General features: G+C 43.7%; 11 protein-coding genes, 2 long non-coding RNA genes and 1 pseudogene across 28 annotated transcripts; 5 read left to right on the top strand and 9 right to left on the bottom strand.

Moving 5' to 3' along the window:
- Window positions 1-3,820: 3,820 nt before the first annotated feature.
- LOC109869838 (serine/threonine-protein kinase 35) lies at window positions 3,821-24,410 on the bottom strand. Its single transcript, XM_020460109.2, has 3 exons — window positions 23,676-24,410; window positions 16,890-17,662; window positions 3,821-5,078 (listed from the first exon to the last, which is right to left on the bottom strand). Exons 1-2 carry the CDS (start codon window positions 24,223-24,225, stop codon window positions 16,947-16,949), a joined length of 1,266 nt encoding a protein of 421 aa, XP_020315698.1. The 5' UTR covers window positions 24,226-24,410; the 3' UTR covers window positions 3,821-5,078; window positions 16,890-16,946.
- Window positions 24,411-47,956: 23,546 nt separating this feature from the next.
- Window positions 47,957-48,504, top strand: LOC109869657 (proenkephalin-B-like; annotated as a pseudogene).
- Window positions 48,505-52,861: 4,357 nt separating this feature from the next.
- Window positions 52,862-73,767, bottom strand: LOC109869311 (glucocorticoid modulatory element-binding protein 2). Of its 5 annotated transcripts, none has more exons than XM_031803977.1 (11): window positions 73,590-73,765; window positions 71,373-71,488; window positions 70,722-70,795; window positions 70,335-70,518; window positions 65,488-65,612; window positions 65,135-65,238; window positions 64,541-64,698; window positions 64,385-64,459; window positions 63,620-63,757; window positions 55,831-55,953; window positions 52,862-55,648 (listed from the first exon to the last, which is right to left on the bottom strand). In XM_031803977.1, coding segments are annotated over exons 4-11 (1,350 nt in total). In that variant the 5' UTR covers window positions 70,336-70,518; window positions 70,722-70,795; window positions 71,373-71,488; window positions 73,590-73,765; the 3' UTR covers window positions 52,862-55,022. The 5 variants fall into 5 exon arrangements, with proteins under 5 accessions (XP_031659837.1, XP_031659838.1, XP_031659839.1 ...); XM_031803978.1 differs by having other exon boundaries at window positions 71,373-71,470; XM_031803979.1 differs by having other exon boundaries at window positions 71,373-71,467.
- Window positions 73,768-102,886: 29,119 nt separating this feature from the next.
- On the bottom strand, window positions 102,887-116,129 carry zgpat (zinc finger, CCCH-type with G patch domain). The gene is made up of 7 exons (XM_020459408.2): window positions 115,969-116,129; window positions 114,788-115,437; window positions 113,345-113,478; window positions 109,339-109,503; window positions 105,197-105,319; window positions 104,179-104,620; window positions 102,887-103,795 (listed from the first exon to the last, which is right to left on the bottom strand). Exons 2-7 carry the CDS (start codon window positions 115,384-115,386, stop codon window positions 103,657-103,659), a joined length of 1,602 nt encoding a protein of 533 aa, XP_020314997.1. The 5' UTR covers window positions 115,387-115,437; window positions 115,969-116,129; the 3' UTR covers window positions 102,887-103,656.
- A 14,929-nt stretch (window positions 116,130-131,058) lies between these two features.
- LOC109869344 (tumor necrosis factor receptor superfamily member 6B) lies at window positions 131,059-132,962 on the bottom strand. The gene is made up of 4 exons (XM_020459425.2): window positions 132,831-132,962; window positions 132,218-132,623; window positions 131,888-132,070; window positions 131,059-131,578 (listed from the first exon to the last, which is right to left on the bottom strand). The coding sequence occupies exons 1-4, from the start codon at window positions 132,837-132,839 to the stop codon at window positions 131,307-131,309; spliced, it is 870 nt and encodes a 289-aa protein (XP_020315014.1). The 5' UTR covers window positions 132,840-132,962; the 3' UTR covers window positions 131,059-131,306.
- Window positions 132,963-179,715: 46,753 nt separating this feature from the next.
- On the bottom strand, window positions 179,716-311,794 carry LOC109869313 (phosphatidylinositol 3,4,5-trisphosphate-dependent Rac exchanger 1 protein). Of its 3 annotated transcripts, XM_031803471.1 has the most exons (41): window positions 311,192-311,794; window positions 304,655-305,031; window positions 287,050-287,115; window positions 286,679-286,801; window positions 279,728-279,832; window positions 277,829-277,930; window positions 260,267-260,428; window positions 254,373-254,506; window positions 253,945-254,060; window positions 252,418-252,567; window positions 249,378-249,525; window positions 244,809-244,909; window positions 230,526-230,629; window positions 229,991-230,040; window positions 228,070-228,145; window positions 227,891-227,963; window positions 224,958-225,103; window positions 212,065-212,157; window positions 210,706-210,854; window positions 208,607-208,692; window positions 207,297-207,436; window positions 205,080-205,194; window positions 204,733-204,917; window positions 204,207-204,368; window positions 203,773-203,983; window positions 198,289-198,568; window positions 195,792-195,998; window positions 193,193-193,281; window positions 192,976-193,058; window positions 192,609-192,699; window positions 192,311-192,436; window positions 192,114-192,155; window positions 191,440-191,657; window positions 187,631-187,733; window positions 186,564-186,707; window positions 182,745-182,859; window positions 182,004-182,070; window positions 181,688-181,863; window positions 181,352-181,454; window positions 180,750-180,817; window positions 179,716-179,891 (listed from the first exon to the last, which is right to left on the bottom strand). In XM_031803471.1, exons 5-41 carry the CDS (start codon window positions 279,767-279,769, stop codon window positions 179,849-179,851), a joined length of 4,500 nt encoding a protein of 1,499 aa, XP_031659331.1. In that variant the 5' UTR covers window positions 279,770-279,832; window positions 286,679-286,801; window positions 287,050-287,115; window positions 304,655-305,031; window positions 311,192-311,794; the 3' UTR covers window positions 179,716-179,848. The 3 variants fall into 3 exon arrangements, 2 of the variants coding, with proteins under 2 accessions (XP_031659331.1, XP_020314971.1); XR_004205139.1 differs by lacking the exon at window positions 304,655-305,031 and having other exon boundaries at window positions 187,635-187,733; window positions 311,192-311,792; XM_020459382.2 differs by lacking the exon at window positions 304,655-305,031.
- Window positions 311,795-355,217: 43,423 nt separating this feature from the next.
- On the top strand, window positions 355,218-364,798 carry LOC109869660 (RING finger protein 223-like). Its single transcript, XM_031803603.1, has 2 exons — window positions 355,218-355,590; window positions 362,907-364,798. The coding sequence occupies exon 2, from the start codon at window positions 363,006-363,008 to the stop codon at window positions 363,723-363,725; it is 720 nt and encodes a 239-aa protein (XP_031659463.1). The 5' UTR covers window positions 355,218-355,590; window positions 362,907-363,005; the 3' UTR covers window positions 363,726-364,798.
- Window positions 364,799-365,326: 528 nt separating this feature from the next.
- Window positions 365,327-480,937, bottom strand: LOC109869218 (tyrosine-protein phosphatase non-receptor type 11). Of its 6 annotated transcripts, none has more exons than XM_020459196.2 (16): window positions 480,628-480,937; window positions 431,995-432,117; window positions 416,128-416,322; window positions 415,393-415,585; window positions 413,995-414,111; window positions 413,661-413,774; window positions 411,875-411,971; window positions 411,690-411,784; window positions 406,751-406,906; window positions 405,590-405,721; window positions 396,311-396,465; window positions 395,827-395,894; window positions 395,381-395,532; window positions 394,872-394,975; window positions 394,571-394,698; window positions 365,327-369,428 (listed from the first exon to the last, which is right to left on the bottom strand). In XM_020459196.2, exons 1-15 carry the CDS (start codon window positions 480,639-480,641, stop codon window positions 394,608-394,610), a joined length of 1,806 nt encoding a protein of 601 aa, XP_020314785.1. In that variant the 5' UTR covers window positions 480,642-480,937; the 3' UTR covers window positions 365,327-369,428; window positions 394,571-394,607. The 6 variants fall into 6 exon arrangements, with proteins under 6 accessions (XP_020314785.1, XP_020314787.1, XP_020314783.1 ...); XM_020459198.2 differs by having other exon boundaries at window positions 411,705-411,784; XM_020459194.2 differs by having other exon boundaries at window positions 413,995-414,114; window positions 480,628-480,936.
- A 25,272-nt stretch (window positions 480,938-506,209) lies between these two features.
- On the bottom strand, window positions 506,210-1,043,685 carry LOC109869661 (agrin). 5 transcript variants are annotated; one of them, XM_031803590.1, is made up of 37 exons: window positions 1,042,874-1,043,685; window positions 1,040,890-1,041,151; window positions 809,155-809,193; window positions 731,610-731,825; window positions 698,197-698,421; window positions 696,522-696,746; window positions 692,233-692,439; window positions 674,796-675,017; window positions 660,896-661,093; window positions 659,360-659,560; window positions 632,864-633,006; window positions 632,458-632,563; window positions 630,211-630,330; window positions 629,483-629,647; window positions 623,057-623,200; window positions 610,852-610,976; window positions 610,576-610,681; window positions 603,262-603,663; window positions 585,966-586,091; window positions 582,958-583,085; window positions 581,463-581,577; window positions 575,291-575,410; window positions 574,726-575,088; window positions 571,115-571,307; window positions 568,145-568,360; window positions 564,268-564,497; window positions 550,470-550,604; window positions 545,514-545,604; window positions 543,530-543,694; window positions 542,880-542,991; window positions 539,862-539,873; window positions 536,372-536,488; window positions 532,689-532,872; window positions 532,286-532,373; window positions 512,368-512,592; window positions 511,543-511,646; window positions 506,210-508,443 (listed from the first exon to the last, which is right to left on the bottom strand). In XM_031803590.1, the coding sequence occupies exons 1-37, from the start codon at window positions 1,043,060-1,043,062 to the stop codon at window positions 508,274-508,276; spliced, it is 6,189 nt and encodes a 2,062-aa protein (XP_031659450.1). In that variant the 5' UTR covers window positions 1,043,063-1,043,685; the 3' UTR covers window positions 506,210-508,273. The 5 variants fall into 5 exon arrangements, with proteins under 5 accessions (XP_031659450.1, XP_031659451.1, XP_031659453.1 ...); XM_031803591.1 differs by lacking the exon at window positions 539,862-539,873 and having other exon boundaries at window positions 1,042,874-1,043,684; XM_031803593.1 differs by lacking the exons at window positions 1,040,890-1,041,151; window positions 1,042,874-1,043,685 and adding an exon at window positions 881,108-881,121.
- Window positions 1,030,939-1,035,509, bottom strand: LOC116356880 (uncharacterized). Its single transcript, XR_004205177.1, has 3 exons — window positions 1,035,190-1,035,509; window positions 1,033,782-1,034,591; window positions 1,030,939-1,031,686 (listed from the first exon to the last, which is right to left on the bottom strand). It is a non-coding gene; the product is annotated as an uncharacterized LOC116356880 (long non-coding RNA).
- An 11,042-nt stretch (window positions 1,043,686-1,054,727) lies between the features above and the next one.
- Window positions 1,054,728-1,064,839, top strand: LOC109876087 (uncharacterized). The gene is made up of 4 exons (XR_004205325.1): window positions 1,054,728-1,056,529; window positions 1,057,362-1,057,496; window positions 1,057,801-1,057,920; window positions 1,064,677-1,064,839. It is a non-coding gene; the product is annotated as an uncharacterized LOC109876087 (long non-coding RNA).
- Window positions 1,064,840-1,072,251: 7,412 nt separating this feature from the next.
- LOC109876086 (intelectin-like) lies at window positions 1,072,252-1,074,271 on the top strand. The gene has a single exon (XM_020468555.2). The coding sequence runs from the start codon at window positions 1,072,705-1,072,707 to the stop codon at window positions 1,073,509-1,073,511; it is 807 nt and encodes a 268-aa protein (XP_020324144.1). The 5' UTR covers window positions 1,072,252-1,072,704; the 3' UTR covers window positions 1,073,512-1,074,271.
- Window positions 1,074,272-1,075,839: 1,568 nt separating this feature from the next.
- On the top strand, window positions 1,075,840-1,152,764 carry LOC109876084 (serine/threonine-protein kinase mTOR-like). The gene is made up of 9 exons (XM_031804332.1): window positions 1,075,840-1,076,452; window positions 1,076,724-1,077,276; window positions 1,078,121-1,078,260; window positions 1,078,552-1,078,686; window positions 1,122,434-1,122,509; window positions 1,137,938-1,138,064; window positions 1,141,972-1,142,097; window positions 1,144,175-1,144,294; window positions 1,152,654-1,152,764. The coding sequence occupies exons 6-9, from the start codon at window positions 1,138,032-1,138,034 to the stop codon at window positions 1,152,762-1,152,764; spliced, it is 390 nt and encodes a 129-aa protein (XP_031660192.1). The 5' UTR covers window positions 1,075,840-1,076,452; window positions 1,076,724-1,077,276; window positions 1,078,121-1,078,260; window positions 1,078,552-1,078,686; window positions 1,122,434-1,122,509; window positions 1,137,938-1,138,031.
- On the bottom strand, window positions 1,091,405-1,096,457 carry LOC109876082 (angiopoietin-related protein 7-like). The gene is made up of 5 exons (XM_020468552.2): window positions 1,095,892-1,096,457; window positions 1,092,993-1,093,093; window positions 1,092,718-1,092,912; window positions 1,092,228-1,092,423; window positions 1,091,405-1,092,128 (listed from the first exon to the last, which is right to left on the bottom strand). The coding sequence occupies exons 1-5, from the start codon at window positions 1,096,247-1,096,249 to the stop codon at window positions 1,091,959-1,091,961; spliced, it is 1,020 nt and encodes a 339-aa protein (XP_020324141.1). The 5' UTR covers window positions 1,096,250-1,096,457; the 3' UTR covers window positions 1,091,405-1,091,958.
- Window positions 1,152,765-1,153,433: the final 669 nt, after the last annotated feature.

Here is a 1,153,433-nt window from a genome sequence, read left to right as displayed (position 1 = left end):
AATGTACCCCCTCTTGCCCCGCAATTGTTATTTACTGCTGCTCCTAAATTGTTATTCTTCCTTTTTTTTTAAGGTATGGTCTTAAAACTGCATTGTTGGTTAAGGGCTTGTAAGTGAGCATTTCACTGTAAAGTGTATTACACCCGTTGTATTCAGCGCATGTGACAAATACAATTTGATTTAAAGACTGCTATCAGAGGTTGGTTTGAGCCCACTGTACAAGAACAGAAGTATTTGTTGGAGTAGATGACAAAATGCTACTTTTATCATGTCTAATTAATGAATTGGGTTGACGATATTAAAACAAAACAAAGACTTGTATTTTGGATCATTTATTTCAAGAAAAATAGAAGTTGTCAAACATTTCCAGCAAAAACACAATGCTTTGCTAAAACACCTAATGGCTCCAGTCAGCTTTTTGAACAGAAATTTCATATTTTACATGACATTGTAAAGACACGTAATGTATGAACACTGACATGTGATGAAAGTAGTAGTTCAGGAGAACAAAGCAGAACAGAAATGCTGTGGTTCCTTACACAATGTGTAGTGAGAGAACGTTGCATAGAGGAGTGTAAGATTTTAAGAGGAATGAAGATGGTAATTTAACCTACACGCTAACATCTTCACTACTCCAACAAGATATGATGTCATGAATGAACAAGTAGGTGGCAGAAATAGTTTCGTTGTGGCGGTGCCTCGACATTAAAGTAGGGTAGTCATGTGACAGTTGATGTTGCTATGACGTTTAATGGAGCGCTCACATAATTGATTACACTGAAAGAGGTCAGAGGTTACAAGAGGTTTTCCAGGTAACAAACTGGTCCCATCGGTGAAGCTGAGTATGAGGAATCCCGGCTAATGTACAGGTTGTAACATTAAAACAGAGGTATCAAAGAGAGAGAGGTGTGGGTTACTCAAAAACATTTCTAAAAAAGGCAAATATTTTCTGCAGCTAAGCTTTAAAAAAGGTAAAGTATTCAAAATGTCAAACGGCAATAAAAGTAGCTAAACGAAAAACCACATCGAGAAGCCTTTGAGGAGTTTGACCTGAGGTTGGTTGATGTTAAAGAGAAACAAACAGTCCCAGGTTTAAAGCTATCACACTTAAAGAAATTGCCCGTCAAAAACGCAAATGCAACACAGGTCTGGACTGATATCAGTTTTGAATTAATCTACTGAAACGATCTAGTGAAAGAACTGTCAGAGAAGTAGAAGACATGTAGGACCGGACTAGCAAATACAGATAGTTTGTCAATAGCTGTAAACTAAAAAAGGTCAAATGTGAAAACAGGATGCTACACTGGGCTAACAAATCTGGAGGATGGATTGCCTCGACCGTGATGGGGCAGCACAAGCTGCTGTCTCAACTGAATCCTGGAAGCACGTTTACGAGTCAACCATCAACTACCGTGCTCACTTCAAACAAAACAAAAGCTAGTTAAGACAGTGGACAATATGCCCAATATACTTGTCGTTAAATAGTCCACACTCTGCAATCAAGAATGAGCTTTTGTAATGATCCAGCCCTTGTTTTAGACAGTCAACCATTACCTGAGCGTGACAAATTCTCATGAGCCAAAGTACTACAATATAAAGTCATTAAAACATTTATTTTTTTAAAGACTACATAATCCAGAAGGTAGCCTCTTCAAAGTGGTAGTGTTTGAAAGACGTTGACAACAACTATCTGGGGGGGTTGTCTACGTCTGGGGTGTATAATACCTGTTCATTCAACTGCGATTTCCACACACACTCACCACTCGTTTACCGTGTGAAGTGAAACGACTAAAACGGGCTCAAAGGTTAGCAAGGAACATGGCACCATGCAGTATTCACTAAAGTTACAGAACACAGACGGGAAACTAACTGATGGCTCAACATGTTATACAAAGCTTTACTGTGTACTGAACATGACGTTCTGCCAGTTTGGAAACGCTTTCATGAAGAGAAGAGGCTTCAGCTAGGCAGTTGTTGTGGACTAAAGTGGACCCATTTTGGAAAGGTGTTTCTAACCTCGTCTTGGTGTTACTTGGGGAACTATTCCCAATCAGACTTCCTAAACGGAAGTACCTCCACAACAGATATTCAAGAACTACTCAAAGATCAGATGATATTGATTCAAACTGTCCTTTCGATCCCATAGCATTATTTACACAATGTTAACAGCAAATTTTATTGTAACACTATCCAAAGTCAAATAAGTAAATGAGTCAAAAATATATATATATATTTTTTGAAGCACTCAAAAGGTTCCCACTTTTCCCTTACATGGCATTAGACTGCAAAGTGAGTGAGTAGCTAGAATACAATTCACTTGGTTAGGGTCCTGAATCTTCATGACCATATCACATTGAAACCATAAAATGGTCAGTTTTTTAATAAATTCCTGTAGAAAATATGACCGTCAAGTTCATAAACATAATGGTAAGTGACATACAATACACACGTCTAAGACTTTTCATAGTAATTACTACCTACTCAGTCAAAAGTTGAGTTAATATCATTTTTTGGTCTTAAATTAACATCATTCCATATTATGCCTCCTTTTTTGGAGACATGATATAATAATTTTAGATTTAACCCAATATTACATTGACACACCAGTGTCCAAAACTCTTGGGACAATTTGGTTAAAGCAATGCCCCTAAAACCATTTTATAATCTCATATACAGACAAACAGTTGTCTTCAAATGCACAACATATTATCAACTGATATAGTCTGCTACCAGGGACAAATTATATACTGCATCAAAACATTTAAATAAAAATATATATTTTTGTGAATCAAATGAGTTAGCCCTCCATTTGATGAAGGTAAAATAAGGCACAAGGGTGTAGAGGGAGGAAAACAGGGGGTGTTGATGCAGCTTGGTTGATTCTAGGTCCGTGAGTCCACATTGAGGACGGGGAACTGCTTACTCAACTACCCAACAAAAAGGGCCTAACCCACTGTTCTTAATTGCCTGTATAAAGTTGTATTGCATTTCATTCCCATTCACAGTATACAAGTCATAGAGATGCTGTTAAATTACTCGAGGGGCTACGTCAGTGTCCCTCAAAGTTCCAGAATGGGGTGAAAATAGCAACCATATTGGCCAAACCAGTCTAATTGGAATGAATGGCAGTAGAGGAATAATCCTGATTTTACTTAAATGCCTTTGATCTTTTTGCATATCAGAAATGGTGTAATAGACTTGTCAATGTAAAATAGTCAGAATTATAAATGCATTTATGTATTTTTAATAGCAATTTTCTGTATAAATAGCCTTTTAAAAAAAACAGACCATACCAGTTTTCTTGGAGAGCTGGGAGTGCCATTATATGATACGATATCAGTCAATACCTGTTGCATTTACAACTTGTCTGAGTCCTATCATCAATTTCAGCCAGTGTATGGCTGTGGATTGACTGCATTGTATGAATGGAATGTTGGCATTTATAAACTGGGTAGTTCGAGCCCTGAATGCTGATTGGCTGACAGCCGTGGTATATCATACCGTAAACCACAGGCACAACAAAACTTATTTCTACTGCTTTAATTACATTGATAAACAGTTTATAATAGCAAACCCTCAGGGGTTTGTGGTATATGGCCAGTATACCACGGCTAAGGGCTGTGTTCAGGCACTCCACGTTACGACTAAGAGCAGCCCTTAGCCGTGGTATATTGGCCATATACCACAAACCCCTGAGGTGCCTTATTGCTTAAATAGATCCGTTTGTTATTAGAATAGAACATCACAACCCAGCTCGCCTGAGGGGAAAACAACCTGTGGTTACCTAGGTTAACCCATTGGCTCACAGCAAATACTTAGGCCTTTTTCAAACAATTTTATTTTTGTCTGCTTGTTTTCGTCAATTACAACATTAAATTTATGCAAAGTACACGTCTAAAGATGACTTTTCAACATTGCCTGATCCAGAGTGTTCTCACTAACAACACAAACAAAGGGACTATACAGCTACAAGTAGTGAGTGGTGTTACAAACAACCTACACTGAACAAGTTACATGTCTTACCTGTGATGAAATGTTTTCCACACACAGATACGTGTAGCCTACCTGGACACTGGGTCCCCACATTTCCCACGCCGAATAGCCTGAAGCCTCAGGGCTCTATTTCCCTACGTGGGAGCATTACCAACCGTAGGTCGGGATTTCAGATCTGGTTACATGTACATTGAACAACACAGCAGCTTTTCGGGGGGGGGAGGTTGGAGAAGAATGTTTGTTGTTTGTGGGGCGTGGGCAAGGGTAATTATTGGCAGTTAAATTATTCCATAAATGCTTAAAAAGTGGTCTAAATCTGGCTGGCTAGCTAATAAACAGACACAGTGCAGATACGTTATTGTATCTGCACTGTGTTTGTCAGCAGTGCAGTTAAGATATTATGAAAATATAATTTATCATAGTACTGTCAAACCATGGTTGACCAACTCCCTGACCAAAATGTCTGACATTTATCCCATCATAAGAACGTTCATGTCCATCCTAGAACAAATTCTATGATACAAATTGAGTCCCTTCTACATCATTATCATCGGTCATTTTAGGAATACTTTTTAAACCTCTGGCATAGAGGGTCCACAGTGCAACATGTTAGCCTCTCAGTCCATACATGACAGATTATCCATTCATACTAGCCTGTGGCCCCATCCAACAACACATGTCAACATTGGAGGAGAAGGAAGAACCAGTCCATAACTGGACCAAAGAAAAAACATTGAGAAAAATGTATTTTGAAGACCAGCACATGAAATATAAACATAACATAATCATGATTACTCCTTCAGGCCTTTCAAACCAGGTGTGCAAGGTGTGTTCTGGCATAGCTGACCATCACACATTGGTGATTGTCGTTCGGCTTTTGGTGACAACGTTCCAAATTTAAAATAGAAGATGCGGGGATAGAACCTGACTTTCCATACGATTTGATTGCATAGATTTTCCTAAGATGGTGTCCTGATTTTTTAAGTGCTGACCTCAATCACAGAGGTTTTAAAGTTCAGAGATGATCAGAGTCCCTTTTTCCACCTCTGTACAGACTTGGGATCCCACATTGAGTTAGTAAACATCTGGAGAGAGGGGAGAAAATAAGATGGGTGAATGTCAGCCAATATGAAACAGAGGCTTACAGGTTATGAGTATCATTTTTCTTTAGGCAGTGCTATTAGTGTACTGTGGAACTCCAGTGCATTTTACTGAACCAGCAAACAATATCTGTGCATACAAAATGAAGCTAATATAATTGTGCCAATTTGCAAGACCATTCAGCTGTGCATGATTGGTGGGATTCATTTTCCGACCCCGATGGGCACGTCTGAGGTCACGGATTGTTTCATGGTATAAATACCCTCAGGTTAACTACAACAAATTCTTTACGGTGGTCTCCACTGGGGCAGTCGACACAACCCCATTAAATCACCCCTCTTATGCAGCAACCACTGCAGCACCTGAGGTTCCTCAAGCAAAAGGGCCCCTTCGTTAACCCTGCTCTCAGCAGCTGACAAGGACAGGCTAAATGCCAGCCATTATTGATTGCTCTTAAGCTCGGCGGTGGTGGCCGACTTCACCTCCCATTCTAAGTCATGTGCAGGCTTGTTGAGGAGGATGCACGCTGCCATGAACCAGGGTCACGGTCCTTGGGGCAAGCAACAGAAAATGCTTTCAAATGTTTTTCAACAAAAAACAGATGTTTCTCATTGAACAAGTTCAACCAGTTCCAGTGGGTCTTCTTCCGTTTAGTGCCTAATGAACATTAGCCAGCTAAAAGATCCTGTCCAGACTCTGGGTGGGAGACACCTACTCTGAGCACAGGGCCATTTAAAGACTGCTGAAACAACCTCCCCCATGCCACTAGCATGCTTCCCATACCGCGACTCAAACATGCAAGATTGCATAACTACAAAGACTCTTGCAACCTTTTGCCATTTTAGGCAGCCAATTGAACCACCCCCCCTTTTTTTTTTACAACTAAGTGTCAAATTGAATCAAACAAATCCAAAGTCTAATGTTTTAAATTAGCTAACCTATTGTTGGTCTGGAAAAAGGGGTGCACAGTTTGCTAGTGCCCGTGCCTGCAGCAGGAAGCAAGGCAAACATCACATGAACTAGAGGTGCTGCAGGGTGAAACTGAGCCACATTGTAATTCTTCAACCATCCCACTACGTGTTGCGTAACATGCTCCCCAAAAGGGCTACCTTGTTAAAACCAGTAGAGACTGGTATCTGCAGTGGAGACGTGGGGGAGGAGGGCTTCCTCTAAGTCCGGGATACATGCAACTCTTTACCATTCGAGGTTAGGAAAATAACATTCATATTTTTACAAGTGGTTGTGTTAACCAAACCACTGCATGACCCTCGCTGGCTGGGTGTCAATAGAGTTGATAAACGGTGGTAAATTTGGTTTGGTAGCACTGAACAATGTGTAGCTTTTACACAGAAAGCACTTCACTTGTACTCTATTAAAGATTAATATGATGATTTATGCAAGTAGGCCTAAGAATGCAGATGCCAACGTGGGTTTGTGGATATTGATGCCTCGATTACACTGCTGAATAACGGGGCTGCAAGCAACAGGTCGACTGCTAGATTTTACACCATAGAATTACATGGGAATTCAAAGGAGTCACTTTCTAATAAACCAGTAAGTTCCCGTCTCATTTAAGCTTCTCTTTAGATACTCAACTAACTGGAATTATTCATGCTCCTGCATTTGAAAAGGCTGAAAAGCCTCAGTCCACCCACCACTGCCAGACAAGTTCAGTAATTATATGACAAGGAGTGACAGAGAACATTTCACCCTTATGGTGTCAGTATGCTTCAGTTCAGCTGGCGGCTACCCGAATGAGTATGGTCGCACACTCACTTAAAAGGACATTCTCGTTTTTCAAGAGAAGCAGAAATAGTACTGTCCGTCCATTCTGAGATGCCGCAGCAAGTTTACACTTTCTTAAAGAAATAATTCAAGAAATCTGTCATTAATTTTGATGTTTTTGCCAAGGAGATCTTAGTTGGATGTAAAATTACGCAACTAAGATGTTAGGTGCTATATTTCTAAATGAAGAAATGTGCATGAAAACGAGTTGTCTCCCGTTGAATGACCAAGACTTTACAGAAGAATCCCTACTGTTGACCAACCACTGACGAAGGGGCGTAGACTTCAGTTAGCATCAAGAAAAAAATGTGCCCCAAACAACCGAAAAAACCCTTACTGAAGTCTAAAACAAACAATTGTCACAAAATGTCAATATATGCACAAACTCTTTCGAACCGTTTCGGCTGGGAAGCATGCAGATGCCTTTACCCTCTCCAGAGAAAGGGAGAGGGGGATGGAGAGAGAAAGGCAGGCAGGCCTCGTTCAGCATAGCAATTAAAACCAGCAGAGGAGTCTGGTCCTCACCAAAACCGGTTATAACTAGATCTGTACAAACCACAACCGCACCATAGAAAAGCATTAAATAGAGCTTAAGGAACAGAAAGCACAGAGAAACTGACAAACTTCTGCAATGCCCAAACTGACACTGAGGTTAGCTGTGCCTGTGTGTTTGATTTCACCTCAAATAATTCACCCATCTTAAGTGATTAAATATTAATGTGAGTTGAGGATTTGTGGGAAAGTGGTGGTGGTTTATGGCTTTGGTTGGGGTTGGCAAAGTGTGTGGATCTTTGAGACTCTCAGTGAAGCTACCGCAGTGACTAATCTAAAACGTTCAAACGTTATCTAAAATGTTCATAGTGGAAAACATCCTTGAGAGCAAGCTCAACTGCTTTGTGCGACAACTGATCATGCAGCTCTCATCCATCAATTAGAGTTTAAAAGGCTCCAACCACAATCAGAAGAACAATGCTGAAAGACAGAGCATCAGAAATAAGTGTTTGACAAAATAAAGTGATTTAAACCAAACATGGCACCAAAGAGCACTGACACGGTTGAGACTCACTACTCTATGCCTACGCAGAACCCTAGCACTGCCATAGCACTGGCGACCAGACAGAACCCTAGCACTGCCATAGCACTGGCGACCAGACAGAACCCTAGCACTGCCATAGCACTGGCGACCAGACAGAACCCTAGCACTGGCGACCAGACAGTGATATAGACAGTGTCTAAGGCAGGGTGAGACGAGACCCTGAGGGGTGCGTACAAAAGCAGATCCATTAGATTCAATTACATCACCAGGCAACCGTGCTGTTTGACTGGGGGCAGAGGAGCAGAAAGGCGAAGGCCCTCCAGTTATGACAGTGACCCAGCAGAAGGGGTGGGGGGTGGGGGTGTATAGCCAAAGAACAATGCCGAGGTGTGGATGTGCACAAAAATATATATATAAAAATTTTTTAAAAAAAAAACATACTTCCTAGTATTACTTGCACAACCAGGTATTACGACTATCAGCTTTCATGGAAACCTGACTTTCCATACGACTTGTGAAGCTCACAACAAATGTATATTTGGGTTGTTAACCCAAGTTTCAGACAGGCTTCATTGAAAGCCCTTTCATTACAAGGGTCTTATATAATTTTTTACAACCCCCATTACTCAGTTAAACACACCCAGTTACATAAGTAATCCAAAATGCTCTCCTTCAACACCCTTTTCTCCCCAAATATCCAATAAAAAGAAAAAGTGCCCTCCTGCTGGCATTTCTCAGTCAACTCTAATATTGTGTTTAGCTTTTGCTGACTTGTCGGGGAGTGGGAGGGTGGGGATGACAAGTTCCCCTGATAACAAGCCTCTATACATACAGTAAGACACGCCCACAGAACACATATAGTACATACTGTACCATATTGCCAAACCACTGCGTAAACACCATTTCCATAGAGACCATAGTAAAGAGCGTGTGAGTGAGTTTCAACACGTTCTTCTGCTCGTGTGCCCTGGGCCAGTTTTGAACTAGACTCTGTATGGGACCCATACACCGTACATAAAAAGACTTATGTAAAGCACTAGTGAGTGCTCCTTGTTGATGTCACAGACTTAGTTAAACACATTCATTAGACAAGCCTTTTACGTGACATGTTACTTTGCACCATGTGCAGTGCACTCTAAATCCCCCAGTTCATACAAAATCCTACTACAGTATTTACATCGTCAAAACATTATTTCAAAAGCTAATGCACATTGGTCTGGTTTATCTGGGTACGGAGGCAGACACACAGGCTGGCAGAGACACAGAGGACAAAATGTTCCAAAAGTGAGCCTCAGTAAGCCCTCACCGAGAAGGAGCAGCGGCCTCATTGTCTACCAGTGGGAAAGGGGTGGGAGAATGGAAAAGTGGAGGGCTCCTGAAACCTGCATCAGACTGGCAGCTGAAGTCTGTGCTGCTATCCAGAGGTGGGAGGCGCTAACACTAACCATGGACCATAGGCCATCACTAACCATGGGCCATCACTAACCATGGGCCATCACTAACCATGGGCCATCACTAACCATGGGCCATGGACCAACACTAACCATGGGCCATGGACCAACACTAACCATGGGCCATGGACCAACACTAACCATGGGCCATGGACCAACACTAACCATGGGCCATGGACCAACACTAACCATGGGCCATGGACCAACACTAACCATGGACCAACACTAACCATGGGCCATGGACCAACACTAACCATGGACCATGGACCAACACTAACCATGGACCAACACTAACCATGGACCAACACTAACCATGGACCATAGGCTAACACTAACCATGGACCATAGGCTAACACTAACCATGGACCATAGGCTAACACTAACCATGGACCATAGGCTAACACTAACCATGGACCATAGGCTAACACTAACCATGGACCATAGGCTAACACTAACCATGGACCATAGGCTAACACTAACCATGGACCATAGGCTAACACTAACCATGGACCATAGGCTAACACTAACCATGGACCATAGGCTAACACTAACCATGGACCATAGGCTAACACTAACCATGGACCATAGGCTAACACTAACCATGGACCATAGGCTAACACTAACCATGGACCATAGGCTAACACTAACCATGGACCATAGGCTAACACTAACCATGGACCATAGGCTAACACTAACCATGGACCATAGGCTAACACTAACCATGGACCATAGGCTAACACTAACCATGGACCATAGGCTAACACTAACCATGGACCATAGGCTAACACTAACCATGGACCATAGGCTAACACTAACCATGGACCATAGGCTAACACTAACCATGGACCATAGGCTAACACTAACCATGGACCATAGGCTAACACTAACCATGGACCATAGGCTAACACTAACCATGGACCATAGGCTAACACTAACCATGGACCATAGGCTAACACTAACCATGGACCATAGGCTAACACTAACCATGGACCATAGGCTAACACTAACCATGGACCATAGGCTAACACTAACCATGGACCATAGGCTAACACTAACCATGGACCATAGGCTAACACTAACCATGGACCATAGGCTAACACTAACCATGGACCATAGGCTAACACTAACCATGGACCATAGGCTAACACTAACCATGGACCATAGGCTAACACTAACCATGGACCATAGGCTAACACTAACCATGGACCATAGGCTAACACTAACCATGGACCATAGGCTAACACTAACCATGGACCATAGCCTATGGTCCATGGTTAGTGTTAGCCTATGGTCCATGGTTAGTGTTAGCCTAACACTAACCATGGACTGCTCTCAGAGTGTGCAAGTGTGGTGTGTGTGCACAACAACAGCGATTCAGGATGCCCACAGCAGTGGTTGGTGGAGTTAGTACTGGACTGAGATGATGATCTCACCTTAAGTTCTGCATAATCCTCTTGCACTAACTTGAGCAGTGAAAGGATTAGTATTTAACACAGGATTAAACCCCCCCCCCCCCCCTCTGGTTCAGAGCGACAGATTGCAGGTGTAAAAGCACGGTGGCTAGGAAAAACTCTTTACGAAAAGGCAGGAACCTAGGAAGAAATCTAGTGAAGAACGAGGCTCTGGCTGTGCCTGATGGAGATAAGAGTACATAGATCATAGATGACCAGCAGGGTCAAATAATAAGCAGTGGTTATAGAGGGTGCAACAGGTGGTTACAGAGGTTGCAACAAGTGGTTATAGAGGGTGCAACAAGTGGTTATAGAAGGTGCATCAGCACATCAGGAGTATAAGTCAGTTTGAGTGGGCGCAGATCAAGTATTTTAAAGAAAACAAAAAGGCTACTATTTGAACACTAGTGCCTTACGCCCAACCAAAGGCACTGGTAGTCATCCACTGAGAGATAACAAGTCTTAATAGTCTCTTAGAAAAACAAGGTGAGGACAATCCCGGCCCAAAGACTGACATGGCACAATGCCCTACAAGGAATTAATCAGCCTACCAGGGAATTCCTATATGTCATGATTCAAAAAACAGGATTAAGGAAGGAACAAGGTATAGTCTGCAGGGAAATGAGTTCAGGCCAACCCGTGGTGTTGAAAAAGTGAATATGGTTGGGGTGTGATGTGAGTGTACCTGACAGGTAAGGCAAAGGGAGTCTGTCACTCAACTTAGCCCAGGAATAAATAGGGCTTGTTTACAGATAACTGATACCATCTCTCACACAGAGGAGGAGGAAGGGTTTGGCTGGGCTGGGTTTGCCTTGGGAAAGGTGACGAGCCCAGCTGATCTGCTCATCTACAGGCATACAAAGTGCTAAACGAAAAGGTCCCTGAGGCAATGATCTGTCAGAGTAGGACAGTGTTATGAAAGAATGAAAACTGGGCCAGAGAGAGAAGGGGGAGGGGTGGAGTTTGGACTCATACTGGCAACTATACAGGGTACATGTTGGCCCCTGGGCAAGTAGCATGGTTTTGATTAAAGCCAGAGAGCAAAAGAGAGAAAGAGGGTGAGGGATTGGCTGAATAAGCAGACAAACAACAAGTGGTAAGAGACTGAGCTAGGGGCCTCCAGCATGCAGAGTTCCCTCTCTGGACTTGAAAACGGCAGACAGAGCGTCAAGGCATTACCAGCCTAGTTGTCCCTCTACTACTGTTGATCGGCTGGCTGAACAGAAGGGAGGCCAAAGCCTCTACGGAGTCAAAAACAGTACCTCAGAAGTTCTCAGAAAGTGACTTTTTAGACTTGAACGCCAAAACATTCAGGAGATTGAGGTTCTCAAACGTAACCCATTTTGAATACCCTACCATGAAACATCCATGTCTCCATCACTGTAATAGATAAACGGTTGAGTTTGATATAAATTTGAAAGCTTACAAGGTTGTCAAACTGTTTAATTGAAGAACAATAATCTGATGCGTATCTGAAGGGATAGGTCCATCCTATAAATTCCATTTCTATGATCAGAATGACACCGACCCTGAATTCAAGAGTATAGTGTGTCTCAACCGATGACGGCCACAACAAACACTTCAGATTATGTAAAATAAGGTCTAAACTACAACATTTGTGAAAAGGAGACAAATATGACTTTACTCGTTTTTTAAGATCAATGACGTTAAACTTAATTTATTTCAAGAAATCATAGAATAGTTTGACAACCCTGTTTGTAAGCTTTCAAAGTATATAAAATTCTACGTTTATCCATTTCAGTGATGAAGACATGGATGTGTCATGGTAGCGTGTGGTATGGAAAATGGGTCAACTTCGAGCACCTCTATGTTTTGGCATTCAGGTACAAAAAGTTACTTGGGCAAACATTAGGACCATTAGGACCAGGATGAGACCAGTATTGCAATACTCGTTAGTATCATGGCAAGGAAACAAAACACAGAGTGAATTTAACTTCTTCAGGAAAACAGCCCTAATGTTGTAAATAAACATCAGTATGTTGTCATCCAGAGTCACCTTTAATCGGGAGTATGCTTCATGATTAATGACTCATGGTGTAACCATAACATACAGGCTCTCAAGTCCTTCTGTTCACCTGACCTAGAATTACTTAATCAAATACGGACCATATTATCTCCCAAGAATTATCTTCAGTTATCGTCGCTGTGTATATACCTCTTCAAGCAGATACCACGACGGCCCTCAAGGAACTTCGCTGGACTCTTTGTAAACTGGAAACCATATATCCTGAGGCAGCATTTATTGTAGCTGGAGATTTTAACAAAGCAAATTTGAGAACAAGGCTACCTAAATACTATCAGCATATTGATTGCAGCACGGGGAATACACTGGACCAATGCTACTCTAACTTCCGTGAGGGGTACACAGCCTTACCTCGCCCTCCCATCGGCAAATCCGACCACTACTCCATCTTGCTCCTACCGTCCTATAGGCAGAACTCAAACAGGATGTACCCATGACTATAACCAGTCAACGCTGGTCTGACCAATCTGAATTTTTTGGATCACACGGACTGGGAAATGTTCCAGGCAGCTTCAGAGAATTGATGTATGCTGACTCAATGAGTGAGTTTATAAGGAAGTGCATTGGAGATGTTGTACCCACTGTGACTAATAAAACCTACCCAGACCAAAAACCACAGATGACGGCATTTGCACAAAAATGAAAGTGCGAACCACCGCATTTAACCACGGAAAGAGGATTGGGAATATGGCCGAATATAAACAGTGTAGTTATTCCCTCCGCAAGGTAATCAAGCGAAATGTTGGTATAGGGACAAAGTGGAGTTGCAATTCAACAGCTCAGACAAGAAACATAGGTGGCAGGGTCTACAGGAAATCACAGATTACAAAAAGAAAACCAGCCATGTCACAGACACTGACGTATTGCTTCCAGACAAATTAAACACATTTGCCCACTTTGAGGATAACACAGTGCAACGGACACGGCCCGCTAACAAGGAGAGGGGGGTCCCCGTGGTCCTTCTCCGTGGCCGACGTATGCATGACAGTTAAACGAGCTAACCCTCGCAAGGCTGCCGTCCAAAACGGCATCCCTAGCCACGTCCTCAGAGTACGCGCAGACCAGCTGACTGCTGTGTTTCCAGACATATTCAAATCGCTCCCTATCCCAGTCTGCTGTCCCCACATGCTTCACAAGATGGCCACTATTGTTCCTGTACCCAAGAAGACAAAGGTAACTGAACTAAATAACTAATGCCCCATAGCACTCACTTCTGTCATCATAAAGTGCTTTGAGAGACTAGTCAAGGATCATATCACCTCCACCTTATCTGCCACCCTAGACCCACTTCAATTTGCATACCACCCCAACAGGTCCACAGACGATGCAATCGCCTTCACACTGCACCCTGCCCTGTCCCATCTGGACAAGAGGAATACCTAATGTAAGAATGCTGTTCATTGACTACAGCTCAGAATTTAACACCATAGTACCCTCCAAGCTCATCATTAAAAGCTTGAGGCTCTGGGTCTCAAACCCACCCTGTGCAATTGAGTCCTGAACTTTCTGAAATGCCGACCCCAGGTGGTGAATTTAGGAAACAATACCTCAAAACTGGGGCCCCACATGGGTGAGTGCTCAGCCCCCTCTTGTACTCCCTGTTCACCCATGACTGTGTGGCCAAGCACGCCTCCAACTCAATAATCTAGTAGGGTGGTGCGGTCTGCACAACGCATCACCAGGGACTAACTACCTTCCCTCCAGGACACCTACACCACCTGATGTCACAGGAAGGCCAAAAAGATCAAGGATAACAACCACCCGAGCCACTGCCTGTTCACCCCGCTATCATCCAGAAGGCAAGGTCAGTACATGTGCATCAAAGCAGGGACTGAGAGACTGGAAAACAGCTTCTATCTCAAGGACATCAGACTGCTAAACAGCCATCACTAACTCAGACAAGCTGCTGCCTACATAGACTCACTCGTCACTTTGAACTAACCACTTTAATAATCTTCACATATCTTACATTACTCATCTCATAAGTACAGGGATTGGAGTCATTAAAACTTGTTTTACAACCACTTCACAAATGTCTTGTTAACAAACTATAGTTTCAGCAAGTCGGTTAGGACATCTACTTTGTGCATGAAAAGTGATTTTTCCAACAATTGTTTACAGACAGATTATTTCACTGTATCACAATTCCAGTGGGTCAGAAGTTCACATACACTAAGTTGATTGTGCCTTTAAACAGCGTGGGAAATGATGTCATGGCTTTTGAAGATTCTGATTCACTCAAATTATGTAAATTAGCCTATTGGAGGTGTACCTGTGGATGTATTTCAAGGCCTACCTTCAAACTTAGTGCCGCTTTACTTGACATCATGGGAAAATCAAAATCAGCCAAGTCCTCAGAAAATAAATTGTAGACCTCCACAAGTCTGGTTCATCCTTGGGAGAAATGTCCAAACGCCTGAAGGTACCACGTTCATCTGTACAAACAGTATGCAGGTATAAACACAGCCATCATACCGCTCAGGACGGAGATGCGTTCTGTCTCCTAGAGATGAACGTACTTTGGTGCGAAAGGTGAAAATCAATCCCAGAACAACAGCAAAGGACCTTGTGTAGATGCTGGAGGAAACAGGTACAAAAGTATCTATATCCACAGTAAAACGAGTCCGATATCAACATAACCTGAAAGGCAGCTCAGCAAGGAAGAAGGCACTGCTCCAAATCCGGCATAAAAAAAAGCCAGACTACGGTTCGCAACTGCACATGCAGACAAAGAACGTACTTTTTGGAGAAATGTCCTCTGGTCTGATGAAACAAATATAGAACTGTTTGGCCATAATGACCATTGTTATGTTTGGAGTAAAAAGTGGGAGGCTTGCAAGCCGAGGAACACCGTCCCAACCGCGAAGCACGGGGGTGGCAGCATCATGTTGTGGGGGTGCTTTGCTGCAGGAGGGACTGGTGCACTTCACAAAATAGATGGCATCATGTGGACAGAAAATTAGGTGGATATATTGAAGCAACATCTCAAGACATCCATCCGGAAGTTAAATCTTGGTCGCAAATGGGTCTTCCAAATGAACAATGACCCCAAGAATACTTCCAAAGTTGTGGCAAAATGGCTTAAGGACAACAAAGTCAAGATATTGGAGTGGCCATCACAAACCCCTGACCTCAAATCCATAGAAAATTTCTGGGCAGAAGTGAAAGTGTGTGCGAGCAAGGAGGCCTACAAACCTGACTCAGTTGCACCAGGCCTGTCCGGAGGAATTGGCCAAAATTCAGCCAACTTACTGTGGAAAGCTTGTGGAAGGCTACCCAAAATGTTTGACCCAAGTTAAACAATTTAGAAGGCAATGCTACCAAATACTAATTGAGTGTATGTGAACTTCCGACCCACTGGGAATGTGATGAAAGAAATAAAAGCTGAAATCATTCTCTATTATTCTAACATTTCACATTCTTAAAATAAAGTGGTAATCCTAACTGAACTAAGAGAGGGAATTTGTACTAGGATTAAATGTCAGGAATTGTGAAAAATGGAGTTTAAATGTATTTGGCTAAGGTGTATGTAAACTTCCGACTTCAACTGTATATACTGTACCTTATTCCATCTATTGCACCTTGCCTATGCCGCTCGGCCATCGCTCATCCATATATTTATATGTACATATTCTTATTACATCCCTTTAGATTTTTGTGGATTAGGTAGTTGTTTGGGGAATTAGATTACTTGTTAAGATATTTCTGCACTGTCGGAACTAGAAGCACAAGCATTTCGCCGCACTCGCATTAACATCTGCATGTGACCAATACAATTTGATTCGATTTAGGCATTCATTTTCCAGGCTATAGCACACGTTTTACATACAGCAGTTTTTAAAAGGTCCAAAGACTTGGGTCTCCGTCGTGGTTTCATATTTGCCATGGGAAAAAATAGTGATCGTCACAGCCCTAGCAAACATGTATGAAAGGTCTTGTTCAAATCAAAAGGGGTCCAGTCAGAAAGTGATTGAAATCTTATGGGAACAACCCACATGTGGTGTCCTCACCATGTGAGGAAAACCTACCTGGTAAAAAAAGCAGACTGGCCATGGTTTGGAAAGGGGAATGGGAGGGGAGCGGTGTCACGCAGCACACGTGACTAGGTTCACCAGCACCTCCAGTTGGAAGGCGTCGGGCCGGTCCAGGGGGTTGACCGCAAGCATGTCCTGCAGAAGCTTCTTCACCCCCTCAGACATGGTGCTGCGTGTCTTCTGCGGGATGTGGAGCACCATCTTGGGGTTCCCCAGGAGCGCCTCACCCACTGGCACAATCTCAGTGCCCCGACGCACGTAGGTGCCCAACAGCTCGCGCTTGGACTCGGCGTCGATGAAGGTGATCCGCTCCAGCATGGCCCAGATGATGATTCCCAGGGCAAAGATGTCAGCCTTGGCCGTGTAGTGGCCCTCCCACACCTCGGGCGCCATGAAAAAGTCTGAGCCACATGTTGACGACAACCAGAACTTGTTCACGTTGTTTCTGTCGCCTCCAGCTTTGGGGTGCTCATTGCCATCTTTGCCCAAGCCTGCGCAGACCTTGCTGAGGCCGAAGTCAGCCACTTTGAGGACCGGCAACCCTGACTTCTGGGAGATGAGGATGTTGTCGGGCTTGAGATCGCGGTGCACAATGTTGTTCTGGTGCAGGAAAGCCACGGCACTGGTCAGCTGGCGCATGAAGCTCTTGTTGGTGCGCGGATCGGGCCGTCGCGAAAGGATGTACTGGTTCAGGTCCCCGCCTTCGCAGAACTCCATGATGAACCATAGGTAGCACGGCTCCTCCGGGTAGCCCAGAATTCGCTCACCTAGGGAAAGAGACAGACAAAACAACATTTAAGAGTGGCAAAACCAATGGAACCTCGCCAATCTTAAAGGCTGTCATCTTGGCCGCAGACTAAATCTGGATGTTTTAAAGACAATTTCCTGCAATTCTACGCATTTTGCCATGACTTGTCATCCGAGTGCCTCAAACATTATAAAATCAATGGAGGCTCCATGCCATGTTTTGAATTTTAGATTCTGTCTTTATCTTTTCTACATACTTTATATGTTTTAGTCATTTAAGGTTGCACTGAAAACATTTTAAGATCCCAATGATATATTTGTTAAAATTTAAGTACATATTTTGGACAGTCGGCAATGACTTAGCACCGGCGGCCTGCCGCTGCTAAAAGAATATGGGAAACACTGCCCCCCTTTCCACATGTGCAGTAATGGCTATGAAAACAAACGGGACTTGTTTCTCAAATAAACTGTGGCAAGCTATCTACACACATTAACATAGGCTGGGCTGTGTGCAACAGCGCAATCATCAACGCACAGATATTGGCTAGGGTCTCTGGGACTGTGTCCAAAGAGCACAGCTAATCTGTCTGTGCCCCACAATGTTCCCAGAATTTCTCATCTACAATGTTTGTTTGGTTAGGGTCATTTCTGTTAATAAAAATATTGAAAACATTATTATTATTATTATTATTATTATTATTATTATTATTACTACTACCACCACGACGGTCTTACCGTTGGACACGTTTGCAGAGCACACAACCTAGGCTACACTTGTGAGAAAAAACTAGTTGGGTATATTTCATTCCATTTACTAGTTGTCAATTATTTAATTGTCTTTTGTTTGGAGCGCTCCTGTCAATCTTGAGGAAGAACACACCTGGTTACGCATGTAGAAGTAGGCCTAGTCTACCAGGCCTTCGGGCAAATGTAGGTCTATAAGTGTGCCCATTTGGGGATCTGATAAGACAATCAGAAATTGCAGGGGAAACTAGCGCCACAGAATATTTTATACAAACTTGTAAGTTTGCTAGCACGAGCTTCGGGTCAGACCAAGTTAATGCAATAGTTGATACAATGTTTCAAGTTCCTTGCAGACAGGCCATGCATAGCCAATGTGATTTATAGGATATTTATTTTCCTCTGGATATTTTCTACCTGCAGGCTGCAATGTTTGTTGGCTTTATGTAGGCTATTTTTACATATTAGCAATAGAAGTAACTTCTAGATTTGTATCATTTTTATTTCAAATGTTGATTAACCACATGACATTGATTTTGAGATATGAAGACTATTGTAAGTGAAATTAAACTGTTCCACAAAAATGTGCATATGAAAATTATAACTGGCACGCAGATCAGTAGAAATGGTAGGATAACTTGGCACTCTAAATTAAAGTTGCCGACCGCTGGTGTAGCCTATTACCTGCAACTTCAGGAGCGTACTGCCAGCTGCAGAGAGCAACCGAAACAGGAGGGTCGGGAACAGGTTCTCTTCCTCTGGATAGGCTATATTGATCTCTCGGCTCCTTTAGTAATTTGTGTGTCTTCATTTGTATTGGCAGGTCTTAATGCAGAAGACAAGTTCAGTAGTATTCCCTTTCTGCTACATTTTAGAATAAGGCCGTAATGTATAAAAAAAAAATTCTTCCAGTGGTGGAAAAATGACTCAATTGTCATACTTCAGAAAAAGTAAATATACCTTAATAGAGAATGACTCAATTGTCATACTTCAGAAAAAGTAAATATACCTTAGAGAATGACTCAATTGTCATACTTCAGAAAAAGTAAATATACCTTAATAGAGAATGACTCAATTGTCATACTTCAGAAAAAGTAAATATACCTTAGAGAATGACTCAATTGTCATACTTCAGAAAAAGTAAATATACCTTAATAGAGAATGACTCAATTGTCATACTTCAGAAAAAGTAAATATACCTTAATAGAGAATGACTCAATTGTCATACTTCAGAAAAAGTAAATATACCTTAATAGAGAATGACTCAATTGTCATACTTCAGAAAAAGTAAATATACCTTAATAGAGAATGACTCAATTGTCATACTTCAGAAAAAGTAAATATACCTTAATAGAGAATGACTCAATTGTCATACTTCAGAAAAAGTAAATATACCTTAATAGAGAATGACTCAAGTAAAAGCCATCCAGTAAAATACTACTTGAGTAAAAGTCTAAAAGCATTTCATTTAAAAATATACTTAAGTGTCAAAAGTAAATGGAATTTCTAAAATGTACTTAAGTATTAAAAGGTAAAAGTGCAAATCATTTCAACTTCCTTATTAAGCAAACCAGACAGCACATTATTTTTATTTTTTTGACAGATAGCCAGGGGCACAGTAACACTCAGACATAACTTACGAACTAAGAATGTGTGTTTAGTGAGTCTGCCCGATCAGAGGCAGTAGGGATGACCTCTTGATAAGTGTGTGAATTGGACCATTTTCCAGTCAAAATGCAACGATTACTTTTGGGTATCAGGGAAAAAGTATGGAGTAAAAAGTACATTCTTTTCTTTAGGACTATTGTGATGTAAAAGTTGCCAAAAATACAAATAACCTGACCATATAAAGATCAAATGTAAGGGATTCATTTGATCTCTATTTCTGAGTTTTGTAACGCTTCTGCTTGGCTGGTTACTGTTTGTAATAATTTGTCAACTGGCTATGTTCTGGGCTAGGTATGCTTTTGCCGAAAAGCATTTTAGAAATCTGACACCGTGGTTGGATTAACAAGAAGTTAATCTTTAAACCTATGTAAAATATGTTTTGTTTTCTGAATTTTTATAAATGAGCATTTCTGTATTTGAATTTGGCGCTCTGCAATCTCACTGAAAGTTGGCCAGATGGGATGCTAGCGTCCCACATACCCTAGAGGGGTTAACTTGTCTAGGCAAGTGGTTCCCAAATTAGGTGTCGGCAGGGGGTCGTGCCCACCTAGTATTTTTTTTTAATTACTCTTGAAAGTTGTAATAGTAGAATGCACAAGAGGAATCAGTTCCTCTTGTCATGTTAGTCATTACATACCTTAGAGCTATTCATAACTAGATGTAATTTTTTCTCACTGAAATATCACATGAATACATATTAGAGACATTGCAAAATGTATAGAATTGCAATAAAATGTGCATTTAAAAAAAAGCTAAATATTATTTGCACCCCATGACAAAATGTGTAGAATTGCAGGAAATAAGCTTTAAGACAGTGCTGAAGTGTTAGCTGAGCATTATTGTCCAACAAACTTTCAGATAAAAAGAAACATCCCTTTTTCAGGACCCTGTCTTTCAAAGATATTTGGATTTTTACAGATTAACTTCAGATCTTCATTGTAAAGGGTTTAAACACTGTTTCCCATGCTTGTTCAATGAACCATAAAAAATAATGAACATGGACCTGTTGAACGGCCATTAAGACACTAACTGCTTACAGACGGTAGGCAATTAAGGTCACAGTTTTGAAAACTGAAGAGGCCTTTTTCTACTGACTCTAAAAACACCAAAATAAATATACCCGGGGTCACTGCTCATCTGCGTGAACGTGCCTTAGGCATGCTGCACGGAGGCATGAGGACTGCAGATGTGGCCAGAGCAATAAATTGCAAAGTCCGTACTGTGAGACGCCTAAGACAGAGCTACAGGGACACAGGACAGAGAGCTGATCGTCCTTGCAGTGGCCGACCACATGTAACAACACCTGCACAGGATCGGTACATCCTAACATCACACCTGTGGGACAGGTACAGGACGGCAACAACATCTGCCCGAGTTACACCAGGAACGCACAATCCCTCCATCAGTGCTCAGACTGTCCGCAATAGGCTGAGAGAGGCTGGACTGAGGGCTTGTAGGCCTGTTGTAAGGCAGGTCCTCACCAGACTTCACCGCCAACAACGTCACCTACAGGCATAAACCCACTGTCGCTGGACCAGACAGGACTGGCAAAAAAGTGATCTTCATTGAAGAGTCGTGGTTTTGTCTCATCAGGGGAGATGGTCGGATTCACGTTTATTGTCGAAGGAATGAGCGTTACGCCGAGGCCTGATTTGGAGGTGGAAGGTCCGTCATGGTCTGGGGTGGTGTGTCACAGCATCATCGGACTGAGCTTGTTGTCATTGCAGGCAATCTCAACGCTGTGCATTACAGGGAAGACATCCTCCTCCCCCATGTGGTACCCTTCCTGCAGGCTCATCCTGACATGACCCTCCAGAATGACAATGCCACCAGCCATACTGCTCGCTCTGTGCGTGATTTCCTGCAAGACAGGAAAGTCAGTGTTCTGCCATGGCCAGCGAAAAGCCCAGATCTCAATCCCATTGAGCACGTCTCAGATCTGTTGGATTGGAGGGTGAGGGCTAGGGCCATTCCCCCCAGAAATGTCAGGGAACTCGCAGGTGCCTTGGTGGAAGAGTGGGATAATATCTCACAGCAAGAACTGGCAAATCTGGTGCAGCCCATGAGGAGGACATGCACTACAGTATGTAATGCAGCTGGTGGCCACACCAGATACTGACTGTTACTTTTGATTTTGACCCTCCATTTGTTCAGGGACACATTATTCCATTTCTTGTTCAGTTTATGACTCAGTTGTTGAATCTTATTATGTTCATACTAATATTTACACATGTTAAGTTTGCTGAAAATAAACGCTGTTGACAGTGAGAGGACGTTTCTTTTTTGCTGAGTTTAGGATGATCACCATACAGTATATTCATTCTAGGCTTCAAAACACCATGCTTTCAAAGCTGTGCAGAAAGTGACAAATATTGATGATTAAATGTTAATCAAAATGTTGACTACCTAGACTAGAGAAGATCCTTTTTTTTTTTTTTTTTAAATGATGCATATTGGCTAAAATGATGTTAAGTCAAGATTAATATTGAATTTGTTGACAAAAGAAATGGCCTGAAATGACACTTACATAACTTACTATAAAAAGAAGATGGCCAGCAAAAGGCAGTACTGAGGCTAGGCTCTGAACAGTGAACCTAGAGATTAAAAGCAAGATTCAGCCGTATCTGTGGGTCTCAAAACAAAACAATCTAATCCTAATTAATATTGGCATATTTCACACTTAGCTCAAATAAGCTTGACAAGGGAAAAAAGGTCAAGTGACGTACATTTCATACTAATAGAAATATAATAAATAAGAGGCAATAGCTTGGGTTAATACCATCAATTGCAAAAAAATATTGATTGCTTGATTCAGTCATGTTTGCAAATTTGCAGCCAACCAGGAAAGGGTTTACTGATGGTCAACTAGAACACTGTTCTCAAATCCCAGTAGGGCTGTTCCCTCAAGCTGGGAATAGCACACTGTGCCTATAGCGCATTATGGCAGTTAACCTATAAGTGGCACATGAGCATTTCGAAATCTTGTTCCTAAAAACAAATGTATGAGACTGAGCAACCTGAAAAATAAAGCATTATGACTGTACATTGTTCCTCCCCCCCCAGACATTTACCCTGCCCCCACCCCCAATTGCCATTTATCATTGCCACAGCTGTTCATGTGTATATATTATTGCCATTGTTATTGTTTTTTCACTTTGCCCTGCATGGCCAGAGCTCAGAGTGCAATAATTTCACTGTCATTACGTCTACAACCCTGTACACGTGACTATTAAAACTATTCGAATAACTGCCCATATATTATGTTTGCCATTCACAGTTCCCAAATAGAAACAATAGGTAACATAACATGTTACACAATGCTACATTCTGTTAAAAAAAAAGTGTAGGTTTATTTCGCGTATCTACCTCGTTTGTATGTGCTGATCAGCAACTTGGAAAAATGTGCCTCCTTTTTGCAAACAATGGGTCAAACACTGAGTTAGTAGCAAAGTTAATAAGGAAAAATGTTGTTTTGATTGGTCGGCTCTGTACAGATCACAGCGAGCTAATTTAGCAAGCCATTTTACCGTTTCAATCTAGGTAGTTATAGTAGCTACTAAAGAGTGACAACAAGAACCAATCAGGCAGTGGATTTCATCGAGGTAAAAATGAGCTAAAAGGTACCTTTTAGTGAAGTCTCCACCAACCGCAGGTATTGTTTTGACCTTTTATTTCCATGACTCATTTTCTGGGCCATTCCATTCCTTTGTAGCACACATTCCTCGAGCTGCACCACATTATCGTGCTTCTTCTCCAGGCTTGCCAAAGCCCAGAATTCTGACAGAGCGAGTTCCACATTTTCAGGAGCGTTACACTGGAGTTTTTTAACTGCTACCCTTGCCCCTGTCCTCCGTGCAATTGCCTCGAACACTACCCCATAGCTGCCCCTTCCGACCTCTCGCAACAGACTGTAACGTGGTGCCATAATCATGGCATGCTCCTCGAGGTTCTCGTTCTTACTAAAGTTCATAGAGAAACAGTGCTCCTCCATGGGGACATCGATGTCCACGTTGTTGTTCTCTACCGCTAGCGACCTCAGGACTTTGCACACCTCTCGTTTCACCTCCCGCTTCGTCATGCTGGCGGTAGCGTTCTGTGCTTCAACCAGCCTTTTGTAAGCCCTCAGACTTCTTGGGGTTCTTATTTTTCGCCTTCTCCCGTTGCATATATCCATAACTTATTTTTTGTCGAAAATATGTGTATTTTTCATTACTTGAGTTAAAATAATGACAATCAAACTTATGACGCTTAATTGTTATAGATGAACCGTCAGATAACCCTGCCTTTCTTCAAATACTGTAAATCTGTTTAGCTGGCTAATGACGCCATGATGCCGCTCTAAAAGAAATGTGGTTAATTAACACCTGTCTGTATAGCCTCCAATGTATAAAAGGAGATGGGAGGGAGTGGCTTGCTCCGATTGGTCCATCTGACAGATTAAGCAGGTAAAATGACCCCGACTAAATTACAATTCTCCGCTGTTACTCAACATTTAACGTAAACAATGATCATTTCGCCATTATATCACACTTTATGAATACCTTTTTAAGTCAAATGTGTCATGTAATAATAACATACATATACAATAACATTAGTAATACACATTGAAGTTTGCGCGGTCCCATTGATATGCAAATGAGGGAGAGATAACTATGGTCGTAGGTGGAACTTTAGAGGACGTCAGTATATTCCGACAATAAAACTGATTTTATATTCAAATTGGAAGTTTAAAAATACGTTCTCATAAAATCATAGTGCTAATTGCATTTATCTGGTGTATTTTCCATATTTCTTTCTTTCTCGCCATCCCATTGCCTTGCTATGTTGTTGTCTTAGGTCTCTCTTGTCGTGATGTGTGCCCAGCCCCCCTCCCCGCAGGAGGTCTTTTGCCTTTTGGTAGGCGTCATTGTAAATGAGAATTTGTTCTTAACTGACTTGCCTAGTTAAATAAAGGTTAAGTAAATAAATACAAATTGTGCTCATTGTAAACATGGTTTATCCAGTACAGCATGTACTTTCAAGTGTGCTCAAGCCTGGTACTGAGTGCACCTGTACAAAGCATGGATTGGACTGGGAGGGGCGTGGCACCTAATCAATAATGAAACAATAAAAACAAGTTCATTATTAATCCATTTCAGAGTTAAACCATTGAATAAACATCTTAATATATGCCTAATATATTATAACACTTATAACACATTTATAGGCTGTTATTTAAACATGTGGATCATGTTTCATGTCAGATTGCGTTACTCCTCCGGGACTCTTCTCCCTCAACAGATCTGTCTGTTTTGAGCATCCTCAATAAAAAAAAAAAACCATAATTCCTCATTTGTTATCACTGCGCTCTCGTTTTATTTTTCTTGAAAGAGACAGAATAACTAGAAGGCTAAATTATTACAAATGTTGTGACAATTATATAATAGTTTGCAATTGTGTGAAAATAAACACAAACCGGTGGCTATCTCCTGCACAAACGATGTGCAAGGACGTTGGTTGACTGTGCAGTGATTTGGTCAACTGTGTAGCTAACTAGTTTACTGACATAGCCAGATGGCTATAGATCTTCTTTCACTGACATAAAAATATAGCTTATTCTGTTTAAATTAACCTGAAGTTGTAGACATGCAGCCCCACAATTAAGAGGAACTGATTTATCTTAAATCAATCCGTAGATCAGATTGTTTCTCTGCAACCGTATCATTGGGTCAGCTGTGCACAGCAGCTGACTCGGGAGGCTACCACAGAACAGCTGCTTCATGAAAACGCATAATAATGTAAAGATTAGCACTATTAGCTACTGTAGCTTGCTTCTGTTGGGAGATTCAACATTGTGTGTGCAGCACTAAGTAGCTAGCTTGTTGGTTAGCAGCATCGTTGAAAGGGAAAATCTACCCAAAACCACTCATTCCGGTAATTTACAGTGTTAAATAGTAATTACTAATATGTGAGAACAATGTTTTTTGTGAACAAATTTTTATTTTTGGCATTATAATAAGGTTGGAAGCAACATGGAAAATCGTTCTGGAAATGTTGCAGCTCAAGTAGACTACAAAATCCACAATACCATGCCCTCTCTATGGGCTGGCTGGCTAGGTAGCTAGCTAGCAAACGTAGCTACACACAGTAATACCAAAGACAATATCAGCCTGTAACATAGCTAGTTAGCTGTAAAATCACCTAAACAAACTGCACTATCAATTTAGGAGTTTACAATCTCACCATGTTCAACCTGCAAAATAATAATCTACATTCGTTATGGTAGATATACTTTTGAGGAGATGGGAAACGTTGTCCATGCAATGGACTGGGCCGCGCGGTGTATTCTGGGCTATTCGGGACAAGGAGCGCTCTCCTTCAAGGAGGGAATGATACTCTATTGGGTGCCTGCTCAAAAAACCCAACATGAGCACGAATTTCGTCAACAAGATGTACAACAATACAAATCATTTCTGAGATGTGAGATAATTAACTTGCTCTCTGTAGTATCGTGTATATATATATGTATTTATTTAAAAAAAAAATAGGTTTGGAATCGTGACATTACACACTTTCGATGAAAATAGGTTGCTGGATCTGATCGGATCCCTGAGCTGACAAGGTAAAAATCTGTCATTCTGCCCTTCAACAAGGCAGTTTACCCAGTTTTCCTAGGCCATCATTGTAAATACGAATTTGTTCTTATTAACTGACTTGCCTAGTTAAAGGTTAAATTAAAATAAAATAAAAAAGTTTGCTGGGTGGAGCGTTATAAATTCCATTCATCATTGGATTCCTATCTCCTTTCTATAATATCTCTGGCAACGGCACAATGCAATGCACCCTGGACTAAAGAGTTAGACAAATAGGAAAAATGTGTTAGACCCTCTGTTAAATTATAATTTTCTCGAGGTAGAAATATATATATTTTTTAAATATGCTCATTCAAGAGAAGACATTATCCCGAGTTATGACATCGTCCAGTAGTGAAATCTGACATGTATGAAATACGTTTTCTGGATCTAAATGTTGTATTCCTATTAATTTCCAGAGAGTGACTTTATCACGGTACTAAGTCAACCCGACCGGATTTCTGCCTGCTTGAACGCCAATAACTCAGCTACACATGAAAACATTGAATTACCCAGGGAATCAATAGAACATCACTCAAAGATGCACAAAAACAATATAACATTCAAAATGTGTGAACCTTTCCTTTAATTCAAAGATGATTTCAGTGACAGGCTCAGCTTGGACAAATGTATGTTAGCTTTTGTGCCCAAAATCAATCTACAGAAAGACTGCTCATTGAAGCACAATAATCCTTTGCTAGGTGTATATAAAATGGGGCGACTAAGGTTCCTCACCAACAAAACAAAAAAACATTATTGACATATTTATTGTTTTAGTTTTGAGGAAGAAATGGGGTTCAGCAGACAATGTCACCTCCGTAACATGTTTGAATGTTAGACAGCAAATTGTAGCCAAACTACTTTCGAGTTATCCCATTACCCTTTGCGAGATACGAGACCGATCAGTACAGGTGGAATCAACGCGTTATCTGACGTAATACAATGCATGTGGATAGATTAATTTACTTATTGTTATTGTGGGGCTTGTGAGGCAAGAGGCCCCATCTATTCTTCCAAGTACTTATTATTATTATTATTATTATTTAGCACTCAACTCCTATTACAACGTTTAAGGTAAAAATGCCATTCAAATTTAAAACGTGTCCAGACTGGTCTGGATTGAGTTGCTTGTATTCAACGTTTATATATATTTTATACTTCTTAAACTATTCAACTTTTTGGGCTTCTTTTTGTCCATGTTCATTCACTTTCACGACATTTCCTCAAGATTCTTAAAGGCCCCATCATCATTGTAAACGCAACAATTATACTTTTGACACAAATCAGATACTTTGACCACATTGTTAACAACTTAGACAATGTTAGAGCGTATGAAATCTTCCTCTACTTCTCTGCTTTTCAAATTTGACTGCTGAACAAAAATATAGTACAGTGCATTCAGAAAGTATTCAGACCCCTTGACTTTTTCCACATTTTGTTACGTCCCAGCCCGCTTCGCCTTATTATAAAATTAATTAAATAAAACATTTTCCTCATCAATCTACACACAATACCCCATAATGACAAAACAAAAACAGTTTTGTTTTTTAGAAATGTTAGCAAATGTATTAAAAATAAAAAACAGAAATATCTTATTTACAAGTATTCAGACCCTTTGATATGAGACTCAACATTGAGCTCAGGTGCATCCTGTTTCCATTGATCATCCTTGAGATGTTTCTACGACTTGATTGGAGTCCACCTGTGGTAAATTCAATTGATTAGACATGATTTGGAAAGGCACACACCTGTTTATATAAGGTCCCACAGTTGACAGTGTATATATAAAAAAACTAAATAACAAGCCATGAGGTCGAATGAATTGTCCGTAGATGTCAGAGACAGGATTGTGTCGAGGCTCTGATCTGGGGAATGTCTGCAGCATTGAAGGTCCCCAAGAACACAGTGGCCTCCATCATTCTTAAATGGAAGAAGTTTGGAACCACCAAGACTCTTCCTAGAGCTGGCCACTCGGCCAAACTGAGCAATTGGGGGAGAAGGGCCTTGGTCAGGGAGGAGACCAAGAACCCAATGGTCACCATGACAGAGCCCCAGAGTTCCTCTTTGGAGATGGGAGAACCTACCAGAAGGACAACCATCTCTGCAGCACTCCATCAATCAGGCCTTTATGGTAGAGTGACCAGACAAAAGCCACTACTCAGCAAAAGGCACATGACAGCCCGCTTCGAGTTTGCCAAAAGGCACCTAAAGAACTCTGACCATGAGAAACAAGATTCATTGGTCTGATGAAACCAAGATTGAACATTTTGGCCTGAATGCCAAGCGTCACGTCTGGAGGAAACCTGGCACCATCCCTACCTACGGTGATGCATGGTGGTGGCAGCATCATGCTGGGGGGATGTTTTTCAGCGACAGGGACTGGGAGACAAGTCAGGTATGAGGGAAAGATGAACAGCGCAAAGTACAGAGAACCTTGATTTTAAAAAACCTGCTCCAGAGCGCTCAGGACCTCAGACTGGGGCGAAGGTTCACCTTCCAAAAGGACAATGACCCTGAGCACACAGCCAAGACAACACAGGAGTGGCTTCGGGACAAGTATCTGAATGTTCTTGAGTGGCCCAGTCAGAGCCCGAACTTGAACCCGATCGAACATCTCTGGAAAGACCTGAAAATAGCTGTGCAGTGACTCTCCCCATCCAACCTGACAGAACTTCAGAGGATATGCAGAGAAGTATGAGATAAACTCCCCAAAACCTATTTTTAATACATTTGTAAACATTTCTAAAAACCTGTTTTTGCAATGTGATATTGTGTGTAGATTGATGAGGGAAAAAATGATTTAATCCATTTTAGAATTAGGCCGTAACCTAACAAAATTTGGAAATAGTCAAGGGGTCTGAATACTTTCCGAAGGCACTGTTCTGCTAAAAAGTTACAGCTGTTTTAGTAACTGCATCAACAACATTTTCTGTAACTTTTTATAAACTACTGACTGTTTACCCGAAACAAGTTAGAGGGTATCAAGATCTTCATCTACATCTTTGGTATTCCAATCTGTTTCACGGAACAACAATATCCTCTACTGATCTAACGATACAGCTGTTTTAGTATATGCATTAACACATTTTCCCCAAACTTTTCCCATACAACTGCCGTTTTTAACACTCCCCGAACAAGTCAGACAAAAACTTACAGCATATAAAATCTTCATCTACTTCTTTGCTTTTCAAATGTAGGAATAGCTTCTACCAATCCATAGATAGAGCTATTTTAGTAGCCATCAACTTTTGTCTTTATAGTAGCCTGGACACATGACATTTTTAAAATAGCTTTTTCTGATAAAAACTAGTTCATTGCATCTGCCGTGGAGCCCAGTTTCATAATATTACCATATGTCCCAGCTGCTTGCAATAGTTTTGAAGTAATCAAGAAAAAACAGGCCTTATTTTAGGGCATTTTTCACCCTGCCAGCTCCTATTAGTTCTATTGAGCACCGTGGCACCAACTTCCTTACTTCCTCATCATGCAGACCTAAGCACACTTGGCACAAACGAGGTGCGGATGTTTCGGCCTAAGAACAGTTTATAGTGGTAAAATAAAAAGGGATCAATTTTTGGTGCCATTTAGACAAAATTGAATTTTAAGCATCACTCCAGTCAAAACAGGCTCTGCGAATGTTAGATTCCATTCATTTGCAATGGGCTCACGCTAGAGTTCCAGCTTAGCCTACATTCTTTTGCCATTTTTCAGCCTTGGGTGAATTTTGACTTGTTCTATTGTCCAGCCTATTTATAGATGCACTAAGTCTTGTCAAAAGTTGGCAGATTCATTACTTAACAACAACAGCTGCAAATTCCAATAAAACTACATCACGTTTTGAAGTTCACTTTCCTTTCTTTGTCTAACAACACCATCATGAATCTTGCAAATAAGTTTTGTGGGTTATTGTGCAGTATTTATTTAGTTTCAAAGCACAACCGTTTGTTAGCATGTTTCTCACATTGGCTTTAGCCATGGAGGGAGCAGGGTTACCAAAGCAACTGTTGCCTAGCAACACGTGCTTCGGAGGAAGACAACATCTTTATAGCTCGACTAATTCCAATGATTTGTGAATCTGTTTCGAACCGAACAGATAGCGCTAAGATTTTGAATGTTTCCCCTGTCTAGATGACCTGGAATGATACAGAGACGATTATTTAACTCAATTGCTTAGTTTGACTGTCTGTAAAGAGAAGGGCAGGCTGTTCGTGATACTTCTGCCCTGATTGGATAGAGCGAAGTTGACGTTCTCCATCCATTCACTTCATATTTCACCTGATAACTTCTCATCAAACTTCGTTCAGTTTTCACACACAACAACTGTAGTTTAGACTCTGACCACAACCACAAATCTGGATAGAACCAAAAAGGGTTATATTTCTTGCTTCATATACGGCACCCCTAAAGGTTCTATATAGAACCATTTTGTATGGTTCTTTGATCAGAACCTCAAGTTCTACGTGGAACCAATTTCACCTTAAGGGGTGCCATATATGAAGCAAGCATATAACCCTTTTTGGTTATTTTCAGAACTTTTTTTTCTAAGTGTGCACACAACTACTGACCACAACAACACAACTATTTACAACACAACTACTGAACCAAAACAACACAACTACTGAACCAAACAACTACTGACCACAACCACACAACTACTGACCCCATATCTACTGACCACAACTGAACACAACTACTGAACACAACTCCTGACTACAACCACACAACTACTGACCAAAAAAACGACTGAACACAACTACTGACCACAAAACTTCTGACAACTACTGACCACAACCACACAACTACTGACCACAACTACTGACCACACAACTACTGACCACAACTACAGACTAGGGATGGGCATTTTAAATGATTTAACTATTCAAATAATATAATTAAAGCCAAACTTTTTCCACTACCACAAAAATGATTTTAAAGAGCTTTAGCAAGACCCACAACGTTACTTTGTAAAATGACCATCTAGTTGGTAATAATTAACAATAATAATAATTAAATTCAGCTATCCTCATATAATGATTACTATTGCTATTATTGTTAACATATCATAGTCATGTTTTGTTGATGTTGTTATTGGAGTATAAACTGTAACCAAGTAATAGCTTCAAAACTTTTAACAGCATTAAAATGGACATTGAAAGTGTGACTTAACCACATTCTAGACACTTTTTTATCAGGTTTGCCAATCAACAAACTGATGGATCTGGCAGGAGAATGTGTTCAGTCTGTGTCGTTGTACCCTCCTGGCATGCCATAGAATGCATACCAAGCACATAAACAAAGAGCTTACTGGGCATGTTGTCTGGCAGCTGGGCCATTGTCATCGCCTATTGGTCAGTGCAGGGTTTTCTGCAACTGCAATCAAAAGGGGTATTCAGTGGGGCTTAGGAGAGGCCACTGTGGTCAGCAGGAATATAATTGGACAACCAATTATGTCTCATTGAAGATCTAAATAACTTTTCTGGTCTCTCTGGACTAAAACCCAATTAGTGTACAATATTACGCATTGGATCTTTAAAAGACAGAACTTGTACATTATCCTGCAGTTTACCTATACAATGGGCTGATGGTGAAGTAGACATACATTCATATGGTATTGGTATTCATATCACAAAATATATAAACTCCAAAATGACTTTCTATAAAACATTTAAAAAAGACCAGATCCTGCAATCATGGAGAGGTAAATACCTGTCTATTCATGGGAAAAAATTACACTGATAACTAATAGTAATATCTGAGTTTACTCACTTTACTTATGGCGCTGCCTACCCCTGATGACTAGTTTTTCAAATCATATGAGCAAAAAATATTTCACTTTATTTGGGACACTAAGCCAGACCAGAAAAAGCGTGCCTATCTATATAATGAATATGAACTGGGTGGGCTGAGATTACTAAATATTAAAGCACCTAAGCCTCTCACGAAAAGCTTCACTTATGCGAAAGTTTTAATTAAACGGAAAATGGTTCTCAAGGAGATTACTAAGAAAAGCCCATCTGTTGTTGCCTTTATGCAGATTGCCACTTCTCATTTTTAGTTAATTGAAAATTAAACCTTGTTCAAAGTATCTCTCTTTCTCAAACAGGCAATACAGAGCTGGTTACAATTTAAATGTCATCCCCCAGAAAAGACAGAACAAATATTTCAATATTCTGGTTGAATTCGAATGTAGTGGTTGATAAAATACCTGTTTTTATGGGAAATATGTTTGAGAAGGATATTACAAAAAAATTATATTGTAAATTTGAATGGAGTTATGTCTTACATGGAGCTATCGGAAATGTATGAGGTCTGCTCAATCTAAGATTACAACCAATTGATTATAGCACTGCCCCGAAAATGGAGGAGGCAAGTGGCAGTGGGAGGAGGCAGGGAACTGGTCTGTCTGCCCAATATAAAGGATCAAATCAGTCGGAGGAATGAAAGTTGCATAAATAGGAAAGTATACCAGTTTCATTTTAGGACCAGGATGTTGACAGCTGTGCCATACAGATTGCAAACTAGCTGGAAGAGATTTTTGATGTACCGATTCCATGGCATAGGGTGAGCTGATATATCAAATTATGCAAGATTCAACACTTCGTGCTTTTCAGCTCAAATTATTGGACAGAATTATTGCCACCAAGAGAATATTGAATAGTTGGGGCATACAGCCATCGCAGCTCTGCAGATTTTGTTGTGAGGATACAGAATCAATAGACCATTTTGTTTTGGTATTGCCCTCAGGTAGGCTGCTTCTGGTCTTCAGGAATGGCTGAAAGAAGCATAACATTAATTTAAAATGAACCCATAAAATAGCATTGTTGGGAGATTTCGAGAGACCTTGTCAGTCAATCTATAATATACTAATACTCTTAGAAAAACTATTTTTCTACAACTCACAATCAGTAAATTCGATTAGATAGAATTTAAATCTATGTTAAACATCACAGCATAGTTGAAAGAGATATGGTGTGTAGAAATCTGAAGAGGGTGACCAGCAGAGAGGGGTAAATTAAGGTAAAATATAAACTAAATACTAAAAATGTAAGAAAAAAACAGATAATATATATTTTTTTCATTGATATTTACATGTGTTCCCAATTACCATGGCCTTTAAATGGAGAAAATAGTTTAAAAAGGCATTACCGTGATTAGCTCTCAATAGAGACAGCCAATGGCTAGAATATGACTGAAGTCAACTTGGCACACCTGACACACAAGATGCCTAAAAGTTTCAAATGTATTTTTAGCTTTGGGCAATATTGGAATATATCATTGCTCTCTCCTTTCAATATTCATTGTCATTCAAGTTCCCAGACAGCAGTTATAGGTGGCAGTAAAGGTCTACATTACATCTGATGACCCCTATAGCTCAATGGATGAACCATCACCGTAAATGATTGAGATGAGATGATATTGGCTCAGTCAATTGAAGGAAAAAGGCCTTTACCTATATTATGTTATGTTTAGTTATGTCCCTTTGAGGAATGTACAGTTGAAGTCGGAAGTTTACATACACTTATGTTGAATTCATTAAAACTCGTTTTTCAACCACTCCACAAATTTCTTGTTGACAAACAATAGTTTTAGCAAGTCGGTTAGGATATCTACTTTGTGCATGACACAAGTCATTTTTCAAACAATTGTTTACAGACAGATTATTTCACTTAAAATTCACGGTATCACTATTCCAATGGGTCAGAAGTTTACATACACTAAGTTGCCTGTGCCTTTAAACAGCTTGGAAAATTCCAGAAAATGATGTCATGGCTCTGATAGGCTAATTGACATCCTTTGAGTCAATTGGAGGTGTACCTGTGGATGTATTCCAAGGCCTACCTTCAAACTCAGTGCCTCTTTGCTTGACATCATGGGAAAATCTAAATAAATCAGCCAAGACCTCAGAGAAAAATTTGTAGACCTCCACAAGTCTGGTTCATCCTTGGGAGCAATTTCCAGACGCCTGAAGGTACCCCATTCATCTGTATAAACAATAGTACGCAAGTATAAACACCATGGGACCATGCAGCCATCATACCGCTCAGGAAGGAGACGCGTTCTGTATCCTAGAGATGACGTACTTTGGTGCGAAGAGTGCAACTCAATCCCAGAACAACAGCAAAATACATTGTGAAGATGCTGGAGGAAACAGGTACAAAATTATCTATATCCACAGTAAAACGAGTCCTATATCGACATCACCTGAAAGGCCGCTCAGCAAGGAAGGAGCCACTGCTCCAAAACGCCATGAAAAAGCCAGACTACGGTTTGCAACTGCACATGGGGACAAAGATGGTAACTTTTGGAGAAATGTCCTCTGGTCTGATGAAACAAAAATAGAACTGTTTGGATATAATGACCATTGTCATGTTTGGAGGAAAAAGAGGGAGGCTTGCAAGCCGAAGAACACCATCCCAACCGTGAAGCACTGGGGTGGCAGCATCATGTTGTGGGGGTGCTTTACTGCAGGAGGGACTGGTGCGCGTCACAAAATAGATGCCATCATGAGGGAGGAAAGTTATGTGGATACAGTGCCTTGCGAAAGTATTCGGCCCCCTTGAACTTTGCGACCTTTTGCCACATTTCAGGCTTCAAACATAAATATATAAAACTGTATTTTTTTGTGAAGAATCAACAACAAGTGGGTCACAATCATGAAGTGGAACGATATTTATTGGATATTTCAAACTTTTTTAACAAATCAAAAACTGAAAAATTGGGCGTGCAAAATTATTCAGGCCCTTTACTTTCAGTGCAGCAAACTCTCTCCAGAAGTTCAGTGAGGATCTCTGAATAATCCAATGTTGACCTAAATGACTAATGATGATAAATACAATCCACCTGTGTGTAATCAAGTCTCCGTATAAATGCACCTGCACTGTGATAGTCTCAGAGGTCCGTTAAAAGCGCAGAGAGCATCATGAAGAACAAGGAACACACCAGGCAGGTCCGAGATACTGTTGTGAAGAAGTTTAAAGCCGGATTTGGATACAAAAAGATTTCCCAAGCTTTAAACATCCCAAGGAGCACTGTGCAAGCGATAATATTGAAATGGAAGGAGTATCAGACCACTGCAAATCTACCAAGACCTGGCCGTCCCTCTAAACTTCCAGCTCATACAAGGAGAAGACTGATCAGAGATGCAGCCAAGAGGCCCATGATCACTCTGGATGAACTGCAGAGATCTACAGCTGAGGTGGGAGATTCTGTCCATAGGACAACAATCAGTCGTATATTGCACAAATCTGGCCTTTATGGAAGAGTGGCAAGAAGAAAGCCATTTCTTAAAGATATCCATAAAAAGTGTTGTTTAAAGTTTGCCACAAGCCACCTGGGAGACACACCAAACATGTGGAAGAAGGTGCTCTGGTCAGATGAAACCAAAATTGAACTTTTTGGCAACAATGCAAAACATTATGTTTGGCGTAAAAGCAACACAGCTCATCACCCTGACCACACCATCCCCACTGTCAAACATGGTGGTGGCAGCATCATGGTTTGGGCCTGCTTTTCTTCAGCAGGGACAGGGAAGATGGTTAAAATTGATGGGAAGATGGATGGAGCCAAATACAGGACCATTCTGGAAGAAAACCTGATGGAGTCTGCAAAAGACCTGAGACTGGGACGGAGATTTGTCTTCCAACAAGACAATGATCCAAAACATAAAGCAAAATCCACAATGGAATGGTTCAAAAATAAAGAATGAATGGCCAAGTCAAAGTCCAGACCTGAATCCAATCGAGAATCTTTGGAAAGAACTGAAAACTGCTGTTCACAAATGCTCTCCATCCAACCTCACTGAGCTCGAGCTGTTTTGCAAGGAGGAATGGGAAATAATTTCAGTCTCTCGATGTGCAAAACTGATAGAGACATACCCCAAGCGACTTACAGCTGTAATCGCAGCAAAAGGTGGCGCTACAAAGTATTAACTTAAGGGGTCTGAATAATTTTGCACGCCCAATTTTTCAGTTTTTGATTTGTTAAAAAAGTTTGAAATATCCAATAAATGTCGTTCCACTTCATGATTGTGTCCCACTTGTTGTTGATTCTTTACAAAAAAATACAGTTTTATATCTTTATGTTTGAAGCCTGAAATGTGGCAAAAGGTCGCAAAGTTCAAGGGGGCCGAATACTTTCGCAAGGCACTGTATATTGATGCAACATCTCAAGACATCAGTCAGGAAGTTAAATCTTGGTTGTAAATGGGTGTTCCAAATGGACAACGACCCCAAGCATACTTCCAAAGTTGCGGCAAAATGGCTTAACTTCTTCGGGACTGGGGGGGCAGTATTGATTAGCTTGGATAAAAAGGTGCCCAGAGTAAACTGCCTGCTACTTAGCCATAAGAGCTATAATATGCATATAATTGGTAGATTTGGATGGAAAACACTCTGAAGTTTCTAGAACTGTTTGAATGATGTTTGTGAGTATAACAGAACTCATATGGCAGGCTAAAACCGGAGAAAAAAATCCAACCAGGAAGCGGGAAATCTGATGTTTGTAGTTTCATTTAAGTGATTGCCTATCCAATATGCTGTGTCTATGACTTCCCAAGGCTTCCAGCAGATGTCAACAGAAAGTTGTTTGAGGCTTCTATTGTGGAGGTGTTTCAAATAAGAACTGTTTCAACAAGTGGACTAGGCTGAGGCCAATCAGTTGTTTACTGTGCGGTCACGCGGGCGCGCCGTTCCTACTTTTTCCTCTGTAATGAATACGCTATTGTCCGGTTGGAATATTATTAAAGATTTATTATAAAAACACCCTAAGGATTGATTGTAAACATCGTTTGACAAGTTTCTACAAACTGTAATGGAACTCTTTTGACTTTTCGTCTGGATTTTGCACTAGCGCATTGTGCCTTTGGAATAGTGAACTAAACTCGCGAACAAAACGGAGGTATTTGGACATAAATATGGACTAAATCGAACAAAACTAAAATTTATTGTGGGAGTCCTGGGAGTGCATTCCGCCGAAGATCAGCAAAGGTAAGAGAAGATTTATAATGCTATTTATGACTTTTGTTGACTCCACAATTTGATGGGTAACTGTATGGCTTGCTTTTGTGGCTGAACCTGTTCTCAGATTATTGAATATTGTGCTTTTGCCATAAAGCAATTTTTTTTTTTTTTTTTTTATCTGACACAGCAGTTGCATTAAGAACAAGTTTATCTTTAATTCTATGTAAAACATGTATCTTTCATCAAAGTTTATGATGAGTATTTCTGTTATTTGATGTGGCTCTGGATGTTTTGGAGGCATTTCTGAACATGGCGCCAATGTAAACTGAGGTTTTTGGATATAAATATGAACTTGATCGAACAAAACATACATGTATTGTGTAACAATGAGTCCTGGGAGTGTCATCTGATGAAGATCGTCAAAGGTTAGTGATTCATTTGATCTATATTTCTGCTTTTTGTGACCTCTTTGGTTGGAAAATGGCTGAATGCTTTCTGTGACTAGTTGCTGACCTAACATAATGATATGTTCTGCTTTCCCCGAAAAGCCTTTTTGAAATCGGACACTGTGGTTGGATTAACGAGAAGTGTATCTTTAAAATGGTGTAAAATACTTGTATGGTTGAGGAATTTTAATTATGAGATTTCTGTTGTTTTGAATTTGGCGCCCTGCAATTTCACTGGCTGTTGACGAGGCGTCCCGAACGATCCCAGAGAGGTTAACATCATGATTCACATATTATAGCTTATGGCTCTTTCATTATGCTTGTGTGATGACATTGATTACTATAGTTCACTTCCTGTAAAATATATAGGCCTACATGGACATGAATTGTGGCTTTGACTTGCAAACATTTTAAGTGCAAATCTCTCTTTACCCACCATCAACACCAACATCTCTACAATTCTCCTCCATGCCACTTTCCTTTTAGATTTTTTCTCTTTATTCTAAAATCATTCTCAGCAAATAAACAGGGTCGTGATGTTATTTTCCCTTTCTGACATTTTTAATTAGCCTACAAATTGCCAGCTCCTTATTTTCATGTACACTACTGTACCTTGAATGCAAGGGTTGGATTTGCCCTAAACAATTTAATGTCAGAAAGGTAATGTCGAAAATGTTACTTATGCTCAGCCTCATATACATTATCTACTGGTATCATTTTAAATTGAGAACGTATAGCTAGCTCATCAATATGCAAATGATGTGTGAGTTTAGCTATTCTCTGCTTCAGATGTACAATGACAAGGGACACATTGATTGCACATGCCCATTAGGCCAGTAATGCCATCATACTGTAGGCCTATGGCAGCCAAATGGGTTCAAATGGCTGATATCCTGAGACAGAGTGACAATCAAATAAAACCTATTGGAGTGCTGACAACTGGACAATAAGGTAATGCTTATTTGAGAAAGGAAACATAGAAACAGACAAATTAGAGACAGATACCCTTCACACCTTTTTACTGCAGAAATGTGATCTGTGATGATAGAACATTGACTCTACAGTAGTTCATCTTGAATAATGTTTTTAAGTTAACTGAAATAAGTTTAAACACCTCAATGAATCAACATTGAATTAATCAAAATATAATTTCAAAATGTTCAAATATTCTAACCTGTTTGTAAATGTTAGACATCTTAGTAAGTAGGCTGAATTAAAAAGTCCAAAGTCCATACCATAGGTCACCAACCTTGCTCCACTCCCTGATCTACTGGGTGAGCAGACTTCTATTCCAGACAAGCAATAATACACATTATTATCAACTCATTAGGTTTGATAAGTTGAATCAGGTGTGTTAGTGCTGGGCTGGAACAGAAGCCTGCACACACTGCATATCTCCAGCACACCTCCAGCACACCGAAGGCTCATAATAATAGCTGGAATGGAGCACATGGAATGGCTTTGAACACCTGGAAACCATGTGATTGATGAATTTGATTACATTCCACCAATCCTGCTCCAGTCATTACCATGAACCCATTCTACCCAATTAAGGTGCCACCAACCTCATGTGCTCCAGCAGAAGGATTGGCTTGTTACAGTTGTAATAAGTTTGTAGCCTAAATTGTGTGTGACTTTTAACTGTATTTTTGTATACAACATTTGCTAACATAAGCACACATACAACCCATGGCATATAAGGATGTGCCAGACGTCTCTTGGGACATTCACTGGGACCTCTTCATCTGCAGACAGGCTTTCGCAGCTCTCCATATCTGATAACAGACATCACAAGGAACAGGCTTCATTTCTTAATAATTAGACAACCCTGACCATAATCTCTCTGTCTTCATAGTTTTCCTCTCTAGGGTCTCAAACTGGAGAACATTTTCATAATGTCATCCCACAACCCTATCTAGCTAGTACACCTAGTCCCTTTTCTGACAGCTGGAGCAAAACATCCTTTCAACCTTTTACAATGCTGTTATATACAAATACATTTGGAGCATGCGTTTTTAATTTACAATGATAAATAGGCCTACATCAAGATAACAAGCTGCTTTGAAGTAGCTGATGATATTTCACTTATCTATAGTATGTAAAGTTGGCTAGCTAGCTAGCTAACAAGCAGCTCATTAGCCTACACACAGTGACCTGCTGTAGCTAGCTAGCTAATAACAGTTTTTTTTTTTTTTTACATTTTCCAAATCTATTTACTTACTTGAATAGGTTCACGCCTATGCCCACAAAGCGGCCAATCTTTTGAAGCGAAGTGTTGTCAAGCATAGGCCCTGCTTCAGTTTGAAATGTACCATTTGAGTCCAGTGAGTGCACATCGAACCTGTGCAAGAGAGTCAGTGCAAAAGATAATATCAAATAAGAATAAAATAAGGGGGTCAATGCAAATAGTCTGGGTATCCATTTGATTAACTGTTCAGATGTCTTATGGTTTGGGGGTATCAAACAGTTATGGAGCCTTTTGATCCCAGAATTGGCGCTCCGGTACTGCATGCCGTGCAGTAGCAGAGAGAACGGTGTATAACTTGGGTGGCTGGAGTCTTTTACAATTTTAGGGCCTTCCTCTGACACCACCTCGTATAGAGTTACTGGATGGCAGGAAGCTCTGCCCCAGGGATACACTGGGCTGTCTGCACTACCCTTTGTAGTCGGACAAAGCAGTGATGCAACCAGTTAGGATGCTCTCGATTGTGCAGCTGAATAACTTTTTGAGGATCTGAGGTCCCATATTTTCAGCCTCCTAAGGGGGAATAGGTGTTGTTGTGCCCTTTTCACGATTCTGTTGGTGTGTTTGGACCATGGTAGGTCCATAGTTATCATGACACCAAGGAACTTAAAGCCCTCAACCCGCTCCACTACAGCCCGTTGATGTAAATGAGGGCTTGCTCAGGCCTCCTTTTCCTGTAGTCCACGATCAGCTCCTTTGTCTTGCTCACATTGAGGGAGAGGTTGTTGTCCTGGCACCACACTTCCAGGTCTCTGACCTCCCTATAGGCAGTCTCATCGTCATCAGTGATCAGGCCTACCACCATTGGATCGTCTGCAAACTTGGTGTTGTTGTCGTGCATGGCGATGCAGTCGTGTGTGTGTGTGTGAATAGGGAGTACAGGAGGGGACTAAGCATGCACCCCTGATGGGCCCCCGTGTTAAGGGTAAGTGTGGCGGATGTGTTGTTGCCTACCCTTACCACCTGGAGGTGGCCCATCAGGAAGTCTAGGATCCAGTTTCAGAGAAAGGTGTCCAGTCCCATGGTCCTTAGCTTAGTGATGAGCTTGGAGGGCACTATGGTGTTGAACACTGAGAAATAGTCAATGAACAGCATTCTCACGTACATAGGTGTTCCATTTGTCTAAGTGGGAAAGGGCAGAGTGGAGTGCAATAGAGATTGCGTCATCTCTGGATTTGTTGGGGCGGTATGCAAATTGGAGTGGGTCCAGGGTTTCTTGGATGAGGGTGTTGTGAGCCATGACCAGCCTTTCAAAGCATTTCATGGCTACAGATGTGAGAGCTACAGGGCGGTAGTCATTTATGCAGGTTACCTTGGTGTTCTTGGGCACCAGGACTATGGTGGTCTGCTTGAAACAGGTAGGTATTACAGACTGGGTCAGGGAGAGGTTGAAAATGTCAGTGAATACACTTGAAAGTTGGTCAGCGCATGCGCTGTGACCTTGTGAATGTTAACCTGTTTAAAGGTCTTATTCACATCGGCTATAGAAAGCATGATCACACACACTTGTTCGGAACAGCTGATGCTCTTATGCATGGTTCAGTGTTGTGATGGGGGTCACCTTGGGGTCATGATAGGGGCTGCACCAAAGGATTGATGTATTTTAATAATTGATTATGCTTATGTTGTATTAATAGAAGGGGAAGGGCTAAAAGACCCCCCCCCCCCACACACTACATTTATAGGGTCCTGAACCACAGATGAGCAATATATGCATTATAAGGTTTAATACTGTTCCACAGTTCTTTTCTAGTCTCTGCCTCTTATAAGAAACAGTCTGAGAGATGTGTGAGCTATTGCAGTCAAAACAGGGTGTCTGTGAGAAAGCTCCTCAATGCTAAAAGAGTTACATGGACACAGACCCCTGCAGGGGAGTAAAATAGATAAGGGACAAGTCAGACACACGGAAATGTAAAATTACTGCTGAGCCCTTAGAAAACACTGGACTATTGTTTTCACATTGAAGTTTGTATAACTGTATATGCATGGGCTTGGTCTCATGAGTAGAAGGAGTTGAGGTAGGCAGTTACATCACTAGGCCGCTCGACACTTATTTTTCCTCCAAACATAACAATGGTCATCCAAACAGTTATATTTTTGTTTCATGAGACCAGAGGACATTTCTCCAAAAAGTACCATCTTTGTCCCCATTTGCAGTTGAAAACCGTAGTCTGGCTTTTTATGGCGGTTTTGGAGCAGTGGCTTCTTCCTTGCTGAGCGGCCTTTCAGGTTATGTTCATATAGGACTCGTTTTACTGTGGATATAGATACTTTTGTACCTGTTTCCGCCAGCATCTTAACAAGGTCCTTTGCTGTTGTTCTGGGATTGATTTGCACTTTTCGCACCAAAGTACGTTCATCTCTAGGAGACAGAACGTGTCTCCTTCCTGAGTGGTATAATGCTGCGTGGTCCCATGGTGTTTGCACTTGCGTACTATTGATTGTACAGATTAACGTGGTCATTTGTAAATTGCTCCCAAAGATGAACCAGACCTGTGGAGGTCTACAATTTTTTCCTGAGGTTTCGGCTGATTTCGTTACATTTTCCCATGATGTCAAGCAAAGAGGCACTGAGTGTGAAGGTAGGCCTTGAAATACAGCCACAGGTAAAACCTCCAATTGACTCAAATGATGTCAATTAGCCTGTCAGAAGCTTCTAAAGCCATTCCATCATTTTCTGGAATTTTTCAAGCTGTTTAAAGGCACAGTCAACTTAGTGTATGTAAACTTCTGACCCACTGGAATTGGGATACATTGAATTATAAGTGAAATAATCTGTCTGTAAACAATTATTGTAAAAATGATTTTATATTTTGTCAACAAGAAATTTGTGGAGTGGTTGAAAACGAGTTTTAATGACTCCAACCTAAGTGTATGTAAACTTCCGACTTCAACTGTAGCTAAAATGGGGAAAAGTATGTCTATAATAAAGCGATGCTCAGTCTTCTTAACAACACTATGAACAAGGCAGGTCCTACAGGCCCTAGTTTTGTCGCACCTTGACTACTGTTCAGTCGTGTGGTCAGGTGCCACAAAAAAGGACTCAAGAAAATTGCAATTGGCTCAGAACTGGGCAGCTCGGCTGGCCCTTGGATGTACATGAGAGCTAATATTAATAATATGCATGTCAATCTCTCCTGGCTGAAAGTGGAGGAGAGATTGACTTCACCACTACTTTTATTTATGAGAGGTTTTGACATGTTGAATGCACCGAGCTGTACATCTAAACTACTGGCACACAGCTCCAACACCCATGCATACTCCACAAGACATGCCACAAGATGTCTCTTCACAGTCCCCAAGTTTAGAACAGACTATGGGAGGCACACAGTACTACATAGAGCCATGACTACATGGAACTCTATTCCACATCAAGTAACTGATGCAAGCAGTAAAATTAGATTTAAAAAAACACCTTATGGAACAGCGGGGACTGTGAAGCAACACAAACATTGGCACAGACACATGCATTCACAAACACGCACACACACTATACTAACACATGGATTTAGTACTGTAGATATGTGGTGGAGTACGGGACTGAGGGCACACAGTGGGTTATGAAATCTGTGAAAGTATCGTTATGTTTTAAAAATGGTATAAACTGCCTTAACTTTGCTGGGCCCCAGGAAGAGATTTCAGGAAGAGATTTGCCAAAGCAGCAGCTAATGGGGATCCATAATAAATACAAATGAGCTCAAGTGTCCAGGATTTAACCTTGAAGTGATTTCTCCATATTCTCCATATTGAATACGTTACAGTACTACTTGACACAAAGACAACATCTGCTGTTAGGACAATTCAAGAAGCCCATTGAAATTGTAATTCCTGGCATACATATTGTAACCCAATGCCCTATGAATAGCCTACATCATATGCTCTCCTGTTCCACCTGCACCTCTCCAAGCCTGGGTTGAATCAATTCTCCAAGGTTAATGAGTTATTTCTATTATATTTATTATTATAGTATATAGTCTGGTTATTACCATGTTGTATTGGTGTTATAATATTTCCAAATAACTAATTTCTTAGTCGTTGCAGCTTTTGCTGTCTTGCACTGTTACTCGCATTTATTGTGTATTATAATCAGTAATGGACTTGTAAATGTATTGTTTATTAATCAAAAGGTTTATACTAGCCTATTACAACATTGGCAAAGTGTTGGCAGTTAACAGTGTAGGCTTGAATGGCGTCGCACAGTCGATAAAAAGAGAGAAGTTGCACCACTAAATTGTATTGAAACAAAGCCTAATCAAAGTTAAAACAAATAAATGTTAATTGTCCAGGGATATAAAAAAAAATCAGAAGTAAATTGTAAACCTCATACCCAAGTGTCAACATTGTCCCTTGGGTCTAGGGGTAATCCCTTATAATTACTTTGGCCATCTAAAGATAATTTCCTGCATTTCTAAACAATCTAATATGACTCTTTTGGGTGTCACTTTTATTGTCAATAAGAATAGAATCTGTTTCTAAACACTTCTACATGAACATGGATGCTACCATGATTATGGATAATCCTGATTGAATCATGATGCGTGAGAAAGTTAGACACACAAATATCATACCCCCAAACAATGCTATCCTCCCCTGTTATTGTCATGTTGAGAGGTTAGTATGTCTTGGGGGTATCATATTTGTGCGTCTAACTTTTTCACTCATCATTATTCACAATTCATTCAGGATTATCCGTAATCATGGTAGAATCCACGTTAACGTGGAAGTGTTTAGAAACATATTCCATTCTTATTTACAATAAAAGTGACTCCAAAATGACACAATACATTATTTACCATTCATTTCTATTAGGCACTAAATAATCTGGAGAAAAAGAAAAACAAATAGCAAATGCATCCAACAAATGTGTAGAGTCACACACTTAACGTAGTCATTGTGTTCTATGAATGTGGGACCAAATACTTAACTTTGTACTACTTTAATACACATACAAGTGAATGTGTCCCAATGCTTTTGCTCCCTTAAAAGGGAGGGACAAAAAGTGCTGTAATTTCTAAACTTCACAGCCGACATGGATGAAAATACCCTCAAATTAAAGTTGAGAGTCTGCACTTGAAATTCATAGTCATTGTTTGATTTCAAACCCAAACTGTTGGAGTATAGAGACAAAATAATACTGTCCCAATAATTACGGAGGGCACTGTAATTCATATCATAGGCCTAATAGTACTGTAGAGCTCTTTTACTTGCACACAATATAGCTGGATCGTCCCATCCTGCCCCTAGGGGTCCACTCAACACACTTCACTCAGCTTTAGGATCTTAGTGAAACATTCATTATTGGTTTCAGGTGTGTTAGGCCAAGACCGGAGTGACAACCAACAGTACGGCAGATCCCCAGAGCCAGTACTGAACAGCCCAGCAGCTGGAGATTGCCTAAATATGTATCTCTCCTGACGTGGGAATTTTTTCAATACAGACTCCTTTTGTCGTACTGTATTCTATATAAGGCATCCAGACCTTATGAAAGTTGCACAGTTGATCTTAATCTTGTAATAAATCAAATCTAGTGATGCATAACGTGACATTTCTGCCATCCAATGTGACATTGTGGGAGGATAACCAACCTTCCAACTAATTGCAATGCATTTATTAGCCACTATAAATTCTAGGTTACACAGTTTCTTCTGATAAGTCTCCAGTATCAACATTTCCAAGCAAACCAAAACAGGGAGAAGGGAGAATCTGTAGACACGCTGAGATAAAAGAACATACTCCTTGCCAGAATTCAGCCGGCCTTCACAAGACCACAACATATGCAAATATGGACCCTCTTGTGTTTTACACCTCCAGCAGAATAATAGAATTTCTGAGTGCATGATATTCAGTTTCACTGGCATATAGTACATTCTATGGATGGTCCCAAACTGCAGTAATTTATGTCTGAGATTATATGAACATGACTAGGCATTCAAACATACAGTGGGGCAAAAAGTATTTAGTCAGCCACCAATTGTGCAAGTTCTCCCACTTAAAAATATGAGAGAGGCCTGTAATTTTCATCATAGGTACACTTCAACTATGACAGACAAAATGAGAAAAAAAATCCAGAAAAACACATTGTAGGATTTTTTTATGAATTTATTTGCAGATTATGGTGGAAAATAAGTATTACAGGCCTCTCTCATCTTTTTAAGTAGGAGAACTTGCACAATTAAGGTTGAGGTTAAGTCAATGTATTTATTTATTTTTATTCCACCTTTGTCACGAGTCCGACCGAGGGTGGCTTCCCTTCCCGGTCGGGTGGCGCTCGGCGGTCGTCAACACCGGCCTATTAGCTGCCACTGATTGTCTTTCCTCCCCCTCCTTGTATGTTTATTGGTAGCACCTGTTTGTGATGATTAGTTGGGCTTCTTTAGACAGCCGGCCCGCCTGTTTGTTGTGCGGGATTAATTATTGTAACCTTCGGCACTGTAGTAGAGGAACGTGTTTGTTCCTGGTCGTGAATTTTCAGTTGTACATTTTTCATTTCCCTTGTTTGGGGCCGCTATTATTGTGAGCACCCTGTGGTGCGTTGGTGCAATTAAAGAGCACAGCATTGCACTCTGTCTCCTGCGTTTGACTCCACACCCACGACACCCGGAGCATTACAACCTTTATTTAACAAGGTAGGCCAGTTGAGAACAAGTTCTCATTTACAACTGTGACCTGGCCAAGATAAAGCAAAGCAGTGCGACAGAAACAACACATAAACAAACGTACAAAAATCTATGTACAGTATGTACTTCCCTACTCATAGAAGAGTAGGGAAGTAGGCAATAAATAGGCCATAGAAGCAAAATAATTACAATTTAGCATTAACACTGGAGTGATAAATGTGCCAATGATGATGTGCAAGTAGAGATACTGGGGTGAAAAAGAGCAAGAGGGTAAGTAATAATATGGGGATGAGGTGGGCTATTTACAGATTGGCGGTATACAGGTACAGTGATCAGTAAGCTGCTCTGACAGCTGATGCTTAACGTTAGAGAGGGAGATATAAGACTCCAGCTTCAGTGATTTTTGCAATTCGTTCCAGTCATTGGCAGCAGAGAACTGGAAGGAAAGGCGGCCAAAGTAAGTGTTGGCTTTGGGGATGACCAGTGAAATATACCCGCTGGAGCGCGTGCAACGGGTGGGTGTTGCTATGGTGACTAGTGAGCTGAGATAAGACGGGGCTTTACCTAGCAAAGACTTATAGATGACCTGGAGCCAGTGGGTTTGGCGACGATTATGTAGTGAGGGCCAACCAATGAGAGCATACAGGTCGCAGTGGTGGGTAGTATATGGGGCTTTGGTGAGAAAAATGTAAGTTTTTACACTAATTTCAATGTTTTCAATGCTGGTGGAAATTCGATGAATTACATTCTGGTTGACTACATTTTTCATATCCATATCCAGTATTTTCCAAGTTCATTCCACATCACAATGCATTGACACATTACGTTCAAACAACATTAATTCAACCAGTGTGTGCCCAGTGGGAATAGTCTAAAGACAAACTTGGCAATTTCCCTATAAGCTCGACAGAAGCCTGGGAAACAAATTAATATGATTTAAACTGAAATTAAATATGTTCTGTAATAAACAAAGTGTGTGTGAATATATGCAACTTTTTTTCTCCCTTCTCTTTTCTTGGCTTCTCATAATGTGGTTAGTTAACTGGCAGATTTTTGCTCACTCATCTTTGCATCTCCTTGGAACTCTACTGACCACCGCTGAGTTAGATAAATGCGGAAAGACTCTACAGTCGCGTGCAGTGAATGTAGTCAAGCGTTACAGTGGATTCATTGAAAACAAATTGACAAAAACAAATGGTTAACCTCCCCATGGCTCGAAAATTGTGTTTATAAAGGAGCGTAGGCATTCCCTAAGAAATACGAGGATATGGAGAAAGACCTCTGGGTTTTTGAAGGAAGATGAGCGCGGAGATGTTGATTCTGAAAACGAGTTGGGGGTGTACAATGATGACTCAGCAATAAACAAGGTCAAACAGTACAGAGGGTTTTTATGCACATTTGGTCCAAAGACGATGAGACGTGAGCAAGGTAGTCGAGAGGAGCTACAAAAGCGATATGGAGGTTTCATATCGGCCGAAGTTGAAGAACTTGAAGTGGGACAATCAGAGAGAGGGTGGCTTTTTACGTCGTTCGTTCAGATGAGGAGCCTAGTTCATATGACGACTTTGGTCTATAGAAAAAACAAACTTCCGCAGATTCACTTGAATTCTCACCATCATCCATATGTGTGCTGCCTAATAGCCTACTGCTTACCTGGTAGCACATTGTTGCGGCAGGTTCTAGATCTGTAAAGGCCCATTCCTGCTTGTGTCAGTCATGTTGAAATGCATTCTGTGTGAAGGACTGGCCTGTGACAAACCAATTATTTTGTGTGTCATTAAAATATGATTTATTACAATATGCTTGTTTGACAATAAACATTAATTCATTATTTTATTAAAGTCGTAAGTTAAACATTTGTGTCACTTGCATGAAAACATGTCTAGGTGAATTGATTATCAAACTCTAAATTGAGTCATTGAGCCCCAGCACACATTAATCCAGTCAATCACCCACACACACACTGATTTATGTAAATTGGCTACCATCAGTGGCTATTTCAGCATGTAAATCTTGGTGGGGGAAACTCAACAATTTTATTTTTGTCACGACTTCCACCGAAGGTGGCTCCTCTCCCTGTTCGGGCGGTGCTCGGTCTACTAGCTGCCACCGATCCTTTTTTCTTTTCATTTGGTTATGTCTGTCTTATGTGTCACTTGTGTTCTATTTGAGTAATTAGGGGGGGGGGAGTATTTAAATCTCGCCATTTCGTCTGGGTTTTGTGCGGGACTGTTTGGTTTGCTGTCGTTCAGTTCTGGGTTGCGTTTTTAGGTTCTGTTGTACAGGTGGTTTGAGGCTACTGTGTTAGTCCTGTATTTCCTGTTCTTTGGACCTTGTTTATTAAACGCCCTTTTCGGAAACTTGCTTTCTCCTGCGCCTGACTCCACACCCACGTCTCCTTTTGGACAATTTTATGCACTATAACATTGACAAACTGTGCACACAAACTGTTAGGGCCTACATAAAGCTGTCCCAACAGCAGAGCTTTCTTTACAGTACCATGGAATTAATCCTTACCACTGCTACACCTGGCTATCAGCGTAGTCTTGTCTGGCAGCGAAACAGTTCACTCAGCCTTATTTACTACCTTTAAAAAAACATAGCTGATATGGCTGACTTGCTTGAACAAATGTGGTTTCTACTGACAATTGAGATGTACAAATTATGGCATAAGGGAATGATGAGCGCATAAGAGGCAATCCGTAATTTAACATTTTGACTTAGCTCACTTATTGTCTTTAATTAGTGAGTTAAGACGGACGTAGTCAATATAACTATTTGTTCAGAACTTTTGAGGTAAAGAATTCAGAACATGGGCCGTTCTTACAGTATTCTCCCTGTACACCAAATCAGAAACGTAGGATAAATAAAGTGGGCAAATAAGCAGACAATGAAAGCTCTTACAATATTCAATGATGACATTTCTTTAAAACAGGCTATAGGCTACATGTGCACCACCAAGTCAGAACAGTAGGCTAAGTTATGAGGGGGAAAGGGACCAAATTATTAGGGTGAGGCACATAGGCTACTAACAGCTTACTACACAACATACACTTAGCATTACTTTCTTAGCTACAGTATACATACAGTGCATTCGGAAAGTGTTCAGACCCCTTGACTTTTTCCACATTTTGTTAGACTAATTCTAAAATTTGAAAAAATATATTTTTTACTGAAATACCTTACATAAGTATTCAGAGCCTATGCTTTGCAAATCGAAATTGAGCTCAGGTGCATCCCGTTTTCATTGATCATCCTTGAGATGTTTCCACAACTTGATTGGAGTCCACCTGTGGTAAATTCAATTGATTGGATATGATTTGGAAAGGCACACACCTGTCTATATAAGGTCTCACAGTTGACATTGCACGTCAGAGCAAAAACCAAGCCATGAGGTCGATGGAATTGTCCTCAGAGCTCTGAGACAGGATTGTGTCGAGGTTCCAAAACATTTCTGCAGCATTGAAGGTCCCCCAAAACACTGTGGCCTCCATCATTCTTAAACAGAAGAATTTTGGAACCTCCAAGAATCTTCCTAGAGCTGGCCGCCCGGACAAATTGAGAAATCGGGGGAGAAGGGCCTTGGTCAGGGAGGTGACCAAGAACCCGATGGTCACTCTGATATCGCTCCAGAGTTCCTCTGTGGAGATGGGTGAACCTTCCAGAAGGAAAACCATCTCTGCAGCACGTTATTACATTTGCAAAAATTTCTACAACCCTTTTTTCACTTTGTTATTATGGGGTGTTGTGTGTAGCATGGAGAGGGAAAAAAAACAAATGTAATCAATTTTAGAATAACATGCTGACCAGACCAGACACGTCGAGTGCGTAAACGTTGCAAAATAAATGTACACATACATGTTATTCAATCATTGCGCTCACGAGCGTCTGCGTGGCCAGACGCTAAAATAGAACTTAGTTCTATTTGTGACGCTCAACGCGCTGAATGTCCTGCCTTTCAAATCTGCTCATTGGTTTTTAGGAGCATATACACGTGCCATATCCTCATTGTTTTTTTTAAGCATATACCCACATGGGTGATTGAAAGATGAACTGACGTCCACACTCCAGTTGGTTGTAGTAATGCACCGTAAAGTTGGTTGCCAACCGTCATATAAAGTCCAAAGAAGAAAAATAAGCCTGAAGGGAGGAGAGATGACAAGAAACTAATTTGGTTTACCGTTTTATATGTGGATTAATTGTCAGTGTAGAAATAAGCTAGCAACAGAAAGCTAGCTAGCTAAATTGCTATAAATGTTTAATGCTTTTCGACCTGTCCCCAAATTAATATAATTGGTTCAGAGTTTGTTTTGATATTTCAACCTGTGATCAGTGTATGGTTTGGGGGTACAAAATCAACATGCGCAAGAGCGGTTTGGTCAGCATGTAAGGCTGTAACATAACAAAATGTGAAAAAAAGTCAAGGTGTCTGTATACTTTAGTTTATACAAGACATTTTTGGACTCACTGCTGTGCTGTGCTCACTTGAACAGGAAGGTGGCCCGGCAGTCCTTCTTGAGGGCAAATTTTGTCATGAAACTTTGTCATCAAAGTCTGTCATTCTCTGGATTTATGGTGCTTTCAAGATAACTGGGAACTGGAAAAAAAACAAGGTCAAATCATGATATCAGTGATCTTTGGGTCGGAGCTCTAGAAAGAGGCCCGAGTTCCCGACTTGGAATTTTGAGTTGGATGACCCTAGTTCCCCCCCCCCCCCCCAGTTGTCTTCAACTCACTGAAGTCTGATATCACTCAGTTCCGAGTTTGTAGTTGTTTTGAACACGGCGGGAGTCATGTTGGACTAACAGCATGGCCAATGTATTCAACCTTTTCTGGCCTATGGTGTTGAGTGTGAAGGTTTATCCTATTAAGCTTGGAAAAAAGACACTTAAACCCGGACTTGGACCACACACCCTCTCCACCGAATAGCAGGCAGGGGAGGCAAAAGTGATTTATTTGCTAGTTACTCACGGATTCCTTCCAAACCACTCATTGTTGAATTTGAGATTTCCAACTTGTGTAATGTTTATGTCCACTGGCCAATGAGCACTGATACATTGTCTATAATTTTCTCTTCATATGACAAGGAGTGCAAAGGATTTTCCAGTCGACATGATGATGATACCATAGACTTACATTAGAAGTGCCCATCCAAGAAGGCTCAAGGTCATTGGCCACAGATACAGTTACAAAATCACGTTGTATCTACCATAGCTTTGATTTGACTTACCATGTCAACATCATACACGCGTGTCTAGCTTGCTAAGATTTTGAAAGTATGATGTCGACATGGTCAGTCCTTAAAGCTATGGTAGATATAACATGATTTTATGTAACTTTATCTGTGGCTAATGGCCTTGAGCCTTCTTGGATGGGCACTTCTAATGTAAATCTATGGCAGAACCCAAGGGGGCTTGAACTTTCTAGCTCTCCCTGTAGATTTTGCAGTGATGTGTTCTCATTGGTGACAGAACACTGAGCCGATCAAGGCACAACTAGAGAACATTACCAACCCCTACCCCTATTTTCTGCTGTCTGATCCTCCACCACAGACAGCATGGAGCTAAGTTGAAACACCTGTATTTTGGAGATGCCTTACTCAAGAAAGCAAAAAGAGACCATGTTTGTATTCAGCTTTATTAACAGTTTATTTTTTTTACATTGTTTGCAAACTGATGTGTGACAAGTATTAATGCCAAAATAACATGCAAAAACAGGCAACACATTTTTTTTGTTGCTAAGCCCTGAATGACGGGTCACCACTGGCTACCATAGAAAAAATCCCCCCAAAATGTAATCCAATGGACATCTTGCCATTCACCTTGTAGTGTCAAAGGTGACCAAACACGTAAATACACACATCTTTGGGCACCGCCAACAACCTGTGACCCTAAACGTCTTTAGGTGTCAAAGTTGATCATCTCATTTGATCATTTTTTTTTTTTTTTTGACTTGTGGTTCTGAGACAACTGCTATATTTCAACAAACGAGAAGAACAGGCTTACAGGCCTGCAGCATAGCGAACAGAGGATGATGGTTTCATTTATAATCGATGTTCAACAATATGATTTTAAGAAACGATCACCCAACTAAATGGAATGCTGATGAGTGAAATTGGACTAGCACCATCTTGTGGACGAGTAGCCCTACATTGCAAAGAGGACAGCGTGGAGCATTAGGCATTGTGGAGTACCAATGCAAATAGGCTCGTGGTGCATTTCAGCATCATGGAGAGCGCCTTTCATTGCATTCACAATCATGAGTCAGCTGGAATGATTCACATTGAATAAACTGTTGTAGTCTTTGAAGTTCACCGATTGATTCTTGAAATTGGCATTACAATCAAAATGTTTTGAACTTTGAACATAAAGTTCCCATCACGAAAGGGAAAATCAAACTCAACATTGAACGGTTATTCACGGTTGATGCCATCTGATTTCATTTGCTCTAATGCACCCAAAACCAAGTGCACCTGTCAGCAGAAAACAACAAATGTAAAATATACTGTATCCGTAAAATTCATGTAGGTTCAGAACTTTTGTGACACAGCAAAGTTGAAAAATATGGCAAGTAGAAATCACAACTGGATTGGTCTTCAGAGATAGATGGGAGGGGTTGAGGGGAGCTGAAGGATGGGACTAAGAATAAACAAAAGATAACTATTGTAAATCCTAAACTGGTGGTTCGAGCACTGAATGCTGATTGGTTGACAGCCGTGGTATATCAGACCGTATACCACGGGTATGACAAAACATTTAATTTTACGGCTCAAATTACATGAAGGTACCTCGGGGGTTTGTGATATGGCCAGTATACGGCCTGTATCCAGGCACTCCGTGTTTTGTTGTGCATAAGAACAGCCCTTAGACATGGTATATTGGCCATATACCACTCCTCCTCCTCGGGCCTTATTGCTTAAATATACTGCGTCCGTAAAATGTATATAGTATGTCAGCTGGACATGTATAAGCTGGAAGTTGAAGCCTAGGTGTTGTCCATTAGTTTACTCCAATTAGTGGAGGTAGGGTTAGGGGAAAATAAAAGGAATATCTGGAGAAGCAAAATAAACCCTTCAGCACTCCCTACCGGCATGTTCTGATATCAAGGTGTGGGGCTAGTAGCATATTAGAGACAGAGCGTGTAACGAGCATGAGTAAGTTTAAATAGAAAAACACTGTGTAAAAAACAGGGCCATATATCAACATACAAACTTAAGCTTACCTACAGTATTTCATTGCAGCGCGACCAGACGGAGAGTTTAACAGTCATGTAGCCTAGCTTGTATGCTTGCCCATCAAGCGAGGGTCATGATCATGTGGACTCACTGTTCAAGGTTGCGTTTGATTTGCCCTTTCATGATCCATGTCATTTAAGTTAATGAGAAGACTGAGTTGTGAATTTCACCAACGCCTTTTCTGGTCAGAAGAAATGTTACACAAAGCTATTAAAAGTTGATTTCATGGTGAATTGAACAACTGGTTTAGAAATAAAAACAAATGCCAAATACTTCAAGTTTTCCAGTAATGGCTAGATTTAAGAATTTATACAATTAATTTACAGAGTACACTGACAAGTTCAACAAAACCACCAGTTTGTTCACTTTCCGTTTGTTCAAAAATATTAACTATATAATAAAATGCATTGTAATATTGAACAAGTTATATACAGTTATTAAATGTTGAAATGGAAAAACATTCTGATGTTGAAAGATGAGCATTGTAGAATTTACATTTTTAGCACAATGTAAAGAGAATGTGAACATGGCACCTACACCCCAGTGAAAATGGACACCTGAGAATATAACTAAGATCATGGCTTTTGAGCAGAGTCGGCATCTACTTGCATGGTTATAAAAATATACACTTATGAATTCCAAACTCAATTCTGCACAGACATTTTCACCTCTACACACACACACTGGTGCTTTGAGTAAAATGAGCAGTGCATGTAGTTATACATTTTAAGTCATCTTTACTGATATGGGTCCTTCATAGTTCAACACCACTAGACCTAGGCACTGGTTCCAGTACTTGCACTCCAAACCAGTGAGGAGTCCCCAACGTGTTTTTAACACTATAGGAGGAGTACATCTCTCTAACTCTCCACCGTCTCCTTCACCTCCTGCTCCTCAGTCTCTGGTGCTACACCCTCCTGCACATGATCTTCTACCCGTCTCCCCAACGCTGGGACCACTGCCGCCGTGCTCTGCAGTGCGTTGTTACCCATAGGTACTGCCATCATGGTAGTGGTGCCCTGGGCTGTGCCCCCAGCCAGGCCCTGTAGCTGGGTGCTCAACGCGGCAGGCAGCGTGATCAGCTGATAGCCTGAGCTGACCATCTTGACGAAGGCTGATGTGGCGGGTGCACCCTCCTGAACGGCGGCGGCCGTGGAGAGTACAGTCAGATTGGAGGCATCTGGCCCCAGCTCGCCGTTGGGGGAGGTCAGCACCATGTAGGTCTGCTTGCCGGCACCGGCTCCCCCCACCGAGAGCACTTTGCACCCAGCAGGCAGGCCTGCCAGCTGGGTGAGGGGCAGGGTGATCTGGGTGGGGGCACTGGACATAACGGCAGGGCCTGAGACAGCGCGGGTGAGGCGTGGGCGTTTGGGCGTGGACGGCACGGCCACGGGAGTTAGGGTCATGAGGACGTTGTTGAGGTGTTGGGATTTGCTCTTTAACTCCTTGGCACGTTTCCTGTGCTCGTCACACTGCTGCTCCAGAGCTACGGAAAAAGACGGGCCAAACTTAATACACAACGCAAAACAGTAACATTTCACATTATTTACAAAAGGAGCTGCTTCTAAGCCAGCTGCAACGAAAATAGTGACATCTAGGAAATCCTCATAACACAAAAGGGCTCAAAGGCAAAATAATGAAGAATGTTATTGTGAGAATTTAACTTACCGACAAGACTGCGTGAATACTGCTCCCTATGTCGGTCCATCTGGCTCTTGTGACTGGCTAGCACCTTCTTAACCAAGTCGAGCATGCCGAAGTGCTGCACTATATTGTTCAGCAGCACAGCATCTGAGAAGACATAGTCCAACAGAGAGAGTAGGAGCATGAAAAGTCAGGATTGAAGTGAGAATGGCATTAGGACAGCAGAAAAACAGATCCCACATGACTATATTCAACGAATGGGGGAAACATTTCTGAACAAAGTCCTTGTTTAAGTTTAAATGTTGTTTTAGCACATAACATACAAGCAGAACCATCTTTGTTTATTTTGTCTTATTATAAAGACCCTCCCAGAGGTAAAAAAAATCCCATGACTGAAACTTAAGGTCAATTGCAGATCAATTATCTGTGGGACCAAGTTAACCCATCCTTTCATGTAAAAAAAAAGAAAAGGTAATGACCATCAAATCATGCTTTAAGTGACTTGTTAGGGCTTGGGTCCTTTTTTCAGAATTTCCACCTGACTGAAGTGCCCAAAGTAAATTGCCTGTTACTCATTGTCGTTGGCGGTGCCCAAAGATGTGCGGCTGGCTTCCGGGTTAAGTGAGCACTGTGTCAAGAAGCAGTACGGCTTGACAGGGCCGTACTGCTTCTTGAGGGGTAAAAGGGGTAAAAGTAACAAAAACTAAAAAGAAAAATACACATACAGTGGGGCACCAATTGTGCAAGTTCTCCCACTTATAAAGATGAGAGGCCTGTAATTTATCATAGGTACACTTCAACTATGACAGACAAAATGAGAAAAAGAAAAAAATCCAGAAAATCACATTGTAGGATTTTTTATGAATTTATTTGCAGATGGGGGAAAATAAGTATTTGGTCACCTACAAACAAGCCATATTTCTGGCTCTCACAGACCTGTAACTTATTCCCCTGTCCTCCACTCGTTACCTGTATTAAATGGCACCTGTTTGAACTTGTTATCGGTATAAAAAGACACCTGTCCACAACCTCAAACAGTAACACTCCAAACTCCACTATGGCCAAGACCAAAGAGCTGTCAAAGGACACCAGAAACAAAATTGTAGACCTGCACCAGGCTGGGAAGACTGAATCTGCAATAGGTAAGTAGCTTGGTTTGAAGAAATCAACTGTGGGAGAAATTATTAGGAAATGGAAGACATACAAGACCACTGATAATCTCCCTCGATCTGGGGCTGCTGCACGCAAGATCTCACCCTGTGGGGTCAAAATGATCACAAGAACGGTGAGCAACAATCCCAGAACCACACGGGGGGACCTAGTGAATGACCTGCAGAGAGCTGGGACCAAAGTAACAAAGCCTACCATCAGTAACACACTACGCCGCCAGGGACTCAAATCCTGCAGTGCCAGACGTGTCCCCCTGCTTAAGCCAGTACATGTCCAGGCCCGTCTGAAGTTTGCTAGAGAGCATTTGGATGATCCAGAAGAAGATTGGGAGAATGTCATATGGTCAGATCAAACCAAAATATAACTTTTTGGTAAAAACTCAACTCGTCGTGTTTGGAGAACAAAGAATGCTGAGTTGCATTCAAAGAACACCATACTTACTGTGAAGCATGGGGGTGGAAACATCATGCTTTGGGGCTGTTTTTCTGCAAAGGGACCAGGACGACTGATCCGTGTAAAGGAAAGAATGAATGGGGCCATGTATCGTGAGATTTTGAGTGAAAACCTCCTTCCATCAGCAAGGGCATTGAAGATGAAACGTGGCTGGGTCTTTCAGCATGACAATGATCCCAAACACACCGCCCGGGCAACGAAGGAGTAGCTTCGTAAGAAGCATTTCAAGGTCCTGGAGTGGCCTAGCCAGTCTCCAGATCTCAACCCCATAGGAAATCTTTGGAGGGAGTTGAAAGTCCATGTTGCCCAGCAACAGCCCCAAAACATCACTGCTCTAGAGGAGATCTGCATGGAGGAATGGGCCAAAATACCAGCAACAGTGTGTGGAAACCTTGTGAAGACTTACAGAAAACGTTTGACCTCTGTCATTGCCAACAAAGGGTATATAACGAAGTATTGAGCTAAAAAAAAAAAAAAAAAAAGGGTAGCCTAGTGGTTAGAGCGTTGGACTAGTAACCGGAAGGTTGCAAGTTCAAACCCCCGAGCTGAAAAAGGTACAAATCTGTCGTTCTGCCCCTGAACAGGCAGTTAACCCATTGTTCCTAGGCCGTCATTGAAAATAAGAATTTGTTCTTAATTGACTTGCCAAGTTAAATAAAATGTCAAATAAAATTGACCAAATACTTATTTTCCACCATCATTTGCAAATAAATAAATTAAAAATCCAACAATGTGATTTTCTGGATTTTTTTTTCTCATTTTGTCTGTCATAGTTGAAGTGTACCTATGATGAAAATTACAGGCCTCTCTCATCTTTTTAAGTGGGAGAACTTGCACAATTGGTGGCTGAGTAAATACTTTTTTGCCCCACTGTATGTAGAAACAAGGATGATAAATGGAAACAGGATGCACCTGAGCTCAATTTCAAGTCTCATAGCAAAGGGTCTGAATACTTATGTAAATGAAGTAAATGTTTACAATTTTTATACATTTACAAACATTAAAAAAAAGGTTTTCATATTATTATTATTATTATTATTGAGGTATTATATAGAAAAATCATCCATTTTAGAATAAGGCTGTAGTTTAAAATGTGGAAAAAGTAAAAGGGGTCTGAATACTTTCCGAATGCACTGTATACACAAAAGTATGTGGACACCCCTTCAAATGTGGCCAGTGGAATGTTGTCCCATTCCTCTTCAAAATGGCTGTGCGAAGTTGCTGGATATTGGCGGGAACTGGAACACGCTGTCGTACATGTCGATGCAGAGCATCCCAAACATACTCAATGAGTGACATGTCTGGTGAGTATGCAGGTCATGGAACAACGGACATTTTCTGCTTCCCGGAATTGTGTACGGATCCTTGCGACATGTGGCCATGCATTATCATGCTGAAACATGAGGTGATGGCGGTGGATGAATGGCATGACAATGAGCCTCAGGATCTCGTCACGTTATCAGAAAACGTCTCGCCCACACGACACCATCGACACTGTCTGCCATCTGCCTGCTACAGTTGAGACCAGGATTCATCTGGCGTGCCAGTGGCCATAGAAGGTGAGCATTTGCCTATTGAAGTCAGTTACGACACCAAACTGCAGTCAGTTCAAGACCCTGACAGTTTGTGCAGAAATTCTTTGGTTATGCAAACCCGTGTTCTGCGGTTTTGAGGCTGGTTGGACTTACTGCTAAAGTCTCTAAAACAATGTTGGAGGTTTGTTATGGTTGAGAAATTAACATTCCATTATCTGGCAACATCTCTGGTGAACATTCCTGTAGTCAGCGTTCAATTGGCATACTCCCTCAACTTGAGACATCTGACATTGTGTTGACAAAACTTCACATTTGAGAGTGGCTTTTTTGGGTGTCTCTAGCACAAGGTGCACCTGTGTAATGGTCATGCTGTTTAACCTTTCTGGGAAGGGAGTTCCGCTAGCGGAACACCTGGCCTACAGATAGTGAAATTGCAGGGCGACAAATTCAAACAGAAATGTCATAATTAAAGTTCCTCAAACATACAAGTATTATACACCATTTTAAAGATAAACTTCTTGTTAATCCAATCACAGTGTCCGATATCAAAAAGGCTTTACGGCGAAAGCACACCATGTGATTATGTTAGGACAGCGCCTAGCCACAAAAACCAGCCACACAAAAGTCAGAAATAGCGTTAAAATGAATCACTTACCTTTGATCTTCATCTGGTGGCACACACAGGACTCGATGTTACACAATAAATGTTTGTTTTGTTCAATAAAGTTAATCTTTATGTCCAAAAACCTCATTTTTGTTTGCGCATTTAGTTCAGTAATCCATATGCAAAGCGCGGGCACAACATCCAGACAAAAAGTCAAAAAAGTTCCATTAAAGTTAGTAGAAACATGTCAAACGATGTCTGTAATCAAGCCTTAGGATCTTTTTTATCCTAAATATTCAATATTATTTCAACCGGACAACAGCGTTGACAATAGAAAAGAAGGAACCAACAACGCGCGACAAACAACTCATGGCCTTCAGCTGAGCCACTTACGCTGAGTGGTCTTATTCTCTCCCCTTTCACAATAGAAGCCTGAAACAACTTCTAAAGACTGTTGACATCTACTGGAAGCCTTAGGAAGTGCAATCTGACCCCACAGACACTGGATATTGGATAGGCATTCACTTAAACTACAAACCTCAGAATTCCCACTTCCTGGTTGGATATTTCTCAGGTTTTCACCTGCCATATGAGTTCTTATACTCAGACATTATTTTAACAGTTTTAGAAATGTTTAGTGTTTTTTTTTATCTACTAATCTACTAATTATATGCATATCCTAGCTTCTGGGCCTGAGTAACAGCCAGTTTACTCTGGGCACGCTTTTCATCCAAACTTCCCAATGCTGCCCCTTATCCCAAACAGGTTTTAAACAGCTTCTTGATATGCCACACCTGTCAGGTGGATCAATTATCTAACAAAGGAGAAATGCTCACTAACAGGTTGTTTCCAAGATGGCGTAGCAGTCGGATGTGTGTTTTTGTCTTGTCCCGTCCTGCACATATCATTTTCTTCGTATATATATATATATATATATTAATCTCACTTTCCATCTACGGACTGAATATACTCTCCTGCAACCCGCCTCACCCAATGTGGTACGGCTCTACTATTTTTATACTTTAGAACCGGAACCCCCTTCAGAAGCTAGCCAGCTAAAGAGCTAGTAGTCATTTTGCCACTGCTAGCGGTCCTCACCATTAACTCGGACATCAGCCAGCCTCAACCCGGTCAATTCCTGCCAGTCTGCACAGCGCGATATCAGCCCAGAGCATATCGGACTGCTTTTTCTCTACAACATCTCCGGATTCCTACCGCAAGCTCTGAACCTTTACACCGGATCATCACAGCTAGCTAGCTGCTATCCGAGTGGCTACTCCTGGCTAACGTCTCTGTCCCGAAGCAAGTACCAGTTAGCCTGGAGCTAGCCTGAAGCTAGGCCCATCTCCCGGCTAACCAAAGAGGTCCACCAGCCAATTCTTGGGCTACAATTCTTATTTTGCCAATTGGCCTGGACCCTGGATCACGACTGGTCTGCCGACGTAACCATCCGAGGTGGTCTCAACAGGCTCTTCCATTGCGATGTCGCCGGATGCCCATCTGCTAGCCCCGGCCCGCTAGCTGTCTGAATCGCCATGTCTCCAGCTCTCCTAGCGTAGCAGTGACTACGGAATTGGCTCCCTGAATCATCTAGTACTACTCATTGGACCCTATGTTCACTCGGCTACACATGCCTCTCCCTAATATCAATATGCCTTGTCTATTGCTGTTTTGGTAAGAGATTTCACTGTAGAGCCCCAAACCCTGTCAAATATGCCTTCGATGTGCCTTTTGTTCCACCCCCCACACATGCGGTGACCTCACCTGGCTTAACTGGTGCCTCCAGAGATGCAATCTCTCTCGTCACTCAATGCCTAGGTTTACCTCCACTGTACTCGCATCCTACCATACCCGTGTCTGTACATTACACCTTGAATCTATTCTACCGTGCCCAGAAATCTGCTGCTTTTACTCTCTGTTCCGAACGCACTAGACGACCAATTCTTCTAGCCTTTAGCCGTACCCTTATCCTACTCTTCCTCTGGTGATGTAGAGGTCACCCCAGGTCTTGCAGCCCCGCACCACTCCCATTCCCCAGGCGCTCTCATTGGTTAACATGCATGAAACCGGTTACGGTTACAGAAGTCAACATTAGAAGCCTCCTCCCGAAGTTTGTTTTATTCACTACTTTAGCACACTCTGTCAACCCTGATATCCTAGCCGTGCATGAATCGTGGCTTAGGAAGGCCACCAAAAATCCTGACATTTCCACCCCTAACTATAACATCTTCCGACAAGACAGAACTGCCAAAGGGGGCAGAGTTGCAATCTACTGCAGAAATAGCTTGCAGAGTTCTGTCACACTATCCAGGTCTGCGCACCCCCCTAAAAATCCACCTTTCCAGAAACAAGTCTCTCACAGTTGCCGCTTCTTATAGACCCCCTTCAGCTCCCAGCTGTGCCCTGGACACAATTATGTGAATTGATTGAAGATAGATGGGGGGCAGAGTTCGTGCCGTTAGGTGACCTAAACTGGGATATGCTTAACACCCCGGTCATCCTACAATCTAAGTTAGATGCCCTCAATCTCACACAAATTATTAAGGAACCGGCCAGGTACAACCCTAAATCCGTAACCTTGACCAAATCTTGACCAACTTGCCATCTAATACACCTCTGCTGTCTTCAACCAGGATCTCAGTGATCACTGGCTCATGGGTGATGGGTCTGTGGTCAATTGACCACCCCTCATCACTGTCAAACGCTCCCTAAAACACTTCAGCGAGCAGGCCTTTCTAATCTACCTGGCCCGGGTATCCTGGAAGGATATTGACCTCATCCCGTCAGTAGAGGGTGCCTGGCTATTCTTTAAAAGTGCTTTCCTCGCCATCTAAATAAGCATGCCCCTTCCAAAAAAAATGTAGAACTAAGAACAGATACAGCCCTTGGTTCACCCAAGACTTGACTGCCCTTGACCAGCACAAAAACATCCTGCGGCGTTCTGCATTAGCGTCGAATAGCCCCCGCGGTATGCAACGTATCAGGGAAGTCAGGAACTACTATACTCAAGTCAGTTAGGAAAGCTAAGGCTAGCTTTTTCAAACAGAAATTTGTGTTCTGTAGCACTAATTCCAAACCGTTTTGGGACACTAAAGTTAATGGAGAATAAGCACCTCCTCCCAGCTGTCCACTGCACTGAGGCTAGGAAACACTGTCACCACCACTCCTTGAAAGCGGCAGCCCTAGCCTTTAGCTCGATGCGGCTGTTGCCTGTAATCCATGACTTCTGGTTGGGATATGTGCGTACAGTCATTGTGGGGACGACGTCATCGATGCACTTATTGATGAAGCCAATGACTGAGGTGGTGTATTCCTCAATGCCTTTTCTTCTTTGCTCATGGCCTTATAAGAGTTGGTAGAGAGCGGTCTTAGTGCCAGCTTCGCTTTGTGGTGGTAAATAGACGGCTACAAATAATACAGATGAGTACTCTTGGTAGATAGTGTGGTCTACAGCTTATCATAAGGTACTATACCTCAGGTGAGCAATACCACAAGATTTCTTTAATATTAGACATTGCGCACCAGCTGTTTTTGACAAAACGACACATACCCCAACCCCTCGTCTTACCAGAGGTAGCGTCTCTGTTCTGCCGGTGCATGGAAAATCCCGCTAGCTCCACATTGTCTGTATCTTCGTTCAGCCACGTCTCGGTGAAACATAAGATGTTACAGTTTTTAATGTCCCGTTGGTAGGATAATCTTAAATCGTAGGTCATCAATTTTATTTTCCAATGATTGCACGATAGTCTTTTCTTCATGTAAAAGGCATGGATCTGGGCCTATTCCAGTGAAAGCAGGATGTCGGACTCGATAAAGGAAAAAGTTTCTTCCAGTCCGCAGTGAGTAATCGCTTTTCTGATGTCCAGAAATTATTTTAGGTCATAAGAGACAGTAGCAGCAACATTATGTCCACAATAAGTAAAAAAATAAGTTATACAAAACGCAAAAAAACAACAACAAAATAGCACAATTGGTTGGGAGAATGTAAAACGTCATCTTATATTATACATACACACACACAGATAATTTAATTGAGAGAAGCTCCACTGACCATTGACCTGCAGGGGAGGCTCGGTGATGCGCTCCTGCATTCCCTTTAGCACCTCCTGAATCTCCTTCTGGAAGTCCTCCACCACTTCCTCCAGCAACCCAGCCTCCTTCAGACCCCTCCAGAAGGTCACAGAATCCTCTGAAACAAAGCAAGGGCAGGAATTTGACGAACTGACTTGTTGGAAAGGTGGCATCCTATGACGGTGCCACGTTGAATGTCACTGAGCTCTTCAGTTAGGCCATTCTACTGCCAATGTTTGTCTATGGAGATTGCATGGCGGTGTGCTCAATTTTATACACCTGTCAGCAACAACTGTAGCTGAACTAGCCAAATCCACTAATCCGAAGGGGTATCCACATACTTCTGTGTATGTATGTATGTATGTATGTATGTATGTATGTATGTATGTATGTATGTATGTATGTATGTATGTATGTATGTATGTATGTATGTATGCATGCATGTATGTGTGTATGCATGACCCATATATAGGTTGACAAGTTGAATTAGGTGGGCTAGCTGTGGAATAGTTCAAATACATGGAACATCTGCAGGTGCCCAAAGAGATTTGAAAACCTCTACAGTAAAAAGTGATTAAGAGAATAAGTGTACATCATGATCACAATTATAACTGTCAACAGATCTAAGTACACTGTCATGTGATTGGAAAAGCAGTGGGGCCATTACGAGTGTCTGATTATTGAACGTTGAACATCTAAAGTAATCTAGCCTAATTTCTAAGCAAAGTGGTCAGTTAAAACTCACCTCCTATGGCTGTGACCCATTCCGTGGTGTCGTCTGATGATACCTCTGTTGGAAACATGGCCGGTGATCCGTTCACTAGAATGACATCATGGTAAGCTTTGAACACCTCAAATGTTACACAATCCTTTCCAAAGACTAGGATGTGAGAGTGTTTACCGTCAGATAAGGAAGGAGTGACAGGAACATAGTCGGTGGCCTGCTGGCTGCTGAGTGACACTCTGGTCCCCACCAGGTCAATCTTAGTACTGCGGCAGGTGTTGGAGCACACCTTGGAGTGCTGGTAGAAATCCAACTCGCCTGAGTCCATGATTTTCCTATGGGGAATTATATCATACACCATTAATCAGCTGCCAGACAGCATCAGAGAAAGTCTTATCTCCCGACAAAGTGCAGTTCATTAGGGCATGCAATAGAAAACTATTTAAAACATTTTGCAACTGAAAGCAAAAATAAGCATTTCTTATTCAGTCCAGATAGACCCTTCCCTATTTCAGCCCATTTGAAACATGACCCAGGCCATGACCCAAACTTGTGCCATGGAAGCACCCTTCATTTATTTTATGTTAGTGCCATCGTGTGGCACATTTCAGAACTGCAAAATGATTGACAATCCATTTTGCAGACTGACAGTGTGAACTTAGTGTGAACTTAGAGAACTCTACTCAATCAATTCTTGCATGGAGAACCATACGGTTCACATTGTAAATTCTTTGTGAAAATCCAAGTTTGCATCCCTTCGAAGCCACTGACCTGATCATAGTGCCGTTCACGCGAATGGCTCTCTTCCAGTCCTTCAATGTAGATTTCCCAGCCAGATAGACAAATTCCTTGGGACTGATGAGATGCTCATTGAACTGGAACAGAGATTGACCCCGATGATGTCGGTCTTATTCATGAGTGCACATCGCTTCTTATTGGACAAGTTCAGCCTGTTTTTTTTCTTTGTTTAGGGCCAAATGAACATGACCTGGTACCTCTATGGTTCCTCTCTTTGTGCGCATATCATGGTGATAATAAACCTCAAAATGATGATTCGATAGGACTGTGAAAGACTGAGTTGAACTTGGCTAAAATGGCTAAAAAGTGGGTTAAAGCAGACATACTTGGACACATTTGATGTTGATGCCAGGGCAAACAAACTTCTTCCAGACCAGGGTGCCCTTCACATCCCCACAAGTGATTGGGTAGACCAAATCAGCTTCCACATCCATCTCCTCTGACAGCTTCACTGCTCAGACAGAGAGGCAGATTTACAAACCAGCATTTAATTAATTTGATCATTTAAGACATGCACACAGCCACTTTACAAAAACAAAGTGACGGTTTAGGGAAGTAGAATGGCGCCGAAGGGGATGGCTGACGTTTTACAACTGTGCTATTTTGTTAGTTTTTTTGCAACTTATTTTGTACATAATGTTGCTGCTACCATCTCTTATGACCGAAAATAACTTCTGAATATCAGAACAGGGATTACTCCCCTCGAACTGGAAGAAACCTTTTCCATTAACGAGTCTGACATGAAGGATATACTGCTTTCTCGGGAACAGGCCCAAATCCACATAATTTGCATGAAGAAAAAAAAAGACGGGAGAAAAAGAGGGCGGAGGTCAGGCTGCCTTCTGAGAAATTGTAGGCGAGCGAGTAAACCCTCACTGCCTTCCGTTCTATTGGCCAACATGCAATCATTGGAAAATAAAATCAATGACCTAAAATCAAGATTATCCTAAAAAACGGTACATAATATCTTGTTTTTCACATTGTCATGGCTGAACGACAACAGATAATATAGAGCTGGCAGAATTTTCCATGCACCAGCCAGCAAGACAGAGAAGCTACGTTTGGTAAGACGAGGGGTGGGGGTGTGTGTCTTTTTGTCAATCACAGCTGGTGTGCGATGTCTAATATTAATGAAGTCTCTAGGTATTGCTCAGCTGAGGTAGAGTAACTTATGATAGGCTGTAGACCACACTATCTACATTATTCGTGACTGTCTATTTACCACAGAAAAAGACTATGCTGGCACTAAGACAGCACTCAACCAACTGTATAAGGCTATAAGCAAACAAGAAAATGCACATCCAGAAACAGCGTTCCTAGTGGCCGGGGAGTTTAATGCAGGCAAACAAATCAATTTTACCTACATTTCTACCAGCATGTCACATTTCTAACCAGAGGATCACCTTTACTCCACACACAGAGATGCATACAAAGCTCTCCCCTGCCCTCAATTGGGCAAATCTGACCATAATTCTATCCTCCTGATTCTTGCCTACAAGCAAAAACTAAAACAGGAAGTACCAGTGACTCGCTCAATACGGAAGTGGTCAGATGACATGGGTGCTTCGCTACAAGACTGTTTTGCTAGCACAGCCTGGAATATGTTCCGGGATTCATCTAATGGCATTGAGGATTATACCACCTCAGTCACCGGCTTCATCAATAGGTGCATCAACGACTTCCTCCCCACAGTGACCGTACGTACATATCCCAACCAGAAGCAGTGGATTACAGGCAACATCCGCATCGAGGTAAAGGCTAGAGCTGCCGCTTTCAAGGAGTGGGAGACTAATCCGGACGCTAATAAGAAATCCTGCTATGCACTCAGATGAACCATCAAACAAGCAAAGTGGCAATACAGTATTAAGATTGAAACCTACTACAGCAGCTCTGACGCTCGTCGGATGCGGCATGGCTTGAAAACTGTTACGGACTACAAAGGGAAACCCAGACGCCTACATGTTTCAAGGAGACCACCATAGTTCCTTTGCCCAAGAAAGCAAAAGCAACCTGCCTAAATGTTTACCGCCCCGTAGCACTCACGGTAGCCATGAAGTGCTTTGAAAGGCTGGTCATGCCTCACATCAACAGCATCCTCCCGGACACCCTAGACCCACTCCAATTCGCATACCGCCCCAACAGATGTCACAATCTCAATCACACTCCACACTGCCCTTTCTCACCTGGAGAAAAGGAACACCTATGTGAGAATGCTGGGGCGGCAGGTAGCCTAGTGGTTAGAGCGTTGGACTAGTAACCGAAAGGTTGCAAAATCTATTCCCCGAGCTGACAAGGTAAAAATCTTTCATTGAGACAGCCTATAGGGAGGAGGTCAGAGACCTGGCAGTGTAGTGCCAGGACAACAACCTCTCCCTTAATGTGAGCAAGACAAAGGAGGTTATCGTGGACAACAGGAAAAGGTGGGCCAAACAGGCCCCCATTAACATCGACGGGTCTGTAGTGGAGCGGGTCGAGTGTCTCAAGTAGAGGTCGACCGATGGCATGGCTGATTAATTAGGGCCGATTTCAAGTTTTCAGAACAATCGGTAAATCAGCATTTTTGGACGCCAATTACATTGCATTCCATGAGGAACCTACGTGGCAGGCTGACCACCTGTTACGCAAGTGTAGCAAGGAGCCAAGGTAAACTTATAAAAAACAATCAATCTTCACATAATCACTAGTTAACTACACATAGTTGATGATATTACTAGGTTAACTAGCTTGTCATGCATTGCATATAATCAATGCGGTGCCTGTTAATTTATCGAATCACAGCCTACTTCGTCAAACGTGCTTTTTTCTTGAATGCGCCTTTGTTAAATCACCCAATCGTTGCACGAATATACCTAACCATAAACATCAATGCCTTTCTTAAAATCAATACACAGAACTATATATTTTTTGAAACCTTCATAATTAGTTAAAAGAAATTAATGTTAGCAGGCAATATTAATTAGGGAAATTGTGTCACTTCTCTTGCGTTTATTGCACGCATAGTCAGGGTATATGCAACAGTTTGGGCAGCCTGGCTCATTGTGAACTAATTTGCCAGAATTTTATATAATTATGACAAAACATTGAAGGTTGTGCAATGTAACAGCAATATTTAGACTTAGGGTTACCACCCGTTCGATAAAATAAGGAACGGTTCCATATGTCACCAAGAATAAATGTTTTGTTTTCAATATGATAGTTTCCAGATTTGATCATATTAATGACCAAAGACTCGTATTTCTGTGTTTATTATATTCTAATTAAGTCTATGATTTGATATAGCAGTCTGACTGAGCAGCTCGTAAGCATTTATTCAAACTTTACTGCGTTTGCCAGCAGCTCTTAGCCATGCTTGATCACAGTGCTGTTTATGACTTCAAGCCTATCAACGCCTGAGATTAGGCTGGCAATACTAAAGTGCCTATTAGAACATCCAATAGTCAAAAGGTATATAAAATACAAAATGGTATAGAGAGAAATAGTTGACACATCATAATTCCTATAATAACTGCAACCTAATATTTCTTAACTGTGAATATTGAACCACCAGCTTTCATATGTTCTGAACAAGGAACTTAAACATTAGCTTTATCACATGGCACATATTGCACTTTTACTTTCCTCTCCAACACTGTTTTTGAATTATTTCAACCAAATTGAACACCTTTCATTATTTATTTGAGACTAAATATATTTTATTTATGTATTATATTAAGTTAAAAGAAGTGTTCATTGTTCATTCAGTATTGTTGTAATATATATATATATATATATATATATATATAAAAATCTGCTGATTAAAACTGTTTTTTTGGGGGGTCCTCCAATAATCGGCGTTGAAAAATGATAAAATCGTTCGATCTCTAGATTCAAGTTCCTTGGTGTCCACATCACCAACAAACTAACATGGTCCAAACACACCAAGACAGTCGTGAAGAGGGCACGACAACACCTTTTCCCCCTTGGGAGACTGAAAAGATTTGCCATGGGTCCCCAGATCGTCAAAAAGTTCTACAGCTGCACCATCGAGAGCATCCTGACCGGTTGCATCACCGCCTGGTATTAGCAACTGCTCAGCATCTGACCATAAGGTGCTACAGAGGGTAGTGCATATGGCCCAGTACATCACTGGGGCCAAGCTTCCTGTCATCCAGGACCTATATACTAGGCAGTGTCAGAGGAAAGCCCCCCCAAAATTGTCATTGACTCCAGTCACCCAAGTCAGACTGTTTTCTCTGCTACTGCATGGCAGGTGGTACTGGAGCACCAAGTCTAGGACCAAAAGGCTCCCTAACAGCACAGCAAGTGGTACTGGAGCACAAAGTCTAGGACCAAAAGGCTCCCTAACAGCTTCTACCCCCAAGCCAAAAGACTGCTGATCAATTAAATCAAATGGCAACCGAACTATTTACATTGATCACCCCCCCCATTTGTTTTTACACCGCTGCTACTCGCTGTTTATTATCTATGCATAGTCACTTCACCCCTATCTACATATTACCTTGACTAAGCTGTACCCCTGCACATTTACTCAGTACCAGTACCCCCTGTATATAGCCTTGTTGTTATTTTATTTCTTTACTTTTATTCCTTTACTTTTTTTTACTGGTAAATATTTTCTTAACTCTTTCTTGAACTGCACTGTTGGTTAAGGGCTTGTAAGTAAGCATTTCACGGTAAGGTCGACACGTTGTATTCGGCGCATGTGACAAATAAAGTTTGATTTGAATTTGATTGTTAGTTTGATAGGCCAGCCTCGAGGGACAATGAATAAGTTAGAGAAATTTGTACAGCAGAACTAGCTGTGCCCTTTGGTACAGGGGATATTATTTATTATAAATGCAATATGAATACCGCTAGAGAAGTTTCCAAACAGTCGATCACAAACATCAGAGTTATGTTTAGATTCATCATCAAGCTCATGGCAGTGACAATGTCCTGATCAGCATATAACTTCACACTTTTACCTTAGGCTCCATCAGTCCATTATTAGGCAAACATTATTCCTTATAGTCCAAGGACCTTACATGTTCTGTTTAGAAACGAATTGTCTCTGGCAGCCAAAAACTCCATCTAAACATGAATTGATTCTCATATTGTGGTACGGTTCTAGAACAAAGCCACATATGCTTTCATATCACATCAAAATGATTTAAAATGTTAAATACACACTTACTGTACACTGTTTTAACACAGTTGCAGCCGAGTGGTTGAGTGACAACACATTTGTGGTGTCAGTCTTCGGTTTACACACAGGTGTTTGGAGACACCGATAGCTAATTAGCACAGGTAGTCGACTGTCTTTCATTTGTTTTCCGTAAACAAGCGCTGCAACATGGAACTATGGCAGTGTGGGAACCCTATAAAAAAGGTGTAGTAATAAAACCATTTATTGATTGTTGCTGATATGGAGGATATGTTCCTTCGGTTTCCAAAACCGTACCGCAAGTGATGAGTGTTAATGTTTAGAGCAAGTGTCGGGGATCTAAACAAACCTCCCCGGCCAGAAGATACTATCGTCAATAGGTGCTAAAGGTAGTTTGCGTGAATGGGTTAACTTTACCTAGGACTGCCTCCTTTGTCACAGTGATGGTGGTGTCGGTTTCTGACTCCACGCTTCCATCTGTAAGTTCCTCCCTGAATAGATAAAGAAACTCCAATAAGTCCAATAAGCCATAGACAAAGCTCAGTGAGTGTTAAATCAAAGACAATATGCAGCACCCCAGATGAGAGGGGACAGATACTATCAAGCTTACCACTACCAAAGACTAGACTATGTCCATCTTTGGTTGTGGTACGCTTGATTACAAACCTACTATCACCACTAGGGTTGACCTTTTGAATATATGGAACCTGATGAGGAACAACTCATCAAATAGTCTTATGTAACATAAGGCCAGTGGCGGCTGCTAAGAGGACGGCTCATAACGGCTGGAACAGAGCGAACGGAGTATCAAACACATGAAAAAAAAATGTATTTGATACAATTCCACTTATTCCGTTCCAGACATTACCATGAGCCCGTCCTCCCCAATTAAGGTGCCACCAACATCCTGTGGCATAGGGCTAAGGGGTATCACTGACTCAAAGTGACTGAGGTTTGTGTGTATGGTAAACACACGTAACTCACCGTTTTAGGCTTTAATACTTCCCTGATTGGTCTGGAGAAGCTGTCATGCGACTTTCATCTCAATGTGTGTGTACCACCACTCACCCTGCCTGGGTCAGCTCTGTAGCCACCAGCACAGTCTTCACCACCTCTGCAGCCGAGCCCTCCCCTGCTCCATCCGGCGTTGTCACGACCACCACCTCCTCCACATTAACATTGACCTCAGATGATGCCATGGGGAAGGGGGGGGGGGGGGGGGTCAGGTCTCACTGAGCGAAACAGACACAGTTCTGTGCTAATGATGAAATTTGACATTCCAGAGGACATCTCCCATCAATGTATTTTAGGCTGGTTTAGCTTGCATGATATGGGGTGGGCTATTATTAGTAATTGAAAGAAGTGTACTAGGTCTCTTCACTATGGCTACCACCAACTGGCCTTTCAGGGGTGATTGATCATACTTCTGCCTAGGCCGCCATTTGGCAATGTAAGCTAGTTAGTAGGGACGTAACGATTCACCAATACACGTCGGTCCCTGGTTCACATGTTTAAGATATGAGTGCATCAGTCTGCAGTCCCAGAACAGATCTAAAATGTAGCATGCGTCGGTCAGAAAAATCACCAGTTCACAAAATAATTCTCATATTAGGCTCTTTTAACCATCTAAAAATACCTAGTCTTTTGTGACAACTGATGCATTCTCTCCTTCAGCGTCGAACTGAGCATGTAACTGTGCTGACAGTCATTGATCAATAAGTCATTTTGCATTCCAAACAATCCCAAGCAATATCAGTTGCCTAGTTAAACTGTGTACGCTCCGCTGAGCGTCCCCTTGACCATTCAAAATGTTTGTAAAATGGCTTGCGCAATATTAGGCTTTATTAGTTGAGTGACAACCAATGCAATTTGTTAGGCTATTATCAAATGCACTGTTAGTGTTTTAGCAGAATAAAGTATCCTAAGAAACCTTCTGATTGGCGCTTAGTTTAGTTCTGCTTTAAACCATAAAGATGGGCAACTTTGATGGGGGTGGGGGCACCAAAAAATCTGAACTCAATATGAGGGGCTGCAGTTGCTCACAAGTCTGATATCTGAGTGAGACCGACTAACAAAAATGGTGGCCCCCCGGCCTGTATTCGGCCATGATAACAAGCTTATATAGCTGGCCACTAAACTAACTTAGCAATAAATAATCAAATGTTGCTGACATGGGCTAATTGAGAGAAAGGGAGAAACTGCTAATGCACAATGTCATGACGTTGGCCTGGGGGTAGGTTTATGACAGTCATAAATATCTCTCCCCCTTTTTCCTCTCTCTACCCTACTGATGTGACATTTGAAAATCCCTTGGTTAACATAGAGATTCTGGGAACATCAGAAGGTGGGGAAATGAACCATATTTTGGTAATCCGACCAGTTGAACATATGAGTTGGTACTTAAGGCCATCAGACTGCTAAACAGCAATCACCAACTCAGAGGCTGCTGCCTACATTGAGGCCCAATCATTGGCCACTTTAATAAACGGGTCACTAGTCACTTGAAACAATGACACTTTAAATAATGTTTACATATCTTACATTACTCATATGTATATACTGTATTTTATACGGCCATCGCTCATCCATATGTGTACATATTCTCATTCACCCCTTTATTAGGTAGTTGTTGGATTACTTGTTAGATATTACTGCACCGTCGTAACTAGAAGCACAAGCATTTCGCTACACTCGCATTACCATCTGCTAACAATGTGTATGTGACAAATAACATTTGATGAAACATCTTTGGGATGAATTGGCTGAGCCAGAATCGTCTTGAAAGGGAAATATGCACATGCCTACTAAGTAGTTAGTTTGTTGGTCATAATATTCATCCCTAAGACATTTGGAATCAACGCTATTGAACTAACTAGATGTTACATATAACGTTAGTTCTTCTCATTGCAGTTTTTGTGCTGTAGCTACAACATTATTCATGGTATAAGAAGCTAGTTGGGTGGCTAAGTTTAGCATGTCAAGCCAGGCCCAAACAAGGCATACTGATACTTGTTGTACTATGGCTATGGCGCACTAGCTGGACAGTTCACTAAATTAGCGGATCCATACACTGACATTTCATTTTAAACTGAGCTTCACAGTTAACGCACAGCGAGCCAAAGCCAGCGATCTACGCCATGGGGATGAAATAACGTAGCACGTTACGACGGCCCGACCGAAGCGTCCAGTGTTTACGTTCTGCTGCGTCGTGAGGAGCAGTTGCTTGCTAACAACAGAGGCACACATATGCCTGTTTTATAGTACTGTAAAACTTGCTTGTCTTACCTTTTTCGGAAATGGCTGCCGTTGTAGTGGTCAAGAATAACGCTAACGTTGCTCAAAGTTCACGAGCGTAGGTTATGCGCAGTGGATGGTTACGTGAGCCAGATGTTTCACCGAATGTATAAAGCTGAAGCATCCCGTTAACGGTTCCACTCACCACCAAATATGGTAAGGAGAGGAAGCCCAGTGTCCGGCAGTTGGAGAAGATGGCGCGAGATTGAACTGGGCTGACGAACGTTCTGCTGATTTTCTTATCGAAGAAAAGTCCGATCTGAATAAATGTTTTTGTTCCCAAATCTAAAATATGTTACGAACAGAGTGCATTATGTTCTGTATATGTGACCCTTTGCCAAAGAAAAAAAAATGGCGTTGTTTACAAGAAGTGGACCAGCGAATTGAGTTATTATTATTTTATTTTATTTATTTTATTAATATCAAATCAATACATAAAGCACATGAGGGAACACAAGCATACATAGATTACAAACAATAGACAATCGAGCTAGGGGGCACAATTACACAAGGTACTTAAGGGACATGCATATACTTACAATTCTAACAGCTTTTTTGTTAGTAGAGCATTTAACCGTCTTAAAATACAGTTCAATATATTTTTGTAGAGTACGAAAATGTGGTTTTCTGTTTGTAAATTTACATTTGTGTATATGAAATTTGGCCAAAAGAATAATGAAATTAATTACATAAAAATGAGAGCGAATTGAGTTATTGCACACGTGCACTTCACCGTAGTGATGGGCATTCCGGATTTTTTCAGTGAGCAGGCTCATTTGGCTCAGCTCTCCAAAAACAGCCTGCTCTTTTGGCTCCCAAACGGCTCTTTAAAAAAAATATGTTTAGTATTTTTTCAAATCAAACAGTTTGCGATAGTTTGACTATGATTGGTGTTAAAACAATTATAATTAAATTATTCAGTGAAATCATACTCTACTTAACCACAATGTATTTAAAAATGCATTTGTTTGTTATGAAAAAGAATGCTATTAAACATTTGCATTTAAAGTATAACTTTTTAATGTATATAAACAAAGTGCATATAAATCTAGCGATTCAAAATGAATACAATCTGAACAACATAATAGATTATTGCACCATATCAAAGAAAAATAAATAACAATTTGCAAAACTGCAGCTTCCCACAAATTGAAATAAATGTAAAAAAGAAGGATGCTATTACACTTTTTTATTTTTGTTATTTCACCTTTATTTAACCAGGTAGGCCAGTTCTCATTTACAACTGAGATCTGGCCAAGATAGAGCAAAGCAGTGCGACACAAACAACAACACAGAGTTACACACGGAATAAACAAACGTACAGTCAATAACACAATAGAAAAAAACATCTATATACAGTGTGTGCAAATGTTGTAGCCTCACCCCCTCTAACTGGTTGAAATAATGGCGACAATGGCGTTCACTATGGCCCTGTCCTTCCGGAGTCTGAGCCGGCAACCTGTGCACAGCATCCAGTCAAAGCTATCAACTGCCTTTTCTCTCAGGAGTGTGACATGAGTCCACGTGGAGTGAGCATAGAGAGAGATCCTGTACAAACTTCTCTCATGCTGCTGGTGTACTGGTAGGAAATTGGACAAGACATAATAGACCGTTAAGCACGCACGCGCTCCAGCAGGTGTATCTCACTGATCATCCCTAAAGCCAACACCTCATTTGGCCGCCTTTCGTTCCAGTACTCTGCTGCCTGTGACTGGAACGAATTGCAAAAATCGCTGAAGTTGGAGACTTTTATCTCCCTCACCAACTTCAAACATCAGCTATCTGAGCAGCTAACCGATCGCTGCAGCTGTACATAGTCTATTGGTAAATAGCCCACCCTTTTCACCTACCTCATCCCCATACTGTTTTTATTTATTTACTTTTCTGCTCTTTTGCACACCAATATCTCTACCTGTACATGACCATCTGATCATTCATCACTCCAGTGTTAATCTGCAAAATTGTAATTATTTGCCTACCTCCTCATGCCTTTTGCACACATTGTATATAGACTCCCCCTTTGGTTTCTACTGTGTTATTGACTTGTTAATTGTTTACTCCATGTGTAACTCTTTGTTGTCTGCTCACACTGCTATGCTTTATCTTGGCCAGGTCGCAGTTGCAAATGAGAACTTGTTCTCAACTAGCCTACCTGGTTAAATAAAGGTGAAATAAAATAAAAATAAAAAAGGACAGTGGCAGCTCAGGTGAAAGATTTTTCTGCTTGGGAAAATCAGATAATGTCCCGATTTCTAAATCTGGGGGATAATCAATGGTCATCCACTTTGAACATGTGCCATTGGGAGGATGAACTGAAACATTATCTGAAGAAGAAAATGAAGAGATGCCAGAAGAATGAGTGCCGGGAGGGTCAATCGTGCCCGTAATTGATTCAGGCTTGTCCAAAATAGTTTATTTGCAGTATCAGGTTGATTGTGGCAGTCTGCACACCACGGAATCTATAATAGTTTCAATAAAACATCCATTGTGTAGAGTGTGTCTGCTAGCACTGGTGTGCGAGTGTCTTTCCCTGTGTGTGTGTCTCTTCACATTACCTGCTGGTCCATAAGTAGAATTTCTACGTGTTTTAAAAAATCTGATTTTACTGCTTGCGTCAGTTACCTGATATGGAATACAGTTCCATGTAGTCGTGGCTCTATGTAGTACTGTGTGCCTCCCATAGTCTGTTCTGGACTTGGGGACTGTGAGGAGACCTCTGGTGGCATGTCTTGTGGGGTATGCATGGGTGTCTGAGCTGTGTGCTAGTAGTATAAACAAACAGCTCAGTACATTCAGCTTGTCAACACTTCTTACAAAAAAGTAGTGATGAAGTCAATCTCTCCTCCACTTTGAGCCTTGAGAGATTGACCTGCATATCATTCATGTTTGCTCTCTGTGTACTTTTAAGGGCCAGCCGTGCTGCCCTGTTCTGAGCCAGTTGTAATTGTCCCTCTTTGTGGCACCTGACCACACTACAGTAGTCCAGGTGTGACAAACCTAGGGCCTGTAGGATCTGCCTTGTTGATGGTGTTGTTAAGAAGGAATAGCAGCGCTTTATTATGGACAGACTTAGCTACTGTTGTATCAATATGTTTTGACCATGAAAGTTTACAATCCAGGGTTACTCCAAGCAGTTTACTCACCTCAACTTGCTGAATTTCCACATTATTCATTACAATATTTAGTTGAGGTTTAGTGAATGATTTGTCTGAAATACAATGCTTTTAGTTTTTTTAATATTTAGGACTGACTTATTCCTTGCCACCCATTCTGAAACTAACTGAAACTCTTTAAGTGTTGCAGTCATTTCAGTCGCTGTAGTAGCTGACGTGTATAGTGTTGAGTCATCCACATACATAGACACACTGGCATGTCATTAGTGAAAATTTAAAAAAGTAAGGGGCCTAAACAGCTGCCCTGGGATATTCCTGATTCTCCCTGGATTGTGTTGGAGAGGCTTCAATTAAAGAACACCGTCTGTATTCTGTTAGACAGGTAACTCTTTGTTCACAAAAGCGCAGGGGGTGTAAAGCCACAACACATACATATTTCCAGCTACAGACTATGATTGATAATATCAAAAGCCCCCACTGAAGTCTAACAAAACAGCCCCCACAATATTTTTATCATTCATGTCTCTCAGCCATTCAGTCATTTGTGTAAGTGTTGTGCTTGTTGAATGTCCTTCTGTTAAGGGAATGTTTTATGTATAATGACTAATTATGTATACATTTCAATCAGGATGTACTAATCAGAATACTATTATGTTACTGTATATGTACTAATCAGAATACTATTATGTTACTGTATATGTACTAATCAGAATACTATTATGTTACTGTATATGTACTAATCAGAATACTATTATGTTACTGTATATGTACTAATCAGAATACTATTATGTTACTGTATATGTACTAATCAGAATACTATTATGTTACTGTATATGTACTAATCAGAATACTATTATGTTACTGTATATGTACTAATCAGAATACTATTATGTTACTGTATATGTACTAATCAGAATACTATTATGTTACTGTATATGTACTAATCAGAATACTATTATGTTACTGTATATGTACTAATCAGAATACTATTATGTTACTGTATATGTACTAATCAGAATACTATTATGTTACTGTATATGTATGAATTTTCTTTCTTGATCCCAGTACTGAATATAATGTGTGTGAATGTGGTCAAGAGTTAGAAACAATGACTGTCTGTTCCTTGGTACAAATGAATCAGACTGGCTAGAATGCTTATCTACACAAGAAGACCTTGACTCGTAAATTATATTAAATTGGTAGGGAGACGGATGTGGGAAGACTTGAGATACAGCCTTTGTACTGGAAACGGAGATGGCACGGGTTGGTGTTGGAACTAATGAAGTCATTTTCCGTTTATAACCTGTGGTAAACTGTATCGTAAGGAGTACTCTCGTGAATAAACTCTGCTGTTTGACTTAAGACTGGGCTCTGTCTATCACTATAAAATAAGGGAATTACAAATCCTTATGAATTGACAGAGTGTTTAATTTTAATTGGGTATTAAAACATAGAGCAATTTAATTCCTTTAACACCTTCCCTGTAAGTGTGCTGAAAGTCTGTTGTCAATTTGTTTACTGTAAAATAGCATTGGATCTGGTGAAACACAATTTTTACAAAAGGTTTACAAAGGGTAGGTAACAGGCTGATTTGTTGTCTATTTGAGCCAATAAAGGGGGGCTTTACTGTTCTTCAGTAGCGGAATAACTTTTGCTTCCCTCCAGGCCTGAGGGCACACACTATCTAGTAGGCTTAAAATGAAGATGTGGCAATATCGTCTGCTATTATCCTCAGTAATTTTCCATCTAGATTGTCAGACCCCGTTGGCTTGTGTAGTGGAAATTTCAGGACTGAGAGAGTCTTGGACAATTTTTCAAACAATCATCTTTATTTAACATCGATTAATTATTGTAATAGTGAAACTTAACAGATCTTATATAGGCCCTAAATGCTCAGTAAGTAATTTCTACCGTTCCCATATGCCACCTTGGTCCATTTCCTGGTTATCTGCACGGGATGTTGTTTCCGGCTTAGTTTCCCAGATTCCAGGAAGATGACACAATGAGACATTGTTCTAAACTCTTCCAGGCTCTCGCTATCTTGGGTCACACACACCACATCTTGTCTATAAAATGCCAGCTTTTAGATTTTTAGCACCAAGTCATTGTCAGCTCAAGCTATTCTTAGCAAAACCCATTTCCTTAACCAGTCGCCCAGACTAACTGCAGGAAGCTAGAGTGGACACTATAAAAACTCAGCATGAGCAGGCCAGCCTTACTCTTAGTTAAATATTTAACCGTTTACTATTAATATCAAACCAATCAGGTAAGTATGTCATTTTTCTCTGACATTTCCCTCTCAAGAAGCTAATCTTCTTCCACAAAAATGTAAGTGTACAAGCATTACATGATTATTGGTAAACATACATTTAAACAAACAAAGTTTGTGCCTGATATTTCATCCATTATTAACAACTTTTGGGGGGTTTCTGAGTTTTCGACCTTTCTTATCCAAACACAGTCAATCTGGAACAGAAAATGAAACAAAAAATAAAATCACACACAAGCTTCCTTACAGCAAATAGGACAGTCAACATGCAGGCACCATGCACAAGGGTAGGGGTCAGAATGGTTAAAAATGTCCATCCTTACCATTCATTGATTTCTAACACCAAGAACATCTACCTTTGTTGGGACATTTCTTACAATTTGAGTGGACCATTAGTTCAATACCCTTAGCCCTAAGATCAGGGAGGATGGGGTGCCCGTCATCAGATATAGATCCAAACTGCTACAGACCTATATCTATCCTACCACGCCTTTCTAAGGTCTTTGAAAGCCAAGTTAACAAACAGATCATCGACCATTTCGAATCCCACCGTACCTTCTCCGCTATGCAATCTGGTTTCCGAGCTGGTCATGGGTGCACCTCAGCCACGCTAAACGATATAATAACCGCCTTCGACAAGCGACAATACTGTGCAGCTGTATTCATCAACCTGACCAAGGATTTTGACTTTGTCAATCACCACATTCTTATCGGCAGACTCAACAGCCTTGGTTTCTCAAATGGCTGCCTCGCCTGGTTCACCAACTACCAAATACTTATTTTCCACCATAATTTGCAAATAAATTCATAACAAATCCTACAATGTGATTTTCTGGATTTTTTCCCCTCATTTTGTCTGTCATAGTTGAAGTGTACCTATGATGAAAATTACAGGCCTCTCTCATCTTTTTAAGTGGGAGAACTTGCACAATTGGTGGCTGACTAAATACTTTTTTGCCCCACTCTATGAGATGAGTAATGTAGGGTATGTAAACATTAAATCAAATCAAATCAAATTTTATTTGTCACATAAACATGGTTAGCAGATGTTAATGCGAGTGTAGCGAAATGCTTGTGCTTCTAGTTCCGACAATGCAGTAATAACGAACAAGTAATCTAACTAACAATTCCAAAAAAACTACTGTCTTATACACAGTGTAAGGGGATAAAGAATATGTACATAAGGATATATGAATGAGTGATGGTACAGAGCAGCATAGGCAAGATACAGTAGATGATATCGAGTACAGTATATACATATGAGATGAGTATGTAAACCAAGTGGCGTAGTTAAAGTGGCTAGTGATACATGTATTACATAAGGATGCAGTCGATGATATAGAGTACAGTATCTACGTACGCATATGAGATGAATAATGTAGGGTAAGTAACATTATATAAGGTAGCATTGTTTAAAGTGGCTAGTGATATATTTACATCATTTCCCATCAATTCCCATGATTAAAGTGGCTGGAGTAGAGTCAGTGTCATTGACAGTGTGTTGGCAGTAGCCACTCAATGTTAGTGAAGGCTGTTTAACAGTCTGATGGCCTTGAGATAGAAGCTGTTTTTCAGTCTCTCGGTCCCAGCTTTGATGCACCTGTACTGACCTCGCCTTCTGGATGACAGTGGCTCGGGTGGTTGATGTCCTTGATGATCTTTATGGCCTTCCTGTAGCATCGGGTGGTGTAGGTGTCCTGGAGGGCAGGTAGTTTGCCCCCGGTGATGCGTTGTGCAGACCTCACTACCCTCTGGAGAGCCTTACGGTTGTGGGCGGAGCAGTTGCCGTACCAGGCGGTGATACAGCCCGACAGGATGCTCTCGATTGTGCATCTGTAAAAGTCCTGACACCACACTCCGAGGGACCTCACCTCCTTCCTGTAGGCCGTCTCGTCGTTGTTGGCAATCAAGCCTACCACTGTAGTGTCATCTGCAAACTTGATGATTGGGTTGGAGGCGTGCATGGCCACGCAGTCATGGGTGAACAGGGAGTACAGGAGAGGGCTGAGAACGCACCCTCGTGGGGCCCTAGTTTTGAGGATCAGCGGGGTGGAGATGTTGTTACCTACCCTCACCACCTGGGGGCGGCCCGTCAGGAAGTCCAGGACCCAGTTGCACAGGGCGGGGTCGAGACCCAGGGTCTCGAGCTTGATGACGAGTTTGGAGGGTACAATGGTGTTAAATGCTGAGCTGTAGTCGATGCAACTTGGCTAGCTAGCGAGCTAGTTCCAGTTAGTTTTCTCATCATGAATGTAATCAGATTTTAATTGTTACATACTTCATAAACAGCAGATGGGGACCAAACAGTGAAATGCTTACTTATGGGCCCTTCCCAATAATGCAGAAAGATCCTACAGATCCTCTCAAACTCTATCAGGTTGGATGGGAGCTTTGCTGCACAGCTATTTTTAGATCTCTCCAAAGAAGTTTGGGCTCTGGCTGGGACACTCTAGGACATTCAGAGACTTGTCCCAAAGCCACTCCTGTGTTGTCTTGGCTGTGTACTTAGGGTTGTTGTCTGGTTGGAATTTGAACCTTCAAACCCAGTCTGAGGTCCTGAGTGCTCTGGAGCAGGTTTTCATCAAGGATCTCTCTGTTGCCGTGGAAAATTACATAATTAGTCATGCTATCCATGTTTTACTGCTTAACGAATAGTCTCTTATATGCTAGTGTCTTTTCTAACCTGATACAAACTCGTATTTGTGTGACATAGTCATAAGACTGGGCGTATAGCTAAGATCCGTTTAGGTGTGATCGCAGCATGTGAGACATTACTATCTGCAGGAAGTCAGCTGTGTGGAACCTTGCTGGAAGCAGCACATTATAGTGTGAACTGTGACAAAACACAGCTATATGGTTGAGCCCTCGTGCTATCAACCTCGGGCTATCTGCACAGACAAACCAATCACCTTTTACACTATGTTCCGCCCCTGTTTCCACACATCAGCTAAACTGCCACGTAAACTAAATACGTTGTACTTTTTCTATAAAAGCAGAGACCCAGAGTTTGTCAACTCTTGGTGATGGTTCATGGCTTTATTTTTGCAAATCTTATAAAAATGTTGTTTGAAAGAATCTGCAGTCTCTCTTCCTATAGATTTTCTCTGACAATTTGGCGACAAGGTTGGGATGCTACCTCCGCTTGCTGATTGCTCCCAGGGAGACTGAGGTTAACTGTGTGCAGGCTGCTGTGTTAAACGTGGCAGGGAGCCCCACACTCCGACTAACTGGAGCAGAAAAGGGACCCACCTTGGACCAGTGAGTGGATATGTCATTCTGAACAGACACAATAAATTAAGAGTGAGACTGATTCTTTTAAACGTCATAGAAAATACTATTCTAGAAACAGGTTGTGCACATTAGGTATTTTGTTGGAGCAGAAGACACCCCTAGTTAGAAACTTTGTTGAAGCAGAGTAATTTCTGATTAGGGGCAGTCCTAGAATCTTTCATTAGGAAATCTTATAAAACAGACATCTTTAATTAAATAAATAATTATAGGGTGACAGTTTAGGAGCAGGGACATCTCCAATTGGGATCTTTTTGTTGAAATAGAAGTATCCTGGTTAGAGCAGAGGTTGTGTTTCTCTGTTGAAGCGGAAAAGCAGCCATGGGATGATATGACATGGTTATGAGTTATGTGATCCCTGGGCACAATCCTGAGCTATTCCTGATTAGAGTCTCTGATATTTATTAAAATACAAGGGGCAGGCAATAGGCAGGTTGAGGACAGGCAGAAGTTTGTTAACCAGGTCAGTGTCTGATAGGGGGGCAGCCAGGCTCGAAGTCAGGGTAGGCAGAACCGGTCGGAAACCGGGTGGGCTAGAAAATAGAGCATAGGAAAAACAGGAACGCAAAAAACCATGCTGGTGGGCTTGACAAGACATGACCACCTGGCAACAGACAGTAGGTGCATACCTGGTTGACCGGGGGGGGCCGGCAGTGGAACTCGTCGATGAGGGCCAGGTCCAGAATGTCCTTAGCGGGGATCCAGCAGCTTGGGCCATATGCCTCCCAGCCAACCAGGTACTGGAAACCCCTGCCCGAGACGATAGAGGGGAGCCTGAGTCCGATGGTCCTCTTGTCGACGATACCTGGAGGCGGACGAACATCTGGGCCAAGGGTATGTTGACCTCTTCTTCTTGCTCTAGGAAGAGCGGGCTGATAACCCATGGAGCACTCAAAAGGCGAGAGCCCAGACGCCGAGCAGGGAAGAGTGTTCTGGGCGTACTCCACCCATACAAGTTGCTTGCTCTAGGTGGCAGGGTTGGTCAAGACGAGGCACCTAAACGCAGTCTCCAGGTCTTGATTGGCACGCTCCAACTGGCCGTTGGACTGGGGATGAAACCCAGAGGACAGGCTGGCAGGCGACCCAATGAGGATGCAGAGCGCCTTCCAGAATCGGGACAAGAATTGAGGATCACGATCAGAGACAATGTCGACAGGGAGTCCATGGATTCGGAAGACATGCTGGGCCATCTCCTTGGCTGAAGGTAACTTGGGGAGAGGGATGAAATGGGCGGCTTTAGAGAACCTATCCACTACTGTTAGGATAGTGGTGTTGCCATCAGACGAAGGAAGCCAAGTGACAAAATCCAGGGATATATGTGACCAGGGACGATGAGGAACAGGCAGTGGCTGAAGGAGGCCAGCCGGAGCTTGCTGCGGAGTCTTATTCTGAGCACACACCGTGCATGCGGTGAAGAATCCTGAGATGTCAGGAACCATACTGGGCCACCAGAACTGTTGTCGGAGGAATGCCAGGGTTCGACAGGAGCCGGGATGGCAGGTGAGCTTGATGGAATGAGACCATTCCAGGACCTGAGATTGGGCCCGAATCAGGGACAAACATTCGGTTTGACAGGAAGGGACAGGAAGGCACAAGGATGCAGCTTTTGGTCCTGGGCAGACAGCTGGGACAGGACGGCCCCCACTCAAACGTTAGAAGCATCGATCTCAACCACGAACTGATGGGACAGATCCGGATGGGGGCTGTAGTAAACTGACGCTTGAAGTCCAAAAACGCCCTGTCAGCAGCTGGAGACCATGTGAACGGCACCTTGGGAGAAGTGAGTGCTGAGAGGGGAGCCGCCAGGGTGCTGTAGTCCCGAATGAAGAGACGGTAGAAATGAGCAAATCCCAGGAAATATTGCAGCTGCACTCTGGATGTGGATTGGGGCCAATCCCCCACCGCCCTCACCTTTTCAGGATCTATCTGAACACTCCCTTCAGCGATGACGTATCCCAGAAAGGAGATAGTGGAGCGGTGGAATTCACACTTCTCAGCTTTCACAAACAACTGGTTCTCTAAGAGGTGCTGAAGGATTTGTCGCACATAGAGGACGTGTTCTTGAGCAGAACTGGAGAAAACAAGGATGTCGTTGAGAACACAAATCTATTCAACATGTCACGGAGCACATCGTTGACCAGGGCCTGGAACATTGCGGAAGCGTTGGTGAGTCCAAACGGCATGACCAGGTACTCATAATGTTCACTAGCTGTGTTGAAGGCCGTCTTCCACTCGTCTTCTTCGCATTTGGTAGATATTCCGAAGGTTCAACTTGGAAGAGATGGTTTCCCCCTGGATAGGTTCAAAAGCCGAGGAGAGGAGTGGTAGAGGGTAGCGATTCTTCACCATGATGCCATTGAGGCCTCGGTAGTCGATACATGGACGCAGGGTCTTGTCCTTTCTTTCCACAAAGAAGAACCCTGCGCAGGCAGGGGACACAGAAGGACGACTGTGCCGAGCAGCCAGAGAGTCCTCAATGTACTCCTCCATGGCCTTGGTCTCAGGGCCAGACAGGGAACATAGCCACCCACGAGGCGGTGTTGTGCCCATGAGGAGATCAGTAGCGCAATCGTAGGGACGATGCAGAGGGAGGTGGCGCGAGCCTTGCTGAACATGCTCTAGTAATGTCTTGAAACCATGGTCAGGGCATCTCGACAGTGTATGGAGACATTCCATTAGGCTCTGAAGTGGCTACTCATGGAGACAGCATTGCGGAACCGGTCTGAGTCTGCTGGGCCAGTCATGGCCAGTTTGTACTATAACGAAACAGGGCGAGACCCAGATACAGACACAGGTGGCAGATGGTTCGAGTGTCTAATATTTATTAAAATACAAAGGGGCAGGCAATAGGCAGGTCGAGGACAGGCAGAAGTTCATTAACCATGTCAGAGTCCGAAATGTACAATGGGGCAGGCAGGCTCAAGGTCAGGGCACGCTGAATGGTCAGGCAGGCTCAGTGTCAGGGCAGGCAGAACAGGTCAGGAACCGGCTGGGCTAGAAAACAGAGCCTAGGAAAAGATCATGGTGGAGGGGAGACAAGCACAAAGACAGCTGAAACAAATCAGGGTGTGACACCTGCAGTAAAAGATAATAATAATAATAATAAACATCGTAAAAGAAAATGAATTAGTCAGGGCACTGATAAAATAGTTGGTTATTTTTGGGAAACCAGCTATAAATTTAAACTCTACACGGAAATGTACATAGGAACTACCATGTGGGTACAATATTTTAAATTACATAGAATAAATAAATAAAATGTTGATGGAGACGAAATTACTAATTTTAAATTACAAGAAAGGAAGATGCTCCTAACCAAATAACTGTTTGTTTGGTGTGTTTGTTTTTGTTTCCTGAGTGTGTGTATTGATGAGAGATTTACATTTTGGACAAACGATTGACCATATTTTGCTAATGTGTGTTGTCAACACATGATAGTGGTATAAGACATTAGGTCTCCCATATTCTCCAGTAGTACATTGGCAGAGCTTCAGTATCGGTTCTAATACAAGGTATCAGGTGTCATGACCAATTAAAAGGCACAAATACCATACCCACTTCCTTGGAGAGTAGTTATCGCTACCTTTGATTTTTTTTTCTCAATTGGCACATATTAAAACCGTGAGAGAGGAAATCTAAACTGGACATTGTTGAGAAAGGAGCAGAAATAACCATCATACAAGAGGAAAACATTTAGCAAAGCCATAGAGGCACTAAAAGAGCATTCTACCAATTCGGCTTGAATGTGATTTACATACATTTCTTCAAGGCCAAATTGGTTGTTGATCATTGCTAGACAAACATTTTCAAATCGGGCCATATATTTTCAAACGTATTTAAGTCAAAACTGTAACTAGGTCACTCAGGAACATTCAATGTTGTGTTGGTAAGCAACTCCAGTGTATAGTTTGTCTTTTAGGTTTTAAGTTATTGTCCTGCTGAAAGGTGAATTTGTCTCCCAGTATCTGTTGGGAAGCAGACTGAACCAGGTTTTCCTCTAGAATGTTGCCTGTGCTTAGCTCTATTCCTGTTTATTTTCTATCCACAAAAACTCCCTCAGCTTTGCCGATGACAAGCATACCCATAACATGATGCAACCAGCACCATGCTTGAAAATATGAAGAGTGCTACTCAGTGATGTGTTGTGTTGGATTTTCCCCAAGTATAATGCTTTCTATTAAGGACATAAAGTTAATTTCTTAGCCAACATTTTAGCAATTTTACTTTAGTGTTTTTATTCTGTACAGGCTTTCTTCTTTTCACTCTGTCAATTAGGTTAGTTTTGTGGAGTAACTACAATGTTGTTGATCCACCCTCAGTTTTCTCCTATCACAGCCAGTAAAATCTGTACCTGTTTTAATAATCCTTAAGAGTATATTGACACAATTTAATTAACACGCAAAAAAAATCTGTGTTAAGAAGTTGGCGGCCAGGCGGGTCATGTTTTGGAGGACGCATGTCTTGACCTTCGCCTCTCCCGAGCCCATTAAGGATTTGCAGCAATGATACAAGGTCATAACAAGCAATGGGAGAAAATGGGGTAAATCATATTGGATTACGCTACACCACTAGATGGCCCCATATCACACCATATCACTGAAATTTGGTATTTAAATGTCCTTAGCAGCTGTAAGTATCCTGTGCTCCGCAATCTGTGTTCAATGGTGTGTATTCTGCAGCGTATGTCTTATTTTATGTTTGGTAGGGTGTGTGAGTAATGGGGTGCGTTCACCAGCACCTGACTCAAAGTATTTGTATTTATTATGGATCCCTCTGCTCTTCCTGGGGTCCAATTTTTGCAATTTTCCTAAGTCCTTTTTTGTGGCACCTGACCACATGACTGAACAGTAGTCCAGGTGCGACAAAACTAGGGCCTGTAGGACCTGCCTTGTTGATAGTGTTGTTAAGAAGGCTATACTATAGACAGACTTCTACCAATCTCAGCTAATACTGCATCAATATGTTTTGACCATGACAGTTTACAATCTAGTGTTACTCCAAGCAATTTAGTCATCTCAACTTGCTCAATTTCCACATGATTTATTACAAGATTTATTTGAGGTTTAGGGTTTAGTGAGTGTTTTGTTCCAAATACAATATTTAGAAATATTTAGGGATAACTTATTCCTTGCCACCCACTCTGAAACGAACTGCAGCTCTTTGATAAGTGTTGCAGTCATTTCAGTTGCTGTAGTAGCTGATGTGTATTGTGTTGAGTCATCAGCATGCATAGAAATTCTGGCTTTACTCAAAGTCAGTGGAATGTCGTTAGTAAAAACTTCAAGGGGTCTAAACAGCTACATGGGGGAATTCCTGATTCTAACTGGATTATATTTGATAGGCTTCCATTAAATAACACCCTCAATCATTTTATCTTACATTTCTCTCAGCCAATCATCAGTCATTTGTGTAAGTGCTGTGCTTGTTGAGTGTCCTTCCCTATAAACGTGCTGAAAGTCTGTTGTCAATTTGTTTACTGTAAAATAGCATTGTATCTGGTCAAACCCTATTTTTTCCAGAAGTTTTCTAAGGGTTGGTAACAGGCTGATTGGTGCTTTACAATTCTTGGGTAGCGGAATGACTTTAGCTTCCAAAATAGGAGTGGCAATATCATCCGTATATTACCCTCAGTAATTTTCCACCCAGATTGTCAGACCCCGGTGGCTTGTCATTGTTGATAGACAACAATAATTTTTTCACCTCTTCCACACTGACTTTACAGATTTCAAAAGTACAATTCTTGTTATTCATAATTTAGTCAGATATACTTGGATGTGTAGTGTCAGTGTTTGTCATCCCTAAATTTGCTTATCTTGCCAATGAAGAAGTCATTAAAGTAGTTTGCAATATCAGTGGGCTTTGTGATGAATGAGCCCTCTGATTCAATGAATGAAGGCTTTTTCCCCCAAAATGTAATTTAAGTTGCCCCAAAGCTTTTTACTATCATTCTTTACATAATTTATCTTAGTTTCATAGTGTAGTTTCTTTTTCTTTTTCTTTAGTTTAGTCACATGATTTCTTAATTTGCGGTACGTTTGCTAATCGGTTGTGCTGCCAGACTTAATTGCCATACCTTTTGCCTCATCCCTCTCAACCATACAATTTTTCAATTCCTCATCAATCCAAGGGGATGTAACCGTTTTTACAGTCATTTTCTTAATGAGTGCGTGCTTATTAGTAACTGGAAAATGTAGTTTCATAAATGCGTCAAGTGCAGCGTCTGGTTGCTCCTCATTGCACACCACAGACCAGCAAATATTGTTCACATCATCAACACATGAAGTGCTGCTCAGTTGTGTTTTAAGAAACTTATGCCAGCCTACACATTGTAAATGAAAGACATCCTATGCTATAGTATTTTACAGCAGTAGTTCTCAACCCTGGGGGTCCGTGTGTGAAAGTGGTAATGTCAGCATTTCTTGAAGGAGTCATCCAAGCACTTGTGTTGAAAAACCTTGTCAATGGGATTTGAGGATGCCTCTCTGCAGTCACAGGTTCCGTTACAGAATACTAACAAGCCAATCCAACACATTCCATGATTACGTCCCAATAATCTCCCCATCCTCCTGAAGTGTGCACTTGTTCACCACAATTCCACACATTTAAAAGCATTGGATTAGTGTTGACGTGGGATAGAAGAAGTTTCCATATACTAGTCATTTCCTTTCAAATCCATGATTTGTACACACTCTAGGAGAAAGAGAAGATAATTCGGACGCACCTGCAGGAGCCTGAGCATGTCTAGATGATTAGCCCCCGGAAATAATACTTCCTCTTAAATCAATACCTTTTAAGGTAGGTTGCTGCTGCTGAATAGATAAGCAGGCTGTGGCCCTCATTCTGGGAGGTGCCCTAACTCTTATGGGTAAATGAGGAAAGTGGGCACAGCTCGCACTCTGGAGTTTAAAAACATGTCCTTTATCAAGAACAATTGTTAAAAGTAGTGTTAACATTTTGGCCACGTTGGCCTTCATTAGAACGCACACGTGTTTCTCTGACATTATCAGATCGTTAAGTCATATCCATGGGGTTCACGCAATGTTAGACACTACTTCATAATTTGCAGAGATCTGCTACAGATTTGATTTGTCTCAGATCTCTTCTAATTACAATTGTGTGTGTTTGGTTTGAGTCAGGTGTAAGCATGGAAAAGATAATATGTTTAGTTGGACACTGCTACAGTGCTGAAATACCTTTGGCAGCTATTTCAGCTGGGAGTCTTTCTGGGTAAGTATCTAAGAGCTTTCCACACATGGATTGTGCAACATTTGCCCATTGTTCTTTTCAAAATTCTTCAAGCTCTGTCAAATTGGTTGTTGATCATTGCTAGACAACCATTTTCAGGTCTTTCCATAGATTTCAAGCAGATTTAAGTTAAAACTGTAACTCGGTCACTCAGGAACATTCACTGTCTTCTTGGTAAGCAACTCCAGTGTCTTTTTTTATCCTTAACTCCCCATTCCTTTATGATTACAAGCATACCCATAACATGATGCAGCCACCCATATTCTTGAAAATATGGAGAGTGGTTCTCAGTAATGTGTTGTATTGGATTTGCCCCAAACATAACACTTTGTATTCAGGACAAAAAGTTAATTGCTTTGCCACATTTTTTGCAGTATTACTTTAATGCCTTGTTGCAAACAGGAAGCATGTTTTGGAATGTTTGTATGTTCTACAGGATTCCTTCTTTTCACTCTGTCAATTAGGTTAGTATTGTGGAGTAACTACAACCATTAAACTATGTAACAGTTTTAAAGTCACCATTGGCCTCATGGTGAAATCCTTGAGCGGTTTCCTTCCTCTCCAGCAACTGAGTTAGGAATGGACGCCTGTATCTTTGTAGTGACTGGGTATATTGATACACCATCTAAGTGTAATTAATAACTTTACCATGCTTGAGTGGATATTTTATTTTTGCCCAGCTACCAATAGATGCCCTTTTTTGCAAGGCATTGGAAAACCTCGCCGGTCTTTAAAGTTGAATCTGTGTTTGAAATTCACTGCTCGACTGAGGGACCTTATAGATACTTGTATGTGTGGGGTACAGAGATGAGGTAGTCATTAAAAAATAATGTTAAACACTATTATTGCCCACAGAGTGAGTACAGGCACCTTATTCTGTGACTTGTTAATTAAGAAAATATGTAGGCTTGTCACAACAAAGGGGCTGAATAGTCATTGACTCAAGACATTTCAGCTTGTCATTTTTAATTATTTTTTAAATTTTTAATTGAGAAACATAATTCCACTTTGACATTATGTTTTTGGTCCAGTAAACCCCCCCCCCCCCCCCAAAAATCACTATTTAATTTTAAATTCAGGCTGTAACGCAACCAAATGTTGAAAAAGTCAAGGGGTACAAATACTTTCTGAAGGCACTGTATCTCAATCAAATTCTAACAAATTTATTTATAAAGCCCTTTGTACATCAGTAGATGTCATAAAGTGCTATACAGAATCCCAGCCTAAAACCACAAACAGCAAGCAATGCAGATTTAGAAGCACTGTGGCTAGGGAAAACTCGCTAGAAAGGCAGGAACCTAGGAGGAAACCTAGGCTCTGAGGGGTGGCCAGTCCTCTTCTTGCTGTGCCGGGTGGAGATTATAAGAGTACATGGCCATTAATTAAGAGCAGATTTTTCTTCAAGATGTTCAAACGTTCATAGATGACCAGCAGGGTCAAATAATAATCACAGTGGTTGTAGAGGGTGCAACAGATCAGTACCTCAGGAGTAAATATCAGTTAGCTTTTCAAAGTAGAGCATTCAGAAGTCAAGACTGCAGGTGCAGTAGAGAGAGCGAGAAAGAGAGAGAATCGAAAACAGCAGGTCTGGGACAAGGTAGCATGTTCGGTGAACCGGTCAGATTTCCATAGCTGCAGGCAGAACAGTTAAAACTGGAGCAGAAGCATGGTCAGGTCGACTGGGGACAACCAGGAGTCATCAGGCCAGGTAGTCCTGAGGCATAGTCCTAGGGCTTAGGTCCTCTGGGAGGGGAGGAAGAGAGAGAGAATTAGAGGGAGCCTACTTAAATTCACACAGGACACCAGATAAGACAGAAAAATTACACCAGATATAACAGACTGACCCTAGCCCCCCGGCACATAGACTATTGCAGCATAGATACTGGAAGCTGAAACAGGGGTGGTTGGGGGGCACTGTGGCCCCGTCCGACGATACCCCCGGACAGGGCCAACCAGGCAGGATATAACCACACCCATTTTGCCAAAGCACAGCCCCCACACCGCTAGATGTATCAACAGACCACCAACTTACTACCCTGAGACAAGGCTGAGTACAGCCCACAAAGATCTCCTCCACTGCATGATCCCGAAGGGGCACAAAAACGTACAGGAAGATCACGTACAGTGGCTTGCGAAAGTATTCACCCCCCTTGGCATTTTTCCTATTTTGTTGCCTTAAAATTGATTACATTTGATTTACACAACATGCCTACCACTTTGAAGATTAAAAATATTTTTTATTGTGAAACAAAGAAGAAATATGACCCCCCAAAAAACAGAAAACTTGAGCATATTTAACTATTCACCCCTCCAAAGTTAATACTTTGTAGAGCCACCTTTTGCAGTAATTACAGCTGCAAGTCTCTTGGGGTATGTCTCTATAAGCTTGGCACATCTAGCCACTGGGATTTTTGCCCATTTTTCATGGCAAAACTGCTCCAGCTCCTGCAAGTTGGATGGGTTCCTCTAGTGTACAGCAATCTTTAAGTCATACAGCAGATTCTCAATTAGATTGAGGTCTGGGCTTTGACTAGGCCATTCCAAGACATGTAAATGTTTCCCCTTAAACCACTCGAGTGTTGCCTTAGCAGTATGCTTAGGGCCACTGTCCTGCTGGAAGGTGAACGTCCGTCCCAGTCTCAAATCTCTGGAAGTATGAAACAGGTTTCCCTCAAGAATTTCCCTGTATTTAGCGCCATCCATCATTTCTTCAATTCTGACCAGTTTCCCAGTCCTTGCAGATGAAAAACATCCCCACAGCATGATGCTGCCACCACCATGCTTGGTAGTCTCGGAGTGATGAGAGGTGTTGGGTATATGCGCCAGACATAGCGTTTTCCTTGATGGCCAGAGTACCGTCTTCCATATGTTTGGGGAGTCTCCCACATGCCTTTTGGCGAACACCACTTGTGTTTGATTTTTTTCTGGTCACTCCTCCATAATGCCCAGCTCTGTGGAGTGTACGGCTTAAAGTGGTCCTATGGACAGATACACCAATCTCCACTGTGGAGCTTTGCAGCTCCTTCGGGGTTATCTTTGGTCTTTGGTGCGTGGGTGACCCTCTCTTGGCAGGTTTGTTGTGGTGCCATATTCTTTCCATTTTTTAATAATGGATTTAATGGTGCTCCGTGGGGTGTTCAAAGTTTCGGATATTTTTTTAGAACCCAATCCTGATCTGTACTTCTCTACAACTTTGTCCCTGACCTGTTTGGAGAGCTCATTGGTCTTCATGGTGCCACTTGCTTTGTGGTGCCCCTTGCTTAGTGGTGTTGCAGACTTTGGGGCCTTTCAGAACAGGTGTAAGTTTACTGAGATCATGTAACGGATCATGTGACACTTAGATTGCACACAGGTGGACTTTATTTAACTAATTATGTAACTTCTGAAGGCAATTGGTTGCACCAGATCTTATTTAGAGGCTTCATAGCAAAGGGGGTGAATTCATATGCACGCACCACTTTTCCATTTAGTAATTTTTTTCATTTCACTTCACCAATTTGGACAATTTTGTGTACATCCATTACATGAAAATCCATTTAAATTACAGGTTGTAATGCAACAAAATAGGAAAAAATGCCAAGGGGGATGAATACTTTGCAAGGCACTGTATGTAACTCAACCCACTCAAGTGAGAGATGGCATGGAGATGGCATGGAGATGGCATGGAGGAGCACTAGTAAGACAGTGTGTCAGCCCCATAATAGGGTCAGAGGCATAGAATCCCAGTGGAGAGAGGGGAGCCGGCCAGGCAGAGACAGCAAGGGCGGTTCATCGCTCCAGTGCCTTGCCGTTTACCTTCGCACCCCTGGGCCAGACTACACTCAATCATAGGACCTAATGAAGAGATGAGCCTTCAATAAAGACTTAAAGGTCGAGACCGAGTCTGTGTCTCTCACATGGATAGGCAGATGATTCTGTAAATATGTAACTCTATAGGAGAAAGCCCTGCCTCCAGCTGTTTGCTTAGAAATTCTAGTGACAATAAAGAGGCCTGCGTCTTAAAACTGACCCAAGACCAATGTCTAGGGGAAACTTCATCCTACTCCTTATACAACACTGGAGCTGAGCTGCTTTTTAAATCGTGCCGGGAAACAGCAGAGGATTGTGGGTGCAGCTATGCATACACCTCTCAGATGCTCTCTTAAAGAGAAGGCACATTCCCGACCATGAGGCTGGGCAAAACCAGCAACTGGAGTAATCTCAGTTTTGCCCGGTCATGTGCTGAATGTTTAAGGTGTGCTGTCAACTTCTACACTCCTCTTCCTCCATCCATTTGCATGTGTGTGGACACCGCACAGACACACAAAGTTAAACTACACTTACAGGTAGCCTAGTGGGGCGGCAGGTGGTTAGAGCGTTGGGCCAGTAACCGAAAGGTTGCTAGATTGAATCCCTGAGCTGACAAGGTAAAAATCGGTCGTTCTTAACCGACTTGCCTAGTTAAAATAAAAATATATATACACACCTTTAACACATACAGTATGCTCACACCAGAGTTTGGCTCAATTTGATTTGAAGGCAGTCAATTCAGGAAGTAAACAAAAATTACAATTTGATACTGGAAAAAAATTGCATTTATTTCAATGACTTCTCAATAAAACATTTCGGAAATCACTTCCTGAATTGACCGCCTTCAATTCGAATTGTGTTTGTTGTCAGGTACTATTTAATGAAGCCACCACAGGAGTGATGGTTGCTGATAATGGGCCTCTGTGAGCCTATGTAGGTAGATATTCCATTCAAAATCTGCCGTTTCCAGCTACAGTCATCATTTACAACATCAATAATGTCTACACTGTATTTCGGATCAATTTGATGTTATTTGAATGGACAAAAAATGTGCTTTTCTTTAAAAAACACTGACATTTCTAAGTGACAGCAAACTTTTGAACGGTAGTGTATGTCCCAGAGACATCCAACTGTCCCAAATATCTGGTTTTAATGCTCATTCTAGAATGCCCTTCTAGCCAATTAGAAAGAGTATTCAACAATGCTGTGGTATAAATCCATCATGTAATGCTGCTATATACCAAGGTGCGGATTATGTCTACGGTGTATGATGCTGTCTACGGTGCTGAATCTGTATGATGGAGACCTACAATAATTTTTACAAATTCAGGGCATGACAAAAGTCAGGACATTCTGTTGACTTGTACACGCACGCACGCACGCACACACACACACACAACAAATCAAGTCTATGATCCAATGCAACCCCTATAAACGATTGGCTTCACTGTTAGCTAAGAGGAGAACTGTGGCACAGTTTCAGGAAAAGGAAAAACAATGACTGTAATCCTATCTATTTTACTGTATCCCCCATCCCCATAAATGTGCAAAAAGCCCCCCTACTACAGTAATGCAATATTATCTCCTCCAATAGGAAATTACAGTAGGTTGAGGCCCTCCATATTTCATGTTAATGCTTCCAGATTAAATCGTAATATGATTTATCCTTTGGCTCACCAGCAGCCCCCCTCTCACCCCTCTATCTCCCTCCCTCAAGCTGTTATTATCAAATCAAATCAAATTGTATTGGTCACATACACATGGTTAGCAGATGTTAATGCGAGTGTAGCGAAATGCTTGTGCTTCTAGTTCCAACCGTGCAGTCATATCAAAAAGTAATAGAACAATTTCACAACAACTACCTTATACACACAAGTGTAAAGGAATGAATAAGAATATGTACATATAAATATAAACATTATGTAAACATTATATAAAGTGGCATTGTTTAAAGTGACTAGTGATACATTTATTACATCCAATTTTCAATTATTAAAGTGGCGAGATAGTTGAGTCAGTATGTTGGCAGCAGCCACTCAATGTTAGTGGTGGCTGTTTAACAGTCTGATGGCCTTGAGATAGAAGCTGTTTTTCAGTCTCCCAGTCCCAGCTTTGATGCACCTGTACTGACTTCGCCTTCTGGATGGTAGCGGTGTGAACAGACAGTGGCTAGGGTGGTTGTTGTCCTTGATTATCTTTTTGGCCTTCCTGTGACATCGGGTGCTGTAGGTGTCCTGGAGGGCAGGTAGTTTGCCCCCGGTGATGCGTTGTGCAGACCTCACTACCCTCAGGAGAGCCTTACGGTTGTGGGCAGAGCAGTTGCTGTACCAGGTGGTGATACAGCCTAACAGGATGCTCTCGATTGTGCATCTGTAAAGGTTTGTGAGGGTTTTTGGTGACAAGCCAAATTTCTTCATTCTCCTGAGGTTCAACACGCTGTCTGTGTGGGTGGACCATTTCAGTTTGTCCGTGATGTGTACGCCGAGGAACTTAAAACTTTCCACCTTCTCCACTACTGTCCCTTCGATGTGGATAGGGGGGTGCTCCCTCTGCTATTTCCTGAAGTCCACAATCATCTCCTTTGTTTTGTTGACGTTGAGTGTGAGGTTATTTTCCTGACACCACACTCCGAGGGCCCTCACCTCCTCCCTGTAGGCCGTCTCGTCATTGTTGGTAATCAAGCCTACCACTGTACTGTTGTCTGAAAACTTGATGATTGAGTTGGAGGCGTGCATGGCCATGCTTTCATGGGTAAACAGGGAGTACAGGAGGGGGCTGAGAACGCACCCTTGTGGGGCCCCAGTGTTGAGGATAAGCGGGGTGGAGATGTTGTTTCCTACCCTCCCCATCTGGGGGCGGCCCTTCAGAAAGTCCATTGTCTCGAGCTTAATGACCAGTTTGGAGGGTACTATGGTGTTAAATGCTGAGCTGTAATCGATGAACAGCATCCTTACATAGGTTTTCCTCTTGTCCGGATGGGTTAGGGTAGTGTGCAGTGTGATTGCGTCGTCTGTGGACCTATTGGGGCGGTAAGAAAATTTGAGTGGGTCTAGGGTGTCAGGTAGGGTGGAGGTGATATTATCCTTGACTAGTCTCTCAAAGCACTTCATGATGTTGGAAGTGAGTGCTATGGGGCGATAGTCGTTTAGCTCAGTTACCTTAGCTTTCTTGGGAACAGGAACAATGGTGGCCTTCTTGAAGCATGTTGGAACAGCAGTCTGGGATAGGGATGGATTGAATATGTCCGTAAACACACCAGCCAGCTGGTCTGCGCATGCTCTGAGGGCGTGGCTAGGGGTGCAGTCTGGGCCGGCAGCCTTGCGAGGGTTGCGAAGGAGAGCCCAGGTTTTGGTAGCGGGCCGTGTCAGTGGCACTGTATCGTCCTCAAAGTGAGCGAAGAAGTTGTTTAGCTTGTCTGGGAGCAAGACGTTGGTGTCCGCGACAGGGCTGGTTTTCTTTTTGTAATCCGTGATTGACTGTAGACCCTGCCACATACGTCTCGTGTCTGAGCCGTTGAAATGCGACTCTACTTTGTCTCTATTCTGACGCTTCGCTCGTTTAATTGCCTTGCGGAGGGAATAGCTACACTTTTTGTATTCGGTCATGTTTCCAGTCGCCTTGCCATGATTAAAAGCAGTGGTTCGCGCTTTCAATTTTGCGCGAATGCTGCCATCAATCCACGCTTTCTGGTTGGGGAAGGTTTTAATAGTCACCGTGGGTACAACATCTCCGATGCACTTGCTAATAAACTCACTCACCGAATCAGCGTATTCATCAATATTGTTGTTCGACGCTGTGCGGAACATATCCCAGTCCACGTGATCGAAGCAATCTTTGGGAAACCGGGCCCAGGTCTTCACCTGCATATAATGAATGGATGGGCTTGACATGCACATATGCACACACACTCAGAGTGAACATTGAAGGAGTTATTAGCTTGAAATGTTGAATATAGGTTCCTGAATTGGGTAGGTTAATAATAATAGAACAATGGAACCGTATGCAGCTCTGTCACCTACTACCCTAACAAAACATGTCAAAACCCATGTACCAAAAATTACTTTTGGTCATCTTAGTACAGCAACTCTTCATATCCAAAGAAAATCCTCCTATAAGAACAGAAAGGGATGTGTCAGGATAACGTAGAAAACCTGGATCTTTGCTAGGGGAGTGTTCAGTTTCAATATCAATGTAGGGAAATGTCAGAAAACAGCCATTTGTGGTTCATCATGAAAAATCACATCCTTAAGACCTGATCATTATATTGATGTTTGTCCATCTGAAATGTTATTTGGCCTGATGACATATGCTCACAATCCTGAACAATTATCATGATCAGCAATAGGCATTCAAAGATAATTATGAAGTTCACAAATATATTTTACAACCTGATGAATCACCACGAAATCTTGATTTCTGGTTACCAGTGTTTGGGTGATGAGTGAAATGGATTCTCAATTACATTTCAGGGGCAGGATTTTAATGACCTCTATTTAAAGTCTCAGCTGTTAGATATATGATATATGATGATGGAACAAAAGTAATTTATCAATGAAAAGAGAACTTTGTTATATCAAAGTCTCTTTTTTATTAACAGAAAATAAAACATGGACAAGAGTTTTACAATTAAACTCTTGGACGGGCCTCCCGAGTGGCGCAGCGGTCTAAGGCACTGCATTGCAGTACTTGAGGCGTCACTACAGACCTGGGGTCGATCCCAGGCTGTGTCGCAGCCGGCCGTGACCGGAAGACCATTGAGGCGTCGCACAATTGGCCCAGCATTGTCCGGGTTAGGAGAGTTTGGCCGGCCGGGATATCCTTGTCCCATCGCGCTCTAGCGACTCCTTGTGGTGGGCCGGGCGCATACATGCTGACTTCGGTCGCCTGTTGTACGGTGTTTCCTCCGACACATTAGTGCAGCTGGCTTCCAGGATAAGCGAGCAGTGAGTCAAGAAGCAGTGTGGCTTGGCAGGATCATGTTTCGGAGGACGTATGGTTCTTGACCTCTCCCAAGGCCGTAGGTGAGTTGCAGTGATGTGACAAAACTGTAACTACCAATTGAATATCACAAAAAAGGGGTACAAAAGAAATAAACAGTTCAGAAGATCTGTAATTGTAACACTGCTATTCAAATGGGAATCTATTTTATAAATTCTGCAAACTTTATAGTTGTTAAAATTGGATTTGAAACCACTGTGAATTTGATGAACACATTACGGGTTACCAGTAGCCTTATCAAAGCCTGTATGTCCATAGTACTCTGTCATACAAAAAACAACAGTGATAGAAGTACCAACGTAGTGCTAGAAGTACCACTGGTGTTGAAACGCACAAGCCATCTGTTCATGTAATACTGTACTGTGAACTGTATGGAGTTCATCGTGCTGCTCAAATGTTCATCCACAAAACAACAATGCAAAACTCTGGAGTGGATTTAGATTTTTATTCAACTGTATGCTTGTGTGATGTTTTCATTGATAGCTGATATGTCACATTACTTTGAGACTTGTGTTATCATTACAGAAATTTGTTATATTCAAATTCTAACATTGGATTTATTAGACTTATATTTAAAGAAAAAAATAGTTAATAGATAAATAGTTTAAGTTCCCCATTTGTTTATTTCAGTCTAAACAGTCCATGTACATCAATTAAACACAAGAAACACATATTTGATACCTTTAGATTCGTGACTTTTGAATAAACAACTCTTCCATACCAAACTGCAGACAGAATGAATAAGTTAGATTTATTTATTCAAAGCCCCCTGCTGTTGGACATCAATGATAGTATCTAATGTTACACCTGAAGGCCTGGACAGATGACCTCAAACCTGACCAATGTACAACGACTGCATTTCCACTGCCTCAGCACAGGAACTAGCATTGATCTTTGTATAGAAAAACAGACAGAAAAAAATAGCCATTAAGCAAGATATGGAAACACACATGGTCTTTCAGGGAAATAATAAAATCATTATTTATTTTTTGCTGTTGATAAACAATATAGGGTAGAATGTGATTTCTTGATGGAATAATGATGGTCTCGTGAAAGCAAAATGTTAATTTCCATTACCAGAGAAGACACATATAGCATTTGAGTAAGACTATGGTCTGCATAATTGAAATACACTGCTCAAAAAAAATAAAGGGAACACATAAACAACACAATGTAACTCCAAGTCAATCACACTTCTGTGAAATCAAACTGTCCACTTAGGAAGCAACACTGATTGACAATAAATGTCACATGCTGTTGTGCAAATGGAACAGACAACAGGTGGAAATTATTGGCATTTAGCAAGACACCCCCAATAAAGGAGTGGTTCTGCAGGTGGGGACCACAGACCACTTCTCAGTTCCTATGCTTCCTGGCTGATGTTTTGGTCACTTTTGAATGCTGGCGGTGCTTTCACTCTAGTGGTAGCACGAGACGGAGTCTACAAACCACACAAGTTGCTCTTGTAGTGCAGCTCATCCAGGATGGCACATCAATGTGAGATGTGGCAAGAAGGTTTGCTGTGTCTGTCAGCATAGTGTCCAGAGCATGGAGGCGCTACCAGGAGACATGCCAGTACATCAGGAGACGTAGAGGAGGCCGTAGGAGGGCAACAACCCAGCAGCAAGACAGCTACCTCCGCCTTTGTGCAAGGAGGAGCACTGCCAGAGCCCTGCAAAATGACCTCTAGCAGGCCACAAAGGTGCATGTGTCTGCTCAAACGGTCAGAAACAGACTCCATGAGGGTGGTAATGAGGGTCCGACGTCCACAGGTGGGGGTTGTGCTTACAGCCCAACACCGTGCAGGATGTTTGGCATTTGCCAGAGAACACCAAGATTGGCAAATTTGCCACTGGCGCCCTGTGGTCTTCACAGATGAAAGCAGGTTCACACCGAGCACATGTGACAGACGTGACAGTCTGGAGACGCCATGGAGAACGTTCTGCTGACTGCAACATCCTCCAGCATGACCGGTTTGCCGGTGGGTCAGTCATGGTGTGGGGTGGCATTTCTTTGGGGGGCCGCACAGGCCTCCATGTGCTCGCCAGAGGTAGCCTGACTGCCATTAGGTACCGAGATGAGATCCTCAGACCCCTTGTGAGACCATATGCTGGTGCGGTTGGCCCTGGGTTCCTCCTACTGCAAAACAATGCTAGACCTCATGTGGCTGGAGTGTGTCAGCAGTTCCTGCAAGAGGAAGGCATTGATGCTATGGACTGGCCCGCCCGTTCCCCAGACCTGAATCCAATTGAGCACATCTGGGACATCATGTCTCGCTCCATCCACCAACGTCACGTTGCACCACAGACTGTCCAGGAGTTGGCGGATGCTTTAGTCCAGGTCTGGGAGGAGATCCCTCAGGAGACCATCCGCCACCTCATCGGGAGCATGCCCAGGTGTTGTAGGGAGGTCATACAGGCACGTGGAGGCCACACACACTACTGAGACTAATTTTGACTTGTTTTAAGGACATTACATCAAAGTTGGATCAGCCTGTAGTGTGGTTTTCCACTTTAATTTTGAGTGTGACTCCAAAACCAGACCTCCATGGGTTGATAAATTTGATTTCCATTGATAATTTTTGTGTGATTTTGTTGTCAGCACATTCAAGTATGTAAAGAAAAAAGTATTTAATAAGAATATTTCATTCATTCAGATCTAGGATGTGTTATTTTAGTGTTCCCTTTATTTTTTTGAGTAGTGTAGTAAATGCTCATGTTATCTTAAATTATCAATGTCTTTTTAAAAGTTTGCTATTATCAATCTTCTCTTCGTTGGTTTGCACTATGTGATTTTTTTTATTTAACTAGGCAAGTCAGTTAAGAACAACTTCTTATTTTCAATGACGGCCTAGGAACAGCGGGTTAACTGCCTGCTCAGGGGCAGAACGACCTTGTCAGCTCCGGGATTTGAACTTGCAACCTTCCTGTTACTAGTCCAACGCCCTGCCGCCCCGATATTTAAATTGGTGGAAACACAAAAAGCAATAAGACTAAATAACTTAATTACCACTAAATGTCAGGTTATTTAATTAATCTTTGAGGAAAGAACAGACCTTTACTGTTAATAAATGTTGCGATTTTTCTTCCATCTTCCAAACACTTTGATAAGTGATTAAGAATATCAGTTAAATGTGTCTGACGTTATTGAGTTGAATCTGATTAGGCTAATAGATACTGGGTACAAGAGTATATCTGTGAAACCAGCGCAATGTTCTAACTCAAAACACCTGAACAAATGCAGTGAGCTTCGTTGCAGTCAATTATCTACTTACAGCCCAGTTCCCATTCATCACCTTCAAGCAATTAAATCCAGTCAAATCAGTTGTCACCAGAACGACGGTGCTTTCAGAAAGAATTCAGACCCCTGGACTTTTCCCACAATTTGGTAGGTTACAGCCTTATTCTAAAATGGATTCAATCGTTTCTTTTCACCATCAATCTACACACAATACTCCACAATGACAAAGCAAAAAGAAGAATTTTGACATTTTTGCTCATTTATATATATATTTTTAAACAGATATCACATTCACATTTACATAAGTAGACAAGCTTGGCACACCTGTATTCGGGGAGTTTCTCCCATTCTTCTCTGCAAATCCTCTCAATCTCTGTCAGGTTGGATGGGGAGCGTTGCTACACAGCTATTTTCAGGTCTCTCCAAAGATGTTCGATTGGGTTCAAGTCTGGGCTCTGGCTTGGCCACTCAAGGACATTCAGAGACTTGTCTCGAAGCCACTCCTGCGTTGTCCTGTTGGAAGGTGAACCTTTGCCCCAGTCTGAGGTCCTGAGAGCTCTGGAGCAGGTTTTCAACAAGGATCTCTCTGTACTTTGCTCTGTTAATCTTTCCCTCGATCCTGACTAGTCTCCCAGTCCCTGCCCGCTGAAAAACACCCCCACAGCATGCTGCCACCACCATGATTTATCATGGGGATGGTGCCAGGTTTCCTCCAGAAGTGACACATGGCATTCAGGACAAAGTGTTCAATCTTGATTTCAGACCTGAGAATCTTGTTTCTCATGGTCTGAGTCTTTAGGTGCCTTTTGGCAACTCCAAGCGGGCTGTCATGTGACTTTTACTGAGGATTGGCATCCGTCTGGCCACTTTACCGTAAAGGCCTGATTGGTGAAGTGTTGCAGAGATGGTTGTCCTTCTGGAAGGTTCTCCCATCTCCACAGAAGAACTCTAAAGCTCTGTCAGAGTGACCATGGAGTTCCTGGTCACCTCCCTGACCAAGGCCCATCTCGATTGCTCAGTTTGGCCAGGCGGCCAGCTCTAAGAAGAGCTTTTCCATTTAAGAATGATGGAGGCTACTGTGTTCTTGGACCTTCAATGCGTCAAATGTTTTGGTACCCTTCCCCAGATTTGAGCCTCGACACAATCCTGTTTCAGAGCTGTCATTATGGGGTATGGTATGCAGATTGCTGAGGATTTTAACAAGGTTTCAATCCCCAAGTCAGTCAAAAATCTGAGGTGGGCGAGAGAACAATGCTGGCACCGGCATCTGTTCAAAAATAATTCAAATTTTTTCTGACAAAACCTGTCAAAGGTGCCATAAGAATAACAATATGAACACACAAGCATTTCTTGGGATACATTTTTTTTTTTATATCACGCTTAGGTTATGCATGAGGTTTATATTTACAAAGAATGGAAAATGTACAGTGAGTTCTGAAAACATTGGCAAAATAATAAAAACATTTATTTAAAGAAAGCTGTCCACTCCAAACTATATAAACATAAGAAAATGGTTAGTTACATTGGTGGGACTTTATTTTATTTAACTCGTCAAGTCAGTTAAGAACAAATTCTTATTTACAATGACTGCCTAGGAACAGTGGGTTAACTGTTTTGTTCAGAGGCAGAACGACAGATGTTTACCTTGTCAGCTCGGGGATTCAACCTAGCAACCTTTCGGTTACTGGCCCAACACTCTAACCACTAGGCTACCAGCCGCCCCAACTTGAAAAACAACATAAGAGAATTATGGACCTGAAACCAAAATCTGTCATATCCACTTATATGTAGCCGTCTCATCCATGATAAACAGTTTATCCAAGTGTGTCATGGCTCATCCTTTAACAACAAGAGGGTCATCAGCAACTGACCAACACTTAAAATCTCCACCACTGCAAACCATGTCGACATTTCATAAACAGAAAAGGACCAATATTAACAGAAATAACTCATGCATGGAGCCAGTTGACGACTTCAAAAAAGGCAAAAGTCCAACAACCAGAGGCCTTAAGACAATCCAAAGTCTTGAGTCAAATGGATGAAATAAGCTTAAGGAGGCACCTCTCTCAGTTGACAAAAATTGTTTGTGGGTTCTAATCACTGGAGGACCGTGTGGTCAAAACTCTGTCATTTTCTTGTGAGTGTCAGCCTTCCTGTTCTCCCTCTGGGCTGAGAGCTCCTGGGCCTTCTGCTGGACCAGCAGGCTGCGGGCTGCAGACAGCTTCTCTTCCAGGTGAGTCACCATGGAAGAATCCCTGTGGGGACACAGAGGGAACAGTGGTTTAATAAGATCTACATAGACATGGGGGGAGAGTTGCTTTACAGACTTACACTGTAGAAGTTCATCTACAGAAGCAAAGTTGCTACAGAGGAAGAAAACTAAAGAGATCTAAGAGAGGGAGAGGCTGATTTGGGAGAATAGGGACCACCTATATGTGTTTTGCGGCAAATCCTAAACCCATCTCTAGTCAGCAAAGATCAAACTATCATTGACATGAGTTTAGACAACATTGTTTAACAACTAGGGTACACTGCCATTCACATCTGATGGCCGGTGAAGTGCTCCTGTATGGCTGTTGGGCATCCATCTTATGACATGAGAGGCGAGGTGAGTTCCCAGGGTCCCTCCTTTCCTTACCTCCCAGTCCGTCGGCTCAGGGACTCTGTGAGTCTCTGGATCTCCCTCTCCGTCTGGGTCACTCTCTCTGCCGCCTGGAACAGCTTCACGTTCAGGTTTCTCTTGGTGCTCTTCCCCCCCTTGTAAGCCTCCACTCCGGCCCCTTGAGACGATGGAGTATGTGAGGGAGGGGGGCCACAAGTGCCTCCTGCCTCAGGGTTGGCGTCCCCGTTGCCCAGCTTGCGGTTCAGGAAGTCAAAGACGTTGTGGCACCCACCAGTGTTATGTGCACGAGCCTTTCTCGTTCTCTTATTGCGGCTCACCTTCTGCCCATCTTTGCCTTTGGCCACTTTGCTCTGTGTCTTCCTCGCAGTGAGCTCAGCACACTGGTCCAGAGATTTACCTTTGGGCAGGACCACCGCCAGCACTGGCTCCACCCGACCCTCTGACGTTTTACCCAGACCTGTTGGGCACAGACGCATCTACTATGGGCTTGCTGGGAGCGGCAAATTGTGGCTTGTATCTCGAAAAGCAATTAAACTGAAAGCCTAAAACAATAGCCATTTGTGTGATGCTTTAAAGTGGATTTTAGGGTGTCAACTTGAAATGACCACAGTAAAATTGCTTTAAACTTAGAGTACGAGTTGTATGGGACATTGCTTTTACTAATCCACACATTTCACAAATCTAGGGGGAGACGTAAGAGGGAGAGGCCCAAAACAACATTCCAGAGAACAATCAAGACTGAGCTCCATCAACACCAGCAGAGCTGGGGCATGGTGAAGAAGATGACCCGAGACTGACTGACAGAAGTGGAGACTGTTGCTGCACCTATGTGCCAGAGTGTTTCACTTATCCTTGATTGTGAACTAACCTTTTAAATTGACAATATCATTCACCAGAAAATGTGCCACAAGGCAATATGAATTTGATTTGAGTAGCCCAACATTTTATTACATTGTGTTTTACAGTATTACTGTTAAGTATTACTTATCTGCATTGTCTCCATGTTTGTTGACTGATAATCACTTGTGTTTACCTTTCCCATATTCGTATCCCATTTTGAGCATGAGCTTGGAGCCTATGCCTCTTGTGTGTGCCTCCCAGCCACCAAAGGCAGAAGAACTTCCCGACGGCGCCCAATCCTCCTCTTGGGTTAAAACTGATGGGTCAATGAGAAGACAAACTCAATACTTTAGCTACATGCAGGGCATCTGTACAAAGAAACATTCAGCCAAGTTACTGTGTAAGTAGGTGTCATGTTATCCACAAATTTTTGTGGTTAGAGCGAAAGGAAAAACAGATTCAAATGGGAAGCAAATTACAAATCAATAACATCCTCTATTTCTACATTAGGGTCGATTCCATGCCAGCATGCCCCAAAATATTTTTGTCATCTCAGATTGTTTATCAAAACGTCATTGGGGTGAAGGATATTTAACATGCTTTTGACATTTGTACCAAACAATTTCTTGGGAAAATCATGATGAACGTGGCTATTTTAGGCCATTTCTTTGATCCGTGAACCATACATGATACAAACACCACCTTGGAGTACAATGAGGGGGGCATGTATAGCTCTCAAAAGGGCCTAACATTGACACTTTCATCATGCCCGCCCCCCCAAAAATAATTATTTGACACAAATGTAAAAATCATTTTAACCCTCCAACAAAGTTATTTTGTGAGATTTGTCAAAACAATCTGTTATAACCAAAATAATTTCTGGCCATGCTGGGGTAGAGTCATCCATAACAATGTATTTAAGGTAGCTGCATACCATTACATGGAAATCCTCAAGACAAAGCTGGGTCTACACCATAGAAACAGAATCCGGAGTCTATTCATAGTGAACATACAGATGAAGTCAGAAGTTTTACATACACCTTTGCCAAATACATTTAAACTCAGTTTTTCACAATTCCTGACTTTTAATCCTAGTAAAAATTCTTAGGTATGCGAGCAAGGAGGCCTACAAACCTGACTCCGTTACACCAGCTCTGGCAGGAGAAAATGGGCCAAAATTCACCCAACTTATTGTGGGAAGCTTGTAGAAGGCTACCCGGAACGTTTGACCCAAGTTAAACAATTTAAAGGCAATGCTACCAAATACTAATTGAGTGTATGTAAACTTCTGACCCACTGGGAATGTGATGAAATAAATAAATAAATAAATAAATCTACTATTCTGACATTTCACATTCTTAAAATAAAGTGGTGATCCTAACTGACATAAGACAGGGAATTTTTACTAGGATTAAATGTCAGGAATTGTGAAACAATTTGTTTACATGTATTTGGCTAAGGTGTATGTAAACTTCCGACTTCAACTGTACGTACGGTCACCGCACTTATTGATGAAACAGGTGACTGATGTGGTATACTCCTCAATGCCATTGGATGAATTCTGGAACATATTCCAGTCTGTGCTAGCAAACCAGTACTATAACTGAGCATCAGACCACTCGCATTGAGCGAGTCACTGGTACTTCCTGCTGTAGTTTTTGCTTTTAAGCAGGAGGATAGAATTTGCCAAATGGGGGGGGGGGAAGCTTTGTACGCATCTCTGTGAGTGGAGTAAAGGGGGTATAGTTTATTTTTATAACCCCCGTGTTTGCAAGTGACATGCTGGAAGAAATTAGGTAAAACGGATGAAGTTTCCAGGCATTAAAGTCCCCGGCCACTAGGAGCGCCGCTTCTGGGTGAGCATTCTCGTTTGCTTATGGCCTTATAGGGCTCATTGAGTGAGGTCTTAGTGCCTGCATGAGTTTGTGGTGGCAAATAGACATACAAAACCCAGCCAACTGTATATTATCCATTTCCTCGTTCAGCCACGAGTCGTTGAAACATAAGAGATTTGTTTAATGTTCCGTCAGTAGGACAGTTTCAAATGGAGCTCATCCAGTTTACGGCAGCCACACCCTCCGGCTCCATTTGTAACGACAGCAGACCTCCACATCCGGCTTCTTCACCCGAGGGATCATCTGAAACCATTCACCCGGACAGCTGATGAAACTGTGGGCACAGACTGCCAGAAACCTTCTCAGGGAAGCTCAACTGAGTGCTCGTCGTCCTCACCAGGGTCTTGACTTGACTGCATTTCACCGTTGTAACCGACTTCAGTGGACAAAATGCTCACCTTTGATGGCCATTGGTACGCTGGAGAAGTGTGTTCTTCACGGATGAATCCCATTTTCAACTGTACCAAGATGCAACTGCAAGATGGCAGACTGCATGTATGGCATCGTGTGGGGGAGCGGTTTGCTGATGTCAATGTTGTGAACAGAGTGCCCCATGGTGGCGGTTGGGTTATGGTATGGGCAGACATAAGCTACAGACAATGAACGAAATTGCATTTTATCGATAGCAATTTGAATGCTCAAAGATACCTTGACGAGATCCTGAGGCCCATTGTCGTGCCATTCATCCGCCACCATCACCTCATGTTTCAGAATAATGCGTGACCCGAGGTCGCAAATCTGTACACAATTCCTGGAGGCTGAAAATGTCCCAGTTCATTCATGGCCTTCATAATCACCAGACATATCACCCATTGAGCATGTTTGGGATGCTCTGGATTGACGTGTATGACAGTGCGTTCCAGTTCCATATCCAGCAACTTCACAAAGACATTGAAGAGGAGTGGGACAACATTCCACAATCAACAGCCTGATCAACTCTATGTGAAGGAGATGTGTCACGCTACATGGAGGCAGGGCTTTCTCCTATAGAGCTCCATTTTTATGGAACGGTCTGCCTACCCATGTCAGAGACGCAAACTCGGTCTCAACCTTTAAGTCTTTACTGAAGACTCATCTCTTCAGTGGGTCATATGATTGAGTGTAGTCTGGCCCAGGGGTGGGAAGGTGAACGGAAAGGCTCTGGAGCAACGAACCGCCCTTGCTGTCTCTGCCTGGCCGGTTCCCCTCTTTCCACTGGGATTCTCTGCCTCTAACCCTATTACAGGGGCTGAGTCACTGGCTTGCTGGGGCTCTCTCATGCCGTCCCTGGAGGGGGTGCGTCACCTGAGTGGGTTGATTCACTGTTGTGGTCATCCTGTCTGGGTTGGCGCCCCCCCCCCCTTGGGTTGTGCTGTGGCGGAGATCTTTGTGGGCTATACTCAGCCTTGTCTCAGGATGGTAAGTTGGTGGTTGAAGATATCCCTCTAGTGGTGTGGGGGCTGTGCTTTGGCAAAGTGGGTGGGGTTATATCCTTCCTGTTTGGCCCTGTCCGGGGGTGTCCTCGGATGGGGCCACAGTGTCTCCTGACCCCTCCTGTCTCAGCCTCCAGTATTTATGCTGCAGTAGTTTATGTGTCGGGGGGCTGGGGTCAGTTTGTTATATCTGGAGTACTTCTCCTGTCCTATTCGGTGTCCTGTGTGAATCTAAGTGTGCGTTCTCTAATTCTCTCCTTTCTTTCTCTCTCTCGGAGGACCTGAGCCCTAGGACCATGCCCCAGGACTACCTGACATGATGACTCCTTGCTGTCCCCAGTCCACCTGGCCATGCTGCTGTTCCAGTTTCAACTGACCTGAGCCCTAGGACCATGCCCCAGGACTACCTGACATGATGACTCCTTGCTGTCCCCAGTCTACCTGGCCATGCTGCTGCTCCAGTTTCAACTGTTCTGCCTTATTATTATTCGACCATGCTGGTCATTTATGAACATTGAACATCTTGACCATGTTCTGTTATAATCTCCACCCGGCACAGCCAGAAGAGGACTGGCCACCCCACATAGCCTGGTTCCTCTCTAGGTTTCTTCCTAGGTATTGGCCTTTCTAGGGAGTTTTTCCTAGCCACCGTGCTTCTCCACCTGCATTGCTTGCTGTTTGGGGTTTTAGGCTGGGTTTCTGTACAGCACTTTGAGATATCAGCTGATGTACGAAGGGCTATATAAATAAATTTGATTTGATTTGATTTGGAGGCAAAATGGTGGTAACACCAGATACTGACTGGTTTGCTGATCCACTCCCCTACATTTCTTTAAAGGCATCTGTGACCAACAAATGCATATCTGTATTCCCAGTCATGTGAAATCCATAGATTAGGGCCTAATTAATGTATTTAAACTGACCGATTTCCTTGAACTTTTACTCAGTAAAAACTGACATTTTTGGAAGTTGCGTTTATATTTTTGTTCAGTGTATATGGTCTACACATTGTTGAAAGAGGTACCTACCTATGGGGAACGCTGCTTCGCCCTCTCCGTTGTCATCATCCTCCGAGTCAGAGCAGGAGGGCATGTCATCTTCTCTCAACGGTGGGATGACCCCATCAGCCTCCACCATGACGTTCTTCAGCAAGGCAGAGTCGAACTTCACCGTGTAGAAATCATTGTCGATGTCTACTCAGACAGACAAGAGCATTTCAATCACCTTGGTTAGTGGAACACAGTAATCTGAGCTGATCAGATGTTAATCTTGTCTACTACAAAACATTGACATGACACCCAACATGATGTAACTAATTTGGGACTCAATAGGCTACATCTCTAGTAGTGGGTAAATTGGGTGAAATTGAATGGGTTTGAGAAAGGCAATGCTTGTTATGCTGTATGTCAGCCATACTCAACAGGCGGGCCACAGTCCGGATCTGGACCCAGAACAGGGTCAATATAGATCGCTGGGCATGACTTACAAAATAAGAAACAGTGCATTCAGAAAGTACTCATACTGCTTGACTTATTCCAAGTTGTTGTATTACAACCTGAATCAAAAAGGATCACCCATCTACACACACACAAAATGACAGTGTTTTTTTGTGTTAGAAAATGAATTCAAAATGAAATAATTTACACAAGTATTCACACCCGAGTCAACTTTTTAGAAGCACCTTTGTCTGCCATTACAGCTTTTGGCTTGTCAGTATCAGCTTTGCACAACTGGATTTGGGGATTTCCCATTCTGCTTTGCATATGTTCTTAAGCTCTTAAATTGGATGGGGAGCGGAGGTGAACAGCATTCAAGTCTTTCCACACATTTTCAATGGGATTCTTGCTTGGTTTTCTCCAGACGTAGTGCTTTGCATTCAGGCCAAAGAATTACATTTTTGTTTAATCTATCCACAGAAACTTTTGCCTTGTACTCGGTCTTTCACGTGCCTTTTGGCAAACTCCAGTTATGCGTATTTTTCTCAGGACTTGCTTCCGTATGGCCACTTATCAAATCAAATGTATTTAGAAAGCCCTTATCACCTCATCAGGTCTCAAAGTGCTGTACAGAACCCAGCCTAAAACCCAAAAGAGCAAGCAACACAGCTGTAGAAGCACAGTGGCTAGGAAAAAGCCAAGAAAAGGCCGGAACCTAGGAAGAAACCAGGCTCCGAGGGGTGGCCAGTCCTCTTTTGGCTGTGCAGGGGGAACATAAGAGTACAGGACATTAAGGCCAGATTGTTCTTCAAGATGTTCAAACGTTTTATTTTGACCCTGCTTGTCATTTATAATCAGAGGTTGCAACAGAGGTCAGCACCTCAGGAGTAAATGTCAGTTAGCTTTTCATAGCCGAGCATTCAGAGGTCGAGACAGCAGGTGAGAGCATGGGATGAAAACAGCACTCTTCCATAAAGCCCAGATTGGTGAAATGCTGTAGAGACTATTGTTCTTTAGGCAGGTTCTCTCATCTCAGCTAAGGAACTCTGTAGTTCTGTCAGAGTGGTCATTGGGTTCATGGTCACCTCCATGACCAAGGTCCTTCTTGCCCGGTTGTTCAGTTTGGCCAGTTCCATAATTTTTTTTCACATTTCCTAATGACGGAGACAAGTGTGCTCTTGGACATTTTCATTACTCTAGAAATTGTTTTATACCCTCCCCAGATATGTCTCAACACAATTTTATCTCAGAGATCTACAAACAGTTCCTTGTAGTTTCTGCTCTGACATGCACTGTCAGCTGTGGGACCTTATACAGACAGGTATGTTTCTTTCAAAATCATGTCCAAACAATTTAATTGGCCACAGGTGGTCTCCAATCAAGTTGCAGCAACACATCAAGGATGATCAAAGGAAATTGGATGCACCTGAGCTCAATTTGGAGAGCTGTGAGTAACTGTAAATTACATCTGCATTTTATTTTCAATACATTTGGAGGGAAAAAAAATACAAAAACATGTTCACTTTGTCATTATGTGGTATTGTGTGAGGTAAATATATATTTAATCCATATTGAATTCAGGCTGTAACAACAAAATGTGGAACAAGTCAAGGGGTATGAATACTTTCTGAAGGCACTGAACAAAAACAATAAACTCAACATGTTAGAGCTGAAATAAAAAGACACCAGAAATGTACCATACGCACAATTTTTTTATTTCTCTCGAATTGTGCCGAAATTTGTTTACGTCCCTGTTAGTGAGCATTTCTCCTTTGCTAACATAATCCATTTACCTGACAAGTGTGGCATTTCAATACGCTAATTAAACAGCATGATCCTTACACAGGTGCACCTTGTGCTGGGGACAATAAAAAGGTCACAAAAATGTGCAGTTGTCACACAACACAATGCCACAAATGTATCAAGTTGAGGGAGCGTGCAATTGGCATGCTGACTGCATGAATGTCCACCAGAGCCGTTGCCTGAGAATTTCTCTACCAACATAATTATAGAGAACTTGGCAGTATGTCCAACTGGCCTCACAAGCGCAGACCACGTGTAACTACGCCAGCCCAGGACCTCCACACCAGACCTCTTCACATGCAGGATCGTCTGAGACCAGCCACCCGGATAGCTGATGAAACTGGGTTTGCACAACCAAAGAATTTCTATACAATCTCAGAAGCTTGTCGTATTCACCAGGGTCTTGACCTGACTGCAGTTCAACGTCATAACAAACTTCAGTGGACAAATGCTCACCTTCGATGGCCACTGGCACATTGGAAAAGTGTGCTCTTCATGGATGAATCCCGGTTTCAACTGTACCGGGCAGATGACAGACAGCGTGTATGGCTTCGTGTGGGCGAGTGGTTTGCTGATGTCAACGTTGGGAACAGAGTGCCCCATGGTGTCGGTGGGGTTATGATATGGGCAGGCATAAGATACAGACAATGAACCTAATTGCATTTTATCAATAGCAATTTCAATGCACAGAGATATAGTGATGAGATCCTGAGGCCTGCCCATTGTTGTGCCATTCATCCACCACCATCACCATTATCATGATCATGCATGGCCCCAGGTAGGTCGTAAGGATCTGTACACAATTCCTGAAAGATGAAAATGTCCCAGTTCTTCCATGGTCACCTATTGAGCATGTTTGGGATGCTCTAGATCGCCGTGTCTGTCAGTGAGTTCCAGTTCCCGCAACTTCGTACAGCCATGGAAGAGGAGTGGGACAACATTCCAGAAGCCACAATCAACAGCCTGATCAACTCTATGACAAGGAGATGTGTCACGCTGCACGAGTCAAATGGTGGTCACACTGTTTTCTGATCCCCGCCCCTACTTTTTTTAAGGTATCTTTGACCAACAGATGCATATCTGTATTCCCAGTCATGTGAAATCCATAGATTAGGGCCTAATTAATTAATTTAAATTGACTGATTTCCTTGTATGAACTAACGCAGTAAAATCGCTGAAATTGTTGCATATTGCGGTTCAATTTTTTTTGTTCAGTGTAAATGTTGCAGTTATCATGGCCAGGAGCCCTGACCCCCATTGATTTTGTTTAGTCATTCCGGTATCACACCTTGTCGTGCTGCTGCTCCAGTTTCTGCTGTTCTGCCTGCGGCTATGGAACCCTGACCTGTTCATGAAATGCTACCTTGTCCCAGACCTGTGGTTGTCCACTCCCCCTCTCTCTCTGCTATGAGACGTTTTTCCTAGCCATCGTCTGCATTGCTTGCTCTTTGGGGTTTTAGGCTGGGTTCTGTATAAGGTACTTTGTGACAACTGTGGATGTAAAAAGGGCTTTAAAATATATTTGATTGATTGATTGATATGAACACACATAAGACATGGCAAAATGTGTAGAATTGCGGGAAATTATCTTTAAAAAATTGCAACACTCTCTCTCGGCCAACAAGAGGGGTGCAAACAGTTTGGGGTTGCATAGGTTGCAAGGTGGGTGTTTGTTCCTACGCTGATAAATGACAATATCCATCCAGACATTTGTCACATAGAAAGCGTGTGACCGGACCTCCTCAAATAGTAGTTGAGTACCCCTGCTGTAGGTGATGGACAGTCAGTGACACACCTGTTATTTTGCCCGAGTACCAGATGCCGTCGTCTTGCCTGGCCAAGCAGGAGGAGCCCTCTTGAAGGTTAGTGAGGTTCGACTCCAGGAACTCTCTGAGCTCTGACACATACACCACCTCGCCATGGGAGAACCTACAGCACCAGAACAGGGGTCAGACGAGGGTCCTTACTGAGACGGCGTATCATAGCCAGGCAAAATAACATTGGGGAGAGTAGTCGAAAAGGGTTTCAATTGAACTGAAAAAATTTACAAAAGACTGCATGAAAGCTCAACACTTCAAACATTTTATGGCAATTAAAATTAAGTGTAAAACCACGTGGGGGTTGAGGAAAAATAAGGGTGTAACGTTATAATTTGAATGACAAAATAATGTTATTACTTCATCAGTTACAAAGGAAATGTGTGTTCTGCTTTCCTTCCAACCCTGTAAAAAGATATCCATGTGATCATAGATAGGTTTTCCGTTAAAACGATAAGAAAAATGTATACAATTTGATGTGAATTAACAATGCAGCTGCGCTGAGCCAGCAACAGTTTAGGTCTCACGGTGCCTCCCTTTCAGATGGTTAAGCATTGCACCTGTATTGCCGTACCTCAATTCTACCTCTCAAAGTTAGCATTTCCTTCTCATTTAACTTCTTAAAGTATTGCCATTCAGGACTTCGCTGCTGTCGCTTGCCTTTCTGCCATTTTTCCAATTGTTAATGATGACAACATAGTGGTGGAGAGTGGACTCCAAAATCATTTCTGAGTGTCAAGATTCCTTAGATTGAGTATTTTTGGAAGGGAGGAAACTGATTAGTTGCTGTACTTCCAAGAACATTCATATCTTTCATAGCGAGGGACAGTAAGAGGGGGGGGGGGGGGCACAGTGTAGGCAGATCGGCTACCAGAACAGTGCACTATGCCCATCCATCTCAATTTCTGGGCTTGCAATCTCTTGCAACATCAGTAAAACAGGGACTACCATCAGTGAATAGGGTAGGATATTCTACACGCAATAGAGCAAAAACTGAACACTCTCACGTCAGTGAAAAGAAAGAGCAGGGGGGTAATCATTAGTCCAAACAGTTGCAAAACGTAACGTTCTGGTTTGCAACTAAAACTAGAGTTTTAAGAAACATTTTGAAAAATAATTGGCAAACAAGGCCCAGGCGAGCCAGCGCAAAGGAAAGAGAGGAGGGGCAGGCTGAAAAAAATGTGATGCACATGTCTTGCACATCTCGCAAATTCACCGAAGTAGCCTAAAGTTTGCCTGTCCCCTCCGGTTTTATTTCAATTACATAACATTTCCCAGGCCTATCATCTAGTTCGGCTATCACATGGAAAATAACATGTTTTGTGATAACTGCAATGCGATTTGAATTTGGTTCCTGATTTTTCTTAACGTTAAGGATCACAATTTCATTTAAATGTTCACCCCTTAATAAAACCCTATACCTGCAGTTGTCTGCGAAGCGACACTTGTCCTCCAGGAAGAATGGGCAGGGCTTCATGGACTTCTGTGTGGGATGGACATACAGCACCCTCACCTGGGCCTCATTCCTGTCACAACTCTCTGTCCCCACGATCATTGCATTGTGGTACTCCAAAGTCCCCCAAGAGGTGCGGTAGGGTGCTCGCACTTTGGTGCCACTTAGCGCATCTACCTCTCCCTCCACCTCGTCATCATCCTCCACCTCGCCATCATCCTCATCCTCTCTCTCATCTTCCCTCTCTCTCATGTCTGAGCTACTTCCGGAAACCTCCCCCACTTCCGAGTAGAAGGCAGCAAACTCATTGTCCAAGCCACCGTTAGCTGGTGTGCCTGTGGCTAGCGACTGGAGCCCGTCGTCCTCTTCGAGAGTGGCTAGGAGCCGACTCTTCTTGACCGACACTAGGCTAGCTTCTGTGAGTTCTATCAGCTGAGAGAGGTCTTCTTTCAGTTTTAGCAGGTCAGCCTGCTGTGATGGGTCCAGGCCGGCCAACAGGGCACTTTCCACCTGCTGCAGCTGGGCGCTGTAGGCCGTGATGGCTGTCTCCAGGGTTCCTTCGTCCATACTGGCCTGGGTGGGCAGCAACCACTGGTCAACATCTAGTTATTAAGGAGACTGTGGCACAAGAAAAGCTCATGAATAGATGTGTGTCTGTGTCATGTGTCCATCATTAACATGTTGCATAACTAGGTCTGGATGTGCATCCATCAGCTAACTTACTTGCTAGGCTATGGCTAGAATAGTTAGCTATCATGCTTAGCTATAAAAACACCATGACATGAGCTCATCGGTGATACTGACAACAACGACTACCTGAAGAATACTGAACTCCGTTCTCTTATATCGAAAGCAGATATAGCTAGGAGAAGAGTTGAGCGTTCCTCAGTTAGCGAATATGTCTACCTAGCTAACTAAATGAGCTAGTTAGCTAAATGAATCATGGGGGATAGCTAGCTAAGGTTACCTAACCATATAACATTCAAAGTAAATGGCAAATCGTAAATTAGGAAGCCATCACAAATAATGCTGCTAGTTAGCAACACAATTAGCTAATGCAATGATAATCTAGCTAACAATGTATGCTATCTAGATGTTAAGTACCAGTAGCCAGCAGGCTAGCACTTCAATTAGAAACGTTATACTTACTTCGTGACATTCAACCCCTTTTCTACAAAAATGCCTATTGGGGGGAGAACTTTAAAGTCATGTTGCAAGAGAACACATAACAACAATAGGGGAAATTACAAGCAGGCCGCCGAAGATGTCCGTGCGAATGAAACGTAACCCGGAAGTAATTCATTTCCCACTGCGTCTTCACGAAATACAAGTATTTTGAAAGTATTATTATAGAATCATTAAACAGTGAAGAATTGGCAGAAAATATCTATTTATATAGGTTGACAATACGTTTTCTTCCATTTAGCAGATTTTATTTCAAGATACATATATTAAACAATCTTGACCGTTTCAAAAAGTGCTTCAACATAATGGATAAGTGTAACCATCGTCTGTGTGATCAATCATGAGGACCCTATTTCCTGTAGCGCAATAAATCAATAAATGGACAAAAGAAAGTAGTGTATCTCAGACTGTGTGATACTTTGGGTGCATTAGTAAATTCACTACTTTCCCCAATGCTACACATTCCTTTGTCTCATGCCTTTCTGCACACTTCTCACACCTAGGAACCTCCTTCCTACACACTGCTGCTACATGCCCATAAGCTTGACACCTGTAACAACGTAATGTATTCGGCACAAAAGCTCGTCAAGGATAACTTAAAAATCCTAACATCACTTCAAAAGTCAAAAGAACAGATAATAACTCTTCTATTTCACCACTCATGCCACCCTGTCTGCGTCGCATCAAACGACGAGAATCACAAACACCGTGAATCTTTTTCTTATGTTGGAGCACCTTCTCCCTCTGACCAGCAGAAACATAAACAATTATCACAAGACCACTTCTGGTTACCCTCACTGATTCCACAGCACCCACAGCATCATTCCTCCTCCTTATTCCAATGATGTATCTCCTTATGCTAATACTGCACTTCTCCTGACATATTCCCTTCTCAAGGGATGCCTTTTAACTGGCTGTCACAATCTCAGTAGAATCAAATCAAATCAAATTGTATTTGTCACATGCGCCGAATACAAAATACCTTAGAGTGAAATGCTTACTTACAAGCCCTTAACCAACAATGCAGTTTTAAGAAAAGTAAGTGTTAAGTAAAAAATAGATAAGTACAAAATAAAACATTTAAAATTAAAGTAACAAATACTTAAAGAGCAGCAATAAAATATCAATAGCGAGGATGAATACAGAGGATGTATACAGGGGTACAGGTACAGAGTCAATGTGCGGGGGCACCGGACAGTTGAGGTAATTGAGGTAATATGTACATGTAGAGTTTTTTTCCCACCTTTATTTAACCAGGTAAGCTAGTTGAGAACAAGTTCTCATTTGCAACTGCGACCTGGCCAAGATAAAGCATATCAGTTCGACACATACAACAACACAGAGTTACACATGGAATGAACAAAACATACAGTCAATAATACAGTAGAAAAAAGAAAACAAAGTCTATATACAGTGAGTGCAAATTAGGTCAAATAAGGGAGTTGAGGCAATAAATAGGCCATGGTGGCGAAGTAATTACAATATGGCAAATAAACACTGGAATGGCAGATGTGCAAAAGATGGATGTGCAAGTAGAGATACTGTGGTGCAAAAGGAGCAAAATAAATAAATACAGTATGGGGATGAGGTAGATAGATGGGCTGTATACAGATGGGCTATGAACAGGTGCAGTGATCTGTGAGCTGCTCTGACAGATGGTTCATAAAGCTAGTGAGGGAGATGGGAATCTCCAGCTTCAGTGATTTTTGCAGTTCGTTCCAGGCAGTGGCTGCAGAGAACTGGAAGGAAAGGCGACCAGGAAGGAATTGGCTTTGGGGTTGACCAGTGAGATATACCTGATGGAGCGCGTGCTACGAGTGGGTGCTGCTATGGTGACCAGCGAGCTGAGATAGGGCAGGGCTTTACCTAGCAGAGACTTGCAGATAACCTGTAGCCAGTGGGTTTGGCGACGAGTATGAAGCGAGGGCCAGCCAACGAGAGCATATTGGTCGCAGTGGTGAGTAGTGTATGGGGCTTTGGTGGCAAAACGGATGGCACTGTGATAGACTACATCCAGTTTGCTGAGTAGAGTGTTGGAGGCTATTTTATAGATGACATCGCCGAAGTCAAGGAGCCGTAAGATGGTCAGTTTTACAAGGGTTTGTTTGGCAGCATGAGTGAAGGAAGCATTGTTGCGAAATAGGAAGCCGACTCTAGATGTAATTTTTGATTGGAGATGCTTAATGTGACTCTGGAAGGAGAGTTTACAGTCTAGCCAGACACCTAGGTATTTGTAGTTATCCACGTAATCTAAGTCAGAGCTGTCCAGAATAGTGATGCTGGATGGGCGGGCAGGTGCGGGCAATGATCGGTTGAATAGAATGTATTTAGTTTTATTTGCGTTTAAGAGAAGTTGGAGGCCACGGACGGAGAGTTGTATGGCATTGAAGCTCGTCTGGAGGTTAGTTAACACAGTGTCCAAAGAAGGGCCAGAAGTATACAGAATCGTGTCGTCTGCGTAGAGGTGGATCAGAGAATCACCAGCAGCAAGAGCAAGCAAGACATCATTGATGTATACAGAGAAGAGAGTTGGCCCGACAATTGAACCCTGTGGTACCCCCATAGAGACTGCCAGAGGTCCGGACAACAGGCCCTCCGATTTGACACACTGAGCTCTATCAGAGAAGTAGTTGGTGAACCAGGTGAGGCAATCATTTGAGAAGCCAAGGCTGTTGAGTCTGCCAATAAGAATGTTGTGATTGACAGAGTCGAAAGCCTTGGCCAGTTCGATGAATACAGCTGCACAGTAATGTCTCTTATCGATGGCGGTTATAATATCGTTAAGGACCTTGAGCGTGGCTGAGGTGCACCCATGACCAGCTTGGAAACCAGATTGCATAGCGGAGAAGGTACAATGTGATTCAAAATGGTCAGTAATCTGTTTGTTAACTTGGCTTTCGAAGACCTTAGAGATGCAGGGTAGGATAGATATAGGTCTGTAGCAGTTTGGGTCTAGAGTGTCTCCCCATTTGAAGAGGGGGATGACCGCGGCAGCTTTCCAATCTTTGGGAATCTCAGACGATACGAAAGAGAGGTTGAACAGGCTAGTAATAGGGGTTGCAACAATTTCGGCAGATCATTTTAGAAAGAGAGGGTCCAGATTGTCTAGCCCGGCTGATTTGTAGGGTCCAGATTTTGCAGCTCTTTCAGAACATCAGCTATCTGGATATGGGTGAAGGAGAAATGGTGGGGGCATGGGCGGGTTGCTGTGGAGGGTGCCGGGCAGTTGACCGGGGTAGGGGTAGCCAGGTGGAAAGCATGGCCAGCCGTAGAGAAATGCTTATTGAAATTCTCAATTATAGTGGATTTGTCGGTTGTAACAGTGTTCCCTAGCCTCAGGGCAGTGTGCAGCTGGGAGGAGGTGCTCTTATTCTCCATGGACTTTACAGTGTCTCAGAACTTTTTTTGAGTTTGTACTGCAGGATGCAAATTTCTGTTTAAAAAAGCTAGCCTTAGCTTTCCTAACTGCCTGTATATATTGGTTCCTAACTTCCCTGAAAAGTTGCATATCACGGGGCTATTCGGTGCTAATGCAGAACGCCACAGGGTGTTTTTGTGCTGGTCAAGGGCAGGCAGGTCTGGAATGAACCAAGGGCTATACAGTGCCTTGCGAAAGTATTCGGCCCCCTTGAACTTTGCGACCTTTTGCCACATTTCAGGCTTCAAACATAAAGATATAAAACTGTATTTTTTTGTGAAGAATCAACAAGTGGGACACAATCATGAAGTGGAACGACATTTATTGGATATTTAAAACTTTTTTAACAAATCAAAAACAGAAAAATTGGGCGTGCAAAATTATTCAGCCCCCTTAAGTTAATACTTTGTAGCGCCACCTTTTGCTGCGATTACAGCTGTAAGTCGCTTGGGGTATGTCTCTATCAGTTTTGCACATCGAGAGACTGAAATGTTTTCCCATTCCTCCTTGCAAAAACAGCTTGAGCTCAGTGAGGTTGGATGGAGAGCATTTGTGAACAGCAGTTTTCAGTTCTTTCCACAGATTCTCGATTGGATTCAGGTCTGGACTTTGACTTGGCCATTCTAACACCTGGATATGTTTATTTTTGAACCATTCCATTGTAGATTTTGCTTTATGTTTTGGATCATTGTCTTGTTGGAAGACAAATCTCCGTCCCAGTCTCAGGTCTTTTGCAGACTCCATCAGGTTTTCTTCCAGAATGGTCCTGTATTTGGCTCCATCCATCTTCCCATCAATTTTAACCATCTTCCCTGTCACTGCTGAAGAAAAGCAGGCCCAAACCATGATGCTGCCACCACCATGTTTGACAGTGGGGATGGTGTGGTCAGGGTGATGAGCTGTGTTGCTTTTACGCCAAACATAACGTTTTGCATTGTTGCCAAAAAGTTCAATTTTGGTTTTATCTGACCAGAGCACCTTCTTCCACATGTTTGGTGTGTCTCCCAGGTGGCTTGTGGCAAACTTTAAACAACACTTTTTATGGATATCTTTGAGAAATGGCTTTCTTCTTGCCACTCTTCCATAAAGGCCAGATTTGTGCAATATACGAGTGATTGTTGTCCTATGGACAGAGTCTCCCACCTCAGCTGTAGATCTCTGCAGTTCATCCAGAGTGATCATGGGCCTCTTGGCTGCATCTCTGATCAGTCTTCTCCTTGTATGAGCTGAAAGTTTAGAGGGACGGCCAGGTCTTGGTAGATTTGCAGTGGTCTGATACTCCTTCCATTTCAATATTATCGCTTGCACAATGCTCCTTGGGATGTTTAAAGCTTGGGAAATCTTTTTGTATCCAAATCCGGCTTTAAACTTCTTCACAACAGTATCTCGGACCTGCCTGGTGTGTTCCTTGTTCTTCATGATGCTCTCTGCGCTTTTAACGGACCTCTGAGACTATCACAGTGCAGGTGCATTTATACGGAGACTTGATTACACACAGGTGCATTGTATTTATCATCATTAGTCATTTAGGTCAACATTGGATCATTCAGAGATCCTCACTGAACTTCTGGAGAGAGTTTGCTGCACTGAAAGTAAAGGGGCTGAGTGATTTAGCACGCCCAATTTTTCAGTTTTTGATTTGTTAAAAAAGTTTGAAATATCCAATAAATGTCGTTCCACTTCATGATTGTGTCCCACTTGTTGTTGATTCTTCACAAAAAAATACAGTTTTATATCTTTATGTTTGAAGCCTGAAATGTGGCAAAAGGTCGCAAAGTTCAAGGGGGCCGAATACTTTCGCAAGGCACTGTATCTATTCCTGGTTCTACATTTTTTTTACGGGGCATGCCTATTTAAGATGGTGAGGAAGGCACTTTTAAAGAATAACCAGGCATCCTCTACTGTCGGGATGAGGTCAATGTCATTCCAGGATACCCCGGCCAGGTCAATTAGAAAGGCCTGCTCACAGAAGTGCTTTAGGGAGCGTTGGACAGTGATGAGGGGTGGTCGTTTGCTCGCAGACCCATTACGGATGCAGGCAATGAGGCAGTGATCGCTGAGATCTTGGTTGAAAACAGCAGAGGTGTATTTGGAGGGTGAGTTAGTTAGGATGATATCTATGAGGGTGCCCGTGTTTACGGATTTGGGGTTATATCTGGTAGGTTCATTGATAAGTTGTGTGAGATTGAGGGCATCAAGCTTAGATTGTAGGATGGCCGGGGTGTTAAGCATGTCCCAGTTTAGGTCACCTAGCAGCACGAGCTCAGAAGATAGATGGGGGGCAATCAAATCACATATGGTGTCGAGGGCACAGCTGGGGGCAGAGGGTGGTCTATAGCAAGCGGCAACGGCGAGAGACTTTTTTCTGGAAAGGTTCATTTTTAGAAGTAGAAGCTCAAATTGTTTGGGTACAGACCTGGATAGTAAGACAGAACTCTGCAGGTTATCTTTGCAGTAAATTCCAACACCGCCTTTGGCAGTTCTATCTTGTCGGAAAATGTTATAGTTAGGAATGGAAATTTCAAGGTTTTTGGTGGTCTTCCTAAGCCAGGATTCAGACACGGCTAGGAAATCCGGATTGGTGGAGTGTGCTAAAGCAGTGAATAAAACAAACAACAACAAATATTCGATTTTACAATAATTGATTGTTGGTTATTGACAAGTATGTATATTGTTATTTACATGACCTTCAGTGAGTGGGTGAATCACTCTTGCATGTCTAGAAACCCTCGAGAGAAAATTTTGCATATCAAGAGATTGTACATGTCGTGAGGACTCTCAGGTTTAATTGAATAAAATCTGTGCTTCTGAAATAGTCCATTGAAAGAGGGTAGCTGTTTGTGTCACTGTGTGGGTTAAGACTTTTGTGTATTGTGAGGATAATGTGCGCTATCAAGATTATCTTGTTTAAGGATAGGCCCACCTGGTTTCATAACCACACATGCGTGCAAAGATTAAAAGGCAGCAGTGGCTGCTGTCAGTGACTTAACAAAGTAAGTAAGTGAATAGGTTTTGTGTGGGCAGACAAAGCATGGAGCCCGGTGATGTGTATGTAATTTGCAGGGGTGACTACTAGTGATCCAAATTCCATTTAGTCCCAACCCCGATCCTATCAATCCAACCCTGAATTAACTTTCAGTATCACTTTCAAAACAACTTGTATTACATTCCAGTTTCTCCATAAACATTTTCTCCATTCCATTTTCATCCAAGCCCTAACCACAGTATTAAACCTATCAATCCAACCCTGACTTAACTTTCAGTATCACTTTCAAAATAACTGTCATTACCTTCCAGTTTCTCCAAAACATAATAAACTAGAAAGTGAAAAATAACACATAATAATATGCCAAGAAACATGCTGGATGTCTGGGAAAGAATACACACCATTAACCAGAATAGCAAGAATCTGCAACATCCTAGAGTAACACTTTCCATAATAAACCACTTATAAGGTATTTCTAAACCGTTTGCTCACCATTTATTAATCACTACTCCCACATTTGTAAGCTAGTTATTCACACATGTATATATATTTCCTTGAACATACTGTGTTCTGTGCTTATTCTTTTGCCAGGTACAGCAGGAATGTCTACCAATGGCATGCTCATCTTTATTTTTTTAGAAATTACACTGGTCACTCAAAACCTTCATCAAGTATTCATAAAGTATGAATAGCACTGACTTTAGATTAGGGACTGCAAAAAGACTGGTTTACTCATGTGCTGAACACACAATGTATAAATGCCTTAGGAATGGTTTATGACGGACGTTTAAATGTTTTACTTCCTAGATGTGAATGAATAAAAACATTATTAGACAAAGAAGAAAATCACTGAGTAAATGCCTTAGATGAGCATTGGCTAACAATAATACCTTATAGCCTAACTACATATTTCGAATTAGTTCATTTCAACTGTTCCCCCCTACACACTTTAGATAAGAGTGTAAATATTAGGCTACATGTAATTCAATTGAAGAAAACAGAGAGAAAAGGAGAGAGAGAGACTGCCAGTTCATTCATATTTTGGCTGTAGCCAATGGATACATTAAGGAATTGGTGGTCTCTCTCATCCTCTCTCTCTGTTTTCTTCTACTGAACTCAATATACAACATTCTGTGTTTGTCAAATAACAATGCTGAGACTATTTTATGTGGATATGGGTAGATTTCCAGTGCTGTGCTCCGCTTGACAGTGTTGTGTATGCGTATATTTCTGCCAATAGGTGACGCACCTTTCAGTGAATGAAAAATGCAGGAGATGGTGGGATTTTCCACTGGCTATTGGCTATATGTAATGTAATCTGACAATAGAAGCGAATTAACATTGATAAAACAATGAAAATGCACAGACAGTCCCCTAATTCACATTTATTGTTATACTTAAAGACTTAATAAAATAATTGTATAAATGTCAAGTAGATGGATATTGCCTAACCTATGTAAGCCAATCTAACAACTTGATAGGCTATATTACAAGTATCCTCGTGTCTAAATATTCCTCCGAATCCCCCTTCCCTAATAGCATACTATAGTAGGGATAGGTGCTGTGTTTGTGAGAAATTACAGATCATCTGCTGTGGTGCAGTCGAGGTAGGAAGAAAACAGAGAACGACTCTGGCATGGATCATATACTACTGACAGTTATTTTGTCTGTATATTGTATAAGTCGGTACATTTAGCAGCATCGGCCTCAAGAGGCCTTTTTTGTTCTTTAACTTTTTCGACACCACCCTTCTGCTTTTCTGTTTTGACTGAGTGACTGACAGATTCAGAGCAGGTCTCATTCTCTTTTGTGATGCGCGTTTGACTTTAAATGTGAATTTGTGGCACAGCTCAGCCAATCAAAAAACCGGGCCCACTGGTCAACCTATAAATAATTCATATTATTATTATTTTGTCAGTTTCGACCAGCTCACCCTAATAAAAGATAGTCCGGCCGTTCTGGCATTTGCCAAAATTGCTAGACGGCCAATCTGTAAAGTATGCGTACTGGTGGCAGGGAAGTCAGGCGCACTTTTTCAAATTTTTTTTAGGTTACAGCCCTATTCTGAAATTGATTACATAGTTTTTTCCCTCGTCAATCTACACACAAAACCCCGTAATAACAAAGATTTTTTAAATTTTTAATGTTTGCTAATTTATTTAAAGTTTAAAAAACAAAATATTGCATTTACATACAGTTGAAATCAGAAGTTTACATACACCATAGCCAAATACATTTAAACTCAGTTTTTCACAATTCCTGACATTAAATCCTAGTAAAGAATTCCCTGTCTCAGGTCAGTTAGGATCACCACTTTATTTTCAGAATGTGAAATGTCAGAATAATAGTAGAGAGAATTATTTATTTCAGCATTTATTTCCTTCATCATATTCCCAGTGGGTCAGAGGTTTACATACACTCAATTAGTATTTGGTAGGATTGCTTTTAATTGTTGAACTTCGATCAAATGTTTTGGTTAGCCTTCATCAAGCTTCCCACAATAGGTTGGGTGAATTTTGGCCCATTCATCCTGACAGAGGTGATATAACTGAGTCAGTTTCATCTGTCACTTCCTGATCAATGTCTTGAGATGTTGCTTCAATATGTCCACATAATTTTGTTCCTCATGATGTCATCTATTGTGTGACGTGCACCAGTCCCTCCTGCAGCAAAGCACCCACACAACATGATGCTGCCACCCACGTGCTTCAAGGTTGGGATGTAGTTTGTTGAAGCACCTTTGGCAGCGATTACAACCTCAAGTCTTCTTGGATATGACGCTATATGTTTGGCCCACCTGTATTTGGGGAGTTTCTACCGTTCTTCTCTGCATTTCCCCTCAAGCTCTGTCAGGATGGATGGGGAGCGTTGCTGCACAGCTATTTTCAGGTCTGTCCAGAGATGTTAGATCGGGTTCAAGTCCAGGCTCTGGCTGGGACACTCAAGGACATTGAGAGACTTGTCCCAAAGCCACTCCTGCATTGGCTTGGCTGTGTGCTTAGGGTGTTTGTCCTGTTGGAAAGTGAACCTTCCCCCCAATCTGAGGTCCTGAGCATTCTGGAGCAGGTTTTCATCAAGGATCTCTCTGTACATTGCTCTGTTCATCTTTCCCTCGATCCTGACTAGGCTCCCAGTCCCTGTCCCTGAAAAACATCCCCACAGCATCCCCACAACATGATGCTGCCACCACCATGCTTCACCGTAAGGCCATCCCTGATAGGTTTCTTCCAGACGTGATGCTTGACATTTAGGCCAAGGAGGTGAATATTGATTTCATCAGACATGAGAATCTTGTTTCTCATGGTCTGAGAGTCTTTAGGTGCCTTTTGGCGAACTCCACGCGGGCTGTCATGTACCTTTTATTGAGGAGTGGCTTCTGTCTTGGCCACTCTACCATAAAGGCCTGATTGGTGGAGTGCTGCAGAGATGGTTGTCATTCTGGAAGTTTCTCCCATCTCCAGAGAGGGACTATAGAGCTCTGTCAAAGTGACCATCGGGTTCTTGGTCACCTCCCTGACCAAGGCCCTTCTCACCCAGTGGTTCCAAACTTTATAAACATAAGAATGATGCAGGCCACTGTGTTCTTGGGCACCTTCAATGCTGCAGAAATGTTTTGGAACCCTTCCCCAGAACTGTGCCTTGACACAATTCTGTCTCAGTGTCACGTTCTGACCTTAGTTCCTTTGTTATGTCTTTGTTTTAGTTTGGTCAGGGCGTGAGTTGGGGTGGGTAGTCTATGTTATTTTTTCTATGTTGTGGTTTTGTGTTTGGCCTGGTATGGTTCTCAATCAGAGGCAGGTGTCGTTCGTTGTCTCTGATTGAGAATCATACTTAGGTAGCCTTTTTCCACCTGTGTTTTGTGAGGGATTGTTTTCTGTTTTGTGTGTTCACTAGACAGGACTGTTTCGTTGTTGTTTCGTTCTTTCACTTTGTTGTTTTGTTATTCAGTGTTCAGTTGATTTATTTTATATTAACATGGACACATACCACGCAAAGCATTGGTCTGATCCTTCCTACTCCTTATCGTCAGAGGAGGATGAATTACGTTACAGAATCACCCACTAACCAAGGACCAAGCATTGTGATATCGGGCAGCAGCGATCTCCGGACTCCTGGACATGGGAGGAGATTTTGGACGGAAAGGACCCTGGGCACAGGCTGGGGAATATCGCCGCCCCAAGGCAGAGCTGGAGGCAGCGAAAGCTGAGCGGCGGTGATATGAGGAGGTAGCATGGCAGCGCGACAGGCACGAGAGGCAGCCCCAAATTTTTTTGGGGGGGGAAACACGGGGAGTGTGGCAGAGTCAGGTTGGAGACCTGAGCCCACTCCTCGTGCTTAACGGAAGAAGTGCAGTACTGGTCAGGCACCGTGTTATGTGGTCAAGTGCACAGTTTCGCCAGTACGTGCTCATAGCCCGGTGGGCTTAGACCAGCCTCCCGCAAATGCCATGCGAGAGTAGGCATCCAGCCAGGGCGTGTCGTGCCAGCCCAGTGTGTTTGGTCTCCAGTACGCCGTTTCGGCCCAGGGTATCCTGTGCCGGCGCTGCGTGCTGTGTCTCCGGGGCGCTGGGAGGGTGCAGTGCGTCCTATGTCTGCTTTCCGAACATGCCGGGCGAATGTGGGTATGGAGCCGAAGGGAGAGGTGCGAGTGGTATGCACCAGATCTCCAGTGCTCACCCACAGCCCGGTTCAACCTGTGCCTGCACTCTGGATGGTCCGGGCTAAAATGGTGATCCAGCCGGGAGGAGTGGTGCCAAGGCTACGCACCAGGGCTCCAGTGCTCCCCCACAGCCCAGTCCATCCGGTGCCTCCTCCAAGCACCAGGCCTCCTGTAGGTCTCCCCGCACCAGGCTGCCAGAGCCGCCCGTCTGTCCTGAGCTGCCAGAGCCACCCGTCTGTCCTGAGCTGCCAGAGCCGCCCATCTGTCCTGAGCTGCCAGAGCCGCCCGTCTGTCAGGAGCTGCCAGAGCTGCCCGTCTGTCAGGAGCTGCCAGAGCCACCCGTTAGTCAGGAGCAGCCCTTCACTCCAGTGCTGCCGGAATCGCCCTTCACTCCGGAGCTGCCGGAATCGCCCTTCACTCTGGAGCTGCCAGAATCGCCCTTCACTCCGGCGCCGCTGGAGTCTCCCGCCTGTCTGGTGCTGCCGGAATCTCCCGTCCATTTGGGAACCGCGGCAAGGGCCCTCAGTCCAAGGTCAGCGGCGAGGGTCGCCACTCCCAAGGCGGGTCGAGACTATGGTGGAGTGGGGTCTACGTCCCCCGCCAGAGCCGCCACCGCGGACAGACGCCCACCCAGACCCTCCCCTATAGGTTCAGGTTTTGCGGCCGGAGTCCTCACATTTGGGGGGGGGTACTGTCATGTTCTGACCTCAGTTCCTTTGTTATGTCTTTGTTTTAGTTTGGTCAGGGCGTGAGTTGGGGTGGGTAGTCTGTTCTTTTTTCTATGTTGTGGTTTTGTATTTGGCCTGGTATGGTTCTCAATCAGAGGCAGGTGTCGTTCGTTGTCTCTGAATGAGAATCATACTTAGGAGCTCTATGGACACTCAGAGCTCTATGGACAATTACTTCGACCTTGTGGCTCGGTTTTTGCTCTGACATGCACTGTCAACTCTGGGACCTTATATAGACATTTGTGTGACTTTGTCCAATCATTTGAATGTACCACAGGTGGACTCCAATCAAGTTGCAGAAACATCTCAAGCATGATCAATGGAAACAGGATGCACCTGAGATTAATTTCAATTCTCAGCAAAGGGTTTGAATATTTATGTAAATAAGGTATCAGTTTTTTATTCGTAATAATATTTGCAAAAATGTCAAAAAAGCTATTTTCACATGTGTAAGGGCTTTTTGACCAAGAAGGAGAGTGCTGCATCAGATAACTTGGCCTCCACAATCACCCGACCTTAACTCAATTGAGATGGTTTGGGATGAGTTGGACCGCAGAGTGAAGGAAAAGCAGCCAACAAGTGCTCAGCATATGCGGGAACACCTTCAAGACTGTTGGAAAAGCATTCCAGGTTTTGGTTACTACATGATTCCACATGTGTTATTTCATCGTTTTGAGGTCTTCACTATTATTCAACAATGTAGAAAACAGTAAAAAAAGAAGAAGAAAAACCCTTGAATGAGTAGGTGTGTCCAAACATTTGACTGGTACTGTACGTGTTCGTGAGAGTCGCTGCTTTCGATGGTGGGATCATATCCGTTTGGACACTAGAGACATTTTTGTGAGAAGCTCGGGTGTCACTAGTTAACACAGCCACAAAGTCTTAGTTATGGCTAAACCCTGCCCATTTCTACAATTTATTTTGTTATTATAAACCTAACCCTAACATTAACCCCAACCACACTGCTAACCTTATGCCTTACCCTAACCTTAAATTAAGATCCAAAAGTTAAATGTTTTTGCCAATTTTGTCTTTGTGGCTGTGTTATCAAATGTAAACAGACATATTGTGATGGGGATGTATTTATCATGCTACTTAAATATATAGACTCTGTGGGTTAAAATACCATACTTGCTTTTGACCTATTACTTATAGGCTAGTGTTGATTTTATTTTTTTATTTTTTTTATTTCACCTTTATTTAACCAGGTAGGCTAGTTGAGAACACCTTTATTTAACCAGGTAGGCTAGTTGAGAACAAGTTCTCATTTGCAACTGCGACCTGGCCAAGATAAAGCATAGCAGTGTGAGCAGACAACAAAGAGTTACACATGGAGTAAACAATTAACAAGTCAATAACACAGTAGAAACCAAAGGGGGAGTCTATATACAATGTGTGCAAAAGGCATGAGGAGGTAGGCAAATAATTACAATTTTGCAGATTAACACTGGAGTGATGAATGATCAGATGGTCATGTACAGGTAGAGATATTGGTGTGCAAAAGAGCAGAAAAGTAAATAAATAAAAACAGTATGGGGATGAGGTAGGTGAGAAAGGGTGGGCTATTTACCAATAGACTATGTACAGCTGCAGCGATCGGTTAGCCGCTCAGATAGCTGATGTTTGAAGTTGGTGAGGGAGATAAAAGTCTCCAACTTCAGCGATTTTTGCAATTCGTTCCAGTCACAGGCAGCAGAGTACTGGAACGAAAGGCGGCCAAATGAGGTGTTGGCTTTAGGGATGATCAGTGAGATACACCTGCTGGAGCGCGTGCTACGGATGGGTGTTGCCATCGTGACCAGTGAGCTGAGATAAGGCGGAGCTTTACCTAGCATGGACTTGTAGATGACCTGGAGCCAGTGGGTCTGGCGACGAATATGTAGCGAGGGCCAGCCGACTAGAGCATACAAGTCGCAGTGGTGGGTGGTATAAGGTGCTTTAGTGACGAAACGGATGGCACTGTGATAGACTGCATCCAGTTTGCTGAGTAGAGTGTTGGAAGCCATTTTGTAGATGACATCGCCGAAGTCGAGGATCGGTAGGATAGTCAGTTTTACTAGGGTAAGCTTGGCGGCGTGAGTGAAGGAGGCTTTGTTGCGGAATAGAAAGCCGACTCTTGATTTGATTTTCGATTGGAGATGTTTGATATGAGTCTGGAAGGAGAGTTTGCAGTCTAGCCAGACACCTAGGTACTTATAGACGTCCACATATTCTAGGTCGGAACCATCCAGGGTGGTGATGCTAGTCGGGCATGCGGGTGCAGGCAGCGACCGGTTGAAAAGCATGCATTTGGTTTTACTAGCGTTTAAGAGCAGTTGGAGGCCACGGAAGGAGTGTTGTATGGCATTGAAGCTTGTTTGGAGGTTAGATAGCACAGTGTCCAAAGACGGGCCGAAGGTATATAGAATGGTGTCGTCTGCGTAGAGGTGGATCAGGGAATCGCCCGCAGCAAGAGCAACATCATTGATATACACAGAGAAAAGAGTCGGCCCGAGAATTTAACCCTGTGGCACCCCCATAGAGTCTGCCAGAGGACCAGACAGCATGCCCTCCGATTTGACGCACTGAACTCTGTCTGCAAAGTAATTGGTGAACCAGGCAAGGCAGTCATCCGAAAAACCGAGGCTCCTGAGTCTGCAGATAAGAATATGGTGATTGACAGAGTCGAAAGCCTTGGCAAGGTCGATGAAGACGGCTGCACAGTACTGTCTTTTATCGATGGCGGTTATGATATCGTTGAGTACCTTGAGTGTGGCTGAGGTGCACCCATGACCGGCTCGGAAACCAGATTGCACAGCGGAGAAGGTGCGGTGGGATTCGAGATGGTCAGTGACCTGTTTGTTGACTTGGCTTTCGAAGACCTTAGATAGGCAGGGCAGGATGGATATAGGTCTGTAACAGTTTGGGTCCAGGGTGTCTCCCCCTTTGAAGAGGGGGATGACTGCGGCAGCTTTCCAATCCTTGGGGATCTCAGACGATATGAAAGAGAGGTTGAACAGGCTGGTAATAGGGGTTTTATCAGGTTTTATCAGGTGATGATGGGTCTTCGTCAGAGTAGGTAGTTTAGGACTGGAGGATTATGCAGTGACATGCATTGCCATTTGAAGTGCAGCATGACCTTTGATGGAACATCAATACCTACACCTACAGAGTTCACCAACACCTACAGAGTTCACCAACACCTACAGAGTTCACCTACACCTACTGAGTTCACCAACACCTACAGAGTTCACCTACAGAGCTCAATGCACTTGACACACATGTATGATGTTATGAGTGTTTATTTGTTTTAAAGGACAGGTTCACAATATTATGGACAGTTTCACAATAGGTTGTTTTTAATCTTTGACATATTTCTGAAAAAGACAGACCTCACATCAGCAGGAACTGAAAAAATATACCTGTAATATATAGATATATATATACACACACATATATATATATATAAATACAATATATACACACACACATATAGGCTTAAATAAAAAATACATTTTACAATATATTAGTCCTATAAAGTCATATGAGGAAACCATTTGTTGACTTTACGTCTTAAATGGAGCAGCCCGTCTGTGTCCAGGATATCATGCATTCGATTCGCAAAAGGTTTGTTGTTGCTAGGTTTGTTCTTAATAGTTGTGAGAAGGTCTAGGACAGTTGACTTTTCTGTGAAGTTTTTCCCTGCACTCCTCCTGAGCACAGTCATCAGTCTTTTGTGCTTTCTTGATGTGAGGATCTGCAGTCCCAGGAATTCCATCAACTCTCCATCACAGATAGCTTCATCTGAGTGATTGAGAGAGAGTGATAGAGAGAGTGTGAGTGAAGGAGTGAGAGAGAGAAAAGAGAGCAACCAAGACCATATTAATTGACTGTATTCCAATAAATGACACCACCATTTGTGATAAACAAAAAGGCTTTTCAGTCAGTTTTTGTAGGTAAGAAGGTGACAACAACATACAATTATTAAACTAGTCATTCAATACATGTTTTTTTAATGTGTATCCAAAAGACTAAACAACTGCATGGACAGAATCTTCAAACGTTCAACATTTATTGTGGATTATACTGTTCAAATTAACATCAATCTCTCACCTTCCTGTGTCATCGAACCACTCTTACAGGCTGAGCAGTAAACATCATGCCTGTCGTCGCCAGGTATAGTGGTGCGATCTGGAGTACACACAGTGAACTTCTGACATGATTTCCTGCTGGAGGAATCTGCAGAGAAGAAGCCCCCTCGGCAAGGTTCACATGTCACATCAGTGTATGCTGTTCCTGGAAAATAAGAATGTTGATTGTATAGCCTATTTCACCCACAAACCATAATAAAGGAAAACCACGGTGGTGTGCAGAGCCAACTGGAAACATAGGGGTGGAAAATGAATCTTTATTATGAAAGCCTAACATTATATTATCACTTACCATTAGAGAGCACCCCTTCGCCGGGCAGACACCTGCTGTGCCTTGAACATGATCCATGTCTCATGTAAAACCCGTCCTTGCACTCGCACTTTCGGTTGTGAAATTGGGTGCACTGCACGCTGACAAACTGATCATCCGTGCAAAAAATATTGCAGTATTGACACCGCTCGATGTAGTTCCAGATTTCTGTGTAGTGGGACTTTGGGCAAGGTTCGCATTCTGTCTTGCTGTCCTTCGTGCAACGCATCCGTAAGTATGTTCCGGGAGGACATTTGTCGCATGTAAAGGAAACTCCTGTCACGTCATCTCTCCAGATGTAGGTCGGTGTAAGTGCGCCTGGCTCTGGCTCTGTCTCGTTGCCGCCACAGAGCGTGAATACCAGGAGTGGCAGAAAAAAATCGATAAGCTATTGGAAGAAAGAGCAGTGTTATAATTTAGAATCAATCATAACTTTTATGTAGGCTAGGTTACGTCTCATAGTATGGCTGTCCAATGCCATCAAATTACTATTTCATATGAGGCTATTCAGCTTCAAGAGTTATTGGCTACGGTATAATATACATTCCTACAGGCACTGAAGAGTCCGGTATATTTGAGTAGAGAAATAACTCACCAGATACATTTCCCTCTCTAGTCAGCTAGCAACTGGTTTGTTCACCGTCTTTCGAGTGGATAAATAGGGATGATGACTCATTTCTCATGCTCAGTTCTCAAAAACATCCTGCCTTTTCGATAGTCTGGAACATATCACATGGTGTTGTCATTGCTTGCAATGAAATCATGTGGGTTGATTCAACTCAAGAGAGCCACATAGGTCATGTTTGCGTACAAACAATTGTCATCTTTCTTCCTAATCCACATGCACCCTATTCTCCAGTAGGGCCTGTTGTCATTCACTTTGAACTGGACTGTGTGTTTACAGGCAGCAGTGCCTGTCGTCATTCACTTTGAACTGGACTGTGTGTTTACAGGCAGTAGGGCCTACAGTCATTCACTTTGAACTGGACTGTGTTTACAGGCAGTAGGGTCTGTCGTCATTCACTTTGAACTGGACTGTGCGTTTACAGGCAGTAGGGCCTGCAGTCATTCACTTTGAACTGGACTGTGTGTTTACAGGCAGTAGGGCCTGCCGTCATTCACTTTGAACTGGACTGTGTTTTTACAGGCAGTAGGGCCTGTTGTCATTCACTTTGAACTGGACTGTGTGTTTACAGGCAATTGAGGGTGTTCAAATGGTGACAACCTCTTCCTGTGGAATCCCTGAACTACACTCACACTCCAGAACTCCAGGGTCTTGTCCATCACAAGGTAAAAGAGGAAGAACACCGGCAAACCATGAGGGACCACACAGCCCTGATGCACAGCAGAAAGAAAAGGTAAAGAATAAGAATTAGGGTCATTTAGAAGAATATGTTGTGTAGTCCATATTGAAATGAAACAGACTGGCCGATCTGAGGAGCATCAGAGCCATTCAGTCTCTTGAATTCCAGCCAGAGAATTCAGGAGCTAGTACATGGGTTGTTTTGAAATGCGGTGGCATTTGGGCATGGCATTTTGGATGAAAAAAAAAACATTTTTGAAAAAATGATTCTACGCTTTTTTGGGTACATCCCTTCATTGAGTAACAACAATGACACATTGAATTTAAACACACCAAATTATCAATAGAATCCTCAAATTTATGACATACTAAAAGGGTGGGATTAGCTAATAATTGTCTTTAATTTAGACCCCTACCCCGATAACAATTTGACACTGGAAGGAATGCTCGAGGTCCTTGTATACTGTATCTGTGCAATGACTGATTTTCAAGGTGTTAACACCAATGACATAAAACATGACCTCCGCCGAAGTCGGGTCCCTCTCCTTGTCCGGGCGGCGTTCGCCATCACCGGTCTTCTAGCCATCACCGATCCACCATTAATTTTCCATTTGTTTTGTCTTGTCTTCCCACACACCTGGTTTCAATTCCATAATTCCATAATTGAAACGCGTTTATTTAACCCTCTGTTTCCCCCATGTCCGTGTCCGAAATGGTTGATTGTAAGTTCTTGTGCACGTTATGTCTGGTGTGCTACGGGGTTTTGTCCCATTGTATATATTGTTTTTGTTCATGGAGATATTATTTTTAAACTGCGTCGTTGTAACAGTCTTTGCTCTCCTGCGCCTGACTTCTCTGCCGCCAGTACGCACTCATTACAACAAGTTCTCATTTGCAACTGCGACCTGGCCAAGACAAAGCAAAGCAGTTCGACACATAAAGCAACACAGAGTTACACATGGAATAAACAAACATATAATCAATAATACAGTAGGAAAAGTCTATATACAGCATGTACAAATGAGGTAGGATAAGGGAGGTAAAGGCAATAAATAGGCCACGGTGGCGATGTAATTACAGTACACACAGTGAGTGAAGATGAAATGTCAATCAAAGAGTTGAACGCTGATGAACTGTTTATTGATTCAGTGACACAGAAAAGTCAAATATCAGAGACAGAGCAAGCCTTTGTTGACATTGAGATAGGAACACAAGGCACAAAGCTAAAGTTCAAACTAGTGGTGCACAAGTAAACATTATTCCTCTGAATAAATACCGCAGCTTGTAGTACTGCATTTTATTATTTTGTACAAAGTGTGCAAAACAAGACAATTGGCAGCAGAGAACTGGAAGGAGAGGCGGCCAAAGGAAGAATTGGCTTTGGGGGTGACCAGTGAGATATACCTGCTGGAGCGCATGCTACAGGTGGGTGTTGCTATGGTGACCAGTGAGCTGAGATAAGGGGGGCTTTACCTAGCAGAGACTTGTAGATGACCTGGAGCCAGTGGGTTTGGCGACGAGTATGAAGCAAGGGCCAGCCAACAAGAGCGTACAGGTCGCAGTGGTGGGTAGTATATGGGGCTTTGGTGACAAAACGGATGACACTGTGATAGACTGTATCCAATTTGTTGAGTAGAGTGTTGGAGGCTATTTTGTAAATGACATCGCTGAAGTTGAGGATTGGTAGGATGGTCAGTTTTACGAGGGTATGTTGGCAGCATGAGTGAAGGATGCTTTGTTGCAAAATAGGAAGCCAATTCTAGATTTAATTTTGGATTGGAGATGTTTAATGTGAGTCTGGAAGGAGAGTTTCAGTCTAACCAGACACCTAGAATATGTGGACAACTACAAATACCTAAGTCAGAACCGTCCAGAGTAGTGATGCTGGACGGGCGGGCGGGTGCGGGCAGCGATCAGTTGAAGAGCATGCATTTAGTTTTACTTGCATTTAAGAGCAGTTGGAGGCCATGAAAGGAGAGTTGTATGGCATTGAAGCTCGTCTGGAGGTTAGTTAACACAGTGTCCAAAGCAGGGCCAGAGCGACATCATTGATGTACACAGAGAAGAGAGTCGGCCCGGGATTTGAACCCTGTGGCACCCCCATAGAGACTTCCAGAGGTCCGGACAACAATCCCTCCGATTTGACACACTGAACTCTATCAGAGAAGTAGTTGGTGAACCAAGCGAGGCAGTCATTTGAGAAACCAAGGCTGTTGACTCTGCCAATAAGAATGTGGTGATTGACAGAGTCGAAAGCCTTGGCCAGGTCGATGAATACAGCTGCACAGTAATGTCTCTTGTCGATGGCGGTTCTGATATGGTTTAGGACCTTGAGCGTGGCTGAGGTGCACCCATGACCAGCTCTGAAACCAGATTGCATTGCAGAGAAGGTATGGTGGGATTCGAAATGGTCGGTAATCTGTTTGTTAACTTGGCGTTCGAAAACCTTAGAAAGGCAGGGTAGGATAGCTATAGGTCTGTAGCAGTTTGGGTCTCGAGTGTCTCCCCCTTTGAAGAGGGGGATGACCGCGGCAGCTTTCCAATCTATGGGAATCAAATCAAATCAAATGTATTTATATAGCCCTTCGTAAATCAGCTGATATCTCAAAGTGCTGTACAGAAACCCAGCGTAAAACCCCAAACAGCAAGCAATGCAGGTGTTGAAGCGCGTTGGCTAGGAAAAACTCCCTAGAAAGGCCAAAACCTAGGAAGAAACCTAGAGAGGAACCAGGCTATGAGGGGTGGCCAGTCCTCTTCTGGCTGTGCCGGGTGGAGATTATAACAGAACATGGCCAAGATGTTCTAATGTTCATAAATGACCAGCATGGTCAAATAATAGATCTGGGACAGGTAGCACGTCCGGTGAACAGGTCATGATTTCATAGCCGCAGGCAGAACAGTTGAAACTGGAGCAGCAGCACGGCCAGGTGGACTGGGGACAGCAAGGAGTCATCATGCCAGGTAGTCCTGAGGCATGGTCCAAGGGCTCAGGTCCTCAGAGAGGGAGAAAGAAAGAGAGAGAGAATTAGAGAGAGCATGCTTAAATTCACACAGGACACCGGATAAGACAGGAGAAGTACTCCAGATCTAACAAACTGACCCTAGCCCCCCGACACAAACTACTGCAGCATAAATACTGGAGGTTGAGACAGGAGGGGTCAGGAGACACTGTGGCCCCATCCGATGATACAGGGCCAAACAGGAAGGATATAACCCCACCCACTTTGCCAAAGCACAGCCCCCACACCACTAGAGGGATATCTTCAACCACCAACTTACCATCCTGAGACAAAGCCGAGTATAGCCCACAAAGATCTTGGCCACGGCACAACCCAAGGGGGTTGTGAGGCAATACGAATGAGAGTTTGAACAGGCTAGTAATAGGGGTTGCAACAATTTTGGCAGATACTTTTAGAAAGAGAGGGTCCAGCTTGTCTAGCCCAGCTGATTTGTAGGGGACCAGATTTTGCAGGTCTTTCAGAACATCAGCTATCTGGATTTGGGTGAAGTAGAAATGGGGGAGGCTTCGGTGAGTTGCTGTGGGGAGTGGAGGGCTGTTTACCGGGGTAGAAGTAGCCAGGTGGAAAGCATGGCCAGCCGTAGAAAAATGCTTCTTTGAAATTCTCAAATATAGTGGATTTATCGGTGGTGACAGTGTTTCCTAGCCTCAGCGCAGTGGGCAGCTGGGAGGAGGTGCTCTTATTCTCCATGGACTTTACAGTGTCCCAGAACGTTTTTGCTTGAAAAAGCTAGCCTTAGTTTTTCCTAACTGCCTGTATATATTTGTTCGTAACTTCCCTGAAAAGTTGCATATCACGGGGGCTGTTCGATGCTAATGCAGAACGCCACAGGATGTTTTTATTGATATATACAATATATATAATATATAATAATATAATAATATAATATATATAATATTAAACACTTTTGTTCACTTTTGAGCATTCAAAATAATATATAGATACCTCTAAATCCCCAAAACATGTCACCACAACTCTACAAATCGCTACTGGGACAATTCAATTTGCTTACCCTAAGTACTTTAAAACAATGCATAAAGATTAGTGATGCACCGATATGACATTTTTGGCCCATACCGGTATCCAATCATTTCCTTGGCAAAAAAAACCCGATACTGATACCCAATATACATTTTTTTTGTGGCCATTTAAGCATTCTAGTATAGTTAAATAGTTAACACACACACGGACGCAGCGGTCTAAGACACTGCATCTCAGTGCAAGAAGCGTCACTACAGTCCCTGGTTCGAATCCAGGCTGTATCACATACGGCCGTGATTGCGAGTTCCATAGGGCGGGTAGGCCGTCATTGTAAAGTCATCATAAGAATTTGTTCTTAACTGACTTGCCTAGTTAAATAAAGGTTACACACATACCATAACAGTTATTTGTTGGCATTTACGTATGTCCCCATTACCAGTAAAACATCAAAACCTATTTCTTTCACTTACTTGCTGTGCTGTTTCATTGTTCATTTGTTCAGTCGTTTCATTCTCAACCAGGATTTCATCATACATGTCAAGCAGTGAAGTTTCAGCTGTCTGTCTGTCCGTGGCCGCTCTTCCTCTGTGCGCACGGTCACTGTGTCCGTTTCCATCTTGTCCAGCGGTGTCTAACATTTCATGTAAACCCTGTTTCTTGTCTGCATCGAAGTAGCGGTCCTTGTACCTAGCATCGAGCATGGTGGCGACACAGTAAAGAGAGAATGCCACCGAATCGCTTGTTCACAGCCTTGTTCACAGGCAGTTTTGTTGAGCAGGCGTTTCAATGCCGTGACAGAGGGTATCACGTCTGCTTTATTTCTCCAGTCAGTTGTTCGAATGGCGCTAGCTAGTGTGTTCATGTTTCCAAGTTTCAAACGTGTTCTCACATGCCATTGAAATGGCAGCAGCGGAATGACAACCAGCACAATCATGAGCATGACATACAGCTTTCCTCAGTACGAAATCCTCGACGACCCACTGTGCGGTCAGACACAGCATGCACATGGGGCTGATATCACTGGTCCAAATGTCAGCCGTGAAGCTAATAGCAGTGACGCTATTACTGTGTAACTTCAGTAGGGCAACATCTGAAAAATAGTGCACTTGGTAGTGTGTACTGGTGCTCGACCAGTTGGCAAAAACCAACATCACCCACGGCAGAGAATGGTTGATTGCAAAGGGCAATGAATTCATTTATCTTATTTGAGTTGTCTCGCTGAAATTTTCTTACTCTTTCAAATGACTGCTTGACTCGTTGACTGCTCGTTGTGGGCTAGGTTAGGAATGCTGTGTTGCACGTGGACGCAAAATTTTACGTGGCGTCATTATGTCATGTACCTACATTATATAGGTATGCACATCAGCTTTGACATCGGTTTTTCACATTGGCGTTAAACTAGACATTGGGCCGATGTCGATGTTGGCATTTTTAGCAAATATCGTCCGATTCCGATATCTTCACCGATATACAGTGGGGCAAAAAAGTATTTAGTCAGCCACCAATTGTGCAAGTTCTCCCACTTAAAAAGATGAGGCCTGTAATTTTCATCATAGGTACACTTCAACTATGACAGACAAAATGAGAGAAAAACATCCAGAAAATCACATTGTAGGATTTTTTATGAATTTATTTGCAAATTATGGTGGAAAATAAGTATTTGGTCACCTACAAACAAGCAAGATTTCTGGCTCTCACAGACCTGTAACTTCTTCTTTAAGAAGCTCCTCTGTCCTCCACTCGTTACCTGTATTAATGGCACCTGTTTGAACTTGTTATCAGTATAAAAAGACACATGTCCACAACCTCAAACAGTCACACTCCAAACTCCACTATGGCCAAGACCAAAGAGCTGTCAAAGGACACCAGAAACAAAATTGTAGACCTGCACCAGGCTGGGAAGACTGAATCTGCAATAGGGAAGCAGCTTGGTTTGAAGAAATCAACTGTGGGAGCAATTATTAGGAAATGGAAGACATACAAGACCACTGATAATCTCCCTCGATCTGGGGCTCCACGCAAGATCTCACCCCGTGGGGTCAAAATGATCAGAAGAATGGTGAGCAAAAATCCCAGAACCACATGGGGGGACCTAGTGAATGACCTGCAGAGAGCTGGGACCAAAATAACAAAGCCTACCATCAGTAACACACTACGCCGCCAGAGACTCAAATCCTGCAGTGCCAGACTTGTCCCACTGCTTAAGCCAGTACATGTCCAAGCCCGTCTGAAGTTTGCTAGAGAGCATTTGGATGATCCAGAAGAAGATTGGGAGAATGTCATATGGTCAGATGAAAGCAAAATATAACTTTTTGGTAAAAACTCAACTCGTCGTGTTTGGAGGACAAAGAATGCTGAGTTGCATCCAAAAAACACAATACCTACTGTGAAGCATGGGGGTGGAAACATCATGCTTTGGGGCTGTTTTTCTGCAAAGGGACCAGGACGACTGATCCGTGTAAAGGAAAGAGATTTTGAGTGAAAACCTCCTTCCATCAGCAAGGGCATTGAAGATGAAATGTGGCTGGGTCTTTCAGCATGACAATGATCCCAAACACACCGCCCGGGCAACGAAGGAGTAGCTTCGTAAGAAGCATTTCAAGGTCCTGGAGTGGCCTAGCCAGTCTCCAGATCTCAACCCCATAGAAAATCTTTGGAGGGAGTTGAAAGTCCGTGTTGCCCAGCAACAGCCCCAAAACATCACTGCTCTAGAGGAGATCTGCATGGAGTAATGTGCCAAAATACCAGCAACAGTGTGTGAAAACCTTGTGAAGACTTACAGAAAACGTTTGGCCTCTGTCATTGCCAACAAAGGGTATATAACAAAGTATTGAGATAAACTTTTGTTATTGACCAAATACTTATTTTCCACCATAATTTGCAAATAAATTTATTAAAAATCCTACAATGTGATTTTCTGGATCAGCATTCAGGGTATTTTGAGCCCTGAATGCTGCTTGGCTGAAAGCCGTGGTATATCAGACGGGTATGACAAAACATTTCTTGTCACTGCTCTAATTACTTTGGTAAACCAGTTTATAATAGCATTAAGGCACCTTGGGGGTTTGTGATATATGGCCAGTATACCACGGCTAAGGGCTGTATCCAGGCACTCCGCTTTGTGTCGTGATAAGAACAGCCCTTAGCCGTGGTATATTGGCCATATACCACACCTCATCATGATTTATTGCTTAAATATAAGTCAAACAGGACAGGACGTGCAGTATAAAGGACTTGCATTGCTTTATTATTGTTAAACTAACCATGTAATTTGAAAGTATTGTTTCATGGTTGCAAAGGCAAGGGACTCAAATAGGGAATTTAATCTACAATTATATCATTATAACATCAGATTGTCATTAGTCATAGAACCACAGTCAAGACAAAAGTCTGAGGCTACTATTTCTGTTCGACAGCAAGACCCAGCCACTTGTCTATCTATTTGAGAGGAATAATGGGCTAGGTTTTTGTGAGTGCAAAATTGATTGTGTTAAATCAAACGATGTACTGTGTCTAACTGTGATTGTGAGAATGCTACCACAGGGAATGCTACCAAAGGCATTATGAAGCAAAGCTAAATATGTTAACACAACCATCCAACATTTTGGTTTCCCAATATAGTCGTAATGTTTTCTTTGACCTGATGAAGACCCGAGTGGTCAAAAGAAATGTTAAATAAATAAATGACATGGGAGTGTACAATGCAGTGAGAGCAGTGTGTTGTACAGTACTACTACGGCAGGTTTTGACCTGTTAGTGTGTATCATAAACAAATAGCTAGGCACCCACTACTCCATAGTCTTTGTTTTGCAATCTATTCAAATCGGACCCATTGACACATAGTTTCCCCACACCCACTTCAAAACAAGCCTGGGCCCATACTCAAAGACTTTCAGTGTGACAGAGAGGTAGAGTGGTGGAGGTGCCCACCTGCAGTAGAACGCTGAGCGGCGTTGCATGTTGTCTGGACCCCGGTCGATGATGCTGACAAAGATCTAATCATGCTGAATCACATAGGGATTCTCCAGTCACACTTGAAATGGACTATGGGGGTAAGAGTTCAGGAGAAGAAGCGAACCCCCCCAAAAAGGAAACCACGGTCAGTGGAAAACACCAAAAAGAGAACTAAGTCACTCTGTATATATTTTTTTTTTTTATTTTACCTTTATTTAACCAGGCAAGTCAGTTAAGAACACATTCTTATTTTCAATGACGGCCTGGGAACAGTGGGTTAACTGCCTGTTCAGGGGCAGAACGACAGATTTGTACCTTGTCAGCTCGGGGGTTTGAACTCGCAACCTTCCGGTTACTAGTCCAATGCTCTAACCACTAGGCTACGCTGCCGCCCCATGACCAACATGCAAATGTCAAGACAAGTACGACTGAAAAATGACCTAAACAATATAACTGCAATGTTCTTATGTAGCTCTGTCCCCAAAGAAATAGAGGGAAAATATTATAAAAAAATATTACCCCAGCACCTCAGGTGATAAACAAAGATGACGGTTTATTTCACGTTGTAGTCAATTTGGCACCTTAATAAAAAAGAACAAGACCCACACAGGCGTGTGTTTTTTAGACAGACAGACATTAGACAGACATTTGCATTTTGGAGGTGAAGGGGGACAGGGGGAGAGGTTCCAGCTGGTGAGGATAATGCTGCACACACCCTGCCTCACCAGCTCCTGCATGCTGAATCCAGGTGAGAAGCACCAGTAACTCTGAACACTTCCTGGAATACACCACACAACCAATGGTTACCCAAAATCATGAAACCACCATGATCTTTCATTCAACTGGGGAATGAGAAGATATAAACAAAACACAGCATGACTCTACATTGTGATTATTATTATCTTGAGATCTAACGAAGATGCACCACTAACTCAGAACAATTCCTGGGGGAAACCATCACAAGAAAACACCACACACAATGGTTACCAGAACGACCGTAACAAAACGAGAATTTTCATTCAACCCATTCATTTCATTCAGCATGTATTATTTTAACCTTCCTGCACACTACGGGTCCTAACATGAGCGCATACGTGCATAATACACTCGGTCTAGCTCAGTTGCCTGCACACAACATAATATTTTGGTTGTAGTATGGCAGGTTGATTCAGGTTGACTTCTGTAAGAAGCTCTACCTCCGTGCTTAAAGCTACATAATGTAATCCTGGGCCCATATCCACAAAGCATCTCAGAAAAGAAGTGCTGATCTAGGATCAGGTCCCCCGTGTCCATACAATGTTATTATGATATTAAATACTAAACTGATCCTAGCCCTGCTAATCTGACACGCTTTGTGAATACAGGCGCTTGTCTTGCAAGTTGAAATTGTGGTGTACAGCATGCAGTACACACATGAAACATAACGTTTCCATGAAATATTATATTACATTACAGACATCATGACTGGATTATAAAATACAATGGAGTCCTCAAGAGAGTATTTTACATGGATGTAGCTCTAGTTCAGAGCTGTTTAGTGCTATATAATGTAGTCCTGGGGAGTATTAACCCATTTGTCTTTTTTTACAGTGTCCTCAAGAGGAAAACTGACTCTGACTGTTACCTTCTCTTTTGGAGGTGTTTTGTTGTTTCTTATTATTTCTGGTGTCTTTATGGGACCTATGAGAAAGAATATATGTGCCAACCGTATTAAAAACATGCTTCAAATATACAATTTCTCCAGATATGTAGTAGTGACTGCCGTGCCTACTGCACACCTTATATTGAGTGGTGCTGGATTACATGTTAGGCTGCATATTTGCACCTTTGCCGCCCTCTTGTGGATTAAGCATGAACACCAGCTAGTGAGAGAAAAGATTAAAACGAGATAAATAAGAAAATACATGACATATTATTGCATGCATTGCAGATTGGACATTTTTTATTTTTTTAAAGACATTTTTCCTGATATAATGCTGAGCATTTTACTTTACTTCAATAATGTCTCCCTTCTCTTATCCTTCTCTTTCACCCTCTTCTTTGTTTCTTAACCTGATCTGACTACTCTTTTTTATTTGCAAAATATTTTTTACAAATAATTGTTTTAGGATGAAAAAAAAGGCTTTAAAAGTGCACAAACCTGAATTATGTCCGCAATTTCTGTAATCCAGTTGTGTTCATGAATATGCCTGGCAGTATTATCACCATCATTAACTATGTTCAGAGGCTCACAGTCAGCAGTCAAATTGACAATGTAAGGTACTAGAAAAGGCAGACATTTAAAAAAAATGGGAGGCGTAACTTGACTCTTAAGATCGCAATGAATCAGAACTTGAAACAAGTGGGCGTAACTCAATAATTTTTCAGAATTAGTCATCCTCTTCATTCAACAAAATGTAATTAGAGAATATCACATCAGATGGCCTAAAAAAGGGAGAGCCATACGAACAGGTGGCAGAGAGACTCACTTCCAACCAGGTATCCAGTGATCTGCTCCAGGGCTTCAAAGATGGCGGTCTTGGTGTCGAACACCTCTGCAAAACCAGTGATGTATGAAGAGTTTAAGAGTTGTGCAGTTCAATCTCAGAGATTACACAGTGAAACCATTGGTCACATTCATTGGTGAAATATCATGCTTCTTATGCTAGTGTGTGAGGGTTACATGACAAATATATTAAAAAATATATAAAAAAAAAACATATGTTTTAACCTGGAATGAAAATATACAATACACTTTCAAATATAGAAAAAACGGTTTCAATTTGAACAATGTAGTCTGTTTCTTCATAACAAAACCAATCATAGGCCTTCCCAACAAATTTGCAAATACATTCATAAAGAATCCTACAATGTGATTTTCTAGATTTTTTTTTCTAATTTTGTCTGTCATAGTTAAAATTACAGGCCTCTCTCATCTTTTTAAGTGGGAGAACTTGCACAATTGGTGGCTGACTAAATACTTTTTTGCCCCACTGTAAATCAACAAGGCTGGCCAGGTTTTGTCTCAGACCTCAGACATGGATTGAAGCTGGGGCTTGGAGGACTATCAAACCTTGTGTTGGTGGGCGGGGGTGGCAGTGTAGACACGTAATGAATGCGTATGCAGATCTCAATCATTTGGCTTAGTCATGCTCGTGCTTCGCTGACATTTGTGAAGATTAGGAGTTTCTGTTTGTGTGACAATAATTTAAATGGTTGCTATTTAGTGTCACAAATCAGACGACTACTGTCCCTGATTCCTTAATACAAGAGCCTGAAATGAATAGCTCACTCTCTCCTCTATCCACAGTCATAAACAATAGTCGTAAAGGAAAGCCAACCGTGTGAAGAGGGCCTCACTGCAATCCCCTGAGGGAAACAACTGTTGTCTAATAATAATGATAGTACATTTGTAATACATATTCAAATAAGTGCTTTGGAGAAGCCAATTAAGGTCACTTTTTGTAAGCAAACATAGTGGATAAAAATATACTATAGAAAAATATGCCTCTCTTACATGTAGAATAAGGAATCACGTCAGCTCTACTCATGACATTTCTAATCGGCAACCTTCCACAGCGTTGATAGAGCTGCATGACATTTGTTCTTGGTATTGCGGTTTTGGGGTCACAGTTCGGTTTTGGTACAGCGGAAAAATAGAATTCCAACACTTACTGTAATTATTTTTTGTTAATTTGGCAAAATACGCAAAAATGAAAAAGCACCCTATTTGTGGTCCAAGTCCAGTTTCTGTGCCATCATTAATTGTCCGTTGTGACAGGGACTGTTATGTTGGGCCTTAGGTAGAGGTCTAAAAGGTTGGACCAGTTCCGAAATGGACTTGGGGCTTTCCCACCCAGACAAATATGAGAAAGCAACCAATTGAACAGTCAGAAGAAGAGTTTGAAATCGAGCAGTTAAGATTATAATTGTTATTACAACAGGCTGTAGTTGTTTTAACTGAATAGCCTACAATGTTTTTTCAGATCAGATTTACTCACAAGGCAATGTCATTGACTATAGGCAAAGTATTTTTACATTTCTTTAAATATATATATTTTTATGTATTCATTCAGCTTCACAGTGCGGACCGAAACGGGGTCCCCGTACTGAATTGTGTAATGCCCTAAAAAAAGAAATATTTCATTTTTCTTAACCGTTTCTTTCCATAGTCCTTCGACTGCGGCCTGACCACTGACATACTACTTCCTTCCTTTTCCCTGACTCCCCCTATTATGTAAAAAAGGGCAGGGTTACACCTGTGTTCTGATAGCTAAGTTAGGTTGCCACGCACTGGTACTCTTTAGGGTTCTATAATGAACAACTGTAGGGTGTGGTTCTACAAGGAATAGAAAATAAACATATTATAGGACACAATAATATGTGATTATTAATATAAGATGCATACAATATTAAGGCTTAATCAGATGAGCTTACTACAGTATGCAATGTAAACTTAATGAAATAGGACTTCACAAATGTGAATACAATAGTGACTTAAAATGATATGCTCTATGTAATAGAGATAATGTAATTAGAAATAGAGATAATAAAACAATGATAAAAGATAATGCCGTTTAGGAGAACAGACAGTTAGTGATTATACACAGAAGTATTTGTGCGTGCATCTAAAAATAAGTAAGAATATGTCATGGTTATTATACTGTATGGATGCTCTAGGAGGATAAAAGTAATTACATAAAGTTGCAATTTGTCATTGTTTATGCATCGTCATTGTTAGCAACTACGTTCGCTACTTGCTTGAGATATAAGAAGATTTAGGTCGATTAATTATTTTGGTCATTCTATGCAGATTTGTTTGCATTGCTGGTAACTGCAGCAGCTTATTAGCGATAGCAGGTTTAAGTTTGTTTAAAGGCTGCAGCTGTATTCTGCTGTGGTAATTCATGTTCTGTCTCAACTGAAATGGCTGGAGGCGGGACTTACAACGAGGAGGCTAAAGATAATGTCTCTGATTGGATAGAAAGTTAGGGGTGATTGACTAATGAGCTGTCGGACATTCTAACCAAAGGGACAAACTAGTTGCTGCAAAGGGAAATACTAAATCTCACGGTCTGGCCTTTTCTACAATTACATTACATTGTAAGACGTTCATTCACATTCATCAAACCAAAATACAGATTGGGTCTATTAAATAAGCAAATCAAATCTAATTTTATTGGTCACATACACGTGGTTAGCACATGTAAATGTAGCGAAATGCTTGTGCTTCAAGTTACTACAGTGCAGTAATATCTAACAAGTAATCTAACAATTCAGCAACAACTACCTAATACACACAATTCTAAAGGGGTGAATGAGAATGTACATATAAGTATATGGATGAGCAATGGCCGAGCGGCAAGGTGCAATAGATGGTATAAAATACAGTATATACATGTGATATGAGTAATGTAAGATATGCAAACATTATTTAAGTGGCATTATATAAAGTGTCATTGTTTCAAGTGACTAATGTTCCATTTATTAAAGTGGCCAGTGATTGAGTCTCAATGTAAGCAGCAGCCTCACTGAGTTAGTGATTGCTGTTTAGCAGTCTGATGGCCTTGAGATAGAAGCTGTTTTTCAGTCTCTCGGTCCCAGCTTTGATGCACCTGTACTGACCTCACCTTCTGGATGGTAGCGGTGTGAACAGGCAGTGGCTCAGGTGGTTGTTGTCCTTGATGATCTTTTTGGCCTTCCTGTGACATCGGGTGCTGTAGGTGTCCTGGAGGGCAGGTAGTTTGCCCACGGTGATGCATTGTGCAGACCGCACCACCCTCTGGAGAGCCTTGCGGTTGAGGGTGGTGCAGTTGCTGTACCAGGCTGTGATACAGCCTGACAGGATGCCCTCGATTGTGAATCTGTAACCTCCAGCTTGATGATGAGCTTGGAGGGTAGTATGGTGTTGAATGCTGAGCTGTAGTCAATGAACAGCATTCTTACATAGGTATTCCTTTTGTCATCTCCCATCTTCAACTATGACAGACAAAATGAGAAGAAAAAAAGTAATAATTTGCAAATAAATTCATAAAAAATCTTACAATGTGATTTTCTGGATTTCTCTTTCTCATTCTGTCTGTCATAGTTGAAGTGTACGTATGATGAAAATTACAGGCCTCTCTCATCTTTTTAAGTGGGAGAACATGCACAATTGGTGGCTGACTAAATACTTTTTTGCCCCACTGTATGTTTCCAGTTTACATAGAGTCCAGTGAGGTTCCTTGAGGGCTGTCTTGGTGTCTGCTTGAGGGGGAATGTACCACGGTGTGACTATAACTGACGAGAATTCTCTTGGTAGGAAAAATGGCCGGCATTTGATTGTAAGGAATTCTAGGTCGGGTGAGCAGAAGGACTTGAGTTCCTGTATGTTGTTATGATTACAGCATGAGTTGATAATCATGAAGCATACAGATTTAGATTTAGCTAGGTGAAGTCAGGTTTCCAGCGGGCAAAATGGGTTTGGGTCCTGCTACAGCTATCCGGGTCACGGCCACATGAATTGTAGTGGAAAAAAATCACTAAGAAGGCTGTCCGATCTCAACATACAAAAGCTTTATTTGAACATGCATGGGAAAACCACAGACTCGCTCTTTGCTCTCACAGACATTTATACAGACCCAGGATGGGTGGGGTGTTACACATGCTCTTCGAATGAGTCCGGTTCTTCTGCTTAGCAATAGATAACAGGCACAAGAGAAAGACATATCATACCAAGGACATGTCTACTCCCCCTGGGATATCAGGAACCATGAAAGATTGTTTCAGAGAAAGTTAGAAAAAAAGGGCAGTTTAGAAACAGTATATTACAAAAGGGTAACTTGAAACAGTGTGATTGAGCATATCAGGGAACACACCTGCAGGGAATACACTGACTGCAGTGCAGTGCGCGCGAGAGAGACTGATCAGGCAGTGGCCAGATTGCCTAACACCTAGAGGAGAGCAGATTGATCTCAGGTCTTCTCACAAAATCATCTATAGGATCTGAATGGTTTGGCCTAATAATGAACACATTGGTGTTCTCTGTTTTGTGTGTATATATATATATATATATATATACATACACAGTACCAGTCAAAAGTTTGGACACCTACTCATTCAAGGGTTTTTCTTTACTTTTACTATTTTCTACATTGTAGAATAATAGTGAAGAAATCAACACTATGAAATAACACATCTGGAATCATGTAGTAACCAAAAAAGGGTTAACCTCTACAGGATCGGTGTCCTGAAACCGGGACAGTTGTTGCTCAATACGCCATAATGTGACTGCAATGATGTGGTAATTAACAGCCAATTCGGGGACATAGACAAGTCTTATATGTGCAGAAACCTTAAATTCTTGTTAATCTAACTACGCTGTCCAATTTACAGTAGCAATTAGAGCAAAAAGGTAAAAAAGTTCCTCTGAAGGTAAATCTAGCTCTGATTTGTCATCCTGAGAGTCCCAGAGATAAAATGTAGCATAGATTATTTTTTTTAAATCCATTTTTATTTTCAAATGTAGGGACTGGGTTCTACAGTTTGACCCAACTGCTGCCTCTGGCTACACCCCCCAGCCATCTAGATGTGTGAAGGTTAGTGTATTTTCTGTAGGGAAGCTAATGATCCATCATGCTTGACGTTCCTGGGAGTGTGTAAATTTACATTTTTTATTACCATAGCATTTTCGTATGTTCTCTATAGTTATGAACTTGAAAATGTAGAAATTGACCCATTCGGCACATTTGGACAAACTCCTGGCAGACTTGATACAAAATAATGTGCAGTTAAGTAATTCTTCACTGATTCAGCCTGAAACTTTTCACACATACACTGCTGCCATCTTGTGGTCAACTTCTAAATTACATATAGAATCCAATGTATTGCCTTTTACTTGCATTTCAAAGATGATAAAAAAAAATAGAAAATGCATTGTTTTTTTGTTAGTATTATCTTTTACCAGATCTAATGTGTTATATTCTCCTACATTCATTTCACATTTCCACAAACTTCAAAGTGTTTTCTTTCAAATGGTACCATGAATATGCATATCATTGCTTCAGGTATAGAGCAGATGTTAGATGTGGGATTTTAGGCGGAAATGGGAAAAAAGGGTCCGATCCTTATTTAAATTCTATGTTGAATCTCCAGTATGCATAATATATAAAAGTGTTCATCAAGCATTAGAATTGCCGCTTAAAATTCTACCTGGCTCTGATAGCAAAACTGCACATCCCTCCTATGGGAAATATGAGAGCACCTCTGCAATTTAGAGAAGACATTTCAATATTTCAAATGACCGGAAGCACCATTTCCCAAAACCAGTTACAATCCAAAATAGTTGAATGCAATTAGGGAATATTTACATATTTGTATTTATTTATGAACTGTATGGGTTATGCAACTGGGTATGTGGAGAGAGAAAGATAGATTTTAGGAGTGTGAACGCAGAGACAATTAAATGTGACAGGAGTATTGGTTATAGATTTCAAAGCAGTTGCATACAACTTTCCATTTGAATACATGCGAATAGGCTATAAATAGGCTTGGCTCAGTCCATGGTGCTGAAGGGTGTGTCCTTCAACCACACCTACCCCCATGCCTCACAAGGTGCCACAAGGCTCCTTTCTCATAGACAACAAGGGAACAATTAGTGACAACTCAAACATGTTGTGTGTATTAATGGGTATTTTTTCCCTCACTGTATGTAATGGGATGATCTTATAGGTCCTTATGGAAAACGTGTTCTTAAAACAGGACAGGATATTATTTTTGGAATTACAGTTTAGTACTTTAGTGCCCCCCGTCGGCCAATCAGTGTAATTTTGTGTCTATCCTTGCATCCACATATCCTGTGTGCATGATATGTCTTCAGATCACTAACGCCTCCACCTCCCATCACCCCTCCTCTTGACAGACCACAGCCAGCCCGTTAGATCTGACGGAGACTGCATCACATCTGACTGAGTGCATCGTTCACTGTTTGATAACAAGGCAGCGGTCAGCTTGCTCCCAGACAAGTATACACAACCATATCGTCTCCTGTCAGTTACCATGGCGAGCACAATATGAGGTAGGAGGCGTAGAAAGGCTCTATTATTTCAAGGATAGTCGCGTGCCTTATTGTAGATGGGGTGTAGGCTCGTGTTGATGCACTGTATGTTATAGACAAAGTTACCATAGTCACCTATCCTACCTATTGGCTAAACGTTAGGCTATTGAGAAAACGCTAAATATTCAATCAAACGGGTAAACATTTGATGGAATTTTTTAAACGTTGTAAAAACGATCTTCATTGTGAAATTAATAGGCTACTGGTCCAGATGCTCATGAGACCACTCATTTTGTCCCAATGTCACTTATTGTGAGTTACATTTTACAGTACAACTTGCATCACATCGAATAATGTTAGATCCTCAATATGACATAGGCTAAGCAATATCTGAATAACATTGAGGCATTGAGTTAAATGTGGAAGACACATTTTGGTTGAATGCATTCAGTTGTGCAACTGACTAGGTATTCCATTTTCCCTTTTCCTTTCCATTTGAAATGAATACACTCTAAAAAGAAAAGGTTCCTGGAGTATCCTTGAGCAGTTCTTCAAATTGAAACTGTGGGGGAACCCCTATAAATTCTTCAAAAGAAACCTTTAAAAGGGTTCCTCAATTAACAAATTTTTATGTATCCTCGCATAACCCCTTGAATATCTTTTTGGGGTTCATTTTTGAACTACCCCCCTCTCCAATTATTATTATTAATAATACGCACAGCAATAACAACAATATTTTAGTTGTCAGTGTTTATTATGATTTTAGTGGCAAAGCAGAATAAAAAAATCTAAATATGAGGAAAACTCCCAGCAGAGCACCAAGTCGAATGGGTATATCCTCTGGGCTGTTGATGTTAATGTGTTGATGTTCTCCGTATAAATAGCCAGAATGATTTTGCAGTGCATGGTGATGGAACAGGTTTCCTGTTATAAGTGCGGGCTCCTGCTGTCCTTTCAAATTCAAATCCTAACGTTTCAGTTGGGCAGTCCTACAAGAACCCCCACCAATTAAGGAGGTTCCTCGATGAACCCCGCCTCCTATGGGGTTCTTGGAAGAACCTTTTCGGGGCCATTTTCAGTGCCAAGAACCCAAAGTTCTCCTAAGAACTTTGAGACTCTTAGAAGAACCCTTGTTGAACCCCTAATTACTAGAGTTTAGGCGTTGATGGATGCATCTTATGTGCACGAGTTAAATCTCAAAACTGAAATGCTTATCCAGCAAAAATAAGCAAAGGGTCAGTGGAGACAAACAGTTGAAGTCAGAAGTTTACATACACTTAGGTTGGAGTCATTAAAACTTGTTTTTCAACCACTCTGCAAATTTCTTGTTAACAAACTAACCAAGTTGGTTAGGACATCTACTTTGTGCATGACATAAGTCATTTTTCCAACAATTGTTTACAGACAGATTATTTCACTTATAATTCACTGTATCACAATTCCAGTGGGTTAGAAGTTTACATACGCTAAGTTGACTGTGCCTTTAAACAGCTTGGACAATTCCAGAAAATGATGTCATGGTTTTAGAAGCTTCTGATAGGCTAATTGACATCATTTGAGTCAATTGGAGGTGTACCTGTGGATGTATTTCAAGACCTACCTTCAAACTCAGTGCCTCTTTGCTTGACATCATGGGAAAATCAAAACAAATCAGCCAATCAGCCAAAAAATTGTAAACCTCCACAAGTCTGGTTCATCCTTGGGAGCAATTTCCAAATGCCTGAAGGTACTACGTTCATCTGTACAAACAATAGTACGTAAGAATAAACACCATGGGACCACACAGCCATCATACCGCTCAGGAAGGAGACACGTCCGGTCTCCTAGAGATGAACATACTTTGGTGCGAAAAGTGCAAATCAATCCCAGAACAGCAAAGGACCTTATGAAGATGCTGGAGGAAACGGGTACAAAAGTATCTATATCCACAGTAAAACGAGTCCTATATCGACATAACGTGAAAGGCCGCTCAGCAAGGAAGAAGCCACTGCTTCAAAACCGCCATAAAAAAAGACTGTCCACGGTTTGCAACTGCACATGGGGACAAAGATGGTACTTTTTGGAAAAATGTCCCCTGGTCTGATGAAACAAAAATATAACTGTTTGGCCATAATGATCATTGTTATGTTTGGAGGGAAATGGGGGAGGCTTGCAAGCCGAAGAACATCACCTCAAACATGAAGCACGGGGGTGGCAGCATCATGTTGTGGGGGTGCTTTGCTGCAGGAGGGACTGGTGCACTTCACAAAATAGATGGCATGATGAGGATGGAAAAGTATGTAGATATATTGAAGCAACATCTCAAGACATCAGTCAGGAAGTTAAAGCTTGGTCGTAAATGGGTCTTCCAAATGCACAATGACCCCAAGTATACTTCAAGTTGTGGCAAAATGGCTTAAGGACAACAAAGTCAAGGTATTGGAGTGGCCATCACAAAGACCTGACCTCAATCCTATAGAAGATTTGTGGGCAGAACTGAAAAAGCGTGTGCAAGCAAGGAGGCCTACAAACCTGATTTAATTTACACCAGCTCTGCGAGGAGGTATGGGCCAAAATTCACCCAATTTATTATGGGAAGCTTGTGGAAGGCTACCCGACTCATTTGACCCAAGTTAAACAATTTAAAGGCAATGCTACCAAATACTAATTGAGTGTACATACACTTCTGACCCACTGGGAATGTGATGAAAGAAATAAAAGCTGAAATAAATTATTCTCTTTACTCTTATTTTGCACTGGAGCTCTAACTCCCCTACATTGAAACTGAGTGGAAAATCATCATAACCAGGTGCTTTCATCTAAATATAGAGCTCTAATAGAGGTAGAAATGGAAAGGTCACTCATATGAAACATTGAGTATGAACTGTACACCCCTCCCCCCACCAAAAGCATATATCTTTGAAGTAGTTTCTCTCAAGCAGACAGCCATTGTAAAAACGTATCTTTGCATTTGGATAGGAGGTGTAATCTTTAAGAGTGTGACCTCTGCTGAGCTTTAGCATATGGGAACATAACACAGGATCAGATCGAGAAAGAGAGGGATACAAAAGAGGATGAAAAAGAGGAAGGAAAAGCTGTACAATCAAACGAGAAGCCTCTCATCCCTCTCTTGCTCTCTCTCTCTTATCTCCCATTCGGCTCAGATGAGTGAACTCAATAACAATTCCTCCTTTTAAAAATGGTCTCATTTAGCAGGGAGGATGACCTAATGATGTCTGACAACAATTAGGAGGGGAGCAAGAGCAAAGCCTGGGTGATGTTTAAGCCCAGTCTTTTATTTATTCCTTCTTTCTCTTGCCCTGACATTTCATGTGTATTGAGTCCTGTACATACCCTGCCCTTTATGATTTTAAACAGGCTTCAGCAAAGATACCTAAGTATGAACATTAAGACTGGTGAGTCGGTGACGCATTGTAGCTCAGCATGCTGGCCTTACACTCTGGTCCTCGTCTCCACCCAATCCACCTTACACTCTGGTCCTCGTCTCCACCCAATCCACCCAATATTATTTTTTTAAAGGCTCAGGATCAATAACGTATTACATGGATACTTATTTTCTCTTCTTTAGTTTACACCTGGATTTCTTTGACATGACTTGATGTCCAGATACCGGACAACCTTAAGACGCTTCAGATTTGTCACGCCCTGATCTGTTTCACCTGTCCTCGTGATAGTCTCCACCCCCTCCAGGTGTCGCTTGTTTTCCCCAGTGTGTTTATCCCTGTGTTTCCTGTCTCTCTTTGCCAGTTCATCTTGTATGTTCCAAGTCAACCAGCGGTTTTCCCGTACTCCTGCCTTTGTTATTCTCTTTTTTCTAGTCCTCCTGGTTTTGACTCTTGCCTGTTCTGGACTCTGTACCCGCCTGCCTGACCATTCTGCCTGCCTTGACCACAAGCCTTTCTGCTACTCTGTACCTTTGGCCTGTCCACAACTGTTCTCTTGCCTACTCCTTTTGCATTATTAAACATTGTAAGACTCCAACCATCTGCCTCCTGTGTCTGCATCTGGGTCCCGCCTTGGTAAAGGGTCTTGTGCCTGCCTCCTGTCCGGAGCTGCCAGAGTCTCCCGCCTGTCCGGAGCTCTCTACGAGGGCCTTCAGTCCGTGGTCGGCGGTGAGGGTCCCCGCTCTAGAGGCGTTACCTAAGTGGGCCGAGCCAGAGGTGGAGCGGGGTCCACGTCCCTCACCAGAGCCGCCACCGCGGAGTAATGCCCACACAGACCCTCCCCGATAGGTTCAGGTTTTGCGGCCGGAGTCCGTACCTTTGGGGGGCCCTGACCGTAGAGGCTTTTATTCTCTATTTTGGTTAGATTTTGGTTAGACTAGGGTGGGCATGCTATGTTTTGTATTTCTTTGTTGTTTGGCTGGGTATGGTTCTCAGTCACAGGCAGCTTGTCTATCGTTGTCTCTGATTGAGAACCATACTTAGGTAGCTTTTTCCCACATGAGTTTTGTGGGTAGTTAATTTCTGTTTAATGTTTCTTCACCTTTCGGGAGTGTTTCGTTTATTCCCTTTGTTATGTTTGTATTTAGTGTTCAGTGTCAATAAACAACACGTACAACGCTGCCCCTTGGTCCTCACCTTCTTCCACCAACGCCGTTACACCTTGGGTGATGAGTTCATGCGGATGAGTTCACGCCAACAAACGGTCAAAATAGGACCCGACTTACTATGATACAGAATTCCCAGCATGCCCCTGGGACAGGAGGAGTGAAGGAAAACATCAAATGAGCCACTTTTAAGCCCATTCAATTGAAAGACCAAAAGAAATGGCAATACCAGTGATGCCTTTCTCATGCGCTAGCATAAACTTTGCTCTAAATTGGATGTTGGGATTTAAGATACACCACCACCATGACAAAAGAGTGTGAAAGTTATCTCCTGCTAGATGTTGCCACAGATAGGTTCAGATTACCCTTTTGATGGCAAGAGCTCAAATGAGAGAGACAGAGAGGTTTATGGTTGTGAGGTCTGGAGTCCGCTCACCAACCAAGAATTCACAAAATGAGAAACACCAAATTGAGATTCTGCAAAAATATCCTCTGTGTACAACATAGAACACAAAATAATGCATGGAGAGCAGAATTAGACCGATACCCGCTAATTATTAAAATCCAGAAAAGAGACGTTAAATTCTACAACCACCTAAAAGGAAGCAATTCACAACCCTTCCATAACAAAGCCATCACCTACAGAGATGAACCTGGAGAAGAGTCCCATAAGCAAGCTGGTCCTGGGGCTCTGTTCACAAACACACCCCACAGAGCCCCTGAACAGCAACACAATTAGACCCAACCAAATCACAAGAAAAAGATAATTACTTGACACATTGGAAAGAATTAACAAAAAAAACAGAGTAAACTAGAATGCTATTTGGCCCTAAACAGAGAGTACACAGTGGCAGAATACCTGACCACTGTGACTCACCCAAACTTAAGGAAAGCTTTGACTATGTACAGACTCAGTGAGCGAGCATAGCCTTGCTATTGAGAAAGGCCGCTGTACGCAGACATGGCTCTCAAGAGAAGACAGGCTATGTGCACACTGCCCACAAAATGAGGTGGAAACTGAGCTGCACTTCTTAACCTCCTGCCCAATGTATGACCGTATTAGACACATATTTCCCTCAATTACACAGATCAACAAAGAATTCGAAAAACAAACTCAATTTTGCTAAACTCCCATATGTACTGGGTGAAATACCACAGTGTGCCATCACCACAGCAAGATTTGTGACCTGTTGCCACAAGAAAAAGTCAACCAGTGAAGAACAAACACCATTGTCAATACAACCCATATTTATGCTTATTTATTTTCCCTTTTGTAATTTAACCATTTGTACATCGTTACAACACTGTATATATACATAATGACATTTGTAATGTCTATTCTTTTGAAACTTCTGTATTTGTAATGTTTACTGTTCATTTTTGGTTATTTCAATTTTGTATATTATCTACCTCACTTGCTTTGGCAATGTTAACATATGTTTCCCATGCCAATAAAGCCCCTTGAATTGAAATTGAGAGGTGAGAGAGAGGGACACAGAGAAGATAGTTCCGGTTGAAATCCCAGGGCCGACAGGGGAAATCTGGCGGGAGAAGCTGGGTTGTTGGCATCAATATCTCATATGCCACATAGTGCCATTGTGCCCTTGAGAAAGGCACTTTCTGCTAAAATAAGAACACTAAAAACAGAAAATCCTCAGAGCTCAGACTGTCTTGCGTCTAACATAGATAATTCCAAGTAAAGTAGTGGTACCAAGACAAGGAGAATATTGTTGCCATGGGAGACACTTTTTTTCCAGCTCTGAGCTTATTGTTGCAATGGATGACCACAATAATAGAGGTGCTTTCCATTGCTCACTTCCTTAGCTACAATGACTGTAGCTCCATTACCCACGGTCAGCATTGCTATGGGAAATGCTAAACAGTGAAATTTGAATACTTCAAATTTGGAGTGGATTTCTTAGTTTATTAATGGGGTTTAGTTGTCAACATAAAAAATATAAAACAGGCAGTACATGGAAATAATATACCGAGGAGAGTACAACAAAGAAATGACTAAGATTCTGTCAAGATTTAAGATGGAAAAATAGTTGCTCGTTATATGGTCACTGACCAGAAAAATCACACCTCTTGAATTATTTTTTCCAGAATTCTCTCTGAGCAGAGGTTAAAGCTGCGGTCCATAATTCAAACAGCAACAAAACAGCCGCCTGCCACTTTTCTAGTAGTCAGCTGATATGGGGCTTGAGAAATATAACCACTCTCAAATTCATAGACCGAGATATGGATCAAAATGTAGGACTATACTTTGAACTATGTTTCGAAGCTATACAGTATTTGTTTACAATTACTTTGTTAATGGATTAAAACAAGTTTGTGTTTTGGGTACTATATGTTGGGTATAGTGTAACTCAAATAATGAGCAATGACTGTATATATGAATGGACAAAGCCATCAATCATGATAATTTATTCCTATGTGAAGACTCAATAGTGCATTTGAAGCCAAGGAAGTCAGTTAAGATGGCATCTCATGTGGGAGATTTATGTAGACATAACACTTCAGGAAGTAACGTGGCAGGCTAGCTCAATGCTGCTCTCAAGTTCAAAGCCGACCAGGATACTGTAGGCTGCCATTAACTACTAAATGATCCTTAACTTATTCTGTGTGTGATTTAAAAATAATCGGTTCAAGGTCATACAGTACATCTGGTGCAATAGAATAAATTATTGGTACCATACTTGTCTTTGAATTTCTATTTTATTTACACAAAGATTGCCATGTTCCCATTCACTATAATTTGGGGATCCTGTTTTCTGCTAACAATGCCTGGAGTACTGTCGTCGGCCTTGAACTTTGGTTGATAAAAAAATACTCTGATCTTTAATATTATTTAGGGTTAGGAAAACATTTATAAAAAAATTGCTGAATAAAAAAAGTGGTTTGAGTCATGCTGAAAGTTGCCATATTAAATTATTCAATCCATAATCTATTGGAAGGAGAGAAGTGTACAATAGGGGTTGAACAGTAGTCTATAAATGTACCCTAATAATCATAGAACTATGACAACGGTCCAGAAGCCGTGAACTGTGCCACAGGTCTGCATGCCATAATGATTCAAAATAGGCTACACGTCCCAAATGATTGCACAACTTGTAATAAGTTAGCCTAGTATGATCCACTGTTGTTAGCAATACTCTGGAACAAGCACACGAACATGACAGGAAAGAAAGGCAAACTAATGATGTAATGGAATGATGCAAAATTTAAGAAAACTGTCACTGACTTTAGTGTTAGTTATACCCACATACATTTACAACTAACGGTGTGCACTGATAGTGGCTAATATTTGCCACGATTACAAATGGAAAAAAATTGTACAGTGAAACATCTGGGCATATAATGAAAACATTCTGTAAGTTATAAATCAACTCCGTATAGGGTTAAACCTAGTCATTTGCATATGGCTACAGAAGCCTATAGCTTGGGTCTCCAAATTTCATTCAAAGTTTTAAGGCCAGCATTTCATTAACTTCACTGTGGAAAATAGGTTTTTGTTGATATACTTCAGTTAGCTGCCATATGATTGATTTCAAATTTGTCTCCAGCAATCATATGGTAAAATAGATCTAAAACAATTGTCATTTATATTTACAATCTCCTTATCCAAATGACTTAGTCATTTACCTAACTCTTATCAAAAGCTGCAATCAATTTTTAAATAACAGTGCATGGAGAATGGTGCTATTTCTAGCTGAAAAAATGAAGTAGATGTTTCACTTGGAACCAACAGGTTTCTCGACCTAATTCATTGTGCGTAAAGGTGGTGGAATTATCAGGGAATTAAGTCAAGGTCAGAATACAGGGTATCTGTATAGACACCTCCGCCACAAGGTCAGAATACGTGTTGAGAGAAAAGTCATAAAAAGGGATTTACATTCAATTTACGCAGGTTTAACCTGTGTCGGAATTCATGAGCCTAACATTGCTTCCTTCAGGCCAATGATGATGAGTGTGTACTTGCATCAGGTGGTGCTCTTACCTGGGTTTGAAGCCACTTTCTGGTACCGGGGAAAATGGATGCTTCCAGAGCCACAAATACTACACAGGCAAAGGAAAGAAATCCCAACCCACTGGGCACACACTGGCTGAAACAACGTTGTTTCCAAGTCAAACCAGTGTGGAATAGATGTTGAATTAACATCTATTACCAGTTGGGCTAGGCGTGCCTCAAGCGACCCATCTCGACAACATCCGGTGAAATTGCAGAGCGCTAATATTTAAATTATTCCCTTACCTTTGATGATCTTCATATGGTGGCACTCAGAATACATTAATCTACTCAATAAATGTTCCTTTTGTTCGATAAAGTCTCTTCATATCCAAAAACCTAAGTTTTGTTTGCGCGTTTTCTTCAGTAATCCACACGCTCAAACGCTGTCAAAACAGGCAGACAAAAAAAAATCCAAATTGTACCTGTAAAGTTAATAGAAACTTGTCAAACAAAGCTTATATTCAATGCTCAGGTTGTTTTTAGCCTAAATGATCTATTGAACCGGACAATAACGTTGTCAATATAAAAGGTAAACAAGAAATGCGCTCTCTCGGGATTGCGCATGAAAAAGCTCTGTAACACATCAGGGTCCACTCATTCAGACTGGTCTTACTCCCTCATTTATAAGAATACAAGCCTGAAACAATTTCTAAAGACTGTTGACATCTAGTGGAAGGCATAGGAACTGCAAATTGAGTCCTAAGTCAATGGATACTGTAATGGCATTGAGTAGAAAACTACAAAACCCACACAAAAAAACTTCCTGAATGGATTTTTCTCAGGTTTTCGCCTGACAAATCAGTTCTGTTATACACAGACTATTTTAACAGTTTTGGAAACTTTAGAGTGTTTTCTATCCAAATCTACCAGTTACATGCATATCATATATTTTGGGCCCGAGTAGCAGGCTGTTTAATTTGGGCATGCTTTTCATCCAAAATTTCAAATGCTGCCCCCTAACCTAGAGAAGTTAAGAGCCTTTGGTTGTGCATAGTGTAGTCTATGGTGTTGCCAGGGAACTGCACCCTCTTCGAAGAAGTAGGAGGTGAAGATCTCCTGCACACGGACTGCCTCTCTTGCTGCGTTGTTGGACCCCATCCTTGAAACATTGCTGCTCTGCAGGGACTCCTCCTCTGGCACATGGCGGCGAGTTTCAGATCGAGTCCATCCCCAAGAAGTTATGCAGGACACAGGTAGCCTTCACACACCTGAATTCCTCCAGGAGGCAGTCCCAGATGGCCCTGGTCACCCAACCTTGCAGTGCCCTACACGTTAACCGTAGGCAATCGTTTTGAAAGAATCTCCAGTAACAAGGCATCTGTAGGAATATGGAAGACAATGTAATTAGACTTTTACATCACCAGGTCATTGTGAATCTGACAATTAATCTTAATGGTTGTACAGTCGTCTCAAATAAAACTGACCTGACTCTGGACCCTGATCCCTCTTTTGAAGAACATATCAAGACCATTTCAAGGACAGCTTTTTTCCATCTACGTAACATTGCAAAATCAAAACTTTTTGTCCAAATATGATGCAGAAAAATGTATCCATGCTTTTTGTTACTTCTAGGTTAGACTACTGCAATGCTCTACTTTCCGGCTACCCGGATAAAGCACTAAATAAACTTCAGTTAGTGCTAAATACGGCTGCTAGAATCCTGACTAGAACCAAAAATTGTGATCATTACTCCAGTGCTAGCCTCCCTACACTGGCTTCCTGTCAAAGCAAGGGCTGATTTCAAGGTTTTACAGCTAACCTACAATGCATTACATGGGCTTGCTCCTACCCATCTCTCGGATTTGGTCCTGCCGTACATACCTACACGTACGCTACGGTCACAAGACACAGGCCTCCTAATTGTCCCTAGAATTTCTAAGCAAACAGCTGGAGGCAGGGCTTTCTCCTATAGAGCTCAATTTTTATGGAACGGTCTGCCTACCCATGTCAGAGACGCAAACTCAGTCTCAACCTTTAAGTCTTGACTGCAGACTCATCTCTTCAGTGGGTCATATGATTGAGTGCAGTCTGGCCCAGGAGTGAGAAGGTGAACGGAAAGGCTCTGGAGCAACGAACCGCCCCTGCGGTCTCTGCCTGGGCCGTTTCCCCTCTTTCCATTGGGATTCTCTGCCTCTAACCGTATTACAGGGGCTGAGTCACTGGCTTACTGGGGCTCTTTCATACCGTCCCTGGGAGGGGTGTGTCACCTGAGTGGGTTGAGTCACTGATGTGATCTTCCTGTCTGGGTTGGCGCCCCCCCCTTGGGTTGTGCCGTGGTGGAGATCTTTGTGGGCTATACTCAGCCTTGTCTCAGGATGGTAAGTTGGTGGTTGAAGTTATCCCTCTAGTGGTGTGGGGGCTGTGCTTTGGCAAAGTGGGTGGGGTTATATCCTTCCTGTTTGGCCCTGTCCGGGGGTGTCCTCGGAAGGGGCCACAGTGTCTCCTGACCCCTCCTGTCTCAGCCTCCAGTATTTATGCTGCAGTAGTTCATGTGTCGGGGGGCTAGGGTCAGTTTGTTATATCTGGAGTACTCCTCTCCTGTCCTATTCGGTGTCCTGTGTGAATTTAAGTATGCTCTCTCTCAGAGGACCTGAGCCCTTGGACCATGCCTCAGGACTACCTGACATGACTCCTTGCTGTCCCCAGTCCACCTGGCCGTGCTGCTGCTCCAGTTTCAACTGTTCTGCCTTATTATTATTATTATTAGACCATGCTGGTCATTTATGAACATTTGAACATCTTGGCCATGTTCTGTTATAATCTCCACCCGGCACAGCCAGAAGAGGACTGGCCACCCCACATAGCCTGGTTCCTCTCTAGGTTTCTTCCTAGGTGTTGGCCTTTCTAGGGAGTTTTTCCTAGCCACCGTGCTTCTACACCTGCATTGCTTGCTGTTTGGGGTTTTAGGCTGGGTTTCTGTACAGCACTTTGAGATATCAGCTGATGTACGAAGGGCTATATAAATACATTTGATTAAATTTGATTACTGAAGTATAATGTCCCTGATAACAAATCATGATAACATTGGATTGATAGATGCATGGGCACACATATGTGCATGTATGTGACAATAACAGGATCATAAAGGACAGCATCACAAATGAATACATAAATACCATTTGATGCTTGATGACGAGTTGATCATTTGAATCAGCTGTGCAGTGCTAAGGCAAAAACAAAAAAGTGCACCTCTGAGTCCTGAGAACCACTGCTCTTCATTGGGAACTCTTCATATGTCGACAGGCTTTCACAGCTCTCTTTATCGGAGGCCAGAAAACCTAACATGAAACAGACTTCATTATAGTCAAATTACACCGTATTGAATATTATGTTACTATCATCTCCATCCTCACTTCAGGGGACAGGAACTACATAAAAATACCTGCCCTATCCAGTCCGAGAAAACACAGAGAGAAAGAACAACTTGTCAGATGGTGCATTGGAGACTGACGTGTTCCTGTCTTTTCACAATACTATTGCAGATCAACATAAAAGCCAAAAAGACAGCCGTGGTGTCGCTCTTCATTTCTTGGTTCTCCTGTGGTACATAAGAAACTCGCTACAGATTGTAGTCATTTACCTAACTGTAGTAGTTAAAATGGTTATTCCATCATATTTCAAATTATTAGAATAGTACACAACGCAGAACAGAGCAACCAGGTTGAGGGTCAGTGGCCAAAGCCAGCGAACAGGAATATTCCAAGTTCAGACAGAAGGGGGGAGTCAGATCGCTATGATCGCCAGGAACTTTATACTTTTGGTGTCTATTTTTAATTGTTGCGCTACTGGTGCTGCCTTTTGATGTTAGGTAGGCAGCTACAGTAGCTGAATGATGTTAACATCTTCGGGTTTTGTTTCATTAAATATATTTGATTTCATCTGGGTGCTTGCGTCACCTACTAACACCCTGGTACTACACGTAGCTCCCGTTCTCCTCAGTCGGAGAAAACACAGAGAGAAAGGTATGTGTTGCAGATTACTCCTTTGTAGAAGTCCATAACGTGAAATAAATTAAACATCCCAAGGTTAATGCTGTAGATATTGTTATAAGGGAGTGTGAGACTATTGAAACATGTAACTTTCAAAGTTTTATTTTTGTTATTAATATAGTTTACAGAGTGCTAAAAGTGCTGCTCTTGCTAGCTAGCATGCCTTTCTGTGATGTAGACGGTTAGTTGAGCTGCCGACCGGTGCTGGCGTTGCATTATGGGAGATGTAGTTTGGTCCTCTACGGTCTGAATGGAATAGAGGCGATTTCATGTTGTAACTTGTTTATGGTGCAATGTTTTTGTACGAGTTGTTGTATTTTAATATTGTCAACACTGAAAGCACCTAGCAATGTATTGGGAGATGTAAAACACATATCCTGTCTCACCTTTCTTCATGCTCCTGTGTAGAACAACTGGTCAGATGGTGCATTGGAGACTGATGTGTTCCTGTCCTGTCTTTTCACAATACTATTGCAGGTATGGTTCTATTGTCTAAGAATTAAGATGATACATTCTTTGTATTAAAGACTGGTTATTATTTTATAGTATACATTATGGCTTTATGTATGAGTGTGATTTGTGTGAGTCTGAGAAAACACAGAGAGAAAGAACCAGATGGTGCATTGGAGACTGATGTGTTCCTGTCCTATCTTTTCACAATACTATTGCAGATCAACATAAAAGCCTAAAAGACAGCAGTGGTGTCGCTGTTCATTTCTTGGTTCTCCTGTGGTACATAAGAAACTCGCTACAGATTGGTGCCGTGACCCGGATCAACAGATCAGCTGCAGCAGATCGCCGGGGGACCCCTACACAGAACTGGATCGACATCACACGTTTAGAACATTCTCCTGTGGTACATAAGAAACTCGCTACAGATTGGTGCCGTGACCCGGATCAACAGATCAGCTGCAGCAGATCGCCGGGGGACCCCTACACAGAACTGGATCGACATCACACGTTTAGAACATTCTCCTGTGGTACATAAGAAACTCGCTACAGATTGGTGCCGTGACCCGGATCAACAGATCAGCTGCAGCAGATCGCCGGGGGACCCCTACACAGAACTGGATCGACATCACACGTTTAGAACATTTGAGGGCAAGGTGAACTTTGGACAATATGTTGCGTGCACCTCAGTTGTGTGAGATTACAGAACAGGAGTGAGAAGACATATCAGGTGTTTGTGATAACAATGTACATGTCACTCCGGTTGGCGTTACTGTGAGAGGTCCACAAGGTATTGCCACTGGGGTGGGGCGGGGGGCTCAGTTGGCCAGTATGGTGGAACATAGCGCTAGAGCCAGTCCTCTTAGATACCCAGCAGCCGATACTAGAGTGCCTAATGTTAGCAGTAGCCAACCAGGCAACGATAACAGTGAAGAGTCCCAGAAAGCCATAGGGGGTGAAAATGAAAACCGAACCCAATTGCAAGCCCTAGCAGAGTTAGTCAAACAACTGGGCAGGGAAGTAGGAAATCAAGTAGCCGCTAGTCTAGCAGGGGCTGGTGCAAGCACTTCCCCTCCCCAACCAATATTAGAAATACCTGATTGGTCAAAGGTCAACCTAATTCTGAAGTCAGACGTCAGAGAACCACCCCACTTCCGGGGTGATAGCACAGACCAGTGCAGTGACTGAATGGCAAGAACTTGAAAAAGAAGGGATGCAGTATATCAGAACAGGATAGACTGATGGGGGGGGCTAAAGACATAGTCAGAATTGGGCTCCGTGGAAACCCTCTTGTTAACATAAGCAGAGACCCTGAAGCCATATACAGCACTTTGGAGAAGCAATCTCATCTACAATTCCATTGGGATATGAAACCTTACCAAGACAGTCAGAGAGCTGCTGGGATTATTGGGTTAGACTGAACAAAGCAATTGACCTTGCCAATGAGTGCTTGCAAAGACAGGGAAAAAGAGTGGATGATCAAGGTCATGAGGTGACCATGATGTTTGTTAAGCACTGCCCTGATCTAGCACTATATGCCGCTCTTAGGTGCAGGCCTATTGAAAATTGGACCGTTGGAGATTTGCAGGCAATGATTGACAGCCATCACAGAGACAAACAGTCAGCCAGACACAGGGCACAAAGTACTGCCATGGTAGAAGTTGTCATGACACCAGACGCTTGGTGTATGACTCAACAACAAGCAGTCGCTCATGATAATTCAGCCACACCCACTAACAGTGATCAGGCTCCATTGCACAAAGTAACTTCTCTCCTGGAAAAGCTTGTGTCAACCCAGGAACAGAATCAAAGGAGAACTTCGGCCAGAATTCCACAAACTAATACAGCTGCTGGTCCCTGTAGAATTTGTAAGGCCTCAGACCATTCAACTCAGTCACACTGCTTTAATCTTGAAACTAGCAATCCCGGATCCGGGATCGTAATCATAGCCTCAAATGAATTAGCATAAAGCAGCGGACATCAATACCCCTAGAAACTTTTCCTATTCATGAAAATCGCAAATGAAATGAATGAAATATATTCAAACACAAGCTTAGCCTTTTGTTAACACTGTCATCTCAGATTTTCAAAATATGCTTTACAGCCAACGCTAGACAAGCATTTGTGTAAGTTTATCGTGGCATAATGCTATGCTAGGCTCTGCTGGCAGCAGGCAACATTTTCACAAAAATTAAATCATTTACCCTTGAAGAACTTCAGATGCTTTCACTCAGGAGACTCCCAGTTAAGATAGCAAATGTTCCTTTTTTCCAAAAATATTATTTTTGTAGGCGAAATAGCTCCCGTTTGTTCATCATGCTTGGCTGAGAAATCAACCGGAAAATGCTACCACTACAACGCCGAACACGGCAAACGTTGTTTAGGATCCATCCTCAAGGTGTTTTTAACATATATATTCAATAATATTATCCGTCGAGGCAATTAGTTTCTCATAAGAAGCGATTGAAAAAATGGCTACCTCAGTATTTTACGCAAGATTTTCTGCGGGAGACACCATATGACCACTTGCTATATATGGTCCCTTACGGCTATTCTTCAATGGAAATGCGTAAAAAGACGTCACAATGCTGTAGACACCTTGGGGAAAACGTGGAAAACGTAAGCTCATTCGTAGCTCATTCACAGCCATATAAGGAATCATTGGCATGAGGCGGTTTAAAAAAATGCGGCACTTCCTGGTTGGATTTTTATCTAGGTTTCGCCTGTAACATCAGTTCTGTTGCACTCACAGACAATATCTTTGCAGTTTTGGAAACGTCAGTGTTTTCTATCCAAAGCTGTCAATTATATGCATAGTCGAGCATCTTTTCGCGACAAAATATCTTGTTTAAAACAGGAACGTTTTTCATCCCAACATTTTAATAGCGCCCCCTAACTGGGTATGGAGGGCTTATGCTTCAAGTGTCACAGGGCAGGCCAGAGAGGCTTTGAATATCCAGCAAGAAAACAAGTTGGAGAGGCAACTGACGAGGCCCCCCCCTGGGCCCGCTTTAAACTAACATGCTCACGCCAAGAGGGGGGCAGTGGGGGCAAACATGTTACACCCCCACAGAACACCACGGATATAAGGACTGGAAACACAATGAAAACCGAGGCGATTTGTCCGAAAATAGAGATTATTGACAGTCTTTTCTATGATCCAGTAATGGTGCAAGAAATTGTAGAACTTCAAGCTCTGATAGATAGTGGGTCTATAACCTGCACGTTACGTGAGTCAGCTGAAGACACACTTCTGAGATGTAATGTGATAAAACCAGAGTCTAGAAAGCCAACTCAAGTAGTTCTTGTAGGCTGTGGGGGCAACCAGGCACAGCCTAAGTATGAATATGACTGGAACATTGATCTTTTAGATTGCAAGATGGCAGTGTCTGTTTTAGTTGTACCTGGACAGACAGACGATATGATAGTTGGATCGAACGCCATAAAACACATAATGCAACAGGTTAAGAAAACAAAGTGGTATTGGGACAGCCTCTCCAAACCTGCCAAAGGAGATTCACATGAACTTTTACTCAGCATGCCAGCCAACGTGAACCGCTGGCACGGTGACAAAATACCAGACAAAGTGGGAACTGTAATGCTCAAGCAGAGTGTGACTCTCATGCCTCAACATGAACATTTGGTCTGGGGAAAACTGAAAGAAAAGGTGCCGCTATCAGTTGGTAGTACTGTAGTCATAGAGGCCACTACAGAACAATCTGCACCAAGAAATGTTCTAGTAGGACGCACTCTGTCCTTTGAGGGGTGACAAGTGGGTCCCCATGAAAGTGATCAACATGTTGGAACACCCTATTGTTCTCTGCCATAACACCAAGTTGGCTGATGTTCACCCATGCCTAGCCCTAGAAGACCTAGAGCTCTATTCCAGCCATGCTGAGAACCCCGGTAAGGTCCAGTCTGCTCTTCAGAATGTCACCCAACCTGGGGAAGAATGTTCAGTTAGTGGAAAAGGGACAAAGGAGTATGTACAAAAGTTGGAAGAGTTGGGCTTAACAGAAGTTGACATAGAGTCCTGTGAAGTGTCTGATATGTGGAAAGGAAAACTAGTGGGCCTTATTGCTCAGTATGAAGGCATCTTCTCCACTTGACTGTGGAGAAGCGAAGAATGTCATCCACCGTATCCGACTCAAAGATTAAAAGCATTTCTGGCTGCCGTACAGGAGGGTCTCTCCATCCGACTACCAGAAACTGAGGCAGACGTTGGAGGAAATGGAGGAGCGGGGGCATCATCCGAAAGTCCAGTAGTGAGTGGGCCTCCCCCTTGTCCTGGTTTGGAAGCCGTCAGGAGAGTTGAGAATTTGCACTGATTTCAGATGGGTGAACCAGAGGACAGAGAAAGATGCATACCCATCAATCTGATGCTCTAGCTGCTTTGGGAGGGAACTGCTTCTTCAGTACTATGGATGTGACTTTGGGATTCTACAACATCCCGATACATGAAGATGACCCCAAGTACACAGCGTGCACAACACCCACAGGTTTGTTTGAGTACAACAGAATGGCTCAGGGGATATGTAACAGCCCAGCAACATTCGCCAGAATGATGACCTCGATCTTCGGCGACCAGAACTACTTGTCCCTCCTGTGCTACTTGGATGATCTCCTGGTTTTCGGGAAGAGTGAGCAGGGAGCCCTGGACCGCCTTGAAATGGTGTTCTCCTGCCTTAAGGAACACAACCTGAAGCTAGCTCCAAAAAAATGTTTTTAGGCCATATCGTCACGGCAGAGGGCATTACAACCGACCCAGGAAAAGTGTCTGCAATCAACGACATCACAGTAGCTGATCTGATGGAAAATGATGGGAAAACACCTTCACCCACCAAGGTCAGATCATTTCTTGGTATGGCAAACTATTATTCCCACTTCATTGTGAGTTCCTCAGGTTTAGCCAAACCACTGTTTCGTCTGATTGCAGGACAGAAAAGTAAGCGGAAAGGAGAAAAAGGAAAACCTCATGGCGGGGCCCTAAAACATCTGAAACCTGAAGACTGGACAACTGAATGTGAGGAGGCGCTGGAGAAGCTAAAGGTTGCAGTCTCCCAGACAGCTGTGCTGGCTCACCCAGGCTTTAGCAGACCGTTTCTCCTATCAACAGACGCATCAATGGATGGCTTAGGTGCAGTACTTAGCCAGATATTTGAGGGTGAGAGTAGGCCCAGACAAGTAGCCTTTGCAAGCAAGACTATGTCAAGGTCCCAGTCCCGTTACCCAGCACACAGATTAGAGTTTTTCGCTCTTAAGTGGGCTGTGTGTGATAAGTTCACGCATTGGCTGAAGGGGAATAGATTCACAGTCCTAACAGATAACAACCCCCTGACATATATAATGACAAAACCAAAGCTAGACGCCTGTGAGCAACGGTGGGTCTCTAAACTGGCCCCCTTTGACTTTGACTTGAAGTACTTCCCCGGGCCCCAGAATGTCCCAGCAGAATAGCCTACTCACTTTGACAGTTGGGGCTGCTATCCTTTCACCCTCCACCATGGCTGTTAGCTAGCTACCTACAAATGAATTTGGAGTTTGTTTTTTTACAGCGATAAATACATCAAGATAGCTAACTTCATATTAGCTAGCTAAGTGAATGAAATATCACCGTCAACCTACCTATACAGTATGTGAAGTTGGCTAGATAGCTAACGTTAGCTAGCTAGCTCACGTGGGTTAGCCTGCACTGTAGCTAGTTAGCTAATACATTGTTTATTTAACATTTTCAAAATGTATTTACTTACTTGATTAGGTTCTCCCAGCCATGTGGACAATTGGAAACAGGGCAGCAAAGTTTGTTTGTCACCAGAGCGTTTTAGAGGATATTACTAGTGAACTATGTACACATTTAATAACCAGACCTTCATACAAACTTGCTATGCTGAAATCTTAACGCACAATCGAACTTGCTGCAAGCACGCCCACAACGAGTTACAACGGGTGGCCTAAACTGCACGCAGCTACTTCCCAAGTGCAGTGGACCTCCGCGTGGTTCTTTCTGAGCGTGTTATCAGTTGCACCCCATCCCTGCTTGATTCGTGAGCCCCGGGGCCCAATCCTACCAAAGCTGACTTCGTGTTTCTTCTCTCCGGCTTGAGTTGGGTAAAGCACATCGCTGACATTTTTCGGCAATCTTCTAAGGACAAGGCAACGCAAACTGGGAGTTTTTAATCTCGTTGCTGCGGGAGGCATCACAGGTGAGGTGTGTATGTGCTCGTAAAGGCAGTTGGTGTCCGCCTGGAACAGCTGTTGCATTGTTTATGCGATTGCGAATCGGCAATGAGTATAGGCTACTGTATAGGCTTTTCTCTTCCGGTCATCTGACAAGCCCGGGTAGGGGGCAATGAGCTTTACACATTTTAGAATCTATAGGAAAACGTAAGCAAAATGTTACAAATAGAATGGTGATGAAGTAGGCTAGGAAGCTAAACGTGTAGTAATACCAATACCTTAATGGTTTATGATCATTAGAATGATGGCACATGGATTGTTTAGGATGATCTTAGATTTTAATTAACAAGTTGTACATTGTAGACCAGATTTATGTATGCAAGTGCACAGCCCCCAATGAATTGCTGTTTGAAAAATCTTAATCTTCGCCATCCAAGAATCATTCCAATATCCTTATTTGCTATCACTCAAGTCTTGTTCCTCATTCCCCTCACACTATGATGAGGGAGAGCATATCCTAAGGCTTTTATTATATTTTGCACAGTAATACAATATGCATAACACCAGTCCAGTTTTCCTTAATCAAGACAATGGACACTTAAACCTAATCACCTGTGTGTTTCTCCCCTATAATGGTCTCGATTGGGATTGAGAGTAAGGTACATGTTACAGCAATAACACTCCCTCAATCATTTACTAAGTTAAGGCTTGGAGGGCCCCTATATGGAAGGCCTCTAGAGATGGGACAGCAGCACTTACTAGACCTGTAAAATCAATGTACAAAGCTACCCAACACAGCAGCAGTATTTCCAAGAGATAGACGGCTGGGTATTTACCCGGTATCAAGAAAATGTGTGGGGACTTCATACTTACGCCTTAGAAAACAATGTTTTGTGAAGAGCATTTTATTGTACTAGCTTGTTAAAGTTCAATTTACAATACTACTTAAAAAAAATAATAAAGTATGTACAATGATGAGAAATTAGAACAAGTAAATGTTACATATTGACATATTTTTCCCTCTACACCGACATACAGTACAGGATTCATTAGCTAATGACTGACATTGGAGCAACGCAAGTTAGACACACTTATTACATGAATTTGACCAAGAGGCAGGATAGCTGTATACATTTCTATCAAGGGGTGAACTGGTAAGAGTGCAACATTTGATCAATTGATCACTTAGGGATGTCTTCTAACTTCTGAAGATGCAATTTAATATTTCCTGTTAAATTACAGCTATGCCAACATCAGAGGCTGTAAAGAGAATTTAAATCTGGGGTTTGTCTTTTGCAACAAACTGAAGTAAGCATTTCCTAATTGGACACGTTCAGGTAGCCCCTTCATGTTTCACGATATTCTGTTCCATTTGCTGCCTTATGAACACGACCCTGCAGAACTGGGACCTGACAAGAGCTTCTAAATAATGTCAATAACAACAACGTCAGTGTGGATATGCATGAACCAAAAATCTGTCCATTATTTAAAAAAATACAATATGAATACAATTGTTTTTTTTAAGATTATATATATATATATATATATATTTTTTTTATTTTTACATGTAACCTTTATTTAACTAGGCAAGTCAGTTAAAGAACAAATTCTTATTTACAATGATGGCCCAGGAACAGTGAGTTAACTGCCTTGTTCAGGGGCAGAACGACAGATTTTTACCATGTCAGCTCCGGGGATTTAATCTAGCAACCTTTTGGTTACTGGTCCAACGTGTTAACCACTAGGCTACCTGCCGCCCCAGGTAGCCTATAAAAATATTATAATTAAGCAATAAGGCCCACGGAGTTGTGGTATATGGCCAACATACCACTGCTAAGGGCTTTTCTTATCACGACGCAATACGGAGTGCCTGGACACAGCCCTTAGCCGTGGTATATAGGCCATATACCATAAACCCCTGAGGTGCCTTATTGCTATTATAAACTGGTTACCAGTTTAGAGCAGTAAAAATAAATATGTTTTATCACACCTGTGGTTTACAGTCTGATATACCACGGTTGTCAGCATTCAGGGCTCAAACCACCCAGTTTATAATTTAAATTATAGCATTAACTCTGCTGCCACAGGCATAGACCATATCCTATTGTCTCTGACAGACATTGGTTCCAGTAAGTATGTAAAAGAAAAATAACACAACATTTTAATGAAAATAATGCTAATATGTTCATGTCAATGATCCCTTTGTTGTCCTCATCCTCGGGCGGTTTACTGTACGTTGTGCTGACACTGCAGAGTGATTGGATGAATCCTTATGCCATTTAAATATTGAAACATTCTACATTAAATCCAAATTTGCAACAAGGTCTCCGCAAAACATTGGTTTGGTGAGTTGGCTGTCTCAACAGGAGGCAGTCTCCCACTATTAACAATTATAAATTAATACTTTAAAAGGCTTCAAATATTCCAAACTTTTGACCAGGCGTGCGGATTGGCACACACAAACAGCTCTGAGATTAGACATGGTTACCTTGTTTCCCAGACTCGGATTAAAAGTTGTCTCCCTCCAGAGGAAATGACAAAGACAAAATCAAAACATGAAAAAAATAGAATGATGCTGCATGTAACGCTTATCAAGCCAATACTCTAATACAATCTTTCAAGTTGAATAATAATAATGTTAGTTTCAATCTCTAAATATTCTGACCCATTCATAAAATTGACACATAGAAACTGAGTTTTACATGTTTTATTTACCTTGCTTCAAGTGGATGCTACTATCACAGTGCGAATGTAAAGACACTGCTCATCCAAAGTGGTAAATTAATGGGGTCCTTTGGAGAAAAATGTCTCTCACACACACACAAGCAGACGTTTGGCGGCATGCATGTATAACAGGCGTCACTGTGCACACTAGTGTTGCGCCGTAATTGCTAATGTCCCATCCGCAACCACCAGACAATATTTTATAAAGTGAAAATCTGAGGCCTGCACCTGACCCGCTAATATAGAAAATGCGCTAAATTGACTGTATTTTGCCATTTATAAATGTGTTATTCAATGCATTTGATAAAATAATATTTTGGGGGGATACCTAAAGGGGTCCTACAATTCTAAATCAAATAGCTAGATACCTAAAGGGGTCCTAAAATTCTAAATCAAATAGCTAAATGATCCATGATATCACCAACTTAAAACAATTCCATATGTTAGCGTAGTACCCCCTCCCACCAATGGCTTAGACTTTGAGGTTAATGACATTACCCATGATGCTATACTAACAGTATTTCCCCCTTATCCTTCTAATGAGGCAAATTACTTTGGGATCCTGGAGACCAGGGGCTATGAGTGTGTATGTTTCCCATGTCGAGCTGCCCTCCAAATTCGCTTCAACACCGCTATTTTGCAGCCCATTATAAACACAGACTAAACCTATAGCGGCTCACTAGACTGAGTACCCATAACCTGTAGGCTAACAGTAGGTTACAGTGGGCAAGTGAAAGTAAATTAGACTATAGTATAACGGAATTATAGGCCTAAACAATGGCTGCAGGATTTTACGCAAACGTCTCTGGGAGGAGAGGCAACTCAAGGACCACATATAGGCGCCGTTTGAATATATCCATGGATGGATTCTCCCTTTTAAAAAAATAAATAAATCATTGGATTAATGAGGATAGGCTGCAGAAATAATTACTGATCTGACATGACTTGGTTGGTAGCCGAGAGTAAAATCTCCTTTCACACATCTATCGATGTTGTCTTCAAGGATGGGAGGATATTGAGTGCAAGTTCACGTTAGAAAAGTGTCACAACTGTGGTCAAATGGGGCACATAAAGAGGGCCTGCAGAATTACAGTCGCAGACTAAATGATCACGCAGGCTCCTAAAACAACTCAAGGGGGGAGAGAGAGAGAGACATTCGAAAAGGGCAAATTTCATACAGGAAGAGGAAGAGTGTAGTGCGGATGTGTTTACTATACACAATATGGACACTACCTTTATTTAAGGTACCTCCGCTTAGACAGTATTTAACTGTACATGGATGTAAAGTGAAGTATGAGATGTGGCTGTAATGTAACGTCACAGTCAGAGTAATGCTAGGCTAGGGAAGAAAGCAAAGGTTCCAGAGATCGGTACATGTTTTATCAGTCTGAAAACATATACAGGACAGAAACGTGGACATTGTAGGATCAACTAAGGTGAAAGTTGAATACAAAGGAATAGTCAAAGAGCTACCAGTTGTAGTTGTAGCTGGGTCAATTCTTGAATAACTGATATTATTGAGGAATACAAATGCTCCTTCCCAATACGATAAATAACTAATGCCTTCATATTGCAGTAATAGCACCTTTTTTTCTTTTAAGTGAAATGCCATGGCGGCTGACTCATCCTCAATCTGTCAATCTCAAAAGGGGAGCTTCCATGTCAATGGAAAATGGCTTATATACCACCAATCTACAAGTCAGGGGATAAATCGGATGTGGCCAACTACCATCCAGTGTCAATTCTATGCGCTATCTCCAAAGTGTTGGAAAGGCTGGTGCACACACAGGTTGCTAACTATTTCTCACTCAACAGCCTATTTAGAGCCTATCAAAGATGTTTTAGGAAGATACACAGCACATCTGCAGCAGCGCAAAGGGTTGTGGAGGACATGACATTGGCTTATAACAGCCAGGCAGTCATTGTAGCAATTTTCTTTTGACACTGGCCACCAACACAAGTTCCTGAGGAAGCTTGAGAAACTAGGCTATGACAGTACTGCAATCAAGTGGTTTACATCATACTTACAGGGGAGAAGTCAGTACAGCAAACTGCAAGCCACGCAATCAGCCCAGGTACTTGTGGTGAATGGAGTACCACAAGGGAGTGAGCTTGGACCCCTGCTGTTCTGCATTTACATAAATTACCCCCCCCCCCCCATCAGTGCTGGAGAATTGCCATATACATATACAGTGCATTCGGAAAGTATTCAGACCCCTTGACTTTTTTCCACATTTTGTTACATTACAGCCTTATTCTACAATGGATTAAATAGTTTTTCCCCATCGTCAATCTACACACAATACCCCATAATGACAAAGCAAAACAGGTTTTTAGGAATTTTTGCAAATGTATTAAACAAACTTCAGACCCTTTACCCAGTTTATTGTCCTGAGTCTTCTTGGGTATGACACTACAAGCTTGGCACACCTATATTTGGGGAGTTACTCCCATTCTTCCATGCAGATCCTCTCAAGCTCTGTCAGGTTGGATGGGCAATGTTGCAGCACAGCTATTTCCAGGTCTCTACAGAGATGTTTGATTCAGACTCTGGCTGGGCCACTCAAGGACATTCAAGGACATTCTGAAGCCACTCGTGTCTTGTATTGGCTGTGTGCTTAGTGTCGTTGTCCTGTTGGAAGGTGAAACTTCGACCCAGTCCGATGTCCTGAGCACTCTGGAGCAGGTTTTCATCAAGGATCTCTCTGTACTTTGCTCTTTCATCTTTCACTCGATCCTGACCAGTCTCTGCCTCTGAAGAACATCCCCACAGCATGATGCTGCCACCACCATGCTTCACTGTAGGGAGAGTGCCAGGTTTCCTCCAGACGTAAAGCTTGGCATTAAGGACAAAGAGTTCGGCGAGTCCTTCAGGTGCCTTTTGGCAATCTCCAAGCAGGCTGTTATATGCCTTGTACTGAGGAGTGGCTTCCGGTTGGCCACCCTGCCATAAAGGCCTGATTGGTGGAGTCCTGCAGAGATGGTTGTCCTACTGGAATGTTCTCCCATCTCCATAGAGGAACTCTGGAGCTCTGTCAGAGAGATACTTGGTCACCTTCCTGACCAAGGCCCTTCTCCCCCTTTTGCTCAGTTTGGCTGGGGGCGGCCAGCTCTAGGAAGAGTCATGGTGGTTCCAACTTTTTCCTTTTAAGAATGATGGAGGCAACTGTGTTCTTGGGGAACTTAACTGCTGCAGACAATTTTTATTACCCTTCCCAAATAAATCTAATTGGTCACACACATCTTTAGCAGATAATTTGAGTGTAGCGAAATGCTTGTGCTTCTAGTCTGACAGTGCAGTAATATCTAACAAATTCACAATGACTACCTTATATACACAATGTAAGGGGATGGAATATGTACATATAAATATATAGATGCGGCATAGGCTAAATGCAATAGAAGGTATAAAATACAGTATATACATATGAGATGAGTAACATAGGATATGTAAACATTATTAAAGTGCCATTATTTAAAGTGACTAGTGATACCATTATTAAATCAATTTGTTAAAGTGGCCAGTGATTTGAGTCTGTATGTTGGCAGCAGCCTCTCTATGTTAGTGATGGCTGTTTAACAGTCTGATGGCCTTGAGATAGAAACTGTTTTTCAATCTCTCGGTCCCAGCTTTGATGCACCTGTACTGACCTCGCCTTCTGGATGATAGCGGGATGAACAGGCAGTGGCTTGGGTGGTTGTTGTCCTTGAGGATCTTTTTGGCCTTCCTGTGAGATTCGGTGCTATAGGTGTCCTGGAGAGCAGGTAGTTTGCCCCCAACTCTGAAGAGCCTTGCGGTTGAGGGAGGTGCCGTTGCTGTACCAGGCTGTGATACAGCCCAACAAGATGCTCTCGATTGTGAATCTGAAGAAGTTTGTGAGGGTTTTAGGTGACAAGCCACATTTCTTCAGCCTCCTGAGGTTGAAGAGGTGCTGTTGCACCTTTTTCACCACACTGTCTGTGTGGGTGGATCATTTCAGGTTTGTCCATGATGTGTATGCCGAGGAACTTAAAAAAAAAAATTCTACCTTCTCCACTACTGTCCCGTCGATGCGGATAGGTGGATGTTCCCTCTGCTGTTTCCTGAAGTCAATGATCATCTCCTTTTGTTGACGTTGAGTGAGGTTATTTTCCTGACACCACACTCAGAGGGCCCTCACCTTCTCCCTGTAGGCTGTCTCATCATTGATGACACTGTAGTGTCGTCTGTAAACTTGATGATTGAGTTGAAGGCGTGCATGGCCACGCAGTCATGGGTAAACAGGGAGTACAGGAGAGGGCTGAGAACACCCTTGTGGGACCCCAGTGTTGAGGATCAGCGGGGTGGAGATGTTGTTTCCTACCTTCACTACCAGGGGGCGGCCCGTCAGAAAGTCCAGGACCCAGTCGCAAAGGGCGGGGTCGAGACCCAGGGTCTCAAACTTAACTTAATGATACGTTTGGAGGGTACTATGGTGTTGAATGCTGAGCTGGTGTTGAATGCTGAGCTGCAGTCATTGAACAGCATTCTTACATAGATATTCCTCTTGTCCAGATGGGATAGGGCCGTGTGCAGTGTGATGGCGATTGCATCGTCTGTGGACCTATTGGGGCAGTAAGCAAATTGGAGTGGGTCTAGGGTATCATGTAGGGTGGAGGTGTTATGATCCTTGACTAGTCTCAAAGCACTTTGTGATGACAGAAGTGAGTGCTATGGGGCGATTAGTAATTTAGTTCAGTTACCTTAGCTTTCTTGGGAACAGGAACAATGGTGGCCATCTTGAAGCATGTGGGGGCAGCAGACTGGGATAGGGATTGATTGAATATGTTCATAAACACACCAGCCAGCTGGTCTGCGCATTCTCTGAGGACGTGGCTAGGGATGCCGTCTGGGCTGGCAGCCTTGCCGAGGGAATAACTACACTGTTTATATTCAGCCATATTCCCAGGCCTCTTTTCATGGTTAAATGTGGTGGTTTGCGCTTTCAGTTTTGTGCGAATGCCGCCATCCATCCACAGTTTCTGGTTAGGGTAGGTTTTAAGTCACAGTGGGTACAACACCTCCAATGCACTTCTTTATAAACTCACTCACCGAGTCAGCCTATACGTTGATGTTATTGTCTGAGGCTACCCGGAATATATCCCATTCCACGTGATCAAAGCAATCTTGAAGCATGGAATCTGATTGGTCAGACCAGCGTTGGATAGACAGACCTAAGCACGGACGTGACCTGCTTTAGTTTCTGCCAATAAGAGGGGAGCAACAAGATGGAGTCATGGTCAGATTTGCCGAAGGGAGGGCGGGTAGGGCCTTGTACGCATCGCGGAAGTTAGAGTAGCAGTGGTCCAATGTTTTGCTCGAGGAGCTGCAACAATCAATGTTCTGGTAGAATTTCGGTAACCTTCTGAAATTAGCTTTGTTAAAATTACCAGCTACAATAAATGCAGCCATAGTATATATGGTTTCCAGTTTACATAGAGTCCAATGAAGTTCTTTCAGGGCTGTCGAGGTATCTGCTTGGGGGGAGACTATAATCAAAGACTATAATCAAAGAGAATTCTCTTGGAAGATAATGGGGTCGGCTTTTCATTGTAAGGAATTCTAGGTCAGAGTAATACGCTCGGAAACGGTGGATGGTGTGCTCACCTTTTAAGTCTGACCAGGAACCCGCTCTGTCTGCCTCTCCTGTGGCGATGACGTTGTTTTGGGTTGGCCTCTGTGATTAGAACCAATGTCCAGGGTGGAGGTCCAAACAAAGGATCTACTTCGGGAAAGTCGTATTCCTGGTCGTAATGTTGGCAAGTTGATGTCGCTCTTATATCCAATAGTTCTTCCCAGCTGTATGTAATAACACTTAAGATTTTCTGGGCTAACAATGTAAGAAATAATACATAAACAAATTACTCCATAGTTTCCTAAGGACAAAGGAGGGGACCATCTGTCGGCACCATCTTGCTCTTTTCTCAGATCTGTGCCGACCCAACCCTGTCTCGGAGATCTATGGACAATTCCTTCGACCTCATGGCTTGGTTTTTGCTCTGACATGCACTGTCAACTGTGCAACCTTCTTATAGGCAGGTGTGTGGCTTTCCAAATCATGTCCAATTAATTGAACTTACCACAGGTGGACTCCAATCAAGTTATAGAAAACATCTCAAGGATGGTCAATGGAAACAGGATGCACCTGAGCTCAATTTTGAGTCTCATAGCAAAGGGTCTGAATACTTATGTCAATAAGGTATGTTTTAATTTTTTTTTATACATTTTCAAACATGTCTAAAAAAATATTTGCTTTTTCACTATGGGGTATGTAGATTGATGAGGCAAAAAATATTTAATCCATTTTAGAATAAGGTCAAGGGGTCTGAATACTTTCAGAATGTACTGTATATGCAGATTACACAGTCCTTTACTACTCAGCAAATACCACAAGGGAGAGTGAGGAGTCAGTGTCAAGCGACATCAAGAGGGCAGCAGCTTGGTTTGCTGACAACAAGCTCTCCCTACACCCTCAGAAAACCAAGGCAATGCTGTTTGTCAACCCACAAAAGCTGAGATACACAGGCAAAAGTACCACAATAACAGATGTACAAAACACTTATGAACTTGTAAACTCCATAAAGTACCTGGGGATGAAGTTGGACCGACACCTACACTGGACTGAACACACCAGCCTGGTCACAGGGAAACTACTGTCTGGGCTAAAAAGAGCAAGGGACTTTGTTTCCAAGGACATCATTCTGATAATTTACCACACCATAACAACTCACCTGGACTACTGTGCCACAGTATCGCTTCCCACCCTACATCAGGACAATAAGACAGGTCTTAACCGGCTACAGCGTATCATCAACAGGGCTGCTGGTATCATGACCGGGCATTCACAGAGGGAACACGTAAAAACAGAGTTTCTTCTGTAAAAAGCTGCAATCGAACCACTGACAGTCATGATCCATTGACTGTTTTCAACGACACACAGCACAGACTGCCTGAATACATGTCAGATCTGTTCAGGTGGGAGTCTCCACCCATCCTCCGGGGGCACACCAGAGCAGCAGTCAAAGCCTCTGACCAATGGGACCCACATCTACTGGCACAACCATTAGCGAAGAATATGGCCTTTCAAGGCAGTCTGCCGTTCTTTGGACCATTGCTCTGGAACAAGCTTGACTGATCCACACGACAGCTAGCTAGCATGTCCGCCTTCAAAAGAGCAGTACACATAGCTGTAATGTGAGCATTGTTTTGCATGTATGCTACCGCGTATGATGTGTGTGCTTCTGTGCATGCTGTGATTTTTGATGTGCTTTTGTATGTATGCCAATGGGTATGCTGTACATGTTTTTATTGATTCTATGGAACCCAGGACTCCCTGGAAAACACTGACAATTGTTACTGAGTGGACCATCTTGGCTAAATAAATGAGCAGAGCGGAATAAAAACACAGCGATGCTTAGTCTCTTATAGATCTCCGTCTTCGGGTGGCAGACACAACTTGAAGAGCCTGTGGGAAGTAAAAATGGTTGAACATTATTTGAAGATCTGATATTTGTGTAGCCTGGTTCCAGATGTGTTTGTGCCATCTTGCAGAATCCCACAGCATGAAAGGATTTGAACCCAGGCTAGTACTGTGTAACTAAAGCCTTGTTCACACTGCAGGCCTTAATGCTCAAATCAATTTTGTTTTTCAAATCCGTTTTGGAATACTGACTGTCCAAACAGCAAGTTACAAGTGACCAGCAGTCCTGACATGGCTACGCTAGTTGTCATAGTAATGACAAGTGTGTGTGTGTAATGGTGTAGGTTGATTGGTGCTCGTGCTTGCTATCACTCAGAAGTTATGTAGTAGGCGAAGGTGACAACAATGCCTGCCATGGACATTTCCCAGTTACTTTCAATGTTCAAAATCATAGTGGAAGAATACCTTTAAAGCCACAAAGGACAAGATGATCCAACTTTCAAAACAAGTCATTTTTGCCTATTAACAGCAGTTACTTCGCTAGCTAGGTAACTGTTTAGCTTTCTAAAATGTTCACTCATTTGTTTGTGAACAATTAACAAACTGGTTAGCTACCATATGTACTTGTCAAACTGTCAACAGAGTAGCAAGCAAGCTAAGATATGCAAAATAACAGTCTAAAAACCACTTGAGGGCAAACAAATCAGATTTGACCATTCACACCACCTACTACGGTGGTTTGAAATGTGGCTTGAAATATCCGATTCCATGTGCTTTTTGACTGTTCAGACTACAGAAAAATGAACAGATTCGAATCAGACATGCAAAGAAATTGGATTCGAGTCACTTCAACCTGGCAATGTGAACAAGGCTTGAGATTGAACTCATTCCTATTGTCTATACCTTGGGGCTGCGGGCGGCATCTGGTCCATCACTTTGAGGTTTTTAGCCGAGATCTCTACCCTGGTGCCCTATCAGAGAGAAGAGAGGGTTACACAATGTTTACATATTTAGACTGACAAGTGCACACAGGGTTGCAGCTACGGTACCCAAATTTGCTGCTCAGAAAGTGTACTCAAAGTTATATTTCTACCTAATGTCTGTAGGTTGAGAGCGACCCACACCTATCGGGGAAAGACTACATTCACCCATCCCACTGCATCGTTGTCCTGATGGTACTGTACAGTATGCAGTATGTACAGTATGCAGTGAATGTCTTAGAATTCAGCTCAAAGCCCACGTTCAAAGTACAGTAGATTATTGTTTGTCAGTAATGTGCTTTTTTAGTAATGCTATGTTATACAGTAGGTGGAAGTTGCTTCCTTTCATATTCCGTTTCCATTTTTGAGCCACTGGTCTTTAAAGATTAGCAAGGGGATAGAGAGAGATGTGGGCTGTATTCATTAGGCACCTTCGCTAAATGTTTTGCTACGGTGTACCCTAATGAATATGACCCAGAACTTAAATCTGTTGCTAGGCATGTAAAAAGGGTGTAGTTAGGGCACCTGTTTGCGCATGATGTCCATGGTCTGCATGATGCAGCGGGGCATGAGGCCGTGGTTCCGCGCCAGGATCATAGCCTGATCAAGGGTCACGCTCAGGGTGCACCTGCTCAACACAAAGGTCACAATTCAGCAGGTCAAAAGTGTTTTGACTGTGTTATGATTACCTAATGGCAAGGAGTTGAAAATACACTGTTTTAAAGGGGTAAGGCATACTGTACGTAGTGAATGTCTAAGTACTACCCCTGACATAGCAACACATAGATGTGCATGAGTGTTTGCTCCAGCTGACGCTAACTGGCAGTACTATCACATCACTTTCAAGGTCATACGACGGACCTTTGCATGCCAGTAGCACACATGGTGATATGGCAGGCGCCCAGGCGGTTGCACAGCTCGGAGGACACACACAGGACGCTGACGCCAGAGGGGTGGCCTGCGGCATTGGGATGCACGTTGACATATGACTGCATCAGACGACACAGGTCGTCCAGAGTGTTGAGGGGTCTGAGGAGCTGGGTAGGAGGGGGGGACAGAAGACAGGGGATTTAGGGGTAAAGACGATTAAAATAAAGTACTCCAACTTTCCTTTCCGGTCAAACGTACTGCCCCTGAGCTTGTTTGTAAACAAAGAGTAGTTTTGATTTCTGTTTACCTGGTCTATCTTCTTAGCTGTGGTGTTGGAGTCGGTGGGAAGATTTGACTTCTCCAGGTAAAAAGCCCTGTAAGAACACAGTAAAGGGTTATAATAATTAATAATAATAACAGTTGTCGTTATTATATTTGCCCTATTTCACACATGTACAAGTGTTTGTTAATACACATGTATGAATTAGAAATGTGTGTTTTGCATATCTCACTCTCCCTGAGAAACTCTCGGAGAGTGTGGTCACGGCCAGGTTCTACCATTTTCGATGGGGACCCAGGAGCAATTAGGGTTAAGAGCTTTGCTCAAGTCATCATTCAATATGACTGCTATTGAACAATTAATGAATCCATTGATATTCTCAATTTTCTCTATTTCCCGTAAAAACTTCACATCAACAAACGTCATCCACCTTCTAAAGCTAATACAGTAGTCAAACTAATCAGCAAAATAATACCCCTTTATGCATGTGGGAAGTACAACACAGTGGGAACTACAACACAGTGGGTAGTACAACAACACAGTGGGTAGTACAACAACACAGTGGGTAGTACAACACAGTGGGTACTACAACACAGTGGGTAGTACAACACAGTGGGTAGTACAACACAGTGGTTAGTACAACACAGTGGGTAATACAACACAGTGGGTAATACAACACAGTGGTTAGTACAACACAGTGGGTAGTACAACACAGTGGGTAGTACAACACATACTGTATAACACAATAGAAAGTGCGTGGGTTGCTACCTGAGTTTTCGGTAGTAGGCTTTGACCCTTTCCAGTGCGACGGCGTTGGTGCGTTGCTGGAACTCTTCTATGGACACGTAGGCCTGCTCGGACACTCCCTCTGGCCTCTCCAGGGCTGACCCAGGAACAGATATAACACAGTAAAAATGCAGTACATGCAGGCAAGCACATTGTCTTTCAGGCAGGCAAACACAGATACATACACAGAAAAGCACACACACGATAGGAAGACACATAAATATACAGTACATACATGCACCTAGACAGACAGACACATTGCTAATATTATTTTATAATGGATAAAATGTACAAGTTTATACTCTGACAGCTGAATAAGACCACTGAACACAAAACTGTAATCAACTGTAATCAGCATAATTCCAGCCATTTATATGGACTCAACAAAGGTCGAAAGGACACTGCAGTGAAATAATAGCGAAGAGGAAGTAGATAAGTAGGCACAGAATACATTTCCTGGTTTTACGTCATAGTATGTTATTCAAATGGTAGTTATGACACCGTAAATGGCAATTACATAAGAAATACCCCAACATTAGTATTTTGTTTGTGACTATAGGAACTTTCACGCTTGCATTGTAACTAGAACATTACATGTAGGCATCTAACCCGCGACCTGCAACACACACGATGCAGCGTTGTCGTTCAGGCAACAGATGATCTGCTGTCAGCCACCGACTTGTCATTTCCACTCACCGCTGTCATCAAATGGACTCATGCTACCCACAAGTTCTGACTGAGCTCAATTGTCATATATAGCGATGAGTTTCTCTCTCTTAAATACAAACTAATAATGAGGAGCGCCCACAATGGGGTTTTGTGTGTGGAAGTGCTTAGTAATGAGACTCGCATAAAGAAGAAATTTATAAAACGACAGGTCCTGACCAAACATCCACAGCATGATGGTAAACCCAGGGAGGTCTTTCAGAACAGGGCAGCATGCTTCAGGAAACAGTGCTTCAACAGTGGAAAAGTAAGTCAGCTAGCAAGGCACTGTTGTCATTTTATAACAGGTGATGATCAGCAGTAATAAGGGAGTACGAACTGACTAACTCTCATAGTGGTAGATGTGCATTTCTCTTTCAAACAACAGATAATAGCTAACATTTGCCAAAGCAAGCTAGCTACTGATGGTGCAACCCTAAGTAATAGTACATCTTACTGTAGAAATGACCAGGCCTACTGTACATCTTACTGTAGAAATGACCAGGCCTACTGTACATCTTACTGTAGAAATGACCAGGCCTACTGTACATCTTACTGTAGAAATGACCAGGCCTACTGTACATCTTACTGTAGAAATGACCAGGCCTACTGTACATCTTACTGTAGAAATGATCAGGCCTACTGTACATCTTACTGTAGAAATGATCAGGCCTACTGTACATCTTACTGTAGAAATGACCAGGCCTACTGTACATCTTACTGTAGAAATGACCAGGCCTACTGTACATCTTACTGTAGAAATGACCAGGCCTATTGTACATCTTACTGTATAAATGATCAGGCCTACTGTACATCTTACTGTAGAAATGATCAGGCCTACTGTACATCTTACTGTATAAATTATTGTTGAAAACTAGGTTGGAACTGCTTCTGTTAAAATACAATAATAATTGTTATTCTGAACTGGAATAAAACTGATTGAAGCAAGATGCTTTTTGAGGTAAACCCACTCACAGGTCTAGGTTGTTCATCTACAGCAGGAAGCGGTCTCCTGCCTGACTGAGAAAGCAGTAGATGTTCTGGTCCAGTTTGGCACCACATACCTATGTGAGTCAGGGTTCTCAACTCTGACATACTTAAAAAACAAGTACAGCAACAGTTTCAAGGCTGAGCATGACCTCAGTGTTGTTAAAAGCAGAGCCCAGAATAGACCTGCTCTCATTAGGACTGTGTGTGTTTTCTGGTCTACATCTGTGTGATGTAATCAATATGTGTATTCCAGTTCAGAATTACAATTATTTATTGGCCCATTTATTGGCCCATTCCTCCTGACAGAGCTGGTGTAACTAAATCAGGTTTGTAGGCCTCCTTGCTTGCACACACCTTTTCAGTTCTGCCCACAAATGTTCTATAGGATTGAGGTCAGGTCTTTGTGATGGCCACTCCAATACCTTGACTTTGTTGTCCTTAAGCCATTTAGCACAACTTGAAGTATGCTTGGGGTCATTGTGCATTTGGAAGACCCATTTGCGACCAAGCATTAACTTCCTGACTGATGTCTTGAGATGTTCTATTTTGTGAAGTGCACCAGTCCCTCCTGCAGCAAAGCACCCCCACAACATGATGCTGCCACCCCTGTGCTTCACATTTGGGATGGTGTTCTTCGGCTTGCAAGCGTCCCCCTTTTTCCTCCAAACATAACAATGGTCATTATGGCCAAACAGTTCTATACTTGTTTCATCAGACCAGAGTACATTTCTCCAAAAAGTACGATCTTTGTACCCATGTGCAGTTGCAAACCGTAGTCTGGCTTTTTATGGCCGTTTTAGCCTATCAGAAGCTTCTAAAGAATTTTCCAAGCTGTTTAAAGGCACAGTCAACTTAGTGTATGTAAACTTCTGACCCACTGGAATTGTAATAGATTATTTAACTTATAAATCACTGTGTCTGTAAACAATTGTTGGAAAAATGACTTGTGTCATGCACAAAGTAGAGGTCCTAACCGACTTGGCAAAACTATAGTTTGTTAACAAGAAATTTGTGGAGTGATTGTAAATAATGTTTTAATGACTACATACACTTTTGTTGGAAACTTCCGACTTCAACTGTAGATATGGATATTTAATTTCATTGTTATTTGTTTTTGTCTATATTGCATTTGTTTTAGGCATAAGGGCAATGAAATGTAGCGATATTTATGTATAGTTGCATGTTTTCCTAAGCTTGGGTCCCAGGAAAAACATAACTTCTCATTTGGGTCCCAGGCTGAAAAAGTTTAAGGAGAAAGGGATTTAGAGATACTGAGTAAAAGACCTCTGTTGAACTTGATTATTATAGACACGTGGCCTGCATCCCAAATGGCACCCTACTCCCTAAATAATACATTCCTTTTGGCCACTAAATAGGGAGCCATTTGGGTCCCACACATGGTCAGTGTAGACAACCTATTCCCTATATAGTACATTCTTATTTAGTATGTATTATAGTATTAGGGAATATTAGGGAATAGGGTGCCTGGCATGACTTATCCAGGCTAAACTTATCCAGGCTAAACTGTGTGGTTTGAGCCCTGAATGCTGATTGGCTGAGAGCTGATTATCAGACCGCATACCACGGGTATGACAAAACATGTATTTTTACTCTTCTAATTACATTGCTAACCAGTTTATAATAGCAATAAGGCCCCTTGGGGGGTTGTGGTATATGGCCAATATACCACGGCTAAGGGCTGTATCCAAGCACTCCGCTTTGCGTCGTGCGTAAGAACAGCCCTTAGCCCTGTTATATTGGCCATATACCACACCCCCTCGGGCCTCATTGCTTAATTATACTTCTGCATTGTGAAAGTCTGTATCTATGGACCTGCAACATATTTCCTGAAGGTGCCTCTAGTGCATTTCATAAAATTCAATCCAATGCCATTTGACCCGACTCCAATTCAATTCATTAAACTGTGATTCAATGAGGTTTTGATGACCACCTCCTGGACTCTAATTCAGCCAACTTTGTTTTGATGATAATTCTAATCAACTCAATTGAATTCAGCTAACTTTGATTTGATGATAATTCAAATTGACTCGACTCAACGGAGTTCAGCAAAATTTTAGACTAGCGGGCTGTTCTCTTCCTACTCACCGCTGGTGAAGAGTACAGTGTGCAGTTTGAGGCTGCCCCCATTCTGCAGGCGCATGGGGAGCTCACTGAAGTGGCAGCTGTCCAGGTACATGGTGACCCTCAGGGCCTGCCGGGTGCCCTCCACGTGGTAACACACCGGCGTGTCTGGGGGAAAAAACCCACACGCTTCACAGAAATCCGCTGAGCTTTCACATTTGACCCCAAGGGGAGGTTAGTTATGAGGCTTTATCCCTTCAATTACCCATTGGCTTACTGATTGTCCTTATTGGCCTTACATTTACATTGGAGTCATTTAGCAGACACTCCTACATAGAGCAACTTACAGTTAGAGTAGCCATCTTAAGCTAGGTGAGACAACCACATCACAGTCATAGTAAGTACATTTTCCTCAAATACAGCACTATTGGTTTCTTTGTGTAAACTTGTTCATAGCTATTACTATGTTGCATATGACAATATCGGTATTCAGTATAGTAAACTCTGCAACAGATAAATATATTACTTAATCATCCCTAGGAACAACACAACTCCTGTGAGGTTAGCAGACCTTCTGAAGACCATCCACCTGTAATCCTTTGGGATTGGGTTTTAGACTTTCATGGAATCCTCCACCTTCATAATGTTTACAAATGGCTCTACTAAACCGAGAGTTCAGGGGGGTTACTGAACAGGCTTTTATCAAATCATTACTGTCAGATGAGCTTATCGCCTCCACAAACTGTCTGCCTAAGCAACGGCCGCTACGATGTGCTGGTGCTAGTTAGCTAGACCGCGCCATACTGCTAAACTGGGCCCATTTTCCAAAGAGGTATTATGTGTGTGTGTTATGCTTACTGTTGAGCAGTAACCTAGAATAGTACCTCCCCATTTTATCCGTGGCTTTCTCCCCGTAAATGGGAAATGCATCTGATGTGCTTAACACAGCAATCTCGGCTAACCATATTACAGTCAGTGAAAAGGGACATGTTGGGGATGCACAGGTCGTGTGTGTCTTCCTCCACCATGCGTAAACACAAGTCACAACTCTTTAAACTGGCCACGATTGCTATGGGAAAGGGTCTACTTACTTACAACCAGGCATTCATCTTCCAGCTGGCGGAAGAACACAGTGACTTTGTCCAGGTCCAACAGGGCTGCCTGGGTATCCTCCAGCATTGTCCTCTCCTCCTTCTACACAGCAGAGAGAAGACAAAGCTCAGCTAACAGGCCAGGGACCATATTCAGAAAGCGTCTCAGAGTAGGAGTGCGGAGCTTGAATCAGTTTAGCCTCTTAGATCAAAATGAATAAGATTATATGGACAGAAGGGACCTGATCCTAGATTAGCACTCATATTCCGAGGCTAATACTGAATATGTGACTCGTTTCAGGAAACTAGGCATATGTCACACGTCACTACTTCACAGTAGAGACATTTGAACATAAACATATATTTGACAGAAATGCCTTCTGGAACATGTGAATGTTCATGTGCGTTAATAACAAACTTCTATGCCATCTATAAATCAAATTGTTAAATTACGAGCCTAGTTGGTTTAGCTACAGAAATAGGCAGGGCCTTCCTGCAAGCCATGATTGGCTGAGATAATGGATGGGATGGACATGCTGAGATATGAGTTCGGATTGGTAGCATGCATGAGCAGCTGTCAATAACATGAGCTGCTCAGTATGTGTAGGTAATCCTTTCAAACACTGCTTAAAAAAATTATCAATCACAAAGTACTGAAAAAGTGTTGCTAATGCTCTCCACTTTCTGGAGGACGATCATGCCATGCTGACTCTGAAAATAAATCAGACAATGAGAAAATTCCTGATTTAGGTAAAAAAACATTTTCATTGATCCCAGACAATGAAAACAGCGATCAACAGTGTTCTTGTCACGGAAGAAGTTGATGGAGTTTTGAAATCTGTGGAATGCTCTGTGGAAGCAGAGTATGATATCTAAGGAGATGGAGAAAAATCTGGCGTTTGTTTGCAAATATGTGGAGAAAATCAAAAAGGGAACACATAGAAGGTTGTTGTATAAAACTCCTGTCTCCGGATTACATCTTCAAACTAAGGGCAACCATGGCATCCGTGACAGAAAGGGAGAAGTGTTCATCCATGTACATGGGTAAGATAGTCTAGCTTGCTTCATTTTCAGATATTATACATTTTAAATTTTGTCAGAAAGTTGTTTTCATTGCAAGTTAAAGCCTACTGTTAGCTAGCTAGCTAATGTTAGCTGGCTGGCTCGCCAGCTAACAATACGTGTATGACCTGTATAGTAATATTATTAGTATCTCAGAAATCCATTTGCATTGCTAGTGATAGCTAGCTAGCTAACTTTAGGATAACATTGAACCTAGTTGGTTAGCTTTAGCTACCTGCAGATTCATGCATGGTAGTAACGTTATGAGTTGGATTATGGTTCAATGTTTAGCTAGCTAGCTACATGTCTAAACAAAATACTTACTGGTCAAACTAAATCAAGCTCAAGTTAAGTTTTGCTGCCTTCGCGGAGCCCCACCGGGCCTTCACAACTGGACTGCCGACGTTATCTACCCGAAGGAGTTATTCGGCTGGCTCCTCCGTCGCGACGTTACCTGAACGCCCATCTGCGGCCTGCTAACCGTTAGCTGTCTTACCGGCTGCTATCTGAATAGACAATCGGACAATTTTTTTATTTTTTATTTTATTTTATTTTTTATTATTTTTTATTATTATTATTATGTTTTCTTCTTGGGCCTCTATAACTATATCTATTGTTTTTATTTTTGTTGTTGTTGTGTGATTTGGATTGATCCCCTCTACCACACGGAACCCCACTAATCTACTGACGGAGCGCAGGAGGTGGCTAACAACAGACCTCCATCCTATGCTAGCTTGCTACCGATGCCCTGGCTAGCTGTCTAAATCACCAACCAACCTCTCCACTCACCGGACCCTTTTGATCACTCGACTAAGCATGCCTCTCCTTAATGTCAATATGTCTTGTCCATTTCTGTTCTGGTTAGTGTTTATTGGCTTATTTCACTGTAGAGCCTCTAGTCCTGCTCACTATACCTTATCCAACCTATTAGTTCCACCACCCACACATGCAATGACATCTCCTGGTTTCAACGATGTTTCTAGAGACAATATCTCTCTCTTCATCACTCAATACCTAGGTTTACCTCCACTGTATTCACATCCTACCATACATTTGTCTGTACATTATACCTTGATGCTATTTTATCGCCCCCAGAAACCTCCTTTTACTCTATGTTCCAGACGTTCTAGACGACCAATTCTCATAGCTTTTAGCCGTACCCTTATTCTACTCCTCCTATGTTCCTCTGGCGATGTAGAGGTGAATCCAGGCCCTGCAGTGCCTAGCTCCACTCCTATTCCCCAGGCGCTCTCTTTTGACGACTTCTGTAACCGTAATAGCCTTGGTTTCATGCATATTAACATTAGAAGCCTCCTCCCTAAGTTTGTTCTATTCACTGCTTTAGCACACTCTGCCAACCCGGATGTTCTAGCTGTGTCTGAATCCTGGCTTAGGAAGACCACCAAAAACTCAGACATTTTAATTCCAAACTACAACATTTTCAGACAAGATAGAACTGCCAAAGGGGGCGGTGTTGCAATCTACTGCAAAGATAGCCTGCAGAGTTCTGTCCTACTATCCAGGTCTGTACCCAAACAATTTGAACTTCTACTTTTAAAAATCCACCTCTCTAAAAACAAGTCTCTCACCGTTGCCGCCTGCTATAGACCACCCTCTGCCCCCAGCTGTGCTCTGGACACCATATGTGAACTGATTGCCCCCCATCTATCTTCAGAGTTCGTGCTGCTAGGCGACCTAAACTGGAACATGCTTAACACCCCAGCCATCCTACAATCTAAACTTGATGCCCTCAATCTCACACAAATAATCAATGAACCTACCAGGTACCTCCCCAAAACCTTAAACACGGGCACCCTCATAGATATCATCCTAACCAACTTCCCCTCTAAATACACCTCTGCTGTCTTCAACCAAGATCTCAGCGATCACTGCCTCATTGCCTGCATCCGTAATGGGTCAGCGGTCAAACGACCTCCACTCATCACTGTAAAACGCTCCCTGAAACACTTCTGCGAGCAGGCCTTTCTAATCGACCTGGCCGGGGTATCCTGGAAGGATATTGATCTCATCCCGTCAGTAGAGGATGCCTGGATATTTTTTTTAAATGCCTTCCTAACCATCTTAAATAAACATGCCCCATTTAAGAAATTTAGAACCAGGAACAGATATAGCCCTTGGTTCTCCCCAGACCTGACTGCCCTTAACCAACACAAAAACATCCTATGGCGTTCTGCATTAGCATCGAACAGCCCCCGTGATATGCAGCTGTTCAGGGAAGCTAGAAATCATTATACACAGGCAGTTAGAAAAGCCAAGGCTAGCTTTTTCAAGCAGAAATTTGCTTCCTGCAACACTAACTCAAAAAAGTTCTGGGACACTGTAAAGTCCATGGAGAATAAGAACACCTCCTCCCAGCTGCCCACTGCACTGAAGATAGGAAACACTGTCACCACTGATAAATCCACCATAATTGAGAATTTCAATAAGCATTTTTCTATGGCTGGCCATGCTTTCCACCTGGCTCGCAATTGTAAATGAGAACTTGTTCTCAACTTGCCTACCTGGTTAAATAAAGGTAAAATAAATAAATTAAAAAGTATTTGACTCCGGTCTGCTGAGTCGAAAGGGAAATAAATCATACAGCATTAATGTTTAACGTGTTCTCTTAATAATCAGAGCCTATTCATTCTGATGCGTGTTCTTTTACAGTATTTGGTTATTCTGAACAGTATTTGGCTGTTCTTCAAAGTATCCAGATATTCTTCCACCACAGTACCGGCTCTTACCACGTGGGGCGCCAGCGTTGCCTGGAAGTTGAGCAGCACGCCGATGGCGGCCGCCTGCTCCAGCCACTTACGGCTCGTGTCCTTGCAGTCTTCCTCGTACTCGCCAGCGTTGTTGAAGTGCGCCCGCAGCGCCGCCAGGAGCTGCTCGGCCAGTGTGCACACAGCGCTCACCGCACTCTGGCAGAAGATCATGTCCCGCTGCAGCTGCAGAGCCGTATCTGGGGCCGAGAGGAGTGGAAGAAAGGGGTAAATAATTGTCTGTTAATTGTCGGTTTTCACATATACACTCTTCACAGGACATTTCAAAAACAGCAACAGACAAACCATATGGAAGGCAGGGGACTATGCAAGTCATTAGACAGGCGGAGGGGTGGGTTTGAGAGAGGAATATAATGGAAAGAGGTGGGAGATAGGTTGGAGAAAGAGAGGTAAGGGAGGGGTAATTGCAAAAGAAAGAGGATATGACAGTGACAGACAATGAAAGAGAGAGGAGGGAAGGGTGAAAGAGAGAGGAGGGAAGGGTAAAAGAGAGTGAAAGAGGGTATATGAGACGGACGGTTGACAGGATTTTGACAACCATTATTACTCTCAACCCAAAACACTGACATAATTACTGCCTCTGTCTGGTCCCTCAGAGAAGTAAGACAATCATCTTAATATGACACAAGGCTTACCTGTACATTTGAGCAGAGCCAGAAGCACCTGGTTCTTCCCATCTACAGAACAAGGTGGATTTTATTACCGGAGTGATCCACATGTGTTTCTGCAGTGTCTATGTGTGTGTGTGTCTGTGTTTGTTTGCGTGATGGGTGTGTTACACGTGGGTTTCTGCGGTGTGTGCATTTGTTACACGTGTGTGTGTTTTACTGACCATCCACAAATCGTTGCAGGCTCTCCACCAGTGTCTTAATTGAGCTGGGCAGGTTCCAAGGGTCCTCCTGGATGTTCTTGTGGATGATGTGACAGTGCACCATCCAGTCTTCAGTGTGACGGAACTCTGCTCCGGAAACAGGGGGTTTCAATGATTTGGTTAATTACCAATATAAATGCTATGAGAATTCTTTAGTATAACACATCTACACACACACACATTCTCAGTGAACCCTGACACTCTAAACAAACATATACTCAGACATGTCTTACACACACACACAAAACGTAGCTGCTACCTGGCTTAGTGTGGTCAGGGTGAAAGTGCTTGGTCTCCTCGCAGGCCTTGGTCATGACGGGCCCTTTGAGCAGGCTGTTGATGGAGTCCACCTGCATATGATAGTCACAACCAGTCAGACCTCAACACATAGAGACTGGCCATAGTCTCTCAGCAACAGGAAACTAGGGCCCAGGAAATCGACGGGAGCCAAAATGGTGGTGTCCCTCGGGGAGTATGGGAGAGGTCAAAGGGCATGTGATATCGGTAAGAGTAGATGCAAGGAGGAACACACGAAGATTGAGAACAGCATTGCTACTGACTGATTACAGAGGTAATGGTAAAAGTAGTATTGTGGTAAAGATAGTGTTGTGGTAAAGATGGAGCACCTGGTTGAAAAGGTGCTCCAGACAGCCGTGCAGCTTGTCCTGCTTGTCAGAGGGAATGCTCATGTCACAGGGCAGCTCATCACCTGAGAGAGAGAGAGAGAGAGAGATGGAAGGCACATTGTGTACATTTTTCCACATAAGGCAAACCAACGTGATATTTTTTTATCCTACAGGGGTACATCTTTGTCTAGTCGTTAATTTATTAGCTGTTTCTTACCTGAACCCATCTCGTCACTCCCCAGGTAAGAGCTGTTGCTACGTACACTTGTGTATGACAAGACGGAATCCCTGTTACTGTTACATTCACTGAAAACACAGAGAGCGAGAGAGATAGTCAGAAACAGTTGAAAAACAAACCCAGAGTACATTCATTCCCTACAGGAAAAAAACACAAGGTCAAATGTGGATGACTAAAATGCATTCCACTATAATGTCGTAAGGTGTGGCTACACCAATGTCCCAAAGAAGATTGTTAAAATAATACATACCAGAAAAGTTGAAGTCAAATGATACTCAAACATGAAAGAAAATCACATGCCTCCACAACACCAAAGTGTTTGCCTTAAAGCGACAGTTCAGAAAAAAATGACATTTAGAAATGTTTCCATTTGGCAGTGGCTAGTTTAATAAAACCAAAGTTTGGTTTGCTGTCACTCCTTGTCCATAGACTGCTTTTAAGGTAAGGAAACAAACACGTAAATTTGCTGAACCATCCCTTTAACCTTTCTAGGGCAGGCGTTCCGCTAACGAAAAGATACAACTGTTATTCACAGAATTAAAGATAGACTTCTCCTTAATGCAACCACTGTGCCAGATTTCAAAAAAACTTTACGGAAAAAGCATAATCCGAGAACGGCGCCCATTTCAGGCATTGAAATATCCGCCATGTTGGAGTCGACAGAAGCTAGAAATAACACCATAAATATTCACTTACCTTTGATGATCTTCATCAGAAGGCACTCCCAGGAATCTCAGTTCGACAATAAATGACTGATTTGTTCCATAAAGTTCCATAAAGTCCATCATTTAGCCACTTGTTGTTAACGTGTTCAGCCCAGTAATCCATCTTCAGGAGGCGCAGGCACTTCGTCCAGACAAAAACTCAAAAAGTTCCATTACAGTCCTTTAGAAACATGTCAAACGATGTATGGAATCAATCTTTAGGATGTTTTTAACATAAAACATCAATGATGATCCAACCGGAGAATTCCTTTGTCTGAAGAAAAGCACTGGAACGAGAGGTAACTCTGTCGGGAGCGCGAGTCATGAGACCAAGGCACTATGCCAAACCACTGACTCAAACAGGTCTCATGAGCCCCTTCTTTTTAGTAGAATCCTCATTCAAGTTTCTAAAGACGGTTGACATCTAGTGGAAGCCGTAAGAAGTACGACTTGACTCCATATAGACACTGTATTCGGTGGGCCAAGCTTTGAAAAACTACAAACCTCAGATGTCCCCACTTCCTGGTTGGATTTTTCTCAGGTTTCACCTGCCATATGAGTTCTGTTATACTCACAGACACCATTCAAACAGTTTTAGAAATTCAGAGTGTTTTCTATCCAATACTACTAATAATATGCATATATTAGCATCTGGGACAGAGTAGGAGGCAGTTCACTCTGGGCACGCTATTGATCCAAAAGTGAAAATGCTGCCCCCTATCCAAAAGAGTTAATGCTCGATAGTTATTCTCTAATTATCCCTGCATTTTCAATGCATTTTAATAGGCAGCCCTACTGTTGTGAACATTTCTGTGTGCGTTGAGGATTAAGGAGCCAGAAGTAGCATTGTCATCATGCATCGCACTTAATCACTTTTGTTTTACTATAATCATCCAGTTTGGCTCAGCAACTAATTGGCCCACACTGTGAACTGGAAACCACAGGAAGACACTAAGCTTAGTGAGTTTTTTGTGAGTCGGGGTGTTGTCTCTATTATTGCCTGCCCTATAAACTGTGTGCATCTTAATGGGTCTGCCAATGGGATGCTGGATTCCCGTCGAGCTTGGACTGAAGTGCCAACCCTTACGTAAAACACACGTGAGTTTGGCCTTGATTATCTCCTCCGCATACACAGGCACTCTTGCGCACACACACATGCTCTCTGGGAGAGGGTTCCAAATTTTGTCGCACCTCATGGTAGGTTTGGAGCAGCCTACCCTCTCCAGATGTGACGAGACTGACTGTCTGAGAGACAAACTAGACTGATGGCTCTGAGATACAAATAATATTACGACAAAGATTATACACGTAACGTTAGGTAGCAAGCCAGCCAGCTAACGTTAGCTAGCTAGCTAATAGTACACTTTAACTTGAAATGAAAACAACTTTCTGACAAAATTAGAAACATGTAATATCTGAAAAATGTAGCTAGCTAATCTTACCCGTATACATGGATGGACGCTTCTCCCTCTCTGTCACGGATGCCATAGTTGGCCTTATTTTAAAGATGTAATCCGGAGACAGGCGTTTTGTCCATCTCCTTAGCTATCATACTGATTTCAAAACTCGATCTCTCGGCATGTCAAACCCACTCATTATCTCAGCCAATCATGGCTAGCGGGAGGGTTGCTGACTTTTTCTGTGGCTAAACCAACTAGGCTCGTAATGTAACAATGTTATTCCTATTTACAGACAGCATACGGCACATGAATGTTCACATGTTCCAGAAGGGATTTCTGCCAAAAAACACATTTTGATTTTAAAAAAAAGTTTACATTCAAATGGCTCTACTGTGAATTAGTGACACACAACATTCACCTAGTTTCCTGAAACGAGTCACCATTATATCTTGTCTTAAGTCTTTCTTATCTTACCTGTAGGAGTCCCTGTAGCTCATGGTGTCTTGGCCCGAGTCCCCTTGGTCCTCTTCCGTCACCATGAAGCAGACCCTCTTGATGCCCCCGTGCTCCGCCTTTTCCTGGTCCCCCTCTTCGGGGGTCATGGAAGGGGGCTGAATGGCCTCGTAGGCTGGGGACTCGCTGCCCTGCGGCTGGGTGGGCTCCGTGATGGACAAAAGGAGGCTGTGATTCCCACCGCCACATTGGAGGAATCACATGAAAAATAAGAGAAAGGGAACTATATAAGAAATATTCTCATAATGTGTGTCTTTTATGCACACACACTTTGCTTTTGTAAGCGCACACTTAGTTTACACACACAGTTAAGAAGGTTTTCCCTCTCAATGGGGTTGTGGTTTCACAGTCTATTCCTGCTTGCCCAGTCCATTAACAGTTTTGGACTGAAGAATTCCCCCATTTATGAGAGAGAGAGAGCGAGATAGAGAATGTGTATCAGAGCTAATCAAATCAAACTTTGTAACATAACAATAACGAGGCTATATACAGGGGGTACCGATACCGAGTCAGTGTGTGGGAGTACAGGTTAGTTGAGGTAATTTGTACATGTAGGTTGGGGTAAAGTGACTATACATAAATAATAAACAGCGAGTAGCAGCAGTGTACAAAACAGATGGAGGGAGGGTGTCAATGTAAATAGTCTTTGAAGCTGTTAAGGAACCTTTTGGTCCTAGACCTGGAGCTCCGGTACCGCTTGCCGTGCGCTAGCAGAGCAAAGTCTATGACTTGGGTGACTGGAGTCCGACAATTTTATGGACTTTCCTCTGACACAGCCTATTACAGTGGGGCAAAGAAGTATTTAGTCAGCCACCAATTGTGCAAGTTCTACCACTTAAAAAGATGAGAGAGGCCTGTAATTTTCATCATAGGTACACTTCAACTATGACAGACAAAATGAGAAAAAAAATCAAGAAAATCCCATTGTAGGATTTTTAATGAATTTATTTGCAAATTATGGTGGAAAATAAGTATTTGGTCACCTACAAACAAGCAAGATTTCTGGCTCTCACAGACCTGTAACTTCTTCTTTAAGAGGCTCCTCTGTCCTCCACTCGTTACCTGTATTAATGGCACCTGTTTGAACATGTTAACAGTATAAAAGACACCTGTCACATAGGTGTTCCTTTTGTCCAGGTGGGAAAAGGCAGTGTGGAGTGCGATTGAGATTGCGTCATCTGTGGATCTGTTGGGGCAGTATGCGAATTGGAGTGGGTCTAGGGTATCCGGGAGGATGCTGTTGATGTGAACCATGACCAGACTTTTTTTTTCTCCTCTGGTTGCACATGTGACATGCTGGTAAAAATTTGGTATAACTGATTTAAGTTTGCCTGCCTTAAAGTCCCCGGCCACTAGGAGCGCCGCTTCTGGCTGAGCATTTTCTTGTTTGCTTATGGCCTTATAGAGTTGGTTGAGTGTGGTCTTAGTGCCAGCATCGGTCTGTGGTGATACGAATAAATGACTACGAGTAATACAGATGAGAGCTCTCTTGGTAGATAGTGTTGTCTACAGCTTATCATAAGGCACTCTACCTCCGCATAGCAATAATATTAAACATCGTGCACCAGCTGTTATTGACAAAAAGACACACACCCCCACTCCTCGTCTTACCAGACGTAGCTTATTCTCTGTTCTGCCAGTGCATGGAAAATCCCGGCAGCTCTATATTATCCGTGTCGTCATTCAACCACGACTCGGTGAAACATAAGATATGACAGTTTTTAATGTCCCATTGGTAGGAAAATCGTAGGTCATCAATTTTATTTTCCAATAATTGCATGTTAGCGAGTAGAACGGATGGCAGTGGGAGTTTACTCGATCGCCTATGGATTCTCAGAAGGCCTCTTTTCATTTCTCTTCATATGATGCAAAACCCCCCACACCAGCTGTATTTCTGTCTGCTTGAACGGTGAATAGCTCATATACAGCTGAAAACATAAAATGACCCCAGGAATAAAGAGAACATCTCTCAGACCTGCACAAATACAATATAGCATGCAAAATGGGTGACTCCTTCTTTTAAACAAGAAAAACAGAAAGCCGGACAAACAGGGCCAGGCCTCAGAAGACTGCCTGGGGACAACAGTTCCATAATATCTTGGCCTTTCATTTTCATGCAGAATAATAACACCCTTGATAAATACTGAGCTAAATTATATTGTATGCTAAAAAAAGAAAATAAAAATTATATAGACAATAACCCCAAGCACACATCAAAATCCACAAAGAATTGATTAATTGGGCAAAAAAATCTACATTTTGCAATGGCCATCTCAGTCTCAGGACTTGAATCACATTGGCAACCTCTTTATCAAGTGTGTAAACATTTTTGGAACCCCACTGTATATTTGGCCACATTAAATGAGCTCGCGGAACGTGTCTGGCTCGAGGGCCACCGGATTGAGATCCCTGACGTACAGTAGGTACTTGGCAAGGATTTTCATATATGTGTACTTACACGTCTATCTGGGTGACGTACTGCCTCATCTCTTGCACGGCGATGTTCAGGCGGTTGTAGAGGCAGATGTAGGCTTCCTGGATCTCCATGTCCTCCTGTTTGAGCAGGAAGCTGAGGCCATTCCCCCTGTTGGCTTGCTGCATCCTGTCTGGGATGCCCTCTCCAGAGCCCTCGATGTCCTCCTCACCATCCCCCTCCTCCCCGAGATCGCTGCAGCTGTAAGACGGGGCACCCATGCTAGTCACACAGTGTTGGGTGTGAGACATGCGAGACAGGTTAGCTGTGGGGAGAGAGAAAATAAATAGATGAATAAATAGGAGGTAAAGAAAAGTAAAAGAAGTGAAAGAGTATTAAAATAAATGTCTACGTCTTTCAAATTTTTTATCAGAAAGCTGCACGTCACATCGTGATGTCAGAAAAGGAGAGGTAAAAATAGTTCTATGTACATTCTACTGCCTTGAGAGTCATGAAAAAATGCCTAGAACATGATAAAAATTGAGGAAAATAAGAACAATCCGAAATTCCTTTTTAATACTGTCGCAAAGCTAACTAAAAAGCAGCATTCCCCAAGAGAGGATGACTTTCACTTTAGCAGTGATAAATTCATGAACTTCTTTGAGGAAAAGATTATGATTATTAGAAAGCAAATTACGGACTCCTCTTTAAACCTGCGTATTCCTCCAAACCTCAGTTGTCCTGAGTCTGCACAACTCTGCCAGGACCTAGGATCAAGAGAGACGCTCAAGTGTTTTAGTACTATATCTCTTGACACAATGATGAAAATAATCATGGCCTCTAAACCTTCAAGCTGCATACTGGACCCTATTCCAACTAAACTACTGAAAGAGCTGCTTCCTGTGCTTGGCCCTCCTATGTTGAACATAATAAATGGCTCTCTATCCACTGGATGTGTACCAAACTCACTAAAAGTGGCAGTAATAAAGCCTCTCTTGAAAAAGCCAAACCTTGACCCAGAAAATATAAAAAACTATCGGCCTATATCGAATCTTCCATTCCTCTCAAAAATTTTAGAGAAGGCTGTTGCGCAGCAACTCACTGCCTTCCTGAAGACAAACAATGTATACGAAATGCTTCAGTCTGGTTTTAGACCCCATCATAGCACTGAGACGGCACTTGTGAAGGTGGTAAATGACATTTTAATGGCATCGGACCGAGGCTCTGCATCTGTCCTCGTGCTCCTAGACCTTAGTGCTGCTTTTGATACCATCGATCACCACATTCTTTTGGAGAGATTGGAAACCCAAATTGGTCTACACGGACATGTTCTGGCCTGGTTTAGATCTTATCTGTCGGAAAGATATCAGTTTGTCTCTGTGAATGGTTTGTCCTCTGACAAATCAACTGTAAATTTCGGTGTTCCTCAAGGTTCCGTTTTAGGACCACTATTGTTTTCACTATATATTTTACCTCTTGGGGATGTTATTCGAAAACATAATGTAAACTTTCACTGCTATGCGGATGACACACAGCTGTACATTTCAATGAAACATGGTGAAGCCCCAAAATTGCCCTCGCTAGAAGCATGTGTTTCAGACATAAGGAAGTGGATGGCTGCAAACTTTCTACTATTAAACTCGGACAAAACAGAGATGCTTGTTCTAGGTCCCAAGAAACAAAGAGATCTTCTGTTGAATCTGACAATTAATCTTAATGGTTGTACAGTCGTCTCAAATAAAACTGTGAAGGACCTCGGCGTTACTCTGGACCCTGATCTCTCTTTTGAAGAACATATCAAGACCATTTCGAGGACAGCTTTTTTCCATCTACGTAACATTGCAAAAATCAGAAACTTTCTGTCCAAAAATGATGCAGAAAAATTAATCCATGCTTTTGTCACTTCTAGGTTAGACTACTGCAATGCTCTATTTTCCGGCTACCCGGATAAAGCACTAAATAAACTTCAGTTAGTGCTAAATACGGCTGCTAGAATCCTGACTAGAACCCCCAAAAAATTTGATCATATTACTCCAGTGCTAGCCTCTCTACACTGGCTTCCTGTCAAAGCAAGGGCTGATTTCAAGGTTTTACTGCTAACCTACAAAGCATTACATGGGCTTGCTCCTACCTATCTCTCTGATTTGGTCCTGCCGTACATACCTATACGTACGCTACGGTCACAAGACGCAGGCCTCCTAATTGTCCCTAGAATTTCTAAGCAAACAGCTGGAGGCAGGGCTTTCTCCTATAGAGCTCCATTTTTATGGAACGGTCTGCCTACCCATGTCAGAGACGCAAACTCGGTCTCAACCTTTAAGTCTTTACTGAAGACTCATCTCTTCAGTGGGTCATATGATTGAGTGTAGTCTGGCCCAGGAGTGGGAAGGTGAACGGAAAGGCTCTGGAGCAACGAACCGCCCTTGCTGTCTCTGCCTGGCCGGTTCCCCTCTTTCCACTGGGATTCTCTGCCTCTAACCCTATTACAGGGGCTGAGTCACTGGCTTGCTGGGGCTCTCTCATGCCGTCCCTGGAGGGGGTGCGTCACCTGAGTGGGTTGATTCACTGTTGTGGTCATCCTGTCTGGGTTGGCGCCCCCCCCCCTTGGGTTGTGCCGTGGCGGAGATCTTTGTGGGCTATACTCAGCCTTGTCTCAGGATGGTAGGTTGGTGGTTGAAGATATCCCTCTAGTGGTGTGGGGGCTGTGCTTTGGCAAAGTGGGTGGGGTTATATCCTTCCTGTTTGGCCCTGTCCGGGGGTGTCCTCGGATGGGGCCACAGTGTCTCCTGACCCCTCCTGTCTCAGCCTCCAGTATTTATGCTGCAGTAGTTTATGTGTCGGGGGGCTGGGGTCAGTTTGTTATATCTGGAGTACTTCTCCTGTCCTATTCGGTGTCCTGTGTGAATCTAAGTGTGCGTTCTCTAATTCTCTCCTTCTCTCTTTCTTTCTCTCTCTCGGAGGACCTGAGCCCTAGGACCATGCCCCAGGACTACCTGACATGATGACTCCTTGCTGTCCCCAGTCCACCTGGCCATGCTGCTGTTCCAGTTTCAACTGACCTGAGCCCTAGGACCATGCCCCAGGACTACCTGACATGATGACTCCTTGCTGTCCCCAGTCTACCTGGCCATGCTGCTGCTCCAGTTTCAACTTCCACCTGACTGTGCTGCTGCTCTAGTTTCAACTGTTCTGCCTTATTATTATTCGACCATGCTGGTCATTTATGAACATTGAACATCTTGACCATGTTCTGTTATAATCTCCACCCGGCACAGCCAGAAGAGGACTGGCCACCCCACATAGCCTGGTTCCTCTCTAGGTTTCTTCCTAGGTATTGGCCTTTCTAGGGAGTTTTTCCTAGCCACCGTGCTTCTACACCTGCATTGCTTGCTGTTTGGGGTTTTAGGCTGGGTTTCTGTACAGCACTTTGAGATATCAGCTGATGTACGAAGGGCTATATAAATAAATTTGATTTGATTTGATTTGATAAAAACACAGTGAATTCACAATTCTACTTCCTGATCTAGAAGCCTATGGGTGTAATGTTAGTTCATAATAGCACAGGCTATGATTAAGTCGAGGAACTGAGGAGAGAGAAAGGTTGAAGCAATACTAACAATGCTAATCTTCCAGTCAGACATCTGGCTGTCTGTCTGTTGCAGCTTCCTCTGTCTCTTCCCGTCTTGGTGTTTCTCTGAGCCGTGTCAGAGCGGCCCGTATGACGGGCCGAAAGGCAGGCTACCAAAACCGCAGAGACCGACAACACAGACAGGACAAGATGGGCCCATAGAGATACATAATGTTCCATTTCATTCTGAGGATGAGCCCAAGGACTACACCTGTTTCTCTCCCTCTTCTCTGTCCTTCCCTCTCTCTTTCCCTGTCCATCTAAACCGTAAAGTAATCCAATGATCACCTTCTCTCCCCTCACTTTCTGAAGAATATTCCACCCCTGGTGTCTTAGAGGGACCGCTTTGATGACATTCACCAACACCCACATAGAGGATGGATAAACATTTCAGAGTGGGGGTCGCCTGAGGCTAATGGTTGTTTAATGGGAAACCAATGGAGACGAGTGGTGGGATTACAACTACTTTACCGCAAATGTACTGTGGGAGTTGTCACTATATGCGGCTAAAGGCTAATTAACTCAGTTTGTTTCATCACAAGAGCTTATAAAGTCATTTGTACTGTGGGATTTAATTGATCAAAGATGGTATTTAGTTGAAATTATCTCTTTGTTTTAAGCTTTAAAGTGGATTATAGGCTAGCTCTGCACAATGTTGTAAAGGGGATCTTGGCTATTGGCAAAACTCAACTGGGACTAGAATTCCACAAAATAACAGAACTGAGGCATTGACACAACTCTACAGAGTTGGTATAGAGCTGTGTAGTATGTGTGCTGCTGTACTGTTGTTCTATTTGTAATCTAAAGGTATGTGTGCGTATGAGTGTGTACTATATGTGTGTGGATGTACAGTACAGTGGCAGTCGGTGCTGTTTAAGATGAGGGAGGGCAAATCTTTTTTATGAGCATGGCCTTATTTCTGTTACAGCATATTGGAAGACTGTCGTATTCCATTCATCCAGCTTAATGTAACACTGATAGGTTTAGGCTACTACATGATTGGGTATCATGTTCCCTATATCCATCATGCGGTTGGCTACAACCTAGCCTATGAATTAAAGTTTTCAACGTATGTGCCCAGGTCGAGAGAAATTTGAGTCATCAAGGTGACAGACATTGACACATTCAATACCGCCATGCACAATCTTACCTGCATCTAGCTGATCTAGGGTGTAATCATTGGTCCAACCGTTGCAAACAAGATTTTCTATTGGACAGTTACACCAGCGGGCCCCAGTGGCAATAAATGAATACAACCAAAAGCTTTCCTAGGAAGAGTTCCAGCGTTGGATAGCCATAGCCAGCTAGCTAACATAGCATTCGTCTCTGTTTGAGGAGGCTGGACTATCAAGCTGAGTACGTGTAAAAACATTCTCTCACTCTTACTATGCTTGACAATATGGAGAGTGGTACTCAGTAATGTGTTGGATTGGCCCACAAACATAACACTTTGTATTCAGGACAACAAATGAATTGCTTTGCCTTGTTGCAAACAGGATGCATGTTTTGTAATATTCTCCAATCACAGCCATTACACTCTGTACCTGTTCAATTGTTCTTCCTCTCTGGCAACTGCATCTTTGTAGTGACTGGGTTTATTGACACACCATCCAAAGTGTAATTAATAACTTCACCATTCTTAAAGGGATATTCAATGTCTTCTTTCTACCGATAGTGCCCTTCCTTGCAAGGCATTGGAACACCTCCCTGGTCTTTGTGGTCAATGAGGCAAAATTTCAAAAATCCATGCAACTTATTATGTGACTTTTACTCCTGAACTTATTTAGGCTTGCCTTAACCAAGGGGTTGAATAGTTATTGACTCAAGACATTTCAGCTTTTAATTTGTAATTAATTAGCACGCACACACACACACACGTCTGCATTGTCTTCTCACCCCACCTTGGTTGGGGTCCAGGCCGTAGAAGGAGTTCTTGCGTCCGAAGCGGAAGCTGAAGGCCCTGCCGGACACCATGGTGGTCTTGGGGTGGGACACCTGCATCAGGTTGACGTGGCAGTTGGTGGGCACAAAGTCCATGCAGCCCAGTGGGTGGGTCAGTACGCCTGCCTGCTTGAATGTGGGGCACGCCTTTCTCCTCAGCTCCTGGGCAAACTGAAAACCACAGCTAATGAAAAACTGTATATTTACCGCTATCACATAATGATGGATCAATAGTCGCTGCTGATCTGAGTGTCTGTGTGTGTGGCGGGGGAGGGGGAGAGAGAAGGAGAGAAAGAAGAGGGAGAAAGAGAGAGAGAGAGTGAACTTGAAGACATTTGTAGCTGCTCTTGCACTACAAAAGGGGCTATGATGAGGGATCCTGTAGATCCTGTACCTGCTGGTATCTGCTGATTCGCCGGCGGATGCTCTCCAGCTTGGTATCACAGATGTTCCTGAACTCAAATTGGGGCATGGACATCACACGGTCACTCTGCGAGATCAGCTGGCTGCAGTTACGCACAAAATGACTGTCGTCTCTTGCAAAGGCCTCCAGGATCTGACAGGGCAGAGTGTATGTTTTAAATCCCTTTGGGTTCACGTCTTCAAGTTCAAGTTATTTGAAATGATTTTTGCATGGAGAGAAGAGCATGAAGCAACCTGGGAACCATTCACTCCTATTGTTCTCATCATAAATGCTAAATGGTAGAAATCATGGCTGTGGTTATGCAATAAAGATAAAACCATTATGCTAATGCTAGTGGAATACAACAACGGACATTTCCTGTTCCTTGACAGCCAAAGAAGCCTTCAGGCTACAGTGACTATCTGCATTGACCAGTCCATCTTATTTATTTATTTATAGCATGATAAGCGTAGTGTTGGCATGCTAATACTACAAAAACAGTGGACATGTGCTGTACCTTCGCAGTAAGGCTGAAGCAGCCCTTGGGCTCCACCATCTTCTCCAGGACGTGGCACTTGATGCCAGCTGTACTGACATACTCGTACACCACACCGTGCTCCAGGTGCACGTTGTCCACCGTCATGCTCACCAGGGGCACCGTGTCATCAGACAGAGACAGCTGGCTCAGGCCCCCCCTGTAGTCTGGATCGGACAAAGAGACGCGTTTGAGTACCTACTTTCATGTACACAGCTGTTAGCAGACAGACACAAACATACACAATCTCACCATAGAAGTGTAAGGTACCTGATCCGTTCCCAATCTTTCTCTCTCTCTCACACACACGGTGAGGTGGTGTACAGTACCTGTTCCGTTCCTGCCGTGCTCCTCATCTATGTCTGAGCATTTCTCTTCTGTGCAGGCCTTGAACGAGCCCCTCTCCTCCTCCACGTCCTCAAACGCACGGTACACCCACTGACACTGACAGGACACATGGAGGACACACCAGGGTCAAACGCTGGTGTGTTTGTGTCTCTAGGTGTATAATATGCGTGCATACATTCAAGTGTGTGTCTAGGTTTCTGTGCAAGAGTGTGCTTGGAATCACATGTGCTTCTCTGGCAGTTAAAGAAGTTGTGTGTGAATGAAGTAAAAGAGACATTAGGATGTGCTCCAAACAGAGTTAAGCCAGGTTAAACATCAACAAAGCAGGGGATTGGACAGGAGGAGCCAGGTTAAACATCAACAAAGCAGGGGATTGGACAGGAGGAGCCAGGTTAAACATCAACAAAGCAGGGGATTGGACAGGAGAAGCCAGGTTAAACATCAATAAAGCAGGGGTTGGACAGGAGGAGCCAGGTTAAACATCAACAAAGCAGGGGATTGGACAGGAGGAGCCAGGTTAAACATCAACAAAGCAGGGGATTGGACAGGAGGAGCCAGGTTAAACATCAACAAAGCAGGGGATTGGACAGGAGAAGCCAGGTTAAACATCAATAAAGCAGGGGTTGGACAGGAGGAGCCAGGGTAAACATCAACAAAGCAGGGGATTGAACAGGAGGAGCCAGGGTAAACATCAACAAAGCAGGGGATTGGACAAGAGGAGAGGAGCCAGAGTAAACATCAACAAAGGAGCTTCTAATAAAAGCACTCCATAGCAGAGGTGTGTACGAGTCAGGCTCGAGTCACAAATATGATGACTTGCAACTCGACTTTCACCAATGACTCGTGACTTAACTTGGACATGAGCCTTTTGACTTGACCTGACTTGATACCCTCCCAGAGCCCAAATATATAAAAATATGCTTTAAAAAAAAAAGTGTGCAGCGCATCAACTCTTCATTTATCGGACAGCAGCCAATCAAATTGTGCCAGCGGAGAAAAAGTTGTGCGTGGCAGTGCAGAGGAACGTCTGCGGGGGAATTCAGATGGAGCCCTTGGAAAGATGATACCCAAAATGATTATTTTCGGATATAAAGATGACGCTGTATCAACAAAAAACGGATGGCAAAACAATCAGGAAGAAAATTAGACGGCGACGCAACAATTTCCAACTTTGTTCGGCATTTGAAGCTGCACAAAGAATGGGAAGGCGTGGCGAATATAGCCGACAGCTATATATTTTATTACTTTGCTAGTGTCATGTAGGCTAGCGTAACGTTAAATCAATGAGCCTCCACACAATCAGTGCGGGAACGTGATCATTGCACCCAAGATTGAGCTACGACTGGCTAGGCAGTTGGTAGCCTAAATCCTGCCTGATGTTCCTAAATCAAGGTTGGGCGATTGAGGTTATACGATTGTGTACAAGCATACATCATAGTCGATCACAATTGGGGGGGGGGTCTTTCTCATGGCTACCCATGTATTTCCATAGAAATATAACATTTATTTGTTATACTCGAAACTCAAAGTTTAGGACTTGAGACTTGACACTTATCGGTCTTGACTTGGGACTTGCCTGTCTTGACTTGGGACTGGATTTGGGACATGAGTGCTAAGACTTGAGACTTACTTGTGACTTGTAAAACAATGACTCGGTCTCACCTCTGCTCCATAGTATACCCTGCACTGTTCCAAGCCGATAAAGCCAAAATATTTGTCACAGTAGGAAAATATAAACAAGGGGAAAAGTAGGTATATTGGCAGTTCACTGTAAACAATAGAAGAGTGAAATTGAGGATGAAGAAGAACCCTGGTTGTGATGCATTAAACCAGTCAAACCCTTGCATGTGACACTGTAGAAGGGAACACACTACAGTAGTTTGATTGAAACACGTCTTGACACTGGTAGAAAAGTCACAATGCTACATTAGGCTAATGCCATCATGGTTGAATCTCTGATCATGTATGTTTCCCTAATATTGTGCGTAAAGTACTAAAACAATGTTTGTCGTCAAATGTCTCTTTCTTAAAAAAAGAGACTCTCCCTATGTATTTGAATGCTTTGTTGACAGACAGTAAGAATCAGAGGGGGATGAGACAGGGATTGAACCCTGTTTTCCCAGTAGGGAGTCCCATGTATGTGTGGATCCGGTAGTGTTACCACTGGACCACAGCTCTGCATGCAAAATATGTCTCACCATGTCGGGATGATCCTGCTGGTCGTGGTGGGAGGTGAAGTGCTCCAGGACCTCCTGGTAGTCGCTATGGTTCATGTTGTTGCCATTCACCTTCAGGATGCACTGACCTGGCTGGAGGCCTGCCACCGCCGCCTCCGACCCTATAATCACGCAGGGGTCAAAGTGGGCAGGGACACAGTTCTTATGTGTAATCCTGTAACCACCGATGTCACAGAATGTATGCATGTTGAATGAGTGTTTTTTCTATAATAACAGTATATGTACAATGTATCCTTATCTGGTCCATTCTGTACATATTTAGCTAATTCTATTTTATTTGGAGATCCAATCTGTTTTTATCATCATCAGAGAATAAGGCATGTCCAAGACCATCTGCTCATCTCAGAAATAGATAGGTGTGTGGCTTAGGTGGTAAAGCATGGCATTAGCAATACCAGGGTTTCGGGTTCAATTCCCGGGACCACTGATACATAAAATGTAAACACACATGACTGTATGTCGCTTGGGATAAAAGCATCTGCTACATGGCATATATTATTATAAAACTATGTGTTTAATAATAATTAAAGTTCCTATATTGTTTTGGTCCTCAAATAAGTTGTCTGGTAACACTTTAGCTTTGCCCTTAAAATAAGAACAGATCTCCTGTCCCGTTTAAAAAAAAACAGGCATAGCATAATTTCCCCAGTGATCCACCTCACACTAAGCACACGACTCCATAACTTCAGTTAAGCAGCCAACCAAATCCCAGCCGTCAACCAGGATCCTGATTTAGGAGAAGAGAGAGGGAGCTGGGGAGTATGATATCATTCAGAAACTCCTATGGGGCCAGTAGCTGAAAGGAGCCTGCGTGTGTCTGTTCAGATCAGAGTGTATGAGCTCCCTCTGACATAATAAAAGAGAAGCAAGACCCCGGGTCGTGACTCCTTCTCCCTCAATGCAGCAGAAAATAGGCGGTCATGTTTCCTCCTTCCTTATCCAAATGTTTTACACATTTGGACCGATCCCTTGCTCGTGACTCAGTTGTAAATCTGTGTTTTTTCTTTCCTTTTTAAACGTACTTTGACCATAGCCTGGCCAACATGTGGTCTTAAAGAGCAGAGCCTCAAGAAACTGGAACTGAAGTTAACAGGTGCATGGCTGGCAGGTAACGCCTCATCCTATAATTTAATGATGATTAAGGAAGCCCCCCGTACCTTTCCCAATCAGAAGAGTTGGGTTAAATGCGGAAGACACATTTCAGTTCAATGCATTCAGTTGTACAACTGACTAGGTATCCCCTTTTCCCAATCAGAGAGGTTGTTACTCACCTTTCCTTACTGCGTGTACATGAGGTGGGGCAGAGCCACTGAGTTTGAAGGACAGGGCATAGGGAGTGTCTGGAATCTTCACAATCCTATACCAACGAGAGTGTGTGTGTGTAGGTCAGTAGAGGATCCTCAGAGGAGGAAGGGGAGGACCAGCGCCAGTGAATTTAAAACAATAGTGAAACATTCAAAACGTTTTTTTTTTTTTTACTTTTTAGATAAAACTATACTTAATATATTCACATCACCAAATATTTGATTAAAACACACTGTTCTGCAATGAAGGTCTACAGTAGCCTCAACAGCATTTTATAAGATAGCATCATGTTGTAGCCGGAGGACAGCTAGTTTCCATCCTCCTCTGCGTACATTGACTTCAATACAAAACCTAGGAGGCTCGCCTTTCTCACCCCCCCTTTTCCATAGACTTCCACAGTAATTATGACATCAAAGCTCTTGCAGCATGAACCGACATGTTGTCCATCCAATCAAAGGATCAGAAAATGTATCTAGTCCTGAAAGCATAAGCTACAGCTAACTAGCACTGCAGTGCATAAAATGTGGTTAGTAATTGACTCAAAGAGAGAGAAAGTGGGCAGAACTGAAAAAGCGTGTGCGAGCAAGGAGGCATACAAACCTGACTCAGTTACACCATCTCTGTCAGAAGGAAATGGGCCAAAATTCACCCAACTTATTGTGGGAAGCTTGTGGAAGGCTTCCTGAAACTTTTGACCCAAGTTAAACAATTTAAAGGCAATGCTACCAAATACTAATTGAGTGTATGTAAACTTCTGACCCACTGGGAATGTGATGAAAGAAATAAAAGCTGAAATAAATCACTCTACTATTTTTCTGACATTTCACATTCTTAAAATAAAGTGGTGATCCTAACTGACCTAAAACAGGGAATTTTTACTAGGATTAAATGTCAGGAATTGTGAAAAACTGAGTTTAAATGTATTTGGCTAAGGTGTATGTAAACTTCCAACTTCAACTGTATTTCGTACCATTGCACATCGACTCGATACTGGTACCCCGTGTGTATATATATATATATGCAAGTTGTGCGCTCCCTCATCTACAGAAATAGTACTACAGCACTGCAAGTAAGATCTGTGGTAGGTCTGTAGCCGGTGGTGTGTGTGCTGCATGTGTTCCTCCCTCGCTTCAGCCATCTGAGCAGAAGCCAAAATGCAACCTTCCTGTGCGAACAGGGTAAATAAAGGATATTGAATGACAGCACCATGAACACCTCCGTTCACCCAGAGACTTGGTGCTGCCATTTTGATCTGCAGCTGACCACGTTTTAGCCTTCTCCATTTACATTGTGTCATAGTTTACACACGGATTAGCCTACACTGGAATTCATTCAAATCCATGCACCATTTATGCAATAAACAGACTTATATTTAGGCGCTTTATTTTTGGGGGCGCAATTCAGAAGGCTATATGGGTCTGCTAATGGAGAACTAGTAAAGGCCCAGTGCACTGCTTTTGTAAAGTATTATTTTTCCCGATACTAATCTGTAATCTGATCCAGAAAATTGCCCATATGCGTTACGGTACTCGTTTTCTCTGATTACTCGACACACCCTTGCATGTGATCAGGTGTGTATTCATTCCGCCGATTCTGTTGAAAAACGTTTCTTAAACAGAAGCAAACAGAACAAAAACAGGGATAAACATACCTGTTCAATAGAAACTCGTTTGCAACTGGTGGACTAATGACTACACACTAGATCAGCTAGATGCAGGTAAGATTGTGCAAGGCGGTATTGAATGTGTCAATGTCTGTCACCTTGACTCAAATTTCTCTCTACCTGTTCACCTACATTGTAAACTTTAATTCATAAGCTATTTTGCAGCCAACCGCATGATGGATATAGGAACATGATACCCAATCATGTAGTAGCCTAAACCTATCAGTGTTACATTAAGCTGGATGAATGGAATACGACAGTCTTCCAATATGCTGTAATAGAAATAAGGCCATGCTCATAAAAAAATTATAGTCCTCCCTCATCTTAAACAGCACCGACTGCCACTAGTGTAGGTGTGTGGAGGATACTTGTCTGTGTGTATACACATGCCTGTGTACTCACTCCTTGGCCTTGGTGTTGACCAGCAGGCGTAAGGAGCGGCGGATGCAGAAGGCCTGGCTGATCATGGTCTCCACCTCCTGGAAGGGCCTGAGAAACACCAGGTCCTCGTTGATGGTGAAGATCTTCCTGCCCTCCTGCAGCCCCGCCATCTGGAGGGGAGGATGGAGAGAGAGACAACAACGGCAGAACATCAGGGTAGGTTGTCTCTTCATTTATGGTATGTCAGTGTCCATTTTGTGAACAATTTTCTACCAGATTTCACTTATAAAACCTAGATAAGTGATGGAAATAGCATAAAAATAACATCTAAATGATCAAAAACACAGCTCTTCCAACGGCAGCCTTTATATCCTCTCTGGCTAGCCCAGGACACAGGGACCAGATCCACCAGTATGACACTTGGCTTTGGTTGTCTGGGGGGGCTGGCTCTGGAGGACAGCCCAGAACAGGAAGGCACAGTGGCCCACTGAGTGAGTGTGCCTGCGTGCGTTTTCACATTTGTGTGTTCGGTATTCTCCCCGCAACACTCCCGGAGTCCCTGACTCTCCCAGGTCCCCCCCCCCCCCCCACTGGGCCCTGGGAATCAGCTGAGCCTCATTCACAACGCACACACAGACGGACTCATTGTTTGGGCAGTCTCGGATACACACGCTCTGTGTCAGCCAGGGCCCAACTACACTGGCACTGTCTGAAGCAGAGGAGGGGAGGAATAGAAGGGGGATGAGGAGGAGTGAGATGGAGTGGAAACGAGAGGGAGGAAAAATAGTGTAGGGGACACAGAGGGAGTGTGAGAGGTTCATTTTAGGAACTAAGGATGATGGTACAACTGTAGGCCTTAGGGCGGGAGGAGTGAGTTGGAGTGGGCAGGCAGCGAGGGAGGGGAGTAAGATATTAAGGAACACTGAGAGACAGTTAGGGAAGGAGTGCTGTAAGACTGTGTTTACCAATCCCTTCCTCAGGGATCCCCAGTCGTTGCACATATGCTCTGATCCAACTAGTCAACAAGACCTTGAGGAGTTGATTCAGAAAGAGAGTAGATATAAGGATGTCCTCCAGCTTCAGACAGAAACACGTATGCACAGAACAACCCCCCCCCCCCCCCCACACACACACACACACACCACACACACAGCTGAGATGGCAGTGGGGAGAATGTGAGCAGGCATGTCTAATAGCTCTGATCCTCACACTGAGAATAAAGTCCCCATGAGGAGAGAGACAGCACCACCACTGTCTCACACACTGGGACTAACGGGCTCTGTCAGTAAGGAGGAGGAAGCATAGGTGGGGTGTGTGTGTCGTCATCTATGTGTGTGTGTCTTTTACGTGTCTATGTGTGTGTGTTTATAGACTCCTCACCTCAGCGTGAGAGCCCCTGGTGACAGACCTCACCACGATGGCCTTGTTCTTCTCCTCAATCTCAAAGCCGTAGTCTTCCTCCTCCGGGTGGATCTATGGGGAGACAAAAAAACATCAACAAAGGAGCTTAGAAGGCATTGACCGACATTGATTCATTCATTCATGCATCAGAACAACAAACCAACAAAATCAGGACATTTTATCTGGCACTCTCTGTGCAGTCAATAACAAACGAATGACAATGCAATGACAGACCTGCGTAAAATACGTACATCACATTTGGGTTTATTTGGGACTATTCCATTACAGAGCAATAACAGGAGAGACGCCAATTGCAAGGTGGGGGTTATTTCCCTTCTGCATAGTTGTGATAAGATGGCTATCGCTAACGCCGTCTGAGGAGACTGGTAACAGGAGAACGGCTAAAACAATGGTCTCTGCAGCGTCAAAGAGCTGTGTGTGTGTGTGTGTGTGTGTGTGTGTGTGTGTGTGTGTGTGTGTGTGTGTGTGTTGGGGTCCATCACTTCAATCATGGCTGGAAGGACTAGGAAGGATTAGCATTTGAGCTAATCATTGGGGATGGGGCATCATGTCTACTTCCTACTTTGTTCTTCTGAAGAAACACTAGGGAAAGCTAATGCGTTAATGTTAGCCAAGGGTCACTTGAAGTGTACTGTTAGATAGAGGTGCGTGACCAGAAAGCATGCTACAGTTTGTTTGACTCCTGTATTGAACACAGATCATCCCATCTTCAATTTGATCAATTATTTACATTACAAAATACCGAAAGTTGTATTACAAAAGTGGTTTGAAATGTTTTGGCAAAGTTTACAGGTAACTTTTGAAATATTTTGTAGTCACGTTGAGCAAGTTTGAACCAGTGTTTTTCTGGATGAAACGCGCCAAATAAATGGACATTTTGGATATATATATATATATATATATAGACGGAATTAATCGAACAAAAGGACCATTTGTGATGTTTATGGGACATATTGGAGTGCCAACAAAAGAAGCTCGTCAAAGCTAAGGCATGAATCATATTTTTATTTCTGCGTTTTGCGTCGCGCCTGCAGGGTTGAAATATGCTTTCTCTTTGTTTACGGAGGTGCTATCCTCAGATAATAGCATCGTTTGCTTTCGCTGAAAAGCCTTTTTGAAATATGACATGTTGGCTGGATTCACAACAGGCGTAGCTTTAATTTGCTATCTTGCATGTGTGATTTAATGAAAGTTAGATTTTTATAGTAATTTATTTCATTTGGTGCTCTGCATTTTCACTGGCTTTTGGCCAGGTGGGACGCTAGCGTACCACATATCCCAGAGAGGTTACGCAATATATCTTTCATAGCTGTCTATTTACCACGACACTAACCGATTCTGGCACTAAGACCGCACTCAACAAGCTGTATAGGCAAACAAGAAAATACATATCTTATGGCCAGTCATTTTAATGCAGGGAAACTGAAATCATTTTGACCTCATATTTACCAGGTCACCTGTGCAACAAGAGGCTTTAAAACTCTAGACTACCTTTACTCCACATACAGAAACACATAGAAGGCTTGCCCTCCATTTGGCAAATCTGACCATTATGCTATATTTTGATTAATGCATACAAGCAAAAACTCAAAACAGGAAGCACCAGTGATGCTCAATATGGAAATGGTCAGATAAAGCAGATGCTAATCTACAGGACAGCTTCACTAGCACAGACTGGAATATGTTCCAGGATTCATCGGCTAACATTCACCACATCAGTCCCGGCTTCATTAACTTCACTCGGGTAGGGGGCAGCATTCGGAAGATTGGATGAAAAGCATGCCCAAAATAAACTGCCTGCTCCTCAGGCCCAGATGCTAGGATATGCATATAATTAGAAGATTTGGATAGAAAACACTCTAAAGTTTCCAAAACTGTTCAAATAATGTCTGAGTATAACAGAACTGATATGGCAGGTGAAAACCTGAGGAAAATCCATCCAGGAAGTACTATTATTTTGAAAGGCTGTTTTTCCATTGAAAGCCTATCCACCATACAAAGACTTAGGACGCAGTTCACAATCTCTATGGCTTCCTCTACATGTGGCCAGTCTTTAGGCATTGTTTCAGGCTTTTACTCTGAAAAATTAGGGAGATACAGCACTTTCAATGAGTGGGCAGTGGAAATTTCCAGACATGAGCCAAGCGCGTGATCGGGAGCACGCATTTCATGTTTACCTTTTCTATTGATGAAGCTTTTGTCCGGTTGAAATATTATTGTCTGGATGTTGAGGGCGCATTGTGCCTTTGGATTACTGAACTAAAACGCACCAACAAAACGGAGGTTTTTGGTCATAAAGTTGAACTTTATCGAACAAAACACACATTTATTGTGTAACATGAAGTCCTGTGAGTGCCATCTGATGAAGATCAAAGGTTAGTGATGAATTTAAATCGCTATTTCTGACTTTTGTGAGCCCTCTCCTTGGCTGGAAAATGTCTATGGTTTTCTGTGACTAGGTGCTGACCTAACATAATCGCCGTGTGCTTTCACCGTAAAGCCTTTTTGAAATCGGACACTGTGGTTGGATTTAGAAGAAGTGTATCTTTAAAATGGTGTATAATACTTGTATGTTTGAGGAATTTTAATTATGGGATTTCTGTTTTGAATTTGGCACCCTGCAATTTCACTTGCTGTTGTCGAGGTGGGACGCTACCGTCCCACTGGTGCCAGACAGGTTAATAAGTCCATTAATGATCTTATCCCCACAATGACCGTACGTACATATCTCAACCAGAAGACATGAATTAGAGGCAACATCCGCTATGAGCTAAAGGCTAGAGCTGCAGCTTTCAAGGAGCAGGACACCAATCCGGAAGCTTATAAGAAATCCACTATGACCTCCGACGAGCCATCAAACAGGCTAAGCATCAAAATAGGACTAAGATCCTTGCAAACCATCACAGATTACAATGGGAAACCCAACCACCCAGTGATGTGACCCTATCAGATGAGCTAAATGCCTTTTATGCTCACTTCGAGGCAAGCAACACTGAACCATGCATAAGAGTACCAGCTGTTCCGGATGATTGTGTGATCTCGCTCTGTAGCCAATGTGATTAAGACTTTTAAACAGGTTAACATTCACAAGGCCTCGGGGACTGACGGATTACCAGGACGCGTACTTGGAGCATGTGCTGACCAGCTGGCAAGTGTCTTTACTGACATTTTCAACCTCTCCCTGACCCAGTCTGTAATACCTATATGTTTCAAGCACACCACCATAGTCCCTTGTGCACAAGAATGCCAAGTGGACCTTTCAAAATTACTATAGTCCTGTAGTACTCAAATTGGTAGCCATGAAATGTTTTGAAACGCTGGTCATGGCTTACATCAACACCATCATCCCAGACACAGACCAATTCGCATACCACCCCATCAAAACAAATCCAATTTTATTGGTCATATACACATATTTAGCAGATGTTATTGCAGGTGTAGCGCAATGCTTGTTTTTGCTACACCTGTAATGCAACAGATCTACAGATGACGCAATCTCGATTGCCCTTTTCCACCTGGACAAGAGGAACACCTATGTGAGAATGCTGTTCATTGTCTACAGCTCAACATTGAACACCATAGTGCCCTTAAAGCTCACCACTAAGCTCAGGACCCTGCAACTGAACACCTCTATCTGCAACTGGATCCTGGAATTCCTGAATGGCCGCCCCCAGGTGGTGAGGTTAGGGAACACATCCGCCACGCTGACCCTCAACACGGGCACCCCTCAGGTATGCATGTTCAGTCCCCTCCTGTAATACCTGTTCACCCATGACTGCGTGGCCGCGCACGACTCCAACACCATCAATAAGTTTGCTGACAACCCGACGGTGGTAGGCCTGATCACAGATGATGATAAGACAGACTATATTGAGGAGGTCAGTGACAACAACCTCTCCCTCAACATAACCTAGACAAAGGAGCTGATAGTGGACTACGGGAAACGCAGGGCTGAGCATGCCCCCATCCAAATCGACAGGGCTTTAGTGGAGCAGGTCGAGAGCTTTAAGTTCCTCAGTATCCACATCACTAAGGAATTAGCATGGTCCACACACACCAACACAGTTGTGAAGAGGGCACAACAATGCCTCTTCCCCCTCAGGAGGATGAAAAGATTTGGAATGGGCCCTCAGATCCTCAAAATGTTCTACAGCTGCACCATTGAGAGCTTCTTGACTGGCTGCATCACCGCTTGGTATGACAACTGCTCGGCATCCAACCGCAAGGTGCTACAGAGGGTAGTGTGTGCAGCCCATTACATCACTGGGGCTGAGCTTCCTGCCATCCAGGACCTCTATACAAGGTAGTGTCAGAAGAGTCACTATAAATTGTAAAATACTCGAGCTCAGGCTCTGTCGCAGCCGGCCGCAACCGGGAGGTCATTGGGGCGACTCACAATTGGCCTAGCATCGTCTGGGTTAGGGAGGGCTTGGCCGGCAGGAATATTCTTGACTTCTGTGGCGGGCCGGGCAAAGTGCACGCTGACCAGGTCGCTAGGTGTACAGTGTTTCCTCCGACACATTGGTGCGGCTGGCTTCCGGGTTGGATGAACTCTGTGTTAAGAAGCAATGCGGCTTGGTTGGGTTGTGTTTTGGAGGACGCATGGCTCTCGACCTTTGCCTCTCCCGAGTCCGTAAAAGGGTTGTAGCGATGAGACGACAGTAACTACTAACAATTGGATACCATGAAATTGGGGAGAAAAAAAGGGAGAAAAATAATTTAATAATTGTCAAATACTCCAGCCACCCAAGTCATAGACTGTTCTCTCTGCTACCACGCGGCAAGTCTAGAACGAACAGGACCCTGAACGGCTTTGTACCCGTCTCTGTGTGTGGAGTAAAGGTGGTCTAAGATTTTTTCCCCCTCTGGTTGTACATTTAACATCCTGGAAGAAATTAGGTAAACCGGATTTAAGTTTCCCTGCATTAAAGTCCCCGGCCAGTAGGAGCGCCGCCTCCGGATGAGCATTTTCCTGTTTGCTTATGGCCCTATACAGCTCATTGAGTGCGGTGTTAGTGCCAGGATCAGTTCGTTGTGGTAAATAGACAGCTATGAAGAATATAGATGAAAAATCTCTTGGTAAATAGTGTGGTCTACAGCTTATCATGAGATGCTCTAACTCAGGCGGGCAAAACCTCAAGACTTCCTTGCTATTAGATTTCATGCACCAGCTGTTGTTTACTAATATACACAGAACCCTTGTCTTACCAGAGGCTGCTGTTCTATCTTGCCGATACAGTGTAAAGCCCGCCAGATGCATGTTATTCATGTCGTCATTCAGCCACAACTCAGTGAAACATAAGATATTACAGTTTTAATGTCCCATTGGTAGAAAATAAAGGTGATCGTAGGTCGACCATTTTATTATCCAATGATTGTACGTTGGCTAATACGACCGATGGTAAAGGCAGATTACCCACTCTCTGTCGGATCCTTACAAGGCACCCAGACCTAAGTCCCCGATATCTCCGCCTCTTTTTGCACAAACTCTTTTGACTCATCATATATGCTGCTGCTACTGTTTATTATCTATTCTGTTGCCTAGTCAGTTTATTCCTAGTTATATGTGCATATATACACCTCTCCACACATTTCTTGTTAACAAACTATAGTTTTGGCAAGTCGGTTAGGACACCTACTTTGTGTATGACAACAATTGTTTACAGACAGATTATTTCAATTAAAATGCAATGTATCACAATTCCAGTGGGTCAGAGTTGACTGTGCCTTTAACCAGCTTGGAAAATTCCAGAAAATTATGTCATGGCTTCTGATAGGCTAATTGACATCATTTGAGACAATTGGAGGTGTACCTGTGGATGTATTTCAAGGCCTACCTTCAAACTCAGCTTGACATCATGGGAAAATCAAAAGAAATCAGCCAAGACCTTGTAGAAATTGTAGACCTCACAAGTCTGGTTCATTATTGGGAGCTATTTCCAAATGCCTGAAGGTACCACGTTCATCTGTACAAACAATAGTATGCAAGTATAAACACCATGGGACCACGTAGCCATCATACTGCTCAGGAAGGAAATGCATTCTGTCTCCTAAAGATTAATGTATTTTGGGGTGAAAAGTGCAAATCAATTCCAGAACAGCAGTTCAGGACCTTGTGAAGATGCTGGAGGAAACAGGTACAAAAGTATCTATATCCACAATAAAACGAGTCCTATATCGACATAACCTGAAAGGCCGCTCAGCAAGGAAGAAGCCACTGCTCAAAAACCGCCATAAAAAAGCCAGACTATGGTTTGCAACTGCACATTGTGACAAAGATCGTACTTTTTGGGGAAATGTCCTCTGGTCGGATGAAACAAAAATAGAACTGTTTGGCCATAATGACCATTGTTATGTTTGGAGGAAAAAGGGGGAGGCTTGCAAGCTGAAGACCACCATCCTAACCGTGAAGCACGTGGGTGGCAGCATCATGTTGTGGGGGTGCTTTTCTGCAGGAGGGACTGGTGCATTTCACAAAATAGAAAGCATCATGAGGATGTACAATTATGTGGATCTATTGAAGCAGCATCTCAAGACATCAGTCAAGAAGTTAAATCTTGGTCGCAAATGGGTCTTCAAAATGGACAATGACACCAAGCATACTTCCAAAGTTGTGGCAAAATAGCTTAAGGACAACAAAGTCAAGATATTGGAGTGGCCATCAAAGCCCTGACCTCAATCCTATAGAAAATTTGTCGGCAGAACTGAAAAAGTGTGTGCGAGCAAGGAGGCCTACAAACCTGACTCAGTTACACCAGCTCTGTCAGGAGGAATGGGCCAAAATTCACCCAATTTATTGTAGGAAGCTTGTGGAAGGCTACCCAAAACATTTGACCCAAGTTAAACAATTTAAAGGCAATGCTACCAAATGCTAATTGAGTGTATGTAAACTTCTGACCCACTGGGAATATGATGAAAGAAATAAAAGCTGAAATAAATCACTACTATTATTCTGACATTTCACATTCTTAAAATAAAGTGGTGATCCTAACTGACCTAAGTCAGGGAATTCTTACAAGGATTAAATGTCAGGAATTGTGAAAAACTGAGTTTAAATGTATTTGGCTAAGGTGTGTGTAAACTTCCGACTTCAACTGTACTTCGTACCCCTGCACATTGACTCGATACTGGTATCCCGTATATATATAGGTAAGTTGTCATTACTCATTGTGTATTCATTATTCTTTTTAATTTTCTCTGCATTTGTTGGGAAGGCCCCATTAGTAAGCATTTCACTGTTAGTGACAAAATTTTATTTGAATCAGATTTGATTGGATAGGAGAGCCATTCGTAATTACCATCTTCACACACAGTTGGGGGGGTTAATTCAATTCTAAGTGCGGCTCACGCATGGAAACACGTAACCTTACGGCTCCTCTCTTGGAACATCTTTCTGAAATTACCCCTGTGGAGAAAATAATTATATTAATTTCAACTGAACTCATGACCGTTTGTGGGTGTTGATATTTGATTTTCCTTATATATATTGTAGAATATATTTATATCTTATCCGTTTTATCGAACTAATGTTGTCAAATGTTCGGTTTGAATATGAGCAAACTGTCAAGTGTATGTCTCCTCAAAAGCGACTGAACTCATTAGTTTGAATTGTTCTTCCTGATGCTCGCATCCTATGAGACTTCCTTACACACACCGAAACACACACTGCTGATTTCCCAAAGACATCTGCCATTAATGGATCAGTTGGACTTCAAAGCCCTGTCTCATCTTCAAAGGAGATGTTTTGAGCTGCATCAGACACTGAGGGGATGAGATGTCTCCAAGTGCTCTCTGATACCCACAGCCAGATGTGATCACACAAACATACGCACGCACACACACACTTGGGTCTTGCAGAGTGAAGGACATGGCTGTTTCTGATCATGCCCAGACTTCTGGGGAAGTCAAAAACCTGCTCCACTAAATACCACTGTGTGACAGCTTATTGTTACAGCAGCGGACAAACCATTCAATGAATTACTGACTGGTAACAATGTACAGTGCTGTTACGTTCACACAAGTGTATGTGCTCATTTATGTGTGTGTACATTTGTGTGTGTGTGTGTGTGCGTTCATGTGTGTGTGTTTGTACATTCATGTGTGTGTTCATGTGTGTACGTTCAAGTGTGTGTGTGTGTGTGTGTGTGTGTGTACGTTCAAGTGTGTGTGTGTGTGTACGTTCAAGTGTGTGTGTGTGCGTGCGTTCATGTGTGTGTGTGTGCGTTCATGTGTGTGTGTGCGTTCATGTGTGTGCGTGTGTGCGCGCGTTCGTGTGTGTGTGTGCGTTCATGTGTGTGTGCGTTCATGTGTGTGTGCGTTCATGTGTGTGTGCATTCATGTGTGTGTGCGTTCATGTGTGTGTGCGTTCATGTGTGTGTGCGTTCATGTGTGTGTGCGTTCATGTGTGTGTGTGTACGTTCAAGTGTGTGTGTGTGTACGTTCAAGTGTGTGTGTGTGTGCGTTCAAGTGTGTGTGTGCGTTCATGTATGTGTGTGCGTTCATGTGTGTGTGTGTGTGCGTTCATGTGTGTGTGTACGTTCGTGTGTGCATTCTTGTGTGTTTGTGTGAGTGTGTGTGTACATTCATGTGTGTGTGTGTACGTTCATGTGTACGTGTGTGTGTACGTTCATGTGCTTGCGCGTGTGTGTACGTTCATGCGTGTGTGTGTGTGTGTGTGTACATTCATGCGTGTGTGTACATTCATGTGTGTGTGTGTGTGTGTGTGTGTGTACATTCATGTATGTGTGTGTGTGTGCGTTCATGTGTGTGTACGTTCGTGTGCTTGCATGTGTGTGCGTTCGTGAGTGTGTGCGTTCATGTGTGTGTGTGTACGTTCATGTGTGTGTACGTTCATGTGCTTGCGTGTGAGTGCATTCATGCGTGTGTGTTCGTGTATGTGTACGTGTGCGTGCGTTCATGCGTGTAAGTGTGCGTGTAAGTGTGCGTGTAAGTGTGCGTGCGTTCATGTGTGTGCGTGCGTTCATGTGTGTGCGTGTGCGTTCATCTTTGTGCGTGTGCGTTCATCTTTGTGCGTGTGCGTTCATCTTTGTGCGTGTGCGTTCATGTGTGTGCGTGTGCGTTCATCTGTGTGTGCGTGTGCGTTCATCTGTGTGTGTGTGCGTTCATGTGTGTGCGTGTGCGTTCATGTGTGTGCGTGTGCGTTCATGTGTGTGCGTGTGCATGCGTTCATGTGTGTGTACATGTGTGTGTACGTTCATGTGTGTGTGTGTGTACATTCACGTGTACGTGTGTGTGTACATTCACGTGTGTGTGTGTGTGTGTGTGTACATTCATGTGTGTGTACGTTCATGTGTGTACGTTCATGTGTGTACGTTCATGTGTGTGCGTGTACATGTGTGTGTACGTGTGCGTGCGTTCATGTGTGTCTGTGCGTGTACGTGTGCGTGCGTTCATGTGTGTGCGTGTGCGTTCATGTGTGTGCGTGTGCGTTCATGTGTGTGCGTGTGCGTTCATGTGTGTGCGTGTGCGTTCATGTGTGTGCGTGTGCGTTCATGTGTGTGCGTGTGCGTTCATGTGTGTGCGTGTGCGTTCATGTGTGTGCGTGTGCGTTCATGTGTGTGCGTTCATGTGTGTGCATGTGCGTTCATGTGTGTGCGTGTGCATTCATGTGTGTGCGTGTGCATTCATGTGTGTGCGTGTGCATTCATGTGTGTGCGTGTGCATTCATGTGTGTGCGTGTGCATTCATGTGTGTGCGTGTGCATTCATGTGTGTGCGTGTGCATTCATGTGTGTGCATTCATGTGTGTACGTTCATGTGTGTGTGTGTGTGTGTGTACATTCATGTGTACGTGTGTGTGTACATTCATGTGTGTGTGTGTGTGTGTGTGTGTACATTCATGTGTGTGTACGTTCATGTGTGTACGTTCATGTGTGTACGTTCATGTGTGTGCGTGTAAATGTGTGTGTACGTGTGCGTGCGTTCATGTGTGTCTGTGCGTGTACGTGTGCGTGCGTTCATGTGTGTGCGTGTGCGTTCATGTGTGTGCGTGTGCGTTCATGTGTGTGCGTTCATGTGTGTGCGTGTGCGTTCATGTGTGTGCGTGTGCGTTCATGTGTGTGCGTTCATGTGTGTGCGTGTGCGTTCATGTGTGTGCGTGTGCGTTCATGTGTGTGCGTGTGCATTCATGTGTGTGCGTGTGCATTCATGTGTGTGCGTGTGCATTCATGTGTGTGCGTGTGCATTCATGTGTGTGCGTGTGCATTCATGTGTGTGCATTCATGTGTGTACGTTCATGTGTGTGTGTGTGTGTGTGTGTACATTCATGTGTACGTGTGTGTGTACATTCATGCGTGTGTGTGTATGTGTGTACATTCATGTGTGTGTACGTTCATGTGCGTACGTTCATGTGCGTGCGTTCATGTGTGTCTTTGTGCGTGTAAGTGTGTGTGCGTTCATGTGTGTCTTTGTGCGTGTAAGTGTGCGTGCGTTCATGTGTGTCTGTGTGCGTGTGCGTGTACGTGTGCGTGTGCGTTCATGTGTGTGCGTGTGCGTTCATGTGTGTGTGTGCGTTCATGTGTGTGTGTGTGTGTGCGCGCGTTCATGTGTGCGTGTACGTGTGCTCATGTGTGTGTGTGTGTGCATTCATGTGTGTGGGGATACATTCTTGTATGTGTATTCGTGTACATTCTTGTGTGTGTAGAGTGGTTCCTCCTTTAAAAGTTGTGTCATACTGCAGCAGCAGCATTCAATAGCACATTATTTAATTGTCAGACATTTTAACGTTAATGCAAGTTAGTGCTAGTATGACCACCAGAGGGCAACTTTGAGAAGCATTTGAAATTCTTCAATATTGGCTGTACTAGAGAATTTAAAACCTTTTTTGGAATAACGGTGTACATGGGACTGACTAAGAAATGTGGCTTAATTAATTGAATTTATATTATGGTGCTATTCCGAGAAAAATGAAACCCTCCGTGTTGGAATGGAAAATATTGCACTGTACAACGTGACGGTCGGGAGTGGGCTACAGCATAAGAGGATTGGAGGATTCTAAATTAATATCTAAGGGGCATAACATTTCCACACCCTAATTGTAGTGTAACCAATACTCATTTTGTCTATGGTAGGCCTACAGTATGTCTAAAAATATATTTTTTCAATGACATAACTCTCCACCAATAATTACATTTAGAGGATTGGAGGATTCTAAATGAATCTCTAATGGCCATTTTCCGTTAGATATTCTCACAGATCCTAAGGCGCTTTAATATAATTCTAAAATAATTAATAATAATAAAAAAAATTGCTTTGTTAAAAAAGTTACGATATTTGAGATAATTTAGTTGTTTTTTTAAACGACAGTGAGCGATTGTAATCTGAAAAAAGGCCCAAATATAGCCCTGCTAATAGCCATAATGATGCTGTACGTGACCATGTGTGTTTGAAAGAGTATTTGAGTAACCAGCAATTTGTTTGCCTTCATTAGAAAACTTTGTTCCAATAATTCTGTAAATCAGTGATATCTATTCCCATAGTAATTCATTATGATCCATAACTAAAATCATAACTAACATCTGCATTTTGAAAGAGTATTTTTAATCATTATTTTATTAACGAAAGCATAAAGATGCTGATGAAGAAATACAGTACAGTATATGCTTTTACATTTGGAGAATAAAGCAATAAAGAAGATAAGCCACCTGCATTTGTTTATTAGGTTACTGTGCAGTGTGACATGTAAACATAGCCTACAATACATACTATAGTAAACATGGAAATGCAGGCACGCAGGACACCAGGGTTCAATTCCCCAACGTGGAGGAAGGGGTAGGCTGTCCTTGTTAAAAATAATTTGTTCTTAACAGATTCCATGTGTTATTTCATAGTTGTGACGTCTTCACTATTATTCTACAATGTAGAAAAGAGTAAAGATAAAGACAAATCCTGGAATGAGTAGGTGTGTTCAAACTTGACACTGGTTCTTGCTTATTTAATTTGATTAATATAATGGTTTCTCTATTCCAAGAAAAAAACTAAAAACCCTCTGGGTTTCCATTAGGATGGAATGGAAAATATGGCGCTGCACAACGTGACAGTCGGCAGTACAGTACTGGGATATTTAGCTTAGGAATCCTGATATCATGCGGGCAAGGCACGTGGAAGACCGGGCTTCAATTCCCCGACTGGGAATGGATCCATAACTAAATAAACATTGGCATTTTGAAAGAGTATTTTTATCATTCTTTTATTAATGAAAGCATAAAGACGGTATTAGTTACATTGTTTTAGTTTGAACGTGCAGACTGATACTAAGAACAGAACAGCGGGAACATTTCCCTAGTCAGCGCCATTATTAGCACAATGCCCCTTAAATATTTTGAAGAGGATTTTGTTTTCAAATAATGTAAAATGAGCGAGAAAAAGGCCATTCTTGAACATGGGGTGAGCCATTGTTACTAATGTGTAAATTAAGCCAGTTTGTTATTCTGAATGATTTATTTCAGATTTTAGGGGGAGAAAAAAAAAGAAAAAAAAAACTACAGTCATCTCATGGGTCTCCCAGTCAAGGCCAGCACAGGTATTGAACCAGCATCCGTAGCAACACAGCTTGCACTGCTATGCTGTCTTTTAGCCCATTGCGCCACTCAGGCGCTGTACAACGAGTGGGCTACAGTAATACAGTAAGAGAAAAATAATCCTAACATAAAATAAAATAATAAAAACCTTAGTGCAAAAGCATAATCAGTACTCTAACTCCCCCTTGTGGTGGTCTGGAGCAATGAAGTGGCAGGATACCATACTAAACCACAAGTTACCTCTAAATCCCGCAGCGTAAGCTCGCAACTTTTAAAGGAGGAACCACTGTAATTACACTGTAATTACACTCACCACTAGGGACTTGACCAGGATGTTCTCGATGAGCTTAAAGTCGTTGCGTTGCAGCTGCTTGCTCTTGGAGTTGGTACCCTCCATCTCCTCGTCGGCGTAGAAACGAAAGAACTGCGACTCGTCTTTGAACTCGGTCTTCTCCAGAACTGTGACAAAAGAGTTGAACTGAAGATAAATGTGGTTCACTTGAATACATCTTTAACCGGAGTCTGCGTCTGAAAAGGAACGTCACCCTGTTCCCTAGGTTGTATTTGTATTTATTATGGATCCCCAAGGCAGCAGCTACTCTTCCTGGGGTCCGGCAAAATTAAGGTAGTTATACAATTTAGAAAACATTCCAATACATTCAGGTATGTGCCCTCAGGCTCATACTCCACTACCACATATCGACAACACAAAATGCATGTGCACGTGTGTGTATAGTGCGCATGTTATAATGTATGTGTATGCATGCGTCTGTGCCTATGCTTGTGTTGCTTCACTGTTCATTTTTTATTTATTCTACTGCTTGCATCAGTTACCTGATGTGGAATAGCGTTCCATGTAGTCATGGCTACATGTAGTACTGTGCACCTCCCATAGTCTGTTCTGGACTTGGGGACTGTGAAGAGACCTCTGGTGGCGTGTCTTGTGGGGTATGCATGGGTGTCTGAATGGGTGTCTGAGCTGACAGACATTTAAGATATATTTAGGATATGGCAAATATGAGTGGCAATATTTTCCGCCATTGTCCTCAGTAATTTTCCATCCAAGTTGTCAGACCCTGGTGGCTTGTCATTGTTGATAGACAACAAATTCAAAATGACATGTCTTGTCTTTCATAATTTGGTCAGATATACTTGGATGTGTAGTGTAAGCGTTTGTTGCTGGCATGTCAAGCCTAAATTTGCTAATCTTGCCAATGAAAAAATTATTTAAGTTGTAGCTGCCATCAGTCTGTCCACACGCCCCCGTCCGTCCGTTTGCCCGTCCAACAGCTCGCACGCCTCCATCCGTCCGCCAGCCAGCTCGCACGCCTCCGTCCGTCCGCCAGCCAGCACGCACGCCTCCGTACGCCAGCCAGCCAGCACGCACGCCTCCGTCCGCCAGCCAGCTCGCACACCACCGTCCGTCCGCCAGCCAGCTCGCACGCCTCTGTCCGTCCGTCCGCCAGCCAGCTCGCACGCCTCCGTCCGCCAGCCAGCTCGCACGCCTCCGTCCGCCAGCCAGCTCGCACGCCTCCGTCCGCCAGCCAGCTCGCACGCCTCCGTCCGCCAGCCAGCCAGCTCGCACGCCTCCGTCCGCCAGCCAGCCAGCTCGCACGCCTCCGTCCGCCAGCCAGCCAGCTCGCACGCCTCCGTCCGCCAGCCAGCCAGCTCGCACGCCTCCGTCCGCCAGCCAGCTCGCACGCCTCCGTCCGCCAGCCAGCTCGCACGCCTCCGTCCGCCAGCCAGCTCGCACGCCTCCGTCCGTCCGCCAGCTCGCACGCCTCCGTCCGTCCGCCAGCTAGCTCGCACGCCTCCGTCCGTCCGCCAGCTAGCTCGCACGCCTCCGTCCGTCCGCCAGCCAGCTCGCACGTCTCCGTCCGCCAGCCAGCCAGCACGCACGCCTCCGTCCGCCAGCCAGCACGCACGCCTCCGTCCGCCAGCCAGCCAGCCAGCACGCACGCCTCCGTCCGCCAGCCAGCACGCACGCACGCACGCCTCCGTCCGCCAGCCAGCCAGCACGCACGCACGCCTCCGTCCGCCAGCCAGCCAGCACGCACGCACGCCTCCGTCCGTCCGCCAGCCAGCCAGCACGCACGCCTCCGTCCGCCAGCCAGCCAGCACGCACGCCTCCGTCCGCCAGCCAGCCAGCCAGCACGCACGCCTCCGTCCGCCAGCCAGCCAGCACGCACGCCTCCGTCCGCCAGCCAGCCAGCACGCACGCCTCCGTCCGCCAGCCAGCCAGCCAGCACGCACGCCTCCGTCCACCAGCCAGCCAGCCAGCACGCACGCCTCCGTCTGCCAGCCAGCCTGCACGCACGCCTCCGTCCGCCCGCCAGCCAGCACGCACACCTCCGTCCGCCAGCCAGCACGCACGCCTCCATACGTCACGGGACATGTAGTATATTATGCTGGTTTGAGTGTGTTCGATGTTCCCGAGGAAATAGCTACCAAGAACAGGAATGTCTAGCCTAGTTAAATCAGACCAGGCTATGGGATATGTTTGGGCTCTGGGAAGACCTTTAAAAGACGCTCAATGTATGTCTGACTGTGGTCTATGGTCGTCTGACTTGACTCAAATATATGGATGTGGGACGACCTTCTACATTTACTGACTGTCATAAATGGGGCAAATACCGAATTTGCACTTAACTCCAATTTACGTGGAAGTCTCCCATTGACATCCAAGCATGATTAAATGAAAATTTGCCTAAAGTGGAAGTATGGATTCGTTCCAATGTGAATAGGAAACCTTTCTAGTGCCAGTTACAGTATGAAACAGAAATATGACAATGCAATACCAGGTGTTAATTGTTTATAAGAAAACAACCGAACGTGTATGACAACTGACACCTATGAGGAAGAAATTGTGAATGTCAAACGTTATGTTTTGATTATACCATCATTGATAACCAAATCGTATAACAAGAGGTATATTATGTTCTCTGGAAAAATATCCTGCGCAGAGAAACACTTGATCCCAAGCAGTAGAATCTTCCTACAAAAGTGGTTTTGCAGACCCAACATGCCCTTATTATGGTAGTAAATGCATTGTAGCATGGTGTGTACAGTATATTCCCCAGTGAAGTGCAACGCGTGTTGTCATAAATTAATTATATGAAATTATGTTATGGCCCTCTGACTATCTGCTCAGGGGAACATGAGCCTGATGAAAAATGTACTGCAATATCCCTGGTGTATATCCTCCAGTCAGTTATAACACATGACGTTGGTGTGTGTTGTACTGACCATGGTGCATGAAGCCATTGTTGCACAGTCCGACTCCCATTGTCACCGCTTCCTCACGTGTGGAACAATCACCCTTGGAAACAAAATGAAGCAGTCACAATTAAGAGTGTCACCTGTTTACTTGTGTTTTCACCTCGTTGACACAGTGGGGAGTGTGTGAGTGTGTGTGTGCACTGTACCTGTGACAAGAGCCAGTCCACAAGTTTGCTGGCAGGCAACACAGACTTGAAGGTTTTTAAATGATAGTCTCTATCCCTGTAAGTGAAAAGGAGATGGGTGAGTAAGGATATGGTTTCATAAAACACACATTCAAGCAAATCAGGTGCACACAAATAATTACACTTCCAAGATAGGGCTCTAGGATTTTTTTTATAAGGGAAGGCCAAGGGGGGACAACCAGCAAATTGTATCACAAATAGCATTGGCTTAAATACGATGCATTGTACTGAATAACGGTTTGAACTGTTTGTATATGCCCGGTAATCTATTAAAATACAGTTTAAGTCAGAAGTTTACATAAACTAGTTTTATTGACTCCAACCTAAGTGTATCAACCACTCCACAAATCTCGTGTTCTTCTTTGGGATAGGGGGCAGTATGTTCACGTCCAGATGAAAAGCATGTCCAAAGTAAACTGCCTGCTACTCAGGCGCAGAAGCTAAGATATGTATATTATTAGTAGATTTGGATAGAAAACACTGTTTGAATGATGTCTGCAAGTATAACAGAACTTATTTGGCAGGCGAAACCCCAAGGACAAACCATTCAGAAGTTTTTTTGGGGGGGGTCTGTGTGTGTATATATATATGCATGGATATTATTTTACTGCTCTAGGGTTGTAGTTATTGTTTGGATAACCTTATTTACTAGTGGTGCAGGGGTCTAAGGCACTGTCTCTCAATGCTAGAGGTGTCACTACAGACACCCTGGTTTGAATCCAGGCTGTATCACAACCGGCCGTGATTGAGCGGCGCACAAATTGGCCCAGAGTCGTCCGGGTTTGGCCGGTGTAGGCTGACATTGTAAATAAGAATTTGTTCTGAACTCACTTGCCTAGTTAAATAAAGGTTAAATAAATGTAAAAAAATATATATATATATATTTTTTTTTTACTCTTTATGCGATGCGCAATGCAGAGAAAGCCGGAAGATGAATGATTATTTAATTACCAAAGTGAATTATAATGTCTGTTTATGTGTCAATGAATCCCCAAAGGGATGGGTTGCCAATTGCCGATTTGACACAAAAATAAAATGTCTGTCATTCATTCATTGCAAATAGCACTTTTCGGTAGTGCTCAAAGCATGCCATTCAATGAGAGAAGCATTTATTTTTCAACTCGAAGGCCGGTTTTGGTATTTAGGGGCAAGTCCTACCATCTAAACTAGGCCATTATTGTAAGAAATAATGAAATAAGCGATTCAGGAAGCACTGAAAGGATGTGGTTGGTTGGTTGTCACGTGACGGGCGGAAAACGTCGACAGTGTGTTTGCTCATAAATCTCACTGTGGTGACTAAGTACAGGGTGTTTCTGCAAGGGACTACTATGTGAATGATGACAAATTGACCCAAATGTAATGTTAAACGACAGTGTAGCACCCTCTATACGACCATACAACCTCGGGGTTGTGGTCAGTCGTCACACCAAACCTTTTAGAAAACCAAAATCTGTGTTCTTAAAACCTTGTACCTTGGCCGTCAACGGTTGGCATTCTGAACTGGCAGATTAGTTTTCACTAAACTGCATTGTAAATACCAAATGGGTCCAACATTGTTACATAATGACAGGGTGACCAACATATTTCTATCAGTGTGATATTTTCCCAAACCCATTCTGTTAAGTATGAGACAGACACCCTGGCAACACCAATCAATGCCCCAGAGCAAGAGGGAGAGGCGGCGGTATGACCGAAGCAGTGTGTGTGTGTGTGCACGTGTGTGGAAGAAGGAACAGGGACAAGATGGACAGGGGGAAGAAGAGAGATGAGGAGAAGGAAGAAACAGAGAGTAGGCAGAGAAAGGTGTAGGGGGAGGCGGAGGTGGAAAGGGGAGGAGAAAGAAATGGGGGAAGAGTAGGAGGGGAGGAGGAGGGATACCTACTTGGCGACAGGGGTATACAGGCTGTGCAGACGACAGTAAAGCCTCACGCCCTACAAGAAGTAGAGAGAAAACAAGTTTTGAGTCACTGTATCCTCAACAGGCAACCCTCAAAATCAGGGGCAAATTCTAACTTCAACTTAAGTCAAATTTGACCTGGTCTCCTATTGACATTACTGCATGACTTAGTGAACATTTGACTTAAGAAGAAGTCAGGATTCCCCTTGCGAGTTCAAAAGCAGAAGCAGTGCTGTAGGATGTTGGCTAAAGACACCTGGTGGAAGTGATCGTTTGCGCAACAAAACATGAGTCAGTCAGATGTGTTCAGACATCACTTAAAGCGCTGATCTCGTAACAGCTCTTGCCCTCCCCAAGTCCAACATCCCACAACTACTTTTCAGATGCCTGTTTATTTATGGCTTTGGTGCAAAACAAGAACTCTTGCTGTTTTTCATCTTGATATATTAACAGGGTTGGGGTCAATTCCATTTAAATTCAGACAATTCAATTTGACTGAAAAACCAACACAGATAGATACCTTTGACATGATGTCCTCCATCTCGCTCCTGGCCTTGTAGGTGCCGTCATCGTAGCGGAAACGGTAAAACACCGGCTCGTTCTTGAACTGGTGCTTGTCTGACACTTAAATGTCAAGAGAGAGAAAGAGACATGCTTAACATGAGCTCCTGATATATTTCCTATTTTTTGGTTTTTAGAATGAGATACTATAATCAAGAAAGAATTCCACACCAGAAGTGATGAACAACAACTCTATTCAATCAGAATAGGAAAAAAATAACTTTGCTCCTCAAGGTAAGAAGTTTTGACTCTAGCTAGCTAGCTAGCTAGCTGTCTACACAACAAAGACCTAGCCAGCAGACTAACAAGCTAGCCAGAATAAACGAGCAGGAACAAACCTAGGGGAGTTAATACAACTACATCAACGACAAAACTGAGTGAGTAAACCAGAAAGGAGCACGGACTAACTTTAAACATATGTTTTTTTATGTGTGAGGATTAGTCACTCTGTGTTTTTTGAGCTAAATTAGCGCTAGCTAGCAACAGCAGCAGACAGACAAACTGGTTGCTATGGCAACGGGGCAGCAGGACAGAGCAGCAGCAGCAGAGCCCACAGGCACCATGTGCCCACTCGCCCTCAGCGCTGAATCCATTCTCTACCCTAAAGAGGCCAAAAATGACACATCGAGGAAAGCTTTTAAACAGAAACTACTAAAGGGGAAGAAACCAGAAACCCTTTTCGCAGACCTCTACAAAAACGGTGATATGAGTAATCTCATCTTCCTCCCTGACCAGCCAAATGCATGGAGCTCAGCAGTCTGCTCTCACTACCCATTCATAAAGAAAGAGGGAATCTGTAATGGGTGGAAGCTGAAAATCAAAGAGACAGACGACCCTGACAGCACCATGATAACAATCAACCTCTACAAGACTGGGACTGTCATGGTGCAAGGTAACATTAGGCTGTTTTAAACAGACTTTCAGACCATTAAGGAGAGAGCAGAGAGAGAGAAGGACACCACCAGTGACATGCCCTCCCACAAGACAAACTCCACCAGCACCACCCTCACCCCTACTCTCCCCACCCAAAAAGGCACATCCAGCACCTCTCTTCCCACCATAGTGGAGGACACGCCCCAGGAGAGCGACCCCCTCAGCACAGAGCAGGCTCAGGCCCTCCTCACCACCATGGCTGCCATGAGGGATGAGTTCACCAGACTGGAGGGGGAGGTGGTCCTCCTCAACACCATGGCTGCCATGGGGGATGAGTTTACCAGACTGGAGGGGGAGGTGGTCCTCCTCACCACCATGACTGCCATGAGGGATGAGTTCACCAAACTGTAGGGAGAGGTGGTCCTCCTCACCACCATGACTGCCATGAGGGATGAGTTCACCAAACTGGAGGGGGAGGTGGTCCTCCTCACCACCATGGCTGCCATGAGGGATGAGTTCACCAGACTGGAGGGGGAGGTGGTCCTCCTCAACACCATGGCTGCCATGAGTTCACCAGACTGGAGGGGGAGGTGGTCGTGCTCAGGGAGAGCGTGAGCAAACAGCAACCAGACAACCACACCTTAGAGGAGCTCCTAACCAAGGTGCGGACAGAGCAGGACAGCAGACTTGCAACACAGCTGAAAGAGGTTCAGCAAGAGAGAGACAGACTCAAGAGAGAGCTGGCTGATCTAACAAAGGAGGTGAGAGAGCTCCAAAAAGACAGGCAGAGCAGTAATAATAATCTGACCACAATAAGAGAGGAGCTGCAGGAGAGCAAGAACAGAATGACAGGCTTCAGGAGCAGCTAGACAGCTCTATGACCTGCCCTCACACAGCAGAGGAGCCCAGCTCAACCAGCCAGGCTTCCTCAGACCTGCCTGCTGCACCCCTCCTCCCCAACCCACAGAACAGCCTCCCACTGACAGTGGCACCGGCACAGACCAGCCACACCCCAGCTCCAACACCCACCAGCCCCCCCTCTGCCCCCTCCAGTCCTGAATAAATATTTGCTGACATCATCATGTTGATGGACTCAAATGGGAAGTTAGTTCAGGAGAAGAAACTTTTCCCTAAACACAAAACGAGAAAGGTGTTGTGTCCAACAATGCAGAGTGCCATGGAGCTGCTTGATAAGGCCCATCTCGGGTCGCCAAGCCACATAACCATACACACCGGAAGCAACGACCTGCATGCTCAGCAGATGAGGGTGGCGACTTCACTACGGGGAGTGATCAAGAAGGCCTCCGCAATCTTTCCCAACTCAAGAATCGCGCTGTCAACCCTTCTACAGAGCAAGGACTTCCACCCTGCCACAATCCAAAGAATAAACGCCAGCCTCTCCCGGGACTGTGCCCTGCGACCCAATGTACACCTGGCCCACCATCCCAACCTCGATCTGGACTGTCTCTATGACCATGTTCACCTGTACAGGGAGACAGTCCCCATCCTTTCCAAGACTCAAGGACGTCGCTTTAAACCGCAGCTCGACCTCGCCACCCAGGAACAGAGGAGCAATCTCCACCCCGCTGAGATCTCAGAGACAAAACCCGGACCAGCACCCTGGACCCCCCAGCCACGACCACAGCACCACCAACCTCAATGCCCACCACAGCCAGTACAGCACAGACCACCCCAGCCCAGCTTCAGAGCCACCCAGGCGAGGCCTCCCACCCCCCTGCCCCCCACCGCAGACCCACACTTGGAGGAGCCCCAGCCCAGCAGGCAGAGCTACACACAGGCTGTGAGAGGAGCAACTGGCCCAGCCCCCACCAACCAAATGAGTGACATTAAACAAATGCGGAGTCTACTATGTTCACATGTTATAGGCCGAGGGTCATGGTAAGATGAGCACAAGAACTCCACCATCCTCACACTCCATCCACCCAAGTGCATGACACAAATACTATCTTAACTGATAAACAAATCATAAGAGTTTAGGAAACCCAGACTTCCTGAAAGAAATTGATGTTGATATTGTAGTACTATAGGAAACATGGTGCAGAGGTGATGTTTCCACTGGCTGTCCACTAGGTTATAGGGAGATCATCATACCATCCACTAAATTAAAATGAATCAGACAGGGCAGAGACTCAGGACAGGGCAGAGACTCAGGGGGAAGGCTAATATTGTATAAATCTGAACTAATTAAATCAATAGAATTGATCAAAACAGGAGAATTCTTCATCTGGTTAAAAATCAACAAGGAGGCTATCTTGACAGATAGAAACCGTCTTCCGCTGTGCCACATACATTCACCCCTCAGAGTCACCCTACTTCAATGAAGAGAGTTTCTCCATTCTAGAGGGGGAAATTAGTCACTTTCAGGCGCAAGGCAACATACTGGTCTGTGGAGACCTGAATGCTAGAACAGCAGAAGAACAAGACACTATTATCAGTCATGGAGATAAACACCTACCAGGAAGCAACAACCTTTCTCTCCCCAAATACTCCCACAGAAACAACTATGACAAAGTGAAAAACAAAAATGGAGTGAAGCTCTGTCGAACACTGGGTCTGTACATAGTCAAATGGTAGGCTGAGAGGGGACTCTTTTGGTAGGTACACAGCAGCACTGTAGACTACTTCCTCACTGACCTAAACCCAGAGTCTCTCAGAGCCTTCACAGTCAGCCCACTAACACCTCTCTCAGACCACAGTGAAATCACAGTCTATCTGAGAAGAGCGGAACCCAACCATGAAGCATCACAGCCCAATAAATGACATGGTACTAAACAGGCCTATAGATGGAGTGCAAACAGTACAGACATCTACCAAAAAGCAATTAGTAGCCAAAAAATACAACTTTTTAGCCTTAACATCCTTCTACAGCAACGAAGGTGTAAATTTGGCCGTTTGGAATATAAACTTTATGGCTAATCTGAAGAAGCACAAGAGCAAACCAGAAATAACAGATCATGAAAAATGGTTTGATAATGATTGCAAAAATCTAAGTAATTGAGAAATATATCTATTCAGAAACACAGAGAACCAGACAACAAAAATATAGGCCTTCAATATAGGGAAACACTGAAGCAATACAAACACACCCTAAGAACCAAAAAGAACAGCACATTAGAAATCAGCTGGATGGAATTGAGGAATCCATATAATCAAACCACTTCTGGGAGAATTGGAATAAATTAAACAAACTTCATCAGGAGGAATTGACAATCCAAAATGGGGATATGTGGAGAAATCACTTTGCAAACCTCTACAGCAATATAGGAAAGAGCCCAGAACAAAAAAATATATTCAAGAAAAATGCTTGAATCAGTAGTCAAAGACTATCAGAATCGTGTGGATACCCCAATAACAGAAGATGAATTATTGGAAAAACAATGCACTCTCAAACCCAAAAAGGCCTGTGGTGCTGATGGTATTTTAAATTCAAATTGGCTATACACAAACTCTTCAACATTACCCTCACTGCAGGTATTTTCCCCGATATTTGGAGATTGATCACACCAATCTATAAAAATGGAGACAAATTTGACCCAAATAATTAGAGGAATTTGTGTTAACAGCAACTAGGGGAAAATTCTCTGCTGTGTTATAAATAGCAGACTACATCATTTCCTTGATGAACACAACGTTCTGAGCAGAAGCCAGATTGGATTTCTAAAAAATGATCGTACAACAGACCACATTTACACCCTCCACACTAATTGACAAACAAGTAAACCAAAACAAAGGCAAAATCTACTCATGTTTTCTAGATATCAAAAAAGCATTTGGTTCAATTTGGCACGAAGGTCTTTTTTATAAACGAATAGAAAGTGGTATTGGAGGGAAAACGTATGTTATTAAGTCAATGTACACTAAAAACAAATGTGTGGTTAAAATTGGCAAACATAATTCTTCTCTCAGGGACAGGGTGTGAAACAGGGTCCAATAAGTCCAACACTATTTAACATCTACATTAATGAATTGGCAAAAACATTAGAAGAATCGGAAGCACCTGGTATCACCCTACACAACATTGAAATCAAGTGTCTGCTGTACGCAGATGACCTGGTGCTGCGGTCTCCCACTAAAGAGGGGTTACAGCAGCACCTAGATCGTCTTCACAGGTTCTGTCAGACCTGGGCTTTGACCTTTAACCTAAAAACCCCCAAATATAATGATATTCCAAAAAAGGTCTGGAAATCAGGCTGATAAATATAAATTCTATTTGGACACAGTTCTATTAGAACACACCATATCTAGGATTAAATATCAGCAACTCAGGTAGCTTTCACATGGCTGTGAATGAGCTGAGAGACAAAGCAAGAAGAGCATTCTATGCCATTAAAAGGAACATTAAAATCCAAATTCCAATTAGAATCTGGCTCAACATTTTTCACTCAGTTATAGAACCAATTGCTCTATATGGCAGTGAAGTATGGGGTCTAATAATGAATTTACCAAATGGGACAAACATCTAATTGAAATACTGCATGCAGATTTTTGCAAGACTGTATTGCAAGTGCAAAGAAAAACTCAAAATAAGGCATGTAGAGCATAATTGGGCCAATACCCCCTCCTCATTCGAAAAGAAAAAAGAACCATCAAATTTTAAAACCATCTAAAAACAAGCGACCAAAACATTTCATCACACAGCTCTACAATGTCAAGAGATGAAACAAGAGAAGAGTCCCCTCAGCCAGCTGGTTCTGAGGCTCAGTTCACCAAGCCAAACCAACCCCATAGAGCCTCAGGACAGCACTCAGCCAGCTGGTTCTGAGGCTCAGTTCACCAACCCAAACCAACCCCATAGAGCCTCAGGACAGCACTCAGAAAATCTGGCCCAACCAATTCATCACAAAACAAAAATAAAAAATATATCACCTATTGGAAAGACACCACAGAAAAAACAAAGTAAACTTCAATGCTATTTGTCTCTAAACAGACAGTAGTTGGTGGCAGACTATCTGACCACTGTGACTGATAGAAAACTGAGGAAAACATTGACTAGGTACAGACTCAGTGAGCACAGTCTGGCTACAGAGACCGGTCATCACAGACAAACCTGGCTGTCCAGAGAGGACAGGCGGTGCTCACTCTGCTCCAGGGGAGAGGTAGAGACAGAGCTGCATTTCCTATTACACTGTGACAAATATTCAGACCTAAGAGAATATTTATTTCAAAAAATTATAATTCAATACAAAGAATATGAAACTATAAAAACTACAAAATGTGCAGTTTTGGCAGCCAAATATGTATCCTCCTGCCACAACCTGAGGGACAGCCAGTGAAAAGTGCAATGTAATGGCAATATTATTTCCCATTTTGTTTTGTCTTTCATACCATGTGTCTTCTCAGTCATGTTGACACCGGTCTACTACCATTGCTTTAATGCATTGTTGTTCTGATTAATATTGTTAGTGTAGTTGTTGTTAATGGTAATCCCATGTCCACTACTACTTATTATTGCCGTTGGTCCATTTATTTATATACAGTGGGGCAAAAAAGTATTTAGTCAGCCACCAATTGCGCAAGTTCCGAGACGAGAGTAGAGAGAGCGCAAGAGGGGGGGAGCGAGAGAGCGCACAAGAGGGGGGAGGGAGGGGGAGCGAGAGAGTGCACAAGAGGGGGGTGGGGGGGGAGCGAGAGAGTGTGAGATGAAAAGAGCGTGAGATGAAAAGAGCGCGAGACGGAAAGAGAGCGAGACGGAAAGAGAGCGAGACGGAAAGAGCAAGAAGAGAGATCGGAAGAGAGTGATAGAGATGGGGAAGAGAGAGGGAGAGCGAGATGGAGAGAGAAAGGGGGAGCGAGAGAAAGGGGGAGCGAGAGAAAGGGTTCAACAACTGATTGGTTCATTAGTTAAACATTCATCACTAATCATTGAACCAGTAGGGTTGCTGCTGTGTATAGACTAACGCTTTCAGAACATCCATTGAGCCAGTGCAAAGGGAGACCCATTGAGAGCTCTCAAATCATAAATGAAAAGTCCAAAGGGGAAAACACAGGGAAATTGGTTTTGAGATGCTGATGACTCGACACACACAAATTGAGCTCCCCATAACAAAATAGCTCTCTCTCCCCTGCCTTCTTTCCCTGCTGTCACCCTGAATCTCATTCTCCGTCACCTGTGCTCCCCTTGAGATCAGTGCCTAATGAGTGGCAGCCCTATACCCCAGAGGCAAAGCCATCACTGTCCCCATGTCCTATCCCACAACACCCCCCCAATCCAGTCAGTGTTGTCTTTGAGCCTACTGGGCCACTGTAGTGTCAAGAAATATGCAGGTTTCTCTCTGTTTTGGCGTGAGACGGCTCTCATAGCTTAGGTCTGTTATTGCGTTAGATGCAGGCAGGCCCCAAGTGATTCACTGTCAGCGCCAAATACATTGTGTGTGTGTGTGTGTGTGTGTTCTGTTATCAATGCATCATTTCTATCGGTAAACCTGTAACTAAGCTACTAAGTCTGCTGGTATAAACCTGGGGAAATGGTTTTGTAACTATTTATGAAAAATATTTCTTATTTCTTTCTTTTTCCTACCATCCCACTTTGGATAGACACTGGAACCTCCATCAGAAGTTAGCCAGCTAACTAGCTACTAGCTAGTATTCATTGTTAGCCACTGCTTGCGGTCTTGACCTTGAGCTCGGACACCATCCAGCTTTAGCTAGATCAATACCTGCCAGTCTGCAAAGCGCTATATAAACCCAGCGCATATCGGACTGCTTTTCTCTACCACATCACCGGATTCCTGCTGCAAGCTCTGGACCATTACACCGGATCATCGCAGCTAGCTAGCTGCAACCGAGTGGCTATTGTTGGCTGACACCTCTGTCCTGAAGCAAGCACCAGTTAGCCTTGAGCTAGCCTCCAGCTAGGCCCATCTCCCGGCTAGCCGACGAAGTATACCAGCTAACACTTGGCTACAATACAATAGTTGTGACTACCGAACGGCTCCCTGACTCACCTATTGCTGCTCATTGGACCCTGTGATCACTCGGCTACACAGCGGATGCCTTCTGGACTATTCACTAACATGGTACACAAATGTGTTTATCTGTCAGCCGCAGCCTTGAACTCAGGTCCTGTGTGTACCGGACTGACCCTCTCTGCCCATCCATCGCATTTACCCGTTATTGTCTTAGCTCTCCCGATCAACACCTGTGACTGCTTTGTGACCCTCTCTAATGTGAATATGCCTTGTCTACTACCGTTTCGGAAAGTTCTTATTGTTTTACTTCACTGTAGAACCCACAGTCCTGCTCAACATGCCTTTTGTCCCACACCCCACTCAAGCAAAGACCTCACCTGGCTTAACTGGTGCCTCCAGAGATGCAACCTCTCTCATCGTCACTCAATGCCTAGGTTTAAATCCACTGTACTCACATCCTACCATACCCTTGTCTGTACATTATGCCCTGAATCTATTCTACCACGCCCAGAAATCTGCTCTTTTTATTCTCTGTTCCCAATGCACTAGACAACCAGTTCTCATAGCCTTTGCCGTACCCTTCCTACTCCTCCTCTGTTCCTCTGGTGATGTTAACACAGGCCCTGTAGCCCCCAGTACTACACCTATTCCCCAGGCGCTATCATTTATTGACTTCTGTAACCGTAAAAGACTTGATTTCATGCATGTTACCATCAGAAGCCTCCTCCCTAAGTTTGTTTTATTCACTGCTTTAGCATACTCCGCCAACCCTGATGTCCTAGCCGTGTCTGAATCATGGCTTAGGAAGGCCACCAAAAATTCAGAAATGTTCATCCCCAACTACAACATTTTCCGTTAAGATAGAACTGCCAAAGGGGGAGGAGTTGCAATCTACAGCAGAGAGAGCCTGCAGAGTCCCGTCTTACTATCCAGGTCTGTGCCCAAACAGTTCGAGCTTCTACTTTAAAAAATCCAATAAGTCTCTCACTGTTGCCGCTTGTTATAGACCCCCCTCAGCCCTGGACACCATATGTGAATTGATTGCCCCCCCATCTATCTTCAGAGTTCGTACTGTTAGGTGACCTAAACTGGGACATGTTAAGTACCCCGGCAGTCCTACAATCTAAGCTAGATGTCCTCAATCTCACACAAATTATCAAGGAACCTACCAGGTACAACCCTAAATCCGTAAACATGGGCACCCTCATAGATATCATCCTGACCAACTTTCCCTCTAAATACACCTCTGCTGTCTTCAACCAGGATCTCAGCAATCACTGCCTCATTGCCTGCATCCGTAATGGGTCTGCGGTCAAACGACCAGCCCTCATTACTGTCAAATGCTGCCTAAAACACTTCAGCGAGCAGGCCTTTCTAATCGACCTGGCCTGGGTATGCTGGAAGGATATTGACCTCATCCCATCAGTCGAGGATGCCTGGTCGTTCTTTAAAAGTCATTTCCTCACCATCTTAAATAAGCATACCCCTTTCAAAAAATGTAGAACTAAGAACAGATATTGCCCTTGGTTCCCTCCAGACCTGACTGCCCTTGACCAGCACAAAAACATCCTGTGGCGTTCTGCATTAGCATCAAATAGCCCCAGCGATATGAAACTTTTCAGGGAAGTCAGGAACCAATACACACAGTCAGTTAGCCTTTGCTTTCCTAGCTTTTTCAAACAGAAATTTGCATCCTGTAGCACTAATTCCAAAAAGTTTCAGTCCATGGAGAATAAGAGCACCTCCTCCCAGCAGCCCACTACACTGAGGCTAGGAAACACTGTCAGCACCGATAAATCTATGATAATTGAGAAATTCAATAATAATTTTTCTACAGCTGGCTACCACTACCCCAGCCAACAGCTCTGCACCTCCAGCAGCAACTTGACATTGACCCGACAAAGGCTTTCGACTCTGTCAAGCACTGCATTCTTATCGGCAGACTCAATAGTCTTGGTTTCTCAAATGACTGCCTCGATGGTTCATCAACTACTTCTCCAACAGAATTCAGTGTGTCAAATCAGAGGGCCTGTTGTCCGGACCTCTGGCAGGTTATAATCACAGCCGTATATATCCCCCCCCAAGCAGACACATCGATGGCTCTGAACGAAATTTATTTAACTCTCTGCAAACTGGAAACAATTTATCCGGAGGCTGCATTCATTGTAGCTGGGGATTTTAACAAGGCTAATCTGAAAACAAGACTCCCTAAATTTTATCAGCATATCGATTGCACAACCAGGGGTGGAAAGACCTTGGATCATTGTTACTCTAACTTCCGCGACGCATATAAGGCCCTGCCCCGCCCCCCTTTCGGAAAAGCTGACCACGACTCCATTTTGTTGATCCCTGCCTACAGACAGAAACTAAAACAAGAGGCTCCCACGCTGAGGTCTGTCCAACGCTGGTCCGACCAAGCTGACTCCACACTCCAAGACTGCTTCCATCACATGGACTGGGAGATGTTTCGTATTGCGTCAGATAACAACATTGACGAATACGCTGATTCGGTGTGCGAGTTCATTAGAACGTGCGTTGAAGATGTCGTTCCCATAGCAACGATTAAAACATTCCCTAACCAGAAACCGTGGATTGATGGCAGCATTCGTGTGAAACTGAAAGCGCGAACCACTGCTTTTAATCAGGGCAAGGTGTCTGGTAACATGACCGAATACAAACAGTGCAGCTATTCCCTCCGCAAGGCTATCAAACAAGCTAAGCGCCAGTACAGAGACAAAGTAGAATCTCAATTCAACGGCTCAGACACAAGAGGCATGTGGCAGGGTCTACAGTCAATCACGGACTACAGGAAGAAATCCAGCCCAGTCACGGACCAGGATGTCTTGCTCCCAGGCAAACTAAATAACTTTTTTGCCCGCTTTGAGGACAATACTGTGCCACTGACACGGCCTGCAACGAAAACATGCGGTCTCTCCTTCACTGCAGCCGAGGTGAGTAAGACATTTAAACGTGTTAACCCTCGCAAGGCTGCAGGCCCAGACGGCATCCCCAGCCGCGCCCTCAGAGCATGCGCAGACCAGCTGGCCGGTGTGTTTACGGACATATTCAATCAATCCCTATACCAGTCTGCTGTTCCCACATGCTTCAAGAGGGCCACCATTGTTCCTGTTCCCAAGAAAGCTAAGGTAACTGAGCTAAACGACTACCGCCCCGTAGCACTCACTTCCGTCATCATGAAGTGCTTTGAGAGACTAGTCAAGGACCATATCACCTCCACCCTACCTGACACCCTAGACCCACTCCAATTTGCTTACCGCCCAAATAGGTCCACAGACGATGCAATCTCAACCACACTGCACACTGCCCTAACCCATCTGGACAAGAGGAATACCTATGTGAGAATGCTGTTCATCGACTACAGCTCGGCATTCAACACCATAGTACCCTCCAAGCTCGTCATCAAGCTCGAGACCCTGGGTCTCGACCCCGCCCTGTGCAACTGGGTACTGGACTTCCTGACGGGCCGCCCCCAGGTGGTGAGGGTAGGCAACAACATCTCCACCCCTCTAATCCTCAACACTGGGGCCCCACAAGGGTGCGTTCTGAGCCCTCTCCTGTACTCCCTGTTTACCCACGACTGCGTGGCCACGCACGCCTCCAACTCAATCATCAAGTTTGCGGACGACACAACAGTGGTAGGCTTGATTACCAACAACGACGAGACGGCCTACAGGGAGGAGGTGAGGGCCCTCGGAGTGTGGTGTCAGGAAAATAACCTCACACTCAACGTCAACAAAACTAAGGAGATGATTGTGGACTTCAGGAAACAGCAGAGGGAACACCCCCCTATCCACATCGATGGAACAGTAGTGGAGAGGGTAGCAAGTTTTAAGTTCCTTGGCATACACATCACAGACAAACTGAATTGGTCCACTCACACAGACAGCATCGTGAAGAAGGCGCAGCAGCGCCTCTTCAACCTCAGGAGGCTGAAGAAATTCGGCTTGTCACCAAAAGCACTCACAAACTTCTACAGATGCACAATCGAGAGCATCCTGGCGGGGTGTATCACCGCCTGGTATGGCAACTGCACCGCCCTCAACCGTAAGGCTATCCAGAGGGTAGTGAGGTCTGCACAACGCATCACCGGGGGCAAACTACCTGCCCTCCAGGACACCTACACCACCCGATGCTACAGGAAGGCCATAAAGATCATCAAGGACATCAACCACCCGAGCCACTGCCTGTTCACCCCGCTGTCATCCAGAAGGCGAGGTCAGTACAGGTGCATCAAAGCTGGGACCGAGAGACTGAAAAACAGCTTCTATCTCAAGGCCATCAGACTGTTAAACAGCCACCACTAACATTGAGTGGCTGCTGCCAACACACTGTCAATGACACTGACTCAACTCTAGCCACTTTAATAATGGGAATTGATGGGAAATTATGTAAATATATCACTAGCCACTTTAAACAATGCTACCTTATATAATGTTACTTACCCTACATTATTCATCTCATATGCATATGTATATACTGTACTCTATATCATCGACTGCATCCTTATGTAATACATGTATCACTAGCCACTTTAACTATGCCACTTTGTTTACATACTCATCTCATATGTTATACTGTACTCGATATCATCTACTGTATCTTGCCTATGCTGCTTTGTACCATAACTCATTCATATATCCTTATGTACATATTCCTTATCCCCTTACACTGTGTATAAGACAGTAGTTTTTTGGAATTGTTAGTTAGATTACTTGTTCGTTATTACTGCATTGTTGGAACTAGAAGCACAAGCATTTCGCTACACTCGCATTAACATCTGCTAACCATGTGTATGTGACAAATAAAATTTGATTTGATTTGATTTGAGTCTCTATGGGGGTGCCACAGGGTTCAATTCTCAGGCCGACTCTTTTCTCTGTATATATCAATGATGTTGCTCTTGCTGCTGGTGATTCTCTGATCCACCTCTACGCAGACGACACCCTTCAGTATACATCTGGCCCTTCTTTGGACACTTAACTAACCTCCAGACGAGCGTCAATGCCATACAACACTCCTTCCGTCACCTCCAACTGCTCTTAAATGAAAGTAAAACTAAATGCATGCTCTTCAAACGATTGCTACCTACACCTGCCCGTCTGACTAGCATCACTACTCTGGACGGTTCTGACTTAGAATATGTGGACAACTACAAATAACTAAGTGTCTTGTTAGACTGTAACCTCTCCTTTCAGACTCACATTAAGCATCTCCAATCCAAAATTAAATCTAGAATCGGCTTCCTATTTTGCAACAAAACATCCTTCACTCATGCTGCTAAACATACCCTCGTAAAACTGACTATCCTATCGATCCTTGACTTCAGAGAAGTCATTTACAAAATAGCCTCAAACACTACTCAGACTGCATCCAATTTGCTATCACAGTGCCATCTGTCTTGTCACCAAAGCCCCATATACTACCCACCACTGCGACCTGTATGCTCTCCTTGGCTGGACTCACTTAATACTCGTCGCCAAACCCACTGGCTCCAGGTCATCTATAAGCCTAGGTAAAGCTCTGCCTTATCTCAGCTCACTGGTCACCATAGCAGCACCCACCTGTAGCAGGCGCTCCAGCAGGTATATCTCACTGATCATCCCCAAAAAACCAATTCCTCTTTCGGCAACATCTCCTTCCAGTTCTCTGCTGCCAATGACTGGAATGAACTGCAAAAATCACTGAAGCTGGAGACTTATATCTCCCTCACTAACTTTAAACATCAGCTGTCAGAGCAGCTTACAGATCACTGCACCTATACACAGCCCATCTGTAAACTACCTCATCCCCATGTTATTTTTTTTTGTTGCTCTTTTGCACCCCAGTATCTCTACTTGCACATCATCATCTGCACATTAACACACCAGTGTTAGTGGCAAAATAATTACAATTTAGCATTATGGCCTATTTATTGCCTTACCTCCCTAATCTTACTACATCTGCACACACTGTACATAGATTTTTCTATTGTGTTATTGACCGTACGTTTGTTTATGTGTAACTCTGTGTTGTTGTATATGTCGCACTGCCTTGCGTTATCTTGGCCAGGTCACAGTTGTAAATGAGAACTGGTCTCAACTGGCCTACCTGGTTCAATAAACATAAATGAAATATGGAGACAACAAGAAAGGAGGGGAGTAAATAATAAATTCATAATATCAAATGAGACTGACAGAAGTGTGAGACTGAAAATATAATACAAACAAATACACCCATGAAGTGCAAATAATGAGGCATATGGAAAGAGAGAAGAGAATAAAAGAGAGTGGGAGGATTAGAGAGAAACATATATAGAACGAGACAGAGAGAGACAGAGAGAGAACGAGGAAGACAAAGAGAACCAGAGAGAAAAAGTGAGAGGGGGGGTTAAGCCAGAAAGAATGACAGAATGGTATGAAGGACAGAGTCTGTCCTCTCACCATGGTGGATGATTCCGTTCTCCAGCAGAGCTTGACCCAAGTTGACCCCCTCGTCTGGCGTGCTGATCTCTCCACTCTCCATCAGCCACGACACAAACTCACTGTGGTTACAAGGACACAACACTTTAGTATAATAAGGTGTAACATAAATAAACATGGTGTTAAGAGTTTAAAAAGACAGACCAAATGCCATTTAGAAGATGCTTTCATCCAAAGTGAGTGCATACATTTTCTGTATAATGTGGCCCCAGCAGGAATCGAACCCTGAGCCACACAGATCCAATAGCATGGGATACAGTCAGACTGGACCCCAGGAAGACTAGGAAGACCAGCAGTCATCATGGCATCAGCAAATGGGGAACCCAATAATGAAATTAATGAATTATTCATTATTGAGATCCCCATTTCCTGATGCCATGATGACTGCTGGTCTTCCTGGGGTCCAGCCTGACTTGTTTTTTCTCTGCCCGGACTACCCCTTAAGTACCTTCTCATGTGCATTTCAGTCTTTTCAAGTACCCCTAGGGGTCCTAGTACTCCTTGTTGGGAACCAATGGTATAGAATACAGATATAGCTTTAGGCAAGGATAGTTCAAAATGAGAAGGGCCACTGCAGTTCTGGGAGAGGCAAAGGTTGTGCAGGCTTTTTGTTTCAGCCTGGCATTGACACTACTGATTCTGGAAATTAGTGCTATTCACCTTAGACCGTATGCAGTCACCTGAATTATATAATGGCACACACACACACACACACACACACCTTTTAAAAACCCATTGTAACAGATAAGTGCTCCCAGAAGGTACGGAGGTGCCTTCTCTCTTCCCTTTCATTCATCTCTCCCGCTTCCCTTCTTTATCCCCTATTCCACATCTCCTAAACCTTTCTATCCCTCTGCCCCTTCTCCCTTGCTCCCAGTGTCCTCCCTCCCACCAGCCTTAAACACCCTCTTTCTCGCTCTCACTCCCTCCAAAATGTGCCAATTTGTATTCATGGCTTTTGTAGCACCATTCATATACAAGCCTCCTCATATTTAAATATAGCATTTTCTCTCCTCAGACTGTATTGTCCCTCTTGAGACACTGAGCAAACCAGATGTTTGGAGCAGATAAAATAACATTTCCCTCTGCTCAATGTTCCACGCCACTGAGCAAACTCAATATCCCATTGAACGACGAACAGTGAATGTGAGCGACTGTCTGAATGTGTATGTGTGAGTGAGCATTGCTGAGAACGCAGGCTAAATGTGTGATTCCTGTGTGTGTGTTCATGCAAAATGTGAGAGAGTGCTTGTGTACCCTGCTGCGAAAGTAGGGTAAATGTATGATTCCTCTGCATGCATGTTCATGCCAAATGTGTATGTATGTATGAACGAACGGTCATGAGTAGTCCTGCCAAAGCAGGCTAAATGTGTAATATGTGTGTGTGTGTGGGGGGGGGGGGGGGGGTGTACAATAAAGTTAAGGGATTATCTCAGTGTGTGTGTGTACTGTATGTGTGCGTGCATGCATATGAACACGTGTCTGTATCGGACATTCTGCACAGCATGCTACAATGTCATCTAAGTTAGCTATTGGATATACTACATCAGAGTCAACATGAGGCTTGCTTCATCTTGAACAAGGAACTTGATATTGCAAATGTTGTTTCTAGTGTGCAAGATACTAATCTGTCAAATGAATTAATCTTGTGAAAACCACATCAGTTTGCACATCCAGCATACACAAGATCTGGGTCGTATTCATTACTGCACAACATAGCAAAACATATAAAAATGTTTTGTAACATAAAACTAAAACAAGTGTTTCTTATAGGACAATAAGATAAGAATTAAGGTAACCCTTTCATGTTTGGGCCTGTTTTCTTCCATTTCGTGCCAATGAATACTGTCCTGGTGCATTGCCAAACACAAGATGCAATACAGGCACCAATGTGAGCAAAGAAACCTGCATTAGGAAATTGGCTGAGAAAGAGGAAGGCTAAAAGAAGAATACGACCAACTGCCTAAATACGACGTTGAAAAATTGTGAAATTAGGGAGATACGAAGATAAATGGCACCGAGAAATTGGCCTTCTGTACCGGATTCATTTAATCCAATAAGACTTAGTGACATCTCCTGAAGTGAGCTATGTTCATTTATAATAACATCAGTAACACAGAGAGGATGCATTCAATAAAAACAGGAAGGTAAGGATGCAGGGAGGGAGGGCTGACAGGAGGGAAGAATGCTGCCCCTCGTGTTTATATGGATGTCATACAAGGAAAACTACCAGAGGGGATGGACGGCTTGAGGTACGGAGGGGGGAAGCATTGAGCTTGTTTGGGTACGGGACAGTCAGGACAGTGTGAAATGTTATTGTTTTTGGCATTATGAGTTCTCTTATCAGTAGTACTTGGGAGGGCACTGATATGCATTGTAGGATTCTGTATCAAATTCATTTGGGGTTCAAATTCAACCTTATAAGACAATGACAACTGCCCCACACATAACGCCCATGGAATCGTACCTCCCTGACATGACATTTTACAGTTCTAAAGAAACTCATTAAATCCTTGTTAGGATGCTGACTGACTCCATAATGAATGCCTGGTGATCAACATCGTTTTCCTCCCTTTTTTCCCCCCCTTCCCCTGAAAGGAATCTCACAAACACTTTGTTATGGAGCTGTGAGGCATGATGAAAAAAAGCATTACTTGCAGGCAAATCAGCCCTCATTGTTAATTCATGGCATTCAAAAGACTGATGGGAAAGAAAAAAGGAGAGCGCAGCGCAGTCCAGTGGCTCGCTGTGTGCATGTGAGCATTGCTGAGAAAGCAGGCTACATGTGTGATTCCTGTGTGTGTGTGTGTGTGTTCATGCAAAACGAGTGTGTGTTCATGAGCATTGCTGAGAAAGCAGGCTACATGTGTGATTCCTGTGTGTGTGTGTTCATGCAAAACTAGTGTGTGTTCATGAGCATTGCTGAGAAAGCAGGCTAAATGGGTCATTTCTGTGTGTGTTAATATCCAAATACAATGGCAAGAAGAAAGTATGTGAATAAATTGGTCATCAAATTTGATCTGATCTTCCTCGAAGTCACAACAATACTCAAACAAAGTGTGCTTAAACTAATAACACACACATTATTGTATTTTTCTTGTCTATATTGAATACATCATTTAAAACATTCACAGTGCAGAATGCTCAATGAGGTTAAGAAGAATCCTAGAGTGTCAGCTAAAGACTTACAGAAATCTCTGGAACATGGAAACATCTCTGTTGATGAGTCTACGATTCGTGAAACACTAAACCAGAATGGTGTTCATGGGAGGACACCACAGAAGAAGCCAATGCTGTCCAAAAAAACATTGCTGTACGTCTGAATTTCGCAAAAGAGCACCTGGATGTTCCATAGTTCAACTGGCAAAATATTATGTGGACAGATGAAATTAAAGTAGAGTTGTTTGGAAGGAACACACAACACTATGTGTGGAGCAAAACAGGCACAGCACACCACCATCAAAACCTCATCCCAACTGTAAAGTATGGTGGAGGGAGCATCATGGTTTGGGGCTGCTTTGCTGCCTCATGGCCTGGACAGCTTGTGATCATCAATGGAAAAATGAATTCCCAAGTTAATCAAGACATTTTGCAGGAGAATGTAAGGCTACCTGTCCGCCAATTGAAGCTCAACAGAAGTTGGGTGATGCAACAGGACAACGACCCAAAACACAGAAGTAAATCAACAACAGAATGGCTTCAACAGAAGAAAATACGCCTTCTGGAGTGGCCCAGTCAGAGTCCTGACCTCAAACCAATTTAAAATGCTGTGGCATGACCTTGAGAGCAGTTCACACCAGACATCCCAAGAATATTGCTGAACTGAAACAGTTTTGTAAAAGAGGAATGGACCAAAATTCCTCCTGACCATTGTACAGGTCTGATCCACAACTACAGAACATGTTTGGTTGAGGTTATTGCTGCCAAAGGAGGGTCAACCAGTTATTAAATCCAAGGGTTCACATACTTTTGCACCCTGCACTGTGAATGTTTACACGGTGTGTTCAATAAAGACATGAAAACATATTATTGTTTGTGTGGTTTTAGTTTAAGCAGACTGTGTTTGTCTATTGTTGTGACTTAGATGGAAACCATATCAAATTTGATGACCAATTGATGCAGAAATCCAGGTAATTCCAGAGGGTTCACATACTTTTTCTTGCCACTGTATGTGTGTTCATGCAATGTTTGCGTGTTCCCTGCTGTGGAAGCAGACTAAGTGTGATCCCCACATGTGTGTTCATGCCAAAGTGTGTGTGTGGGTTTGTGCGTATAACTGTGAAAGCAGGGTAAATGTATGATTCCTGTAGCATGTGTGTTCATGCTAATTCACAGACACACCTTGAGGAGAGGGTGTTCCAAATTATGCTCTGGCAGTTAAAGGGAAGGTCACTTCTCTACTGAAGCTCTTTCTGTTTTCGTTGGGAACCGTCTCCTCCAATGACAAAGTGCTTGGCTCCCAACACAGGGAGGAAAACAATTCCCAGACACCTCCCTCATCAGTTAATTATTCCGTGGGAAAGAACTCACTTTCCCATGAAGCACTTGGGCACGGTAGTCAGCTTTCGGCGCCGGTCCTTGATCAGGTGGCGGCTCTTGGTCATCATCATATGGTAGAGCTTCTCGCCTTTCTTGGCGATCATAACGTAGGCATCCCGCTCCATCCCAAGCTTCAGACCTGTTACCAACAGAGAAAAACTCAAGGGGTCAGACACCAAAGCATTTTGCATATGAAGTTCATGAGCCTGGTTATTATCGAAAGCCTAAGGTGTTAGAAACTGCAATCAATATTTGTCTAACCCAACTGTGGTTGGTTTTCAGACGCAGGAAAGAAAGGGGAGAAAATATAGGGGTAAAGATTAAATCCCTGTGTGGTGAGAGAGTGAACGAGAGAAAGACTGCATCCCTCCTCTCACTGCATAACAAGCCATGCTGATTCCCATGACTTGCACAGGGGGGCTGCAGCAGTCACAGCAACCAAAAACACAAGGCCCAACACCTAACCCTGAGGGACACCACCATTTCCTCCAGTCAGCCCTCTGACGTCTACGCGTTTCAGCCCCGAAGGGGGAGAGGCTGTCACGGGGCTGTCAGAAGACGCAATGCCCCTGCCTGCAGGGCCTCGTTGGGGAGTCTGGCACGGTACAGGGGCGTATGCCACCTCCTTCGGATGGAAATCCAGATGTTAATCTGTCTAGGTCTCGAACAATGTACAGTATCGACACTCGCCTGCCAATGTACAGTATCGACACTCGCCTGCCAATGTACAGTATCGACACTCGCCTGCCAATGTACAGTATCGACACTCGCCTGCCAATGTACAGTATCGACACTCGCCTGCCAATGTACTGTATCGACACTCGCCTGCCAATGTACAGTATCGACACTCGCCTGCCAATGTACAGTATCGACACTCGCCTGCCACTGTACAGTATCGACACTCGCCTGCCACTGTACATTATCGACACTCGCCTGCCACTGTACAGTATCGACACTCGCCTGCCACTGTACAGTATCGACACTCGCCTGCCAATGTACAGTATCGACACTCGCCTGCCAATGTACAGTATCGACACTCGCCTGCCAATGTACAGTATCGACACTCGCCTGCCAATGTACTGTATCGACACTCGCCTGCCAATGTACTGTATCGACACTCGCCTGCCAATGTACTGTATCGACACTCGCCTGCTAATGTACTGTGGCATCACTGAGCGTTTATATCTTTGGTGTAGAGCAGCAGTTATGCTTACCAAGCTGCAACACAACTGAGATGAGTAATAATGTTAAATTATGAAAAACATGTAGAGGCAATTCAAAACAAGAGTTGATGTTGAGCCGTTGAAGGTCGACCATGTTCACAGAGCTACCAAACCATATACTGTAGGTAAAACTAGCTCTGTACTAAACTCTACCGTGGGGCTCTCTGAGCTGCTAAACTACACGGTTGGGCTCTCTGAACCTTGGAGCTCCATCATCAGGCTCTCTGATTGGCTAAATTCCACTGTCCTGCTAAACCATGGGACTCTGACAATTGCAACTCAATTTGCGGGTGTGCCAGAGCTGGGTGCCGCTGATGGAGGTGAGGTTGGATTACACTTGACAGGAGCTGGAGTAGACTCAAACAAAGAGTGCCATTGGACAGACTGGGGTCTGGTCCTGGTGCAGGGGGCCCCAACCCCGGGCTGCTACCCCAGCTGTCAGTGCCTGACGAGAGACCCCCTCTTCCCACTCTCACAGGCACAGACTAACCGGCTTACATGCTAGCCCACTCATTTTCCCTCAATCGCCACAAAATCTTTGATAAGACGATCTCAGACCCATCCAGCTGCCAGGGCCAAAACAAATGGATCTGTCTTGGGAGTATTTAAAGGGGCCACAACCAAAACCTCCAACTGAAGTCAGTGCCCTTTTAAAGAGGTGTGCTGCGGGAACTGGAATCCAACAATGGGTCAGGTATCAATAGTAAAACAGGGATGAAAGAGATGTGCCGTGGATCTAATGGCCATGGTCAAACCTTCCAGATGTGGGCTAGGCCGGGGGTTCAGGGAGGGGGGTTGGGATCGGCTGCACTGTGACTGATCTGGTATCTATTAGACTCAGGTCAACTTCCGCCTAGCATAACCGGATACCTAGAATGTCCCTTGGTACTCTGGAAAGCTCCACTTCTCGACTGTAGCCACAGGATCAGGTACTGATACCATGACTTCTGCTGTGACCGCTCACTCAAGGCCATGCGTTAGTCTCATTCGCTACATTTCAAATATTCAATATTGTTGTACACAGCTAGAACCAGGTGTGGTTATTTGTTCAAAACCCTTGGGCTGTTTAAGTTGAGTCATTGCCATTTGCATGCAGTTTGGGGAAAGCTGTTGTGATTTCTGCCTCCAATGCTATCAGGTATCACCAGGCATGCCCTACAGCCACAGAATCCTGCAAAAGCCTTTCAAGCTTTATTGGCACGCTTGGTGCGTTACGGTTTCTGGCAAAGCTGCTGCTACTGCTCTTTTTCGGGCTCTGGCGAATAGTCTTTTTTTGCACATCTCGAATTTGTTTGTGAATGAACTGCTCCAGAAAGTGCTCTCAATCGGGGGTGTTGATTAGAAAACATGGTCTCGTACTGGCTCTTTTCTTTGAATGTTAAACTCCAGGCTCTCACCTGCATACATTTGGCAACGCAGGTCTAGGTCATCACGTCATGATCTTAAAGACTTTATTTATGAAACAAATGCTAGCTAGCTAGAGAGACTCTGGGTAGTAAGACATACTGCATCATAATCCACATACCATAAGCATACCACAACAGTCCTAGTGATGCACCAATTAATTTGCATGCGACAATTGGAGCTCTCACAACAGCCTGGAGGAATTATTTTGTTCCCTCTTGCAACGCTAACCATTTGTTTATCTGAAGCATTATTGTGTTAGCAACACGTAGCGTTGCTGAGATACTGCTTCAGTCGAGGAGGTCAGCCAGCACAACCAGAAAACATGAGAGCATTCTTTCACACACTCCATGGAGGTGGGAGAGAAGGAGTGTGAGTGACATCCCCCTTGTCATTCTACTCACTCTCTCTCTGCTCTCGTTCCCTCAAGATAGCGTCGAGCCACTTCTGCTTGTCCTCTGCGTTCTTGGCCATGCAGACGAACCACTTGTTCTTGGCCGTGTTGTGGAGCTTCCAGCCGTTGGTCACTGTGTAGTTGTTGCTGTGGTAGTCAGCTAAGAAAAGAGGTACATAACAAGTAAGGGACCATGGTACAGTACACACCCCATGACTCCTCTTCTTGAAAACTTGGAAGGTAATACAGCCTGCCTAGCCACACCACTCTCAAGCATCACCTATCTTTGAAACACCATGGAGTTGAAATATCCATAATTCTGTAAGTACTGCTAAGAAAAAAATAGCAGAGTGTCTCTCTCTCTCTCTCTCAATGGGTTGGGGTAATGGAGTTGGATTAGTGCAATGTGAAACCGGATGGAGGCATAGGGAGAAATAATCATGTTTGGGTGTGCATGGGGAATGGTATCAAACAATAGTAGATGTAAGAGGATGATGCTACTGCATTCATCCAATGAAAGCAGTGTGACTGTATATACACACACTCACCCTAAAAAGGTCTCCTTACGAACAAGGAACTGGCCTTCGCTTTGTTGTTTGTTTACATGTTGTCTAGCTGCAGTTGTCAGTGCATGTCAATGTTGTAATATTTAGTTGAATACAAAAAATAGCCACTAGGTCTTGTCCTTATTACTGTAAAACTAATCAATGGAATGGTGTAAAAGTGCAGTTGTCAACCTTAGACAAGCTAAGCTGGCAGTGTAAAGAGGACACATGACCTTGGTCCCACTATCAGGTTATACGGTCTCTCTGACAAACATGCAGAGCGAGAACATGTTTTCCTTTGTGATTTCCTCTGAAAGTACGAAGCGACAGGCAGCAAATAACCCGTGGGGCACAGAGAAGAGGCATGTGAACCCAAGAAGACGTGCATTCATACCTCTAAGGCCTACAACTATAAACCCACTCACAGAAAACAACCAGACCTGGGTTCAAAGAGTACTTGAAATCTTTCAGATGCTTTGAACATTTCCTTGAGCCGGTCTAGAGTGCAAGAACGGAGGGATTAGCATTTTAGGGGCTACTTCATTGGTTATATTGCCCCAGGCTAGCTCGATTAAGCACAACTCAATTATTTGAACAATTTTAACTACTATTTGAACACAAGACATGAAAAAACAGGCTGGTGTGCAATAAACCACATGAGCAAAACAGTGTTGTAAATTGGTAAGTGCCAGTTCTTGCAACAGCATGCATCCCAGTAGTTCAAAGGTGTGAAATGCAGGTCGGTGCATCCGCTCTGAACCAATATGCAGACAGCAGATTCATATAGTCACCTGACCGTTTGTAAGCAGTTCAAACAAGAAAAAACTACGCAAGATTTTATTGCCACACCCAAATTGTCAACACTCATTAGCTTTGTATAATCTACTCGACCAGCTAATCTAGAAAGAAAGAAAATGACTGAATGGATGAATGAAAAGAGGGATGGATGGATGCTCCTATATGAACTGATGACTGGTGGGGCTGGCACGAACCTGTTCCATCCTCAACGTTTTCCACTTCCATCACCTCTGTGTTGATTCTTCCTCTGAACACGTACAGGGGGCCATTGATGGACTTGGTCCTCTTTGTGGATTTCTTCCCAGTTACCCTACGAAATTTAACATAAAATTGTGAAAATGTGTTACTCCTGCTCAGAAAAAAATGTGTTGGCAACAATTATACAGTGCTCAAGCACACACAGGCGCAAGTATGCACACACACACACACACGTTTGACTTGTTTTGTTTGCATATAAAATGAGCTTGGTACACACTACACAAACAAGATTTGGCGATTTACTCCGTTTTTCCACGTCTGGCTTCTTTCTATGGTGACTTCTCGTCAATGAATGAAAACACATTCCTGCCACTTTCCTGAGGTGCATGACTCCATCACTCCTTCCCTTCCTACCCAATCTCACCTGGACTTCCTCTTGCAGTAGACCAGGAGGTTGTCAAACAGGAAGAAGACTCTCTCTTGGATGTTGCCGGCGGAGATCTTGAGCAGGTTGCCGTGGAGCAGCAGCTCGGTGCAGATGTCAGTCAGATTGGTGCCCTGACAGTCAAGAGAGGGTGGCAATTAGATCACTGGTGCCCGTCAATCTCTCAAATCAAATCGTATTTGTCACATGTTTCGTAAACAACAGGTGTAGACTAGAAGTGAAATGCTTACTTATGGGCCCTTCCCAACAATGCAGAGGAACATTTAAAAATAATAAACACAAGGGATAAATACAATGTTAGTAACGTTAACTTGGGTTAGAGTTAGTGCAAAAAATGGTCAATACAAATAGGCTAGCTATTTAGTTAACTATTTAGCAGTCTTATGGCTTGGGTGTGGAAGCTGTTCAGGGTCCTGTCGGTTCCAGATTTGGTGCATCAAAACCTCTAGATGGAACAGTCGGACTTGGGTGACTGGAGTTTTGGAACATCGTCTGACACCGCCTGGTATAGAGGTCCTGGATGGCAGGGAACTCGGCCCAAGTGATGTACTGGGCCTTGTGGTAAGATGCCAAGCGGTTGCCATCCCAAACGGTGATGCAGCCAGTCAAAATGCTCTCAACGATGCAGCCACAGGAGTCACTAGTGCACAATGGGACAAGAACATCCCTTCCGGCCAAATGCTCCCCTAACCCGGACGGCACAATTGTGCGCCTTCCCATGGGTCTCCCGGTCGCGGCCGGCTGCGACAGAGCCTGGTAGAACTCTGATAGTTTCTTCAAGTGCAGTCTCTCAAACTATCAGAGTTCTTGATTGACTGACCCTCATGTCTTAAAGTAATGATGGATTGTCATTTCTCTTTGGTTATTTGAGCTGTTCTTGCCATAAAATGGACATGGTCTTTTACCAAATAGGGCTATCTTCTGAATACCACCCCTACCATGTCACAACACAACTGATTGGCTAATTCAACAAATTAACTTAACAAGGCACACCTGTTAATTGAAATGCATTCCAGGTGCTGACATCAAGGCAACATTGAATGTAATTTCATAGTTTTGATGTAGAAAACAGTCAAAACCCTGGAATGAGTAGGTGTCAATCTTTTGACTTGTACTGTATGTATGTATGTATGTATGTATGTATGTATGTATGTATGTATGTATGTATGTATGTATGTATATATATATATATATATAGTCGGAAGTTTACAAACACTGTTTTTCAACCACTCCACAAATGTCTTGTTAACAAACTATAGTTTTGGCAAGTCTGTTAGGACATCTACTTTGTGTATAACAAGTAATTTCTTCAACAATTGTTTACAGACAGATTATTCCACTTAAAATTCACTAGCATAATTCCAGTAGATCAGAAGTTTACACACTAAGTTTACTGTGCCTTTAAAAAGCCTGGGGAAAAAATGACTTCATGGCTTTTTGAAGCTTCCGATAGGCTAATTGACATAATTTGAGTCAATTTTAGGTGTACCTGTGGATGTATTTCAAGGCCTACCTTCAAACTCGGTGCATCTTTCCATGACATCATGTGAAAATCTAACGAAATCAGCCAAGACCTCAGAATGTTTTTTGTAGACCTCCACAAGTCTGGTTCATCCTTGGGAACAATTTCCAAACGCCTGAAGGTACCACGTTCATCTGTACAAGAATAGTACGCAAGTATAAACTCCATGGGACCACGCAGCTGTCATACCGCTAAGGAAGGAGACACGTTCTGTCTCCTAGAGATGAACATACTTTGGTACAAAAAGTGCAAATCAATCCCAGAACAACAGTAAAGGACCTTGTGAAGATGCTGGAGGACACAGGTACAAGAGTGTCTATATCCAGTAAAATGAGTCCTATATCGACATAACCTGAAAGGCCGCTCAGCAAGGAAGAAGCCACTGCTCCAAAACCGCCATACAAAAAGCCAGACTACGGTTTGCAACTGAACATTGGGACAAAAATTTTACTTTTTGGAGAAATGTCCTCTGGTCTGATAAAACAAAAATAGAACTGTTTGGCCATAATGACCATCGTTATGGTAGGAGGAAAAAGGGGGAAGCTTGCAAGCTGAAGAACACCATCCCAACCGTGAAGCACGGGGGTGGCAGCACCATGTTGTGGGGGTGCTTTGCTGCAGGAGGGACTGGGTGCACTTCACAAAATAGATGGCTTCATGAGGATGGACAATTATGTGGATATATTGAAGCAACATCTCAAGACATCAGTCAGGAAGTTAATGCTTGGTTGCAAATGGGTCTTCCAAATGGTCAATGACCCCAGGCATACTTCCAAAGTTGTGGCAAAATGGCTTAAGGACAACAAAGTCAAGGTATTCGAGTGGCCATCACAAAGCCCTGACCTCAAGCCTATAGAAAATTTGTTGGCAGAACTGAAAAAGCATGTGCGAGCAAGGAGGCCTACAAACCTGACTCAGTTACACCAGCTCTGTCAAGAGGATTGGGCCAAAATTCACCCAACTTGTTGTGGGAAGCTTGTGGAAGGCTACCCGAAACATTTGACCCAGGTTATACAATTTAAAGGCAATGCTACCAAATACTAAGTACCAAATATTGAGTGTATGTAAAATTCTGACCCACTGGGAATGTGATGAAAGAAATAAAAGCTGATAGAAATCACTCTACTAGTATTCTGATATTTCACATTCTTAAAATAAAGTGGTGATCCTAACTGACCTAAATCTGGGGAATTGTTACTAGGATTAAATGTCAGGAATTGTGAAAAACTGAGTTTAAATGTACTTGGCTAAGGTGTATCTAAACCACTGACTTCAACTGAATGTATTCATGCATGTGGCATAATGTATTTACAGTTTTATTCATGTTTTCAAGTACTGCTGACAAATAATGCCTTCTGATTCTTGTATAGACTGTATTGGATTCCTATGGTGTGTGTAAAATACTTATCTGAAAGTTGTACTGATTATAATGAGCTAATGCTAAGCTATTTGCCAGCTATGTGTGGCGCCATGTTTGTTGACATTATATAATGCCTTCTGGGTATCACCTAAACGTCTGTTTGACCAAAGACGTTATAATGGAGCTGAAGGAATGGTTCACTCATCTTTCGTGTAAACTTCCGGAAGTGAATGAAGGGAAGGTAGCTGACACACCTCCTTCAACATGTAAACAGACCAAACTCATCTGGTCTCCTCTAATTATCTTTGGTTGACACAAAAAACAAACAGAGGCGCACACAAACTACCCCATCGTCGGATTACTTTTGTTTTCTAGAAAGTTTTTTACTTGATTATTTCGATCAATGGTGAGCTCACCCATAATGTGACGAATTATAAATAGTAATTGCTATTAGCTAATTCACATGGTAGTTTCTGTCAGCTGAGAGTTATACAAAACTAGCTAACTATGACCACTTGTGTTACGTCAATCTTTCCTCAGTTAACACTAGGACTTATGTAGCCTACATTTTCCGGTTCTGACGATTGTGCTATGCTGTCGCTACTTCTGTGAATGTCTGAACATTGCATCCAAAGATAAACTGGTCACATTCAGAACATAACTTTGTAAAGACTGTGCTTGTACAAAAGGTTTCTGTGAAAAAACAGTGTGGCTAGCTCACATGCTGACTGTTGGGTCAATCAAAACTGGACATTCTAAATAAGCATTCTAATCATACCGGTTTGAGCGTATGCTGCAGGGACCACTGTAGAATGATCACACCTGTTTGTTGGTATGTGTGAAAAGGTTAAGTGCGAAGAACACTTCTGTTTGTGTTGCTTCTTATGGAAAACAAACCAGTCTCACAGTTTCACAGGAAATAAAACCTTGGTAGCCTTTCAATGTCAAAGTTGAATGGCCGAAAATGGACCAACAAGGAGTCTTGTCAAACTAAATGGGAAAAACTGTTAGCATGTCTCTCAAACCGCATTTCAGGCACGTCTGAATACCTGGCTATTTCACTTGTCCTTCTTTAAGCCACCCACACGTTTTCAATTGAGAGATTCAACTTGTTTCATAACTCATTATCATTCAGGCTACATATTAAAGTCTCTCTGATTAGCTTTGTAGCTTTAGAAGCTGGATAACATCATCCAGTATGTGCTAAAGGCTCTAATATGACTCGGTATGTGGCCAATTAACCTTTTTGACAACGTGGTTGAACTTTAGGTCCATTCATCACAATTTAGTCATTAGATGTGACATTTGTAAGTCAGTATTTTTAGGGTTATACACTATCACAAAATGTAAACAAGAAAGCTAAAGGGATTTTCAAAGGTTGACCAATGGGATTTCAGCTGTGACGTTAATCACGTATGGGCGTGGAACTGCAGGAAATGAGCTTAAGAAAAGGAAAAACAATCTCTTCCCAAAGCAAAACATGGGAAATTAGCTTTGTACATTTTTTATGTTCTCTCCACCAACAAGAGGTGTGTGAACAGTTTCGGGTCGAGTGGGTTGCGCGGTGGGGGTTTGTTACTACGATGATAAATTACATTATCCATCCGGACCTTTGACACCTAGGAAATGTGTGCGACAGGACCTTCTCAAATAGTACTTGGGTACCCCTTGATATAGGGAATAGTGCACAAAAATAGGTGCCATTTCAGGTCAGATGGATTCCAACCAGCCTAGCAGACATAAGGTTTCCCCCGATCAATCCAATTCCATGTTTAACTGGGCAGAAAGCCAGGTGGTTGATGGAGGGATAGTGGGGGCTGTCTGTCTATTAGGACAACGGTAATGCGGCTGGGCCTTGATTCCGCACTACTACATTCCCATTATGAGTGGAGAGGTAATTCAACTGGAACGTGGGGGAGTGGAGAAAGTAGAACTAATGGGCTAAAGATGGAGTGCTTACAGGGAGCAAGGAAGGGCAGTGCCTTTCATGAGACTGTGATACGCAAGAGTGTAGACGGCAACTCTATGTCCCATTACTCGTTCATCCTAATACTGCTAGGGGTCAATGCAAAGTGATATGAGAGAACCAATCTCAAACGCAGATGTCCAACTGCCCCCATGTCAGTAGGTAGAATTGAATTAGAGACATTGGAGAGAAAAAACGACAATCACATTCCTATATCAACACAACACATTGACCTGTGGAAGGGACCGCAATGACATCGTGACATTGGGCAGGGTGCCTGATGACCTTCCCTTGGCTCTTGAGCGAGTGGATTGTCCTCTCGGGGGCCAAGGGGAGTCAGGAGACATGGGCTCTGTTGTGGAGGGTGAGGGATGTGTGAAAAAAAGCACTGGGCACCCCACTCCACTCCACTCCCAAGTCCTATCCATGCACTGTGCACGCTGGTGATTTGGGAGGCTGGAGGAGCGTTTTACCTTCACAGAAAATGAAATGGTGCTCAGTGGACTCTCGAAAACTGGCCCAAAGCTTTATAGCAACAGCCGTGACAGAGTGGGGATGGGGTCAATGAGGTGGACAGTGTGTGCGTGTGTGTTTGTGTGTACAGTATACGTGTGTGAGAGATCGAGCTAGAAAGAGAGTGGGGAAAATCCAATGACAAAACTCCAAACTCAGAGCTTCCCTTTTCCATCCCTTTCAGGTCACATGTCCCATTTCTATATAAAAGGAGAACCTTGCCCTTTTCTCTCTCCCCATCTGACTCTCATCCATCTTTATCTCAGACCTCTCAATGTCTCCTCACCTCCCACCCCTCTCATCCTTCTCATTTTTATATTACACCTCCTTTCACCTTCCATGTCCCTCTCACCCTTCTATCACCCCTCATCCTTATGGAACACTTCTCTCCCCCCTTTTCTCACCTTCGAGCACTGTTCTCTGCCCTCACTCCCATCCGCTCTACCTCCATCAATGGTGATCTTTAGGGTGCATCCTAGCGCCATGGCCTAAAATAGGATAGGATCCCTCACCTCCCAGCCCTCGATGTGCGACTGTAGCTGCTCCAGGGCCTCCAGTTTCTCCATCTGCCTCTTGGTCTCGTTGATGTTGGAGCACACTGCCTTCATGGCCTGCAGGGCCTCCTCCACCGCAGGGTAGTCCGAGTGCTTCTTGGGTGTCCGCTTCAGCAGCTCCTAGTGGGGGGAGAGAGAGTAGGGAATAAAGACCATAAGGGAATAAAGGCAAAGAGTCAAAATGTCTTCAGTAGTACTACAGTACATAAACAGTATTTGTTTCGCACCAGGGCTGTTAAGCACCATGCTCATTACGTGGAAGTTGAATGTAGAAGTTGGAAAAGAGAGAAGTTGGAGGTGGGGTGGAAAATGGCGATCATAAATAGTCCTCAACTGGCAGCTTCATGAAATCGTACTGGCAAAACACCAGTCTCAACGTCAACAGAGAAGAGGCGACTCCGGGATGCTGGCCTTCTAGACAGAGATCATCTGTCCGGTGTCTTTTACCCACCTTAATCTTTTCTTTTTATTGGCCAGTCTGAGATATGGCTTTTTCTTTGCAACTCTGCCTAGAAGGCCAGAATCCCGGAGTCGCCTTTTCACTGTTGACGTTGAGACTGGTGTTTTGTGGGTACTATTTAATGGGGTGGCAGGTAGCCTAGTGATTAGAGTGTTGGGCCAGTGACTGAAAGGTCGCAAGATCGAATGCCGGATCTGACAAGCTAAAAAATCTGTTCAGGAGCAGAACTGTTCTTAGGCTGTCATTGTAAATAAGAATTTGTTCTTAACTGACTTGCCTAGTTAAATAAAGGTTCAATATAAAATTAAATTAAATAAATAAAAATTAAGCTGCCAGTTGAGGACTTGTGAGGCGTTTCTCAAACTACACACTAATGTACTTGTCCTGTTGCTCAGTTGTGCACCAGGGCCTCCCACGTCTCTTTCTATTCTGGTTAGAACCAGTTTGTGCTGTTCTGTGAAGGGAGTAGTACAGATTGTATGAGATCTTCAGTTTCTTGGCAATTTCTCTCACGGAATAGCCTTCATTTCTCAGAACAAGAATAGACTGACGAGATACAGAAGAAAGGTCTTTGTTTCTGGCTATTTTGAGCCTATAATCAAACCCACAAATGCTGATGCTCCAGATACTCAACTAGTCTACAGAAGGCAAGATTGATTGTTTCTTTAATCATAACAGTTTTCAGCTGTACTAACAACATTGCAAAAAGGTTTTCTAATGATCAATTAGCCTTTTAAAATGATAAACTTGGATTAGCTAACACAATGTGCCATTGGAACACAGGAGTGATGGTTGCTGATAATGGGCCTTTTTTTTAAAAACAATATTCCGTTTCCAGCTACAATAGTCATTTACAACGTCAACACTGTATTTCTGATCAATTTAATGTTATTTTAATGGACAGAAAAAAAGAAAAAAAAGATAAGCACATTTTTAGACATTTATAAAAGCGACCCCAAACTTTTGAACGGTAGTGTATATATAAATGGAGGCAGGCAAATACCTTTTACTGAGCTGTGTAAATACAGATTGACAGGGGTGAGACAATTAATTGTACTTTATCTCAATGTTATTTTGTTGTTTACAGGTTACTATCCTTCTGACCCTATGTAGCCAGGTCCCATCTACTATACTTCTGACCCTATGTAGCCAGGTCCCATCTACTATCCTTCTGACCCAGGTCCATCTACTATCCTTCTGACCATATGCAGCCAGGTCCCATCTACTATCCTTCTGACCCAGGTCCATCTACTATCATTCTGACCCTATGTAGCCAGGTCCCATCTACTATCCTTCTGACCCTATGCAGCCAGGTCCCATCTACTTTCCTCCTGACACTATGCAGCCAGGTCCCAACTACTATCCTTCTGACCCCATGTAGCCAAGTCCCATCTACTATCCTCGTGACCCTATGCGGCCAGGTCCCATCTACTATCCTCGTGACCCTATGCAGCCAGGTCCAACTACTATCCATCTGACCCTATGCAGCCAGGTCCCATCTACTATCCTCCTGACCCTATGTAGCCAGGTCCCATCTACTATCCTCCTGACCCTATGCAGCCAGGTCCCATCTACTATCCTCGTGACCCTATGCGGCCAGGTCCATCTACTATCCATCTGACCCTATGTATCCAGGTCCCATCTACTATCCTTCTGACCCTATGTAAACAGGTCCCATCTACTGTCCTTCTGACCCTATGTATCCAGGTCCCATCTACTATCCTTCTGACCCTATGTAAACAGGTCCCATCTACTGTCCTTCTGACCCTATGCAGCCAGGTCCCATCTACTATCCTCCTGACCCTATGTAGCCAGGTCCCATCTACTATCCTTCTGACCCTTTGCACCCAGGTCCCGTCTACTATCCTTCTGACCCTATGCAGCCAGGTCCCATCTACTATCCTTCTGACCCTATGTAGCCAGGTCCCATCTACTATCCTTCTGACCCAGGTCCATCTACTATCCTTCTGACCCCATGTAGCCAGGTCCCATCTACTATCCTCGTGACCCTATGCAGCCAGGTCCATCTACTATCCATCTGACCCTATGCAGCAAGGTCCATCTACTATCATTCTGACCCTATGTAGCCAGGTCCATCTACTATCCTTCTGACCCTATGTAGCCAGGTCCCATCTACGGTCCTTCTGACCCTATGCATGACCCTATGCAGCCAGGTCCCATCTACTATCCTTCTGACCCTATGTAGCCAGGTCCCATCTACTATCCTTCTGACCCAGGTCCCGTCTACTATCCTTCTGACCCTATGCAGCCAGGTCCCATCTACTATCCTCGTGACCCTATGCAGCCAGGTCCATCTACTATCCATCTGACCCTATGCAGCCAGGTCCCGTCTACTATTCTTCTGACCCTATGCAGCCAGGTCCCATCTACTATCCTTCTGACCCTATGCAGCCAGGTCCCATCTACTATCCTCCTGACCCTATGCAGCCAGGTCCATCTACTATCCTTATGACCCTATGCAGCCAGGTCCCATCTACTATCCTTCTGACCCAGGTCCCATCTACTATCCTTCTGACCCTATGTAGCCAGGTCCCATCTACTATCCTTCTGAACATATGTAGCCAGGTCCATCTACTATCCTTCTGACCCAGGTCCCATCTACTATCCTTCTGACCCTATGTAGCCAGGTCCCATCTACTATCCTTCTGACCCAGGTCCCATCTACTATCCTTCTGACCCTATGCAGCCAGGTCCCATCTACTATCCTCCTGACCCTATACAGCCAGGTCAATCTACTATCCTTCTGACCCTATGCAGCCAGGTCCCATCTACTATCATTCTGACCCAGGTCCCATCTACTATCCTTCGGACCCTATGTAGCCAGGTCCCATCTACTATCCTTCTGACCCAGGTCCCATCTACTATCCTTCTGACCCAATGTAGCCAGGTCCATCTACTATCCTTCTGACCCTATGTAGCCAGGTTCCATCTGCTATCCTTCTGATCCTATGTAACCAGGTCCCATCTGTTATCCTTCTGACCCTATGCAGCCAGGTCCCGTCTACTATCCTTCTGACCCTATGTAGCCAGGTCCATCTACTATCCTTCTGACCCTATGCAGCCAGGTCCCATCTACTATCCTTCTGACCCTATGTAGCCAGGTCCCATCTACTATCCTTCTGACCCTATGTAGCCAGGTCCCATCTACTATCCTTCTGACCCAGGTCCATCTACTATCCTTCTGACCCTATGTAGCCAGGTCCCATCTACTATCCTCTTGACCCTATGTAGCCAGGTCCCATCTACTATCCTCCTGACCCTATGCAGCCAGGTCCCATCTACTATCCTCGTGACCCTATGCAGCCAGGTCCATCTACTATCGATCTGACCCTATGCAGCCAGGTCCATCTACTATCATTCTGACCCTATGTAGCCAGGTCCATCTACTATCCTTCTGACCCTATGTAGCCAGGTCCCATCTACTGTCCTTCTGACCCTATGCAGCCAGGTCCCATCTACTATCCTTCTGACCCTATGTAGCCAGGTCCCATCAACTATCCTTCTGACCCAGGTCCATCTACTATCCTTCTGACCCTATGCAGCCAGGTCCCATCTACTATCTTTCTGACCCTATGCAGCCAGGTCCCATCTACTATCCTTCTGACCCTATGTAGCCAGGTCCCATCAACTATCCTTCTGACCCAGGTCCATCTACTATCCTTCTGACCCTATGTAGCCAGGTCCCATCTACTATACTTCTGACCCTATGTAGCCAGGTCCCATCTACTATCCTTCTGACCCAGGTCCATCTACTATCCTTCTGACCATATGCAGCCAGGTCCCATCTACTATCCTTCTGACCCAGGTCCATCTACTATCATTCTGACCCTATGTAGCCAGGTCCCATCTACTATCCTTCTGACCCTATGCAGCCAGGTCCCATCTACTTTCCTCCTGACACTATGCAGCCAGGTCCCAACTACTATCCTTCTGACCCCATGTAGCCAAGTCCCATCTACTATCCTCGTGACCCTATGCGGCCAGGTCCCATCTACTATCCTCGTGACCCTATGCAGCCAGGTCCAACTACTATCCATCTGACCCTATGCAGCCAGGTCCCATCTACTATCCTCCTGACCCTATGTAGCCAGGTCCCATCTACTATCCTCCTGACCCTATGCAGCCAGGTCCCATCTACTATCCTCGTGACCCTATGCGGCCAGGTCCATCTACTATCCATCTGACCCTATGTATCCAGGTCCCATCTACTATCCTTCTGACCCTATGTAAACAGGTCCCATCTACTGTCCTTCTGACCCTATGTATCCAGGTCCCATCTACTATCCTTCTGACCCTATGTAAACAGGTCCCATCTACTGTCCTTCTGACCCTATGCAGCCAGGTCCCATCTACTATCCTCCTGACCCTATGTAGCCAGGTCCCATCTACTATCCTTCTGACCCTTTGCACCCAGGTCCCGTCTACTATCCTTCTGACCCTATGCAGCCAGGTCCCATCTACTATCCTTCTGACCCTATGTAGCCAGGTCCCATCTACTATCCTTCTGACCCAGGTCCATCTACTATCCTTCTGACCCCATGTAGCCAGGTCCCATCTACTATCCTCGTGACCCTATGCAGCCAGGTCCATCTACTATCCATCTGACCCTATGCAGCAAGGTCCATCTACTATCATTCTGACCCTATGTAGCCAGGTCCATCTACTATCCTTCTGACCCTATGTAGCCAGGTCCCATCTACGGTCCTTCTGACCCTATGCATGACCCTATGCAGCCAGGTCCCATCTACTATCCTTCTGACCCTATGTAGCCAGGTCCCATCTACTATCCTTCTGACCCAGGTCCCGTCTACTATCCTTCTGACCCTATGCAGCCAGGTCCCATCTACTATCCTCGTGACCCTATGCAGCCAGGTCCATCTACTATTCTTCTGACCCTATGCAGCCAGGTCCCATCTACTATCCTTCTGACCCTATGCAGCCAGGTCCCATCTACTATCCTCCTGACCCTATGCAGCCAGGTCCATCTACTATCCTTATGACCCTATGCAGCCAGGTCCCATCTACTATCCTTCTGACCCAGGTCCCATCTACTATCCTTCTGACCCTATGTAGCCAGGTCCCATCTACTATCCTTCTGAACATATGTAGCCAGGTCCATCTACTATCCTTCTGACCCAGGTCCCATCTACTATCCTTCTGACCCTATGTAGCCAGGTCCCATCTACTATCCTTCTGACCCAGGTCCCATCTACTATCCTTCTGACCCTATGCAGCCAGGTCCCATCTACTATCCTCCTGACCCTATACAGCCAGGTCCATCTACTATCCTTCTGACCCTATGCAGCCAGGTCCCATCTACTATCCTTCTGACCCAGGTCCCATCTACTATCCTTCGGACCCTATGTAGCCAGGTCCCATCTACTATCCTTCTGACCCAGGTCCCATCTACTATCCTTCTGACCCAATGTAGCCAGGTCCATCTACTATCCTTCTGACCCTATGTAGCCAGGTTCCATCTGCTATCCTTCTGATCCTATGTAACCAGGTCCCATCTGCTATCCTTCTGACCCTATGCAGCCAGGTCCCGTCTACTATCCTTCTGACCCTATGTAGCCAGGTCCATCTACTATCCTTCTGACCCTATGCAGCCAGGTCCCATCTACTATCCTTCTGACCCTATGTAGCCAGGTCCCATCTACTATCCTTCTGACCCTATGTAGCCAGGTCCCATCTACTATCCTTCTGACCCAGGTCCATCTACTATCCTTCTGACCCTATGTAGCCAGGTCCCATCTACTATCCTCTTGACCCTATGTAGCCAGGTCCCATCTACTATCCTCCTGACCCTATGCAGCCAGGTCCCATCTACTATCCTCGTGACCCTATGCAGCCAGGTCCATCTACTATCCATCTGACCCTATGCAGCCAGGTCCATCTACTATCATTCTGACCCTATGTAGCCAGGTCCATCTACTATCCTTCTGACCCTATGTAGCCAGGTCCCATCTACTGTCCTTCTGACCCTATGCAGCCAGGTCCCATCTACTATCCTTCTGACCCTATGTAGCCAGGTCCCATCAACTATCCTTCTGACCCAGGTCCATCTACTATCCTTCTGACCCTATGCAGCCAGGTCCCATCTACTATCCTTCTGACCCTATGCAGCCAGGTCCCATCTACTATCCTTCTGACCCTATGTAGCCAGGTCCCATCAACTATCCTTCTGACCCAGGTCCATCTACTATCCTTCTGACCCTATGCAGCCAGGTCCCATCTACTATCCTTCTGACCCTATGCAGCCAGGTCCCATCTACTATCCTTCTGACCCAGGTCCCATCTACTATCCTTCTGACCCTATGTAGCCAGGTCCCATCTACTATCCTTCTGACCCTATGTAGCCAGGTCCCATCTACTATCCTTCTGACCCTATGTAGCCAGGTCCCATCTACTATCCTTCTGACCCTATGTAGCCAGGTCCCATCTACTATCCTTCTGACCCTATGTAGCCAGGTCCCATCTACTATCCTTCTGTCCCAGGTCCCATGTACTATCCTTCTGTCCCAGGTCCCATCTACTATCCTTCTGACCCTATGTAGCCAGGTCCCAGCTAATATCCTTCTGACCCTATGTAGCCAGTTCCCATCTACTATCCTTCTGACCCTATGTAGCCAGGTCCCATCTACTATCCTTCTGACCCAGGTCCCATCTACTATCCTTCTGACCATATGTAGCCAGGTCCATCTACTATCCTTCTGACCCAGGTCCCATCTACTATCCTTCGGACCCTATGTAGCCAGGTCCCATCTACTATCCTTCTGACCCAGGTCCCATCTACTATCCTTCTGACCCAATGTAGCCAGGTCCATCTACTATCCTTCTGACCCTATGCAGCCAGGTCCCATCAACTATCCTTCTGACCCTATGCAGCCAGGTCCATCTACTATCCTTCTGACCCTATGTAGCCAGGTCCCATCTACTATCCATCTGACCATATGCAGCCAGGTCCATCTACTATCCTTCTGACCCTATGTAGCCAGGTCCCATCTACTATCCTTCTGACCCTATGTAGCCAGGTCCCATCTACTATCCTTCTGACCCTATGTAGCCAGGTCCCATCTACTATCCTTCTGACCCTATGTAGCCAGGTCCCATCTACTATCCTTCTGACCCTATGTAGCCAGGTCCCATCTACTATCCTTCTGACCCTATGTAGCCAGGTCCCATCTACTATCCTTCTGACCCTATGTAGCCAGGTCCCATCTACTATCCTTCTGACCTTATGTAGCCAGGTCCCATCTACTATCCTTCTGACCCTATGTAGCCAGGTCCCATCTACTATCCTTCTGTCCCAGGTCCCATCTACTATCCTTCTGACCCTATTCAGCCAGGTCCCATCTACTATCCTTCTGACCCTATGTAGCCAGGTCCCATCTACTATCCTTCTGACCCAATGCAGCCAGGTCCCATCTACTATCCTTCTGACCCTATGCAGCCAGGTCCATCTACTATCCTTCTGACCCTATGTAGCCAGGTCCCATCTACTATCCTTCTGACCCAGGTCCATCTACTATCCTTCTGACCATATGCAGCCAGGTCCCATCTACTATCCTTCTGACCCTATGTAGCCAGGTCCCATCTACTGTCCTTCTGACCCTATGCGGCCAGGTCCATCTACTATCATTCTGACCCTATGTAGCCAGGTCCCATCTACTATCCTTCTGACCCTATGTAGCCAGGTCCCATCTACTGTCCTTCTGACCCTATGTAGCCAGGTCCCATCTACTATCCTTCTGACCCTATGTAGCCAGGTCCCATCTACTATCCTTCTGACCCAGGTCCATCTACTATCCTTCTGACCCTATGTAGCCAGGTCCCATCTACTATCCTTCTGACCATATGCAGCCAGGTCCCATCTACTATCCTTCTGACCCTATGTAGCCAGGTCCCATCTACTGTCCTTCTGACCCTATGTAGCCAGGTCCCATCTACTATCCTTCTGACCCTATGTAGCCAGGTCCCATCTACTATCCTTCTGACCCAGGTCCATCTACTATCCTTCTGACCCTATGTAGCCAGGTCCCATCTACTATCCTTCTGACCCAGGTCCATCTACTATCCTTCTGACCCTATGTAGCCAGGTCCCATCTACTATCCTTCTGACCATATGCAGCCAGGTCCCATCTACTATCCTTCTGACCCTATGTAGCCAGGTCCCATCTACTGTCCTTCTGACCCTATGTAGCCAGGTCCCATCTACTATCCTTCTGACCCTATGTAGCCAGGTCCCATCTACTATCCTTCTGACCCAGGTCCATCTACTATCCTTCTGACCATATGCAGCCAGGTTCCATCTACTATCCTCGTGACCCTATGTAGCCAGGTCCATCTACTATCCTTCTGACCCAGGTCCATCTACTATCCTTCTGACCCTATGCAGCCAGGTCCATCTACTATCCTTCTGACCCTATGCAGCCAGGTCCATCTACTATCCTTCTGACCCTATGCAGCCAGGTCCCATCTACTATCCTTCTGACCCTATGTAGCCAGGTCCCATCTACTATCCTTCTGACCCTATGTAGCCAGGTCCATCTACTATCCTTCTGACCCTATGTAGCCAGGTCCCATCTACTATCCTTCTGACCCTTATGTAGCCAGGTCCCATCTACTGTCCTTCTGACCCTATGTAGCCAGGTCCCATCTACTATCCTTCTGACCCTATGTATCCAGGTCCCATCTACTATCCTTCTGACCCTATGTAGCCAGGTCCATCTACTATCCTTCTGACCCAATGCAGCCAGGTCCCATCTACTATCCTTCTGACCCTATGCAGCCAGGTCCCATCTACTATCCTTCTGACCCTATGTAGCCAGGTCCATCTACTATCCTTCTGACCCTATGTAGCCAGGTCCATCTACTATCCTTCTGACCATATGCAGCCAGGTCCATCTACTATCCTTCTGACCCTATGTAGCCAGGTCCATCTACTATCCTTCGGACCCAGGTCCATCTACTATCCTTCTGACCATATGCAGCCAGGTTCCATCTACTATCCATCTACTATCCTTCTGACCCTATGTATCCAGGTCCCATCTACTATCCTTCTGACCCTATGTAGCCAGATCCATCTACTATCCTTCTGACCATATGCAGCCAGGTCCATCTACTATCCTTCTGACCCTATGTAGCCAGGTCCCATCTACTATCCTTCTGACCATATGCAGCCAGGTCCATCTACTATCCTTCTGACCCTATGTAGCCAGGTCCCATCTACTGTCCTTCTGACCCTATGTAGCCAGGTCCATCTACTATCCTTCTGACCCAGGTCCATCTACTATCCATCTGACCATATGCAGCCAGGTCCATCTACTATCCTTCTGACCCTTATGTAGCCAGGTCCCATCTACTGTCCTTCTGACCCTATGTAGCCAGGTCCCATCTACTGTCCTTCTGACCCTATGTAGCCAGGTCCATCTACTATCCTTCTGACCCTATGTAGCCAGGTCCCATCTACTACCCTTCTGACCCTATGCAGCCAGGTCCCATCTACTATCATTCTGACCCTATGTAGCCAGGTCCCATCTACTGTCCTTCTGACCCTATGTAGCCAGGTCCATCTACTATCCTTCTGACCCTATGTAGCCAGGTCCCATCTACTACCCTTCTGACCCTATGCAGCCAGGTCCCATCTACTATCATTCTGACCCTATGTAGCCAGGTCCCATCTACTGTCCTTCTGACCCTATGTAGCCAGGTCCATCTACTATCCTTCTGACCCTATGTAGCCAGGTCCCATCTACTACCCTTCTGACCCTATGCAGCCAGGTCCCATCTACTATCATTCTGACCCTATGTAGCCAGGTCCCATCTACTACCCTTCTGACCCTATGCAGCCAGGTCCCATCTACTATCATTCTGACCCTATGTAGCCAGGTCCATCTACTATCCTTCTGACCCTATGTAGCCAGGTCCCATCTACTACCCTTCTGACCCTATGCAGCCAGGTCCCATCTACTACCCTTCTGACCCTATGCAGCCAGGTCCCATCTACTATCATTCTGACCCTATGCAGCCAGGTCCCATCTACTACCCTTCTGACCCTATGCAGCCAGGTCCCATCTACTATCATTCTGACCCTATGTAGCCAGGTCCCATCTACTATCATTCTGACCCTATGTAGCCAGGTCCCATCTACTATCATTCTGACCCTATGTAGCCAGGTCCCATCTACTTTTTAACTCCTCGCAAGTGTGGCTTGTTTGGTGTCTGCTGTGAAGGAATACCACAACAAATCAACTACTTGATTGATGAAGGCACGTCATCAAGCAAAGGCAGCAGTGCAGTTATCAACTACATGCACCATTTCTTCACCAACTAGGGAGTTGGGGAAACACGTGTGGACCCGAATTGTGACCAAAACAAGAACGAGTTTGCACAAAGCTGACATCCTTCCTCCCAAAGATGGTGTGCCTGTACAAGCACCACCTGGACTGGACACAGCTAGACAAACGTACCTTTTTGAGAAGATCAGGGAGTTTTGTAACAAAGAGGCTACAGACGTCACATGCCCTGCACCAAAGTCAAAGGCAGGACAGAAACAGGATCTCCACATATAGATTCCCCTGTTCATGTGTGGTTCGGACGATCCAGTCATCAGCACTATCTACAGTGCCTCTATTCAAATGACTCTCCTAACACACATGCATACCTTGCTGCTACAATTTTTATACTACTGCTCAGCCACTTTACCTCTGATTGTATGCATATAACTACCTTGTCTATCACTGATATCGTTATTGATATTGTTCATGTACATACTGCATATTATTTTTTTTATATTGACACTTTCTGATATTGCTACTCTGCAAGTAACAATTTGGCTGGTTACGGTTTATGTACTGTACATGTGCACCTCACTCAGGTTTCAACTCCGGTTTCATGAACTTATGTATGGACTACTATGTGATAAATGCGTGTGTAACAGTATATAGAGTAAGCTAATGTACTGCTGTGAAGGCATTTGGGCAATGGTGTAAAGTACTACAGTAAAAATACTTAAAAGTACTACTTACGTATTTGTTGGGGTGTATCTGTACATTACTTTACTATTTATATACTTTTGGCAACTTTACTTCACTACATTTTGAAAGAAAATAATGTCCTTTTCACTCATTTTCCCTGACACCCAAAAGTACTTGTTACAAAAATTGTCCAATTCAAACACTTATCAAGAGAACATCCCTGGTCATCCCTACTGCATCTGATCTGGAAGACTCATTAAACACAAATGCCCAAATGCCCCTGGCTATCCGTAAATAAAAAATAAAAAAAATTAGCCGCCTGGTTTAATAAGGAATTTGAGATAATTTATACTTTTTCTTTTTATACTTTTTCTTTTGATACTTAAGTATCTAAAGTAATTGTACTTAAGTATATTTAAAACAAAATACTTTTAGACTTTTACTCTAGTAGTATTTTACTGGGTGACTTTTACTTCAGTCATTTTCTATTAAGGTATCTTTACATTTACTTAACCTCTGCGCACCGAAACCGTTAGCGGGATGAAATTCGACAACATACGGTGATCGCTACATAAATAGTCATATTAAACATTCATGAAAATACAAGTGTCTCACAAGTTTCGAAAGCCTAGAATCTTGCTAATCCAACTGCGTTGTCAGATTTAAGAAAGGATTTACTGCTAAAGAGTACGATGCGATTATCTGAGGATAGGGCCCTATAAAAAAACTGCGTAACAAAATGACAAACTGCAATAAAAGAAATGATTTACCTTTGACGATCTTCCTCTTTTTACAATCCCAATGATCATTGTTACACAATGAAAGGTCTTTTGTTTGATAAAATCCATTTTTATAGCCTAACACGAAACATTTTGTGAACCGCTTGTGTCGTGAATTCCGTCTCATTCCATTTTCGACTACACATTTGATGTAAATACACACACTAAACGTGACTTTTCCTGTCATGTTTGGTTTCATTGCAATCAACTGGTTTGTTTGTAACACAACCAAACGTGATGGGTAATTTCGTGGGACATATTGACTGAAAGAAAAGGATTTGAAGACAACAACTAATGACATCATTGTGCACCAATGATGTGACCGCTGTTTCGTTGATTGACTGTATTTCAACCCAATGACCACGGATAGTCTTGAAATCTAGCTGGGTAGATAGCCAATGAGCTGAGGAATATGGCAATATATAATGTTTATGTGTTGGAAGACCAACCCATGTAGTAAACTCCGGCGTAAAGAGGGTCATTCGCCATTGAAGTTTCATACCGGAAGGAGCAACGCATGTTACGCACAGCGTTGTTTTGGTAAAGCGCATGTTCAGCTGTTTATATATCAATCAGTATGGCAACTAAGTCAGGGAAAGCTAAATCTAAGTCTAGATATACAGATTGATCGGGAAAGTGAGACAGAGATTGTTGGAGGCCGATTCATTTAGCGATTCCCAAATGGATTCATATTTTTTGAACGGAGAGGACATCATTTTGGACTGGTAAGTTCTTCATGCTAATGCCGTTGTTTGAAATTAATAATATAAAATATTATTTGTGATTTGTAAAAATTTGAGTAGCAATATATAAAAATGTAATGTAATGAAATGTGAGATGCGTGTGTCTGCCGCCCCAACCTACCCCCACATGAAATAGCCTATTTGAGGCTGTTGAGGGGAGGACAGGACCACAACAATGGCCAAAGTGAAATGGAGACAGTAGATGCAGCTGGTCTGTTGTAATATAATAAAGACAGTGGATCCATCTGAAATGTCATAATATAAAATAAACAGTAAATCTAGCAGGTCTATAATAATATATTCAACCTTATGTTCCCTGTACTATATATGTTTATTATACCTGTTGATACAGGGCTCATATGTGAAAATATTCTAACTGAACATTTTCACAGTGACACTGACTCCAAATGGGAGCCCCCAGTGCCAAGGTGTCCATCCCCCACTGAAGCTGGTTCATTCAGCTCCTGCCACAAGTGGGGTTCATCTGCCCAAATTTATTTCTGCAGGCATGGATGTGCCTCAGGGCCAAAAGGGCACAGCATGGAGGCGTCGCTGTGTTCTTTGCAAAATGAAGTCCCCCATCACCTGCATCACATGCTTGGTGACCCTCTGCTTTACAGCAGAAAGAGACTGCTATGGCACCTGGCATCAGCAGCACAATATTGTGTAGAGGACTGAGGGTCTTCCAAATATTAAAAGTGTTATTTTGTAAATGTATATAAAAAAATGTCTCCATTCTTTGGGGGGGGGGGGGGGGGTGTTAGAGTACCATTTTGGTATTTCGTATATAGTTATTTCATTCAAAACTTCACCAATTTGGCCACTTGGGTACATTTGGGCTACTTGTGTGGGACACCTGGGTGACTTCATGATAAATGTCATGTAGCACACTCATTTTGGAAGTTATCATTCTGAAACTTTGCACAAGTACTGTTGCCCTCTTATGTTTTTCACTTAAATTGTCCCCATCTGAATGTTTGTTCTGTCTTGTTCATTTTAAAGATACAACAATATAAAAAAAATGTTTTTTTTCATTGAATTATCTAAACCAGATCTATTGTGTTATATTCTCCTACATTCAATTCACATTTACACAAACTTCAGTGTTTTCTTTCGAATGAAATCAAGAATATGCATATCCTTGGTTCTGAGCCTGAGCTACAGGCAGTTAGATTTGGGTATGTCTTGAGGCAGAAATTGAAAAAAGTTGGGGGGAAGCTGTAAGAGGTTAATGTATTTCTGTGATTATTTAGTTAGTTAGTAAATAAATGATTTGTGTATGGATGATTCATGGTTATCTGCATGAACCCAGCCTAAACTAACGATTTACGATGTTTGGAATGAGACTGACGTGAGGTAAAGAATAATTAATTAATAGAAGACTAATTAATCAGATATTAAATATCTGAAGAGTTCTATTCGGAAAATTCGAACTTTGTAATCTGAAGATTTTCCGTGGTGCCCCGACTTCCTAGTTAATTATATTTACATGATTAGTTTTATCACGTAATAATAATTACAGAGAACTGATTTGATAAAATAAGTCTTCACCTTTAATGATGCCAAAGACACGACAGCATCATCTAATATTTAGAATATATTTTTTTTTTTATCTGGACACTGTTTACCTAGATTTTTTCCTTATTGTAGGCTACTTCCACTTTTAGTCTTAATCTTTACTACACTACTCACTGTTTAGCACTAGACCTCACATGTGAATCCTTAAAGAGATGGGTGTGGCTACAGCTTAAGAGGGTGAACAATGCTGAATGGGTGTAGACAAAGGAAAGCTCTCCAGTAGGTACCATAACATTCAAAGGTCCTTTTCTCAAAAGTGAGTTTACAAGTTTAACCAACATTCAAAGCAGAATTACTTTCCCATTGTTCCTCAAAAATGCAGTGTATAATATACCATTTTGTAGCTCTGATTCACTACTTTTTACTAATGTAAAAAAAAAAACATTTCCAATTTTGCTACATAAGACCGAATCCAGGTGGTGAGTCACATATACTAGACATGTGTAAACTTTGTTTTGATTTAGAATGGACCAATATCATGCACAAGTCTCAAAACAGAATAGCAGTATTTATTTTATACTCTTGTTGTAAAGAGAAGCAATGTGCTTAATATTAGGAAAGTTGAGAAATAAATATAGTATGCCTAGCCTATAGAAAGCTGATTCGACCCTCGTCTCTTTAATAGAGGCCATCACTCTGTTTTCTTACAATTGCATAGCCTATAGAAATGTTGTGCAACATGAGTTCATGGGCTCTCATGAAGTGTTTGATTAGATTTTAGAATACATTTGCATTGATTTCAGAGTGATTAGAGGGACAATAGAGTGCTGAGTACCAGGCAGTTAACAAGTTTGGCAGGCTACTAATGACCAGCAGCATCATCAGAGCTTGGAGAAACCTAATTATTGTGCTGAAAATGGTCATATGAAATTTGACTGTCTTCATGACCACCAGTGTGGCGGTATATTACAGTCACCGCAACAGCCCTAGTAATGCTTCCATAGGCCTATTGACAACTGTTCACTTGAGGCTGGACTCTGATTTAGAGGGGGGGGGGGGGGGGGGATATGTTCAGATGTTCACATTATTCCATTTGGGGGGGGGGGGGGGGGGGGCAGTCCAGTTCCCTGGTGCTGAAATCGAGAAAACTCCCAGCTGAGTAAAAGCACTCAGCACAAAGTTGCCGCGGGTTAGTTGGCTGATTGAGAGGGACACAAGTTAGAGCAGTCTGAGTATCTCCTCTACTTTATTGCCCTATCATTGTGAGTCTGAAACAGGCTCAGGTTGTTTTATATACACCAACGCAGCCGTCGGTTATGTTGGAGAGCAACAATCTTCTGAATAGCAGCCACATGCTTTTTAGTTGTTCTGCTGATGTCTGACAATGGCTTGGCGTTTATAGTGTTCCAGGTGTTTCCAATTTGTACCAGATAAGATTCAGCTTGGGATAAACCGAATCTTGACAAAATGTTACAAATACATACAGTACCAGTCAAAAGTTTAGACACACATACTAAAAACGACAGTCCATCATTACCTTAAGACATGAAGGTTAGTCAATCTGGAAAAAGTCAAGAACTTTGAAAGTTTCTTCAAGTGCAGTCGCAAAAACTGGACACCAATAAGAAGGACACCAATAAGAAGAAGATACTTTCCTTGGGCCAAGAAACATGAGCAATGGACGGGGCATTAGACCGGTGGAAATCTGTCCTTTGGTCTGATGAGTCCAAATTTGAGATTTTTATTTTCAACCGCTGTGTCTTTGTGAGACGCAGAGTAGGTGAAGATGATCTCTGCATGCTGCATGTGTGGTTCCCACCGTGAAGCATGGAGGAGGTGGTGTGATGGTGCTTTGCTGGTGACACTGTCAGTGATTTATTTAGAATTCAAGGCATATTTAACCAGCATGGATACCACAGCATTCTGCAGCGATACATCAACCAATCTGGTTTGCGCTTAATGGACTATCATTTGTTTTTCCAACAGCACAATGGCCCAACACACCTCCAGGCTGTGTAAGGGCTTTTTGACCAATAAAGAGTGATGGGTGCTGCATAAGATGACCTGGCCACCACAATCACTCGACCTCAACCCAATTGAGATGGTGTGGGATGATTTGAACTGCAGAGTGAAGGAAAAGCAGCCAACAAGTGCTCAGGATATGTGGGAACTCCAGCTGGAAAAACATTCCAGGTGAAGCTGGTGGAGAGAATACCAAGAGTGGGCAAAACTGTCAATCAAGGCAAAGGGTGGCTACTTTGAAATATAAAATATATTTGTTTAACACTTTCGGTTACTAGATGATTCCATATGTGTTATTTCATAGTTTTGTTGTCTTCACTATTATTCTACAATGTAGAAATGTATAAACCCTTGAATGAGTAGGTGTCCAAACTTTTGACTGGTACTGTATTTCAAATATTACATCAGATCCTATACATTACCCAAATTAAACATTTATCATCATATGATCATGTCCGTTCACACAAAACTCAATATATCATTCTTAAACAATTTATTAGTGTGGTAAGGCAAAATACGCCTAACAGTGCACTTTGGCTGCTTTATGAGTGGTCTGGATCACTAACAATGATTTTAACGCTATACGAAGGCTTTGGGAAATGAGGCACAGGGCCAAGCTTGCCAAAAGCATCTTAAGGCGAAGTTCAGCACGATGAACCAAGATGATTTTAGGAAACCAGGCTCTGGTCTTTACGCACGGTTGCGCATCAGAGTTTCAAAAGGATGTGTCATATGCTATAGGTCCGTGGACAGAGCTCTTTTTTTTATATAATACCTTATTATTGATGTAGCTTATAGACTTCCTCACAAATGACCAGATCCTGACATAGACAAAACTAAAAACTGTTCTCTATTGGTCATGACCACTGTATAGATCATTGGTAATGATGTGCAAATTTACCAGGACAAATGTAAAAACTGCAGTGGAACTGGCTTTCTTGTAATTTAATATTTACAAGAAAGCCATTACATTCTCCTTGGGGTCAGCAGGACCTTACCTTCAGTAAGAGGGGGTACTTGCAGATTCTCTGAATGGGTGATAGCAGGTGCCCCTCCAGGGGAATGTCTGTGCTCTTCTTCCCTCCCAACAGCATACAGTGCTGGAACACAGAAAGATTTGAACAAAAACACATTTATTAATGTGGGACATCTATCGGTCCTGTAAAATTACACATTTCCTTTTTGTGATTCTTTACTATTCTTCTCAAACGAACTTGGTTACTCCACTAAAATGATTATGTAAAATGGTTAATGGCAAGAAGCAAAATCCAAAACACCATAGAAAGTCTCAGCCACATTAATGACCTCTATGGGGGTCGGGTGGCATACTGGAACTAAAGTCATGCTTCAAAGATTAACCCGAGAAATCAGTTTGGTGGTGAAACCCTTCTGAGGAGAATTATTCAGATGCGTGAGAGAGAGAAACAAGGAGATAAAGCTGGTGGGTTTACTCTTCTCTGTGCTCTAAGTCCCCAAGGGTAAGCAAGAGCAGCGTTCACCAGACCAAAGTAGATACACCAGAATACTACAGTGGAGAAAACAGAAAGCACATCATTGGTCGGTATAGGGCACACATTTCCTTTTCATTACAATCCACTGCATCCGCCTATGTCGCACTTTCACATCTGCGGTGATCTATGACAGAGCTACAGCGGTGTTTGTCAGACCATGAGACATCTCGGTCTTCTCACAAAATCATCTGTAGCATCCGAACAGTTTGGCCTACAAATGACTATTATGACCCATCTATGAGACTCTCACAAACGCGATGGTGTTGTCCATGTTGCTCAACGACCTCCACAAGTGTCAGGAGATTCGTCTGAGGTCGGTATAGCCGATCTGCCAACTTCTGTCTGGGATACACAGTAATATGACCCATCTGTGCAAAGGTGGGTCTCTAGGATGTCAACAGGCCTCACAAGACACATCTGAAGAAACCCCGGTACCAGTTGAAAAAAGGAATGGGTCGTGACCCGATTCAGGAAACTAGGCGTATGTCTCAAGTCACGACTTCACAGGAGAGCCGTTTGAATGTTTAAAAAAAATAGTTATATCAAAATGCGTTTTTTGGTGGAAATGCCTTCTTGAACATGTGAACTTTAATGTGCCTTAATATCAAACTTGTATGCCATCTGTAAATACAAATACAATTGTTAACCTTCCCACTAGCCATGATTGGCTGAGATAATGAGTGGGCTGGACATACCGAGAGATGAGTTTGGATTGGTCTGCCATATAGAAGGCTTTGGTCTATTTGAGCTCGTCAGTCTGTTTTGGTAACGCTGTCGAACGCGGCTTTTTAAAATATGTATTGTGTCGTGGAGCTGCATAAGTGTTGCTCTCCACTTTCTGAAGGATCAAGTTTTGAAATCAATGGAATTAGAGTATGAGAGTTAAAGAGATGGAGAAAACACCTGTCTCCAGATGACATCTTCAAACTAAGGGCAACCGTGGTATGGCATTCCTGACAGGGAGACGCGTCCATCATGCATGATGATGTATACAGGTAAGATAGTCTAGCGTTCGCTAGCTAACATTAGCTAGTCAGACAAAAATGTGACTTGAGTAGAAGTACCCCATGTAATTTTACACTAGCAGCCTGGGAGAAAATGTACAGAACACAACTAGATCAAGTTCAGGTCAGTCAATAACCAGGCGGAGGAAGCACATCGGGGTCAACAAGGCTCAGATCTTCCATCCAGCTGTGCCAATGCACTGCAGCTGGCACCGAGCATGACATCACCATTGGAAGCACAGTCAAAGGAAGTTCCTGTGTTCATTGTTCATAAGCGGAAGAAGAGTTGACATGATGAGAGAAATAGTGATAATAGACAGAGAAAGAGACAAAAGGAGATGCGTGAAAAGGAGACAAATTGCGTGAGCGGTGGGATCCTCACCAGGAGGAAGGTCCTGATTTCGGGGATCTTGTTGAGCTCCATCAGCAGCCGCAGGGCCTTCTCGTTGTTACTGCAGTACTCCCCATACACAGAGAACCGCCCCTTCTGAAAGTTGGAGGAAGAAACAACAAGTCATTCAGTGCCCGATCTGATCTAGCTAGTGGATATACTGTACGGTCAAATACTAAAAACTGAAGGCTTTCCTCGTGAACACTTAGTAATATGATAGCTGTGATAAACATAGATGCATTATTCATCTACCATTAGAAACAATGTATAGGCTTAGGCAATCACTCCCTCAGCATTCAATTTAGGCTACAGCCCCAAACTCCAGATAGACCCCTGTGTTGTACCCTAGCATTTAGGAAGTGAAACCAGATTCAGTGCTGGGCCACTGCACTCTACGGTTGGTTCCCGAAATGCTGCTGCTGTCACCCGAAACAGAGCAGCAAATTAAATCCTAGCCCGAGTGTGCAAGGTTAGCATAACTTCACAACCAACAAAAATTACACTCACTCTCTCAAAAGCCGGGATGTGTGCTTTTAAAAAGATTTGTTTTCGTTCGCCATTAGAATATTGAGCATGAGGTAAGAATGCTGCACATCAGGCATCCAATGTTAAAATGATGTAATTGTGAAAATTCTAATGCGACAAAGTATTGTAAAAGATAACCATCTTGACAAGGTGCTCCATTGGTCTCAGTATCTCCCTCTGTTTCCCTGTCGCTCTCTCTCTCACCCCCGCTCTCTTTTCTAAATTCCAACTCTCACAGCTTTTTGGATACATTGACTTGATATACTAACTCAAGAAGCTAGGCTGCTATAGTCTAATCTAGCCTTCCATCCTCCAAATCTCATGACTGTGTCAGGTCCCACGGCAATGCAGCGGGGGGAATTTTTTGGGGACCAGGGCTCTGCTGCCCAACACACACACACACACACACACACACACACACACACACACACACACACACACACACACACACACGGCAAGGTGACTGGAAACATGACCGAATACAAACAGTGTAGTTATTCCCTCCACAAGGCAATCAAACAAGCTAAGTGTCAATATAGAGACAAAGTAGAGTCACAATTCAAAGGCTCAGACATGAAAGGTATGTGGCAGGGTCTAAATTCAATCACGGACTACAAAATGAAAACCAGCCCCGTCGCGGACCACGATGTCTTGCTCCCAGACAAATTAAACAACTTCTTTGCTCGCTTTGAGGACAATACAGTGCCACTAACACAGCCCTCTACCAAAACCTGTGGGCTCTCCTTCACTGCAGCCAACGTGAGTAAAACACAAACGTGTTATCCCTCTCAAGATTGACAGCCCAGACGCCATCCCCAGCCGCGTCCTCAGTGGATGCGCAGACCACCTGGCTGGTGTGTTTACGGACATATTCAATCAATCCTTATCCCGGTCTGCTGTTCCCACCTGCTTCAAGAGGACCACCATTGTTACTGTTCCCAAGAAAGCGAAGGTAACTGAGCTAAATGACTATTGCCCCGTAGCACTCACTCTCATCACCATGAAGTGCTTTGTGAGACTTGTCAAGGACCATATCACCTCCAACCTACCTGACACCCTAGACCCACTCCAATTTGCTAACCGCCCTAATAGGTCCACAGACGACGCTATCACACTGCCCTAACCCATCTGGACAAGAGGAACACCGTTGTAAGAATGCTGTTCATCGACTACAGCTCAGCATTTAACACCGTTGTCCCCTCCAACGTCGTCATTAAGCTCCAGACCCTGGGTCTCGACCCCGCACTGTGCAACTGGGTCCTGGACTTCCTGACGGGCCGCCCCCAGGAGGTGAGGGAAGGAAACAACATTTCCACCCAGCTGATCCTCAACGCTGGGGCCCCACAAGGGTGCGTTCTCAGCCCTCTCCTGTACTCCCTGTTCACCCATGACTGCGTGGCCATGCACGCCTCCAACTCAATCATCAAGTTTGCAGACGACACTAGATTGGTAGGCTTGATTACCAACAACAACGAGACGGCCTACAGGGAGTGGGTGAGGGCCCTCGGAGTGTGGTGTCAGGAAATAATCTCAAACGTCAACAAAACAAAAAGGACATAATCGTGGACTTCAAGAAACAACAGAGGGAGCACCCACCTATCCACATCGACGGGACAGTAGTGGAGAAGGTGGAAAGTTTTACACATCAATGAAATGGTCCACCTACACAGACAGCGTGGTGACGAAGGCGGCAACAGCGCCTCTTCAACCTCAGGAGGCTGTAGAAATTCGACTTCTCACCAAAAACACACAAACTTCTACAGATGCACAATCGAGAACATCCTGTCGGGCTGTATCACCGCCTGGTACGACAACTGCTCCGCCCACAACCGTAAGGCTCTCCAGAGGGTAGTGAGGTCTGCACAACGTATCACCGGGGGCAAACTACCTGCCCTCCAGGACCCCTCCAGGACCCCTACACCCCATGATGTCACAGGAAGGCCAAAATTATCATCAGGACAAGAATCCCCCGAGCCACTGCCTGTTCACCCCACTATCATCCAGAAGGAGAGGTCAGTACAGATGCATCAAAGCAGGGGCCGAGAGACTGAAAATCAGCTTCTATCTCAAGGCCATCAGACTGTTAAACAGCCATAACTAAACATTGAGTGGCTGCTGTCAACATACTGACTCATTTCTAGCCACTTTAATGATAAAATTTTTTATGTAATAAACGTATCACTAGCCACTTTAAACAATGCCACTTTATATAATGTTTACATACCCTACATTACTCATCTCATATGTATATACAGAACTCTATACCATCTACTGCATCTTGCCTATGCCGTTCGGCCATCGCTCATTCATATATTTTTATGTACATATTCTTATTGATTCCTTTACACTTGTGTGTATAAGGTAGTTGTGAAATTGTTAGGTTAGATGACTTGTTAGATATTACTGCATGGTCGGAACAAGCACAAGCATTTTGCTATACTCGCATTAACATCTGCTAACCATGTGTATGTAAAAAATACATTTTTATTTTAATAGGTAATTTTCCAAACAATTGTTTACAGACAGATTATTTCAATTCTAATTCACTGTATCACAATTCCAGTGGGTCAGAAGTTTACATACACTAAGTTGACTGTGCCTTTAAACAGCTTGGAAAATTCCAGAAAATGATGTCATGACTTTAGAAGCTTCTGATGGGCTAATTGACAACATTTGAGTCAATTGGAGGTATACCTGTGGATATATTTCAAGGCCTACCTTCAAACTCAGTGCCTCTTTGCTTATTTTTTTCTCTCCATATCCCCAGATTCCTATCGCAAGCTCTGAATCTTCTCACCTTCCGAACTTCGCAGCTAACGTCCCCTGAATGCTAGCTGTCTAGAGCACAACGGACTGTTGGCTTACGAGGCCCATCGAATACATTCCGAAGCCACTAGCTAGCAGTCAGCTATCCTTTGCTAGCGGTCATCAGCTACCTTTATTCCGGACAACTCTCGCCAGTCTGTACAGCGCGACTCAAACCAGAGCTAGTCGGACTTATTCTTCTCGATATCGCCAGATTCCTACCGCAAGCTCTGAATCTATATATTTTTTATTACATTTTTATTATGATATTTTAAAAAAATTCCACCTGGAATTATAGTAGCTAACAACCCCTGAACGCACAGCCGCTAATCTGCGGCCTGCTAGCTATCTAAAGCACATTGGACTGCTGGCTTAAGAGGCCCTTCGGACATATTTCTTCGGACACTATACATATCTTGCCAATTGGCCTGGTTTACCACACGGAGCCCTGCTGATCCGTCCGCTCATGTAACTGCACGAGGGGGCCACAACAGACTTGCCTCCGTTGCGTCATCCCTCTAAGGCCTTTCTGTTAGCCTGCTAGCCCCATGCCGCTAGCTGCCTGAAGCCACGCACTGGACTTGTATGATCACCCGGCTACGCATGCCTTTCCCTAACGTCACCATGCCGTGTCAATTTCTGTTCTCGTTTGTAACTATTGTTTTATTTCACTGTAGAGCCTCTAGCACTGCTCAATACGCCTCGGCTAACAATTTAGTTCCACCCCCCACACACGCAGTGACATCACCTGGTTTAAATGCTATTTCTAGAGACAATATCTCTTTCATTATCACTATATGCACTATATGCTACTATACCTTTGTCTGTACATTATGCCTTGAATATATTCTACCGTGCCCAGAAATCTGCTCCTTTTACTCTCTGTTCTGAACGTACTAGAAGTCCAGTTCTGTTAGCCTTTAGCCGTACCCTTATCCTACTCCTCCTCTGTTCCTCTGGTGATGTAGAGGTTAATCCAGGCCCTGCAGTGTCTACCTCCACTCCCATCCCCCAGGCTCTCTCATTTGTTGACTTCTGCAACCGTAAAAGCCTTGGTTTCGTGCATGTTAACATTAGAAGCCTCCTCCCTAAGTTTGTTTTTTTCACTGCCCTAGCACACTCCACCAATCTGGATGTCCTAGCCGTGTCTGAATCCTGGCTTAGGAAGACCACCAAAAACCTTGACATTTCCATTCCTAACTATAACATTTTCCGACAAGATAGAACTGCCAAAGGGGGCGGTGTTGCAATTTACTGCAAAGATAGAACTCTGCAGGTTGTCTTAATATCCAGGTCTATACCCAAACAATTTGAGCTTCTACTTCTAAAAATTTACCTTTCCAGAAACAAGTCTCTCACCGTTGCCGCTTGCTATAGACCACCCTCTGCCCCCAGCTTTGCCCTCGACACCATATGTGATTTGATTGCCCCCCATCTATCTTCTGAGCTCGTGCTGCTAGGTGACCTAAACTGGGACATGCTTAACACCCCGGCCATCCTACAATCTAGGCTTGATGCCCTCAATCTCACACAACTTATCAATGAACATGCTACCTATATCTATCCTACATCTCTAAGGTCTTCGAAAGCCAAGTTAACAAACAGATTACTGACCATGTTCAATCACATCGTACCTTCTCCGCTATGCAATCTGGTTTCCGAGCTGGTCACGGGTGCACCTCAGCCACGCACAAGGTCCTTAACGATATCATAACCGCCATCGATAAGAGACATTACTGTGCAGCTGTACTCATCGACCTGGCCAAGGCTTTCGACTCTGTCAATCACCACATTCTTATTGGCAGACTCAACAGCCTTGGTTTCTCAAATGATTGCCTCGCCTGGTTCACCAACTACTTCTCTGATAGAGCTCAGTGTGTCAAATCGGAGGGCCTGTTGTCCGGACCTCTGGCAGTCTATGGGGGTGCCACAGGGTTCAATTGTCAGGCCAACTCTTCTCTGTATACATCAATGATGTCGCTGCTGGGGATTCTCTAATGCACCTCTACGCAGACGACACCATTCTTTATACTTCTGGCCCTTCTTTGGACACTGTGTTAACTAACCTCCAGACGAGCTTCAATGCCAAACAACTCTCCTTCCGTGGCCTCCAACTGCTCTTAAACTCAAATAAAACTAAATGCATGCTATTCACCCGATCATTGCCTGCACCTGCCCGCCCATCCAGCATCACTACTCTGGACGGCTCTGACTTAGAATACATGCGTGGATAACTACAAATACCTAGGTGTCTGGCTAGACTGTAAACTCTCCTTCCAGACTCACATTAAGCATCTCCAATCAAAAATTAAATCTAGAATCGGCTTCCTACTTCGCAACAAAGCATCCTTCGCTCATGCTGCTAAACATACCCTCGTAAAACTGACCATCCTACCGATCCTTGATTTCGGTGATGTCATCTATAAAATAGCCTCCAACACTCTACTCAGCAAACTGGATGTAGTCTATCACAGTGCCATCCGTTTTGTAAACCAAAGCCCCATATGTGGAATACTTGGGATGCCTCTCACTTTCTCAGGTACTACTACACAGCCCAATTTACTATAACTTATTGAAAAACCTTATTATAGAATATTTTAGTTGGGTAAAAAAAATGACAGGTGAGTCTCTCAATCATTGAAATTCTGAAGTTGAAAGATGTTAATTGAGAAGTTTAAGGCATTTCGAAATCCGTTCAATTGATACAACAAATAATGATAATACTGACCGATTTCTGTTTTGACTACAGGAGCTTTCCCTTTGAACAAACACCATTTACAGCATACTTTCCGTCAACTGAATGAATGTTCAATTCAATGTCTCTTATTCTACAAAGTCCCCTCAGTGTGTGCGTGTCCGTGACTTGTCCCATTGATGACTGACACTCTCTCTTCCCCCAACAAAGGCACTTACTGGTTGTCCCCAAGGGCCAACTTAGTTCAAAAAGGGTGGGATAAGGAGGAGGGAGGAAGAGAAGGCGGGAGGAGGAAATCAATCTGCTGAAGGGGATGTAAGTAAGCATCTCACCGTAAGGTTGTATTCACCTGTTCGGCGCATGTGACAAATACATTTTGATTTGATGCCAGTGACAGGGGCCTTGCATAGGGCTGGCAGGCAACAGATATTGTATCTGATTTAATTAGGCAAGTCAGATAAGAACAAATTCTTATTTTCAATGGTGGATTAACTACCTTGTTCAAGGGCAGAACGACAGATTTTTACCTTGTCAGCTCAGGGATTCGATCTTGCAACCTTTCAGTTACTAGTCCAACGATCTAACCACTAGGCTACCTGCCACCCCAGATAGAGGGGTCTTTCTGGTTAACAGGATACAGGCTTTTTGAGGGGCTGGGGGGAGTGAAATGGGAGGGGGGGCAAATTTGGGAGGGGGGGCAAATTTGGGAGGGGGGAGAAGGGGGGTGGATTGTTTATATTATGTGAAAGAGAGAGTTGTGGAGGGCTTTTACATTCTCAGCCATCTTGAAGGTTAATCCTCAACAAGTAGAGCTGACTGTGTGTGTGTGTGTGTGTGTGAGAGACTGTGTTTATGATCATGCCGGTATCTGTGTGTGTATACACGTGTGTGTGTGAATGGAAGTGTGTGTCACTCACAAACTGGAGGAAGACATGTCCAAGGCCGTGCCCAGGCTGCGGCTCCGGCTGCAGGCTGGCCTCCACTGCAGACAGAACCTCTTTGTGAACGTCCAGGATGGACTCGATGTTGGAAAACAGGGTCTGTGGTAGCAGACACATACACTCCCAGTACTTCAGTCATTTCAACGCTTCACTTTGTATTCACAATTGTGACACACATACTCACCCAAGGTCAGTATCTTATAAAGCATGTCAATGTTTACTATTATCAAAGCGTTACAGTGCCACAATACACTTTTCTCTGTGCAGAAGAGATTACAAGGCGATTATGGCCCAAACATCTACAGGATAATCCTAACGGTTAAAAAAAAGGCAAAGGTCATATTTACCTTGACATGCTCAGGTGACAGACACTGTTGCTCCTCTGCAGTTTGTCGGATTCTGTGCAGAAAGGCCTGCATGGGTAGTAGAGGAAATACAAAGATGCTGGTTCAAGTCCGGTCTTACTGTCATCGGTTTGTTTACAGCAATAGGCTGTAAGTTTACTTTAGTTTTAAGGTTAAGGGTGAATATCCTGGTCTCACGCAGACGCACACAGTGCAAGAATGAAGACCCAAATGTGCTACACCCTTGTTTACCGTTGCCTCAGTACCTTACAGGTATCTGGGAATCTGTATGAATGTAACTACTGTATAGTGTAGGTCTTTGCTACAGAAGCCATTCAAACCAACGTATGTGGGAAACCGTCTCCCTGGAGAAATGTTGACTCAAATCACTCAAATCCTGACAAGAGAAAAGAAAAAGAGATGTGGGAAAGCGTGCCTCCTCAGTCTCTCTTTCCCTGTCCCGTCTCCTCTCGGTTTGTCTGACTCGAAACTTCTACTCATAGCTTGACAACGTAGGAGCGGTGTCTGGATATTATTTTTTTAGCAGCACTTGAACTGAGATTGTTAATGACAACTAATGAAACCTAAAGAGAAAGTCTGAAGATGGGGAAATAACACCAACGTGGAAACAGATTTCTCAACTGCCTTTTGCAATGTTGACCCAAACTTATTTTACACCTTCCTATTCCTAGCCACAGTGACAGAGCAGGGTCGTTCCACCTCAAACTGAACAAGAAAAAGGATTGACACCCACCAGTAAAGCTTTTTCTAAAATCGTTTGTTGTTAGAAACAGTTATTAGCATTCCTGACAATGAGTATTTAGTATCAGTTGTCAGGGTCTGACAAGTAGTATGGAGCTGTGGCTCGGCGTATTGCTTCTTCATCCTACGTCACCTATTCCCAGTGAACGTTTTTTTCCCCCTGTTCAGAGGAATTTGTCATTGAAGTTCATGTTCATGTTCTATCCTATATCCTGATATTACCAGATTCTGACCACTAGATGGTGCCGTTTTTGCTATTAGGTGATTACATTTTTTTAAAGATACCCCACCAGCTCAATGTTAAAAGGGAGTGTTCACCCAAATAACAAAATTACATATTAGTTTCCTTACCCTGTAAGCAGGCTATTGACTAGGTTCGACAGCAGTCACTGTTTCAAATGCTAACTTTAACATTTGTGGCACAAATCCAATGCAAGTTAATGGTACCTATATTAGCATTTTCACACTTAATTTAAAAATCATCCTAAAATATTTAAACATGTATTATGTAACTCAATGGTGTTACTTATAGAAAATCTGGCTACGAAGCGTGAAAAGGCTTCAAGCATTGAGCTGTTTATGACTTCAAGCCTATCAACTCCCGAGATTAGGCTGGTGTAACCGATGTGAAATGGCTAGCTAGTTAGCAGGGTGCGCACTAATAGCGTTTCAAACGTCACTCGCTCAGACTTGGAGTAGTTGTTCCCCTTGCTCTGAAAGTGACGCGGCTGTTGTGGAGCGATGGGAAACACTGCTTCGAGGGTGGCTTTTGTCGATCTGTTCCTGGTTCGGAAGCTATACTGTTACACTGGCAACACTAAAGTGCCTAAAAGAACATCCAATAGTCAAAGATATATGAAATACACATCGTAGAGAGAGAAATAGTGCTATAATTCCTATAATAACTACAACCTAAAACTTCTTACCTGGGAATATTGAAGACTCAACGTTAAAAGGAACCACCAGCTTTCATATGTTCTCATGTTCTGAGCAAGGAACTTAAACGTTAGCTTTCTTACATGGCACATATTCCACTTTCTTCTCCAAATCAGTGACTTTCAACGTGGCACTGTCACAGGATGCCACTTTTCCAACAAGTCAGTTCATCAAGTTTCTGTCCTGCTGGAGCTGCCCCGGTCAACTGTAAGTGCTGTTACTGTGAAGTGGAAATATCTAGGAGCAGCAATGGCTCAGCTGCGAAGTGGTAGGCCACACAAGCTCACAGAACAACAGAGTACTGAAGCACGTAAAAATGGTAAGTCCTCGGTTGCCACACTCACTACCGAGTTCCGAACTGCCTCTGGAAACAACATCTGCACAAGAACTGTTCGCAGGGAGCTTCATGAAATGGATTTACAACAGCCGCACACAAGCCTAAGATCACTACGCGCAACGAGTTCTCTGGAGTGATGAATCACACTTCACCATCTGGCAGTCCGATGGACAAATCTGTGTTTGGTGGATGCCAGGAGAACGCTACCTGCCCCAATGCACAGTGCAACTGTAAAGTTTGGTGGAGGAGGAATAATGGTCTGGGGCAGTTTTTTTTTAATGGTTCGGACTAGGCCCCTTAGTTCCAGTGAAGGGAAATCGTAACGCTACAGCATACAATTAAGGTTAAGATGGCGCCAATGTTTTACGTGCCCCCAACCAATTGTGTTATTTTGTTTGTTTATAACTTATTTTTTTACTCATTTTGTAAATAATGTTTTGCTGCTGTTGTCTCTTATGACCGAAAATAACTTCTAGACATCAGGACTGCGACCAGCAGAATCCTTTTTCTTCCTTCACGACTCTGACAAGCACGAGGCGGAGGATATACAGCTCCCTCGGGAACAGGCCCCGACCCCCGTGATCTGTGTGAAGAGGAGGCGGAGAAAAAGGCTGGAGAGCGGGCTGCCTTCTGAGAATTCGAAGGCGATCAAATAAACCCCCACCTCCCTCAATTCTGCTAGCAAACATGGAATCTTTGGACAATAAAATCGATGAGTTACGGGGAAGATTAAACAACGGGACAATAAAAACTAACATCTTATGCTTCACAGAGTCGTGGCTAAATGACGACAATATCAACATACACCTGGCTGGATAAACAATGTACCGGCAGAATAGAACAGCGGCGTCTGGTAAGACAAGGAGCGGGGGGATTATGTATGTTTGTAAATAACAATTGGTGCACGATATCTAAGGAAGTCTCGAGCCATTGCTCGCCTGAGGTAGAGTATATCATAAGCTGTAGACCACACTACCTACCGAGAGAGTTCTCATCAGTATTCTTCATAGCTGTTTACGCTACCACCTCAGGTCAGGAGGTTGGCACTAAGATCGCATTGAATGAGCTGTATCCACCATAAGCAAACAAGAAAACGCTCAACCAGAGGGGACGCTCTTAGTTGCTGGGGACTTTAATGTAGGGAAACTTAAATCCGTTTTACCACATTTTTATCAGCATGTTAAATGTGCAACCAGAGGGAAAATAACTCTGGACAGCCTATACTCCACACACAGAGATGCATACAAACCTCTCCCTCACACTCCATTTTGCAAATCTGACCATACTTCAATCCTCCTGATTCTAGCTTACAAGCTAAAATTAAAGCAGGACGCACCCGTGACTAGATCAATAAAAAATGTGGTCAGATGAAGCAGATGCTAAGCTACAGGACTGTTTTGCTAGCACAGACTGCAATATGTTCCGGGATTCCTCCAATGGCATTGAGGAGTACACCACATCTGTCATTGGCTTCATCAATAAGTGCTTTGATGACGTCATCCCCACAGTGATCATATGTACATACCCCAACCAGAAGCCATGGAAAGCTGCCGCTTTCAAGGAGCGGGACTCTAACCCGGAAGCTTATAAGAAATCCCGCTATGCCCTTCGACAAACTATCAAACAGGCAAAGCCTCGATACAGGACGAAGATCGAGTCGTACTACACCGGCTCTGATGTCAGATGTGGCAAGGCTTGCAAACCATTACAGACTACAAAGGGAAGCACAGCCGAGAGCTGCCCAGTGACTCGAGCCTACCAGACGAACTAGACTACTTTATGCACGCTTCGAGGCAAATAACACTGACACATACATGAGACCACCAGCTGTACCAGAAGACTGTGCGATCACGCTCTCCGCAGCTAACATGAGTAAGACCTTTAAACAAATCAACATTCTCAAGGCCGCAGGGCCAGACGGATTACCAGGACGTGTACTGTGAGCATGCGTTGAACAACTGGCAAGTGTCTTCACTGACATTTTCAACATCTCCCTGTCCGAGTCTGTAATCTCTACATGTTTCAAGCAGACCACCAGAGTCCCTGTGCCCAAGAATACTAAGGTAACCTGCCTAAATGACTACCGACCCAAAGCACTCGTCTGTAGCCATGAATTGCTTTGAAAGGCTGGTCACGGTTCAGATCAACACCATCATCCCAGAAACCCTAGACCCACTGCAATTTGCATACCGCCCAAACAGATCCACAGATGATGCAATCTCTATTGCACTCCACACTGCCCTTTCCCACCTGGACAAAAGGAACACCTATGTGAGAATGCTATTCATTGACTACAGCTCAGCGTTCAACACCATAGCGCCCTCAAAGTTCATCAATAAGCTAAAGATCCTGGGACTAAACACCTCCCTCTGCAACTGGATCCTGGACTTCCTAATGGGCCGCATCCCAGGTGGTCAGGGTAGGTAACAACACACCCGCTATTTATTTTATTTTATTTTTTTTATTTCACCTTTATTTAACCAGGTAGGCTAGTTGAGAACAAGTTCTCATTTGCAACTGCGACCTGGCCAAGATAAAGCATAGCAGTGTGAGCATACAACAAAGAGTTACACATGGAGTAAACAATTAACAAGTCAATAACACAGTAGAAAACGAAGGGGGGGTCTATATACAATGTGTGCAAAAGGCATGAGGAGGTAGGCAAATAATTACAATTTTGCAGATTAACACTGGAGTGATAAAAGATCAGATGGTCATGTACAGGTAGAGATATTGGTGTGCAGAAGAGCAGAAAAGTAAATAAATAAAAACAGTACGGGGATGAGGTAGGTGAAAAGGGTGGGCTATTTACCAATAGACTATGTACAGCTGCAGCGATCGGTTAGCTGCTCAGATAGCTGATGTTTGAAGTTGGTGAGGGAGATGAAAGTCTCCAACTTCAGCGATTTTTGCAATTCGTTCCAGTCACAGGCAGCAGAGTACTGGAACGAAAGGCGGCCAAATGAGGTGTTGGCTTTAGGGATGATCAGTGAGATACACCTGCTGGAGCGCGTGCTACGGATGGGTGTTGCCATCGTGACCAGTGAGCTGAGATAAGGCGGAGCTTTACCTAGCATAGACTTGTAGATGACCTGGAGCCAGTGGGTCTGGCGACGAATATGTAGCGAGGGCCAGCCGACTAGAGCATACAAGTCGCAGTGGTGGGTAGTATAAGGTGCTTTAGTGACAAAACGGATGGCACTGTGATAGACTGCATCCAGTTTGCTGAGTAGAGTGTTGGAAGCCATTTTGTAGATGACATCGCCGAAGTCGAGGATCGGTAGGATAGTCAGTTTTACTAGGGTAAGCTTGGCGGCTTGAGTGAAGGAGGCTTTGTTGCGGAATAGAAAGCCGACTCTTGATTTGATTTTCGATTGGAGATGTTTGATATGAGTCTGGAAGGAGAGTTTGCAGTCTAGCCAGACACCTAGGTACTTATAGACGTCCACATATTCTAGGTCGGAACCATCCAGGGTGGTGATGCTAGTCGGGCATGCAGGTGCAGGCAGCGACCGGTTGAAAAGCATGCATTTGGTTTTACTAGCGTTTAAGAGCAGTTGGAGGCCACGGAAGGAGTGTTGTATGGCATTGAAGCTTGTTTGGAGGTCAGATAGCATGCTGATCCTGCTATCCTGCTATGCTGATCCTCAACACAGGGGCCTCAGGGGTGCGTGCTTAGTCCCCTCCTGTACTCCCTGTTCACTCATGATTGCACGGCCAGGCATGACTCCAACACCATCATTAAGTTTGCCGATGACATAACAGTGGTAGGCCTGATCACCGACAATGACGAAACAGCCTATAGGGAGGAGGTCAGAGACATGGCTGTGTGGTGCCAGGACAACATCCTCTCCCTCAATTTGATCAAGACAAAGGAGATGACACCAAGACAGTCGTGAAGAGGGCACGACAAAACCTATTACCCCTCAGGAGATTGAAAAGACTTGGCATGGGTCCTCAATCCTCAAAATGTTCCACAGCTGGTTGCACCACTGGTTGCATCACTGCCTGGTATGGCAACAGCTCGGCCTCCGACCGCAAGGCACTACTACATAGGGTAATGCGAACGGCCCAGTACATCACTGGGGCCAAGCTCCCTGACATCCAGGACCTCTATACCAGGTGTCAAAGGAAGGCCCTAAAAATTGTTAAAAACTCCAGCCACCCTAGTCATAGACTGTTCTCTCTGCTACCGCACGGCAAGCGGTACCGGAGCGCCAAGTCTAGGTCCAAGAGACTTCTAAACAGCTTCTACCCCTAAGCCATAAGAATCCTGAACATCTAGTTAAATGACTACCCACATTGCCCCCCTCTCCACACCGCTGCCACTCTGTGTTGTCATCCATGCATAGTCACTTTAATAACTCTACCTACATGTACATATTACCTAAACTAACCAGTGCCACCGCACACTGACTCTGTACCGGCACCCCCCTGTATTTATTGTTATTTTTTACTGCTGCTCTTTAATTACTTATTAATCTCTTATTCTTATCCATATTTTGGGGGGGAAACTGCACTGTTGGTTAGGGGCTCATAAGTAAGTATTTCATTGTAAGGTTGTTACCTGTTGAATACCTGTTGTATTCGGCGCATGTGACTAATATAATTTGATTTGACTATGACATTCTGTGCTTCAACTTCGTGGCAACAGTTTGGGGAAGGCCCTTTCCTGTTTCAGCATGACAATGCCTCCTTGCTCAAAGCGAGGTCTATACATAAATTATTTGTCTAGATCTGTGTGGAAGAACTTGGCCTGCACAGAGCCCTGACCTCAACTCCATTGAACATGTTTGGGATGAATTGGAATGCCGACTGCAAGCCAGGCCTAATCACCCAACATCAGTGCCCGACTTCGCTAATGCTCGTGGCTGAATGGAAGCAAGTCCCCAGGGCAATGTTCCAACATCTAGTGGAAAGCCTTGCCAGGAGAGTGGAGGCTGTTATAGCAGCAAAGGGGGACCAACTCTATATTAATGTCCATGATTTTGGAATGAGATGTTTGATGAGGTGTCCACATACTTTTGGGCACAGTGTATATTTACTGATTATTATATGAACCCTATAATTTAAAATGAGCCAATTTGGGTGCAATCAATTAGCTTAATTTCTCAGAAGTCAAATTATATATTTTAACAAATCATTTTGCAGGAATGCTAACTTCTGTTTCTAACTACAGAAACAATTTCAGAACAAATCGGAGATGACAGGGCTGAAATGACATGGAACGACGCACACAAACACATCCTTTAATGAATGACCGACACTCCTTATCACACATCAGCATTATGATTCTTTTTTAAATACAATGGAATGGGAGAGCAGGGCAGGTGAAAGCATGAGTGTCTTTGGTAACACCTTATTTGTGTTCTTCATAGTTCGTACAACTGCACTGTGGATGGTCTCGCTCCTAAACTTCTAAATGTGCCACACAGATGTGGAAGAAAGAGGGAGGTGGTACAAATGTGCGACGCCACAAGCAACAAAGGGGTCCTTTCAGTGTCTGCATTATGCCCCATCACCCGGGCTGTATTGGCTATCGGCAGTGTTGCGTTACTAAACGACTAGACTTTTTTTATTGGAAGAGAAGAGGAGAAGTTTGTCAATCGCCAAGCGCTGCCACCAGCATCACTGAGCAGGGGTGATAAAGGGCAGATCAGATAACACACTGGCTGGTCAGAATGAAAAGAAAACAATCTGTGGGGGGCAAATGGGACAGTAGCACACAGAGATGTGAGGAGAGTCAGTGTCCCACTGAAAAAAAGCAGACAAAGCAATGTGGATAGAGTAGGCAGCCCAGATTCACGCTGACAGAAATGTTCCAGTGAACACATTTCTTGAAAGTTACAAATAGTAAACAGGGTTGGTGTCAAATACATTTCCCCCCTCAGTCAACTGAATTGAACTGACCCCAACCATGATCGCAAGAGACCCGCCCCTGTATACAGTACGTCATCCACTGTGCGATTATAGATGGCTCAAAATAGCATGCAGACTCAATTTAGTTGGGTCGTCAATACATCATGTGCTAATAACAGCACGTCAAATAGTACTCTGACAGGGCCACAAAGGAGATCCTCATTCAGGTGATTAATGGTCTGCTGCTGTACAGTGGAAGAGCAGTTGAATGGAGCAGAGCAGCAATATTGCACACCAGGGTCTGTAGCCAGAAGGACTATTTTTATTTATTTATTTTTTATTTCACCTTTATTTAACCAGGTAGGCAAGTTGAGAACAAGTTCTCATTTACAATTGCGACCTGGCCAAGATAAAGCATAACAGTTCGACAAACAACGACACAGTTACACATGGAGTAAAACAAACATACAGTCAATAATACTGTAGAAACAAGTCTATATACGATGTGAGCAAATGAGCTGAGATAAGGGAGGTAAAGGCAAAAAAAAGGCCATGGTGGCAAAGTAAATACAAAATAGCAAGTAAAACATTGGAATGGTAGATTTGCAGTGGAAGAATGTGCAAAGTAGAAATAAAAATACTATGGGGTTGTAAGGTTGAATTTGCTCATATGGAATTCCCAAAGGAGATCTGCTCCAACCTGCTTGTTCTCTAGCCTCGCTCGCCAGACAAATGAACACCAAACATTCAAGTACTAATGTACAAACTTGGTGTCAGTAAGAGAAATACTATGAATCATAGCTACAACACTGAATGCCTGATAGGACATTTGATCAGAGGTTGATCTTATCTTGGTCATTGTCATGAAACCATTAAAATACCATGGCAGTAATGATTTGAAATATAAAACATGTAGTAAAATAACTAAATATCATAATAAAAGATAGTGTTCTCTACCTTGCTCAAAGAGTCATTTCAAATCAAATCTAAGTTTATTTGTCACGTGTTCCGAATACAACAGGTGCAGACCTTGCTATTGTTAGCAAAACATCTTAAGTTTCCTCATCCTTCGCAACACCATTCTCACTTACAGTCTCACTTACCGCTGCAATTTAAGGCCAGTTGCGGTAGAGAGAACTTCTGTTTCGGTAATGAGAATTTAATCATACAGACTATATTTTTTTTAATATAATGAACTATTAAAGTTAAATATTATTTACTAACTGTTGATATTTTGCTTTATGTCTTTCAGTTTAATTGCAGACAGTCAGCTAGTGATAAAAAGGAAGCTTTAGCGAAGGCTGACAATTCAGAGAAAAGGTTTACACCAACCCAGAACTGCTGGAAGAGTCCAGAAGGAAGGACAGAGAGAGGTCACATAGTGTCTATAGGAAGTCATTACCCTACAGTGTTATGAAGTCTACACATGCACGCTAACACATCCACCACACACACACACATAGTAAGCCATTTAGTTTATCCTATAGGATGTCCACACACAGTGTAAGCCATTCAGTCTCTACTATAGGATACACACACACGGTCAGTAAGCTCTACAGAGCTCTACATCTCTAGACACCAGGACCAATGAATACATCTACCCTAAAGGAATCACCCAAGAAGAGGAACAGAAGAAAGAAAAAAGAAAACTATCACAATTGAGGTCAAAGTTGCGCGACACGGAAGAGAAGCTGCTGGAGACCAAAGAGATAGTCAATCTAAAAAGAGGTGTTGAGATGATGGCCAAGAGGAAGCAGGTAATTGTCAACATGAAAGGCAGAGGTCCAATAGAAAACGACAAAGAGGTCACCAGAGAACATTACCCAATAACAGCCAGAGAAGACTAATGTGCAACTTAGCCGCTTCCTTCATCAAGATGAAGTCTCCACTGTAATAACTGGGAAATCTGGAGAAATTCAGAGAAAGGACCAGATATTCCTTAAAATGGACACTATGGCAAATCTTCATAGAACATTTATGTCTGAGAATCCAAGGCACAACCTTTCCAAGGCTCAATTCTTTACATTTAAGCCATTTTGGATTGGCCAGCGAAGAGTCACAGGAGAAAACTGGCTTGAAGAGAAAGAAGCTGCACCAGCTTGGGGTCATAGAAACATCATCCCCAAGGGACACTGTACAGTCCAGTGTTTGTAGTGACGATGACATGTGCTGTTCTAATGTGTTTGTATGTGTTGTTTATATGTGTTCCCTGTTTTTAGCCTGTGTTATTTACTTTTGAAGCACTGCAAAATTAAATTGATTGAACTTGAATCCATGATTGTGCCAAGTCTAATTTATTTTCTACATTAAATGTTAAAAACATGTCTTAGTATACCTATTATCATTATCGAAATCAACCTCATTTCCCGAAACCTATGTATCATTATGGCACCAGTGGTTCATTTTATGTTAATTTAATGAAAGGAAAAATAGTAGTTCTTTTAAATGCAGGCTTGCCACATATTTTTCTAAATTATGTCAGGTTTCAATATAATATAAAAACATATTAGTTTGTAGATTGCGGAAGGTAATAAGAATGTCAAAATCAAATTCATTTTAAAAATGTAAAAACATTATTTTAGAGTTTCAAGTAACTGTGCATGACTGTTAATAATCACACACACAAAAAAATGAAAATGTATTAACTTTCCTAATGGTCTTGATCTTTTCAGATCATTGGGGTAATGTTTTGGAAAATATGTTTAAAAAAAAGGTTAGAATTTTCAGTAAATGTTTTTACATTAATGCTCAAACACTTCAGACCTAGTTATTAATGCTTAAAAATGATATTTGTTGATGCAAGTCTTTTTAAAGATTTCATGTTTGAAATCTTTGAAACCAAAATTTCATAAGAATCACCCATCTGCTAGCAACATGTTATACAGTACGGAGGAGTATCACTTGTGGTAATTGAGTCTTCAACCATGTGTGCATTGCCTCGAGTGGAGCTTGGTTTCCAGTGTGCGTTCTGGACAAGGACAATACTTGATTGATTGTTTGAGAGCCAAAGAGACTTGCACTCTCTGTCACTGTTGAGTCAATAACACACTCAGCACGCAACCACCCCTTCCCACCTGAGTAATTGTATTTTTTTGCAGAGTAGCTTGTACAAGCCCAGTTGCAAAGGATTTACTGCGGTTTGTCTTTTCTTAGTTGGTGCTTCTGTGATGCTCAAAAAGGAAGTGAAAACAGAGCAGTCAGATTTTACAAAAAGCCACAGATATTTCTGTATAAGTCTGAAAAAAAGTTGATTATTTCAAGTTAGATACGCAGTGACGGGCTTGCAACACAAAAGTAGCAAGGAGGATGTCCCGTGACAGGAAGTGAAGCTTTGTGAAGAGGAAGTGTGCGTGTCCAATCATGCCATACATGAACAGAATGTGGTTTTGCACAAAGTCACTGCAAGGAGCCAAGATAGAGCTTCAGAGTGTACAGTATTGTGCTGTAGTAAAAATGTATAGAGTTCTTATACCACAGCATTGTTGAATACTTGTTTCTGAGTGACTAGAAGGGCATTCTAGAATAGACATTAAAACCAGATAACCGGACAGTTGGAAAATATATATTTATTTTAAATCAGGACAACTTGCAATCATGACGCAAAAACCACGTACGGTCTGCATGTGTAGTTGCGACAAAGTTACAGAAGGATAAACCATCAACCACACAAACTGAAATTGTATACATTGTAAATGCAGGTCCAATGAGGGAAAAAACCTAGCTAGCTAGCATTGATTGGATTTTGCAGGTATCTTTTGGGAGCATCTGATGACTTAACGTGGTGAGTGATGAACATGAATTTCTCCTGTCCAGTGAGTGCAAATAAGGTCAAATAAGGGAGTTATAGGACAATAAATAGGCCATGGTGGCGAAGTAATTACAATATGGCAATTAAACACTGGAATGGTAGATGTGCAAAAGATGGATGTGCATGGTAGAGATACTGTGGTGCAAAAGGAGCAAAATAAATAAATACAGTATGGGAATGAGGTAGATAGATGGGCTGTATAAAGATGGGCTATGAACAGGTTCAGTGATCTGTGAGAATCTCCAGAATGACTGGGTCGCAACTCTAGCAACCAAAAGATAGGAGAATTAGCTTATAAATATATCAATGAGAAAAAGGTTTTTTTTACCAGTAAATGTGTGCTTTCATATGGTTCTTTGCAACTGTGGTATAGTGGGATAAACGCCTGTGTTCTGTACATTACCTTGGAAAATTGCACTCCTCAAAAGGGACCTGGCGGCGGTGTCGTCCAAGGTTATGTACAGAATGGTACCGTTTATCCCTTACATGTTGGAGACTTGAAAGATGGGAAATGATCATAGCATTAGGACAATAGAATTGCAGTATTGTGACATTTACACATATTCCCAAAAGTCGTAGGCCAACAGATCAGATGAATTCAACACAGGCCAAAATACAACTCTTGATTGGTTAGGGAGTGCAACAAATCCTCAGATGCAACCATAAGAGCCATAAGGCTTATGACTGTGCCCTTATTTCCACTTCCCCATGCTGTCATGTCATAGATAAAGATGGAGACCATTGGCAGCTAGTAGCACCACAAACTAGCCAACTCCCAACCATCACCACAGCTGGAGAGATAGCATTTCTCTGCCACAAACTGCTGGTGGTGCTCTCAGTCAAACCCAGGGAGGGCATGGTCCAGTCTCATATGACTTGCAGCCAAAAGGGTCATGTGAGTTGGTCCCCGAGTTTGCCATTTGCTGTGACTTAGCAAATTCGAGGAAGGGCCAGACATACGGGTGTCCACGAGCAGACGCACATATGCTGGCATCGGATTCCGCGTTCACTCATCTGGAGAGTGACAAGAGGGTGAAAAGGCCTGCTGCCTCCAACGTCTGCCCTGGGTCAGGTTCACTGGCCTGGACTGGGTTCATTTTGAAAACGGAGCAATGAAAAATGACATTTCTTATTGGAAATCTAGGTAGTAGGCTACCTGTTCGGTTTCAAAACGTTCTTTACGGTTTTGTTCCTACTGAACACACCCCTGGTCCTAAAGACACATCCCGGTGCCCAAAGCGAGAAGCCAGTCTGACTACAAGTGATCCCTCTTGAGCTGTGATGGTAGACCCTCGGGAAATTAACAATACCTGCATCAGGGTATCCTCCTGAAACTGATACCCAGTCTAGCTTTTTAGATATATTGGGAAACTCCAATCTTTCAGATGAATCTAAGGATATTCTTAATGCTGAGCTGACTGTGGAGGAAATGTCCAATGCAATTGATAGTATGAGGGCATCTGGCCCAGATGGGCTGCCCATTGACATCTACAAGAGATTTAAGAACAAACTGTGCACTCCTTTCCAGGAGATGTTTTTGGAATCTTACGAAAATGGTCTCCTGCCCCCTTCTTTGACAGCTCTGATCACTCCGCTCCTACAACCTGAAAAGCTGCATACCAAACGTGATCCCTATCATGCTATTTCACTTTTGAATTCTGACACTAAGGTTCTTTGGAAAGCATTTGTGAGGAGGTTGGAGGATTTTCATCCGGATGTGGTGGGTTGAGACCAAAATGGCTTTATTCAAGGTCGTCAAGGAATTCATAATGTTAGGAGAATGCTAAATGTTCTGCTTCCAGCCTAAATTGGGTCGTCAGACACTGCGATCCTGTCGTTGGACACAGAGAAGGCCTTCGACAGGGTTGAGTAGCCCTAACTCTTTGAAGTGTTAACCCGTTTTGGTTGTGGTGAGAGCTTTTGTAAATGGATAATGACACTAAATACAAATCACAATGCAGAGATCCTTACTACTAATACGGTATATAAACCTTTCGACATCTGCAGGGGTTCTAGGAAGGGCTGCCCTCTTTCTCCTCTCCTGTTTATCCTAGCCATTTTGCCTCTAGCCATAGATGTTAGGTCCCACCCCAATATTTCAGGTATCAAAATAGATCAGATGGAACATTGAATTGCCCTCTATGCAGACGATGTAATTTAGTTTCTTACAGACTTGTGCAATTCCATACCCGCACTTTGGACCTTATCAAAGAGTTTGGGGTGTTCTCGGGATACAAAATAAATAATGCAAAATCTTCAATTATGATGTTAAAGGAGGAGGAGAGACACCGCTGACTCATTTTGTTTTAATACTACGGAATGCTTTACATATCTCGGAATTCGTAATGTGCCAGAGATTGACTGCATAGTCTCAACTAACTATGCACCTGTCGTAGATTCAATAACTCAATCGGATTGGCCGGATTAACATTGTGAAAATGAATGTCCTCCCAAAACTGTTGTATTTATTTCAGGACGTTCTCTTGCCACCGCCACCATCCCCTCTTTACAAGGTTTAAAAAGACATTCACTATATTTATCTGAAGTAACAGACATCTCAGAGTTCACTTGTCCTTATTGTACCTACCGTATGACAGAGGGGGGCTCCATTTGCCTAATATCCAGTGGTACTACTGGGCAGCTCAGCTTCGCACTGCTATGTACTATTTTACCTCAGAGTCTCTCCCTACGTGGATGGAGATTGAAATGTCTTCAGTTGTACCCAAATTACCCCTTAACATCTACATTTACTCAGCTGATATCAAGACACGAAAAAATACGATCAACGTTTGGTATGAGGTGCGGAAGTTCTTTGGTGAAATGCATTCTTTGTCATGTTTTAGTCCTATCTGGGGAAACCACAGTTTCACTCCTGGGTGAACTGTTCCGGGTTGGGCCAGCAAGGGTTTAAGGAAAGTTCAAGACCTGTATAAAGAAGGTATTTTTATGTCATTTAAAGAAATATGACGTTCCTAGAAAACATTTGTTTTATATTTATAGCTAAGGAGCTTCCTCACGGCTGCCCATAACCAAAACCTAACAGAACCCCTTCTGTCCACATTAGAAAATACGATCTCAACCCATTGTAAGGGTAGAATCTCAGCTCTATACAATATGCTAGAGTCTGGCTCAAACGAATCCTCTGCCAACAAACTGAACTCTTGAAAGGAAGTTATTCGGGAGGACATAGTACATATACTACTCCACACTCCAAGACTAAGGCTCAGAATGTGAATACTCTGCAAAACTATTGGTTTATGCAAACACATGTAACCCCTGCTAAGTTAAATATGCATTTAATAGTACAATTCCAGATACAAGCACAATCATTCTAAAGGGGACTCTGTTTCATTGTCTGTGGGACTGTGTGAAAATTCAAGATTTTTGGAAGGAGGTATTATCACATATTAGATCACAAATAGTATCAGTAAAATTGCCTCTCTATCCCAAAGTGTTCATCCTGGGGTTGTACCCAATCAATCCTCATCTAAAGAACCAAGTGCAAACACTTATAGATATGGGGTGGCAGGTAGCCTAGTGGTTAGAGCGTTGGACTAGTAACCAAAAGGTTGCAAGATTGAATCCTCAAGCTGACAAGGTAAAAATCAGTCGTTCTGCCCCTGAACAAGGCAGTTAACTCACTGTTCCCGGGCCATCATTGAAAATAAAAATTTGTTCTTAACGGACTTGCCTAGTTAAATAAAAAGGTTTAAAAAATTGCTGGTTGTAGGCAAAACGCTTGATAGCTCGCCTGTGACAGTGTGAACACTTCTAGTATTGCCCAATGGCTTAGGGAAATGTCATCTTGCCTGTGAAAGTGTGAACACTTCTAGTATTACCCAATGGCTTAGGGAAATGTCATCTGGCCTGTGAAAGTGTGAACACTTCTAGTATTGCCCAATGGCTTAGGGAAATGTAATCTGGCCTGTGAAAGTGTGAACACTTCTAGTATTGCCCAATGGCTTAGGGAAATGTCATCTTGCCTGTGAAAGTGTGAACACTTCTAGTATTGCCCAATGGCTTAGGGAAATGTCATCTCGCATAACTATGGAAAATATAACATATACGGTTAAGGGTAAAACAAAACACTTTTGAGAAGGTTTGGGGGCCATTTTTGGATTTTGTTGAGCAGAGTGATGTGGGTGAAATATTGGCTAATGAAGGGAAATCTGGGTAGTGTACTATGCTTTGTGTGCATGTGGGGCGGTTGTGAAAGATATCCAATTGGCTTGTGGCACTGTGTTTCATCTGAAATATATCCCAAATATGTTCTATCCTATTGGATCAGACCACTGTAAAATGTTATTTTGGTGGTTTTATGCTTCTGTAACACTTGTCTTAGGATGTTTCTCCATTTATTTATTTTTAGTTGCTGTGAAATTTGTGGGTTTTGCAGTTGTTTGTTTCATGTAATATTTCTGCTTATATATATATATATATATATACACACATACATACATACCTCGTAAAAAAATAATCATCAATAAACATTGTTTTTTTAAAGAAGAGGAAGGGGATCCATTTAATGGGATTGTACATTGTTGACACTATGAAAATGTTAACCTGATTCAGTTAAAGATGCACTATGTAGAAATTGCTGCGCCATTTCCTGGTTGCTAAAATTCTAATTGTTTGCCTAAGGTCAGTGTGACAAAACAAGCAACTATAGTGTAGAGAATCTTTGTACCATCTAAACCACTGAAATATATTTTTAGCGGTTTGAAGCAGTGTACAAAAACAAAAGTAAGATGCAAAAACAATCTTAAGAATGGCGCACATAGAACCAATCTACTGCAGATCTATAACTAACATTTCTATGTGAATTTTGCCAGCTTGCCCAGAGATGTAGATATTGCAGCTTTAACAGGATTAATCAGGGCATTCATGGGATAATGAGGGTTGGTGATCATTCTAGAGTAGTTTTATCCCAGCACCTTGACCTGGAGCCCTCTACTTCACCACCTTATGATTGAAACAGGGGAAGGTTTGAAGAGTGGCACTTCTTGGCTGATTTGTCTCAAAAGGATGTTCTATTTCGGTTCTATTCTGGCGTTGGACTCAACTGAACATGACCCCTTTGTCCGTGTATCGACATTTCTTGCAAAACTCGAGAGCTGCACACAGTCACATTGACACAGTGAACCTCTCCAAAGATCAACAGTGAAACATCACGGAGTCTGACTGGATTTGTCAAAAGCTCTACCCAGGACGTCTACCCACGTCCTCTCTCCACTGCACAAGCAGTGATGCTTGCATTTACACAAGGAGACCAAAAAAGGGAAAGCCTTTTTCAGTCCTTTACTCAGAACAGTAGCAGGGATATGCAGAAAAAATTTGGTGAAGCTAAAAGGAGAACTGGGGTAATAAAAAAAGAACAAAAGGAAATATTTGGATATTTCTATATGATCAAGTGATAAATAATATAGACCTACATGCAACAGTAGGTATTGGTTGCACTTTTTTATTTATTTTTATCTTGGAAGTGTCAGATTGCCAAGAACCTTGCCCTCATCCAGGCCAAGGGGGTGAGACATGGTAGTGATGACACCATAGGCTTTGTTGATCTCTACACTAGACAGGATGCTCTTGCCAGCAGACTTGGGGTCCAACATGTATGCTGTGGTGTGTATGGGCATATCTTAGCAGCCAACTGGTGTCACATGTCTAAATACTTAGAACCAATAGACTAATAAATAACCACATTTATATTTAGAATATTTCACTAACATGCATTATTTCAAGTTATTCCCTTGGAGCGCAATATTACACGGTTAAAAATAAAAGCCTAATTTGGGCACACCTATAAAATTGGGCAATTGATAGCATCTATGGACTGTGTGTTCATTGACTAATGACCTTTAAAATATTTTATGCAACATTAAAATCGGCAATGACTCGATACCTACTGAAGGGGAAAAGCCGAAGTCACAAAAGGGGCCGCTCAGCCGTTGTGGATACGGGCCCAGGCCTGAAGGGGAAAAGCAGAAGTCACAGAAGGGGCCGCTGAGCCATTGTGGATACGGGCCCAGGCCTGAAGGGGAAAAGCAGAAGTCACAGAAGGGGCCGCTCAGCCGTTGTGGATACGGGCCCAGGCCTGAAGGGGAAAAGCAGAAGTCACAAAAGGGGCCGCTCAGCCGTTGTGGATACGAGCCCAGGCCTGAAGGGGTAAAGCAGAAGTCACAGAAGGGGCCGCTCAGCCATTGTGGATACGGGCCCAGGCCTGAAGGGGAAAAGCAGAAGTCACAGAAGGGGCCGCTCAGCCATTGTGGATACGGGCCCAGGCCTGAAGGGGTAAAGCAGAAGTCACAAAAGGGGCCGCTCAGCCATTGTGGAGGGTAATTTTTTTTATAAAATACATTTTTTTTTTATTAAAAAGAGCCTAACAGCGCAAAAGAGGGCAGGGGAAAAGGGTGGCAGGTACTTTTGCAGTGAATTGTATCAACACTGAAGTGCTCCATGGTCTCGCTCATTCCTCCACTATTAAGAGGAATAGTAAGGAAATTGCAGTCCTTTTGTGACTGTAGTAGAAGTGCACCAGTGCTTATGTTAGTGCTATGATGAAAAAGCAAATCGACCATTGGTTTCCTGGCATTACATCTGGGTATGAATTACGAACATGGGCAATCATCATATGGTTCTCTTCGCTATGAGTGAAAGAGTGTGTGGGTTCACATCAAACTGCTCTGCACGTTCTCAACTACACCCCAATCAGAACAGTAAATAGGGTGCAACAAGCACCAGCTCAAGAGGTACAAGGTCAGTCAGTTGTGCAACTTAGACCCCTATTTCACCCTCTGGTAGGTTCATTGTAAGCTAGTATGGCAGAAGAGAGCAAGTGAGTAATTTGAATCTACAAGAACATTGAGATACTGTAGACCGCCATATGGGACTCCCAATCACAGCCGGATGTGAGTCAGCCTGGATTCGAACCAGGGACTGTAGTGACACCTCTTGCACTGAGATGCAGTGCCTTAGGAGCGCCACTTGGGAGCATGAAAGCCTGGTCTGAAGTTGAGGGCAACAGGACACTCCAACATGCTCTTTGTTTATCGAGATGAGAGGCAGGACTGTTTGCTACATCTGCTCATTCGTGTTAATAATCCATTTGTGGATTGAAAGGGAATCATAGAGGCTGTGACATTGAGAGTTCCAGACGGAGCACATCCTTCCTTTATGTCGGACAAAAGAATGACTGTGGGTGTGAAATGCATGGGAAACATATGGAAGGAAACCACAATTGGCTACATTGCCTCTTTCAAAATATAAGCCTTGCACTTCTTATAGTTGAATTAGGGGCCCAACATCACGTCGGGCAACAGGATTGGAAGTATCTACTGGGCAAGAGAAAGGAATATACAGTATCTCATAAGAAACCTGTATTGCTCATATTTCTAAATACATGCTACCAAACCCATCCCATCGGGAGAGGGCCATGATTCGTAATGGGGTAAAAGTCTCCCACAGTAGTGTAGCAGGTCTTACATAACCAAGCACAGGGGTGGAGGTCAAGGGGGAAGAGACTAGTACAAAAATGTTGTGTTTTCCTGTTTGCGCACCAGCAATAGCTGCATCAGCACTCAGAAGCTATAGCCTACGACGATCACCAGGCCAGCTCAGTCACAAGAGACCCTGGTTAGGGTTGCAAAGGGTTGGAAACTTTACGGTAAATTTCCAGATTTTTTTTTTAAGTTAAGCTCTGGAATTAAAAAAGGTTAGCTTATAACAGTGATCCTTTTTTGTGGGATACACAAGGCAATTCTAGGTCTTGTGGCATATTTTGGTTAAACTATCCACAATTCAATGGAATTGCAACCCTCTGCATACACAGTGCAGTCCACTCTTCCATCGCATGTACAGCTGATTCTTAAGATCTTGCACACTAATGACATGCAATTGAGCCCACACTACTACACTGTGTGAGCCAAGGACTCTGATAGGTTTTGATTACAAACCTGGGTGGGGGAATATATTTTATATGACGTACATGATTTTGGGGATGAGGTAGGTATGGGATGAGGTAGGTAGATTGGGTGGACTATTTACAGATGGACTATGTACAGCTGCAGCGATCGGTTAGCTGATGTTTAAAGTTAGTGAGGGAAATGTAAGTCTCCAGCTTCAGCGATTTTTGCAATTCGTTCCAGTCACTGGCAGCAGAGAACTGGAATGAAAGGCAGCCAAAGGAGGTGTTGGCTTTGGGGATGACCAGTGAGATGTATCTTACAAAAGAGTTGTTTAATATAACTGCTTAACTAAATCTGTACCTGGAATTGTATTTGTTTTATTTTTATACATTTTTGTCTTGTCTTTACAGGAAAGTGCCACTATCTGATGTGTGGAGACATTTCACTGTAGCTAATGTAGAAGGAAAAGCTGTGTACATTTGCAAATAATGTGCCTAATCATGTGAAGAATGCAACAAAAGATGCAGAATCATCTGGCCAAGTGCATAAAGTTCCGTCAGCGCTCACAACAAGAAACCTCTGACAAAAGTCCCTCTACTTCTATTCGAGGTGAAAATGATGAATCAGACAGCTCATGGTTCTCCTGGAATCAGTAGTTGTTTTGACTCAAATGGAGGAAAGTAGTCAGAGAAATGCTGATGAATGTCTTACTCGAGCTGTGTATGCAACTGGTTCACCTCTGATGCTCACAGGAAATGTGTATTGGAAGAGATTACTAAATGTTCTTCATCCAGCATACACCCATCCAACCAGACATGCTTTATCTACTCATTTGCTGGATGCAGTGTTCAGAGGTGAAGTGAAGGTCAAGCAAATCAGAGAAACCAGACTATTGCAATCATCTGATGGGGGGGGGGGGGGGGTTGAATGGTCGTGGGCAAGGAAAACTTAACTACATCATCTCCACCCCTAAACCAGTATTTTAAAAAGAGCACAGACACACCAGTCTCTACATTGCAGTTGAGCTGAAGGCAGTCATCAATGACCTTGGGCCACAAAAGGTATTTGCACTGGTGACAGACAATGCTGCGAACAGAGCTTGGTCAAAAGTGGAGGAGTCCTACCCTCACGTCACACCCATTGGCTGTGCTGCTCATGCTTTGAATCTCCTCCTCAAGAACATCATGGCACTGAAAACAATGGATACACTCTACAAAAGAGCCAAGGAAATGGTTAGGTATGTGAAGGGTAATCAAGTCATAGCAGCAACCTACCTCACCAAGCAAAGTGAGAAGAATAAGAGCACCACATTGAAGCTGCCCAGCAACACCCATTGGGGTGGTGTTGTCATCATGTTTGACAGTCTCATGGAGGGGAAGGAGTCTCTCAAAGAAATGGCCATTTGACAGTCTGGTGATATGGACAGCCCCATCAAGAGGATCCCCCTGGATGATGTATTTTGGGAGAGAGTGGTAAGCAGCCTGAAACCTATAGCAGTAGCCATTGCACGGATGAAGGAGACAATGCCATCCTGTCTGATGATCAGACTCTGCTTGCAGATGTAAGAGAAGAAATCTGTACTGCCCTACCTACTTCGCTGTTGTCCTAAGCAGAGGACACTGCAGTTCTGAAACACATCAAAAAGCGTGAAGACTTCTGCCTGACGCCCATACACACCACAGCATACATGTTGGACCCCAAGTATGCTGGCAAGAGCATCCTGTCTAGTGTAGAGATCAACAAAGCCTATGGTGTCATCACTACTGTGTCTCACCCCCTTGGCCTGGATGAGGGCAAGGTTCTTGGCAATCTGACAAAGTACACTTCCAAGCAAGGGCTTTGGGATGGAGATGCAATATGGCAGTCGTGCCAACATATCTTAGCAGCCACCTGGTGGAAGGGACTTTGTGGATCTGAGGCTCAAATTAAACTCAATGATTGGCTATGAAAAGCCAACTGACATTTAATCCTGAGGTGCTGACTTGTTGCACCCTCGACAACTACTGTGATTATTATTATTTGACCATGCTGGTCATCTATGAATATTTGAACATCTTGGCCATGTTCTGTTATAATCTCCACCCGTAACAGCCAGAAGAGGACTGGCCACCCCTCATAGCCTGGTTCCTCTCTAGGTTTCTTCCTAGGTTCTGGATTTTCCTAGCCACCGTGCTTCTACAACTGCATTGCTTGCTGTTTGGGGTTTTAGGCTGGGTTTCTGTACAGCACTTTGATATATCAGCTGATGTAAGAAGGGCTATATAAATAAATTTGATTTAAAATTGAATAAATAAATTAAGAAATCCCCTTTTTGTAGCCTGCCCACAGCGGGGGGGTAAAATTATCCTCATAATCTTACCCTCTCCCCCACAACCCTCCTCTCTCGGCCGTGCACATCGCCAACAGTCATATTTTGGTCTCGTGCCTTTCTCTCGCTCACTTCTGCTTTAAGGACTGTAAAATTCACAGCTCATTGAGAGGCTCACGGCGGAAGCTGTCTCGCTACGGGGAGGCTAGTCGGTCTCTCCTCAGCTCCGTCAAAAAGGTGCCACAGACAGGAAGACTGGATGAGAGACTTCCTCTCAAAGACAAGAGAGACCAGACACTCTGTTGTCTTGTCTGTAGGTCTGACGAGCTTGGTTCCATTTAAAACTACTGACAGTAGTCTCTGCATACATGACACTTTGTCTTGGGGTTGTTGGAAATCTTGTACGATGCTGTGCTTTCTAACATTATTGAAAAACCAAAATGAAAATATTACTCAATGGGTTCTACAACAATGCCAAGGTAAAACATTTTACTAATTGCAGCCATGCTGATTGGACCACTAATTTATCAAGATTCGGTAAAAAACAGAGGGTTCCATCATGACAGGCTATAGTGTCCAATGCATCCCATATTGCTACTAGTCTGTGAGTATGTGAGAACCCTGAACATTCAACTAGCTCTGGGTTAGTTTAATGTACAGCTTTTTTAGTACAGCTTGTCCTCTGAATCAGGACCTTTTAATTGGCCCAGTAGTAAAGAAGCATGTCCAATTGGAGGAGAGGATCTATGTAATCATCTAAATTTGGGTGTTCCCGACTTAGGTCGCTGAACGCTATTGAAATCAATTATAAATATCCTTTTGAGCACTTAGCTCTTTCAAGTCAGTTTGTTGTTGCTGCAACAATTATGTTCACCCCCACTCTTTAATGTGTGTTTGCATGAGTGGGGGTTTTGAGTGTAGCTTTTCTGAAGTGGATATGGGACGCGGTGGTTGGTATCATGTTGAGAGGTGACGTGACGCGGTGGAGATGACAGATTGTAGAGGCCATCTGGAAGTCTCGATGTGTGTCCACTGTGACAGATCAGTTGGACAGGGAAGAGATAGCTGTAAGATCCGGAATGTTCCAATATGATACGGGCCTCAGATCTGCCGGTGATGTAAGACATCGGGTAACTTGTACATCTCCACTCCATACTACAGCTCCTTTTATAGCTGTTCACTAGATACGATTACATGCTAACATTTAGATTTATGTAGAGCAATCAGAAGTTATCTACACAGTATAGCTTCAGAATATAGTGTATAATGGCTAAAAGGTACAAACACTGTGTGCGTGCGTGCGCGCGAAGTTACTCAGGCCGACATAAGCCATTAGCAGCGTCACTGAGACCTGCTATGAAGATGGCTTGTGGGAAGTGAATTAGCGACCTGGCATGTTATCATGGTCAGAATAGGATCAAAGCAGACACCCACCCACTGGTTCTGAATCAGACAAGAGGGACCAATCAGAGACAGTACCGTAGCCAATAAACAGACCATAATCAGCTGAACAACGTCTCTAAATTGATGGGATACAATTACGCATCTTCTGATCAGATGGTATCTTGTAGGGCTGAGTGATTAACCAAAAGTTGGTTATTTTTCCACACAAAGCTCAATGCACGCTGCAGTTTCTCTTGAAATAAAATCCTATCATGCATGAACTGTGCGATGCAGAAGGGAGTTGTTTCCAACTGGCAAATGTTCTACATAGTTCAACGCAGAAAAGGTGATACCCGACTATAATGAGCATAATCACGGCTACTTGTCCAGTCTGTGTTACTTTTATGGTTGCTATGTAAAATGCAGAAAAATGCGCGATCAAGAGGATACAGAGACCAGTTGCTTGGCGAGGTATTGATATTCACTAGAACAGTGATTTTGTCAGACAGCATAGGCAGCAGGTCTATGGAGATGAGGTGAAGTGACCGTTCCCCCAAACGAAAACCTCATTAAATGCAGAAAAGCGCCGCTCTAAACAGAAGGGTGAAGCTACAAGTTTAAAACCAGACAGGATGTTGGATTGTGTTTTCGTTGCAACAAATAAACTAGTGATCCATGCTAGGGCATTCAGCAGCTGTAGAAAGCCAGCCTTGCCTTCACTTTCTCGTAAAGGTGTTTGTTGCCATCAGTTTGTGACATGATCCAACAGCTGAACAATGCAAATACCATGTTTGGCAAGCAGACTAACACAAACTCAGTTAATGCCAAAAGCGTGAACAGAAACTTACCGACTGAAGGAAAAGCAATACCCGAACGTAATCCCTCTCGGTGTTCAAGATTTCATGTAAAACACAGAGCCTCAAGCGTTGCTCGCGGTCCGACTCTTTGGTGCTGTGGAGGACGCGGTTCTGTTGCCCCTCTTCCATGATTGATCTTTATCCAAAAAAGTACGGGAAAACAAGTCTTTCAGTTATTCTTTATACTTGGGTCACTGCAAAAGTATCCCGAGTTAGTTGCAGTTTAAGTCCATTTTGCAACACCGTATTTTCAAACCCCAAACACGGATGCGCAATATGCTTTACATGAACTTAACCAAAAGTATTAAAACAAAAGCACACGTCTTGATGAACTTTTTTGTTGTTTCTTGAAAAGACTGAAGCCACAATAAATGACGAACGACTCCAGATCGATTTGATTGATCCGATTCCCGGACAAGAAAAGACAACTTCAGATAACAATCGTACAGCTCATGAACTATCAGAGGAGAGCTAAAACACAAGCTCTCAGGTTGGTTAGTTGAGGAGACAACACACGATGTAATCAGTACTAGTTCCGCAGAAGGCAGTCTGAAAAGTGCCTGTTGTCCTCTTCTCAGCTTCTGTTGGGACTAAGCGCAGTGCCAACGCTGGTGCAAGTGGTAGCTTTCAGAAGTGCCGCAGTGTAGGGACCGACCACCTGTAGGTGAAATTAGCATAACGAATGCATGTTCAATATCAAATAATTAATTCTGCACCTACAACATATGCTATACCCAATTCTTCTTTCAATAAGGCAGCCTAATTAATAATTGACTTTACGCATAAAGTGCCATGGTTTGTCCAGGCCTATTAAACAATTGAACAAGTCGAGGCTGCAAATGAAGTCGACAGTTTTAGGAATACAATGTAATATTATAGATGATTGTTGTTATTTAATTTATGAAGAGGTTCTGAGAGAACCAACGGTACCACCAACTGGTGTTAAAACGCTGCATGGTCAATCCAAGGTCTCCATTGGCCGTGCAGCGTTTAGGGAGATACGGCCTCAGGCATTCATACGTCTTGCTCTTCGTGGAGCAGCACAGAGCGGTTGAACAGAGCTGTTGTGAGCACAGAGCGGTTGAACAGAGCTGTTGTCAGCACGGAGCGGTTGAACAGAGCTGTTGTCAGCACGGAGCGGTTGACAGAGCTGTTGTCAGCACGGAGCGGTTGAACAGAGCTGTTGTCAGCACGGAGCGGTTGAACAGAGCTCTTGTCAGCACGGAGCGGTTGAACAGAGCTGTTGTCAGCACGGAGCGGTTGAACAGAGCTGTTGTCAGCACGGAGCGGTTGAACAGAGCTCTTGTCAGCACGGAGCGGTTGAACAGAGCTCTTGTCAGCACGGAGCAGTTGAACAGAGCTCTTGTCAGCACGGAGCAGTTGAACAGAGCTGTTGTCAGCAGGGAGCAGTTGAACAGAGCTGTTGTCAGCGTGGAGCAGTTGAACAGAGCTGTTGTCAGCAGGGAGCAGTTGAACAGAGCTGTTGTCAGAACGTAGCAGTTGAACAGAGCTGTTGTCAGCGGGGAGCAGTTGAACAGAGCTGTTGTCAGCACAGAGCGGTTGAACAGAGCTGTTGTCAGCACAGAGCGGTTGAACAGAGCTGTTGTCAGCACAAAGCGGTTGAACAGAGCTGTTGTCAGCGGGGAGCAGTTGAACAGAGCTGTTGTCAGCGGGGAGCAGTTGAACAGAGCTGTTGTCAGCGGGGAGCAGTTGAACAGAGCTGTTGTCAGCGGGGAGCGGTTGAACAGAGCTGTTGTCAGCGGGGAGCAGTTGAACAGAGCTGTTGTCAGCAGGGAGCAGTTGAACAGAGCTGTTGTCAGCAGGGAGCAGTTGAACAGAGCTGTTGTCAGCACGGAGCGGTTGAACAGAGCTGTTGTCAGCACAGAGCAGTTGAACAGAGCTGTTTTCAGCACGGAGTAGTTGAACAGAGCTGTTGTCAGCGGGGAGCAGTTGAACAGAGCTGTTGTCAGCAGGGAGCGGTTGAACAGAGCTGTTGTCAGCACGGAGCGGTTGAACAGAGCTGTTGTCAACACAGAGCGGTTGAACAGAGCTGTTGTCAGCACAGAGCGGTTGAACAGAGCTGTTGTCAGCAGGGAGCGGTTGAACAGAGCTGTTGTCAAGGAAACGAGTTTGTGTTTATACAGGACATCCCGCCCCCACCTACAGTCAACCAATCATGTCAATGCGGTGCGATACTGAGCCCTCCACTGTTACAACATTTTGGAGTCGCATGGAGATGCCAGGCAGAGTTGAATTTGGCCTCTGTGTGCACCCTGAGGCTCCGCGATTGCATCACACGGAGCCTCCGACCACATTTCCGGATGAAAAATACGTTGGTTTTTAGTTGAGCACAAAGCAGGAGCCGTGTTGAATTTAAAAATATGAGAGTGGACTCATTCATAGCACAGCAGCAAACTCTTACTACTTTGGGTCAAATTAAAGTGTCAAACGAGTAAAATTCCAATGATTGAGAGAACGTTAAGTGTGTTTTTACTATATTCCTCAAATGTTGGTTAAACATTTAAGAAATGAAAATATAATGAATGCAGGTTACATTATTATCCACTGTGATTCTAGTTGCATACAATTTTTTTAGCCTTTTCAAATGAGGAAAGCAACAGACAACTGATATGCCTCACTTTATATTTACAGTGGGGCAAAAGTATTTAGTCAGCCACCAATTGTGCAAGTTCTCCCACTTAAAAAGATGAGAGAGGCCTGTCATTTTCATCATAGGTACACTTCAACTATGACAGACAAAATGAGAAAAGAAAATCCAGAAAATCACATTGTAGGATTTTTTATGAATTTATTTGCAAATTATGGTGGAAAATAAGTATTTGGTCAATAACAAAAGTTTCTCAATACTTTGTTATATACCCTTTATTGGCAATGACAGAGGTCAAACATTTTCTGTAAGTCTTCACAAGGTGTTCACACACTGTTGCTGGTATTTTGGCCCATTCCTCCATGCAGATCTCCTCTAGAGCAGTGATGTTTTGGGGCTGTTGCTGGGCAACATGGACTTTCAACTCCCTCCAAAGATTTCCTATGGGGTTGAGATTTGGAGACTGGCTTGGCCACTCCGGACCTTGAAATGCTTCTTACGAAGCCACTCCTTTGTTGCCCGAGCTGAAAGACCTAGCCACGTTTCATCTTCAATGCCCTTGCTGATGGAAGGAGGTTTTCACTCAAAATCTCACGATACATGGCCCCATTCATTCTTTCCTTTACACAGATCAGTCGTCCTGGTCCCTTTGCAGAAAAACAGCCCCAAAGCATGATGTTTCCACCCCCATGCTTCACAGTAAGTATGGTGTTCTTTGAATGCAACTCAGCATTCTTTGTCCTCCAAACACGGCGAGTTGAGTTTTTACCAAAAAGGTATATTTTGGTTTGATCTGACCATATGACATTCTCCCAATCTTCTTCTGGATCATCCAAATGCTCTCTAGCAAACTTCAGACGGGCCTGGACATGTACTGGCTTAAGCAGGGGGACACATCTGGCACTGCAGGATTTGAGTCCCTGGCGGCGTAGTGTGTTACTGATGGTAGGCTTTGTTACTTTGGTCCCAGCTCTCTGCAGGTCATTCACTAGGTCCCCCCATGTGGTTCTGGGATTTTTGCTCACCGTTCTTGTGATCATTTTGACCCCACGGGGTGAGATCTTGCGTGGAGCCCCAGATGGAGGGAGATTATCAGTGGTCTTGTATGTCTTCCATTTCCTAATAATTGCTCCCACAGTTGATTTCTTCAAACCAAGCTGCTTACCTATTGCAGATTCAGTCTTCCCAGCCTGGTGCAGGTCTACAATTTTGTTTCTGGTGTCCTTTGACAGCTCTTTGGTCTTGGCCATAGTGGAGTTTGGAGTGTGACTGTTTGAGGTTGTGGACAGGTGTCTTTTATACTGATAACAAGTTCAAACAGGTGCCATTAATACAGGTAACAAGTGGAGGACAGAGGAGCCCCTTAAAGAAGAAGTTACAGGTCTGTGAGAGCCAGACATCTTGCTTGTTTGTAGGTGACCAAATACTTATTTTCCACCATAATTTGCAAATAAATTCATAAAAAATCCTACAATGTGATTTTCTGGATTTTTTTCTCTCATTTTGTCTGTCATAGTTGAAGTCTACCTATGATGAAAATTACAGGCCTCTCTCATCTTTTTAAGTGGGAGAACTTGCACAATTGGTGGCTGACTAAATACTTTTTTGCCCCACTCAACCAAACATTTTCTGTAGTCGTAGATCAGACCTGTACAATGGTCAGGAGGAATGTTGGTCCATTCCTCTTTACAAAACTGTTTCAGTTCAGCAATATTCTTGAGATGTCTGGTGTGAACTGCTCTCAAGGTCATGCCACAGCATTTTAAATTGGTTTAAGGTCAGGACTCTGACTGGGCCACTCCAAAAGGCTTATTTTCTTCTGTTGAAGCCATTCTGTTTACTTCTGTGTTTTGGGTCGTTGTCCTGTTGCATCACCTAACTTCTGTTGAGCTTCAATTGGCGGACAGATAGCCTTACATTCTCCTGCAAATTGTCTTGATAAACTTGGGAAATCATTTTTCAGTCGATGGAAGCAAGCTGTCAAGGCAGGCCCTGAGGCAACAAAGCAGCCCCAAATCATCATGCTCCCTCCACCATACTTTACAGTTGGGATGAGGTTTTGATGGTGGTGTGATGTGATATTTTTTCTACACACATAGTGTTGTGTGTTCCTTCCAAACAACTTTAATTTGTCCACAGAATATTTTGCCAGTAGCTTCATGGAACATCCAGGTGCTCTTTTATGAACTTCAGATGTGCAGCAGTGTTTTTTTGGACAGCAGTGGCTTCTTCCATGGTGTCCTCCCATGAAAACCATTCTTGTTTAGTGTTTTACGAATCGTAGACCCGCCAGAGATGTTAGCATCTTCCAGAGATTTCTGTATGTCTTTAGCTGAAACACTAGGATTCTTCTTAACCTCATTGAGCATTCTGCGCTGTGCTCTTGCAGTCGTCTTTGCAGGACGGCCACTCCAAGAGAGAGTAGCAACAAAGCTGAACTTTCTCCATTTATATACGATTTGTCTTACCGTGTACTGATGAACATCAAGCTTTATGCAAGTCAACAATTCTTAGATCTTCTGATCTCTTTTGTTCAAGGCATGGTTCACATCAGGCAATACTTCATGTGAATAGCAAACTCACGTTTTGTGAGTGTTTTTCATATTGCAGGGCAGCTCTAACCAACGTCTCCAATCTCGTCTCATTGATTGGACGCCAGGTTAGCTCACTCCTGACTCCAATTAGCTTTTGGAGAAGTCATTAGCCTAGGGGTTAACATACTTGTTCCAACCTACACTGAATGTTTAAATATTCAATATAGACAAGAAAAATACAATCATTTGTGTGTTATTAGTTTAAGCACACTATTTTTGTCTATTGTTGTGACTTAGAGGAAGGTCAGATACATTTCTTTTTTTAACCAATTTATGTGGAAATCCAGGTAATTCCATAGGGTTCATATACTTTTTGTAATTGTTTTAAACTGACAAATTCCCAATATTGCTGCTTTGTTCAATTCCATTTTCTCAATGACAGGGAAGACTTTGTACAGATACATATGAGGATGTAAAAACCTTCTTTTAAACCAGTTATTATATCAGATGTAAACACTTTCAAAGTAATATATGGACCCATAGTGTAAAATGTATGAAATCCAACTGCAGTCCACTAGATTAAGGATTTATTTCTCCACTATATCTGCATGATTCTTTCCTTCTACGTCCTCTCCCTAGATGTGTTGATATGATACACGTCAAATTATCAAGAAGTTACCCTATATTTTGAGTCTGGTCCATCTACATAAAAACTGACTCTCTAAAATTGAGGATTTGAAGGCCAATAACGTTGCTCACTCTTCATTACAATGTAAAATAAAAAAAATAGCCAACGAGTAGACTATTCTATTGCAATTATAGAGCATCAGAAACGGATACCACGAAGCATAGACTGATAATGATGTGTAGCAACTCTTCAATGCCAAGAGCCCAGAACTGGAGTTTATTGGCCACCAAAAGACAGGCTCAGATGTGTGCGTACGACAAATCTACTGCTTGCACAAGGTACCTATTTTTTTATATATTTATATATATATATTTTATATAAATAATAAAATGTAACCTTATAAATATAGAGAATCTAGGGCTGTGTATGTGTGTGTACACGTGGCTGGTTGTCCGTTACTGTGTGCATGTGTTTTTCTCTGTGTTAGTGTTTTTCAAGGAGGGGGGGTCAAAGGTGAATAGGCCTCCACTCCCCCACCTCCTGGAAGAGTGAGGTGTAAGAACTCCGGGTCCAGCAGCTTGTTGCAGTAGCGGTGCACATGCGGCGGGCTGTACGTCTCACTCTCAAGCCACTTCCACTGGCACACGTTGATCACAGTCTGCCGCACCAGGAACCCTGGGAAAAAACTGAGAAGAAAGTAACACCATGAGCCAAATAACTAAGTGAAATGCGACTAGACTTTAGATGACAAAACCGTTAACTGCCGACACCTATCAGCATTCAGTTGACTTCAGTTTATTTAGTAAATAAACACTTTGATAAAAAAATATGGAAATCTGATTACCGCAACAGAGGAGACATTAAGGGCAAATGGGTTGAATGCAGCTTAATATAAATGACAATAAGACCGTAGCATTTAATCTAGAGACAAGGGTAGAGAGAGAGTGGTCACCTAGTGGTCTGTCGCTGACCACTATGCCGTCCACGAGGGGAATGACCATGCTGAACTTGCCCATGGCCCTGTGGAGCCTGACCCGGAACAAACCCATCCTTAGGAGGTGGATGACAATCAGTGGCATGTTCTTGTCCAGGAGCCCCGACCTGGGGAGGTAGGGGGGAAGAGAAAATTGACGTTCTATTCAAAAGCACATTTGTGTTGCAGGGGATTTTAGGGCGTCATAACTGAAAATGTCCACAGTGGTAACCTACTGAAATTGTCATTCTACTTGACATGAATAAAAAATATTCCTTACTGCTGAAATGATCATATCTATACCGATGAACTATTATAGGTGCTACATAGAAATAACTAAGAAGGATATAACTGTCAAGAGGAAGGCATTCCATTTAAATATTTGCTTGTACATCTGGCTCTTCAGTACATTACTCCTTTCACTATAACGGACAGCCATGTTTGGTATGTTAGCCTGGCTATGAGCCTGAGGGTTACTGTTTGGTTGGGCGTGGGCCTCAGGACCTGCAGGAAGTGCTGTTGTTACGGTTCACCTCCAAACCTGTGCTGGTTTCCACCAAGAGATTAGACAGAGGGATGTTCTCTAGAGAAAAACAAGGGGAAACACCTTCAACAGTGTCTCACTTTGGTTTCTCACTTTGGTTAGGCAGGTACTGCTAACGGAACAGTAAAAACAAATCATGGGTGGTCTTATGCAAAATCATATGAGGACAGAAACACAGACGCAGGTCAGAGGGTGAACGTGTTATAAAGTGGTGCTCCACCCAGACCACAAGCACCTTGGTCTCAGGCCCCAGGGGAGGAGCAGTCTTTCCTGTAGATGATCTCTTGGTCTTCAACATATGACTCTGCTAGAGGAGAGAAGAGATCAGAGAGAGAGATGTCAATAGACCAGGCATAGAAGTGTCCAGAGATACCCTGAGATTTAATATTTTCCTCAAACAAATTCTTGAAGTTAAGTTTGAAATTCTTTGAACATTTTATATATTCAAACTCAAGTAACGTTAAAGGTGCAATCTGGGATTCAAACAACAACAAACCCAAACAGCTGAGTAATGGCGTTGGAGAAATGTAACCAAAAGGGCCTTCGTTAGGGAGGTGCCCAAAAACCTGATGGTCACTCTGGCAGAGCTCCAGAGTTCCTCTGTGGAGATGGGAGAACCTTACAGAAGGACCACCATTTCTGCAGCACTCCACCAATCAGGCCTTTATGCCAGAGTGGCCAGACGGAAGCCACTCATCAGTAAAAGGCACATGACAGCCCGCTTGGAGTTTGTAAAAAGCACCTAATGGACTCCGACCATGAGAAACAATATTCTCTGGACTGATGAAAATAAGATTGAACTCTTTGGCCTGAATGCCAAGCGTCACGTCTGGAGGAAACCAGACACAGCTCATCACCTGGCCAATAACATCCCTATGGTGGTGGCTGCATCATGCTGTGGGATGTTATTCAGCGGCAGGGACTGGGAGACTAGTCAGGATCGAGGGAAAGATGAACGAAGCAAAATACAGATAGTTCCTTGATGAAAACCTGCTCCAGAGCACTCAGGACCTCAGACTGGGTTGAAGGTTCACCTTCCAACAGGACAGTAACTCTAAGAACACAGCCAAGACAATGCAGGAGTGGCTTTGGAACAAGTCTGTGAATGACTTGAACCCTATCTAACATCTCTGGAGAGACCTGAAAATAGCTGTGCAGTGACACTTCCCATCCAACCTGACAGAGCTTGAGAGGATCTGTAGAGAAGAATAGGAGAAACTCCCCAAATACAGGTGTGCCAAGCTTGTAGCGTCATACCCAAGAACACTCGAGGCTGTAATCGCTGCCAAAGGTGCTTCAACAAAGTAGAGATTAATTTTATTTTTAGTACATTTGCAACAATAAAAAAAAAACAGTTTTTGCTTTGTCAATATGGGTTATTTTGTGTATATTGATTAGGGGGGAGACACAATTTAAGCCAGTTTAGAATAAGGTTGTAACATAACTGTAACGGTTTTCCTCCTCTTCTGAGAAGGAGTAGGAAAGATCGGACCAATGCGCAGCGTGGTAAGTGTCCATATTTTAATGAAATGTAACCGACCACAAAAGAACAAGAGAAATAAATGAAAACCGAAACAGTTCTGTATGGTAAAACACAGACACAGAAAACAACTACCCACAACCCATAGTGGGAAAACAGGCTGCCTAAGTATGGTTCTCAATCAGAGACAACGATTGCCAGCTGCCTCTGATTGGGAACTATACCAGGCCAAACACATAGAAATAGAAAACATAGAACACAAAACATAGAATGCCCACCCCAACTCACACCCTGACCAAACTAAAATAGAGACATAAAAAGGAACTAAAGTCAGGACGTGACAGTATTCCCCCCCCCCCCAAAGGTGAGGACTGCAAAACTTAAACCCTTAGGGGAGGGTCTGGGTGGGCATCTGTCCGCGGTGGTGGCCATGGCGCGGGACGTGGACCCCACTCCACCATAGTCTTGGCCCACTTAAGTGGCGCCTTTGGAGCGGCGACCCCTGCTCCCGACCTCGGACTGGGGACCCTTACAGCTGGCCCCGAATAGATGGGAGACTCCGGCAGCGCCGGACAGGCGGCAGACCCCCGGCAGCGCCAGAGTGAAGGGTGACTCCGGCAGCTCCTGACTGACGGGCGGCTGCTGACTGATGGGCAGCTCTGGCAGCTCCGGACAGGAGGGCGGCTCTGGCAGCTCCAGACAGGAGGGCGGCTCTTGCAGCTCCGGACAGGAGGGAGACTCTTGCAGCTCCGGACAGGAGGGAGACTCTGGAAGCGCCGGACAGGAGGGAGACTCTGGAAGCGCCGGACAGGTGGGAGAACCTGGTGGGAGGAGATGGAGAGACTGCCTGGTCCATGGGGCTAGCACCGGAGTCCTACAGGAGTCCTACAGGAAGCCTGGTGCGTGGAGGAGGCACCGGATGGACCAGGTTGTGGGGGAGCACTGGAGCTCTGGTGCGCAGCCTTGGCACCACTCCTCGAGGCTGGATGACCACTTTAGCCCGGACCCTCCAGTGTGCAGGCACAGGTTGAACTGGGCTGTGGGTGAGCACTGGGGATCTGGTGCATACCACTCGCACCTCTCCCTTAGGCTCAATGCCCACATTCGCCCGGCACGGGCGGAGCGCAGGCATAGGGCACACTGCACCCTCCCAGCGCCCCGGAGACACAGCACGCAGCGCCGGCGCAGGATACCCTGGGCCGAAACGGCGTACCGGAGACCAAACACGCTGAGCCGGCACAATACGCCCTGACTGGATGCCTACTCACGCTTGGCACTTGCGGGGGGCTGGCCTATAGCGCACCGGGCTATGAGCACGTACTGGCAACACCGTGCGCTTAACAGCATAACACGGTGCCTGACCAGTACTGCGCTTCTTCCGGTAAGCACGGGGAGTTGGCTCAGGTCTATCGCCTGACTCCGCCAATCTCCTCGTGTCTGTTGCGCTGCCTTGTTTGTGTCACCAACTCTCCGGTATCCCTCCTCGCACTGTTCTAGAGAATCCCAGGCGGGCCCCGGCACTCTTCCTGGGTCGACCGACCACCTCTCTATCTCCTCCCAGGTTGTCTCATACTCCAGATAGCGCTGCTGACCTGTCCAGGAGTCCCTTTCACCACGCTGCTTGGTCCTTTGGTGGTGGGTAGTTCTGTAACGGTTTTCCTCCTCTTCTGAGGAGTAGTAGGAAAGTTTCCATATTTTAATGAAATGTAACCGAACACTGAATACAAAAGAACAAGAGAAATAAATGAAAACCCGAAAAAGTTCTGTATGGTAAAACACAGACACAGAAAACAACTACCCACAACCCATAGTGGGAAAACAGGCTGCCTAAGTATGGTTCGCAATCAGAGACAACGATTGCCAGCTGCCTCTGATTGGGAACCTTACCAGGCCAAACACATAGAACACAAAACATAGAATGCCACCCCAACTCACACCCTGACCAAACTAAAATAGAGACATAAAAAAAGGAAAAGGTCAGGATGTGACAATAACAAAATGTGGAAAAAGTTAAGAAGTCTGAATATTTTCTGAATGCAATGTATATTTAGACTTCAATTTCAGCATATTGATACGGACTAACTGGTAAAACTGCAATGTTTTCATTTGTAAAGTTCAAATAGAGTATAGTCTTGCATATCACAATATTCGATTTAATTATATATTGGCCCAGCCCTAAACTTAGCAAGAGTAATTCAATGTTGACCCTGTTGTTGTGACAGTTTTATCTTGAAATGTTTTAATTTTCCTGTTGTCGCGAATACCACCGAAGGTGGCTACCCTTCCTGTTCGGGTGGCAGTCGGTGGTCGTCGTCGCCGGTCTACTAGCTGCCACCGATCCCAATTAAATATTTGTTTGTTTTTGTCTAATTGTTTTCACCTGTTCCTTGTTGGGGTTTTGGGTTGGATGTTATTTAAGTTTGTTTCGCCCGCTGGTGTTTGTGCGGGCTTGTGGTTATTTTACGTGAGTGGTGTTTGTGTACTTTTGGGTTTTCGCTGTCCGGTATTTTGGTAACAGTGGGTTTGGGTTTTCGCTGTCCTGTATTTTGGTAACAGTGGGTTTGGGTTTTCGCTGTCCGGTATTTTGGTAACAGTGGGTTTGGGTTTTCGCTGTCTGGTATCTTGGTAACAGTGGGTTTGGGTTTTCGCTGTCCGGTATCTTGGTAACAGTGGGTTTGGGTTTTCACTGTCTGGTATCTTGGTAACAGTGGGTTTGGGTTTTCGCTGTCCGGTATCTTGGTAACAGTGGGTTTGGGTTTTCGCTGTCTGGTATCTTGGTAACAGTGGGTTTGGGTTTTCGCTGTCTGGTATCTTGGTAACAGTGGGTTTGGGTTTTCACTGTCCGGTATCTTGGTAACAGTGAGTTTGGGTTTTCGCTGTCTGGTATCTTGGTAACAGTGGGTTTGTGTTTTCGCTGTCTGGTATCTTGGTAACAGTGGGTTTGGGTTTTCCCTGTCCGGTATCTTGGTAACAGTGGGTTTGGGTTTTCGCTGTCCGGTATCTTGGTAACAGTGGGTTTGGGTTTTGTTGCGCCTGTGTTTGGGGCTTCACCCATGTTTGTCCCTGTTACTATGATTGAGGACATTAAAGTTTTTTCCCTGTCTACCTTCTGCTCTCTGCGTCTGACTCCACACCCATCACTATCCCAACGTTACACCTGTTATGGAGAATAAAAAGTTGGCTAGAGTAAAACTCCAAACTTTGTCAGATATGTGCTGGTTAGCCAGCTAAAACGCTAGCAACAGACTAAAACATTGTCTAGAAAGTTGTTTTTAGTTGCCTGTCTTGTGAGATTGACATATCCTAAATGCATTTGTAAGCAGATGGGTTTTTTGATGCAAAAAAAAAGAGAAATAGAGAGCAGGTAAAGTTGCTATTTGGACCAGACTGCTGAGATTTAATGCAGACTGACATTTGTTTGTTAATAGTTTTTCATGAGGAAAAGGACAAGTTTAATGTCGGACAACAACAATAGAATGTTCATGATTTAATGCATGCCGAAGACGGTAAGATGAGAGGCGATGTTTATACTGAGGGGTTGGGAGGACTTTTAAACATTACCGCATTTATGCCTAGGTCAGTTGGCAGAAATAGAAGTAGTGGCTTTTTTGACGGCAATACCTTTCAGATATAAAGCTTGGGTTGGTGGTTTTTTGTATAAAAAAAATAAATAACTACTATACATTGGCCATAAACTACATTTTCCTACCTTTACTGTCTCCAAAGACAGGAAGCCGAAGTGAGAGAGGAAGATGAGTGCCGCCTGAAACTCCTGGGCAGGCAGAGGGGGCTGTAGTCGGTCAGTGGGTCCGGGAAGGACTTAGAACTCCAGATGTCCTTGCTGTGATGCTCCAGGGAACACTCATACTCCATCTGCTGGCTCATAATGCTTCGCAGCCTAACATGCTGCATCTCCAGCTGAGAGGATGGAAAAGGTAAAGTACAGTGCCTTGCGAAAGTATTCGACCCCCACATCCTGTCTTGGGGAATGCTGCCTTTTTAACAACTAACAGAAAGACAAGACACAGTATAAGGAAATAAAAACTATAAAATGAACAAAGACAAAGCTGCAATAAAAAGTTAAAAACAAAAGAGACATGGAGGTGCCAGATCTGGTTGACCTTTGAGGATGGGACAACTCCCGCGTGGGTGATTATATTTCAGTATGCATGGCACACACACTTCATCCTGCCAGTTCATAGACGACACTTGATTCCACATCAATAAGAATGTACCATAGTAGCTGGTCTGTCTCCATAAGCGTGGGTAACATTATCATTTTACTCTCTTTATTCTCCACATCTAGGGTTTTGTCCAAAAGTCATTCACTTTAGAATAAGTTTACATTCACTTTGGACAGTGATAAGAGCTGCGTTCCAATATGCTAAACTACTTTGACCCTCCTGTCCCTGCATTCTTTCCTTTATGATCATGGATAGTAGAAAAAACTGGATAGGTGAGAGAAATAAGATGAAAATGTTATCAAGGTACTTTCATATCATTGGTCATGTAAGAGAGGATATGAGAAGACTAGGATAATCAAGAGTCTATTGGGGTCCATTGTCGCTCACACCTCCTTGTGGACTATGTCGTCCAGGTCTGGAATGCAGACGTCAGCTTTGACCAGGGGGATCTTGTCCACCTCCTCTGGGAAGGGCCTCTGCTTGACGTTGTAGCGGATCCCCACGTCATCCTTGGACACTGGGTTGCCCTCTGGGACAAACACCTGCTGTAGGAGAGGAGAGGATGTTCAATTAGTATTTATTATTATTATTATTATTATTATTATATAATACTGGGTATAACAGTTGTGTATTACTATAAGAGTAGAGTATGGAATCAGCAGAGATTTGAGAAATACTAGTTGGTGTAAACAGCTACCACAAAATAAAGCCTCAAACATTTGAAGATGCAATTAATCGCTTGATATTGTAGTTTGCTAGCCTTTTCATTTCTAACATTTTCTTATTGGTAATAGTGAAAGCACCCCTTTACACTAATCATTTTGTATGGAAGCAAAGCTCTCATACCCTTTCCACACTACTGAGCTGAGCTAAGCAAAGCCACGCTAAATTGTACTATGACAATATCAGAGCCAGAACAGTAAGGTTTGGGTTATTAATAAGGTAGTGTGAAAGGTTATACTCTGTGTGCCTCACAGACAGACTAAGGTGGACCAGTGGGCCAACTAACTGGTCTCCACCTCTGGTTGGCCCATGCTCCTCTGGGCTGGCGGAAGAGCTGCATGGTCCAGGTGTGTCGGCCGGTCACGCCCCGGATCAGGAAAGCCACTGACGGGCCGGGGTCTGTAGAGAGCGGAGAAGCAGTTACACCAGGGTTCCCAGTGCTTGAGGCAAAATGGGTGCCTGACTAGCCATCTGCCATTGAGATTGCCTACTCACTTTCATAAGCCACTGTCCTATTTGCATTTATGTATTTGACTTATTTTGCTGTTCATTGTACCAGGTGAGTGTCATGATTGAGAAACTTAGCAAAACAAGCTTGATTTTGAGTAAAAAAAGCAACACAAGCATCAACCAACAGACACGACAATACGACAAAAACAACAGCAACATGCAACTACTTATACAACTGTCAATAGTTAATAAACCTGGTTGTTACATGTCAAAATCAATGCAGTGCACTATGCTTGTAGTGAATGTGGTTATAGTAGGTGGTTATAGTGCTTATAGTGAATAAATTGTCCTGCACAGATGTGATCGCTATAAGAGGAATGTACATTAGCTGCAGTCTATCCAAATAAAGTGAGTTTATCCAAATAAAGTGAAAGCCCAGCTCTTTTTAAAAAGGGAGGTCTGGTTTTGTCAGTTCTGCTCAGTCCCACTCACTCTGCTCATTGCCCAACGGCTGCTCCAGCATGGCCAGGATGACTGAGTTGTACAGGACAAAGTAGCAGAGGTTTCTGGGTCCCGTGGCTTTGGGGCGGGCGTAGCGTATCGGAGTATCCTCGTTCAGCAGGCTGCAGGTGGAGGCTGGGCCACTGGGGGAGGGGAAGGCCCCCAGGACCTGGATGATACTGGACAACAACAACAAAACCAACGAGAGCGAGAGGAGGTTGGTTACAAAGTGGCTCCCCAGACAGGAGCAATTAACAGTATTCATTTAGTTATTATTGGACATGTGCAATTTTGGGCAAAAATGGGTCATGTTCATCAAGGTACACCGTAGCAAAGTGTTTTGACACAGAAAACCAAAATATATTTGTTAATGGACAAGTCTGGGCAGATACACCCTGTAGCAACCATTTTCCTTCATTTTTATGCCTAATGAACACAACCCAGGTGTTTGGTGCACTGTGCTGGTTTTAGAATCTCACCAGGAGAGGGTGGCCTCGGCTGCATCCCCACCCTAATGGAGGCCGGAATGTGCTCCTTCCCTCTCTTGTGCCTCACCTCCTGCTCTTGTTTAGACTTGCTGCCTGAGATACCCATCTCTACGATCTACAACACCTCCACCTGCCAGAGAGAGAGACACAGGTCAAATACAGGCAAAACTCCACACATGGTCAATACCTCAGACATGGTCCTACAACAAACATATTGGTCATACATAGTTAATAAACAAATAGGCAAATATAGTGAGGTCCAAAGGTATTTGGACAGTGACATGTTTTGTTGTTTTGGCTCTGTATTCCAGTACTTTGTGATTTCATCCAAATCGGGTGAACCGTTGAAAAAATTGCTGTTGGATGCTTTTGCAGTTTGTTTTGGTTGTGTTTTTAAGATTACTTTGCCCAATAGAAATGTAAATAATGTAGTGTGTTATTTTGAAGTCATGTTTATCGTAATTAGAATGTGTTTCTAAACACTGCTTCATTAACGTGGATTCAACCATATTTATGGATAATCATGAATTAATTAATCATGAAGAGTGTGAAAGAGAAATGCTAACCTCCCCTGCTATTGGTAAGAGGAGAGGTTAGCATGTCTTGGGAGTATGATTTAAAATGCTAACCTCCACTGTTATTGTAATAGTGAGAGGTTAGCATGTCGTGGGGGTATGATATAAAATGCTAACCTCCCCTGTTATTGTAATGGTGAGAGGTTAGCATGTCTTGGGGGTATGGTATAAAATGCTAACCTCCCCTGTTATTGTAATGGTGAGAGGTTAGCATGTCTTGGGGGTATGATATAAACTGCTAACCTCCCCTGTTATTGTAATGGTGAGAGGTTAGCATGTCTTGGGGGTATGATATAAAATTCTAACCTCCCCTGTTATTGGTAGGTTCCTGAGAAACAGCCACAAACTGTCATGTTTCACTGCCCATCAGTGGCGATTTTAGCATGTAAATCATGTGGGGAGTTTTTTTTTTGATACATGCCAGCAAGCCATTACACAACACAACACTAAACAATACATTAATCGCACTATAAATCACTGGAGACTGAGACAGGAGGGGTCGGGAGACACTGTGGCCCCGTCTGACGATATCCACGGAAAGGGCCAACCAGGCAGTATATAACCCCACCCACTTTGCCAAAGCACAGCCCTCACACCACTAGAGGGATATCTTCAACCACCAATGTACCATCCTGAGGCAAGGCCGAGTAAAGCCCGCAAAGATCTCAGCCACAGCACAACCCAAGAGGGGTGCCAACCCAGACAGGAAGATCATGTCAGTGACTCAACCCACTCAAGTGACGCACCCCTTCTAGTGACGGCATGGAAGAGCACCAGTAAGCCAGTGACTCAGCCCCTGTAATAGGGTTAGAGGCAGAGAATCCCAGTGGAGAGAGGGGAACTGGCCCGGCAGAGACAGCAAGGGCGGTTCGTTGCTCCAGTGCCTTTCCGTTCACCTTCACACTCCTGGGCCAGACTACACTCAATCATATGACCTACTGAAGAGATGACTCTTCAATAAAGACTTAAAGGTTGAGACCAAGTCTGCATCTCTCACATGGGTAGGCAGACCATTCCATAAAAATGGAGCTCTATAGGAGAAAGCCCTGCTTCCAGCTGTTTGCTTAGAAATTCTTGGGACAGTTAGGAGGCCTGCGTCTCGTGACCGTAGCATACGTGTAGGTATGTACGGCAGGACCACATCGGAAAGATGGGTAGGAGCAAGCCCATGTAATGCTTTGTAGGCGATGGCAACCTTGGGGCTTCACCATGTTTCATAGAAATGTACAGATTTGTGTCTTCCGCATTGCATTGAAAGTTTACATTATGTTTCCGAATGACATCAATGAGGTGTGAAAACAATTGTGGTAACTAAAACGGAACCTTGAGGAACACCGAAATGTCCAGTTGATTTGTCAGAGGACAAACCATCCACAGAGATAAACTGATATCTTTCCGAGAGATAAGATCTAAACCAGGCCAGAACTTGTCCGTGTAGACCAATTTGGGTTTCCAGTGTCCAAAAGAATGTGGTGATCGATGGTATCAAAAGCGGCACTAAGGTCTAGGAGCACGATGACGGATGCACAGCCTCAGTCTGACACCATTTAAAGGCCAAGCACAGGAAGCAGCTCTTTCAGTAGTTTAGTTGGAATAGGGTCCAGTATGCAGCTTGAAGGTTTAGAGGCCATGATTATTTTCATCATTGTGTCAAGAGATATAGTACTAAAACACTTGAGTGTCTCTCTTGATCCTAGGTCCTGGCAGAGCTGTGCAGACTCAGGAGAACTGAGCTTTGGAGGAATACGCATAATTAAAGAGGAGTCTGTCATTTGCTTTCTAATGATCATGATCTTTTCCTCAAAGAAGTTCATGAATTTATCACTGCTGAAGTTAAAGACATCCTGTCTTGGGGAATGCTGCTTTTTTAGTTAGCTTTGCGACAGTCTCTTTGATACTACACGATACTGTCTTTCCAAGCTAGTCGGAAGACTTCCAGTTTGGTGTGCCGCCATTTCTGTTCCAATTTTCTGGAAGCTTGCTTCAGAGCTCGGATATTTTCTGTATACCAGGGAGCTAGTTTCTTATGACAAATGTTTTTTGTTTTTAGGAGTGCGACTCCATCTAGGGTATTGCGCAAGGTTACATTTAGTTCCTCAGTTAGGTTGTTAAATTCTTTTTGTACTCTGACTTCCTTGGGTAGGCGGCTGGAGTCTGGAACGGCATCTAGGAATCTTTGGGTTGTCCGAGAATTTATAGCACGATGATCCTTGGTTGGGGTCTGAGCAGATTATTTGTTGCGATTGCAAACAAAATAAAATGGTGGTCCGATAGTCCAGGATTATGAGGGAAAAACATTCAGATCCACAACATTTATTCCACTGGACAAAACTAGGTCCAGAGTATGACTGGCAGAGTAAGTCCGGAGACATGTTGAACAAAACCCACTGAGTCAATCGCTCTGAAAGTCTTTTGGAGTGGGTCTGTGGCCTTTTCCATGTCAGTATTAAAGTCACAAAAAATTTGAATATTATCTGCCATGACTATAAGGTCCGATAGGAATTCGGGGAACTCAGTGAGGAACGCTGTATATGGCACAGGAGGCCTGTAAACAGTAGCTCAAAAAGTGATTGAGTAGGCTGCATAGATTTCCTGACTAGAAGCTCAAAAGATGAAAACATTTTTTTTTTGTAAATTGAAATTTGCTATCATAAATGTTAGCAGCACCTCCGTCTTCGCGGGATGCGCAGGAAGAAATGGCAGCAATTTTACGGGCACCAAATCAATTGTTTTTTTTTCGCATTATTTGTAACTTATTAAGTACATAATGTTTCTGCAACCGTATCTTACGATCCCTCACCTCACAAGATTTTTTCTTCAACAAACAAGACGCAGGCCTCCCGGCGTAGTGGCGCAGTGGTTAAGGGCGCTGTACTGCAGCGCCAGCTGTGCCATCTGAGACTCTGGGTTCATCCCCAGGCTCTGTCATAACCGGCCGCGACCGGGAGGTCCATGGGGCGATGCACAATTGGCCTAGCGTCGTCCGGGTTAGGGAGGGCTTGGTCGGTAGCGATGAGACAAGATAGTAGCTACTACAACAGTTGGACACCACAAAATTGGGGAGAAAGGTGTTAAAAAAAACAACAAAAAACAAACAAACAAGACGCAAAAGACATTCTCCAAACACCCGGCAGGGCCGACATCCCTGTTATTTGCAAGAGGAAGCGACGCAAGTAAAGAGGACACATAGCCATGGTCAGGACCCGGTAAAGGCGAGTGGGAAAGCTGCCATTACCGTCAATACTACTCGCCAACGTGTAATCATTGGACAATAAACTAGACGAGGTACGATCACGAATATCCTACCAACGGGACATCAAAAACTGTAATATCCTATGTTTCACAGAATCGTGGCTGAATGACGACATGGATATTCAGCTAGCGGGATACACGCTGCACCGGCAGGATAGAACAGCACACTCCGGTAAGACGATAGCACACTCCGGTAAGACGAAGGTACTCCATTTTATTTATTTATTTTTATTTTACCTTTATTTAACCAGGCAAGTCAGTTAAGAACAAATTCTTATTTTCAATGACGGCCTGGGAACAGTGGGTTAACTGCCTGTTCAGGGGCAGAACGACAGATTTGTACCTTGTCAGCTCGGGGGTTTGAACTCACAACCTTCCGGTTACTAGTCCAACGCTCTAACCACTAGGCTACCCTGCCGCCCCGGCACAACAGTGGTAGCACTGATCACCGACAACGACGAGACAGCCTATAGGGAGGAAGTCAGAGACCTGGCCGGGTGGTGCCAGAATAACAACCTATCTCTCAACGTAACCAAGACTAAGGAGATTATTGTGAACTACAGTAAAAGGAGGACCGGGCACGCCCCCATTCTCATCCTCAAAAGGTTCTACAGCTGCAACATCGAGAGCATCCTGACTGGTTGCGTCACTGCCTGGTACAGCAATTGCTCAGCCTCTGACCGGAAGGCACTACAGAGCGCAGTGCCTGCGGCCCAGTACATCACTAGGGCTAAGCTGCCTGCCATCCAGGACCTCTACACCAGGCGGTGTCAGAGGAAGGCCCTATGAATTGTCAAAGACCCCGGCCACCCCAGTCATAGATTGTTCTCTATGCTACCGCAGTGTAAGGGGTACCGGAGTGCCAAGTCTAGGACAAAAAGGCTTCTCAACAGTTTTTACCCCCAAGCCATAAGACTCCTGAACAGGTTCTCAAATGTCTACCTGGACTATTTGCATTGTGTGCCCCCCAACCCCTCTTTTTACACTGCTGCTACTCTGTTTATCATATATGCATAGTCACTTTAACTATACATTCATGTACATACTACCTCAACTACCTCATGTACATACTACCTCAATTGGGCCAACCAACAAGTGCTCCCGCACATTGGCTAACTGGGCTATCTGCATTGTGCCCACCCACCACCCACCAACCCCTATTTTACTCTACTGTTACTCTCTGTTCATCATATATGCATAGTCACTTTAACCATATCTACATGTACATACTACCTCAATCAGCCTGACTAACCGTTGTCTGTATTTAGCCTCGCTACTTTTATAGCCTCTCTACTGTCTATAACCTGTCTTTTTACTGTTGTTTCATTTCTTTACCTACCTATTGTTTACTTAATACCTTTTTTGCACAATTGGTTAGAGCCTGTAAGGACACATTTCACAGGTCTAAACCTGTTGTATTCAGCGCACATGATTTGATTTGGTTACTAGTTTAACCAGGAGGTGAGGCCTCATTTAACACAGTAAATTCATCAGGCTTAAGCCATGTTTCAGTCAGGCCAATCACATCAAGATTATGATCAGTGAATAGTTCATTGTCTATAACTGCCTTGGAAGATTCCTCTCATAGCTTGATTTCCGACCCTACAGGGATCAATGACACCTTCAAATCTTTCTATTCCTTCCTGTATATGTCTGAATTTCCATCCGATACTGCCAATATGACCACATTTTTGGGTGAACTGGAGACTCCCACAGTTAAGGCTAAAACTGCAGATGACCTTGATTCCCCTCTCAGCCTTAAAGTTATTCAGTCTATCAAGTCAGTGCAGAGCAGCAAGGCTCCAGGGTCTGATGGGTTTCCAACTGAGTTCTTTAAGAAATTCTATACCAATTTAGATAAAAGTAAAGGGGCTATGTATAATGACTCACTTGAACGTGGCTCGTTGCCACCTACCCTAACACAGGCTTCAATAGTGCTTCTTAAGAAGGGAAAAGACCCCACTTCCTGTTCTTCATTTAGCCCCCTAAGTCTCCTTAATGTGGATGTAAAGGCAAAGGTGATAGCGAGGCGTCTGGAAGTCGTCTTACCAGGACTCATATCACAGGAACAAACCGGCTTTATAAAGGACAGATAATCCTTTTTTTAACATTCAGACGCTGTTTAACATGATTTATTCTAAACAATCCTCCAACTCCCCGAGGTGGTAATCTCCCTAGACGCAGAGAAGGCCTTCAACAGAATTGAGTGGGAGTACCTATTTGCTATTCTTAAAGTGTGGATTTGGATAGAAATTTAGCTCATGGATCAAGCTCTTGTATACATCTCCCCAGCCAGTGTCTGTACCAATGACACCTGTTCGGATTATTTTGCCCTGGAACGTGAGACACGCCAAGGCTGCCCACTGTCCCCTTTATTATTTCTCGTTATGATAATCTATGTAAATAACCCGGTAACTTGTTTACTTTCGATCCTTTCTACTCTGGAGATCTTTGGCTCCTTCTCCGGTTACAAGCTGAATCTCCAGAAAAGTCCGTGCTTCCCAGTCAATCCAGCAGTGCTACAGCTCCAACAGACAGACTTGTCCTTTCAGCCGCTCTGGTTTCAAATACCTTGGAGTGAAGGTAACTCGTTCATTACATGCTCTTTTTTCGCTCCCCTTCGTTCGCAAATTAAAACTGATTTTCCAATAGGAAGGATTAATGCTGTAAAAAGGATCAATCCTCTAGTGCTTTCCACACTTAAGATTTGGTACCAGTTTTGACAAAATTTTTAAATTCTCAGTTGCATCTACTATGGGTCCTATTGATAAAATACACAGATAGATCTGAGAAATTACTGCTTTCTGTCGAAGTAATAGAGTCAATATGCCATTCCAGGCTTGGCAAAGGGGTGGGGCAGGGAAGCCAGAAAATTGGGAGGAGACACAATGCCTAATTTGAAGGTAACGGAAAAAGTGAGATGGAGGCAAAGAGTATTTAAAGGCCAAGTTGGGAAAACTAGAAAAAAGTATATTTACACAAGTCTTGGAAGGACTTAATGCTTTCTCTTACTGGACAAGGAAATGTACAGAAAGCAGTCATTTCTCAGATCTATCTGTGTATTTTGTCATTGAAGAAACACTCCACTAACAATTAAATCCGCTTGGGAACAGGAAATGGGTGTTGAATTTACACATGAGTAGTGGGATGAGGCGATTGATAAAGTACGCTCCACTACATCTTGTGCTCGTCTTGGTCTCGTACAATTTAAGGTTTTACTGAGGGTGCATTTTTCCAAATCCAGATTGGCTGGCTGTCACGACTTCTGCCGAAGTCGTCGCCTCTCCTTGTTCAGGTGGTGCTCGGCGGTCGACGTCACCAGTCTTCTAGCCATCATTGATCCATTTTTCATTTTCCATTGGTTTTGTCTTGTCTTCCCACACACCTGGTTTCAATCCCATTCATTACCTGTTGTGTATTTAACCCTCTGTTTCCCCTCATGTCTTTGTCAGAGATTGTTTTATGTCAGTGTTGTTTTATGGTTGTAAAGGTGCGCGACGGGTCCTCGTACCCATGATTATTTATGAATGTACATATTAGTGTTTGGAGCATGTTAAGTGGGCATTTATTAAAAGACTCCATTTACACTCCATTTGACTCTCCTGCTCCTGAGTTCCCTGCCACCTATACACACGACTCTGACACTGGCATATAAACAAATGTAAATTATGAGTGTGATAGATGTGACTAAGGTCACATGGTGAAACATGACATGTTCATTCAATGCTCTAAACTACAAAATTACTGGGATTCTATTTTTTAACTCTATCTGAGGTGCTTGAAATGAACCTGCAGCCTTGTCCCTTGATAGCTGTTTTTGGTATTCCAGAAGACTTGTTCTCCTTGGACCCCAAACATGCCGATATTGTTGCTTTTACATCCTTATTAGCTCAACGTAGAATTAATCTCCAGTGGAAGTCTGCACAGCCCCCCTCTACTTCTCAAAGGCTCAACGATGTAATGTTCTTCCTAAAGCTGGAGAAAAGTAAGTATTCTCATAGAGGTTCCAATGATACATTTGTTAGAAAATGGCAACAATTATATCATACTTTAATGGCTTGCAGAGGTTCCGCTCTGATAAGATGCTTTAAGATTTCCCAGTCGGTATTACCAGTAGTCATTACATAATTAGGTACAGTCATCAATATAATGCTATCAAGTTCAAGCAAGTTTATCTTAGGTTTACTGATCATTTATTTATGTTTTTATATTTTGAATCTGTATTGCTGTTTGTACCCCCCCATATTTTTGTTTATTTGTCGTGAATTTTCTAGGACTGAATTGAGGGAGGGTGTGGGAATCGAGGTGGGTGGACTGAGGTAGGGAAGGGACTAGGTGGGTTGGGTGGATGTGTTGTATGGAGGGAGGGTGGTTGGGATATGGTACAATCTTTGTACTTAGATTGATGAAAACTTTAATAAAAAAATATTTTTTAAAAGACAACAAAAAGGGTTTCTTAAATAATCCCACAGCACCCCCTCCCGTCTGCACCATCCACTCACTTACAGATCAGTGATTATGTCAAGGAATTGAATGCATCACACCACCAGGGGGTGGACTTCTACCTTGTTACATCCATACGGTAGATATCATATGATAACGTGTATGTGACTTAAACATGTTCGGAATGTGTTATGTTCTCTCATCTCTGAATGCAACCATTCTCATTGCTCTCTTTGTATTGCTCTCTTATTGCTCTCATGTAACATTATTCATGGTCCAAAGTCTTCATCATTCTAAATGATTTGTAAAGGGGCTCATATAATATCAGGGGTTTCCAGTATGTTCCTTTACATTGTATTCTCTCCAAAGCATAGCACATAATTACTTGCATTTCTCGCCTTCATCATTCTTTGCCCTTCTTATTACCAAGTTTGAGGATATCAAATCAAATGCATTTATATAGCCCTTCGTACATCAGCTGATATCTCAAAGTGCTGTACAGAAACCCAGCCTAAAACCCCAAACAGCAAGCAATGCAGGTGTAGAAGCACGGTGGCTAGGAAAAACTCCCTAGAAAGGCCAAAACCTTGGAAGAAACCTAGAGAGGAACCAGGCTATGTGGGGTGGCCAGTCCTCTTCTGGCTGTGCCGGGTGGAGATTATAACAGAACATGGCCAAGATGTTCAAATGTTCATAAATGACCAGCATGGTCGTATAATAATAAGGCAGAACAGTTGAAACTGGAGCAGCAGCACGGTCAGGTGGACTGGGGACAGCAAGGAGTCATCATGTCAGGTAGTCCTGGGGCATGGTCCTAGGGCTCAGGTCCTCCGAGAGAGAGAAAGAGAGAATTAGAGAACGCACACTTAGATTCACACAGGACACCGAATAGGACAGGAGAGGTACTCCAGATATAACAAACTGACCCTAGCCCCCCGACACATAAACTACTGCAGCATAAATACTGGAGGCTGAGACAGGAGGGGTCAGGAGACACTGTGGCCCCATCCGAGGACACCCCCGGACAGGGCCAAAACAGGAAGGATATAACCCCACCCACTCTGCCAAAGCACAGCCCCCACACCACTAGAGGGATATCTTCATCCACCAACTTACCATCCTGAGACAAGGCCGAGTATAGCCCACAAAGATCTCCGCCATGGCACAACCCAAGGGGGGGCGCCAACCCAGACAGGATGACCACAACAGTGAATCAACCCACTCAGGTGACGCACCCTTCCAGGGACGGCATGAGAGAGCCCCAGTAAGCCAGTGACTCAGCCCCTGTATTAGGGTTAGAGGCATGGTCATGGTAGCTTTGACTGTACCCTTTCCCTGTTTAAAATTGCTGTAATATTCTCTCCAATGACAGATGCCTTACGACTATTTTGAACTCAGCAACAAAGTTATTTTATCTATCTGTCACTCAGATAGGACACTCAAATTCAAAGGATATTACAAAAAATTGAAATCTTTCCAGAAATGTGGTGTTTGAGGAAATTAGTTTTGTTTGAACACAGCAAGAACAAGACCGAAAGGATATACAGTATACCTGAGAGTGTACTAGATGAAAATACTGGTGTTTGTTGCTCTTTTAATAACATTGAAGGTGTCCTTGATGATCCAATATTATGTATTTGAAATATATTTCATACAAAATGGATGCAAGATAAATTTGTCAAATGAGTGTTCATGCTCTTCTTCTTGAGCAAGGCTTCAAGATTGGTTGACATATTAAACCTTTTACCCATACTTAAAATAATAATTTTACAGTGTTGCTCGTCGAGGGCCGGCAAACCGTGCCAACATATCCTCCGAACCACTGCTTCGAGGGCATTGTCACTTTAATTCAACAGTTACCAGCATATTCCAAAAAATGATTGACATTTTCATTAACTTTATTTTGATTAATTTATTCATACTATTTCATCCTTCCACAAGGCTATAGTCTTGGGGTTGCTACCCAGGCCGGATGGTCATTTGTTCAATTGGAATGTTTTGCCAGTCAAGGTTCACAAGTCGCTCATCGGATTGACAGGTTGCTATGGCAAACAAAAATGGTTGCTATGGAGGCTCTTCCCCTTTCCTGCTAGAAAACCACCCACTGGGTACACACATTTTAAGAAAGTGAAATGTCTGAATAATAGTAGAGCGAATTATTTATTTCAACTTTTATTTCTTTCATCACTTTTCCAGTGGGTCAGAAGTTTGCATAAACTCAATTCGTATTTGGTATCATTGCCTTTAAACTGTTTAACTTGGGTCAAATGTTTCAGGTAGCCATCCACAAGCTTCCCACAATAAGTTGGGTGAATTTTGTCCCTGAGCTATCCCTGAGCTGGTGTAACTGAGTCAGCTTTATAGGCCTCCTTGTTCGCAAATGCTTTTTCAGTTCTGCCCACAAATGTTCTATAGGATTGAGGTCAAGGCTTTGTGATGGCCACTCCAATACCTTGATTTTGTCCTTAAGCTATTGTGCCACAACTTTGGAAGTATGCTTGGGGGTCATTGTCCATTTGGGAGACCAGTTTGCGACCAAGCTTTAACTTCCTGACTGCTGTCTTGATGTTGCTTCAATATATCCACATAATTTTCCCTCCTCATGAAGCCATCTATTTTGTGAAGTGCACTAGTCCCTCCTGCAGCAATGCACCCCCGCAACATGATGCTGCCACCCCCGTGCTTCACGGTTGGGATGGTGGCTTGCAAGACTCCCCCTTTTTCCTCCAAACAGTTCCATTTTTGTTTCAACAGATTAGAGGACATTTCTCCAAAAAGTACGATCCTTGACCCCATGTGCAGTTGCAAAAAAAAAATCTGAAAATGTAGCTAGCTAACGCTAGACTATCTTACCTGTATACATCATCATGAATGATGGACACGTCTCCCTGTCAGGAATGCCCTACCACGGTTGCCCTTAGCTTGAAGATATAATCCAGAGACAGGTGCCTGGTCAGCTAGCATACACCACAGTGCCATAGCACAGGGCAATGGCATACACCACAGTACCATCTGCATACAGGTAAAACTTTTTAGTGTTTATATTTTTAGATAAAGCAATATTGTTAATTTACATAAAGCAATATTGTTAATCAAAAAAAAATGTTTTACCTGTATGCAGCACTGTGGTGTATGATATTGACACCACAGCTGACCAGGCTCTGTAAGAGCTTTATTGCCCCGCAGAAAGTCTTTGTTGAACTGAAATTGATAGTTCATGGAGTTAGAACCTAGTATATATTATTTTCCAAATCATGTAAAAATGTATCTGATGATTTATACGTACTTTAGATGCCCTCATTGATCGTGTCCCCGCTTATAAACATCTGGGCATCTGGATTGACGAAAAGCTTTCAAAAAGCATGTTGATGAATTAGTTAATAAATTAAGAAATAAAAAAAGTCTTCTTCGATAGGAACAGGTTCTGTCTTTGGTTAAATAACAGAAAACAAATAATTCAGTAAACATTCATTCCGGTTAATGACTATGGCGTTACTTTCTACATAATCTAACATAGCAGGCGCAAAATTAAAACGCCTGAGCGGAGTTCCCACATTCGTATTTCAGTCGAAAAGGAAGCTAGTTTGAATTAGCTGTATCCCTGAAAACCCGGATACATCCGGCTGTTTGCAACTCCGCTGAGGGTGTCGTCTCTATGAATGCAGCTGCCACTGTATTGAAGCCGCTGGACACAGTTTACCATAGCACATTGCTCGTTATTACGGGTAATAGTTTCAGTACACATCATTACATTTTGTATCAGAGTAGGCTTTCCCTCATTGAAGTCTCAAAGATTGACGCATTGCTCTCTTTTTGTTTATAAATCCCTCTTACATAAACTTACGCCATATCTTAACTCATTGTTAACCTTCAGACGTATAAGTTACCAGACCCGGATTCAGTGATGGCTAACCCTGGAGATCCCTTCAACCTCTACAGTTAGGTAAATCTGCATTTCGTTTTCTTGCAGCCCTCATATGGAATGATCTCCATAAGTCCTTAAAGTTGGTCGATTTGGTCCCTCTAGGGCAATTCCGACACAATTTAGTAATGATTGTGTCATTGCTTTAATGTTTTTGTGTTAGCTTTTTATGTATTTTGTAATTGATGTACAGTGCATTCGGAAAGTATTAAGACCCCTTGACTTTTTTCACATTTTGTTTCAGCCTTATTCTAAAATTGATTAAATTCTATTTTTCCTCATCAATCTACACACAATACAGCATAATTATGAAGCAAAAACTGGTTTTTAGAAATGTATAATTATTTTTTTAAATGTGAGATTTACATAAGTATTCAGACCCTTTACTTTGAAGAAGCGATTACAGCCTCGAGTCTTCTTGGGTATGACACTACAAACTTGGCACACCTGTATTTGGGGAGTTTCTCATTCTTCTCTGCAGATTCTCTCAAGCTCTGTCAGGTTGGATGGGGAGTGTCGCTGCACAGCTATTTTCAGGTCTCTCCAGAGATGTTTGATCAGGTTCAAGTCCGGGCTCTGGATGGGCCACTCAGGGACATTCAGAGATTTGTCCCGAAGCTACTCCTGCGTTGTCTTGGCTGTGTGCTTAAGGTCATTGTCATTGTCCTGTTGGATGGTGAACCTTCTTGATCCCGAGTGCTCTGGAGCAGGGTTTCATCAAGGATCTCTGTACTTTGCACCGTTCATCTTTCCCTTGATCCTTACTAGTCTCCCAGTCCCTGCCGCTGAATAACATCCCCACAGCATGATGCTGTCACCACCATGCTTCACTATAGGGATGGTGACAGGTTTCCTCCAGACAGAACGCTTGGCATTCAGGCCAAAGAGTTCAAGCTTGGTTTCATTTTGTTCCATTCTGCTAGCAGAAGTGAATAACAATGTTATTCTTTGGAGAATAACATTGATGACCTACGCACCAGATTAACTACCATTCAAAACTGTAATATCTTATGCTTCACGACGACACTATCAACATACAGCTGGCTGGTTATACGCTGTACCGCAGGATAGAACAGCGGCGTCTGGTAAGACAAGGGGTGGTGGACAATGTATTTTTGTTAATAACAGCTGGTGCATGATATCTAAGGAAGTCTCAAGCTATTGATCGCCTGAGTTATAGTATCTCATGATAAGCTGTAGACCACACTATCTACTGAGAGAGTTTATCTATATTTTTCAAAGCTGTTTACATACCACCACGTTCAGAGTCTGGCACTAAGACAGCACTCAATGAGCTGTATTCTGCCACAAGCAAACAAGAAAACGCTCACCCAGAGGCGGTGCTCCTAGTAGCCGGGGACTTTAATGCAGGGAAACTTAAATCCATTTGACCAAATTTCTATCAGCATGTTAAATATGCTGGAAAAAAAACTCTGGACCACCTTTACTCAACACACGCATACAAAGAGAGACGCATACAAAGATCTCCCTCGCCCTCCATTTGGCAAATCTGACCATAATTCTATCCTCCTGATTCCTGCTTACAAGCAAAAATTAAAGCAGGAAGCACCAGTGTCTAGATCAATACAAAAGTGGTCAGATGAAGCAGATGCTAAGCTACAGGACTGTTTTGCTAGCACAGACTGGAATATGTTCCGGGATTCCTCCGATGGCATTGAGGAGTACACCACATCAGTCATTGGCTTCATCAATAAGTGCATCAATGACATACGTACATACCAGAAGCCATGGATTACAGGCAACATCCACACTGAGCTAAAGGCTAGAGCTTCTGCTTTCAAGGAGCGTTGTTCTGACACGGAAGCTTATAAAAAATCCCGCTATGCCCTCCGACGAACCATCAAATAGGCAAAGTGTCAATATAGGACTAAGATTGAATCGTACTACACCGGCTCTGATGCTCGTTGGATGTGGCAGGGCTTGCAAACCATTACAGACTACAAAGGGAAGCTCAGCCGAGAGCTGCCAGTGACACGAGCCAACCAGACGAGCTCAACTACTTCTATGCTCGCTTTGAGGCAAATAACACTGAAACATGCTTGAGAGCACCAGCTGTTCCGGAAGACTATGATCACGCTCTCCGCAGCCGATGTGAGTAAGACCTTTATACAGGTCAACATTCACAAGGCCACAGGGCCAGACAGATTACCAGGACGTGTACTGCGAGCATGTGCTGACCAACTGGCATGTGTCTTCACTGACATTTTTAACCTCTCCCTGTCTGAGTCTGTAATACCAACATGTTTTAAGCAGACCACCATAGTGCCTGTGCCCAAGAATACTAAGGTAACCAGCCTAAATGACTACCGTCCCATAGCCCTCATGTCTGTAGCCGTGAAGTGATTTGAAAGTCTGATCATGGCTCACATCAACACCATTATCCCAGAAACCCTAGACCCACTTCAATTTGTATACTACCCCAAACAGATCCACAGATGATGCAATCTCTATTGCACTCCACACTGCCCTTTCCCACCTGGACAAAAGGAACACCTATGTGAGAATGCTATTCATTGACTACAGCTCAGCGTTCAACACCATAGCGCCCTCAAAGCTCATCAATAAGCTAAAGATCCTGGGACTAAACACCTCCCTCTGCAACTGGATCCTGGACTTCCTAATGGGCCACATCCCAGGTGGTCAGGGTAGGTAACAACACACCCGCTATGCTGATCCTCAACACAGGGGCCTCAGGGGTGCGTGCTTAGTCCCCTCCTGTACTCCCTGTTCACTCATGATTGCACGGCCAGGCATGACTCCAACACCATCATTAAGTTTGCCGATGACATAACAGTGGTAGGCCTGATCACCGACAATGACGAAACAGCCTATAGGGAGGAGGTCAGAGACATGGCTGTGTGGTGCCAGGACAACATCCTCTCCCTCAATTTGATCAAGACAAAGGAGATGACACCAAGACAGTCGTGAAGAGGGCACGACAAAACCTATTACCCCTCAGGAGACTGAAAAGACTTGGCATGGGTCCTCAGATCCTCAAAATGTTCCACAGCTGCATCACTGCCTGGTATGGCAACAGCTCGGCCTCCGACCGCAAGGCACTACTACATAGGGTAGTGCGAACGGCCCAGTACATCACTGGGGCCAAGCTCCCTGACATCCAGGACCTCTATACCAGGCGGTGTCAGAGGAAGGCCCTATAAATTGTCAAATACTCCAGCCACCCTAGTCATAGACTGTTCTCTCTGCTACCGCATGGCAAGCGGTATCGGAGTGCCAAGCCATAAGACTCCTGAACACCCAGACTATTTGCACCCCCCCCCCTGTTTGACCCTCTTACACCACTGCTACTCTAAGAGCTTTGCACACCTAGATAGTACAATATTTGTACATTACAATATGTATTGTTCTTCAGGCTCTGCCTTGTCAGTTGTTGTTCATTGCTAGACAACCATTTATGTAGTTTTTTTTGATTGATGTCAAAACAAGGCCACTCAGGAACATTCTCTGTCATCTTGGTAATCAACTCCAGTGTGTATTTGGCCTTGTGTTTTAGGTTATTATCCTGCTGAAAGGTACATTTGTCTCCTAGTATCTGTCGGGAAAGCAGACTGAACCAGGTTTTCCTCTAGGATTTTACCTGTGCTTGGCTCTTCCGTTTCTTTTTATACCCCCCCAAAAAACCTTCCTTGCCGATGTCAAATAATACCCATAACATGATGTTGCCACCACCATGCTTGAAATATAAAGAGTGGTACACAGTGATGTGTTGTGTTGGATTTGCCCAAAACATTACACTTTGTATTCAGGACATAAACTGAATTTCTATGCATTTTTTTGTTGCAATTTTACTTTAGTTCCTTATTGCAAACAGGATGATTACAATGTTGCTGATCCATCCTCACTTTTCTTCTATCACAGCCAATAAATTATATTTTAAAGTCTCCACTGGCCTCATGGTGAAACCCCTGAGCAGTTTCCTTCCTCTTCAGCAACTGAGTTAGGAAGGACACCTGTATCTTTGTATTGACTGGGTGTATTGATACCATCCAAAGTGTAATTAATAACTTCCCCATGCTCAAAGGGATATTCAATGTATTTTTTCATGCAGAAAAAAGCATAACAAATGTGTGTTGCATTCTGAAAATGCAGGTGTACAGACCATTACTTTCAATTTCAAGTTCCAAATGTTTATATTTAAACGGATTCGCTGTGATTATCCAAAAACGTTAAAACTGTTCAAACCACAAGCTTTCTCTCTGCGGCAGTGCTCGGAGGGTGAGTGTGGCAGGAGTAGCTGTCAGTGGCATTTTCATTGCTAGGTTACATTTAAACCGGGGGAATATTTTAAGAAAAAAGCTTGACTGAATGGAATGGCTAGCCAACATAAACAATGACGAGCCAATTAACACAAAGAACACTACTAGGGTTCTTTAACCCTTCTGCAAATCGAAATGAAAGTGAGACAGAGACTGCGAGAGACACTGTGACAGAGAATGTGACAGACAGAGAAAATGACAGACTGCAGCTACAGAGATGGCCAGGAAAGAGGAGACTGCAGCTAATACTAATGGCACACAGAAACAGATTAAATTGAAGGAAGATGTTATGTTTTGCTCTTATGTTTTGCTCTTTGTGAGAAATGTGTGGAAAATGTATCCTTCACCATCTGTGCAACATATCCAAAAGTGCATTAAAACTTCATGCAGAGCAGTGACCACCGGGAAGCAGTATTGCTTCAGCCCTTACACATTTTTAGGGGGAGTAGCCTAACATTGGAAGAGGCAGAAAAGCAAACAAAGGACTTCAAAATGGTACAACTGCTGGCTGTATGGCAAAAGAGGACATACAGCAAGTTTCCAATGTAGATAGTGCTGCAAAAAGAAAACAGATGCCCTGCCCTTCAGTCGGGTACCACCTACACCAGGGTTCCCCAACTGGCCGAATTTGGCCAACGGATGGTTTTCTCCAAGGGATTGTAATGTAAGAAATCTGTTCCAAAGTATTCCCACGCATAATAGAGAGACACATTATCATATACAAATGTAAGCATGATTTGAAATGATTATATTTTAGCCAAACAACGTTCTAGCAACATTCGTATCAAAGGGTTTTGATTTGAAGAAGGTTGGACTGGGCAGCAATGGTGCAAGTGTCATGACTGAAATGCAGGGGGTGGGTCAGAGATTGTAGGAGAGAAACTGTGGTGCACATTGTGCTGCGCTTGTGGCCTCAGATGCATCAAAAGGAACAGAGAAAATTGCCCGATACAAAGCAACCCAGTGCTGTGAGGTGGCTGTCCCTATCCAGAACAGTCGAGGGAATTCACTCCAATTGGCCTGTACTGGTGATGGAGATGGAAGAGGGCGCAGCAACAAAGAGAAATCTAATCGCCGAGGTCCTGCTGAAACGAATCAAGACCGAGAGCTTCGTAGCAATAACTCAATTCTTGCTAGATCAGCAGAATGAATACACCCCTTATCACATACAAACACAGTTCACTTTCATAGCAACCACATACAAACAGCATGATCACACCATGGTGAGGCTGGAAGACAGCTAGTTTCAAATCAAATCAAATCAAATTTTATTTGTCACATACACATGGTTAGCAGATGTTAATGCGAGTGTAGCGAAATGCTTCCGTCCTCCTCTAGGTACATTGACTTCAATACAAAACCTAAGAGGCTCATTGTCCTCACCGCCTTCCATAGACTTACACAGTAATTATGACAACGTTTGGACGACGTCCTCCAACTATCAGAACTCTTGCAGCATGAACTGACATGTTGTCCACCCAATCAAAGGATCAGAGAATGAATCGAGTATTAAAAGCATAAGCTACAGCTAGCTAGCTAGCTAGTGGTGAGTAGTTGACTCAAAGCGAGAGAAAGACAATAGTTTAACAGTTTTGAACAAATTAATTTCTTTAATAATGAAAGAGAAGGTAGAGAGAGCTAGCTATATTAATTTTCACTTTCACTTTCGTAGCTAGCGAATGCAAACATCCAGCTCAAACGTAGAGGGATGCTATGTTAGCTAGCTGGCTATGGGTATCCAAAACTGGAACTCTTCCAAGTTAAGCTAAGCTTTTGTTTTTATTAATCTATTGCCGTCAGGGCCCACCGGTGTAACTGCTAAACTGCTTGCTGATGGTGCACTGTGCTGCATTATTGTGATGGGTTTACTAACACGCTAGTTATAGTAGCAATGTTGACTATGACATTAGCTAATATAGTGACAATGATTTATATGTGTAGTGGTGAGCGGTTATGATATTAAGGTTTGGCTTGGGAAAGGTTTTTTCGTCTGGTCACAGACAGTTGATGAGTTGTCCACTGTCCACAAGCAAAGGGAAAAGGTGAGAGGAGGAGAGCGAGTAGATGTGATAAGGAATTATACAACGAGCAAAGTGATCATGCTGTTTGTATGTGGCTGCTATGAAAGTGAACTGTGTTTGCGTGTGATCAGGGGTGTCTTCATTCCACCGATGGGGGCACTGGAGGCCCCAAATTTTATTTTGGTAGGTCACAAGCCATTTTTGACCAGGGTGCTAAAATGAGTAAATATATACTGAACAAAAATATGAACACAACATGCAACACTTTCCATGATTTTACTGAGTTACAGTTCATATAAGGAAATCAGTCAATTGAAATGCATTAATTAGGCCCAAATCTATGGATTTCACATGACTGGGCAGAGGCCGTGGAGTGCATAGGCCCATCCACTTAGGAGCCAGGCCCACCTACTGGGGAGCCAGGCCCAGCCAATCAGAATGATTTTTTTCTCCATAAAAGGGCTTTATTACAGACAGAAATACTTATAGGTTTCATCAACTGTCCTGGTGGCTGGTCTCATGATCCCGCGGGTGTGGAGGTCCTGGGCTGGTGTGGTTACATGTGGTCTGAGGTTGTGAGGTCGGTTGGACTTACTACCAAATTTTCTAAAACAACGTTGGAGGTGGCTTATGGTAAAGAAATGAATATTACATTTTCTGGCAACAATTCTTTGCCAATTGCATGCTCCCTCAAAACTTAAGACATCTGTGGCATTGTGTTGTGTGACAAACCTGCACATTTTTAGAGTGGCCTTTTATTGTCCCCAGCACAAGGTGCACCTGTATAACAATTATGCTGTTTAATCAGCTTCTTGATATGCCACACCTTTCAGGTGGATGTATTTTTTTGGCAGAGGAGAAATTCTCAGTAAGAGGGATATAACACATTTGTGCACAGCTGACTAGTTCATTTGCTAAAGTTCAAACCAGAGTTTGATTATTTGTTACATTGTGGTTACAATGCAGAATGTAAAATAATTAAATTAAATGAATCCTATTCCTAATTAATTAATCAGATGTGTGTTACGTGCTTGTCATTTTTACAATGTACCTATAGCGTTCTTATTTCATCAACACTAACGACTACAAGAATATTGAGGCTAAAATATCGCTCAGATTATGTGATGTGATTGTATGTGATTAGAATGTTTTCACATAGCACCCTCTTGAACTGACCCATATTGTCCTGCTTTCTAGAACACTGAGTATGTATTTATCGTCCTTTTGTTTAATTAGAATGCAGGTGAACTCTATTAAAGTGCAGATTTTGTTGGGGGTCTGTATTTTGAAAATGCAGGCTTTTGAAAGCTAACTTGAGTCCATGCAATATATTATATGACTTGTTCAGCAAATGTTTACTCCTGAACTTATTTAGGCTTGCCATAACAAAGGGGTTAAATACTTATTGACTGAAGACATTTCAGCTTTTCATTTTTTAGTAATTACTAAACATTTCTAAAAACATAATTCCACTTTGACATTATGGGATATTGTTTGTAGGACCGTGACAAAACATCTCACTTAAATCCATTTTAAGTTGAGGCTGTGACACAACAGAATGTGGAAAAAGTCAAGGGGTGTGAATACTTTCTGAAGGCACTCTACCATAACGGCGCAGGGTCGTTCTTTGTGGGGAAGAAGAACAAAACCCTGCATCGTGTACTGACTAACGGGGCCTGAATGACATCACGGTTAAAAAACGTTACCCGCTTCCACTCATCGCCTCAGCTTTCGAGCCCCTCCAGGGGGCTACCATCTTCTCTAAGTTGGACTTCCGAAACACCTACCATCTAGTACAGATATGGCAAGGGGATGAGTGGAAGACAGCCTTTAACATGGCTAGCGGACACTACAAATACCTGGTGATGCCGTTCGGACTGACCAACTCTCCTGCTGTGTTCCAGGCCCTGGTAAACAACTTTCTCCAGGACATGTTGAACTGGTTCGTCTACCTTGATGACATCCTCGTGTTTTCCCACTCGGCTCGAGAACATGTCATCCATGTCAGACAAGTCCTCCAGCTTCTTCTCGAGAACCAGCTGTTCGTCGAAGCGGAAAAATGCAAATTCCATCGCTCCACCATCTCCTTCCTTGGGTACATCATAGCTACAGGCAACATAAAGATGGATTCTGAAAAGGTGAGAGCGGGGTGGATTGGCCGCAACCCACCTCCAGAGTGCAGCTGCAACGCTTCCTGGGGTTCACCAATTTCTACCGCCGGTTCATCCGGGGCTACAGCACCGGGCTTCCCCCCATGTCAGCTCTCACCTCTCCCAAGGTCCCATTTACATGGTCTCCAGCTGCAGACAAGGCGTTCTTGGACCTAAAGCACCAATTCACTACCACCCCCATTCTAATCGATCCAGTTTGTGTTGGAGGGTTGATGCCTGGTATGTCGGAGTGGGGGCTGTCCTGTCCCAGCGTTTGGCCCAAGAAGAAAACCTGCATCCCTATGCTTTCCTCTCCCATTGTCTTAACCCCATAGAAAGGAATTATGATGTGGGTAACCGGGAACTACTGGTGATGAAGATGGCAATGGAGGAGTGGAGGCACTGGTTAGAGGGGGCAGACCATCCATTCATAGTATGGACAGATCACAAGAACCTGGATTATCTCAACATTGCCAAGCACCTCAACTCCAGGCAAGCTTGATGGGTCCTGCTGTTCACCCGATTCAACATCTACTACCGCCCGGGGTCCAAGAACAGCCTTGTTTCTGGAATTGGCTCATTCCTCTTGACTGGCCTGCCATCCTGGTTCCCGTCAGGCCCTGGCCTTTGAACGACAATGTTTTTGGTGGCCCACCTTGGTTCCTGACATCTCCACGTTCATCGCTGCCTGCACCGTATGTGCCCAGAATAAGACTCCTTGGCAAGCTCCAGCTGGCCTCCTTCAACCACTTCACGTCCCTCACCATCCCTGGTCACATATATCCCAGGACTTCAACACTGGTCTTCCCCCATCTGATTGCAACATGGATATCCTTACCGTGGTGGACCAGTTTTCCAAAGCCACCCATTTCATTCCTCTCCCCAAGCTACCCTCAGCCAAGGAGATGGCCCAGCTCATGGTGCAGCAAGTCTTCTGGCTCCATGGACTTCCGGTGGACATGGTCTCCAACCGGGTTCCTCAGTTCTTGTCCCAGTTCTGGAAGGAATTCTGGGCGCTCTTTGGGTCATCGGCAAGCCTGTCTTCCGGGTTCCACCCCTAGTCTAACGGCCAGTCGGAGCGAGCCAATCAGGACCTGGAGATGACTCTTCGCTGCCTGGTCTCAACCAATCCCACAATCCCACCACCTGGAGCCAGCAGCTTGTGTGGGTAAAGTACGCCTGCAACAACCTCTCTGGCTCAGCCACTGGTCTCTCACATTTTGAGTGCTACCTGGGATATCAGCCCCCGCTCTTCCCAGAGCACGAGGGAGAGGTCAGCTTACCCTCGGCCCAGATGTTCGTTCGCCGCTGTCGCCATACCTGGAAGAGAGCCCGGTCGGCTCTTCTCAAGACCACCTCCAGGTATCGACTACAGGCAGACCGCCACCAGACCCCAGCTCCCAGTTATCGTCTCGGACAGAGGGTATGGCTGTCCACTTGGGATCTGCCCCTCCAGGTAGAGTACTGCAAACTGTCCCCCCGTTTTACCGGCCCTTTCTCCATCTCCAAGATTCTTAGCCCCTCTGCTGTTCGTCTTCTGTTGCCCCGTACCCTTTGTATACATCCCACTTTTCATGTGTCTAGGATTAAACCTATGTCTCACAGCCCTTTGTCCCCTGCCGTCCTGTACCTGCCTGACTCTGACCTTTTCACAAATCTCTGCCTGTCCTCTACCTGCCCTTTGCCTGCCCTGTCTGCATCTGAGTCATATCCTGAGTCGTGATAACAGATGATGACTATGTTGAAATAGTCATCAACAACCTTTTAGCCAGGTTAAGTCAGTTAAGTGTTACTATAATGTCATTGTTTACAATGCTGGTTGAAATAAGATGAAAACAGTACTTGGTTGATTGTTTTTTTCAAATACAATATATTTTCCACATTGGTTCCACATCACAATACATTGACAAATTGCATTGAAACAACATTGATTCAACCAGTGTGTGCCCCCGGTGGGTTGCTGCATTTAGTTTTGTTTTACTCTTTTTTTCTATTTACATTTCTTTGTATATATCCATAAAAATGATGCTGATTCATGATTTCGGCTGGCTGAGATAAGCTGTATGTTTCATCCTGACATGTTATGGGAGTGCAATTCAAAATTGAAACAAGGGAAAAGAAAACATGTCATCCACCACCAATTATGTATCGGCCCCCTTAGGCCAATCAGTGTAATTTTGTTAATGACGGATCTCTACTGCAAGACGCATCATTCACCCAAGTTTCGTCCAAATTGGGCCAGCGGTGTCAGATATTGTATGTGACTAATGTACTTATAGTTGATTACCTTAGCGCCTCCTTTATGACAATTTGTGTCATTTTGTAAATGCCGGATTTCTATGGCAAGATTCATTCATTCACCAAAAAGTTTAATCAAAATCGGGCTGTTATATCGTGTGTGACTAACATAAGAAGGTACTAACGTACCACGGACAGAGACAGATCCAGTACCAACGGCTGGAGACAAATGTACAGTCGCCTCCCTGATTTTAATGTGTAGGACAGCAATGTTACAAACTTAAACCTTGTTGTCTGAGAGACAGACAACAAGGTTTATACAAATCTCTACTGATGCAAACCAAATGCTAGCAAAAAACAAGGTGAGATGTCTACAGTAGGTGCTTTTTTACAGTGGAGATTTATAAATTGCATGGCTGGGGAGATGAGACAGTGAATTGAGAAGTGAGATGGAAACTTAATAGGCATTTCAATGTCATAGCCTTAGCCAGTGGTAAGTCTAGTCGTGAAATAGACACGGATTGGTTTTAACCAATCAGCATCCAGGATTAGACCCACCTGTTGTATACATATCCATATTTCAACTTCCTCTTTGCATGTTATTGCTGTGTCCCCTTCACATTAAGGCAAATGACCTATTATTTAGCTTTTATACTTTTTACAGTGAATATGCCAAACAAAATCCATATTTGGTTTATACAGAGTTCAATATGTATGTTTTTTTTAATGTATACTCTGACAAGCAATTAATTAAATGATTAATGTTGGATTGTGTTCAATATAACGTTTTTGCAGTTTTCCCCACCAGCCAAAATGGGTAATAGAAAAAAAGTAATCCAAAAATATTATATTTGTAGAATATTTGTAGCTGCTTGAGGTTATGCCGATTTTACGTGCTAGATGGTCCTGGGTTTCCTACTTGGGAAGTATCAGAATCAACCAATAGCAAGTCCTATGCAAATAACTTACATTCATTTTAACTCGGAGGTTCTGAGTTTTCAATAGTACGTGAATGCAGCATTAAACCACATATGCAGAGGATTAAAGTGTTAAAGTTGGAACTGAGGTTAAATTAAGTATTGTTGAACTGATGTTCAGCTCCAATACTCATGCAGTGAATCTCTCTCCTCAGAACTAGGTCCTGTTCTTATAGATTTATAGAGATCACAATGTTGTATATGTGCCATTATGGCATCTGTGACAAAGTTACCTCCACTTTAAAATAATACATTTTCTTCTTCTGTTGATGTTAGAGAAAGAATTCTGCTATTACTAGTGATTTAGCACCATGTCAACTGCTGGAGACTTGAACCAAATCTTGTTTGTCATTATTTTATTGTGGCCACTAGATGGCGCTGATATAGTTTAAAGCCATTTACAAACTAGGCAAACACATTTGAAGAAGAAGACAATCAACGCTCTGATCATTGGCTGATCACTCCCAACCCATAGGGATCCCCACCCTGTTGACAACTTTGAAATAATGGAAGCCCTCAATGGCAATGTCGCTGCAAAAACAGGTTATTTCTAAGTAGGAATCTTCATACATCTCTATGGTCCTGTTGTAGAATGGATGATCACGGGTTTTCTTTTACCACTGACGTGCAAAAATATAGGAGTATGTGACAAAACGATAAATATTTCCAATAATAGTTCATTAGTATGTTTCAGATGCTATTCAATAAGGGGTAAATCCTAAATTCCCATTGACATCAATGCATGACTTAGGGGAAATGCAACATAAGCAAGTAATTCAACTAATCTGAAAGATCATATCTAGCCAAGAAGCCAATAGACGGTCACGCTATCCTACTGAAGAGTGACTCGTTCGCTGCATCAGAGATACATACTTTCCTATTGCAGAACCTATTATGCAAGATCCAGAAGGTCTTCGGAGACTCTCATACGTTGCGCTAGCCTTCACTGTACCAAAATCATCTGTTAGCTCCGTTCACAGGCCCAGGCATCGAGGTCACTGAGCTGATAAGCGGCTTAAAAATAAACAGCATCTTTGAAATGACATACATTGTATCCATGCTTGCCCTAGTTAGGGGGATACAGTATAATTCAAGTGTGAGGGTTTTATAGTTTAGTTGTTACTGGAAAGGATTCATCTCTTCATGGTGTATGCTAAACTGTGGAGCTCAGGTGAGTGTGGGCTGGCTGCTGGTAAATGGAGGGTGGAGAAAGAATGGCCTTAAGGTATATGATTTCTTCTCCAGCTCCGACCTGTTGAACTCTATCGATTCAGAGAAATGCTGTTCGGCATAAAAAGGTTACAGAAGTTACATAATACATTGATCATCAAATGTAATCACACACTGCATATGAACTGAATTATAATGATCCATGCATTTCTGGTTAAACACTAACATACTCAGAAATATGAATGACTGATTAACTAACCCTGATATGACTTGTATTTGTAGCAAGGCATATTTCATATTTGAAATATACTTGCAAAATCACACCAATTATGAAGCACTCAAAAACAACAGTGTATACCACCAAAGTTGGCTTTAAAACACACATAACACCTTACAATATAGGTTTTCAAGACACTTATGTGACTTACAATCGAAGCCCATGATGAACTTATGTTAAATGGAAACAAATCGCCTTTTCCCTACTCTGGGCCCCAACAGGCCCAGAGTAAAATGTAGATAGTAAACCTAGTATTATTTATTTCCCCTTTCCTCAAGGGCAGCGCAGCAACCATTACTGCCCGCATCATCAAGCTTCATCTGAAGCATCAAGCTTCAGCAACTAGTAGAATCAAACCGTCTTGTCATAGTCGCTGTGTGCTCCGTTGCTTCTCTTCAGGACAGTCACTCGTTTTAAAGGCTGGCAACATATTTACAGGCATGCACACAAATTCCAGGTATTAGGGAAGTTTATTATTTAACTAGGCAAGTCAATTAAGAACAAATTCTTATTTACAATGACAGCCTACCCCGGTGCTGGGCCAATTGTGCGCCGCCCAATGGGACTCCCAATCACAGGCGGTTGTGACACAGCCTGGAATCGAACCAGGGTCTGTAGTGACACCTCTAGCACTGAGATGCAGTGCCTTAGACAATTGTGCCACTTGGGAGACCTTAAATATTCCTCTGTTACACCCTCTCCCTTCCCCCTAAGGCACATGCAAGCCCCCACACCTCAGCAACCAATAAATGGCTTGGGTGATATGAAACAGCCGTAACTGTTAGCACGAGGCCAAAGTTAATGGCCGAGACCCATGTCACCCTGAACTGCCATGTGTTATTAAAACATGTACGTTTCCACTGAAGCAAGCGGATATGTGATGCACTGTTTTCAATGTCCCACCTTGTGATACAACCACTCTTTCAGGATGGATGTCTTGATTATAATAGCAGAAAGGTTAAATAATGAGTATTTTGGATTATGTTGTGTTGAATAGAAATTAATGGTAAATAATGAATAGTGTCCTTTTGAAGTCACTTTTATTGTGAATAAGAATAGTGTCAGGGGTGTGCGTACTGGTAGCGAAGTCAGGTGCAGGAGAGCAGAGAGTTGTGAACAAGCGCACTCTTTAGTTAGGCAGGAGAAACCAACAGACGGACGCAACTGCGTCTAAACCTCCAGCCAATTGGCAAAAGTGCCAAAAACACGCAAACAGTCACAATAATTATGTACAAATAAATAAACATACCTCGTGACAAAACACGGAATAATACGAACACCAGTCTGGTGCGTCAAAATGACACTTAACACAAATAATATCACACAAAGACATGAGGGGGAACAGAGGAATATATACATGCAGTATGATTGGGGAATGCAAACCAGGTGTGCAAAACAAGACAAAACAAATGGATCAATGAAAAATGGAGCGGCGATGGCTAGAAAGCCGGTGACGTCGACTGCCGAACGCCACCCGAACAAGGAGAGGAGCCGACTTCGGTGGAAGTCGCGACAAATAGAACATGTTTCTGAATACTTCTATATTAATGTGGATGCTACCATCATTATGGGTAATCATGAATGAATCGTGAATAATAATCAGTAAGAAGGTTACAGAGGCATACATATAATACCACCACAAAAATCGACCTCCTTTGTTATTGGTAATGGTGAGAGGTTAGTATGTTTTAGGGGTAGGAACTTTGTTCCTCTGTAACTTTCTCACTCATCATTATTCACTGTGTGCAAGGAAGATGGGACCAAATACTAATACTTTAATCCACAATCATTGAATTTGTCCAAATATTTATGACACCTTCAAATGGGGTGACTCGATAGATAAAGTGCTTTCATTTCTAAATGATAAAAATATATTCATGAAACTACCCTCAAATAAAAGCTGACATTCTGTACTGTCGCCTCATATAACACATTTGATCTCAAATTCTAAATGCTGGAGTATAGAGCCAAATTAAACATTTTCGTTTCGCTGTCTAAATAGTGTATTATCCAGTGTTTTGTGTGACTGTTCTTAATGGGAGGCTGTTAATAGTAGGGCGCCTAGGATTGCAACATTCAAGTAACATTTAAAAAATGCAGAGGTTTTACAGAAATACTGGTTGGAGGGTTATGGATTTCCTGCTTATTCCCTCCAGTTTCCAGAAATACTGGTTGGAGGGTTATGGATTTCCTGCTTATTCCCTCCAGTTTCCAGAAATACTGGTTGGAGGGTTATGGATTTCCTGCTTATTCCCTCCAGTGTCCAGAAATACTGGTTGGAGGGTTATGGAGTTCCTGCTTATTCCCTCCAGTTTCCAGAAATACTGGTTGGAGGGTTATGGAGTTCCTGCGTATTCCCTCCAGTTTCCAGAAATACTGGTTGGAGGGTTATGGAGTTCCTGCTTATTCCCTCCAGTTTCCAGAAATACTGGTTGGAGGGTTATGGAGTTCCTGCTTATTCCCTCCAGTTTCCAGAAATACTGGTTGGAGGGTTATGGATTTCCTGCTTATTCCCTCCAGTTTCCAGAAATACTGGTTGGAGGGTTATGGAGTTCCTGCTTATTCCCTCCAGTTTCCAGAAATACTGGTTGGAGGGTTATGGATTTCCTGCTTATTCCCTCCAGTTTCCAGAAATACTGGTTGGAGGGTTATGGAGTTCCTGCTTATTCCCTCCAGTTTCCAGAAATACTGGTTGGAGGGTTATGGATTTCCTGCTTATTCCCTCCAGTTTCCAGAAATACTGGTTGGAGGGTTATGGAGTTCCTGCTTATTCCCTCCAGTTTCCAGAAATACTGGTTGGAGGGTTATGGATTTCCTGCTTATTCCCTCCAGTTTCCAGAAATACTGGTTGGAGGGTTATGGATTTCCTGCTTATTCCCTCCAGTGTCCAGAAATACTGGTTGGAAGGTTATGGATTTCCTGCTTATTCCCTCCAGTTTCCAGAAATACTGGTTGGAGGGTTATGGAGTTCCTTCTTATTCCCTCCAGTTTCCAGGAATCTTCCAACAGGGATTTCTTCAAAACCTGGGAATTTTTGGAAAGTTACCGGAATTTTGCAATCCTAAAGTGACCCAGGTAAACTTTCACGTGTAACCACAAATTAGTGTCCAAAGCAGAAGGGACTGCAATGAGCTTGTCAATTTATTGTCAATGAGAAACGCAGTCTCTGAGAGATGTGTTATGACAGTACAAACCCATTCATATGGTCTGATGCGCGGAGAATCGTATACTATTTTATAAGTGCGATCACACACAGTAGATGGGAAGGCCCTGAGAACAGTTTGATAGGCTGGGTGGTATCTGAACACTCCCAACCTTACCTTTCATAGGGTAAGAGCAGTGACAACATTTGATTTGATTATCTCAGTGTGTTTTTGCATGAGTGTGTCGGTGGGATGTAAGAGAGACAGAAAGAGCAGGAGAGAGAAAGAGAGGAGAGAGAAGGAAGGAGATGGGGAGTAAGGAAAGGGAGTGTAAGGTAGAGAGGAAACAATGTGTTGAATTCTCCTTAGCCTATCCCTCTCCCCTCCCCCTCTCCCCCTTGTCCTACCCCTTCAGACGCTCCCTCAAGGCCACCTTTTTGTTCCCCTGCCTGCAGTGTCATTGACATAGAGAGCTGAAAAGGGAGTCGGCAGAGTAGAGCAGGTGAGAGACGACCAACGGACAGAGATAGAAGGACCCCTGGGCTAATGCAAACACCTCATGCTACTGTGAAGGTTTGTCGGAGCATACCTGCAGCTTGCTTGACTTCCATTCGTTATCGCTTCCAATGACCAGGGAATACTGTAGCTGCAGAGTGATCCCCACAATTCACACCTCCTCCGTGGGACCCCCCCCAGTCGTCCAACTTGGTGTTTTTGTGTTTTTGTCTACAGAAGAAAGAATCGATCAGGAAATACCTGTAATACACCAGTAAGAGAAAGAGGGTCATCTGACAATATTTTCACTATACAGGTAAGAGGAAACCTCAGCAGGAACTTTTCAACTTTTGTTGACCTTAGGTTATATGTATACAGTGCAAACATATGAGATTGTCCCAACTGGTACAGGATAAAACATTTTTTGTTTTAGATGATGTTTTAACGTGTGGATCAATTAACTTCATACCAGAGCAAGTTTTTTGAGCAGAACTGTATGCTGTTGCACACCTCACGTTTCTGAGGATCAAGTTACGTGTACTTTAGAATTGGAGAACAGGTAGAGCAGCAATGGAAAAGAGAAAGGCAGTTCAACTGTCTATGCACCAGCTGACCTCAAAATACACACAGCTGAAGAACACAAAGGTCATGCTCCGGGGTGGACAAGTCATCTGGCATCTGGCATATGGGCTGGTCAATTTTTAGCCGAAGTGGGCATGTCAACAAAAAAAATTTGCTAAATGATTATTATCTGGCTAATAATGGAGGTCTCAAGGCATAAAATGGGCTGGTGTGGGGGCCTCAAGGGAAAACAGTTGGCTGTTGCGGGGGCCACTAAGAAAAATGGTCTGTTGTGAGAGAAATTCCAGAGACGATTTCTGGTCCCAGTCCGCCTCTGGCTAGTCAGTTGAAAACAACAGCTGCTGCCCGAAAAAGTCAACACATAACTCTACCTGCTTTGCTTCGAAGAATCGTAGGCACTGTAGCCTACTGTACTTAGCTTAGCTTACCATTTAAAAAGGATGACTTGGTAACACTTTAAAATAGCTTTAATGAATAAGCATTGATCAACTATTTATAAACTGTTAATAAATACGTATTTAATTAATTGTAAACATTGATACACAATGTATAAAGATTTATTCATGAAAGACATCAAATGTTACCAATGACTTTAAACAAGCTAAGATTCCACTCTGAGAATCTGAAAAACACAACACTTAACAACACAAAATATCTCAGCTCAGGCAGCATGAATAGATTTGGAGGGCAGTCACAAAACCGCGTTACTCAGCTAAAATGGCGATAGGGTGAAAACGTGCCGCTGATATCCAAAGCGGTTCGTATAGATAGAGACAGGGCAGGCAGGGAGGGAGGGTTCAAACTTCAGGGAGCACCAGTCTGCAAAACAAAGGCTCTCCTTCCTCATGTTCCTGTGGTTTACCTAAAAAAGATTATATTAATGACTAACTGTCAGTGGTCCCACACAATAAAAGGTGCCCATAAGCACTGATATGTGGTTGGTGTTATGGTTTGTTGACTGTTAAATAAACCTGATTGTTCCAGCTAGGAGTTAGGGAGGGTAAGCTGATCTTAGATCTGTGCTTTGGGGGTAACTTCTACCTGAAGTGCAAATAGTGGATTGGGATCGTGGGAGGTTAACAGTGGTATAACAAGTTTAACAAAGGTTGGAATTAAACCCATAGGCCACAGATAAGCTGCAGATATTCTCTTGGTCTACTTAGTTGATTATTTTACATTGTTCCCAACATCAGAGCAGTTGCTACATTGTAGTTTGCGTAGGAAGCTAGGGGATCCATCAATACTTCTTTTGGGGGCCTCCAATTGTTTCTGTGTCTGAAATGGTGGTGTGTGTGTGTGTGAGTGAGAGAGAGAGAGCGAGAGAGAGAGACAGAGAGAGAGAGAGAGAGAGACAGACAGAGAGAGAGAGAGAGAGAGATACTGTAGATAGAGAGAGAGACAGGAGGCCTGGGCAAAGGCTGGCACTGCAGGAATGCCAACAGGTAGATGGAGCAATGAAAGGACAGGAAGAACAAGCAGACACATTGTACCAGCCGGCTGGCAGAGCTGGGCCCAGACAGAGAGGGGTAGGGCTGCTGTGTGTCGAGGGGGAACACATGCAACTCAACCCCCCCCCCCCCCCTCCCACCGAAACCTCCCCATCACAGCTACTGTATCACCTGTCCTGTACCTACTAGCTACCTACCTATCCTTCATTAGCGGAACACAGGTGTCAATCACACCCAAACCAATACCAGTAAGTTTGTCATCTGTCAGGAAGTGGCATATGTAGTTACAGTGCCTTCAGAGAGTATTCACACCCCTTGACTTTTTCCACATTTTGTGGTGTTACAGCCATGATTAAAAATGTATTATATTGAGATATTTTGTCACACACATTATCCCATAATGTCAAAGTGGAAATATGTTTTTAGAAATCTTTACAAAGTAATAAAAAATGAAAAGGGGAAATGTCTTGAGTCAATAAGTATTCAACCCCTTTGTTATGGCAAGATGAAATAAGTTGAATATCCCTTTCAGCAAGGGGGAGTTATTAATTATAATTTGGATGGTGTATCAATACACCCACAAAGATACAGGTGTCTTTCTTAACTCAGTCGCAGAGGAGGAAGAAAACCGCTCAGGGATTTCACAATGAGGCCGATGGTGACTTTAAAACAGTTTAATGGCTGTGATGGGAGAAAACTGAGGATGGATCAACAACATTGTAGTTACTCCACAATACTAACCTTGTACAGAATAAAAATTGTACAGAATAAAAATATTCCAAAACATGCATCCTGTTTGCAACAAGGCACTAAAGTAATACTGTAAAAAAATGTGGCAAAGTTATTCCCATTTTGTCCTGAATAAAAAGTGTTATGTTTGGGGCAAATCCAATACAACACATTACTGAGTACCACTCTCCATATTTTCAAGCATAGTGGTGGCTGCATCATGTTATGGGTTTGCTTGTCATTGGCAAGGACTGGGCAGTTTAGGATTAAAAAATACATGGAATGGAGCTAAGCACAGGCAAAATGCTACTAGAAAACCTGGTTCAGTTAGCTTTCTACCAGACACTGGGAGATTAATTTACCTTTCAGCAGGACAATAACATAAAGGCCAAATATACACCAGAGTTGCTTACCAAGGAGACAGTGAATGTTCCTGAGTGGCCGAGTTACAGTTTTCATTTAAATCTGCTTGAAAATCTTTGGAAAGACTTGAAAATGGTTTTCTAGCAGTAAATCAACAACCAATTTGACAGAGCTTGAAGAATTCTTTAAAGAATAAGGGGCAAATGTTGCACAATCCAGGTGTGGAAAGCTCTTAGAGACTTACCCAAAAAGATGTATTGACTCATGGTATACAATACTGGATGGCTAATGGCTAATGGCTAATGGTTGTGGTACAATAGTGGTGGTGCTATTAACACTATCTGGCTGTTCATCAGACTGATGGTTGGCTGGGTGACTTTGAGGCTCTGGCCAGAGGGAGGTCCCTGTGGAGGGTGCCCATCCTGACATCTGCGAAAACTGGGAATAACAAAGAGCTCTGTGTCCATCCCTAGTACTGCCTGATGAGAGTCCCACATAACTGTTCCCCACTCACTAGAAAGATGCTTTCAACAGCTGGGCCTCATTCAGCCGGTGCACAGCGTTTGTGAAATGCTCAGATATAGATCATGTCGGTTTCCTGATCGCCCTCGTAAAAGAGGTTTCTTTAACTCAACGGTCTTTCCTGGTTAAATAAAAGTGAAATAAATGATATATTTGATGTAGAACAAAAAAGCCTCTGACAGGAAGAATGAACAATCGTGTCAGCTCTATTCATAACATTTCTATCTACAACGTTTCCCTGATGAACATTGCCCGGGGGATGCAAGAGGTTGCCTAATGACTTTACAGTGGGTTTAGTTGGTAGTAAGCAATGACGTACAGTACCAGTCAAAAGTCTGGACACACCGACTCATTCAAGGGTTTTTCTTTATTTTTTACTATTTTCTAAATATAGATTAAAAAATATATTTTTTTGTTATGTTTAGCTCAAATAATATAAGTTAAAAGTATGCATTAAAGTGTCTATAGTAGAATACATGTATCAATGTAAAGGTCTCCAAAGCCTGATGGCTGCACGGTGGCTTCAATACAGCGCCCCAATATGAAAGAGCTGAAATGTGAGTGGTTCTGAACACCTCCTGAGTCCGTGTTTCAGCTACAGACTTTTTGTTGCCCTGGATACGCCCATAGCAGCCACACGCCTCTGTAGTAGAAGGGAGCTGTGCTAAAGCACAGTTTGTGAGACAACATGCCGAAATAGGTTGTTCTCACGGAAACATCTCCAAAGTCCAAACGGTTTGAGCTACAGACAATGACCCCTTCATGGAAAGCTTAGACACTCACAAACACGCTCGAGTTGTCTATTTACCTCGATGGTCACATCCGCACAGGACTCATTAGAATGGAAGGTGTTTTCTCCATAGAAGATCTTAAAGAAGTATTTCATTGTGATTAGCAAAGCTGAGCAAAGCTGGTGAAACCCTATTGTACATGTTCCAGTTCATTATTATTATGTTCCTGTTTTGGTGAAAAAAATGCTTGTGAGATGAAAAGGCCCAGGACTGTGCAATTTAGCAAAAAAAAAAAAAAGTAATTCTCATTTTGTCTGTCATAGTTGAAGTGTACCTATGATGAAAATTACAGGCCTCTCTCATCTTTTTAAGTGGGAGAACTTGCACAATTGTTGGCTGACTAAATACTTTTTTGCCCCACTGTAGTTGCTGTCACAAACTCCAAATTGAACACAGTTGTCACATACTATTTGAATATTCATATCCCACAGAGCAAATATTTTCTGTATTTACATAATTCTTATAAATGCTGTTTTTAAGATCAGGTTTTTGTTTGGTTGACCTCATTTTTGTTGTCACAGTATTCAATTAAACTGATGAATGTACATTTTGATGTCAAAATGCATTTGATAGGATGATTTGGATTTGGACCGAAATACAGTTGAAGTCGGAAGATTACATACACTTAGGTTGGAGTCATTAAAACTAGTTTTTCAAACACTCCACAAATTTATTTTTTGAACTAACTATAGTTTTGGCAAGTCGGTTAGGACACCTACTTTGTGCATGACACAAGTAATTTTTCCAACAATTGTTTACAGAAATAAATTGTAGACCTCCACAAGTCTGGTTCATCCTTGGAAGCAATTTCCAAACGCCTGAAGGTACCACGTTCATCTGTACAAACAATAATATCAAATCAAATCAAATCAAATTTATTTATATAGCCCTTCATACATCAGCTGATATCTCAAAGTGCTGTACAGAAACCCAGCCTGAAACCCCAAACAGCAAGCAATGCAGGTGTAGAAGCACGGTGGCTAGGAAAAACTCCCTAGAAAGGCCAAAACCTAGGAAGAAACCTAGAGAGAAACCAGGCTATGTGGGGTGGCCAGTCCTCTTCTGGCTGTGCCGGGTGGAGATTATAACAGAACATGGCCAAGATGTTCAAATGTTCATAAATGACCAGCATGGTCGTATAATAATAAGGCAGAACAGTTGAAACTGGAGCAGCAGCACGGTCAGATGGACTGGGGACAGCAAGGAGTCATCATGTCAGGTAGTCCTGGGGCATGGTCCTAGGGCTCAGGTCCTCCGAGAGAGAGAAAAAAAGAGAGAATTAGAGAGAGCATATGTGGGGTGGCCAGTCCTCTTCTGGCTGTGCCGGGTGGAGATTATAACAGAACATGGCCAAGATGTTCAAATGTTCATCAATGATCAGCATGTTCGAATAATAAGAAGGCAGAACAGTTGAAACTGGAGCAGCAGCACGGCCAGGTGGACTGGGGACAGCAAGGAGTCATCATGTCAGGTAATCCTGGGGCATGGTCCTAGGGCTCAGGTCCTCCGAGAGAGAGAAGGAGAGAATTAGAGAACGCACACTTAGATTCACACAGGACACCGAATAGGACAGGAGAAGTACTCCAGATATAACAAACTGACCCCAGCCCCCCGACACATAAACTACTGCAGCATAAATACTGGAGGCAGGAGGGGTCAGGAGACACTGTGGACCCATTCGAGGACACCCCCGGACAGGGCCAAACAGGAAGGATATATGCAAGTATAAACTCCATGGGACCACGCAGCCGTCATACCTCTCAGGAAGGAGACGCATTCTGTCTCCTGGAGATGAACGTACTTTGGTGCGAAAAGTGCAAATCAATCCCAGAACAACAGCAAAGGACCTTGTGAAGATGCTGGAGGAAACAGGTACAAAAGTGTCTATATCCATAGTAAAACGAGTCCTATATTGACATAACCTGAAAGGCCGCTCAGCAAGGAAGAAGCCGCTGCTCCAAAACCGCCATAAAAAAGCCAGACTACGTTTTGCAACTGCACATGGGGACAAAGATCATACTTTTTGGAGAAATGTCCTCTGGTCTGATGAAACAAAAATAGAACTGTTTGGCCATTTTGACCATTGATATGTTTGGAGGAAAAAGGGTGAGGCTTGCAAACGCAAGAACACCATCCCAACTGTGAAGCACGGGGGTGGCAGTATCATGTTATGGGGGTGCTTTGCTGCAGGAGGGACTGGTGCACTTCACAAAATAGATGGCATCATGAGGATGGACAATTATGTGGATATATTGAAGCAACATCTCAAGACATCAGTCAGGAAGTTAAAGTTTGGTCAAAAATGGATCTTCCAAATGGACAATGACCCCAAGCATACTTCCAAAGTTGTGGCAAAATGGCTGAAGGACAACAAAGTCAAGGTATTGGAGTGGCCATCACAAAGCCTTGAGGGCAGAACTGAAAAAGGCCTACAAACCTGACTCCAACCTGACTCCAGTTACACCAGCTCTGTCAGGAGGAATGGGCCGGAATTCACCCAACTTATTGTGGGAAGCTTGTGGAAGGCTACCCGAAACATTTGACCCAAGTTAAACAATATAAAGGCAATGCTACCAAATACTAATTGAGTGTATGCATAAAACGTCTAAACCACTGGGAATGTGATGAAAGAAATGAAAGCTGAAATAAATAATTCTCTCTACTATTATTCTGACATTTCACATTCTTAAAATAAAGTGGTGATCCTAACTGACCTAAAACAGGGAATTTCTTACTTGGATTAAATGTCAGGAATTGTGAAAAACTGAGTTTCAATGTATTTGGCTAAGGTGTATGTAGACTTCCGACTTCAAATGTATGTAAATATGTAAAAATACATTACATTTATACACCTTACTTTATGATGAAATTCCACCAAATGCTGAATTATTTGGGACTACCGTGAGTGTAATCTCCTTAAATTAGGTAATCATATTGGGACTACCGTGAGTGTAATCTCCTTAAATGAGGTAATCATATTCTGAAGGGAATAACATAATGGAACTCCGCCTGCAAGAGGACGTAGACCTTTATGACCTACTGTATAATATGCTCTTGAATGAAATCCTGTTAACCATTTGGGATTATGTACACACTGCTTGATGCTAAAAATACATTTTACATGGTGTCTGGCCCGTTATTTTTACTAGACACTATCTGAACACTAAAATATAAATAATCATTTCATTCATTCTCAGATAATCCACACCAAAAACAAAGAAGAGAAAGGGGGAAAAAGAGGGAGTGCCAATCAAGACCAAAGAAAGGGAGAAAAGGATACAGAACACCCCTTCAAGATGGCGCAGATCCCTCAGATGTGGCACACCAAGGTGATGCCCCAGGAAGTGAATGTGGACCTGGACAAAATGGTTGCTTTTGGTAGCCAACCCGAGTGCTCCATCTGCTACAACACCTACGACAATGTCTTCAAGACGCCCAAGCTGCTGGAGTGCACCCACACATTCTGCCTGGAGTGCCTGTCGCGCCTCATGGCCATTTCGCTAGGAGAGCAGGAAGGAGGTAGCAGCAAGATCCCTTGTCCATTCTGCCGCCACCCTACCCTCCTAACCGAGGAGGGTCCACCTGCCCTGGCCACCAGCCAAGAGGTACTGTGTAAACTGCCCAGCCACCAGCAGCACGAGGAACCTGTGTGGCTTGATGGGGAGAAGCTGTGCTACAAGCGGCCACTGGAGGCCAACCCCGGAACACCCAGCTCCACCTCAGCCTTCTGCATCTCCATCGACATCGGGGCCAGCAAGGCAGGTGAGGTCCTTGCTCAGACATGGCCCCAGCACATAGGCTTCCTGGAGCGTCTGAATGGCTGGAAGCGGCTGCTGCTCTTCATCGTGTTGATGGTGCTGCTGGTGGTCATCGTGCTGTGGCCCCTGCAGTGCATTGTCACCACAGGCAATATGCGCTGCATGCCGCGCACTGTGGGCTCAGGACACGGCTTCACCGCCACCACCGCTACCACATTCACCAGGATACACAGTCTCACAAAGGGAGCCTTTAATTAAAATACATGATATGTAGTAGGCCAGATACCTGGTTCACAAGTCCACAGATCGCCAGAGTGCTTATTGAAAAGTACATGGCCATGTGGTTAAGGCCCACGGCCGTCAGTTAGGGGCTCGTAAGGAAGCATTTCACGGTAAGGTCTACACCAAATTTGATTTGATTTGAATCAAAGAAGACTGAATATAGAACTCAACGGTTTGAGACTGCACACTCCATACATGAACTCCAATCCTTGCACCTTGATTTAACTGATATTGTTTTGAGATTTTCCTTTTATAAAATTGTTATTTTGCATGAAAGAATTTAAAATATGTTGTAATATTCAGACACAATCTGGGTGAAATCTATTCATATCTACAGTATCAGATTTGTTGGCCACAGTACAACAGTATAGGTAATTTTTTTCAAAACAAATCCGTCCGACATTACTTTCACAACACACTGAAAGCATTATTGTTGTGTATCCAAGTCAGAGCAGACACTGAAACTCAATGCCTTAGAAATCTCCACTCAAAATGTTCAGTTAAAGAACAAAGTTCAGCTGTCTTATCTGATTTGAAAATAATTGTATGCCAAACCACAATGCTGAAATTGTAAGTGTATATACATGTATAGTTCATTGTACTTTTCTGATATATATTTAGTTTACAATACTACAATAAATGAAAAACAACACAGGCATGGTCTAGGTTTAGGAAAATATTGCATAGCTTTGTACAGCACTTACCTAATCAGGATTGACCAGAATGACATAGACATGAATGGTTGGTCTTGGTAGGAACTAATGATTCATGGTGTTTCCCACTTCCTGTTACAATCTGTTTATTCCATTTGTATTAAATATATTGTTTCTTATTTTTTTACATTCCAAAAACAAACATATACATACTAACAACTTACACAAACAATGACTACATCTCCTCCATCGCCCAGACCTGCATGCTCACACCCCCATCTCTAGTGCCTGCATTATTGTTTGCCACTTGGCCTTAAATTGTACCAATTTGTTTTTCCTCTGTCACCCATGCCATTTCAACATTTCAAAAATAAATCATTTGTTTTTCCCATTGTGTCAATGATGGCGGATTGTTTGTCTTCCAAGTTTCTTTGTATGTTTTTTTTTCAAGAAGTGTGATTCCTGTAAGTATCTTATCTGGGCACACACCATTTGACCAGTCATGATTTTCCTAACAAACAACCATTATTACTGTAAACTGCTTCAAAGGAAAAGTGAACCCTTCCTGCTACAGTAAGGAGTGGCCTTTCCAGTTAGGGGTTCTCTTTTTACAGTAGTGAGTGGTCTTTACAGTAGTGAGTGGTCTTTACAGTAGTGAGTGGTCTTTACAGTAGGGAGTGGTCTTTACAGTAGTGAGTGGTCTTTACAGTAGGGAGTGGTCTTTACAGTAGTGAGTGGTCTTTACAGTAGTGAGTGGTCTTTACAGTAGTGAGTGGTCTTTACAGTAGTGAGTGGTCTTTACAGTAGTGAGTGGTCTTTACAGTAGTGAGTGTTGATATGAGGCTGATAAACAGCTACTTTAGAATGCAATAAAAAAGATATAGAGAGACTTTTATTACCCTGTTAGACAGATATGCAAAGTTATAAGATATAAGTGCTTTAGTTTATTTCCTCCTAAAATAATGCATTTCTTCCTCCTGAAAGGAAAATATATGGTTTTATGAAAGGCATGGACATTGATTTGCAAGTCACATTACAGCACACAAGAACATAACAACAAAAGAGGAGTATAACTGAGTACAGCTAACTAAATATGACATAAGACAATAGTTGCATTATTTGGTCTTTAGCTTTTACCTAAGAAATAACACATGCAGAAGAAAATCACTTCACATTTCCCTGCTTATAAAGTCAATCGTGTGCTAACTGTCCAAGGACATCAGCAAATCACATTACTACAGCACTCAAGAAGGCACTAAACTATCATTACATAGAGACAGGAATGAGCGGAGATCATATTTCCTTCATACATTTTTATTAAACTATTAAATATTTAATGATGTTGTTATTTCTGACCATCTCATTGCATCAGCGCTATATGCCTGGACAGAAGGCGTTTGTGTCAGTGCAACTGGGGGGGAACAGTCTTCATCCAAACACAGGAACAGTCAGTATACCACTACTCAAATCAGGCATATTGCAACCAACAAAGGAACAAGTATTTCTTTTTTTTACTATGTCGACATCATATTCAAGTAAATTTAAAGAGCAGATATAAAATAACTGATATAATTACTGTATCCTTCCAAGAACACCGGTTTATCTTATAATTCATAATCATGATGTTATTATCAATGGTGTAATAACACCAAATAGACACACAAATAATAATAATGATCTTATAGAAAACAAATTGCTTCAAAAGAAAATAGGAAATGAAAAGAAAACTCACAACACTGACGGCGTATACGTCGAGCAGACTATCAATCATACTGTACTCTTTAAACAGCCAATGGCCATCCTGACAGTCACAGATCACACACCCTCAGCTAAAGGACTCAGAAGCCTCAAACAGAATTTCAAGTATTGTGTTAGGGGCTAATTTCCACCTAAGTAAAGTTTTCACTCAGTGAACATTTCTCATGAGTAGAAGTTAGGATTCGCCCCTCAATTTCTCACCACATAACAAAAAGTTTGGACCCATAGAGGCAAAGTGAAATACAATACAAAATCATCAACATCATCATCATCATGATCATCAGTGCAACATAATTAAGAAAACAGAATGTAAAAAATTCACTTTTCATTCATTGGGCAAGATTAGGAGTTAGGCAGGCAGCTGAACGACGGAGAGAGATAATTGCACAAAATGTTCAGTGATCACTTCAGAATAGCATACAACTTAATTTCAAAATAGCTACAGCTACCAGTGATTTCAGAATATACAGTGAGCTGGGACAGTGACACATTTGTTGTTGTTTGGGCTCTGCACTCCAGCACATCACATCTGAAATTATATGTGAGGTTAATGTGCAGACTTCATCCATACCAGGTGAACCATTTAGAAATTACACCACTTTTTACACCACTTTTTGTTCCCCCATTTTAGGGGACCAAAAGTATTGGGCCAAATTCCCTTATATGTGTATTAAAATTGTCAAAAGTGTATTATTTGGTCCCATATAGCATGCAATGATTACATCAAGCTTGTGACTCTACAAACTTGTTAGATGCATTTGCTGTTTGTTTTGGTTGTGTTTCAGATTATTTTGTGCCCAATAGAAATGAATGGTAAATAATGTATTCTTTCATTTCGGAGTCACTTTTATTGTAAATAAGAATACAATGTTTCTAAAAAAACTGCTACATGAATGTGGATGCTACCATGATTATGGTAGTCCTGAATGAATTGTGAATAATGATGAGTCAGTAAGTTAGACGCACAAACATGCTAAGCTCTCACCATGACAATAACAAGGGAGGTTAGCATTCTGGGGGATTATGATATTTGTGTGTCTAACTTTCTCACTTATCATTATTTACGATTCATTCAGGACTATCCGTAATCATGGTAAAAAGTGCTGGTGTAGAGAGCCAAAACAACAAATAGTGTGACACTGTGCCAATAGTTTTGGAGCTCAATGTAGCATGAAAACAATATTGAGAATGACATATCATACTAGGACTGATTTAGCTTTCTGAAATACAGACATTTCGGCTAAAAGGGAAATACTGAAAATCCATACTTTCAGTATTACTGAAAATTACTGCATTGGTGTTAGGATGAGCAAGAGACGATGTAGCAAATGCGGCCCTCAGATGTGCTGCCAAGCCTTAGTTAAAAAGGCCTGAACCATGTACAAGTACAGCCCGACTCACACAGCAGGTAACACAACCTCTATGCAGCCAAACAACCGGCTTGTTCAAAAGGATGACATCATTGTGCCGCTGGCTAAATCCATTTTTATGCAAAATGCTAAGAATAGTTAGCATGGCGTCTGTCAGAAAGAAGCCACTGCCCATGATGTACATGTATATGTAAAAATATATTACAGAAGGCTCTTTGCTGTGCGGCGCCTCCCTCCTTATGACATCAGTAACGTGGGTTTTTACTCCCACCATCGTCAAGCCTGGATTATAGCCATCTTGTAGATTGCTTTTTGGAGATAAATCTGTTCTTTATTCTTGGGCTGTAGGCCATCTGGCCCAGTAATGATTGGCTAAAGACTTCAGCGATAGCAGCCCACGTCAGTGAGCCAGGCTAGCATCCTGACTCATCTCCTGTCCTCTCCCATCTTCTCCTATCTCTCACTTGGCAGATGTTTAACACGGTTTGTTATGCCATTCGATTAGGATGAAAACCTTTGCAGACTTTCTCTGAGGCCAACGTTGACCTCAAACTATGTTAATTTCCCGCATATAAACCAGGATCTGCCGAGCAAGTGCAGGGCAGAAAATTGTGCTTTTTTTGTCAATTCATAACAATGGAATTGGATCTTTCTTCCTTTGGAGGCAATAGCGCACCGCTTTTTCATTTTCCCCAATAAACAAAAACGTAAAAAAACATCCTGTGCATTACAAAATCACACCAATAATAACAATAAAATAAACAAGAATCCATTGAAAGGACACAGATTCAAACTAAATAAATAGAAACATTTCATGAGTGAGTCTGGAGAGGAGCTTGTTAATATTGACTGAATAGGCGCTCAGCAACTGTAATGGTGGAATCCCTAAAGTAGATGAGCATGCACGTCTTCTATTGGCACAAGAGACCATCGGTGGGACAGATGGGACAAACAAGTACATCTCAAACTATATTGAAGAAATACTTCCCTGTACAGAAATGGGAAATATCTTTGTGGCAAATGAAAAAAATGGAAAATCCCTTTGTCAGTGAGTTTCTTTTTTTACCCCAACTCACTGACAAAGGGCCATTGCGAATACCCTGACTTTCCTCGACTTTCAAAATTAAGGTATGAGAGAGGGTTGAGTAAGCTTGTCTGCGCCAGTGCCTCACGTGGTAAAATCGCTCAACACTGCAGTAATGACTGCTGCTAGCAAGAATAGAACATTGCTGAAGTCTTTGATTCAAGTAGATGAGAGCCAGCAGAGAGAGAGAGGGAGAGAGAGAGAGAGAGAGATAGAGGAGCAAATTCTGAGAGCGAGAAGAGAAATATTCTCGAAATCTTTCTTGTCCCATCCACCTCACGATGGAACACGACAGAGAAAAGCATCACTTAAACATTGATATCACACAAGAGTACACAATGGTTTGTTTCTTTTCTCGATTTAGTTTGAGTCAACAGAAATAAGTAAGCAAAGGACATTTGTTGGGCTGGTGGGATGGTTGATAGATAGGGGGTTTGGGTGGTGAGATGGAACAACTGTGGGAGGAGGAAGGGGGTTACAGACACGTCTGTAGACAAGGCACTGTCAGTAAACGGTAGAGCCTGTAGAAGAGACATGTAGTCATGTGGAGGTCATAGAGAGAGAGAGAGAGAGAGAGAAAGAGAGAGAGGGGATGGGGGATGATGATAGAAGGACAAGAGCCCTGCGCTACACCCCTCTCTCCGTGGAGGGGGGATGCTCCAGACAGCCAGCAGGGCAGCAGAAGGGGAGAGACTAGGAGGGGTCAGGACCTCCACCTTCACCCCAGGTAGGGTCCACCGCCAGGGGGTCCGGGACCAGAGCTCCACAGGCCCCCCATGAATCAGGCGCTGGCGAAGAGGCACCTCTGTTGAAACTGAAGCACACACAATGGCACACCGTGTTACACAGAACCACTTCTAATAGAAATGCACACAATAAAACACAACTAATGAATCCTATAATCACTACTCCTTCAGAGTAATGGCGTCGGAGGGGATGGCTTCCGTTTTACAGGCTCCTAACCAAATTGTGCTATTGTGTTTATTTGCATTGTTTGTAACTTATTTTGAACATAATGTTGCTGCTACCGTATCTTAAGACCAAAAAGAGCTTCAAGATATCAGAACAGCGACTAATCACCTCGAACTGGAAGAACATTTTTGAAGCTGACATGAAGGATACACTGTTGCTCTTGGACCAGGCCCAAATCCCCTTCATTCGCATTAAGAAATGAGAGAGATACAAGGGGACAGATCCGGGTGCCTTGTGAGAATTCGTCAGCAAGTGGGTAACTCGCCTCTACCATCCGTTCGATTGGCCAACGTTCAATTACTAGAGAATAAACTGGATGAGCTCCGTTCGAGAATATCCTACCAATGGGATATTAAAACCTGTAATATCTTATGTTTCACGGAGTCGTGGGTAAACGACGACACAGATAATATACAGTTGGCTGGGTTTTTAGTGCATCGGCAGGACAGAACAGCAATGTTTGGTAGGACGAGGGGTGGTAGTGTGTGTCTATTTGTCAATAACAGCTGGTGTGCGATGTCTAATATTAAGGAAGTCTCTAAGTATTGCTCGCCTGAGATAGAGTACCTCATGATAAGCTGAACACCACACTATCTATATTTTCCGTAGCCATCTATATACCACCACAAACCAATTCTGGCACTAAAACCGCACTCAGCGAGCTGTATAAGGCCATAAGCAAACAAGAAAATGCTCATCCAGAAGCAGCACTCCTAATGGACGGGGACTTTAATGCAGACAAACATAAATCCGTTTTCACTTCATTTCTACTATCGTGTGCAACCAGAGGAAAAACAACTATAGACCACCTTTACTCCACACACAGAGACATGTACAAAGCTTTCCCTCGCCCTCCATTTGGCAAAACTGACCATAATTCTATCCTCCTGATTCCTGCTTACAAGCAAAAACTAAAGCAGGAAGTACCAGTACTCAATACGGAAGTGGACAGATGATGCGGATGCTAAGCTACAGGACTGTTTTGCTAGCACAGACTCAAATATGTTCCGCGATTCATCCAGTGGCATTGAGGAGTATACCACCTCAGTCACTGGCTTCATAAATAAGTGCATCGACGACATTGTCCCCACAGTGACCTTACGTACATATCCCAACCAGAAGCCATGGATTACAGGCAACATCCGCACAGAGCTAAAAGAAAAGGGGGAATGCATTCAATTGAAATGTGTCTTCCACATTTAACCCCCTTCTGAATCAGAGAGGTGTGGAGGGCTGCCTTAATCGACATCCACGTCTTCGGCGCCCAGGGTACAGTGGATTAACTTCCTTGCTCAGGAGCAGAACGAAAGATTTTTACCTTGTCAGGTCGGGCTAAAGGCTAGAGCTGCTGCATTCAAGGAGCGGGACACTAATCCGGACATTTATAAGAAATCCCACTATGCAAAGTGTCAATACAGGACTAAGCTTGAATCCTACTACACCAGCTCTGACGCTTGTCGGATGTGGCAGGGCTTGAAAACTATTACGGACTACAAAGGGAAACCCAGCCGCAAGCTGTCCAGTGTAGCGAGACTACCAGACGGTCTAAATGCTTTTTGTGCTCACTTCGAGGCAATCAACACTGAACCATGCATGACAGGAACAGCTGTTCTGGACGACAGTGTGATCACGCTCTCCGTAGTCGATGTGAGCAAGACTTTTAAATAGGTCAATGTTCACAAGGCCGCAGGCCAGATGGATTACCAGGGCGTGTACTCCGAGCATGCGAGGACCAACTGTCAAGTGTTTTCACAGACATTTTCAACCTCTCCCTGACCGAGTCTGTAATACCTACATGTTTCAAGCATACCACCACAGTCCCTGTGCCCAAGGAAGTGAAGGTAACCTGCCTAAATGACTACCGCCCTGTAGCACTCACGTCAGTAGCCATGAAGTGCTTTGAAAGGCTTGTCATGGCTCACATCAACAGCATCCTCCGGGAAACCCTAGACCCACTCCAATTTGCATACGCCCCAGATCCACAGATGATGCAATCTCAATTGCACTCCACACCGCCCTTTCACACCTGGACAAAAGGAACACCTATGTGAGAATACTGTTCATTGACTACAGCTCAGCGTTCAACACCATAGTGCCCAGAAAGCTCATCACTAAGCTAAGGACCCTGGGACTAAACACTACCGCTGCAACTGGATCCTGGACTTCCTGTCGGGCCGCCCCCAGGTGGTAAGGGTAGGCAACAACACATCTGACGCACAGCTAATCAACACAGGGCCCCTCAGGAGTGCTTGCTTAGCCCCCTCCTGTACTCTCTGTTCCCCAACAACTGTGTGGCCAAACACGACCTGATCACCGACAACAATAAGACTATAGGGAGGATGTCAGAGACCTGGCTACGTGGTGCCAGGACAACAACCTCTCCCTCAATGTCAGCAAGACAAAGGAGCTGATCGTGGACTACAGCAAAAGGAGGGCCAAATTCACAACGGGGCTCTAGTGGAGCAGGTTGGGAGCTTCAAGTTCCTTGATGTCCACATCACCAACAAACTATTATGGTCCAAACACACCAAGACAGTCGTGAAGAGGGCACGACAATGCCTTTCCCTCAGGAGACTGAAAATATTTGGCATGGGTCTCCAGATCCTCAAAAAGTTTTACAGCTGCACCATCGAAAGCATCCTGACAGGTAGCATCACTGCCTGGTATGGCAACAGCTTGGTATCCCGGCCGTAAAGCACTAAAGAGGGTAGTGTGTACGGCCCAGGACATTACTGGGGCCAAGCTTCCTGCCATCCAGGACCTATATACTAGACGGTGTGAAGGAAAGCCCAAAAAATTGTAAAAGACTCCAGTCACCCAAGTCATAGACTGTTCTCTCTACTACCGCGCGGCAAGCTGTACCGGAACGCCAAGTCCAGGTCCAAAAGGCTCCTTAACAGCTTCTACCCCTAAGCCATAAAACAGATGAACAATTTATCAAAATGGCCACCTGTACTATTTGCATTGACCCCACCCCCCTTTTTTTTACACTGCTGCTACTATGCTTAGTCACTTTACCCCTACCTACATGTACATATTACCTTGACTAACCTAACTCCAATTTCTTAAAACTGCATTGTTGGTTAAGGGCTTGTAAATAAGCATTTCATGGTACCTGTTGTATTCGGCGCATGTGACAAATACAATTTGATTTGATTTACTGATTTGCAAAGTGTTTTTGTGATCTCTTTCCTCATCTGGAATATTTGTGGAACCCATTGACAGAGATTATATGTCCATTTCAACTGTCTTGTATCTTATCAGACAACCAAACAGACATTGCTATGATCTGAAAACTGAGAAATGGAGTTAAATTGGAAAACACTGAACTTTCCGTCTTGTGCTGGAAGAACAAGCATGGACAGCTGCTTGTCTGTAGACACAGAGTTCTTTAAATTTCTAGAAAAGCAAAAGTTTAATCTGGGCTGAGGCTTGAACTCTGTTGAGATTTGATACTTAATTTTTTAAGCGTACCCGAGGAGCCCGTATATGCCACAATGACACAGTTTAACCTGCCTAGGTGTTTCTTGTTGCATCACCAGTTAAAGCGAGTAGGTTATTTTGAAGCTCTTGAAAGGAACATGACAGTATGCAGAAGTGCATCTTGGTTATGATGGTTTATTAACACTTGACAGATGAGAAGACATAACTGCTTACCTAACATCTCTCCATCTGCGCCCGCTCACAGGGTAGCAGAGGATATATCCCAGGCCCACAACCAATGAGGACCTATCAATTAAGACAGTTATAACCAATAACACTCATGCCTTATTTGATCATGCACTGAACAAATGCATGCACATTTAACCAATGCACCACGAGCATAATAACACTGTTGTATAAATCAAAGCCAGTACAGAAGGGAAACCTAAGTGTGGTGACAACAGCTGATCACCTCTCTAGGTTCTTCCTATGTTTTGGCCTTTCTAGGGAGTTTTTCCTAGCCACCATGCTTCTACACCTGCATTGCTTGCTGTTTGGGGTTTTAGGCTGGGTTTCTGTACAGCACTTTGAGATATCAGCTGATGTACGAAGGGCTATATAAATACATTTAATTTGATCACAACAGTAGATATTGCACCAATTTGATTCACACCACTTACATGACAGAAATGCCTATAGGGTGTTGCTGTATACAGTTGAAGTCGGAAGTTTACATACACCTTAGCCAAATACATTTAAACTCAGTTTTTCACAATTCCTGACATTTAATCCTAGTAAAAATTCCCTGTCTTTGGTCAGTTAGAATCACCACTTTATTTTAAGAATGTGAAATTTCAGAATAATAGTAGAGAGAATGATTTATTTCAGCTTTTATTTATTTATTCACATTCCCAAATGGGTCTGAAGTTTACATACACTCAATTAGTATTTGGTAGCATTGCCTTTAAATTGTTTATCTTGGGCCAAACATTTCAGGTAGCCTTCCACAAGCTTCCCACAATAGGCTGGGTGAATTTTGTCCCATTCCTCCTGACAGAGCTGGTGTAACTGAGTCAGGTTTGTAGGCCTCCATGCTCGCACACGCTTTTTCAATTCTGCCCACAAATTTTCTATAGGATTGAGGTCGGGGCTTTGTGATGGCCACTCCAATACCTTAACTTTGTTGTTCTTAAGCCATTTTGCCACAACTATGGAAGTATGCTTGGGGTCATTGTCCATTTGGAAGACCTATTTGCGACCAAACTTTAACTTCCTTACTGATGTCTTGAGATGTTGCTTTAATAGATCTACATAAATGTCCTACCTCATGATGCCATCTATTTTGTGAAGTGCTGTCACGACTTCCACCCGAAGTCGGTACCTCTCCTTGTTCGGGCGGCGTTCGGCGGTCGGCGTCACCGGTCTTCTAGCCATCGTCGATCCACTTTTTATTTTCTATTTGTTTTGTCTTGTTTTCCTACACACCTGGTTTTCATTTCCCCTCATTAATTGTTGTGTATTTAACCCTCTGTTCCCCCCATGTCTTTGTGTGGAAATGTTTGTTGTAAGTGCTTGTGCACATGTTGACTGGTATGTGTCGGGTTTTGTACCCATGTTGGTTATTTCTTTATGTCATTGGTTTTGCTATGAAACTGCTCCGGCTATTACCTAGTTCTGCTCTCCTGCTGCTGACTTCCCTGCCACCAGTTACGCACCCCTTACAAGTGCACCACTCCCTCCTGCAGCAAAGCACCCCCACAACATGATGCTGCCACCCCCGCGCTTCACGGTTGGGATGGTGTTCTTCGGCTTGCAAGCCTCCCACTTTTTACTCCAAACATAACGATGGTCATTATGGCCAAACAGTTCTATTTTTGTTTCATCAGACCAGAGGACATTTCTCCAAAAAGTACGATCTTTGTCACAATGTGCAGTTGCAGACCGTAGTCTGGCTTTTTAATGGCGGTTTTTGAGCAGTGGCTTCTTCCTTGCTGAGCGGCCTTTCAGGTTATGCCGATATAGGACTCATTTTACTGTGGATATAGATACATTTGTACCTGTTTCCTCCAGCATCTTCACAAGGTCCTTTGCTGTTGTTCTGGGATTGATTTGCACTTTTCGCACCTTGCATACTATTATTTGTACAGATGAACGTGATATCTTCAGGCGTTTGGAAATTTCTCCCAAGGATGAAGCAGACTTGTGGAGGTCTACAATTTCTTTCTGAGGTCTTGGCTGATTTATTTTGATTTTACAATGATGTCAAGCAAAGAGGCACGGAGTTTGAAGGTAGGCCATGAAATACATCCACAGGTACACCACCAATTGACTCAAATGATGTCAATTAGCCTATCAGAAGCTTCTATAGCCATGACATAATTTTCTGGAATTTTCCAAGCTACTGTATTTAAAGGCACAGTCAACTTAGTGTATGTAAACTTCTGACCCACTGGAATTGTGATACAGTGAATTATAAGTGAAATAATCTGTCTGTAAACAACTGCTGGAAAAATTACTTGTGTCATGCACAAAGTAACCGACTTGCCAAAAGTTTGTTAACAAGACATTTGTGGAGTGGTTGAAAAACAAGTTTTAATAAATCCAACCTAAGTGTATGTAAACTTCAACTGTATATTCAGAGCAACATCCCTGTAATGCTTAGAGAAGATCTCATGTTAAGTGTTATTGAAGCATTGTGGACGTCCCGTGTGCTCCCTCTCCGGCCTCTAGAAGACCAGGCTGCTAGTTATGGCGTACACCTGTCACCATCGTTACGCGCACCTGCACGTCATCAGACTCACCTGGACTCCCATCACTTCCCTGATAACCTTCCCTATGTATGTCACTCCCTTTGGTTCCTTCCCCAGGCGTCATTGTTTCTGTTTCCTGTCTGTGTGCTGTTAGTGTTTCTTGTTTTGTATTATGTTACCTTTATTTTATTAAAAACACTCACTCCCTGAACTTGCTTCCCGACTCTCAGCGCACATTGTTACAGTGGAAGTAGGTACACCTACCTCATCTAAAGCCCACTCTTTGAGGGTGTAGCTACAGGCCACCAAGTGCTAATAGTCAGTATGTAGATAATGTATGAAATGCTTGATAGTGTATGTGATGTAAACAGGTCTACTTTCTTGGGGACCTGAATATTGACCATTTTTCCATTAAGGTGTCCACTCGAGAAGAAACTTCTCACTAACTAGTGCCTATAATCTGGTTCAGATTATTAATCAACCTATAATGGTATTTATAAACACTACAGGAACTATATCATCCACAAGTATTGATCACATTTTTACTAAGACTGTAGAACTTTGTTCTAAAGCTGTATCCATTGGATGCAGTGCTCACATATAGTGGTTATATCCAGAAAAGCCAAGGTTCCAAAAACTGGGCCTAAAATAGTATATAAGAGATCATACAAAATATTAAGTTGTGATTTATGTGGACGATGTTAAAAATATTTGTTGGTGTGATGTGATTAATAAGGAGCATGCACACGTGGCAATTGATGGATTCATGAAATTGTTCTAAAAATTACTGATAAACATGCAGCTGTTAAGAAACTGACTGTTAGAACTACAGTATTAAGGCTCCAGGGATTGATGAGTAATTGAACAAGTCTGCGGTTGAAAGAGATGGGGCAAAAGGAGTGGCAAATAAGTCTGTCTGCACATCTGAATGGCCAACTTTAATTGACTGAAATACAGCACCAGTCAAATGTTTGGACACACCTACTCATTCAAGGGTTTTTCTTTATTTGTACTATTTTCTACATTGTAGAATATTAGTGAAGACATCACAACTATGAAATAACACATATGGAATCATGTAGTAACCAAAAAAAGTGTTAAATAAACCAAAATATACTTTATATTTCAGATTCTTCAAAGTAGCCACCTTTTGCCTTGATTACAGCTTTGCACACTCTTGAGCAGTATCAGCAGGACATTAGGCTATTTTGACCCTACAGGTGGTTATGTTATATATTGCCCCTTTGGGCTCCCGAGTGGCTCAGCGGTCTAAGACACTGCATCCCAGTGCAAGAGGTGTGACTGCAGTACCTGGTTTGAATCCAGGCTGCATCGAATCCGGACGTGATTGGGAGTCCCATTGGGCGGCGCACAATTGGCCCAGCGTCGTCCGGGGTAGGCCGTCATTGTAAATAAGAATTTGTTCTTAACTGACTTGCCTGGTTAAATAAAACATTTTGGATAACATTTATTTGTGTTTATTACAATACTCTATGTTGTGTGATGGTATATCATGGCTGAGTTGTGCCTCTCTGCAGCATTCTACTGTCTAATACCTATGAAAGAATGCTGTTAAATCAACTACAGCTCAGCCTTCAACACCATAGTGCCCTCCAAGCTAATCACTATTTTCAGGGCATGGGTCTGAACCCCTCCCTGTGCAACCTGGTCCTGGAATCCCTTACAGGCCGACCCCAGGTGGTGAAGGTAGGCAACAACACCGCTGCCACGCTGATCCTTAACACGGGGGCCCAAACAGGGCTGTGTGTTCAGACCTATCCTGTATTCCCTGTTCACCCATAACTGTGGCCACACACCTCTCCAACTCAATCATCAAGTTTGATGAGATGCCTTGGCAGACTGCTGGCAGGAAAATAACCTCTCCCTCAATGTCAACAAAATGAAGGAGCTGGTCATGGACAGCAGTGCAGAGGGTGAAAAGCTTCACATTTCTTGGCCTGCACATCACTGAGGACCTGAAATGGTCCACACGGACGGTGTGGAGAAGAAGGCGCAACAGCGCCTCTTCAACCTCAGGAGGCTGAAGAAATGTGGCTCCTGACCCTCACAAACTTCTACAGATGCACCATTGAGAGCATCCTGTCGGTCTGTATGACTGCCTGGTATGGCAATTGCACAAACCGCAACCGCAGGGCTCTCCAGAGCGTGGTGCGGTCATCCCAATGCACCATCGAGGGCACACTGCCTGCCCTCCAGGACATCTACCCACTACCGTGCCCAGTACCCTACTCTGCCCCTCGGGCGCTAGCCAGCTATTCTCAGGTACTCTACACGCTGGTAGCTATTTATATGTCTGCTGTACTAGAGTTTTTATAATTTGTTATTATTCTGTGCTTGTTGACATTTACTGCATTGATTGATAGGAACTAGGAACATTAGCATTTTGCTGCACCTTCCATAACATCTGCTAAACTGTGTATGCGACCAATCAAATTTGATTTGCTTTTCTCTCTGTAATGTTTTGTGTTTATACAACCATGTATGCCTTTTCTATTCCAAATTTCAGTCAGGCAAACGCAGCTTTTCTTATTGTCTGATAGCAGGGATTCAGTTCATATTGGGTGTCAGGACCATTCGGTGTGAGTTCTGCTCAGGAATGCATCTGTCCACCTACTCTTAATAACTCTGAGTATCTCTCCTCTCGCAGTAGCACAAGTTTGGGTCAACAGTGTTGGGTTTACATTACGCTTTTCCAGAGGTGGTCTGTGTGATGGCTTTTACGGGTTCTTCGGTCTGAAATACACTAAATTCCACTCCTTTAATATTGCAGGATCTCTCAGGTTCTGAATAAATGATGGACCTTCACATGTTAAGTTAATCGTATTCTCATACACACCGAGAATGAAAGAACTAGCAAATCAACACCAGTCATCATCACTAGAACTGACACTGCTTTGTCCTCTCTTCCATGTTACGCTATCTGCATGCTGAGCAGAGGCGGTACCTGGCTAATCTCTGATCAACATTGATGCTGGCAACCAATGACAAGATACTGTAACTCATCACTGCTCTGGCTCCTTCATCAGTGCTGCGGGCTAGCTCTGAGCTATGGGCCGCCCACTCCTGCATCAACGCTGCGGGCTAGCTCTGAGCTATGGGCCGCCCACTCCTGCATCAGGGCTGCGGGCTAGCTCTGAGCTATGGGCCGCCCACTCCTGCATCAGTACTGCGGGCTAGCTCTGAGCTATGGGCTGCCGACTCCTGCATCAACGCTGCGGGCTAGCTCTGAGCTATGGGCTGCCCAATCCTGCATCAGTGCTGCGGGCTAGATTGTGGAGCCTACAAGAGTTCCTGCAGTAATTGCCAATACGGTCCAGTAGATATGCTGGTTATCCGTACTGCATCGCAATTTGACATATAAAGCTGTTACATAGCTGCATGTGATTTAGAATATCCTCATGTACCAAGAAGATCGCTCATCCTGCCTCAGCGAGGCCACCTGATGGTGCATCTATATTTCAGGTGGTTGGCTGTGTTCATACATAGAATATCCTCATGTACCAAGAAGATCGCTCATCCTGCCTCAGCGAGGCCACCTGATGGTGCATCTATATTTCAGGTGGTTGGCTGTGTTCATACATAGAATATCCTCATGTACCAAGAAGATCGCTCATCCTGCCTCAGCGAGGCCACCTGATGGTGCATCTATATTTCAGGTGGTTGGCTGTGTTCATACATAGAATATCCTCATGTACCAAGAAGATCGCTCATCCTGCCTCAGCGAGGCCACCTGATGGTGCATCTATATTTCAGGTGGTTGGCTATGTTCATAGGTAGAATATCCTCATGTACCAAGAAGATCGCTCATCCTGCCTCAGCGAGGCCACCTGATGGTGCATCTATATTTCAGGTGGTTGGCTGTGTTCATACATAGAATATCCTCATGTACCAAGAAGATCGCTCATCCTGCCTCAGCGAGGCCACCTGATGGTGCATCTATATTTCAGGTGGTTGGCTATGTTCATAGGTAGAATATCCTCATGTACCAAGAAGATCGCTCATCCTGCCTCAGCGAGGCCACCTGATGGTGCATCTATATTTCAGGTGGTTGGCTATGTTCATAGGTAGAATATCCTCATGTACCAAGAAGATCGCTCATCCTGCCTCAGCGAGGCCACCTGATGGTGCATCTATATTTCAGGTGGTTGGCTGTGTTCATACATAGAATATCCTCATGTACCAAGAAGATCGCTCATCCTGCCTCAGCGAGGCCACCTGATGGTGCATATATATTTCAGGTGGTTGGCTGTGTTCATACATAGAATATCCTCATGTACCAAGAAGATCGCTCATCCTGCCTCAGCGAGGCCACCTGATGATGCATCTATATTTCAGGTGGTTGGCTATGTTCATAGGTAGAATATCCTCATGTACCAAGAAGATCGCTCATCCTGCCTCAGCGAGGCCACCTGATGGTGCATCTATATTTCAGGTGGTTGGCTGTGTTCATACATAGAATATCCTCATGTACCAAGAAGATCGCTCATCCTGCCTCAGCGAGGCCACCTGATGGTGCATCTATATTTCAGGTGGTTGGCTATGTTCATAGGTAGAATATCTTCATGTACCAAGAAGATCGCTCATCCTGCCTCAGCGAGGCCACCTGATGGTGCATCTATATTTCAGGTGGTTGGCTGTGTTCATACATAGAATATCCTCATGTACCAAGAAGATCGCTCATCCTGCCTCAGCGAGGCCACCTGATGGTGCATCTATATTTCAGGTGGTTGGCTATGTTCATAGGTAGAATATCTTCATGTACCAAGAAGATCGCTCATCCTGCCTCAGCGAGGCAAACTGATGGTGCATCTATATTTCAGGTGGTTGGCTGTGTTCATAGGTAGAATATCCTCATGTACCAAGAAGATCGCTCATCCTGCCTCAGCGAGGCAAACTGATGTTGCATCTATATTTCAGGTGGTTGGCTGTGTTCATAGGTAGAATATCTTCATGATCCAAGATGAAAGCTGATCTTGGCTCAGCGAGGGCATCCGGCAGGACGTCACTCTGGCAAGTGCGTTCATACCACTGGAGGCTGCTGAGGGGAGGATGGCTCAAAGTAATGGCTGGAATAATGGCTCCTGTGGTTCATACTACTTACAGTTGCCTATTTACTCCCATGTAGTAAGATGCCTCATTGAGGGTACCCGGCGTTGCGTCATATGTCTGCATAAACACATGCTACAGATGGTTAGTATTCACACACAGGCCTAGTCGGCATTCATGTAACGGTACAATGACCTTCGCTGGTCTATTGACAGCTCTTAAATGGTGTATTTTGCCATACACACAGTTAATCATCTTGCTGTTTTCGGGGTTTTGGTATAGCATATCGTGCTCCCTGCCTGTAGTCATTTTATAATTTGTATATGACGGTTCGCTCTGGCAGTGAGCTACCCTGAAGGAGCAGAGCCTAATGCCAAGATTACACATTGTAACCTTTCTAATAAATGCTTAAACTTACATGTGTTGTTTTCTTTCTGAAATAAAACAAAGCCAGCACAGAAGGGAAACCTGAGTGTGGTGGCAACAGCTGATCACAACAGCGGATATTGCACCAATTGGATTCACACTCTACCTTCATGCAGCCTATTTAAGTTGGCCAGTTCTACACATCCTTCCCCGATGATGGATGTCACACACGCTGGTGTGTCTTGCTGCCATTGGCGTTGCTGCCTACTAGTTAGTCGCTATACCTGCTGTTTTCTGAAATCCCACCACCAGCCTCCACATGTTTCTTCCTTCAGGGGATTTGGTACAGCATATCGTGCTCACCGCCTGTAGTTGTTTGATCATCTTTAGATGACGGTTCGCTCTGGCGGTGAGCTACCCTGAAGGAGCAGAGCATAGTGCCAAGACTATGCATCGTAATATTTTCTAATAATTGAATAAACGTATACATTGTGTTTCCTTTCAGAAATGATCTCATACACAACATTACCCTCACCCCACCCCGTGTTTTTCAGATAGCGGCTCTACACTCTTACAAAATAGGGTTCTTTGGGGTTCTACATAGAACCTTTAGGTTCTTCAAATAAAATTGTATTTGTCACATGCGCCGAATGCAACTTGTGTAGACCTTACAGTGAAATTCTTACTTAATTACTCTAACCAACAACGCAGTTTTAAGAAAATACCTCAAGAAAAGTATGAGCTAAGAATAACATATATTTAAAGAGCAGCAGTAAATAACAAGAACAGTCTATGACTAGGGTGGCTGGAGTCTTTGACAATTTATAGGGTCCTTCCTCTGACACCGCCTAGTATAGAGGTCCTGGATGGCAGGAAGCTTGACCCCAGTGATGTACTGAGTCATACGCACTACCCTCTGTAGTGCCTTGTGGTCGGAGGCCGAGCTGTTGCCTTACCGGGCAGTGATGCAACCCGTCAGGATGCTCTCGAGGGAGCAGCTGTAAAATCTTTTGAGGATCTGAGGACAAATGCCAAATTTTTTCAGTCTCTTGAGGGGGAATAGGTTTTGTCACGCCCTCTTCATAACTGCCTTGGTGTGCTTGGACCCTGTTAGTTTGTTGGTGACGTGGACGCCAAGGAACTTGAAGCTCTCAACCTGCACCACTAGAGCCCCGTCGATGAGAACGGGGGCGTGCTCAGTCCTCCTTTAGTCCTGTAGTCCACAATCATCTCCTTTGTCTTGATCACGTTGAGGGAGAGGTTGTTGTCCTGGCACCACACTGCCAGGTGTCTGATCTCCTCCCAATAGGCTGCCTTTTCGTTGTTTGTGATCAGGCCTACCACTGTTGTGTCATCAACAAACCTAATGATGGTGTTGAAGTCGTACTTGGCCGTGCAGTCATGAGTGAACAGGGAGTACAGGAGGAAACTGAGCACGCACCCCTGAGAGGACCACGTGTTGCGGATCAGCGTGGGGGATGCGTAGTTACCTACCCTCCCCACCTGGGGGCGGCCTGTCAGGAAGTCCAGGATCCAGTTGCAGAGGAAGGTGTTTAGTCCCGGGTCCTTTGCTTATTGATGAGCTTGGAGGGCACTATGGTGTTGAACGCTGATCTGTAGTCAATGAATAGCATTCTCACATAGGTGTTTCTCTTGTCCAGGTAAGAAAGGGCTGTGTGGAGTGCAATAGAGATTGCATCATCTGTGAATCTGTTGGTGCGGTATGCAAATTGGAGTGGGTCTAGGGTTTCTGTAATAATGGTGTTGATGTGACCCATGACCAGCCTTTCAAAGCATTTCATGGCTACAGATGTGGTAGTAGTCAATTGGGCAGGTTGTGGCGAAATCTGCTCGGAGCCTTCACCGTGCGCTGCCACTTTAAGAGCGCATGAGCAGTAAGGAAGGAGGAGATAAAGAGAGCTCGTTCAGCTCTTTGGGAAGGGGCTCTTGGGTGGCGCGACAGTTTGATTGTGTGTGCTGTAGAAGTTTTGTTTGTTTTCAGCGTGTGTAGTTTATAGAGTATATAACTCAATCATCGGTGTAATCGCTCTAGGTCGTGGTTGTTTTCGTTTGGGACCGCGCCCGTTATGGATCGCATGGATTAGTAGCAACATTGTTGCGAAGCTTTACCATACAAACCAACAAACCATCGGACAGTCAGACAGTACACCTGCACGCCTGAAGACCACAGCTAAGATCTCTCTTATCTTTTTCTCTTTCTCTTCCCTCTCATTCCAGTGCTTTACCCTGCAACAGACTCTCTATTTTTCAAATGCACTTCCCATTGAAGTTCATTAGAGCTGGACTATTATTTCCCTGCCAGAAGTGTTTGGAGGGACATTTTAGTAGGTTGCTTGCAAGTTGTATATTATGTGAACTGTATTGAGGTGGGGTGTACTAATGACATGTGGCCGTGAAGACTGTGGACATTTTTAAGGCCTTTGTTGTGTCGATGAACACCCCCCACATTCATACCCTCTGCACTCATCCACTAGAAAATAATAATACAGATTATTGCAAATCCTACGTTGATGACTGGGTTCGTTCTTGTATGAAGTTGCTGTTGAATTGCTCTGCCATTATTAGTATTAGTAGTATTGTATGAGGTATTCTTGTTTGGGTTACCCCTGTGTTGTGATGTGGGTTTTATATGGTGTGTATTCTCTTTTCTCTCCACTGGCTATCTGGTAAACAGGCTACACTCTAGGCAGTCTCTTCTGCTGATGTGTGTGTGTCTGGTAGTGGTACTCTCTCTATTCTACTCTTTTCCTTTCGGCATGGTTAATACCTGCCTGGCGCCCGAACAAAATCTTTCTTTACCCTCTCTAATAAATACCGCTACAAGGTTACCTTTGCTTTCTTGGGCACAGGGACTATGGTACTCTGCTTGAAACATGTTGGTATTACAGACTCAGGCAGGGAGAGTTTTAACATGTCAGTGAAGACACTTGCCAGTTGGTCAGCGCATGCTCGGAGTAACCGTCCTGGTAATTTGTCTGGCCCAGCGGCCTTGTGAATGTTGACCTGTTTAAAGGTCTTACTCACATCGGCTGCGGAGAGCGTGATCACAGTCATGCGGAACAGCTGATTCACTCATGCATGTTTCAGTGTTACTTGCCTTGAAGCGAGCATGGAAGTGATTTAGCTGGTCTGGTAGGCCCGTGTCACTGGGCAGCTCTCCGCTGTGCTTCCCTTTTGTAGTCAGTAATAGTTTGCAAGCCCTGCCACATCCGACGAGCACCAGAGCCAGTGCAGTACAATTCGATCTTAGTCCTGTATTGACACTTTGCCTGTTTGATAGTTCGTCGGAGGGCAATGCGGGATTTATTATAAGCTTCTGAGTCCCACTCCTTGAAAGCGGCAGCTCTACCCTTTAGCGAATGTTCCCTGTAATCCATGGCTTCTGTTTGGGGTATGTACGTACGGTCACTGTGGGGACGACGTCCTCGATGCACTTATTGATAAAGCCAGTGACTGATGTGGAGTACTCTTCAATGCAATCGGAAGAATACCGGAACATATTCCAGTCTGTGCTAGCAAAACAGTCCTGCATCTGCTTCATCTGACCACTTTTTTTATAGACTGAGTCACTGGTGCTTCCTGCCTTAATTTTGGCTTGAAAGCAGGTATCAGGAGTTATGGTCAGATTTGCCAAATGGAGGGCGAGGGAGAGCTTTGTATGCGTCTCTGTGTGTAGAGTAAAGGTGGTCTAGAATTGTTTCCCCTCTGGTTGCACATTTAACATGCTGATAAAAATGAGGTAAAACTGATTGAAGTTTCCCTGCATTAAAGTCCCCGGCCACTAGGAGCGCTGCCTCTGGATGAGTGTTTTCCTGTTTGCTTTTTGCGGAATACAGCTCATTGAGTGTGGCTTTAGTGCCAGCCTCTGACTGTGGTGGTATGTAGACAGCTACAAAAAATACAGATGAAAATTCTAGGTAGTTAGTGTGGTCTACAGCTTATCATGAGATACTCAGGTGAGCAAAACTTTGAGACTTCCTTAGATATCGTGCACCAGCTATTGTTTACAAATATGCATAGGTCCCCGCTCGTGTCTTACCAGAGGGTGCTGTTCTGTCCTGCTGATAGAGTGCATAATCTGCCAGATGTATGTTCTTAACCTCTCTAGGATAGGGGGCAGCATTTGGAATTTTGGATGAAAAGCATGCCCAAATTCAACTGCCTGCTACTCATCCCCAGAAGATAAAATATGCATATTATTAGTATTTGGATAGAAAACACGCTGAAGTTTCTAAAACGGTTTGAATCATGTCTGTGAGTATAACAGAGCTTATGTAGCAGGCGAGGTCACTCTCTTTTAAATGAGTTTTCATTGAGAATCCAGATTTCTAAGGGACTTGCTTGCATTTCCTACCGCTTCCACTGGATGTCACCAGTCTTTAGAAATTGGATGAGGGTTTTCCTTTGTGTAATGAAGAAGAAGCCCTGTTCAAAACGAGGGTCACTTCATGTGTACTGTTTAATAGAGGCGAGTGACAAGAAAGCTAGCGTCAGTTTGTTTTCTTCCTGTATTGAACACAGATCATCCCGTCTTCAATTTTATTGATTATTTACTTCAAAAAATACCTAAAGTTGTATTACAAAAGTAGTTTGAAATGTTTTGGCAAAGTTTACAGGTAACTTTTGAGATATTTTGTAGTCACATTGCGCAAGTTGGAACCGGTGTTTTTCTGGATCGAACCTGCTAAATAAACAGACATTTTGGATATACAGTAGGGCAAAAAAGGATTTAGTCAGCCACCAATTGCAAGTTCTCCCACTTAAAAAGATGAGAGAGGCCTGTAATTTTCATCACAGGTACACTTCAACTATGACAGACAAAATGAGGGGAAAAAAATCCAGAAAATCACATTGTAGGATTTTTTATGAATTTATTTGCAAATTGTGGTGGAAAATAAGTATTTGGTCAATAACAAAAGTTTCTCAATAATGTGTTACATACCCTTTGTTGGCAATGACAGAGGTCAAACGTTTTCTGTAAGTCTTCACAAGGTTTTCACACACTGTTGCTGGTATTTTGGCCCATTCCTCCATGCAGATCTCCTCTAGAGCAGTGATGTTTTGGGGCTGTTGCTGGGGAACACTCCTTCGTTGCCCGGATGTTGTGTTTGGGATCATTGTCATGCTGAAAGACCCAGCCACGTTTCATCTCACGATACATGGCCCCATTCATTATTTCCTTTACACGGATCAGTCGTCCTGGTCCCTTTGCAGAAAAACAGCCCCAAAGCATGATGTTTCCACCCCCATGCTTCACAGTAGGTATGGTGTTCTTTGGATGCAACTCAGCATTCTTTGTCCTCCAAACACGACAAGTTGAGTTTTTACCAAAAAGTTCTATTTTGGTTTCATCTGACCATATGACATTCTCCCAATCTTCTTCTGGATCATCCAAATGCTCTCTAGCAAACTTCAGACGGGCCTGGACATGTACTGGCTTAAGCAGGGGGACACGTCTGGCACTGCAGGATTTGAGTCCCTGGCGGCGTAGTGTGTTACTGATGGTAGGCTTTGTTACTTTGGTCCCAGCTCTCTGCAGGTCATTCACTAGGTCCCCCCGTGTGGTCCTGCGATTTTTGCTCACCGTTCTTGTGATCATTTTGACCCCACGGGTTGAGATCTTGCGTGGATACCCAGATCGAGGGAGATTATCAGTGGTCTTGTATGTCTTCCATTTCCTAATAATTGCTCCCACAGTTTATTTCTTCAAACCAAGCAGCTTACCTATTGCGGATTCAGTCTTCTCAGCCTGGTGCAGGTCTACAATTTTGTTTCTGGTGTCCTTTGACCGCTCTTTGGTCTTGGCCATAGTGGAGTTTGGAGTGTGACTGTTTGAGGTTGTGGACAGGTGTCTTTTATACTGATAACAAGTTCAAACAGGTGCCATTAATACAGGTAACGAGTGGAGGACAGAGGAGCCTCTTAAAGAAGTTACAGGTCTGTGAGAGCCATAAATCTTGCTTGTTTGTAGGTGACCAAATACTTATTTTCCACAATAATTTGCAAATACATTCATTAAAAATCCTACAATGTGATTTTCTGGATTTTTTTTCTACTTTTGTCTGTCATAGTTGAAGTGTACCTATGATGAAAATTACAGACCTCTCTCATATCTTTAAGTGGGAGAACTTGACTAAATACTCCCCCCCCCTCTGTATATGGACGGAATTAACCGAACAAAAGGACTATTTGTGATGTTTATGGGACATATTGGAGTGCCAATAGAAGAAGCTCGTCAAAGGTAAGGCATGATTTATATTTTTATTTCTGTGTTTTGTGTCGTGCCTGCAGGGTTGAAATATGTTTTCTCTCTTTTGTTTTTATCCGGGTGCTATCCTCAGATAATAGCATTGTTTGCTTTCGCCTAAAAGCCTTTTTGAAATCTGACATGTTGGCTGGAATCACAACATGTGTAGCTGTAATTTGGTATCTTACATGTGTAATTTCATGAAAGCTACCGTCCCACATATCCTGGAGAGGTTAATGTCATTGTTCAGCCACGTCTCTGTGAAACATAAGATATTACAGTTTTTAATGTCCCATTCGAAGGATATATGTGCTTTCAGTTCATCCCATTTTTTTCCCCAACGATTGGACGTTAGCTAGCAGAACTGAAGGCAAGGGCAGATTAGTCACTCGTCGCCTGATCCTCACAAGGCATCCTGATCTCTTTCCCTGAAACCTACGTTTCCTTTCCCAGCGAATCATGGGGATCTGGGGCTCGTCGGGTGTCAGTAGTATATCCCTCGCGTCCGACTCATTGAAGAAGAACTCCTCGTCCAATTAGAGGTGCATAATCCCAGTTCTGATGTCCAGAAGCTCTTTTCAGTCATAAGAGACAGTAGTAGCAGCAGCATTATGTACAAAACAAGTTATGAACAACGCTTAAAAAAAACAGAATAGCGTGGTTGGTTAAGAGCCGATAAGACGGCAGCTCTCCCCTCCGGCGCCATCTTGGAAGCTGGTATCAGTAAAGAGCCCTTTATTAAAAAAGGTAGCCAGTGAAGGCAAAGAACCCTGAGGGTTCTATTCCTACCCCAGAGTGTAATAGGTATTTTAGAAATCGACGGCTAACAAAAGCTAGCCCAGTCACATCAAACTCTGAAATGATGCCTTTTAATTTCTTTTAGGTGTTTTCCATTAACATGTATATCCATATTAATGATTCTGCATGATTTTGCCTGGTCAGAAAAATGGCTAGATGACGTCCGACACCGTTTGCTCTCTATGGCAAGGGGAAGATAAAATTCATATTTTGGAACATTGTTCCCAAGGTCTGGGTGGCAAACAGCAAGGTTGATACAAATCTGTGCTGTTACAAACTAATTGCTGTCTAGAAGCAAGATTAAATCATGTATTTAATAAAAGCATACACTCTTATACTGAACAATAATATAAAACGCAACAATTTCAAATATTTACAGTTCATATAAGAAAACCAATCAATTTAAATGAATTTATTCGGCCCTAATCTATGGATATCACATGACTGAGAATAGAGATATGCATCTGTTGGTCACAGATAACTTTTTAAATAAAGGTTGGGGTGTGGATCAGGAAACAAGTCAGTATCTTGTGTCCGCCATTTGCATTTGCACCATCATGCAGCACAACATCTCCTTCGCATAGAGTTGATCAGGATGTTGATTGTGGCATGTAGAATGCTGTCCCACTCCTCTTCATTGGCTGTGTGAAGTTGCTGGATATTGGTGGGAACTGGAAGACGCTGTCATACTCCTCAATCCAGAGCATATGCTCAACGGGTTACATGTCTGATGAGTTTGCAGGCCATGGAAGTACTGAGATATTTTTCAGCTTCCAATAATTGTGTACAGATCCTTCTGAGATGGGGCCGTGCATTATTATGCTGAAACATGAGGTGATGGCGGCAGATGAATGGCACGACAATGGGCCTCAGGATCTCGCCACAGTATATCTGTGCATTAAAATCGCCATTGATAAAATGCAATTGCGTTCGTTGCCCATAGCTTTTGCCTTCCCATACCATAACACCGCCCCCACCACGGGGCACTCTGTTCACAACGTTGACATCAGCAAACCGCTTGTCCACACGACGCCATACACGTGGTCTGCGCTTGTGAGGCCGGTTGGACGTACTGGCAAAATTCTCTAAAACGACTTTATGGTAGAGAAATGTACAATTAATTATGTGTCAATAGCTCTGGTGGACATTCCTGCAGTCAGCATGTCAAGTACACACTCCCTCAAAACTTGAGACATCTGTGGCATTGTGTTGTGTGACTAACCTGCACATTTTAGAGTGACCTTTTATTGGTCCCAGCACAATGTAAACCTGTGTAATGATCATACTGTTTAATCAGATTCTTGATATGCCACACCTGTCAGGCATATGGATAATCTTGGAAAAGGAGAAATGCTCACTAACAGGGATGTAAACATATGTGCACATCATTTGAGAGAAGTTTTTTTGTGTTTGGAACATTTCTGGAGCCTTATTTCAGCTCATGAAACATGGGACCAACACTTCACATGTTGCGTTTACATTTTTGTTCCGTGTAGAAAAAAATAGGTTCTATATAGATCCTTTTGGTCAATTTTTTTTTTCCCGATTCAAAAGCCAACTGGCAATCCATTCCAGCACGACGAGGCAAGAGGACGGTGGTTGAACCAATAGCATGTTCTTTTTCTTAAAACTCATTAACTCATGTTTTTTTTATCCTTTCTTCTTCTCTGGAACCAGTCAAGCAGGTAGCCCAGTGGGAGTTGGACCTGTGGTTGAAAGGTGGCCGGTTAGAATGAAGGGCCTGGTGCTGGGAAAAACAAACCTGTGGAATCATTCTGACAACTGTAGGGGTGCTGGGTTCACATTCTTAAAACATTCCCCTACCATTGGGACCTCTCCTTACAGGGGCACTGTATGTAGCTTGGACCTCTGCTCGTCTCAACTGTATGTGTGAGGTCTGCTGTTTGTGATTTTCTGGATTTTTCCCCCTCATGTCTGTCATAGTTGAAGTGTATCTATGATGAAAATTACAGGCCTCTCATCTTTTTAAGTGGGAGAACTTGCACAATTGGTGGCTGACTAAATACTTTTTTGCCCCACTATATATATATATATATATACACACACTACCACTGGTGGAACCATGTCTTGTCTTATGCAGCTGTATGACCCAATGGGTGAATAAACTTGGTTAAAGATTTACTAATCGTCCGTGAGTTTTACTTGGTTCATTTAGAACTGGTAACCATAATGTTTGACATTGTCTTACCTTGTCTGTTGATCATGACAATAAATGAAAAACATTATGCTGGTATTCTTTTGTCCATTATTTAGTTGTTTATTCAATTATATTCTTAGCTCAAAATATCACAATTTAATAGTAGTAGCCATAATTCATTAATGGCACCACGCAGGGTTCAATATGGAACCATTTTGGTTAATTTATTTAACTACGCAAGTCAGTTAATTAAGAACCATTTTTATTTATTTTTTTACCTTATGAACAAATTCTTATTTACAATGATGGCCTAATAGGGAACAGTGGGTTAACTGCCTTGTTCAGGAGCAGAACGACAGAACGTCAGCTAGGGGATTCGATCCAACAACCTTTCGGTTACTGGTCCAACGCTCTAACTAGGCTACCTGCCGTCTCAAAATTGATCGAAAACATTTTTTTTTCTCATCTATCTACACACAACAGGGAAGCATGTTTTTATAAATGTGTGCAAAAGTATTGAAAATGAAAAACACATCTAATTCACATGTATTCACATGTATTCAGTGTAGAAGCACCTTTGGCAGAAATTACAGCTGTGAGACTTTCTAGGTAAGTCTCTAAGAGCTTTCCACACCTGGATTATGCAACATTTTCCCATTTCTCTTTAAAATATTCTTCAAGCTCTATCAAATTGGTTGTTGATTGCTTGACAAACATTTTCAGATTTAAGTCAAAACTGTAACTCGGCAACTCAGGAACACTAGGCTACATGCATGTCCCCAGTCCACCTGGCTGTGCTGCTGCTCCAGTTTCAACTGTTCTGCCTGCGGCTATGGAACCCTGATCTGTTCACCTGACGTGCTACCGGTCCCAGACCTGCTGTTTTGAACTCTCTAGAGACTGCAGGAGCAGTAGAGATACTCTGAATGATCGGCTATGAAAAGCCAACTGACATTTACTCCTGAGGTGCTGACCGGTTGCACCCTCAAACAACTGTGATTATTATTTGACCATTCTGGTCATCTATGAACATTTGAACATCTTGACCATGTTCTGTTATAATCTCCACCCGGCACAGCCAGAAGAGGACTGGCCACCCCTCATAGCCTGGTTCCTCTCTTGGTTTCGTCCTAGGTTCTGGATTTTCTAGGGAGTTTTTCCTAGCCACAGTGCTTCTACACCTGCATTGCTTGCTGTTTGGGGTTTTAGGCTGGGTTTCTGTACAGCACTTTGTAACATCAGCTGATGTAAGGAGGGCTTTATAAATACATTTGATGGATTGATGACAGCCTAACCCAGCCAAACACTAACCTGAACGACACTGGGCCAATTGTACGCCGCCCCCAGGGACTCCCAATCACAGCCAGTTGTGATATATCCTGGAATCGAACAAGGGTCTGTAGTGACGCCTCTAGCACTGAGATGCAGTGCCTTAGACCGCTGCGCCATTCAGGCTCTTCATTGAAGAAGAGCCTCTAAGGTTCTGATCAAAGAACCCTTATAAAAGGGTTATCCAGTATATATAACTTTATGGGTTCCATGAAGCAAGTAATAGAACTCTTTTTGGTTCTATAATCAAAAAATAATTCTAAGAGTGTAGCATTTTTTTCAGTTGTAGAGGGGTAAATCTGATTCAAATGTTGAGGTTAACTATTCTGTTTAACTTCTATAACCCCCTGACTGCCACATCTTCTGTATGTTGTATTTTATGTTACGTAAGCCGTTTTTTATGACGCAAATGACATTTATGTCAAAACAGACAATAAAATGCTTTCTTATCCATCTTATCGTAAACTCTTCTTCGCCCATAATGATTATTCACTGGGGAGGCAGGTGCCATACATGTACCACAACCAGGTGGTTAGAGCGTCGGGGCAGGAACTGAAAGGTTGCTAGATCGAATCCCTGAGCTGACAAGGTAAAAATGTGCTGTTCTACCCCCCCCTGAACAAGGCAGTTAACCTACTGTTCCTAGGCTGTCTTTTTAAATAAGAATTTGTTATTTTTTTATTTTTTTATATATATAAAAAAAAAAAAATTATATATATATATATATATACTACTCAAAAAAATAAAGGGAACACTTATTTGCTTGCTTTTCTGATTTTCGTGACCAAGCTTCCTGCTGCTAGCTGGACATAATGCTATGCTAGGCTATCGATAAACTTACACAAATGCTTGTCTTGCTTTGGCTGTAAAGCATAATTTCAAAATCTGAGATGACAGGGTGATTAACAAAAGGCTAAGCTGTGTTTCACTATATTTCACTTGTGATTTCATGAATATGAATATTTTCAAGTAATATTTTTTGTTGCGTTATGCTAATTATTGTCAGTTGATGACAATTCTCCCGGATCCGGGATGGGTAGTTCCAAGATTAAACAATAAAATGTAACTCCAAGTCAATCACACTTCTGTGAAATCAAACTGTCCACTTAGGAAGCAACACTGATTGACAATACATTTCACATGCTGTTGTGCAAATGGAATAGACAACAGGTGGAAATTATAGGCAATTAGCAAGACACCCACAATAAAGGAGTGGTTCTACAGGTGGGGACCACAGACCACTTCTCAGTTCCTATGCTTCCTGGCTGATGTTTTGGTCACTTTTGAATGCTGGCAGTGCTTTCAGTCTAGTGGTAGCATGAGACGGAGTCTACAACCCACACAAGTGGCTCAGGTAGTGCAGCTCATACAGGATGGTACATCAATGCGAGCTGTGGCAAGAAGGTTTGCTGTGTCTGTAAGCGTAGTGTCCAGAGCATGGAGGCGCTACCAGGAGACAGGCCAGTACATCAGGAGACGTGGAGGAGGCCGTAGGAGGGCAACAACCCAGCAGCAGGACTGCTACCTCCGCCTTTGTGCAAGGAGGAGCAGGAGGAGCACTGCCAGAGCCCTGCAAAATGTCCTCCAGCGGACACAAATGTACATGTGTCTGCTCAAATGGTCAGAAACAGACTCCATGAGGGTGGTATGAGGGCCCGACATCCACAGGTGGGGGTTGTGCTTACAGCACAACACCATGCAGGACGTTTTTCATTTGCCAGAGAACACCAAGATTGGCAAATTCGCCACTGGCGCCCTGTGCTCTTCACAGATGAAAGCAGGTTCACACTGAGCACATGCGACAGACGTGACAGTCTGGAGACGCCGTGGAGAACGTTCTGCTGCCTGCAACATCCTCCAGCATGACCGGTTTGGCAGTGGGTCAGTCATGGTGTGGGGTGGCATTTCTTTGGGGGGCCGCACAGCCCTCCATGTGCTCGCCAGAGGTAGCCTGACTGCCATTAGGTACCGAGATGAGGTCCTCAGACCCCTTGTGAGACCATATGCTAGTGCGGTTGGCCCTGGGTTCCACCTAATGCAAGACCTCATGTGGCTGGAGTGTGTCAGCAGTTCCTGCAAGAGGAAGGCATTGATGCTATGGACTGGCCCGCCTGTTCCCCAGATCTGAATCCAATTGAGCACATCTGGGACATCATGTCTCGCTCCATCCACCAACACCACGTTGCACCACAGACTGTCCAGGATTGGCGGATGCTTTAGTCCAGGTCTGGGAGGAGATCCCTCAGGAGACCATCCGCCACCTCATCAGGAGCATGCCCAGGCGTTGTGGGGAGGTCATACAGGCACGTGGAGAGCGCACACACTACTGAGCCTCATTTTGACTTGTTTTAAGGACATTACATCAAAGTTGGATCAGCCTGTAGTGTGGTTTTCCACTTTAATTTTGAGTGTCACTCCAAATCCAGACATCCATGGGTTGATACATTTGATTTCCATTGATAATTTTTGTGTGATTTTGTTGTCAGCACATTCAACTATGTAAAGAAAAAAGTATTTAATAAGAATATTTCATTCATTCAGATCTAGGATATGTTATTTTAGTGTTCCCTTTATTTTTTTGAGCAGTGTATATTTCTATTACTAATTAAGCTGTGTATTTTGGTGCCTGTCGGCTGGTTATTAACACATTATATAAATCAAATAGAGTGATTTAAGAGTATATGGAGGAGTTGCTCAATAAAAAGTGATCAATTATTTATTTTAGAAAATAACAATAACACCACTTAAATATTGTTATAAGCACGTATGAGCCTTTATAATGCCATAACTAATAATTAAACGAGCCACCGTAACAGAGTACTCACAGAGAGGTTGAGAGAGGCAGAGGTCCGTGGCTGGACTTCACCTCCTGGTTTTACTGCTGCTCCCGGAGGTCTTTGGGTTCTTGATGTTTAAGTTCTCATACACACTGGACGGGTTGTCATCCGTCACCCTGCATCACACAAACAGAACATGGTGAGCTGAAATTGTGTTTCATGTTCATTCAGACAATGTTCATTGGGTGTGGATGAAATAAGATGAAGGAGATAGTGTGCATTTAGAGAGAGTAAAGCAGCATTTGTCTGTGAACTATGGGGCAGTGTGTGTATTTGCAGGGCTACTCACACAGAGGAGGAGCGTGACACACAGGTCATGTTGGGTTTTGACCGGGCGTTGGTCATCTGGGGGTATTTGATATTGGAGTACTCCCCCTCCTTCGTTTTGTTCCTCTGCAAAGTGTCCACAAGAAGCCATGTTTTTAGAACTTGAAAAGGAAGATCGGTAAACATTGAGACAGGGTAGCATATCGCGCACCTGGCCAACATGCTTTGCTTGTTGACACCCTGAAATGTAGTACCCGTAACTTGATTGTTCAACTTGATTGTTCCTTTGACTCAAGCTATTATAAAATGCTTGGGTCTCCAACTGTAAGGCAATACCTAAGCACCAGACAGTCCCTTTAGAGAATATATACTGCAATACTGCTGTTGGTACGGTAGTTACTAGTACCTTTAGTAATAAACTACTACTCGTCCACTGCTAATATACAGTAACTGTGACTAAAAGGGCCACTTTTACTGCTAGAATACTACTACAATATTACAGAACTATTTCCACTACTGTTTGGTAGATACCTGCTCCTCCTCCAGTCTCTTCTGTGCCGTGTCAATGTACTGCTGGACGGCCATGTAGATGAACTTATACTGGGCCTCCGTCTGCACCATGCCTGACCGCTGCTGACGAACCCTCTGGATGGTCTTAGGGATGTCGATGTCACAGTCTAATCCTGAAACACACACACACACACACGAGCATGCACACAAACACACGTAGCATATTTAGCACGGTTACACAGATTTGTCCCAAATCCTAATCTCTACTCCATGCAGAGCCATCCAAAAACACAGTATCACAGCCGTAAAGCTTGGATAGGACAGATATCAGAGCTGTAAGGTTTGGACAGGACTGATAGAGCATTAACGCTTGGACAGGACTGATGTCAGAGCCGTAACGTTTGGCTAGGACTGATTTTATAGCGGTAACGTTTGGTTAGGAACCATAATGCTTGACATGGTCTTACCTTGTCTGTTGATGATGTCAATGAGAATGTCAATGACAATTATGGTGCCTGTTCTCCCAATTCCTGCACTGGGGGAGGGGGGTCAAAGGAGACAATAGCACTATGTTACTACAATTAGGTGGCACTTTCATAACAGACAGACTCAAACTGCCATTTCGCTAAAGTTACACTTACAAATATGACCAAATCTATAAGAAAGACAGTTGTGCTTTATACTAAAATGTGAAAATAAATCCTACTTTTTGGTCTGTTAAATGTATAATATATCACAGATTCATGGTCAACTTTTGATGTATACAGTCCTAGAATACTAGACCCATAGTTATATATTTATATTTATCTTTCCATATCACATGAGAGTGTTCTCCCAAACAGTCATCACAAACAGACATGCATTTAGGCCTTTATGTCAGTAGGCTTGGAAAGGTGTTGCATCTGATACGTGCCATCTGTCACAATGTGTGTAACCCTCTGTCTGTTTTACCTGCAGTGGACCACAATTGGTCCGGTGTCTGGAATGGCGCTCTGCGTGCGGTTGACCTGCTCCAGGAAGCTGAGCACTCCCCCAGGCTCGTTGGGCACGCCATGGTCAGGCCAGCTCAGATACTGGTAGTGCCAGATGTACCGCACCAGCTCCCTCTACAGATGGAGCACTACAGTTTACAGGCCTATTTCAGCAGTGTTCACCTTGGGATGGGAAATTCAGCTACACACGAATAAATGGAACTTCCTTCCCTTTTTATGCACTTCTCTCTACATGTATTCTGAACTTTAATTTTGGGAAACGCATATATCACTGTTCTAACGCATGTTTCTGTCACTCCCTGATCTGTTTCATCTTTGTGACTGTCTCCATCCCCTTCCAGGCCCATCTTCCCCATTATCCCGTGTTCTCTGTTGGTCTGTTGCCAGTTCGTCTTCTTTGTTCAGGTCAACCAGCGTTTTGTGTCTAAGCTCCTGCTTTTTCTAGTCTCTCTTTTCTCGCCCTCTTGGTTTTGACCGTTGCCTGTCCTGACTCTGAGCACGCCTGCCTGATCACTCTGCCTGCCGACCTGTACCTTTGCCGCAATTTGGATTGCCGACCTCTGCCTTACGCTGACCCTGCCTGCCGTCCGGTACCATTGCCCCACCTCTGGTTTTCTGAACCCTACCTGTCTTGACCTGTGTATTGCCTGCACCTGTTAAACTATTGTTTATCCGACGTGGTCTGCATCTGGGTCTTCCCTTCATACTTGATAGTACGAACTGGCCATGACTGACCGAGCAGACCTGGGCCAGCTGCGCAACACCATATCCTCCCAAGGAGCCTCCATTGGTAGGCACGCAGAGTTGCTATGTGGGCGGGGGTCCAAACGTTGGCTAAGCGCCATGACCGGGCGTTGGACATGCTGCAGGAGCAATTCCGCGGGTTGGCTGGGGGGCAGTCTGCCATGGTGGTAACCCCACCACCCCTCAGTAACTCCTTCCGGGAGCCCTGGTTACCTCCCCCGGAATGCCTAAATGGAGAGCCAAGCACCTGTCTGGCGTTTTTAGCTCAGAGTGTCCTCATTTTTGAGCTTCAGCCCTCCTCCTTCCCTTCGTTCGTTCCAGAATAGCCTACCTCATAATGCTGATGTCTGTAAGGTCTCTCACCTGGGCTACCGCCGTATGGGAACAGCAGCCAACCATATGCGTGAGCCTGGAGGGGTTCGTGGGAGAGGTGAGGAAGGTTCTTGATGCCCTGCTCTCCGTGAGAGAAGCTGCCTGGAAGCTAAACCAGCTCCGGCAGGATGTCCACACAGTGGCCGACTATGTGGTGGATTTCCACACGTTGGCAGCAGAGAGTGCGTGGAACCCGTAAGTATTATTCGACATGTTCCTGCACGGCGTCCCGGGGGGGGGTTAAGGACGACCTTGTGGCTCGGGAGTTGCCCACGGATCTAGACTCCCTCATCGCCTTGACCATCCACATCAATGGGCGATTGCAGGAACAATGCCTGGAGAGAGAATTCGACGTCACTTGCACATCCAGGGATTCCACCCCTCCTCCGAGTCATCCCGGAAGTCCCCGATGGTCCCGTGGCCAAGAGCACCCGAGGTTACCGACCTTCCTCGAGATTCACCGAACAGGCCGGGGCACTGTTTCCCGAGCCAGTGCATCTAGGCAGAGCTGGGCTGTCACCAGCGTAACGGCAACACAGGATCAGCACAAGGAGCTGTCTGTATTACGGCACTTTTGGTCATTTTCTGTACTCGTGCCCGGTAAAGGACCATGCTCACCAAGGAGCGAGTACTCCGTTGGGCAATATGGGGAACTTTTATGCTTCTCTTACTCGCACCCCTTTTCATGTCATTCTGCTGAGGGGAAATCAGTCCAAATCTCTCCAGGTCCTCATTGACTCTGGAGCCGATGAGAGCCTTTTGGACACCGCACTGGCTTTCGAGCTGAACATCCTTACTCAGCCCCTCTCCATTACCGTGGATGTTAGAGCGTTGGGCTGGCGTTCTATAGGTCGGGTCACCCATAACACCACTCCCATCAACCTATGTGTTTCAGGGAATCACAGCGAGACCAATCAGTTCCTACTCATCAACTCCCCCCAGATTCCCATGGTGTTGGTATTGTCCTGGCTCCAGCGACACAACCCACTCATCAACTGGTATACGGGTGCCATCATGGGCTGGAGTCCGTTCTGCCACGCCCATTATCTGAAGTTGGCACAACCTGCCCCGGGACGTCTTCCTGGGTCCTCGGAGCTGGTTCCAGATCTCTCCACCATCTCCGCGGAGTACCAGGACCTCCGGGTGGTGTTTAGCAAGTCCCGGGCCACTTCCCTTCCGCCACACCGCCCCTATGACTGTGGGATTGACCTTCTCCCTCGTGCCACACCGCCCTGGGGGCATCTATACTCGCTGTCTTGATCTGAAACCAAGGCTATGGAGGACTACATTGGGGACTCCCTAGCTAATGGATTTATCTGTCCTTCCTCCTCTCACACTGGCGCAGGGTTCTTCTTCGTGGAGAAGGACAAGACCCTGCGCCTGTGCATTGACTACCGGGGACTCGATGACATCACTGTAAAGAACCGTTATCCGCTACCTCTCATTTCCTCGGCCTTAGAGCCGCTCCAGGGGGATACTGTGTTCTCCAAGTTGGATTTACCTAATGCCTACCACCTGGTGAGGATACGAGAGGGGGACGAGTGGAAGATCGCCTTACAACTCAGCCAGCGGCCACTACGAATATCTGGTCATGCCCTTTGGCCTCACCAACGCCCTTGCCATGTTCCAGGCTCTGGTGAATGACGTTCTCCGCGACTTGCTGAACCTGTTCGTCTTTGTCTACATTGATGACATCCTCATCTTCTGCCACTCCCCCCAAGAACATGTGCTCTATGTCCGGCAGGTTCTCCAGTTGTTCATTAAGGTGGAAAAGTGAGAGTTCCATCGCTCCACCATTTCCTTTCTGAACTACATCATCTCTGCTGGGAGTGTCAAGATGGATCCCAGAAGGTGAAAGCGGTGGTGGATTGGCCCCTGCCTACGTCCAGGTTGCAGCTGCAATGCTTCCTGGGGTTTGCCAACTTCTATCGCCACTTTATCCGGGGTTACAGCACCCTGGCCTCCCCCCTGTATGCCCTCACCTCTACCAAGGTTCCGTTCACGTGGTCCACGGCTGCTGACCGGGCGTTCCGGGACCTTAAACATCACTTCACCACGGCTCCGATCCTGGTTCATCCGGAACCTTCCTGTCAGTTCGTGGTGGAGGCCGATGCTTCGGACGTTGGAGTGGGGGCTGTTCTGTACCAACGTTCTGCACGGGACTTTAAGCTGCATCCCTGCGCCTTTTTCTCCCACCGCCTCGCAGAAGAATTACGATGTGGGGACTCGGGAGCTTCTCAAGGTAAAAATGGCATTGGAGGAATTGAGGCAATGGCTCGAAGGGGCATAGCATGTTGTATCTCCGCACCGCTAAGCGCCTCAACTCCAGGCAGGCGAGATTGGCCCTGCTGTTTACCCGGTTCAACTTTTCCCTCTCCTATCGGCCGGCATCCAAGAACATCAAGCCCGGATGCCCTGTCTTGCTGCTATAACCCTACAGCTTCCACCTTGTGCCTGGCGACGGAACTCAGCTGGGGTATCGGGAAGCAGGTCCGGGAGGCGCAGCGGTCCCAGCCGAAACCTGGGTGGGGCCCAGATAACCGGATGTTCGTACCTGACACAGTCCACTCTGCGGTCCTGGAGTGGGCCCATTCCTCCAGGCTTGCCTGCCATCTGTGCTCCCAGCGGACCCTGGCGTTTGTGTGACAATGCATTTGGTGGCCCACCATGATTCCTGACGTCTCTGCATTCATCGCCGCTTGCACCATGTGTGCTCAGAACAAGACTCCTCAGCAAGTTCTGTCTGGCCTTCTGCAACCTCTGCTTGTCCTTCACCATCCTCGGTTCCACATATTCCTGGATTTCGTCACGGGTCTCCCCCTGTCTGAGGGCAACACTGCCATCCTGATGGTGGTCAACCGGTTTTCCAAGGCCACCCAGTTCATTCCTCTCCCCAAATTACCCTCAGCCAAGGCAACGGACCAGCTCATGGTGCAGCACGTCGTCCGGATCCATGGATTACACGGTCTCGGCCTACCGCCGTCGGCATACCTTCTGCCCAGATGTTTGTCCACCTGTCGTCGTACCTGGAGAGCCCGGTCGGTCCTCCTCAAGACCACCTCCAGGTGTCGACGACAAGCAGATCACAATCGGACCCCAGCATCGTCTCGGGCAGAAGGTATGGCTATCCACCCAGGATCTTCCCCTCCGGGTGGAATCCTGAAAACTCTTCCCCCACTTTATTGGCCCGTTTCCCAACTCTAAAATGATCAGTCCCTCTGATGTTCGTCTTCTCCTGTCCCGTATTCTTTGTATACACCCCACCTTTCATGTGTCCAGAGTCGAACCTATGTCTCAGAGCCCTTTGTCTCCTGTTTCCAAGCCCACCCCTCTCCCCTGTCTCATCGACTGCCAACCGGCTTACACGGTGAGGCATCTCCTGAAGGTTCGACCTCGGGGCAGCGGATTCCAGTACTTGGTTGACTGGGAGGGCTATGGCCCGGAGAAGAGGTGCTGGGTCCCCGCCAGGGACATCTTGAAACCAGGCCTCATCACGGATTTTCAACGACTCCCCGTTCAACCAGGTAAGCGCCCAGGTAGGACGCCAGGTGGCACCACGAGAGGGGGTGGGTACTGTCACACCTGATCTGTTTCACCTGTCTTTGTGATTGTCTCCACCCCCCTCCAGGTGTCACCCATCTTCCCCATTATCCCCTGTGTATTTATACCTGTGTTCTGTGTCGGTCTGTTGCCAGTTTGTCTTGTTTGTGCGAGTCAACCAGCATTGTCTCAGCTCCTGCTTTTTCTAGTCTCTTTTCTTGCCCTCCCGGTTTTGAACCTTGCCTGTCCTGACTCCGAGCCCGCCTGCCTGATCACTCTGCCTTACCCAGACCCTGCCTGCCGTCCGGTACCATTGCCCGACCTCTGGTTTTCTGACCCCTGCCTGTCTTGACCTGCCCCTGTTAGAACAAACTATTGTTTATTCGACGTGGTCTGCATCTGGGTCTTCCCTTCATACCTGATAGTATCAATATGTTGAAATTTAAGTCAAAATATACTATGCATTCAGAAAGTATTCCGACTCCTTAACTTTTTCCACATTTTGTTATGTTGCAGCCTTATTCTAAAATTGATTCGTTTTCCTCCCTCATCAATCTACACACAATAGGGTTAGACATTTTAGAAAATGTATAACAAATAAACTGAAATATCACATCTACAGTTATTCAGACCCTTTACTCTGTACTTTGTTGAAGCATATTTGACAACTGTTCGAGTTGGCTTTGTAGTCAAGCACATTGTATTTGAAATGATACAATGACCTTGAGGTTAAAGTGCAGACTGTCAACTTTAATTTGAGGGTATTGGCCCCCCCATTTTAGGGGACCAAAAGTATTGGGACATATTCACTTAAATATGTATTAAAGCAGTAACAATGTAAGTATTTGGTCCCATATTCATAGCACGTGATAACTACATCAAGCTTGTGACTACATATTTGTTGGATGCATTTGCTGGTTTGTTTTGGTTGTGTTTCAGATTAGTTGGTTCCCAACAGAAACTGTAAATAATGTGTCATGAGTCACTTGTATTGTAAATAAAACACTTCTACATTAATGTGGATGCTACACTGATTACAGACAATCCTGAATGAGTCATGAATATTGTTGAGTGAGAAAGTTACAAACCCACAAACATCATACCCCCAAGACATGCTAACATCTCACTCTGACAATATCAGGTGACAGAAGCATTTTTGGGGGTATTTGGCGTCTAACTTTCTTACTCGTTATTCACGATTCTTCAGGATTATCTGTAATGTCAGCATCCACATTAATGTAGATTTGTTTAGAAACATTCTATTCTTATTTACAATAAAAGTCACATTTACCATTAATTTCTATATGGCACAAAATAATCTGAAACAAAAACAGCATCCAACCAATTTGTAGAGTCTCAAGCTTGATAGTGTATCACTGGCCCAATACTTTTGGAGCTCACTGTATATATAATTTTATTAACTTAGTGTTGAGAATTAGAATAATAGAACACACAGGCTTCAATTTCAAAATGTGGTTGGGCGTCAGCAGCTTCTCTTATGTCAGTCTCTGACACTCACCCACACCCGCTAAATATATTTTAATTGGTCAATTAGTTTAGCCAGCTATCTAAAATTGTAGTAATCGTGGTCGAATTACCGACCAGGTGGCCCCCATTTATTTTGTTAGTCACTCTCATATATTAGAAACAGCAAACATTCACTATAAAACTGCACATTTTTCCCTCTGCTCTATAGCAAAATGTGAAAAATTAAGAATGCCTCATTCTCTCTACACCCCATGACAAAGTGTAGAATTGCAGGAAATTAAATATATATACATAAACACACACACACACCTCGCTGCTGTCAATAAGGGGGCTGCTAAAATGTTTTGCTTGCAAGGTGGGGGGGGGGCATCCCCAACAACATGAGGCTAGGGCCAGCTCCGACTGCATGTGTTGCTACTGTATGTATGTCGGTACAGAGACCCACAATGCCACAGCAACCTCTCATGAGTTTAGATTTGTTGTGGCCCCCATCCCCTTCAAAGTTGGACATCCCTGTTTTAGCTAAATGAACAGAAAAAACAATTGAACACAAACCTCCTGTTCAAATAGGTAGGGTGTTTTCTGGGGTTGAATTAAATGTATTCAGTGCGCGCAATGTTGCCACACAAGCAAACCTGGTTCCAAGTCTGAATGCCAACTACTGAGAAGTGCGTAGGAAAGGGGTACATTTCCTATGTCTGAATCGGGCCCTTATGACACGATGCAGAAAAAGGAACTTAATAAGGAACTGCACCTGCTGATCTGGCCTTGTTTTCTGGCCACTCAATAACCACAATCAAACCATGGCAGCTGCAGTTCAATAACTACAGGCAGATGTATGAGGAGATGCCGGAGGAAACATTGAACAGGTCAGTAGCCTTCAGAGTAATATGAGAAGAATGCAATTGTTGAATTTATGTAGATATTCTAAACAAAGTGTTTTGATAACTTTCAAATGTAGTTACAGATCCATGCAGAATAAACAACCCTTTAAAAAATACAATATAAGCAGTGTTTTGCAAATACAGTATAACAAAATACACCTTTCATTGTCATTCCAAGTCGATATAGATACTGTGCCTATCTGCATTTTGTCTGGTGGTAATGGGGCTACCTTGGCTAACATGCCAAAGTACCTTCCTGTGTGGTGTCCTGTATACAACAGGAGTCCCTTGATCCTGGTGCAGAATACATAGAGTTTCTCCCTCCCCATACTGACTGATACCAGTCAACCCAATAATAAAAAAGACAATACAAGTAAAGGTTGTCTAGTAAAAAATGTATGCAGAGTGCCAGGTCCATTTAGAGACATCATTCTTCATCACGTCATCTTGCAAGTCTCCATGTGCTGGCTCCATACATGTTTCTGTGAACACATACACATATAGTCACTGTTCTATTACCAATGGGCAGTTTGTCAGATATCACCTATCCTACCACACATCTACCATGTTGAAGTTTGAACAGGTCATACTAAACCTACCTAATTCTTGTCTCCCCATCGACGACCATTGGTGAGGAGGCAAGAAGCAAGTTCTTTGCCATTGCCCCATTGATGGGCATCGCAGCATTGATGAGCTCCTGACCCCTCAAAGATACTGGTCGGTCAAACATACAGAGCACTGATTAGATTATCAATGGTGGTTATGATTAGCTGTATTCACCTTTCTATTTCACCTCAGATATCATGATATGTGAAGTGAAATGGAATGGTAAACTCAGCGATCAGTCTGGTTCCACAAGGCTTAAGTTATGAAGGCGAATTGGGACAAAACGTACGTCCTCATCTTATGAGGTGGTGTTGACTGGGAGGGCCTGTGACAGGGTGAAACAATAGACAGTCAAGTGGTAAATTGCATTTTGTTATAAAGACAACACTTTTTGATAATGCACTTCACAAAAATGACTGTACTATTTGTATCTGCTTGGCTGGGTGATTAACCTACTAGTTTATCAAACGGTATGTTTTTATAAAACTTTCCACATAACACATTGTTGATGAAGCCGTCTGTCATCAGGGCAGTACCTTGGGTCAATTTAGTTATAAATTGTCACTAGTTAACACAGCCACAAAGTCATAAACACTGCCTATTTCTACAATTTCTCTTAACCTAACCACACTACGAACCTCAGAATCTAATTTTATTGGTCACATACACGCGTTTAAGCAGATGTTATTGCTGGTGTAGAGAAATGCATGTGTTTCTAACTCCAACCAACAGTACAGAAATATCAAACAATTTCACAACACACATCTAAAATAAAGGAATAGAATTAAGAATATATATATTTGGACAAGCAATGTCAACCACCTTATGCCTAACCTTACATTAAACTCATTTTTGTTTTTAACCATTGTTATTCTAGTCCATTTTGACTTTGTGGCTACGGTAACTAGTGGAACCCCTAATTCTATGCTTTACAGATGTAGACTGACTTGTAGGCTAACATTAGCTAGCTAGCCTTCCTCACTAACATTATCAAATGATAATGTGACATAACCAACAGTATCCAGACAATACACAGTAAACTAGTATGAGCTACGACCTAACTATGTTGTAATGAGGTAATTAGCTAGCTACTCTAATGTTAGCTAAAACTTTTGCTAGCCTGCCTCGCTTCATCACAAGATAGCTACATAACATCATTTAAAATCGTTAGCTAAATTATAGCAGAGAGGTCATTATATTCCAGTGTCTCTGGTTATACTTACAATACTAGGGTCCTTCAGCAGGGCACGCAAACCATATAACTTTGGCTCTGGAGACATGGTCAATCCATACATGGCTTTTCAGTCAGCCATCCTTTGAACGCGTTGGGGCAATGAAACACGCCCCCCCCCAGTCAATGAAGGGAGGCGAAGTGGGTGCAGGGGCAATTTGCACGTTGAGCTTTGCAAAGTAGTGCATTACTCAAATGTTACGGTGGTCACTCAGAAATGGCCTATGTAGTACCTGTTAATTATATATTAATTTATACAACCAGAAATAAACCTCCCCCCATCACAAGTGGCCTTAGTTGAGGTGTAATTTACTGTGCTATACCAAATGGTACCAATTTTATAAAGATCCTTCTTAAATGTATGTGGTCTTACCCTGTCCAAACGCGTCACCTCCAATTCCCTTAGGATGTAGTCCTGAGCCGGACACTCCTCCACGTTCTTCACACTCACTTTCCCAAACTCCTTAGTGGCGTTGAGGTCGGGCCAGTAACGCACACACTTGTTCTGTCGAGGGAAAAGTGGAGCATTACAGAATCTAGCACTTTTACGACCAGTTTAGCTGTCATACTATCCTGGTCATCCCGGAGATTGGCTGACAACAGCTGTTTTGGATTGGAAGGGGGAGCCAAACAATGTATTGCTAGCCTCCTGAAGTTCAGTTCTGATAAGCATCTATCTGTCCATACATGCACCCCATCCACTGATGTACTTCTAAACAGAGATGGTGTCAGTGGAGACTTTAATCCTCATCTAAACAGAGATGGTGTCAGTGAGAGACTTTCATCCTCATCTAAACAGAGATGGTGTCAGTGGGAGACTTTCATCCTCATCTAAACAGAGATGGTGTCAGTGGGAGACTTTAATCCTCATCTAAACAGAGATGGTGTCAGTGGGAGACTTTAATCCTCATCTAAACAGAGATGGTGTCAGTGGAGGCTTTAATCCTCATCTAAACAGAGATGGTGTCAGTGGGAGACTTTCATCATCTAAACAGAGATGGTGTCAGTGGGAGACTTTAATCCTCATCTAAACAGAGATGGTGTCAGTTGGAGACTTTAATCCTCATCTAAACAGAGACGGTGTCAGTGGGAGACTTTAATCCTCATCTAAACAGAGATGGTGTCAGTGGGAGACTTTAATCCTCATCTAAACAGAGATGGTGTCAGTGGGAGACTTTCATCCTCATCTAAACAGAGATGGTGTCAGTGGAGGCTTTAATCCTCATCTAAACAGAGATGGTGTCAGTGGGAGACTTTCATCCTCATCTAAACAGAGATGGTGTCAGTGGAGGCTTTCAACCTTACAAATAGTATTACATTACATGGACTTAATAGGAATGCCTGTTCTAATACATTTACTTATTTTTTCCCCTTCCCCTTTTATTCAAATTCTGAATGTCTAACATATCTTTAGGGATTTGTTGAAAGAGCAAACTGGGATCCCCACCATGGGGGAATGTATGTGGTTCCATAGATGATATCATTATCCCCGGACCAGACTTTGGACCCAGTAATTCTACTTCTATCCCCTCACCCGTCCTCTCTCCATCTCCTTGGTGGTCATGACAATGACATGTGTGTTTTCCTGGTAGACCATCTTCCAGAAGTCCACCACCGTGTTCTGAAGGCAGCCCTGGGTGGCGATGAACACCTTGCCCTCCTCCACGTGGCGGCCCTCTTCATGCATACTCTGGGCGAGAGAAACATACAGTACTTCATTCATTTCATGTCTTCATTCATGATGAACAGATGAACATTGGTAACCTGGTGGTGGTTCAGTCTGTCTGTGCTTTAACCAACTCCTCACCGTGTGTGTTAGTTCATTTTCATGCCAAACATAGAAGAGTTGGCTACGACAGCACATAGGCTACAGTATGGGAGCAGGCCATTCACACCCTCTGCTTTGACACTCCAAATTGAGCTCAGGTGCATCCAATTTCCTTTGATCATCCTTGAGATGGCACTACAACTTGGAGTCCACCTGTGGCCAATTCAATTGTTTGGACAGGATTTAAAAATAAACACCTATCTCTATAAGGTTCCACAGTTGACAGTGCATGTCAGAGCAGACATTATACCATGAAGTGCAAGGAACCCTCCGTAGAGCTCTGAGAGAATTGTGTTGAGGCATACAATACCAGTCAAAAGTTTGGACACACCTCCTCATTCAAGGGTTTAATTTATTTGTACTATTTCCTACATTATAGAATAATACTTGAAGACATCAAAGCTATGAAATAACACATGGAATCATGTAGTAACCAAAAAAAAGTGTTAAACAAAACCAAATGTATTTTATATTTGAGATTCTTCAAAGTAGCCACCCTTTGCCTTGACAGCCTTTGCACACTCTTGGCATTCTCTCAATCAGCCTCACCTGGAATGTTTTTCAAATGGTCTTGAAGGAGTTCCCACATATGCTGAGCACTTGTTGGCTGCTTTTCCTTCACTCTGCGGTCCAAATCATACCAAACCATCTCAGTTGAGTTGAGGTTGGGGGATTGTGGAGGCCAGGTTATCTGATGCAGCACTCTATCACTCTCATTCTTGGTAAAATAGCCCTTACACAGCCTGGAGGTGTGTTGGGTCATTGTCCTGTTGAAAAACAAATGATAGTCCCACTAAGCTCAACCCAGATGGGATGACGTGTCACTGCAGAATGATGTGGTTGCCATGCTGGTTAAGTGTGCCTTGACTTCTAAATAAAATCACAGACAGTGTCACCAGCAAAGCACCCCCACGCCATCACACCTCCTCCATGCTTCAAGGTGGGAACCACACATGCAGAGATCATCCGTTCACCTACTCTGCATCTCAAAGACACAGCGGTAGGAACCAAACATCTCAAATTTGGACTCATCAGACCAAAGGACAGATTTCCACCGGTCTAATGTACATTGCTCGTGTTTCTTGGCCCAAGCAAGTCTCTTCTTCATATTGGTGTTCTTTAGTAGTGGTTTCTTTGCAGCAATTTGACCATAAAGGCCTGATTCACACAGTCTCCTCTGAACAGTTGATTTTGAGATGTGTATGTTACTTGAACTCTGTGAAGCATTTATTTGGGCTGCAATTTCTGAGGCTGGTAACTCTGTGAACTTATCCTCTGCAGCAGAGGTAACTCTGGGTCTTCCTTTCCTGTGGTGGTCCTCATGAGAGACAGTTTCATCATAGCGCTGATTGCTTTTGCAACTGAACTTGGGAAAAAAAAATCTAAGTTCTTGTAATGTTCCAGATTGACTGACCTTCATGTCTTAAAGTAACAGACTGTTGTTTTTCTTTGCTTATTTGAGCTGTTCTTGCCATAATATGGACTTGGTCTTTTACCAAATAGAGCCATCTTCTGTATACCACCCCTACCTTGTCACAACACAACTGATTGGCTCAAATGCATTAAGTTAAGAAAATCCACAAATGAACTTTTAACAAGGCAACCTGTTCCTCGAAATGCATTCCAGGTGACTACCTCGTGAAGCTGGTTGAGAGAATGCAAAGCTGTCATCAAGGCAAAGGGTTGCTACTTTGAAGAATCTAAAATATATTTTGATTTGTTCAACACTTTGGTTACTACATGATTCCATGTGTTATTTCATAGTTTTGATGACTTCACTATTATTCTACAATGTAGAAAATAGTAAAAAATAAAGTAAAACCCTGGAATGGTGCGTCCAAACTTTTGACTGGTACTGTATATCTGGGGAAGGGTATAAAAAATGGAAACTTTTCACACACCATATAAGACCACAGTGGTCTCCATCATTGGGAAACATTTGGTACTACCAAGACTGCCAAGAGCTAGCCGTCTGAACAAACTGAGCAACCGGGCAAGAAGGTCCTTGGTCACGAGGTGACCAAAAACCCCATGACCACTGACAGACCTACAGAGGTCTTTGGCTGAACATATAATTTATCTGGGAGAACATGCCAGACGGACAACAGTCTCTACAGCACTTCAGCAATCAGGGCTTGATGGGAGAGTGGCCAGACGGAAGCCACTCTTGCTAAAAAGGCACATGACAGCATGCCTGGAGTTTGCAAAAAGGCATGTGAAAGACAGAGCATAAGGCAAAAGATCCTGTGGTCTGATGAGACAAAAATTTAACTATTTTGCAAAGAGCTATATTTGGAGAAAACCAGACATAGCTCATTACCCATCTAACACCAACCCTACCGTGAAGTATGGTGGTGCCTAGCATCATGCTATGGGAATATGGGGATGCTTTTCAGCAGCGGAAACTGGGAGACTGGTAAGTATAGAGGGAACAATGAATGGTGCCAAATACAGACAAATCCTTGATGAGAACCTACTTCAGAGTGCAAACAGACTGGGGATGTTACAACAGGACAATGACCCCTAGCCAAAGCAACGATGGAATGGCTTCAGAACAAGAATGTGAAAGACTTGAATCCCATTGAAAATCTGTGGAAAGACTTAAAGATTGTTGTTAACTGCCACTCCCCATCCAATTTAACAGAGCTTGAGAAAATCTGTAAGGAAGAACATCCCTAAATCCAGATGTGCAAAGCTGAGAGACCTACCCAACACAACTCAAAGCTGGAACAGACCTACCCAAGACAACTCAAAGCTGGTACAGACCTACCCAAGACAACTCAAAGATGGTACAGACCTACCCAAGACAACTCAAAGCTGGTACAGACCTACCCAACACAACTCAAAGCTGGAACAGACCTACCCAAGACAACTCAAAGCTGGTACAGACCTACCCATGACGACTCAAAGCTGATAGACTTACCCAATACAACTCAAAGCTGATAGACCTACCCAAGACAACTCAAAGCTGATAGACCTACCCAAGACAACTCAAAGCTGATACAGACCTATCCATGATGACTCAAATCTAATAGACCTACCCAAGACAACTCAAAGCTGAGAGACCTACCCAACACAACTCAAAGCTGGAACAGACCTACCCAAGACAACTCAAAGCTGGTACAGACCTACCCAACACAACTCAAAGCTGGAACAGACCTACCCAAGACAACTCAAAGCTGGTACAGACCTACCCATGACGACTCAAAGCTAATAGACCTACCCAAGACAACTCAAAGCTGATAGACCTACCCAAGACAACTCAAAGCTGATACAGACATACCCATGATGACTCAAAGCTAATATACCTACCCAAGACAACTCAAAGCTGATAGACCTACCCAAGACAACTCAAAGCTGATAGACCTACCCAAGACAACTCAAAGCTGGCAGACCTACCCAAGACAACTCAAAGCTGACAGACCTACCCAAGACAACTCAAAGCTGATAGACCTACCCAAGACAACTCCAAGCTGATAGACCTACCCAAGACAACTCAAAGCTGATAGACCTACCCAAGACAACTCAAAGCTGATAGACCTACCCAAGACAACTCAAAGCTGATAGACCTACCCAAGAAACTCAAAGCTGATAGACCTACACAAGACAACTCAAAGCTGATTGACCTACCCAAGAAACTCAAAGCTGATAGACTTACCCAAGACAAGTCAAAGCTGATAGACCTACCCAAGACAACTCAAAGCTGACAGACCTACCCAATACAACTCAAAGCTGACAGACCTTCCCAAGACAACTCGAAGCTGATAGACCTACCCAAGACAACTCAAAGCTGACAGATCTTCCCAAGATAACTCAAAGCTGATACAGACATACCCATGATGACTCAAAGCTAATAGACCTACCCAATACAACTCAAAGCTGATAGACCTACCCAAGACAACTCAAAGCTGGTACAGACATACCCATGATGACTCAAAGCTAATAGACCTACCCAAGACAGCTCAAAGCAGATAGACCTACCCAAGACAACTCAAAGCTGTAATCACCACCAAAGGTGCTTCTACAAAGTATTGACTCAGAGGTGCAAATACTTAAGTAAATGAGATATTTCTGTATTTCATTCAATACATTTGATTAAAAAAAAAATAATTTAAACTATTTTCACTTTGTCATTATGGGTGAGAAAATATAAATATTTAATCAATTTTGAATTCAGGCTGTAACACAACAAAATGTGGAATAAGTCAAGGGGTATGAATACTTTCTGAAAGCACTGAAAGTGTTAGGGGGAAATCAAATTCAAGCAAAATGTTCACTTTTCTACTTGGGCCGGCACCCGTGTCTTAGTGGACCAAGGCTGGACCTGCTCTCGCTTGGGGTCAAAGCCAGGTCACTGGTACTTTTCAGCTGTCATTTACATAACAATAGCTAACTGTGAACTTTAACACCTTCAAACAAAGCAACTGTTTTGATTATGCAGAGGTTGTTGATTCTGCTCTTCACAAGTCCTCACTGTCAGCCCTAGCTATTGAAACAATTTCCCAAATATAACATAAGGGTGTATACACTAGTGTAACAGTCGAAAAGCAGAATTAGTCATGCATTGATGTCAATGGGAGATTAAGGGAAAATTTGATTAAAATGGAAGTTAGGATTCGCCCCTAAAAACAATTATTCCACTCACACTTCCAGAACTCACTCTGATGTAGTTGGCGTTGATGTAGTCGGAGCCAGGCACATCTGTGTCTGCTTCCCTGATCTCCACCCGTGTGGTGTCAACTGGAACACAGATAGACCGGGATTAGGGTCATTGGTCACACACACAGGGAGGTTTTGTAGACAGGAGGTTCAGGTCGATATCTCACTCACAAGGGAGGATGTTCTTGTATCTGTTTTTACTCTTGTTCTCTGCTCGCTGCCCTTCTTTCCTGGGGTAGAGGAGCTTACACTCCTGCTGCTGTAGCACCTGAGAGAATAGAACAAGGTGAGAGAAAGTCAGACAGAGGCAGTATATGAAATGGCAATCCCTATTGGCAATCTAGTGCAATACTTTTGACCAAAGTCTAGGAAGTCATTTTGGAGTGAAGAGTCTAATCTGTGCCATAAAAAATCCCTTAGACCCAGGTATTCCAAATGGCACCATATGTGCCAAGATATAGTGCACTACCTTTGATCAGGGCCCATAACCAGACTATGACAGGAACCAGTGGTGACCATCTTAGAGTTAACAATAATGTGCTGTGTGTTGTCCTTCAGGAAATGCCTCATGAACATACTGGATTTACATCATCCAGACATGCTTCAATGCCATACAACTCTCCTTCCATGGCCTCCAACTGCTCTTAAACGCTAGCAAAACTAAATGCATTCTCTTCAACCGATCGCTGCCCGCACCCACCTGCCCGTCCAGCATCACTACTCAGGATGGTTCTGACTTAGAATATGTGGACAACTACAAATACCTAGGTGTCTGGTTAGACTGTAAACTCTCCTTCCAGACTCACATTAAGCATCTCCAATCCAAAATTAAATCTAGAATCGGCTTACTATTTCGCAACAAAGCGTCCTTCACTTATGCTGCCAAACATACCCTCGTAAAACTGACTATCCTACCGATCCTTGACTTCGGCGATGTCGTTTACAAAATAGCCTCCAATAATCTACTCAGCAAATTGGATGCAGTCTATCACAGTGTCATCCGTTTTGTCACCAAAGCCCCATATACTACCCACCACTGCGACCTGTATGCTCTCGTTGGCTGGCCCTCGCTTCATATTCGTTGCCAGACCCACTGGCTCCAAGTCATCTATAAGTATTTGCTAGGTAAAGCCCCGCCTTATCTCAGCTCACTGGTCACCATAGCAGAACCCACCCGTAGCACGAGCTCCAACAGGTATATTTCACTGGTCACCCCCAAAGCCAATTCCTCTTTGGCCGCCTTTCCTTCCAGTTTTCTGCTACCAATGAATGGAAAGAATTGTAAAAATCACTGAAGCTGGAGACTTATATCTGCCTCACTAACTTTAAGCATCAGCTGTCATCAGCGATCATTGCACCTGTTCATAGCCCATCTGTAAATAGTTCACCCAACTACCTCATCCCCATTTTTTTTTTGCTCCTTATCACACCAGTGTTTAATTGCTAAATTGCAATTATTTCAACACTATGGCCTATTTATTTCCTTACCTCCCTAATCTTACTAAATATGCACACACTGTACATAGACTTTTCTATTGTGTTATTGACTGTACGTTTGTTTATGCCATGTGTAACTGTGTTTGTTTCGCACTGATTTACTTTATCTTGGCCAGGTTGCAGTTGTAGATGAGAACTTGTTCTCAACTACTCTACATGGTTAAATAAAGGTGTTCTCAACTACTCTACATGGTTAAATAAAGGTGTTCTCAACTACTCTACATGGTTAAATAAAGGTGTTCTCAACTACTCTACATGGTTAAATAAAGGTGTTCTCAACTACTCTACATGGTTAAATAAAGGTGTTCTCAACTACTCTACATGGTTAAATAAAGGTGAAATAATTTTTTTTTTTTTTTAAACATTATCTTGATCTTGACTTTCATGTTTTGGAATATTAGGTGTGATTAACAAACATGTAAATACATTGGCGGTAATGATGATACCACCACTCTTGTACCTCAAACTCTTCCCAGAATCCCTGTTTGGGCTTCTCTGAGTTGTCTGCTACTTTGTTCAGTTCCTTCACCCTGTTCTCAATGTTGGCTGCATTTATCCTGGTGGCATTGAAGGGCTTCCGTTTGGAAAGGAAGAGCAAAACATTAACTCCATGGATGATCATATGATCCACCCTTCACATTAAATGATATTACTAATATAGAATTTGCAGCTCACCCATACTTGGAATGACACGTAATTAATATACTTAACACATCTGGTTTTATCATAGTAGAACATAAAAATGGCAGTACAACATTGTTTCACTGTCTGAATGCACTGGTTCAGTCTCTCACCTGTTTGAGGTGAACAACAATTCCACTCTTCTCCACCATGGGGTTCTTCTTGTAGTGATCCACCAGGTCAGCCAGCGTGTCAAACCTCTCTCCTCCACCTACGTCATACTTCCCATCCTGCTAGAAACACACAAAAACGAATGATGTTTGTTTGCCCTTCTAGCTGGACAGTTAGCTTGCCTACAAGCCTGCTATCCCAGCCTGCCATCCCTGCTATCTATCCGGATAGACCCTAGCCTGCCTGCTAGCTTACTAGCCCTACAAGCATACTAGTCCTTACTAGCTGGTCATGGCTAGAAGGGATGCAGCTAATGTCAAATTGATGTCAAAAGTTGCATGTTTGAGTCGCATCAGGGAGCATTTTGGCATGTTCATTAACCCTAACCCTAACCCTCTTCCCTAACTTTAACCTAATTCTCCTAACCTGCTACGTTAATTATCCTAACATCTAAGATCCACCACCATATGGTGTTATTTTCTGCTCAAGCATTCTCATTTTGACACCAAACCCACCACTGGTGTGAGTGGCCAAAGAGCTCTTTTTTCATGTCATCCAACAAATATAAAACACCTGGGGTTTGCTAAAATGCATTGGCACCGGTGCTTTGGTCAGATGACATGAAAATAGAGCTCTTTGGCCACTCACACCAGGGGTGGGTTTGGCGTTGAAATGAGAATGCAAAAGTAGAAAAGAACCCCATACCTACTGTAAAATATGGTGTTGGATCTTTAATGTTATGTGGCAATTTCCATCCACTGGTCGTGGGGCTCTTGTTTAAGGTCAACGGCATCATGAACTTTACCCAGTTCCAGAACATTTTAGCCAAAAACCTGGTTGACTCTGCGGGAAGCTGAAGCTTGGCCGCAAGTGGATCTTCCAGCAAGACAATAACCCCAAGCACACATCAAAATAAACAAAGACATTTTTAATTGGCCACAAAATATATATTTTTTGCAATGTCCATCTCAGTCACCTGTAGTTTGAATTGAAGAGGGCAATCCATAAGAAATGACTAAGTATATCAAGGGTCTGGAAGGATTCTGTATGGAGGAATGGTCTAAAATACCTCCGAATGTGTTCAACTCATAAAACATTTTAGAAAAAGGCTCAGTGCCGTTATCCTCACATTGTGAGGTTATTGAAAGGTATTGAAACAGGTGTCAATAATTTTGATCCCTACCTTTGAGAAAAAAAGTATTACTTGTTATACAAAATCTATTTCTCTGAGCAATTGTATTAGTATACAATAGTAGAACTTCAAAAAATGTTGAGCATGCAATATAGCTCAGTAGTTGGATTACTTATTATATACACAGTTATATTTTTTGCTCATCTTTATCAAGGATGTCAATCATTTCAGACCCCACTGTACATGTAAAGGCCCTAGCTGGTCTTACCTGGTAGCGAATCATGACATGGGTGACCTTGGTCTTGCGGTCTACGTTCTCATGCTTCTCCTCGTTGGTGAGGACAGAGAGCACAAAGTCACCTGGTTTGCTCTGGCTCTCCCGTACCAGGAAACTGCCAGGCTTGCCCTTGTCCATGAGCAGCTTCTCAGCGTCGCGCCCAGAGAGGTGCCCGTGGTACCACCTAGTGTAGTTCGGTAGACAATTTATGACTATTATGTTTAAAAATACTAATACTATTAAAAAGCAATGAAGAATTGGGAAATGGAAATCACCCCGCCGTTTACGTGTAATTGTTTACATAAGAAATTGAAAAATGTGGGTGTTTCTGAATGTGTGAGTTTGCACGTGATGGTGTTTACAAAGAATTGTGTGTGTGTTTTTCTGTATGAGAGCTTGCACATGTAAATGTGTTGGAGGTTCCGGCAAGAGGTGTTTCATGGAGAAACCATCCTCAACAGGGATCACACGTTGTTTTTGGAGCTTGATACAAACTGATACACTGTGCGTTACAATGTGTAGAGACAGAAATGCCAGCATAGATATGTTTGAAGATTATAACAGGGTCTGTGTGTGTGTGTGTGTGTGTGTGTGTGTGTGTGTGTGTGTGTGTGTGTGTGTGTGTGAATTTTATTGTAAATGTTGTGTCTGTGGTTGTTTTAATTTGTGTGTTTGTGCAGCCATCTGTGTGCATGCATGTGCCTGTGCGTGCATGTGTGTACGTACCTCTCGGAGGTTGGGTCCTTACAGTTGAGTGGGTACTTGAGCTCGATGACGTCTCCATTCCTCTCTCTGAGAAGGTCGTGCTGCTCTGTGTAGTACTGCACCAGCTCTGCCAGCGTGGCAAACTTCTCCCCTCCATACAGGTCGTAGTAGTCCCCTGAATTCTGGATCTTAATGTGGGTTACCTCACTGTTCCGCCTGACACACACACACACAGAGGAGAGTGGTTGGAGTCAGGGTTAGTCATAGTGCACATTGTTCAGATAGATCACTATATATTATGTAACAGGTGCACCCTGCAGCATGTAGCAGAGGTTAGGTTAATAGGGTACCCCTGTTCTCTCTGTGTGTGCGATGTGAGTCCTGCTGAAAGGATAATGTATTCTAGCCACAGGTCGTGCTCAGAACCTATTTGGAAACGCAGCAGTGTCTGTCATTTGTGTATGAAAAAAGTATGTGTGGGTATGGCACACACACACAGAGAAAACCAGGACTTGCGTTTTAAATAGTAGGCATTTTGTGTATGCGGGAAAAAATCCTGTTTTATAGTATGTGAAACTTCTGAAATGTTATATGCTTTAAATGCCAGGATGTCATACTCATTTCGCTTTTCATCGAGTAGACTTCATTGCACACTGCTGAGGAAAAGAATCGTCTTTGGAAACCGACGCCTGTTTGACAACAGCTGATAATGTCACGTCCTGACCTTAGTTCCTTTTTATGTCTCTATTATAGTTTGGTCAGGGCGTGAGTTGGGGTGGGCATTCTATGTTTTTGTTCTAGGTTTTGTATTTCTGTGTTTGGCCTGATATGAAGCGCACAGTGTCGCCAGTACGTGCTCATAGCCCGGTGCGCTATAGGCCAGCCCCCCAGTCAATGCGAGAGTGGTCATCCAGCCAGGGCGTGTTGTGCCAGCTCAGCGTGTTTGGTCTCTGGTACGCCGTTTCGGCCCAGGGTATCCTGCGCCGGCGCTGCGTGCTGTGTCTCCGGGGAGCTGGGAGGGTGCAGTGCCGGGCGAATGTGGGGATTGAGCCTAAAGGAGAGGTGTGAGTGGTATGCACCAGAGCTCCAGTGCTCCCCCACAGCCCGGTCCATCCGGTGCCTCCTCCACGCACCAGGCCTCCTGTAGGTCTCCCCAGCCTGGTGGGTCCTGTGGCAGCCCCACGCACCAGGCTGTCTCTCCGTCTCCTCACTCCAGGTTCTCCCGCCTGTCCGGCGCTTCCAGAGTCTCCCTCCTGTCAGGAGCTGCCAGAGCCGCCCATCAGACAGGAGCCGCCGGAGCCGCCCGTCAGTCAGGAGCCGCCAGAGACGCCCGTCACTACGGAGCCGCCCTTCACTCCGGTGCTGCCGGAGTTTCCCGTGTATTCGGGGCCCGCTGTAAGGGTCCCCAGTCCTGTTTTGTGTTTCTACACCTGACAGGACTGTTTGGTTTTCATTCATTCTCTTGTTATTTTGTTATTTTCACTTACCACGCTGCGCATTGATCCGATCCTTCATACTCCTCGTCAGAAGAGGAGGAAAACCGTTACAGATAATCAGCTGAGGGGACACGCTTTACCAAAATGCAATTGTGCATTAGATGAGGCATTCTCGGTAGGATGAGCCTAGTATCCTGATATTTGTTACTTACTGCATTTGTTTTTACTAAACAGTATGTAGTACGATTAGTACACAGTATGCCTTTCTAAAAGACAAATGCCCAAATCGCCCTCTAGTGGCTTCATGGGTGGAATGCTATTCATATTTTTAGTTTTATAATTAAATCAACATTATTTCCAAAAACCCTCTGGAAAGCCAGTGTTTGTTTCTATGTCAAACTTTTGTGTTATATTTCAGACTTATGTGACGTACAATACCAGTCAAAAGTTTGGACACACCTACTCATTCAAGGGCTTTTCTTTATTTGTACTATTTTCTACATTGTAGAATTATAGAGAAGACATCAAAACTATGAAATAACACATATGGAATCATGTAGTAACCAACAACAACAAAAAAGTTAAACAAAACCAAATATATGTGAGGTTCTTCAAAGTTGCCACCCTTTGCCTTGATCACAGCTTTGCACACTCTTAGCATTCAACCAGCTTCATGAGAAATGCTTTTCCAACAGTCCTGAAGGAGCTCCCACATGTGCTGAGCACTTGTTGGCTGCTGTTCCTTCACTCTGCGGTTCAACTCATCTCAATTGGGTTGAGGTCAGGTGATTGTGTAGGCCAGGTCATCTGATGCAGCACTCCATCACTCTCCTTCTTGATCAAATTGCCCTTACAAATCCTGGAGGTGTGTTGGGTCATTGTCCTGTTGAAAAACAAATGATAGTGGGACTAAGTGCTTACCAGAAGGGATGGTGTATCGCTGCAGAATGCTGTGGTAGCCATGCTGCTTAAGCATAAATACATAATAATACATTTGAAAAAATCTGCGTCACCACCTCCTCCTTGCTTCACGGTGGGAACCACACATGCAGAGATTTCCCGTTCACCTCTGCGTCTCATAAAGGCGGTTGGAAACAAAAATCTCAAATTTGGAAATCACACCAAAAGGACAGATTTACACCGGTCTAATGTCCATTGCTCGTGTTTCCTGGCCCAAGCAAGTCTCTTCTTATTGCGGTCCTGTAGTAGTGGTTTCTTTGCTTCAATTCGACCAAGAAGGCCTGATTCACAGTCTCCTCAGAACAGTTGATGTTGCGATGTGTCTGTTACTTGAACTCTGAAGCATTTATTTGGGTTGTAATTTCTGATGCTAGTACTGTTCTTGAAATGACCAAATAGGGCTATCTTCTGTATACCACCCTTATCTTTTTTGTGTGTCTCAAATGCATTAAGGAAAGAAATTCCACAAATGAACTTTTAACAAGGCACACCTGGTAATTGAAATGCATTCCAGATGACTACCTCATGGAGCTGGTTGAGAGAATGCCAAGAGTGTGCAAAGCTGTCAAGGCAAAGGGTGGCTACTTTAAAGAATCTCAAATATATTTTGATTTGTTAACTTTTTGGGTTAGTAGATGATTTCATAGTTTAAGTCTTCACTATTACAGTGCCTTGCGAAAGTATTCGGAAATCTTTTTGTATCCAAATCCGGCTTTAAACTTCTTCACAACAGTATCTCGGACCTGCCTGGTGTGTTCCTTGTTCTTCATGATGCTCTCTGCGCTTTTAACGGACCTCTGAGACTATCACAGTGCAGGTGCATTTATACGGAGACTTGATTACACACAGGTGGATTGTATTTATCATCATTAGTCATTTAGGTCAACATTGGATCATTCAGAGATCCTCACTGAACTTCTGGAGAGAGTTTGCTGCACTGAAAGTAAAGGGGCTGAATAATTTTGCACGCCCAATTTTTCAGTTTTTGATTTGTTAAAAAAGTTTGAAATATCCAATAAATGTCGTTCCACTTCATGATTGTGTCCCACTTGTTGTTGATTCTTCACAAAAAAATACAGTTTTATATCTTTATGTTTGAAGCCTAAAATGTGGCAGAAGGTCGCAAAGTTCAAGGGGGCCGAATACTTTCGCAAGGCACTGTATATAGTCAATATAAAGAAAAACCCTGGAAAGAGTAGGTGTGTCCAAACCTTTGACTGGTACTGTATATAAAGTGCAAAATTGGGATGCAAACTCATGAGAGCATCAGCTGTTCCGGGCGATTGTGTGATCACGCTCTCCGCAACCGATGTAAGACCTTTAAACAAGTCAACATTCACATGGGCTGACCAACTAGCAAGTGTCTTCACTAACATTGTCAACCTCTCCCTGTCTGAGTCTGTAATACCAACATGTTTCACGCAGACCACCATAGTCCCTGTTCCCAAGAACACTAGGGTAACCTGACTCAATGACTACCGACCTGTAGCACTCACATCTGTAGCCATGAAGTGCTTTGAAAGGTTGGTCATGGCTCCCATCTACACCATTATCCCAGAAACTCTAGATCCACTCCAATTTGCATACAACCTTAATTAACAGATAATGATCTCTACAGCCCTCCACACTGCCCTTTCCCACCTGGACAAAAGGAACACCTACTGTATGTGAGAATGCTATTCATTGACTACAGCTCAGCGTTCAACACCATAGTGCCCTCAAAGCTCATCAATAAGCTGAGGACCCTGGGACTAAACACCTCCCTCTGCAAATGGATCCTGGACTTCCTGACGGGCCGCCCCCTGGTGGTAAGGGTAGGTAACAACACGTCCGCCATGCTGATCTTCAACACGGGGGGCCCTCAGGGGTGCGTAGTCAGTCCCCTCCTGTACTCCCTGTTCACTCATGACTGCACAGCCAGGCTTGACTCCAACAGGCCTGATCACAGACAACGACGAGGCAGCCTATGGGGAGGAGGTCAGAGACCTGGCAGTTTGGTGCCAGGACAACAACTGCTTCTTCAACGTGATCAAGACAAAGGAGATGATTGTGGACTACAGGAAAAGGAGGACCGAGCACGCCCCCATTCCAATCGACGGGGCTGTAGTGGAGCAGGTTGAGAGCTTCAAGTTCCTTGGTGTCCACTTCACCAACAAACCAACATGGTCCAAGCACACCAAGACAGTCGTGAAGAGGGCATGACGAAACCTATTACCCTTCAGGAGACTGAAAATATGATGGTTCATCACCCAAAAGGTTCTACAGTTGCGAGAGAGCATCCCTGCCTGGAATGGTAACTGCTCGGCTTCCGACCTCAAGGCACAACAGAGGGTAGTGCGTACGGCCCCGTACATCACTGTGGCCAAGCTTCCTGCATCCAGGACCGCTATACCAGGCAGTGTCAGAGGATGGCCCTAAAAAGACTCCAGGCACCCTAGTCATAGACTGTTCTATCTGCTACCGCATGGCAAGCAGTACCGGAGAGCCAAGTCTAGGTCCAAGAGGCTTCCAAACAGCTTCTATCCCCAATCAAACGTCTACCCAAACTATTTGCATTGACCCCCCATCTTTTACACTGCTGCTACTCTCAGTCGTCATCTATGCATAGTCGTTTTAATATCTCTACCTATATGTACATATTACCTCGACGAACTAGTGTCCCCACACTCATTGACCAGTACCCCATGTATATAGCCTCACCATTGTTATTTTACTGCTGCTCTTTAATTATTTGGTACTTGAAATATTTTGGGTATTTTATTTTTTTATACTGCATTGTTGGTTAGTGCTTGTATTCGGCCAGAGTGTTTGTGTTCATGTACATCAAATCAAATCAAATCAAATGTATTTATATAGCCCTTCGTACATCAGATATCTCAAAGTGCTGTACAGAAACCCAGCCTAAAACCCCAAACAGCAAGCAATGCAGGTGTAGAAGCTGTACATGTCTGCGCGTGCCTGAACAGAGCAAGAGAACATCACGAAAACCCACATGAAAATAACAGGTTGATGTGGTCTGCGGTACCGTGAACACCCAATCATTTCTGCACAGGAGTAAGAACAACTTTATCAGACAAGATTATTTCTTTATAATACCCTGTTAATTTTGAGTGAGTATTTGTTTGTGGTCATGTACATGTCTGAGATTATTCCTTTATAATTACCGTATATTTTAGGTAGCCTTTTTCCACCTGTGTTTTGTGGGTGTTTATTTTCTGTTGGGCACCGCCGGGTGAATATCACTGCCCCAAGGCTGAGCTGGAGGCAGCGAAAGCCGAGAGGCGGTGGTATGAGGAGGCAGCACGGCAGCGCGGCTGGAAGCCCGAGAGGCAGCCCCAAACATTCATTGAGGGGGGGCACACGGGGAGTGTGGCGAAGGCAGGTTAGAGACCTGTGCCAACTTCCCTTGCTTACCAGAGAGAGGGACTGGGCAGGCACCGTGTGCGGGCTATTCCACCTCGCCGCACTGGGCTGGCTACGGGGAGCATTCAACCAGGTAAGGTTGGGCAGGCTTGGTGCTCAAGAGCTCCAGTGCGCCTGCACGGTCCGGTCTATCCGGTGCCACCTCCACACACCAGCCCTCCGGTGGCAGCCCCCCGCACTAGGCTGTTTCTCCGTCTTCTCCCTACAGGTGCTCCCGCCTGTCCAGCACCACCAGAGCCTTCCTCCTGCCCAGCGACGCCAGAGTCTCCCGTCTGTCCTGAGCCTCCAGCCAGCCAGGAGCCATCAGTCAGCCAGGCGATGCCGGAATCGCCCTTCACTACGGCGCTGCCGGAGTCTCCCGCCTGTCCAGCCCTGCCGGAATTTCCCGTCCATTCAGGACCCATGGCTAGGGTCCCCAGTTGGAGGTCGGCGGCGAGGGTCGCCGCTCGTAAGAGGCCACGGGGGCGGTTGAGGAGGCGGACAAAAACTGTGGTGAAGTGTGGTCCACGTCCCGTGCCAGAGCCGCCACCGCGGACAGACGCCCACCCAGACCCTCCCCTATAGGTTCAGGTTTTGCGGCCAGAGTCCGCACCTTTGGGGGGGTACTGTCACATTCTGACCTTAGTTCCTTTGTTTTGTCTTTCTTTATATGGTCAGGGCGTGAGTTGGGGTGGGCAGTCTGTTTGTTTTTCTATGTTTGGTTTCTGTGTTCGGCCTAGTATGGTTCTCAATCAGAGGCAGGTGTCGTTAGTTGTCACTGATTGAGAATCATACTTAGGTAGCCGTTTTCCACCTGTGTTTTGTGGGTGTTTATTTTCTGTTCTGTGTTTTGTTGCAATGTTCAGGATTGTTCGTTTGTCGTGTATTGTTTTGTTTCAGTGTTCATTAAAACCGTTTTAATATGAACACTTAACACGCTGCACCTTGGTCCTCTTTTTCTCCTGACGATGATCCTTACAATTTCTGAGATTATTTCTTTATAATACCCTGTTAATTTTGAGTGAGTATTTGTTCGTGTTCATGTACATGTCTGAGATTATTCCTTTATAATACCCTGTTAATTTTGAGTGAGTATTTGTTCGTGTTCATGTACATGTCTGAGATTATTCCTTTATAATACCCTGTTGATTTTGAGTGAGTATTTGAGAGCAACTGGTTTTCACTAAATGCAGATGGTCAGGGAGCACAGATAAGGTCAAACAGTCTGACACTTTTCAAAATACACAGCCACAAAGAGACACAATGTCACAAACACATAGCATGCTAAACCCGAAACATTCTTATCAGCATGGAAACAAGAAGTGAAACATTAGGCCTAGTTGAAGATAGTACTTTCTTTTTCCATTTCCAGTGAAAATTTCAGAGCAATATTTGTCTGCAGCAAAAGGCCGAACCAATGCACAAACATGCACTTTGTCTTAGTACACCTACACATGTACAAGTCGGTTTTTGAGCCTGCAGCAAACCACAACTCCCACTCCACACACTTTTACAAAAAAGATCATGCTGTTGCTAGCGATCTAACTCAGGAAGTTAGAAAAGTGACAGAACTGCACATTATGCTATCTGATATCTAGCTTTAATGCAATTAGCTAGCCCTCTCTCTGCAAATTGATGATCAAGTAACAGTCATATAAAGTGGAACAAATCCTATTCCCTCCCTCTCATCCATCTTTCTCTCCCATAAACCTGCATTCTCTCCTTCCCTCCCTCTCATCCATCTTTCTCTCCTATAAACCTGTATTCTCTCCTTCCCTGTAATTGTGTTATGAATGTTTGAGTGGAGCAGTATGCCTCCCTGTCTGTGGCTACTAATGGCCCGTGGCGGCTGCACTGTGTGTGTGTGCGTGTGTGTTTGCACCATGCTGGTTGTGGGAGTTTAACACAATTAATGACGTCGCATTGAGCCAAACATCCATCTATATTTTACACTGCGAATGGGATAGGTCTCTTGCAGACTTGGAGACATAGCACACAATCATTGTGCCATACAGCATTCATTAAGCTGCTTTTGACCATGGCAAAATCAAGTAATGCTGTTGTACAGAGTTATGTGAATATTGTTTTTGGACAGTCTTTTGTCAGATGCCTTGATAAAGCTGAGCAAAAAGACTGCATAAAATAAATACAAATATGGAGCTCAAATAAACATTTGAGCTCTATATTTGTATTTATTTTATTATATATATATAAAATAAATATATATTTGTATTATATATATATATAATTATTATATATATATATATATATATCTACAAAAGGTAGGGGTCAAAATGCTTGGATCCCCTGTTTTCAGTATTCCTGGATAACAACACTGAGCCTTTTATAAAATAAGGTGTTGATATTGGAGAACACATTGGGAGGGATCTTAGACCATTCCTCCATACAGAATCTTTCCAGATCCTTGATATCCTTCCTCTGAGTTTATGGACTGTCCTCTTCAATTCAAACCACAGGTTTTCAATGGGGATCAAGTCAGGAGACTGAGGTGGCAATTGCAAAATGTTGATTTTTTTTGGTCAATTAAACAATTTATTTGTGGATTTCGACATGTGCTTGGGGTTATTGTCTTGCTGGAATATCCACTTGGGGCCAAGCTTCAGTTTCCTAGCAGAGGCAACCAGGTTTTTGGCTAAACATATCCTGGAACTTGGTAAAGTTTATGATGCTGTTGATCTTAACAAGGGAAGCAAAAAAGCAAAAAGCCCCATAACATTAAAGATCTAACACTGTTTTACAGTAGGGATGAGGTATTTATGATAAATTTGAATTTTTATTTTGAAGGCCAAACCCACTGCTGGTGTGCGTGACCAACGACCTCTATTTTCATGTCATCTGACAATAGCACCACCTGGAGTTTGTTAAATGGCATTGGCACTTGGATTGGACTAGTGCTATGGTCATAGAGGTCTTTGTCCGTGCACAGCAGCAGTGGGTTTGGCCTTTGAAAGAATATTGCACATGTGGGGGCTTCTGGCACAAGAACAGTCCTCACAAGAAAAAGGGTTAGGTTAAGGTTTAGAATTAGAGGTTAGGGAAATATGATTTGCATGGGAATCAATTGTTTGGTCCCCACAGGTATAGTAAAACAAATTTGTGTGTGTGAAGGATCTGTCTACCTACAAGCCCTTCTGACTACAAGGATGGAGGCTGCTGCACTTGTTTTAATATATCTGGAGCAACATTAGGTCATCATCAATCTTCAATGGCCCACCCATGGTTCGAGAAGAAAGAACACACAATGACACTATTTAGTGCCTATTCCACCCTTTCCTATTATCTACTGGCTTCCTATCTCTCTAAAACGTGTGTATCAAACAGGCCTTTGGACAGATTCGAACACATGTCGACATCAGTATACAGTGGGGAGAACAAGTATTTGATAACCTGAAAAATCGGCAGTGTTTCCGACTTGTAGTGGTCTGTAATTTTTATCATAGGTACACTACAACTGTGAGAGACGGAATCTAAAACAAAAATCCAGAAAAAAACATTATGATTTTTAAGTAATTAATTTGCATTTTATTGCATGACATAAGTATTTGATACATCAGAAAAGCAGAACTTAATATTTGGAACAGAAATCTTTGTTTGCAATTAACTACGTTTCCTGTAGTTGTTCTCGACCAGGTTTGCACACACTGCAGCAGGGATTCTGGCCCACTCCTCCATACAGACCTTCTCCAGATCCTTCAGGTTTCGTGGCTGTCGCTGGGCAATACGGACTTTCAGCTCCCTCCAAAGATGTTCTATTGGGTTCAGGTCTGGAGACTGGCTAGGCCACTCCAGGACCTTGAGATGCTTCTTACGGAGCCACTCCTTAGTTGCCCTGGCTGTGTGTTTCTGGTCGTTGTCATGCTGGAAGGAGGTTGTTGGCCAAGATCTCGCGATACATGACCCCATCCATCCTCCCCTCAATACGGTGCAGTCGTCCTGTCCCCTTTGCAGAAAAGCATCCCCAAAGAATGATGTTTCCACCTCCATGCTTCACGGTTGGGATGGTGTTCTTGGGGTTGTACTCATCCTTCTTCTTCCTCCAAACGCGCGAGTGGAGTTTAGACCAAAAAGCTCTATTTTTGTATCATCAGACCACATGACCTTCTCCCATTCCTCCTCTGGATCATTGACAAACTTCAGATGGGCCTGGACATGCGCTGGCTTGAGCAGGGGGACCTTGCGTGCGCTGCAGGATTTTAATCCATGACGGCGTAGTTTGTTACTAATGGTTTTCTTTGAGACTGTGGTCCCAGCTCTCTTCAGGTCATTGACCAGGTCCTGCCGTGTAGTTCTGGGCTGATTCCTCACCTTCCTCATGATCATTGATGCGCCACGAGGTGAGATCTTGCATGGTGCCCCAGACCGAGGGTGATTGACCATCATCTTGAACTTCTTCCATTTTATAATAATTGTGCCAACAGTTGTTGCCTTCTCACCAAGCTGCTTGCCTATTGTCCTGTAGCCCATCCCAGCCTTGTGCAGGTCTACAGTTTTATCCCTGATGTCCTTACACAGCTCTCTGGTCTTGGCCATTGTGGAGAGGTTGGAGACTGTTTGAATGAGTGTATGGACAGGTGTCTTTTATACAGGTAATGAGTTCAAACAGGTGCAGTTAATACAGGTAATGAGTGGAGAACAGGAGGGCTTCTTAAAGAAAAACGAACAGGTCTGTGAGACATGGAAATCTTACTGGTTGGTAGGTGATCAAATACTTATGTCATGCAATGATTTTCTGGATTTTTGTTTTAGATTCCATCTCTCACAGTTGAAGTGTACCTATGATAAAAATTACAGACCTCTACATGCTTTGTAAGTAGGAAAACCTGCAAAATCGGCAGTGTATCAAATACTTGTTCTCCCCACTGTATGTGAGTGCCGAGGGCAGAGTCAATAACCACCAGACCACCATGGCCACGTCTCTGTTACATAGTATCCAGTGAGAACACAATCCACTTATCAAAATGAGATGAATCAACATTCTATTAGGTCAATTTGGCCAATGCATTTCATTGATTGAATCTATAAATAGCCCGACTGCAATGGAAATATGTCTAATGGAAATGAATGGAGGCAATGGCATACGTAATACGGGGAGAAAATCCATCCACAGTCCCGGCTAATGCCCTCTAAACCTCTCCTCTGACTAAGAGCATAGAGATGTATAAACACAACATGATACTAGAACACACACCACTAGAACAAAATATTTTCACTAAACGAAAACAATGAATAAACAAGGCATTTCTTTTAATCTGAGAATTGCATACACAGAGTATACTAAACATTAGGAATACCTTCCTAATATTGATTTGCACCCCTTCTGTCAAGTTGGCTGGATGTCCTGTAGGTGGTGGACCATTCTTGATATAATTCTTCTTTAACCTGTCTCCTCCCCTTCATCTACACTGATTGAAGTGGATTTAACAAGTGACATCAATAATGGATCATAGCTTCCACCTGGTCAGTCTATGTCATGGAAAGAGCAGGTGTTCATAATGTTTTGTATACTCAGTGTACATGCGCTTCACAATTACATGCTTGGCTGTGTAAAATTCTCACTCCCTCAAAATGTTGCATAGAGCTATGGTTGCCAAGGCGTCTCCCATAACAGAACACACTGTCTACTTAACCACACATTGTGGTCTACTCCGGACACTACTAGCAGAAAATGTATTTACCCCTCCCCCTTCCCCTGCCATCCAGCCCCCTGCCCAGGCCAGGAAAGGGAGAGGGGGAGATAAGCGAAGGGAGCAGCAGGGAGAATGAGATAACAGCCCATTGGAGTACCAGGGCGTCCATTAAAAGGAGAGTCAAGCTGGACCCCCCTAATAACACGCTGGTAAGAAGAAACACTAACGACATGGTAATCACTCTCCTTTTGAGTGTGTGTGTGTGTGTGTGTGTGTGTGTTATGAGATTGTTTGTGAGTATATATGATTGAGAGAGTGTGTGTGATATGAGTGTGTGTGAGAGAGTGTGTGTGATATGAGTGTGTGTGAGAGAATGCTAGAGAGTGTCTGTGATGTGGGAGTATGTGTGAGCATACAAGTAAGAGATTGTTAGCTTGGTCACACTGGACCCTGGCAAGCTTAGGGCCCAATTCCGATTTATTAAATTACACCTTTCTTACACACGCCTTTCCTACACACTTCTCAGTAGTTGGTATTCAGACTTACCTTATGAAGGTGTGTAACGGGCTTTGCAGGCGTGGTTCCCTTGTGTTCACTGAATAATACCTTTAACCGCTGAAAACCTTTCCACTTGGTGGCCAACAGATTTTTCCTTTCAATAGGGTTTTCAGTAAATGTATCTTAAGACATCCCTTCAAATACGGTGTACCTAGTAGTTTGAATTTTGTCATCAGACTCAATAGAATATCTTGAGAGAACGGGTTCACAATATTAGGGATCAATGAAAGAAATACGGTGTACCTAGTAGTTTGAATTTTGTCATCAGACTCAATAGAATATCTTGAGAGAACGGGTTCACAATATTAGGGATCAATGAAAGAAATACGGTGTACCTAGTAGTTTGAATTTTGTCATCAGACTCAATAGAATATCTTGAGAGAACGGGTTCACAATATTAGGGATCAATGAAAGAAATACGGTGTACCTAGTAGTTTGAATTTTGTCATCAGACTCAATAGAATATCTTGAGAGAACGGGTTCACAATATTAGGGATCAATGAAAGAAATACGGTGTACCTAGTAGTTTGAATTTTGTCATCAGACTCAATAGAATATCTTGAGAGAACGGGTTCACAATATTAGGGATCAATGAAAGAAATACGGTGTACCTAGTAGTTTGAATTTTGTCATCAGACTCAATAGAATATCTTGAGAGAACGGGTTCACAATATTAGGGATCAATGAAAGAAATACGGTGTACCTAGTAGTTTGAATTTTGTCATCAGACTCAATAGAATATCTTGAGAGAACGGGTTCACAATATTAGGGATCAATGAAAGAAATACGGTGTACCTAGTAGTTTGAATTTTGTCATCAGACTCAATAGAATATCTTGAGAGAACGGGTTCACAATATTAGGGATCAATGAAAGAAATACGGTGTACCTAGTAGTTTGAATTTTGTCATCAGACTCAATAGAATATCTTGAGAGAACGGGTTCACAATATTAGGGATCAATGAAAGAAATACGGTGTACCTAGTAGTTTGAATTTTGTCATCAGACTCAATAGAATATCTTGAGAGAACGGGTTCACAATATTAGGGATCAATGAAAGAAAGCCATCTATAATATAGATAGATTTAAAAATACTCTGATTGTGTAGATTATTTAAGGGTAGCAATGTATTTTACAGGTTTGCCTAGCATGTACACACGGAAGAAAGAAAGCGGTGGTTTGATTCAGTCAGAAAATTGCTACATTCAGATCTTTAACCCCATGGTAATGTTGGAAGATTAGTTTACATTGAATTACAATAGGCTGTACCCTCATCTATTGCCTGCACTAACTAACTGTGTGATGACACAGCCAAGTAGTGTCATTCGTCAGGTTCAAACTGTTACGGCTTGGTCTGCGCTCCGCTCCATAACCATTTAATGAACCTACATGTCTTTTCTCTGTATTACCAACTCTTACTAATGATCCTGAGCAACAACCACATGGCCATGACCGAATTCACAGAGAAAGCAAATTAAGGTAAACAAAACAATGTAATTAAATGGAATGATAACACAGGCTATACTAACTAAAGGGAACTAGCAATACATTGGCAGTTTAATATGGGTAGTTATTAGGCCTAGTGACGGTCGATACTGATAGTGGCTAATATTTAACATGATAGAAATAGTAAACAGAGAATGTCGGGGTGGCCTATAATTAAGACAATTGAGAGTGCCGATCCCTGCAAGTTAAAAGGCCATACAATTAAAATTCTGCAGAATGGAACAACATTTCAAAACACTTTACTGTGGGAAAGTTAATACGATTACATATGACTGGTTTATCATTTGCCTCCTGTGATTTATGAGGTAAATATATCTAAAACAAGTGTCACTTATATTTACAATTCCTTTAACCAAACAGATTACTAATTTCCCTAGCTGTTATCAATAGCTATTATCAAGTTGTAAATTACAGTGCAATGAGAATGGGGTTATTTCTATCGGAAAAAAGTAGATGCCGACAGGTTCGCTGGACCTTATTCATAGTTTCCTCACGCGTAACGGTGCAGAAATTAGGGAATTACTGTAAATCAAGGTCAGAATACGGCGTATCTAGCTAGACACACCTCTGCCACACCTTAATTTATTCGATCGCCACCCAAAATGAATATCAGGTGAATAGCACGCTATTCCATTGCTTAAGTTCCATTGCTTAAGTTCAAGGTCAGAAACCTCAGAGAAAAATGCATAAACATTTAATTACGTTCCATTTACGCACGCTAAACTCGGGTCGGAATTGGGTCCTTGGTGAATAGGCAAGACATAGCTGAATAGTCGCAAAGAAAAGTGTAAGTGAGTAAGTGTAAAGCATAAGTCTCATCAGCTCATGAAAGCTGAATAAGCTTTTTGTATTTCTCACCGTAAGCCAAGAAATAAACTCGTATGCATTCATGTTGGTACGTAGCCTACTTTCAACAGCCTACTTTCAACAGCAAAACAGTGCAGACACAAAATAAAGCTGTCAATGCTCTAGATAGCACTATTCTAACTACTTCCCCCTTCCCCCCACCAAGCTAGTCCAAACTGACCTTACTGTACCATGGGGGGGCATAAATCACACAGCCCACAGGAAGGTGGTGGAGTGGGGGTGAGGGAGGGCTGCTGTTAGCCTGCACTATAGTTTAGCCACAGGCCCTGTGGTCTGAAGAATAACAAATACATGCAATTTAGCCTGGTGACTGCAAACACACACAGGCAGTTAGGCAGCCCTCAGTCACCACAAAGCCACATAACACCAGGGGCATGCAGGGTCAGACCTCGACATGGGCCCCCGGCCTTAATGTTATTAAGAGCTACTGCCTGGACTGGCATGGCTGCCACACTCACTAGTGTTACCAGCCTAACAACCTTCATTCACTTTCAAGGTTGCTTGATCGAATCCCTGAGCAGACAAGGTAAAAATCTGTCTTCTGCCCCTGAGCAAGGCAGTTAACCCACTGCTCCTCGGGCGCCGAAGAAATGGATGTCGATTACGGCAGCCCCCGCACCTCTCTGATTCAGAGGGGTTGGGTTAAATGCAGAAGACACATTTCAGTTGAATGCATTAATTTGTATCCCCCTTCCCCTCTACCCTACATACACTCCCCCCCCCCCCTCTCTCTCACACACACACTCCTCTCTCCCTCGCTACTCAAGCCAACCTCTGCTAAAGAGAGTGAGCTAAAGGACGATGCTGGACCTTTTCCATGAGCTCGTCTGACTGATAAGCCTCTTAAAAGCTTCCGTTGCCCATGCAGAGGCACTCTCTATCCTGGCGCTACAGGAAATCACAGAGGCCTGCTGTTTACCAGAACTCCATGTTTCTCTTTTGTATCTCTCCAACTACAGAGCTGACTGTTCATAATTCAGTGAAATGTAATGTCATGGGACAGGGTTAGACCTGATGATTTCATACATGGGGTCAGTGGCGTAAGTCAATTCTTGTGAAAGGCTATTTACGACCAGTTATCGCTTTCTTTTTAACCGAGGAGGGAAACAAACATTTTCCATTTCGTAGAAACGTGGGAGAATAACAAACTACGCATATTTCAAGCTTGAACTCCCACAAGCTGTGACTGTTCACCCAAAGGCAAGGCTCTTGCTCTCTCGCTAGCTTGCTTACTGGGAAGCGATCATTTCCCATTTCTTGAGGCTTGACTCACGAGACAATTTGCTCTGAATGATTAACTTACACCAGGGATAATGTTGTGGAGCATGGGCCGCTAACGCTAGGATAAAGAGCTAGGCTAAAGTGGTGGACTAAAGCACTAGCAGAGAACCATGCTAACACAGAACATTCACGAAACATTACCTAAAGGTTCTCCCTTGGTTATTTGACAAATAACTTAACCAGATTGTTATTGGAACCAACATTTGTTAGCTGGGAACATGGAGGCCCCTACCTGATAGAGAGAGTAAAATCTCCCGGGTTGCTCTTGCTCGGCCGGGCTAGGAAACTGCCATGGACCCCCCGGGTCAAGAGGAGCTGCTCTGCCTCGATTCCGGTGATGTTGGGGTGGAACCACCTGGAAGAACAGAGAGAGAGAGAATAGTTGAGCACAAACGCCAAATCCAGAGTCACTGCGCCAGAAACAGTGTTTCTCAATGTACCTGATTCAAATGATCAACCAGTTGAATCAGGTGTGTTACTGCTGGGCTAAAAAGAAACAGGGGCCCCTCCAGGAGCTCACTCATCAATCAATCGATCATTTCCCAGTAAAATATTCAGTTTGGTGACACTAGTCAGAAACACATAAACCATAAGAGTTAATCTTTTGGAGAGCAGAACCCAAAACTACAAATGAGGTTTGAGTAGTTAGCTAAGTAACTTTGGTCAACAAATGTGGCTCACCTTTAAGCCTGCCCTGGGCCAAGTTAACTCCATTTATCTTGAATGAAGTGTCTGAGATGTGGGTTTGCTTCCTCTTGCAATGATTGTCATCCCCTTGTTAATTGAGTCATTTGAGGAAGATGACTGATTCAATATTTTGTTAATCAAATGTTTTTTTGTGTACATTTGTTTAAAAAAGTATTACACAATTAGTGATTTGTTTTGTTTTCCAAATTGTACATTTTTCATGCAATTCTATTTTGAAATTTGCAAAATGCAAACTGACAGCCGCAACCAACCATAGACATTTAATCCATAGATGGCAGTTCCCATTCCATTTAAAAGAGCATTATGTAGATGTTTTTGTAAGGGTCCAGCCCAGCACTGGTTGCAGATACGGGTGGCAAACGTTTAGCCAAGTGACAAAATGATGAGGCTTAGGGAAAGACCAGAGTAAATATCGGTAACTATTTGAATCGCTGAAGAGAAGTTATGGCCCTAAAAGGGCTGAAGTCTGATGCAGAGATGGCCTGTTTTCTGCTTGACAGATAACGTTACCAAGACGTTGCATCAGCTACAGGAGATAGCTAGTGTTAGCTATGAATGGAGAATCTGGGTTAGCTTTATGCTATCTAAATTATATGGCTGTCTTGATAAATTACTATGGTGTACATGGTATTTATGATCTAAGACCAGTCAGGATATTGACATAAACATGTGTATTTGATAGTCATGATCATTTAGAACCTATTTACATTTACATTGCTGAATTTTTGTTGTTGTGTGTTGATGGCTAGCTAACATTTCTTGTGCATTTCTCTAATGGCGCTTGGCTGTACCGAAAGTAGCTGTAATGGTGCTTGGCAGTATAGTTGCCTCGTCTTTTTGAGACTTCCAAGTGACTATCGCTATTACAGAACATTACTGAAACAATGCTAGCTAGCTAGTTAACATTATGTAGCTTGGTAGAGAGTTGACAAGCAAGCTCACGAGCTAGGTTTTATGACATACATTAGCAAGCTAGATATGTGATATAATAATGGGACATGCGTGAAATAAAAATGTAATTTCTCATGTTCTAGTTATGAAAAGGCCCCACCACAATCCACTCCAAGGGAAGAGTTACCTCTGCCTGCTTTATCAAGCATTGGAGTGGCATCCAGCACCACACTGTCAGATAGCAAAGAACACATGCTTAATTTAGGAGAATAGCTAGATACCTTTTTCCTATTCCTTTCAATGATGGGTAGTGTGAACTTTGTGTGCATCATTTATGGTTGGTTTCTGTGTACCTCTCTTTGAGCCTGCCTTCTTTGAGTAGCCTATGTGTAGGTTTATCTCTCTGCTACTGTCATGTCTCACTCTCTAGTAGTCAAAATGTTTGCCAGTAATGAAGATACTATATTCTTGGAGTATAACCAACTGTCTTTTCTAAAGGGGGGATGAGTTTCTGAAGTAGCCTGGAGTTGTTGATCTAGATGGGAGCACCATAGAGGCAACAAAAGGCGAAAACAGGCAACAAGGTTTTTTCCGTTAACTATTCCAAAACATTATCACCCTATATGTGTATTGCCAATACTGTACAGATCTTATTCAGTGAATTTACATTTTTTGTAATGTTCTATCACTTCTATTTATCCTGATGAATATGAGCATCTCCGAAGAGACCATAGAAGTAAATGAAGAGGTCAATGACCTCATGTAAGACTGTTCTTAATATTTGTGATATGCTAGTGTATTTACTTTTGTTTGTATTTCTAATTTATCATTACAAAGTACATTTGGAAAGTATTGACTTTTTCCACATTTTCTAAAATGGATTAAATTGTTGTTTTTTCTCATCAATCAACACAATACCACGTAATGGAATAGCAGAAATACGTTTAGAATTTTGTTGCAAATGTATGAAAGACAAAAGGATTCAGACCCTTTACTTTGTACATGTACTTTGTTGAAGAACCTTTGGCACTGATCACAGCCTTGAGTATTCTTGGCTATGACACTACAAGTTTGCCACACCTGTACAGTCGTGGCCAAAAGTTTTGAGAATGACACAAATATTAATTTTCACAAAGTCTGCTGCCTCAGTTTGTATGATGGCAATTTGCATATACTCCAGAATGTTATGAAGTGTGATCAGATGAATTGCAATTAATTGCAAAGTCCCTCTTTGCCATGCAAATGAATTGAATCCTAAAACATTTCCACTGCATTTCAGCCATGCCACAAAAGGACCAGCTGACATCATGTCAGTGATTCTCAGTGATTCTCTCGTTAACACAGGTGTGAGTGTTGACTAGGACAAGACTGGAGATCACTCTCTCATGCTGATTGAGTTTGAATAACAGACTGGAAGCTTCAAAAGGAGGGTGGTGCTTGAAATCATTGTTCTTCCTCTGTCAACCATGATTACCTGCAAGGAAACAGGTGCTGTCATCATTGCTTTGCACAAAAAGGGCTTCACAGGCAAGGATATTGCTGCCAGTAAGATTGCACTTAAATCAACCATTTCTCAGATGATCAAGAACTTCAAGGAGAGCAGTTAAATTGTTGAGAAGAAGGCTTCAAGGCGACCAAGAAAGTCCAGCAAGCACAGGACCGTTTCCTAAAGTTGATTCAGCTGCGGGATCAGGGCACCACCAGTACAGAGCTTGCTCAGGAATGGCAGCAGGCAGGTGTGAGTGTATATGCACGCACAGTGAGGCAAATACTTTTGGAGGATGGCCTGGAGTCTAGAAGGGCAGCAAAGAAGCCACTTCTCTCCAGGAAAAACATCAGGGACAGACTGATATTCTGCAAAAGGTACAGGGATTGGACTGCTGAGGACTGGGGTAAAGTCATTTTCTCTGATGAATCCCCTTTTCCGATTGTTTGGGGCATCCGTAAAAAAGCTTGTCCGGAGAAGACAAGGTGAGCGCTACCTTCAGTCCTGTGTCATGCCAACAGTAAAGCATCCTGAGACCATTCATGTGTGGGGTTGCTTCTCAGCCAAGGGAGTGGGCCCACTCACAATTTTGCCTAAGAACACAGCCATGAATAAAGAATGGTACCAACACATCCTCTGAGAGCAACTTCTCCCAACCATCCAGGAACAGTTTGGTGACGAACAATGCCTTTTGCATGATGGAGCACCTTGCCATAAGGCAAAAGTGATAACTAAGTGGCTCGGGGAACAACACATCAATATTTTGGGTCCATGGCCAGGAAACTCCCCAGACCTTAATCCCATTGAGAATTTATGGTCAATCCTCAAGAAGCGGGTGGACAAACAAAAACCCACAAATTCTGACAAACTCCAAGCATTAATCATGCACAAATGGGCTGCCATCAGTCAGGATGTGGCCCAGAAGTTAATTGACAGCATGCCAGGGAAGATTGCAGAGGTCTTGAAAAAGAAGGGACAGCACTGCAAATATTGACTCTTTTCATCAACTTCATGTAATTGTCAATACAAGCCATTGACACTTATGAAATGCTTGTCATTATACTTCAGTATTCCATAGTAACATCTGACAAAAATATCTAAAGACACTGAAGCAGGAAACTTTGGCCACGACTGTATTTGGGAAGATCCTCCCATTCTTCTCTGCAGATCCTCTCAAGCTCTGTGAGGTGGGGAGTGAGTGTCGCTGCACAGCGATTTTCAGGTCTCTCCACAGATGTTGGATCGTGTTCAAGGCCGTGCTTTGGCAGGGCCACTCAAGGACATTCAGAGACTTGTCCCGAAGCCACTCCTGCACTGTCTTGTCTGTGTGCTTAGGGTCGTTGTCCTGTTGGAAGGTGAACCTTCGCCCCAGTCTGAGGTCCTGACCAGGTCGTCATCAAGGATCTCTCTACTTTGCTCCATTCATCGAGACGAGTCTCCCTGCCGCTGAAAAATGATGGTGCCAGGTTCTCTCTTGACGTGACGCTTAGCATTAAGGCCAAAGAGGTCAATCTTAGTTTCATCAGACCAGAGAATGTTGTTTCATCGTCTGAGAGTCTTTTAGGTGCCTTTTAGCAAACTCCAAGCGGGCTGTCATGTGCCTTTTACTGAGGAGTGGCTTCCATCTGGCCACTCTACCATAAAGGCCTGATTGGTGGAGTGCTGCAGAGATGGTTGGCGATCTGGAAGGTTCTCCCATTACCACAGAGGAACTCTAGAGCTCTATCAGAGTGACCATCGGGTTCTTGGTCACTTCCCTGCTCAGTTTGTCCAGACGGCCAGCTCCAGGAAGAGACAATATTACACGGCTAAGGGCTGTTCTTATGGCTACAGCCCTTAGCCCTGGTAATTTGGCCATTTACCACAACCCCCTGAGGTGCCTTATTATTATTGTAAACAGGTTACCAACTTTATTAGAGCAGTACAGATGTAGCATGAGATGCACATGTTTTGTCATACCCGTGGTATTCAGTTGAAGTCGGAAGTTTACATACACTTAGGTTGGAGTCATTAAAACTTGTTTTTCAACCACTCCACAAATATCTTGTTAACAAACTATAGTTTTGGCAAGTCGGTTCGGACATCCACTTTGTGCATGACGCAAGTTATTTTTCCAACAATTGTTTACAGACAGATTATTTCACTTATCATTCACGGTATCACAATTCCAGTGGGTCAGAAATGTATATTTACTAAATTGACTGTGCCTTTATACAGCTTAGATAATTCCAGAAACTGATATAATGGATTTAGAAGCTTCTGATAGGCTAATTGACATAATTTGAGTCAATTGCAGGTGTACCTGTGGATGTATTTCAAGGCCTACCTTCAAACTCAGTGCCTCTTTCCCTGAGGAAGGCACAGTGATGCCGAAACATTGGTAAATACGCATTAAATTGCTGGGAGATTGTACATGGAATGAGCGACTTTCTTGAGTTAGATTTATAGTTTATTGCCGTTAGTCAGCACCTCTACACAAACTATTATTCTGTTTTTTATGTATTTCAAGACCTACAAACTCTGTGCCTCTTTGCTTGACATCATGGAAAAAATTGTAGACCTCCACAAGTCTGGTTAATACTTGGGAGCAATTTCCAAATGCCTGAAGGTACCACGCTCATCTGTACAAACAATAGTACTCAAGTATAAACACCATGAGACCACGCAGCCATCATACCGCTCAGGAAGGAGACGAGTTCTGTCTCCTAGAGATGAAAGTACTTTGGTGTGAAAAGTGCAAATCAATCCCAAAACAACAGCAAAGGACCTTGTGAAGATGGTACAAACAGGTACAAAAGTATCTATATCCACAGTAAAACAAGTCCTATATCGACATAACCTGAAAGGCCGCTCAGCAAAGACGATGCCAATGCTCCAAAACCACCATAAAAAAGCCAGACTACGGTTTTCAATTGCACATGGGGACAAAGATCATACTTTTATGAGAAATGTTCTCTGATGAAACTGTTTGGCCATAATGACCTTTGTTATGTTAGGAGGAAAAAGAGGGAGAGGCTTGCAAGCCCGAAGAACACCATCCCAATTGTGAAGCACGGGGGTGGCAGCATCATGTTGTGGGGGTGCTTTGCAGCAGGAGGGACTGGTGCACTTCACAAAACAGATGGTATCATGAGGGAGGACAATTATGTGGATCTATAAAAGCAACATCTCAAGACATCACTCAGGAAGTTAAAGCTTGGTCACAAATGGGTCTTCCAAATGGACAATGACCCCAAGCATACTTCCAAAGTTGTGGCAAAATGGCTTAAGGACAACAAAGTTAAGGTATTGGTAGTGGCCATCACAAAGCCCTCAATGCCATAGAAAATGTGTGGGCAGAACTGAAAAAGCGTGTGCGAGCAAGGAGGCCTGCAAACCTGACTCAGTTATCTACACCAGCTCTGTCAGGAGGAATGGGCCAACATTAACCCAACTTATTGTGGGAAGCTTGTGGAAGGCTACCCGAAATGTTTGATCCAGGTTAAACCATTTAAAGGCAATGCTACCAAATACTAATTGAGTGTATGCAAACTTCTGATCCACTGGGAATGTGATGAAAGAAATAAAAGCTGAAAATTCTCTCTACTATTATTCTGACATTTCACATTCTTAAAATAAAGTGGTGATCCTAACTGACCTAAGACAGGGATTTTTACTAGGATTAAATGTCAGGAATTGTGTGATGTTCTGGATTTTTGTTTTAGATTCCGTCTCTCACAGTTGAAGTGTACAGTACCTATGATAAAAATTACAGACCTCTACATGCTTTATAAGTAGGAAAACCTGCAAAATCGGCAGTGTATCAAATACTTGTTCTCCCCACTGTACACCTGTTCTGAGAGGCCCCATAGTCTGCAACACCACAAAGCAAGGGGCACCACCAAGCAAGCGGCACCATGAAGACCAACGAGCTCTCCAAACAGGTCAGGGACAAAGTTGTGGAGAAGTACAGATCAGGGTTGGGTTATAAAAAAAATATCAAAACATTGAACATCCCACGGTGCACCATTAAATCCATTATTAAAAAATGGAAAGAATATGGCACAACAACAAACCTGCCAAGAGACCAAAACTCACAGACCAGGCAAGGAGGGCATTAACCAGAGAGGCAACAAAGAGACCAAAGATAACCCTGAAAGAGCTACAAAGCTCCACAGCAGAGACTGGAGTATCTGTTCATAGGACCACTAAGCCGTACACTCCACAGAGCTGGGCTATATGGAAGAGTTGCCAGAAAAAAGCCATTGCTTTAAGAAAAAAATAGGTGAACACATTTGGTGTTCCCCAAAAGGCATGTGAGAGACCAAACATATGGAAGAAGGTACTCTGTCAAATGAGACACACATGTAGCTTTTTGGCCATGCTATGTCTGGCGCAAACCCAACACCCTTCATCACCCTGAGAACACCATCCCCACAGTGAAGCATGGTGGTGGCAGCATCATGCTGTGGGGACGTTTTCATCGGCAGGCAGGGACTGGGAAACTGGTCAGAATTGAAGGAATGGTGGATGGTGCTAAATACACGGAAATTCTTGAGGGAAACCTGTTTCAGTCTTCCAGAGATTTGAGACTGGGACGGAGGTTCACCTTCCAGCAGGACAATGACCATAAGCATACTGCTAAAGCAACACTCAAGTGGTTTAAGGGGAAACATTTACATGTCTTGGAATGGCCTAGTCTAAGCCCAGACCTCAATTCAATTGAGAATCTGTGGTATGACTTAAAAATGGCTGTACACCAGCGTAACCCATCCAACTAGAAGGAGCTGGAGTAGTTTTACCTTGAAGATTGGGCAAAAATCCCAGTGGCTAGATGTGCCAAGCTTATAGAGACATACCCTAAGAGACTTACAGCTGTAATTGCTGCAAAAGGTGGCTCTACAAAGTATTGGCTTCAGGGGGTGAATAGTTTATGCACGCTCAAGTTCAGTTTTTTTGTCTTAATTCTCGTTTGATTCACAATGAAAATATGTTGCATCTTCAAAGTGTTAGGTATTGTTGTGTACATCAAATGATACAACCCCGCCAAAATCTATTTTCATTCCAGGTTGTAAGGCTACAAAATAGGAATAATGCCAAGAGGGTGAATACTTTCGCAAGCCACTGCGTAATCAAAATTTCCCAGAAAGCATGTAGTTCTTGGCTCAGACAGTTTAGTAGTGTGGGCTCAATAGCATCTCATTAGTTTGCAAGATCTTGAGAATCAGCTGTACATGTGATAGAAGAGTGCACTGTACATGTGATGGAAGTTTAACCAAAATATGCCACAATACCTAGAATTGCTACTGTTATAAGCTAACTTTTTCTTGATGAATTTAAGCTAAATTCTTAATATGGTATTTTCTGTAAAATTCTAGAACCAATTTACCTGCATAGACCTGGCACAAGTCATTGGTGGGGTGATATTTGAACCGTACAATTATGTTAATGGAAACCAATTTTCAATATATATATATGTCTAAAATAGTGCATTTTTAAACTTTATGTCCAAAAAAAGCTAATATGCAAACAAACTCATGTAAAAATATTATTTATTCAAGAACACTTTCAGATGTATAAATAAAATCGGACATTTTCCCATTTAAACTTTGTTGTGTCGGGAGAAAGTGCAGTGATGACACTTTTGGGAGAGAAATAAACAACCTTTAGAATCTTTGATATGTGTGTGTGCCCAGTAAGAAGGTTCTTGATGTCTTGAAGATGCACCTGGCAGGTGTTTGTGTTCAAAATGCAAACTGAGGGAGAGCTTGTGTTCTGTTCACAGCAAGTGACATGATGCCATATTAATGTCATGCCAATAAGTGTCTGGCAACGGATACTCTTTGGGCATAACGTTAGTATGTCATCATGCCAAACGCTTTGAGAATCCTAGCGCCCAGGGTGGAACCCAGTGTACTGTGAATGGGGATCAGGGAAAGTAGTGTCCCTGATTCTCCAAACACAGAGACTGGGGATGACAACTCGGCTTCCTGCACCAAGGGAACAAAGCTGCCACATCACAAACTGTGTAGACAGCATGTCGGTACTCCCGGGTGTCATCTCCAGCCTCTGCTGCATCAGCTACTGCCAACACTATGCCGCCTGTGCAAACGTAAATATCCGTTGTCTAGGCAGTAATGTGGCAGCTGGATTACACTGAGGTCTGGTCCCAGACCACAACACTTCCTCTCTCTCTCTGTCTGTAGGCATCTCCCCGTGGTTGTTTGAGTTGTTTGTTTGAAAATAGCCTAACTGGTGTTGTAATAAGCCAAGCGTCCACGATGTGAGAGAAATCTCCTTTAAGACTGGCAGCCATGGCTAGTGTACACATGAGTTTAACAGTCAAATTGCCAGGGTTAGAGGTTCCAAAACTCTATGGATTGTATGCCTATAGCCACAACGCAATAAGCTGTTCCACAGATAGAAGAAGGAGCGATTGTCACACCCTGACCATAGTTTGCTTTGTATGTTTCTATGTTTTGTTTGGTCAGGGTGTGATCTGAGTGGGCATTCTATGTTGGATGTCTAGTTTGTCTGTTTCTGTGTTTGGGCCTGATATGGTTCTCAATCAGAGGCAGGTGTTAGTCATTGTCTCTGATTGGGAACCATATTTAGGTAGCCTGTTTTGTGTTTTTGTGGGTGGTTGTTTCCTGTCTTTGTGTTTGTTGCACCAGATAGGGCTGTTTTGGTTGTGCCACGTTTATTGTTTTGTAATATGTTGAGTTTTCCTATTATTAAAAAAACATGAACTATAACCACGCTGCATTTTGGTCCGCCTCTCCTTCCCAGGAGGAAAGCCGTTACAGCGATAGCAGTGGGGAAAAAGGTGCTTGTGCATTGGTAAGCACACCAAAGACGGCATAAATGATAAGTCATGAAATAAAGATAGCACTTCTAAAAGTCTATTTCAATTTGCAAGAAAACTTTCAGCACAAATGAAAATGTGTCACTGACTCACCCATGGATTGATGTTTCAGCACTGTCTCAATGAAGAGTCTGGCATTCGACTAGCCATGCGCGACATGAATGCACAGTTACAAGCCTACTAGAGTGGGGGGCAGCTGGATGAGCAATATCCACCATCATAGTACAGTTGAAGCCTGATCTGCAAGGTGAAGCTGACCTAGCTTTATAAAAGCCTGAGTTGATCTAGTTTACTTCGTAGTATACCACTCAGAACACCAACGTTTACAGAACTTAAGATAACTGGCAAATGCTTACTTCCTGTGTTATATAACCAAACAGAGAGTAAAACAATTTACTCCACCCAGTTCACATTTGGATAACCATATTGTTCACCATCAACAATTACACATTTGGATGCTACATTGTCCAACAAGAAAATGTACAGAAATACACCACAAGCATAATTGCAAATGATGGCTCTGGTCTGTGCCCTTCTATCACTATCTCCCTTTCTCCATATATCCTAACTATTCTTTCATAAAAATGATGATTTTTTTTATATGATAGGGGATTGTGACTCCTCGTGGTATCAAAAGATCAATAGAGGTCTGAGAACTTCCAACAAAAACAGGTTTTGTGGTTATGTATAAAAAGCCAACATGGAATTATTTTTCTCCTCACCATAACGTATATATTTTTCATAATTATGAGGTTAATATGCTAAATTACTCTGGGTCTAATCTATGACCTATTCGATTCGCAGGGCCCCTTTCTACAAGTGGTTGCTATAGCAAATGGAATTCACTATTGTGGCTTTTTCAAGGCTAGTTAAAGTGTGAACCCATTTGCATTAAGCATAATGAATTGGGTCTACATGAAAAAACAAAAACAACTGCTAACGTTGATGAAGCCTATTGTGATGATGTTGTCTTGAATCAAAAACAGAGCTTGTGGTCAGTGTTGTTGATGCTCAAGGGTGGATTGAGAATTTCCACAAAACACTGTGTTGAATATGTCTGGATACACTCTTGGAGGAATAGAGTGCAATGTTCTGGTATCAGACTTAAAGGCACAATTTGTAGCTTCTTTGTCCACGAGACAGAATGCACCAATGGTTGCTGCTTGAACAAACCATAGAGATAGATAGAGGACTCATTTTTATATCTGTGCCATTATAGTGTCTGTGACAGAATGGGAGCGCTGCCCATGCTAAAAAGTAATTTTGGCCACTAGAGGCCTCTATCATTCTCTATGGAACAAACACACACACACAAACACACACGCATGTCAATGTAATCCAATCAGTGAGACATATATTCACAAAGGCCCACTTCCTGAGTCCTGCCAGGTCAATACATGACTCAAAACAAACTAAAGTTGAGCTGTCAAAATATCAGTAGCCTATGAATATTAAAAAGACAACTGCTGGTATTGCAACACTGTCAGTAGCCTGTTATGCCTTACAACAGCAGAAGCAGAACTTCAAAACCTAGTTCGCTACTTATGTTAAAGAATACCACACTTTTATACAAACGTTTGCAATCTCGATCTGTTGCTTCAGCATCCAAACTATTTAGCTAGGAAAAGCCTGATTATCTAAGAAGCTGCATCCTGATTCTCCACACTTCCCCCAAAGTATACACTTGTACCCCGTCATGGATTTACAGTGATATGTACTGGTGGTGTAAACTACACCAATACTTTCTGAACACCGTTTACAGTTCTTCACTGTTTACCAGTGGAGGCTCCTCAGTGGAGGTAGAGGAGGTCCATCCTCCTCAGTGAATTTCATAAAATAGAAATTGTGAAACATTAAAGTGTTCCTTTTCAGATAAAACAATACTAAATATATTCACGTCACCAAAATAATTTATTAAAACACACTGTTTTGCAATGGTCTGCAGTAGCATCAACAGCACTCTCTGGGGTAGCACCATGGTGTAGCTGGAGGACAGCTACTCTCCGTCCTCCTCTGGGTACATTGACTTCAGCAGAAAACATAGGAACCTCATGGTTCTCACCACCTTCCATTGACTTACAGTACACAGCAATTATGACACCTTCTGGAGGACGTCCTGCAACCTATTAGAGCTATTGCAGCATGAACTGACATGTTTTCCACCCAATCAAAGGATCAGAGAATGAATCTAGTACTGAAAGCATAAGCTACAGCTAGCTAGCACTGCAGTGCATAACATGTGGTGAGTAGTTGACTCAAATAGAAAGACAGTTCTGAACAAATAAATTTCTTAAAAAATGAAGGAGAAGCAAAAGAGAGAGAGAGCGAGAGATATTTTGTTGTATTTTCTTCACTTTCACTTTCTAAGCTAGCGAATGCAGCTAGCTTGTTTAGCCTACTCAAACACCCAGCTAAAACAAAGAGGAATGCAGTGTTAGGTAGCTGACTATGGCTATCCAACACTCTTCCAAGTCAAGGTAAGCCTTTGGTTTTATTCATTTATTGCCACCGGGGCCAGGGGCGCCGCCAGGGATTTTGGGCCCCATGAAAATATATCATATTGGGCCCCACCACCACAGGCCACACCAACCCTGCGCAATTGCTGTAACCACACACCTACAGAAACCAATCGACCCATTCAAAGCTTTAAATAACTTGACATTTGCAGGCTTGCAACTCTCTTGTAGTCCAATATTTACTGTACGATATTTACTGACAGTGAGCTGTGAAAATATAACCCTGTGCAGACATGCATGCAACATTCTGCATACAGTGGAATTCACTATTTGATGCAAGACTGATCCCCTCTATAAGAAATGTGCAAAAGGACATCTTTTACAGTCTAAATGTCATTTTAAAGGTAAAACTCTTGAATGGAGTTGAAAATTCTCTTAACATTAATGAATAACTTAAAATAAATATAAAATAAATATGAACCTCGTCAGTTAAAATAAATTAACATCATCATCTATAGAATGATATAACAAACAAAATAATAAAATCAGCAGCAGATTTTTGAACTAAGTATATATACCAACTAGACAATAAGCAGCTGTAAAAGTGGAAATGGAAAACAAAATGGAAATGAAAAGGCCCGATGGTGGTGCTAGAGGAAAGGTCAAGAGGTCACCCAATCAATAGGTTTCTTCCACTTGGGGTCTTGATTGTGCATAACTAATGTTATGGCAATCCAGCCATTACTTTGAGATGTATCTTGTTCTCAGTCTGTTCTCAGTCTTGTTCTCAGCCTGTGGGCATCAGGTGTGTAGTGATCCAATATCCACAGCCATGCCATTTAACAGTTATCACTGGCCCTTGCTCAGCCTTACTCACCAAGAGCCCAGCGCTGAGCCTTAGTAGCAAATTCACTGATCAAGTCTTTGAAGCCCAGCTTTCTAGCTAACTGACTTTCAATGGAGAGCATGGCAAGACTGCAAAGCCTGTCCTGGGACATAGTGGATCTCAAATAGTTAATCAGTTTTAGCTCACTGAAAGCTCTCTTGCCACCAGCAACAGTCACAGGCAGTGTGCAAAATATATGTAAAGCAATGCACACTTCTCCATAAATGCATCATACAAATTGCAAACAGCTGTTGTGTTGAGCACTGAAGTCCACAAGCGAAGGGAAAAGGGATAAAGTGTGTAGATGCGATAAAGAATTATACAATGAGCAAAGTGGTCATTGTACACCTATTTGGCCGCCTTTCCATGTGTAACTCTGTGTTGTTGTTTGTGTCACACTGCTTTGCTTTATCTTGGCCAGGTTGCAGTTGTAAATGAGAACTTGTTCTCAACTAGCCTACCTGGTTAAATAAAGGTGAAATGTGGCCGCTATGAAAGTGTTTGCGTGTGATCAGGGGTGTATTCATTCTGCCGATTCTGTCAAAACGTTTCTTAAACGGAAGCAAACAGAACAAAACGAGGATAAACGAGCCTGAATTTGTCCAACAGAAACATTTGTTTGCAACTGTTTGGACTAATGATTACACGCTAGATACAGGACAGAGTGTACAAGGTGGAATTGAATGTCTCACTGTCTGTCACCTTGATTACTCGACCTGCGCAACTATCTTGGGAACTTTCATTCTTAGGCTAGGTTGTGATGGGTAAACGGAACATTTGAGAATCTTGCAGTAGCCTAAACCTATCGATGTTACATTGAGCTCATATTATGCTGTAACAGGTCCTGCTCATAAAACCATTATTGTCCTTTCTAATCAGCACCGACCACCACTGCCGTTTCCAATTCACTGTTTCCAACACTCTAGGGGATTCTTTCTTTTGAGGAAATATCAGAGATAAGTGGGGAATTTGGTAAGGGGGGACATGATACGTTTTGACACTGACATTGATAGAATCAGTGAGTCACATAGCACATGTATTTCCAAGGCAAAATATCGCTTCCCCCAGGCTTCACAAAGAATCATGGACAGCGATAAATGCAGTAAATGCAACAATAAGATCTTTTTTTTTATAAAACTCCACACACAATCTTTGCCAGATCAGGCCTCTATGCCATGGCACAAAAGTGAGTATTTGGGTATATTCATGTACATTTGAGTCATTTAGCAGACACTCGTCTCCAGAGAGACTTATAGTATATTTTTTACTAGGTATCAGCAGTCAGTGCTAACAGAGGAGAAACAAGTCAAGTGTTACTTCACAGAAGGCAAGGGAAGGGGTGAGGGGGTTGCTGTGGGATTATATACGATGTAGGGTTTCAAATGTTTTTGGGTAGATGGGCAGGGACTCTGCGGTCCTAGTTTCAGGGTGAAGCTGATTCCACCATCAGGGTACCAGGACAGAGAAGATCTTAGACTGGGTTGAGTGGGAGCTGCTCATGTTTATATTTAGGAGACAAACCCATGACCAGTAACATTTTTTTCATCTTACAATTACTATTAATAAACTAAGGAGATCAACAGACATGTTAACACTCGATCTACTTACAAGCCTTGTGAGACTTTCGTACAGCCTTCAAGCAGCCGTGAAACGCACATCCTTTCATATTTCTGTTTGATGGCAAAACTGTGGATCCAATTTAACCGGACTCTTGGGGAGCTTGAGCTCAACTGCTGGGCAAACATCTAAATTGATAAAAGTCCCGACAATGTCAACAGAGTAAAACTAAGTCCTTGGAATGGCGGGACGTTGTCCTGTGCCTTCGCTCCGAACCTCCGGTGCAATGACACTCAGATCAGGATGAATCAGGCTTTAGTGGCGGCTCGTCATTCACAAAGCAGACGTGAGAGAGAGAGAGAAACAGAGGAAGAGAGAGCAAGAGAGCAAGAGAAGACATCAGTAGACAGTAGTAGAGCTGATGGAAGAGGGAACAGACAGGGCCAAAGCCCCGCAAAGCCTCAGACATCTGGGGAGCGACACTGGCCCAGATTGCAACTGACCCCCTTATCCAGCCGGGTACCAGGCTTATTTCTCATTCTAAACCCAGGAGATTACTGAGAAACTTTTCAAACAGCAGCAGGCAAATTGTAACAGATTACAACTGGCATTCAACAAGGGATTAGACACAAATACATGACAGGGGGGAATTGAACAAGGCTCTGCATCATCAAAGGCCCATGCTCTGTCATGAACAATATACTGGGATATACATCAATGAAAGGAGCATGTGTAGAGATCCAGAAACACGCCTGACGTATTGTAGAATAGGGGTCACTGCAGGATCCACCTGATTCAAAAACAGTCCGTCAGAAGGAGATAAGAGGAATTACATCTACTCAGCTGCTACCACATTCTCAATAAGCAAGAGACTGTCTAGCCCAGGCCTACTGTTGATATGGTGTTATAGGGCTGAACATTTTGAATAGCCAATGTTTGGAGGAGCGCGTCTTTGGTAACCGGACAAGAGGGGCTCTTTGGAAATGAGGATGTATACAAACCAAATGGAGATTGCATTGCAGGTAGGCCTATGTGAATTGTGAATCATGCAAAATCATGTTGGAAAAAGCCTCACGAGTTGACCATTTAGAAACCCTAAAGCACTAAATAAACTTCAGTTAGTGCTAAACACGGCTGCTAGAATCTTGAATGGAACCCAAAAAATGTGATAATATTACCCCAATGCTAGCCTCTCTACACTGGCTTCCTGTTAAGGCTAGGGCTGATTTCAAGTTTTTACTGCTAACCTACAAAGCATTACATAGGCTGCCCCTACCTATCTTTCCGATGTGGTCCTGCCGTACGTACCTACCCGTACGCTATGGTCACAAGACACAGGCCTCCTTACTGTCCCTAAAATTTCTAAGCAAACAGCTGGAGGCAGGGCTTTCTCCCATAGAGTTCCATTTTTATGGAATGGTCTGCCGATCCATGTGAGAGACGCAGACTCGGTCTCGACCTTTAAGTCTTTTTTGAAGCCCAGGAGTGTGAAGGTGAACGGAAAGGCACTGGAGCAACAAACCGCCCTTGCTGTCTCTGCCTGGCCGGTTACCCTCTCCTCTGGGATTCTCTGCCTCAAACCCTATTACAGGGGCTGAGTCACTGGCTTACTGGTGCTCTTCCATGCCGTCCCTAGTAGGGGTGGGTCACTTGAGTGGTTTGAGTCACTGAAGTGATCTTCCCGTCCCGCCCCCCCTTGGGTTCGTGCGGTGGGGGAAATCTTTGTGGGCTCAGGATAGTAAGTTGGTGGTTGAAGATATCCCTCTTGTGGTGTGGGGGCTGTGCTTTGGCAAAGTGGGTGGGGTTATATCCTGCCTGTTTGGCACAGCCCGGGGGTATCGTCGGACAGGGCCACCATGTCTCCCGACCCCTCCTGTCTCAGTCTCCAGGATTTATGCTGCCATATTTTATATGTCGGGGGGCTAGGGTCAGACTGTTATATCTGGAGTATTTCTCCTGTCTTAACCGGTGTCCTGTGTGAATTTAAGTATGCTCTCTCTCATTCTCTTTTTCTCTATCTCTCTTTCTTTCTCTCGGAGGACCTGAGCCCTAGGACTATGCCTCAGGACTACCTGGCATGATGACTCCTTGCTCTCCCCAGTCCACCTGGTCGTGCTGCTGCTCCAGTTTCAACTGTTCTGCCTACGGCTATGGAACCCTGACCTGTCCCAGACCTGCTGTTTTCAACTATCTAGAGACAGCAAGAGCGATAGAGATAGTCTGAATGATCGGCTATGAAAAGCCAACTGACATTTACTTCTGAGGTGCTGACCTGTTGCACCCTCGACAACTACTGTGATTATTATTATTCGACCCTGCTGGTCATCTATAAACATCTTGGCCATTTTAATTTCCACCCATCAGGGTCAGAAGAGGACTGGCCACCCCTCATAGCTTGGTTCCTCTCTAGGTTTCTTCCTAGGTTCTGGCCTTTCTAGGGAGTTTTTCCTAGCCACCGTGCTTCTACACCTGCATTGCTTGCTGTTTGGGGTTTTAGGCTGGGTTTCTGTACAGCACTTTGAGATATCAGCTGATGTATGAAGGGATTTATATATACATTTGATTGATTGATTGACATGGATTGACTCCTTGGCTAATTCATGGCCAGGATAAGAAAGACACCGGGTGCATTGCTGTTGAACCAGCTTTCATTATATTAGGGTAAGTGTAGCATAGTATAAACGAAATGGAAAACAAGCAATTGTTACTGTAAAATTACTTAAATGCCGATAGCTTACACAGAGTTTTTACACACATCCTAAATAATAACAGGAGTTTTTACACACATCCTAAATAATAACAGGAGCTTCCTAAAATAAAAATGTTACTTTTTCTCTGTCTGAAATTTCAGCAGCTTCATGCTGCGTCTACTAAGCTATAAATGTATAAATACATAAAAAACTGAAAGAATACATTTACATAAGTATTCAGACCCTTTACTCACTACTTTGTTGAAGCACCTTTGGCAGCAATTACAGCCTTGAGTCTTCTTGGGTACAAGCTTGCCTCACCTGTACTTGGGCAGTTTCTTCCATTCTTCTCTGCATATCCTCTCAAGCTCTGTCAGTTTGGATGGGGAGTGTCGCTGCACAGCTATTTTCAAGTCTCTCAAGAGATGTCTGATCGGGTTCAAGTTCTGGCTGTGGCTGTGGCTGGCCCACTCAAGGACATTCAGAGACTCCTGCGTTGTCTTGGCTGTTAGCTTAGGGTGTCATTGTCCTGTTGGAAGGTGAACCTTCACCCCAGTCTGAGGTCCTGAGCGCTCTGGTGCAGGTTTTCATCAAGGAGCTCTCTGTACTTTGCTCCATTCACCTTTAGCAGCAATTCAAGCCTCGAGTCTTCTTGGGTATTATACTACAGATCCTCTCAAGCTCTGTCAGGTTGGATGGGGAGCGTCACTGCACATCTATTTTCTTTCCAGAGATGTTGGATTGGGTTCAAGTCCGGGCTCTGGCAGGGCCACTCAAGGAAAGTACGGCGTCTGGCTTTGCAAAACCTAATTATGCACCTTGAGCTGTATGGACACCACAGAAAATTGGATATACAGTTAGGTCCGAAAGTTTTGGCACCTTTTGATAAAGATGAGCAAAAAAAGACTATAACATAAATAATACATATACAGAGCTATAGTGTATGCCCCCGCCCAAAATGAATATAATTTATACTAATAGAATAGCTAAGAAAAAATAGCTAAGAATATGTATTTAGTAATACTTTTTTTATGATAGCAGTCAAAAGTATTGGCACACCTGTTTTCTTTTTCAATAAAATATTTTTCAACACCTCACCTTGTGAGAATAATGGAACTGTGCCTTTTTCTAAATGTTTTATGACTTGGGAGGGATCTTAGACAATTATTTCATAACGAATCTTTCCAGATCCTTGATATCGTTTGTCTGCGCTTATGCGCTGCCCTCTTCAGGTTTTCAAAGGGGTTCACAGGTTTTCAATTTTGTTTGCCACAGATTTTGTGGTCAATTAACAATTTCTTTGTGGATTTTGACGTGTGCTTGGGGTTATTGTCTTGCTGGAAGATCCACTTGCAGTCAAGTTTCAGAGTCCTGGCAGAGGCAACCAGGTATTTGGCTAAAATGTAAAAGGACCCCAGGAACAGTGGAAGCAAAATAGCCCCATAATTTCGATGATCCTCCAGCATATTTTACAGTAGATATGGGTTTCTATTCTGTATATTTTATAATCATCTGTTTTATAACAGTGACACTTGTTACCAGTCATTTCCCTCAAAGGGATTGGGGTGGAGTGGCACATTGGTACTTCAAATTGTTAGAGGAGTGCCTACCCCTCCCTAGTCCTCTGTTATTTAAAACCTGCATGCTGGACTTGTTTATTGGCCCTCTCATCCCTTTTCGGAGGACAAAAGTAACTTTCTTTCACTTTTTTGTTTCTATAGCTGTTTTGTGATGTTTTACACACATTTTACATACAGTTCCTTCAGAAGGCTGTAATCGCTGCCAAAGGTGATTCTAACGTCTGTTGAGTTATGGGGTTGAATACTTATTTCATCGAGATATTCGTGTTTTTTTTGTTTTGTTTTTTTACAAATGTGATCATTTTTCTTCCACTAACATTAGAGAGTATTTTGTGTAGATCATTGACAAAAAAAATAACAATAGCATCAATTTTAATCCCACTTTGTATCACAACAAAATGAGGAAAACTTTGAGGGGTGTGAATACTTTCTGAAGGCACTGCACATGGTACTTTTATTAAATCAAACCAAATCAACCAGAATCCAAGATGGCAGCATGTACTGTATAGTTGTTTGTCTGTGACTAGTAGTTTTTAACCTATTCATTCATGGTGGAGCAAATCTACACTTTCCTTGCTGTGTAGTGCAACTATTTAGTTTTGCTGGTGTAAAGATCCCAGGTCTCGCTCAACTCTGATCTTTTTTTTTATCACTATTTGCACTTCCCTACTTGAAGTTTACCAAAGTTACCCTCTCTCAGGCTGGCCTGGGTTCTATCCTCTGCCTTCCCTCCGCGGAGTGTCTCGTCCAAGCTGCTCCACTTTGCTCTCCACCTGGCAGTAACCTCTACAATCCCCAACCAGTTCTCTAAATCGACCCCCAATCTACTCACACGCGCACACACTCACATACACTCATACATACTCAGTGTCCCTCTCTCCCTTTACATTTCCTTGGCCTCGATTTCTTACATCTCTCAGAGAAAACACCAATTTGTGGTATTGCTTTGCGCACTGACTTTACTGGAGAAAATGAACATCTGACAGTGTGCTCACCCCTACATTAGACATTGTGTCTGCGGGCACTCACTCTTTTTCCACTCGAGCGACTCGTCCAAGTGCCGATACATTTGTGTCATGATGTGAGCAGTACGAACTAGTGTCACTACCGTTACTGTTTTGCATTGTCTAGCATATATCTTGTGGAATTCGCTTGCAGTAGGTCTCTTAAAAAAGAGAAGCCGTGCAAGGTTATGAAACAGAGGTGCCTATATATTCTTCTTTTGTTGATATCAGGTAACTTGCAACCTAACCCTGGCCCTGTGCTGCGATGTCTCCAAACCCCCTCTGATTTTAAATCAAGATCTGGTTTTGGTATTTTTCATTTAAATGTACGCAAGTCTGTTGTCTAAATTTGGATTGGTTAGGATTGGGGCTAAATCAACTGACGCTAATTGTATTTTCTGAAACCTGGCTCAGCAAGTCTGTTCTTAATAAGGATATTTGTATAAATGGTTACAATGTGTAATGCACTGATCGGGGTAAGAAAGGTGGGGGTGTGGCTATATATGTAAAAATTTTATTCCCTGTAAGTGTGGCAAAGTCTGAAACTATTTGTAAACAGTTGGAATTTCTTGCTTTGAATATTGAGGTTTCAAATGGTCTCTCTATAACTGTGATTGGCTGTTATAGACCCCCCCTCTGCTCTCTGCATCTGTGATTGGCTGGTATAGACCCCCTCTGCTCTCTGTATCTGTGATTGGCTGTTATAGACCCCCTCTGCTCTCTGTATCTGTGAATGGCTGTTATAGACCCCCTCTGCTCTCTGTATCTGTGAATGGATGTTATAGACCTCCTCTGCTCTCTGTATCTGTGATTGGCTGTTATAGACCCCCTCTGCTCTCTGTATCTGTGAATGGCTGTTTTTGACCCCCCTCTGCTCTCGGTGATGCACTTTCTTCTCTGATGCCCCTTATGTCTAAACTTCTTTACAGTGAAATTATCTTTTCATTTTTGTTGAAGTTTAGGCATATTTTCTTGACATTTATTCATCTATTATTCTGTTCAAATATTTTTTATTGAACACACACAAGAATGGTGTATAGGTATTTTGTAGAAAAGACAAGCATGCAATTCTTATATAAACATAAAAGAGCAGATAGATACAAAAATACCCAGAGTAATATGTACAAAATAAGTTATTCAAAATAAGACATACAGAACATACTGTATCTACCCCCCCCCCCCCCCCCGCCCCGCCCTTCATTCATTCAAGAGAGGAGAGGCTGCCAGATTTGATAAAATGTTGATAATTTATTGCTTAGAATATATCGAATTCTTTCTAAGTGTAGAGTGTTTGCCAACTCACTGAGCCATAATTTGGGAGGGAGCTTCCTTCCTTTTCCAAAACAACAAGATATTTTTTTTGCTGAATGAGACGAGTTGTTTTGGGGACTGGTTCATCTGTTTACGGTTTCTGACACTCCCAGGATGATCAGAAGCGGGTCTGGGTTAATTGAAGCCTCCAGAACTTCAGAAAGGATCCTAAAAATTCCACACTAATAACCATATAAGTTAGGGCATAATGCAAAGCAGTGGAGTAGTGTACCCTCTGCAGCATGACATGTATCACACAAAGGATGTATCAGGAAATATGTTGCTTAGTTTTAGAATAGTGTAATATGTGTAATACCTTGAATTGTATGAGACAATGTCTGGAGTTAATGGAGCAGGTGTGGATATACTCCAATCTATCTTCCCAATCTGCCACAGAGATGTCAGTCCCTAGCTGCCTTAAAACCTCTTAACCTCTAGTGACACCCCATCCCGTGAACGGGACCGTTGTCATCATCTGACACTAATTTGCATAACGCAACGGACATAAATCTTCCTAGAAAATATTCCTATTCATGAAAATCACAAGTGAAATATATTGGAACACAGCTTAGCCTTTTGTTAATCACCCTGTCATCTCAGATTTTCAAAATATGCTTTACAGCCAAAGCTAGACAAGCATTTGTGTAAGTTTATCGATAGCCTAGCATAGCATTATGCCTTGCTAGCAGCAGGCAACCTTGTAACGAAAATCAGAAAAGCAATCTAATTAAATCGTTTACCTTTGAGGAACTTCGGATGTTTTCACTCACGAGACTCCCAGGTAGATAGCCAAAGTTCATTTTTTCCCAAAATATTATTTTGTAGGCGAAATAGCTCCGTTTGTTCTTCACGTTTGGCTGAGAAATCGACCGGAAATTGCGGCCACGTCAACAGAAACATGGCAAACGTTGTTTATAATCAATCCTCAAGGTGTTTTTCAAATATCTATTCGATAATATATCAACTGGGACGATTGGTTTCTCAGTAGAAGCGATTGGAATAATGGCTACCTCTGTATTTAACGTGAGAATTTCTCTGGGAGCATCAGGTGACCTTGCGCAATGAAGCCGCCTACGGGTATTCTTCAACATAAATGCGTAAAACTACGTCACAATGCTGTAGACACCTTGGGGAATACGTAGAAAGCGTAATCTGGTTGATAGGGCATTCACAGCTCAATAGGGACGCATCGGAACGCAGGGCTTTCAAAAGATGAGTCACTTCCGGATTGAATTTTTCTCAGGCTTTCGCCTGTAACATCAGTTCTGTTATACTCACAGACAATATTTTTACAGTTTTGGAAACTTTAGAGTGTTTTCTATCCTAAGCTGTCAATTATATGAGTATTCTAGCATCTTGTCCTGACAAAATATCCCGTTTAATTTGGGAACATTGTTTTTCCAAAAATGAAAATACTGCCCCCTAGTACCAACAGGTTTTAAGGATCGGAACCTTTTTTTCAATTTTCGCCTAAAATGACATACGCAAATCTAACTGCCTGTAGCTCAGGACCTGAATCAAGGATATGCATATGCTTGGTACCATTTGAAAGAAAACACTTTGAAGTTTGTGGAAATGTGAAATGAATGTAGGAGAATATAAGACATTAGATCTGGTAAAAGATAATACCATCTTTGAAATGCAAGAGAAAGGCCATAATGTATTATTCCAGCCCAGGTGCAAATGAGATTTTGGCCATTACATGGCAGCAGTGTATGGGCAAAGTTTTTTGACTGATCCAATGAACCAAATCAAATCAAATCAAATCAAATCAAATTTTATTTGTCACATACACATGGTTAGCAGATGTTAATGCGAGTGTAGCGAAATGCTTGTGCTTCTAGTTCCGACAATGCAGTAATAACGAACAAGTAATCTAACTAACATTTCCAAAAAAACTACTGTCTTATACACAGTGTAAGGGGATAAGGAATATGTACATAAGGATAAATGAATGAGTGATGGTACAAAGCAGCATAGGCAAGATACAGTAGATGATATCGAGTACAGTATAACATATGAGATGAGTATGTAAACAAAGTGGCATAGTTAAAGTGGCTAGTGATACATGTATTACATAAGGATGCAGACGATGATATAGAGTACAGTATATACATATGCATATGAGATGAATAATGTAGGGTAAGTAACATTATATAAGGTAGCATTGTTTAAAGTGGCTAGTGATATATTTACATAATTTCCCATCAATTCCCATTATTAAAGTGGCTGGAGTTGAGTCAGTGTCATTGACAGTGTGTTGGCAGCAGCCACTCAATGTTAGTGGTGGCTGTTTAACAGTCTGATGGCCTTGAGATAGAAGCTGTTTTTCAGTCTCTCGGTCCCAGCTTTGATGCACCTGTACTGACCTCGCCTTCTGGATGACAGCGGGGTGAACAGGCAGTGGCTCGGGTGGTTGATGTCCTTGATGATCTTTATGGCCTTCCTGTAGCATCGGGTGGTGTAGGTGTCCTGGAGGGCAGGTAGTTTGCCCCCGGTGATGCGTTGTGCAGACCTCACTACCCTCTGGATAGCCTTACGGTTGAGGGCGGTGCAGTTGCCATACCAGGCGGTGATACACCCCGCCAGGATGCTCTCGATTGTGCATCTGTAGAAGTTTGTGAGTGCTTTTGGTGACAAGCCGAATTTCTTCAGCCTCCTGAGGTTGAAGAGGCGCTGCTGCGCCTTCTTCACGATGCTGTCTGTGTGAGTGGACCAATTATGTTTGTCTGTGATGTGTATGCCAAGGAACTTAAAACTTGCTACCCTCTCCACTACTATTCCATCGATGTGGATAGGGGGGTGTTCCCTCTGCTGTTTCCTGAAGTCCACAATCATCTCCTTAGTTTTGTTGACGTTGAGTGTGAGGTTATTTTCCTGACACCACACTCCGAGGGCCCTCACCTCCTCCCTGTAGGCCGTCTCGTCGTTGTTGGTAATCAAGCCTACCACTGTTGTGTCGTCCGCAAACTTGATGATTGAGTTGGAGGCGTGCGTGGCCACGCAGTCGTGGGTAAACAGGGAGTACAGGAGAGGGCTCAGAACGCACCCTTGTGGGGCCCCAGTGTTGAGGATCAGAGGGGTGGAGATGTTGTTGCCTACCCTCACCACCTGGGGGCGGCCCGTCAGGAAGTCCAGTACCCAGTTGCACAGGGCGGGGTCGAGACCCAGGGTCTCGAGCTTGATGACGAGCTTGGAGGGTACTATGGTGTTGAATGCCGAGCTGTAGTCGATGAACAGCATTCTCACATAGGTATTCCTCTTGTCCAGATGGGTTAGGGCAGTGTGCAGTGTGGTTGAGATTGCATCGTCTGTGGACCTATTTGGGCGGTAAGCAAATTGGAGTGGGTCTAGGGTGTCAGGTAGGGTGGAGGTGATATGGTCCTTGACTAGTCTCTCAAAGCACTTCATGATGACGGATGTGAGTGCTACGGGGCGGTAGTCGTTTAGCTCAGTTACCTTAGCTTTCTTGGGAACAGGAACAATGGTGGCCCTCTTGAAGCATGTGGGAACAGCAGACTGGTATAGGGATTGATTGAATATGTCCGTAAACACACCGGCCAGCTGGTCTGCGCATGCTCTGAGGGCGCGGCTGGGGATGCCGTCTGGGCCTGCAGCCTTGCGAGGGTTAACACGTTTAAATGTCTTACTCACCTCGGCTGCAGTGAAGGAGAGACCGCATGTTTTCGTTGCAGGCCGTGTCAGTGGCACAGTATTGTCCTCAAAGCGGGCAAAAAAGTTATTTAGTCTGCCTGGGAGCAAGACATCCTGGTCCGTGACTGTGCTGGATTTCTTCCTGTAGTCCGTGATTGACTGTAGACCCTGCCACATGCCACTTGTGTCTGAGCCGTTGAATTGAGATTCTACTTTGTCTCTGTACTGGCGCTTAGCTTGTTTGATAGCCTTGCGGAGGGAATAGCTGCACTGTTTGTATTCGGTCATGTTACCAGACACCTTGCCCTGATTAAAAGCAGTGGTTTGCGCTTTCAGTTTCACACGAATGCTGCCATCAATCCACGGTTTCTGGTTAGGGAATGTTTTAATCGTTGCTATGGGAATGACATCTTCAACGCACGTTCTAATGAACTCGCACACCGAATCAGCGTATTTGTCAATGTTGTTATCTGACGCAATACGAAACATCTCCCAGTCCACGTGATGGAAGCAGTCTTGGAGTGTGGAGTCAGCTTGGTCGGACCAGCGTTGGACAGACCTCAGCGTGGGAGCCTCTTGTTTTAGTTTCTGTCTGTAGGCAGGGATCAACAAAATGGAGTCGTGGTCAGCTTTTCCGAAAGGGGGACGGGGCAGGGCCTTATATGCGTCGCGGAAGTTAGAGTAACAATGATCCAAGGTCTTTCCACCCCTGGTTGTGCAATCGATATGCTGATAAAATTTAGGGAGTCTTGTTTTCAGATTAGCCTTGTTAAAATCCCCAGCTACAATGAATGCAGCCTCCGGATAAATTGTTTCCAGTTTGCAGAGAGTTAAATAAAGTTCGTTCAGAGCCATCGATGTGTCTGCTTGGGGGGGGATATATACGGCTGTGATTATAATCGAAGAGAATTCTCTTGGCAGATAATGCGGTCTACATTTGATTGTGAGGAATTCTAAATCAGGTGAACAGAAGGATTTGAGTTCCTGTATGTTTCTTTCATCACACCATGTCACGTTGGCCATAAGGCATACGCCCCCACCCCTCTTCTTACCAGAAAGATGTTTGTTTCTGTCGGCGCGATGCGTGGAGAAACCCGTTGGCTGCACCACTTCGGATAGCGTCTCTCCGGTGAGCCACGTTTCCGTGAAGCAAAGAACATTACAGTCTCTGATGTCCCTCTGGAATGCTACCCTTGCTCGGATTTCATCAACCTTGTTGTCAAGAGACTGGACATTGGCAAGAAGAATGCTAGGGAGTGGTGCACGGTGTGCCCGTCTCCGGAGTCCTGTTCAAAATGTTGTATCAAGACTGCCCAAATGTGCCCAATTTGTTTATTAATAACTTCTCAAGTTCAAAACTGTGCACTCTCCTGAAACAATAGCATGGTATTCTTTCACTGTAATAGCTACTGTAAATTGGACAGTGCAGTCTGACAAGAATTTAAGCTTCCTGCAAATATCAGATATGTCTATGTCCTGGGAAGTTTTCTTGTTACTTACAACCTCATGCTAATCGCATTAGCCTACGTTAGCACAACCGTCCAGTGGGGGACACACCGATCATGAAGAAGTTTTAATGGCATCTGTAGAAGGTGTGCTAACAGATTGAAGAGCATCATCTAGACGAGATATCAGTTTGCCTGAGTTGGGCCCAATTTTTATACATCCGTCAAAAATAGATTTTTTTGCATTTCCAAATGTCAGAAGATGTTTTCTAACAGTCTCTAATCTGTAGGTATCTGAAAAAGTTATTTATGGGAAGATTATAGGTTTCCCTCAGCAAATCAAAGGAGACAAATGTCCCTTCTAAATATAAATCCCCTATGGTATTGATCCATAGTTCTCCCCATCGCTCAAAGGTGTTATCAAGTTTGGGGGTGGGGCAAAGGAGTGATTCCTGGCAACAGGGAGCAGGAATTATATTGGTCTGAGGTCGAAGTACACTTTAATTTGCTTCCAGATTCGGGCTGTGCTATGTATAATAGGATTGTTACTATGAAGTGACATTTCCAACTTGACAGGTGTCAAAATCACAGCGTCAATAGAGAAGGGGTGGAAATCCTCACAGTCCATACTAAGCCAGCAAAAATGTAACAGCACCGAGGTTAGCGGCCCAATAGTAAAATATAACATTTGGGAGAGACAATCCTCCTTCATCTTGGATTCGCTGGGTACAGAGAAAATATTTTGCAATTTTAGCTGAAAGAAAGGGGTTATTTTTGTAATGTTTATCCATAGATGGATGACTAGCATTCTCCCTATCCAGTAGGTGAATTTGTGCCTCCAATTCTACCATTTTTCTCTGTTTTACCTTCTCTTGGCAGCCTGAAAGGACATGATACAGCCTCTCAAAAAGCCTCCAGTGTTTCCCACAATAATGCTGTGGAAGTCTCTGTGATGTCATTGGTATCAAAGAAAAATGTAATTAGTTCTTTAAGATGTTCACAGAATGTTGGTTCTGTGAGGAGTTGAGGATTCAACCTCCAGATACGATTTGATACGATGTCACACAATCTAAGGGAGAAGGTGAGTGGACTGTGATCAGAAATTATAATATCATGATATCTCACATTACAGGTATAGGGAGGGAGTAATTTAGCATCAACCAAAAAGTAGTCAATTCAGGTATAAACATTGTAAAAATGAGAGTAAAAGGACTATTCCCTACCCGTAGGGTTGGAGATCCTCCAAGTTTCAAATAAGTTAGAATTTTTTATGTAGGTATTCAAGAATTTGCTTGAATAGGAGGTAGCGGTACGCTGGGTAGAGGATCTATCCAAATATTGGGCAAGCACACAGTTACCTTGACTCTCTTAATTGGTTAATTTAAACTTGACATTCCAGGAGGTAAATGTAAGCCCCACCCTCCTCTCGTTTGTAGTTTCTATGGTGGCCTGCATAATGTGCAACTCAATAAAAAGGTATGAAAGCGCATCAAACTATCAAGAGCAGCATATGTAGCACCTACACACAAGCAGTATCCAAACCGATCAGTCCCCCCCCCCCCAGCAAACCCCCTTAATCACCACCCTATCCCCAACCCTCCCCAACATTTACCTTCCCCCCCAATCAACCTTCAACAAGCAAATAGAAACATTGTATAAAAAAAATGTTTTAACTGTATGTCCGATGCCAAAAATGCACGGCGCGACCTCGAACGAGAGGTAAAACAAAAATGAAATCCTAACAATACATTCACCTCTCACTATCCTAGAACGTCTACTAACATATGAACTGATGGGGCTCCCGCAAATCAAGTGTTCATTTAGCATCTAAAAAAATAGAATAATAGTAATAAACTAAAACAGAATAAGTTGCAACATAAACGTATTACGCACTTAACCAACAGTGCAGTTCAAGAAGAGTTAAGAAAATACTACAAATACTACAAAATCCTAATCCTTTTTTCCCTCATTTTGTCTGTCATAGTTGAAGTGTACCTACGATGAAAATTACAGGCCTCTCTCGTCTTTTTAAGTGGGAGAACTTGCACAATTGGTGGCTGACTAAATACTTTTTTGCCCCACTGTACATAAGTTCTGTTATACTCACAGACATGATTCAATGTGTTTTCTATCCAAATCTACTAATAATGTGCATATCTTATATTCTTGGTATGAGTAGCAGGAAGTTTAAATTGGGCACACTATTTATCCAAAAGTGAAAATGCTGCCCCCTATCCCAAAGAGGTTTTAAGGGCTTGTAAGTAAGCATTTCACGGTGAGGTCTACACTTGGTGTATTCAGCGCATGTGACAAAGTTTGATTTGATGAACATTAGCTGTAATATGTTGTCAGTGAAACTTATTGGTCGGCAGTAGGCCTACAGTGTCTTGTCTTCAAACGACCTCAGCCAAGGTCTCAATATGGGCTCAATTCAATATTTAATCCATTTGTCTCCTACAAAATGTAATCTCTGGTGCACAGACGACTTGGTGAATTCTCATCACTCCATGACAATGGATATTGGTGTCACGCCCTGACCGTAGATTGCTTTGCATGTTTCTATTTTTTGTTTGGTCAGGGTGTGATGTGGGTGGGCATTCTATGTTTGTATGTCTAGGTATTGTATTTCTATGTTTTGGCCCGGTATGGTTCTCAATCAGGGACTGCTGTCTTTCGTTGTCTCTGATTGAGAACCATACTTAGGTAGCCTGTTTTCCCACTGTTAGTTGTGGGTGGTTATTTTCTGTTTAGTGTTTTCACCTTGCAGGACTGTTTTCGGTTATTCCTATTGTTATTTTGTATCTTCGTGTTCAGTTCAGTATATTAAAAATGAACACGTACCCCGCTTCATTTTGGTCTGACGATTCCTCTTCTTCTTCCGATGAATACTGTGACAATTGTAGACATTTTCCTCTCTGGCTTATGAGAGAAATAATCGATTCACATGCACTTCTTTAAATATCAACATAAAGGTTTTCAGTTTTCTGGTTCAGTTCTTGTCCTTTGTTAAGGTAATTGTATTCTGTGTGGGGAACAGATGACACACTGTGCAGATGCCCTGTTCTGGCAACTGTTCAACACCCATCTTCGGCCACCCCTTTGGCTGGTACAGGTGTGTTTGGGTTTGGCATCGAAGCGTGTAAGTATTTATCTTTGTCCAAGAGTTTCAAATTGACTTCAATCTTGGTAGCCTGAGAGAGCTAGTTCAACTTTGGGTTTAGCTAGCTAATACTGTTGAAAGTGGGATGTATGGTTGTAGAACCAATGGCATCATGTTGTTTTTAGCTTAAAGGGATAGGATGGAATCTAATTACACCTTAATATCTATGCGCATTTAAGTCTAAAGCACAAAAACAAATTTACTTCCCAGGAATATTTGATTGACTGGTGGATTGTACACTATCGTTCAAAAGTTTGGGGTCACTTAGAAATGTCCTTGTTTTTGAAAGAAAAGCAAATTTTTTTGTCCATTAAAATAACATCAAATTGATCAGAAATACAATGTAGACATTGTTCATGTTGTAAATGAATATTGTAGCTTGAAACGGCTGATTTAAAATGGAAAAATGGAATATCTACATAGGCCCATTATCAGCAATGGGCCCATTATCAGCAACCATCACTCCTGTGTTCCAATGGCACGTTGTGCTAGCTAATTCAAGTTTATCATTTTAAAAGGCTAATTGATCATTAGAAAACCCTTTTTGAAATTACTTTAGCACAGCTGAAACTGTTGTTCTGATTAAAGAAACAATAAAACTGGCCTTCTTTAGACTAGTTGAGTATCTGGAGAGTCAGCATTTGTGGGTTTAATTACAAAATGGCCAAAAACAAAAAACGTTCTTCTGAAAATCGTCAGTCTATTCTTGTTCTGAGAAATGAAGGCTGTCCCGAGAAATTGAAGATCTCGTACAATGCTGTGTACTACTCCCTTTACAGAACAGCACAAACTGGGGTATGTCTCTATAAGCTTGGCACATCTAGCCCCTGGGATTTTTGCCCATTCTTCAGGGCAAAACCGCTACAGCTCCTTCAAATTGGATGGGTTCCAACTGGTGTACAGCAATCTTGAAGTCATACCACAGATTCTCAATTGGATTGAGGTCTGGGCTTTGACTAGGCCATTCCAAGACAATTAAATATTTCCCCTTAAACCACTCAAGTGTTGCTTTAGAAGTATGCTTAGGGTCATTGTCCTGCTGGAAGATGAACCTCCATTCCAGTCTCAAATCTCTGGAAGTATGAAACAGGTTTCCCTCAAGAATTTCCCTGTATTTAGCACCATCCATCATTCCTTCAATTCTGACCAGTTTCCCAGTCCCTGCCGATGAAAAACATCCCCACAGCATGATGCTGCCATCACCATGCTTCACTGTGGGAATGGTGTTCTCCGGGTGATGAGGGGTGTTGGGTTTGAGCCAGACATAGCGTTTGCCTTGATGGCCAAAAAGCTCAATTTTAGTTTAAGAGTACCTTCTTCCATATGTTTGGGGAGTCTCCCACATGCCTTTTGGCAAACACCAAATCTGTTTGCTTATTTTTTTCTTTAAGCAATGGCTTTTTTTCTGCCCACTCTTCCGTAAAGCCCAGCTTTGTGAAGTGTATGGTTTAAAATGGTCCTATGGACAGATACTATGGACAGACACGCCAATCTCCACTGTGGAGCTTTGCAGCTCCTTCAGGGTTATCTTTGGTCTTTGGTCTCTTTGTTGCCTCTCTGATTAATGCCCACCTTACATGGTCTGTGAGTTTTGGTGGGCTGCCCTCACTTGTCAGATTTGTTGATGTGCCATATTCTTTCCATTTTGTAATAATGGATGTAATGGTGCTCTGTGGGATGTTCAAAGTGTTGGATATTTTTTTTATAACCCAACCCTGATCTGTACTTCTCCACAACTTTGTCCCTGACCTGTTTGGAGAACTCCTTGGTCTTCATAGTGCCGCTTGCTTGGTGGTGCCCCTCGCTTAGTGGTGTTGCAGTGGTGTTGCAGACTCTGGGGCCTTTCAGAACAGGTGTATATATACTGAGATCATGTGACAGATCATGTCACACTTATATTGCACACAGGTGGACTTTATTTGAACTAATTATGTGACTTCTGAAGGTAATTGGTTGCACCAGATCTTATTTGGGGGTTTCATAGCAAACGGGTTGAATACATATGCACGCACCACTTTATGTTTATTTATTTTTTCAAATTTTTTGAAACAAGCTATTTTTTTTTTCATTTCACTTCACCAAGTTGGACTATTTTGTGTACGTCCATTACATGAAATCCAAATAAAAATCCATTCAAATTACAGGTTGTAATGCAACAAAATAGGAAATACGCCAAGGGGCATGAATACTTTTGTAAGGCACTGTATTTTCATTATTTTTATGGAAATTAATTTTAAGAAGAGCTACTGGCACCGATTCCCCTCGAAGGACACCACTGGGGACATCATATTCACAAAGCTGGAATAATTGTTTACGCGGCAAGGTCTGCCATTCGAAAAAGGGGCTCCTGCTATGGTGGGCAGACACAGGGGTCTGGTCAGCTGGTGAAGGAAATTAATGGCTTGCATTGTCTCATCCATCAGAGTTTGCTGTGTGCCAGACTAAACAGTGAGCTGAAAGATGTGATGGGTAAAGTAATGCGCATAATCAACTTTATCAGAGGGACATCAAGTACCCACCAACGTCTTTTATGCAAGTTTGTGACAGAATCAGAGGAGGCCACCCAAAGATCTGCTTCACAATGATGTGCGCTGGCTGAGTAAAGGAAAAGAGCTGGAGCGGTTCTGTGAGCTGCATGACCAGGTTGTGGATAACAAAATGTTTAAAAACTAAAATGAGGGCAGCAGTTGACCACCAACTTATTCTGGAAATTGAGGGATGTTTCTTTTTTGGCTGACATTCTGTCATAGTCGTGGACATGGTGGAAAAATTGAAGGCCTCTACTAGGGAGCTTGAGTTGTTTGATCTGGACTTGTCATCTGGAAGGCTACTGCACTTCAGCACACAGAATAAACAACAGACAGAGGGACTAGGCATTGTCACAGAGGTAATGGAAGATTTCCTCAAGCAGCTGAGGGACAACTTATCCACCAGATTTGAAGACTACAGCATGCCCAAGGACATCATTGTGTTTGTACGTGATCCTCTCACAGTCTGCCCAGGTGGAGAATTCTCCTCCCTTGCTAAGAACACGACACCCTCGCTGGATGAGGCAGCAATTTAACCTATTGGGTGTGCTCAGGAGTGCCAAGTCCTTGTGTGCATTTTGGGAGGCTTACTCAGAGGAATACAGCACAATAAAGAAACATGCATTTTATGTGCTTACAATGTTTTTCTCAACCTGTGAGTCCTCCTTTCCTGAACACAGCTTTGCACATTCTTAGCATTCTCTCAACCATATCACCTGGAATGCTTTTCCAACAGTCTTGAAGGAGTTCACACATCTGCTGAGCACTTGTTGGCAGATTTTCCTTCACTCTGCGGTCCAACTCATCCCAAACCATCAAGGTAATTGTGGAGGCCATGTCATCTGATGCAGCACTCCATCACTCTACTTCTTGGTCAAATAGCCCTTACACAGCCTGGAGGTGTGTTGGGTCATTGTCCTGTTGAAAAACAAATGATTGTCCAACTAAGCGCAAACCAGATGGGATGGCGTATCACTGCAGAAGGCTATGGTAGCCATGCTGGTTAAGTGTGCCTTAAATAAATCACAGACAGTGTCACCAACAAAGCACCATCACACCTCCTCCTCCATGCTTCATGGTGGGAACCACACAGAGATCATCCATTACTTACTCTGCGTCTCACAAAGACACAGTGGTTGGAACCAAAAGTAGAACATTTGGACCCATCAGACCAAAGAACAGATTTCCACCGGTCCATTGCTCGTGTTTCTTGGCCCAAGCAAGTCTCGTCTTATTATTGGTGTCCTTTAGTAGTGATTTCTTTGCATCAATTCGACCATGAATGCCTGATTCACGCAGTCTCCTCAGAACAGTTGATGTTGAGATGTGTCTGTTACTTGAACTCTGTGAAGCATTTATTTGGGCTGCAATTCCTGAGGCTGGTACTCTAATGAACTTATCCTCAGTAGCAGAGGTAACTCTGGGTCTTCCTTTCCTGTGGCGGTCCTCATGAGAGCCAGTTTCATCATAGCGCTTGATGGTTTTTGCGACTGCACTTGAAGAAACTTTCAAAGTTCTTGGAATGTTCTGCATTGACTGAACTTCATGTAATAAAATAATGATGGACTGTCATTCTCTTTGCCTATTTGAGCTGTTCTTGCCATAATATGGACTTGGGTCTTTAACCAAATAGGGTTATCATCTGTATACCATCACTACCCTGTCACAATTACAACCCATTGGCCCAAACGCATTAAGAAGAAATTCCACAAATTAAAAAGGCACACCTGTTAATTGAGATGCCTTCCAGGTGACTACCTCATGAAGCTGGTTGAGAGAATGCCAAGAGTGTGCAAAGTTGTCATCAAGGCAAAGGGTGGCTACTTTGAAGAATATAAAATATATATTTGTTTAAAATATTTGTTTAACACTCTTTTGGTTACTACATGAGTCCATGTGTGTTATTTCATAGTTTTGATGTCTTCACTATTATTCTACAATGTAGAAAATAGTACAAAATAAAGAAAACCCTTGAATGAGTAGGTGTGTGCAAACTTTTGGCTGGTACGGTATAATATAAATGTGGGTACATTTGTGGACAAAATTCTTAATTACTCAACCTATTTGTGCATCTAACTTTCTCACTCATCATTATTTACTATTCATTCAGGATTTTTCGTAATCATGGTAGCATCCACATTAATGTAAAAGTGTTTAGGAACATATTCTATTCTTATTTACAATAAAAGTGACTCCAAAATGACTGTAAGGGTAACTGGTGGCAGGGAAGTCAGACGCAGGAGAGCAAAACCAACGGCATAAAGAAATAACCAACATGGGTTATGCGTCCCATGTCTCCTCCGCGCACCGGAACCAGTCGTCCACCGAAAGAGCCTCGGTCTGACTCTGATGCCAAGGAGCCAGAACCGGCTGATACCCCAGTACGCACTGGAAGGGGGAAAGGTTAGTCGAGGGGTGATACAGCCCGACAGGATGCTCTCGATTGTGCATCTGTAGAAGTTTGTGAGTGCTTTTGGTGACAAGCCGAATTTCTTCAGCCTCCTGAGGTTGAAGAGGCGCTGCTGCGCCTTCTTCACGATGCTGTCTGTGTGGGTGGACCAATTCAGTTTGTCTGTGATGTGTACGCCGAGGAACTTAAAACTTACTACCCTCTCCACTACTGTTCCATCGATGTGGATAGGGGGGTGTTCCCTCTGCTGTTTCCTGAAGTCCACAATCATCTCCTTAGTTTTGTTGACGTTGAGTGTGAGGTTATTTTCCTGACACCACACTCCGAGGGCCCTCACCTCCTCCCTCTAGGCTGTCTCGTCATTGTTGGTAATCAAGCCTACCACTGTTGTGTCGTCCGCAAACTTGATGATTGAGTTGGAGGCGTGCGTGGCCACGCAGTCGTGGGTGAACAGGGAGTACAGGAGAGGGCTCAGAACGCACCCTTGTGGGGCCCCAGTGTTGAGGATCAGCGGGGTGGAGATGTTGTTGCCTACCCTCACCACCTCGGGGCGGCCCGTCAGGAAGTCCAGTACCCAGTTGCACAGGGCGGGGTCGAGACCCAGGGTCTCGAGCTTGATGACGAGCTTGGAGGGCACTATGGTGTTAAATGCCGAGCTGTAGTCGATGAACAGCATTCTCACATAGGTATTCCTCTTGTCCAGATGGGTTAGGGCAGTGTGCAGTGTGGTTGAGATTGCATCGTCTGTGGACCTATTTGGGCAAATTGGAGTGGGTCTAGGGTGTCAGGTAGGGTGGAGGTGATATGGTCCTTGACTAGTCTCTCAAAGCACTTCATAATGACGGAAGTGTACGGAAGTGCACTGTATTGTCCTCAAAGCGGGCAAAAAAGTTATTTAGTCTGCCTGGGAGCAAGACATCCTGGTCCGTTCTTTTTGTAATCTGTGATTGACTGTAGACCCTGCCACATACCTCTTGTGTCTGAGCCGTTGAATTGAGATTCTACTTTGTCTCTATACTGACGCTTAGCTTGTTTGATTGCCTTGCGGAGGGAATAGCTACACTGTTTGTATTCGGTCATGTTTCCGGTCACCTTGCCCTGATTAAAAGCAGTGGTTCGCGCTTTCAGTTTCACGCGAATGCTGCCATCAATCCACGGTTTCTGGTTTGGGAATGTTTTAATCATTGCTATGGGAACGACATCTTCAACGCACGTTCTAATGAACTCGCTCACCGAATCAGTGTATTCGTCAATGTTGTTGTTTGATGCAATACGAAACATGTCCCAGTCCACGTGATGGAAGCAGTCAAAGAGTGTGGAATCAGATTGGTCGGACCAGCGTTGAACAGACCTCAGCGCGGGAGCTTCTTGTTTTAGTCTCTGTCTGTAGGCAGGGATCAACAAAATGGAGTCGTGGTCAGCTTTTCCGAAAGGAGAGCGGGGCAGGGCCTTATATGCGTCACGGAAGTTAGAATAGCAATGATCCAAGGTTTTTCCAGCCCTGGTTGCGCAATCAATATGCTGATACAATTTAGGGAGTATTGTTTTCAGATTAGCCTTGTTAAAATCCCCAGCTACAATGAATGCAGCCTCCGGATAAATGGATTCCAGTTTGCAAAGAGTCAAATAAAGTTTAAAGTTTGTTCAGAGCCATCGATGTGTCTGCTTGGGGGGGAATATATACGGCTGTGATTATAATCGAAGAGAATTCCCTTGGTAGATAATGCGGTCGACATTTGATTGTGAGGAATTCTAAATCCGATAGCGTCTCTCCAGTGAGCCATGTTTCCGTGAAGCAAAGAACGTTACAGTCTCTGATGTCCCTCTGGAATGCTACCCTTGCTCGGATTTCATCAACCTTGTTGTCAAGAGACTGGACATTGGCGAGAAGAATGCTAGGGATTGGTGCACGATGTGCCCGTCTCCGGAGTCTGACCAGAATACCGCTTCTTTCCCCGTTTTACGAAGTCGTTTTTTGGGGTCCATTCCGTTGTCCTGGGTGAAAGGCAGAACACAGGATCCGCTTCGCGAAAGTCATATTCTTGGTCGTACTGATGGTGAGTTGACGCTGCTCTTATATTCAGTAGTTCTTCTCGACTGTATGTAATGAAACCTAAGATGACCTGGGGTACCAATGTAAGAAATAACACGTAAAAAAACAAAAAACTGCATAGTTTCCTAGGAACGCGAAGCGAGGCGGCCATCTCTGTCGGCGCCCGTTACTCTTGGGGTGAAAACCTGAGGTAAGGCTGATCGAGACCCCCAGACGTTCCATGAACGCCCTCCAGACCCTCGAAGTGAACTGGGGACCCAGATCAGACACTATGTCCTCAGGCACCCCGTAGTGCCGGGAGACGTGTGTAAACAAGGCCTCCGCAGTCTGCGGGGCCGTAGGGAGACCGGGCAGAGGGAGGATGCGGCAGGATTTAGAAAAACGGTCCACAACAATTAATGAGGGAAATGAAAACCAGGTGTGTAGGAAAACAAGACAAAACAAATGGAAAATGAAAAGTGGATCGATGATGGCTAGAAGACCGGTGACGCCGACCGTCGAACGCCGCCCGAACAAGGAGAGGAACCGACTTGTGACAATGACACAATACATTATTTACCATTCATTTCTATTGGGCACAAAATAATCTGAACCACAACCAAAACAAACAGCAGATGCGTCCAACAAATTTGTCACAAGCTTTATGTAGTCATTGTGTGCTATGAATATGGGACCAAATACCTTTTACTACTTTAATACACATAAGTGAATTTCTAATAGGTTTACCCGATATGGATGAAAATATCCTCAAATTAAAGCTGACAGTCTGCACCTTAACCTCAGTAATTGTATCATTTGGAGCTCACTGTATATCCTCCAAATGCCACCACTGCCACCAGTTGTTACTTGAGCTATGGTTATGAGCAACATTCTATGAACATATATGGCATTCTGTGGTGCTGCCATCTTGAATACACAGTCTCATGGGTTTTATTGTGTGTTGACTGGGGTGCAGATTAGATTTAATATTATTGTTTTCACGGGCCATGGAAAACATTTCTCTACCAATCGGAAAAGAATGCCATGTGTTACTATTGTACATTAAGTCACACCAGCACTGCTTTCATTCATGTCATCTGATGAAACAATGGCAGCCCACTCAGACCATTCAGTCTTTGAAACTGTTCACCATTGTTCTATAATAACAACCAGCAAACAAAATGACTTGCATCTTTTATGCACAGCTTATACAACAGTTTTAGTGAATCACGTAGTAGCACTACACATGCAACAATGTTCAAAGAGCTTTGTTTGGTTTGCTTTGAAATTGGAACAAACACCCGACAATGTGCCCGACACTTAAACACAAGCAAAATACCTTTGTGTCGATTGCAGGTCAAAGAACAACAGAGAGCGGTCAGTAATCACTTTCTGTTTCGGGTTCTAGTCTGTCTAGTCTGCAACCCTCACCTCAGCACTAAACACACACTAACAAACAAATGCACACACACACACCTGCTGGCCTGCTAATGAAGATCAGACAGGAGGTCACCCCCTGTTCGACCCCTGACCCACTCAATGGAACAAATAGCACTGCTCACCAATTACTGCACATAATCCTTCCCTCTCTTTCTCTCTCTCTCCCTGGCTTGACCTGGCCTGGGATCACACTGCCCAGGTCTGTTCACAGACACTTGGCAGTTCAGCAGGGTCAATCCCCTCAAGAAGCCCTAACACCAAATGTCCGCCAACAAGCACACCCACCCAGCACTACCCAGTCTACTCCAGCCAGATCCTCCAAAATGCACACAAAGTCATGAACTATCAACCATTGAAGCGTGAGACTAGCTTGACCTAGTGCATTGCACTAGAAACACAACAACAGCAACTTACAGGTAAGACCCAATGCATGTGGGTGACTAAAATACATTTTAATGTCAGGAAGGTTTTTTCCCCGACCTCACCATTCTGATTGGAGCTTGTCAGAGCCCCCTGGTTCAGTTCGCTCAGAGTTTAGTAATCCAGCCCCTACACAGTTACACAAGGAGGTGAACGGAGGGAAGGAGGAACGAGGGGGAAGGGCTGGGACTTGTAGGAGTGCTGCCACTGTGGGTTGGAACGAGAGAGGCGGGGGCGTTTAATCTGGGATTTGGATGAGTGCGAGCGGCCCTGATAGTACGATACAGGTGCTCCTATCGGCTTCGGAGCGGCTATCAGGCTGTCCCTCGGGACTTACATGATGCGGCACCGTCGACATGCCAACCAAAGACTCCAACTCTTACTAATACCTTCCTTCCTTGAAGGACAGTGGTTGCCAGTTCCCAAAGCAAGGCCGATAGAAAAGCCCAGTCTACATGCGCAGTAGGACATTACTGACCACCGAGCCTAGTAAGGATGTACAACATAGAAAACTATCCTAGGTCTCTCTAGTAGCATATTGGAGTTTAAGTTGCTGTTATGTGCTAGATAATGTTGAACATAAAGTACTATTGGATATAGTAGCCGATAGTAGCTGGCCTTACATGAGTTAGGTCCAACACCTTAGTTCCGGCATTTAATTTAATTTAATTTCATTTTTTTTTGCTGATGGGAAAAAAAGTATTACGTTGCAACACAATATTAAATGCATTTTCATCACAAAAATGATATCTGAAATAGGGAACAGTGAAACAAATGGAAACTATTTCAAAATGATCTAGAAATGAATCAGATCAGGTACATGATTAACGCCTGAAATTAGGCATGCCAATGATTGTGCTCTCTTTTGCATTCTCTTTGAGCATTGCAAGATACATGACTATTTAAGTTTGAGAGGAATAAGCAATTGCTACTGCATGTCAACCAAGACATGGTGGATGAACAAAGATAAACATGACCAATTCTAACATAAAGTTACCCTCAGCTTTCAATGCTCAGCTATGCCATTTACTTGTCCAATTCTAAAGACGTTTACTGTACATTAAATATATAAATCACACTGAAGTGAAGAAACTAGCAGACTTTCCCCAGAAAGCTCATGTCACTAGCAGCATGTGCCCAGATAGGAAGCCATGAGGCCAGGCCAGCTTATTAAGTTTCCCCTCGTAAGCTTCCTGCTTATGCCTGATCCAGTCCCAGGAGTCCTATTCAATCTGCCATGAAGACGCTAATGGTTAGCAAGTACACCCTCAAGACATGAGGCCTGCAGGCTCCTCTATGGCCTTTCATTGGCGCATGGAGAGACATGACATTTTATAAGCATTGTTCTAAGACATGACAAAGGCTCATACATGCTTATAACAAGTTACAAGGAATTATACCTGGATATTTTAGGTAAAGTGTTACTATGACATGCAGTTAAAAAACAATACACCAATGTGATGTGGTAGGAATGGACACCAGAATGGGATTTCTTTGTCAAACTTTGAATTGGCTGGTTATTGTGTAAATCTGGGGCCAATGCGTTTGCCCTTTATCTTTTTCTTTGTGCAGAGTTTAATGATTAACTGGAAGTGTCCATGCTAGCCACATCTCTCACTGAGAAATCCCTTTTTGCAAATAGATCAGCTTGAACAGATGTGCCCCACCAAAATGGAGACCCTTGTTTGTCATTTTGTTTATGAATATATTTAACAGATTAAGACAACTTGACAGGTTGATGAAATCCGAGCAAGGGTAGCATTCCAGAGGGACATCAGAGACTGTAACGTTCTTTGCTTCACGGAAACATGGCTCACTGGAGAGACGCTATCGGAGGCGGTGCAGCCAGCGGGTTTCTCCACGCATCGCGCCGACAGAAACAAACATCTTTCTGGTAAGAAGAGGGGCGGGGGCGTATGCCTTATGGCTAACGAGACATGGTGTGATGAAAGAAACATACAGGAACTCAAGTCCTTCTGTTCACCTGATTTAGAATTCTTCACAATCAAATGTAGACCGCATTATCTACCAAGAGAATTCTCTTTGATTATAATCACAGCCGTATATATCCCCCCCCCCCAAGCAGACACATCGATGGCTCTGAACTAACTTTATTTGACTCTTTGCAAACTGGAATCCATTTATCCGGAGGCTGCATTCATTGTAGCTGGGGATTTTAACAAGGCTAATCTGAAAACAAGACTCCCTAAATTTTATCAGCATATCGATTGCGCAACCAGGGGTGGAAAAACCTTGGATCATTGTTACTCTAACTTCCGCGACGCATATAAGGCCCTGCCCCGCTCTCCTTTCGGAAAAGCTGACCACGACTCCATTTTGTTGATCCCTGCCTACAGACAGAGACTAAAACAAGAAGCTCCCGCGCTGAATCTCAATTCAACGGCTCAGACACAAGAGGCATGTGGCAGGGTCTACAGTCAATCACGGACTACAAGAAGAAATCCAGCCCAGTCACGGACCGGGATGTCTTGCTCCCAGGCAGACTAAATAACTTTTTTGCCCGCTTTGAGGACAATACAGTGCCACTGACACGGCCTGCAACGAAAACATGCGGACTCTCCTTCACTGCAGCCGAGGTGAGTAAGACATTTAAACGTGTTAACCCTCGCAAGGCTGCAGGCCCAGACGGCATCCCCAGCCGCGCCCTCAGAGCATGCGCAGACCAGCTGGCCGGTGTGTTTACGGACATATTCAATCAATCCCTATACCAGTCTGCTGTTCCCACATGCTTCAAGAGGGCCACCATTGTTCCTGTTCCCAAGAAAGCTAAGGTAACTGAGCTAAACGACTACCGCCCCGTAGCACTCACTTCCGTCATCATGAAGTGCTTTGAGAGACTAGTCAAGGACCATATCACCTCCACCCTACCTGACACCCTAGACCCACTCCAATTTGCTTACCGCCCAAATAGGTCCACAGACGATGCAATCTCAACCACACTGCACACTGCCCTAACCCATCTGGACAAGAGGAATACCTATGTGAGAATGCTGTTCATCGACTACAGCTCGGCATTTAACACCATAGTGCCCTCCAAGCTCGTCATCAAGCTCGAGACCCTGGGTCTCGACCCCGCCCTGTGCAACTGGGCACTGGACTTCCTGACGGGCCGCCCCGAGGTGGTGAGGGTAGGCAACAACATCTCCACCCCGCTGATCCTCAACACTGGGGCCCCACAAGGGTGCGTTCTGAGCCCTCTCCTGTACTCCCTGTTCACCCACGACTGCGTGGCCACGCACGCCTCCAACTCAATCATCAAGTTTGCGGACGACACAACAGTGGTAGGCTTGATTACCAACAACAACGAGACGGCCTACAGGGAGGAGGTGAGGGCCCTCGGAGTGTGGTGTCAGGAAAATAACCTCACACTCAACGTCAACAAAACTAAGGAGATGATTGTGGACTTCAGGAAAGAGCAGAGGGAACACCCCCCCCTATCCACACCAATGGAACAGTAGTGGAGAGGGTAGCAAGTTTTAAGTTCCTCGGCATACACATCACAGACAAACTGAATTGGTCCACTCACACAGACAGCATCGTGAAGAAGGCGCAGCAGCGCCTCTTCAACCTCAGGAGGCTGAAGAAATTCGGCTTGTCACCAAAAGCACTCACAAACTTCTACAGATGCACAATCGAGAGCATCCTGGCGGGCTGTATCACCGCCTGGTACGGCAACTGCTCCGCCCACAACCGTAAGGCTCTCCAGAGGGTAGTGAGGTCTGCACAACGCATCACCGGGGGCAAACTACCTGCCCTCCAGGACACCTACACCACCCGATGTTACAGGAAGGCCATAAAGATGATCAAGGACATCAACCACCCGAGCCACTGCCTGTTCACCCCGCTATCATCCAGAAGGCGAGGTCAGTACAGGTGCATCAAAGCTGGGACCGAGAGACTGAAAAACAGCTTCTATCTCAAGACCATCAGACTTTTAAACAGCCACCACTAACATTAAGTGGCTGCTGCCAACACACTGACACTGACTCAACTCCAGCCACTTTAATAATGGGAATTGATGGGAAATGATGTAAATATATCACTAGCCACTTTAAACAATTCTACCTTATATAATGTTACTTACCCTACATTATTCATCTCATATGCATACGTATATACTGTACTCTATATCATCGACTGCATCCTTATGTAATACATGTATCACTAGCCACTTTAACTATGCCACTTTGTTTACATACTCATCTCATATGTATATACTGTACTCGATACCATCTACTGTATCTTGCCTATGCTGCTCTGTACCATCACTCATTCATATATCCTTATGTACATATTCTTTATCCCCTTACACTGTGTATAAGACAGTAGTTTTGGAATTGTTAGTTAGATTACTTGTTGGTTATTACTGCATTGTCGGAACTAGAAGCACAAGCATTTCGCCACACTCGCATTAACATCTGCTAACCATGTGTATGTGACAAATAAAATTTGATTTGATTTGACTTACTATACTATGAATTCAACAAGTAAAAACCATTTGCAGTATAAAAATACCCTTTCTGTGGTGTCCTCACGCTACAAATATCATCTCTCTATCCTCACAGAACACGACTGCAGGAGTGACGCAGGGAATTTCCTTTGACAACTACCAGGCCCTTCAATTTCCCGTATCAGGCATGGAGCACTGGCCGAAAGAGAGAGCGAGAGAGAGAGAGAGAATAGTTTTGAGCACATAATCCAGAGTCACTGAGGCAGAACCAGTGTTTCTCAATGTGCCTGATGCGAAACTGTCAATGAGAGACTGGTATCAGACATGAAGACATACAGAGAGGGAGAGAGCAAACTGTAGAGTGACAGATGGAAGGGAGAGCAACACAGTCAAAAAGCCATGGCTCAGCGGGTTGAACACAGCACAGAGTACGGCGCTAGCTTGCACAGACAGACAGGGGAAACAGAGGCCCCATGTGCATACATCACGCCCGCTCTCTATTCTCTTACATAATGTCTCAAGATCAGTACAGCCTGGGCTATTTAAAGCACTGGCTAGGCCTGGTGACAAAAAGGTGATGTACTTAGTGCCCCCAACGCTGCATGAAAGCTCCGTTAGGGCTATATCGGTCACAGACAAGCCCTGGGGTGTGGATTTTGGTCATGTTACTGGTATTTTTAGAACAACTGATAATCCTGCGGTATTTACCTGCAGTGCAAACCCACCCTCAGCGGCTAGATGCCCCACATCACTATGTAGTCAGCTAGCGGTTAGCAGCTAACTTAGCGCTTTCAAGTTGCACATGAAATGCGTATATGAAGGTATGCATATGGACTAGCCCCCTCTGTTTTGAGGGGATGGCTAACTATTCTGCCTTTTTGAGTGCAATGATATTGAACATCTGGGTAAGAGGGCTTTTAGACTTAATGGGCAATCCATTTAAATTGCATGAGCAGAGGCTATGCACACAGTTTGAAGAGAGAGCAAGCCGTGCTACTCTGGTTACATGGAGCTACAGGTTCAACTGTGGCCAGACAAGTGTAGCATTGGTGGTTTAATATAACCTGACCATTACACATTGTCTGTGATATTTAACCCATTTTGAGAGTGTTGCGCTATTTTGATTCATTTGATGATGGAAAAACCTAACTTCCCAAACCTTGGATAACATTTTTGAAGCAAGATGTTGATCAATCACAATTGGGAAGAAAGCAGGTATGAAAAACTGATAAAGGTTGGACAGCTATATCCTCTTCAAAATGTGACTTTAGCAACTGGTAGCTAACATGCATGTTATTGTAGTTTAAATTGGTGAAATATTATGAAGCCAGAAATGTGCACATTTAAAGGGATAGTTAACCCAAATCAAAGTTTATCAGACATGTTCATACTTCAAGCTTGTGAGCTACCCTTTAAATGGCATCAGTTAGTCATTCGCCAGTAGCAGTAACTTTGATCTAAACGTGGTGGCTTAATCTCCACACACACCCATGTGGAAAGTCCAAGAATGAAAAAAGAATAGCATTAGTTTATGAATCATACAGCTACAAATAACAGAAGAAACATATTTCATAAATCCCAAAATATCCTAGAGCAAACCAACAATCAAAATGACAAACTGGCAGATACATTTGAGAGTGCTGTGGTTATGCATCAAACAGTTGCTGGAAATGATATCAAAATGACAAACTGGCAGATACATTTGAGAGTGCTGTGGTTATGCATCAAACAGTTGCTGGAAATGATATCAAAATGACAAACTGGCGGATACATTTGAGAGTGCTGTGGTTATGCATCAAACAGTTGCTGGAAATGATATCAAAATGACAAACTGGGAGATACATTTGAGAGTGCTGTGGTTATGCATCAAACAGTTGCTGGAAATGATATCAAAATGACAAACTGGCGGATACATTTGAGAGTGCTGTGGTTATGCATCAAACAGTTGCTGGAAATGATATCAAAATGACAAACTGGCAGATACATTTGAGAGTGCTGTGGTTATGCATCAAACAGTTGCTGGAAATGATATCAAAATGACAAACTGGCAGATACATTTGAGAGTGCTGTGGTTATGCATCAAACAGTTGCTGGAAATGATATCAAAATGACAAACTGGCGGATACATTTGAGAGTGCTGTGGTTATGCATCAAACAGTTGCTGGAAATGATATCAAAATGACAAACTGGCAGATACATTTGAGAGTGCTGTGGTTATGCATCAAACAGTTGCTGGAAATGATATCAAAATGACAAACTGGCAGATACATTTGAGAGTGCTGTGGTTATGCATCAAACAGTTGCTGGAAATGATATCAAAATGACAAACTGGCAGATACATTTGAGAGTGCTGTGGTTATGCATCAAACAGTTGCTGGAAATGATATCAAAATGACAAACTGGCAGATACATTTGAGAGTGCTGTGGTTATGCATCAAACAGTTGCTGGAAATGATATCAAAATGACAAACTGGGAGATACATTTGAGAGTGCTGTGGTTATGCATCAAACAGTTGCTGGAAATGATATCAAAATGACAAACTGGCAGATACATTTGAGAGTGCTGTGGTTATGCATCAAACAGTTGCTGGAAATGATATCAAAATGACAAACTGGCAGATACATTTGAGAGTGCTGTGGTTATGCATCAAACAGTTGCTGGAAATGATATCAAAATGACAAACTGGCGGATACATTTGAGAGTGCTGTGGTTATGCATCAAACAGTTGCTGGAAATGATATCAAAATGACAAACTGGCAGATACATTTGAGAGTGCTGTGGTTATGCATCAAACAGTTGCTGGAAATGATATCAAAATGACAAACTGGCAGATACATTTGAGAGTGCTGTGGTTATGCATCAAACAGTTGCTGGAAATGATATCAAAATGTGATAACCTAAATCAAACGCAGCTGGAGGGAAGATGAAGGGATTTGACTGTATTGGTAATTATAGTATGGCTTTAACAGCTTTTATTGTGAATTCCTGGACATTTTGGATGGGCTATCTTACATCTCCACATTGGCCTGTTGTTTTCCTGAGGGCTTCTCCACCCCGAATGACTCACTGTTTTCCACAGTTTCAATCCATTTCAGTGAAGGACTCGTTCCACAAACAAAAGAGCCCAAAGAGATTTCCAATACTGGAAAACTTGGAACCGCTTTATCTGAAGAGCACCAGGATGGACCGGCAAAACGTTCTAGGTATGAGAACTCCTGCTTTATGTGTCAAATTGGTATGACACATGCAACTCCATTGTGATAGGCATCATGTCAAGCTTATTACAGTGTTATTGTGGCAATGTGCAAGCCAACCTCCAGTAATGTGTTACTGAATGATGAAAGAAGAGGGACACACACGGTTGTCAAAATGTTGTGAATTCTGGTGCAGGGAATAAATCACTCAGGAGCAGCATTATGTACAGCACTGATTTTAGAACGTTTTGCATGCGCCTTACTCAAAACGACGCCCTTCATTGAACTGTCACTAATAGTTATGTACTTTGCATTTGATGATAAAAGGCAAAACACACTAACTATTAATTATTGGTTGATCTGAAGTAAAAACTGACGGGCTCAAATGTTTGACTGCTAAATGGTAAGTTCAGAAGCAGACTGTCTTTCCAAGATGGCACCCAGACTATTGTTCAGATGAATGTGTCAGAAACGGTTCCCCTGTGGCTCACAGGAGCAGGAAGTACTGAACCACAGACTAAACAGAACAGATGACAAAGGATGGAAACAAACACCCACTAACCAACTAGGTTGTCAGGATACCAGCATTGTGATACTCAGAAATAGCATGGCATTAAAACAAAACATGAAGCACACTTCATTTATTGAGTGTCACATTTTCTTATTTGCCAAGCTATTAAGGACTAAAGTGATTGGACTGCTTTATGTTTTTCTTTCTTTGCCATGGAAAATAAAACGTTCATAATTTTGTGATACTGGTATCGTGACAACCCTGTAATCAACAAACTCCAATTCAATGCTACTACTGTTTCGCCAACCAACGTCATATTATCAGTGTCTCCCAAGCATGAAACTACATGTAGGCTATTGTTTGTCCATAGTAAAGGCTTGACTACAAACTCACTGAGAACCTAAAAAGACACGTTAGAAAGTTCTCAGGGGAACGAGCCGAGATGTTTACTTCACAACAAGTCCTTTGTGATGCACAGAGACTAACGCCAGATCCAGGCAGTATTAATGAAAGCTGTTTTATAAGCGATTGTATTAGCCAAACTGCCACATGGATGAATTACACCCCTTTGTTCTCAAGCAACAGAAATAAATGTCGTTGGACCGCATTGCTAAACGACGTTGTTGTTATCTAACATCCATTCATTTGTTGGCACAGCTTTGCTTCTACAGTGGCAATCCCGCTTGGAAATGTTGATGTGATGCATCTCTCTCATTTAGAGCGTACTCATATAGGGGTGTCTGTGTACACTGTCAACTCTTAGATTGCTGACATGGTCAATGTTGATGTTATTTTGTGTACTGTAGACTTATCTCCACTTGCAGGTACTTGCAGCTGCCCACCTTTAGACTACATGTCAAAAAAGTGTTTACATAACTACAGTACACAGCTGGACAGGTAAGATTACACTTACACACTTACCAGAAAAGCATAATATGTATGGTGTTTGACCTAGTACATACAGATAAATGTATTGATTGAAATGGCAATCAATATCCTTGTAATTGAACAATTTACGGTTGAGCTACAATGTTTTGTGGCGGTTATGCCTGCCTAAAACAAGTAATGGATAGCATAGGCCTACCTAAACCCCATTCTGATGATTTTACTATTGTCTTATGAGACTGACACTAGGCTACATTTGAAAATGACTTAGTTACTGGGTGAAAACTATCTTATTTCCTACTGATATGAGGGGACACACTTCAGTTGATAACTTAATTGTAAATGTGTAATATTGACCAGTCCTGTTCAGATTACAAAAAGTCAGTGAATGAAATACCTCACTGAACAAACATACCAAACATCATCATTTAAATCAAGGCCTATCTGTAAGTGTGCTGTGCTCTAATGTGCTCTAAATGGTTCAACAATAATATAAAATCTAAATGTGAAGACTAATTAATGAAGTTTCTCAAACATCATAGAGAAATACTTTGGAAAACAACCACGTGTCAATTAAGACAGTAATGTAAGCTAGTCTACAGTAGCCTCCCAAATAGTTAATAGTGGTTACTTGTTTTAGGTTTACAAATCATTCAAATGTTTGCTCTAACAGGTTTTAACCACATTGAGGTAAAAATGCAACACGTATTTCTGATGTAACCAAACCAAAGTGTCATTCATTTGTGGCCTATCCCATTGTTTCTAAATACAACAACTAGCCAGCTCGATTCAACCTACATTTGAAGAAGTATGTTGCATTCCAACTACAAAAACAGAGCTTGCATTCTGCAAAAGCCAAACCGGGGACCGTGATATCATAGCTCAACTCCTGGTGGTTTCCTGCACAGCAGAGAGAGAGAGAACTAGTGTGCTATAGCAAATAAGACCCTCCTGGTTTTCAAATGAACAGTTGTCGTTTTATATCAATCTATATTCAGGAGTTTTGCCATGTCCCATAGCATTACAAGCGTAAACTAGCCTATAAACTAACTGTCTATGACAATGTTATTGTAACTCTGAACTTACAGTCAATAACTTGTGCCATACCAAATACAAGATGCCGACAAAAGCTAAAACAATACCACTAATTGAAGCAACCATTGTGGGCTTTGTGCGTTTTAATGGGTCAAAACGTCAAGTCCAACACGGCATGTCCCGGGAATAAGTCGTGATACGCTGTTATAATGAGGGAAAGGACTATTCCCGGTTCCTTCCATTGGTTTCGATAAAGCCGGTCTTACCTGCGAGACGTCATAGCAGTCTTGGAAAGCTGTCGTCGAATGAGAAGGGAAAGTCAAATAAAGCAAGCCTTCCCTTTAGGGCTTCGCGGTGTCGCTGTTGGCGAGCATGCACTGGGGAGAGCGTTTGTAGAACAAGGTTCAACTCCAAAGACAATATCCCCGGATAACCCGCCTCCAAAGCCCACAGTCAGGGATACTCATTCTACTAAGGGTCGGTGTGGCTTACACAAAGACTGAAGTGTGTCGTTAAAAAAAAATGATACTGTGTCCATAATATCCACTTGGTTCATGTCAGATCGCTTACAGGTGGAATAGCAGAACAATGAAGAACAGACTGAAGTCGCGTGGGCTTGTGTCTGGTGCATGCGTGTAGAGGCCTATTGCCTATCAAACATTTGTCTGTATTATATAATCTAATTCAATATTATATAGCCTCTAAAACCAAAAGGGGAGGGCAAGCAAATTAAAGACAATTTTAAATAATCTCAATCATGACCTACTTATCACTACACATCATATTAGTGCATGAGAAGGTACGTGCATGAGAAGGTAACTAGTAACTAGTTGAAATAACATTCTGTATCCTAAATGCTGCCAATTTTCGTATTGAAATGCATGATTACACAAGTCTTGATAAGAAAATAGCCCTCCACGAACTCCCTTTCGAGTTAGCAGCAATGCAAGGATAATGGCAAACCTATTTAAATCTTCTGCCTGCCTCTGTCCACTTCATCTTACAATGGCATGAAGGCAAGTTGTAGGTTGCAGAGAGAGAGAGGGAGAGAAGCACAGAAACAGAGGGAGACAAAATAAGATAGACAGATGTAGAGAGAGAAAGGGGAGAGGGGGGAAGAGGCCAAGAGAGAGGCCAAGGAAAATCACAGGGGTGAGAGAGTTGAATGTTTACTGTTCATTTTTATTGTTTATTTCACTTTTGTTTATTATCTACTTCACTTGCTTTGGCAATGTTAACACATGTTTCCCATGCCAATAAAGCTCCTTGAATTGAATTGGATTTAGAGGCAGGGGGAGGGAGATACTGTAGAAATGGAGAAAGAGAGAGAGAGTTCACAAACACAAAGAGACACCACAGAGCCCCAGGACAGCAACACAATTAGACCCAACCATGAGAAAACAAAAAGATAATTACTTGACATATTGGAAAGATTTAACAAAAAACGGAGCAAACTAGAATGCTATTTCGCCCCAAACAGAGAGTACACAGTGGCAGGATACCTGACCACTGTAACTGACCCAAACTTAAGGAAAGCTTTGACTATGTACAGACTCAGTGAGCATAGCCTTGCTATTGAGAAAGGCCAATGTAGGCAGACCTGGCTCTCAAGAGAAGACAGGCTATGTGCACACAGCCCACAAAATGAGGTGGAAACTGAGCTGCCAAATGTATGACCATATTAGAGACACATATTTCCCTCTGATTACACAGATCCACAAAGAATTCGAAAACAAACCTGATTTTGACAAACTCCCATATCTACTGGGTGAAATACCACAGTGTGCCATCACAGCAGCAATATTGTGACCTGTTGCCACAAGAAATGGGCAACCAGTGAAGAACTAACACCATTGTAAATACAACCCATATTTAAGTTTATTTATTTTCTCTTTTGTAATTTAATCATTTGCACATATCGTTACACTCTATACATACATAATGACATTTGTAATGTCATTTTTCTTTTGGAACTTTTATGAGTGTAATGTCTACTGTTAATATTTATTGTTTATTTCACTTTTGTATATTATCCTCTTCACTTGCTTTGGCAATGTTAACATATGTTTCCCATGCCAATAAAGCCCCTTGAATTGAATTGAATTGAATTGAATTGAATTGAGCGAGAGAGAGAGTGCTCCTCAGTCAGAGCTTCCATGGCTGCAGCAGCATTGACGTCACCAGACTGTGTGGTTATCAACAGAGGTTAATCTGCCGGGGAATGGGGTTATGCAATTGTCTGAAGCCACAGGGCTTTCTCTCATCTATGGATTTCCTTTGCACTGATACAGTGGGGAGAACAAGTATTTGATACACTGCCGATTTTGCCGATTTTGCATGTAGAGGTCTGTATTTTTATCATAGGTACACTTCAACAAAAATCCAGAAAATCACATTGTATGATTTTAAAGTAATTAATTTGCATTTTATTGAATGACATAAGTATTTGATACATCAGAAAAGCAGAACTTAATATTTGTTTCTTGACCAGGTTTGCACACACTGCAGCAGGGATTTTGGCCCACTCCTCCATACAGACCTTCTCCAGATCCTTCAGGGCTCGGGGCTGTCGCTGGGCAATACGGACTTTCAGCTCCCTCCAAAGATTTTCTATTGGGTTTATGTCTATGGACTGGCTAGGCCACTCCGGGACCTTGAGATGCTTCTTACGGAGCCACTCCTTAGTTGCCCTGGCTGTGTGTTTCGGGTCATTGTCATGCTGAAAGACCCAGCCACGATCCATCTTCCATGCTCTTACTGAGGGAAGGAGGTTGTTGGCCAAGATCTTGCGATACATGGCCCCATCCATCCTCCCCTCAATACGGTGCAGTCGTCCTGTCCCCTTTGCAGAAAAGCATCCCCAAAGAATGATGTTTCCACCTCCATGCTTCACGGTTGGGATGTTGTTAATACAGGTCATGAGTGGAAAACAGAAGGCCTTCTTAAAGAAAAACGAACAGGTCTGTGAGAGCCGGAATTCTTACTGGTTGGTAGGTGATCAAATACGTATGTCATGCAATAAAATGCAAATAAATTACTTTAAAATCATACAGTGTGATTTTCTGGATTTTTGTTTTAGATTCCGTCTCTCACAGTTGAAGTGTACCTATGATAAAAAATTACAGACCTCTACATGCTTTGTAAGTAGGAAACACTGCCGATTTTGCAGGTTATCAAATACTTGTTCTCCCCACTGTATATGCTGAACAAAAATATAAATGCATTATGCAACATTTTCAAAGATTTTACTGAGTTACTGGCACGAATATTACCCCACCGACCCTCCCACCAGCAACTCTACCATCTCCCCCATCTGGATCCGGTTCCAGCGCTCTGCGCATTACGCCTCCGAGGGAGTACGATGGAGCAGCGACGGGGTGCCAGGGATTCCTGCTTCAACTAGACCTCTACCTGGCCACCGTTCGGCCGGTTCCCTCGGAAGAGGAGAGAGTGTGGGTTCTCATCACATGCCTTACCGGTAGAGCCCTGGAGTGGGCTAATGCGGTCTGGAACGGACCCGACTCAGCGAAGGACAATTACCCGGAGTTCACCCGCCGTTTCAGGGCCGTGTTCGATCACCCTCCAGAAGGTCGAGCGGCGGGTGAGAGATTGTTCCATCTCAGACAGGGGACGAGGAGCGCGCAGGACTTCGCGCTGGAGTTCCTGAGAGAGGACGTCCGTAGGGAGCTGGCCTGTCGGGATACTACACTTAGCCTGGATGGACTGATAGACCTGTCGATCCGGTTGGACCATCTGCTAGCTGCTCGCGGACGTTCTGAAAGGGTCCTGTCAGTTCTACCTCCTGACCCTCCTGCTCCTATCCCGATGGAGCTAGGAGGGACCGCATCTAGGGAGATCGGAGGAGGAAGCTCCTCCTGTACCAGTTGTGGCCGGAGAGGGCACACGTCTGGTCGGTGCTGGAGGAATTCATCTGGGAATCGAGAGGGCAGGCAGAACACTCCTCGGTCACCCCATGTGAGTAAGCACCACACTCTCCCAGAGTTTCCTGTTGGTCACATGTTCCTATTAATTTGTTTCTTTAATTATTCTCCTTCTCTCCAGCATAAGGCACTGGTAGATTCAGGCGCAGCTGGAAACTTTATAGATCGCGGACTCGCTCAGAGGTTGAGGATTCCGTTAGTAAAAGTAGACCCCCCTTTTGCCGTGCACTCTTTAGATAGTCGACCATTAGGGTCAGGGCTGGTGAGGAAAGCCACAATTTCATTGGAGATGATTACGCAGGGGAATCACAAGGAGCGAATTAGTATTCCTTATCGATTCACCTGCGTTTCCAGTGGTACTGGGGATTCCCTGGCTAGCTATTCATAATCCTATGATTTCGTGGAAACAGGGAACTCTACAGGGGTGGTCTGATGAGTGTTCAGGCAGGTGTGTAGGGGTTTCCATCGGTGCGACAACGGTGGAGAGTCCAGACCAGGTTTCCACTGTGCGCATTCCAGCTGAGTATAACGATTTGGCTATCGTTTTCAGTAAAAAGAAGGCGACCCAATTACCACCCCATAGGCAGGGGGATTGCGTGATAAACCTCCAGGGTGACGCTGCACTCCCCAGGAGTCATGTGTATCCTTTGTCCCAGGAGGAGACGGTGGCTATGGAAACTTATATCACCGAGGTTCTGGGACAGGGGTACATTCGGCCCTCCATGTCACCTGTCTCTTCGAGTTTCTTTTTTGTGAAGAAAAAAGATGGTGGTTTACGTCCGTGTATTGATTATAGAGGTCTAAATTCCATCACGGTGGGTTTTAGTTACCCACTACCTCTCATTGCTACGGCAGTGGAATCATTTCACGGAGCGCAGTTCTTCACTAAACTGGATCTCAGGAGTGCTTATAATCTGGTGCGTATTCGGGATGGAGATGAGTGGAAAACTGCATTTAGCACTACTACTGGCCATTATGAGTACCTCGTCATGCCATACGGTTTAAAGAATGCTCCAGCTATATTTCAATCTTTCATGGATGAGATTCTCAGAGACCTGCACGGACAGGGTGTAGTGGTGTATATTGACGATATTTTGATCTACTCCGCTACACGCACTGCGCATGTATCTCTGGTGCGCAACGACTGCTGGAGCATGACCTGTATGTGAAGGCGGAGAAATGTGAGTTTTCCAAACAATCAGTTTCCTTCCTGGGTTATCGCATTTCCACCTCTGGGTTGGTAATGGAGGGTGACCGCGTAAAGGCCGTGCGTAATTGGCCGACTCCGACCACGGTAAGGAGGTGCAGCGGTTCTTGGGGTTTGCCAATTACTACCGGAGGTTTATCCGGGGTTTTGGTCAGGTAGCTGCCCCTATTACCTCACTGCTGAAGGGGGGGCCGGTGCATTTACAGTGGTCAGCAGAGGCGAACGGAGCTTTTCATAAGTTGAAGGCGATGTTTACTGAGGCGCCAGTGTTGGCGCATCCGCACCCTTCTTTGGCGTTTATAGTAGAGGTGGACGCATCCGAGGCTGGGGTTGGAGCGGTGCTCTCACAGCGTTCAGGTGCGCCACCGAAGCTCCGCCCCTGTGCCTTTTTTTCGAAGAAACTCGGGCCAGCGGAGCGGAATTATGATGTGGGGGATAGGGAGTTGTTGGCTATGGTTAAGGCCCTGAAGGTGTGGAGACACTGGCTTGAGGGGGCTAAGCACCCTTTCCTTATCTGGACTGACCACCGTAACCTGGAGTATATCCGATCAGCTAGGAGACTGAATCCTCGTCAGGCAAGGTGGGCCATGTTTTTCACCAGATTTCGTTTCACTATCTCGTATAGACCAGGTTCCCTCAACACTAAGGCCGACGCGCTGTCAAGACTCTATGACATTGAGGACAGGTCCATCGATCCTACTCCCATCATTCCGGCAGCTAAGCTGGTGGCACCAGTAGTATGGGATGTGGACGCGGACATCGAGCGGGCGCTAAGGGAGGAACCTGTGCCTCCACAGTGTCCGGAGGGTCGTAGGTACGTGCCGCTGGCTGTTCGTGATCAATTGATTCGATGGGCTCATTGTCTACCCTCGTCGGGTCACCCAGGTATTTTTAGGACAGTGCGAGGTCTTGAGAGGAAGTACTGGTGGCCCACTTTGTGGAGGGATGTGCGATTCTATGTTTCCTCCTGTTCTGTGTGCGCCCAGAGTAAGGCTCCTAGACACCTGCCAAGAGGTAAATTACAACCTCTTCCCGTTCCACAACGGCCGTGGACCCATCTATCGGTGGATTTTCTTACTGACCTTCCCCCCTCTCAGGGTAACACAACGATCCTGGTCTTATCCCATTGCCCGGTCTCCCTACGGCCCTACAGACTGCGGAAGCTCTTTTCACCCATGTCTTCCGGCACTACGGGGTACCCGAGGATATAGTTTCTGATCGGGGCCCCCAGTTTATCTCCCGTGTTTGGAGGGCATTTATGGAACGTCTGGGGGTCTCGGTCAGCCTGACCTCAGGGTATCACCCGGAGAGTAATGGGCAGGTGGAGAGAGGGAACCAGGAGGTGGGTAGGTTTCTGCGGTCGTATTGCCAGGACCGGCCAGGGGAGTGGGCGAGATATATTCCCTGGGCAGAAATAGCCCAGAACTCACTAAGCCACTCCTCTACCAAAATGTCACCATTTGAGTGCATGTTGGGGTACCAGCCAGTCCTGGCACCGTGGCATCAGAGCCAGACTGAGGCTCCTGCGGTGGAGGAGTGGGTGCAGCGCTCTAAGGAGACCTGGAGGGCTGTCCAAGAGTCATTACGCCAAGCGAGTATAAGGCAGAAGAAGAGCGCTGACCGTCACCGCAGTGAGGCCCCCGTGTTTGCACCTGGGGACAGGGTCTGGCTCTCGACCCGAAACCTGCCCCTCCGCTTGCCCTGCCGGAAGCTGGGTCCGCAGTGTATAGGGCCATTTAAAGTCCCGAGGAGAATAAACGAGGTTTGTTATCGATTATTACTTCCTTCGTATTATCGTATTAACCCCTCGTTTCATGTGTCTCTTCTCAGGCCGGTGGTAGCTGGTCCCATGCAGGAAGGTGAGGTTCCGGAGGTTCTTCCGCCCCCTCTGGACATCGAGGGGTCCCCGGCGTACAAGATACGAGCTATTCTGGACTCGAGACACCGGGTGAGGGGCTTGCAGTACCTCGTTGACTGGGAGGGGTACAGTCCGGAGGAGAGGTGCTGGGTTCCGGTGAGGGATATTCTGGATCCATCTATGTTGAGTGAGTTCCATCGCCTCCGTCCGGATCGCCCAGCGCCTCGGCCCCCGGGTCGTCCCCGAGGCCGGCGTCGGCGCGCTGCGGGAGCTGCGCGTCAGGGGGGGGTACTGTCACGAATATTACCGAAGGTGACTCCCCTTCTTGTTCGGGTGGCGCTCGGCGGTCATCGTCGCCGGTCTACTAGCTATCGCCGATCCGTTGTTCTGTGTTCCTTTGGTTTTGTCTGATTGGTATCACCTGTTTCTTGTTTAGTTGTTAGGGGAGGGTTATATATAGTTTGTTCAGCCCGCTTCTGTTTTGTGCGGGCTTGTTAGTCTGTTTTGTTGTTTGAGTGTATTTTGTTTGTATTTGGGTTTCACGCTGTCCGTTTATATTTCTGATCATTTGTTTTTCTACTTTTGGTTCATGTTATGTTTCCGGGACATTAAAGCGTGTTTTTTCCCACATCTTTTGCTCTCTGCGCCTGACTCCACACCTCCTCACTCATTTCTCGTAACAGTTACAGTTCATAAAAGGAAATCAGTCAATTTAAATACATTAATCTATGGATTTCACATGCCTGGGCAGGGGCACAGCCATTGGTGGATCTGGGAGGGCATACACCCACCCACTGGGGAGCCAGGCCTAGCAAATCAAAATGAGTTTTTCCTCATAAAATGGCTTTATTACCGACAGAAATACTCCTCAGCACCCCCTTAGATGATCCCGCAGGTGATGAAGCAGGTGTGGAGGTCCTGGGCTGGCGTGGGTACATGTGGTCTGCGGTTGTGAGGCCGGTTGGACGTACTGACAAATTCTCTAAAATGACATTGGAGGCGGCATATGGTAGAGAAATTAACATTCCATTTTCTGGCAACAGTTCTGGTGGACATTCCTGCATTCCAATTGCACGCTCCCATTTTCATTTACTGTTCCATATTTTATTTAACTAATATTTGTTGTCATATTTATGCATTTGGTCTTGTATCTTGTACAGAATACTTTCGTAGTAGCAGTCAGATATTTACAATGTTTCATGAATACTAGGCTAGTTTTTTGCAAAGAAGCTAGCTAGCTACCTACCTACCTAGATGATATTAGCAACATACCTTTATTCTACTAGATCCTCTTCTCCGTCAGCCAGTGGAGGTCTATATTTAATCCTTTATAATGTCTGCCAACTATATGAATGAGATGAAATGTATTTCATAGTGTCATAATGCACTACATTTTGACATGTTCTGTTGCAGATTCAAAGCCAAATTAACTCATTGCAGTATCCATAATCAATCATTAATAAGTGTATTTATTTGACAAGAATGCACCTAGTCAATCACATCAAAAACCTGAATTCCAATAAATTACATTGTTTAAAAGAAATCGAAATAATAAACAACGCATACATATGCCTTTTATACTGTACATAACATAAAGACATCTGACTTGAAGTATTAATCAATGCCACAAACCTCGAACATCGAAGAGCACCATATTAATTATTATCACTATCTGAGAACAAACATATTCTTCTGCTTTTCCATTTTAGGAATTAGACCAGCTATCACGACTTCCGCCAAAGTCGGTCCCTCTCCTTGTTCGGGCGGCGTTCGGAGGTCTTCTAGCCATCGCCGCTCCACCTTTCATTTTCCATTTGTTTTGTCTTTTTTTCCTGAACACCTGGTTTACGTATCCTCATAATTACTATGTGTATTTAGCCCTCTGTTCCCTCCATGTCTGTGTGGGGTATTGTTTATTTGTCGAGGTTGGCACGCTTCCGGCTGGTTAGCTCCAGGTTTTATGTATACCTGTGTTTTGTGGCAGCCGGTACTTTGTTCTTTGTTTGTGGTACTTTGTGCTGCCTTACTTGTTTTGGGCATTTGGTTTTGGTGACGCTGTTGCATTCTGGTCTTACTATTTGCCTCAGTAAAGTGCTTCGTGTTCACTCATCTCTGCTCTCCTGCGCTGGATCTCCATGCACCAGCTACACCCACCGTTGACACCAGCACAAATAACACAAAATGTAAAACGTCATATTGTGATTTTGGGTGAGTGAGTTACAAATTGAGAAACAACTGGATGCGTAAGGTAGGTTTAATATTAAATATTACAGTGGCTTGCGAAAGTATTCACCACCCTTGGCATTTTTCCTTTTTTGTTGACTTACAACATAGAATTAAAATAGATTTCTGGGGGGGTTGTAATCATTTGATTTACACAACATTCGATTTACACAACAATTTCCATTTGTTTTGTCTTTGTTTTACACACCTGATTTCAATTCCCCAATTACATGTTCATTATTTAACCCGTATCTAGCAAAGTCTATGGCTGTCTTGAGTGGTTCTCAATCAGAGGCAGGTGTTTATCGTTGTCTCTGATTGGGAACCATATTTAGGCAGCCATATTCTTTGAGTGTTTTGTGGGTGATTGTTCCTGTCTCTGTGTTTGCACCAGATAGGACTGTTTCGGTTTTCACATTTTCATTATTTTGTAGTTTCTTCATGTATAGTTTTTTCCTTCATTAAAATAACATGAATCATCATCACGCCGCATTTTGGTCCGCCTCTCCTTCACCACAAGAGAACCGTTACAGAATCACCCACCCTAACAGGACCAAGCGGCGTGGTAACAGGCAGGAGCAACAAAGAGAGGAATGGACATGGGAGGACGAATTGTTCGGAGAAGGACCCTGGGATTAGCCTGGAGAATATCGCCGCCCCAAAGAAGAACTGGAGGCGGTGAGAGCTGAGAGGCGCTGGTATGAGGAGAAGTAACAGCGGCAGCAGGAGCAACAATATCTGGACTACACAACTTGGGAGGAGATAGACAGGTGGGCGGTCGACCCAGGGAGAGTGCCGGAGCACGCCTGGGATTCGATGGAGCAGTGTGCAGAAGGTTACGAGAGAATGAGGTTGGCGAAGCAAGCACGGCGGGGGGGGGGGCTCAGGGAGAGTGTGGCAGAGTCAGGAGTCAGACCTGAGCCAACTCCCCCTGTTTATCGTGAGGAGCCAACGAGGAGACCAGAACCAGAGCCGGTGTTGGAGGTGAGCAAAGCAGAGACTGTGAAGGAGTTAATGGGGAAATTGGAGGAGAGAGAAATGAGGGAATTGCTGTGTTGGTGCTTTAAGCATGGAATTCGCCCGACGGAGCGTGTCGGGGATTTGATGGCACCTGGGTCAGCGCTCCATACTCGTCCTGAGGTGTGTGTTAGTCGGCTGGTGAAGTTGGTGCCAGCCTCACGCACCAGGCCACCTGTGCACATCCCTAGCCTTGCACGTCCTGTGCCAGCACTGCTCTCAAGATCTCCAGTACGCCTTCACGGTCTAGCCCATCCTATGCCACCTCCACACACCAGCCCTCCGGTGGCAGCTCCCCGCACTAGGCTTCTTGTGCGTGTCCTCGGCCCAGTACCACCAGTGCCAGCACCACGCATCAGGTCTACAGTGCGCCTCGCCTCTCCAGCGCTGCCGGAGCCTTTCTCCTCTCCTGCGCTGCCGGAGTCTCCCGCTTGTTCAGCGCTGCCCGAGCCTTCCTCCTCGCCTGCGCTGCCGGAGTCTCCCGCCTGTTTAGCGCAGACAGAGCCTTTCTCCTCTCCTGCGCTGCCAGAGTCTCCCGCCTGTTCAGCGCAGCCAGAGCCTTCCTCCTCTACAGTGCTGCTGGAGTCTCCCGCCTGTTTAGCGCAGCCAGAGCCTTCCTCCTCTCCTGCGCTGCCGGAGTCTCCCGCCTGTTCAGCGCTGCCAGAGCCTTCCTCCTCTACAGCGCTGCTGGAGTCTCCTGCCTGTTCAGCGCAGCCAGAGCTGCCAGCCTGCATGGAGCAGCCTGAGCTGTCAGTCTGCATGGAACAGCCTGAGCTGTCAGTCTGCATGGAGCAGCCAGAGCTGTCAGTCTGCATGGAGCAGCCAGAGCTGTCAGTCTGCATGGAGCAGCCAGTCTGCATGGAGCAGCCAGTGCTGCCCGTCTGCATGGAGCAGCCAGAGCTGTCAGTCTGCAAGGAGCCGCCAGAGCTGCCAGTCTGCAAGAAGCCGCCAGGGCTGTCAGTCTACATGGAGCAGCCAGAGCCGCCAGTCAGCGTGGAGCAGCCAGAGCTGCCAGTCAGCATGGAGCAGCCAGATCCATCAGTCTGCCAGGATCCGCCAGTCAGCCAGACTCTTCCAGATCCGCCAGTCAGCCAGACTCTTCCAGATCCGCCAGGCAGCCAGACTCTTCCAGATCCGCCAGGCAGCCAGACTCTTCCAGATCCGCCAGGCAGCCAGACTCTTCCAGATCCGCCAGTCAGCCAGACTCTTCCAGATCCGCCAGTCAGCCAGACTCTTCCAGATCCGCCAGTCAGCCAGACTCTTCCAGATCTGCCAGTCAGCCAGACTCTTCCAGATCTGCCAGTCAGCCAGACTCTTCCAGATCCGCCAGTTAGCCAGGATCTGCCAGAACTGCCAGCCAGCCAGGATCTGCCAGATCCAACTATCTGCCTGAGCTTCCTCTCAGTGCTGAGCTTCCTCTCAGTGCTGAGCTTCCTCTCAGTGCTGAGCTTCCCCTCAGTCCCGAGCTTCCCCTCAGTCCCGAGCTTCCCTTCAGTGCCGAGCTTCCCCTCAGTCCTGAGCTGCCTCAGTCCCGAGCTGCCCCTCAGTCCCGAGCTGCCCCTCAGTCCAGTGGGGTTCTGGGTGAGGACTACTAGGCCATGGTCGGCGGCGAGGGTGGACTATCCTAGGACGCGAGGAAGAGGGACTAAGACATTGATAGAGTGGGCTCCACGTCCCGCGCCGGAGCCGCCACCATGGACAGACGCCCACCCGGACCCTCCCTATTGTTTTGATGTGCGTCCGGGAGTCCGCACCTTAGGGGGGGGGGTTCTGTCACGCCCTGGTCGAAGTATATTGTGTTTGTCTTTATCTATTTGGTCAGGCTGGGGTGTGACATGGGTTTATTGTGGTGTGTTTTGTCTTGGGGTTTTGTTAGGTATTGGGTGTGTGGCTTAGTGGGGGTATCTAGCAAAGTCTATGGCTGTCTTGAGTGGTTCTCAATCAGAGGCAGGTGTTTATCGTTGTCTCTGATTGGGAACCATATTTAGGCAGCCATATTCGTTGAGTGTTTTGTGGGTGATTGTTCCTGTCTCTGTGTTTGCACCAGATAGGACTGTTTCGGTTTTCACATTTTCATTATTTTGTAGTTTCTTCATGTATAGTTTTTTCCTTCATTAAAATAACATGAATCATCATCACGCCGCATTTTGGTCCATATTTGGTAATTTTGAGGAAAGTTACTTTTATTACTCATGTTTGCTGTCCTGCGCCTGACTCCTCTGCACCAGCTACACAACCACCTTTTGCAGCAATTACAGCTGCAAGTCTCTTGGGGTATGTCTCTATAAGCTTGGCACATCTAGCTACTGGAATTTTTGCCCATTCTTCAAGGCAAAACTGCTCCAGCTCCTTCAAGTTGGATGGGTTCCGCTGGTGTACAGCAATCTTTAAGTCATACCACAGATTCTCAATTGGATTGAGGTCTGGGCTTTGACTAGGCCATTCTAAGACATTTAAATGTTTCCCCTTAAACCACTTAAGTGTTGCTTTAGCATTATGATTAGGGTCATTGTCCTGCTGGAAGGTGAACCTCCGTCCCAGTCTCAAATCTCTTGAAGACTGAAACAGATTCTCCTCAAGAATTTCCCTGTATTTAGCGCCATCCACCATTCCTTCAATTCTGACCAGTTTCCAAGTCCCTGCCGATGAAAAACATGGGGATGGGGTTCTCAGGGTGATCGGGGTGTTGGGTTTGCGCCAGACATAGCGTTTTCCTTGATGTCCAAAAAGCTCAATTTTAGTTTCATTTGACCATAGTACCTTCTTCCATATGTTTGAGTCTCCCACATGCCTTTTGGCGAACACCAAATGTGTTTGCCTATTTTTTTCTTTAAGCAATGGTTTTTTTCTGGCACCTCTTCTGTAAAGCCCAGCTCGTTGGAGTGTACGGCTTAAAGTGGTCCTATGGACAGATACTCCAATCTCCGCTGTGGAGCTTTGCAGCTCCTTCAGGGTTATCTTTGGTCTCTTTGTTGCCTCTCTAATTAATAGTTTTGGTGGGCGGCCCTCACTTGGCAGGTTTGTGTGTGGTGCCGTATTCTTTCCATTTTGTAATAATGGATTTAATGGTGCACCGTGGGATGTTCAACGTTTTGGATATTTTTTTATAACCCAACCCTGATCTGTACTTCTCCCCAACTTTGTCCCTGACCTGTTTGGAGAGCTCCTTGGTCTTCTTTAGTGCCGCTTGCTTGGTGGTGCGCCTTTCTTAGTGGTGTTGCAGACTCTGGGGCTTTTCAGAACAGGTGTATATATACTGAGATCATGTGACAGATCATGTGACACTGATATTGCACACAGGTGGACTTTTTTAAAACTAATTATGTGACTTCTGACTTCATTGGGGCTTCATAGCAAACGGGTTGAATACATATGCACACACCACTTTTCCGTTTAATATTTTTTTATTTTATTTATTGAAACAAGTTATTTTTTAAATTTCACTTCACCAATTTGAACTGTTTTGTGTATGTTTGTTAAATGAAATCCAAATAAAAATCTATTCAAATTGCAGGTTTTAATGCAACAAAATAGGGAAAATGCCAAGGGGGATGAATACTTTTGCAAGGCACTGTAGGTTAACTCCAGCAGAATTAGAAACACATTTAACAGACTCAAAAACAGGCTGACATGCCTACAAGAGAACAGTCTATGACTTGGGTGACTGGAATCTTTGACAATTTGACACCGCCTAGTATATAGGTCCTGGATGTCAGGAAGCTTGGCCCCAGTGATGTACTGGGCCGTACGCACTACCCTCTGTAGCGCCTTACGGTCAGATGCCGAGCAGTTGCCATATCAGGCAGTGATGCAACCGGTCAGGGTGCTCTCGATGGTGCAGCTGTAGAAATGGGGGGACCCATGCCAAATCTTTTCAGTCTCCTGAGGGGGAAAGATGTTGTCGTGCCCTCTTGACAACTCTCTTGGTGTGTTTGGACCATTATAGTTCGTTGGTGATGTGGACACCAAGGAATTTGAAACTCTCGTCCCGCTCCACTTCAGCCCTGTTGATATGAATGGGGGCCTGTTCGGCCCTCCTTTTCTTGAAGTCAACGATCAGCTTCTTTGTCTTGTTCACATTGAGGGAGAGGTTGTTATCCTGGCACCACACTGCCAGGTCTCTGACTTCCTCCCTATAGGCTGTCTCATTGTTGTCGGTGATCAGGCTGTTGTGTCGTCAACAAACTTAATGATGGTGTTGGAGTCGTGTCTGGCCACGCAGTTGTAGGTGAACATGGAGTACAGGAGAGGACTAAGCTCACACCCTTGAGGGGCCCCCGTGTTGAGGATCAGCATAGCAGATGTGTTTTTGCCTACCCTTACCACCTGTGGGCAGCCTGTCAGGAAGTCCAGGATCCAGTTGCAGAGGGAGGTGTTTATGTTCAAGTGTCCTTTGCTCAATGATGAGCTTTGTGAGCACTATGGTGTTGAACATAGGTGTTCCTTTTGTCCAGGTGGGAAAGGGCATTGTCTAGTGTGATTGAGATTGTGTTATCTGTGGATCTGTTAGGGTGGTATGCGAATTGGAGTGGGTCTAGGGTTTCTGGCATGATGGTGTTGGTGTGAGCCATGACCAGCCTTTCAAAGCACTTCATGGCTACCGACATGAGTGCTACAGGGCGGTAGTCATTTAGGCAGGTTACCTTTGCTTTCTTGGGCACAGGGACTATGGTAGTCTGTTTGAAGCATGTAGAATCAGTCAAGGAGAGGTTGAAAATGTAATTGAAGACTTTTTCCAGTTGGTCCGCGCATACATTGAGTACACGTCCTGGTAATCCGTCTGGCCCCGCAGCTTTTTGAATGTTGACCTGTTTAAAGGTCTTACTCACATCAGCAGAGAGAGCGGGATCACACAGTTGTCCGAAGCAGTTGGTGCTCACATGCATGCTTCAGTGTTGCTTGCCTCGAAGTGAGCATAAAAGTAATTTAGCTCGTCTGTTAGGCACGCATCACTGGGAAGCTTGCGGCCGGGGTTCCCTTTGTGGTCCGTAATATTTTTCAAGCCCTGTCACATCCAATGAGCATCAGAGCCGATGTAGTAGGATTCAATCTTAGTCCTGTGTTGACACTTTGCCTGTTTGATGTTTCGTCTGAGGGTATAGCAGGGTTTCTTATAAGCGTCCGGCTTATTGGGGACCAGCTCTACCCTTTAGCTCGGTGCAGATGTTGCCTGTAATCCATGGGTTGGGAAATGTACGTACGGTCACTGCGGAGACGATGTCGTCGATGCACTTATTGATGAAGCCGGTGACTGAGGTGGTATACCCCATTGGATGAATCCCGGAACATATTCCAGTCTGTGCTAGCCAAACAGTCCTGTAGTGTAGCAGCTGCGTCATCTGACAACTTCAGTATTGAGCGAGTGACTGGTACGTCCTGCTTTAGTCTTTGCTTGTTAGCAGGAATCAGGAGCATAAAATTATGGTCAGATTTGCCAAATGGAGGGCGAGGGAGAGCTTTTTATGCATCTCTCTGTCTGCAGTATAGGTGGTCTAGAGTTTTTTTCCCTCTGGTTGCACTGGTTGTAACATGTTAGTAGAAATGAGGTAAAACGGATTTAACTTCTTCGATATAGGGGGCGCTCTTTACATTTTTGGATAAAAAAACGTTCCAGTTTTAAACAAGATATTTTGTCACGAAAAGATGCTCGACTATGCATATAATTGACAGCTTTGGAAAGAAAACACTCTGACGTTTCCAAAACTGCAAAGATATTATCTGTGAGTGTCACAGAACTGATGCTACAGGCGAAACCAAGATGAAATTTCAAACTGTGTTCCAATGTCTCCTTATATGGCTGTGAATGCGCCAGGAATGAGCCTACACTTTCTGCCGTTTCCCCAAGGTGTCTGCAGCATTGTGACGTATTTGTAGGCATATCATTGGAAGATTGACCATAAGAGACTACATTTACCAGGTGCCCGCTTGGTGTCCTCCGTCGAAATTATTGCGTAATCTTAAGCTGCGTGCATTTTTCCATTTGGTTCAGAGGAGAAACCAAACCGCCACGAATGATTTATCATCGAATAGATATGTGAAAGACACCTTGAGGATTGATTCTAAACAACATTTGCCATGTTTCTGTGTTGTTAACAAAAGGCTAAGCTTGTGAGCCAATATATTTATTTCATTTCATTTGCGATTTTCATGAATAGTTAACTTTGCGTTATGGTAATGAGCTTGAGGCTATGATTACGCTCCCGGATACGGGATTGCTCGACGCAAGAAGTTAAGTTTGCCTGCATTAAAGTCCCCGGGCACAAGGAGCACCACCTCTGGATGAGCATTTCCTTGTTTGCTTATGACCTTATATAGCTTGTTAAGAGCTGTCTTAGTGCCATCATCGGTTTGTGGCGGTAAATAGACGGCTATGAATAATATAGACGAAACCTCTCTTGGTAGATAGTGTGGTCTAGTGTTGTTTACAGTTTATCATAAGGTATTCTACCTCAACATTGATGGATCCAAGATGTCCCCCACCGGTACCCAGCACCTCTCCTCCGGACCGTAACCCCTCCCAGTCCACGAGGTACTGCAGGCCCCTCACCCGGCGTCTTGAGTCCAGAATGGCCCGTATCGTCCTGCAGGGGACCAGCTACCACCGGCCTGAGGAGAGACACATGAAACGAGGGGTTAATACGATAATAGGAAGGGAGTTGTAATCGATAACACACCTCGTTTATTCTCCTCAGGCCCTACACAGGGCCCTACACAGTGCAGCCCCAGCTTCCGGCAGGGCAAGCGGAGGGGCAGGTTTTGGGTCGAGAGCCAGACCCTGTCCCCCGGTACAAACACCGGGGGACTCACTGCGGTGGCGGTCAGCACTCCTCTTCTGCCGTCCACTCGCTTGTTTGAGGGATTCCTGGACGGCCCTCCAGGTCTCCTTGGAGCGCTGCACCCATTCCTCCACTGCAGGAGCCTCGGTCTGGCTCGGATGCCATGGTGCCAGGACCGGTTGGTACCCCAACACACATTGAAAGGGGGACACGTTAGTAGAGGAGTGGCGTAGTGAGTTCTGGGCCATTTCAGCCCAGAGGATGTATCTCGCCCACTCCCCTGGCCGATCCTGGAAATACGACCGCAGAAACCTACCCACCTCCTGGTTCACTCTCTCCAACTGCCCATTACTCTCGGGGTGATAACCGGAGGTCAGGCTGACCGAGACCCCCAGACACTCCATGAACATCCTCCATACTCGGGACGTGAACTGGGGACCCGATCAGAAACGATGTCCGCCGGCACCCCGTAGTGCCGGAAGACGTGGGTGAATAATGCCTCCGCAGTCTGTAGGGCTGTAGGGATACCGGGCAACGGGAGGAGACGGCAGGACTTAGAGAACCGATCCACAATCACCAGAACCGTGGTGTTTCCCTGAGACGGGGGAAGATCGGTCAGGAAATCTATGGATAGATGAGACCATGGCCATTGTGGAACGGGGAGGGGTTGTAACTTCCGAATCAGTTGGTCCCGGACACCAAGCGGCACGTACTTTTGCCTCGCCGGACACTGAGGAGGCGCGGGTTCCGCCCGTAACGCCCGCTCGATGTCCGAGTCCACCTCCCATACCACTGGTGCTATCAGCCTCGAGGCGGGAAGGATGTGAGTAGGTTCGGTGGACCTATCCTCTGTGTCGTAAAGGCGGGACAGTGCATCAGCCTTCACGTTCTGGGAGCCCGGTCTATAATATAATGCAAACCGGAACCGGGTGAAGAACATGGCCAGACGTGGGTTCAATCTCCTAGCTGCCCGAATATACTCCAGATTCTGGTGGTCGGTCCAGATGAGAAAGGGGTGCTTAGCCCCCTCAAGCTAGTGTCTCCACACCTTCAGAGCCCTGACCACCGCTAGCAACTCCCGGTCCCCCACATCATAGTTACGCTCCGCTGGGCTGAGCTTCCTTGAGAAGAAAGCGCAGGGGCGGAGTTTTGGTGGCGTACCCGAGCGCTGTGATAGCAGCACGGCACCCACCCCACCCACCCCAGCCTGGGAGCCGCTACCTGGCCAAAACCCCGGATAAACCTCCGGTAGTAGTTGGCAAAACCCCAAAACCGCTGCACCTCTTTTACCATGGTCGGAGTCGGCCAATTACGCACGGCCCTAATGCGGTCACCCTCCGTCACCACCCCTGAGGTGGAAATGCAATAACCCAGGAAGGAGACGGCTCGTTTGGAGAACACGCACTTCTCAGCCTTGACGTATAGGTCATGCTCCAGCAGTCTACCAAGCACTTTGCGTACCAGAGACACATGCGCGGCGTAAGTGGCTGCATAGATCAGAATGTCATCGATATAAACAACCACTCCCTGCCCGTGCAGGTCCCCGAGAATCTCGTCTACAAAGGATTGAAAAACGTCTGGAGCATTTTTTTAACCCATACGGCATGACGAGGCACTCATAGTGACCCGATGTGGTACTAAATGCGGTTTTCTACTCGTCTCCCTCCCGAATACGCACCAGACTATACGCACTCCTGAGATCCAGTTTTGTGAAGAACTGCGCTCCGTGAAACGATTCCACCGCTGTAGCAATGAGAGGTAGTGGGTAACTAAACCCCACTGTGATGGCGTTTAGACCTCTATAATCAATACACTGACGCAAACCTCCCTCCTTTTTCTTCACAAAAAAGAAACTCGAGGAGACGGGTGAGATGGAGGGCCGAATGTACCTCTGTCCCAGAGACTCCGTGACATATGTCTCCATAGCCAACGTCTCCTCTTGGGACAATGGGTACACGTGACTCTTGGGAAACGCAGCGTTTACCTGGAGATCTATCGTACAATCCCTTCCCGGTCAATGAGGTGGTAATTTAGTCACTTTCTTTTTACTTAAAGCGATTGCCAAATCGGCATACTCGGGGGGAATGCACCAGTGGAACCCTGGTCTGGACTTTCCACCGACGTGGCACCGATGGAAACTCCCAGACACCTTCCAGAACACTCCTCTGACCCCTGGACAACCCCCTGTTTCCACAAAATGTTTGGATTGTGCCGGGCCAGCCAGGGAATCCCTAGCACCACTGGAAACGCAGGCGAATCAATAATATAGAGACTGATACGCTCCCTATGATTCCCCTGCGTCACCATGTCCAGTGGAACCGTGGTCTCCCTGACCACCCCTGACCCTAATGGCCGGCTATCTAGCGAGTGCACGGGAAAGGGAGAATCTATCGGCACAAGCGGAACACCTAACTTAAGGGCGAGTCCGCGATGCATAAAGTTCCCAGCTGCACCTGAATCGACTAGCGCCCTATGCTGTGAAGAGGGAAAAAAGTTAAGGAAACAAGTCAAGACAAACATGTGGCCAGCAGGGGGTTCTGGGTGAGTTTGGTGCTGACTCACCTGGGGTGATCGGGAAGTCTTCCCCCTGCCATCTCTACTCCCAGACGGACCCCCCCAGCACCGATCGGCCGTGTGTCCTCTCCGACCACAGCTGGTGCAGGGTGGGCCTCCGCCTCCGGTACCTCTCGGCACGGCCCCACCAACTCCATCGGAATGGGAGCGGAGGGGCTGAGTGGTGGAACACACAGGATCCTCTCCGAACGCCCGCGGGCAGCCAGCAGATTGTCCAGTCGGATGGACATATCAATCAGCTCATCATGGGAAAGAGCGGTGTCCCGACACGCTAGCTCCCTGCGAACGTCCTCCCGGAGACTACACCGGTAGTGGTCAATAAGGGCCCTGTCGTTCCACCCAGATCCTGCTGCCAAGGTCCAGGAACTCCAGCGCGTAATCCTGGGCACTCCCCTTCTCCTGCCTGAGATGATATAGTCGTTCTCCCGCCGCTCGGCCCTCTGGAGGATGGTCAAACACGGCACGGAAATGGCAGGTAAACTCTGGGTAGTGCTCCTTCGCTGAGTCTGGGCTTTTTCAGACTGTGTTCGCCCACGAGGCAGGACCCGTGAGGCAGGAGATGAGGACACTCACTCTCTCCGCTCCCGAGGGAGTGGGTCTTACGGTGGCCAGGTACAGTTCCAGTTGGAGTAAGAACCCCTGGCACCCCGCCGCCACTCCATCATAAGCCTTCAGGAGCGTAAGACGGAGAGCGCTGGAGTCGGGGGATGGGGAGTCCGGAACCGGGGGAGCCGAAGGTGGAGAGAGGAGACCACTCCTCTCCCATCGGTCCATTCTCTCCATCATCTGATCCATAGCCGATCCAATCCGAGGAAGAACAGTGGTATGGTGGAGAAGCTGTTCCTCCATCGATGGGAGAGGATTGGCCGCTGCTCCTGCTGACTCCATTTAAAAGGTGCGGGATTCTGTAAGGTCCTGGGTGTCGTGAATGTGGAATCAGGCGCAGGGAAACAGAGAGTTCAGTATAGTGCTCTTTTAATGCACACACAGTGAAAACACGGCTACCCACTAAACACTGGGTGCTTAAAACAAATGCCCCAGATACGGGGAACTAAAATATAACAGCACTATAACAGCACTATACACTAACATACAGCAGCACGTTCGTCTCTAACCAACAACAGGTGCATTCAATAAACATATAAGGAGGGGGAGGAAAGAAATCAGTGGCAGCTAGTAGACCGGCGACGACGACCGCCGAGTGCCACCCAAATGGGAAGGGGAGCCACCTTCGGTCAGACTCGTGACAGAAGCAGTATAGGGAATATAGGTGAAGGTAGGGTGTGTTTATAGAGATAAGATGGAGAAGTGTCCGAAGTTGAGGTAGCATGAGATGTAAAAGGAAAAGTGTGGAATAAGGGGCAGCTTATAAACATAAAATGGGGTGCTGGAGTGCTTCTGCACCCCTTATATGCTGTTGTCACAAATATCCGGCCCATGTCCAGTCATACTCGGGACCTCAGCGTGTGTCCCTCGACGTCATTCAAATCGTGGTGATCGAGTGTCTGTGAATCACAACGTTAAAGACGATGAGTGATCACAGCATTTCCACAGATTGAACCATACATAATACAACTTAATCATTGAGGTCAGCATTTTGTTGATAACATGGTGGTTTACGTGTGTGAATGATGGAAGAATCTTATCCCAGCTGTAGGTCCATTTGAGTGTGTGTGGTCACTGTACATCAACCAGTACTGGGACCGTTGGAGACTTGGGATGTTTGCTCTCAAAGTGCTGTTTGAATGTCTTTGGGTCTGCGTCTATAAAGGTCAAGTACAAAATGGAGGAAGTTCATCTGTGGCTTAGATTGAATAAAAAAATTACACAAATGATGAACAAAGCAATGCAACCTTCTACACACTCCAGCACCCCATTTGATGTTCTACACATACGAAAGACTATACCACAAAGGCCAGTACAATAGCTTACAAATGGAAAGGAACCTAATGGCACATACAGTACCAACCAATACTACACACCCGACAGACAAGGCAGGTGTGGACCAGCGCTGCCTTGGCTGCAGTCTTCTGGTCCGCACCTGCTCTGTTCTTCTTAGCAGCTTTTGCATCAGTCAACAAGTTCAACTTCCACTTGAGAGTGGAGCATGCGGTATGTATATCCTTGTGCAGAATTACTTAAAATAGTGGACAGTACCAGATCTGAATGGCAGGAGACAGTATTAACTTTTTGTTCCAACCCAGATCATACCTGATTACAAACCGTAGCCTATCGCCGTAATTTGTTATGTTGATTATGGTCAATGTTATGGTCAATGGATTATGTTGATCAGGTGTTAGAGCTGGGCTGGGACAAAACCTTTCACGGACTCCTGCTCGTCAGGACTTCCTGCCAAACAGACCAAAGCATGAGAAAAGTCTTCCAGGTTGCAACAGTTTATCTAGTTGAGAGGTGATAAGACTCAGGCACACCCATTGGTTCTGGAAAAGAGAAGGTGCAAATAAGGTTTGCAATTTGGCATCAATAATATGACAGTAATTCTAACTCAAAAAACACACGTGAATACCAACTAATTTAAAACCCACCGTAGCATGTAGGACTAAATAAGGTTTCATAACCTTGCCTACTGGGGCTGGGAATTTCCAGGGATCTCAGGATACGATATTATCAAAATACTTCGATAGCGATACGATATGTAAAGTGGCAAGAAAAAGTATTTGAACCCTTTGGAATTACCTGGACTTCTGCATAAATTTGTCAAAACATTTGATCTGATATTCATCTAAGTAATCTTCATCTAAGTCACAACAATACAGTCTGCTTAAACTAATAACACAAACAACTATATGTTTTCATATCTTTATTGAACACACGTGTAAACATTCACAGTGCAGGGTGGGAAAAGTATGTGAACCTTTGGTTTTAATAACTGGTTAACAGCAAATTGACAGCAATAACCTCAACCAAACGTTTTCTGTAGTTGTGGATAAGATCTACACAATGTTCAGGAGGAATGTTGGACCATTCCTCTTTACAATTTGTTCTGATCAGTCAGGGAAATAAGTTCTAAAAACACTATTTCCTAGTTTTTATTTTAAAAATTACAAATCGATACTTGGAGTCTAAGTATTGATATAATATCATCCACAATAATATTTTGATGTATCTGTATTGATTGTATTTTTCCTGCATCAATATTGCCTGCTAGCTCTACTAATGATCTGCTGTAAAGAGGGTAACAGCAAACATAGTAAAGTAAAGCACTGTTGACTCAAGAGAGGATGCTAATCAAAATAATCAAAATAATACTAGGGTAGCTACTGTACAAGTTGTACAAGTTGTACAAGTAGTACTTGAAGTAGGCGACCCACCCCTCACCCACAGATACAAACATTATCAAGGATGCCTAGTTCACCATCTAAATTAGCAAACGAGTTAACTAGCAAGCTGCCTTGTTGGTTTCTAAAAGCCAAAGAAAGCTAAACTCATTTTTTCATGCATTTAAATGGCTAGACAGACAGCTAATGTAGCTATCTAGCCAGACTAATATTGTTAACTAGCTAACCATGAGCTAGCTGGCTTAATAACATGTATTAAATACAGTAAATTAAAAACTTGCCCAAGACAGTTCACAGAATTGTGAATTTAAATAAATGTAGGCAATTTATTCATTACTAAATTTAGCTAACAGATAATTCAGCTCTTTAATCCAGAGATTCTTACCTTTGCCTTGATTCGACAGACTCATCCAGATCATCATGGCTTAGTGAGTGACGTAAAACTTTAGACAGGCATCTGTAGTTTGATAGCCTCATTAACAGCGAATTAGCATTTCATTTTTGGGGGTGTAAATACAGGCAAATATCAAAACGTCATGCCAGCGTAAGTCGATATGAAACACAGCCCTTATTTAAAGTGTTCCTAGAATCCCCTATGGAAAAATGAATGGTGAAACGATTGGAACCATTTGACCCCTAGGTTTTACGGGTATTATAGCTCATACTGTGGTACTGTGGTACTCTATATAACACAACACAGTGGGAATTCTGTTGAATTCAAATGTAATTGATATGTCATTGCTCTTTTAGGGAATTCTAGGGACGGGTCTTAAAGCCAAAATAGATAACTTGAGAGCCATGGAGAAAGGTTTGTTGCATTTTCACTTAACAGAATATTCTTGGAGGACCTGAGCCCTAGGACCATGCCTCAGGACTACCTGGCTTGATAACTCCTTGCTGTCCCCAGTCCACCTGGCCGTGCTGCTGCTCCAGTTTCAACTGTTCTGCCTCTGGCTGTGGAACCCTGACCTGTTCTCCGGACGTGCTGTTTTCAACTCTCTAGAGACAGCAGGAGCGGTAGAGATACTCTGAATGATCGGCTATGAAAAGCCAACTGACATTTACTTCTGAGGTGCTGACCTGTTGCACCCTCTACAACCACTGTGAATTTTATTATTTGACCATGCTGGTCATCTATGAACATTTGAACATCTTGGTCATGTTCTTTTATAATCTCCACGTGACACAGCCAGAAGAGGACTCGCCACCCCTCATAGCCTGGTTCCTCTCTAGGTTTCTTCCTAGGTTCTGGCCTTTCTAGGGAGTTTTTCCTAGCCACCGTGCTTCTACACCTGCATTGCTTGCTGTTTGGGGTTTTAGGCTGGGTTTCTGTACAGCACTTTGTGACATCAGCAGATGTAAGAAGGGCTTTATAAATAAACTTGATTTGAATATGCCGTGGACATGTTTGAGGTTGAGTTTACTAACAGAATGTTGAGAATGTATAGAGAGGACACTGTTGTGCAGACCAAGGCTGGGTCCAAAAATGGTTTCCTTTACCCATTTCCACTGTCCTTCCCTCACTCATAGTTAAACTGATAGATCCACTAAAATGGACTACAATGGAATGATATTGCTATGTGACATCCAGGTTGTCATTGGCAGAAAGGTGTGTGGTGGCGGAGAACGAGAGGTGCAAGACAGACAAATGATTCATCCAGATCCAGACCATTAGTTGGTGTAATGGGATACTTTAAATGAATTAGGAAACGTAAGGCGTTTCACACTACTGAGCCGAGCCGAGCCGAGCCAAACCAAGCTGCTTTAAGCTGGCCTGGTTAAGCGTCCGCCCTAGTTGCTGGAACCATTACAATCATGCTCTGTTTGGTTTGGGTAAACAGTCGGCAGTCGGCATGATAAAAGAGCCCATGGGATGGGGTGACTGTGTATGCTGACTGTAGCTCAATGTTCATCAGCATAGAACGGTCCCATAGAACCAGGCCAAGACCTCTCTCCTCTCTCTCTGTCCCGATGTGATTGGTTCCAGGCTGATATTTTCACCCTGAGACTCAAGAGTCCTCTGGTCCAAAATAAAGTCCCAGAAAAATAAACAAAAGGGACTCACATAGAGTCTGATAGCAGGACAGCTAGGTCCTTGTTACAGACAGAAAATCGAGCCTTTATTGCAGCCAACCCCGGCCTAGCTAGAAACCCCCCCCCCCCCCACAAAAGAGAAAAGATCCCTCTTATCCGAGCTCGGATAATTTCATCATTACTTCACGTTGGACCGCAGAAATCAAACACAGTCAGTTTTTATTTGTGCAGTTATGTCATGAGAAAGGCTCATGGATGAAATTGCTTTTCCCCCCACACATCTCCAGGCTCGCCGCCTCTCTTCTGCTGCTCAAGATATCTACTGAAGGCCCGGCATTGTTGCATAATTCATAAATCTCCTTTGACCTTTGTAAAAAAATAATAATTTAATAACGTATTCCCTGTTAAAAATAACAAATCTTGAAATATGCTTAGCTGGCTGGAGGCTTTACACTCTGATGCCAGTCCAAAATCCCACTTGAGTTGAACTCAGAATAATAATGAGATTGGCATTGCTGCCTGCCTGTCCATCTAATTTTCTCACCCCAAGCACATGTTGACATTCCAGCTTTACATTAGTCCTGAACTCAAAGTTATCTGTGGAGGTACTCGTATGTTGGATGCGTGCCCTACACGAGTTCTCATTAAGCTATGGCTTAAATTATAAAGGCCGCAGTTCATACTGCACAGACAACTCCTAATTTATATTTATATAATTCAACCATCCAAGAGTAACTACATAAGATTTGTTAGGAGTCATTAACACTTTAATAAGCATGAGTAAAATATATGTTATTGACATACCGTGTACAGTAAGCGTCGATCAATGTTTAGGTAGTGCTTATGAAGCCGTTAAGTAATCCTTATGTTGTTTCGACGGAAGGAGATGGATTCCAGGGAGACAGGCGACAGAGTCAGGTCTGTTTTGACATTTTATTTCATGGTGGTAGGAACAAAAGACAAAGGTAATAAAGTTAGTAATGGTCAGGTCATGCCACTCTTACTCGGTGCACTGCCCTTCAGGAGCGTCTCAATCAAACAGTAGTTTAGAGGCCAGTCGATAGGGGAATCCACTTGAAGACAAAGGAACAGTAAATAGTATATTTTCTGTAAAAGCCAGAGGCAGACATTTTTGAGGCTCTCCGATGACTTGTATGAGCATTATTATGAATTGAATTATTACATATTAATTTACACTATGGGGTTGATGAGGCTAGGATGCTGGCTAAAATAAGAGCACAGAACAGCATGGACAACGACTTTGTCAACCGGTGAGCCGTTGAACTGTTTTAAGGCAATTCATAGACAGTTTCAACTCCCCCGACATTAGATTGTGCCCGTCTTACTCTTGAGCCAGTGTCACTTCTGAGTGTCAATAACACAGGACACATTCCACAACTACTGGAATAGGTCCCATTCAACAGTAATACAACATAGAAATGCAGTGGTGTAGACCATACATACGCACACACGGTTACTGGTCTTAGCTTTGGAAACTAGTCCTTGATTTGACTCAAAAGCCATATGCTTCAATGCTCTTCCCTTCCCTTCCCTTCCCCATTAACATAAGAACATAATTATTGTGTGTAGTGAACAGACAAGTCAGACTTCTTGGTTCCAGTGTATAGTACTAAAAACATAACCTCCACAGTTTTACACAATGCTACATTTACACGTACAAAATGGCCGCCTTTGTTTCAGAAGGGGGAAATATGAAGTGAACAATATTGCCAAGTATCTTATGTATCAAAACAGAGTGGGTTTATGTCAGTTTTTGGATGTTACAGAATTCATCTTAATACAAACCCATGTATTAGTATGTTTATTTGCAATTGCAATTATGTTTGCGATTTTTCTTTAAATTTTGCCGCCCAATATCCCAACTTATCACATTATCCCCTTACCAACAGCAAGAGATTGACCCGTTTATTTTAATGCAAGAGTATAAACCAGTTTTCATTTCAATTTGAGAAAAAAAAAATTGCTCTGAAATTTGAAAGATTGAAGATTTTTTTTGATGACTAAACATTCCATGACTGAGCATTGAAGGGTCCCATTGCCCACCTGGTATGTATGACATCTCTCCTCTTCCTCTATTTAACCTTATCTTACAGCTCCTCCATCAGGCCAGATGTGGTAAAAACAACAACTTGTTCTGTTACACCATAAAAAAAAAAGGACCCAGCCAAATTAAATTAGTTCTACAAGCTCAGTGAAATCAGGTGAGAGTAAAATAATCCACTTGACCGCTGACACGCTCGCCTCAGAAAATGAAAAGATCTGGCGAAACTAAAACAAAACAAAAATCAACACCGCAGAAACTGCATGCAACTAGTGGTCATTGTTAGCTTTACTGATTGCAAAATAGAATATGCACAATCCATGAGAAGCACAATACATGAGAAGAGAACCAATCTTACATATTCACAGTCTCAGGTATTTATATACTCTATATTTATTACATTTATTTATGTAAATTATTATTACATTTCTTGATTGATGGATGTTTTAAATGATGATATGTAAGTTGTTCTGGAATGTAAGTCTTCGTCTTTGTTCAAAAATGAGACTTAGTCATTGGTTCAGAGCCAACTGAGAGTATTTGCGCTGTATGAGGACTTTGTTCAGACGGTTTCCGAAACTCAGTCTTAACTAATATGGAATACACTTGTGTCCTATCAGGGGCAAGCAGAGGGTTCTATGAAACCAGAGTTGTGTTCATGAGGCACCAATAAGACAGGCTTGTTTTCGTTGCAAAATGTTGCAAAACATTTTGTAACAGTGTGCTCTAACGAACATGACACAGGTATCTGCAGTATGTCTACTGCATTTGCCTCACACGGGAATGTTTGTATGTAGAGTTAGGGTTATGTCTATAGCCTGTGTTGGGTGGTAGTGACTGATATGACACCAAGACGAGGCAAAAATAGAACATAATTACAGCATTAGACATGTAGTTTCTGAAGGGGGTGGTTTAACCAGGCTATTTCTTGTCCTCAGCGGCGGAACAGTGTAATATTTTGGGGCTATTGAGTGCGTCCTCCACCAGGTGAAGCCCCATGCCGTCCACCACCACATTCTTTACACAGCCAACGAAGCCCGTGCTGTAGGCCTTAGGCAGTCTGTGGGCCACCATCAACTCCTCCAAGCCACCTGGAGACAGAACGAGAGAGAGAGAGAAGGGAAGAGAAAGAGGGCGATTTAGAACAGTGTCTGAGGTGCATGAACAGACATACAACACAAGCATGCACCCCAGCACTCCCACAGATTGAGGTCACATCCTTGCATCTCCCACAAAGCAGAATGTGTCCTGCCACAAAGGATAACTAACTGCTGTAAAGTACTGTGTGATGTTGACCCTGGCAGTAGATGATGAGAAAGAGACATGTAGCTCTGGTGAACAGGAACAAACTGCATATCAAACAGGTGGTCCTTTCTGGAGGCCTGCTCGAGCAGTACAGTCACTAGAAATCTCCATTCACTCCAAGGGGGAGCCCGTCTTCTGATAAATCACCTGGATTTATCTTTCTCTCGTTTTCTGTCTCTCATTCACTCCAAGGGGAGCCCGTCTTCTGATAATTCACCTGGATTTATCTTTCTCTCGTTTACTGTCTCTCATTCTCTATCAAACACTTTCACACACTCTTTGTCTATATCTCTTTCCCTCCCTCACTTATTTCCTCTCTCGTCCCTCTCCTGCTTTTGTCCCTGTTTCATCTGCTGCGCCGACTTGGCCTTTCCGTCAAGCTCTTTTCCCCTTCTCTCTGTCCCCTCTAATCGGATTGCGTGCCTCTGAATCGGGGATCGACAGGGCTAATTTTATGCGAGTAAAAGATTAATTAATGATGAGCAGTGAAAGAGAAGGATTTAAAAGCGAGGAGCTGCTTGATGTGAGGCCTGCTGAAAGGATCATGTATTCTAGCTGTGGGGCGTGCTCGGCACCTGTTTGGAACCGCAGCGGTGTGTCAGTGTGTGTGTGTGTGAGAAAGAGAGGGATTATGTGTGTCCTTCCACCTGCTGGCTCTCCTAACTCAAAACACCCACACACACCTTCCCAACACCTTACACGACCAAATGCATCTCAAGGAAGAAAAAAAACTCTACCACCGCCATTCCCCCAGAATATTCAATCTATCAGCGTGTGCTACTTCAAAAGCCATTTCGCTGAGCGAAGTTCAGGTCAAATGGAACTCAAAAAGATAACAGGCAGACTTCTTTGGTCGTTTCAAATTCCAGAGAAACGAAAACTTTTGAGTTTAGTCAGATTGCTTTTCACTTCTCAAATCAATACCGGAATAGAGTTGGACACTCTTTCCAGACCGTCATCTTACATTTATGACCAATTATTTTCATGCCAGCGAGTTCTCTCACATCCACTGCAATGCATAGTGAGCGCATTCCTCATTTCTGGCACACACGCTGGTAGAGTTTTGTTACAGATGGAAATGTACTGTGTGTGTCAAATTTCAGGTTAACCCTATGTGTTGCTCAACAGTACCTCGGTCACTAGTCCATGTCCGTTACACTATCAGAGGGAAGATAGACCTAGTTTACTCACTTGTTGTTTTTAGAAACAGCATGTTAGTGTCTGACGGATTGGTATATGGAGGACTCATGACTAATAATCAGAATAATAGTAGAGAGAATTATTTATTTCAGCTTTTATTTCTTTCATCACATTCCCAAATGTTTCGCGTAGCCTTCCACAAGCTTCCCACAGTAATGTGGATGAATTTTGGCACATTCCTCCTGACAGAGCTGGTGTAACTGAGGCAGGTTTGTAGGCCTCCTTGCTCGCACACTCTTTCAGTTCTGCTCACAAATGTTCTATAGGATTGAGGTCAGGGCTTTGTGATGGCCACTCCAATACCTTGATTCTGTTGTCCTTCAGCTATTTTGCCACAACTTTGGAAGTATGCTTGGGGTCATTGTCCATTTGGAAGACCCATTTGCAACCAAGCTTTAACTTCCTGACTGATGTCTTGAAATGTTGCTTCAATATATCCACATAATTTCCCTTCTTCATTATTTTGTGAAGTGCACCAGTCCCTCCTGCAGCAAAGCACCCCCACAACATGATGCTGTCACCCCTGTGCTTCATGGTTAGGATGGTGTTCTTCAACTTGCAAGCCTCCTCCTTTTTCCTCCAAACATAGCAATGGTCATTATGGCCAAACAGTTCTATTTTCGTTTCATCAGACCAGAGGACATTTCTCCAAAAAGTACAATCTTTGTCCCGATGTGCAGTTGCAAACCGTAGTCTGGCTTTTTTTATGGCAGTTTTGGAGCAGTGGCTTCTTCCTTGCTGAGCGGTCTTTCAGGTTATGTCGATATAGGACTCGTTTTACTGTGGATATAGATACTTTTGTACCCGTTCCCTCCAGCATCTTCACAAGGTCCTTTGCTGTTCTGTGACTGATTCACATTTTTCGCACCAAAGTAAGTTAATCTCTAGGAGACAGAACGTGTCTCCTTCCTGAGTGGTATGATGGCTGTTTGGTCCCATGGTGTTTATACTTGCATACTATTGTTTGTACAGATGAACGTGGTACCTTCAGGCCTTTGGAAATTGCTCCCAAGGATGAACCAGACTCGTGGAGTTCTACTCGTGGAGGTCTTGGCTGATTTCTTTAGATTTTCCCATGATGTCAAGCAAAGAGGCACTGGGTTTGAAGGTAGGCTGTGAAATACATTCACATGTACACCTCCAATTGACTCAAATGATGTCAATTAGCCTATCAGAAGCTTCTAAAGCCATGACATCATTTTCTGGAATTTTCCAAGCTGTTTAAAAGTACAGTCAACTTAGTGTATGTAAACTTCTGACTCACTGGAATTGTGATACAGTGAATTATAAGTGAAATAATCTGTCTGTAAACAATTGTTGGAAAAATTACTTATGTCATGCACAAAGTAGATATCCTAACCGACTTGCCACAACTATAGTTTGTTAACAAGACATTTGTGGAATGGTTGAAAAACTAGTTTTAATGACTCCAACCTAAGTGTATGTAAACTTCCGACTTCAACTATATCTATTTTTTACTTCACCCTAATTCCTTAAAACTGCATTGTTGGTTAAGGGCGCATGTGACAAATACAAATTTATTTGATTTGTCTGTCTGTCGTGTGTCTGCATGTGTGCATTCCCATCTGGGTGTGTGTATGTTTGTACACCTGTGTCTGCCTCTGTGTGTCTGTTTCACTGTGTGTTAAACCTAAGACCTGTTGCGGGTTTATTAGTCCACCTACCCAACCAGAGAGCTCCGTCTGTGTCCAGCTGAGTGGCTGTCAGGGGCGACGATCCCGTGACTGCTGCCTCGTTGCCCACCTGGAGAGATCCGTCCCTACGTGCTCTGAGAGAGGGGCAGAAAGGGGGAAGGTAGAGGGAGAGGTGGGAGATAGGGAGAGAAAGAGGGAGTTGTTTACTGGCTTGTAGTAAAAATCAAGTCAGATGGCTATGTGCTTAGCAGGTGATTGAGCGAAAGGGGAGAGAGTGGATGCATCCGAAATGGCACCCTATTCCCTATATTTTGCACTACGTTTGACCAGAGCCTGTATGAGCAATCGCCAAAAGTAGTCTACTGTATAGGGAATAGGGTGCCATTTCAGACACAAACAGTTACCCAACAGTGTGTTGGAGGCATCGCTGTCATTCCCACGGAGCTGAAATGAGACCAACCTCCATGGATTTAAAGGTATCAAGTCTTCACTATGTGGTAGGATGATGCGGGTTTGGAGTATGCGATATGACAGAATGGGTTGAGATAACATTCATAACCCCACATTTAAATGCTGTGTCATGTAAGCTAACCCAAAGCTAGATTGTCGGTTTGCTTACAAGCTGAGTGAAATTGAAGGCAAATATGAAAACCACACACTCTGTATGCAGAACACTACGATGAACATTTCATGACTTCCACTGTTCGGTCATTTTCTATCACTAATATACATATTAGTGATAGATCCTAACTTCCACCCAAGTCAAAGTTAGTCAAATTGAAGTTAGGATTTACGCTAAAGCAAAATCACAAATACAAGCTATCCTGTTTAATGTCCCGTTAGCCGTCGCCTTACCTGCTGGCCTTGACGCAGATCCAACTGTTAGTGTTGACGCGCACCGTCGAGCGAAGCACCACAGGCTTGGAGCCCAGGTCATAGGTCATCTGCACGCGGCCATCCACAATGGCCAGGGCGATATAGTCAGAGCGCTCCACGCCCTTGCCGCTCCACAGCACCAGGCCCTGTGTGGCCTCCGTCTTGATGCTCAGCTCAAATTTGTTCACCAGCAGGGCCTTCTCACTGCAGGGCAGGGGGAGGAGCTTTAGAATGACTTATATTATTGGAGAGCAGAGTAAGTGAGGTGATTGTGAACTGTGAAGTAGTCAACGTTTGCATACTGGCTGTGTTGCTTATACGTATGAACCCCAAAGAGGTGATTCAAGGTTGATAGTGACGGGATACATTCTAAATGGTTACCAGTGATGGCTGTGTCCCAATACAATTCACTGGTTTCCTAATTCCTTGTCTAGCTTCCTTCATGACAACTGATCTGAAAGCACGAGAGGGTCATGTGAGAAACCTCTTAGCCAGCGCTGCTTATGAGGCAGAGAAAAGTCTCTCTCTCTCTCTCACTCACTCACTCACTCACTCTCGTTAGGTGGTGGTTGAGGCGGGATGCTGGGGGGTTCAGTGCTGTTTGATCTCAGTCTCTGAACTGCCAGTGCTACGGGGGAGTCAGGGAGCTGGGGAGAGGGGTGGAGACTGGGACATCCTGGGCCTTCCTATGGGGAGCGCTGCATGTCACTGCCACAGCTGTCTCTGCTCTGTGAGTGGGCTGCTGCTCAGAGCCTAGCTGGTGTGGTGGTTTGCATACGCTCTCACACACACACACACACACACACACACACACATCCATGTACGCACACAGCTCCATTTGGTACAGACCTCAAACAAAAAGACTCCAGAAAGGAAGCTAATTTTAAACAGCTCCTTTATTCTCCATTGTTTCCTTCAAGAGGTGGATATCAAGAGAATCATGCCTATGTGTTTATGGTGTGTGTGTCACTAATCGGTATCGCTGTAATGTACTGTGAAGTCGACAAGGTACAACACCTTTTTGAAAAGGATCGTAATTTCTTTTTTTTTTTACAAACAGGCAAAGCACACAGAACAGAGAGCACACAACACAACACAGAACAGAGAGCACACAACACAGAACAGAGAGCACACAACACAACACCCAGATCACACAAGACAGACATGACATGTACACGACACGAGTCTGCTCAGCAAACAGACAGTCTTATGGGAGCACAGGGGGTTATCCACAAAGGGCAGGAGAAAAGGAAGAAAAGAGAAAATGACCCTTGAATAAAATTTGATTTGATCCTCTCATTGGGCTGGCCAAAAGTGGTGCTACTGCTAATGGTGAAGAGACTGGACGGATTGTTTAAACCGAATAATTATTTGAGGCTTTTCATTTAGTTTCTGTTCAGGTATGGCCAACCGAACTTGACGCATGTTTAGTATTCGACCCAGCAGAGAGGAAGGAGTGCAACGTTTCTACATTTGGATTTGAGATTTCCAAAGCATAACTAATCTTTCTAAAATACACCATTTAAATTCACTCAAGCACAAATGCACAAAACAGAATGACTAATGAATTTAGAGTCATAGAAATCCTTTAGACAAATGGTCAGTAGCAAAACACATACAATATTTGGACTCCTTTCCCCTTGCCTGGGTAGGAGGTTCAATAAATCTTCAACAGCCTGGGTAGGAGGTTCAATAAATCCTCAACAGCCTGGGTAGGAGGTTCAATAAATCTTCAACAGCCTGGGTAGGAGATTCAATAAATATTCAACAGCCTGGGTAGGAGATTCAATAAATATTCAACAGCCTGGGTAGGAGGTTCAATAAATCCTCAACAGCCTGGGTAGGAGGTTCAATAAATCATCAACAGCCTGGGTAGGAGGTTCAATAAATCCTCAACAGCCTGGGTATGAGGTTCAATAAATCCTCAACAGCCTTGGTAGGAGGTTCAATAAATCCTCAACAGCCTGGGTATGAGGTTGAATAAATCCTCAACAGGATGGATTTTCAGAAAGAATAAGGTCCTCAGACTAAGGATATATTACACTGTATTTATACTATACTGACTAGTCTTAATTATGTTTCGGACTCCTGGTTGCATAATACATTTCCAAGAAGGGACAACGTTTGAATTGAAATGAATTAAGAATTTGATGTGAAACAATACATGATTTAATATGCAACCAAGTTGTCTTACTTTGGGGTTTACTTACTGGATTTGATTAATATTATGGAGTAGCGTCTTCTATGCTTTATTCTTTTTGAATACGTCTGAAAAAGGGCTGTGCACCCCATTGCCTTTAGGTGGGAGAAGTAAACAGAACATTGCTAAACATTGCTAAACTGGATATGATTGGGGACTGAGCTCTGCTGTCTTAATAGACCCGGGTGCGATTGCAACAGCTTATGGGGATCCAGATAAACAAATTAAAATATAATACTGTCTCTATATGTGGCCCAGTGTATAGAGAAGTCTGGCCCTTCAATAATTTCTCTATGGGGCCCAGTGTACAGAGTAGTGTGGCCCTATTATACTTCTCTAAATGGGGCCAAGAGTATTGAACTGTGGCTCTCCAATACTGTTTCTATGGGGCACTTTCTGACCCTTGAGTAGTGACAAGTTAGGCTGCCGACCTGAGGGGGGTTGTGTCGGGGTGGGATGCAGAAGGGTGGGGAGGCAGCATGCTAGCGATTGGTTGGACAGCGCTGGCTACAGGCTCCAGGACACTCACCTCTGTTCCGACGGGTTCTCCAGTGACTCTGGACTTTAAGGGAGCAGGGGAGAGAATGGAAGGGCGTGCAATAAGCGGACGGAGGGAGGTGGAAGGAGGACCCACAAGGAACCTTACAGGGTGATGTACTATATAGCATTGCCAGCATAGACAAGAGCCTCAGTGATCAGGGAGATGTGTTGAACAGAGTAAGTTGTTGCCCGAGAGATGGGAAAACATGTCTAGCTACCTTCCATGGTCCATACTAGCATACTAGCCAATGCATTACTACATTCTAGGTAGTATGAACACAGGAAATAGAACACATTTTATGAGTTTGGCTCTGGAGCTGTGATCACAGAATCATGGCTCTCTCTGGATATTCTGTTCCCATCCATACAGCCAGCTGGGTTCTCAGTACATTGTGCTGATAGAGAACTCTCTGGGAAGAAGAAAGGCGGAGGTGTATGTTTCATGATTAACTACTCATGGTGTGATTGTGATAACATACAGGAACTCAAGTCCTTTTGTTCACCCGACCTAGAATACCTCACAATCAATGCAATACCTCACAATCAATGCCGACCGCATTACCTCCTTAGAATTTTCTTTGGTTATCGTCACAGCCGTGTATAATCCACCCTCTAGCCAATACATGACAGCTCTCAAAGAACTACACTGGACCATGTGCAAACTGGAAACTGCATAACCTGGGGGACATTTATTATAGCTGGGAATTTGAATAAAGCAAATCTGAGGAAAACACTACCGAAGTTCTACCAACACATTGCCTGCAGAAATCCTCTCCCTCCCAGGATGGCTACAAGGCTCTCCCCTCCCTTCGGCAACTCCCTTTCGCTCCTGCCTCCCTATAAGCAGGGGATAATAACATTTTCCACTACTATAACTGAGTCTGATGACAGTGCTGTGTGTGTGTGTGTGTGTGTGTGTGTGTGTGTGTGTGTGTGTGTGTGTGTGTGTGTGTGTGTGTGTGTGTGTGTGTGTGTGTGTGTGTGTGTGTGTGTGTGTGTGTGTGTGTGTGTGTGTGTAATGGCTATTATCAACTTCCTTGAGAGAAGGAAGTACCAAATGAGAAAAATGGATTTGGTTGCTTCAATATTGGGGCGTGAGGAAATTGACCCAAGCTTTCAGAAGAGGAATGAAGACCGATCTAGGCTACAGTATATAGTAACAGCATCATTACCCCAGGGTGATACAGCGCTGGTCTGTGTGCTGTAATAACATTGCTATAACATTCCTCTGAGGAATTAATTGATCAATTTATGAATCTCTGTTAAACACCAGATCATGTTGAAACGATGACACTCGCTCGGAGAGATTGGGCTGGCTCTGGTTTGGACCATAATCGCGCCCCTCGCTCTTACAGGAAGTGACAACTATTAAAGCTCCTCTGGCCAGTCCGGCTCGAAGGACCATGATTATCACTCTAACGCAGGGTTGGCCAAACTCCAAGAGGTGCACGTCTAGTTTTTAGCATAGCACTCCAAAGCTGATTCAAATAATCATAAAGCTTTGATCATTTTCAATGAAAAGCTGTCCTAACGGATTTTGATACCAGCTGCCACATTGTTAGGGCTGGTCTCAAAGACGTCTCGATTTGAAGTCTTTCTTTGTCACGCCCTGGCCATAGAGAGGTTTTTATTCTCTATTTTGGTTAGGTCAGGGTGTGACTAGGGTGGGCATTCTAGTTTCCTTTTTTCTATGTTAGTGTGGTTCCCAATCAGAGGCAGCTATCTATCGTTGTCTCTGATTGGGGATCATATATAAGTTGTCATTTTCCGTTTGGGTTTCGGGTGGGATGTTATTTTCTGTTTTTCCTGACAGAACAGTGCGCTTTCGTTTTCACCTTTTGTCATCACAGTGTTTTTTGAACATTAAGTCATGAACACTTTCCACGCTGCGCTTTGGTCTCATTCTGACGACAGCCATTACATTCTTGAAAATATTTATAAAAACATGAGACAACTCCTTAACATGTCAGCCTTCGTTTTTCTCAGCATCCAACTTGATAAATATTCATAATTGCATTTAGAGATTGAACTAAGTGTGAATGACAGGGGCTTAAATGTGGATATCGAATTCTCTGGTGAATAAGCTCGGCATAATTGAACCTAAAACCAACTTCCCCGCTTAGTTTTTTTAATCAAATCAAATATTTTAAGAAGTTACTTACCAAGCTAATGCCAGCAAAAAGGAAACTAACAAAGTAAGATCTAAGTGTTGCCCTGGAGGAGGCAGTAAAATAACTGATGCAGCAAGACTGAGGAAGGGGGAATATCTTGGTCCACTACCTTGCAGTTAAGCCTTTACACTCGTGGGAATTGGCCTATATGGACATGGCTAAATTGACATGTTTCTTACAAAAGAAATATGAAAAGCAGATGCATAAGCATGGTACAGTTTGGAGATTATGGAAGAATTATTAGACCAAAGTTGACACAACAATTCCCCTGACACAAGACTGAATCCAAACATTACACAGTTGATTTTATGTTCCTTTTACATTTACTGTTCTTATCATGTCATTTGTTGACAACGAAATCAGAAAATACTCTGGATACATTCAGTAACACAATAAGAATATTCATGGAAAATGTTGGGAAGGTGCAACATAAGACAAAAACAAATTACAAGGGTTTGACAGAGAGAGCTAACTGGTGTCTCCAAGTAGCCACACACTTCTCTAAGTGTCCTCAGTTCCTAAGTCATTTCAATGCACTTTTATGACTCAAAGAAGAGTCCTCAACAATAAGGTGATTTTTTTTTAGCTCTCCTAGCTGTGCCGTTGAGGAATTAGAGCAAGCACACTTGTTTGGAACACAACCCTGCATCCCCGCCATCACACGATTACTGTTGTTGTTCACGCAATCCAAAAACAGCCCATTATACGGTGCATTCGGAAAGTATTCAGACCCCTTGACTTATTCAACATCTTGTTACAGTTGAAGTCAGAAGGTTACATACACTTAGGTTGGAGTCATTAAAACTCATTTTTCAACCACTCCACAAATTTCTTGTTAACAAACTATAGTTTGTCGGTTAGGACATCTAATTTGTGCATGACACATGTAATTTTCCCAATAATTGTTTACAGACAGATTATTTCTCTTATAACTCACTGTATCACAATTCCAGTGGGTCAGAAATTTACATACACTAAGTTGACTGTGCCTTTAAACAGCTGTGCCTTTAAAACAGCTCCAGAAAATTATGTAATGGATTTAGAATCTTCTGACAGGCTAATTGACATAATTTGAGTCAATTGGAGGTGTACCTGTGAATATATTTCAAGGCCTACCTTCAAACTCAATGCCTCTTTGCTTGACATCATGGGAAAACCTAAAGAAACCAGTCAAGACATCAGGAAAAAAAATTGTAGAACTCCACAAGTCTGGTTCATCCTTGGGAGCAATTTTCAAATGCCTGAAGGTACCACGTTCATCTGTACAAACAATAGTACGCAAGTTTAAACACCATGGGACCACACAGCCGTCATACCGCTCAGGAAGGAGACACATTCTGTCTCCTAGAGATGAATGTATTTTGGTGTGAAAAGTGCAAATCAATCCCAGAACAGCAGCAAAAGACCTTGTGAAGATGCTGGAGGAAACAGGTACAAAAGTATTTTTTCCACAGTAAAACAAGTCCTATATCCACATAACCTGAAAGACTGCTCAGCAAGGAAGAAGCCGCTGCTCCAAAACCACCATAAAAAAAGCCAGACTACGGTTTGCAACTGCACATGGGGACAAAGATTGTACTTTTTGGAAAACTGTCCTCTGGTCTCATGAAAAAAAATAGAACTGTTTGGCCATAACGACCATCGTTATGTTTGGAGGGAAAAAGAGGGAGGCTTGCAAGCCGAAGAATACCATCCCAACCGTGAAGTACGGGGGTGGTATCATCATGTTGTGGGGGTGTTTTGCTGTAGGAGGGACTGGTGCACTCCACAAAATAGATGGCATCCTGATTTAGGAAAATTATGTGGATATATTGAAGCAACATCAAGACATCAGTCAGGAAGTTAAAGCTTGGTCGCAAATGGGTCTTCCATCTGGACAATGACCCCAGGCATACTTCCAAAGTTGTGGCAAAATGGCTTAAGGACAACAAAGTCAAGGTATTGGAGTGGCCATCATGAAGCCCTGACCTCAATCCTATAGAAAATGTATGGGCAGAACTGGAAAAGCATGTGTGAGCAAGGAGGCCTACAAACCTGACTTAGTTACACCAGCTCTGTCAGGAGGAATGGGCCTAAATTCACCCAACTTATTCTGGGAAGCTTGTGGAAGGCTACCCGAAATGTTTGACCCAGGTTAAACAATTTAAAGACAATGCTACCAAATACTAATTAAGTATAAGTAAACTTCTGACTCACTGGGAAAGTGATGAAAGAAATTAATTCTGAAATAAATCATTCTCTCTACTATTATTCTGACATTTCATATTCTTAAAATAAAGTGGTGATCCTAACTGACCAAAGACAGGGAATTTTTACTAGGATTAAATGTCAGGAATTGTGAAAAACTGAGTTTAAATGTATTTGGCTAAGGTATATGTAAACTTCCGAATTCAACTGTACGTTACAGCCTTATTCTAAACTTAATTAAATTGTGTTATCCCCCTCATCAATTTACACAAAATACCCTATAATAACAAAGCAAAAACAGTTTTTTAGAAATGATTGTCCTTTACTCAGTACTTCGCGATTTCAGACTTCTTGGGTATGTTTCTCCCATTCTTCTCTACAGATCCTCTCAAGCTGTCAGGTTGGATGGGGAGCATTTGCTGCACAGCGATTTGGAGGTCTCTCCAGAGATGTTCGATCGGGATCAAGTTCGGCCTCTGGCTGAACCACTCAAGGACATTCAGAGACTTGTCCCGAAGCCACTCCTGCATTGTCTTTGGCTGTGTGCTTAGGGTCGTTGTCCTGTTGGAAGGTGAACGCTCTGGAGCAGATTTTCATCAAGGATCTCTCTGATCTCTCTGTACTCAACTGGTCTCCCAGTCCCTGCTGCTGAAAAACATCCCCACAGCATGACGCTGCCAACACCTTGCTTCACCTTTGGGATGGTGCCAGGTGTCCACCAGACGTGACACTTGACATTCAGGCCAAAGAGTTCAATCTTGGTTTCATCAGACCAGAGAATCTTGTTTCTCATGGTCTGAGAGTCCTTTAGGTGCTTTTTGGCAAACTCCAAGCGACTGTCATGTGCCTTTTACTGAGGAGTGGCTTTCATTTCATTTGGCCACTCTAACATAAAGGCCTGAATGGTGGAGTGCTGCAGAGATGGTTGTCCTTCTGGAAGGTTCTCCCATCTCCAAAGAGGAACTCTAATGCTTTGTCAGAGTGACCATTGGTTACTTGGTCACCTCCCTGACCAAGGCCATTCTCCCCCGATTGCTCAGTTTCGCCGGACGGCGGCCAGCTCTACGAAGAGTCTTGGTGGTTCCAAACTTGTCCCATTGAAGAATGATGGAGGCCACTGTGTTCTAGGGGACCTTCAATGCTGCAGACATTTTGTTGTTCCCCCTCCCCAGATCTGTGCCTCAACACAATACTGTCTCGGAGCTCTACGGATAATTCCTTTGACCTCATGGCTTGGTTTTTGCTCTGACATGCACTGTCAACTGTGGGACCTAATATAGACAGGTGTGTGACTTTCCAAACCATGTCCAATCAATTAAATTTACCTCAGGTGGACTCCAAATCAAGTTGGAGAAGCACCTTAAGGATGATCAATGGAAACAGGATGCACCTGAGCTCAATTTCGGTTCTCATTGCAAAGGGTCTGAATACTTCTGTAAATAAGGTATTTCAGTTTTTGTATTTATCTGCAAAAATGTCAAAAAAAAACTGTTGTTGCTTTGTCATTATGGGGTATTGTGGGTAGCTTGATGAGGGGAAAAAAAGATTTAATCAATTTTCGAATAAGATTGTAAGGTAACAAAATGTGGTAAAAGGGAAGGGGTCTGAATACACTGTAAATCGCATACTGGGTCAGGTGGGCATCATTTGACAGCTTGTTCTATTGCTAACTTAACTAGTTAAGTGATAAAATATGATCTTACAGTGTTAGGCTTTCACAGGGTAGAAACAGATCATAATTCTGGTGCGCATAGAAAGAAGTAATGCGTGCATTCAGGTGAGTGTTCACCGGCTATTTTTGAGAGACAAATAGACAAATATAGGTTCATTCTGTTCAGAACAACCTAGGCTCCATGCCATCTTGTAACTGTACATCAAACATCGGGATCATAAACGTTGACACTGTAGATGACATGAGTTTTATGATATGGAAATGTATAGTGCACATTTTGACTCACAGGTGTTTGGCTTGCTTGTATGACATCAAAGTGGTATTTATTAGAATCCTCAATGTCTCATCTTTCAAAGTACATCGAGTCCTCTTAATTTACAGCATTTTCCTCACTCAGACAACTACAAATTTGCAAAAGTTGCCCAATTAGCGACAGGGATGGGAGCACTTTATTGAAGCGTGCGGTGCTCATGTTCAGAATGGCTGTCAGGCAAAAAACCCATACAGCGCTGTGAGTGGCAGAGCCTGAAATCTGACGTAATGATGATGAAGATGATATAGGATAAATAAATAAAGAATCTATTACTTTTGTGTTAACTATCGTAATGTATTTCGAGTTGGGTTAGTTTGGCTTTGACTGAACCTGTGAAGGTTCTGCATCTCTTTAAGTCTACTTACTCTGGAATGTCATTGGTCAGTTGGCTTGAGTGCATCAGAAAGACAGACAAGGAACACTCATGAGACAGACAGAGAGACAGACAAGAGAAAGAAGTGGACAGACAGACGGACGGCAGGACATACATCTGACAGGCTCAACCAGGACAACAGACAGAGGATACAGACATATCCTACAATTGTCTCATATTTTCATTGTGTGTGTGTGTGTTCATAAGACCACAAATTCAAATTCACTGTCTGTTTCTCCATTTTCACACCCTGGAGTGTTGTGTTTTGGGAGGACTTGTAATGGATCTTGATGGTTAGTCTTATGTTCCATGTCTTTTCAGGTTCCTCATCACAAACATTTAATGCATGCCAACCTGCGGGCGTGTGGAGGACGTAGATGGATGGAAGAGGATACAATGTATCAGCGGTAGCCTGGAAGGCAGGATGCGTTTCTCTCTCATTCACACCTTGTATTGAAACCATTTACACTTACATCATCCAGCTTCTCCTGGTATAGCTAGCGTGTGTTTAAATGGAAATCAACACTTTAGGACTGCTATTTTGAGGGGACACAGTCGCTCGTTGTGTATTTCTAAAATAAGCTTGTGTGCACATAACTGTGTACGTGTGTGTATAGTGTGCATGTTATGTATGTTTGTATGTATTTTTATTTATTTATTTATTTTACCTTTATTTAACCAGGTAGGCAAGTTGAGAACAAGTTCTCATTTACAATTGCGACCTGGCCAAGATAAAGCATAGCAGTTCGACAGATAAAACGACACAGAGTTACACATGGAGTAAAACAAACATACAGTCAATAATACAGTATAAACAAGTCTATATACAATGTGAGGTGAGAAGGGAGGTAAAGGCAAAAAAGGCCATGATGGCAAAGTAAATACAATATAGCAAGTAAAATACTGGAATGGTAGTTTTGCAATGGAAGAATGTGCAAAGTAGAAATAAAAAATAATGGGGTGCAAAGGAGCAAAATAAATAAATAAATTAAAATTAAATACAGTTGGGAAAGAGGTAGTTGTTTGGGCTAAATTATAGGTGGGCTATGTACAGGTGCAGTAATCTGTGAGCTGCTCTGACAGTTGGTGCTTAAAGCTAGTGAGGGAGATAAGTGTTTCCAGTTTCAGAGATTTTTGTAGTTCGTTCCAGTCATTGCCAGCAGAGAACTGGAAGGAGAGGCGGCCAAAGAAAGAATTGGTTTTGGGGGTGACTAGAGAGATATACCTGCTGGAGCGTGTGCTACAGGTGGGAGATGCTATGGTGACCAGCGAGCTGAGATAAGGGGGGACTTTACCTAGCAGGGTCTTGTAGATGACATGGAGCCAGTGGGTTTGGCGACGAGTATGAAGCGAGGGCCAGCCAACGAGAGCGTACAGGTCGCAATGGTGGGTAGTATATGGGGCTTTGGTGATAAAACGGATTGCACTGTGATAGACTGCATCCAATTTGTTGAGTAGGGTATTGGAGGCTATTTTGTAAAGGTCTGTAATTTTTATCATAGGTACACTTCAACTGTGAGAGAATGAATCTAAAACAAAAATCCAGAAAATCACATTGTATGATTTTTAAGTAATTAATTTGCATTTTATTGCATGACATAAGTATTTGATCACCTTCCAACCAGTAAGAATTCCGTCTCTCACAGACCTGTTAGTTTTTCTTTAAGAAGCCCTCCTGTTCTCCACTCATTACCTGTATTAACTGCACCTGTTTGAACTCGTTACCTGTATAAAAGACACCTGTCCACACACTCAATCAAACAGACTCCAACCTCTCCACAATGGCAAAGACCAGAGGGCTGTGTAAGGACATCAGGGATAAAATTGTAGACCTGCACAAGGCTGGGATGGGCTACAGGAAAATAGGCAAGCAGCTTGGTGAGAAGGCAACAACTGTTGGCGCAATTATTCGAAAATGGAAGAAGTTCAAGATGACGGTCAATCACCCTCGGTCTGGGGCTCCATGCAAGATCTCACCTCGTGGGGCATCAATGATCATGAGGAAGGTGAGGGATCAGCCCAGAACTACATGGTAGGACCTGGTCAATGACCTGAAGAGAGCTGGGGCCACAGTCTCAAAGAAAACCATTAGTAACACACTACGCCGTCATGGATTCAAATCCTGCAGCGCATGCAAGGTCCCCCTGCTCAAGCCAGCGCATGTCCAGGCCCGTCTGAAGTTTGCCAATGACCATCTGGATGATCCATAGGAGGAATGGGAGAAGGTCATGTGGTCTGATGAGACACAAATAGAGCTTTTTGGTCTAAACTCCACTCGGCGTGTTTGGAGGAAGAAGGATGAGTACAACCCCAAGAACACCATCCCAACTGTGAAGCATGGAGGAGGAAACATCATTCTTTGGGGATGCTTTTCTGCAAAGGGGACAGGATGACTGCACCGTATTGAGGGGAGGATGGATGGGGCCATGTATCGCAAGATCTTGGCCAACAACCTCCTTCCCTCAGTAAGAGCATTGAAGATGGGTCGTGGCTGGGTCTTTCAGCATGACAACGACCCGAAACACACAGCCAGGGCAACTAAGGAGTGGCTCCGTAAGAAGCATCTCAAGGTCCTGGAGTGGCCTAGCCAGTCTCCAGACATGAACCCAATAGAACATCTTTGGAGGGAGCTGAAAGTCCGTATTGCCCAGCGACAGCCCCCAAACCTGAAGGATCTGGAGAAGGTCTGTATGGAGGAGTGGGCCAAAATCCCTGCTGCAGTGTGTGCAAACCTGGTCAAGAACTACAGGAAACATATGATCTCTGTAATTGCAAACAAAGGTTTCTGTACCAAATATTAAGTTCTGCTTTTCTGATGTATCAAATATGTGGAAGGACCACCAGAGGGCAGGCTGGGCTCATGGATAGTAGCCCAACAAGGCATGGGAGACAAGGTAACCAGAGGCAATTAAGCACAGCTGACGGTACTAATGACATACTCTCCTTCCCCTATAAGAGAGAGAATGGAACCAGCAGAGAAGGGGGGGGAAAACTATCTCTGGACGATGGCCACCGAGAGAGAGAGCTATCCAGGTAGAACCACTAAGACGGTGACAATCCCGTGACTTTTTGTTGTAGTTTAAAGATAAGCCTATTGTGTTCCTGTTTCATCTGGAGAAGAAGATGTATGTTTTTCCTTGGAAGATTTTCATTGATTATGTTGGAGTGTTTGTGTTGACCAAATGCCCTCAACAGAGAACTGTGTTCAATCAAGAAAACCTACTCCTGACTCGTTTATTCCACCTTCCCGCTTTAGAGTGACGCCCAATTACTTGGTCCGCTCACATTGGTGGAGGATGCTGGCATTAGGTGGACGAGGGACACAAGGATAAGTGAGTAAATCAAGATTCTTCCAGTAGACCCGGAGGAACCATTCAAGAACGATGGATAACGCCCTACTACAACAATTGATCACGGCACAGCAGACAACCATAGAACTCCTGCAACAACAGCTGAGCCGACGAGAAGAACCTAGAGTTAAGCCAAGAGCGGCTGCTCACGCCATTTTACTTCGTCTCTCCAAGGAGGAGGATATTGAGGCCTTCCTCATGACCTTCGAAAGGACGGCCACCTTGGAAGAGTGGCCGCCCACAGAATGGGCGAGCGCATTAGCCCCTCTTTTGACCGGGGTGGCTCAGGAAGCCTATTTTGACCTGGATTCCCGCGAAGCTGCGGACTATGGCCGACTAAAAACCAAGATCCTGTCCCGGTACCAGCTGACGGCCAGAGATAGGGCTGTAAAGTTCCATCAATGGACCTATACAGCTGATCAACCCGTCCGTGCCCAGATCTTCGCATTAATACGACTGACGAAACAGTGGCTAGAACCTAGAAAGGGAGTAGGACATGTGATAGAGACTCTCGTAGTGGACAAGATATTGAGAGAATTACCCAGTGACTTAAAAAGGGTTGTGGGGCAAGCCGACGACATAGCCCAGGCGGTGGAAACATATCGGTCTACAGGGGAGTTGTTAAAAAGTGACAAGGAGGAACGGAAGGAGTCTTCCAATCCCGTACCACGACTCACCCCGGCGCGCCCGCCACCGAAACATCCAAGCCCCCACCGAAGGTGGGAGAAGTCAGCCACCACACAGCAGGGTCGGTGTTATAAATGTCAGTCTCCCAACCATTATGCCCCACAATGTCCTAGCAAGGATGAGCCCATGGTTACGGAGTCATCACTGCCTACCCCCACACATCCCGTTTTGAGGGACAGGATCAACACTGCTGGTTAGCAGAGATAGCCCCAGCCTCAGAGATTCCGGTGCGAGTCGAAGATGTGGTAGCTATTCTCGACTCGGGAAGTATGGTTACGTTAGTAGAGGAGCGGATGGTGACCTCCGCAACACTGCTACCAGACAAAGTAGCCATATCCTGTATCCATGGAGACACCCACTATTACCCCACTGTGAATCTGCCTATTCTCACTCCAAAAGGAAGGTGTACAGTCAGGGCAGGGAAAGTGCCGCAGCTGAAGGTGCCATTATTGATCGGGAGAGACTGTCCCCTATATAAGGAGCTTCGGCAGATGACGTTATGCACGGGAAGAAGGGGGAAGTAGTAGTCCTACAAGGAGACGTAGCCGCGTCCTCGTCCTCTGCAGCAGAGGAAGAAATAGCGACCCAACGTTTACGACAGATATTCCAGGAAACCACCGATGAAGACACATGTGAAGGGTTATACACAACGCAGGAAGGGAGGAGCAACCAGGCGCTAAGGGATATATTTGAAGCTCCATCCGAGGAGGGAACATGGAAGGGATTCTCCTCGGTCACCCCTGATGGGGATGTGGAACAACCTCCACATCCCTCTACCGAGGTCGACCTGCCCCAGGAATTAAAGGGACAGTTCGGCACCTCGCAGCATAGAGACCCAGACCTAAGGGAGGCCATGAGGAAGGTGAAGGTGTTCGACGGGAGGAACGTCGACGGATCAGGTGAGCCCCCTCTTCCTTACTATGCAATCAGGCGGGGACTCTTATACTGGGTCGTACGACGAAGGGGGGAAAACCAGGAATTACTAATGGTGCCTAGGCCATACAGGGATACAGTTCTACAGTTAGCCCATTCCCACGTCCTAGGAGGACACCTGGCACGAGACAAGACTATTGACACAATCATGCAGAGATTCTATTGGCCCCCGGTCACCCGGGATGTGGCCAGGTATTGTAGGACGTGTGATCAATGTCAACGTACAGCTCCACGGCCACACCTACGTAACCCTTTGATTCCTCTCCCCATCATAGAGACTCCCTTTGAACGCATAGCTATGGACCTCGTAGGACCCCTCCCAAAATCCGCCAGAGGACACGAGTACATCCTAGTGGTTATAGATTACGCTACCAAGTTCCTGGAGGCCATACCCCTGCGTAACATGTCGTCAACGTGAATTGCCAAGGAGTTATTCCTGATGTTCTCTCGTGTGGGCCTCCCCAAGACTATCTTAACCGATCAAGGAACCCCGTTCATGTCCCGGTTGATGAAGGACTTGTGTCGGTTATATCAGGTTCAACAGATACGTACAAGCATATTCCACCCTCAAACAGACGGGTTGTGTGAACGCTTGAACAAAACGATTAAAAGCATGTTGAGAAGAGTGGTGTCCCGAGACGGGAAAAACTGGGACATGCTTCTCCCACACTTAATGTTTGCCCTGCGAGAAGTACCCCAGGCATCCACTGGATTCTCTCCGTTTGAATTGCTCTATGGCAGACCCTGTCGAGGAATCCTCGACTTAGCCAAGGAGACCTGGGAGACCCAACCATGCCCCTTTCGATCCACAATAGAACACGTTACCCTGATGAGAGACCGCCTGTCAGCAGTGTGGCCCATAGTCAAGGAGCATATGGAGAGGGCCCAAAGGACCCAAGGCCGGGACGATGATAAGTCCGCGACCCCCCGTGAGTTCACCGTGGGAGAGAAAGTGATGGTGCTTGTGCCCACGGCCGAACATCGCTTGCTGGCGCAGTGGAGGGGGCCCTACGAGGTAATGAAAAGGGTCTCACCGGTCAATTACCTCATCACATAAACCTGCTGAAGACGTACCATGGACGAGAGGAGGAGGTGGCTTTGATGGCCCTGGAGGGCAAAGGAAAAGAGGAGGCTCTACCACAGGTGCGCCGTGGCCAAACTCTCCTACCGGAGCAGTCAAGACAGCTAGACAAGCTGATTATGAACTTCGGTCGAATATTCTCTCCATTCCCAGGACAAACAGATGTCCTGTTCCACCATATCCACACTGAACCCGGCAAGAAGGTGCATATCCACCCTTACAGGATTCCTGAGGCTCGCCGAGTCATCGCTAAGAAAGAGGAGAGGGAGATGTTGAGGATGGGCGTGATCGAGCCCTCGACGAGTGAGTGGTCCAGTCCCATAGTCCTGGTCCCCAAATCCGATGGTAGTATGAGACTCTGCAACGACTTTAGGGGCGTGAATGCCATCTCTACATTCGATGCGTATCCCATGTCACGCGTGGAGGAACTCTTGGAGCGCTTAGGAAAGGCCATGTTCATCACTACCCTGGATTTGACGAAGGGATATTGGCAAGTGCCGGTGGCTCCGGAGGATCGCCCAAAAACTGCCTTCGCCACCCCAGAGGGGCTTTTCCAGTATGTGAGGATGCCCTTCGGACTGCACGGTGCCGCTGCAACCTTCCAACGCCTCATGGATGCCATTCTACGGCCCCATCAAGAGTATGCAGCGGCGTACATAGACGATGTGGTCATCCACAGCGAGGACTGGGATAGTCACCTCCTGCGATTACGGGCGGTGCTCGTGAGTTTGGAAGCCACAGGGTTGACAGCCAATCCAAATAAATGCTGCCTGGGCCTGTCTGAAGCGGAATACCTGGGGTACACCGTGGGGAATGGGAAAATACGCCCCCAGGCAGAGAAGACCAGGGCAATTCGTGACTGGCCTCGACCCCGGACCAAGCGAGACGTTCGGGCCTTCTTAGGGATAACAGGATATTATCGCCGTTTTATCCCGGGATATGCAACCATTGCCAATCCCCTCACAAACCTCATCAGGAAAAACCTGCCAAACCAGGTAGAGTGGAAAGACGAGACGGAAGAGGCCTTTCAATTGCTAAAAGATGGCCTGTGTTCTGATCCCGTTCTACAGGCTCCGGACTTCTCACAAGAGTTCATTGTGCAGGTCGATGCCTCGGATACAGGGCTCGGGGCCATACTAGCTCAGGGTAAAGGTGAAGCAGAGAAGCCGATTCTCTTCATTAGTAGGAAGCTCAGCGATCGGGAACAGAGGTATGCGACCGTAGAGAAAGAGGCCTTAGCCATCAAGTGGGCCCTCGATTATCTCCGGTACTACCTACTGGGTCGGTGGTTTGCATTAGTTACTGACCATGCGCCCCTCACGTGGATGGCTGGTAAGAGAAACAATAACAACAGAATAGCCAGATGGTTTTTGTCTTTACAACCGTTCTCTTTCCATGTCATCCACAGGGCCGGATCGAGGAACGGGAATGCAGACGCGCTGTCCCGACGCGACCAAGACGGTGCGTCTGGCGCCCGACCCTCCGGTTCGGTCCTGGGGGGGAAGGTATGTGGAAGGACCACCAGAGGGCAGGCTGGGCTCATGGATAGTAGCCCAACAAGGCATGGGAGACAAGGTAACCAGAGGCAATTAAGCACAGCTGACGGTACTAATGACATACTCTCCTTCCCCTATAAGAGAGAGAATGGAACCAGCAGAGAAGGGGGGGGGAACTATCTCTGGATGATGGCCACCGAGAGAGAGAGCTATCCAGGTAGAACCACTAAGACGGTGACAATCGCGTGACTTTTTGTTGTAGTTTAAAGATAAGCCTATTGTGTTCCTGTTTCATCTGGAGAAGAAGATGTATGTTTTTCCTTGGAAGATTTTCATTGATTATGTTGGAGTGTTTGTGTTGACCAAATGCCCTCAATAGAGAACTGTGTTCAATCAAGAAAACGTACTCCTGACTCGTTTATTCCACCTTCCCGCTTTAGAGTGACGCCCAATTACTTGGCCCGCTCACAAATACTTATGTCATGCAATAAAATGCAAATTAATTACTTAAAAATCATACAATGTGATTTTCTGGATTTTTGTTTTAGATTCCGTCTCTCACAGTTGAAGTGTACCTATGATAAAAATGACAGAACTCTACATGCTTTGTAAGTAGGAAAACCTGCAAAATCGGCAGTGTATCAAATACTTGTTCTCTCCACTGTATATTCTGTAATCTATATTATCTACTGTATTTTAGCCTATGCCGCTCTGGCATTGCTCATCCATATATTTATACGTTCTTATTCCATTCCTTTATTTAGATTTGTGTGTGTTGTGGAGTTGGATTACATGTTAGATATTGCTGCACTGTCGGAACTGGAAGCACAAGCATTTTGCTACACTCGCAATAACATCTGCTAACCACGTGTATGTGACCAATAACATCTGCTAGCCATGTGTATGTGACCAATAACATCTGCTAGCCACGTGTATGTGACCAATAACATCTGCTAACCACGTGTGTGTGACCAATAACATCTGCTAACCACGTGTATGTGACCAATAACATCTGCTAACCACGTGTATGTGACCAATAACATCTGCTAGCCATGTGTATGTGACCAATAACATCTGCTAACCACGTGTATGTGACCAATAACATCTGCTAGCCATGTGTATGTGACCAATAACATCTGCTAACCACGTGTATGTGACCAATAACATCTGCTAGCCATGTGTATGTGACCAATAACATCTGCTAACCACGTGTATGTGACCAATAACATCTGCTAGCCATGTGTATGTGACCAATAACATCTGCTAACCACGTGTATGTGACCAATAACATCTGCTAGCCATGTGTATGTGACCAATAACATCTGCTAGCCATGTGTATGTGACCAATAACATCTGCTAGCCACGTGTATGTGACCAATAACATCTGCTAGCCATGTGTATGTGACCAATAACATCTGCTAGCCATGTGTATGTGACCAATAACATCTGCTAGCCACATGTATGTGACCAATAACATCTGCTAGCCACGTGTATGTGACCAATAACATCTGCTAGCCATGTGTATGTGACCAATAACATCTGCTAGCCATGTGTATGTGACCAATAACATCTGCTAGCCACGTGTATGTGACCAATAACATCTGCTAGCCATGTGTATGTGACCAATAACATCTGCTAGCCATGTGTATGTGACCAATAACATCTGCTAGCCACGTGTATGTGACCAATAACATCTGCTAGCCACGTGTATGTGACCAATAACATCTGCTAACCACGTGTATGTGACCAATAACATCTGCTAGCCACGTGTATGTGACCAATAACATCTGCTAGCCACGTTTATGTGACCAATAACATCTGCTAACCACGTGTATGTGACCAATAACATCTGCTAACCACGTGTGTGTGACCAATAACATCTGCTAACCACGTGTATGTGACCAATAACATCTGCTAACCACGTGTATGTGACCAATAACATCTGCTAGCCATGTGTATGTGACCAATAACATCTGCTAACCACGTGTATGTGACCAATAACATCTGCTAACCACGTGTATGTGACCAATAACATCTGCTAACCACGTGTATGTGACCAATGACATCTACTAGCCACGTGTATGTGACCAATAACATCTGCTAGCCACGTGTATGTGACCAATAACATCTGCTAGCCATGTGTATGTGACCAATAACATCTGCTAACCACGTGTATGTGACCAATAACATCTGCTAACCACGTGTATGTGACCAATAACATCTACTAGCCACGTGTATGTGACCAATAACATCTGCTAGCCACGTGTATGTGACCAATAACATCTGCTAGCCACGTGTATGTGACCAATAACATCTGCTAGCCACGTTTATGTGACCAATAACATCTGCTAACCACGTGTATGTGACCAATAACATCTGCTAACCACGTGTATGTGACCAATAACATCTACTAGCCACGTGTATGTGACCAATAACATCTGCTAGCCACGTGTATGTGACCAATAACATCTGCTAGCCACGTTTATGTGACCAATAACATCTGCTAGCCACGTGTATGTGACCAATAACATCTGCTAACCACGTGTATGTGACCAATAACATCTGCTAGCCACGTTTATGTGACCAATAACATCTGCTAACCACGTGTATGTGACCAATAACATCTGCTAACCACGTGTGTGTGACCAATAACATCTGCTAGCCACGTGTATGTGACCAATAACATCTGCTAACCACGTGTATGTGACCAATAACATCTGCAAACCACGTGTATGTGACCAATAACATCTGCTAGCCACGTGTATGTGACCAATAACATCTGCTAGCCACGTGTATGTGACCAATAACATCTGCTAGCCACATGTATGTGACCAATAACATCTGCTAGCCACGTGTATGTGACCAATAGAATTTGATTGATTTGATTAGATTACCTCTTGGTGACGGCGTTGTGGTACTCGATAAAAGTCCGTCCGTCAAAAACAATGGACTCCGACTCCCCGGCGGACTTCTCCAAGATGGCTGCGAGGAAGAGGAGGAGGAACATTGGATGAGATCACATGAATCAATAGGAAACATGGCTCCTTTAATTGGAGTCAAGGCAGTGGATGGTGATGAATTGGGATGGTTCTAATTAAAGTACAAGGAACAGTAGGGCACACGGCCAAAGTGAATGTGTTTGGTAAAGTACACGTGTGTGTAGTTTGTGTGTGCAAACTGGTGAGAATGATGAAACAGAGGGGTTACGCTAACCTTCAAATGGAAACATTGTAAGACTAGCGTGACATCAACATTACACCAACAGAAACGTTTAATTCAGGATCTTGGTTCACTCACTGTTCTGACAGGCTGTGCCCGTGAAGCCGTGGGGGCACACACACTCATAGCTCTCAAGCATGGGGTTGCAGAGACCCCCGTTGTGGCAGGGATCCCGGCTGCACGGGTGGCCCTTAAACATTGCCACGTCACTGGAGTGCAATGCGTTCGCCTGCCGCAGGATGGGAGTGCCCATCAGGGTGATCTGAGGCGGGATAGAGAGGAGGAGAGGGGACTTAGACCTGTCATAGTGCAGTGTGTAGCCTACATAGGACATTCATGACATACTGAGTTTTTCCTGACCACATGACCTACCTGACCTGAAATCCTCTCGGCCCTAAAGGCTAAAACTAGGCTTCAGAGTCTTTCCTGGTCAAGTGATATGGTCAGGACTATCTTGGTATCCTAGCCAAATAACTTACATCGAAGATGCATCTGACATACAGTGCATTCGGAAAGTATTCAGACCCCTGGACTTTTTCCACATTTTGTTATCTTACAGCCTTATTCTAAAATTGATTACATTGTTTCCCCCCCCTCATGAATCCACACACAATACCCCATAATGACAAAGCAAAAACAGTTTATTTTTTAGCAAATGTATTAAAATTAAGAAACGGAAGTACTCAGACCTTTTACTCAGTACTTTGTTGAAGCACCTTTGGCAGCAATTACAGCCTCAAGTCTTCTTGGGTATGACGCTACAAGCTTGGCACAACTGCATTTGGGGGGTTTCTCACACTCTTCTCTGCAGATCTTGTCAAGCTCTGTCAGGTTGGATGGGGAGCGTCGCTGCACAGCTATTTTCAGGTCTCAAGTCCTGGCTCTGGCTGCGCCACTGAAGGACATTCAGACTTGTCCCGAAGCCACTCCTACGTTGTCTTGGCTGTGTGCTTAGCGTTGTTGTCCTGTTGGAAGGTGAACCTTCACCCCAATCTGAAGTCCTGAGAGGTTTGGAGTAGGTTTCCATTAAGGATCTCGCTGTACTTTGCTCTGTTCATCTTTCCCTCGATCGTGACTAGTCTCCCTCTCCCTGCCGCGGAAAAACATCCCCACTGCATGATTCTGCCACCACCATGCTTCACTGTTTGGATGGTATTGGTCAGATAATGAGCTGTGTCTGGTTTCCTCCAAACGTGATGCTTTGCATTCCAGCCAAAGAGTTTAATCTGGGTTTCATCAGACCAGATAATCTTGTTTCCCATGCTATGAGAGTCTTTAGGTGCCTTTTGGTAAACTCCAAGCGTGCTGTCATGTGCATTTTACTGAGTAGTGGCTTCCATCTGGCAACTCTACTATAAAGGCCTGATTGGTGGAGTGGTGCAGAGATGGTTGTTCTTCTGAAAGGTTTCAGTGAACATCGGTTTCTTGGTCAACTCCCTGACCAAGGCCCTTCTCGAACGATTGCTCAGTTTGAATGGGCGACCAGCTCTAGGAAGAGTCTTTGTGGTTCCAATCTTCTTCCATTTAAGAATGACGGCGGCCACTGTGTTCTTGGGGACCTTCAATGCTGCAGACATCTTTTGGTGCCCTTCCCCAGATCTGTGCCTCAACACAATCCTGTCTCGGAGCTTTACGGACAAGTCCTTCGACCTCACGGCTTGGTTTTTGTTCTGGCATGCACTGTCAATGGTGGGACCTTAAATAGACAGGTGTGTGCCTTTCCATGTCCAACCAATTGAATGTACCACAGTTGGACTCCAATCAAGTTGGAGAAACATTTCAAGGATGATAAATGAAACAGGATGCACCTGCGCTCCATTTCGAGTCTCATAGCAAAGGGTCTGAATTGTTTATGTAAATAAGGTATTTCAGTTCTATTATAAATGTGCAAAAATGGCTAAAAACCTGTTTTCGCTTTGTCATTATGGGTTATGGTGTGTAGATTGATGAGGAACATTTTTATTTCATCAATTTTAGAATAAGGCTGTAGCGTAAGTAATCTGAATACTTTCCAAATGCACTGTAGATACAGCACCAGTCAAAGGTTTGGACACACCTACTCATTCATGGGTTTATCTTTATTTTTACTATTTTCTACATTGTAGAATAATAGTGAAGACATCAAAACTATGAAATAACCCATATGGAATCATGTAGTAACCAAAAAAGTGTTAAACAAATGAAAATATATTTTAAATTTTAGATTCTTCAAAGTAGCCACCCTTTGCCTTGATGACAGCTTTGCACACTTTTGGTATTCTCTCAACCAGCTTCATGACGTAGTCACCTGGAATGCATTTCAATGAACAGGTGTGCCTTGTTAAAAGTAAATTTGTCTGGATGTTTTCCTTCTTAATGCATTTGAGCCAATCAGTTGTGTTCTGACAAGGTAGGGGGGTATACAGAACATGGCCCTATTTGGTAAAAGACCAAGTCCATATTATGGCAAGAACAGCTCAAATAAGCAAAGAGAAATGACAGTCCATCATTACTTTAAGACATAAAGGTCAGTCAATCTGCACATTTCAAGAACACCAGTCTCAACGTCAACAGTGAAGAGGCGACTCCGGGATGCTGGCCTTCTAGGCAGAGTTGCAAAGAAAAAGCCAAATTGGCCAATAAAAAGAAAAGATTAAAAGGGCACAAGAACACACACACTGGACAGAGGAACTCTGCCTAGAAGGCCAGCATCCCGGAATTGCCTCTTCACTGTTGACATTGAGACTGGTGTTTTGCAGGTACTGTTTAATGAAGCTGCCAGTTGAGGACTTGTGAGGCATCTGTTTCTCAAACTAGACACTAATGTACTTGTTGTGCACTGGGGCCTCCCACTCCTATTTCTATTCTGGTTAGTGCCAGTTTGCTCTGTTCTGTGAAGGGAGTAGTACACAGCGTTGTACGAGATCTTCAGTTTCTTGACAATTTTTCGCATGGAATAGCCTTATTTCTCACAACAAGAATAGACTGACAAGTTTCAGAAGAAAAATCTTTGTTTCTGGCCCTTTTGAGGCTGTAATCGAACCCACAAATGCTGATGCTCCAGATACTCAACTAGTCTAAAGAAGGCCAGTTATATTGCTTCTTAAATCAGGACAACAGTTTTCAGCTGTGCTAACATAATTGCAAATGGGTTTTCTAATGATCAATTAGCCTTTTAAAATGATAAACTTGGATTTGCTAACACAACGTGCCATTGGAACACAGGAGTGATAGTTGCTGATAATGGACCTCTGTACGCCTATATAGATATTCCATAAAAAATCTGCCATTTCCAGCTACAATAGTAATTTACAACAATGTCTACACTGTATTTCTGATCAATTTGATGTTATTTTAATATACAAAAAAAGTAGCTTTTCTTTCAAAAACAAGGACATTTCTAAGTGACCCCAAACTTTTGAACGTTAGTGTAGATTCAGATTTTACTGTGTTGTATTTCGTTCTGCGGAACTGTGTCAGTACAGTTCAACACAGCGGACCTTACAATAGCTGGGGTCACTGTAAAGGTCATCATGTTTAGGCAGATAGTTATTGTCCATCACTAAATCGTGTTAAAATATATGTATCCATGTCTAAGGTGCATTCAACATTGTGTGACAGTTAAAAGACGTCAAAAACCTACCTATTTTAAATGAAATTATTTATAGTTGTTGATAATTGGTAAAATGTATAGGAACTTTTGCACAACCTTTTGAACAGGGTGTCTAGCAAAACAATATCTGCTTTTGTGTGAATAGTGTGTGTGGGGACAGGATATTCACCTTCTGAATGGCCCCCTTGAAGCCATCTTTGAGCGAGGCGGCTCTCGCTTGCCGGCTGAAATCAGGAGCACCACCCACGAACAGAGACTCCTTCAGGTTGAGAGCGGTGTGTTGGTTCTGGAGATAGGACACAAGTGTTAGAACCCTATAATAACAGGGTATGGAACCCTACCACAGGTACTAAAACCCTACCACAAGGACTAGAACCCTACTAGAGACTAGAACCCTACCTTAACAGGGACTAGAACCCTACCACGTGGTCTAGAACCCTACCACATGGTATAAAACCCTACCACAGGGACTATAACCACACCTGATCAATAACTTCTGTTTGACTCAAGTGAGACTAGTTATTTTTGTTTTTGAGCCATACAGTAGCACAATGAGACTAATAGCTGTCCCAGCTAAAAATATTTCTCCTTTGAAAGATATGTCTATATAGTGCATGCAGGACAATTCACTAACTGTGCTACCTCCTTTTCCACATCAATACACTTGATCAAATACGTATATTTGATTTCTGTGCAACTCTCCAAGCAGTCAATTATTTGTTATCTGGTACAAAACACAAGAAAAGGGCTACATTAGAAAATCAGCTGGTGCGGCTGGTGTGACAATATGGATGCCGTTATTTTTATGAATGTCTCTCTAATGAATGAGTGATTGTACTGAAGACCTTTCCGGCGCCGAGCGAGCAGCAGCCTATAATTGGCCGTTAATTTGTGTGGTGGAGGACCATGAAATCAGGTTCATCCAGCAACCCGCAGGGGACTTGGCTTCAATTACGAAAGAGAAAGTACAGGCCCCCTCTTCGGGAGGAATTGCGGATACTTCTTTTTATGTAGGCCAGTAATTACCAGAGGGAAAAGATGAGGTTATTGGTGTAAAAATGATGGAAGTTGCCAAGTAAACATGGGTAGTGTTTGAGAGCTGGCATGGGATTGTGCTTCTATTTGAGATGGGAGCTGGAGGGTGGAGGCCAGCTTCGCTAACCCCACGGCTGTGTGGTGCACCTGGAGTGGGCTGCAAAAGCCCAGTCAGGTGGGTCACCTACAGTCCAGCTATGCCTGCCTCTTGTGGGAAGGACTAAGTGCCCACTTTAGCTGAAGGCAATGCTCGAGTGAAGAGTAACTGGTTGGGATCAACTCAACCTGTATTCGATACAAGTTGACATGCAATTCTCTCAGTTACATTGTAAAATGATTTGGATATATACATCCAGTCCATTATTATGAAGTTGTACTTTGGCCATCATATAATAAACATGGCTTCTGTCAATTTGAAAGGTTAGATTCCTGAATAGTAGAGAATTGGAATGATATACTCTAACTCTGATAACAGACCAGTATATCTAATGGCATGGGTGTTGTTGGTAATGCCGGTGCTGTTATGTTTGAGTGATTGAGTAAGTGAGTTGATGATGTAGAACGTTTTGTTTCTCTTTCGAGAAGAGAATGTTGATGACAAAAGAACAGCCCTGCTTGGCACCTCACTCTCATTCTTCTCTCCTTGATCTTCCTCTCACTCTCGACTGCCACACGATATCTCTGCCCACGCAGCCTTTTCTCATCAACTGCGTTGCGATCTTTTCATCCCAATTCCCCAAAAACACAGATTCCGATTTTGATGCACTAAACCATTCACACCAAGTCCGAAGAATTTGCATAACATCACCAACGCTGCTGAGATCATTCTCAAAGGCAATTCCTTGTTCAAAGTGGCTAGAGAGACATTTAATGAGAAGCAAATCATATAGTAGGCTATTGGAAAAATAATATGCTACTGAAAATATTAGGATAGGCTATTCATCCTATAGGATTAATCATGAATGGAGAATGGTTACGTTTCATTCAATCATTCAATAAGTGGAGGAGATGCAAAACTGGAACCTGTCGTCGTTCCTCGCACATATGCTGTACATCATGACACTTGCTGACTTAAGTTCTTCCTGTTGGATTAAAGAGATTAAGCCTACTAGACAGGCTAAGCCTATTTTAGGAAACTTTCTGAATGGACATAGAACATTAGCGAACTCATACACGCACAGCCACCTAAAATGACCCATCAATCAAGGCCGCCTGAAGCGCATCTCACTCAGACATAAGCAAATCACGTTTCTCCTTTCCCAAAAACGTTTTACTGCAATAACCTTGCCTTAGCTTCAAATCACTTCTGTAGGATATCAAAAACGAGTCTATAAGATAATGCTAAATCAATGTAGCCTATCACGTAAATTGACGAGGAACGTTTTAAGGGGGAGACAGAGAGACAACTGTGATTTAGGGTATATGAAGATGTAATTGACAACCATTAGAAAATAGAAACACATGCACACAACTTATCCATAGCCTAACGATCACCCGTTGATACATTTTTGTGAAGCAACGGGTGGTTATGTTAACACTACATTTGACCTTTCAGTGCTTTTTTTGAAAAAGATCAAGTCTGGCAGATGGTTGCCTAGATTCACTTTAGCAGGCATATAATACATTGCCTAATGTGTAGGCTATACAAATTATGCATTCATATATTAACTAACTTAACTTGCACATCTCCTTCTTCACTCCTCTCCACATCTCCACTGGCAACGCCACTGGCAACTCTCTTCCCCCTTCTCTCTAGGTCTTGAACGAGTAGCCTCTATATTTAGATACTGACCAACGATACAGTTTGAAATGTATTTCAAGCAACAACAAAACATGTACTTATAGGCCTAGGCCTATTCAAGGAGAGAAGCGTTGATCAATCCCCTTGCTTGCTGAATGTCTAGAAAATCGGCTAAATCGTTGGCATAGAACTGGTGTGGGGAAGTTTGAATGGCGAGAGCGATGTGTAGCAATTTGGCTAAAATGACACCGTGCTCCACTGAAGCATTGCAAATGTAAAAACCAGGCAGAGAGAAATGAATGAATGAATTCTTTCATTTACACAATGAACCCACAGACCTGTCAGTGAGCCGCCTGCACTGTCCCAGATAACAATCACTATTGGTCAACAGCTTATTTTAACATGCGAAAAGACACAAAAATAGAACCTGTTCCCGAATAAATAAGTGACGGATTGCGGCAGCACAGTATTTCACAATTGGTGTGAACGGTGTCATAAACAAGACATGCTCTTATAGATTTTTTGTTGTTGAAATTATTCAGACGAAAATAACGGATTTAGTGAGAAAGGGCCTTAAAGAAGTTTCATTGTAGCGAGGCACAATGGCGGTCAGAAAGATAACTGCCTCCCTCACCCCCTCCTTCTGCCTCCACAGCAGATGGACTGATTTGAAAGCCAAACCTACTTCTTTAACAAATGTCTCTACTTTGGTACAGTGTGTGAGATGGTAGTACTAAATACAGACCCTTCTCCCCTGTCAGTTCTATAGTCTAGTAACTGTCGTATGGTGGAGCATGGGGATGAGAAGTGTCGAACTGAAATTGGAGCTGAAAGTGGAGATATGAAATATGTCAAAGGAGGTGGATGGGACTTGTCTTATTACCTTGCGTGATTTCTTAGTTTCCAGACAGCACACAGTAAGAGAAAAGAACACGGGAGGGGAAAAAGGTTATCATAAAAGGTTATCAATGGACATTGGTGTGTGGAGAAACAGGCAACACACACACTCAAATACACACCCCGGGCCAACATAAAACCGCATAACACAACACAAACTGTGAAGCCTGAAGGTCATGGACAAGACAGAAAGGCTGCCACTGAAAATAAATGAGAAACAAAAATTGTGCTTAAGGAAGTTGCAGCTGTGGCTCATCATTTGGATCCACCATATAGCCAGCCAATGCAGACAGTGTTATTTCTGTTTGTGTGCGAAAGCATGCATGGATTTGACGGGACATTTGGTCTTTTTAAAATCTCCTTCTAGATTTGACTGAAATATTCTGTTTTTAGATGTCCTGAATCACTGAAATTCCTGTCCCAGGTATAATATAATAACTTTATATAAGGTATCTATATCAAAGATGCTAGGCTCTCTGAGTGCAGTGGGACTTCCTGGCTCCCATCTTCATTGTAAATGCAGGAGTAGGAGAAAATTAGCTGCCAACTATATCTTGCATGGGGCCTCTATGCATTGAGCTCCTCCATCACTAGCCTCCACTCATCCCTATCCTTCTCACCCGCTCCCTGTTCTCGTCTTTTAATACGATTTTCTGCCTCCTTTGCAGTAGGGAAACACAATTACTTTACGGAGGACAGGAAGACAAAAAGAAAAGAGAGAAAAAGTGACAGCACGCATTCTGGAGGTGGTGGCTTTGGAGTGTACATGTTCCTAATCACAAATTACACTCTTTAATATGATTGGATGACTTGCAGACATACTGTACTTGGCTATTAGATTGCTCTCACTTATGTACCTGGTTTATTGCTTGATTATCATGATTTATTTTTCCCATCTCTCCATCTATACATCTACTTCCCTAGAGTTTAAGAGCATGGGTCAAACTAATGTAATAATGATAATAACTGCACTTGCATGTGACAATAAAACTTGCATGTACATATTAATGGGCTGCACTATCGGGGGATCTTTGCTTCACTAGGAGCTAAAAGGAATAAGTAAAGTCATACTAATGGGTGCATACCACTCAGGCCACAGAGGTTGTTTTTCGTGATTGCAACAAATAAGAACGAGATCATACTTCTGTGTAGGCATTTCAGTATATGCAAAGATGGCAGATAAAAAGGATTCTAAGAAGGAGGGAAATAAGACGTTTCCAACTCAGAGACCGCCTGTTAAACGTGTCCTTTATGTCTCCATGGTACTATTTCTTACCGCGACGAGCTATTAGAATACAGTGGAATGTGTTTTTAAACACAACCCTGGTAGCGTGTATGTCCTTATGGACGACCGCAACTAGGTAAGCGTTTTGTAGAGTCAGCTCTGGTGTGTTATCATCATTGCACTCTGGGAGTAAAGAGTTGGGAGCACTGAGTTGAACAGCTCCATTGATAAGGGCATGCATGCATTAGAGGTCGACCGATTAATCGGATTGGCCGATGAATTAGGGCCGATTTCAAGTTTTCATAACAATCGGAAATCTGTATTTTTGGGCGCCAATTTGCAGATAAAAAAAAATATATATATTTTTTTTATATACCTTTATTTAACTAGGCAAGTCAGTTAAGAACACATTCTTATTTTCAATGACGGCCAAGGAACAGTGGGTTAACTGCCTTGTTCAGGGGCAGAAGGACAGATTTTCACCGTGTCAGCTCGGGGGATCCAATCATGCAACCTTACAGTTAACTAGTCCAACGCAACAACGACCTGCCTCTCTCTCGTTGCACTCCACAAGGAGACTGCCTGTTATGCAAATGCAGTAAGCCAAGGTAAGTTGCTAGCTAGCATTAAACTTATCTTATAAAAAAACAATCAATCATAATCACTAGTTAACTACACATGGTTGATGATATTACTAGATATTATCTAGCGTGTCCTGCGCTGCATATAATTTGACTGAGCATACAAGCATCTAAGTATCTAACTGAGCGGTGGTAGGCAGAAGCAGGCGTGTAAACATTCATTCAAACAGGACTTTCGTGTGTTTTGGAAGCAGCTCTTCGTTGTCCGTCAAGCATTGCGCTGTTTATGACTTCAAGCCTATCAACTCCCAAGATGAGGCTGGTGTAACCGAAGTGAAATGGCTAGCTAGTTAGCGCGCGCTAATAGCGTTTCAAAAGTCACTCACTCTGAGCCTTCTAGTAGTTGTTCCCTTTGCTCTGCATGGGTAACGCTGCTTCGATGGTGGCTGTTGTCTTTGTGTTCCTTGCTCGAGCCCGTTAGGAGCGAGGAGAGGGACGGAAGCTATACTGTTACACTGGCAATACTAAAGTGCCTATAAGAACATCCAATAGTCAAAGGTTAATGAAATACAAATGGTATAAAGGGAAATAGTCCTATAATTCCTATGATAACTACAACCTAAAACTTCTTACCTGGGAATATTGAAGAGTCATGTTAAAAGGAACCACCAGCTTTCATATGTTCTCATGTTCTGAGCAAGGAACTGAAAATGTTAACTTTCTTACATGGCAATATTGCACTTTTACTTTCTTCTCCAACACTTTGTTTTTGCATTATTTAAATCAAATTGAACACGTTTCATTATTTACTTGAGGCTAAATTGATTTTGATGTATTATATTAAGTTAAAATAAGTGTTCATTCAGTATTGTTGTAATTGTCAGTATTACAAATAAATAAAAAATCTAAATCTGCAGATTAATCGGTATCGGCTTTTCTCCAATAATCGGCATCGGCGTTGAAAAATCCTAATCGGTCAACCTCCAGTATGCATGGCCAAGGATGTGGTGCTACAGTGACACGCATGTACACAAACACACACAGTAGCGCAGGCTAAGTATAAGCAAGGCTGGATATTGCCTTTTATGCTAGCAGCTATGCAGAGTATATTCACATCTAGTTTGCCTTGCACGCTAATAGCTAGGCTAATCATAAATCATGATAAGCCAAGAATGCTAGCTCTCTCTCTCTGTCTCACCGGCGACTCTCCCCTGACTGGGTCCTTTCCGTTTATGTTGATCTCTCCCTTGCGACTGGCCCTCTCCAGATTCACTGTGTTCCACACACCCATCTTGATCTTATCTTTACTCCTGCATGAGAGGAGCAGACACAAACGAGCCAAGAGGTCAGGGACGTCTCAAAGCAACACACACAAGTACAATCCAAAATCAAGAGACAACAATAACCCAGTTAACAAGGACTCCTGGGCCGTCATTGAAAATAAGAATTAGTTCTTAACTGACTTGCCTAGTTAAATAAAGGTACAATTAAAATAAATAGGTGTCTAGACTAGAGTTGCTACGGGGTTCTAGTTAAGAGTCGTTATGGTGTTCTGGACTAGTTGCTATGGGCTAGAAGATTAGTCTAGGGTTTCAGACTAGAGTCACTATGGGGTTTCAGACTAGAGTCACTATGGGGTTTCAGACTAGGGTCACTATGGGGTTTCAGACTAGAGTCACTATGGGGTTTCAGGCTAGAGTCACTATGGGGTTTCAGACTAGAGTCACTATGGGGTTTCAGACTAGAGTCACTATGGTGTTTCAGACTAGAGTCACTATGGGGTTTCAGACTAGACTCAGTATGGGGTTTCAGTCTAGAGTCACTATGGGGTTCTAGTGTGGTGCCCACCTGATGACGGCGGGGCCCTTGCCCAGGTCGTAGCGGAACTCCAGGATGCCGTCGTTGAGGGAGAGGGAGATGAAGTCCCCTTTGCTGTCGGTCTTCTGGCCATTGTAGAATATCATGCCGTTGGATTCGTTGGCCATGAGCACCACCGTCATGCTGACCTTTTGGCTGCAGACAAAACACAAACATGAGTAAACAACCAGGCACAGACAAAAACACATACAAGAATAGTAAACAAGACTAAACATAAAAAACAACAGTAACTAAACAACAGACAGAAGACCAACAACAATGGTAAACAAACACCATCGCGGAATGGAGGCCAGACCTGGTATTACAACTTAGGGATAGACCCCTTTTTTTCAATTTTCGCCTAAATGACATACCCAAATCTAACTGCCTGTAGCTCAGGCCCTGAAGCAAGGATATGCATATTCTTGGTACCATTTGAAAGGAAACACTTAGAAGTTTGTGGAAATGCGAATTGAATGTAGGAGAATAAAACACAATATATCTTGGTAGAAGAAAATACAAAGAAAATAAACACTTTTTTTCTACCACCATCTTTGAAATGCAACAGAAACGTCCCAGTTCCAGCCATCACTCTGCTTGTAATTCCAATGGTGTCCACAAGATGGCAGCAGTGTATGTGCAAAGTCTCAGATGGATTACTTGAATTAGGAGTGAATATGACATTTAGTGTTAAGTCACCCAGGTACAATTGGGCTATTCGTGAAGGAGACATTTGCATTCATATTACATTTTTCTGCAAGAATATAGTCACATCGGTATACTTGGAGTTTAATTGAGCTTTTCCAGTATTAGTAGCCATGTTATGTTCAACATTTGCAAAACAACCCATTTTCATAACTCTGAATAGTCTTATCATTTTTGGCCAAAATGAAAAGGCATGCTGTCGTACAAGGTCAGTAGCAACATTTTACAACAGATACAGGGTTTCCGGATACTCCCGTAAAGCCCAGCTCATTGGCCATCTAGCTAGCTTTGTTTGACCCCGATTGGTGCTTATTTGACAAAGTTAGAGTTGTTCAAGTGAAGACCGCCGGCGTCATCGGACTGCCATGAAGGCGTCGCTTTCTGACCAAATATGGTTTTCATATAGGATATACTACACCCCTAATGATATTGTGAAGTCTAGTTACATTCTAGGATCTCTGAGGAATACATACGAATGTGATTTGACTGGTTGAAATAAAGTTAAAGATGATATTTTCACAGATTCCTTTCTTTGCAAATCGAACGAGTGCAAATACAAAATCGATCGTGCATGCTATATGGACCTTTTTAGGATATGAAAAATGATTTTATCTAACAAAAAGACACTTCATGTTATCTCTGGGACCCTTTGGATGATAAATCAGAGCAAGATTTCAGTATGTAAGTACACATTTCACCTTCAGAGGTGAATTTATCAAACCTATCGCGGTGACAAAAGTATTTTGTTGTTAGGAGCTCTCCTCAAACAATAGAATGACATTTTTTCACAGTAATAGCTACTGTAAATTGGACAGTGCAGTTGTATTCTTTACATAATGTAACAATGTTGTATGTGACGATAGCTGTAGTTGTGTGTTCTTTTGTGTAACCTACACAAGACTGAAAATAATTCCCACCATAGAGGACAACATAAACATTTAATGAATTATATTGCTATGGAATACTATTTCTAAGCAGCAGGACAATGATCTGTTCTGTTCCATTTCATTATATTCAATTCATCACTGTCCTGCTGGAGGCACAGCTTTAAGTATCTATCTGCCATTACATCAAGTTACAGCTCCCCATGTACCTACTCCTGGAGATCAATATGCCTTTACGATACAGGACCAGAATACACTCAAATATCAGTGACGGTGTCTTTGTGGACACATATGGTGTTGTGCATGTAATGCGTGGAGTGTGTGTGTGAGTATAGGTGTGTGAGTATATGTATGTCTGTGTGTAGTGAAATTTGCATTTGACTTACTGGAGATTGTGACCGTAGGTGTGCAATCCCTTCAGCTCCAGGTAAGAGTCACCACTAAAGAACGGCATGTAGGCCCCTTTCTTGTCCGACACTGAAGATGAAACACAAATGGAATGCATTACAACAGACATTATGTCATCCTTACGATAGCACTATGCATGCTTATGACAGTAAGAAGGCGGTCCATTTTGGATAACAATGGTGGCCTAGTCTTCACCCACACCGACACACACACAAACAGACAGTTTGGGGCTGCGAGGCTCTTTTCTTTGCTAATTAGTCGGGATTAGCTAACTGAGTCAGGGAGGGGAGGCAGACGGAGATGAGAAAGCTAATTAGCCATTGTGTAGGAAACGGCTAATGACGGAGAGGACAATAGGACCACTGCTGCAGACACAACAAGGAAATCTGCCGTCAAAGCAGCTGTCATAATAAGGAAAGGAAAGAGCAACCTCGGAACTCAGACAGTGGATAAGGAGAAGAGTTCGGTTTCCTTAGCTGAATGCACACACACACACACACACACACACACACACACACACACACACACACACACACACACACACACACACACACACACACACACACACACACACACACACACACACACACACACACACACACACACAAGCACATTTGAGGGGAGAATTGCACTTATGGTTTAAAAGACTGGCTATGTTTCTGCCATAAGGCACAGGGACTCAGATAAGTGAGTGACACGGTAAAGGGAGATGGACAGTTGGAATCTAAAATCTCACACGAGTTCCAGCGAAGCAACTCTATATAGTTGAATTGGGGACAGCAGCCAAGTACTAGGGAAAAACACTCTTGTACTTAGTATTAGTGAGTATAACTATGTCTACCAAGGGCTTCCTTCGAGTAGGCGGTTGGCGACACCACCTGTCTTTAACTGTTCCCAGTACAGCCCTTAAAGCATATTCGGCTGAATGATGGTTCTGTTACGTGATCAGATCTTGTGTAGGCCAGACACTCAGGCTGAGTGACTTCTTCATTAATCAACATGGGAGGACTGATGTCATTAGTCATCTCATTGATTTAATTGAAGCCCTCAGAGTGTGAGATGCTCTTTCCCTCACAATGATTTTCAGTTCACCCCAATTGATTTTAAATCACCTGCTAACTGGGACTTACGGTGAGGCGAGAGGCGGTTCTCCTCAGGTGTTTGTCGAACCAGTCAGGTTAGGAAAGCGTGTGTGTGTGAGTGTATGAACAAGACTGTGCACGTTTGTCTTTGCCTGTGTGCCTACCTACTAATCAATGGACTTTTAACTTTTGAACACCAACCTTCATTGTTATACATGTAGTCAAATATTCTCAAGCCTTTATATTCTGAAAACATCCATGAGAATTTCAATGAGAGGTGGTGGAGGAAAAAAGAGAATGAAAACCACTGCAAACACATCGACAAAAGTGCTAATGAAAAACTTCAAACACAGCTCTGGTACATTAGAGGCGTGGCTTGTCTCTCTGCATTTAATCTCTCTCCCGAATCAAGATGGAAAAATGGAGCAGCACGACACGGAGAAGAAAAGAGCGGAAGGGGAAAGAGGGAACATTAAAATGTGGGAGATCTTCCACACTGAATCCTGACTGGATCATTGAGGAAGGATGATAAGCTTGGTGTTTTATTTTTTAAATCAAATGTTTGTAGTTTAAGTAGCGATGATACGACACATAAATACTGAAGTCAAACACAGACTGATGTACATACTGTACTGACATGCTTTATAAACTCAGCAAAAAAAGAAACTCCCCTTTTTTATGACCGTGTGCTTCAAAGATAATTAGTAAAAATCCAAATAACTTCACAGATCTTCATTGTGAAGTGTTTAAACACGGTTTTCCATGCTTGTTCAATGAACCATAAACATTTAATGAACATGCACCTGTGGAACAGTCGTTAAGACACTAACAGCTTACAGAAGGTAGGCAATTAAGGTCACAGTTATGAAAACTTAGGACACTAAAGAGGCCTTTTAACTGACTCTGAAAAACACCAAAAGAAAGATCCCAAGGGTCCCTGCTCATCTGCGTGTACGTTCCTTAGGCATGCTGCAAGAAGGCATGAGGACTGCAGATGTGGCCAGGGCAATAAATTGCAATGTCTGTACTGTGAAACGCCAAAGACAGAGCTACAGGCAGACAGGACGGACAGCTGATCGTCCTCGCAGTGGCAGACCACGTGTAACAGCACCTGCACAGGATCGGTACATCCGAACATCACACCTGTGGGACAGGTACAGAATGACAACAACAACTGCCCGAGTTACACCAGGAACGCACAACACCTCCATCAGTGCTCAGACTGTCCGCAATAAGCTGAGAGAGGCTGGACTGAGGGCTTGTAAGACTGTTGTAAGGCAGGTCCTCACCAGACATCACCGGCAACAACGTTGCCTATGGGCATAAACCCACCGTCGCTGGACCAGACAGGACTGGCAAAAAGTGCTCTTCACTGACGAGTCATGGTTTTGTCTCACCAGGAGTGATGGTTGGATTCGCGTTTATCATCGAAGGAATGAGCGTTACACTGAGGCCTGTACACTGGAGCGGGATCGATTTGGAGGTGGAGGGTCAGTCATGGTCTGGGGCGGTGTGTCACAGCATCATTGGACTGAGCTTGTTGTCATTGCAGGCAATCTCAACTCAGTGTGTTACAGGGAAGTCATCCTCCTCCCTCATGTGGTACATTTCCTGTAGACTCATCCTGATATGACGCTCCAGCATGACAATGACACCAGCCATACTGCTCGTTCTGTGCACGATTTCCTGCAAGACAGGAACGACAGTGTTCCGTTTTTGTCACCAAAGCCCCATATACTACCTACCACTGCAACCTGTATGCTCTCGTTGGCTGGCCCTCGCATCATATTTGTCGCCAAACCCACTGGCTCCAGGTCATCTATAAGTCTTTGCTAGGTAAAGCCCCGCCTGATCTCAGCTCACTGGTCATCATAGCAGCACCCACCCATAGCACGCGCTCCAGAAGATATATTTCACTGGTCACCCCCAAAGCCAATTCCTACTTTGGTTGCCTTTCCTTCCAGTTCTCTGCTGCCAATGACTGGAACGAATTGCAAAAATCACTGAAGCTGGAGACTCTTATCTCTCTTATTAACTTTAAGCATCAGCTGTCAGAGCAGCTCACAGATCATTGCACCTGTACATAGCCCATCTGTAAATAGCCCATCCAACTACCTCATCCCCATATTGCAATTTTTTTCAGTTGACAGTGAGAGGACGTTTCTTTTTTTGCTGAGTTTATATCTCAGATTTTTTTTTATTTTTTTTTATTTCACCTTTATTTAACCAGGTAGGCTAGTTGAGAACAAGTTCTCATTTGCAACTGCGACCTGGCCAAGATAAAGCATAGCAGTGTGAGCATACAACAAAGAGTTACACATGGAGTAAACAATTAACAAGTCAATAACACAGTAGAAAACAAAGGGGGGGTCTATATACAATGTGTGCAAAAGGCATGAGGAGGTAGGCAAATAATTACAATTTTGCAGATTAACACTGGAGTGATAAAAGATCAGATGGTCATGTACAGGTAGAGATATTGGTGTGCAGAAGAGCAGAAAAGTAAATAAATAGAAACAGTACGGGGATGAGGTAGGTGAAAAGGGTGGGCTATTTACCAATAGACTATGTACAGCTGCAGCGATCGGTTAGCTGCTCAGATAGCTGATGTTTGAAGTTGGTGAGGGAGATAAAAGTCTCCAACTTCAGCGATTTTTGCAATTCGTTCCAGTCACAGGCAGCAGAGTACTGGAACGAAAGGCGGCCAAATGAGGTGTTGGCTTTAGGGATGATCAGTGAGATACACCTGCTGGAGCGCGTGCTACGGATGGGTGTTGCCATCGTGACCAGTGAGCTGAGATAAGGCGGAGCTTTACCTAGCATAGACTTGTAGATGACCTGGAGCCAGTGGGTCTGGCGACGAATATGTAGCGAGGGCCAGCCGACTAGAGCATACAAGTCGCAGTGGTGGGTAGTATAAGGTGCTTTAGTGACAAAACGGATGGCACTGTGATAGACTGCATCCAGTTTGCTGAGTAGAGTGTTGGAAGCCATTTTGTAGATGACATCGCCGAAGTCGAGGATCGGTAGGATAGTCAGTTTTACTAGGGTAAGCTTGGCGGCTTGAGTGAAGGAGGCTTTGTTGCGGAATAGAAAGCCGACTCTTGATTTGATTTTCGATTGGAGATGTTTGATATGAGTCTGGAAGGAGAGTTTGCAGTCTAGCCAGACACCTAGGTACTTATAGACGTCCACATATTCTAGGTCGGAACCATCCAGGGTGGTGATGCTAGTCGGGCATGCAGGTGCAGGCAGCGACCGGTTGAAAAGCATGCATTTGGTCTTACTAGCGTTTAAGAGCAGTTGGAGGCCACGGAAGGAGTGTTGTATGGCATTGAAGCTTGTTTGGAGGTTAGATAGCACAGTGTCCAAAGACGGGCCGAAAGTATATAGAATGGTGTCGTCTGCGTAGAGGTGGATCAGGGAATCGCCCGCAGCAAGAGCAACATCATTGATATACACAGAGAAAAGAGTCGGCCCGAGAATTGAACCCTGTGGCACCCCCATAGAGACTGCCAGAGGACCGGACAGCATGCCCTCCGATTTGACACACTGAACTCTGTCTGCAAAGTAATTGGTGAACCAGGCAAGGCAGTCATCCGAAAAACCGAGGCTACTGAGTCTGCCGATAAGAATATGGTGATTGACAGAGTCGAAAGCCTTGGCGAGGTCGATGAAGACGGCTGCACAGTACTGTCTTTTATCGATGGCGGTTATGATGTCGTTTAGTACCTTGAGTGTGGCTGAGGTGCACCCATGACATGCTACATGATACATGCTCACTCTCTCTCAAACACAGACACAAAAGGTTCAGCATTGGGGATTTAACTTCTTTAAACTTCTTGCCAGTACCTTGCTCACAATAGAGTCCCTCGCGGCCCATGGGACACTCACACTTATACCCTCCTTCTGGTTGCACCTGACACTGGGACGATGGGTGGCATCTGTTAGGCTCGCATGGATTGTGGGTGTCGGCGCACGTCGGACCTATATTTCACCATCATCAAATTACAAAAAAAAAACACCCCAAGTTAGAACTCAAACCACAGAATCTGTATTCCATCTTCTCTTATAAAAACCACTGTTGTCATTAGGCACCAAAAAGAGAAATACATGACAAAAAGGGAGGGACTACCTGAACTTGGGGCAGAAGACAAATTACTGCTGTTTTCTGTAACATATGGACAATTAAGTTGTATTCTAAGAAACTTTTCCATTTTCTATTGCAAACCGTTTTGCTGCGGTATGCCCTAATTAATACAACCTAGGCCTTTCAGACTATTTTCCCTTCATTCCATAATTTCCTCAGTAATAGAGGTCCTTTTCTAATAGGATTTAGAAAGATTAAGGAAAGACCCAGGCACCCTGTCTTGCTGTTTTGCAGTCATGCGTATGGAGACGGTTCTTGGCTGTGGGAGAGGTGTCTGAAATGGCTCCCGGATGGCTAAATTGGCTTTGTCCTACGCTAGCCAGGACGGATCCCAATTCAGCTGTCATTATTTAAGTAGCCAGAGCTGCCTGAGGCGAGGAGAATGCTTTAATTAACAACCCTTTCCGCTGAGTTCTATTACACTCTTTCTCATCAATTTCTCCTGTTACTCACTCTCTCTCGCACACACATACACACTCTTTCTATCGTCTCTCTCCCTCCCTCTTACTCCATCTCCCTCTCTCTCTTGTCTCTGACCAACTCTCTCGTTATCTCTCTCAGAACTATCTTCTTGACCCTAACCAGTCAGGCTTCAAGGCAGCTCATTCAACTGAGACCGCTCTCCTCTGTGTCACAGACGCTCTTCCGCTCTGCTAAAGCGGACTCGCTCTCTTCTGTTTTCATCCTCCCAGATCTAACTGCTGCCTTCAACAGATCCTCCTCATCACCTTCTCAGGGTTGGGTTTCTCAGGATCTGCAAACACTTGGATTGCATCCTACCTGACAGGTCGCCTGTGACTGCACTACGTGCTCTCACTACTGGTGTCCCCCAGGCCTCTCCTCTTTTCTCTTTACATCAAGTCACTTGGCTCTGTCATATCTTCACATTGTGTCTTCTATCATTGCTATGCGGATGACACTCAACTACTCTTCTCCTTCCACTCTTCTGACGCACAGGTAGCGACACGCATCTCTGCATGCCTGGCAGACATCTCAACTTGGATGTCGGCCCACCACCTCAAGCTCAAGCTCGACAAAACGGAGCTACTCATCCTCCCGGGGAAGACCTGCCCGCTCCAAGACCTCTCCATCATGGTTGACAACTCCATGGTGTCCCCCTCCCAGAGTGCAAAGAACCTTGTCGTGACCCTGGACAACACTCTGTTGTTCTCTGCAAACATCAAAGCAGTGACTTGCTCCTGCAGTCACTGCTTTGAAGAGTACAACCTTTCCTCACACAGGTAGTGGTGCAGGTCCTAATCCAGGCACTTGTCATCTCCTGTCTAGACTAATGCAACTCTCTGTTGGCTGGGCTCCCCGCTTGTGCCATCAAACCCCTGCAATTTATCCATAAATCCGCAGCCCGCCTTGTGTTCCACCTTCCTAAGTTCTCCCATGTCACACTGCTCCTCTGCACACTCCACTGGCTTCCAGTCGAAGCTCGCATCATCTTCAAGACCCTGGTGCTTGTCTATGGAGCAGCAAGGGGAACTGCCCCTTCGTGCATTAGGCTATGCTCAAACCCTACATCCCAACCCGAGCACTGCATTCTGCCACCTCTGGTCTCTTGGCCCTCCCACCCCTATGGGAGGGCAGCTCCCACTCGGCCCTGTCAAAGCTCTTCTCAGTCCTGGACCCCAATGGTGGAACCGGCTTCCCTCTAAAGTCAGGACAGCGGAGTACCTGCCCATCTTACGAAAACATCTGAAACCCTACCTCTTTGAAGAGTAAAGGCCAGGCGATGGGGAGAATTTGGTTATAGTCTTCAATGGGTTCCTTTACTGCACTACACCTAATCCCAGACAAGTCTTAAACAAGACAGAGGCAACGTGCTGTGAGCTTTTGAAATGGGTAAATTCTGACTGCGGTTTATTCCTCAGACATTGGTTCAAATAGTATTGGCTCGCTTTCAAATACCTTTGAGCAGTTGATTGAGCCTAAGGAGGAGTGCAGTGTGGGGTAATCACGGGTCCAAAAAGTTGGAGCGGTTCCGAAAGCGATCTGGGGCTTTCCCACCCAGACTCGATATGCATAAATAAACAATGTAATCTAGAGACCAGTTTCGAGTGACAATGTGAGGAGGGAGGGAGATGCCTCTCTAGTAGGTGGGGGAGGGGCCATACTGTGAGCGAGTGACAATGTGAGGAGGGAGGGAGGGAGATGCCTCTCTAGTAGGCGGGGGAGGGGCCATACTGTGAGCGAGTGACAGTGTGAGGAGGGAGGGAGGGAGATGCCTCTCTAGTCGGAGGGGGAGGGGCCATACTGTGAGCGAGTGACAATGTGAGGAGGGAGGGAGATGCCGCTCTAGTAGGCGGGGGAGGGGCCATACTGTGAGCGAGTGACAATGTGAGGCGGAAGGGAGATGCCTCTCTAGTAGGCGGGGGAGGGGCCATACTGTGAGCGAGTGACAATGTGAGGAGGAAGGGAGATGTCTCTCTAGTAGGCCGGGGGAGGGGCCATATTGTGAGCGGGTGACAATGTGAGGAGGAAGGGAGATGCCTCTCTAGTAGGCGGGGGAGGGGCCATACTGTGAGCGGGTGACAATGTGAGGAGGGAGGGAGATGCCGCTCTAGTAGGCGGGGGAGGGGCCATACTGTGAGTGATTGACAATGTGAGGAGGGAGGGAGAAGCCTCTCTAGTAGGTGGGGGAGGGGCCATACTGTGAGTGAGTGACAATGTGAGGAGGGAGGGAGGGAGATGCCTCTCTAGTAGGCGGGGGAGGGGCCATACTGTGAGCGAGTGACAATGTGAGGAGGGAGGGAGGGAGATGCCTCTCTAGTCGGAGGGGGAGGGGCCATACTGTGAGCGAGTGACAATGTGAGGAGGGAGGGAGATGCCACTCTAGTAGGCGGGGGAGGGGCCATACTGTGAGCGAGTGACAATGTGAGGAGGAAGGGAGATGCCTCTCTAGTAGGCGGGGGAGGGGCCATACTGTGAGCGAGTGACAATGTGAGGAGGGAGGGAGGGAGGTGCCGCTCTAGCCGGAGGGGGAGGGGCCATACTGTGAGCGAGTGACAATGTGAGGAGGGAGGGAGATGTCGCTCTAGTAGGCGGGGGAGGGGCAATACTGTGAGCGAGTGACAATGTGAGGAGGGAGGGAGATGCCGCTCTAGTAGGCGGGGGAGGGGCCATACTGTGAGCGAGTGACAATGTGAGGCGGAAGGGAGATGCCTCTCTAGTAGGCGGGGGAGGGGCCATACTGTGAGCGAGTGACAATGTGAGGAGGAAGGGAGATGCCTCTCTAGTAGGCGGGGGAGGGGCCATACTGTGAGCGGGTGACAATGTGAGGAGGAAGGGAGATGCCTCTCTAGTAGGCGGGGGAGGGGCCATACTGTGAGCGGGTGACAATGTGAGGAGGGAGGGAGATGCCGCTCTAGTAGGCGGGGGAGGGGCCATACTGTGAGTGAGTGACAATGTGAGGAGGGAGGGAGGGAGATGCCTCTCTAGTAGGCGGGGGAGGGGCCATACTGTGAGCGAGTGACAATGTGAGGAGGGAGGGAGGGAGGTGCCGCTCTAGTCGGAGGGGGAGGGCCCATACTGTGAGCGAGTGACAATGTGAGGAGGGAGGGAGATGCCGCTCTAGTAGGCGGGGGAGGGGCCATACTGTGAGCGAGTGACAATGTGAGGAGGGAGGGAGGGAGATGCCGCTCTTGTCGGCCGGGGAGGGGCCATACTGTGAGCGAGTGACAATGTGAGGAGGGAGGGAGGGAGATGCCTCTCTAGTCGGAGGGGGAGGGGCCATACTGTGAGCGAGTGACAATGTGAGGAGGGAGGGAGGTGCCGCTCTAGTAGGCGGGGGAGGGGCCATACTGTGAGCCAGTGACAATGTGACGAGGGAGGGAGGTGCCGCTCTAGTAGGCGGGGGAGGGGCCATACTGTGAGCCAGTGACAATGTGAGGAGGGAGGGAGGTGCCGCTCTAGTAGGCGGGGGAGGGGCCATACTGTGAGCCAGTGACAATGTGAGGAGGGAGGGAGGTGCCGCTCTAGTAGGCGGGGGAGGGGCCATACTGTGAGCGAGTGACAATGTGAGGAGGGAGGGAGGTGCCGCTCTAGTCGGAGGGGGAGGGGCCATACTGTGAGTGATTGACAATGTGAGGAGGGAGGTGGATGCCGCTCTAGTAGGCGGGGGAGGGGCCATAATGTGAGCGAGTGACAATGTGAGGAGGGAGGGAGGTGCCGCTCTAGTCGGCGGGGGAGGGGCCATACTGTGAGCGAGTGACAATGTGAGGAGGAAGGAAGGGAGGTGCCGCTCCAGTCGGCGGGGGAGGGGCCATACTGTGAGCCAGTGACAATGTGAGGAGGGAGGGAGGGAGATGCCGCTCTAGTAGGCGGGGGAGGGGCCATACTGTGAGCCAGTGACAATGTGAGGAGGGAGGGAGATGCCTCTCTAGTTGGAGGGGGAGGGGCCATACTGTGAGCCAGTGACAATGTGAGGAGGGAGGGAGATGCCGCTCTAGTAGGCGGGGGAGGGGCCATACTGTGAGCGAGTGACAATGTGAGGCGGAAGGGAGATGCCTCTCTAGTAGGCGGTGGAGGGACCATACTGTGAGCGAGTGACAATGTGAGGAGGAAGGGAGATGCCTCTCTAGTAGGCGGGGGAGGGGCCATACTGTGAGCGGGTGACAATGTGAGGAGGAAGGGAGATGCCTCTCTAGTAGGCGGGGGAGGGGCCATACTGTGAGCGGGTGACAATGTGAGGAGGGAGGGAGATGCCGCTCTAGTAGGCGGGGGAAGGGCCATACTGTGAGGGAGTGACAATGTGAGGAGGGAGGGAGGTGCCGCTCTAGTCGGAGGGGGAGGGGCCATACTGTGAGTGATTGACAATGTGAGGAGGGAGGGAGAAGCCTCTCTAGTAGGTGGGGGAGGGGCCATACTGTGAGTGAGTGACAATGTGAGGAGGGAGGGAGGGAGATGCCTCTCTAGTAGGCGGGGGAGGGGCCATACTGTGAGCGAGTGACAATGTGAGGAGGGAGGAAGGGAGGTGCCGCTCTAGTCGGCGGGGGAGGGGCCATACTGTGAGCGAGTGACAATGTGAGGAGGGAGGGAGGGAGATGCCTCTCTAGTAGGCGGGGGAGGGGCCATACTGTGAGCGAGTGACAATGTGAGGAGGGAGGGAGATGCCGCTCTAGTAGGCGGGGGAGGGGCCATACTGTGAGCGAGAGACAATGTGAGGAGGAAGGGAGATGCCTCTCTAGTAGGCGGGGGAGGGGCCATACTGTGAGCGAGTGACAATGTGAGGAGGGAGGGAGGGAGGTGCCGCTCTAGTCGGAGGGGGAGGGGCCATACTGTGAGCGAGTGACAATGTGAGGAGGGAGGGAGATGCCGCTCTAGTAAGCGGGGGAGGGGCCATACTGTGAGCGAGTGACAATGTGAGGAGGGAGGGAGGGAGATGCCTCTCTAGTCGGAGGGGGAGGGGCCATACTGTGAGCGAGTGACAATGTGAGGAGGGAGGGAGGGAGATGCCTCTCTAGTCGGTGGGGGAGGGGCCATACTGTGAGCGAGTGACAATGTGAGGAGGGAGGGAGATGCCTCTCTAGTCGGAGGGGGAGGGGCCATACTGTGAGCGAGTGACAATGTGAGGAGGGAGGGAGGGAGGTGCCGCTCTAGTCGGAGGGGGAGGGGCCATACTGTGAGCGAGTGACAATGTGAGGAGGGAGGGAGATGCCGCTCTAGTAGGCGGGGGAGGGGCCATACTGTGAGCGAGTGACAATGTGAGGAGGGAGGGAGGGAGATGCCTCTCTAGTCGGAGGGGGAGGGGCCATACTGTGAGCGAGTGACAATGTGAGGAGGGAGGGAGGGAGATGCCTCTCTAGTCGGTGGGGGAGGGGCCATACTGTGAGCGAGTGACAATGTGAGGAGGGAGGGAGATGCCTCTCTAGTCGGAGGGGGAGGGGCCATACTGTGAGCGAGTGACAATGTGAGGAGGGAGGGAGATGCCTCTCTAGTCGAAGGGGGAGGGGCCATACTGTGAGCGAGTGACAATGTGAGGAGGGAGGGAGATGCCGCTCTAGTAGGCGGGGGAGGGGCCATAGTGTGAGCGAGTGACAATGTGAGGAGGGAGGTGCCGCTCTAGTCGGAGGGGGAGGGGCCATACTGTGAGTGATTGACAATGTGAGGAGGGAGGTGGATGCCGCTCTAGTAGGCGGGGGAGGGGCCATAATGTGAGCGAGTGACAATGTGAGGAGGGAGGTGCCGCTCTAGTCGGCGGGGGAGGGGCCATACTGTGAGCGAGTGACAATGTGAGGAGGGAGGAAGGGAGGTGCCGCTCTAGTCGGCGGGGGAGGGTCCATACTGTGAGCGAGTGACAATGTGAGGAGGGAGGGAGATGCCGCTCTAGTAGGCGGGGGAGGGGCCATACTGTGAACGAGTGACAATATGAGGAGGGAGGGAGGGAGGTGCCGCTCTAGTCGGTGGGGGAGGGGCCATACTGTGAGCGAGTGACAATGTGAGGAGGGAGGGAGCTGCCACTCTAGTAGGCGGGGGAGGGGTCATACTGTGAGCCAGTGACAATGTGAGGAGGGAGGGAGGTGCCGCTCTAGTAGGCGGGGGAGGGGCCATACTGTGAGCGAGTGACAATGTGAGGAGGGAGGGAGGTGCCGCTCTAGTAGGCGGGGGAGGGGCCATACTATGAGCGAGTGACAATGTGAGGAGGGAGGGAGGTGCCGCTCTAGTAGGCGGGGGAGGGGCCATACTGTGAGCCAGTGACAATGTGAGGAGGGAGGGAGGGAGATGCCTCTCTAGTCGGAGGGGGAGGGGCCATACTGTGAGCGAGTGACAATGTGAGGAGGGAGGGAGATGCCGCTCTAGTAGGCGGGGGAGGGGCCATACTGTGAGCGAGTGACAATGTGAGGAGGAAGGGAGATGCCTCTCTAGTAGGCGGGGGAGGGGCCATACTGTGAGCGAGTGACAATGTGAGGAGGGAGGGAGGGAGGTGCCGCTCTAGTCGGAGGGGGAGGGGCCATACTGTGAGCGAGTTACAATGTGAGGAGGGAGGGAGATGCCGCTCTAGTAGGCGGGGGAGGGGCCATACTGTGAGCGAGTGACAATGTGAGGAGGGAGGGAGGGAGATGCCTCTCTAGTCGGAGGGGGAGGGGCCATACTGTGAGCGAGTGACAATGTGAGGAGGGAGGGAGGGAGATGCCTCTCTAGTCGGTGGGGGAGGGGCCATACTGTGAGCGAGTGACAATGTGAGGAGGGAGGGAGATGCCTCTCTAGTCGGAGGGGGAGGGGCCATACTGTGAGCGAGTGACAATGTGAGGAGGGAGGGAGATGCCTCTCTAGTCGGAGGGGGAGGGGCCATACTGTGAGCGAGTGACAATGTGAGGAGGGAGGGAGATGCCGCTCTAGTAGGCGGGGGAGGGGCCATACTGTGAGCGAGTGACAATGTGAGGAGGGAGGTGGATGCCGCTCTAGTAGGCGGGGGAGGGGCCATAATGTGAGCGAGTGACAATGTGAGGAGGGAGGGAGGTGCCGCTCTAGTCGGCGGGGGAGGGGCCATACTGTGAGCGAGTGACAATGTGAGGAGGGAGGAAGGGAGGTGCCGCTCTAGTCGGCGGGGGAGGGGCCATACTGTGAGCGAGTGACAATGTGAGGAGGGAGGGAGATGCCGCTCTAGTAGGCGGGGGAGGGGCCATACTGTGAACGAGTGACAATATGAGGAGGGAGGGAGGTGCCGCTCTAGTCGGTGGGGGAGGGGCCATACTGTGAGCGAGTGACAATGTGAGGAGGGAGGGAGGTGCCGCTCTAGTCGGAGGGGGAGGGGCCATACTGTGAGTGATTGACAATGTGAGGAGGGAGGTGGATGCCGCTCTAGTAGGCGGGGGAGGGGCCATAATGTGAGCGAGTGACAATGTGAGGAGGGAGGGAGGTGCCGCTCTAGTCGGCGGGGGAGGGGCCATACTGTGAGCGAGTGACAATGTGAGGAGGGAGGAAGGGAGGTGCCGCTCTAGTCGGCGGGGGAGGGGCCATACTGTGAGCGAGTGACAATGTGAGGAGGGAGGGAGATGCCGCTCTAGTAGGCGGGGGAGGGGCCATACTGTGAACGAGTGACAATATGAGGAGGGAGGGAGGTGCCGCTCTAGTCGGTGGGGGAGGGGCCATACTGTGAGCGAGTGACAATGTGAGGAGGGAGGGAGATGCCACTCTAGTAGGCGGGGGAGGGGTCATACTGTGAGCCAGTGACAATGTGAGGAGGGAGGGAGGTGCCGCTCTAGTAGGCGGGGGAGGGGCCATACTGTGAGCGAGTGACAATGTGAGGAGGAAGGGAGATGCCTCTCTAGTAGGCGGGGGAGGGGCCATACTGTGAGCGAGTGACAATGTGAGGAGGGAGGGAGGGAGGTGCCGCTCTAGTCGGAGGGGGAGGGGCCATAATGTGAGCGAGTGACAATGTGAGGAGGGAGGGAGGGAGGTGCCGCTCTAGTCGGCGGGGGAGGGGCCATACTGTGAGCGAGTGACAATGTGAGGAGGGAGGGAGATGCCGCTCTAGTAGGCGGGGGAGGGGCCATACTGTGAACGAGTGACAATATGAGGAGGGAGGGAGGGAGGTGCCGCTCTAGTCGGTGGGGGAGGGGCCATACTGTGAGCGAGTGACAATGTGAGGAGGGAGGGAGATGCCACTCTAGTAGGCGGGGGAGGGGTCATACTGTGAGCCAGTGACAATGTGAGGAGGGAGGGAGGTGCCGCTCTAGTAGGCGGGGGAGGGGCCATACTGTGAGCGAGTGACAATGTGAGGAGGGAGGAAGGGAGGGGCCGCTCTAGTAGGCGGGGGAGGGGCCATACCGTGAGTGAGTGACAATGTGAGGAGGGAGGGAGATGCCGCTCTAGTCGGCCGGGGAGGGGCCATACTGTGAGCGAGTGACAATGTGAGGAGGGAGGAAGGGAGGTGCCGCTCTAGTCGGCGGGGGAGGGGCCATACTGTGAGCGAGTGACAATGTGAGGAGGGAGGTGGATGCCGCTCTAGTAGGCGGGGGAGGGGCCATAATGTGAGCGAGTGACAATGTGAGGAGGGAGGGAGGTGCCGCTCTAGTCGGCGGGGGAGGGGCCATACTGTGAGCGAGTGACAATGTGAGGAGGGAGGAAGGGAGGTGCCGCTCTAGTCGGCGGGGGAGGGGCCATACTGTGAGCGAGTGACAATGTGAGGAGGGAGGGAGATGCCGCTCTAGTAGGCGGGGGAGGGGCCATACTGTGAACGAGTGACAATATGAGGAGGGAGGGAGGGAGGTGCCGCTGTAGTCGGTGGGGGAGGGGCCATACTGTGAGCGAGTGACAATGTGAGGAGGGAGGGAGATGCCACTCTAGTAGGCGGGGGAGGGGTCATACTGTGAGCCAGTGACAATGTGAGGAGGGAGGGAGGTGCCGCTCTAGTAGGCGGGGGAGGGGTCATACTGTGAGCCAGTGACAATGTGAGGAGGGAGGGAGGTGCCGCTCTAGTAGGCGGGGGAGGGGCCATACTGTGAGCGAGTGACAATGTGAGGAGGGAGGAAGGGAGGGGCCGCTCTAGTAGGCGGGGGAGGGGCCATACCGTGAGTGAGTGACAATGTGAGGAGGGAGGGAGATGCCGCTCTAGTCGGCCGGGGAGGGGCCATACTGTGAGCGAGTGACAATGTGAGGAGGGAGGGAGGTGCCACTCTAGTAGGCGGGGGAGGGGTCATACTGTGAGCCAGTGACAATGTGAGGAGGGGGGGAGGGGCCATACTGTGAGCCAGTGACAATGTGAGGAGGGAGGGAGGTGCCGCTCTAGTAGGCGGGGGAGGGGCCATACTGTGAGCCAGTGACAATGTGAGGAAGGAGGGAGGTGCCGCTCTAGTAGGCGGGGGAGGGGCCATACTGTGAGCGAGTGACAATGTGAGGAGGGAGGGAGGTGCCGCTCTAGTAGGCGGGGGAGGGGCCATACTGTGAGCCAGTGACAATGTGAGGAGGGAGGGAGATGCCGCTCTAGTAGGCGGGGGAGGGGCCATACTGTGAGCCAGTGACAATGTGAGGAGGGAGGGAGGTGCCGCTCTAGTAGGCCGGGGAGGGGCCATACTGTGAGCGAGTGACAATGTGAGGAGGGAGGGAGGTGCCACTCTAGTAGGCGGGGGAGGGGCCATACTATGAGCGAGTGACAATGTGAGGAGGGAGGGAGGTGCCGCTCTAGTAGGCGGGGGAGGGGCCATACTGTGAGCCAGTGACAATGTGAGGAGGGCGGGAGGTGCCGCTCTAGTAGGCGGGGGAGAGGCCATACTGTGAGCCAGTGACAATGTGAGGAGGGAGGGAGGTGCCGCTCTAGTAGGTCGGGGGAGGGGCCATACTGTGAGCGAGTGACAATGTGAGGAGGGAGGGAGATGCCGCTCTAGTAGGCGGGGGAGGGGCCATACTGTGAGCGAGTGACAATGTGAGGAGGTAGAGGGAGATGCCTCTCTAGTAGGCGGGGGAGGGGCCATACTGTGAGCGAGTGACAATGTGTGGAGGGAGGGAGGGAGGTGCCGCTCTAGTCGGAGGGGGAGGGGCCATAATGTGAGCGAGTGACAATGTGAGGAGGGAGGGAGGGAGATGCCTCTCTAGTCGGAGGGGGAGGGGCCATACTGTGAGCGAGTGACAATGTGAGGAGGGAGGGAGGGAGGGAGGTGCCGCTCTAGTAGGCGGGGGAGGGGCCATACTGTGAGCGAGTGACAATGTGAGGAGGGAGGGAGATGCCGCTCTAGTAGGCGGGGGAGGGGCCATACTGTGAGCGAGTGACAATGTGAGGAGGGAGGGAGGTGCCGCTCTAGTCGGAGGGGGAGGGGCCATACTGTGAGTGATTGACAATGTGAGGAGGGAGGGAGAAGCCTCTCTAGTAGGTGGGGGAGGGGCCATACTGTGAGTGAGTGACAATGTGAGGAGGGAGGGAGGGAGATGCCTCTCTAGTAGGCGGGGGAGGGGCCATACTGTGAGCGAGTGACAATGTGAGGAGGGAGGGAGGGAGATGCCTCTCTAGTCGGAGGGGGAGGGGCCATACTGTGAGTGATTGACAATGTGAGGAGGAAGGGAGATGCCTCTCTAGTAGGCGGGGGAGGGGCCATACTGTGAGCGAGTGACAATGTGAGGAGGGAGGGAGGGAGGTGCCGCTCTAGTCGGAGGGGGAGGGGCCATACTGTGAGCGAGTGACAATGTGAGGAGGGAGGGAGATGCCGCTCTAGTCGGAGGGGGAGGGGCCATACTGTGAGCGAGTGACAATGTGAGGAGGGAGGGAGATGTCGCTCTAGTAGGCGGGGGAGGGGCCATACTGTGAGCGAGTGACAATGTGGGGAGGAAGGGAGGGGCGGCTCTAGTAGGCGGGGGAGGGGCCATATCGTGAGCGAGTGACAATGTGAGGAGGGAGGGAGATGCCGCTCTAGTAGGCGGGGGAGGGGCCAAACTGTGACCGAGTGACCATGTGAGGAGGGAGGGAGATGCCGCTCTAGTAGGCTGGGGAGGGGCCATACTGTGAGCCAGTGACAATGTGAGGAGGGAGGGAGGTGCCGCTCTAGTAGGCGGGGAAGGGGCCATACTGTGAGCCAGTGACAATGAGAGGAGGGAGGGAGGTGCCGCTCTAGTAGGCGGAGGAGGGGCCATACTGTGAGCCAGTGACAATGTGAGGAGGGAGGGAGGTGACACTCTAGTAGGCGGGGAAGGGGCCATACTATGAGCGAGTGACAATGTGAGGAGGGAGGGAGGTGCCGCTGTAGTAGGCGGGGGAGGGGCCATACTATGAGCGAGTGACAATGTGAGGAGGGAGGGAGGTGCCGCTCTAGTAGGCGGGGGAGGGGCCATACTGTGAGCCAGTGACAATGTGAGGAGGGAGGTGCCGCTCTAGTAGGCGGGGGAGGGGCCATACTATGAGCGAGTGACAATGTGAGGAGGGAGGGAGGTGCCGCTGTAGTAGGCGGGGGAGGGGCCATACCGTGAGCGAGTGACAATGTGAGGAGGGAGGTGCCACTCTAGTAGGCGGGGGAGGGACGATACCGTGAGCCAGTGACAATGTGAGGAGGGAGGGAGGTGCCGCTCTAGTAGGCGGGGGAGGGGCCATACCGTGAGCGAGTGACAATGTGAGGAGGGAGGTGCCACTCTAGTAGGCGGGGGAGGGGCCATACCGTGAGCGAGTGACAATGTGAGGAGGGAGGGAGGTGCCGCTCTAGTAGGCGGAGGAGGGGCCATACCGTGAGCGAGTGACAATGTGAGGAGGGAGGTGCCACTCTAGTAGGCGGGGGAGGGACGATACCGTGAGCCAGTGACAATGTGAGGAGGGAGGGAGGTGCCGCTCTAGTAGGCGGGGGGAGGGGCCATACCGTGAGCGAGTGACAATGTGAGGAGGGAGGTGCCGCTCTAGTAGGCGGGGGAGGGGCCATACCGTGAGCGAGTGACAATGTGAGGAGGGAGGTGCCGCTCTAGTAGGCGGGGGAGGGGCCATACCGTGAGCGAGTGACAATGTGAGGAGGGAGGTGCCGCTCTAGTAGGCGGGGGAGGGACGATACCGTGAGCCAGTGACAATGTGAGGAGGGAGGGAGGTGCCGCTCTAGTAGGCGGGGGAGGGGCCATACCGTGAGCGAGTGACAATGTGAGGAGGGAGGTGCCGCTCTAGTAGGCGGGGGAGGGGCCATACCGTGAGCGAGTGACAATGTGAGGAGGGAGGTGCCGCTCTAGTAGGTGGGGGAGGGGCCATACCGGGAGCGAGTGACAATGTGAGGAGGGAGGTGCCGCTCTAGTAGGCGTGGGAGGGGCATCAAACCGGGAGAAGCTAATTAAGATCGCTAATGTTAGCTAGCTAGAGTAACTGAGGTTGCAGAGCATGCGCTTTCTCATCCTAGAGTTACAAATAACAACAACTCCAATTCAGAATATCAAGATGCAGCCTTTCTGTTGGCTCTTGGTCGTTGAAGCCTAACCCTCTACTTTAACTTTGAATTCCATCTTCCATTGGTTAGATAGCTACTAAGTTTTGCCACACAGGGAGAGAGTCTCTCTCTCTCTCTCTCTCTCTCTCTCTCTCTCTCTCTCTCTCTGTCTCTCTCTCTCTCTCTGTCTCTGTCTCTGTCTCTGTCTCTCTCTCTCTCTCTCTCTCTCTCTCTCTCTCTCTCTCTCTCTCTCTCTCTCTCTCTCTCTTACAATTACATATACCGAAGACCGTGACAAACTATATCAGATCCGTGACATTATTTAGAATTCTGTATCCGGACTCGCTCGGGACCGGGTCTCGGGTACAGGTGGATCCATGAAGACCTCTACTGTGGGGACTATGTAATTTGGTTCTATTGTACCAGGCAAGCTCAATCAAGTGCAGCTTAATTATTCAAATAAACAAAAACAAATACTATTTGTGAAGTCAAATCTACGGTGCTAAGAACTGAGGTCTGAGTCATGTTCATTAGGGCATGCAACAAAAAAACTGCAATGGCATTTCTCAATGGACAAGTCCAGGTAGTCCCTTGATGTTGCGATCCACTTTCAGACGTTTGGTGCCTAATGACCAGGACTGTTGTTTGAAAGAAAAAGTGTTTGGCTGACCGGAGTAGCTGTTGATGCACTTGCAGTGGAACATCTCAGCCTCCTTGACCTGGCAGGAGGCGCTGTTCTTACAGGGGTTCGGCTGGCACGGGTTGTTGCCGCACTCGCCTACGCCGGTGCCGTAGAGCACGTTGCCACCCTTCTCCTGCAGGTTGTACACCAGGTTGTTGACATCCAGCGTGCGAACACATCCAACAAGACCTGTACCGGTGGAGGTCCTCTCCTTCACACTAAGAGAGAAGGGGATGGAGAGAGCGGGAGTGGGAGAGAGATAGAAAGAGAGGAGAGTGGAGAGAGAGAGAAAGAGAGGAGAGTGGAGAGAGAGTGGAGAGAGAGAGTGGAGAGAGAGAGTAGAGAGAGAGAGAGAGAGAGAGAGAGAGAGAGTAGAGAGAGAGAGAGAGAGAGAGAGAGAGAGAGAGAGAGAGAGAGAGAGAGGGAGGGAGGGAGTGAAAGAGAGAGCAAGAGAGAGAATGTGTCACGCCCTGGTCGAAGTATTTTGTGTTTATCTTCATGTATTGGGTCAGGCCAGGGTGTGGCATGGGGTTTTTGTATTGTGGTGTGTTTTGTCTTGGGGTTTTGGTGTTGGCTTAGTGGGGTATCTAGCAAAGTCTATGGCTGTCTGGAGTGGTTCTCAATCAGAGGCAGGTGTTTATCGTTGTCTCTGATTGGGAACCATATTTAGGCAGCCATATTCTTTGAGTTTGTCGTGGGTGATTGTCCTTAGTGTCCTTGTTCCTGTCTATGTGTTAGTTGACAGGCTGTTTCGGTTTTCGTTACGTTTATTGTTTTTGTAGTGTTTGTATTAAGATTCGTGTTACGTTTGTTTATTAAATTATGGATCGCAATCTACACGCTGCACTTTGGTCCGACTCTCCTTCACACCTAGAAAACCGTTACAGAATCACCCACCACAACCGGACCAAGCAGCGTGTCAACAGGCAGGAGCCGCAGGAGAGGCAACAGAGGCAGCAGCAGCAGGAGCAGCAGCAACTACAGTGGGAGAGGCTGCACTACTTGGAGAAATGGACTTGGGAGGAGATTCTAGACGGGAAAGGACCCTGGGAACAGCCTGGAGATTATTGTCGCCCCAAAGCCGAGCTGGAGGCAGCAAAAGCAGAGAGGCGGCATTATTAGGAGCTAGCACGGCAGAGCGGATGGAAGCCCGAGAGTCAGCCCCCAAAATTTCTTGGGGGGGGGGCTCACAGGGAGTATGGCTATGCCAGGTAGGAGATCGGCGCAAACTCCCTGTGCTTACCGGGGGGCTAGAGAGATCGGGCAGGCACCGTGTTATGCAGTGGTGTCCCCAGTGCGGGTGCATAGCCCGGTGGGGTATATTCCAGCTCCTCGTATCGGCCGGGCTAGAGTGGGCATCGAGCCAGGTAAGGTTGGGCAGGCTCGGTGCTCAAGAGCTCCAGTGCGCCTGCACGGTCCGGTCTATCCAGTACCACCTCCAAACCCCAGCCCTCCGGTAGCAGCTCCCCGCACCAGGCTTCCTGTGCGTGTCCTCGGTCCAGTACCACCAGTACCAGCACTACGCATCAGGCCTACAGTGCGCCTCGCCTCTCCTGCACTGTCGGAGTCTCCCGCCTCTCCAGCGCTGTCGAAGCCTTTCTCCTCTCCTGCGCTGCCGGAGTCTCCCGTCTGTTCAGCGCAGCTAGAGCCGTATTCCTCTACAGCGCTGCTGGAGTCTCCTGCCTGTTCAGCGCTGCCAGAGCTGCCAGCCTGCATGGAGCAGCCAGAGCTGTCGGTCTGCATGGAGCAGCCAGAGCTGTCAGTCTACATGGAGCAGCCAGAGCTGTCAGTCTGCATGAAGCAGCCATAGATGTCAGTCTGCATGAAGCAGCCAGAGCTCTTAGTCTGCATGGAGAAGCCAGAGATGTCAGTCTGCATGGAGCAGCCAGAGATGTCAGTCTGCATGAAGCAGCCAGAGCTGTCAATCTGCATGGAGCAGCCAGAGCTGTCAGTCTGCAAGGAGCTGCCAGTCTGCAAGGAGCTGCCAGTCTGCAAGGAGCTGCCAGTCTGCAAGGAGCTGTCAGTCAGTAAGGAGCTGTCAGTCTGCAAGGAGCTGCCAGTCTGCACGGAGCCGCCAGAGCTGTCAGTCTGTAAGAAGCCGCCAGAGCTGTCAGCCTACATGGAGCAGCAAGAGCCGCCAGTCAGCATGGAGCAGCCAGATCTTTCAGTCTGCCAGGATCCGCCAGTCAGCCAGACTCTTCCAGATTCGCCAGTCAGCCAGACTCTTCCAGATTCGCCAGTCAACCAGACTCTTCCAGATTCGCCAGTCAGCCAGACTCTTCCAGATCCGGCAGTCAGCCAGACTCTTCCAGATCTGCCAGTCAGCCAGACTCTTCCAGATCTGCCAGTCAGCCAGACTCTTCCAGATCCGCCAGTCAGCCAGACTCTTCCAGATCCGCCAGTCAGCCAGACTCTTCCAGATCCGCCAGTCAGCCAGACTCTTCCAGATCCGCCAGTCAGCCAGACTCTTCCAGATCTGCCAGCCAACCAGACTCTTCCAGATCTGCCAGTCAACCAGACTCTTCCAGATCTGCCAGTCAACCAGACTCTTCCAGATCCGCCAGTCAGCCGGGATCTGCCAGAACTGCCAGTCGGCCAGGATCTGCCAGTCGGTCAGGATCCGCCAGTCAGCCAGGATCTGCCAGCTCCGCCAGTCAGCCAGGATCTGCTAGTCAGCCAGGATCTGCTAGTCAGCCAGGATCTGCCAGTCAGCCAGGATCTGCCAGTCAGCCAGGATCTGCCGAAACCACCAGCCAGCCAGGATCTGGTAGATCCATCAACCTGCCTGAGCTTCCTCTCACTCCTGAGCTTCCTCTCACTCCTGAGCTTCCTCTCACTCCTGAGCTTCCTCTCACTCCCGAGCTTTCTCTCACTCCCGAGCTTCCCCTCAGTTCCGAGCTGCCTCAGTCCCGAGCTGCCCTTCAGTCCCGATCTGCTCCTCAGTCCAGTGGGGTTCTGGGTGAGGTCTACTAGGCCATGGTCGGCGGCGAGGATGGAATATCCAGGGACGCGAGGAGAGGGGACAAAGACATTGACTGAGTGGGGTCCACGTCCCGCGCCGGAGCCGCCACCATGGACAGACGCCCACCCAGACTCTCCCTATTGTTTTGAGGTGCGTTCGGGAGTCCGCACCTTAGGGGGGGGGGGGGGGGGGGTTCTGTCACGCCCTGGTCGAAGTATTTTGTGTTTATCTTCATGTATTGGGCCAGGGTGTGGCATGGGGTTTTTGTATTGTGGTGTGTTTTGTCTTGGGGTTTTGGTGTAGGTATTGGGATTGTAGCTTAGTGGGGTATCTAGCAAAGTCTATGGCTGTCTGGAGTGGTTCTCAATCAGAGGCAGGTGTTTATCGTTGTCTCTGATTGGGAACCATATTTAGGCAGCCATATTCTTTGAGTTTGTCGTGGGTGATTGTCCTTAGTGTCCTTGTTCCTGTCTATGTGTTAGTTTACACAAGTATAGGCTGTTTCGGTTTTCGTTACGTGTATTGTTTTTGTAGTGTTTGCATTTAGATTCGTGTTACGTTTGTTTATTAAATTATGGATCGCAATCTACACGCTGCATTTTGGTCCGACTCTCCTTCACACCTAGAAAACCGTTACAGAATGACTATATGCCATCAGCCATTCAATAGTTATTCAAATCAACTTAGTGAAAAATAGGAAAAATAAACACAAACAAATAATATGAAAAAAGCGTCTCAATAAACCAATATGGTACCGGAGAGTTCCGTACTGTACTGGTTTTATATAACTCAACAACTCCTTTCTCCATCAATCTCCTTTTCTCTAAAAATATACTAATACATTACTAATTATATATTGCTAACATACAACCATACTAATGCCATCTTCATGTTAGGCCTTACTCTGTCATCATGTCTTCGGGCACCCCTCCGATGAAGAGGTGTGTGTCCAGGTTGAGGCCGTCGGTTCCGGGGGGGCTGGCGCCTTCGATGTGGAGCTCATCATCCACGCTCAGCACGGCGTTGCGCCGGTTCCTCGTCACCACCAGCTGGTACCAGCGACCCTGCTTCACCTGGACTTTACTGACCAGTGTTCCTGTGCCCGAGCCGGTGTTGAACCTAGGGATGGGTAGCAAACCATCATTTTAATCCAGGAATAGGTTTAAATCTGGATACAGGAAACTGGCCCATACTGCATATATTTTTCAGTATATATATATTTTTTTAAAGGAAGCAGATTAGAGGTTCATAGGTGCACCAGCTACACCTGATTAACTGCCCTACATGTACCGATGGAAAACTTGGTTGAGAATTGATGGTATTATATTTCTCATGTAGTAACCAAAAAAGTGTTAAACAAAACAAAATATATTTGAGATTTGAGTAGCTACCCTTTGCCTTGATGACAGCTTTGCACACTCTTGGTATTCTCTCAACCAGCTTCATGAGGTAGTCACCTGGAATGCATTTCAATGAACAGGTGTGGCTTTGTTAAAAGTTAAGTTGTGGAATTTCTTTCCTTCTTAATATGTTTGAGCCATCAGTTGTGTTGTGACAAAGTAGGGGTTGTATACAGAAGATAGCCCTATTTGGTAAAAGACCAAGTCCATATTATGGCAAGAACAGCTCAAATAAGCAACAGGAAATGACAGTCCATCATTACTTTAAGACATGAAGGTCAGTCAATACGGAACATTTTAAGAACTTCGAAAGTTTCTTCAAGTGCAATCGCAAAAAACATCAAGCGCTATGATGAAACTGGCTCTCATGAGGACCGCCACAGGAAAGAAAGTCCCAGAGTTACCTTTGCTGCAGAGGACAAGTTGATTAAACTCAGATTTGCAACCCAAATAAATGCTTCACAGAGTTCAAGTAACAGACACAGCTCAACATCAACTGTTCAGAGGAGACTGTGTGAATCAGGCCATGGTCAAATGGCTGCAAAGTAACCACTTTTAAAGGACACAAATAAGAAGAAGAGACTTGCTTGGACCAAGAAACACGAGCAATGGACATTAGACCAGGGGGAATCTGTCCTTTGGTCTGATGAGTCCAATTTTGAGATTTTGGGTTCCAACCGACATGTCTTTGTGAGACGCAGATTAAGTGAATGGATGATCTCGCGAAGCATGGAGGAGGTGTGATGGTGTTGGGGTGCTTTGCTGGTGACACTGTCAGTGATTTATTTAGAATTCAAGGCACACTTAACCAGCATGGCTACCACAGCCTTCTGCAGTGATACGCCATCCCATCTGGCTTGCACTTAGTGGGAATATAATTTGTTATTCAACAGGACAATGACCCAACACACCTCCAGGCTGTGTAAGGGCTTTTTGACCAAGAAGGAGAGTGATGAGTGCTGCATCAGATGACCTGGCCTCCACAATCACCCGACCTCAATCCAATTGAGATGGTTTGGGATGTGTTGGACCACAGAGTGAAGGAAAAGCAGCCAAAAAGTGCTTGCATATGTTTTAATTGAATTTTAATTTTACCTTTATTTTACTAGGCAAGTCAGTTAAGAACAAACTCTTATTTTCAATGACAGCCTAGGAACAGTGGGTTAACTGCCTGTTCAGGGGCAGAACGACAGATTTGTACCTTGTCAGCTCAGAGATTTGGACTTGCAACCTTTCGGTTACTAGTCCAATGCTCTAACCACTAGGCTACCCTGCCGCCCCAGGGGAACTCCTTCTTGACTGTTGGAAAAAGCATTCCAGGTTAAGCTGGTTGAGAGAATGCCATGATTGTGCAAAGCTGTCATCAAGGCAAAGGGTGGCTACTTTGAAGAATCTAAAATCTAAAATAGATTTAGATTTGTTTAACACTTTTTTTTGTTTACTACATGATTCCATATGTGTTATTTCATAGTTTTGATGTCTTCACTATTATTATACGATGTAGAAAATAGTAGAAAATTAGGGAAATCCCTTGAATGAGTAGGTGGGTCGAAACTGGACTGGTACATCCCTTCAAATTAGTGGATTCGGCTATTTCAGTCACACCCGTTGCTGACATCTGTATAAAATAGAGCACACAGCCATGCAATCTCCATAAACAAACATTGGCAGTAGAATGGCCTGAAGAGCTCAGTGACTTTCAATGTGGCAGTCAGTTCATCAAATTTCTGCCCTGCTAGAGCTGCCCCGGTCAACTGTAAGCGCTGTCATTGTGGAGTGGAAACGTCTAGGAGCAACAGCGGCTTAGCCGCTAAGTGGTAAGCCACAAAAGCTTACAGAACAGGACCCCTGAGTGCTGAAGCACGTAACGCGTAATAATCGTCTGTCCTCGATTGCAACACTCATTACCGAGTTCCAAACTGCCGCTGGAAGCAATGTCAGCACAATAACTGTTCGTCGGGAGCTTCATGATATGGGTTTCCATGGCCGAGCACCCCCACACAAGCCTGAGATCACCATGTGCAATGCCAAGAGCCCTGACCTCAAACCTATTGAACACCTTTGGGAAGAATTGGAATGCCAACTGAGAGCCAGACCAAATTACCAAACATCAGTGCCTGACCTCACTAATGCTCTTGTCCCTGCAGCAATGTTCCAACATCTAGTGGAAAGACTTCCATGAAGAGTGGAGGCTGTTAGAGCAGCAAAGGGGGGGACCAACTCCATATTAATGCCCATGATTTTGGAATGAGATGTTCGACAAGCAAGTCTCCACATACTTTTGGTCATGTAGTGTATATATCATTTTTTTACTCAAACCACCCGCAGACCGGATTGGACACCTCCACGGGCCAGATCCGGGCCGTATGTTTTTACACCCTGATCTACAGCTTGCTATCAATGCCATTTGACACAATTGAACCTCTTCCTGTTTTGTCCCTTCCTGTTCTATCACCTCCACCCGTCCACTCACTTGAGCTCCACCTTGCCATTGACCAGGGTGAGAGACAGGAAGTCCTTCTTGCCATCCTGGCCGTTGAAGAGCAGGATGCCCGTCATCTCGGCCACCCTGAACTCCATTGCGATGCGGACTGTGTGATAGGCCCTCATGGTGTCGAAGGCCAGATAGGACTTACCCCCGAATGACGGGATGAAGTATGTGATCACTGGGAAGAAGAGAGGGGTATTTATTTTTGGTAATAGAAATTATCCCACCGATGACATGCTTTAAAAAAATCATAAAATAAAAAGAAACATCTTCCTTAGTCTGAGGTGGTTTTAACCTTCCAGACTTGAAATTGTATCAACTCGCTACCCAAGTCTTTTACTTGCGACATATAGTTAAATGCATCAAAGAGAAACAATGGGTATATATTGAAGATGCTCATGCTCACCCCCAGAATATTTTTACATGTCTATTTTCAAAGGATAAAGCTAAGAACATTAACTTCATAGTAAAGAACACTATAACAATATGGAAGAAAATGAAATGTATTCTACAATAACCAATATCCCTCTCTAAAAACACAACCTTATGGTACAATCCTTGGAAAGCTTTTCAGAATTCACAGATATATTGGTCCACATGGAACACTAAAGGCATGGAAACCGTAAATGACTTGGTAACAGGAAATACATGTATTACCGTAACAGAATTAAAAGGTACCAATAAAGATAGTTTCAAATACATGCAACTTGAAAGATATATCACAAACTTTTGAGTTAAAATATTTTGTACATCAGAGAAACCTTGAGGGAATCTTATTTGAGTCAGAAAAGGATGTTCATATGATAGATAAGATATACATAATCATAACGACGTCGTAATCCATGCTTTCTGGGAATGCTATCAAGTCCGGAGTTTGTGGGCGAAACTACAAAGTGAACTATTGCAAAGTCAGAAGTATTGCAATGTAAACTTACTTCTAATCCGCTGTCTGTATATTTCAAGATATAGCATATGGGGGTGTAGTGAGATAACCAATGGGTTGGACGATTCTCTTCTCATCACTCATCTTGAAAAAAACGTATACCAAAAACGACTAAAAACTTGGAAGTCAATCCGCCATCATTGACACAATGGAAAAATCTAATGATTTATTATTGAAGTAGCATCGGCGACAAGAAAAATTAATTGGTATAATTTAAGGCGAAGTGGCCAACAATAATGCAGGCACTGGGGATAGGGGTGTGAGCATGCAGGTCTGGGCAGAGCAGATGTAGTCATTGTGTCTGTAAATTGTTGTTCGTACAGTTGGAGACAAGAGCCTAGTTAAGGTAATATAGCCTAGCCTAGGTAGGTAGGTCATACAGTAAGCTCAACATACAGATGTGTGGAAAGAGAGAACCTGTGACTTACAGAATATGTGCTGGTGTGTATCGTCAGGTAGAACGCTCAAGACCGCTTGATGATGCGTTTTCGATTTTATACTTGGAGTTTTGACATGAACGCACACACACACAAAACTAAGATTCCTTATGGAACCATTGTTATGTGAGATATATGGATCACTCCAATATATTGGTACCACTCCGCGGCGGAGGGATACATCAGAGGTGAGGATTTACAGATATACTCCTGTGTCACGGCTGGGGTCCGCCCCTATATAAAGATCCCATGATCACACGTTCTCTAGCACTGTAGAGGATTGGAGTGATCCATATAATTTACATACGTAACCTTCATTATGTTTCACTATATTGAATCACTCCAGAGTAACTTGGCCAGGCAGCGCGGGACCAAGACGCAGGGGCCATCGATGTGGAAGGGAGGTCCTGGCACAGTCCCCGGAAGGAGAGGCAACGCCCAGGACTGCTGAACCAACCGCAGAGGGAGGTGCCACATTTACCCAATAGTGCCTAGCAAAAATGTAAGAGGAAGCCCAGCTGACCGCAGCACAGATATCAGCGAGGGGCACCCTTCTCAGTAGTGCCCAGGACGCAGCCGCACCTCGTGTTGAATGTGCAACCACAGATCCCAGCACTGGACTTCCAGCCAGGAGGTATGCTGTCGTAATTGTGTCCACAGATATCAGCGAGGGGCACTCTTCTCAGTAGTGCCCAGGACGCAGCCGCACCTTGTGTTGAATGTGCCACCACAGATCCCAGCACTGGCTTCCAGCCAGGAGGTATGCTGTCGTAATCGTTTCCACGATCCAGTGAGAGAACCTCTGCTTTGATAGACCAGCCCCCAGGGCTCTCTCATCATAGCAGACAAAGAGCTGGTCTGTTGTTCCCCCTGACCGTGTCCGCTCCACATAGGCAGCCAGTGCCAGAGGGTACAGGGCACAGCATGCCGGAGGGAGGCGCAGACTTCCCTGCCACTGCCGGGGGGTCGTAAGCAGACCCTTGGGGAGGAATGAGGGGTTGGGACGGAGAGATTATACTCCTCCCCCGGGGTCCATCCGGTAGCACTCAGAACTTACTGAAAGAACATGGAGCTCACCCACCCTCTAAATGGAAGTAATCGCTAACAAGAAAGCCACCTTCATAGAGAGGTGTTTCAGGGAGGCAGACTCCAACGGTTCGAAAGGCGGCTTTGCCAAAGCTGCCAAGACCACATCCAGATCCCAGCTCGTCATTGAGTGGGTCCTAGCTGGACGCAGGCAACGAAACCCCTTCATAAACCTGGAGAACAAAGGATAGCGCCCCACCGGCCTGTCCATCCACCCCACAAGGCAGGAAGATATAGTGGCCAAATACCCTCTCAGTGTAGAGGCTGCCAAGCCCTCATCCAAGCGAGACTGTACCTCAAACCATTTCGGACGTCTGCCGAGAAAATTAAAGAGAATGTGTGTCTATATATAGGTGCAGACCCCAGCCGTGACACAGGTGTACACGGGAGTAAATCTGTAAATCCTTACCGCGGATGTATCCCTCCACCACGTACACACTTGTTTCTCTCACTCTGCCATTACATTATCATCTTTGTTCTCCAAACTCAACAAACTCCTGAGCCGTCTGTTTCTCTGTCCGCCTTTCTTTGTCTTGGGAGAATGTAGGCTGATGAAATCATCTTGTCTAATGATTTGATTGATTGAGGGAGGCTATGGGGCTGTCACTCACACACACTCTGACTCGAACACACATTTCCACCAGTTAATCCCGATCAAAGCAATTAGTGTAAATTATTTTAAGATGCAGCTGCGTGAGGTAATTTCTTATCGGAGAAACTAAGGGGAAAAAAGCTCTTGAGATTGCTCTGACAGCACTCAACAGTTGATTTTGACGCTCGGCACAGCAGACACTGATTTGAGATCAGTTTACTTTAGTGTTGACTAGTAGAGTCTGATAAACTCGTTGGTTATTTACCTAGTGGTGTAGCAACGTTGATAGAGGTTGGATATCTATTGAGTCAAATAGACTGGAAGGTAAGCTGTATGGGTATGTGCATTGTCTTTGATGCAAGCTAGGGTTCAGTTCAGCACTGTCATTTCAGGACATCAATACTTAAATAGAAACCTACTGTTCCCTTCTAGGATTGTGATCAATTCCATCTCCCTTTCAAAGTTCAGAGATGGAACCTAAGGTTTGTGTTTGTTTGTGTGTGTTGGTCAAGGAGGAGGGCGAGGGGGCACCACTCACATTTCTCGCAGACAGCACCCCCTCTCCCGGCAGGGCAGATGCAGGTGAAATCGGCGCCGTCGTCCTCGCATGTGCCGCCGTGGCGGCAGGGGTGGGAGTCACAGGGCTGCTGGGCCTTGGTGTAGTGGGGCACAGGGCTGGTCCTGTGGAGGGGGGTGATAGTAGTGGTGGGAGTGGGGGCCATGGTAGAAGGGGCGGCGGTGGTTCGGAGGCTGGTATAGGGACGGCGTGTGGTGCCCAGGGGACGGCGTGTGATGAAAGGGGAGTTGGGGGGCGGCAGCGTGGTGCTGGTGGCAGTGCTGGCAGTGGGGGTGGTGGTGGTAGCTGTGGTACTGGTGGTGAAGTAGGGGAGGGAGAACAGGCCTGGTAGACAGATGAAGAGAGCGAGATTCAGAGAAAGAGAGCAAATGTCAAGGAGCATGTCAGTCTTGGACTTTGATACAAGAACCAAAAAATGTCTACTCATGCTCGCATCGTCCTTCCTAAGAACATTTCATGTCCTCTCATGCTTCATGTTTGTAATTACATGTAAACAACGCAAGCCAATCCCCTGGGTGTGTCCTACCATAGTTGTTGAAGCGAATATTCTCCTCCTCTGGCTTCTTCACCACAATGGCTGTCTCCTTGGCTGCCTTCAGCTGCTTGAGCAGGGCTCCTTCAATGTCCTGCACCGTGAACCTGGTCTCTGTGGGACAACATGGAGGACAAAGACGTTCACAACAACCCAGAGGACACCACTCCACTAGGACAGCTGTACTTCTACGTATTTTATATATCACAGAGCTAGCACACCTGATTCAACTTGTCGACTAATTATAAAGCCATTGACTAGTTACAGTAAATTAGTTCCAAGGCTACCACAGAACTGTGAAACATTTGGTCCCAGAGGAGAGGTTTGAGAGACACTGAACTAGAAGACAGAGAAGCAATGTCCTGAAACGGCAGGACATTAGGGAAGTCATTCCCCTCCCTCCATCCCATTGCAGTAAATATTTAAGAGAGCGATCGAGGCCGCTTGCGACAAGACAACGACACACCACGACACACGACCGTCCAACAAAGTTTCACTAAGGTTCAGATGAACCTTTCTCATAACATTTTCCTCAGATGGCCATTTGAAATGGCCGACGCAGAGTTCCTTTATGGCAGCGTCTATTGTGCGGATGTAAAAGACACTGAGCGGAGCCAGTGAAAAGAGAAGAGGCGTGGAGAAGGGCAAGGTTTTTGGAGGTTTAATCCAATAGGGGAGAGGCACTAAAGCCTTGTTCACATTGGAAGTTCAAATCAAATTTTTGGGAATATCCGATTCTAATCTGTTATTTTTCCTTCAGTCTGAACGGCTAAAAAGCACATGGAATCTGATATTTCAAGGCACATTTCAAACCACCTTCGTAGATAGTTTGAAGTCGGATGCAAATCTGATTCCTGTCCATGCGACTTGTATCTGAATGATAAAATCTGATTTACTTGCCCTCAAGTGTTTTTTATACTTATTTGGCATATTTTGTTGCTTGCTAGCTACTCTGTTGACAGTTAGGTAAGAACATGTGGTTGCTAACTCGTTACCTAGTTACACTAGCTAGCTACACTACATGGCCAAAAGTATATTGACATGCTCGTCAAACATCTCATTCCAAAATCAAGGGCATTAATATGGAGGTGGTCCCCCCCCCTTTGCTGCTATAACAACCTCCACTCTTCTGGGAAGGCTTTCCACTAGAACATTGCTGCAGGGACTTGCTTCCATTCGGCCATAAGAGCATTAGTGTGGTTGGGCACTGATGTTGGTCGATTAGGCCTGGCTCGCACTCTGTGTTCAAATTCATCTAAAAGGTGTTCGATGGGGTTGAGGTCAGGGCTCTGTGCAAGAGAGTCAAGTTCTTCCACACCGATCTCGACAAACCATTTCTGTATGGACCTCGCTTTGTGCACGCGGGCATTGTCATGCTGAAACAGGAAAGGACCTTCCCCAAACTGTTGCCACAAAGTTGGAAGCACAGAATCGTCTAGAATGTCATTGTATGCTGTAGTGCTAAGATTTCTGTTCACTGGAACTAAGGGGTCTAGCCCAAACCATGAAAAACAGCCCCAGACCACTATTCCTCCTTCACCAAACTTTACAGTTGGCACTATGCATTGGGGCAGGTAGTGTTCTCCTGGCATCCGCCAAACCCAGATTCGTCCGTCGGACTGCCAGATGGTGTAGATTGATTCATCACTCCAGAGAACGAGTTTCCACTGTTCCAGAGTCCAATGGCGGCAAACTTTACACAACTCCAGGTGACGCTTGGCATTGAGCAGGGTGATCTTAGGCTGCTTGGCCAAGGAAACCCATTTCAAGAAATTCCCGACAAACAGTTATTGTGCTGACGTTTCTAGCAGAGGCAGTTTGGAACTCCGTAGTGAGTGTTGCAACTGATGACATAGGATTTTTACGTGCTACACGCTTCAGCACTTGTTCCGGTTCTTGGTCCGGTTCTGTGAGCTTGTGTGACATTTCCATTTCACAATAACAACACTTACAGTTGACCGGGGCAGCTCTGGTTGGAAAGGTGGCATCCTATGACGGTGCCATGTTGAAAGTCACTGAGCTCTTCAGTACGGCCATTCTACTGCTAATGTTTGTCTACAGAGATTGCATGGCTGTGTGCTCGATTTTATACACCGGTTGCAACGGGTGTGGCTGAAATAGCAGAATCCACACATTTTGGCCGTGTAGGGTAGTTGACTACTGTGCCTAGCCAAAAAGCAAAGGTGACAACAATTGGTTGTTAAATAACTTCTGAGTGATAGGAAGCACAAGCACAACCACTAATCAACCTACACTACTGTGCACACACCCGTAGTTACTATGACAACTAGCGTAGCCATGTCAGCAAATGACTGTTGTCTGAACACACACACATCCGAATTGACCACTTGTAACTTGTTGTTTGGACAATCAGTATTCCAAAACAGAACTGATTTGAGCATTAAGACCTGCAGTGTGAACAATGCTTAACAGCACTCTGGGGCTGAAATGAACCCAGTTCTGAAAGACAACGCCACCAAGCTCACTGAGAGGATTTGTTTTGTTAGTTTTTTCCTGTTGGCTCTTACAAATAACAAATACAGCCCACGTCTGAAAAAGAGAATAACAATGAAAATAGCATAGCCACGGTCTAGTGTGTTTTGTCAAATGGAATGACTTCCTGAACAATAATGCCAGTGCAGTGATACACTGCCGTAGCCTTTTGCTTGGCATTTAGAAACGTGTTTATATGTTTAATGAATGTGCTACACTAGCCATAACTGTCACAGTCATACTCTGGACCTAGTTTTGTCCCATGGAATGAATGTTGTGGATCTTTATGTTTTTCTCAAAATCCTGGACTATCGGACCACCATTTTATTATGTTTGCAATTGCAACAAATAATCTGGTCAGACCCCAACCAAGGAGCATCAAAAGTCGTGCTATAAATTCACAGACAACACAAAAATTCCTTGATGCCCTTTCAGACTCCCTCTGCCTACCCAACGACGCCGAAGGACAAAAATCAGTTAACCACCTATCTGAGGAACTCAATTTAACCTTGCGCAATACCCTAGATGCTGTTGCACCCCTAAAAACATTTCTCTTAAGAAACTAGCTCCCTGGTATACAGAAAATACCCGAGCTCTGAAGCAAGCTTCCAGAAAATTGGAACGGAAATGGCGCCACACCAAACTGGAAGTCTTCCGACTAGCTTGGAAAGACAGTACCGAAGAGCCCTCACTGCTGCTCGATCATCCTATTTTTCCAACTTAATTGAGGAAAATAAGAACAACCCAAAATGTATTTTTGATACTGTCGCAAAGCTATCTAAAAAGCATCATTCCCCAAGTGAAGATGGCTTTCACTTCATTAGTAATAAATTCATGAACTTCTTTGAGGAAAATATCATGATTATTAGAAAGCAAATTACGGACTCCTCTTTAAATCTGCGTATTCCTTCAAAGCTTAGTTGTCCTGAGTCTGCACAACTCTGCCAGGACCGAGGATCAAGAGAGGCGCTCAAGTGTTTTAGTACTATATCGCTTGACACAATGATGAAAATAATCATGGCCTCTAAACCTCCAAGCTGCATACTGGACCCTATTCCAACTAAACTACTGAAAGAGCTGCTTCCTGTGCTTGGCCCTCCTATGTTGAACATAAGAAACGGATGTGTACCAAACTCACTAAAGGTGGCAGTAATAAAACCTCTCTTGAAAAAGCCAAACCTTGACCCAGAAAATATAAAAAACGAATCGGCCTATATCGAATCTTCCATTCCTCTCAAAATTCTAGAAAAGGCTGTTGCGCAGCAACTTACTTCCTGAAGACAAACAATGTATACGAAATACTTCAGCCTGGTTTTAGACCCCATCATAGCACTGAGACTGCACTTGTGAAGGTGGTAAATGACCTTTTAATGGCATCAGACCGAGGCTCTGCATCTGTCCTCATGCTCCTAGACCTTAGTGCTGCTTTTGATACCATCGATCACCACATTATTTTGGAGAGATTGGAAACCCAAATTGGTCTACACGGACAAGTTCTGGCCTGGTTTAGATCTTATCTGTCGGAAAGATATCAGTTTGTCTCTGTGAATGGTTTGTCCTCTGACAAATCAACTGTAAATTTCGGTGTTCCTCAAGGTTCCGTTTTACCACCACCATTGTTTTCACTATATATTTTACCTCTTGGGGATGTCATTTGAAAACATAATGTTAACTTTCACTGCTATGCGGACGACACACTTCAAGGAAACATGCTGAAGCCCCAAAATTGCCCTTGCTAGAAGCCTGTGTTTCAGACATAAGGAAGTGGATGGCTGCAAACGTTCTACTTTTAAACTCGAACTAAACAGAGATGCTTGTTCTAGGTCCCAAGAAACAAAGAGATCTTCTGTTGAATCTGACAATTAATCTTAATGGTTGTACAGTCGTCTCAAATAAAACTGTGAAGGACCTCGGCGTTACTCTGGACCCTGATCTCTCTTTTGACGAACATATCAAGACTGTTTCAAGGACAGCTTTTTTCCATCTACGTAACATTGCAAAAATCAGAAACTTTCTGTCCAAAAATTATGCAGAAAAATTAATCCATGCTTTTGTTACTTCTAGGTTAGACTACTGCAATGCTCTACTTTCCGGCTACCCGGATAAAGCACAAAATAAACTTCAGTTAGTGCTAAATACGGCTGCTAGAATCCTGACTAGAACCAAAAGATGTGCTAGCCTCCCTACACTGGAGGCAAGGGCTGATTTCAAGGTTTTACTGCTAACCTACAAAGCATTACATGGGCTTGCCCCTACCTATCTTTCCGATTTGGTCCTGCCGTACATACCTACACGTACGCTACAGTCACAAGACGCAGGCCTCCTAATTGTCCCTATAATTTCTAAGCAAACAGCTGGAGGCAGGGTTATCTCCTACAGAGCTCCATTTTTATGGAATGGTCTGCCTACCCATGTGAGAGACACAAACTCGGTCTCAACCTTTAAGTCTTTACTGAAGACTCATCTCTTCAGTGGGTCATATGATTGAGTGTAGTCTGGCCCAGGAGTGTGAAGGTGTGAGTGTGAGTGTGAACGGAAAGGCTCTGGAGCAACAAACCGCCCTTGCTGTCTCTGCCTGGCCGGTTCCCCTCTTTCCACTGGGATTCTCTGCCTCTAACCCTATTACAGGGGCTGAGTCACTGGCTTACTGGTGCTCTTTCATGCCGTCCCTAGAAGGGGTGCGTCACGTGAGTGGGTTGAGTCACTGATGTGATCTTCCTGTCTGGGTTGGCGCCCCCCTTGGGTTTTACCGTGGCGGAGATCTTTGTGGGCTATACTCTGCCTTTGTCTTCGTCTCAGGATGATAAGTTGGTGGTTGAAGATATCCCTCTAGTGGTGTGAGGGCTGTGCTTTGGCAAAGTGGGTGGGGTTACATCCTTCCTGTTTGGTCCTGTCCGGGTGTATCATCGGATGGGGCCACAGTGTCTCCTGACCCCTCCTGTCTCAGCCTCCAGTATCTATGCTGCAGTAGTTTATGTGTCGGGGGCTATGGTCAGTTTGTTATATCTGGAGTACTTCTCCTGTCTTATCCGGTATCCTGTGTGAATTTAAGTATGCTCTCTCTAATTCTCTCTTTCTCTCTCTCGGAGGACCTGAGCTCTAGGACCATGCCTCAAGACTACCTGGCATGATGACTCCTTGCTGTCTCCAGTCCACCTGGCTGTGCTGCTGCTCCAGTTTCAACTGTTCTGCCTGCGGCTATGAAATCCTGACCTGTTCACCGGACGTGCTACCTGTCCCAGACCTATTATTTGACCATGCTGGTCATTTATGAACATTTGAACATCTTGGCCATGTTCTGTTATAATCTCCACCCGGCCACCCCTCATAGCCTGGTTCCTCTCTAGGTTTCTTCCTAGGTTCTGGCCTTTCTAGGGTGTTTTTCCTAGCCAACGTGCTTCAACACCTGCATTGCTTGCTGTTTGGGTTTTTAGGCTGGGTTTCTGTACAGCACTTTGAGATATCAGCTGATGTACGAAGGGCTATATAAATACATTTGATTTGATTTGATGATAACAGTACATTTGCCATACTATACCATATAGTAAGGGCTGGTTTCTTGGACTAAGAAGCACTTTCAAAGGACAATCTCCATTGAACATGCTTTTTAATCTGTGTCCGGGAAACTGGCCCAGAGTGTGTTCATCATTACTTTTTATCAAATAGTTTTTACCTGGGTTGAAGTGGGCCTCGATGAAGGCCAGGATGTAGTTGCTGGGCGCCAGGCTGCGGACTTGAACACTCATGAAGTCCTTCTGCACCTCTGATTTACGGAACAACTCGTTCAGCTGAGCCAGGGAGGAGAAACACATTCATTAGTACATACAATAGACAAATATTTTGCAGTTTAGGTTGTCCCTCCCTGTTTCAGTCTGTTTTGTTCTGTTTCGTGCATAATGAATACAACCAGGATGATGAATGAGCGAGGTAATGAGCTCTGTGCAGTGGCTCATCCAATTTGAGTGCAGTAAAACTCATTTCCCAGAAGGATGGGGGAAGACTATGTCTGCATCCAAAATGGCACCTTATTCCCTGTATAGTGCACTACTATTGACCAGGGCCCCTGTTCCATTTGGGACGCAGCCTATGTCAGGGAATAGGTCTTCTACTGTGTAGAAGCACATTGGGCCTGGTCTGGGTGCACAGATTGACATTTAGCTGCAGATAGGGATATAATTACATGAACATGTTTTTTTTTGAGGCAGTGGTAAATGTCAGGTTAGCATGGCACACGCTGGCTGCTGATTGGTTTAGCTTCTGATTCACAATGTGGGTGTGTGCTTTTGGTGCCCAAATGAAGTCTAAGTCACTGTCAGGAAGTAAATAAGCTTGTAATCCACATGGTTTCATGCTTCCCTACTAGAGAGAGCATAACATTCATCATGTATCTCACTCTGTTGGCTCAAGTTGATACCTTGAGGGAGACATAAGGCGCTGTACCAAGTACCTGACCTAATTCTTGTTTATTTTCAAAAATAGAGCTAACTCCTGCTGACCACTCATCTCAAGAGATTTCGAAGCACACACAATTGGGTTATTCTCCTGATCCTCCTCTGTTCACTCCAAATTATTTGTATGGGGGTGAATGACATCACTCCCACTACACTATATTCCATTTTCTATACTAGCCTACTGTATGTTTATGTCTCTGTACATACTCCTCGGGTACCCCTGCTGGGTAGAGGGCGGGACTGCAGGTAGCATAACAAAACCAATCCGTGTGTGCCCAGACACAAACCCCCACACGGACACACTGAACCAGAAACATGGCCACCTCTCCCCCTCTCTAGTTTTAACCTCAGGTGATATCCACACACAGTCTCTAGCAGACAAACACACACAAGGGGCTAGAGGGATGGTTTTGCTATCTAGTGCCACAGCTGGCCCCCACAAGGCGTAGGATGCACACACATACAGACACACAGTCACACACTGAGTGTTGTGAGGTGGTAGATTAGGCTTCGACGCGGGCTAGTGACACCATTTCAACAGCTGGCGAGAAGCACACGTGTGCGTGCGCCCACACACACACACACACACACACACACACATGCAATGTCCCCGTTTAAGAGCGAGCATTAACTTTGACAACCCACACTTGTTCGACAGACCGTTTTTGAATCACTGACTATGGCAGCTAGTTCTGTATGTAGGGGGTTGCTACTCACAGCACTCTCGATGCTCCTGGCCGTCTCGCCAAACAGCTCAGACTTGGGATCCTCCATCTCAGGGGTGTAGAAGACCTCCTGGCCCTCCACCTGGTCCAAGTGCAGGAAGCCGCTGAACCGCATGGTGGCTGGGAGGAAATGGTGTCACACACAAGTTATAAACGTTTACTTTCTGTACCTGTGAGGCATGCGGTGCCCTCAACTACCCGCCCTCGGCTTCAGACAGTGACCATTTGGGTGGGGTAGTGCCAGTCTGGGGTTAGTGATGGAGTGTGTGTGTGTGGGGGGGAGGGTTAGTGTGGTTGTTTTTTATGGTGGGTGTGGCTGTGGAGTTGAGGGGGCAGAGCCTGTGATTGGCTGCAGCGAAAGTGGAAAGAGTGGATGGTGGGATATGAAGGAGGAATGAAAGAAGAAGAGAAGAGGAAGAGGAAGAGCAGAAGGGCAGGGGGTGGAGTAATGGAGTTTACCAGACTGAGACTTGTCCCAAAAATTGGCAGAGGCATGGAGGACTGAGTAGAGAGAGAGATCAGTTAGACAGACAGGAGATATTGACACACATATTACAAAGACAAGGAGAGAGGGACAGACAAGACAACACGCATAGCAAATATTAAGAACATTTTCTAAAAGTCTCCAGCTTTGGCAAAGACAGTCCCACACCTTGCCCTTAAACATCCCCATTTCCCTGTTCAAAATCCTTCAACCCCCAATGGCCTCTTGCTATTGTTCCGGCAACACAATGGCAGGGAGACTCAAGACATCGTGAAAGAGAAGAGTGAAATAAAGCAGGAAGCAGGAGAGAAAGGGGGCTGGAGATGAGGAGAGGCGCTGATGCTGAGGTTTCATGCCACGGCTCATAATCAGCTGAACAAATTGCCCAAATCAATCATGGTGCCCTGTTTGGAGCTCGCCTGAAAAAAAAGTGAAGAGCATTTGTATGATTATCGTGGAAGATAGCCATAATTGTCTCCTAATGCCGCCAAACCGGTGACTGACAAAATTGCATGATAAGGACTTTTTTTGGCCGTTGTCTCCGCACGACACACATCGATTCAAATCTGATGGGGCAGCTATTAAATAGGAACAAATGGGGAAGGTTTGGATGGAGAGCAGAAAAAAGAGGAGAGGAGAGCAATAGATCAGATTATTTTTATATGGGTAGAAGACAAAACAGAGGAGGCCATTTTTCCGACGAGCAGCAGCCGTGATGGACAAAGAGAGGGATGGGGAATTATCAGATAAGGTTGAACTGTGAAACTTAAAAGGCCTTGTCTGAGTTTAACTTGCCACTCGCAACTTGCATTGGGAAAGTGGACAGAAGCTTTGTTCTTAGTATTAACATATTCAACTCTGACGCCCTCTGGTGGCATTTTGTAAATTACTCATAATATTGTATACTACCCTCATAAAGTAGATTTCATTTCAAAACTATAAGTCCTACAAACACATGATTAGCACTGTTAGAAAGGTAAGGACTGTGGGATTATGATAAAGGGGGATGATAAAGGGGGATCAGAAACAATGCAGATAAAACAAATGTGTTTGTGTGTGTGTGTGGGGGGGGGGGGTTACAATTGAGAGATTTGAATGTCTCGGTTTAACATTAAATATGTAAACAATTATTGTTCCAAAAGGCTGTTTTTTATGAAAAAACCTAATGGTGTTGCTCTAAACATGCACAAATTCCCAGACAGGACTTGTGCAATGTAATTTTTCGTATTACAGGAATCATTTTTCATCTTACTGGAATGATATACATATGCGCAGCAGGGGACTGGCAGGTAGCCTAGTGGTTAGAGTGTTGGACTAGTAACCGAAAGGTTGCAAGATCAAATCCCCGAGCAGACAAGGTAAAAATCTGTCGTTCTGCCCCTGAACAACTGTTCCTAGGCCGTCATTGTAAATAAGAATTTGTTCTTAGCTGACTTGCCTAGTTAAATAAAATAAATGAGGAGAAAGCTGAAGTCTCTACCTCTAACCGACATAAATATATCCTGTCTGATTCCCAGTTTGTCCAGTAGGAGAGCACATGATGACTCTTGGCAACTTCAAACCAAACCAAACCTCTGGTTTCGGTCGTCACCGTGCCAAAATGGCTGAACAGACACTACTTTTCCTATTGTAAACAAGTGAGATAGTTTGATTTCCGTAAAGACAATGGCTGTAGCTTTCAAATGGTACGTCACTTTCTAATTTCTGACAAAAAAAAAGCTTTTTAAATGGGAAACCATGCGCATGATACATATACTGTAACTGATACAAGTTATTACACTTTTCAGATGTTTCAATGGTGTGGCAACAAAGTCAGAGTAATTGAAATCACTCCCACTGATGCTTATCTGGGCTAGACAGAAAAAACGAATATTGCGACTACGAGGATGCATAAAAATGTTTGCACTTACTGTAGGGATTTCGGGCGGTTAAAGGAACACAAACATGAATGTTTGTGCATTTCGTCATTGCGTGATGTGGCGTACTGCAGATGTACTGTACCGAGACTGTATTATAGTGCTAATAGCGTGATTTCATTTCATGGATGGTAGCGACTGGTAATGTTGGTGTGATTTCATTTCATGGACGGTAGCGACTGGTAATGTTGGTGTGATTTCATTTCATGGACGGTAGCGACTGGTAATGTTGGTGTGATTTCATTTCTTGGATGGTAGCGACTGGTAATGTTGGTGTGATTTCATTTCATGGACGGTAGCGACTGGTAATGTTGGTGTAATTTGATGTCAAGGACGGTAGCGACTGGTAATGTTGGTGTGATTTCATTTCATGGACGGTAGCGACTGGTAATGTTGGTGTGATTTGATGTCAAGGACGGTAGCGACTGGTCATGTTGGTGTGATGAGAAAGAAGCAACACAGCTCTAGATTTTATATGAGCACATTGTTTCATATCCAATAGTCCTCTTCAATTTCAAGTGTACATCCTAAAGGGGTTGAAGAGAGGTGAGGTGGTAAGTATAGGAGGGGAACAGGAGAGGGGGGTTGTGGGGTACTTACAGGGGCATTTGGCTCCCTCAGGGCTGCTGGAAGCCGTCTTGCCATCAGGACAACAGCCGAAGGGAGTGTTGTCACACGACGAGCGGTCCTCCGCTGTGGGGATGGTGGTGGCTGCGGCTGTGGGGTCTAGGGGAAAGAAAGGAGGGTTCATAATGCTTCATAACACCTCATAACACTTCATAATGATTCGTAACACTTGTAACACATCTTAAATCTGGCGGTGGTGGCTACAGCTTAAGGAACTAGGGGAGAGAGAGGAAGAGATTCATAATGCTTTATAGCTCATTTTAATGCTTCATAATACCTTTGTAACCCCAACCTCGGAGAAGCTGCATCTGGAGCTCATCTCCATTATGAGAGCCATACTGTAGTAGCTACATAATGGGCTGCATACCGTTATAATGGCACTAAGTACTTTGTGATGAGGGTTGATGAATAACCACGGAAACAGCTAATCTCTTCCACTGATTGGGCGATTGCTATCTGCACATTTCCACTGATTGGCAGATGGCAATCTCCAAACACTTTGTCCCAGAGAACATTGCCTTTGCTATAAATCTAGGACTACCCTGACCTCATCTCCAATGGGGTAAAGTGGCTACTCTTACAGTACACCAGGGAATGGCCTGCACCCGTTTCTCTCTTACGGGGATAGGTTTCTCTGTGGAGCAGCTTAACGGTCACCCTATGATTAGAAATGATCGTAGAGCAAACAACCGTGGCTTGCTGAATAAGTCGTTAAGACGTCAAAGGGGGAAGGTTGTCTCTTCAAGGACTCCCTGTCGTCGCACTCTGAGTGAAACACCCGCCGCTAGGACAGGAGTCTGTGGAGAAACAACTCTAGGTCAGGGATTGGAAGGAAGGGAGAGAATGATGGAGGGGAGTGTTGGCGTCTACAGGGCATCTGTTGGCACATGGATTTACGGACCACGGCAATTGAGTTGGGAGGATGGGGGTGTAGGGAGGTGTGCTATTGCTCCATTGGGAGGCAAACACAGATCTACCCAAGCACAACCACCCCCCTGTTTACATAAACATACAACTAGACACACAGACACATAGGAGACCCAGGTCTCCTTGGCAGACAGGCCATGTGTGCCAGGCGTCAGCGAGCGCTCCGGTCTGCTGGTGACAAGAGAATAAATCTGCAAGAGGGAAAAGCGTCAGAGAAAGCGCTGAGGCTTGTGTTCCATCAATTCAGGAGTGTCAAAGCAAGCTGTTGGGTCACAGAGCTTTGGAATGGTAAAAAAAGCTGATTGAAAAGGGTTAGTCTACAGGTCTCTGGAGTGTGGTGCTTGGTGGAGTGGTTTAGCTATAAGGCCAGAATGCCGTGTAGGGATTTTACTGTGTAGAGTGAGAGTTGTGTTCCGTATCAATATGCTGCAATGACAAGGTAAGACAAATTCTTATCAAGCTCATCAACTCAGCCTTGAAACAAGCCCCCAACATAAGCCAATAATCTCATAAACTTTCTGTTTTCCATTTCTACAAAATCTGTTATGTGGGGAGAGAAATGCTTCAAATATGAAAATAGCTTCTTATTTTGACAGAATGGAGGATACTGTGACAACAGTTTTCGTTTGGAACACATTCTTGTATTTCTCTGCTTAAAATTTTGATTAAACTGAATGCAAAGGACACTTCGAAAACACACTTCTGTTGTGGTGACATAACATCAGATAATGACATGTATAACGTCAAACAATGACATGTTTAAAATGTAAGCATGACTTTGTTTGATGTTATACATGTCATTATTATCAGTTTAATCCAAATGCTAGCTAACATTGAACCTGTTTGGTTAACTTTAGCTAGCTATAACAATTGAGATTTAAGTAAATTGTTTAGCTAGCTAGCTAATTAACGTTACATGTCTAAACAAAAGACCCCAAGTTAAAGCTTGCTGTTAGCTAGCTAACACTAGCGGAGGTTCGATGGCAGGCTTGCTAGCTAACATAGAACCTGTTGGGTTGACTTTAGCCTGTTTGGTTGACAATCGGTTTGTATTGCTTGCTGTTAGGGTGACCAGATGTCCCCGTTTTCCGGGGACAGTCCCTGTTTTTGGTGGCCTGTCCCCGGCTTGTGCTGTCCCCGGAAATGTTCCCGTTTTTAACTGTGCATTTAAAACAGACTGCAAAGTGAAATAATATATACTCACTCTTCTACTAACTACATGTTGGGGCATAGTTTTAGAGAAAACTGCTGTGGAAAACTCGTCCAGAAGCTAGCAAGTATCAAGTGAATCCACAACATCACCACAAACAAACAAAGTTACACTTGTTTGAGATACTAGCTAATGATGTTATAATGTCACAATTTATTATATAGATAGATGCTCTGCTTTATAAGGTTTTAAATAGGCTATGCTAGCTAACATTAGCTATGTCGATTAAGTTATCTAGCTAGGTTAGCCAGCTACTGTCATGGTAGCTAGGTTAAAAAACGTTCACATGTAAACATGCAGTGGATGGGCTATTTTGAAAATATGATTATATTAAATTCATGCACAATTAATTATGATAATATTTATTTGTAGATTACAATTTTAATGGTTAGGCATTATAAGTAGTGTGAAAATATATTTTGACATTTTCATGGATAATATTAGCATAATGTTTTCTGTTAGAGAGTGGAGAGGGAGGAAGACTGGATAGGAAGAAGAGTGAAAGAGATAGAGGAGGAAAGGTAAAGATATGATTACAGAGCCTGCCAATTTATTATTCTAAACCATTTTTTGGGGATAAAATACAAAAATGAGGCAAGCAATGGGAATCTATTAACCAAAGTATTTTATCTAATAGTGTACTATTTATTATTAAAGATTTGAGAAGGAAAAATGAAGGGAGTAAAAAGAGTGAAGCGAGGAGAGTGTGGAAGAGTGAGGTGGAAAGGTAAAGAGAAGGAAAGGAAGAAAGAGCTGGAAGACGAGTGGAGAAAGATTGGAGAAGAAAAGGTTAAGAGAGTAAGAAGAGTGACACAAGGAGAGTGAAGAAGAGCAGACAGAGGAGGTACAATGACTCTTTCTAAGAAACGGAAATGCCATTTTAAAGACAACATGATGAGAGAATTTCCATGTATACGCTCAGGTCAAGACGATAGAATGGTTCACTGCACCCTTTGTCATTCCTCTCTTTCAATTGGCAGCCAGGGAAGAACGGCAGTGGTAGAACAACAGCAGACGAAAAAGCATAAAGCCTCTCTGATTGGCCGTGTTGGTATGCACTCTGTCACCACATTCTTCAAGCTGTGCAGGAGGGTGTCTTTGCATACCACACTATGCGACACAATCATAGTTACAGATCTATGGACTGCACAGCACAACTGACACGAAAGCTTTATGAGCCGAAGTTTACATGTGCTAGGACAAAATGTGAAGCCATAGTGAGTAACGTGTTAGCACCATGGGCAACTACTTTGGTAAGACAGGACCTAGACCAGGTTGAATTTGTGTCCTGTCTATTGATGCGTTCAATCATGGACATGTATAGCTGCTGCCAGATACAGTGTGGCAAAAAAGTATTTAGTCAGCCACCAATTGTGCAAGTTCTCCCACTTAAAATGATGAGAGAGGTACATAGGTACACTTCAACTATGACAGACAAAATGAGAAAAAAAATCCAGAAAATCACATTGTAGGATTTTTAATTAATTTATTTGCAAATTGCGGTGGAAAATAAGTATTTGGTCACCTACAAACAAGCAAGATTTCTGGGTCTCTCACCTTTTTACGTGGGAGAACTTGCACAATTGGTGGCTGACTAAATACCTTTTTTGCCCCACTGTATATGGTGGCAACACATCTGTCGAAACAAAACTGCATGATTTTGTTGAATTGAAAGGAGAAAAAGCAGAGGAGATTGCAGCTGAGGTCCTGCTGGTCATCCAATAATGTAACCTGCAAAACAAAGTCGTGGCATTCTCTGCCGACAACACAAATACCAACTTTGGAGGACTGAATAGGCTGGGGAGAGTCAATGTCCATACCAAAGTTAAAAACGCTCTGCAGCGGGAGGTGATTGGCTTAGGTTGTCCTGACCACATCATTCATAACAGCGGGAGATGATTGGCTTAGTTTGTCCTGCCCACATCATTCATAGCAGCGGGAGGTGATTGGCTTAGGTTGTCCTGCCCACATCATTCATAGCAGCGGGAGGTGATTGGCTTAGGTTGTCCTGCCCACATCATTCATAGCAGCGGGAGGTGATTGGCTTAGGTTGTCCTGCCCACATCATTCATAGCAGCGGGAGGTGATTGGCTTAGGTTGTCCTGCCCACATCATTCATAGCAGCGGGAGGTGATTGGCTTAGGTTGTCCTGCCCACATCATTCATAGCAGCGGGAGGTGATTGGCTTAGGTTGTCCTGCCCACATTATTCATAGCAGCGGGAGGTGATTGGCTTAGGTTGCCCTGCCCACATCATTCATAACACGGCCAGAACAGCTTTGGTTATGATTCCCCTTGGTGTTGAGTACCTGCTCACAAAGATATTTGGATATTTTCATATTTTCACCGTCAGAGTAGAAAGTTTGTTGGCCAGGAGTACCATAACATTTTAGGACACAGCAATGTTCGCTGGCTGTCCATGCTCCCTGCTCTAGAAAGTGTGCTGAAAAGGTATGTGCCATTGTAATCCTTTTTTCTTTCCTGAGAGCAATGTTCGAAGATCCACTGACTGAACTTTGGCTGGCCTTTGTCCATGGAAACTCAACCATATTCAGTGGTATGATCAAGATGCTTGAATGCCAGGACCACTGTGCTGTGGAGTCAGCTGCAGTTCTGAGAAACATTGAGGCAAAATTGACTGCAAGACGTGATGACAACTTCATTCCAGTGGTCAGAGGACTTCTGAGAGAGCTAGAGGAAAATGGAGCCATGTCTAAAGAGAGCTTTTTCAAAACATCCCAATCATTCTTCACTATGGCTGTGAACTACTTGCAAGCATGGGGAAAGCACACAGATAATCTAAAAGATTTACATTGTCTCCTTTTAAAAAGGCAACCTCTGCGTGAAGAGTTCCAGAAGGCAGGAAAAATGCCCCAATGTGACCATCAATGAGGATGCATTGTTTGATGAGGTTACTGGCCTGCAAGAGTTCCTAAAGGGGGGGATCACTTGATGAATGGAAAACATCTGAGACACGGCTTAGTCAGAGATGGAGCATGGTGGTTAAGCACTTCAAAGAGAACGACATCCCACACACTAACCTGGCTAGATTAGCGTCTGTTGTCATGTGCTTACCTAGAAGTAATGCACCAGTCGAGAGAGTGTTCTCCCAAATGAACGATATGCAGTATGGACAGCTGCAAGAAATAGGTTTACTGTTCCTACCATCAAGGCCATGCTTATTGTGAAGACAAACTTCAACCTCCCCTGCCAGGAGTCTATTGTCTCTGTTGTTTCAATTTTGCTCATGTTCTCTTCTGCTCTTATTCTAGCAGGACCACTGAATGGTTCACTGTTCAGATCAGTTCTGTCTTGTCTGTAGTGTTTCTGTAGTATAGTTGTTTTCTCTATCACAGTGGGCAGGGTAGCCTAGTGGTTAGCGCGTTGGACTAGCAACCGGAAGGATGCAAGTTCAAATCCCCGAGCTTCCAAGGTACAAATCTGTCGTTCTGCCCCTGAACAGGCAGTTAACCCACTGTTCCTAGGCCGTCATTGAAAATAAGAATTTGTTCTTAGCTGACTTGCCTAGTTAAATAAAGATAAAATAAAAGACTAAATACATGACAATGGTCTAATGCCTCACATCAAAAAGAGAGCTGGCCCAAGCAAGCACAGGTTATACCTGAAGCATGAGGACTTGCAGCGAGTGGTGAACTTCATCAACAACTACGCAGAGGATAATGCAGTAATATTACCAGGACGCTACCCAGGACACAAACACTTTGGTGGAAAGCTGCTGCCATCCCATGTGACAAAAGCAGCAGTGTGGCATCTCTACAAGGAATCGATGACAACACTTGGCATTTAAAGCATAAACACATTTTGATTATTTAATTGACCTCCAACACAATTGGCACTACTTTTATTGATCTCACATTATTTCTGTATTTTCTAGAGGTATGTGTAGTCAGGCTGTCTTCCTTCAGGAATCTGTGGGGACAATTGCTGCCCCACATCTCAAGCACTAAGCCCAGGGCAGATCTTTGCTGGCAGTGCCAGAGGAACAACTATCAGGTCTTCAGATCTGCCAATCTGCCAGAAGCTGTTAAGTTTGTGCTCTGCCACTGTGCCTGGCGGACCATGCACAAACTCCACCACAGTCTGGACTTTCACTTCCTGATCACAGGCCACACCAAGTTCTCCCCCGACTGGTGCTTCGGGATCATCAAGCAGAGCTTCAGAAATACCAGAGTGAACACTTTGTCTGAGATTGCTGGTGTTGTGAAGGACAGCACTGTGACAGGGGACAACATCCCACAGCTGGTTGGACTGGAGGATCGTACGGTGCTGGTGGAAAGCTATGGTTGGCAACAACACCTGACTCTGTATTTCAGGCCGCTGACACAGATCACGCAGTACCAGCACTTCAGGTGAATATCATTTTCATTGCATTGTATGAGGTTATTATTCTTATCTAAACTTGGGAGGTGAATTGATGTTGTGCTGTTTCCTGTTTTACAGCTTTGGTGCTCTGGAGCCTGGTGTTGTTGTCGCCAAGGAGTGTTCGGACTCAGTCGGGACCATGTTTTAGCTGCTGTGCAACACTGACATCCTTCCTCCCACAGGTGGTCTGCCTGTACAAGCACCACCTGGACTGGACACAGCTAGACAAACTTATCTTTTTGAGAAGATCAGGGAGTTTTGTGACGAAGAGGCTATGGACGTCACATGCCCTGCACCAAAGTCAAGGGCATGACAGAAACAGGCTCTCCGAATGTAGATTCCCTTGTTCATGCGTTGTTCGGACGAACCAGTCATCAGCACTATCTGCAGTGCTTCGATTCAAATGACTCTCTACGAACACACACGCCATACGTTGCTGCAACTATATATATATTTTATCCTGCTGCTCAGCCACTTTTTCCCTGATTGTATGCATACAACTACCTCGTCTATCACTATCGTTATTAATATTGTTTGTGTACATACTGTATATTATTTTATTTTATTTAAATTATTTCTGATATTGCTACAATGCAAGTAACCATTTGGCTGTACCATTTACATCTTCCGTAGAGACCCATCCACTTCGCAAGACTAATCAATATTCATTTTATATTTAAATATTTTGCTATGTTTGGTCGTAACATGATTTTCAGACATACCCCACAGACTCACTAAACACAAATGCTTCGTTTGTAAATTATGTCTGAGTGTTGGAGTGTGCCCCTGGTTATCCGTCAATGAAAAAAAATGAAAGAAATTGGGCCGCCTGGTTTAAGGAATTTGAAATTATTTATACTTTTACTTTTGATACTTAGGTACATTTGAGCAATTCCATTTACTTTTGATACTTAAGTACTGACTGACTGAAGCATTTCGTATACATTGTATACATTGTTTGTCTTCAGGAAGGCAGTAAGTTGCTGCGCAACAGCCTTTTCTAACATTTTTGAGAGGAATGGAAGATTCGATATAGGCCGATATTTTTTAAATATTTTCTGGGTCAAGTTTTGGCTTTTTCAAGAGAGGCTTTATTACTGCCACTTTTAGTGAGTTTGGTACATATCCGGTGGATAGAGAGCCGTTTATTATGTTCAACATAGGAGGGCCAAGCACAGGAAGCAGCTCTTTCAGTAGTTTAGTTGGAATAGGGTCCAGTATGCAGCTTGAAGGTTTAGAGGCCATGATTATTTTCATCATTGTGTCAAGAGATATAGTACTAAAACACTTGAGCGTCTCTCTTGATCCTAGGTCCTGGGAGAGTTGTGCAGACTCAGGACAACTGAGCTTTGAAGGAATACGCAGATTTAAAGAGGAGTCCGTAATTTGCTTTCTAATAATCATAATCTTTTCCTCAAAGAAGTTCATGAATTTATCACTGCTAAAGTGAAAGTCATCCTCTCTTGGGGAATGCTGCTTTTTAGTTAGCTTTGCGACAGTATCAAAAAGGAATTTCAGATTGTTCTCATTTTCCTCAATTAAGTTAGAAAAATAGGATGATCGAGCAGCAGTAAGGGCTCTTCGGTACTGCACGGTTGTAATGGATTTCCTCCTCCTCTTCCGAAGAGGAGAGGTGAGAAGGATCAGAGGACCAATATGCGGCGTGGTAAGTGTCCATGGTTCCTTTTAATATGTAAACTTACACATGAACAACTGATACAACAAAACAAGAAACGTGTGAAACCCTAAACAGCCCTGTCTGGTGCAAACACAGAGACAGGAACAATCACCCACAAACACACAGTGAAACCCAGGCTACCTAAGTATGATTCTCAATCAGAGACAACTAATGACACCTGCCTCTGATTGAGAACCATACTAGGCCGAAACATAGAAATACCCAAATTATAGAAAAACAAACATAGACTGCCCACCCAACTCACGCCCTGACCATACTAAATAAATACAAAACAAAGGAAATAAAGGTCAGAACGTGACAACGGTACTGTCTTTCCAAGCTAGTCAGAAGACTTCCAGTTTGGTGTGGCGCCATTTCCGTTCCAATTTTCTGGAAGCTTGCTTCAGAGCTCGGGTATTTTCTGTGTACCAGGGAGCTAGTTTCTTATGAGAAATGTTTTTAGTTTTTAGGGGTGCAACTGCATCTAGGGTATTGCGCAAGGTTAAATTTAGTTCCTCAGTTAGGTGGTTAACTGATTTTTGTCCTCTGGCGTCCTTGGGTAGACAGAGGGAATCTGGAAGGACATCAAGGAATCTTTGTGTTGTCTGTGAATTTATAGCACGACTTTTGATGTTCCTTGGTTGGGGTCTGAGCAGATTATTTGTTGCAATTGCAAACGTAATAAAATGGTGGTCCGATAGTCCAGGATTATGAGGAAAAACATTAAGATCCACAACATTTATTCCATGGGACAAAACTAGGTCCAGCGTATGACTGTGACAGTGAGTGGGTCCAGAGACATGTTGGACAAAACCCACTGAGTCGATGATGGCTCCGAAAGCCTTTTGGAGTGGGTCTGTGGACTTGTCCATGTGAATATTAAAGTCACCAAAGATTAGAATATTATGGTCACTAGTGTAGCCAGGAGGTGAGGCCTCATTTAACACAGTAAATTCATCAGGCTTAAGCCATGTTTCAGTCAGGCCAATCACATCAAGATTATGATCAGTGATTAGTTCATTGACTATAATTGCCTTTGAAGTAAGGGATCTAACATTAAGTAGCCCTATTTTGAGATGTGAGGTATCATGATCTCTTTCAATAATGACAGGAATAGAGGTGGTCTTTATCCTAGTGAGATTGCTAAGGCGAACACCGCCATGTTTAGTTTTGCCCAACCTAGGTCAAGGCACAGACACGGTCTCAATGGTGATAGCTGAGCTGACTACACTGACTGTGCTAGTGGCAGACTCCACTATGCTGGCAGGCTGGCTAACAGCCTGCTGCCTGGCCTGCACCCTATTTAATTGTGAAGCTAGAGGAGTTAGAGCCCTGTCTATGTTGGTAGATAAGATGAGAGCACCCCTCCAGCTAGGATGGAGTCCGTCACTCCTCAGCAGGTCAGGCTTGGTCCTGTTTGTGGGTGAGTCCCAGAAAGAGGGCCAATTATCTACAAATTCTATCTTTTGGGAGGGGCAGAAAACAGTTTTCAACCAGCGATTGAGTTGTGAGACTCTGCTGTAGAGCTCATCACTCCCCCTAACTGGGAGGGGGCCAGAGACAATTACTCGATGCCGACACATCTTTCTAGCTGATTTCCACGCAGAAGCTATGTTGCGCTTGGTGATCTCTGACTGTTTCATCCTAACATCGTTGGTGCCGACGTGGATAACAATATCTCTATACTCTCTACACTCGCCAGTTTTAGCTTTAGCCAGCACCATCTTCAGATTATCCTTAACATCGGTAGCCCTGCCCCCTGGTAAACAGTGTATGATCGCTGGATGATTCGTTTTAAGTCTAATACTGCAGGTAATGGAGTCGCCAATGACTAGAGTTTTCAATTTGTCAGAGCTAATGGTGGGAAGCTTCGGCGTCTCAGACCCCGTAACGGGAGGAGTAGAGACCAGAGAAGAATCGGCCTCTGACTCAGACTCTCTGCTTAATGGAGAAAACCGGTTGAAAGTTTCTGTCGGCTGCATGAGCGACATCGGTTGAGCGTTCCTACAGCATTTCCTTCCAGAAACCGTGAGAAAGTTGTCCGGCTGCGGGGACTGTGCCAGGGGATTTATACTACTATCTGTACTTACTGGTGGCACAGACGCTGTTTCATCCTTTCCTACACTGAAATTACCCTTGCCTAACGATTGCGTCTGAAGCTGGGCTTGTAGCACAACTATCCTAGCCATAAGGCGAGTACAGCGACTGCAATTAGAAGGCATCATGTTAATGTTACTACTTAGCTTCGGCTGTTGGAGGTCCTGACGAATCGTGTCCAGATAAAGCGTCCGGAGTGAAAAAGTTGAGGAAAAAATAAATAAATATATGAACGGTAATTAAAAAGTGAAAACCGTAAAGTTGTCAGGTAGCAAAATAGGTTGGCAACAAAACGCACAGCAACTCGAAAACAAGTCTGCAAGTTGTGACCGGAAATGACGTCAACGACTAGCACCTTTAAATCTATTGACATGGAACTGCCATGGTCTAGGGCATGCAATAAAACGGAAAAAGATACGATGTGCTCTAAAAAAGGAAAAAGCAGACATCGCGCAATTACAAGAGACACACATCTGTGATGCTGAACATGCCAAACTCCGCAGAGCTGAGCTTGGGTGGGACAGGTGTATTTCTCATCTTTCAAATCAAACAGCAGCCATACTTATCCATAAGAATGTTCCATTCATAATTGACAAAAACATATCTGATCCGGAGGGGAGATTTATTTTGATAACTGGGTCACTATATGGTCAACCAATTACTACCTTAAACATATACGCCCCTAACACAGATACTCCTGCTTTCATGTCAAAAATGATAACCTTGTTCAATGAGCATTGTGTTTCCTTTGGCGTGGTGGCCGGAGATTTTAATTGTACCCTTAACCCAACCCTAGACAAATCATCTCAAGTCCCCACCACAAATCCTAGATCTGCAAAGATGTTGAACTCTCTTACTAAAGAGATGGGACTGATAGATATCTGGAGAGAGACTAATAGCTCATCTATGGACTATACATACTACTATAATGCCCATAACACCTACTCACGTATAGATTACATTTTTATCCCAAAGAGTTTCATAAATTCAGCCACATGTACAATCGGACCCATAGCACTTTCAGATCACGCCTTTGTCCACCTCCGCTTTGACCTCTGAAAAAACATCCCGAGGTCAAAGTGCTGGAAATTCAACACCTCCATGCTATCAAACGAAGCGTTCCATACATTGGTAAAAACATGGATAAACAACTACACACAAGACAACAAAGATTCTCCTGTTTCTCCAGCCACAATGTGGGACGCTGCCAAAGCCACACTAAGAGGTCATCTAATTGCATAGAAAAAAGCAATGGACGCACACAGGTTATATCTTGAGAGGGAGCTGGAATGCTGTGAAAAAATACATAAAAAATTGCTAATAAGAACCTTGATAGTGCTGCTGCAAGTTTAATATATGTTATAAGTGTTCTTTGTGAGTACGTGTAGGTATGTAGGATATATGTGTGTGGGTATGGGTGTGAATGTATGTATGTGTATGTGTATGTGTGTGTATGTATATATATATATATATGTATATATGTATATATATATACACCCCCCCAATAATTAAAAAAAAAAAAATAATAATCTTTTATTTTAATTGTATTTTTTAAATGATTATTATTATTACATATATTATATATTTGAACTTTTTTTAAAGCCTGTCACATCTGTGAATGTGGAATGTGTTTTAAAGCCTGTCACATCTGTGAATGTGGAATGTGTTTTTAAGCCTGTCACATCTGTGAATGTGGAATGTGTTTTAAAGCCTGTCACATCTGTGAATGTGGAATGTGTTTTAAAGCCTGTCACATCTGTGAATGTGGAATGTGTTTTAAAGCCTGTCACATCTGTGAATGTGGAATGTGTTTTTAAGCCTGTCACATCTGTGAATGTGGAATGTGTTTTTAAAGCCTGTCACATCTGTGAATGTGGAATGTGTTTTGTTGGTTGATTGGAAAACAAGAAAACTTTATAAAACATTAAATTGAAAAAAGGATACAATTTTGTAGCTCTGAGTCTCTACTTTTTACCATTGTAAAACACAGAAATTCAAATGTTGCTACATAAGACCGAATCTAGGCGGTAAATCACAAGTGGTGTATGATGTAGCAATGACATATCAAACCTTGAGTCAGTTTAGAGGCCCATATTCAAAATCAAATCAAATCCAATTTTATTTGTCACATACACATGGTTAGCAGATGTTAATGCGAGTGTAGCGAAATGCTTGTGCTTCTAGTTCCGACAATGCAGTAATAACCAACAAGTAATCTAGCTAACAATTCCAAAACTACTACCTTATAGACACAAGTGTAAGGGGATAAAGAATATGTACATAAAGATATATGAATGAGTGATGGTACAGAGCGGCATAGGCAAGATACAGTAGATGGTATTGAGTGCAGTATATACATATGAGATGTAGAGTATGTAAACAAAGTGGCATAATTAAAGTGGCTAGTGATACATGTATTACATAAAGATGCAGTAGATGATATAGAGTACAGTATATACATATACATATGAGATGAATAATGTAGGGTATGTAAACATTATATTAGGTAGCATTGTTTAAAGTGGCTAGTGATATATTTTACATCATTTCCCATCAATTCCCATTATTAAAGTGGCTGGAGTTGAGTCAGTGTGTTGGCAGCAGCCACTCAATGTTAGTGGTGGCTGTTTAACAGTCTGATGGCCTTGAGATAGAAGCTGTTTTTCAGTCTCTCGGTCCCAGCTTTGATGCACCTGTACTGACCTCGCCTTCTGGATGATAGCGGGGTGAACAGGCAGTGGCTCGGGTGGTTGTTGTCCTTGATGATCTTTATGGCCTTCCTGTGACATCGGATGGTGTAGGTTACTGGAGGGCAGGTAGTTTGCCCCCGGTGATGCATTGTGCAGACCTCACTACCCTCTGGAGAGCCTTACGGTTGTGGGCGTAGCAGTTGCCGTACCAGGCGGTGATACAGCCCGACAGGATGCTCTCGATTGTGCATCTGTAGAAGTTTGTGAGTGCTTTTGGTGACAAGCCAAATTTCTTCAGCCTCCTGAGGTTGAAGAGGCGCTGCTGCGCCTTCTTCACGATGCTGTCTGTGTGGGTGGACCAATTCAGTTTGTCTGTGATGTGTATGCCGAGGAACTTAAAACATGCTACCCTCTCCACTAAAGTTCCATCGATGTGGATAGGGGGGTGTTCCCTCTGCTGTTTCCTGAAGTCCACAATCATCTCCTTAGTTTTGTTGACGTTGAGTGTGAGGTTATTTTCCTGACACCACACTCCGAGGGCCCTCACCTCCTCCCTGTAGGCCGTCTCGTCGTTGTTGGTAATCAAGCCTACCACTGTTGTGTCGTCCGCAAACTTGATGATCGAGTTGGAGGCGTGCGTGGCCACGCAGTCATGGGTGAACAGGGAGTACAGGAGAGGGCTCAGAATGCACCCTTGTGGGGCTCCAGTGTTGAGGATCCGCGGGGTTGAGATGTTGTTGCCTACCCTCACCACCTGGGGGTGGCCCGTCAGGAAGTCCAGTACCCAGTGGCACAGGGCGGGGTCGAGACCCAGGGTCTCGAGCTTGATGACGAGCTTGGAGGGTACTATGGTGTTAAATGCCGAGCTGTAGTCGATGAACAGCATTCTCACATAGGTGTTCCTCTTGTCCAGATGGGTTAGGGCAGTGTGCAGTGTGGTTGAGATTGCATCGTCTGTGGACCTATTTGGGTGGTAAGCAAATTGGAGTGGGTCTAGGGTGTCAGGTAGGGTGGAGGTGATATGGTCCTTGACTAGTCTCTCAAAGCACTTCATGATGACGGAAGTGAGTGCTACGGGGCGGTAGTCGTTTAGCTCAGTTACCTTAGCTTTCTTGGGAACAGGAACAATGGTGGCCCTCTTGAAGCATGTGGGAACAGCAGACTGGGATAGGGATTGATTGAATATGTCCGTAAACACACCAGCCAGCTGGTCTGCGCATGCTCTGAGGGCGCGGCTGGGGATGCCGTCTGGGCCTGCAGCCTTGCTAGGGTTAACACGTTTAAATGTTTTACTCACCTCGGCTGCAGTGAAGGAGAGGCCGCATGTTTTGGTTGCAGGGCCGTGTCAGTGGCACTGTATTGTCCTCAAAGCGGGCAAAATAGTTATTTAGTCTGCCTGGGAGCAAGACATCCTGGTCCGTGATGGGGCTGGTTTTCTTTTTGTAATCCGTGATTGACTGTAGACCCTGCCACATACCTCTTGTGTCTGAGCCGTTGAATTGAGATTTTACTTTGTCTCTATACTGACGCTTAGCTTGTTTGATTGCCTTGCGGAGGGAATAGCTACACTGTTTGTATTCGGTCATGTTACCGGTTACCTTGCCCTGATTAAAAGCAGTGGTTCGCGCTTTCAGGTTCACGCGAATGCTGCCATCAATCCACGGTTTCTGGTTTGGGAATGTTTTAATCGTTGCTATGGGAACGACATCTTCAACGCACGTTCTAATGAACTCGCACACCGAATCAGTGTATTCGTCAATGTTGTTGTCTGACGCAATACGAAACATATCCCAGTCCACGTGATGGAAGCAGTCTTGGAGTGTGGAATCAGATTGGTCGGACCAGCGTTAAACAGACCTCAGCGTGGGAGCTTCTTGTTTGAATTTCTGTCTGTAGGCAGGGATCAACAAAATGGAGTCGTGGTCAGCTTTTCCGAAAGGAGGGCGGGGCCTTATATGCGTCGCGGAAGTTAGAATAGCAGTGATCCAAGGTTTTGCCAGCCCTGGTTGCGCAATCGATATGCTGATACAATTTAGGGAGTCTTGTTTTCAGATTAGCCTTGTTAAAATCCCCAGCTACAATGAATGCAGCCTCAGGATGTATGGATTCCAGTTTGCAAAGAGTCAAATAAAGTTCGTTCAGAGCCATCGATGTGTCTGCTTGGGGGGGAATATATACGGCTGTGATTATAATCGAAGAGAATTCCCTTGGTAGATAATGCGGTCGACATTTGATTGTGAGGAATTCTAAATCAGGTGAACAGAAGGACTTGAGTTCCTGTATGCTTTTGTGACCACACCACGTCTCGTTAGCCATCTCTGTCGGCGCCGGAAGTAAACCTAGGGATGTGCCAGAAAAAAATAAAGCCCTATTACTTCCTATGTGTTGTGATAATTGGGTTGTTTGCTCTATAACCTGTTAGTTCATATGCCTTGACACTGTGATATACTGTATAGGCCTAAGGCCTACATTTTGCATGTAACTAAGGCCTAAGGCCTACATATTGCATGTAACAAACAGTTACGTGATCTACAGCATGGTCAAGCAAGTTTCCAACATTGTTGGACTACTACTGATTTAGAAATACGGAGAGTTACCGCAAGTCGCAAAGAAAACAGGCGCTTCCTCCACTATTCCAACATCTAATCATCAATGCTTAGTCTAATACAATGACAACTAAAATATACCAAAAACGATTTAGTCCAATCAACGTAAGTTAAATATGATATGGCTGTCCATGGTACTGATTACTTCGTGTGTGTGTGTGCATGCGTGCAATTGGGAAAAAAAACATGTTGACTCACCCTACTTGTAGAGAAATGCCAAAGCCTTCCTCCTCTTTCATGTTGCCTAAACGGTCTATGAATCTGTCAAACCCCCGAGCTGACAAGGTACAAATCTGTCGTTCTGCCCCTGAACAGGCAGTTAACCCACTGTTCCTAGGCCTTCATTGAAAATAAGAACTTGTTCTTAACTGACTTGCCTAGTTAAATATAGGTCAAATTTAAAAAAAATACAGTACACACTTTTAGTTTTTGTTGTCCTAGACTACCTGGCTCAAATGCTTGCTCGCTAGCGTAACTTCCTTTCATGGGCAACACTGTTGCAGGCCAGCTGGTTAACATTAGCATACTACATCTAGCTACATCCTCTCAGACCAGGGGCACAATGTATGAATTTCTGGAACCTATACCACTATCATTAACATTGTACTCAGCTGTTGGTGTTCAGGAGCTTCAACATTTGTCAGGACGAAAAGGAAAATACTTTGTGTGGCTGCGGGAGTTGTACTGAAGACCATTTAGAAAGTGTGGATCAGAATCACCGTTATAATCATTGGTAGAAGAACAAGCATTTCACTGGCATTACCATCTGTTAACCATGTGTATGTGACAAAATACATTTGATTTGGTAAGTACGGAGAATGAAGTAAAACAAGACCAAATCCCTATCTCCATCCATGGCTAATATAGCTAGCTAGCCACCGGAGGACAATGATGCAACAATTGAAGTTTCTTTCTGTCAATGATTTTTGACTTCTGATGTGATGTGATTGGTCTGAAGCCAAATCCAAAACTGGCATCCCTTGACACTTTTTTTTGGCTGCGCCAGGGCCATCTAAAACTGAGCAGGGCCATCTAAATCTCAGCACTGATTGGCTATTATTTTATATATTCTTTTATCAAGGGAAGACAAATGCTTGCTGGCTTCCCTTGCATTCAATGCTACGAGAGTCAACGATTTCATACTCTTTTTGGCCAGACAGCATCAGATAGATACGCAACTGTGACAGAGACACACTGCTTCGTTCACTCAGATGCTTTCTTCAGTGAGATACATTCAGCCTCTTGCTTTTTAAAGGAAATTTATGAAACACAGAGAGACGAAAGATACATTATTTTGTATGTTGTTTTCCCTTGGTACTTTTTTGGGGAAAGCTTGGCTTCCCTTGGCCAATCAAAGAGGCTCAATGTGTAGCAAGGGGAGTGAGATTTCACTAATGCAATGCAGATGGAATAAAATTACGGAATTAAAAAGTTCGTGAAATGACAAGGAGTAGGCTTTAAAGAGCAACCAAGAGGTAGCCTGTTTTATCTGAATTGGGTTGGGGAGAAAGCGCAGAATGTGGCCTCAATTAGCCTAGCTAGATATAGATGAATGACACTATTCAAATAGTGAAATTATTTCAAACCCCCATCTGTAATTCAACCCTCCCCTGACCTCTGACCCTTGACCCCCTGTGGAGCAGAATTATGGGTTATGAAGTGAAATAGCTTTGATTTACCAACTGGCTCCTCTCCGCTCGCCTCCAGGACTCCGACGCCGCTACCCTCTTCCACCTCCTCCACCTGGTCGTCTCCGCTGGGCTCACCGCTCCCTGAGTCCTCGAAGGCTGTAGGGGAGGAGCCAGGGCTGGTGTGGCTGGGTAGGCGAGGGGTGGTGGAGTGAGGTGGGTGGTGGGGGGTGATGACGGGGTGGTTGGTGGTGAGCGGTCTCTCAGTGGACATGGGGGGCGGCAGGGCCTCCACGAATGAGGCTAGTGGCCCCTCGGTTTCATCATCGTCCCAGGGAGAGTATGATGTGCCATGGCGCGGCGGCGTAAGCCTGACGTGGGAGGGGGTGGTGGCTTTTGCACGGGGGGTGGGGGGGTAAGGGGTGGGTCGGCTGGCAGGCTCGGTGATGCTTTCTGCATGGGGAGGGAAGGGAGGAGGAGAGGAAGCAAGGAATGGATGAATGGGTAAGCAAAGATGAAAATCTGTTTTTTATTTCCTTCTCCCTATAGCCCCTATTTCGATTGTACACCTTTACCTCATACTACTGCTGTACCCCTTATGGTTGTCTTTTGTTTTCTGGTCACGTCAGGCACCTGAGCACCCAATACTGACCGACACACAAGAGCAGAGGCCAGACTCATTGCAATATGAAATATACATCTAAAATAGAATTGAAAATCTATGCACATAGGAACGGAAATTCTGGATGAAATCTTTTAACCCCATATGACTTAGGAAGCAAAACACACCATGAAAATAAGAACATCTTACACTGAAGTATGCCAAAGGATGGCATACTGTTGAGTTCAACTGCACTGCAGTCTGTGTACAGAGAATAATAATGTGCCCTATATAGGGTTAAACTGCACTGCAGTTTCACCGGTGTGTGTGTGTGTGTGTGTGTGTGTGTGTGTGTGTGTGTGTGTGTGTGTGTGTGTGTGTGTGTGTGTGTTTGTGAGGCATGTGTGTTTGTTCAGTGTGTCTGTGTGTATATGTGCCGGTGTTGGTGTGTGTCTGTGGGTATGAATTATATATACATATTCAAATGTTGCCCTCTTGTAGCGAAGCTTTAATCACAGACAGTCAAAGCCTCTGGTGATGAATGATTGATATAAATGGGGCAGAAATAGCAGGGTTTAACTCCGGCTTCAAAGACTCCAGACTCCGCTCACAGCCGCACAAGTATCCGTCAACTCCGCCGCGAATGGCAGCCTTGTCAACACAGTCACAAACGCCATCCAAAAACTCTCAGAAATCCTTTCCTTGACGTCGCCAGAGAGAGGGACCCGCTTTTCTTTCAGCAGAAACCAGCATTACCCATGCAATGCCTTGGGTACAAAGACAAACATGTATCGGATAAAACCGATAAAATAGGAGAAAAACTCCTGAGGGAAAGAAGCGAGTCAAGAGCTGGAGGGATGGGAGACACTTTGTAAGTGTAGATGCTAGGATGGCGGCAAACCAGCCAGGCGTCACTTAATACTGACGCTCCTACTTTACCCCAGTCGTTGTTTGTGCAGGGCAAAAGAAAAACCTCCTACGGTATATTATTTCCATCTCATTGGAATTCGGCAAACATTATGTGTAGGATTTAATTGCACACTAATAATCTCCTATTTGATAGGCAATTACGCCGTGAGGTGTGAAATGTGATACCTCATCAAGGCGCATCCAGCGCCTTGATGAGGCGCTGGATGTTATCAGCCAGGCAGGCACCCCACTATCTCCCATCCTGCTAGGCTCCAGAAGAGGGGAGGCAGAGGAGCCAGCCTGCAGATACAGTATGTCGGCTTAGCCCAAGAGTGCATCTATCAATTGCTATCGCCGTGTGCGAGGCGGTGGTATACTTTGCTTTTCCTCTTGGCTACACCTGTTACTCAGGTGCTGTGTTACGACCGGGAGTCCTTCGACGGGCGAACGCTCGAAGAGGGGTAAAATAAATCTAAAACAGATATAGAAAGAAAGGGAAGGATGGACAAATGGCAGCGCAGTCAGTTCAGTGGAAACTTTCCTTAATCAGGTTTAACGCTCCATTTGCTTTTTTCCGAGAGGCAGGCGGTTATATCGACAGGCGGGCGGGGAGACAAATCATTGTCATCTTCACTTGTCCGGGCTGTGTAGTCATCTTTGAAAGGCGGTTATTAAGATTGTTTGCCATGTCTGCCATGCTCAGTGGGGAGGAGGAATCAGATATATGAAAGTCGACAGAAAAAGGGAAAGAGAAAATGAAGAGAAGAAGAAAAACGAGCGGGGGAGAAAGAGAGCACGAAAGAGAGAGACATGAAAAGAGGGACGGAGGAAATAAGGTGAACAAGTTCAGAAAAAAGTGTTCAGGGAAAGTATGAGGACGGCGTGGGAGGCATAAAAGACATTAAGGCAGAAAACTGATGATGTCATATGCTAGTGTTCACTGCAAATTTGCGTCAAACCTTCAGGTGATGACAACATATGGTAGAACCAGTCCAATGGTCAATGTCTGGACACGATTGGTGCCAGAAGTTCCTCATTTGTTCAAATACCCCCCTTTAGTGGCTTGTGCCTCACACACTTTCACAGGTTTCTCCATTGTTTGCTTCATCTAGCTCTTAGAATAGCCAGAAGCAGAAATGCTGTGTTGTGTAGAGAAGACTCAAAGTGCTTGTCCCTTAGCATGGGTGGAGAGATGGGTTAGATCACAAGTCCACAGTAGTAGCCATTTGATGTAGTTTCTGCAGAACTTGCTTCAGTGTGAAATGGCATAGGTCTTCAGCAGTGGTTCTGCGCTAGCTATTAGCATTGAAGTTGTTTCTGTCATTTGTATTAAGAGCTGCATCAGATCAGCGGAAGGTGAGGAGCGGTGGCAGGGTGAGGATGCTTGAATGCTAATTCGCACCCAGTCGCACGTGAAATGAGCTCGATCTAACCTCCAACCTGGGCCGCCACCTACGGCGTGACCGCATCTGGGGGAAGAAATTAAACGAACTGCTGTGACAAATTGTGTTCGTCTGGCTTCCCCTTGGGCTCAAAGAAAGCGAGCGAGAGAGAACTCTTTCTCCTTCCGAATGAAGCCCCACACTAGGTAAGGACTTACATACTACCCATCTCTCCATCGCCAGGCAACAAAGAATGAGTACCCACCAGAGGTCTTCATGGGTTCAACAGACCCTAAATTCTGAGATCCGACCCGGGATCCGAAAAACAAATGATAGTCCCACTAAGCGCAAACCTGATGGGATGGCGTATTGCTGCAGAATGCTGTGGTAGCCATGCTAGTTAAGTGTGTCTTGAATTCTAAATAAATCACAGACAGTGTTACTAGCAAAGCACCCCCACACCATCACACCTCAATGCTTCACGGTGGGAACCACACATGCGGAGCTCACCCGTTCACCTACTCGGCATCTCACAAAGACATGGCAGTTGGAACCAAAAATCTCACATTTGGACTCATCAGCCCAAAGGAAAGATTTTCACCTCTCTAATGTCCATTGCTCATGTTTCAATGCCCAAGCAAGTCTCTTCTTCTATTGGTGTCCTTTAGTAGTAGTTTATTCTCAGCAATTCGACCATGAAGGCCTGACTCATGCAGTCTCCTCTGTCTGTTATTTAAACTATGAAGCATTGACTTGAGCATCAATTTCTGAGGCTGGTATCCTCTGCAGCAGAGGTAATCCTGGGTCTTCCTTTCCAGTGGCGGTCCTCATGAGAGCCAGTTTCATCATAGCGATTGATGGTTTTGCAACTGTACTTGAAGAAACTTTACATGTTCTTGACATTTTCCGGATTGACTGACCTTCATGTCTTAAAGTAATGATGGACTATCGTTTCTCTTTGCTTATTTGAGCTGTTCTTGCCATAATTTGGACTTGATCTTTTACCAAATAGGGCTATCTTCTGTGTACCACCCCTACCCTGTCACAACAAAACTGATTGGCTCAAACGCATTAAGAAGGAAAGAAATTCCACAAATTAACTTTTAACAAAGGCACACCTCTTCATTGAAATGCATTCCAGGTGACTCCCCCATGAAGCTGGTTGAGAGAATGCCAAGAGTGTGCAAATCTGTCATCAAGGCAAAGGGTGGCTACTTTGAAGACACTCAAAAATATTTTTATTTGTTTAACACTTTTTTGGTTACTACATGATTCCATATGTGTTATATCATAGTTTTGATTTCTTCACCCTTATTCTACAATGTAGAAAATAGTAAAAATAAAGAAAAACCCTGGAATAAGTAGGTGTGACCAAACTTTTGACAGGTACTGTATATTATTTAGTATATGCAAAGACAAGATTAAAACAATAATAGTCTGATGGGTGACAATATCACATGTGAATGATGCCCAGCGTCAGGCAAGAAATATAGCATTTTTTGTTGTTGACTTTAAAAAAAAATCACAGTCGCACACTTCATGTAGCCTAGCCCATAGGCGTATATATTTTGATAAGGTTTGATTCACAACTAAAGTGGCCAAACAACTTCTTAAAATGAAGCACATTAATCCGCTTTACAATAGGTGTAGAGCCTAACTGGTATATATAAGCAGCGCGTCGGTTTCAAGTTTGGGGAAGATAATTTTCACCATAAAAAAAGTCCCCTTTGTAATAAAAGAAATACATGCATAAATCACCTTTGTCACTTTTGATAATGGTGTAATCCTGCTAATGGAACATTTGTGTTTATAGCCTAATGCCGTGTGCGCATTGTTGCGTTTTTTTTCTTCTTTTTTTGTTGTTGGAATTTTGACCCTTTATCTCCCCAATGTCGTGGTATTCAATTGTTTTAGTAGCTACTATCTTGTCTCATCGCTACAACTCCCGTACATGCTCCGGAGAGACGAAGGTTGAAAGTCATGCGTCCTCCGATACACAACCCAACTAACCCACACTGCTTCTTAACACAGCACGCATCCAACCCGGACTGCGCTTTTAATGTGAAGAGACAGCAACAACAACAATGATAATTTATTTGAATTGTAAATCTCTATTAATGAACTGGGTAAATAAAGATGTAGCATAGGGCTATAGCAGTGTGTGAATGCATCGAATTATTGAGCATGTTTTGGCTGATTTCATGGGACTACAGATGACAATCTATTTCCCTTCCGTTTGGGACTTAATTTATTGTACTGATTATTTTTTTCAGATATGTGCTGTCTCATTAACCAGTAATGACATCAAGGCAGGAGCGGGCTGGCCAGTTGGAGCACAGTCAGTTTTGCTGAGGCAATAGATCATCTTTGGGAGAGATGTGGGAGAGACCAAATAAGTGAATGAATAACTTTGCGGGCAGCAATCATCTTTTCTGTTTTTAAAAATATTTTACTCCCTTTTTCTCCCCAATTTCGTGGTATCCAATTGTTTTTAGTAGCTACTATCTTGTCTCATCGCTACAACTCCCGTACGTGCTCGGGAGAGACGAAGGTTGAAAGTCATGCGTCCTCCGATACACAACCCAACTAAGCCGCACTGCTTCTTAACACAGCACGCATCCAACCCGGAAGCCAGCCGCACCAATGTGTTGGAGGAAACACCGTGCACCTGGCAACCTATTGCTGCGCTTTTAATGTGAAGAGACAGCCTCATAGTTTCTCAACCTTTTAAGCAAAACATTGTCATCTGTTGAGTCATGCTTGTTGCTTAAAACACTTTATGCTAGTGGTTGTATTAATTTGGGTTTCTTCGCATCCCACAACTGTCTCAGACTATGTTTGGAATATTTCTGAGTGGTCCAGCGAAAGCCCGGACTTGAAACCGATCTAACATCTCTGGAGAGACCTGAAAATAGCTGCCCAAGAAGACTCAGGGCTGTAATCGCTGCCAAAGGTGCTTCGACAGTAAAGGGTCTGAATTACTTATGTAAATGTGATTTCAGTTTTTATTTTTAATACATTTGCAAATATTTCTAAAAACCTGTTTTTGCTATGTCATTATGGGGTGTTGTGTGTAGATTGATGAGGGGGAAAAACTATTTAATTCATTTTAGAATAAGGCTGTAATGTAACAAAATGTGGAAAAGGTCAAGGGGTCTGAATACTTTCCGAATGCACTGTACACACTGTGGGTGTGATATATATATATATATATATATTAATATCATACAGTGGACACCTAGATGGACACCCAGATGCATGCAATGCCCTGATGCATTTAGTGCTCAAATCTCCGACAGCTGAACCGTGAGGTGTAGAATTATTGTTTTAGGAAAGTAAAAACCAAGCAAATGGCTATAAAGTTGTAATTTGTTTCACACCGTTTCTAAGGAAACGTAACTATGGATAATTTGGCCAATAGCCTATCGCGCGTTTATTGAGGTTTCTTTCACTCTGTCTTTCTACTCTCGGATCTGAACGGGTCTCTTGGATCCAAACCAGCATGGGTCCATTGAGGTTCGTATTTCTACTGGCCTTTTCGGAGTGGGTCTGACTCTCCTTGGGTCCATTTGGAACAGTTCTCCTTTAAAAAAAAAAATTATGCATATCGGTCAGGTGGGAACGCCACGGATCCATTTCAGAATGAGTCCAACTTTTTGGACCCGTGAAGACCTCTACCCACAACCTCTATTCCAAACCAGGTATCAGAAGGCTTACTCTTCCCCCCATCCTCAAGCATCACACCAATCTCCCCTCTGATAGCTGAACAGTGGTGCACTCATCCAGCTAAAAGCTGCGAAGGGGATTGCCCACTGAGAATTTGGGAGCTAAACCTCCCTAATCCGCACAGGGGTGCAGGGAATCAAACAGTAAAATGTCAACCATTTATGGGCGATTCAGTGGCTCAGGCTGCAGCCAAACGGTAGTTTCTCTATCTCCAGGGGAGCATCTTGGGCCTCGTTTCTCTCCCAAGAAATTGTTTTCCCTCTTCCTCGCTCCTCTCTGTCAGCCATCCGAAGCAGGGAGGATGATGGTAAAGAGCCTCAGCTGTCGTCGTGTGCGCTCACAGGTATGTTGACGACACGCCAGCTGGTCGTTATTTCCACAAGAAAACTTGTGCTTTACTGCAAATTCTTGGCACATATAGAGCCCCCACACACTAAAATACAAACACTTGACGATATCTGGTACAGTCAGTCTCAAAAACTGTTTACTACAGTAATGTGTAAAGTAAAATTTGTATACTTTAAAGTATAGCCATGGAGGCTATCCAAAGACAAACCTTGGTGAAAGACACAGTGAAGCACTACTGCACCAACCACAGAGGACACAACTCTTGGCTTTGACAAGGAGAGAAAGAGGACAGTTGGTCTTTCCAACGCCTGTGGCGTTATTCATTATCTTTTGATATGGGCCTGACAACAGGAGAAGGACATTCCCTAGTATGATGTATGGAGGCCAGACAGAGCTCACCTGCACACTGGCCAAAGTGTTCCACTCTGATGTGCTTGTCCCGCCTACAGGCAATGGTGCTCAGCTGGCACTGGTCAGCGTAGGTCACCCCATCAGAGCCACACACCTGCTCAGGGGAAAAAAATAGAAACAGGCTAGGATCATAGCTTGTTAACTCTATGCCTGCTTACTACCGACCGACCACTTTAGGCCGATTACAAGCTCAGTAGTTCCAGATAAAGTGTTCTGGATTCTGTGATGAATTTCGGACATAGAGAGGATAATGTATAGGCCCACCTTGGTCTTGTTCATCTCGTCACAGTCGGGCGAAGGGCATTCACAGTGGGCTTGACCATTGACCTCAACACAAGACGCACCAAACTTGCAGTCCAGCTCATTACATGAGGTTGGGGCATCAGCACCTGGGATGGGAATGAAGGGGTTAAAATCAACTCATGGGTCAATGGATACCATCACTGTCCATCATATGAATGTGTATTCATGGTCCAAATCATGATGCTGAAATTAACTGCTCTGAATCCTAGTTGATAATCACTATAATAATGTATATGCATGGACCACTTCCACATACATACAGGGAGGTCCAAAAGTCATGTGACAGTGACAATTGTTGTTGTTTTGGCTCTCTACTTCAGCCCTTTGGACTTTAAGTGATACAATGACCATGAGGTTAAGGTGCAGACTGTCAGCTTTAATTTGAGGGTATTTTCATAAGCAAATACAGCATTGTTTGTACATAGTACCACCATTTCAGAGGACCAAAAGTATTGGGGCAAATTCAGTCTATGTGTATTAAAGTAGTAAAAAAAAGTATTTGGTCCAATATTCATAGTACGTAATGACTACATGTGACTCTACACATTTGTTGGATGCAGTTTGTTTTGGTTGTGTTTCAGATTATTTTGTGCCCAATACAAATGACCGATGTATTGTGTCAATTTGGAGTCACTTTTATTGTAAATATGAATATAATATGTTTCTAAACACTTCTCCATTAATGTGGATGCTACAATGATTATGGATAGTCCTGAATGAATCTTGAATAATGATGACTGAGAAGGTTACATACGCACAAATATCATACCCCCCCAAAAAATGCTAAACTCCCCTCTGAAAAGTTAGAATGTCTTGGGGGTATGATATTTCTGTCTCTGTAACTTTCTCACTCATCATTATTCACACAGTCAGTGTATCATTTCAAATTCAGTGCTGGAGGACAGAGCCAAAACAACAAAACATTTGTCCCTGTCTCAATACTATTGGACTATATAGAAACATGAGTAGGTTATGCAGATGAACTATTGTTATGCTTTCCATACGCGAATATATTAATGATGAATCTTTAGTATAAAGTAAATATGTGGACTCTTTTCAAGACAATAAAAAAAGGATTTGGTCTCATTCCGTCATGTTTGTTGTGTTTGGGGTCAGGCGCCTACACAGGACTGATCGTTAAAATGGCGCCGGAGGAAATGGCAGCAGTTTTATGGGCGCCCAACCAATTGTGCTATTATGTGGGGGGGTTTCGCATTATTTGTAACTTATTTGTACATAATGTTTCTGCAACCGTATCTTACGGCAAAAAGTAGCTTCTGGATATCAGGACAGCGATCACTCACCTCGGATTAGACAAAGATTTTTTCTGCAACAAAGACGACGCACAAGACATTCTCCAAACACCCCACAGGACCGACATTCCGTTACTTGCAAGAGGAAGCGACGCAGGTACAGAGGACAAAGAGCCGGATGCCTGGTCAGGACCCGGAGAAGGCGAGTGGAAAAGCTGCCGTTACAGTCAATACTACTCGCCCACGTGCAATCATTGGACAATAAACTAGACGAGGTACGATCACGAATATCCCAACAGGGATGTAATATCCTATGTCTCACGGAATCGAAGCTGAATGACGACATGGATATTCAGCTAGCGGGATATACGCTGCACCGGCAGGATAGAACAGCACACTCTGGTAAGACGATGGCAGGCGGTCTCTGCATATTTGTAAACAACAGCGCGAAATCTAAGGAAGTCTCTAGATTTTGCTCGCCTGAAGTAGAGTATATTGTGATAAATTGCAGGCCACTACTTGCCTAAAGAGTTTTCAGCTATACTTTTCGTGGCTGTTTATTTACCACCACAGACAGATGCTGGCACTAAGACCGCACTCAGTCAGCTGTATAAGGAAATAAGCAAACAGGAAACCACTCACCCAGAGGTGGCGCTCCTAGTGGCCGGAGACTTTAATGCAGGGAAACCTAAATCAGTTCAACATAATTTATACCAACATGTTAAATGAGCAACCAGAGGGAAACAAATTCTAGATCACCTTTACTCCACACACAGAGACGCGTACAACGCTCTCCCTCGCCCTCCATTTGGTAAATCCGACCACAACTCTATCCTCCTAATTCCTGCTTACAAGCTAAAATTAAAGCAGGAAGCACCAGTGACTCGGTCTATAAAAAAAGTGGTCAGATGAAGCAGATGCTAAACTACAGGACTGTTTTGCTACAGGACATGTTCCGGGATTCTTCCAATGACATTGAGGAGTACACCACATCCGTCACTGGCTTTATCAATAAGTGCATCGAGGACGTCGTCCCCACAGTGACTGTACGCACATACCCCAATCAGAAGCCATGGATTACAGGCAACATTCACACTGAGCTAAAGGGTAGAGCTGCCGCCTTCAAGGTGTGGGACTGGAAATCATGCTAACCCTGCGACGAACCATCAAACAGGCAAAGCGTCAATACAGGACTAAGATTGAGTCATACTACACCGGCTCCGATGCTCGTCTTATGTGGCAAGGCTTGCAAACTATTACAGACTACAAAGGGAAGCACAGCTGTGAGCTGCCCAGTGACACGAGCATACCAGACGAGCTAAATCACTTCTATGCTCGCTTTGAAGCAAGCAACACTGAGGCATGCATGAGAGCATCAGCTGTTCCGGATGACTGTGTAATCAGGCTCTCCGTAGCTGACATGAGTAAGACCTTTAAACAGGTCAACATACACAAGGCTGCGGGGCCAGACAGATTACCAGGACGTGTGCTCCGGGCTTGTGCTGACCAACTCGCAGGTGTCTTCACTAACATTTTCAACATGTCCCTGACTGAGTCTGTAATACCAGCATATTTCAAGCAGACCACCATAGTCCCTGTGCCCAAGAACACAAAGGCAACCTGACTAAATGACTATAGACCTTAGTACTCATGTCCGTAGCCATGAAGTGCTTTGAAAGGTTGGTAATGGCTCACATCAACACCATTATCCCAGAAACCCTAGACCCACTCCAATTTGCATACCGCCCAAACAGATCCACAGATGATGCAATCTCTATTGCACTCCACACTGCCCTTTCCCAACTGTACAAAAATAACTCTTATGTGAGAATGCTATTCATTGACTAGAGCTTAGCGTTCAACACCATAGTACCCTCAAAGCTCATCACTAAGCTAAGGATCCTGGGACTAAACACCTCCCTCTGCAACTGGATCCTGGACTTCCTGACGGGCCGACCCCAGGTGGTGAGGGTAGGTAGCAACACATCTGCCACGCTGATCCTCAACACTGGAGCTCCCCAGGGGTGCGTGCTCAGTCCCCTCCTGTACTCCCTGTTCACTCACGACTGCATGGCCAGGCACGACTCCAACACCATCATTAAGTTTTCAGATGACACAACAGTGGTAGGCCTGATCACATACAACGACGAGACAGCATATAGGGAGGAGGTCAGAGACCTGGCCGTGTGGTGCCAAAATAACAACCTATCCCTCAACGTAACCAAGACTAAGGAGATGATTATGGACTACAGGAAAAAGAGGACCGAGCACGCCCCCATTCTCATCGACGGGGCTGTAGTGGAGCAGGTTGAGAGCTTCAAGTTCCTCGGTGTCCACATCAACAACAAACTAGAATGGTCCAAACACACCAAGACAGTCATGAAGAGGGCACGACAAAGCATATTCTCCCTCAGGAAACGAAAAGGTTTTGGCATGGGTCTGAGATCCTCAAAAGGTGCCTCAGCTGCAACATCGAGAGCATCACTGGTACAGCAATTGCTCGGCCTCTGACTGTAAAGCACTACAGAGGGTGTGTTTTTTATTTTACCTTTATTTAACTAGGCAAGTCAGTTAAGAACAAATTCTTATTTTCAATGACGGTCTTGGAACAGTGGGTTAACTGCCTGTTCAGGGGCAGAATGACAGATTTGGGTTAGGGTTAGGGCTAACCCTACCTTATCAGCTCGGGGATTTGAATTTGCAACCTTTCGGTTACTAGTCCAACACTAACCACTAGGCTACCCGGCCCAGTACATCACTGGCACTGGGGCTATGATGCGTGCAATCCAGGACCTCTACACCAGGCGGTGTCAGAGGAAGGCCCTAACAATTGTCAAAGACCCCAGCCACCCCAGTCATAGACTGTTCTCTCTACTACCGCATGGCAAGTGTTACCGGAGTGCCAAGTCTAGGACAAAAAGGCTTCTCAACTGTTTTTACCCCCAATCCATAAGACTCCTGAACAGGTAATCAAATGGATACACGGACTATTTGCATTGTGTGCCTTCCCCCCCAACCCCTATTTTACGCTACTGCTACTCTCTGTTCATCATATATGCATAGTCACTTTAACCATATCTACATGTACATACTACCTCAGTCAGCCAGACTAACCGGTATGTAGCCTCGCTACTTTTATAGCTACTGTATTTAGCCTGTCTTTTTAGCGTTGTTTTATTTCTTTACTTACCTATTGTTCACCTAACACCTTTTTTGCTCTATTGGTTAGAGCCTTTAAGTAAGCATTTCACTGTAAGACCTGTTGTATTCGGCGCACGCGACAAATTAACTTTGATTTGATTACTGGTACTTTGACCAAGGAACCTGTTTGAAGCAACCACTGGGTTGCATCAGCAGCAACAACAGGGGCTAAGAATCATTGCCATGAGCCCCTGAGGCATCAAGTGTGGGCTCTCCTCTCTGCGCTGACCTAACTGTTGTGCAGAGAGCCTCCTCTCGGCTTTCAAGTGCGGCCCCCCCCACCCCACCCCACTTTGTGCTGGGACTATTGACTTCATTAAGCACTTGACTTCCTGTCAATAGCTGACGGCGGGTCTTAACGAGACAGTGCCTGGATAACACAGCGGGACCTTCCCCTCTCAGTTGTGTATTCATTAGGTTAGGTTGCCATTCATAGAGACATTAGAATGGAGGGCTAAATTAATGGATACTGGATAAATATTTCCCAAATATTGTATTAGGTACATCCGTCTAGTACCAAGTCGGACTCCACTTTGATTCCAGAACAGACTGAATTATTTGGGGAATGGATTCAACAATGTGTGGCATTCAAATATTTATCAATTCGTATCAAGAGACCTAACGTGTGCCAGGAAAACATTCCCCACAGCCTGTACATCAGGCAGGATGGAGCCATGGGACTCATGCTGCTCACACCAAATCCTGACTCTGCCATCAGCATGATGCTACAGGAACTGGGATTCGTCGGACCAGGCAATGTTTTTTCACTCCTAAATTGTCCAGTGTCGGCGATCGTGTGCCCACTGGAGCCGCTTCTTCTTCTTTTTAGCTGATAGGAGTGGAACCCTCTACTGCATTATAGACCATCCATGACAAGCACCGACGAGTTGTCCGTTCCGAGATGTTGTTCTGCACACCACTGTTGTACTGCGCCGTTATTTGCCTGTTTGTGACCTGTCTGTTAGCTTGCACGATTCTTGCCATTCTTCTTGAACGTCTGACGTCATTTCCGGTCACAACTTGCAGGCTTGTTTTCGAGTTGCTGTGTGTTTTGTTGCCAACCTGTTTTGCTACCTGACAACTTTACGGTTTTCACTTTTTAATTACCGTTCATATATTTATTTATTTTTTCCTCAACTTTTTCACTCCGGACGCTTTATCTGGACACGATTCGTCAGGACCTCCAACAGCCGAAGCTAAGTAGTAACATTAACATGATGCCTTCTAATTGCAGCCGCTGTACTCGCCTTACGGCGAGGATAGCTGTGCTGCAAGCCCAGCTTCAGACGCAATCGTTAGGCAAGGGTAATTTCAGTGTAGGAAAGGATGAAACAGCGTCTGTGGCACCAGTAAGTACAGATAGTAGTGTAAATCCCCTGGCACAGTCCCCGCAGCCGGACAACTTTCTCACAGTTTCTGGAAGGAAATGCTGTAGGAACGCTCAACCGGTGTCGCTCATTCAGCCGACAGAAACTTTCAACCGGTTTTCCCCATTAAGCAGCGGGTCGGAGTCAGAGGCCGATTCTTCTCTGGTCTCTACTCCTCCCGTTACGGGGTCTGAGACGCCGAAGCTTCCCACCATTAGCTCTGACAAATTGAAAACTCTAGTCATTGGCGACTCCATTACCCGCAGTATTAGACTTAAAGCGAATCATCCAGCGATCATACACTGTTTACCCGGGGGCAGGGCTACCGACGTTAAGGCTAATCTGAAGATGGTGCTGGCTAAAGCTAAAACTGGCGAGTGTAGAGAGTATAGAGATATTGTTATCCACGTCGGCACCAACGATGTTAGGATGAAACAGTCAGAAATCACCAAGCGCAACATAGCTTCTGCGTGCATATCAGCTAGAAAGATGTGTCGGCATCGAGTAATTGTCTCTGGCCCCCTCCCAGTTAGGGGGAGTGATGAGCTCTACAGCAGAGTCTCACAACTCAATCGCTGGTTGAAAACTGTTTTCTGCCCCTCCCAAAAGATAGAATTTGTAGATAATTGGCCCTCTTTCTGGGACTCACCCACAAACAGGACCAAGCCTGACCTGCTGAGGAGTGACGGACTCTATCCTAGCTGGAGGGGTGCTCTCATCTTATCTACCAACATAGACAGGGCTCTAACTCCTCTAGCTCCACAATGAAATAGGGTGCAGGCCAGGCAGCAGGCTGTTAGCCAGCCTGCCAGCATAGTGGAGTCTGCCATTAGCACAGTCAGTGTAGTCAGCTCAGCTATCACCATTGAGACCGTGTCTGTGCCTCGACCTAGGTTGGGCAAAACTAAACATGCCGGTGTTCGCCTTAGCAATCTCACTAGGATAAAGACCACCTCCATTCCTGTCATTACTGAAAGAGATCATGATACCTCACATCTCAAAATAGGGCTACTTAATGTTAGATCCCTTACTTCAAAGGCAATTATAGTCAATGAACTAATCACTGATCATAATCTTGATGTGATTGGCCTGACTGAAACATGGCTTAAGCCTGATGAATTTACTGTTTTAAATGAGGCCTCACCTCCTGGCTACACTAGTGACCATATCCCCCGTGCATCCCGCAAAGGCGGAGGTGTTGCTAACATTTACGATAGCAAATTTCAATTTACAAAAAAAAATATGACATTTTCGTCTTTTGAGCTTCTAGTCATGAAATCTATGCAGCCTACTCAATCACTTTTTATAGCTACTGTTTACAGGCCTCCTGGGCCATATACAGCGTTTCTCACTGAGTTCCCTGAATTCCTATCGGACCTTGTAGTCATAGCAGATAATATTCTAATCTTTGGTGACTTTAATATTCACATGGAAAAGTCCACAGACCCACTCCAAAAGGCTTTCAGAGCCATCATCGACTCAGTGGGTTTTGTCCAACATGTCTCTGGACCCACTCACTGTCACAGTCATACGCTGGACCTAGTTTTGTCCCATGGAATAAATGTGGTGGATCTTAATGTTTTTCCTCATAATCCTGGACTATCGGACCACCATTTTATTACGTTTGCAATTGCAACAAATAATCTGCTTAGACCCCAACCAAGGAACATCAAAAGTCGTGCTATAAATTCACAGACAACACAAAGATTCCTTGATGCCCTTCCAGACTCCCTCTGCCTACCCAAGGACGCCAGAGGACAAAAATCAGTTAACCACCTAACTGAGGATCTCAATTTAACCTTGCGCAATACCCTAGATGCAGTTGCACCCCTAAAAACAAAAAAAATTCTCATAAGAAACTAGCTCCCTGGTACACAGAAAATACCCGAGCTCTGAAGCAAGTTTCCAGAAAATTGGAACGGAAATGGCACCACACCAAACTGGAAGTCTTCCGACTAGCTTGGAAGGACGGTACCGTGCAGTACCGTAGAGCCCTTACTGCTGCTCGATCATCCTATTTTTCTAACTTAATTGAGGAAAATAAGAACAATCCGAAATTCCTTTTTAATACTGTCGCAAAGCTAACTAAAAAGCAGCATTCCCCAAGAGAGGATGACTTTCACTTTAGCAGTGATAAATTCATGAACTTCTTTGAGGAAAAGATTATGATTATTAGAAAGCAAATTACGGACTCCTCTTTAAACCTGCGTATTCCTCCAAACCTCAGTTGTCCTGAGTCTGCACAACTCTGCCAGGACCTAGGATCAAGAGAGACGCTCAAGTGTTTTAGTACTATATCTCTTGACACAATGATGAAAATAATCATGGCCTCTAAACCTTCAAACTGCATACTGGACCCTATTCCAACTAAACTACTGAAAGAGCTGCTTCCTGTGCTTGGCCCTCCTATGTTGAACATAATAAACGGCTCTCTATCCACTGGATGTGTACCAAACTCACTAAAAGTGGCAGTAATAAAGCCTCTCTTGAAAAAGCCAAACCTTGACCCAGAAAATATAAAAAACTATCGGCCTATATCGAATCTTCCATTCCTCTCAAAAATGTTAGAGAAGGCTGTTGCGCAGCAACTCACTGCCTTCCTGAAGACAAACAATGTATACGAAATGCTTCAGTCTGGTTTTAGACCCCATCATAGCACTGAGACGGCACTTGTGAAGGTGGTAAATGACATTTGAATGGCATCGGACCGAGGCTCTGCATCTGTCCTCGTGCTCCTAGACCTTAGTGCTGCTTTTGATAACATCGATCACCACATTCTTTTGGAGAGATTGGAAACCCAAATTGGTCTACACGGACATGTTCTGGCCTGGTTTAGATCTTATCTGTCGGAAAGATATCAGTTTGTCTCTGTGAATGGTTTGTCCTCTGACAAATCAACTGTAAATTTCGGTGTTCCTCAAGGTTCCGTTTTAGGACCACTATTGTTTTCACTATATATTTTACCTCTTGGGGATGTTATTCGAAAACATAATGTAAACTTTCACTGCTATGCGGATGACACACAGCTGTACATTTCAATGAAACATGGTGAAGCCCCAAAATTGCCCTCGCTAGAAGCATGTGTTTCAGACATAAGGAAGTGGATGGCTGCAAACTTTCTACTATTAAACTCGGACAAAACAGAGATGCTTGTTCTAGGTCCCAAGAAACAAAGAGATCTTCTGTTGAATCTGACAATTAATCTTAATGGTTGTACAGTCGTCTCAAATAAAACTGTGAAGGACCTCGGCGTTACTCTGGACCCTGATCTCTCTTTTGAAGAACATATCAAGACCATTTCGAGGACAGCTTTTTTCCATCTACGTAACATTGCAAAAATCAGAAACTTTCTGTCCAAAAATGATGCAGAAAAATTAATCCATGCTTTTGTCACTTCTAGGTTAGACTACTGCAATGCTCTATTTTCCGGCTATCAGGATAAAGCACTAAATAAACTTCAGTTAGTGCTAAATACGGCTGCTAGAATCCTGACTAGAACCAAAAAATTTGATCATATTACTCCAGTGCTAGCCTCTCTACACTGGCTTCCTGTCAAAGCAAGGGCTGATTTCAAGGTTTTACTGCTAACCTACAAAGCATTACATGGGCTTGCTCCTACCTATCTCTCTGATTTGGTCCTGCCGTACATCCCTACACGTACGCTACGGTCACAAGACGCAGGCCTCCTAATTGCCCCTAGAATTTCTAAGCAAACAGCTGGAGGCAGGGCTTTCTCCTATAGAGCTCCATTTTTATGGAACGGTCTGCCTACCCATGTCAGAGACGCAAACTCGGTCTCAACCTTTAAGTCTTTTCTGAAGACTCATCTCTTCAGTGGGTCATATGATTGAGTGTAGTCTGGCCCAGGAGTGGGAAGGTGAACGGAAAGGCTCTGGAGCAACGAACCGCCCTTGCTGTCTCTGCCTGGCCGGTTCCCCTCTTTCCACTGGGATTCTCTGCCTCTAACCCTATTACAGGGGCTGAGTCACTGGCTTGCTGGGGCTCTCTCATGCCGTCCCTGGAGGGGGTGCGTCACCTGAGTGGGTTGATTCACTGTTGTGGTCATCCTGTCTGGGTTGGCGCCCCCCCCCTTGGGGTGTGCCGTGGCGGAGATCTTTGTGGGCTATACTCAGCCTTGTCTCAGGATGGTAAGTTGATGGTTGAAGATATCCCTCTAGTGGTGTGGGGGCTGTGCTTTGGCAAAGTGGGTGGGGTTATATCCTTCCTGTTTGGCCTTGTCCGGGGGTGTCCTCGGATGGGGCCACAGTGTCTCCTGACCCCTCCTGTCTCAGCCTCCAGTATTTATGCTGCAGTAGTTTATGTGTCGGGGGGCTGGGGTCAGTTTGTTATATCTGGAGTACTTCTCCTGTCCTATTCGGTGTCCTGTGTGAATCTAAGTGTGCGTTCTCTAATTCTCTCCTTCTCTCTTTCTTTCTCTCTCTCGGAGGACCTGAGCCCTAGGACCATGCCCCAGGACTACCTGACATGATGACTCCTTGCTGTCCCCAGTCCACCTGGCCATGCTGCTGCTCCAGTTTCAACTTCCACCTGACTGTGCTGCTGCTCCAGTTTCAACTGTTCTGCCTTATTATTATTCGACCATGCTGGTCATTTATGAACATTTGAACATCTTGGCCATGTTCTGTTATAATCTCCACCCGGCACAGCCAGAAGAGGACTGGCCACCCCACATAGCCTGGTTCCTCTCTAGGTTTCTTCCTAGGTATTGGCCTTTCTAGGGAGTTTTTCCTAGCCACCGTGCTTCTACACCTGCATTGCTTGCTGTTTGGGGTTTTAGGCTGGGTTTCTGTACAGCACTTTGAGATATCAGCTGATGTACGAAGGGCTATATAAATACATTTGATTTGATTTGATTCTTCAACCTCTCCCATCAACGAGCTGTTTTCACCCACAGGACTGCCGCTGACTAGATGTTTTTTTGTTTGTTCTACCATTTTCTGTAAACCCTAGACACTGGGGCCTCCAGAGTGGCGCAGTTGTATAAGGCACTGCATCGCAGTGCTAGCTGTGCCACTTAAGATCCTGGTTCGAGTCCAGGATCTGTCGTAGCTTGCCGCGACCGGGACTGCGCACAATTGGCCCAGTATTGTCCGGGTTAGGGGAGGTTTTGGCGGGCATGGATGTTCTTGTCCCATCGCGCACTAGCGACTCCTGTGGCGGGCCGGGTGCAATGCACGCTGACACAGTCGCCAGGTGTACAGTGTTTCCTCTGACACATTGGTGCGGCTGGCTTCCGTGTTAAGTGGGCGTTGTGTCAAGAAGCAGTGCAGGTTGTGTTTCGGGGGACGCACGGCTCTCGACCTTCGCCTCTCCTGAGTCCGTATGGGAGTTACAGCGATGGGACCAAACTGTAACTACCAACTGGATGACATGAAATTGGGGATAAAACTGTAATAAAACTGAGAAAGGGATAAAAATAAATAAAACCCTAGACACCGTCGTGCGTGAAAAGCCCAGGAGGACAGACGAGGTACTGAGGTACTGGAACCGGCACACCTGACTCAATGTCTGTAGGAGCAAACCATTTTTGTGAATGGGGTTGTGTACTTAATAAACTGATATTTCCCATTCTGATTTGTTTTTCCTTCAAATAACAGAATGAAAAATTACAGCTACAACAACAGCCATTGTTGTCAAAGACTCCAGCCACCCTATTCATAGACTGTTCTCTCTGCTACTGCACGGCAAGCGATACCGGAGCGCCACGGCTAGGTCCAAGAGGCTTCTAAATAGCTTCTACCCCCAAGCCATAACATTCAGACTCCTGAACACCTAATCAAATGGCTACCCAGACTACCTGCATTGCCTTCCCCCCCTTTTACACCGCTGCTACTCTCTTATCATCTATACATAGTCACTTTAATAACTCTACCTACATGTACATATTACCTCCACATTGACTCTGTACCGGTACCCCTGTATATAGTCTCGCTATTGTTATTTTACTGCTGCTTTTAATTACTTGTTCATTTTATTTATTTATTTGTAAAAAAAAACATTCTTACTGCATTGTTGGCTAAGGGCTCATAAGTAAGCATTTCAGCATACAACACTGAATACTGTTGTATTCGGCGCATGTGACTAATACAATTTGATTTGATTGTTATTGTACTGCAGCCGCTTCACTTTCTGATACTTCTTAATGCTGATAAAACAGGTGGCTTAGAGAAAAATCCATTGAGTTCATGATTTCGCTTCTGCAAGGCCGCTCCCTGGATGAGAGGAGTTACAGGGATGAGACGAGAGCCGAGGGGTTGCCATGCTCTGTCGGTGGCGCGGTGAGTTAACAGGTGGCGCACGTCAGTCAGCAGGGGCTCCCTGTACCTGTGTCGCAGCCGCTCCTGCCCATCTTACTGCCGTCGGGGCACACATTGCATTTCATGCCCTTCACTCCAGTCTTGCAGGAGCACAGGCCTGACATCTGCTCGCAGTCGTCCCTCACCGAGCCCACTGCATCGCAGTTACACGCTGGGGAGAGAAAGAAAGAGAGGAAGGGAGATATAAATAGGGAGAAGGAAGGAATGGAGGAAGAGAGACATTGAGAGAGATGGAAACAAAAGGGTAAGTGGTACTTAATGACATACAGTGAATAACAATCCACCTGTTCACCACAATGCAAGATAAAGAATATTGATTATCCAGCTTAACTCTTTCCCTAAAACTCTTCAAGATTTTCTATTGGGCTTTTCAGTTCGGAACTAGACTTAATCTATGTCATAGAAACCAGCCCCTTACACACACTCAGGCCCCCTAGGTTGATGTAAATCTCAGAGCCTCGGTGTCGGGACTGGAGTCATAGATAGTTCAGGCAGAGGCCAGCCAGAGTCCTGAGGCAAGTGGGTAGATGGGCCAATAAGATCACAGAGAGCCTCCAGGCCCCAAGGAATAACATCAACCCCATCAAACCCCATCATGTTCCTGGAATCAATGTTTTCCCCCCTGCTGAACTCTGTACTGATGTACCGATGTACTGATGTGTGTACTGTTTGCTTGTCCGTGGGTAAACCCCACAGGTCAGGCTAGAGTGGAGACGGATACAAGCTCCTGCTGTGGACTAAATAGCTCAGCGGGTCTTCTACTGTATTGCCAAGAACTCTGTTCACAAGTAGGATAATATTCAAAAAGGATGACGGACACACAGCCACACAAAGGAATTGAGGCAATGTCAAGTGCAATTGTGTGACAGCTTTGACAAAGCTCTGATTCTTGGGTCTCTGTTTTTTTCTTTCAAGTGATTATATTATGTAAATCTAGTCCTTTTTCTTCTTTTTTCTTCCTATGACCTCCTTGGCTTCAACAATAAGCATTCATTTTTCAACTTAATCTCTTTACAGCCAAGTGCTACACTTAACTAATGTAACATATTCGTCTTACAGAAGGGAATGCATACATATACAGGAGCCAAAGATCCTTGAATTACAAGCGCCAGAGTCTTGTAACTGTACTACACAGGAACATTGTTTCATTTGCCGGAAGAGGATCCGGCACCTCACCGTTTTGGACCGTTTCATTATGGATCCTATTTGGCCAGATCCGGTACCTTTCGTGGCTTGAAAAATAATCGTAACTTTTTGCAATGTAAACATTTTGATAAAAGCGTTCAAAGTTGATTTGAGTTTCCTCAATATTCTAAGAGTTGATTCCGGCTTATGGTTTGAGTTTCCTCAATATTCTAAGAGTTGATTCCGGCTTATGGTTTGAGTTTCCTCAATATTCTAAGAGTTGATTCCGGCTTATGGTTTGCGCAACACTGCAACCAACACTGAACCAACATATAAATGCAACATGGAACAATTTCAAAACATTTACTGAAGAGGCTTCCTGAGTGGTGCAGTGGTCTAAGGCACTGCATCGCAGTGCTAGCTGTGCCACTAGAGATTCTGGGTTCGAGTCCAGGCTCTGTCGCAGCTGGCCACGACCGGGAGACTCATAGGCAGGCGCACAATTAACCCAGCGTCGTCTGGGTTTGGGGAGGGTTTGGCCGGCAGGGATGTTCTTGTCCCATCATGCACTAGCGACTCCAGTGGCGGGCCAGGCATTTACTGAAGAGGCTTCCTGAGTGGTGCAGTGGTCTAAGGCACTGCATCGCAGTGCTAGCTGTGCCACTAGAGATTCTGGGTTCGAGTCCAGGCTCTGTCGCAGCTGGCCACGACCGGGAGACTCATAGGCAGGCGTACAATTAACCCAGCGTCGTCTGGGTTTGGGGAGGGTTTGGCCGGCAGGGATGTTCTTGTCCCATCATGCACTAGCGACTCCAGTGGCGGGCCAGGCGCAGTGCACGCTGAACGGTCGCCAGGTGCATGGTGTTTCCTCCAACACATTGGTGCGACTGGCTTCTGGGTTAAGTGGGCATTGTGTCAAGAAGCAGTGCGACTTGGTTGGGTTGTGTTTCGGAGGATACACGGCTCACGACCTTCGGCTCTCCCGAGTCCGTACGGGAGTTGCTGCGATGGGACAAGACTGTAACTACCAGTTGGCTACCACGAAATTGGGGAGAAAACTACCTTTACTTAGTTACAGTTCATATAAGGAAATGTAAATATATTCATTAGGCCCTAACCTATGGATTTCACATGTCTGGAAATACAGATATGCATCTGTTGGTCACATATACAGTCAATCAATCAAATGTATTTATAAAGCCCTTCTTACATCAGCTGATGTCACAAAGTGCTGTACAGAAACCCAGCCTAAAACCTCAAACAGCAAGCAATGCAGGTGTAGAAGCACGGTGGCTAGGAAAAACCCTAGAAAACCTTAGAAAAGCCAGAACCTAGGAAGAAACCTAGAGAGGAACCAGGCTATGAGGGGTGGCCAGTCCTCTTCTGGCTGTGCTGGGTGGAGATTATCACAGAACATGGCCAAGATGTTTAAACGTTCATAGATGACCAGCAGGGTCAAATAATAATAGTCACAGTGGTTGTAGAGGGTGCAACAGGTCAGCACCTCAGGAGTAAATGTCAGTTGGCTTTTCATAGCCGATCATTAAGAGTATCTCTACCACTCCTGCTGTCTCTAGAGAGTTGGAAACAGCAGGTCTGGGACAGGTAGCACATCTGGAGAACAGGTGAGGGTTCCATAGCCACAGGCAGAACAGTTGAAACTGGAGCAGCAGCACGGCCAGGTGGACTGGGGACAGCAAGGAGTTATCAAGCCAGGTAGTCCTGAGGCATGGTCCTAGGGCTCAGATCCTCCGAGAGAGAGAGAAAAAAAGAGAGAGAGAATTAGAATTAGAGAGAGCATACTTAAATTCACACAGGACACCAGATAAGACAGGAGAAATACTCCAGATATAAATGACTAACCCTAGGCCCCCCGTGCCTTTGGAAAGTATTCAGACCCCATTACCTTTTCCACATTTTGTTAGGTTACAGCCTTATCCTAAAATTTATTAAATCGTTTTTCCCCTCATCAATCTGCACACATAACGACAAAGAAAAACAGGTTGACATTTTTGCAAATTCTTTAAAAATTAAAAACTGAAATATCACATTTACATACGCATTCAGGCCCTTTACTCGGTACTTTGTTGAAGCACCTTTGGCAGCGGTTACAGCATAGTCTTATAGTGTATGGTGCTACAAGCTTGTCACACCTGTATTTGAGAAGTTTATCCCATTCTTCTCTGCATACCCCCTCAAGCTCTGTCAGGTTGGACTGGGTAGAGTCACTGCACAGCTATTTTCAGGTCTCTCCAGAGATGTTCGATCGGGTTCAAGTCCAGGCTCTAGCTGGGCCACTCAAGGACATTCAGCCACTCCTGTATTGTCTTGCCTGTGTGCTTAGGGTCGTTGTCCTGTTGGAAGATTAACCTTCACCCCAGTCTGAGGTCCTGAGCACTCTGGAGCAGTTTTTCATCAAGGATCTCTCTGTACTTTGTTCCGTTCATCTTTCCCTCTATCCTGACTAGTCTCCAAGTCCCTGCCGCTAAAAAAACTTGACCACAGCATGATGCTGCCAACAACATGCTTCACTGTAGGGAAGATTCCAGGTTTCCTCCAGACGCTCCTCCTGACGCTTGACATTCAGGCCAAAGGGTTCAATCTTGGTTTCATCAGACCAGAGAATCTTGTTTCTCATGGTCTGAGAGTCTTTAGGTGCCTTTTGGCAAACTTCAAGCGGGCTGTCATGTGCCTTTAACTGAGGAGTGGCTTTTGTCTGGTCCCACTACCGCAAAGGGATTATTGGTGGAGTGCTGCAGAGATGGTTGTCCTTCTAGATGGTTCTCCCATCTCCACAGAGGAACTCTGGAGCTCTGTCAGAGTGACCATCGGGTTCTTGGTCAACTCCCTGACCAAGCCCTTCTCACCCGATTGCTCAGTTTGGCCAGGCGGCCAGCTCTAGGAAGTGTCTTAGTGGTACCAAACTTCTTCAATTTAAGAATGATGGAGGCCACTGTGTTCTTGGGGACCTTCAATGCTGCAGACATTTTTTGGTACCCTTCCCCAGATCTGTGCCTTGACACAATCCTGTGTCGGAGCTCTGTGGAAAATTCCTTTGACCTCATGATTTGGTTTGTGCTCTGACATGCACTGTCAACTGTTGGACCTAATATAGGCAGATCTGTGCCTTTCTAAATCATGTCCAATCAATTGAATTTACCACATGTGGACTCCAATGAAGTTGTAGAAACATCTCAAGGATGATCAATGAAAACAGGATGTACCTGAGCTCAATTTCGAGTCTTATAGCAAAGGGCCCGAATACTTATGTAAGTAAGGTATTTCTGTGTTTTATTTGTAATACATTTTCCAACATTTCATAAAAAATAAATCATTTTGTCATTACGGGGTATTGTGTGTAGATTGCTGAGGATAAAAAACAAACATATTTATCCATTTTAGAAAAAGGCTGTAATGGGTGATATGTCTGGTGAGTATGCAGGCCATGGAACAACTGGGACATTTTCAGCTTCCAGGAATTGTGAGCAGATCCTTGCGACATGGGGCCGTGCATTATCATACTGAAAGACGAGGTGATGGCGGAGGATGAATGGCATGACAATGGTCCTCAGAATCTCGTCATGGTATCTCTGTGCATTCAAATTGTTTTTGTTGTCCGCAGCTTTTGCCTGCCCATACCATAACCCTACCACGTTGACACAATGTTGACCGTCCCCCACACGACACCATACAAGCTGTCAGCCATCTGCCTGGAACAGTTGAAACCAGGAATTATCCGTGAGGAGCACACTAATCCAGAGTGCCAGTCGTCATCGAAGGTGAGCATTTGCCCACTAAAGTCGGTTACGACACCGAACTGCAGTCAGGTCATGACCCTGGTGAGGACAACGAGCGAGCAGATTAGCTTCCCTGAGATGGTTTCTGACAGTTTGGTTGTTTCTTCGGTTGTGCAAACCCACAGTTTTATCAACTGTCTGGGTGGCTGTGTAATGATCATGATCAGATCATGCTGTTTAATCAGCTTCTTGATATGCCATACCAGTCAGGTTGATGGATTATCTTGGCAAATGAGAATTCTCACTAACAGGGATGTGCACAAATTAGAGAAATACGTTTTTTTGTGCATGTGGAACATTTCTGGGAAACAACACTTTACACGTTGGGTTTATATTTTTGTTCAGTGTATGTTTGAGACCAACGCGTGGCTGTGTGAGAAGTGCGCCTGTATCTCTCACAGAACTAGAATGAGATTCACTTTCTATGATCTCTCTCCCTCTCTCTGCTCTGATAGACATGAGCATGCAACTCTCATCTCTTCCGAGTTGCACTTCATCATTTATTTCCTGATAGAATCATAACCGCGGGAAGGGTGCTGGAGGTGCTGGGGCACCCCTGACAATTTGAAATACATTTGCCATAGTTATAGAATTACTACTGCCTGTTCAGAAACAAATAAAACAAACAAATACAACAAACAAATAATTCAGAATAGCCTACTACACCATGAGAAGGCCTATCATTTATCAATAGCTTCTGAAAAGAAATTGCTGTGGATTTTGTGTAGCCCAATAACAAAGCATAGCCTACAGTCGGGAACACGCAGCAAATCTGTCAGTGAACAGCATGCAGACAAAACAGACCTTTATGTCAAACACAATCACAGGAAAACACAGGTTGGAAAGCAAATGGCTCCTGCTGAAAAGAGAAGACGATGCTGTTGGCTACCAGAATATTTGATCAATGTCCAAATAGTGTTTTACAAAGTAAAACAAGAGACAGATAGGCTTCTGGCATGAACACATCGGCCATCACCGACGAGTGCGCTGCGCATCATTGGGCGAGTCAGTGAAACTGGAAAGCAGTTTTAGAAGGATCATTTCCTCCTCACATTGTAACCTACAATATGCGTTTCACCACACACCTAGGCTATTGATGGTTTCAAGACAAGGTCGTTTTTATTGATCTCAGATTCTCAGTGTCATTTGATCATTTGTGCAGTATCATTTCTCCAGTCATGTAAAATGGTGCAGAGTTGCATGAAATGCGTTTATAAAAAGCAACATTTTCCCAGGACCCTTAGGCTACTAAAAATGTACCCCATGTGTGCAACTTCTGTAAGCGCCTATACTCTACTGCTCTATACCACTATGCAAATCCGATGCAATGCTTTATTATAAAGGTACATCAGAGCTACCCAGGTCACCCTCCTCTCGTGCTCACTTTTGGTTCCGGCACCTCCCGATTTACAAAATAAGCAATGCACAGGACCAAAACTCTTCTGTTCCCTACATCGGGACAGTTAATGTGAAGAAAACAGAAAGCAGCGACGTAGGAGGAGGTCTCTTACGTGTGCAGCCGCTCAAGTTCTCTGTGACAATGCCACGGAAGTTCCAGAAGCCTGGATCACAGCGGTCGCACTTCTGTCCCCCGACGCCGGGCTTACAGGAGCACTGGCCGCTGCCCGGGTCACACGTCCCCTTGTAGGAGCCATACGGGTTACACTGGCACGTACCTGGGAACACAATAAGGATAGGACTGAATGGATGATTTCATTAATGAGATCCTTTTACACAGCTAAAACATCAAAACAACAACTCTCCAGTCTGAGGCGATGCCAGAGGGGGATCAGATGGACCACTAAAGGACAAGTTTCCCAGAAACTGATTAAGCTTAGTCCGGGATTCAATTGCGTATCTCAACTGAAAGCAGCAGAGGCTGCTGAGGGGAGGACGGCTCATAATAATGGCTGGAATGGAGTTTAATGGCTGCAATGGTGTGAATGGTATCAAACACAAGTTTGATACCATTCCAAATACTCCATTCCAGCCATTATTTTGAGCCGTCCTCCCCTCAGCAGCACTGACTGAAAGAGCTTTTAATCCAGTACTAGACTTGAATCTGTGTCCTGGAAACCGGCCCTATACGTAGACCTTCAAATATCACTACACATGCAGGTTTTCCTTTCCGGCAAATGTATGCTAGGCTGTTTGAGTGCATCATAAGTTAATACCATTGTGAAGGATATAATGCAAGTGGTCACAGGTGAGAGATCAGGTAAGAGGTTGGCACACTTACTGGTGCATCCAGCGAGTCCCACACCAAGGGCCGCCGTCTTGTTGTCGCGGCAACAGCCATAGACTGACTGAATGCAGCGTTGTGGCGCTGTCAGCTCCGGTGGAGAGGTGGCTGAAATCGCTGATGAGATGGGAACGAGGATGGAACAAAAGAGGGAGAGAAGAAAAGATCAAAACAAACTTTTTAGAGTGACAGTGAAGGCTCTTTTAAAAGGAGTTAGAAGACACAATCTCTGAACAACGTGCAACTTCTAGCGAACAATGAGGTTCACCTCGAGGGCCAGAGGTGAAAAGCTGGCATCTGGCTTCTAGATAACAATTCTACTTTTCCAATCCTGACAACGGCTCAAAATCAGGGAGAAATTATGCCATTACCTGAAAACAAACAATGGTGTTCCAAGTGGAACAGCTGACATTTGCCACATCCTAGGAGGCCTATTCTCTTCATTTGTTCTCCTGTGAAATTGCAGCATGCGACACAACATCTCTACAAGCTTTCAGAAGCAGAAAACAACAAGTCTGCGGCTGAATGTGATGGACTGGGCCAATCTGTGAGCGTATGTGTGTAGTTGTTTTGTCTGTGCGTGTGCCAAATTCCAAGCCGACGAGACAGCTCGAAAAGAAAACCCACATACAACACACCCTAAACAAATATGTTACCCAACAGAGACTTGTGTATAAGGGAAACGAGAGCGCGAGAAGGAAGGATGGAGGGAAAAGAGGGAGGCAGGGAGGTGGTTCAACGGCCAAGGCAATATATTATCTTATCGCTCAAACTCTCTCCAAGCCTTGGATCAAAATGGAGTCCACTCTCTATTTCTTTCTTCCTCTCTTGTGTTTCTCATTTGGAGTTTGGAGGCTGCAGATACCGGCCCATAAATCACACTCTTACTGGTGTGGATATGAGCCGAAGCCTAATGGTGATGACTAGCTCTTTCTTTTTTCAGTGCTTTCCCACTCCAGTGATGGGCTTTGGACACAGTTCATTAACTTGCCACTTTTCAGTGCTCCTGCTACTATCTGTACTGAGCCTATTAGGGCAAGGGAGAACTTTTAATTTCATATGTTCTTCAACCCTTCAAGGGTTTTCCTCTTCAGTGGCCATTGTCTGGCATAATGCAGTTCTCTCTGATGTGAGAGTATTACTCTCTCTATCTCAAGGTCTGCTGCTGCCACGGCTCTGTACAGGTAGCCTTTGTATGTCTTCTAGGAGAGAATTGAGTGCCTCTGCACGTAGCAACGGTATATAGCACAGGATCTTTTTAGACCTCATGAAGACTTGAATCACTGACCCAGTTATCCGATAGAAAATGCAAAATAGGACAGCTTGAAAGTTCTTCAGAGACAGCTGTCATAGATCAAAGAACTCCCAGAGACACCACACATAAGTTGTTTATAAACAACATAGGACAGTACAAAACAACAAGATCGTGTTGAGGTCAATCCCTGTTTGTTTTGTCTAGTTCCTGAAAGCCATCAGGAGCTTTTCTTGAGTGTGTTTGAAGGCTTGGAGATCAAACCATGGTCAAAGACAAGTTCCTGCATGTATAGCTAATGAAGAAGGGCCCAATGAGATTCCCATTGATCTGAGCTTTTTGGGAGAAGAAGAAGAAGAGGACCCAGAGCTCGCACACCAATAGCATTCCACAAGAAAAGGGATTGATTATCCGCAGATGGTGGAGAAGCGTGACAGAAAGCAGCCAAAATGCCAGCTTAGCAGGGACAACTCTACAGGGATGCGAGTGTGAAATCCGAGTGTATCACTCTCTTCTCTCCCTTTCTTTTTCTCCCTCCCTCTTTTTTAGGACAGCTAGGAATCAAACAGGCTGCAGTGATCATACAGAATCTTTTATGTGCCTTTGGCTTCACTCTGGCCTACTACAGAAACGTCTCTATACTGTCTCTTCAGTTAAAGCTTGTGGTTTGCACTGCCAAGGCAGAGACTCGAGTATAGCTAGTGTTCCCTGCTGAACTGCCTAGCACCTGTGGTGGATGTCTCTAGAGAAATAGGAGCTTCTTCATGTTGAGCCTTTGGTAGCCACATGCACGTTGAGCCATATGTAGCCACATTGAATCTGGGAAATGACACTGTGTTGGATATGTTACCACCAAAGTGCTATTCAGAAGAAAGAACAGGATTTCTGGGCGTTGCTTTTTGGCAAAGTAGTAAACTGTGTGAATCCCCTGTACGAGATGGATTATTACTCTGGCTGATCTTAGATCATTTATGGATGTCCAGGCAGCTCACCTGTGCAGGGTCCCTGATTCTGGATCAGCAGATGCCCTTGCCTTTCGCAACTGGCCTTCTTCATCTCACACTCGTTGCTGTAGGTCTTCCCATCTGAGCCACACACCTGAGGAGAATTGTAATCATACGCATATGAATGCTGGAACATAGCAGCGTGTGATAGCAATTTCATTTCAAATGACTTTATGTACATAGTTCATTTTCAAACCATGTGACAAATTCCATCTCAATATGAAAATTAAATTGCACTAATATTAACTGAATGTAAATGTCAGATGTCATGCATTCATTATCTAGGAATTACATAGGCTTGCGTGAAATGAAAACCACCACTATTTAAGTAAAACCCAAGTAGAGGGTTGAGGGTTGTTGTTGGGAAGGCTAAATTGTGGAGGTTAAGGCTTACCAGGTTGCGAGGCACGCGATTGCAGTCGAAGTCACAGACACAGCGGTCATCCTCTGTGTCCTCGTCCCACGAGCCTCCAAACGTACGACACCTATCCTGTTCGCAGCTCTCAACACCTGAGGCCGACCCTCCTGAACCACACTCTGCAAAGACAACACACAGAGAAAAAACTGAAGTGGTTATTAACAGCCCAGCACAGACACACGTTTTAAGAACCCCTAACCTTTTGAAACATCAGTAAAAATGCCTTCCATCTTTGTCTTCCCCCCCAAAAAAGTTAATGGCAGAGTGTTTATACATTCAGAGCGCGCCATCTTTTGATGTTGGAATTTTCTTCACGTTGGCACTGAGATTGAACCAAAGGCGCTGCTGGAAGTACAAGATAATGACCAACCATGGAGAGGACCAGCAATTGACAAAATAAATTAGGCACAACATTGCTGCGCCACCAGTGAGGCATCCTTTACATTTCAATTAAAGTTGAAGATAGAGGGAGGAGGAAAATATTATCACTTGCATCCCTGCGAGGGGGAATCAATGCAAGAGCCTGTTTCATGGACACAGATTTCCTGATATGAGGAAGCCACTAATTGCACAGTGTTCTGTAAGATCCAATTATCAATCCACTCCAGTAGTGCTGAACGGTTAGGGCTTTTTGAGGTTCCTTTCGGTTTGATTATAAAAAAGTATAATTTTTTAATTTTTTAATTTATTTCAATTTTTACATTAAATGCACTATGCATTATGTGGGTTGAATGCTGTAACAACACAGACTATCAATACAAGTCCCATGATGGTAGTGACTGCCCATGCCTGCTGATCACTTATGAACCATCATTTATACACATCACTTTAATCAAATATTTTTGTTATTATGCATATTACTGTTCTTGTTTTATTTGATGACTTTATTTCATTCCAAGTCAACTTCACTGGAAAATACACCTTTTCACCAGACTTCAGAGAAAAGTAATTCAGATGCTTTTTGTATTGGCGACTGTGGTAGGTAACCTTTTCATTTACTGTAAAACAGTCAACTTCACTGGAAAATACACCTTTTCACCAGACTTCAGAGAAAAGTAATTCAGATGCTTTTTGTATTGGCGACTGTGGTAGGTAACCTTTTCATTTACTGTAAAACAGTCAACTTCACTGGAAAATACACCTTTTCACCAGACTTCAGAGAAAAGTAATTCAGATGCTTTTTGTATTGGCGACTGTGGTAGGTAACCTTTTCATTTACTGTAAAACAGTCAACTTCACTGGAAAATACACCTTTTCACCAGACTTCAGAGAAAAGTAATTCAGATGCTTTTTGTATTGGCGACTGTGGTAGGTAACCTTTTCATTTACTGTAAAACAGTCAACTTCACTGGAAAATACACCTTTTCACCAGACTTCAGAGAAAAGTAATTCAGATGCTTTTTGTATTGGCGACTGTGGTAGGTAACCTTTTCATTTACTGTAAAACAGTCAACTTCACTGGAAAATACACCTTTTCACCAGACTTCAGAGAAAAGTAATTCAGATGCTTTTTGTATTGGCGACTGTGGTAGGTAACCTTTTCATTTACTGTAAAACAGTCAACTTCACTGGAAAATACACCTTTTCACCAGACTTCAGAGAAAAGTAATTCAGATGCTTTTTGTATTGGCGACTGTGGTAGGTAACCTTTTCATTTACTGTAAAACAGTCAACTTCACTGGAAAATACACCTTTTCACCAGACTTCAGAGAAAAGTAATTCAGATGCTTTTTGTATTGGCGACTGTGGTAGGTAACCTTTTCATTTACTGTAAAACAGTCAACTTCACTGGAAAATACACCTTTTCACCAGACTTCAGAGAAAAGTAATTCAGATGCTTTTTGTATTGGCGACTGTGGTAGGTAACCTTTTCATTTACTGTAAAACAGTCAACTTCACTGGAAAATACACCTTTTCACCAGACTTCAGAGAAAAGTAATTCAGATGCTTTTTGTATTGGCGACTGTGGTAGGTAACCTTTTCATTTACTGTAAAACAGTCAACTTCACTGGAAAATACACCTTTTCACCAGACTTCAGAGAAAAGTAATTCAGATGCTTTTTGTATTGGCGACTGTGGTAGGTAACCTTTTCATTTACTGTAAAACAGTCAACTTCACTGGAAAATACACCTTTTCACCAGACTTCAGAGAAAAGTAATTCAGATGCTTTTTGTATTGGCGACTGTGGTAGGTAACCTTTTCATTTACTGTAAAACAGTCAACTTCACTGGAAAATACACCTTTTCACCAGACTTCAGAGAAAAGTAATTCAGATGTTTTTTGTATTGGCGACTGTGGTAGGTAACCTTTTCATTTACTGTAAAACAGTCAACTTCACTGGAAAATACACCTTTTCACCAGACTTCAGAGAAAAGTAATTCAGATGCTTTTTGTATTGGCGACTGTGGTAGGTAACCTTTTCATTTACTGTAAAACAGTCAACTTCACTGGAAAATACACCTTTTCACCAGACTTCAGAGAAAAGTAATTCAGATGCTTTTTGTGTTGGCGACTGTGGTAGGTAACCTTTTCATTTACTGTAAAACAGTCAACTTCACTGGAAAATACACCTTTTCACCAGACTTCAGAGAAAAGTAATTCAGATGCTTTTTGTATTGGCGACTGTGGTAGGTAACCTTTTCATTTACTGTAAAACAGTCAACTTCACTGGAAAATACACCTTTTCACCAGACTTCAGAGAAAAGTAATTCAGATGCTTTTTGTATTGGCGACTGTGGTAGGTAACCTTTTCATTTACTGTAAAACAGTCAACTTCACTGGAAAATACACCTTTTCACCAGACTTCAGAGAAAAGTAATTCAGATGCTTTTTGTATTGGCGACTGTGGTAGGTAACCTTTTCATTTACTGTAAAACAGTCAACTTCACTGGAAAATACACCTTTTCACCAGACTTCAGAGAAAAGTAATTCAGATGCTTTTTGTATTGGCGACTGTGGTAGGTAACCTTTTCATTTACTGTAAAACAGTCAACTTCACTGGAAAATACACCTTTTCACCAGACTTCAGAGAAAAGTAATTCAGATGCTTTTTGTATTGGCGACTGTGGTAGGTAACCTTTTCATTTACTGTAAAACAGTCAACTTCACTGGAAAATACACCTTTTCACCAGACTTCAGAGAAAAGTAATTCAGATGCTTTTTGTATTGGCGACTGTGGTAGGTAACCTTTTCATTTACTGTAAAACAGTCAACTTCACTGGAAAATACACCTTTTCACCAGACTTCAGAGAAAAGTAATTCAGATGCTTTTTGTATTGGCGACTGTGGTAGGTAACCTTTTCATTTACTGTAAAACAGTCAACTTCACTGGAAAATACACCTTTTCACCAGACTTCAGAGAAAAGTAATTCAGATGCTTTTTGTATTGGCGACTGTGGTAGGTAACCTTTTCATTTACTGTAAAACAGTCAACTTCACTGGAAAATACACCTTTTCACCAGACTTCAGAGAAAAGTAATTCAGATGCTTTTTGTATTGGCGACTGTGGTAGGTAACCTTTTCATTTACTGTAAAACAGTCAACTTCACTGGAAAATACACCTTTTCACCAGACTTCAGAGAAAAGTAATTCAGATGTTTTTTGTATTGGCGACTGTGGTAGGTAACCTTTTCATTTACTGTAAAACAGTCAACTTCACTGGAAAATACACCTTTTCACCAGACTTCAGAGAAAAGTAATTCAGATGCTTTTTGTATTGGCGACTGTGGTAGGTAACCTTTTCATTTACTGTAAAACAGTCAACTTCACTGGAAAATACACCTTTTCACCAGACTTCAGAGAAAAGTAATTCAGATGCTTTTTGTGTTGGCGACTGTGGTAGGTAACCTTTTCATTTACTGTAAAACAGTCAACTTCACTGGAAAATACACCTTTTCACCAGACTTCAGAGAAAAGTAATTCAGATGCTTTTTGTATTGGCGACTGTGGTAGGTAACCTTTTCATTTACTGTAAAACAGTCAACTTCACTGGAAAATACACCTTTTCACCAGACTTCAGAGAAAAGTAATTCAGATGCTTTTTGTATTGGCGACTGTGGTAGGTAACCTTTTCATTTACTGTAAAACAGTCAACTTCACTGGAAAATACACCTTTTCACCAGACTTCAGAGAAAAGTAATTCAGATGCTTGTAACCTTTATTTAACTAGTCAAGTCCGTTAAGAACTAATTCTTATTTACAATGATGGCCTACCCCAGCCATACCCAGACAACGCTGGGACAATTGTGCGCCACCCAATGGGACTCCCAATCATAGCCAGATGTGATGCAGCCTGGATTCAAACCGGGGACTGTATACCCAGTCACTACAAAGACACAGGCGTCCTTCCTAACTCAGTTGCCGGAGAGGAAAGAAACTGCTCAGGGATTTAACCATGAGGCAAATGGTAACTGTGATAGGAGATAACTGAGGATGGATCAACAACATTGTTGATACTCCACAATAATGACCTAATTGACAGAGTGAAAAGAAGGAAACTAAAGTAATACTGCAAAACATGTGGCAAAGTAATTCAATACAAAGTGTTATGTCTGGGGCAAATCCAATATAACAGCTTACTGAGGTCTCAATATCTTCAAGCATAGTGGTGGCTGCATCATGTTACGGATAGCCTTGTAATTGCCGTGCCTGGACTGGGTACCGGCGCAGAGGAAGGCTCCTGCCATGGAGAGGGACTGGACACCGTGCCTGGACTGGGCACCGGTGCAGAGGAAGGCCCCGGCCATGGAGCGGGACTGGACGCCGTGCCTGGAATGCGCACCGGTGCAGAGGAAGGCTCCAGCCATGGCTCCGGCGCAGGAAGCTCCGGGCTGTGGAGAGTCACTGGAAGCTCCGGGCCGTTGACCGTCACTGGAAGCTCCGGACCGTTGACCCTCACTGGAAGCTCTGGACTGTGAACCGTCGCTGGAAGCTCCGGACCGTTGACCGTCACTGGAAGCTCCGGACCGTTGACCGTCACTGGATGCTCCAAACCGTTGACCGTCACTGGAAGCTCCAGGCCGTGGACCGTCACTGGAAGCTCCAGACCGTTGACCGTCACTTGAAGCTCCGGATCGTTGACCGTCACTGGAAGCTCCGGACCGTTGACCGTCACTAGAAGCTCCGGACCGTTGACCATCATTGGAAGCTCTGGACCGTTGACCCTCACTGGAAGCTCTGGGCTGTAGACCGTCACTGGAATCTCCGGACCGTCACTGGAAGCTCTGGACTGTGAAGCTTCACTGGAAGCTCTGGACTGTGAACCGTCGCTGGAGGTTCCGGGCTGTAGACCGTCGTTGGAAACTCCAGACTGTACACACGCACTGGTGGATGAGTGCGGGGAGCCGGCACAGGACGTACCGGGCTGGGGAGGCGCACTGGAGGCCTGGTGCGTGGAGCCGGCACAGGTGGCACCGGACTGATGACACGCTCTTCAGGGCGAGTGCAGGGAGCCGGCACAGGATGTACTGGGCTGGGGAGGCGCACTGGAGGCCTGGTGCGTGGAGCCGGCACAGGTGACACCGGACTGATGACACACTCTTCAGGGCGAGTGCGGGGAGCCGGCACAGGACGTACCGGCTGGGGAGGCGCACTGGAGGCCTGGTGCATGGAGCCGGCACAGGACCTACAGGGCTGAGGAGGCGCTCTTCAGGGCGAATGAGCTGCAGAATACACCTAAACAAACATCTCTCTCTGATCTCCTTCCTCCAACAGCTCCATAAACTCCCCGACGGTCTCTGGCTCTCTCCTCGACCGACTGCCCCTTCCCCCCCCCCCAAAAAAAAATCTTGTGGTTTCTGTGGCCGCGGACCCCGGTGTCGTCGCTGTCCTCCTATACTCCTTGGCGACTCCCACCAAAGGAAGGGTCTCGCATCCACACATTATTTTCTCCCATGTCCAGCTGTCCTTTACCTCCATGGCACGCTGCTTGGTCCTGTAGTGGTGGGATATTCTGGCACGTTCGTTGTATACATAATGAGCGGACCAAGGCGCAGCGTGAGTAGAGTTCCACATATTTATTAAAGTCAACCTTCAAAAAACAACAAAGAACAAACGAACCTGCAAGTTCATAGTGCACATAGCACTAAACCAAAACAAAACAATATCCCACAAACGCAGGTGGGAAAAGGACCACACTAAGCATGATCCCCAATTAGAGGCAACGATCATCAGCTGCCTCCAATTGGAAACAATACTCACACCAACATAGAAATTCAAGATTAGAACACCCCTTAGTCACGCTCTGACCTATTGCACCATAGAGAACCCCAAGGGCTCTCTATGGTCAGGGCGTGACATGACCACAATGTTTTATTTAATACAAACAAAATGGGAGGTAGTTCAGCCCTGGAGAATAGGAAGGTCCTTCTTTTGATATTCTAATAGTTGACACCTACTACGCTTATAAGACTCCTGTGGGAAATGAAGGAATGGGGGAGAGAGAGCAAGAGAGAGAAAGGGAGAAAAACCAGGATAGAGAGAGAGAGCAAGAGGCGATACTCCACAGGCAGACAGAGGAAGATGTTACAAGAATGATGCAAGTTATCCTTTTGATATCCTCCAGACCAGTTATAATGCTTATTGTACAACACTTAAAACCAGATGTAAAGTACTAGGGAGCCCAAATGCCTCTTTTGACCATCTGAATCACTCCCATCTGTATTGACGGGGTGCGCTAGCAAGGCCCCCACTGGCCCTAATGGGTAAATCAATAGTGTAGTCGTGGAAGTGCCAATTAGCATAACCCATCTTCTTAAGTGGATTATGGGGCAGGTCACTATGTAGCGAGCGGTGCAGGGACAAGAGGAGCAGCAGTCCGTCTCCTCAGCCTGATATGGGTCATCAGCAATGGACTCTGACAGGCTCGAGGGGTCGATAGAATGGAAGGGAATTCACTTTATTGGGAATCGCTATCATTGTGACTGTGTTGATTATGATGAATGGGGATGATAAAAAAGGATTGTAAAATGGATTTGACACCACTATATAAGAGGCCATTTTGTGAGTCTTCTAAAGCTTAATGCGATATTGCATTGCAAAATGTCTGTCAGCACCATACGATGACGGGCCATAATGACGGGTTCCCATGCAAATGCATGAGTCAACTGACCACAAAGCAGCTGTTAAATAAACAAGGCCCCGGCCTGCCTGGCCACCTGAGTCCATTTATGCAAACTTGCCATGAGAAGGGAAATGTGGGAGTGTGAGCCGAGAGAGCCTTCACAACCCGATTCATATTCTGCTCATGCACGTCCAAACTCAAGGAATATAAAAATATAAAAATAAACCTAAGAAATGGAATAAATAAAAGTGTAGAGAGGGAGGGAGTTAAACGAAGGAGGGGGGCAGTAATTAGCTGTTGGTCTTTGATGTGGCTGCCACCCGCACTGCCTATGAACCTTTTAATTAGCAGAGAAGATGTCTGCATCAGCTATTCTCCCAGCACCCGTGTCTGCCTGCTTCTTTTACTCAATCATGTCATAACCAGAATCCATTTAGCCAAGGGATCGCCATTAAGATGAGCAAATACACTACGGTGGAGAGAGGAGAAAAGAAAAAACGTTTTGCTCTATTTTAAAGAAGAGCTGGGAATTGGCTAAGCAAATAAAAACTGTAGAAGCAATAGAGGAAGTAATGTGTGATTTACTAATAGGATGAGGTGATGACTAGAGGGAAGTAGTAGACAGGATAATAGGGTGGATTATGGGTCGTAAAGTAGAGAAAGGGGTGTGACCTACATGGCCTGAGTCACCCCAGTGCTATCAATATCAGGGCCAGGAAACACGCCTGTCTGTAAAAAGACACTGTACCAAGATCATGACCCGTGTGAATGTCAACATGACAATTTTTCATCTGTCACAAGTCCCCTTTGTGCTTGCACGTCTCCGTAGGGCTGGGAATTGCCAGGGACCTCACAATACAATATTATCATGATACTTAGGTGCCGATACAAAATGTATTGCAATTTTCACAATTCTACATGTGTTGCGATACTGTGATTTTTTTGCGATTCGATGTTCCAAACATGTTGCTCACCATGTCTGTTGCAGAGGGACATGGGAGCCATGAGAAAACAAGTTTTGATCAGTCATGTAAATCAAAGTGCTGGAAAATTGTCAAATCAAATCAAATGTTATTTGTCACATGTGCTTACTTACAAGCCCTTAAACCAACAATGCAATTTTAAGAAATATACAGCCCCCCAAAAATAAATAAATGAAAGATAAATAAATAAATAAATTAAAGAGAAGCAGTAAAATAACAACAGCAAGGCTATATACAGGCGGTACCGGTACAGAGTGAATGTGCGGGGGCACCGGATTGTCGATGTAATTGAGGTAATATTTACATGTGGGTAGAGTTATTGAAGTGACTCATGCATAGATAATAACAGAGAATAGCAGCAGCGTAAAAGGGGGGCAATGTAAGTGTCACGACTTCCGCCGAAGTCGGCTCCTCTCCTTGTTGTTCGGGCGGCGTTCGGCGGTCGACGTCACCGGCTTTCTAGCCATCGCCGCTCCATTTTTCCATTGTTCCATTTGTTTTGTCTTGTTCCCTGCACACCTGGTTTACATTCCCTAATCACACTGCATGTAATTATTCCTCTGTCCCCCCCCCCCATGTCTTTGTGTGTACTTGTTTTTGTTACGTGTTTTGTGTTACACGCCAGGCTGGTTTTCCCCCTGTATTCCGTGGTATTTCACTAAGGATGTTTAATTGTTAAACATTTGCTTATTTTTGTGACTGTTACGCACCTTGCTCTTTTTACCTTTGGATGGAGGTTTTGACGCAGTGGCATCTGTTTGTTTTATTTGCCTCTGCCTAAATAAAGTGTGCACCTGTTCACTCTCTGCTCTCCTGCACCTGACTTCTCCACCAGTAGCGCACAACTTTGACAGTAAGTAGTCTGGGTAAACATTTGATTAGATGTTCAGTAGTCTTATAGCTAGGGGGTAGAAGCTGTTTAGAAGCGTCTTGGACCTAGACTTGGCGCTCCGGTACCGCTTGACGTGTGGTAGCAGAGAGAACAGTCTATGACCAAAAGGAAAATGGAGAACAAGCTATAAAGGAAAAATACTGGAGTTTTGGTGCAGTTACAGCCAACTAGCTCAAAGATATTGCGATAGTCAAAATTATATACTGTAGTATATCGTCAAAAGTAATATCCAGGACCTCCCGAGTGGTGCAATGGTCTAAGGCACTGCATCACAGTTGTGCCACGAGAGATCCTGGTTCTAGTGCAGGCTCTGTCGCAGCCAGCCGTGACTGGGAAAACCATTGAGCAGTGCACAATTGGCCTAGCGTTGTCCGGGAGGGTTTGGCCAGCAGGGATGTTCTTGTCCCATCGCGCATTAGTGACTCCTGTGGCGAGCTGGGTGCAATCCACGCTGACACGGTCACCAGGTGTACGGTGTTTCCTCTGACACATTGGTTCGGCTGGCTTCCGAGTTAAGCAGGCGTTGTGTCAAGAAGCAGTGCGGCTTGGCTTGGTTGTGTTTCGACCTTCGCCTCTCCCAAGTCCGTATGGGAGTTGCAGCGATGAGACAAGACTGTAACTACCAATTGGATACGAAGAAATTGGGGAGAAAATCATTAATAAAAGTAATATCCCGATATGTAACCAGTGGTGTAAAAATACTTGAAAGTACTACTTAAGCCATTTTTGGGGGTATCTGTTCTTAACTTTACTATTTATATTTTTGACAACTGTTACTTTTACTTCACTACATTCCTAAAGAAAATGTTTACTCTATACATTTTCCCTGACACCCAAAAGTAATGTTTTTGAATGCTTAGCAGGACAGGAAAATAGTCAAATTCAAACACTTATCAAGAGAACATCCCTGGTCATCCCTACTGTCTCTGATCTAGCGGACTCCCTAACCCTATGCTTCATTTGTATATTATGTCTGAGTGTTGGAACGTGCCCCTTGCTATCCGTAAATAAATACACATTTAAAAAATGGTGCTGTCTGGTTTGCTTAATATAAGGAGTTTTAAACGATTTATACTTTCACTTTTGATACTTACAGTTGAAGTCGGAAGTTTACATACACCTTAGCCAAATAGATTTAAACTCAGGTTTTCACAATTCCTGACATTTAATCCTAGTAAAAATTCCCTGTTTTAGGTCAGTTAGGATCACCACTTTATTTTAAGAATGTGAAATGTCAGAATAATAGTAGAGAGAATGATTTATTTCAGCTTTTATTTCCTTCATCACATTCCCAGTGGATCAGAAGTTTACATACACTTAATTAGTATTTGGTAGCATTGCCTTTAAATTGTTTAACTTGGGTCAAACGTTTCGGGTAGCCTTCCACAAGCTTCTCCCAATAAGTTGGGTGAATTTTGTCCCATTCCTCCTGACAGAGCTGGTGTAACTGAGTCCGGTTTGTATGCCTCCTTGCTCGCACACACTTTTTCAGTTCTGCCCACAAATTGTCTATGGGATTGAGGTCAGGGCTTTGTGATGGCCACTCCAATACCTTGACTTTGTTGTCCTTGAGCCATTTTGCCACAACGTTGGAAGAATGCTTGAGTTCATTGTCCATTTGGAAGACCCATTTGTGACCAAGCTTTAACTTCCTGATGTCTTGAAATGTTGCTTCAATATATCCACATAATTTTCCTTCCTCATGTAGCCATCTATTTTCTGAAGGGCACCAGTCCCTCCTGCAGCAAAGCACCCCCACAACATGATGCTGCCACCCTCGTGCTTCAAGGTTGGGATGGTGTTCTTCGGCTTGCAAGCCTCCCCCTTTTTCCTTCAAACATAACGATGGTCATTATGGCCAAACTGTTCTATTTTTGTTTCATCAGACTAGTGGACATTTCTCCAAAAAGTACGATCTTTGTTCCCATGTGCAGTTGCAAACCATAGTCTGGCTTTTTTTATGGCAGTTTTGGAGCAACGGCTTCTTCCTTGTGTAGTGGAGAATCGTCTCAGAAATATAACACTCTTAAAAGAACTTGTGAATTCAATATACACTTTAATACAAAGTAGAAAAACTGAGCCGTTCCATGGAAGGACCCTATCACAAACACAACAGAGCTGAGCCCCTCCATGGAAAGAGACCACTCTCATATTACAGAGTCCTGCCTTTATAGGATTCTGTCTTTGCATAACGTATAGAGTCCCCTCCCTCTATATGAAAATAGCTTCCCTTGACCTTTTATTATTTTCTTCTCATCTCAGAGCTAGTTCACGCCCACTAACGCTCAAATCTGCTTTTGGTTAGGTTATAATGATGGTAGACCTCTTTCCATGTTCTAAAAATAATGTATGTATTGCATGCTTATGTTTCATGTGTTAGTCATCAGTTATCTTGCTTCCATCTTTCTTTCTGTATCCTGCTGACCATAGTATGTCCAGCTGTCATAAAAGTTCGTATGGTCTTGGTTAATGTACTCTTTCAAAAATAGAGTATGTGTCACACCCTGACCATAGTTTACTTTGTATATTTCTATGTTTTGGTTGGTCAGGGTGTGAGCTGAGTGGGCGTTCTGTTTCATGTCTAGTTTGTCTATTTCTATGTCTGGCCTGATATGGTTCTCAATCAGAGGCAGGTGTTAGTCATTGTCTCTGATTGGGAACCATATTTAGGTAGCCTGGGTTTCACTGTGTGTTTGGGGGTGATTGTTCCTGTCTCTGTGTTTTCACCAGATAGGGCTGTTTCGGTTTTCGTTACGTTCTTTGTTTTTGTAGTGTTTGTATTGATTCGTGTTTTACGTTTGTTTATTAAACATGGATCGCAATCTACACGCCGCATTTTGGTCCGACTCTCCTTCACCACAAGAGAACCGTTACAGAATCACCCACCACAACAGGACCAAGCAGCGTGTCAACAGGCAGGAGCCGCAGGAGAAGCAACAAAGGCAGCAACAGCAGAGAAAAGAGGAATGGACATGGGAGTACGGTTTGGACTACAAGAGTATGGACTATACTTCTTGGGAGGAGATAGACAGGTGGGCGGTCGACCCAGGGAGAGTGCCGGAGCCCGCCTGGGATTCGATGGAGCAGTGCGCGGAAGGTTATCGGATAATGGTGTTGGCGAAGCAAGCACGGCGGCGCAGACGGAAGCCCGAGAGTCAGCCCCAAAAAGTTATTGGGGGGGGGCTCACAGGGAGTATGGCTATGCCAGGTAGGAGACCTGCGCAAACTCCCTGTGCTTACCGGGGGGCTAGAGAGACCGGGCAGGCACCGTGTTATGCAGTGGTGCGCACGGTGTCCCCAGTGCGGGTGCATAGCCCGGTGCGGTATATTCCAGCTCTGCGTATCGGCCGGGCTAGATTGAGCGTCGAGCCAAATGCCATGAAGCCGGTTCTACGCAGCTGGTCTCCAGTGCGTCTCCTTGGGCTGGCTTACATGGCACCAGCCTTGCACACGGTGTCTCCGGTTCGCCTGCATAGCCCAGAGCGGGCTATTCCACCTCGCCGCACTGGCAGGGCAACCGGGACCATTCAACCGGGTAAGGTTGGGCAGGCTCGGTGCTCAAGAGCTCCAGTGCACCTGCAGGCAGGTGTTAGTCATTGTCTCTGATTGGGAACCATATTTAGGTAGCCTGAGTTTCACTGTGTGTTTGGGGGTGATTGTTCCTGTCTCTGTGTTTGCACCAGATAGGACTGTTTCGGTTTTCGTTACGTTCATTACGTTCTTTGTTTTGTAGTGTTTGTATTGATTCGTGTTTTACGTTTGTTTATTAAACATGGATCGCAATCTACATGCCGCATTTTGGTCCGACTCTCCTTCACAACAGGAAGACTGTTACAGTATGGCCTGGGTGTCATCTTCTCTTAATGTGCATGTCCTTGCTATTTCAGCCTGGCAACTAGACCTATTTAATGCTCAGCTCTCTCCTTAATGGTTCGCTCCAACACTTGCTGAGCGGCCATTCAGGTTATGTCGATATAGGACTCGTTTTTACTGTGGATATAGATACTTTTGTACCTGTTTCCTCTAGCATCTTCACAAGGTCCTTTGCTTTTGTTTTGGGATTGATTTGCCCTTTTCACACCAAAGTACATCCCATTCTAGGAGACAGAATGTGTCTCCATCCTAAGAGGTATAATGGCTGCGTGGTCCCATGGTGTTTATTCTTGCATACTATTGTTTGTACAGATGAACATGCACCTTCAGGCATTTGGAAATTGCTCCCAAGGATGAACCAAACTTGTGGAGGTCTACAATTATTTTCTGAGGTATTTGGCCGATTTTCTTTTTCCTTCTATTTTCCCATGATGTCAAGCAAATAGGCACTGAGTTTGAAGGTAAGCCTTGAAATACATCCACAGGTACACCTCCAATTGACTCAGGCTAATTGACATCATTTATCAGAAGCTTCTAAAGCCATGACATCATTTTCTGGAATTTTCCAAGCTATATTTTAGCAGTTACATTTACTTTTGATACTTAAGTATATTTAAAACCAAATACTTTTAGACTTTTACTGGGTCCCTTCTACTTTTACTTGAGTCATTTTCTATTAAGGTTTCTTAACTTTTACTCAAGTATGGCAATTGTGTACTTTTTCCACCACTGTATGTACCTGTATAGACTTCCCCCCCCACTACTTCATACACGTCTGTGTTTTGAAGTGTATTAGGGGGGATCGAAAACAGTGTGGCCTTGGTCAGTCCAGACACGCTGGTGACTTGTTGCTCCGGACTTGTGTTTGTTTTCGCACCATTTTTCAGCCCCTCAGACAGACTGCTGCTGAAGGATGTGAATCCAAATAAACCCCAGCTACAGAAAGAAGGATGGAGTGGCAGGGAGAAGAGAGAGAAAGAAAAAGGTTTCAGGATAGATAGATACAGGTGCTGGTTATGGATGGATGCTGCGAAGGAGGATAAACCCCCTGATCTTCTTTTGAAGAGCTCTTTTCCACATATCTCTCTCTCTCTCTCTCTCTCCATATTGGTGGGTGGATAGTGCATCACCATGTGATATCCCAACCCATAATCCTGTTTAGTAAATGTGAATTCAATTAAAATGGGCCGGGACCCCAAGGTGATGCACTATGCTAACCTGCCACTTTGTCAGTGTCGACAATGAAGCTGAGCCCGGGCCTAGTCGAGTGTGAAATTAAACAGGTGATAAATTCCCCTGTACAGCCAACAGTGGGGACACTGTCATTTTTCATTACCACTAAATAAAATGGGGAGAAAACACTTCCATTTCTCCTTGTGACTAATGAATATGATTTTTAAGTTGGGTCTAAATAAACAAATAAATCACTCATTCAATTCTCTGGAGTTGGAGAATTCTGCCGGTACTAAGCTACTACCCCATGAACAAAGCCCTGGCTTCCAGTTGAAAGGCGGGTTGTGGGTTAGTTTTTTATTTTATTATTAAAAATGAATTATATTTAGTATTATTATTTAACCAGGTAGGCTAGTTGAGAACAAGTTCTCATTTGCAACTGCAACCTGGCCAAGAAAATCTGCTAAACATGTGTATGTGACAAATAAAATTGGATTTGATTTGAGATAAAGCAAAGCAGTGTGACACAGACAACAACACAGTGTTACACATTTAATAAACAATAAACACGTCAATAACACAATAAACAAGTCAATGACGCAGTAGAAAAAAGAAAGTCTATATACAGTGTGTGCAAAAGGCATGAGGAGGTAGGCAATAAATAGGCCATAGGAGCGAATAATTACAATTTAGCAGATTAACACGAGTGATAAATGAGCAGATGATGATGTGCAAGTAGAGATACTGGTGTGCAAAATAGCAAAAAGGAAATCAAATAAAAACAGTATGGGGATGAGGTAGATAGTTTGTGTGGGCTATTAACAGATGGAGTATGTACAGCTGCAGCGATCGGTTAGCTGCTCAGATAATTGATGTTTAACCTCTCTGCGCACCGAACCCGTTAGTGGGATGAAATTCGACAACATACGGTGATCGCTACATAAATAGTCATATTTAACATTCATGAAAATACAAGTGTCTCACATGTTTCGAAAGCGTAGAATCTTGCTAATCGAACTGTGTGGTCAGATTTAAAAAAGGATTTACTGCGAAAGAATACGATGCGATTATCTGAGGATAGAGCCCCATAAAAAACAACTATTTCAACCAGCACAGGCGTAACAAAATCACAAACTACAATAAAATAAATAGTTTACCTTTACCTCTGTTTGCAATCCCAATGCTCAATGTTACACAATTAACGGTCTTTTGTTTGATAAAATCCATTTTTATAGCCTAACACAAAACATTTTGTGAACGGTCTCATTCCATTTTCGACGACATATTCGATGTAAATACACACACTAAACGTGACTTTTCCAGTCATGTTTGGTTTCATTGCAATCAACTGGTTTGATTGTAACACAACCAAACCTGATGGGTCATTTCGCGGGACGTATTGACTAAAATAAATTGATTTGAAGACAACAAGTAATGACATCGTTGTGCACTAATGATAGGACTGTATTTTAACCCAATGACCACTGATCGTCTTGAAATCTAGCTGGGTAGATTTTTTATTTTATTTTTATTTTATTTTACCTTTATTTAACCAGGTAGGCAAGTTGAGAACAAGTTCTCATTTACAATTGCGACCTGGCCAAGATAAAGCAAAGCAGTTCGACAGATAAAACGACACAGAGTTACACATGGAGTAAAAACAAACATACAGTCAATAATGCAGTATAAACAAGTCTATATACAATGTGAGCAAATGAGGTGAGAAGGGAGGTAAAGGCAAAAAAGGCCAAGATGGCAAAGTAAATACAATATAGCAAGTAAAATACTGGAATGGTAGTTTTGCAATGGAAGAATGTGCAAAGTAGAAATAAAAAAATAATGGGGTGCAAAGGAGCAAAATAAATAAATAAATTAAAATTAAATACAGTTGGGAAAGAGGTAGTTGTTTGGGCTAAATTATAGGTGGGCTATGTACAGGTGCAGTAATCTGTGAGCTGCTCTGACAGTTGGTGCTTAAAGCTAGTGAGGGAGATAAGTGTTTCCAGTTTCAGAGATTTTTGTAGTTCGTTCCAGTCATTGGCAGCAGAGAACTGGAAGGAGAGGCGGCCAAAGAAAGAATTGGTTTTGGGGGTGACTAGAGAGATATACCTGCTGGAGCGTGTGCTACAGGTGGGAGATGCTATGGTGACCAGCGAGCTGAGATAAGGGGGGACTTTACCTAGCAGGGTCTTGTAGATGACATGGAGCCAGTGGGTTTGGCGACGAGTATGAAGCGAGGGCCAGCCAACGAGAGCGTACAGGTCGCAATGGTGGGTAGTATATGGGGCTTTGGTGATAAAACGGATTGCACTGTGATAGACTGCATCCAATTTGTTGAGTAGGGTATTGGAGGCTATTTTGTAAATGACATCGCCAAAGTCGAGGATTGGTAGGATGGTCAGTTTTACAAGGGTATGTTTGGCAGCATGAGTGAAGGATGCTTTGTTGCGAAATAGGAAGCCAATTCTAGATTTAACTTTGGATTGGAGATGTTTGATATGGGTCTGGAAGGAGAGTTTACAATCTAACCAGACACCTAAGTATTTGTAGTTGTCCACGTATTCTAAGTCAGAGCCGTCCAGAGTAGTGATGTTGGACAGGCGGGTAGGTGCAGGCAGCGATCGGTTGAAGAGCATGCATTTAGTTTTACTTGCATTCAAGAGCAATTGGAGGCCACGGAAGGAGAGTTGTATGGCATTGAAGCTTGCCTGGAGGGTTGTTAACACAGTGTCCAGAGAAGGGCCGGAAGTATACAGAATGGTGTCGTCTGCGTAGAGGTGGATCAGGGACTCACCAGCAGCAAGAGCGACCTCATTGATGTATACAGAGAAGAGAGTCGGTCCAAGAATTGAACCCTGTGGCACCCCCATAGAGACTGCCAGAGGTCCGGACAGCAGACCCTCCGATTTGACACACTGAACTCTATCAGAGAAGTAGTTGGTGAACCAGGCGAGGCAATCATTTGAGAAACCAAGGCTGTCGAGTCTGCCGATGAGGATATGGTGATTGACAGAGTCGAAAGCCTTGGCCAGATCAATGAATACGGCTGCACAGTAATGTTTCTTATCGATGGCGGTTAAGATATCGTTTAGGACCTTGAGCGTGGCTGAGGTGCACCCATGACCAGCTCTGAAACCAGATTGCATAGCAGAGAAGGTATGGTGAGATTCGAAATGGTCGGTAATCTGTTTGTTGACTTGGCTTTCGAAGACCTTAGAAAGGCACGGTAGGATAGATATAGGTCTGTAGCAGTTTGGGTCAAGAGTGTCCCCCCCTTTGAAGAGGGGGATGACCGCAGCTGCTTTCCAATCTTTGGGAATCTCAGACGACACGAAAGAGAGGTTGAACAGGCTAGTAATAGGGGTGGCAACAATTTCGGCAGATAATTTTAGAAAGAAAGGGTCCAGATTGTCTAGCCCGGCTGATTTGTAGGGGTCCAGATTTTGCAGCTCTTTCAGAACATCAGCTGAATGGATTTGGGAGAAGGAGAAATGGGGAAGGCTTGGGCGAGTTGCTGTTGGGGGTGCAGTGCTGTTGTCCGGGGTAGGAGTAGCCAGGTGGAAAGCATGGCCAGCCGTAGAAAAATGCTTATTGAAATTCTCAATTATGGTGGATTTATCAGTGGTGACAGTGTTTCCTATCTTCAGTGCAGTGGGCAGCTGGGAGGAGGTGTTCTTATTCTCCATGGACTTTACAGTGTCCCAGAACTTTTTGAGTTAGTGTTGCAGGAAGCAAATTTCTGCTTGAAAAAGCTAGCCTTGACTTTTCTAACTGCCTGTGTATAATGATTTCTAGCTTCCCTGAACAGCTGCATATCACGGGGGCTGTTCGATGCTAATGCAGAACGCCATAGGATGTTTTTGTGTTGGTTAAGGGCAGTCAGGTCTGGGGAGAACCAAGGGCTATATCTGTTCCTGGTTCTAAATTTCTTGAATGGGGCATGTTTATTTAGGATGGTTAGGAAGGCATTTAAAAAATATATCCAGGCATCCTCTACTGACGGGATGAGATCAATATCCTTCCAGGATACCCCGGCCAGGTCGATTAGAAAGGCCTGCTCGCAGAAGTGTTTCAGGGAGCGTTTTACAGTGATGAGTGGCGGTAGATAGCCAATGAGCTGAGGTAAACGGCAATATGTAATGTTTATGTGTTAGAAGACCAACCCATGCAGTAAACTCCAGCATAAAGAGGTTCATTCGCCATTGAAGATTCATACCGGAAGGAGCCACGCATGTTACGCACAGTGTTGTTTTGGTAAAGCACATCTTCAGCTGTTTATATATCAATCAGTATGGCGACTAAGTCAGGGAAAGCTAAATCTAAGTCTAGATATACAGATGTACACACAATTTTAGAAGAAATTGATCGGGAAAGTGAGACAGAGATTGTTGGTTCATTTAGCGATTCCCAAATGGAGGAATATGTCTTGAACGGAAAGGGCATCGTTTTGGACTGGTAAGTTTTTCTCATGCCAATGCCGTTGTTTGAAATTAATAATATAAAATATTATTTGTGAAACGAAAAAGCCTATTTGATTGAGGCTGTTGAGGGGAGGGCAGGCCCACAACAATGGCCAAAGTGAAATGGAGACAGTAGATATTGCTGGTCTGTTGTAATATAATAAAGACAGTAGATCTAGCTGGTCTGTCATAATATTATGAGACAGTAGATCTAGCAGGTCAATAATAATATATTCAACCTTATGTTCTCTGTACTCTATATATATCTGTTTATTATACCTGTTGATACAGGGCTCATATGTGAAACTATTCTAACTGAACATTTTCTTTGACAGTGACACTGACTCCGAATGGGAGCCCCCAGTGCCAAAGTTTCCATCCCCCACTGAAGCTGGTTCATCCAGCTCCTGCCACAAGTAGTGTTCATCTGCCCAAATTTATTTCTGCAGGCATGGATGTGCCTCAGGGCCAAAAGGGTACAGAATGGAGGCGCTGTGTTCTTTGCAAAATGAAAAATGAAGTCCCCCATCACATGCACTACATGCTTGGTGACCCTCTGCTTTACAGCAGAAAGAGACTGCTATGGCACCTGGCATCAGCAGCACAATATTGTGTAGAGGACTGAGGGTCTTCCAAATAATGAAAGTGTTATTTTGTAAATGTATATATTTTCTTTTCATGTTTCTCTCAATCTTTTGGGTATGAGTGTTAGAATACCATTTTGGTATTTTGTATATAGTTATTCCATTCAAAATGTAAAACTTCACCAATTTGGCCACTTGGGTACATTTAGGCTACTTGTGTGGGACACCTGGGGGACTTCATGATACATTTTCATGTAGCACACTCATTTTGGAAGTTATCATTCTGAAACTTTGCACAAGTACTGTTGCCCTCATATGTCTTTCACTGAAATTGTCCCCATCATCCTATCTGAATGTGTGTTTTGTCTTGTTCATTTTAAACATGATGATACAACAATAAAAATTTAAATATATATATTTTTTCATTGTATTATCTAAACCAGATCTATTGTGTTATATTCTCCTACATTCAACTCACATTTAGACAAACTTCAAAGTGTTTTCTTTCAAATGAAACCAAGAATATGCATACCCTTGGTCCTGGGCCTGAGCTACAGGACGTTAGATTTGGATATGTCTTCAGGCGGAAATTGAAAAAAGTAGGGGGGTAGCTGTAAGAGGTTTTAAAGTTGGTGAGGGAAATAAAAGTCTCCAACTTCAGCGATTTTTGCAATTCGTTCCAGTCACTGGCAGCAGAGAACTGGAAGGAAAGGAGGCCAAATGAGGTGTTGGCTTTTGGGGATGATCAGTGAGATATACCTGCTCGAATGTGTGCTACGGGTGGGTGTTGTTATCGTGACCAGTGAACTGAGATAAGGCGGAGCTTTACAAAGCATAGACTTATAGATGACCTGGAGCCAGTGGGTCTGGAGACGAATATTTAGCGAGGGCCAGCCGACTAGAGCATACAGGTCGCAGTGGTGGGTGGTATAAGGTGATTTGGTAACAAAATGGATGGCACTGTGATAGACTACATCCAGTTTGCTGAGTTGAGTGTTGGAAGCTATTTTGTAGATGACATCGCCGAAGTCGAGGATCGGTAGGATAGTCCGTTTTACTCTGGTACGTTTGGCGGCGTGAGAGAAGGATGCTTTGTTGTGAAATAGAAATCCATGATCATTTCTTCAGTGTTGTCACATGAAAAGATATACTCAAATATTTACAAAATTGGGAGGGGTGTACTCACTTTTGTGATATACTGTAGGTCTGTAACAGTTTGGGTCTAGGGTGTCACCCCCTTTGAAGAGGGGGATGACCGCGGCAGCTTTCCAATCTTTAGGGATCTCGGACGATACGAAAGAGAGGTTGAACAGGCTGGTAATAGGGGTTGCAACAATGGCGGCGGATAGTTTTAGAAAGAGAGGGTCCAGATTGTCTAGCCCAGCTGATTTGTACGGGTACAGGTTTTGCTGCTCTTTCAGAAGATCTGCTGTCTGGATATGGGTGAAGGAGAAGCTGGGGAGGCTTGGGCGGGTAGCTGCGGGGGAGGCGGGGCTGTTGGCCGGGGTTGGAGTAGCCAGGAGGAAGGCATGGCCAGCCGTAGAGTAATGCTTATTGAAATGTTCTATTATCATGGATTTATCAGTGGTGACCGTGTTACCTAGCCTCAGTGCAGTGGCCAGCTGGGAGGAGGTGCTCTTGTTCTCCATGGACTTTACAGTGTCCCAAAACTTTTTTATGCTTGAAAAAGCTAGCCTTTGCTTTCCTGACTGACTGCGTGTATTGGTTCCTGACTTCCCTGAACAGTTGCATATCGTGGGGACTATTCAATGCTATTGCAGTCCGCCACAGGATGTTCTTGTGCTGGTCAAGGGCAGTCAAGTCTGGGGTGAACCAAGGGCTATATCTGTTCTTAGTCCTGCATTTTTTGAAAGGGGCATGCTTATCTAAGATGGTGAGGAAATAACTTTTAAAGAATGACCAGGCATCCTCGACTGACAGGATGAGGTCAATAACTTTCCAGGATACCCGAGCCAGGTCGATTAGAAAGGCCTGCTCGCAGAAGTGCTTTAGGGCGCGTTTGACAGTGGACAGGCAGATACATAGCGGATATAGGCAATGAGGCAATGATCGCTGAGATCCTGATTGAAAACAGCGGAGGTGTATTTGGAGGGCAAGTTGGTCAGGATAATGTCTATGAGGGTGCCCATGTTTACGGATTTAGGGTTGTACCTGGTGGGTTCCTTGATGATTTGTGTGAGATTGAGGGCATCTAGCTTAGATTGTAGGAAGTCCGGGGTGATAAGCATATCCCCATTTAGGTCACCTAACAGAACGAACTCTGAAGCTAGATGGGGGCGATCAATTAACAAATGGTGTCCAGGGCACAGCTGGGAGCGGAGGGGGGTTGATAGCAGGTGGCAACAGTGAGAGACTTATTTCTGGAGACGTTAAAATTTTAAAATTAGAAGTTCAAACTGTATAGATCTGGAAAGTATGACAGAACTTTGGAGGTTATCTCTGCAGTAGATTGCAATTCCTCCCTCTTTGGCAGTTCTATCTTGACGGAAAATGTTGTAACTGGTATGGAAATGTCAGAATTGTTGGTGACCTTCCTAAGCCAGGATTCAGACACGGCAAGGACATCAGGGTTGGCAGAGTGTGCTAAAGCAGTAAAAAAAACTTAGGGAGGAGGTTTTGATGTTGACCTGCATGAAACCAAGGTTTTTTTTGATCACAGAAGTCAACAAATGGGTGTGCCGGGGGACACGCAGGGCCTGGGTTTACCTCCACATCACCCGAGGAACAGAGGAGGAGCAGGATGAGGGTACGGCTAAAGGCTATCAAAACTGGTCGCCTAGAGCGTTGGGGACAAAGAATAAAAGGAGCAGATTTCTGGGCGTGGTAGAATAGATTCAGGGCATAATGTGCAGACGGGTATGGTGGGATGCGGGTACAGCGGAGGTGAGCCCAGTCACTGAGTGATGATAAGAGAGGTTGTATCTCTCGATAAGCTGATTATAATGGGTGAGGTCACCGCATGTGTGGGAGGTGGCGACAAAGGAGGTATCAGAGGTATAATGAGTGGAACTAGGGGCTCCATTGTAAACTAAAACAATGATAACTAACAGTGTCATGACGTTGGCCTGGGGGGTAGGTTTATGGCAGTCATAAATACCTCGTCCCCCTTTTTCCTCTCTCTACCCTACTGAGGATACATTTGCAAAACCCTTGGTTAACATAGAGATGCTGGAAACATCAGAAGGTGGGGGGAAATAAACTAGATTCTGGAAATCCGAACAATTGAACATATGCGGTGGTACTTGATGAATATGATGTCAGTGGCATAAACTCTACAGTGTAAAGTCTACACATCAGAGTTATCGTATTCACATGGAATTGTTGTTCAATTTAAATGTTTGAATATGAACTTAGATAACTACAGAACGAAGCCAACATCAGCATGAGCTTTGGTCGCGAATGGTATGAACTTTTTAACTCTTATTCACTACAGTAGTGATACCTCCTAGCCGTTGAGTTAGCAACAGCAGCTGCAAACGAAGGTTAGGAAGGAACAGACAGACGTTAACCATGACAGATAAGTTTGAGACCGAAAGGAGCAAGTGCGACACTCACGTGTCCAAAATCAGTACTCTAAGCGCCCAAGTGGACTCTGCAATGCAGCAGAATACCACCCGTAGGTACCATCTGGAGGAAATCCAGAATGGTCACGCTCCACAGCGTGACTACCCATCCAAGCAACCGGAGCCAGGTGATATTAATTACGTAAAAAATATTTTATAGCATGTAGCATATAGCATAATAGCATGTCATATCTGTTAATCCGGCATAGCCAAAGACACGACAACAGTATACAAGGCATATTGACATATGAGAGAGACATACAGCGAGGCAAAAAGTAATCACAGGTGTTGATTTGGAGAGCTAGCTAAGACAACAATGGGTGAGACAACAACAGCTAATCAGCTAAAACAAGAACAGGTAAAATGGCAATGACTGGGCAGAGAGGGTCGGTTAACTACACACTGAGTTCGCGGCTGCAGCCGACAGATAAACAAAATAAATAAATAAACAAAACAAAATAAACAGAATGGAGTACCGTGATTAATGGACAGTCCAGTGGACATCTAATCAGCTAATCTGCTAAATTGTAATTATTCGCCTACCTCATGCCTTTTGCACACAATGTATATAGACTCTTTTTTCCCTACTGTGTTATTGACTTGTTTATTGTTTACTCCATGTGTAACTCTGTGTTGTTGTCTGTTCACACTGCTATGCTTTATCTTTGCCAGGTCGCAGTTGTAAATGAGAACTTATTCTCAACTAGCCTACCTGGTTAAATAAAGGTGAAATAAAAATAAAATAAAAATGTAGCCAAGTGATCATAGGGTCCAGGGGGCAGCAATAGTTGGAACAGGGAAGCCGCGGAGTAGTCGCTACTCAGCTAGCATGCGGGTGACACGGCGTAGCAGCAGTGATCCGGTGCCAAGGTCCAGAGCTTACGGCAAGGATCTGGGGGAGTAGTGTGTTCTAGCCGTGTTTCGGTGGAGTCCGGGTGAACAACTGAGTAGGCCGGGAGGTGGGAGGTCGGCCTCAGGGATAGCTTCGGTACTGGGTAACTCGGTGGGTGCTAGCTAGCTGTGAAGATCAGGAGTAATCGTCCAGGGATTACGGCAGGAATCCGGCGTTGTAGTGGAGAGACAGTCCGTTACTGGTAGGCTGGCGAGTATTATCCAAGCTAAAAAAAGGGCTAGTATCTGTGCAGAAGGTAGAGGCAGCTAACAGTGGCTAACAATGACTAAATAGCTTGTAGCTAATTAGCTGTTTAGCTTCTGATGGCTAGGTGGGGGCAAGAGGAACGGTGACAAGGCGTGGAATAATGATATGGGGCACAGTGTGTGTGTATGTGTCTGAGTGTGTGTGTGTGTGTGTAAATACTATAGGTGCTGCTTGTGCGTATAATGATGATATGGGGCAGTGTGTGTGTCCCTGAATGTGTGTGTATATACTACAGGAGCTGCTTGTGATTATAGTGATGATATGGGGCAGTGTGTCTGTGTGTGTGTCTCTGAATGTGTGTGTATATACTATAGGTGCTGCTTGTGATTATAATGATGATATGGGGCACAGTGTCTGTGTGTGTGTCTCTGAATGTGTGTGTATATACTATAGGTGCTGCTTGTGATTATAATGATGATATGGGGCAGTGTGTGTGTCTCTGAATGTGTGTGTATATACTACAGGTGCTGCTTGTGCGTATAATGATGATATGGGGCACAGTGTGTTTGTGTGTGTCTCTGAATGTGTGTGTATATACACTATAGGTGCTGCTTGTGCGTATAATGATGATATGGGGCACAGTGTCTGTGTGTGTGTCTCTGAATGTGTGTGTATATACTACAGGTGCTGCTTGTGATTATAATGATGATATGGGGCACAGTGTGTGTGTGTCTCTGAATGTGTGTGTATATACTACAGGTGCTGCTTGTGATTATAATGATGATATGGGGCACAGTGTCTGTGTGTGTGTCTCTGAATGTGTGTGTATATACTATAGGTGCTGCTTGTGATTATAATGATGATATGGGGCACAGTGTCCGTGTCTCTGAATGTGTGTGTATATACTATAGGTGCTGCTTGTGCGTATAATGATGATATGGGGCAGTGTGTGTGTGTGTGTGTCTCTGAATGTGTGTGTATATACTATAGGTGCTGCTTGTGATTATAATGATGATATGGAGCACAGTGTCTGTGTGTGTGTCTCTGAATGTGTGTATATACTATAGGTGCCGCTTGTGATTATAATGATGATATGGGGCAGTGTCTGTGTGTGTCTCTCTGAATGTCTGTGTAAATACTATAGGTGCTGCTTGTGTGTATAATGATGATATGGGGCACAGTGTCTGTGTGTGTGTCTCTGAATGTGTGTGTATATACTACAGGTGCCACTTGTGATTATAATGATGATATGGGGCACAGTGTGTTTGTGTGTCTCTGAATGTGTGTATATACTATAGGTGCCGCTTGTGATTATAATTATGATATGGGGCAGTGTCTGTGTGTGTGTCTCTGAATGTGTGTGTATATACTATAGGTGCTGCTTGTGTGTATAATGATGATATGGGGCACAGTGTGTTTGCGTGTGTCTGAATGTGTGTGTATATACTACAGGTGCCACTTGTGATTATAATGATGATATGGGGCACAGTGTGTTTGTGTGCCCATGTGTGTACTATATGTGCAGTGTGTGTATCATGGCACATTTCTTTCTGCTACACATACAAAAGGTTACTCAATTCAGTCAATGAGATTATTTTAAATCGACCACAACCAGCTGGGAGTTAACAGCTGGCGAACAGAGCTAGATAATGGCTCAGTGGCTCAGTGAGAGAGAGAGAAAACCCAGGACAGACTACTCTCACCCATTTACCCAGTTCCTCCCTCTGTCCATCTCTCAGTCCCTCCATCTACGTAGCTCTTTCTCCACCCTTCCATCCCTATATCTTTATCTCCCCCTCTTTCCAACTCACCATCTCTCAATTTTCTCCCTATCCACCTCTCCATCTCTCCCCTTGTCTATTTTCCCCTTCTCCATCATTCTCAGAATTTCTGGCAAGTGAAATTTGCTCCGCGTTCACACTTCCTCAGACGATGACGATAGTCTCGGTGACGGTGACTACGTCTGACCACAAGGGACTATCGCTGACATTGTATGCATGACAACCATACGGTGACAAAGACACAGAGAGAGAGAGAGAGCTGATTGTCAGAGGGGAGCAATAGAACCTCTGGAACTGTGCTAGTAGGACAGAGGAGAGCAGTAGAACCTCTGGAACTGTGCCAGAAGGACTGAGGAGAGCAGTAGAACCTCTAGAACTGTTCCAGTAGGACAGAAGGGAGCAGTAGAACCTCTGGAACTGTGCTAGTAGGACAGAGGGGAGCAGTAGAACCTAGGGAACTGTGCTAGTAGGACAGAGGAGAGCAGTAGAACCTCTGGAACTGTGCTAGTAGGACAGAGGAGAGCAGTAGAACCTCTGGAAATGTGCTAGTAGGACAGAGGGGAGCAGTAGAACCTCTAGAACTGTGCTAGTAGGACAAAGGAGAGCAGTAGAACCTCTGGAACTGTGCCAGTTGGACAGAGGAGAGCAGTAGAACCTCTGGAACTGTGCTAGTAGGACAGAGGAGGGCAGTAGAACCTCTGCCAGTAGATCCACAAAGGATTGACATTGTGAACTAGGCTGCTACTTATGAAGCAAGTCATGTTTAAAAAGCACTCTGTGTCTCATAGTTTCGATTTTCTCTTCCCGATCAGTAGTGGCCACAAGTACATTTTTTCCTGACAATGGGAGATACTTACAGTATCAATAGGGATTGATCAACATCACCAGCTAACAACAGTAGCTACCAAAACAAAGTGGACAATGACAAACGTCAATGGAAAGAAAATATTATTAAAAACAGTTTATATTTCCTCATGCCTACCTTCTTCGCAGCTGCCGAGCTTGGCCACCTCGATCTTCTTCTTGAGGACGCAGGATGCCAAGCCCAGCTCGCAAGTGTTGTCATAGGTCATGCCGTCGCTGCCACACACAGGCGAGAGAGCCTGGCCCTGGCACTGCGTGCACTCGCACTTGTTCTGGATGCATTGGGCCCCCCAGGCACACACAGCGCTGCCACAGGTCTCTGTAAACGCACATAAGGGTTATAGGTGACTATGCAGTAGAATCATGAAGAAAGAATATCCCTGCTAAAATACAACAGCGATACAGGTACATTACTTAATAAGACATAGACACTGCACAGAAATATAAACGCAACATGTAAAGTGTTGGTCACATGTTTCATGAGCTGAAATAAAAGATCCCAGAAATGTTCCATACACAAAAAGCTTATTTCTCTCAAATGTTTTGCACACAGTTTTTTCCATCTCTATTAGTGAGCATTTCTCCTTTGCAAAGATAATCCATCCACCTGACAGGTGTGGCATGTCAACAAACTGATTAAACAGCATGATCATCACATGCAGGCCTTTTATTGCTGGGGACAATAAAAGGCCACTCTAAAATGTCACACAACACAATGCTAAAGATGTCTCAAGTTTTGAGCGAGCATGCGTTTGGCATCCTGACTGCGGGTATGTCCATTAGAGCTGTTGCCAGATAATTTAATGTTCATTTGTCTACCATAAGCCGCCTCAAACGTTGTTTTAGAGAATTTGGCAGTCCGTCCAACCGGGCTCACAACCTCAGACCACATGTATGGCGTTGTGTGGGCGAGTGGTTTGCGGATGTCAACGTTGGGAACAGAGTGCCCCATGGTGTCGGTGGGGTTATGGTATGGGCAGGCATAAGATACGGACAATGAACACAATTGCATTTTATAAATTTGAATGCACAGAGATACCGTGACGAGATCCTGATCCATTGTCATGCCATTCATCTGCAGCCATCATCTCATGTTTCAGCATGATAATGCACAGACCCATGACGCAAGGGTCTGTACTCAATTCCTGGAAGCTGAAAATGTCCCAGTTCTTCCATGGCCTGCATACTCACCAGACACGTCACCCATTGAGCATGTTTGAGATGCTCTAGATCGACGTGTACGACAGCATTTTACAGTTCCTGCCACTATCATGCAACTTCACACAGCCATTGAAGAGGAGTGGGACAACATTCCACAATCAACAGCCTGATCAACTCTATGTGAAGGAGATGTGTCGTGCTGCATGAGGCAAATGGTGGTCACACCAGATACTGACTGGTGTTCTGATCCACGACCCTACTTAAAAGATAAAGGGATCTGTTACCAACAGTATCTGTGTTTCCAATCCATAGATTAGGGCCAAATTTATTCATTTCAATTGACTGATTTCCTGATGTGAACTGTAACTCATTGAAAAACTTTGAAATTGTTGCATGTTGCGTTTATATAGTATATTTGTACCACCACACTGCTGGTAGGAACACACAGGCACACAGACGCAGCACACACAATCTTGGCGGTAGTATTACTCACTGCATTCTCCCTGGGCGAGCACACGCAGGTCAAGCTGCTTGGTACAGGCGCGTACGTGGAGCTCACACTCGCTGTCATAGGTGGAGCCGTCGCTGCCGCACACCGGTTGGTGGGACTCCACGCACTCCTGCGGGCACACACAGCTGCCCGACTGCCCGTCGCAGATCGCCCCGAATGAACAGTTGGCACATGCCTCGTCTGGAGGGAGACAGGTAGGAGAGAGTTAGGGTCTGAGGGAGTATATAAGACCAGTATGGGTAACATGGGGAGAGAAAGACAATGTGTGTGTGTATATGTACAGTGGGGCAAAAAAGTATTTAGTCAGCCACCAATTGTGCAAGTTCTCCCACTTAAAAAGATTATGGTGGAAAAAAGGTATTTGGTCACCTGTAACTTCTTCTTTTAGAGGCTCCTCTGTCCTCCACTCGTTACCTGTATTAATGGCACCTGTTTGAACTTGTTATCAGTATAAAAGACACCTGTCCACAACCTCAAACAGTCACACTCCAAACTCCACTATGGCCAAGACCAAAGAGCTGTCAAAGGACACCAGAAACAAAATTGTAGAACAGCACCAGGCTGGGAAGACTGAATCTGCAGTAGGTAAGCAGCTTGGTTTGAAGAAATCAACTGTGGGAGCAATCATTAGGAAATGGAAGACACACAAGACCACTGATAATCTCCCTCGATCTGGGGCTCCACGCAAGATCTCACCCCTCACCTAGTGAATGACCTGCAGAGAGCTGTGACCAAAGTAACAAAGCCTACCATCAGTAACACCCTACGCCGCCAGGGACTCAAATCCTGCAGTGCCAGACCTGTGCCCCGGCTTAAGCCAGTACATGTCCAGGCCCGTCTGAAGTTTGCTAGAGAGCATTTGGATGATCCAGAAGAAGATTGGGAGAATGTCATATGGTCAGATGAAACCAAAATATAGCTTTTTGGTAAAAACTCAACTCGTCGTGTTTGGAGGACAAAGAATGCTGAGTTGCATCCAAAGAACACCATACCTACTGTGAAGCATGGGGGTGGAAACATCATGCTTTGGGGCTGTTTTTCTGCAAAGGGACCAGGCCAACTGATCCGTGTAAAGGAAAGAATGAATGGGGCCATGTATCGTGAGATTTTGAGTGAAAACCTCCTTCCATCAGCAAGGGCATTGAAGATGAAACGTGGCTGGGTCTTTCAGCATGACAATGATCCCAAACACACCGCCCGGGCAACGAAAGAGTGGCTTCGTAAGAAGCATTTCAAGGTCCTGGAGTGGCCTAGCCAGTCTCCAGATCTCAACCCCATAGAAAATCTTTGGAGGGAGTTGAAAGTCCATGTTTCCCAGCAACAGCCCCAAAACATCCCTGCTCTAGAGGAGATCTGCATGGAGGAATGGGCCAAAATACCAGCAACAGTGTGTGAAAAACTTGTGAAGACCTCTGTCATTGCCAACAAATGGTATATAACAAAGTATTGAGATAAACTTTTGTTATTGACCAAATACTTGTTTTCCACCATAATTTGCAAATACATTCATTAAAAATCCTACAATGTAGGATTGAAGTGATAGTTGAAGTGTACCTATGATGAAAATTACAGGCCTCTCTCATCTTTTTAAGTGGGAGAACTTGCACAATTGGTGGCTGACAAAAATGTTGCCCCACTGTATGTGTGTCAGGGAATTTAGTGAGTGAGTGAGTTAGTGAGTAAGAAAAAGAGAGAGGGGACAGATAGAACCACAACCGTGGTGTTACCATGATGCCATGTTTTTACCTATCCCCTCGAAAGGCTGGTCATGTCAAGAGTCCTGCAGACTTTACACATCTGCACGTTTCAGTGGATGATCTGGACTGAGAATACTGACAAGAATCCTCTCTTTCCAGATTCCATTTAGTCTGATCCTTTGCTTGTTTTCCATTCAGTTTCTTACCCTCTTACCCTTACCCTGCATTGCCTACTACCGACACGTTGAGTATATCAATGATGGGAAACTCCCCCTCCCCCGTGTTATTAACCTGTTAATTACACCTTATTACATATGAATTAAGTCAGGAAATCAGCCAGTGTCGCACAGGCACTCAGTTATCCCGGCCTAGGGGCCTGATTCAAATATACATGCAGGCACCCCAAAAATAAAATGTGGTTGAGGTGGCAGCCAGCGGTGATGGAGATCCCTGTGAGAGCGGCGTGCCGGACCCAAGGGCTATAAATCACGGCGAGTGTCGTCCTTTATCAGGGCCCGTGTCCCAATTAAAAGGCTTCTTCATCTCCCTCCTCCTGGCTCTGTCTCGCTCCCTCTGTTCCAGCCAGTGCTGCAGGTTGTTGGTGTCGGCTGATCGGGACACACCCAGCTAACCGGACCCAACCGGGCTGCCTTATTGGCTGTATACATAGGGCCTTGATAGCTAGCACTAACAGCATTAACGCGGTGGGGCGACGTGTCTGACGGGGGGGGGGGGTTGTAAAAAGTGGCCTTGAGGAGACAGCCATTTCGAGTGATGGATAGAGAGCGAGACGGTGGGGAAACGAAAAGCTAAAGAGCCTCTCCAGCCTCAGAACGTTACACATCCTCTCAGACGAATAATAATAGTCCAGGAGACACGAGCTACAACTGGGGATGGAGGGAGGAGTTGTTCTATAACACGAAGAGAACGAGAGACGTTTGTTTAGTGAAGGGCTCTAAAATAGCCCAGCCGATAAAATATAGTCCCCTGACGATAAAATAGTCCCCAGCCGACCTCCCAGTGTCTGCTCTATTACTATCACTCTGTCCCTCCTCTCCTCCCTTGATTTACCTCTTTTAACTTCCTCCCCACTCCTCTCATGTCTCCCCCTCTCTGTTGCCTGCTTATATTCTCATATTATACCATCTACTATTACTATCACTCTGTCCCTCCTCTCCTCCCTTGATTTACCTCTCCTCTTTTAACTTCCTCCCCACTCCTCTCATGTCTCTCCCTCTCTGTTGCCTGCTTATATTCTCATATTATACCATCTACTATTACTATCACTCTGTCCCTCCTCTCCTCCCTTTATTTACCTCTCCTCTTTTAACTTCCTGACAACGAGTAAAGTATGCATTGTTTGCAGCAACTGTGAAACACACATGTTTTTTTCTGTTCTAAATGACTTCTCTCTCCTCTCATCTATATGTAGAAAGTGCCTTTCGGAGCGACTGATATCCTTCTGTGGTCTTTTAGCATGCGTGTCTCTGCCTCGTCCAGCCAGCCAGATACACAAGGTCACCCGCCACTCAGGAGGAGGAAATACAACAGAATAATAAAACATGTAACTTCTCACTATCGGACCGCACCGGAGCAGTACAGATGACTATTTCTCCTAGCACAGGTTTTACATCCTTTTTTCAAAAGAAAAATCAAATTATGACCATGCATATAGGCCACACACACACACACACACACACACACACACACACACACACACACACACACACACACACACACACACTTATCTACCCCCCCCCCCCCTCACCCAGTATGCCAGTGACATGAACGGGCCGCGATAATTAAGCCAGATAATAGTGGAGACGGAGGGAGGTGATGACTCAGTGGAGTTTGAAGAGGCTTGTGTAAAGCAGTGCAAACAGCCCAGAATAAACCAGATCACCATCATCATTCCTAGAGCCTCGCCAAGCACTGCCCGCCTGCCACTTTTATTGCCCTGTTTCGCTGACTCCTGTTTCTGTGTGGACTCACTGCCATCCATAGTACTGTGTGTGTGTGTGCTGTGTTACACAAACATGGAAAGGCCCGATTCTTCCTCGCCTTTTTAAATGAAGACTATTCATTACCCCCCGGCGGCGCCACGGCGAGACCTGTCTACCTAACGCTGGCAGCATGAACACAGTTGAGTTTGCCCACCCGGCTCACACATTCCTTTTGCTGCATTTCCCATTGGAATACATCCTTATGCGCATAGATTCCAATTTGGAAGGGAGGAAATAATAGTGGAGTCACATTGGCCCCCCTGCCAGCAACACTGCAATGGATTAAACATGAAACTCGAGTTGAAACAGGGGGTAGAGCAAGCGGAGAGCTAGCGTAACTGTGCTAAGCCAAGCCAGGCAAATGTCATCTCTCTCTGTGTGCTGGTGGTGGCAGATGTAACTGCACACGGTGGCTAACAGTGGCTAGGGTATTGGCAGTCTGTGTTAATGGCTGATAAAGGGCCTCAGGCATCTCTATTACTCTGTATTATTGGTTCCTCCAGGAAATTGCAGGGATGTTTTGTGATATTTCCTGGCAAAAACAATGCAATTCTGACTATTTGCATGGCAACATGCAATGATTTTGTCCAATTTGTTGCTGAAATGCGCTGACGAGTGAAAACGTTTGTTGAAGTGTGACTTGATTCAACCATATTATGAGGTAAATGTGCGTGATTGGCTGAAATTGCAAGCCCTCTTTTTGTACTATGGTGATGAGTCAGTTTTATGTGATAACGTTGCGTTGATTTTACTACACTGCTCATAAAGGGAACACTAAAATAACACATCCTAGATCTGAATGAATGAAATATTCTTATTAAATACTTTTTTCTTTACATAGTTGAATGTGCTGACAACAGAATCACACAAAAATTATCAATGGAAATCAAATTTATCAACCCATGGAGGTCTGGATTTGGAGTGACACTCAAAATTAAAGTGGAAAACCACACTACAGGCTGATCCAACTTTGATGTAATGTCCTTAAAACAAGTCAAAATGAGGCTCAGTAGTGTGTGTGGCCTCCACGTGCCTGTATGACCTCCCTACAACGCCTGGGCATGTTCCTGATGAGGTGGCGGATGGTCTCCTGAGGGATCTCCTCCCAGACCTGGACTAAAGCATCCGCCAACTCCTGGACAGTCTGTGGTGCAATGTGGATGGAGTGAGACATGATGTCCCAGATGTGCTCAATTGGATTCAGGTCTGGGGAACGGGCGGGCCAGTCCATAGCATCAATGCCTTCCTCTTGCAGGAACTGCTGACACACTCCAGCCACATGAGGTCTAGCATTGTCTTCCATTAGGAGGAACCCTGGGCCAACCGCACCAGCATATGGTCTCACAAGTGGTCTGAGGATCTCATCTCGGTACCTAATGGCAGTCAGGCTACCTCTGGCAAGCACATGGAGGGCTGTGCGGCCCCCCAAAGAAATGCCACCCCACACCATGACTGACCCACTGCCAAACCGGTCATGCTGGAGGATGTTGCAGGCAGCAGAACGTTCTCTATGGCGTCTCCAGACTCTGTCACATGTGCTCAGTGTGTACCTGCTTTCATCTGTGAAGAGCACAGGGCGCCAGTGGCGAATTTGCCAATCTTGGTGTTCTCTGGCAAATGCCAAGCGTCCTGCACAGTGTTGGGCTGTAATGCACAACCCCCACCTGTGGACGTCGGGCCCTCATACCACCCTCATGGAGTCTGTTTCTGACCGTTTGAGCAGACACATGCACATTCGTGGCCTGCTGGAGGTCATTTTGCAGGGCTCTGGCAGTGCTCCTCCTGCTCCTCCTTGCACAAAGGCAGAGGTAGCGGTCCTGCTGCTGGGTTGTTGCCCTCCTATGGCCTCCTCCACGTCTCCTGATGTACTGGCCTGTCTCCTGGTAGCGCCTCCATGCTCTGGACACTACGCTGACAGACACAGCAAACCTTCTTGCCACAGCTCGCATTGATGTGCCACCCTGGATGAGCTGCACTACCTGAGCCACTTGTGTGGGTTGTAGATTCCGTCTCATGCTACCACTAGAGTCAAAGCATGGACAGTTTGATTTCACAGAAGTGTGATTGACTTGGAGATACATTGTGTTGTTTAAGTGTTCCCTTTATTTTTTTGAGCAGTGTATTTTATTTTAGGGTTCAAGTTCCGGTGGCATGCATTGAAACGTGTATCTTTTTCGTGGCTTTCTTTTGCAAAATAACTATGAATAAACAGAATTATTTTCAAATAATTGTCAACATACAACATCACAATAAGGTTTAGGGCATTCACTGTATTGCAGGGAACAATATTTGGTCTATTTTTCTCCAGAGCACTAGCTCATTGTTCCCTTATTGGCACAGACGCTAGCCTAGCTTCTAACTAACATTAACTAGCTGTCACGCTAGCCAGGTTTCCTTAGCAGCTTGGTACATAGCCCATATCCCTTGCAGATAGGACCACGGATTGCCCCGGAAGTGTGACTGTTTGAATCACTGTTGTTTGTTGCTGTTTCCATCTGCTCTGTGACCTGCCCTGTCTGGAACTGTGAGGAGTAACAGCGTAGCCTACATTACTAGCAAGACATAGACCAAAGCCAATGGAAGTACCGTTGGGGACAACGGTGTCTCTTTATCACAGGTGAAGGAAATTTTAAACAAACAAAAAGAGAACTACAAACAGTTTTTACAACAACAAGAAAATAGCTTCAAGTGGAGTTGCCAACTAATAAAATAATGGACGACCTGACCAGAGAGGTCCAGGACCTGAAGAACAGTTTGCAGTTCTCCCAGGTTCATATCAATGAGTTCACAGTGCCTACGGCAAGTATTCAGCCTAGAGGTTGACCGATTAATCGGAATGGGTGATTCATGTTTTCATAACAAAAATACAGATTTTTTTTTTACACCTTTATTTAACTAGGCAAGTCGGTTAGGAACATATTCTTATTTTCAATGACGGCCTCGGAACGGTGGGTTAACTGCCTAGTTCAGGGGCAGAATGACAGATTTTTACCTTGTCAGCTTGGGGATTCGTTTTTGCAACCTTCCGGTTACTAGTCCAACGCTCTAACCACCTGCCTTACATTGCACTCCACGAGGAGCCTGCGTGGCAGGCTGACTACCGGTTACGCGAGGGCAGCAAGAAGCCAAGGTAAGTTGCTAGCTAGCATTAAACTTATCTTATAAAAAACAATCAATCTTAAACATAATCACTAGTTAACTACAAATGGTTGATGATATTACTAGTTTATCTAGCGTGTTCTGCGTTGCATATAATCAAAAAGTCTATGATTTGATATTTGATAGAGCAGTCTGACTGAGCAGCAGCAGGCTCGTAAGCATTCATTCAAACAACACTTTCGTGTGTTTGCCAGCAGCTCTTCGCTGTTTATGACTTCAAGCCTATCAACTCCGGAGATTAGGCTGGTGTAACCGATGTGAAATGGCTAGCTAGTTAGCGGGGTGCGTGCTAATAGCATTTAAAACGTCACTCGCTCTGAGACTTGGAGTAGTTGTTCCACTTGCTCTGCAAGGGCCGCGGCTTTTGTGGAGCGATGGGTAACGATGCTTCGAGGGTGGCTGTTGTCGATGTGGTCCTGGTTCGAGCCCAGGTAGGGGCGAGGAGAGGGACAGAAGCTATACTGTTACACTGGCAATACTAAAGTACCTATAAGAACATCCAATAGTCAAAGGTATATGAAATACAAATGGTATAGAGAGAAATAGTCCTATAATTCCTATAATAACCTCAACCTAAAACTTCTTACCTGGGAATATTGAAGACTCATGTTAAAAGGAACCACCAGCTTTCATATGTTCTCATGTTCTGAGCAAGGAACTGAAACGTTAGCTTTTTTACATGGCACATATTGCACTTTTACTTTCTTCTCCAACACTTTGTTTTTGCATTATTTAAACCAAATTGAACATGTTTAATTTTTTATTTGAGGCTAAATGGATTTTATTGATGTATTATATTAAGTTAAAGTAAGTGTTCATTCAGTATTGTTGTAATTGTTATTATTACAAGTAAATAAATACATAAAAAAATATATAAATATATTTTTAAATCGGCCGATTAATCGGAATCGGCTTCTTTTTTTGGTCCTCCAATAATCGGTATCGGTATCTGTGGTGAAAAATCATAAATCGGTCGACCTCTAATTCAGACCCCTTTACTTTTTTCACATTTTGTTATTTTACAGCCTTATCCTCATCAATCTACACACAATACCCCATATTGACAAAGTTTGCAAATGTACACTAAGTTTTAGAACACATACTCATTCAAGGATTTTCCTTAATTTTTACTATTTTCTACATTGTAGAATAATAGTGAAGACATCAAAACTATGAAATAACATATATGGAATCATGTAGTAACCAAAAAAGTGTTTAACAAATCAAAATATATTTTATATTTGAGATTCTTCAAAAAGCCACACTTTGCCTTGATGACAGCTTTGCACACACTTGGAATTCTCTCAATCAGCTTCGTGAGATAGTCACCTGGAATGCATTTCAATTAACAGGTGTGCCTTCTTAAAAGTTCATTTGTGGAATTTCTTTCCTTCTTAATATGTTTCTATTGTGTTGTGACAAGGTAGATTGCCCTATTTGGTAAAAGACCAAGTCCATATTATAACAAGAACAGCTCAAATAATCAAAGAGAAATGACAGTCCATCATTAATTTAAGACATGAATTTCAGTCAATATGGAACATTTCAAGAACTTGCTTCAAAACTCTTCAAAAAGTTGCTTCAAGTGCAGCAAAAACCATCAAGCGCTATGATGAAACTGGTACTCATGAGGACCACCACAGGAATGGAAGGCCATTGAAGTTCCCAGCCTCAGAAATTGCAGCCCAAATAAATGCTTCACAGAGTTCAAGTAACAGACACATCTCAACATCAACTGGAGACTGTGGAATCAGGCCTTCATGGTGGAATTGCTGCAAAGACACCACTACTAAAGGACACCAATAATAAGAAGATACTTGCTTAGGCCAAGAAACAGGAACATTAGACTGGTAGAAATTTGTCTTTGGACTGGAGTCCAAATTTGTGAGACGCAGTGTGGGTGAATGAATGATCTTCGCATGTGTATTTACCACCGTAAAGCATGGAGGAGGAGGTGTGATGGTGTGGGGGTGCTTTGCTGGTGACACTGTCTGTGATTTATTTCGAATTCAAGGCAGACTTATTTTCTTTTTATATATATATATATATATATATATATATATATATATTTATTTTTTTCACCTTTATTTAACCAGGTAGGCAAGTTGAGAACAAGTTCTCATTTACAATTGCAACCTGGCCAAGATAAAGCAAAGCAGTTCGACACATACAACAACACAGAGTTACACATTGAGTAAAACAAACATACAGTCAATAATACAGTATAAACAAGTCTATATACGATGTGAGCAAATGAGGTGAGATAAGGGAGGTAAAGGCAAAAAAAGGCCATGGTGGCAAAGTAAATACAATATAGCAAGTAAAACACTGGAATGGTAGATTTGCAGTGGAAGAATGTGCAAAGTAGAAATACAAATAATGGGGTGCAAAGGAGCAAAATAAATAAATAAATAAAATAAATAAATACAGTAGGGAAAGAGGTAGTTGTTTGGGCTAAATTATAGGTGGGCTATGTACAGGTGCAGTAATCTGTGAGCTGCTCTGGCAGTTGGTGCTTAAAGCTAGTGAGGGAGATAAGTGTTTCCAATTTCAGAGATTTTTGAAGTTCGGTCCAGTCATTGGCAGCAGAGAACTGGAAGGAGAGGCGGCCAAAGAAAGAATTGGTTTTGGGGGTGACTAGAGAGATATACCTGCTGGAGCGTGTGCTACAGGTGGGAGATTCTATGATGACCAAGCGAGCTGAGATAAGGGGGGACTTTACCTAGCAGGCTCTTGTAGATGACATGGGGTATGAAGCGAGGGCCAGCCAACGAGAGCGTACAGGTCGCAATGGTGGGTAGTATATGGGGCTTTGGTGACTAAATGGATTGCACTGTGATAGACTGCATCCAATTTGTTGAGTAGGGTATTGGAGGCTATTTTGTAAATGACATCACCGAAGTCGAGGATTGGTATGATTGGCAGTTTTACAAGGGTATGTTTGGCAGCATGAGTGAAGGATGCTTTGTTGCGAAATAGGAAGCCAATTCTAGATTTAACTTTGGATTGGAGATGTTTGATGTGGGTCTGGAAGGAGAGTTTACAGTCTAACCAGATACCTAGGTATTTGTAGTTGTCCATGTATTCTAAGTCAGAGCCGTCCAGAGTAGTGATGTTGGACAGGCGGGCAGGTGCAGGCAGCGATCGTTTGAAGAGCATGCATTTAGTTTTACTTGTATTTAAGAGCAATTGGAGGCCACGGAAGGAGAGTTGTATGGCATTGGAGCTTGCCTGGAGGGTTGTTAACACAGTGTCCAAAGAAGGGCCAGAAGTATAGAGAATGGTGTCGTCTGCGTAGAGGTGGATCAGAGACTCACCAGCAGCAAGAGCGACATCATTGATGTATACAGAGAAGAGAGTCGGTCCAAGACTTGAACCCTGTGGCACCCCCATAGAGACTGCCAGAGGTCCGGACAGCAGACCCTCCGATTTGACACACTGAACTCTATCAGAGAAGTAGTTGGTGAACCAGGCGAGGCAATCATTTGAGAAACCAAGGCTGTCGAGTCTGCCGATGAGGATGTGGTGATTGACAGAGTCGAAAGCCTTGGCCAGATCAATGAATACGGCTGCACAGTAATGTTTCTTATCGATGGCAGTTAAGATATTGTTTAGGAGCTTGAGCATGGCAACCACAACATTCAGCAGCGATACGCCATCCCATCTGGTTTGGGATTAGTGGGACTATCATTTTTTTTTAACAGGACAATGACACAACACACCTCCAGGCTGTGTAAGGGCTATTTTACCAAGAAGGAGAGTGATGGAGTGCTGCATCAGATGGCCTGGCCTCCACAAACCCCCGACAAATTGAGATGGTTTGGGATGAGTCGGACCTCAGAGTGAAGGAAAAGCAGCCAACAAGTACCCAGCATATGTGGGAACTCCTGCAAGAGTTCCCACAAAGCATTCCAGGTGAAACTGGCTGAGATAATGCCAAGAGTGTTCAAAGCTGTCATCAAGGCAAAGGGAGGCTATTTGAAAAATCTCAAATAGAAAATATTTTTGGATATGTTTAACACTTTTTTGGTTACTACATGATTCCATATGTGTTATTTCATAGTTTTGATGTCTTCACTATTATTCTACAATGTAGAAAATAGTCCAAATAAAGAAAAACCCTTGAATGAGTAGGTGTGTCCAAACTATTGACTGGTACTGGATGTGTAACTGATAGATACACACACACACACACACACTACATGTTAATGTTTTTAAAAGTATGTCAAATGTAAAGTCTTTTGTCTGTAATGTATTTTCCGTTATGTGTCGGACCCCAGTAACACTAGCTGTCGCCATTGGCATCGGCTAATGGAGATCCTAATCCAATCAAATCAAAAGCTATTACCTGTTTAGGACCAAATGGCTACATGCAGGCAACATGCATGAACTTTACTAAGTAGCCTATAAGAGAAGAGAGAAGTGAAGAGATGTAAATATTTATCTGAATTTGTTCACGTCTGGGCTTAGTTAGTCTACACATGACATGTCAGCCTACTGTACATGTTCCTTACTGTGCAGATATATGCCTCTGCCGTAGACCACATCTACAGTAAAATAGAATTGTATTCAAACTAAAGCTGCAGAGAGTGAACTCTGGCTGATGACTAAGAGGAAAGGATATGGAATGGAAGAAACGGGCGCAAACAGTTTGTTGATAAAAGGAAAATGTTAATCATTGCCATCATCACTGACCCTTTATGGGGAAAAAAGCACTAGAGATGCCATTAACATGTCTAGCTAAAATGGCTTCGTCAAGTGGACTAACCAAACTTTAGGGAAGAAAAAGAAACAGGCAATGAAATGAGTGCAGGCGGAAGCCAGGATATTTTTAGCCCGGTGCTCGAGAGCAGACAAAGACTCATGACTCAGTCACCCATTTAAACAGTAGGAGCATGGCTGTTCCCCCTCTCATTGGAAGTAGATTGCATCTTCAACCAGAAAGGTCAATAATAGGGAAATTGCAGGCTTTAGCCATAGACTTCCAGTCATTACACTAAAGATACTTAGCAACTTCCTTCCAACAGAGTCAACAAATGGAATCCACAAGTTCATCTGACTCTGGGGAAGTAGACAAAGGGCCTCATTACCAAAATCCAGAAGTATCCCTTTAAATATCTGCTCTGAATTAAGATCTAAAGATGCCTGCAGAAGGAATGGGGTGATTGGCTCGAGAAACTACCTCTAACCTCCTTCATACTGGACACAGAGACATACAGTGCCTTGCGAAGGTATTCGGCCCCCTTGAACTTTGCGACCTTTTGCCACATTTCAGGCTTCAAACATAAAGATATAAAACTGTATTTTTTTGTGAAGAATCAACAACAAGTGGGACACAATCATGAAGTGGAACGACATTTATTGGATATATCAAACTCTTTTAACAAATCAAAAACTGAAAAATTGGGCGTGCAAAATTATTCAGCCCCCTTAAGTTAATACTTTGTAGCGCCACCTTTTGCTGCGATTACAACTGTAAGTCGCTTGGGGTATGTCTCGATCAGTTTTGCACATCGAGAGACTGACATTTTTTCCCATTCCTCCTTGCAAAACAGCTCGAGCTCAGTGAGGTTGGATGGAGAGCATTTGTGAACAGCAGTTTTCAGTTCTTTCCACAGATTCTCGATTGGATTCAGGTCTGGACTTTGACTTGGCCATTCTAACACCTGGATATGTTTATTTTTGAACCATTCCATTGTAGATTTTGCTTTATGTTTTGGATCATTGTCTTGTTGGAAGACAAATCTCCGTCCAAGTCTCAGGTCTTTTGCAGACTCCATCAGGTTTTCTTCAAGAATGGTCCTGTATTTGGCTCCATCCATCTTCCCATCAATTTTAACCATCTTCCCTGTCCCTGCTGAAGAAAAGCAGGCCCAAACCATGATGCTGCCACCACCATGTTTGACAGTGTGGATGGTGTGTTCAGGGTGATGAGCTGTGTTGCTTTTACGCCAAACATAACGTTTTGCATTGTTGCCAAAAAGTTCAATTTTGTTTTCATCTGACCAGAGCACCTTCTTCCACATGTTTGGTGTGTCTCTCAGGTGGCTTGTGGCAAACTTTAAACGACACTTTCTATGGATATCTTTAAGAAATGGCTTTCTTCTTGCCACTCTTCCATAAAGGCCAGATTTGTGCAATATACGACTGATTGTTGTCCTATGGACAGAGTCTCCCACCTCAGCTGTAGATCTCTGCAGTTCATCCAGAGTGATCATGGGCCTCTTGGCTGCATCTCTGATCAGTCTTCTCCTTGTATGAGCTGAAAGTTTAGAGGGACGGCCAGGTCTTGGTAGATTTGCAGTGGTCTGATACTCCTTCCATTTCAATAGTATCGCTTGCACAGTGCTCCTTGGGATGTTTAAAGCTTGGGAAATCTTTTTGTATCCAAATCCGGCTTTAAACTTCTTCACAACAGTATCTCGGACCTGCCTGGTGTGTTCCTTGTTCTTCATGAAGCTCTCTGCGCTTTTAACGGACCTCTGAGACTATCACAGTGCAGGTGCATTTATACGGAGACTTGATTACACACAGGTGGATTGTATTTATCATCATTAGTCATTTAGGTCAACATTGGATCATTCAGAGATCCTCACTGAACTTCTGGAGAGAGTTTGCTGCACTGAAAGTAAAGGGGCTGAATAATTTTGCACGCCCAATTTTTCAGTTTTTAATTTGTTAAAAAAGTTTGAAATATCCAATAAATGTCGTTCCACTTCATGATTGTGTCCCACTTGTTGTTGATTCTTCACAAAAAAATAAAGTTTTATATCTTTATGTTTGAAGCCTGAAATGTGGCAAAAGGTCGCAAAGTTCAAGGGGGCCGAATACTTTTGCAAGGCACTGTATAAATGGAATCCACCAGTTCATCTGACTCTGGGGAAGTAGATAAAGGGCCTCATTACCAAAATCCAAGACCTTACACCCTAGGGCCCAGAGTTATTCCTGTTTCCTGGTCAGGTTACATGGTCAGGCATGTACAGTATACAGACGTAGTGTACTACTGTATAGTCTGGTACTCACCGCAGGGTCCTCGGTGCTGAATGTGGATGTCCCTCTGCAGGGCGCAGCCCGTGGCCCTCATCTCACAATGGCTGCCGTAGCTGTGGCCGTCACTGCCGCATACTGGGTCGGGTGTCTGGAGGCAGGCTTCGGGGCACTCACATACGGGCTTGTCGTTCTTCACCACACACACAGCGCCAAACTCGCAGGCCTTTGCCAGGCACGGGCTGGGCGCGTGGAGATCTGAGATGGGAGACAATTGGGGTTAGCATTGATGGGGGTGAGGGAGCAGTGAGAGAGGTTGAAGGAGAAGGATGGGAATTGAGGGGTTAGGGGTTGAAAGAGGGGGCTGGGGGCTAAAGACAGGAAGAGTGGGGTACTCGGCATAGTTTAAAAATAGAGTAGAGGTGGATGGAGGATCAAAAGGTTTGAAAGAAAGGGGTTGGCAGGTAAAACATGTTAATACCTTTATTTAACCAGGCAAGTCAGTTAAGAACAAATTCTTATTTTCAATGACGGCTAGGAACAGTAGGTTAACTGCCTCTTCAGGGGCAGAACGACAGATTTGTACCTTGTCAGCTCGGGGCTTTGAACTTGCAACCATTCCAGTTACTAGTCCAATGCTCTAACTACTAGGCTACCCTGCCGCCCCAGTGTGAAAGTACTGATAACCCCCCCACCCCCTTTTTTGTATGAGCCAATCAGAGGTGTCTGAGCACATTGTAAAAGCCAATTACAGGTGACTGACCACTCTGTATGAGAAACCCACACCCTAAGGTATATGGGTAAAAACCATAGACTTGTGGCACGGATAGAAAATTGGCGAGAAACGGTAGAAAATAACAGTTTTTTTAATTTTTATGGGGAAGTAAACGGGCGCTGATTAATTGTTTCCAAGTATGCCGTTCTTCAAATGAGGCCATTTGCATCTCACTGAGAGAGAGAGAGAGAGAGAGAGAGAGAGAGAGAGAGAGAGAGAGGAGAGAGAGAGAGAGAGAGAGAGAGAAGAAAAGCAACAGAGGAGAAGAAGAAAAAAGAGAGCTCTCTGATGAATAATTCACAAAGCCCAGCTCCTGGGCAGAGATAGATATGAAGAAGTGGGAGAACCATCAGAGAGAACATCAGAGAGAAGGTGTATGCATGCCACTCTCTTCTCCGGCCGCTCCACTACCATTTATTAATTTTTACCTTTATTTAACTAGGCAAGTCAGTTAAGAACACATTCTTATTTAACCCGGCCAAACTCGGACGACACTGGGCCAATTGTGTGCCGACCTATGGGACTCCCAATCACGGCCGGATGTGATACAACCTATAACTTCATTAAATTGGGGGTTAGCAAAGAGACTGCCTGGGCTTCTGAGGGGAGGAGTGGGATGGCGTTCCGTGTGGTGCCGGTTCTGCCATTGCCAGGCGAGTTGGGAAGTGGGTCAGGATCGGGATGAACGAGGAAGAAACATGTAGACGACAATGTGATCTGAAGTGATCCAGCTAATGTTGTTTCATCATCATTGCCTCCTTATCCTTCTTCAACACCCCAATCAATTCTTCATCAAAATTGTTGTCGAGGTTAGATGTTCAGGTCACTGCCAAAATAATGGAAAAACTTTACAAAATGAGGGATGCCTCCACACAGTTGCGGTTCCTAACTAAATTAAGTAATAAGCATCCGATCATGCTAAGGGTCATGTATAAATCATTTCAGGCCATTATTTTGGCTACCAGGGCTATGCCCCCATAGAATGACAATGCCCCAGCCACAAAGCATGAGTGGTCATTTAATGGTTTGATGAGAATGACAACGATGCAAACCATATGCAACGGCCGTCTCAGTCACCAGATCTCAACCCAATTGAACACTTATGGGGGATTCTGGAGCAGTGCCCGGAGAGAGTTTTCCATCAACAAAACACCAAATGATTGAATGTCTCGTGGAAGAATGGTGCTGCATCCCTCCAATATAGTTCCAGACACCAGTACAGTTGTGGCCAAAAGTTTTGAGAATGACACAAATATGAATTTTCACAAAGTCTGCTGCCTCAGTTTGTATGATTGCAATTTGCATATACTCCAGAATGTTATGAAGAGTGATCAGATGAATTGCAACCATGGCGAACCCTCCACCTCTAAATCGATCCCGCTCCAGAGTACAGGCCTCGGTGTAACCCTCATTCCTTCGATGATAAACACAAATCCGACCATCGCCCCTGGTGAGACAAAACCGTGACTCGTCAATGAAGAGCACTTTTTTGCATGTCCTGTCTGGTCCAGCGACGGTGAGGTTTGTGCCCATAGGCGACGTTGTTGCCGGTAATGTCTGGTGAGGAGCTGCTTTACAACAGGCCTACAAGCCCTCAGTCCAGCCTCTCTCAGCCTATTGCGGCCATTCTGAGCACTGATGGAGGGATTGTGCGTTCCTGGTGTAAGTCGGGCAGTTGTTGTTGCCATCATGTACCTATCCCGCAGGTGTGATGTTAGGATGTACCGATCCTGTGCAGGTGTTGTTACACGTGGTCTGCCACTGCGAGGACGATCAGCTGTCCATCCTGTCTCCTTGTAGCGCTGTCTTAGGCGTCTCACATTACGGACATTGCAATTAGTTATTTATGGTTCATTGAACAAGCATGGGATCCAGTGTTTAAACCCTTTATAATGTATATTTGTGAAGTTATTTGGATTTTTACGAATTATCTTTGAAAGACAGGGTCCTGAAAAAGGGCTGTTTCTTTTTTACTGAGCTTACAGCTGAGTTTAAGCCGTATGCGGAGTTTACATACTGCTTAAAGCTATACAGACTAAATCAATTATGTTTGTAAATGATATGACAATAAGTTGATGGTAAGTTTTTGTTTGTTGAGTGATTCAATTGGCTTCAGAATAGTAGCTCCTGCTTGTGACCAGCATGTGAGGCAATATCTCAGATGTGAGAAAATCATAGCGTGCATTTATAATTTGGTGGCCTCCAGAGGAAGGAAATGTCGTATACAGTTGAAGTTGGAAGTTTACATACACATAGCCAAATACATTCAAACTCAGTTTTTCACAATTCCTGACATTTAATCCGAGTAAACATTCCCTGTTTTAGGTCAGTTAGGATAACCAGTTTATTTTAAGAATGTGAAATGTCAGAATAATAGGAGAGAATGATTTGATTTAATCTTTTATTTCTTTCATCACATTCCCAGTGGGTCAGAAGTTTACATACACTCAGTTAGTATTTGGTAGCATTGCCTTTAAATTGTTTAACTTGGGTCAAACATTTCGGGTAGCCTTCCAGAAGCATCCCACAATAAGGTGAATTTTGTCCCATTCCTCCTGACAGAGCTGGTGTAGCTGAGTCAGGTTTGTAGGCCTCCTTGCTCGCACATACTTTTTTCAGTTTTGCCCACAAATGTTCTATAGGATTGAGGTCAGGGCTTTGATGGCCACTCCAATACCTTGACTTTGTTGTCCTTAAGCCATTTTGCCACAACTTTGGAAGTATGCTTGGGGTCATTGGCCATTTGGAAGGCCCATTTGCGACCATGCTTTAACTTTCTGACTGATGTCTTGAGATGTTGCTTCAATATATCCACATAGTTTTCCATCCTCATAAAGCCATCTATTTTGTGAAGTGCACCAGTCCCTCCTGCAGCAAAGCACCCCCACAACATGATCTTGCCACCCCCGTGCTTCAAGGTTGGGATGGTGTTCTTCGGCTTGCAAGTCTCCCCCTTTTCCTCCAAACATAACGATGGTCATTATGGCCAAACTGTTCTATTTTTGTTTCATCAGACCAGAGGGCATTTCTTCAAAAAGTATGATCTTTGTCCCCATGTGCAGTTGCAAACCATAGTCTGGCTTTTTTATGGCAGTTTTGGAGCAGTGGCTTCTTCCTTGCTTGGCGAACTTTCAGGTTATGTCGATATAGGACTTGTTTTATTCTGGATATAGATACTTGTTTACTCCAGCATCTTCACAAGGTCCTTTGCTGTTGTTCTGGGATTGATTTGCACTTTTCACACCAAAGTACGTTCATCTCTAGGAGACAGAATGTGTCTCCTTCCTGAGCGGTATGACGGCTGCATGGTCCCATGGTGTTAGTTTGTACAGATGAACTTGGTACCTTCAGGCATTTGGAAATTGCTCTCAAGGATGAACCAGACTTGTGGAGGTCTACAATTCTTTTCTGAGGTCTTGGCTTATTTGTTTCGATTTTACAATGATGTCAAGCAAATGAGCACTGAGTTTGAAGATAGGCTAATTGACATCATTTGAGTCGATTGGAGGCCTATCAGAAGCTTCTAAAGCCATGACATAATTTTCTGGAATTATCCAAGCTGTTTAAAGGCACAGTCAGGTTAGTATATGTAAACTTCTGACCCACTGGAATTATGATATAGTGAATTATAACTGAAATAATCTGTCTGTAAAATTTTGTTATAAAAATGACTTGTGTCATGCACAAAGTAGATGTCCTAACCGACTTGCCAAAACTATAGTTTGTTAAGAAGAAATTTGTGGAGTGGTTGAAAAATGAGTATTAATTTTCATTTATTTTTTATTTCACCTTTATTTGAACAGGTAGGCAAGTTGAGAACAAGTTCTCATTTACAATTGCGACCTGGCCAAGATAAGGCAAAGCAGTTCGACACATACAAGAACACAGAGTTACACATGGAGTAAAACAAACATACAGTCAATAATACATAATAATACATATTAATGACTCCAACCGACGTGTATGTAAACTTCTGACTTCAACTGTACATCTGTCATCATTCTTACCAGACTTCAGTCCTTTTATCAAGGAAAAATCCCGTTCTATCATCTGCCTAAAGAGGTCCTCGTTGAACCATTGTAGAGAGGTTTCCGTCTTGGCTTACATTGACATTTCCTAGTAGAAGAGGTATCCACTTTGTCAATAGCTGACAGAAATGTTCTGTATCCAGACTCTGAGTCTTCATTGCTTTACAGATCAGACCAGTCAATTTGACTTACAGCTGCATCATAGTTACTCTGCTCACTTTTCAGGATTTTTTGTTGTATTGTTGCACATTAATATGGTTCTTAAATGTATTTTTAGTGAGCTTTCTAACCACCACTGTAACATTGTGGTCAGATATGCCAGTTAGTAAGTTACTGGACTTAGTTATTCAATAAGGTCTGTTAGTAAACACCAGATCAATTTGAGTATGGGATGACTGTGTTACTCTGGTTGGACCTTGTATTTTTTGAGTCAGGTTTTTTCCTGCAAGTTTTATTTTCCCAGTTTATATTGAAATCGCCCATGAAGATGATCTCCTTCTTATAATCACATTCTTTCAAGCATGACATTTAGATGGTCAGCAGATTGCTCTCATTCTCTTGAATGGGTGGTTGGAACGGATTGACAGTTGAAACCCCAAAGCCCCGGGAGACTGTGACGTATGTCCTCATCTAGCCAAGCGGACAGGAGAATTATGCAGGGTGTCGAAGCCATGTGAGGGAGGCTCATTGACATGTCTTGCGGGTGGGGGCATAACGCGGCATGTCGGCCGTTAGGGAGAAAGATTATAAGCCAGGGGAAGAGGATGTGAGGATGCATTTGATCCGCGGCTTCCCAGCGAGCGCGAGGGAGTGCTGTCATTACCCTGATTATTATGGGATTAGACTAGCATCTCAACAGGCGCTCCGTTTAAGAAATCACTGCCGTTTCATTTTGAAAGCACAGGTGCATTTAATACTCTTAATATTCCCCTCCCCTGGGCCTCAGCCTTGCGCTCTTGGTTCAATCATTAACAGATAGCAGAAGGCAATTTACCTATGTGGCGCTATCTTGCCCATGGAATACCAGTGACGTCATCTCCAGCTGTTAGGAAGAGAGGCCCTATGTAGCAGTTTGATAGATAGCATCATGTCTAAAATCTCAGGATTGCGGTGGCTTCCCAGCTCACCATTGTGTTGGGGTGTAGTTTGGCTGCAATGTAGAGGGTCCGCACACAACAAAGAACGTTTCTAAGTTATTCTATGCTTATTTCTTTATTTCAACAAGTGCAGAACAAACGTTCAGGATGTTAGGCTGTCGTCAGTGTCATAGTGTCTCTTCACAGGACAAGAAAGGCAACTTAAAGAGAAAGGGAACAGCAAAACAACAAGATAAGGGCCTGGCTGATACTGGTGTGAGGAGGAGCATTGCCCACCGGCGACCATAATTTAACAAATCTAAACTGATCGTGTGCAAGGATGAGCGAGGAGACAAGGCTCTCAGTTTTTGTAATTGGAATGTTGTGGCTTAAGCAGTGGAACACTGCTATTGATTTCTGTGTTGTGGGAATGCCGGTGGTTCGAAAGAGCTGCGAAATTGGCATGTAAATATATAAGTAGTGGAACTGTGCCTAATTTTGCCAGGCTTCAGAAAAAGCTATTCTGCCTGATATTTCTTTTCTCACTGTGTGTATGTAGCGCTGGAAACAGAGGGCAATCGACACACACACTCATGGCCTTCAAATGGATTCACCGACCCATTTCCCAAGGCCCGGCTCCCTAACATGCAACTGCAGTCTCAGATAACGCTTTTGTCCCTGGTTCTCTTTGTTTCTACACCAAAAAATAAGATGAAAAGAATCCAAAAAGCTCTTTATTCTTTAATGCGCAATCCTTCTGGAGGCACATTTTTTTTATTCCAGATTTATTAAATAGAAGAAGCAAAACTCCCACAGTTCTCGGTGAAATAATCTTAGTGGGGAGAGAGAGTGTAAGATTAGAGACTTTGAGAAACGTCCAGCAGCCCTTATACCCGGCTTTGGTAATTGAGATGGCTTACATATTCTCAGTCGGGGAAAAAAATCTTAAGGAACTGAAAGCGTCTTTTCTCCTTCAGAAACAGTGAGGGAGACTTGGAAACGGCAGCCTGCCATCCCGGAGGCCTGGGTAGTGATGGTCGTGGTGGCTGTGCTGTTCAAGGACTGGAGCTTTCGCAGTCATATGCCTCAGGAGAGCAGGACATATACTGGGAGGCTGCAGTAGTCAGTCACATACAAGCATCAGATGCACACATACTATTTAATGTCCCCTCTGTGTTTATCAAGTGAAAGAGACAAGACAATGATGTGTGTGTAAGAACCAGAGTGCCACAAATCTAATCAAAGAAGTGAGAGAAAAAGGTGTGCCGTGGAGAGATGGCTGTAAGTGAGTGCATCGCCGCAGGAGTGGTCTTGGAGATGAGTAACTCTTCTTTGATCAATAATTCTGCTCCTAGCTGAAGAACAGAAACCCCAGTGGATTCTCTACGGAAGGACAATGTGTCTGTCTCAGAAGTGGCGACTTGGGAGTCTGAATTCTGCCTCCGCTTTGTGCCCTTTTCCCACCAGTCTAGGCCATGCCCCCTCCCTTCGCTCCCCTGCTTTCCTTCTCCTTTTAATTAGTCTGATATTTTATAGTTGCCATCCCCGAGATTAAAACCAGGGGGATTAAAACTCTTGTCAGAAGAAATGGGCTTCTGGGGTGCTGCTGGTATGCAGCACTATGGATTGCTTTAGAGAACCATTACTGCCGCTGGCCTACCCACTGACAGACGTTCTGCTACATGTATACCCCCCCCCCCACAACCACAAATGTTCCGCTGCCCGTCTTTCCCCAAGAGAGGCGTTGCCTCTTCCCTTCTCTCACTAAACTGTCACATTAGTCAAGATTTAGAGGCGAGCTGAATGCACTCGGCGGGCGTTCTGTATATAAGCCAGGAGAGATGGAGTGTCATGTTCTTAGCCGTGTTTGCGTGGGTAATGTATGCGGTTCAACGCTGTACATATGGATGTAAAAGCAGGGAGATTATATTTTTGTGGTCGAGCATCTCCTTACTCATGCATATGTAGATTGGAATCTTCCTTGCTCCCTGGTTCATTTCAGGATTACTCCCAATGTCACGATAAGAATCAGAGAAAACCCCTCCCCATGCTGTCAGTAGCCAATCGGATGAGAGAGAGGCAGTTGTCAGTGCCACCATTGTAGAGAAGCAGCCAAATGGGAAGCGCCCTTACTCAGTTTTGGGGGGGGGGGGGGGGGCTGCTAGCAGTGAAAACATTTATGGAACATATTAAAATAGGTGCCAGAACGGGAGAGAAAAGGCTAAATATTAGCATATAGTGAAAGAAAGGCCCGCGGGCCCTGTTTCCCTGCTACGGAGCACTTATCACAGAGTAATGGCTGCAAGGGGACAAAAACAAACACCATAGTCCTCCACTTGCTTTTTAAAACCCCAAACACGCTTTATCTACCAGACGACACAGATGAAGTGAAATACAGCGAAACAGAGGGTGAGAGAGAGGGGGTGGGAGAAGAGGGGGAAATAAAAAGAGGGAAATATAGAAAAAGCTCAAGTAAATGAGGACAGAGAAAGACAACAATGAGGGAACACATACAATGGTTCTTCCTTTAAAAGTTGTGTCGTACTGCAGCACAGCTTGCGGGTTGCCGCAGAATTCTATTTCATGTTATTGAAGTGTCAGCCATTGTTGCCATTCTATTCCAAGAAAAAGGAAAAAAAGAAACCCTCAGGATTTCTGTTAGGAAAATATGGCGCTGTACAATGGAACCGGTTGGGAGTAGGCTACTAAAGTGACAGCGAGTGAAAAGCAAAATAATCCTAACATTTCCACACCCTAATTGTAGTCTAACCAATACCCAAACGGAGATTCAGTGAAAATAAAAATCTCGTTGATTTATCAAGACCAGGCCCCCCATGCTTGTCTCAGAGCAACGTGAAACGGTGCTGAAATAGTTGACCACACGCAGGTTGGCTATTGCTCCAAATCCTGTCATAACAATTGAATGACTTTGGGTGTTGCCTTCATTAGCCTACTTTATTCCACTATTTCTGTCATTTAGTGATATTTATTCCCATAGTAATTTGTTTTGGATCCATCTAGATGTGGTTAGAAAACAATGCATTGTCCTGCTGATAACCCATCAAGGATGGGCTATCACAGTGCTATTCGCCTGTGTTATGCTGAACGCTAAAGCCCCGGAAAATAAACAGGTAACAGGGCCGGCCCTCCCATTAGACAAGATTAGACGGCCACCTGTACAACATTCTTTAGCACCATGACCAGGATCTCTATTCATTTAAGTGAGCAGATTAGGGCTTTCAGGTGGAATGGAAAATTGCGTGTGAATTCATAAACCATGTGCCATGGAATCATTAAATTGAAAATCATTAAATTGAAAAAAAATTGCGATCTATATGGCACAGGTGTCAATTTTCTGGTCTTTAAATGAAACTGGTATATATTTTTATTTATCACATTTTTCCGACAGACAAGTTTGCGTTTCTTACTTTTCCCCCCTTCCACTTGATAAAGGTTCCAATTTATACATTTTTATCAATTAGTACATTTGAGTTTAACCACAATATTTGTTGTATTATTTGTTCTGTATTTTCTGGTGGTTTAAACTGAAACTTTCTATGGCTTGTTTAAAAAATAACAATATTTTGGAGATTATTTCGTTTTTGAAATATCCGAATGTCAGCGGTTATAATCTGAATAAAGGAAAAAAGGCAATTCTTGAACATGGGGTGAGACATTCTTACTAATTTGTAAATAAAGGCAGTTTGTTATTTGGAATTCTGTTCTGTTTTTAGAGGGAGAGAAACCAAAAGCCCACCGTGCCTATTTTGGGAAAATCGTCAGTCCACATGTCAAGTGAAATTCCCCATTGAATTTATCCAAGTTCTCTCTTAACTCCAGGACCACCAACAGTTGTTTGTTGTTGTTGCCTGATGCAGGACTCTAGTGCCAGAGAAGATAGACTCTCAAGCTGAAAACACCTCCATTAATTTACGAAAAGTCCATTTGTGCCACAGTTTAGACTACCAAAAGGTCAGCGTTCTAAGTCCCACTTGTGAAGGTGTGATGCAATGACAGAATGCCACCATCTACCACTAACTGTTGCAGCATAAGCTCGTAACTCTTAAAGGAAGAACCACTGTACAAAGATGAGCTCCTCCATCTCATGACGTGTATATGTACAGAGGAGAGGGGGAGGAGAGGAAGGAAGTTAAAGCAGGCCACCAAACAGCAGATGGGCATCATTGGCATGGTGGTCCACACAGAGGGCACACAACACATACATTGTGAGAGAGGAAGAGGGAGGGAGGGAGGGAGGGAGGGAGGGAGGAAGGAAGGAAGGAAGGAAGGAAGGAAGGAAGGAAGGAAGGAAGGAAGGAAGGAAGGAAGGAAGGAAGGAAGGAAGGAAGGAAGGAAGGAAGGAAGGAAGGAAGGAAGGAAGGAAGGAAGGAAGGAAGGAAGGAAGGAAGGAAGGGTGCAACAGACAGGGTAAGGGGAGGGGTGGCTCACCAAAGCAGAACCCTGCTATACCCATAAGGCCTGGTGACTGCTCACAACTCTGCCACTACTGAAACACACACACACACACACACACACACCCTCATCACCACACACACACACTTCAGTCCGCTATGGGCCACGTTAAATATAATCCCTAGTACCCCTGCCATACCGTCAACCTGACTCCCAGAGCAACTACACTAATTAGATTCATTACCAAACATCACTGGAGGTCCTCGCTGGGTTTAATAGCTACTCAGTCTATTATTGTTGACTAGTGTCGTCGCGTGGCGGAGATGCTAATCAAATCAACATGCAAATTATAAATATTCACCGGAGAGGCTTGTGTATATGCCATTTAGCAGACACTTTTTATCCAAAGCGAATTACAGTCATGTGTGCATACAGGGTGTCACCGTAGGTGCACTTTTCTCCCCAGTTCTCCTCCTTCCCTGAAGCTCTTTGTCAATGACAATGTCTCTCTGGCTGAGTGATTCTCTGTTAACCTCTGGGAGGAGAGTGCGTGTGTGAATGTGCACATACACACACACAAACAATGAGCCAATATAGCACCGCTCTCAAACGGTATTCAAACCAATTATCTAACCATCTAACTAAGTACTTCACTGTCTGTCTGTGTGTCTGTCTGTGATCCGCTGTACCATCTAATGTGTCCCTGTCTCGCTGCAGTAAAAGCTGTCTTTGAGCGCTCTGGGTTAAGACAGACACATCTTAAGCCCCTTGGGCTTTTTTCATCTGAGCATCTGGGGAATGCTATGAACTGGCCACTCACAATCCACCGCCATTCATCTTTAAAGTGGAAGACCATATGGGCTTATATATCAAACAGGGCACATTGTCTTTTTCAGTTTATAAAATGGTTGTGTCCAGTGTTTCTCAAATTGTTTACGGCACTGACCAAATTTCAGGTCTTGGACGTTGTGAAAATGTTGTGCAACTCCCAGCGCACATTTACTGTGAACACTGATGCTGTAGCCGCTTTAGTTAGTTTTACTGTGAACACTGAGGCTGTACCTGCTTTAAGTTACAGTTTTACTGTGAACACTGAGGCTGTACCCGCTTTTAGTTAGTTTTACTGTGAACACTGAGGCTGTACCTGCTTTAAGTTACAGTTTTACTGTGAACACTGAGGCTGTACCCACTTTAGGTTACAGTTTTACTGTGAACACTGAGAATGTACCTGCTTTAAGTTACAGTTTTACTGTGAACACTGAGGCTGTACCCGCTTTAAGTTACAGTTTTACTGTGAACACTAAGGCTGTACCCACTTTAGGTTACAGTTTTACTGTGAACACTGAGAATGTACCTGCTTTAAGTTACAGTTTTACTGTGAACACTGAGGCTGTACCCGCTTTAGGTTACAGTTTTACTGTGAACACTGAGAATGTACCCGCTTTAAGTTACAGTTTTACTGTGAACACTGAGGCTGTACCCGCTTTAGGTTACAGTTTTACTGTGAACACTGAGAATGTACCCACTTTAAGTTACAGTTTTACTGTGAACACTGAGGCTGTACCCGCTTTAAGTTACAGTTTTACTGTGAACACTGAGGCTGTACCCGCTTTAGGTTACAGCTTTACTGTGAACACTGAGAATGTACCTGCTTTAAGTTACAGTTTTACTGTGAACACTGAGGCTGTACCCGCTTTAGGTTACAGTTTTACTGTGAACACTGAGAATGTACCTGCTTTAAGTTACAGTTTTACTGTGAACACTGAGGCTGTACATGCTTTAAGTTACAGTTTTACTGTGAACACTGAGGCTGTACCTGCTTTAAGTTACAGTTTTACTGTGAACACTGAGGCTGTACCTGCTTTAAGTTAGTTTTACCGTGAACACTGAAAATGTACCTGCTTTAAGTTACAGTTTTACTGTGAACACTGAGGCTGTACCTGCTTTAAGTTACAGTTTTACTGTGAACACTGAGGCTGTACCTGCTTTAAGTTACAGTTTTACTGTGAACACTGAGGCTGTACCCGCTTTAAGTTACAGTTTTTACAGTGACCAAGTAGGCTACTGTGGCTATGTGATCATAATGTAGGCCTACCAGAGTGGCCTACCATCAAAAACAATGGAGAAAATGCATCCCATAACATTTCAACATGTAAATAGCTGTTCTATCATTCAGCCTACAGTAGTAGTGTGGTGTTCAATGTAGGCCTACATTCCATGAGACTTTTGAAAAAAAAAAACATGCAGGGCTTTACATTAACCTGTTTATCCACTTGTCCTTCAGACAAGGAGGTGACTGAAAATGTTGTTGCGTTGTTTGGTGCAAGAAACCGCTTTACAAAATAAAATGCATTAATTATGCTACTCTCTGCTACTTAGCTTATTCAAGCCTGTCTCAAAATGCAACACTGCCCCTTTAAGACAAAAGCTCTTTACCTGACTAGCTTTTCAAAGATGTCTAGAAATGTAGATGTGTTGTGCTCTTGCAGGAAGCAATCACTCTCCTATTGCTGAATACAAATAATCTATAACCGGGCTAATAACTCAATAACTAGCAAAAGACTATAAACAAAACGAATACGTGGCTACATACAGCTCTTGCATTGATCTCAAAACAAACGCATCTACTCACGACCACAGCTGTAAACACAGTCCAGTTAAAAGTAAATGGCAGAGATCCATATATGGCAATGGTCTATTTGCATATAGGCCTACTGCAGCTGTGATTGGTTATGCCGCACCGGTCCGAGAAGCTTGTTTCAGTATGCTGCATTGAAAGTGGCAAATATTGTGTTGATTCGATCACAATTGCCACATTAAAGTGAAACGTTGATAGTGTTAACAGGAGAAACTCAACACAGTTGCGTTAGGTTCAATCTCGTGCGCCTCTCCGTGGGCTGATATTTCTTCTGCGCTTTGCGCAGCAGTCCCAGGGGAGTAGCGCAACGGTCTTGGGCTACTGCTTGCAGCACAAGCAGCTTAGAGGGAACATTGGTTGTGTCTGTATGATTAGGGAAGTTTGTGGCCCCCTCATGGGGGACAAGTGGCCCTTGAGGGATACAAAGAGTGAAAGGGCGGATGCCAGTCAAATTAGGGGGGTTGTCACCTCACTCACGATTTGGTGTCATATATGGAAATAATTTCAGACCTCCATATGGCTTGTGGCGTGACTGATCGATAAACTAGCACCATCTCACGGCCAATAAGAGAGGAGTGTGTGTGGGTTTGGGATAGTGACAGCCATGGCACCCCATCATCCCAGTTTTTCGTCTCCAACCATCCCACGGTCGACGCTCTTAGAGCTTTCGGGAAGTGACAAAAGGCCGGCCAGTGACAGGCAGCAGACGATGGAGACTGAACCACTTCAGGCTTATTGGGGTGCATGTAGAAGACTGTACACACACCAGGAATGCCAGAACAGCAGCTGGATGGGAGGACTATAGATGAAAAAGGACAGCAGGGACCTTCACTTCTGCACTGTGTGTGTACTTGCGATCACTACTTCTGATGTACAGTAAGTGATTTTAAGTATGTTTTAGACTGCCATTGAAGTTAGCAGGGGACTGTGGTTCCCAGAGGTGGCATGTGGTTTGGCCCAGTAAGGATGACTCAAGCTCCTTTGTGGAGTGTGTGTGTTGTGGTTAGGATGGAAGTACAATGGCTGCCACGGTCACAGTGATGAGAGATAGTGTGTCCTTTGCTGCATGCCGCGTGGCACAGCTGTAACTGTAACCTGTCCTCTGACTGTGCTATTGATCGCTTCGTGACAAGGAGGCCATTTAGGCACAGACACTGTCACATACAAAACAGCTGCACACACACACACACACACCCAAAGAAGCCTACACACACAAAACCAAACATACACACACACACCCTCTCACACATACTACTCCCACAACTAAGCCAACAGCCTCGGCACCTCACTCCTCTCCTTTTGATGTTGAATTACATCTGAAAGGAGATTTAAATCTAAATCTCATCATGTCGTCAAGCAAATATGCAAATGTCAATAGAAACGCATTGAAAAACGTACTGTAACTTGCGACCGGCTACAATACGGCGAAAAGAACGGTGACCGTTTACTTTGTCAGAAATAATTAAATAAATTTTTTTTTAAACATAAGCACCGCAGACATTTCACATGTTAATTTATGCGTGACAAAAAGACAGGGGAAGAGATGAGAAAAAACTATGCTAATGAGTTGCACCATGATACTGTGAAGCTTCAACGTCACCTCGCCGAGTACAACTTAATATTCAGATAACCAACCAGAGTGAGATAGAGATATCTGTCTGAGGAGAACCACAACTGTGGTCGCGCATTTAGCTCGTCTATCGAACACAGACACTCTACATCAGGGGTAGGCTATCTATACCCTGTGAGAACCACGGTGGGTGCAGGTTTTTACTCTGGCCAAGCAGTAACACACCCATCATTCTACAAAATCAACTCATCGTAGTTTTCGATCAAGGCTTTGATTTGCTGAATCGGGTGTGTTACTGCTTGGCAGGAGCAAAAGCCTGCATCTGTGCCGGATGGCCTTCACAGCGGTATAGTTTGCCCACCGCTGATCTAATTCTACATATAGTTAATTGATTATATGAAGAAGTTGAGAGACCTAGTCAGCAGGCACTTATAGTGGGGAGAACAAGTATTTGATACACTGCCGGTTTTGCAGGTTTTCCTACTTACAAAGCATGTAGAGGTCTATAATTTTTTATCATAGGTACACTTCAACTGTGAGAGACGGAATCTAAAACAAAAATCCAGAAAATCACATTGTATGATTTTTAAGTAATTAATTAGCATTTTATTGCATGACATAAGTATTTGATACATCAGAAAAGTAACTAATAATACCAATACCAATAATTGGTACAGAAACCTTTGTTTGCAATTACAGAGATCATACATTTCCTGTAGTTCTAGACCAGGTTTTCACACACTGCAGCAGGGATTTTGGCCCACTCCTCCATACAGAGACCTTCTCCAGATCCTTCAGGTTTTGGGGCTGTCGCAGGGCAATACGGACTTTCAGCTCCCTCCAAAGATTTTCTATTGGGCTCATGTCTGGAGACCGGCTAGGCCACTCCAGGACCTTGAGATGCTTCTTACGGAGCCACTCCTTAGTTGCCCTGGCTGTGTGTTTCGAGTCGTTGTCATGCTGGAAGACCCAGCCACGACCCATCTTCAATGCTCTTACTGAGGGAAGGAGGTTGTTGGCCAAGATCTCGCAATACATGGCCCCATCCATCCTCCCCTCAATACGGTGCAGTCGTCCTGTCCCCTTTGCAGAAAAGCATTCCCAAAAAATGAGGTTTGCACCTCCATGCTTCACGGTTGGGATGGTGTTCTTGGGTTTGTACTCATCCTTCTTCTTCCTCCAAACATGGTGAGTGGAGTTTAAACCAAAAAGCTATATTTTTGTCTACAGACCACATGACCTCCTCCCATTCCTCCTCTGGATCATCCAGATGGTCATTGGCAAACTTCAAATGGGCCGGGACATGTGCTGGCTTGAGCAGGAGGACCTTGCGTGCGCTGCAGGATTTTAATCCATGACGGCGTAGTGTGTTACTACTGGTTTTCTTTGAGACTGTGGTCCCAGCTCTCTTCAGGTCATTGACCAGGTCCTGCCGTGTAGTTCTGATCCCTCACCTTCCTCATGATCATTGATGCCGAGGGTGATTGACCGTCATCTTGAACTTCTTCCATTTACTAATAATTGCGCCAACAGTTGTTGCCTTCTCACCAAGCTGCCTGCCTATTGTCCTGTAGCCCATCCCAGCCTTGTGCAGCTCTACAATTCTATCCCTGATGTCCTTACACAGCTCTCTGGTCTTGGCCACTGTGGAGAGGTTGGAGTCTGTTTGATTGAGTGTGTAGACAGGTGTCTTTTATACAGATAACGAGTTCAAACATGTGCAGTTAATACAGGTAATGAGTGGAGAACAGGAGGGCTTCTTAAAGAAAAACTAACAGGTCTGTGAGAGCTGGAATTCTTACTGGTTGGTAGGTGATCAAATACTTATGTCATGCTATAAAATGCTAATTAATTACTTAAAAATCATACAATATGATTATCTGGATTTTTGTTTTAGATTCCGTCTCTCACAGTTCAAGTGTACCTATGATAAAAATTACAGACCTCTACATGCTTTGTAAGTAGGAAAACCTGCAAAATTGGCAGTGTATCAAATACTTGTTCTCCCCACTGTATAGGCATTTGGCATAGCTAAAGTCAGTGCCCGGGTGGCAAGAGAGAGGTTGGGCATAGGGCTGGGGGTGGGGGGGGGGTTCTACATGCGCTCTGCCATGCTAGGGTAGCAGGGTACCATCATAGGCTGAGGGTTGAGGGAAAATGGGGGAAAGGTGGTTGGGAGATGGGAAAGGGGTTAACACAACAAAACACAGCACTGGGAAGAAGAGGAGCTCCCCAACCTCACGGACGGATGAGAGACAAGTGGAGGAGGAGAGACTCCAAAAGTGGAGTGTTGGGAGAGAGAACGTACTACTCCGTTATAGAGAGAGAGAGAGTGAGAAAGGGAAAAACTAAAAGAAAGAGGAAGAGAAAGGAGAAAGACAACCACCCCTGTTTAGTCCAATTGGAGGAGAGTCTCTGACCCCCCAAGTGGTCAGTGTCCACCGGAGGTCAAAGGTTGAACTCTCCCCTGCTGAAGTGAGGAGTGTGTCCCGAACAGCGGCAGATGTCACACGGACAATTACAGACAGACGCACTGAAATAGAAAGAATACCTGTTTAAAAAGGAAGCCGCACAGACAAAAAAGAGACCGACGGAGACAGGCAGGCAAGACAAAACTTAGTGTTGTGAAGAGAGAGAGAGAAACCATTGAAGTGGAAGACTGGCACTACCGGGGAGGTAGGAGGACATGAACGAAACCTGAAGGCTGTTGTGTTTCATGTGTCACGTGATGGCGGAGCGTGACGGGCATGAGGTAGATGGGGGATGAAGGGAAACGTAGTGGTCATAGTAACTTCCTGACTTTTCGCTTTTTCACCTCCCCTCCCACCACACACTACTGACAAGTCAAGAGACAGACAGAACAAACACACATACAGTACATACACAGGACAGGAGGAGTCAACCAGAGGGAGACAGAGAGAGAAAGACCAGAGGCTTCTCCCCTTTACCCCCCTCCTAGAGGACCTTACTCACCACACGGGCCTTGCTGCTTGACGGGGATGTGGGCTTTAGCCAGGCACTCGGCCCGTCGCCGCTCACAGTCGTTGACGTAGCTGCGTCCGTCTTTGCCGCACAGCGGCTTGTAGGTCCCGTCGCACAGGATAGGCTCGCAGGAGCAGCGCACGCCTAGACGTTCCACCTGGCACACGCCATTGAACTTGCACTCCACCTTGCACATCTCTGCAAAATGGACGAGGGACATGGTTGTTTCTCGTTTTTAATGTTTAATTTTCCTCTGTAAAGCATGTTGAGACGTTGTAATAATGGACTTAAAGTAAAATGTGACTTGAAATGTGATGCAGCAAATCAGTCGACGAATCGAGGCAATCTTAGAGAAGGTTGAGACGCATTCAGAGCTTCAAATTCATTATGTTCTCCATCACTGGATCAAATGTGTACATGAATTCAATTCCTCTCTTTCTCTTTCCTGTAAAGTGGTCATGCTATACTGGAACCTAATTACAGAGCTGCCTTCTTTGGGAGTCGAACATTAGAGGGACGTACCGTATGATGTCATTGATCTACATTCCAAATGAAATGACTGTTGAAATACATTTTCTTTTTAGAAAACTAAAAAGTATTATGCCTATCCATTTCACTTCAGTAAAAGACAGATAGAGAATGGGTTCCTGTTAACTTGATCAAGAACTAAATTAATTCACAAGAACACACAGTGCTAGGCTTCTACTGAGAAGTTGAAGTCCCATATGTATCCACATAATAGCGGTCTTTATCTGTACTCAAGCTTGACTACAAAATATTGCTGACAAAAGAGAGTCGGTGTGTTGCAGGGCAGAAACTGAGAATTATTTGAAGCACAAAACCACAGTTGTGTGTAGTAGAGTGCATCACACCATGAGCCTATGTCTTTAACTCCATGGGGAGTCTCAGATGTGTGGAGGTGAGAGCAGAAAAGCTACAGACACGGTGGTCTACTGAAGCCCCTATCACACAACAGGAACATTGGATTACTCCAGATCGGTATCATCTATGATGATGATGGCGCCGGAGGAGATGGCTGACGTTTAACGGGCTATTGTGTGTGTTTTTTTGGGTTATTTGTAATTTATTTTGTACATAATGTTTCTGCCACCCTCTCTTAAGACCGAAAGAGCTTCTGGATATCAGGACAGTGATTACTCACCTCGAACTGGATGAAGATTTTTTCTTTAACGAGTCGGACGCAAAGGATTTAGTTCAGACAATCAACAAGGCCCAAATCCCTGTCATTCACATGAAGAAGAGACGGAGATTGCCTTGTAAGGATCTGACAGCGAGTGTGTAATCTACCTTTACCATCAGTCCTATTAGCCAATGTGCAATCATTGGATAATAAAATGGATGAGCTTCGATCAAGACTATCCTACCAACGGGACATTAAACACTGTAATATCTTATGTTTCACCGAGTCATGGCTTAACGACGACATGGATATCATACAACTGGCTCAGTTTTCGGCCCATCAGCAAGACAGAACAGCTGCCTTCGGTAAGACAAGGGGTGGTGGTACGTGTCTATTTGTAAACAACAGCTGGTGCACGAAATCTAAAATTAAGGAAGTCTCAAGGTTTTGCTTGCCTGAGGTAGAGTATCTCATGATAAGCTGTTGACCACACTTTTTACCTGTCTATTTACCACCACAAACTGATCCTGGCACTAAGATGGCTCTCAACGAGCTGTATAAGGCTATAAGCAAACAGGAAAATGCTCATCCAGAGGCAGCGCTCCTAGTGGCCGGGGACTTTAATGCAGGGAAACTTAAATCCATTTTTACCTAATTTCTACCAGCATGTTACATGTGCAACCAGAGGAAAAAAACTCTAGACCATCTTTACTCCACTCACAGAGACGCCTACAAAGCTTTCCCTCGCCCCCCCCATTTGGCATATTCTATCCTCCTGCTTACAAGCAAAAACTATAGCAGGAAGTACCAGTGACTCGCTCAATAAGGAAGTGGTCAGATGACGCAGATTCTAAGCTACAGGAGTGTTTTGCTAGCACAGACTGGAATATGTTCTGGGATTATTCAGATGGCATTGAGATGGCACATCAGTCACTGGCTTCATCAATAATTGCATTGATGACATCATCCCCACAGTGACGGTACGTACCCCCAGCCAGAAGCCATAGATTACAGGCAACATCTGCCTGTAATCTGCCTGGGCTAAAGAGTAGAGCTGGCGCTTTCAAGGAGCAAGACACTAACCCGGATGTTGATAAGAAATCCCGCTATTCCATCCTTCAAACCATCAAACAGGCAAAGCGTCAATACATGACAAAGATTGAATCGCTCTACACCGGCTCTATTCCGATGCTCGTCGGATGTGGCAGGGCATGCAAACTATTACGGACTACAAAAGGAAGCACAGTGACACGAGCATACCAGACGAGCTAAATAACCTCTATGCTCGCTTCAAGGAAAGCAACACTGAAGCATGCATGAGTGCATCAGCTGTTCCAGACGACTGTGTGATCACAATCTCCATAGCCGATGTGAGTAAGAGCTTTAAACAGGTCAACATTCACAAGGCCACAGGGCCAGACGGATAACCAGGATGTGTACTCCGAGCATGCGCTGACCAACTGGCAAGTGTCTTCACATTTTCAACCTATCCCAGACCGAGTCTGCAATACCAACATGTTTCAAGCAGACCACTATAGTCCCTGTACCCAAGAACACCAGGCTAACCTCCCTAAATGACTACGGACCCGTAGCACTCACGTCTGTACCCATGAAGTGCTTTGAAAGGCTGGTCATGGCTCACATCAACACCATTATCCCAGAAACCTTACACCCACTCCAATTTGTATACCACCCCAACAGATCCACAGAAGATGCAATCTCTATTGCACTCCACGTTGCCCTTTCCCACCTGGACAAAAGGAACACCTACAAGAGAATACTATTCATTGACTACAGCTCAGCGTTCAACACCATAATGCTCTCAAAGCTCATTACTAAGCTAAGGACCCTGGGACTAAACACCTCCCTCTGCACCTGGATCCTGGACTTCCTGATGAGCCACAACCCAGGTGGTAAGGGTAGGTAACAACACATCTGCCACGTTGATCCTCAACACTGGGGCCCCTCAGGGGTGCATGCTCAGTCTGCTCCTGTACTCCCTGTTCACCCATGACTGTATGGCCAAGCACGACTCCAACTACACATCAGTAGTAGGCCTGATCACTGACAACGACGAGACAGCCTATAGGGAGGAGGTCAGAGACCTGGCAGTGTGGTGCCAGGACAACAACCTCTCCCTAAATGTGATCAAGACAAAGGAGATGATTGTGGACTACAGGAAAAGGAGGACAGAACACACCGCCATTCTCATCGACGGGGCTGTAGTGGAGCGGGTTGAGAGCTTCAGGTTCCTTGGTATCCACATCACCAACAAACTATCATAGTCCAAACACAGCAAGACAGTCGTGAAAAAGGTCACGATAATGCCTTTTCCCCCTCAGGAAACTGAAAATATTTGGCATGGGTCCTCAGATCCTCAAAAAGTTTAACAGCCGCACCATTAAGAGCATCCTGACTAGTTGCATCACCGCCTGTTATGGCAATTGCTCGGCCTCCGAAAGCAAGGCACTACAGAGGGTAGTGGGTACGGCCCAGTACATCACTGGGACCAAGCTTCCTGCCATCCAGGACCTCAATACCAGGCGGTGTCAGAGGAAAGACCTAAAAATTGGTAAAGACTCCAGCCAGCCTAGTCATAGACTGTTCTCCTTGCTACCGCACGGCAAGTGGTACCGGAGTGCCATGTCTAGGTAGAAAAGGCTCAACAGCTTCTACACCCAAGCCATAAGACTCCTGAACAGCTAATCAAATGGCTACCCGGACGATAACCTCTGCCCCCACACATTGACTTTGTACCGGTACCCCCTGTGTAAAGCCCTACTAGTGTTATTTTATTGTTGCTCCTTAATTATTATTATTTTTTTAAATTACAGTTTATTTTGGTAAATACTTTCTTAACATTTATTTTTCTTAAATCTCCATTGTTGGTTAAGGGATTGTAAGTAAACATTTCATGGCACGTGACAAATAAAATTGGATTTGATTTGATCTACTGTAAACCTGACTGTGCAGTAAACCTGACAGTGCAGAAGGCCCAGAAAAGCCTTTGTGAGCTCTTATCAAGCAAACCATCTGGTGTCATGCATGTAACACAACACAGCCTGTAAAGAACATGGTAAGTTATCTATCGGTCAAGGCAGTGCAGTTCGTGTGTGCGTGCATGAACGTGCTGGCTCACCTTGTTTCTTACAGCGGCCCGGGTGGATCTTCCTGAGTTCAATGCCCTTCTGCATGCCCGTCCTCGTCATATGGCACTCGCTCTCGTACGTCTGGCTGTCACTGGCGCACAGTGGCTCATTGACAGGTGGGCAGGACTCCGGGGGGGCAAAGGTCAGGGGCTGGCGGGTACGTGGCTCCACCCGGCACGCCACATTCAGACTGTTCTCGCTGTCTTTGCAGGGGTCTATAAACAGGGGAGAGAAAGAGAGAGGTTAGTGGTAGGACATGGTTATCCATCACCAGGGATATGCTGGAGATAGGCCTGCTATCAACACGGGCTGCTCTGGAAAGACAAAGTGGAAAGCCAAGAAGCCCATGGATCTAAGAGGACGACAGGCTGGCAGCTGGCGCTGGTGGCCATATCAACTGTAATCATAATAGAACTGGGGAGATGCTTATTGAAATAGAAGCTGTTTGCCTGCTCAACTTCGTCTCATCTCTCTACACAGTCTTGTATAGAGCAAGGGGACACAAAGGATTTATGTACCTCTGCGCCGCATTAAAACACTGCCAAGCTGCGAGCAATTCATTCGAAACACCACTGAGGAGGATGAGACCAAAAGGACGGAGAGAGAGAGAAAGGGAAAGGGAGAGAAAAGGCCCTGGCTCGAGAAACAAAGAGCGATAACAGGAACACAAAAGTGACAATGGTAGCTTGACTTCCACAGCCCAGGCGGGGCAGGCAGGACAACAACAGGGCCAATGCCAGCAACACATTGCCAAGGTCAGGGATTGTAGGGATTGTGTATATTAGCACATTGGAATCGCTAACACAGGAGTATATAAAGACCATTACCAACTCTGTTTTTTTTTGTGCAAAAATACCTGACGCCAGAAATGCAATGATGCAACACAAGCCCAGCTATTATCCCATTTGCAAAAATCATTATCTCCCATTAACAAACCCGAACGGCTTCCAGTATTCCTGCACTCTGCAGTCGAGCCCCCACCCACCCCCGATGAGGCAATTAGACATACAGACAGTGGAGGTGCTGGCTAGCCTAGCCCCAGCTGTATATATAAAGCATCACCATGTGTCTGACAATGGCGAGCCAGTTGAGACAGCCAAAGCTTGGACAGAATCGCTCAGGAAGATTTAGAGGCCACCGGGCCAGCTCTCCTGAGAACCCAGGCCTCCCCCTAGAGGTAAGGCAACATGGAACCTGGTCTCACCGGCTTTGAATGGATATATATTTGAGCCGTCCTCTGGGGGCCTGAGACTCCATCTCCCTTCCATTTTGTAGTCTCTCAGGGTCTCACTTTTGGGGACGCTAGTTTGTCTGGTTAGCTCTATCTGGCTCTTTCTCTCGGCGCAAATGTCTCGAAGTCAGACGTCCTCAGGAGAAAACTACCGAAACAAACAGCGGGTGACACAAAACAACTCTCAAAATGGCTAGCTCTAAAAACAAGTGGCTTTGTTTGTCGACAGTGAATAATCCACACAGCTGGAAGAGTTGGCATGATGAAAAAAAAGCTATGATTTTGAAAAGTAGTCACATGATGTCAGAGAGATACAATGAAACTCCAGCGGGATGTGAAGAGAGAGCGAAAAAAAAAAAAAAGCATAAAAGAACAAAAGAAAGGAGGGAGAGGGAGGGAGGGAGGGTAGAGGAGAAGTATACGAGGGGACTCACTGCAGTATCCCTGGTGCTGCAGGCGGAAGTTCTTCTGGGTGTGGCAGGCTTGCTTGTAGAGCTCGCACTCGTTGCGGTAGTCTTGGCCGTCACTGCCACACACCACCTGCTCGGGCTTACCGTCGCAGCTCAGCGGGCACATGCACTTGGCCGACAAGGAGTCCGATGACTGGATGCAGGTGCTGCCGTAGCTGCAGGTCACCTCACTGCACGGGTCCTCCAGGGCTGCAGGGAGGGAGAAGACAGAGGTACTGTAGGTATTAGGGTTTGTGTGTGTGTGTGTGTGTGGGGGGGGGGGGGTTTATTGACTGTGTGGGTTTTATTGACTGAAACATTGGTTGAAGATCCATTGAAAACAATTTGGAGAATCCAAGAAGGCCAGGGAGCTACAGTGTCTACCATAAGTAACACAACAATGTAAGCAAGTTCCATAGAGGTTGAAATACACAATGTACACATACTACCTTTTCACATCAGCTTGTCACCCTATTTGTGTGCAGATGGAAAAAGTGCAGTGGATGGGTTACTCTGGGCTGAATAACTACTTGACAGCCCTGACTAAGGATTCCCAGGCGGTCATAGATGGCTGGCTGTACAAACAACTTGCATTAATTTGCTGTCGGCCAATTGAAGGAGATTTTGCATTCACAATACAATCTGAATTGCTATGCTTTAGCGTGCTCTTCTTCTGGCAGCCGAGGGGAGCCCCTGAATGTGTACTTTTCTGAAAAGAAGAAAGCAGTATTTCCCTATAGAGAACTTTGTTTCCAGCAACTTATTAAACAACACTGCCACTCCGGAGTGACTCATTCTGCCGATATGAGTGGGTGGAACTTCTAATTTAGCGGACGTCTGGGACCGGCGGAGGTATTTTGGTATCTCATGTTCTCGACAAAGTAGCGCCATCAGATTAAGATCCCCGATACATATTTATGACAGGCATTAAAACAAACACTCTCTATGAGCACGAAGCACCAGGGAAGTGGGGTTCCTCTGACAAGCGCAGAGACTCATTTCGTATGCACTGCCACTTTTGGAATACTGTTTATCCGTGTCCAATATCCCTATTTTGTAGCAATGCTTTGTCTATGAATTTCATTTCAGGGACGGATGCTACGATATAGTAATCCACGAACCTTCAGTGTACCCTTTCTTGTTTTATCCCCCCCCCCCCTATCGCCAATTAAAGAAAGTCTTATTCCTCCACTTCAGGCGATGTTTGTCTCAGAAGACTGTGCTCCACTTCTTTCGGTGGATCTTGGGGGTCGACTCTCGTCGCCTTAATGAGAGTCTAGGATCTGGGAGAGGGAAGAAGAGTGCTTTTTTCTGTGCCGTCGGATCAAAGTCTCACACATATCCCTCACATCTTGACATATTTTTTTCTCTTTCTACCTCTCGCGTCTTCAAATTGTTTCTAGACATGGCGGAGTGGTGTCGCTAACGAATGTGTCTTTGTTTCAGTTCGATTTTCGACGTGTTGCTGCAAATGGAGCTGGCCAACTGGTGACAGTTATTACCAACCAGAGTATGTGTGCGGAGCGGAGGCCATAATTGATTTTGGCCCAATAGGACTGGCATATTCCCACGTTCAAGGAGCTTTCCGTTTTGATTTGGTTACTTTGCCAAACAACCTTTAGGCATACTTACAGGAACAAATAAAATAAAACAACTTTATCCCATTATATATGAGATTCACCAACATTGGCTTTGATTAAATGTCCAATATCCTCGCCCACGTGGACATTCTGTTAGAGTAATATATATGGGCAATTATTTGATGGTCAAACCACATTCTGTCCCCTATCAACACTTTTTAAACTTTTGCTTACAGACAGAATGACATAAGAAAGTAGTCAAGACGACTAACTTGATTGAGCATGCTCCTTGTACATCTCACTAGTTGTTGTGCTGGATTATTTCTATGTAACCTTCGGCTCTGTTGTAGAGGTACGTGTTTTGTGCCTGGTCGTGATATGTTCCATTGTACATTTTGATTCCCTGTGTTTGGGAACGTTACTTTTGTGAGCACCCTGTGGTGTGTTAGGCGCTATTAAAAGACGCACAGCATTGAACTCTCTGTCTCCTGCATTTGACTCCACACCCACGACACCCGGAGCATTACAGCTGTCCTGATTAAAGAAGCAATAAAACTGGCCTTCTTTAGACTAGTTGAGTATCTGGAGCATCAGCATATGTGGGTTCGATTACAGGCTCAAAATGGCTAGAAACAAAGAATTTTCTTCTGAAACTCGTCAGTCTATTCTTCTTCTGAGAAATGAAGGCTATTCCATGTGAGAAATTGCAAGAAACTGAAGATCTCAAACAAGGCTGTGTACTACTCCCTTCACAGAACAGTGTAAACTGTCCCTAACCAGAATTTAAAAAAGGAGTGGGAGGCCCTGGTGCACAACTGAGCAAGAGGACGAGTACTTTAGAGTGTCTAGTTTGAGAAACAGACGCCTCACACGTCCTCAACTGGCATCTTCATTAAATAGTACCGGCAAAACACCAGTCTCAACATCAACAGTGAAGAGGCGACTCCGGGATGCTAGCCTTCTAGGCAGAGTTCCTCTGTCCAGTGTCTGTGTTCTTTTGCATATCTTAATCTTTTCTTTTTATTGGTCAATCTGAGATATGCCTTTTTGTTTGCAACTCTGCCGAGAAGGCCAGCAGTCGCCTCTTCACTATTGACGTTGAGACTGGTGTTTTGCCGGTACTATTTAATGAAGCTGCCAGTTTTTGCCCCCATTGTCCTTTTTCCACACAACTTCATCAACATTTTTTGAATGAGTTTCCTGTAAACAATAGATATTATATTCCTTCGCTTTTAGCCAGGTAAATACTGATTGTCTTTTCTTATTATCTGCTAAGCCATTACAATTATAACTGGCTATACTTATTTCACCATTTACCCTAATGCGATACAAGTTTCAAATAAATGTATCATAATATATGTTTGTCAATTCACCATTAAAAAGTACCATAGTGATTGAGTGTCCATGTCACTACACCATGATATTTGCATTGCTACTAAGTAAACCTCCAATTGTTCCCCACTATTCCACCAGCTAAAACACTTCCCCATCCCAAGTTGGGTTGTCATCCCAGTGACCAGCAGACCACCCCCATCCCCCCGAATCCCAGGGCCCCCGAAAGACCGGGACTCATCCTTTGAAAAGAGCACACAATGCCACCCACAGAACAGACGCAGATAAATGCCTAAAGCATTTCCATCGCTCTCACCTCAATTTGCAATATATATAGCTTGTAAAAATATATATATACAGTACCAGTCAAAAGTTGATACACATACTCATTCAAGGGCTTTTCTTTATTTAAAATGTTTTCTACATTGTAGAATAATAGTGACGACATCACAACTATGAAATAACACGTATGGAATCATGTACTAACCAAAAAAGTGTTAAACAAATCAAAATATATTTTAGATGTGAGATTCTTCAAAGTAGACACCCTTTCCCTTGATGACAGCTTTGCACACTATTGGCATTCTCTCAACCAGCTTTATGAGGTAGTCACCTGGAATGCATTTAAATTAACATGTGTGCCTTGTTAAAAGTTAATTTGTGGAATTTGTTTCCTTCTTAATCCGTTTGAGCCAATCAGTTTTGTTGTGACAAGGTAGGGGTGGTATACAGAAGTTAGCCTTATTTGGTAAAAGACCAAGTCCATATTATGGCAATAAAAGCTCAAATAGGCAAAGAGAAATGGCAGTCCATCATTACTTTAAGACATGAAGGTCAGTCAATACGGAACATTTTAAGAACTTTGAAAGTTTCTTCAAGTGCAATCGCAAAAAACATCAAGCGCTATGATGAAACTGGCTCTCATGAGGACCGCCACAGGAAAGAAAGTCCCAGAGTTACCTCTGCTGCAGAGGACAAGTTGATTAAACTCAGATTGCAGCCCAAATAAATGCTTCACAGAGTTCAATAACAGACACAGCTCAACATCAACTGTTCAGAGGAGACTGTGTGAATCAGGCCATGGTCGAATGGCTGCAAAGAAACCACTTTTAAAGGACACCAATAAGAAGAAGAGACTTGCTTGGACCAAGAAACACGAGCAATGGACATTAGACCGGGGGAATCTGTCCTTTGGTCTGATGAGTCAAATTTTGAGATTTTGGGTTCCAACCGACATGTCTTTGTGAGACGCAGATTAAGTGAATGGATGATCTCCACATGTGTGGTTCCCACCGCGAAGCATGGAAGAGGTGTGATGGTGTTGGGGTGCTTTGCTGGTGACACTGTCGGTGATTTATTTAGAATTCAAGGCACACTTAACCAGCATGGCTACCACAGCCTTCTGCAGTGATATGCCATCCCATCTGGTTTGCACTTAGTGGGAATATAATTTGTTATTCAACAGGACAATGACCCAACACAGCTGCAGGCTGTATAAGGGCTTTTTGACCAAGAAGGAGAGTGATGAGTGCTGCATCAGATGACCTGGCCTCCACAATCACCCGACCTCAACCCAATTGAGATGGTTTGTGATGAGTTGGACCACAGAGTGAAGGAAAAGCAGCCAACAAGTGCTCAGCATATGTGGGAACTCCTTCAAGACTGTTGGAAAAACATTCCAGTTGAAGCTGGTTGAGAGAATGCCAAGAGTGTCTGAAGGTGTCATTAAGGCAAAGGGTAGCTCCTTTGAAGAATCTGAAATATAAATTATATTTGGATTTGTTCAACACTTTTTTGGTTACTACATGATATGTGTTATTGAAATGTTTTGATGTCTATTATTCTACAATATAGAAACAATTAAGAAAATCCCTTGAATGAGTAGGTGTGTTCAAAATTTGGACTGACACTGATTTTTTTATATACAATACATCTTAATTTCCACAATAAACTATAATAATTGTTAATAATAATAATACACATAATAATGTTGGTAGTTCATGCAAAGGATTGTTACCTACTGCACCAGATTTGCCAGTTCTTGCTGTGAGATGTTACCCCACTCTTCCACCAAGGCACCGGCAAGTTCCCAGACATTTGTGGGGGTGAATGGCCCTAGCCCTCACCCTCTGATCCAACAGGTCCCTGACATGCTCAATGGGATTGAGATCCGGGCTCTTTGCTGGCCATGGCAGAACACTGACATTCCTGTCTTGCAGGAAATCACACACAGAACGAGGAGTATGGCTGGTGGCATTGTCATGCTGGAGGGTCATGTCAGGATGAGCCTGCAGGAAGGGTACCACATGAGGGAGGAGGATGTCTTCCCTGTAACACACAGTGTTGAGATTGTCTGCAATGACAACAAGCCCAGTCCAATGATGCTGTGACACACCGCTCCAGACCATGATGGACCCTCCACCTCTCAATCGATCCCGCTCCAGAGTACAGGCCTCGGTGTAACGCTCATTCCTTCGATGATAAGCGCGAATCCGACCATCACACCTGGTGTGACAAAACCGCGTGAAGAGCACTTTTTGCATGTCCTGTCTGGTCCAGCAACGGTGGGCTTGTGCCCATAGGCGACGTTGTTGCCGGTGATGTCTGGTGAGGACCTGCCTTACAACAGGCCTACAAGCCCTCAGACCAGCCTCTCTCAGCCTATTGCGGCCATTCTGAGCACTGATGGAGGGATTGTGCATTCCTGGTGTAACTCAGGCGGTTGTTGTTGCCATCCTGTACCTGTCCTGCAGGTGTGAAGTTCGGAGGACGATCAGCTGTCCGTCCTGTCTCCCTGTAGCGCTGTCTTAGGCGTCTCAGTACGGACATTGCAATTTATTGCCCTGCCACATCTGCAGTACTCATGCCTCCTTGCAGCATGCCTGAGGCACATTCACGCAGATGAGCAGGGACCCTGGGCATCTTTCTTTTTGTTTTTTCAGAGTCAGTAGAAAGGCCTCTTTAGTGTCCTACATTTTCATAACTCTCTCCAAAGGTGCATGTTCATTAATTGGTTATGGTTGAACAAGCATGGGGACAAGTGTTTAAACCCTTCACAATGGATATCTGTGAAGTTATTTGGATTTTTACGAATTATCTTTGAAAGACAGGTTCATGAAAAAGGGACGTTTCTTTTTTTGCAACAGATGTGGGTTACACACACACTCATACACACTCAACCCCTTTCCCGCACAAATGCATATACAGTTGCAGCTGTTTGAGAAGGCCTCCAAAATTGAGCAAATTGTCAAGTCCTAGGTGATGGAGATCAGGTACACCCCCTTCCCCTGAAACACACACATGCTGGTCCCCCGTTGTGACCATTTCCCTAAGCATCTCTGTGCAGTCTTTGATTATTTTGTGCAACCAGAGTGTGACGGCAGCTAGTGTTAGTGTAGCTCGTGTTGCCAGCACTGCCACTACCTGGGTGAGAGCAACCCACCGGAATCCCCACCGGCTAGGTACAAGGTCGTCAAGGTTCTCATTTGCAACTTTAAGAAATTCCTTGTATATTATGCTCTCCCATCAGGTGGCTTTGGCTTTGTAGGACCAACCCTGCCTGGCAGGCTCAGAATCTTGAGGGGGCTGTGTTGCTTTAGTAGGTCTCTGACCACATTCATCTTTCTGATTTGGCTGCATATAGGCTACTTACAGTAGGCCGATAGAAAATATAAGGACTTCTCCTTAGTGTATGGGTCTCTCAGGTGGGTGTCTAGGGTATAGGGTTGAGGACCATTCCATCAGGATAGGACAGTAAATAAATAAACCATTTTTATTATTTATTTTAAAATGTTTCTCCCATTCACCTTTTCATGTTTATTCAAATATTTTTCATTAAGTTCCATATGGTTTGGTTTCAATACTTAAAAATCAATTGATAGGTCCAGGTAGTCACAAAAATAAATCGGTGTTGGGTAAATTGTGATTTAATGAATGGAGTGAATTTGGAGCGGGGAGTTTCTTTTTCCCGTGAGCATGAGGTGGTTTTTAGCAGACTAAGGACATGATCCAGGAGTGATGATTTCAACCACTCAACTCTGCTCACATTCTCTGTTACCACCCTGAACATGAGTAAAGGTAGATGCAGGCCCATAGCAGTGCACCATTAAGCCAGCACATGTGATCAATCTCCGCATTGCTCTAACCTCAGAAAGACGAGCCACATTACAAAAAGCTTTTTAAAAACATGGTTAATGTAGTTGTGGAATGATTCATTGACTGCAAGTAAAAGAGAAAGCACAGCAAACCAAAAGGCAGTACAAGTCAGAGGGGTTTGGCTGTATTTAGGCATTCATGTACAGATCGTAAATACAAACTCAGCTGAGGCATAGACACACACCTCTATGACTACAACGGACTCTAAACCATGTACACAATTGAACCATGTCAGACACATTGTCCATGCCCGAATACACTTTAAATGCCAGGATGCTATGCTCATTTCAGCTTTTCATTGTCCATGCCCGAATACACTTTAAATGCCAGGATGCTATGCTCATTTCAGCTTTTCATTTTGGTGCCCGACCACACTTTAAATGCCAGGATGCTATGCTCATTTCAGCTTTTCATTTCGGTGCCGGACGACACTTTAAATGCCAGGATGCTATGCTCATTTCAGCCTTTCATTTTCCATGCCCGAATACACTTTAAATGCCAGGATGCTATGCTCAGTTCAGCTTTTCATTTCATTGCCAGGACTACACTTTAAATGTCAGGATGCTATGCTCATTTCAGCCTTTCATTGTCCATGCCCGACTACACTTTAAATGCCAGGATGCTATGCTCATTTCAGCTTTTCATTGTCCATGCCCGAATACACTTTAAATGCCAGGATGCTATGCTCATTTCAGCCTTTCATTGTCCATGCCCGAATACACTTTAAATTGTATTTATTTATTTATTTTACCTTTATTTAACCAGGTAGGCAAGTTGAGAACAAGTTCTCATTTACAATTGCGACCTGGCCAAGATAAAGCAAAGCAGTTCGACAGATACAACGACACAGAGTTACACATGGAGTAAAACAAACATACAGTCAATAATACAGTATAAACAAGTCTATATACAATGTGAGCAAATGAGGTGAGAAGGGAGGTAAAGGCAAAAAAAGGCCATGATGGCAAAGTAAATACAATATAGCAAGTAAAACACTGGAATGGTAGTTTTGCAATGGAAGAATGTGCAAAATAGAAATAAAAATAATGGGGTGCAAAGGAGCAAAATAAATAAATAAATAAAAATTAAATACAGTTGGGAAAGAGGTAGTTGTTTGGGCTAAATTATAGGTGGGCTATGTACAGGTGCAGTAATCTGTGAGCTGCTCTGACAGTTGGTGCTTAAAGCTAGTGAGGGAGATAAGTGTTTCCAGTTTCAGAGATTTTTGTAGTTCGTTCCAGTCATTGGCAGCAGAGAACTGGAAGGAGAGGCGGCCAAAGAAAGAATTGGTTTTGGGGGTGACTAGAGAGATATACCTGCTGGAGCGTGTGCTACAGGTGGGAGATGCTATGGTGATCAGCGAGCTGAGATAAGGGGGGACTTTACCTAGCAGGGTCTTGTAGATGACATGGAGCCAGTGGGTTTGGCGACGAGTATGAAGCGAGGGCCAGCCAACGAGAGCGTACAGGTCGCAATGGTGGGTAGTATATGGGGCATTGGTGATAAAACGGATTGCACTGTGATAAACTGCATCCAATTTGTTGAGTAGGGTATTGGAGGCTATTTTGTAAATGACATCGCCAAAGTCGAGGATTGGTAGGATGGTCAGTTTTACAAGTTTTACAAGTTTTACAAATGCCAGGATGCTATGCTCATTTCAGCTTTTCATTTCGTTGCCCGACTACACTTGCGTCCTAAATAGTAGGCTGTTTGAGTAAGCAAAAAAAAAGTATGTGACATTTCGAAAAAGACAGTAAATGGCCGCTTGTCATACTCATTTAGGCTTTGACAACAGCTGATCATTTAGATATAGGGATGTGCTACCGAATACAAAAAGAATAGCGGTAAACAACATAACGCGCATGATACATTCTCAGAATGTGAAAATGTAACTTTTTTATAGTATGTGCATTTTCTAAAATCAAGTTTTAAATGCCAGGATGCTATGCTTATTTAAGCTTTTCATTTCGTTGAATTCGCAGCACAATTTTGGGGAATTTCACAGTCACAATGCATTGGAAGAGAAGCTAGTTTTGATACTTTAGATCTCTTTAAGTTAAAAACCTGACAACTTGTAAGTCATATTTTATCTTCTTAAAATGATCACGACTATTTCATTGTAACGTCACATCTTTGAAAACAAATCTGCAGCCTGCTGCCTGCCATGCCTTCAGCTAGCTAGCTACATCACATGACAAACAGTATGTGGACACCTGCTCTTCGAACATCTCATTCTGAAATCATGGGCCAATATTGAGTTGGTCCCATCTTTGCTGCTATAACAGCCTCCAGTCTTCTGGGAAGACTTTCGACAAGTTGTTGGAACATTCCTGCGGGGACTTTCTTCCATTCAGCCACAAGCGTATTAGTGAGGTCGGGTACTGATGTTGGGCGATTAGGCTTGGCTTGCAGTCAGCGTTCCAATTCATCCCAAAGGTGTTCAATGGGGTTGAGGTCAGGGCTCTGTGCAGACCAGTCAAGTTCTTCAACACTAACCTTGACAAACCATTTCTGTATAGATCTCGCTTTGTGCACGAGGGCATTGCTATGCTGAAACAGGAAAGGTCCTTCGACAAACTGTTTCCCCAAAGTTGGAAGCACAGCATTGTCTAGAATGTCATTGTATGCTGTAGCGTTAAGATTTTCCTTCACTGGAGCTAAGTGGCCTAGCCCGAACCATGAAAAACACCCCAGACCATTATTCCTCCTCCATTAAACTTTACAGTTGGCACTAAGCATTGGGGCAGGTATCGTTCTCCTGTCATCCACCAATCCCAGATTCATCCGTCGCACTTCCAGATGGTGCTTGGCATTGCACATAGTGATCTCGGTAATGAGTGTTGCAACCAAGGACAGACAATTTCTACGCGCTATGCTCTCCAACCCTCGACAGTCCCGTTCTGTGAGCTTGTGTGGCCTACCACTTTGCGGCTGAGCCGTTGTTGCACCTAGACATTTCCACTTCACAATAAGAGTACTTACAGTTGACGGGGGTAGCTCTAGCAGGGCAGACATTTGACAAACTGACTTGCTGGAAAGGTGGCATCCTATGACAGTGTCAAGTTGAAAGTCACTGAGCTCTTCAGTAAGGCCATTCTACTGTCAATATTTGTCTATGGAGATTACATGGCTGTGTGCTTGATTTTATACATCTGTCAGCAACGGGTGTGGTTGAAATAGCCGAATCCACTAATTTGAAGGGGTGTCCACATACTTTTGTATATAGTGTATGTGCTTTAATAGGACTAGAACCTGTTACTGTTTGAAAAGTTACATTAGCTACAGGGTTACTTGCTTGCTGTTGAGCGACAACTTAATATTTAACATTATCCTAGGGCTTGTGTTCAAACTGTTGCAGGGTCTGATGACAATCAGGTATTTAATTAAGTGGCGACCACGGCAGGAGAAACGCCACAACAAAAGGTTGAGTAAGTCATGTGGCCACTGCACTATTCAGTGCCACTAGCTATAGCTAACGTTAGTCACGCAGTAGCCTACATTCAAATTAAATGAAATGTTATTTGTCACATGCTTTGTAAATAATATGTGTAGAAGAACAGTGAAATGCTTACTTCCAACAATGTAGACATACAGAAAATAGAGATGTAATAGAAAAGTTACCCCCAGAAAAGTGTAATATTAAAATGAGTAAAAAATACACAATGAGTATTGATAACTTGGTGATCTACACAGAGTACCAGTACAGAGTAGATGTGCAGGGCTACGAGGTTATTGAGGTAGATAAAGTGAGTAAAGTGAGAGATAATAAACAGTAGCGCATGTGATGAGTTACTAGAAAAAAGGGTCTCATTGAAAAGAATAATAAAATGTACTGTTGGTGTTTTACTTTTAATATTTCTAAATAAAAAATGCAATAGCTCAAATGTGCGATCTTGTTGCAGGTGTATGGTAATAATAATCATTTATTTAACTTTTCATCATCTCAAAGTGCATCAAAAACAAAAACAAGCAAAACATCATCATGAGTAGCCTAGCTATATTTGGCTGGGTCAAGCAAAGGCGGAGCGGGACGGTTCATGGCTTGATCAGGGAGATGGCTGCTGGAACCTCCCTGCTGTTGGTGAAGATGGAGCCTGGTGACAATCTTGTAGAGGGCTAGCTACTCTGGAAACCTCCCTGAGTTGTGTAGCCACTGGACCTCTCCTTCACAATATAATGTATGATGCCCACGTGGGTGATGCCTCAGCAGCTCTGGGCACCAGAAAGCAAAGATGCAAAGAGTCCAAATTTGCAGTGTTGACCCTTCTTTTTCAAGACCTCTGCAAATCCGCCCTGGCATGCTGTCAATTAACTTCTGGGCCACATACTGACTGATGACAGCCCATTCTTGCATAATCAATGCTTGGAGTTTGTCAGAATTTGTGGGTTTTTGTTTGTCCACCGGCCTCTTGAGGATTGACCACAAGTTCTCAATGGGATTAAGGTCTGGGGAGTTTCCTGGCCATGGACCCAAAATATTGATGTTTTGTTTCCCGATCCACTTAGTTATCACTTTTGCCTTATGGCAAGGTACTCCATCATGCTGGAAAAGGCATTGTTTGTCACCGAACTGTTCCTGGATGGTTGGGAGAAGTTGCTCTCGGAGGATGTGTTGGTACCATTCTTTATTCATGGCTGTGTTCTTAGGCAAAATTGTGAGTGAGTCCACTCCCTTGGCTGAGAAGCAACCCCACACATGAATGGTCTCAGGATGCTTACTGTTGTCATGACACAGGACTGATGGTAGCACTCACCTTGATTTCTCCGGACAAGCTTTTTTCCGGATGCCCCAAACAATCGGAAAGGGGATTCATCAGAGAAAATGACTTTACCCCAGTCCTCAGTAGTCCAATCCCTGTACCTTTTGTAGAATATCAGTCTGTCCCTGATATTTTTCCTGGAGAGAAGTGACTTCTTTGCTGCCCTTCTTGACACAAGGCCATCCTCCAAAACTCTTCACCTCACTGTGCGTGCAGATGCACTCACACCTGCCTGCTGCCATTCCTGAGCAAGCTCTGTACTGGTGGTGCACCGATCCAGCAGCTGAATCAACTTTAGGAAACGGTCCTGGGGCTTGCTGGACTTTCTTAGGCGCCCTGAAGCCTTCTTCACAACAATTGAACCTCTCTCCTTGAAGGTCTTGATCCGATAAATGGTTGATTTAGGTGCAATCTTACTGGCAGCAATATCCTTGCCTGTGAAGCCCTTTTTGTGCAAAGCAATGATGATGGCACGTGTTTCCTTGCAGGTAACCATGGTTGACAGAGGAAGAACAATGATTTCAAGCACCACCCTTCTTTTGAAACTTCCAGTCTGTTATTTGAACTCAATCAGCATGACAGACAGATCTCCAGCCTTGTCCTCGTCAACACTCACACCTGTGTTAACGAGAGAATCACTGACATGATGTCAGCTGGTCCTTTTGTGGCAGGGCTGAAATGCAGTGGAAATGTTTGGGGGGGGGGGTATTCAGTTCATTTACATGGCAAGCAGGGACTTTGCAATTCATTGCAATTCATCTGATCACTCTTCATAACATTCTGGAGTATATGCAAATTGCCATCATACAAACTTAGGTAGCAGACTGTGTGAAAATGAATATTCGTGTCATTCTCAAAACTTTTGGCCAAGACTGTACACAGTATGCAGTTTAAGTAATAGGCCAGTCATATTTTGGACACGGCCACTGAAACCCATTGAAACCACTAGCAACTAGTGAAGGATTTACATTGGTTTGCTTTCCCTTCCCTTTGTCCTTATTGAATATACCATCACATTCACATTTTCTCTGTCGCCTTCGCAGGTGCCTTGACAGGAAAGAAGGGCGAGAAAGAACAGAGGGCGTCGCTTTGATTTGAATGTTAAGGGGCTTGTCCAGTTACGGAGCCCCTCGCAACCGCAGCCTTAAGCCTTTCCTCTCAGACTCAGACAAGGAGGCAAATTGCCTGGGCGAATGCGACTGGCGTAAACAAGCAGAAAGCGCCGTCCCAAAAAGCTTCAGAGACTTCCTGCCTGTATTTTCTCATTATTATCATTTGAAAGGCTGGAGAAGTCAGAGGATGAAAAGTCACATGGCTCCTAAACTAGAACGCTCCTCACTGCCAATGAGCTCATCTCTCTGAGAAGCAAGCGGTGGTGCTGAAGTAGTAGACACAAGCCAGGTTAGACTTGGGATAATAACAAGCGGTATAGAGGTAGAGAATTAGAGGAATACTGCAATGCTGAAACATTTACTTTAGCTGAAGAAGACATGGTGAGTAGGAGGACACAAGCCTGCACTACGAAAAGCATTACAGAGTGTATACAGCATAGAGGAGAGGAAGCAAGGATGCGGGTGATCTCCCAGGCAGTGAGGCAGGCAGTCTTCAGTGTCTGTTTTCTCCCTGGCTTTATTAATGCTTCATAGACATTCATGAATTCAACATTTGTGAATCACAAACTCAATATCCTAATAACAATTCAAAATTATAGAATTCAAATACAATTTTCATTTGGCACTGAAATCGCTCCACAGGCGAGGGGGATTGGGCAGAATCCTCTAATCGCTACATACACCTGAACAAAATGTTTAAACAACATGTAAAGTATTGGTCACATGTTTCTTGAGCTGAAATAAAAGATCACAGAAATTGTCCATACGCATTTCTCTCAAATTTTGGGCACAAATTTGTTTAAATCGCTGTAAGTGAGCATTTCTCCTTTGTCAATATTATCCATCCACCTGACAGGTCTGACATATCAAGAAGCTGGTTAAACGGTATGATCATTACACAGGTGTACATAGTGCTTGGGACAATAAAACGCAACTCTAAAATGTGTAGTTTTGTCACAACACAATGCCACTGTCACGTCTTCAGCCGAATTCGGTTCCTCTCCTTGTTCGTGTGGCGCTCGGCGGTCAGCGTCGCCGGTCTTACAAGCCATCGCTGATCAACTTTTCATTTTCCATTTGTTTTGTCTCTTGAGGGAGCGTAGAATTGGCATGCTGACTGCAGGAAGGTCCACCAGAGCTGTTGCAATAGAAGTGAATGTCGTTTTAGAGAATTTGGCAGTACGTCCAACCGGCCTCAAAACTGCAGATCGTGTGTAACCACACCAGCCCAGGACCTTCACATCAGGCTTCTTCACCTGCGGGATTGTCTGAGACCAGCTGGTTGTGCAAACTGTGTCAGAAACCATCTCAGGGAAGCTCATCTGAGTGCTCGTCATCCTCACCAGGGTTTGACTTGACAGCAGATCGGCGTTGTAACCAACTTCAAACTGCAAATGCTCAGCTTCAATTGCCACTGACATGCTGGAGAAGTGTGCTCTTCACAGATGAATCCCAGTTTCAACTCTACCGGGCAGATTCTTGTGTTATAGGCATCATGTGGGCGAGCAGCTTTCTGATGTTAACGTTGTGAACATTCCCCCCCTTGGTGGCAGTGGGGTTATGGTATGGGCAGGCTTAAGCTACGGACTGCAAACACAATTGCATTTTATCAATGTCAATTTGAATGCACAGAGATACCGTGACGAGATCCAGAGGCTCATAGTCGTGAGGCTCATAGCCGCCATCACTTCATGTTTCAGCATGATAATGCACAGTCCCATGTCGCAAGGATCTGAACACAGTTCCTGGAAGCAGAAAATGTCCCAGTTCACCGATCGACATCTATGAGAGTGTGTTCCAGTTCCCTCCAATATCCAGCAACTTCACACAAACATTGAAGAGGAGTGGAACGACATTCCACAATCAACAGCCTGATCAACTCTATGCGAAGAAGATGTGTCGTGCTGCATGAGCCAAATTGTGGTCACACCAGATACTGACTGACTTTCTGATCCACGCCCCTACCTTTTTTTAAAGGCATCTGTGCCCAATAGATGCATATCTGTATTCCCAGTCATGTGAAATCCATAGATTAGGGCCTAATGAATTTATTTAAATTGACTGATTTCCTTATATGAACTATAAGTGGTTAAAAATGTTGAAATTGTTGCATGTTGCGTTTCTATTTGTGTCCCGTGTACAACCCCCAGGTGGGGAACTAGAGCAGGGTATTCAACAGGGGGTCCGCAAAAAAAAAAATATATATATATATGAATATAATTTTTTTTTTACTTCAATGTTTTTATGAATATCCCAAAATAATGAACACATTTTGAATGACATACCTACTGCAGAAAAGAGGAGACTATCTTCTTTCTAATGATTTATCAAATCCTAATATAAAGGAAATTACACTCACTGGAGCCAATTTTACTCACTGAGGTATCTGACATAGGCTTTGAAAAAGCACCTGCGAATAGGCTACCAGTGAGGTAAGTGCTGCTGGTAAGAATTCTTGATTTGGACATTCATTTTTACCAACACATGGCTAACCAGTGAAAAGGTGTTTGGATTTAACGATCTAGCTAATAGGCTGCTAGACCTCCTCTTCCAATTATAATGTGGGGAGGTCAAAGTAAAGCATCACACCCGAATATTCATATCAGAATCAACTTTTACCAGTTAAATGTGGACACATATTTTGGGGTAATAAAATGGTACTGTATAAACACACAGTATCAGTCAAAAGTGAATCATTCACACCTGCTCATTCAATGGGTTTTCTTTATTTGTACTATGTTCTACAATGCAGAATAATAGTGAAGACATCAAAACTATAAAATAACACATTAAATAATGTATTAACCATAAAAGCGTTAGACAAATCAAATTATATTTGATATTCTTCAAAGTAGCCACCTTTTGCCTTGATGACAGCTTTTCACACTCTTGGCTCTCTCAACCAGCTTCATGGCATAGTCACTTGGAATGCATTTCAATTAACAGGTGTGCCTTGTTAAAAGTTAATTTGTGAAATTGTGAAATTGCTTTCCTTCTTAATGCGTTTGGGCCAATCAGTTGTGCTGTGACAAGGTAGGGTTTTTATACAGAAGACAGCCCTATTTGGTAAAAGACCAAGTCCATATTATGGCAAGAACAGCTCAAATAAGCAAAGAAAAATGACAGTCCATCATTCCTTTAAGACAGGAAGGTCAGTCAATGTGGGGAATTTCATGAACTTTAAAATTTTTGTTCATGTGCAGTCGCAAAAACCATCAATCGCTATGATGAAACTGGCTCTCATGAGGACCGCCACAGGAAAGGAAGTTTCTAAACATAAAGAAAAACTCTGGAATGATTAGGTGTGTCTAACCTCTGACTGGTAGTGTAGGTGTTCCTCTTGTCCAGGTGAGAGAGGCCATAAAGAAAAACTCTGGAATGATTAGGTGTGTCTAACCTCTGACTGGTAGTGTAGGTGTTCCTCTTGTCCAGGTGAGAGAGGCCATAAAGAAAAACTCTGGAATGATTAGGTGTGTCTAACCTCTGACTGGTAGTGTAGGTGTTCCTCTTGTCCAGGTGAGAGAGGCCATAAAGAAAAACTCTGGAATGATTAGGTGTGTCTAACCTCTGACTGGTAGTGTAGGTGTTCCTCTTGTCCAGGTGAGAGAGGCCATAAAGAAAAACTCTGGAATGATTAGGTGTGTCTAACCTCTGACTGGTAGTGTAGGTGTTCCTCTTGTCCAGGTGAGAGAGGCCATAAAGAAAAACTCTGGAATGATTAGGTGTGTCTAACCTCTGACTGGTAGTGTAGGTGTTCCTCTTGTCCAGGTGAGAGAGGCCATAAAGAAAAACTCTGGAATGATTAGGTGTGTCTAACCTCTGACTGGTAGTGTAGGTGTTCCTCTTGTCCAGGTGAGAGAGGCCATAAAGAAAAACTCTGGAATGATTAGGTGTGTCTAACCTCTGACTGGTAGTGTAGGTGTTCCTCTTGTCCAGGTGAGAGAGGCCATAAAGAAAAACTCTGGAATGATTAGGTGTGTCTAACCTCTGACTGGTAGTGTAGGTGTTCCTCTTGTCCAGGTGAGAGAGGCCATAAAGAAAAACTCTGGAATGATTAGGTGTGTCTAACCTCTGACTGGTAGTGTAGGTGTTCCTCTTGTCCAGGTGAGAGAGGCCATAAAGAAAAACTCTGGAATGATTAGGTGTGTCTAACCTCTGACTGGTAGTGTAGGTGTTCCTCTTGTCCAGGTGAGAGAGGCCATAAAGAAAAACTCTGGAATGATTAGGTGTGTCTAACCTCTGACTGGTAGTGTAGGTGTTCCTCTTGTCCAGGTGAGAGAGGCCATAAAGAAAAACTCTGGAATGATTAGGTGTGTCTAACCTCTGACTGGTAGTGTAGGTGTTCCTCTTATCCAGGTGGAAGAGGGCAGTGAGATCTCCTTTATCTTATTGGTCACAATCTTTACGCTACTCACGGAAGTTCACTCGTAAACAATTCACCTAAATCATTTAGATAATTTATCAAAAGCGACAGACAGCTATTTGAGGATGTGTTTACTTTAAGTTTTACAGCACCCTGAATTTATACTACCAATTTAGACCCAATCACCGTCTTTTCAAAAGTAAGTTACTACATCTGGTGGAGTTTGTAATATTATCTTTGAAATGTGCTTTTACATGACGAGTGATTCAATGTAGTGACCTTTGAAATGATGGATGCAGGATCATTTTAAAGTAGTTATAATTCATGAACTGTTGGCGATGGTCGCATGATAAACTAACAAAAATATACATTTTCATCAACATTTTGACATTTAAATTTGTACTTTCAGGGACAAAATTGATAAGTATATGCAAAAATGTAATTTTAGCCTGTGGTGCCGAGCATTAAAATGTTGATGACTTTTTTCTCCTTTCCATTTTCATTCACCTGAAGAAATATATATTTTTTATAACGTATGATGGGGGTCCCTGGGTCGCCGGTTTGCCTTGGAGGGCTGCTCTAGGCAAGAAAAGGTTTAAGACCCTGAGCTAGAGAAAGAGGGAGAAAAGATGAGAGAGCAGAGAGCAAGGGATGCAGACAATGAATAAAAAGCCCCTCCTCCCCAGCATCCACTTGCCCCCCCTACCATAGACAACACACAAAGCATCGCCCCTCCCCGCCCCTCTATGTTGCCCTCATGTTGTCCATGTGCCGCCGCCCCACTCCGCTGCCGCTGTCAGCCCAATAGCTGGGAGATGATTTGCCCATTTGATGTAGTTCTTCAAAGACCTTATTTGACTGCAGCTGTCTCTCTCGCTTACATGCACTTACATCGCACTACAGAGAAGGACTCCTGGATGCACTCAAGGGCCAGTTTGGACATTTATCTCCAGCCTGTTGACAAAAGAGCCACCATGTTTGTAGTGATATTTGTGGTTGGCCAACATCTAAGAGCTGGAGAGGGAGGGGAGTATGTGGGGGGTGCTCCTTTAAAGATTGAATCCGCATTAGGGGAAGCAGTGCCACTGTTCGCCCCAGAGCCTTTGTTATTGTTTTTATTTTGTTGATCAAACGGAGGTGAGGAGCATCCAGAAAAAAAGCACATTTTCTGATTATCACGCAAAAACTGTTTGCAGAAGTTTTGTTGTTAATGTAATATTCCAAACAGAAGTGTCCGTTTCACCTATTAAGGAGTCCAGCTTTAACAGGATTTAAATGTCTGGATTTCTCTTAATGTGTCAGCTGGGGGGGGGTGGTGCTATAAGGTTTGCCATTGATAACTGACTGGTACCCTCCAATGTTGTCTTCAAGAGAGTGGATAGGCTAATTGAAGCTCCATTGTATCATCATTTAGCATTAGCCATATAATGACCCAAAACAATAGGCAGCAATGTGTGCTGGAGTGTATAATACTCTGAACTGGCATATAATATTAACAGGTTAATGAGTCAAAGGCACTGTGAATAATGTGCTACAAGTTATGTTAAAGTCTAATAACGCTAGGTCTCTGCCACACACACAAACAGGTTTTTGCATGTACACACACGCTAAAAGTCATATTAAAAGGCTAATAACTCTGTCACACACACACAGCAGATAACCTTCTTAAATCTAAACACTTCAGCCCCGTAGTACACTGCCTTTTCAACATGAAAATAATTCAATATCTCAGCTGTAGTTTTCACTTCGTTCTGTGAGCTGCACGCCAGACGGAGGAGGAGAGCGAGGAGATAGCGGAGCACAACAAATGAGCCCGTTGATACATTCCAGTGTGAAAAACAAACAGGAAGTTCCTATACTGACGGTAGTATTGTCAGGATACTAGAATTTTTACTTCGATACCATATTTAGTTTCACAAAACGATATCACAGCAAAAAAAAGAAGGCATATTAGCCAAAGTCACAGAATGGCACATGAACATATTTCATAGAGCCATGTATGAATCAATTGTAATTACAAATCCAAGTACCTAACAACAATGATCATTTATTTGAATTGTAAATCTCTATTAATGAACTGGGTAAATAAAGATGTAGCATAGGCCTTTAGCAGTGTGTGAATGCATCGAATTATTGAGCATGTTTTGGCTGATTTCATGGGGCTACAGATGACAATCTATTTCCCTTCCGTTTGGGACTTAATTTATTGTACTGATTATTTTATTTCAAATGTGCGCTGTCTCTTTAACCAGTAATGACATCAAGGCAGGACGAGGTGGCCAGTTGGAGCAGAGTCAGTTTTGCTGAGGCAATAGATCAACTTTGGGAGAGATGTGGGAGAGACCAAATGAGTGAATAAATAACTTTGGGGGCAGCAATCATCTTTTCTGTTTTTTTTTTTTTTTACCCCCTTTTCTCCACTATTTCGTGGTATCCAATTGTTAGTAGTTACTGTCTTGTCTCATCGCTGCAACTCCCGTATGAACTCGGGAAAGGCGAAGGTCGAGAGCCATGTGTCCTCCGAAACACAACCCAACCAAGCCACACTGCTTCGTAACACAGCGCGCCTCCAACCCGGAAGCCAGCCGCACCAATGTGTCGGAGGAAACACCGTACACCTAGCGACCTGGTCAGCGTGAACTGCGCCCGGCCCGCCACAGGAGTCGCTAGTGCGCGATGAGACAAGGATATCCCTGCCGGCCAAACCATCCCTAACCCGGACGACGCTAGGCCAATTGTACGCCGCCCCATGGTCCTCCAGGTCGCGGACGGCTGCGACTGAGCCTGGGATTGAACCCAGAGTCTCTGGTGGCACAGTGAGCACTGCAATGCAGTGCCTTAGACCACTGCGCCACCAGGGAGGCCCTGTGTGGTAATAATCTTTGAAATCAGCGACAAAAAGTATGGTTTACAAATTATTAGTAGTGAATTGATGTGAGCTTTAGCTGTCAGGTAGCAAGAAAAGTTTGCCTACAAAAGCTCAAACTACCGGTACATTCCTGCATTGTAAAGTGTTCATAATGTATTGTCATTGTTTTGCAAACCGTTTTGCAAACCGTAATTAACAGTTCCTAAATTCCTGTACATGCCGTGTCACATTTAGTCTGTGCATCATGAGTGGGGAGCTAACATGATGCACCCGTCTCCCAGTGCAGGCTAGCAATGAGTCAGTGGAGCAGGCGCCGTGCTCACTATAATATGGGGTCATCTGCCCTGATATAGACCAGCTTGATCTGTGAAGCACCGAAAGTAATACAACAAAAATGGATTTAATCCATTTTGAATTCAGGTTGTAACCCAACAAAATGTGGAATAAGTCAAGGGTTATGAATACTTTCTGAAGGCACTGCACACAGTATTAACCTGATCAGGTGGAGACGGTGGAGACGGGGGGGGGGGAGAACATGAGATTACTCTGAGGACGATGGGGAGAGGGTAGGATGAAACACAGCTAGAGAGAGAGGGGGGAAGAAAGGAGAGAGGATAATTGAGAGGGAGAGTATTCAGGCAGCAAAGTGTACAGAGAGAGACACTCTCCCATAAATGGTCAGAAGAAAATGTGGCATCCTCCGATTGCTATATACAGTTGAAGTCAGAAGTTTACATACACTCAGGTTGGTGTCATTAAAACTTGTTTTTCAACCACTCCACAAATGTCTTGTTAACAAACTATAGTTTTGGCAAGTCGGTTAGGACATCTACTTTGTGCATGACACAAGTCATTTTTCAAACAATTGTTTACAGACAGATTATTTCACTTATAATTTACTGTATCACAATTCCAGTGGGTCAAATGTTTACATACACTAAGTTGACTGTGCCTTTAAACAGCTTGGAAAATTCTAGAAAATTATGTCATGGCATTAGAAGCTTCTTATAGGCTAATTGACATAATTTGGAGGTTGGACGTGTACCTGTGGATGTATTTCAAGGACTACCTTCAAACTCAGTGCCTCTTTGCTTGACATCACAGGAAAATCAAAAGAAATCAGCCAAGACCTCAGAAAGAAATTGTAGACCTCCACAAGTCTGGTTCATCTTTGGGAACAATTTCCAAATGCCTGAAGGTTCCAGACAACAGCAAAGGACCTTGTGAAGATGCTGGAGGAAACAGGTACAAAAGTATCTATATCCACAGTAAAACAACTCCTATATCTACATAACATGAAAATATGCTCAGCAAGGAAGAAGCCACTGCTACAAAACCGCCATAAAAAAGCCAGACTACGGTTTCGAACTGCACATGGGGACAAAGATCGCACTTTTTGGAAAAATGTCCTCTAGTCTGATGAAACAAAAATATAAATGTTTGGCCATAATGACCATCGTTATGTTTGGAGGAAAAAGGGGGAGGCTTGCGAGCCGAAGAACACCATCCCAACCGTGAAGCACGGGGGTGGCAGCATCATGTTGTGGGGGTGCTTTGCTGGAGGAGGAACTGGTGCACTTCACAAAATAGATGGCGTCATGAGGGAGGAAAATTATGTGGATATATTGAAGCAACATCTCAAGACATCAGTCAAGAAGTTATAGCTTGGTCGCAAATGGGTCTTCCAAATGGACAATGACCCCAACCATACTTCCAAAGTTGTGGCAAAATGGCTTAAGGACAACAAAGCCATCACAAAGTCCTGACCTCAATCCTATAGAAAATTTGAGGGCAGAACTGAAAAAGTGTGTGCTAGCAAGGAGGCTACTAAATCTGACTCAGTTACACCAGCTCTGTCAGGAGGATTGGGCCATAATTCACACAATTTATTGTGGGAAGCTTGTGGAAGGCTACCCGAAATGTTTGGCCCAAATTAAACATTTTAAAGGCAATGCTACCAAATAATAATTGAGTGTATGTAAACTTCTAACCCACCGTGAATGTGATGAAAAAAATGAAATAAAAAATTCTCTACTATTATTCTGACATTTTACATTCTTAAAATAAACTGGTGATCCTAACTGACCTAAGACAGGGAATACTTTTACTAGGGTTAAATGTCAGGAATTGTGAAAAACTGAGTTTAAATGTATTTGGCTAAGGTGTATGTAAACTTCTGACTTCAACTATACTTCCACATTTCACGAGCAGGAAAGGGGAAGAGAGAGAGAAAGAGAGATGAAGACAGAGATATACCATATAGAAAGAGGTGAGGATGAGTTACCATCATTACCTGTGCCCACTTTCCATTCAATCAAGCCTAATCCATAAGCATTGCATAGTAGATGATGATGGACTAATCATGGGCATTTTATGGGCATTTTACTCATCCTACTTTATCTCCACGTCCACACACACTCCCAGACAAGCATTTTCACACCCAACTGGAGCCACAAACAAAAACGATTGTTTGTCACCATTTTGGTTTCCTCACTGATATAAAATGTTCCATTGACTCCCAGCTTTTCCTTCCATATCTGATCTTGTTTTTTGTTTGGCATAAGGGCAAGACATTAACCAACGTCAGTGGATTACTGAGGTGAGCCGAATAAAATAATACTAATTATAAATAATAAATAAATAATAAAAATGTGTCAAACCAAGCTTCTGCTTGTCATTGTGTGTGTGCGTGGTGTGCTTTTTAATGTGTGAGCCGGCGCCATAATCTGTTATCTACATTTACATTCTAGTCATTTAGCAGACACTCTTATCCAGTTAGTGCATTCATCAAACCCAAGTCCTCTCGAGGTTACGGGAGAAGGAGAGAAAGAGACAGGGATATATTTGGAAAGGATCTCAAAGCTCTACAGGATGAGCGGGAGAAGGAGGCGAGGGAGGCAATCAAATTAAGCACACTACTGTTATCATCTGGAACCCGCTAGGAAGAGTGGGATTCTCTGTGTTGGGTGGGGGTGAATTGGGTTATGTGTGTCTGTGTCTGTTTGTGAGTATGTTTGTTTAGTTGGTGCATAGGGAAATCGGCACAGTGCCCCTTGTGGCAAAAGTAAGAACTGCCATTGAATACATTGAAAATACATGGTCATAGAGGAGAATAACAATCACGATAAAGGAAAAGTGACTTCTTCACAAAATAGAGAAAGACAAAAAGACATAGAGAATGAGAAGGCATCAGCAATCATCCTGAGAGTGGATTATGGTCACCAAGACAGTCGTGAAGAGGACACGACAAAACCTATTCCCCTCAGGTGACTGAAAAGATTTGGCATGGGAATTCAGATCCTCAAAAGGTTCTACAGGTGCACCATCGAGAGCATCCTGACTGGTTGCCTCACTGCCTGGGATGGCAACTGCTCGGCCTCCGACCGCAAGGCACTACAGAAGGTCGTGCGAACGGCCCAGTACATCACCGGGGCTGAGCTGTCTGCCATCCAGGACCTCTATACCAGGCGGTGTCAGAGGAAGGCCCTAAGAATTGTCAAAGACTCCAGCCACCCTAGTCATAGACTGTTCTCTCTGCTAACGCACGGCAAGCGGTACCGGAGCGCCAAGTCTAGGTCCAAGAGGCTTCTAAACAGCTTCTACCCCAAGCCATAAGACTCATAAGACCATAAGACCTAATCAAATGGCTACCCAGACTATTTGCTTTGCCCCCCCTCCATTTTACACCGCTGCTACTCTCTGTTCTTATCATCTATGCATAGTCACTTTAATAACTCCACCTGCATGTACATATTACATCAACTAATCTGTGCCCCAGCACATTGACTCTGTACCGGTAACCCCTGTATATAGTCTCGCTATTGGTATTTCACTGTTGCTCTTTAAATGAATTACTTGTTACTTTTATTCCTTATTCTTATTTGCATTTTTTTAAACTGCATTGTTGGTCAGGGGCTCCTAAAGTATGCATTTCACTGTAAGGTCTACCTGTTGTATTCGGCATTTCACTGTAAGGTCTACCTGTTGTATTCGGCACATGTGACTAATAGAATTTGATTTGATTTGAATCAGCAGAGCTGAGACCCTACTGATGGGGCCAGCAGCCAGGTTAAATGGCTGAATGACACCTCACAGAGATGACTAACACCCAATTAAGAGAGAGAGAGAGAGTGAGAATCTGAAATCTACAGTTGAACCTATCCATATGACAGAAAATGTGGAAAGCCAATATCAGTCATGTGTCATCTGTTCCTTTATTCCGCAACATTTCTATCTCCATTTAAATATCAAGATATTTAAGAAATGACCAAGAGAAAACTGGCCATTCACACAAGAAGAGCTGAGTCATTTTGAATTATGAATTGAAATGTCAAATTTCGATGAATTTTTTTTTGCGTTATGCCGCCCTCCGTCTTTGTCTTTTCCTAAAAAAACGTTTATTTAACACACATAATCTAGAAGAAAAAGAAACGCACACCTATTTAGGCGTGGTGCTGGCTAGCGGAGTAGAACACCTATTTAGGCGTGGTGCTGGCTAGCGGAGTAGAAAACCTATTTAGGCGTGGTGCTGGCTAGCGGAGTAGAACACCTATTTAGGCGAGGTGCTGGCTAGCGGAGTAGAACACCTATTTAGGCGTGGTGCTGGCTAGCAGAGTAGGAAACCCATTTAGGCGTGGTGCTGGCTAGCGGAGTAGAAAACCTATTTAGGCGTGGTGCTGGCTAGCGGAGTAGAACACCTATTTAGGCGTGGTGCTGGCTAGCGGAGTAGAACACCTATTTAGGCGTGGTGCTGGCTAGCGGAGTAGAACACCTATTTAGGCGTGGTGCTGGCTAGCGGAGTAGAACACCTATTTAGGCGTGGTGCTGGCTAGCGGAGTAGAACACCTATTTAGGCGTGGTGCTGGCTAGTGGAGTAGAACACCTATTTAGGCGTGGTGCTGGCTAGCGGAGTAGAACACCTATTTAGGCGAGGTGCTGGCTAGCGGAGTAGAACACCTATTTAGGCGTGGTGCTGGCTAGCGGAGTAGAACACCTATTTAGGCGTGGTGCTGGCTAGCGGAGTAGAACACCTATTTAGGCGTGGTGCTGGCTAGCGGAGTAGAACACCTATTTAGGCGTGGTGCTGGCTAGCGGAGTAGAACACCTATTTAGGCGTGGTGCTGGCTAGCGGAGTAGAACACCTATTTAGGCGTGGTGCTGGCTAGCGGAGTAGAAAACCTGAAAATGAAGGAGAGCCGCACACTCTAGGAGCTCAGATGCAAAAATGCAATATCAAGTTTACCAACAAATGTGCTGCTTCCATCAGGCCTGTTGTGACATGTTTTTACCCGACATGTACTTTACTCACATGGAAACCTGGATGGAAACCTGGTTAGTGAGAGAGAGAGAGAATGGTAGGAGATGGAGAGATACATACACAGTGAAGGAGGGGAGAGAGGAAAAGAGAAAGAGGAAGGATAGAGAGAATGGTGATGGGGAGAGGGGAGAGAGGAAAAGAGAAAGAGGAAGGATAGAGATAATGGTGATGGGGAGAGGGGAGAGAGGAAAAGAGAAAGAGGAAGGATAGAGAGAATGGTGACGGGGAGAGAGGAAAAGAGAAAGATGAAGGATAGAGAGAATGGTGATGGGGAGAGGGGAGAGAGGAAAAGAGAAAGAGGAAGGATAGAGAGAATGGTGACGGGGAGAGAGGAAAAGAGAAAGAGGAAGGAAAGAGAGAATGGTGATGGGGAGAGGGGAGAGAGGAAAAGAGAAAGAGGAAGGATAGAGAGAATGGTGATGGGTAGAGGGGAGAGAGGAAAAGAGAAAGAGGAAGGATAGAGAGAATGGTGATGGGGAGAGGGGAGAGAGGAAAAGAGAAAGAGGAAGGATAGAGAGAATGGTGATGGGGAGAGGTCGAGAGAAATACAGTGCGGGTGTGAAAGAGGAGACGGAGAGAAAGAAGGAGAGTGAGTCTAGTCTATCAACGGTGCGTGAGGCAGGGCATGCTTCAGGGCCACTCTACACACACACAAAATACACACACACACACACACACAACATTGATCTCCCCATCGATCTGGGCGCTCCAAAATAAATTCTGAGGCACGGGCGCTCGCTGGGTTTCCATCTCCTCCCCACCGCAGCGCTCCGCATAGGTTGGGAGATCGAGTGTTTACCCGTCTCTCTCTGTCGGCTCCAGGTTCAATATTAGGAGAGCTAACACAGCTCGAGCTCTCCCGGCCTCCTCACAAACACACATTGCCCCCAATTTCTCTTCATGTTCTGCTGAACGGTAACCCTGGATAAGTGCCGGCTGCCTTCTGTCCCCTCCCCCCTCTTCTTTCTATCGCTTTTCTCTCTGTTCTTCCCTAAAAACGTCAGTTCTCACACTTGAGGGCCATTCAAACAGACTTAAACAAAGCAGAGCACCCTGTGTTTTTAATTCAAATGATATCAGGCCATTATCAGCACGCTGGACCAGTGGACTAACCCATAGAAATGTGGCTCCCAAATTACCCATTTTAGAAAGAGGGAATTAATAAAAAGAGCTGCTTAGGCTGGGATGTCCATGAAGGCCAGTGCTGGCTGAGTTATGTGCACACTATTATTTCAGTACAAAAACCCACTAAACTGTTCAGATGTAGTGGCCGTACATTGATTTGGTATCTGGAGTGGCCAGAGGCACAATCCAGGCCGTTATCTTACAGCGCAGTACAATGCAACTTGAATACTGGCATTTGCTTTAATATGGTACTACATTATCCATGCCTTGCCCATTCAAATGGGAGAGCCATCAACATGTAATGAGAAAAAAATATATGGTCCCACTTTATAGTGCTTATGACGACTTTAGGAATGCCCTATCAAGCCTTTATAAGTTGTGGTTTGTTTAAAGTGTGAAAAATATGAAGAAATACAATAAAACGTTAAGGACTGCTAAATAGTTGGTTAAATAGTTAAACCATAGCTACCCGGAACATCGGCATTGACCCTTTTTGCACTGGTCTCTTGACTCATCAACATACGCAACTGTTACTGTTAATAATGATCTATCTACCTAGTCACTTTATCCCTACCTATATCTACCTCAACTACCTCGTACCCCTGCACATCTACTCTACTCGGTACTGGTACCCCATGTATGTGTTTTTAATTTATATTTTTTCAGACTATTTCTGTTGTTGTTGTTTTTGTTTGGGGGGGGCTGTAAGAAAGAATTTCACTGTTTAGTCTATAGCTGTTGTTTACGAAGCATGTGGCAATTTGAATTAGAAGTGTGGTACATGGCCAATATGCCACGGCCAAAGGCTGTTCTTAAGCAGGACGCAACGTGGAGTGCCTGGATACAGCCCTTAGCCGTGGTATATTGGCCATATATCACAAACCTCCGAGGTGCCTTAATTATATTATAAACTGGTTACCAACATAATTAAAGTAGTACAAATAAATGTTTTGTCAACCCCATGGTATATGGTCTGATATATCACGGCTTTCAGCCAATCAGCAGTCAAGGGCTCGAACCATCCAGTTTATTATGTCTGATATCCCACGGCTTTCAGCCAATCAGCATCCAGGACCTAAAGTACCCAGTTAATATACTTATAAAACATATACTTCTCTCTTCTCTCCCTCCCTCCAGCAGACCTCTCCACCATCCCAGACAACAACATAATACCCGCCAGTGTGAGCTGCCTGGACCTTCTGTGCTGACAAGATGTATTGGATGGAGAAAGAGAATAAGAACCTGTCATCCAGTTTCCCCTGACCCGCTGCGCCCCTCTCTATGCTTCTCATCTTCTAGTTTGCTATTTTTTCTCAGTGTGAAACTGTCAAATGGAACTCTTTTATATACAGAAGTACAGGGTTTGTCATTTGGGATTAAACTGCTGTCCAGCATCTCTCATTGTAGACTTTAAATGCATCTTGAAGAAGGGACTCTAGATAAGAGCATTGGATAAATCAGACTGGGTAGCTACATAGCTCTGTATTGTATGATTTCCCAGCACAAATGAATACACTTTATTAATCCTTGAAAGCCTCACATTACCAATTACTGTGTACATATACACTCTGCATTCAAAATCAAATCAACGCTAAGTATCTTAAGTAGCTCCTAATGCCTTGTATACACAATGACTTATTAATGACTGATTGAGTCGTTAACATACACTACCGTTCAAAAGTTTGGGGTCACTTAGAAATGTCCTTGTTTTTGAAAGAGCAACACATTTTTTGTATGTTAAAATAACATCAAATTGATCGGAAATACAGTGTAGACATTGTTAATGTTGTAAATGACTATTGTAGCTGGAAACGGCTGGTTTTAATGGAATACAGTGCCTTGCGAAAGTATTCGGCCCCCTTGAACTTTGTGAACTTTTGCCACATTTCAGGCTTCAAACATAAAGATATAAAACTGTATTTTTTTGTGAAGAATCAACAACAAGTGGGACACAATCATGAAGTGGAATGACATTTATTGGATATTTCAAACTTTTTTAACAAATCAAAAACTGAAAAATTGGGCATGCAAAATTATTCAGCCCCCTTAAGTTAATACTTTGTAGCGCCACCTTTTGCTGCGATTACAGCTGTAAGTCGCTTGGGGTATGTCTCTATCAGTTTTGCACATCGAGAGACTGACATTTTTTCCCATTCCTCCTTGCAAAACAGCTCGAGCTCAGTGAGGTTGGATGGAGAGCATTTGTGAACAGCAGTTTTCAGTTCTTTCCACAGATTCTCGATTGGATTCAGGTCTGGACTTTGACTTGGCCATTCTAACACCTGGATATGTTTATTTTTGAACCATTCCATTGTAGATTTTGCTTTATGTTTTGGATCATTGTCTTGTTGGAAGACAAATCTCCGTCCCAGTCTCAGGTCTTTTGCAGACTCCATCAGGTTTTCTTCCAGAATGGTCCTGTATTTGGCTCCATCCATCTTCCCATCAATTTTAACCATCTTCCCTGTCCCTGCTGAAGAAAAGCAGGCCCAAACCATGATGCTGCCACCACCATGTTTGACAGTGGGGATGGTGTGTTCAGGGTGATGTGCTGTGTTGCTTTTACGCCAAACATAACGTTTTGCATTGTTGCCAAAAAGTTCCATTTTGGTTTCATCTGACCAGAGCACCTTCTTCCACATGTTTGGTGTGTCTCCCAGGTGGCTTGTGGCAAACTTTAAACGACACTTTTTATGGATATCTTTAAGAAATGGCTTTCTTCTTGCCACTCTTCCATAAAGGCCAGATTTGTGCAATATATAACTGATTGTTGTCCTATGGACAGAGTCTCCCACCTCAGCTGTAGATCTCTGCAGTTCATCCAGAGTGATCATGGGCCTCTTGGCTGCATCTCTGATCAGTCTTCTCCTTGTATAAGCTGAAAGTTTAGAGGGACGGCCAGGTCTTGGTAGATTTGCAGTGGTCTGATACTCCTTCCATTTCAATATTATCGCTTGCACAGTGCTTCTTGGGATGTTTAAAGCTTGGGAAATCTTTTTGTATCCAAATCCGGCTTTAAACTTCTTCACAACAGTATCTCGGACCTGCCTGGTGTGTTCCTTGTTCTTCATGATGCTCTCTGCGCTTTTAAAGGACCTCTGAGACTATCACAGTGCAGGTGCATTTATACGGAGACTTGATTACACACAGGTGGATTGTATTTATCATCATTAGTCATTTAGGTCAACATTGGATCATTCAGAGATCCTCACTGAACTTCTGGAGAGAGTTTGCTGCACTGAAAGTAAAGGGGCTGAATAATTTTGCACGCCCAATTTTTCAGTTTTTGATTTGTTAAAAAAGTTTGAAATATCCAATAAATGTTGTTCCACTTCATGATTGTGTCCCACTTGTTGTTGATTCTTCACCAAAAAAATACATTTTTATATCTTTATGTTTGAAGCCTGAAATGTGGCAAAAGGTCGCAAAGTTCAAGGGGGCCGAATACTTTCGCAAGGCACTGTATCTACATAGGCATACAGAGGCCCATTATCAGCAACCATCACTCCTGTGTTCCAATGGCACGTTGTGTTAGCTAATCCAAGTTTATCATTTTAAAAGGCTAATTGATCATTAGAAAACCTTTTTGCAATTATGTTAGTACAGCTGAAAACTGTTGTGCTCATTAAAAGAAGCAATAAAACTGGCCTTCTTTAGACTAGTTGAGTATATATCTGGAGCATCAGCATTTGTGGGTTTGATTACAGACTCAAAATGGGCAGAAAAAAATTACTTTCTTCTGAAACTCGTCAGTCTATTCTTGTTCTGAGAAATGAAGGCTATTCCATGCGAGAAATTGCCAAGAAACGGAAGATCTCGTACAATGCTGTGTACTAATCCCTTCACAGAACAGCGCAAACTGGCCCTAACCAGAATAGACATAGGAGTGGGAGGCCCCAGTGCACAACTGAGCAAGAGGACAAGTACATTAGAGTGTCTAGTTTGAGAAACCGATGCCTCACAAGTCCTCAACTGGCAGCTTCATTAAACAGTACCCGCAAAACACCAGTCTCAACGTCAACAGTGAAGAGGCGACTCCGGGACGCTGGCCTTCTAGGCAGAGTTCCTCTGTCCAGTGTCTGTGTTCTTTTGCCCATCTTAATAAAAAAAATGTTTTGGCCAGTCTGAGATAGGGCTGTTTCTTTGCAACTCTGCCTAGAAGGCCAGCATCCCGGAGTCGCCTCTTCACTGTTGAAGATCAGCACTCCTACTCTGAGACACTTTGTGGATATGGGCCCTGTGCACCGTAGTCCTCACTGGTCATAATCAATACAGAAGCAGCTCTTCTTAATTTTGTGAATAGCAGCATAGTCACTAAATCTCCCGATGCAGATCTGGTTCATCAGGAGGAAGTTGCGCCCCACAGGCCACCATCGCCCTTTACCCAGAACTCCACTGTGCTCCCAGCGGGTAAGTCTGGATAATTATGGGCCTTTTGATGGCTGTATATGGCCTGTTCCTCTAGCTGATGTAATTACCTCACTCTCTCTCTCTTTCTCTTTATACATCTGTCTTTCTTTATCAGTTCTCTGTTTCTCTCCCTGTCTCTCTCCCTTCCCTCCCTCTCTCTTCCCTCCCTCTCTCTCTCTCTCCCCCTTCCATCCCTCTCTCCCTATTCCCTCCCTCTTTCTCTCCCCTCCTCCCTCCCTCTCTCTGTTTCCTTTCCTCTCTTTCTGTTCCTGTTTCCTTCCCTCTATCTGGCAAACCCTTTAGTCACACAGGCCCTGCTATTAGCCAGCCACTAGCCAGCACAGCAATCAGCTGATGGATTAGCATTGTAGCGACAGCATAGAGGGAGAAAAACACGACACAAAGCCCATTGTAGCATATTGCTTTGTGCTTTCAGCCCTGCAAACCCCTTGTGGGGTGGCTGGTGCTGCTATGCTAACTAGTGGTGGTTACGATGAGCCAAATAGGCTTCACTGTTGTCATATGTTGGCTCTGGACCGTGGTAGACAGACACAGCGTGCGTCGAGGTGTTTTGTCATCTGGTGGCTGGTATAACTTGTGATATTAAACATAATGGCATTTCTAATAGGCTTATGGCAAGTTTCTTCAAATCCTGTCATAATACTGTATCTATGTGATGACATAACAGCTTCTTTACTCGCAGAGTTACAGAACATGCCACTGTACTGCAGCGCAATGCTAGAAGGACTCATTCTGAAGGTTTGAAAGAGCACAAAAGACTGCAATGGACTCAATAGTAGCTAGCGTGATGCTAGCTGAGAAACTATACAATACATCAGGGTACAGCTCTACACAGCAAAACACTGACTGAAACAGACTGAATAGTACCATAATGCTAGCTAGGACTCTCTACATAAGGGACCATATAGACCGTACAGTAGTAGTAGACAAAACTGACTGAACAGTAGCTAGCGTAATGATAGTTAGCTGATCTCACCGTACAGTAAATTCAACACTTCATGTCAGTACACAACACTGAACAGTAGTAGCTAACGGGATGCCAATGGACTGAAACAGACACAGTGCCTTCAGAAAGTATTCATACCCCTTGACTTATTACACACTTTGTTGTGTGACACACTGAATTCAAACTGGATTACCCATCTACACACAATACACCATAATGTCAAAGTGAAAATAGGTTTTTAGTAACGTTTTTTGAAAATTAAATATTTACATAAGTATACACACCCTTGAGTCAATAGAATCCCTTTGGGAGTGATTAAAGCTGTGAGTCTTTCTGGGTAAGTCTCAAAGAGATTTGCACACCTAGATTTTATCATATTTGCCCATTATTCTTTTCAAAATTCTTCAAGCTCTGTCAAGTTGGTTGTGTATCATTGCTTTTCATTGCTTTTCAAACTAACTAGGCCACTCAGGATACATTCAATGTCGTCTTGGTAAGCAACTCCAGTGTATATTTGGCCTTGTATTTTAGGTTATTGTCCTGCTGAAAGGGTCATTTGACTGTCTATTGTCTATTGGAAAGCAGACTGAACCAGGTTTCCACTAGGATTTTGCCTGTGCTTAGTGCTATTCTGTTTATTTTTATCCTGAAAAACTCTCTAGTCCTTGCAAATGCAGCTACTGTACCACCATGATTGAAAATATTAAGAGTGGTACTCAGTGATGTACTGTGTTGAATTTTCCCCAAACATAATGCTTTGTATTCAGGACTTAAAGTACATTTCTTTGCCATTTTTTTTGCCGTTATGCTTTAGTGCCTTATTGCAAACAAGATGCATGTTTTGGAATATTTTTGTCTGTACATGAATCCTTCTCTTCACTGTCATTTAGGTTAGTATTGTAGAGTAACTACAATGTTGTTGATCCATCCTCAGTTGTCTCCTATCACAGCCATTAAACTCTAACTGTTTTAGTCAGCATTGGCCTCATGGTGAAATCTCTGAGCGGTTTCCTTCATCTCTGGCAACTGAGTTAGGAAGGAGGTCTGTAGTATCTTTGTAGTGACTAGGTGTATTGATACACCATCCGTAGTGTAATTAGTAACTTCACCATGCTCAAAGAGACATTCAATGTATTTTTACCCATCGACCAATAGATGCCCTTCTTTGTGGGGCATTGGAAAACCTCCCTGGTACTTATTGACTCAAGCCATTTCAGCTTTTCATTTTTGTAAAAAATCATTTTAACATGATTCCACTTTGACATTATGTGGTATTGTGCCAGTGACACAAAATCTAACTGTATCAATTTTAAATTCAGGCTCTAACACCATTTTTTGGGGAAAAGGGGTTGGGAATACTTTCTAAAGGCACTGTATCTAGCATGACGTGCTAGCTAGCAAGACTCACCGCAGGGTCCTTTGCGCAGCACCTTGATGCGCCGCTGCGTGTTGCACTGGGCCTTCTCCAGCTCACACTCATTGGAGTAGGTCGAGGAGTCCGAGCCACACACAGGCGCCACAACCGACGGACACACCATCTTCTTGCAGACGCACTCTGTCTTGGAGGGGTCAGCCGCATCACGTTCACATACTGACCCGAAGCCACATAGCATTCCTCTGCAATCTGAGGAGAAATAAAAAATTATCCGTTTAGAATTGATTTGAATGTTTGATTTGACAGAGATAGAGAAAAAGAGCAATGCAGTATGTTATTTGTGAGGGAGGAAATGTCCCAACTTTCAGACCGTTCAAAAGCACTTCAAAGAATGCCGTTACCGAAAGTTGAAGGGCCTTAGCTACATAACAGTTGACACTTGACAAAAAACAGAGTTAACGACTAGTTTACTCGATATATTCATGGGTTAAACAGCTTCGTTACAACTCCAAGTACAGGAGCTACATACAATATCCACCACATACCTACATCTTTATTGACCCCTGTAATATAAACGTCAGCTTGGTACCTTTGAGCATAATTTATCTGGCCAGTGTCCACACATCCAAACCACTACACTAAAGCTGACTTAAACAGCAGGTAACTCTCACAGGTAGTGGATTTGAATAGAAATCAATGAGACTGACGGAAGACAAAGCATAGTCCTTCCTGGCTGAGCTTAGGAGGGCCCTGATCTTAAGAGTCTCCTTGGTTCGGAGCTTTTGATGGCCCTTGCGGCCCCTTCGGATGCCCCGCCTCTCCTATTTAGTCCCCCCCCCTCCACAGATCTCCCCCAGCTACGTCTTATCACTGGTTCCCAGGCCAGTGCTGAACGCGAGTGGGCATTCTCACTTGGACTAGCCCGGCAGCTGTCTGTCTCGCTCTCACTTGCTGTTGAACACACACAGGCGCACACATGTACACTACACACTCATGTACGCACACACACGCACACATATATTAACACACAGCTCTGTTATGTGTGTGTGTGTGTGTGTGTGGAAGGAGAGGGCAGCATCTGTTCCCGCATCTGTCTTAGGCTTCCAGATCTCTTTCTCTACCCCCTCTCCATTGACAGGTGAGTGTGTGTGTCTGTGTTACAGTGAGAGAGGACAGGCGAGGGCTTCCGTTCTCAATGTGAGACCACCTGAGGAACTGGGGCCTGACAGATACCTGAGCTAGTCTTTCTTTCGTTGAAGGGGGAAGAAAAGAAAGAGGGAGCGAAAGAGAGAGCGTGTGTGCATGTTGTGTGTGTACGTGCAGTGTGTGTGTGGGGGGGGGGGGTGCGAGTATGAGAGGTGCAACTATGGAGTCTGACAGCACATGGTCAGTAATGTAAAAACCATGTCAAGACTCCTTCAATGCTCCTCTCTCCTCTAGTGCCTGTGAACAATGGCTATACGGTTACTTTTAGCTGGCAGATCACCCCACAGGCATGTGTGTGTGTGTGTGTGTGTGGATGTGTTTAACTATACTTGTGAAGTCCCCACAATAATAGTAAACAAACAAACAAACAAACAAAAATTGACCAACTGGGACATTTTACTTGGTCCCCACAAGGTCAAATGCTATTTCTAGGGATTTTATGGTTAAAGTTAGAATTAGTGCTATGGTTAGAATTAGTGTAGGGTTAGAATTAGTGTAGGGTTAGAATTAGTGTAGGGTTAGAATTGGTGTAGGGTTAGAATTGGTGTAGGGTTAGAATTAGGGTAGGATTAGAATTAGTGTAGGGTTAGAATTGGTGTAGGGTTAGAATTGGTGTAGGGTTAGAATTGGTGTAGGGTTAGAATTGGTGTAGGGTTAGAATTAGTGTAGGGTTAGAATTAGTGTAGGGTTAGAATTAGTGTAGGATTAGAATTAGTGTAGGGTTAGAATTGGTGTAGGGTTAGAATTGGTGTAGGGTTAGAATTAGTGTAGGGTTAGAATTAGTGTAGGGTTAGAATTAGTGTAGGGGTAGAATTAGTGTAGGGGTAGAATTAGTGTAGGGGTAGAATTAGTGTAGGGGTAGAATTAGTGTAGGGATAGAATTAGTGTAGGGGTAGAATTAGTGTAGGGGTAGAATTAGTGTAGGGTTAGAATTAGTGTAGGGGTAGAATTAGTGTAGGGGTAGAATTAGTGTAGGGGTAAAATTAGTGTAGGGGTAGAATTAGTGTAGGGTAGAATTAGTGTAGGGTTAGAATTAGTGTAGGGTTAGAATTAGTGTAGGGGTAGAATTAGTGTAGGGGTAGAATTAGTGTAGGGTTAGAATTAGTGTAGGGTTAGAATTAGTGTAGGGGTAGATTTAGTGTAGGGGTAGAATTAGTGTAGGGGTAGAATTAGTGTAGGGGTAGAATTAGTGTAGGGGTAGAATTGGTGTAGGGTTAGAATTAGTGTAGGGATAGAATTAGTGTAGGGTTAGAATTAGTGTAGGGTTAGAATTAGTGTAGGGTTAGAATTAGTGTAGGGATAGAATTAGTGTAGGGTTAGAATTAGTGTAGGGTTAGAATTAGTGTAGGGGTAGAATTAGTGTAGGGGTAGAATTAGTGTAGGGGTAGAATTAGTGTAGGGGTAGAATTAGTGTAGGGGTAGAATTAGTGTAGGGTTAGAATTAGTGTAGGGATATAATTAGTGTAGGGTTAGAATTAGTGTAGGGTTAGAATTAGTGTAGGGGTAGAATTAGTGTAGGGGTAGAATTAGTGTAGGGGTAGAATTAGTGTAGGGGTAGAATTAGTGTAGGGGTAGAATTAGTGTAGGGTTAGAATTAGTGTAGGGTTAGAATTAGTGTAGGGTTAAAATTAGTGTAGGGTTAGAATTAGTGTAGGGTTAGAATTAGTGTAGGGATAGAATTAGTGTAGGGGTAGAATTAGTGTAGGGATAGAATTAGTGTAGGGTTAGAATTAGTTTTAGCGGCTAGATTTGGACCTTTAAATTACATACTGGTGTATTTCTTTCTACCCAACGGAGAACATCCCATTTGAGAGAGAGAGCATGTCCAGTGTGTGGCTTTAATGGATGAAAATGCCTTGTCCTTGTAATGCTCACTCTGTTTTGGGGAGCGATCATCCATAATACATGATGTCATGCTCTCACTGGTGAGAGAGGGGTGTGTGGACTGATATGGGATAGTTAGGTATGACAGTGTTGACAGAAATTACAAGAAGGACAACTGTAGGAACTGCTTAGATGTTAGAGGATGCTAGACAGTTCGCGATGAAGTCATATTGTTAGTAAAAAACAATGTGTTTACCTCAGAGTTAGTATTGTATTACTTCCACTATGTGTTGCATGATTATTTCATCTTCATACTGTTCTTTTCTCTCTCTGTGGGACTGCAACAGTGGGACTGTGTGATATTGAGTTAACTGTCTCTTACGAAAAAACATTGCAGTCACAGTTCAGTATATGTTCAGTGTTTGGAAATTGTTCACAAGGATGAACCAGACTTGTGGAGGTCCACCATTTTTTTCTGAGGTCTTGGCTGATTTCTTTCGATTTTCCCATGATGTCAAGCAAAGAGGCACTGAGTTTGAAGGTAGGCCTTGAAATACATCCACAGGTACACCTTCAATTGACTCAAATTATGTCAATTAGCATATCAGAAGCTTCTAAAGCCATGACATCATTTTTGGGAATGTTCCAAGCTATTTAAAGGCACAGTCAACTTAGTGTATGTAAACTTCTGACCCACTGGAATTGTTATACAGTGAATTATAGATTATTTCACAACAATTGTTGGAAAAATGACTTGTTTCATGCACATAGTAGATGTCCTAACCGACTTGCCGACTTGTTAACAAGATATGTGTAGTGGTAAAAAAAAAAGAGTTTTAATGACTCCAACTTCTGACTTCAACTGTATATGAGCAAAAAATATTACATTTTATTTGGAAATGAAGGGCCTTTTTATATAATACATTTGAATTCTGAGGGCAGAAATGATTAAATATTAATGCATTAGACCTCTCACTGAAGGCACCAGTCATACAAAAGTTATACTTAAATCTTAACTAATTTTCGAGCAAATTATTAAGAAAGTCTCACCCTGTGTTCAAGAATGGCCTTTTTTCCAATATTCATATTACAACCTCTCACTTTCGGTTATTTGAAAATGTAATCATCTTCAAAATATCGCTATTTTTAAAACAAGCCATAAAAAGCTGGTTGCGATTTCAGTTGTATTCACCAGAAAAGAGAAAACAAATAAGATCACAGAGGGTTTTGTTAAGGATTGTCTCTGAAATGTGAAATAGAGGTTTGATGGATTCAGGGAAGCTCACCATTCATGTATTTTGTGGTGGTTGCAATAATGATTATTTATGTTCACTTTACCAGCTTAAATGTTGTTTTATTTCAGCTGAAGCTGCTGATCTAGGCAGGGACATCGGGATGTCGGCGAGTACATTTATAGATTTTAAAGTAGCTGCCTAGTTAAATAAATAACTGTCCCTTGGGCCAAGCCAGATAGAAAGCAGTTCAAGTAAATGTATGATAATGCAATGAATAACAATATAATTATATAGTGATACACTACAGTACTAACTGTTTACTCAAAAGTGATATACAAAAACACAATCATTGGTCTGGGAGGACATCTGCTCAGCCATTTCAGAAATGTGTTGGACCAGTACATGACAGAAAGCGAGAATATGTTACATGGTAAAATACACTGAAATAAGCTGTGTAATTGCCTGATGTCTTTAAATGAGTCAGGTTTAGGGAATATATAGTTTCATTAATCATGTACATCAATGAAGACAGACATTTGATTTACAGTTCGAAAACAACCCTGTATGTACTGTGCATACTTTAGCAGAGCAGATGTCAAAGCCTGCACACACTGTATCAAATCAAAGTTTGTTTGTCACGTGGGCTGAATACAACCTTACAGTAGCTCTGCAGTAGATGGGTTGGGCCCGTCTCACACCATACGATGCTGGCATCTTTCAATTTCATCAAGAAGCAAATGACATATAGTACACGACACAAACAACTATGCCCACAAACATTTTGTACAGACAAGTGTGTTACCTGGAAAGCTCCATAATGTCTGACCACATACAAGGTGGGAACAAATGAAAGAGGCCGAGTCACTCTGGCATTATCCATTCAAAGTGCAGCACATTACCACATTCCTGCACTCACATTTGTATGTGCAAAAAAGGTGTGTGTGCTCATAAACACACACACAGGGTATACTATTTTCTTCGTCCTTTTCTCCTTAGTTTTACCCTGACAAACATTGTGTCTGCCCTCTTTCTCTGACCACGGAAACTGGCCTATGTATGTCCCCCTGCTGTGTTTTGTCCATGTAGTCTGTCTGTATGGATGTAAAGGGAGAAATTTACCAAAGGCAAATCATGTATACCAAATTAGGAAACAGGATTATTAGGTAACAAGGGAGGGCTCTCTTGCTGAAACGCTATTGAAACATCAGAGGGCTCATTCAAAAGGAGGGAGAAGGGAGGGGGATGTGCTGAATTTTGAATGGACTACGGCCAAAAGCGAATCTCGAGGTGAATCTCAAAAGATTTTCCTTAATGTTTTGCACCCTCTTCTCTCCTTGCCTCTCTTCTGTTCTCACATTGGAGGTCATGGTCCAAAGGGTGGGACCTCAGATCATATCCTCCAATGCCTTTTAAGAAGAAGATAAAGAGGATGGAAGGAATCCAAGGAAAGACAAGATCTTAATGTAACATCTAATTTGAAGGACAGCACCCTTTGGATCGGCGCTGTTGCCTTACACCAGAACAGCGTGACTCCTACTAGCCCTAGGACACCACAACAGTCAACAGTGTGAAAAAAAGATTGATTGCTTATCCAGTGATCCTCTTTCACTAATACACATTTAGTTAACACTACAACCGCTAAAACAGTCATTTTGACTGCTCATTATTTTGTATTTTCTGTATTACTCTGCCATTATTAAAGTCATGCCCCCCTCCTTATTTTCCTAAACCCTGTCGGTGATAGAATTGTACTGGAGTTATAACCAGTTTTAGGAGGGCATGCCATTTTTTTACGGTTTTCCCTCGTTGCCCTTCCTTCTCCCAACAGTTGAAAGTACAGTGCCCAGCTAGTAATCACTTTGAAACTGAACCTAAACCTACACTATTCCGAAACTAATTTCACACATACTGCATAACAAATGAAGTAAAGTATGATAAAGGGAGTGAATGGGTGAGTTGATGAGCAAGGACAACGTCATCACCCAATTGTGAATGAAGAACAGGGCGGACCCTTCTATTGTACTCTGGCCCACTTGGAGTAGGCTACACAGTGAGAGTGTGCGCAAACTTTACATGCTAAATAGCCTTCAATATTTGGGAAAAGCTCCACATCGGACAGCAGGTGAGCGAGTGTCGCAGTATGTGGTGATGAGGCTTCTGGAACTTTACATTGGCAAGGGGAGACATGACACTATGGACAATTGTCACTTGACTGTCATTGGCAAACAAGTTACTTGTAAAGAAATCAAGCCTGGCCGGCCGCATAAACAAAGTGAGACGGGAGCTCCCTCCCCTGAAGAATGACAAGACAATGGGGACACAATAAAGAGAGAACCGGAGACTATTAAGCACTTCGACCAAATAAAGGTATGTCAAAGTGCGTCAAGCAAGTGACAATTACGAAGATTTGTGTCAACTGTGAGGACAAGGGATAAATGAAATCCATCTGATGCCATTGCGTGAAAACGCACACAATTAAACAGTAATGGACTATTTTTGACTGCTTTCATATCGACACAACAGTACCAGTCAAAAGTTTGGACACACTACTCATTACAGGATTTTTTAATATTTTTACTATTTTTTACATTGTAGAATAATAATGAAGACATAAAACTATGAAATAACACATATGTAATCATGTAGTAACCAAAACAAAAAGCTAAACAAATCAAAATATATTTGACTTTTGAGATTCTTCAAAGTAGCCACCCTTTGCCTTGATGACAGCTTTGCACTCTCTTGGCATTCTCTCAACCATCCTGGAATGCTTTTCCAATAGTCTTGAAAGAGTTCACATATGCTGAGCACTTGTTGGCTGCTTTTCCTTCACTCTGCGGTTTAACTCATCCCAAACCATCTCAATTGGATTGAGGTCGGGTGATTGTAGGCCAGGTCATCTGATGCAGCACCATCACTCTCCTTCTTGATCAAATAGACCTTAAACTGCCTGGAGGTGTGTTGGGTTATTGTAATGTTGAAAAACAAATGATAGTCCCACTAAGTGTTACATCTGCTCCTGCCACACCCTCTACTGCTCATCATGTGTCTCCTTGACCTGCCCCCACTCCCCCAATGCTCTGTCCCTCTCCCTCTCTCTCTCTGTATCTGATTGTGTGGGCGGAGACAGGTGTGCTGGAGTCAGAGCAGATCCCAACCAGCTGGAACCTGTTCCATAATCAAGACCTCTACAAATACTCAGTCCTGCCACTTCTACACTGCCAGATCGTATTCTCTGCTCAGTCAGTCTACGTTTCTAGCTGTTTGTTACTATTTAGATCCTGTTATCCTGTTGTGCCATGCCTGACACGGTTTTCCTCTCCGCTATAGTTCTGCCCGCTCTGACTCTGGTCCCTGTCTCCTGTCCCATGTCTCGTCATCCTGCTACTCTGCCCTGGATTCCCCACTCTACTACTCCCTTGGATTCCCCTCCGGACCTGCTTACCCTGTGCCAACCCCTCTCGCTCCAGCCTCAGCCTCCACGGACCTGCTTACCCTGTGCCAACCCCTCTCGCTCCAGCCTCAGCCACCGCACCTGGTTTCCTGCAACCCACCCGAGCTTCCCCTGGCCTGCACTCCATCTTCCCCCTGTGTTTCAATTAATACCGTGTTTACTTCATCCCAATCTCCTCGTCTGAGTCTGGTCTTGGGTTTCCCTGTTCCACTTCGCGTAACACTAAGGGTCCCAGTAGTGACGGACTGTCATCTCTCTTGGCAAATATAACATATTTTGATTTCTTTAACATTTTTTTGGTTACTACATGATTCCATATGTGTTATTTCATAGTTTTGATGTTTTCACTATTATTCTACAATGTAGAAAATAGTAAAACTAAAGAAAAACCCTTGTATGAGTAGGTGTGTCCAAACTTTTGACTGGTACTGTATAGCAAGCAGTATCAACCTAATAAAAATGCTATTGTGTAATTTGAAATAAAAAAATCTTATTCTAATGTTAGCCAAGGCTTTCATAAACACAACCAAATGATTATTTTTGAGATAGCATAAATTAAATGTATTAATTACACTGTTAGAATGTTTCAGTCAGAATGACTGCTCATTAGCTTTAAGGGGGGTCCCTCGAGGCCCAGTGGTTCTAGAGTTAAAGGACCAGTATGCATTGGACTTTATGCCCATTTGTACTTTTTGTATGTTTCCAGATTTGCCGCTATTAGAAAATGTATTATGTTAAAATGTATAGTGTTGCTGAAGAGGGCAAAACTACATGCTACAACTTTAAACAAGCTATGAATATTGTGCGCCCTAATGAGCAGCCTGGTGACCTAGAGGCCGGAGAAGGAGCACACGTGACATTTTGAAAATCAAATTTTGTTGACAAATGCTAAGGTTACACGCAATATCCTCTCCGGGCCTAGATGTTATGTCAAGGGCTGAAAGCAACGCACTCAGAGGTAGGCAACTGCAAAGTTGTGTGTCGCTCCGTCGCCTCAGCGATAACACTATTTACAACAACACACCAGAAGGTCCGGGAGAAATGCAGATGAACATTGTCTTTGTGCCTGTAGAATACATCTGCCTAAAAAGTCCATTGATCTTTTACTTACAAGCTCCCAGGGGATTGATGCAGTCAATTATTGATCATACAAAGCATAGCGAGTGAGTGAGGAAACATCTGCTCACGACGAAGAAAATAAAAAAACAGACATTCGTACTTTTCAAAAACTTTCTTTCCCTCCTTTCTACAACATTATTTCTATTACCTTATTCATTCCCCTTCTGGACTGAGATTGTGTGTGAGTGTGCGCTTGTATTTACTCATTTCCACGTATAAAAGACCAATCAATTCCCCTCCCGCTCATTGAGCTTCCTGAGCTGTGCCGGGGTTGCTGACCTGGCTCACACCTGCATCAACTTATAATTTATCACACAAGCACACACTGCAGCACAACAAACACTCCCACACAGTTTCCCAGACCCAGACAGAAAGAGGGAGGGGAGCTGGAGGGAGAGAGGAAGGAGAGTGCACAAGACCAGATGGACAGAGTTGAAAGAGATAAAGACAGAGAGCAAGAGAAGATGGTGAGAGGTTAAAGGGAGACTGAGAAAGAGCGAGAGAAAAGATAGACTAAAGAATCAGAAGAAATAAAATACAACTATACTGAACAAAAATATAAACATAACATGCTACAATTTCAAAGATTTTACTGAGTTCCAGTTCATATAAAGGAAATCAGTCAATTCAAATAAATAAATTAGGCTCTAATCTATGGATTTCACGTGACTGGGCAGGGGTGCAGCCATGGGTGGGCCTGGGAGGGCATAGGCCCACCCACTGGGGAGCCAAGCCCAGCCAAACAGAATGAGTTTTTCCCCACAAAACGGCTTTATTACAAATTCTCTATAACAATGTTGGAGGCGGCTTATGGTAGAGAAATTAACATGCAAATCTCTGGCAACAGCTCTGGTGGACATTCCTTCAGTCTGCATGCCAATTGCACGCTCCCTCAAAACTTGAGACAACTGTGGCATTGTGTTGTGTGACAAAACACAACACATTTTACAATGGCCTTTTATTGCCCCCGCACAAGGTGCACCTGTGTAATAACCATGCTGTTTAATCAGCTTCTTGTTATGCCACACCTGTCAGGTAGATAGGTTATCTTGGCAAAGGAGAAATGCTCACTAAAAAGGATGTGGACAAAATTGAAGAGAAATACCTTTTTTGTGTGTACGGACCATTTCTGTGATCTTTATTTGATCTCATGAAACATGGGACCAACACTACATGTTGCATTCATATTTCTGTTCAGTATAAATAGGCGCGTAGTATGTAACTTGCTCCTGAACAGAACCATGCATGTTTTCTCTCAGTGTTTCCAACAGTATACTCTATCATGATAACCACCCCATAACGCTGTCATAAGCATGACATAAGATGTCATATGCAGGCATAAAAACCTGTTATGACCAATATTCCATGGGGTCAAATTTACCTGGCGTGCTGCACCAGCACACAATTTTGCACCCGTTATTTTCAAGTGGGAATACAAATTGAGAAAAATCTAACTAAATGTATTTACTCTACACTTTGTTATATTCCCTTTTGATAATAACAGGTGCAAACAAATGGTACAGTAAATCAGGCCCGAAATATGGAACCTTGTGACATCTGTTCTGTCACGCTCATGGTGACAAAGTACAGTGTAGTATCAGAGGGATCATACCCCATCGGTGATAACTCTTCATCACAATGAGGCTGCCGGGATACTTTGCATCGCTGCGTGTCAGTGAGACAAAGAGAGGACAGTGGGAGAGTGGGAGATCGAGAGTGAAAAAGGGAGATAGAGAGAGGCAGAGGAGGAATCTGAACAATAAGGGAGAGAAAGACAGGGGCATATATTTGGAGAGAGGGAGAGGAAGAGAGAATGGGTGTGAGAGAGAGGTAAGTGAGAGTGAAAGAGAGGAAGGAAGAGTGGGATTTGGAAGGACATCTTCCTCATGGACACCTCAGAGAGCGAGAGAGAGAGTGAGAGTCAGAATGGATGGGCCCTGGTCCCCAGTTTAAATAATGGAGATGTGGCCCTTATCCTGTCACCCTTCATCTCCGGCACAAAGGAAAGTGGAGAGCAGCGCGGCTCTAAAAAGATGACAACGTGATGCAATATACATGACTAAATCCCCGGCGCCTGCCACATGCACACACTGCTACGCGAGATTCAATTATTCAACTCATCCACCGAGTTGTTGGAGAGGAGTGCTCTCCCTCTCACCATCTGAACATAACTTCCAAGCCCTCCCAAATAACTCCCCATGGTATGGTGTGTATCTTTTCACAAACACACGTTGCCGTGTTGCTTTAGGGTTTTTGCTTACGGTGAGATCCATAGCCTCATGGAATCTAACGTTGTCCCTTAACGTTTTCTCTCGCTCTACATTTCCCATTTTGCTCTTGTGCTCTCGCTCCATCTCTCTCTCCGTCTCTTGCCCCCCCAGTGTTTCATCATCAAGCTTTCTATGTTACATGAAAAAGAGAGAGAGAATGTTGAAGAGAAAAGACTGAGGGGGAATCTGCCTCTCAGTCAGTGTGTCAATGTATGGGTACCAAAGGCATTCTCCCATCTCCAAAAACAGCCTCATCTCCACCATGGCTCTGCAACTCCCCTCAACAAAGACAGGGGTGGAAAAGGAAACTGCTTCTCCATGCTGGCTCTACAACGGGGGTGGTGAGGGACTTCAGGGGTCCTTCCTAGAGAAGGCCCAAGCCAGTGGCAGATGGCTTTACTCTGTGTGAGTGTGCCTGTAGTTCTATCTGGTGCAAAAATGGTTTCACTGGGTAAAAGGATAAAAGTCCTATACTTCTCCATGCTCTTCCGAATCACCATTGGGATTGAATAGGATAGAAGGATGATTTTTAGATAGAGGATGAATTTTAAGGTAGCCTCGCTACACTCAGGCTAATTTTAAGGTGGTTTGAAGATGGAAGATGCTCAACCTTGTATGGTTTGTGTTGTTTCATTTAGGCTTTTACTAAGTTTGTTTGAGAAGGAGGACTGTGAAAATGGTTCTGGATGTGAGATGTTGCCATTTGAAATGACTTGAGAGTTTTGATAATGGAATTTTACAGTGCCAAACCTCTACCCCCCCTGGTAGTTTACCACAATCAGAAAGAAGAGATTAATTCTTGGTAATGAAATAGAAAAAAGCAGGTCCATAAAATTGCCCTATAAGAATTGACCTTCCCGCCTACCTGTGAGTGCCCTAATTTGGTGCCCTATAAAGAGCCCCCTATAAAGCAGCTCTTGGGCCCCAGTAGACAGTCCCCCCCCCCTCGCTACTCTTTCAGACAAAGCTCTCCATCACTCTCCATCCCCTCCATCTCTCTCCATGCTCTAATCGATAACCGTGGCTCAGAGATCAATACTTCCACAAATCACTTCATTTTCTCTTTTTCTCTCTCCCTTTCCCTCTTTCCCTGGCTCTTCTCCCAGGTGGTGAGAGAAAAAGAGAGGGATATGAAAAAAAGAGGGCTGTCAATGTAAAATGCGACCTAACCCTCCTCCCTTTCCTCCTTTCCCTTCCTTCGTTCACTCCCGTGCCACCAAAAAACCAGAGGAGTAACACACACACACACACACACACACACACACACACACACACACACACACACACACACACACACACACACACACACACACACACACACACACACACACACACACACACACCAAAGAGGGAGTAAGCACCAAATAAAGGCCATCAGAAGGAGCCTGGTACTTCAGATCTGCCAAGCTCAATTTAGAGGCTGTCAACCCGCCCCCTCCCTTTCTCTTCTCCATCACTCTCTGTATCTTAATAACCCTGAGAGGTGAACGCAGCACATGATTGTGTTATTTTCAGAGAGTCAAAGCCCATGCTGCCTATCCATCACTCTGAACTTCACTCCCTCTCAGCCGGGGAAAGCGAGCATCAATATGGGGCCCTAAGACTCAGTTGTACACGCCAGCGAGTGGGAGAGTGGATGGATGTTGGATGGGGGACATCTGTTCACATTTCTAGGATGTGTCCCATGCACCGGCGGCTAGCGTTAGCGATCACAGCCGCTAGAAAATTAATTGCCATCAACACAAAAGTAGGCAAAGCTTTCCACGCTTATGTGCTTTTCATTATACTCTCGCGCCTCAATGTTGAGGCTTTGTAACATTTCCTGCCAGGATGAAGTGGGAAAGAGACAGGGATTCTGGGGGAATGTGGATAAATATGCGCTTCTCTTCATTTGTCTTAATTTGCCCTCTTTGGCAGCGTTTAGCCCATTCTGAATGAAGCACGCTGCTGTAGTTGGCCACGAATGGACGCACATATTGGGGGAAATACAATACTGAAAACGCAAACACACACTCAGCCCAACATGTACACACAAACAGAGGTTTACTGCAAAAAATACATGACAATAGGCAAATTCGCGGAGACAAACAAACATTGAACAGACACATACATTCATTTTGTGTTCTTGTTTTCCCACTGTCTTTGGCATGGGCAGACGTGCTTATTCATATACAGCACATTCCAGGCAAATTCATCACATAGATTTCCTTCATAAGGAGACAGACCACATGACGAGCCATGCGTCTGCCACCAAAATCAACCGCTGCCACTGCACAAGAATGCATGGCATGCAACCATGCACAGATCACATTACATATCAAACCAATTCTATGACGCTCCTTAGAGCATTACATTTCTATGAGGATCTACGCAGAACTGCATATTCAATCATTTCTGAGGATCTAATTAGAATTTTATATTAAAGAATTTCAATGAAGGTTTACATAGCATTACTAGGATGACCTATATATCAAAGCAAATTTCAAATAAAATGTATTTATATAGCCCTTCTTCCATCAGCTGATATCTCAAAGTGCTGAGCCTAAAACCCCAAACAGCAAGCAATGCAGGTGTAGAAGCACGGTGGCTAGGAAAAACTCCCTAGAAAAGCCAGAACCTAGGAAGAAACCTAGAGAGGAACCAGGCTATGAGGGATGGCCAGTTCTCTTCTGGCTGTGTCGAGTGGAGATTATAACAGAACATGGCCAATATGTTCAAATTTTCATAGATGACGAGCAGGGTCAAATAATAATAATCACAGTGGTTGTCGAGGGTGCAACAGGTCAGCACCTCGAGAGTAAATGTCAGTTGGCTTTTCATAGCCGATCATTCAGAGGATCTCTACCGCTCCTGCTGTCTCTAGAGAGTTGAAAACAGCAGGTCTGGAACAGGTAGCACGTCCGCTGAACAGGTCAGGGATCTATAGCCGCAGGCAGAACAGTTGAAACTGGAGCAGCAGTACGGCCAGGTGGACTGGGGACAGCTAGGAGTCATCAGGCCAGGTAGTCCTGAGGCACGGTCCTATGGAAGCCTTTTCATTACATTTCTGCCCATTTCTGAGGATGCATATAAAATTGCATAGGAAAAGCTTTCGCAACACATATTAATTGATTACTAAAACGATCTACAGCATTTTTTCTGAGGATCCATTTAGAGGTGCATATTGAAGCATTGAGGATCCATTTAGTGGTGCATATTGAAGCATTGAAGATCCATATAGCTTCATATCCATATCCACAGACCTTTACTTTTTACACAGTTTGTTATGTTACAGCCTTATTCTAAAATCGCTTAAATCATTTTTCCCCCTCATCATTTACACACACTATCTCATAATGACAAAGCAGCTTTTTTGAAATAATTGCAAATGCAAAGTTTTTTGTTTGTTGAAATATCACATTTCCATAAGTATACAGACTCTTTACTCAGTACTTTGTTGAAGCACCTTTGGCAGCGATTACAGCCTCTAGTCTTCTTGGGTATGACGCTATAAGCGGCACACCTGTATTTGGGGAGTTTCTCCCATTGTTCTCTGCAGATCCTTTCAAGCTCTGTCAGGTTGGATGGGGAGCGAAACCTGACTATTTTCAGGTCTCTCTAAAGATGTTCGATTGGGTTCAAGTCCGGGCTCTGGCTGGGCCACTCATGGACATCCAGAGACCTGTCCCAAAGCCACTCATGCATTGTCTTGGCTGTGTGCTTAAAGTCGTTGTCCTGTTGGAAGGTGAACCTTCGCCACCCAGTCTGAGGTCCTGAGCAGGTTTTCATGAAAGATATCTCTGTGCTTGGCTCTGTCCATCTTTCCCTCAATCCTGGCTAGTCTGCCACCACCATGCTTCACTGTAGGGACAGTGCCAGGTTTCCTCCAGACGTGACGCTTGGCATTCAGGCCAAATAATTCAATCTTGGTTTCATCAGACCAGAGATTCTCATGGTTTGAGAGTATTTAGGTGCCTTTTGGCAATCTCCAAGTGGGCTGTCATGTGCCTTTTACTGAGGAGTGGCTTCCGTCTGGCCACTCTACCATAAAGGCCTGATTGGTGGAGTGCTGCAGAGATGGTTGTCCTTCTGGAAGGTTCTCCCATCTCCACAGAGGAATTCTGGAGCTCTGTCAGAGTGACCATCGGGTTCTTGGTCACCTCCCTGATCAAAGCCTTTCTCCCCCGATTGCTAAGTTTGGCCCGAGCGGCCAGCTGTAGGAAAAGTCTTAGTGGTTGCAATCTTCTTCCATTTAAGAATGATGGAGGCGACTTTGTTCTTGGGGACCTTCAATATTGCAGAAATTGTTTGGTACCCTTCCCCAGATCTGTGCCTCGACACAATCTTGTCTCGGAGCTCTACGGACAATTCCTTCGACCTCATGGCTTGATTTTTGCTCTGACACGCACTGTCAACTGTGGGACCTTATATAGACAGTTGTGGACCTTTCAAAACCATATCCAATCAATTGAATTTATCACAGGTGGACTCCAATCAAGTTGTAGATGCATCTCAAGGGTGATCAATGGAAACAGGATGCACCTGAGCTCAATTTGGAGTCTCATAGCAAAGGGTCTGAATACTTATGTAAATAAGGTATTTCTATGTTTTATCTTTTATAAATGTTCAGAAATGACTAAAAACCTGTGCTTGCTTTGTTATTATGGGGCATTGGGTGTAGATTGATGAGTAAAAACGTAGCGAATGCACTGTATATTATCAAGCATTTCTATGAGGATGTCTGGGAGGCTTAGTGTGTCAGACGGCAAAAGTACGTAACCCATTGGAGACCAATGCTACGGTGAGAGGAGAGGAGAGCACAAGCCTACTGTGGGGAAGGGAGAGAATGGCTGAAGAAGATCGGGGGTGAGGTGGAATTTCAATCTGCAGGGCCCAGTGTAGTGAGAATGGCCTTGACACCAATCTCCTGCCCATCAGTTCACCACTGGGTTAATCCAATCCACTGGGGTTACTTAGATCCACACACTCACTGTGCTCTGTGTGTCCTGTTCACTAATGAATGGCCCTTTGAAGGTCCGTAGCGCTGGGGAGTGGAATGGCCAATTTTCTGTCGCCCATTTTCCATGATATCATTAAAGGGTACTATTAAAGTAGGGTATGTGTGTGTGTGTGTGCACATGTTTACTATATCTGTAAGAGGTAAGAAAAGGAACATTGCAGCCTATAATTGAGGAAAGGGCCAGTCTTTCGCGTCACTGTGGCTTTGATCAAAGCTGATCTTTGTTCCTCTCTGTCTCACCCGGCCACTTGAAACCATATTACTACCACACTGCAAGTCAGCACAGCTAGGCTATCCTTGCAGCACATACTAGCTCCCAGAGACCCAGCCTAGTGTCTTTCAGCTGGGCCCAATTCTATTTATACCCCACCCTTTGACCCTTCAATGTTTTGCAGATCTGTAAGGTGAAACCTAACTAGACCTTTCAGAAACGCTAATATCAAGGGGTTAGGGGGAAAGTGGAGGAGTAGGGAGCGATTTGGGACCAGCTATCTTTCTCTCTCATGCAAACACAAAATTCCCTCTTTATACCTTTTCTATTCCCTTTCTCCTTCACACACACCATCTACTCAGTCCCTCCATCTCCCTCCCTAGCAGGGCCGTGGTGGGGTGGTAGAGGGCTCTGGAGCAGCTGCGGATGGGAGCGCCCCCTGCGCCCAGACATGTTTTCCACCGTGTAGGGAACAGATGGAGCCCCCCCCCCACACACACACACCAGTTAAACAAGCAATTTCCTCCCCCTTCAAGGAGAGAGAAAGAGGGAGAGAGATAATTTGGCTTGTCGACATCAGAGTGCTGTTTCATGCAAACATCACCTTTTTTATTTAAAAAAACCACACATACACAAAGAGGTATTATGATAATGGTGTTACTTGGAGAGTGGACACCCTCACAGGACACATATACACCCACCCACGGGAGAGGTGCACTACATCACGGTTAGCTTTGCTCTTTGACAAGTGGAAGAGAAGTCAGCCCACAACATAATTAGCAGGTGCCCTCAATCCATGCCGATGCCTGTGAGTGGCAGAGAGAGGAAGAGAGAGAGACTTGTTTCTTTGTCATTACATTCTGCGTTAACTGAGCACTTCACGTTAAATAAAGCAGCTCTGCAATGGCTTGGAATGAACAGATGATAAGGACTGTGTGTGTTCTAATTTGGGCATAAAGGGGTCGTGTGTGTGTGTCCGTGCATGTGTAGACAGAGGGAGGCTTTCAGTGTAGTACCAATGGGAGCATGTTGACGTTAGGCTCTTGACAGGATCAATACAGTGTGGAAACACACACACACGCACACACACACACACACACACACACACACACACACACACACACACACACACACACACACACACACACACACACACACATACACACACACACATACAGTGTCACCCTGGAATGAGTAGGTGTGTCCAAACCTTTGACTGCTACTGTCTATAAATGCAGGGACACACAGCATGCGAGCACAGGTTCACACAACACCTCTCAGCGGAGCACTGCTAGCTGCTCAGCGTTGAGACAACATGGTTGGACGTTTCAGACAGAGCTGCTGACCGCTGATGTGTGTTAAGAGGCTCAGCTGCAGCTCTGGCCCATTGCACAGCGGGGGAGCACAACAGTCTGTAGTGTAGTAGTGAGACAGTACAGGGCGCCCAGGGGTCTCTGTGTGTGTAATGGTGTGTGCAGTAAACTGGAACAGAGTTAAAAACCTACTGCTGATTCACCATCCTCCCCAGGACAGTGTGTGTGTCTTCCCTCTGAAGAATTCCCTCCAGTGTATCTGTGTGATCTCAACTCCCTGGGCATTACACTCTTTTTCAAACCGCCATTCTCCCTCCTTCTGCTTACTTGGACGGACCTCTCTTCCTTCCTCTGTCACCTCCAGCTTCATTAGTCTCTATCTCTACACCTCCCATCTTCTCAATCTCTTCTTCTCCCCCAACCTTTTCGCTCTGACTACCTCTCTCCGTCTCTCTATCTCCTCTTCCTCTTCTCCTTGAGCTGTAGTGGTGCGGGATGCCACAGAAAACGGTCTCTGATTCACTGACGAGCTCTCCAGATATCACACCTCCCGCACCTCTCCACACGGCACGCTACGCTCATTGCCTAAATCACAGGCAACTAAGGCTGATTACACTAGTATATTATGCTAACGTATCATTGGGGATAACATCAGGAAGCATTAGACTAGCGCCGGCGCTAACTTAGCTAATGCGTTACAGATTGGAGAGAACGTCCAAAAACAACTGTATAGGCTATGGGGTGATCCATTCTGATTTTTGGAACTATTCAAAGTAAGTAGGAATGAGATCGTAACTGGTATTTATTTTCAGACATTAACAAAGAAGGACAGAGATAAAGTGGCAGTTTTCCCAAAATGGCCTCATATCAGAGTATACCAATGTTTAACATACGTAGAGCCAAGGAATACCAGCCAAAGCTGTTACGTCCTGATCTGTTTCACCTGTTCTTGTGATTGTCTCCACCCCCTCCAGGTGTCGCTTATTTTCCCCAGTGTATTTTTCCCTGTGTTTCCTGTCTCTCTGTGCCAGTTCGTCTTGTATGTTGCGTCAAGTCAACCAGCGGTTTTCCCGTACTCCTTTTTACTATTCTCCTTTTTCTAGTCCTCCCGGTTTTGACCCTTGCCTGTTTCTGGACTCTGTACCTGCCTGCCTGACCATTCTGCCTGCCTTGACCACGAGCCTGCCTGCCACTCTGTACCTCCTGGACTCTGATCTGGTTTGGACCTTTTTGCCTGCCTACGACCATTCCCTTTGGATTATTAAACATGGTAAGACTCCAACCATCTGCCTCCGGTGTCTGCATCTGTGTCTCGCCTTGTGCCTTGAGAAAAGCACTATAGAGATCACAGTGGTGTGTCAGACGCTTTTTGTTAGTAATAAACCTAAGGGCCACATGACACACAAAGGTCTGCATATAAATAACATCACTCTAGTCCAAGACAGACAAGAATGTCCACCTTACCAGCTCTTTTCTGGCCTCCGAAGAAAACTGCTAATAGATTGAATTGGAACAGTTATTTTAGACTATTCTAACCTGTCATTACTGTTTAAAATAGTCCCGTGTTCCCAGGCTCTGTTCTTTGTGTGCGTGTGAAGTGACACCTAATAGCTGGGCGGCCACCTGCCGGCAAGTTTAACACGGTGCACAATGACATGGGCGCTATGCTCGGCCTTATCCAGCCGTCATTTAGGCTGTCATTGGAATGAATGGAATGAACGGGATGGCAGAACCCTGATGGTCTGGATGTTTCTGTGTGTGCACGCATCCGTGCCAGGAATAATACACAGGCAGTGTGACAAAAGCAAACGGGCGTCAGAAATTCTCACAACACAGATAGACAGCTAGAAGATAAGCGGTAATTAAATTACACTGAACAAAAATATAAAACACATCATATAAAGTGTTTGTCGCATGTTTCATGAGCTGAAATAAAAAATCCCAGAAATGTTCCATCAGCACAAAAAAGCTTATCTCTCAAAAGTTGTGCACAAATCCACCTGAGAGGTGTGGCATATCAAGAAGCTGATTAAACAGCATGAGCATTGCACAGGTGCACCTTGTGCTGAGGGGAAAAAAAGGCCACTCTAAAATGTGCTGTTTTCTCATACAACACAATGACACGTGTCTCAAGTTAAGGAATCGTACAATTGGCATGCTGATTGGAAGAATGTCCACTAGCAGTTTTCAGAAAATGAAATTGTAATTTACCTACCATATGCCGACTCCAATGTCATTTAAGAGAATTTGGCAGTACGTCCAACCAGCCTCACAACCGCAGACCATGTCTAACCACACCAGCCCAGGACCTCCACATCCGGCTTCTTCACCTGCGGGATCGACCAGCCACCGGGACAGCTGATGAAACTCAGGATTATTTCTGTTTGTAATAATTCCCTTTTGTGGGGAAAAGCTCATTCTGATTTACTGGGCCTGGCTTCCCTGTGGGTGGGCCTACCCCTGCCCAGTCATGTAAATTTAAATGTATTTAAATTGACTGATTTCCTTATATGAACTTTAACTCAGTAAAATCATTGAAATTATTGCATGTTGCGTTTATATTATGTTTATATAGCCAACTGACGTCAATGCATGTTAACACTAGCGAGCATTTATTGACAGTTTCAATATTGCACAATGCATGTTAACACTAGCGAGCATTTATTGACAGTTTCAATATTGCACAATGCATGTTAACACTAGCGAGCATTTATTGACAGTTTCAATATTGCACAATGCATGTTAACACTAGCGAGCATTTATTGACAGTTTCAATATTGCACAATGCATGTTAACACTAGCGAGCATTTATTGACAGTTTCAATATTGCACAATGCATGTTAACACTAGCGAGCATTTATTGACAGTTTCAATATTGCACAATGCATGTTAACACTAGCGAGCATTTATTGACAGTTTCAATATTGCACAATGCATGTTAACACTAGCGAGCATTTATTGACAGTTTCAATATTGCACAATGCATGTTAACACTAGCGAGCATTTATTGACAGTTTCAATATTGCACAATGCATGTTAACACTAGCGAGCATTTATTGACAGTTTCAATATTGCACAATGCATGTTAACACTAGCGAGCATTTATTGACAGTTTCAATGCAATGCAGTTTTCATGGATGTCGTTAAAGCTAGAATCCTAAATTGTGTCATGACTGTCCTGACCAGGTCAGGTTACAGGAGACCACAACCCTACACATTATCTCTCAACCCCAAAAGAGGAGGAGAGATCTAGGGGTCTGAAGATGTGGGGGGTTTTATGACCCCCTCACGCCCCTGGTAAATCTCAGGCCACAGACAAATTCCTTTGTCCTGTTACTATGGAGACCCAGCCTCAGAACATTAAACATGAAATAAAGGGACTTTGAAACATTTCGTCAGCCACAATGGTGGTCATGACGATAGATGGAATATGAAAATGTATGTCATTTTTGTTTTGTTATTAAAGGTTAATAGATGACGTTATTACAAAAACATTGTAATGTGAAGAGTTTTCCTAGTATATGCTTGATGTTTATACATTGTATGTTGTCTGGAAAATATCCAAATCAAAGAGAATGTTTTGGGGAAGATGAAATGTTAAGTTAGTTGTCTAAAATTGGATTTGAATAAAATCTAGACCTTGCATCATTAACTTGGTAAGCCCAGAGAATTGCCCTAAAGGCGGTTACGCCCACTTCTGACCCAAGGGTATAGAGTATAGAATTTACAGGAAGACTACGTGACCCAAGCTGCAGCAAGGTCTAAAAAGTAAATGAACCCAGAACGCAAAGCAAGTTTGAAGACAAATAAATCCTTTTCTACCCAAGCTACGGAAGAGTAGCTGTGTCTAAGCGGGTGAATTCAAGTCGAACCACCTAGCCTCCGTCTCCCATCAAATCGTGGTATCTAAAGGGTTTCATTACTATGCTGTGAGCTCTGAGCTACAGAGCTGTCTGTCCTCAGAAGACCCCTTCCAGAGCAAAGGGTGAGGGAACAGACTCCTAAGCCAAAAGGACACTGACATCAGAAGGACGGTCAGAGAGGTGCGCCGGAGTAGTGCGTCATCGAACAGCTAAAGGCCTACGCAGAGAATCCTCAGAGACCATCCCCACGTAATTACATCATTATATTCTGACCCAGAATAGCGGCAGTTTGGGGCAAGGCTAGGGTTAGAATAGCATAGCTGACAAATTCACCAAATGTATATTTCTCTTGTGTCATTTATTTTTTCTCTCTCTTCTGAAATCCCCATTGTGGGTAACACGCGCCATAGTGTGTTGGCCCGTTCTACTACGTTCTAATCAATAGCCGATAATGTGTTTTGTCTCTGTGTATCCTTTATTATCATTTTAGCTTTTTAGTACATAGATATTCAACTAAGATTGGTGGGGTACGAATTCATTGGTGAGACCCGGGTCCGTGCAGATTCACGGGCTGTATGACATTCAGAACGAGATTGGTAGAGGCAACTGGTTAATTATCGGCTGTTGTAAAATCGATATTCTGATATTCTTTGAGAAAATTTGGGAAATAGGAACTCAATAAAAACGAGTTTTCCCATGGTGCCCCTGGTTAATGAGTTAATAATTGCTTGATTCAGATAATCACGCAATTTGAAACTTTTAATCATTTGATGAACAACAGTCGTCACATTAGCTAATACAACATCACGACAGTTGCTACATCCAATATTTGCACTTATGAATTAATACTATATAGCCATTGACTCTTGAAGAATATAACTTATAAATGCATCAGGAGCTTAGTTCAACTGTTGTACCCCATCAGATCCCCAAATATAAGCTTGTTATACTCTAATGTTAGTAAAAAAAAAAGTAAATGTAAACAAACATTGTATAGCCTGAACACATGGTTAAAACTAGACGTTTTATATCATGGATGGTCAGTCATTGTAAACATTTCGCCTTACATTTTAGAGTGGTTGTATCCCATCCCTCAGCTTTTTTTTCTACCAAAACACAGGCGGGTGTGCGTTGTTATTGTTTCAACTAAGGATTTCTATTAATATGGACATCATGAAAAGCGCTATATAAACCTCATATAATATTATTAAAATTAGCTGAATATCCATCTAGGCCTAGCTACTGTCTCAAGTCAAAAGCCCTGTTCAATTCTTTCATGAGATTTGAGACAGGGATAAAGCCAGCTAAGCTATATATAGGGAGATACCTTTATACCTTTATACCTTTTCTCCAATTAAATGTAGGCCTGAGTAATTATAAGCCAATGGTACAGAGACACACCTGAACTGCACTTCTCTCTTCAGATGTGGAGGATTACTCTCCACAAAAACAAAAGTCTGTGACCATCTCCTGCACACCTACACGACACCAGTCTTCTCTCCCTCTCCCATCTCTTTATTATTCATCTTTGTACCAGTCTTCTCTCTCTCCCATCTCTTAATTACTCGTCTTTGTACCAGTCTTCTCTCCCTCTTCCATCTCTTTATTATTCATCTTTATACCAGTCTTCTCTCCCTCTTCCATATCTTTATTATTCATCTTTGTACCAGTCTTTTCTCCCTCTCCCATCTCTTTATTATTTCATCTTTGTACCAGTCTTCTCTCTCTCCCATCTCTTTATTATTTCATCTTTGTACCAGTCTTCTCTCTCTCCCATCTCTTTATTATTCATCTTTGTACCAGTCTTCTCTCCCATCTCTTTATTATTTCATCTTTGTACCAGTCTTCTCTCTCTCCCATCTCTTAATTATTCATCTTTGTACCAGTCTTCTCTCTCTCCCATCTCTTAATTACTCGTCTTTGTACCAGTCTTCTCTCCCATCTCTTTATTATTCATCTTTGTACCAGTCTTCTCTCTCTCCCATCTCTTAATTACTCATCTTTGTACCAGTCTTCTCTCCCATCTCTTTATTATTCATCTTTGTACCAGTCTTCTCTCTCTCCCATCTCTTAATTACTCGTCTTTGTACCAGTCTTCTCTCCCATCTCTTTATTATTCATCTTTGTACCAGTCTTCTCTCTCTCCCATCTCTTAATTACTCGTCTTTGTACCAGTCTTTTCTCCCTCTCCCATCTCTTTATTATTTCATCTTTGTACCAGTCTTTTCTCTCTCTCCCATCTCTTATTATTCATCTTTGTACCAGTCTTCTCTCCCATCTCTTTATTATTCATCTTTGTACCAGTCTTCTCTCTCTCTCTCCCAACTCTTTATTATTCATCTTTGTACCAGTCTTCTCTCCCATCTCTTTATTATTTCATTTTTGTACCAGTCTTCTCTCCCTCTCCCATCTCTTTAGTATTCATCTTTGTACCAGTCTTCTCTCACTCTCCCATCTCTTTATTATTTCATCTTTGTACCAGTCTTCTCCCATCTCTTTATTATTTCATCTTTGTACCAGTCTTCTCCCATCTCTTAATTACTCATCTTTGTACCAGTCTTCTCCCATCTCTTTATTATTCATCTTTGTAAAAGTCTTCTCTCCCATTTCTTTATTATTCATCTTTGTACCAGTCTTTTCTCCCATCTCTTTATTACTCATCTTTGTACCAGTCTTCTCCCATTTCTTTATTACTCATCTTTGTACCAGTCTTCTCTCCCATTTCTTTATTATTCATCTTTGTACCAGTCTTTTCTCCCATCTCTTTATTACTCATCTTTGTACCAGTCTTCTCCCATTTCTTTATTACTCATCTTTGTACCAGTCTTCTCTCCCATCTCTTTATTATTCATCTTTGTACCAGACTTCTCTCTCTCTCCCATCTCTTTATTATTCATCTTTGTACCAGTCCTCTCTCCCATCTCTTTATTATTCATCTTTGTACCAGTCTTCTCTCTCTCTCCCATCTCCTTATTATTCATCTTTGTACCAGTCTTCTCTCTCTCTCCCATCTCTTTATTATTCATCTTTGTACCAGTCTTCTCTCCCATCTCTTTATTATTCATCTTTGTACCAGTCTTTTCTCCCATCTCTTTATTACTCATCTTTGTACCAGTCTTCTCCCATTTCTTTATTACTCATCTTTGTACCAGTCTTCTCTCCCATCTCTTTATTATTCATCTTTGTACCAGACTTCTCTCTCTCTCCCATCTCTTTATTATTCATCTTTGTACCAGTCCTCTCTCCCATCTCTTTATTATTCATCTTTGTACCAGTCTTCTCTCTCTCTCCCATCTCCTTATTATTCATCTTTGTACCAGTCTTCTCTCTCTCTCCCATCTCTTTATTATTCATCTTTGTACCAGTCTTCTCTCCCATCTCTTTATTATTCATCTTTGTACCAGTCTTTTCTCCCATCTCTTTATTATTTCATCTTTGTACCAGTCTTCTCTCTCTCTCTCCCATCTCTTTATTATTCATCTTTGTACCAGTCTTCTCTCCCATCTCTTTATTATTCATCTTTGTACCAGTCTTTTCTCCCTCTCCCATCTCTTTATTATTCATCTTTGTACCAGTCTTCTCTCCCATCTCTTTATTATTTCATCTTTGTACCAGTCTTTTCTCCCATCTCTTTATTATTCATCTTTGTACCAGTCTTCTCTCCCATCTCTTTATCGTTCATCTTTGTACAAGTCTTCTCTCCCATTTCTTTATTATTCATCTTTGTACCAGTCTTTTCTCCCATCTCTTTATTACTCATCTTTGTACCAGTCTTCTCCCATCTCTTTATTATTCATCTTTGTACCAGTCTTCTCTCCCATCTCTTTATCGTTCATCTTTGTACAAGTCTTCTCTCCCATTTCTTTATTATTCATCTTTGTACCAGTCTTTTCTCCCATCTCTTTATTACTCATCTTTGTACCAGTCTTCTCCCATTTCTTTATTACTCATCTTTGTACCAGTCTTCTCTCCCATTTCTTTATTATTCATCTTTGTACCAGTCTTTTCTCCCATCTCTTTATTACTCATCTTTGTACCAGTCTTCTCTCTCTCTCCCATCTCTTTATTATTCATCTTTGTACAAGTCTTCTCTCCCATTTCTTTATTATTCATCTTTGTACCAGTCTTTTCTCCCATCTCTTTATTATTCATCTTTGTACCAGTCTTTTCTCCCTCTCCCATCTCTTTATTATTTCATCTTTGTACCAGTCTTCTCTCCCATCTCTTTATTAATCATCTTTGTACCAGTCTTCTCTCCCATCTCTTTATTATTCATCTTTGTACAAGGCTTTTCTCCCTCTTCCATCTCTTAATTACTCATCTGTGTACCAGTCTTCTCTCCCTCTCCCATCTCTTTAATATTCATCTTTATACAAGTCTTCTCTCCCTCTTCCATCTCTTAATTACTCATCTTTGTACCAGTCTTCTCCCATTTCTTTATTACTCATCTTTGTACCAGTCTTCTCTCCCATTTCTTTATTATTCATCTTTGTACCAGTCTTTTCTCCCATCTCTTAATTACTCATCTTTGTACCAGTCTTCTCCCATTTCTTTATTACTCATCTTTGTACCAGTCTTCTCTCCCATTTCTTTATTATTCATCTTTGTACCAGTCTTTTCTCCCATCTCTTTATTACTCATCTTTGTACCAGTCTTCTCCCATTTCTTTATTACTCATCTTTGTACCAGTCTTCTCTCCCATCTCTTTATTATTCATCTTTGTACCAGTCTTCTCTCTCTCTCCCATCTCTTTATTACTCATCTTTGTACCAGTCTTCTCTCTCTCTCCCATCTCTTTATTACTCATCTTTGTACCAGTCTTCTCTCTCTCTCCCATTTCTTTATTATTCATCTTTGTACCAGTCTTCTCTCTCTCTCCCATCTCTTTATTATTCATCTTTGTACCAGTCTTCTCTCCCATCTCTTTATTATTTCATCTTTGTACCAGTCTTCTCTCTCTCCCATCTCTTTATTATTCATCTTTGTACCAGTCTTCTCTCTCTCCCATCTCTTAATTACTCGTCTTTGTACCAGTCTTCTCTCCCATCTCTTTATTATTCATCTTTGTACCAGTCTTCTCTCTCTCCCATCTCTTAATTACTCATCTTTGTACCAGTCTTCTCTCCCATCTCTTTATTATTCATCTTTGTACCAGTCTTCTCTCTCTCCCATCTCTTAATTACTCGTCTTTGTACCAGTCTTCTCTCCCATCTCTTTATTATTCATCTTTGTACCAGTCTTCTCTCTCTCCCATCTCTTAATTACTCGTCTTGTACCAGTCTTTTCTCCCTCTCCCATCTCTTTATTATTTCATCTTTGTACCAGTCTTTTCTCTCTCTCCCATCTCTTTATTATTCATCTTTGTACCAGTCTTCTCTCCCATCTCTTTATTATTCATCTTTGTACCAGTCTTCTCTCTCTCTCTCCCAACTCTTTATTATTCATCTTTGTACCAGTCTTCTCTCCCATCTCTTTATTATTTCATTTTTGTACCAGTCTTCTCTCCCTCTCCCATCTCTTTAGTATTCATCTTTGTACCAGTCTTCTCTCACTCTCCCATCTCTTTATTATTTCATCTTTGTACCAGTCTTCTCCCATCTCTTTATTATTTCATCTTTGTACCAGTCTTCTCCCATCTCTTAATTACTCATCTTTGTACCAGTCTTCTCCCATCTCTTTATTATTCATCTTTGTAAAAGTCTTCTCTCCCATTTCTTTATTATTCATCTTTGTACCAGTCTTTTCTCCCATCTCTTTATTACTCATCTTTGTAACAGTCTTCTCCCATTTCTTTATTACTCATCTTTGTACCAGTCTTCTCTCCCATTTCTTTATTATTCATCTTTGTACCAGTCTTTTCTCCCATCTCTTTATTACTCATCTTTGTACCAGTCTTCTCCCATTTCTTTATTACTCATCTTTGTACCAGTCTTCTCTCCCATCTCTTTATTATTCATCTTTGTACCAGACTTCTCTCTCTCTCCCATCTCTTTATTATTCATCTTTGTACCAGTCCTCTCTCCCATCTCTTTATTATTCATCTTTGTACCAGTCTTCTCTCTCTCTCTCCCATCTCCTTATTATTCATCTTTGTACCAGTCTTCTCTCTCTCTCCCATCTCTTTATTATTCATCTTTGTACCAGTCTTCTCTCCCATCTCTTTATTATTCATCTTTGTACCAGTCTTTTCTCCCATCTCTTTATTACTCATCTTTGTACCAGTCTTCTCCCATTTCTTTATTACTCATCTTTGTACCAGTCTTCTCTCCCATCTCTTTATTATTCATCTTTGTACCAGACTTCTCTCCTCTCTCCTCCATCTCTTTATTATTCATCTTTGTACCAGTCCTCTCTCCCATCTCTTTATTATTCATCTTTGTACCAGTCTTCTCTCTCTCTCCCCATCTCCTTATTATTCATCTTTGTACCAGTCTTCTCTCTCTCTCCCATCTCTTTATTATTCATCTTTGTACCAGTCTTCTCTCCCATCTCTTTATTATTCATCTTTGTACCAGTCTTTTCTCCCATCTCTTTATTATTTCATCTTTGTACCAGTCTTCTCTCTCTCTCTCCCATCTCTTTATTATTCATCTTTGTACCAGTCTTCTCTCCCATCTCTTTATTATTCATCTTTGTACCAGTCTTTTCTCCCTCTCCCATCTCTTTATTATTCATCTTTGTACCAGTCTTCTCTCCCATCTCTTTATTATTTCATCTTTGTACCAGTCTTTTCTCCCATCTCTTTATTATTCATCTTTGTACCAGTCTTCTCTCCCATCTCTTTATCGTTCATCTTTGTACAAGTCTTCTCTCCCATTTCTTTATTATTCATCTTTGTACCAGTCTTTTCTCCCATCTCTTTATTACTCATCTTTGTACCAGTCTTCTCCCATCTCTTTATTATTCATCTTTGTACCAGTCTTCTCTCCCATCTCTTTATCGTTCATCTTTGTACAAGTCTTCTCTCCCATTTCTTTATTATTCATCTTTGTACCAGTCTTTTCTCCCATCTCTTTATTACTCATCTTTGTACCAGTCTTCTCCCATTTCTTTATTACTCATCTTTGTACCAGTCTTCTCTCCCATTTCTTTATTATTCATCTTTGTACCAGTCTTTTCTCCCATCTCTTTATTACTCATCTTTGTACCAGTCTTCTCTCTCTCTCCCATCTCTTTATTATTCATCTTTGTACAAGTCTTCTCTCCCATTTCTTTATTATTCATCTTTGTACCAGTCTTTTCTCCCATCTCTTAATTACTCATCTTTGTACCAGTCTTCTCCCATTTCTTTATTACTCATCTTTGTACCAGTCTTCTCTCCCATTTCTTTATTATTCATCTTTGTACCAGTCTTTTCTCCCATCTCTTTATTACTCATCTTTGTACCAGTCTTCTCCCATTTCTTTATTACTCATCTTTGTACCAGTCTTCTCTCCCATCTCTTTATTATTCATCTTTGTACCAGTCTTCTCTCTCTCTCCCATCTCTTTATTACTCATCTTTGTACCAGTCTTCTCTCTCTCTCCCATCTCTTTATTACTCATCTTTGTACCAGTCTTCTCTCTCTCTCCCATTTCTTTATTATTCATCTTTGTACCAGTCTTCTCTCTCTCTCCCATTTCTTTATTACTCATCTTTGTACCAGTCTTCTCTCTCTCTCCCATCTCCTTATTATTCATCTTTGTACCAGTCTTCTCTCTCTCTCCCATCTCTTTATTATTCATCTTTGTACCAGTCTTCTCTCCCATCTCTTATTATTCATCTTTGTACCAGTCTTTTCTCCCATCTCTTTATTATTTCATCTTTGTACCAGTCTTCTCTCTCTCTCCCATCTCTTTATTATTCATCTTTGTACCAGTCTTCTCTCAAATCTCTTTATTATTCATCTTTGTACCAGTCTTTTCTCCCATCTCTTTATTATTTCATCTTTGTACCAGTCTTTTCTCCCATCTCTTTATTATTTCATCTTTGTACCAGTCTTTTCTCCCTCTCCCATCTCTTTATTATTTCATCTTTGTACCAGTCTTCTCTCTCTCTCTCCCATCTCTTTATTATTCATCTTTGTACCAGTCTTCTCTCCCATCTCTTTATTATTTCATCTTTGTACCAGTCTTTTCTCCCATCTCTTTATTATTTCATCTTTGTACCAGTCTTCTCTCCCTCTCCCATCTCTTTATTATTCATCTTTGTACCAGTCTTCGCTCCCTCTCCCATCTCTTTATTATTCATCTTTGTACCAGTCTTCTCTCCCTCTCCCATCTCTTTATTATTCATCTTTGTACCAGTCTTCTCTCCCATCTCTTTATTATTCATCTTTGTACCAGTCTACTCTCCCATCTCTTTATTATTTCATCTTTGTACCAGTCTTCTCTCCCTCTCCCAACTCTTTATTATTCATCTTTGTACCAGTCTTCGCTCTCTCTCCCATCTCTTTATTATTCATCTTTGTACCAGTCTTCTCTCCCATCTCTCTTTTATTCATCTTTGTACCAGTCTTCTCTCCCATCTCTTTATTAATCATCTTTGTACCAGTCTTCTCTCCCATCTCTTTATTATTCATCTTTGTACAAGGCTTTTCTCCCTCTTCCATCTCTTAATTACTCATCTGTGTACCAGTCTTCTCTCCCTCTCCCATCTCTTTAATATTCATCTTTATACAAGTCTTCTCTCCCTCTTCCATCTCTTAATTACTCATCTTTGTACCAGTCTTCTCTCCATCTCCCTCTTCCATATCTTTATCATTAATCTTTGTACCAGTCTTCTTTCCCCCTTCCATCTCTTTATTATTTCATCTTTGTACCAGTCTTCTCTCTCTCTCCCATCTCTTTATTATTCATCTTTGTACCAGTCTTCTCTCTCTCTCTTCCATCTCTTTATTATTCATCTTTGTACCAGTCTTCTCTCCCATCTCTTTATTATTCATCTTTGTACCAGTCTTCTCTCCCTCTTCCAACTCTTTATTATTCATCTTTGTACCAGTCTTCTCTCCCATCTCTTTATTATTCATCTTTGTACCAGTCTTCTCTCCCATCTCTTTATTATTCATCTTTGTACCAGTCTTCTCTCCCATCTCTTCATTATTCATCTTTGTACCAGTCTTCTCTCCCTCTCCCATCTCTTTATTATTTCATCTTTGTACCAGTCTTCTCTCCCATCTCTTTATTATTCATCTTTGTACCAGTCTTCTCTCCCATCTCTTCATTATTCATCTTTGTACCAGTCTTCTCTCCCTCTCCCATCTCTTTATTATTTCATCTTTGTACCAGTCTTCTCTCCCATCTCTTTATTATTCATCTTTGTACCAGTCTTCTCTCCCTCTTCCAACTCTTTATTATTCATCTTTGTACCAGTCTTCTCTCCCATCTCTTTATTATTCATCTTTGTACCAGTCTTTTCTCCCATCTCTTTATTATTTCATCTTTGTACCAGTCTTCTCTCTCTCTCTCCCATCTCTTTATTATTCATCTTTGTACCAGTCTTCTCTCCCATCTCTTTATTATTCATCTTTGTACCAGTCTTCTCTCCCATCTCTTTATTATTTCATCTTTGTACCAGTCTTTTCTCCCATCTCTTTATTATTCATCTTTGTACCAGTCTTCTCTCCCATCTCTTTATCGTTCATCTTTGTACAAGTCTTCTCTCCCATTTCTTTATTATTCATCTTTGTACCAGTCTTCTCTCCCATCTCTTTATTATTCATCTTTGTACCAGTCTTCTCTCCCATCTCTTTATTATTTCATCTTTGTACCAGTCTTTTCTCCCATCTCTTTATTATTCATCTTTGTACCAGTCTTCTCTCCCATCTCTTTATCGTTCATCTTTGTACAAGTCTTCTCTCCCATTTCTTTATTATTCATCTTTGTACCAGTCTTTTCTCCCATCTCTTTATTACTCATCTTTGTACCAGTCTTCTCCCATTTCTTTATTACTCATCTTTGTACCAGTCTTCTCTCCCATTTCTTTATTATTCATCTTTGTACCAGTCTTTTCTCCCATCTCTTTATTACTCATCTTTGTACCAGTCTTCTCTCTCTCTCCCATCTCTTTATTATTCATCTTTGTACCAGTCTTCTCTCCCATCTCTTTATTATTCATCTTTGTACAAGTCTTCTCTCCCATTTCTTTATTATTCATCTTTGTACCAGTCTTTTCTCCCATCTCTTAATTACTCATCTTTGTACCAGTCTTCTCCCATTTCTTTATTACTCATCTTTGTACCAGTCTTCTCTCCCATCTCTTTATTACTCATCTTTGTACCAGTCTTCTCCCATTTCTTTATTACTCATCTTTGTACCAGTCTTCTCTCCCATCTCTTTATTATTCATCTTTGTACCAGTCTTCTCCCATTTCTTTATTACTCATCTTTGTACCAGTCTTCTCTCCCATCTCTTTATTACTCATCTTTGTACCAGTCTACTCTCCCATTTCTTTATTACTCATCTTTGTACCAGTCTTCTCTCCCATCTCTTTATTACTCATCTTTGTACCAGTCTTCTCCCATTTCTTTATTACTCATCTTTGTACCAGTCTTCTCTCCCATCTCTTTATTACTCATCTTTGTACCAGTCTACTCTCCCATCTCTTTATTATTTCATCTTTGTACCAGTCTTCTCTCCCTCTCCCAACTCTTTATTATTCATCTTTGTACCAGTCTTCGCTCTCTCTCCCATCTCTTTATTATTCATCTTTGTACCAGTCTTCTCTCCCATCTCTTTATTATTCATCTTTGTACCAGTCTTCTCTCTCTCTCCCATCTCTTTATTACTCATCTTTGTACCAGTCTTCTCCCATTTCTTTATTACTCATCTTTGTACCAGTCTTCTCTCCCATCTCTTTATTATTCATCTTTGTACCAGTCTTCTCTCTCTCTCCCATTTCTTTATTATTCATCTTTGTACCAGTCTTCTCTCCCATCTCTTTATTACTCATCTTTGTACCAGTCTTCTCCCATTTCTTTATTACTCATCTTTGTACCAGTCTTCTCTCCCATCTCTTTATTATTCATCTTTGTACCAGTCTTCTCTCTCTCTCCCATTTCTTTATTATTCATCTTTGTACCAGTCTTCTCTCTCTCTCCCATCTCCTTATTATTCATCTTTGTACCAGTCTTCTCTCTCTCTCCCATCTCTTTATTATTCATCTTTGTACCAGTCTTCTCTCCCATCTCCTTATTATTCATCTTTGTACCAGTCTTTCTCCCATCTCTTTATTATTTCATCTTTGTACCAGTCTTCTCTCTCTCTCCCATCTCTTTATTATTCATCTTTGTACCAGTCTTCTCTCCCATCTCTTTATTATTCATCTTTGTACCAGTCTTTTCTCCCATCTCTTTATTATTTCATCTTTGTACCAGTCTTTTCTCCCATCTCTTTATTATTTCATCTTTGTACCAGTCTTTTCTCCCTCTCCCATCTCTTTATTATTTCATCTTTGTACCAGTCTTCTCTCTCTCTCTCCCATCTCTTTATTATTCATCTTTGTACCAGTCTTCTCTCCCATCTCTTTATTATTTCATCTTTGTACCAGTCTTTTCTCCCATCTCTTTATTATTTCATCTTTGTACCAGTCTTCTCTCCCTCTCCCAACTCTTTATTATTCATCTTTGTACCAGTCTTCGCTCTCTCTCCCATCTCTTTATTATTCATCTTTGTACCAGTCTACTCTCCCATCTCTTTATTATTTCATCTTTGTACCAGTCTTCTCTCCCTCTCCCAACTCTTTATTATTCATCTTTGTACCAGTCTTCGCTCTCTCTCCCATCTCTTTATTATTCATCTTTGTACCAGTCTTCTCTCCCATCTCTTTATTATTCATCTTTGTACCAGTCTTTTCTCCCTCTCCCATCTCTTTATTATTTCATCTTTGTACCAGTCTTCTCTCCCATCTCTTTATTATCATCTTTGTACCAGTCTTCTCTCCCATCTCTTTATTATTCATCTTTGTACAAGGCTTTTCTCCCTCTTCCATCTCTTAATTACTCATCTGTGTACCAGTCTTCTCTCCCTCTCCCATCTCTTTAATATTCATCTTTATACAAGTCTTCTCTCCCTCTTCCATCTCTTAATTACTCATCTTTGTACCCGTCTTCTCTCCATCTCCCTCTTCCATATCTTTATCATTAATCTTTGTACCAGTCTTCTTTCCCCCTTCCATCTCTTTATTATTCATCTTTGTACCAGTCTTCTCTCCCATCTCTTTATTATTCATCTTTGTACCAGTCTTCTCTCCCTCTTCCAACTCTTTATTATTCATCTTTGTACCAGTCTTCTCTTCCATCTCTTTATTATTTCATCTTTGTACCAGTCTTTCTCTCCCATCTCTTTATTATTCATCTTTGTACCAGTCTTCTCTCTCCCATCTCTTTATTATTCATCTTTGTACCAGTCTTCTCTCCCATCTCTTTATTATTCATCTTTGTACCAGTCTTCTCTCCCATCTCTTCATTATTCATCTTTGTACCAGTCTTCTCTCCCTCTCCCATCTCTTTATTATTTCATCTTTGTACCAGTCTTCTCTCCCATCTCTTTATTATTCATCTTTGTACCAGTCTTCTCTCCCATCTCTTCATTATTCATCTTTGTACCAGTCTTCTCTCCCTCTCCCATCTCCTTTATTATTTCATCTTTGTACCAGTCTTCTCTCCCATCTCTTTATTATTCATCTTTGTACCAGTCTTCTCTCCCTCTTCCAACTCTTTATTATTCATCTTTGTACCAGTCTTCTCTCCCATCTCTTTATTATTCATCTTTGTACCAGTCTTCTCTCCCATTTCTTTATTATTCATCGTTGTACCAGTCTTCTCTCTCTCTTCCATCTCTTTATTATTCATCTTTGTACCAGTCTTTTGCTCCCATCTCTTTATTTATTTCATCTTTGGTACCAGTCTTCTCTCTCTCTCTCCCATCTCTTTATTATTCATCTTTGTTACCAGTCTTCTCTCCCATCTCTTTATTATTCATCTTGTACCAGTCTTCTTCTCCCATCTCTTATATTTTCATCTTTTGTACCAGTCTTTTCTCCCATCTCTTTATTATTCATCTTTGTACCAGTCTTTCTCTCCCATCTCTTAATATTCATCTTATGTACCAGTCTTCTCTCTCTCTCTCCCATCTCTTTATTATTCATCTTTGTACCAGTCTTCTCTCCCATTTCTTTATTATTCATCTTATGTACCAGTCTTTTCTCCCATCTCTTTATTAGTTCATCTTTGTACCAGTCTTCTCTCCCATCTCTTTATCGTTCATCTTTGTACAAGTCTTCTCTCCCATTTCTTTATTATTCATCTTTGTACCAGTCTTTTCTCCCATCTCTTTATTACTCATCTTTGTACCAGTCTTCTCCCATTTCTTTATTACTCATCTTTGTACCAGTCTTCTCTCCCATCTCTTTATTACTCATCTTTGTACCAGTCTTCTCTCCCATTTCTTTATTATTCATCTTTGTACCAGTCTTTTCTCCCATCTCTTTATACTCATCTTTGTACCAGTCTTCTCTCTCTCTCCCATCTCTTTATTATTCATCTTTGTACCAGTCTTCTCTCCCATCTCTTTATTATTCATCTTTGTACAAGTCTTCTCTCCCATTTCTTTATTATTCATCTTTGTACCAGTCTTTTCTCCCATCCTTAATTACTCATCTTTGTACCAGTCTTCTCCCATTTCTTTATTACTCATCTTTGTACCAGTCTTCTCTCCCATTTCTTTATTATTCATCTTTGTACCAGTCTTTTCTCCCATCTCTTTATTACTCATCTTTGTACCAGTCTTCTCCCATTTCTTTATTACTCATCTTTGTACCAGTCTTCTCTCCCATCTCTTTATTATTCATCTTTGTACCAGTCTTCTCTCTCTCTCCCATTTCTTTATTATTCATCTTTGTACCAGTCTTCTCTCTCTCTCCCATCTCTTTATTACTCATCTTTGTACCAGTCTTCTCTCTCTCTCCCATTTCTTTATTATTCATCTTTGTACCAGTCTTCTCTCTCTCTCCCATCTCTTTATTATTCATCTTTGTACCAGTCCTCTCTCCCATTTCTTTATTATTCATCTTTGTACCAGTCCTCTCTCCCATCTCTTTATTATTCATCTTTGTACCAGTCTTCTCTCTCTCTCCCATTTCTTTATTATTCATCTTTGTACCAGTCTTCTCTCTCTCTCCCATCTCTTTATTATTCATCTTTGTACCAGTCTTCTCTCCCTCTTCCAACCTTTATTATTCATCTTTGTACCAGTCTTCTCTCCCCCATCTCTTTATTATTCATCTTTGTACAGTCTTCTCTCCCATTTCTTTATTATTTCATCTTTGTAACCAGTCTTCTCTCTCTCTTCCATCTCTTATTATTCATCTTTGTACCAGTCTTTTTCTCCCATCTCTTTATTATTTCATCTTTGTACCAGTCTTCTCTCTCTCTCTCATCTCCTTATTATTCATCTTTGTACCAGTCTTCTCTCTCTCTCCCATCTCTTTATTATTCATCTTTGTACCAGTCTTCTCTCCCATCTCCTTATTATTCATCTTTGTACCAGTCTTTTCTCCCATCTCTTTATTATTTCATCTTTGTACCAGTCTTCTCTCTCTCTCCCATCTCTTATTATTCCATCTTTGTACCAGTCTTCTCTCCCATCTCTTTATTATTCATCTTTGTACCAGTCTTTTCTCCCATCTCTTTATTATTTCATCTTTGTACCAGTCTTTTCTCCCATCTCTTTATTATTTCATCTTTGTACCAGTCTTTTCTCCCCTCTCCCATCTCTTTATTATTTCATCTTTGTACCAGTCTTCTCTCTCTCTCTCCCATCTCTTTATTATTCATCTTTGTACCCAGTCTTCTCTCCCATCTCTTTATTATTCATCTTTGTACCAGTCTACTCTCCCATCTCTTTATTATTTCATCTTTGTACCAGTCTTCTCTCTCTCTCCCAACTCTTATTATTTCATCTTTGTACCAGTCTTCTCTCCCTCTCCCAACTCTTTATTATTCATCTTTGTACCAGTCTTCGCTCTCTCTCCCATCTCTTTATTATTCATCTTTGTACCAGTCTACTCTCCCCATCTCTTTATTATTTCATCTTTGTACCAGTCTTCTCTCCCTCTCCCCAACTCTTTATTATTCATCTTTGTACCAGTCTTCGCTCTCTCTCTCCATCTCTTTATTATTCATCTTTGTACCAGTCTTCTCTCCCATCTCTTTATTATTCATCTTTGTACCAGTCTTTCTTCTCCCTCTCCCATCTCTTTATTATTTCATCTTTGTACCAGTCTTCTCTCCCCATCTCTTTATTAATCAATCTTTGTACCAGTCTTCTCTCCCATCTCTTTATTATTCATCTTTGTACAAGGCTTTTCTCCCTCTTCCATCTCTTAATTACTCATCTGTGTACCAGTCTTCTCTCCCTCTCCCATCTCTTTAATATTCATCTTTATACAAGTCTTCTCTCCCTCTTCCATCTCTTAATTACTCATCTTTGTACCAGTCTTCTCCCATTTCTTTATTACTCATCTTTGTACCAGTCTTCTCTCCCATTTCTTTATTATTCATCTTTGTACCAGTCTTTTCTCCCATCTCTTAATTACTCATCTTTGTACCAGTCTTCTCCCATTTCTTTATTACTCATCTTTGTACCAGTCTTCTCTCCCATTTCTTTATTATTCATCTTTGTACCAGTCTTTTCTCCCATCTCTTTATTACTCATCTTTGTACCAGTCTTCTCCCCATTTCTTTATTACTCATCTTGTACCAGTCTTCTCTCCCATCTCTTTATTATTCATCTTTGTACCAGTCTTCTCTCTCTCTCCCATTTCTTTATTATTCATCTTTGTACCAGTCCCTCTTCCCATCTCTTTATTATTCATCTTTGTACCAGTCTTCTCTCTCTCTCCCATTTCTTTATTATTCATCTTTGTACCAGTCTTCTCTTCTCTCCCATCTTTTATTATTCATCTTTGTACCAGTCTTCTCCCTCTTCCAACTCTTTATTATTCATCTTTGTACCAGTTCTTCTCCCCATCTCTTATTATTCATCTTTGTACAGTCTTCTCTCCCATTTCTTTATTATTTCATCTTTGTACCAGTCTTCTCTCTCTCTTCCATCTCTTTATTATTCATCTTGTACCAGTCTTTTCTCCCATCTCTTTATTATTTCATTTGTACCAGTCTTCTCTCTCTCTCTTCATCTCCTTATTATTCATCATTGTACAGTCTTCTCTCTCTTCCCATCTCTTATTATCATCTTTGTAAAGTCTTCTCTCCCATCTCCTTATTATTCATCTTTGTACCAGTCTTTTCTCCCATCTCTTTATTATTTCATCTTTGTACCAGTCTTCTCTCTCTCCAATCTCTTTATTATTCATCTTTGTACCCAGTCTTCTCTCCCATCTCTTTATTATTCATCTTTGTACCAGTCTTTTCTCCCATCTCTTTATTATTTCATCTTTGTACAGTTTTCTCCCATCTCTTTATTATTTCTTCATTTTGTACCAGTCTTTTCTCCCTCTCCATCTCTTTATTATTTCATTTTTGTACCAGTCTTCTCTTCTCTCTCCCATCTCTTTATTATTCATCTTTGTACCAGTCTTCTCTCCATCTCTATTATTCATCTTGTACCAGTCTACTCTCCCATCTCTTTATTATTTCATCTTTGTACCAGTCTTTCCTCTCTCCCAACTCTTATTATTTCATCTTTGTACCAGTCTTCTCTCCCTCTCCCAACTCTTTTATTCATCTTTGTACCAGTCTTCGCTCTCTCTACCATCCTTTATTATTCATCTTTGTACCAGTCTACTCTCCCATCTCTTATTATTCATCTTTGTACCAGTCTTCTCTCCCTCTCCCAACTCTTTATTTATTCATCTTTGTACCAGTCTTCGCTCTCTCTCCCATATCTTATTATTCATCTTTGTAACAGTCTTCTCTCCCATCTCTTTATTATTCATTTTGTCCAGTCTTTTCTCCTCTCCCATCTCTTATATTTCATCTTTGTACCAGTCTTCTTCCCATCTCTTTATTAATCATCTTTGTACCAGTCTTCTCTCCATCTCTTTATTATTCATCTTTGTACAAGGTTTTCTCCCTCTTCATCTCTTAATTACTCATCTGTGTAACAGTCTTCTCTCCCTCTCCAATCTCTTTAATATTCATCTTTATACAAGTCTTCTCTCCTCTTCCATCTCTTAATTACTCATCTTGTACCCGTCTTCTCTCCATCTCCCTCTTCCATATCTTTATCATTAATCTTTGTACCAGTCTTCTTTCCNCCATCTCTTTATTATTCATCTTTGTACCAGTCTTCTCTCCTCTCTTTATTATTCATCTTTGTACCAGTCTTTTCTCTCCTCTCCCATCTCTTTATTATTCATCTTTGTACCAGTCTTCTCTCCCATCTCTTATTAATCATCTTTGTACCAGTCTTCTCTCCCATCTCTTTATTATTCATCTTTGTACAAGGCTTTCTCCCTCTTCCATCTCTTAATTACTCATCTGTTACCAGTCTTCTCTCCCTCTCCCATCTCTTAATATTCATCTTTATAACAAGTCTTCTCTCCTCTCCATCTTTAATTACTCATCTTTGTAACCGTCTTCTCTCCATCTCCTCTCCATATATCTTTATCATTAATCTTTGTACCAGTCTTCTTTCCCCTTCCATCTCTTTATTATTCATCTTTGTACCAGTCTTCTCTCCCATCTCTTTATTATTCATCTTTGTACCAGTCTTCTCTGCCCTCTTTCCAACTCTTTATTATTCATCTTTGTACCAGTCTTCTCTTCCATCTCTTTATTATTTCATCTTTGTACCAGTCTTCTCTCCCATCTCTTTATTATTCATCTTTGTACCAGTCTTTCTCAATCTCTTTATTTATTCATCTTTGTACCAGTCTTTCTCTCCCATCTCTTATTATTTCTTTTGTACCAGTCTTCTCTCCCATCTCTTCATTATTCATCTTTGTACCAGTCTTCTCTCCTTCCATCTCTTTTTATTTTCATCTTTGTACCAGTCTTCTTCTCTCCCATCTCTTTATTATTCATCTTTGTACCAGTCTTCTCTCCCATCTCTTCATTATCATCTTTGTACCAGTCTTCTCTCCCTCTCCCATCTCTCTTATTATTTCATCTTTGTACCAGTCTTCTCTCCCATCTCTTTATTATTCATCTTTGTACCAGTCTTCTCTCCCTCTCCAACTCTTTATTATTCATCTTTGTACCAGTCTTCTCTCCATCTCTTTATTATTCATCTTTGTACCAGTCTTCTCTCCCCATCTCTTTATTATTCATCTTTGTACCAGTCTTCTCTCTCTCTTCCATCTCTTTATTATTCATCTTTGTACCAGTCTTTTCTCCATCTCTTTATTATTTCATCTTTGTACCAGTCTTCTCTCTCTCTCTTCCCATCTCTTTATTATTCATCTTTGTACCAGTCTTCTCTCCCATCTTTTATATTCATCTTTGTACCAGTCTTCTCTCTCCCATCTCTTTATTATTTCATCTTTGTACCAGTCTTTTCTCCCATCTCTTTATTATTCATCTTTGTACCAGTCTTCTCTCTCCCATCTCTTAATTATTCATCTTTGTACCAGTCTTCTCTCTCTCTCTCCCATCTCTTTTTATTCATCTTTGTACCAGTCTTCTCTCCCATTTCTTTATTATTCATCTTTGTACCAGTCTTTTCTCTCCATCTCTTTATTATTCATCTTTGTACCAGTCTTCTCTCTCCATCTCTTTATCGTTCATCTTTGTACCAGTCTTCTCTCCATCTCTTTATTATTCATCTTTGTACCAGTCTTTTCTCTCTCCCATCTCTTTATTATTTCATCTTTGTACCAGTCTTCTCTCCCATTTCTTTATTATTCATCTTTGTACCAGTCTTCTCTCCCATCTCTTTTATTATTCATCTTTGTACCAGTCTTCTCTCCCATCTCTTTATTATTCATCTTTGTACCAGTCTTTTCTCCCATCTCTTTATTATTTCATCTTTGTACCAGTCTCTCTCCTCTCCATCTCTTTATTATTCATCTTTGTACCAGTCTTCTCTCCATCTCTTTATTATTCATCTTTGTACAAGTCTTCTCTCCCATTTCTTATTATTCATCTTTGTACCAGTCTTTTCTCCTTCTTAATTACTCATTTTGTACCAGTCTTCTCCCATTCTTTATTACTCATCTTTGTACCAGTCTTCTCTCCCATTCTTTTCTTTTATTATTCATCTTTGTACCAGTCTTTTCTCCATCTCTTTATTACTCATCTTTGTACCAGTCTTCTCCATTTTTTATTACTCATCTTTGTACCAGTCTTCTCTCCCATCTCTTTATTATTCATCTTTGTACCAGTCTTCTCTCTCTCTCCCCATCTCTTTATTATTCATCTTTGTACCAGTCTTCTCTCTCCTCTCCCATCTCTTTATTATTCATCTTTGTACCAGTCTTCTCTCTCTCTTCCATTCTTTTATTATTCATCTTTGTACCAGTCTTCTCTCTCTCTCCCATCTCTTTATTATTCATCTTTGTACCAGTCTTCTCTCCATCTCTTTATTATTCATCTTTGTACCAGTCTCTCTCCCATCTCTTTATTATTCATCTTTGTACCAGTCTTCTCTCTCTCTCCATTTCTTTATTATTCATCTTTGTACCAGTCTTCTCTCTCTCTCCCATCTCTTTATTATTCATCTTTGTACCAGTCTTCTCTCCCATCTCTCTTATTATTCATCTTTGTACCAGTCTTCTCTCCCATCTCTTTATTATTCATCTTTGTACCAGTCTTCTCTCCCATCTCTTTATTATTCATCTTTGTACCAGTCTTCTCTCTCTCCCATCTCTTTATTATTCATCTTTGTACCAGTCTTTCTCTCCCCATCTCTTTATTATTTCATCTTTGTACCAGTCTTCTCTCTCTCTCTCCTTATTATTCATCTTTGTACCAGTCTTCTCTCTCTCTCCCATCTCTTTATTATTCATCTTTGTACCAGTCTTCTCTCCCATCTCTTTATTATTCATCTTTGTACCAGTCTTTTCTCCCATCTCTTTATTATTTCATCTTTGTACAGTCTTCTCTCTCTCTCCCATTCTTTATTATTCATCTTTGTACCAGTCTTCTCCCATCTCTTTATTATTCATCTTTGTACCAGTCTTTTCTCCCATCTCTTTATTATTTCATCTTTGTACCAGTCTTTCTCCCATCTCTTTATTATTCATCTTTGTACCAGTCTTTTCTCCCTCTCCATCTCTTTATTATTCATCTTTGTACCAGTCTTCTCTCTCTCTCTCCCATCTTTTATTATTCATCTTTGTACCAGTCTTCTCTCCCATCTCTTTATTATTCATCTTTGTACAGTCTTCTCTCCCATCTCTTTATTATTTCATCTTTGTACCAGTCTTCTCTCTCCCATCTCTTTATTATTCATCTTTGTACCAGTCTTCTCTCCATCTCCCATTCTTTATTTTCATCTTTGTACCAGTCTTCTCTCTCTTCTCTTCTCTTTATTATTCATGTACCAGTCTTTTCTCCCATCTCTTTATTATTCATCTTTGTACCAGTCTCTCCTCTCCAACTCTTTATTATTCATCTTTGTACCAGTCTTCTCTCTCTTCCATCTTTATTATTCATCTTGTACCAGTCTTTCTCCCATCTCTTTATTATTCATCTTTGTACCAGTCTTTCTCCCTCTCCCATCTCTTTATTATTCATCTTTGTACCAGTCTTCTCTCCCATCTCTTTATTAATCATCTTTGTACCAGTCTTCTCTCCCATCTCTTTATTATTCATCTTTGTACAAGGCTTTTCTCCCTCTTCCATCTCTTAATTACTCATCTTTGTACCAGTCTTCTCTCCCTCTCCATCTCTTTAATATTCATCTTTATACAAGTCTTCTCTCCCTCTTCCATCTCTTAATTACTCATCTTTGTACCAGTCTTCTCCCATTTCTTTATTACTCATCTTTGTACCAGTCTTCTCTCCCATTTCTTTATTATTCTCATCTTGTACCAGTCTTTTCTCCCATCTCTTTATTACTCATCTTTGTACCAGTCTTCTCCCTTTCTTTATTACTCATCTTTGTACCAGTCTTCTCTCCATTTCTTATTATTCATCTTTGTACCAGTCTTCTCCCATCTCTTTATTACTCATCTTTGTACCAGTCTTCTCCCATTTCTTTATTATCATCTTTGTACCAGTCTTCTCTCCCATCTCTTTATTATTCATCTTTGTACCAGTCTTCTCTCTCTCTCCATTTCTTTATTATTCATCTTTGTACCAGTCCTCTCTCCCATCTCTCTTTATTATTCATCTTTGTACCAGTCTTCTCTCTCTCTCCCATTTCTTTATTATTCATCTTTGTACCAGTCTTCTCTCTCTCTCCCATCTCTTTATTATTCATCTTTGTACCAGTCTTCTCTCCCTCTTCCAACTCTTTATTATTCATCTTTGTACCTGTCTCTCTCCCATCTCTTTATTATTCATCTTTGTACCAGTCTTCTCTCCCATTCTTTATTATTCATCTTTGTACCAGTCTTCTCTCTCCTTCCATCTCTTTATTATTCATCTTTGTACCAGTCTTTTCTCCCATCTCTTTATTATTTCATCTTTGTACCAGTCTTCTCTCTCTCTCTTCATCTCCTTAATTATTCATCTTTGTACCAGTCTCTCTCTCTCTCCCATCTCTTTATTATTCATCTTTGTACCAGTCTTCTCTCCCATCTCCTTATTATTCATCTTTGTACCAGTCTTTTCTCCATCTCTTTATATTTTCATCTTTGTACCAGTCTTCTCTCTCTCTCCATCTCTTATTATTCATCTTTGTACCAGTCTTCTCTCCCATCTCTTTATTATTCATCTTTGTACCAGTCTTTTCCTCCCATCTCTTTATTATTCATCTTTGTACCAGTCTTTTCTCCCATCTCTTTATTATTCATCTTTGTACCAGTCTTTTCTCCCTCTCCCATCTCTTTATTATTTCATCATTTGTACCAGTCTTCTCTCTCTCTCTCCACATCTCTTTATTATTCATCTTTGTACCAGTCTCTCTCCCATCTCTTATTATTTCATCTTTGTACCAGTCTACTCTCCCATCTCTTTATTATTTCATCTTTGTACCAGTCTTCTCTCTCTCTCCCAACTCTTTATTATTTCATCTTTGTACCAGTCTTCTCTCCCTCTCCCAACTCTTTATTATTCATCTTTGTACCAGTCTTCGCTCTCTCTCCCATCTCTTTATTATTCATCTTTGTACCAGTCTACTCTCCCATCTCTTTATTATTTCATCTTTGTACCCAGTCTTCTCTCCCTCTCCCAACTCTTTATTATTCATCTTGTACCAGTCTTCGCTCTCTCTCCCATCTCTTTATTATTCATCTTTGTACCAGTCTTCTCTCCATCTCTTTATTATTCATCTTTGTACCAGTCTTTTCTCCCTCTCCCATCTCTTTATTATTTCATCTTTGTACCAGTCTTCTCTCCCATCTCTTTATTAATCATCTTTTGTACCAGTCTTCTCTCCCATCTCTTTATTATTCATCTTTGTACAAGGCTTTTCTCCCTCTTCCATCTCTTAATTACTCATCTGTGTACCAGTCTTCTCTCCCTCTCCCATCTCTTTAATATTCATCTTTATACAAGTCTTCTCTCCCTCTTCCATCTCTTAATTACTCATCTTTGTACCCGTCTTCTCTCCATCTCCCTCTTCCATATCTTTATCATTAATCTTTGTACCAGTCTTCTTTCCCCCTTCCATCTCTTTATTATTCATCTTTGTACCAGTCTTCTCTCCCATCTCTTTATTATTCATCTTTGTACCAGTCTTCTCTCCCTCTTCCAACTCTTTATTATTCATCTTTGTACCAGTCTTCTCTCCCATCTCTTTATTATTCATCTTTGTACCAGTCTTCTCTCCCATCTCTTTATTATTCATCTTTGTACAGTCTTCTCTCCCATCTCTTCATTATTCATCTTTGTACCAGTCTTCTCTCCCTCTCCCATCTCTTTATATTTCATCTTTGTACCAGTCTTCTCTCCCATCCTTTATTATTCATCTTTGTAACAGTCTTCTCTCCCATCTCTTCATTATTCATCTTTGTACCATTATTCTCTCCCTCTCCCATCTCTTTATTATTTCATCTTTGTACCAGTCTTCTCTCCCATCTCTTTATTATTCATCTTTGTACCAGTCTTCTTCTCCCTCTTCCAACTCTTTATTATTCATCTTTGTAACCAGTCTTCTCTCCCATCTCTTTATTATTTCATCTTTGTACCAGTCTTCTCTCTCTCTCCATCTCTTATTATTCATCTTTGTACCAGTCTTTTCTCCCATCTCTTTATTATTTCATCTTTGGTACCAGTCTTCTCTCTCTCTCTCCCATCTCTTTATTATTCATCTTTGTACCAGTCTTCTCTCCCATCTCTTTATTATTCATCTTTGTACCAGTCTTCCTCTCCCATCTCTTTATTATTTCATCTTTGTACCAGTCTTTTCTCCATCTCTTTATTATTCATCTTTGTACCAGTCTTCTCTCCCATCTCTTAATATTCATCTTTGTACCAGTCTTCTCTCCTCTCTCCCATCTCTTTATTATTCATCTTGTACCAGTCTTCGCTCTCTCTCCCATTTCTTTATTATTCATCTTTGTACCAGTCTTTTTCTCCCATCTCTTTATTATTTCATCTTTGTACCAGTCTTCTCTCCCATCTCTTTATCGTTCATCTTTGTACAAGTCTTCTCTCCCATTTCTTTATTACTCATCTTTGTACCAGTCTTCTCTCTCTCTCCCATCTCTTATTATTCATCTTTGTACCAGTCTTCTCTCCCATCTCTTTATTATTCATCTTTGTACAAGTCTTCTCTCCCATCTCTTTATTATTCATCTTTGTACAGTCTTCTCTCCCATCTCTTTATCGTTCATCTTTGTACAAGTCTTTTCTCCCATCTCTTTATTACTCATCTTTGTACCAGTCTTCTCTCTCTCTCCCATCTCTTTATTATTCATCTTTGTACCAGTCTTCTCTCCATCTCTTTATTATTCATCTTTGTACAAGTCTTCTCTCCCATTTCTTTATTACTCATCTTTGTACCAGTCTTCTCCCATCTCTTTATTATTCATCTTTGTACCAGTCTTCTCCCATTTCTTTATTACTCATCTTGTACCAGTCTTCTCTCCCATCTCTTTATTACTCATCTTTGTACCAGTCTTCTCTCCCATTTCTTTATTATTCATCTTTGTACCAGTCTTTTCTCCCATCTCTTTATTACTCATCTTTGTACCAGTCTTCTCCCATTTCTTTATTACTCATCTTTGTACCAGTCTTCTCTCCCATCTCTTTATTATTCATCTTTGTACCAGTCTTCTCCCATTTCTTTATTACTCATCTTTGTACCAGTCTTCTCTCCCATCTCTTTATTATTCATCTTTGTACCAGTCTTCTCCCATTTCTTTATTACTCATCTTTGTACCAGTCTTTTCTCCCATCTCTTTATTATTCATCTTTGTACCAGTCTTCTCTCTCTCTCCCATTTCTTTATTATTCATCTTTGTACCAGTCCTCTCTCCCATCTCTTTATTATTCATCTTTGTACCAGTCTTCTCTCTCTCTCCCATCTCTTTATTATTCATCTTTGTACCAGTCTTCTCTCCCTCTTCCAACTCTTTATTATTCATCTTTGTACCAGTCTTCTCTCCCATCTCTTTATTATTCATCTTTGTACCAGTCTTCTCTCCCATTTCTTTATTATTTCATCTTTGTACCAGTCTTCTCTCTCTCTTCCATCTCTTTATTATTCATCTTTGTACCAGTCTTTTCTCCCATCTCTTTATTATTTCATCTTTGTACCAGTCTTCTCTCTCTCTCTCCCATCTCTTTATTATTCATCTTTGTACCAGTCTTCTCTCCCATCTCTTTATTATTCATCTTTGTACCAGTCTTCTCTCCCATCTCTTTATTATTTCATCTTTGTACCAGTCTTTTCTCCCATCTCTTTATTATTCATCTTTGTACCAGTCTTCTCTCCCATCTCTTTATCGTTCATCTTTGTACCAGTCTTCTCTCCCATTTCTTTATTATTCATCTTTGTACCAGTCTTTTCTCCCATCTCTTCATTATTCATCTTTGTACCAGTCTTCTCCCATTTCTTTATTACTCATCTTTGTACCAGTCTTTCTCTCCCATTTCTTTATTATTCATCTTTGTACCAGTCTTTTCTCCCATCTCTTTATTACTCATCTTTGTACCAGTCTTCTCCCATTTCTTTATTACTCATCTTTGTACCAGTCTTCTCTCCCATTTCTTTATTATTCATCTTTGTACCAGTCTTTTCTCCCATCTCTTTATTACTCATCTTTGTACCAGTCTTCTCTCTCTCTCCCATCTCTTTATTATTCATCTTTGTACCAGTCTTCTCTCCCATCTCTTTATTATTCATCTTTGTACAAGTCTTCTCTCCCATTTCTTTATTATTCATCTTTGTACCAGTCTTTTCTCCCATCTCTTAATTACTCATCTTTGTACCAGTCTTCTCTCCCATTTCTTTATTACTCATCTTTGTACCAGTCTTTTCTCCCATCTCTTTATTACTCATCTTTGTACCAGTCTTCTCCCATTTCTTTATTACTCATCTTTGTACCAGTCTTCTCTCCCATCTCTTTATTATTCATCTTTGTACCAGTCTTCTCTCTCTCTCCCATCTCTTTATTATTCATCTTTGTACCAGTCTTCTCTCTCTCTCCCATTTCTTTATTATTCATCTTTGTACCAGTCTTCTCTCTCTCTCCCATCTCCTTATTATTCATCTTTGTACCAGTCTTCTCTCTCTCTCCCATCTCTTTATTATTCATCTTTGTACCAGTCTTCTCTCCCATCTCTTTATTATTCATCTTTGTACCAGTCTTTTCTCCCATCTCTTTATTATTTCATCTTTGTACCAGTCTTCTCTCTCTCTCCCATCTCTTTATTATTCATCTTTGTACCAGTCTTCTCTCCCATCTCTTTATTATTCATCTTTGTACCAGTCTTTTCTCCCATCTCTTTATTATTTCATCTTTGTACCAGTCTTTTCTCCCATCTCTTTATTATTTCATCTTTGTACCAGTCTTTTCTCCCTCTCCCATCTCTTTATTATTTCATCTTTGTACCAGTCTTCTCTCTCTCTCTCCCATCTCTTTATTATTCATCTTTGTACCAGTCTTCTCTCCCATCTCTTTATTATTTCATCTTTGTACCAGTCTTTTCTCCCATCTCTTTATTATTTCATCTTTGTACCAGTCTTCTCTCCCTCTCCCAACTCTTTATTATTCATCTTTGTACCAGTCTTCGCTCTCTCTCCCATCTCTTTATTATTCATCTTTGTACCAGTCTACTCTCCCATCTCTTTATTATTTCATCTTTGTACCAGTCTTCTCTCCCTCTCCCAACTCTTTATTATTCATCTTTGTACCAGTCTTCGCTCTCTCTCCCATCTCTTTATTATTCATCTTTGTACCAGTCTTCTCTCCCATCTCTTTATTATTCATCTTTGTACCAGTCTTTTCTCCCTCTCCATCTCTTTATTATTTCATCTTTGTACCAGTCTTCTCTCCCATCTCTTTATTAATCATCTTTGTACCAGTCTTCTCTCCCATCTCTTTATTATTCATCTTTGTACAAGGCTTTTCTCCCTCTTCCATCTCTTAATTACTCATCTGTGTACCAGTCTTCTCTCCCTCTTCCATATCTTTATCATTCATCTTTGTACCAGTCTTCTTTCCCCCTTCCATCTCTTTATTATTCATCTTTGTACCAGTCTTCTCTCCCATCTCTTTATTATTCATCTTTGTACAAGTCTTCTCTCCCTCTCCCATCTCTTTATTATTCATCTTTGTACCAGTCTTCTCTCCCATCTCTTTATTATTCATCTTTGTACCAGTCTTCTCTCCCTCTTCCAACTCTTTATTATTCATCTTTGTACCAGTCTTCTCTCCCATCTCTTTATTATTCATCTTTGTACCAGTCTTCTCTCCCATCTCTTTATTATTCATCTTTGTACCAGTCTTCTCTCCCATCTCTTCATTATTCATCTTTGTACCAGTCTTCTCTCCCTCTCCCATCTCTTTATTATTTCATCTTTGTACCAGTCTTCTCTCCCATCTCTTTATTATTCATCTTTGTACCAGTCTTCTCTCCCTCTTCCAACTCTTTATTATTCATTTTTGTACCAGTCTTCTCTCCCATCTCTTTATTATTCATCTTTGTACCAGTCTTCTCTCCCATTTCTTTATTATTTCATCTTTGTACCAGTCTTCTCTCTCTCTTCCATCTCTTTATTATTCATCTTTGTACCAGTCTTTTCTGCCATCTCTTCATTATTCATCTTTGTACCAGTCTTCTCTCCCTCTACCATCTCTTTATTATTTCATCTTTGTACCAGTCTTCTCTCTCTCTCCCATATCTTTATTGTTCATCTTTGTACCAGTCTTCTCTCCCATCTCTTTATTATTCATCTTTGTACCAGTCTTTTCTCCCATCTCTTTATTATTTCATCTTTGTACCAGTCTTCTCTCCCTCTCCCATCTCTTTATTATTTCATCTTTGTACCAGTCTTCTCTCTCTCTCCCATCTCTTTATTATTTCATCTTTGTACCAGTCTTCTCTCTCTCTCCCATATCTTTATTATTCATCTTTGTACCAGTCTTCTCTCCCATCTCTTTATTATTAATCTTTGTACCAGTCTTTTCTCCCATCTCTTTATTATTTCATCTTTGTACCAGTCTTCTCTCCCTCTCCCATCTCTTTATTATTCATCTTTGTACCAGTCTTCTCTCTCTCTCCCATCTCTTTATTATTCATCTTTGTACCAGTCTTCTCTCTCTCTCCCATCTCTTTATTATCTCATCTTTGTACCAGTCTTCTCTCCCTCTCCCATCTCTTTAGTATTCATCTTTGTACCAGTCTTCTCTCCCCCTTCCATCTCTTTATTATTCATCTTTGTACCAGTCTTCTCTCCCATCTCTTTATTGTTCATCTTTGTACCAGTCTTCTCTCCCATCTCTTTATTATTCATCTTTGTACCAGTCTTCTCTCCCTCTTCCATCTCTTAATTACTCATCTGTGTACCAGTCTTCTCTCCCTCTCCCAACTCTTTAATATTCATCTCTATACCAGTCTTCTCTCCCTCTTCCATCTCTTAATTACTCATCTTTGTACCAGTCTTCTCTCCATCTCCCTCTTCCATATCTTTATCATAAATCTTTGTACGAGTCTTCTCTCCCCCTTCCATCTCTTTATTATTCATCTTTGTACCAGTCTTCCCTCCCTCTTCCATCTCTTCATTATTCATCTTTGTACCAATCTTCTCTCCCATCTCTTCATTATTCATCTTTGTACCAGTTTTCTCTCCCTCTCCCATCTCTTTATTATTTCATCTTTGTACCAGTCTTCTCTCTCTCTCCCATCTCCTTATTATTCATCTTTGTACCAGTCTTCTCTCCCTCTTCCAACTCTTTATTATTCATCTTTGTACCAGTCTTCTCTCCCATCTCTTTATTATTCATCTTTGTACCAGTCTTCTCTCCCATTTCTTTATTATTTCATCTTTCTACCAGTCTTCTCTCTCTCTTCCATCTCTTTATTATTCATCTTTGTACCAGTCTTTTCTCCCATCTCTTTATTATTCATCTTTGTACCAGTCTTCTCTCCCTCTCCCATCTCTTTATTATTTCATCTTTGTACCAGTCTTCTCTCTCTCTCCCATCTCTTTATTATTCATCTTTGTACCAGTCTTCTCTCCCTCTTCCAACTCTTTATTATTCATCTTTGTACCAGTCTTCTCTCCCATCTCTTTATTATTCATCTTTGTACCAGTCTTCTCTCTCTCTCCCATCTCTTTATTATTTCATCTTTGTACCAGTCTTCTCTCCCATCTCTTTATTATTCATCTTTGTACCAGTCTTTTCTCCCTCTCCCATCTCTTTATTATATTCGTCTTCTCTCTTCAACGAGAACTCCTCCAGTGTATACACACACACACACTTCAATAATTGATACATCTTTCACCGCTTCTCATATAAAGTCTGATCAACACCACGATTACATTCACACTGCTTCACCCCAAACCCTGGCTCAAGAGATTTCTTTCATTTTTTCACTGCTGACTATGACCAGATATAAAGTACGTAGAAAAGGTAATGGACCTATATATATTTGGCCACACCCCCTGCCACGCCCACCACCTATAGCCGTCTAAACCTCATCTCTGGGTCCATTACATTACACACTGCCCGTCCTTCCGTTGGTTGCCTTAGAGTCAGTGAAAAACAACAGCTAACAAATCAACATGGAGGGAATGTGAGGTCCATTTTTGCCATTTCGGGGCAATTTTAGGTGTCCCCTGTGCTGCTGGTGTGACTTTTGTAAGGGGGTTTCGAGTTAAAGCAGATTGTTCTTCGGTGGGTGTGTTCCGTTACGTTGGTGCTGGGAGTCGGGCAAATGTGTGAATTTGAGAGTGTGTGTGTGTGAGAGAGAGCGAGTTACAGTGTGTGTGTATGTATCTACACGTGAGAAAGTGTGTGTGTGTGTGTGTGTATGTGTGTGTGTATGAGTGTGTGCAGCAGAGTGAAATGGGGGTTAGAAGATGGCGGTGTGTGTGTGTGTGTGTGTGTGTGTGTGTGTGAGTGTGTGTAGCAGAGTGAGATGGGGGTTAGAAGATTGCGGTGAGAGAGTGTGTGTGTGTGTGTATGTGTGTGTGTGTTTGTGTATGAGTGTGTGCAGCAGAGTGATATGGGGGTTAGAAGGCTGGCGGTGAGAGAGTGTGTGTGTGTGTGTATGAGTGTGTGCAGCAGAGTGAGATGGGGGTTGGAAGATGGTGGTGTGTGTGTGTGTGTGTGTGTGTGTGTGTGTGTGTGTGTGTGTGTGTGTGTGTGTGTGTGTGTGTGTGTGTGTGTGAGTGAGTGTGTGCAGCAGAGTGATAGGGGGGTTAGAAGGCTGGCGGTGAGAGAGAGTGTGTGTGTGTGTGTGTGTGTGTGTGTGTGTGTGTGTGTGTGCAGCAGAGTGAGATGGGGGTTAGAAGGCTGGCGGTGAGAGAGTGTGTGTGTGTATGAGTGTGTGCAGCAGAGTGAGATGGGGGTTAGAAGGCTGGCGGTGAGAGAGAGTGTGTGTGTGTGTGTGTGTGTGTGTGTGTGTGTGTGTGTGTGTGTGTGTGTGTGTGTGTGTGTGTGTGTGTGTGTGCAGCAGAGTGAGATGGGGGTTAGAAGGCTGGCGGTGAGAGAGTGTGTGTGTGTGTGAGTGTGTGCAGCAGAGTGAGATGGGGGTTAGAAGGCTGGCGGTGAGAGAGTGTGTGTGTGTGTGAGTGTGTGCAGCAGAGTGAGATGGGGGTTAGAAGGCTGGCGGTGAGAGAGAGTGTGTGTGTGTGTGTGTGTGTGCAGCAGAGTGAGATGGGGGTTAGAAGGCTGGCGGTGAGAGAGAGTGTGTGAGTGTGTGCAGCAGAGTGAGATGGGGGTCAGAAGGCTGGCGGTGAGAGAGTGTGTGTGTGTGTGTGAGTGTGTGCAGCAGAGTGAGATGGGGGTTAGAAGGCTGGCGGTGAGAGAGTGTGTGTGTGTGTGAGTGTGTGCAGCAGAGTGAGATGGGGGTTAGAAGGCTGGCGGTGAGAGAGAGTGTGTGTGTGTGTGAGTGTGTGCAGCAGAGTGAGATGGGGGTTAGAAGGCTGGCGGTGAGAGAGTGTGTGTGTGTGTGAGTGTGTGCAGCAGAGTGAGATGGGGGTTAGAAGGCTGGCGGTGAGAGAGAGTGTGTGTGTGTGTGTGTGTGTGCAGCAGAGTGAGATGGGGGTTAGAAGGCTGGCGGTGAGAGAGAGTGTGTGTGTGTGAGTGTGTGCAGCAGAGTGAGATGGGGGTTAGAAGGCTGGCGGTGAGAGAGTGTGTGTGTGTGTGTGTGTGTGTGTGTGTGCAGCAGAGTGAGATGGGGGTTAGAAGGCTGGCGGTGAGAGAGAGTGTGTGTGTGTGTGCAGCAGAGTGAGATGGGGGTTAGAAGGCTGGCGGTGAGAGAGAGTGTGTGTGTGTGTGTGTGTGTGTGTGTGCAGCAGAGTGAGATGGGGGTTAGAAGGCTGGCGGTGAGAGAGAGTGTGTGTGTGTGTGCAGCAGAGTGGGATGGGGGTTAGAAGGCTGGCGGTGAGAGAGAGTGTGTGTGTGTGTGTGTGTGTGCAGCAGAGTGAGATGGGGGTTAGAAGGCTGGCGGTGAGAGAGAGTGTGTGTGTGTGTGTGTGCAGCAGAGTGGGATGGGGGTTAGAAGGCTGGCGGTGAGAGAGTGTGTGTGTGTGTGAGTGTGTGCAGGAGAGTGAGATGGGGGTTAGAAGGCTGGCGGTGAGAGAGAGTGTGTGTGTGTGTGTGTGTGTGCAGCAGAGTGAGATGGGGGTTAGAAGGCTGGCGGTGAGAGAGAGTGTGTGTGTGTGTGCAGCAGAGTGAGATGGGGGTTAGAAGGCTGGCGGTGAGAGAGAGTGTGTGTGTGTGTGTGAGTGTGTGTATATGTGTGTGTGTGTGTGTGTGTGTGCAGCAGAGTGAGATGGGGGTTAGAAGGCTGGCGGTGAGAGAGTGTGTGTGTGTATATGTGTGTGTGTGTATATGTGTGTATGTGTGTGTGTGTGTGTGTGTGCAGCAGAGTGAGATGGGGGTTATAAGATGGTGGTGAGAGAGTGTGTGTGTGTGTGAGTGCTGTGAGTGCTGTGCCCATAGGTTTGTCCTCTCATTAAAACTTGAATAGCAGAGGGTTAGAGTAGAGAAACACTTCCAACCACAGAACCACAAAGGAGGCTTGAGGTTTGTACGGTACATACCTCCCATGCATTATTTGGTGTATGTTCGCTTATATAACCCCTGGTCTGTAGACATTTATGAACGTTTGCTCTCTTCATGTGACATCGGTGGGCTAAGCTTGTTACTAGATGTTGCAAAGATTCTTAGCCTCTTTGATGTTGTCTGTGAGACGAATGGGAAATTGGAGGAAGGAGAGGGAATGAGGTCAGATTCTAATCTATGACATGTCTCTCTCATGTCTGTCTGTCTGTGTGTGTGTGTGTGCATGCGTGTCTGTGTGTGTGTGTGCATGCGTGTCTGTGTGTGTGTGTGTGTGTGTATGCGTGTATGTGTGTGTGTGTGTCTGTGTGCGTGTGTGAGAAGCCATTCACCGAGGCAGCACTTCCATATCATCTTTTGCAAGGGGACCAGCATGAACCAGTGTAACAAAAGTCACAGAGCCTCAGGAAGCCACACAAATCTATATCCTGGTTTGTGTGTGTGTATAATTTGACCTCCGGGCTTTCAAAGACAAAGCTTTGCGTCAGAGCTGTGCTGGAGCCTCCATGGCATTTGAAACAGTTTGAGAGCTGAAATGGGTTTGAGAGGACGATATCGTCTAGAAATACAATAGAGTACTAGTGTTCACTTAATGGACTTGAGGCTGCTATTGTGGGAAGAGTCAAAATAGTCAAATCATGATACGCTTTGACAAGAGTATGAAGTAAATCAGGTGTAAATCGACGAGAAGATGATTGAGACGGAACAACAACGCTGACAGCAATTAACCAGTTGACTACGTGCAACATTTGCATAATGACGGCACAATTACACAACTGGAAAGGCATGAAGCACTTGGTATAGGAGAAACGACAAAATGTCCCTGCTTCAGATGTTTGAGTTCGTCATCCTAAACTGTCACACAAGTTGAAACCAACAAACTATTAGGAAACATTAGCAGTCATGCCATAGCCTTGTCTACAAGATTCAAACACAATGGTTAATATTGACTCCCACAAATTAGATGAACTATGCTCTCAGATGGTTTGACATTTTGCGGACCACTGTTGCCAAGCAGTTTTTAAGCACTGTATCAGGCACTGTATCCAGCACTGTATCAAGCACTGTATCAAGCACTGTATCCAGCACTGTATCCAGCACTGTATCATGCACTGTATCATGCACTGTATCCAGCACTGTATCCAGCACTGTATCATGCACTGTATCATGCACTGTATCCAGCACTGTATCAAGCACTGTATCCAGCACTGTATCAAGCACTGTATCCAGCACTGTATCATGCACTGTATCAAGCACTGTATCCAGCAATGTATCATGCACTGTATCCAGCACTGTATCAAGCACAGTATCGAGCACTGTATCAAGCACTGTATCCAGCACTGTATCAAGAACTGTATCCAGCACTGTATCAAGCACTGTATCAAGCACTGTATCCAGCACTGTATCCAGCACTGTATCATGCACTGTATCAATCACTGTATCCATCACTGTATCAAGTACTGTATCCAGCACTGTATCCAGCACTGTATCATGCACTGTATCAAGCACTGTATCCAGCACTGTATCCAGCACTGTATCAAGCACTGTATCAAGCACTGTATCCAGCACTGTATCCAGCACTGTATCAAGCACTGTTTCAAGCACTGTATCCAGCACTGTATCCAGCACTGTATCCAGCACTGTATCCATTACTGTATCAAGCACTGTATCCAGCACTGTATCCAGCACTGTATCATGCACTGTATCAAGCACTGTATCAAGCACTGTATCCAGCACTGTATCCAGCACTGTATCATGCACTGTATCAAGCACTGTATCCAGCACTGTATCATGCACTGTATCCAGCACTGTATCAAGCACAGTATCAAGCACTGTATCCAGCACTGTATCAAGAACTGTATCCAGCACTGTATCAAGCACTGTATCAAGCACTGTATCAAGCACTGTATCAAGCAGCCCTGTATCCAGCACTGTATCAAGCACTGTATCCAGCACTGTATCCAGCACTGTATCATACACTGTATCAAGCACTGTATCAAGCACTGTATCAAGCACTGTATCCAGCACTGTATCAAGCACTGTATCAAGCACTGTATCCAGCACTGTATCAAGCACTGTATCCAACACTGTATCAAGCACTGTATCAAGCACGGTATCAAGCAGCCCTGTATCCAGCACTGTATCAAGCAGCCCTGTATCCAGCACTGTATCAAGCACTGTATCAAACACTGTATCATGCACTGTATCCAGCACTGTATCATGCACTGTATCCAGCACTGGATCAAGCACTGTATCAAGCACTGTATCATGCACTGTATCAAGCACTGTATCATGCACTGTATCAAGCACTGTATCAAGCACTGTATTGTGCACTGTACCAAGCACTGTATCCAGCACTGTATCAAGCAGCCCTGTATCCAGCACTGTATCAAGCAGCCCTGTATCAAGCAGCCCTGTATCCATCACTGTATCATGCACTGTATCAAGCACTGTATCAAGCACTGTATCAAGCACTGTATCAAGCACTGTATCATGCACTGTATCAAGCACTGTATCAAGCACTGTATCAAGCACTGTGGACTTCAGGAAACAGCAGAGGGAACACCCCCATATCCACATCGATGGGACAGTAGTGGAGAGGGTATTAAGTTTTAAGTTCCTCGGTGTACACATCACAGACAAACTGAATTGGTCCACCCACACAGACAGCATCGTGAAGAAGGCGCAGCAGCGCCACTTCAACCTCAGGAGGCTGAAGAAATTCGGCTTGTCACCAAAAGCACTCACAAACTTCTACAGATGCACAATTGAGAGCATCCTGTCGGGCTGTATCACCGCCTGGTACGGCAACTGCTCCGCCCACAACCGTAAGGCTCTCCAGAGGGTAGTGAGGTCTGTACAACGCATCACCGGGGGAAAACTACCTGCCCTCCAGGACACCTACACCACCCGATGTCACAGGAAGGCCATAAAGATCATCAAGGACAACAACCACCCGAGCCACTGCCTGTTCACCCCGCTATCATCCAGAAGGCGAGGTCAGTAGAGGTGCATCAAAGCTGGGACCGAGAGACTGAAAAACAGCTTCTATCTCAAAGCCATCAGACTGTTAAACAGCCACCACTAACATTGAGTGGCTGCTGCCAACACACTGACTCAACTCCAGCCACTAATGGGAATTGGTGGGAATTGATGTCAAATATATCACTAGCCACTTTAAACAATGCTACTTAATATAATGTTTACATACCCTACATTATTCATCTCATATGTATACGTATATACTGTACTCTATATCATCTACTGCATCTTTATGTAATACATGTATCACTAGCCACTTTAATCTATGCCACTTTGTTTACATACTCATCTCATATGTATATACTGTACTATCTACTGCATCTTGCCTATGTCGCTCTGTACCATCACTCATTCATATATCTTTATGTACATATTCTTTATTCTTTATCCCTTTACACTTGTGTGTGTAAGGTAGTAGTTTTGGAATTGTTAGTTAGATTACTCGTTGGTTATTACTGCATTGTCGGAACTAGTAGCACAAGCATTTCGCTACACTCGCATTAACATCTGTTAACCATGTGTATGTGACAAATACATTTGATTTGATTTGATTTGAAGCACTGTATCCAGCACTGTATCAAGCACTGTATCAAGCACTGTATCTACACTTATCTATGGCACAAGAGGAGGAAATAAATATAAAATAATCTAAAAGAAAACAGAGGAGAGGGAAGATCCCTTTTATCCAGTGTAGAAGAGCCACCAGCCCATTTTCCCCCAACAGCTCCATCTGCCTATGGTGAAACCGTCATTTAAAAAAAAACAGTGCAGTCAAAAAAGTGATTTTCCTGTGTTTTATATACATTTCCACACCATAAGGTTAGAATAATAGTGATATTTTTTATTAATTAAGCCATTTGTAAAGAGAAGTTTTGGTCTGCCTGGCGACATCACCAGGCGGAATAGTTAATAGCTAGTTCAGGGTACATATTCCTCCCATTACGCTCGTCCAATTCATCCCTCACTCAGATCCCAGACAGTCAGAGGTCAATCTTTTTTTGAAAAACTGCTCTATGTTAACAACCTATTATTGTTTATTTTTGACCACCATTTAATTTGTTCAAAATAACAGTAAGGTACTTAATTGTTACCCAAATGATTTGATATTGAGATAAAAACGGCTGCATTGGGCCTTTCAACCCTGCCCAGGGCAGACAAGCCCTGAGGGCCACGGTCGAGAATAGGAGATGACGAGAAAGGGAGGGGTGGAGGAGAGCAGGATGGAGAGATGTGAAGATTAAAAGGGAAGTGTGAGAGGGAAGGGGAGCAGCCGAGCGAGGGGTTGAGGGGAATTTCAATTCCAATACTGCATCAATGGCATGTGAATATAGACACAATTGTACTGCGAATACGGAAATACACCACATGACCAAAAGTATGTGAACACCTGCTTGTCAAACATCAATATGGAGTTGGTCCCCCCGTTGCTGCTATAACAACCTCCACTCTTCTGGGAAGGCTTTCCACTAGAACATTGCTGCAGGGACTTGCTTCCATTCAGCCACAAGAGCATTAGTGAGGTCAGCCACTGATGTTGGGCGATTAGACCTGGCTAGCAGTCGGCATTCCAATTCATCACAAAGGTGTTCGATGGGGTTGAGGTCAGGGCTCTGTGCAGGCCAAGTTCTTCCACACCAATCTCAACAAACCATTTCTTTATGGACCTCATTGTCATGTTGAAACAGGTAAGGGCCTTCCCAAACAAAGTTGGAAGCTGAGAATAGTCTAGAATGTCATTGTATGCTGTAGCATTAAGATTTCCCTTCACTGGAACTAAGGGGCCTAGCCCGAACCACCATCTAGACCATGAAAAACAGCCACAGACAATTATTCTTCCCCCACCAAACTTTACAGTTGGCACTATGCATTGGGGCAGGTAGCGTTCTCATGGTGTCCGCCAGCAGCATACCACCCTGCATACCACTGCTGCCTTGCTTCTGAAGCTAAGCAGGGTTGGTCCTGGTCAGTCCTTGGATGGGAGACCAGATGCTGCTGGAAGGGGTTTTGGAGGGCCAGTAGGAGGCACTCTTTCCTTTGTCTCATGCTACCACTAGAGTGAAAGCACTGCCAGCATTCAAAAGTGACCAAAATATCAGCCAGGAAGCATAGGAACTGAGAGGTTGTCTGTGGTCAACACCTGCAGAACCACTCCTTTATTGGGGGTGTCTTGCTAATTGCCTGTCATTTCCACCTGTTGTCTATTCCATTTGCACAAGAGCATGTGACATTTATTGTCAATCAGTGTTGCTTCCTAAGTGGGCAGTTTGATTTCACAGAAGTGTGATTGACTTGGAGTTACATTGTGTTGTTTAAGTGTTCCCTTTATTTTTTTTGACCAGTGTACATTTCGTTGAGCTCTTCAGTAAGCCATTCTACTGCCAATGTTTGTCCATGAGATTGAATGGCTGTGTGCTTGATTTTATACCCCTGTCAGTAACGTGTGTGGCTGAAATAGCTGAATCCACTCATTTGAAGGGGGGTCCACATGCTTTAGTATATTTAGAGTCATAAATGTTTCTGACTGACAGCATGATGGAGAATGTCTGACACCACATTAGAAGGAGCTCCTCAGTGAAATCACTGACTCCAGTCATGTCAATATATTATACTGTCGATTTCTGATCTCGCTTCTCTCACTCCCTCTCCCCTTTTCACTCTCAAACACACACTCATGCATATGCGCAAACACGCATCCGAGAAAACACACAAGCGCATACACACATACACACACACAGAGACAAACGTGCGCACACAAGTACACACATGCATACACATACAGAAAAACGTGCACACACACACACACACACACACACAGCGGCTGGGAGGCTTCCCTCAGGTCAGCTCGTTATTTCAGGACCTGAAGACACACTGTTTGTCCTGCCCTCCCCCAGTGCACCTCAGGGGGCCAGGGAGTTCAGCTATGACTAATTGACAGGAATTAAACCTGTGTTGCCTCACTTTCCACACACAAATACGCTTCCATACATCCAAATACACACAAACACTCTGTGGGTCGTCAGTGTCAGAGTGGCTACAGGGACCGTGGCTGTGTGTGTGTGTGTGTGTGTGTGTGTGTCTGAGACCTGCGTAGTCTCGCGTAGCCATACCTCCACATAACGGTATTGTCACGCCACTCCTTTGGAGGTCTGGAGAGTTTAGTATTAGCCGAACTGCAAGACATGTCTGCTGGCCTCCCACATGCTCGTACAAAGGATGCTGCATCACGTGTTATGTTCGTCACGGTTTCTGACCAATCGCGTCGAAGAAGGCATTACAACTCCTCTACTTGAACACTCTACTAAAAAAAGAGACATTATGGCGTGTCTACCGACAGGCTATGGTAAATGTTTAGTGTATCAAGTGTGGCCGACAGTCTGCAAATTAAAGTCACCATAAAAATGGCCTACATGAACATATTTTTATGGAGTTTTATTAAATAGCTGATTTCCCGGCTGTCCTCACGCTGTAGCTCCGCCCAAGCAAGGCGGGGATTAGGGAGGTTCCTGACGAGGCTAAGACGTGCTTGGAGAGAGCAGATTGAGCTCAGAGAGACAGCTGGAAGAGATCACTCCTGTCAAGACACCAAGGGATTCCTCATGGTTAATATAATACACTGCACATGTGTGGGACGGGTGAGCATGTGTGTCACAAGACCCCCTTACACCAGAGGCCTTGTTCTTCATCATTCTCTCTATGTGTGTATGTTGTAGAGCCTATTGCAACATGAGCTTACGTTTACTGTTGTCACGATACCAGAATTTTTACTTTGATACCGATACAAGGTTTAGTATCGCGACGCTCAACACCAAAACTTTACACGATACCAGAATGAAACTGCAAATATAAGAAAGCGTGGAGGACAAAATTGATTTGATTTGTCTGTGTATTTTATTTTTTTCACTTTCAAAATCACACTTTTTAATTGAAAAATAACTCCACAACAAAGCTTAAAACTGGAATCCTTCATTTGCGATATTACAATAACAAAGAAGTTACTGCAAACAATGAACACTTATTTTCCCCTCAAAACATAATTGCACACAATATGTACTGCAATATTGTTAACCATGCTGCGTGACGCTCCCCAGCTCAGCAACAAAAACATTAACAACGGTAGTGGGGCGGACAGTTGTGCTGTTTCCCCCTACTGAGGAATCCAACTTTTAACCAGGGGACCACATTTGAGGTCTGGGAAAAATCGAATTAGTGTTCATTTAAGTGGACATGCAATTAGCACTGTTCGCTTAGCAGTGTTTCTGTAGTGCACGTGATGGAGATTGCAAAACAAAATGGCCACTGGATTGATGCAAATAGTCATGATTCTGCCAGGTAGGCATAGGCTACTTTATAGTTAACTTTTAATTAAGAAGGTTTTTGGAAAAGCCTTTCCATCTACACAAAGACGATTATCATTAGTGATAGAGATACGCACACCAGACACACAGACAGGGCCATTCCCGTGCCGTTGCCTTTTCAGAAAGTTGTGAATCACTGATGCATTCTGTTCATGTCTTATGCTAGGCTAAACTTGGGCAAATCAATTCACTGTCTAACAAGTTCAATACCTGCATATCACTGCTGGCTTGATTCTGAAAATAAGCAGGGTTGGTCCTGGTCAGGGAGATCACACACTCATGCATATGCGCAAACACGCATCCGAGAAAACACACAAGCGCATACACATATACACACACACAGAGACAAACGTGCGCACACAAATACACACATGCATACACATACAGAAAAACGTGCACACACACACACACACACACACACACGCACACACACAGCGGCTGGGAGGCATCCCTCAGGTCAGCTCGTTATTTCAGGACCTGAAGACACACTGTTTGTCCTGCCCTCCCCCAGTGCACCTCAGGGGGCCAGGGAGTTCAGCTATGACTAATTGACAGGAATTAAACCTGTGTTGCCTCACTTTCCACGCACAAATACGCTTCCATACATACAAACACACACAAACACTCAGTGGGTCGTCAGTGTCAGAGTGGCTACAGGGACCGTGGCTGTGTGTGTGTGTGTTGGTGTGTTGGTGTGTTGGTGTGTGTGTGTGTGTGTGTGTGTGTGTGCGTGCGTTGAGACCTGCTTAGTCTCGCGTAGCCAGGTCAAAAAAAATATATATCCCAATGCCCCAGGGCAGTGATTGGGGACACTGCCCTGTGTAGTGTGCCGTCTTTCGGATGGGACGTTAAACGGGTGTCCTGACTCTCTGGGGTCATTAAAGATCCCATGGCACTTATCGTAAGAGTAGGGGTGTTAACCCCGGTGTCCTGGCTAAATTCCCAATCTGGCCCCCAAACCATCACGGTCACCTAATAATCCCCGGTTTACAATTGGCTCATTCATCCCCCTCCTCTTCCCTGTAACTATTCCCCAGGTCGTTGCTGCAAATGAAAATGTGTTCTCAGTCAACTTACCTGGCAAAAAAATGATTTCCAAATATGAGACATTTGATAGAAGAACCAGAAATAACAATATTCTAGTACCGAGACGTTTTTTCATTTTGTAGTATCGAAAAATCACACTACTTACACTTATATTAAACATTAGCATTGCATGTGTGCCGGATGTCTGTCTGAATGCGTGTTTCTGTCTCTATGTGTGGTCTGAAAATATATCTTGGTTACTGTAGATGTAGTTAATACCAGAAATCTTGTGCTAGTGGCTACAGCTCACTAATATTAAGGCCGGGACGATACCAGTATCACAATACACATTAGTATTGAGGCAAGGATACAAAACAAGAAGCAGATTTAACTTCTTTAGGAAAAGCCCAAATGTTGGAAACAAACATCATTATGTTGTCATCCAGAGTCACATTTATGTATTTCCCGAGCTAGGGAACACAATATTACATACAGCTGGTTTGAAAGGACTAAAGAGTTTGATGTGCTTCGTGTTTCCATTTTTGGCATGGATATTTTTTTTTGCAATACTGGTGTCATCCCGGTAATATCGGGTAATACTGACAGAGAACCGGACAAGGCAGCATTGCTAGGATGTTGTTAGGTACAAGGGTTTGATTTTTGAGTGTAGTTACCCTTAAATTCCACAGGGGAAATCTCTATGCCTCTTCAGAAAGCTGCAGCAAATAAGCCATAAACAATGTATCAGTGATTCATATGACAAACTTAGTCACATTCATACATGTTCAATACATTTAGTTGATTCCCTACGAAGTTCAGCATATTTTTAAATATTCATGAATTCTATTTTATTGTCTGGATTCTGTAAATCCTGTACATAATACAAAATATTCCAAAACATGCATCCTGTCCTGCAAGTAATGTGGCAAAGAAATTAACCTTATGTCCCGAATACAAAGCGTTATGTTTGGGGAAAATCTAACACAACATCACTGAGTACCACGTTTCATATTTTAAAGCATGGTGGTTGGTGGATGCATCATGTTATGGGTATGCTTGTCATCGGCAAGGACTAGGGAGTTTAAAAAATAAAAAACAAATGGAATACAGCAACACACAGCTTCATGCTTCATTCTTCTTCCCAGCAGACACTGGGAGACGAATTCACCTTTCAGCAGGACAAGACAACATTGAATGTTCCTGAGTGGCCTAGTTACGGTTTTGTCATTAGTTACAGTTTTGACATAAATCAGCTTTAAAATCTATGGCGAGACTTAAAAATGGCTGTCTAGCAATGATCAACAACCAATTAGACAGAGCTCGAAGAATTTGGAAAAGAACAATGTGCAATTGTACAATCCAGATGTGCAAAGCTCTTAGAGACTTACCCAGAAAGACTCACAGCTGTAATCGCTGCCAAAGTTGATTTGAACACATATTGACTCAGGGGTTGAATATTTATCTAATCAATTATTTGTGTTTTATTTTTCATATATATATATATTTTTTTACAAATGCTAGAATTTTTCTTCTACTTTGACAGAGTATTTTGTGTAGATCGTTGACAAAAAAATCCCACTTTGTAACGACAAAATATGGAAAAAGTCAAGGGGTGTGAAAACCTTCTGAAGGAACTAAGTACAGCATATCTTTATGATTTTACGTGAGCTTAATTCATAAAACAATATCAGTAGGTAGAGCCTTATAAAATGTGTTTTATTTTTGGCCTGATTCTGTTCTTTCCCAAATTCTGTTTTCACCGTTTTCTTTTGCCTTGTTACAGTTTGTTACCGTTTTTGTGTAGGTCTTTGCTCTCAAAATCACAGTTTTTGTGTAGGTCTTTGCTCTCAAAATCACCGTTTTTGTGTAGGTCTTTGCTCTCAAAATCACCGTTTTTGTGTAGGTCTTTGCTCTCAAAATCACCGTTTTTGTGTAGGTCTTTGCTCTCAAAATCACCGTTTTTGTGTAGGTCTTTGCTCTCAAAATCACCGTTTTTGTGTAGGTCTTTGCTCTCAAAATCACCGTTTTTGTGTAGGTCTTTGCTCTCAAAATCACCGTTTTTGTGTAGGTCTTTGCTTTCAAAATCACCGTTTTTGTGTAGGTCTTTGCTCTCAAAATCACCGTTTTTGTGTAGGTCTTTGCTCTCAAAATCACCGTTTTTGTGTAGGTCTTTGCTCTCAAAATCACCGTTTTTGTGTAGGTCTTTGCTCTCAAAATCACCGTTTTTGTGTAGGTCTTTGCTCTCAAAATCACCGTTTTTGTGTAGGTCTTTGCTCTCAAAATCACCGTTTTTGTGTAGGTCTTTGCTCTCAAAATCACCGTTTTTGTGTAGGTCTTTGCTCTCAAAATCACCGTTTTTGTGTAGGTCTTTGCTCTCAAAATCACCGTTTTTGTGTAGGTCTTTGCTCTCAAAATCACAGTTTGGATATTTGGATATTGTAAGTCCACAACAATGCTTTAACCACATCAGGAGACCACTTTTGAGGTCTGGATTTATTTTGGGGTGTAGTTACTCGTTTATTCAAGTGTGCACCTTGCAAGCGGCTGTTGTTTAACAGTGGTTTTGTAGTGCACATGTGATGCTACAGTTTTCAAAACAATTACCCAGTGGATTGATGAAAATAATCATTCTTCCAGGTTGGCATAGGCTACTTTGTGGATAACATTTAATTGAGAAGGTTTTTGGGAAAGCCTTCCCATCTACCAGAAGACTGTTTTTATTAGCATCATCGCTAACGGCTACACAAAGTGATAGACAAGCACACCCACACACAGATAGGGGCATTTTCATTGACTCTTCAGAAAGTTGCAGGAGATACAAATCACTGATGCATTTGTGTTCATGTCTTATGATACACTTTAGGCTAATCAATACATGTTTTTATACATTTAGTTGATTCCCTAACTAAGGTCAATACATTTTTGAAAATGGTCAAATTCCATTTTAATGCCTGGATTCCGTGTCCTGATGATCATATTTGGACCAGAATGAGACTCTCCACTAGTTATTGTTCCTGCAGTGATGATTCACCATCTTCATCAAATGTTTTCAGAATTTATTTGCAGATAATCTACAAATGCAAATTGGGGAGCCAAATAAACGTCTCTATCCCTGAAGCAATTCAGTAGGCTACACTGACTCAATTTAGTGTCACTATCTGGCAAGCCCTACATCCTCAGAAAGGAAACCTAGGAAATCCTGATGGACATACAGTGCCTTCGGAAAGTATTCAGACCCCTAGACTTTTTCCACATTTTGCTACGTTGCAGTCTTATTCTGAAATTGATTAAATCAAATCCTCAGCAATCTAAACACAATAGCCCATAATGACAAAGTGAAAACAGTTTTTTTGCAAAATTAATAAAAAAATAAAAACAGAAGTACCTTATTTACATAAGTATTCAAACCCTTTGCGGCGGCAGGGTAGCCTAGTGGTTAGAGCATTGGACTAGTAACTGAAAGGTTGCAAGTTCAAATCCCCGAGCTGACAAGGTACAAAATCTGTCGTTCTGCCCCTGAACAGGCAGTTAACCCACTGTTCCTAGGCCGTCATTGAAAATAAGAATTTGTTCTTAACTGACTTGCCTAGTTAAATAAAGGTTAAATAAAGGTAAAATAAAGTAAAATAAAGACTAGAAATTGAGCTCTGGTGCATTCTGTTTCCATTGATCATCCTTGAGATGTTTCTACAACTTGATTGGAGTCCAATGATTGGACATGATTTGGAAAGACACACACCTGTCTATATAAGGTCCCACAGTTGACAGTGCATGTCAGAGCAAAAATCAAGCCATGAGGACAAAGGAATTGCCCGTAGAGCTCCGAGACAGGATTGTGTCGAGGCACAGATCTGGGGAAGGGTACCAGAAAATGTCTGCAGCATTGAAGATCCCCAAGAACACAGTGGCCTCCATCACTCTTAAATGGAAGAAGATTGGATCCACTAAGACTCTTCCTAGAGCTGGCCGCTCGGCCAAACTGAGCAATCAGGGGAGAAGGGCCTTGATCAAGGAGGTGACCAAGAACCTGATGGTCACTCTGACAGAGCTCCAGAGTTCCTCTGTGGATATCAGAGAACCTTCCAGAAGGACAACCACCTCTGCAGCACTCCAACAATCAGGCCTTTATGGTAGAGTGACCAGACGGAAGCCACTCCTCAGTAAAAGGACATGACAGCCCACTTGGAGTTCCTCAAAAGGCACCTAAAGACTCTCAGACCATGAGAAACAAGATACTCTGGTCTGATGAAACCAAGATTGAACTCTTTGGCCTGAATGCCAAGCTTCACCTCTGGAGGAAACCTGGCACCATCCCGACAGTGAAGCATGGTGGTGGAAGCATCATGCTGTGGAGATGTTCTTCAGCGGCAGGGACTGGGATACTAGTCAGGATAGAGGCAAAGATGAACGGAGCAAAATACAGAGAGATCCTTGATGAAAACCTGCTCCAGAGCTATCAGGACCTCAGACTGTGGCGGTTCACATTCCAACAGGACCACGACCCTAAGCACACAGCCAAAGACAGCTTCGGGAAAAGATTTTGAATGTCCTTGAATGGCACAGCCAGAGCCCAGAATTTAACCCAATCAAACCACTACTGGAGAGACCTGAAAATAGCTGTGCTATTCCTATATAAATCATTTTTCCAGATCCTTGATATCTGTCACGTTCGATAGAATAAATGTTGGACCAAGGCGCAGCGGATGTTGAGTTCCACATTATTTATTAGAAAGTGAAACTAAGTAAAGACAAAAACAAATAAACAATAAACTAACAACGAACCGTGACTACAGAGATGCTACGTGCAATAACTCAAAACAATATCCCATAAACACAGGTGGGAACAAACACTACTTAAATATGATCCTCAATTAGAGACAACGATTACCAGCTGCCTCTAATTGGGAATCATACAAATCACCAACATAGAAAAACAAACCTAGATCCCACATAGAAATACTAGACTAACCCCCCAGTCACGCCCTGACCTACTCTACCATAGGAAATAAGGACTCTCTATGGTCAGGACGTGACAATATCCTTCGTCTGCTCATATGAACTACCCTCTTCAACTCAAACCATATGTTTTCAATGGGGATGAAGTCTGTAGACTGAACATGTTTGATTGTGTGGTCAATTAACCATTTATTTGTGGATTTAGATTAGTGCTTGGAGCTATTGTAGGGATGTGCATCTCTCCTTTCATCAACGATTCGATACGCGTCTTGACGCATGGGCTCTGATACGATACAGTAACCATATTTTTTTGTTTGAAATTATTCGGCACCTGAGCTGAGCCCTTGGGCAGACTGAGCATCTACCACCTCACTATCAGATTAGGGGTGGGGCAAATGTATGGTTTTTGTCCCCCCACTTCTTATCTGAACTTATCATCACCCACTGATTTTGTTTTTACAGATTGAAAATGTTTTGAGCTAGTACTATGTCAATATATATGTCTAGAAATTAGCACGGAATTTAGACAATTAATATAATGCAGTTTTGGATTTTACCCGTCTCGAAAGCAAATGGTTTAGACCATTTGGAATTTGACAGAGAGCTTCTACTGCTCTGAGCAATGAATGCGAAATGACTGTTGTCCTTTATGAAATTACCCTGTTCATGTAACAATGACCAAAGACACTGACTCTTTAAAGCAAAACTAACAAAACTATTTGTTCATGTAACAATGAACAATGTAAATCAAATCTGAATGATTGAAAACCCCAATCAGCAGTTGGATACCAGTTGGGTCCACTCTAGTAGGCTACACAACTCTGGTAAAACACCATGTTCTACAGTGCATTTAGTAACAATGACCCAGGAAATTGCATTGGTTGTCACTGAACTAATAAATCCTCTGATTTGAAATTGTGAAAGCCATTTTACAAGCATCTGAATGCTGAAGGTGCCAGATGAATTGCATATTACAAGACCAGGGATAGGCCGACCTCTCGTTGGCGGGAGCATCTGTGTCTTGCGCACATCTGTGCACATCTGTGTCTTGCGCGTTATCCGACAGTCATAGGCAGTTACATGCATAAATGTTTGAACTGAAGGAGAGTACCCATTCATTCAGTCAACAGATGAGATATTTTCAGAAATAATACAAAGAGTAAAACAATATTAGTGAACCGATTTAATACGTTTTGAATCAGTTTTCTGACCGATGCATTCTTAATTTGGATTGGTTTGGGCTCCCACAGACTGATGCACTCATATCTTAAACATTTGAACCTGCACCGATGAGTATCGGTGAATCGTTGCATCCCTATGTTATTGTCTTGCTGGATCATTGCTGCCAAGTGTCAGCCTCCTGGCCAAAGAGCTCTATTTTCATTTCATCTGACCATAGATAGCACCGCCGGGATAAACGGCACTGGCACTTGGATTGGAACCGGGGCTGTGGTCAGATGACCTGAAATAGAGCTGTTTAGCCATGCACACCAGTGGTGGGTTTGGCATTGAACAACATATGCAGAAAATGAGGTACTCCATTCATACCTATGGTGAAATAGGGTGGGGGATCTTTGATGTTATGGGGCTATTTTGCTTCCACTGGTCCTGGGGCCCTTGTTAAGGTTATGGGGCTCTTTTGCTTCCACTGGTCCTGGGGCCCTTGTTAAGGTTATGGGGCTATTTTGCTTCCACTGGTCCTGGGGCCCTTGTTAAGGTTATGGGGCTATTTTGCTTCCACTGGTCCTGGGGCCCTTGTTAAGGTTATGGGGCTATTTTGCTTCCACTGGTCCTGGGGCCCTTGTTAAGGTTATGGGGCTCTTTTGCTTCCACTGGTCCTGGGGCTCTTGTTAAGGTTATGGGGCTATTTTGCTTCCACTGGTCCTGGGGCCCTTGTTAAGGTTATGGGGCTCTTTTGCTTCCACTGGTCCTGGGGCCCTTGTTAAGGTTAATTGAACCATGAACATTACCAAGTAGGCTACCAGGACTTTTTTGCCAAAACCTGGTTTTCTCTGCCAGGAGGCTGACACTTGGCCGCAAGTGGATCTTCCAGCAAAACAATAGCCCCAACGTAATTGTCAGAGTCGTGTGTATAGGTGGCAGGGAAGTCAGGCGCAGGAGAGTCAAACGGAGTGTAAAATTGAGTCTTTTAATGAATGTCCACGTAACATGCTCCATAACACTAATAAGAACAGAATATTAACAAACATGGGTACGAGGACCCGTCGCACACCTATACAACAAACACAACACTGACAACAAACAATCTCTGACAAAGACATGAGGGGAAACAGAGGGTTAAATACACAACAGGTAATGAATGGGATTGAAAACAGGTGTGTGGGAAGACAAGACAAAACCAATGGAAAATGAAAAATGGATCAATGATGGCTAGAAGACCGGTGACGTCGACCGCCGAGCACCGCCCGAACAAGGAGAGGCAACGATTTCGGCAGAAGTCGTGACACTAATTGACCACAAAATCTACATTTTGCAAAGGCCATCTCAGCCTCTGGACCCTATTGAAAATCTGTGGTTTTAATTGAAGAGGGCAGTCCATAAGTGCATATGAAGGATATCAAGGATCTGGAAAGGTTCTGTATGAATGAATGGTCTAAGATGCCTCCCACAGTTCTCTAACTCATACACCATTTTAGAAAAAGGCTCAGTGTAGTTATCCTTGCAAGGGGAGGGTGCTATAGTATTGAAAATAGGGGTGCTAATCATTTTGACCCACATCTTTTTTTTATTACTTGTAAAGTAAAGACACATTCATAGAAAATGACTCAAGTAAAAGTGAAGTCACCCAGTAAAATACTACTTGAGTAAAAGTCAAAGTACTTGGTTTTAAATATACTTAAGTATTAAAAGTAAAAGTATAAATCATTTCAAGTTCCTTATATTAAGCAAAACGGACAGCATAATTGTCTTTTATTTTTTAAATTGACACTCAGACATAGGTTAGTGAGTTCACTAGATCAGAGGCAGTAGGGATCACCAGGGATGTTCTCTTGATAAGTGTGTGAATTGGACCATTTTCCTGTTAAAATGTAACAAGTACTTTGGGTGTCAGGGAAAATGTATGGAGTAAAAAGGTCATTATTTTGTTAAGGAATGTATTTAAGTAAAAGGAGCCAAAAATATAAATAGTAAAGTACAGAGCCAAAACACTACCTAAGTAGTACTTTATACCACTGAAAATCTCTTTCTCTGTATAAGTGACTTAGAATATGTGGACAACTACAAATACCTAGGTCTGGTTACGGTCTGGTTACAGTCTGGTTAGACTGTAAACTCTCCTTCCAGACTCACATCAAGCATCTTCAATCCAAAGTTAAATCTAGAATTGGCTTCCTATTTCACAACAAAGCATCCTTCTCTCATGCTGCCAAACATACTCTCGTAAAACTGACCATCTTACCGATCCTCGACTTCGGCGATGTAATTTACAAAATAGCCTCCAATACCCTACTCGATAAATTGGATGCAGTCTATCACAGTGCCATCCGTTTTGTCACCAAAGCCCCATATACTACTCACCACTGTGACCTGTATGCTCTCGTTGGCTGGCCCTTAATACTCGTCGCCAAACCCACTGGCTCCAGCTCATCTACAAGACCCTGCTAGGTAAAGTCTCCTCAGATTACTGCACCTGTACATAGCCCACCTATAATTTAGCCCAAACAACTCCCTCTTCCCCTACTGTATTTATTTATTTATTTTGCTCCTTTGCACCCCATTATATTTATTTCTACTTTGCACATTGTTCCACTGCAAATCTACCATTCCAGTATTTTACTTGCTATATTGTATTTACTTTGCCACCATGGCCTTTTTTTTGCCTTTACCTCCCTTATCTCACCTCATTTGCTCACATATTATATAGACTTATTTTTATACTGTATTATTGACTGTATGTTTGTTTTACTCCATGTGTAACTCTGTGTTGTTGTATGTGTCGAACTGCTTTGATTTATCTTGGCCCAGTCGCACTTGTTCTTAACTTGCCTACCTGGTTAAATAAAGGTGAAATAAATAAATAAAAATAAGGATAAAAGAATACAGTTTTCCCATTTCTTTGAAAATATAGCTCTGTATTTTTTGCTAATCTTTATCAAGGGTGCCAACAATTATGAACCTGACTGTATTTCAGACTTCAGGTATGACAGGGATAGGCTAGATGTCTGTTGTCCAGAAATCCAACCCCATCATCCTCAGGAGTTGATCTACCCACTCTCTGACATGCTACAACACCTTCATACACTGGCTGTTCGTGGGGGTTTCGCGAGGGCAAGGCAAGCTTGATCGGGCCGACATGTCTGGGCATGTCAAAATGCCCCCGCTGCCAGTATCAACAATTACTGTTGGCCAAGGAATCAGGAACAAATCGGCTCAGCGGGGTGAATCCCTGCCAGTCTAGGCATGTTCCTTTTGACCCACATATATTTCTGTCTCTCCTTTCTCAGAGCGCAAATCAATACTCGGCGGCGCATCACACCTCTGCTCAGTGAGGCTGAGTGGGAGCCTTGTCAGAGAGTCTGATGGCTGATGACGGGGGGAGATGTCAAAACTCACCTGATTTGTTCCTCCTGGTTGCCGAAAATCGCTTCCAGTCGAGCTCTGCTGTGTATACGGAAAGATGTTTATGCAAGCGTCTGCTGACTCCACAGAAGTACAGAAGAGCGACAGACTTTCCGGGGGAGAGAGGTACAGAGAGTACAGGTTTGGGTGGATGCGTCTGTATACTTTTGGAGGTCAACAAACTTTGCCCTGATAACGTCAAGGCAAAAAAACACGCTGATGCTTCTCGTCGAGGGCTAGGAATGACAAGCCAATCTCGTTTCTCACTGAACAAAATTATAATCCGGGGTATAGAGGAGCGTTTATAGTCCTTTGATATCTTGATATGACCCCATCCGCAGTATCCCACCCCAAAAAAGATGAGGTTGATGTGTGGCCTCTTTGTGATAAATCTAAGACACGAGAAGATTTAAGTAAAAATAGGCAACTGTAATAATGAATTCTGCCTCTATGCCTCTCTGAGTGAGGCGTACTGTCAAGAACACAGGGAAAGCTTCAACTGTTTTTTTTCTCCTCAGTTTTTCATCAAAGTGGAGTTTGTGGACATAGGGGAGGGGATGGGGATCTTTCGAAACTGCTACAGAGAAAGTTTTGTCACATCTTTTGAGAGGCAGAAGTGTTCTGGGATGAGGGTAAGTAATCCTACAATCACCTTCGTTGCAGAAACCCTCTCAGTCCTCGATCAAATCACTTTTCAACTCAAACACCCATGTCTGCTGGTAGAGTATCCTCCAGGGGACACTCTCGGTGACAAACGGCAAATTGAAGGATTCACAGCTGGTGTATTCATTACTGCCAGGAGAGGTGTGTGGGAGACAGCTAGCTAGATGAATCCAGACTGTAGGTAGCTCAGGTTTCCCATTTGGTGTTCTTGTTTTTTGTCTTTGTGGCCCAATTTCGTCCAGATACATTTTGTTTGAGGGAGAGTAGACCGCTCTGTCACCTGTTGGTCATCACTTCACTTGAGAGTTCACTGACAAGAGGTGACAAGACAAATGCCACCCAACCAATTGGTGCTCTTCTTGCTTGAGTCACTGGCTTGAAAGCCATAATATCAAATATAATAGTAATATCATAATCATATTAACAACATATAATATGCCATTATAGCAATCGGAATGTCAAATAGGAACCTTACAACACGTTGAATAGGAAAAAATAGCATAGACCAAGGCAGAGAGCCAGAGAAGTGTGTGTGTATACAATATGCAAACATGACACTGACAACCTTGGCTAGCTAACCGCAGCTCTATGCAATAGACCCTTCCCCAAAGTCCAACCCGTGTTGGTCTACGTCGAGCGACGGACTGAGGCTCTCTGTGGCTGGGTCACAACTGTCTTGTTATTATCTGGAGACGACAGGCACTAATTATTGTGTACCGAGCGCTTTGAGCTGCAGCAGAGAGAGACTAATTAAAGGGTGCTTTGTGACTCACTTTTCGACTGGTGATGAGCACTCATTTATTGGGTAGGTTCTGCTGTCTAACTGTAGGTGGTGGGCTCCATAAATACTGTGCAACTGCTCTCGACATCCGATGCAACGACAGCAGAACCTCAGTGGCCTTCTATAGGCTTTCTAGTTCTGATCTACCAGTAGAAAAACACCTCTCCATCTCTCCTCACTAACTAGGAGAAATCGTCACATATTTAAAAAAAATCTTCAATATCTTCACTCTGATTTTGGTTAATTAATTATGTGGGAGTGTGACCTTGGAACTGAGGACAAGTTCAGTGGAATGGCCCCCTTCTGTAGAACAGATTTGACTAATGGTGGAACTACATACAGTGGGGAGAACAAGTATTTGATACACTGCCGATTTTGCAGGTTTTCCTACTTACAAAGCATGTAGAGGTCTGTAATTTTTATCATAGGTACACTTCAACTGTGAGAGACAGAATCCAGAAAATCACATTGTATGATTTTTGCATGACATAAGTATTTGATCACCTACCAACCAGTAAGAATTCCAGCTCTCACAGACCTGTTAGTTTTTCTTTAAGAAGCCCTCCTGTTCTCCACTCATTACCTGTATTAACTGCACCTGTTTGAACTCGTTACCTGTATAAAAGACACCTGTCCACACACTCAATCAAACAGACTCCAACCTCTCCACAATGGCCAAGACCAGAGAGCTGTGTAAGGACATCAGGGTTAAAATTGTAGAGCTGCACAAGGCTGGGATGGGCTACTGGACAATAGGCAAGCAGCTTGGTGAGAAAGCAACAACTGTTGGCGCAATTATTAGAAAATGGAAGAAGTTCAAGATGACGGTCAATCACCCTCCTCGGTCTGGGGCTCCATGCAAGATCTTAGGGCATCAATGATCATGAGGAAGGTGAGGGATCAGCCCAGAACTACACGGCAGGACCTGGTCAATGACCTGAAGAGAGCTGGGACCACAGTCTCAAAGAAATCCATTAGTAACACACTACGCCGTCATGGATTAAAATCCTGCAGCGCACGCAAGGTCCCCCTGCTCAAGCCAGCGCATGTCCAGGCACATCTGAAGTTTGCCAATGACCATCTGGATGATCCAGAGGAGGAATGGGAGAAGGTAATGTGTTCTGATGAGACTCCACCTGCCGTGTTTGGAGGAAGAAGGATGAGTACAACCCCAAGAATACCATCCCAACATGGGTCTGCCTACCCATGTCAGAGACGCAAACTCGGTCTCAACCTTTAAGTTTTTACTGAAGACTCATCTCTTCAGTGCGTCATATGATTGAGTGTAGTCTGGCCCAGGAGTGGGAAGGTGAACGGAAAGGCTCTGGAGCAACGAACCGCCCTTGCTGTCTCTGCCTGGCCGGTTCCCCTCTTTCCACTGGGATTCTCTGCCTCAGGGGCTGAGTCACTGGCTTGCTGGGGCTCTCTCATGCCGTCCCTGGAGGGGGTGCGTCACCTGAGTGGGTTGATTCACTGTTGTGGTCATCCTGTCTGGGTTGGCGTCCCCCCCTTGGGTTGTGCCGTGGCGGAGATCTTTGTGGGCTATACTCAGCCTTGTCTCAGGATGGTAAGTTGGTGGTTGAAGATATCCCTCTAGTGGTGTGGGGGCTGTGCTTTGGCAAAGTGGGTGGGGTTATATCCTTCCTGTTTGGCCCTGTCCGGGGGTGTCCTCGGATGGGGCCACAGTGTCTCCTGACCCCTCCTGTCTCAGCCTCCAGTATTTATGCTGCAGTAGTTTATGTGTCGGGGGGCTGGGGTCAGTTTGTTATATCTGGAGTACTTCTCCTGTCCTATTCGGTGTCCTGTGTGAATCTAAGTGTGCGTTCTCTAATTCTCTCCTTCTCTCTTTCTTTCTCTCTCTCTCGGAGGACCTGAGCCCTAGGACCATGCCCCAGGACTACCTGACATGATGACTCCTTGCTGTCCCCAGTCCACCTGGCCATGCTGCTGTTCCAGTTTCAACTGACCTGAGCCCTAGGACCATGCCCCAGGACTACCTGACATGATGACTCCTTGCTGTCCCCAGTCCACCTGGCCATGCTGCTGCTCCAGTTTCAACTTCCACCTGACTGTGCTGCTGCTCCAGTTTCAACTGTTCTGCCTTATTATTATTCGACCATGCTGGTCATTTATGAACATTTGAACATCTTGGCCATGTTCTGTTATAATCTCCACCCGGCACAGCCAGAAGAGGACTGGCCACCCCACATAGCCTGGTTCCTCTCTAGGTTTCTTCCTAGGTATTGGCCTTTCTAGGGAGTTTTTCCTAGCCACCGTGCTTCTACACCTGCATTGCTTGCTGTTTGGGGTTTTAGGCTGGGTTTCTGTACAGCACTTTGAGATATCAGCTGATGTACGAAGGGCTATATACATAAATTTGATTTGATTTGATTTGAACTGTGAAGCATGGAGGTGGAAACATCATTCTTTGGGGATGCTTTTCTGCAAAGGGGACAGGACGACTGCACCGTATTGAGGGGAGGATGGATGGGGCCATGTATCGCGAGACTTTGGCCAACAACCTCCTTCCCTCAGTAAGAGCATTGAAGATGGGTAAACAACCCGAAACACACAGCCAGGGCAACTAAGGAGTGGCTCCGTAACAAGCATCTCAAGGTCCTGGAGTGGCCTAGCCAGTCTCCAGACCTGAACCCAATAGAACATCTTTGGAGGGAGCTGAAAGTCCGTATTGCCCAGCGACAGCCCCGAAACCTGAAGGATCTGGAGAAGGTCTATATGGAGGAGTGGGCCAAAATCCCCGCTGCAGTGTGTGCAAACCTGGTCAAGAACTACAGGAAATGTATGATCTCTGTAATTGCAAACAAAGGTTTCTGTGCCAAATATTAAGTTCTGCTTTTCTGATGTATCAAATACTTATGTCATGCAATATAATGCAAATGAATTACTTAAAAATCAAACAATGTGATTTTCTGGATTTTTGTTTTAGATTCCGTCTCTCACAGTTGAAGTGTACCTATGATAAAAATTACAGACCTCTACATGCTTTGTAAGTAGGGAAACCCTACAAAATTGGCAGTGTATCAAATATACGTTCTCCCAACTGTACAAGCCTTGGATCTCAGGACAAGTTCAGTGGAATGGCCCCCTTCTGTAGAACAGATTTGACTAATGGTGGAGCTACATTCAAGCCTTGGATCTGGAGCATCTACCACCGTGTCCCCACAGGACAACATTCAGCAAGTAATGTGAGAGTGGCTAGTGTATTAGGGCCATCTCTAATTGGCCCACTATTCTCACCAGAAACTAAATGACCCACAGACACTGTGTCCCTCAGAGCCAACTGAAGACCACAGACGGCTACTGCTGCTCCTTTATGTTTCCATAAAAACAATCCTTTGCCGCTGACTGAGAGCCTACACAACTATTGGAAATGTAATTAAGGCTGGCAGCAGAGCCTTTTAAACGCTTGACTAGTGCAGAAACAAACTGCGCCCTTCAGACAAGCCAAAACTTCCATATGAGCGCGGCGGCGATCGATAAGAACCACCGTTTTCTGAGGGAAAATGCAGAGGGAGGGGGAAAGATGCATTGCCTCACTTGACTGCCCTCAGTTTCTCACCCGCACATACTTAACTTGGCTCGGTGACACGAAAGCTCTTCTCCTAGAAAGCGAAATCACTTGTCGAAGCAATCTCGTGTGTCATTAAAAAGTAAACAAATATCTGCGGCGGTTCATGATGCTGCGTGACTGGACCTTTGGAGCATCTCGCTTTTGATGGAGGGAAAACCGGAGACATCTCTCTCCTCTCAACAGGTATTAAGGTGAGGCGAAGTTGAGAAACGCTTCAATCAAGCTCAATTACTCAGCAGGCGTTTACCGCGGACACTATTTCACATCGACAAAAGTAATTGTCATGGCTCAGCGAGACAATCATATCTGTTGTCTAAAGCCGCTATAAAGTGATACATCTTAACACAACAGCTCCCTTTCTCACAAACAGCTTTTGCCAATGGCCAACGTCTGAAGCTAGTGATTGAGCAATTATTGGACAGATTTGTCTAGCCCCCAGCAGTGCTTTTATTCACAGCTTCTGTAGATAGAGGCTTGGATCATGAGCCAACCTTTGGCTTTGTAGCCCCTACACTGTGTGTAAAGCTACACATCTCAGCACTTCCAGGAGTCCACTGGTCTGTACCAAACAGTGTTTCACGAGCTTGTAGCATTTACATCAGTTATCCAGAGCAACTAACAAGAGCAATTATGGTTAAGTGCCTTGCTCAATGGCACAGGCAGATTTATCACCTAGTCGGCTCGGGGACTTAAACCAGCGACCTTTCGGTTACTGGCCCAATGACATTAACTGCTAGGCTACCTGCCACCCTAAATATTCATGACGGAGCTAGAAACCAGCTGTTTCCCTCCAATTAAAGAGTGTGGAGATCCGCCATTTGCCAATAAATGAATGGCTCTCGTAGCACGCCCAGCAAACAACTGAAACAATAGCCCTGCATAGAGATTCCCATCTGTGGAATTAGGCCGGAAAGCGAGGCGTATATCAGGACTGGGCGTAGTGGAACAACTGGAACCTCCGTGTGTCCCTGGCCTACATTTGGCAACAGCTAACGGGAGGAGAGGAGTGAGGTTTTGAATGGGGAAGAAGGAAGAACTACTAGTATTACTGAGTCATGAGGCTGGAAACACTCTAGTCTAGCAGGTAAGAGACACATTCAGTTATCAAAGACCAGAAGCGGTGACGTGTCTCCGTGGCTACGGTGGTGGTGGTCCAAACTGAAAGCATCAGCCTTCAGAGAGGTGAAGAAGCTCGCTTCAAAGCCAGAGAGAAGTGAAGTCATTATTGGTAGGGGAGCCAAAACGATGTGATCAGCCGGTGAAGGTAGGGTAATGTTAGTGAGAGAATTCCCAGAGGACTTACCGTCAGGAGGCTGGGCTGGTGTGAAGTGAACAGGTTTGTCTGGAGGAGATAAAAGAGAGAGAGGGAGTTAGAAAGGGTTTTTTAGTTAAGGGAAGACTGAAGGACTTTCCCATGGGGTGAGCCACAGTAATTGAGTTGCTCCAAAAAAGAGCAGAGATGATACTCCTCTGGCTTGGGTTTATCGAACAGGTTTTCATCTGAGTATCTGAGTGACGAGAGGTCCAATAGAGCTCACCAGAATGAACAATAATAATTGGTATTTTATGAAGAAACATACTCAGGTTTTTTTTCATTATTATCCTAGTAACCCTTTTCACGAATACATTTAAAAGAAATAGCTCAAATAGGCATATGATGAATGAAATATCCATTGAAGAGGACAACCTCTACACAGCAGAAAAGATTGGATCCCATCCCACCCCCATGTGGGGTTTTTCTTTCCAAATCGGTGAGTTAGCTAATTGTCTTCTCCCTTATACATGGTCCTGCTGCAACAATGCATGTGTTATGTACTGTTATAGTCAAATAGTACCAGGGTTGGGGTCATTTCTATTTCAACTCCAGTCAATTCAGGATTTACACTGAAATTCAAATTCCAATTGTCTTCACTGAGAAACATGTTGAACTGGAATTTGGCATACTTTCTGAACTGAAATTGAATTGTGTGTATTTATTTCATGAAAATAACTCAAAGTGTATTATTTTTTATTTCTTTCCCTCAGCCTCCTTGTGCCATTGAAATGCTCCGTCTGATTGTGTGTGTGGGTGTCGATACAAATGATTACATATTTACATACACAGCCTTGATTGACGTATAGGATCGTCTAGACTCCGCATACCCATTTAAAAGTAGAAGGATACATATGTAAATAAACAATGAATGTTCATTGGTTAGAAAATTCAGATCAGATTGTGATGTCATGATCTGGGCCAAAAACTCCAATCACACCTGAACAGGTTGAAACTCCGGGCATTTTTTACAAACAGCTCTTTCACAATTTCAGAGTGTTATTTGGACCTCATAGTATGGAAATATCAAGCAAAGAACAGGAAATGACTTAACTGAACTGCCCCTTTAATCAAGATCTAATGCATTATTCTATTTGAATTATACTCTCGACAGTGTTAAATGCCTTCAGCGTTAAACTGTATTTGACTGGGTGTTGATTCGTCTTGAACCTTCTGCTCAGACAACACATCTGACACAGGATTCTAGTACTCAGAAATAGCCTGGAATGTCTAATGCACATGACACTGAATAAAGCAGTGCTGAAAATGCCATACGTCAGGTACTGTGGTGGAACACCTATGTGGGTGTCTGAAAACAAATTGGGACTCCAGTGATACTGGGCTGTTCCTATTTTAATCCCGTTGCACAGAGCCAATTAACACTCATTGATATAAAGCTTTGAAGACTTTACTGAAAACTGTCATTCAGGTAAAACACAAACCAATTAAGTGTAACTTCGAAGACAGACAGTCCCCATTCTACAACTTACAGACAATATGTCACCCGCAAACACACTCGCTCTCCAAAACGTCACTCTAGTGTCGCTTAATGGTAATGTTGCTGCTCATCTACCAGCCACCAGGCAAAGCACAGAAAGAAGCTAATTCACCACCAGACCATTTTCAATTTAGGCCGATAACCACTCCAAGTGGGGACATTGTCCATGCCAAGAGCTTTCTCTCTCGTCCAAAGTCATTTCATCTGGCTACTTTATCCCACAGTTCAAAGTTAATGCCAAAGGCTTTGGGGAGAGAAAGGACTAAAAAGGAAGGCTGCTTGGGCTGTGCATTGAAGGAAAGCTGACTTTTAGCAGCTGAGAGATCCCCCCCACACACACACTTCATTCAGCCTCAGCCTTTCAGATACGCCGGCAGAGGTCAAGTGGACCAGTCTTTCATATCTTAAGGTAGAGACTTCAGACACTCTATGGTGTTGTATAGTCTATGTCAAATAAGCGACATCCTACTGACCCATTACTTTACCAAAAGCCATGCTTGCATACTCATTCAGCATTCCCCCAAGTATACTAAAAGCCTTCACACTATTGAACAAGACACACAGACACATGCTGGCTACAGAGAGACCAAGGGAGTACGTTGTAGCATGGTGTGTGTGTGTGTGTGTGTGTGTGTGTGTGTGTGTGTGTGTGTGTGTGTGTGTGTGTGTGTGTGTGTGTGTGTGTGTGTGTGTGTGTGTAGTAGTAGTAGTAGTATTGGTGGACGTACAGTTGTTGAGGAAGAGCAGCACGGCGAAGCCCAGCGTGGAGGTGGCCAGCAGGATGAGACATATGTTACAGGGGATCATAAAGTAGCGCACCACCAGGGACACCTTGTGTTGGTACATCCGGTCCCGCTCTGGGGGCGGCGTGGGGTAATGGCAGCTGGTCATACTCCACTTCCAGAGTGCGTCCCCAACGGGGAGGTGCGGGTAACGGGGTGGGAGATGAAGAACCACGGAATAAAGATGACACGCGAAACAAGGCTAGAGGAGGAGAGAATGATAGGCTGGGTAATGGCTGGTAGATTCAGCTCTGACTCAAGCTGTGTTCCACCGTGGGGAGGGAGTTGCAGTTGCTTTCAGAAAGACACGGCCAGAAGCTTTTAGAGGTTTCCAGGCAACTAATTTAGGAAACTAATAACATCCATTTGTGGGAAGAGGACAGACGGGTCTGGGCCTCCGCTCCTACAGCCCCCCACCTGCCCACACTACCTCCATTTTAATCCAAGCACTGGAAGGGGACCACGACAGATTGTATGTGTGGGGAGTGAGGAAACATACAGTATGAACGTGTATGTGTGAACCAACCACACGTATGTGCACCTGAAAGTTAAAGTAATTCAAGTAAAGTAATTCCACAGTAAGGAGCCTCCTTGATCTCTTCACCGCCTTGGTCAACAATTCCACTTCCCACTGGTCTCCCGGCAGCCCTCAAGACAAAATGAACCAGGCACCACTGCGCTTCCACAGTATTCGTCAAGAGTAGGCGGGGAGCATCTTCCTTCAGCCTCCTGTGGCTGATAAACTGGGAGCCTTGGGGCTAGAGCTCCGGCAGCTCTGAAGCTGTAAAGACATTCATTAGCAGCCTCCTTTTCTTTTCCTTACAAAACGCTACAAGTAAAACAAGAACAACTGCTTCTTTGTATTCTTTGTGCCCGCAAGCTTATTGTTCCGTATAGCTCCAGTCAGCACCAAAATAAAGCCAGCAATAACACGACTGTCTCCTCCGAGCACAGAGCTGCCCCTGTTGTCGCGCTAGCGTAATTAGCGGGTGGCTAGTAAGCAGCTGCCCACCACTCGCTAAACCATATGCTCTCAGGAGTGTGAAGGGGGATATTTTTTTCCACTACCCCCTTTCCTGGTTTCAAAACAGTATGGCTCCCTTGCCACTCGCATTTGGGGGCCACCCCTGGGGTCCGGAGAAAGCAGGTCAGAAAAATGTTTAGAGAGTGGCGGGAAGTTGGGAGGGAAACTATTTACGTGCCCCTTCTCTGTCCCTTAGCGCAAGTCGTCTTCTCCTTTTGCGCTGTTCCACCAGAGACCGGCTATACAGAAGTGACAAGCCACAGCCGACACTAACTGGAGAAAAATAAACACAAAGAAACAGAGAGAGAAAAAGAGAGAAAAAGACTGTTAAGACATTAACAGAATCACTGAAGACTGTGTTTCTCTATCTTTCTTTGTGTCCACACAATGGCATATTCACCCAAAAATAAAATGGGGGGGGGGGGCTCTTGTTACTTCCCTCTGTCCGAGAGTGTGACTTGTTTTTCTCCTTTTCTGAAAAACTGTTGCTTATTCACACATTTTTCATTGAGGAGAAGCTGGCTCAATCTCGGTCTTTTCTCAAGCATCCATTCCTCCTGGCTGTTCCTCTTCCAGAAGCTACTCCCGGTTCCTGACGCTCACCTTCAAGTTGTTCCTCCGAGGGACAAGGCCATTCACTGGCAGCCAAAACAACAACTTGGAGCTCCGCGTATTTATAGAGTACTCACAGCGCACACAGTCCCCAGGCAGCAGGTAGTCCACTGTGTCAATACACTTCGCTGCTCGGCCAGCCAAGCCCCAGCCAACGAGCGAGAGAGAGAGAAGCCAGCCAGCGGGCTGCAGATAGAGACAACCAGAGCAGAGCGGGAGAGCGATAGAGTGAGAGATGAAAGAGAAGGCGAGCGTTGGCGCCTGACACTTGGTCCACCTCTTGCATTTTACAACAGCGGCTGAGTGTGTCGTCTCTTGATCACCGTCACTATTCGGAGCAGTGCTTCTCCCTGCCTGCCTCAGCTCTGACGAAAAGACAGCGTGGCGAGGAGAGGGGGAGTGAAAGAGAGGGTCTGTCTCTAACAAAGAGGGGAGGGAGAAGGGGAAAGATGAGGGAAAATAAAAGCTTCAGGGAATACTTGAGTCCTGTTGGGGTGGAGGGCAGCAACAGTGAAATAAATAATACAACTAGAGGGATTGGTGTCAAAGATGCGAACACCATCGTTTAATCCGAATGAGAAAGAAACTCCCGTCAAAGTCAAAGTCAACTGAAAGGTTTCTGACACACAAAAAAACGTGTAATTTAATGACGTGAATTACTAAACCAAGGGGGAATCAAAAGCTAATCTTCTGGCAATGTGCCTTTGTAGAACCCCGCCTATACACTTCACATGAATAAGCCCATATTCAATTAAAAACATATTCAAACTGTTGATTTTTGTTTGCCTCGCTCATGCCATCGTGCCACGTGTTTGTTCCCCTTTCCCCCACGATAAATAACAGACAACTGAATATCCCGCAGGTCTGGCGACTGATCTGAGGAGAACAAATTTGGACTTAAATCCTGTAATTTGATGTGCTTTTTTAAAGAACTATTTACATTTCTGTTCAGACACTTATGAGGTCAAAATCGTGGGGCGGTTCCGCCTTGTTTTGAAACACCCCCATACGTCAATATCTACTTACACCAACACAATAGCAAGTGATCATCGGAGCAACACAGATGCAAGGCGGCATATATCAAATATTTATGTTCTTTCACTCACTCTCTTTCACCCGATCAATACCCCACACACACACACACAATGCATAGACATGAATGAATGCGCACACACACGCAGACATGCGTAGACACACGCACACTGATGCATAAAGTAACTGCAGTTATACAGAAAAGGCAAGAGCAAACTATCTCATTGTGCCACACCTACAAACAAACACGAACCAGACACATTTCTCTCTCTCTCAAACACACACACACACACACACACACTGTGCATTTATTTCAGTCTCTCTCTGACATACACTCACACATACAGACGTGGTGGGGATCTGCTCTGGTCCTGCAGTCTGGAGGTAACCTCCCAGAGAACACAGGGTCACCCAGGTCCCTGTCAGCTCTGCCCTCGCGAGCAACATGACACCGTAGCCAGGTAGGTTACTTCAGCCCAGAGGTCTGCTTGAGCCCTCTTCCATTGCACATCAAGGCTGAGTGATGGACTGGGAAAAAGAAAAACAACCTCTATCTCTTTCTCTCTCTCCCCCTCTCTCTTAGACGTGGTACAGAAAGGGGCAATCAAATGATCTTCCTGCAGTGATCTACAGAACCTAAACCATGTGGAATCCATTCAGTAGAGGGCGCCACTGAGCCGTTGCTCTTCGGATCCACTCACTGTCGAGCCAACACGACCCAAATAAAATCCTCAGTTCACATCAAAGCTCATCTCTGATCAATTTTTTATGCTGATATTGCAAAAGGTTAACATCGATGTCAGAGAGCTTTGAAATGACTCCATTAAGGAGCCAAAGGAGTTGGACTGACCCCATATTTAACATGCTGATGGGCCAATCAAGAGGAGGTACAGTGACTTCACAAAGTATTGACACCCTTTTGTTGTGTTACAGCCCAAATTTAAATGGATTAAATGTAGATGTTCTGTCACTGGCCTACACACAATACCCCATAATGCCAAAGTGGAATTATGTTTTCAAAATGTCTACTAATTCATTTAAAATGAAAAGCTGAATGTCTTGAGTCAATAAGTATTCAATCCCTTTGTTATGGCAAGCCTAAATAAGTTCAGGAGTAAAATTGTGCTTAACAAGTTGCATGGACTCACAATAATTTAAAACATGTATGAAAAAGACCAGGTTGGTTTTCCAAAGCCTTGCAAAGAAGCTTACCTTTTGGAAGATGGGTAAATCTAAAAAAAAACTGACACTGAAAATTGCTTTGAGCATGGTGAGATATTAATTATTAATTACACTTTGGATGGTGTATCAATATACCCACTCACTACAATGATAAAGGTGTCCTTTCTAACTCTATTGCCGGAGAGGAAGGAAACCGCTCAGGGATTCCACCATGAGGCCAATGGAGACTTTAAAATAGTTACAGAGTTTAATGGTTGTGTTAGGAAAAACTGAGGATGGATCAACAACATTGTAGTTACAGTGCCTTGCGAAAGTATTCGGCCCTCTTGAACTTTGTGACCTTTTGCCACATTTCAGGCTTCAAACATAAAGATATAAAACTGTATTTTTTTGTGAAGAATCAACAACAAGTGGGACACAATCATGAAGTGGAACGACATTTATTGGATATTTCAAACTTTTTTAACAAATCAAAAACTGAAAAATTGGGCATGCAAAATTATTCAGCCCCCTTAAGTTAATACTTTGTAGCGCCACCTTTTGCTGTAGCGCAAAGTTCAAGGGGGCCGAATACTTTCGCAAGGGACTGTACTCCGCAATACTGTACAGGAAGCCTGTACAGATAAAAAATATTCCAAAACATGCCTTCTGTTTGCAATAAGGCACTAAAGTAAAACTGCCAAAAAATGGCAAAGAAATTAACTATGTGCTGAATACAAAGCGTTATGTTTGGGACAAATGCAACAACACATCACGCTTCATATTATCAAGCATGGTGGTGGCTGCATCATGTTATGGGCATGCTTGTCATCGGCAAGTACTAGGGAGTTTATGATAAAAATAATCTAAATAGAGCTAAGGACAGGCAAAATCCTAGTGGAGACCTGGTTCAGTCTGCTTTCCGACAGACACTGGGACACAAGTTCACTTTTCAGCAGGACAATAACCTAAAACACAAGGTTGCTTACCAAGATGACATTGAATGTTCCTGAGTGGCCTAGTTACAGTTGACTTAAATTAATCAAATACCAACTTGACAAAGCTTGAATAATTTTTGTTATGAATATTGTGCAAATATTGCACAATCCAGGTGTGCAAAGCTCTTAGAGACTCGCTGCCAAAAAAGTTCTATAATGTATTGTCTCAGGGGTGTGAAAACTTATGTAAATGAGATATGTCTAAAAACATGTTTTCACTAAGTCATTGTGGGGCATTGTGTTTAGAATATATATGGTGTTAAAAAAATATATTTAATCAATTCTGAATTCAGGCTGTAACATCAAAATGTGAAATAAGTCAAGGGTTATGAATACTTTCTGAAGGCACTGTACATGCCGCTTGTGTTATGTCTCTGTATTCTCGGAGCGCAAGATGCACCGTTTGGGTGATTGGTGACAAAAAGATTTGGATCAGAGTACATGTGAGAGCAGTGGAGTGCACGTCCTGGTCTTCCAGACGACCAACGTCTCGAAGCGAATTGATTAAAGGCTATTTGAAACAGCTGCACGCCGACACGAGTTACAACTTCGATCACGGTAAAAAGGGTTGGTTGTTTTTCAATGTTTGTGTGTGCAGTTGTGACATGAAGACAGTGTCTGATGTGACATGAATTATAGATGAGAAATTAGCTTTGTCCATAATCCAAAAGGAGGCAGGGAAGAGCTAAATTGAGATGGTCATATTGCCTTGTGAATCCAGCCCATGGAGCCTTGTGAGTCAAGCCCATGGAGACACCCAGACATTACGCCCTATCCAAGTTTCACCAGCAGGTGTGCGAATTGTCCGCCTCGGTATTAGCTCCAATCCCCATAAATTACAGCATTCTGGTGTTCAGCAGATTCCCAGACTTCCCAATCAACAGGGTGTCCAAGCTGCCGTCCACAAATTTGGATGCGGGAGGGATTGTAGCTGAGCATGGCTAACATCATTATCCTTCATTGGGTTTAGGAGTCACAGAGCAAGAGCGAGCAGAACAGACCGATTGTTGAGTTTGGGGATAGTAATCTAAAGTGAAATCTAAGTGGGATCGGGGATGTACCAATGTTCCAAAGCAGCGTGGTCTTTTCTTTAAACCATGACTCACGCCTTGACACATAGTAACGTGTTCATCCCTCCACTTGCAATCAATGAGCATGACGGTGACGCCCAGGGCTGATCTCAGCCCACTCGTTGCAGAAGAAACTGGAGCTGTTCCGGGTCAAGCTCTGCTGTTTTAACAGCCATTCTTGACTAATTTAGTAGCTGTCTACAGCTGACCCTGGTCATTATTGGTGCAGCTGGATTGTTGCTATGGGATGTTATTCTGCTGTCTATAGCTGATCCTAGTTCAGTTACTACTCCTCACCACCAGCACGGCCATCCAGTCATAATCTCCCTCCCCTTCTCCTCTTCCACCCATCTCCACATTTCTTTTAACGGACCCCTCCAAGATGGCATTTCTTGGCACCTATGGTCGTAACCTAAGGGTTGATCTTGGTCCTCCCACACCACTCCCATTGTGGCAGTACCCTGAAGGCTTAGCAGGGCCTATGTCTTGCCCCCTAGGCATCCCTGCCACCACTGCTACACTACTTTGTTAATGGAGAAGAGCTAACTAGCAGCAGCCACTCATTCATTAGCCCTGTGCTTTCTCAACGCCCCCCCATTAGTGCTAACAATAATGATCTGAGCGTTTAATACCCTCTTTGCTCCACTGCCTCGCCCTGTTTATTCATTTTTTTTTATCCCAGGCACTTTTCTCTTAATGGCCCTTGAAGAAATTATTCCAATGGGTTTGCACAGAGAGAGAGAGAAAAAAGGGAGGAGGGTAATGTAGGAAAGAACTGCGGGAGCTTTGTAGCTAGCGCCGATCTAGTTGGGGCCTCATGCTCTTTCATGTGGCGGGCATGTGGAGCGTAAATGTAAATGTGGCACTGGAGGATGGGGTGGTGTGTGTCAGGGTACAGACGGTGTCAGTCATCCAAGGAGAGAGCAGTTGTTGTTGTTGGCTTTGACAGACCTGACATTGCAGAGGTACAGTGATGGAGCTGGGGGTTGATTCAGGTGTCAGTCTCTGGCCCCGGCAGCGATCTGTCAACTAGGAAGCATTAGGGCGAAGTTACACACTCTATGCCAGAGGTGCACTTCACAATTCAGGCTCCTCCAGTTCCCTAGCCCGGCTAGCTATCGTTAGTTCGCTTGTTCCTTGATCAATGATTGCCACTGATTGGCTGGTGACTGAATGCACCTGGTTTCCCAGCTAAAAGGCAAACGAAAACCAGCAGGATCTTTGCACCCCTGGTCTATGCCATGGATACTACTGCAGATGTTGTGTCATGGTAACAGACAGTGTGAGACACTGAATGGCCACAGTAGTTTACCTGAAAGCTCTTTCCCCTGACAATGACCTGAGGTCAGAGTAGCCTACTATGGGATGGATACCAAGCAGTTAGAAGTTGTGAACAATGGTCACTCTGACAGAGCTCCAGAGTTCCTCTGTGGAGATGGGAAAACCTTCAAGAAGGACAGCCATCTCTGCAGCACTCCAACAATCAGGCCTTTATGGTAGAGTGGCCAGACAGAAGCTACTCCTCTGTAAAAGGTAAAAGGCACATGATTTGACAGCCCGCTTGGAGTTTGCCAAAAGGCACCTAAAGGACTCTCAGACCATGAGAAACAAGATTCTCTGGTCTGATGAAACCAAGATTGAACTATTTGGCCTGAATGCCAAGCGTCACCTCTGGAGGAAACCTGGCACCATCCCTACAGTGAAGCATGGTGGTGGCAGCATCATGCTGTGGAGATGTTTTTCAGCGGCAGGGACTAGGAGACTAGTCAGGATCGAGGGAAAGATGAATGGAACAATGTACAGAGTGATCCTTGATGAAAATCTGCTCCAGAGCGCTCAGGACCTCAGACTGGGTGAAGGTTCACCTTCTAACAGGACAACAACCCTAAGCACTCAGCCAAGACAACGCAGGAGTGGCTTCGGGACAAGTCTCTGAATGTCCTTGAGTGGCCCAACCAGAGCCCGTCCTTGAACCCAATCGAACATCTCTGGAGAGTCCTGAAAATAGCTGTGCAGCAATGCTCCCCATGCAACCTGACAGCGCTTGAGAGGATCTGCAGAGAAGAATGGGAGAAACTGCCCAAGTACAGGTGTGCCAAGCTTGTAGCATCATACCCAAGAAGACTCTAGGCTGTAATCACTACCAAAGGTGCTTCAACAATGTAGTGAGTAAAGGGTCTGAATACTTTCTGAATACACTTTAACAACAGTATGGCATGTCTACATGCACGTACACTTCTCCACGTACACTTCTCCACGCACACTTCTCCACGCACACTTCTCCACGTACACTTCTCCACGCACACTTCTCCACGCACACTTCTCCACGCACACTTCTCTACGCACACTTCTCCACGTACACTTCTCCATGCACACTTCTCCACACACACTTCGCCACGCACACTTCTCCACGCACACTTCTCCACATACACTTCTCCACATACACTTCTCCACGTACACTTCTCCACGTACACTTCTCCACGTACACTTCTCCACGTACACTTCTCCACGTACACTTACACTTCTCCACGCACACTTCTCCACGCACACTTCTCCACGCACACTTCTCCACGTACACTTCTCCATGCACACTTCTCCACGTACACTTCTTCACATACATGCATACACACGAGCCCCTTTTTACTTATCAAAGCTGACAGTGACAAGCTTTCATATGCTGGGACCTTTTCATTTGCATTTACAGTAATGAACTGGCTCTCTAACTCATACCCTTTCTCTCTATCCTCTACTCCCTGCTCATTCTCCATCAAGTCAGATCCTCTTAGATATCTGGGGGAATCTTAATTGGCACGTAATCCCCTTAGTTGAGAAGCCATCCAAGAAGAAATGTCTATAAATTATTTATATTCCTAATCAGACGCCTCACATTCAACTTCTCTTGCAGACAGCTTCGTGTTTTCGTAAATAATTGCATTCCTTTTAATAGGATACTGGGAAATGAGGCCAGGGTTGGCAGAAAAATATTTTTTTTCAACGAAGAAGATGAAGAGTTATAGTGATGAAATGAAACGTGTTCCTTGCAGACAGTGTAAAGATGGATATATGGCATCATTGTAAAGAAACGTGTTTGTTACAAAAGTCAGAGTAGATCATCTCCCCTGTGCTGTGTTACAGCAGCAGCATGTCCAGGGGAGATGTCTGTTGTTGAATTGAATTTATTTTGGGCAGCAGATATATACAACAAAATGCACAATGTGGACCCAGAGGATATCACTTGAAAGTATTCATTTAAAAAGCCTATTTCCAAAGTGGTCCTCGATGGTAAAACGAACTAACATGTAATGATTAAAAGACGAAATTACAAATAACCATAAATACATTAATTTATATTGACATCCTAAAAAGTGTCACTATTCACTGCACTTCTCCCTAACCTTAAAAATCAACCATATTAATTTCACATTGAAACAATCTATTCATTCATACCGATTCTTCAAATAAATACACCTGACCAGCAGTAGGGGCCCACAAGGGCCAATGGAGACGTTTGTCCTACTTAGACAACCTTGTACAAATGAAAAACTTTTAAAGCTAATTTTCTTTTTATTTGCATGATCTCCAAGGGAAGGCTATTCCATAGACAAATGCCTGTATAGAGAAACATGCTCCTCCCAATACTGTTTACTCTTGGGATTTTACAAGACATAACACTAGATCTGGTATTGTGACTGTGTTGGTTATAGACCAACCAACACAGAGAATAAACAGCTTCCTATGGTCATGGTGTGACAGCTACATCATTTAGGCCCATGCATTTCCGTTTCATCAGGATAATAATTGCTCCACAGTGTCAAAAGCTTTCTGCAGGTCTAACATGACCATACCTGTATAGTTCCCCTTCTCACGTTCCTGCTTGATATGGTCAAAAAGGTGGAGAAGGCATGTATCAGTGGACGGAGCTGTTCTAAAGCCAGAATGTAGTTCAGAAAGAAGTTTTAGCTCAAGAAGGTATCCCTCAAGTTGATTAAAAACAAATCTCTCAACAATGTTGGATAAGGTGCTGAGGATCGACACAGGCCTGTAGTTTCCTACATTTGTTTTACTGCTCTTTTTGTGGAGCGGAACCACCCAGGCTGTTTTGAGGTCATTTGTGATACCTTTGCTATGGTCAAAGTTGTAAATGAAAGACTGGCCATGGTTTCCAGGGTAGATGGGTAACTTCTTAACCAGAGATGAGGCTATAGTGGGAAAAAATGTGTTCAAATAATTTGCAACCTTTGCCTGGTCATAACATAAAACATCATCAATATCCAGGCCAATACTACAGGATTTTACCTTATGGGGAGTTTTTGAGCCAATGTCCTTAAACATTTTCCACAGTTTATGAGTTTTAGAAGTAGTCAGCATTTATGTAATGTTGGGATTTGGTCTTATCCATTTTGTATCTTGCCTGGTTTCTACAGTTAATATAACCATCATAATCTTGTTGTAGATGTGTCCTTCTGAGTCTGGCCAGGTAGTGATCCCTTTTCCTTATGAGGTCTTTTCCTTTTGAGTATTGTTTCATAGACCGTACCTTCGTGTATTTATTACCTGTCTCTAGTAGTAGTTGGGATTTCTTACGGGTACAGAAGGTTACCATATGATCACTAAAAACAATATTTAAGACTCCTGACTGACAGACGTTATCTTGATCTGATACAATAATCAAATCCAAAGTCCACACCCGGGATGGCTCAACAATCAGTTGTTTCAGTCCAAATATCTGATTAAAGTTGTACAAGGCATTTACTAGTGTACTTCTCTGGGGTGATAACTGCACATTTGTATTAAAATCGCCAAGCAGAATACATTCTCTATTAGCAAATACATTGTGATCGCAGCAATTTGATTCAAGAAAAATCATGTATATTATTCTGCTTAGGAGGCTGATAGCACACACCAACAAGTATAGGACGACATTTAGGAAGAAGGATATCTACCCATGCAACCTCAAGACCATCCATTTTCAGATCTGTACGAAGGTTAAAATGTACATCATTCCCAGTAAAAACAAATACGCAGCCACCGTTTCGGTTTCGGGTTAATTCTATGAATTCTATAACCCGGTAGCTCAACCTCATCGTCCTCAATTGACCCATGTCTCAGTAACTACTGCAGCCCGTTTGTTAGAAGCAAGGAGTTTTCATTCCTCTAATTTCGGCAGCAGGCTCTGTGCGTTCACATGGATAAAATGAAGACCTCTCTGATTGAAACAGTCAAACATGTCATTTTCTGTGCCCACTGCTGATACATCGACTATCTCATCTAGATTGGACTCATCATCCCCGCTTGTGTCCAGCATCCCAATGTTTGGCACTGCATTTAAACAGCAAACATTGCAAACAAGAACATTTTTTACTTTGAGACTTTACAGCTTCATCATATGACAAGGGGTTGATAGCTCCACACTTTATGTGAACAAACAAATCACAAACTTCACAAGCCACCGCTTTTGAATTATTCCTTATGGTCTTACCACAGTTTGGGCATAGTTGTTTAGCTTGCTTTGTGGTGTTTGGGCCAGGACAGGGGTGTACATCGCCACAGAGTAGCAGGCTGAAGGTAACAAGCAGCTTGTTGGAGTTGTCAGTGGTGCTGCAGCGTTTCCTGTGTACATTCCCAGAGGGGCTCAGCTGTTCCCGTAGGAAAGGTGATATCAGGTAAAGTTGTTCATGGCCAAAGTTCACAATATGAAAGGGAAGGTTTCCATCAACGTCTTTGGGTGGAACGGGAGTTTGGGATAATCGTCAGAATAAATCAGAAACGGCAAAGCGAAACTTCTGGCAGGAGCCATAATAGTATTGAGCGAAACGATCCTGTTGTGACTGCAGTAGACTGAGCCAGGGGGTCGTGGGGTCTCATTGACACAGGTGTTCGGGAGACGGCAGGAAACAGGCTACTTTCATCAGCCCAGAGACAAGCTGTTGCCGGGCGGAGGGTGGATCAGCCTGAACACAGCTCTAAGACAGGAATATCTCTTCCTAACCTTGAAACCCACTAACTGTCTGTCAAGGCAGCTTCTACAGACAACGACACACACACAAACACACACACACACTCTTTCATTGAAATAGCAAAAGGTGGATAAACAAATTGCCCAAATTTTGTGGACAGGGCTGGGAAAACTTGCTGGTGAGGTTGTTTGCCTCAGATGTTTCAAGAATATACTTCTTAATGCTTGGAGACACCCTGCCAGGGCACAGGTGCTGAGGGATTGTTGTGAGGAGCACTTGATATTTGCTGTAGGCCTTGCCCCATCCAATCAAAGCCAAAACCTTTAAGGACACAGCCCCTTTGCTCTCATCTCTTCTATTGAGCCATGGCAACCAAAGAGACTCACTATTTCTCGAAAGCTTGGACACAAAATACACTTCCTACTCGAGTCAGGGGTCGGGGTTAAACCTTGATAAACTCTTCCACATTTAAGGCACCATAACATAGCTATGTTAGAGTCTTTATACTTGCCTAACGCGTCAGTTATTGTCGTTATGTATGCATGGGGTTATTCAATATGCCAGCAGCATACCACCCTGCATCCCACTGCTGGCTTTAACCAGCAGCAGACCACCCTGCATCCCACTGCTGGCTTTAACCAGCAGCAGACCACCCTGCATCCCACTACTGGCTTTAACCAGCAGCAGACCACCCTGTATCCCACTGCTGGCTTTAACCAGCAGTTTACCACCCTGCATCCCACTGCTGGCTTTAACCAGCAGCAGACCACCCTGCACCCCACTGCTGGCTTTAACCAGCAGCAGACCACCCTGTATCCCACTGCTGGCTTTAACCAGCAGTTTACCACCCTGCATCCCACTGCTGGCTTTAACCAGCAGCAGACCACCCTGCACCCCACTGCTGGCTTTAACCAGCAGCAGACCTCCCTGCATCCCACTGCTGGCTTTAACCAGCAGTTTACCACCCTGCATCCCACTGCTGGCTTTAACCAGCAGCAGACCACCCTGTATCCCACTGCTGGCTTTAACCAGCAGTTTACCACCCTGCATCCCACTGCTGGCTTTTACCAGCAGCAGACCACCCTGCACCCCACTGCTGGCTTTAACCAGCAGCAGACCACCCTGCATCCCACTACTGGCTTTAACCAGCAGCAGACCACCCTGCATCCCACTACTGGCTTTAACCAGCAGCAGACCACCCTGCATCCCACTGCTGGCTTTTACCAGCAGCAGACCACCCTGCATCCCACTGCTGGCTTTAACCAGCAGCAGACCACCCTGCATCCCACTGCTGGCTTTAACCAGCAGCAGACCACCCTGCACCCCACTGCTGGCTTTAACCAGCAGCAGAACTCCCTGCATCCCACTGCTGGCTTTAACCAGCAGCAGACCACCCTGCATCCCACTGCTGGCTTTAACCAGCAGCAGACCACCCTGCATCCCACTGCTGGCTTTAACCAGCAGCAGACCACCCTGCATCCCACTACTGGCTTTAACCAGCAGACCACCCTGCATCCCACTGCTGGCTTTAACCAGCAGCAGACCACCCTGCATCCCACTGCTGGCTTTAACCAGCAGCAGACCACCCTGCATCCCACTGCTGGCTTTAACCAGCAGCAGACCACCCTGCATCCCACTGCTGGCTTTAACCAGCAGCAGACCACCCTGCATCCCACTGCAGGCTTTAACCAGCAGCAGACCACCCTGCATCCCACTGCTGGCTTTAACCAGCAGCAGACCACCCTGCATCCCACTGCTGGCTTTAACCAGCAGCAGACCACCCTGCATCCCACTGCTGGCTTTAACCAGCAGACCACCCTGCATCCCACTGCTGGCTTTAACCAGCAGCAGACCACCCTGCATCCCACTGCTGGCTTTAACCAGCAGCAGACCACCCTGCATCCCACTGCAGGCTTTAACCAGCAGACCACCCTGCATCCCACTGCAGGCTTTAACCAGCAGACCACCCTGCATCCCACTGCTGGCTTTAACCAGCAGCAGACCACCCTGTATCCCACTGCTGGCTTTAACCAGCAGACCACCCTGCATCCCACTGCAGGCTTTAACCAGCAGACCACCCTGCATCCCACTGCTGGCTTGCCTCTGAAGCTAAGCAGGGTTGGTCCTGGTCGGTCCCTGGATTGGAGACCCGATGCTGCTGGAAGTGGTGTTGGAAGCCCAGGAGGAGGCACTCTTTCCACTGGTTAATAAAACATATACAGTGGGGAGAACAAGTATTTGATACACTGCCGATTTTGCAGGTTTTCCTACTTACAAAGCATGTAGAGGTCTGTCATTTTTATCATAGGTACACGTCAACTGTGAGACACGGAATCTAAAACAAAAATCCAGTAAATCACATTGTATGATTTTTAAGTAATTAATTTGCATTTTATTGCATGACATAAGTATTTGATACATCAAAAAAGCAGAACTTAATATTTGGTCAAATACACATGTATTTAAACCCAGGTCTGGTTCATAACTGACAACCTGGCCAGCTGTACTGTGGTATAGAAGATACAGGGATTCTGAATAGCAGCTCCTGCTTGCCTTCCAGTCACCAGCAAATGAAAAATCTCAAACAATTGGCAGAATTCCCAGTACGATGTATGCAACATTCAAGTTGCAGAGTTTTTTTTCTGTGAACAGCAATTCCAGGCTTCATCACTGAACTGCATCAATGTGAAAAAGACGAGACATAACAAAAACAATCTGTGTATGGACTTCGGCGCTCCATGCAGGCACTTTGCGATTGTTGAGAATTCCCCCTGGGTGTAAGCCCAGACCTATACCATAAGTGAAGGGAGATGTAAGGGGTAGAGAGAGGTGGGAGAGGAATAAGTACTGTACGTCATTACATTATCTTCCCCACTACTCCCTCTCTGTCTTCATCATCCACGCCACGAAAGCCGTGACTCAATCTATGGCGAGAACGAGACGCCGCACTTTCGCGCAGCTGTTCACTCGTCTGTCTTCCAGAGGGAGAAGAAGAAAACAAACGCTAACACTCAACAGTGAGTTTGGCGTGGCGACGGCTAGTGAGCTCATCCATTATAAAAAAATGCTAAAAACCGATAAACTAGGTAAATGATGAGGAACAACAACAACGACCAAAACGATGGCAGAGGCAGTTGAGTAGTTAGAGGCCTGCGGCGCGAGTGGAAGTGGCAGCCTGGAGTGGGTATTTAAGCCTGGAGTTAAACCAGACAGACGACTTGTAGTGGGGAATGGGGAGAGTCATAGCCATGAGGCAAATTCCACATCCTTACCTGGCAGCCCAGAGAAGTGACACAAGCCAACAAGGGCCCAGTGGTTTGCTAGGGAAGTGGGTAAAGGCTGAAACTGAGGCCTACATCGATCATTTGCAAAGAGTAGAGTGCTGCACATTCAGCCAGGCACATGTATCACACACACCTACAAAATCACAACACACCAGAAGTCACATACCACCTGTCACCATGCATGCACACACACGGCACACAGTCTACATATCAAACAAATTTGATGCTACTACTTTAATATGGTAGTCTCCCTCATATCCTTGTCTAATCGTAGAACTAGAGCAGATAGAACCTACAGGCCTCTCTACCTCCTACTAAATTCACATGCCCCTATCTGATGTGGCAGCAGTTTGAATTATTGCACTGTTGCTACGGTAACACACGGCATGCAGAAACTGTGGCGCTGCGAGACATATGGTCATTTGTGAGATTTAATTCATAGCCAATGCAAAGGAGGCCGCTTGGCCTGGTTCACAATTGCACGGTGCTTTTGATAATTTGGGTCAGTGTCACCATATTTCTACAAGCAAAACAAAGGAAAACAGCTCTGCCATCTCTTCTGTCATTCATCTCCCTCTATCCTAACACTTGCGGGCATTTGCATTCTGTCGGGTTTAGCTATTCCCTTTCATTTCTTTCTCTTGTGTACTACATTTCCTGCATGATAACTTAGCAGCAATTTGAACGCCGGCGTAGCACAGTGGCCGTGGATAATGCCTTATGCATCCAAATTAGAGAGAAATCACATCGTTCAAAAGTCTACCCCATTTCATCCTCTCCAGTTTCACATAGAAATCCCACTGGGGACATTCAAATCCAGATTTTGTTATATGACCCTGGCAATCTCCCCTTTCCACCACTCTCCAACCTCACGACTCCAGAGGAAAACCCACCCTGATCATGTGACTGGCCTTTCCAAGGCAACAAATGATTTCCCTGGCCCATCAGCTCACTTCAGTGTCAAAGCTCACTCATGTGATCTTGGTCACCATCCCTTTAAGTAGACCACCTTGGAAACCTTTAAAGGGTTTGTCATTACGTGTTCATTACCGTTCATGGTGTCAGACTGAGGCATGTACACAAGTCAGCTGGAAAATGGTCTGGATGTGTGTGTGTGATTGAGGATCTGGGGCACCCTCCTTCAAGTGGAGTGACTGGTGGTAAAAATAGACCCGGTTGAAAGGAATAGGTTCATCAGGGCTCATTAGTGTGTGATGAATGACCTTGCTGAGGTGGCTCGGCTAGGAGACCTACTGCTGTTTTTATGCCCCGGCAGTTGTGGCCAACCTGCTTGCTACATGCTCCCACAGGCCTGGTCTCTGAGTAATGCTCTCTATTATAACAGTGAGAGTGGGAGTGGGTTTGGAACACATATATATACACACACAGACACACAAGCGCAGGCACACACGTTTACAGAGACGCACACACAAACAAACTGCAGGCAATCAGATCTCAGGGGAAAAGGGGAGTCAGAGACAGGAGAGAGAGAGGGAGAGAGGGATGGAGGAGGCAAAGAGCAGGGCAGTCGATAGGAGCAAGGGATAGAAAGAGTGTGGTGGGAGGTCAGAAAGGCCATTTTTCATGTGTGTGGTACTGGTGTGGTCGTTAGCTGCCTCTGTCAGAGGGCAGTGAGAGGAGAGGTGGAAATGGAGGGAGGAAGAGGACAGAGAGAAGGGGACTGAGATGAAAAGATAAACAGAGAGGGGAATGAGAAGGAGACAGCAAAAAAATGTTTAAAAAAAATAAGGGAGCTGGGAAGGCAGTGTGGAGCTGAGGAAAGCCAAACAAAAGGACTCAGGGGTGGGGGTGATGAAAGTCAGTTAAGAACAAATTATTATTTATAATGACGGCCAAACCGACGCTGGGCCAATTGTGCCCCGCCCTATGGGACTTCCAATCACGGACAGTTGTGATACAGCCTGGATTCGAACCAGGGTGTCTGTAGTGACGCCTCAAGCACAGAGACCGCTGTGCCACTCGGGAGCACTACAAGGATAGAGTGAGTGAATAATGTATTGGTGTAAGTGGTACCACAGCCAGCCGGTCAGAAAGAGAAAGAACAAGAACATTTGAGAACGAAAGTGAAAGAGAGAAATTTAGCAGTATAACTGATCAGCCCCAGATGTCTTTTCATGAGTGTGTGCGTGCACATGTCCGTGTGTGTGCATGCATCAGCCTGTGAGTCTGTCCTTTTGGTGTGTGTGCGTGATCTTGTGCTTGTGTGTGTAGTGCTGGCAGGCCTGGGAGTTCATGTCAGCTCCCCATCACTCTGTCGCTCTAGCAGCCAGCCAGACAGGCAGGGCTAGCTCCTGTAACAGGGCCAGAGGGGGCTGTTAATGCTGGGGAGAGGTCCTCCCTCCTCTGGCCAGACTTCCTGCTCCACCCTGGACATGATCCAGGATCTTCTGCTCCTGGACACATCTGGACCAGGGTTGGCCAGAGCCAGAACCTGCATGTCCTCTGGGCCGAGGCAGCTAATAGTGCTCTCACTGGCTCTTAGAGGTGAGGCAGGCTAGCAATGCTAGAGCCAAGAAGCACAGTGTAATGTTTTAACATTGCATTACACTGCTGTTACGCTAACTATTTTGCTTATTACTCGACACTGCTTTTTGTGTTAATAATGAATCTTATTACAGGACACTGGGACTACACATTTGTATCGTCAGTGCATGTTCCATGGTCAAAATGGGTTTTATTGACTACAGTGGAATTGCAGGAGAGAAACATAGTAGAGAGCATCAATCTTGAATATGTATGAATGTCTACTGCAATCTGCAATGTGCCATATCAACAACGAAGGCTTTTGTACTTTGACAATCCCAATTTATTGCAGGATTAAGGATTCATAGCATTGCAATACAAAACATACCCTTGATTCTCCATTTCAGTCAGTCTGTCATTGTACAGCCCATACGCACACAAACCACTGGGTCAATATGTTGACTCATAAGGCCAATCCACTGTCTGCCCAGCTTGGTCAATAAAATAGCACCTCCATCCTTTTAGCTCTTGGCACCATTCCATGTTAGAAGAACAACAGCAACCACTTATTCCCACTCTCTAGACAATCTAGCTCTACGTCCTTCCACCACACACATCATTCTCCATTCTATGGATTGATCCCACAGCTAGATTGTAATTGTCACGTACAGCTAGAGAAGAACATCCACTATGTATCCCTTCTAATTACGTACCATTCACCATTGTATTGGTTTGATTAGGCAGTTAGATTCTAACAGTCAGGTAGGCTACAGCTAGGAAAGAACAGCAACCATTTACCCCCTCACCCTTTAGTCACTCTCTCATGATTCACACTCTCCTCTCTATTCATTCAGGCAGTTGTATTATTATTATTTTTTTTTTTTGGGGGGGGGTGGGGGTAGATCAGCTTTAATAGTGCAGATAGATTGCGGCTTCTATCAATGTAATTGTCTGCATCATTTCCAATCCCCCATATATATATTTCTTGTAAATAATTCATTTTAAATATATATAATTTTGAAATGTATTATCCTTCTTTATTACTTTCCACTAATTCTACCACCCCTCCTCTAATTGGAGGAAACTAATGAAATATATTTCTCTTCTTTATATCCCCTAACTCTACCACCCCTCCTCTAATTGGAGTAAACTAATGAAATATATTTCTCTTCTTTATATCCCCTAACTCTACCACACCTCCTCTAATTGGAGTAAACTAATGAAATATATTTCTCTTCTTTATATCCCCTAACTCTACCACCCCTCCTCTAATTGGAGGAAACTAATGAAATATATTTCTCTTCTTTATATCCCCTAACTCTACCACCCCTCCTCTAATTGGAGTAAACTAATGAAATATATTTCTCTTCTTTATATCCCCTAACTCTACCACCCCTCCTCTAATTGGAGTAAACTAATGAAATATATTTCTCTTCTTTATATCCCCTAACTCTACCACCCCTCCTCTAATTGGAGTAAACTAATGAAATATATTTCTCTTCTTTATATCCCCTAACTCTACCACCCCTCCTCTAATTGGAGTAAACTAATGAAATATATTTCTCTTCTTTATATCCCCTAACTCTACCACCCCTCCTCTAATTGGAGTAAACTAATGAAATATATTTCTCTTCTTTATATCCCCTAACTCTACCACCCCTCCTCTAATTGGAATAAACTAATGAAATATATTTCTCTTTATTATATCCCCTAACTCTACCACCCTATATGAAATGAAATATATTACTCTACCATTATATCCCCTATCCTAATTGGAGTAAATAATGGACAACAACTCTTAGACTTCCACTTCCAGCTTATACATACATTTCACAGAGAGTATATTTTACATGATCTATTGTTTGTTTTTAATCCCACCCTTCAGCTACCCTCAACCCATCCCATCTCCAGTGGGGAGAACAAGTTTTTGACACACTGCTGATTTTGCAGGTGTTCCTACTTACAAAGCATGTAGAGGTCTGTAATTTTTATCATAGGTACACTTCAACTGTGAGAGACAGAATCCAGAAAATCACATTGTATGATTTTTGCATGACATAAGTATTTGATCACCTACCAACCAGTAAGAATTCCAGCTCTCACAGACCTGTTAGTTTTTCTTTAAGAAGCCCTCCTGTTCTCCACTCATTACCTGTATTAACTGCACCTGTTTGAACTCGTTAGCTGTATAAAAGACACCTGTCCACACACTCAATCAAACAGACTCCAACCTCTCCACAATGGCCAAGACCAGAGAGCTGTGTAAGGACATCAGGGATACAATTGTAGAGCTGCACAAGGCTGGGATTGGCTACAGGACAATAGGCAAGCAGCTTGGTGAGAAGGCAACAACTGCTGGTGAAATTATTAGAAAATGGAAGAAGTTCAAGATGACGGTCAATCACCCTCCTCGGTCTGGGGCTCCATGCAAGATCTCACCTCGTGGGGCATCAATGATCATGAGGAAGGTGAGGGATCAGCCCAGAACTACACGGCAGGACCTGGTCAATGACCTGAAGAGAGCTGGGACCACAGTCTCAAAGAAAACCATTAGTAATACACTACGCCGTCATGGATTAAAATCCTGCAGCGCACGCAAGGTCCCCCTGCTCAAGCCAGTGCATGTCCAGGCCCATCTGAAGTTTGCCAATGACCATCTGGATGATCCAGAGGAGGAATGGGGGAAGGTCATGTGGTCTGATGAGACAAAAAATAGTGCTTTTTTTGGTCTAAGCTCCACTCGCCGTGTTTGGAGGAAGAAGAAGGATGAGTACAACCCCAAGAACACCATCCCAACCGTGAAGCATGGAGGTAGAAACATCATTCTTTGGGGATGCTTTTCTGCAAAGGGGACAGGACGACTGCACCGTATTGAGGGGAGGATGGATGGAGCCATGTATCGCGAGATCTTGGCCAACAACCTCCTTCCCTCAGTAAGAGCATTCAAGATTGGTCGTGACTGGGTCTTCCAGCATGACAACGACCCGAAACACACAGCCAGGGCAAACTAAGGAGCGGCTCCGTAAGAAGCATCTGAAGGTCCTGGAGTGGCCTAGCCAGTCTCCAGACCTGAACCCAATAGAAAATCTTTGGAGGGAGCTGAAAGTCCGTATTGCCCAGTGAGAGCCCCGAAACCTGAAGGATCTGGAGAAGGTCTGTATGGAGGAGTGGGCCAAAATCCCTGCTGCAGTGTGTGCAAACCTGGTCAAGAACTACAGGAAACGAATGATCTCTGTAATTGCAAACAAAGGTTTCTGTTCCAAATATTAAGTTCTGCTTTTCTGATGTATCAAATACTTATGTCATCCAGTAAAATGTAAATTAATTACTTAAAAATCTTAAAATGTGATTTTCTGGATTTTTGTTTTAGATTCCGTCACTCACAGTTGAAGTGTACCTATGTTAAAAATGACAGACCTCTACATGCTTTGTAAGTAGGAAGACCTGCCTAATCGGCAGTGTGTCAAATACTTGTTCTCCCCACTGTATCTCTGAACAACATCCAGGTCTGATTTCTAGCAGCCACATATTTTTCCACTGCGCTGTGATGTTTCACAAAAGTTCTGAACCGTTCTATTCTCATAGTCTCTACAGATTGTAAATCAAATACAAACACCTATGCTAAGAGTAGTATATTATATATCGATTGACTATGACTTTTCAAATCACCCAGCAGTTCTATTTGCACAGCTAATTCCAAGTAAATGTTGCAATTTTTCAGCCAATCCTGAACCTGCGACTAAAAACAAGCTACATATGGGCAGTACCAAAACAAGTGACCTAATGATTCGGTCTCTACGCAGCAAAATCTGCAGAGCTGAGATGGTTTTATATGAGATGGTTTAAATCGGTTTAAACTTTTGAATTGTTTTGTGTATCTGATCATAAACCATGTGCCATGGTAAAGGGACATAGAAGTCTCCTCCCAACTATTTTGCAAACAGTATGGCGCAGCTGTACATTTTGGGGTCCTTAAATTAAACTGGTATACTTTTTTATTCATCACATTTTTCTTGAACTCATTTTGGTCAGAAATATTTTAATAAAGAAGAGAAAGATTTTACTGTATATTTTTATTATTATTATCAATTAGTATTTGAGGTTAACAATAATATTTGTTCTGTCTTTTCTGGTGGATTAAACTGAAATTACTTGCTTTAAAAATAGCGATAATTAGAAGTTTATTCGATTTTCAAATAACCGAAAGTGAGGGGTTATAATCTGAATGGAGGGGAAAAGGGTCATTCTTACTAATCTGCTCGAGAACCATTTGGGATTTAAGTATAGTTTTTGAATGACTGAAGCCTGTAGCAAGAGGTCCAATTGCTTTAATATTGAATCATTTCTGCCCTCATTATATAAATAGGCCCATTTCATTTTGAGGGCCGTCATATCATTTAAAAAACAAGTTAGGTGTAGGTCAGGCAGTTAGTGTAAGAGACAGGAACAGCTAGATCTCAATCTAGTCATTGTAGTTCTATATTTCCCTCCTAACTCATTCTCCATTCTATCAATCAGAGAAATATATTTAAACAGACAGGTACTTCTAAAAAAATAAATCCCTTCACTCTAGTCATTATAGCTCTATGTCCCCCTCCCCTTTCTCTCAGCGCATCATTCTCCATTTAATCGATCAGACGGCTAAATTATAATAGACAGGTAACAGCCGGTCCGCTCTGCCGACAGCAGAGGCCTGGTATATTGAAATGAACAAATTAAGATGTCTTCCTAGGAGAGAGAAGAGACCGTGGCACTTTGGTAAAAGGTTATTGTCTCTCAGAGGATGAGGGCCCCCGAATAATTCACTCGAAAATCAATTTCCATCACCCCGTCCGTCACACATTCAGGCCGAATGATGGACAAAAAGAGAAAAAAACATCTTTCCCCCCTCCTCTCTCCCTCTCTATTGACACCACCTTGCCACACACTCAGCCAGCTGTTCATTGGCTAACAAAGGAACATTCGCGTCAGATAATATAAGCAGTATCGTGACATGAGAATGATGCTAATGCACTTTCTGTAATGAACATTTTACAAATAAAGTATTTTAAAAGCAGAGCCATTTCCCCATCGACAACACTCCCTAAATAAAAACTATTATTGTATGTGCTTATCATTGTTCAACTATTAATTGGCTAAATCAACAACTCGAAGGCCATAAACTAGTAATGTTAAGCCAATGACTCTATGGTGTGTGAGTACCAGTCTTGAACAAGTAGCATTGCCACAGAAAAGTTAACAAAGAGCTTGAATTGATTCATTGTTGGATTCAAGGTGGCTAAAGCACACCATCAAGCATAAGGTTTGTCACTTGTTCAAATTTCATTATGTTGTCTATTGTAGCGAATGACACCCCCCTCCCTCCACGTTGGCTCGTTCCATCTTCATTATCCCACAGAAAACAAGAGAAATGGAGCTGATAATTGCAAAGAGGCGTGGGTGTTTAGGTGGATGGTAATTATTAAAATGGGGTACTCCTCAAGCAAGGCAGGCATGCAAGCAGAGATCTGTAGTGATGAGTGAGGGGCCGCAATGTTTTATAGGTCAGTCTAAATGTTTAATGCTTTATGTTGATGAGTTGATGCTTGGGTGTCCTCAAGAGACACACCAAAGCTTGGCTTGGTGAAACCCCCCACCCAAACACACACAAGTGCTCTCACAAATATGTGCACACACACACACACACACAACAAATCCCTGCTCATTTTAAAACTGACCGCACGCCAATTAAACAGGCATGTGACAAGACAGACAAAAGTGCCAATTACGCCCCATCCCCATTACAGTATATCCCTCCATCCTTCTCAATCTCTCTCACACACCCGCCTCCCTCCATCCAAACACCATAGGCCCTAACTGGATTTTTTTCCCCATTCTTCTCTATTTTATTCACTCCTCTTCCTCCCAAACTTCTACATGACGAGGGAGTCAAAATTATGTCTCTTTAAGAGACGCCTGTGTAATATTCACACAGAAAGTGAGCGAGAACAAGTTCTCCCAATTAGAAAGATGAGAGAGGCCTGTAATTTTCATCATAGGTACACTTCAACTATGACAGACAAAATGAGAAAAAAAATCCTGAAAATCACATTGTAGGATTTTTTATGAATTTATTTGCAAATTATGGTGGAAAATAAGTATTTGGTCACCTACAAACAAGCAAGATTTCTGGCTCTCAAAGACCTGTAACTTCTTCTTTAAGAGGCTCCTCTGTCCTCCACTCGTTACCTGTATTAATGGCACCTGTTTGAACTTGTTATCAGTATAAAAGACACCTGTCCACAACCTCAAACAGTCACACTCCAAACTCCACTATGGCCAAGACCAAAGAGCTGTCAAAGGACACCAGAAACAAAATTGTAGACCTGCACCAGGCTGGAAAGACTGAATCTGCAATAAGTAAGCAGCTTGGTTTGAAGAAATCAACTGTGGGAGCAATTATTAGGAAATGGAAGACATACAAGACCACTGATAATCTCCCTCGATCTGGGGCTCCACGCAAGATCTCAACCCGTGGGGTGAAAATGATCACAAGAACGGTGAGCAAAAATCCCAGAACCACACAGGGGGACCTAGTGAATGACCAGCAGAGAGCTGGGACCAAAGTAACAAAGCCTACCATCAGTAACACACTACGCCGCCAGGGACTCAAATCCTGCAGTGCCAGACGTGTCCCCCTGCTTAAGCCAGTACATGGCCAGGCCCATCTGAAGTTTGCTAGAGAGCATTTGGATGATCCAGAAGAAGATTGGGAGAATGTCATATGGTCAGACGAAACCAAAATAACTTTTTAGTAAAAACTCATCTTGTCATGTTTGGAGGACAAAGAATGCTGAGTTGCATCCAAAGAACACCATGCTGTGAAGCATGGGGGTGGAAACATGCTTTGGGGCTGTTTTTCTGCAAAGGGACCAGGATGACTGATCTGTGTAAAGGAAATAATGAATGGGGCCATGTATCGTGAGATTTTGAGTGAAAACCTCCTTCCATCAGCAAGGGCATTGAAGATGAAACGTCTTTCAGCATGACAATGATCCCAAACACACCTTCCGGACAACGAAGGAGTGGCTTCGTAAGAAGCATTTCAAGGTCCTGGAGTGGCCTAGCCAGTCTCCAGATCTCAACCCCATAGAAAATCTTTGGCAGGAGTTGAAAGTCCATGTTGCCCAGCAACAGCCCCAAAACATCACTGCTCTAGAGGAGATCTGCATGGAGGAATGGGCCAAAATTCTAGCAACAGTGTGTGAAAACCTTGTGAAGACTTACAGAAAACGTTTGACCTCTGTCATTGCCAACAAAGGGTATATAACAAAGTATTGAGATAAACTTTGGTTATTGACCAAATACTTATATTCCACCATCATTTGCAAATAAATTCATAAAAAATCCTACAATGTGATTTTCTGGATTTTTTTTCTCATTTTGTCTGTCATAGTTGAAGTGTACCTATGATGAAAATTACAGGCCTCTCTCATCTGTTTAAGTGGAAAAACTTGCACAATTGGCTGACTAAATACTTTTTTGCCCCACTGTATATAATTAGAGCACCATAATCTATTTTGGAATGGGCAGGGGACAGTCACCTCATAAGGTAAATAGCTAAATAAATCCCCAAACCAATTTATTCAATTGGCCTTACAATGGATTAATGCTTAATTTGTCAAAATAATGGAGGAATACACTAATGGAAAATGTAAATGTATTACTCAAGATTTCACAAGCCATTTCCAAATTACTCACAAAGACAAAGAGTCAGGTGAAATCTTTTTTTAAACAAAACAATACTTTTCCCGCTTATACGCAGTGGTGGAAAAAGTATCCAATTGTCATACTTGAGTAAAAGTAAAGATATCTTAATAGAAAATGACTCAAGCAAAAGTGAGTCACCCAGTAAAATACTATGTGAGTTAAAGTTAAAATATATTTTGTTTTAAACATACTTAAGTATCAAAAGTAAATAATTTAATATTCCTTATATTAAGCCAACCAGATGGCACAATTTTTGTGTGTTTTTTACATTTACGGATAGCCAGGGGCACTCTCCAACACAAACACAATTCGTGTTTAGTGAGTCCTCCAGATCAGAGGCAGTAGGGATGACCAGGGATGTTCTCTGTTTAGTGAGTCCTCCAGATCAGAGGCTGTGGGGATGACCAGAGATGTTCTCTGTTTAGTGAGTCCTCCAGATCAGAGGCTGTGGGGATGACCAGGGATGTTCTCTGTTTAGTGAGTCCTCCAGATCAGAGGCAGTAGGGATGACCAGGGATGTTCTCTGTTTAGTGAGTCCTCCAGATCAGAGGCTGTGGGGATGACCAGAGATGTTCTCTGTTTAGTGAGTCCTCCAGATCAGACGCTGTGGGGATGACCAGAGATGTTCTCTGTTTAGTGAGTCCTCCAGATCAGAGGCTGTGGGGATGACCAGGGATGTTCTCTGTTTAGTGAGTCCTCCAGATCAGAGGCTGTGGGGATGACCAGGGATGTTCTCTTGAGAAGTCTATGAATTGGATAATTTTCCTGTCCTGCTAATCATTCAAAATGTAACGAGTACGTTTGGGTGTCAGGGAACAAATTCTTTAGGAGTGAAGTAAAAGTAGTCAAAAATAAAAATACCCCCCAAAACGACTTAAGTAGTCATTTAAAGTAGTTTTACTGAAGTACTTTACACCACTTCTTCTATGTTTGATTGTTTGGTTTCGTGTTTACACGAAACTCAGTGCCACCAGTGTATTTTCTCTTTAATCAATTGTCTATGACATCATGACATCAATAGTATACTGCCAACAGTATACAATTTGATTTGATTTGAACACGTAGGCAAAACAGTCTTTTTACCATAGGATTTCTGTCTTCTCATGGCTTCCTCCCACTCGAGTTATGCGGCGTAATTCCATTAGAGCTAAAGTAGTCCATGCTCAAGCCTTCGTTATAAAGACCATATGCTCCATATCTATTCCTCTGCAATGTCACAAACAAGCCTCCAGGCGCTCTCGGGCATGAGCAAGAACTCAGCACCACAGCCAAAAATGTGTCAACATCAAAATTCATCAGTGTCAAGATGGTAATTGGTGCCATGGAACCTAGATCGAGTGGGATGCAACATGGTTCTTAAAAAGGAAGTCCATCTGACACTTCTCATGTTCCAGTAGCTAGGGGCGGGTGCTTCATTCTGAAATAGCGGTAAAATTGTATCTCTTGTTATTACATTCCAATTAGTATAACGCCCAAAAGCAGGCAAGAACAGCAGCATTTTGTGGTGTGTGAATCATTGAGAGGGCCTTGCCTACACAGGGAGGGGGTTTCAAATTGGCTTCATTTTCTAATGGAGTACTGTAGCTGGGTCACCTCAAACTGGGGCTTGAGTGACACGCATACAGTTGAAGTCAGAAGTTTACATACATTTAGGTTGGAGTCATTAAAACTTGTTTTTCAACCACTCCACACATTTCTTGGTGACAAACTATAGTTTTGGCAAGTCGGTTAGGACATCTACTTTGAGCATGAAGTAATTTTTCCCAAAATTGTTTACAGACAGATTATTTCACATATAATTCACTGTATCACAATTCCAGTGGGTCAGAAGGTTACATACACTAAGTTGACTGTACTTTTAAACAGCTTGGAAAATTCCCAAAAATATGTCATGGCTTTAGAAGCTTCCGAGTCTTCATATGAGTCAATTGGAGGTGTACCTGTGGATGTATTTCAAGGCCTACCTTCAAACTCAGTGCCTTTTTGCTTGACATCACAGGGAAAAAAATTAAAATCAGCCAATAATTTTTTTTTGTAGACCTCCATAAGTCTGGTTCATCCTTGGGAACAATTTCCAAACACCTGAAGGTACCACGTTCATCGGTACAAACAATAGTACGCAAGTATAAACACCATGGGACCATGCGGCTGTCATACCGCTCTGGAATGAGACGCGTTCTGTCTCCTAGAGATGAACATATTTTAGTGGGAAAAGTGCAAATCAATTCCAGAACAACAGCAAAGGACCTTGTGAAGATGCTGGAGGAAACAGGTACAAAACTATCTATATCCACAGTAAAAATGAGTCCTATATCGACTTAACCTGAAAGGCCGCTCAGCAAGGAGGAAGCCACCACTCCAAAACAGCCATAAAAAAGCCAGACTACGGTTTGCACATGGGGACAAAGATCGTACGTAAATGTCTTCTGGTCTGATGAAACAAAAATAGAACTGTTTGGCCATAATCACCATCGTCATGTTTGGAGGATAAAGGGGGAGGCTTGCAAGCCGATGAGCACCATCCCAACCGTGAAGCACGGGGGTGGCAGCATCATGTTGTGGGGGTGCTTTGCTGCAGGAGGGACTGGTGCACTTCACAAAATAGATGGCTTCATGAGGACGGAAAACTATGTGGATATATTGAAGCAACATCTTAAGACATCAGTCAGAAAGTTAAAGCATGGTCGCAAATGGGTCTTCCAAATGGCCAATGACCCCAAGCATACTTCCAAAGTTGTGGCAAAATGGCTTTAGGACAACAAAGTCAAGGTATTGGAGTGGCCATCACAAAGCCCTGACCTCAATCCTATCAAAAATTTGTGGGCAGAACTGAAAAAGCGTGTGCGAGCAAGGAGGCCTACAAACCTGTTACACCATCTCTGTCTGGAGAAATGGGCCAAAATTCACCCAACTTATTGTGGGAAGCATGTGCAAGGCTACCAGAAACGTTTGACTCAAGTTAAACAATTTAAAGACAATGCTACCAAACACTAATTTGTAAACCTCTGACCCACTGGGAATGTGATGAAATAAATAAATGCTGAAATAAATAATTATCTCTACTATTATTCTGACATTTCACATTCTGAAAATAAAGTGGTGATCCTAAATGACCTAAGACAGGGATTTTACTTGGATTAAATGTCAGGAATTGTGAAACTGAGTTTAAATGTATTTGGCTAAGGTGTATGTAAACTTCAAACGTCAACACCCCCCCCCCCCCCCCCCCCCCCCGACAAGATGGACTCCTCACCCTATTCTCCCAGGGGACTCTGTCAGACGTCATGGAGAGGAAATGGGGGCGATATGTGCAATTAAGGAGTGATGGGGTGGGGGGCACAGGGCCTCAGAGCTATGGGGTGGTGTGTGTGGAGGGTAGCGGAGGGGAGGGGGTGTTATTTTCCAGGTCGAAAATGGGATGGTCTCAATCTGGGGTGTGGAGGACAGAGAAGAGGGGGGCTGCTACACACACGACACCAGATGCCGCCGCCCCCCCCCCCCCCCCCCACCACCCCCACTTAACGTGCCGCTGGAAAGATGTAGTCTTGGTTTGGGCTTTCTAGGTCTCACCTTAAAGGGATTGGTGCGATCGATACTAGGGGCTCTTAGAGGAGAGGAGTAGAGGAGAGGACCATGTTAATTTCACTGCCAATGCATCACCTCCCTCTGGTGGACGTCTTGAAAAGCACCTTGTAATTTAGGCAAGCTGCCACTCCAATGGAAGTGTCACAAGGAGGACACTGATGTTCCACACAAGCACACTACTTAGTATGCAATGGAAGTGTCACAAGAAGGACACTGATGTTCCACACAAGCACACTACTTAGTATGCAATGGAGAAACACGTTTTTTGTGTGTATGGAATCTTTTACCTCAGCTCATGTGACATGCGACCAACACCTGACATGTTGCGTTCATATTTTTGTTCAGTGTAGAAATGTCACATCGTCACACTTTAAAGGGATCGGAGAGAACTCCTTCAGATGTGATGAACATGGTCTTCTAAGTCACACGCCTGACGAAAGAAAATACCATAGAAATAAGGCTCCTATTATCAAGCAAACAGAGACAAAAGAGTGAGAAAGAAATAACAAGATAGACGGGGAAAAGTAAGTGAGCGATTCACAGTAGTATTCACATGGGCAGATGAACATGTGGTTATGGGAGGGTGTGAGAATGCCGGTCGGCTTCTTGCTGCAGAGGGAATAGGCAAGGAGACCAAGACACACAGTCAGTGTGGGGATAAGGGATTCATTCAAACAACATCCGGCAGGACAAAGGCAGGTGAGGGCAGCCAAAGGCCTGGCAGTGGTCCTGCACACACACCCAATGTCACGACCATTGACGTGCGGTCAGGGTAGGCAGAAAATGAATGACAAAAAGAACAGTAATGAAAAATAAATTCATTTACATTTTATAAATAATCATTTTATCATATTCATGTTTTTTCTGCATGAGAAAATCGATTTGAGAACTAGTACTTGACAAATTCGCAGTGATCTGATACAAAATGCACAAGGAGGCCAGGGGAAAGTCAGCCTTGTACCTTTCTCCGGCACTTCAAAAGCCAAACTCAATGCAAGGCATTGACATGACTTGGCGTGTTTCTACCTTATAGGTAGAAACAGGCCGAGAGCTTGCTGCATTTCATGTGTCAAATGTGTCCCATTCATTTTAATTGCACTCATAATAAATGTGCATGCGTATGGGCATGAAAAAGGTTATGGCATAGGCAGAAGGAAAGGCAGAGCTCGCTCCTGCCTACAGACAACACACGTCATCTCCTGCCTACAGACAACACACGTCATCTCCTGCCTACGGACAACACACGTCATCTCCTGCCTACGGACAACACACGTCATCTCCTGCCTACGGACAACACACGTCATCTCCTGCCTATGGACAACACACGTCATCTCCTGCCTATGGACAACACACGTCATCTCCTGCCTACGGACAACACACGTCATCTCCTGCCTATGGACAACACACGTCATCTCCTGCCTATGGACAACACACGTCATCTCCTGCCTATGGACAACACACGTCATCTCCTGCCTATGGACAACACACGTCATCTCCTGCCTACGGACAACACACGTCATCTCCTGCCTACGGACAACACACGTCATCTCCTGCCTACGGACAACACACGTCATCTCCTGCAATGGACAACACACGCCATCACCTGCTTATGGACAACACACGTCATCTCCTGCAATGGACAACACACGTCATCTCCTGCAATGGACAACACACGTCATCTCCTGCCTATGGACAACACACTTCATCTCCTGCCTATGGACAACACACGTCATCTCCTGCCTATGGACAACACACGTCATCTCCTGCCTATGGACAACACACGTCATCTCCTGGCTATGGACAACACACGTCATCTCCTGCCTATGGACAACACACGTCATCTCCTGCCTATGGACAACACACGTCATCTCCTGCCTATGGACAACACACGTCATCTCCTGCCTATGGACAACACACGTCATCTCCTGCCTATGGACAGCACACGTCATCTCCTGTAATGGACAGCACACGTCATCTCCTGTAATGGACAACACACGTCATCTCCTGCCTAGGGACAACACACGTCATCTCCTGTCTATGGACAACACACGTCATCTCCTGTCTATGGACAACACACGTCATCTCCTGTCTATGGACAACACACGTCATCTCCTGCCTATGGACAACACACGTCATCTCCTGTAATGGACAACACACGTAATCTCCTGCCTCTGGACAACACACGTCATCTCCTGCCTATGGACAACACACGTCATCTCCTGTAATGGACAGCACACGTCATCTCCTGTAATGGACAACACACGTCATCTCCTGCCTATGGACAACACACGTCATCTCCTGTAATGGACAACACATGTCATCTCCTGCCTATGGACAACACACGTCATCTCCTGCCTATGGACAACACACGTCATCTCCTGTAATGGACAACACACGTCATCTCCTGCCTATGGACAACACACGTCATCTCCTGTCTATGGACAACACACGTCATCTCCTGCCTATGGACAACACACGTCATCTCCTGCCTATGGACAACACACGTCATCTCCTGTAATGGACAACACACGTCATCTCCTGCCTCTGGACAACACACGTCATCTCCTGCCTATGGACAACACACGTCATCTCCTGTAATGGACAACACACGTCATCTCCTGCCTATGGACAACACACGTCATCTCCTGCCTATGGACAACACACGTCATCTCCTGCCTATGGACAACACACGTCATCTCCTGTCTATGGACAACACACATCATCTCCTGTCTATGGACAACACACGTCATCTCCTGTCTATGGACAACACACGTCATCTCCTGCATATGGACAACACACGTCATCTCCTGCCTATGGACAACACACGTCATCTCCTGCCTATGGACAACACACGTCATCTCCTGCCTATGGACAACACACGTCATCTCCTGCCTATGGACAACACACGTCATCTCCTGCCTATGGACAACACACGCCATCTCCTGCCTATGGACAACACACGCCATCTCCTGCTTATGGACAACACACGTCATCTCCTGCAATGGACAAACACACGTCATCTCCTGCAATGGACAACACACGTCATCTCCTGCAATGGACAACACACGTCATCTCCTGCTATGGACACACACGTCATCTCCTGCCTATGGACAACACACGTCATCTCCTGCCTATGGACAACACACGTCATCTCATCCTCCTGCCTATGGACAACACACGTCATCTCCTGCCTATGGACAACACACGTCATCTCCTGCCTATGGACAACACACGTCATCTCCTGCCTATGGACAACACACGTCATCTCCTGCCTATGGACAACACACGTCATCTCCTGCCTATGGACAACACACGTCATCTCCTGCCTATGGACAACACACGTCATCTCCTGTAATGGACAACACACGTCATCTCTCCTGCCTATGGACAACACACGTCATCTCCTGTCTATGGACAACACACGTCATCTCCTGTCTATGGACAACACACGTCATCTCCTGCCTATGGACAACACACGTCATCTCCTGTAATGGACAACACACGTCATCTCCTGTAATGGACAACACACGTCATCTCCTGCCTCTGGACAACACACGTCATCTCCTGCCTATGGACAGCACAACGTCATCTCCTGTAATGGACAGCACACGTCATCTTCTGTAATGGACAACACACGTCATCTCCTGCCTAGGGACAACACACGTCATCATCCTGTCTATGGACAACACACGTAATCTCCTGTCTATGGACAACACACGTCATCTCCTGTAATGGACAACACACGTCATCTCCCTGCCTCTGGACAACACACGGTCATCTCCTGCCTATGGACAACACACGTCATCTCCTGTAATGGACAGCACACGTCATCTCCTGTAATGGACAACACACGTCATCTCCTGCCTATGGACAACACACGTCATCTCCTGTAATGGACAACACACGTCATCTCCTGCCTATGGACAACACACGTCATCTCCTGCCTATGGACAACACACGTCATCTCCTGTAATGGACAAACACACGTCATCTCCTGCCTATGGACAACACACGTCATCTCCTGTCTATGGACAACACACATCATATCCTGCCTATGGACAACACACGTCATCTCCTGTAATGGACAACACACGTCATCTCCTGCCTCTGGACAACACACGTCATCTCCTGCCTATGGACAACACACGTCATCTCCTGTAATGGACAACACACGTCATCTCCTGTAATGGACAACACACGTCATCTCCTGCCTATGGACAACACACGTCATCTCCTGCCTATGGACAACACACGTCATCTCCTGCCTATGGACAACACACGTCATCTCCTGCCTATGGACAACACACGTCATCTCCTGCCTATGGACAGCACACGTCATCTCCTGTAATGGACAACACACGTCATCTCCTGCCTAGGGACAACACACGTCATTTCCTGTCTATGGACAAACACCACGTCATCTCCTGTCTATGGACAACACACGTCATCTCCTGTCTATGGACAACACACGTCATCTCCTGCCTATGGACAACACCCGTCATCTCCGGTCATGGACAGCAACGTCATCTCCTGGTAATGGACAACACACGTCATCTCCTGCCTATGGACAACACACGTCATCTCCTGTAATGGACAACACACGTCATCTCCTGCCTATGGACAACACACGTCATCTCCTGCCTATGGACAACACACGTCATCTCCTGTATGGACAACACACGTCATCTCCTGTAATGGACAACACACGTCATCTCCTGCCTATGGACAACACACGTCATCTCCTGTATGGACAACACACGTCATCTCCTGCCTATGGACAACACACGTCATCTCCTGCCTATGGACAACACACGTCATCTCCTGTATGGACAACACACGTCATCTCCTGCCTATGGACAACACACGTCATCTCCTGTCTATGGACAACACACGTCATCTCCTGCCTATGGACAACACACGTCATCTCCTGCCTATGGACAACACACGTCATCTCCTGCCTATGGACAACACACGTCATCTCCTGTATGGACAACACACGTCATCTCCTGCCTATGGACAACACACGTCATCTCCTGCCTATGGACAACACACGTCATCTCCTGCCTATGGACAACACACGTCATCTCCTGCCTATGGACAACACACGTCATCTCCTGCCTATGGACAACACACGTCATCTCCTGCCTATGGACAACACACGTCATCTCCTGCCTATGGACAACACACGTCATCTCCTGCCTATGGACAACACACGTCATCTCCTGCCTATGGACAACACACGTCATCTCCTGCCTATGGACAACACACGTCATCTCCTGCCTATGGACAACACACGTCATCTCCTGCCTATGGACAACACACGTCATCTCCTGCCTATGGACAACACACGTCATCTCCTGCCTATGGACAACACACGTCATCTCCTGCCTATGGACAACACACGTCATCTCCTGCCTATGGACAACACACGTCATCTCCTGCCTATGGACAACACACGTCATCTCCTGCCTATGGACAACACACGTCATCTCCTGCCTATGGACAACACACGTCATCTCCTGCCTATGGACAACACACGTCATCTCCTGCCTATGGACAACACACGTCATCTCCTGCCTATGGACAACACACGTCATCTCCTGCCTATGGACAACACACGTCATCTCCTGCCTATGGACAACACACGTCATCTCCTGCCTATGGACAACACACGTCATCTCCTGCCTATGGACAACACACGTCATCTCCTGCCTATGGACAACACACGTCATCTCCTGCCTATGGACAACACACGTCATCTCCTGCCTATGGACAACACACGTCATCTCCTGCCTATGGACAACACACGTCATCTCCTGCCTATGGACAACACACGTCATCTCCTGCCTATGGACAACACACGTCATCTCCTGCCTATGGACAACACACGTCATCTCCTGCCTATGGACAACACACGTCATCTCCTGCCTATGGACAACACACGTCATCTCCTGCCTATGGACAACACACGTCATCTCCTGCCTATGGACAACACACGTCATCTCCTGCCTATGGACAACACACGTCATCTCCTGCCTATGGACAACACACGTCATCTCCTGCCTATGGACAACACACGTCATCTCCTGCCTATGGACAACACACGTCATCTCCTGCCTATGGACAACACACGTCATCTCCTGCCTATGGACAACACACGTCATCTCCTGCCTATGGACAACACACGTCATCTCCTGCCTATGGACAACACACGTCATCTCCTGCCTATGGACAACACACGTCATCTCCTGCCTATGGACAACACACGTCATCTCCTGCCTATGGACAACACACGTCATCTCCTGTATGGACAACACACGTCATCTCCTGCCTATGGACAACACACGTCATCTCCTGCCTATGGACAACACACGTCATCTCCTGCCTATGGACAACACACGTCATCTCCTGCCTATGGACAACACACGTCATCTCCTGCCTATGGACAACACACGTCATCTCCTGCCTATGGACAACACACGTCATCTCCTGCCTATGGACAACACACGTCATCTCCTGCCTATGGACAACACACGTCATCTCCTGCCTATGGACAACACACGTCATCTCCTGCCTATGGACAACACACGTCATCTCCTGCCTATGGACAACACACGTCATCTCCTGCCTATGGACAACACACGTCATCTCCTGCCTATGGACAACACACGTCATCTCCTGCCTATGGACAACACACGTCATCTCCTGCCTATGGACAACACACGTCATCTCCTGCCTATGGACAACACACGTCATCTCCTGCCTATGGACAACACACGTCATCTCCTGCCTATGGACAACACACGTCATCTCCTGCCTATGGACAACACACGTCATCTCCTGCCTATGGACAACACACGTCATCTCCTGCCTATGGACAACACACGTCATCTCCTGCCTATGGACAACACACGTCATCTCCTGCCTATGGACAACACACGTCATCTCCTGCCTATGGACAACACACGTCATCTCCTGCCTATGGACAACACACGTCATCTCCTGCCTATGGACAACACACGTCATCTCCTGCCTATGGACAACACACGTCATCTCCTGCCTATGGACAACACACGTCATCTCCTGCCTATGGACAACACACGTCATCTCCTGCCTATGGACAACACACGTCATCTCCTGCCTATGGACAACACACGTCATCTCCTGCCTATGGACAACACACGTCATCTCCTGCCTATGGACAACACACGTCATCTCCTGCCTATGGACAACACACGTCATCTCCTGCCTATGGACAACACACGTCATCTCCTGCCTATGGACAACACACGTCATCTCCTGCCTATGGACAACACACGTCATCTCCTGCCTATGGACAACACACGTCATCTCCTGCCTATGGACAACACACGTCATCTCCTGCCTATGGACAACACACGTCATCTCCTGCCTATGGACAACACACGTCATCTCCTGCCTATGGACAACACACGTCATCTCCTGCCTATGGACAACACACGTCATCTCCTGCCTATGGACAACACACGTCATCTCCTGCCTATGGACAACACACGTCATCTCCTGCCTATGGACAACACACGTCATCTCCTGCCTATGGACAACACACGTCATCTCCTGCCTATGGACAACACACGTCATCTCCTGCCTATGGACAACACACGTCATCTCCTGCCTATGGACAACACACGTCATCTCCTGCCTATGGACAACACACGTCATCTCCTGCCTATGGACAACACACGTCATCTCCTGCCTATGGACAACACACGTCATCTCCTGCCTATGGACAACACACGTCATCTCCTGCCTATGGACAACACACGTCATCTCCTGCCTATGGACAACACACGTCATCTCCTGCCTATGGACAACACACGTCATCTCCTGCCTATGGACAACACACGTCATCTCCTGCCTATGGACAACACACGTCATCTCCTGCCTATGGACAACACACGTCATCTCCTGCCTATGGACAACACACGTCATCTCCTGCCTATGGACAACACACGTCATCTCCTGCCTATGGACAACACACGTCATCTCCTGCCTATGGACAACACACGTCATCTCCTGCCTATGGACAACACACGTCATCTCCTGCCTATGGACAACACACGTCATCTCCTGCCTATGGACAACACACGTCATCTCCTGCCTATGGACAACACACGTCATCTCCTGCCTATGGACAACACACGTCATCTCCTGCCTATGGACAACACACGTCATCTCCTGCCTATGGACAACACACGTCATCTCCTGCCTATGGACAACACACGTCATCTCCTGCCTATGGACAACACACGTCATCTCCTGCCTATGGACAACACACGTCATCTCCTGCCTATGGACAACACACGTCATCTCCTGCCTATGGACAACACACGTCATCTCCTGCCTATGGACAACACACGTCATCTCCTGCCTATGGACAACACACGTCATCTCCTGCCTATGGACAACACACGTCATCTCCTGCCTATGGACAACACACGTCATCTCCTGCCTATGGACAACACACGTCATCTCCTGCCTATGGACAACACACGTCATCTCCTGCCTATGGACAACACACGTCATCTCCTGCCTATGGACAACACACGTCATCTCCTGCCTATGGACAACACACGTCATCTCCTGCCTATGGACAACACACGTCATCTCCTGCCTATGGACAACACACGTCATCTCCTGCCTATGGACAACACACGTCATCTCCTGCCTATGGACAACACACGTCATCTCCTGCCTATGGACAACACACGTCATCTCCTGCCTATGGACAACACACGTCATCTCCTGCCTATGGACAACACACGTCATCTCCTGCCTATGGACAACACACGTCATCTCCTGCCTATGGACAACACACGTCATCTCCTGCCTATGGACAACACACGTCATCTCCTGCCTATGGACAACACACGTCATCTCCTGCCTATGGACAACACACGTCATCTCCTGCCTATGGACAACACACGTCATCTCCTGCCTATGGACAACACACGTCATCTCCTGCCTATGGACAACACACGTCATCTCCTGCCTATGGACAACACACGTCATCTCCTGCCTATGGACAACACACGTCATCTCCTGCCTATGGACAACACACGTCATCTCCTGCCTATGGACAACACACGTCATCTCCTGCCTATGGACAACACACGTCATCTCCTGCCTATGGACAACACACGTCATCTCCTGCCTATGGACAACACACGTCATCTCCTGCCTATGGACAACACACGTCATCTCCTGCCTATGGACAACACACGTCATCTCCTGCCTATGGACAACACACGTCATCTCCTGCCTATGGACAACACACGTCATCTCCTGCCTATGGACAACACACGTCATCTCCTGCCTATGGACAACACACGTCATCTCCTGCCTATGGACAACACACGTCATCTCCTGCCTATGGACAACACACGTCATCTCCTGCCTATGGACAACACACGTCATCTCCTGCCTATGGACAACACACGTCATCTCCTGCCTATGGACAACACACGTCATCTCCTGCCTATGGACAACACACGTCATCTCCTGCCTATGGACAACACACGTCATCTCCTGCCTATGGACAACACACGTCATCTCCTGCCTATGGACAACACACGTCATCTCCTGCCTATGGACAACACACGTCATCTCCTGCCTATGGACAACACACGTCATCTCCTGCCTATGGACAACACACGTCATCTCCTGCCTATGGACAACACACGTCATCTCCTGCCTATGGACAACACACGTCATCTCCTGCCTATGGACAACACACGTCATCTCCTGCCTATGGACAACACACGTCATCTCCTGCCTATGGACAACACACGTCATCTCCTGCCTATGGACAACACACGTCATCTCCTGCCTATGGACAACACACGTCATCTCCTGCCTATGGACAACACACGTCATCTCCTGCCTATGGACAACACACGTCATCTCCTGCCTATGGACAACACACGTCATCTCCTGCCTATGGACAACACACGTCATCTCCTGCCTATGGACAACACACGTCATCTCCTGCCTATGGACAACACACGTCATCTCCTGCCTATGGACAACACACGTCATCTCCTGCCTATGGACAACACACGTCATCTCCTGCCTATGGACAACACACGTCATCTCCTGCCTATGGACAACACACGTCATCTCCTGCCTATGGACAACACACGTCATCTCCTGCCTATGGACAACACACGTCATCTCCTGCCTATGGACAACACACGTCATCTCCTGCCTATGGACAACACACGTCATCTCCTGCCTATGGACAACACACGTCATCTCCTGCCTATGGACAACACACGTCATCTCCTGCCTATGGACAACACACGTCATCTCCTGCCTATGGACAACACACGTCATCTCCTGCCTATGGACAACACACGTCATCTCCTGCCTATGGACAACACACGTCATCTCCTGCCTATGGACAACACACGTCATCTCCTGCCTATGGACAACACACGTCATCTCCTGCCTATGGACAACACACGTCATCTCCTGCCTATGGACAACACACGTCATCTCCTGCCTATGGACAACACACGTCATCTCCTGCCTATGGACAACACACGTCATCTCCTGCCTATGGACAACACACGTCATCTCCTGCCTATGGACAACACACGTCATCTCCTGCCTATGGACAACACACGTCATCTCCTGCCTATGGACAACACACGTCATCTCCTGCCTATGGACAACACACGTCATCTCCTGCCTATGGACAACACACGTCATCTCCTGCCTATGGACAACACACGTCATCTCCTGCCTATGGACAACACACGTCATCTCCTGCCTATGGACAACACACGTCATCTCCTGCCTATGGACAACACACGTCATCTCCTGCCTATGGACAACACACGTCATCTCCTGCCTATGGACAACACACGTCATCTCCTGCCTATGGACAACACACGTCATCTCCTGCCTATGGACAACACACGTCATCTCCTGCCTATGGACAACACACGTCATCTCCTGCCTATGGACAACACACGTCATCTCCTGCCTATGGACAACACACGTCATCTCCTGCCTATGGACAACACACGTCATCTCCTGCCTATGGACAACACACGTCATCTCCTGCCTATGGACAACACACGTCATCTCCTGCCTATGGACAACACACGTCATCTCCTGCCTATGGACAACACACGTCATCTCCTGCCTATGGACAACACACGTCATCTCCTGCCTATGGACAACACACGTCATCTCCTGCCTATGGACAACACACGTCATCTCCTGCCTATGGACAACACACGTCATCTCCTGCCTATGGACAACACACGTCATCTCCTGCCTATGGACAACACACGTCATCTCCTGCCTATGGACAACACACGTCATCTCCTGCCTATGGACAACACACGTCATCTCCTGCCTATGGACAACACACGTCATCTCCTGCCTATGGACAACACACGTCATCTCCTGCCTATGGACAACACACGTCATCTCCTGCCTATGGACAACACACGTCATCTCCTGCCTATGGACAACACACGTCATCTCCTGCCTATGGACAACACACGTCATCTCCTGCCTATGGACAACACACGTCATCTCCTGCCTATGGACAACACACGTCATCTCCTGCCTATGGACAACACACGTCATCTCCTGCCTATGGACAACACACGTCATCTCCTGCCTATGGACAACACACGTCATCTCCTGCCTATGGACAACACACGTCATCTCCTGCCTATGGACAACACACGTCATCTCCTGCCTATGGACAACACACGTCATCTCCTGCCTATGGACAACACACGTCATCTCCTGCCTATGGACAACACACGTCATCTCCTGCCTATGGACAACACACGTCATCTCCTGCCTATGGACAACACACGTCATCTCCTGCCTATGGACAACACACGTCATCTCCTGCCTATGGACAACACACGTCATCTCCTGCCTATGGACAACACACGTCATCTCCTGCCTATGGACAACACACGTCATCTCCTGCCTATGGACAACACACGTCATCTCCTGCCTATGGACAACACACGTCATCTCCTGCCTATGGACAACACACGTCATCTCCTGCCTATGGACAACACACGTCATCTCCTGCCTATGGACAACACACGTCATCTCCTGCCTATGGACAACACACGTCATCTCCTGCCTATGGACAACACACGTCATCTCCTGCCTATGGACAACACACGTCATCTCCTGCCTATGGACAACACACGTCATCTCCTGCCTATGGACAACACACGTCATCTCCTGCCTATGGACAACACACGTCATCTCCTGCCTATGGACAACACACGTCATCTCCTGCCTATGGACAACACACGTCATCTCCTGCCTATGGACAACACACGTCATCTCCTGCCTATGGACAACACACGTCATCTCCTGCCTATGGACAACACACGTCATCTCCTGCCTATGGACAACACACGTCATCTCCTGCCTATGGACAACACACGTCATCTCCTGCCTATGGACAACACACGTCATCTCCTGCCTATGGACAACACACGTCATCTCCTGCCTATGGACAACACACGTCATCTCCTGCCTATGGACAACACACGTCATCTCCTGCCTATGGACAACACACGTCATCTCCTGCCTATGGACAACACACGTCATCTCCTGCCTATGGACAACACACGTCATCTCCTGCCTATGGACAACACACGTCATCTCCTGCCTATGGACAACACACGTCATCTCCTGCCTATGGACAACACACGTCATCTCCTGCCTATGGACAACACACGTCATCTCCTGCCTATGGACAACACACGTCATCTCCTGCCTATGGACAACACACGTCATCTCCTGCCTATGGACAACACACGTCATCTCCTGCCTATGGACAACACACGTCATCTCCTGCCTATGGACAACACACGTCATCTCCTGCCTATGGACAACACACGTCATCTCCTGCCTATGGACAACACACGTCATCTCCTGCCTATGGACAACACACGTCATCTCCTGCCTATGGACAACACACGTCATCTCCTGCCTATGGACAACACACGTCATCTCCTGCCTATGGACAACACACGTCATCTCCTGCCTATGGACAACACACGTCATCTCCTGCCTATGGACAACACACGTCATCTCCTGCCTATGGACAACACACGTCATCTCCTGCCTATGGACAACACACGTCATCTCCTGCCTATGGACAACACACGTCATCTCCTGCCTATGGACAACACACGTCATCTCCTGCCTATGGACAACACACGTCATCTCCTGCCTATGGACAACACACGTCATCTCCTGCCTATGGACAACACACGTCATCTCCTGCCTATGGACAACACACGTCATCTCCTGCCTATGGACAACACACGTCATCTCCTGCCTATGGACAACACACGTCATCTCCTGCCTATGGACAACACACGTCATCTCCTGCCTATGGACAACACACGTCATCTCCTGCCTATGGACAACACACGTCATCTCCTGCCTATGGACAACACACGTCATCTCCTGCCTATGGACAACACACGTCATCTCCTGCCTATGGACAACACACGTCATCTCCTGCCTATGGACAACACACGTCATCTCCTGCCTATGGACAACACACGTCATCTCCTGCCTATGGACAACACACGTCATCTCCTGCCTATGGACAACACACGTCATCTCCTGCCTATGGACAACACACGTCATCTCCTGCCTATGGACAACACACGTCATCTCCTGCCTATGGACAACACACGTCATCTCCTGCCTATGGACAACACACGTCATCTCCTGCCTATGGACAACACACGTCATCTCCTGCCTATGGACAACACACGTCATCTCCTGCCTATGGACAACACACGTCATCTCCTGCCTATGGACAACACACGTCATCTCCTGCCTATGGACAACACACGTCATCTCCTGCCTATGGACAACACACGTCATCTCCTGCCTATGGACAACACACGTCATCTCCTGCCTATGGACAACACACGTCATCTCCTGCCTATGGACAACACACGTCATCTCCTGCCTATGGACAACACACGTCATCTCCTGCCTATGGACAACACACGTCATCTCCTGCCTATGGACAACACACGTCATCTCCTGCCTATGGACAACACACGTCATCTCCTGCCTATGGACAACACACGTCATCTCCTGCCTATGGACAACACACGTCATCTCCTGCCTATGGACAACACACGTCATCTCCTGCCTATGGACAACACACGTCATCTCCTGCCTATGGACAACACACGTCATCTCCTGCCTATGGACAACACACGTCATCTCCTGCCTATGGACAACACACGTCATCTCCTGCCTATGGACAACACACGTCATCTCCTGCCTATGGACAACACACGTCATCTCCTGCCTATGGACAACACACGTCATCTCCTGCCTATGGACAACACACGTCATCTCCTGCCTATGGACAACACACGTCATCTCCTGCCTATGGACAACACACGTCATCTCCTGCCTATGGACAACACACGTCATCTCCTGCCTATGGACAACACACGTCATCTCCTGCCTATGGACAACACACGTCATCTCCTGCCTATGGACAACACACGTCATCTCCTGCCTATGGACAACACACGTCATCTCCTGCCTATGGACAACACACGTCATCTCCTGCCTATGGACAACACACGTCATCTCCTGCCTATGGACAACACACGTCATCTCCTGCCTATGGACAACACACGTCATCTCCTGCCTATGGACAACACACGTCATCTCCTGCCTATGGACAACACACGTCATCTCCTGCCTATGGACAACACACGTCATCTCCTGCCTATGGACAACACACGTCATCTCCTGCCTATGGACAACACACGTCATCTCCTGCCTATGGACAACACACGTCATCTCCTGCCTATGGACAACACACGTCATCTCCTGCCTATGGACAACACACGTCATCTCCTGCCTATGGACAACACACGTCATCTCCTGCCTATGGACAACACACGTCATCTCCTGCCTATGGACAACACACGTCATCTCCTGCCTATGGACAACACACGTCATCTCCTGCCTATGGACAACACACGTCATCTCCTGCCTATGGACAACACACGTCATCTCCTGCCTATGGACAACACACGTCATCTCCTGCCTATGGACAACACACGTCATCTCCTGCCTATGGACAACACACGTCATCTCCTGCCTATGGACAACACACGTCATCTCCTGCCTATGGACAACACACGTCATCTCCTGCCTATGGACAACACACGTCATCTCCTGCCTATGGACAACACACGTCATCTCCTGCCTATGGACAACACACGTCATCTCCTGCCTATGGACAACACACGTCATCTCCTGCCTATGGACAACACACGTCATCTCCTGCCTATGGACAACACACGTCATCTCCTGCCTATGGACAACACACGTCATCTCCTGCCTATGGACAACACACGTCATCTCCTGCCTATGGACAACACACGTCATCTCCTGCCTATGGACAACACACGTCATCTCCTGCCTATGGACAACACACGTCATCTCCTGCCTATGGACAACACACGTCATCTCCTGCCTATGGACAACACACGTCATCTCCTGCCTATGGACAACACACGTCATCTCCTGCCTATGGACAACACACGTCATCTCCTGCCTATGGACAACACACGTCATCTCCTGCCTATGGACAACACACGTCATCTCCTGCCTATGGACAACACACGTCATCTCCTGCCTATGGACAACACACGTCATCTCCTGCCTATGGACAACACACGTCATCTCCTGCCTATGGACAACACACGTCATCTCCTGCCTATGGACAACACACGTCATCTCCTGCCTATGGACAACACACGTCATCTCCTGCCTATGGACAACACACGTCATCTCCTGCCTATGGACAACACACGTCATCTCCTGCCTATGGACAACACACGTCATCTCCTGCCTATGGACAACACACGTCATCTCCTGCCTATGGACAACACACGTCATCTCCTGCCTATGGACAACACACGTCATCTCCTGCCTATGGACAACACACGTCATCTCCTGCCTATGGACAACACACGTCATCTCCTGCCTATGGACAACACACGTCATCTCCTGCCTATGGACAACACACGTCATCTCCTGCCTATGGACAACACACGTCATCTCCTGCCTATGGACAACACACGTCATCTCCTGCCTATGGACAACACACGTCATCTCCTGCCTATGGACAACACACGTCATCTCCTGCCTATGGACAACACACGTCATCTCCTGCCTATGGACAACACACGTCATCTCCTGCCTATGGACAACACACGTCATCTCCTGCCTATGGACAACACACGTCATCTCCTGCCTATGGACAACACACGTCATCTCCTGCCTATGGACAACACACGTCATCTCCTGCCTATGGACAACACACGTCATCTCCTGCCTATGGACAACACACGTCATCTCCTGCCTATGGACAACACACGTCATCTCCTGCCTATGGACAACACACGTCATCTCCTGCCTATGGACAACACACGTCATCTCCTGCCTATGGACAACACACGTCATCTCCTGCCTATGGACAACACACGTCATCTCCTGCCTATGGACAACACACGTCATCTCCTGCCTATGGACAACACACGTCATCTCCTGCCTATGGACAACACACGTCATCTCCTGCCTATGGACAACACACGTCATCTCCTGCCTATGGACAACACACGTCATCTCCTGCCTATGGACAACACACGTCATCTCCTGCCTATGGACAACACACGTCATCTCCTGCCTATGGACAACACACGTCATCTCCTGCCTATGGACAACACACGTCATCTCCTGCCTATGGACAACACACGTCATCTCCTGCCTATGGACAACACACGTCATCTCCTGCCTATGGACAACACACGTCATCTCCTGCCTATGGACAACACACGTCATCTCCTGCCTATGGACAACACACGTCATCTCCTGCCTATGGACAACACACGTCATCTCCTGCCTATGGACAACACACGTCATCTCCTGCCTATGGACAACACACGTCATCTCCTGCCTATGGACAACACACGTCATCTCCTGCCTATGGACAACACACGTCATCTCCTGCCTATGGACAACACACGTCATCTCCTGCCTATGGACAACACACGTCATCTCCTGCCTATGGACAACACACGTCATCTCCTGCCTATGGACAACACACGTCATCTCCTGCCTATGGACAACACACGTCATCTCCTGCCTATGGACAACACACGTCATCTCCTGCCTATGGACAACACACGTCATCTCCTGCCTATGGACAACACACGTCATCTCCTGCCTATGGACAACACACGTCATCTCCTGCCTATGGACAACACACGTCATCTCCTGCCTATGGACAACACACGTCATCTCCTGCCTATGGACAACACACGTCATCTCCTGCCTATGGACAACACACGTCATCTCCTGCCTATGGACAACACACGTCATCTCCTGCCTATGGACAACACACGTCATCTCCTGCCTATGGACAACACACGTCATCTCCTGCCTATGGACAACACACGTCATCTCCTGCCTATGGACAACACACGTCATCTCCTGCCTATGGACAACACACGTCATCTCCTGCCTATGGACAACACACGTCATCTCCTGCCTATGGACAACACACGTCATCTCCTGCCTATGGACAACACACGTCATCTCCTGCCTATGGACAACACACGTCATCTCCTGCCTATGGACAACACACGTCATCTCCTGCCTATGGACAACACACGTCATCTCCTGCCTATGGACAACACACGTCATCTCCTGCCTATGGACAACACACGTCATCTCCTGCCTATGGACAACACACGTCATCTCCTGCCTATGGACAACACACGTCATCTCCTGCCTATGGACAACACACGTCATCTCCTGCCTATGGACAACACACGTCATCTCCTGCCTATGGACAACACACGTCATCTCCTGCCTATGGACAACACACGTCATCTCCTGCCTATGGACAACACACGTCATCTCCTGCCTATGGACAACACACGTCATCTCCTGCCTATGGACAACACACGTCATCTCCTGCCTATGGACAACACACGTCATCTCCTGCCTATGGACAACACACGTCATCTCCTGCCTATGGACAACACACGTCATCTCCTGCCTATGGACAACACACGTCATCTCCTGCCTATGGACAACACACGTCATCTCCTGCCTATGGACAACACACGTCATCTCCTGCCTATGGACAACACACGTCATCTCCTGCCTATGGACAACACACGTCATCTCCTGCCTATGGACAACACACGTCATCTCCTGCCTATGGACAACACACGTCATCTCCTGCCTATGGACAACACACGTCATCTCCTGCCTATGGACAACACACGTCATCTCCTGCCTATGGACAACACACGTCATCTCCTGCCTATGGACAACACACGTCATCTCCTGCCTATGGACAACACACGTCATCTCCTGCCTATGGACAACACACGTCATCTCCTGCCTATGGACAACACACGTCATCTCCTGCCTATGGACAACACACGTCATCTCCTGCCTATGGACAACACACGTCATCTCCTGCCTATGGACAACACACGTCATCTCCTGCCTATGGACAACACACGTCATCTCCTGCCTATGGACAACACACGTCATCTCCTGCCTATGGACAACACACGTCATCTCCTGCCTATGGACAACACACGTCATCTCCTGCCTATGGACAACACACGTCATCTCCTGCCTATGGACAACACACGTCATCTCCTGCCTATGGACAACACACGTCATCTCCTGCCTATGGACAACACACGTCATCTCCTGCCTATGGACAACACACGTCATCTCCTGCCTATGGACAACACACGTCATCTCCTGCCTATGGACAACACACGTCATCTCCTGCCTATGGACAACACACGTCATCTCCTGCCTATGGACAACACACGTCATCTCCTGCCTATGGACAACACACGTCATCTCCTGCCTATGGACAACACACGTCATCTCCTGCCTATGGACAACACACGTCATCTCCTGCCTATGGACAACACACGTCATCTCCTGCCTATGGACAACACACGTCATCTCCTGCCTATGGACAACACACGTCATCTCCTGCCTATGGACAACACACGTCATCTCCTGCCTATGGACAACACACGTCATCTCCTGCCTATGGACAACACACGTCATCTCCTGCCTATGGACAACACACGTCATCTCCTGCCTATGGACAACACACGTCATCTCCTGCCTATGGACAACACACGTCATCTCCTGCCTATGGACAACACACGTCATCTCCTGCCTATGGACAACACACGTCATCTCCTGCCTATGGACAACACACGTCATCTCCTGCCTATGGACAACACACGTCATCTCCTGCCTATGGACAACACACGTCATCTCCTGCCTATGGACAACACACGTCATCTCCTGCCTATGGACAACACACGTCATCTCCTGCCTATGGACAACACACGTCATCTCCTGCCTATGGACAACACACGTCATCTCCTGCCTATGGACAACACACGTCATCTCCTGCCTATGGACAACACACGTCATCTCCTGCCTATGGACAACACACGTCATCTCCTGCCTATGGACAACACACGTCATCTCCTGCCTATGGACAACACACGTCATCTCCTGCCTATGGACAACACACGTCATCTCCTGCCTATGGACAACACACGTCATCTCCTGCCTATGGACAACACACGTCATCTCCTGCCTATGGACAACACACGTCATCTCCTGCCTATGGACAACACACGTCATCTCCTGCCTATGGACAACACACGTCATCTCCTGCCTATGGACAACACACGTCATCTCCTGCCTATGGACAACACACGTCATCTCCTGCCTATGGACAACACACGTCATCTCCTGCCTATGGACAACACACGTCATCTCCTGCCTATGGACAACACACGTCATCTCCTGCCTATGGACAACACACGTCATCTCCTGCCTATGGACAACACACGTCATCTCCTGCCTATGGACAACACACGTCATCTCCTGCCTATGGACAACACACGTCATCTCCTGCCTATGGACAACACACGTCATCTCCTGCCTATGGACAACACACGTCATCTCCTGCCTATGGACAACACACGTCATCTCCTGCCTATGGACAACACACGTCATCTCCTGCCTATGGACAACACACGTCATCTCCTGCCTATGGACAACACACGTCATCTCCTGCCTATGGACAACACACGTCATCTCCTGCCTATGGACAACACACGTCATCTCCTGCCTATGGACAACACACGTCATCTCCTGCCTATGGACAACACACGTCATCTCCTGCCTATGGACAACACACGTCATCTCCTGCCTATGGACAACACACGTCATCTCCTGCCTATGGACAACACACGTCATCTCCTGCCTATGGACAACACACGTCATCTCCTGCCTATGGACAACACACGTCATCTCCTGCCTATGGACAACACACGTCATCTCCTGCCTATGGACAACACACGTCATCTCCTGCCTATGGACAACACACGTCATCTCCTGCCTATGGACAACACACGTCATCTCCTGCCTATGGACAACACACGTCATCTCCTGCCTATGGACAACACACGTCATCTCCTGCCTATGGACAACACACGTCATCTCCTGCCTATGGACAACACACGTCATCTCCTGCCTATGGACAACACACGTCATCTCCTGCCTATGGACAACACACGTCATCTCCTGCCTATGGACAACACACGTCATCTCCTGCCTATGGACAACACACGTCATCTCCTGCCTATGGACAACACACGTCATCTCCTGCCTATGGACAACACACGTCATCTCCTGCCTATGGACAACACACGTCATCTCCTGCCTATGGACAACACACGTCATCTCCTGCCTATGGACAACACACGTCATCTCCTGCCTATGGACAACACACGTCATCTCCTGCCTATGGACAACACACGTCATCTCCTGCCTATGGACAACACACGTCATCTCCTGCCTATGGACAACACACGTCATCTCCTGCCTATGGACAACACACGTCATCTCCTGCCTATGGACAACACACGTCATCTCCTGCCTATGGACAACACACGTCATCTCCTGCCTATGGACAACACACGTCATCTCCTGCCTATGGACAACACACGTCATCTCCTGCCTATGGACAACACACGTCATCTCCTGCCTATGGACAACACACGTCATCTCCTGCCTATGGACAACACACGTCATCTCCTGCCTATGGACAACACACGTCATCTCCTGCCTATGGACAACACACGTCATCTCCTGCCTATGGACAACACACGTCATCTCCTGCCTATGGACAACACACGTCATCTCCTGCCTATGGACAACACACGTCATCTCCTGCCTATGGACAACACACGTCATCTCCTGCCTATGGACAACACACGTCATCTCCTGCCTATGGACAACACACGTCATCTCCTGCCTATGGACAACACACGTCATCTCCTGCCTATGGACAACACACGTCATCTCCTGCCTATGGACAACACACGTCATCTCCTGCCTATGGACAACACACGTCATCTCCTGCCTATGGACAACACACGTCATCTCCTGCCTATGGACAACACACGTCATCTCCTGCCTATGGACAACACACGTCATCTCCTGCCTATGGACAACACACGTCATCTCCTGCCTATGGACAACACACGTCATCTCCTGCCTATGGACAACACACGTCATCTCCTGCCTATGGACAACACACGTCATCTCCTGCCTATGGACAACACACGTCATCTCCTGCCTATGGACAACACACGTCATCTCCTGCCTATGGACAACACACGTCATCTCCTGCCTATGGACAACACACGTCATCTCCTGCCTATGGACAACACACGTCATCTCCTGCCTATGGACAACACACGTCATCTCCTGCCTATGGACAACACACGTCATCTCCTGCCTATGGACAACACACGTCATCTCCTGCCTATGGACAACACACGTCATCTCCTGCCTATGGACAACACACGTCATCTCCTGCCTATGGACAACACACGTCATCTCCTGCCTATGGACAACACACGTCATCTCCTGCCTATGGACAACACACGTCATCTCCTGCCTATGGACAACACACGTCATCTCCTGCCTATGGACAACACACGTCATCTCCTGCCTATGGACAACACACGTCATCTCCTGCCTATGGACAACACACGTCATCTCCTGCCTATGGACAACACACGTCATCTCCTGCCTATGGACAACACACGTCATCTCCTGCCTATGGACAACACACGTCATCTCCTGCCTATGGACAACACACGTCATCTCCTGCCTATGGACAACACACGTCATCTCCTGCCTATGGACAACACACGTCATCTCCTGCCTATGGACAACACACGTCATCTCCTGCCTATGGACAACACACGTCATCTCCTGCCTATGGACAACACACGTCATCTCCTGCCTATGGACAACACACGTCATCTCCTGCCTATGGACAACACACGTCATCTCCTGCCTATGGACAACACACGTCATCTCCTGCCTATGGACAACACACGTCATCTCCTGCCTATGGACAACACACGTCATCTCCTGCCTATGGACAACACACGTCATCTCCTGCCTATGGACAACACACGTCATCTCCTGCCTATGGACAACACACGTCATCTCCTGCCTATGGACAACACACGTCATCTCCTGCCTATGGACAACACACGTCATCTCCTGCCTATGGACAACACACGTCATCTCCTGCCTATGGACAACACACGTCATCTCCTGCCTATGGACAACACACGTCATCTCCTGCCTATGGACAACACACGTCATCTCCTGCCTATGGACAACACACGTCATCTCCTGCCTATGGACAACACACGTCATCTCCTGCCTATGGACAACACACGTCATCTCCTGCCTATGGACAACACACGTCATCTCCTGCCTATGGACAACACACGTCATCTCCTGCCTATGGACAACACACGTCATCTCCTGCCTATGGACAACACACGTCATCTCCTGCCTATGGACAACACACGTCATCTCCTGCCTATGGACAACACACGTCATCTCCTGCCTATGGACAACACACGTCATCTCCTGCCTATGGACAACACACGTCATCTCCTGCCTATGGACAACACACGTCATCTCCTGCCTATGGACAACACACGTCATCTCCTGCCTATGGACAACACACGTCATCTCCTGCCTATGGACAACACACGTCATCTCCTGCCTATGGACAACACACGTCATCTCCTGCCTATGGACAACACACGTCATCTCCTGCCTATGGACAACACACGTCATCTCCTGCCTATGGACAACACACGTCATCTCCTGCCTATGGACAACACACGTCATCTCCTGCCTATGGACAACACACGTCATCTCCTGCCTATGGACAACACACGTCATCTCCTGCCTATGGACAACACACGTCATCTCCTGCCTATGGACAACACACGTCATCTCCTGCCTATGGACAACACACGTCATCTCCTGCCTATGGACAACACACGTCATCTCCTGCCTATGGACAACACACGTCATCTCCTGCCTATGGACAACACACGTCATCTCCTGCCTATGGACAACACACGTCATCTCCTGCCTATGGACAACACACGTCATCTCCTGCCTATGGACAACACACCGTCATCTCCTTGCCTAATGGACAACCCACGTCATCTCCTGCCTTCTGGACAAACACACGTCATCTCCTGCCTATGGACAACACACGTCATCTCCTGCCTATGGACAACACACGTCATCTCCTGCCTATGGACAACACACGTCATCTCCTGCCTATGGACAACACACGTCATCTCCTGCCTATGGACAACACACGTCATCTCCTGCCTATGGACAACACACGTCATCTCCTGCCTATGGACAACACACGTCATCTCCTGCCTATGGACAACACACGTCATCTCCTCCTATGGACAACCACGTCATTCTCCTGCCCTCTGGACAACACACGTCATCTCCTGGCCTATGGACAACCACGACGTCTCTCCTGCCTATGGACAACACACGTCATCTCCTGCCTATGGACAAACAACCGTTCATCTCCTGCCTAATGGACAACACACGTCATCTCCTGCCTATTGGACAACACACGTCACTCCTGCCTATGGACAACACACGTCATCTCCTGCCTATGGACAACACACGTCATCCCTGCCTATGGACAACCACACGCCATCTCCTGCTTATGGACAACACACGTCATCTCCTGGCCTATGGACAACACACGTCATCTACTGCCTATGGACAACACACGTCATCTCCTGCTATGGACAACACACGTCATCTACCTGCCTATGGACAACACATGTCATCTGCCTGCCTATGGACAACACACGTCATCTCCTGCCTATGGACAACACACGTCATCTCCTGCATGGACAACACACCGTCATCTCCTGCAATGGACAACACACCGTCATTCCTGCCTGATGGACAACACACCTTCATCTCCTGCCTATGGGACAACACACGTCATCTCTCCTATGGACACACACGTCATCTCCTGCCTATGGACAACACACGTCATCTCCTGCCTATGGACAACACACGTCATCTCCTGCCTATGGACAACACACGTCATCTCCTGCCTATGGACAACACACGTCATCTCCTGCCTATGGACAACACACGTCATTCTCCTTCCTATGGAAACACACGTCATCTCCTGCCTATGGACAACCACGTCATCTCCTGCCTATGGACAACACACGTCATCTCCTGCTATGGACAACACACGTCATCTCCTGCCTATGGACAACACACGTCATCTCCTGCAATGGACAACACACGTCATCTCCTGCCTATGGACAACACACGTCATCTCCTGTAATGGACAACACACGTCATCTCCTGCCTATGGACAACACACGTCATCTCACTGCCTAGGGACAACACACGTCATCTCCTGCCTATGGACAACCACATGTCATCCTCCTGCCGATGGACAACACACCTTCCAATCCCTGCCTATGGACAAACACCACGTCCATCTCATGCCTATGGACAAACACCACGTCATCTCCTGCCTATGGCACACACGTCATCTCCTGCCTATGGGACAACACACGTACATACCATCCTGCCTATGGACACACACACGTCATCTCCTGCATAGGGACAAACACAACGTCATCTCCTTGCTAATGGGACAACACACGTCATCTCCTGCATATGGGACAAACACACTGTCATCTCCTGCATATGGACAACACACGTCATCTCCCTGCCTATGGACAACACACGTCATCTCCTGCCCATGGAAAACACACGTCATCTCCTGCCTATGGACACACACGTCATCTCCTGCCTATGGACAACACACGTCATCTCCTGCCTATGGACAACACACACGTCATCTCCTGCCTGATGGACAAAACACGTCATCTCCTGCCTATGGACACACACGTCATCTCCTGCCTATGGACAACACACGTCAATCTCCTGCCTATGGACAAACACACGTCATCTCCTGCCTATGGACAACACACGTCCCATCTCCTGCCTATGGACAACACACGTCATCTCCTGCCTATGGACAACACACGTCATCTCCTGCTATGGACAACACACGTCATCTCCTGCCTATGGACAACACACGTCATCTCCTGCCTATGGACAACACACGTCATCTCCTGCCTATGGGACAAACACCGTCATCTCCTGCAAATGGACCAACACACGTCATCTCCTGCATATGACAACACACGTCATCTCCTGCCTATGGACAACACACTTCATCTTCGTCCTGCCTAGGACAACACACGTCATCTCCTGCCTATGGACAACCCACGTCATCTCCTGCCTATGGACAACACACGTCATCTCCTTGCCTATGGACAACACACGTCATCCTCTGCCATGGACAAACACACGTCATCTCCTGCCTATGGACAACACACGTCATCTCCTGTAATGGACAACACACGTCATCTCCTGCCTATGGACAACACACGTCATCTCCTGCCTATGGACAACACACGTCATCTTCCTGCCTATGGACAACACACGTCATCTCCTGCTAATGGACAACACACGTCATCTCCTTGCCTATGGACAACACACGTCATCTCCTGCCATGGACAACACACGTCATCTCCTGCCTATGGACAACACACGTCATCTCCTGCCTATGGACAACAACACGTCATCCTCCTGCCTATGGACAACACACGTCATCTCCTGCCTATGGACAACACACGTCATCTCCTGCCTATGGACGAATCACACGTCATCTCCTGGCCTATGGACAACACACGTCATCTCCTGCCTATGACAACACACGTCATCTCCTGCCATGACAACACACGTCATCTCCTGCCTATGGACAACACACGTATCTCCTGCCTATGGACAACACACGTCATCTCCTGCTCAATGGACAACAACGTCATCTCCTGCCATGGACAACACACGTCATCTCCTGCCTATGGACAACACCACGTCATCTCCTGCCTATGGACAACACACGTCATCTCCTGTAATGGACACACACGTCATTCCTGCCTATGGACAAACACACGTCATCTCCTGCCTAGGACAACACACGTCATCTCCTGCCTATGGACAACACACGTCATCTCCTGCCTATGGACAACACACGTCATCTCCTGGCCTATGGAACAAACAACACTGGTCATCTCCTTGCCTCATGGACAACACACGTCATTCTCCTGCCTATGGACAACAACTTCATCTCCTGCCTTATGGACAACACACGTCATTCTCCTGCCTATGGACAACACACGTCATCTCCTGCCTTATTGGACAACACACGTTCATCTTCCTGCCTATGGACAACACAACGTCATCTCCTGCCTATGGACAACACACGTCATTCTCTGCCTAATGGACAACACACGTCATCTCCTGCCTATGGACAACACACGTCATCTCTGCCTATGGACAACACACGTCATCTCCTGTAATGGACAACACACGTCATCTCCTGCCTATGGACAACACACAGTCATCTCCTGCTATGGACAACACACGTCATCTCCTGCCTATGGACAACACACGTCATCTCCTGCAATGGACAACACACGTCATCTCCTGCAATGGACAACACACGTCATCTCCTGCAATGGACAACACACGTCATCTCCTGACATCCCTGCAATGGACAACACACGTCATCTCCTGCCTATGGACAACACACTTCATCTCCTGCCTATGGACAACACACGTCATCTCCTGCTATGGACAACACACGTCATCTCCTGCCTATGGACAACACACGTCATCTCCTGCCTATGGACAACACACGTCATCTCCTGCCTATGGACAACACACGTCATCTCCTGCCTATGGACAACACACGTCATCTCCTGCCTATGGACAACACAACGTCATCTCCTGCCTATGGACACACACGTCATCTCCTGCCTATGGACAACACACGTCATCTCCTGCCTATGGACAACACACGTCATCTCCTGCCTATGGACAACACACGTCATCCTGGAAGTCTCCTGCAATGGACAACACACGTCATCTCCTGCAATGGACAACACACGTCATCTCCTGCAATGGACAACACACGTCATCTCCTGCAATGGACAACACACGTCATCTCCTGCCTATGGACAACACACGTCATCTCCTGCCTATGGACAACACACGTCATCTCCTGCCTATGGACAACACACGTCATCTCCTGCCTATGGACAACACACGTCATCTCCTGCCTATGGACAACACACGTCATCTCCTGCCTATGGACAACACACGTCATCTCCTGCCTATGGACAACACACGTCATCTCCTGCCTATGGACAACACACGTCATCTCCTGCCTATGGACAACACACGTCATCTCCTGCCTATGGACAACACACGTCATCTCCTGCCTATGGACAACACACGTCATCTCCTGTAATGGACAACACACGTCATCTCCTGCCTCTGGACAACACACGTCATCTCCTGCCTATGGACAACACACGTCATCTCCTGTAATGGACAACACACGTCATCTCCTGCCTATGGACAACACACGTCATCTCCTGCCTATGGACAACACACGTCATCTCCTGCCTATGGACAACACACGTCATCTCCTGTAATGGACAACACACGTCATCTCCTGCCTATGGACAACACACGTCATCTCCTGCCTATGGACAACACACGTCATCTCCTGCCTATGGACAACACACGTCATCTCCTGCCAATGGACAACACACGTCATCTCCTGCCAATGGACAACACACGTCATCTCCTGCCAATGGACAACACACGTCATCTCCTGCCAATGGACAACACACGTCATCTCCTGCCTCTGGACAACACACGTCATCTCCTGTAATGGACAACACACGTCATCTCCTGCCTATGGACAACACACGTCATCTCCTGCCTATGGACAACATACGTCATCTCCTGCCTATGGACAACACACGTCATCTCCTGCCTATGGACAACACACGTCATCTCCTGTAATGGACAACACACGTCATCTCCTGCCTATGGACAACACACGTCATCTCCTGCCTATGGACAACACACGTCATCTCCTGCCTATGGACAACACACGTCATCTCCTGCCTATGGACAACACACGTCATCTCCTGCCTATGGACAACACACGTCATCTCCTGCCTATGGACAACACACGTCATTCTCCTGCCTATGGACAACACACGTCATCTCCTGCCTATGGACAACACACGTCATCTCCTGCCTATGGACAACACACGTCATCTCCTGCCTATGGACAACACACGTCATCTCCTGCCTATGGACAACACACGTCATCTCCTGCCTATGGACAACACACGTCATCTCCTGCCTATGGACAACACACGTCATCTCCTGCCTATGGACAACACACGTCATCTCCTGCCTATGGACAACACACCTCATCTCCTGCCTATGGACAACACACCTCATCTCCTGCCTATGGACAACACACGTCATCTCCTGCTTATGGACAACACACGTCATCTCCTGCCTTTTAGCTGTTACGTTTGTTTTACTGGTAGCTAAACTAAGCTGATCAGGATGGCTAACATATTGCATTGAAAAACTGAGGGTGATAAGAGACGGAAGACAAACACCTGAGTTTAAGGACCCAAATCAAAGGAAGCGACAGAAAATAACATGATCATTTCAATCTAAGGGGGATCAATGGAAAGACTGTCTCTGTATCTGTGCTGCTAACAGCCGACTACTGCATACCCTGCCTGCTGTTCTCCACCAGAGACAGTGTGTGGACAAGAGCCAGTTGCTGCAAAGTGAACCACTTGTCTATAGCACCGAACATGGATGACAAATCTGTGTCTCACAACCAAAGCCAGAAAGCTCTTAAGATATTTGGCAGTTCACAGAGAGATCCGGCATTGAATTAACAATGGTGACTGAACATCAGCATGCACACAGCAAAGGTAAAAGGGAACCGTGAGACTCTGAAAGACCTAGCTAATTAATGCTACATCATGCTGCCTAGGTAAACAGGCATTTCGTGGCAACGATAAGTGTCAGCTCATCAAACAGGCCCAGGGGCAACTATGTGGAACTATGAAATGCCTTTGCTGAAAAAAAAAATGACTGATATCAACCCATTTAAAGAACACCACTGTGTTTGCTTTTTGCTCATGTTTTCAATGACACAGACACGCTCTTCCGTGTTCTGCAGAACAAAGCGATGGATATGGGTTTCTGGATTTCTATCAGCAACACAATGAAAGCACTGTAACTGCAGCGACAAGACTGATAGTTTCCATGAGCGATTTGAGTAGAAATGCAATTAACTGGGCTTGGCAGGAAGCAAAACTCATAGTAAACTGACGATAGGAGTAGAGAGGGCACAAATCTACTACAACATACTGGACCATAACAATGTTCAGATGAGAGCCAGGTTTGACCACGTTGGTGAACATAATTTCCTTGGCTTAGTGGACTGAAAAAATGTAAATAAAATGTCACAAAAGTCTGTCAAAATATGCCAAAATTCGATTTCATTAGACTTAAGGCTGACCTTGTTGGATTCTAAAGTTCTCAAATGGTATGAGACAAATCACCTGGACAGCTTTTTGTTCTAGAATGACCTGACACAGACTGTCCCCGAGGTGACAAAGTTACTGCAGCTGGTCCTCACTATACCAGCCACCACAGCATCCGTTGAGAGGACATTTTCTGCACTGAAATGGATAAATACACAGTCAGAACTGGATAGATCAAGGACTACTCTCATCCCTTGGTATCGTCTCCATCCCATCGAGAACGAAAGACTTAAAACAGAGGGCCAACGGGGAAGAGATTTACAGTTCGGTCACTGATGTCTTTACCTGGAAGGACAGAGGGATGGACTTTGTTCACAAGTAAACGTAAGTGCCCGTGTTTATTTACAGTACCGCCGTCTGTTATTAATACATTACATGTCTATTGCGTAAGTATATATCTCAAATCAGTAGCGCTGACTACTAGGCATAGTGTGTGTAGCTCTGTCTAGTAACGTTCAACCTACTCACTGGCATTTGGGTCGCTGTCTGTGGTGCTGAAAGTCACCTGTTTGTGCAGGGCAGTTGCTATTAGGGCCTGTGAATGTGTGCCTAACGGTTGTGCCCCTACCTGCTGCTGTTTGACGGTTGGTTGTGGTTTTTGAAGGTTATCTATGCGATCATGTCATATCAATAAAACACTGTAGCAAAAATCTGGTATATGAGTGATTGTTGTGCATAGTTCAATCAATCTACCTAATCAGGGTACCCAGAACCAAATCAGTTAAGGCTGTCACTAGAGACCACTATCTACCTGACTCAACCTGAACTGGCTACTGTCTGTATGCCAGATGATCAAAAACACATTCCCCTTTCTAAAAGCTGAACCCAGATCAGTTTGTCTGTGCTACAGAGGATACCAGTGCTGCTAGCAGCCATCAGAGGGCAATAGACCCACAGAATAGCTCTGTCCCAGATTACATAGGCTCACTGGCCAGGCTTGGATATCGAGTGGAGAAAAATACTGTGCTCTATTAAACCTCAAAGGCTTCAAAAATGAGAGCTAAGAGAGAGAGAATTGCGTTAAGAGTCGGTACTATAATTGAGAGGGAGTCTAAACAGCCAAACACCTGACCCAATAAAGCAAATGAGCCGGGCAGAGCAGAGCAGTGACAATGAGAGGGTTGTATTTGTGCTGTCTGTTTCAAGTGCTGCTTTGCTATAATGCAGCTATCTCTTAACAGTTCATAAAAGCTTATAAACGGACATCATGAACTACTTCAAAATGCAGTGACATTGACAGCTGACATCAGTCAGAGTGACAGGATAGGACTGATTAGTCCATCTGAGTGCCCTACGGACTCGTCCTGATGCACAACTCAACCACAGCCAGCCTGAAGCTGCTCCCAATGCTCCCTCTCCATGCTAATCATATGGGTTGGTGGTGGTGTTAGCATCTGCTTTCTCACCTTGCACACACAGACACGCAGAAATACACTTAGACCCAGGGGCTGGAACCAGTTCAGGGAACAGAACTGAAAACCCAAAAACAATGACATTTTGTTGAGGAACAGAATCAAAACAGGAAGAAAGTGATCTAAACCGTTCCATAACAGAACTGTCCTATTAAAAGCATTGGAACCAGTTAGTAACATTAAAGCATGACAAACAGCTTTTTTTATGGTCCTACAAAAAAAGCAACAAAGCACCTATACCATTTCTGTCACTCAGAAATGTATTCCAGTGTCTGCCTGTCAGATGAAAATATTTTCCAGTGTGTGTGCGTGTGTAGGCTACTAACGTTACAAGCATGGAATTTTAATTAGAGAAGAATGGATACACTTTTTCAATGCTAGTAAAGGATACTATAGTTAACATGTTTCACGTTGGATCTATTACTACAAAAAGGTAAGATGTGTTTTTAATTCTGGTGCCACTCTGCACACAAAGCTTGTTAGCTAGCTAAAGTTAAAGGTGCAATATGCAGAAATTGCTCCGCCATTTCCTGGTTGCTAAAAAGTCTAATAGTTCTGCTAATTCCAGTTTATTTGACAAAACAAGCAAGTATAGTGTAGAGAATCATTGTACCATATAAACCATTGTGAACTATATTTTCTACAACCAAAAATATTGTATTTTCAATTGTTTGAAGCTGGTGTACAAAACCGAAAGTTAAAGATGCAAAAACTAACTGAAGAAAATGAAGCATAGAAATAGCGCACATAGAACAGATCTACGGCTTGCTTTCAATGAGAATGACAGATCTATAACTGATATTTCTATGTGAATTTGGTTGGGTCACCCAAAAAAGTGACATACTGCAGCTTTGAGCCAACTCTCGGAAGTTCAAAGACATTCAAAATTCCTCTATAGATGCCGCTCCTCTGTAGGCATAATCTGTGGGCCTAATTCAGATAATTACATGTCAACTGTTGGGTTCAGAAAATATGACATATACTTATTCATGTCACTGGTGGAGAGAGAGTAATGTATACCGTTTACATTATATCAGTGATCCTATTGAAATATTGAGTGCTTAGGGTTAGAGGGTCTACACCAGAAGTTAATGGTTATCTGTAGGAGAAAGGTATACAGTGTGTGCAATTAAGATTTGAATGTACTGAGTGAAGGGAAGCGATCGCATGTGGCAGGCATTGATGAGGGCAGAGAGCCATGTATCAAATCAAATCAAATGTTATTGGTCACATACACACGGTTAGCAGATGTTAATGTGAGTGTAGCGAAATGCTTGTGCTTCTAGTTCCGACCGTGCAGTAATATCTAACAAGTATTCTAACAATTTCACAACTACTTGATACACACAAGTGTAAAGTAATGAATAAGAATGTGTATATAAAAATATATGGATGAGCGTTGGCCGCATAGGCAAGATGCAGAGATGGTACAGAGTACAGTATATACATATGAGATGGGTAGGTATGTAAACATTATATAAAGTGGCCCTGCTTAAAGTGACTAGTGATGCATTTATTACATCCAATTTTTTATTATTAAAATGGCTAGAGATTTGAGTCAGTATGTTGGCAGCAGCCACTCAATGTTAGTGATGGCAGACATGTACCACTGCAGTCTCTCGGTCCCAGCTCAATGTTAATGATAGCTGTTTCTTGAAGCTAGGGGGCACTATTTTTACGTTTGGAAAAATAACGTTCCCAAAGTAAACGGACTATTTCTCAGGACCAGATGCTAGAATATGCATATAATCTTAGGATAGAAAACACTCTAAAGTTTCCAAATCTGTAAAAATATTGTCTGTGAGTATAACAGAACTGATATTGCAGGCAAACAATCAGGAAGTGACTCTTATTTTGAAACCCCTGTGTTTCTATGCATCCCTATTGCCCATTGAAAGGGATATCAACCAGATTCCCTTTTCTGTGGCTTCCCTAAGGTGTCTACAGCCTTTAGACATAGTTTCAGGCTTTTATTTTGAAGAATGAGTGTAAACGTCCACATTGCGTAAGTGGATGCGTGTGAAACTGAAAGCGCGAACCACTGCTTTTAATCAGGGCAAGGTGTCTGGTAACATGACCGAATACAAACAGTGCAGCTATTCCCTCCGCAAGGCTATCAAACAAGCTAAGCGCCAGTACAGAGACAAAGTAGAATCTCAATTCAACGGCTCAGACACAAGAGGCATGTGGCAGGGTCTACAGTCAATCACGGACTACAGGAAGAAATCCAGCCCAGTCACGGACCAGGATGTCTTGCTCCCAGGCAGACTAAATAACTTTTTTGCCCGCTTTGAGGACAATACAGTGCCACTGACACGGCCTGCAACGAAAACATGCGGTCTCTCCTTCACTGCAGCCGAGGTGAGTAAGACATTTAAACGTGTTAACCCTCGCAAGGCTGCAGGCCCAGACGGCATCCCCAGCCGCGCCCTCAGAGCATGCGCAGACCAGCTGGCCGGTGTGTTTACGGACATATTCAATCAATCCCTATACCAGTCTGCTGTTCCCACATGCTTCAAGAGGGCCACCATTGTTCCTGTTTCCAAGAAAGCTAAGGTAACTGAGCTAAACGACTACCGCCCCGTAGCACTCACATCCGTCATCATGAAGTGCTTTGAGAGACTAGTCAAGGACCATATCACCTCCACCCTACCTGACACCCTAGACCCACTCCAATTTGCTTACCGCCCAAATAGGTCCACAGACGATGCAATCTCAACCACACTGCACACTGCCCTAACCCATCTGGACAAGAGGAATACCTATGTGAGAATGCTGTTCATCGACTACAGCTCGGCATTCAACACCATAGTACCCTCCAAGCTCGTCATCAAGCTCGAGACCCTGGGTCTCGACCCCGCCCTGTGCAACTGGGTACTGGACTTCCTGACGGGCCGCCCCCAGGTGGTGAGGGTAGGCAACAACATCTCCTCCCCGCTGATCCTCAACACTGGGGCCCCACAAGGGTGCGTTCTGAGCCCTCTCCTGTACTCCCTGTTCACCCACGACTGCTTGGCCACGCACGCCTCCAACTCAATCATCAAGTTTGCGGACGACACAACAGTGGTAGGCTTGATTACCAACAACGACGAGACGGCCTACAGGGAGGAGGTGAGGGCCCTCGGAGTGTGGTGTCAGGAAAATAACCTCACACTCAACGTCAACAAAACTAAGGAGATGATTGTTGACTTCAGGAAACAGCAGAGGGAACACCCCCCTATCCACATCGATGGAACAGTAGTGGAGAGGGTAGCAAGTTTTAAGTTCCTCGGCATACACATCACAGACAAACTGAATTGGTCCACTCACACAGACAGCATCGTGAAGAAGGCGCAGCAGCACCTCTTCAACCTCAGGAGGCTGAAGAAATTCGGCTCGTCACCAAAAGCACTCACAAACTTCTACAGATGCACAATCGAGAGCATCCTGGCGGGCTGTATCACCGCCTGGTATGGCAACTGCACCGCCCTCAACCGTAAGGCTCTCCAGAGGGTAGTGAGGTCTGCACAACGCATCACCGGGGGCAAACTACCTGCCCTCCAGGACACCTACACCACCCGATGCTACAGGAAGGCCATAAAGATTATCAAGGACATCAACCACCCGAGCCACTGCCTGTTCACCCCGCTGTCATCCAGAAGGCGAGGTCAGTACAGGTGCATCAAAGCTGGGACCGAGAGACTGAAAAACAGCTTCTATCTCAAGGCCATCAGACTGTTAAACAGCCACCACTAACATTGAGTGGCTGCTGCCAACACACTGACAATGACACTGACTCAACTCCAGCCACTTTAATAATGGGAATTGATGGGAAATGATGTAAATATATCACTAGCCACTTTAAACAATGCTACCTTATATAATGTTACTTACCCTACATTATTCATCTCATATGTATACGTATATACTGTACTCTATATCATCTACTGCATCTTTATGTAATACATGTATCACTAGCCACTTTAACTATGCCACTTTGTTTACATACTCATCTCATATGTTATACTGTACTCGATATCATCTACTGTATCTTGCCTATGCTGCTCTGTACCATCACTCATTCATATATCCTTATGTACATATTCTTTATCCCCTTACACTGTGTATAAGACAGTAGTTTTTTTGGAATTGTTAGTTAGATTACTTGTTCGTTATTACTGCATTGTCGGAACTAGAAGCACAAGCATTTCGTATGTGACAAATAAAATTTGATTTGATTTGATTTGGTCAGTTGTTGGCTCTCAGTGTGATTGTTGCGCAAAACAGAGAGGTAGCCAATTTTTCTCCCGGTCCTAGTGAAAAGCCAACTGTCCCGGTTGATATATTATCGAATAGATATTTGAAAAACACCTTGAGGATTGATTATAAAAAACGTTTGCCATGTTTGTCGATATTATGGATATAATTTGGAATTTTTGTCTGCATTGTCGTGACCTCTATTTCCGGTGGATTCCGAAGCGTAACGCATCAAACTAACGGAGGTATTTGGATATAAAAAATATCTTTGTGGAACAAAAGGAACATTTGTTGCCTAACAGGGAGTCTCGTGAGTGAAAACATCCGAAGATCATCAAAGGTAAACGATTAATTTGATTGCTAGGTGTACATAATGTTTTGTTATATATATATAAACTTACACAAACGCTTGTATTGTTTTTGCTGTAAAGCATAATTTCAAAATCTGAGACGACAGGGTGATTAACAAAAGGCTAAGCTGTGTTTCACTATATTTCACTTGGGATTTCATGAATATGAATATTTTCTAGTAAGATTATTTGACCGTTGCGCTATGCTATTTAGCGTAGTTGATGACAATTATCCCAAATCCGGGATGGGTGGTTCCAAGAGAACAGAAGCTGTTATTCAGTCTCTCGGTCCCTGCTTTGATGCACCTGTACTGACCTCGCCTTATGAACAGGCAGTGGCTCGGGTGGTTGTTGTCCTTGACGATCTTTTGGGCCTTCCTGTGACTCTGGGTGGTGTAGGTGTCCTGGAGGGCAGGTAGTTTGCCCCCGGTGATGCATTGTGCAGACATCACTACCCTCTGGAGAGCCTTACGGTTGTGGGCGGAGCAGTTGCCGTACCAGGCGGAGAAACAGCCTGACAGGATGCTCTCGATTGTGCATCTGTAGAAGTTTGTGAGTGTTTTCTGTGACAAGCCAAATTTCTTCAGCCTCCTGAGGCTGCTGCGCCTTCTTCACAACGCTGTCTGTGTGGGTAGACCCATTTCAGTTTGTCCATGATGTGTACGCCAAGGAACTTAAAACTTTCCACCTTCTCCATTACTGTCCCGTCGATGTGAATAGGGGAGTGCTCCCATTGCTCTTTCCTGAAGTCCACGATCATCTTTGTTTTGTTGACATTGTGTGTGAGGTTATTTTCCTGACACCACACTCCGAGGGCCTCGTCATTGTTGGTAATCAAGCCTACCACTGTAGTGTCGTCTGCAAACTTGATGATTGAGTTGGAGGCGTGCATGGCCACATAGTCATGGGTGACCAGGGATTAAAGTTGAGGGCTGAGAACGCACCCTTGTGGGGCCCCAGTGTTTCCTACCCTCACCACCTGGGGGCGACGCGTCAGGAAGTCCAGGACCCAGTTGCACAGGGCGTGGATCGAGACCCAGGATGCGGGGCGGGGGTCGAGCTCTGAGGATGCGGATAGGGATGCCGTCTGGACTGGCAGCCTTGCGAGGGTAAACATGTTTACATGTTTTACTTGCCGTGGTGAAGGAGAGCCAGCATGTTTTGGTAGCGGGCCGTGTCAGTGGCACTGTATTGTCCTCAAAGCGAGCAAAGAAGTTATTTCATTTGTCTGGGAACAAGACGTCCGTGTCCGCGACAGGGCTGGTTTTCTTTTGTAATCCAGGATTGACAGTAGACCCTGCCACATATGTCTCGTGTCTGATCTGTTGAATTGCGACTCTACTTTGTCTCTATACTGTTGCTTAGCTTGTTTGATTGTCTTGTGGCGGGAATAGCTACACTGTTTGTATTCGGTCATGTTTCCGGTCGGCTTGCCATGATTAAAAGCAGTGGTTTGCACTTTCAGTTTTGCGCGAATGCTGGCATCAATCCACGTTTTCTGGTTGGGGAAGGTTTTAATAGCCACCGTGGGTATAACATCACCGATGCACTTGCTAATAAACTCGCTCACCCAATCAGCGTATTCATCAAAGTTGTTGTTCGATGCTATCCGGAACATATCCCAGTCCACGTGACTCTCAGAGAGAGTGTATAAGGGAGGGCGAGTCTGTGTTAACTGAATAGTAGAAGGTTTCATGTAGTGTTTTCCCCGGGGCGGCAGGGTAGCGGTTGGACTAGTAACCGAAAGGTTGCAAGTTCAAATCCCCGAGCTGTCGTTCTGCCCCTGAACAGGCAGTTAACCTACTGTTCCTAGGCCGTCATTGAAAATAAGAATTTGTTCTTAACTGACTTGCCTAGTTAAATAAAGATAAAATGAAATAAATTACGGCCACAATGAGATGAAGAGCATTATGCATGTATAGTCCTTCCTCCCATTTCTACAGCCAAATCACAGGTAGGAATTAGCATTGCGATGCAATATTTTATTATATAGTGAACAGTGTGAAGTGAAATTCAATGTGTGAATATCAGTGGCAGGTTTTTTGTGTAGCACATGACCATAACATAAAACAGGAACAAACAGCGCAAACGGAATGCTAGGCCACTGACTTTTTGCCACCATTGATACTTGGCCTGGTATCATATCAATAATAGGCTTAGTGAATGAGCAGCGGATGTCATCAAATCTCTTTTCAAAATGGTTGACAAAGCCGTCCGCAGAGTGGGAGAAGGGAGGAGTTGGAGGATTAAAGAGGGAAGAGAAGGTGGAAAATAGTTTGCTAGTGTTAGAGGCAGAAGCTTGATAGGAAGTGGCTTTAGCAGCAGATACAGAGGCAGAGAAGGTAGAGAAAGGACGATAGGTCCTCTGGATGTTAAGTTTTCTTTCATTTTCGCTCAGCTGCCTGCAGCCCTGTTCTGTAAGCTCGCAATCCATCAAGGTCAAACACTTGTGGCTGACAGTTGTTGCCTGGAAAGCAGAGCTCAATACTTGAACAATGGCTAAGCTCAGCTGTGTTGTGGCTAGTGAGCGAAGTGATTCACAACAACAAAAAAACTGCTGCCAAATAAATAGCTTTCTCCAGTGTTTGAAAGTCACATTAAAAAGCAGTTAATGGAGTTTCAGCCCAGAGATGGAGTGATCGCTGGAGCGGAGGAAAGAGAGATTTGACATTGTTCTCTACATTTCCATCTTGCTTCTCTGGCCGAAACACGGTAGGCCCTCAGTCTCCCTCTTCAAAACGCATGCAATCTTCACCAGAGTACATTTGTAATGGCACTGCTTTGACATGGCTAGCTAAATTACATGGGCCTAGTTAACCCTCACAACAACTGCTCCCCAGGCACCAATGACATGGACGTCGATTAAAGCCGCCCCCCGCACTTCTCTGATTCAGAGAAATGCGGAAGACACAATTCGGTTGAATGCATTCAGTTGTGCAACTGACTTGGTATCCCTTTTCCCAATGGGGGTCCGTCTACCAGCAGACCCATGCAGCTGATACCACAATGTTTCATCAATCTTCTACTTGGGCTTTGAGGGATCCATCTTCCAATGCAGGTGAAAAGAACACAAAGCAGTGTTCTGTGACCAGACACTCCTACAATGGTCAAAAAAGGGTGGGAAATACCTCAAAAGAACAAATGATGTCAGCCATGGATGTAGAGATAAGAAAGTGGCAAAAGTCATGTGCGATAGAGAATCATTCCGATATCCTGGTCCTCTATCCTATGTATCCTTTATCCTCATCCTATATGTCACCAATGTTTGTCATTGCTGACTGCCATCATAATTGCATTCCTCCAATAGGAGTAAAAGCTATACCAAGACAATGTACATTCTGCTAGGTAGCCGTGTTGCATTCCAACCTCCAGGTGTTTTTTTGTATCTGGTTGTTTGGGGAGAATGGCTAATGAGGTCCCAGGACAAACGCGGCAGCAGGTGTGAGGTTCTGGAAGGGTCTGAAGGGTTGGTTAGACACAGCACACCTCCGTGACCCTGACCTCTGTTGTCCCCCTAATCTGAGAGCCTTCACCCCATTTGAGAACAAGCGTGCACACACACACACACACATAGACACACACACACACACACCACACACACACACAGGGTTGTGTATTCCTTTAAGATTGCATTGCTACACACACACCCTTTCATCTCACAGATCTCCCTTTCTCCTGTCCCTCCCATGTCTTTCCTCCATCCTTTTGTCCATTCCTTGACTCTCCCAGGCTGAAAAATTTTCATTCCCATTAGAAAAAAGCAGGGGCGATAGCTCGACTGAAGGGGGCACTCCATCTTTTCACAGCACTCAATGGCAGAATGTGTGTGTGTGGAGAGGGCATTGATCTTTAACACACTCATTAACGGTCATTTTCAATTAGGCCCTGGCCCATTTAAAATGACAACATTCTCATAAGGAGAGAGAGTGGGACAATTTTTACGCTGCCTTTTCAAACAGTCTCTCTCACATGACCACCTTTGATGGAACTGGCAATTTCTTCTATAATGGAGCTAGGGTTATGATTGAGAAATAAAGGGCAGAAGAAATTGTGATGTCTTTCCTGGGAAATCACTGTACTGTCTTGTTAAGATGTGCCTATTTTATGCTATTACGAGATGCCGCCAAACTAAAATACCCAAACTGTTTTTTCTGTTCATGGAAAATATTCAGCTTAAATAAATGCAGTGTTACTCCAATGATTTTTTAAAGCAGCGATGGTAAAGTTTGCATAGAGGGCCACAGACATTTTCCTTCCTGCAATTTTACACATTTTGTCATGGGGCGGAGGTACATTTTTTTATTTTAAAGCTAGTGTCCTGCACTTGAACACATTTTGCCATGGCTTATGTCGAGTTCTTATGCTATCTGAGTGACTCAAACATAACATAATTAATGGGTGCCCCATGACATTACATTTGATACATTTTGGATTCTCCCTGACTAGTTTTTATTCTGGTGGTTGTTAGTTCTCAAAATATGATCTTGGCTGTTTTTTGTAGTGGCGGCACACCACTGCTAAATGAATATAGTGAAAACACTGACATGTTTTTGTAATGCACTATGAAGATGGCATTCATGTGTGACCAATCCCCCTTTCAGGCAAGAGGACAGAAGCTGGTAACCAAAGTTGGCAGGGCATAACTTACCTGCATTGATCATTCTATGATCTTCAGATGGCAAAGCGAGGGGGGAAGAGAAAAGGGAAGACAAAAGACAAAATCAGTAATCAGTACTAATTGGAAAAACATAGGCACCATTTTAGACACTGGAATGAAAAGGGGCAGATGAGGATATTTGAGTGACACAGTGACAGGGAGAAGCAGAGAAGGTCCGAGGAGGTGTTCGGGGTTGATGGACAAGCATTAACGCACACCTTTACAAGTCAACAACCCCATGACAACATGGGAAATGTGAGTTCCTGCTTTCATGTCAAAGTTTTAAATATTATATTTTCGAATATACACAGTACCAGTCAAAGGTTTGGACACACCTACTCATTCAAGGGTTTTTCTTTAGTTTTACTATTTTCTACATTATAGAATAGTATATTATAGAATAGTAGTTAAGACATCAAAACTATGGAATAACACATTGAATCATGTAGTAACCAAAAAAGTATAAACCAAAATATATTTTATATTTGAGTTTCTTTAAAGTAGACACCCTTTGCCTTAAAGACAGCTTTGCACACTCTTGACATTCTCTCAACCAGCTTCATGGAATGCTTTTCAATTAACAGGTATGCCTTGTTAAAAGTAAATTTGTGGAATTTCTTTCCTTTGTAATGCCTTTAACCCAATCAGTTGTGTTGTGACAAGGTAGGGGTGGTATACAGAAGACCGTCCTATTTGGTAAAAACCCAAGACCATATTATGGCAAGAACAGGGGAACGACAGGCCATCGGTACTTTAAGACATGAAGATCAGTCAATCCGGAAAATGTCATGTACTTTTTCTTCAAGTTCAGTCGCAAGTTACCTCTGCTGCAGAGGACTAGAGTTAACTGCATCTCAGATTGCAGCCCAAATAAATGCTTCACAGAGTTCAAGTAACAGACACACCTCAACATCAACTGTTCAGAGGAGACTGTGTGAATCAGGCTTTCATGGTCGAATTGCTGCAAAGAAACCACTACTAAAGCACACGAATGAGAAGAGGAGACTTGCTTGGGCCAAGAAACACAAGCAATGGACAGTAGACCGGTGGAAATAAACTCAGCAAAAAAATAAACGTCCTCTCACTGTCAACTGCTATTATTTTCAGCAAACTGAACATGTGTAAATATTTGTATGAACATAACAAGATTCACCAACTGAGACATAAACTGAACAAGTTCCACAGACATGTGACTCATAGAAATTGAATAATGTGTCCCTGAACAATGGGGGGGGGGGCAAAATCAAAAGTAACAGTCAGTATCTGGTGTGGCCACCAGCTGCATTAAGTACTGCAGTGCATCTCCTCCTCATGGACTGCACCAGATTTGCCAGTTATTGCTGTGAGATGTTACCCCACTCTTCCACCAAGGCACCTGCAAGTTCCAGGACATTTCTGGGGGGAATGGCCCTAGCCCTTGTGACGGCCCTGAATTTTTCTGAACCGTCTCAGCTCCTTCCAATAGGGTGCTTTCCCTTTAATTCCCAATTAAATAGCCAGCATCAGCTGTGCAAAAGTGGGGTTGTGATGGAGACGTGAATGAGGATGTGTTCAACAGTTCCGAAGCTTCTCTATTCCGTTTGTTTTGTTGCCTTTAAACGTGTGTTTTGTAGTCTAATAGAGGTTTACCCAGGATCGTCCGTGGACTACACCTCTCCGTTCTTCCTGGCCTTTCTCCGCTGGAGATCTGTTAGCGGATTGGTTGTCTGACTGACCGACTACAACCTTTGTGTATATGATATTTCATTTGTTTTGATGTGATGTATACTGTGATGATTTACGTAGTTAGTTGGAGTTGAGGACTTAGTAAGAGTTGATACGCTTTAAAGTTCTGTGGTAAAATAATTGTTATATTGATTGTATGATTAATACTGGGTTTACGATACACTTGAATGAACGGACAAACATTGCGTGACAAAGGTCACTTGAGTTCCCTGAACTCCTTTACCGGGCTGGACTCTTTTTAGGCCCGAGGTACAGGACATTTCTGGAGGAACCAGAACTCATTGTGTTATATTATATGTGTGTGTAATCATTTATGTTGGTAATACAACCCACGCAAAATAATATAGTTGTTTTTGAAGTTCTTTCCAATTTTTTAAGGGTTAATGAAAAGTTTATTTCCATCCTGACTTTTACATAAGTCCTTTGTATTGGTGTAGACTTGACGGACCAGATGGGACTCATTCCCTCCCAAACCAAAAGGAGAAACTGTTTTCTCTGGTAGGCACAACCTACCTGGCACCCCTATAAATAATAACCTCAAGTCAAAACCGTTACACCCTCACCCTCCGATCCCACAGGTCTCAGATGTGCTCAATGGGATTGAGATCCGGGCTCTTCGCGGCCATGGCAGAACACTGACATTCCTGTCTTGCAGGAAATCACGCACAGAACATACTACAGAGTAGTATGACTGGTGGCATTGTCATGCTAGAGGGTCATGTCAGGATGAGCCTGCAGTAAGGGTACCACATGAGTGAGGAGGATGTCTTCCCTGTAACGCACAGCATTGAGATTGCCTGCATGACAACAAGCTCAGTCCAATGATGCTGTGACACACTGCGCCAGACCATGACGAACCCTCCACCTCCAAATCGATCCCTCTCCAGAGTACAGGCCTCAATGTATCCTTCATTCCTTCGACGATAAACGCAAATCTGACCATCACCCCTGGTGAGACAAAACCGCGACTCGTCAGTGAAGAGCACTTTTTTGCATGTTCTGTCTGGTCCAGCCACTGTGGGTTTGTGCCCATTGGCAACGTTGTTGCCGGTGATGTCTGGTGAGGACCTGCCTTACAACAGGCCTACAAGCCCTCAGTCCAGCCTCTCTCAGCCTATTGCGGACAGTCTGAGCACTGATGGAGGGATTGTGCGTTCCTGGTGTAAGTCGGGCAGTTGTTGTTGTCATCCTGTACCTGTCCCGCAGGTGTAATGTTCGGATGTACCGATCCTGTGCAGGTGTTGTTATACGTGGTCTGCCACTGCGAGGACGATCAGCTGTCCGTCCCCCTGTAGCGCTGTCTGTCCCCCTGTAGCGCTGTCTTAGGCATCCAAATGTGAGATTTTTTGTTTAAATCACTGTGTGTTTGTGAGACACAGATTAGGTGAATGAATGATCTCCGCATGTGTGGTTCCCACCATTAGTTGGTTCCGTCACCACAGAGTGACGGAAAAGCAGCCAACAGGTGCTCAGCATATTGTGGGAACTCTTTCAAGACTGTTGGAAAAGTATTCCAGGTGAAGATGGTTGGGAGAATGCCATGAGTGTACAAATAAAATATATTTTCATTTGTTTAACACTTTTTTTGGTTACTACATGTGTTATTTAATTGTTTTGATGTCTTCACTAGTTTATTCTACAATGTAGAAAATAGTAAAAAATAAAGAAAAACCCTTGAATGAGTAGGTGTGTACAAACTTTTGACTGGTACTGTATGCAAACGAGATATTTCTGTATTTCATTTTCAATACATTTGCAAAACAAATTACAAATATGTTTCACTTTGTCATTATAGGGGATTGTGTGTAGATGGGTGAGGAAATAAAATGTAATCCATTTTGAATTCAGGCTGTAATAAGTCAAGGGTTATGAATACTTGAAGGCACTGTAATTACCAGAACATATGTGACCCGAGTCAGGAAACTAGGTGTATGTCGCATGTCATACCTTCACAGGAGAGCCGTGAAGTCGTTATCAAGAATGGCACCAACAAAGAGGGTTGCCTCGCTTCTAGTCCATAGGAAACTATGCAGTATTCAGTTTATGTATTATTTCTTACAATGTTAGGCCAGAAAATCTTAAGTGTTATTACATACAGCTTTGAAGATCTATTGGACATCAGAGAGACTTACCAGCACTACGACCAGCAATACGACTTTCCAGAAGCGGATCCTTTGTTCGAACCACCCAAGGCATTCTAATTGTTTCCAGAGGCTGACCCAAAACAACGTCGCCACAGGAGAGGTAGACGGAACGGCATCCTGGTCAAACTTCGGAGGCGCGCACACCACCCACCGCATCTGAGTATTTTACTCGCTCATGTCCAGTCTCTAGATAAATAGGTTGACGAAATTGGGGCTAGGGTTGCTTTCCAGAAAGACATCCGGGATTGGAACATACTCTGTTTCACGGAAACATGGTTATCTGGAGACATGCTGTCGGAGTCGGCACAGCCACCGGGATCCTTTGTGCGTCGTGCCGATTGGAATAAACATCTCTCAGGGAAGAAGAAAGGTAGGGGTCTATGTTTCATGATTCACGACTCAGGGTGTAATTGTAACAAAATACAGGAACTCAAGTCGCGTTCACCGGACCTAGAATTCCCCACAATCAAATGCACCCGTATTATCTTCCAAGAGAATTCTCATTGGTTATTGTCACTGCAGTGTTTGCCCCCCCAGGCTGACACCACAACAGCCCTCAAGGAACTCCACTGGACTCTATGCAAACTGGAAACCATATATCCGGAGGCTGCATTTATTGTAGCTGGGGATTTTAACAAAGCAAATTTGAAAACAAGGCTACCTAAAGTCTATCAGCATATCGATTGTAGTACCCGGGCTAGCCAAACTCTGGATCACTGCTACTCTAACTTCCACGATGCATACAAGGCCCTCTCCCGTCCTTCTTCCAGTAAATCCGACCACGACTCCATTTTGCTTCTCCCCTCCTATAGGCAGAAACTCAAGCAGGATGTACCCGTGAGTAGGGCCATTCAAATCAAATTTATTTATATAGCCCTTCGTAAATCAGCTGATATCTCAAAGTGCTGTACAGAAACCCAGCCTAAAACCCCAAACAGCAAGCAATGCAGGTGTAGAAGCACGGTGGCTAGGAAAAACTCCCTAGAAACGCTGGTCTGACCAATCGGAATCCACGCTTCAAGAATGTTTTGATCACGCGGTTGGGACATGTTCCAGGTAGCCTCAAAGAATAATATGGATTTATACGCTGATTCAGTGAGTGAGTTTATAATCGCATTTAACCACAGAAAGATGCCCGGGAATATGGCCTAATACAAACAGTGTAGTTATCCCTCCACAAGGCAATCAAACAAGCAAAACGTCAGTACAGGGAAAAAGTGGAGTCGCAATTCAGCGGCTCAGTCACGAGGCGTATGTGGCTGGGTCCACAGGCAATCAAGGACTAAAAAAGAAAACCAGCCACATCATGGACACCGACATCTTGCTTCCAGACAAACTAACTGTAAGACTGCCACTGTCTTGTCGCTTTCAGGACAAGACAGTGCCACCGACGCGGCCCACTACCAAGGACTGCGGCCCCCCCCACCTCTCCTCCGTGGCCGATGAAAGACATTTAAATGTGTTAACCCTCGCAATGCTGCTGACCCAGACGGTGTGTTTACGGACATATTCAAGTCTGCTGTCCCCACATGCTTCAAGATGGCCACCATTGTTCCTGTACCCAAGAAAGCTAAGGTAACTGAATTAAATGACTATCACCCTGTAGCACTCACTTCTGTCATCATGAAGTGCGTTGAGAGACTAGTCAAGGATCATATCACCTCCACCATACCTGTCACCCTAGACCCACTCCAATTTGCATACCGCCCCAATAGGTCCACAGACGATGCAATCGCCATCACACTGCCCTAACCCATCTGAAAAAGAGGAATACCTATTTAAGAATGCAGTTCATTGATTGTAGCTCAGCATAAAACACCATAGTACCCTCCATGCTCAACATTAAGCTTGAGGCTCTGGGTCTCAACCCCGCCCTCAGCGATTGGGTCCTGGACTTCCTGACTTCCTGGTCCCCAAAGCACACATATCCCTGGGTCGCTCGTCTCTTCAGTTCGCTGCAGCTAGTGGCTGGAACAGTTTTTTCAATCTCTTCATTCAAAGACTCAATCATGGACACTCTTACTGACAGTTGTGGCTGCTTTGCGTGTTGTATTGTTGTATTGTCTCTACCTTCTTGCCCTTTGTGCTGTTGTCTGTGCCCAATAATGTTGGTACCATGTTTTGTGCTGCTACCATGTTGTTTTGCTACCATGTTGTTGTCATGTTGTGTTGCTACCATGCTGTGTTGTCATGTGTTGCTGCCTTGCTATGTTGTTGTCTTAGGTCCCTCTTTATATATATATATATATATATATAATATATAATCCCAGCCCCAGTCCCCGCAGGAGGTCTTTTGCTTTTTTCCTTTTGATAGGCCATCATTGTAAATAATAATTTGTTCTTAACTGACTTGCCTAGTTGAATAAAGGTTAAATAAATAAATAAGCTACATTTCCTAATGTTTTTATTAAAGTCAATCTGGCATTTTACCAGAGAAAAGTAAGCTGGCTACACAGAGAAATGTACCGTAGAAAAGTATTTACACCTCGGTCAGAGCGCTGTCTGCAGATAGAATACGGAATGTGAATTCTCATCCGAGTGGAGAAGTGCAACTGAAGCAGAAAAGTCGAATGTTGAGCGGAAATTACAATAAGAAGCATTCTAGATCTGCTTTTAGCAAGATACTTTGTGTCATCTTTTTTTATCTGCGTGAAAAACACAGAATTCTGCACTAACGCAACCCCTAAGTTTAACTTGCTAGTTATCTAAGTAAGTGGCTGAATTAATAAGGTGACGGGACATCACATTGTGTTAGTTTTCTGCCGTGTTTGAGAAGTCAAAGCCGTTTGGATGAGTTATCTGTACAGCTGCCACTGTTATCTTACGTTTTTTCTCCTTGCCGTTCTCAACCACTCTGCTCCATCCCTATATTCTCAGAGCAGAGAAGGCAGGCCCGTTGCCCTAGCGACTCCAGACTCCACACAGACACAGCATGTGCACATGCTGCTCCAGAGCCAGTACTATTTTTCCTTCAGACAAGCATGCGTCAAAACATTGATTGTTTGCAAAATGTCAAAGCTGGCACCGAGAGACTGAAAAACAGCTTCTATCTCAAGGCCATCAGACTGTTAAACAGCCATCACTAACATTGAGTGGCTGCTGCCAACATACTGACTCAAATCTCTAGATACTTTAATAATTAAAAATTGGATGTAATAAATGTATCACTAGCCACTTTAAACAATGCCACTTTATATAATGTTCAGATACCCTACATTACCCATCTCATGTGTACATACTGTACTCTATACCATCTACTGCATCTTGCCTATGCCGTTCGGCCATCACTCATCCACATATTTTTATGTACATATTCTTATTCATTCCTTTACACTTGTGAGTGTATAATGTAGTTGTTGTGAAATTGTTACATTACTTGTTAGATATTACTGCATGGTCGGAACTAGAAGCACAAGCATTTAGCTACACTCGCATTAACATCTGCTAACCATGTGTATGTGACCAACAAAATTAGATTTGCAATCGTTTATTTCATTTCCGCTCGTTACCATATTTAGCTAGCAGCCTACATGGAAATTCGCTATTACTTGTGCTAATTTTGTTATCAGTCTGGTACCACACGCCCAATGGGCTTTATGCATTTTTATTTTTAGCCATTGTGTGTACTAAGCCGGCAATACCGTAAATGTGCCCCTTCGAGGAGAAGAACAAACGTGAACCCCTCCCCACTCTCTATTTTTAACACTTTCAATTGCCGCCTCCATTTTCACCTGCTCTGAGGGCGGATAGCTGTTTCCAATGCAAGCGATTGGTTGGTGGAATTGAATTAGAAAATGTACATTCTTATATCCTGTCGATTCCCGGTTTTGCGCCAGACACTGTTTGAAGAAACAAAATCAACTGTCCAATTTTTTTCACACCCATTTGCAAAAACTCGAAGCCACAAGATCCACAACGTTTGCTACTCTCTGCCTCTCAGAAACACAGGGACGGCCTCTCAATCAGGAACAAATAGCCACCCTACGATTCCGAGGCATTTTGTATCGCTGAAGCAAAAGGGATATAAAAGTTTAAAACATGCGTGGGTCTGTTTGGAATCTGCAGGTCAGCAGTGATAGACAAGGGGCGTCCATCAGCTTCCAGCTGTGAAGCGTATACACACCATTCTGTCCCCCTTTTCTCTAGCCACTTGAATAAATAGGGGGGCTAGCTAAGAAATTGGGTAGGATAGGAAGGGTTATTTTTCCCATTTTTTTTCAAGGTCCTCAGTGAACTTCCTGAGACAATAGCTAAAAGGACGCAAAGAGAAAGCAACATTGCTTGTCTTCACCGCCGAGGCATCAGTTCAGTTGTCAGAAACGGCGTGAGGACCATGAAGACACACTCTCCCCTTCCCCTCATATCATGCTGGTCCCATTTATCTTCATTTCCAGGAAGGGGTGGGGTTAAAGCTTAATCTAAGATGATCGCCATTGAGGTTCGTACTGAGCGTCATTAACATATCTGGCGCCCAGGCCCATAATTATATGATAGAAATAGACGATGGAAATGTTAAAAGGATTCCTTTCGCTCAAACTGCCTCCTTTCAACAATGGGCACAATTTCACATTTTTGGCATAATCACTTTTCTGTCAAGTTCGTCAAATTTGATTGTTCTATGGAATTATAGATGATTCAATTTCTCACTCAGCAACTTCGTCTTGCATTTACAACTCCTAAAAATGTGTGATTCCCCTCCAGTACGAGTCATTATTCCACAACTCAGCAGAGAGATAGTGGAAGAGATAGCTCCCTGTTTGGGTGCTGGGAGGGAGTTGGGTTATCCACATTTTGACAAGAGGTGAGGTTCATAGGTCATAGGGTCCCTTGCTTCCCCTGAGTAGACTCCACTGGCGGATTTGCCAGGGTGAGTGATGGAGGTCAGGTGAAGGTAGGGTAAGAGCTGTAAGGGTGCATCGAGTGGCTAAAAACCCTCCCACCCAAGTGTATTCACACCCTGCTCAGCCACTGTTGATGTTAAATAATAAATAAGAGTCACACGTTTCTTAGATTCCTGCACTGTTGAGAGATGGGCTGCCTGCAGATTGGAGGGGGATTCACACTGTACCCAGTGGCCTGAAGGGGTGTGTGTGTGTGTTCTCGTGCGTGCATATTCTATCCCCCGGCAAATCTATCAACGCTTACAATTGAGCATCGTTCACCCTTTGAAAAGTTTCTGACTTTTGAGCTCAGGCTAATGGAGGATGGCTCTCTCTGCAAGACATACTATGCTCGCCTAACCTTTTAAGTGATATCTTTTTAGTGAACATATAGGCCTACCAGTCCCAGACACATTCTCTATAGGGTTCAAAACCATGACTAGACTAATGAGCCTGGAGTAAAGGCATTACCATGTCTTTGAATGGGCTGTGTAATTTAAGTGAGACGTTAAATTCAGCCCTTAGCAAAAAGTAATTGGGGGAACATTCAGAACACTCAGACCTTCCATAAAGTGACGAGTCATGGTGTCACGATCTTGGAAATGAGCGGACCAAGGCGCAGCATGAGTATAGTTCCACATATTTATTTAAGTGAAAATAACAAAACGTGAAGACGTAGTACCCAAACACACGAACAAACAATCAATATCCAACAAAACACAGGTGGGGAAACAGCTACCGAAATATGATCCTCAATCAGAGGCAACGATAAACAGCTGCCTCTAATTGGGAACCACATTAGCACCAACATAGAAATAGATATACTAGATCACCACCTAGTCACGCCCTGACCTACTGCACCATAGAAAACCAATGGCTCTCTATGGTCAGGGCGTGACACATGTCGCGGTGGCGGCGATGACGTCAAACAGTCCTCAGTCGGCCCCCTGCGTTTAATATGCACCAGCCCAATCTATCATTTCAAGTCCAAGTCCAGCATTATTCCATTTTGCATACTATTTCAACTTTTTGTGCACAGTATGTTCAATCTTTGAAAGAGCACTTTCAGCATGAAACTCTCAATTTCATCATCAAAACAGATGTTATTTGTTACTTTTTTCTTGCGGAACATATTAGTCAAGATGGCCATTTTTAAACACCAGAATATTCATTTGCAGCCATTTAAAAAATGGGACACAGTCACAGTCACAGTAGTTGATTCTGAACCCCTGAACCCATAAATATCCATGAACGTCAGGCAGGCCAAAGTGATTACATTGTCTCACTTGGGCCAGGGAGAGGAAAGTGAGTCCACTGTCCACACACACACACACACACACACACACACACACACACACACACACACACACACACACAAACACAAACACACACACACACACAGAGAGAGAATGCTCAGCCCTCCGTTTCCCTTGTGTTAAGCGAGATAAAACAGCTGAAAAGGCTGCAATCAATCTTCATCCTGGGTGGCATGGGCTATAGTTTAGCTTGGCATTAATGAAGGTTGTGTCATTTCTCTCTCCTCCTCTGTTCTGGGAGGGAGATGAAGTAATTGACGTCTACGTTAATGAAGTGCATCCACCTCTCCCCAAAGATGGAAGAGACTACATCATGCAGCCTAGGACCACACACACACAAACAGTACTAGGAAACAGTCACACCACCAACTCTGTAACACAAACACACACAGTACTAGGTAACAGTCACACCACCAACTCTCTAACACAAACACACACAGTACTAGGAAACAGTCACACCACCAACTCTCTAACACAAACACACACAGTACTAGGAAACAGTCACACCACCAACTCTCTAACAAACACACACAGTACTAGGAAACAGTCACACCACCAACTCTCTAACAAACACACACAGTACTAGGAAACAGTCACACCACCAACTCTCTAACACAAACACACACAGTACTAGGAAACAGTCACACCACCAACTCTCTAACACAAACACACACAGTACTAGGAAACAGTCACACCACCAACTCTCTAACACAAACAGACACAGTACTAGGAAACAGTCACACCACCAACTCTCTAACACAAACACACACAGTACTAGGAAACAGTCACACCACCAATTCTCTAACACAAAACACATTAGGCCAAGATACTATGGTTGGGCTATGTCAACCTTTGTCCTATCGTGATTATGTACCAAAAAACTTTGTGATGTACAATGATATTGGCCAACCAAAATGATGTAATTATTTTCATGATGATAAGATTGAATGCTCAATGAATCTTGATGAAATGTTTTCTAATATTCCTTTCTGGTGGAGGAGCTTCAGCATGGAGGAAGGGGGACCTGTGAGAGAAACGTGTGTGTGTGTGTGTCTGTGTGTCTGTGTGTCTGTCTGTGTCTGTGTCTGTGAGTCGGACGGCGTGGCGCTCCGTGAGAGAGCAGTGATGAGAAACGTGATGTCTTATTGTAGTGACATAGAAGCGGTCTACTGTCTTCAGAACTGGATAATATTTGGTTTTAAATAACATTGTTTGTTCAAACTATCATAAAGCTGTGATTGAGAATGACCTATGCCTAGGCTATAGACTTCCATTCTTATTATATTTGAAAGCCACAACTTTAGAACAACACCTTCGTAGGCTAGAATATTTGGGAAACTGTTCATAACTTAAACTTGTCTTCAAGCTTTTACAATAGGCCAGTAGGAGAATGAGGATATGTTATTGGCCATTTGGTTTTCAACCTTGCTTAGAGCGATTTTTCTAGGCCTGCATGGACCATTTCTCTCAATACACTTAAACTTGATTCAACTTGTCATTCTAATGTGGTGTAGAATATTGATCTTGTTTTTTTCTCTCTCAATATTATTCCCCTGGCTAACTTTTAGGGTATTCCATTTGAACTTTGAACTGGAACTCTGATACATTCATATATTTGATCAGGAGAATGCATAAAACGATGAAGCTTCATATTCATATAGCCTATCGAACAGCTAAAAAAGATAGTTGACTGTCCTTATTAAAAAAGTAATAGGTTTAAGCTATGAATCCAATGAGAGAGAGAATATTTTCTGTCTGGAAATGTTTGCTCTGCTTTGGTGTGGAATTCTCCATTCTGTCTGGCCTACTCTTGCGTTTTGTATCACATATTTATTGAAATAGGCTATAGCAAATTGGAATAGGCATTGCGAGACTCCGTTCTTCACCGTGTGGCGCCAGTAAAATAGGCTAAACCAGAGATGGGCAACTGGTGGCCCGCGGGCGAGATCAACCCCCCCAACAATTTGAATGCATGTATATACAGTGGGGAGAACAAGTATTTGATACATTGCCGATATTGCAGGTTTTCCTACTTACAAAGCATGTAGAGGCCTGTAATTTGTATCATAGGCACACTTCAACTGTGAGAGACGGAATCTAAAACAAAAATCCAGAAAATCACATTGTATGATTTTTAAGTAATTAATTTGCATTTTATTGCACGACATAAGTATTATATGCATATTCTAGTTTCTGGGGTTGAGAAATAGGCAGTTTCAAATGGGTACATTTTTTTTGCCAAAAATGAAAATACTGCCCCATACACACCCCATACATGCAAAAGGTTAACAAGAAATGTATGGAATGGTTGAAAAAATGTATTTCAATGACTCCTTCCTAAGTGTATGTAAACTTCTGACTTCAACTGTTTATGGACACTTAATCATCATGGTGCTTTTTGATGGTAAGTTTGCAAACATTGATTGAGGTAAGTGTAATTGAGTCATGGGTATCATTATGGTAAGTGTCCCCGTCGACATAGAAATTCCACATCCATGCTACACAGTGGGAACCATACATGCGGACATCATCCGTTCACCTACTCTGAGTCTCACATAGACACAGCGGTTGAAACTAAAAATCTCAAATTTGCACTATTTTTATGTTTGGAAAAATTATGTTCCCAAAGTAAACGGCCTATTTCTCAGGACCAGATGCTAGAATATGCATATAATTGTCAGATTAGGATAGAAAACACTCTAAAGTTTCCAAAACTTTTGTCTGTGAGTTTAACAGAACTGATATTGCAGGCGAAAACCTGAGGAAAATCCAATCAGGAAGTACTCATTTTGAAACCTCTCTGTTCCTATGCATGCCTATGCTCCATTTAAAGGGATATCAACCAGATTCATTTTTCTATGGCTTCCCTTAGGTGTCAATAGTCTTTAGACATAGTTTCAGGCTTTTATTTTGAAAAATGAGCGTGAAAGATCACATTGCGTAAGTGGATAGGTGGGGGCTCTCAGAGTGAGTTTTACGCTACATAGTAAAGCGGCCATTGAACATTTGTTGTGTAACTGGGAGTCTCGTGAGTGAAAACATCCGAAGATCATCAATGGTAAACGATTAATTGGATTGCTTTTCTGATTTTCGTGACCTAGCTACTTAATGCTTAGTGTACATAATGATTTGTTGTGCTATCAATACACTTACACAAACGCTTGGATTGCTTTCGCTGTAAAGCATAATTTCAAAATCTGAGACGACAGGTGGATTAACAAAAGGCTAAACTGTGTTTTGCAATATTGCACTTGTGATTTCATGAATATTAATATTTTTTAGTAATATTATTTGACTGTGGCTCTATGCTATTCAGCGGTTGCTGACGAAAATGATCCCGCTAACGGGATGGGTAGCGTCAAGAAGTTAAATTGTTTTGGCAAGTCGGTTAGAAAATCTACTTTGTGCATGACACAATACATTTTTCAAAAATAGTTTACAGACAGATTATTTCACCCACAATTCCAGTGGGTCAGAAGTTTACATTCACTAAGTTGACTGTGCCTTTAAACAGCTTGGAAAATTCCAGAAAATGATGTAATGGCTTTAACTTCTTGGTGACAGGGGGCAGTATTTTCACGTCCGGGCGAAATGTATGCCCAAATTCAACTGCCTACCACTCATCCCCAGAAGATAAGATATGCATACTATCTTGCTTGTTTGTAGGTGACCAAATACTTATTTTCCACCATAATTTTCAAATAAATTCATAAAAAATCCTACAATGTGATTTTCTGGATTTTTTCTCTCTAATTTTGTCTGTCATAGTTGAAGTGTATCTATGGTGAAAATTACAGGCCTCTCTCATCTTTTTAAGTGGGAGAACTTGCACAATTGGTGGCTGATTAAATACTTTTTGCCCACTGTATTTCAAGGCCTACCTTCAAACTCAGTGCATCTTTGCTCAGGGGGAAATCAGGGGGGAAATCAAAAGAAATCAACCAAGACCTCAGAGAAAAATTGTAGACCTCCACAAGTCTGGTTCATCCTTGGGAGCAATTTCCAAATGCCTGAAGGTACCATGTTCATCTGTACAAACAATAGTACACAAGTATAAACACCATGGGACCACGCAGCCATCATACCGCTCAGGAAGGAGACGTGTTCTGTCTCCTAGAGATGAACGTACTTTGGTGCAAAAACTGCAAATCAATCCCAGAACAACAGTAAAGGACTTTGTGAAGATGCTGGAGGAAACAGGTACGAAAGTATCTATAGCCACAGTAAAACGAGTCCTATATCGACATAACCAGAAAGGCCGCTCAGCAAGGAAGAAGCATCTGCTCCAAAAACCGCCATAAAAAGCCAGACTACGGTTTGCAAATGTCCTCTGGTTTGAATAAACAAAAATATAACTGTTTGGACATAATGACCATCGTTATGTTTGGAGGAAAAAGGAGGAGGCTTGCAAGCCGATGAACACCATCCCAACCATGAAGCACAGGGTGGCAGCATCATGTTGTGGGGGTGCTTTGCTGCAGGAGGGTCTGGTGCACTTCACAAAATAGATGGCATCATGAAGCAACATCTCAAGACATCAGTCAGAAAGTTAAAGCTTGGTCGCAAATGGGTCTTCTAAATGGACAATGACCCAAAGCATACTTCCAAAGTTGTGGCAAAATAGCTTAAGGACAACAAAGTCAACATTGGAGTGGCCATCACAAAGACGTGACCTCAATCCTGTAGAACATTTGTGGGCAGAACTGAAAAAGTGTGTGCGAGCAAGGAGGCCTACAAACCTAACTCAGTTACAACAGCTCTGTCAGGAGGAATGGGCCAAAATTCACCCAACTTATTGTGGGAAGCTTGTGGAAGGCTACCCAAAACATTTGACCCAAGTTAAACCATTTAAAGGCAATGCTACCAAATACTAATTGAGTATATGTAAACTTCTGACCCACTGGGAATGTGATAAAATAAATCATTATCTCTACTATTATTCTGACATTTCACATTCTTAAAATAAAGTGTTCATCCTAACTGTCCTAAAACAGGACATTTTTACTAGGATTAAATGTCAGGAATTGTGAAAAACTGAGTTTAAATGTATTTGGCTAAAGTGTATGTAAACTTCCGACTTCAACTGTAACTGTACCATACTATTTGCACTGTTAAGCATACTATAGCTGCAACTGTGTAAACCTTTAACTGTCATAATATTCCACCCACTAGCCCCCCCCCCCCCCCCAAAACCTTTGGCAGCCAATAGGAGCAGGCTAGAAGGAAATGTGGGCAGTCCCGTGACAACATAATTCAATATTGATAATATTAATATAAATAATAACAATATTACAGATTCATGCTCATACTAAGAAAGTCATATACGCATGGCAGCCCAGCTTGCTCAGTTCACTGGATCTAATTGTTTGAAAGAAGGAGAAAACATGAAGAAAAAATACCTTCTGGAAATATCACAATACCAGGTCTTTATGTCCATTACATGCATGCTGCCTATAGGCAGAGAGACATATTTCATGTAGCTCTATTATATCCTATTATATTCCGGCAAATAGGAAGAAAAAGGAGCATACATTTTAATAGCCGATAATACTGTCCGTAAAACTTTGTCTTACATACGTTCAACTTACAGTCGACTCTGACGATAGCAAAGATGGCAGTACTGACAATCTAGAGCGAGTAAACCTGTGAAACCAACCACCCCCAGACATTTTTGTTTTTATTTAAGGGTCGTTGCTCTTTCACTTCGGCTGTTTTACACACACAGTAGGCCTATATAATTAGGATTGAGAATATAAGGGTAGCGTATATAGTTCATGTAAAAATGTAATATACAGTGCATTCAGAAAGTATTCAGACCCCTTCCCTTTTTCCACATTTTGTTACATTACAGCCTTATTCTAAAATTGATTGAATTCTATGTTTTACTCATCACACTATACTGACAAAACTAAAACAGCTTTTTAGACATTTTAGAAAATGTACATAAGTATTCAGACCCTTTGCTATGAGACTTGAAATTGGGCTCAGGTGCATTCCAATTTGATTTAACTAGGCAAGTCAGTTAAGAACAAATTCTTATTTTCAATGACGGCCTAGGAACAGTGGGTTAACTGCCTGTTCAGGGGCAGAACGACAGATTTGTACCTTGTCAGCTCGGGGATTGGAACTTGCAACCTTTCGGCTGGTAGTCCAATGCTCTAACCACTAGGCTACCCTGCCGTCCTTCATCTTGCTCGTTGTGAATCCAGCCAACATGTCAGCTTTTCGGCGAAAGCATAAGAAGCTATTATCTGATGATAGCACAACAGTAAACAAAGAGGGTAGCATATTTCAACCCTGCAGGTGCTACACAAAACGCAGAAATAAAATATAAAACATGTCTTACCTTTGAAGAGCTTCTTTTGTTGGCACTCCAATATGTTCCATAAACATCACAATTGGTCCTTTTGTTCGATTAATTCCATCCATATATATCCAAAATGTCAATTTATTTGGCGTGTTTGATCCAGAAAAAAACAGCTTCCAAAATGTGCAACATCACTACAAAATATTTCAAAAGTTGCCTGTAAACTTTGCCAAAACATTTCAAACTACTTTTGTAATACAACTTTAGGCATTTTTAAACGTTAATAATCGATCAAATTGAAGACGGGTCTATCTGTGTTCAATACAGGAAGACAACAAACCAAGCTACTTTTCAAGTCTTGAGCAACTCTCAACAGTGTTACGCAGTTCCTAGATGGCCGTACTTCTTCATTGCACAAATGAATAACCTCAACCAAATTCCAGAGACTGGTGACATCCAGTGGAAGCGGTAGGAACTGAAAACAAGTTCCTAAGTAATATCGTTTTCCAATGAGAACTCACTGAACAGACAGAGACCTCAAAAACAAAAATTCTGAACGGTTAGTCCTCAGGGTTTTGCCTGCTACATAAGTTCTGTTATACTCACAGTCATGATTCAAACAGTTTTAGAAACTGCAGAGTGTTTTCTATCCAAATCTACTAATACTATGCATATCTTATATTTTTGGAATGAGTAGCAGGAAGTTGGAATTGGACATGCTATTTATCCAAAAGTGAAAATGCTGCCCCCTATACCTTAAGAAGGTATGTACGTTTCATCTTCAATGCCCTTGCTAATGGAAGGAGGTTTTCACTCAAAATCTCACAATACATGGCCCCATTCATTCTTTCCTTTACACGGATCAGTCGTCCTGGTCCCTTTGCAGAAAAACAGCCCCAAAGCATGATGTTTCCACCCCCATGCTTCACAGTAGGTATGGTGCTGAGTTGAGTTTTTAACAAAAAGTTATATTTTGGTTTCATCTGACCATGTGACATTCTCCCAATCTTCTTCTGGATCATCCAAATGCTCTCTAGCAAACTTCAGACGGGCCTGGCCATGTACTGGCTTAAGCAGGGGGACACGTCTGGCACTGCAGGATTTGAGTCCCTGGCGGCGTAGTGTGTTTCTGATGGTAGGCTTTGTTACTTTGGTCCCAGCTCTCTGCAGGTCATTCACTAGGTCCCCCTGTGTGGTTCTGGGATTTTTGCTCACCATTCTTGTGATCATTTTGACCCCACGGGGTGAGATCTTGCGTGGAGCCCCAGATCGAGGGAGATTATCAGTGGTCTTGTATGTCTTCCATTTCCTAATAATTGCTTCCACAGTTGATTTCTTCAAACCAAGCTGCTTACCTATTGCAGATTCAGTCTTCCCAGCCTGGTGCAGGTCTACAAGTTTGTTTCTGGTGTCCTTTGACAGCTCTTTGGTCTTGGCCATAGTGGAGTTTGGAGTGTGACTGTTTGAGGTTGTGGACAGGTGTCTTTTATACTGATAACAAGTTCAAACAGGTGCCATTAATACAGGTAACGAGTGGAGGACAGAGGAGCCTCTTAAAGAAGAAGTTACAGGTCTTTGAGAGACAGAAATCTTGCTTGTTTGTAGGTGACCAAATACTTATTTTCCACCATAATTTGCAAATAAATTCATAAAAAATCCTACAATGTGATTTTCTGGATTTTTTTTCTCATTTTGTCTGTCATAGTTGAAGTGTACCTATGATGAAAATTACAGGCCTCTCTCATCTTTTTAAGTGGGAGAACTTGCACAATTGGTGGCTGACTAAATACTTTTTTGCTCCACTGTATATTTGTGATGATTTAGTTATTTAGTAAATAAATAATTAAGCGATTTGTATATTGCTGATTCATTATAGAAACTAGGGTTCGTTAAGATATCCAAAGGTTGCATGTTCAGTAATGAGAACTGATGAGGCAAAAATAACACATTAATGAGAATGACTAATCGATCAGATATTAAAATATCTGAAGAGTTATATTCGGAAAATTATAACTCCGTAAATCTCAACATTTTCCATGGTGCCCCGACTTCCTAGTTAATTCATGTTTACATGATTAGTTTAATCACGTAATAATTAAACCTAGAGAACTGATTTGATATAAATAAGTCTTCACATTTAATGATAGTCTAGACACGACACAGGTAATAATTAACTTCACTAGGGTAGGGGGCACTATTTTCACATCCAGATGAAAAGCATGCCCAAAGTAAACTGCCTGCTACTCAGGCCCAGAAGCTAGGATATGCATATACAGATTTGGATAGAAAACTCTCTAAAGATTCCAGAACTGTTAAAATAAGGTCTGAGTATAACAGAACTGATTTGGCAGGCAAAAACCTGAGAAAAATCCATCCAGGAAGTGGGATTATTTTATGTTTGTTGTTTTCTATTGAATGTCATTACAGTATCCATTGACTTAGGACTCAAATTGCACTTCCTATGGCTTCCACTTGATGTCGACAGTCTTTAGAAATTGTTTCAGGCTTGTATTCTGAAAAATGAGGGAGTAAGAGCACTCTGAATGAGTGGACACTGAGGTTTTTTGATATAAACATGGACTTTATCGAACAAAACAAACATTTATCGGGTAACTGGGAGTCTTGTGAGTGCAACCATATGATGATAATCAATGGTAAGTCATTAATTTTATCTCTACTTCTGACTTTTGTTACTCCTCTACTTGGCTGGTTACTGTTTGTAATGATTTATCTGCTGGGCGCTGTTCTCAGATAATCGCATGGTATGCTTTCGCCGTAAAGCTTTTTTGAAATCTGACACCGTGGTTGGATTAACAAGACGTTAATCTTTAAACCAATGTATAACACTTAAAAAAATATAAATAGTAAAGTACAGATACCCTAAAAAACAACTTAAGTAGTACTTCATGTATTTTTACACCACTGGATGAGGGTACGCAGATCCACGAGCCACTGTGGCCATTATCTATCACCCCAATAAAAGTGTCAGACATGGAAAGTCAGAGAGACAGTGCAGTAGAGTAGGGTGGAGGGATATGTGGGGTCTGGAGATGCTGAGGTGCACATGTCTCATTCTCTCCCTCTCCTCTATTTCTTCACTCTTTTGGTCTTCCTGTCCTTCCCTTTCTGTCTCTCTCACATGCTCTCCCTGATAGGTCACATCAGAAGCAATAAGCTTAATTGTTCTGACAATGAAAGAGCAGGAGATGACATGAGAATGCTACAGCTCCTTAAGCTATTGTTCAACCGGATAGAATAAAGAAACAGAGAGCTACTCCCCTCCTCCCTTCCTCTACCTGTCCTTCTGCCGTAACCCGTCCCGCGACCCTGTTCTTATCCCAGAGGGGGACTTTGCAAGCACTAGTCATTATGGGGAACGGAATGTCACTGCCGCATTAGCCTGATGGGATGGGAACATCTTTATCAGAAGCCACTGGGCTATGTGTAGATGGACGTCTGTGGCTGCGTCCTGATTCTCAACACTTGCACACAACCCGTCACTCAACAGATAGATGGGTATATTTTAGTACAGTAGTATGGTTAGTTGCCAGCTGTCCAGGCCCTCTTGTGGTATCTATGAACCACAGTGAAACCAATAGAGCAGTGGCCCTTAGTGAGACTACAGCTACACTTCAGGCAACATGCAGCAGAGACATACAGTAAAGACAGCATGACAGCAGTACTTGTATTCAAACAGAGGGCGCTCTATTAGGGGATTGTACAGTACGCTGATGAGGAGCGCAAACGTTGGTCGTTAATCATGGCTCGACTATAAAACAGGTGACTGAAGAGATCATCTAAGAACTCGTAAGAAATGACACAGCTAATAGCAGGAGTGGAACGAACAATGGTGCCAAACTGTGGCTGTCGCCTTGCGGCTGCCTATAATTTTACTCTCTGACAACCTTGACTGGTTGATCCACTCCAGGCTGGTTGATGGAGGTGGTAATGTTCATTTTTAAATTGTACCTTTATTTAACAAGGTAGGCCAGTTGAGAACAAGTTCTCATTTACAACTGCGACCTGGCCAAGATAAAGAAAGCAGTGCGACATATACAACAACACAGAGTTACACATAAACAAACGTACAGTCAATAACACAAAATCAAATAAAAATTAGAAAGATCTATGTACAGTGTGTGTAAATTTAGATGAGTAGAGAGGTAGGCAATAAATATGCCCTAGAGGTGAAAATAATTACAATTTAGCATTAATACTGGGTGATATATGTGCAGACAATGATGTGCAAGTAGAGATAATGGGTGCAAAAGTGCAAGAGGGTAATAATAATATTAGTTGTAGTAATAATATTGGGATATTATATAATAATAAAAATATTGGGATGAGGTAGTCGGGTGTGCTATTTACAGATTGGCTGTGTACAGGTACAGTAATCTGCTCTGACAGCTGATGCTTAAAATTAGGGAGGGAGATATAATACTCTTCAGAGATTTTTGCAATTCGTTCCAGTTATTGGCAGCAGAGAACTGGAAGGAAAGGCAGCCAATAGAGGTGTTGGCTTTGGGGGTAACCAGTGAAATATACCTGCTGGAGCACGTGCTACGGGTGGGTGTTGCTATGGTGACCAGTGAGCTGAGATAAGGCGGGGCTTAACCTAGCAAAGACTTACAGATGACCTGTAGCCAGTGGGTTTGGCGACGGATATGTAGTGAGGGCAAGCCAACGAAAGCATAGAGGTCGCAGTGGAGGGTAGTATATGGGGCTTTGGTGACAAAACGAATGGCACTGTGATAGACGACATCCAGTTTGCTGAGTAGAGTGTTTGGGGGCTATTTTGTAAATGACATGGCCGAAGTCAAGGATCGGTAGGATAGTCCGTTTTACAAGGATATGTTTGGCAGCATGAGTGAAGGATGCTTTGTTGCGAAATAGGAAGCTGATTCTCGATTTCATTTTGGATTGGAGATGCTTAATGTGAGTCTGGAAGGAGAGTTTACAGTCTAACCAGACACCTAGGTATTTGTAGTTGTCCACATATTCTAGGTCAGAACCGTCCAGGGTAGTGATGCTAGTCAGGGAGTGTTGTACGGTGTTGAAACACATTTGGGGGGTTGTTAGCACAGTGTCCAAAGAAGGGCCAGATGTATACAGAATGGTGTCATCTGCGTAGAGGTGGATCAGAGAATCACCAGTAGCAAGAGCGACATCATTGATATATACAAAGAAACGAGTCGGCCCCAGATTTGAACCCTGTGGCACCCCCATAGAGACTGCCAGAGGTCCTCAGATTTGACAGACTGAACTCTATCTGAGAAGTAGTTGGTGAACCAGGCGAGGCAGTCATTCGAGAAGCCAAGGCTATTGAGTCTGCTGATAAGAATAAGGTGATTGACAGAGTCGAAAGCCTTGGCCAGGTCAATGAAGACGGCTGCACAGTACTGTATTTTATCGATGGCGGTTATGATATCGTTTAGGACCTTGAGTGTGGCTGAGGTGCACCCATGACCAGCTCAGAATCTAGATTGAATAGTGGAGAAGGTATGGTGGGATTCGAAATGGTCGGTGATCTGTTTATTAACTTGGCTTTCGAAGATTTTAGAAAGGCAGGGCAGGATGGATATAGGTCTATAACTGTTTGGCAGGTCTATAACTGTCTGGCAGGGCAGGATGGATATAGGTCCATAACTGTTTGGGTCTAGAGTGTGACCACGGCAGCTTTCCAATCTTTGGGGATCTCAGACGATACAAAAGAGAGATTGAATAGGCTAGTAATAGGGGTTGCAACAATTTGGGTGGATCATTTTAGAAAGAGAGGGTCCAGATTGTCTAGCCCAGCTGATTTGTAGGGATCCAGATTTTGCAGCTCTTTCAGAACATCAGTTGTTTGGATTTGGGTGAAAGAGAACCGGGGGGTGGGGGGGTGTTCGGGCAAGTTGCTGCAGAGTGTGCTGAGGTGCTGTCCGGGGTAGCCAGGAGGAAAGCATGGCCAGCCGTGGAAAAATGCTTATTGAAATTCTTGATTATCGTAGATTTATCGGTGGTGACAGTGTTTCCTATCCTCAGTGCAATGGGCAGCTGGGAGGAGGTGCTCTTATTCTCCATGGACTTTACAGGGAATTAGTGCTACAGGAAGCACATTTCTGTTTGAAAAAGCTAGCCTTAGCTTTCCTAACTGACTGAGTATATTGGTACCTGACTTCCCTGAAGAGTTGCATATCGCCGGGGCTACGCCGCAGGATGTTTTTGTGCTGGTCAAGGGCAGTCAAGTCTGGGGTGAACCAAGGGCTATATCAGTTCTTAGTTCTACATTTTTGGAATGGGGCATGCTTATTTACGATGGAGAGGAAAGCCCTTTTGAAGAGCAACCAGGCATCCTCTACTGATGGAATGATGTCAATATCCTTCCATGATAACCGGACCAGGTCGGTTAGAAAGGCCTACTGGCTGAAGTGTTTTAGGGAGCGTTTGACATTGCACGCAGGCAATGAGGCAGTGATTGCTGAGATCCTGGTTGAAGACAGCAGAGGTGTATTTAGAGGGCAAGTTGGTCAGGATGATATCTAAGAGGGTTACGGATTTAGGGTTGTACCTGGTAGGTTCCTTGATAATTTGTGTGAGATGGAGGGCATCTAGCTTAGATTGTAGGACAGCGGGGTGTTAAGCATATCCCAGTTTAGGTCACCTAACTGTAAGAACTCTGAAGATAGATGGGGGCGATCAATTCACATATTGTCTTCAGGGCACAGCTGGGGGCTGAAGGGGGTCGATAATAAGCTGTAACAGTGAGAGACGTGTTTCTGGAAAGGTGGATTTTTAAAAGTAGAAGCTCTAATTGTTTGGGTACAGACCTGGATAGTATGACAGAACTCTGCAGGCTATCTCTGCAGTAGATTGCAACTCCGCCTCCTTTGGCAGTTCTATCTTGTTGGACAATGTTATAGTTAGGGATGGAAATGTCAGGATTTTTGGTGGCCTTCCTAAGCCAGGATTCAGACACGGCTAGGACATCTGGGTTGGAGGAGTTTGCTAAAGCAGTGAATATAACAAACTTAGGGATGAGGCTTCTAACGTTAACATGCATGAAACCAATGCTTTTACGGTTACAGAAGTCAAGAAATGAGCGCCTGGGGAATGGGAGTTATGCTGGGGGCTGCAGGTCCTAGGTTAACCTCTACATCACCATAGGAACAGAGGATGAGTAGGATAAGAGTATGGTTAAAGGTTAAAAGAACTGCTTGTCTAGTGCATTCGGAACAGAGAGTAAAGGGGGCAGGTTTCTGGGCACGGAAGGATAGATTCAAGGCATAATGTACAGACAAGGGTATGGTTGGATGTGAGTACAGTGGAGGTAAGCCTAGGCATTGAGTGACGATGAGAGATGTTTTTTCTCTATAAGCACCATTTAAGCCAGGTGCGATCAACGCATGCATGTGTGGGGGGGTGGAACAACAGATCTAGCTAAGGCATATTGAGCAGGGCTGGAGGCTCCACAGTGAAATAAGTCAACAATTCCTAACTAAAACAGCAATAGACAATGCATATTGACATTAAGGAGAGGCATGTGTAGCCGAGTAATCATAGGGTCCAGTGAGTAGCTCAGCAAGCTGGAGGCACGGAGATTCAGACATCTAGCAGACCGGGGCTAGCATCAGGCTAGCAGATGGGCCTCAGGGGGACGTCGCAACGGGGGAGCCTGTTGAAACCCCTCAGACGGTTTCGTCGGCAGACCAGTCGTGATGGATTGGCAGGGCTCCGTGTCGGCAGCAAAGGGTCCAGGCCAATTGGCAAAAGAGGTAATTGAAGCCCAGGAATTGCTTGATAGATCTCTTCGGCTAGCCAGGAGATGGGCCTAGATTCAAGGCTAGCTCCAGGGTAACTGGTGTGTGCTTCGGGACAGAGAAGTTAGCCAGGAGTAGCCACTCGGATAGCAGCTAGCTAACTGCGATGGTCCAGAGTAAAGGTTCACAGCTTGCGGTAGGAATCCGGAGATATGGTGGAGAAAAGCATTCCGAAATGCTCTTGGTTCATATCGTGCTGTGCAGGCTGGCAGGAGTTGACCGGGCTGAAGCTGGCAGATGTTCAAGTTAATGGTGATGGCCGCTATCAGTGACTAACTGACTTCTAGATAGTAGCTAGTTAGCTGGCTAGCTTCTGTTGGGGGTTCAAATTCTAAAGTATAGAAAATAGCAGATCCATACCACATTGGGTGAGGTGGGTTGCAGGAGAGTATGTTCAGTCCGTAGATGGAAAAATGAGAATTAAAACATCAAAAATATATACAAAATATATACGAAGAAAGAAACGATATATACAAGGGACAAGACAATCAAAACATCCCACTGCTATGCCATCTTGGAAGAGATGTTCTGACATTATTCTCAGTGTGCTTTTCTCAGCCATAACACACTTAATCAAACAAGTGGATATACATTGCGTACGCCTATCAGTTCCAGGACTTTTCATTCCTAATAATTTGATATATAAATATATATATATACACTGCTCAAACAAATAAAGGGAACACTTAAACAACACAATGTAATTCCAAGTCAATCACACTTCTGTGAAATCAAACTGTCCACTTAGGAAGCAACACTGATTGACAATAAATTTACATGCTGTTGTGCAAATGGAATAGAGAAAAGGTGGAAATTATAGGCAATTAGCAAGACACCCCCAATAAATGAGTGGTTCTGCAGGTGGGGACCACAGACCACTTCTCAGTTCCTATGCTTCCTGGCTGATGTTTTGGTCACTTTTGAATGCTGGCGGTGCTTTCACTCTAGTGGTAGCATGAGACGGAGTCTACAACCCACACAAGTGGCTCAGGTAGTGCAGCTCATCCAGAATGGAACATCAATGCGAGCTGTGGCAAGAAGGTTTGCTGTGTCTGTCAGCGTAGTGTCTAGAGCATGGAGGCGCTACCAGGAGATAGGCCAGTACATCAGGAGACGTGGAGGAGGCCGTAGGAGGGCAACAACCCAGCAGCAGGACCGCTACCTCCACCTTTGTGCAAGGAGGAGCAGGAGGAGCACTGCCAGAGCCCTGCAAAAATGACCTCCAGCAGGCCACAAATGTGCATGTGTCTGCTCAAACGGTCAGAAACAGAATCCTTGAGGGAGGTATGAGGGGCCCGACGTCCACAGGTGGGGGTTGTGCTTACAGCCCAACACCGTGCAGGACGTTTGGCATTTGCCAGAGAACACCAAGATTGGCAAATTCGTGACAGAGTCTGGAGAAGGGACGTGGAGAACGTTCTGCTGCCTGCAACATCCTCCAGCATGACCGGTTTGGCGGTGGGTCAGTCATGGTGTGGGGTGGCATTTCTTTGGGGGGCCGCACAGCCCTCCATGTGCTCACCAGAGGTAGCCTGACTGCCATTAGGTACCGAGATGAGATCCTCAGACCCCTTGTGAGACCGTATGCTGGTGCGGTTGGCCCTGGGTTCCTCCTAATGCAAGACAATTATTTATTTATTTATTTACCTTTATTTAACCAGGTAGGCAAGTTGAGAACAAGTTCTCATTTACAATTGCGACCTGGCCAAGATAAAGCAAAGCAGTTCGACAGATAAAACGACACAGAGTTACACATGGAGTAAAAACAAACATACAGTCAATAATGCAGTATAAACAAGTCTATATACAATGTGAGCAAATGAGGTGAGAAGGGAGGTAAAGGCAAAAAAGGCCATGATGGCAAAGTAAATACAATATAGCAAGTAAAATACTGGAATGGTAGTTTTGCAATGGAAGAATGTGCAAAGTAGAAATAAAAATAATGGGGTGCAAAGGAGCAAAATAAATAAATTAATTAAAATTAAATACAGTTGGGAAAGAGGTAGTTGTTTGGGCTAAATTATAGGTGGGCTATGTACAGGTGCAGTGATCTGTGAGCTGCTCTGACAGTTGGTGCTTAAAGCTAGTGAGGGAGATAAGTGTTTCCAGTTTCAGAGATTTTTGTAGTTCGTTCCAGTCATTGGCAGCAGAGAACTGGAAGGAGAGGCGGCCAAAGAAAGAATTGGTTTTGGGGGTGACTAGAGAGATATACCTGCTGGAGCGTGTGCTACAGGTGGGAGATGCTATGGTGACCAGCGAGCTGAGATAAGGGGGGACTTTACCTAGCAGGGTCTTGTAGATGACATGGAGCCAGTGGGTTTGGCGACGAGTATGAAGCGAGGGCCAGCCAACGAGAGCGTACAGGTCGCAATGGTGGGTAGTATATGGGGCTTTGGTGATAAAACGGATTGCACTGTGATAGACTGCATCCAATTTGTTGAGTAGGGTATTGGAGGCTATTTTGTAAATGACATCGCCAAAGTCGAGGATTGGTAGGATGGTCAGTTTTACAAGGGTATGTTTGGCAGCATGAGTGAAGGATGCTTTGTTGCGAAATAGGAAGCCAATTCTAGATTTAACTTTGGATTGGAGATGTTTGATATGGGTCTGGAAGGAGAGTTTACAGTCTAACCAGACACCTAAGTATTTGTAGTTGTCCACGTATTCTAAGTCAGAGCCGTCCAGAGTAGTGATGTTGGACAGGCGGGTAGGTGCAGGTAGCGATCGGTTGAAGAGCATGCATTTAGTTTTACTTGTATTTAAGAGCAATTGGAGGCCACGGAAGGAGAGTTGTATGGCATTGAAGCTTGCCTGGAGGGTTGTTAACACAGTGTCCAAAGAAGGGCCGGAAGTATACAGAATGGTGTCTTCTGCGTAGAGGTGGATCAGGGACTCACCAGCAGCAAGAGCGACCTCATTGATGTATACAGAGAAGAGAGTCGGTCCAAGAATTGAACCCTGTGGCACCCCCATAGAGACTGCCAGAGGTCCGGACAGCAGACCCTCCGATTTGACACACTGAACTCTATCAGAGAAGTAGTTGGTGAACCAGGCGAGGCAATCATTTGAGAAACCAAGGCTGTCGAGTCTGCCGATGAGGATATGGTGATTGACAGAGTCGAAAGCCTTGGCCAGATCAATGAATACGGCTGCACAGTAATGTTTCTTATCGATGGCGGTTAAGATATCGTTTAGGACCTTGAGCGTGGCTGAGGTGCACCCATGACCAGCTCTGAAACCGGATTGCATAGCAGAGAAGGTATGGTGAGATTCGAAATGGTCGGTAATCTGTTTGTTGACTTGGCTTTCGAAGACCTTAGAAAGGCACGGTAGGATAGATATAGGTCTGTAGCAGTTTGGGTCAAGAGTGTCCCCCCCTTTGAAGAGGGGGATGACCGCAGCTGCTTTCCAATCTTTGGGAATCTCAGACGACACGAAAGAGAGGTTGAACAGGCTAGTAATAGGGGTGGCAACAATTTCGGCAGATAATTTTAGAAAGAAAGGGTCCAGATTGTCTAGCCCGGCTGATTTGTAGGGGTCCAGATTTTGCAGCTCTTTCAGAACATCAGCTGAATGGATTTGGGAGAAGGAGAAATGGGGAAGGCTTGGGCGAGTTGCTGTTGGGGGTGCAGTGCTGTTGTCCGGGGTAGGAGTAGCCAGGTGGAAAGCATGGCCAGCCGTAGAAAAATGCTTATTGAAATTCTCAATTATGGTGGATTTATCAGTGGTGACAGTGTTTCCTATCTTCAGTGCAGTGGGCAGCTGGGAGGAGGTGTTCTTATTCTCCATGGACTTTACAGTGTCCCAGAACTTTTTTGAGTTAGTGTTGCAGGAAGCAAATTTCTGCTTGAAAAAGCTAGCCTTGGCTTTTCTAACTGCCTGTGTATAATGATTTCTAGCTTCCCTGAACAGCTGCATATCACGGGGGCTGTTCGATGCTAATGCAGAACGCCATAGGATGTTTTTGTGTTGGTTAAGGGCAGTCAGGTCTGGGGAGAACCAAGGGCTATATCTGTTCCTGGTTCTAAATTTCTTAAATGGGGCATGTTTATTTAAGATGGTTAGGAAGGCATTTTTTTTAAATATCCAGGCATCCTCTACTGACGGGATGAGATCAATATCCTTCCAGGATACCCCGGCCAGGTCGATTAGAAAGGCCTGCTCGCAGAAGTATTTCAGGGAGCGTTTTACAGTGATGAGTGGAGGTCGTTTGACCGCTGACCCATTACGGATGCAGGCAATGAGGCAGTGATCGCTGAGATCTTGGTTGAAGACAGCAGAGGTGTATTTAGAGGGGAAGTTGGTTAGGATGATATCTATGAGGGTGCCCGTGTTTAAGGTTTTGGGGAGGTACCTGGTAGGTTCATTGATTATTTGTGTGAGATTGAGGGCATCAAGTTTAGATTGTAGGATGGCTGGGGTGTTAAGCATGTTCCAGTTTAGGTCGCCTAGCAGCACGAACTATGAAGATAGATGGGGGGCAATCAGTTCACATATGGTGTCCAGAGCACAGCTGGGGGCAGAGGGTGGTCTATAGCAGGCGGCAACGGTGAGAGACTTGTTTTTAGAGAGGTGGATTTTTAAAAGTAGAAGTTCAAATTGTTTGGGTACAGACCTGGATAGTAGGACAGAACTCTGCAGGCTATCTTTGCAGTAGATTGCAACACCGCCCCCTTTGGCAGTTCTATCTTGTCTGAAAATGTTGTAGTTTGGAATTAAAATGTCTGAGTTTTTGGTGGTCTTCCTAAGCCAGGATTCAGACACAGCTAGAACATCCGGGTTGGCAGAGTGTGCTAAAGCAGTGAATAGAACAAACTTAGGGAGGAGGCTTCTAATGTTAACATGCATGAAACCAAGGCTATTACGGTTACAGAAGTCGTCAAAAGAGAGCGCCTGGGGAATAGGAGTGGAGCTAGGCACTGCAGGGCCTGGATTCACCTCTACATCGCCAGAGGAACATAGGAGGAGTAGAATAAGGGTACGGCTAAAAGCTATGAGAATTGGTCGTCTAGAACGTCTGGAACATAGAGTAAAAGGAGGTTTCTGGGGGCGATAAAATAGCATCAAGGTATAATGTACAGACAAATGTATGGTAGGATGTGAATACAGTGGAGGTAAACCTAGGTATTGAGTGATGAAGAGAGAGATATTGTCTCTAGAAACATCGTTGAAACCAGGAGATGTCATTGCATGTGTGGGTGGTGGAACTAATAGGTTGGATAAGGTATAGTGAGCAGGACTAGAGGCTCTACAGTGAAATAAGCCAATAAACACTAACCAGAACAGAAATGGACAAGACATATTGACATTAAGGAGAGGCATGCTTAGTCGAGTGATCAAAAGGGTCCGGTGAGTGGAGAGGTTGGTTGGTGATTTAGACAGCTAGCCAGGGCATCGGTAGCAAGCTAGCATAGGATGGAGGTCTGTTGTTAGCCACCTCCTGCGCTCCGTCAGTAGATTAGTGGGGTTCCGTGTGGTAGAGGGGATCAATCCAAATCACACAACAACAAAAATAAAAACAATAGATATAGTTATAGAGGCCCAAGAAGAAAACATAATAATAATAATGTCTATTCAGATAGCAGCCGGTAAGACAGCTAACGGTTAGCAGGCCGCAGATGGGCGTTCAGGTAACGTCGCGACGGAGGAGCCAGCCGAATAACTCCTTCGGGTAGATAACGTCGGCAGTCCAGTTGTGAAGGCCCGGTGGGGCTCCGCGAAGGCAGCAAAACGGGTCCGGATAGGCGACTGCAGCCCAGGTGCGATTGATGGAACTCAGGAGTGATTGACGGAGCTTGCTAGCTCCGGAACAATTGATGTTTGCTCCGGAATCGACGAAGGCCGATAGTCACACGGATAGCAGCTAGCTAGCTGTGAGATCCGGGCATGAATGTCCAGAGAGCAGTCGAAATCCAGGGACATGGAGAGAAAAATTGGTCCGGTATGCTCCGCTCCGAGCCGCGCTGCGCCGTACAGAACTGGCGATAGACTTTCGAGCCAAAGGATAGCCGATGACCACAAACCGTGGTTAGCTGAACACCAACGACTTGCCAGTAAAGGAGCCAACTAGCTTCTGAACTAGCTTCTGGATTAGCTACTGGCTAGTTTCAGGCCAGCCTCCTGGAGTTTCTGGCTAGCTTCTTGGAGGATTACAGATCTGAGGTAAATAATACTTTTTTATAAATATACATTGGTGAGGCGGGTTGCAGGAGAGTGTTTTGAAGATGAGTTGATGGAAAATAAAAATAAAATGTACGTGAAAAAGTTGTAAATATATATATATACAGGACACGACAAGACGAGGACAAAAGACGTCTGAACTGCTATGCCACCTTGGAGATGCTAGACCTCATGTGGCTGGAGTGTGTCAGCAGTTCCTGCATGAGGAAGGCATTGCTGCTATGGACTGGCCCGTCCGTTCCCCAGACCTGACTCCAATTGAGCACATCTGGGACATCATGTCTCGCTCCATCCACCACTGTTGCACCACAGACTGTCCAGGAGTTGGCGAATGCTTTACTCCAGGTCTGGGAGGAGATCCCTCAGGAGACCATCCGCCACCTCATCAGGAGCATACCCAGGCGTTGTAGGGAGGTCATACAGGCACGTGGAGGCCACACACACTACTGAGCCTCATTTTGACTTGTTTTAAGGACATTTCATCAAAGTTGGATCAGCCTGTAGTATGGTTTTCCACTTTAATTTTGACTCCAAATCCAGACCTCCGTGGGTTGATAAATTTGATTTCCATTGATAATTTTTGTGTGATTTTGTTGTCAGCACATTCAACTATGTAAAGAAAAAGAAAGTATTTAATAAGAATATTTCATTAATTCAGATCTAGGATGTGCTATTTTAGTGTTCCCTTTATTTTTTTGAGCAGTGTATATAGATATATACACAGTATCAAGAAAAATATGTGAACCCTTTGGAATTACCTGGATTTCTGCATAAACTTGACATAAAATTTGATCTGATGTTCACAACAATAGACAAGCACAGTGTGCTTAAACTAATAACACACAAATTGTTGTCTATATTGAATACATCTTTTAAACATCCACAGTGTAGGTTGGAAAAAGTATGTGAACCCCAAGGCTAATTGTTAGTCTTCGAAGAGTGATGGGTGTGGAGTCAGACCAAACAAAACGAAAAGGGGAAAAGGGATAGCAGCTAGTAGACCGGTGACGACGACCGCTGAGCGCCAGCCGAACAGGAAGGGGAGCCACCTTCGGTGGTAGTCGCGACACAAATGTATTCTCCAAAAGCTAATTGGAGTCCACTAACCTGGAGTCAAATCAATGAGACGAGATTGAATATTTTGGTTAGAGCTTGCCCCGTAAAAAACACTCACAACATTTGAGTTTGCTATTCACAAGAAGCATTGCCTGATGTGAACCATGCCTCGAACAAAAGAGATCTCATAAGACCTAATACTAAGAATTGTTGCTTTGCATAAAGCTGGAAAGGGTTACAAAAGTATTATTAAAAGTCAGTCCGCTGTAAGACAAATAGTCTACAAATGGAGAAATACCATCACTGTTGCTACTCTCCCTAAGAGTGGCCATCCTGCTCCCTCTAATTCTCTCTCTCTCCCTCTCCTCAGGAGGACCTGAGCCCTGGGACCATGCCTCAGGACTACCTGGCCTGATGACTCCTTGCTGTCCTCAGTCCACCTGGTCGTGCTGCTGCTCCAGTTAACCCTGACCTGTTCACCGGACGTGCTACCTTGTCCCGGACCTGCTGTTTTCAACTCTCTCTCTCTACCGCACCTCTGAATGATCGGCTATGAAAAGCCAAAAGCCAACTGACATTTACTCCTGAGGTGCTGACCTGTTGCACCCTCTACAACCTCTGTGATTATTATTGTTTGACCGTGCTGGTCATCTATGAACATTTGATCATCTTGGCCATGTTCTGTTATAATCTCCACCCGGCACAGCCAGAAGAGGACTGGCCATTCCTCAGAGCCTGGTTCTTCTCTTGGTTTCTTCCTAGGTTCCTGCCTTCCTAGGAAGTTTTTCCTAGCCACCGTGCTTCTACATCTGCTTCTACATCTGCATTTCTTGCTGTTTGGGGTTTTAGCCTGGGTTTCTGTGTAGCACTTTGTGACATCGGTTGATGTAAAAAGGGCTTTATAAATACATTTGATTGATTGAACAGGACAACAACCCAAAAGTAAATCAACAACAGAATGGATTGAACAGAGGAAAATACACCTTCTGGAGTGGCCCAGTCAGCCCTGACCTCAACCCGATTGAGATGATGTGGCATGACCTCAAAAGAGTGGTTCACACCAGACATCCCAAGAATATTGTTGAACTGAAACAGTTTTGTAAAGAGGAATGGTCCAAAGTTCCTCCTGACCTTTGTGCATGTCTGATACGCAACTACAGAACACTTTTGGATGTGGTTATTGCTGCCAAAGGAGGGTGACCCTGTTCATTAAATCCAAAGGTTCACATACTTTTTCCAACTTGCACTTGTGAATGTTTATAAGGTGTGATAAAGGTCAATAAAGACATGAAAACATATAATTGTTTGTGTGTTATTAGTACAAGCAGACTGGGTTTGTCTATTGTTGTGACTTAGATGAAGATCAGATCAAATGTTATGACCAATTTTATGCAGAAATCCAGGTAATTTGAAAGGGTTCACATACTTTTTCTTCACACTGTATATTCATTGGAGAAATGTACTGCTCATTTGAAAGATTTAATTTCAGATTTCTTTTTCAAATTCATAAAAGGCCCTGACAAAGTGATACTCCCTGTTGATTTCCTAAAACAGCCATATCAGCATGCAGCCTCATATCATAGAGGAAATTATTTTATTCCCCTTTATTAAGTGAACTACATATTATTATCACCATCTTCATCATCATTATGTAAGTGTAATCACATAATAAATTGCCTCGAGGGTTTTGAAATCCATACAGCATGTTAAATGTCACAACCAGCAATTAAATTAACGGACATGCTGGTTCATATATTGAAGTACAGAGAACAGGGATGTGATGTCAATGATATTGTGCAGTGTGTGTGATCAGTGGTTGTGGAAGCAGGCATGCCAGCAAGGCTAGGCAGGCACCATGTGATCTAGTGTAACGGCACAAAGCCAAAGTCTACAGTAATACCGTATTGCATCTTGCCATTCACACAGAGGTTGGATGGTGACTCGGCTAATATCAGGGCATGTCTGTCAAAGTCCAACACATCGTAGAGAAAACCAACACTAGCAATCCCAGATGGAGCTGTCTAACAGAAGTTTAATAACTCACTTATATGTTCTTTTAACAAAAATTCCCTGCACCCTAATCCTATCAATGTTGACAAGACAGAACAAACAGATCAGGGACCAGGCTATATATAATATGGTAGTAATATAGTAGACTAGACTGCACAGTGGTGTCGACTACAGCCTTGTTAACATGCATTAGCTCCTGGCGGCTACACTAACCACCAGCAGATGTGCAGGAGGAGGGTGGCCAGCAATTGTACGGGTTTTCCCCCACACCACATCCAGCTGGGTTTAAAACCCACGCTAGACAGTCACCCTGTCTGGGGGAGAGAGGGGGAGAGAGAAAGACAGAGAATAGAGAGAGAGGAGAGAGAAGAGAGGGTGAGGAAGAGAGAGGAAGTGGCACGCTGGCCAAGTATACACTTTAGAGAGGAGTTGCCTTCAACCAAATCATATTGGCCATCAAAGGTTGCAGGGCCATTGCTTATTGCTCTATTATAATGGTGGGGTGGGGGCATCAGCAACGTTTTCATACATTCAACACTTCTATTCTTTTAACTTCCTGCAACAAAATGGCAGATCTTGACCAAGTGTCCACTACGGCTGGGAATTGACAGTGGCCTAACTGTAAAAATCAAATCAATCAAAATCCAAATTTGATTTGTCATATGCTTCGTAAACAACAGGTGAAGACTGAAGATAAAATACTTACTTACGGGTAAAGTTTCCAACAGTTAAAGATAAAGATACGGCCTCTCGAGGGGGCAGCGGTCTAAGGCCCCCGTAGATCCCAGGTCACAGTCGGCCGCAACCGGGGGACCAATGAGGCGTCACACAATTAGGCCAGCTTCTTCCGGGATAGGTGAGGGTTTGGCCGGTCGGGATGTCCTTGTCCCACTGCACTCAAGAGACTCCTTGTGGCACCTGCACGCCGACATTGGTCGCCAGGTGTACGGTGTTTCCTCCGACACATTGGTGCGGCTGGCTTCCGGGTTAAGCGAGCAGTGTGTTAAGAAGCAGTGCGGCTTGGAAGGGTCATGTTTCGGAGGACGCATGGCTCTCGACCTTCGCCTCTCCCGAGTCCGTAGGGGAGTAGCAGCGATTGGAAAAGACTAACTATCAATTGGATATCACGAAATTGGGTAGGAAAAGGTTAAAAAAAAGAAAGATACATCAACAAAAAATCTTAGAAATAGTGACCAGGAATAAACACACAGTGAATAACGAACAACAATAGCGAGTAAAAATAACATGGCTACAGTTGAAGTCGGAAGTTTACATACACCTTAGCCAAATACATTTAACCTAAGTTTTTCACAATTCCTAACATTTAATCCTAGTAAGAATTCCCTGTCTTAGGTCAGTTAGGATCACCACTTTATCGGCACAGCCAGAAGAGGACTGGCCACCCCTCATAGCCTGGTTCCTCTCTAGTTTCTTCCTAGGTTTTGGCCTTTCTAGGGAGTTTTTCCTAGCCACCGTGCTTCTACACCTGCATTGCTTGCTGTTTGGGGTTTTATGGCTGGGTTTCTGTACAGCACTTTGAGATATCAGCTGATGTAAGAAGGGCTTTATAAATCAATTTGATTTGTAAGAATGTGAAGTGTCAGAATAATAGTAGAGAGAATGATTTATTTCAGCTTTTACTTCTTTCATCACATTCCCAGTGGGTGGGAAGTTTACATACACTCAATTAGTATTTGGTAGCATTGCCTTAAATTGTTTAACTTGTGTCAAACGTTTTGGGTAGCCTTCCACAAGCTTCCCACAATAAGTTGGGTGAATTCTGGCCCATTCCTGCCACCCCCGTGCTTCACGGTAGGGATGGTGTTGATGGAATTGATTTGCACTTTTCCCACTAAAGTACGTTCATCTCTAGGAGACAGAACGCGTCTCATTCCTGAGCAGTATGATGGCTGTGTGGTCCCATGGGGTTTATACTTGCGTACTATTGCTTGTACAGATGAACGTGGTATCTTCAGGCGTTTGGAAATTGCTCCCAAGGATGAACCAGACTTGTGGAGATCTACCATTTCTTTTCTGAGGTCTTGGCTGTTTTCTTTTGATTTTCCCATGATGTCAAGCAAAGAGGCACTGGGTTTGAAGGTAGGCCTTGAAATACATCCACAGGTACACCTCCAATTGACTGAAATTATGTCAATTAGCCTATCAGAAGCTGCTAAAGCCATGACATAATTTTTTTGAATTTTCCAAGCTGTTTAAAGGCACAGACAACTTGGTGTATGTAAACTCCTGACCAACTGGAATTGTGATACAGTGAATTATAAGTGAAATAATCTGTCTGTAAACAATTGTTGGAAAAATTCCTTGTGTCCTGCACAAAGTAGATGTCCTAACCGCCAAAACTATAGTTTGTTAACAAGACATTTGTTGAGTGGTTGAAAAACAGGTTTTAATGACTCCCACCTAAGTGTATGTAAAGTTCCGACTTCAACTGTATATACAGGGAGTACCAACACCGAGTCAATGTGCAGGGGTCTAAGGTAATTTAAGTAGATATGTAGTGACTCGGCAACAGGATAGATAATAGACAGTAGCAGCAGCTTATATGTTGAGTGTGAAAATGTCTGTGTGTCGTGTCAGTATGCATGTGTGTGCATGTTGTGTGTGTTGGGATGTCCGTGTTAGTATGTATGAGTGTGTGGGTAGAGTCCAGTGTGTGTGTGGATAGTCAGTGCAAGAGTATTCATGTGAAAAAAGGGTCAATGCAGGTAGTACGGGTAGCCATTTCATTACACTATATATACAAAAGTATGTGGACCCTTCAAATGAGTTGCTTGCAGGTGTATAAAATCGATAACACACAGCCAATGCAATCGCCATTGACAAACATTGTCCGTAGAATGGCCTTACTGAAGAGCCCAGTGACTTTCAACGTGGCACCGTTATAGGATGCCACCTTTCCAACAAGTCAATTAGTCAATGTTCTGCCCTGCTAGAGCTGCCCCAGTCAACTGTAAGTGCTGTTGTTATGGAAAGTTGAGAAGAACAAATGGCTCAGCCACGAAGTGGTAGGCCACACAAGCTCACAGAACAGGACCGGAGAGTGCTGACGCGCGTAGCGTGTAAAAATCATCTGTCCTCGGTTGCAACATTCACTACTGAGTTCCAAGCTGCCTCTCGAAGCAACGTCAGCACAGGAACTGTTTGTCGGAAGCTTCGTGAAATGGATTTCCATGGCCGACAAGCAGCACACAAGCCTAAGATCGCCATGTGCAATACCAAGTGTAGGCCGGAGTGGTGTCAAGCTCGCCGCCATTGGACTGAAGCAGTGAAAACGCGTTCTCTAGAGTGATGAAGCACGCTTCAACATTTAGCAGTCCGACGCACGAATCTGGGATTGGCAGATGCCAGGATAACACTACCAGTACGAATGCATAGTGCCAACTGTAAAGTTTGGTGGTGGAGGAATAATGGTCTGGGGCTGTTTATCATGGTTCAGGCTAGACCCCTTAGTTCCGGTGAAGGGAGATCTTAACACTACAGAATTCTAGACTATTCTGTGCTTCCAACATTGTGGCAACAGTTTGGGGAAGGCCGTTTCCTATTTCTGCATGATGCCCCCGTGCACAAAGCGAGGTCCATACAGAAATGGTTTGTCAAGATTGGTGTGGAAGAACTTGACTGGCCTGCACGTAGTCCTGACCGCAACCCCAATGAACACCTTTGGGATGAATTGGAATGCCGACTGCGAGCCAGGCCAATCGCCCAACATCAGTGCCCGACATCACTAATGGGCGTGGCTGAATGGAAGCAAGTCCCTGCAGCAATGATCCAACATCTAGTGGAAGCCTTCCCAGAAGAGTGCAGGCTGTTCCAGCAGCAAAGGGTGACCAACTCCATATTACTGCCTATGATTTTAGAATGAGACTTTCGACGAGGTTTCCACATTCTTTTGGTCATGTAGTGTAGCTAGTTATCAGTCTTGTTGAGCAGTCTTATGGCTTGGGGGCACAAGCTGTTCAGGGTCCTGTTGGTTCCAGACTTGGTGCAACTCTTGCCATGCGCTGGCAGAGGAAACAGTCTATGGCTTGGGTGGCTGGAGTATTTGAAAAATGTCTGGGCCTTCCTCTGACACGGTCTAGTATAGAGGTCCTGGATTTACTAGGCCATACTCAACACTTGTAGCGCCTTGCGGCCGGGATCCTTGCTGGAAGAGGCGTTGTCGTGCCTTCTTTACAACTGTGTGGGAGTGTGTTGACCATGTTAATTCCTTAGGTACACGAGGAACTTGCGACTCTCAAGCTGCACCACTACAGCCTGTTTCCTGTTTCCTGTACTCCACGATCAGCTCCTTTGCCTTGCTGACATTGAGGGAGAGGTTGTTGACCTCCTCCCTATAAGCTGCCTCATCGTCGTCGGTGATCAGTCCTACCACCGTCTTATCGTCGGCAAACTTGATGATGGTGTTGAAGTCGTACATGGCCACGCAGTTGTGGGTGAACAGGGAGTACAGGAGATGTATTGGGATCTGATACTGTGATTTTATGGCGAATAGACGTTCCAAACATTCTCCTCACTAGATGTCTGCTGCAGAAACAAGAGAGTACATGAGAAAATGAGTTTTGATCAGTCATGCAAATTAAAGTGCTTAAAACACTCACTATTTGAAAAGTTAGAGGTGGGAGTTCCCCATCTGTAAAACTCAAGCTGGTCCAAAATGAGCTAATCAGGCAGGGAGCAGAGTCGTACTGTAATAACAAAGCCAACAACAAACAACGTTGTACAGGGTGTGAATTTTTGGACTGAGTGTGCAGACATCAACCGGGTAGAAAAAAAGCACTGTTTTCCTCTATTTTAGTGGAGAAGAACTGGAAAAGAGGTTCAGGAGAGGCGTGCAGACGGGCCGTGGGTCGATATTTACAGGCCTGTAGAGAGCAGACATATAGCATGGAGTGAAATCAGAGACGTCTGAAAACAAAGGGTTGTGGCCATCTGTTAAAGTTGGGTTACGTGGTGAGTGTATAATCCCTATTCGGACCAGATAAGATTTTAATGGGGGAGCTCAAGTAATGTAATTACAGTGCATTCGGAAAGTATTCAGACCCCTTCGCTTTTTCCACATTTTGTTACGTTACAGCCTTATTCTAAAATGGATTAAATCTACACACAATACCCAATAATGACAAAGCAAAAACTTCTTTTTTTTTTTATGAAAAATTATAACTGAAATATCACAATTACATAAGTATTCAGACCCTTTACTCAGTACTTTGTTGAAGCACCTTTGGCAGCGATTACAGCCTCGAGTCTTCTTGAGTATGACTCTACAAGCTTGGCACACCTGTATTTGGGGAGTTTCTCCCATTCTACTCTGCAGATCCTCTCAAGATCTGTCAGGTTGGATGGGGAGCGTCACTGCACAGCTATTTTCAGGTCTCTCCAGAGATGTTCAAGTCCGGGCTCTGGCTGGGCCACTCGAGGACATTCAGAGACGTGTCCCGAAGCCACTTCTGCGACGTCTTGGCTGTTTGCTTAGGGTCGTTGTCCTGTTGGAAGGTGAACCTTTGACCCAGTCAGGTCCTGAGCGCTCTGGAACAGGTTTCCTCCAGATGTGACACTTGTCATTCAGGCAAAAGATATTAATCTTGGTTTTATCTTGGTTTTAACTCCAAGCGGGCTGTCATGTGCCTTTACCTGAGAAGTGGCTTCCGTCTGGCCACTCTACCATAAAGGCGTGATTGGTGGAGTGCTGCAGAGATGGTTGTCCTTCTGGAAGATTCTCTGATCTCCACAGAGGATCTCTGGAGCTCTGTCAGAGTGACCATCGGGTTCTATGTCACCTCTCTGACCAAGGCTTTTCTCCCCCGATTGCTAAGTTTGACCGGGGCAACCAGCTCTAGGTAGAGTCTTGGTGGTTCCAAACGTCTTCCATTTAAGAATGATGGAGGCCACTGTGTTCTTGGGGACCTTCAATGCTACAGAAATGTTTTGGTCCCCTTCCCCAGATCTTTGCCTCGACACAATCCTGTCTCAACTGTGGGACCTTATATAGACAGGTGTGTGCCTTTCCAAATCATGTCCAATCAATTGAATTTACTACAGGTGAACTCCAATCAAGTTGTAGAAACATCAAGGATGATCAATGGAAACAGGATGCACCTGAGCTCAATTTTGAGTCTCATAGCAAAGGGTCTGAATACTTACCATATGTTCATAAGGTATTTCTGTTTTTTTATTTTTAATACATTTACAAAAATGTTTAAAAACCTGTTTTCGCTTCATCATTATGAGGTATTGTGTGTAAATTGATAAGGGAAAAAAACTATTTAATCCATTTTAGAATAAGGCTGTAACTTAATTAACAAAATTTGAAAAAAGGGAAGGGGTCTGAATACTTTCCAAGTGCACTGTATGTGCACGAGCACAAATCACCACATCCATAATTTTGTCCCATCCAAATCTGCCATGTCAGTAGTATTATCCCAGCCTTAAAAACCTGTTTTTCGTCAAACTCCCAGGTTCTCTGATAATACTTATCCTGTGCGAATAGTCATCCCTGTGTTTTGAGGGATATTACAGAGTTTAACAGGTGCTGCACCCAGTTTGAGTAAGTAGGCAACGAATGTAGGTTTTAAACAATGTGCTGTGCACGTAGCCTACAGATGAATGAATTGTTTTGTCACATATCAACTTTGCTAGTGCCATACTTCTCTTCTAGAAGATGAAGTGGACAATATCGTGCCCATGAATTGATAAATTTCCAAACACATCAGGTAATTAAATGTCTGCAAAGGTTACAGTTCATGGTTCTTAATGATGTGCATTATTATTTAGACTTTCTCTGAACTTAGGCCAACATTAGGCTGTCCCTAGACATTTGAAATATCATCATGCCTAGAAGAACCTCCAGGCTTCCTTCATAACTGGAGACTTTTTATGAGGAAAAAATATAATGACTGGGGCAGTTTGGTAAACTAATCCCATCCGAATCAGCAACTGGAAAAACGCACAAGTTGTAGGATAATAATGACATAACCAACGTTCCAATACTAGTCTCACGCGAATAGAGCTTAAGCATGCTGCATAGTGACAAAGCAAGTTTTGCAGTACAGTCCGTCTACCTCTGTACAGAGACTGATACACCAGAGCAAAATAGTGTGTGTAACTGTGAATGGATGGGGGGGAAGGAGAGAATAAATAAGAATGAGAGAGAAAGTAAAACAAGACAAAAAATATGGATGTAATGATTATGCAGTGAGTGCCTGAGAGGGAGGAATGCAGTGAGTGCCTGAGAGGGAGGAATGCAATGAGTGTCTGGGAGGGAGGAATGCAGTGAGTGCCTGAGAGGGAGGAATGCAGTGAGTGCCTAAGTGGGAGGAATGCAGTGAGTGCCTGAGAGGGAGGAATGCAATGAGTGTCTGGGAGGGAGGAATGCAGTGAGTGCCTGAGAGGGAGGAATGCAGTGAGTGCCTGAGAGGGAGGAATGCAGTGAGTGCCTAAGTGGGAGGAATGCAGTGAGTGCCTGAGAGGGATGAATGGAGTGGAGGATACCACAGGACCACTCTGGGACATGTGTCCACACATCTTTACCCCATCTACTTCGCTATAGGTCTTTCACACCTTGCTGCCTGTGTGTGTGTGTGTGTGTGTGTCTTTGCTTCTCAAACACACACTGCTTTGAAGTCCCTGTCAAACTGCTGAGAGAAATGCATGCTAATGTCTCTGCATGGGAAAAGGGCAATGCGGGCTTCCATCACAAGTCCTCCATGTTTAAGAGGAATGACAACCATTCAGTATGACTCAGTAAGATGCACCTCAAGAGGAATGTGTGTTCCGGTGGCTCCTCTTTCACAGCGGAAGCAGCCAGGGGAGGCCAGGGGACGCGAGGACAATGGGGACTGTTTGGTTTCAACCAGACCAGTCATTCTGGGTGAATGGGCAGGGTGCTGGTGTGGCTGTCACACATTGTGGCTCAAGTTACCACCCCCTGCCCTCCATACCACCAGACCAACAGTTATACCTGCAGGAGGCACTGGGGAATGAGGCACGGGATGAATGGCGTTGTGTGGGGCCTCTGGAGTTTGTTGCACAGCTATACATGCAGACACTCAGTGTTTTCACACACATGCATGCACACAGACCATCATACAAGCATGGATGTATTGTCCTGCGGTCCTGTTGGTTCACACCAACGAAACATTGGATTACTCAGGTCAACAACATCTCTGTAAAGAACGTCCTTTGCGAGGGACTTGCCGGTGCCATTTTTTGGGGTTGTTTTGTATATCATGGGTATGGACTGCAGAAGTAAATGAGCTGTTAACAGTAATTTTGCCCGGGCAGGTAAGACCTCTCCAACCTACTCTTATTGTTCCACAGATGGAGAAAACACTTTTCCCTTCGTCTCCGTGTCGGAAAAGCAGAGGCCTGTGGGTGGAAATGGGATAGCTGGAATTCCTGCCTCAGACAGCACGTCCTTAATCTCATTATCTAGGAGAGTATGAAATCGGCATTCCAGTTTAATCACCCCCAATCCCAGCCCCACCTCTCCCTGGGTCGCAGTGCTGGTCCCTCCACCGCCCCTCCCCTCTCTAAAGTGAGGAGGGCCACATCAAAAGGTGGCGGCCCCCAGTCAGATCAGGGTCCTGTAAGACCTTCACCTTTCCCACTGGAATCAGGGAGGGAGGGGGAGAGAGCGGTGGCATTGTGCACAGTACCCCAGGCTCACAACCTGCTGATTCACAAATGAAGAGAACATGAACCGCTGCTCTAAAAAAAGAGTCAAACAGTTGCATACAAATGGGCGTTCCGTTGAGTGAGAAAGGACCTCATACTTTAATAGCCCTTTTATGAAGCATGACCCCACATGGCAGGTATTTGTCTCGCTTGTAAGAGCAGTGTGACATGGGTGTGACTAAGGTAAAGGAGTACTGATATTCCATACTGTTCAAAACACAGTCATATTTCAAGAATTCTAAATGACTCTTCGATGATTGATATAAGGGCCATGTCAACATATTTATTTCTGCTCTAAGGTCCATCTCCTACAGAGATGCCGTAGTCTAGCATAACGCAATGCCCTTGACCTTTGACACACATATCAGGATCTGTGTCACGCCCTGGTCTTAGTATTTTGTGTTTTCTTTATTATTTTGGTCAGGCCAGGGTGTGACATGGGTTTATTATGTGGTGTGTTTTGTCTTGGGGTTTTAGTAGGTATTGGGATTGTGGCTTAGTAGGGTTATCTAGTAAAGTCTATGGTTGCCTGAAGTGGTTCTCAATCAGAGGCAGGTGATTATCGTTGTCTCTTATTGGGAACCATATTTAGGCAGCCATATTCTTTGAGTGTTTGGTGGGTGATTGTTCCTGTCTCTGTGTTTGTTTCGCGCCAGTAGAGGCTGTTAGGTTTTCTCATTACGTTTTTGTACTGTTCGTGGTTCATCATTATTAAACATGTATGAAAATTACCACGCTGCATTTTGGTCCGACTCTCCTTCACCGGAAGAAAACCCTAACAATCTGGAACTATGTGGTGGTAACAAATACTGCTTTACTTTTGCCAACCTATCAATGTTAATATTTCCAGATAATGCATCAGTTCAACCGGGTGCCACATTTCCGTTACACAAGACAGTCTGGAGTCTTAAACAGTTAACTTCTGCAGCCCACAAAGAGAAGTGGAGGCATTAATATCCTATTAAGCAGAACAAAGCCTCCAGTGCTTGGCTGTGACACTATATAGCACTTTCTCTGAGGCACTTTAAATGCTGAGTTAGACTAGCTAGCATCCACTTGAACTGCCTCAACAAAACAAATCTCAAGTCTCCATTCGCCCCCTCAAACTGTTCAAAGTCAAACATGAGCAAGAAGCATCTGCTGTTTGCCTTACTATAAAGAACATAAAAGGAGGACAAGGGAGCTGTGTAGCTAACATTAGCATTCTGGTCCTTTTGCAGACATTCAGTTCTGAGGCGGAGTAGAAACTAGTCCATACCCGACCTGTCAAAGACAATAACCAGGACAGAAGCCCAATAAAAAGCCCATTTGGTGGGGCTGGTGGAGGTGGAAGGCTGCCTTGCCTTTCCTGGGACTACTAGTTCAACTTTTTGGCAGCTGATTAATAGGTAACTTTCCAAGTCATTTTTGCTCTTGTTGAGTGATATTTGGTCCTGCCTTACAAATATACATACAGTTACACATGTTTTTCAATGTTGTATATTTATTGTCGATCGGGTTCAAGCCCCTCAATTGAGACTTGTCCCAAAGCCACTCTTGCGTTGTCTTGGCTTTGTGCTTAGGGTCATTGTCCTGTTGGAAGTTGAACCTTCACCACAATCTGAGGTCCTGAGCAGGTGTTCATCAAGGATCACTCTGTACTTTGTTCCATTCATCTTTCCCTCGATCCTGACTAGTCTCCCAGTCCCTGCCGCTGAAAAACATTCCCACAGCATGATGCTGCCAGCACCATGCTTCACCGTAGGAATGGTGCCAGGTTTCCTCCAGACATGATGCTTGGCATTCCAGCCAAAGAGTTGAATCTTGGTTTCATCAGACCAGAGAATCTTGTTACTCATGTTCTGAGAGTCTTTAGATGCCTTTAGCAAACTCCAAGCGGGCTGTCATGTGCCTTTTACTAAGGAGTGGCTTCCGTCTGGCCACTCTACCATAAAGACCTGATTGGTGGAGTGCTGCAGATGGGATAATCTTCCAGAAGGTTCTTCTATCTCCACAGAGGAACTTTAGAGCTCTATCAGAGTGACCATCGGGTTCTTGGTCACCTCCATGACCAAGGCTCTTCTCCCCAATCCTGTCTCGATGCTCTGCGGACAATTCCTTCGACCTCATGGCTTGGTTTTTGCTCTGATATGCACCGTCAACTGTGTGATCTTATATAGACAGCCTTTCCAAATCATGTCCAATCAATTGAATTTACCACAGGTGGACTCCAGTCAAGTTGTAGAACCGTCTCAAGGATGATCAATGGAAACAGGATGCACCTGAGCTCAATTTTGATTCTCATCGCAAAGGGTCTGAATACTTATGTAAATAAGGAATTTCTGTTTTTTATTTTTAATACATTTGCAGACATTCAAAAGCTGTTTCCCTTTGTCATTATAGGGGTATTTTGTGTAGATTGATCAGAGAACATTTGTTTCATCCATTTTAGAATAAGGCTGTAATGTAAAATGTGGAAAGTGAAGGGGTCTGAATACTGTATGTCAATTTATAGTCGAGATGATAAGGGATGAGTGAGGAATGAGACCAGCTAGCTCAAATAAACGAAGAAATTAAATGTGTGCATCGATCCCTGAGTCTGAGGTATACACTGAGTCAACAAAACATTAATGACACCTGCTCTTTCCATGACATACACTGACCAGGTGAAAGCCATGGTCCATTATTTATGTCACCTGTTAAATCCACTTCAAATCAGTGTAGATGAAGGGAAGGAGACAGGTTAAAGAAGGATTTTAAAGCATTAAAAAGAACAATTGAGACATGTATGGTGTGTGTGCCATTCAGAGGGTGAATAGGCAAGACAAAAGATTTAAGTGCCCTTGAACGTGGTATGGTAGTAGGTGTCAAGAACTGCAGCGCTGCTGGGTTTTTCACGCTCAACAGTTTCCCGTGTGTATCAATAATGATTCACCACCCAAAGGACATCAAGCCAACTTGATACAACTGGGGGAAGCAATGGAGTCAACATATGTTTATTCTGTTACTCAGTAGGTGATTTAATATTTTAAATGAAACATCTGTCATTAATAATGATCTAGACTGTAAGTACTAAAATGTTAAATTACATTGTAATGCTGTAATATTTGAAATGGAGTGCAGTGTCAACATTTGCTGTGTGTTTTGGGACCCTGTCACATCCATAACCACATTTTGCTCTAGTGTTATCATTTAAGTAGAATGATTTATATAACTCTTGAGGAATGCAGCACTCTAATTCACAATGAAAATATAGATTTTCAAATAAAGAATTGTAAAATCATTTTTTTGCACATTTGTGCATTTCTGGTTGGTTAAGACGGGATCCAGGAGTGCACTTTGATAGCCTATGCAATAACTATTCAAGATACTGGTTGGTTAAGACGGGATCCAGGAGTGCACTTTGATAGCCTATGCAATAACTATTCAAGATACTGGTTGGTTAAGACGGGATCCAGGAGTGCACTTTGATAGCCTATGCAGTAACTATTCAAGATACTGGTTGGTTAAGACGGGATCCAGGAGTGCACTTTGATAGCCTATGCAATAACTATTCAAGATACTGGTTGGTTAAGACGGGATCCAGGAGTGCACTTTGATAGCCTATGCAATAACTATTCAAGATACTGGATGGTTAAGACGGGATCCAGGAGTGCACTTTGATAGCCTATGCAATAACTATTCAAGATACTGGTTGGTTAAGACGGGATCCAGGAGTGCACTTTGATAGCCTATGCAATAACTATTCAAGATACTGGTTGGTTAAGACGGGATCCAGGAGTGCACTTTGATAGCCTATGCAGTAACTATTCAAGATACTGGCCATTTATTGGTTCTTTGAGGATGTTTGGTGAATAAATCTTTAATATATAAAGACTAATTTTGCACAGCATCACATCCACAACGGAGAATGTTACATCCATAACAGTACATTTTCCTCTCTAAAGTGTATGAAATGTTTATATTTTCATCATTGTTGTTTTTGTGTGTAATCGAGCCTTACTTTCGAAATGGCTATTCATATTTTACCCGAAGACTTTGAGATTCACAGAGTTTTGCGGATGTGTCCATTTCTGTTACATCCATAAAGCAAGTTTTGTTTTTCCGTTACGTCAATGTGGTATTACATAGAATTGTGTAATTTTGTGTCTACACTTTCCCTATAGGGTTCTACAAATAGACACGTTAACATGTTCATTTATGCTTGATAAGTCATCTCTGTGAGAGATTTTGTTTCTCCTTCATGTGCAAACATCACATCCATAATGCTGGAATTGCCCTAAAGTGAGTGCGCAAGAGGTGAAACACGTATTGTTGTTTATCAACAATGACAAGCCACCTGGGTCTGACAACTTGGTTGGAAAATGACTGAGGATGATAGCGGACGATATCGCTACTCCCATTTCCCATCTCTTCAATCTCAGCCGACAGGAAAGTGTGCGCCCTCAGGCTGGAGGGAAGCGAACGTCATTCCGCTACCCAAGAATATCAAAGCACCCTTTCCTGGCTCAAAACAGCCAACCAATCAGCATGTTACCAAACCTTAGTAAACGTTTTGAAAAAAAATGGGTTTGACCAGATACAATGCTATTTCACAGTAAACAAATTAACAACAGATTTTCAGGAAGGGATTTCAACATGTACAGCAATTACACAAATGACTGATGATTGGCTGAGAGAAATGGATAGCAATACATGAACTACCACAGTGAAATCACTGCTGCACTTCAAAGAGCTGCACTCAGTTTTAGAATGGGTGGCAAGAAATAAGTCCTAAACATTTCAAAACCCAAAAGGAAACAAATCCTTCACTAAACCCTAAACCGCCCTGTAATGAATAATGTGGAAATTGAGCAAATCGAAGAGAGTAACCCTGGATTGTAAACTGTAAAAACATATTGATGCAACAGTAGCTACTATTTTGCTACCAACCATGGCTGGCCAGCCCATGTGATACCTGAACTTGACTCGCATGTAAAGGACAGAGCTCTCATATTGGGGAGACTCATGCATTGTTCTGGGAAACTGTGCAGTAATCACAACATCCCTTTAAGAACATATGCCATTTATTTAGAGGCCTCTTGGGATGGTCAAACTTAAACAAAGATGTGTTATGGTGGCTGGTGATTGACTGTGAGACAGTGGTCTTTGTGCACCATGCTTGACTAGCTCTACCTCCTCTGCTACCCTTCCAGGACAAAAATATATAAACCCAGCATTTTCAAAAATTTTACTGAGGTATAAGTCATATATGGAAATCAGCCATTTGAAATACATTCATCAGACCCTAATCTATGGATTGCACATGACTGGGCAGGGGTGGGCCTGGGAGGGCATAGGCCCACCCACTAGGGAGACAGGCCCAGCCAAACAGAATGAGTGTTACCCCACAAAAGGGCTTTATTAAAGACAGAAATACGCATCAGCTTCATCAGCTGTCCAGGGGGCTGGTCTCAGACGATCCGCAGGTGAAAGAGCCAGATGTGGAGGCCCTGGGCTGGTGTGGTTACACATGGTCTGCGGTTGTGAGGCCGGTTGGACGTACTGACAAATTCTCTAAAACGACGTTGGATGCAGCTTATGGTAGAGGAATTAACATAACATTATCTGGCAAATGCTCTGGTGGACATTCTTGTAGTCAGAATGCCAAACATACGCTCCCTCAAAGCTTCAGACATCTGTGGCATTGTGTTGTGTGACAAAACTGCACATTTTAGAGTGGCCTTTTATTATCCCCAGCACAAGGTGCACCTGTGTAACAATCATGCTGTTTAATCAGCTTCTTGATATGTCACAACTGTCAGGTGGATGGATTATCTTGGCAAATGAGAAATGCTCACTAATTGGGACCTAAACCAATTGTTTCGTGGGTATGGACCATTTCTGGGATCTTTTTATTTCGGCTCATGAAACATGGGACCAAAGCTTTACATGTTGCGTGAAAGGAGGGTGGTGGCACCTTAATTGGGGAGGATGGCCTTGTGGTAATGGCTGAGGCGGGAATAGTATCAAATACATTCGCTCCGTTCCAGCAATTATTATGAGCCGTCTTTCCCTCAGCAGCCTCCACTGCGTTGCGTTTATATCTTTCTCCAGTATACACTGCATTTGGAAAGTATTTGTTACGTTACAGCCTTACTCTAAAATGGATTAAAACATTTTTTTTACTCAATCTACACACAATACCCCATAATGACAAAGCAAAAACTGTTTTAGAATTTTATGCAAATGTATTACAAATACAAAAACAGAAATTATGTTTTGTTTACATAAGTATTCTGACCCTTTGCTATGAGACTCGAAATTAAGCTCAGGTGCATCCTGTTTCCATCTTCCTTGACGTGATTCTACAACTTGAAGACCACCAATGGTAAATTCAATTGATTGGACATGATGTGGAAAGGCACACACCTGTCTATGTAAGGTCCCACAGTTGACAAAGCATAAACCAAGCCGTTAGGCCGAAGGAATTGTCCCTAGAGCTCAGAGACAGGATTGGGTCGAAGCACAGATCTGGGGAAGAACACGAAAACCTTTCTGCAGCATTGAAGGTCCCCAAGAACACAGTGGCCTCCATCAATCCTAAATGGAAGAATTGTGTAACCACCAAGACTCTTCCTAGAGCTGGCCACCCGGCCAAACTGAGAAATCGGGGGAGAATATCCTTGGTCAGAGAGGTGACCAAGAACCCGATGGTCACTATGAAGGAGCCCCAGAGTTCCTCTGTGTAGATGGGAGAACCATCCAGAAGAACAACCACCTCTGCAGCACTCTACCAATCAGGCCTTTATGGTAGAGAGGGCAGACGGAAGCCACCCCTCAGTAAAAGGCACATGACAGTCCGTTTGGAGTTTGCCAAAAGGCACCTAAAGACTCTCAGGCCATGAGATCAAGATTCTCTCGTCTGATGAAACCAAGATTGAACTCTTTGGCCTGAATGCCAAGCGTCTGGAGGAAACCTGGCACCATACCTACGGTGAAGCATGGTGGTGGCAGCATTATGCTGTGGGGATGTTTTTCAGGCAGCAGGGACTGGGAGACTAGTCAGGATCGAGGAAAATATGAACGGAACAAAGTACAGAGAGATCCTTGATGAAAACCTGCTCCAGAGCGCTCAGGACCTCAGACTTGTGGTGAAGGTTAATTTTCCAACAGGACAATGACCCTAAGCACTCAGCCAAGACAACCCAGGAGTGGCTTCGGGACAAGTCTCTGAAGGTCCTTGAGTGGCCCAGCCAGATCCCGGAATTGAACCCGATCTAACATCTCTGGAGAGACCTGAAAATAGCTATGCAGCGACGCTCCCCATCCAACCTGACATAGCGTGAGGGGATCTGCAGAGAAGAATGGGAGAAACTCCCAAAATGCAGGTGTGCCAAGCTTGTAGTGTCATTACCCAAGAAGACTGGAGGCTGTAATCTCTTTCAAAGGTGCTTCAACAAAGTACTGAGTAAAGGGTCTGAATATTTACGTAAATGTGATAGTTTTTTATTTTTAATAAATTTCCAAAAATCTCTAAAAACCTGTTTTTGCATTGTCATTATGGGGTATTGTGTGTAGATTGATGAGGAAAACATTTGATAAGGAAAAAACAATAAGGCTGTAATGTAACAAAATGTGGAAAGGGTCAAGGGGTCTGAATACTTTCCGAATGCACTGTATGTGAATGCAATGTTCACAAGTCTCTTCTGCTGATCGAAAATGTCTGCCCAGTCTCCAAGAGAGAGATGGAGTGTAAAATGAGTGGATCCATTACTGATGATAGGCCCCAGAGGGGATGTATGGCAAATGTGGTTTGGGAAAAGAGCATGGAACATTATGACACACAGATGAAAGTAAAAGAGTGTGTCTTACCTGAAAGGTTTTCCACGGTTCAAGAAGAGATGGCATATGAAAGAGATGGAGAGAGAAGATAACATTAGACAATTCACCTGGAACTTTCAAAATTCCCATTAACACACTGACGGTCCGGGGAATCAAACCCACTATTCTGGAGTTGCAAGCACCATGCTCTAATAAATGAGCTACATAGGACAACACAATACAATGCAAAGCAAAATGCTGTGTCTAGACTTTGTGTGAGAGAATGTCTTCAGTGGACACAAGCTAAAGTAGCTAAAAGACACTGGCAGGGAATGTTCTCCTTTCATCCTACCACAGCCCTTTCTGTCGGCGTGTAACACATAATGACACAGTGGAAAAAGCTCAACCTCACAAGCCTGCCTCTGCATTTCACAGCAGAGATGCATATAGATTGTTGTAAATGATTCCGATAGTGTCTGCCCTTTCCTCCAGTACTGGTACCATCCACATCAAGTCATGTGCTTTACCTCAGCCAGAATCCAACTGTAAGTGCAACAGGTTAAAGGAAATATTCATAGCCTGTTATACATTAAAAAGTATTAGTAAGTTCATAGTATGTGAGGATTTTAAAACATCTAAGGTAAAAAAATATGCATTCAGTATTAGTTGATAGAGATTGATAACATTCATATAATTGTGTTAAAGTTCAAATCCGTCAAGTGTACAAAGGGTACGAATTGTGAGAGGAATGTGTAAACATTATATTGATTACTTTATTTTGTGGTGCCTAAAAGTGTTAATCTGTGATCTACGAAATGCTCTTAATCTATGATCCGGAGATCGATTGCTCTGGTCTCCACCCATATTCCTGGGGAAATCGCGGTCTTTTCTCATTGAACTAAACGCTGAATTGAGAATCGTGATTATTTCTAACCTGTTTTCAGGTACTTTGTTGATGATAAAAATAGTAATTTAAATGTTATAACTCGCTAACATGTCAAGAGTGTTTAAGGTGTGTCTTAGTAACGTCTTGAGGAAGTTAGAGTTAAGTGTTTGAAGAGAGTAAAATGAGCCCTGCTCGGTTGTAGTGAAGAATAGCATCGTACTGAGAGTAGCTGCCATTTTATGTCCATGTGTTAATAAGATATTTTGCTGTGTTAATGGTTTCTGTGCTTTTTTGTAATGTGTTACTTTTGTAAAGATTGAACGAAAAGTTGAATTGAGAATACAACACCGTATCACTCGTGATTATTTCTCGTAACATAAGAACGTTGCATTCATTTATATGCATTTGCAGCTTAAAAGGGTCTAAAGGTGTGGGATTCTGGGTAAGTAGAAAAACCACGTGTCAGATGGTACCATTTTAATGTCTCTTGTGGCTCACTTGGTAGTGCATGGCACTTGCAGTACCAGGGCTGTGGGTTCAATTCCAAAGGGGGGCCAGTATGAAAATGTATGCACTCACTACTAAGGATAAGAGCGTCTGCTAAATGACACAAGAATAATAATGCAAATGCTTATGTGTGCAGTATGAAGGAAGTTAGAGGTAGTTTCGCGAGAGTAGCCGGTGAGCTCAGAGTCCCTGAGTCTCTACTGTGGGGAAACTGCTCATCAGGTAACTGGGGCAAGTACGCTTTCATTCTTCGGCGGTTTAATTGTTCCGTAGTTGCTGGCAACAGAATAAAAGTGATGGCTGCTGTAATCTTGCTATTAGGCCAAGTCAATCCCCTAGGGCTTTGTACTAGTCGATCTGACACAGGCTGATCCAAATGAATGACTATAAGCAGTTCTGTAGCTCTCTAAAAGTCTAAAGGTTAATGGCAAAGAGTTGAAATATATCAAACATTTAAAGCAGAGATTCAGGCTGACTTTATATTTAGTGAGCTGACATTCTGCCCAAGACACTTTAAAGAGTGAAACAGTAAAGCCCAGAAGTCCTAAAGCCAAAAGATGAAACACTATGTGAACGCTTGGTATGAACACCAAATTTCAAAGCTTTGCTTGGGAAAATATCAATTTTCCTCGAGACAAGTCGCTCAAATCTCCTCTAAATCAAAGGAGTTGGTTAAATGCGGAAGACACATTTCGGTTGAATGCATTCAGTTGTGCAACTGACTAGGTATCCCCTTTCCCTTATCTCAAGGTTGTCTTACTGCGCAGCTCAAAGTTTCAAAGACTACCACAATTGTACTCCAACATGGACATTTTCACCACGAGGAGAGCACTGTACTTCATACAGATTCAGCATGGCCCCCTCGCTCCGAACACACCAAAAGTAATCAAGTTCCCGAGCAACCTTCACCACGAAGAGAGCACTCTACTTTATTGAGATTCAGCATGGCCCCCTTGCTCCGAACACACCAAAAGTAATCAAGTTCCCGAGCAACCTTCACCACAAGGAGAGCACTCTACTTTATTGAGATTCAGTGCAGTTGTGCCAGCACACAAAAGGGATTTATCCATTACACTTAATGCAATAAGCATGTGGAATCCAGCGCAACAATTCCATTAGTTTCGCTTTAAGGGGGGTGCTCTATGGATGTCGGCCGAGGACGGAGGCTCGGGAGCTGCTCCAGGTGAATCTGTAATGGAGGATGACCAGACAAGCCAAGAGCACGCACACACACACACGCACACACACAACATCTAAATAGGCCTCTCACTTTGCTCAGACCCCATGGCTGAGACATTCTTAGTTTTAAGACTCAACAAATCAGCTTTAATTCACTTTGACTGATTAATATCACCATGGGTTATTGTAGCTGAAATATAGTGGAAATGCTCAACTGTAGGGTTGCTCGGTTGAGAAAATATCTAGCATGATACAGTGGTAAGGGACTAGGGTTACGGTGCACTAGATTGAAGTGACTAGAAAGTGCCTCTTTCAGTAAACGTAATGCAGAGTCAGCACTCGGCAGACTGCAGTCCTTTCAGATGCTACAATTCAGTTCAACTGTCCCGTAACTCTATTGACATGAAAACACCCCTTGCTCTTATTAGCTTTCGTACACAATAATGGATCAAACACAGAACGAAACGACAACTGAATCCCCATCAGTCATGCAGTCATGAGTGATTTTCATGTCATTGAATTGTAGAGGAGATTGGCTGATGAATGGTGGCGTAGAGAGGGGGAAGTGTTTTCTTAGAACCATGGAGTGCAGGGAGCCTGGATCAAATGAAAGGGGAACATTTTGGCACTTAACAGACAACGACACAGTCATACAAGCCCCATCCATGTTTGAGCTGACATTTGCATTCCTTTTCACATTCAAATGGACCCCTTTTCAAACGCCCTCTTCATCGTCCCCGCATCGCCAGCTGCCTTTCCTTTCAGAAAGATCCAAAAGAAGGTAGAACTAAATAAAAGGGAGGTTGAAGAAGGGTAGAAACGTCTGCCGGTGTCTTTGGCCATAGTGACGGCCAACAGAGAGGCATGTGTTCCAGGTTCTTCTTGACAACAGCCAGCAGCAGGCAGCTAGATGACCCAAACTGTATGTATTGTCACATACACCGGATAGGTGCAGTGAAATGTGTTGTTTTACAGCCATAGTAGTATGGTGCCCCTGGAGCCATTTGGATTAAGTGTCTTGCTCAAGGACACAGAGATTTTTCACCTTGTCAGGACGGGTATTTGAACCAGCGACCTTAAGTTACTGGACCCAGACAAACCGCTAGGCTACCTGTCACCCCCTAACCACGACACCACTCCCCCGACATGCCTCCCCTCCGCACACACAAGTGACCCTTCACTTATTAGGTCAGTGCAATAAATACTGAGTGTTGCTCTCAGGAGGCGTGTTGACTTCAATTCACTGCCTCACACCTGTGTAAAAAGACAAGCACAAACAATGTCTTTCTAAACACAATAATACAGTATTTAGGAACTTTTATTTCACGTACGGTGGTTCAAAAGGGCTAAAGGACAGACAAGAGAAACAAATGATTAACGCTGTTTAAATTTGCAAACTCAGGCAGTACTTTTTTGTTAACAGCTGGGCTAATCAAATTAGAAAAACAGGAGAACTTCCAAAAGGCTTTTATCTCGGCCTGAAGTTTGTGAGTGACTGGGTAGTCACTCGGCAATCTTCTGGATGGCCATGTCAACAGAATCTCCCTGGAACATTTGGACTTACACATCCATTTTGGAATTAGAAATGAATGATACGTACCCATTGATAATTGAAGAATTTTACTTCGATATTAACGATATGTACCCATTGATTATTGAAAATTTTTACTTAGAAATGCCTCATTTTAGTTCAACTGTCGAACCCCAACAGAATCCCAAATTGACTTGTAAACAAAGTAAATGTAAACAAACACTGTAGCCTCAAAACATGGTTCAAACTAGAGTGGTTCCATTTCCCCAGCCCCATCCCTTAGCCTTTTAACGTAACAGTGGCGGAGGGCCGCTTTGTTATCGTTTCATCTGCAGAGAGGGATGACACGGGGTTGGTGGCAGTGGGAACCCGGGGTAAGTGTTTGCTTGGACAAGGCCAAGTGATTTGCTTAGCTCACAGTGGGACTCCATCATTGGGGCCATAAATCAATCCGAGGTGACAAGTCGACTCGCCTCATGAGGAATCAGGTATCTGATGGGTTTCAGACAGGTTTCAGACAGGGGATCACCACATTCAGTTCTGCTTTTGATGACTGACTTTGGATCAGCTCTATCGTAAAAACTGGTAAGGCAGTATATACAAGCAAGGGAGCAGAACTGGTTAGGATTCAGGCCTCAGCCTCGGGTCTTCATATACTGTAGGCTAGATGATAGTTTTCATCTAAACTGTTTCCTTATTCACTAACCTGCCTGTGCCGCTGACTGAGGGCATATTCACCTGTATTTGACAGCTCAATACTTATTTAGTTAGTTAAATGAATGGTAGTTGGTTTGTACTGAGATGGATCACTTCTATTGGCCAGGCACACATATTTAGTCAGGGCCATGCACAGATCTTTTGTGCTTAAACAAATGGCACCTCACCCAAAATAAAGTCCTGCAACAGTGGTCGGACTCGCTCAGCAATTACCACAAGAAGGGGGGAAAACAGCAAAATCGGATGATTAAAGTATTTTGCCAAACTATTTGGATCTGGAATAAATGCTGCACTTAGGAACAATGACCAACACAATTCCAGTCAAAATAGAAGACTGTAGCCTACCATTACTAGAGTATATCCAACCCAACTCCATTTGTTGCCACTATCATGTATCCCAGTGGTTTTTGCCCACAACCACCACAAAGTAGTACAAAACATGTGACCCTCGAACATGTGCGCACAATCACTGCGCAAATGTAGCCTGCCATTACAGCCATAATAAATTATGCATTTTCAAAAGAAAGGCCAAATAAACTGCTTTTACACCTGCATTTGGAGCTGAAGTCATTCATGCCAATATCAACTAGGTATATATCATGTTACTTCTCTGGAGTCCAGAGCAGAATCAACTAGGGATATATCATGTAACTTCTCTGGAGTCCAGAGCAGAATCAACTAGGTATATATCATGTTACTTCTCTGGAGTCCAGAGCAGAATCAACTAGGGATATATCATGTTACTTCTCTGGAGTCCAGAGCAGAATCAACTAGGGATATATCATGTTACTTCTCTGGAGTCCAGGGCAGAATCAACTAGGGATATATCATGTTACTTCTCTGGAGTCCAGAGCAGAATCAACTAGGTATATATCATGTCACTTCTCTGGAGTCCAGAGCAGAATCAACTAGGTATATATCATGTTACTTCTCTGGAGTCCAGAGCAGAATCAACTAGGGATATATCATGTTACTTCTCTGGAGTCCAGGGCAGAATCAACTAGGGATATATCATGTTACTTTTCTGGAGTCCAGAGCAGAATCAACTAGGGATATATCATGTTACTTCTCTGGAGTCTAGAGCAGAATCAACGAGGGATATATCATGTCACTTCTCTGGAGTCCAGAGCAGAATCAACTAGGGATATATCATGTTACTTCTCTGGAGTCTAGAGGAGAATCAACGAGGGATATATCATGTCACTTCTCTGGAGTCCAGAGCAGAATCAACTAGGGATATATCATGTTACTTCTCTGGAGTCCAGAGCAGAATCAACTAGGTATATATCATGTCACTTCTCTGGAGTCCAGAGCAGAATCAACTAGGTATATATCATGTTACTTCTCTGGAGTCCAGAGCAGAATCAACTAGGGATATATCATGTTACTTCTCTGGAGTCCAGGGCAGAATCAACTAGGGATATATCATGTTACTTTTCTGGAGTCCAGAGCAGAATCAACTAGGGATATATCATGTTACTTCTCTGGAGTCTAGAGCAGAATCAACGAGGGATATATCATGTCACTTCTCTGGAGTCCAGAGCAGAATCAACTAGGGATATATCATGTTACTTCTCTGGAGTCTAGAGGAGAATCAACGAGGGATATATCATGTCACTTCTCTGGAGTCCAGAGCAGAATCAACTAGGGATATATCATGTTACTTCTCTGGAGTCCAGAGCAGAATCAACTAGGTATATATCATGTTACTTCTCTGGAGTCTAGAGCAGAATCAACTAGGGATATATCATGTTACTTCTCTGGAGTCCAGAGCAGAATCAACTAGGGATATATCATGTCACTTCTCTGGAGTCTAGAGCAGAGTCAACTAGGTATATATCATGTTACTTCTCTGGAGTCTAGAGCAGAATCAACTAGGGATATATCATGTTACTTCTCTGGAGTCCAGGGCAGAATCAACTAGGGATATATCATGTTACTTCTCTGGAGTCCAGAGCAGAATCAACTAGGTATATATCATGTCACTTCTCTGGAGTCCAGAGCAGAATCAACTAGGTATATATCATGTTACTTCTCTGGAGTCCAGAGCAGAATCAACTAGGGATATATCATGTTACTTCTCTGGAGTCCAGAGCAGAATCAACTAGGGATATATCATGTTACTTCTCTGGAGTCTAGAGCAGAATCAACGAGGGATATATCATGTCACTTCTCTGGAGTCCAGAGCAGAATCAACTAGGGATATATCATGTTACTTCTCTGGAGTCTAGAGCAGAATCAACGAGGGATATATCATGTCACTTCTCTGGAGTCCAGAGCAGAATCAACTAGGGATATATCATGTTACTTCTCTGGAGTCTAGAGCAGAATCAACGAGGGATATATCATGTCACTTCTCTGGAGTCCAGAGCAGAATCAACTAGGGATATATCATGTTACTTCTCTGGAGTCTAGAGCAGAATCAACGAGGGATATATCATGTCACTTCTCTGGAGTCCAGAGCAGAATCAACTAGGGATATATCATGTTACTTCTCTGGAGTCCAGAGCAGAATCAACTAGGTATATATCATGTTACTTCTCTGGAGTCTAGAGCAGAATCAACTAGGGATATATCATGTTACTTCTCTGGAGTCCAGAGCAGAATCAACTAGGGATATATCATGTCACTTCTCTGGAGTCTAGAGCAGAGTCAACTAGGTATATATCATGTTACTTCTCTGGAGTCTAGAGCAGAATCAACTAGGTATATATCATGTCACTTCTCTGGAGTCCAGAGCAGAATCATACGGCCTACATGTGGCGGGTTTGCAGGATTGGATGGAAAGCATTGTTGTCTGAACCGCATCATCAGGTTTCAGCTGCTACTAACACTGACATAATTTCCTCTCAAAGATGGTGTGCCTGTTACAAGCACCACCTGGATTGGACACAGCTAGACAAACTTACCTTTTTGAGAAGATCAGGGAGTATTGCAACAAAGAGGCTATAGACATCACATGCCCTGCACCAAAGTCAAGGGCAGGACAGAAACAGGATCTCCCAATATAGATTCCCTTGTTCATGCGTTGTTCAGACTGACTAGTTAATCACTGGGGGATAGTTCCCAGTCATCCGCACCATCTGCAGTGCCTCTATGGACATTCACAGGACTCTCTCCTAACACAAACGCCATACGTTGCTGCTACTAAACATTTTTCAATCCTGCTGCTCAGACACTTTACCACAGATTGTATGCAGACAACTACCTCATCTTTCACCAGTATCACTGATATGGTTATTGGTATTGTTCTTGTTTTTTTATTTCACTTTTCACCTATTTAAACCAGGTAGGCTAGTTGAGAACAAGTTCTCATTTACAACTGCGACCTGGCCAAGATAAAGCATAGCAGTGTGAACAGACAGCAACACAGAGTTACACATGGAGTAAGCAATTAACAAGTCAATAACACAGTAGATGTTTTATTTTTTATATTCTATTTTAAAGAGTCTATATACATTGTGTGCAAAAGGCATGAGGAGGTAGGAAAATAATTACAATTTAGCAGATTAACACTGGAGTGATAAATGATCAGATGGTCATGTGCAGGTAGAGATACTGGTGTGCAAAAGAGCAGAAAAGTAAATAAATAAAAACAGTATGGGGATGAGGTAGGTAAATTGGGTGGGCTATTTACCGATGGACTATGTACAACTGCAGCAATCGGTTAGCTGCTAAGATAGCAGATGTTTAAAGTTGGTGAGGGAGATAAAAGTCTCCAACTTCAACGATTTTTGCAATTCGTTCCAGTCACAGGCAGCAGAGAACTGGAAGGAAAGGCGGCCAAATGAGGTGTTGGCTTTAGGGATGATCAGTGAGATACACCTGCTGGAGCGCGTGCTACGGGTGGGTGTTGCCATCGTGACCAACTGTACATACTGTATATTATTTTGTTCTTTCTCTACTGGCATTGACACTTTTCTTTTTTTCTTTACATTGACACAGTATATTTCTGATATTGCTACTATAGAAGTAACCATTTGGCTGTACTGTTTACACCTTCTGTAGAGACCCATCCACTGAGCAAGATGTGTCTGGGGATTGGTTATAGCATTTCATTCACATGACCCATCAATTCAGACAAGTGTGTCTGGGTAAACGTCATCTAATTTTAGTAAAATATTTTTCTTCTGGAAACTTTGTTCACCTTGAATTTTTCCTTATGGTAGGCTACTACTTTTACCACTTTTAGTCTTAATCATTACCACACTACATGACCTTTAGCACATGACCTCACATGTGAATCCTTAAAGAGATGGGTGGGACTGGCTTAAGAGGGTGAACAATGCTGAGTGGTTGTAGACAAAAGATCTCAAGGGTCATTCTCATTTTCTCAAAAAGTAGAATTACAAGGTTATCAACTTTCAAAGCAGAATTACTTTCCCATTATTCCTCAAATGTATGATAAACAGTTGAAGTTGGAAGTTTACATACATGAGTATTTAAAACTCATTTATCAACCACTCCACAAATGTCTTAGTTTTGGTAAATCGGTTAGGACACCTACTTGTGCATGACACAAATCATTTTTCCAACAATTGTTTACCAGCAGATTATTTCACTTATAATTCACTATATCACAATTCCAGTGGTCAGAAGATTATATACACTATGTTGACTGTGCCTTTAAAAAGCTTGGAAAAATCCAGAAAATGACGTCATGGCTTTAGAAGCTTCTGATAGGCTAATTTACATCACATGAGTCAATAGGAGGTGTACCTGTGGATGTATTTCAAGGCCTACCTTCAAACTCAGTGCATCTTTGCTTGACATCATGGGACAATCAAAAGAAATCAGCCAAGACCTCAGCAAAAAAATTGTAGACCTCCACAAGTCTGGTTCATCCTTGGGAGCAATTTCCAAATGCCTGAAGGTACCACGCTCATCTGTACAAACAATAGTACACAAGTATAAACACCATGGGACCACACAGCCGGCATAACGCTCAGGAAGGAGACGCGTTCTGTCTTCTAGAGATGAATTTACTTTGGTGTGAAAAGTGCAAATCAATCCCAGAACAACAGCATAGGACCTTGTGAAGATGCTGGAGGAAACAGGTACAAAAGTGTCTATATCCACAGTAAAATGAGTCCTATATCGACATAACCTGAACGGCCGCTCAGCAAGGAAGAATCCACTGCTCCAAAGCCGCCATAAAAAAGCCAGACTACGGTTTGCACCTACACATGGGGACAAAGAGGAGAAATGTCCTCTGGTCTGATGAATCAAAAATATAACTGTTTGGCCATAATGACCATCGTTATGTTTAGAGGAAAAAGTAGGAGGCTTGCAAGCCGAAGAACACCATCCCAACCATGAAGCACGGGGGTGGCAACATCATGTTGTGTTTTTTTTTTGCTGCAGAAGGGGCTGGTGCACTTCACAAAATAGATGGCAACATGAGGTAGGAAAATTATGCGGATATATTGAAGCAACATCTCAAGACATCAGTCAGGAAGTTAAAACTTGGTCGCAAATGGGTCTTCCAAATGGACAATGACCGCAAGCATACTTCTAAAGTTGTGGCAAAATGGCTTAAGGACAACAAAGTCAAGGTATTGGAGTGGTCATCACAATCCTATAGAAAATCCTATAGAAAATTTGGGGCAGAACAGAAAATACGTGTGCGCGCAAGGACCTGTAGCCTACAAACCTGACTCAGTTACACCAGCTCTGTCAAGAGGAATGGGCCAATATTCACACAACTTATTGTGGGAAGCTTTGGAAGGCTACACGAAACGTTTGACCCAGGTTAAACAATTTAAAGGCAATGCTACAAAATACTATATTGAGTGTATGTAAACTTCTGACCCACTGGGAATGTGAAATAAAAGCTGAAATAAATCATTCTCTCTACAATTATTCTGACATTTCACATTCTTAAAATAAAGTGGTGATCCTAACTGACCTAAGACGGAGAATTTTTACTAGGATTAAATGTTGTTGTGAAAAACTGAGTTTAAATGTATTTGGCTAAGGTGTATGTAAACTCCCGACTTCAAAGTCTCTACTTTTATCGAATGTAAAAAACACAATTTCAAATGTTGCTACAGAATACCAAACCAAGGCGGTCCGTTACATTTAATGATGATTGTGTGTTGTAGGTTCAGAACAACAACAAAAAATGTAAACCAAAAAAATAAACAGCATTGGGAAATTATACCTCTACCGAAAAGGGCACTTGAGACTGGAAGGGCAAAGGGGCATATGCTCTGCACAGGTAGATCCCTATCTGTGCACGTGCCAGCATTTACTTCCCTGTTCTCCATGCGACTTTCATCTGGCTATGGCAATCTATGGTTTAAACACGCATGGGGTTGAATTAGCAGTTAATAAATGTTATCAGTAGGCATATACTGTAGTTTGTATTGCGTCAGCGTAAACCACTCTTATCACACTAAGGGTGAAAAACCCTTGATCTTTTTGAGACTCTCTTCTCAAAACCTGATATGTTATCATCATTTCAACATTACCTCAACATTTGTGTGTTGAGCACACAGCGACACACTACAACTTTCAAAATGCGGAGTAGAGCTGGGACGACACAGGGAAAATAACTGACACCTACATTGCCTTCCTCTTACCCACCGACATTGCCTTCCCCTTACCCACCGACATTGCATTTGGCAGTGATTTTTCTACACAATGTTCCTGTAGATCAGCGTTTAAAAACCCGTTCCTGGGGACCCCATGGGGTGCACATTTTGGTTTTTACCCGAACTGATCTAAGACAGGGAATATTTACCAGGATTAAATGTCAGGAATTGTGAAAAACTGAGTTTAAATGTATTTGGATAAGGTGTATGTGAACTTCAGACTTCAACTGTACAATATATCTGCAATATTAGAGTTGATCCACCACCTTAAATTAAAAATTAAAATAGCAACAGCATCAACTTCCGGTAGACAAGCATAGCACTAGTACGCTCAACTGAAAGGATACTAAAATGAACTAATAGTATATACTCATTAAGTATGTAGTATACAGTATTTTAGTATGGGTATTCGAACACAACTCAGGTGTTCTCAATGTTTTGTATACTCAGTGTGTGTGTATATATATATATATATATATATATATATATATATATATATATATATATATATATATATATATATATATATATATATATATATATATATATTCAATAGCATTGGTGCTCCTAAATTAAAACTGCAGTTCGCACAGCAAAATATATTGTCACATATGGGACTAAATTGGCCGCACTTTAGAGCCCTGGGCGAGAGTGATCACTAAATTGATGGATGGAGTCAATTTATTTCAATTAAGTAATTGCGAAGGACTAGGAGGTTTGCTCCCTTCCAATCAAATTAAATACTATTTGTAGGGTCGACTAAAAATTGAATTGCAGATTTTGTCCTCCCAGATATGACTAAATGCACTACGGCTGAGGATAAAGGGCACTTGTTCAGGCCTGAACTGAACGTTAGACTGACCATTTAAACACACCCAACTGGTTTCTTTGTGTTCATCCTTGACTGATAAAGACTCTCTGATGCTTCCTTCCACAGCCGACAGCCTTTTGAAGAGTCACAGACAGTCTCACTACTATGAATGCATCAGGCCCGACTGTGTGATCCTCCACAGTGCATGGTGCTTTGCATCCGGTGTGTTGAATGTACAGTACCTGTGTCCAGCTGTGTATTGTGTCCTACCTATTAATGTGTGCGTTTTTGGTTTTACATTTCTTCGGTCCCTACAAGGAAAAAGGCTATTTTTAGACTTTGGGGGTTAGGTTTGAGGTTAAAGTTAAGGTTAGGTTAAAGGTTTAAGGAAAATTGGATTTTGAATGGGAATCAGTTGTTTGGTCCACGCAATGATAGTAAAACAAACATGTGTGTGTGCTGCCTCAGAGACGACACACACAACTCTCATCACAACATAAACCTTGGAATCTCAAGGACTGACTCATACACTTGTGACACAGTCCATGTAAAAACAACTCCTTACCCTCTCAACTACAACATCTCCTGGAGCTATTGTGACTGACAGGTCAACAGGTCAGGGGTCTGAGTGAGATCCCCTCTGATTCCACCATGATCTTTGACCCAGGAAAGCCAGGCGGGAGGGAGGAGGGTTCTGTTATCTCACCCTTTTTTCCTCTCTCTCTCTCTCTCTCTCTCTCTCTCTCTCTCTCTCTCTCTTCCTCCCTTCTCCCTCTCCATTTCTCTCTACCCTACTGTTTCCTCCCTTTCTCCCCCTCCAGTCTCTCTGTCTCCCTCCCTTTTCGCCCTCCCTCCCTCTTAATGAGCATCATATCTTACTGCCAGCTGGGCCAAACAAGCCCTGGCTTTATCAGCGGGCGGTTTAGGAAATTAAGGTGCAGCGGCAGAGAGGGGGGCGGTTTAGGAAATGAAAGGTGCAGAGGCAGAGAGGGGGGGCGGTTTAGGAAATGAAAGGTGCAGCGGCAGAGAGGGGGGGCGGTTTAGGAAATGAAAGGTGCAGCGGCAGAGAGGGGGGCGGTTTAGGAAATGAAAGGTGCAGCGGCAGAGAGGGGGGCGGTTTAGGAAATGAAAGGTGCAGCTGCAGAGAGGGGGGCAGTTTAGGAAATGAAAGGTGCAGCGGTAGAGATGGGGGGCGGTTTAGGAAATGAAAGGTGCAGCGGCAGAGAGGGGTGCGGTTTAGGAAATGAAAGGTGCAGCGGCAGAGAGGGGGGCAGTTTAGGAAATGTAAGGTGCAGCGGCAGAGAGAGGGGGCGGTTTAGGAAATGAAAGGTGCAGCGGCAGAGAGGGGAGCGGTTTAGGAAATGAAAGGTGCAGCGGCAGAGAGGGGAGCGGTTTAGGAAATGAAAGGTGCAGCGGCTGAGAGGGGGCGGTTTAGGAAATGAAAGGTGCAGCGGCAGAGAGGGGGGCGGTTTAGGAAATGAAAGGTGCAGCGGCAGAGAGGGGGGCGGTTTAGGAAATGAAAGGTGCAGCTGCAGAGAGGGGGGCAGTTTAGGAAATGAAAGGTGCAGCGGTAGAGATGGGGGGCGGTTTAGGAAATGAAAGGTGCAGCGGCAGAGAGGGGTGCGGTTTAGGAAATGAAAGGTGCAGCGGCAGAGAGGGGGGCAGTTTAGGAAATGTAAGGTGCAGCGGCAGAGAGAGGGGGCGGTTTAGGAAATGAAAGGTGCAGCGGCAGAGAGGGGAGCGGTTTAGGAAATGAAAGGTGCAGCGGCAGAGAGGGGAGCGGTTTAGGAAATGAAAGGTGCAGCGGCTGAGAGGGGGCGGTTTAGGAAATGAAAGGTGCAGCGGCAGAGAGGGGGGCGGTTTAGGAAATGAAAGGTGCAGCGGCTGAGAGGGGGGCGGTTTAGGAAATGAAAGGTGCAGCGGCAGAGAGGGGGGGCGGTTTAGGAAATGAAAGGTGCAGCGGCAGAGAGGGGGGCGGTTTAGGAAATGAAAGGTGCAGCGGCAGAGAGGGGGGCAGTTTAGGAAATTAAAGGTGCAGCGGCAGAGAGGGGGGGCGGCCGAGGGACAAACTTTCCCACAGCTCCTTGAATAAGGTTGAATCAGACCAACCTGCAGTAATCGCAGGGTCGTCATAAAACGTTTAGATAGGGAGGGGAATATTAAAACTAACAAGTAGCCAGTGACCCATAAAAATGAAATGATAAAGTATAGTATAGGAAATGAAAGGTGCAGCGGCTGAGAGGGGGCGGTTTAGGAAATGAAAGGTGCAGCGGCAGAGAGGGGGGCGGTTTAGGAAATGAAAGGTGCAGCGGCTGAGAGGGGGGGCGGTTTAGGAAATGAAAGGTGCAGCGGCAGAGAGGGGGGCGGTTTAGGAAATGAAAGGTGCAGCGGCAGAGAGGGGGGCAGTTTAGGAAATTAAAGGTGCAGCGGCAGAGGGGGGGGGCGGCCGAGGGACAAACTTTCCCACAGCTCCTTGAATAAGGTTGAATCAGACCAACCTGCAGTAATCGCAGGGTCGTCATAAAACGTTTAGATAGGGAGGGGAATATTAAAACTAACAAGTAGCCAGTGACCCATAAAAATGAAATGATAAAGTATAGTCTACAACCAAGGGGATTTGAGCAATAAAAGTAGATTTGTCCAATCGGGGAGAGAAAAAGCTAGATTTCCTTGACAACGGAAAGCGGGTATGTTCGAATGTCAGTGAAATCAATATGTTTTTCAGCCTGATTTCAAGATGGATTCAATTGATTTCTCTCACCCATCTTTTATTTTACCGTTATTTTACCAAGTAAGTTGACTGGGAACACGTTCTCATTTACAGCAACGACCTGGGGAATAGTTACAGGGAAGAGGAGGGGGGGGGGGGGGGGGGGATGAATGAGCCAAGTGTAAGCTGAGGATGATTAGGTGGCCACGATGGTATGAGGGACAGATTGGGAATTTAGCCAGGACACCGGGGTTAACACCCCTACTCTTACGACAAGTGCCATGGGATCTTTAGTGACCACAGAGAGTCAAGACAGCCGTTTAACGTCCCATCTGAAAGACAGCACCCTACACATCTACACACAATACACCATAAAGACAAAGTGAAAACTTGTTTTTACACATTTTTGCAAATGTATTTTAAATGCAACACATATTAGAATCACCTTTGGCAGCGATTACAGCTGTGAGTCTTTCTGGGTAAGTTTAAGAGCTTTGAACAATATTTCCACATTCTTTCAAATATTCTTCCAAGATCTGTCGAGTTTGTTGTTGCCCATTGCTAAACAGCCATTTTCAAGTCTTGCCATAGATTTTCATGCCGATTTATGTCAAACTGTAACTATTCCACTCAGGAACATTCAATGTCATTTTAGGAAGCAACTCAAGTGTATATTTGGATTTGTGTTTAAGGTTATGAGAAATAATTTTGAAAAAGCTACTGTTAAGCGGCAATCAGAGGTTCCAACGATAACAAACCTGTCACCCCACCATTTTATATGATTCTACCTGTGTCTGTTGGAAAGCAGACTGAGCCAGGTTGTCCTCTGGGATTATTCCTGTGCTTAGCTCTATTCCCTTTCTTTTTATAAACCCCCAGCTTTACTTTAGTGCCTTATTGCAAACAGGATGGATTATTCTGAATATTTTGATTCTGTATTGTGGAGTAACTACAATGCTGTTGATCCATCCTTAGTTTTCTTCTATCACTATCCAAACTATAACGAATAACTTCACCATGCTCAAAGGGCATTTTTACCCATTCTTTGCAAGGCATTGGAACACTTACCTGGTCTTTGTGGTTGAATCTATGTCTGAAAATCACTGCTCGACTGGAGGACCTTACAGATAATTGTATGTGTGTGGTTCAGAGATGAGGTAGTCATAAAAATTGTGATCTTAAACACTATTATTGCACACAGAGTGAGTCCATGCAACTTGTATTAGCATTTTTGACTCCTGAACTGTGTGTGTGTGTGTGTGTGTGTGTGTGTGTGTGTGTGTGTGGTGCGCGATGATGCTATTGATAACCTTCTTCTGGTAGAGATGGAAAGGTTTTCCCAAAAGACTTCACAATTAAACGTGAACTACAAAGTAGCTTAAGTCTACCTGGCAGAATTATATGATCATTGACATCAAGTGGCTATTTGTTTTGCAAACTCTGCAATCACCAGTGCTATTGAAACATCGCGAACCAAACTACGATCTCTGGCTGGTGCACACTTGAAATAAAAGGGGAATAACTACACCCAAAAATCGAAATGTCTTCGATTTTTCACAGACCTCAAAAGTGGTCTCCTAATGTGGTTTAAGCATTGTTGTGGACTTACAACATCCAGTTGAGTTGTTTTTCTATTAAGATTGTGACTATGAGAGTGAAATCAGGCAGTTAATAAAACCGGTTTTATAGGGCCCTATAAATATTAATCTCTCACCCTCCTGTGAGGGATGACACTTCTCCAGTCCTGTAGCATCACCTTCATCTGTAAATAAAACACTATTTATAATCTACAGTTAGAGCACAAATCAAATTATTAAATTGTCTCAGACATAACGTTTCCAAAATCTAGAGTTCCATCTTCATTCCACCATAATTAGGTTCTAATTCTTGCCAATCCATTATTCTATTACTAACTATGACAGTATGAGGCATGTTTTCCGTAACGTACGATTCCTGTAAAAAATGAACAAAAATATAACAAAGCAACACACAACCATTTAAAAGATTTTACTGAGTTATAGTTCATATAAGAAAATCAGCCTACTGGAATGAATTAATTAGGCCCTAATCTATGGATTTCACAAATGGTCATAAATAGCTTTTTATAAAGTTCGGGGCGTGGATCAGAAAACCACTGAATATCTGGTGTGATCACCATTTGCCTCATGCAGCATGACACATCTTCTTCACATAGAGTTAATCAGGCTGTTGATTGTGGCCTGTGGAATGTTGTCCCACTCCTCTTCAATGGCTGTGTGAAGTTGCTGGATATCGCCGGGAACTGGAACACGCTGTTGTACATATCGATCCAGAGCATGCCAAACATGCTCAACATGTCTGGTGAGTATGCAGAACATGGAAGAACTGGGAGATTTTCAGCTTTCAGGATTGTGCACAGATCTTTGCGACATGGGGCCGTGCATTAACATGAAACATGAGGTGATGGCGGCGGATGAATGGCACGACAGGATCTCATCACGGTCTCTCTGTGCATTCAAATTGCCATCGACGAAATGCAATTGTGTTCATTGTCCGTAGCTTATGCCTGCCTATACCATAACCCCACCGCCACCATGGGGCACTCTGTTCACAACGTTGACATCAGCAAACCGCTTGCCAACATGAAACCATCTGTCTGGTACAGTTGAAACTGTGATTCATCCGTGAAGAGCACACTTCTCCAATGTGCCAGTGTCCATCGAAGGTGAGCATTTGCCCACTGAGGTCGGTTACAGCGCCGAACTGCAGTCAGGTCAAGACCCTGTTGAGGACAACAAGCATGCAGTTTAGCTTCCCTGAGATGTTTTTTGACAGTGTGCCCAGATATTCCTTGGTTGGTCAAACCCATCAGCTGTCCGGCTGGCTGCCCTCAGAGAATGCCGCAGGTGAAGAAGCTGGATGTGAAGGTCCTGGGCTGGAGTGGTTACACATGGTCTGCGGTTGTGAGGCCGGTTGGACGTTATGCCAAATTCTCTAAAACGATGTTGGAGGTGGCTTATGGTAGATATATGAACATTAAATTATTTGGCAACAGCTCTGGTAGACATTCCTGCAGTCAGCATGCCAATTGCATGCTCTGTGGCATTGTGTGACAACATTGCACATTTTTAGAGTGGCCTTTATTGTCCCCAACACAAGGTACACCTTTGTAATGATCATGCTGTTTAATGCCACACCTGTCAGGTGGATGGATTATTTTGTGAAAGGATACATTCTCTCTAACAGGGATGTAAACAAATGTGTACACAACATTTCAGAGAAATAAGCTTTATGTGCGTATGGAACAATCCTGGGATCTTTATGTTCAGCTCATGAAACATGGGACTAACACTTTACATGTTGCATTTATATTTTATATTTAGCATACACTCGAGCAACGTACATCACATTTAGTGTTTTACCATTTACTGAGTACGGAAACAAATAGCAAAGGTGTCTCAGGCAGTAGTTGAAGTATCAAAATGTACAGTAGTGTAACCTACCAATCAATGTACAGTAAACATAGATAGAAGTGCCTTGGAGGGCAGAATCTTACAAGGTTGCCATCCTGAAATGAGTGCTTTACCATCTATGCCAAAAGCCTGAGCCTCTGATGGAGACAGTAGATGCTTTAGCATCCGCCTCTCTCTCTCTAGGTGCATTCATCTGCCCAGGCCCCGTAGGTGTATCAAAAGGATCCCACCCTGGTCACCAATGTAGCCAACCGATGTGGAGAGAATTGCCTTAGCGGAATGCAGTCTTAAGATTGGTACAGAGATGAAAGCTCTACCACCTATGGGCTCCTGACGAGGACAATAGAATTCTCATCAAAAGTAAAATAATAGTTTTTTTTCACCTTGTCAAACTGATTCTATATTGAATTTAGACTTTGAGATGCTCTAAGAAGCATGCGTATCTGTAGTTGGTGCTCTTCAACTCTAAAATGCACTAGACTGTCTAGACTGTGTAAGACAAAACCCCCCAAAAAAGACAACAGGCAAATGTGAAAGTGTGGGAGTGTTCGGGTGGACAAGTTCGAGAGAGGCAGAGGGGACTTTCCTTTTCATGCTCCCCGGGGGAGCCTGGCTGTTTCCTGAGTCTGTATTCCACAGAAATTAACCAAACCAAGTTTTTTTAAATGATGGACTTTACGACACCTACCGAGACGAGGCCGCTTGAAATGGCATGTCTGTGGCTAAGGACTCCCTAAGAAACCATTTGACCCAGCCTCATCCCCCCACCCTCCCCAGGTTTCCACAGCATTTCCAATAAAGCATTCCATTCTTCTCGCCTCTCCTCACACTGAGATACAGTGGCATTGATTTATCCATTGTGGGGTCTCTGCGGTGAGTAGCCCAATGGGCTTTTCTCTCTCTACTCAGGGAGTAGTCGCTGTGATCTAATTACAGTCAGGGGAAGATGAAGTCCTCTCCATTTGCGTGCGTGACAGGCCCTATTAATCTGGGGAATAGAAAAGAAGCCATCGCGGCATCTCTTCCTGGACTTCCAATCGCTAAGCTTTAAACTCTAATTCTAGAGTACATATGTAGTGGGAGGCCATCAACTGTGTAGAGAGTCCTGAAGCATAAGGCTCCATTGATTCCCTCCATCGCCAGAAGAGAAAGGGATCGCAAGTCAATTATCTCAGCTGCATTCTCTTTGATTCACACTAGAAGTCACCTTCAAGAGAAACAAATATGCTCCTATTAGGAACTCCTTCAAAGTGTGTCCTTGACTAACCACACCATTCTCCAGACCACCTAATGCTATTGAGCTTTCCCAAGATAGGCTACTGTCATCTTCCAGAGCAGAGCACACCTGGAAAACACACCATACTACAGACTGAGTCAAAGGTCAAACAAGCCTCATACATCAGTGAGATGGTAAGAAGGCTTACTGTATACAAACTAGAGGTCGACCAATTCATCGGAATGGCCGATTAATTAGGGCCGATTTCAAGTTTTCATAACAATCGGTAATCTGTAATTGTGGACACCGATTTTCCGATTTACACATTTTTTTTTTTACACCTTTATTTAACTAGGCAAGTCAGTTAACTTCTTCGAGATAGGGGGCGCTCTTTTAATTTTTGGATAAAAAACGTTCCCGTTTTAAACAAGATATTTTGTCACGAAAAGATGCTCGAATATGCATGTAATTGACAGCTTTGGAAAGAAAAAAATGCTACAGGCGAAACCAAGATGAAATTTCATACAGGGAATGGTCTTGTGTTCCAATCTCTCCTTATATGGCTGTGAATGCGCCAGGAATGAGCCTGCACTTTCTGTCGTTTCCCCAAGGTGTCTGCAGCATTGTGACGTAATTGTAGGCATATCATTGGAAGATTGACCATAAGAGACTACATTTACCAGGTGTCCGCCCGGTGTCCTCCGTCGAAATTATTGCGTAATCTCCAGGTCCATGCGCGTTCCATTTTCTTCAGAAGAGAAACCAAACTGCCACGAATGATTTATCGTTGATAGATATGTGAAAAACACCTTGAGGATTGATTCTAAACAACGTTTGCCATGTTCCTGTCGATATTATGGAGTTCATTTTGAAAAAAGTTTGCGTTGTAATGACTTAATTTTCGGGTTTTTTCTTACCCAAACGTGATGAACAAAATGGAGCGATTTGTCCTACACAAATAATATTTTTGGAAAAGCTGAACCTTTGCTATCTAACTGAGAGTCTCCTCATTGAAAACATCTGAAGTTCTTCAAAGGTAAATGATTTTATTTGAATGCTTTTCTTGTTTTATTTATTTATTATGCATATTTAGTTAATATTGCCTGCTAACATGAATTTCTTATAACTAGGGAAATCGTCACTTCTCTTGTGTTCCGTGCAAGCAGTCAGGGTATATGCAGCAGTTTGGGCCGCCTGGCTCGTTGTGAACTGTGTAAAGTCCATTTATTCCTAACAAAGGCCGTAATTAATTTGACAGAATTGTACATAATTATGACATAACATTGAAGGTTGTACAATATTTAGACTTAGGGATGCCATCTGTTTAGATCAAATACGGAACGCTTCCGTATTTCACTGAAATAAATGTTTTATTTTCAAAATGATAGTTTCCGGATTCGACCATATTAATGACCTAAGGCTCTTATTTCTGTGTGTTATTATAATTAAGTCTATGATTTGATATTTGAAAGAGCAGTCTGACTGAGCAGCAGCAGGCTCGTAAGCATTCATTCAAACAGCACTTTCGTGCGTTTGCCAGCAGCTCTTCGCAATGTTTCATTGCACTGGTTATGACTTCAAGCCTATCTACTCCCAAGATTAGGCTGGTGTAACTGATGTGAAATGGCTAGCTAGTTAGCGTGGTGCGTACTAATAGCATTTCAAACGTCACAAACGTCACTCGCTCTGAGACTTGGAACTTGGAGTAGTTGTTCCCCTTGCCCTGCAAGGGCCGCAGATTTTGTGGAGCGATGGGTAACGATGCTTCGAGGGTGGCTGTTGTCGATGTGTTCCTGGTTCGAGCCCAGGTAGGGGCGAGGAGAGGGACGGAAGCTATACTGTTACACTGCCTATAAGAACATCCAATAGTCAAAGGTATATGAAATACAAATGGTATAGAGAGAGATAGTCCTATAATTCCTATAATAACCTCAACCTAAAACTTCTTACCTGGGAATATTGAAGACTCATGTTAAAAGAAACCACCAGCTTTCATATGTTCTCATGTTCTGAGCAAGGAACTCAAAACGTAGCTTTTTTACATGGCACATATTGCACTTTTACTTTCTTCTCCAACACTTTGTTTTTGCATTATTTAAACCAAATTGAACATGTTTCATTATTTATTTGATGCTAAATTGATTTGATTGAGGTATTATATTAAGTTAAAATAAAAGTGTTCATTCAGTATTGTTGTAATTGTCAATTGTTGTTGTTACAAATAAATAAATATATAAAAAATTCAAAAATTGTCCGATTAATCAGAATCTGCTTTTTTTGGTCCTCCAATAATCGGTATCGGCGTTGAAAAATCATAATCGGTAGGCCTCTAATACAAACCCTGCTAATACGCATGCAACATCCACATCATACAACCACTGCAAGTGCATTCTAGTGGTTGGTCCAGCACTGAAGAAACCCTTAACCTGCTCGAGCCAGCGTGCTGTAGAGTGCTTTGTCTTCTTCTTTCTTTTACGACCAGGCCCACACACACTCACTGGCAGTGACTACCACACTGCTTTTTGTTCATGCGGTTGCTAAGCTGCTGATGCAATAGCAGGAGAGGAGCCAGAAGATGGCCACCACTGTCTAAAGGCTAATGAATAGGCCCTGTGTGGCCTGTTTTCTTTACTGATAATAGCAGCCCTTCGTCTTAGATGTTTTAAGGGCAAACGAGCTGGTTTGTGGGGACGTGTGGTTTAAGAGGATATCCTACTATGGTACTCTCATCCACTCACTGGCAACTCGGTTTGGCCAGGAGAGAAATTACAGAGAGGAAAATCATCTGCTATCAAAACTGCTTTACGCTAATAGAATCTCAGGTACAATTACCAAGTTGGCAGTGCCAATTATGAAGGCGCTGACAGATTTCGTGCGTGAGAATCCTGACAGCTTCGCATCACATTAAAGTGCTAGGTGTAGCCAAGCCTCTAATCTTCATGTCAGACACAATGAAACAGACATTTTCCTTCATCATGTAACTTCTGATTGATCTGCCAGTTTGAGTTATGAAAAATAAAAAAGGAAATGAAAAAAGTTATTGGATGTGAAAATACACTTTCTCCAACTACGCATGTCTGCATAGTTGGTACCATCTGACATCTTTCAAATGAGAGACCTCGAGGACATCGCTTTCTAGGGAGAAGCTAACTTAACCTCCTGTGATTTGGAACAAGCTGTGGTTTCATTCTGACTTAAAGCAGAAAAGTCTGTTTTGTTTTGAAAGGTAAGGCTATGCAATGGAGAACTTTTCCTGCATATGCTTCCCTCCCGTATCCTTCGCTAATTAAACCTGAGCCCAAAATTCTTGCAGAGAACAAAAATAATTGTATTGGAGCCAAACGCTATCAGGCAAGCATCTGAAACAAACAGATTACTATTCATTTCGAATATCATTAGCGTCATGTTTCGTTCATCTTTGTGTAATTAATTAGCCATTTCAGTTAAATGTAATCATGTTACAGGATGGGAAATTAGCATGAAATTCAAATGAGTAACGCAAATGAGAATGCTTTGGAGGTTGAAGTAGTTCTTGGCAAACGCTAAGTGATGTTAGCAAACTTTTACAAAGATGCCAATAATGGTGAATAAAATAGGTGCCAACCCTCCGGTTATAAAGTGGTGATGACAAATGGGAGATCAAGGCTTGTCAGAGACCATGACTAAGTTGCTAAGCACATGAATGACCTCGAAATAAACCTGATATATTCTGCCTGTAACATCACGTATCGTGTCTTGTCCACTCTTATATGACCTTATATGACCCTGAAGGAGACATATTTATGTGTGGTTTCAGCTGGGGACAGACTCTTTTCAAGCCATTTCACCCTGTGGGCAGTGCTAAACATCACGGTGGTCGTGGGCACTATGTCTGGATCGTGGGATCTATTCAACACAGTGCTAAGCCATAGAATACTGGTTGGCTAAGACTAACAACAGTAATGGGTGTTATGGTTTCATCAGGGAGCCACATAACTGAAGTAAACAAATCGTTGAATTCAAATTGTGTCATACAGCCACAAAATAGAAAGTAGTAGGGACGATTCGACACGTATCTAGATCCATAGGCTTCAATACGATATAGGAAGGATTTGTTATAGTTTGAAAGGATTCAGTGCGATGAGGTTTGATTAGAGAACATCGCATAAACACATTCATTATCCATTCTAAATTCAAATATGCAAATGTGGCACTCATAAGCCTCTGAGCTGGATCTGTCTGAGCTTGATCTGTCTGAGCTGGATCTGTCTGAGCTGGATCTGTCTGAGCTGGATCTGTCTGAGCTGGATCTGTCTGAGCTGGATCTGTCTGAGCTGGATCTGTCTGAGCTGGATCTGTCTGAGCTGGATCTGTCTGAGCTGACACATGTCTGTAAATGATGTATGTTTACAGTCTATGTACTATGTGTGTCTGTAAATGATGTATGTTTACGGTCTATGTACTATGTGTGTCTGTAAATGATGTATGTTTACAGTCTATGTACTATGTGTCTGTAAATTATGTATGTTTACGGTCTATGTACTATGCGTCTGTAAATGATGTATGTTTATGGTGTATGTACTATCACTAATCACCATAACCCACTACTTAACTTGTAATTTTTGCAGAATAAGTGTTTGAGCTCGTAAAATCACCAATATTTATTGTATGACATAACCAATGCATACAGTATATAGCACAACTTTGGAATTCACCCCCATCTAATTTTTTGACCGTTTTTATATTTTTGGATAACTTATTTTCTCCTATTTTTGGACAATCCTCGCAAAAATGATTCCTTGTCATGAAATTATCAACTTTACGCTGTGTATTTAAAAATGACCATATACACTATCAAAACTATTGTTGATGGTGAACCTGAACAATCAAAATAATAGCTATTGTTCCCCCCGTTCAGCAGCCATATTAGTATTTTATTAGGATCCCCATTAGCTACCGCTAAAGCAGCAGCTACTCTTCCTGGGGTCCACACAGAACATGCAGCAGCCATATTAGTATTTTATTAGGATCCCCATTAGCTACCGCTAAAGCAGCAGCTACTCTTCCTGGGGTCCACACAGAACACAGAACACAGAACACAGAACACAGAACACAGAACATAATACAGAACATTAATAAACAAATACAGAACTACATACAGTACCAGTCAGAAGTTTGCACACACCTAACCATTCAAATACAGAACTACATACAGTACCAGTCAGAAGTTTGCACACACCTAACCATTCAAATACAGAACTACATACAGTACCAGTCAGAAGTTTGCACACACCTAACCATTCAAATACAGAACTACATACAGTACCAGTCAGAAGTTTGCACACACCTAACCATTCAAATACAGAACTACATACAGTACCAGTCAGAAGTTTGCACACACCTAACCATTCAAATACAGAACTACATACAGTACCAGTCAGAAGTTTGCACACACCTAACCATTCAAATACAGAACTACATACAGTACCAGTCAGAAGTTTGCACACACCTAACCATTCAAATACAGAACTACATACAGTACCAGTCAGAAGTTTGCACACACCTAACCATTCAAATACAGAACTACATACAGTACCAGTCAGAAGTTTGCACACACCTAACCATTCAAATACAGAACTACATACAGTACCAGTCAGAAGTTTGCACACACCTAACCATTCAAATACAGAACTACATACAGTACCAGTCAGAAGTTTGCACACACCTAACCATTCAAATACAGAACTACATACAGTACCAGTCAGAAGTTTGCACACACCTAACCATTCAAATACAGAACTACATACAGTACCAGTCAGAAGTTTGCACACACCTAACCATTCAAATACAGAACTACATACAGTACCAGTCAGAAGTTTGCACACACCTAACCATTCAAATACAGAACTACATACAGTACCAGTCAGAAGTTTGCACACACCTAACCATTCAAATACAGAACTACATACAGTACCAGTCAGAAGTTTGCACACACCTAACCATTCAAATACAGAACTACATACAGTACCAGTCAGAAGTTTGCACACACCTAACCATTCAAATACAGAACTACATACAGTACCAGTCAGAAGTTTGCACACACCTAACCATTCAAATACAGAACTACATACAGTACCAGTCAGAAGTTTGCACACACCTAACCATTCAAATACAGAACTACATACAGTACCAGTCAGAAGTTTGCACACACCTAACCATTCAAATACAGAACTACATACAGTACCAGTCAGAAGTTTGCACACACCTAACCATTCAAATACAGAACTACATACAGTACCAGTCAGAAGTTTGCACACACCTAACCATTCAAATACAGAACTACATACAGTACCAGTCAGAAGTTTGCACACACCTAACCATTCAAATACAGAACTACATACAGTACCAGTCAGAAGTTTGCACACACCTAACCATTCAAATACAGAACTACATACAGTACCAGTCAGAAGTTTGCACACACCTAACCATTCAAATACAGAACTACATACAGTACCAGTCAGAAGTTTGCACACACCTAACCATTCAAATACAGAACTACATACAGTACCAGTCAGAAGTTTGCACACACCTAACCATTCAAATACAGAACTACATACAGTACCAGTCAGAAGTTTGCACACACCTAACCATTCAAATACAGAACTACATACAGTACCAGTCAGAAGTTTGCACACACCTAACCATTCAAATACAGAACTACATACAGTACCAGTCAGAAGTTTGCACACACCTAACCATTCAAATACAGAACTACATACAGTACCAGTCAGAAGTTTGCACACACCTAACCATTCAAATACAGAACTACATACAGTACCAGTCAGAAGTTTGCACACACCTAACCATTCAAATACAGAACTACATACAGTACCAGTCAGAAGTTTGCACACACCTAACCATTCAAATACAGAACTACATACAGTACCAGTCAGAAGTTTGCACACACCTAACCATTCAAATACAGAACTACATACAGTACCAGTCAGAAGTTTGCACACACCTAACCATTCAAATACAGAACTACATACAGTACCAGTCAGAAGTTTGCACACACCTAACCATTCAAATACAGAACTACATACAGTACCAGTCAGAAGTTTGCACACACCTAACCATTCAAATACAGAACTACATACAGTACCAGTCAGAAGTTTGCACACACCTAACCATTCAAATACAGAACTACATACAGTACCAGTCAGAAGTTTGCACACACCTAACCATTCAAATACAGAACTACATACAGTACCAGTCAGAAGTTTGCACACACCTAACCATTCAAATACAGAACTACATACAGTACCAGTCAGAAGTTTGCACACACCTAACCATTCAAATACAGAACTACATACAGTACCAGTCAGAAGTTTGCACACACCTAACCATTCAAATACAGAACTACATACAGTACCAGTCAGAAGTTTGCACACACCTAACCATTCAAATACAGAACTACATACAGTACCAGTCAGAAGTTTGCACACACCTAACCATTCAAATACAGAACTACATACAGTACCAGTCAGAAGTTTGCACACACCTAACCATTCAAATACAGAACTACATACAGTACCAGTCAGAAGTTTGCACACACCTAACCATTCAAATACAGAACTACATACAGTACCAGTCAGAAGTTTGCACACACCTAACCATTCAAATACAGAACTACATACAGTACCAGTCAGAAGTTTGCACACACCTAACCATTCAAATACAGAACTACATACAGTACCAGTCAGAAGTTTGCACACACCTAACCATTCAAATACAGAACTACATACAGTACCAGTCAGAAGTTTGCACACACCTAACCATTCAAATACAGAACTACATACAGTACCAGTCAGAAGTTTGCACACACCTAACCATTCAAATACAGAACTACATACAGTACCAGTCAGAAGTTTGCACACACCTAACCATTCAAATACAGAACTACATACAGTACCAGTCAGAAGTTTGCACACACCTAACCATTCAAATACAGAACTACATACAGTACCAGTCAGAAGTTTGCACACACCTAACCATTCAAATACAGAACTACATACAGTACCAGTCAGAAGTTTGCACACACCTAACCATTCAAATACAGAACTACATACAGTACCAGTCAGAAGTTTGCACACACCTAACCATTCAAATACAGAACTACATACAGTACCAGTCAGAAGTTTGCACACACCTAACCATTCAAATACAGAACTACATACAGTACCAGTCAGAAGTTTGCACACACCTAACCATTCAAATACAGAACTACATACAGTACCAGTCAGAAGTTTGCACACACCTAACCATTCAAATACAGAACTACATACAGTACCAGTCAGAAGTTTGCACACACCTAACCATTCAAATACAGAACTACATACAGTACCAGTCAGAAGTTTGCACACACCTAACCATTCAAATACAGAACTACATACAGTACCAGTCAGAAGTTTGCACACACCTAACCATTCAAATACAGAACTACATACAGTACCAGTCAGAAGTTTGCACACACCTAACCATTCAAATACAGAACTACATACAGTACCAGTCAGAAGTTTGCACACACCTAACCATTCAAATACAGAACTACATACAGTACCAGTCAGAAGTTTGCACACACCTAACCATTCAAATACAGAACTACATACAGTACCAGTCAGAAGTTTGCACACACCTAACCATTCAAATACAGAACTACATACAGTACCAGTCAGAAGTTTGCACACACCTAACCATTCAAATACAGAACTACATACAGTACCAGTCAGAAGTTTGCACACACCTAACCATTCAAATACAGAACTACATACAGTACCAGTCAGAAGTTTGCACACACCTAACCATTCAAATACAGAACTACATACAGTACCAGTCAGAAGTTTGCACACACCTAACCATTCAAATACAGAACTACATACAGTACCAGTCAGAAGTTTGCACACACCTAACCATTCAAATACAGAACTACATACAGTACCAGTCAGAAGTTTGCACACACCTAACCATTCAAATACAGAACTACATACAGTACCAGTCAGAAGTTTGCACACACCTAACCATTCAAATACAGAACTACATACAGTACCAGTCAGAAGTTTGCACACACCTAACCATTCAAATACAGAACTACATACAGTACCAGTCAGAAGTTTGCACACACCTAACCATTCAAATACAGAACTACATACAGTACCAGTCAGAAGTTTGCACACACCTAACCATTCAAATACAGAACTACATACAGTACCAGTCAGAAGTTTGCACACACCTAACCATTCAAATACAGAACTACATACAGTACCAGTCAGAAGTTTGCACACACCTAACCATTCAAATACAGAACTACATACAGTACCAGTCAGAAGTTTGCACACACCTAACCATTCAAATACAGAACTACATACAGTACCAGTCAGAAGTTGCACACACCTAACCATTCAAATACAGAACTACATACAGTACCAGTCAGAAGTTTGCACACACCTAACCATTCAAATACAGAACTACATACAGTACCAGTCAGAAGTTTGCACACACCTAACCATTCAAATACAGAACTACATACAGTACCAGTCAGAAGTTTGCACACACCTAACCATTCAAATACAGAACTACATACAGTACCAGTCAGAAGTTTGCACACACCTAACCATTCAAATACAGAACTACATACAGTACCAGTCAGAAGTTTGCACACACCTAACCATTCAAATACAGAACTACATACAGTACCAGTCAGAAGTTTGCACACACCTAACCATTCAAATACAGAACTACATACAGTACCAGTCAGAAGTTTGCACACACCTAACCATTCAAATACAGAACTACATACAGTACCAGTCAGAAGTTTGCACACACCTAACCATTCAAATACAGAACTACATACAGTACCAGTCAGAAGTTTGCACACACCTAACCATTCAAATACAGAACTACATACAGTACCAGTCAGAAGTTTGCACACACCTAACCATTCAAATACAGAACTACATACAGTACCAGTCAGAAGTTTGCACACACCTAACCATTCAAATACAGAACTACATACAGTACCAGTCAGAAGTTTGCACACACCTAACCATTCAAATACAGAACTACATACAGTACCAGTCAGAAGTTTGCACACACCTAACCATTCAAATACAGAACTACATACAGTACCAGTCAGAAGTTTGCACACACCTAACCATTCATGTTTTAATTTTGTACTATTTTCTATATTGTATAAAAATAGTGAAAACATCAAAACTATGAAATAACACAAATGGAATCATGTTCTAACCCAAAAACTGTTAAACAAATATATTTTAGATTTTAGATACTTCAAAGTAGTCTCAACCAGCATTATGAGGAATGATTTTCCAACAATCTTGAAGGAGTTTCCACATTTGGGTACTTGTTGGCTGCTTTTCCTTCAGTCTGCGGTCCAACCCATCCCAAACCAAATAGCCCTTACACAGCCTGGAGGTATGTTTTGGGTCATTTTCCTGTTGAAAAACAAATTATAGTGGGTGTAACGAAATTTGTCTTCCTCTGACGAGGAGCATGACAGATCGGACCAATGTGGTAAGTGTTCGTCATTTTGAACGAAAAGACACTGAACATGAAAATACAAAATAACAAAGCGAAAGACAGAAACGAAAACGAAACAGTATGGAGAAGACACAGAAAACAATCACCCACAATTCAAGTGGGAAAACAGGCTGCCTAAGTATGGTTCTCAATCAGAGACAACGAACGACACCTGCCTCTGATTGAGAATCATACCAGGCCAAACACATACATACTACATAGAAAAAAGAACATAGACTACCCACCCCAACTCACACCCTGACCAAACTAACACTAAGACATAATAAAGGAACTAAGGTCAGAACGTGACAGTACCCCCCCCCCCCCCCCCCCCGGGACGTGGACCCCACTCCACCATAGTCTTTGTCCGCCTTTAGAGCAGCGACCATCGCCGCCGACCTCGCCCCGAATAGAAGGGAGACTCTGGCAGCGCCGGAATGAAGGACGACTCTGGCAGCTCCTGACTGACGGGCGGCTCTGGCAGCTCCTGACTGACGGGCGGCTCTGGCAGCTCAGGACAGACGGGCGGCTCTGGCAGCTCAGGACAGACGGGCGGCTCTGGCAGGTCAGGACAGACGGGCGGCTCTGGTTGCTCAGGACAGACGGGCAGCTCTGGCAGCTCAGGACAGACAGGCGGACCTGGAGGGAGGAGACGGAGAGACAGCCTGGTGCGTGGGGCTGCCACAGGACCCACCAGGCTGGGGAGACCTACAGGAGGCCTGGTGCGTAGCCTTGGCACCACTCCTCCCGGCTGGATCACCATTTTAGCCCGGACCATCCAGAGTGCAGGCACAGGTTGAACCGGGCAGTGGGTGAGCACTGGAGATCTGGTGCATACCACTCGCACCTCTCCCTTAGGCTCAATACCCACATTTGCCCAGCACGGGCGGAGCGCAGGCATAGAACGCACTGCACCCTCCCAGCGCCCCGGAGACACAGCATGCAGCGCCGGCGCAGGATACCCTGGGCCGAAACGGCGTACCAGAGACCAAACACGCTGGGCTGGGACAACACGCCCTGACTGGATGCCCACTCTCGCATGACACTTGCGGGGGGCTGGCCTATAGCCCACCGGGCTATGAACGCGTACTGGCGACACCGTGCGCTTGACCGCATAACACGGTGCCTGACCAGTACTGCGCTTCTTCCGGTAAGCATGAGGAGTGGGCTCAGGTCTCCAACCTGACTCTGCCACACTCCCCATGTGCCCCCCCCACAAAAATGTTTTGGGGCTGCCTCTCGTGCCTGTCGCGCTGCCGTGCTGCCTCCTCATATCACCGCTGCTCAGCTTTCGCTGCCTCCAGCTCTTCCTTGGGGCAGCGATATTCCCCAGCCTGTGCCCAGGGTCCCTTTCCGTCCAAAATCTCCTCCCACGTCCAGGAGTCCAGCACCCTCTGCTCCTGGTTACCACGCTGCTTGGTCCGGATGTGATGGGTGATTCTGTAACGCTCGCTATTCTCAAACTCCCTGTCATAAATCAACCAAGGTGAAAGTGTGCATGTAGTTCCACATCTTTTTAATGAAAGTGAAACCGAAATAACCAAAAAACAAACAGGTAAACAGCAAAGACCGTGACACAACTGAGGTGCCCACAAACACACACGGAAAAATAATTACCCACAAAACACAGGTGGGAAAAGGCTACCTAAGTATGGTTCTCAATCAGAGACAACGATAGACAGTTGTCCCTGATCAAGAACCATACCAGGCCAAGACATAGAACTATAACATAGAAAATAGAACATAGACTACCCACCCCAACTCACGCCCTGACCAAACTAACACAAAGACATAATAAAGGAACTAAGCTCAGAACGTGACAGTGCGACTAAGCACAAACCAGATGGGATGGCGTATCGCTGCAGAATGCTGTGGTAGTCATGCTGGTTAAGTGTGTCTTGAATTCTAAATAAATCAAAGTAGCCACCCTTTGCTTTGATGACAACTTTGCACACTCTTGGAATTCTCTCAACCAGCTTCATGAGGTAGTCACCTGGAATGCATTTCAATTAACAGATGTGCCTTGTTAAATGTTTGTTTGTGGAATTTATTTTGTGTCAGTTGTGTTGTGACAAGGTAGGGGTGGTATACAGAAGATAGCCCTATTTGGTAAAATACCAAGTCCATATTATGGCAGGAACAGCTCAAATAAGCAAAGAGAAATGACAGTCCGTTACTTTAAGACATGGTCAGTAAATCCAGGATATTTCAAGAACTTTGAAAGTTTCTTCAAGTGCAGTCCCAAAAACCATCAAGTGCTATGATGAATCTGGCTCTCATGAGGACCGCCACAGGAAAGGAAGTCCCAGAGTTACCTCTGCTGCAGAGGATAAGTTCATGAGAGTTAACTGTACCTCAGAAATTGCAGCCCAAATAAATGCTTCACAGAGTCAGAGACATTTCAACATCAAATGTTCAGAGGGCACTGTGTAAATCAGGCCTTCATGTTTGAATTGCTGCAAAGAAACCACTACTAAAGGACACCAATAAGAAGAAGACACTTGCATGGGCCAAGAAACACGAGCAATGAACATTGAATCTGTGAAAATCTGGCTTTTGGTCTGATGAGTTCAAATTTGAGATTTTTGGTTCCAACAGCTGTCTTTGTGAGATGCATCGTAGGTGAACAGATGATCTCTGCAAGTGTGTTTCCCACCATGAAGCATGGAGGAGGAGGTGTGTTCATGTGGTGGACCTTTGCTGGTGACACTGTCTGTGATTTATTTAGAATTCAAGGCATAGTACATGTTTCCATGTGTTATTTCATAGTTTATGTCTTCACTATAGTAAATAGTAAAAACCCTTGAATGAATAGATGTGTCCAAACTTTCGACTGGTACTGAACATGTAAAATAAGTACACACGCTTTTATACATGTATGCTTTCATAGACGTTCCTGCAGGGATATTCAACTCTTACCCTATGAGGTCCAGTTTTTGGTTTTCTGCTCTAGCTGATACTTAAATGGCACCCAAGAGAGAATAGAGTAGATGTCACGGGTCAAAATTTTGATTGATGACCCTATGTGAACCTATGTGAACTCTATGTGAACCCTATGTAGTGATGACGTGTGCATGTCTTCTGGTCAGGCAAGCCTGGTTAGGTGGGGGCTATGGGGTGAGTAAGGGTCCATTTGACAGGCCGTTAATGATTGATGACCCAAGCCTGATAGACAAGCCTGGTTAGGTGGGGGCTATGGGGTGAGTAAGGGTCCCTTTGACAGGCCGTTAATGATTGATGACCCAAGCCTGATTTATGACCCTATGTAATGATTTATGACCCTATGTCATGTAGAAGGGTGCATGCCCTGGGTTGAGTAAGTGACCATGTGTCAGGTCAACCTGTTACTGTTTCTCACGGTTTGGGTTGGTTAAGGCCCCTTATAAAGCCGCTGAACAATACCTGTTTAAGAGTGCACAAGATCTTAAGAATAACCATGGAATTTGGGATCGGTACCAAAGCAGTGATGACTGTAACAACTGAAACAGGCCTTCGGGTTGCCCATAGAGCAAGGGCAAAGTATCAACCAGCAATATATGATGCGCCAAAAAAACGTTTTTTAAATGTGTATAGAACCCAAATACCGCCAGCAAATGCTCTGACAGATCAAGTGTTGATGTCTAATGGCCAGCAGTGGGGGTATCGGTTTGATTACCTGGCCTGTAGAGTGACCCTCTATACGGTAGATGAAGGAGAAGAATATACAGACCAGACTGTAGGCTTGGAATATGGTGTTGAAGACTGGTCGGTTTTTCGCAAGGTTGTGTGTCCTGAACTGAGCCTTATCACCAAGGGGTATAGTGTGTTCACGGGCCACGAGACCCGTTGGGAAGGTACCCCGGACTCCTCAGGACAAATATTTCACAGGGTGAAAATACAAAGAAAGAATGGCCGACCGTGCGGCAGCGTGGAGTTCTATATCGGCACCGAGGCAATCCGAAACCACAAACTTAGGGGTGGTGGCCTGACTGGGGATACCCGACTGCGTCTGCTTATTCCTTTTAACAGTTGGGATGTACTGGAATTGAAAATGTTGCAACCGTTGGATGCTCTCTTTGTACAGAGCCAACAGCGTCAGAGCCTTGTTCATTTAAAGAAGTGCATAATATATACGAATCGTAAAGATTACGATGCAAAAGAGCCTCAAGAAGATACAGCGTCAGAAGAAAACTAAGTAAGCGGATGCTTTAACCCCGCCCCCCCCAGATACCCAAGGGCCTTGTTCTACAATAAAAAGAAAAAAAGCAGACAGTTCTTCATTTCAGCATACACCATGGATCTCCAGACCATCTACGAGGAAGCCACTACGTCATGGGGGCCCGACACTAAAGACTCTATGCCACGAAGCCCTACACTCTACGCACCCCTGGCAAGACCCGTGACACCCCCGACATTTACCCAGCCTGAGGATGTGTTTGATGGGGTGGCCAGTACTGTTTTTGTGGATACAATCAAGGCCTCTGTAGCTACACTTTTAAACGTGGTGATTGGCGAATATATACGAGAAAAATGCATCGGCTGTGAGATCAATCATCCCAGCCAGCGTCGTCATCCTTGCCTCTACGACCCTCCTAGATACTACTTTTTCAATCATTTTGAGGAGCTGGTGAAAAGACTGTGGTCCTGCCGTTTTATACCAGCGCTGGTCATCGCCCTGGAGTCTATGGGTATTGCGCCGTCTATCCCTAGAGTTTACGGGGTAACCGAAGCCTTCCTACATGAACTGAAGGAGGCCCTCTTCATCCATGAGAAACTCAAAGAAATCCGACACACCCTGGTGGACGACAACAAATACAGGGAAGCTGTGATGGCTGATGTGATGCTTTTCTGGCTCAATAAATCCCAAGAGACCGAGTGACATTTTGTTTATTTAGAGCTATGGGTAACTATGTGTCTACGATGTTTGAGCGAATAAATACATTTTTTCTTTTGAGAGACCTTACAAATGTTATGCATCAGATTATTGAAAATAAAGTGAACAATGTAAAGTTCTACACAACCCACAATACAGGGGTTATTGTAGAGCGTGTGTTAAAAATGGAGCAAATCATGAAACATGTCCGACATACGGGCGAGAGTTTACAATGGTCACATATGGTATCAAGGCTTGTTGAGGATTCTGAAGAACTAGAAATAACTTTGGCTAAGATTTTACATTATTTGTTTGAACCACCCTTTAATGTGAATGTGTATCATATTTGTTGTTTATATACTTATATATCAGACGTGTGTGTTTTAAAAATTCAGCGAAACAAACCTGTAAATCTAAACAATATATACAGGGTGTTGCATGCTGTGATTGTTGAGAAAACGGGGACTTGTATCTTGCAACAAATCCTGAATTGTCTGTATACGTAATAATTGTTGCATTCTTAAAATAAAAATTCACAAACTGAAATGTTGTCGTTATATGAAAGTGGCTCATTACAGTTATTGTACCTCAGAGAGGCAAGAAGGATGGCTGAGCAGCTGTTGAAAAACATATATTATAATCCCTCTAACCCCGGGTCTTATGGGGGTAAAGAGCGTTTACAGAGAGCTATAGTCGAAGAAACAGGGAGTCTGTTAAGCGATGCTAAAGTGAATGAATGGTTATCAGAGCAAGATGCCTACACTCTACATAAACCTGTAAGAAAACATTTTCCAAGAAATAGAGTTTTTTCTACGCATCCATTATCCCAATTTCAGGCGGATCTATGTGACATGCAGTCCCTTGCCGATAAAAATGATGGAAATCGCTACATGCTAACGGTTATAGATATTTTCTCTAAATTAGCCTATGTAAGGGTGTTAAAAAATAAGAGCGGGGCAGAGGTGACCAGGGCCTTTGAATCGATCTTGAAGGCAGGAGGCGCCCCCAAGAAAGTGCAGACGGATGGCGGAAAAGAATTTTTTAATAAAACATTTCAGAAGCTAATGAATAAGTATAATATAGTACATTTTGCTACAGGCTCTGATTTGAAAGCTTCGGTTGTGGAACGCTTTAATAGGACTTTGAAAGAGCGGATGTGGCGCTATTTTACAGCTCACAACACCAACCGATATACAGACATAGTTCAGGATTTAGTAAACGGTTACAACCACAGCTACCATAAGACTATACGTATGAAGCCCTCGGAGGTCTCTTCGGAAAACTCTTTTCAAGTCTTTAAAAATATGTATGGTTTGTTCCCACTTCGCCGTAAGAAAAAAATGACTTTTAAATTCCTAGTGGGTGACTTGGTGCGTATATCAAAGTTGAGGGGTGTTTTCGACAAAAAATACGAACAAGGCTTTAGCTCGGAGTTGTTTACCGTTACCGAATGTCTGCCACGCATTCCGCCGGTCTACAAATTAAAAGATTATGACGGGGATCTTATAGAGGGATCTTTTTATGAGAAGGAATTACAGAAGGTCCAGTTGGGTAAAGACAAAGTCTTTCACGTGGAGGAGATTCTAGATCAGAAGAGAGAAAAGGGTAAAAAATGGTTGCTGGTCCGCTGGAAAAACTGGCCTCAAAAGTTCAACAGTTGGGTATTGGAGCAGGATGTGGTGGAGGCAACGGGGGTTAATTTAAACCCCTAGTCATGATAACTAGCGCATCATTCGCGTGTACACAGTTGGGCATCATGGAACACAGCGGCTTCTACCTGACTCTCCCCAGTAATGCGTCGGCACAGATATATCGTAATAATCAGAGTTCGAAGTATACAACCAATTTTCCAAAGCCTATAGAGTTATCAGAGGCTTGGGAAGTAGGTCTCAGCGAGATTACATACCCCCATAGTTGGTATAATATCAAAGCTAAGGACCGTGATTTTTATTGCAAAAGGTTCTCGGAACCTGCGAAACTTATTAAGCTTAAAAAAGGTTTCTATAGAACCGTCGACAGGATCGTCTCAGAGTTGAATGAACACCTAACCCTGAACAAGATGGAAATATTCCTATTCTACAATCCAATCCATAAAAGGATACAAATCTCAGGGCCTGCTAACGGAGGTATAAAGACCAGCGGTAATTTATCCTACATGTTGGGGATGGGTCCCAATAAATGGACGTATGTGAACGATAAATTATTCCCATTCCCTGCGGATATACATGCAGGCTTTTACAACATATTTGTCTATACCGACATCATAACCTATCAAAGGGTCGGAGACAGCTGTGTGCCCCTCCTGCGAACAGTTCATATAGACGGCAAGGATGGGGACATCGTCACTGTCAATTATGACAAGCCGCACTACGTACATGTCAGCAAGAACTATATTGAAAACATTCTGGTTGAGCTTAAAACGGATCAGAACGAAAACATTGAATTTACTTATGGTAAAACGATTGTAAAACTCCACTTTAGACCCACCAAAACCTCTCTACATATATAATAGCTGTATTATATTTATAAACATAATACAAATAAAAGGGTTATGGAGCACCATCAGCTCGACCCTAACCGTTATGTTTCATACTATGTGGATCAAGTGGGTAATGGACTACCAGGATATCATGGAGCGCCGACAATGTATGGTTCGGGGATAGGAGGTATATTCCGTAACCTCTTCAGGATGGTTTTACCGTTTATGAAGAGAGGCTTCAGCATAGCCAAACCACATTTAAAATCAGCGGCTAAAAATATAGTAAGTGAGGTTGTAGCCAATGCTATGACCCGAAGGGCGTCACCAGAGGTGGAGCATCAAGAAGGCTCGGGGCTTATGATATTGTCTCGAAGGCCAAAAAAGAGACCCCCTGGTTTAAGGCGTAGACCTGCACCTAAAAAGCGTCGGTTAACTGTTAAAAGAACCTCAGTAAGTCAAAGACGGGGTAAAGTGAGGAGGTCTGTACCAAAACAGGCTAAAAGAATACTAGGAAGTATTTTCTAAAAGAATAAGTGACATGGCTCTTTTACATCGAATGTCCTCTGAAGCTATAAAGACAGAACTTGATCTTTTCACGGCACCGTTAACGCAGCATTCAATAGATAGATCCAGTTATGTGGAGATAGCCCCTCTCTCTGCTATTACCGATAACGGGCCTATCGAATTTTTCATACCAGGCCATGGTGACAACTATCTGGACCTCAACAACACCTTGGTGCATTTACGTCTAAAAGTGACCAAAAGAGATGGGTCTAATATTGCAGACGATGCCAAAGTGAGTCTCATTAATTACCCCTTGGCCACCATTTTCTCCCAAGTTGATGTGACTTTGGGTGAACGCCTAATCAGTCAAAGCAGCGCTACATACCCTTATAGAGCCATCATGGAGTGTTTACTAAACTACTCCGAAGACACTCTCAAAACCCAATTTAGCGCCGGGCTGTTTAGCAAGGATACTGCAGGAGCCTCTATGGAATCGACAGACCCTTCCACCGGTGCAAACAAAGGACTAGCGGCACGAGCTCGCTACTGCGCCGAATCTCGAGAGTTTCATTTGCTAGGCCCTATACACTCTGACATTTTCTTTCAAGAACGGTTACTCTTAAATTCGGTTGATTTAAGATTAAAATTAACCAGGGCCAAGGATGATTTTTGCCTGATGTCTCCCCAAGACGGGGATTTTAGTTTGAAAGTGTTGGGGGCAACCCTTTTTATTAAAAAAGTATCTGTATCTCCGGCCGTGCGCCTGGGTCACTCACATGCTTTGATGAAAGGAAATGCCCTTTACCCTCTCCAAAGAATTACCATGAAAACCTTTAGCATACCTGTGGGCAGTAGAATCTGCAGTCAAGAAAACCTATTTCTAGGCCCTTTACCTAGATATGTGGTTATAGGTCTGGTTGATCACGCCTCTAATACGGGCAGTTTAGATAAAAACCCCTTTAATTTTCAGCACTTCAATGCAGAGTATGTAGCGCTCTGTCAGGACGGACGTCAGGTTCCGGCGAAGGCTTTCCAACCACAATTTAATAACAACATATCTGTGCGAGAATTTTACAATCTATTCCTGGCTACAGGGCGACATCTAAAAGATCTCTCTTTACCTATTGACAGAAATGATTTTGCAGAGGGTTACACATTGTATGCTTTCAATTTATCACCTGATGATGACACCTCAGGAAATCTGTCTGTGGTGTCCCAAGGTAACCTCAGGCTGGAAATGCGTTTCCGTACACCTTTAGCCTGTACAGTTAGCATGATTGTTTACGCATGCTCTGATTCAATCTTGGAAGTGAATGCCCGAAGACAGGTCTTAGTGGATTATTATTAAGGACCTTTGAACAAAGACATGAATACCCAAGAGTTGGACGGGCTCATGAGCCGCTTGATTGGAAAACAATTTTGTGGAGTGTTGGCTTGTGATGAATTACCTATGGAGATATGGTCTGAGAGGCCTGCAATGTTTATTGTCAATACCCATCCTAAACACATGCCTGGTGAACATTGGCTAGCTATGACATTAGAACAGGAAGGTGGACGAAAAATCTCAACTTTTTTTGATTCCTATGGCTTTCCCCCCGGTTTTTCACATTTCCCTAAATCTATTAAAGATTTTTTGACCCTAAACGGTACAAAGATCTACTACAACATCAAACAAGTGCAAGATAACCTTTCCACTACATGCGGTCACCACTGTGTATTTTACCTGTGCCAAAGAGCCCGGGGAGTTTCTTTTGAAGATGTTATGTCTCTTTATAAGGATGATTTAAGAAGTAATGATAACCTTGTATCTTGTTTTGTTAGAAAATATCAAAAGTGTTCAAATGTGTGTCCTTTAAGAACGCGTAATCAAGGCGTATGCTCACGTCATATGTTTCAAGAATGCCACAAATGTTAACTTGCTTATTTTTCAAATAAAAAATTTATTGAATTTAATCATAGTCATTCAAAAGTCATTTTCAAAAGTCTAACCACGCCGAGAGATCGGGTTTAGGAAAAGGTCCTGAGACGTTCATGGGAGTAAATGAGTTAGCATCATCGCTTTCATATGGGGCCGGTGTCGTTGGGGCATCTTTAGGGGTGCTGTATCTCGTTGAAGGCTTTTGTTTTAAAGCTTGAATCTGTTGACGAAGCTTATGGTTGGGTACACCGGAGAGGGGGATGTTGAGGATTGCCAGGGCCTTAAGAAACTGACGCCAGCCGGGAGGCCTTCGGTCATCAGCAACCTTGTGGGCAGCCGTGGTACTTTTAAGCAAGTCCTGCATATGGGACCCCCTAACCACAGAGCCCTGAAGGATAAACTCTCCAGAGTCGTTCCAAGCAGCTATCCCCTTTGAGTCTTTTATCTTGTTCATAATGTATTTAACATTCTTCCTGTTACGTAAAGGCACATGTGTCAGTAGGTCATGCATAACTTTATCTTCAAATGGCATTTGAGCTTCACCCGACATATTATCTCCACTAGGTAAGATCGACGGTACAGGCCTTACAGGGGCATGGCTATCGTTAGGTTCGACATCTGTTAAAGGGTCCGGTAGGGAAAGGGTTAAATGGTTAGTCTCTCTCTCCCCTTGCTTTACCCGAGTCAAATACCTTTGCATTAGGTTTGTGTATTTTTGAATCTTATCATAGGGGTTCAATCCTTTTCGGTTCAAAACATCCTTCATGGCCGTATCCAAATCATTTTCCGCTGTTTGTCTGATATCTTCAGGACCCTGCATTTGTTTTTTAAGTCTATCCAACTCTTGTTGAGGCACCAAGTACATTTTAGTGGCCATCACACCCACGTGTTCAACCACCACGTCTGGCCGCAATAAGGCTGGTGATGAAGGGCACGGCTATACTGAGTAAAGGTAGAAGAAAACCCCCAGACTGTTGTATACTATGTCTTTTCTTTTGAAGACTGGCCCTTTTATTGGCAAAGAGTTTGATCGCTGTCTTTTGTCTCCTTAATTTTTTCAATTGGTTCAGGGTGAGTGGAATGCGTCCTTTGAGAAGATTCAAAGCAATCTCACATAGGGCTAATATGAGATCTGAAGAACAGCGACCCAAGATGGCCTTCCGTTCTTTAGCTGTAGAACCTACTAGCCTTCTCAAGAGGGGGAGGTTTCTTTTTAAACGCAGAGACATAGCGTTTACTTTTTAGGAAGGTATGCAGCAGGCCTCTCCCCCGGAAACAGCCCTGTACGTAGCCTAAGGTGTTCTGGAGTATTTGCTTTTAAATCCACGATTAAATAAGAAAATGGCTCTTTGGTAGCGTCCTCATAGCTCTCCATAAAGTATGATTTCCGTCCAGGGTACATCTGCTGAGCTAGAGTGCTAATTTGCAGTTTGTCTCTAGGATTTTTAAACAATACCATGTAGTTGGCATTCAAGCTAATGGTCCGACTATTTTTACCTTGGTGAAACACATTCTGGACCAAGTAAAGCACGGACAGGTTTCTATGATGAGTATATTGGGTAAAAGCTCGTGCAATTTCAGGGTGTTCGCTACCAGCAAATAGCATATCGTCCAAAACCAGCAGATTATTTACATGTGGGGGGAGAAGTTCATCATCAGACAGAGAATCGGGTATTCCTTCAACAAACTTGATTTTTATTGTCTTCAATAATTCATCATACAGAGGTTGGTAACATGAATAACACCATACAATATTGTCAGGCTTTTGAGATAACACATGTTCAGAATTCTCTAAAATACTTTTTACAAAAAAAGTTTTGCCACTGTTTGAAGGGCCGGCAATTAATGCTGAAAAAGGCAATTGTAGCCGGGGGTCAAAACCCTCGACAGCAGTCATAATATCTTAAGCTTTAAGACACACTGGGGCTTGTAGCATAAGTCAGTAGCCAAAGGGCAATGTGGTACCGTCAGGCAATAGCTGTCTCTTGTCATAGACTACCCTGAATCTTTTAGTGAGTGGTGCGTTTCTTAGATGGAACCCCTTTTTATCCCTCACTATTTTGTTGTAGGAGCTCAAAATCTCCAAGTCACTATTCTTGTCCTTTACGAACCCCTCGACCAAGCGCGTGATTGATTCCAAGTTTACACGCGGTGCATTTTCATAGTTTTGAGTCACGCCTTTGGCTTTCAACACCACGTGATTGGCTTTAGTCCTAAAAGCATAGCTTTTTGGACCACATGAGGACCATTCTGTAATATGGTCACCCTCTTCGAGTTCACTCGTTAAACCCCCAAGATAGTTGCTAAGTGGGGGGGTCCAATCCCCCGGTTTGCTTACATAGACCACAGAGTCTGTGTCGTGGTAAAGAACCCGCCTCTGAAGCTGTTCCATGAGGGTGTACAGTTCAAGGCGGCCATAGGCTGTGGTAAATGCTGCAAGAAACACATTTACATTACCCGGGGGTAGAACCCACTTTTGGTGGCGCCTCCATTGCACCAAGGCAATGTCTTGACTCAAGAAGGAAAAATGTGAAATTTCGTATTGGTCCGAAAAAACAAATTCCAAAAATTCTTCGGGGTCTTTAATGATCGAAGTTGTTAGCATATTGCATCTCTGCGCTAATTTCCCCCAAAGGGAGTTCAAGTACAATTTCGACACATTTCTTTTGGTTTTGTTGACCTCTATTCTGTCAGGGTCAAGAAGTATGCCTTCTCTGTCATGGTAGTCTTGAATGTACTGGTCTTTACTTTCTTGATCTGTGACCGATGCAGGATAGCCTGAAGCCATCTGCTTGCATCTCAAGAAGGTTTTGATGTACTCTTTAAAAAGTGTGTCTGATTTCCTGGAAAAGTTCCACACTTCAAAGATTTTGGCCACACGATACCCCTTCTCTAAAGCCTTAGAGAATTCTACAGTGACCCATACACCGGTCAGGGCTCTTTCTTGATCTGTGTGATCACAGGGGTTTTCCTGGTTGTGGTTTTCACAGCATGTGCGACAAAGGGGAAAGAAAAGTTTTCCTTTAGGACCCTTGTAAGGCAACACAGGTATAAACAGCCCCCTAGGAGGGTAGACAGTCGCTTTGATTAAACCAAAATAATTTTGGGGTTCGTCAAAGTCGCTGTGAATAATTTCAGGATGCCCTATAGGATAGAATGAGGAACTCATTACATGAGGATATAGGGATGTAAAATCTACATAGCCTATTGTCTCGTCGGGTTGAGCTACATAACGCAATGTCAAAGCATTGGTCCGGCCTCCAAACAAGGCCTGTCGCGGTTCCAGGGGCTCTGGAGGGTCATAATGGGTAAGGAAGGCCTTAACACTAGGATCTGCCTTTTTGAGGGCTGTCCATTCGTGCTCCCACAAAACCACAACTTTTAACCCGTAAGTAGCCTTTAAAGAATTCAGTTTGTCTTGAAACTCTTGGTACATTTCCCCAAAAGTCTTTTGGGTTAGGACACACAAGGTGTGGGGGACAAAGCATAATTTACAACCGTGGAAGAAACAACCGTTGTACTCATACACTGTCTCAACCCCGTCAATCTGTGTGTATCCATCTACATGGTAAGGCCCAAAAGCCTTCTCCCCCCGATTCAAAGCATGTTGGATAAAAATATCTTTATCCTGGGCCAAGTACTCCAACCATTGAATGGAACCACTAGAGTAGGCCTTGAATTGGCGTCGGTAGTTGTCTGGCGATGGGATAGCTATAGATTCAGGAGTTAGATAGTGTGTACGATAGGTTTTCATGCACGCTGATGCAATAGTTGTACAGCTCCAGGGGTCAATGCCCGCATCTTTGATTACCTCTTCTCTGAATCTGAGGCATCCTTCACGAAGTATAACAACGTCATTGTCACAGTATGATTCCATCTCTTTATGGAAATCAAAAGTGCCATGTCTTACGGTCTCGTACCATGTCATGAATCTCTCACGCTCTTTGGGAGACATTTGATCACACCCGTACATTTCGGGGGCTGGATAAGATCCTATATAATGTAGATTCTCCTCAGATGTGAAGAAATGAGGGAAATAGCCTTTGACAGAGTTTTCAAAACCCAAGGCCTCTGGCATTTGAGCCAATCTCATGGGTAAGAAGCTTAAGCTGTCAATGTATCTCTGTTTGAAGGCGGGGTCAACAAAGCATAATATTTTACTCCCTTGAGCTATGACACTGGGTGCCACGCCTTGCTGTATCAAAGGGTTCAGAAGCAGATAGGAGTCATAGGCCCTAGCATTGTGAGCTATAAACGTGAAGTTTCTGTACTGGGCTTTTCTAAAATGTTTTAGAAAGAGTCGGGCACAATCGGGTCCCTCGGCCGACCATTTTTCACCCTTGAAAGTCATGGTTGACACAAAAATAGGCAAATGAACCCCTGATTGCTGAGTTGTCTCAAAATCATAAAACACATATTTCTCTGTATGTTCATCTTCAGCCAAGGGCTGAATGTAACACTCACGTGTTACTTCTTGAACCGCTTCCGCGTCTCTGCTTTTCAAAGGACCTTTACAGATTGGGCAGTGTATAATTCCACAAACATGAGGTTTAGGGCTATCTATTTTAAGGTTGTAATTGCAATGACATTTTGGACATTTCTTGTTAATGTCACAACTGCTTACAGATTTACATGCCTTGGGATGCCATGTTTCAGTTTTGTGTTTTTCGTAACAGTAGGCCGAACGACATGTGCGGTGACAATCCGCACAGGGGGTCAAGTTTAGCGGCTGCATAGGGCAATGTTTATCCAGACATACTGAACAGTTGTAACGGCACGAGTGCCCCCCCATGCGTGTGTAGCCGGTATGACAGGCTGGACAGACATATGGCGCGCCTAAAAAGGCTGTGATGTTAGTTACGGCATAGTAATGCTCATTTTGCACATAAAAGTACATAGTCTTAGGATGTGGTTCGGGTATATTTTGGAACTTGAGGAGAGCGTCATTAGCCCTACTGTGGTACAAAACCACAATCTTGATGTTCAGAAAGTTTTCAAATTTGACTATGTCTGAGAAAGCCACAGCATCCTGTATACCGAGACCCACCGCAGTTTGTAGCTCTCGAGCTTTATGTAACGCGGCTTGATCCGTACATCCGGGGCTGAGTAAGTGGGCCAAACCTATGGCAAAACATAGCTTATTACCTGGATTGTGAACGTTTATGAGATAGGCCCTTTTATTGCTTATGATTTCGGACTGCATTAAACTCTCGAGCTTTCGTCTCTGACCCCCGCCCCCTTGTGGTTGGCGTACTAATTGTACTACAAGTTCGAGGGTCCTATCTGCTAGCACGTTTAAATTTGACTGTACAAGGCGTTCTAGCAGTTTAACAAATTGTTCAAGCTCTGCTTCACCATTCTGTAAAATAAGCGATACCTTGCTCTGTAGACTGTCTCCACAAATTTCCAACTGTAAGAGATCCCTAGGTTCGCTATAATCTCTAATCCTCGCTAACAGTTCATTCAAAGTGTCCATAAGCATTACGTAAAACACAGCATATTCCCGAATCTGACCCCCCCATGCGAAATTGAAAAACTGGCGAACCTCAATATTGTTGAATTTATTTCGACGCAAAACATGTACACTTCGATCAAGACCTCCCCCCTCCAGATTTACTAGGCAATTGTCCAACTGTTCAAAAACATCGTATTGGGTTTCAGACTCTTCGGACATTGGTGTTAAAGGCTGATTTATAGGTGTCTGGGGTGCCGAATTAAACCTAGCGCTCTCGTTCTGTACACTGATCTCAAGACCGCCCCCCTCCAGATTTGCTAGACATTTGTCCAACTGTTCAAAAACATCATATTGCCTTTCAGACTCTTCGGACAATGTTGTTAAAGGCTGTCTTAGAGGTGTCTGTGGGGCCGAATTAAACCTAGGGCTCGCGTTAAGCTGGGTAATTAGAGATATGATGGTTTCGGGAATCTGTGTTAACATGTTTTCCTCGGAAGGCCCTGACTCATTCATACGTGTAATAATGTCTATGAGTTCGGAGGGAATCTGGGATAATAGATTTTCATCTATTGTCATTATGTCAATTACCCCCGAATCATTCATATGGTTAACTATATCTTGGAGCTCTGTAGGGATCCTGGCTAAGAGTGTTTCAATTGTCTCACTTTGGTCTATAGGGGGCGCCATCTGTCTAATTAAGGATGTGTGTGTGTGTGTGTGTGTTTACATGTGTGTTTTTTAACGGCGGTATTTGCTTGTTTTAGCCCTAATGTTTTTTAACATACGGGGTAGCTCGCTACGCCAGAATGACACATCCTGATTGTATTGATGCTCGAGTAGAATACACATGCGCCTCTGGAGTAGAGCCTTTCGTGATTTTAAACCCAGGGTAAACGCTTTGAAAAAACGTTCTTGGTCTATTTCAGAATCTGCTGTTTCCCCCACAGAATTGGCCGATTCAAGAAGGTTGGCAGCTTCACAGAACATCAAATCGTCTACCTCAGAAATGTCATTTAAATCTTTGACATCATCAGGTTTCGCTGGTGTCTTTGGAGCCTCCTCGGGGATGCTTGTCTGGGCATCCTCCGATGTTTGTGCGTTGTGTTCATAAGCCGGTGAGGAGTCTGAAATAAAAATAATACATACACAAATAGGTTATTAACCCTAAAATATGTTAAAAATGCCAAATACATTTCAGATATAAGCCTATATATTAACAATACATTAATTAAATACCTCGGCTTTTTTGACGAGGGCTGTTCTGAAGAAGCTCTGAAACCAGGGGCTTTTGTCTTTGTTCAACCTGTATTACAACATCTGCAGGTCCGGTAGATGGGGAGCCTGAAAAAACAAACAAACAAAAAAAAACAGCATTAGGCCTTGTTTTAACATATTCCGGCATAAAAAAAATATATAAATATTAAAATAATAATATATATAAATAATAATATATAATTGATTCATACCTAGTCCTTGGAACGACGTCTCGTGAATATCGGCCAAGTAGAATTGTTCGGGTGAAGCGGAACTGTGGATCTGAGCACTAATTATCCTTTGGTGTTTAGAAATATGGGGGACAACGTTGTCCTGGCCAAGGGGAGTTGACCTGCCGTTTAAAGTCTCTGTTCGCTGCTTTTGTGTAAATACATCCTGGGAGTAGGGCAGAATTGTCTCGTAGTCATATGCTTCGCAGAAACCGTTCAGGCTCCATAGGGCATCGTTTAACCTTCTAGGCTTTAGGTCCTCTGTAAACATATAAAATAACTTTTAATATAAGATGCCCACACTTTTTGTTTTTAAGGTATAAATATTTTTATGTATGGAATTCTTGGAGCTTACTTACGTTGACAATTCAGGGCAGGCGTTTGTTTGTAGGCACTTTGTTTCGGAGCCCCATGGGATGATTCGAGCTCAGTTATACCCCGGAGTATCTGCGTGAATGCTTCAGAATCTATAAAACATTCGACAATATTAAAGCTATAATCACTTTAGCTAATATTGCCTTGTTATACGGTAAGCATACTGATCCTAATGATTGTTTAATATTTCTATAACATCCCACGCTTTTCAAACAATTCCCCACAACAATCAAATCTAATAAAGATTTATTTCAAGAACTCACCTTGCGATAGATCCATTAGACTGTTTTCCCCGATTATCTTTTTTAACGCTTCAGTCCGATAACGATTCTTGGAGTTTCTGGAGGTGCTGTTTGCATCGGAACTAAAACGCTGCTAACATTGCCCATGGTTTCTAGCGCTTTTGTACCCTACGACCTAGAGAAAAACCCCTGAATGATTTTTTTACATAGCATTTGGGGTTTGTCGTTTTTTTCGGGCTATACCCCCGCCCATGGTATATTTGACACATTTCAAACACATGGTATTGGGTGTGTCTAAACATTAGGATCCTTTTGGAGCTTCTAAAATCTCCGGGGTGCTAGCACCTAGATGCATGGGGGTGTGTTGTTCTCGACATCGCTGGGATGAATGACTTTTTAGCCCACCTAAAAAAAATAGTTTTATGAAAGGCCTTTAAGATTAGGAGTCGTAAGACACAATATTATTGTTGGGGGGTAGGCATCTGTTTTGCAGGCTAGTGTAAACCTTGGTTTCAAACGACCCACCAGGCATGCATGGGTATTTTTTTAACAAACAACCCGCCCCCCTTTTTCTGTTTTTGAAACACACACACACACACACACACACACACAGCCACTACAGAAAACTCCCTCACGCACATGCGCGCGCACATGGCTTTTTCCGCAAGATTTTTCTCAGGGACAGACTGCGCTAAGAGTGAACAAACGCGAGAGTTCATAACGTGGTGAGATTCTGATTTTAAAACCATTTATTTCATTCAAAATATTTAGTACATACATTTTATATCGTTACATTCTTAAGGTATTTTACGATGCCTTTCTTACAGATCCTGGGAGCTTATGCAACCAACCGCAATTGTCCGTGTCGAGTTCACCCTCAAAAGGCAAGGCTCTCTTGCTATGTCCATCAACACATGGTAAGTTTTCACTCCAGGGGTAGATCCGCCGTCGGGCCTTTTGGTCTTGACTCTGTCTCAAGGAAAGCCTCGCCCAGCGCTTTAACTGTTCCCCATTTTGGAAGAGAATGTCCAGCTTATTCATAAGTGTTATGAAAATTGGATAATCCACCCATTTAAAACTAAACACAGGAATAAAAAAGTTTACATGTTTGCGGGCTCTGGAAGCTACCGGAGAATTGACAGACTTTGTAGCATTAGCCTTATCATAAAGGTCACAGGCTAAAATTGTCACTTTGTTGTCAGGGCTATAGTCCATTGAAGCAATTCTTAGAGCCTTGAGATCACTGCGGCCGCAGACCTGTTCTTCCAACGCATATCCTGGCACATTTGTAACACTTAGGACCTGTTCAATTTTACAAAGAGCCAGCCTGATGTTTAGCCATTCTCTCATCCCCAGAGCCGGGGGAAAACTCCCAGGTTTTGCAGGATAAAGGGGTTTGGGTCCACGGTCTGTGAATATCTTTACCGTAGAATCCTCCGGGTGGAATATGTAAGACATGTGGCCCTCACTCGTACCCAAAAATCCTTTAAAACATTCTGGAGCTTCACACAGAACTTCTTCAAGGCTTTGGTCACTGGGTTCATGACAAGCCGAGCATAACATCCCTAAAATTGGCATAGGTGTCATTTTTGTTTAATATTCAGGGGGGTTATCATGTACAGTCTTAAACAGGTATTGTTCAGCGGCTTTATAAGGGGCCTTAACCAACCCAAACCGTGAGAAACAGTAACAGGTTGACCTGACACATGGTCACTTACTCAACCCAGGGCATGCACCCTTCTACATGACATAGGGTCATAAATCATTACATAGGGTCATAAATCAGGCTTGGGTCATCAATCATTAATGGCCTGTCAAAGGGACCCTTACTCACCCCATAGCCCCCACCTAACCAGGCTTGTCTATCAGGCTTGGGTCATCAATCATTAACGGCCTGTCAAATGGACCCTTACTCACCCCATAGCCCCCACCTAACCAGGCTTGCCTGACCAGAAGACATGCACACGTCATCACTACATAGGGTTCACATAGAGTTCACATAGGTTCACATAGGGTCATCAATCAAAATTTTGACCCGTGACATCTACTCTATTCTCTCTCACCCACCTGGTGTGCCAGGTCTAAATCAGGTCATCAATAGAGGGAAATAATGAAAAAAAGCAGTAGAACTGGCTTCGCGGTCATGCACATAGCGTCTATGACAGTGGTTCCCAACTCCGTTCCTCAGGCATCCCCAACATACATGGAAGAGAGTTATGCTTAGCGGTAGATTACCTTTATTCTGCTAAATCATCCTTTTCAACAGCGCAACGAATAAAACCTAATACCGCGCAAACCATTTCAGCATTTGAATGCTGAAGGTGCCGCGCAGATGTGTAAGATCAGGCTGCCTACCTCGCGTTGGTCAACATGCGAAGCAGTTTGACTAGGTTACTGATATTCTCTAAGGTTGTTCAGCATGCAAAAGGACCTGTAGATCCATGACTATCAATACAGGTACTTAGCTTAGTTTGACACTGAAGGAGACTGAAGCATCAGTTGAGCCCTACAGATGAAGAACCATATACAGCGCTATGCGCTTCAGCGGTCCCGTTCTGTGCGCTTGTGTGGCCTACCACTTCGTGGCTGAGGCGTTGTTGCTCCTAGACGTTTCCACTTCACAATAACAGCACTTACAGTTGACTGGGGCAGCTCTAGCTGGGCAGAACTTTGACGAACTGACCTGTTGGAAAGGTGGCATTCTGGAATGGTGTCACGTTGAAAGTCACAGAGCTCTTCAGTAAGGCCATTCTACTGCCAATGTCTACTGCCAATGTTTATCTATGGAGATTTCAAGGCTGTGTGTTCAATTTTAGTCCATCTCTAGTTTTACACCTTTTATTCAATACTCTAAAATGCTGCATTGGATTTGAGTCACACCTGAGAAAATATATTATCTGCTGTATATGGGACCACATGACCTGAGCATGAGCATGGAGGCCAATTATCTCAATCAAACTGGACAATACAAGACAAAATGACTAACATGGGTGAAAGTGTCATTTGTGTGCGTCATCCCTTCGCTGTTACACCACTTTGTTTTCCATTGTAGCACTGATTACCGCAGCTGGTTTGAAGGGTTTTACTTGCATTGCTCACAATATGTAGTGGTCTCAGCTACTTTGATTGAATGCATTTTCTGGAGGTCCTGATGATGACTAAATTGAGTTGTTTGAGCTGGACTGGTAGATTACAGAAGTGGGAACACCAGTGTGTATTGGTTCAATCTTTTATATGGTTTGTATTGCCTGGAGTTCCTTTTATAAGAGGACAGCCAGCGTGAACATGTCCCTGCCACCACTCACATCCTAGGATGAGTAGCCAGATGAACTACAGCCCTTGCACCCGACCCATCTAGCCACTGATCACATCTGCTTCGCATCTGAATCTGATAATATTGTCTCTCTGAGTCAGTGGCTAGATGGTCGGGATGAAGAATACAGAAAGTCGGGTGCAAGGGCTTAAAACTAACAGCTCAAAACTAACAGAAAGGAGTGTGACAGGGCAGACATTATGCATACAACCAAATACACTGTTCACCGATATGACCACGCAATTCAGAGTAAGAATTACCAAAACTCATACACTGAACAAGACGTAGCCTTGTCAAAGAATGAGAAGTTGAGGGCTGAAAGGCAAGTTTGCCTACACCAATGCATTGAAACAGCTTTGGAATAAATGTGGACCTCTGCTATGGATATAGAATGTTACATGAAGGTTGTTTAAAAAAATATAATGTTTTAAACTTTATTTAACTAGACAAGTCAGTTAAAAACTAATTCTTATTTTCAATGACGGCCTAGGAACAGTGGGTTAACTGCCTGTTCAGGGGCAGAACGACAGATTTGTACCTTGTCAGCTCGGGGATTTGAACTTGCAACCTTCCGGTTCCACTAAGCTACCCTGCCGCACTGTCACTATAGAAAATAATGCACACACGATTATACAACCTGGGCTTGCCTATTCCTCCAGCGAAGATTCACATTTAAGTATCATGTGTGGGGTCAGAGTGTGTTCTGATCAGCATTTCTAATCATATCTGTAGACAGCTGTTTGTTAGTTGATATACTGACATGAATATCGTTGTGCAGAAAGTCAGTCTCTGGCCTCCCTGTTGCAAGGTGTATTGAAACATTTTTTTTTAGGCTGGTCCTGATGCTGCCTTCTTCGTTTCACTTTGTGCTGGATTGCAAACACAAAGGTCAGTCAGTGGGATGTCTGATTCCTCTCTCCCCACTGTCTCCCCTATTGTTATAATCCCCTGCTCATTCCTGGACTGAGACACAAACTCTCCAGGTTTGCAACATTGAATCATTACTGCCTGACCAGGAACTCAGTCCCTGTGTCTCAATCAACACCAAGAGCGTTGATAGTTTTGAAGATGTTCTCATCAGGGTGCTATGTCAGTCACAAATAGAGATGAAACAGTATGAACATTTCATATCACGGATTATAGTGACCAAAATGATCACAGTTATCAGTATTATCGCAGTATTGTTAAAATGTGCTGGACATGTTCAAAAAGTACTGATACACACACACTGAAATCATTTCACCAAGGTTCAAATTGAAAATCAACCAACAATAACTTAAATGAACAGCACTATGCACGTTTGTGTGCATAAACATTAAAATAATAACACTAATATTAAAGATGGCACCATTTGGCCATGAGAGGTAAAAGTTTCCAAAGTGCAGGTTTAAATGAACACAACCTTAAGTAAATCAAACAAACAAACAACAAATAAAATTAGCGGCACTCACTTTGTAGTGAGGCACGGCAACCTTCAACAGCCTCAGAAAGCCTGGCCTCTCAACAATTTGAAATGGCATCATGTCCTTTGCAATGTAATATGAAAGGGCTGCAGTGAGGTCTTGAGCATGTTTTGATGTGGGTGCATAAGTAGCCTGCCTTTGAAATGCTTGCTGGAGTGTATGTGTCACCCAGTAGCATCACTGGGTTTGCATGCTGCACGCCCACTCTGTAAACATGGGAATAGCAAATGTATCAGTATTATTATTATGACATCTGGATGAAAAGCATGCCCAAAGTAAACTGCCTGCTACTCAGGCCCAGAAGCTATAATATGCATATAATTGGTAGATTTGGATAGAAAACACTGAAGTTTGTAGAAGTGTTTGAATAATGTCTGTGAGTATAACAGAACTGATTTGGCAGGCGAAACCCCGAGCACAATCATTCCAGGGGAAAACATTTTCTGAGCTCCATCTGTTTTCTATTAGGTTTCTATGGCAATCCCTTTTTAATAGAAATATGCTTGCAGTTCCTATGGCTTCCACTAGATGTCAACAGTCTTTAGAAATTGGTTGATGTTTTTCCTTTGAGAAATGAAGAAGTATGGCTATTCAGAATGAGTGTCAAGCCAAGTGTACTCTTTTGTTTGGGGTGCGCAACCTGGAGCACGCTCCACTTTGATTTTATCCGCTATTGAACACAGTATATTCCGTCTTAAATGGGCTGCCATCAGTCAGGATGTGGCCCAGAAGATAATTGACAGCATGCCAGGGCGGATTGCAGAGGCCTTGAAAAAGAAGGGTCAACACTGCAAATATTGACTCTTTGCATCAACTTCAGGTAATTGTCAATAAAAGCCTTTGACACTTATGAAATGCTTGTAATTATACTTCAGTATTCCATAGTAACATCTGACAAAAATATCTAAAGACACTGAAGCAGCAAACTTTGTGGAAATTCATATGTGACATTCTCAAAACCTTTGGCCACGACTGTATAGTGTTTCTCCTGTTGGAACAATAACAACCAAGTCGACGTCTGACTGACTTTAAATGAACAAAATATGTTGGTTGGGTGACTAAACTACATCTACATCACGTGTTATCGTGTGCAATGGGCGAATAGAGTCTGCAGACACACAACACATACAGCTGCAGAACAACGCGTAGTGTTTTTACAGGAGTTGGACTGAAAGCTTCTGTTTACATTATTGACAAGCTATTAGCAAGTTAGACAGACAAACCATGACATTTTCCCCTATTCCGAAGTCCCCACATCATGCATTGAGCTAAAAGTGAACTTACCTTGCATTCACTATAAAGTAGTGGGTGATGGTCACAAAGATGACTCAAGAGATTTGAAGTGTTGCCCCCTTTGGCAGAGATTTTTGTTGTTGTTGCATGTACTGCAGACAAGGATACCATCTTAGATTACATTTCCCTCAGCCCTCTTGTAAAACCCAAAATACGACCACACTTCAGATTTGGTCCTCTTAGAAGGCTGAAAAATCTCTTGAGCGCTGTCACTGCCTTCCGCTATGTTTTCACAAAACAAAACCCACATTGAATGCTGCGCCTGCGTCAGACTGTTGCTAACTTTGGTTGATGCTGGACAGTATTTACTGTTGGCTTTTCAAACCGTGGTAATCAAACATGGTTTTAATGATAATTCAAATTTGAAACGGTAATACTTATCGTCTGGAATTTTACCGTGGTTTATAGTGAAACCGGTAGCGGTTTCATCCCTAGTCACAAAGACCCGGGTTCATGTACTAGGTCAGGCACTAATATCTCAATAAGCTACAAAAATAAATTGATGCCTGTATAATTATCTATACCCATCTTACTGATTACATTTAGTAGCTCTACATGTCCCAAACTAGCCAATCATAAATAGAAAGAAAAATAAGCTAAATCAATGTCAAATCTATACAGGACCATTAACCCCTAACAGTAACAATCTGCTTGAATATCCTTGTTTAGCTTACACTACATGAGAAACGGTCACACACTCCCTCAAGACCAGTGCAGCAACTTCTACTAGTGTATCATCTGCTTCAACATTCAATGAGTGTACGATAATACAAATAACCTCCTCCAAGCCTGAGAGAATCAAAAGAGCAACAACAAACCCTTCTGCGAGTAGCAGGAGCGGTAATGTCACATATCGGTGTATAGCCTCGGTTCAATCGATAGTGGTTCATAGAGATGACAGTTTCTATGTGAACGAAGACGTATGAGATCACGTCTTACCCAACTTTTTAGTAGAGGCCAGGTATCAAATATCGCAGATTCCTTATGATGAGAAATTGGATAAATTTGGCACAGGAAAATGTATTTTGGGGTTGAAGAATCTAGGCAAAATACCAGGGGAATGGATTCTAGAGGTAACAAATGTAAATTATCTGGCCAAACACTCCTTGCAAACTCAGAGAGCCTTGGGGATGAGATTTATGTGGTTTTATTTGTAAATATATATTATATATAATATATATATATATATATATATAATAAATACATTTTATGTCATCTTATTCTGAAATAGATTTCTAGAATGTATGAAAGAGTGGAGGGGTAATGAGGATTTGGGGGATAACTAAACCTAAAGGGGTAACTAAACCTAAAACTAATTTGTAATTTGTTTAATTAGTTCATGAACTGTGAGGTGGTTATGGAGAATAGGACATGCTAAACAAAATATATATAAACGTTGGTGGATTGACACAAACATGTAATGATTAGAGTAAGGACAGTGGATTTACAATTATCATGTTTGGTTTATAATTCATATACTTTTGGATTGTTGATTAAAATGTAGCATAGTGAATGCTAATGAAATGTACACTTTTCCAGAAGAGGGGGTTTCATTATCTCTCGTTGAAATGTTCCCTGAGACTATGGTATTGGGGAGGGCAGTTAGTGATATTCGGCAGTTTTAAGTATAAAAGTATCTGAATTAGGCCATAAACAGAGTTCCAGATAAGTGAGGCCTGTTCATGTGTGTTTTTGACCTCCGGTTTACCACACACCAACATGCACACACAATTTACCGGTTACGAATATGCTTTAGTGGTGGGTTCTTTTCAATTCAGTTTTAAATTGGGTATGCAGAAGGATGGAAATGTTAGGAAGGTTTTGAAATGATTTCTGAAGGACAGGGAAAAGAAAAGGGAGAGGAAATATTTAATGGTGTCGAATTCCCTGTATCCTGACTTTCTGGTGAGTATGCTGATCAATCTCACTAGAAACGATCAAAACAGGTGCGATTTAATTATAAAAGGAATGAGAAATACCAGTTACTCTATTTTACCATTGCTTTATGAGAGGTTTATTGGTTATTGAAATGATTCTTTTTGATTTAACATGCTGTTCTTTAATCACGATGTGAATCATGTGTTCGAAGGGAAAATGTCCAGTTCCCTGGGGTCCTGGTCTTTGGGTAAATATACAAATGTACTTTGTTCAGTCTGCATATAAAATAAAAAATATATGTTAAATAGGGATGACAGTTACTCCAAATGGATTGTGATTTGTGAATTGCTGATTTCATTTTGTGTTTTTGTTTCGATACACATTTCTCCAGATTGGGATTTAAGGAGTGTGGGTTTCCCGGATGGGTTAGCGTGCTAACTTCCTGAGCTGGTAACTCCTCCAAGAGGTCACCAGTAAAATAAGGGAGTTTGAACTCATTTTGAATGAGTTGTTATGCACTTTGACATTTGTCATAGAGATAATGTTATTAAGAAAAGGTTCATGCAATAATTTGTCATATGGTCAATGCTTGTCTGGATTTCCTGAAACAGAAATGAATTGAACTAAACTGTTGTTTTGACCTGTGCTTTATTGAGGTGGTCACATCAGATCGTGTCTTAATGCATGGTAGGAATAATTTGACCACAAACAGTGTGTGTGAACCTCAAAACACTCCCGAACAGGCTGAAAAAAAGAGCGACAAAGGCGTGACCTTTAACACTTCTATCTGAGTCCGAGCCATAAACCAGGGTACGGGCGGCAGGAGTGTTGAGAGTGCGTGTGGAGTGAGCGTGGAGAGAGATAACGGCTCAGGTGAGAGACTCGTGTATGTGGGAGAAACTGATGAATCTATTAGGATATTGATATTGGGACATTATCAAGGGACATCAAATGGGACAGAAAGAGTTACATGTGCTGTTGGGAAGATGAACTGTAAACGCTATATGAAAAAGATACGCTAGAATGCTGGGAGGAGGGGGGGGGGGGGGGGTTGGGAAGTGCTGGGAGAAGGGGGACGGGGGGGGTTGGTCGACACACTGCGGTCAGTTTAGACTAAGTATCCATTGAGATAATGATCTTTCATTACCAGGCCACTTGCGACAGGAAAACAGGGACAAAGGAGGGCTGTAATGAAAGAGTTATTACCGGCAACATACGGTTCTGTTTATAAATGTACATTCTAACCGGGATGATGTGTGCTAAGGTAAGAAGCTGAAAGTAAGCACTAAGGACTGTCATTCTGAATTTGGGTTGGATAATTTATAAAATGTTTTAGTTCTGATTCGGATAAAGCGAGAGATGCTTTCGAATGGTGAAGGGTGGGGGCGCTGCTCAAATTTATTAGGCCTAGGGAGGCTCCAGAAACCGTATCCTCCGACAGGGAGGTTGTTAGAGAACTCACTGGACGATAGATTGGGTCAAACATAAAGTTTTTTTTTGTTCTCTTTTGTTTTACCATGGCATCAGAATTGTAATGTTAAATCGCATCGATGCATAGAGATTGCTGGATGAGACGGTACAATTAATTGCATACAAGGCTCATAGTCGGTGTTTTGCGATAACACCCAAGGATGAAATGAAGCAGTGGGCATGGAGACCAGCATAACATGGGTATAGAATGTAACGGATGGACGTTTTCCCCCCAGTTTTTCAGTTTTTTGAAGTTATAAAGCATGTACTTCTTTTCTCTTTCCTTTTCAAGTCAATATGTTTTTAGGTTTGGTGGAACATAAGAGTGACCATTGTTCCAAAGGAGGGACTGATGTATGTTGACTAATGATTTGAGAACGTTTTAGTATGTTTAGATCTGAAGAAGTGCATTAGGACTAGTGACTAGTGTGTTATGGGTTAGATGGAATGATATATGTGCAAATGTATCTGTAGCAGGAAGCTACAGATACATCGAGACATAATGTTTACATAGGGCTGTTAACTTGACTGCCGTGGAGATCTGTGGGGGCTCATGCATTAAGGTTGTGGTGGTAGTGGGGTATCAGCTAACTGTGCACAATATCGGGACTATTATGAAGTTAAATAGAACATTACACATACTAGGGCTGGGCGATAAATTACATCCCTCAATAATGATATTAAAATGTTTAGATACATTTTCGATTATGTCGATATAGAATAATTCGGTCCAGCAGTCCATTTCACCTCTGACGAAGCAGGAACGTGCGGAGAAGTGACACTATGCACGTGGAGAGGTACACACCCACTAAACAACCACTTAGCACATTGAGTGATGGAGTAGCCACTATTAAGCACTAAATGAGTGATGGAGTAGCCACTACTAACCACTAAATGAGTGATGTAGGGAAAAACAGGGGCAATGATAGCCATGGAGAAGGAGCAGCTTCCAACGAAGAAATCATTGATAAGAAGGGTTCAACTGTTTCAGTCATTTGGAAGTGGTTTGGTTTTTTGAAGTCCGACAAAGAGCAGAGCAATGTTCGGTGCAAATTGTGCCGTAGACAGATGGCTACGAAGTCTACGACACACCTTTTTCAACATCGGAAGCAAAATCACTCTTTGGAACATGCAGGAAGTTTGAGATTTCGCCACCGTATTGATAAACGCCCCTCAAGCACCAGCCAATCTAGTGATGTTTGAGTTTGCTCCACGGTATTGATAAACGCCCCTCAAGCACCAGCCAATCTAGGGATGTTTGAGTTTGCTCCACGGTATTGATAAACGCCCCTCAAGCACCAGCCAATCTAGGGATGTTTGAGTTTGCTCCACGGTATTGATAAGCACCCCTCAAGCACCAGCCAATTTAGGGATGTTTGCCCGAAGCAGTTAACATTGACAGCGCTTATGCAAACATCGAAAAGACAAAGACATCACAAATGCTATTATGCATTGCATTTCTAAGGACATGCTACCAATTAGCACAGTCGAAAAGGAAGGTTTCAAGAGGCTTATCAATTTAATTGACCACAGGTACGTGCTCCCTGGCTGCAAACATGGAACATTTTTCCTTAAAGTATAATTTTATTATAAAAAATGTTTGACCTTTATTTAACTAGGCAAGTCAGTTAAGAACAACTTCTTATTTACAATGACGGCCTATCGGGGAACAGTGAGTTAACTGCCTTGTTCAGGGGTAGAACGACAGATTTTTACCTTGCTGCCTAGTGGTTTGTTCAAGCATTAGGCATTCTTGAGTCTGAAGCAGATATGCACCTGTCGTGTCTTTGGCTATGCCGGATTAATTGCTAAAACATGCTATTCTATAAAATAATGTATCCGTAATTAATATCACCTGATTGAGCTAATCATGTAAATGTAATTAACTAAAGAGTCGGGCACCACAAAATAATATTTATAGAGCTGTTATCTTCGAAATAAACTCTTAAAGAACTAGTAATATTTCAATAGCAGTCAATATTAATCGTCATCTTACTTCAGTCTCATAATCTGAAAGTTGTAAATTCTTGGTTATCTGCAAGAATCCTGGCTAACAAGTTGAATTAGCAATGCAAAATTGGGTTTAATTATTTATTTACTAAATACCTAACTAATCACACAGAATTACATATACAAAGAGTGAATTATACCTGGATAATTCTTTACGTCATAGGAAAACGTCCCTGGCGGGCGGAACAGATATGACAGCTTGTTACACAAAGGAAAAGGGGCGGGGTTGAGTGAAAGAGCGGGAAGACTGAGGAACAAAGGGAAGAAGCTGTGCTATCGTAAATACAGTATCTTATGCATTCTAAATTACCGCCCATTTGGAAAAGGAAAATGCAATAAATATTTACTCTGAGCTGCGCTTCAGTAGGTTGGTGGGAGATGGAAGACCGTGTTGCCCAACCGAGTCCTCTGTCCTTTGAAGAATGTCTCTGGTGGTCACCTTGATAAGCTGTAGTAATGTCGTTGTGTGGTAGATGGGATACTCTGTCTGTTCCTTCCTAACCTGCGTTTGCAGCTGCGGTCTCTAACTCAACGGCTAGGAGATATCAATTCTGTCGTGAATAAGAGTTCAAAGTTCATACCATTCGCAACCAAAGCTCATGCTGATGTTGGCTTCGTTCTGTAGTTATTATCTGAACCATTCTGACATAGGATCTTCAACCTACCTCATTGGAACAGGGAGTTATGTTGTCGTCAAGAGCTTATATAGGAAGGAAGAGGAGGGTGTGTTTGAAAAGTTTTATAGACCTTGACCCTTCACAGGGGAGGGCCACTGATTGAGCAGCTAAAATCACATTTCATCCCATCACAAATAATTTCATATTCAAACATTTAAATTATTAATTAAGTACCACCGCATACGCAATTGTTCGGATTACCAGAATATAGTTCATTTCCCCCCACCTACTGATGTTCCCAGAATCTCTATGTTAACCAAGGGTTTTTCAAATGGCCCAGCCCTAACACAGACCCAGATCATGGTGAGAGGAGAAGAGTTAGTGGTGGCATTTCAGACACTATGGTAAGCTTTCAGGAAACCTGTGACTCTCAGAGTTTTGTTAGGTTGAATATTCTTCCAACTCGTTAAGTTTGCTGATCAGCTGTCCGCCCAGTCTCCCTGTAGCGCTGTCTGAAGCGTATCACAGATCATTGCAATGTATTTCCCTGGACACATCTGCAGTCCTCATGCCTCCTTGCAGCATGCCTAAGGCACGATCACACAGATGATCAGGGACCCTGGGCATCTTTCATTTGGTGTGTTTGATTGTGCAGGCGGCTTACAGTCAGCTTACAATTATAGTGAATCTGTATATGATTTTGAATAGCCTAGTAATAGGTGATTTCTTTTTTATTCATAATTTATGGGCTGACATTAACTTTATCTACAGAATCTCACCACTTTGTGCTTCCATCTCCTCTCTTTCTCCTTCATTTCTTTCTCGAGAGGGGCTGTCAACAGTTCAATGAAATATGTTACTATCGATGTTCCCTAACAGATTTCACTTACTTTCCCATATTACGCACTGGGTAGCTGCAGGAACAGGTTTGGAGGGCCCATGGCATACAGAGTTTGGGCGGAATATCACCTGCCGCGCAGTGGTTGATGCCTAGAGTAGCCTACACAGCATGACTGAAAAACAAACCGTCTGGAAATCGGCCTCCATTCGCTATTCAAGTGCATACAGGTGACATGTCTTGTCCCCCTGCCCATTTGATAAATGGGCCATTCTAAATATGACCACTTGATGAGAGAACAGCATGCGGCTTGTATGCATGGAGGCCTGGAGACACTAAACGTGTTTATGTTAATTAACGGTCAATTACCATGAGGCCGGCAGCCTTTTTGCATGACAATAACCAGCTGAAAAATGTAATGCCTGCCACAGCCCTAGTTGACTTTCATTCTCCTCTCCTGTTTGTCTGCTCAATACACTCCCTAGATCTATTCAGTCAACTCTGGATTAAGAGTTTGCTTTTGTCTGTAACCTGCCAAATGGAACAGGTAGGGAGGGAGAGAGAAAGTGAGAGACAGAGAGAGAAAAAACAAGAGAAAATGAGAGACAGAGAGAGAAAAAACAAGAGACAGTGAGAGACAGAGAGAGAAAAAACAAGAGACAGTGAGAGAAAGTGAGAGACAGAGAGAGAAAAAACAAGAGACAGTGAGAGACAGAGAGAGAAAAAACAGTGAGAAAGAAAGCAAGCAAGCGAAAAAGCAAGAATGCAAAGAAAAGGACAAATTAAAAACAGTCCAAAAAGTCCAAAATGTCACCATATTATCTCATAATATATGCACAAACTGTTTCAAAAATGTTCGGCTGGGAAGCATGCAGACGCCTAAATAACACCCATCTTCACCACTATTTCAGAGCTCAAAGATGGTCCTATTTGAAAGGCATATTTCGTCATCCTTCGCCCTTTCCTGACCTGTTGCTCTCAAAACATCTTAAAATGCGTTTCTTAATGCCCACATGATCTGACGGAGCATTTCAAGGGCCAAAGGAGGCTCAGGGAAATAAATGATTTAAAAAAAATGGAGTTATTTTCTTTAAATAAACACACGTTATTTATTAGACAATTGATGAAATATATATATTTTTTAAAAACACAACATGGAGGCTTGAAGTCGTCTATGATGGAAGTAACATTTTGACTTGGAGAGATCCCAAACCATTCTGCTTAAATGTCTGATGTTTAGACCAAAACGTTTTTATCTCAATATCAATACCTAATTTCTGGGTAAAAACTAAGTACCTTAATGTAATTGTTTTCAATAAAAAATGGTCAAAAATCGAGACATTAGTTAGGGAGTGTGATCTGCACACTCTTGGCTGCTCCTACCAGTTGAGGTGGGGAGGACCTGCGTCTGCACCATATACTCTCACTACTGGTGTCCCCAAGGGCTCAGTTCTAGTCCCTCTTCTCTCTATAGACCAAGTCAATCAGCTGTGTCATATCCTCACACGGTCTCTCCTATCACTGCTATGAGGATGGACCTCTCCTTTCCTCTCTATAGACCAAGTCACTCAGCTCTGTCATATCCTCACATGGTCTCTCCTATCACTGCTATGAGGATGGACCTCTCCTCTACTCTCTATAGACCAAGTCACTCAGCTCTGTCATATCCTCACATGGTCTCTCCTATCACTGCTATGAGGATGGACCTCTCCTTTCCTCTCTATAGACCAAGTCACTGGTCATATCCTCACATGGTCTCCCCTATCACTGCTATGAGGATGGACCTCTCCTCTACTCTCTATAGACCAAGTCACTCAGCTCTGTCATATCCTCACATGGTCGATCCTATCACTGCTATGAGGATGGACCTCTCTATAGACCAAGTCACTCAGCTCTGTCATATCCTCACATGGTCTCTCCTATCACTGCTATGAGGATGGACCTCTCTATAGACCAAGTCACTCAGCTCTGTCATATCCTCACATGGTCTCTCCTATCACTGCTATAAGGATGGACCTCTCCTCTCCTCTCTATAGACCAAGTCACTGGTCATATCATCACATGGTCTCTCCTATCACTGCTATGAGGATGGACCTCTCCTCTACTCTCTATAGACCAAGTCACTTAGCTCTGTCATATCCTCACATGGTCTCTCCTATCACTGCTATGAGGATGGACCTCTCCTCTCCTCTCTATAGACCAAGTCACTGGTCATATCCTCACATGGTCTCTCCTATCACTGCTATGAGGATGGACCTCTCCTCTACTCTCTATAGACCAAGGCACTCAGCTCTGTCATATCCTCACATGGTCGCTCCTATCACTGCTATGAGGATGGACCTCTCTATAGACCAAGTCACTCAGCTCTGTCATATCCTCACATGGTCTCTCCTATCACTGCTATGAGGATGGACCTCTCCTCTACTCTCTATAGACCAAGTCACTCAGCTCTGTCATATCCTCACATGGTCTCTCCTATCACTGCTATGAGGATGGACCTCTCCTCTCCTCTCTATAGACCAAGTCACTGGTCATATCCTCACATGGTCTCTCCTATCACTGCTATGAGGATGGACCTCTCCTCTACTCTCTATAGACCAAGTCACTGGTCATATCATCACATGGTCTCTCCTATCACTGCTATGAGGATGGACCTCTCCTCTACTCTCTATAGACCAAGTTACTCAGCTCTGTCATATCCTCACATGGTCTCTCCTATCACTGCTATGAGGATGGACCTCTCCTCTCCTCTCTATAGACCAAGTCACTGGTCATATCCTCACATGGTCTCTCCTATCACTGCTATGAGGATGGACCTCTCCTTTCCTCTCTATAGACCAAGTCCCTGGTCATATCCTCACATGGTCTCTCCTATCACTGCTATGAGGATGGACCTCTCCTCTACTCTCTATAGACCAAGTCACTTAGCTCTGTCATATCCTCACATGGTCTCTCCTATCACTGCTATGAGGATGGACCTCTCCTCTACTCTCTATAGACCAAGTTACTCAGCTCTGTCATATCCTCACATGGTCTCTCCTATCACTGCTATGAGGATGGACCTCTCCTCTCCTCTCTATAGACCAAGTCACTGGTCATATCCTCACATGGTCTCTCCTATCACTGCTATGAGGATGGACCTCTCCTTTCCTCTCTATAGACCAAGTCACTGGTCATATCCTCACATGGTCTCCCCTATCACTGCTATGAGGATGGACCTCTCCTCTACTCTCTATAGACCAAGTCACTCAGCTCTGTCATATCCTCACATGGTCGATCCTATCACTGCTATGAGGATGGACCTCTCTATAGACCAAGTCACTCAGCTCTGTCATATCCTCACATGGTCTCTCCTATCACTGCTATGAGGATGGACCTCTCTATAGACCAAGTCACTCAGCTCTGTCATATCCTCACATGGTCTCTCCTATCCCTGCTATAAGGATGGACCTCTCCTCTCCTCTCTATAGACCAAGTCACTGGTCATATCATCACATGGTCTCTCCTATCACTGCTATGAGGATGGACCTCTCCTCTACTCTCTATAGACCAAGTCACTTAGCTCTGTCATATCCTCACATGGTCTCTCCTATCACTGCTATGAGGATGGACCTCTCCTCTCCTCTCTATAGACCAAGTCACTGGTCATATCCTCACATGGTCTCTCCTATCACTGCTATGAGGATGGACCTCTCCTCTACTCTCTATAGAAAAAGTCACTGGTCATATCCTCACATGGTCTCTCCTATCACTGCTATGAGGATGGACCTCTCCTCTACTCTCTATAGACCAAGGCACTCAGCTCTGTCATATCCTCACATGGTCGCTCCTATCACTGCTATGAGGATGGACCTCTCTATAGACCAAGTCACTCAGCTCTGTCATATCCTCACATGGTCTCTCCTATCACTGCTATGAGGATGGACCTCTCCTCTACTCTCTCTAGACCAAGGCACTCAGGTCTGTCATATCCTCACATGGTCTCTCCTATCACTGCTATGAGGATGGACCTCTCTATAGACCAAGTCACTCAGCTCTGTCATATCCTCACATGGTCTCTCCTATCACTGCTATGAGGATGGACCTCTCCTCTACTCTCTATAGACCAAGTCACTCAGCTCTGTCATATCCTCACATGGTCTCTCCTATCACTGCTATGAGGATGGACCTCTCCTCTCCTCTCTATAGACCAAGTCACTGGTCATATCCTCACATGGTCTCTCCTATCACTGCTATGAGGATGGACCTCTCCTCTACTCTCTATAGACCAAGTCACTGGTCATATCATCACATGGTCTCTCCTATCACTGCTATGAGGATGGACCTCTCCTCTACTCTCTATAGACCAAGTTACTCAGCTCTGTCATATCCTCACATGGTCTCTCCTATCACTGCTATGAGGATGGACCTCTCCTCTCCTCTCTATAGACCAAGTCACTGGTCATATCCTCACATGGTCTCTCCTATCACTGCTATGAGGATGGACCTCTCCTTTCCTCTCTATAGACCAAGTCCCTGGTCATATCCTCACATGGTCTCTCCTATCACTGCTATGAGGATGGACCTCTCCTCTACTCTCTATAGACCAAGTCACTTAGCTCTGTCATATCCTCACATGGTCTCTCCTATCACTGCTATGAGGATGGACCTCTCCTCTACTCTCTATAGACCAAGTTACTCAGCTCTGTCATATCCTCACATGGTCTCTCCTATCACTGCTATGAGGATGGACCTCTCCTCTCCTCTCTATAGACCAAGTCACTGGTCATATCCTCACATGGTCTCTCCTATCACTGCTATGAGGATGGACCTCTCCTTTCCTCTCTATAGACCAAGTCACTGGTCATATCCTCACATGGTCTCTCCTATCACTGCTATGAGGATGGACCTCTCCTTTCCTCTCTATAGACCAAGTCACTGGTCATATCCTCACATGGTCTCTCCTATCACTGCTATGAGGATGGACCTCTCCTTTCCTCTCTATAGACCAAGTCCCTGGTCATATCCTCACATGGTCTCTCCTATCACTGCTATGAGGATGGACCTCTCCTCTACTCTCTATAGACCAAGGCACTCAGCTCTGTCATATCCTCACATGGTCGCTCCTATCACTGCTATGAGGATGGACCTCTCTATAGACCAAGTCACTCAGCTCTGTCATATCCTCACATGGTCTCTCCTATCACTGCTATGAGGATGGACCTCTCCTCTACTCTCTATAGACCAAGGCACTCAGCTCTGTCATATCCTCACATGGTCTCTCCTATCACTGCTATGAGGATGGACCTCTCCTCTACTCTCTATAGACCAAGGCACTCAGCTCTGTCATATCCTCACATGGTCTCTCCTATCACTGCTATGAGGATGGACCTCTCTATAGACCAAGTCACTCAGCTCTGTCATATCCTCACATGGTCTCTCCTATCACTGCTATGAGGATGGACCTCTCCTCTACTCTCTATAGACCAAGTCACTCAGCTCTGTCATATCCTCACATGGTCTCTCCTATCACTGCTATGAGGATGGACCTCTCCTCTCCTCTCTATAGACCAAGTCACTGGTCATATCCTCACATGGTCTCGCCTATCACTGCTATGAGGATGGACCTCTCCTCTACTCTCTATAGACCAAGTCACTGGTCATATCCTCACATGGTCTCTCCTATCACTGCTATGAGGATGACACTACACTACCTTTCTCCTCCCCCTTCTGACACTTGCCTGACAGATCTGCCTGGCAGATATCTCAGCTTGGATGTAGGCCCACCACCTCAAGCGTAACTCCTGGGGAATGTCCGCTCCAAGACCTCTCCGTCAACAGCATGCGCTAAAGATGGCTATATCAGTCTGTTAATACAGGGCTAGTAAAGGCCCAGTGCACGATGTAAAATGTAAAAAAAAGATTTGTCCCTGTTACAGAATAGGAGAATAGACAAAGCTACATTTGAAAAAAACGTCCCCCCAAAAATACCACGCGCTACAAAACATGGGAATAGCCCGCACTACAGTTCGATAGTACAGTAGTAGAGGCCCAGTGCACTACTTTTGTGAAAAAAAAATATTTAAAAAAACAACACAAATTATTGTGATTTTTCAGGGGGTGCTTGTCACGTCTGCTCCCGCTCTTCCCTCCCCCTGGCGCCAGGTTGCCCTGCGTCACCCACACCTGCCTTCCCTCATCACGCGCATCAGCGCCATTGGGCTCACCTGGACTCACTTATCATCTGTTCATTTCCTCCCCTCTATCTGTCAGTTCCCAGCTCTGTTCTCCACTGCTGCATTGATTGTCTCTTGTCTTTGTTTTCTGTTAGCAGATGCTGTTCCTGTCTCGTTTCATGTCCGTTAATTATTAAATGTTACTCACCGTACCTGCTTCGTCTCTCCAGCATCAATTCATGTGACAGTGCTGCTGCACCCTCGGCACCATAACATCTCACGGCTATGACTTCTAATCAATCTTCATTTAATTCTAACTTTCTGCACAAAAATTATAGTCAACCATACAGAAAATGAAAGGAAATCTTGAAGTGCTGAGAGTCCTAGCAAAAATTAAAAAGCAGGTATCGTCTACATCAGTACAGGAAGCAAAAAGTCAGACTAACTTTCAGATCTAAACATGAGGTGAATGCCTGTGTCTTATATGATTGTGGGATATACGTTCATGTCAAGACCAGCACCAGAGCATGACCAGCTGTGCATTGACACGGGATGGCATTCACGCAAAACATGAAATGGGATTTATTTATTTTATGTCCAAAAGTCAACATAGCCACAAATACTCTACTGAATTACTTAGGTTTCATTGTTAACTTGAGCCTATTAAACATTGCAGCAAAATAACAGAAAATCACAACCATTCATTGAAATCTCTAGGGCTTTTATTTATTTTACCAGGCAAGTCAGTTAAGAACAAATACTTATTTCAATGACAGCCTAGGAACAGTGGGTTAACTGCCTGTTCAGGGGAAGAATGACAAATTTGTACCTTGTCAGCTTGGGGGTTTGAACTTGCAACCTTCCGATTACTGGTCCAACGCTCAAACCACTAGGCTACCTGCCACCCTGACATTAGGCAAGCTTCAGTTAAATAAGGAGACAAAACTCTTGTCAGTGCAAAGTTAATAAAAATCACAAACAACCAGAATGCCAATTCTGGCAAGGTTGAACAAGTAGTACGACTGGCTGTCACTGCCTCTTTATAGCATGCTTGATACTCTGCGGATTCAAATCCACAAAAGTAGCCAAGTTCAACGCGCTTTCGAATTCAGAAATATTACATTCATACATTTCATTGCAGATAGGTGTGCTTTCAAAGGCTCAATGTTCTGAGGCCTAACTGGAAGACCTTGACTAACCACTCGGCATTCTAGACGGGCCTGGGTTTCAGAATAATTCAAAACGTTCCGTCTTCCCAGTAGAGTGCAGACCCATCCTCAGGTGATGGACTCCTGCCAATATGGCTACATCCATTAGAGATTCACCTCCTGTCTGCCTGGTATGTGCTTAATGTTCACTTTGACACCTCCTCAGTTCTCTCTCTCCTCTCTCTCTTCTTTATATCTCGCCCAGTCTCAGCTCAATCAAGTGGCCTTGTCATCTATATTGCCTTCAGAAAGCATGCAAACCCCTTGACTTATTCCACATTGTTTTGTGTTACAGCCTGAATTCAAAACGGATTACATTTATTTCTTACACATCTACACACAATACACATAATAACAATGTCAAAACATGTTTCTAGAAATTTTAGCAAATATATTTAAAATTAAATACAGAAATATCTCATTTACATAAGTATTCACACCCCTGAGTCAATACCTTGTAGAAGTACATTTGGCAGCAATTACAGTTGAGTCTTTCTGGGTAAGTCTCTATGAGCTTTATACACATGGATTGAACAATATTTTCACATTCTTCAGAAAATCCTTCAAGCTCTGTCTAGCTGGTTTTTGGTCATTGATAAACAGCCATTTGAAAGTCTTTCTATAGATGTTGTAAAAGATTTTGAAGACTAAACTGTAACTAGGCCAGTCAGGAACATTTAATGTCGTCTTGTGTTTTAGATTATTGTCCTGCTGGAAGGTGCATTTGTCTCCCAGTGTCAGACTGAACCAGGTTTTCCTCTAGGATTTTGCCTGTGCTTAGCTCTATTCAGTTTCTTTTTATACCAAAAAATTAATAAAAAATCCCTGATCCTTGCCGATGACAAGCATACCCATAACATGATGCAGGCACCACAATGATTGAAAATATGAAGATGTGTTGTGTTTGATTTGCCCCAAACAAATAATCACACACACATATATATATATATACATTGTTATGGCTCTCATCGAAAGGAGTGGACCAAAGCGCAGCGTGGTAAGCATTCATGATTATTTTAATTTTTTTTAAACACTCAAACAAAATAACAAACGTGAAAACGAAAGCGCACAGTTCTGTCAGGTACACACACTAAAACAGAAAACAAGATCCCAGCAAACCCAAAAAGGAAAATTACAACTTATATACAACGATAGACAGCTGCCTCTAATTGGGAACCACACACACATGGCCAAAAACAAAGAAATAGAAAACATAGACTTTCCCACCCGAGTCACACCCTGACCTAACCAAACATAGAGAATAATGAGGATCTCTAAGGTCAGGACGTTATAGTACCCCCCCCCCCCCCCCCCCCCCCCCCCCCCGGCCTGGGGTCCATCGCTGCGGACTCCGGACCACGGATCGACGCTGCAGGCTTCGTGCCATGGATCATCACTAGAGGCTTCGGGCCATGGATCATCACTGGAAGCCTGGTACGTGGAGCTGCTACAACGCGTCCTGGCTGGATACCCACTTTAGCTCGGTGAGTGTGGTGAGCTGGCACGGGACGCGCTGGGTTGTGCTGGCAGCATATCCTGGGCCAAAGAGACGCACCGGAGACCAGGAGCGCTGAGTCGGCACAATCCGTCCTGGCTGAATTCCCACTCTATCACGGCAACTGTGGGGATCTGGAACAGAGCACACCGGGCTGTGAATGCGCACTGGAGACACCGTGCACATACCCGCATAACACGGTGCCTGACCGGTCATACGCTTCCCACGGTAAGCACCGGGAGTTGGCTCAGGTCTAAACTCCGACTCTGCCAATCTCCCCATGTGCCCTCCCCCAAAAAATGTTTTGGAGCTGCCTCTCGGGCTTCCGTTGTTGCTCTAACTCCTCGTATCTTTGCCGTTCCTCTCTCGCTGCCTCCATCTGCTCCCTTGGACGATACTCTCCGGCCCTTGTCCAGGGTCCTTCTCCATTCATGATTTCTTCCCATGTCCAGGAGGAGCTGCTTGGTCCATTTTGGGTGGGATCTTCTGTAACGGCTCTCGTCGAAAGGAGGAAGAGTGGACCAAAGCGCAGCGTGGAAAGTCTTCATGATACTTTATTCAAAATCACTCAAACAAAATAACAAACGTGAAACCGAAAGCGCACAGTTCTGTCAGGTACACACACTAAACAGAAAACAAGATCCCACCAAACCCAAAAGGAAAATGACAACTTATATATGATCCCCAATCAGAGACAATGTTCCTCCACACACTGCCAAAAACAAAGAAATAGAAAACATAGACTTTCCCACCCGAGTCACACCCTGACCTAACCAAACATAGAGAATAATGAGGATCTCTAAGGTCAGGGCGTGACACACATATTTAGGATAGGTAATTTCTTTGCCAATTTTTTTGCAGTTTTACTTTAGTGCCTTATTGCAAACAGGATGCATGCTTTGAAAAATATATATTTTTATTCTGTAAAGCCTTCCTTCTTTTCACGCTGTCATTTAGGTTATTATTGTAGAGGAACTACAATGTTGTTGATCCATCCTCAGTGGATCTAAAATCTGTAACTATTTTAAAGTCAGCATTGACCTCGTTGGGAAATCCCTGAGCGGTTTCCTTCCTCTCCGGCAACTGAGTTAGGAAGGACGCCTGTATCTTTGTAGTGACTGGTTGTATTGATACACCATCCAAAGTGTAATTAATAACTTCACCATGCTCAAAGGGATATTCAATGCCCGCTTTTATTTTTTTTTATCCATCTACCAATAGGTGCCCTTCTTTGCAAGGCACTCTGGTTGAGCTCAATGGCACAGGAAACTGAGAGCCCAGAATATTTTATATAATGTTGCAAGTTTGCTAGTGCAAGTGTCAGGCCAGACCCAAATTGATATGTTTTAAGTTCTTTGCAGACAGGCCAATAGGATTTATTGGATATTTTTTGTTATCATGATATTTTCTACCTGCAATGTTTTTATTTGTTGGTTTCATGTAGGCTATTTTTACATAGTCGGCAATAGAAGTAACTTTTTACCGTTCATTTGGATACATTTTTTATTTACCACATGGCAATTGATTGAGATATGAAGACATTATTATAAATAAAATCAGACGGTTCCACAAATATTTGCACATGAAAACCATAACTGGCACATAGATCAGTCAAAATTGTAAGATAAATTGGCAATCCACATGAGAAAGGTTGCCGACTCCTCATCTAGCCTATTACCGGCAACGTAGATTAGCCTGATTAGGAGTTTTTGGTTACGGAATTACAAGACAGGGCAATATTTCTTAAACTTACAGAAGACAAATAATTTCTCAAAAACAAAATATATAAGTGTTGATATCAGTTGGCAGGTGTCTTTACGTCAACATTATTTAGTTTTTATGTATTTGTAATACCGTTTAAGACTTTCTAAGCCCCCTTTTCTGTCTGATTGAACATAAATCAAAGCCTTGGCTTATTCCACATTTTTAGAATGGAACATTTGACAAAAATGCATATATACACACAATGCCAATCAAAAGTTTGGACACACCTACACATTCAAGGGATTTCCGTATTTTTACTATGTTCTACATTGTAGAATAATATATTAATAGATTTGTTTTTTATAAATAAATGTTTTGTTGTTGCATTTAACTGCTGAAAATGCTGTTAGAGGCCATTTCCTTAGTAGGTGACGTCGGAGGTCACCATGTGGGAGAAGTGGGTGCTCAGGATGAGACCTAGTTTCCCACAAAGTAATTACCAGTTGGCGGGCCGTTCAAATGGATTTTTCCCAGTCGTATGTAGTAAATTCCCACTTCCATCTTGGTTACGAACGCACCATGACACTGCCTCCTTTAGTACCAGATCACCACTTTATATATTATATACTTATATATTCTAAATTCTATTCCTTTAGTTTAGATGTGTGTATTGTTGTGAAATTGTTAGATATTGCTGCACTGTTGGAACTAGAAACACAAGTATTTCGCTACACCCGCAATAACATCCGCTAAACACATGTAAGTGACCAGTAAAATTGGACTTGATTTGACTCATAAAGGGCACATGTCTGTAGAACGGTACATCTCCACTCTGGAGTAATGTGATGGGCGGTCACTGTTAAGTAAGCGCAACACAGGGTGCATTGGCCAATTCATTGAAACTTTGGCTTTGGCCTGCTTATATAGAGTGAGTACTAACTGTTTTCTGAAATGCTTTCAAGAGCGAAGTTTGTGATGTGGCTCGAGCCACTTCCGGCACCGACAGAGATGGCCGCCTCGCTTCGCGTTCCTAGGAAACTAGGCAGTTTTTTTTTTTTTTACGTGTTATTTCTTACATTAGTACCCCAGGTCATCTTAGGTTTCATTACATACAGTCGAGAAGAACTACTGAATATAAGATCAGCGTCAACTCACCATCAGTACGACCAAGAATATGTTTTTTGCGACGCGGATCCTGTGTTCTGCCTTACAAACAGGACAACGGAGTGCAGCGACGCAAAAAAACGACTCTGAAAAAGAGGGAAACGAGACGGTCTTCTGGTCAGACTCCGGAGACGGGCACACCGTGCACCACTCCCTAGCATTCTTCTTGCCAATGTCCAGTCTCTTGACAACAAGGTTGATGAAATCCGAGCAAGGGTAGCATTCCAGAGGGACATCAGAGACTGTAACGTTCTTTGCTTCACGGAAACATGGCTCACTGGAGAGACGCTATCCGAGGCGGTGCAGCCAACGGGTTTCTCCACGCATCACGCCGACAGAAACAAACATCTTTCTGGTAAGAAGAGGGGCGGGGGCGTATGCCTTATGGCTAACGAGACATGGTGTGATGAAAGAAACATACAGGAACTCAAATCCTTCTGTTCACCTGATTTAGAATTCCTCACAATCAAATGTAGACCGCATTATCTACCAAGAGAATTCTCTTCGATTATAATCACAGCCGTATATATCCACCCCCAAGCAGACACATCGATGGCTCTAAACAAACTTTATTTAACTCTTTGCAAACTGGAAACCATTTATCCGGAGGCTGCATTCATTGTAGCTGGGGATTTTAACAAGGCTAATCTGAAAACAAGACTCCCTAAATTTTATCAGCATATTGATTGCGCAACCAGGGGTGGAAAGACCTTGGATCATTGTTACTCTAACTTCCACGACGCATATAAGGCCCTGCCCCGCCCCCCTTTCGGAAAAGCTGACCACGACTCCATTTTGTTGATCCCTGCCTACAGACAGAAACTAAAACAAGAGGCTCCCACGCTGAGGTCTGTTCAACGCTGGTCAGACCAAGCTGACTCCACACTCCAAGACTGCTTCCATCACGTGGACTGGGATATGTTTCGTATTGCGTCAGATAACAATATTGACGAATACGCTGATTCGGTGTGCGAGTTCATTAGAACGTGCGTTGAAGATGACGTTCCCATAGCAACGATTAAAACATTCCCTAACCAGAAACCGTGGATTGATGGCAGCATTCGCGTGAAACTGAAAGCGCGAACCACTGCTTTTAATCAGGGCAAGGTGTCTGGTAACATGACCGAATACAAACAGTGCAGCTATTCCCTCCGCAAGGCTATCAAACAAGCTAAGCGTCAGTACAGAGACAAAGAGAATCTCAATTCAACGGCTCAGACACAAGAGGCATGTGGCAGGGTCTACAGTCAATCACGGACTACAGGAAGAAATCCAGCCCAGTCACGGACCAGGATGTCTTGCTCCCAGGCAGACTAAATAACTTTTTTGCCCGCTTTGAGGACAATACAGTGCCACTGACATGGCCTGCAACGAAAACATGCGGTCTCCTTCACTGCAGCCGAGGTGAGTAAGACATTTAAACGTGTTAACCCTCGCAAGGCTGCAGGCCCAGACGGCATCCCCAGCCGCGCCCTCAGAGCATGCGCAGACCAGCTGGCCGGTGTGTTTACGGACATATTCAATCAATCCCTATACCAGTCTGCTGTTCCCACATGCTTCAAGAGGGCCACCATTGTTCCTGTTCCCAAGAAAGCTAAGGTAACTGAGCTAAACGACTACCGCCCCGTAGCACTCACTTCCGTCATCATGAAGTGCTTTGAGAGACTAGTCAAGGACCATATCACCTCCACCCTACCTGACACCCTAGACCCACTCCAATTTGCTTACCGCCCAAATAGATCCACAGACGATGCGATCTCAACCACACTGCACACTGCCCTAACCCATCTGGACAAGAGGAATACCTATGTGAGAATGCTGTTCATTGACTACAACTCGGCATTCAACACCATAATACCCTCCAAGCTCGTCATCAAGCTTGAGACCCCACCCTCTCGACCCCGCCCTGTGCAACTGGGTACTGGACTTCCTGACGGGCCGCCCCCAGGTGGTGAGGGTAGGCAACAACATCTCCTCCCCACTGATCCTCAACACTGGGGCCCCACAAGGGTGCGTTCTGAGCCCTCTCCTGTACTCCCTGTTCACCCACGACTGCGTGGCCACGCACGCCTCCAACTCAATCATCAAGTTTGCGGACGACACAACAGTGGTAGGCTTGATTACCAACAACGACGAGACGGGGAGGAGGTGAAGGCCCTCGGAGTGTGGTGTCAGGAAAATAACCTCACACTCAACGTCAACAAAACTAAGGAGATGATTGTGGACTTCAGGAAACAGCAGAGGGAACACCCCCCTATCCACATCGATGGAACAGTAGTGGAGAGGGTAGCAAGTTTTAAGTTCCTCGGCATACACATCACAGACAAACTGAATTGGTCCACTCACACAGACAGCATCGTGAAGAAGGCGCAGCAGCGCCTCTTCAACCTCAGGAGGCTGAAGAAATTCGGCTTGTCACCAAAAGCACTCACAAACTTCTACAGATGCACAATCGAGAACATCCTGGCGGGCTGTATCACCGCCTGGTACGGCAACTGCTCCGCCCTCAACCGTAAGGCTCTCCAGAGGGTAGTGAGGTCTGCACAACGCATCACCGGGGGCAAACTACCTGTCCTCCAGGACACCTACACCACCAGATGTTACAGGAAGGCCATAAAGATCATCAAGGACATCAACCACCCGAGCCACTGCCTGTTCACCCCGCTATCATCCAGAAGGCGAGGTCAGTACAGGTGCATCAAAGCTGGGACCGAGAGACAGAAAAACAGCTTCTATCTCAAGGCCATCAGACTGTTAAACAGCCACCACTAACATTGAGTGGCTGCTTCCAACACACTGACACTGACTCAACTCCAGCCACTTTAATAATGGGAATTGATGGGAAATGATGTAAATATATCACTAGCCACTTTAAACAATGCTACCTTATATAATGTTACTTACCCTACATTATTCATCTCATATGCATACGTATATACTGTACTCTATATCATCGACTGTATCCTTATGTAATACATGTATCACTAGCCACTTTAACTATGCCACTTTGTTTACATACTCATCTCATATGTATATACTGTACTCGATACCATCTACTGTATCTTGCCTATGCTGCTCTGTACCATCACTCATTCATATATCCTTATGTACATATTCTTTATCCCCTTACACTGTGTATAAGACAGTCGTTTTTTTGGAATTGTTAGTTAGATTACTTGTTGGTTATTACTGCATTGTCGGAACTAGAAGCACAAGCATTTCGCTACACTCGCATTAACATCTGCTAACCATGTGTATGTGACAAATCAAATTTGATTTGATTTGATTTGACTTTCACGAGGTACAGAAACCCCCTTAAGAACGACAATGGGTGCATATCCATGGCGATAATAAACCAAAGAATGTACAAAATATAAACATAGCTCTTGAATTTCTTCAGCCCAATCAGAATCAGCTGCTAATGCAGAGGGTAGACAGTGTTGTTTCTTTGCATTTCCCTCTTGCTCACTGGGGAGATATTGGTGTAAAAGTGTCAACATTTTCTCGTTGAGCGTGATGACATACTGTTAATGTTTTATTCACACTCTATCCATTGGCATTGTAATCTGCTGGGAAAATGAAATGTTCCCAAACTGGAGATTTAAACAATGATGGAGGATCCTCCAATTTGACTCCACCACTCGCCATCATACAGAACAAGTTCCTGGCTGTGCCTCACAAAAGGACAGTTTGAAATGTGCCAATTAAGATTTGTATATTGATTACAACCTGCTCTATTTGTTTTAACAGAATAGTCTGAAATGAAGTGTTTTCAGCTCAGATTTACTCAAGAGGCATAGGCCTACAACACAGTGTTGGCATAGCCTATAGGTCAAGTGTTTTTATTTTGTAAATATACTTTTTAAGTATTTGGAGACCTATTTGGAGACATGTACCGTTACACCCCTACTGTTTACGTTTTGATGAGCAGACCGCAACAATACTCGGATTCTTCTGAGCCATCATGGTTCCCCTCCTTAATCTGCTATACCCTACCCGCCCCTCTCTTTCTTCTTTCCTGAACTTGAGGTTTCTGCTCCAGGGTGGCCCGAGGGTAAATGGGAGAGTCCAAATCGCACTATTCTTTAAGCCTCCTACCACCCTCTGCCCAGTGTCCTGGATCACGCCAGAGAGAAAGGGGAGAAATTAACTGATGTTTGGGACCTTAGGTGTGCACTGACAAGCACGGAACTGGACCCTCAAAGGCTTTGTGACACTGTCAGCGGTGATGGAGGACAGGTGGCTGTAGGGCTAACATTAAAGGGCCGGGCGTCAACTAAGGCTGTGTCACAATAACGGGCTTCATATCCTTGTCTCCTTTCCTTTGTGAGCACTGATATGAAAGGACCGGATGGCTGTGGGCCATTGATTTCCAACTTGGTCTACTGTCACATCATACAGGTAGGGGGGAATAATATACCGGCTGCCTACCACAAGCAAGGAAATGATATAACTGTCAAGAGATATGTAGCTAGGTATACAATCTCCGGTAGTCAAAGTGACAGGTGTGTTTTGTTTATGTATTTATTCCATATGAAATGTTGCTAGTCACACAGCAATTCAAAAAAGTTGCCAAACAACAAAGGGGTTCAAACGCAGCCAGGCATTCTCAAAGGGAACCCTGTTTGACTCATTCTACCTGTTTCTCACAATCTCACCTATGTAAACACACAATCCCCATGTGCATCAAACACCCCCTTCTCTCCCTTATTAAACCAAGGAAAATGGCTCCTTGACACAAAGAAAATAAAGTTCATGCTCTAATAATGTTGTGGCTTAGGAGCACTGTCAGGGAAATTGCAAGATTATGTTATAATGCTTGTATTGCATTATAATGGTTGTTTTATTCGACAGAATAGAGTATTGTTTACTATTGTGTGTGTGTGTGTTCTACTGAGGATGGGCCTCTATGAGATAACACTGACAGAGGAGATTTACGATGTCTTTGGGTGATAAAACCTAAAGAGCATTCCAGAGAACATGAGTTCATGTTTCTGCTCTATACAGGACCAGGAAGAGATGGTTCTAGTTTGGAGTCTTAACCTTGTAAGCATTCTATGTATCTGTTGTTAGTCATGTAAATTGAAAGGGGTGTATCTTGGCTTCTATCTTTGTATCTTTGTACTTTTGTTTTATCTCTCTCAGCGGATTATTAGAAATGGTGAATCGTTGAAAGTCAATGCTATTGCAAAGCTCTTATTATTAAAGATTTAGTTTAAGTATAACTCTGACTTGTGTGATAAGTTTGTCCCTCCTTATTTGATAGTAAAGAAATTAACCCCCAGAGCGCCAAGCGCTTCCACACTCATCAGGGCGAGAGAGAGAGAGCGTGCGGAGGACCAGACTATGCTAAGGTGCTGCAAGGTAGATTTAATTTCAGATCCCTAATCTACTGAGAGTGGAGCTTCAGCAAGCAGACCCAAAACACAGCAGCGATGACTGCTGGTAATCCAGCGAGTGTAAACAGCCATGACTGAGGTCTGACATGTTGAGGGCCTTCTGTATGACCGGAGCAGGACTCTCCTATCTGTTATCATTTTCATCAACGATACTGTTGGTGGAACACCAGTTGAGGGGCAAGCCTAAGGTGTTGATGGAACCACGTGTCCATATTGTGCCCTCATCTGAGTACAATCACATCCATCCTGGAAGAGTTCATTATTTTTATCAATTCAATAGTACAATTTTTGTCTGATTTCTTTCCACAATGTACTACATAAGAAGAGGTTGATTGTAGCGCCTAATATTGGCGATACTTATACGCCAAGTGCACTATGATATTGAGTATCAGCATTTAAATTCCAATTACTGAGAGTGACACTGGACATGTTGCTAAATGGAGCTCTTGAGTACAGACGAAGTCAAAGCCAATTTAGTGCACTCCACTGTAGACGAGCTGCTCTCCTCCATCCTGTATCTTCCCTCCACGAAAGACACCAACGCACAAAGAAGAGAGAGAACCCTGGCAAAAAGACTAAGGTGGAGGGGAGGGAAAGAGGGGCAGAGGGGGACAAATAGTCTTGGGAGAGGGAGAGAAAGCAAGGAGAAATCACTAACTTCATCCATTGTCTCCATGTAAATTTGCCCTGATCAAGATTCCGCTAGCATCCTGGCAGCCAGTTCAATCTGCAAAGACATGGCTATGCAGAGAGGGAGGGACAGAGGGAGGGACAGAGGGAGGGACAGAGGGAGGGACACTATGAGGTCCCAAAGAAGGGCACACACACATCCAAATGACAACACACCAACCCTTCAGTTTCATTCAAATAGAGGGTCAAATAGGCTAGCTGTTGCCTCCACATAAGCCTTGCAACAGGCCATTCTACTGACAATGTTTGTCTATGGAGATTGCATGGCAGTGTGCTCAATTTTATACACCAGTCAGCAACGGGTGTGGCTGAAATAGCCGAATCCACTCATTTGAAGTGCTGTCGACATACTTTTGTATATATAGTGTATTTGTCGTCTTAAGAAGGAAGATGTTAAAGGTTTTTCCATTTATGTTTTGAAGTTGGACTTTTAGCACGTATAGCATGTTAGCACATAGGGCGCACCAATTGTTGTCACCTCATTATTCAGTATGTGTTACACCTGTGCTGGCTTGTCCATCTTGTTAGTCCGAAGGTTTTTCACCTGTGCTGGCCAAGTTGATATTTAAGAGTGGCAGGCCCAGTGCTTCAGTTGGCTTCAGAGAACATTCCCTTGTCTGATCTTCCCCATTTTTGTTTTGCTCAACGTTTTTATTTGCTTCCTGTCTAAGTTTGGTGAGGGTTTATCATTCGTTTACCTCTTCTTGGGCAAATTTAGTGTCGGCTCATTGTGGGTGTCTTAGGTCCCAGTTGTTGCTAGTAAACTTTCAGTAGACACCCCCATGAGTGTCTTTCAGAACCCCTCCTAAAACCCCACCTGGTTCATTTTGGTTGTTGTCAGTGACTGTTAGTTCCCCCTTCTGTTCGAGCGACATGTTTGATTCTTGCTGGGGAACATAACACTGATCAACCATACATAAAAGTGAGAAGGGTGCAGCTGCAGCCCAGAATTCATGGTGTTCCTGAATCTGCAGGAACCCCTCTTTATACACTGACAAAAATATAAACCCAACATGCAACAATCTCTGAGTTACAGTTCATTAATTAGGCCCTGGTCACAGATAACTTCGAAAAAAGGTAGGAGCGTGGATCAGAAAACCAGTCAGTATCTGGTGTGACCATCATTTGCTTCTTGCAGTGCGACATCTTCACATAGAGTTGATCAGGATGTAGATTGTAGTCTGTGGAATGTTGTCCCACTCCTCTTTAATGGCTCTGTGAAGTTGCTGGATATTGGCGGGAACTGGAACAGGCTGAAGTACAAGTCGATCCAGAGCATCCCAAACATGCTCAATGGGTGACATGTCTGGTGAGTATGCAGGCAATGGAAGAACTGGTATACCCCCACCATAACACACACTGTTCACCACGTTGACATCAGCAAAACCCCTCACTCACACAACGCCATACACACTGTCTGCCATCTGCCTGGGTTAATCCGTGAAGAGACACTTCTCCAGCATGCCAGTGGCCATCGAAGTTGAGCATTTGCACACTGAAGTTGGTTACAACGCCGAATTGCAGTCAGGTCACGACCCTGGTGAGAACGACGAGCACGCAGAAGAGCTTCCCCGAGGTGGTTTGATAGTTTGTGCAGAAATTCTTTGGTTGTGCGAACCCACAGTTTCATCAGCTGTCCGGGTGGCTGGTCTCAGGCGATCCTGCATGCGGAAGAAGCCATATGTGGTCGTCCTGGGCTGGTGTGGTTACACATGATCTGTGGTTGTGAGGCCGATTGGACGTACTGCCAAATTCTCTAAAACGGAGGCGGCTTATGGTAGAGAACTGAACAGTCAATTCTCAGGCAACAGCTCTGGTGGACATTTCTGCAGTCAGCATGCCAATTGCACGCTCCCTCAAAACTTGAGACATCTGTGACATTGTGTTGTATGACAAAACTGCACATTTTAGAGTGGCCTTTTATTGTCCCCAGCACAAGGTGCACCTGTGTAATGAGCATGTTGTTCAATCCGCTTCTTGATATGCCACACCTGGCAGACGAATGGATTATCTTGCCAAAGGACAAATTCTCACTAACAGGGATGTAAACAAAAACATTTGAGAGAAATACGTTTTTTTGTGCACAGGGAACATTTCTGGGATGGTTTTCTTTTCAGCTTATGAAACATGGGACCAACACTTACATATTGCATTGATATTTTTGCTCAGTCTACTTCTATTGGTCCATTTTTTATCTATAAATTCAGTACATAGGTGGGACGCAGGGGCGCTCCAGTACAGTAGATGGCGGTAATGCACCATAAACCCCACTGAAATAGTGGAGGGGGCGACAACGGTAGCTAGCTATAGCTACTACACACCAGTAGAGTTCTTCGCCTCAGCCTGTCGTGCACTATTTTCCCACAGTTCTGTTAATGAAGGCGAGGACATCAGGTGGGAGAAAAGGATACTGTATGCTAGCTTAGCCAGCTAGTCCTAAGGAAGACTCTGGTACCCAGCAGCAGGTGGGAGGCGGGGGTGACGCTGCTTGCTAGCTAACTAGAAAGCTAGTTCGCACACAATGTTGTTAGCACATGGCGTCGCCCCTGCATTCTGCCCGCTGTGTACCGGAGTCAATTTGCTGAAGCAATCGATAGAAACCGATTGAAGTTAACAAAGTTGTGGTGGCAATCAGCTTTGAAATCAGCATATTTTGCTTTGTGGTTTGCATAATATCACAGACAAAGTACCAGGGTAGTGAATTGCTGTAAGCTAGCAACTACCGGTATCGTCTTGCATTATATTGTGTTCTAGCCTGTATGGACATTGTTTTGCAAGCAGTAATTAACAGTTTCAAACTTTCTACATTCCGTGTCGCATTATTCAAGAGTGTCAACCTCTGTGCAGCATGAGTGGGGAGCTAACATGATGCTGCCCAGACTTCCAGTGCAGGCTAAGTGGGGAGCTAACATGATGCTGCCCAGACTTCCAGTGCAGGCTAAGTGGGGAGCTAACATGATGCTGCCCAGACTTCCAGTGCAGGCTAAGTGGGGAGCTAACATGATGCTGCCCAGACTTCCAGTGCAGGCTAATTGGGGAGCTAACATGATGCTGCCCAGACTTCCAGTGCAGGCTAAGTGGGGAGCTAACATGATGCTGCCCAGACTTCCAGTGCAGGCTAAGTGGGGAGCTAACATGATGCTGCCCAGACTTCCAGTGCAGGCTAAGTGGGGAGCTAACATGATGCTGCCCAGGCTTCCAGTGCAGGCTAAGTGGGGAGCTAACATGATGCTGCCCAGACTTCCAGTGCAGGCTAAGTGGGGAGCTAACATGATGCTGCCCAGACTTCCAGTGCAGGCTAAGTGGGGAGCTAACATGATGCTGCCCAGACTTCCAGTGCAGGCTAAGTGGGGAGCTAACATGATGCTGCCCAGACTTCCAGTGCAGGCTAAGTGGGGAGCTAACATAATGCTGCCCAGACTTCCAGTACAGGCTAAGTGGGGAGCTAACATGATGCTGCCCAGGCTTCCAGTGCAGGCTAAGTGGGGAGCTAACATGATGCTGCCCAGACTTCCAGTGCAGGCTAATTGGGGAGCTAACATGATGCTGCCCAGACTTCCAGTGCAGGCTAAGTGGGGAGCTAACATGATGCTGCCCAGACTTCCAGTGCAGGCTAAGTGGGGAGCTAACATGATGCTGCCCAGACTTCCAGTGCAGGCTAAGTGGGGAGCTAACATGATGCTGCCCAGACTTCCAGTGCAGTCTAAGTGGAGCAGGTATGGTGCTTTTGCGCTACAGATGGGACATTGGCTGCACTGATAAGAGTTTATCCTTGAGACACATTTGACAGAAGTATTGAAAGTAACAAAAATTCGAAAAACACATAGTTTTTCATGTTTTTATACCGTGCAACACCAGTCGTCACTATGACAATGAACACACTATCTAATGGGACCAGCTACAATTTGGCGTTATATCATGTGCAAGTAAATTGATGACTTTAATTAGCTGATGTGGATTTTGAGACGGCGGAAATTGTTCACATTTTAACTGTTTCTAATGTTCTTACATATGGCCGCGTTGTTTAGAATTGAAGTGCAGTTTGTTTGACCTTCTGGTATGCTGTTGACAGGCCTTGTTCATCAGACAGGATTTTTTTAAATAATATTTGCAGGCAGCCAATGAAAGACTAATTACATTTTCATTTTCTTCCTTAATCAAACACATCAGAACGGCACACGTTCTGACTTATCCCTTGTCGAGAGGCTGCATTGCATCTAACCTTTATGCACTTAACTATGGGGCCTTCTAGTTCTTCAGTTTTTTCAACCTGAAATAGAACATAGTTGAAAAATTTGATGGAGGATTTGATTGATTTCCCCCTCTACATCCCAAACTTGATCTTCGTATGTTTGGGGAGAGCAATCCAATCTGTCTTATTTCAAGTGCTTTCCAAGCACAGGCTTATATCCACTTAGTCCAAGGGGACAGAAGAGCATGCAGGAAGCGGATAGAGAAGTTCAACGTGCCGTAGAAACTGTAAAATGGTGTCCACCCCCAAATGGCTGACATTGCCATATAGTAATGTCTATGGCGAGGTTCTCCAGAGTGAGACAGGTTTGGAGTTAGCGAATGGTGAGTGAGGAGGAGCGCATCGATATGAAGGGTGCGTTTGGGTACACCGCCGGCAGTAGGCTAGTCTATGATGAGTCATTCCTTCGGGCGAACATTTTCAGAGATTCTACTTTCCCACAGAAATGCCAGGAGCTTTGTTGCAGGTGTGGAACTCAATCAGTCGTTGTTTGGCTGGGCTTCCCACACTCCTGAAGTGAAACTAAAGCAACAAAATGAGAACGAGGGCAACAGTTCAACATGATCACGCACCACATTGAGATGAGGTCTTCTGTCTGCATTTTTAATCACTTTTTGGAAACCAAGAACAGATAACACTCGATTTTTTACAGAAACCCACTACACAGGGGGACACTGGGAGAGAGCCACTGGAGAGTTAGTAACCCCGGGAGGAGCAGTGGAGCGTCTCGCTGGCTGGTCTTGGAAAGACTTCATCTCAGTGTGGATAATAAAGGGCCCAACACGAAGCAGGGGAGCTGCTGGCCAGATTCACTCTCAAATTCTCCCTACAGCACCCCTCAGTTTCTCACTCCCTTTTCCCTCTCTCAATTCTCGCTGCTACACCTGATTTTCTCTTGCTCAATTCCCCCTTCATATACACTGTCATTTCCCTCTCTCGTTTTTTAATTGCACCCCTCTCTTTCTCTCCATTTCTTTCAAATTTCTCCCCGCTGCACCCCTCGCTCACTCTTGTTCCCCTTAATTTTCGAACCGCCTCATGTTTTCCCCACTCTTCTTTTCATATAACCCTCTGTTTCTCCTTCTTTCCCTCACACTTCTCTGTACTTTCTACTCCTGTACTTTCTACACCTCTCATTTTGTTTTATGTCACTCTCTCCCTCTGTCGCACCTACCCTCACTCCCTCTTCTCTCTGTCTAGTGCTGTGCATCAGTGGACAGTCTGTGTGACTGATGGAACCATGTTGACTGCAAACAGAAGCCTGCTGCTCCATCTTCAAGTGATCAATGCACTGTGTGCTACAAGTGACTATGTTCTCATTCACCTTCAATGGGATGTGCTTTACTTCCTAAGAACTACAGCCTATGCTATGACATATTTTAGAGATTAAAATATAATTTGTTAAAAGAGAACCAGTGTCTGTGTGTTTGTCACTGAGACGCCATAAGTCAGATATCTCTGTTTTCCTCTGAAAGCCATCACTTCCTTGCCATTATTGGCTAAAAACAACAGGATCGGCAACTACTGCAGCGAGCCAAATCTCTTGGCTTAGGGGGGCCAGTGGGTGGGCACACACATACACACACACACACAGGATAAAGAGGGACAGAGAAAGCGAGAGAGAGAAAAATATATGTAAGGAGGAACATTCCTGAGGCCTCAGAGAAAGCTGCTGTAACGCTGTAGATGGGTGCCATCTCAGGGCCTTGTCATCACACTCTCCCTATTAAGAAATGATATCGCTGCACAGTGTGTGTACTGTGCTAGACATACACACATGCACATGTGTGCTTGGCCAACACACACACTCTCGAGGGCAGCTCCATCGCAATTTACGATCGAAGTCTTGCTCGATGGGGTGTGACCTATACACGTCATGAGTCATCTCGTCAAGGGCAGCATTTTCACTTTTGGATGAATAGTGTGCCCAGAGTGAACTGCCTCCTACTCTGTCCCAGATGCTAATATATGCATATTATTAGTATAGTGTAGTATTGGATAGAAAACACTCTGACGTTTCTAAATATGTTTGAATGATGTCTGTGAGTATAACAGAACTCATATGGCAGGCAAAAACCTGAGAATGAATCCAAACAGGAAGTGGGAAATCGGAGTTTTGTAGTTTTTTAACTCAGCCCCTATCGAATATACAGTGAGATACGGATAGGCTTCCACTAGATGTCAACCGTCTTTAGAACGTTGTTTCTACTGTGAAGTGGGAGCGAATGAGAGCTGTTTGACTAAGGGGTCTGGCAGCAGCCTCGTTCTCAGTCACGCGCATTCACATGACTCTTGTTCCATTGCTTTTCTACAGACAATGGAATTCTCCGGTTGGAACATTATTGAACATTTATGATAAAAACATCCTAAAGATTGTTTCTATACTTAGTTTGACAAGTTTCTTCGACCTGTAATATAACTTTTTGAACTTTTCGTCCGACGTTCGGCTGGACCTGTACGCGCGTTTGGATTTGTTTACGAAACGCCCTAACAAAATAAACTATTTGGACATAAATGATGGACATTATCGAACAAAACAAACATTTATTGTGGAACTGCGATTCCTGGGAGTGCATACTGATGAAGATCATCAAAGGTAAGTGAATATTCATAATGCCATTTCTGACTAATGTTGACTGCGCAACATGGCGGATATTTATTTTGGCTGGTTTGGGCTCTGAGCGCCGTACTCAGATTATGCTTTTTCCGTAAAGTTTTTTTGAAATCTGACACAGCGGTTGCATTAAGGAGAAGAGTATCTAAAGTTCCATGCTTAACACTTGAATGTTCATCAACATTTACAATGAGCATTTCTGTGAATGCATGTGGCTCTTTGCAAAATCACAGCATATTTTTGAACTACTGAACATAACACACCAATGTAAAATGAGATTTTTGGATATAAATATGCACTTTATCGAACAAAACATACATGTATTGTGTAACATGAAGTCCTATGAGTGTCATCTGATGAAGATCATCAAAGGTTAGTGATTAATTTTTATCTCTATTTGTGCTTTTTGTGAATCTTCTCTTTGGCTGGAAAAATGGCTGGGTTTTTCTGTTGCTTGGTGGTGACCTAACATAATCGTTTGTGGAGCTTTCACTGTAAAGCATTTTTTAAATCAGACACTGTGGCTGGATCTGATTTGGTCCTGCCGTACATACCTACACATACCTACACGTACGCTACGGTCACAAGACGCAGGCCTCCTAATTGTCCCTAGAATTTCTAAGCAAACAGCTGGAGGCAGGGCTTTCTCCTATAGAGCTCAATTTTTATGGAATGGTCTGCCTACCCATGTCAGAGACGCAAACTCGGTCTCAACCTTTAAGTCTTTACTGAAGACTCATCTCTTCAGAGGGTCATATGATTGAGTGCAGTCTGGCCCAGGAGTGGGAAGGTGAACGGAAAGGCTCTGGAGCAACAAACCGCCCTTGCTGTCTCTGCCTGGCCGGTTCCCCTCTTTCCACTGGGATTCTCTGCCTCTAACCCTATTACAGGGGCTGAGTCACTGGCTTACTGGGGCTCTCTCATGCCGTCCCTGGAAGGGGTGCGCCACCTGAGTGGGTTGATTCACTGATGTGGTCATCCTGTCTGGGTTGGCGCCCCCCCTTGGCTTGTGCCATGGCGGAGATCTTTGTGGGCTATACTCAGCCTTGTCTCAGGATGGTAAGTTGGTGGTTGAAGATATCCCTCTAGTGGTGTGGGGGCTGTGCTTTGGCAAAGTGGGTGGGGTTATATCCTTCCTGTTTGGCCCTGTCCGGGGGTGTCCTCGGATGGGGCCACAGTGTCTCCTGACCCCTCCTGTCTCAGCCTCCAGTATTTATGCTGCAGTAGTTTATGGGTCGGGGGGCTAGGGTCAGTTTGTTATATCTGGAGTACTTCTCCTGTCCTATTCGGTGTCCTGTGTGAATCTAAGTGTGCGTTCTCTAATTCTCTCCTTCTCTCTTTCTTTCTCTCTCTCTCGGAGGACCTGAGCCCTAGGACCATGCCCCAGGACTACCTGACATGATGACTCCTTGCTGTCCCCAGTCCACCTGGCCGTGCTGCTGCTCCAGTTTCAACTGACCTGAGCCCTAGGACCATTCCCCAGGACTACCTGACATGATGACTCCTTGCTGTCCCCAGTCCACCTGACCGTGCTGCTGCTCCAGTTTCAACTGTTCTGCCTTATTATTATTCGACCATGCTGGTCATTTATGAACATTTTAACATCTTGGCCATGTTCTGTTATAATCTCCACCCGGCACAGCCAGAAGAGGACTGGCCACCCCACATAGCCTGGTTCCTCTAGGTTTCTTCCTAGGTTTTGGCCTTTCTAGGGAGTTTTTCCTAGCCACCGTGCTTCTACACCTGCATTGCTTGCTGTTTGGGGTTTTAGGCTGGGTTTCTGTACAGCACTTTGAGATATCAGCTGATGTATGAAGGGCTATATAAATACATTTGATTAATGAGAATTTTATCTTTAAAATGGTGCCTAATACTTGTATGTTTGAGAAATTTGATTTATGAGATTTCTGTTGATTTGTATTTGGCGCCCTGCAATTTCATTGGCTGTTGGTGAACAGTCCTAGACAGGTTAAAGAATAGGAAGCATGAGTTTTTACTCACCAATTAACACAGTGTGATCAAACACTTAGTAACTTTGTTGTAGTCCCGATCTGGTTACCTATAAGTACAAACAGTTATGTTTTTTAGTTATTACACATCTATTTCTGGATATCTTAGAAATTTCCCACAGTGCACTTGTGTCTGTTATCTCGTGAGAATTCATTAGCACTGCAGGCTCTGGTGCCTTCTTGCCGTGGGCTCAAAACAAAAGAGAAAATCATACCTGCTTGCTCCAATTGTATAGTACCTCGTCAGTTTTTGTTATCTCAACTTTTCTGCATGTTCTCTGTAAAGTAGGCTACGGGAGTTTTGCAACATTTTCCACCTTGGTTTAGTGTGCTAGATAACTGACATCTGGAATTGATCCATTTTGGATTTTTCTCCCTATATAGCTATTTGATTTCCCCGAATCTCCCTCAGCCCGGTGAAGCATCTGCCTCGCTTTGGTAGCTAACTCAGCATGCACTCTTAAGGTTACAATCGGATGGGCCCCAGCCATAAATCTAAGTCTCATCTCTCTCTTTGCTTTTGATCTGTGGTTTAAGTTGTGTTGTGTTAGTTGTGTTCTAGCTGGTGTCTAGTAGTTGGGCTCTAGCTTGCAGACCATAACCGTGGTGGTTGGCTAGGCTAATAGCTAGTTGGCTACACACAAATAGCCCATAATGTCAAAGTGGAATTTTGTTATTCAATTTTTTTATACAAATTAATAAAGAATGAAAAGATGAAATGTCTTGAATCAATAAGTATTCAAACCATTTTGTTTAAGTTTACATAATAGGCAATAGGCTGGCCAGCCATGTCCTCCATATTACAGCACAACCCAGAAAAATATTTTCCGACATGGAATTCTGATCGGTTTTATGCAATAACTAGAAAAATATCAAAGTTAGGTCTAACTTTGCATTGGGACTTCTGATGGGTATACTAAATAAAATCCATATGTTAGATGTGGTTAAGTTTATACTATACATTTTAACAATTGTCAGCTACAAAGTTGAACAAAGTCACACAGACATCTCCTTGTGATAGAACATCAGAAATAGGGAGATATAAAAGTAGGCCAATCCCATTAGTTTTTGAGCATGCACTGGAGGTTGCACCTGGTTAATAGGCTGGCAGCTTTACGGGCCAGACTCCAGCCTAATTACAGGTGGACAAAGCAGAGCCTCTTGATGGGCTCTGATACAGAGGAGTCGGAGTGTGGGAAAAGCAAGCGTTCCCTTCTAGATCTCCAGGAACAGATGGGACGGAGATGAGGGTAGATGGGTAGATGCTAGACCTCTAAAGAAAGCCTGGAGAACAGACAGATGGATGGGCTGCGAGGTGGATAGACACATGGACAGGCAAGAAGAGATACACACAGAAATACAGTATTATGTGACAGACAGGCAGACATGCAGGCAATGAGTTCGACAGAAAGAGGAGTGATGACAGGGGGACAGTAAATTTCACACAATTTCTGCATGAGTAACTTCTGAAAAAAGTCTGCGAACTAGAGGTGTACATGTACCCGGCTCTGTAATGGGACCTCGGTTCAGTCTGCACACCCAACTGAATACAAATATACAGTATATAAACAAAATAAAAAGACTAGACCTATAGGCTATGCCTACGCTGCATTGTAGGCCTATTTAAAAAAAAAAATGTTTACCTTTATTTAACCAGGGAAGTCAGTTAAGAACACATTCTTATTTTCAATGACGGCCTGGGAACAGTGGGTTAACTGCCTGTTCACGGGCAGAACGACAGATTTGTACCTTGTCAGCTCAGGGGTTTGAACTCACAACCTTCCGGTTACTAGTCCAACGCTCTAACCACTAGGCTACCCTGCCGCCCAGCCTATGCCTCTTGAATAAATCTGACCTGAAGAAATATTTATTTCAGGCTATTCCGTTAAAACAACTAGAACCTATGCACACATTGTAATAACAATTCAAATCGTAATTGCCGCATTTCAAACGGTCCTTTTGTGAGACGCAGCTGGGAAGTAGTTACGTACGATGGTGAGTGGTGGGGATGATAAACCAGAATTAGAGGGTTTAAATATCCAGCTTGGGAACAGTTTGGCTTCCATGTAGGTTACAATGGCGAGCGACAGAGTTGTGGATAAAACGTCAACAGTATGTCGCTCAACGAAAATAGCCTACGCAGCTGCCAACACCTCAAATATGTTGATACATTTACAATGATATCAACCCAGTAGACATGAGCAAGAAGGAAATGCAAAGAAACATCACATTGTCTCCCCTCTGCATTCAAGCACCGGGTCAAGGAAAGAGTGATAGGTAGGCTAAGTTCATATTTTTTACAGCCTGGTTTATAGCTGTGGATATGAGCCAGTTTGCACTGTTCTGTGAAGGGAGTAGTACACAGCGTTGTACAAGATCTTCAGTTTCTTGACAATTCCTCACATTGGATAGCCTTCATTTCTCAGAACAACTATAGACTGACGAAAGTTCTTTGTTTCAGAAGAAAGTTCTTTGTTTCTGGCCATTTTGAGCCTGTAATCGAACCCACAAATGCTGATGCTCCAGATACTCAACTAGTCTAAAAGAAGGCCAGTTTAATTGCTTATTTAATGAGGACTACAGTTTTCAGCTGTGATAAAATCATTGCAAAAGGGTTTTCTAATGATCAATTAGTCTTTGAAAATGATAAACTTGGATTAGCTAACACAATGTACCATTGGAACACAGGAGTGATGGTTGCTGATAATGGGCCTCTGTACACCTATGTACTTCTCATTTTGTCTGTCATAGTTGAAGTGTACCTATGATGAAAATTACAAGCCTCTCTCACCTTTTTAAGTGGGAGAACTTGCACAATTGGTGGCTGACTAAATACTTTTTTGCCCCACTGTAGATATTCCATGAAAAAAAAGCAGCCTATTCCAGCTATAATAGTAATTTACAACATTAACAATGTCTACACTGTATTTCTGATCAATTTGATGTTATTTTATTTTTATTTTAATATACAAAAAATGTGCTTTTCTTTCAAAAAGGAGGACATTTCTAAGTGACCCCAAACTTTTTAATGGTAGTGTACATTAAATATATAATAATTAATATACGTCTACTGTACGATAGCTAGCAAATGAATTTGCTAAATAACGTGCCTAGCTGGAACTTCTGAAGGAACATTTTTTATTTATATAATTTCCAGAAGCTAACCAAACAAAAACATCATTACTTTTACAAGACGTGCTGGTGCAGTCATGTGCATTAGCAGCACAACTTACTTACATTTGTTTTTACTTACACTTACTTGTATGTTACATCCATATATTGAAGTTGAGGTTAAGATTTTTGGCAGACTTTTCTTAGCGGATGCACAATCGTCGCGAATTGAATTATGGGGAGTTTCAGGCCCCAAAGTGAACATAATTTGTACACTCGCAAACTGGACTAAAAACCAGGGCTGAGGGGCTTACGTTGCAAACTTCCCTAGCTTGGCTAATCATTTGGACCACCCTCCAAAATGGCGACGGGGATTCCCTCAAGGGCATAAGGTGAGGGTAAGTGGACGAGGGTGTGTCTTTGCCCTCCAAGAAGGTGACAGGGATTCTCCCAAGGGCATAAGGCGAGGGTAAGTGGACGAGGGTGTGTCTTTGCCCTCCAAGATGGTGAGGGGGATTCCCCAAGGGCATAAGGCGAGGGTAAGTGGATGAGGGTGTGTCTTTTAGGAGTTTCCCAGTGTATGACTGGGAAAGATCCACTTGAACGGCCTGCCAACTGGTAATTACTAACTCCTCTATCGTCCTGACCACCCACTTCTCCCACATGGTGACCTCTGACCTCACCGATTAAGGAAATGGCCTTTATAACAGCATTTACGGCAGTTAAATGCAACAAAACATTTATAAAAAGCTATCTTTTAATGTGGTTTATGTTTACAAGCATGATAGTTGTATTTTTTGTTTATGGTTGATCCAGCTCATTGGCCATTACTGGTATTTACGACTTCACAACGGGTAAATTCCCACCTCCGACATGGTTACAAAACACAGCATTCAGAGTAGCAACGTGAGAGTCCCAACATTACAATCCTGTCACAATAGACAATGCCAGGAAAATTGTGAATGTTGTACATTGTGAATGGGATTTAATTTTCCCACTGTAGCGAAAAGTGTCTCCAAAACTGCAATATGTACCGAACCGTGGGTTTGGTGAACAGTTACACCTCTACTGCGCATGTACAAAAATATTGAGATTTATAAACTTGGCACACACAACACTTGTGCATGTTTCCTTTTATAAATCAGACCTGTCATAAAACTGTGCACGTGTGAACAAGCATTGTAAACCCTGCCTGGAAAACACCCATTCACCTTTTAAGTAATGCCATTTATTTAATGTAAAATTTGCAACTATTGAAATTACGCGACGGTAGTTTACTTAATTGTGATCACATTTCTGTAGAGGTGTGGTCAGAATGTTTAGATATTTTGCAGTGACTTTTTCAAACTAAACATGTATGCTGCCTGTATAATGAGTGCCTGTCTGTGCATTCTGCAAGATTCCCAGCCAACATGTCCAGGTGGGCCCCACCTGGGTTTCATATGGGCATACCAACTGGGTCACACATTGGAACACACACTTGGGCTACATCATGGGTCCCACATGGGCCCTGGATCATTGTTTTATGGGCTATAAGTGGCTATCTGGTGTTATTATTTCAGGAATTATGATCAGGACCTAGCCATGTTAACCACTTGGGTCACACACATGCAACACCCATGTGGGCGAACAACATGGGTCCCAAATGGGCCCTTTACCATGTTTTAAATAGACTGTAAATTGGGTTTCAGTTGTGAATATGGTCAGGGACTATTTCTGGGACCCATTTGGGCACACCTGCAGTCACGCATGGGTATGTGGGCTACAACATAGGTCCTACATGGGCCCTGAGTAATTTTTAAATGGGCTGTAAGTGGGCTCTCTTTGTGAATATGGTCAGGGATTGCCTCCACAATGGCTGTGCAAATATCAGAATTTCTAATTAATTTGGTAAAGTGCTTAGTGCTGAAATTAGCAGCGTTCTGTTTTACACTCTCTTGGACTCGGTGATCTAATGGTGAATGCACGATATCATACACAATATACAAGTAGAGTAAAAACAATATAGGGGCTTCATCCCAAAAGAAATAGGACAAGTTAAGCCTGATACAGAGGCTTTCTGAACGGACATAGGTGGCAGGATTTCTCCTCTAATCTATAGGATAACTTAATTGGAAAATATTGGAATTATAACTAGGCCTATACTGGAATTATTACTTTGCCCCGTGCTTCTCGAGCTTGCACTTTTTAGCATATGGCCCAGGCCTGACAATTTGATTGAGACAAATTATAGATGCACTTGATCTTGAGAGCCCAGGCAAGAATCGGGCTCTGCTGCAGTTTATCAGAGACGATTGAGAGGAAAAAAGAACATTTACGGACTGAAGTAGAAATGAGTCTCTACCAAATTCCTCCATAGCATCTATAGGCATATTACGAACGGTCCCTATACAGCTTCTTTGGGCATTATCGTCTAGCAGCATATATAATGCATTTCCATGAACAAATGAAGAAGCCTAGCGTGGATGACGGGTAAGCCTAGGAAGTGCTTCACTTGCTCCCATGGGAGCAACCCTGGTCACACATTTGGCCACCTGGCACAATCACCAATTGCTTCTATTCAGTGTTATTCAACATGCAAAAGTCAACATCCTTTGAATATGCCTATTCTCGCCCTAAACAAATAACCTAGGATACTTTAGGTGTCAGTTCTGACTTGTCATATTGTCGCTACATAGGTTTAGGCTACAAATCCAGAGCCACTTTTACCAAAAGCCTATTGTTTAACGTTATAAGAAGCACACACGGTCAGTTGTAAAGGCTATTAGTAAGCTTAATAGAATGCTATCATTTCATCTTCAGAGCCTGATTTGTAGGCCTACACTCAGCCTGCCCAAACTGGCCATCATATCGTTCGCAAAATATACCCTACTTCGGCTCACAAAATTATAGCCTACTATTGATTTTGCCCATATTTATATAAAAATGTAATTGTCCGTAACTAACAAAGTATCATATATGATGTTAGGCTGAACAAAAATATAAAAACACAACATGCAACAATTGGAACTATTTTACTGAGTTAAAGTTCATAAGGAATTCAGTCAATTGAAAAATGTGGCACTAATCTACAGCTTTCACATGACTGGGTAGGGGCACAGTAATGGGTGGGCCTGGGTGTACATAGGCCCACTCACTAGGGAGCCAGATCCAGCCAATCAGAATGAGTTTTCCCCCAAAAAAGGGCATCATTACAGACAGATATACTCCTCCGTTTCAGCAGCTGTCAGGGTGACTGTCTCAGACGATCCCGCAAGTGAAGCTGGATGTGGAGGTCCTGGGCTGGCGTGGTTACACATGGTCTGCGGTTGTGAGGCCGGTTGGATGTACTGCCAAATTCTCTAAAACTATGTTGGTAGAGAAATTAACATTAAATGATCTCGCAACAGCTCTAGTTGACATTCCTGCAGTCAGCATGCCAATGGCATGCTCTCTCAAAACTTGAGACAGCTGTGGCATTGTGTTGTGAAAAAACTGCACATTTTAGAGTGACCTTTTATTGTCTCAAGCACAAGGTGCATCTGTGTAATGACCATGCTGTTTAATCAGCTTCTTGATATGCCACACCTGTCCGGTGCGGTGCAGTGGTGGAAAAGTACTAAATTGTCATACTTGAGTAAAAGTAAAGACACTTTACTGGAAAATTACTCAAGTAAAATGCACACAATAGAATAATACTTGAATAAAAGTTTTAAAGTACCTGATATTAAATAACCGCAAGGTAAATGTACTTAAGTATCAAAAGTAAAAGTATGAAACATAAGAGCCGTAATTCCAAAAAGCAGAACAGCCTGCCCTTTTATTTGGTTTGCTCTTTTCATAAAGGTGACATTCTAAAGGATGCACGAAGTTTAGATTTTTAAAAAGGAATGTTGATTCTCAAACAGACAACACTTCAAAATACATCTCTGACAGACTAAATATAGCCAGTAAACTTAAGCACTTACACGTACAGTCATGTTGCTTTAGAAAAACATCCTACATTACATAAAAAGTACATGTACAGAACCGAACACAATCTCACTGTAGGAATATGAGGACATTACCACTGATGGAACTGTATTAGAAATCAGTGTCTCAGGTCTTTGTAACAAGGACACATATAACGTGAATTTTAAACACAAATTAACAAAACGCATAAGGCACCCGTGTCCTTGGGCTTGCTAGTAGTATTAAGGTGTCATTACTTGAAGTTGGAAGAATTTACGGATCACCTTCAGCAAAAGCTGGTTTTCAAAGTTTCTGGAATCCAGCCTTGCTTTCCAGGCAGCTGATGCAGCTACGGGTGTGATTAACCACAGAGACAGACTTACAGACTGCCAAGAAGGACTTGAGCAACTCCATATGATCAGCTGAACAGGCCAGACGTCCGTCCTGCTGTTTGGAGCTTTCTTGTTTTGAGACGTCTTCAATGCAGACAAGAAGTCCTCATCTGATGAACTGGTGCCATCACCTAGCTGCAGCAAGGGTTCTTCCAGGTCCTTGATGTAGTCCATTCCTGAAATACAAGGAAGATGACAATAGAAATCATGCAGTTATGAGCATACATTAATCCATCCCCGAGCTACATAAACCAAGCAACAGGGCTAAATAGGTTACCCATTGGACTGAACCAAGAAGTCAGGATTGTAGTTAGATGGGTGGTTCTCAAATCTATGATGTTTCAAAATGTACACAGTTGTTTAAAATACTGTTGATTAACCACATGCTGTCTTACCCATTCTGATGGTGGCATCATCCTTTGTCCATGTTTTGATTTTGGGGAAAAGGATTGCCGCTGCAATCAGCTCAGGGTGGTGAAACGTGGCTGAAGCGCTTCTTCAGTCCCAGTTGTAGCACATCCACCAGAGGCTTCTGGACTTCAGGGACAACTTGATTCAGTCCCAGTTGTAGCACATCCACCAGAGGCTTACAGTACTTCAGGGACAACTTGATTCAGTCCCAGTTGTAGCACATCCAGAGGCTTATAGGACTTCAGGGACAACTTGATTCAGTCCCAGTTGTAGCACATCCAGAGGCTTATAGGACTTCAGGGACAACTTGATCATACTCCAAGGTGGCATAGCAGTTCAGACGTCTTTTGTCCTCGTCTTGTCGTGTCCTGTATATATATATATTTACAACTTTTTCACATACATTTTATTTTTATTTTCCATCAACTCATCTTCAAAACACTCTCCTGCAACCCGCCTCACCAATGTATATTTATAAAAAAGTATTATTTACCTCAGATCTGTAATCCTCCAAGAAGCTAGCCAGAAACTCCAAGAAGCTAGCCTGAAACTAGCCAGAAGCTAATCCAGAAGCTAGTTCAGAAGCTAGTTAGCTCCTTTACTGGCAAATCGTTAATATTCAGCTAACCACGGTTTGTGGTCATCAGCTATCCTTTAGCTCGAAAATCTATCGCCAGTTCTGTACGGCGCAGCGCGGCTCGGAACGGAACATACCGGACCAATTTTTCTCTCCATGTCCCTGGACATTCATACCCGGATCTCACAGCTAGCTAGCTGCTATCCGTGTGACCATCGGCCTTCATCAATTATTCCGGAGCTAGCAAGCTCCGTCAATCACTCCTGAGTTCCATCAATCACACCTGGGCTGCAGTCACCTATCCGGACCCGTTTTACTGCCTTCGCGGAGCCCCACCGGGCCTTCACAACTGGACTGCCGACGTTATCTACCCGAAGGAGTTATTCGGCCGGCTCCTCCGTCGCGACGTTACCTGAACGCCCATCTGCGGCCTGCTAACCGTTAGCTGTCTTACCGGCTGCTATCTGAATAGACAATCGGACAATTTTTTTATTATTATTTTTTTTAAATTATTTTTTAAATTATTATTATTATCTTTTCTTCTTGGGCCTCTATAACTATATCTATTGTTTTTATTTTTGTTGTTGTTGTGTGATTTGGATTAATCCCCTCTACCACACGGAACCCCACTAATCTACTGACGGAACGTAAGGGGTGGCTAACAGACCTCCATCCTATGCTAGCTTGCTACCGATGCCCTGGCTAGCTGTCTAAATCACCAACCAACCTCTCCACTCACCGGACCCTTTTGATCACTCGACTAAGCATGCCTATCCTTAATGTCAATATGTCTTGTCCATTTCTGTTCTGGTTAGTGTTTATTGGCTTATTTCACTGTAGAGCCTCTAGTCCTGCTCACTATACCTTATCCAACCTATTAGTTCCACCACCCACACATGCAATGACATCTCCTGGTTTCAACGATGTTTCTAGAGACAATATCTCTCTCTTCATCACTCAATACCTAGGTTTACCTCCACTGTATTCACATCCTACCATACATTTGTCTGTACATTATACCTTGATGCTATTTTATCGCCCCCAGAAACCTCCTTTTACTCTATGTTCCAGACGTTCTAGACGACCAATTCTCATAGCTTTTAGCCGTACCCTTATTCTACTCCTCCTATGTTCCTCTGGCGATGTAGAGGTGAATCCAGGCCCTGCAGTGCCTAGCTCCACTCCTATTCCCCAGGCGCTCTCTTTTGACGACTTCTGTAACCGTAATAGCCTTGGTTTCATGCATGTTAACATTAGAAGCCTCCTCCCTAAGTTTGTTCTATTCACTGCTTTAGCACACTCTGCCAACCCGGATGTTCTAGCTGTGTCTGAATCCTGGCTTAGGAAGACCACCAAAAATTCTGAAGTTTTAATTCCAAACTACAACATTTTCAGACAAGATAGAACTGCCAAAGGGGGCGGTGTTGCAATCTACTGCAAAGATAGCCTGCAGAGTTCTGTCCTACTATCCAGGTCTGTACCCAAACAATTTGAACTTCTACTTTTAAAAATCCACCTCTCTAAAAACAAGTCTCTCACCGTTGCCGCCTGCTATAGACCACCCTCTGCCCCCAGCTGTGCTCTGGACACCATATGTGAACTGATTGCCCCCCATCTATCTTCAGAGTTCGTGCTGCTAGGCGACCTAAACTGGAACATGCTTAACACCCCAGCCATCCTACAATCTAAACTTGATGCCCTCAATCTCACACAAATAATCAATGAACCTACCAGGTACCTCCCCAAAACCTTAAACACGGGCACCCTCATAGATATCATCCTAACCAACTTCCCCTCTAAATACACCTCTGCTGTCTTCAACCAAGATCTCAGCGATCACTGCCTCATTGCCTGCATCCGTAATGGGTCAGCGGTCAAACGACCTCCACTCATCACTGTAAAACGCTCCCTGAAACACTTCTGCGAGCAGGCCTTTCTAATCGACCTGGCCGGGGTATCCTGGAAGGATATTGATCTCATCCCGTCAGTAGAGGATGCCTGGATATTTTTTAAAAATGCCTTCCTAACCATCTTAAATAAACATGCCCCATTCAAGAAATTTAGAACCAGGAACAGATATAGCCCTTGGTTCTCCCCAGACCTGACTGCCCTTAACCAACACAAAAACATCCTATGGCGTTCTGCATTAGCATCGAACAGCCCCCGTGATATGCAGCTGTTCAGGGAAGCTAGAAATCATTATACACAGGCAGTTAGAAAAGCCAAGGCTAGCTTTTTCAAGCAGAAATTTGCTTCCTGCAACACTAACTCAAAAAAGTTCTGGGACACTGTAAAGTCCATGGAGAATAAGAACACCTCCTCCCAGCTGCCCACTGCACTGAAGATAGGAAACACTGTCACCACTGATAAATCCACCATAATTGAGAATTTCAATAAGCATTTTTCTACGGCTGGCCATGCTTTCCACCTGGCTACTCCTACCCCGGACAACAGCACTGCACCCCCAACAGCAACTCGCCCAAGCCTTCCCCATTTCTCCTTCTCCCAAATCCATTCAGCTGATGTTCTGAAAGAGCTGCAAAATCTGGACCCCTACAAATCAGCCGGGCTAGACAATCTGGACCCTTTCTTTCTAAAATTATCTGCCGAAATTGTTGCCACCCCTATTACTAGCCTGTTCAACCTCTCTTTCGTGTCGTCTGAGATTCCCAAAGATTGGAAAGCAGCTGCGGTCATCCCCCTCTTCAAAGGGGGGGACACTCTTGACCCAAACTGCTACAGACCTATATCTATCCTACCGTGCCTTTCTAAGGTCTTCGAAAGCCAAGTCAACAAACAGATTACCGACCATTTCGAATCTCACCATACCTTCTCTGCTATGCAATCTGGTTTCAGAGCTGGTCATGGGTGCACCTCAGCCACGCTCAAGGTCCTAAACGATATCTTAACCGCCATCGATAAGAAACATTACTGTGCAGCCGTATTCATTGATCTGGCCAAGGCTTTCGACTCTGTCAATCACCATATCCTCATCGGCAGACTCGACAGCCTTGGTTTCTCAAATGATTGCCTCGCCTGGTTCACCAACTACTTCTCTGATAGAGTTCAGTGTGTCAAGTCGGAGGGTCTGCTGTCAGGACCTCTGGCAGTCTCTATGGGGGTGCCACAGGGTTCAATTCTTGGACCGACTCTCTTCTCTGTATACATCAATGAGGTCGCTCTTGCTGCTGGTGAGTCCCTGATCCACCTCTACGCAGACGACACCATTCTGTATACTTCAGGCCCTTCTTTGGACACTGTGTTAACAACCCTCCAGGCAAGCTTCAATGCCATACAACTCTCCTTCCGTGGCCTCCAATTGCTCTTAAATACAAGTAAAACTAAATGCATGCTCTTCAACCGATCGCTACCTGCACCTACCCGCCTGTCCAACATCACTACTCTGGACGGCTCTGACTTAGAATACGTGGACAACTACAAATACTTAGGTGTCTGGTTAGACTGTAAACTCTCCTTCCAGACCCATATCAAACATCTCCAATCCAAAGTTAAATCTAGAATTGGCTTCCTATTTCGCAACAAAGCATCCTTCACTCATGCTGCCAAACATACCCTTGTAAAACTGACCATCCTACCAATCCTCGACTTTGGCGATGTCATTTACAAAATAGCCTCAAATACCCTACTCAACAAATTGGATGCAGTCTATCACAGTGCAATCCGTTTTATCACCAAAGCCCCATATACTACCCACCATTGCGACCTGTACGCTCTCGTTGGCTGGCCCTCGCTTCATACTCGTCGCCAAACCCACTGGCTCCATGTCATCTACAAGACCCTGCTAGGTAAAGTCCCCCCTTATCTCAGCTCGCTGGTCACCATAGCATCTCCCACCTGTAGCACACGCTCCAGCAGGTATATCTCTCTAGTCACCCCCAAGACCAATTCTTTCTTTGGCCGCCTCTCCTTCCAGTTCTCTGCTGCCAATGACTGGAACGAACTACAAAAATCTCTGAAACTGGAAACACTTATCTCCCTCACTAGCTTTAAGCACCAACTGTCAGAGCAGCTCACAGATTACTGCACCTGTACATAGCCCACCTATAATTTAGCCCAAACAACTACCTCTTTCCCAACTGTATTTAATTTGTATTTATTTATTTATTTTGCTCCTTTGCACCCCATTATTTTTTTATTTCTACTTTGCACATTCTTCCATTGCAAAACTACCATTCCAGTATTTTACTTGCTATATTGTATTTACTTTGCCATCATGGCCTTTTTTTTGCCTTTACCTCCCTTCTCACCTCATTTGCTCACATTGTATATAGACTTGTTTATACTGCATTATTGACTGTATGTTTGTTTTTACTCCATGTGTAACTCTGTGTCGTTTTATCTGTCGAACTGCTTTGCTTTATCTTGGCCAGGTCGCAATTGTAAATGAGAACTTGTTCTCAACTTGCCTACCTGGTTAAATAAAGGTAAAATAAAATAAATAAATAAATTCAGTCCCAGTTGTAGCACATCCAGAGGCTTATAGGACTTCAGGGACAACTTGATTCAGTCCCAGTTGTAGGGCATCCACCAGAGGCTTACAGGACTTCAGGGACAACTTGATTCAGTCCCAGTTGTAGCACATCCACCAGAGGCTCTCCCGTACTTCAGGGACAACTTGATTCAGTCCCAGTTGTAGCACATCCACCAGAGGCTTACAGTACTTCAGGGACAACTTGATTCAGTCCCAGTTGTAGCACATCCACCAGAGGCTTATAGGACTTCAGGGACAACTTGATTCAGTCCCAGTTGTAGGGCATCCACCAGAGGCTTCTGGACTTCAGGAACAACTTGATTCAGTCCCAGTTGTAGGGCATCCACCAGAGGCTTACAGTACTTCAGGGACAACTTGATTCAGTCCCAGTTGTAGCACATCCACCAGAGGCTTCTGGACTTCAGGGACAACTTGATTCAGTCCCAGTTGTAGCACATCCACCAGAGGCTTACAGGACTTCAGGGACAACTTGATTCAGTCCCAGTTGTAGCACATCCACCAGAGGCTTACCGGACTTCAGGGACAACTTGATTCAGTCCAGTTTTGTGATCAGCAGTTTGATAGTTGGAAGTAGCCACCCCCATCTGGACATTGGTTTCAGCCGGCAGGATGTTGACGGCCATTGCGACTCGGCTCATGGTGGCAGCAAACTCTGAGAAAGGCGAGTTCAGCTGGTTTGAAACTATGAAAAAAGATATATATACACACACATATTAAAACACACTCAGCAAAATAAGAAACGTCCTCTCAATGTCAACTGCGTTTTCAGCAAACAACATTTTTTATGAACATAAGATTCAACAACTGAGACAGAAATTGAACAAGTTCCACAGACATGTGACTAACAGAAATGGAATTGTGTGTCCCTGAATGGGGGGAGCACGGGGGTCAAAATTAACAGCCAGTATCGGGTGTGGCCACCAGCAGCATTAATTATTGCAGTGCATTTCCTCCTCATGGACTGCACCAGATTTGCCAGTTCTTGCTGGGAGATGTTACACCACTCTTCCATCAAGGCACCTGCAAGTTCCCGGACATTTCTGGGGGGGAATGCCCTAGCCCTCACCCTCAGATCCCACAGGTCCCAGGCGTGCTCAATGGGATTGAGATCCAGGCTCTTTGATGGCCATGGTAGAACACTGACATTCACGCACAAAATGAGCAGCATTGCTGGTGGCATTGTCATGCTAGAGGGTCATGTCAGGATGAGCCTGCAGGAAGGGTACCACATGAGGGAGGAGGATATCTTCCCTGTAACACACAGCGTTGAGATTGCAGGCAATGACAACAAGCTCAGTCTGATGATGCTGTGACACACCGCCCCAGACCATGACGGACCCTCCGCCTCCAAATCGATCATCTCCAGAGTACAGGCATCGGTGTAACGTTCAATCCTTCGACGATAAACACGAATCCGACCATCACCCTGGTGACCCCTCCTGTCTCAGCCTCCAGTATTTATGCTGCAGTAGTTTATGTGTCGGGGGCTAGGGTCAGTTTGTTATATCTGGAGTACTTCTCCTGCCCTATTCGGTGTCCTGTGTGAATTTAAGTGTGCTCTCTAATTCTCTCTTTCTTTCTCTCGGAGGACCTGAGCCCTAGGACCATGCCTCAAGACTACCTGACATGATGACTCCTTGCTGTCCCCAGTCCACCTGGCCGTGCTGCTGCTCCAGTTTCAACTGTTCTGCCTTATTATTATTGGACCATGCTGGTCATTTATGAACATTTGAACATCTTGGCCATGTTCTGTTATAATCTCTACCCGGCACAGCCAGAAGAGGACTGGCCACCCCACATAGCCTGGTTCCTCTCTAGGTTTCTTCCTAGGTTTTGGCCTTTCTATGGAGTTTTTCCTAGCCACCGTGCTTCTACACCTGCATTGCTTGCTGTTTGGGGTTTTAGGCTGGGTTTCTGTACAGCACTTTGAGAAATCAGCTGATGTACGAAGGGCTATATAAATAAATTTGATTAGATTTTTTGGTGAGACAAAACCGCGACTTGTCAGTGAAGAGCACTTTTTGCCAGTCCTGTCTGGTCCAGCGATGGTGGGTTTGTGCCCATTGGCGACGTTGTTGCCGGTGATGTCTGTAAGGCAGGTTCTCACCAACAGGCCTACAAGCCCTCAGTCCAGCCTCTCTCAGCCTATTGCAGACAGTCTGAGCACTGATGGAGGGATTGTGCGTTCTGGTGTAACTCGGGCAGTTGTTGTTGCCATCATGTACCTGTCCCGCAGGTGTGATGTTCGGATGTACCGATCCTGTGCAGGTGTTGTTACACATGGTCTGCCACTGCGAGGACGATCAGCTGTCCATCCTGTTTCCCTGTAGCGCTGTCCTAGTGTCCTAAGCTTTCATAACTGTGACCTTAATTGCCTACCGTCTGTAAGCGGTTTGTGTCTGAAGGACCGTTCCACAGGTGCATGTTCAGTTAATTGTTCATGCTTCATTGAACAAGCATGGGAAACAGTGTTTAAACCCTTTACAACGAAGATCTGTGAAGTTATTTGGATTTTTAAGAATTATCTTTGAAAGGAGGGACTTTTCTTTTTTTGCTGAGTTTATATTAAAAAAATAACCCTATAAAAATGGGACCACTAACCTGATTTAACTACAGTAATCAATGGCTGGATGAGTAGTTGGCTAAATGGATTAATGATTGTGTATGAATACAACATGTGAAACAGTTACTAGTCCCCAAACAAAGGGTCAAGAAAAACTGCAACAGATTTAGACAACATTCAAGACCTTATGACAAAATACATAATCATTACTTACAATGTTCAGAGAACTCTGACATCCGCCTATCCTTTGTCTTTGAAGATTATTTCTACAGCCATGAACCAGGAGTTCCACCTTGTAGCATTTGGGCATGGCACTTGGAGGTCGCTTCAACTGATTCGGCTGTAAGTGTGGATCTTCTGCATGTTCCAAAGTGCTTAGCACTTGTCAAATGTTGAACGGGACACCTTTTTGTAAGCCTCACCGGATGTTGCTTTCAGGGCATCGACTGTAGATACTAAGTTGAATAGGTAACAAGCACAGCGCTGGTGCGTCGGCAGCTGGTACTCAAAACCATCTTCATTGAGGATCGTTGCCACCTCAACAAATTCGACTTCTTCACCACCCACTGCTTCTAGTCTTGTTGTTATCATCTTCTACAAAAACTTGAAAAGTTTAAGAAATTAGAGCTGTTGTCTGTTCTCACAATCTTAACCCAGATTTCAAACTCAGAATGGATTTAGGGCGCCTGCCAACACATCAAAGGTGTGTGACTGTCAGGGTCAGACTGTCAGGGTCTATCCACTGGGCTGCAACACCAATGAAGCTCAGTCTTCTTGCAGACAATCAGTTGGTGGTGATGGTGATGTGGTCAACTCCTCTCATGGCCTCAGTCACCTTCATTTCCTTGGTAGCTTCAATCCTGGAGCGTAGTGTGGGCCTTGATAAGATCTTCGAGTTAGGCTGCAGATCCTTGACAAACTCTCTTAACGGTTGTTGATGGTGTAGGGAGTCTTTGGGGGATGTTCTCTTCAGTGTGATTGCCATCAGTTCACCATACTTCTTAAGATTGTGTACATGCTTTCTCTGAAATAAGAAAAGAGAAAGACAGTTACTTAGCTAGATAACTACCATCACCAAATATGTAAGGTATAGGATCCTAATGTTAAAGCTATAAACAACTGTTGAGTTTGTAATTTTAAATGGTGGTAACAATGAGAAAAAACATGTTAATTGATCTAGCTAGTAGGCTACATAAATAACTCAAGTCTACAGTAAGCTAGCTAGCTAGGGATGAACCATTTTATCAACTAACACAAGGAATTAAATGGCTAGCTAACTGTGTGTTCGCTAAAATTAGAACACTTGCATTAGTTAACTTGCTTGCTTGACCACGTGTTTAGAGAAAAGGTATTTGGCTAGACTAATGTTAGCTGACTAAAATGTGCCCAGATTCAGAAACTACTAGTTAGCTAGCTTGCTATCAAGCTCCCAAGTTAGCTCATGTCAGTTTAGTTAGCTCACAAAAATTCAGAATCTGGGCACGTTAGCCAGCTAAAGTAGGTAGCTACTAGCTAGTGAACTATTTAGGTATAGGATTAGCTAGCATCAACTAACACTGCTTGTTGCATTAGCAAATGTGGGCTAGCTAGGTTAGTTAATGTTATTCTAACAGTAGGCTTACCTTAATGGTGTTTTTTTAGGGTCGACCATGAGTTCTTGAACGCTAGCATTTCCTGAACTTTTGGTAAACATAACAGACATTTAATCCGGTATGGTGGATCCTTAAATTCTGAGAAAAGGAAAAAGCACTTATTTTATATACAGCCAAGGGTGTTACGTCCTCATCAGGAGGTGGAGGTGGTAGAGAGATGTCAGACAGGATTGTGCAATTTCGGACACTGAGAGGATGACTAATTTGCACCCGTTGGGTGTGGTTTACACTTTCAAACCCTTGGACTTGCCCAAACTGAAGAGGATTGGATCAACTCAGCATGTTGTTGCCTGCTGCCTTGCAAAATAAGTTCACCCATCAGTGCCCAGACATGCCGATGTTGCTTGCATCTTTTTTCCAATTTGCGTTTATATTTTTGTTCAGTGCACACACACACAGCCTTCAGAAAGTATTCAGACCCCTTGACATTTTTTTCCACATTTTGTTATGTAACAGCCTTATTCTAAAATGTGTTCAAATAAATTCCCCTCACCAATATACACACAAAACCCCATAAAGACAAAGGAAAAACGAATGATGCTACAAGCTCGGCACACCTGTATTTGGGGAGTTTGCCATTCTTCTCTGCAGATCTTCTCAAGCGCTGTCAGGTTGCATGGGGAGCATTGCTGCACAGCTATTTTCAGGTCCCCCCCCTAGATGTTCAAATTCCGGGCTTTGGCTGGGCCACTTAAGGACATGTCCCGAAGCCACTCCTGCGTTGTCTTGGCTGTGTACGGAGGCTCTGGAGTAGGTTTTCATCAAGGATGTCTCTGTACTTTGCTACCACCAACACGCTTCACCGTGGGGATGGTGCCATGTTTACTTCACTCAGGCCAAAGAGTTCAATCTTGGTTTCATCAGACCAGAAAATCTTCTTTCTCATGATCTGAGTCTTTAGGTGCCTTTTGGCAAACTCCAAGCAGGTTGTCATGTCCTATTGTCTGGCCTGATTAGTGGAGTGCTGCAAAGATGGATGTCCTTCTGGAAAGTTCTCCCATCTCCACAGAGAACCTCTGGAGCTCTGTCAGAGTGTCCCTGACCAAGGCCCTTTACCGAATGCTCAGTTTGGCTGGAAGAGGAAGAGTATTGGTGGTTCCAAATGTATTCCATTTAAAAATGGAGGCCACTGTGTTATTGGGGACCTTCAATGTTGCAAATAATTTGGGATGTGGTATGGATATTTTATTGGCCTCTTCATGCCTCCAAATTGTGTCACACCCTCCGACCACATTTTCAGATCTAGACTAAATGGCAACTGTATGCTTGGCCACAGGAAATGGATTATGAGATGGACATACATTACATTACATTACATTACATTACATTACATACATACATACATACAATTGAAGTTGGAAGTTTACATAAACAAGTTTTAATGACTCCAACCGAAGTGTTTCAACCACTGAACACATTTTTTGTTAAACAAACTATAGTTTTGGCAAGTCGGTTAGGACATTTTTCCAACAATTGTATACAGACAGATTATTACACTGTATCACAATTCCAGTGGGTCAGAAGTTTACATACACTATGTTGACTGTGCATTTAAACAGCTTGGAAAATTTCTGAAAATTATGTCATTGCTTTAGATGCTTCTGATAGGCTAATTGACATCATTTGAGTCAATTGGAGGTCTATCTGTGTATTTCAAGGCCTACCTTGAAACTCAGTGGCTCTTTGCTTGACATCATGGAAAAGTCCAAAGAAATCAAAAATTGTAGACCTCCACAAGTCTGGTTCATCCTTGGGAGCAATTTCCAAATGCTTGAAGGTACCACGTTCATTTGAACAAACAATAGTACGCAAGTATAAACACCATGGGACCATGCAGCCGTCATACCGCTCAGGAAGGAGACACGTTCTGTCTCCTAGAGATGAACATACTTTGGTGCGAAATGTTCAAATCAATCCCAGAACAACAGCAAAGGACCTTGTGAAGATGCTGGAGGAAACAGGTGCAAAGGTATCTATATCCACAGTAAAATTAGTCTATATTGACATAACCTGAAAGGCCGCTGAGCAAGGAAGAAGACACTGCTCCAAAACCGCCATAAAAAAGCCAGACTATGGTTTGCAACTGCACATGGGGACAAACATCAGGCTTTTTGGAGAAGGTGGCCTACAAACCTGACTCAGTTACACCAGCTCTGTCAGGAGGAATGGGCCGAAATTCACTCAACTTATTGTGGGAAGCTTGTGGAAGGCAACCCAAAACATTTGACCCCAAGTTAAACAAACAATTTAAAGGCAATGCTCCAAATACTAATTGAATGTAACTAAACTTCTGACCCACTGGCAATGTGATGAAAGAAATAAAAGCTGAAATAAATAATTCTCTCTACTATTATTCTGACATTTCACATTCTTAATATAAAGTGCTGATCCTAACTGACCTAAGACAGGGATTTTTTTACTAGGATTAAATGTCAGGAATTGTGAAAAACTGAATTTAAATGTATTTGGCTAAGGTGTATGTAAACATCCGACTTCAACTGTACATACATACACGACTGTTCAACAGTTTGAGGTCACTGAGAAATTCTTGTTTCCCATGAAAACATACATGAAATTAGTTGAAAAATTAATAGGAAATATAGTCAAGTTAATCTAAATAATAATTGTGTCTTTAAAACTGCTTTCGTCAAAGAATCCTCCATTTGCAGCAATTACAACCTTGCAGACCTTTGGCATTCTATTTGTCAATTTGTTGAGGTAATCTGAAGAGATTTTACCCCATGCTTCCTGAAGAACCTCCCACGTATTGCCCAGCGACAACCCCGAAACCTGAAGGATCTGGAGAAGGTCTGTATGGAGGAGTGGGCCAAAATCCCTGCTGCAGTGTGTGCAAACCTGGTCAAGAACTACAGGAAACGTATGAGCTCTGTACCAAATATTAAGTTCTGCTTTTCTGATGTATCAAATACTTATGTCATGCAATAAAATGCAAATTAATTACTTAAAGATCATACAATGTGATTTTCTGGATTTTTGTTTTAGATTCCGTCTCTCACAGTTGAAGTGTACCAATGATAAAAAATGACAGACCTCTACATGCTTTGTAAGTAGGAAAACCTGCAAAATCAGCAGTGTATCAAATACTTGTTCTCCCCACTGTTGATATTCCATTGAAATTCTGCCGTTTCCAAATACAATAGTCATTTACAACATCACCAATGTCTACACTGTATTTCTGATCAATTTGATGTTATTTTTCTGGACAAAACGTGTTTTTCTTTCAAAGTCAAGGACATTTCTAAGTGACCCCAAACTTTTGAACGGTAGTGTACATTCTGCCCTTTTTTCTTAATTCATACTCTAAATTGCCTTTGAGGGCCCAGTAAACAGAGATAAAACGTTGGGAGTGGGTCAAATATGGAGCTGTGCTTGTAATAGCGCCGGGTGTTTACAGAGGACTTGTAAAACACTCCTTTGGGGGGGCTGCTGTTAGCGAGATAAAAGCATTTCTTGCGTGATCCCGTGCAAGGTTTTGGAGTGGCCCCTACTGCGGCACTGAAGCACTGTGGAGCGAGTGCGAAACATGATGCCTCCAGGCATCTAGCTACACCGTGGAGCTTTAGTAGCACTTCCCGACCATGAGATGCCAAGCAAAACATACATCCTCAGCATTCCAAATGAACACTAGAACAAATCATTTCCTCACCATCTCTTCCTCGCTATTTCCACTTCATTCGCACTTATCCTCTCTCTCCCCTTCCCCATGCATGTTACACAAAGACTCTTTCCTCCCCACCTAGCTCCGCTAGGCATCCCTGGGCCTCTCCTAGCTGTGGAAATGTCAAGAATAGGAAGAAAGAGGATACACTGAGGGCAGAGGCAGGTAGAGCCTTGTCCGACTGTACTAACATCCCCAGTCTTCTCGATGGGTGGTTGGCTGCTCACAGAGGATGGGATCCAAATTGACTATCTTAATTAAAGACTTTGCAACTTTGAAGCCTCAGAGCTCATTCTTCAGAGGAATGCCAACCAACCACCTGGCTGAAATGGGTCCCGGGAAAAAAACTAATCTGGATTTGTATCTAACCACAAGAGGCCTGGATATGTACTATGCAATAAGTGTACAGCAATGCAATATATTACCATTTCGAATACATTGCAAGTTAACTTGAATAAAGCTTGAAAAGTTTCATAAGGTTTCATTGAAACAGGACACGAAAGCATATGTTCTCTGTTCACTAGTCCACATTTTTTGCAGTAGCATGCATAACACTAGGCCCTCTAGTCGGTTATGTGAAATATTGGGCTCCTCTGGCCATGCTAAGAACCTCTTCAAACACAAGGCACCCACAACAAAAAAGGACACGTTCTAGATCTATATAGTAGTTGCTAGAGCGAAGAAACTCTCCTCTTCGCAACAAGGCAAAAATAAATATATAAAAATAAAAAACACGTAAAAAAAGGTACAAAAAGGTTAGCAGGTTAGCAGTACAGTGTTTCTTGCTTAGACAGACAAGAAAATTCATTTGTGCCAAACTCAACCAAACTCTATAAGCAAACTGACCATTGGAATCACCTGCTACCACAAATGAGTCATGCACCGACTGTTTTCCCTGGTATTTGAGGCCTTCTTATGAAGTCTTACTTTGACCAGCATTGTCACGCACCAGCTGAGCAGCAACAAGCCATGCTTGATGGCAGAGGTCAGATAGGGGCATAGTCACGGACTCATTAGTCACGGGTATGGGTCTTCTTATAGTGGCTGACAAATCGGTTCTCTACAAAAAATACCAAGAGGCAAACCTTTTCAATTAACTCGTATTGCAGTGGGGACGTTTTCGGTATCTACAGCTACGGCTGGCTAAAATGTATTATTTGTGGCCTTTTTTCTCCCAAACTCAGGAAGCTCGTCAAAAACTATGTTCTCAAGTGCAGACAAGTCTGATCTATTCATTCGTTCTCCACTTCAGTTTCCACCTGCTACCGACTCTGCCTCTGTTTAGATCAAATGAGAAAGGCACCAAGGCTTTGCCACTAACAGTGGTGTGAACATAACGGTCAACTGCTAAAAGTGTGTGAGAAATTGTCGTCCCCAGTAAATAATTCAAAGCTCTGGGTTATATGTAAAAATACTTAAGGAGCTCCCCTGACTACATAAAACGTCCCACTGACAAGGGTCAAAGGTTAGGGTTCAAGCCTCAGGGAGGTCATTTGCTGTCTCTGAAGGTGTTCATCAAAGGGGACACTGTCTACCTCCTTGAGGGCTGACAGATCATTGAAGGGCCGCACCACATTCACCATGACAACCAACATGCTTAGACACTCAGGTGTCCCAATTTGTCTGAGTACTGGGAAACAGAGTTATGGGTGTAACCCTACAGCTATGAGATTTCAGACACCACCTACTTGTGATGCATGAGAGCAGGGATTGTGATGCCTAGCTTTACAATGTGACTTCCCAATACAACTGTCAGAATAACCTTAAAATAATCACATTACCTAGCAGGTGGCCACTCCTGAAACACCTATATTTCAATTTCCATGAAATTGACTCTTCTCAGGCTAATGTGTGAAGGTTTAGCAACAACACATTCAGTTCACCTGGCTGGCACTTGCAGCCATATTAGATGGGACACTTAGAGATGGGGTGTCTATTCCATACAGTCCTGTTGAGACAGAGAGAGAGGAGACAACAAAATGGCGGCTTACCGTCCACACAGTGCTCCACCTCCTCCAGGTTACGCAGGGTAATCCTCATCAGGCTGGAGTTGAGCATCAGCTCATTCTTGTGCGTTGGCCACATGAACTCTGGAGCCAGGTTGACAAAGAAAATGCGCGTGTCGCCAGTGGCAACCTGGTTGTCGCAGACCTCAGGGTCCCCAAAGCCACCAATCATCACCTTGTTTCCACCGTCCAAAAGAACCTCGCCATTGACCATGGTCTTTCCTTTCAGGTACCGCCATACCCTCACCTTTACCAAGGCCATGGAGAAAGACAGTGGGGGGGGGGGTTAGCTCTGTATTGAGGCTGTAACTTTAACAGTAGACTGAACAAGATGACATCATAAACAGGATATGATGTCTGCAAGTGGAACGTTGTCATATGGTTTATGAGGTCATTTTGCAGTCTAACTTAAAGCAAACATTTAATAGCAAAAGTATTTTGCAATAATTTTAGTCAAACAAATATATTTCAGCCAGGTCTAATCTAAAGTATTACAGGGACTTATTCTCCAAAGCACTTACTGTAATACAAATGTAAAAAGGGCCAAATTGTATACATCACAGAGTAACAGGGTTGAATAATGACTTACTTTCCTGGACAACATCTCCTAAACCATAATCTTATTTCCAACAGAAGACTTTGCATATTCATTGGTAGGTTTTCATTTCACTTCATGGGCTGGTGTCATTTGGTGGTCCAGATCCCAAAATGGGACAACTTATCTACATCCCAAATCATGAGCCAAGGAACCATAGACCAACCAGCAGGTTGCAGATCTGGAAGAGCGCCGACTGCCACTGCTTTTTTTAAATTTACAATGAATGACCAAAGGAATTTCTCAATGATAGACAATGCGGAGGGGTTTGTGGCGGACTGTTAATTGCAGGATTGGCTTCTGTCATTGGAATAACTTGTTTGCAGGCCTTTTAATCGTAATGCAGCACAACAAGCTTTTCACGCACCAATTTGAATATGTATTTATCTATCTGTTAACAGTGCACGTTACTACATGATTTTGCAACCAAGGCATCAGAATCTCAGGTGCAACCTACTGCCAGTGTGCCCTAGAGCAAGGCCCTTTAACCCATAACCTGCTGCAGGGGCATATCTTTGTGGCTGACCCCGTGCTGCTTCCAGCCTCTCATCTGTTGTGTCTGCAGAATTAGGGATAACACAAGATCGCAAAATATTCATTCTGTATTTTTATCTTTATGTATTTGTATCATCTTTATCCTACTGGTATAATGGTATGTCGTGTTTGCAAAACAATGTAGTTCATTGCTTCCAGAGAGATGCATACCGTTTTCAACATGCCACGAAATGGACCACTGACGATACAAACGGATGCAGTTTGCAGGAGGTCGGTCAAGGGCACTGGCAGGTGGTTCACAACATGTTTGAGATGATTAAGTGGCAGTAAGTCCAGTAGCTATATAATTGATGGTTAGATGGTAAAAACTTTAATGAACACGTAAGATATGGATCTTTAGTGTTGTGCTCCGTGACAAGGGAATTATCAAATACTACCTCATGCCTATAAATAAAGTCTGAAGAACCGCAAATGTAACGCCGTATAGCTAATTCAAGCATTTAAATCCTTAGAGCTCAATTGACCTTCCCTTTGAATACAAATCTTTATGTTCCCTATGTATGTATAAAAGGGATAATTATCCTAAAATACGTAATAAGTCGTTTGTTGATATTGTTACTTATTTGTTCAACTTTTGCCTTTATTTTAAGCTTTGTGAATGTACGAGAAAACCGATGCACTGATTCGAATGACCACAAATGAACCAAATATTCCAAATGAAAAATGGGCTGGTATTTGACAGGTGCCCCTTGGCGTTACATGTAATCCTACTTAAACATGTGATACGTTGTAACGTTTTCAACGCGACTATGTTCAAGACGGTTAATGATTGAGCAGCAACCTCATTCAACAGAAATCTATCAACTCACTCAGACTTACCTTGCATGAGTAGGTATTGTGCACTGGGTCCATGTTCATGATTTCTTCAACGGTGCCAGTCAGAACCACGTTCGCCTCCTCTTCCCTTTTCTCCAAATCTTCCTCCGGGCAACTTTCATGACCCCGTTGACAGAAAACCGCGACTATCATCAATGCCCACCCGTACAAGTGAGTTTGTTCTGAACCCATGGTCACGAAAACGGAGAACAAAAAGTTGCGGACGAAATTAAATCTCTGCGACGCAAAGTAGCCTAGAAATTGATGTTGCAACAATACTCGCTATTTCGGTTAGAGCAATGCTTCTGATTTCCCTACTGACCACGAAGCTCCCAGTTTCAGCCAGAACTCATGCATCTACTGCGTCGGGGCCAAGCTGCCTGACTGGGAGCCGGCAGGGAGAGAAACGGGTTCTCTCTCGAGGAATGCGCTACACTTCAGCCTCTCGATTCTTTCACAGTCACCCCTTCTAATTTGCATGCAGTCTGAATTGTTGACACGACTGGTGAAGGGGACCTTCGTTTTCAGGAACGCTGCCGAAAGTGGTGTAAAACGCCACCCTTCGGAGAAAGGACGCGTCCAATAGAACAAGTGTAGGACCAAAAAGGGATTGCACTGTGACAATGAAGTAGTCTATGCCTATATTGTTTAGTTATAGCCTAATCTAAACTATAAAATAACCATTTACAAACAGTCCAGAACTGGAAATAAAGTACACCTTTCCTAAGCAATCATATTATGGATCTTTGTTAAGATTTCCCATGATCAACATCTGTAAATGCTACCATTATGTCCCTTTTGTTAGGAATGGGTCACCGCGTACATTTCCACGCTTCACAAATTAATTAAATAGCCTGCCCGTCATTCTAAAAAAACAGGATATTTGTAATTTACATCGCATTGGTCCGTACAATTGTCCGTATTTTAGCGCTCCAAAAACGTAATACTTCCAGATGAACTGTGATATCAATACCATTGTAAAGCACCATTTATCCCCTTTCCAACAGAATCAATTACATGACCTAAACGCTGCCCGTTTCTGCATAATTCAAGCAGGCAATGAGCCCTTCGGGTGATGACCCGGGTCAAGCGAAACTAATGCATGATAGTGAGAAGCAGAGATGTTGTGCGAAAATGGCTTTTTTTTCACTCGATCTGTCCAATTTATCACCTTATCTCCTCTAAAATGTAAATAAAGAGTTTATATAATGTGTCATTACATACCTATTTGAAGGTTTGTCGAATTTGAATCAGGTTTTTAGGGAGGTGCTAAAGTGATTTTAGAAGTAAACAGCGGCTTTGAGAATAACGATCGCATGCAATGATGATGAGAAAAATTACTAGGTAGCCCCCCTTACCCAGTCACTGTCCATTTCTTGTTTTTAAAGGATGATAGAAGTGCTACACCTGGTGGAGAGAGATTGTAAGACAGAAATAGTTGCTTTATGCGTGCGGTAAGTTACGACATGACATGTCAAGATGTAACGGAGAGTCAGTTTCTTCAACTTTTAACCTCCAATACTATAGAGCCATGTCGACCAACGCTTAAATACAAACAAGTTCACACCCCCAATTTTGGCGTCAACACAGTCGCTACAGTCCCTTTTAGTTTTCTTTGTAGCCTCGTTTGAATGTTGGGGTTACGCATATTTGTACGGAATGGGTTGAGTTTACGTTAGAGATTTGTTGGTGGTTTACCTCGTATTTCTGGAGCCCTTCCCCGTTTTGTGTAAATCTTGAAAGTAGGCCTAGCCTATTCACGATTAGAATGTCAACATCAGGAATGAACAGAACGCAGCATGACAGGCCGATAGTTTGATTGTACCCTTCTTTGCCATAACAAAACACAATTTTGCACTAGGCCTACTGATTTAGCACCTTAATAAACCATTGGGCCTACCCGTTGCTGGCTTTTATGAATGCCTATTATCTCTCCCAATCCATGGACACATTCTGAAAAGTGAGTGCAAGCTGTGTTTGCTGTTTTATTTCATTAAATATCTATGACAATGTGCACATCCCAATTCTGCACCCAATTTACTTTGCTGGAACTCAATGGATAAAACCAAGAACTCCCTTTTAAGTTTGTTCTCATGTTGGCAAAGGGACTTCTTTTGCAGCTAGATAAGACTACTTTTCATTTGCACGCCTTAATCTACATCCTGGAAGCATTTGTTGGGCAGAAAGGCAGATTTTCCACTTTGCCAGCTCGGGGATTTGAACCATCAACCTTTTCAGTTACTGGCCCAACTCTTTTAACTGCTAGGCAACCTGCCGCAGGTCCAAAAACAATGGGATTTTCTTAAACTCTACGGATTAAGTAGACTCAACAGCATAGAACTATTTCAACACAAAAAGTCTGTTTTTCAGAATTGTCAGAGGACAAACAGGTCCCGGGGCTATTGAACTTCCCAACGTTGAACTTCAGCGCTCACTTTTTCAAAATGTATATATTCGGATTTTGGCTATTTGATAGGATTAAATGCATAGAAATAGAATGATTAGAATGGGCGAATCATTGACTTGAATGGGGCTCCCTTTGTATTAATTTCATTTGCATGCATGTTATCCTATCCAGTGTTGCCAACTCCTCAGTAAGGAAAGTAGCTATTGGCATGCCCTAAAAGTCACTAGAAGTCTCTAAATGACGTAATCACCAAATTTGCATAATTGGCCATGTGCATGTAATTGTGATGGACGCTGTAGGAGAGAGGAACAACGTTGTGGGAGGGACAAAACGTCAGTAAAAAACACCCTGAATATGTTTAGAACTATAAATGAGCAATCTGCAGAGAGTGGCATCACACACAGCGAATAAGAACCAGATATTTGAGGCCATACTCCTCCTCCTTCAGCACTTTATGGAACCCATTGTTAATCCCCTTCATAAGAAGCATTGTCAGTCCCTATCCGCAGGAGTTTCTCTTTTTTAAGACAACACTTCTTGAGGAAAGCCACAACAGCACGGGCTAAAGATTTGGCATCTCCTCCCACCAACTCAACAAGCCCCAGAAATGTTGATACAATTGTCTGCTTGGTGTCACTAAAGTACCTTATCACAACCCCCAGGTACTTAGAAACACTTACATCCGTGGACTCATCGAGAAGGAGGCTGAAACGCTGGTCACCCACGTCTGCAACCAACTTTTTCAGAAAGTATGGTGCTAGAACACCATTAATCATTTCTGTGCACTTTGTCCTGTGCATTTTGAAGTGGGTAGCAGCAGTGGAGTCTGAGAATGCAGCTCTACATGCTTCTCCAATGTGATCACATGCCAGCATGGAACAGTGTTCAGCGATAGCTAATGCCATGGTGGCCTCAGCCTTTTTTGCAGAGTCAATTTTTTTAACCATAAATGGCAGCTTGTTTTGGGTGGAACTGGTATAAGGCTTTGCATTTTGAGTATGTTTTTGAGTTTTTACATCACTAAGTTTGGCGTAGAAATCATCCTTACAATACAGGCAGTATGCCTGTGTATCATCTCCAATAAACGGCTTCAACCAGCCTTTGAATTCAGGGTTTGATTCCCACTCCTTTCTGTATTTTTGAGTGTACAGTTTAGACTGAGACATGATGAGCTAGCCAGCTAGATGTTTAGCTTATGTCACAGAGAGGCGCACACACACAGTGGACAAGGTAAGTGACTGAGGCTGTGAGAGTCAAATGCAGTGATTGATTTTTTTGCAGTGATTTATTTTAGACAAAGAACATTTTACATTTGCATCCCGTCCGGAATGTAAGTCAGGGCGGGATCAGCCAGCAGCGGCTTCACGCATGCGCGATTCATTTGCAGTCTGGACCCGGAGGTGTGAACATCTAGATCTAGATTTGTCGCTAGTCGATTTTTTGAAAATGTGTTGCTAGAGGGGTCTGAATACTAGCTAAATATAGCGAAAAAGTCACTAACTTGGCAACACTGATCCTATCTGATAGATGAAAAACAGAGCACAGTTTAATTATCACCAGCTGCAGGCATGCGTGTGACCTGAATTGCACACCTATGATCAAATAGTACAACTGTATGCCAAGAGGTGGCAACCTGCACATAGATTGATGAAAAGATAACAAATGGAATATGGAATTGAATTGATGTTGTCATCTTTATAGTGCTTTTTTTTATTTTCACATTTGCAATATAGAAGGTAGACAGCAGAGGACAATGTTCCTGAATAACCTCTGAAGAAAGTCTGATGGTTATAGCTACAGCCAGGGTTTTTCCTGCTCAGGTCACATGGTTAGGAAAACCTTTTGCCTTTATGTTTTCTAACACTAACAGCACAATGGGAAAACGAATGTCCGAATGTTATGGGCGGAGTCGGAAAGTTGGCTGTCAGAAGTGTTACAATGTAAATGTTCTTTTAATCTGTCTGTCTGCATATTTCAAGACAAGACATATGAGGGTGCAATGAGATACCCGATGGGTTGGATACTTTTCTCATCAATCATATTGAAAAAATGTATACTTAACTGGATATCAACCAATCCTCCATCGTTAACACAAATGCTTTTATCGGAATGTGCGTGGGCGACGGAGAGAAACTAAATGGTGCAGTTTGAGGCTATGTGGCGTAAAGAGATACGGGCCCTGGAGATGTGAGGCAGCGGTGATGTTGTGGATGTTTGTGGGCGTGTATGTTGCCTTTTGTATATGTATGTTTTATATTGTAAAAAAAGACCAAACAAAAGGAAAACTGAAAACCATAAAAAAAGATACTACAGTGACCTACACTGTCAGCAGGAATGTCTGTAGCCAAACAAGGAATTTATTAGGCTGAGATCTATCTATTTAGCCTGAGAACTTTTTCCAAATCACATGAAAAATCATGTTCTCTCCACCACCAATTGTCTTTTGACAGCACTCTTTGTCCCACAAATATTTCAACACAAACACCCCAGAAAGTAAATAGGCTTTAACAAGCAGTCAACCCAGGGAATACATTTTCATAGCCCCCTTTGTAGCTGGTCTCTCTTAGCTCCCGCGTCAGTTTTAATGAGTGTGTTTCGTTGTAGACTGACTGCACTCAGCATTGGCGGAATACAAAGGGAAAACATAGTGAATTGGCACATTGCAATGCAGTGGTGTGATATGAATGACGTGTTGTTTGAATTGCTCTTTAGCAATACCTCTGGAATGAAACAACACATACATCTGACAGTGTATTATTATTTATCCCTTTGAAACATCTTGTGATTGATGACTTTACACATGAGGAAGGATTGTGCCGCTGGAGAAGTTTGAACCGATTCAACTATGGGTCTTCTGGAAACAAAGACTTGAGATGTGATATGAACTGACGAACGGTATGCAAAGGCCTATATCTCAGCTGGTGTGCGAGACGATGGTGACAGGTGTGCGGGATAATCAGAAGCCTGATGACCTAGAGGCCGGAGAGGGAGTTTACATGACAGAAATGTTGACGGTATATGAGTGGTGAAAAGTCCATTTGCTTGGTGCTCTACATACAGTAACATGTAAGTGATATCCTCACTGTGCAGCTCACTCAATAATGCACAATGCCATCGTGGTTATCTGGTGTATTTGGAAAGTATTCAGACCCCTTGACTTTTTCCACATCTTGTTACATTACAGCCTTATTCTAAATGGAATACATTTAATTTTTTTATACACACAATACCAAAATAAAAAACTGAAATATTACATTTACATTAGTATTCAGACCCTTTACTCAGTACTTTGTTGAAGCAGCTTTGGCAGCGATTACAGCCTCCAGTCTTACAACTCTCCTGCGTTGTCTTGGCTGTGTGCTTAGGGTCGTTGTCCTGTTGGAAGGTGAACCTTCACCCCAGTCTGAGGTCCTGAGTGGTTTGGAGCAGATTTTCAAGGATATGTACATTGCTACTCATATTTCCCTCGATCCTAACTAGTCTCCCAGTTCCTGCCGCTGAAAAACATCCCCACAGCATGATGCTGCCACCACCATGCTTCACCGTAGGGATGGTGCCAGGTTTCCTCCAGATGTGGCGCTTGACATTCAGGCCAAAGAGTTCAAATTGGTTTCATCACACCAGAGAATCTTGTTTTTCATGATCTGAGAGTCCTTTAGGTGCCTTTTGGCAAACTCCAAGCGGGCTTTCATGTGCCTTTTTATTGAGGAGTGACTTCCGTCTGGCCACTCTACCATAAAGACCTGATTGGTGGAGTGCTGCAGAGCTGGTTGTCCTTCTGGAAGGTTCTCCCACCTCCACAGAGGAACTCTGGAGCTCTGGCAGAGTGACCATCGGGTTCTTGGTCATTTCCCTGACCAAGGACCTTCTCCCCCAATTGCTCAGTTTGGCTGTGCAGCCAGCTCTAGTAAAAGTCTTGGTGGTTCCAAACTTCTTCCATTTGAGAATGATGGAGGCCGCTGTGTTCTTGGGAACCTTCAATGCTGCAGACATTTTTTGGTACCCTTCCCCAGATCTGTGCCTCGACACAATCCTGTCTCGGAGCTCTACGGACAATTGCTTCAACCTAATGGTTTGGTTTGGTTTTTGACATGCACTGCTAACCTTATATAGACAGCTGTGTGCCTTTACAAATCATGGAAACAGGATGCACCTGAGCTCAATTTCGAGTCTTATAGCAAAGGGTCTGAAAAACCTGTTTTCGCACACACACACACACACACACACACACACACACACACACACACACACACAAAGACAGATAACAGGGCTTAAATGACCCAACCTCTGTTTGTTTTCTGAGTGTCCCTGATATGATGGAAACACTCACACACAGATATGTAAACACTCACACAGCCACCCACAACCCCCCATTCTTATGTAGACACACATCACCAATGTCACCTGACACACATACACACACTGCAGTAGACAGTAGACAGTACAACATTATAAAAAGTTTGTTTTTTACAGGGGACAGCGTTATTTTCCATTATCAGGTATCTGCTTGGGAACATAATAGCAAACCTCGCCTGCTTGGCATCTTGACACTTAGTGTCCAGTGTCCCAGCCTGCCCATCAAACCCTAGCCACTGGCTCTCTGTGCCTCTTTACTCACTGTAGAAACTAAATGGAGGTCAACAAAATGTCATTAACAAGTAATCCCACTCCGACAGTTAAATCTCAATTGAGCATGACTCTCAGGGACACTTATTATTTATTTTAGAAATAGAGGAGATATGTTTTGTGTGTCGGTGTGTATGTCGTTATGTGTGTGTATGTGCATTTCTGCACGTTATGGGTATGTGTTTGCGTCAGGTATGCAAATGTGTGTGCATGCTGTGTGCAAATACATTGGTGTGTGTATACTGTAAGTGTGCGCGCCTCATTGTTGACGACAAGGCAGCTCATTTAAAACGCAACATGATAGTGAGGAGGTGGACTGAACTCTTCACTTCAACCTCTCACACTGAACCCATCCTTCACTTATTCAAGAGCTGCTATCAAATAAGAGGAAGTACAGGGAGCCTGGTTTAAACTGCTCTGAATGAAAGGAGCAGGAAACCCAATTGGCCAAGCAAACAGAAACAACTGTGAACAGGAATAAATCTTGTATCCCACCCTAGGTCAAACAACAAACTTATTATAGAACATTGGGTTTTTGTTGTGGTTCCGGGGTGAGAATACATGCTGGTCCTGAACCACGATGTTCCGGAAACACGTCTCATAGTGTCCACCAGATGTTAGAGGAACGTTATCCTAACCTCATGTTGAACACACCAGAACGTTTATCATGACTAAAGGCTGCAAGGCAGCACTTTGTATAGGCTACAAATGATTGTAGTAAAGGCAATTGTAGGTAAGGTTCGATATCTTATCCAACATGTTTCCCAGAGTTGGAGAAGGTTGTGTCCTGTCTCTCCCGTCTTGGAGGGAGATGGACAGACGGATGGAAAAGGGGGTGGGGGGATGCTGCATTCCAGAGAGAAAGAGGGGGAGAGAGAGGGAGACAGAGAGAAAAGAGAGACACACTCTTATCTACTGTTTGAGCAGAGGTGCAGTGTTTCCTGTAGTCTGTCAATACAGTCAACCAACAGGCAAACAGACGCCATCTGGATGCATTGTGGTGAATGGCAGAGAGGCACTACAGTTACAGTGCCTTCAGAAAGTATTCTTGACTTTGGTTGTTTTACCGCCTGAATTATAAATTTATTAAATGCAGATTTTTTTGTCAATGAAAAGAGGAAATGTCTTGAGCCAATACGTAATCAACCCCTTTGTTTTGGCAAGCCTAAATAAGATCAGTAGTAAACATTTGCTTAACAAGTTACATAATACGCTTCATGGACTCTCACTCTGTGTGCAATAATAGTGTTTAACATGATTTTTGAATTACTATCGCACCACTATACCCCACACATACAATTATCTGTGAGGTCCCTCAGTCAAGCAACCATAAAGATCAGGGAGGCTCGCAAATCTACCTATTGGTAGATGGGTAAACCAAAAATAGCAGACATTGAACATCCCTTTGAGCATGTTGAAGTTATTAATTACACTTTGAAATGTGTATCAATACACCCAGTCACAACAAAGATACAGGCGTTATTCCTAACTCAGTTGCAGGAGAGGAAGGAAACCTCTCAGGGATTTCACCATGAGTAACTTTAAAATAGTTACAGAGTTTAATGGCTGTGAATGGCTGTGATAGGAGAAAACTGCAGATGGATCAACAACATTGTAGTTACTCCACAATACTACAACTTAATTCGATAACTAGCAAGTTAAACTTAGCAAGTGTTAACGCAGAATTATTACATTTTCATGCAGAAAAAAATATGAAATGCCTAAGAAATCTCTTGCTGCGTTTTGTAGACACAGATCAAAAAGGCTTCTTATTGTAATTTCTGTGCAGTATCAAACTTTGTGCTTCATTTGCACTTCTCCACTCAGATGAGAATTCACAACCGGGCCATTCTATCAGCAGACAGTGCTTTGACTCCTGTGTAGCATTTTTCTCCAGTACTTTTTTGTCTGTGTAGGCAGCCAGCCTACTATTCGTTGGTAAAATTCAAGATGAACTTTAAGCAAAATATTAGGAAATTAAGCTGACTACATTCTGTCTATGATAAACATTAGAAATATGATGGCCATGCATTGTTATTTTGCAATAAATACAGTGCTTTTGTGATCTCATTTACTGTGGCTGCCAACCAAATAGCATTGCACTTCTGTTGTCATTTGATGAAAACAAAGCTATTTTCTGCCAAATGTGTTGCACTGATATATTTTCTGTGAAGAAAAACTAGTTGCACGTCCCTGATCACGCTATTCAAGCAAAAAAAACACAGTTGACTTTCAATATAAAACGCAACCCCTGTCAATACATACAGTGGGGCAAAAAAGTATTTAGTCAGCCACCAATTGTGCAAGTTCTCCAACTTAAAAATATGAGAGAGGCCTGTAATTTATCAAAGGTACACTTCAACTATGACAGACAAAATGAGGAAAAAGACTGGGAAGACTGAATCTGCAATAGGTAAGCAGCTTGGTTTGAAGAAACCAACTGTGGGAGTAATTATTAGGAAATGGAAGCCATACAAGACCACTGATAATCTCCCTCGATCTGGGGCTCCACGCAGGATCTCACTCCGTGGGGTCAAAATGATCACAAGAACGGTGAGCAAAAATCCCAGAACCACACAGGGGGACCTAAAGAATGACCTGCAGAGAGCTGGGACCAAAGTAACAAAGCCTACCATCTGTAACACACTACGCCGCCAGGGACTCAAATCCTGCAGTGCCAGACGTGTCCCCCTGCTTAAGCCAGTACATGTCCAGGCCCGTCTGAAGTTTGCTAGAGAGCATTTGGATGATCCAGAAGAAGTTTGGGAGAATGTCATATGGTCAGATGAAACGAAAATATAAATTTTGGTAAAAACTCAACTCGTCATGTTTGGAGGACAAAGAATGCTGAGTTGCATCCAAAGAACACCAAAGAACACCATACCTACTGTGAAGCATGGGGGGGGCTGTTTTTCTGTTGTTTTTCTGCAAAGGGACCAGGACGACTAATCAGTGTAAAGGAAATAATGAATGGGGCCATGTATCGTGAGATTTTGAGTGAAAACCTCCTTCCATCAGCAAGGGCATTGAAGATGAAACGTGGCTGGGTCTTTCAGCATGACAATGATCCCAAACACACCGCCCGGGCAAAAAATGAGTGGCTTCGTAAGAAGCATTTCATGGTCTTGGAGTGGCCTAGCCAGTCTCCAGATCGCAACCCTATAGAAAATCTATGGAGGGAGTTGAAAGTCCGTGTTGTCCAGCAACAGCCCCAAAACATCACTACAATGTGATTTTCTGTTTTTTTTTTCTCATTTTGTCTGTCATAGTTGAAGTGTACCTATGATGAAAATTACAGGCCTCTCTCATCTTTTTAAGTGGGAGGACTTGCACAATTGGTGGCTGACTAAATACTTTTTTGCCCCACTGTAAATGTTGACTCACCCTGCTTGTAGACTAGTTGAACACCAATGCCAACCTCTTTTTCATGTTAGCAAATGGTCTATGGCTCTTTTATACAGTACACTTTAAGTTTTTTGTTGTCATAGGCTACTTAGCAAAAATGCTCGCTAGCCTAACTTCCATTCATGGACAACAATGAACCAGCTAAGTTAGAGAGCTAGTTAACGTGAACCTACTAGCCTAACTTCCATTCAAAGGCAACAATGAACCAGCTAAGTTAGAGAGCTAGTTAATGTGAATCTACTAGCCTAACTGCCATTCATGGGCAAAAATGAACCAGCTAAGTTAGAGAGCTAGCTAGTTAATGTGAACCTACTAGCCTAACTTCCATTCATAGGTAACAATGAACCAGCTAAGTTAGAGAGCTAGCTAGTTAACGTGAACCTACTAGCCTAACTTCCATTCACGGGCAACAATGAACCAGCTAAGTTAGAGAGCTAGCTAGTTAACGTGAACCTACGAGCCTAACTTCCATTCATGGGCAACAATGAACCAGCTAAGTTAGCTAGCTAGGTAATGTGAACCTACTAGCCTAACTTCCATTCATGGGCAACAATGAACCAGCTAAGTTAGAGAGCTAGTTAATGTGAATCTACTAGCCTAACTGCCATTCATGGGCAACAATGAACCAGCTAAGTTAGAGAGCTAGCTAGTTAATGTGAACCTACTAGCCTAACTTCCATTCATAGGTAACAATGAACCAGCTAAGTTAGAGAGCTAGCTAGTTAACGTGAACCTACTAGCCTAACTTCCATTCACGGGCAACAATGAACCAGCTAAGTTAGAGAGCTAGTTAATGCGAACCTACTAGCCTAACTTCCATTCATAGGCAACAATGAACCAGCTAAGTTAGAGAGCTAGCTAGTTAACGTGAACCTACGAGCCTAACTTCCATTCATGGGCAACAATGAACCAGCTAAGTTAGCTAGCTAGGTAATGTGAACCTACTAGCCTAACTTCCATTCATGGGCAACAATGAACCAGCTAAGTTAGCTAGCTAGTTAATGTGAACCTACTCGGCTACATTGAACTTCAAACCTCTCAGGCCAGTGGCACAATATATTAATTGATTGTTAGATCATGGGCCTTTCCTCAGAATTATACAGAGAAGTTTAAATCCCCATCTCCATCTATGGCTTAGGAAAGGGCCAATTTAGCAAGCTAGCTAGTACAGGATATCAATACAAGCAGACCAGAAACAGACATGTTTTTCTGAAAATGAAGTTATGCAAAGGAAGTGATTTGGCTTCAGACCAAACTGGCCTCTCTTGGGGGGCGTTTTGCTGCACCAGGACAACCCACAGTTGAGCTCAGCTCAATGCTGATTGGCTAATTATTTTATTGTGTTATCAAGGGAGGCCAAATGCTTGCTGGCAGTGACCTACTTGGTGTGTGAACTGCTGACTGCTCACAACTTACAGATGGTTGTTGACACATCAACCAGGATCAAGAGGCAGGGACATGTGTGACTTGTTTTGGTAATCAGTGGTTGTATTGCAAGTGGAGTTGTTTCACCTCTCTTAGGCAATCAGCTATTAGTACAGGGACTTGTGCTTTCCTGCTCTGCAATTATCAATTAGTGTTAGTTCTTCAGTCTCCCCTGGGCCGTTGTGTCAATGGCAGTTTTGTCAGAGAACTAAGATGGTTCTGGGGAGCTGTTTTAAGGAAGGAAAGAGGGGAAAGGTCCACTTGTCAACTGTGTGTGTGTTTTCTATCCCAGTTTGCTCCTCTCCCTGTAGGCTTTACAGATGCTCCCCACCCCTTGGCTGCAACCCATCTAATTTAGTGTAACCTGCGTGCCCAATTCCGTGTCTCTGGCAGCATTTGGAACTGCCGATCTGTGGTCAAGAACGCAGCTTTCATCTCAGACTATGCTGCCCTTCAGTCCCTTGAGTGTTTTGCCCTGATGGAGACGGATCACCCCAGGGAACACTGCTACTCCAGCTGCTCTTTCATCCGACTGTTTTCTCTCATAGTCTGAGAGCATCTGGTCGTCTCGGTGGTGACACTGTCCATCTCCTCATTTGAATTCCATGCTGTCACTTGTCCACTGAAGCTTAACATTATCTATTGCCCACCAGGTGCCCTTGGAGTGTTCCCCAATGAGCTTGACACCTTGATAACCTTATTTCCTGATGATGGCACACCGCTCTTTGTACTTCGTGACTTAACTTCCTGACATCTGCCTTCCCAACTCTCTTGACTCTTTTGACCTCACACTTTCCCAATCCCCTCCAACTCACAAGGCTCATACTCTTGACCTAATCTTTACTAGAGGCTGCGCACATGCTAATCTCACTGCACCCCCCCCCCCCCTCTTCCTGCGCAAAATGCTTGATCCCATTCACCAGGTTAGTTGACTGAGAACCCATTTTAATTTACAGAAACAACTGTTATCTGTAGGTATTTTGTGTATTTCTGTGCAAGACGTATCAAAAAGATGCTTCAGAAGAAACCAACAGGTTTTGATCTATTTTAGGTGTAGTTCTGTGTGTAGTACCCAAGATGCTATTGCTTCCTGAGTGTCAGTGCTGGACCAGCCACTTCAATAACACACCAGCAGATGGCCAAGTTAATGTTTCACAATGTGGCTTGAATTACAAATATCAGACTGTTGTACTATTCTAAACTATGCTTTGGGATTGTGACTCTCGCTCACAATTAAAACCACGTTTTATTAGCTAAATTAAAAATAAAAGCATCGATCAGAATGGCTGCTAAACGATGGTGTGTGCTTCTGCCTGTTCCAGATCCCGACTGAGCTGGAGCACAGTGGTGTGGACAGGAACAAGGAGCAGAGCGCTCCCATTCTCGGTCACCTGGTCTCCAACACCTCTACATGGAGCCCATTCTAAAGATACATACTGTACCGTCATCAGCGCTGTCCCCTATGTTTTACTCAATGAAAGTAACATACTATATATAGGATAAATGTAATCTTAAAAGGTACCGCCATCAGTGCTGGCCCGTATGTTAACTACCCTATAAAATCCTCTGAATGTTTTACTCACTGAAAGATCATTGTTAGTCCACCATAACATATAAGTTTGTGCTGTTGTTACTTTTGAAGTTGGACATGTTTAAATCATTCAACTTATACAAGTGACGTTGGCTCTAAGGTCATTTACTCTTTATTTCAGGCTCTTATTCTAAAGCTGAAACATCCATACCCCAATCCTGGGGTAGTCATCAGTGTCCTGGCTACCATTGGAGAGCTGGCTCAGGTGTGTAATGTTGCCAACCTCTGGCCCTACCAGCAAACGCTAGTGACATTCAGTAAATAGATTTTTTTTCATGTTCAGTGTATAGTGTGTTCTATTGTGTGTTCTATATTATTTAACTGTCTGCCAATGGTGGCCAACTTTGGGATCCCCTGTGGGAATCAACCTTGTATTTTCACAATTGATTTCTTTTGATTGTCACTCTCCAAGATGTTGTCTCCCTACTAGACACGTCCTAGGCTACGACAATTATAAACACAGAGTACTGTTTATGTACTGTATTATGTAAGGCATTGGCAATCACGGATTTGTGAATTGTGAACCACACAGGCCGAGTGAAGCGAAATGACAGACTGAATACAGTAAGTTGTATATCCGATAGGTGAGGTGTAGGCTTACTGTAAATTAGCTATGCAAGGATAGATGGCCTCTTTGCACCAGAGGCAAGCTCTGATTTGGTTGTTGACACAAGGCCCTCCAGGTGAACGGGTTGGAGATGAGGAAGTGCATGGATGAGCTGTTCCCCATCATCATGGACATGCTCTGGGAATCCTCTTCCCTAGCCAAGAGAAGAGTACTGTGTGCAATTGTGCAATTGTATAGGCATAAGTTAATATTTTTGTCTCTCATTATCTTCAATTGCAATCCTTTCCCCCGACCATCTCTTGTAATATCTGGTGTTATTATATTTACCTGCTTTCAAAAGGGATGCTATTGTATTGATCATATTCCACACAGTACTGTTAGCAGGCATTTTATGGTACTATTATGGCTTTAGATGTATTTGTGATTTGATGACATTGTCAGTGTGGTAACACTTTTTCCTTTCCACCAGGTGGCACTGTGGACTTCAGGCGAACAGGTTGCCAGCACGGGATACGTGGTGGAGCCCTAAAACAAATACCCCTCTCGTCTGGAGTTGCTGCTCAACTTCCTCAAGATGGAGCAAAAGCAGGGAATACGGAGAGGGGTACTCCTCATTCTCCATTGTGGCTCCATTTGGGCTTCACCCACAGTTTCATAGAAGCAATGGTTAAACTCAAAGCGACAGCACAAAATGTCTTGTATGACGCCAGATGCAGCTGTCAAGATTCACAACACTAATATAGCCCTAGGTGTGGTAACACCTTTGAATTACACTCCTAGTTAAGAATGAGGTGGAAAATGCTCTTTGTTTCACCATCTCACATGTTACTACACCGGCTTTCTCCACTGATCTAATGTTCTGTCGATAGAGATGTCATATGGTCTAATATTGTGTCTCTTTCCATCAGGCTTTTCGTCTGCTGGGCTTGCTGGAGCCCTGGACCACTACAAGCAGAAGGTGAACATCGACCAGTCACGAGACGCCTCGGCTGTCAGCCTCTCGGATTCCAAGTCCAGCCAGGACACCGGTGAGCTCCGGCAGCTGTCTTTAACACCTCTTCTCTCTCTCACACGCACGCATACACACATATACGCATATTAGCTTTGTTGGTAGGTAGAGATCACCTCTCTTTTATATATATTTTTTCTGTGGTATTAACTTTACACTACAGAAAAGCTATTTGCGTTACCAAAGGTCCCGGTTCTAGCTGCCACGAGTACCCAATTGCAGCTATGAGCTGGGCTAACAAATGGCCATATCCACTGATTGCCTTCATTATCACTGGAATCTGCTGCATGTAGGGCACCGCTGAGGCCTAGCAATATCAACAGAATTTATGGCTTGGCTTTACAACCTGTCGGAGCCCAAGTGTCTTTGTGCGTCTGCACACTTTGTCTGATTGCGAACCAAAAGATCCAACACGGGGAGGCTGACCTCCGTTCAGACAAAGTGAAGTGACCCACATATTTGGCCCCAAGGCTTGGAGTTTTTACCATAAATCCTGATGTATACGGCTTTGTAATGATTTTATAGGTCGTATAAAATTCCTAATGGCCCATGCACTGGTGAGACCAACGCCTTGACGTCATTTGGGTCACAGCATTAGGCTACACTGTCCATTGTAGATTGAGAGTGAATGTTTTACTCATATTCATGTATATATTACATTTATGCATTATACCCACACCGTAAATCACTCATCTTTCTCATGGAGGTAGTACTCGATTCTGTGTGTTAGACTGATCCCCCGAGGTGAATTCAGTCCTCCAAGATAATAACATATGCAGCCTTCTGTGGCGCCATCTTTTTACTCAGTCCAGAGATGAAACGGCTTGCAAAAATGACAAGCTTTTTTTAAAATCTGCAACTTAAAAAAAATGTTTTGTCATATGTGAATCAATTTGCCGGGAGCATTGCGTGGAAAATGTCAATCGGGACCTACACTACCGTTCAAACGTTTGGGGTGGCTTAGAAATGTCCTTGTTTTTTGCACTTTTTTTTGTCCATTTTAAAATAACATCAAATTGATCAGAATTTGATCAGACATTGTTGTAAATTGCTTTTGTAGCTGGAAACGGACGATAAAAAAAAATAAAGGAATATCTACAGAGGCCCATTTATCAGCAACAATCACTCCTGTGTTCTAATGGCACCTTGTTAGCCTTTTAAAATGAAACTTGAATGTGCTAACTGATTATTAGAAAACCCTTTTGCAATTATTTTAGCACAGCTGAAAACTGTTGTGCTAATTAAAGAAGGAATGAAACTGGCTTTTAGACTAGTTGAATATCTGGAGCATCAGCATTTATTGGTTTGATTACAGGCTCCAAATGGCCAGAAACAAAATACCTTTCTTCTGAAATAGTCTATTCTTGTTCTGAGAAATGAACGCTATTCATTGCGAGAAACTATCTCTTACAATGCTGTGTACTTCTCCCTTCACAGAACAGCGCAAACTGGCTTTAACCAGAATAGTGAGTGGGTGGCCCCGGTGCACAACTGAGCAAGAGGACATAAGTACATTTGAGTGTCTAGTTTGAGAAACGGATAACTCACAAGTCCTCAACTGGTAGCTTCATTAAATGGTACCGGCAAAACACCAGTCTCAACAGTGAAGAGGCGACTCCGGGATGTTGGCCTTCTAGGCAGACTTCCAGTGTCTGTGTTCGTGCCCATCTTAGTCTTTACTTTTTTTGGCCAGTCTGTGATGGCTTTTTCTTTGTAACTCTGCCTAGAAGGCCAGCATCCCATCCTCTTCACAGTTGACGTTGAGACTGGTGTTTTGCCGGTACTATTTAATGAAGCTGCCAGTTGAGGACTTGTGAGGTCTGTTTCTCAAACTAGACACCCAAATGTACTTGTCCTCTTGCTTAGTTGTGCACCGGGGCCTCCCACTCTTTCTATTCTGGTTAGAGCCAGTTTGCGCTGTGCTGTGAGTAGTACACAGCGTTGTATGAGATCTTTAGTTTCTTGGCAATGTCTCGTATGGAATAGCCTTAATTTCTCAGAACAAGAATAGACTGAGTTTCAGAAGAAAGATATTTTGTTTCTGGCCATTTTGAGCCTGTAATTGAATCTACAAATGCTGACGCTCCAGATACTCAACTAGTTTCAAGAAGGCCAGTTTTATTGCTGCTTTAATCAGGACAACAGTTTTCAGCTGTGCTAACATAATTGCAAAAGGGTTTTCTAATGATCAATTCGCCTTTGAAAATGATTTGCTTGGATTATCTAACACAACGTGCCATTGGAACACAGGAGTGGTGATTGCTGATAATGGGCCTTTGTACGCCTATGTAGATATTCCCCAAAAATCTGCCGTTTCCAGCTACAATAGTCATTTACAACATTAACGATGTCTACACTGTATTTCTAATCAATTTGATGTTATTTTAATGGAGAAACATGTCCTTGTTTTTGAAAGGAAAGCAAATGAAGTGACCCCAAACTTTTGAACTAATGTGTTCGTCACTAACACACAGATGCGCTATGACTTTGGGCTCTGTGGACAGTAATAGTTTTAGCAGGCCTGCTAAAAGGGCTTAGTTTGGAATTGAGGCTCTCCAATGGAGGATATGGTTACATCAAGGTCAGTGTCTGGAGCAGCTATAGTCTATGGCAGTTGGCTGCTGCTGTGCACTGGGGATACTGCAGGTCCTGCTTCAGTGCTGGAAAGCAATTGGCTATGTTAGGGGTCTTCAACTTGTGGCTGCAGATCTGCATGTGGCTCCATAGCTGCTCCTTTGTGGTAGGAAGTCCTGGGCTAGGTGCAGCACTTAACCTGAACCACCACCCTAGTGAATACAATATCCAGGCCAAGAGTTGGACACCAAGGCCTCAAGAATGATAATGGTATGTTACAGCTCAGAGATCTGATAAAATGCCCCAGTTCCAACAGTACTCTGCACGCTCTGACGCCATGTAACTCACACTAACCTAGAAATGTGTTCGGGGGGGTGACAACACTTCAGGTCCCATGAAGACATTGGTGAAGAAATGGTCATACGTATTTGTCAAAGTAAAAATACCTTAATAGAAAATGACTCAAGTAAAATTTAAGTCACTCTTTAAAATACTACTTGAGTAAAGGTGTTTGGTTTTAAATATCAAAAGTAAATGTAATTGCGGAAAATAAACTTAAGTTTCAAAACTTTGTATAAATGATATCAAATTCCTTATATTAAGCGACCCAGACGGGACCATTTAAATAATACAAAAAAAAATATATATATATATATATATATATATACTTCTAGCCAGGTGAACACAATTTACAACCAAACCATTTGTTTAGTGAGTCCGGCAGATCAAAGGAAATAGGGATGACCAGGGATATTTTCTTTTAGTGTGAATTTCACAATTTTCCTGTCCTGCTTTTGGGTGCCAGAGAAAATGTATGGAGTTAAGTACATTATTTTCTTTACAAATGTAGTGAAGTAAACATAAAAAATAAAGTACAGATCCCCCCCCCCCAAAAAAAAAGTAGTACTGTAAGTATTTCTACCACTGTTTCTCATGGTCTGAGTCTTTTGGTGACTTTTGGCTAAATCCAAGCTGGCTGTCATGTGCCTTTTACTGAGGAGTGGCTTCCGTCTGGCCACTCTAGCATAAAGGCGTGATTGGTGGAGTACTGCAGAGATGTCCTTCTGGAAGTTTCTCCCATCTCCACAGAGCAGCTCTGGAGCTCCATCAGTGCCATAGAGGTCTTGATCACCTCCCAGACCAAGGCCTTTCACCCCCGATTGCTCACTTTGGACAGGCAGTCAGCTCTAGGAAGAGGCTTGGTGGTTCCAAACTTATTCCATTGAACAATGTAGGTCACTGTGTTGGGAACCTTCAATGCTGCAGAAATGTTTTGGTACCCTTCTCCAGATCTGTGCTTCGACACAAGCCTGTCTCGGAGCTTTACGGACAACTCCTTCGAACTCACGGCTTGGTTTTTGCTCTGACATACACTGTCAAGTGTGGGACCTTTTTATATAGACAAGTGTCTGCATTTCCAAATCATGTCCAATCAATTGAATTTACCACAGGTGGACTCCAACTTGAAGAAACATCTCAAGGATGATCAATGGAAATAGGATGCACCTGAGCTCAATTTGAGTCTCATTGCGAACTGTCTGAATTCTTACAAATATTTCTAAACCGGTTTTCGCTTTAGAGAATTTGTTTTTATTTAAGCAATATTAGAATAAAGATGTATCGTAACAATGTGGAAAAAGTCAAGGGGTTGGAATGTTTTCAGAATGCATTCTATCATGCCCCTTATATTAGCTCATCAATCAAGAAGTATCAAATGTTGGTTCTACATGAGCAATTAGTCATACTTGTATAATTTGAAAAGGTATCTAAGTAGCCCAACAGACGGGCCCTATATGAATGATAAGCTAAAAACAAGACAGTTCTCAGTTTCAATGCTGAAAGAAATAGGCTATCGAAAGGTATTATGAAATGATTTCACTTTAGTCGCTCAGGGCAGGGAGTAAGTTACCTGTATGATTAGGCAACATATAATAAAATAAGGTTTCAAGGTTTATTTCACGTTTGTAGATGACCCGTGTTGAAACATTAACTTTCCTAACCCTTTACACTTGTTCCCGTATATGGATTGAAAATGGCCTACATTGGAATGCAGTACAGGAACATGCTATACAGTACCAGTCAAAAGTTTGACACCTACTCATTTTCAGGGTTTCTTCATTTTTTTACTATTTTCTACATTGTAGAATAATAGTAAAGACATCAACTATGAAACACATATGGAATCATGTAGTAACCAAAAACGTGTTAAATAAATCAAAAATATATTTTAGATCCTTCAAAGTACCCTTTGCCTTGACAGCTTTGCACAATTATTTCATTTTTTATGACCCTTTTCTTTGTACATTTTACTGCCTTTTCTCCTCAATTGGTGGTTAGTCTTGTCCCCTCACTCGCCTACGGACTCGAGAGGCGACGGTTGAGAGCCATGTGTCACCGAAACACGACCCTCCCAAACTGCACTGCTTCTTGACACACTGCTCGCTTAACGCAGAAGCCAGCCACACCAATGTGTCGGAGGAAACACTGACTAGCTGGCGACCGGGATTAGCTTGCAGGTGCCCGGCCCGCCACAATTAGTCGCTAGAGCCTGATGGGACAAGGAAATCCCTGCCGGCCAAACCCTCCCCTAACCCGAGCGACGCTGGGCCAATTGTGCGCTACCTCATGGGTCTATCGGGCCGGCTGTAACGCAGCCTGGGTTCGAACGACGGGTCTGTAATGATGCCTTAACCACTGCGATGCAGTGCCTTAGACCGCTGCTCCACTCGGGAGGCCAACTTTGCACGCTCTTGGCATTCTCTCAACCAGCACAAATAGAGAAAATTAATCACTATCCTTTGATCTTCATCAGATGACACTCATAGGACTTCATGTTACACAATACATGTATGTTTTGTTTGATATAGTTCATATTTATATAAAAAACATCTGTTTACATTGGCGCGTTATGTTCAGTAGTTCTAAAAGATGCATTGATTTTGTAGAGAGCCACATCAAATTACAGAAATACTCATCATAAATGTTGATGAAAATTCAAGTGTTACACATGGAATAAGAAATACTTCTCCTTAATGTATCCGCTGTGTCAGATTTACGGAAAAAGCAAACCATGCAATAATCTAAGTACAGCGTTCAGACAACAAAGCAGCCAAAAAGATATCTGCCATATTGGGTAGTCAACATTAGTCAGAAATGGCATTATAAATACTCACTTACCTTTTGATCTTCATCAGAATGCACTCCCAGGAATCCCAGTTCCACCATAAATGTTCGATAATGTCCATAATTTATGACCAAATAGCCTCTTTTGTTAGGGAGTTTGGTAAACATATCCAAACGCGCGTTCAGGTCCAGTCGGACAAAGTTCAAAAAGTTATATTACAGGTCGTAGAAACATGCCAAACTAAGTATAGAATCAATCTTTAGGATGTTTTTAACAAATCTTCAATAATGTTCCAACCGGAGAATTCCATTGTCTGTAGAAAAGCAATGGAACGAGAGCTAACTCTCTTGTGACCGCGAGTCATGAGCCCAAGGCACTCTGCCAGACCACTGACTCAAATAGCTCTCATGAGCCCCTCCTTTATAGTAGAATCCTCAAACAAGTTTCTAAAGAAGACAGTTGACATCTAGTGGAAGCCTCAGGAAGTGAAACATAACCAATTTCCCACTATCTACGATAGGGGCTGAGTTTTAAAAAACTACAAGCCTCAGATTTCCCACAGCCTGGTTGGATTTAGCTCCTCCTAGTTAGCTCCTACGATTTAGTGTCAGTTCATATCATTCTATTACATGCATACCGCAGAATGATAAATCATGCAATTATTATCCTCAAGATAACCAAAAGCATTTAGCTGCAAACGCCTGTTCTCACCATCTTCAGTTCAATTCATCTAACTTTCTTTCATGGCAACTCATAAGCAGGCCATGTCATTTGTTTCATAGTCGATATATAATCATATTTCATGACAGTGTAATGGTTAGCTTTGTTTACAGAAGGATGAAAGAAGACAATGTCTGTCACGAAGAGTTAGGGAGTCTTTGCAGCGTGTAGATGGTGCCGGTATCATTGCATGTTTCCCATCACCTGATGAACAACCACAATACCAGTCTGGTGTTAATCTTTCTGTGCTGTATTGACGTATCCTGAAAATTACATCTGCTGCTTTAAATGGAACGGTCGTATCTCAGTTATTGTTTTCATATCTACAAAAAAATAAGCTATTTTCTTTACTTTCAGAGAGCGAGCTGATCAAGGGGTCGAAAATGTAGATTTTGCCAGATGTTCACTGTCTGGGGACCAGGCCGTGAAGCGTTATTGCTGGCAATTGTCCACGACCAGAGGTAATTAAACTGTTCTATGTTCTTTTTTCTCTCCATCTCATCCTGGTCTTGTTGTACATGGAACCTGTCTCGCATGCCTTAAGATGTCAGCTGCCAATTTTCAGATTTACACCACATAGTCCAGTGAAAATAGCTGTGTTTATCTGTTGCTGCCAAGTCATGATTTCCCTGCGGGGTTAGCCTTGCAATAACCAAGTGGTGAGACTAGCCCTCTATTTAAATGTTTCAGGTACATTCCGATAGGTGTCTGCGTCACATACAGTATCGTCTTTTGACATTATCTTCTATTGTTTGTCCTTGTGTCTGTTTTTCAAGCATAAAGTACTCTTGCCACTTAGTGTGGACACCAAGTGAGAACACACACACACACACACAATCTCTTCACTTCATCCTTCTCCCTAAATCCTCTAGGTTATATCAGCTGTTTTGGTGAACTCCTCCCTCATCTGAACTGGCTGACAGGGCACAGCATGATCATAGGGAGGTCACTTGGTCGGGTCAACAGGAAGTATTATTAAAGAGATGCTTTACATTGAAATTCAGATGGATCATTTATTGCTGAGACTACAACATCTAAGGTTGGTTTTGCATTTCACCTCCTGATGATTATGATGACTGACCTTGTTAGAATAAAAAAAACAGGCTTAATCATGCTCTCTCTCTCTGTCTCTCGTCTGGTTAGGAGACACCGCATTTGTAATAAACTGAGAGATAATTAGGATAGCACTGTAATTCATTAATCATATGCTGTCTGGCGCTGTTCTTATCTCTTTCCCTTTCAGTCTAATCACCTCTCTCCCAACCTCTTTCTTCCTTGTTTTTATAATATACACCGTATAATATTACAATTATCATAACTATAATGCATTTATGTATTTGGACAATGAACTTCTTTCAATAAAGCGTTTCGCGTTCTCCGCTGGTTGAAATGAAGTATCTCATTGAAAAACTATCCTGTGTCCTCAGATTAATGCAGATGAAGGGAGTTAGATATGCATAGGTTTTTTTCTGTGTGAATTACAAATCAGCCTATACCTAAATCATGTTTCTAGTCTATTACATATTTACAATGTGTAATCATTGGTCCCAGGAGCAGGAGTGGTAAACACTGTTGAAGTGTGTCACGCCCTGGTCTTAGTATTTTGTGTTTTCTTTATTTATTTGGTCAGGCCAGGGTGTGACATGGGTTTATTTTGTGTTGTGTTTATGTATGGGGGTTTTTCGCAGGTTTTGGGATTGTGGCTTAGTGGGGTTTTCTAGCATAGTCTATGGTTGCCTGAGGCGGTTCTCAATCAGAGGCAGGTGATTCTCGTTGTCTCTGATTGGGAACCATATTTAGGCAGCCATATTCTTTGAGTGTTTCGTGGGTGGTTGTTCCTGTCTCTGTGTTTGTAGTTCACCAAATAGGCTGTATAGGTTTTCACGTTTGTTGTTTTTATATTGTTCGCTTTTCATCATTATTAAACATGTATGTAAATTACCACCCTGCATTTTGGTCCGACTCTCCTTCGATGGAAGAAAACCGTAACAGAATCACCCACCACAACAGGACCAAGCAGCGTGGTGACAGGCAGCGGCAGCAGGAGAAACAAAGTTTGGAATATATGACTTGGGAGGAAATAGACAGGTGGGCGGTCGACCCAGAGAGAGTGCCGGAGCCCGCCTTGGATTCGCTGGAGCAGTGCGAAGAGGGTTATAGAAGAATGGAGTTGAAGAGACAAGCACGGCGGCGCAGAAGGAAGCCCGAGAGTCAGCCCCAAAAATGTCTTGGGGGGGCTCAGGGAGAGTGTGGCAGAGTCAGGGTTCAGACCTGAGCCAACTGTTTATCGTGAGGAGCCAAGGAGGAGACCAGAACCAGAGCCAGTGTTGGAGGTGAGTGAAACAGAGACTGTGAAGGAGTTAATGGGGAAAGTGGAGGAGAGAGTTATGAGGGAGTTGCTAGCTTGGTGCTTTAGGTACGATATTCGCCCGACGGAGCTTGTCGGGGATTTGATGGCACCTGGGTCAGCGCTCCATACTCGTCCTGAGGTGCGTGTTAGTCGGCTGGTGAAGATTGTGCCAGCCTCACGCACTAGGCCTCCTGTGTACCTACCTAGCCTTGCACATCCTGTGCCAGCCCTGCTCTCAGGCTCTCCAGTACACCTTCACGGTCCGGTCCATCCTGTGCCACCTTCACACACCAGTCCCCTGGTGGCAGCTCCCCGCACCAGGCTTCCTGTGCGTGTCCTCGGCCCAGTACCACCAGTGCCAGCACCACGCACCAGGCCTTCAGTGCGCCTCGCCTGTTCAGCGCTGCCAGAGCCTTCCTCCTCTCCAGCGCTGCCGGAGTCTCCCGCCTGTTTAGCGCTGCCAGAGCCTTCCTCCTCTCCAGCGCTGCCGGAGTCTCCTGCCTGTTTAGCGCTGCCAGAGCCTTCCTCCTCTCCAGCGCTGCCGGAGTCTCCTGCCTGTTCAGCGCAGCCAGAGCTGCTAATCTGCATGAAGCAGCCAGAGCTGCCAGTCTGCATGGAGCAGCCAGAGCTGCCAGTCTGCATGGAGCAGCCAGAGCTGCCAGTCTGCATGGAGCAGCCAGAGCTGCCAGTCTGCATGGAGCAGCCAGAGCTGCCAGCCTGCATGGAGCAGCTAGAGCCGCCAGTCAGCCAGGATCTGCCAGAGCCAACTACCTGCCTGAGCTTCCTCTCAGTACTGGGCTTCCTCTCAGGGCTGAGCTTCCCCTCAGTCCCGAGCTTCTACCTCAGTCCCGGACAAGGTCGGTGGCGAGGGTCGCCAATCAAAGGACGCGTTACAGGGGGACTAAGACTTGGTTGGAGTGGGGTCCACGTCCCGAGCCGGAGCCGCCACCGTGGACAGACACCCACCCTCTCCTATGGGTTTAGGTGTGCGGCCGGGAGTCCGCACCTTGGGGGGGGGGGTTTGTCACGCCCTGGTCTTAGTTTATTCTTTATTTATTTGGTCAGGCCAGGGTGTGACATGGGTTTATTTTGTGTTGTGTTTATGTATGGGGGTTTTTCGTAGGTTTTGGGATTGTGGCTTAGTGGGGTTTTCTAGCATAGTCTATGGTTGCCTGGGGTGGTTCTCAATCAGAGGCAGGTGATTCTCGTTGTCTCTGATTGGGAACCATATTTAGGCAGCCATATTCTTTGAGTGTTTCGTGGGTGACTGTTCCTGTCTCTGTGTTTGTAGTTCACCAGATAGGTTTTCACATTACGTTTGTAGTTTTTGTATTGTTTGCTTTTCATCATTATTAAACATGTATGTAAATTACCACGCTGCATTTTGGTCCGACTCTCCTTCGACGGAAGAAAACCGTAACAGTGTATAATTGTAATATGCTGTGTCTGCATGTACCTCATTCAAAGAATGGCGTTTGATACTCCTGGTATTGGATATGAGTGAAAAATAATCTAATTCATACCTGAACTCTACCTTTATTTATCAAGGTAGCGTATATGATCAGTGAATATATTAAATGTATAGGCTACAATGTGGGGATCTCATGCATGGTAATAACTACATATACATGTACAGTGGAAGTCGGATGTTTACATACACTTAGATTGGAGTCATTTACTCGTTTTTCAACCACTCCACAAATTTCTTGTTAACAAACTATAGATTTGGCGTGTCTGTTAGGACATCTACTTTGTGCATGACACACGTCATTTTTCCAACAATTGCTTACAGCAGATTATTTCACTTATAATTCACTGTATCACAATTCCAGTGGGTCAGAAGTTTACATACACTAAGTTGACTGTGCCTTTTAAACAGCTTGGTAAATTCCATAAAAGGGATGTCATGGCTTTAGAAGCTTCTGATAGGCTAATTGACATAATTTCAGTCAATTGGAGGTGTACCTGTGGATGCATTTCAAGGCCTACCTTCAAACTCAGTGCCTCTTTGCTTGACATGGGAAAATCTAAAGAAATCAGCCAAGATCTCGGAGAATTTTTTTTTATACCCACACAAGTCTGGTTCAACCTTGGGAGCAATTTCCAAACGCCTGAAGGTATCAAGTTCATCTGTACAAACAATAGTAGGCAAGTATAAACACCATGGGAGCACGCAGCCATCATACCGCTCAGGAAGGAGACGAGTTCTGTCTCCTAGAGATGATTTGGTGCGAAGTTTCGCGGTTCAAGCTCCATCTTTTAAAGGAAGAACCACTGTAGGCCTAAAGAAGCATGTTATGAAGAAAATGTAGACTATTCCAGATGAAGAGAATAGGTCCTGTGGGCTACACTAGTTCATTTAGCAGACAAGATTAGCTTATGTGGCAGTATTTTATAGTATGAAGAATACAATTTGAATAAAGCTAAATAAAAATAAATATTTTCTCATGATTTTAGGGAGCGTGCACATGCGACTATTCTGTGTTGAGCAGTTAACAAATAAATAGGAACTCCTATATGTTATCAATGTTACTTTAGTAGTTTTAAAAACTTCAGGCTGTATGTTTTGATTTTTAGTACATTGTAAGACTGCATGATGAGACTATAATAATGATTTGAAAAAAGTTGGAAAGGCATACATTTTTCGCAGGCTGTACATGCTCTAATAGGCTCTAATTCACAAATTGACAAGCAATCGATAATGCCTCAAATTCCGCGGTGGCATCCCCTTTGTGGCCGTAATGCACCTTAAAATATCCATGCCCATTGTGGCCCAGAGTGCTGTCTTGTACCCTTCTCCCTGAGTGTGCTGCACAATCCGAAGCGCCTTTCTCACAGGCTACAAATGAAGACTGACACATCGGGGACACAACTACTTGCATCCTTGTCCAATTCTAGGTTGCATATTGAAGATAATGGAAGAACTGTCCACATTAACTTTTGTCAACCAACAAGATGAGTAGGCCTAACGAAAAGCAAAAGCACTAGCATATGTCAATCTATTCTCCAGTTTATGTATACCAGTTAGGCTCTATACTCCTTGTAAAGCAGATGAATGTGCTTAAAGTTATTCGTTGTGACAGGCCTATATGTTTTAATAAAGCTACGTGAGGTGTGCGACTATGATTCCAACAAGTCAACCATTGTTTCTTATGCTGGGCATCATTCACAAGTGATGATATATAATTCACATATGCTAATATTGTCACCCATCAGACTATTCTTGATTTAATCTTGTCTTTACATTTACCAAATAATGTGACATTTGATTTAGAATGGACCATTATCATGCACCTGTATCAACAGGGGCAGTGGGTAAAAATACATGTAATCTATGCACGCCATTCTACTTGGTTTATTTTTATGCCAGCCAGGTAGGCTATACTCAAGTTGTAAATATAAACAATGTACTAAATATTAGGAAAGTTGAGAAATAAGTATAGTAGGCCTAGCCTACAGAAAGCTGATAGGATGCTCTTATTAGATGATAGGATGCTCTTATTAGATGATAGGATCCTCTATGTATTATTGCATAGCCTATAGAAATGTTGTGTAACAGGAGCTCACGGGCTCTCATTGGTAGGCTACTAATAAACCTAATAATTACTGTGACTAAACGGTCATGTGGAATTTGACTGCCTTCCAGACTTGTCACTGCCATGTGGCGGTAATAATACGGTCACCGCAACAGCCCTACTCATGACTCCATTCTATTCGCACCAAAATGACGGTATGCTTCTCTGAATTGCCTTGTGAAAGTCTAACACTTAAGTTCAGTTTTTATCATTTTAGCTAGTCATGTTGGCAATAGAACAAGCTTTCAAATAATGCCACCTGGACCAGATTGCAATTTATAATGGACAGTTTTTGGTTTGCGTAAACAACACTAATTGTGTGACAGAGATGCCGGGCTGTGTTCCAAACAAAACGACCACAAGTGTGCTAACTCTAGTTCCTCAAAAGCACAGCTAGGAGAGCTCAAAAGAGCACCTTATATTTGAGGACTCTTCTTTGTCAAAGTGCATTGAAATTACTTAAGAACTGTGCACACTTTGGAGAGGGCTATATATGTGGCCACGTGGAGACACCAGCAGACCTCTCACTGAAACCCTTGTCAGTTTTTGGTTATGGCTAGACGTTCTGTTAGCGGAAATTGCAGAGCGCGAAATTCTAATTAAATTATTAGAAATATTTAACTTTCATCAAATCACAAGTGCAATACACCAAATTAAAACTTAACTTCTTGTTAACCCAGCCACTGTGTCTGATTTCAAAAAGGCTTTACGGCGAAAGCAAAGCATGTGATTATCTGAGGACAGCACCCATACAAACACATGAAATCATATTTCAACCAAGCAGGTGCATCACGAAAGTCAGAAATAACGATATAATTCATGCATTACCTTTGAAGATCCTCTGTTGGCACTCCAATATGTCCCAGAAACATCACAAATGGTCCTTTTTGTTTGATAAACTCCGTCTTTACATCCCCCAAACTTTTATTTGGTGCGTTGGATTCAGAAATACACTGGTTCCAACTTGCCCAACATGACTACAAATTATCTAATAAGTTACCTGTAAACTTGTTCCAAACATTTCAAACAACTTTCGGAATTCAACTTTAGGTATCCTAAAACGTAAATAATCAATCAAATTTAAGACTGCATATATTGTGTTCAATAGCGGATAAAATCAACGTGGGAATGCATGACCTGGTGCGGCCAACAAACAAAAGAGTTCACTTGGCTTGACACTCAAAGGAAAGGGCTACTTCATTTCTCAAAGGAAAAACATCGACCAATTTATAAAGACTCACATCTAGTGGAAGCTATAGGAACTGCAACCAGGTGGCTCATAAATCTAGTTCCCCATAGAAAAGTCACCTCAATTATATTTTTTTTCCTGGATGGTTTGCCCTTAGGGTTTTGCCTGCCAAATAAGTTCTGTTATCCTCACAGACAGAATTTTAACAGTTTTAGAAACTTTAGAGTTTTCTATCCAAATCTACGCGTATCCTAGCTTTTGGGCATGCTTTTCACCTGGACATGAAAATACTGCCCCCTTTCCCAAAGAGAACTGTGCACACTTTGGAGAGGGGTGTGTATGTGGCCACTTGGAGACACCAGCAGACTTCTCACTGAAACCTTGTCCATTTTTGGTCTTATGTTGTATGTATGTTTACAGAAAATAATGAATTAATAATCATGTTACTGAATATATCCGCAGTGTTTTCAGTTTTCGTTGTCAACAAATGCGGCAAAAAGTACAGTAAATGTGAAATCAACAGTAGTGTTTGGATTCAATATTTGGTTCTGTGTGGCTCCGTTGGTTGAGTATTGCGCTTGCAACTCTAGCGCTGTGGGTTTGATTCCCACGGGGGACCAGTACGAAAAATGTATGCACTCACTACTGTAAATCGCTCTGGATTAGAGCGTCTGCTAAATTAGAAAAATGAAAAAATTATTGTCTTCTCAGGTGAACTGTTTTGTTTTCCTCACCTTTTAGTCTAATAATCTCAACTGTTCCCTTTTTTCTACCATGGTTATGCATATGCTTTCCACATTTCTTCTCTAAGAAACATTTCAATTTAGCCCTATCCATATAGACCTCTTCCCATGAGTGTAAATGGTTAAAATTCCAGAAAACTGTTGGAGGATTCTGGATTTCCTGCTTATTCCCTCCTGATTTCTATGAATCTACCAACCAGGGTTTTTGGAAAACATCCAGATTGAGAAAGATACCGGAATTTAGCAACCTTATTGACAACTAAATCAAATATTAACTCCATTTGGATGTTGAACTGGTCTTTGCCCAGTCTGTCATAGAGACTAGAGCACGATACTGAACAGATACTTTACTGAGGAAAAATGAAGCATTGTTTTCTCCTGATGATGATCCATCTACTGATGGTGCAACTGCCTCAATTTGTAAAAGCATTACAAGAAAATGGGCATGCAGAGTCTTGAACGGTTTGGAGAGGCTGAGAAACAGGGCCAGTTTCATTGCCAAAAGCTGTAAGGAAATAAGAGACAGATATGACCAAAAAGAAGATGGGCTGTACTACCTCACCACAGCCAACGGGGGTGGTCTACCAGACCTTCTGCGACATGACTACTGCTGGCGGTGGCTGGACACTTGTGGCGAGCGTGCACGAGAACAACATGTATGGGAAGTGCACAGTGGGTGACCGGTGGTCCAGCCAGCAAGGCAGCAACCCTAACTGGCCAGACGGAGATGGAAACTGGGCCAACATGGTTACTTTTGGAACCACAGATGGTGCCACCTCAGATGACTTCAAAAATCCTGGGTATTATGACATTGTGGCAGAAGACATGTCGCTGTGGCACGTTCCCAACAACTCCCCTATGGAACACTGGAACATAGCCGCCATCCTCCGCTACCACACAGAGAGACGCTTTCTCACCATTTATGGGGGAAACCTGCACCAACTCTTTAAGCTCTACCCAGTGAGATATAATGCTGGGGCATGTGGCAACACAGGACCTGCCATTCCAATCGTGTATGACTTTGGGAACATAGAGACCACCAGAAATTTTTACGGGCCCAACATAAGAAACGAGTTTGAGCCTGGCTTCATTACTTTCAGACCAATAAATAATGAACGTGCAGCCATGGCTATCTGCTCTGGGGTCAAACCAAAGCCAAACACTCTCTGCGACACTGAACATTACTGTATTGGTGGTGGTGGACACTTCCCTGAGCAGGCCCCTCGTCAGTGTGGTGACTTCCCAGGCTTTGACTGGAATGGCTATGGTACCAACACAGAATGGAGTTCATCAAAGGAGATTACTGAAGCAGCTGTGTTACTCTTCTACCGTTAAAATCCATTCTATTGATTATCAATATACATACATCAAGATACATTTAGTTAATACTGATGCTTATACTATAATCAACATCACAGCACTATGATTTGCATTTGTTTAGTCTATAAATTCCGAATACATACGTATCGTATTTCCCTGTTTTCAAATTGAAAATCAGTTAGTTCCACAGAAAAGGTCTACCCACAAAGAAGAAGAATCCCTTTTGGAAGATGAAAATGTTGGCATTGGCAATCACTTCTCACAAACAATACTGTACAGGTTGCATCCGTATGCTTTATAAATACAAACGTCAAATTGACATTGCTGATGCAAAACAAGTTATTTCGTACCACATGCCCTGTTATATTTTTTGACCATCATACCAGTATAAGGATGCATAGTGTGCTACCTATACCAGTCGCTCCCAATAGGTGTACCATGAGCTCTGTATCTGGTCCTTAGATTGCCCTTTGTAACTCTACTGGCTCTATTGTATCTTCAGCTCCTCTGTTACGTGCCAACCTGGACGACCAGCTCCACATGTTGCTGCCTCCCAAAAAGTACATTTTTCGTACAGCTCTGATTCACATGAGTATTTTCATTCCATGTTACCAATTCTTACCAATTTGTACTATAGAATGTACTGTACCGAAGAAATGGGGCCTACTTTCTTAGATACAAAGTGCCAGGGTCTTAGGTTTTGTTGTCACACTCTGTTCATTAACCATCTGGGCTGGATGGAGGAAATGTGTTCATAATAAATCAATCAAATGTATTTATAAAGCCCTTTTTACATCAGCCGATGTCAAAGTGCTATACAGAAACCCAGCCTAAAACCCCAAACAGCAAGCAATGCAGGTGTAGAAGCACGGTGGCTAGGAAAAACTCCCTAGAAAGACAGGAACCTAGGAAGAAACCTAGAGAGGAACCAGGCTCTGAGGGGTGGCCAGTCCTCTTCTGGCTGTACCGGGTTGAGATTACAACAGAACATGGCCAAAATATTCAAACATTCATAGTTGACCAGCAGGGTCAAATAACAATCATAGTGGTTGTAGAGGGAGTAACAGGTCAGCACCTCAGGAGTAAATGTCAGTTGGCTTTTCATAGCCGAGCATTCAGTGTTAGAGACAGCAGGTGCGGTAGAGAGAGTTGAAAACAGTAGGTCTGGGACAGGAGCACGTCCGGTGAACAGGTCAGGGTTCCATAGTCGAAACTAGAGCAGTAGCACAGCCAGGTGGACTGTGGACAGCAAGGAGTCATCAGGCCAGGTAGTCCTGAGGCATGGTCTTAGGGCTCAGGTCCGGGAGGGGAGGGCGAGGGAGAGAGAGCATTAGAGGGAGCATACTTAAATTCATACAGGACACCGGATAAGACAGGATAAATACTCCAGACATAACAGACTGACCCTAGCCCCCCGACACATAAACTACTGCAGCATAAATACTGGAGGCTGAGACAGGAGGGGTCAGGAGATACTGTGGCCCCATCCGATGATACCCCTGGAGAGGGCCAACCAGGCAGGATATGACCCCACTCACTTTGCCAAAGCACAGCCCCCACACCACTAGATATCTTCAAACCACTAACTTTCTACCCTGAGACAAGGCTGAGTATAGCGAAGATCACCCCCCACGGCACGAACCTGAGGGGGCGCCAAACCTGGACAGGATGATCCCGTCAGTGATTCAACCAACTCAAATGACGCACCCCTCCTAGGGACGGCATGGAAGAGCCCAGTAAGCCAGTGACTCAGGTTTTGTCCGAGTTTAAAACGAAAACATTTGCCGCCTTCCACTTCCTTATGTCTGAAACAGGCTTCCAGGGAGGACAATTTTGGGGCTTCACCATGTTTCACCGAAATGTACAGCTTTGTATTGTCTGCATAGCAGTGAAAGTTAACATTTTTGTTTTCCCGAAAGACATCACCAAGAGGTAAAATATATAGTGAAAACAACAATGGTCCTAAAATGGAACCTTGAGGAACATCAACATTTTCAGTTGATTTGTAATCATCCACAGAGACAAACTGATATCTTTCTGACAGATAAGATCTAAACCAGGCCAAAACTTGTCTTCTCCAAAAGAATGTCATGATTGATGGCGTCAAAAGCAGCACTAAGGTCTAGGAGCATGAGGACAGATGCAGAGCCTCGGTCTGACGCCATTAAAAGGTAATTTATCACCTTCACGAGTGCAGTCTCAGTGCTATGATGGGGTCTAAAACCAGACTGAAGCGTTTCGTATACATTGTTAATCTTCAGGAAGGCAGTGAGTTGCTGCACAACAGCTGTTTCTAAACATGTTGTGAGGAATGGGAGATTCGATATAGGCCAATAGTTTTTAATATTTTCTGGTTCAAGGGTTGGCTTTTTCATGAGAGGCTTTATTGCTGCCAATTTTAGTGAGTTTGGTACACATCAGTGGATAGGGAGCCATTTATTATGTTCAACATATTAGGGCCAAGCACAGGAACCTCTTGATGGGTGGGCTTAGGGCAGAAGTGCTCCCATTTCGATGTTCCTCTCAGCTTGTCAACACTCTCCCAGTGCACTTTGGTAGCTGAGCTGTGTTTGGGGTGTTGTTTATCCATGTTTCAGAGTTACTGGGATCCTCGGCTTGCACATCATTCACCCATAGTCATTCACGCACACCCCTTCAATCGACCATCACAAAGTGCCACAGCGGTAGTAGGGAGGGTTACTCTTTAAGAGTCGATGATGTCACCCCCCCCCCCCCTTAGAAATCCAACCCCACCACATGCAGGGAAGTCTGGGCCCGCAGCAGCTTTTGATCAAACCATCAAAAGATTCGCCAGTCTGTCATGAGTTTCTCTTATCTCTCCTCTTTTCCTCTCCTTCCCTGCTTTAGTACCAGATCTTTATCCCCATGGTGAACAACGTGATGTTGAAGGATCAAACACCAGCGCTATGATGTGCTCATCTGTCGGATTGTCAAGGTCAGTTTTTGGTCTCACGTTTTTGGACAGCACGTGTTGTGAAATGTGTTGAGATTAGCGAGGAGGCAATCTGTGAGAAACGCACGAGGCAAGTTTGAACAATTATAATTCCAATCAGACAGTGTAATAGAACAGAATTAATTGAGGCACCTTGCTTAGTGTATTTCTCTGCAGGAAGGAAATGAAACTTGTGGGCAGAACAGATGTTTAGAAGCCCTGTGCTCACTGAGTGTGTGTGTGCGCATCATCATGGTAACCGTGTTTATCTCAGGGGTACACTTTGGCAGAGCAGGAAGAGGACCCTCTAATCTTCCAGCTGCGCAGGAACCTGAGCGACACAGCAGAGGCGGGGCCAATGAAGAAGCTCCACGTCAGCACCACGGCCCTCAGGAGGAATAACATGTCATTTCCATTCCTGAACTGTGTCTTGTATTATGCTTCCATTTCAACTAATTGTTTTTTTTGTCCTCAAACAGGTAGTGCTTTTGGTTTTAGAGGCTGATTATCAAATCACTTCAGTACTTTTTCAAATAGTCGGTTTGTGGTGGATATATAAAACACATATTTGACAGTCTGCTTAGTTTACATCCAAATTTCCCTCTCCATAAGATACCAATGCACAATGATTTTGAAGTGCCTTTGTTACAGCATGCCTAATCATTTCAAAACAGTGCGAGAGACTGACCTGTCAGATCTGCTGATTTCTTCCCTCACCCAACTGACGCCATGTGAAGCGCATTAATGTGATTTTTGTGGCTGAGGCGCCTGAGCGTGGTCCTGCACTCGTGATAGTCGCTGGCCCAAATCTACATTCCCCTGGCCAGGTATAGCTATTCCCTCCCTCCAACACCCTTCCGAGCACCAAGCAGTCGCCCATTTTCCAACAGAGGTCCTCATTTCCACTCTTAAACCAAATCATATTTTTTTTGCTGACATATCTTGACTGGTGTTGCATCCACAGGCTGTTTTTATTTTTCTGAAGCCTAGCCAATATGATGTGGCCATTCAGCAGATTTACAATTCAAAGATACTTGTAATTCACTGTGACTTACAATTGACTAAAGGTGCATAAACAACACCATTGACTAAAGGTGCATAAACAACACCATTGACTAAAGGTGCATAAACAACACCATTGACTAAAGGTGCATAAACAACACCATTGACTAAAGGTGCATAAACAACACCATTGACTAAAGGTGCATAAACAACACCATTGACTAAAGGTGCATAAACAACACCATTGACTAAAGGTGCATAAACAACACCATTGACTAAAGGTGCATAAACAACACCATTGACTAAAGGTGCATAAACAACACCATTGACTAAAGGTGCATAAACAACACCATTGACTAAAGGTGCATAAACAACACCATTGACTAAAGGTGCATAAACAACACCATTGACTAAAGGTGCATAAACAACACCATTGCTTGACATTTTTGTATATTCTTTATTCATAACTATCTAACCGAAATACACAAAGCATCCAATTAGTAAACACATTATTTCTGTAACAGTGATTTGAGCCCCCAAAAATGCTTAATGAATGAAACTATCACTATTACGATGAAACATTCACCCCCAGAATCCATCATACTGATTGTGATCTGATCTAATGGATGTTTATTCTCCCATCCATCGTTAGTGATCTGTTCATTACAGCCTCCCTGTCTTGCTGGTTGGAGCTGAGTGAGGACCAGCAGGATGAGTTGATCTGCAACATCGAGGTGGCCCTCAACTCCCAGGACATCATCGGGTTCACTCTGCTCAATCGGGCCATGTTCATGGAGCACAGCGATAAGGTGGGTTCACTTTCAGAGCAGGGCCCTATAGAATGGGTCTTAAGCTCCAGTCCTGGATAGAGCTACTTGGTGTGCAGGCTTTCATTCTAGCCCTGCAGTAACACACCTAATTAAAATAATAAACTCATCACTATCCTCAATCTGGGCCCTTATTAACTGAATCAGGTGTGGTGATAAGCTGGAATAAAGGTCTGCACACCCCGTGGCTCGCCCCGTAGTTGGAGAACCCTGCTTTAGAGCAATGCCACATCATTAATCCACCCATCTAAGGAATGTCCTGTGTTTTTTCAGGTTCCTCTTAGAGACAGTGGCATTGTTCTGCTTGGCGAAAGGGCTGCCAAATGCCATGCATATGCCAAGGCCCTCCACTGAAAAGAGCTGGTTTTCCAGAAGGGTGCCTCTCATCTCATTCTAGTCCCTCATCAGGTAGGAACCTCAATAAGAGAACACAATGATCAGCAGAATCCATTTTGAGTGAATAGGGGAGTGTTTGGCGGGTCTATGCTGTACATTTCCTGTGCTTCCCAGACTTGGCTATAGCCAACATCAATTGTTGAGACATTCTATGGGTAGCTACTGAGGCAGTGCGGCTACTGTATGGCTGGAAGGTTTCAAATTCCCCTTGGGTTATAGAACTCTTGCTTTTGTTGGGTCATACTGCACTTTTACTTTGTGAAGCCTAACCACAAAATTGCTAGAATGGATGATGTGGTGCTTTTAATGGCCATTTTCTTTGGCTTCCCCGTGTCAGTATTGGTGGAATGCGTGTGATGGCACATGGTTGGGGAGAAGAGATGTACATTCCCCTGAAATAAGAATACCTCCGTTTGATATGAAATGTGACTCACCACCTGGATTTGGTCTTATGTAGCAAAATGTAGTTTTTTACATTGGATAAAAGTAGAGTCTCGGAGGTTACAAAATGGTCAAAATGGCACTGCATTTGAGGAACAATGGGAAAGTAATTCTGCTTTGAAAGTTGATCAACTTGTAAACTCACTTTCGAGAATTGTTTTGGTATGTAGTGAAAAACTCTTCTTTGTCTACACCCATTCAGCATCATTCACACCCTCTTAAGCTTTAGCCCCACCCATCTCGTTTCGCTCTCAGAGCGTTCAGAGTGCACACTTGACACACTGGCCGATGGTTTGTTTTCCCTCTAGATAACACGAAAACAGCCTAACCAGCTGTGCTGGCAACAATTTTGTCACGTAGAGTAGGCCAGATGGCTAAACTGGATATCCTAACCTCTATAAAAAATAAAAAGATGGCGGAACCGCAAAAGTTCTTCTGTGCAAAGGTGTTTATTTACAAGTGATTCCAGAACAGAAAACAACAGTACTGCCATCAACGTCTACCTTATGGGACAGCCTAACAACAATGCTGCCCCATCCACAGCTCAATCCAAAAAATCCCCCTTAGAGACTGGAGAGAGGCTCCTTTTGTAGGGCTAGCCCCTCCCCTCAGAACAATTAACCCTAATTAATTAATCAATTAACAATACAAACCTACATTTTCCATGAACTAAACATACTAAAGGATATACATTGCAACACGGTTTTAAACAATATCACAACATAACATTTACAACATTACATCACTACTGACAATATCTTTCAATATGCCCATATGCATTAATGAGCCATTTGGGACAGGCACTATAAAGCCAACCCAATTCCCTTAGCTCGGGTCCTTTTCCAGCATACCCAGAAGCTACAGAGATGGAGAGAGAGGAACAGAACAAACAAACAATGCGCTCATCCACAACATTGATAAGTATAATAATTATTGTATCTCTCAAATATAAACATTGACAAATGTGAAATGCATGCACCAAGACAGAAGTTAAATTGTGTGTCGACCCACATTGTTAACTTATGGTATAATGGCGCAGGGAGGAGTGATGAATATGTGTATATATAAGAACCAAATGCTGCCCGCGGCCAGTGACGGACTTCTACGTCACATTACCTTCCTCCTCTCCTGAAGCGACCATGTTCGGGAGCCTTGATAGGTAGTCCGCAGTAACGTTCTCTTTTCCTGCCTTGTGACGGACACAGAACCTGAAGGGCTGGAGCTCCAGATACCACCTGGTCACACGAGAATTCCGGTCCTTCATGGTCTGGATCCAGGTCAGTGCTCTGTGGTCCGTGTGCAGGTCAAATTCCCTCCCAAGAAGGTAGTAACGGAGGCTATCTAGGGCCCACTTTATAGCCAGGCACTCCTTTTCGATTGTAGAATACCTGGTTTCCCTGGGCAACAGCTTCCGACTCAGGTACAGCACAGGAAGCTCTTCTCCTGGCTCCCCTTGGGCCAGTACAGCTCCAATTCCTACAGCCGAAGCGTCCACCTGCACGAGAAATCTCTTCTTAAAATCAGGGGTCTGGAGAACAGGGAATGAGCACAGTCGTTTTTTTAGTGTCATGAAGGCTTCCTCACACTCCTCAGTCCACTTCACAGGGTTGCTGGCCCCCTTCGAAGTGAGGTTGGTCAGAGGGACAGCGATGGTCGAAAACTGTGGAATGAATCTCCGGTACCACCCTGCCAGACCTAGGAAGGACTTCACCTGTGTCTTGGTTCTGGGTTGAGGGCTATTCCTGATGGACTCCACTTTCTCCACCTGAGGCCGAACTTCACCCTTACCCAGCTGGTAACCCAGGTACTTTGTCTCCTGTTTCGCCCACTCACACTTCAGGAGGTTAAGCGTGAGGCCTGCTTCATGGATCTTCCCCAGGACGCTGCTAAGATGCTGTATGTGCTCCTCCCAGGAGTGGCTGTAGATCACCACGTCGTCCAAGTAAGCAGCACAGTAATTGTCACAGTCCTGGAGGACCTTGTCCATCAGCCTCTGGAAAGTCGCAGGGGCCCCATGAAGGCCAAACGGCATGACCTTGAACTGGAACAGGCCCATTGGCGTCCGGAATGCAGTGTAGGCCTTGGATTGTTCATCCAGGGGCACCTGCCAGTACCCTTTGCAGAGATCCAATGTGGTGATGTAATGAGCTCTACCTATTCTCTCCAGTAAGTCGTCAATGCGGGGCATGGGATAGGCATCAAACTGGGAGATGGCATTCACCTCACGGAAGTCCATGCAGACGCGCAAAGAGCCATCCTTCTTTGGGACAATGACAATAGGGCTGCTCCATTCACTTGAAGATGGCTCGACAACATCCATCTCTATCATGGTGTGGACCTCTTCCTTGAGGGCTACCACCAGCCTCTCAGGCACACGGTAAGGATGCTGGCGGACAGGGTTCTGGCCAGGTTTCAAACGAATGACGTGTTCCAGGACTTTGGTTCTTCCTGGTCTCTGACTGAAGAGGGCCGGATACTTGCCAAACAGCTGCTTCAGCTCATCTTGCTTGTCTTCTTCCAGGTGAGCCAGTATGACTTCTGCTCGTTCTTTCCATGCCTCTGTGACCCCATCCGACTCATCCTCTTCTACTCTGCGGACCAGAAAGGACTTTCCTTTGGAGAGTTCCTCTTTCTCCTCCCAGGCCTTGAGAAGGTTCACATGGTAGGTTTGCTTCTTCTTACCCTTGTCCGGGTGCAGCACCTCGTAGGTCACTGGGCCCATCTTCCTCCCGATTAGGTACGGTCCTTGCCATTGCGCAAGGAGCTTGCTGGTAGATGAGGGAAGGAGGAGCAGGACTTTCTGTCCTGGCTCAAACTCTCTGTGGCGAGCGTGCTGGTCATAGCCTCTCTTCTGGGCCTTCTGGGCTAGCTGAAGGTTTGCTCTAGCTTCCTCTCGGTACCGTTCCAACCTGTCTCGCATCTGGAGGACATACTGGACAATCCCCTGTCCTGAGGTAGCTACTGGGGAACCTTCCCAGCACTTCTTCAGCAGGTCCAGTGGTCCTTGCACTGGCCATCCATAGAGGAGTTCGAATGGCGAGAAACCTGTCGATGCCTGAGGCACCTCCCTGTAAGCAAAAAGCAGAAAGGGTAACCACTTATCCCAGTCTTTACCAGTGTCAGCCACAAACTTCCTCAGCATGTTCTTGAGCGTTTGATTGAATCTCTCTACGAGCCCATCCGTTTGGGGATGGTAGGGAGTAGTCCTCAAGCCTTTAATGCCCAGCTGTCGGTGGAGTTGAACCATCAGTCGCGAGGTGAAGTTTGTCCCTTGGTCCGTCAGGATTTCATCTGGGATTCCTACACGAGAGAAGAGCTGAACAAGAGCACTGATTATCTTTGGAGTGGTTATGGAACGGAGTGGGAAGGCTTCTGGGAACCGGGTGGCATAGTCACAGATCACCAATATATACTTGTAACCTGCACTACTCTTCTCCAAGGGTCCAACAATGTCCATTGCAATTCTCTTGAATGGGGTAGAGATAACTGGCAGTGAACATAGAGGAGCCCGTTCAGACCTACGGACAGCACTGGTTTTCTGGCACGTGGGGCATGATTTGCAGTATTTTTGTACATCAGTATACATGGAGGGCCAAAAGAAACGGGAGCCTAGCCTAAGATAGGTCTTATGTTGCCCTAGATGGCCTGCCCATGGAACTGTATGTGCAAGGTTGAGAACAAGTGGTCTACAGGTAGATGGCACCACCAACTTCCTGCTATCTGCCTCTGACCCAAGGTAGAGTATGTGGTTGTCTACTGTGTAAATCCCCCCACATGAAGATTGACTGTCCCCAGCTAAGGCCTTGTCAAACAAACATTTCAAGGTTGCGTCAGACTTCTGCAGTGTAGCAAAATTTTGTGGAACATCCCATTGCACCTCTAACCTAGACACATCAGCAACAGGTACAGGGGTTCCCACATACTTCGCAAGACGCCGCTGGCGGCGTGACTTTCTGGGCCCTTTGGTTCCCCCCTCGCACAGACTATCACACAAGTCAGGCAGAGGTTGTAAACCAGCTTTGGCCTGGGCACGAGTGACAACTGAACATGCCATCTGAACATCAGACTGGCAAACTGACTGCTCATATAGCTGACCCCCCACACTTCCCAACAGATCAGAGAGTACAGGCACATCCCTCCCCAAAATCATCTCAAAAGGTAGCTTCTCCATTACCCCAACTTTGAGGAGGTATTTCTGACCCTGAATCTCAACTGTGAGCTCAGCTGTGGGCTGCTGTGACTGGTCACCATGGACACATTGGATCAGTGTCTGATGACCATAATCAATGTCATTAACAGGTACATTACCTTTTCTGATCAATGACAGGGAACTGCCGGTGTCAATCATTGCAGTAAGACTTTTACCATTCACTTTTACAGGTACCAAGCATGACCCTTCCCGAGTCTGTCTATTCTGAACACCATCCCCCTCTCTGGGTACATAACAGTAACCTGAGAGCTTGGATTTACGTAGCGGACACATTGAAGCTTTGTGCCCCTGCTGCCGGCAGTAAAAACAGGTCAGACCCCTCCCATCAGAGCGAACTGCATGATCCCTTACCTCCCTCCCAGACACATAACCCCCAGAGTTACCTCCACCATCTCTGCCGTTTCTGATGTCCCTTGTGTCTCTGAGACTCATTGGAGCGGGTGCTGCAGGTTGTGGTGGGCCCCCTTTACGTGCATTAAGATACTGCAGTGCAAGCTTGGCCGCCATAAGCCCGTCCTTGGGCTCGTGCTCTCGGACCCAGGTTCGAATGTCGTGTGGTAGAACTTGTAGAAGTTGCTCGAGGATGATGACCTCCCCGATTTCGTCCTGTGTCTTCTCCCCCGGTCGAACCCATCGTCGGTAGAGACCCTTGAGGCGGTGGTACGTCTCTGTCGGCGACTCACCCGATGGCGTTGATGCAGCTCTGAAGCGTTGACGGTAGGTTTCCGGTGAGATGTCAAACTTCACCAGCAGTGCTTCCTTCAAGCCCTTGTAGACATTGGCCAGCCCCTCATCCATTGCTGTGTAAGCCTCTAAGGCCTTGCCCGTGAGCAATGGGACAAGCCTGCAGGCCCACTCTACCTCAGGCCACTGCCACGTCTTAGCCATGCGCTCAAACCTCAGCAGGTAGTTTTCAATGTCCTCCCCCTGCTGGTATGAGGGCATCTTTGGCTCCTTCCTCAGGAATGCTGGAAGATGGACGTTAACACTGCTGGACTGGTCTCCTGGTGCTGGCCTCATTACTGCTTGGGGTGCCTGCTGTGGAGTTGAAGTCCCTGCTGCATCGAGCCTTTGTCGTCCTGGTGTTGGAAGACCCAATCTTGGGCTCTCACTGACGAGTTCCGCCTGGTGGGGAGCTGTGAGGATAGATTGGTGTAGGCCACGTAACTCCTGCTTGAGGTCTTCGTCCCTCCTCTCAAGGCAGGTGAAAAGTTGCTGAAAAAGGGTTACCATGGTTGGGTGTGGTTCTGGTCCCCCAACTGCTCCTTCAGTCAGCAGCTCACCCAGTTCTGGTTGTCTTTGGCCCCGCGGTCGGGCTCCTAGTTTCTCATACTTGACCTCTTCTTCACCAGACGATTCTATGGTATTCCACCCCGGTTCAACTTCAGGTACCCTTTCTGACAGATGCTGTTGCTGAGAACGCAATCCTGTACGCATTCCTTTACCTCTCTTGTTGGAATTCACTGATTTGCGGTACGCCATCCCACCACTGCCACCATATGTCACGTAGAGTAGGCCAGATGGCTAAACTGGATATCCTAACCTCTATAAAAATAAAAAGATGGCGGAACCGCAAAAGTTCTTCTGTGCAAAGGTGTTTATTTACAAGTGATTCCAGAACAGAAAACAACAGTACTGCCATCAACGTCTACCTTATGGGACAGCCTAACAACAATGCTGCCCCATCCACAGCTCAATCCAAAAAATCCCCCTTAGAGACTGGAGAGAGGCTCCTTTTGTAGGGCTAGCCCCTCCCCTCAGAACAATTAACCCTAATTAATTAATCAATTAACAATACAAACCTACATTTTCCATGAACTAAACATACTAAAGGATATACATTGCAACACGGTTTTAAACAATATCACAACATAACATTTACAACATTACATCACTACTGACAATATCTTTCAATATGCCCATATGCATTAATGAGCCATTTGGGACAGGCACTATAAAGCCAACCCAATTCCCTTAGCTCGGGTCCTTTTCCAGCATACCCAGAAGCTACAGAGATGGAGAGAGAGGAACAGAACAAACAAACAATGCGCTCATCCACAACATTGATAAGTATAATAATTATTGTATCTCTCAAATATAAACATTGACAAATGTGAAATGCATGCACCAAGACAGAAGTTAAATTGTGTGTCGACCCACATTGTTAACTTATGGTATAATGGCGCAGGGAGGAGTGATGAATATGTGTATATATAAGAACCAAATGCTGCCCGCGGCCAGTGACGGACTTCTACGTCACAAATTTCACTACGCTTTTTTTGCCAATGTTTACTGACACCGGCCATATTCAATGGGTGTTGTACACTTTAGCTTAAGACATGTAGCTAGCTAGCTAGGTAACAATGAACCTAGCTAGGTAAACAATGTGTAAGATCACACACATAACTTAACTTAACTTAACATAACTTTACCTGCCGCCCAGGTAACATTAGCTAGTTAAACAACAATGAACATGGTGCCAAATCATGTCGTTACTACCCTGCATGAATCTGCTGGGAGCTAACCAACCAGGTTCAATGTTAGCTAGCTAACATTAGGGTCTAACTAGAATAGCAAACAGCTCTGGGAAACAAATAATAGCATCAGCTAGGGAGCCAGCCAGCCAACGTTAGCTAGCTAGCTAACAGTACACTTTAGCTTGAAATGAAACCACTTTCTGTCAAAATTAGAAATGTGTAATATCTGAGAATGTAGCTAGCTATCTTACCTGTATACATCATCATGCATGATGGACGCATTTCCCTGTCAGGAATGCCATACCATGGTTGCCCATAGTTTGAAGATGTAATCCAGAGACAGGTGTTTTCTCCATCTCTTTAACTATCATACTCTAATTCCGTTGATTTCAAAACTCGATCCTCCAGAAAGTGGAGAGCAACACTTATGCAGCTCCACTACACAATACCTTTTTTTAAAAGCTGCGTTCGACAGGATTACCAACAGACTGATCAGCTCAAATAGACAGTAGTTCTCTATATGGCAGACCAATCTGAACTCCTCTCTCGGCATGTCCAGCCCACTCATTATCTCAGCCAATCATGGCTAATGGGAAGGTTGCTGTCTTTATGTGGCTTAACCAACAAGGCTTGTAATATAACTATTGTATTCATATTTACAGATGGCATACAAGTTTGTTATTAAGTCAAATAAAAGCTCACATGTTCCAGAAGGCATTTCTGGCAAGAAACACAAATGGCTCCTCTATGAAATTGTGACTTGCGACATGCACCTCGTTTCCTGAAAAGGGTAACAAATGTTTGTCTGGTACCGCACACACAATGAATGTGCAATGAATGGAACGACCGGCCATAGTGAATGCTTTTTTTGCTTATTGCTTAGGCCTAGTCACTGTAGCATTGGCAGACTTCACCTTTCCCAAATTGGAGTCTGTTTTGAGTTATAACACAGAACAGGTGTCCACCTCAATGCAAATGTATAGCTTACACTTCGGTTTTAGATCTTCCATGACCTATTATTTCATTTTTCTTTTGGTGTATTTGAGAACCTAAAAGCCTCACTAAAGAAATGGCTGACCACTGACGACTCTAGGACGTTTAACGACCCCTTTATGAGAGTCATTACACCAATCAAATAATGGTTGACACATCTCTCATCCCATATCTCTTTCATATCTCCTGTCGTCTTTTCCATCCCTCCTCTCGCCCTTGTCTTTTACGCTAGTGTTGTATTTCCAGCCATTGTTTTCCAGCCATTTAATTGTGCGTTTGCCCCCTTTCATCCACCGAGGGGTCTGGAATAGCGTTCTCTCAGTGGCCTGTTTTCAATTTCTCCCTGCCTTGATGATGATGAATGATGGGAGCCAGCAGCTCAGTGTTTTCAATCTCTCCATCTGGTTCTCACCTCTCCAAGATTTCCCATAAAATGACTCCTGTGCAACACGTAGTTCTATTCCATCACTTTGGTGTAGAAGTAGTAGATTTCTGGGGCCATTGCATTATACACTTAAGTCAGGAAATTTTGAAGATATTTTCCCATTTCTTGTCACCAATTTTTTTTTATTCAGTTGCAGGTGGGCCTAGCAATGAAACCTTGATTGTGACAAAGCCAAAAAGTCATCTCAAAAAGTTGTCTAGTCAGACCATATGGGTCTTCATTTATTTAGCATTAAGGCATTGCAAATATGTGGAAGGTATGTACCGACACGGAAATGATTACCCACGTTGTCCTAGGAATTAAAGGCGACTTTGATGCTCCACAGCCACCCAGATGCGGGGGCTATACACTATTAAGTATTTTCCAGACTGTACGTCGGATTCAGTCTTTTACGATTATTACATCACACTGTTCGGTGTTACCCAATTCAAATCTTGATGTCAACCTGGCCAGATTGTACCATTTGCTACAGTTCTGTCACATTCTGCAAACTTTTGTCCGGGACGGCAAAATCATGGCATAAAACTGCTAAAATCGTATGTGGGGGGGTTTAAGACATGAGGGATTTTGAGTCGGCAAAAATGATTTAGGCGCCTCGATCTGGGGTTAATGTACTAGTCTAGACCATTACTTACCATTAGGTAAGCCTAAGGCCCTGCTCAAATCCTTAAAAATGAGCCCTTCCTTTCTTCTTACCCTTTTCAAAAGCCCACGTCTTTTTCCTTGTCCCCTTGCTGTCTGGTAGCTGATTACTCCACTCAATAAATGAATACTTTTCGAGGATTAAAGCAATTTTATTTTGATGGAAGTCAGTTGAGGTCATTGGGTTCTCACATTCCAGATGATTTTATAACATTTACTTGTTGAATTTAAAGGTTTTCTTGGTACTGCAATAAGTTATACGATTACCCACCAACACTGTTTCATCTCCGAATGAAGCATATCAACATAGAACCAATGGTGGACATACTGGTGTGTTGGTTCAACACTAAATGCTTTACAACCGATACTGATGCAGGTTTGATGTACAGTGCCTTGCGAAAGTATTCGGCCCCCTTGAACTTTGCGACCTTTTGCCACATTTCAGGCTTCAAACATAAAGATATAAAACTGTATTTTTTTGTGAAGAATCAACAACAAGTGGGACACAATCATGAAGTGGAACGACATTTATTGGATATTTAAACCTTTTTCAAATATCGTGCAAAATTATTCAGCCCCTTTACTTTCAGTGCAGCAAACTCTCTCCAGAAGTTCAGTGAGGATCTCTGAATGATCCAATGTTGACCTAAATGACAAATGATGATAAATACAATCCACCTGTGTTTAATCAAGTCTCCGTATAAATGCACCTGCACTGTGATAGTCTCAGAGGTCCGTTAAAAGCGCAGAGAGCATCATGAAGAACAAAGAACACACCAGGCAGGTCCGAGATACTGTTGTGAAGAAGTTTAAAGCCGGATTTGGATACAAAAAGATTTCCCAAGCTTTAAACATCCCAAGGAGCACTGTGCAAGCGATAATATTGAAATGGAAGGAGTATCAGACCACTGCAAATCTACCAAGACCTGGCCGTCCCTCTAAACTTTCAGCTCATACAAGGAGAAGACTGATCAGAGATGCAGCCAAGAGGCCCATGATCACTCTGGATGAACTGCAGAGATCTACAGCTGAGGTGGGAGACTCTGTCCATAGGACAACAATCAGTCATATATTGCACAAATCTGGCCTTTATGGAAGAGTGGCAAGAAGAAAGCCATTTCTTAAAGATATCCATAAAAAGTGTCGTTTAAAGTTTGCCACAAGCCACCTGGGAGACACACCAAACATGTGGAAGAAGGTGCTCTGGTCAGATGAAACCAAAATTGAACTTTTTGGCAACAATGCAAAACGTTATGTTTGGTGTAAAAGCAATACAGCTCATTACCCTGAACACACCATCCCCACTGTCAAACATGGTGGTGGCAGCATCATGGTTTGGGCCTGCTTTTCTTCAGCAGGGACAGGGAAGATGGTTAAAATTGATGGGAAGATGGATGGAGCCAAATACAGGACCATTCTGGAAGAAAACCTGATGGAGTCTGCAAAATACCTGAGACTGGGACGGAGATTTGTCTTCCAACAAGACAATGATCCAAAACATAAAGCAAAATCTACAATGGAATGGTTCAAAAATAAACATATCCAGGTGTTAGAATGGCCAAGTCAAAGTCCAGACCTGAATCCAATCGAGAATCTGTGGAAAGAACTGAAAACTGCTGTTCACAAATGCTCTCCATCCAACCTCACTGAGCTCGAGCTGTTTTGCAAGGAGGAATGGGAAAACATTTCAGTCTCTCGATGTGCAAAACTGATAGAGACATACCCCAAACGACTTACAGCTGTAATCGCAGCAAAAGGTGGCGCTACAAAGTATTAAGTTAAGGGGGTTGAATAATTTTGCACGCCCAATTTTTCAGTTTTTGATTTGTTAAAAAAGTTTTAAATATCCAATAAATGTCGTTCCACTTCATGATTGTGTCCCACTTGTTGTTGATTCTTCACAAAAAAATACAGTTTTATATCTTTATGTTTGAAGCCTGAAATGTGGCAAAAGGTCGCAAAGTTCAAGGGGGCCGAATACTTTCGCAAGGCACTGTATCTATCCCTTAGCACTTGATGAAATGACTGTGCACATGCTATCCTGTTAAGTCTTTTGTTGATTTGCCATGTAAATAAGCTATTGCTACCCTGTGCATTACTTATTATTGCCAGTAAATGCTAGCGGAGATCAAATGCTTGCCGTCATCCATATGCAATATGCCTACACTCTGAAATGTTGTGTTGACAGTAAAAGCACTTACTATCACTTGTGCTTTCCGGCCTTATACTGTATATATATATATATTTTTTTTTACACTTTATGAATACATAGGCCTAGTTTCTGCTAAGCTGCATCTGAGAGTCCAAAAAATGTATTTGACTGCATATTGATTTAGTAATTTCCTTAATTTGACTTTTAAGATACTTTGACATTTTAGTCATTTAGCAGACACTCCTATACAGACTTGTAGTAGTGAGTGCATAGATTTCCATACTGGTCCCCCGTGGGAATCAAACCCACAACCCTGGCGTTACAAGCACCATGCTCTACCAACTGAACCACACGGGACCTAGCAACACAGTCTCACAATCAATTCGTGCATATCCCTTTGCTGGCGCTGAAAAAAGGCACTAAAACAAATTATCCTTCAGTACTTCACGATGTCTTGATATCCTTTAAATAGCTGAGGCTTTGGCAGAACACTTTGAGAAAGTTAGGCTACCCTGTAAATGAACTTTGAAATGTCCCCGGCAGACCTCGCAGTGAATGGCTGTAAGAAATGAAGCGTGTCAGCCATTAGCACAGGGTCCAAATACACATCAGAGAGGTTACACCAGGCCACAGGGTTCCTAGACTAATGAGGGCTCCGACTGGGACCTCACATTCTCCTTTGGACCCGCAGCTTCCCGTGGAAACCTTTTTGGACAGGTGGAGCCACAAGCTCCGCAGATACAACAGAATGGCTCTGTAATTTGTCATCAATCCTAAATTATTCTCAGCATTGATCACCGTCCCTAAGCTCCCAAGGACTTACTTTTAAGAATGTCGCTCATCTGCCACAAATGGAAGCACCCACTATTTCTTATTTGGAATCTCCTCTCCTGGCCTTGGCACCTGTTTAAAAGGACATACACTGACAGTGCACCCTGCTTAAGGTATGCCATAAGCACATTTTGAGCACACTGCCTCACTTCTTACATTAACGTGCCATTACAGTGGTAGTTGCAAAGTCTTTGTTTTTGAATGTGGTCAAGACCTGTCAGAGTGGCTGTAGAAGCCATTGACATGATGATTGGGAAACGTGTGTGTGTGTGTGGTCTTTCTCCCTGGAGTTTGGCAATGTGACCTTTGCCCAGTGGCATGAATGTCAGTGTGACCTGTGAGTCAGAGCTCAGTGGTGGCTGAAGGCAAAGGCATGGTTATTGGTTGATCAGAGACACGAGGGTGATCAACTGGCAGCTTCTCAAACCTACTAACCATTGACGTCTTGTGATGAGTACATGGATAATTTGATGATATTGAACTAAGACAGACAGCTAGACAAATAAAGCACATTGACTACCATCAGCAGCACACCTTTTCTTAAAAATACATGTTTATTTCCTATCCCACAAAACAACATACTATAGAGCTGTACACATTTTTACAAAGGACACAATTCCAAAATAAGTGTTTGTTTTCTTACAATAAAATCTGTCAGGTACTTCTGATGGAAGTACTTTGGGTGGTTGTTCCCGTTCCAGTAGCTCACAAAGGTACATTGCAACACACTTGCTGGGTCTCTGTGTATATATTTTTTTCCATTGTCATACCTGCCCGCTATGTGTAATCAACCTAACCACAGCTTGAGTTATGACCGATAAATAAAACCTCTTGCTATGAGACAAGATGGAGGGAAGCAACATTCAGTTACCCTTACAGAACAGTGGTAAAGGGGCTTCGCTAAGGCTTTTATGAAAAGAAAACATTTCAATGATATAGACAAAATGAACTACAATTTACAATTAAACATGTTTAACCACATTCAACCCATAGAAAAATTCCAGACTATAACAAAGGGGAAAGACAATTTGGTTGCTCAGGTTTGGTTAAATCTGAAGCATGCGCATCATCCAGAGTTTGAAGTTAGAAGAGTTTATGGTTGAAAATTCTGTGGCCGGATCTTCATCTCCACTCTCTTCAGGGAGTAGTTGGGCCCGTGCCAGCCGTACCAATTGATTCCATCTGTGCTCTTGCTGTGGTCGCCATAACGATAGAACACGCCGTTCAGGTTGGAGTCAGTGCAACAGTTGTACCAGTAACCACCTGTAGGGAAAAAAGGTGAAAATGCAGTCATTGGAAAGAAATTTGAAGGTGTTAATTCTGTGAGTTAAACCAGAGTTAAGTATTTTGTCCCTCTTGTACCTTTGCGTAGTGAAGCGCAGTCGTCCACGCATTTGTCGTTGTCTTTGCCCTTGGTGCTGAAGTTGGTGTTGTTGTGGTAGCGCAGAGAGTCCCCAGCATTTCCACTGTAGTTGGCGATGAGAAGTTTGTAGCTGTTCAACTCGTTTTTCACTGTGAAGTAACTGTACTCTGCATAGCGGGTCTGGCCTTCCCAGTCCTGGAGAACAGAACAGAAACAGAACATTTTTTAGTTGTTTGCTGCACATCTTGTGGTAAAACTATGCAACTGAGAATATTGAACTAATGTTAAAACCTTTGGTGGAGCAAGAGGTTTACCACTTGACCATGAGTTTAAAAAAAACTTTTTACTGTGTTTGGGTGGTGTATATTTAGTCTCCTGGCTCTGGATAAAACCTCCCACCACTATCATCAGTTACCTCAGGAGTGGGGTGTGTCAGAGTCATGTCGTTATCTATTTACTGCTCTCAGTATCTGGACTGGTCCTTTGTACCTCCATCTCTATCCTTAGTATGCTGGGCTGCCTTGTCAGACGGAAGATGTTGTCATTGCCCAGCCAGAAGTCCCCGCGGATGGTGCCAAAGCCATTTTTGTACTGCTTCCAGTCGCGGTTGAAGGAGGTCAGGCCCACCTTGCGTCTCTGGATGAGCGTCCAGCCACCACCATTGCTCTCCATGTCACAGAAGACCTGCCATTATACAGAGAATACAATGTAGCAGAGATCTGTGAATGTAAAACCTTTTTTGTAGTTCCAGGGTTATCACTTACGTCAATCTCAGGGGTCCCCAGGAAGTCATCTGCAGGCAGTTTGTACTCCCCAGAGATCTTGTAGTTCTTGGTGTACAGGGATGCACAGTCGTAGATGGCATCTAGAAAAGAAAAGGTTATGTCATTAGAGATGGCCAAACCAGATGCTGTTTCATGGCAGGTTTTAAAAATGCAAATTGACATACGGTATCATGGGAATAGATGTCTGCCAGAGAAGTAAAATAATTTGGGATAGAAGGATATTATACACAGCATGGTTACATTTCTTTGCATAGTTCTCTCTATTGTTTCTGTGATGGTATGGTGATGCCATTTGTGGTGCTTTGAGATCACTGGGGAGTAATGGATCCAATGCATCAAAAAGGTATCAAGTGTTTTCATGGCTAGAGGCTGGAGTGGAAACGCCACTCTAGTCTTTGCTTTTCTTCCTGCTCTGCTTACCTGTCTGCACAGTGTCTGTATAATTTGAAGAGTCATTATAAATCGCTTCTCTGTTCACTGTTGCAGCATCATAAATGTACTACTGCTAATAGGGTATTAAAATATACACTGCGACATGCCTGGTTAAATCTCCCCCTGCCTGGTTAAATCTCCCCACTGCCTGGTTAAATCTCCCCACTGTCTGTTAAATCTCCCCACTGCCTGGTTAAATCTCCCCACTGCCTGGTTAAATCTCCCCACTGCCTGGTTAAATCTCCCCACTGCCTGGTTAAATCTCCCCACTGCCTGGTTAAATCTCCCCACTGCCTGGTTAAATCTCCCCGCTGCCTGGTTAAATCTCCGCGCTGCCTGGTTAAATCTCCCCACTGCCTGGTTAAATCTCCCCGCGCCTGGTTAAATCTCCCCACTGCCTGGTTAAATCTCCCCACTGCCTGGTTAAATATCCCCGCAGCCTGGTTAAATATCCCCGCAGCCTGGTTAAATCTCCCCACTGCCTGGTTAAATGATGGCTATCACGAGACACCCAGACAATTTTGCACACTATAGTCTCCATTTGATGGCAGCTGTCTAATGCCGAAGATTCGGAACGCCTACTGATAATTATTATTTTTCAACACCGATACCGATTTATTGGAGGACCCCAAAAAAATATATGTATTTGTAATAATGACAATTACAACCATACTGAATTAACACTTATTTTAATTTCATATAATACACCAATAAAATCAATTTAGCCTCAAGTAGATAATGAAACATGTTCAATTTGGTTTAAATAATGCAAAAATAATGTGTTGGAGAAGAAAGTAAAAGTGCAATATGTGCAATGTAAGAAAGCTAACGTATAAGTTCCTTGCTCAGAATATGAGAACATATGAAAGCTAGTGGTTCCTTTTAACATGAGTCTTCAATATTCCCAGGTAAGAAGTTTTAGGTTGTAGTTATTATAGGAATTACAGGACTATTTCTCTCTACACCATTTGTATTTCATATACCTTTGACTATTGGATGTTCTTATAGGCACTTTAGTTTGGCCAGTGTAACAGTATAGCTTCCGTCCCTCTCTTCTCGCCCCTACCTGGGCTAGAACCAGGAACACATCGACAACAGCCACCCTCAAAGCAGCGTTACCCTTGCGGAGCAAGGGGAATAACTACTCCAAGTCTCAGAGCGAGTGACGTTTGAAATGCTATTAGCGCGCACCCCGCTAACTAGCTAACCATTTCACATTGGTTACACCAGCCTCATCTCGGGAGTTGATAGGCTTGAAGTCAACAGCGCAATGCTTGAAGCACAGCAAAGAGCTGCTGGAAACAGCAAAGAGCTGTTTCCAAAAATCTGGGTTTCCGATTGTTATGAAAACTTGAAATCGGCCCTAATTAATCGGATGACCTGTAATAATTATAGTACATTTTTTAAACAAAAAAACAATGGCCTCCATACAAATATAATTGAACCTTTTTGGTTGTTTGTTTAATAATAGTCGTCTGAAACTGCAGGCTAATATTTCTGTGAGGGTTTTTTAAAGTAGATTTTCTGTTCTCTGACTGCAGACTGACTGATGTGATCATAAAGAGGATCCTTTTTTTTTTACCAACCACATTTCTTGTGTGTCTGACATTAAATCAAATCAAATTTTATTGGTCACATACACATGGTTAGCAGACCATGCAGGCATATCTAACAAGTAATCTAACCTAACAATTTCACAACTACCTTATACACACAAGTGTAAAGGAATGAATAAGAATATGTACATAAAAATATATGAATAAGAGATGGCCGAACGGCATAGGCAAGATGCAGTAGATGGTATAGAGTACAGTATATACATATGAGATGAGTAATGTAGGGTATGTAAACATTATATAAAGTGGCAGGTGTGTGCTATGAGTATTTATGGCAGTGTTTTATGTATGGCAGCTAGTGATAAGATTGTTTTACACCTGTGGAGAGTGTCTGGAAGCAGATGCTGAACAATTGACAGAAAGGGAGAGAGAAGTATTGTCTCGGTCTAAACTGAACTGGGTTTGTCATGTGGAGCTGGCCAGATTTCTGCTCTGGCCATTTGTCAATCAGTACTGTACTGTACTACCATAGGCTGTTATTTTCACACAAAAAACACGTGTTTTACCCCTTCTAGGCTAATTAGTCAATTTAAAAAAAGGTGCAAATAAATGAAATGAATGGAAACAACACTAAATGTTTTATTCACACTAAAGTAGAGTTTTGTTCCTCTGTTACTTTGTTGCTGAGGAGCAATGAACAAATCAAAGGGGTTTAAACTTCTTAGGGATAGGCCCCTTTTTTCCTCAATTTCTGTCTGAAGTATGTGTCCAAATCTAACTGCTTGTAGGTCAGGCCCTGAAGCCAGGATATGTATATAATTGGTACCATTGGAGAGAAAACACTTTGAAGTTTGTAGAAATGTTAAAATATCCACAACTTAGGTTCTTACCTGATGTGGTCTGAGTGACGGACTGGGCGGCTTGCAGCTGCATGATCTCCACCCGGTTATTGATCTCAGAGTACTTGCTCTCGGCCTCAGTGATGCGGGACTCCTGCTGTCGGTTCTGCTTGTCCAGCTCGATCATCTGCCTTACTACGTTCATCAAGTCTGCCTCCTGCTTGCGGCCCAGCTCCTCCAGTAGGCTGGTCAGGTTGGCCACCTGCACCTTCAGGGAGCGCACTTCATCACAGCACTGCACCTTTGGAGGCTTGGGTGGCGCCAGCCTCTTCCTTGGGTTTTGCGCCCACGCTTCTGTCAGCACCAGCAGCAGGAGGGTAACGCTCAGAGCCACCGTTCGCAAAGACATCTTTACAATTTTCTCAATTTTAAAATGAGTTTTCTTGTCTTGCTCTGGTTGAATGCAAGCTGTCCTGGTCCAGTCTGATTCTTTAGCGGTGTCAGAGGTCTTGAAGAAACTGAGAGAACAGGATTGGATTAGTTGAGTTAGGAATCTGACTGGTTGAAGTGAAGCTTCCTTTAGCCAATTGCTTTCTCAGGCTCTTTGCTCCCTCAGTAAAGCTGTGACTGGGGGATCTTAAATATCTATACATGTGTGCCCTCCCCTTTTTTGGTTGTGCTCACAGTTACTGACCCGCCTTCAACCTCCAACGCTCTGTGTGGAAGGGCCTTTCCCACCACTGCCCCCCCCCCCCCCCCCCCCCACACACACACACACACACCTCACTCAATCACTCACTCACTCACTCACACACACACACACACACACTTTTGCTCACTCTTGTTGGTTCTGCCCTGTGCCTTTGTTTCTTTGTCATGTGTTGCAAGTTTCAGAGGGACACAGTTCTTTCACTCTGTCTGGAAGAGCGAAGGACAAAGGCTCCTGTCTGAAAGAGCTCACACTTCACATGTGGTAATAACCAGCTCAATTTCACCTTCCCTGGCTTTGTATTCAACAGCCTTTCATTCCCAGAGGCACACCTAGCTGATGCATTTTGATACTTTCGTCAAGCTTAGATTTAACTGCTTAAAGTAGGAGTATGTGTACAATTTATCTTCGGTTTGGCCTTCACACATGACGGTGCTTGTCCTTGTTAATGATAGTTGTGTAGCACCCTCAGGGAAGTTTCATCAATAACAGCAGCCTCTTTACATGCCAAAGGGATTGGTTAAAACCCCCATGCAGTCTTTTACATTTTTAAATCATCACTCACTGCTCAGTTTATTAGGTATACCCATCTATTACCGGGTCGGACCCCACATTGCCGCAGTTAGCTTCCCTGTTAGCTTGCACGACTCTTGCCATTCTCCTTTGACCTCTCTCAGCAACGAGCTGTTTTCTCCCACAGGACTGCCGCTGGTGTTTTTTTGTTTGTCGCACTATTCTCTTGAAAGCATAAGAGGGCAGCCGTTTCTGAGATACTGGATCTGGCGTGACTCACTGTCTGTAGGAGCGATCCATTTTTGTGAACGGGTTGGTGTACCTAATAAACTGGGTGGTGAGTGTTTGTCTAAATCATTGTGTGTTTATTTCATGAAAATATAGTGCCTTCAGAAAGTATTCACAACCCTTGATTTTTCACATTTTGTTGTGTTACAGCCTAAATCAGTGACACAAAATCTCAATTGAGATGTGTCACTGACCTACACACAATACCCCATAACGTCAGAGTGGAATTATGTTTTTTGACATTTTTACAAATCATTACAACATGAAAAGCTTAAATGTCTCGTCAATAAGTAATCAACCCTGGTATGGCTACGCGTGGTTACACGTGGTCTGCGTTTGAAGCCAGTTGGTCATACCGCCTAATTCTCTAAAATTACGTTGGTAGAGAAATTCAATTATCTTGCAACAGCTCTGTTGGACATTCCTGCAGTCAGCATGCAGTCAGCCTGCACCCTCCCTCGGTATCTATACCTATGGCTGTTACGGTGACCGTATTACCGTCACACCGGCGGTCACCAGTCATGACGGCATTCAAATTCCACGTGACCATTTAGTCACAGTAATTAGGCTTGTCTAAGCTGTGATGCTGCTGGTCATTTAGTAGCCTATCAAACTTGTTAACTGCCTGGTACTCAGCACTCTACTGTTCCTCTAATCACTCTGACATCAATGTAATCGGAAATCTAAATTAAACACGTCACGAAAGCCCATGAGCTGATGTTGCGCAACATTTCTGTAGGCTATGCAATTGCGGGAGAAAACAGAGTGATGGCCTCTACTGAAATAGGAGGATCCCATCAGCTTTCTACAGGCTAGTCCTACTATATTTACAGTGCCTTCGGAACATCCTTTTAGAGAATTTGGCAGTATGACCAACTGGCCTCACAACCGCAGACCACATGTAACCACTCCATCCCATGACCTCCACATCCGGCTTCTTCACTTTATGATGTGAATAATATAAAGCACATTTTTATTCCTGAACTGACATCGAATTTTATCAATGGCAATTTGAATGCACAAAAATACCGTGACGAGATCCTGAGGCCCATTGTGAGGTCCATTTTGTAAAGTATCTGTGACCAGTAGATGCATATCTGTATTCCTGTCATGTGAAACCCTTAGATTAGGACCTAATTCATTTATTTAAATTGACTGATTTCCCTCATGTGAACTGTAACTCAGTAGAATCAAAGAAATTGTTGCATGTTGCATTTATATTTTTGTTCAGTATAAAATAAATATTAAATGACCTGTCCCTTACCTTCTGCCTTTGCTATGATTTCCATCAATTTGGTGGTTATGAAGCAGAAGGAACAGGATGTACAGAATGCCCCATGTGAGGAGGCTGTTCAATATTCTGCACATTTGTTTTGTTAAATGTGAATAACGTGGCCTGACCCACTAAAATCTAGATAGCCAGAATTGCCTTGCAGTGCAATACATGGTTCCATATTCAGCTACAATGAGTGCCTCAGTATGCGCCTGGTGTCTGAGCGGAAGAGCTCAAGGCCTTGCATACGACTGGCGGGTCTGGTGCCTCACACTGCCATGGCTTCCAGGTGGTGTGGATTAGAGCATGGTGGACAGGAGCCAGGTACTTACCGCCAAGTCACCACCCAGTTTTAGAACGGTAGACGCAACAGAACAGAGGGTACAGGGAGAAGAAAAAAAGATATTATTCTCCTCGTCTGAGCCCCCTGTTTTCTTATCTCAGCGAGCGGTGGTCTACGGCTTTTCTTCAAAGACATGGTGCGTGACAATGTGCCGGGGAAAGAAGTCATCCCGACTTTTGTGACCTGGTAAATTACAGTTAAATCTGGTTCCATAGTTGTGGGTTCTCCCTGATCTCTCTGAACTAAATTGTAGTCGATGTGGGTGCATTTGCAAAAAGGCTCTGCTGAAATTTCTTCTTAAATCCTACTCTTTTCTCCAATCCCATTTGTATTTTGGTTGACCTATGTATAGAATTTCTAAGTACACTTTTTTGTTTAACTTGCTCAAAATCAAAATGAAAGTGTGACCAATAGGTTAACATACAGAAAGGCAAAAATACACTTATACCAGTGTTGCCATTCTATGAGTCTAAACCAATGTAATTCATTTGTTTTGGAAACAAGGAATCCGTACACAAAATGTGTTCCATTGTTTAAGAGGAAACTTAATTATAACATAAGTTGGTAAATGAGAACAAAGGCAAAAATGTACCAGAATATCATTAGAAGTGGAATCATTTTAACAGAAACAGATGTCCAGTGGGTATTTGTGACTGTAAATGCCATCAATATGAAATGTTCATGAAATTCCACATGAATTCACAATGCAGCTGCACTGCTGCCAGCAATGGTTGGGAAGGAAAGGTGGAATAAACAAGTCGGGAGCAGGTTTTGTTACATTCTCTATTGAGGTATTTTTTCTTCTCCAACACTCCCACAAAATCAAGGATGATCTCACAAGGATAAGACAAATCTTCTTTACGGGAATAAGGAACACAAGGTGAGTTGTATAAAATGTATATATTTTTTAAATTGAATATCCGAAACGTACAATATACTTGCAGTGAAGCCACTCAACAACGACACCACACCAGCCATCCAGCAGATTCCCATTCAGAGCGACACACAGAAGCATCCAGGGTTAATGCCCTGCTCAAGGGCACATTGCAAGATCTCCCACCAGGCCAATGAAAGTGAACCAGAACCCTCCAAGATTCCCCCACAGTTCCCCAATAGCTGTCCCTCAAACATCCAAGACCCCCCCCCCCCCCCCCCCCCCAATAAGAAAGAAGAAAATAAATAAATACTGTTGAAGAACGGAAGTTTACATACACTTAGGTTGGAGTCATTAAAACTCGTTTTTCAACCACACCAAAATTATTTCTTGTTAACAAACTTGTTTGCAGACAGATTATTTCACTTATAATTCACTGTATCACAATTCCAGTGGGTCAGAAGTTTACACCCACTAAGTTGACTGTGTGTGCCTTTAAACAGCTTGTAAAAATTCAGAAAATTTTGTCATGGCTTTAGCAGCTTCTGATAGGCTAATTGACATCCTTTGAGTCAATTGGAGGTGTACCTGTGGATGTATTTGATGATATTTCCATACCCAACTATAACATCTTCCGTCAAGATAGAACTGCCAAAGGGGGAGGAGTTGCAGTTTACTGCAGAGATAGCCTGCAAAGTAATGTCATACTTTCCAGGTCCATACCCAAACAGTTCGAACTACTAATTTTGAAAATTACTCTCTCCAGAAACAAGTCTCTCACGGTTGCCGCCTGCTACCGACCCCCCTCAGCTCCCAGCTGTGCCCTGGACACCATTTGTGAATTGATCGCCCCCCATCTAGCTTCAGAGTTTGTTCTGTTAGGTGACCTAAACTGGGATATGCTTAACACCCCGCCAGTCCTACAATCTAAGCTAGATGCCCTCAATCTCACACAAATCATCAAGGAACCCACCAGGTACAACCCTAACTCTGTAAACAAGGGCACCCTCATAGACGTCATCCTGACCAACTGGCCCTCCAAATACACCTCCGCTGTCTTCAACCAGGATCTCAGCGATCACTGCCTCATTGCCTGTATCCGCTACGGAGCCGCAGTCAAACGACCACCCCTCATCACTGTCAAACGCTCCCTAAAACACTTCTGTGAGCAGGCCTTTCTAATCGACCTGGCCCGGGTATCCTGGAAGGACATTGACCTCATCCCGTCAGTTGAGGATGCCTGGTCATTCTTTAAAAGTAACTTCCTCACCATTTTAGATAAGCATGCTCCGTTCAAAAAATGCAGAACTAAGAACAGATACAGCCCTTGGTTCACCCCAGACCTGACTGCCCTCGACCAGCACAAAAACATCCTGTGGCGGACTGCAATAGCATCGAATAGTCCCCGTGATATGCAACTGTTCAGGGAAGTCCGGAACCAATACACGCAGTCAGTCAGGAAAGCTAAGGCCAGCTTCTTCAGGCAGAAGTTTGCATCCTGTAGCTCCAACTCCAAAAAGTTCTGGGACACTGTGAAGTCCATGGAGAACAAGAGCACCTCCTCCCAGCTGCCCACTGCACTGAGGCTAGGTAACACGGTCACCACTGATAAATCCATGATTATCGAAAACTTCAATAAGCATTTCTCAACGGCTGGCCATGCCTTCCGCCTGGCTACTTCAACCTCGGCCAACAGCTCCGCCCCCCCCGCAGCTCCTCGCCCAAGCCTCTCCAGGTTCTCCTTTACCCAAATCCAGATAGCAGATGTTCTGAAAGAGCTGCAAAACCTGGACCCGTACAAATCAGCTGGGCTTGACAATCTGGACCCTCTATTTCTGAAACTATCTGCCACCATTGTCGCAACCCCTATTACCAGCCTGTTCAACCTCTCTTTCATCTCGTCTGAGATCCCCAAGGATTGGAAAGCTGCCGCAGTCATCCCCCTCTTCAAAGGGGGAGACACCCTGGACCCAAACTGCTACAGACCTATATCCATCCTGCCCTGCCTATCTAAGGTCTTCGAAAGCCAAGTCAACAAACAGGTCACTGACCATCTCGAATCCCACCGTACCTTCTCCGCTGTGCAATCTGGTTTCCGAGCCGGTCATGGGTGCACCTCAGCCACACTCAAGGTACTAAACGACATCATAACCGCCATCGATAAAAGACAGTACTGTGCAGCCGTCTTCATCGACCTTGCCAAGGCTTTCGACTCTGTCAATCACCATATTCTTATCGGCAGACTCAGTAGCCTCGGTTTTTTGGATGACTGCCTTGCCTGGTTCACCAATTACTTTGCAGACAGAGTTCAGTGTGTCAAATCGGAGGGCATGCTGTCCGGTCCTCTGGCAGTCTCTATGGGGGTGCCACAGGGTTCAATTCTCGGGCCGACTCTTTTCTCTGTGTATATCAATGATGTTGCTCTTGCTGCGGGCGATTCCCTGATCCACCTCTACGCAGACGACACCATTCTATATACTTTCGGCCCGTCTTTGGACACTGTGCTATCTAACCTCCAAACAAGCTTCAATGCCATACAACACTCCTTCCGTGGCCTCCAACTGCTCTTAAACGCTAGTAAAACCAAATGCATGCTTTTCAACCGGTCGCTGCCTGCACCTGCATGCCCGACTAGCCTCACCACCCTGGATGGTTCTGACCTAGAATATGTGGACGTCTATAAGTACCTAGGTGTCTGGCTAGACTGCAAACTCTCCTTCCAGACTCATATCAAACATCTCCAATCGAAAATCAAATCAAGAGTCGGCTTTCTATTCCGCAACAAAGCCTCCTTCACTCAAGCCGCCAAGCTTACCCTAGTAAAACTGACTATCCTACCGATCCTCGACTTCGGCGATGTCATCTACAAAATGGCTTCCAACACTCTACTCAGCAAACTGGATGCAGTCTATCACAGTGCCATCCGTTTTGTCACTAAAGCACCTTATACCACCCACCACTGCGACTTGTATGCTCTAGTCGGCTGGCCCTCGCTACATATTCGTCGCCAGACCCACTGGCTCCAGGTCATCTACAAGTCTATGCTAGGTAAAGCTCCGCCTTATCTCAGCTCACTGGTCACGATGGCAACACCCATCCGTAGCACGCGCTCCAGCAGGTGTATCTCACTGATCATCCCTAAAGCCAACACCTCATTTGGCCGCCTTTCGTTCCAGTACTCTGCTGCCTGTGACTGGAACGAATTGCAAAAATCGCTGAAGTTGGAGACTTTTATCTCCCTCACCAACTTCAAACATCAGCTATCTGAGCAGCTAACCGATCGCTGCAGCTGTACATAGTCTATTGGTAAATAGCCCACCCTTTTCACTTACCTCATCCCCATACTGTTTTTATTTATTTACTTTTCTGCTCTTCTGCACACCAATATCTCTACCTGTACATGACCATCTGTTCTTTTATCACTCCAGTGTTAATCTGCAAAATTGTAATTATTTGCCTACCTCCTCATGCCTTTTGCACACATTGTATATAGACCCCCCCCCTTTGTTTTCTACTGTGTTATTGACTTGTTAATTGTTTACTCCATGTGTAACTCTTTGTTGTATGCTCACACTGCTATGCTTTATCTTGGCCAGGTCGCAGTTGCAAATGAGAACTTGTTCTCAACTAGCCTACCTGGTTAAATAAAGGTGAAATAAAAAAAAAAAAAAAAAAAATAAAATAAATAAATATTTTTGGCATTCCTATGGCATCGGGTGCTGTAGGTGTTCAGGAGGGCAGGAAGTTTTCCCCAGGTAATGCGTTTGGCAGACCACACCACCCTCTGAAGAGTTTGCAGTTGTGGGCGGTGCATTTGCTGTACCAGGTGCTGATACACAAATTAACTTTTAACAAGGCACACCTGTTAATTGAAATGCATTCTAGGTGACTACCTCATGAAGCTGGTTGAGAGAATGCCAAGAGTGTGCAAAGCTGTCATTAAGGCAAAGGGTGGCTATTTGAAGAGTCTCTAATATAAAATATATTTTGATTTGTTTAACACATTTTTGCTTACTACATGATTCCATATGGGTTATTTCATATTTTTGATGTCTTCACTATTATTCTACAATGTATAAAATGGTAAAAATATAGCAAAACCCTTGAATGAGTAGGTGTTCTAAAACTTTTGACCGGTTTTCTATTCTACTGTATCTTAGTCTATGTCACTCTGACATTGCAAGAGGCATCATTACAGACCCTGGTTCGATTCCAGGCTGTATCACAACCGGGCCGTGATTGGGAGTCCCATTGGGTGGCGCACAATTGGCCCAGTGTCGTTCGGGTTTGGCTGGGGTTGGCCGTCATTGTAAATAAGAATTTGGTCTTATCCTAGATAAATAAAGGTTACATTTAAAAATATATATATAAAACAAATTCTGCTAATGCCTCCAGTCATATAAAGTTCTGTAGAACTACATGAAATGTGTTGATAAAAATACACATTTTGTCCCATGCAAAGAAAGAAAAACACATAGGCTGTGGTTTAGCCTAGGACTACTCTATGCTATATGCACTCAGCCATGCAATGAACAGCTCTTACATATGTATGCAAATGCGATGATGCATGGAAAGCTTTTTTATAAAAGGTGCATTCTTATACAGCAAATTATTTTCCACTAACTTGAAACTCACTCATTGCCTATGATCCCGTGCCTTTATCACAGTCAACAACACACATACAGTGCCTTGCGAAAGTATTCGGCCCCCTTGAACTTTGCGACCTTTTGCCACATTTCAGGCTTCAAACATAAAGATATAAAACTGTATTTTTTTGTGAAGAATCAACAACAAGTGGGACACAATCATGAAGTGGAACGACATTTATTGGATATTTCAAACTTTTTTAACAAATCAAAAACTGAAAAATTGGGCATGCTAAATTATTCAGCCCCCTTAAGTTAATACTTTGAAGCGCCAACTTTTGCTGCGATTACAGCTGTAAGTCGCTTGGGGTATGTCTCTATCAGTTTTTCACATCGAGAGACTGACATTTTTTCCCATTCCTCCTTGCAAAACAGCTCGAGCTCAGTGAGGTTGGATGGAGAGCATTTGTGAACAGCAGTTTTCAGTTCTTTCCACAGATTCTCGATTGGATTCAGGTCTGGACTTTGACTTGGCCATTCTAACACCTGGATATGTTTATTTTTGAACCATTCCATTGTAGATTTTGCTTTATGTTTTGGATCATTGTCTTGTTGGCAGACAAATCTCCGTCCCAGTCTCAGGTCTTTTGCAGACTCCATCAGGTTTTCTTCCAGAATGGTCCTGTATTTGGCTCCATCCATCTTCCCATCAATTTTAACCATCTTCCCTGTCCCTGCTGAAGAAAAGCAGGCCCAAACCATGATGCTGCCACCACCACGTTTGACAGTGGGGATGGTGTCAGGTTGATGAGCTGTGTTTTTTTTTACGCCAAACATAACGTTTTGCATTGTTGCCAAAAAGTTCAATTTTGGTTTCATCTGACCAGAGCACCTTCTTCCACATGTTTGGTGTGTCTCCCAGGTGGCTTGTGGCAAACTTTAAACAACACTTTTTATGGATATCTTTAAGAAATGGCTTTCTTCTTGCCACTCTTCCATAAAGGCCAGATTTGTGCAATATACGACTGATTGTTGTCCTATGGACAGAGTCTCCCACCTCAGCTGTAGATCTCTGCAGTTCATCCAGAGTGATCATGGGCCTCTTGGCTGCATCTCTGATCAGTCTTCTCCTTGTATGAGCTGAAAGTTTAGAGGGACGGCCAGGTCTTGGTAGATTTGCAGTGGTCTGATACTCCTTCCATTTCAATATTATCGCTTGCATAGTGCTCCTTGGGATGTTTAAAGCTTGGGAAATCTTTTTGTATCCAAATCCGGCTTTAAACTTCTTCACAACAGTATCTCGGACCTGCCTGGTGTGTTCCTTGTTCTTCATGATGCTCTCTGCGCTTTTAACGGACCTCTGAGACTATCACAGTGCAGGTGCATTTATACGGAGACTTGATTACACACAGGTGGATTGTAGGTCAACATTGGATCATTCAGAGATCCTCACTGAACTTCTGGAGAGAGTTTGCTGCACTGAAAGTAAAGGGGCTGAATAATTTTGCACGCCCAATTTTTCTGTTTTTGATTTGTTAAAAAAGTTTGAAATATCCAATTAATGTCGTTCCACTTACAGTTTTATATCTTTATGTTTGAAGCCTGAAATGTGGCAAAAGGTCGCAAAGTTCAAGGGGGCCGAATACTTTCGCAAGGCACTGTATGTGACCGACCGGCTCCATTCGATCTCATGTAGCAAAATCTTTTATTCTGTTTTTTACATTGGATATAGGTAGAGACTCAGAGCTACAAAACGGTATATCATACATTGCAGTTGAGAAACAATGGGGAAATAATTCTGCTATGAAAGTTGATAAAGGTTTGAGAAAATGTTTTGGTACACCTATTGGAGAGCTCTTCTTTGTCTACACCCATTCAGCATCGTTCTCACCCTCTTAGGCCTTAGCCCCACCCATCTCTTTAAGGATTCACATGTGAGGCCATGTGCTAAACAGAGTGAGTACAGAGGTATAGTAAAAAAACAAAGATTTCAAGACTAAAAGTGTTTTAAAGTAGTAGCCTACAATGAGGGACCACTTAAAATGCAGCTATCTAGCCCTTGTCCTATATCCTAATCTGACCTTGGAGCAGGTCATGTTGTTCTTCACATTCCCATCTCTGGTGAACACACACTAGATCAAATAAAATCTAAGTGTATTTGTGACACAGGATACAGAAGGTGTAAATGGTACAGTGAAATGGTTACCTGCCAGATAAAAATATTGTATAAATATTTTAGAATAAAAGCAAACCCCTCCCAGTAAAATACTATGAGTAAACGTTTAAAAGTATTTGATTTTAAGTATATATAAGTATCAAAAGTAAATGGAATTGTTAAAAAGTACTTATCTCAAAAGTAAAAGTATAAACCATTTAAAATTCCTTATATTAAGGAAACCAGACGGCACAATTATTATTATTATTTTTACGTATAGCCAGAAGCACACTCCAACTCTCAGACATAATTTAAAAACAAAGCATTTGTGTTTAGTGAGTCAGCCAGATCAAAGCCAATAGGGATGACCAGGGATGTTCTCTTGATTAGTGTGTGAATTGGACCATTTTCCTGCCAAAATGAGTACTTTTGGGTGTCAGGGAAAATGTAAGGAGCAAATAGTACATTTATTTTCTTTTGGAATGAAGTGAAATAAAAAGTAAAGTACAGGTACCCAAAACAACTCCTTAAGTAGTACGTAAAAGTATTTTTACTTAAGTACTTTACACCACTGATGAAATACAATAATCACCCCCAGACACACCTGGCTACCTTGATGGGTCATGTAATCATCTGGTGAATTGGAGTCTTTAGTTTAGACATGTAGCAAGCTAGCTAGTTAAACATTGAACCAGCATAATCCCACACATACTATTACCAATACAAACTGATTGTCATAGCTGTTGTATGAATCTGCAGGTAGCTAAAGCTAACCAACTAGGTTCAATGTTAGCTAGCTAGCTAACATTAGGCTATAACTAGCAATGCGAATGGATTTCTGATACGAATTATATTAATACACAGATCATAAACAAACTGTAAACATTCAGAAAAGAGATGAAACCACTCCCACTCCAATACAGTCACTGATTACCAAAACAAGTCACAAATTTCCCTGCCACTTGATCCTGGTCAATGTATCAACAACTATCTGTAAGTTGTGAGCAGTCAGCAGTTCACACACCAAGTAGACCACTGCCAGCAAGCATTTGGCCTCCCTTGATAAAACGATTGTAAAATAATTAGCCAATCAGTGTTGAGCTGAGCTCAACTGTGGGTTGTCCTAGTGCAGCAAAACGTCCCCCAAGAGAGGCCAGTTTAGATTTGTCTTCAGACCAATCAAATCACTTCCTTTGCAAAACGTCATTTTCAAAAAAACATGTACGTTGTCTGCTTGTGGTGATGTCCTGCTGTAGCTATCTGGCTAAATCTGCCCTTTTGTAAGCCATCGATGGAGATGGGGATTTGGACTTGTGGTTTTGACTTAAGACTCTGTAGAGGCCAATGATTATGATGGATATTCTGATCTAACCAGAAATGAATATGAATATGCACCACAGCCAGAGACATGTCAAACAGCTGTCACTTTTCCACATTTTCAAAGCCTTATCCCAATGAGTCCCACCGATTTGCACTTCTAACCTCTTTTAAACGTGTGTTTGAGCTACAGAATTCTGGGTTGTACCACTGGATTCGTCTGTTTCTTCTGCGATTAGTGGGGCTGAGTAGTGCTGTTTGTGGGCCAAAGGCGGCCCCCGAAAGGGCCCGAGGCCAGGTCTGTAATACTGTAATAAGCTCACATAGTTACTGTCACAAACTCCAAACAGTTGCCACTGACTAGTTGGATATTCATTTCCCACTGAACAAGTCATTTCTGTACTTACAGCATTCATATAAATACATTTTTAGCAGGTTTTTGCTTTTGCAGATCTTTTTTTCATTGACATTTATCAATAAAACTCATGAATGCAACTGTTTATATCAAATAGTTTTGATTTCTACTTGTAACCCGGGTTGTCCTGAAAAGAAAATGGTAAAACACATCATTGTGAGGCTAAATATAAATGCTGGACATGCAGATAGAAATAAGATAAGATAATAAGATTTTTGCTGGAGTCCTGGGACTGATAGGGTTAACAGAGTCAAGGAGTCTAACACCAAAAGGCAACCATTATATTAAGAAACCCAATGTTAGTTGCCTTATCTGACTCCAGCTCTGCCATATAGCCATCAACCAGTGCTTGCCATAGCTTCCCCCAATAACACTGCAATTTCAGAGGGGCGAAAGGGCACAGTGTCGTCGGAATCAAACAACTTTCTTCAACATAACATATCTGTTACCGTATCATTTCATTGTGCATTGTGGGGGATTTGATTTCTCTTTCTGGCAGATGGATCAGGTCGCCTCCTCCCCCATCAGGGAAGCCGACACTGCCCATTGCTTGAAGTCTCTTTAAAGACCACTTCAAATAACTATTCCTCTCCTCACATGCTGCTCCTCCTGATTCAGACGTGGCCTACACGTGCAATTCTTGGCTCTCGCCCTGAACCTTGGTGAAAAGTCTAGACAAAATCGGCTACTAGCGTAGAATGCGCTGTCACTTTCCAGTTTTCTTGTCAGGGGTCATTATTGAAGGTGAAGCCGATACATTACAGACAAGGTGAAGCCGATACTGCCGGAAAACCAAGCCAGGCTGCAGATGAGCAAAACAGCATGATCAATTTTAATGGGGCTTTGAAGAGGTCGTATCATCAGGATGGGAAGTTCCAGAGACTCCTCAAGCTGAAAGAGCTCCAGGGCACTTCTTTGTCAATAAACCTATTTTGAGTGTTGAACTGAAAAGCGTCCACTGTGTGTGTGTGTACAGTTTCCACCATGATTATGTAAAACACATTGAAGAAATACTCAAACTGAAAAATATGTGCACAATACTCAATCTGAAAAACCTCAATTCAATGGAACATGATCCCTAATTTCCCAAAACTGATTTTTAATATAACTCTGCACAATGTTGTGTAATTTTTTACAGGTTTTTCTGTCAAACCTTTGCCACTATTAATCCTAAAATGATACTTTCCTGATTACTGCAGATTAGGTTCAGTAATTCTCTTTCTCTCCTTCACACATACTTTATGGTCTGTGGCAGAATTGACATCATTTTTCTTGAGGATTATATGCTGTCTAATTTAAAACCAAAAGCCAATCTACTCAATGTTATAGAAAAAACAGGACGATTGCGTGAGAATAGTGTGTTTTGTTTCTCTATGTGGATGCATTAATTGACCAGAGAGTTCAGCATGTCTTGCTTTTGTTAAGTCTCTCAATACTTGTATGTATAATACCCTTTTAAATTGGTAAAGCAATGGATCAAATCAACTGTAATTTATACATACATATTTTTATCACACAATATAGACTGACCCTCAAGATGATTCACCTCTATTTTCAACCATGATTTATGTAACATGATAAGCTGTTCGTGCCACTCTTTAAAACTTCCTCTAGTGTAGAGTGATTCCCCTCCAGTGTTCAATTACAGGGGTTCTACCTCAGTTATATTAATCATGAGAGCCAAGAGGCAACACTTAGTCAATGTTTCTGATTAGCCGAGGTAACTGAATACCTTTACCATGACTAGAAATATTGAATGGTTGACCGCCAACGGTGGTCGATTGGGTTTAATTGAACTGTAGTATTTGTTATTTTCTGACATGATAAACGACAATAAGACCAAAGAGACTGTTTTTTGTAATATGTGTGATCTACATCTGTTTATATTAGTTACTAAGCAGTAATGTATTACGGCAGTGTTACGTTACTACACCTAATAGGAAATGCATATGCGCACTATTGTGCCGGGAACTGTAGAGCACGAGGGGTTTGGACTAAACGAAAACAAACTGTACTCCCGTCTCCTGCCTGGTCATTTCTCCACAACACAAATATTACATAATAAATGGCTGAGCTCTGTCATTTGGGACTATATGGAAATGTGTGGTCAAATTAGATGGCCTCTGTAGGTTTAGTGAAAAAAAGGATTGCATGAATTTGGTCTCTGCAGTACGATTACATTTGATTTTCATTGTGCTTTCTACTAAGCCCTGTGTCTCAAAGCACTTAATAAAAGGCTAAAGCCCATTGTCTCTTATAAACCAAAGTGATGGTGACAGTGGCAGCCAGGGAATAACCTCAAATTCTGGGTCTGAGAGGAAAAATCTCCAGGGGAATCAGAAAAAGATGCTTCAGCCCAATCTATAGCCAGTATGACAAGAGCTCACAGTTCTTATGACTTCAAGGGGCAGTCGGTCACAACAGGGGTAGCTAGCTACAGCCACTCGTTACAGTTAGTCAGTCACAACAGGGGTAGCTAGCTACAGCCACTCAGTACAGTTACAGTCAGTCACAACAGAGGTAGCTAGCTACAGCCACTCAGTACAGTTACAGTCAGTCACATCAGAGGTAGCTAGCTACAGCCACTCAGTACAGTTACAGTTACAGTCAGTCACAACAGGGGTAGCTAGCTACAGCCACTCAGTACAGTTACAGTCAGTCACAACAGGGGTAGCTAGCTACAGCCACTCAGTACAGTTACAGTTACAGTCAGTCACAACAGGGGTAGCTAGCTACAGCCACTCGTTACAGTCAGTCACAACAGAGGTAGCTAGCTACAGCCACTCGTTACAGTTACAGTCAGTCACAACAGGGGTAGCTAGCTACAGCCACTCAGTACAGTTAGTCAGTTACAACAGAGGTAGCTAGCTACAGCCACTCGTTACAGTTACAGTCAGTCACAACAGGGGTAGCTAGCTACAGCCACTCAGTACAGTTACAGTTACAGTCAGTCACAACAGGGGTAGCTAGCTACAGCCACTCAGTACAGTTACAGTCAGTCACAACAGGGGTAGCTAGCTACAGCCACTCAGTACAGTTACAGTCAGTCACAACAGGGGTAGCTAGCTACAGCCACCCAGTACAGTTACAGTCAGTCACAACAGAGGTAGCTAGCTACAGCCACTCGTTACAGTTAGTCAGTCACAACAGGGGTAGCTAGCTACAGCCACTCAGTACAGTTACAGTCAGTCACAACAGGGGTAGCTAGCTACAGCCACTCGTTACAGTTAGTCAGTCACAACAGGGGTAGCTAGCTACAGCCACTCAGTACAGTTACAGTCAGTCACAACAGAGGTAGCTAGCTACAGCCACTCAGTACAGTTACAGTCAGTCACATCAGAGGTAGCTAGCTACAGCCACTCAGTACAGTTACAGTTACAGTCAGTCACAACAGGGGTAGCTAGCTACAGCCACTCAGTACAGTTACAGTCAGTCACAACAGGGGTAGCTAGCTACAGCCACTCAGTACAGTTACAGTTACAGTCAGTCACAACAGAGGTAGCTAGCTACAGCCACTCAGTACAGTTACAGTCAGTCACAACAGGGGTAGCTAGCTACAGCCACTCAGTACAGTTACAGTTACAGTCAGTCACAACAGGGGTAGCTAGCTACAGCCACTCGTTACAGTCAGTCACAACAGAGGTAGCTAGCTACAGCCACTCGTTACAGTTACAGTCAGTCACAACAGGGGTAGCTAGCTACAGCCACTCAGTACAGTTAGTCAGTTACAACAGAGGTAGCTAGCTACAGCCACTCGTTACAGTTACAGTCAGTCACAACAGGGGTAGCTAGCTACAGCCACTCAGTACAGTTACAGTTACAGTCAGTCACAACAGGGGTAGCTAGCTACAGCCACTCAGTACAGTTACAGTTACAGTCAGTTACAACAGAGGTAGCTAGCTACAGCCACTCAGTACAGTTACAGTCAGTCACAACAGGGGTAGCTAGCTACAGCCACTCAGTACAGTTACAGTCAGTCACAACAGGGGTAGCTAGCTACAGCCACCCAGTACAGTTACAGTCAGTCACAACAGAGGTAGCTAGCTACAGCCACTCGTTACAGTTAGTCAGTCACAACAGGGGTAGCTAGCTACAGCCACTCAGTACAGTTACAGTCAGTCACAACAGAGGTAGCTAGCTACAGCCACTCGTTACAGTTAGTCAGTCACAACAGGGGTAGCTAGCTACAGCCACTCAGTACAGTTACAGTCAGTCACAACAGAGGTAGCTAGCTACAGCCACTCAGTACAGTTACAGTCAGTCACAACAGAGGTAGCTAGCTACAGCCACTCAGTACAGTTACAGTCAGTCACAACAGAGGTAGCTAGCTACAGCCACTCAGTACAGTTACAGTCAGTCACAACAGGGGTAGCTAGCTACAGCCACTCAGTACAGTTACAGTTAGTTACAACAGAGGTAGCTAGCTACAGCCACTCAGTACAGTTACAGTCAGTCACAACAGAGGTAGCTAGCTACAGCCACTCGTTACAGTTACAGTCAGTCACAACAGAGGTAGCTAGCTACAGCCACTCAGTACAGTTACAGTCAGTCACAACAGGGGTAGCTAGCTACAGCCACTCAGTACAGTTAGTCAGTTACAACAGAGGTAGCTAGCTACAGCCACTCAGTACAGTTACAGTCAGTCACAACAGGGGTAGCTAGCTACAGCCACTCAGTACAGTTACAGTCAGTTACAACAGAGGTAGCTAGCTACAGCCACTCAGTACAGTTACAGTCAGTCACAACAGAGGTAGCTAGCTACAGCCACTCAGTACAGTTACAGTTACAGTCAGTCACAACAGGGGTAGCTAGCTACAGCCACTCAGTACAGTTACAGTCAGTCACAACAGAGGTAGCTAGCTACAGCCACTCAGTACAGTTACAGTCAGTCACATCAGAGGTAGCTAGCTACAGCCACTCAGTACAGTTACAGTTACAGTCAGTCACAACAGGGGTAGCTAGCTACAGCCACTCAGTACAGTTACAGTCAGTCACAACAGGGGTAGCTAGCTACAGCCACTCAGTACAGTTACAGTCAGTCACAACAGAGGTAGCTAGCTACAGCCACCCAGTACAGTTACAGTCAGTCACAACAGAGGTAGCTAGCTACAGCCACTCAGTACAGTTACAGTTACAGTCAGTCACAACAGAGGTAGCTAGCTACAGCCACTCAGTACAGTTAGTCAGTCACATCAGAGGTAGCTAGCTACAGCCACTCAGTACAGTTACAGTCAGTCACAACAGGGGTAGCTAGCTACAGCCACTCGTTACAGTTACAGTCAGTCACAACAGAGGTAGCTAGCTACAGCCACCCAGTACAGTTACAGTCAGTCACAACAGAGGTAGCTAGCTACAGCCACTCAGTACAGTTACAGTCAGTCACAACAGGGGTAGCTAGCTACAGCCACTCGTTACAGTTACAGCTTTTTCCAGCGACTTTTTGGTGGCTGGGGTAATGCCTCACAGGGGTAAAACAGAGGGTAACTTCAGCCTGTTAATGACTCTGGGCCATATTTCCAGCAAAGAAGTGGCTTGGCTGGATGGTTGTCTTGTAAGGTGGCTGCTGGCTGTGTTGTCAGAGACCTCACCGTGAAGCATATTATGTGAGCCCTGTCACCTGGTTGTGTTTAGGGTTTGTGTTTAAAGCTGGGGCTATGACTGAGGGACACTGTTACTTATTCCAATTCGTCAATAGACCTCATCTGGGGAGCTTTAGTGCTGTGTGCGCGCCTGTGTGTGTGTGTGATTTTAGTTTTTCTTTGTTTTTGATTTGTCCTTCAAGGTATTTGCTGATTAACCCTAACCCCTAGAGGTGGTAATTTAGGGGATGAATAAAAATTACTCAAGGAAATGAGTACCTGTGTGGGAGCATTAATCGTAAAAAAGAAAGCGCATATCCTGCAAATATCCTTTTGGCTAGTAGTTGTTTCTTGGAGAAAACATTTACAATTTACAATCACAACCGGCTGTGATTGGGAGTCCCATAGGTCCTCTGAGTTTGGCCGGGGTAGGCCGTCATTGTAAATAATAATTTGTTCTTAACTAACTTGCCTAGTTAAATAAAACTAAATAATAATAATAAAAAAACTATTGGACACTAAACTAGAATGAGAATTTCTCTTTCTTTCTTGCAAATGCACAGACAGACAGACTGAATTGATGCCACCTTCCATGTTATGCAACTGCACCTTTTCTGTCCAGTTTGATTTCCCTTAGTCACTTGACTCTCGCCCCTGTGGTGCTGCATTATACAAAACAATCGGAAAACACTGTTGTCAGTCTCGCCCACTTATTGGAAAGTATGATCCAAGGCCGTTATAGTATAAAGGGGGAGATATGGAGTGTTATGAAACTTTTGGGTCCTACTATTTCTCTAGGTTGCGAATTACAGTTACAACACAGCTTCTGAGATCATGTATCGATATCCAACCCACTATAAATCTTGAAATCCCACTATAAAAATGTGGTCCACTTTCCCTGTGTTCACCTGTTTGCCTACTTGTTCTACACCTCAATTAGGAAGGTTATACAGTGCCTTGCGAAAGTATTCGGCCCCCTTGAACTTTGTGACCTTTTGCCACATTTCAGGCTTCAAACATAAAGATATAAAACTGTATTTTTTTGTGAAGAATCAACAACAAGTGGGACACAATCATGAAGTGGAACGACATTTATTGGATATTTCAAACTTTTTTAACAAATCAAAAACTGAAAAATTGGGCATGCAAAATTATTCAGCCCCCTTAAGTTAATACTTTGTAGCGCCACCTTTTGCTGCGATTACAGCTGTAAGTCGCTTGGGGTATGTCTCTATCAGTTTTGCACATCGAGAGACTGACATTTTTTCCCATTCCTCCTTGCAAAACAGCTCGAGCTCAGTGAGGTTGGATGGAGAGCATTTGTGAACAGCAGTTTTCAGTTCTTTCCACAGATTCTCGATTGGATTCAGGTCTGGACTTTGACTTGGCCATTCTAACACCTGGATATGTTTATTTTTGAACCATTCCATTGTAGATTTTGCTTTATGTTTTGGATCATTGTCTTGTTGGAAGACAAATCTCCGTCCCAGTCTCAGGTCTTTTGCAGGCTCCATCAGGTTTTCTTCCAGAATGGTCCTGTATTTGACTCCATCCATCTTCCCATCAATTTTAACCATCTTCCCTGTCCCTGCTGAAGAAAAGCAGGCCCAAACCATGATGCTGCCACCACCATGTTTGACAGTGGGGATGGTTTGTTCAGGGTGATGAGCTGTGTTGCTTTTATGCCAAACATAACGTTTTGCATTGTTGCCAAAAAGTTAAATTTTGGTTTCATCTGACCAGAGCACCTTCTTCCACATGTTTGGTGTGTCTCCCAGGTGGCTTGTGGCAAACTTTAAACCACACCTTTTATGGATATCTTTAAGAAATGGCTTTCTTCTTGCCACTCTTCCATAAAGGCCAGATTTGTGCAATATACGACTGATTGTTGTCCTATGGACAGAGTCTCCCACCTCAGCTGTAGATCTCTGCAGTTCATCCAGAGTGATCATGGGCCTCTTGGCTGCATCTCTGATCAGTCTTCTCCTTGTATGAGCTGAAAGTTTAGAGGGACGGCCAGGTCTTGGTAGATTTGCAGTGGTCTGATACTCCTTCCATTTCAATATTATCGCTTGCACAGTGCTCCTTGGGATGTTTAAAGCTTGGGAAATCTTTTTGTATCCAAATCCGGCTTTAAACTTCTTCACAACAGTATCTCGGACCTGCCTGGTGTGTTCCTTGTTCTTCATGATGCTCTCTGCGCTTTTAACGGACCTCTGAGACTATCACAGTGCAGGTGCATTTATACAGAGACTTGATTACACACAGGTGGATTGTATTTATCATCATTAGTCATTTAGGTCAACATTGGATCATTCAGAGATCCTCACTGAACTTCTGGAGAGAGTTTGCTGCACTGAAAGTAAAGGGGCTGAATAATTTTGCACGCCCAATTTTTCAGTTTTTGATTTGTTAAAAAAGTTTGAAATATCCAATAAATGTCGTTCCACTTCATGATTGTGTCCCACTTGTTGATTGTTCACAAAAAAATACAGTTTTATATCTTTATGTTTGAAGCCTGAAATGTGGCAAAAGGTCGCAAAGTTCAAGGGGGCCGAATACTTTCGCAAGGCACTGTATTATATCTGATAAAGAGATGTGTGGGGGTTGAGGTACGATACAGCCTTGCAATGAATACAGGCAGACATATCCGCCATGACCGTACGCTGCTACGGTATATTTTGTGTACTAATTTCATCCCAATATACTGTCATACCAGCCACATACTGTAGGTAAAGCACTCCACTGCCCTATGAAAGGTATTCATGCTCCTGAATAGCCTTAAAATGCCAAACCTGGCATTTGGAAATTATGGTATGGAATATACATTATAGTCCCGAAATATAGATGGATAGAGTGCCACAGGGATCTATCACAACACCACACTGTCGAGCGGCAAGTGAGATGAGCCTCTTTGATGCGTGAGTTATTGTCAATCACATATGGCTGACGTTTCCTCCTCTTGCACAATAAGGTCCTTCACAAAAGGGAAATTAAACCACAAAAGTATGAAACCCTTCTTATTCACGAACATTACATTTTTGATGACTCAATTTTCCAATAGTTTTCTTTATAGAGTTTTGTGGTGACACAAGTGGTGCGTTTGATACTGGCCTTGTCTGACTACTTGCATCCTATATAGTAAGCCATATGTGTATGCGAAAAAAAGAGTGTTTAATAGTATGTAACATTTCGAAAATTGGGTATACTTTAAATGACCGGATTGTTTACTAATTTAGTAGAATTCACTGCACATTTTTCAGGAATTTCACAGCCCCTATGCATTGGAAGGGGGTGTTTTGATAGCTAGATCTCTTGAAGTAAACAAGAACACAACTTGGGAGAAGGTGAATAGCGAAGCTTTTGCAGTGATGTTCAAATCTAAGTCATTTTTGTTCTCCTTAAAATGATCATGACGATGTCATTGTAACGGTGCATCTTTTAAAACAGATCTGCAGCCTGCTGCCTGCCATGCCTTTAGCTAGCTAGCTATGCGCTTTAGTAGGACTATAAATTATACCTGTTTGAACAGTAACATTAGCTACAGGATTACTTGCTTGCTGTTGAGCGACACCTTAATATTTAAGATTAGCCTAGTTAGCTAGCTAGCTACTTGTTGTAAATACCAGGGCTTGTTTTCAAACTGTATACAGGATCATATGACAATACCAGGCATTGGCGAACGCGGCAGAAGAAATACCACAAAAATGCAGGACTATGCACTTCCACTAGCTATAGCTAACGTTAATAACACGGTAGCCTAGCTATAGCTAACGTTAATAACACTATAGCCTAGCTATAGCTAATGTTAATAACACGGTAGCCTAGCTATAGCTAACGTTAATAACACGATAGCCTAGCTATAGCTAACGTTAATAACACGCTAGCCTAGCTATAGCTAACGTTAATAACACGATAGCCTAGCTATAGCTAACGTTAATAACACGCTAGCCTAGCTATAGCTAACGTTAATAACACGATAGCCTAGCTATAGCTAACGTTAATAACACGGTAGCCTAGCTATAGCTAACGTTAATAACACGGTAGCCAAGCTACATTCCTATTTTCCACAGCGGTGCTGGTCCCAATGCTTCTCTTTTCTTGTAGTTCTCCTGATTTGTCACGTCGGTTTATTTGTGTTGAGCTATGGTTTTTAGTGAAGTCTGTGGGTTGATCTTTTTCTCATTTAAAGTCTTTGTTTGTAATTAAAAATGTATATATTTGATACATCTACTGTTGGTGTAAATAAATAATTAATCCTATCAAAGCACATCAAAAGCAAAAAAGGAAGAAGCAAAACATAATGAGTAGCCTAGCTATTGTTAGCTAGGTCAACTAATATAGGCCAAGTCTCAGTGCATGCATTCTAAAAAGATGGAGAGGGACAATTCATGGTTTGATTTGAGGAAGGTGGTCAGGGTTGATGAAGATGGAGTATGGTGACCATCTTGTGGAGGGCTTCTCTGGGAACCTCCCTGCTGTTGATGAAGATGGAGTCTGGTGATGATCTTGTGGAGGGCTACTCTGGAAACATCCCTGCTGTTGGTGAAGATGGAATCTGGTGATGATCTTGTAGAGGGCTAGCTACTCTGGGAACCTCCCTGCTGTTGGTTAAGATGGAGTCTGGTGATGATCTTGTGGAGGGCTACTCTGGGAACCTCCCTGCTGTTGATGAAGATGGAGTCTGGTGATGATCTTGTGGAGGGCTACTCTGGAAACCTCCCTGAGTTGGTGAAGATGGAGTCTGGTGATGATCTTGTAGAGGGCTACTCTGGAAACCTCCCTGCTGTTGGTGAAGATGGAGTCTGGTGATGATCTTGTGGAGGGCTACACTGGAAACCTCCCTGGTGTTGGTGAAGATGGAGTCTGGTGATGATCTTGTAGATGGCTACTCTGGGAACCTCCCTGCTGTTGGTGAAGATGGAGTCTGGTGATGATCTCTTAGAGGCTAGCTACTCTGGGAACCTCCCTGCTGTTGGTGAAGATGGAGTCTGGTGATGATCTCTTAGAGGCTAGCTACTCTGGAAACCAGCCTGAGTCGTGTAGCCACTGGACTTCTCCTTCACAATGTATGGCACCCACTTGGGTGATGCGTGAGCAGCTCTGAGCATCATAAAGCTCACCACACACAGTTCAGAGTAGCCAGTCATCCTCATTACAAGGCCTCAGCATATCATTCCCTGACTGCATCTCCCATTCCTCTCAAACTTCAGGTGACTTCAATTGATTCACATGTAGGCCTGCGGTACAAGTTTACGCCAAATAAACTATATTTACAAAGTTATCTGGACAACCCTTCAAATTAGTGGATTCGGCTAGTTCAGCCACACCCATTGCTGACAGGTGTATAAAACCGTGCCACAGCCATGCAATCTCTATAGGCAAACATTGGCAGTAGAATGGCCTTACTGAAGAGCTCAGTTACTTTCAACATGTCACCGATGTTAGTTCGTCAAATTTCTGCCCTTCCCTTCTGCCTCGGTCAACTGTAAGTGCTGTTATTGTGAAGTGGTAGGCCACACAAGCTCACAGAGTGGGACCGCCGAGTGCTGAAATGCGTAAAAATCGCCTGTCCTCAGTTGCAACACTCACTACCGGGTTCAAAACGGCCTCTGGAAGCAATGTCAGCAAAATAATTGTTTGTCGGGAGCTTCATGAAATGGGGTTCCATGGCCGAGCAGCCGTAAACAAGCCTAAGATCACCATGCGCAATGCCAAGCATCGACTGGAGTGGTGTAAAGTTTGACGCCATTGGACGCTGGAGCAGTGGATACTCGTTATCTGGAGTGATGAATCACGCTTCACCATCTGGCAATCCGATGGCCGAATCTGGGTTTGGTGGATGCCAGGTGAACACTGCCTGCCCCAATGCATAGTGCCAACTGTTAAGTTTGGTGGAGGAGGAATAATGGTCTAGGGCTGTTTTTCATGGTTCAGCCTAGGCCCCTTAGTTCCAGTGAAAGTAAATCTTAACTCTTCAGCATACAATGACATTCTAGACGATTCTGTGCTTCCAACTTTGTAGCAACAGTTTGGGGAAGGCCCTTCTTGTTTCAGCATGTCAATGCCCCCATGCACAAAGCGAGGTCCATACAGAAATGGTTTGTCGAGATCGGTGTGGTCGAACTCACTAATTCTCTTGTGGCTGAATGGAAGCAAGTCCCTGCAGCAATGTTCCAATATCTAGTGGAAAGCCTTCCCAGAAGAGTGGAGGCTGTTATAGCAGCAAAGGGGGGACCAACTCCATATTAATGGCCTTGATTTTGGAATGAGATGTTCAACGAGCAGGTGTCCACACACTTTTGGTAATGTAGTGTATGTCGTTAGCCCAAAACAACTCGAAAGGTCACTGGGTGGGGCTACAAATGTTATTTTACGGTTCATATGAAGCCGTAACTGGGTGCAACAAGACAACAGGGAACTCTGGGAAAATATTTCCTTTCCAGTCATGCAACTCGGTATTACAAGTCAGAAACTCGTCATCATCCTAGAGCTCTGACTTCTCCGACCTTAACATTACCTAGTCACGATTTTTCCCAGTCTGAGCTTGTTTTGTTTCCGAATTCCCAGTGGTCTTGAACGCACAAAGTATGTATTTCGGCCGTGGGGTACTGCATACCTTTTACTAAACAGTACGTGCTAAATAGTACGTAGTATGATAAGTACACAGTATGCAGATTAAGTAAGTAGTTGGCAATGCAGATTTCAAACATGGATACTGTGTATAAACATTTGAAGATAAATAAAGCCTATGCTTAGTGCCCCAGAGTGGCGCATTTCAGTGCTAGTGGTGTCACTACAGACACCCTGGTTCGAATCCAGGCTGTGTACGCCGTCATTGTAAATACGAATTTGTTCTTAACTGACTTGCCAAGCTAAATAAAATAGTGCTTACCTGTGGTTCTAGAAAATGTGGACTCTGTTTTACTTATTTCCTACCGCATATTTAATGTTTGATATGCCCAATTTTGTATTATAAAAATACATATGGTTAGCAACAGCAGTGTTTGTGTTCAGATGACCACTTCCCTGGGTCCAGCCAACACAATAGTCTGGCCCTGACCCCAGGGCACTCTGGGATTCCTGACATATAGGCTCCAATGTCTTTCAACTCTCTCGCCTGCTGTTCTCAGGACCCCCCTTCCTTCAAATGCTACAGTTTAACAGATGTATTGGCACTGCACGCGTGGCTTTCCATAGTTGAGGAAATACTACAGAATTGTGTTTCAGATGAGTGCTTCCAGATGTATGGGGTTCTTAAACACACATTAGACAACTGGGGGATCATTGTCAAGACCGAAAAGCGGATGACACAATTTATCTCCTAAATGTGACACATGCCAATGGGCCTGGCAAGCACATTTACCTTTCACAATATACACCTTTTTTTGGGTGAAAAAAAAACATGTTTAACACACAAAAGCCAGTGAGTGAACATTCCAGTCGGCAAGTGGCTTGTTCATGATAGCAAATTAGCAATGACCATTACTTGTATGGTTTGCAGGTAAAAGGAGTCCAGGGGGCTACTCTCAGATTGAAGGGTGCCTTTATGACAACAGTTTCCCCTGTGTGTCGACAGGACCCCTGTCACTCACCAGAGGCGTTTTTATTGGTTTGTTTTTTCCAGCCTTTCGTGTTCATAGGAGGTCATTGGTTGCCTGATGACACAAATCTGAATTCTTCAGCTGCTCTATTGTTCGCTACATACTTCAGTCTGAGGCTGCCCTTATTGAAGTTGTTTGTGGTGAGTCAAAATGAAGGGTGTTGCACAGAACAAAGTCATCATCGCTAACTAATCAGAGTATCAAAGCCAGAATGTCTAGAAAGCCGCTATACCCACATATTGTTCTGGCTCTGGCCCAACCCATCGGTTTCTGGGACCATTCAGATGGTCTAGAATACATTTCCATTCTAGAAATCGTCGGGGAGGTACTCAGATCCAGACTCATTGCGGAGAAGAACTAACGTCCGTGGACGTGGCATAGCGTTTTGCAGGAGCAAGGATTCTGGGTACCTAGGCAAGGTCATTGGCCCTAACTCCGCAAATCTACTTTAGTGCAGATGCATGTTTAAAGTCACAGTAAATTCAGCTGTACTTTTGGATTCATCACTTTTGCCCTTTCAGGATGTGCTGTAGGTTAGAAACAGTGTGTGATGACTTACGAATGGATTGCACCCATTTGATCAAACATAAGCACACATAGTTGGACTACTTTGCAGAAAACAAATTGGATGTACTTCTCTTCTGATGATTCATAAATTAGACCCACTCTCCAAACATGCCTTCTCTCAGCAGACATGGCTCTCAACCAGGGTTGATCAGTGCCATCAGTCATACAGTGACAGCGTTGCCTGGCTCCCATTCCTTCCATTTCATAACTTCTGATTGTTGTATATATTTATTTGTGTGGGACCTCAGACTCTATCCATCACCCAGAGAATGCTTAATACGACTCAGGAGAGCTCCTGAGAGTCGGTTGCCAGATTGGGTAGGGATACCGCCTAAATGCTGTCTCTTTGCTTCTGTCTGTTTTGTTCCAGCATCAATAACAAACTGCAGCAGCCAGAGGCAGCATCTGGGATCCTGGAGTATGCCATGAAGCACTTTGGTGAACTGGTAAGAGACTTCACTGACTTGTTCTCCATCCATCTCTATTGTACATACACTTTAAATTGTCCCTAGAAAGTGTCTCCTTATCTCCTACCTTGAAAAGCATCCCTTAACAACAGGATGAGCACCATTTGAAACATGGTCCAGGGGAATTTCCTGTGCTCACTCTCCAACTCGTGGCGTGCTCTGTATGCATGGGTAGATATATTGGTATTTTCTCCTGTAGTTTATGTATGTATGGATGGGTAGATATATTGGTATTTTCTCCTGTAGTTTATGTATGTATGCATGGGTAGATATATTGGTATTTTCTCCTGTAGTTTATGTGTGTATGGATGGGTAGATATATTGGTATTTTCTCCTGTAGTTTATGTATGTATGCATGGGTAGATATATTGGTATTTTCTCCTGTAGTTTATGTATGTATGGATGGGTAGATATATTGGTATTTTCTCCTGTAGTTTATGTGTGTATGGATGGGTAGATATATTGGTATTTTCTCCTGTAGTTTATGTGTGTATGGATGGGTAGATATATTGGTATTTTCTCCTGTAGTTTATGTATGTATGGATGGGTAGATATATTGGTATTTTCTCCTGTAGTTTATGTGTGTATGGATGGGTAGATATTGGTATTTTCTCCTGTAGTTTATGTGTGTATGGATGGGTAGATATATTGGTATTTTCTCCTGTAGTTTATGTATGTATGGATGGGTAGATATATTGGTATTTTATCCTGTAGTTTATGTGTGTATGGATGGGTAGATATACTGGTATTTTCTCCTGTAGTTTATGTGTGTATTTTATCCTGTAGTATATGGGAAAATGTATTTTTTTTAAAAGTCACATAACTGCTACTATTATTTCTACAATTTCTCTTTTCTCAAAATGATAAAATGCATACCAAAATCCCTCACCGTATGTGTAATATACACACTATTTTCTCATGTTCCTGTGGGATTGCTTCACATGCCAAGTGGAAAGCCCGCAAATTGGCACTTTTTCACATTTGGGGCGTAGGTGTTCATATCAACATGAACTATTTTGTTATTTTTTGTAAGATTCTTGGCCAAGGTCTATTTCTCTTTGTTACCGATTTTCAGAAGCTCCTCTCTTATTTTAACTGGGATATGTATAACTCCCTTCTGTTATTCCTCAAAGTGTTTGATATTCTCCAGAGGGATCAGCTCCAGATATGATATAACATTTTCTAAACAGAGGACATACCTTGGAAGCCCTCACCCTGCTCTGTCCACACACACACACACACACACACACACACACACACACACACACACACACACACACACACACACACACACACACACACACACACACACACACACACACACACACACACACACACACACACACACCCACCCTCCAGAAAGGCAGATCAGCTTTAATATTGCAGATAGATTGTGGCTTCCATCAATGTCCTGTTCTGCATAATTCTTTATAGATATAAATTATATACACTACCTGTCAAAAGTTTTAGAACAAGTACTCATTCAAGGGTTTTTCTTTATTTTTACAATTTCTACATTGTAGAATAATAGTGAAGACATAAAAACAATGAAAGAACACATATGGAATCATGTAGTAACCAAAAAAGTGTTAAACAAATAAAAAAATATTTGAGATTTTTCAAATAGCCTCCCTTTGCCTTGATGACAGCTTTGAACACTCAAGTCCGGTCTCTGGCTGGGACACTGAAGGACATTGAAATTTGTTCCGAAGCCACTCCATCACTCCAGACTCACAGGTGTCTGTCTTTCCAAATCATATCCAATCAATTGAATTTACCACAGGTGGACTCCAAGTTGTAGACACGTCTCAAGGATGACCGGTGGAAACAGGATGCACCTGAGCACAATTTCGAGTCTCATAGCAAAGGTATTTAAATAAATAATAATATTATTTTATTTTTAATACATTTGTTTTCACTTTGTCATTATGGGATATTGTGATGTAGATTGAGTTTATTTTTATTTAATCCATTTTAGAAAATAAAAACATTATAATATTTGTCACATGCGCCGAATACAACAGGTTTCACCTTACAGTGAAATGCTTTCTTACAAGCCCTTAACCAACAATGCCGTTGTAAGAAAAACACAATAAATAAATAAAAGTAACCAATAATTAAGAGCAGCAGTAAAATAACAATAGCGAGGCTATATACAGAGGGTACCGGTGCAGACTGGTTAGTCGAGGTAATTGAGGCAATATGTACATGTAGCTAGAGTTATTGAAGTGATTATGCATAGATAATAACAGAGAGTAGCAGCAGTATAAAAGGGGGTGGCAATGCAAATAGTCTGGGTAGCCATTTGATTAGATGTTCAGTAGTCTTATGGCTTGGGGGTAGAAGCTGTTAAGAAGCCTCTTGGACCTAGACTTGACACTGCGGTACCGCTTGCCGTGTGGTAGCAGAGAGAACAGTCTATGACTAGGGTGGCTGGAGTCTTTGACAATTTGTATGGCCTTCCTCTGACACCGCCTGGTACAGAGGTCCTGGATGGCAGGAAGCTTGGCCCCAGTGATGTATTGGTCAGTACGCACCACCCTCTGTAGTGCCTTGCGGTCAGACGCCGAGCAGCTGCCATACCAGGCAGTGATGCAACCAGTTTCGATGGTGTAGCTGTAGAACCTTTTGAGGATCTGAGGACCCATGCCAAATCTTGGACCATGTTAGTTTGTTGGTGATGTGGACGCCAAGGAACTGGAAGCACTCAATCTGCTCCATTATAGCCTCGTCGATGAAAATGGGGGCATGGTCGGTCCTCCTTTTCCTGTAGTCCACAATCATCTCCTTTGTCTTGATTACGTTGAGGGAGAGGTTGTTATCCTGACACCACACTGCCAGGTCTCTGACCTCCTCCCTATAGGCTGTCTTGTCATTGTCGGTGATCAGGCCTACCACTGTTGTCATCGGCAAACTTAATGATGGTGTTGGAGTCGTGCCTGGCCATGCAGTCATGAGTGAACAGGGAGTACAGAGAGGGACTGAGCACACACCCCTGCGGAGGGAGGTTCTTAGTCCCAGGGTCATTAGCTTAGTGATGTGCTTTGAGGGCACTATGGTGTTGAACGCTGAGCTGTAGTCAACGAATAGCATTCCCACATAGGTGTTCCTTTTGTCCAGGTAGGAAAGGGCATTGTGGAGTGCAATAGAGATTGCATCATCTGTGGATCTGTTGGGGTGGTATGCAAATTGGAGTGGGTTTCTGGGATAATGGTGTTGATTTGAGCCATGACCAGCCTTTCAAAGCACTTCATGGCTACAAACGTAAGTGTTACCGGTCGATAATCATCTAGGCAGGTTACCTTAGTGTTCTTGGGCTCACAGTGTTCTTGGTATTACAGACTTAGTCAGGGACAGGTTGAAAATGTCAGTGAAGACACTTGCCAGTTGGTCAGCACATGCTCGGAGTACACGTCCTGGTAATCCGTCTGGCCCTGTGGCCTTGTGAATGTTGACCTGTCATCCTGAACAACGGATGCTCTCATGCATGTTTCAGTGTGGCTTGCCTCGAAGCGAGCATAGAAGTTATTTCGCTCATCTGGTAGGCTTTTGTCACTGGGCAGCTTACGGCTGTGCTTCCTTTTGTAGTCCGTAATAGTTGTGAGTCCTTCTGGGTAAGTCTGTAAGAGCTTTCCACATCTGGATTGTACAACATTTGCCAATTATTATTTCTTAATTCTTCAAGCTCTGTCAATTGGTTGTTGATCATTGCTAGACAACCATTTTCATGTCTTGCCATATTTCAATTTACGCTAAAAACTTTAATTCCGCCACTCAGGAACATTCCGTGTCTTTTTGGTAAGCAACTCCAGTGTAGATTTGGCCTCGTGTTTGGGTTATTGTCATGCTGAAAGGTGTATTCATCTTCCAGTGTCTGGTGGAAAGCAGACGGAACAAGGTCTTCCACTAGGATTTTGCCTGTGCTCCATTCTGTTTCTTTTTAATTCTTAAACTTCCCATTCCACCTTGATGCAGCCCCCACTATGCTTGAAAATATGAAGAGTGGTACTCAGTAATGTGTTGTATTGGATTTGTCTTAAACATAACTATTTGTATTTATGACAAAAAGTCATTTTTTGCAGTATTATTTTAGTGCCTTGTTGCAAACAGGATGCATGTTTTGGAGGATTTTTTTTTTCTCTACAAGCTTCCTTCTTTTCACTCTATAGTTACTCGACATTACTAACCAAACTGAAAATGTTGTTGAACAAACCTTGGTCGTCTCCTATCACTGCCATTAAACTCTGTAACTGTTTTAAAGTCACCCTGTGAAATCCATGAGCAGTTTCCTTCCTCTCTGGCAACTGAGTTAGGAAGGACACCTATATCTTTGTAATGAGTGTGTGTATTGATACACCATCCAAAGTAATTAATAACTTCACCATGCTCAAAGGGATATTTTAATGTTTTTTTTTACCCTAATCTACCATTAGGTGCCATTCTTTGCGAGGCACTGGAAAATCTCCCCGGACTGTGTGGTTGTTTCTGTGTTTGAAATTCACTGCTTGACTGAGGGACATTAAAGATAATAGTATGTGTGGTGTACATAGATAAGGTTTGATATCTTACTGGGAGTCTCGTGAGTGAAAACATCCGAAGCTCATCAAAGGTAAACGATTTAATTTGATTGCTTTTCTGATTTTCGTGACCAAGTTGCCTGCTGCTAGCTGGACATAATGCTATGCTAGGCTATCGATAAACTTACACAAATGCTTGTCTTGCTTTGGCTGTAAAGCATATTTTCAAAGTCTGAGATGACAGGGTGATTAACAAAAGGTTAAGCTGTGTTTCAATATATTTCACTTGTGATTTCATGAATAGGAATATTTTCTAGTAATATTTATGTCCGTTGCGTTATGCTAATTAGTGTCAGATGATGACAACGATCCCGGACCCGGGATGGGTAGTTACAACAGTTAACAAGTCCAATACAGCAAATGAAAGATAAACATCTTTCAAAAAATGCTTTACAGCGAAAACACAACATATGATTATGTTAGATCACCACCAAATCCAAAAAACACACAGCCATTTTTCCAGCCAAAGATAGTCACAAAAGCAGAAATAGAGATACAATTAATCACTAACCTTTAATAATCTTCATCAGATGACACTCATCAGACATCATGTTACACAATACATTTATGTTTTGTTCGATAATGTGCAAATTTATATCCACAAATCTCGGTTTGCATTGGCGCCATGTTCAGAAATGCCTCCAAAATATCCGGAGTAATTGCAGAGAACCAAATAACAAATAACAGAAATACTCATCATAAACTTTGATGAAAGATACATGTTTTACATATAATTAAAGATACACTTGTTCTTAATGCAACCGCTGTGTCAGATTTTTTTTTAACTTTACGGAAAAAGCATACCATGCAATAATCTGAGACAGCGCTCATAAATACACAACATTTCTCCGCCATGTTGGAGTCAACAGAAATACGAAATTACATCATAAATATTCCCTTACCTTTGATGATGTTTCATCAGAATGCAGTGCCAGGATTCCTAGTTCCGCAATAAATCGTTGTTTTGTTCGATAATGTCCATTACTAGTGTCCAATTAACTACTTTTGCCAGCACGTTTAGTTCACATGTCCAAACGCTGGTGCCGGTCCAGGCGAACTCGGACGGAAAATTCAAAAAGTTATATTCCAGGTCGAATAAACTGGTCAAATTAAGTAGAGAATCAATCTTCAGGATGTTGTTATCATAATATATCTAAAATGTTCCAACCGGAGCATTCGATTTTGTCTACAGAGTAATGGAATGCATGGCGATATCATGAGTAATGCGCATGACCAGGAACTGGCATTCTGCCAGATCACTGACTCAAATAGCTGCCATCCGGCCCCACATCACACTAGAGGCTTCATTCCACGTTCTACTAACTGTTGACATCCAGTGGAAGGCGTAGGAAGTGCGAACAGATCCATATCTTACTGGGATGTGAACATCAACCAGCCCCAGAAGTTCCACTTCCTGTTTGGAAGTTTGCCTGCCATATGGGTTCTGTTATGCTCACAGACATAATTCAAACAGTTTTAGAAACTGCAGAGTGTTTTCTACCCAATAGTAATATTAACATGCATATATTAGCATCTGGGACAGAGTAGGAGGCAGTTCACTATGGGCACGCAATTCATCCAAAATGAAAATGCTACCCCCTATCCCTAAAAAGTTAACAGTTTTAGAAACTTCAGAGTGTTTTCTATTCAATGCTACCAATTATATGTATATCCTAGCTTCCGGGCCTGAGTAACAGGCAGTTTACTTTGGGCACACCAGTCAGCAGGAAATTCAGGATACTGCCCCTAGCCCTAAGAGGTTTTAATTTAATGACTATTGTTGCACACAGACTGAGCCGATTCAGTCTGTAACACAGCAATGTGGAAAAAGTCAAGGGGTGTGAATACTTCCTGAAGGGACTGTATCTGAGTCATGTCTTTAGTGCACGATGGCAGTGCCTGTTTAAATGTGCTTGTCTTTTTATGGAGACCATACGGGGGGAAATGAGTTGCAGGCAGTTTGTCTCGGTACAAGCACTAAAAGCAGTAATACAGGCTTTGTGTCGCTTGACTTTTCCTGAAGCAGACGTGTGTGTGTCAGGGTTAAGTCGCAAAAAATGTAATTGGTCCAAACATGAAAATATGTAGCATCGAGTTTATGTCATTTCCTTCTTTTAAAAATGTGTTTTTTTCATTGCACAGGGTCCAGTTGCACAAGCAGTGTTGTGAGGAGTGGACTCTGGTCACTGAGGATATGCAGGCCAAGATGGCACGGATGGCTGCCACTGCAGCCTGGGGTCTAGCTACGAGCTCTCACTCATCCCTGCATCATCACCCAAATATTACTATGGCAATAACATTACAATAGTATTACTATGTTTCTATTTCGTAACTGCAGTAACTTGCCAATTACATAACTATTTAAAAGTGGATTAAACAAGGCAAACTAATTCATACAGACTCATTTTACAAATTGATGTCAAATGTATTACATTGCATCTATTCAATACACCTAGCCTAGACATCTAAAAACCAGTTGATACAGCGGAACAGTCGACACATTTCATAAAGGCTGCAGTGTTGTTTGCCACACCTCTGCCACAGAGCTCCTCTGGGAGCACTAAACAGTAAGTGAGCTTCCATTTTCTCTGACTGGCTGGAACTGAAGCCAAACAGTGATGATAACAGCCACAGCTCGACCGTCTAGATGGGAGTTGGCATCCACCTGTATGTATCCATAGCAAATCAAAATCAAATAAATGTTTATTGATCGCGTACACAGTTTAGTTTAGCAGATGTTAGTGGGTGGTTATGTTAATAGCTCCTAACAATGCAGTATAGTGTCAAATGAGTACACAAATAATAATTTTAAAAAGAAAACAACGTGAGATCAAGAAATGTCACAACGAATCAAATTAACAACTGAAATAACAGTGTAACAGTAATCAAAATGCAATCTACATGTGTCAATTAACAACTGAAATACCAGTGTAACAGTAATCAAAATGCAATCTACATATGTCAGTGGAGGCTCCTCAGAGGAGGAAGGGGAGGACCATCCTCCTCAGTGAATATCAGAAAAATATAAATAAGGATACATTAAATGTATCCTTTTTATATAAAACCTATACTACATATACTAAAGTCACCAAATAATTGATTAAAACACACTTTTTTGCAATGAAGATCTACAGGAAATGTTTGGGCTTTTATAAACGCATTTCATGCAATTCTACGTCATTTTACATGACTGGAGACTTTGGTTTTAATTCCCCATTCATGACAACTGGGAAATTGGAGCTAGGAAATCTCAGACTTCAGTGCATTCAGGACAACTGGGAAATCGGGTAAAAACGAGCTCCGACCAGGAGAAATCAATTTGAACAGTCATCCTACTAGGAATTCCAAGAACTCTGGTCACTTTCTAGAGCTCCAACTTTCTGACCTGAAGATCACTGATGTTTTTTCCCATGTTTCCAGTCATCTTGAAAGCACCTTTAATACCGCACAAATGATCAAATGACAGACTACTTTGACACTGACAAACTGAGAATCTGAGATCAATGAAAACAACTTCCCGACTGTAGGCTATGCCTTGTAATTGGGCTACACACCACAACTAGGCTATTAAAAATAAGCAATTTATCCTCTGTGGCAGAAGTTTAGGCTTGCTAATGGTGTAGTAGGCTATTCTGATATTTTTTTTTTCTTTGAACAGACAAATTTCTTTCAATTTCTAATGCATGCTGCAGAACCCCTCACGTGGCTATTGTTCTATAAGGAAATCAATTATGAAGTGCCACGAGAGTTGCAGGCTCATGTCTATCAGAGCAGAGGGAGAGAGATCACAGAAAGTGAATCTCATTCTAGTTCTGTGACAGATGTAGGGGGGCAGGAGAAATAAGGAAGAGGCAACTCGAATGGACTTTGATTGCATTTATTTAAATTTTTACATTGCAAAAAGTGATCATTATTTTTCATGCCATGAAAAGGTACCAGATCCGGCCAAAAAATTGAACAAAACAGTCCAAAACGGAGAGGTGACGATCGGGCTCAAATTAAGCACTGCTGCTATGAAAGTGAACTGTGTTTGTGTGTGATCAGGGGCGTATTCATTCCTCCAATTCTGTTGGGGAACGTTTCTTAAAACTTCTTTGGGATAGGGGGCAGTATTTTCACTTTGGATGAATAGCGTGCCCAGAGTAAACTGCCTTCTACTCAGTCCCAGATGCTAATATATGCATATTATTATTAGTATTGGATAGAAAACACTCTGAAGTTTCTAAAAGTGTTTGAATGATGTCTGTGAGTATAACATAACTCATATGGCAGGCAAAAACCTGAGAAAAAATCCAACCAGGAAGTGGGAAATCTGAGGTTTGTAGTTTTTTAACACACCCCTATCGAATACACAGTGGGATATGGGTTATTTTGCACTTCCTAAGGCTTCCACTAGATGTCATCCATCTTTAGAACATTGTTTCAGGCTACTCCTCTGAAGGGGGGCCGGATGAGAGCTGTTTGACTAAGGGGTCTGCCAGCAGCCTCGTTCTCAGTCACGTGCATTTCACATGAGAGGTAGCTCTCTTTCCATTGCGTTTCTACAGACAATGGAATTCTCCGGTTGGAACATTATTGAACATTTATGATAAAAACATCCTAAAGATTGATTCTATACTTAGTTTGACAAGTTTCTTCGACCTGTAATATAACTTTTTGAACTTTTCGTCCGACTGCACCAGAACGCTCTTTTGGAATTGTTTACCAAACGCCCTAAAAAAATAAGCTATTTGAACATAAATGGACATAAATGATGGACATTATCGAACAAAACAAGCATTTATTGTGGAACTGCGATTCCTAGGAGTGCATTCTGATGAAGGTCATCATTGGTAAGTGAATATTTAGAATGCTATTTATGACTAATGTTGACTACCCAACATGGCAGATATTTCTCTGGCTGGTTTGGGCTCTGAGCGCCGTTCTCAGATTATGCTTTTTCCATAAAAAATGTTGAAATCTGACAGAGCGGTTGCATTAAGGAGAAGTGTTTCTAGTTCCATGCATAACACTTGAATTTTCATCAACATTTATAATGAGTATTTCTGTGAATTCATGGGGCTCTCTGCAATATCACTGCAGGTTTTGGAACTACTGAACTTAACACACCAATGTAAAATACGATTTTGGGATATAAATATGAACTTTACCGAACAAAACATACATGTATTGTGTAACATGAAGTCCTATGAGTGTCAGCTTCTGACCCACTGGAATTGTGATACAGTGAATTAATTATAAGTGAAATAATCTGTCTGTAAACAATTGTTGAAAAAATGATGTCCTAACCGACTTGCCAAATCTATAGGTTGTTAACAAGAAATTTGTGGAGTGGTTGAAAAACTAGTTTTAATGACTCCAAATTAAGTGTATGTAAACTTCAGACGTCAACTGTATACCAAAACGTTTTAGGGTCCATACACAGATTGGCTACACATCCTTAGGCATAAAGTTTTTTTTTATCCTCCATATAAACGTCCGACTTCAACTGTATATATACCAGATTTGCGCAAAATATAATACGTACAGTAGTAGATATATGGCAACACTTTACTTGACACGTAGTGTCATAACACGTTATGACACTGTCATAACCATGTCATAATATATCGTAACAGCTGACATAACTCTTCGTAACCTGTCATATTATGGTCATAGCACTGTCATCACCCATATATTTACACCTGTTGTGAAATACAGTACCAGTCAAAGGTTTGGACACTTATTCATTCTAGGGTTTTACTTTCTTTTTCTTTTTTCTACATTGTTAAAAAGTAGTGAAGATATCAAAACTATGAAATAACACACATATAATGATGTAGTAGTCAAAAAAGTGTTCAAACAAATCAACATATATTTTATATTTGAGATTCTTCAAAGTAGCCACCCTTTGCCTTGATGACAGCTTTGCACACTCTTGGCATTCTCTCAACCAGCTTCATGATGTAGTCACCTGGAATGCATTTCAATGAACAGTGTGTGCCTTGTTAAAAGTTAATTTGTGGAATATCTTTCCTGCTTAATGCGTTCTGCAGCAATACACCATTTATAACGTGTGCGTTGGGAGTCAGGAAGCAAGTTCAGGGAGTGAATAATTCAATAAATTAAACATAATACAAAACAAGAAACACGAACAACACACAGACAGGAAACTGAAACAGAGTCAATAACGGAAGGAACCAAAGGGAGTGACATATATAGGGATGGCAATCAGGGAAGTGATGGGAGTCCAGGTAAGTCTGATGACGCACAGGTGCGCGTAATGATGGTGATAATGAACAGCCTGGTGACCTAGAGGCCGGAGAGGGAGCACACGTGACCGTACCCCCTCCCCCCCTACACACAGCTCCATCTGCAGGATGCTAAACAAAGTGACAATTCCGGGGATCAGGAGCGGACCGGTCACCTCTGCTGATGCGCGGGAACCTGACAGACGGGCTGAGGCATGAGAGCCTGACGAGCCGGTGACAAAAAAAAAAATATATATATATATATATATAAAAATAAAAACTTGAATGTGTAGGTGTGTCCAAACTTTTGACTGGTACTGTATATTGTGGTGTTGTATGGCTGGTAATGACACCTACATAAGAGTGTCAATACCCACATTCATTCAAATTCTTGTTTTCCTTTATTTTTAAGTTTGTTTCTTAAGTTTTTATATTTTTTTAATGATTGATGTTTTTTTCATCATATTAAATCATTTGTATTACATACACTCTATGACACTGTCAAGAAGCATTATGCATCATAATCATATCATAGATAGGCCTGTCACGTACATGCCCTTATATCAGTCATCAGTCAAAAACAGGGTGTCTTGTCCTGCTCCTGAAATCTGCTCCTGCATTCATCCCAGTTTTCAGTAGCCGAGCATTGGGGTAGGTACATGTCTGACATCAGTGAGTGTGCAATTACAGTTCTAATTTATGGTCTAGAAAAAAATGTGAACATAGCCTGCGTGTCAACAGTATGTTTATGGTGTAATGGAATGTTTTGCCTTGTGTGGTAAGTTTAGTGGGTTTCTACACTCTTATGTAGGTGACATAACCAGCCATAAAATATCTACCATGGTAGGTTTAGTGGGTTTTGAAACTCTTATGTAGGTGTCATAACCAGTAATAAAATATCTACCATGGTAGGTTTAGTGGGTTTTGAAACTCTTATGTAGGTGTCATAACCAGTAATAAAATATCTACCGTGGTAGGTTTTGTGGGTTTTAAAACTCTTATGTAGGTGTCATAACCAGCCATAAAATAACACAATATATGTCACAACAGGTCTAAATATGACAGTGTTATGACCATATTTTAACAGGTTATATCAGCTGTTATGACATGATTTGGTGGGTTTCTACACTCTTATGTAGGTGTCATAACCAGCCATAAAATAACACAATATATGTCACAACAGGTCTAAATATGACAGTGTTATGACCATATTGTAACAGGTTATATCAGCTGTTATGACATGATTATGAATGACTGTTATAACACGTTATGACGCTGGGTGTCAAGTAAAGTGTTAACATATTGGTATTTAAATACACAGTACAAAACCCCATGGCAAAATTAATAGAATTGCAGGGAATTAGCTTCCGGACCAGAGTACGGAATATGAATCTATATGTATGTGAATGGTGTGTATAGACAGTATATGAATAGAAAATGTGTGTACAGCGGTAGTTATATAGGATGAGCCGGGACTAGAATACAGTATATACATACTGTATAAAGGGGGTAAAACAGTATGTAAACATGATTAAAGTGACCAGTGTTCAATGACTATGTACATAGGGCAGCAGTCTCTAAGGTGCAGGGTAGAGTATCGTGTGGTAGCCGGCTAGCGACAGTGTCAGAGGTTCAGGGCAGGGAACTAGGCGGAGGCCGGCTAGTGGTGACTGTTTAACCATCTGATGGCCTGGAGATAGAAGCTGTTTATCAGTCAGTAATACAGCCCAACAGGATGCTCTCGATTGTGAATCTCTAGACGTTCGTGAGGGTCTTATGGGCCAAGCCAAATTTCTGCAGCCTCATGTGGTTAAAGAGGCGCTATTGCGCCTTTGTCATCACGCATTTAAGGTCCTAAGTGATGTGTGATGAGTATGCCGAGGAACTACTGCGGCCCTGTAGATCTGGATGTGGGCGTGTCCCTCTCTGCTGTCTCCTGTAGTCCACGATCCGCTCCTTTGTTTTGTTGACGTTGTGGGAGAGGTTATTTTCCTGGCACCACTCCGCCAGGGCCCTCACCTCTTCCCTTTAGGATGTCTCGTCGTTGTTGGTAATCAAGCCTACCACTGTTGTGTCGTCAGCAAACTTGATGATTGAGTTGGAGACTTGTGTGGCCACGCTGTCATGGGTGAACAGCAAGTACAGCAGGGGGCTGAGCACGCACCCCTGTGGGGCCCCGTGTTGAGGATCAGCGTGGCTGATGTGTTTTTCCCTACCTTCACTACCTGGGGTTGGCTCGTCAGGAAGTTTAGAACCCAGTTGCACAGTGAGGAGTTCAGACCCAGGTCCCTGAGCTTGGGGATGAGCTTGGAGGGTACAATGGTGTTGAAGGATGAGCTCTAGTCAATGGACTGCATTCTTACATAGGTATTCATCTTGTCCAGGTGGGATAGGACAGTGTGCAGTTCATTGTCTGCGGATCTGTTGGGGTGGTATGCAAATTGTGGTGGGTCTATGGTGTCGGGTAAGGTGGAGGTGATATGATCCTTAACTAGCCTTTCAAAGCGCTTTATGATGACAGAAGTGAATGCTACTGGGCGATAGTCATTTAGATAGTCATTTAGTTCAATTACCTTCGCTTTCTTGGGTACAGGAACACTGGTGGACATCTTGAAGCAAGTGGGAACAACAGACTGGGATAGGGAAATATTGAACATGTCCTTTAACACTCCAGCCAGCTGGTCTGAACATGCTCTGAGGAAGCGGCTTGGGATGCCATCTGGGCCGGCAGCCTTGCAAGGGTTAATAGGCTTAAATTTCTTACTGACGTCGGCCACAGAGATCATAATGTGCAAGACCACACTTACTGCTTATCAATTCCAGGTGGCCTATGGCTTTTACATTAGAACCTGATCCGTAACCCCAACACAGTGTGTAGCCACTGGGCTCCATATACCCCATACACGCCCAGACACTGACTGCGGTCTTTAGTTTGTACATTGAGAAAACATACACATTAAATAATAATTAGTATGCTTATTGGATGTATTTGATTCATTCCATATCTGGACGATATTAAGAATGAAAAATATGTAAAATAGAAATGTATATTTACAGTCAGCTTAAATGTCATGGTGAAGTTGTACAAAGCACACAGCTAAAATCATACATGAAGCATAGAAAGGATTGTGTGTGTGTGCAGGCCACTGGGACAGCATGGAGGGGTCACACACGGTGGAGCCTTCTACAGGGTCGTGCTGGCTCTGCATCAGGACCTCATTGGCTCAGCAGGGGAGAGTCATCAGCATCCATTGTTTTCCCTAAATAGTTTTCCTTGGCGTGGTGCAAAGGCCCCCGAAGTGACATGAAAGTGATTCAAACACCAATATATTCCATTGAAATCAATAGAGACACGATTGTTTAGGTGTGGGTAACAAAGGTTACGGTAAGGGAAACATACATACATATACATACATATGCTAACCCAAGAGTAGCCGTTTTTCTGTAGGTTTTACATTGTCTTAAAGGATACTGTCCTGACACGAGGTGTGAAAAGGATGATCTGTTTATTTCCTTTTAGAACTTTAACATTGCTAATCATTTTACAGTCTTTTCCTGTTGAAAATACATGTATCGATGACCTTACAAGATTCCCATTTGTTCAATTCTTCCTTTCATAAAAGGGATAAAACATCCAACAGCTTTTTATTTTACAATGTGGCACTTCCTTGGTGTGGAAACATTATGTAACTCCCACTCATAAATGTAACTTTCACCCCGGATCAAACTAAGTGAGTGAGGTATCAACAAGGTCTGTCCCATAAGCTGTGTTTCATTCTGGGACGAGTGATGGAGTCCGAGATGAGCTCATGGTCTCTCGATGTGGAGCCGTCCAGGCCAAATGCCAGGGAGGTGTCTGACATGGTCTGGATCGACCACTGACACCAACCTGTTCCTCTGTTCCTCTGGGCCCTGTCAACCCATCCCGCCCGTCACTCTATAACCCCAGAGACATGCACCCTGCGTGCCCCCTCCGATCCTTTGTCCCTCCTCTAATTCTTAGATTAACTCCAGGTGTGGCATATAGGTTTCCCTCCGCTGAAAGGGAGAACGGTGACTATTAGAAGATCAGCCTATTCTCATTGAATGAGGCTGAATGATGGGGGAAAGGGTAAAAGCCCAGATGTCAACATGAACTCCGTTGTGTCTTCCGGATATGCTTGGTAATCTTTCGATTCCGGACCGTTGTACTCTGCGCCTTTCTTTGGGGTAAGAGAGACTTGTGTACTGGGAGGTTGAGAGCATGCATCTATCTGCCTGAGAAGTCATACATCTATCTGGTAAATCAGCTGAAGTGATTGGTCTGTTACTACATCGTTTTCATAGACATAACAGTGTTGTTTAGAACGATCATTTACAATGCCAATATATAAAGCTCTACACTTTCCATTGCCCAGTTGATAACCAAAATGTCCTTTTCGAGTGTGTGTGTGTGTGTGTGTGTGTGTTCCAGTGGAAGCTGCTGAGGTGAGAACGGCTCAAAATAATGTCTGGGACAGAGCAAATAAGCTGGCATCATACACCTTGAAACCAATGTGTCTGATGTATTTGATACCATTCCACTCCAGTCATTACCACAAGCCCGTCCTCCCCAATTAAGGTGCCACCAACCCCCTGTGGTGTGTACCTACGTGTGTGCTATTCCAGTGCATCGACAAGGCCACAGAGATCTACTGGATGCAGAGCTGAGCGCCATGGCTGGAGAGAGTTACAGCAGAGCTTACAAGGTAAGCACGAAACTCTCCATTAATGTTTCACAAGAACATTTGCAGGTATAACTAGTTGACGAAGGCTTGATGGTCGAAATGTGTCCATGTGACCACTGATAACAAATAATTCGATATCATTAATATTTTATTTGTGAGTGCTGGCCGACATTTCATACCAATAAATATAGAACCAAGTACCATGCATATAGAAAAGCTTGTCATTGTCTACAATGGACATTTGAAGAAGCTAAGATCAGGATGTTAAGCTGACGATCAGCATACACTAGGACTTTGATCTGTATACTAATTGTCTAGGAAGTTAGCCTGGTCCTAGATCTGTTTGTGTCGAGGCGAACACTGATAACATTGTTTATGAAAGAACATTGCATGGCTCACTTCGCTATCAGTCAACTCTCAACAAGAGAGAATTCAAATTGAATGTGCTTTATGAAAATGGTCAACGGAGAGATGCAGAAAGCCTCCACAACAGATGGAAAAGGTTATTTAGTTAGTTAGCCCTACCTAATGGGATTATGCATTGATGTGGCTTTTCCAATGCCACGCTGGTGTTACACTGGTGTATACACCCAGATTCCTAACAACATGCACGTGGTTAGTTAGATCCTGTAATACACTCTTCAAGAGCAGTTAGGACAGTTAACCAATGTTAACCATTGACGGCCTGCTTTTGACATGTTTATACATTTTAATGAGCCATTTGCAGTTTAACTGTACCGCCCATGTGTACTTAGACTTGCATGGCTTTATCTTTGAGACATGCATATGCTACTGACACAATCAACCAGGTACAATGTATGTGTATGACTGTGCAACTCAATACGAACGCCGACCAGAAAATTACCCAAACTAAAAATGTACTGGATCCATGTGCTGTGTATAGTTAGCCCCATTACCACCATCCTAATTGGAAATCAAAACAAGACCTTGGAGGTATTTTTAGGCCACTGTCGGTGCACGCTCAGACAGAAAACCTAAAAGTAGGTGTGGTGAGAGTTCCAGTATGCACTCGATGCCAATGCAAGGAAAGCAGTTCCCAACACGTGATGACTTCACTTTCAGAAGAGTTGTAAAAGTCATGTTTAATACTACCACTCTTTGTCTGGCTGGGATTCCAGCCTCTCTCTCTCTCTCTCTCTCTCCCTCTGAGGTCAAGTCTTGTTGACATTTTGAAGCTTTGCCTAAGACACCACACAAACACATCATACCCCTTCACCCTCACACACAAACCTCCACACAAGTGTTGCTTAGACACAACCCCAACAAGGCTATTATTTACATCTCCATAGGGCCTTAGGGCCTGTCACATCTCCCAGGGGGATATGTAAACCCCCAAACCTTAGATGGTACCACTTTCCATTCATAAAAGAAGAGAGGTGGGGGGGGGGACCAGCAGAGCAAACAAGGCTCGTTTAATGACAGCGCCAGAGTCTCAGGTTCAAATCTTGACAGGCTTCCCTTCTACCGTGACTTATTGGCGTCTAACCTGACCCCTCTGTCAAGAGAGTCGCACACTCCTCTGTCAAACGACCTAGATTGAGTTCCAAATAGTACCCTCTTCCCTTCCTGGTCAAAAGTAGTGCACTTTGGGAATAGGGTGCCATTTGGGACGCAGGCCTGGAATGAAGGGGAATGCATTGCATGAGCTAAACACCATGTTGACTGTGTCCCCACATTAATGTCCTGGGCTCTCAAACAATGCTGCAGGACACACTTGTGCACACTATGGTCGTTGTTGTGTTTACCCATTACTTATATGCGCTTGTGTGCACTTTGTGGTTCATTTCTTCCCCCTTAATTGGAGTCCCAAAGGTCTTCAACCAGGCTGCATTTTTCTTTCCCTCGTTTTGTTTGCACACGTGTGTTTGTTTGTATTCTCTAGTGTCTAGAGAATGTGTTTCTAAAAGAGGAAAATACCATCTACCTGGACATTGTGTGTAAAGTCTGGTCAATTCTCCTGGAAAGCAATATGTGAAAACTACAAATGTGTACATTCTTCTTCAGGAAGAATGCATACCCCTTGACTGTTTCCACATTTTGTTGTGTTACAGCCTGAATTTAAATGATTACATTGAGATTTTGGCCTACACACTATCACTGGGCTACACACAAAACCCCATAATGTGGAATAAAAATGAAAAGCTGAAATGTCTTGAGTCAATAAGTGTTCAACCCCATTGTTATGGCAAGCCTAAATATGTTCAGAAGTAAAAATGTGTTTAACAACTCACATAATAAGTTGCATGGACTCACTCTGTGTGCAATAAAAGTGTTTAATGTGATTTTTGAATGACTACTTCTTCTCTCTACCCCACACATATAATTATCTGTAAGGTCCCTCAGTCGTGCAGTGCATTTCAAACACAGATTCAACTACAAGGACCAGGGAGGTTTTCCAATGCCTAGCAAAGAAGGGCTCTTATTGGTAGAGGGGTAAAAACTCAAATAAACATATCCCTTTGAGCAAGGTGACGTTATTAATTACACTTTGGATGGTGTATCAATACACCCAGTCACTACAAAGACACAGACATCATTCCTAACTCAGTTGCCGGAGAGAAAGGAAACCACTCAGGGATTTCACCATGAGGCCAACAGTTAGAGATTAATGGCTGTGATAGATGAAAACTGAGGATGGATCAACAACATTGTAGTTACTCCACAATACTAACCTAAATGACAGAGTGAAAAGAAGGAAGCCTGTACAGAATAAAAAATATTCCAAAACATGCATCCTGTTTGCAACAAGGCACTAAAGTAATACTGCAAGTAATGTGGCAAAGGAATTCACTGAATACAAAGTGTTATGTTTGGGGGGAAATCCAACACAACACATCACTGAGTACCACTCTTCTTATTTTCAAGCGTAGTGGTGGCTGCATTACGTTATTGGTATGCTTGTCATCTGCAAGGACTAGGGATATTTTTGTATAAAAAGAAACTAAGCACAGACAATATCCTAGAAGAAAACCTGGTTGTCTGCTTTCCAACAGACACTGGGAGACAAATGTACTTTTCAGCAAGACAATAACCTGAAATACAAGGCCAAATATACACTGGAGTTGCTTACCAAGGCGACATTAAAAGTTCATGAGTGGCCAAGTTACAGTTTTGACTTCAGATTGTCTTGAGAATCTATGGCAAGACTTAAATTGATGTTTAGCAATTAGTAGTGAGCGATTTACCAAAATGTCAGTTCAATTATGTGAATTCCATTTTTTCTTTCTGTGAGGTCAATGCACAGTTTTTGTAGAGATAAATAAGCTTGGACTGTGTGACATAGTAGGGAGTTAATAGTAAAAAAAAAACTTGTGTTTGTTTTATTCTGTTTTGTTACAACATTCAAACCACATAATGCATAGTGCATTTAGTGTCAAAACAAATAATTTAAACTGAAATCAATAACTGAGATTATTTGTTTATAATCGAACCAACCTCGAAAAGCACGAATCGCTCAACACATCTACAACTACTACTACTACAGTGATCAACAACCAACTTGACATAGTTTGAAGAAATAAAACAATTATAATGTGCAAATATTGTACAATCCAGGTGTGCAAAGCTCTTAGACTTACCCAGAAAGACTCAAACCTGCCAAAGGTGATTCTAAAATGTATTGACTAAGGGGTCTGAATGTTTATGTAAATTTGACATTTTCTGTACTTAATCTTCAATAAATTAAAAATAAATGTTGAACAACTTTTTTCCAGTTTGTCATTATGGGGTATTTATTGTATGTAGCTGGGCCGGAATAAAACCCTATCTAATCCATTTTGAATTCAGGCTGTAATAAAATAAATGTGGAATAAATCAAGGGGATTGAATACTTCCTGAAGACACCCTAAGAAGGGTGAATATAAAATACATTGAATTGATAGATTGCTCTTTGTTTCTCTTTCTCTAGGTTTACCAGTGGATCGTAGAGGACTGGCAGAGGACCCTGATGGTTTGCTCGCTGGTCATCAACCTCCACGACGACATGAGGACCTGGCTCAAGTACGCCAGCCTCTGTGGCAAGAGTGGACGTCTGGTGAGTTCACTAGCACAGGACAGCTAATGGGTCAAGGGCCAAATGTTTCAAAATAGGTTTGCCAGTAAAGGTTCTTTTTGCAACCGGTTAGCCTGCACCATTAACCAGTTATCCTTTCCCAAAATGTTTTTGTATAAAATCATGATTAAATGCACTACGTTGTCCAGCTCACGTCGTTTTATCAAGTGTAACATTTTGACCAGGCCTGACAAAGACCTTCTGGACAAAACGTTGGACTCCATAAAACAGCGGGCACAGATATCTCTGTGAGAAATGGCTATAAAACCCAGTATTTGGCAATCAGATTGTATTTAAAAACCTTTCATCTGGATACAGACTTAAGTTGCTGTATCAGGTTCAAAATACGTCATTTATTGCCACTTGACTTCACTACAACCAGAATGTGACAAATTTGCTTAAAACAATATTTTGAAGTTTTCCTGTCAATCCAAGGGGATACCTCAAACCTGTTTAATAACATTGTCATAGTGTTTCCTCCCCCACGGCACTTTTATTGTAAGTGATTGTATTGGCTAGCAGGCAGCCGAACCTGTTTTCCACTCTCAACATAAAATCATTTCATTACGTTTAGGTATGATGTCATAGCAGCAAAACAAAGTGAATTGGTCCATACAGTTTAGCAGATGTTCTAGCAGGTTCAGCGAAATGCTTCAGTTACTAGTTCCTAATAATGCAGTAAAATGTCAAACAGATGCTCAAATAATAATAAAACACTTTTTTTAAAACCCAGTAAGAACAAGAAATCAAGAAATGTCTGAAGGAATCCAATGAACAACCCAAATACTGTAACAGTCATCCAAATACAATCTATATGTATATACACCAGATTCATTTACACAAGATATACTAAGAAATGTCTGAAGGAATCCAATGAACAACCCAAATACTGTAACAGTCATCCAAATACAATCTATATGTATATACACCAGATTCATTTACACAAGATATACTAAGAAATGTCTGAAGGAATCCAATGAACAACCCAAATACTGTAACAGTCGTCCAAATACAATCAGGGGCAGAGCGACAGATTTGTACCTATTCAGCTCAAGGGATTTGATTGAGCAACCTTTTGGTTACTGGCCCAATGATCTAACCACTAGCCTACCTGCCGCCCCGAATACAGTTTATAAATAAATATGCAGTGTGTATGAACAGTGTAACTAAAATGCAGTTCATTGAATGGTGTATATAGAAATGATGGATGGTATGTATAGTAGTGGTTATATATGATGAGTGACCAGTGTTCAGTGTCTCTATGTATATAGGGCAGCATTCTCTAAGGTGCAGGGTAGAGTACTGGGTGCTAGCCGGCTAGAGGTGACTGTTTAACAGTCTGATGGCATTGAGATAGAAGCTGTTTTTCAGTCTCTCTGTCCCTGCTTTGATGCACCTGCACTGACCTCACCTTCTGGATGATAGCGGGGTGAACAGGCAGTGGCTCGGGTGGTTGTCGTCCTTGATGATCTTTTTGGCCTTCCTGTGACATCGGGTGGTGTAGGTGTCCTGGAGAGCAGGTATTTTCCCCCCGGTGATGCATTGTGCAGAACGCACCACCCTCTGGAGAGCCTTGTGGTTGAGGGCGGTGCAGTTGCCGTACCGGTGATACAGCCCGACAGGATTCTCACGGCTGTGCACCTGTAAAAGTTAGTGAGGGTTTATGGTGACAAGCCACATTTTTTCAGCCTCCTGAGGTTGAAGAGGCGATGTTGCGCCCACCAGCCTGCTGTCCGGCACAGAGCTATAGTAGGGCCAGCTGCAGGAGCCACTCACAGCTCACAAGGCAGGAATCTTAATGACACATGCACCCCGGTGCCTGCCAGAGAGGAGCCGTCCATCCCCACTCTGAAGGGGGAAACGTTTTGAAACTAATTTAAAGATAAAGACAAATACTGTTGAACATCACTCTTATCAGATGGTGTGGGGGAATAGCGTAGAGAGCCTGGAGCCAGTTGTATTTTGACTATGTCAGGAGAGTTGAGTTGAATCCCTGTTTTGAATGAGAATTCCTATTTGACCCCCCGTGTGTGTCTGTTGTTCTTCCGTCCCCCATCAGATTGAAGCCTTCCAGCACACACAACACTTTGTCCAGGGGATGCAGCAACAGGCCCAGCATGCCGCTGAAGACAAGCAACACCAGCAGGAGCTCCACAAGCTCATGGCCAGGACTCCTACCGCAACTACTTTAGGAGAAAAACAAATCAGTCGCACTCTATTTGTTATTGCAGTGTGAGCTTTAAAAACACACAAAGGTTTTCTCAGCCCACATGTTCTCCCTCATCTAAAGGGTCACGTACAGAGCGTTCTACTCTTTCTCCAGGACCGTGACCCGACCCCGGTGCTGTTACTCTTCTACGTCTTGCAACCCTAGCCAATTTCTCTCTCGTTTCATTCTGTGTAAACAGACTCTGAAACAGTTGTAGGATGGTAGATCCCAAATTCATACAACCAGTAGGCCTAGGCTAGATCCAATTATAAGCACAGCAATGCGCACATGGCAGTAGGCTAGGTTACACGCAAACGGTTGTTCCATAATGCAATCAGACATCAAAAAATCTGTTAGAAATTTAGAAAGTGGGGACATCCAAATATGCAACAACTAGTATGTGTTGCCAATATCACTAGGATTGTGCCTTGTGCTACTGGACAATGAAAGAACATTGATTTTAAAAACCAATAGAACATGAGAGAAAAATACTTCTGGTTTATAAAATAATTGCCTGCATGTTTAGTTGGATTTTAGCTCGGCTACTTTGAAGCAACATAAGACAAGCCTCATAATACCCTTGGTACCATGCCACATTTGGTTGGAGATAAGTAGCTGGATACCTGCTGGCTGAGGATGACTGATTATACAGTCTCCAACTGGCAGTTTCATTAAATAGTACCCGCAAAACACTAGTCTCAACATCAACAGTGGAGAGGCGACTCCAGGATGCTGAACTTCTAGTCAGAGTTCCTCTGTCCAGTGTCTGTGTTCTTTTGCTCATCTTAATCTTTTCTTTTTTTGGCCAGTCTGAGATATGGCTTTTTCTTCACTGTTATCGTTGAGACAGGTGTTTTGTGGGTACTCTTTAATGAAGCTGCCAGTTGAGGACTTGTGAGGCGTCTGTTTCTCAAACTAGACAGACTAATGTACTTGTCCTCTTGCTCAGTTGTGCACTGGGGCCTCCCAACCCTCTTTCTATTCTGGTTAGGGACAGTTTGCGCTGTTCTGTGAAGGGAGTAGCGATCTTCAGTTTCTTGGCAATTTCTCCCATATGGAATAGCCTTCATTTCTCAGAACAAGAATAGACTGAGTTTCAGAGGAAAGGTCTTTGTTTCTGGCTATTTTGAGCCTGTAATTGAACCCACAAATGCTGATGCTCCAGATACTCAACTGGTCTAAATAAGGCCAGTTTTATTGCTTCTTTAATCAGATCAACAGTTTTCAGCTGTGCTAACAAAATAGCAAAAGAGTTTTCTAATGATAAATGAGGCAAAGGGTGGCTACTTTGAAGAATATAAAATATATTTTGATTTGTTTAACCTCTTTGGCGTACCCCTCCTTCTTCTCAATTTCCGCCTAAAGACATACCCTAATCTAACTGCCTGTAGCTCAGGCCCAGAGGCAAGGTTATGCATATTCTTGGTATCATTTGAAAGGAAACACTCTGAATTTTGTGGAAATGTGAATTGAATGTAGGAGAATATAACACAGTAGATCTGGTATAATAAAATACAAGGAAATAAACATACGTTTTCAGTGTTTTATTGTTGCTGCATCATCTTTCAGCCGAACATACAGATAGGATGCTGTGGATGATTTGAATGAAGAACATACGATGGCAACAATAGCTGAGCAAAGTTTTAGACAGGTAACTTCAAAAATGAGCGAGCTACATGACATTGAGCATGAAGTCACCCAGGTGTCCCACACAAATGTACCCAAATGTACCCAAGTGGCCGAATTGGTACAGTGATACATTTTGAAGGAAAGAACTAATAATAATAATAAACAAACATATAACCAGGGTAACTATTTACACATTTTCTATTTACAATATTGTGAAGACCCTCAGTCCTCTACACAATATTGTGCTGCTGGTGCCATGGCCCATAGCAGTCTCTTTCTGCTGTAAAGCAGAGGCTTACTGAACAGGTGGTGCAGGTGATTGGGGCATTTCCTGTGACAAAGGGCACAACGATGTCTGCCTACTGTGCCCTTTCTGCCCTGTGGCACATTCATGCCTGCAGAGATGAATCTCTGCAGGTGAACACCACTGGTTGGAGCAAAAGGTGCTGCAGTGGACTTGCTGTAGCTAGCAAGCTCCTGGTTGAGCAGGTCCCTGAAGGCTAGCTGTGAGATGGGGGGCTGTCCACAGCTCTTAGCCATTTCCTTCTGGAGGATGAAGGCATTCATCACAGCAATGTCAATGAAATGATCGAAAAATGTCTTGTACCATTTCATGGTCTTGAGGAGAACATTGTAGTATCCTATCAGCTCATCTGACAGTTCCACACCTCCCATGCTCTTGTTGTAGTCCTTCACAGCAGCTGGAATGGGGAAACATTTTTGTGGTCCATGTCCCGGCACCGTCCACTGAAGGACTTGTGGATACTGGAGCACATGACCACCTCTCTGGTATCCATCCACTTCACAAACAGCAGGCTATCTTCACGGATCCATCACATGGTAACCCCCTCAACCCGCTTAGGCAAGTCGTTCACCTTGGTCTTTGGAAATCCCACCATGTTGGTACGAATGGTGCCACAACCCCACACCTCCTGCTTCCTGAGCTCCGTAAACAGGGTAGGGCTTGTATAGAAGTTGTCCACAAACAGTTTGTAGCCCTTCCCCAGCAGTTGAAAATCCAACGGAATCATAACTCAGTCCATTACCGGTAGCAAAACTGTTTTTCCCCTCATAAATGAAAAAATTGCAAGTGTCCACACAGAATCAGCCAAAACAAACAGATTGTAACCCCATTTGGTTGGTTTGTTACGCATGTATTGTTTGAGGCTGATTCTGGCCTTTGAGGCTACCATTGATGGACAGGTTCTGGTTGGGCTGAAAATAAGTCTTGCAGGCATCAACGATGCGGGGGTAGAGAGGTTTTATTTTACAGAGCCTATCAAACCTTGGTGTGCCTCTCTTCTTGTCATTCTCCCCATCAACTTCTGGGTCACTGATGTGAAGCGTCCGTGAGATAGTCAGAAACCTTTTACAAGACATGACAGTCATGGGGAAAGGCAGTTGATAGAGAGCTGACGTTTTCCAGTTGTCTCTTAGAGTTTTCAACTTCACCAGCCCCATGTAAATGACCATTGAAAAGTAGCAGAAAAGGTCTGACATGGAAATGGTCTTCCATGCCTCTTTCTTTCCTGCCTGCTTCTTAGCCCCGTACTTATTGGCGTTCGCCACCAGGGATTATTTTTTAAATTATTTTTTGTACCTTTATTTAACTAGGCAAGTCAGTTAAGAACAAATTCTTATTTTCAATGACGGCCTAGGAACAGTGGGTTAACTGCCTGTTCAGGGGCAGAACGACAGATTTGTACCTTGTCAGCTCGGGGGTTTGAACTTGCAACCTTCCGGAATCAACAACTGACGAGGTGAAAAACAGTTGAAAAAGTTGAAGGGGGCTGTACTTTGCAGTCATGTCTAGTTGAGGTCCTGGCTGCCATTTGGGTCTAAAAACTGGTGGATTTGGTTCCACATCATCTTCTAACACAGAGTGCCAACAACCCTCTGGCCCTCTGTCTGCAGGTTTCTCTCTTCCCCACCTCCGCTTCTTTGTCACTGACTTCACACCTCTAGATGGCCAGGTAGGTGTGGAGCCGGAGACAGCGGGGGTCCAGCTGGATGAACCAGCTTCAGAGGGAGATGGACAATTAGACTTTGGCGGCTCATAATCAGAATCACTGCCACTGTGAAAGATTTTAAAAATCAGTCACAATACTTTCACATATGAGCCCTGTATTAACATGTAATATAAACAGATATATATAGAGTACAGGGAACATAATCACTATGGTGAAGTGCTGTTCCATTCCATGTTTATGTCAAATAAATGTAAAAAATATATCACACACACACAGTATTGCCAATGTGTACTTTACACATTTCATTACAGATTATATTTTTATATATTGTAAATAAAATAAGAAAATCCCCCCAAAAAATCTAAAATTCAATTTCAAACAAGGACATTAGCATTAGAACTTACCAATGCAGCATGGCATCCTCGCCATATGTGTTATTTCATAGTTTTGATAGTTCAAATAAAGAAAAACCCTTGAATGAGTAGGTGTGTCCAAACTTTTGACTGGTACTGTATTTAAAACCATTTTGTTGCCTGTTATGTTATTTTGACATTAATACGTGTCACATATCAGTTTTCAAACAAAAATCATTGAGTTAATAAAACCGCAAACAAACATGGTCTCTTTTTTGCTTTCTTGAATAAGTCATCTCCAAAATGTAGATGTTCAGCCCAGCTCAGTGCTTTTTGTGGTCGTGGGCCAGCCAGCAGAAAATACAGAGCGTAGGGGTTGGTAATGTTCTCTAGTTGCGCCGTGATTGGCTCAGTGTTCTGTTACTCGGGAACACTTCGTCACCACAAAATCTACAGGAGAGATTGAAAATTCAAGCCCCTTGGGTGCTACCATAGATTTACTTTAGAAGTGCCCATCCAAGAAGGTCCTTGGCCACAGATAAAATGTCATATCACGCTATATCTACCGTGTATCTTGATTGGACTGATCATGTCAAGCTAGACAAGCAGTCATCATCATGAATCACGCTATATCTACCGTGTATCTTGATTGGACTGATCATGTCAAGCTAGACAAGCAGTCATCATAATGAATCATGTCGACAATCCACTAACTGGGGTTTCACTGCCAAAAATACAATGAAACCATCTAGTGTTCAGCGAATAACAACACAATGTCAAAGACAGGTAGCCAAACCCTTTTAACCTGTGGTGAGTTATTCACAATTTTGTAAGATGGCTAAATAAAGAACAAAATAATTGATTATTATATTATTATTTGTGCCATGGCCCCAAAAATACGTTTTGAACGGTCATCCAACTCCGAAATCCAAGTCGGGAACTCTGGCTTCTTTCTAGAGCTCTGGCCTGAAGCTCACTGATGTCATGGTTCAACTTTTTCAGAGTTCCCAGTTGTCCTGAATTAACCATAAATCCAGAGAATGGCAGAATTTGATGACAACATTTTCCCACCAAAAGGTTAGCTGTGCCACCTTCCTGTTGTGAGCACAGCACAACAAGGTGAGTCCAAAAATGTCTTGTATGCTGCTGCATAAATGATGTAATATGCCAGGGAGATACAGTTGTAGTCGGAAGTTTACATACACCTTAGCCAAATACATTTAAACTCTGTTTTTCATAATTCCTGACATTTATGCTAGTAGAAATTCCCTGTATTAGGTCAGTTAGGATCACCACTTTATTTTAAGAATGTGAAATGTCAGAATAATAGTAGAGAGAATGATTTATTTCAGCTTTTTATTTCTTTCATCACATCCCCAGTGGGTCAGAAGTTTACATAAACTCAATTCGTTTTTGGTAGCATTGCCTTTAAATTGTTCAACTTGGGTCAAATGTTTTAGGTAGCCTTCCACAAGCTTCCCACTGTAACGTGGGTGAATTTTGGCCCATTCCTCCTGACAAAGCTGGTGTAACTGAGTCAGATTTGTATGCCTCCTTGCTCACACACGCTTTTTCAGTTCTGCCAACAAATGTTTTATGGGATTGAGGTCAGGGCTTTGTGATGGCCACTCCAATACCTTGACTTTGTTGTCCTTAAGCCATTTTGCCACAACTTTGGAAGTATGCTTGGGGTCATTGTCCATTTGGAAGACACATTTGCGACTAAGCTTAAACTTCCTGACTGATGTCTTGAGATGTTGCTTCAATATATCCACATAATTGTCCACCCTCATGATGCCATCTATTTGGTGAAGTGCACCAGTCCCTCATGCAGCAAAGCACCCACACAACAGGATGCTGCCACCCCCGTGCCTCACGTTTGGGATGGTGTTCTTCGGCTTGCAAGCATCCCCCTTTTCTTCCAAACATAACAATGGGCATCATGGCCAATCAGTACCTTCAGGTGTTTGGAAATTGTTCCCAAGGATGAACCAGACTTGTGGAGGTCTACAATGTTTTTTCTGAGGTCTTGATTTCTTTTGATTTTCCCATGATGTCAAGCAAAGAGGCACTGAGTTTGAAGGTAGGCCTTGAAATACATCCACAGGTACACCTCCAATTATGTCAATTAGCCTCTCAGAGCTTCTAAAGTCATGACATAATTTTCTGGAATTTTCCAAGCTGTTTAAAGGCACAGTCAACTTATTGTATGTAAACTTCTGACCCACTGGATTTGTGATGGAGTGAATTATAAGTGAAATCTGTCTGTAAACAATTGTTGGAAAAATGACTTACGTCATGCACAAAGTAGATGTCCTAACTGACTTGCCCAAACTATAGTTTGTTAACAAGAAATGTGTGGAGTGGTTGAAAAGCGAGTTTTAATGACTCCAACCTAAGTGTATGTAAACTTCTGACTTCAACTGTATCTACAAAGATTCATAGTTCAATAAACAAAACATTTAAAAATCAATTTAAAAAAAAGGAAGATGTCTTGATTGCATGTCTTCACACCCCAGAGGTTATTATTGGTGGAAACTATTACATCTGTGAATCATGAATAATATTCTGCCAACTTTTCACAACTCTTAGGGCAACAAGTGGCCATTGTTTTTGCCAGAATTGCTCAAGCTCAGTAATTTTGGTCGGGAATCATTGATGGACAGTAATATTCAAATTGAAAGCTGAAATAAATAATTCTCTACTATTATTCTGACATTTCACATTCTTAAAATAAAGTGGTGATCCTAACTGACCTAAGACAGGGAATTTTTACTAGGATTAAATGTCAGGAATTGTGAAAAACTGAGTTTAAATGTATTTGGCTAAGGTGTATGTAAACCTCCGACTTCAAATGTATGTAGGATTAGATGACATTTACAGGCATTGCACAGTCTTCACCTTTTAAGGGGCATGCAGTCTTTCACTAGCCACTCTACAAACACACCTCATAATTCCATTGAGGCAACAAGCGAACATGACACCAGGAAAGGAATGTTTCATACCTGCCATTGCACTTCCTGACAGGGATTCTCATTGTCTGTGGAATGTTGTTTCGGGAAAACACCTGTGTAACTTGGTTAGCACCATTTTCTTCCAGACGTGCTGACACACTTTCCCGAAAACAGGTCGGCACTGTGGAAAGGTGCACACCTAGTCCGTGCACACACACACACTCCATCTCCCCAAAATAATTTGTTGTACATTTTAGAGCTATTTATTTGAAAACTGGACACGTTACAAGGCAATTACCATGATAAGACCTGCAACCTTGGAATCTTGTGAGTTCTCGTGGTAACACAGAAGCACTACTGGCACTAGTTTTTCTGTGAGTCCAATCAAGGAGAAGAGGTTTGTCAGAGACAAACTGAACCGGTTGTGTATTTTCACATGGAAAAGTACTCAGCAGGATTAGGTAATGCTGATGGATAATTTATTAGAAGTTCTCTCTGGAAATAGTGCTCCACACAGTTAGGAGCTGAGGGGTGGATCGCTGTGCAGCACTTGCAGGTTCCTGGTGAGATGTGTTATAAACCAATCACACGCTTGGCAATATTAAAAAGAGAAAGAAGATTGACGTCGCGCAAAGACATTTATCAAACTTAGGCATCATTACCAAAAGCAGCGGCACATTACTTTAGCTACAGAAAGGTCTTAGAATCACTTGTAATTTTTAATTACAACTCTTCCCATCATTCTTCTTCATTTTAATTAATGGACTGCACTTGTACTGTGTTGGACATCCATTGCCAACTCCCCCAGACAACTTGTGGTGACAGTGAGCACAGTGTATAAATGATAACTTTACCAACATATTTAAGAAGTTGTAACAACCGAACAGACTTTTCTCATAGTCAAGTAAAAAGCGGATTCAGTGAATTCAATTTTACTCCCGACTTTAGCACAGATCTGGGCCTAAGGCCATGTCAGTGGACAAACAAGGCAATAAGGGGTAGAGAGGGGTGTGTGGACATGCCTCCTCTGTGGCAACTTCTCTGTAGATTGGCTGCCAGGAAACACCACGTGGAAAGCATTCATCATGCTAACAAACAAGTTTAAATGGCCTGACTTACTGTAAGAGCTTCATATCACATACCAGCCCTTAGCTGTTGACACAAGCTTGCCAAGGCTCTTCAGATTAATCGGACCTTGATGCAACCCTCGGCCCGTATTCATGAAATGTATCACAGTATGAGTGTTGATCTAGAATTATTTGACTTCTAGATATTTATGAATGAGATGGGGACTTGATCCTAGATAAGCACTCCTACTCCGAGAGACTATGTGAAAACAAGCCCTAGAGCGTAGGCCGTATTCGGCTGACGATCCATCTTGTGACCAAGACTCTCTCCCTCCATCCCTCCTTCCCTCTCTAAGTGCTTCCTGGAGCTAGGTGAGTGGCAGCTCAGTCTGCAGGGCTTCAACGATAGCACCATCCCCAAAGAGCTGCAGTACTACAGCCACTCCACGAAGCACGACCGCAACTGATACAAGGTCAGTCACCTCCCTCACCTTTCACCTCTAACCCCTGTCACTCCCTTCAGGCATTCATGTTGAGTCCTCCATTTACAGTGGTTCCTCCTTCAACAGTTGTGGCACACCTTGTGGGCTGCATTCTGTGGCACGTCATTTAATTGGGCCATTTTTTTGCCATTTTTTTCTGTTAATGCAAGTTATTGCTAGTTTGACCACCAAAGGGCACCTTTGAGAAGCATTTGATAGTCTTTCATATTGCAGGCAAGCAGGAGACCAGAGTTCAATCCCCCGCCTGGGAGGAAGGGGTAGGCTGTCCTTGTAATAAGAATGAGTTCTTAACTGATTCCATATGTGTTATTTATTCTACAATGTAGAAAATAGTACAAATATAGAAAAATCGTGGAATAATTAGGTGTGTCCAAACTTTTGACTGCTACTTGCTTATTTATTCTTCTTGCTACTTGCTTAATTCATTTGATTAACATTATGGTGTTTCTATTCCATGAAAAATGAAAAGCCCTCTGGGTAAATTCAGAAAGTTTCACTCTCAGAGCGCACACTGAACATAGGGTTGATTTGAGTGTTCTGGCCTTACAACGGCAGTCATACACACAAGCTAATGTTGGCTAGCTTGCTAGCTACTACCATTTTACTCACTCATTTTACTCATTATTCTGCGCT

Source organism: Oncorhynchus kisutch, linkage group LG24 (assembly GCF_002021735.2).
Source record: "Oncorhynchus kisutch isolate 150728-3 linkage group LG24, Okis_V2, whole genome shotgun sequence".
Lineage (NCBI taxonomy): Eukaryota > Metazoa > Chordata > Actinopteri > Salmoniformes > Salmonidae > Oncorhynchus > Oncorhynchus kisutch.
Note: the sequence above shows the minus strand (reverse complement) of the source record. Positions and strands in the feature narration are given on the sequence as shown.

Bases quoted from the DNA above. Each gene is read 5' to 3' on its own strand.
- LOC109876086 (XM_020468555.2), top strand. From the start codon at position 1,072,705: ATGACCAAAAAGAAGATGGGCTGTACTACCTCACCACAGCCAACGGGG.
- LOC109869661 (XM_031803590.1), bottom strand. From the start codon at position 1,043,062: ATGGGTTCAGAACAAACTCACTTGTACGGGTGGGCATTGATGATAGTC. The intron at 610,682-610,851 runs GTGGGCCTATAC...TCCCCTGAGCAG, and splicing joins ACGAGATGAACAAGACCAAG to GTGTGTGGCTCTGATGGGGT. The intron at 586,092-603,261 runs GTAAATCAAAGC...TCTTTCCCCTAG, and splicing joins GAGCGGAGAGGAGCCAGTTG to ACCCCACAGCCGCAGCCACC.
- LOC109869660 (XM_031803603.1), top strand. From the start codon at position 363,006: ATGGCGCAGATCCCTCAGATGTGGCACACCAAGGTGATGCCCCAGGAA.
- LOC109869838 (XM_020460109.2), bottom strand. From the start codon at position 24,225: ATGGATATATGCAACGGGAGAAGGCGAAAAATAAGAACCCCAAGAAGT. The intron at 17,663-23,675 runs GTACCTTTTAGC...CTCTTTCCCTAG, and splicing joins GGTGGAGACTTCACTAAAAG to GTGAGCGAATTCTGGGCTAC.
- LOC109869313 (XM_020459382.2), bottom strand. From the start codon at position 311,329: ATGGAAGAGGGGCAACAGAACCGCGTCCTCCACAGCACCAAAGAGTCG. The intron at 286,802-287,049 runs GTAAATATGACC...CTGCTACCACAG, and splicing joins TGTCACCTGAGCATGTCAAG to ACCCTGTTTTCCAACATCGA. The intron at 205,195-207,296 runs GTGAGACATATT...GTGTCCTGTCAG, and splicing joins AGCAGGATCATCCCGACATG to TGTCAGTGGGTGTACCGTGC.
- LOC109869218 (XM_020459194.2), bottom strand. The intron at 416,323-431,994 runs GTAGGGGCCTCC...TGTGTGTGTCAG, and splicing joins GATTTTACTCTCTCTATCAG to GCGGAACAGTGAGGTAACCC. The intron at 396,466-405,589 runs GTAAGACCACAT...CTCCATCTGTAG, and splicing joins AGGTGACGCGTTTGGACAGG to AGGGAGCTGGTGCGGTACAT.
- LOC109869311 (XM_020459380.2), bottom strand. From the start codon at position 71,503: ATGGCATCATCTGAGGTCAATGTTAATGTGGAGGAGGTGGTGGTCGTG. The intron at 65,239-65,487 runs GTATGTCTGCTT...TCTCTGTTCCAG, and splicing joins TCAACATCAAATGTGTCCAA to TTCAATGAGCATCTCATCAG. The intron at 64,699-65,134 runs GTCAGTGGCTTC...AATTCCCCATAG, and splicing joins GTGAACGGCACTATGATCAG to GAAAATCATGGACTCAGGCG.
- LOC109876082 (XM_020468552.2), bottom strand. From the start codon at position 1,096,249: ATGTCTTTGCGAACGGTGGCTCTGAGCGTTACCCTCCTGCTGCTGGTG. The intron at 1,092,424-1,092,717 runs GTACAAAGGACC...TCTGTTCTCCAG, and splicing joins TACTAAGGATAGAGATGGAG to GACTGGGAAGGCCAGACCCG. The intron at 1,092,129-1,092,227 runs GTACAAGAGGGA...TTTTCCCTACAG, and splicing joins CTGCGCTTCACTACGCAAAG to GTGGTTACTGGTACAACTGT.
- LOC109869344 (XM_020459425.2), bottom strand. The intron at 132,071-132,217 runs GTAAGTGATAAT...CTTATTTTCCAG, and splicing joins CGAAGGGGTGCTCTCTAATG to GAACAGCATACACTGATGTG. The intron at 131,579-131,887 runs GTGAGAGATTGA...TCAATCACTCAG, and splicing joins TGGTTCGATGACACAGGAAG to ATGAAGCTATCTGTGATGGA.
- LOC109876084 (XM_031804332.1), top strand. From the start codon at position 1,138,032: ATGGCTGGAGAGAGTTACAGCAGAGCTTACAAG. The intron at 1,138,065-1,141,971 runs GTAAGCACGAAA...CTCTTTCTCTAG, and splicing joins GTTACAGCAGAGCTTACAAG to GTTTACCAGTGGATCGTAGA. The intron at 1,142,098-1,144,174 runs GTGAGTTCACTA...GTCCCCCATCAG, and splicing joins GTGGCAAGAGTGGACGTCTG to ATTGAAGCCTTCCAGCACAC.
- zgpat (XM_020459408.2), bottom strand. From the start codon at position 115,386: ATGGACGAAGGAACCCTGGAGACAGCCATCACGGCCTACAGCGCCCAG. The intron at 113,479-114,787 runs GTATAGGGTTTT...CTGGTGCTGTAG, and splicing joins CGCTTCGCAGACAACTGCAG to GTTCTCCCATGGCGAGGTGG. The intron at 105,320-109,338 runs GTAGGTACCTCT...TTGACCCATCAG, and splicing joins CGAAGCAGCGTTCCCCATAG to TTTTAACCCAAGAGGAGGAT.